At 46.0% G+C, this 975175-nt stretch overlaps 3 protein-coding genes across 8 annotated transcripts; all 3 read left to right on the top strand.

Annotated features, from left to right (window-relative positions):
* Positions 1 to 5221: 5221 nt before the first annotated feature.
* LOC146860205 (uncharacterized) lies at positions 5222 to 520654 on the top strand. 4 transcript variants are annotated; one of them, XM_085644046.1, is made up of 12 exons: positions 5222 to 5417; positions 137892 to 138620; positions 163072 to 163131; positions 279067 to 279119; positions 424388 to 424532; positions 435205 to 435632; positions 444308 to 444536; positions 463116 to 463230; positions 484726 to 484840; positions 493244 to 493355; positions 514859 to 514971; positions 515621 to 520654. In XM_085644046.1, exons 2-12 carry the CDS (start codon positions 137898 to 137900, stop codon positions 515691 to 515693), a joined length of 2166 nt encoding a protein of 721 aa, XP_085500172.1. In that variant the 5' UTR covers positions 5222 to 5417; positions 137892 to 137897; the 3' UTR covers positions 515694 to 520654. The 4 variants fall into 4 exon arrangements, with proteins under 4 accessions (XP_085500172.1, XP_085500174.1, XP_085500173.1 ...); XM_085644048.1 differs by having other exon boundaries at positions 5241 to 5353; XM_085644047.1 differs by having other exon boundaries at positions 5354 to 5460.
* A 113489-nt stretch (positions 520655 to 634143) lies between these two features.
* LOC146860204 (cholesterol 25-hydroxylase-like protein 1, member 1) lies at positions 634144 to 649793 on the top strand. 3 transcript variants are annotated; one of them, XM_085644044.1, is made up of 3 exons: positions 634144 to 634393; positions 644638 to 644718; positions 646726 to 649793. In XM_085644044.1, the coding sequence occupies exon 3, from the start codon at positions 646750 to 646752 to the stop codon at positions 647584 to 647586; it is 837 nt and encodes a 278-aa protein (XP_085500170.1). In that variant the 5' UTR covers positions 634144 to 634393; positions 644638 to 644718; positions 646726 to 646749; the 3' UTR covers positions 647587 to 649793. The 3 variants fall into 3 exon arrangements, with proteins under 3 accessions (XP_085500170.1, XP_085500169.1, XP_085500171.1); XM_085644043.1 differs by having other exon boundaries at positions 646722 to 649793; XM_085644045.1 differs by lacking the exon at positions 644638 to 644718 and having other exon boundaries at positions 646722 to 649793.
* A 238161-nt stretch (positions 649794 to 887954) lies between these two features.
* LOC146860203 (cholesterol 25-hydroxylase-like protein 1, member 2) lies at positions 887955 to 889639 on the top strand. Its single transcript, XM_085646325.1, has one exon. The coding sequence runs from the start codon at positions 888039 to 888041 to the stop codon at positions 888978 to 888980; it is 942 nt and encodes a 313-aa protein (XP_085502451.1). The 5' UTR covers positions 887955 to 888038; the 3' UTR covers positions 888981 to 889639.
* Positions 889640 to 975175: the final 85536 nt, after the last annotated feature.

Raw genomic sequence — 975175 nt, 5'->3', positions numbered from 1 at the left:
CACATAATTATTTTCAGATCATCCACTGGGTCACGTGATCTGTATCCTACTCCCGCCCCTTCCGACAGGGGCGGAGCGTGTTGTGGCACACCCCCGGTTGGTCAGGCCCCCCAACCGCCCGAAGGACTAACGGGGCGCCGTCGCGGTCTTCCCAGAACCCCCTTCGGCTCCTGGACCTTGGCTCGGGCACCCTTACTGTGCCGGACAGGGGTACCCTTACTGTGCCGGACAGGGGTACCCTTACTGTACCGCCTGTCGCAGAGGTACCCTTACTGTACCCGTCTGCCTCCAGATCGCCCTGTAACTCCGCCACAGCTCTGGGGAGGCTACCGTCGCTGCCAGAGCCCCCCTCTCCTAATAGGTGTTACGGATGTCCCTTGCTAGCCAGTGCCTCTTGTACGTCAAGCAGGAACATGTCCATCCCTACCCTGGACAGGTGCACCCCATCTGCCTCATAATACCCCTCAACCTTCTCCTGGATCAAAGCATGTCTGATGAAGCCCATGCCCCTGCGCTCCATAAATTTCTGCATGGACCTATTGAGCCTTCTATGGGACCGCTCTACTGCCGCCGGGGACCTGGCCCCTCTCCAACTCCTGCGGGGGACAATTTCAGACCACCAAACCTCGCATGACCCCCCGGCCTGGCTAATGGCCTGCAAGTCAGTTTGCATTGACAAGAGCAGAGCCCTCCTCCCCCTGGCAACCAGGTCATTACCCCCTAGGTGCAAGATGATAACAGAGGGCGGAACCCCTACGACTGCCAGGCGCTGTTCAATTGTGCCGCGGGCTTCACTCCATTTCATGCCCGGGGAACCCAACCACACAAGCTGTGTATTAGCAAAGTTCTGCGACCAGTTCCTGTGTGCTGCCCAGCGTTCCAGCCTCGTGATGTAGGAATGGCCCACCAACCAGACCTGGTGACCTGTCAATAAAACGATGAAACGGCTTTTAGGTAGTCGTATCTTTATTACACACAAAAAATTCGATACGTTCATCATAATGGACAAAACCCCAGAGCGGGAACAAAAGTCGGGGCTGCACATACAGCATTAAGGGCGAACATACCTCTTAAAACAGTCCGACTCCCATCGCCCCACCCCTTTTACCCTTTCCGGGCCCAGGCCGGCTTTGGCTGCTGAAGTAGCGGCACCAATTCTAAAGGAGTGCGAGGAGAACCTGCGCCCACACCCCGCTAGGCCAGCTTTAGCCAGCGAGGCTCCTAGTAGACGGTCGAACTGAAATTTGGTGAGGGGTGATCCGTCCGCATGAACCAGGAAGGGACCCGGGGATGCTGGACGCAAAGCCAGGTATTCCCTGACCATGTGAACCGGGCAGTACCTATTGTCCCCTAGGGTCTGTAACACCACAGTCTTCCCCCTCCCTGCCTGGTCTGTCTTTGATCTGCGAATCCGTAGCTCCAGTGATGCATTGAGGGCCACATCCGCAATCCCCAGCGCAGAATCAGACAGGTCAGCTTTTGATTTTGCCACTAGCTCGCTGACCCTGAAAGCGCCAAAGAATGCCAGGCAGAAGGCCGTTGAAAACAGCCTGGCTTCGAACGGGGAGAAAGTCACCAGCGGTACCGCGTCCAGGAGGAGCTGGAGGTCTCTGAATTCAATGGGTGCCCTGGTGTCAGGTTGTCTAACCTCCTCCCTGGCCCAGCCCTTCAGGGCCGCCCTAATCTTGGATGACCCCGTAGGGTCGCCACTACCATCTAGCCTGGCGTCGTGGCGCACTGCTGCCAGGTGACCACTAATCCAGGAGTGCGATCTGCCATTCTCCTTGGCCCACACAACAAAGGCCTCTACCTGTTCTTCCGCCCCCAAGGCTGAGGCACCCAGCGCCTCCCCTACCGCTCTGAACGTCGCTAGCTGCGAGTCGTACTTCCTCCGCGTCGCTGGCGCCAAGGACCTCTCCCCCATCTTCCTCAGTCTCTCCCCCACTGAAGCAAGCGCCAGAGGTGGTCCGGGAATGGTGTCATCTCCGCCCTTGCCCGCGGCCAGGCCTCCCGGAACCGGAGCCACTGAAAGCGAGAAAGAGCGTCAGCTGCCACATTCCGTACACCCGCGATGTGCCGCGCCCTAAACTCGACGTTGCTGCGCAGACCCTCCCTGACTAACTCCCTCAGCAGGCTCAGGACTAGCGGGCATGAGGCAGTCAGGCCATTAATGGCGTGCACCACCGCCATGTTGTCTGACCAGAAGACAACCTTCATGTTGCTCAGTGTGGCCCGCCAGAGATGCAGTGCTACTACAATTGGGAAGAGTTCCAACACTGCAACGTTCTGTGTCACCTTCTTCTTGCGCCATGCATTGGGCCATCGCATCGCGCACCACTCTTCCCCCAGAATCACACCAAAACCTTCCCTTCCGGACGCATCAGAAAACAAGCAGAGCTCCTGACTGGCTATCCATGGGGCCCTCCAAATCACCGTCCCATTAAAGCCCGTGAGGAATTCCGCCCACATGGCAAGGTCAGCCTTCAAGCCGGCGGTCAGTCTTACAAAATGGTGCTTCTGAGTTACCTTTGCCGTGGCCCCCGCCAGTCTCCTTGAAAACACTCTGCCTGCTGGAATCACTCTTGCTGCAAAATTCAATTTGCCAATCAAGCTCTGGACAGCCCCGAGGGTCGCTTTGTCCTTGCCCAGCAGCGCCTGGATATCCTGCAACAAGCCCAGTACCTTCTCGGCAGGGAGCCTCGACTCGCCCTTTACCGTATCTAGCTCCACGCCAAGAAAGGTCAGTACCTGCGCCGGCCCCTCGGTCTTACCTGGGGCAAGGGGAACCCCCAGAAACTCTGCCAGCTCCTCAAACCGACTCAAGCCTACTGCACACTCGTCCGACCCACTCGCACCGAAAATTAGGAAGTCATCTAGATAGTGGGTCACCTGTGTGATCCCGTGGAGTTCCCCCAAGGCCCACTGAAGGAACGAACTGAAGGCTTCGAAGTAGGCGCAGGAGACAGCACAGCCCATCGGCATGCAGCGATCATAAAAGAACTGCCCTGCCCACTTGAAGCCTAGCAGATGTTGACTAGCTGGATGAACCGGCAGCAGGCGGAACGCGGATTCAATGTCCGCCTTCGCCAGCCACGCCCCCTTCCCTACCCTCCTGACCATGTCAATGGCCATGTCCAGGGAGCAGTATGCCACAGAACAAATACCCTCGTCCAGCCAGTGGTTCACGGAATTTCCTTCAGGGTATGACAGGTGGTGGATTAGGCGGTAGGTGCCCTGTTGTTTTTTCGGCACAACTCCCAGTGGTGACACCAAAAAATGGTCCAAGGGCGGGCTGCTAAAAGGCCCAGCGACCCTTCCTGCTGACAACTCTTTTCTCACCTTTAGGTCCACCACCCCGGGCATATCCCTAGCGGATTTCAGGTTCTTCGCATCTCTGGACTCCAGCGGCCCGTTGTAGGGAATCCTAAAGCCATCGATGAACCCCCCCGCCAGGAGCGGTCTGTCCCGGAGCAGTGGATACCGCCTAATGAGTGGGAGGATATTTCCAAGGATGATGGGTGAAGGACCTTTGACAGGGGCCGTGGCGCTCTGTGGTGCACCCAGAAATGCGGGGGCGGGGCTGGTGTGGGGGGGGGGGGACTGACAAGGGAGGGGGCCCATGTGTGGTCTCAGAGTCGGGCATCAGACCTGGTAGGTGCTGTGGGCTGTGGTGCGCTCTGGCTGGAGGAGCAAGAAGTGGCAGGGTGCTGCGCGCCGCACTTGCTGCAACTATGTGCAAACTTACATGACCTCCCCCAGGTGCAGTTTCCCCCATTGTAAAGGCGGCAAGTCCCAGAATTGAATCGCTTGCCCTGCCGCTGCCCCCGCCCCCTGCCACCCCGAAAAGGCTGCTTGAATGGGCGCTTGGGAAACTGGTCCTTCTTTTTATCAAATGCCTCCCCTTGCCCTTTATATGCCTGGTCCTTCTTCTCCCTGGTGGGGCGGCACATGTGTTCCACCCAAAGCTGAATCTCCTTCTGGTCCCACCCCAGGTCCGGGCATATAGCCATTCTTTTCCTGAAATCCTGGTCGTAATAGAACCAACCTAACCCCCCAGAGAGCCTAGCCTCTTCTTGTATCGTGCTGGCATACTGCATTAGAGCCTCACTCTGTTCCGGAAATTTCTGCACTATGACAGCTGCCAATATATTAAATGCAGATGTCCAATTTTCGATCGTCTTGTCCGGCCATCGCTGATACCTGACCCTTTCCTCTTCCTTGCGCCCCATCTTTCTCGTGTCCACCCCAGCCGACCCATGCATAAGAGCGGCGCGCAGGGAACAGAGGAGGAACTGGGCGAGAGGGCCTCCTAAGTAGGGGGGCAAGCCTCGCCCCCACCCCCAACGGCCCGCCTCCACCTACACACTATTGGGAGGTCATAACCTTCGTGGGCGTAGCCTCGCACGCGAGGCAAACAAGGGGGAAGGCTCCGACGGGCGGCCACTAGAGGGCTGCCCTGCTGATGTCCCACTGCTTGGGACGCGGGCAGCGGCATTTCTTTCAGGCGAGCGGGCAACCTGGCAAGAAGGCTTGTTTAGCTGTCTTCCCCCCTCGGTTTCACAGCACAGAAACCTCCAAGCCTTACGTTTTAGTTAGGGCATTTCAGCTCACGGAATTATCCGTCCAGGGACGGTTGTGTTTTCACTAACAGTGGGGGGAACTGTTTGTATTAAATTAAAAAAAGTATGGGCACGTCGTGCTCCTCAGATCCCGCCCACTTCTCCACATGGAAAAAACTGAAAAGGCACAGAGAGCCCCACCCACAAAATACAGATCAGGGACACATTGTATGAAACACAGAATGCTGTAAGCTACGCCCTTAATCACTCAGCCCACACGCTTAATCACTTAGGCCACACCTCTTCTAAGGGATTCTTAACGTCACCTAATTAGCGAAGGCTCTTTTAGAGACCCCCTACTTTTTTAATCTCACTTAAGGCACTGATTAATGGTAATTGTGTGTGACAACTGCCTATCCTTCACTAGCAAGCGCATGCTTTTAAAAAAAAAAAAAGTTTTGCTCAGGCGCTTAATGATCATCAGCACCGCCTCTGGAGTAAAGTAACGCTGGTTTACTGTATGCCCGTCTTTGCGAACCCAATACGGCACGGTGTCTCGAAACTGGCCCGTTGATCTTGCTCGTTTACCCTCTCACCGATGGTGGGTGTGCAAAACTATGACTGAACTTCCGTATCACGTGACTATTCGTCGCTGCTAATGTGCATTCCTCTAATAGGCTTCTCGCATTACATGGACGCGCAGAAGCTAGGCCGTATGTCATGCGAGGTTGCATGGTTGCCAAGGATCACTTCTCTAAAGTACGCTTGTCACTACCGTTCACCTGCTGAAGTTGGTTAGAGTCGAAAAGCAAAGCGAAGGATATAGGGCTTTTAAGGCCATCTGTCGACAGGTCGGAGGTAAGGGCCAGGTTCACCAATCTATTCTCTTTCACGAGGATCGGTATGTACGTAGGTAGCAGCGTCTCCTTTAAGAACAGCCCCAAACTCAGTGGTCCTCTACCGTATGTTATATTTAACTGCCTAGTAGTAAGTAGATTGTGTAGGCGACACTTCTAGTAGCCACTAGTTCACAGTTACCAATATTTCATGTTTCTTATGTGTGACAGTTCTAAGATTTCAGTGTGGTACGAGCGACATTGTACTGTCAAATGTGTGACGTTTTTTTCATAAGTAAATGTTTTCTGTTACTAGGATGTATGGAAGGGGTAGTGGTCTTCGGTATTTCTCAAAACGATCAGGGCTGTTCTCCCCTTTGCATCGCTCACCTCTGCAGTCTCTCACACTGCAGTCCCTTTTCTCCCCACATCTTTTTGAAATCCTCCTTCTGCATATCCTGCATGTCATCTCCTATCTGTTCATCACTTTCGTTTCACTCTGTGCTTCTTCACCACACAACCACTCGTTCTCTCTTCCCTCGTCTGTAGACACGTTTCTTTATATTTGTTGCCGTCAGTGTTTTGACAGCTGTGTGTGTACACCTTCTTTACACACTCATGTAAAATGGTAATTACAAATGGCAAATGTGTGAACATTGCTCTGTGTGGTATGCGAAGAGACCAAGTACCGGATGAGCTTGTAGCGCGAACAACTGTATCACTCAATAATGGGCACTATGTGAAACTCTTAAGACCTATCAATTGATGCCAGTCTTTAACACCCACCCATAACCTGAACTTACCCAGACACTTGGATGCAAATTGATTTAGAGTATGCACTATAGAAGAGGCATGTGTTGAATGGAAAAGAACTACAAAAAGCATAATGTCAGAACCCCTTTCAGAGAAACATTGGGCACGCAGAGGCTACTGGGCCCAACATTGGTAGTGGCTGCCTTTTACTCCTGATGTCCCAGAGCCCAACCTACTATGTATTCCGCTTAGCTAAGCCAAGTACCTCTTCTGCACGAGTCTCTCAGTGGTAGCTGTAGCCGAGTAGTAAAGGCTCCTTTGGGGGGTGAAGAAGCAGGGATGTAGATACAAGTCAGTGGACATGACTCCTAACTCAGAGTGCAAACAGCACAACCAATAAATCAATGTCCAGCCAAATAGTTGCCTTTATAAGAAAAGGTAGTATCTTATTTCTAATCCTACACATGCAAAGACATGCGATAGTCAGATGCAATACCACAAGCCACCGTGAGGTCGGGCTCTAGTAGTTGTCAGCTGATTCCCTGTCACACCCTCCTCCGTGTAACATGTTCAGGGTTATTCCCCTTTCAGTGGTGGCCACTTCATCAGGAAATGCAAACTATTTGGCTGTACTCAAGAGTTCTCTTTTGACTCTTCAGGATTTTAGTCTGAAGTGTCTATGGTGCCACAGGACCTTCAGCAATGAATCCCATGGGACCACAAAGGCCTGTTCAAGTCTTATCCACTCCTGCAGCACGGAGGCATTTGGCGTTACAGACAGTGGGTGCTCTCAGCACAAGCTGCTCGTGGTACAGCTCAAAGAACTTGGGATGCTCACGGTACATGTGGCAGCGTCGATTGATGCAGGCTCATTCTTCACAGTGGAGCGGCCTCTCCCAGCGATCGGAGCAGCTTCCAGCTCACAGTGGTGCAGTAAGTCAAGTTCTCCCTGGTGGGGGGAATTCAGTCCTTCAGCTCCCTGCTGGAGTCCTGTGCTGGCACAATGGCCCTCCTCAGCATCTTCTTGGTCCACAGAGATCAGTCAGTGCTGATCCTTCAGAGTGGCTAGACCCGCTGGTCACAGCTTCACTCCCATCCTGGGGCGACGGTCCGAAGTCTTCTGATTTTGTCCCCTTAGTCCCTCCGGGCACAAAGCTTTGCTCTGGTACATTCCGGACGAAACATAGACTCTTTAGGTGCAACCGCCCATTCCACGGTGGCCCCTCATAGCATACAAGGTCACCACTCAGGCCTTCACAAGTCCTGGCACGCTGGTCACACTTCTTCACCTGTGGCCCCTTCTGGCATATAGTGTCACCGCATAGAGAACGTGTGGGCTTGATGCCCTTCACACAATACTTAACACAGTCTACGGGGGCCCTCTTCTGGCATACAGAGGTCACCGAAAACAGTCTTGACACAGGCTGCGGCCCGATGGGTGCACAGCTAAATCCTCTCACAGGGAGTCCTCAGGGTAGGGCTTCCCACTGGACCCCACTCCTTCCAACGCACTCCTCTTCCTCACAGGGCACACTACTCTTGGCAAGCAGGCAGGCGCTGGTGCTCCAGGCTCCTGGGAAGGTGGTCCTGTTTTCCTGGGTGATATCCCTTCACCCAGCAGGGAAACTAGCAGGCCCTGGCCCCCAGTCCTAGTCACAGGCAGTAGAGCTTTCCCTTCTCACTCAGCCCGTCTAGCTGCTAGGCAGATGACCAGTTTTTGGGGACTCAACCTCCTCCTCTTATAGTCCTTTTACCAGACACCAAATGTGATTTAGGGCCTGGGTCTTCAAAGTTTTATGTTGGTGTTCCACTTCTTTTGAAGCGGGCACTTCTGCTTTTTCTGTTCCGTTGTGAAAGAGGTCTGCCATAGCAGGCATGACTTCTAAGCTAATTGTCCCCCACACAATTCATGTGAGTGATTACAGTTCACACCTGGATGTCATACATACACCTAGTGCTTGTACTATCCACATATGCACTGCACAGTACTGCTCTGTCCCTGTACTGTACACTTCCAGAGCACATATACATTCAACACAGTCACTATTCATGTGCAGCGCAGCACTCCACATCGTACCTGATGTAGGCCAAGGGTGAGTTAGCTGCAGAACATTTAATAAGGTAAGTGAGTCTGTGAGCCTTACTCCAGTGACACAGGGTAAAAAGGTTCTGTTCACTACTACTCATCACTAGATGGTATGCTGCCACTACCACGCTTGTACTGTTTTAACTCCTGGTGAAGGCGGTAGCCTTTTATCACTATGAGGGTAGCGCTTTGGGTACCCCTCCCGGTCCAAAAAGACTACCATCCATGAGACAGCCCTATGTCATGCCGAAGCGCATGATCCGTGTTCGCCTATGACAAAAACAATCAGTTGGGCACTCAGGGCAGGGGTACACGTCTTTACCATGCAGAGGACTTTTCCGTTCCAATGCAAAAAAATAAAATGAAAAGGCATATATTAGGGAATTCAAGATGAAGTAAAATGTGAATTGCAAACATTCACTGCATCGCTGACATGGTTTACCTTAAGGCTTTACCATCGCTCTGTGCACTTTGCAGAGAAGTAAAAAACTGTATGAGTATGTATTCTAACCACCTGTATGACCACTTACATGCATTGTAAGAAACATTCACTGCCTTTAGCCTCTGCTCTAGAGTTTTCAATAATTCATACATCATAAACACCCATCCATAGCCTGAACTTAACCCTACATGGAGGCAACTCCGTTCAAAGTACGCACTGTACAAGAGTCACGTTTCTTGAAAAATACAACAGAAACAACATCTTCTGGAAAATGTAAATACGCTTTGGGAATGCAAGCTAAACTAACGTGTTTCCAAAGGCTTGATTTTCTTGATATCTTGCTCTGGGGTGCCACTTATGCAATTATAGTTCAGCAAAATTAGATGCGTGCAACATATGTTTGCTTCTCTGTTGCACCTTCCATAATGCATGTGAAAGTGGCTGCAATGATTGTGAAAGTAGCATGGCTGATTTGATCAAGGATAGTGACTCCATTACTTAGGCACAAGTCACGTGTCTGCCTTTTGTCTTTGCCCACAATGAATACAGGTCCAGCCCCCTGACGCATACCTTTCCACAACTCCTTCTGTGGGTGTGGGTAGGTAATCTGAATGAGTGCCCGTGAAAAAGCCCATGCCCAGGACGCTTCTTCAGTATACTCCGAGCGCAAGACGCCAGAGGTTTCAAGGAAGCAAGTTTGCTCCTGGTGCCTGAGGATTTGTGAATACAGAGGCCGCTGGCCCCGTTTATTAATTAAGTCCAGAGCCTACCGAGTTTGTGGGATCATGTTCAGGCACTTTACTCTGAACACCAGACACCGAAGGTTAAAGGGAGCACACTATGCCTCTTACATAGGATATACCAAGAACAGTCAGAAGGGTCGGTTTCCAGTACCTGCTAATCGTTTTTTTGAGATAAAGGAGGAGGAGGAGGAGATTATTAATTTCTCTACTTCCAACTCTATACAATTGCCAAGATTATTTCAATCCCTACCAGGACGCCATAATATGGCTGCCTACTACGAATAAACACCTGTACCTGGACATACAGGTCACCATGTACTGACGACGAGGCTAACCATTTTGGCCATTCCTTGAGACACTCTTGGGAAGGCGATACACAATTATTGCTCTTTAGTCCTGATGAAGACCCCACAGTGATGCTTTTCAAACTCATACTTTTTTTAAGGGGTCGAAATGTCGGCATTCATATGACAAGCATTACCCAACCAGACCATCACAGCTAAGAGAATAGATCATAGGTCTTGTTAGGGATTTTCCATTGATGACATGACGCTAACTATCTATGTTGTACATGTATTATTGGTTATGTATATTTTATATTGTGATATATGCAAGAAACCATTGTATTCGCTTCTCTTGTGTTTCACGATTGGGTAAAAACTACATTTAGTAGTTATGTTCATTGTGTATTTGTCCTGGTTTGGATCACAAATTCTTCAACAAATATTATTTTTCAATATAACATTTGACCACACAATTTAGTTGAGTTGTTTGTTATTCAATGAATCAGTGTAGTGACTTACTGTATCATTGATTGGAGTCCTACCTTTTGCGAGGACAAAGTAAGAAATATTTTAAGTTCTTTTCGTGGCAGAACCACTGCTTGTATTACGCAGCTGCGCATAGGCAGCAATATGTCAGCACAGGGGATGCAAGAGATCCTTTAAAAAACTACAGAAAACATCATCAACTGGAAAACACTAATACCCTAAAATAAAACGTGAAATGTAAACAAGGAATGTATTGGTGAAATAGATTACCCAGAGGCTGCTGCTGCAACTATGCAGCAGGCCTGGCAGCTGGGTGTAAACACACGACAGTCACAGTCTATCACCTACCCTCTGATCTTGAATCCATGAGGTGCCAAGTGACACCCGACCCCACTCTGTGAAGACAATTGTTCTTAATCCTGCAAGCCACGCTCGGTTCCTAGGTGCACTCTGCAGCAATCACCCGGGGCCCCACCTCGCAGCACACTAGAACAGATAATCAGGATGTCCTATAACACTAATCCTCTTTCTTTCCTTTTACTTCACTTCCTCTAATTTGATATCCCTGGCATTTTCTTTGATACAGCGGATGTACATTAATTTCTGTGATGCAACTTAAAACAGTTATATGGAATTTCTAGATGCAAAAAACCCCATTAAACATCAGCTTGCTTTATCTTTCCCAGCTCAATTGAAATTTCATATAGCTCTGTTACAGGAGACCGATCTTAATGATTCAGAGGCTGCTAAGCTTAAAAAACAATGGTTTGGCAACATCTTTTTTCTTCCTCTACCACAAACAAAAACGGTGTAATTATTCTCTGCCATAAATCTTTCAACTCGCCATACTTTCACAACATCAAGATATGGAGGGTTGCTGGGTACTTGTTAGACTTACAATTGATAACACTACTTTTACTATCTTAAATATTTACTCACCAGGATCCAAATTTTTGGTGAAGTCTCTCACACTGTCTCTGAGCATGCTTAATACTAGGAGGTGATTGCAATCAAATCCTTGACCCTTTCTTGGACAGAGGTTCAACTTCACAATTTGTTCCCCATGCCTCCCACAAAGCTTTAAAAAACTTCAGGCCTCATTATGATGATGTTTGTTCAACTGCCACTCTGTCGGAAATGGGACTGCCAGACTAGCTGTCCGTGCTCATGTCATCGCCATTAGAATGCGACCACCTTCAAGGTGGTTGCAATGTGTATCTTTTGTATTGTGGCGTGTGCTGCGGTCGCAGTACCAAATAAACACATTTTGCATATCCCTGCACCATGCGGTGCCTGCCACCTGGTGCAGGGATATGGTGCCCCCCCAGGGCCCATAGTGGATGCCCAAGATTTAAAGAGGGCCAGCTATAGCCCCCCCGTCACTTTCCGCCTGCCTTTTCATGTCTGGTTAACCCCCATGAAACGGTCAGCGGAAACTGACATTGTAATCCCTACAGCGGTGCATGAGCAGGCACCGCCACCAATGTAGTGATTACAGTCCACCCATCTGATTTAGTGTCGGACGGTCTCTCCGACCACACACCATCCACCCACCATTGTAATGCGGCAGGTGGACCTCCACGGTCCGACTGCGGTGGGACTGCCACCGATGGCCCAACAAAGGCGGTCTTATTTGCCGTCGTCATCAGGCCCTTAATTTCTCAGCACACTTTCTCAGATTCATGCAGATGATACAATCCTGACCTCTTGGTGTACTCCTTTTACTCCCCCACTCACCATTATTAGTCTAGACTTGATTAGATCTTTCTAAGTAAAGGTTTACTGCAGCATATGGTTAACTCAGAGATTGCTTCTATCCTGATATCAGACCATGTGCCAGTGATCACTGACTTAGACATTCTTGCTAGCAGATCTAAAACGTTCTCCTGGAGGTTTAATCATTCTTTACTTTCAGATGCCTCTTTTATTGCCTCTTATACTGTGGTCATTGAGGAATTCTTCCACCTTAACAACACTAACCAAAGACCATTTCACTCTATATGGGACACGTTTAATGCAGCATCAATAGGTTTTTATCATAGGTTATGTTAATCCGAAAATGAAGTCCATGCAACAAAAGTCTGCTTCTGTTCTCACACATATAAAATCCCTTGAACATGATTGTTATACTCCTATAACTAGTAAGACCCACCTTGAAGCCTTGGTCACAGCTAAATTAGAATTCAACAAATATACAACCGAGCAAGCATGTGATACACTACTAAAAGTAAACACGAGATATGCCCGGTTCCTTCCTCTTGGTGTTATAATTGTGTGTTATAGTTTCCTTTCCCCATGAGTCCTTTCCCTCCCTGATGCCGCCTGTAGTCCTAAGGGCCGCTAAAAAGGTCGTCGATCTGCTTGCATGCGCTGATTTGATGCCAGTTGTGTGTTATTGTTTATAATATATAAACTGAAAATAAAGTTTACAAAAAAAAAAAGTAAACACGAGATAGAGTGGGATCTCTTTTAGCTCGGTACTTGAAACACAGAAGTGTAAAAACAGCTATTAAATCCATTACAGACAACAATGCTGTAAAATACTTCAGTGACACAGGTATTACAACATGTTTTGCTTCTTTATAAAGACCTACATACTCCAAAACACATACCATCAGTAGACTCTCTTAACAATTACTTTTCTAACCTTAAACCCAGATAATTGCCACCGGTTGATCTCCCATCTCTAGATCACCCGCTCGAATTTGCAGAACTCTTTACAGCCTTACAGGCTGCCCCAAGGGTAAGGCACCAGGCCCAGATAGCTTTACAGTCTAATTTTATCTTCAGTTTGCTAATTTCCTTTTACCCAACCTCTTAATACTTAATCATGTCATAACATCAAGTTCTGGTTCTTTTGCAGAAGACATGATATGTCTAATTCCTAAAAAAGATCAGGATCTAACTCAATACAAAAGCACCAGACCCATTTCCTTAACCAGTAAAATTTATGCCAAAGTATTTGGGCCTGAAAACGTGTCTGGCAGTCCATAGATCGCCAGACTCGTGGTGGTCTGACCGCCGGAATACGACTCTGAGTCGTTCTGGCGGAGCGCTCGCTGCGCCAGGAAACCGCCGTTCTCTGGCGGTGGTGCAGCTGAGGGGCAATGCAATTTGCTGAGCGGGACTAGCACAGTCCCGCCGAGCATATTTCGAGTTCCTCCACCGCCAGCATTTTCATGGCGGTGAGCCTGCTACGAAAAGGCTGGCGGTGAGGAAAAAGGGGGCCCTATAGTACCCCCATGCCTCCCCCATGGGAATGCTTTCAGGGGGCACAACATGCGAAACCCTGTCTGCCTGCACCCCCAGTTCCAGCACGGCATGGACTTCACAATCCATGCCCTGCTGGAAAATTTGCCAATCCATTACAGTGCCCTTTTTCAGGGCACCGTCATGGGAAAAGCTAAAAGATCGTCCGCTGCACAAGTTGCACTTGTAATCAGGCGGGCGGTCTTTACACGGCTTTGGCAGTGCTGTGCCGGCGGAGAGCCAGCTCAGCATTGTCAAAGTCGAAATCAGCCCATTTGCTCTTTGTTTGCTACGTCACATGTCTAATCTTGTAGACTTGCACCAATCTGGATTTATTTCCAATAAAAATGTAGCAGATAACTGTTGTACTTTTCTAAACATCCTTAACAAAGCTTCTAAGATCAAGGTTCCTCTGCCAGCTTTATCACTGGATGGGGAAAAGGCGTCAATAGGGTTATTAGGTGTTTCTTATCAAAGGCCTTGGAATGGCACGATTTTGGCCCTAATTTTCATCATATTATATCCATACTTTACTCCTTACCACGTTCTTCGGTCACAGCAAACTGTGTTCAGTCTCCTTTCTTTCCTCTTTAAAAGGGTACTCGCCAGGGTTACCTATTATCTCCCCTATTATTCGTCTTAGCTCTCAAACCTTTCCTTCATTAACTAAGGATTTCAGAGGAATTTACAGGCTTTAAAATGATCACGCACATTAAATTCACAGTTTATGCTGATGAAATTCTTTTATTTAGGTCTCGTCCAGACTGCTCTATTCCTGTTTTTTCTCATACTTCATTTATATTTGTATCAGGCTATACACTTAATGTAGATAAAATTGAAGTTCTACCATTTAATATGCACTGTACTGGCTTATCCTGTAATTCTTCCAAAATTAAATGTGAGGGTGTATGGTACTGCAATACTCTCAAGAACACACTTAAGACTGATTCAGATGTTTTATCGGAAAAGCTTTTAAACCTCTCTCAGAGAAGGTCTCTGTTTGGTGGTGTCACCTAGACACTATCAAGATGATACCTTTTCCTATTATTAACTTATTTCTCATGACCCTTCTCGCTAGGATACCCAAGTCTTTTTTTGTTTTCTTTTGTTTTTTGGTTCAATAGATAAAATCTTGCCCAAGTGTCTATGCCAGGGTAAAGCATCTCAAATCTCGCTCTCAAAGTTAAAACTTCCCAAATCCATGGTGGTGTGAATTTCCATGACTTTTTAAACTACCCCAGGGCTTTTGGCATTAAGCAATTACAAACCAGCATGTCTATGCTGACTGTTGTTCCTCACAAGTTGTGGTTTTCCCTGGAAAAACATTTATTTCTCCCTTTTGTCATAAACACATTGTTTTTCTATGCAGTCCCTCAACATTTTGGTTACCTAGCACTCATGCTTGTACTATACTGAAACCATATTTCACCTCACACCTCACCCCCATTAAGCACTTCCTCAACAGTCCTATGTGGCATAACAATTTACTTAAAAAACAAGGTAGGACTTGGTGCTGGAAGGCTTGGAAGAACCAAGGTATACTTCTTATTGCACAATTATATCATTCAGACTCCCTTATCCCGTTTTCTAATCTATCGTTAATATACAATTCCCCCCCCCCCCCCACCTTGCATGCTATTCCTGTATCATGTACTTTTCACTTTGGCTCAAGATGCTTTTGAACAGTTTAGCTCCCCTGTTACCCCACATCCTTTCTCCTCTCACCACCCAATTGCAACTTCCACTCACCCTAAAGCAGCATGTATGTGTAAACCTCTAAGAAGGTCTGGTCCAACTAATGTCAAAACATCTAATGAGACACTGTGGGAATCGTATCTTGGTGTTGTATGGCCAACCTCTTTATGGGATAGACTTTGGAATGGGACTCGTTCCACTGCACGTATAGCCAGTCTGACTTATACTTTATATTTCTTTTATACCACAATTATTTACACTCCTGTTCGTCTTTTTAAACTTAAACTCATACAACATGGCATTTGCTAGCGATGCCATACGCAAAAGGGCACTGATTTTCATATGTTTTTCTCTTGCCCAACTCTATCCGCTTTCGATATGGTCTTGCATTGGAGCGATCACCCATATTTCTCTGCTTCTGTCATGTGATTTACTGTTTTTGGGTGACTTGCACAAAATCTGGAGTTCCCACAAACTGCTAGGGAAGCTGAAAGATCTCTTTCTTTCTATAGTGATTACTGGTATTACCTCCAATTTGAAATCTTCAGATAACATTACTCTTCTAAGGTGGTGAAATTCAGTCTGTTACCGTCACAGACTTGACAGTTACAAACCAGATTTGATGAAAATCTTCAAGAGTCAACAGCTAGAGATTCCACTCGGGAATTATCTGTCACGCACTGCAAGGGAACTTGATAAACCTCCCCCGGCCTAACTATACATGGTATTACTCGCTTAGACTTATTATGGAATATTTTTATTTTATGAATTCTGTAATTCTTGCTTTTCACTCTACCTGTTTCTAAGGCTATCAATTCTTTTAATCCTTGTAGCTTCTCCCTCTTTCTTCTTCTAGTCTCCTTTTGTTTCCTCCATCTTCTCTTTTTTTTTCCCCTATTCAAAGCTTATGGATTGACCTTGCATTGCCATCCCTGTTAAATTTATTTATTTTTCTAATGTGAACATACAAATACAATATTACTTAACCGTTCGAGGTCACAGTTTCACATATTCGCACATGCAGTGTATTTTGTTCTTTGCTCAATAAAATGTCTTGCAGGATGCCACATAACTTGCGTAGACAAGGGCAGACGATAGTTTACTCTTTGCTACTGTGTAAATAACTAATTGCGTAACAACAACAGACACTAAACTAAAAAAGATAGGCTCAAGCTGAGAGCGCTCAAGATCCCGGATCACCACACTCGCCTCTTCTCAACTTGGGCCCGTCTCACACTCTAACTCCTTGGGGTAGGACAGCAAGCACAATGCTAGCCACCTCTCTGAGAGCTACAGTGCCTCAGTTGTTGCACAATTCAGAGAAGCTCATTAGGCACGACATTGCATTTTAGTGCGGTAATGAGGACATTAGTACTGAAATGCATTATACTAGCCCGTAATTCGTGACACTTGGTAGGGCTGCCAGTTGTATTGAGGACGGCCTATAATCAGCAGTCCAAGTAAATACAAAGTATAGGAACTGTTTGTGATCCTGAGAAAAATGGGGTTGGTGTTAGTAAATGTGGGGGCATGGTCAAACATGTAGCATAAAGAAAAACGTTTTCTTAACCATTTTGTTGGTTTCATCTACAGATTGTTGCATGCAAAATATAATACAAGCACTGTAGGAGAGTAGGATCTACTCCTTATGTTGCCCCCCCTTTTTTTCTGATGTTGACACTGCTTTCTGGCTATAGTCTGGCTGGGACCTTGCTAGTCAGGGCCCCAGCCTCTCTGTTCTCTCTAAACAACTTGGAGTGCATATTAGATGCATTAGTGATTGGATACTGTGGTACCTTATGAGCCCCTAGTATATGGTACCTTAGGTACCAAGGGCATAGGTACTTCACAGGCCTACCAGGGTCTGAAGCATGTGTTATGCCACCCCTGGGAAGCAGACTAAATCTGACACCACAGGCCTGCTACTGCAGCCTGGGTGAGGTGGTGCTAGCACTCCTCACTGAGATATAGGTTCACTATATCTCTCCCTGCACATGCATTTAAACCTATCAGTCACCCCTAAGGCAGGCCCTATCAATCCTGAGGGCAGGGTGCTTGGTTTCCATGTGAGGGGGTGCCTCTGCCTGAGCAGGGCCCCTCTGCAGCTCTCAGTCTATTCTCTGGGGCTGTTTGTGAATGCGGTCAAACCATATACTCTTAAGTGCATTATAACCTCGCGGTTAATGCTAACTTTAGAATGGCTGCATCAAAACATGTTGTGTTTGGTATCAAACGCTTTGGAATCATACCCCCACACCAGTAACTGATGTGGGAGTATGATCCCACCCTTCTAGAGGCATAGACATGTACCTACTGTGGACACGTAGTAGAATCCTGAAGAGCCCTGGCATCACAAAATGGATGCCACCAGTCACAGACACTGGGCTGCCCTCCTGCTGATGACCGAAACTTGCAGTGGAGGAGGCCCAACAATAGGTATCCTGTCACAGGGAGGAGTGACCACCTCCCAGACAGGGTTTAGTGTATTGGGGCTAGGTGGGTGCTCTCCTAAAGTGCTTTGAAGTCCTTCACTGGGGGAGCAGTAGGCTCCTCTGTGTATATGCCAGTTCAAACCAGCTTAGGGGCTACCTGCCCCTGCTCTGGCGTGAAACTGGACAAAGGGAAGTGGGTGTAACCACCCACTCTCCTGACCCTCCCATAGGAGGGGTTATAGAGCTAGTCCCTCCCTTTCTTCTAGTATAAGTTAGGGAACCCTTGCCATTGCAAACTAGATATCCCTGGACGACGCTCTGAAGAAGAATCCTGGACCTTCTACGTTCCATTATCTCTGGAAGACGGAAGAATCTCCCTTGGAGTCAAGGTGTGATTCCTCTGCTTGGCAGGCACCAAAACTTTGCATCAACGGTCGCAATCTTTCCCGCTCCTTCCAGAGTCAAGTCAAGTCAAGTCAAATTCCACTTTATTCGATTAATTAAAATCATAAAAGCATTCTACAGCAAATATCAAAAATTCATCTAAAACAGTATTAAACAGTTAATAAATTTAAAAAGCAGAATAAAAAGGCAATAATTGCATAAAATACATTAAAAAATGCACTCGAATGAGCAGTATAGATGGATCCAAGTTTCTATTGTTCTTCCAATCTTAGCCTTACTCTCTTGCATCTCACAGATGCGGCTAAAAAACTAGCAGTGCAGTACATAATTAGTGGAGAGAGCAACATCTGTAAATATAACAATGCAGGCTTATACTGGATAAAACCCAGGTCCTTCAAAATAGATTTTAAATATCTAGTGCGAGGGTCATGATAGAAGGAACAAAAAAACAAAAAGTGGGCATTATCCTGAATAGAGAAACCATCACATTTGCAAGGGGACGATTCCTCCAGCTTGCACCAGTCTTTCTCATCCCACAGCACCGTATAAATTTGGCTAAACCGAAATTTGGATAAAAGCCATCTATGAAAAGGGTTGGTTACCGTTATTAAATAAGGAGCCAGCACACAAGAAGGAGATATCAGAACATGAGCCCTCACAGAGGGTTTACATAAATCGTGGGCTTCGCGCTCGGCCATGCGAATTCTCAGAAAATTTGTTTTCACCCACGGCAGGTCAGCTCTACACAGGGCTTCAGGTCTACTAAATATTTCAGGGCGTCCCAAAAGTGCTGTCGTAGTTTCAATGTAAGACAGCCACTGAATATCCCTCCTGTGATCAAGTTGGAGACAATCTTTAATGATCCGATGATTAAGGCTAAGGTTTGGGTTAAGCCAAAGCTTTATCCACATCAAGAGTGGAGCTAGATTTATTATGTCTAGGATGTAACCCATTCCCAACTCTAGGTGGACTGAGTAGGTAGCCGTTGACTGGGGTAAACCCAGCAGTGAGCGAAAAAATTTATTTTCCTCAGTCTGGATATCTTTAGAATTAACGTAACCCCAGACAGCTGCACCATATCTAGCAATTGCAATAGTCTTGGCTTTATAAACGGCCATAATAGCCTCCATAGGTTTCCCCCCCAATCTCTTAGCAAAACCCAGAATTGCAGCATATGAACTTCTTACCGCATTCATTTTAGATGTTAGCTGCGGTGTCCAGGTTCCCCTCTGGTCAAAAATCACACCCAAGTAGGTAAAGACCTTGACACTAGTAATCACCTCTCCGTCACAGAAAAAAGATTTTTCTTTATGCATACCACATCCTACTGACATGGTATGTGATTTACTTTTGTTGATCACCAGGTCGAGACTAGTCATAAAATTGCAAAAGGCGTCAAGTAGCTTTTGTAAGGCAACTGGGGTCCTAGCTATAAGTACCGCGTCATCGGCATAGAGGAGCACCGGAATTGGTGCACCCCCCATGCTCGGGAAATCTTTTGTGGCAGACGTTAGGTAACCCTCCAACGAGTTCACGTAAAGCGTGAACAAAATTGGCGCCAGGATGCATCCCTGGCGGACCCCTCTAGTGGATCTAAAACTCTCGGTACACTTTCCGTCGGTGGTCATTCTAATACGGGCCCTCAGATCTTTGTGGAGCTCCGCCAGAAAGTGTACCAAGGAACTGTCGAGGCCCATCTCCAGCAACATTGCCCACAGCTTAGATCTATTAACAAGATCAAAAGCTGTGGACAGGTCCATAAAACCAAGGAATAAGCTGCCCCCTTTTGCTCTGGTATATTTGGAGAGTATGAGGTGGAGGTTGAGGCATTGGTCCTCAGTACTCCTCCCTGACCTAAAGCCAAATTGTGCCTCGGACAGGATGTTATTCCCCTTAGCCCACTCAGAAATCCTCGCCAGGACAACCTTGCCTAAAATTTTTACCGAGGAGTCCAGAAGCGATATTGGTCTATAGCATTTTGGGTCTCCTCTCTGCCCTTTTTTGAATATTGGGACGATTGTAGCTAGAGACCAGGACTGAGGGAAACCCACTATTGCGGCGGCGTTAAAAACTCTAGTTAAAATGTTTGCCCAAAACAGTGGATTTGCCCTGTACATGTCCGCTGGCACTCCATCGGGGCCAGGGGCCTTGCGCCCTGCTGTCTCCTCTATGGCTCTAAGTACCTCAGTGGTTTCAAAACTCACCGGCTCCATGGGGCTCTCATTTACGGGGATTATAAAAGGGTCCGGCTCCCTGTGCCTGTCATAAATTTTTTCGAAATGGGATAGCCAATCGTCCTCTGAGATATTTAGTTCCTGTGCTGAGTTTTGAGCGCCTGTAAGTAATGGGGAATTTATTATTGTCCAAAACTCAGCGCTATTTTTTAGAGTGGCTTTATCCCTTAAGTCCTCCCAAGCTTTGCTTTTTAATTCATTTTTACGCAGAGTAGTGGCCGTGTTATAATCCTTTCTTAATCGCGCCACAAGCTCCTTATCCCTTGGGCGAGTGTTGAGGGCTTTTTTAAGGCGGTTATGAGCTTTACTGCAATTTTATCAAACCAGCCTTTCGCCGGCTTTTGTTTAGCCCCCTGCCCTTTGGCTAAAAGACTGCTAGACACAAACCGGCAAATATCTTCAAAGGAAGATATGATATCATTGTGCCCAGCTGATGGAGTGGCACACACGATTAACTCTTCCGCGACTGAGTTGGATAAAGTTATGAAAATTTTTTCCGGTACAACCGTCTCCCATTTAAGTCTTCTCCCCTGATCCTTTTCCTTTACAGGCAGTATAGTCCGATGGGGAACAACAGATTTTGACAAGAAGGCACTATTTGTTAACACCAAGCCAACAGGATTATGATCACTCATGGGCATAGCAATTGCATTATATGAAATCACATAATTAAGAAAATATCTCGAAACAAAAATAAAATCAATTATCGAGTCGCTAGCCCTTCCCGTGTAGGTGGCAACCCGTGTAGTATTATCATAAAATTCAGGTTCAAATAGCTCATTTTCCTGCAGTACATGTTCAAGTGCTCGACCCTTCTGTGTGTGTTCTAAATGAGGGGGTGACACGCTGTCTGGCCCCTCCGATTCCACCATGACACATTTTGAACACAAATGAACATTAAAATCACCCATTAAAATGAATCGATACAGAGTGGAATGCTTGTCTCCGTAGAGAATTAAAAAATCAGATAACCAATTAAAATGCAAGGATTCTGGATTGCTGTTAGGAGCATTATAACAGTTAACCAACAATAGTTTGCCACCATCCTCTAAAGTTAACTCCAGAATAATAAAGTTATTGGAAGCGCAGTCTATCATAATCAATTTGCCTTTTAAATTCACCGAAACCAGCATCATGAGACCTCCTTTGTTCCGTCCAGCAGGGGAAGGCAAAGCAGGGACAAAGAAGGATGTGAAGCCATCTATCCAGTAGTCACACTCCAAGTCCCAAGTCTCTTGCAATGCGATAACATCATAACGCTTTACAAAGTTTTCCCAATTGGGGTCTCCCTTCTTAGCCCGCAACCCAGCAATGTTCCAAGATAACAGCCTAACCGTGTCCCCATTGTCACTAATAAACTCTGGTGAACTGTTCTTAACCGCCTCAGAAGAAGGTACATGGACCACTGGTGTTGGGGCCGCTACGGCGGCGTCCTCTGTACCCTCTCCCTCACCCCGTCAATCACAGAGGTCGAGGCCTGAGAGCACATTAAACCTGTTATAAGTTGTAATGGGGGGGACCAAATGTACTAGAGATTTCACGGCCCAGCAACGAACTTTGATGAGCCCGACTGGGCCCCACCGGGGTAAATGGATTTGATCTTGGTCTGGGCAAGGAGGGCAAATTGGCCTGATTGTAGAAATACCCAAGTGGACGAACTCGGATACTATTACTGTCCTCCAACAGGGATGCTGCCCGTAGGAGGACTGTGGCCACATGTTGTGGGTATTTAAAGTTCACAACCACGCAATCCCCTCTACATGATTTCCTTGATGGGCCAATCCAATTCACTCTCCTCGTCGTAATAATATCTCCAGCATGTTTGGAAGGGAAACCACATTTAGCACCTAACCAGGCCACCACTTTGTTTTTGAGAGAATCATGCGCTTCCTCTTGCGGCTCAGTATTACCTGAGCAAAACAACGGAACATTTGCAAGTACGATGACCTAAGGGGCGCAATCCGGGGGCAAATTAATAGTATTGACGCGTCTACTTTGTGCAACATTATTGTTATATAAGGGGCCAGGTCTCTGCAATCCCCTAGCCTGATCAGCATCCAAATCTGCTGGTGGGGGGTAGATGGCTGGGGGAACAGTAGGGTTGTTAACCGGGCAACTAACCGGAGGGATCAAAGAAGGAGGGTTGGGGGCTTTTGTAGCACTATCTTCCATCACTTCAGGAATTGTTAAACTAATTTGAGGGGGTAAGGGATTCACCTGAGAAAGTTTAACCAGCCGTTGGTCCAATAGACCTCCTAGCCTTTTAAGCTCCGCATTTGCGGTGTCCAATTTGACTGTAAGACAGTCAATGGGAGCCTTAAGTTTTAGGTCAACAGCCGCCTCCATACGTTTAATTAGAGAATCAAACTGCTCTGAGCTCAGTGTAATACTGGGTTCCTTTATAATCTCTGCATTTGGGTTGGATTTGGGGGAAATGTAACTATCCGGCCGGTGAGTTTCCCCTCTTCTCCTGTGGACAGTCTTACCCCCCCTCTTGCTTTGCTGCCTTCTGCATGATCTAAAGGGTCTCTTTCCCCTAATTTCTTCCAATATTTCTGCCTCTTCCTCAGAGTCAGGGCATAACGTATCTTTCATTGTAGAGACCATTAATCCAGTATCAGGCTCCTGGTGAATGGAGGCTACTGTATTACTTATTGGTTCAGTAGCGTTTTGTTCATCTAGCATACAGTCCAAGATTCTTTCGCCATCTTGGAAATCCTCCAGTGTAGCAGCTCTAGCTGGGGAGGGGACGTAATCCAGAGCGTCTGCTTTACCTAAAGAAGCCCTTCTATCCTCGTTGATTTTGGTCACCCTCTTAACAAGAAAATTATTCATGGAACCAGCCCCCGTGACCACCTTGTTTTTCTTAGGGCCAGACATCATAGAATATGGGCCGAAATTGAATGTCGGCTATAACTAAATACAGATTACAGCCAATGTACACTAACGCTGAACACCTCCACAGCAACACTCATGGAGCAAGAATGTGAATGTGAAAGACAACAGCAGTACCTGATGTGGGGCAGATGTCCTGGAAACCGATGTCAGAGGGATGTCCCAGCCCTGCCTCCTCCTGCCCCGGACTGCCACAGACGGCCCGCCCTTTGCCCGGGCTTAGCCCGGCGCCGCCCGCGCGCGTCCCGCGTCGCGCGTCTCTACAGGCTGTAAATACGCCCCGCCGTCAGGGGGAGTGACCGCTGGTCACGAGGTCACCCCGCTCACCCCTGGTCCACGTAGTTGCTTCCCTGGGTCCGGTGTCAGCGGCAAAGAGGCACCAAGCACGCCCCACGAAGCGTCTCCCGCGAAGCGGGAGGCGCGAGTTGCAGATAAAGCAGCCGATGCAGGGGGGGAGTGACCGCTGGTCACGAGGTCACCCCGCTCACCCCTGGTCCACGTAGTTGCTTCCCTGGGTCCGGTGTCAGCGGCAAAGAGGCACCAAGCACGCCCCACGAAGCGTCTCCCAGAGTCCAAAGTCCCTGCAGCCCAGGCAGAGGATTTCCTGACTTCTCCAAGGCCATCGTGAGTCCCCAGCGACTCTGAGGCAAATGGACCCCACGAGTGACGGGGATCCGCAACCCCTGGGTACCGTGCACTATTTTCGAGTGCAACCCCTTCACAACATTCTACAAACTTGTGCATTGGACCACGTGTGGTCCAAGCCTCCATCAGGATTTCCACCGAAGAACAGAGTCCTACCCTGTCCCGAGTGACCGTGGGCCCCTGTTGAGTGAATCCTCCCGAGGCATCTTAGCGATCCCTTTCCGGTTGGCTTGTGGGTCCCCAGAAGACTTTTCTACAGTTCCAAAAGGCTCCCCTGGTTGCTCCAGGCCTGCCCTGACTTACCCTCGCTGGGTGAGTCCCTCAGACCTTGCTGGTCTGCACCACTGACTTTTTACACTTTCCACGAGACTTGCTGTTACCAAGACTTGTTGGTTCCAATCTGGTCACCGACACCGCAGTAAGCTGCAGACTTCGTGCGACACGCCGAATCCAGCTTCTGGTCGATGTTGACGCCTCCTGGACCTCATGGCTGAAGAGTCAAGACACCCGTGATCACCTGAAATCATCCGACGCCTGTGGGCATCCAGCTTCCTTGCCCCGGGTGACTGCCAAGTGACTTTGAACACTGTCCCCTCTGCTTTCAGGTCTTCCTTCTTCTGAATCCAGCCTTGGATTCCACTGGACACTTCTTCTGTCTTCACAAGCAACAAGTCTTCTTTGGCTCCCATTGAAAACGACGCCGCAACCCGACACCAAAAGACACCTATGCACCCGGCTTCCCTGGGTGAGGAAACTCTAGCATTACGGTGCTCCTGTGTGTGTTGGCTCTAGAACTACTTACCCTGTGAGTGACTTGCTTGTAGACTCTCCCGAAGTATCCTAAAACTCTAAAAGTCCAACTGCGACTTGCTCCATTGAAGTCAATTGGGATCCGCAGCTGTGTTCTCACACTGCATGCGTCTCGGGTGGGCCCTTTACTTACCTGCCTTGGGTGGATTAGTGAGTCCCTAGCGCTTCTGCAGGCCCTGGGCCTTGTCCCCTCGCAAGTCGATATTCTTATACCACTTTTTTTGTATATGGTCTGGTACGCCCCTAGGGCCCCAGCCATATTTGTGCTTAATTTATTGTGAAACGTTGATTTGTGCATATGTTCCTGACTTCTAATCTCATAAAGAGATTAGTAGAGTGTGTCTAGTAATAAATACATATATATTTGATATATATACCTGTGTGGTGTCCTTTCATTTAGTAATTCCGGAGATTATAAGGTAAAACAAGCTGCTTTACATTCCTCTAAAGACTTAGCCTGAAGGCTGCTCTCCACAGCTACCACTAGGATAGCTTTCTTTAAAAGGTTGTCTTAAACCTACTACCATAAGAGTCGAATTGTACTGGTGCAAGGTGTCCACTTTAACTAGTGAACAGCATATACCAGGCCAACTTCTCACATTGGTGGGCAGCGTGTGGGATTCCAGCTTGCCATTGTTTTACCAGAAAATCTCTATTTGAATTACTAACTGAAAACCACTATAGGTACTCAAGGTACATATAAAGTCAAACTTAGTATCAATAAGTTCTACTGAACTTAGAGCTGTGTGTCAAGGGATAGCACACCCTTTCTACAGCTCAAGCTAGGATCAGTAGACCACAAACTAGTGTAGGTAGTGCAACACTGCACAACACTGCACAACACTAGAATGTCCTCAAAAGGTGGAGCCAGTGGGTCCACCCAGCCTCAGTATAAGGACATGACTTTCTTTGACTTGAAAGCCAGGTGTGCTGCAAGGTACCTGAAGCTAGACAGAGTCCCTCCACACTACACCTGATAGATCTGCTGACAGCAGATGATCTTAGATTAGCTCTAGGAGCTAATGGGTCTGAATCAGTGGGTGGGTCAATTACAGTGTCTGGGTTCAGATGAGGAAAATCAAGATGACCAGGACTCTGTGTTTGAAGGGCCAGATCCACAAGGATCTGAAAAGGACAGAGGAATTCTCCCTAAGAGAACTGACAGAGTGGAGGAAAGGCCTAGGTCCCTTTCCAGAGGGTCTGACCACTCCTATCACTCTGGCACAGAATCTGTCCAGCAGGGGAGCTCCTACTTTCATAGAAGGGAGACCTCCTCTGACAGAATGTACAAACTGCTGCAGTATGAGAAAGCAAGATTTCCCTCAAAACCAAGCAGTTGGCATTAGACAGAGAAGCCTTTGAGCTCCAGAGAGCTTCTAAAAGAGAGGGGTTAGAACCCCCTGGTGGCAGCAACAGTGTCCCTAGAGTCAGATAATATATTCCAGACCATAGGAACCTGTCCAAGGTTGTTCCTCCCTACCAGAGTGGGGATGATATCCACAAGTGGATAACTGCTATGGAAAGGGCCTGTAGACTACAACAGGTCCCCCAAAAGCAGTGGGCAGCAATCTTGTGGCTCTCCTTTTCAGATAAAGGTAGAGACAAGCTCCTCACTGTTAGAGAAGAGGATGCTGATGACTATGAATTCCTCAAGGGTGCATTGATAGCTGGGTTTGGCTTAACCACTGAGCAGTAGAGGTTGAAGTTCAGAGACACCCAGAAGGCACAGACTCAGGACTGGACTGACTTTGTAGATTGTGCAACCAAGGCTCTGGAGGGTTGGCTGGTTGGCAGTAGGGTTACTGATTTTAAGGGATTCTATAATCTTATCATGAGAGAACCGATCCTTAATAATTGCCAGAACCAGTTGTTGCATCAGTACCTGGTGGACTCTGATCTGACCTCTCCCCAAGAATTGGGAAAGAAGGCAGACAAATGGGTCAGAACCAGGGTGAGGCAGAAAAGCCAGAACCAAGGGGGTGATACCAGAAAGCAGTATTCTAAGGGCTCTGGGAAAGGTGGAGATAAGTCAAAAGACCAGAAGTCTTCCCAAGGGCCCCTAAAATCTACAGCTGGTGGGGAGTCACAATCCAACAAGGCAAAAAGGCCAACAGAAGCCCTGGTGCAAATTCTGTGAACAGAAAGGGCACTGGACTTCTGATTGTAACAAGTCCAAAGAGCAAACCACCACCACTCAAGCCCATGAGGCAACTGTTCCCCCTAGTTGAGCTACTGGTGGAGGTGGTACTCAGAATAAGGGAGTAGTAGGGTTGACCCTGGGTTCTGAAGTGGACTCTGGCCTAGTCAGAATACCCATTCAGGCATTGCCGATTTGTGATGGAGACATTGATATGTCCTTCCTAGTGATCCCCAGTAATCTGGGCAAATATAAACAGCATTTCAAAAAACGAGAGAAGAACCCCTATTAGGAAGATAACCTCTCAAAACCACAGAAGAGAAACAGTCTGCTATAACATTCTTTTGTTTTTTATTATAAAAATATAAAGTTGTAGATCAATTTTTTCTTTTTTTTGAATAAATCATTTCATTTTTTTGTTCAGAAGTATTACAAATAGCCAGCTATTCATCAGGCTAGAATAGACGAAGCAGTACAAATATTAAATAATACTTAAACAATAACAAGATCACATTTAGACAATAACAATCCGTGCTGTGTATACAAAAGTGAACAGTTCAATAAGAACATATACAATAATCAAATACATATATGTAAACAATACAAAACAAAAACCTAGAGAACACACAAATGCGCCGACGCGCGTTTCGGAGTCTTCCTTCCTCAGGGCATTGATGGCATTTCACAAACGGTGAAACTCAATACAATTTGATAAGGTGAACCAAAAATAAATCAAAAATGAATAACATAAGTTTACTTTTATGCCTCGTCAGTCTTATCTGTGGGAAAAGAGATAACTAGGTTATCTTTTTATTAAATGCATAATGGCTAATACACAATAAGGACATTAGGAAGACTTCAAAAGTGCTTAGATAAAAGGAGAGCTACCGGACAAACAACAATAGAAAAGTAAGAATAGAAAGTGGAGGCAGAAAAATGGAAAAATGAGACCTCATAAACCATTGGTGAAAAGAATAAAGAAAAATTAAAACACCTTCAAGTGTGCCCACAGAAGAATGGAGATAAGTGTAGATTATATTTACATAATACACACTTGTAAGGCCTCAAAAACTTCAGGTCAGATATAATCCTGGATCGTCAAAAATTGAGTCTCTAGATCGAGTTGAACGAGGGATGGGGAGCAGGAGACGAATTTCCAAAAATTGTGTACACTCTGGTACAGAATAAAGAGGCTTGATGTCCCAAATCTAATTCCTGTTCCGCAGTAGGTCTCAAGAGACTGTAAGGAAGAAGAAACATCAATATGCTTGTGAAGCCCTAGTCAATAATTAAAGTTAGAAGTATTGCCCGGTATTGGTCCAATAATAAAAAACGTCTGGTCAAATTTAAACAGATACATAGGACTTACTTAGTACAATAGTATTATCATAGTAAAGGTGAGGACTCATGCTCCCAGTAACAGAATCCTTACGGAGCAAGCAATAACAATCTTGCTGTCATGGCCAGAAATCAATCTGTATTCAACAGAATCTGTAGAGAAAACGAGAGAGGGCTCCTTATAGTGACGAAAAGGGCTATATCCTAACTTCAAATGGGGGAGAATAGCTGACGAGCATGATTTAGATTAGACCTAGTGGCATCAACGTACCCACAAATTATAAAAATGGGCAACTCACACATAATGCGAAGCATATCAGGGAAAAGGAAACAGATTCTATAAGAAGACGAACAATGAATTTTGTTTATGCAAGATGTATGTAGCTATGACAAAGTATGAGGGTAGAAATAACAGCTATGGCCCACCTTGTTTTTCAAATCAGGACTCATAGCCCGAAACCCCTTATACGCTATATAGAATCTGAGTCACAGTTCAGCACTCAAAAAGTATGCTGTAAATAACCCACGAGGTACTTATCCTAATTTATACTTACAAACACTAGTATGCAGGGGAATATAGAGTTAGAGGTAGTCCCGAATAAAACCGTTAACTAACTTTAAGGTCATAGAATTAAAAAAAATAGAAACAGCAAAAGGGCTCTGTTGGACTTGGCCCTTCTGGCAGGTTCACCCCCGAGACTTTTTGCTCTTTTTTTGGTAACTTGGTGTAGTGATTTTGGGTTTCTGCGCACTTTACCGCTGTGTCCCAGGGTAAAGTGCATGCGTTTTGTGAGGTTGGCCTGCCCTCCCATAGGAATGCATGGGGGAATGTATGTGTCCTGGTAGTTCCTGATGCGTGGGGTGTGCAGGCCCGAGTTTGGTATGTGCGGACTCGTGTGATTGAATGCTGCGCGATGATGTGTGCGGCGTGCATGTACCTAGTGTGGAAGTGCCACTTCTAGAAGTGGGCACTTCAGTGTGCAGTATGAAATGTGTGGCTTGTCTGGCGATTGGCTGGTGGAGGTCATGTGACGGACTAGGGAAATCCCCAGGGACAGGAGGAGTCACCCAGTGGTGAATGGGAGTTTAGCATACTGATGGCTGGGGAGGAGTATACCTGGGTCCTGAATAGGAAAGGGCTTTCCCCACACACTGCTGGCTCCGGCCCCTGTGGTGCGTCTGATGACCCTGGCCTGCCAGTGAATAGGGAGAGGGGCTGAGCAAAACAAAGTGCTCAGGAACCTGTTGGAACTGGTTCGCCCCTTCCCTGCACCTTCAGACAAAGACTTTTTACTGTATAAAAAGGGGCTGTGTCCTCTTGCAGGATCATCTGGAGGGGGCCTGCTGCTGCTGGGCGCCAGGAGAGACCACCACTGGGGACTGCCTCCCTGCTGGAGGGCCCTGTGTGCTGGCTCTGGGCCCAGCCTTTGCCCCCCTGCTCTTGAAGGACTTTCTGCTGGACCTTGTTGATTTACAGCGCCTGGGAGCGCTCCTTGGACTTTGTAGCGCTGTGTGCGCTGCTTGACTTTGTAGCGCTGTGTGCGCTGCTTGACTTCCTAGCGCTGTGTGCGCTTTGATTCTGGAGGCCGGTGCCCACCCGGCATTGTTATCACCCGAGCGGGTGCCCACCCCGCTGATCTGTGTGCTCGCGGGTGCCCACCCCGCTAATTTGTTTATTTTACGGCGGGTGCCCACCCCGCCGTGTATCCACCATCAAGAGGGAGCCTACCCCTCGTGGCCGCCGTAGTGGAAGTCACCGCCGCGGGCCCGGGGGAGCCAGGAAGTCAGGCTGTCCTCGTTGGGACGTGGGCGGGGCCTCGTTCTGAAATCAGGAGGCGGACGCTCCTGCACAGCGAAGATCCAGGCGGGAGCTGGACGGAGGGAAGGAGTGCAGATAGAGCTGGTGCGGAGGGGGCGCGAGGCACATTGTCGGTGCCTGCCCCTCCGCGTTACTGGAAGCCTCGACGTTCCCACAGCCGGAGAGCGGAGACGACGCGGGAGTACCCCGAGCAGCCCGGTGAGTGTCTAGAAGGGCTGGGGGACTCCGCGCATGTGCTGGGGGTGCGGGGAGCCGTGCTCACGAGCCCCGTGAGGCTCCAACGACGGGGGTAAATTGAGTTTCGAGGGTCCCAGAGAGGGGGCCCCACCTATCCCTGCCGGTACTTGAGCGGCCCCGCTTGCCAGAGGGCCGCTCCAACGTTGGGGGCGCATTGGTTGTGCAGAGCCGGTTGAGGCTCTAGGGGACATTCTTTTAGCTAGAGCCCAGAGAGGCTCCCCACGAGAGCGACCGACTTGTGTTCGCAGGGCACAGTGGTGCCCACGCTCATTCCTACAGCTGCCCAGCACTTAGTGGGCAGCTGCAACGTTTAGGTGGGGATCCTCACGCTTTTGGTCTGCGCAGCTGGTGCAGCCTGACTTGAACACAGGGCGTCTTAGCCCTGACAAGGCCAGTTGGCCTAGGGACTGCCACAGGTGGTGGCTCATGAGAGTTTCTCGCTAATGTTCTTTCCTAGCACCTCTGAATGTTTTATGCATCATGTGTTTACCTGCCCGGCACCTCTGAATGAGTCTATGCGTCATGTGCCATGTTCTGCACCTCTGAATGTTTTTTTGCATCATGTGTAATGTGTGTTTTCCCCTACAGGTATTGTGATACTTAGGGGGTTGTGTTCCCCTGGTACGGGTGGTACTAGGGAGGTTCTGAGTCCCTGCGTGATAGTCTCCTAAGGTGGTTAGGGTTGCGTAGGTGGTACTTTCTTGTTACCAGTAAGTACTGGTTGTGTGCTATATATATGTTATTTTTGTGCTACAGTAATTTTATATTTGGTGCTAAGTGCTAAATATCTAAAAGTGCTAATTCTTGACAGTGGCCCTGTCCATATAATCCCTTGTAAATTCTGCCCGTGCCTGTTGGCACATTGTAAAGTGTGTGTTTTTATCTAATGTGTTTTATTATAATACAAAGGCTATTTTTATAGAATACCTTGTGTGGAGTTTCCTTTGTGGTGGGCCTTGGGTGTTTTTGCTGGGTGTGCGCGCAAACGCTTTACACCTTGCCTCAGAGATAAGCCTGACTGCTCGTGCCAAGCTACCAAGGGGGTGAGCAGGGGTTATCTTTGGCGTGTAACTTCCTTGCCCTGACTAGAGTGGTGGTTTCTGCCTGGCTTTGGCGCAAGCCCTAGCCAACCAGAAATCGCCAGTTCTAACAGGCTCTGAAACACTTACTTCATCGGAAGAAATCGACTCGCGTATACTCGGTTCTCCTGGAATAGCCTCACGGCCTCACCACCGCTCAGTTATCGAGTCACTGGGTCAGACACCGCTTAAATACCGGTGAGTAAGATCGAGGGGGAGGAGAAAACTCGCAAGCCTCACCTGAAAACAATTACGGAGATCCGAGGGCATTAGATTTCCTACCTCGTAGGGCGTAAAAAGGCGGCCGCCATCTTAGAGTGGGAGATGAAAAGTAACCGTAAAACTAAAAAAAGGCAAATTAGAATCGGCCAGACTCCTCTAGAAGGTGGTGAACATCGTGATAGTCAAAAATAGAGCATGCCCGCCACATTATAGAGGGTAAAGTATCAATGATCGATACCGACAAAAGGTAAATGAACATAAATATTAGTCCCGGTATCAAGGCAATTAGTAGCCTAGGCGGAGGCATGTTCAAACATGCAAAAATAACGATGAAGTTGCAATACATCCACACAAAAATACTGTATGAAGAAACCAAAACAGTATTCGGATATAGTATTATATTAAAAACCCGAGGACAAAACCGGTGAATTGCACATAACCACGGACCTGGCGCTTCCTAAAATTGAGGGTAACCTCCAAAAACGGAAGTACATGTCTAGAGAAGGTATCAAAGTATGATCAAAAAATTACTGTAATGGGGTTCTTAGATGGAAAAACGAGGCAGTCATATACTAGTAAATATTCAGTCTAAATATTAGAGAATCGCATTTTCCCAGGGAAGGGATTAGTTGAGTCCGTTATCGAAAGTCTGAAGAGTGAATATCCAGAACACTTCTCTTTTCTTTTTCAAAGCTTCAGTATTACGATCTTTGGGTATATGTACACGTTCCAAAATCAGCCATTCAAGGTCTTTAATAGAATGCTGTTTCTCAAGCCAGTGTTTGACTAGAGGAGCTCCAGCACGTTTGTTATTGATGGAAGATTTATGTTCGCAGAAACGAACACGCATCTCTCTGCTAGTCTCCCCTACATAGCCTTTGCCACAAGGGCACAAGATTAGATAAATCACATTTGTAGTCCTGCAGTTCGACATTTCTGTAAAAGAAAAACTCTTTTTCCCCCATTTTAAAGTGGGAGTAGTTTTAACAAAAGCACACGCATGACATCCGCCACATTTATGTGTGCCAAAAATAGGTAGGGCGCCCGTGATGGAACGCTGGACCAAAAGGTTTTCACTTGGCATTATTGATTTAACCAATACATTTCTCAGATTTCTATTTCTGCGGAAAGCAAAAATAGGTTTAGGCAGGTCTTTCTGTTGGTTACCCGAATTCAAGATATGCCATGAAGAATTGATCGCTTGGCGAAGTTTGTTATTGAAATTGGAGTGCTTGGTAACACAAACCAATTGCTCCTGGATGTTTCTGCTCTTAGGGGTCAACAGGGTCTCTCGATTGTAATATTTGGCCCTTTTGTACGACTCCTGAATTATTCTGTTAGGGTACCCTCTATTCCGCAACTTACTTTTAAGGGTCTCTGCATGATCTTCAAAGGATTGTAAACAAGTACAGTTCCTGCGGAGACGCAGGAACTGACTGAAATGGATGCTGTCTTTTTGACTACGCGGGTGGAAGCTATGGTATTGAAGAAGGGTATTGCGGGCCGTAGGTTTAGTATATAATGATACTTCAATATGCTCTTCAATGGCCTCTATCCAAATATCCAGGAACTCAATTTTTTCTATGCTAGTTTTAGAGGTGAATTTCAAATGCGGATCACAAGACTGACGAGGCATAAAAGTACACTTATGTTATTCATTTTTTATTTATTTTTGGTTCACCTTATCAAATTGTATTGAGTTTCACCGTTTGTGAAATGCCATCAACGCCATGAGGAAGGAAGACTCCGAAACGCGCGTCGGCGCATTTGTGTGTTCTTTTTGTTTTTGTTTTGTATTGTTTACATATATGTATTTGATTATTGTATATGTTCTTATTGAACTGTTCCCTTTTGTATATACAGCACTGATTGTTATTGTCTAAATGTGATCTTGTTATTGTTTATGTATTATTTAATATTTGTACTGCTTCGTCTATTCTAGCCTGATGAATAGCTGGCTATTTGTAATACTTCTGAACAAAAAATGAAATGATTTATTAAAAAAAAAGAAAAAATTGATCTACAACTTTATATTTTTATAATAAAAAACAAAAGAATGTTATAGCAGACTGTTTCTCTTCTGTGGTTTTGAGAGGTTATCTTCCTAATAGGCGTTCTTCTCTCGTTTTTTGAATTGTGTATTCCCTGCTACTTTACCCCGCTATTCTTGAGTACAGGGACCCTCTGATGTTTTCATTGTTTAGTTCCCGGCACGTTGCTGTGAGGGTTAATTTGCTTTAGCTTCAGGGTGCTTGTCTATTCTTGGAGAGTTTCTATCTTCATTTATTATTGTTCTTATATTTTACTTATATTTCCTATTCCCCTTTTCTCTTTGTTTATCCTATCTTCCTTTTTATTCTATCACACAGATTTGCATGATTTAAATTTATTTATCTTTTAGTAACCGTAGCTGTCAATATGGATAAAATCAAAACCTTTGGGTTTTCTGATGAGGATTTTGCCAGATTAGTAGGTGAGAGTTCTTTACCAGGCCGTTCGGCCTTTACTAATAAAGGCGAAAATGAAGAGTGGTTTAAACTACTTAATCTTAAAAAGAAAGCTAGACGGACGGAGTCCCACGCGGAATTCATGATAGAATATTTGAAAGCGGGAGTGATCCCTAACGGTCTTAGAATTAGGAACATACCAGTGTGAGATGTATTAAGCCACGCCCTATTTACAACACTAAGTTAGCATAACCGAGATCATGGTTAACAAGCAAGCTTGTTGTTTCTGCTGCGCTGCACACGACACTGTTGTTATGTGTTATTCATTTTAGAAATGCTGACTCGACTTTGCCTTACAGGATAACGAACTGTTGTTGCACATTCTTAACCGTGAAATGTGCCCTTGGTCTGTACATCACGCAAAGAACACGTCTGGGTCACTAGAAGTTACAGAGTGTTGTATTTAGATTGATCGTACCACTTGTTAGACATATCATGCATACAGCTGCCAATATTTGAAGGACAAGCGTCTTTAATATTGCAGAACAGTTTGGTTTTACATTCATTCGAACAAGAAGAGCTGATGCATGCTGAGAGAGCTGATCCTTTGATGTGATTCTACTAAGCTGATCTATACGGTATGGGGTCCCCCCTGTTAGCCTAAGAGACCTTCTAATAGTCTAATAATAATAATGTATTAGATTATAGTGAAAGGAGTGTGGCCGTATACCACTGTCATTAATAGTATGATTGCTCCTTTCATTCTATATGGTATTGTAATAATGCTCATGATTCTGATCTGTACTGTTAGTCTGCTAGTGTTAGCCAAAGTACTGCATCTTAGGACGCGAGGTTTATAAAATAAACTCTTTAAACTTTACCGTGTCTGTATTATTATGTTGTGGACTAATAAATAAGTACGAACAGGTATTTCGGATTCCCACCACTTCTGAGAAATATCTAAGTCGCTTGTTCTGGTTTGTCTATACATTGGGACCACCTAGCTAGATCTAGGTTAACGAATGAGATACTAAGCTAGTCGGATAAGGGGTTCTGGGTTCTGAGGGGAGTTTTCTGGTACACCACAATTCTCTGAGGTCCTGGTCTCCTGCGCATAGTTCTGTGCAAAAGCAGAATCCCTGCAACATGGCGCACCTAACGTTTGGTCTTAACGTCTGAGACGCTTTAGTAGTGCTAGTTTTAGTCCACAACAACCCTCACTCTCGTTTCCGGAAAACTTGAGTGACGGTTTAACCTACCTAGGTTTAGACTAAAGGTTCTATCAAGCTTGAAAATTAAAAAGGTTATAATTTTTGAGCCCAAGTGCTACTGTGAATATCGTTGTTACTCTTTAAGGAGTCCTTATGGCGGTTAATATTCCCGCTCATAGTAGGGTTCCTCTGCGCGCTCATTTGAGGGCGTATGGGGTACCTGATGACGGGATGTCCGTAGTTTTTGTGGTCAGTGCTGATACCACCTACCCGTATGAGTTGTTTTACTCATGGGTGACCTTTGCGGAGGTGGATACGGACGATAATTTGTTCCACGAATATACAGCCTCGGCTGTTCCTGCGGCTTATGCCCCGTATAGGACTCTGGAAATTCCTATTTCTGCCTGGCAGCATACAATTTGGTTTAATGGCGCCCTCCCCCATGAGGTCGTATCGGCGAGAATGGGCCCGTTGTCAATTGCAGGGGCTACATGGCCGGTACTGGCCGGATATACTCCACACCCACGCTACATGACGATACGCGTGGGTGATTTAGGAACACTACACACAGCCCTGATTACCGTCCATAGGGCTTTAGTGCAGTATGTGTCACGCACAGTTCAGGTGGGAGCACCTGCGGTTGCTGGACACGGGGCGGATCACCATCACGCGGTGGTGATTAGCCCTGTTATGGTTAACGCGGTTGTCGGCAAGTGCCCCCTCAGTAAGGATGAATTTTCTTACTGGCTTGCGGAAAAATTTGATCAATTAGAAGCCGTGTTTCCAAACACTACACCTGTGGATAAACACAGGATACTCACCATTACTTTGCCGAAAGACCTAGTCCCTGAACTTGTTGATTGTGACAATTGGGGCAAGGTCTTTGCTGCGACATATTCGAAGTGCTACGGCACTCCGTCTATGGCTGTACTACCTTCCGTCATCAAGAACGTTCAAGAAAGTCATGGTGCGGAGGCAGCTATTGAGTTGGGAATGAGGCTTGTCGACAGTTTCGATGTGGTTTGTTCCATGGTAATGGGCAACCTCAAAGGAGATGCCATGCAGTTCCAAGTCGGTAATATGCTGGAGCTTTTGGCTGATGCCGACAAGTCTAGGCAGTTCGCAAAAATTATTGCGAAAGCCTATAGGATGGTTGGACGTAGTGCCTTAGGTGTAAAACCCACCATCAAAATTCCTGATGTAGTGCAACAAACTAAGGTGAGTTTGTCTACAAAAGACGAAAAGCCCAACTTCCCTAATCAAAGTTGGCGAGCGAAAAAACAAGAGAAGCAGCAACAGAAACAGATTTCTCATCCTGCCTCACCAGTTCAGTCGTACAGTGAACGCACTTATGATTTGCGCGATCGTACTCGTATTAAGTCACCTGATAGGTTTCAGGTTTCTGAACAACGCTCTCCTCGTTCTTCACAGGAAACATCGACTTCGCACTCTGGTGGTGGTGGAGAGCGTGGAAGAGGACGGGGCACTCAAGGTCGAGAACAGCCCCGCCAGACTGACGGTAAAGGCAAGCAAGAAGACGCTGCCAGACCACGTCCACCGTTTCAGAAAAAGAAAGTTGCTGCTATTTCAGCGAGATATGCCTCAGATGGTCAGGACACAGCTTCGGAACCTGACATGGGCACTAACGCTGCTAGACAGCGCGGCGGAAGTTACAGTAGTGCGGGAAGCATTGCGTCCATTTCTGGAGGCGACAGCAACTGACATATATTTGACAGTTGAAACTGCTGATACTCGCGTAGCCCCCCCAGAAAGATTATTTGAAATAGTCCTTCATATTGAGGGTGACATACAACGCAAAATTAAAGTGGTTTTTTGGGATAATCTTACCACCACATATGATATTCTTTTGGCGGAGAAAGATTGGCCTCCGGCTTTAATTTTGGACGCCCCTAGGGGAGAGGAAGTTATACTTCCTTCCTTTGGACACGCAGTGCCCACGGAGGAGTCTACTAGGTTGGCCGGGGAGTGGGCGCAGGTGCTTGCGCCTGCGTTATATCGTAATCAGGTTGGCTGGGATAAATGTTCTCCCAATCACGAGATTCCATTGCGATCCGATCCCCAGCCTCAACCCCAATATCCCATGCGTCGCGAGGCTAGACCTCACGTCGCGTCAATCCTTCAACAATTAGAATATCAAGGAGTGATTGAGACATGTGTGTCACCCATGAATAATCCTTTATTCACTGTAACGAAGCCTGACGGGTCGTACCGCCTAGTTTTGGATTACCGGCATTTAAACTCCCATTGCTGGACGTGTGCGGTACAAAATACTCCTAGTTCGGCTCTCGTAGATAGTCTTGTGAGAAAACGTTTCAAAACTACGCTTGACTTATCCAATGGCTTTTACTGCCATAATCTGGCCCCTCTTAGTTATGAGTGGACAGCATTCACCTCGGGTGGCAAACAAAAATTGTTCAAGAGGCTCCCGATGGGCTATAAGAACAGCCCTGGAGTTTTTGCCACTCGTGTGGTCTCTCTCTTAGAGATGGTAGACCCGGAAGCATACTCGTATGTCGATGACATCTATCTGACAGACGACGAGTTGCTTCCACACCTTGCTGGTGTGGATAACATAGTGACTATGTTTGCAGACTTCGGTTACAAGTTTAACTTTAAGAAGTCGCACATAGCTGAATTTACAGTGTTGTTCTTGGGGTACGAACTCAATAATGAAGGTCGAGGCTTTGCACCGCAGTTCCTTGAGAAATGCGCAAACCTTCGTATCCCTACGACACTGAAAAAACTACAATCCTTGCTGGGTTTTCTGAATTTCGGTCGATCCTACATTCCTGATTATGCCCAGCGTATCAAGACACTTTATGCCTTGATACAACCAACTTATACCAGATCTTGCTGGCTGCCAGAGCACTCGTTGGCATTATATACTTTGCAAACTGATCTTCTTACAGCTAAATATCTAAAAACTCATGACAACCACACCAACCTGGTCATTAGAATTGTTCCAGGCGCGGAAGGTTTCACGTACTTAACGTTCAATGAGGGTGACACAGTCCCCATTGCTTACAAATCTCATCTATACACTTCGGCTGAGCTGCGATTTTCCACTGTTGAAAAAGTCTTGACAGCAGTTCAGATGGCGATCCTGAAAGAACGAGCGCTATCACAAGGAAAACGCATGCTGGTGGTAACACCGTTTCCTGCTCTTGAAGCAGTCAATAAGGCTAGTGTACCAAATTCTAAGGCTTTGCACCCAAGATGGATACAATGGGCGACCTCCTTAGCTTCGCCCGACGTCGAATACATCTTTGACGCGGCGTTGCAGACTCAGGAGAGTTTGGAGTATGAATTTGTTCATCCTGCTCCGCAGTCATTGCGCCCCATCGAGGAATACCATTGTGTCATATACACTGACGGGTCGGCGCAACCCACAACTGCAACTTATTCAGCGGCTTGCGCAATTGTAGTCGGTACTTTCGTGAATGGAGAGTTCAAATCTGATGCAGTGCATACGCAGTCATTGGGTGATTGTACCGCGCAACTGGCGGAGCTTCGTGCTCTGGTGCTTGCACTTGAGTTTGCTGATCACAGAGTCACTACTCTTATAGTGAGTGACTCTTACTATTGTGTTCAATCTAACAACGACAATATACTTTTTTGGATTATGAATGGTTTTCGTGATTCCAAAGGTTGCTCAGTAAAGCATAAAACAATTTGGGCTCGAGTGTCGGAACTCAAAGGGAGTCTGCCACTTGTGGATGTAATTCACACTCTTGGTCACCAACGAGATGGTGTCCATGCTGTCGGTAACAGTTTGGCTGACGAGGCAGCTAAAACAGCAGTGGCGACATATTTAGTAGCAGCAGTTACAAGATCAAAATCTAAGATAGATGCAGACATCTTAGCAGCTATAGCTGCTTCTGAGACAGGGACAAACTTCCCTAGAGGTTTCCCTTCTCGATACCATGATCACTTAAGTCCTGATAACGTCCCATTAGTAAGGATTAACGACGTTGGTGATAGATTGATTCCCAACGCGGACTGCCGACCAAATCTGATAACAGCTGCCCACGAAGGTGTTGCGTCTGCGCATGCTGGAGTGTCAGCAACTGTCTCTCTTTTGCAGCAACGTTACTGGTGGTACGGTTTGCTGCATTTGATGCTGAAGATCTGTATTTAAATACTGCAAACTATGATGAGCAGTTTTGTTTTCAACATTATGGCACACATTTCCTACACAGAGCAAATACATTTAGAAATTTTGTTAATTTCACACAATGGGAACATTGTCCTGTCCCTATGCCCGGCAGCTCTGCCACTTTATTGAAAAAATTCACATACTTTTCGGATTTTAGTGTGTCAACCCCTGAGTCTTTTTATTGTAAGGTAGCGGTAGAACCCACTTCTAAGGTCAGACTGACACACACAAAATTATTATATTCCAAATCCTTTATGGAGGAATTGGCTATTGGAGGTTATGACGTATGAAAAGCTACTGTCGATCTTAAATCGGTTTGGGGAACTAAACCATGGCCGGTACAGGGAACAGAAGCTTTGCATCATGCCTGTCTTATCCCAAACCATATTTTATTTTTAAATTCATCTATTTTTCAGACCACCTGTTTTGGATTGGCTATATCTAAAAAATTAATTACCCCCTCGATCCCTGATCTGGGTGCTTATCCTGGTTGGGAAAATCACTCAGATCTGTCCCTTACTATGTTGCAGTCGCTTGTTTGCAATGCAACCTTCAATATTTCAACATTGAATCCTGAGGGTTGGTTGATATGGCAAACAAGCTCAGATTCCTGTCAACGTCGGTTTCTGGATTTGGCTCCAGGATATACACAACTTAGGGTTGACCCTCGTTTTACATCTTCACACACAGTGACTACCTACTCTGTAGGTAAATTATGTCAGTCATGGCTGCAACATTCCACGTTAACTTCAGTTAAGCTTCATTTATCACGCTTAAATGACAAAATAGATTTAAATGATTTTATTAAGGGTCCTGCAAATGGCAGGTCTAAACGATGGGCTTATGCTATTTACAATGAAATCTGGAAATTGTCGCAAATTGAAGCTGCTTCTAGATTACGTGCTATTGACCAGGCCAATATGGAAAAAGTATTGGCTGTGATAGATAATAGTATTAATACGTTGTCTTCTAGAATTTATACATTAGATAATATTGTTTCTTCTGTCGTAGACATTGTGCAAGATGATGTATCTGTGTTGTATCATGGTCAAAATCAGTTGCGTTCAATTATGCAGTTTGCATGGACATTGCAAACGTTAAAGGCAGGGAAAGTCCCTTGGGATTACATGAATATTTCATCATTGTTCCTTCCGTTTAATTTGACTGAAAAACAGCAGTTCATGTCCATGAAAGATGCAATTTATGCATTGCTGCACATTGAAAAATTAGAACCTTTACCTTGTTTGCAGACATATAAAATTACATTGCGCTTGCAATATACACGCTCCTAATTTAGCTTGTGTCCTAAAGGGGATTCCAATGCCAGTTATAACGTCTTCTTTTAAGCTGCTTGCCAACTGTAGTTATTTGCTTTTAGATAGTGAAGCTTGCTGTGGGATGCTAGTGGGTATTCCTTACATAGTGACTGTTTCACAAAAAGTAGTTTGCTGTAATAACGTCCTTTTCCCGCCCCCGCAAGGCCGACTCGATATATCCATCTGGCCAGCGATTCCAACCTTGAACGCAGAGTTCAATAGGATGAGCAGAATAAGGGCTCTTTTGTCTAAAAAAGAGGTTGCGTTGACTTCATCCCGTGAAACATTTCTTCTTAATGTTGCGAACACACGCACTGAGGTACAAGCACTTTTAAATACCGACCTCCCCCTCCATTTTGGAACCTTGATTCAAACTATCTTTAATGCTTCGTCTACGACTGGCCTTGTTCAGTTTTTTTAAAATTGTGGGCTCCGGCCTCGTGACATCTTTCCAGACTGTTTTTGGTGTGATCCCCGCATTTTTACATTCTATTTTTTCGAGTGTCTTCGGAGGTTTCCCCTTGCTCCTCGCTTTGGCGGCTGGGATCCTCTTGTTGATTTGCGCACTTCTATATGGCTGCACACCGGGAGTTACAAGATAGAATGCTGCGCTTGCTCCATCTTCGTAGCCGGATGCTTGATTTCTACGGCACCTTACCACTAGCTGTGTTAAGCGTCAAGTATGGATTGTCTTTCCGGTTTCCCTTTTTTACATGTGTGCAACCTGTCTTTCATTGCCTAGATTGTCCCTTCCAATGGGCTCTGGACTTGTGCCTGTCAAACTTGGCGTCACCTGACCCGGATTCTGATGAACTAATGTGTCCCTTAGTGGCTCATGAATTCGACTGTTCTGGTGTCGGGTTTATGGCTTTGGGTGCTGCACACGGAGTCCTTGGAAACTCGGATATCGGAGAGGCAGCTATTGATTTCCTTGAAAGGAGTTATATCGAGGATGCTGACAGCTGTCCTATCATGGTGCTGGATGCTCCGATAATTGATGAACATGTGTGTTCCTTTCCCTTGCTCAACTGGATGGCAGATACTTTTGCGGAACGCTCCAATGATTTCCTCTTGGAAGCAGTCGCAACTTTACGGTGCATATACCTTCATGGATTGACTGATTGACATTGTCAATACAGCTTGCATCCAGAATTGTTAATTTTCTATGAAAATTTTGCTTATTTTTTAGCACATCATTTTTCATTTTCTAAACGAACATTTTTTTTATTCTCGGACTTTACACTTACCTTATATGCCCTTGGTTCCGCTCTAAATCACTTGAACTCTGCGTTCTTGTTAAGTGTATCCCTATTGGTTAGTGCTCCGATCATGGGGGGGTGTGAGATGGATTAAGCCACGCCCTATTTACAACACTAATTAGGATAACCGAGATCATGGTTAACAAGCAAGCTTGTCGTTTCTGCTGCGCTGCACACAAACACTGTTGTTATGTGTTATTCATTTTAGAAATGCTGACTCGACTTTGCCTTACAGGATAACGAACTGTTGTTGCACATTCTTAACTGTGAAATGTGCCCTTGGTCTGTACATCATGCAAAGAACGCGTCTGGGTCACTAGAAGGTACAGAGTGTTGTATTTAGATTGATCGTACCACTTGTTAGACATATCATGCATACAGCTGCCAATATTTGAAGGACAAGCGTCTTTAATATTGCAGAACAGTTTGGTTTTACATTCATTCGAACAAGAAGAGCTGATGCATGCTGAGAGAGCTGATCCTTTGATGTGATTCTACTAAGCTGATCTATACGGTATGGGGTCCCCCCTGTTAGCCTAAGAGACCTTCTAATAGTCTAATAATAATAATGTATTAGATTATAGTGAAAGGAGTGTGGCCGTATACCACTGTCATTAATAGTATGATTGCTCCTTTCATTCTATATGGTATTGTAATAATGCTCATGATTCTGATCTGTACTGTTAGTCTGCTAGTGTTAGCCAAAGTACTGCATCTTAGGACGCGAGGTTTATAAAATAAACTCTTTAAACTTTACCGTGTCTGTATTATTATGTTGTGGACTAATAAATAAGTACGAACAGGTATTTCGGATTCCCACCACTCCTGAGAAATATCTAAGTCGCTTGTTCTGGTTTGTCTATACATTGGGACCACCTAGCTAGATCTAGGTTAACGAATGAGATACTAAGCTAGTCGGATAAGGGGTTCTGGGTTCTGAGGGGAGTTTTCTGGTACACTACAATTCTCTGAGGTCCTGGTCTCCTGCGCATAGTTCTGTGCAAAAGCAGAATCCCTGCAACACCAGGTCTCTTTATAGAAATAAGAAAGTTTCTTGAGCGTTGGTCACTTATAGCCAACAAATGCTCAAGAGATCTTATGATCCTGATAATTGAGACAGCCAGAGAGGTGGTTGAAGTGCTTATGAAGGAAATTGCTGAGTTAGAGGATACGATGAAGAAAAATAACCCAGTGGAAGATGCTAAACGGAGGCTCGATGATATTAATACCGAATTGAGCTCTTTTAGTGATTATCTTATTAAGAAAAAGACAGAAAAACTTCGTAAGGACATAAGATATTTTTCTGAGGAGAGAGTCTATCCCTATTTAGGAGCACAATATTACAACGGCTCTAGAGACTATACCAACCAGCCTGATCATCAATATTGGTCCAGCAAGAGAATTCTAACTTTTTCGGACACGTCAGGATCGGAAGGGGAAGAAGGCTATAGTTTGTTTGATATCTACAGCAATAGAAGAGGTGCCTTTGAGGGACAAAGAAGAAACTCCCGTTTTTTAGGCAACCGACGGGGCAATATGAGAGGGAGATACAGAACACAGGAGAGGGGACGGTACCAACAAACAGAAAACAACCCCCCACAATTCCTCCAAACCAGACGGAACCAGTATTGGAGAGAATAGACCCCTCATCCCAGGTTGAACCTATCCCTATTTTCAACCTTTCTAAGATCAGGTTGGACATACATACTGAGGATCTCCTTGTGAGAGGTCTTTCATTTATACCTAGCACTGGTCTTAATCAGTTTGAATTAAATCAAGACCTACAATCCTTTTTCCGGAAAGTTCGCCTCAATAGATTTTTTGAAAATCGGGATTTACGAGAGACAGAGAATAAATCTGGACTGAAACCTAAATCCATTTTTTCTCCAAGTCTAGATGAGGTTGGCCCCGAGGTAGGGATTTTTGAAAAAGTTGTTAATACTAAAATTAAGAAAATGATGCAATTTGTACCTAAACCTCCCTATGATCTGACCTATGACGAATATAAAGCCATGAAATCGCTTGCTAATAATAAGGAAATAACGATTAAACCTAGTGATAAGGGCGGTGGTATCGTTATAATGGACTGTGACCAATATAAAGCTGAAATCTATAACATGCTTAATGTCCCGGAAAACTATACTAGGGTCATGTATTATCCTGATCAGAGAATTAACATCTTGACATCACCAGAAGAGCATTGGATACTGGGAGTATCTGTACTCAAGAATTTGAATATCTGAATAAAGAACATTATCAGATCCCTACTCTTTACGGTCTCCCCCAAAATACACAAAAACTTGGATAGGCCTCCTTTTAGACCTATAGTCTCCACCATTGGTTCACTCACCGAACCTCTTTCTAAATTTGTTGATGTGTTTCTGGCCCCATTAGTCAGCAACTTGCCAGCATTTGTGAGGGACACGGGAGACCTTATTACTAAAATCGAGGGCATTGAATTCAACCCTGTTACGGACATCCTGGTCTCAATGGACATTGAGGCGCTATATTCTAATACACCCCTGATTGGGGCTTTGGAAGCCGTCAGAAGTGTTCTAACTGAAAGTATGAACAATTTGGACAATCTTTTCATTCTTGAGTGCCTGGCCATTTTTCTAAATGAAAATTATTTTGAATTCGATCGAGTTGTATACAAACAGACACTGGGAATCAGTATGGGAGCCGCTTGTGCTCCAAATGTGGCTAACCTGTATATGGGGGTTTTTGAGAAGAGGTTTATCTATAATGAGGTAGCACCCTTTTCTGAGAACATCACCCACTACTATAGGTTTATTGATGACATCTTTTTTTATTTGGAGAGGGATGGAGGAACAACTCTCCGAATTTATTCTTTGGGTCAATCTTTGTGATCCACATTTGAAATTCACCTCTAAAACTAGCAAAGAAAAAATTGAGTTCCTGGATATTTGGATAGAGGCCATTGAAGAGCATATTGAAGTATCATTATATACTAAACCTACGGCCCGCAATACCCTTCTTCAATACCATAGCTTCCACCCGCGTAGTCAAAAAGACAGCATCCCTTTCAGTCAGTTCCAGCGTCTCCGCAGGAACTGTACTTGTTTACAATCCTTTGAAGATCATGCAGAGACCCTTAAAAGTAAGTTGCGGAATAGAGGGTACCCTAACAGAATAATTCAGGAGTCGTACAAAAGGGCCAAATATTACAATCGAGAGACCCTGTTGACCCCTAAGAGCAGAAACATCCAGGAGAAATTGGTTTGTGTTACCAAGCACTCCAATTTCAATAACAAACTTCGCCAAGCGATCAATTCTTCATGGCATATCTTAAATTCGGGTAACCAACAGAAAGACCTGCCTAAACCTATTTTTGCCTTCCGCAGAAATAGAAATCTGAGAAATGTATTGGTTAAATCAATAATGCCAAGTGAAAACCTTTTGGTCCAGCGTTCCATCACAGGCGCCCTACCTATTTTTGGCACACATAAATGTGGCGGATGTCATGCGTGTGCTTTTGTTAAAACTACTCCCACTTTAAAATGGGGGAAAAAGAGTTTTTCTTTTACAGAAATGTCGAACTGCAGGACTACAAATGTGATTTATCTAATCTTGTGCCCTTGTGGCAAAGGCTATGTAGGGGAGACTAGCAGAGAGATGCGTGTTCGTTTCTGCGAACATAAATCTTCCATCAATAACAAACGTGCAGGAGCTCCTCTAGTCAAACACTGGCTTGAGAAACCACATTCTATTAAAGACCTTGAATGGCTGATTTTGGAACGTGTACATATACCCAAAGATCGTAATACTGAAGCTTTGAGAAAGAAAAGAGAAGTGTTCTGGATATTCACTCTTCAGACTTTCGATAACGGACTCAACGAATCCCTTCCCTGTGAAAATGCGATTCTCTAATATTTAGACTGAATATTTACTAGTATATGACTGCCTCGTTTTTCCATCTAAGAACCCTATTACAGTAATTTTTTGATCATACTTTGATACCTTCTCTAGACATGTACTTCCGTTTTTGGTGGTTACCCTCAATTTTAGGAAGCGCCAGGTCCGTGGTTATGTGCAATTCACCGGTTTTGTCCTCGGGTTTTTAATATAATACTATATCCGAATACTGTTTTGGTTTCTTCATACAGTATTTTCGTGTGGATGTATTGCAACTTCTTCGTTATTTTTGCATGTTTGAACATACCTCCGCCTAGGCTACTAATTGCCTTGATACCAGGACTAATATTTATGTTCATTTACCTTTTGTCGGTATCGAGCATTGATACTTTACCCTCTATAATATGGCGGGCATGCTCTATTTTTGACTATCACGATCTTCACCACCTTCTAGAGGAGTCTGGCCGATTCTCATTTGTCCTTTTTTAGTTTTGCGGTTACTTTTCATCTCCCACTCTAAGATGGCGGCCGCCTTTTTACGCCCTACGAGGTAGGCAATCTAATGCCCTCGGAGCTCCATAATTGTTTTCAGGTGATGCTTGTGAGTTTTCTCCTCCCCCTCGATCTTACTCACCGGTATTTAAGCGGTGTCTGACCCAGTGACTCGATAACTCAGCGGTGGTGAGGCTATTCCAGGAGAACCAAGTATACGCGAGTCGATTTCTTCCGATGAAGTAAGTGTTTCAGAGCCCTTTTGCTGTTTCTATTTTTTTTAATTCTATTACCTTAAAGTTAGTTAAGGTTTTATTCTTGACTACCTCTAACTCTATATTCCCCTGCATACTAGTGTTTGTAAGTATAAATTAGGATAAGTACCTCGTGGGTTATTTACAGCATACGTTTTGAGTGCTGAACTGTGACTCAGATTCTATATAGCGTATAAGGGGTTTCTGGCTATGAGTCCTGATTTGAAAAACAAGGTGGGCCATAGCTGTTATTTCTACCCTCATACTTTGTCGTAGCTACATACATCTTGCATAAACAAAATTCATTGTTCGTCTTCTTATCGAATCTGTTTCCTTTTCCCTGATATGCTTCGCATTATGTGTGAGTTGCCCATTTTTATAATTTGTGGGTACGTTGCTGCCACTAGGTCTAATCTAAATCATGCTCTTGTCAGCTATTCTCCCCCTTTTGAAGTTAGGATATAGCCCTTTTCGTCACTATAAGGAGCCCTCTCTCGTTTTCTGTACAGATTCTGTTGAATACAGATTGATTTCTGGCCATGACAGCAAGATTGTTATTGCTTGCTCCGTAAGGATTCTGTTACTGGGAGCATGAGTCCTCACCTTCACTATGATAATACCATTGTACTAAGTAAGTCCTATGTATCTGTTTAAATGTGACCAGACGTTTTTTATTAATCGACCAGTCTGATCGGGCAATACTTCTAACTTTAATTATTGACTAGGGCTTCACAAGCATATTGATGTTTCTTCTTCCTTACAGTCTCTTGAGACATACTGTGGAACAGGAATTAGATTTGGGACATCAAGCCTCTTTATTCTGTACCAGAGTGTACACAATTTTTGGAAATTCGTCTCCTGCTCCCCATCCCTCGTTCAACTCGATCTAGAGACTCAATTTTTGACGATCCAGGATTATATCTGACCTGAAGTTTTTGAGGCCTTACAAGTGTGTATTATGTAAATATATTTTACACTTATCTCCATTCTTCTGTGGGCACACTTGAAGGTGTTTTAATTTTTCTTTATTCTTTTCACCAATGGTTTATGAGGTCTCATTTTTACATTTTTCTGCCTCCACTTTCTATTCTTACTTTTCTATTGTTGTTTGTCCGGTAGCTCTCCTTTTATCTAAGCACTTTTGAAGTCTTCCTAATGTCCTTATTGTGTATTAGCAATTATGCATTTAATAAAAAGATAACCTAGTTATCTCTTTTCCCACAGATAAGACTGACGAGGCATAAAAGTAAACTTATGTTATTCATTTTTGATTTATTTTTGGTTCATCTTATCAAATTGTATTGAGTTTCACCGTTTGTGAAATGCCATCAACGCCCTGAGGAAGGAAGACTCCGAAACGCGCGTCGGCGCATTTGTGTGTTCTTTATGTTTTTGTTTTGTATTGTTTACATATATGTATTTGATTATTGTATATGTTCTTATTGAACTGTTCACTTTTGTATACACAGCACTGATTGTTATTGTCTAAATGTGATTTTGTTATTGTTTATGTATTATTTAATATTTGTACTGCTTCGTCTATTCTAGCCTGATGAATAGCTGGCTATTTGTAATACTTCTGAACAAAAAATGAAATGATTTATTCAAAAAAAAAGAAAAAATTGATCTGCAACTTTATATTTTTATAATAAAAAACAAAAGAATGTTATAGCACACTGTTTCTCTTCTGTGGTTTTGAGAGGTTATCTTCCTAATAGGGGTTCTTCTCTCGTTTTTTGAATTGTGTATTCCCTGCTACTTTACCCTGCTATTCTTGAGTACAGGGACCCTCTGATGTTTTCATTGTCAAATATAAACAGCAGCCTATAATAAATGGGAAACAGGCTTTGGCATTCAGGAACACAGGTGCTAGTGTCACCATGGTGGCAGAGGATCTTGTGGACCCTGAGCAGATCATCCTGGGTGAAATGTACCAGGTGACCAATGCAAGCAATGTCAGGACCAACCATAGTCTGGCAGTTGTGAATTTCTCCTGGGGAGGGGTAACTGGCCTCAAGAAAGTAGTCAATGCAGACCTCCCTGTAGAATGTCTATTGGGCAATGATCTAGAGACTTCAGCCTGGTCTGAAGTAGAGTTATGGACTCATGCTGGGATGTTGGGCATCCCTGCAGAGGTATTTGCTGTGACCAGGTCACAGGCCAAAATGCATCAAACTGAACCAGCTCTGGATCCTGAAACTATGGACCAGATGCTTCCCAAGAAGAGGAGCAGTAGGGTTAAGGCAGTGCCTTCCCCTCTGTCTCAGATCACAGATTCACCTCTTGAGGGAGGAGAAGTGGATCCTGAAGAAGGAACTGCCCTAGAGGGACTTGAGCCTGATCAGGTTGAGTTCTTGGGGGCAGGGGGACCTTCTAGAGAAGATCTGAGTAAGGAGCAACAGTGCTGCTCCTCTCTTGAACCCCTTAGACGGTATGCTGCTGCTGAGGCTGCTGGGAGTGCTAGTGGGTCCCATACATTTTATTGGGATGAGGGGCTCCTATATTCTGAGGGTAGAGATCCAACCCCTGGAGCCACCAGCAGGTTGGTAATACCGCAGAGGTTTAGTGAGTTCCTCTTGACCCTAGCACATGACATCCCTTTAGCAGGTCACTTGGGCCAAAACAAGACCTGGGACAGGCTTGTTCCACATTTTCATTGGCCAGATATGTCCGAGGACACCAAGGAGTTTTGCCGCTCCTGTGTCACTTGCAAAGCTAGTGGCAAGTCAGGTCAGGTGGCACAACAAAGGCCCCCCTGATACCACTACCTGTGGTGGGGGTACCCTTTGAAAGGGTAGGGATTGACATTGTTGGTCCCTTTGACCCTCCAACTGCATCTGGGCACAGATTTATCCTGGTGGTAGTGGTATAATGCACCCAGTTACCCAGAGGCCATTCCCCTGAGGACCACCACAGCCCCTGTGGTGGCAAGAGCCCTCATTGGAGTTTTCCCCAGAGTGGGTTTCCCAAAGGGGGTCATATCTGGCAGACGTACCAACTTCATGTCAGGGTATCTAAAAGCAATGTGGAAGGAGTGTGGTGTAACTTACAAATTCACCACCCCCTATCACCCACAATGCAATGGGTTGGTTGAACGTTTCAACAAAACCCTTAAGGAGATGATTAAAGGACTCCCAGAAAAGCTTTGGCGAAAATGGGACCTTCTTCTTCCCTGCCTTCTGTTTGCATACCGAGAGGTTCCACAGAAGGGGATGGATACAGCTCATTTGAACTTCTGTTTGGGTATCCTGTAAGAGGTCCATTATGTTTGGTGAAGGAGGGCTGGGGGTTACCTCTCAAACCCCCCAAACAGGATGTGATGGACTATGTACTTGGTCTCCGCTCCAGGATGGCCGAATACATGAAGAAGGCAACCAAAAACCTGGAGACCAGCCAAGAACTACAAAAAACTTGGCATGACCAAAAGGCTGAGCTGACTGTGTACCAGCCAGTACAGAAAGTGTGGGTGTTGGAGCCTGTGGCCCCAGCAGCCCTCCAAGACAAATGGAGTGGCCCCCATACAATTGTTGAGCAAAAGGGAGAAGTCACCTATCTGGTGAATCTTGGAACTCCCAGGAGCCCCCTAAGGGTGCTCCATGTCAACAGATTGAAACCATATGTTGACAGGGCTGACATGGGCTTGCTCATGGCAACTGATGAGGAACAGGAGGAGGAGAGTGACCCTCTCCCTGACCTGCTCTCACAGAACCCTGATGATGGGTCAGTGGATGGTGTTGCTTTGGCCAGCCGCTTCACTGACCATCAGCAAACTGAGTGCAGACAAGTTCTGTAGCAGTACAGACATATGTTTAGCCTGACCCCTAGTCAGACTTCCTGGTACACCCATGAGGTGGACACTGGAGACACTCTGCCTGTCAAGAGTAAAATCTACAGGCAACCTGACCATGTCAGGGACTGTATCAGGACTGAAGTCCAGAAAATGTTGGAGTTAGGTGTGATTGAGCCTTCAGATAGCCCTTGGGCTAGCCCAGTAGTCCTAGTACCCAAACCTCATACCCAGGGTGGTCAGAAAGAAATTAGCTTTTGTGTAGACTACAGAGGCCTCAATGCAGTCACCAGGACTGATGCCTACCCAATTCCAAGGGCAGATGAGCTGATTGATACTTTGGCCTCAGCCAAGTATCTGAGTACATTTGACCTAACAGCTGGCTACTGGCAGATCAGGTTAGCTGATGATGCAAAAGCTAAAACAACATTTTCAACCCCTGGTGGGCACTACCACTTTGTGGTGATGCCCTTTGGATTAAAAATGCACCTGCCACTTTTCAGAGGTTGGTGAAAAAAGGTCTGGAATCTTATTTCTCAGCTTATCTAGATGATATTGCTGTCTTTAGTTCCTCCTGGCAGGATCACCTGGTCCACCTCAGAAATGTTTTGGAGGCCCTGCAGAAAGCAGGCCTCACTATCAAGGCCACGAAGTGCCAGATAGGGCAGAGTCAGGTTGTGTACCTGTGCCACCTTGTAGGTGGAGGCCAGGTTCAGCCTTTACAGAGCAAAATCCAAACCATAATTGAATGGGTTGCTCTAACCTCCCAGCCACAGGTGAGAGCCTTCTTAGGCCTGACTGGGGACTGTAGGAGGTTTGTAAAGTGATATGGATCTATAGTGACCCCCTTGAATGATCTTACCTCAAAGAAAATGCCAAAAAAGGTTCAGTGGACAGCTAGCTGTCAGAAGGCATTTGAAGACCTTAAGCAGGCCATGTGCACTGCCCCCATCTGACAGAGTCCAGACTACACCAAAAAGTTCATTGTCCAAACAGATGCTTCTGTGCTGGGTGTGGGAGCTGTACTGTCTCAACTGAATGATGAAGGTCAAGACCAGTCAGTAGCTTTAATAAGCAGAAGGCTGACCCCTAGAGAGAAACGTTGGTCAGCTATAGAGAGGGAGGCCTTTGCTGTGGTGTGGGCCCTGAAGAAGCTGAGGCCATACTTGTTTGGCACTCACTTCATAGTTCAGATTGACCACAAGCCCCTCCTATGACTCAAACAGATGAAAGGTGAAAACCCAAACTTTTAAGGTGGTCCATTTCCGTACAGGGGATGAACTATACAGTGGAACATAGACCTGGGACCCAACATGCCAATGCAGATGGACTCTCAAGGTATTTCCACTTAGAACACGAAGACTCAACTGGTCAAGGTTAGTTTAGTGTCCCTGCGTTTGGGGGGGGGGGGGTTGTGTAGGAGAGTAGGATCTGCACCTTATGTTGCCCCCACTTTTTTTCTGATGTTGACACTGGTTTCTGGCTTTAGTCTGGCTGGGACCTTGCTAATCAGGGCCCCAGCCTCTCTGTTCTCTCTAAACAACTTGGAGTGCATATTAGATGCATTAGTGATTGGATACTGTGGTACCTTATGAGCCCCTAGTATATGGTACCTTAGGTACCAAGGGCATAGGTACTTCACAGACCTACCAGGGGCTGAAGCATGTATTATGCCACCCCTGGGAAGCAGACTAAATCTGACACCACAGGCCTGCTACTGCAGCCTGGGTGAGGTGGTGCTAGCTCTCCTCACTGAGATATAGGTTCACTATATCTCTCCCTGCACACGCATTTAAACCTATCAATCACCCCTAAGGCAGGCCCTGTCAATCCTGAGGACAGGGTGCTTGGAGGGGGTGCCTCTGCCTGAGCAGGGCCCCTCTGCAGCTCTCAGAGTCTATTCTCTGGGGCTGTTTGTGAATGCGGTCAAACCATATACTCTTAATTGCATTATAACCTCGCGGTTAATGCTAACTTTGGAATGGCTGCATCAAAACATGTTGTGTTTGGTATCAAACGCTTTGGAATCATACCCCCACACCAGTAACTGGTGTGGGAGTATGATTCCACCCTTCTAGAGGGATAGACATGTACCTACTGTGGAAACGCGGTAGAATCCTTACGAGCCCTGGCATCACAAAATGGATGCCACCAGTCACAGACACTGGGCTGCCCTCCTGCTGATGACCGAAACTTGTAGTGGAGGAGGCCCAACAATAGGTATCCTGTCACAGGAAGGTGTGACCACCTCCCAGACAGGGTTTAGTGTATTGGGGCTGGATGGGTGCACTCCTAGAGTGCTTTGAAGTCCTGCACTGGGGGAGCAGTCGGCTCCTCTGTGCATATGCTAGTTAAAACCGGCTCCGGGGCTACCTGCCCCTGCTCTGGAACGAAACTGGACAAAGGGAAGTGGGTGTAGCCACCCACTCCCCTGACCCTCCCATAGGAGGGGTCGTAGATCTAGTCCCTCCCTTTCTTCTAGTATAAGTTAGGAAGCACTTGCCATTGTAAACTAGATATCCCTGGACGACGCTCTGAAGAAGAATCTTGGACCGTCGACGTTCCATTACCTCTGGAAGACTGAAGAATCTCCCTTGGAGTCAAGGAGTGATTCCCCTGCTTGGCAGGCACCAAAACTTTGCATCAATGGTCGCTAACTTTCCCGCTCCCGCCAGAGTCCGAAGTCCCTGCAGCCCAGGAATAGGATTTCCTGACTTCTCCAAGGCCATCGTGAGTCCCCAGCGACGCTGAGGCAAGTGGACCCCACGAGTGATGAGGAACCGCAACCCCTGGGTACCGTGCACTATTTTCGAGTGCAACCCATTCACGACGTTCTACGAACTTGTGCATTGGACCACGTGTGGTCCAACCTCCAGCAGGATTTCCACCGAAGATCAGAGGCCTACCCCATCAGAGTGACCGTGGGCCCCTGTTGAGTGAATCCTCCCGAGGCGTCTTCGTGATCCCTTGCCGGTTGGCTTGTGGGTCCCTAGAAGACTTTTCTACAGTTCCAAAGGGCTCCCCTGGTTGCTCCAGGCCTGCCCTGACTTACCCTCGCTGGGTGAGTCCCTCAGACCTTGCTGGTCTGCACCGCTGACTTTTTACACTTTCCACGAGACTTGCTGTTACCAAGGCTTGTTGGTTCCATTCTGGTCACTGACACTGCAGTAAGCTGCAGACTTCGTGGGACATGCCGAATCCAGCTCCTGATCGTCATCGACGACGCCTCCTGGACCTCGTGGCTGAAGAGTCAAGACACCCGTGATCACCTGAAATCATCCATCGACTGTGAGCATCCAGCTTCCTTGCCCCAGGTGACTGCCAAGTGACTTTGAACACTGTCCCCTCTGCTTTCAGTTCTTCCTTCTTCTGAATCCAGCCTTGGATTCCACCGGACACCTCTTCTGTCTTCACAAGCAGCAAGTCTTCTTTGGCTCCCGTTGAAAACGACGCCGCGAGCCGACACCAAAAGACAGCTATGCACCCGGCTTCCCTGGGTGAGGTAACTCCAGCACTACGGTGCTCCTGTGTGTGTTGGCTCTAGAACTACTCACCCTGTAAGTGACTTGCTTGTAGACTCTCCCGAAGTATCCTAAAACTCTAAAATTCCAACCGTGACTTGCTCAATTGAAGTCAATTGGGATCCGCGGCTGTGTTCTCACACTGCATGCGTCTCCCGTGGGTCCTTTGCTTACCTGCCTTGGGTGGATTAGTGAGGTCCCAGTACTTCTGAAGGCCCTAGGCCTTGTCCCTTCTCAAGTCGTTCTTAAGTCTCTTTTTTAGTATATTGTCTGGTACGCCCCTAGGGCCCCAGCCATATTTGTGCTTAATTTATTGTGAAACGTTGATTTGTGCATATGTTCCTGACTTCTAATCTCATAAAGAGATTAGTAGAGTGTGTCTAGTAATAAATACATATATATTTGATATATATACCTGTGTGGTGTCCTTTCATTTAGTAATTCAGGAGATTATAAGGTAAAACAAGCTGCTTTACATTCCTATAAAGACTTAGCCTGATGGCTGCACTCCACAGCTACCACTAGGATAGCTTTCTTTGAAAGGTTGTCTTAAACCTACTACCATAAGAGTCGAATTGTACTGGTGCAAGGTGTCCACTTTAACTAGTGAACAGCATATACCAGGCCAACTTCTCACAAGCACCTTAAATAAAAAATAAAAAAAGTAAGATAAACTAATCTGTGAGTAATGCATTTCTTTGGTAGGAAAATAAGTGTGAACCACGCATATCGGCTACATGGTGAAGTAGGGTCCTACAGCAGCTACCTCATTAAAAGAGTGGGACATTGTTGTAGAACTGACCTTTAAGAGATGAATACCTGGAAAAGCCCTTGGTCAGTTAGCACCAGCACTGAAGTTTGTCATATGCATATTTAAAGGCCGGTCAGCAAAACACCGAAACCATCAGGTAGCATGTATCTGGGGAGACACACAAAACTAGTTGAAGTGTGGAACTCCAGTTATGAGAATCCTGAGCAAATACCAACAGTGAAGGGACTCTTAACCTGTAGCATTCTTTCAAAGCCCAAAGTCGATTCTCCTGGACAGCAGAGCCGACAGAGGGACGGGTCAGCCAAAGCTGCATGTAACATACTTTCAGCCCCTGGAGACATATTTAAGACGCAGCGTGAGTCGCACCAATTTTTACAGCAACCGCTCAACTGACTGGCCCTCTACTTTTCAGGAAAACCCATTATTTTGGCATGACATCCCCTCTGTGTTCACCACGTGGTGTTTCATTGTGTTAGAGACAACTGTGAGCTGGAAGACTTGCTGTTTTAGAAGAGGTACCTCAGTCTTCAGCAACTTCGTCAGCAACCTTGCGGAGTTTACCTCAGTGGAAACTCCTGTAATAGTCCTTCAAGCGCTGCTCTATGGCTGTGGATGGCCTGCAGGAGGGCCGCTGGAGAAGGCTCTCGGAGTGTTCCTCCAGAGTAAACCTATGTGTTGACTGAAGTACGGTACAGTACTGAGTGATGTTATTGCCCTGCAGGTGTCTCTGAGGTCTGTCCTACCCCATGATGTGGCCAAGAAGGAGACCGGCACAGGAAATCCTCCCAGCGGTAATCATACAGCAGAGCCTGGCCCTCACGGGAGGGCGTCACAACATTGAAGCTCCAGTCCAGGGTTTGCAGGAGGAGGAGGTAGGATAAGTGTGACCAAGGGGACCATATCTGGTCCAGCAAATGCCAAGGGACCATCTGCAAGTCAGAGCGGCTGTGGGTCAGCAGCCACCGAGGTAAGCAGCTAAGGGGCAACAGCCAGAGCCCCCGAGTAGCATCTACGGATCAGGCGCAAAACCTCAGGTCCACCTCCAGGATGTTGATCTCTCCCAGTCACTCCAGGCAGCTCCGAGGGCCACATACAAAGGGGGAGGCTAGTACAACTACACTGCTAATCCCTCTCCATCCCCCTTTACCCCCCCCCCCCCCGGGCACCACAACTGATTGGTCGCAGCCCTCACTGGCCCACCGACATCCAGGTATGTAGCCTCCTCTGCAGTTCCAGACAGCCTTAGGTTACGCCCAAGGTCATTTCCACACCCCCCCCCCCCCCCGGTACCCCGGCTCCCGTAATCCTGAGGGAAGACCAGCTGGGTGAGGGCTCAGACAGGGCTCTGCTTTGCTCCTATGGGTGCAATCAAGGCAATCCTTTCTCTGACCCTTGGGTACCAGGCAGCAGCCACGCCTCTGGCCGAGGCGTGATCTCTTGTGGGCCAGGCCGGAGCCCCAGGTACTAGCAGGAAGTCCAGCACCACGGCTGTTATCAAGCGCTCCCAGCAAAGCAAGGTAGGAGTGTGATCCATGGCTTCACGGCATCCAGCCTGGCTCCCAATGCCAGCTTCAGGCCTACAGGGATGGGCAGCCCGATCAGGGGTCCCAGCACGGCTGTTGCAGGCCGGCAAAAAAAGCTGATATCTGGACGCAAAGGGATTCCAGCCCAGGACTGCAGCCGCTTCCTACCCTAGGCTCTTCCGCACTTCTCATCAGGGGCAGGGGATATCGGGCCGATGCCGTTGTTGGAGGTGCTTCCAAGATTACCGTCACTGCAACTGCGGGCGCCTGCGCTTTAACACCAAAGACCCCCTGCAACAACCAGGGTGTGCGTTGCAACTCAGCCACTGGGTACAAGGTCTCCGCTCATGCCATCACCTGCCCCATTCAAGTGTCTCTGCACTGCCCCTGGCCCTTCAAAGATGGGCATTGGAGCACCTCTAGGCCCGCACTGAGTAGTCTGCTAAGCCCCCAGGAGCTCCCAACCTTTAGAGTTTTGTGCTATATTACCCACAAGGAGCCTTGGACACCCCCCACCCTCCCCCCCCCCCCCCCCCGCGAGACTCCCAAGGGTTAGAAGCACAGCGTAGAGTGCGGATGACACCAACAACATTATGCAGAGGCAGGATCGTTAAGGATAAGGCTACAGGGATGAGCAGCTCCCTAAGGGCTTGTCCTGTCGGCTATCTTCCTTGACCACGCACCTAACTCGGGAACCTTATTAACCAAGATGGGAAAAGGTCTGCATAAAAGTCGCCGAAAAGGGTCAATCCGGTATGGTTTTAATTGAGGAGTGAAAAACGGGATGAATCTTCCAGAGAAGGGGTAATTGCGCGCTAAAGGCCATTTGATACATGATTTGTAGACTCTTAAAAGGGCCATACAATCAGGGATTGTACTACTTCTGGGAGATGTGAGCAGTGAGGATTATAGAGGAAAACCATACCCTGTCCCCGACTTTATAAGTGCGATGGAAATCAGCAAAAGATTTCATTCTGGTTTTCGATTTGACCAGGGCAGACGAGATTTTACGGTTGAAAGACTGTAGTTGCTGTAAAAATCCAGCAGTCTCAGTAACCCATACCGGACTAGGAAGAGCTGAAGGAAAAACCCAAGGGTGAAGACCTTAATGACAGAAAAATGGAGTGGATTTAGTAACACTATGAACACCAGTGTTGCAAGAAAACTCAGCTAAGGGTAGGAAGAAAGGCCAATTACTCTGTGAGGAATTTCAATAACAACGCTGATACTGTTTCAAACCTTAATGTGCATGCTTCGTCTGGCCATTGATCTGAGAGTGGATACTATAGGGGAGTGCCACCTCGATTTGCAAAAAGATTTAAAAAAATGGGAAACAAATTAGGGATCGCGGTCTGATATGATATCATGAGGTGGCACATGCAATTGGAAATTCTTTTGTAAAAATATCGGTCCCATTTCTTTAGCAGAAGGTACTTTCCTTACCGCAGTGAAATGAGCCATTCTAGAAAAGGAGTCAGCTGTGACCAGTATGACGATATTACCGTCAGACTGGGGTAAAGCCGTAATATTGTCTGTGGATAAGGTATGCCATGGTTCTGGAGGGACAGGTAAAGGTTGTAGCAGCCCTGAAGGTTTAGAATGGGAAGTCTTATTTTGGGCACAGACTGGACAGGAACCTACATTTGACTCTGTGTCTTCCCTGAAAGACTGCCCAAGAAAGGAACGAAACATGAGCTCCAGAGTTGATTTGGCACCCATGTGACCTGCAGCTGGTGAGTAATGACACATTTTGAATGCCTCGAGACGGAGTTTCTTTGTGGGAATAAATAATGTTGTTCCTCTAAAGACTAAATAATTTTCTAGCAGTTAGTCCTTGTAGGTAGTCCCACTCCTCTTGAGAGACTTTGAGATTCACAGCTTAGATTTTCTCCAGAAAGGATTGTACGGCTATTATTATTCGTTGGAGAGGGAAACGGTTTTGATCAAAGAGTAATGGAAATTCAGGATATCTACATTGATAGTGCATCTGCTAGAATGTTTTTGCTGCCGATTTATATAGGTTATGTCGAAGTCATAATGGCTAAAGAAGTATGCCTAGCGGGCCTGACGGCTGTTTCTGCACTGAATGTTTCAAAGGCATTAGAGATTTCGATGATCAGTTTGTATTTCAAAAGGTTCTTGAACTCACATTAAGAAATGTCTTCACTCTGTGCAGGCTCTTTTCATGACTAGGTGCTCTCTCTCGGTGACGGAATAATTATTTTCTGTATCAGACAGGATATGGGGCAGATGGAAGATTGGATGCTCAAGACAGTCCTCTTTATGCCACTGCAGAAGCATTACTCTGTAGCTTGGTCTGAGGCACCAGTTTCCAAAATAAACGTTTTAGTGGTGTCTGGATGACGCAAGATTGATGCTTGCGTAAAGTCTCTTTTTAAGCTTAGAAAAGCATTGTTGGCTATATCATCGAGGTGAAAACGGTGTTGAAGCATGCCTTTCGTGAGGATTCTGGTAATTCTGCTGGTTAGTTGGGCAACATTCTCAATAAATTGTCTGTATAAGTTAGCAAACTCTAGGAAACACTGGGTTTATTTTATATTAGATGGAGCTGGCCAATCCAGAAAGGTGGGAATCTTGCACTGATCCATAGAGACTCTCGTACTGTTGATCCAGTATCCTCGGTATTTTATTTCGATTTGGTCAAATTCACATTTCTCCCATTCACAAAACAGTTGGTTCTGACGGAGCCCGAGGAGTACCTGGCTGACATACTGATGATGTAAGAGTGGATCTTTAGAGAATACTAGGATATCATGAATGAATACTACCACATATTGGTTAAGCATGTCTGAAAAAGTATAGTCATGAATCGTTGAAAAACTGCTGGAGCATTGCTCAATCCGAAGAGCATAACTCGATATTCAAGATGACCCATGGGAGTTCTTAAAGTAGTTTTCCACTCATCTCCCTCCTTGATGCATAATAGATTGTAGGCTCTGTGCAGGTATAATTTGGTAAATCTCTTCAAACCTCTGATAGCTTCCAAGTTATCTTTGATCAAAGGTAATGGGTAACAAGCCTTTACGGTAATCTTATTTATTCCCCTATAGTCAATGCAAGGTCTTAATTTGTTTGACCTTTTAGGGACGAAGAACAACATAGCATAATCTGGGGATGAGGACCAGGTTATAATGCTATTCCGCAAATTCTCCAAGTATAGCCTTGGAGTTTCCTTTTCAAGATTCAGAGAGAGAATAAATCCTTCCAAAGGAAACGGTGACTCCATGCTCAGTGCTAATGGCGCAATCAAATTCCTGATGGGATTCCAGAATCCGTTCCCTTGACTTTTTGAATAGATCAGCAAAATCCAGATATTGTTTGGTCACTCCCTGTACAGAGTTGATTATACTGATTCACATTGTAGGGGAGTTGACTAGTTCCTTAGGGGTCCAGCAATCATCCATGAAGTAACAAAATTTAAGACCGAATTGGGAGGATAAAGAAATAGTCCAGGTTTCCAGCTTATATACGGGGTGTGTCGTGTCAAGGAATTCCAAGGAATACTATGTGACGAGATCAAAGGAGATAGTTTCATGATGATTACCAAAGGTAAGAACCAGAAGGAAACTAGAGGTGTTCCATCAACAGTGTGACCTGTTCAGTAGACTCCTTGATGATGCGAGGAATGTACAGACCAATGGCAAAATTGTCATGGAGGACTAATATCTTTTCCTCACCCGCACTCCGGGGCTCTGTGTATCCAAGAAAAAGGGAGGCTTTGTATTTTCCAGACATTTCCACAAAAGGGGTTTGAGGTTGTCCCGTCCGTTCTCCCTTCACTAAGGATGGGACCTGGCATGTTCCAGCAACTTCTGAGGACGCACCGGACAGACTCTGACTAGGTGCACTGGAGAACTGCAGTACATACAAAGCCAGTGTTTGCGTGGGTGATCTTGTTGACCTCTGTAAGAGGTCCACGGGCCATGCCGAACTGCATGTGCTCTTCAGTAGGTGACACGGTGGACTCCTCAAGAGAAACCTATACTTTTCTACTGGTCTATTACTGCCGTAGGTGGGCAAAGAGTAGGTGGGCAAAGGACGAGCTCTACGTCTTTCAGATTGATGTTTACACAATTGATGCTCCATATGTAGGGCCTGAGCCATCAATGTTGAGAGCCTGTCCTCTCGGGCAGAAAGGACAGACTCTTCCTTGATCTCTTCCTTAAGGCCCCTGCAAAAAGAGTAACTAAAGTTTGCGGCACCCATGTAGTTTCTGCTGCTAGCTGGTGAAAATGGGTAATATAGGACAAAATGCTTTGCCCTCCCTGTTGAGTATTGCAGAGGGCCTCTTCAGCCAAGAATTCTAGGTCAGGTCTCTTGAAAATTTGGTTGAACGTCGACAGGAAAGTGGAGTAATTTGACAGTCATGGATCTTCTGTGGCTACTATGAGGGTCGCTCAACCCAGGGCCACACCAGACAAGGCACTAATCAGGTAACCAACATTGGTTCTTCCGTGTGAAACTTCAGCTGGATGGAAGCTGAAGAATTCCATAATGGCGTTCAAAAAATCCTTCAATTTATTAAGTTCTCCAGAGAAGCATGGAATTGCCTGAGATGGTTGGAACATCAGAGGCCAGTGACTGCCACAGAGCCAGGTTCTCGTCTTGCAGTTGTTGCAGCTCCTGCATCTGTTGCTGGATGGTCTGGACTGAGTCCTGGGCTTGGTCATTCTGAACGTCCTGGGGTAGAACTTGAGTCTGATCCATATCTGCAGAGTCCGACACAAAAAGTTGGTTTTGCAAACTGTCACGATACGGATTCCGGAAAATGCTTACAATGGGAACACTGAAAATCCCCACCCTTGGCTGCTCTTGTCTGCCCCCTTCGTGTATCCACAATGCCTCAGACACTAGGAAATGCCCAAGAAATAGTGCCTCCAGGAAGGAGCACCAGAAAGAGAAAAAAACACAAGGGCAAAAAACCTCCAGGTGACATCAAGAATACAGTGGTGAAAAAACTGTGCAATAGAACGGAGCAGGAAACAAGAAACTGGAGAAAAAGCTGGAAGCACTGGAACCAAACTCTCCAGGAAGAAACGGAAACCTCTAAACATGACTCAGGAGCGAGGGAACACATCTACTAGTACCAAGCGTTTTGACGCAAACAAGATGGGCAGGCTACCTTAGATACCCTGGAAAACAGTAAATTGCATTAAAAAAATGTGAGTTGCCATGTTAGATTGGGAAAAAACTAGTGGGTAAAGTAAGCAGGGCAGGCATCTTGGATTGCGCTGAATCTGTCTTGTATAGGGAATTCTGGGACCTAGAATTCGCCAGCAAATTAGGATCTGCTAATTGCTGCCCCTTACCCCCCCCAAGCACGGCACCCCCAGAAAGAATAATGGGAGCGTGGGATGTTTTAGCAGCGGGTCGCCCGCCTACAGGTACGTTTAGGCAGAAAACGAAGCAGCCCACCGGCCTCTCCCCACTCTGAATCAAACTGGCGCAGCTATGTGTGCAGCCTGCCCGAGATGGTCTTGGGAAGCCGCATCTGGTAGGACGCCAGTGGCATGATGTCTGGGGGTTAGAGTGGGGAGGAGTGAAAGGGACTGTGTTGAGCTTACAAGATCGAAGAAAGAAATAATGTGAAATTATATTTAAAGGGGTCAATGGGAGGAATGGGGTGAGAGAAGGTGTTGAAAACAAGAGAAGGGGTCAGTGATTCACATTTTTTGCAAGTTTGTTTAACAAATAAAGGCACAACATTTGAGTATGGTCTTGTTTCTTTTGGTCTTTGAGCAAACACTTGACTGAAGTGTTGTTCTTCAGTTGGCTCATTAAAGCTCTGAGTATCCTGATACCCAAGAATACACCTACCTCGTCCACGCACGAAAAAGGACCTGTTGAAATAACAAAAACGTAAAAAAGAACTAGATGCTACATAATTACACTGGAGAAATACAACATTGACACTTATAAAATACGCCTCCACTGTTCTAAGTTGCCATTTCCAACAGCCCTCCCAATATATCTGTACTCACTGAGAAAGAGAGTGTTTCCTTAGACCTTTTTATATAGCTCAGAGAGATCTTAAATTTCCTCGGGGATATGTTTTAGAACTTTATTTTATAGTTGCTCTTACTTTCTTACCGAAAGGTGTGACCAGTTCATACGATCAAAACACCTTAATAAAAATGTATCATGTTTTTGTTTACCTTATCCACCTTTACATGTAACCAACCAGCACTCCCAGATATATATTCCTGGCTATTATATTTTATGTTATATATGTTTGTTTTGCTCAGGTTCTGCCATTAATATGGCCTCATAGTGGTCTCTTCATAAGATTTTTTGTGTGTGTCTGGTGTACTCTGTTGGATGTTTCTGCGTGATATATCTTGTGGACAGTGCTGATGGGAGCAATGTGTAATCCGACTATGTTGCTTAGCTTGTTTCTATATGTGATGCTCTGGCTAATGTGAACCTTTGGGTGTGTATGTTTCAGTTTTGTTACATCGTTCTTACCTAACCAGAAGGACTACTTAAGTCTGTGTTAGTTTACACAATATAAATTGCCCAGTATGCCATTGCCAGTAATCTAGATGGTTTCGTTAGAAGAACATATACTTTAATTGTTTACTTCATGTACTGTTGCCTCAGTCCACTAGTTTATATAACACTCCTTAGCACACGTATATCAGTCTTTGAAGTAACCCAGGTACGTAATGTGTTCAGTCAGTACAAACATAAATAATAGACAAGAAATAGTTCTTCTTTGTCGCTCAATTTAATACTTGCAAGTCTTCACAAATTGTTCTCTACAGCCAACACGTGTTTCGTCGCAACCGGGAGGTCATCCCGCGACTTTCTCAAGGCTCTGTGATTGTAAAAACACAAAAAAACAATGTATGTATTGGATATACTATCCCTTTTCAGAATTCAATTGATTCCACTACAAGAGATGGTCAAATGTGCCTCATGCATATGGTGGGAAAGAAGTGACATTCTTCCAAAAGAAATAACCAAATAACACAGAATGTACCACTGCGTGAAAACAGTAAGTCTAGGACTCAAAACCAGATGGAGAGACCAAGTCGATGTGCGTGATGGTTCCAAACTACATTTCCCGGGGTATGTAGTCTTTGATAGTATCGTTGTGGGTATGATTGTGATACGGACAAAAAATAAAAAATTAAGGGTATAGGTGATAAAGTGTTGAGCGTGCACGGAAGAAAATAAGTGGTAAAGGCGATTTAAGGGTGTATATGGTTAGATACTAGCTGCAAGTCGTCTTAGTTAAACCTCATAAATACCTATTTGATGTGAAGAATATGTTCTGTAAAAAAAAGGGAGACCGATGAAAGCATATAAGTCACCCTGCGTATTAGAAACTAGAATGAAAATAATATATATGCACCGGTTGTTATATTATGTTAAATACCTACTATTTATGTGGTGATAATTCCGACCCTCATAGGGTTTCTGGGGTGGTGGCGTCACTGTTCTGTATAATATGTTGGTATCTAATTCTAATTCCACAATCACACCCACAACGATACTATCCAAGACTACGTACCCCGGGAAATGTAGTTTGGAACCATCACGCACATCTACTTGGTCTCTCCATCTGGTTTTGAGTCATAGACTTACTGTTTTCACGCAGTGGTACATTCTGTGTTATTTGGTTATTTCTTTTGGAAAAATGTCACTTCTTTCCCACCATATGCATGAGGTACATTTGACCGTCTCTTTTAGTGGAATCAATTGAATTTTGAAAAGGGATAGTATTACCAATACATACATTGTTTTTTTTGTGTTTTTACAATCACAGAGCCTTGAGAAAGTCGCGGGACGACCTCCCGGTTGTGACGAAACACGTGTTGGCTGTAGAGAACAATTTGTGAAGACTTGCACGTATTAAATTGAGCGACAAAGAAGAAAGAAGAACTATTTCCTGTCTATTATTTATGTTTGCACTGACTGAACACATTACGTACCTGTGTTACTTCAAAGATTGATATACGTGTGCTATGGAGTGTTATATGTTCTTGAAGGCTTAGGCTTGTCCTGGGGAGTTAGGTGGTTCTCTCCACCTTTTAGCACCGTTAAATAACTGGTAGCATCAAGATATTGTGTGCGAATATTCCACGTGGCGCCATTATACCTAAACTCAATACCAGTGTCCGGAAATTTTTCAGTCCACTAGTTGTACAAAAACCGTAGGAAAAATTGATTTTTGTTTTTATGGGCTGCTTGGGTTTTCATTGTTTTTGTTCCCAGTCTTGTTGAATGATAAGATTGGCAAATATAGGCCAGAGTGTGTACAAAGGAGATAAATGAGCTTGGACACATGTCCAGATCTTCTTACAAAGGTTCAGTGACACGAGGCAGGCAATGGCGCTGAACCTTTATAAGAAGCACCGGACATGGAGCCTAGGGTCAATGGCAGCGATTCTTCCTCCTAGTTATGAAGCCCAGCACTTACATGTTCCCAAAACATCTTACTTATGGATCATTAACAATGCATTAGTTGGCTGTGATGAGCGAAGGCGCCAGGGCGGTGGGGGGCATTGAGACAGAAGGTCACATACGTTCCTATTTTATGGTTATTATTGTTATTATACCTTGGATTGTATAAAATGAATCAGTTATCTCTATAATCAACGGTTTGACTGACTATTGTTCAAATACAGGAGTTGATATACTGATTTCCTCAGACACACAGAGATATAAATGCCTTTTGGACACACATAATATGACTAGTCGCCAAGGTCCACCTTCCTTTACAGGCTTACAGGGCTTGCCTATTCTTGTAACCTAGCCATGTTAATGATGTGCTTTGTGTGTTAGAATATCCTTTACTGATTGTCTGATGGCCTATCCTTAACTGTATGCTCTACTATCCATCATTTGCATTATCCTTGTATCACAAAAATTAAAAACTCAAACAGATTCAACCAAAATCATTCATGGTTTTTTACCAAAGAAACTAAGGAAATCAGTTGAAAATTTTTTAGAAATGAATGGCAACTTTTTAATCTGTAATTGTTTTGTCCCTGAGGTCGATTTTCAAAACTTGCATATTGTTGGCTCAATCAAACCTTTCTGATTGTAGGGCATACAGTATTTATTGATTGTCGAAATACATGCGATACAAGAGCCAGCAATTAACTAAGCTACAACTTCTAATGATTTTTTATTGTGTACCGACCATGCATCCGTTCCTATGGTCAAATCTAATTAATTAAATATAGCTTTGTAGGAAGCCTATCTGTTTTTAAAATCTGGGCTACAGCATGAGGTTACTAATAGGGGTTGTTGGGAATGGGGTTTCTGGTTGGCCAGGGTATGCTCCGGAGCCAGGTAGAACCCACCACTCTAGTGAAGGTAAGGGAGTTACACACCGAAGATAACCCCTGCTCATCCCCTTGGTAGCTTGGTAAGAGCAGTCAGGCTTATCCCAGAAGCAATGTGTTAAGCGTTTGCTCAACACACTCGCACCAGTGACACAATAAATACACCATCAAAGATACTCCACACAATAGTATATAAAAATATATCATACATAAATCATAGACCAAAACGACATAAATCAGTGATTATTTTGCCACTAGGCAATCAACAAAAACATCACAATTCATACAATCAAAGAACAACTGTTATGTTGCAAAACATCATGAAAGAAAACATTTTGGTGTATTTTATGCAGCTCCTGAAATAGCATTGGTTATCCCATCAGTATAAGGCATCAACATGACATACATCATCACATCAGGGCCCCAAATGCAGTAATTAAATGTGAAACATATAGTGTCACCAAGACATCACCAAGACATCACCATATACACATATACACATGAACACTGATAATCTCCTCAAGCTATAGGGCACAGTGCTTCTGTGCTCCTATTAGGTATTATGCAGTAATCTCAGGTTCCCAACGTAGTGCACTCTCCTACACTGTATACAATAAAGTCTGGAGCTCCCTGAATGTAAACACAGCCCCTCGTCATTTCTGGGGTCCTTTCCAGAGGATCCACTCCCATGAATGCAGGACAAATGCCCATCAAGGTAGATACAAACACGGGGGCAATCCCCATGGAAGGACTTCACGAGAGACCTAACTGTGTCCTCCGCAACAACCTGTACCAGGCAGTTACTAATGCTGTGGTATCTTTCACTTGGGGAGTTACGGTACTTGGAACAAGCCCTCTGGCTCCGGGGCTTCACAAGGAGCAAGGCTCTGCACTCCGAGTCACCCGGTCCCCCACGTCTCCATGGGCAGTGACTCCTGCAGCTGGGTGGTGGTTTTGGTGTTGCCAGGCGACCCAGAACTCCCCGGGTTGGGGATTACCTCAGAGGCCACCCACAGCCTGGAGCATGGAAACATGCGCATCCTCCCAGGAAGCGCTTACCAGGCGCTGCTAGTGCAGCTGTCCGGAACACAACCAGGGTTCATTCAGCATGCACTGGTCTTGTGGTAAAAGACCAATGAAAATGAAGTGCTCTCCACACGTATTCTCGCCACAGAAGCACTCCCCACGCTCTGTATGTACGGAAAGTATAAAGCGCTCTCGATTCGCTGGCAGTAGGACAAAAGAGCCCCCTCCACTACCCCCCTCCCCATCTCTCCACATGCTGGAAGTAGAACCTGTAGCAAAACAGGGAGGGGGCACACACCACTCGGCCCCTGTAGAACAACTGGGGAGCACGAAAGCACGGAGCAAGCTGCAGGCCAGCACATAAAGGGTACATGAAGCAAAGCAGCAGTCCTTGTAGCCCTGCAGACCACAGGTCAGCACAACATGCAAGTCCGTCGAATGGCAGTTCTTCCTGGCAGCGTAACATTTCCTTCTGGCAACGTGCAGTCTGTAGAGCCAGCAGTGTCTGGTTACAAGCCAACGGAGTGTCTAAAAACCTGAGGTCAAAGCCCCTGTACTTATGCTCAAAATGTCTTTAAACTAAGGGCAACTTCAAAGGAACCTTAGGCATGCACAACACCCCCTTTCTACCCAGCTCTGGTTCCAAACGAACAGAAAGGGGTAATCCGCCATTTGTGTGAGGGCAGGCCACATCCTATACAAATGTAAGTGTGCCCTGCCTCCCCCTCTCCCAGCTCAGGCATACCATTCAGTATGCAGATGTAATCCTGTTACACCCAAACCCTCCCTGTGTTAAGTACAGCTGTCTGGAAAGTATGCACAAAGCATAGCTGTCACTCAGCCCTAGACGTGGGTTGGAGTCAGGCTGCAAAGCACAAAGAGTCATCAGCACAGAGAAATGACCACTTTTTAAAAGTGGCATTCATACAATAGTAATGAAAAATCCACCTACACCAATAAGCAGGCTTTATCACCACTATTCCAAACATACCAAACAGGGTAACGTTACTCCTTTCAAATCAGAAATTTCCAATGCTAATCTATGAGCGGAGCAGCACTCACAGTAGTGAAGAACGAAATAGGGTGTTTGTCAATACCAGGACATGCCACACAATAAAGACCGATGTTCTACCTTTTACTTAAACAGCACCCTTCCCATAGTATTACCTAGGGCCTACCATAGGGGTGACCTGTATGTAGTAAAAGGGAAGTTTCAAGCTTGGCAAGTAACTTTAAATGCTAAATCAATGTGGCAGTAAAGTGCGCACGCAGGCCCTGCTGTGGCAGGTCTGAGACAGGTTTGAATGGCTACTTCTGTTGGTGGCGCAAGCAGCGCTGCTGGCCCACTAGTAGCATTTTTGCTTTACATGCCCTGGGTATATGGGATACCACTGTACAAAGGACTTACAAGTAAATTAAATATGCCAAACAGGTGTAAACCAATCACACCATGTTTAAAGGAGAGCACATGCACTTTAGCTGTATAGCATTGGTAAAGTGCCCAGAGTCCTAGAGCCAACAATAAGATGGTAAGAAAAATACAGGAGGAGGAAGACAGAAAATGTGGGTATAACCCTGCAAAAAGGTCCAACAGTGGTTATTTGTTCAACTCTGAATTTGCAGTTAATCATAATACCATACGAGTCAGAGGGAGTGTGCAAAATGTGCTTACATTTTGAAGCCAACAATGAGGAGAAATTAAATTTCTAATACCAAATGTTAAGCTATTTAATTCCTCCTGATAAAAGAGGGTACACCATTTGTGTGGCTGGGTGAGACACCTGTAACATAAAAGGCACCAAAATGTAATAAGGAAACTTCAAGCGTCTGCCTTTCAAATAATTGACCTACTCTGGTGATGTGTTTAGCTGCTGTGTTTGGGCCTGGGCACAGCAAGCAGTGAGGGAAACCCTACCAAACGTAGACATTTCTGAAAAGAAAACATCCAGGGAGTCCAGGGTGGTATGAGTTGGGTTGATAGCGCTGTTTCTTACCAAGCCTGAATTTTGCAGCTATTTATGATGACAAGTGAGGTGAAATTGTGATTACTATGGGCATAGTTTTGATATATGGTCCAGCAGAGTCTGTCTGTCGTGCAGCATAAATACTGTCTGGAGCTAAGGGGTGGGGACTGATGCCAAGGTGGATCAGCACCCCATCCCTTTCCTCTTTTCACTTTCTGTCACTGGTAATGTGATGGACGTTGAGCCTCCCTCATATGCCCATCCTGGTACTGCACTGTATCTCCATCCCCATCCCCAGGCAACAGATAGTCTTTGTGCCCGCCAGGGGAGTCAGAATGGGGGGATAACACCTTCTCTGCCGACCAGTTTGTCAAAACTATGTCCAAGCAATCAAAAATCCTACTCACTTGCTATGGGGATGAAGATGCTCTATCCCCCGGCAAAAAGACTGTAGGGGCTTTATGGGTGGGGGTGCAGCATGATGCCAGGAGTGGTTGGCTTCCCACACCATCTAAAAAAAATTAAAAAATCTAATGCATAGCATCCATTGAATTTCTGACCCTGCCTGTGGGGAGCAGATTGTGGTTAGGTCCTCCATTCTCCCCCATAGGGTGGGTGGATATAGACTTTTGGTGCTCTAAGATTGGGGTATATAGCCTGGTGCCTTTTCTTTTTATGTCTTTATGAATCCCCAGAATCTAGTGAACCTTGTACCAGTTTGCTAGTGATTAACCTCTGACTGCGTGAAGGTCGAGAAGCCCAGGTCTTTACTGTCTTGGTTGCCAGAGGTAAGGGTGACCCCTTCAAGTAGCCTGATGCCACCAACACATAAGTACGCCGATGCAGATGGTGCCTTTCAGATAGAGGAAAAATCCCAAAGGCAAAAAAGAACTTGACAGCAAAGCTTCAGATAACAGTAGAAGCCTAAGTACAGGAGGCGGGACTCCAGGGAGTAGGAAATTTCAGGATATACATGAAATGCTAGGAGCTGGAACTAAACGTCTGAACGACTAGGAAATCCCAAAACTGATCGGGAGCGAGGCAACAAACTAACAGGGAGTAAGAAGTGTTGCAATGCAAGTAGAAACAAATCTTCTCACCCAAAAGACAAAGTACCTCACAAAAAGAGAGCTTAGTGATATTGGATGGGGAATCGCCTCATAGCAACTAATGGTAAGGTGGCTATTTTGAAAAGAGCAGGATGAATTCCATAAATTCTTACAAGAGGATTCTGGGAAAGAAAAGGTAAAGCAGTATGGAGACACCAAAAGTGTCTTCCACCAAGCCCTCCCATTCCCCCTCCCAGGGAAAAGAGTGAGAGTGCCGGAAATCATAATGGCGGGTCAGCTGCCATGTGTTAAGTCGAACAACCATGTGCGTGGTGGCCTGCCAGCAGCAGCCTGGCACAAAACGCTCTCAATCAATCAATCAAGAAATTTGTATAGCGCGCTACTCACCCGGGGGGTCTCAAGGCGCTTGAGGGGGGGGGGAGGGGTCCGCTACTGCTCGAACAGCCAGGTCTTGAGTTGCTTCCTGAAGGCGAGGTGGTCCTGGGTGATCCGGACCTGGATGAGGAGGGAATTCCAGGTCTTGGCTGCCAGGTGGAGAAGGATCTTCCTCCCATGGTGGCTCTTCGGATGCGTGGGACGGCGGCGAGGGCGTGGCTGGTCGATCGTAGTTGGTGGGTGGGAGTGTAGGAGGTCAGGCGGTTGTTGAGGTACCTGGGGCCCAGGTCGTGGAGGGCTTTGTGTGCGTGGGTGAGGAGGCGGAACGTGATTCTTTTGTTGACGGGGAGCCAGTGCAGGTCTTTCAAGTGTCCGGAGATATGGCGGTGGCGGGGGATGTCCAGGATGAGTCGTGCGGAGGCGTTCTGGATGCGTTGGAGTCTTTTCTGCAGTTTGGCTGTGGTTCCGGTGTAGAGGGTGTTTCCGTAGTCCAGTCGGCTGGTGACAAGTGCCTGGGTGACCGTCTTCCTGGTTTCGGTGGGGATCCATCGGAAGATCTTTCGGAGCATGCGAAGGATGTTGAAACATGAAGACGAGACGGCGTTGACTTGTCTGGTCATTGACAGGGAGGAGTCCAGGATGAAGCCCAGGTTGCGTGCGTGGTCCGTTGGTTTGGGTGCGCTGCCTAGGGCCGGAGGCCACCAGTAGTCGTCCCAGGCAGATGGTGATGATCCGAGGATGAGGACTTCCGTCTTGTCTGAGTTCAGTTTCAGGCGGCTGTTCTTCATCCACTCGGCTACTTCTCTCATCCCTTCGTGTAGGTTGGTTCTGGCGGTGGCGGGGTCGTTGGTGAGGGAGAGGATCAGCTGGGTGTCGTCGGCGTAGGAGATGATGTTGAGGCTGTGTTGGCGTGCGATGGCTGCGAGGGGGCTCATGTACACGTTGAAGAGGGTGGGGCTGAGTGATGATCCTTGTGGTACGCCGTAGATGACTTCGGTGGCCACAGATCTGAACGGGGGAGGCGGACTCTCTGGGTTCTTCCACCGAGGAACGAGATGATCCACTCCAGTGCCTTCTCTTGGATTCCGACGTTGCTGAGGCGTTGGACTAGGGTGCGGTGGCAGACAGTATCGAACGCTGCGGAGAGGTCCAGGAGGATGAGGGCCGCTGTTTCCCCGTTGTCGAGCAGGGTTCGGATGTCGTCGGTGGCTGCGATGAGGGCGGTCTCGGTGCTGTGATTGGCGTGGAAGCCGGACTGTGAGTGGTCGAGGGATCCGTTCGTCTCGAGGAAGGCGGCCAGCTGTCTGTTGACGGTCTTCTCGATGACTTTGGCAGGAAACGGGAGGAGCGAGATGGGGCGGTAGTTCTTGAGGTCGGTGGGGTCTGCTGATGGTTTCTTCAGGAGGGCGCTGAGTTCGGCGTGTTTCCAGCTCTCCGGGAAGGTGGCGGTGTTAAAGGAGCAGTTGATGATGTCCCGGAGATGGGGCGCGATGAAGACGTGGTGAGGGCATGGGTCGGTTGGCGATCCGGAGTGGATGGTGTTCATCGTGCGGATGGTGTCTTCGGTGTTGACTGGGGTCCAGTTGCGGAGGGTGGTGGTGGGGGGCGTTGGTTCAGTGGTGGGGTGCGTGATCTGTTCGCTGAAGCTGTTGTGTATGTCTGCGATCTTGCTGTGGAAGAACGTGGCGAGTGAGTCGCAGAGGTCTTGTGAGGGAGTGATGTCGTTGTTTCCGGCGCTGGGGTTGGAGAGCTCTTTGACGATACTGAAGAGCTCCTTGCTGTTGTGTGTGTTGTTGTCTAGACGTTCCTTGAATGCTGTCTTCTTGGTGGTGTGGATCAGCTGGTGGTGTTTGCGGGTGGCGTGCTTGAGGGCGATAATGTTGTCTGTGGTCGGGTTCTTTCGCCAGGCTTTCTCGAGGGTGCGGCAGTTCTTCTTGGAGTTCTTGAGGTCGCCGTTGAACCACGGTGCTTTCTTGCTTCCGGGCCTGCTGGGATGGGTTTTCAGGGGTGCGAGGTCGTCGGCGCAGTTGGTGATCCACTGTGCGAGGTTGTGGGCTGCTTGGTTGGGGTCCGTTGATCTGGCGGGAGGGTTGTGGTTCAGTGATGCGGTGAGCTGGTCGGTGGTGATCTTGTTCCAGTTCCTGCGGGGGACCAGTTGCGGGAGGTGGTGAGTGGTGGTCTTTCTGAAGCTGAAGTGGACGCAGCTGTGGTCTGTCCAGTGGAGTCCGGTGGAGTGGCTGAAGGAGATGTACTTGCTGGAGGAGAAGATTGGGTCGAGCTCATGAAACTGCATTTCCTACTCATCCAAATTCAGTTCAGGAGCAGCCATCGGGCAGGACGCCAGTTTAACACTTTCAGCTCTCCCCGAGGGGGAAGAAAAACCTTTAGTGATGATGGCGTGGTCCAATGCCAGTGCCAATCTAGCGGTCTTTCTGCTTTCCGGCGAACAGATTTGGTGAAAATCCTACCGTCTGCCCCTGGGGATTTGGCGTGCGTGTGCCGAAACGCTGCAAGTGCTGTTAGGGTTGTAACCATGGCCATCCCATTCCATTATTTAGAAAACAATAATAAAATCACTAGCTTTTTGCTCCACCCCAGGGAGAGCAGATTGGGGGCAAATCCCCTTATATGCTGTGGCTGCTGCCACTGAGTAGTACGGGTGGGGTGGAGGGATGGAAAAATACATTTAAAATTACTCCTCTTCCTGCTGGCCGTGCCTCCATCCTCTTCTGCTCCTGCCAGACGCAAGAAGCACACACAGACTCCCCTAAGCCCATCACGATACTGCTGTCACCATGACAGCAGCGTTGTGAGTGGTCTGAATGCCGTGGTTCAGCGCTCTGACTGGGAACCTGAGCCTGTGCATGTTCTCCATCCAGGCTTTAGTACAGCCTGGTGGAGAACATGCAAAGTAGGCATGACTGTTTGGCTGTCGCTAGACGGCTGGCTAAACTGCCATGTGCACTTAAGTGGCCCAACCACGCCTCCTCTGCTGGCTGTGACAACAGCACAGTCCGCCCCATAAACCTGTCTGACAAAGGAAAAATAAAATGATAATAACAGTGTTATCATTTTATTTTTCCTTTTTCCACTGCTCAAAGAGCAGTGAGGGAGCACTCCTCCGCCTTAGCGTAGGAGCCGCCACTGCCAATATGTCTTCTGAATTAAGGGCAGAAAGACTGTTGTGTCTTTTTAGGGTGGAAGTGCCACCAGATGTCTGGGTGGGTGGTCTCATTCTCTATTTATTTTTTAATTCATATTACAAGTGCTGATATCTAGTGGGTTTTCTACCCTCAGGGAAGCCGAAAGACTGTTGGTGCTTTCTGAGGGTATGGGGCGATGCCAGAGTGGGTTGCCCCACCCCATTTGTTTTTCTTTTCATTTTTTTAAAACAGACATTCCTGGGTCTAGAGTGCTTAATGGTTAAAAAAAACAATCGCCTTTAGGGGGCTTATTTACATTTTTTGCAATGTTTTTATTTTTTATTCTGTGGGTTGGGAGCACTTGAACATGTCTGGGATGAGACATTCCTGACCTCTAGTCTGTACCAATGAGGTAGAACTGGAGAGGTGTGGTGCAGCAGCCAGGGCAGCTGACTTCGGAACACTGGGTTCACGGTTCGATCTCCGGCTCTGGCGGCAGCTCAGCTCAGCACCATGTGACTCTGGGCAATAGCTCACTTAGTTTCCACGACGGCCCCCAGCGCCTTGAGACCCTTAAGGGTGAGTAGTTCGCGCTTTACAAATACGGATTTACTGGTACGTCTTGTCCACTGCATTATTGCGTTTAACAGATTGTATACATTTTATGTATTGGGTTTAATGTGTAGGCCCCCTCTCACCGAAATCACTGGTTTTGCATATAATAGTCTTTTTTTTCCTGGCCTCCACTCTTTTCAGACCTGACTTCTGTTCCATATCACAACCTTTTGATATTTATCGACTTTTGAAGTAATAAAAAACGTGAGTAAATGAGATTTCATAAGCATCTTGAGCTCGCACAGGAGTGCAAGCTTATTTTTTATTGTAACCGACCTCTATCATGTTACTGAGCTGACGAGCCAGAAAACACAATGTACCATGTGGCTAATGACAGCTTAATTTTGTTCAGCTGCATTAAGCCCATGACGGCTAAATAAATTCTGATTCCTTTCATGATATTGATTGTTTTTAAAGTGTAAATGGCATTTTGTAATAACTTCGACTCATTAATGGACATACAAATAGTGCTGGACAGTAGTGACATGCCACATAGTTATGTTATGTGTATTTGTAAAGCGTACGATTACCCTTGAGGGTATCCTAGCGCTGCTGAGGTGCGTTCTCTCGCGGTCTTCAGTGGTATTTGAAGTGGGATTGCAAGTGTTGCCTGTTCACAGATGTGCCAAAAATCTGCCACAACTACGTGCATGCATATTGTGTATTTTAATATCGGGACTAGCTGAAGTTGAAACTCATGCCATGTTGTGGTTTGATGAACATTTTTGCAGCCATTAAAAATAAATCTTCATAAATGGTGTACGAAAGAGCCTGATAATACGTCTGCCCCGTTCCCCAGAACGGGCTGCTGCCATGACAGCTGCCATTACAGGGCGAACACCTAAAAGAAGCACTAAATACTGGATGGAAGGGGTGGGTAGTGGAAGTGAGAGAGAAAAGAAACCGCCAGTTCCTCACAGTCTCGTCAAGCATAATTCTCTTTGTATTCAGGTCTTTCTTAGTATGATGTTTGCAGGGTGGTTTTCTCTGGCAGGTAAGGGCCGGGGCACACTAAATGCAAAACAGAGATATATATTTACAGATATATTTAACACCAGTACGTCTACAATAAAACAAACGGATTTGCTTCCCACCTTTAAATGGCGACCCGCTGGGAACCCAAGTTAACTCAAATGGAAGCTAGTGCACAAGTTGACGCACGCAAGTGGCTTGCAAATAATCCTTGAAATCAAGATGTAATAGGAAGCAAATACAAAGCCAAAGCCGTATCCTTACCCAAATTCAGGCTTTAAGCCATGTAATCGTGGGAACCTAAACAGGAAGAAAATAACAAAGGTAAGGGACAAAGCAACAGTGAACAAACTGAAATGGCAAGAGGTAATGGCATTGCAACGCTGAAAGTTACCAGGCACCTTCCTATGAAAGTTCACCTCTTACATAGCATCGTTGCCTGCAGTGCCCCGGAAGTCCCATCCCTTGACCTTTTCAAGCTAGTAGTCTTTGCTCCTCAACCTCCACAGGCCACGTATCAAATTGTGTTTGCCACCACTTAGAACTAAATAGATTGGTGCTCGCTAAACATAGGTTTCTAAAATTATAACGAAATGTACGTTTATTTTTTATGGAAAATGTAATGTAATGCTAACTACGTTGTCTGGACCACAAACAAATGCTAATTATGTGCACGTTTTCGTAGAGTTTTGTTTTTATCTATTTGAGATTAAAAAATCACTTTTGTCAAATCTTCAAGTTATGTGGCAAATGCATAATTATGCGGTAATTGCCGCACCAACAGATTCATACAAATCTGCTGGCCCTCATCAGTGACCAATTTGATCATGAAAAGTAAACAAAACCCAAACATTCTAATACGAATCAGAGTTCTTTGTTAGTTGCATTTTGGGCAAAACTCCAGTTTAAAGTTTACTACCCCAAAAGTTAAATACCAACCACGTAGTACGTACCACGTAGTTTCTGCAGTATGATATGATATTGTCATCTCGTGGTTCTAGTGACACTTACACATTACTTGGCCTTCGACCTTGTGGTTTATGATATAACCTGAACAACTGTTACCCGTTATGTATAATAAAGATAGATATAATAGTGCATGTGGTGATTCAATCTGTGAGTTCATGGCTGGGTTGGGGATTAATTAGGGTGAACTGGAGAATGTCTATGCTTTTTTTGTCATAGATACTGTGCAACAATACATTGATGTTGGAATGTGCATCAGATTTCTTTGGCATGGAGAATGTAGTGTTCTATTTTCCGCTCTCAGCAGTTGCTGTTTGCTGGTTGTGCTGAACAGACTTGTCTGGTTTTACCTGTTAAAGGAGTATATGTTTTCCTATACTTGTAAATTCAAATTCTTTCTTGGGACCTTTCTCTTCCTGCGTTGGTCTCCTCATAAGCTGTATCTTCTGCTGTTCAGTTATGAGACACTGCTTCTTTGTTTTTCCTTGACCCGGCTGCATACTTTACATCTCACTGCATTTTTAGATGACCGATCTCCATCCGTATATCTCACCCAATTCACTGCTTCTAAAGTCAAATTGACATGTGGTGTGCCGCAGGGATCTTCCCTGTCCCCGCACCTTTTCAATCTGTACTTATTTCCGTTAATTCAATCCTTAGGTGAAAGGAAGGTATGCACTTTCAATTACGTTGATGATCTTCAATTGATCTTTACCATCAATAAGTCTGCCACCTCCATCACTAATTTTCAAACAACCATGCAGCATATAAGTAGCTGGATGAACAGTAATCACCTACAACGAAATCCAGACAAAACGGAACTGGCATCACAATTGATTGTGATCTGTGGATGAAATCCCAGATTGGTACGGTGGTCCCTAATTGTTATATATATATAATTACTTACTGGTGGTCGCCAGTAGGTAGTTATAGTTAGGACCTAGTTTCCTATTTTTTTTTACTTGACTATAACTTTGGCGTTGTTTGGCCAATCTTCATGATATTTTCCCAAAAAGTGTCAAGCTATGTTCTGGTTGGGGGTGATCCGTGCAGTGGGAAACAAGAATTTGGAGTGCGAAATAAGGCTGCGCTTGTAATGTTAATTTCCATGGGAACCTTTAGCCACAGTTATAGCCCGAACCAGTGAAAGGACTTACACCACATTCGTCAGGGAGGTAGATGTTAGTTCAAGGAAGTGCCTTTTGCTTATTTGGTATAAATCTGTTCAGTAGTTAAGAAATGTAAGTTGAAAATTATAGTGATATCTCTGGTTGTGGATATTTCATGGCAGCTTCGCAATTAATCATGAATGTATGTGCCAATGGGAAAGTTCTAATTGCTGTACGGAACCTGAACAGAAAGATACGGCTCAGGAACGGTTCCAGGGTCTGAAAATTTCTGAAAAATCTGACATAAGCAGTCAGAGTAGAGGTACTCTGATCCCATGTTTGAGAAATGGTGGTGTTAGTGACACAAGTTAAGTGTCCAAAATGGATTTTTTTTGCGATATTCGCAATGATAATGCGAACGCCAGGGCATCCTCCGCGTACCATTGCTGGATACTTTGCAACGATCGACGCCATCCCGTATATTGGTGGAAATATAAAAAAAATCAGTGAATTAATATCATGCATTGTTATAGAGATATTAAGATTTTGATGTTTTGATAGATATTTATATAGTGAGTTATGTACTGTGATGGTTAGAATTAATCAAATAGTTATACTTTTTTATGTGTTGGTGGCTATTGAATTCCTACTTTTGCTTTCCGCTTTTGCGAAGTAACCGCGGGGATCGCGATTACCAATGCCATTGCGATCTCCATTCTCACTGCAATAACGCAAAATAGAAAAAAATGAGTTTGAAGTGTACAGTAATAAATCACTAGTGTGTAAAATACTGTTCATATATGTGTTTTCACTTTATGGAAAAAGCGTGATCATTGCGGTTAACGACTTCATCATGATGTCCCGAATAACTGGGAAAACAGAAAAAAGGTCTGAAAGATGATTTTTGAAGAAACTTAGCAGAAAAATAGGAGTTTAAACATGCTTTGAAAGAAGTATGTATGTAGTAATATGTGTAGGGCAATGCCAAGAATATTATTTTATTTTTGGATGTGGTTATAGTTAGCCGAGCTAAGTATAACTCGCACCCCTGCAATGCACTGCTTATGACCTCACATATTACATCACTCATGACATGGTCAGTGACATCACTCATGACATCTCAAATGATATCACCGATAGCATCATCCACAGACTATCTGAACTAACCACTCACACCCTATATAACCTTTCATACACCCACTCCATCTGCCACAATACTATTCTCAAAACCATTGACACGCCCATAGCAGTATTAACACACCCACTCTCTGATTCATAGGTCTACACACACCCACTCAGTCACTCATACACCAACTCACTCACTGTCAGTCACTCATAGAGCTACTCACACCTACTCACTCACCTAGAGAGTCGCTCACACAGCCATTTACTCACATTTACAGTTATACACACTCACTCACTCTCCTATACACTCAGACACACTCACCCCTACAGCCACTATGACAATCCCTCACTCACACAGTCACTCATATACTCCAACACTCACCTATAATGCCTTCACATATCCAGTTACTCACCCATATATAACGGACACATTAATTTACTCACCAACATACCCATACACACATACTCCATCACCTATACAGCCCCTCAGTTACACACTCACTAACCCATACAGCCACTGACTCACACACTCACTCATTCATGCAGGTAGTCGCACACCTTCTCACCTAGCCACAGAAAAATCATTCATACACCCATACAGGTACTCAGACACCCAATCAATCACCCATACAGCCACTCATGTACCCACTCACCAACCCATACGGCCACTTAAACACCATCTGACGGACTGATACAGACATTCTGAAAACCTAGTCACTCACCCATACATTCACTGAGATATCTAATCACTCACATTTACAGTAAGTCATGCTCCCAGTGAATCATTCATACAGGCACTCATACACCCACAGATTCACCAATACACCTTGGTATATATATTTAACACTCGTAATCTTTAAAAAAACACTCAGTCACTGGATGATTTCATCAGTTATGTCATCAGTGATGTCACTGACCATGTTATGAGTGATATAATCTGTGCGGTCATAAGCAGAGCATTGCGGGCCGTGAGTTATCGTTAGCTCAGCTAACTATAACCAATGAATTTGTCTGGTTTTGTACGAGTGAAATGTCAGCCTACCTATAACGTCCCTGTAACCTTTGTTTTTTTTCACTGAATATCTTATATATAATTTTATGATTCTTTGTGGACCTCTTCTGTGTTCCGTAATCATAAACAAAATAACCTTGACAGGATGGTAGCTCATCTGCTTTTTTTAAGCTCACTGTTGTCCTTGGGCAATTCAGAGGGCAGGTGCTCATTTGGGCTCCTTTCCCTTGAGCAGGATTAAGTGACACAAGGGATTTTACCATCCCCCCCACTCTGCCCTTGGTGAAGACAATGGGGGAGGCAAGGAAATATCCTCTTTGCGCTTGGGTAAAGCTAGGGACTTCCCTGCAACGCCCCTCCTTGGCCTTGTGCCAGTGTGGAAGAGGGCCCTTCCCCACATTGCCCTAGAACAAAGTGAGAGCAGGATTGCCTACAGCCACCACCCAGCTTGTGCAGTGTGGGGGTTTAAATAAAAAATTGTGGGATATAACGCCAACTCCCCTTTGGGCAATGTGACTGACAGGGTGTTTTTCCCACCCCCTCACCCTTGAGCAGGGCGAGGCGAGTTTAGTATACAGTGCCTCCAACCCACAGTTTGTCAAAGTGGAGGGGGTAGATGACGTTTCTCCTCACTCCTTGGCCCAGTGCAGCCTGGGGATTTAGATGAAAATATCCAGGAAAAAGATTCTTCAGTAACCTGGATTACCTGCATACTTGTGAATACTTCGACTTCGGCCCTACTGCGGTGTTGTTTTTTTCATTTCTTTCTCATGTTTTCTGACCAGTGTTTCAAAACCCTAGAAGGAAAACACCTCTGAATTTGTGTCGTGTGTTGTGCATGGGCACTGGGATTCTGTTGTCCTCACATGGTTGAGGTTTTGCAAATGTTTTTAGAAATACACATGCTTTGACGTTCAGTGGATGCTTACATTTTCCCATATTTCTCCGTTAGACTGGATTTAAAATGTTTATACATTTGATTGTTTGAACCATGGTTCTAGCTGTTTAAAATATGACGTTATGCATGATAAGGTATTACAAAGTAACCCAGTTCTTTTCTATGGAAGAGCCAGCCTTACCACAGTGAAAAACAGCTTTGGAGATTTTTTACTGCCAAGACGTAAAACCTGTAATAACAAGAAAGGGTTTGGCCCTTAATCAGTAAGGCTGGACCAATATACTAAGAAAAACAACAACAAATGCCAATACTGATACTCATTCAAGACTCACATTCATACCAGGGGCAAGAAGACCTAACCAGCCTGGTCTGCATTTTTTTATTTTCTTTCAGGTAGTTTTTATGTTTTCATAATCTTATGCAATAACACACAAATGTGACAAATATGTGATTTTGATTTCATATTTGTCACGTTTGTGTGTTATTGCAGTCTTAATGTTGTTGTGGCTTCAGTGTATGTTAATCATTGTAATTGTATATATTGAAATGTTGTGATAAAGATTTTAATCTGAATAAGATAATGAAAAGATAAAAACTACCTGAAAGAAAATAGCAAAAAAAAAGATATCAGAACAGACTGTTTAGGTCTTCTGGCCCCTGGTATGAATGCGAGTCTTGAATAAGTATCAGCATTTTTTGTGGTTTTTCCAAGACGTAAAACCTAGCACGTCTTACCTTTGTTTTAATAATCAAATGTTATTGATTTTCTAACAAACGTGGTAACAATACTAAAAAACAAAAGTATAAGTACATCACATATTTGTAACAAGTTAGCCAGGGTGAGAATGTGATAGAAAAACAATTTTAAAGAGACGGCTGGGGTCATGTGCCCACCCCCTAAGGTACCAGAATATTGTAGTAAAACCCTCCCCTCCCCCCACCCCCAAAGCTCCTCATGATTGTGTGGGCCTCTCTGCGCTGGGCACACCAGTTCCTCCAGTTTGGCATACCAATCCATTGCTGCCCATCATGCATTCTGCGCGTGTCTTATCTTTTAAATATTATGCACCCTGCGCTATGGCATTTAGGCCCTAATTTGGGTCTGATGATAGGTTAATTTTGGCAAGTTCGAATTTGCAGTCTCAAAACTGCACACTTAGGCTGAAGGGGCAGGCTTGAAGACCTGCTTTTACTTAGTCACTGTAGTGGTGGCACAATTTGAGCTGCATTCCACTAGTGACATTTTGCTTACTGGCCCTGATTACACCGAGTACCATATACTAGAGACTGATGGGTAACTTATATATGCCAATTGTACACACATTTTAGTGGTCATAGCACATGCACTGGGACATGGTTATCTGGGCCCCAGTGCAGCAGAATCACATACCAACATCCTTAGTCGAAAAACATTGAGGGGTTTGATCATGCAAAAAGCTTTCTTCCCTTACATATCATACAAAAAGCGTTCTTTGCTTACATATCAAGCAAAAAGCGGTCTTCCATTACATATAGAATTAAGCTAGTAATATTTTATTATTCATGAGGGGGTGTACGCTTTCAAGGGTGAAATTTCATTTTAGTCTCAACATAATCAGTTGGAAACTTCTCACAATTGACCTACATACCTGTTGAAGAGCTCTTCAAATGTATTTGTAACTATTACAGACACAGGTAGTGGGTAATCTTTGAAGTTCATCAGCGTGTTTGGATAGCATGACATTACAAGGGACTACAAAGTGATTGGGTTAGGGTATAAGGCTAGGATTGGAGCCCCTTCACAGTCCTGTAGACATAACATCTAATTCCAGTGTGTTGCCCTTGCTGTGAGTCGGTGATTTCACAAGTTGATTAAGCCCAAAGGAATTAAGAGTGTTTTAAGACTTTCTTGCAAAACAGTCTTAAGTATTATCTGTATGTACACTTCAGTCACTCAGCAGAAACGGTTTTGATTCTTGACGGAAAGTCTTTACTATGGTTTCTAATATTTAATCCTATGAGGCAGTGCCTCCTGCCCCCCAAAATCCACTCCCGAAAGTCATTACACCAGAAAGCAGCATATCAATACGTGATGATCGAGGTGGCAGGGTAAATAATTCAACATTTTTTGGTGAATTATAAGCTATGCTCCAGGATACATCTATTATTATCTTTACCGTATCTAATTATTATCCTTCTCTATAATGGTGACTCCTCCTCCCGAAGTGTGCATTCTATTTTTGTTAAGTTTTACAACCATCTAGTAGAGGCAAAGCATTATCAGTATCTGATTAGTAATTTAACCAAGTCAAGTTACCGTCAAGTTTGTGTGTATTGAGTATATTAATCTGTATAATAATGCACCATAGATTGATGTTTTTTTTTGCCAGTTTAAATGTTCTGCATACTTTGGGATAGATGCCAGACATAAAAGATATAGCTTGCGACTGCATTGGACTGTTGAGAATGTCTTGCTTTCCCTTGTGGGAATGTGGTGGCCCTAAAGGAACACATAGCCCTCCCGTTCTAATTGCTTGCATAAAGATGTTGAGAATCGTGCAGACTTAGCACTGATAGGCTTGCTTTTAGCATACCTGCTGTGATTTTGCTCGTTAGTCTTGTTTTCATCCTTCCCCACAATCACCATATATGCCGATTGAAACACTAGACCACCAACCACCTACTCCGAAAGAGTCGGCCATGAACTAAACAAAATTAAAAGTTCACTCAACAGAGGTTTAGTAATTAATCTGCAAGAATCATTAAAAAAAAAAAAACCTTTCCCAAGCTTTTTCCAAAAACTTTTTCTTAAAGTTTAATAGGTTTTAAAAACACAAGACTGTGGGACACTATTAATAGAAAAATTAAATCCAGGCATTTTTAATGCGATGCAGTAATATATGAAAGAAATACAATGCAAGGAGAGATACCTTCTAATCGAAGTCCATGTAGGAGCCTCATTTTTATCTCTCCCACCACCTGGCACATTTTTCTATGTACAATGCTACAACGCCAAGTAGCTGCCTCCAAATTAGCAGTCTGGAACTAAACAAAATTTGAAAAATCAATTGACGCTATTTAAGCAACAAATAAGCAAGATAAAAAAAAAATCTTTACAAAGACGGGCTTTTTCAAATTTAAAGGTTTTTAAAAACTCAAGGCTACGGAACACTACTAAAAGAAATTGAAAGTGAAGGTATTTGATGCAATTCCACCAGAAATAAACATATTGCAAGGAGAAGGGGCCACCATTCTATTAGCGATTTCAAGATTTGGATTGGTTACCAGACCATGAGGCACACTAACCAATAGTACAGTACAAAATGTCCAAAGACATTTCCAAAAGTTCAGATAAACAGCTCGATTCATTTTCTTAAGACAAAAAACTACTAAAGATTATTGCACAAAATAGCAGAAAAGATATCTTCTGATGCAAGGTCAGTCTTCATACCAAGTCTGGAGTAAACCTGTCCAGTAGAGTAGTTGTTAGTTACTGTAGTAAAAGCAGCAAGCATTGGCATAGCTAATAGGTCTCGCCTTTGGGACCTTATAAGTGTTTAGCCATGCAACAGTTGATGTTGTTGTACCAAGGATATTGTGCTGGATAACTAAACACTTGTAAGGTCCCAAAGGCGAGACCTATTGGCTATGCCAATGCTTATTTTTTCTTGAAGCAGTGAATCAAGCGCACCACAGCATTCTGTTTTTTCTTGTTTTTCACAATTTATTAATGAGTTTGGCAAGGTGCCAAGTGTTGGAGCCCTCTCGTCGTTGGAAATGAACAGCAAAGTATGACTACGCAGTGTGAGCAGAAAGAAACAGTATTGGTCTGAGGCGAGAGGGACAGTCGGGATGAAAAAACGTTCTCCAATATTCCCAACAGTTTCTGAGGCGGTGAAGAGAGCTTAAATAAACCTACTAATGGCAGGCATGATGGCAGTGTAGACAGCAAGCGTCTAAATAGTAGAAAAGGAGCTCTAGTTTAAGATTGGCTTAGTTGGAACCAACATCCAACATGAATCCTAATCTGACAGTTATTGACTTTTTTGTATCGACCAGAGCGATGAAGATACAGTTGTGTTTCACTGTTTGAGTTTAAAGGGCACTCACACACTACAAATGCGATCCAGAAGGGAACAAACATCTAAGTTAAAGAGAATGAGGGAGAACGTGAAACACCCCATGGGGGCTGAAAAGGGCGGGAAAAATTAACCCCTGTGCATGTGTGCCGCAACTTCTGTTCTGCCAATCTTTATTTCCATTCCTTCATACCTTACAATCAGTCAATCATCATATATGGAAACGCGCTACACACTTAAGAGGCTACAAAGCGCTACTCGACATTGCAGTGTAGGAATGTTGAAGTTAGACTAAGAACCCTGAATCCTGAAAGCGTGCAATAATATTGTGTCGGTAGATCATAGGACGAGTGAGACAAGCAGAATGTATTAAGACAGAAGAAAAGATTTCCAGATGGGTGGGAGGGGGGAATAGGCATCAAAGTTAAAAGAAACCCGTGGCCGCAAAAGTGAATGTGACTGCCATCTGTTTCCAATTAACGCGACCGCAAGACAGGCAAATGTAAACATTCGTGGGCGCGATAATTGAAAACAGATGGCGCCGCTGCTCACTCCCGCAGGTGGATGCCATACATGCACGAGTGCTTATTGGAAACAGTGCAGTACATGAACGAGTTTTCGAAAAAGTACAACCCGATTCCAAGAGGCCATCTCCTAATTCGCGCTGCGCTAGGCTCAACCTAAAAATGAACATAAAGATTTTAATACATCCACCCCCAAAACCAGATATCTGTTAATACGTTATTTTTAACCAATATCTTTTGTTATTGGTGTTATGTACATCAAAACAAACACGTTAAACAATGCACACACAGTCCACCCCCAATAACCCCTCCAGTCCCTCCCAAGTATCTCCACTAGGCCCACACACCCGCCTTAAAACAGTCGAGTCGGGGAATGTTGATCTCAGTGTGCCAAGTCCGCAAGCAAATCATCGGGCAACCTACTTGGCGTGTTAATAAGTTTTGAACAGATTTAGTACTCTACTCTGAGCCAGAACAATCAAAAGTACATGGTACAGTTGAGTGCTGTATTTGAGACAGATTTATTCAACTAGCTGAAAAAAGAAATATATATATATTTTTTTTAAATCATAATTTTCTGTTGATATCGTCTCAGCCATACATACAGTAGTAGAATTGAGCTACTACTACTTTGTTATACATCCAGTTGGCTTGGGCACAGGTGATCTGGGTGTAGTGCATAATCAGAGGCAGATGGTTGTCCCAGCAGGTACCGGGAGTTTGGGTTCTGAGAACAAAATGTGGTGTGCAATAAAGCAGAAAATATTGGTGTAAGACCAGACCCATTCACTACTCGGATTGAAGGCATGTCCTCAGGATGTTACCTTTGGCCAAGCCCTGAGATCGTTATTCACTGTGTGTAGCCAAATGTAATTTCCAGTATGCTCTTATTCAGGGTACAGAGCAAGGCCATAAGCCACGTCATGCACCCAGTCCATACTGAGAACAGACAGGCCATCCCCTTTTTAGGTCAAGCCTAGCGCAGCGCTGCTCTAGGAAAACAACCTCTTGAAATCACTCTGGACTTTTCACCCGCTCGTGCCTGTGTTTTTTTTCTATTGGCCTATGCGTGCGTCTTTCTAAAAATACAGCACGCAATTGGGCAAAGGCGGGTGCATTTCCCACCATTCCCAGGAAATGTATACGCCCACGGCCTACGCCTTGCGGTTACGAGCAGGGTCGCCATCTGTTCAGGGTCATGTCACCATCTGTTTTTAATTAGCGCTTTCATGTTTGCCGTGCTCACTCGCCCCGGCTTCTCTCTCGCGCTATTCTTTTTAACCAACCCTCCCTTCACATGCACACGCACAACCCTGCCAATTATCTGTTTGCAATGAGAAACTTGTGCATTCACTGTCATGCTAGGCCCATTGATGTTGAATTGTAGAAGGAGGAAGGCAGCAGAATCTTGTTTTGACAGTGGCAGCCGAGGCAGAGGTAGCAAGGCCTCTGCTTACACACAAGGCTCCTGATTTTCTCTACTGTGCTCGCTTTCTGATTTGGTACTGGCATTGTATTATGCAATCTTAACTTTAAGGCAAGCACCCTATTAATCTTATATTTGACCTCACAACCGCAGGTTCGCACCCCAGCGCGCGCGTATGCTTAGCCTTTCATCCTACTAAAGGCCGACTGACTAATTAACATTCATTTGGTTGGCAATAAACATCTGTTCCTCTGCCCCAAGATGCAGCATACTCCAGCCCCGCCTTCACTTGCACACTGAGATAACTCACTTTCGGCTCCTTTCAATTCGGCTCCTGATTTTCTTTACTGTGTTCGCTTTCTGATTTGGTACTGGCATTATATAATGCAATCTTAACTTTAAGGTAAGCACCCTATTAATCTTATGTTTGACCTCACAACCGCAGGTTCGCACCCCAGCGCATCTGCTCAGCCTTTCATCCTACTAGAGGCCGACGGACTAATTAACATTCATGTGGTTGGCAATAAACATCTGTTACTTGGCATCAAGATGCAGCATACTCTAGCCCCACCTTCACTTCCACACTGAGATAACTCACTTTCGCCTCCTTTCAATTCGGCTCCTGATTTTCTATACTTTGCTCGCTTTATGATTTGGTACTGGCATTATATATAGAAGCCAACCGCGGTGGCGTGCAGGCTGCCATCTATTTTGATTCAGATTTCATTTCCAGACCTTGCCGCTTTCATTAGAAGGCGCATCCCCTCCATCCCACCGCCCCAAGAGTGCGCTTTCATTTTCTCTAAAACACAAAGGAACAGAAACTATATCAATTACGGTGACATCTTACTTTTCAGCGGCATTGTCAGCACCGTCTAATGAGCAGGCCTTAGCCAACAAGCCTACCCTGGAAGGCAACAAGCTGCTGCTACAATAGTTAAAGCTCCTTAAAGACCACTAATGTCTTGGGGAGGAAGGGAACGATCCTTATGGGGTTTCAGTAAATGGCTACATTGTGATGCTCAACCATTTGATGACCGGACGATCATGCTTCTGGTTAAACAAAACAGAAGAACGTTAGCAATCAGCATTTTACCCGAACTTTTGTGGAGAAAAAACAAACATCTACATCAGGTAGGCACAGCGTAACTCTACAGAGTGCATCTTTTCGTTCACCCACCTCAGAAATCTGCAAGCACTTCTGCTTTCATTCCTTTTTATTTTTTGCATTATGTAGCGCGAATGAAGGTATCAAAGCACTTTATATAAATACTAGTACCATTACAGAAATCTGCCCTGTGGGTGATAATGTGCTGCATGCCTAAACACTTATAAGGTCCCAAAAGCGAGACCTATTGGCTATGCCAATGCTTGTTTCTCTCCTGAAATTAGCTTCTAATTACTTCCTCAATTTTCTAAAATTGTCTTTTGTATCAAAAGTTACATTTTTGTGTATGTTCTGTATCTTCTTTATTGCATGCTTTATCGTTAACACGCTGACCTCTATGGAGAAGAATTGTGACAGTTTCATGAGGCATGAGGTTTTAGGCTGCCAAATCAGTGTATCCCATAACCAAAAGATTTATAAAACGTCCTTGTTGTTCAGCTCGTTTCCCCTCGGAGTTTTTCATAGGTCTTCCAGCACCTTACCTCAGTATCTCAACAAGTTTTGTGATTTCCGAGCAATCCCCATCCCTTTAAACTTCCCAAGACAGCCTCTGTCGTAATGGTATTTGTGCTGTTATTTTCACTTTCTATTACCTCAATTCCATTGAGATCTTAATCACTGTTCTTGTTGGTGGTGGGAACAGTCTCCTGCGTACACCCAAAAAGTAGATGAATACACATTTTATCCTACGTAGTTTCATGCATTAGATTTGCAGGTGGTTGCTTCCTTGGTAGATAGACCCAGCGATTTATCGTTGCAATTTGTAATACCCACTAAAAGGTTATGATATCAGGAAGGCCTGTACCACAGTTTGAAATGCCAAATTAAAATGTATAATGTAAGATGGGATATTATGAACAATAATAAACTTGTCATAAATTACACTGAATAGTCACACAATCCTAGCTGCCAAGGTTTCAGCTGCCAAAGTTTCAGATTGCTGTGTGTGACATTTTCATAATTACTGTGTAATTATGAGTGACATTTGAAAGACTGTGAGTGACATTTTCCCGCAAGCAAAATCAAGCAATGAAGACAAGATAAAACATATAAATATCAGAAATCACACCCATCTGAGAAACGATAAACTCTAAGACATTAACTGCTGCAAAGTACCAGAAATGGAAAGACACTAGCCTAGTGCCCTTGCAACCTGAAGTGGCATTTGAGCTCCGTGGAACTGACTGGTGATTGCGTGTCTATGATGCAATTAGAGGAGGACTCCCAGCGGCAGAAAGCTGTCATGTAGAGATGGAAGGTAATGGGACATCCACCCATAACTGATGGCTACAAAATGTCTTACCTCTCAGCACCCCACAGTACCGCTACTCCTGATTCAGAGGTTGTGTACATCAGTGTTCTATGCTGAATTGTACAGTAGCTCCATCGTCATAGAAGCCTTGCAGGAGTGGTGTGGGGCGTCAGCTGCTACAATTTGGTATGGCATTACATAAGAGGGCTAACCAAATCTGCTGTGGGTTTTTTCTGCAGAACATGGGGGTGTTGGTCATGGAAAAATGATCAGCGGCTGCTGACTTTGGCACTGGGAACCAGGTTCGAGTTTCAGAGAACTGGCCCAAAATCTTGTGGTTCTGGGAAAATCAGTTAATTTCCACGTGCCAAACAACAAATGAATGTGTCATTGTAATGTAACTGTGGCACAAGTAATGCCCTTCAATACCATCAGGTTGTGTTCGCGCCATATAAAACTGCAAAAGAAAACAGTGTTTGGAAAACTAGCTGAATAGTGTCGAACAAAATAAGTCCCCGCCTGAAACCTCCTTCGCTATGGTGGTCTCGTGAAAAAGCCAACTGAATCTCCACCGCGACCGCGTGCCACAGGAGATTAGGGAACACTGAAAATGTCAATAAAAGTACACCCATCGTTTGAGAGGAGAAGTTCAAGTTGGTCACGAGTCTGCAGGGTTAGCGGTGACAGGTACTCGACAATCCAGTAGCTTGGCAACTCAGTAGCTTAAGTCTGAATGAGGCCATAATTAGTTTATTATTTAGAAATAGTGACGGCGGCTGCAATAATTTCGTCGGGGCCCAGGGGTAAATTAACAGCTGAGCTACAGGTACAGCGATAGCCCTGGTCTGTGCGGGGTGCCTGCAGCTGCGTTGTGAACGTTGGTGCCATCATTCAATTTGCGGCACCACCAGCAAAACGGCCAGCACGGAGGCGCACCTTCCTCAAAACTCCTCACCCGCTCCAGCAGCAGGATGTGACGTCCCCCGCGGCGCTGCAAAGTAGCACAACCTGACAGGGCCTGGCATTCTAGTCCTTGGATCATGACGTCAGGCAATCTGTCAGAGCCGCATGGGAATGATCACAATAGTGCTTTTGAGTGAGTTGTGAGGCTGCCAGTAGTTCCTGACCTCACAGCTCACGCAGTGCACGACACTGGGGGCATGACGCGCTGTAGCTGCCACACTTTGTGCTTTCAGAGTCACAGTAGATATGCGTGACAATGCATTTTAGTGCGGTAATGCGGATTACTACATTGAAATGCTTTTGTGTCACGCCTGATGCGTGATACGTGGCAGGACTGCCCACTAACTGTTTCTTTGAGAGTTTTTCTATTTCACTTCCAGTCATCAATTTCACATCTCGCATGCAGTTCACCATTTTCAGATTTTGGAGTCCTTTTGTATTTCTTATACATTATTTTCTACAATAATAACGTTTGAATATTGACTGTGAGTTGGCCCAATATGTTCTTCTAAATAAGTGTTTATTTGGGAATATGTTTGTGAATCCCCTTAAAAGAATAAATAGTTGTATTGAATGACTCCTCAGGAACCAATGTGTTCCTTGTTAGTTTGTTGTCCCGCTGCTTCTCCCAATTTCTGTGACCGTCTTTTTCAATATCAGTATGAAATCCCATTCATCTGTGTCCAGTGAAAGGCTAGTGAGCGACCCTGCATAATGATCTGGGCAGAGCAGACTAGTGTTCTTGTCTGCTGTTCTTCCTGTTAACTCTTCCTGGATTAAAGCCTCATTGATATGGTTGCACGAGCCTTGTCATCAATACACAAACTGTTGGTGAGGCAGCCAAGGAAAGGACAGAACAATCTTGACTGATACAGGCGAAGGTCAGTATGAAAAATACTTTGGCATGCTACTCTAGACTTGATTCAGCAAATATGTGTCAGCGAGTAATAGCCACCATGTAAACAGTTTCCACAATTGCACTTTTAACTCATAAGACCAAGACTCCGCTGCAGAACTTAAAGTTCATGCAGCCAGGAAAGGCAGGGAAACACTAGGCTGGAATTGTTTGGGCGTTCCTAAACTTATGTTAAACCACACCCTTGTGATTCATGTTTTCCAACAGCTCAGTCAATTTACCGACCTGCTAGGAATAGGCATATGTTTTAGTCAAAATACAACGGGTTTCTCTTTTTTATTCTGTTTGGCAGGAATCAGCCTTTGTTAACGAAAAACGCTCACTCAGACTGCAGTTACCGATATATTCATATGGTCATGTAGGTGTTATATTTCCCTCTCCTTTCTGTTGTTCAGCAGAATTTTCTAAGTGTTTGACCTCTGGCATATCACCTTTGTTTACTGTATTTGTCTTGGCAAGGAGGCCATTTTATAGGCTCCTTTGAAATCCATAATTTATTTCCTATTTTGTTGTAAAATAGATTAAATCTGTCCCCTTTTAAATTTTCCTCTTAGTTCTATGACTGATGATTTTTAAAGGAATACCTTTGTTCTAAAACAGGAGTTTCCAACCTTTTCTGTAGTGAGAGCTACTTCTGATCAGAGAAAATCATCGTGAGCTACTGAAGGCTAAACAACTCACGCATTGTTACCAAACACTCCAGTGCCCAGATTAATTGATTTTAAGGCTAATGTCCATAGAGCCAGATACTATGGTTTGGAAAAAAAAATACTTTGACTAGGGGCACTGTGACAGGGCTGCCAAGTGTATCAATGAGCGCATGTGTTTTTTTTTTGATAATGAAGTTTATTTGCATTTGAAAAACCAAACATACAAAGGACAGCATGTGATTGCGCAGTATATCAAAGTCCATCTTCGGCAGACAACAAAAATCCCAGGCATACTTTAATGCCATCAAGCAAACCACCCCACTGGAGAAACAATATAACGAGGTAGGAGAGAATTCAGGCACATAACTCAAGACAGTAGGTTTAACCATATGCCCCATACTTTATGAAATTTCTCAGGACATCCCTGGGCCTCAAAGAGGGGTTCCTCCTGGGCCGCGCACCAATCCATCCCCGTCGCCACTTTCGTATGGTAGGAGGTTTGGCCTGAACCCAGGCCGCTGCGGTGTCGCGCTTAGCCACCGCCACCGGTGTGCCCAGAATGCGTTTGTCAGCTCTAGAGCCATCCAATCCTTCAGATACTCCCTGAAGAAGGCGTAGAGGATCATGAGGAACCTGCCATCCCAGAGTTTGTGTAGGTTCAGACTCCACACCGACCAAAATGGAGCAAGACCATGGCATAACCAGACCATGTGGTAGAAATCGGCCGGAGCTTGGCCACATTGTGTACAGTCTAGGGGGGGGGGGGAGGCTCAGTCCTGCCCTGTGTAGGCACGCAGGGGTGAGATAAGCCATGTGGAGGTAGTAGAGTTCGGTGAGACGTAATTTAGAGGAGGTCGTCAAGGTTTTGGGAGCCATAAGGGCACCGTGCCAGTCTGCCTCTTCTAGGGGGCCCAACCATCCGTCCCAGCGGGTTCGCAGCAAGTCTAAGGTGGTAGGGCCATTGTTCATGAGGGAGCGATATATCCGTGACACCCCTCCTCTGCCTAGATTTCCCATCAAGACCTGGGCTTCTAGCGGGCTGAACTCAGTAAGCAATTTGCCTGGTGAAGTATGTGTATTAAGGGCATGACGGAGTTGTAGATACTTGTAAAATTGGGTAGTGTGAAGGGAGTGACGCTGTTGCAGATCGGGGAAGGCCCTGACATGGTCTCCCACCCAGACGTCTCCAAGGTGCGAGATCCGGACCCGATCCCACTGACGGAAACCCTCAAGGGTCGATGTTTCCTGCAGCCATGTGCCGTGCCACAGAGGTGTATGTTGGGTAAGTCTCTTGTCCTATCTCGTATAGCGCAGGGCAGAGCGCCAGGCTACTAGAACCACTCTGGTGATTGGAGGGATTGTTTTTGAAATGGGGACCCCTTATAAGAAGGCTTGGATTTGCGGGAAGTCCATAGTGCGTAGCTCAATCCGGTAGGCCGGGTCAGACTAGCCTCCAGTTAACCAGTCGTGGACGACTATAAGTTTGGTGGCCAAATAGTAGAGATGAAGATTCGTCATGCCCATGCCCCCATCAAAGGGAGGGATCCGGCAGCGAGCCAAGGCTATACGTGGTCTCCCACTCCCTCCCACAGGAACCTAGTAATTACCCCATCAAAGTCTCGGAACCAACTACCGGGAAGGTGAAAGGTTGTGTTTTGAAGAATGTATAGGAAGCGGGAAAGGATCATCATTTTAAAGAGTGCCCCTCTTCCAAGGGGGTTGAGGGGAAGGTATTGCCAACGCTTCAGGTTGTTTTTGGCTTTCGTTACCAGGGGTGTAATATTAAGGGCCCATTCCAGCTCCGGGAGCAGAGTCACCCTGATCCCTAGGTACGATTGTCTCCGTAAAGGGAATGGCAATCAATGCAAGCCCTCAAGGGATGGTGGGGGATTGTAGTGGACTGCGTCGGGTTGAGTAGCAGACCCGAAACGTTCTCGAAGGCCTGGAACACCTCCAGACAGCGCAGGCCTGTGGTCTCCGGGTCATCTAAGAAAAGAAGGACATTGTCCGCGTATAAGGACCACCTTCTAATTTGGGGGTCATTATGTATGAGGCAGGTCAGGGGCTCCATCGCGAGCGCGAATAAGATGGGCGAGAGAGGGCACCCCTGGCGTGTGCCTCTTTGGATTGGAAACGCCTCCGAGAAGGCACCGTTAGTCAGAACTCTTGCTTTGGGGTTGGAGTACAGGACACGGATGATGCATCTAAAATGGGGGCCGAAACCCATTGTGGTGAGAATGTCCTTCAAGTAGCTCCAGTCAACCGTGTCAAAGGCCTTCTCAAAATCAATGAGTAGCAGGGCCAGGTACGGTGTGAGGAGATGGCGGTTGGCCAGGGCAAGGTGGAGACGTTGTATGCAGTGCCGCGCGCCGGCATGAAGCAACATTGGTCCGGGTGGATCAATGTGTGTAACAGGGGGCGGAGACGTTGGGCCAGTGCTGTGGCAAAGATTTTCATATCTGTATTTTTTTTACTGAAAACAACCAAGATCTGCATGTACAATTTACATTCTTAATGCCACTTCTTTACAAATAATCAACACGTTTGCATAAACATTGGTTCATATATGCCTTCATCACCACTACACGTCATCGTCTGAGTCGCTCTCTTCTTCTGGGGTCGTGCAGACGTTTCCCCTATATACATTCCATTTACCCCACACTCTTTCCCTTTTTTTGGGGCAATTCCTATTAATAAATGTGGCCTTCTCCGCTACCATGACCAGATCCATATCGTTACACCATTGCATTACAGATGGTACATTCTCTATCGCCCACTTTTGCGCTATGTTTTGTTTGGCTATTATCATGCCTGTTGTTGCCCATTGTCGTTTGGCGTAAGTAAGATCTGTAGGTCCCCATACATTAAGAAGACAGCATTTAGGTTCTAGCTGGACATGTTTCCCTGTAACCTATGTAATGGTTCGCACCTCTGTCTCCCAGTATGGCACAAGTTTCATGCAGCCCCTTAAGGTGTGATAAAAGGTACCCACGTCGCCACACTGCCATAGGCAACCTGGGTCAGGGCTTCTCCCCATCTTGTGTAAAACAGCCCTGGTGTAGTAGGTCCTATGTAATATTTTGTACTGCACCAATCGTAATCTAGAGGAGCTAGCCACCTCCTTTGGCGACGCTATGGCGTCTCGCCAGTCAGGGTCATCCATGTCTCCAACCTCTAACTGCCAGGACTCCCTGAGCCGGACAAGTGGATCTGCCCGGTTATTGATGATTTTCTGATATGTTAGTGAGGTTGCTCGTTTATATAGATAGTCCGTGAGCAATCAATCCTCTAGGGGTGATGACCCCAAAAGTGTCTCTGCAGGAGGGAGGGCTGCCTCTATGGGATGCTTAATTTGCATATATCTGAACTGTTCTCTCTGGGCCATTGCGTACGGCTCTTGCAGATAGGCGAAGCTGGCTACCTCTCCCTTACGCTAGATGTCCCCCAGGCGGGAGATGCCAATCAGGTCCCTGTTTCGAAACCCCTTACTGTTACCTAATGTTCCTAGTCGGCTTGTGTCCCATAAGGGTGTGTGTCGTGTAAGTCTGCCTGCCCATCCCAGGTGTCGGTTAACCGTATGCCATATGCGGATAGTGTGCATCGCTGGGCCCATAAAGTCACTGGCTCTATGATTATTGTAACGTGCTCTGTTAACCCCTCCATTTCCCAGGGTCATCCTGTCTAGGTGGTAGGTAGGGTCTGTGTCTGGTACATGCGTCCATGAGTTGTGAGGCCCAGTAATATGCTTTTATATCCGGCAGAGCTATCCCGCCGTCATACCAACTTCGCATCAGTTTATGCACGGCCACTCTGGCCTGTTCACTATCCCACAGAAGGGCCGCGACCTCTGGGTTCACTGCTTTAAAATATGCATCGGGGACTGGATATGGTATATTGTGCAAGGCATACAGGAATCTGGGCAGGGCATTCATTTTAAAAAGGGCCGCTCTACCTAGCAGAGTGAGTGGTAGTGCCTTCCAATGTTTAATGTCAGGTTTCAGTTTTTGGAAAGGGGGCTGTAGGTTGAGAACAAAAAAGGAGTTTTGATCCGATGTAACATGTATGCCCAGGTACTTAAAGCTGTTTGTGACTATCTTAACCTTACAGTCCCTTGGTAACCGTGGGGGTGCTCCATGTAGGATGTATAGCATCAACTTCTCCCAGTTGATGGCATATCCCGATACTGAGCCAAACACTGCGCAGATATTAAGTATTGCATGAAGGGATCGTGTGGGTGAGGCGATATATAGTAATACATCGTCGGCATAGAGGAAGATGCGATCTTCCCATTCCTCCCTCCACTTTAGACCTCAGATCATGGGGTCCCACCTTATCCATGTCTCTAATGGTTCTAGGAACAATGCGAATAGCAAGGGCGATAATGAGCAGCTCTGTCTCGTCCCTCTACCCAGGGTGATTTCCCTCGATATGTGACCATTAGCAACTACGTGCGCTATGGGGTTGGTATAGAGTAAATGTAAAAACCAAAGGAAATGATGGACGGAGTGTTGAACATTGCAAGCACTCACCCCCAGTCAACTGATCTGGGTTTAATCCATCACCGTTCTTTGGCCCACTCTGCCACCCCAGTTCAGACATGGCCATATGCAAATCAGTCTGACCCTGTGCCTCATGGGAACAGTCCAGCCCGAACTGCCAAGCCATTCCTTTGGTTTTTGCTTATAGAGTAAATGTATCCATGAGCAGAATTAGGTCCGAATCCTAAATGTTGAAGGACCACGAACAGGAAGGCTAATTGCACCTAATTAAAGGCCATCTTCGCGTCCATAGAGAGGACCGCGGCATCTTCCAGTATAGTGTGTTTTCTGCCCAACACGCCGTGTAAGCATCTAAGATTCAGAGCAGGGTTTCTGCCTGGCATAAAGCTGGACTAGTCCGGGTGGATCAGTTTGGTGAGATAGGGAGCAAGTTGAAGCGCCAGCGTTTTGGCTAGTATTTTCCCTCCCACGTTAATTAATGAGATCGGGCGATACGCTGTGCATTCCTCCACTGGTTTACCCGGCTTATGTATGGCTGCAATAGTGGCCAGCCGTTGGTCTCTAGGGAGTGTCCCTATGTCGCGACTTGTTTCATACATACGTATCAAATATGGGGCTATCTTGTCTGCTGTGTATTTATATAGTTCTATTGGAATACCATTCGGACCGGTGGCCTTGCCAGATTGTATTTTAGTTATGGCTACCTTGAGTTCGTCCACTGTGATGTTTACTTCTACACTGTCAGTTTCTTGGAGTGTGAGCCGCAACATACGAATATCTTTAAGGAAAGCAAGTGCATCCTGTACAGTGGTGGCATTCTTGGAGGTGTAAACTTGCTCATAGTGTTGTGCCAGTGTATTAACTATGAGTTGTGGGTCTCATGTAATTCCTCCCTCGTCTGTTTTCATCTGCGCTATCCACCTATGTGCTCGTTCCCACTTGTCCAACCATGCGAGGAGCTTGCCCGCTTTATCTCCAGATTCATAGATCCGGTGTTGGTTAGCTTCCATACGGGACTTGGCGTCATTCCGGAGGTACTCTCGAAAGTCCTGTCTTTTTATGCGCAGTGTGTGAATGTTCCCATCTGTGGTTCATATCTGTATTAATTAAAGAAATCGGACGGTAGTCCGCACAGGATTTAGAAGGTGACTGGGTCTTCGGGACGACCACTATGGTGGCCACATCAGTCTCGGAGGGAAAGGAGCCCTTCTCGGCTACCTGCTGGAAGAGGCCGACCAAGTGGGGCAACAATAAGCCTCGATATGTCGCATAGTACTCTTGCGGGAAGCCATCTGGTCCCGGTGTCTTCCCGGAATGTAATAGGGAACTAGCCCCGTGTACCTCCTCTGGGGTAAAGGGAAGGTCGAGGTCTGTCGATTCAGCCTGAGCAAGGCAGACCTCCGCTTGGTCTAGCAGGTCGACCAGAGAAGCCCCAGGAGGCCGGGCTGAATAGAGCTGGGCATAGTAGCCCGCGAAAGCCTGGGCAGTGGCCCGCGATGTGCGGCGATGGGTTCCAGCGGCGGCTCAGATTTCAGGGATCATTCTGTTAGCCTTGGGGTAGGAGACCCAAGTTGTGAAGCAATTTCTCATTCTTGTTGCCCCACCCGTACACACGGGCCATAGAGGAGCACCACAGCATCTTGGCATTGTCCAGGGAGATCTGGCGGATCTCATCCCGGAGCGCCGCAAGCTGTCTGGCAGGGTGAGCGTCATCTGTGTCTGTGACGGTCAATTCCAGCCGCATGACCTGTGCCTCCAGCTGGGTCAGGCGATCAGCCTGCGCCGCCCACTTCGTGTGCACCAGGCCTCTGGCCACGCCGCGTAAGGTAGCCTTACCGGCCTCCCAAAGTGTGCCCGGAGATGGGACCGAACCTTGGTTGGTGAGGAAATAGTGCCGCAATTCTACACCAAGCGCGTCCTTAATCTCTGTGTCTTGTAAAACCACGCGTTCAGTCGCCAGACCGTCCGCGTCCCACCAGTGGTGCCTCCCAGACAGAGGGAAATGGCGGAGTGGTCCGAGATTTCACAGGGGAGAATAGAGACGCTAGAGACCTGTTGGCAGTCAGTGATGGGCAGGAGGATCAAATCGATTCGGGAGTGGGTGTGGTGGGCCGCTGAAGTGTGAGTGTACTGTTTCCCCCGGGGTTCCAAATCCTGCAGGCGTCACACAGACCAAGGGCAGCTGACCAATCTGATAGCTGCTTAGAGCAGGTTAGTCACGATGAGGATGGGTCACCCATTGTGTCAAGTGACTGTTGCATAACTGCATTAAAATCCCCACCAATTATTGTCTGACCCTGTGGCAGGGAGGAGATGTACGTTGATAATAGGTTCAGGACCTGGCCTTCGAGCCTACCGGACATGGCCACGTTACGACCCTGCGCGTCGGTCGTCACGTGTACAGGGGTGAAGGGAAGACCTCTTCGGGTTAGTAAGGCCACCCCTCGAGAGCCCCGCGCGTACCCGATGTGCCACACACTGTCAAATCCATATCTTGCGAGAAAGGGGCAGTAGGTTCCCAGGAGTTGAGTTTCCTGACGGAGGAGCACGTCAGGCACGTGGCGTTGGGTGTACTTGAGGACCGCTGTGCGTTTGATGCGGTCCAGCAGACCATTCACATTCCACGACAGAACATGGAGGGGTCTACCGTGAGTATGCATCTGGGTAGTAACTGATGTGGGGACATGGAGGACCAAAGGAGCCCGTATCCCAGGGGAAGTGGTGCATCGTGGCTAGGGTACAAAGATGTGGCATGTGCAAGGTGGTATGCCGTCTGCCGGTGGTGATGAAGTGTGCAAGTGGTAGGATGTCATTAAAAACATTAAACAGTGGCTCAAATGAAGCCAAAACAAAAAGAGTTCGGAGAGCAACGGCCCCCCCTACCCCTCCCTGTACCCCCCACCCTATAATTCCGAACCTGAAGCATCTGTTGCCTAGAAAACAATAACAAAAAAGCTAAGCTAAAACGTTTAACAGGGCAGTTCGTGGCAATGATGGACCCCTCCATATAGACGGATATCCTAGTGTCATCAGCTGTTTAATGACCCAAGAGTTCTGCCCCAGTTCCAATCTTGTGGGCCCCCACAGTCAGAATCCTACATCGTCACCAGACCCCCAGAGCGCGGGACTTCTAGATAGATCAGAATCCGATAGGGCGGGACGCATTGTCGCAGATGGGTCATGGCCATGGCTTAGATCAATCAGTGATCTGGCTTGGCTGTGGTCATTAAGAGCCGGAGGAACCTCAGAGGAGATCAGCAACTGGGACCCAGCGCCCGGCGATCGTGACGGCCCTCCCTGCCGGTCTCCTCTCCTACGGGACCGATTGTGCCTCCGCTGTGGCTTGAGAGGAGACGAGTGTGTCCGTGGAGGTCCTGACAAGGCGGGGGGGGGGGGAATTAGTAGCCTGTGTCGGCAGAGGTCGCTCCTCCGTGAGCCAAGTCCAGGCCGCCTGCGGGGTGTTGAAGAAGATCGCCTTGCCCTGGAAACGACTCTGAGACAGGCCGCCAAGAGGAGCTCATATCGCAGTCCCAAATTGCAGAGCTTTTGTTTGACGTCCATATACATACGACGTTGGGCCTGTACTTCTCTCGTGTAGTCTGGGAAAAGCATTATGGTATTGTTTTGGTATTTCAGGGGACCGTGAGCCCGAGCCTCTCTAAGGCTAGCGTTCCTGTCTCGGAAGTTGAGGATCCTAATAATGATGGGACGAGATGGAGTCCCGGGGGGAGGTTTAGGTGCGAGAGAGTGGTGGGCGTGTTCAATTGCGAACCACATAGAGAGAGCATCTATGGGTATCCATGACTTCTCCCAAGTCTCCACAAAGGTATCTGTGTGTCCCTGCTCAACTCCCTCGGGGAAACCTATGAGGCGTAGGTTATTCCGCCGCGAGTGGTTCTCTGCATCTTCAGCCTGACGGTGTAGTTCCGAGGTTTGAGTCTGTAGACGGGCCACTTGGGTTTTCAACTGACCCTGTTTGTCCTCAGCCGTGGAGAGGTGTGACTCTGCTTCTGAAATTCTCGTTGTGGCGTTGCGGAGGTTCTGGCAGATAAGGGCCATGTCCACCCGCACCTCGGCGATCTTACCTTCCACCGAGTACTGAGAGCTGCCGATAGCCTGCAGGATGGTCGAAAGGTCTCCTCCGGCGAGGGAGGGGCCACCAGACGCTCCCTCTGTTGGATTCCGACCAGTGGTGGTGTATTGATCCATTTTACTTTGAGTTTGCGGAGCGGGTGTTTTCGGAGCACGATCTCTAACCATCTCTGCTGTGGGCACAGGACCTGGACGTCCAACTGGGTGGGGGGGGGTAGGCTCTTGGGCGGATGACCCCGGCTGTGGGGGGGGGCCAGCACCCAAGCCGTCAATGCTCAGGCCCGGGCACCAAATCCACCCCGGCACAAGCCCCCAAACCCCGAGGTACCAGCCAAACCAAGTCTGGAGACCCCATTTTCCGCCGCCCGAGATGACGGCCGATCCAGAAGGAAGACTGCCTCGTCCAACCCTGGAGTGGGTGCCGCCAAGCCAAAGGGAATGGGGGGGAGGCGAAGGGGCCTGTTCTTCAGGCCTCCTGCCGCTTGGTGAATGCGGCTGATTCCCCCTCACGCCGTGGGATCTTTGCAAGATGTAGGTGACCTCTAGGACCGCACCCCTGGGTCAAAAGCGGGCACTAGGTGACCGATCAACAGGGCCGGGAGGGGCTCTCCGGATGAAATGCCGGGCAGCAAGTTTGTGGAGGGGGCCGGTGTTGAGGACCCCACGCCGCTCGATGGGTGCGACCGATGTCTGGTGGTGACTATCAGCCCCATGGGCTATATAGGGCCAGGGCACAGGACAGGGAGCTGTGGAGGGGGCCCATACCCAGGCCCGCCACGCCACTTGATGTATGTGGCCGGTTCCACCTCACAGTAAGTGGGCTACAGCACCCAATGTGTCACCCCAGTCCAGTCCGCAAGGCCAAGTCCCGTGAGGCCCCAGGCAGCAGAGGGGCAAGCGTTCTGACCGCTGATTCAATGAGCAGCTCGAGTATGCGAAGGGCCAGGAGGGAGCAAGTACTTGGTGTGTCAATTCAGCAGGCCGGGATGGGCCAGGGCAGGCCAGGCCTCAATGGGAGGTTGTCAAAACAGCCGGGGCGAGGCAATGTGCAGCAACTCTGGCTCAACTCAGGGGGGAGGGGTGGCCCAGGCCAGGAACCCCCCCCCCCCCCCCCACACACCCCCATCACAGATGTAGCGCATTCACCAACCGCCACTCAGCAGGGATCCACCACTGGGCCTGAAGCAGGAGACTGGCGGATTGGTGCGCAGGCCGTCCTCGTAGCGCCGCCAAAGGACGAGAGATCCTGGTACTGTGGCAGTGAGGGTGGGTGTCAGGAACACAGATCCGCTGATCTCACCAGCTGCCAGGAAGGGCCCCACACCCCCAGGCCTCGGGAACGTCGGGGACAGCTCGGGCAGGTCTCGCTCTCCGGGTCGCAAGTGTGGTCGATCTCAATCCTGCGTCTGGAGAATGCCGGGCCGCTCCCTCTCATCAAGGCGGCAGGCAGGGGGCCAGACCAGAGTCAAGCCCAGGCCCAGAGCGGAAGGATAGGCGGCGGATCTCGGGTCCCCGCCGCTGGATATAGCGCCCGACCATCCGGCCGTATGAAGCGTAGTCCTGCGCAGTCGCCCACAACCCTGCAGGCCGTGCCACGGAAGGCGGAGATGCGGCCAGGTAGGGAGAGGGAGGGCGCTTCCATGATCAGAGCACCAAACGCCTCAGTCTTATGTGTGATGAGGGCCAGTGCTTTAAATGGGAAAAAATAAGTGTAGGTACTCATTAAATTGAGCTGGAGGCGTGGCTAGTAGGCGGGGTTAGAGGCGGGCGTGACATGATGATACTAAGAAATTTCTATTGAGTGTTCATTTTGCCCGTGCATTTCCTCTGATTGTAGTTTCAAGCTTCCCATATATGCGGATTAACAGCTGCATATGATAATAAAGAGTGGTGTGAATACCTGCTGGGAGCAGCCCCTAAATCACAATAGAAGGAGCTTCAAATGGATGCAGTCGAGCCACCAACAGCACTATCCGGCTCATGATCAGCGCGCCTCGGATCGAGAGAGAGTTTGGAATGGCAGCATTGATCATGAGTACTCCGCCAGTTGCAGGACATACCAAAACATTTGAGAAAAGTATCAATATAAACAAAACGTGTTAACTCATTTCACAAAATAAATTCCTAATAGGATATGTTAAGATTTCCTTGGTTTGTAATATTTGCAGGCAGACCGAACAGACAGGGTAATAATCGGGCAAACAGGCAACCTGTCCAGGGATTCATCAGAGAAGCGCGGAATAGGTCTGCTGTTTGTAACCATGACTGGAATATTCATAGGAGACAGTCCACTCTCTTTTTATAGATTCTATCACACCTGTTATCCAGCTGTTTTCCAATGACTACCACACCTGTGAAGCAGCTGTCTCTTATGAGCTAGCCAGTTCTCTTCCAAAGACTATCACCCATACGAGACGGCCAGCTCTCTTCCAAACACTATTACAGATATGAAACAGCCGGCTTTCTCCCAAGGACTTGCTGCACCCTTGTGAGACATTCAGCACACTACCAATAACCATCACACCTGTGAGACAGACGACTGTCATGCTGTACTTCCAGCATGCTTTTGAAACAACCAGCTCTCCCTATGACAATCTCACATATGAGATCTACTTGGTAGTTTTTGGCACAAAACTTCTAATACACACAGAAACAAGCAGACAATGCACACACAAAAGCATTTCACGCATTTCTTTAAAACTACCTCCTGAGGGTGTCCAGATTCTCTTCCTCTCTGAGCTTGCTTTCTCTCTCACACTCAAACATACACAGAAGCAGGCAAATGCGCGCCCTCTCCCTCCCCCTCCCTCTCCCAAAAAGGTTCACTTCGAATTGTTAAAGCAAGCACCGTGTGACCATTCGCTTGTTAACGAGGCTTTGTTGGTTTTTCACCCCTTCTAGAGCCCCCGCATCGCCACTCTGACTATTGCTGGAAGAATTAGCACGTAACACAATACCAAGCCCTGTCAGCTGAAACCCTGAGGAATCGGGTTTCTAGATGCTTGAATCGGGAGGCAGGAGACTAGCCTTGAAATCGGTAGTCTCCTGCCTGAATCGGAAGGGTTGGCATGTCTGATTGGCTTACCTTCAATGAGTACTGGTACTCTCCTTAGCAGCGGAGAAGTGCCGGTACTCTGATCGGTAAAAATAAGAAGTGCCGGTACTCAGTACCGGTGAGTACCGGCCCATTTAAAGCACTGATGAGGGCAGTCCGACAGCGCACCGCACTGGAGGGCCTCTGACAACAGGTTAGGGGAGTCGGATCAGGAGAGTGAGACTAGAGCTGCGAGGCTCGAGAACCGGGTGCCGCCATCGTGGGAGCCTGCAGGCTGGAGTCCAGGGTGGATTATCCCCACAGCAGGTAGCCCCGCAAGTTATTTCTCCACGCAGGGCACTCTCCTCTGCAGTAGGCACAGCAGGGAACTAGTGTGGGTTTTTAGAAGCACTGTTCGTGTTGGATTTCGACGCGGATGAAGGCGGGGTCAGGAGCACTCTTAAAGTGCGACTGCCATCTTGACGCGTCGGCCACGCCCCCCCCCGAGAGTGTGGTCTTAAGGGATATATGAACATTGAACGTGCACAAATGGGATGTATGTGTATAAGTGAACGAGAGCCTGTGTCATATGTACTTGTGGCACTAGACATATCTTTCTCCATGGGTGGCACCGTTACATGTACAGAAACCTAGAAAAAAAAATTAAAATAAGAGAAATTTAAAATGCAGAAATCTTCTGCAAAAATGTTCAAAATAGGGAGTATTTTTCTGCACTTTAAAATTCTCCCGTTTAAAAAAGCAACTGTATTTTTCAGTGCTACATTAGGCTCAGTGGCTACTGCGCATTAGAAGCAATAGGACTGCTGTTTGTAAATGCAACACTTTGAAATTAGAGAAAATTAAAATAAAGTTTTAATTGTTAAAGTAACTTTTACTTTTATCCTATTTAAAAGCATTTAGAAACCTCATTTTGTTCTCAAACTCCAATATTGAGTTGATAAGGGCTTTAATTAAGAGTTAAATACCTCAGAGCTTCAGTTTTTCGCCTCTTTTACCCAGCCCCAGCTTGGGTTATAAATCTGACTGAGCACTACTCATTATCAAACCCTACTATCTGAAGCATGATGGTAATACAAGTACATCGCTTGGACGGCCTTATCCGTTGTACATGTCGCATATGTCAATCTAGATAATGAGCGTCGCAATGCTCAACATGTGGGTTTCAATAACAAAGTAACATAAACTAGAAATTAACTCCAAAATCTCTCCCCCTAACCCCCAGTACTCAAAGAAACAAAGTACAGCATGCCGGCTGTATATGGAAGTATTGATCCCCCTCTACTCTTGCTTATAATTGAATCTAAGTCTGTTCGGTAAGGTGAAGAGCGTGCAAATTTTTAGGGCATGTGAGCTCTCTAAATTCGGTGGAGAAGAGGTCGAGAAAATGACGCCATATCTCTTGGAAGGAGGTCTCAGAGGTAGTGAGGGTGGGAGATATCCTTTCCAACCCTAGAACTTTCCAGAGTCTACTTAGCCAACCTAAGTGTGTGGGGGTGTTGGGAGTCTCCCAGTGAGTGAGGATACTCTGGAGAGCTGCACCCTGTGCCAATCCCATCTGTTGTCCTTTACGTGATTTGAGTGGATAAGTTAGTGGATTGGGCAAGCCCAGGACCGTGTATGCGGGAAACCAGGGTTTTGGAGTATCGAAATGTGCGTCTATCACGTCTAGGATTCGGGTCCAGTACGCGGTTAGAATCGGACAGTCCCAGAGGAAGTGCAGGAGCGTGACTGCTAAGCCACAACCACACCAGATGGGGATGGGAGCACACTGCCTCACCTCCCAGCACAGTTCGCCCCTTAGCTTTGATAATATCCAGAAACACGTGTCTAGAGATTCACAGCACTAACCTGCACCAACTTTGGTGAACCACTACAGCTAAAATTCAAGTAAGAAATCACTGTGAACTGCATTTACCACAATGCTAAGGGGCGAACTGTGCTGGGAGGTGAGGCAGTGTGCTCCCATCCCCCATTTGTTCACAACCACACCAGCAATCTGGATTTCGCTCTGGGTATTGTGGCGCACTGGGGTAAAGTACCAGTAGGTGACCATTTTGGTGGCAGTCTCTATGCTAGATGTGTTCCGGGCTGTGGGTCGTGTTCTATAGTAAATCTCGCTCCACTCTTTTGTAGATAACTCTCTCTCAATTTCCTTTGTCCATCTTCTTTGACTGGGTGTGAGCTGTGAAGGGGCAGGCTGCTTCAATAGTGTATAAAGTTCAGCGATCAGTTGTTTATCTGTGGTTTTTGTAACTAGCCACTTTTCATATCGAGTGAGACACCTACCATGTGAGAGTTAGGTGGATAAAGCAGCCAATGTCGTACTTGGAGATAGCGTCGCCTCTTGGTCTCAGGTCGATTATATTGTTGGCGTAATTGTGGAAAAGGGATAATACCGTCTTCGCCAAACATGTGACCCGCAGCATGGCACTGAGTTCGATGCCATGCCTCAAATGCTTCCCATTGTAGGCCCGGGGTGAAATCTCCGATCTCAAACACTGGTGCCATTGGGGAAGGGAATGTAATGAGCCCTCGCCTGGAAGCTATGTGGTCCCAAACCTCCATGATCGTCCTTGTGATGGGGGATCCCCGAAGGCTCCGAGGCATATCAGTCCGTTTGAGGTACGGTACCTTCCAAAGCGGAAGTTTAGCAATTGCCCGGTCCTGAAAAAGCCAGTGCTTTTCAGATTCATCCTGTTCCACTCTACTAGGTATCGCTTGGAAGTACTGCTGCAGATTTGGAATTTCTAGTCCCCCCTCCCAAGGACTCAGGTAGCTCAGTTCTCTGTTCGTACACGGTCGAGCCCCCTGCCAAAGCGGTGAAATTCTATCTGTAGTGTAGTCAGCATCCCTCTGGAGGGAGTTACCGGCAATGTCTGAAAAAGGTATAGGCTCTTCAATAGGAGAGCTATTTTGAGGGCCGCGATGCAGCTTAATAATGAGAGTTTTTGTCATTTTCAGCTATTTAGGTAGTCTTTAATTTGGCGAAGTAGATTGTTGTAGTTTAATGATACGGTTAATGGAATTGAGGGAGCGAGCTGGATCTCCAAATAGAGTAGCGCCTCTGTAGCCCACTGGACTGAGAAACGTTTTTTGAAAACCAATAGGCGATCCTGAGTGGTGGACAATGCGAGGGCCTGGGATTTGCTGACATTAATGCAAAACACAGAGGCTCCCCCCCCCACCCACCTAACACAAACCCATCCGCCGTCAGCCCAGCCCAGTTTAAATGTTCTATGTCCATTCTGGGAGCTCACACTTTGTCTGCATCTTGCCGCTCACCAGACACCGACTCCAGGATGGCCTGGAATTCCATTACTATTGTAGTGGGGGTCTGGTTTCACACCTCTCTCGTTCGACCTTCTTCTTCTCTGACGTTGACACCTACTCCGCGGGGCCCCGGATTCTCCCCTCTCGGTGTCCTCCACTAAGGAACCGTCAATGCCCAAGATGCAGCAGGCTTCTGAGAGTGATCTCAACTGATGCAATTTGCCCTCTCATCGAAAGATAAGGTGAAAGGGGTGGCCCCCATGAATATGCGATGCCCAGGTTCCGTAAGTGAGTCATGGCCGGTCGAAATTCCCTCCTTTTCGCAAGGTGATCATGGCTAAGTCTTGAAATGGGGACAGTGAGTGCCCCGATAATGACACAGGCTGACGCTCTCGAGCCTTGCATAGGATCAGTTCCTTTTGTTGGAAATCTGTGAGATGGGCCAGAATGTCTGACGGGGGAGCCGAAGGTCGTCTGCGTATGCCCATCCTGTGTGCGTCATCTATTTTTATCTCAGTTTCTGCGGGGGCCTCCAAGATGTATCTTAAAAAGGTCTCCCAAATTAAGATTCACCTTTAATGCGATTGTTGTTGCGTTGAGAGCGGTTTTCGAGGCCTTCAGCATGGGCCTTGAGGTCTATCTGTTGTTTTCGCAGGCAGATCACCTCCTGTTGTAGCTGCTCCACTTCCTCGGCTCTGGTGTGTTCCTGGTTTTTGAGAGCTGCCACACGTTCTCCTATTGAGTCAACATCGTGGCGGATTTCCCTGATGTCATTGGATAGCTCTTCCCTAAGTGTTTGTAGCTCTTCATGCAGTGTGTGGAAAACAGTGCCTCCAAAAATGAACGTGTGACCGGCTCCTCGGCTTCCTCTGTGTCTTGAGCTTGGTTTGTGTCAGATGCCGTCTGTTTATCGCCACCAGGCCCAGAGGGAAGCTTAATCAGCATGTCCTTCAAATGCTGGTCTTTTTTCCCCCTCGCTGATGCTATAATTCAGGGGGCAATTATATCGTTCCTGCGGGCCGGTCACAGTGGCGCTAGGGAGACATAACCTCCCGGCGTGTCTTTGTTCTTCTAACTTAAATCGCGGAAGGGCCCAGGACATTCCAGCACAGCAAGGCCCGCTGGGTTGGACTGTAATGGGTTGCTCCTCTATGCATTGTTCTGGAAGGAATCAGTCCACAGCTGCAGCTCCTTGTGGCCTCTTGTCAGGCTCCGGGGCTATATTCTGGTGTAGCAACCAGGGCACAGTCTGCTCCTGCCACCTAGCACCAGACCCTTTCTGGCTGCATCAGCTTGAAGACCTATCCCAAGGGGGTCGCCCTGATGTCAAGTAGGCAGACTCGGGTACACTTTGTTTCGGCAACAGGCTCTTGGCATGCCTCCAAACGTGTTTTCCACTGTGGATTTCTAACACAGAGGGCGGCCCTCAGCTCTTGTCCCCTCTGAGACCCACCTCCACATGGGGCCCTCCTCATGTGCCACAACCGGTCCTACCCCCCCCCCCCTCCTTTGCTGCAAGGCCTGATCCTGGGGTTCCACTGCTAGTGCAGGCCGCTCGTGGGTCTTAAGCGGGGGTGTCCTGTTCCTCTCCGCAGCTGGTTTACTCTGATGCTCTTGAAGAGTTTACACAAGGCCTGCTCACCCCCTGTCTTTGGGTCAGGGACCTGTGCACCACTTCGTCCCTTCGGCACAGTAGCTATTGGGTGTTAAGGCTGTCTAGCTTGCGATGTCTCTCTCTGTGGGGAAGCCAGATCGGGCAGCCCTGTGTCTCGTGGTGGCCAGCGAAGGCGTCGCCTAGGGGATGGTTCCCACTTTAGGATACTCCGCTAGTGGTGTAGCTAGACCCCCTTGGTGCTGTGGGCCCACAACTTCAACAAGCTGCAGGTCACCAGGCTTCCTTAGCTTCTCTGGAGGGGAGTCCCAATCATTACCGGGCCCAGCAGCTCGCCAGGCGGCATCCCAGTAGCACACACTGGAGGGTGTCTAGAAATGTCTCTCTGCTTCCGATTAGAGCCACCTCCCCTGTTCTTCGCTCACTAAGTATTCGCTGGGTCTGGGACAAGAGAGCTCAGCTGTGCCCTCATAGTGCCTTTGGAGGGGTGACTGCTTCTTCGCTGGACAGCGATTCCCTTTTTGCAGCCTCCGGCGATGTGCTCTCCGTCTCCCCTGCATGTCTGCGGGAGATCCTAGTCCCCGGCCGCCATTACGCAGGACAAGGCCCGACTCTTTCTCGCCTCTCACATAGTGTGTCTGGCGGCTGGCAGACTCTGCTTACGGGCTCCAGCCTTCAGGCCTCGCATCGGTGAACAGGGGCAGTCTTAGAATGGGCTGTGGCCACAGCGGGCGGCGGGGCGCAGGGAGATGAAGGAAGCACGTCCTACCCGCTCTCCATCTTGGCCACGCCTCCCTTGCCTAAACTTCAAAAGGAAAATGCGACTGTTCTTATTTAAAAGTGAACTCGAGACTGCGAGCTACTCTGAAGCTGTCTGAGAGCTACTGGTAGCTCGCGATCGACTGGTTGGAGACACCTGTTCTGTTCTAAAATCCTTTAATACAGCATTGCCTTCTCAAAATCAAGGTTGGGAAAATATCACTGTGTTTGTCTGTGAATTTTTACGCAGCGCCTTGCACCCTGAGTTACTTGGAAGATGTGCACCTGACCTGATAAAAGGTATTGCAACATATCTGGAAGGATGCTTCTTGGTGTGGTCTTGTTGTAATAACAAGACCTAAGATGTAAGATCCATTTTATCCATTTGTTCTTTTGCTTTGAATTGTTTGTTCTCATTTTGTATCGTCATGATTTGTATACTGAAGCATGCAAAAAAGTGATGGGTAGAATGCGAGAATTCAGCTCAGCCACGGGTAAAAAAAGGGATGCATCCCAGTCCATCGTTATTTTGCACCCAATGTCACCTAATTTTCGACCAGCCACATGCAAATTAGACTAAACCTTCCTCCAATGGGAACGTTCCAGCCAGGTCAGGTCTTTTCTGCCAGGTCTGTCCTCCCTGAACCAGAAAAACAAGCAACCCAGGACCGGTTTTACTCTTATTAGCACTCATGCGCCTGGTATAGCTTGATTCCAGTGGCACAGTGTGCATGAGACCCGCATCTGAGTGTACCTGTCACACTTAGGGTGACACACTGAAGGATACAAACAAATGATAAATGGAATGCTTGAAATAATCTTAGCCACTGGTAATTACTTTGGCCATGCCATATGCAAATCATACCTGCCTCTACTCCAATGGGAACAGTCCAGCCCGAACTGCCAGGCCAGGACTTCTCTGAAACAGAACAAAACCAACCCAGCCAGTAGCTGAGTTATTTCAAACATCCTATCCATCACCTTGTTTTTGTTGCATCAAGATTTGTACAGTATACTGATGCTTCTTTTAGTGTTCTTGTCTTAAATGTAAACTGTTAGTCACGTTATGGCCTTGGCATGGGGACAATAGTCACTCATATTAAAGCGCTGTCTACTTTTAATAAAACACAACTCCAGCATTTCTGTGTTTCTGCAGGGATGCTATTTGTACAGAAACATGTATTCATCTCTCCAGACACTCATGACACCAGTCTTTTTCTCAAGAAAACATACCAAGTTATTCAGAAATGTTGAAATGTATACCAGGGAGGCACAGGGCTACTTTGTAAGGGACTTTCAAACCTGCATCACACTATCCCCAAATCAGATCTGGCTGTGACTACTCCTGTCCAGTAGATTTTCTGAAACCAATGGGGTAAACATTTAAGAATATCCATTAGCGGGGAGGTGTCACGGAGCAGCCAAGATGGCCACCACAAGTTAGACGAGCTTGGGCCGTGCTTTTGTAAATCCTGCAGCAAATGCAAGATCAGTTCTCTGTAAGACTTGTGGAATGGCCGTGAGCAGCTGGAGACCGTGAGCCAGCCGACGGCCCTCAAGGCGCTGTAGCAAGGAGAGTTGCATGGTGCGGCCCTGCCATGGGAAGGGCTACTCTCTCTGCGTCCGCTAGCAGTGTCATAAAGGTGGCCCTAGGGACCAGACTCCTAGGGTGAAGATTATAAGCTGTACGACAGGAAAGATTAGACTCTAGTCGTAAGTGGGGACAGTATTAGAGGTCTACCTCCCGGAGATGGAATTTCAGTCCCAAGGTGTGTAATTTTGTCGATTTCTCCCCCATCCGCCCCCCCACCTCTCCCCCAGAATAGGGGCCCAAAGAAATATGATGAAAATGCATGATTTGTGCTGAAGTGTGAAGTTTGATAAGCATTCTGGGTAAAAAGAAATCCTATTGGGGGCCACACAATCCACACCACCCTGGACTTCACTGTGTATCTAGTTTTCAGATATGTCTGAGCTTGGTAGGTTTCCATGGTTAGTGATGGAGACCAGTCTTAAATACGGCAGCTACCCACATCACTAGAATGGGTCAATTTTAATGGTGAAAACTTGATGTCTCCTCGTTGTGTTTTGGGGTCGAAGCAGTTGCAGGTGGTAGGCTCATCCACCGAAGTGAGATACGGTTTTTATGGGGAGAAATGTGTGAATGCTAGGTATTAGGAAATTAGTGGATTACTGTAGATTTCAAAACTTCCCTAACATAAATGTGAAGAAAATGTGTGATTTAGCCAAAGAAGAGGTTTGTAGGGCATTCTTAGTAAGAGAACCTAGTGGGACCCACACAAGCTACAGCATCCTGGGATTTCCAGTGTCTCTGTGCATATAAGAAAAGCATAGTGTTCCTAGGGTTCCTTTTTTGCCGGCTGACCCAGAGCTGTTTTAGGGGTGAGGGTTTGACCTGATGGATGGGCCGGCTGCCACCACCCTAATTTATTTTCTTTAAAAATTATCCCAAGTGGCTTATGGGCTTTCTGCCCCCCTGTACCATCTACACCTGTGGGTGTGGCAGCCAGAAAGACTGTGGAGCCCTTTAGGTGTGGGCATCAGGCCCAATGCCTGTGCTGACCACCCTTTTCTTTTTGTATTACATTTTACCAGGAGTCTAGTGGGCTGCGGATAACCTCCCCCACCCCCTAATCCACCCAGTCAGTCATAAATCATTGTTCGGACTTAAAGATAAATGCACAAAAGGAAATCAATAGAAAGCCAACCATTACTCACTTTACAAAACGTAAATTTTTGAGTGAAACCATTAGCAGCACATTAGATTAGTTAAAATTTATAAAATACAGCTTTGAATAAGAACAATTAAAAAGTAAAAGCCCAAACCATTTTTGTACAAGAGTACGTAGTGCAAACAAGCGAAATATATCATTCAGTCAAAGCCGATAGTCCTCTTATACAAATTAGTGCCGCTACTCCGCTGTTTAAGTAAATTATTGAATTCTAATAGTAGAAGGAGAATGACGCAAACGTAACCAGTAAAAACCTAGACATCTTAGGCAAATCAATAAAGTGCAAAAGAGTCCGTCCATGTAAAGGCTCTTGATCTTAAGGGCCATGCCGATTTCAAACAGTACTAAAGTGCAGAGTCTTCCTAGTGCTCATACAAGCCCCTAAAAACATAGCAACTGAACAACATGTAAAAGGATATGGGAGAGATTTTAAAAAGTAAAGTGATACTCGAGATTGTTTAAAATTGTAACTTTTTAAGATTGGGATAATGTACCTTGCTCAAGCAGATTTGTAAAAAGCGCAAAATAAGACAATGTGGAGATCAGACTGCTTTGATACCATATCGCGAGGGCAGGCTGATAGGTCAGAATGGGTATACTTGTTAGTGGGAAAACCCAGCATCAAGGGGATTAAATTCATACGAAATCTGATTAAAATGTGTCTGTACTGGGAATTGTTAGTGATTCCTAGATAAGAATACCCTCCCTCTAAATTGGGGGTATTTGGTACAGGATGACCAGTTTGTCTAGATGGTTAGATTCATAACGGTCAAGAGAGACCTTTTTCAAATGGATAGTCTTGAGTTAAAACTTGCAGATTTTCTGCCAAGCACTAGGGTCCTCAAACAATTTCCTATGCCCTATGTCAGTTAGTGTCTTTTCCACATAATGTAGCCACGCTATTTTATGCCAATTATCTAATCTGAGGCAGTTTTTTATGATCGAGTTAGGCTCACAGTGTCCCTACGCCATACTGAATGCCATAACATAATTGGTTCTAGCTTAATACTGTCAGTCAAGTAGGGCACGCCAAACTCTAGATGACAAACATAGTTTGGAGAGGACTTAGGGAGAGATGGTGTACCCTTAAAGAAACTATCTTCAACATTTTGGAGAAGGCTTACAGATGCAATACCCCAAATGCCTGCCCCATAAGAGGCGGCGGAGACTGTTTTAGCTTGGTGGATTGTTTTGATAGTTTCAATAGGTTTTAGTCCCAGCTTTCTAGTGAAGACTGAGATTGCCCCTACACTCCTCTTCATCACTAGAGCCCTATTATCAACCATTTTTGCGCAAGACTGTAACTAATCAAAAATTGCCAAGAGATAAGAAAATGAATCTACCACCTCCACATTTCGGGTGTCGTTGTGAAAGGAAGGTGTTTTCTTCCCCACCCGCAACCTTAGTGAGTGCAAGAATAAAGGCTTTTGACTAATTTACCTGCAAATCTAATGAGGCCATAAAGGCTACATAGTCCCTCATTAAGCGCTGGAGGGCCAAACCTGTTCTGGCAATGAGAACGGCATCATCCTAATATATCAGTATCGGAACGCTGCGGCCATTAAAAATCCAACCCCATTGGTTTAAATAGAGAATAGGATGGGGGCAAGAATGCACCCTTGTTCAACTTCCATACTGATCATAAAGGGGGGAGTGCATTCCCCGTTTTTGCCGTAGCGAACTGATGCTTTAGCACTGGCATATAGTTGGTGTATGAAGATTATTATGGTGGCATAGATCCCCATGGAATCCATTAGGTTCCATAGTTTAGTATGGGACATGGAATCGAATGTGGCACTAAGGTCCATAAATGCCAAAAAGATTTGAACTTCCTTTAGCTCTGGTGTACTTATCAATTGTCAGGCTCAGGTTGAGGCATTGATCAATTGTGCCTTTCCCTTCTTGAAACCCATATTGTGCTTCTAGCAATATATTTTTCTCACTGGCCCACTCTTCCAGCCTATGTAGCAATAGGCGCCCCATTAACTTTGCTGTTGGGTCCAATAGGGAGATTGGTCGATAGTTCTGAGCGTTCTTCTTATCTCCCTTTTTAAAAATCAGGATTATTATGCTAGTCGACCATGTTGGTAGGAACCTGTTTTAGCTATTGCGTTGAGCACATTTGTGAGAAGGGGGGCCCCCAGGTCCTGATGTGTTAGAAATAAATCAATTGGGACTCTATCTGGGCCTGGAGCCTTTCCACCTATACATTTACCCAAGATGCATTGTATCTCTTCCAGAGAGAATGTCAAATGCTTTAACAGGGTAGAGGATAAAGGTGGGTCTTTTGCTGGTCCAATTTCCCCTGAGCCAAAAACCCGCTCAAAGTGGGCCACCCAATCTTCTTCTCCCACATGAACATCTAATGTGGGATCTTCTTGGTTTTTGAAAAATGAAGCGTTAAGTGTTTTCCAGAAAGCACGCCCAGGTTTAGACAATGCTGCCTTTTTTTAGGTTTTCACACGCCTCTTCCCTCAAAGTTCTCTCCCTTAACTTCCTGGCTTCCAGGTAACGTTTCCTAAGAGATGCTATCAAAATACTGTTTCTGATGGATACATCTGCCAGTGGATTCCTCACCTTGTGAATATCCCCTGCGCCAGCAACATTCGGAAACTTTTGTAGCAGTCCACGCCGATGGGGTCGAAGGCGACGTCACAGAGACACGGCTCCGCTCGCGACTCCGCTGACGTCACCGGCTCCATAAGAAGACCTCGTCGGCGTGATGACGTCAGTTCCCTTTTTTCCGCGCCGACGACGCCAACGGATTTCGGGAATCGTTACTAGTAGCTTTACTTGTTACTTTGTGTATTTTCTGGAATTTATCTGTCTTTCTTCGAGAAGATGTCGACAAGGAAGTCGGGTTTTAAGCCTTGTCGAAAATCTGGCAAGCACATGTCTATTACCGACCCACACGAAGATTGTGTTTGGTGTCTTTCATCCGACCATGATGTGGATGGTTGTTCCAGCTGCCGCAAGATGAGCTCGAAGGCTCTTAAAGAAAGGGAGGCGAAGCTCTTCATCGCTCGGTTGAAGAAGAAGGAAAAAAGAGGAAGAAGGAAGTCTGGATCCAGGCCGAGGTCGAGGTCGGCGTCCAAATCGACTTCGGGGCATGCTTCGAAAAGTAAGAAGCATAAGAAGAAGAGGAGGCATTCTTCACATCATCACTCCGATAAAGGTTCGGCGTCGAAGTCGCCTACTCGACATCGGATAGAGTCAGTGTCTCCTTCTCCAGTCCCGACTTCACCTCCAGCTCCTTCTTCTCCGGTGACTTCGCCGGTTCCAGCTGGGTCTCCGGTGCCGGTGTCATCCCCGACGCCGGTTCCATCTCCGGCTCCAGTTTATTCTTCGGCTCTGTCTCCGGCCCCGGTTGAGGATCTTCAAGCACCGGGTGAGACTGTGACGCCGCTTGTACCACCGTCGGCGCCGGCAGGCCCGAGTCCGGTGATGCCTGACCAGTATCCTGCATTCCCTGGTCCAGGTCAGGACCCCACGCATTATCTAAATGCCATGTACGGGGTGTTTTCAAGGGCCATATATACCTCTGGTGCACCTGTGGGTCCGATGGCTTTCAATTTGGGAGTGCCGCAGGTCTACCCTCAAGCTCCATTCATGCCTTTCTTTCCAGCGACGCCATCTTGGCAGCTACCGGCGCCGAGAACATCGACGCCGCTTCCCTCTTCACCGGCGCCGACTCAACTTCGTTCAACGCCGGCTGCTCCTGTGGATCCGCGTTCGACGCCGCTGCCGGCGCCGTCGGATTCGAACACGGTGCCGCCGACGCTGCTGGAACGGATTCGTTCCAGAAGGGAAGCACAGAGAGTGATGGATGAGAGACGCTTTCATTTGGAAGAGGCTGAAGAGGGAGAGTTAGTTGAATCTGATGAGGTGTTTGAAGAGCTAAAAGAGGCGAGTGGACTGGATTTGTCTCCAGAGTGGGAAATCACTCCACCATCAGATGAGCCCTCTAAAGATGCAGCGCCGTATCATGCGGTCATCAGAAAAGCTGCGGAGTTGTTGGACCTTCAGTTACCAACCACGGAGTTCAGGTCTAACATTCTTACTGAGGTGCTGCATTCGCCTACTGCAGTCTCGGAGCCTTTGTTACCCTTTAATGAGGCTATTATGGAACCTGTGCTAGAGGTATGGCGCAAGCCTTTTTCAGCTCCTGCGGTCTCCAGGGCAGTCGCAAGGAGATATAGAGTGGCTCCAGGGGATCCTGAATTTTTAACTTCGCACCCTTCACCTGAGAGCTTGGTAGTTCAGGCAGCTTGTTCGGGGAGGTCAAAGGGGGCCTTCCCTCAGGTTCCAGGAGACAGAGAGGCCAAAAAGGTGGACGAATCGGCCAAAAAGGTCTTTTCATCGGCCAGTATGGCTCTTAAGTCGACAAACGCGACGTGTTTGTTGGGGCGCTATATCCACGCGCTCATGGACTCAGCGAAGAAGTTGGCACCAAAGCTGTCGGAGGAGGATAGAGCCGGCTTCAATGAAGTTCTCACTGATGCCCAAGCGGCGGCTCGCCAAGTCATTCAAAGTGGACTGGACACAGCAGACTCAGTTGCCAGGGTCATGGGGTCTTCTGTCGCCACCAGGAGGGGTGCATGGCAAAAGTCCTCTGAATTCTCCTTCAATGTGCAGTCGACTTTATTGGATTTGCCTTTTGATGGGTCTGGTTTGTTCGGGGAGAAGGCGGATGCTGCTCTCGAACGCTTCAAGGAGAGTAAGGCTACGGCTAGGTCGTTGGGCCTTCAATCCCAGCCGAGAGGATCTTTCAAAAGATACAGGGGCTTTGGAAGGGCGACTTTTCGTTCTTATAGACCGACCCAGCAGCAGCAGCAACAACAGCAAGGCTCTTTGTCCAAGGGATACAGAGGAAGAATTAGGGGTCGCTTACGTGGACGTCAACTCTCCTCCTCCTCTTCCTCTTCTTCAGCCCCTCCTACCACCGCAAAGCAGCCCTAGATTCGACATTCCGTATCATGCTGGTCCTGTGGGGGGCCGGCTTACCCATTTTCTACAAGAATGGGAGTCTGTAACTACGGATCTCTGGGTTCTGGATCTTTTAGAAAATAAGTACGCCCTTCCCTTTCGGGAATTCCCTCCAAATTACCCTCCTTGCCAAGGAGCTTGCTCGGAGGACCACCGTCTTCTCCTGCAGGAGGAAGTCCTGAAGTTGTTTCAGAAAGGTGCGATAGAGGTGGTTCCAGAGCAGGAGAGGGGTCAGGGTTGCTACTCCCGGTATTTCCTCATTCTGAAAAAGGACGGCAGGTTACGTTCGATACTGGACCTCAGAATTCTGATCTTTTACCTGAAACAGGAGAAGTTCAAGATGCTCACCCTTGCGCAGGTTCTTCAGGCGCTGAATCAGGAGGACTGGATGGTGTCGCTCGACTTGCAGGATGCGTATTTTCACATCCCCATCCTGAAGTCGCACAGGAAGTATCTACGGTTTACGGTAGGGTCGCAACATTATCAGTTTGCGGTCCTCCCGTTTGGTCTTACTTCGGCACCTCGGGTCTTCACGAAGGTGATGGCGGTGGTGGCAGCCCATCTCAGAAGGTCGGGGGTCTCGGTTTTCCCTTATTTAGACGACTGGCTGATCAAGGCGGAGTCGTCGGAGAAGGTGCTGCGTCAGATGCAGGATACAACTCTGCTGTTGTACAAAGTGGGTTTTTCGATCAACGTGCCCAAATCTCACCTGGTGCCCTCTCAGCGCAACCTGTTCATAGGTGCGGTACTGGACACTACTGTGTGTCGAGCATTCCCTCCTCCTCAAAGGATTCTCGAAATACAGGAAATGATTCCTTTATTTTACAACGGAGCGGTCGTTCCAGTTCTGAAGGTCCTTCGCCTGCTTGGTCTGTTCGCCTCCTGCATTCTGTTGGTCAACCATGCACGCTGGCACATGAGGGCGCTCCAGTGGTGCCTCCGCAAGCAGTGGTATCAGCACAAAGGGGATCTCAGGGAGTCTGTGAGGATCTCCAGAGAAGCTGCAGCGGATCTATCTTGGTGGAGCGTGGAGGGCAATCTGTCCCAAGGAAAGCCCTTCCATCTGCCTCCATCGGTGGCCACAGTGATAACGGATGCATCCACTTTAGGGTGGGGTGCTCATCTGGGGTATCTGGAGATCAAGGGTCTTTGGTCTCCAGAGGAAAGGTTGCTTCACATCCACCTTCTGGAGTTACGGGCGATACGTTTGGCCCTCAAGGCCTTCCTCCCTTCCCTTCGCGGTCAGTCTGTTCAAGTCCTGATGGACAACACGACCGCGATGTGGTATATAAACAAACAGGGAGGAGTGGGGTCTCGTTGTCTCTGCAGAGAGGCCCTGCGTCTATGGTCCTGGGCTCAGGACCATCGGATTTGTCTGATGGCAAATCATCTGGCCGGGGTTCTGAACGTACGTGCAGACAGTCTCAGTCGGCAGTTCTCCGCCGACCACGAGTGGAGGCTTCATCCGGAGGTGGTTCGTCACGTCTTCCGGATGTGGGGAACTCCTCGGGTGGACCTGTTCGCCACTCACGAGAATGCTCACTGCCCATCATTCTGCAGTCTCCAGTATCCTATGCAGGGATCGTTGGGGGGCGCGTTTCAGTTGAGTTGGGGATCACGACTCCTTTACGCGTTTCCTCCCATACCCTTGATTCCTCGGGTTCTGAGGAAGATTCGCCAAGACCGGGCCCAAGTCATATTGATCGCCCCGGATTGGCCAAGAAGGGTGTGGTATACAGATCTTCTCCACCTCTCCTCGTGCCCTCCGCTCCGTCTCCCTCTGAGGGGAAGACCTCCTCTCGTAGTCGGAGGGGCAGGTTCTACACCCCCACCTCCAGAGCTTACACCTTCATGCCTGGAGATTGAACGGGGCAACCTGAATTCTTTCTCTCTCTCGCCAGATGTGGTGGATGTTATTTTATCGGCCAGGCGGCACTCCACCAAATCTATATACTCATATAGGTGGTCTAAATTTGTGCTTTGGTGCGGAGAGCGGTCCATTGATCCCTTGAAGGCTCGTCTATCTAACATTCTACAGTTTGCCCTTTCACTTGCTCAGCAAGGCTTTGTTGTGGCTACTGTGAAAGGATACTTATCGGCTTTGTTGGCTTTCCTTTGTTTGCCGGATCAGCCGTCATTATTCAAGTCACCTATTGTTCTTCGTTTTATAAAGGGCCTTACAAACAAGTTTCCTCCAACTCCCTTTATTATGCCTCAATGGGACTTAAACCTTGTATTAACTTATCCTATGGGTTCTCTCTTCGAGCCCTTACACAAATGTCCCTTGAGGCTGTTGTCCTTTAAGACGGTATTCCTTATTGCAATCACCTCGGCAAGGAGGGTAAATGAGCTTCAAGCTCTAAGTTCAAAACCCCCATTTTTGACTGTGCATGCTGAACGAATGGTACTTAGGACCAGGGCTGCGTTTTTGCCTAAGGTGGTAACTCCTTTCCATCTGGGGCAATCCATTACCCTCCCTACTTTTTATCCTCCCCCCTCACCCTTCCAAGGAGGAGGAGAGACTTCACCGTTTGGACCCTAAGAGGGCGGTGAGCTTTTACCTGGACAGGACAAAGGACATCAGAGTTGATGACTAGCTCTTTGTGGGCTTTGCTGGCTGCAGGAAAGGTCGAGCGGTGCACAAGCGCACCCTTTCCAGGTGGATTGTCTTGTGCATCAAGATTTGCTACTCCCTGGCTGGTAAGGAACCTCCGGAGGGTCTGAGGGCTCATTCTACAAGAGCAAAGTCTTCCACCTCTGCTTTGTCTAGGGGTGTTCCTGTGGAGGACATTTGTAGGGCGGCAACTTGGGCCTCCCTCCACACCTTCGCAAAACATTATTGCTTAGACGCTGAGGTGAGGAGGGACGGACACTTGGCTCGTTCCGTCCTTCAGGATTTTCTGGTATAGAAGGGTGGACACCCTCCTCCGGGAGTGGGGACTGCTGTGGAATCTATTCACAAAGTGAGGAATCCACTGGCAGATGTATCCATCAGAAGAACAAGTTACTTACCTTCGGTAACGCTTTTTCTGGTGGATACAGTATCTGCCTGTGGATTCCTCACTGACCCACCCGCCTCCCCGTTGTCCATCCTTCTATACCTGTAATTCTATGCCTGTAATTCTATTGATGGGTTTCAAATGTGTTTATCACTGTCAAAGGCATTATGTTATTTCTTGTGCTTTATTTATTTTTCACACTGGGTGTGTTGATATGCATATTGTGTACTGTGTATACTGTGTATATATATTGCTGTCAGTCTGTCCGTGTGCCTCGAAGGCACGGAAAAAAGGGGCGGAACTGACGTCATCAAGCCGACGAGGTCTTCTTATGGAGCCGGTGACGTCAGCGGAGTCGGGAGCGGAGCCGTGTCTCTGTGACGTCGCCTTCGACCCCATCGGCGTGGACTGCTACAAAAATTTACGAATGTTGCTGGCGCAGGGGATATTCACAAGGTGAGGAATCCACAGGCAGATACTGTATCCACCAGAAAAAGCGTTACCGCGGGTGTACGTTCTGGGCTTTGTTCAAAGATTTTAGTGAATGTGTGCAGGAGTGGTCAAACCATCAAGTGGGCGGGGCAGCATTAGGTTGTTTTACACATGTCAATACCTTTTTTCCTTCACCAAGAAAATTCCCCAAACCAGAGGTAATTTGTTCTGGGATGTTATCGGGGTCCAAGCAACTCATTACAGACTCTAAACAGTTATTTAGAATTAGCGGCACTATTTTCCCTTTGTCTATTTGATTCCACTTTAACTGGAAACCATTTTTGCTGCCGAAGGTGGGTTTCCCAATGTTATAGGTGGACAATGCATTTCTCAAGCCTATCTCTATCAAGGCGAAGAGAATTGCATGATCACTGAATGAGGATGACTTGATTTCATCTTGTTTAATACAAGCCTGTAGTGTGCCTTAAACTATTACGAAATCAAGTGTTGATTCATAGTCATTTCTTGAGAAGTTCTTAACTAGGTTATCTGTATTGGGGTTTACCTTATTGATGATTAACAGGTTTCTAGAAATTAACAATTTTATTTAAGCTGTTTCCATAATCATGGTGGATAAAATGACGAATGGGATCTCCTGAAGTGTACTCAAGACCGCATGCCCTATTTTCATTGAACTTGCATGGCTGGGTATTGAAATCTCCAAGTCACAGGATGTTCATGTATTTCCCGTAAGATGCGCTAGTACTATTTTGAATTTCGATATCTAAGTGCTCCACAACGTCCTTCATATTACCCCCAAAATTATTATTATAAACATTCACTAATAACCAATCCCAATCCTTGTTACCTTCAATAAGAAGAATATGGAAATAGGGACTCGGGTGTCGAAAATTTTTAATTTTCAGGGGGAAAGTGTGTGCAGTCAAAGTCAGTAACCCCCCTCCCCCAATCCCCTGCTCTTCCTGAGGTGGATGGGGCCGCATCTGTTTGGAATGAGTGAAACCCTTCTAAAAATATAGGTTTAGTTGCCCACGTTTCTTGAATACATTACAGATCTAAATCTTGCCACTGGTCTAACCAATCTGAATTACTTAACTTTGAGCCTACGCCTGATATATTTCATGTAGCTATTCTTAAGGTGAGTGCAGAATCCCTTGCTACAACCCCCATATCTTGACAATCTTGAATAAACTTTGAGTCCTGAGTAGATATTGTATTTACTGGCTCCCGTAGCTGGGTCGCAGCTACCCCTCACAATCAGTCACGGGACTCCCATTCTACAAGCTGGGTTGGGGGAAGCAGCATTTACATCACATGCGGTACAATGCATGCAATTACAATGCGGTTGTTACAAGGACCGCGTTGTGACAACGGTAACCATTACAACGCAAGTCATTTCTATGACTTGCTGTAGGGGGCGCTCTAAACTAAGGGATAGTATAATTTACTATTCCAACACCTTCCCTACTGTTGCGCAGGCTGGAGTTGGAATAGTAAATTATACTATTCCCAAGTCCAGCGTGCCCCCTACAGCAAGTCGTAGAAACGACTTGCGATGTAATGGTATGTGTTGTAACAACGTGGTCGTTGTAACAACCGCGTTGTAATCACATGCGGTGTACCGCATGCAATGTAACATCACATATTTGGGTTAGGGGCTCAAATCTATTTGATAACACCATCACATTCTTAACTAAATGCCCTGGCTTGGTAAAGCCCTCTGGGCCCACGATCGGTACTCCATTGGCCTTTTTGGGTGGACCTGAGTAGAAACTAAAGAAATGCTCTAGCTGGAGTACAGAAATCTGGGAGCTGATGGAGAGGTTGACCTGGTAGTGGTGCAGTAGGGACCGTGTAAAATGTTTGTTATTAAAGTTTACCACTACGCAATCCCCCTGGATTGCGTTTGATGAAGGACCCACCCAACTCACCCTCCTTGCCATAATCTTTGTGGCCAGGCCCCTAGGACCATCATAGATAGGGGCCCGGGTGCTCAGCCAATGAAGAGATATGTCCATGAGTTGAGCATGGCCTTTCCTCAGCGTCGGGATGTGTACCTATACCAGGACCAACGGAGAGGCGGGTAGAGGAAGGTCCAGTACTAAATTGGGCTCCCAGGACTGTACTGTTTGGCCTACATTACGGGTGCTACCCACATTGTTTCCTTGCCCCCCTAAATTATTTGGGACCCTGTTGAAATCCATGCTGTTTGTAGGTATGCGACTTCCTGCCCTAGGATTTATCAAAGGTTTTACAGAAGGTAGGGGGTGTATCACAGGTTGCAGAGGCTGGAGAGGGGGAAAGATAGCCCAACAACCTGCTCCCTTTGGTCACAGGGCGGGCTTTCGATGATGGGGAGGGAAAGCCGTGCCCGTTTTGATATTAGTAACAATAGTTTTCAGTTTCTCCTCTATTTTCAAAAGCCTGTCAAGCAGTGGGCCGAGTATGACCAGGTTTACCAATGTGTTCCAGTTAAAGTCAAAATTTTGGCTGATGGAAGCTCTTAGCGCTGGGGATGGAGGGGTTCTTGCACTCTGATCCCGTGGATGGCCCTTTTTTAGCAATTTGGAGCTTCTTGACACAGGTTGGTTTTGCACTTTGCCCCCCCATTCCCTCTTGGCGGCAGGTTGTGTAGACTAGTCCAACTGGACCGGTGAAACCGATACGGCTGCAGGAAGTTGCAAGGGGGGGAGATTCGCGGGCTGGCTGGCCATAAGGTCAAGGGAAGGATTAAGTTTAGGCTGAGATGAAGTCTGCGGTAGCTCGGGAGCACGCCTACCCTCCTCCAGGCATAGCCGACATTTAGTCAACTCAATCTCGTATGAGAGTACGTTTGCAGCCCTAGATAAAAAGGCATCTGGGGTAGTTGATATGGCCCCCCTACCTTGATCATTAATGGTCTTCCTTTTACCCATCTCTGGATGAAGCAACTGGTGCCCAAGCATGTCATGAAGATCTCCTGGATACTTTTCCCAAAACTCGCTCGTCAGAGGTGGGCCATCCGGGGGGCCCACCCCAACCTCCTCCGGGCGTAGACGGGCCTGCCCTTAGGCTGGGCTTTGCCCGAGCGCGTCCTCGTGCACGTCCTGCGCCACGGGACCGCTGGCACTCTTTGAGCACGTGAAGACAGCGCGGGTGGTCACGGGACACAGAGTCCCCCCGCGTAGTTCAGCTCAGGTCACTCCCTCCTCCTCCTCCATTCAGCTCTAGTGCGAGGGATCGGCTAATTACACCATGCCACGGGACCTCTGGCGCTCTTTGAGTGTGTGAAGAGAGCACGGGAGCTCACAGGACGCCGAGTCCCCCTGCGTAAATCGGCTCCGGTCGCTCCCTCCTCCTCCGTTTAGCTCTGGTGAGCGGGATCGGCGGGTTACACTGCGCCACAGGACCGCTGGCGCTCTTTGAGCGCGTGAAGAGAGCGCGGGTGGTCACGGGACACAGAGTTCCCCTGTGTAGTTCAACTTAGGTCGCTCCCTCCTCCTCCGTTCAGCTCTGGTGCGAGGGATCAGCGGGTTACCAACCTGACACCCGGGTGGGTGGGGAGGCAGAAAGAATACTGGGCCTATTTTGGGGTTAGAGCGTGTCCCAATGCCCCCCCCCCCCCCGCACCCTCCTACTTTTTAATCACTTTATCCCTGGTATCCAGTGAGATATCTGCCTTCATAACTTTCTCTTTCGTTTTGTAACTTGGATAATAAGATACTAGCCAAAACAATTGCAGGCAGACAAGCTGGACTAATAAACAGACTGGCACTATCACCAGACCAATGTGTATTTATACCGGGCAAGTCCAGAACCCACATCCTTCTTATTCATTTCACTGATGATCCAGATACATTGGGGTGCCAAAGCCATAGCCTTGTTCCCAGATGCCAAGAAGGCTTTCACTTTCATAAAGGCCCTTCCTGCTGACTATACTATAGAGAACAGTCCTTGGAAGATACTTTATGTATTTATTTATTTATTTATAGGTTTTATATAGTGCGAACAAGATCCCGAAGGATATCAGAGCGCTTTACATTCGGATGGAAGGAAGGACATAAATGCAATATCGACATCGAGTAGGAGTAAGAAACCGGAATGATCGCAATTTCAGAACAAATGACATCAGGGGAGTAATACTAAACTAAAATGATGATAATACAATAATCAAGTATATAGCGAGCTACACAGGAGATCGCAATATGCTGTAAAGAAGAGCAGTATCAAATCATGGCACAATGGTTGTAGGATCAGTGACTTCGAGTAGGTGAACCTAGCCCAATTAAGGTAGGAATTTATTCATGAAGATTCTTTTAGCTTCCACTTTGAAAGCCGTCGTTGAGGAGATTATGCGTACATCGGGTGGAAGAGAGTTCCATATCTTTGGAGCAGCACCAGAGAAGGCTTGGTGACAAGTTCACTTTTTGTTAAGGATGAGTGGTTTCAAGAGGAAGGTGTTAGCTCTTCTTGAGGCTCTACCTCCACAAGATAGTTCAAGCTTTTGTGCTAGTTACCTAGGGGTTTGGAGATGAAGGGCTTTGTGAGCCAGAACAGCAGTCTTTAATTGGATTCGTGCTTCGTAACCATTTAAGAGATTTTAGGACTGGGGATATGTGCTTATTACGTTTGGTGCCTGTAACCAGTCTAGCCGCAGTGTTCATTGATGCCTTAAGTGGAGCCAGGGTGTATTTGGGAAGGCCACAGAGCGTAGCGCTGCCGTAGCCTAACCTCGGCAAGACAAGCGCTTGGACCACCTGCTTGAAATCAGTTTGTGGTAGGGAAGGTTTGATGTTTCTAAGTGTCCTCAAAAAGTGGTTAGCTTTCTTACACACATTGCTGATATGGTTTTTCATATTCAGGTGCTTGCCCATAGTGATTCCAAGAGATTTGGCTGAGTCTATGATGAGAGGGGTGTAGTTGAAAGCCATGAGGTGATTCAGCCAAAGGACAATGTTGGGGATGTGGTTCGGAGGAGAGATGAGTAGAAATTCTGTTTTGGAGGTGTTGAGCAGGAGATGGTTCTCGGTTAACCAGTGTTGAGTTGACGTTAGGGTAGTGTTAAGTGAGCTGATGTTTTCCGGGGATGCGATTCTCAGATAAAGTTGCGTATCGTCAGCGTACATATGGAAGAGAATGTTTGTAGAATTTAGTGAGTTAGCTAATGGCTCCAAGAAAAGGTTGAAGAGGATAGGAGATAGGGCGGACCCTTGGGGGACACCCACGATTACTGGAGAGGGCTGGGAGAGAGAGTGGTTAGCCTAGACTCTTTGTGATTTGTGGTGGAGGAAAGACTAGAAACATTGTAGCACCAGACCGGAGAAAACCATACTGTTCTTCAGAATGGATAGGAGGTTGTCGCGATTGACCGTGTCGAATGCGGAGGAAAGGTCAAGGAAGATCAGGAGGCAGGATTCATTCGGTCAAGCATTTTTAAAATGTCATCCCTAACGTAAGTGAGAGCAGATTCGGTGCTTTGCCCCTTCCGAACAACGGATTGATGATGGTCTAAGAGATGGAAATTCTCAATGTGAGCACAAAGTTGGGATTGTACGCATTTTTCTAGGAGTTTGGCTAGGGTGGGGATGTTGGAGATAGGGCGAAAGTTATTGAGGTCAGCTTTGTCTGCGTTGGTTTTTTTTAGTGTAGGTGAAACCTGAGCTGCTTTTAGGCAGTCAGGGATCTTGCCTAGTGATAGAGAAGCGTTTACAATCTTTGTCCAGGTGGGGATGAGAATATTCTTGATTTCTTTGAAGATGGCCGGGGGGCAAAGGGTCACTGAAATGGCTAGATGGGTTAATATTCTGAAGAATCTTGTTGATGTCATTCTCACTAAAAGGGGTAAAAGTGCCCCATGAGGCATTATTCTTGGTGTTCAGACCAATAGGGTTGCGTTTTTCAAGGAAGTCAAGGGGGGGGGGGTGCCGCCCTGGAGGAAGGCAATAGGGCCATCTTAGCGGGGAGGTCAATGGTGATGTCTTGATTTCGCAGTGAAGAAAACAGCAAGTCCGTCCCCATTGTTAGGCTCATGTACATCATCCCAGTTGTCTGGATATATGTGTTCTTAATTGTTTTTCACAGTTCATTCCAGTTTGCTGAGAGACTAGACAGGGATGTATGAGTTCTTCGCCCCTGCTCTTTGCACCTGCAATGGAGTTATTGGCAAACCTGTTGAAGCAGAGACACTTTAACAGCTGTATAGCATTACCAACCAGAAGAATACTAATGTCTCTCTAAGCTACTCTTTATTGAAACCCTAACGGGAACCTACATTTTCAGCTCTTTCAGTAAGTGAAATTATTAACTTTTCTGCTATTCGGCTGTTAACATTAATTTGCCAAACATATAATGTAGCTACCCCCGGGTGTGGAAATGTTTTTAAAATGCACTTGTCTAAGGGACAAACTGCAAATGAAATCTTTTTGTCCTGTAAAGAAATCCACTTGGCATCTATTCCCTAACTCAGTTACAGGCCCTGGCATATATTGGGTGCAGGTTCATTATGTTTCATTGATGGTGCCAAACAAAATGAATGCTTTACAACAATTATGCTGGGGTAACCTATTCCTTTTACTGCAAAGATATGTCTTTAACAAGGAAAGCCTAATGTTGGTCTGTGTGTGTAAGTATTTTTGGGGGTTATTACTTGCCATACCCAGTGCCCCTGCTGGTTTAGAGGTTATCCTAGTGATGCTCTACTTAGAGGGACCTTTTTCATTGGAATTTGGTACCTGTGAATTACAGATTACACACAGACCATTGCAGTAGGTGCATAAATCAATTCATCCATAACTGCAATTGCAACCTCTAACCAATAAAGTACACACATCTCTGCTGTTGGTGCCATTACCCACTGCACGTTCTTACTGGAATTAGCCTGGTGGCCTGTAGGGATACACATTTTCTTTTAATGTATTTGCAGCCTTCTACAGCCCGAATCAGACACCAAGGTATATCAGAGCATTGATCTCTGCAGTGGGTGCAGGAACCAACAGTTTTCTGACGGGGATTAAAACTTGAGAACTGAATGCTAAATGGTTATCTTTGGAGTGATCCTTAACCTACCAAAATATGTCTAAAATTGGAACCGGTAAACTTCAAATTCAGATGTAATTCTGCAAAATGCACATTCCATGTGGCATCTCAGTCACACAATTGCCTACAACTTAAAGATCTTATTTACAATTAATTCTTTGACTTCTAAATATGTCAGTTACTTTGCTTTAGTCTCCTTGTTGCGAAAGGCCAGTAAGATTCTCACACAGCACACTACCTCGTACCAGGTTTCTTGATGCTGGACTAAAGGGACCCTAGTCTCTTAATTTTCGTAGTTGTAAACCTAGAACAACCATTTTTGAAACAGGTTGTAGAAAGTCCCTGACTCGTTTCCTAGACCAGCAGTCTCCTTTAATTATTTATCTCCTGTTCTTTTTATTTTAGCAAATATAATTCTTAACATTTGCTGCTTCATATTTTTAGGCTCGTGAGAGCTCATGTACTAGCTTTCTTTGCCTCATGTTTCTGTCCTCTTTCTATTTTCTTAATTGCCTTCCTCTTAATCCGGTTGTCTTGCTGCCTCCCACATGCTGTGATGGGTTTATTTATTTATTTTATTTTATTTAATGCATTTTTATATAGCGCAGACTTTACCCAAAGGTGTCAGAGCACTTCATAATAGAGCCAAGTACGTTACATGAGGAGAAAATTACAAATTAACACGTTGCAGAAACAAACGAGAAACAAGTACAGGTAAAATAAAATAATAGATGGCAGTCACTCAAAAACACACAAAACACAATAGGGTGAGGATTGTACAGGCATAGATTACAAATTTACAATAATGAAAGAACTTCCTTGAGGGAGATGAGAGGGGGTGTATTAATTTTGGAAGTGTCTTTGAAAGAGAATCGATTTGAGGTCCGTTTTGAAGGTCCGGGTAGAGGTGGTGGTACGGAGTAGTGGAGGAAGCGAGTTCCAGATTCTCACCGCATTGCCTGAGAAGGATTGAACCATTGATCTTTCCCTTTTGAAGGTGGGTGGCTCAAGCTGTAAATTTTCCACATTATGAGACGGTCTAGAGCCTCCAGAGATTTTCAGTTTATTCGCCTCCAGAGATTTTCAGTTTATTCGTCTGGTATCGAGGGAAGTGTGCAAGGCTTTGTGGGTGATACAGGCAGTCTTGTAGATTGATCTTGCCACGATGGGTAGCCATCGAAGAGAAGACAAAATGGGTGTGATGTGGTAATTTATTTTGGCCCCAAAAATAAAATGAGCCGCTGAATAGAGAACGGATTTAAGAGGGGAAAGGTAGGATTTGGGGAGGCCAGTAAGGAGAGAATTGCAAAAGTCCAACCTAGAGAGAACCAGAGATTGGACCACGATTTTTAGGTCTTGCTCCGGAAAGAAACAACGAATCCCCCCTAAGAAGGCGCAGTTGGTACCGTGCATTCTTGCCATGGAATTGATGTAGGAGCGTAGATTGAGCCTTTTGTCAAGTATGACACGAGGCATTTTGCGCTGTCTACAACGATGGGTGCTGGAAAGGGCCATGTGGAGTAGAATCTTCTTAACAGAACACCTGATTTTGAACTGGAGATAGTAGACCTGTCGCTATCGGAGCAGAGGGCCCCATCCAAGCTCCACCTACACCGTCACATGCCCATTTATGAAGACACACAACCTCCTGAAAAGCATAATACACAGTGCACACATCCTCCAAAGAATTGAACATACCATGCAGACACGCTAACCCGCTCTGCATAGACATACACGTTCCAACATAGAAACTCACTCCGAACAGACACTTGCAAGCATATCCCCTCCCTGCAGACACGAATACGCAAAGACACACACCCAGGGAACAAGTTCTAAAAAAAAGAAGAGGGGGGACTAACCTAATTAATCCGTATGCAAGTGGCATCACGGCACGTGACATCACAGCGCGTGACATCACGGGAAGTGGCATCACAAGAATTGACATCAGATCGTAAGCCCTCAGATATATGTTTAGCAGGTCTATCATGAGTACATAGGAGCACATTTCGAGTATACAGGAAACCCTCCTGATTTAGGCAGAAGATTCAAACTTTTGTAAGCTTCACATAAACCAATGTTGCCTTTTGTCAGCGTAAAGCTTCCTCTATCCATAGTGCTTCAAAAGAAAATATAGTGATATTTAAATAATTACACCGCCTCCTCATGGACAGTAATCACTATATTAATGCTATTTATTTTGTGTAAATACTGTAATGGGAGGGACCAAAACATCTGACATTCTTACAGTGCATACATATCTCCTAAACAGGGACTGTACAGTGCAAAGCTGCCTCTCAAGTTTGTGTGAAGTGCTAACAAGGTGTGAACCTTCGTTTCCCCTCTGCTGCATTTGTATCTAGGTGTGAGGCTTTTGACTGCTCCCAGCCAGGAGACTTAAACAAAAGGAGGCCTAATGTCCCCTCAAATTCGGCCTTTGTCATGGGCCCAGCAGGAGTCTGAAATAAAGAGTGCCCCATCTCGTCCCTCCTGCACGTTGTTGAAGATGGAAAGCAGATAACAACGTGCAGGGGGGGGGCATCCTAGTTAGACAGCAGCGAGGCCCAGCTGCCCACATTGCCCATGCCTAGCGCTATCCCTGACTGGGCCTGCACCGGTGATCCGGGGGGGGGGGTGGAGGGGGGGCGAGCACCCCCCTTAAACTCCCCCCCCTGCGGACGCCCATGAATGTAACCATTTTTGCTGCTGTGGGGAGCAGGCAAAAAGAAATAAATCTAGGTGTTCGCTTCCGACTCAGAAAACAGATTAACTCCTATGATTGACAACATTAAATATTTGAAGAGAGAAACAACACCATGATCGTCAGCCACAACCAAAGTAGAGCTACAGTTACAATAACCCGGTAGGTCCTTATGAACCAACAGCCCACGCAAGTGGTGGTAGTGGCCGACTGGCCACTAACAAATGTTTGGGGACGGGGACTTTTTTTCTTTTTTACAAATTAATCTCTGAACTGGATATAATGTTCCACTTTCATACACCTCTACACGGGGAGATTCGGTTCCAATTAGAACATTTCCTCACTTGGCAGTCACAGAAAGGAAACTAAAACAGAGGTTATCATGTTTAAATAATTACAGCAGTTTGCCAGAAACGGGTGCCTGATATTTAACAGTCTGTGTCGAAAACATACTAAATGATGACAAACGAAAAACATATGAAGGGGCTCTTTTGTTAATTTTCCTACTAAAATCTTTCAAGTTTTATGGGATTGGTTCATCAAGTCCCGCATCCACAGTTCCAGCACCACTGACTGTTCCCACGTTTGTTTCTCAATATGCAAGAACCTACTCTCCTCTAGGACCGGTGCTTAATTTGTAAGCAGAAGCCCCGGGGCTCACAGTTTTGCTCAGAAGGAGCTGCTGTATGTCAGCACGCTGAAAGCCATGGCTGCATAGTCATGATTCCGCCACCTGTTTTCTTGTTCCACAACCTCCTGTCCCGTTCTCTCACTCTTGCATGTTCTTGCTTTGAACCTTCGTCACTTTTTTCGGCCCTTTTCTTCCTCCTTTGCTCCTTGTGTGTTTTCCACTCTCTTGCTTTGGATCAAAGTCTGACAAAGAAATATAAGTATTGGTCCCCAAAAATGAGTGCCCGTGCGCACCCCCTCACCCACTGGCTCAAATGAAGCAAGGTCTAGCCCATGTATAAATTAATTCCATTCTTCGACCTTGGTTCTGAGGTTTCTACAAGGTCTCCCTCTTCATCTCACATCTATTCTTTCACTCTTGCTCTTATGACGTATTTTAACTCTGCTTTTCGGTCAAATCTTTGGATAATTTATCTGATAACTTCGTAACACAAGGGTTCCATTACTGCCAGCAGGCCTCCTGATAATAGTGCGATCTATAAAGGTTTTAATAACATAATGTAATATAACAAAACATTTTGGCAAGGGAAGCAGGCTCTGACAACTTCCCCACTGCAGAACGAAATGAGTAAAGGATGGAAGCCACCAATTAACCTCAACCTTGTTTACCAGGGGAAAGCCAGTAGTGATCCATAGCAGCAGGCCGGTGAAGACGGAGGCCAGAAGGGTACGCAGTGACACAGCGATACATAGAAAAGTCCTTCAGACTAACAGGCCATGGTGACCCATGAAGACTCATGAAGAAGGAATGAAGCCTCCCAGACTATCTCAACTTATGGGTGGAAAGTTACTTTTAATTTCCCTCCATCAATTTCCCAGGTCCCCTCAGATACATTTCCTGGCAGTGAACAAGTTCTTTTCAAATGACATACAGGCCACTCAATGGATCTGGGTATATAAAAATCTTGACTAGGAGAGCATATCAGTTCTGTGTCTAAATGCCTAGTGCAAGATGTTACAAACTGCTGTATGTTGTGCAAAGTGTCCCCTCTGGAAACCCTGTAGACCCAGTTAAAGTAAGTCACTAGAATATCCATTGCAGAAAGGTGCAGGTCAAGGAAGAGCTATCAACCAATCTCAAGCCTGTATACCTCTCAGGAGGCGCCCAAAATAGGGATCTTTCATCCCGTGCACCAAAATCGCATTCCGGACCATACCCTGACTGTGTGAACTGGTCGATCGTGTGGGTATGACAAGCTGTCTACTTCCAAAAACAACAAGCATTGGCATAGTCAATAGGTCTTGCCATTGGGACCTTATAAGTGTTTAGCCATGCAACTGTTGGTATGTTGTTGCAATAAGGATATTGTGCTGCATAACTAAATACTTATAAGGTCCAAAAAGCGAGAGCTGTTGGCTATGCCAATGCTTGTTAATAAGTGACCTCAAAACACGATATCTTCCCTAGAATGGGCAAGGCCCCTGAATAACGTAAAATAGGGCTAAGCTCGTCCTCTATTTTCTTGCCCCCCTACTCCTAGCTGAATGTAACTCTCAAGTCTCTCAGAACTCCATCTCACCAAACCCATGAACTCCATTCTGTCCATCCTCATTGTTTGCCTTTTGGTCTCTGCCTTTTGTTCTAAAGAGGTGTGCATTGGAGGACATGTAGCCCTCCCACTTCCATGTTCAATGACTTGCAGAGTACACCTAAAACCTACCCGTGTATCAGTCCCCTGCTTTCCTTGTTTCAGTTGTCCTGCACCTGACCTTTACTTATGCACTGAGATTTCCCTCTCTTGCTTTTCCACTGACTCTAATGAGGAGGTAGGCATTCTTCTGTCCATGTTGAAACCTGGCTTTCCCAATGAGTTGTGCTGTGTGAGAATATTACAAGGAACATCTACTGCCAGTGTCTAGGAAATTGCCAATATTATCAATGCATTGTTCACAGCTGGACTTGTCCCCAAAGTTTGGAAAGCCACTGTTGTTAGCCCTCTGCCTTCAAAAGATGGTTTGGATGTTCCAAATGTTTATAACTCTGATCTCATGGTGCTGTTACCCTCTTTGGAAAAAAAGACAAAGCAAATAATCTCTGAACAACTTCCCGACCCTCTTGAAGAATTCAATGCTGTGTACACTCCTCTGTGAGTTTCTGTCCAAGTACATAGATGGACACAGTCATGGCTTTGGTACTTAATGAGGTGCTTCATTAATATTGTTTGATACGATGTGGCTTAGCGAGGCTGATCCTGCTAGCTCTTGAATTTGACACAATTGTCCACTGTACCATTATTGAAAGGTTTGCTGATGTGGATCTCTCTAGAACCACATCAACCTGATTTAGAATTTTTTTAGTTTTTTCCGGCCATTTTAAGTTTTTCCCTCTGTTTCATTGTAGTTGCCAGGTCGTCTGTTGTGGCGCCTCACAAGATTTTTCTATTCCTCCTATGGGTTTCTTTATTTATTTAAGCTCTTTGTCTTATTAGATTTTTGAAAAATGTATTTAATACTTGTGCTCAATCATGTCGGAGGATGGTGATGAAGTCAAAAATCCCTCCCTCCCCCCCCCCCCCCCCCTTCCCCCGGAAAAATTTCTGCAGACGCCCATGGTTATAGACGTGCTCTCCTCATTTTGATAAGCGCTTCCTACCCCGTCCCAGCAGTGTCTCTAAGAAGCTGCTGCCCCAGGTGAGGGCAGCGGGGATTGGCTGCAGACAGGTTGCAGCATCACACTTCCATCCTGATGGGGAGCCCTGCAACGCATACCGGGAACATTTCTGTTTCACGTTACTGTGGATCCCGTATTGGTGTGTTATCCAACTAATTTAAAGGATTGAAGACTATAATTCCCAGAATACACAAGGTTACCTAACAAAAATCCAAGACTGGAAATGGTATCCGCAAGGGACAGTTGGCAGGGCTAAACAGAACAAACTTGTATTTTAAACTGAGAAGAAACGCTTATTTACACCAGACGCCATTGCCAGCTAGTAACTCCCAGGATGTACAAGAGCCTGCACATGCTAGCAGCTAATAAGGACGTGTAATTTACAGGCTGCAACAAGAAGCATCTTACAAGCATATAAAAGCATTTAAAGATCAGTCCAAAAATCACAGCAGATTATGCAAGATCCAACCCTGCCTGACGGGAAACGCCTTGCATTAAAAGCAAACAGACGGTTGTAAAAGAGGGTTTGTTCTCTTCTCAGGACGAACGTAAAATGGCTGTTATGTAACTGTGATCGCATTGAAAGGGCAGTGTAATGTGTGAACGTAACAAGCAACATGCCACTGCATTTCTTTTCTAAAGCTCCGGGTGTTGCTACCAATTATTTCAGTTTAATCCATACTTTAAAAAATAAAATGGAACTGCGGAATTTGCAGCCTGCTGCATCGAGTGAGAGGAATGGTGTTGTGGTGTCCTGTAGTAACAGTTCGTCACTTAGTAAATATCTTCATTGGTGGTGTGAAAATCTTGCCTGTGTCTAAAATAAACTTTGATGTTGATAATTATGTGCCACTTGTCTTCATTTGCTATAAACCAGAATGACGCAGGATCTCTAAGTATGCGCTGTGCTAGCAGGAGTGTAGAGGCGGGGTGTAATGGGCCTCAAGGAGCTGTGTTCTGGCGCTTTGCAATAATCCACACTGGAAAGTCATTCATTTATGGCAGTGAAAGTGCAGCGGAGGATCATAGATACAATTTTACCAACCCAGGAGCTCTCGGTGGAGCGTGACTGGCACCTCCTTTGTGTACTCTCATGCTTGAGCTATTTGTGACCTGCATCCGACACTGGGGGACATGAAGAGGGGAGAGATGTTTTCAAACTGACCATGTTTGCAGATCACAATGTGGTATCACTCTCAGGCCCACTATAATCGATACTGTACCTCCTGAAAGAGCTGAACAGCTTTCATTTCAGGCAATAACTGGCTTCAGGATCAAAACTGCAAGATCTGGAGCGTTGCTTCTAAAGTTCACTGCATCCACTTTTCTCCATCTGGTGGGTGGTGAGGAATTTGGGCATCAAGATTGCTCATTCTATGTCCCAAATCACTGTACGTAACTTGTTTCCACTCCTGAGTGACTGGAGAGCCCTCCACCCACCCCCGCTCTGCACATGAATCACATCGCATTACTTGGTAGTGTAGTCATTGTAAGGTTGACAGTCCTCCCGATACTGTATCGGTTCCAGGCTATCTCGCTATCCTAGTCGCCAACCTTAATCAACCAGTTCCAGACGACCATCAATAACTGAATGTAGAGCTGGAAGCTCTCAAATGTTATGAACAGTTTTATCTTTCTCCCAGCAACAGCTGGAAGACCAGCCTTACCAACTCTATTCAATATCATTTTATTGATATAGATCTCTTACGAGATCAACAATTGTACATATTTCAATTTATAAACATAAAATCCTTTGTATAAAATATTTTAAAATTTAATATGAAAAACGCACACATTTAACCCGTTTACCGTGACGGTAATTCCGCCGCGGTGTGGGGCGTTTCATTGAGTGGGTGAGGCCGCGTCGGCCAACGGACGTGCGCAGCACTACAGAGGTAGTGCTCGCGTTGGCCGACGGGCGCAACAAAGGGGTTAACACAAGAAAAAAACACATTTAATAAATTTGGACAATTTATAGCACACAAATTCATTTGGTGGATTTAAAAAAAAAAGCGATTGAATCAATGGAGGAGGAAAGGTTATGTCTAAAAACTATAGGTTTTATAAAACGGTTTTGAACCTCTACTACCTCCGTGTTAGAACATAACAATAAGATATGTGCTAGGTCCTGGTTTCCGTGATTGCATTTATCACATTCACCACTATCGTTATCAAGGTTATTCCAGTGACTTGTAACAACCATTAAAGGAAGTAGTCCTAATTGCAACATGGAGATACATCTAATTTTATGTTCCAAGGTAAAACTTGTGTATTGTTGAGGGGACTTAAACTCAATTGTAGAAGTGATAACATTGTAATGAGATCATTTCAGGCAATATGCCTTGTCCAGGTCGAAACTTGAACGGGGAGTCACATTTTTCAGAAAGTGCTTCAGGTGTGCTGGAGTCCAGGACTGAATAATGGATTCAGTACACTGAAAGAATTGTAGAGCAGTCTTAAGATTTGTTTGCAATGTGTCTTGTTTTTAAGCTTGCATATCTCAGTAGGTCCCTTAAAGAGCCTTCTTCTGCATGCAGAAGTTTGAAAGCCCATCTAATTAAATTTGCTAAGCCTATTGAAAATGCACTTACGATGGCAAATTCCAACCAAAGGATCTGTACTGGGACAGCTTGACTAAATAACATTAATGTGCGTAAAAATTTACCTTCGCTGATATGCAAAACGTTCCATCAAGCTAAAGGAATATACTCTGTGGCGTAGGTTATTTTTTATGCAATTTTGGCCCTGTACATTTCAAAAGGTTCTTGAAAATGCCTCTTGCCTGAATAGTTTTAAAATTTCCTTATGGCGTAAATGTGTGCTTCTGCTTTTTGGTTCATGTGGTGAAGATGAGAATGAACTTCTAAGGTTTGAGGAAAGATTCGCCCGAGATAGGTGTAGGATTTTACTACCTCAATTTTTGTGCCATCTAGTTGCTAATTATAGTGGAGGTTACCAACTCTACTTTTCTACCAAGCCACCCAGCTGTGTTGTTTGTTTGTTGAATGGGACAAGATTGAAACATCAAAACAATGGTGCTTCGTTGACTACTTCGCTACAGGAATTTCTATGTTCACGTTCCCATGCTTATGAGAATAGCATAGGAGCTGGGCTCTGTACTCTTCCCCTTAAAAGAAACAACCATGGAAGTGTAGGACCAGTGAGACACTTGAAAGCGATGCACCTGTTAACCCTCTCCATTCACTACTATACAGACTTCACCCCAGGCCTTGACGAAAGGAATCCAAAAACACTGGACTACAAGCAGTGGAATGGTTTTACTACCTCCAGTTGAGACATGGGTGGTGCAGAGTCAGACTCTGTACAGTGGATTAGCAGGTAAAAAGCCAATGAGATTGAATGCAGCCTCAGACAGTAAAGAGCAACCCAATAACACACTGTGAGCTTGGTAACAGTATATACTGAAGCAAATGACCAACAAAGGGATCATTTACAAAGTATGTTATACACTTATTTACTGTATTACTGACGTCTCTTAAATAAACAGACATAGAATAACTGAAGATAAATCAAGGAAACAAAACCTAAAAAGAGCAAAAGTGATCAACACAGTGCAAAGCAACAAAAAGGAAAAAGAGTAGGTGTGCTACAAAGAGAGCATTAACTTAAAGAGTTTTATGCATAAAATATTACATAAACAAAGAACAATCTCAAACCTTAACTAAACATGAAACTGATCACGGACTGTAGTCCCTACTGAGAGTGTGTTATCATTTGTCTAATTTTGTTCTAGACCACTATGAAAAAAAAAACACAGGCACCAACCACCCAGGTGAACTAGTATAGTCCCCCTGTGCCATGCTTCAGTGCGAGGGGTTAAAGAAGAAATGCCCCAATCTTCTTTAAGAGCTCCTGGCTGACTGGCCAGGTTGTCTCTCCAGCCATTTGACTGCTGAGTTTGTTTCGAATTACGAGATACAGTGTTTGTAGTTTGTTTTCCTCCGTTCCTCTGGCATTTGCAATGAGTGCACCACTACCAGCGAATCACAATGTAGTGACTGATACAAATAATCACATAATTACCAAAGCAGAACGCAACTCTTGTAAAAACATGCACCAACTTGGTATTTCCATTCTGTTATGAACCTGCCGATAGAGAGAGATTTTTTAAAATATATAAAATACATTTCCAGTGTTAGCTTCTTTCCTGTCTGTTCATGCGTGGATGCCTCTTACAACAATGCTTTCAAATTATTACCCACGATCATTGGCGCCCGTGTGCCTTTTATGAGAGGGTAAACAGGAAGGGCCTTGGCAATGCGTATCTGCCTTGTGACTAATCAGTAACTCGGCTTCCACCGTTCGTGTGACCTTGTGAACACGAGGATTGACGATTGGTATGACTCGGCAATATGCACGCGCAGTTCAAAGTCTGCCCAAGACTAACGCACGGGTAAATTCAATAATGGTTTAGGGCGGAAGTGTATTTTATCAATCACCGAACCAGAGATGGTCTGCTTTATGATGGAGGGAAGCTCTACACACAAGCCGTCCCAGCATGACCTGTGAGAGCGTCTGGAGTTTGTGATTTCAAACCATGCTTCACTTCCATTGCACTTCACTTCACTTCGGGGCGGCCATTTTGCAAGTCTTTAAGTGGAGGCCCCAAGAGCGATCACAACTAAGGCCCAATTACACATTGAGACGTTATTTATCGCCCTGATAAATAAGAATGCCACGATCTGCATTTTTTTATCGGGTGTGATAAATACCACTTATGAGTTTACGAGGAATAACGTGGATTTCGGCGTATAACGCACTAAAATCCGCACGATCCGGTAAACACCATATGTCTTCCCCTATAACATACTGGCAGGTTTTACCTGCCGAAATTTAACAAATGTGGGATCATTTGAGAATTATTGAATGCGTTAAATAAAAACAAACTTTGAATTCTGTCCTGTACGTATACAGGGGTTTACGCACAGGACAGAATTAACCACCCAACTCGTAATCTGTCCTAAAATCTCCCCATAGCAGTTTCTGTACAATTTGAGCCTATGTGGTTCTTTGTTTAGGAATTAGTAATGTGTGTACCTGACATTGCTGTGTTGTGTGGTATTAATTTTGGCATTGGTTAGTCGTCACTCAGCTACCACTACATCCCCAGACCATGTGCACGCGGCGCCAATTTGTGCAGTTCTATTGGTTTGGAACTGAATTGGATATTCCTAGTTGCCAGAACGTATTTTTCTTTACAGTGTATGTTGGCATTGAAATTAGTTCATATTGAATGATTTCACTATAACTGAGGCAGTAGGGGTCGTTGATAGCATAAAGCCTTAAAATGTTCTTATGCTCAGAAATCTGCTCCATCACTTAACTTAGTGTAATTTCTCTTTTTATTGATGATTCTGTTTCTTCTCTGATGTCCCCACCACACAAGAGTTTTTTGATGGAGGAATTCACCCTTAGACCTACGTCAATATGATTTAAGTATTGTTTTTGCCATATAAATTCTAGTGTTTTGCATTACTGGATGGAATTAGAAGCAAACTTCTTCCAAAAACCTTTACTTGTATTTGGGGAAGTGTCGGTGCTGTACTTTTATGTAAGCTGGCAACTTACCATTACTGTCCTATGTTCAAAGCTTGCTTTTTGAATTTAATAATATAGAATGGTGTAACCTCGCTTTACCCTACTTCTAAAATCTTCACAGGCAACACTTGTGGGAGAGCAAGCCTTACCTGACTATAGCTATATCATTGCATCAATATGTGACTAGCTGTATTTATGATAATCATTATAATGCATTGTTTTACCTTGATTGACATTTCTACAAAAACAGTATTTTTTTTTTAATTTTCAGGTTACAATGGAAGTTATTCAGCCGCTTTCTCCTGAACCTCATGCAGTACATGATAGTACGAGTTCTACAAACCAAGCTCGATGTACAGTAGAGAATGCCCACGCTGGTCAAAGATTATGTCGCTTCTATTCCCAAGGAAGGTACTGCCAGTTTGGCAAAAGATGCCGTTTCCTCCATCAACAAGTGGATCAGACGGCATCATCCAGAAGACCTACACCAGGCCAAGAGTATGGTGGTGATCAGGGGTCCTCATTATCCTCTGGGAGCACCTCAAAACCTAGTGCTGTGGAAAAGTCTAATGAGTTCAAGTCTGCTGATGCCTCTCCAGCATTGCAACCATCAACAAATGCTCAAGTAAAAGCTCCATCAAAAAGGCAGCGGGCTCCAAAGTTATGCCGGTACTTTGCAAATGGTTACTGTGCCATGGATAACAAATGCCGATTCTGGCACCCGGATCAGCCACTACCCAGCCAGCCACACTCTGTAAAGAGACATGAGCCTCCAAAAGCCAAGCCTACAGCACCAGAGAGTCATGTTAGTCGCCCTTCTGTACTCAAGGAAGAGATTAGGTTGAGTGAAGTGACTCCTGAAGTTGCCAAGCAACTGAGGGAGACCGAGATTGCCCAACTCATAAAAAGGTTTCCAAAGGATAAACTGATCATCCAGGAGAGGGAGGATGGCAAAGTCACCTACTACAGAGTTACTGTGCAGCCGACAGATCCAGACTGGGTATGTTTTATGCAGCCTTGTTTTAGGTACTAAACTGCTTACATTAGAGGTTAAACACACATAAGATGTTAAGTATACTTTCAGTTCATATCGTTTCTGCTTGATATGTGGAAAGGTGGTGCAATTGATGTTTTGAAATTGCCCGTTTGCTCAGTTGAGTTTCACATTATTTGTAAATCATTCACCTTAACAATGGCCATGTTTGAATTGTGTTGAATTATTTTTCAGTGGTAGGACAGTGGCATGGTAAATATATATATAGATAGGGGGGAGGAGCCTAGCGCGCAACCAAGATGGCCGCGTAGGTGCGAGGCTCCCGAGGACCTCCGCAACCTCCTACGTTTATCCTGTCTTCATCCTGCCTCGGTTGAGGGGACTGTGTCGGTGAGCCTGAGCTGAGGTGGTACCCGTTCCCCGTTCTCGAATCGGACTTCGGGTACCGGAGTGAGCACCGATTGAAGTTTGCGGCCTACTTCTCGCCGGACCCCGGATTTGCGCTGGGGGGTGACCCAGTGGCAAAGTGAACAACAACGGCGGGATGGGCCTGGCGAGTCGCGTACCCCGCACTTTCGCTTTCACTTTCGCACCCCCTTGCCGTCTCTGCAAGTGAGATCGCTGAGTTCTTTGTGTTGGTGTGGCCTCGCTGGGAGACCCTGCCTGCCTGCCGGCTGTGACCCACCCCGCCGACCTGGGGTGGCCCCCCGGAGCTCGTGGCCTTGATTGCCTGCCCTCTACGGCGTAGCTGGTGCGGGTGTGTGACCCGTGGCGATGGCCACGAAACAAGACGGAGATCGGTCGAAGACCAAGTCGACCCGGCGTGGCGCCGTACATCAGGCCAACATCATGGACCGCTATACCCTCCAGAAGGGATCTCCCGGCGGACCGCACAAGTCCTCTGAGGGCCCCCCTGATGCCCCGGATTTGCCCACGGATCTGACTCTGCAAGACGTCATGGGCGCCATTGCTGAGATGAAGGCCTCGGTGGGCCAGCGGTTCGACACCTTGGCGCATAAGATCGACTCGGTCCTCGTGGATGTCGGCCTGGTGAGGGCTGATCTCTCCAAGACCAACGACCGGGTTGACTCTTTGGCCCGAACCGCGTCGGGCCTCACGACTGAGGTGGCGGCCCTCCAAACGGAGGTGCACCGACTTCGTCAGGCGAGTGCGCTTATGGATCGGCGCCTGGAGGATTCCGAGAGTCGGGCCCGGAGGAATAATATCCGCATCATCGGAGTACCCGAGGGACGGGAGGAGGCGGCGGCGGATCTTTTTGTAGAGGACCTGATCGCTACCCATCTCCGGCCTCGGGGACTGAGTAAATTCTTTGCCGTGGAGAGGGCCCACAGAGTTCCCGGGGGAAGGCCGAAGGTCGGAGCCCCTCCGCGGCCTCTCATTGCCCGGATTTTTAACTTTCGGGACAGGGACGCGATCTTGCAGGCCTCCAGACTGCAGGGGCCGATTAAGCTGGAAAATATGGAGGTGAACTTTTATCCCGATTTTACCCAAGCGGTCCAGAAGCAGAGACTGAGTTTCCTGGGTGTCAAGCGCCGTCTCCGGGACATGAACTTAAAATACGCCATGCTCTTCCCGGCCAAGCTGCGGGTAGAGGTGGATGGTCGCACGCACTTTTTTGATCGTCCCGAAGCGGCCGGGGACTGGCTGGACACTCTCTCTGGGGGTAGTGATCGAGATGGTGGGGGGGGGGGGGGCGGCGGGAGGAGACGGCCCACAGGATCGGGACTGAGGGGTTGATATTGGTCCTCACTCTGGACGACTATGATGCCACTTTCGACCACGCTTCTGTCTTTGTTCTTTCCCCTCCCTTGGAGGTTGTGTGGGGTCTAGAAGGGGTACTCTTTCCTCCTCTAGGGGGTCTAGCTAGTTTCATTATATAGGGGCGACAGGCACACTGCAAGTTTGGGGGGCTGTCTGGGCTCATGCAGGGGTGCAGGGAGGGGGGAGTTTTGTTGGGGTGGGTGGGTTGGGGTGGGGTGTTGTTCGTTTATACCACAAGGCAAAAGTATCGTTGTGTTATTTCTAAAGTGCTCTCTGGGGGACGAGTGATGGCTTCTGTTTATGATGGGGGGTAGGGGACTGAGTCTGTTGTCCTGGAATGTTAATGGATTGGGGGACAGGATAAAACGAGGTGTGGTCCTGCAGTTCTTGAAGCGAATTTCGCCCGATATAGTTTTTCTGCAGGAGACACACCTCATTGGCAACTCCTTTTGTGCTATGAATCGACGGGGCTACCGCCTTGTGGCCCATTCGGGCTTCACGTCTGGTTCAAGGGGTGTGGGCATTATGGTTAAGAACTCGCTCCCGTTGGAGGTTGATGAAGTGCTCCATGACGACAGGGGACGTTACACGGTTTTGGTGGGTAGAATGGAGGGCAGAGTGGTCGTTTTTGTGTCTGTTTATGTCCCGCCGGGGCTGCAGACGACCACCTTTGCGGATCTGGGGCGCCTCCTCCTTGGCCTTCCGGAGGGGATTCTAGTGGTGGGGGGGGGATTTTAATGCTGTGGTTTCCGGAACTGTGGATCGTCACCCCCCTAGGGATCTCCCCCGTGCCCAGGCGTGGTTGTCTGGCCTCTTGGATACCTTGGGGCTGGTGGATTGTTGGCGTTTGAAACATCCCACGCAGCTACAGTACACCTTCCATTCAGGGGCTCATGGTAGTCTCTCACGGCTAGATTATGTCCTGGTTCCGGCGGCGCATGTGGGGAGGATAGGGGAGGTGCGCCATTTGGCACGGGGTATTTCGGACCACTCCCCGCTCTTGTTGCACTTTGATATTCTTCCGAGGGGAGAGGGTAGGGTGGTCCCGATTAATCCCTGGTACCTGCGTGACCCCACCATTCGCGCAGAGCTGGTTAAATCCATTAAGCGCTACTTTGACGAGAATGTGGGGTCTGTGTCATCGGTGGTCTCACTGTGGGAGGCGTTCAAGACGGTACTCCGGGGAGAGGCCTTGTCCCTTATTTCCCATTCCCGGAGGCGCGAGCGGGAGGAGGTGACCCGTGTTGAAGCTGAGATAACCGAGTTGGAGGGTGCTCTAGAATGTGGGGTGACGGATGACAAATTACATGTTCTCCGACTCAAGCAAGCGGCCTATAAGGCCCTCGTCACGGAGGCGGCCAGGGGCCTCAGTAGAGAGCAACAGGGGAGACTGTATGATGTGGGTGATAAGGCTGGTAAATTGATTGCGTGACTGGACAAAAAGGAGAGAGTGAGTCGAGTTGTCCCGTTGATTGAGAAACAGAATGGTGTGTGTGTCACTGAACCAGAAGAAATTGTCTCCTGCTTTGCAGACTATTTCCGTGGGGTGTATTCCCCGGTGTCCTCCCGCTCTGAAGAGGATTCCCATGCCCTGCTCAGGGATATCGCGCTGCCTTCCCTTTCGGAGGAGGACAGAGTGTCGTTGGACGCCGCTCCAACTTCCGAAGAAATAGCCCTCGCCATACGTTCGGTCGCTTCCGGCAAGGCCATGGGTCCTAATGGTCTTCCCATCGAGTTGTATAAACTGCGACCGGATACGCTGGCGCCGCATCTCCGTGCTATGTTCCTCGCGGCGCACTCGGCGGATTCCCTCCCGCTAGACCAGCGTCTAGCTACTATCGTGGTTATCCATAAGGAGGGGAGGCCACGGGACCGGGTCACATCCTATCGGCCTATTTCGCTATTGAATGCGGAGCCCAAAATCCTCGCCAAGGTGTTGGCCAATCGGCTGGTCGGCGTAGTGTGTGACTTGATTCACCAGGATCAGTCCGGCTTTATCCCTCATCGCAACACTGCGCTTAACCTGCGGCGTTTGCATGGGGTGCTCGCACGTGTCCCGTTCATACGAGAGCCGGCCATTTTGGCGTCCTTGGACGCCACTATGGCGTTTGACACACTTGAATGGCCTTATATTTGGGCGACGCTCGCGAAGTTTGGGTTTGGCCCAGGATTCATCAGTTGGGTAAAATTGTTGTACTCTGGCCCGCTGGCGCAGGTGGTTGTGAACGGTAGAGTGTTGGCTCCGTTCGAGCTGGGCAGGGGCACGCGGCAGGGCTGCCCGTTATCGCCGCTCCTTTTCGCGCTCGCCTTGGAGCCCCTGGCGGAGTGGCTGCGGTGGGAACCTTCTATTCGTGGTCTCCGCTGGACCCCCGAGTATGAGGACCGCGTATCTCTATACGCTGACGATATTCTCCTGTACCTGGCTTCCCCACGTAAGTCACTGATAGTACTGGTTGATGTATTGCATTCATTTGGTCTTAACTCCGGCCTTGTCATCAACTGGGCTTAATCGTGCGTCTATGTTCTCTCTGGGGAGGATCCTATCCTTCCGCGGGGTTGTCCTATCCAGATCGCCCCGCGGGGATTTCGGTACCTGGGGGTCTTCATTACCCTGGACGCGGAGGCCCGATATAGTCAGAACTTGCTTCCCCCCCTTCAGCGCCTGAAGGAGGATGTCGCGCGTTGGAGGCGCTTGCCGCTCTCGCCGCTCGGCCGGGCGGCATTGTTTAAGATGATGTCGCTGCCGCATTTCCTGTACGCTCTGCAGAACACAATGGACGTCGTCCCGGCGCGCTACTTTCGCGAGGTGGAGAGTTTGCAGCACCGACTGTTCTGGGAAGGTAGACCGCGTATCGCCCTGGCGAAGCTGACGCTCCCGTGGTACGACGGGGGGGTTGCCCTCCCAGATATCAAGCGATATTACTGGGCCTCCCAGCTGGCTGCGATTAATCACTGCCTGTACGGGCCCGCTCTAAACCCGGCCTTTGAAATGGATAAGATGTTACTGCCGGGTGGTGATTATAACGGAGCGCTTTACTCCAGCTCGCTTGACGCACGTCTGACGGGCCCCACGCGTGTCATGGTACGAGTGTGGCACACGGCTAATGTGGCGATGGGGTGGAAAGATCGTTTGACCCGGGCGTCGCCACTATACGCATCTGAGCAGTTGGGCTCCCTGTGGACCTCGAAGGGCTTTGAGAAGTGGGACATGATAGGCATCAGCAGGGTGGGTGATCTCTGGACGAGGGGGGGATTCAAAACGTTCGAGATGCTACAGACAGAATTCCAGTTGCAGGACAGGGAGTACTTTCGGTATATGCAGATCCGTCATGCGCTATGCTCCGTATTCCCGGACGTTGCCTCCATCCCGGAGTATTCCCCTCTGGAGGATAGAGTGCTAGATGGACATGTACCGGACAGCACGATTTCATTAATCTATAAAAAACTTATCAATGACCGCTCGGGACTGCTGACTAACCTTCGTGAGGCATGGGTGGCCGATGGATTGGAGCTGGATGACGAGGACTGGGTATCTGCGGTGGCCTCCCCGAAAGAGGTGGCCATACCGGCCCGCCTTCGCTTCGTCCAGCTCAAGATACTCCATAGGGTCTATGTTACGGGGCCGAGGCTGATGCGTATGGGCTATGCTGTGGACGGGTTGTGTAAGCGTGGGTGTGGTTCGTTGGGGACCTTTCTCCATATTTTGTGGGAATGCCCGGAGGTGGAGCGATTCTGGCGTGGTGTGCATGAGGTCCTGCGGGTGGTTACGCGTGTGTCGCTGCTGCCCGAAGCGAGGAGATGCCTTCTGAATGTGTGGGAGCCAACCGACTACTCGGTGCCGCAGACGCGGTGGGTGACTCTGGGATATATGGTGGCCAAACGCGACATTGCTCAACTGTGGGGTTCCCAGAGGTCGCCGACTCTCTCGGCATGGAAGGATAACGTGGATTGGTGCATGTTTCGGGAAAAGGTGGTGTATGTTGCGAGAGGTAAGCCTGGGACATGGGTGAACGTATGGGGCCCCTGGAACGCCTACCGCGGGGGAATCTGTACCCCGCCGTTATTGCCCGATCCGTCACCGGCCCCGTCCCCTTAGCCAGTTTATCTCCCCGGTTCCGGGCACTGAGTCCACCTAATCCCCGTCTTGACCTTTTCCCCCCCTTGATACTCCTATGGATTGGTAGGGTCCCCCCTCTAGGGGAGCACATGCTGCTGTTTCCGATTGTGGGTTGCCTTGTGGATTTGTTTTTTGTTGTTATTTATATTAAAATGAAACCGTTATGTGGGGTCCGGATGGTGTGGCTACCACCGCTTCTAACTCCTGTGCATTTCCCTTTGCCGCGGCATGCGCGCTATTGTTTGTATCACATGCTCCTTTTGCTTGCTAGCGGCCGGCCTGAAGGTTGTAGGTCCATCTTTGTAGATTTCTTGAATTTTGTAATAAACGGTTTCAAAAAAAATAAAAATAAATAAATAAATATATATAGATATATGTGTCTACCCTTGTAAGTAAGAGGTAACTCGGCATGTTTCCTTTGTGCATGATTTTTCTTCACATGTCCATACTTCAGAAAGTGCCTCAAGTATTATCCTGAGTAAGAATACCTATGATACTGGAAGCAAGTATTGATGTACTCCAACAGTAAATAGCTAAACATTTACTCTGGTATTTCCCCCTTCCTAATCTAATAAACATAAACATTGACTTGTCGTCATTGCATCATTCCATAATACTATTGTGCTAGCCATCTACATATTGAAATATAATATTAATAATCAAAGTACTGTTTGAATCCCAAAGCCTACAACAAAACTGCACACGAGCCACATTCATGCACAGGTGATATGAATGTTCCTATCAACCTTGGACTCAGACAGCTCATTACTACACCCACACACTCCGCCGGCCACACGCTTGACCCCATCTTCTCCGCAAGCTCCCACGTCTCCTTCAACCACACCACCGAGTTCCACTGGACCGATCACCGATGCATACACTTCACCTTCCGGAAACCCACCACGCATCACCGCACCCAACAGATGCCCCGCCGCTGTTAAATGGTAGCGGCAGTTTCAGTCGATAATCTTTCAAGGATTTGCCCGGCGGTAATCGCCTCTCATACCACTCGATGATTTACCAATAAAAGAGGCAGGCGCCGGAGACTGGAAGGCAGGAAACAAAGTTTTATTCCGTCGGAGCAGAACACATCAGATCAGACAGCAAGGTATCGTCACGAGGTGCTCTAACTGCATCTCTGAGACCTGGTCTCTTATACACTGGTTTATTGCTTTATTACATATAGTACATTCTTGAGATTCCCTTGATGCCTGAAAGAACATCCCCTGAAGCCCCGGCTCAGATCCGATCCCACACATAGATACAGTAGAAGTTCCCACCCTACCCGCAGTGGGAGATGGCTATCGCGCAGCAGGGAATTCCGCTAATTCCCGGGGGTGTGTGCAACTGGCCGGGTCTCAGGGGGTAGGGGTTTTGATCTACTGTAATCCCTTTGATGTGGGGTGTTTCCCTTACAGTAGGGGCAGTAAACTGCATCCGCAGGGCTAGGTGATGGCCTGGGACCAGTTCAGACAATGGGGCGCAGAGGAAGGGGGTTATCAAAGGAGAGGCATGACCATGTATGGGTTGTCGGTTGGAAGTGGTTCCGTAGCAGGGTCGCGCAGAAGGAGAGGGTTTATGGCCTGTATGAGAGAGCGGGGGTGGCCGGCGCGCGGGGGATGCTTGCAGCGCCAAGGGAAAACGCTGGCGGTCGAGAGTGAGCGGGGAGAGAGCGGGGTGCCTAAAATGGCGGCCGTGCATTCGTTGTGCGTGGCGCTGGGGAGAGGCAAGATGGCGCAGATAATGTTCAGTTTGCACGCTAAATTTCCACAGTCCTCCCTTTTAACATGTCTCGCCAGCTTGCCTAGTTTGGATCTATCCCCATAATGCCCCGTACCTCCACCTCGTTCAGAGCTTTCATCCGCTCAGTTTCAAAGTCCAAAGTCTTAGGGCAGATGCAGTTCATAAAAAGTGAACATAAAGGTGGCAGACACTGAATTCCCAAGCAACATCCACATAGTAACACAATCGGTATCAGGATAAATGAAAACAGTCTCCATCCCCAACCTTTAATAGTGTCCCAAAACCAACTCCCCAGTGACCATTCTTCTTGTTCTTGATGAACCTCTGCGGACAGTCTGTGGAGATGTTCAATTGCTTTGTAGACTGAGGGTGAGTTATCCGGTACGTAGGTACAACAGCTGGACCCAATGATGCGGCATGCTCCTCCACGATCTGCCAGAACCACGTCTAGAACAAGGCGGTTCTGGAGAGCCACCAGGCGGACGGCCTGAAGCTCAGCGGTGTTGTTGGCGAGGGCGCCAGCTGTAATGTTCATTGCCGTTTCGACTGCCTGGGTTAAGTGGCGGATGGCACGGCTGTTTGCCATCGGACCCCAGAGTGGAACAAGGCCTTTGACTGCGTCCATGAACTGTGCTCCGGTGGAGTCGGCCTGCACAATGTCTTTGGCCCGTTTCTGTCGGTGATGGTTTGCTGGAGCCACATACGTCGGAGGAAGGACAAAGGCGATGTAGCAGGTGCCTCCCCAACCTTTCGGAAGCCAGGTGTAGGCCTTAGTACCACAGATGAAGTACATATTCGGGGAGGCAACAAAGGAGGGTGGGTCAACTGAGTCCAATGTTCGGGTGATGAGGCAGGAGCTGTGGCCCACCAGCTGTGCCCCCAGGCCTTCGAGGCATACAGACCCAGTGATGTTGATGACGGACAGGGCCACTGTTAGGGTGGCGGCCGTCCGTTTCCGGAGGTAAGAGAAGGTGGGTCTGGCTGGATTGTTGAACACTTGCATTTCAACTCGTTCTTTGGCAGGGATGTCCATGTGAAAGGAAGTGTTCGATCTCAGAGGGCAGAAGAGGGCAGAAGTTCTTCCAGTTTTGTTCAGCCAGAACCCATGGTAAAAGTGTGACATGGTTCTGCCGGAAGTGGCATTGTCCTTGTAGCTTTCTTGCAGGAGGATTAGCCAGGCGAGGCAGGAACCATGGACAGAAAAAGGTGAAGGGATGAAAGGGATAGAGTGTCCAGTGGCGTGTGGTAGCAGTCCACAGATCCAGCAATTAGTGGCGTTGGTAGCAAGATTGTGTTGGTGGAGCAACTGCACAAAAGAGTTATTCCAGAACTCCTTACGCCTTTCTCGGAGTTGGGGTGAAAGCGAGATCAGATGATGTTCTTTCGTGGTGGTAGGTTGAACGGTGGTCAGTAATGTCTTATGAGCGGGTGTGCTCTCTTCCATGATCCAGAAGGTGACCATGAGGAGAAGGCAAAAGAGAAGGGTAATGAAAAGTGCAATAGTCTTTAAGCTGTGCATTCGGTCAGTCTTTGGGTTTCTGTAGTGGATCTTCGGACGTCCGGTTGCTTCCATCATCTTCATGTCGGGCGCTTCCATCACCTTCATGTCGGGCGCTTCCATCACCTTCAAGAGACTCGGTAGCGGGCAGAACCACAGACTTTGTTTTAGTTTCTCTCCTGGTGGCCTTTTAGGTGACTAGGCTACCGTTCTGAGATTTCCACTTAGCCTGTGGTCTGCTTAGCCGAAGTTCTCTCCTTTCGTCGCAAGTTATACCCTTCTTTGGATGGCACAGTGGGATCGGGATATTCAATCAACTCAAGTGTCTCTGTATCCGGGCCGCGGTTCAGGGATGGTCGGTCTTTGTCCAGTAGTTCCTCTTGGGTGGTGATGTTGTCCGTGGTTGTCAGGGTCGGTGATACCTTCTTGCAGTGGTGTGCATGCAGCCAATTGCGTTTCCCCTCCACTCGAAGAGCTGTTCGGGTGGTGATCAGGACTTGCAGGGGGCCCGTCCACCGGGGCTCCAGACTCTTGGTGCGTTGGAAGTTACGCACTAAGACGAAGTCACCGGGTTGGATGTCGTGTCCCGGGCCCCTGGAAACATCGGGAATGGCGTGCAGCACCTGCTGGTGGATAACAGACAATGTCTTAGTTAGGTTATACAAATAGTCAGACATGAGGACGTCCGGGACGTCGTGGATGGATGATGGTTTTGGTGCAGTCCAAAGGTTCATGGGCCGCCCAAAGACGACCTCGTAGGGGGTTAAGTGGTGTTTGGTGGGGGTGGAACGCATTGATAGCAATGCTAGTGGGAGAGCGTCTGGCCATCTTAGTCCTGTGGTGGCGACTATTTTTGCTATCTTAAGCTTCAATGTGGCATTGTGTCGCTCAACCAGGCCTGCAGATTGGGGATGGAAGACCGCATGGAACTTCTGTTTTACACCCAACCCTTTTAAGATGAGTTGGATAACTTCGGCTACGAAGTGGGGGCCATTGTCGCTCCACAAAATTCGACAAAGGCCGTATCGGGGGAAGAATTCCTTCAGTAGTACTTTTGCGGTAGTCATAGCGGTGTTATCATGGGTCGGGTAGGCTTCCACCCACTTGCTGAAGGCACATACAACGACAAGCACATACTTTAAACCTTGGCACCTTTCTAGCTGGACGTAGTCCATTTGTAGGACTTCAAAGGGGTGATTGGGGACCCCAAACCCTCCCCGGGGTACAGCAGTTCCTTTCCCAGGGTTGTGTTGGAGGCATACTAGGCATTGTTGGACCAGACGTTTGGCTGAGTCCGGTATTCTGTCGTTGTGCCAGACTTTGGAGATGAGTTCGATCATGGGGGCAGACCCTATGTGTGCGGGGGAGTGTGCCATGGTCAGCATGGGGATCAAGTATGAGTCGGGTAGCAGCCATTTGTTCGAGTCTTTAGTTCGCCAACAACCGTCATCGTCCTTCAATCCTACCCGGGCCCATTCAGTTAATTCGTGTGGTGTGCTGGCTAGTTGGATATCCCTAATCGTTTCCCTAGCATCCTTCCATTTCTCAGTTTGTGACCTGGTCACGTACATACGGGTCGTGGACCTATTCTCGGCTGTGGTTCGGGCAGTAATGTCAGCTAGTGCATTTCCCTGACCTATAATGTCTGTCACCTTCTTGTGTGCCTGGCATTTGATCACAGCTAACCGTGTGGGGAGGAGGACTGCTTCGGTCAGGGCAGAGACTAGGTCTCCATGCAGGATGGGTGTGCCATGAGAAGTCAAGAATCCCCTCTCTTTCCATAAGAGCCCGAAGTGGTGAACTACCCCAAAGGCATACTGACTGTCTGTGTAAATGTTTGCGGTTGTCCCTGCTGCCAGGATGCAGGCTCGTGTGAGGGCAATTAGTTCAGCCGCCTGTGCGGATCGCTGTGTGATGCGGGCCGTCTCAACAACTGTTCGAGCTGTGGTGACTGCATAGGCAGCTGAGGTGGTGCCATCAGGGAGCTTGATGCATGAGCCATCCACCCACAGTTCTCCGTCAGGGTTCGGGAAGGCAGTATCCCGGAGGTCAACCCTACTCTTGGTCTGTTCGTCGGTGAGGGTCACGCAGTCATGTATAGGGGACGCATTGGGGTCAGTGTCAGGGAGAGGTAGTAGAGTGGCTGGATTCAGAGTGGTGCATCGTTTCAATGTGATGTGGGGTGCAAGCAGAGTCAGTTCGTACCCAGTCAGTCGTGCGCTAGTCAGGTGTTGAGTTTTGGTTTGGTTCAGGAGGGTATCAACAGCATGGGGCACCAATACAGTGAGGGGGTTCGAGAGCACGATCCCCTCACTTTGTCGGATAGAGACAGCAGCGGCGGCTACTGCTCGAAGGCAGGCGGGCAAGGCTCTGGCTACGGGGTCGAGAGTGGCAGAGAAGTAGGCACAAGGGCGTTGTTTAGGGCCTATGGACTGGGTTAGGACAGACAATGCGCATCCCTCCCTTTCGTGGGTGTAGAGGGAGAAAGGTTTAGTGTAGTTTGGGGTTCCTAGGACTGGGGCTGAGCAGAGGGCATCCCGTAATTCTTTGAAGGAGGATTGGCATTCGGGTGTCCAGGGGAGGGGGAAGGGGGTATCTTTAGCCAGCAGGGAAAGCAGAGGTTTTACGATAAGACTGAAATTTGGCAACCACTGACGACAGAAGGAGGTGAGGGCCACTAGGGACCGCACTTGCTTCTGAGTTTTGGGAACAGGGGTTTCTAGGATGGTTTGAATTCGGTCAGGGGTAAGTTTCCTCCCGTCTTTGGATAGTAGGTGGCCTAGATACGTTACTTGGGGCTGGCAGAATTGCAATTTCTTTCTGGAGACCTTGTGACCGTTCTCCGCAAGGAAGCGGAGGAGGTGAATGGTGGCTGTGACGGCAAGTGGAGTGGTGTCGGCCGCCAAAAGAATGTCATCGACGTACTGTATCAACGCCACTCCATCGGGTAGTTGGACTGCATCTAGTTGCCTCTTGAGGGCCTGGCTGTAAATACTGGGACTCTCAGTGTAACCTTGGGGTGCCCTACAGAATCTGTACGAACGGGCTTTTAAAGTGAAGCCGAACAGGTAGCGGCTGTCTGGGTGGATGGGGATGGAAAAGAATGCGTTCTTGAGGTCAATGACAGTAAAGATGGTGGCGGTGGATGGAATCAGGGTGAGGATGGTGGTGATGTCTGAGACTACGGGGTACTGGGGTATGACTACTTTGTTAACCTCTCGCAAGTCAACAATGAAACGGTAGGCTTTCTCATCCCCCTCGCCTTGCTTCTTTACAATGGGTAGGATAGGGCTGTTGCAAACATTACTCGCTACTTCTTCTACCACTCCTGCCTCGACCAGGGACTCGATGATTTCCACCAATGCCTTCTCGCCTTCGGGGGATATCCGATACTGAGGAAGCTTTGGGAGCACTGCGTCCGGTCGGACGGTTATGTGTACCGGGTCGATCACCATGCGCCCTACATCTGAGTCGGTTTTAGCCCATAGATGTGAAGGTAATGTGTCGAGTAGGGACATATCGGCATCGGTTATAGAGAGCATACGCCGAGTGTGACAGGGTCTGGACAGATCTGGGTTATCGTGTAGGATGACTCGAACTCCGTCTGGGGAGCATCTGATAGTGGCTCGAAAATGTTTTAGCAAATCAAGTCCCATAATAGCATCGGGGGTGTTGGAGGAGAGCAGAAAGGTCGTGTCAGTGGTGTTATCTTCTAAATCAAAGGGGATTGGTGCTGATAAGGGGTTAGTGGAGGGCGTTCCGTCAAAGCCTATTGAGGTTACGTGTGAGCCAGACAAGGGTGCCCTAGGAATCAGTCGTTTAGATAACGCACTACGTGTCGCCCCAGTATCTACCAGGAATGGAGATTTTGTGCCCAAGACCTTAGCGGTGACGTAAGGACCTTGCTGGTCAACACGGAGTTCGACTGGATCCCTCCCTTGCCCCTGGCGGTCCTATGCGAAGTCATGAGTGCTTTCATAGTCGGACTGCTGACACTGGTTTTGTCGGGGGCGATCAAAGGTGTTTGATCTGCCTGGCCTGTCGTTGATGGCGTCGTTCGTGTGCCCTCGTTCCCGTCCTCTATTTCTGTGGTCATATGCTGTGTCTCTGGGGTTCCTATTTTTATTCATTTCCAGAAGGACCGGGCACTGGGATTTCCAGTGTCCGAACCCTCTACAGAACGCACATTGGTTCCCATCTAAGTCTCTCCGTCCGTTGTAGGGCGTAGGTGTATGGTCTCTAGGGGGTAGCTTTCTAGGGGCGGTTGGTTGGTAATTCTCTTTTGGGGGTTCCCTTCCTATGGTCACCCCCTGCAACTGTGCTATCATCACCCTCTCCTTTAATTCCTTTTTCTTCTTCTCTGACGCCCTATCGTTCTCGTTCTTCTGGTTTTCGTAGTATTGGGCCATCTGGAGAATTGCTGCGGGTTTGGAGGCTGCCCAACTACTCTCGCTGGTCTGTAACTTCTGGGAAACTTCTGGCGACAGACCCTTTACATAATTCTGGACAAAGAGGTGGTGTCCGGTTGCGGTGGTCATGTCTTGGCCACTGTAATCGGAAAACACAGTCTCGAATCGGGAGAAGTATTCAGACACATCTTCCTGGGGTTTCTGGCGGCAAGCTGTCACTATCGACCAGTCTACCTTTCTTTCTGGGATTAGAGTCTTCAGTTTTTGTACAATCTTGTCTGGGAGCTCTAAGATGGCTTTCGGGGGTTTCTGTCCTGGCTCTCGCTGTTTATCTATGGTATCGAGTTGTACCCAGGTATATCCGAACGGCTCAGCGTGGTCAACCTTCCGGATTTGTTTCCACACATCAGCCGGCAAACATAGCCCAAAGAACAAGTCGATATCTGCTAACGTCATTATCGTTGAGCCTAAGGCTGTGCCTAATTCAGTGTAGAAGGCAGTCGGGTTCTTTCTCAAGTCGGGTAGGGTCTTTCTAAAGGTCAAAATATCTTGCCGGTCCCACGGCTGGTAGACCCAGTTATATACAACCCTTCCCTTCGCATCTTGGTGGTTGATGTCGTCGTGTGTTCCCTGACCCCGTGGGGGGACCCAGTAGGGGGCAGCTTCTTTAATGGGCATCATGGCATCGGCCCTTCCTCCCTGGGGCTTAGTTGCCATGGGGGTTTCCGTTGTGGTTGTCTGTCCATGTTCTTTAAGGTGTCGGTAGACCTCGAGTGTACGAGTGAAGAGGTTCGTTACATCGCCCTCTCTTTCTTCCCCAATGTCTACCTTCCTATATAGGGCCGCTAGGCCTTCGGGACCTTTATCGTGGTACCTATTCTCATATGTATTCAGGGTGCGATAACAGAGCCGTACGACGAAGTGTCGTCTGCGGCTGTCGGCATACGATTTATACACGTCCGTTATATACTCCTCACTTTCTTTTCGCTCCACCAGCGTCCCTACTATCTTGTCAATTCCTGCTCGTTCATCTTTAGTTAACCGATTCATTCTGGTGGACTCTTTCTTTCCTATCTCATGGTCGTCTAGCGTTGTAGTCGACGTTAGGTTCAGTACAAGAGGCTCAGCCGGCGCGGAGGCCGTGAGGGCCGAGGCCCCTGTACTGCTTTCGTTCGTGTTCGGGGGTTGTGGGTGTTGCACTACCGATTGGGAGGGTGCATACGGAGGGGGCATGTAAATGGTCGGGGGACCTAACAGTAATTCGTCATTCGTTTGCTGCTTGGAGGACAATACAGGGTAGAGCAGAGAAGGGGTCCTAACAGCGTACTGGCCTGAGGTTTCGGGCTCCTGTCTTAGTTTAGTTTCCCTTCTCTCTTTTATGTCTTCTTCTAACTTTTTAGCGGCAAGGTGAGCTGCCTTTCGTAATTCCTTTTCTGCTTTTACTTCTTCCCTCTTTTTCCGTTGCGTTGCTTCTTTGCGCCACATGCCGATACTGTCAAGCATAGTAGGCGTCGTCTTATTGCTACGCAGAGCTATTTCTAGTGCTTCTATCTTATGGTCGTCGAAGGATCCCATCAGTGGCCACTGACTTTCGGGGTCCTTCTTGGTATATTTATGCCACAGCTTGCTATAAGCTACGGCGACTAGTCCATATTTAGTGAACATGTCCTTATTAGGGGTGCCCTCCAGTGGAGCCGGATGGTTCACCTCTAATAAGCGGTCCGGGCAGAACCAACTACCAATCAGTGGGGAGAAGATAGGCATGACGGGTTTCAACGGGGACAAAAGTCAGCACTACCTATCTTTTCACTGCTTGCAAAGACTAGACAGAATATCTCTATTCTTCGTTATTTGTAAGCAGAGAATACCTCCAAAGAACCAATATCGAACAACTAGTGTTCGGACAATCAATCAATCAATCAATGGGGAGATAAAGATAGGCACGACGGGTTTCAACGGGGACAAAAGTCTGCGTTACCTACCCTTCACTATTTGCAAAGACTAGACAGAATATTCCTATTCTACGTTATTTGCAAACAGAGAATATCTCAAAAGCACTATTCTTCAAAACAATCAATGTTCGGACAATCAATCAATGGGGAGATAAAGATAGGCACGACGGGTTTCAACGGGGACAAAAGTCTGCGTTACCTACCCTTCACTATCTGCAAAGGGAGAGAGAGAGAGTATTCCTACTCCTCCCCGTTTGTAGACAGCGAATATCTCAAAAAGAACAATCAATGAGCAATACTAGTATTCAAACAATCAATCAATTATTTCGCACTTTTGTCGTATTTCACGACCTTACCCGGACCGCATGGACAGTTTCTCGTCTTCCGCCTCCAGCGCCCGATCGTCCTCTATTCTCCGTATTTGCCGCGGCACTCCTGATGGTTCCCAGTCAGGACCGTAGATCACTCGAGAGAGGTCTGCTCGGAACCAGTGAAGTTCGGATGATCGGCTGCCAGACGAGGGTCTATTGGGCAGGAGCTCTCCCGATCGTTGCAGTCGTTCACTCTGTCGTCGGGACCTCTCCCACTGGATCCACGTGTCGCTGATGGGCCCCACGTTTGGGACGCCAATTGTTAAATGGTAGCGGCAGATTCAGTCGATAATCTTTCAAGGATTTGCCCGGCGGTAATCGCCTCTCATACCACTCGATGATTTACCAATAAAAGAGGCAGGCGCCGGAGACTGGAAGGCAGGAAACAAAGTTTTATTCCGTCGGAGCAGAACACATCAGATCAGACAGCAAGGTATCGTCACGAGGTGCTCTAACTGCATCTCTGAGACCTGGTCTCTTATACACTGGTTTATTGCTTTATTACATATAGTACATTCTTGAGATTCCCTTGATGCCTGAAAGAACATCCCCTGAAGCCCCGGCTCAGATCCGATCCCACACATAGATACAGTAGAAGTTCCCACCCTACCCGCAGTGGGAGATGGCTATCGCGCAGCAGGGAATTCCGCTAATTCCCGGGGGTGTGTGCAACTGGCCGGGTCTCAGGGGGTAGGGGTTTTGATCTACTGTAATCCCTTTGATGTGGGGTGTTTCCCTTACAGTAGGGGCAGTAAACTGCATCCGCAGGGCTAGGTGATGGCCTGGGACCAGTTCAGACAATGGGGCGCAGAGGAAGGGGGTTATCAAAGGAGAGGCATGACCATGTATGGGTTGTCGGTTGGAAGTGGTTCCGTAGCAGGGTCGCGCAGAAGGAGAGGGTTTATGGCCTGTATGAGAGAGCGGGGGTGGCCGGCGCGCGGGGGATGCTTGCAGCGCCAAGGGAAAACGCTGGCGGTCGAGAGTGAGCGGGGAGAGAGCGGGGTGCCTAAAATGGCGGCCGTGCATTCGTTGTGCGTGGCGCTGGGGAGAGGCAAGATGGCGCAGATAATGTTCAGTTTGCACGCTAAATTTCCACACCGCTACTGGAGCAAAGTCACCGAAGACCAGCTTTCCACCTCCCTCGCCCGGAACCCACCCACAGATCCGACCGACCTCGACACCGCTGCTCGCAACCTCAAACAGTGGATCAACGACTGCACTAACACCCTTGCTCCCCTCAAGAAGCCCTCCAACACCCACACTAGCAAGAAAGCCAGCAGGTTCACCGAAGGCCTCCAAGCGAACCTGCCGAAAACTCAGAAAAAACCTGGATCCGTGAACGAACACTGGAAAGCTACACCGCCCACAAGAACGCCACCTGCAGACACCACCACCTCATCAGCTCCGCCAAAAGGACCTCCTTCAAAGAACGCCTAGACAACAACGCACACAACAGCAAAGAGCTCTTCAACATCGTGAAGGAACTCTCCAACCCCAGCTCCAACACCAACGACATCCCACCTTCACAAGACCTTTGCGACTCACTGGCCACCTTCTTCCATCGCAAGATTGCAGACATCCACGACAGCTTCAACACCGTCACCACCCCGGCAACCACTGAGACCCTCGCACCCACGACCACCACCCGCACCAACCGCCTGATCTCCTGGACCAACATCAACGACGACGACACCGTCAAGATCATGAATACCGTCCTCTCCGGATCCCCGGAAGACCCCTGCCCACACCACATCTTCAACAAAGCCAGCAGCACCATCGCACCCCAGCTCCGGAAAACCATCAGCATCTCCTTCGAGACAGCGACCTTCCCAGAGAGCTGGAAGCATGCAGAGATCAACGCCTTACTCAAGAAACCCAAGGCGGACCCCAAGGGCCTCAAGAACTTCCGACCCATCTCCCTGCTCATCGAAAAGGCTGTCAACAAAGACTGACCAGCTTCCTCAAGGAGAACAGCGTCCTGAACATGTCCCAGTCTGGGTTCTTCAGCAACCACAGCACCGAAACTGCCCTCATAGCCGCCACCGATGACATCAGGTCCCTGCTAGACAATGGAGAAACCGCGCCTCTCATCCTCCTGGACCTGTCAGCTGCCTTCATCACAGTCTGCCACCACACACTACAAACACGCCTCTACGACGCCGGAATCCAAGAGAAAGCCCTGGACTGGACCTTATCCTTCCTCTCTGGCAGAACAAAGAGCGTCTGCCTCCCCCCCCCCCCCCCACCCCCCCTTCTGCTCCGAAGCCACCAAGATCATCTGCGGCATACCCCAAGGCTCATCCCTCAGCCCAACGTTGTTCAACGTCTACATGGCACCACTCGACCTCAAAATCATCTCCTACGCTGACGACACCCAGCTAATCCTCTCCCTCACCAAGGACCCCCCACACCACCAAAACCAACCTCCATGAAGGAATGAAGGCCGTCGCCGACTGGATGAGGAATAGCCGACTGAAGCTGAACTCGGACAAGACGGAGGTCCTCATCCTCGGATCCACCCCCTCGGCCTGGGACGACTCCTCGTGGCCGACTGCACTAGGAACACCCCCAACATCCACGCAAGCAACCTAGGGGTCACCCTCGACTCTACCCTCTCCATGACGAAGCAGGTTAATGCCGTCTCCTCCTCCTGCTTCAACACTCTCCGCATGCTTCGCAGGATCTTCAAGTGGCTCCCCACCGAAACAAGAAGGACGGTCACCCAGGCCCTCGTCAGCAGTAGACTGGACTACGGAAACGCACTCTACGCAGGAGCCCCGGCCAAACTCCTGAAACTGCTTCAACGCATCCAGAACGCATCCGCACGCCTGATCCTCGACATCCCTTGCCGCAGCCACATCACACCCCACCTGAGAGACCTGCACTGGCTCCCTGTCAACAAGAGAATAACCTTCAAACTCCTCACTCACACACACAAGGCACTCCACAACACCGGACCAACGTACCTCAACAGCCGACTCAGCCTCTACACCCCCACCCACCAGCTCCGCTCCACAGACCGCACCCTTACCACCGTCCCCCGCACCCGAAGAGTGACCACCGGCGGCAGATCATTCTCCCACCTCGCCGCCAAGACATGGAACACCCTCCCCATCTGCCTGTGGCAGACCGAAGACTTTCTGACCTTCAGAACAGTAGCAGCTTTCCTCCTCCCTCCCCCCTGTAGCGCCTTGAGACCATCGCGGGTATGTAGTGCGCTTTACAAATGCCATGATTGATTGATTGATTGATCAAGCTTAACATGTTGGAATGGTTAGTTAGTATAACAGATAGAGGTTATCTGATCTGCATTATAATGTTGTGGATGGAGTAGCAGGATCTAAAATTGAAAGGTTCTCTGATAATGACACTTTTCCATCAGCTTCTCTTGTACTCGAAGTGATAGCTACAAGGGGACATGCAGCTTCACTTCCACATCTGAGGGTCCCTGGTTTTCTTAAACCCATCGTACCATGGGCATGGAGTAGAAATGCTTACATCTTTTCTACTCTGTAATGGATGCCTCACCAAACCTGAAGCTCTGGTCCTTGAAGGTAGTCATTCATCCAGTAAATCAATGGTTGATGCAGTGCTTATGCATATGCACTAAATTGCATCAAGATCCTTTCAGGCCTTTGCTGAAAATCATTGATTGCATATTTGACTAAAGAAAGGCTTAACGTCAAACATTGAGGAGGCAATCTCAGACCTATTGACTGAACTTCCCCTTTTCCGGGCACTGTAAATAACTGGTATATATCATTACTGTGTTTAGTGAAAGTTAATCTGTCGAAATGGGTAGGATACAGGCAGGGTTGGAATGATAACCTAAGACCTACAGTCCAATGCAGATCCCAGCAAGAAGCGTGAAATTCAGTGATCCGCCTTACAAGCTTATTAAGATGGCAATGTTGTACAAAAGTACACTGTTTTTTTGGTCTAAGTGTAGTAATGAATAATGTTAGCAATTGGGAATGTCATACCGTCCTTCTTCAGTCACCTCTGCATTAGCTCATCTTGCGAGTTCTTTTCATCGTGCTATATCCCTTTTGCAATGTATCCTCCTTATCTAGGTCTCTTCCATTGAAATCTTATATGGCACCTTTCTAAATCTCATCTCGTATCATCTAGTGCCCTTTTTTCAGAGCCTTAGATGACTAACTCCATGTGTGGGTGCGTTGAATGTCCGTGCTCGCTCCTTAAATCACTTTTCATTGCTCCTCTCGTTTTTTACACCTTTTTTCTGGATATTATCCGTATGTCAGATCTTTGTGTCATCTGTAAATAAGCTGACCTTCCCTGCAGGGTCACTATTCATTGCATCCAAAAACTTGAGGATTCTCTGAAGCACAGATAACACAGATATCGAAAGTCTCTGCAGCATTAGAACGGCAGCCTGTAGGGTCTTTGTTTTCATTAAAGGGACATTCAGATATCAACCGCAAGCAACGGTGTTTAGCTTCCAGGCTTGTAGATATCCATCGTGGCATCTTTATTAATATCCAGAAATGTAGAAATATTAAAAATCACGGCACATGTGCAGCGTCCTGAAACCTGTTCTTGCAGAGAAATATCTCTTTAAAAATAGTACAGTTAAACAGATAACTGTCTAGCGGCAGCACATAATGTGTATTTTTAAGAACTTCAGTTATGATTACAAGCTTGCATAGGGAATCTGCTTGGTTTTAAAGCCCGTGCTTTAATTTCTCATTTTAATAGGAAAGAAATACACTAAATGTAACCAAATAACGCTTTTTAAGGCAGAACGCGCCTAAGTCACATAGAAAGCTGTGACAGCTACCTTTTCCAGTCTAAAGCAAGGATACATATTCTTGTATTGCTGTAGTTCTCAATAGAAATTCGACACTGGATTTTTTTAAAATTTCCAAACAGTGCCTTCGGATATTTTTCAAATTTGTTACTATTTACAAATCCCTATTTAGGTCTGGCGTTAGCCAAGACCTCTTGATTTTACTAAAATATGTATAATTCCCTTACTCTTGGGGGATTTCAGCCATCTCTCTTCATCCTTTGGTCTGTTGTATCATTCACATTTTGCTGTCGCCCACTAAGGCGTACAGCATGGCACAATGGATCAGCCTACTTCAGCCACTGGTTGGTTAACTTCAGCGTCGGATTGATAACACGGGCACTCGGGCAATGCCCGAAGGGCCGTTAACCGAATTCCTGCTGTGGGCTTCTTTTTTGAGCAGCCTGGGGGCCGATCTGGGCAGTTTCTGCGTTGTTCTATGCCACCAGCAGCCCAGTGGGTGCCTGAGTGGCCTTACTGGAGGTAGATGGGCGTCCATTACCTCCCTTTTATCAACGCCAGCGGTGTCACTCCCTTTCTCTCACTGGGCCGGCCAATTAATATGTGCATACGGAGCGGGGGCAGGGGCCCTTAGCAGAAGTGGCTTCACTTGTTTTCAGGCGTGTTTCACCAGTGTAAACTAATCCGTGTGTTTTTTTTAAAACTCTCCCCCTCGTTTTATGAAATTTCGCATAAGCAGTGGTTTGAGGAGAGGCAATATGCAAATGTGGGCCACTTTTTTTTTTAGCGTGCTCGGGCCGATTTTTAATCCCAATTCGACCCTGTTTATCTTCACTTTGAATGAATGCACTTTGCTCTTTCACAAGGTGCACATCCGCATACAAGCGATTCCCTAAAGAACCAGTATTTTTGTTTCTGCTTAATAAATTCTTTAGTGTTGTCTTTTTGTTTAGAGCCAAATGTGATAGCAGGAAGCTTCTGATGCACATTCTATTTTTATCCGATCCCATCTCCTGCCTATTTAGTTGTAATATTTTTTGGAATGTTTTGCTTTTCTGATGCTTCTGCTTTTCTGAATGCTGCTATTTCACAGCATACCAGATTGTGTCATTTTGAAACTGTTCTGTATTAAATTATCCTCCTTTTGCTCTGTATTAAATTATCCTTTTTAACTTTTTTCTTTTACTCCTTTCTTTCTTCCTCTCCTAATTTGTTTACTTCCTTCTTTCTCTTTTCTGCTCTTTTTCTTTCTTTCCTCCTTTCAGTCTTGCCTTCTTTCATTCTTGCCTTTTATTCTTTTTTTTCCTGCTCCTTCCTTCTCTCTTCCTTGCTCTCGGTCTCTTTCTTGTCTCTTTTTTCTTTCCTGCTTCCTTTCTCTTTCCTCATTTATTCTTCCTTTTCTTATTTTCTTCTCTTTTCCTTCTCTTTTTTTCTCCTGCCTTTCATTCTTTCCTTCTCTGTCCTCTTTCTTCAGTCTTTCTTTTCTCCTTCTCCCTTGTTTTTCTTTCTTTCCTTCTCTCTTCTTTCTTTTTCTTTCTTACCTTCTTTCCTTTTATTTTGTTTTTTTCCTTTCTTTGTTTCTTTCTCTTTTTCTCTTTGTTTCTCAAAGGCAAGAGGCTTGCAGCCACTGTTAGATGGATTTACTTTTTTGTTACTGGGTTAGCCAAGACCTTTTGATTTAATACAATTATGGGTATAACTTAGTCCTTTTATACGGGTTTCAGCCAGACTTCATCCATGAGTCTGTGGATGGTGTCATTCACATATTTTTTTCCACCCACTCCTGCATGAATTAAGGAGCAATATATCAATTAGCCCACTTCAGCCATTGACTGACTTAAATACGAGATACGGCATGCCACCCTTTAACAAGGAACACACCCTCACACAAAGTAGTTCCCTTCAGTGCAAAAGAGTACTATGGTAATGTGTGTTTTTCTGAGAGCAACATTTTGTTTTAGCCTGTGATTAAGTCCCGGCATATTCCCAAAAGATAACATTTACAAAACCCATGACAACGCAAGAATTACCATAAGGCTAGCTACCAACGCCAGACCTATTGACTTTGGCAATGATTGTTTGAAGGTGAAGTGTATATTTTAGAATTATTTTTCCCTTCTGACCTCTTTGACAGTTCGTAGGCTAAGTATCCAGTCAATATATAAACAGGCTGTTGGTCTCTGAAGGAATTGCATTATGGAGGAATGTGATATTTCTCAGGTTTTTGTATTACAGAAGAGAGGAAACCAGCCAGGAGGCAAAGCTGGCTGTTAAGAAAGCGGTGGCGCACTCCCCCTTATAAAAGAATGCTTCACCACTAACTCAAGTTTCCAACACTGAGGAAGCGAGGGTCTGAGGAGGTGGGATCTACCTTCATGTGAGAAGTCATTGAGAGTAATTCTAATACCTCTAAATGTCCCTGAGCTAAAGTGCTAGCATTAACCTCGATGCCAAGAGCTTCAATTTTGAGGGCGTCACTGCCCAGTGCCTCTTCTGTGACTTGCATGATATCTTCTTGTCCTTTGAAATCCATTTCAAGATCTACTGTCTTGTCCCCAAATCCAACAAATCCATTCATGGGAACGGGCCACGTTATCTTGCCAAAAACTTAATTGGTACCAACCCACCAGAACCCTTAGGTCCTCAACTAAACATCTCCTCACCCCCTTAAAGATTTGCACCGCCAGGAATTGCGGAAGATCATTTTCTTACCTTGCCCCCACTCTGTGGAACTCGCTTCTGCCGCACCTATGTATGGAATATGGAAACTGACCACAGACTGTTTAGGAGAAATCTAAAAACCTGGCGGTTCTGATCTCTCCTTTTCAGGCCAGCACAGTCCCTCCTTTTGTCTTCAGGGTTTATTGGCCTGTGCTCTGAGACCCACGAGTGATGAGTGCGCTTAATAAAATCCTATGACTATGAAATTGCATCTGTCCTGATATTAAGGATTTTAGCCTTAAGTGATTTGTCAGTATTGGCTGGGACCCTCTGGACCAACCTTGACATTGAAAACCTCTCCGTATAGGACCCTGGTGTGCTTCTGTTTGTGATTGAGATGAAAGCGGCATAAAACCCTGAGAACTCCCTCCAGGTTGAGGGATAGATCATCCAGAAAATGTTACAGCTACTCTGAGCCAGCTTGTAGAATAATACCTCCTCTTATACCAGCCCAGTGATGGGAAGGCACATACATTCAGCTTCTCTAAACTCCCCAGGGAGTAACAAGCTGAAACGAGTGTTAGCTCTTGGATTTGCACATTAGTTTTTCTAAATTTGACCCTTTTGCTTGAACACATTCCTGCAGGTTTGACTCAAAGGATTTGTCTTTGCACACTATTGTGGGAGTACTGCAGAAACTCAAGATTGTGACCAACATCGTGTTAAGAGGCCACTCTTAAATAGGTCGTTTGTGTTTCTCTATCTGTCTTCTCCCTGCTTTCAGGACTTAATTTTCCACACAGTCACAGTGCATGAACTTCAGGCAATACTTTAATTTTTGAGTTTACATTTTTGATTTAATCAAAACTGGAAGTGAAGACGTTTAAGAAGAGGCTCAGTCGAATAAGAATTGTGTTGCCGCCCACCTTATCCATCCTATTGCACCACAATAATAACAGCCTAAGTGTCACTTGTCTTCAGTCTGGACACGTCCATTTCTCCCAATACCTGGGACTGTCTGTTTAAGCCTGTATAAATCATAGATGTCAAATTGCTATCCTTTCACGACAGAAGACAGACCAAAGGGACGCCTGAATGACGCTGTGCCCTAAGCTCCTCTTTATTTATGAATGTCATTCTCTTTTCTTCATAGCCTTTCGACCTGAAGGAAATGGATATCATGGTGTGCTTCCCAGAAGACTACCCTTCAGAAGTAAGTGCTCTTAAATCTACATTGTACTGCTGTATGTTGTAAGTAAAGTACTTTAAAAAAACAACTAGTGTACAAACTGTTATACACAATATTATTGCTAGTAATTTCCATTAATTCAGATGGTTTCAGTCTTATTTCCGGTATTAAGTAATGTAGATTTGTTTTGCTCTATTTCCCGTGCTTCTCCGTTCTCACCAAAGTATTTTAGAAGCGCGAAGAAAGAAGCGTTCTAGGTGCAAACCATTAAAAAAACTAAAAGAAAGGAGCCAGTGTCATGGTGAAAGGCTTTCTGGGTACTTCAGAGTGTTTAGACGTACACAGCCCAGCTCTTCATCACCTGTAACAAGAGTGGCTGATTCAGTGGAAACATGCAGTGACATATATATTCCCACGCTTAATTTTGAACACCACACTGACAGTGTTTCCAAATGCCTGCTGTAAAAAAAATTCTGGAATCCTTGAATTCACGTTATATGTTTTGAAGCTGAATCTAAAATGTCCAAGTTATGCTGAAGAAAGGTTATTAATGGCATGGAGGCGAGGATTATGTTTGCTCTTACTTTATTGATCGTTCAGCCATCCAGTTTCAAAAAATAACTTTAGACCGTCTGAGAAATATGCTGCATAAAACATTATCTGCCATACTAATCGAGTATCTCCATTGTATGGAAAGTCACAATAATACACACACTCCTCCTTTTTCTTGGTATTAATCAGCCTATGCATCCTTTTTTACTTCACCACACTAATCTTGCACACTTAATTTGTTTTTGTTCAATGAAGAAAACAAACCATAAGAATATATAGCACCCTCTGTTAACTCCATATTAACATCGCCCTATCATTAATTCTAAATCATTAAGGCTGGAAAGAAACAATACAGATTGATTCAGTCCGACACTACTCATGCTTCATGGAAGCAATAATCCCTATCCCTGTGCCCTTAGTTGAATCATTACTTTGCTTCAAGTAAACTGGGTAGTTTTACAGCCTATGTTGGGACCAGAGGCAAGGACCATGCTCTTATAAATCTCACTCAACACCATTGAGGCAATATCAATCAGCGGTTTTTCATAGAAGTTTTAAAAAAGTTAGTTCTGCAGCACAGTCGGCCACCATCTAATTATTTTTAACTTCTAGAAATAATTCCAACAGCTTTTTGACACCCCAAACTATGAATACTTTTATCAGTGGGTTTCAGCACGTTTTGGGAACCTTCTGCCCTTGAGGAGCTTGCACACCAAAGGATACTTTCCTGTCGCTACATAAGCCACAGACACATTTCACCAATAAAGCTGATCTTGAGGAAGTCATCATCCTGTCTACCTTTTCTTCTTTCACGTATAGCAACAGAACATTGAAGGTGTGGATAACTGTTGCTCCATGGGTCTATGATTGCTTATCATAAAACAACTGCTCCATCTCTTCCATATAGACTGGTCCCTTTTGTTAGCTACTATGCATCAGCCTTGTTTCATGAATAAGAGCGTTCCCTGAACCATGCCATGCCATTTGGCGTAACAGTCTGTCACCAGGGCGTAATATTCGCCATAGGACCACTCGGGATGCTCGAAAGTTAGAGAAGAAGGATTGGAGAAACCCAAGAAATTTCCAGATGACCTAAAAAAAAAAAAGCTTGCGAGGGCCATATCGTCACCACTAGCAACACTTCTATCCTTGTCGCCTGACCTGCAAGGACCATCCTGTAGAAAATATAAAGCACACCTGATCTCCCAATGCTCCAAACTTGAAGGAACATGCCCACCTGTATTGCATCCAGATTCTTACCTGAACTAAAAAACAATGGTAACTGAGTGTCAAACAAGTCCCTTAAAAATGGCCCCCCACTTGTCTTCAAGAACCTTGAACATGACTAGATCCAACATCCAGTCCTTGGAGTTCCACAGGAACCAAAATTTTAAATCAGCATTTTTGTTTGTTGGCCCTGTAATTACGCTACCACCAAAACGTTCCGTTCCTCGCAGAAGTAGCTAAAACTTTGGACTAATACATCTAAAACTTGAATTCTGTGCCACAGACACTTTCAAATGAGGATACAGAACCAGACTCTGTCTTCTGGCTTGCGTTTTCCTAACAACAAGACAGCCAAAATGTCTGGACAGTTGGAATGTAGTATCTATAGATGTGCAGATCAGTTTCCTTCCAGATTTAGGTGACCATGCCCATTCAGCTCAGCTTCAACACTGTTTATATTCCTGGACTTTTGAGTGATAGCTTAATGCACTGTTGTAGTCCATTGATCCAAATTAACATACATGAAAAAAAATGATTTGTAGGAAGGTTGGCCACCTCCTTCCAGTTCAATATTGTCACTGTTTCAGTCCTTACATTTTACATGATAACCTATTGCATTATGGGTATTGTAGTCTGGTTTTGCGTCATTTGAATGAATTAAACAATCACACCTGAAATTAATGATTTGCAGATGAAAAGTTTAGAAATGGAGACCGTGCCCATAGAGAACTTGAGTGAGGTAAATGAGATGATAAATATTCAGGACTGGAGTGAGATGGTCACCGTATCCCAAAGAGATATTTTCGTGGAGGACACCCCAGCCTAGTCTTTTGGCATTTAGGTCCATCATTATATCTGCTTCTATACTCAATATTGTTCACCAGTTTTAGTTCTCACTATTATCTAGTGACCACTAAATCTCAGTACTGAAATTTGTGACAAGTCGACCTGCTCCAAGTATGTCAGCCCTGTATACATTGTCAGATGTAGGATCCCTTAGTGTATCGGCTCACAAAAAAAACCTTGAATGGAAAAGACTAAAACCCTGTTGTCCGAGAGAGACCTGTTCCTATATGTTCTTTCTTGATCACCTGAACTGTGGAATTTTAAGTTGAAGTGTTACAGCCTGTTAGTCCACTGAGAAGCTTATAAACTCCAGGTTCCGTATTGGAACCTCTCCTGAATTTGCCCAGTTGATGACGATCCCCAGGCTGTTGAGAAGAGATGTTACTGTCCTGACCTGTAAATGAAGAAAGGGGCCTTTTCCTCGGACATGAATATCGTGTATTCCAGGTAAACAATTGCCCGTACCTCTTGAGCCTTTAATGATATCATCAGTGACTTTAGGATGTTCGCAATTCACCATGGAGTAGATGACAGGCCAAGAAGTGAATTTTCTTTTCTGTCCCTGCCAGATGAACTGGATAATTGGAAATTCTACTCTGTGCTTAAGTCAAAAGCAATTTTGTCTTCATCCAAGATAGTGCTGTGCTTCGGTAAAAACCTCTTAGCTTTATATCAGCTGTTTCCCTTGCCTTGCATGTAGAAGGTCAATCTGCGATCTCCCATGCCTGCCTATGGCAGTGTGCACCTGGCAACACCACAAAATTAAACAATGTATTGGTGCTTTTCATTTGAATCAAAAGGAAAAACTCTAATAATGCTACGAGTAGCTGGCAAATTGATACCATTGTCTGTTATGACATTTTTTATTCATTTGTCCATCCTGCTTTTGAGGCTTGTTTACAATCTAGCGAAGTAAAAGTGGTTGGGTGGGGTGAAGGACTCTTTATATTACAGCATCCTGCCATAAGTGTAGGATGTTCCAAGTAAAGCAATTCTGTATTTGCCTATACTTTGGCTGTCTCGTAAGCAAGTGCTCAAGAAAACAATTGTTTATATAGGATAACTGAAAATTTCTCAAGATTACGATGATTACACCTGGAAGTATGTGATTGTCCCAGAATGTAGTGGTGCAGGTTTTCTACCAGGGATAAATCATGCAGAGATGTGTATTTGCATATTATACTTTTTCCTCTCCTCCACCAGATAACATGGTGGTCCATTCATTTGCAACCATAAAAAGACACTTACCTCTTATATGTCTTTAGACGTTCACTGCATTTTGAAGGACCAACATGTGTAACTATTTCTCAAAGCGAACCACAAATCTACAAGACTACATAATCCACTTTAGTGGCAGATTTTTCAACTCTATAAGTGTGTTGTTTTAACTTCCACTAACCCAGAAACTATGAATCGAGCATCAGGAAAGTGAAATTGAAAATGTATTTTCTTAATTGCCTAAGTTACACTTATGTACAAAAGCGTTTGTGAATGTGGCCCATCCACTTTAGAGGTCTCTGCTATGTTGTTGACAAATGTTTGCCATAGGTACTTCTGCTGACACCACAGCCGCACATTTGTTGAAAATGTAATGCAGGTAAAACCGCTGCATCACGGTGACCTAGATGGCTTCTGTTTGATTTTCAAAAACCTATGCCCTATGCAGGGGTTGGTTTATGAAAGATATAAAAGCAATCTCTTGGACATGGTGGCTGTAATATCCTATTTATGAAGGGAGAGAGTACATTTTTGTTTTTTTGCTGGCCTGGACTGCCATGTCTCCGTGGAGGTCGAAGTCTGTAGAAAGCTATATCAGAAGGCCCCTTTAAATACAGTGGACCTTCCATTGCTCTAGAGCTGGAGGTTCTCTCGTGGCTGACCTGTTGGCAGGACGTTTCCTGTGGAAGAGTTAGCTGAGACTTTACTGTTGGAAAACTAAGCAGTTCCCTTACTTATAAATGAGGTGCTGGAGTTAAGAATGGAATTGTTGGTAACCCAGTGATTTCTTTTTTTTGTGGAGTCTCCCACTAAGACCCCACTCACTCTAAATCTGGCTTTAGGTGTAGGGAGTTACATCCCAAAACAGCATTAAACTGCAAATCTATTTCTGTTTTAATAATTGCTTTCTTATGGAGTCTATTATTATTTATCAGCTGGCTGTGCTTCACTATACAGGCATTGTCAGCATATATGGAGACGTGTATGCGCGTAGGCCACAATTTTAGAATTTCAATCATCGTAGTTTGGTTGGTGAAGGGAGAAAACTGGGTATAATGAAATAAGTTCAAGTTAATTTATTTTTCTGGTTACAGTATGGAAGTGCAGGCTAGACTGAGAGTGAGCTTGCAGGGAGGGGGTTATGTAAAGCCAATCAACTCTCCCTTTTCTCCTACTTGCGAGTGTATTGGCACCCATTCCTACTCTACTGGCATTGTATAGTCGTTACTTCTGTCAGAGTCCAGAAGGTATGATAACACTACATTTCCTCCAACCAGAAAGCATCCATGTGAGTTAAGAAATCAGTTCAGAACCAAATAAAACTTCAGGAAACTCTTTGTTGTGACAGGAGCTTTTTCTAGTTGTTCTTGAAACTGAACTAAACGTGTGTATTCTTTGGAGACTTTACGCTGGAAAAAAAACCTTCCTTCTTCCATTCCTTTTCATGGTTCTCCTCCATTCCAAAGTTGCCACTGTCCTCTGGTGAACGCGTAGGTGTTACTCAGACCAATGGGAGAAGAAACACTAACTATTCCATACAAACTTCTACAATCATCGAACCATTGGCACACTTACCGTATAATAGTGGGAATCAACCCTGGAGTCAGCCTTGTATAAAGGCTGCCTTTTTACCAGTAGTGCATCTTTCGAAGAAGCTGCCATTTTTCCCAAAGAGGAAAATTTTTAAAATGTATTTTTTGGGAGACCGTTCCTCCAGTTATCTGAAACTGGAGGAGTTCAAGCTAGCAGCATGCGCATTCATGCTTCCCACACATTTCTAATGAAGACTTGCCTTTGACATTGTGAGCTTCTAGAGTCCCAAAGTATTTGGCAGAGTACTTGAGGCAAAGGTTTCTAAGCGAAGTGAACTATTTGTACATCTTCATGAGTGTGCAAGTTAATGCACATTTTGCTAGGAATTGCAGAGAAAAATAAAGATGATATTAAAGACTATAGGCAGATATTTTATAAAAACTCCTCTTTTAATTGCGCTCAAAATAGCTTAATAAAGAGGACGGTTGTATCAGTAGAACAAATGGCCTGTTATACAGGATATGCCCTCTTTTGATTGTAGCTCGGATAATAGTTCATGCTGCCAACAGAGCAAAAACAAAAACGATTCCAGCATTTAATTCCAGCAAGGAAAGGAAACCGCGTATGAAAGAAACTGGACATCAGGAAATTCCAAAGGGCCAAGTAGGGCAATGGCAGAATAATAGGAACAGATGAGCAATAGGATCGCCTATCAGGATAACCTGAAGAAGGATGATGCTGGCTAAAGGCAACACTAAAAGAGGCTGGGTCACCAAGGAATAGTCAGGCGAACTGCTCTGTTTATCCTCAAAATAGCTGTAATTTCTGATTTGTCCACTAGACTGCCCCATAGGTTGCTAGACAATTGGGGAAATCAAAAGTAATGGATTTGTTTATCAATGCCTTTGACTCAGCAAATGATGAACTTACTTCTCCACTCGCTTATAGATTTTTCCTGGATTTCTCAGTAGAGTTTGACAATTTGCTTAATCGATTTCTCTGTGTGAAGCTTTATTTAGATCCCTTCTAACTTTACAGTGCCCTTGGAATAGCTTTGGGTAGAGATCTTCACCTGCTAGCCAGTGACACCTCTGATGTCATTCATCATATGATGTGCAGAATGCTCATTTTCATGGCAGACCAAGCGTTCTACAATCATACAATGCCATTTGCAGCCTCTGTTAGAAATATCTGAAAGTCTCTTTGATGGTCTTTGTGGCTCAGAACTGCATGAAACGGCCTTTGACGTGAAATAGGACATCAAAGCCATATGGGTACATTTGGTTGTTTGAAGGAGCGAGTTGAGGATAACATGGTATCTTAATGAATAGTTGTTCTGTCATTTAATTGACCATTGCTTCCATGTCAATGTGAGATGTTCTATGATGCCATTATCTTGTGTCTTATTGTTCTTGACTTAAAAAAAAACTAATGTTGGATACTTGTGAGGAATCATTGGAGGTGGTTGACAGAAAGAGCCCTCTTTGGTTTCTGATACACTGGTCAAAGTCTGGCATTGCTTTTTGTTTTGGATGCAGAAACGTTTTGCAAGACGACTGCAGTTGACACTATTTATTTGAAGCCTTGTTCTTGCATGAGCGCCATACAGTTCAGTAGTAATACTGCCTTTTACCAAGGTGATATTGGTACCCAAAGGCTGGGCATAGGTCCTTTTCCAGAAATTAAAATCTGCAGTGCTGATATTCCTTGCTGAATATATGTTTTCCTTTTGGTTAATCTTTTACTCTGCAGATGGTCAAATATTGATGCTGCTTATTCTTATACTTGTCTGTTCCGTCTCTCTGCATAGTAGCAGTTTGTGTTGTACATACCATGACCAGTGTTTCCTCCATCTTTCTGCTTTCTGCAACAGCTTGTATACAAATGAGTAGGGTTTACAGCCTGCTATGATTTCAGAATTTAAAGGGTCTTTGAATATTTACTGAGTTTGAAGTTATTAATACAACTTTTTAGGCATGAAACTATGCAGTTTGGAATTGCTTCATGATTACTCTGCTTATGTGAAGTGGACAGAGCAGCCAGATGTCTTGTAGTATATCCTGTCTCTATGATAATAACACAGCATTGTTCTCATTACAGTCAGCTTGTGAATAAGCAGTTCTTAAATATTCTGAAAAGGTGGTTTTTGCTGAGTGGGAACTCCGTGATCTGGCAGCCGGTTGTCAGAATCCAATGAGAAATCAGAAATTAGAGCAGATGGAGTCATGAGATTCACATTCAGGTTTGGGGGTGGCTCACTCCATTATGTTCTGGGAGTCATTCAACCAAAGATGGAACGAATTGCGCTTCTTAGAACAGAGGGATGGTTGGTCCGATGGGCCACCGCAAATTAGGAACACCATAACAGAAGCTCTGAAAAATTCTCTTCCATCTTCCTCTGGCCTTTCCCTCAACCTATATGGAGCCAGATTGTGGCATAAGGGAGCTGGAACTGGGATCGTGCAAGAAGGCTCTACAGTCTCAGAGCACCTGGTAAATGCCAGCACATTACATGGACCACCATAGAAACTTTGTTTCAAAATAGTAGAGAAACTGAGGCTTCCGGAAAAATACTTCTAGTCAAAATCAAAAGGCTTAGGGAAACACTTCATACAAAAGATTTGGAATTGAGCCTAATAGTAGAACTCAACAAAACCATGGCATTAAAACACCAATAACCTTTGTAGTTCTCCATAGCATAATCTTTGAAACAATATGAGGAGCTTAAATCGTACATATGCATTCTTCAACATGTTGAGATTACACAACTGTTTGCCTGGCCAAAGCAGGCTGGCTTGGATTGGACAATCATATAAAAATAGAAGGGAAACCGCAACAACAAGCAAATATCATAGTCCCATAGGAAAACAGAAGATGATCTACTACCTTTTCCCTTGTTCTATATATACACATTGAAGAATATTCACAGTTAAAAGAAAATTCTTTTGCAAGTTGTGTCTGAAAATAACAGACTGAGAAGAAGCTGCCTATCTGTTGGTAGATCAAGATACAGGAGTTACAAGGAAAGAAGCATATTTTTCTGCTGACAGTGATCAGAGCAAGAGTCAGATGGTTGCCACAAAAAATATGTTGGAGTTCGCCCATCCTCCATCAAACGAATTCTTAAGGAGGATAAGTTGAATTTCTTCGTTCTCTGTTCTGGCTGCTCCAAACTGACTGGAGAGAATTGGAAAACCTCCAATTTCACACAGCCCATAATGTAGAGAAAATAAGGCCTACTAAGACTGAATAGACACAATAAATTGAAAGAGGCTTGTTGTACAAGTTATGAATTTTACAACAGTTCATTCTCATATTTTCTTGCCCCCCTTTTAGGTCTCGGCTAGCGAAGGCTGCGCTTGCGCAGTCTCGCTTGGCAAGATTTAATGTTTTCTAGTATGGGGCTTGAACCCGCCCCTCTTCTCCATTGGCTGGCTTCCTAAACGGACGCCAGCCATTGGAGGAAAGAGGCATCTGTCCATTTAAGCCCCGTCTTTTTCGGATTCGGGGGCTTATTTTTTACTTTCTTTCTATCCTGTGGAATGTAAACATTCCAGCCAATGGGAAGAGGAGAGAAAGAAAAACACGCCCCGAATCCGAACATGACGCTGCGTTTCTCCGAGGCATTTCTGCTTGACCTCGGAGAAAGAGGGGTGCACTACGGAGCCGCTGCCCTTCTGAAATTCTGCCAACGGCCCGTTTTAACTTTTACCATATCCCCGTTACATAATTACACAGCTTACAATTTGAGGTACAAAGCGGTCGTGATTTCCCCAGAACTGAACTTCTCTCTTGGTTAAAAAAAAATAAATTCAAACTTGGTCGAGCAGAAGCCACGCATGCGCTGGCATCTTAGGCCTTATACATTTCAACAGTCTCTCTCGTGGCTACTCTTAATGCCGCTGGCTTCCAAGAAATGCAGCGTTCAACAATCAACTGTTTTTATTAACAGATGGCGTTTTGGTCCCCAAGCTGCCTAGAGTTCAATGCATACATGGGATGCTAATCCTACAGTACATCTACATCAGACAGTAGGAGCCGGTGATAACACATCTGCACACTCCTCTCATGACAACAATGAAAACGAGCATGGCACGAGAGTGGAAAAACCAAGCCCTGCAGCCATGTCTCAAGTTTACAACAGCCACGTTATTCTAAAGTGTCCTTCTTTATTATTGCAAAACCGCAACACCACGGAGCGATAATGTACACGTGTTTACAGCAGCATCCCTAACCTGTGCAACAAACGCACACAGTCTCTGCCCCCTCTCCCCCCACAAGTATCTCCCAGTGGCCCCATCTTCTTTATGCAAGCCTCAATAGTAACACAGCTGCGCGCAGCCCCCTATCTCTCCCGCACAACGTGACACTTTAAAGCTGATTCGACAGAACGCAGGCATGTACCAAACTACGCACTTTCAAACAGAATCCTACCATTTCGCACTTACTGAATCAACCACGCCAGTGTCCACTGCTCCGCCTCGCAGAATGCGACACAGATCTGCGTGGAGTGACTGCTCGTAACATGCATATGTGGAGTGACGGGCCGATGTATCCATCAGCCACTATTGTCCGGTGTGTTTCCGCAGGAGCCACTGAACACACAGTAACACGCCTCTTCTACTGCTCGGGTGTGCACGCAGCGTGTGAACGAGTGCATTCGGAAACCTGAGCACATAGATCACCCAGCACTCGCTAACATGCATTCTCATTGTGGCTGGATCTTCGTCATTGCATTGCTCTATTATCACTCACTGCGGCACAAACCAATGCACATTGGAGCTTATCACAAAACAGGAGATGTGGACCTGTGAGCGCCGCACATACTTTACAAGAACAGAATCATCAAAGGCCAATTTATTTCATCCACATCATCAGTAACAGTGGGATCTGCTCTCTCTTTGCTCAAATGGGATTTGTAACGTACTTGATCATAATACAAAACAATGATGTACAATCGTAAAAATACTGCACACGCGTCAGTAAAAATTTCAGAAGTAGAAAGCAGACTGCCGCAGCAGGACCATGCCACGCTCCTTACAATGCGCCAATACAAACTGAGTTTACCATATAATCGCTCATGTGAAGTAAAGTTACTGCACACGTGTCTCGCGCCGAATAGCCGCTCTTACCGCTCATATATGAGCTGCACTATGTAAGAGTTACCCTGACATCTTGAGGGAGAATCTGCGGCCTGCCACTTGGGTGATTTGTCCCCTCGCCCTCTCTCGCTTCAGCACTGCTGCATACTCTCGGCCTCTCCCTTCTCCTGGGCTCTCCCCCCCCCACCCTACGCTCCTGTCCGGGTTAAGTGACACCCTCGGGGTCCCGACGTCAATTTATTTTGTAGGATGCCCAGGTGAGTCAACAACTAAATTCCTGATCTTTAGCAGCAACAATTTAGTTTGTGTTGAGAGCTCCGTAACGGAGCCAATAATAATAATAATTTAAATAATGCTGTATTAGAAATCGTAGCCGTCTTTCATTGAAGTGTGTGTGTGTGTGTGTGTGTGTGGCTCTGTGTGTGTGTGTGTGGCTCTGTGTGTGTGTGTGTGGCTCTGTGTGTGGCTCTGTGTGTGTGGGTGGCTCTGTGTGTGTGTGGGTGGCTCTGTGTGTGTGTGGGTGGCTGTGTGTGTGTGTGGGTGGCTCTGTGTGTGTTGGAGGCTTTGTGTGTGTGTGGGAGGCTCTGTGTGTGTGTGGGAGGCTCTGTGTGTGTGTGGGAGGCTCTGTGTGTGTGGGAGGCTCTGTGTGTGTGTGGGAGGCTCTGTGTGTGGGGGAGGCTCTATGTGTGTGTGTGGGTGCAGGGATGTGGAATTCCTATAGCCCGACGCCCAGGAAATATTGTTTGTGGTCAAGGGCAACAAGTTTCCATGTGTAGTTTGTCCCTGGGACAAGTAGGCCCAACCCCCTACAGTATAAACCCTCTGGCAGCCAGTTTACAGTACCACATTATGGATCAGGTAAGGGCATTCATTGCCTGCGGTTAAGGTAATATTTGTGTCAATGTGTTAATGCTGTTCAAACTTGTATTTATGGTTCATTAATGCAAAGGCTTTATTATTAGAGTGAGTGCTTGAAGTAAATGTAAACTCAGACTGCACTACTGACAGCAGTTAGTGTACAAAAATGTGTACAAACGTTTTCAATATTTAGCAATATGAGGCTATGTATACTGCTACCAGAATGCTCTCTGATTAGATTCAAATATTTGCAGAAACTTGAAAGCACGATTGACGATTCTTTTGCTTTCAAAATAAAATGTTCACTTTTTTTTTGTGTGAAAACATTTAGCTAAACTACTGAAACAACTAGGCACCATTTCTTTGCAGCATCATTTAGTAAAAGGTGTTGATGTACGCTAGTATTTCCCCAAAATATTCATAATGGAAAATCGGGGAAACTAGTTTTAATAAGATTATGGGAAACAAAATAAACAAGCATTGGTAAAGCCAGTAGGTCTGAAATTGTTGGTCAGCCTTTTGGGTTTTTCAAGGCGTGACTTGTTTTGCCATTGTTTTTGTATAACCTTATTGGTGTGGGAGCTGCCAGGCCCTCACCATTATAACAAACATTGGCAAAAGCAAAAATTGTTTTGGTCTCAAAAAGCAAACATTGCACAGTAGTTCCCGACACTGAACAAAACAACTGTGTCGATATGCTCCTTGTGAAAGAACAGAATTCTGTCACTCACAGTGAAGCTAGCTGATAGACAGAGAAAATGTTAATAAACACAAAAGGTCGTGGTTAACGCCAGGCCTATTTAGGAGCCCAATTATTAAATAAAGTGCACCCATGTGCTTGGATTAAGTGCAGATATAGGACTTGTGAATTCACAAGATTTTACAGAAGTAGGCCAAGAAATAGTACTCCTAGAAAATATTTGTGAACTGCATTTTAGCATGAGCAAATGTGCAGGTGTAGATTTGCTCATGCAAAAATCTGAGTGTTTGCAAGTTTACTTTCCCTCTAACCACTTTTTTCCCAGCCCTGGAAGAAGTTTTATGTCTGCGATTGTCAGGAGTAAATATCCAACCTCTCTCAGTATGGTAAAAGATTAGAGAAGAGTCAGTGAAAACCATTAAAACATGCAAATCAGTAGGTTTGCACAGTTTCAAAAGGGCATTCCAACCCTGGAACTCTTGCTTACCATCACCTCAGCCCTAGTATGTAGATCTGCGGAAACATAAGTGAATTGCTAGTATTCAAACCCTACTATGGAAAGAGCGCTGGCATAATCAGAGAGGCTACATCAGAGCTCATATAGAATGAGATTGCTGCCATAATTTGTTGCTGCATCACATGGCACAAAAGGGACAAGTGGATTTTATTACAGGACAAGTAGATTTATGAAGCAACCTGCCCCATGGACAAGTAGATATGTTCATAAATTCCACATCCCTGGGGTGGCTCTGTATGGGTGGCTTTTTTTGTAGTTGGCTCTATGCGTGGTGGCTCTGTCTGTGTGTGGGTAACTGTGTGTGTGTAGGTGGCTCTGTGGGTGGCTCTATTTGTGTGTGGGTTGCTCTGTGTGGGTGGCTCTGTGTGTGGGTGGCTTTGTGTGTGTGTGGCTCTATGTATGGGTGCAAATGCAATAGGTCTCACATTTGAGTGATTAAGCTATTGACATTGTAAATAACAATGCCGTTTCTTAAAATGTTTTAAAAATAAAAACATAAACAAAAATAATGTCATGAGCAATGCCAATAGCTCTAACTTTAACAATGCCCAGACCATTGCATTGCAAATGCTTGTTCTGTTATACCTCTATTCTCATTTCTTTCCTTACCTTTTTGTTATACTTTTGTAATGCAAATTACAAACTGAAGCTGTTTTTGAATGATACAAACCCTACCTGACCGTAGTTTCTTCCTTTTTTAATTTATACAGGACCATTTTTAATACATTATTTATAACTGTACTAAAATAGACACCTTGATAGCCAGATGTATGTATGTGGTATGTATGTTTTGCATGGTCTCCTCCGTACCAGATGCTAAAAATACTCATTTTGGATCTTTGAAAGCAAGATTAACCCCCAGTTATTGTGTATAAAGATCTGTATTTGTTTAAATTGCAAGGTATGCTTTAAGACTGGCGATTCGGAATGCATTGTACACCTCCTGCTCCTAATAACACCTGTAGCTATTTGCTGACTTTCAGCAAGCGTGTGCGTTTTTCTCTTTAAGGTCTTTTATGATGGTTGCCCTCACACGAGTTGTGTACAGGAGGGGAGGGGGTGTTGGTAGCCCCTGCTTACCACCTGCTTGACATATCATAGCAGAGGCAGTTGGTGATAGCTGGTAACATCTGGTTAAGAAGCTGTTTTTAGGTCAGTACGACTTCTGTTGAGATTGGTGAGTTAGAGGTCACAGCAGGATTGGAACTTTCTGCGGGTGCAACTTGTGATGTGATCATAAGGCCTTTAGTGTCTTTTTTGGTCTGACGTAAGACAACGTGTATGCGCTGTTGCTTGTAACGGAGTTTGTTTGCAAAAAGAGCTTGAGCCCACCCATTGCTTATCATTTGTTAGCTTTATCATCACTCTAATTTTCTGCCTTGTAACTGTCCAGTGTATGCCAATTTTATTTCCTCTTAATTTCCTCTTTATTGCGTGTGGAGCACGGACCAAGTACTGATTGCTTAATTTTGATTAGTCTCCTTCCGCTGCTCACACTGTGATTGAGGAATTAGTTTTCTTTCTTCTTCCCCTATCGCTCATCATATGTGGTTTCTTCCTTACCTTATCCGTGTTGCTTCTTACCTTTCACCCTCCCTAATGTGTTGCTTCTTACCTCTCCCCTTGCCCATGTTGCTTCATCCCTCCCTCCCCCTTTGCCTGTGTTGTTTCTTCCCTCCTTTGCCTGTGTTGCCTCTTACCTTCCTCTCCTCTTGCTGTGTTGTTACGAAAAGTCATACACAGTATAGCAATGCTAATATCTCATATTTTACATGTTTAAAATCATCACCATGCGAGTCACGTCCATATTGTTTGCGGGACAGATCAATACTGTACTTGCCCAATTCACAGTACTAGTCTTTTGGCACTTAAGGACTTCCACAAGTCAAATCGCTTCTCCCAGTCCAGCAACGGGGAAACATATCTTGCGATCAGCTCTCAGGTGCTACGATTCAAGGCCCTCAACGCAATTGGACCCATTTGCCTTGGCAGCTAGATAGGTTTGGTATAGTCCCCAAAAGTTCTTAGGCCGATTACGGGAGGGTAGTAGGTCACCATAATATTCTGTTTGTGTGCTGCAATACATCATGTCGTTTGACCAGCCCATTATAGTGGGGGTCGGTGCCCGGCACCAACAGATTGCAGCCCTACGCATAACCATTAGGAGTCCCATGTCTACCAGTCGTCTAATCACCTTAGGTAAATGTTTGGAATAGCCCAAAAGAGCAAGCATAGTCAGGCTCAAGTATGGTTTCCGTGATCTCCCCCAAAGTCTTAAATATCAATGCCCAAAAGGTCGCAATTCCAGGGCATAACCAGGCGAGATGGAAAAAATCACCACAACGCTTGCTCGCTGCAGAGTCACGCAAACCATACCTGCAGAGCCTCTCTGGGGTATAATAGACCATATTTAAAAATTTGAAATGCATCAACCTGTGTCGCCCATTTAATAAAATACGCTTGGTGCTCTCACAGCAATACTTCCAAGTTGTGTCATCAATATCCCGGTCCAGGTCTGCCTACCACACTAACCTAGCCTTTGTGTAATGGTTAACTCTGTATCCATGTGCTGTGTTATAAATCCTGGAGATGGTTCATACTGGCGAGTCAGCCTTAATAACATATGTGAGCGGAGCAACATCTGGTGGCTCATCTAACCCACAGCCCAGGAGTTCCTTCAATGAGTGCCTTATCCTGTGGAAGTGGAATTGGGTCAATGGTGTAGCAGTCTGTCACTACTGTTCGGTCTCTCCCTATCTTATCGCTTTACCCTCAGCAAACATATCTCCTATTGTGTGAATATTTATAGAGTTTAAGGCCCTAATCCCCCCCTTTTTCCTTGCATGGAGGCAACCAGAGGCACCACTCTAACGGGGCCCTAGGGGAGTATAGAATGACACTTACTTGTAATTTCAGAAGGTGATGCCAGGCGTGTATTGTCGCATTAATGGAGTCTAGGATACCAGTCCTGCGATCAGGAGGTTTAAACAGAAGCTCTGGCAATGGGGATGGAGCCGCCACCACGTTCTCAATCCGAAAATGCGGAGTGTCGGTAGGGCCTTGCATCCAGTAATGTGCATGAGTGCCCTGCGCAGCCCTGTAGTACAAATCTAGATCCGGAGCTCCTAGTCCACCCAAGCTGTAAGGCACCCTTAGGGTGTCCCACTTAACTCAGGCATGTTTGCCAGCCCAGGCTAACCGTACCATCAGGGCTGTCAGCAACCGAAAGAAAGACCTCGGAAGGACCATGGGAATATTTGTAAATAAAAAGAGGAAACGTGGATGTACCACCATTTTCATAATCGACACCCTACCAGCCAATGAAAGGGATAAGAATATCCATCTATCCACGTCGTCTTCCAGTTTGGATACCGCTTTCCCGTAATTTTCTTTAAATACCACTTCCAAGTCAGTGAGTACTCTAATGCCCAAATATCGGACTGGCTCATTAGACCAGCTCAATGGATATTCCGGCGTAAAATGAGCTGTATCTGAAGTCAGCGGGAAAATGAGTGATTTATTCCAATTAACCTTGAGGCCTGACCTAACTCCAAAGAGAATCACTTTGCGCAGTACTGGCAACAGATTTTGGTCAGGGTCTTTTACATATAATAATGTATCATCTGCATATGTGGATATAATCAAATTATAGTTCAGAAAACGTATAACCCTATGGCTGTGATACTCACGCAACGCACAGGCAAGAGGTTCCGCAACTAGGGCATGTAGCAATGGGGAGAGCTGGCACCCCTGTTGTGTGCCTCTGGTAATGTGAATAGAATCAGTAACTAAGTCACCAATCTTAATTCTGGCTGTTGGGTAGTTGTACAGCACTCCCACCATTTGCAAAAAGACACCCCCTAGCCCCGTTCTCGTCAACACCTGGGTCATGAACCACCACTCCACGGAATCAAATGCCTTCTCCATGTCAAGGAAGACGGCCACCACCTGGGTGTCTTGCTGAGTATGTTGTATAGCCCCAAACACAGGCCTCATGTTATAAGTAAGATTCCAACCAGGGACAAAGACAGCTTGCTCTGGTGATATCAGCAGCAGCACTAGAGGAGACAATCTGGTCGCTAAGACCTTGGCATACATTTTTGTGTCCACATTGAGGAGTGACAAGGGGCGATAAGATGCGCATTCGGCAGTGGTTTATCAGGTTTAAGTATTGCAACAATTAGCGCTTCCTGCATTGAGGGTGGCATATTGCCCGTTTCAATAATTTCCTCAAACAGTGTCTGCAGGTGGGGAATTAATAAGTCCCTGAACTCCTTAAAAAAGGAAACATTGAGACCATCCATGCCGGGGGCGCTGCTGGATTTCATCCTGGCCAGAGCTGAAGCTATTTCCTCTGCTTCTAGTGGACGCATAAGGTATTCTCTATGTTCGTTCCTCAGCCAGGGGAATTTAATGTGTGTGAGGTCATCTAAGGTAGCTTTGTCATCCCTCCCACCCTCAGAGCTATATAGTGATGCGTAATATTGCTTAAACCTGTTGGCAATTTCCCGTGGTTCAAGTAGATGCTCCCCATCCGCATCATTAATGACTGCCACACTAGCCTTCTCCCCCCGTGTTTTAAGCAGCGAGGCCAGGACCGATCCCGGAAGTTCTCCTTCTCCGTATATGCGAGCTGTCGTATATTTGCCTAAGTGCTTTAGTTCTGCATCAGCCGTAGAGTGGTACTCTCGCAGCGTCCAATGCAATTATTGTGTGACACTGTCGTCCGCCTCTGTTTGTAACTTTTGCTCTAGCGTTTTTAAGGTGGCCTCTAAGTCCGATAGATGCTTTCGAAGAGTGCGAAGGACGCCGGAATGCTTAGCCATGGCTGTTCCTCGGATGTAAACTTTAAAGGTGTCCCACACCGTGAAAAATAAGTCCACTGACCCAGTGTTAGTCTCGAAAAAGGTTTCAATGGCTTCAGCCAGTTCAGCATTAAAAACGGGGTCTGGTAAAGAATACGGAGGGAACCGCCAAGTGAAAGGGGGTATATATTTCTGTGGGGTGTCCATGACAATCTGTACCGGGGCGTGATCAGAGAAAGTACGAGGTAGTACCGCACAGTCACAGATCTGCATAAACATATCTCTGGAAATAAACAGATAATCGATCCTGATGTGTAGGTCATGAGACGCTGAATAGTGTGTGAAACCACCCTGACCTTGTGAGCGTGTACGCCATACGTCAAATAGATCCAGTTGGGTGGCAGCTGCCACAATAGACCTAGCCATGGCTGTAGGGCATTGTCGGGCCTCCTGACCTGTCTAAGAATGGATCTAGCACACAGTTAAAGTCACCCCCCCCCGAGTTGGGGGACTCGTGCCATAACAACTCATTCTATCTAATAAGTTTTAAGAAAAAGTTGGGTTATCATAAATTGGGCCATAGATGTTAGCTTGGACTAGCCCAAACCCTCTCCCACTACAGCACGATATCGCGACCGACCCTTCGGGTTCGGTCTCCAGTGTCTCTAACTTAAATTCCGATCTGGGATTCACCCAGGTTATTACCCCCCGGGCATGAGATATAAACCCCGCAGCATGTATGTTACCCTGAAATCCCTGGTGTTGCAACAATGCACTGTGTAGGGGCAAGTGTGAACTTTTAGCAATTTCCTATGTTCATTAAGACCATGGACGTTCGAAATTAAAATGTTTATCTTGCAATCACTGACTTGTATCTAGAACGTTGGTAGTGATGGCAGTGCATTGTGCGCAACGGCAGCTGTGTTGCTATGCGATTCTTTGTGACTACATGCTAAGTTATGCGGTGTTAAACCATCCTTCTCAACATATATGAAAACAAGTGAATTTTGTCTCTGTACCGTTCCTCACCCCACCCACAGCATGCATACCCGAACTTCATATGCATGAAACAATTCCCCCCAAACCCACTGCATCATTAGAAAAGTAACATTACTAGGTTCCAAAAGATCATCAAAAAGAGGCAGATCGCCTGTGTGTGGTTCACACTCGTGGGCGGTTCACACTCGTGGGCGGATGTAACCTGCTCCTCACTCCATCCTGCTCCCATAATGCCATATAGCACTTACGCCTGTCGTCAAGCATTATAGAAATCATCTGACTACCAATACCGTGTCCTCACTAGGGTACAATAATGACAACTCCCCAAAATAACATGCTAATTGCTTCACCCCACTTAGCATCCTTAGCGACTACTTTGACTGTTAACAAGGCGCATTAGGTATCTTCTATGTCTCTATCATTCAGATTTCGTGGGACATACAGTATAAATGTGTCGTTACAGGTATATACAGTTCCTGTCATGGAAACTAAAAGTCTTCTCTGCGAGTAAGATTGCTCCGATTTCAGTCTTGCTTCACTAGGCAGCCCCTGGTTGCTCCCTCTCGATCTGGTGACTTTGCAGTGCGAGCTTTGTCCATGGAGCAGTCCTTTAGTGCTTTCTGTAGTTGTTTTGGGTCCGTAAATATCTGGGAGGAAGCTCTGTCTGTTTACCCGCAGATGTGCCGGGTACAGCATGGCATAGTCCAAGTTCTGTTCACGCAGCTTCTTCTTCAGAGGTGCGAACAGTATGTGAGCTTCTTGTACCCGGATCGGGAAATCGGGATACAATGAAATAGTTGAGCCCTCATAGTGTAGAGTTTGCTTCTCCCTCGCCACTTTTAACGCTGCGACTGTCTCTGTAATTAAGTAGTTTGGCGATGCTCGGCCTTGGGGGCGCTCCTGGCGGGGGTCTCAGTCCCAACGAGCGGTGCGCTCGCTCGACCACGAACATTGAGGAGAACTTTTCCCTACCGAGTAATGACACTAGCAACTCTTCGACAAACAGCTCCATGTTCCCCAAATTGGTGGATTCTGGAAGTTCTGTGATGCGTATATTGCTGCGCCGGGACCTCGCTTCTAGGTCTTCAGCCTTATCCTGTAGAGACTGCAAGAGTTTCCCCATCTGCTTTTGATCAGTATCCATTTCTGTCTGTGCCTCCTCGACCTCCGTGACTCTGCGCTCCGCCATGTCTAATCTCTCCACATTCTTGTCCAAGCGCTCTGTCATTTGGTCCCTACGGATTGCTAAGAAATCGATTTTGCTGTCCATTGTGGACAAGCTTTTCTGCAGACTCTTCTGCATTGCAGCCAGCATAGTCATGATATCTCCCTCCTCCGGGTCCGGCCCATCCGATTGAGAATCTATGCTCTGAGTTGGAGTCGGTTCCCTTAATCGGGACTTGTTTTGTTCAAAGTTCAGTTTTGGCTGCATTTTGTCTACTTTGCCCATAGTGCAACCCTGGGTATACCAGCGCAAGAGTGTCGCAGCAAGGGACTAGGCTAGCTGCAAAGACTGACAAACTCAACCAAACTGCAGACAATCCCCCAGAGTCACAAAGGCACTGAATGCATCTAGGCATCTCGCAATGCGATTCCCAGGGGTGCAGCGCGAGTATGAGGTGAGATCCGCATCCGCAAGCCCTGTAAGCCAGTCGTCGTTGCCTGCGGGGGCTCTGGCCCGTAGAATTCCACGGTGGGATCGCCTTAAAGGTAAGAGGTTTTCTGAGGGGACCAAGACATGTGGCAGGAAAGGCGTCAGTCCACTGGCCGTCCCGGGGACCAGGAATCAGTAGTGCTGACTCTGTCTGGTGTCAGGCAGACGTGTATAAAGTAGATACACATAGGCCCAGCAGTCCCCAAAATCCCAGCTGCTTCTATATGGCCGAGGGGGTGCACTATTCCTGCCTCCCTCAATGCGTGTATTGTGTGTGCCTGGCTTCCTCTATCAAAGCGCTGAAAACCACAAGTGTGGCCCAGGGACAGTATCCGCCTCCGCGCTCCTGCGCAGCTCCCGCTCTGCCCGCTAGACCTGCTGTGCCCCAGGGAGAGATGAGGCCCCTGGGGTGGTACTGAACTCACCGCGTGCGAGCCGAATAGCGCGTAGCAGGCTCCAATCTTCCGAACTCCAGCACATCAGCGTTGGAAGGCCCAAGGCCACCCTGCAATGCTACCAACTCCCTCAGCTCGACTCACTGCCGGGGGACTGGGAATTCCTTAGATTAACGGCCTGGATCTCTAGTAGCGCCACATGCAAAGCTGCTCCCAGTGCTGGCAGGAATCTTCGTTTGCTCACTGTCCGCACGTCTCCCACGTAGCGACACCGGTCTCAGCCAGACCAAGCCAGGCCTCCGCACCAGTCTGCAGTAGTGACTCTCGCAGCCGTCTCCAATGCTGCAAAATCAGCAGATTTTGTTGACGCAGCCTTCGCTAGCCTCAATCTGTCGGTTAGGAGCACTTTTTGTAGTGCAGATTCAGGATAAGTTACGGATATTGAGACGACTCTGCGGAGCTCTCAATCCAAGCTGCCATCTCGGAGTCAGGCAAGCTCCACCCCCGTTTTGCTTCTTCCCTCTCTTCCCATGCCCATGTTGCTTTTTCCCTCCCTCCCGCCCCTTTGCTGGTGTTGCTTCTTCCCTCCCTCCCCCCTCTTGCCCATGTTGCCTCTTCCCTCCCTCTCCCCCTTGCTCGTGTTGCTTCTTCCTTCCCTCCCCCTCCCCCTTGCCTATGTTGCCTCTTCCCTCCCTCTCCCCCTTGCTCGTGTTGCTTCTTCCCTCCCTCCCCCCCTTGCTCGTGTTGCTTCTTCCCTCCCTCCCCCTTGCCCATGTTGCTTCTTCCCTCCCTCCCCTTTCCCGTGTTGCTTCTCCCTCCTCCCACTTACCTGTGTTGCTTTTTCCCTCCACCCCCCTTGTCCATCATGCTTAAACCATCCCACACCTCTTGCCCGTGTTGCTTCATCCCTCCTCTCCCCCTTGCCGTGTTGCTTCTTCCCTCCTCTTTGCCCATGTTGCTTTTTCCCTCCCCTTTGCCCATGTTGCTTTTTCCCTCCCCTTTGCCCGTGTTGCTTTTTCCCTCCCTCCCGCTTGTCTGTGTTGCTTCTTCCCTCCCTCCCCCTTGCCCATGTTGCTTCTTCCCTTCCCTCCCATTGTCCATGTTACTACTTCCCTCATTCCCTTTGCCCGTGTTGCTTCTTACCTCCGTTGCCCGTGTTGCTTCTTCCCTTTTTTATTATTATTATTATTGTAGCTTGTAGAGCACACGGCTACCTCCAATGGAGGTGTCCCGGCGCTAGCAGCGTGTGACAGGGATAAGGGCTGGTCATCTAGTGCTAAGGGAGGCCAAAAAGCCAGGTCTTCAGATTCTTCATGAAATCAGTTTCTGACTTGGCTTTCCGAATGTGCTCAGGCATGGAGTTCCAGAGAGAAGTAGTTCTGACCGAGAACAAGCGGCCGCCAAGCCTAGCTTTTGCAAAGCGTGGGGTGACTAAAAATTCTTGATGATTTGACCTTAAGACCCTTGTCTGATAGTATTTTCGGAGTCTCTTCCTGAGGTATTGAGGGCCAGTTTCCCTAGCTGCTCTATAGGCGAGAGTCAGTGCCTTAAATTCTATCCTCCGTTTGACAGGCAGCCAGTGCAGGCTGCGAAGGTGGGGGGAAATGTGGTGGCGGGCACATTTCTGATGAGCCTGGCTGCTGCATTCTGGGTAGTTTGTAATTTTCTTATCAGGTAGGCTGGGAGACCCAAATACAGGCTGTTAGCATAGTCCAGCTGGGATGTGATCAATGCATGAACCACCGTCTTCCTGCAGTCCATAGGTAGGAAAGTAAGGAATCTTTGCAGGGACTTCATTTTCCAAAAAGAAGATGAGGAGACTTGACCTATCTGGGCTTGCATGAGAGGGTAGAGTCAAATTTGAATCCCAGATTCCTAGCCGAAACTGGGAGGGGGAGGATTGAGTTCTGTTGGCCACCAGAGGTCGGCTTGTTGGGGGGGGGGGCGGCTGATTAAAAAAACAGGCCCTCCGTTTTATCTTTACTTTAGATAACTTTATTTCGGTCGAAGACCATAAAAGTGCAGATAAAATAGATACATACATAGCACATCCAATAAGAAAATAAAAATTTAACATTTCGTTAAAAGTGAGATTAAACAGATGAGTTATCAAAAGTAGTTACAGTAATTTAGTATGATTTAAAACTAGACCTACAGCGCCACATGCCATAAAGAAATCGGGAGACAGCAAATATAATATGCGGAGATGTGTCATACTTAAGGACTCTGCATGCCTGCACACAGTGTCGAAAGCCCAAATTTTTACATAGTGGAATAAGCCAGGTTTTACAAAGGTTATTGTATGCAGGACAAAAAAATAAAACATGGATAAGATCTTCTCTCTTATAATTGCATGTTGGGCAATTTTCGTTTTCAGACTTAGCCCATTTCGAAGTAAATGATCTAATAGGTAAAGAACCATGCCTGAGTTGGACGTATAATTTCCTCGCAAGGGGGGGTTGGACCTCATCCAAAAATTTCTCCCACCCTCTTTCTAATTTAATTGTGAGGAAATCAACGGAGAGCCTACCTAAAGAAGTAGAACTATATAGAGCACTTAGATTGGACTGTCTCGCCAGGTTTAAAAGCTGAGCCCTGGGTATCCCAAGGCAGCTCACCTCAGGAGACCCCCATAATTGAGGCAGGCCTATTTTTAGAGAAAGGACCTTAATGTGAGAGAGCCAGGGAATGTTTTTATTTTTTAACTGTGCCCAAACCTCCCGAAATTCAGCTCTAAAAGGAGCCTCCTCTAATAGAGTAGGGGGCGCACATCTGCCAGGTCCTCAATAGATTCCATCCCCATATCCATTCGCAAAGGGATAAGGGGTGTACTTATCGGTAATCCCACCAAGTTTCTCAAAAATGCCTGTTCAACCCTCGAGAGGCTGGACACATTTTTGTGGCCCCAAAGTTCAGCCCCGTACAGAGATGCAGTCCGGGCCTGTAGTCTGTAAATCTCAAGGGCGGGCGCAACCAATGCCCCCAGCTATTTGCGAGAGTTTCAGGGCAGAATTGGCGGTCTGGTGACCCCAGCCAAAATCCTCCGTCAGCGTTATCCCAAGATATACAAAGGTTTTGACTCGTTCCAATGGAACTCCGTTCAAAAGAGGGTTCGGGCGCGTGTGCCTCGGGGGACTGAAGATCATAAACTTGGTTTTAGCCAAGTTGATCTCCAGTCCCCGCGCAGCGCAGAAACCCACAAAACCATCCAAGACACGCTGAATGCCCGAAGATGTTCGCGACAGCAGCAAAGTGTCGTCAGCAAACATTAACGCAGGTACACGCCCAGAGGCCAACCAAGGAGCATCATTGTCCTTAACTTCATTTAGGGTTTCGATAAGACCATTTATAAAGAGACTAAAAAGGGTGGGGGCCAAGACGCACCCCTGCCGGACGCCTCTGGCAACAGAGAAGCGATCCGAAAGGGCCCCATGTCTTCCACATCTGACCTGGGCATAATTTCCAACATGCAGATGGATCAAAATATTAAGCAGGTAGGGCGGTAGGCCCAAATCTGCCAGAATCACCCACAGTTTTGCCCTAGGGACCAGATCAAAAGCGGCCTGCAGGTCCACAAAAACAAGAAAGAGGCTGCCACCCTCAACCCTTGTAGTAAGTGTTTAGCCTCAGGCAATTGTCAGTCATCCATGATGAAATGTCAACCAAACATTGTTTAAAGTTGGTAAATGCTGTCTCGGAGTGATCCCTAAAAAAGAACACAAGCCGAGTGTCATCTGCATATGAGACAGCACTTACCCCGCACTGCTCAACTAGTGAGGCAAGGGGAGCGAGGTGAACAATAAAAAGAGCCTGGCTCAGAGCTGAGCCCTGTGGAACTCCGCAAACGAGAGGGTGGAGGGAGGAGGTATGGGGGCGGAGAAGTATTTTCTGGGACCGGCCTTCAAGAAAGGAATCAAACCAGGCTAATGTGGTTCCCGTCACTCCCAGATGCATGAGCCTCTCTAAAAGGATCTGATGTGATACCGTATCAAATGCTGCGAATAAATCCAGCAGCACTAGCATTGCACAGCTGCCCTTATCCAGAGTGTCCCTTATCGTTTCCGATACTTCAAGCAGAGCTGTCTGAGTGCTGTAGGCTGATCTAAAGCCAGACTGGGAGTCATGTAGCAGTTTGTTTGACTCTAAGAACTCTGTTAGTTGTTTCTGCACTTCCTTTTCAAGAATTTTGGCCGGTGCTGGCAGGAGGAACATTGGCCTAAAGTTCTTCAGTTCTGCAGGGTCGGCGTCCTCTTTCTTGAGGATTGGCTGGACCAGTGCTATTTTCCAGATGGAAGGGTAGGTGCCTAATACCAGATACGAGTTCCACAGCAAGTAGTAGGGCCAGCAGTTTAAAAAACATAGTGGGGCAGGGGTCAATTGGTTTTGGTTTTGGATTTGGTTTTATTCAATTTAATGAGGGATGATTCAGGGCTGAACGGTCAGAATTCAGACCATACACCTGGATGGCGGAGGGTAGAGGGGGGTGAGGCGGACAGCCCAGTCGAGGGAAATGAAGAGTAGATAGTCTGAATTTTCTCCTGAAAAAAACAGAGTTCTTCACATAAGGTGAAGACCGTGGTGCTTCTTCCCGTACTCCCCCTTGCCCGTGTTACTCCTTCCCTCCCTTCTCCTTGGCCCGTCTTCTTTTTCCCTCCCATACATGTGTTGCTTCTTCCCTCCCTTCTTTCCTTTGCCTTGCCTGTGTTGCTTCTTCCTTCCCACCCCCTTGCCCGTGTTCCTTCTTCCCTCCCCTTGCTTGTGTTACTTCTGCCCTCCTACCCACCTTTTTCCATGGTGCTTCTTCTCTCCCTCCCCCTTGTCCATGTTCCTTCTTCCCTCTTGCCCGTAACGCTTGATCCCTCCCTCCCCCTTACCTGTGTTGCTTCTTCCCTCCTTTCCCCTCTTGCTTCCATGTTGCTTCTTCCCTGCCCCCTTTGCCTGTGTTGCTTCTTCCCTCAAACCTTGCCCGTGGTGCTTCATCCCTCCGTCAACCTTTCCCCTGCTGCTTCTGCCCTCCCACCCCCTTGTCTGTGTTTCTTCTCCCCTCACTCCCTCCCTCCCTCGCCGCTTCTTCCCTCCGTCCTCCCTTGCCCATGTTGCTTCTTCCCTCCCTCCCCTTGCCCTTGGTGCTTCTTCCCTCTCTCCCTCCCCTTGCCGCTTCTTCCCTCCCTCCCTCCCTCCCTCCCTCCCCTTGCCGCTTCTTCCCTCCCTTCTCTCTTGCCTATGTTGCTTCTTCCCTCCCTTGTCCGTGGTGCTTCTTCCCTCCCTCGCCCTTGCCTGTGTTGCTTATTCACTCCCTACCCGCCTGCCAGTCTCTGCTTCCCACAAACCCCTAAGCCATTGATGCATCTTCCCTCCATCACCCCTTGCCCATGTCTATTTTTCCCTCCCACCCAAATGCCCGTGGTGCTTCTTCCCTCCCTTCCCCCTTGCCCTTGTTGCTTCTTCCCTCTTCGCCCATGTTGCTTCTTCCCTTCCTCCCCCCTTGCCCGTGTTGCTTCATCACTCCCTCCCCCTTGTCTGTGTTGATTCCGTGTCATAGCACTTCACCTGAAATCCATTGTTTTTCAATCAATAGTAACTTTATTTCGGTCAAAAGACCATAAAAGCACCAAATAAAAAAAAACCACTACAGTGTACAATTTCATTACAGGCAAGGAGAGACTGCCGCCAGTTGCCTATGAAGTAGTGTAGTTTTGATTATCCAAAAACGTAATCATTAATTAGTTATAAAAGTCATTACCATATAATATATACAAATATGGATACTGTCGAGATTTCTTTGTAGTATGCATAATTGATCAAACACCAAAGAATACACAAATCTAAAAATACTGCAAGATGGGCTATACACGAAATCCATCATCCATAACACATAACCTTACTATATCTACAGTATAAAAACACATTTAGCTAATTCATCTCAGGCCAAAGAGACATATTATATTCAGCATATAAATCTTACAAATAGTAAATGGCTCAAAATTAGAAATGTCATAAAATAGGATAAAAACACTTAGAAAAAGTTGTAAAAAGTGCTACGCAGTATACACAAAGGTTCACATATCACTTTACGAGTCCCCTGCGTAAATGCCACATATCGAATTTAAGAATCGAGAGACTGCAAATACTATTGGAGGATGGGTATCATGTTTTAATATCCTGAAGGCCTCTATGTGTAACCTAAACCCATGGTTGCGACATATTTGTGTTATCCATCGTTTACGTGGGAGAGTATATGCCGGGCAAAAGAATAGTACATGTATTTCGGACTCTTCCCTGTGGGTACATGCAGGACAGTTCTTCTTGTTCTCTGGTGCCCATTTGCTAGTAAGGGCATTTAGAGGGAGGTTCCCCACTCTAAATTGCATATAGAGTTTACTGGCCTGCAGGGGATAGATCAGGTCCAGGAACTCTTCTTTCCTATATTCAGCCTTAACTAGCAAAAACTCAGCAGTCATTGAACACCCTGTGGCACTTCCCTGGATAGCCAGCAAGTTATCCTGTCTATAAAGGTGCACTAAGTCTTGCCTAGATGTTGATAAGCATGATAACTCTGGTGTTAGCCAGAGATCCAGCCTACCTAGCCTAGCCAAGAGATCCTTGATGAACAATAACCACGGGATCTTTTTAGTGGTTTTAATAGAAAGGATCTCCCTCAGCTTGTCTCTGTAGGCGGAAAGTTCTTGGGTCACCCACACCCTGCGCCAAAATATAATGGGCCTCGGGGCAATTTCTTCATTTATGGGCAGCAGGCCCAAGTCCATACGGAGGGGGACTAGGGGGGTACTGGGTGGGAGACCTACTACTTGTCTCATTAAGTTATTCTCTATTTTACGAGGTTGGTGGCAGATATGTGTCCCCACAGTTCAGCCCCATATAAGGCAGCCCCTCTTGCCTGGGCTTTATATATTTCTACTGCGGGGGCTTTTGTAACTGAAGAAAAGTAGCGCTGTCATAAGTAGACCAGGAACCAGGGATGTATTTAAGTAGATTTATTGTTCAAGTAAGATGGTACAGGGTGCCCCACCGGGAGCAGCATCCTGCTGCTCAGCCCCTTCAATCTAACGGATCACTCTTTCAAAGCATGCACACACTCCCAACATTCCATGACATCACACTCATACAGGCTGAGCAGCCAGGACTAGGAAGTATAGGATATAACATATCTCCTTCCTTTAGAAACAATTAAAACAACAAGAAGCAAAATGAAGGAACAAATCACATTTCGTCAATTGGAAATAAAATCAATTAGATCACGAAAATCACTTTAGATAAGTAAATGCATACCTATATTTCAACATCAATCAATTAACATTCTAGGATAATAAGATCGACAAAATCAAATAAAATGATAAGAGATAAATGATTTATCTCTAGTTCACATAAAAACATATAGCATATTAATAGTGTTCTTCATATAGAATGGTATTGAAACATGTAAGATCACATTAAAGATTGCACATGTTTCATGCAGGGTGCAAACAAAACATATTGCAAAAGTTTCAGGGAAAATGCACTCAAAACACTTACCCAGTACACCCTGAAGAACATCACAACACACCTATCTCCCTCTGCTTAAAAAAACATGTAAGAAAAACGTGCACATGTTCCAGTAAGGATGTAATAACGCACAATAACTGATGTGCGAGGGAGAACAAGAATGTAATGTACGCCCAACATTACATATTTAATAACTAGTGCACTACCTATGCAACCTTGACGTGTGAGGTAAAAGATAAAATATATGCACTCGATAATTACAAAACGAATTATTGAGTACTCTGCCAATGCAACCCTGACGTACGAAGCAAAGCACCTTCCCAACGCAACCATGACGTGCAAGGGACACTGCCAACGCAACCTTGACGTGCGCGGCAAAAACAAAAACATAAATACGCTCCCAACGCAACCATGACGTGCGAGGGACACTGCCAACGCAACCCTGACGTGCGAAGCGAAACAAATTCACCACACAACCATGACGTGTGAAGGACGCTCCCAACACAACCCTGACGTGTGAGGGATATTCCCAACGCAACCTTGACGTGCGAGGGACACTGCCAACGCAACCCTGACGTGCGAGGCAAATCACATTCCAACACAACCCTGACGTGTGAAGGACACTCCCAACGCAACCATGACGTGCGAGGGACACTGCCAACGCAACCCTGACGTGCGAGGCAAATCACATTCCAACACAACCCTGACGTGTGAGGGATACTCACAACGCAACCCTGACGTGTGAGGGAAAACAAAAAATAACATATTGCACGGGGTACACCTAGAAATAGACAAAATGCTCTACACACACAGAAATCACTGTGCACCTAAAAATGTAATTCATACTAATACTTTAAAGAATATGCACTTATCCAAAAGTGCAATCACACCCACACTGAATATTCACTTACACACTGAATACAATTAAATACCAAAATATTCGCCTAACGACATAAAACACACACATGCCAAATTATGCACTCTCCTCTGCTACATGTGCTACAATACACATGCATAAATTGTGCAGGAAAAATATGTAAATTGCTTCTTGCTTGTTTAGCAGATTTTTCAAAACAATAAACTAAAAACAACAAAAGTAGTCACCGTTGTCGTCAATTCAAGTGTAGATTGAACACCACTATGTCATGCTCCGATGAGAAACTCAGCATGCGGAAATAGAACCTGTTCATAACAGCCCCCAAAACAAGACTTCGTAAGTTATTCATCAGATGCAGCAAAATCGTGGGCAAATCGTGTACAAGTTGAAGAGCACCAGAGGTTGGACTGTCAGAACGGTGCTTTCAAAACTTTAATGACTTTGACAACCAAAAAAAAACGTGGTTGGCAAAATTACGTAGGGCATAAAGGAAATCAATGTCTGCAAGCCTCCACAAGATGGCGCCACGTTACCACGCAGAGGCGGATGGCTCACGGCACCAACGTGCATTCTCTGTCCCTGCACCACGATGCAGACGTCACCAGGAGACAATAATGCAGGAATCACACTGGAGCAAAATGAAGGTCAATGGCGCGTGCCTCGAATCCCACTCGGATAAAAAAAAAAATGGTATCGTTTAACTGTGGCAAAGTAAAAATGTTAAGACATAGGCAACTTCGTTTAAGGAAAATAAACCTACTCGTAATTAACAAAATTGAGAACACCAACACTCCTCAAAGTGCTTAGCAGTAGACCAACATCGTAGCCAACTCCACTATGTGCCTTTCTTAACTGCACATCGCTCGGTTAAAATGCTCGACAGTCTCTTGCGCTCTCAATGCTGTGTAGGAAACGCCTTCAAATGCTGCCTCTTCTCACATTTATTACCCCACATCTCATAGCTACTCTCCATTTACACGGACGTGGGCAGCATTACGAGAACAACATTGGGCCATACTGCGTTCCGTTCGTCTATAGTTTCCACTATTTCCGATTGCTCTTACTTAACACAAGTGCACTCTGAGCATCGGCAAAATACTTTAACTTTATGTGACGGCATTCGGCTGTAAATCCTCATCAACTGCCAAAAAGTCAAAGACACAGATCACCCTACACCAAAGCGTATTTATCTCAGGAGTCACATTACAGCAGCTTCTTATGAGAAAAACGATCCATTTCATATTAGCTAGTTTCAGGCATCCGGTCATTTTAAAATTAGATGGGTAACTCCAATGTGTAAGCAGACCATAAAGTTGCCAAACAGGGTCAGTTGTCCAAAATATTTAAAGATAGCAGTTTGTGAGTAGGCAGGTTAAACACGCAAAACCCAATAGACTGTGGTTTCATACATCAGGTGATTCAAATATCTTCTGATCTTTTGTGTTTTGTAGGATTGTCAGTTCAAAATCTCACAGCAAAACGTTCATTAATAGAGTCTTTAGGCAGGTTTCAAGCCACTCAAGCCAGCATATGTCTAACGGCCAACACATACCTCTGTGGACTGTCTGATGGAAAAAGACACTGGTGGCGCATCCAAGGCGTTGCGCAGGCATAATTTTCAGGCTTTTTTTCAAACACTGGCCATCTTCTTTTAGTTCCTTCTTTCAGTTCCTTGTTTCTTGGTTCTTCACGCATGGTTCTTTTAAAAATCGTCGCCATTTTTGTAACTGAAGAAAGATGCTGTCATCATAGGTAGACCAGGAGCCAGGGATGTAGTTTGGTAGTTTTATTGTTCAAGTAAGTTGGTACATGGTGCCCAACCGGGAGCAGCATCCTGCTGCTTAGCCCCACTCAATCTAACTGATCACTCTTTCAAAGCATGCACACACTCCCAACATTCCATAACATCACACTCATACAGGCTGAGCAGCCAGGACTAGGAAGTATAGGATATAACAGGGGCCACTGACCTATATATGGTTGACCTGTGGAATTTAATTATCCCACCCACCGTCTGTGATAGTTTTAGTCTGGCCTTGTCCATTTGGGGTTCCCATGCAAAATCTTCTGATAAAGTAATGCCTAGATAATCAAATATCCTCACCCTTTCCAGGGGTGTACCATCAAGAGAGGGATTTGACCGAGTAATTTTGGGGGGTTTGAAGATCATATATTTTGTCTTAATTAAATTGATCTCCAGACTCCGCTTAGTACAAGACTCGGCGAATCCGTCCAAAATGCGTTGACTGCCTGATAAAGTTTTGGACAACAACAAAGTGTCGTCCGCAAACATCAGCGCAGGTATCTTCCCCAAACCCAATTTCGGGGCATCATTATCCTTAATGTTGTTAAGATGGTCAATGAGCCCATTGATATAAAGACAGAATAGGGTTGGGGCAAGGACACATCCCTGGCGTACTCCCTTTTTAACATGGAAACGCGCGGATAATTTCCCATGTTTCCCACTTCTAACTTGCGCATAGGTCCCTATATGCAGCCTCACCAGGACTTTAAGGAGATAGGGTGGAATCCCTAGGTCGTTTAAAACTTCCCAAAGTTTCCCCCTAGGAACCAGATCAAAAACCGACTTCAGATCAACAAAAATAAGATAGAGGCTGCCACCCTCCATCTTAGCTGTTTTCCAGAACAATAATTGTAACCTAAATATGTGGTCCACAGTTGAGATGTTTGATCTGAAGCCGGCTTGGTTGGGGCTTAAAATACCTTCCTCCTCTATCCAGCTTTGGATGCGATCAAGAAGGACCCTGCCCATCAGTTTTTGTGAAATATCAATAAGGCTGATGGGTCTGTAGTTAGACTGTAAAAGTGGGCAACCTTTTTTGTAGATGGGAACAATCTCGGCCCCACACCAGGTATCTGGCGGGGCCATGCTCCTCAGGATGGCATTGAATAACGCACATAAATAAGGAGTCCAGATTTTTGGTTCCATACGAAAAAGCTCCCCGGGAAGTTTATCTAAACCGGGGGCTTTGTTAGGGGATAGTCTATTAATAGCGTTCCGAACTTCGGTCAAGGTGATATCAAACAATCCTTCTGGATGGAGCTCATGCAGGGAATCCAATAAGGCTGTTTTGGCACCCACCAAATCTTCCCCAGCATAAAGGGCCCCGAAGTGCCTCTCCCAGGTTTCTGGCGATATGTTGGGCTCCCGGGCCGATTGGCCTTCCTTATTTCCCACACTTACTAGGGCCCAAAATGATTTCAAGTCTCTATACTTCAAGGCAATCCTAAGTGCCTCCCAATTCTCCGTTTCCCAATTTCTCTTTTCCCTTTTTAGGGTCCCTTTGTATATTTCCCGGAGACATTTGATTCAGGTTTTATCCTTTGCCTTGACTGCAGCTATTAGATCCTTCTTTGCTTTACGGCAGGTGGCATTAAACCAGGAGTTGGTGTTGCACTTGGCTCCTCTAGATGTTGCAGTTGGATAGACTATCTCGATCAGCTTAGCGACTAGCTGCTCGTGAATTTCAGCTGCCCTCTTCTGGGTCCCATAACAGACCTCCAGCTGGCCTAGTTCCCCCATTTCCTCTATCAGTGGTGTCGCCAGCTCATATACTTTGGCCAACTTTGTTGGCGATTGTTGTATGTAGCACCACCTAACCCTTCGTCTGTTGTTTGAGAGCAACAGTTGGTTGGCCCCCACACTAGGCGGAGATAGAAGGTTAGAGATGCCCATATTCTCTGGGTTCAAGGACAGTACCAAAGCATTGTGGTCGCTGTCCTGTCTCTCAAGTACCTGAAAATCAAAGACCTTGTCCCAGGATTTAGTTTCCACTAAAATGTAGTCAATCAGAGATAATTGACCTTCCCGATTAAATGTATGCTGGGCCGGTTGGTCAGATTTTGTTTTCCCATTGCAGGCCCTAAGGGAGTGTGCCAGAGTCAATGAGTAGAGTTGGATGGCCAGCGGTGTCCAAGTTTTTATAGGGGTAATTTGTGGTTCGGGTATAGACCAGTGGCGATCTTCTTCTGAAGGCTCACCTAGGTTTGGATCAGTAAATGTCTCATACTGGCAATTGAAGTCGCCCCCTACAATCAGCAACGTATCTGGGTCTAGAGTTGGTAAGAAACATCCCAGTTTATCCAAGACCACTGATTCCTGGCTATAGCTTACAGGTCTGGAATATATATTAATAAGAGCTAATTTGAGTTTAGTGGGAAATGTCAATAGAACGCATAAGATATCATTTGTTGCCAAAGTTATCAACTCCGCTTGCGCCCCAATATGCTTGCCCGCCCGACGGTCTACCCCTTCCACCGGAGGTGGCCAGTATATTAAACGATGCAAATCCCGTCCTATGGTAATCCTCCGTGGCCCAGGTCTCCTGAAAGAGGCAGATGTCATGGTTATCTATAAAGCATCCCCAGTCTGAGCAGGATAATTTATTTTTAAGTCCTGCCAGATTCCAAGATAAGATCTTCAGACTATCCCCTGGTTTTCTGGACATTTCCTGCAAGTTAGTTGTGGGGGCGCATGGGACTCCAAGGGGGTTGTTGCCCATCTGACCAACATCATGAGTCTTTGTCCAGAGATCTGGGGATGAAACTATCAGATCAGTTGATTGCTGCGTCCCCAGGCACAGTGAGTGGGCCTTTAATATCCTACCCTTCCCCGCACCATGTGCTCCAGTGTTCCTAAATGCATGTGGAGTCCGGCCCCTGCTATCCTCCAATGGAACCTTAGCTGGATTATCTTTAAACAAATCCCCCTGCCTTAATGGTAGGGTAGTATAAAAAATCTCATTTTTCCCTTTGTCAGAACCTATGTTAGTATTTGCGGTGATTTGGTTTCTGCCTATCAGTGGGTGGTAATTCCTAAACCTATAACCACCGCCCTCGTCGACTAATACGTGTGGATCGCCCGCACAATCCCCATTGCCATTTGTGGGAGTTTGTCAATCTACCAGATCAAGGGGGCTATATCTATTACTTACAGGGATATTGAAGCATGATATGTTATGTTATGTTATGTTATTTTCCACTTGTAGCGCGCTCGGCTACTCAAGAGTGTCCCGGCGCGAACCAGAGGGAAACAATGCCAATCAAGCGAAGAGAAATGTTTTAAGCTTCCTTTTGAAGGCTGCGAGCTCCTGAGTGAGGCGTAGATCAAGTGGGAGGGCATTCCAGGCCCTGCTGGCACTTACCACCAGAGAGCAGCCCCCAATCCTCTGGAGTTTGAAGCGCGGAATCAGCGCCAGGCCTAAAGAGGCCGAGCGCAAGGTCCGTGTGGGGACATAATGGGAAAAGCGTTTCTGGAGATATAAAGGACCTTGGCCATGGAGAGCACGATGAGCCAGAACTAGAGATTTAAATTTGATTCTGGCCGCAACCGGGAGCCAGTGCAGTGTGTGAAGATGGGCCGTAACACTCTTCCTGGAAGAAATACCCAGAAGTAGTCTAGCCGCCGTGTTCTGGACTACCTGCAGTTTTTTGATCAGGTTGCCCGGAGAGCCCACCAAAAGAGAGTTGGCGTAGTCTAGACGAGAAAGAATCAAAGCACAAGTAACTGTGACTCTGGCTGCCTGCGGAAGAAAAGGAAAGAATGTCCTAAGGGTTTTGATGAGACCGAAGCAGCAGCCAGCAGTTTTCTTGATATGGGTGGAGAACAAAAGATTTTCCTCGAACCAGACCCCCAAGTTCTTAGCGGGCTGTCCCACAGCGAGAGGTAGAGGAAGCTCTTGAGGCCACAGTTGTTGTCGAAAGTCAGCGGGAAAAGTGCCAAAGAGCAGAACCTCAGATTTCTGCTCATTACATTTAAGCTGAGCAGCAGCAAGCCAGGAGAAGATGGAGCGAAGGCACTGTTGGGCCGCACGAGCCGAACTGGGTGCCTTATCCCAGGTAAAAAGAAGCTGGGTGTCATCAGCAAAGGCCAAAACCTTAGCCCCAAGTGCTTCAGCCAGATGGATCAAAGGCATAACATAAATGTTGAAGAGGAAAGGGCTAAGGGAGGAGCCCTGCGGGACCCCTGTGGAGACCGGGTGGGGGGGGTAGAGTAAAAGGGGGGGAGCCAGATCTGCTCAACCCTGTCGGCCAAAAAGGACCTAAGCCAGCCCCATACGGTCCCAGACACACCGATCTCAGAGAGGCGGGTGAGCAAAAGATCATGCGGGACCATATCAAAGGCGACCGAGAGGTCTAGCAGAATCAGAGCTGCTCTACCCCCGGCATCCAGGCAGGTCCGAATAGCCTCCACGACCTCTACCAAAACCGTCTCAGTACAGTGGCCCGCACGAAACCCCGATTGTGCTGGGTGCAAAACTGCCTCCTCCTCCACAAAGTCAGACAGTTGTTTATGCACCACCTTCTCGCAGACCTTGGCAATGGCTGGTAGGAGGGAGATGGGGCGATAATTGCCTGGATTAAGCGGGTCTAGGGAGGGTTTTTTAAGTAATGGTAGGATCTTGGCCTGCTTCCAGACCTGCGGAACCACCTCAGTCTAAAGAGAGAGATTTATAATCAGGGTGACTTCAAGATAGAGGCTCTCCGCTACATCCGCCAGAAGTCTGGCCGGACACGCGTCTGCAGGGGACCCTGATTTGAGCCCTCTGAGTAATTTGAGAGTTTCTACAGGGTGGACAGGGCTGAAAGCGGACAGCAAGGTAGGTGGAGCCACCTGAGACGTACGAGCCCCAGTCCGAGCGCCAGTATCAGGAGCGAGCTAGGTCTGAATAGCCACAATTTTATCCCTGAAAAACCCGGACAAGGTATTACACCAGTCAAAAGAGGAGGGAGTCACACTTGCTTGGGCTAGCGGGGAGGTGAAGCTCCGCACTATGGAGAAGATTTCTTTCGAATTGTTCCTGGCCGCTTCAATGCGGGCCGCGAAGAAATTACCTTTAGCCGCCGAAATGGCGCCATAATAGGACCTTTGCATCCTTCTAAGATTGACTTTTGCCAAAGGGCAGTAGTTACTCCTCCGCCAAGTCCGCTCCAAAATTTTGCACTCATGTTTGAGCGCTTTTAGGGCGGGAGTGAACCAAGGTCTAGAGGGGGTGACTCTAGTCGGCCTAATTAGCCGGCGAGAGGAGATGGAGTTCACTGCACCGGACACCCAACCCGTGAATTCTGACATGCACTCCTCTAAACCTCCCGACAGCACGGGTCTGGCCCTGTCCAGAGCCTGCGCAAATTCTAGAGGATCCACTTTTCCCAGAACAGGCTTCGCTGAGCTAAGCACCCGAGCATCGGCCCTAGAGACGGTCCAAGAGAAGTAGGATATAAAGTGATCAGACCACGCTATGGTATCACTATCCCAGCCGCCTTGCTGTGGTTCCCCAGGGTGGGCCCTTTTTTCCCTTTCTTTTGTGTATCAGGCCCATCCTCTCTTCAAAGGTGCCCTGTGGATAGAAATGGCAAAGTGGTAGTGTCTGAATTTTATTGCTTGTCATCAGTGTGGACCATCCAAGGATATGCTGGACCGTTCGTCTGTCCCTGAAGTTGATCAAAATGCAGTCCCCCTGGATGTCTTTCTGCCTCTGGCCTACCCAGCTGACCCTACGCACATGGATAATTTCGCTGTGCACCCAGGGTGGAAGGGGTCTGTTGTTATTTAACCAATATGATACTTTGTTTCTTAGTTCTGTGTATGTCTCCACCCGACTAGTCTGTTAGCTAGGAACTCCAGCTAATACCACCACATACGGAGAGGAAGCTGGTGGCAGATCTATACATGGGAGACGGGATTCAATTGAGCAGGGAGAATGACCGTGTATGTTTTTGGCTCCCTCATTTGGGTGCCTATGGGCCTTCTCCCGGTTAGGTATACCCACAGGACATTTTTCAGAGCCCTTTCCTTGGATTGCAACTTCACTGGCTCCCATTCATGGGGTAGATGGTCCTGACCTATCGGGATGAAGGTGAGGAAAGGTAGGTGGATTGATCGAAGGAGCCATTGCTTTAGTTGGCTGCTTGGGAGCTACCCTTGAGGCCGTGTCTTTGACACACTTGACCCCTTGCAAACTAGGTGGTGGTTTAAAGCCCCAGGAATCTACTAATGATGATAATGAGTTAATTTTACTCATCACTTTGTCTATACTAGTTGAGATTGCAAGATCTATGTAAGCTTTAAGGTCATTTACCATCTCTATAGCCCAGTCTGGGGAATTCCTTCCATCTTTATTGCTTGGGTCGAATATACAAGTGTTGATGGGACTCCCAGGTGGTACGACCGGGATTTTGCATGAGCATTTCTTGCCTATATTAGATTTGCTTTTCTTTTGGGTCTTTTTAATCTTGGGTATGTTATTTTCGATACCTCCCCCATAGTCTCCCCCTTGCATTGATATTGGCGCTACTTCGCCCTGAGTTGCCATTTTATGGGGATTATGTGTATCATCTAGTGTTGGAATTCCCTGGTTGTACCTGGTTCCAAAGTTGACGAAATGGGGGGAAGTGTTGGCGTTATCGATAGGCGCCTTTCTGTTTGTGAGATTTCATTAGTATTGGCACCAATGGCCTGCTGCAACATTTTGTCTATAGCAGTATGCTTTACCATTGGAGTACGGGGTTGCGCTTTCTGTCTGGTACTAGTTCTAGGAGGTGGAGGAGTACGTTTTCCCATATTCTAACTTGATAATTTACAAGGGGAGCACCTGCTTTCCACCACTAAATCAGAGATTTATATGATAGCTTAATGCGGCTTAAAGCTCTAGCAATGTTGGACCAGTGGGGATACAGATACAACCTCAAATATGGGGGCCCCCTTGGGAAATGATGATCTAACGGGCACAGTCCCAGGGACGTATCAGTCTGGGGGGCTCAGCCGCAATACCTTACTTATAAGTCCCAAGAGTGGAAAGTTAGGGAGTGGGCCCAGCCTAGCCTCCTCCGGCCTCGGACGGGCCCGCACGCGTCCGGGGAAGTGGGTGCGGCAAGGCGGTGGTGTCTGCACAGGCTTTCTGGGACCTGGAGTCCTCTTCCCAGGTCAGTGATGGATTGAGCGGCAAAGTTCAAACTCCCGCAGCGGCACCCACGAATCGGGTGCGGCAAGGCGCTATATAGACGAGCAGCACATCAGGTGGTGTCTGCACAGGCTTTCTGGGACCTTGAGTCCTCTTCCCAGGTCAGTGATGGAATGAGCGGCAAAGTTCAAACTCCCGCAGCGGCACCCGCGAAGCGGGTGCGGCAAGGCGCTATATAGACGAGCAGCGCGTTAGGTGGTGTCTGCACAGGCTTTTTGGGACCTGGAGTCCTCTTCCCAGGTCAGTGATGGATTGAGCGGCAAAGTTCAAACTCTCGCAGCAGGACTTACATCCTGCCCCCTCGCTTTCCTGACTTTTGATTGATTTCTGTGCTTGTCACTTACTTTTCCTTCAATTCTATTTGCTTTAGCATGTTTTCCTGCATTTACCAATGGTTGTTCATTGTCTGCTTCTCTTATCAGTTTCCCGTAGCCGAAAATCTGTTCACATTCGCGTTGGTGAAACTGTTTTTCATAAAGTTTTGCCTCCTTCTGGTTTTCCGTCTTGCAGCATATTAATGTATCACACCTGGGAGAGATTTAAGTGATTTGCCCAGAATCGCAGGATGTTGCGCCGCTGAGACTCGAACCAGTATCCCCAGTTCTCAAGTCAGTAGCTCTGGCTGCTGCGCCACATCCTGTCACTATTTTGTCCTTTAACAGTTTTACCTGTTCATCTTTAGTCATGTCCTGGAAATTGATTTTAATTCGATCCTCAAATTTGTACACCAACTCCGAACAGCGATAGCTTTCGAAAATTCCTCCAAATAATATAAATGATAGTGCTGAAATAGCTACGATGGGAGGGCCTTAGACTGAAGATCTAAAGGTCCCTGATTCGAACCTGGGTTTCGGCAGCACGAGTGTGTTTTGTACTGGTTTAGTATTTATAATGTATGTCCTCCGAACGTCGCACATTCTTTTCTCCGCTGTTTTAGCGCTTCTCCCTCCCGCCTTTCAAAGCATCCTTCTTCTTTCTCCTTTTTCGGCCCTTTGTCCCTTGTGTTTTCACCTTATCCCTTCCTCATTCCTGTGGACTCTTCCTCTTCATCCAGGCGCTTCAAGAAATGTTTAATGCTCAAAACAGTGCTCCCTTTTTTCTGCAACCTAGCTGCTGCAGCTGCTAAGGAAACACACGCGATCTGAAATCATCTCACATTTCAGACATAAGAGAGAAACCTATTCCCTTCCGTCTAACTTCCAACACCACTTCCAGTTAATGTGCACAAGTGCGCAGGCGAGCTGTGCACAGACGTCAGTCGTATCAGAGTGATCAGTGTGGACATAAAAGCGGACCGGTTGATCGTCTCCACAGAGCTCATCTCACAGCAGCCCTCTCACCTGACTGCAGTGATTCAGTTTAATGTCCTTTTATTCATTTTGAATAGGCCACGAGTCCTGTGTTTTTTAACACCCTATGACCACCTGTCATTACCCTCCCACCCCTCCCTGCTGCCACACATTTCTTTCCACCCAGGGCGCTGTCCTAGCAAAGGCCTACTCTGTGGTCAGTTGTGGTCCTGGTTGGTCAGGCCCCTGGATAGCAGTACCAGCAACTCAAGGTGACACAACTGGAGACCAGTAGCTGCTCCCTGCCACGTGGCCTTGAAGAAAGTTCTAACACTGCTTATAGAAAACTGTAAGCAGTTGTGATGTGATGTTATGTTATAATTAGAAAAACAGCTGGAGAGGTCGGCAGAGTAGAACAAATTCCATCGGAGAGTGGGGGTGCTTCTGGTGCCTGACATTACTTCTTGACTGAAAGGGTAATGTTTGCGGCCAGACGAATCACATTGACAGGGTTGTCCCACAGTAATCTGAGGACTTAGGGTTCTTTTTATGGCTGGCGATCTGTCCTAAAAAAACACACAATTTTCTTGAAGTCACATATATAGTTTGGCCCCCAAGTTCAGCGGAGAGAACGTTAAACGATCTAACTGTCTCTGATTCATTCCCGGGTGTAAGGCGTGGGCCCCTAGTCCTGCCTGGGCTATCTGCATCCCACAGTACACACTACAAGACTCTCCTTCGCATCCCCTGGCAGTTTCTCTGCGAGCAAGGCCGACAGCCAATGGTAACTGCCTGTTTCCGACATGGCTGCGCAGCATCTCTGAAGCCCTCGTACTCACCTAAGCCGGTAAGGCCCTTTCCCGCCCAAAAAGATGAGAGGAGTTTAGAGCCTGACAGTGGCCTCCTGCTCCCACCGACTCAGGCGTGGACATCGGCGGTGGCTGTAATGAGTGGGGCGTGCCTGACCATAAAATGGCGGCGCCACTCCTCTTCTAATCGCTATGCCCGGCCATGAGGCATACAGCCTGTTCTGCCTATTCCAGCCCGAAGTCAATTACCGACCAGTGTAACAGGCTATCTAACTGACTGGTGTCAGCGATCGCTTCCAGAAGAACTGTGGACTCGGACGATTTGGTTTCAATCTACATTCTCCGAGTAATGTGATGGAGACCATCCTGGAATAGCAGTGGCGCTATCATGAGGAGCGGCTGTGCGACGTAATGACGAAGGAAATGATGATCAAGAAGATCACGGCCTCTGGGATTTCTGCTGCTGCCTTGGAGATGTTGAGGCAACCTGGACAACAAGCATGGAGGGTATCTGGCCATCACCAGCTCAGGGATCCCTCTAGGCCCAAGATCACTGCCTGTGAGTGCAACAGCACCCTGAAGGCCTGACTGAACGAGCACAGCAAGAACCCCAGCAATTGCAAGAAGATCATGCTCTGTAAATATGTAATATATATTTGTCCAACCATAATAGCTTCAATTTTTCCAAGGACGTAATCTTGAGGGAATTTGCAACTTGTATATATGTAACTCTAACCGCTAGTATCTGTAGTAGACATATGTACTACGTATCATTCTTATGTGAGTTTAGAGTTTATCTGTTTCGTAGTTTTGATGTAATTCATGTTCTCTGAAGTCCTTATGTAATGTAACTGGTTTAATTGTAAAGCGCTCAGAACCCTTTGGGTAAAGTTCTTGCTATATAAAAACACATAAATAAAAAAATAGAAGCCATACTTCTGTCTAGAAACTTTACTGCACACCCAGAACTCCATCGCTAGTGAATAAACTTGCTCTCTGAGGCTTGCGAGGCCGGCAGACGGCGCTTTATTTTGATTTTGTAATGAAAATATAATAAAGTACATGTTAACTTCAGGGGTAAAGATTAAAGAGTACAGATCAGTTTTTCAAATATAATGCAAAATAGCAAATTATTAGATGAAAATTAAGAACATACATGGGTCCAAGAATAAGATCTATACCTAGGGAGGGCCTGCCGCACAAACACGTTCACTGTTTCTCATTCCTCGCCTCATTCCTCACTGACCGATCACAATCGGTCACCCTGGGTAATTTTACCTCCCCCCCCTTTCACCCTCCCTTGCGGCGTGCCACAGGGATCCTCGCTAAGCCCGACCTTATTCAACATTTATGTGTCCGACTTGGCGAGGGTCATTAAATTCTATAACTTGAGTTTAACATCTTACGCCGATGATACGCAACTGGTGCTATCGGTCCACAACGACGGAGCTAAAGTGGCTGCCAACTTCCAGCAGGGAATGCTGGCCATAAGCTCCTGGATGGCAAATGATTGCCTTAAATTGAACTCCAGCAAGACGGAGGAAGTGATCTTTGGCAATCTTTCACCCGCCTGGTCCCCTCTCTGGTGGCCAGCAGACCTGGGTCCTCCCCCCTTCACCTGTCACTAAAGTGAGAAACCTTGGAGTCATCTTCGACACCAAGCTCTCGTTTATGCACCATGCTAATGCAGTGGTCTCTTCAGCCTTCTACACCATCAAAATTATAAAGAAACTTCTCCCATATGTTCCAATATCGACCGCCAAGACTCTTATCAGCACACTTGTCATGTCCAAAGTAGACTATTGTAATACCCTTCTAATTAATGCCCAAGAAAGAGTTCTCAACAAACTCCAACTGGTGCAAAACGCGGCAGCAAGGCTCTTAACAGGCACTCCCAAGTTTCAACCTATCTCTAATGTGGTACGTCATCTCCATTGGCTCCCGGTTAGAAGCAGAACCAAGTTTAAGGCACTTTGCCTCGCCTACAAGGCTACCCATTCCATTGGACCCCTCTTCCTCATACAATCACTTCGTCCATATATCCCCCCCAGACTACTGCGCTCCTCCACAGCCAATCTTCTCATCGTCCCCCGCACAAAAAAAATCTTCATGGGGCGATAGATCCTTTCTGTCTGCAACCACTAAACTCTGGAATAAACACCCCTCAACATAAAGACCAGCCCATCCCTTCTTACCTTCAGGAAGCAATTAAAGACTTGGCTCTTCAACCAATAAACCATCGCGCCCACCTTCCTGGTCATTGTCCTCAGCGCCGAGACACCCACTGGTATGTGCGCGCTTAATAAATTGCATAAATAAATAAATATATTTCCATACATTCATTACAATTACACACCACCTTTGACTTTAGTCTTCGTCAAACTTGTTTCCTTTCCAACAAAAAAAATTAAACACTCTCTAGTTAGATCAAACATGTGATTTACTTTTGAGCTAACAATATACACATTGGTGTTCTGTTTTCTAACTCTCAGGCTGATTTTAAACATCTAGAAATGGTCTTGCTGGTCGAGCAGCACTTCTCCCTCTTCACAAACAATATAAACATAATTTTGAAATAGACACAGAGCAACAAGCATAGGAGGACTACTGTGGACGAGCAGCCCTGGAAACGCATTTTATTTTCAAGTTTGTAAATGAGAGTATGGTGAATTGTCACTGAAAGTAAAAATAAATGTTCCTGGCAGCGGTGGGATTTGAACCCATGTCTGAAGCCTTAATCCAGTGCCTTAGACCTCTCGGCCATGCCACTGTATCAAGCAGTGCTCTATAGTCTATATAGGTTTGTAGTAAATAGATAACACCAGTCTCTATAGAACTTCAGGAGTGGGGAAGAACAAGATAGGATGGTGGTCACTTGTCCTGGGTGGTTTCTAGTATATAATGCATAAGTTAATGTTGAGCGACAGGTGAGCAAAGGGAACTGGCAGTACAGGAATAAACGAGGCATGTGTAAAGGAGAGCGGCAACATAAAGTTCAGAAAAGAAAGAAACAGGTTTAATGTAGTTAGAATTCAAATTGATAACATTATCAAAGCCTATAGGTCGCCCTAGTTAAAGAACATTAACAAGATATATATATTACACAGTGACGGTTGCCACTGCGTACTTATAGTTAGATCAGAATTCCATAGGAAGAGGGTTTTTTTGTTTTGCTAAAAACCTTGACCAATATGCACAAAACTTTCCCAAAAGAGTTAATTCACCCCATCGGCTTACTAGAATGTTTTGGAGTGATCCTTCAAGCTGGGGCCAAGAAAAGGGTGGTCCAAAAACGTAGATTTCCCATGTTAATTCCCATTGGAGATTTCTGTCACAGCTACAGAAACAAGCATTGGTAATGTATCGGTTTCGCCTATGTGATTATTGGTAAGCTGTTTGTTTTGTAAGTTGTAGCTTAGCAAGCAGTTGTGCATTATAAGTTACTGAAACTCCATCAAAGTGTTATGCCTTTTTTTATGGAGAAAGGCAATATATTGTGCGCTCCTATGAGTCCACAAGATAATACGAATTGTAATTGTGAATCTGTTTAAAGGTGTTGAAAGGAGGAACACAGCTCTCAACATATTGACAGTGCTAAAGAAAAGGAAAATGCAGTGGCCTGGAAATCATTAAGGTTTTATTAACTTACATATTGCACAACTGCTCACTTAGCTTAGCTTACAACAAAAAACAGAGTAATATTAATCACATAGGCGAAACCGATGTATTACCAATGCTTGTTTACCCTCCCGTTGCCCGTACTTCCCCCTCCCGTTGTCCATGTTGCTCATCCCCAACGCAAAAGCAAAAAAAAGTGCTATGACCCAGTCGGGTCGTATCACTTTTTATGTAACTTTTAGCCATGCTGCACAGTAGCCACGCTGCTATACAGCATGACTAAAAGACATTGGCAAAGTCTATATTTTGAGCAAGGTGTGACCTATGGGCTTTTTTCAATGCTGGCTTATTTTCCAGTCATACAGTTTTTAAAGGTTCGCTCTCAATTTGCATATCTTGCATCAAATAACTTACTTAATTTAAATGACACCTTCAGGTTCTGCTTTTCGTTCCTGTTGATTGTTTACCTATTTATACTGAAAATCATTTCCCATCCGAGAGGAGAGATTTGGACGTGCTGGGATAGCTAAAGCAACATTTGTGCAGAAGAAAACTACCTAGGAATGTATTTGTCGTTTTTAGCAACGTGTTTTTTCCGTGTTTTTTTTTCAAGTTCAAATCCACCCTTGCCGAACCAGAGATGTAGATTTGTTGTATTATTTCGATTTAATTTTTTTGAAAATACTTTCTTAAATCTCATGTCCGTTGAACACTGCTGCTCCCAGTGATGTCTCGGGATGTTTCCAGGCTTGCATTGATATCCCATGGCATAGGGGGTCAGCCAGTGTTCACCAAGCCTGAAAGGCATCTGCTATCTCAGAGGTACCCTCTTATTTGCTACCCTCCCATGAGGATTTTATGAATAGTAAGATGCGTGCATGAGTCATCAGCTAACAGTTCTGCTTAAAGAAATAAGGAAGGAAAAGAGGGAAAAGACCATTTCTTTCAGAGTTTTATATAGCGCGAACTTGACCCGGTATCGGGTATCAGAGCGCTTTACATAGCACCAATTGCGTTACATGAGGACACTTTCATTTTTGTTATGCACGGGGAGATTAAGTAATTTGCCAAGAATCATAGGATGTTCAGCGTCATTGCCGAGACTCGAACCTGGATCCCTAGATTCGAGGTTGACCGCCCTAGTCCTCAAGTGTGAGTTTTTCTGTTTTAGTGAGCATTTCTTTATACAAATGGGTGCAATTTATAGATAGACAGTAGAATGAACTTACTATGCTTGATGTGGACACATATCTGAGTCCTGTGGTACGATTACTACAATCATGAAGTGTCCAGCAAGGAATGCTTATGGACATAGTAACAGTACATGTTACATTTTCAGTAATCAGGCAACATATTCCCTCATAAAACTATTGATATTAAGTGCATTTGTATAATGCTATCACATTTTTGTAGGTCTCGTAGTGCTTTTTGAATCTGTGAACCCCTTATGCTTCTGACCTACTTCTTGACCAGAGTGAAAGAGGTCTGTTGACCTTGTATTTGGTGGTCTCTTATTGTTGGAGGTGGGTCATGTTAAGGAGAGGCTAGCTACTTAGAAACATCGTGTGTGTTCTTTAAAGATTGATTATAGTAGATAGCCGTTCTCTAGATCCTGGTAGACAACTTTGCGAAGGATCGCCTGTATGAATGCATGTGCAGAAGAGCGTTACTGTTTATTTCATTCAACTAGTGTGTATAGTTGTACATTGCTTAGCTTCGAGTTGCTGTTCTGAGGCATCTTTTTAGATCATGCAGCTTTGATGCTGTTCTGTTTGTGAACCTGTGGAGTGAGTTTACTCCCTTCTTAAGTTCTCTATATTGGTGGATAGGTAGACTACGAAAATTGGTGAAAGAATATACATGTGTTTCTGTCAAGGGAAGTGTGAGAAAGTGCCCTCTTCCTTGCATGGTATGCCCCCACTTTTTGCTGGATTGCTGATGTGCTTTGACTGAGTGTGCCCTGGGCTCCTGCCAATCAGGTACCCAGGGCCTGTGATCCTTCCCTAAAACTGCATTGAAGCCTAAACCCAATTGGCATCTCTGGCCACATGTCAGCCCCTGGTAGATGGTACCATAGGTACCCAGGGCACTGTGACCAGAGAAGGCCCCTAAGGACTGCAGCACTTATTGTGCCACCCTTAGAGGCCCTGTACCCTTACACACACACACACACCCACACACACACACACACATACTTCCTTTGCAGGCTGAGTGTCTGGGTGCAGAACAAAACTATGAGACGCCATAGGCACACATCCCTGTGTGCCATGCCCACCAACCACTGCCCTGGCATACATCAGTCACCCCTCTAGCTGGGTGCCCTATGCCAGTGGTGAGGGTACAGGTGCATGAGCCCTATACCCCTACAGTTCCCAGGTCCATTCCTGGGCCCATTAAGTCCAATGCTGCCATTAAGAGTATATGGTGCTGGGAGGTTGTCATTACGAACTCCACAGCACCATAATGGCTGCACTGAAGACTAGGAAGCTTAGTATCAAACTTGTCAGCACATTAAACCCACACTGATGCCAGTGTGGGATTTAATGTAAAATGCACCACAGAGGGCATCTTAGAGATGCCCCCTGAAAAACGACCAACTACCAATGACCTGACTGAGTGGCTGCGCAGGCTGCCACCACCAGACATGTTTCTGGACACCTGGGTCGAGAGCTTGCTGCTCTCAGGGGCCTGAAACAATGCACATCCTGGGACGATGGTGCCAAGCCTCCTCCCCCAGGATGGGCAGGGTTCACGAAGGAGCAGCTTCAAAGGCATGCCGCCTTTGTGAGCCTCTCCAGACCACTTGCTGTACTCCGCAACTGGTCCCCACTGGTTCTGCCTCACCATTGGGCGGGAGACCCGGCGGTAAAAACAAAGGGAGGAAGAGAGGTGTGCCCACCTCTGCCAACTCCACCCCTACTGTGGGGGAGGCGAGGTGAAGCACAACCTCAAGTCCCCGCCATCTTGAGGATGGGGGGGCCCCAGCCAACCAGGAACAGGCTCCTGCCTCCCTCCCCCTGGAGAGTGGCAGAATATGAGGTGTACCCACCCCAGGGAAGGGACCCATTAGTCCCTGCCCTTTACCTACCTGTAACACCCCTAAATGTAGTATTTAGGGGCACCCTGAGCCTTCCTTCCTCCGATCCAGCAACCACAAGAAAAGGATGAAAAGCCGTGCAGAGCTAACAAGAGGACGTCGCCCACTTATTTGGCCCCAGCCCTACAGGCCTGTCTACCCTCGAACCTGCTCCTGCAAAACCCCGGCATGTCCAGCGGCCAGCAACCTCAAAAACCCCAGAGGACTTGCCTGCATTCACTTCCCAAGCTGCTTCTCCCGTGAACACTGGACGTATTTGAACTGCAGCTTCTGGTGCCAGCCAGAAACCACGAATCCAGCACACTCTGCACCCGCCGAGCCTGGCCTGTGTTAACAAACACCACAAGGAGGTTCCCCCGGCGATCCTGACCCGCGATCTGGCGACCCCTGACCTACCTCAAGCCTCCAGACGACACCTGCAGCCTCAATCCAGGAGACCCCCTCTACCGCGACCAGAGCGGGTAAGAAACTCCGATGCCCAAAGGCACCCCTGCACCCGACGCCCCACAGCCTTGTGTGCCCAACCCAGTGGTGCCTAACCATCCCTCTACATCCCAACTTACCCCTCGAAGTAGTGGTCACTCCTGGAAGATCCTCTTTCCCGAGCCTGCAGTGTTTCTTTGTCCCGGAGAATCTCCATTGAAATCAACAGGGCACCGACCTCAAAACAGCACCCTTAACCCGGCTGCCCCAGCGCCGCTGAGGGTGCCCCTTTGGTGCTAACTTGGTCCCCAACTTGCCCTGAGCTTAACCCTAGGAGCTTTCCTCCCACAACCCCGTGGCCTGCTTGCCAGCCGCCACCAACCGGAGCCCCCCTATCCTCCATAGGATAACATTGGGCCTCAACACTCTGCACCCGGCCGCCCTAGTGCGACTGGGGGTGCAACAACAGTGTATTACTGACCCTGGGAGACCCCTGAGTCTACCCCCGAACCCTAACTCAATAGACCGATTACTTACCTTGAAACCGATAACTCATTTTTCCTCATAGGATAACATTGACACTTTTTCTCTCAAAAAGTTTTTAAGTGTCGACTTTTGAAAACTCCAAATATTCCTTAAAAATCAGCCGACTAACCAAAACGCATTTTCTCAACTGTTTTCAGGAAATGTCCCAGTGCTGGATCCTGGATTCAGCACTGAGTAAGAAAAAGTAAGGATAACCTAGCTTACCTGCTAAGTGAATTTCCTCCCATAGGATAACATTGGTGACTCTATGTGAAAGTTTTTAAAGTGTCAACTTTTGAAATACAATAATATTCCTTAAAAATCATACCTTTAACCAAAACGCATTTACTCACCTGTTTTCAGGAAATGTCCATGGGCTGAATCTAGGATCCAGTCCTGTGGTTAGCAGAGTAATCTGAAAAGTAATTAACGGCATTTTACTTAAAAAGCCCATTCAATTGAATGTACTATACCTGCAATGTGTTGCAATCTGCTTTCTTAAACCTGTAATCAAAACCAGTACCAGTTATACTGCAATTCTGAACTGTGTTCAAACAAGACAATTACTATTGCAAAATATTTATATGGTTACCTGTGCCAGGCTTGCATGGTTCTAGAATAAAACAGTATATTTTTTTATAACATAACAATTGGCCTAGAGTTCAGTCCTTGAGTGTGTGAGACCATTTGCTGGCTGAGTGTGTACATCAAATGCTTTACACTATCCTCTGATACTGCCTTACTGCTCGACGAAGCTACCACTTTAGAGAGTAAGGTTCTATCTAACTTTAACGTCTGCCAAACCTCTGGAGACTCTTGGACTCTATACACACTGTACCTCACTTTGGTGCAGTATATATAGAGCCAGTTCCTTACAGGAAGCATAGAGCTAAAACTTTGAGCTGTGTTGTTTGCATGATGGTGACAGGACTTGTGTACTGTTGATGTATTGCTACGTTTCAGTATAGCATGATTGGATGTGGAGTTGAGGTTGCAAAAGCATAATTAGACGCCATGTGTCTTGAAGACATGTTATGTGTATGATGGTAAAAGGAGCTATACGGTTGTGATAGCAGACTTATTACCTCCCAAAGAAATCGCTGGATAAGCTGCAGATAACTCAAAACCATGCAACAAGGTTCACTTGGCCCCTAAGTGCACAGAGCACACCACTCCCACTCCTTAATCACTACATTGGCTTCAGTTCAAAGCTAGATCGTACCTTAAAAAAATTAACTGCTGCATTCCATCATCTCTGGTAAAAAGGATGTGGGTAGGCCTTGTGCCCATGGCAGAAAATCACACAAATGCAACATGGATACATTCGATTGTTTCCACTCAAAACTAACCTTTGTTCTTTTTGCGCAGTGGGTATGTAGGAAAGTCATCCCTTTTGCCCTGCTCACCCCCATTTTTTGACTGATGTTGGTGGTTACTGACTCTGAAAGTGCCCCGGACTCTGCTAACCAGGCCCAGTGCTCTGTCCTCTTAAGGTATATTGTGATTGGTATAATTCTGATTGGCCAAGACAACCTACCTGTAAGTACCTAGTATATGGTAGGGCATGTAGGATTAGAGACCACAGTTAGCTTAATGAACCTAAGTGTGCACTGCTTTGGTGTATGCTTTCATTTTAAAGCCAGGCTTGCTTTGCACGCTAGTTTTAAAATAAAACTGTCCAAAACAAGCTTTTATAACTTATAAGTCACTCCTCAGGTCTGCCCTAGATGCCCCAACGTAGAATGCATTAAATAAAGAGCAGGGCGAATACAAAAGATTTTTAATATGCCCTTGTATGCAAAACCATCCAAGGTCCTTTTTAGATATTACCTGCGCAGCGCTTGTGAAATCTCTAGTAATTTAAAAACAATCTTAAAAGGGACCCACTACTTACCATTGGTTGGCTGGAGGTAGTTTCCATTTTCTTGCCTTTTTTATTGGTCAGCAGCATCAGGGTCCAGTCATCAAGTTTTACTTCCTCTTTCTCCTTCAAAAGTTCAGCTGTTCCCAGGAGTTTGGACCAAGTACTGTTTTCTGTTGGCGGCTTATGTCCTTCACCTGGTTGCATAATTCTTAAAGGACTTTTTTTACTTCGCTTCTAGCACTCCATAGAAGTATACCCATGTTTTCTGATTGTCTTTCTTCCTTCAACGCACTTCTTTGCACTCCTTTCATGCTGTACCTTGCACCCAGAGCATCCTCTCCCGCATTTTTGCTTGCACCAGCCCGACACATACTTGTGTGCAAAAGGCACAATTGGGGGAAGCTTTTCAACCAAGGATATTCTTTATTAGATTATATATAGCACAAGAAATTCAGCCACATTGAATTTAGGCCGAAGCTAAAAGATTGACCATTTCCTGCGAGGCTCGTGATGCGCAAAAAGGGCGTCTGTTTTCTTTCCATGTGCATCCAACCTTTCATGAAACATTCTCCTGAAATTAAAAAGTTTGGATGTAAAAGCTTGTGTGAAGATACCGCTTTCCACTGCTGGCAGCTGTTACTGCCACAGTATGTGGGTTAACCCTGGGCGTAGTTTGCGAAGTAGCGCTACGCGTAGCTACGTGAAGTGCACTCGCACTATGCGAGCTACGCGTAGCTTCACAAACTGCATAGTGCACTGTGCAAGATGCTGTTCGCACTGATTGCACAGTGCCGGATGCTTTTCCGCACTGTGCAATCAGTGCAAACTGCATCTTGCACAGTGCAAGCGGTCATTTTCTGCCGCTCGAGTAGATTTCTATTCGAGCGGCAGCTTTCTCAACGCGGACTGGTAGTTTCTCATCGCGAGCGGTCGCGAGCATACGTGACCACTTGCAATGAGAAACCTGACCTCCCCGCGCTGAGAAACTCGCCGGGAGGTTTATTTTCCACGCTCGTGATTGGCAACTTGACGTTGCTGATCGCGAATGAGGAAAAAGTCTCGCCGGGATGTCATTTTGCTTGCTCGCGGACGCCAACTTGATGTTGAGGATCGAGAGCAAGCAAAAAATGACCGCTGCGCTACGCTACGCGTGTTTGCACTGTGCTACGTGCAATTCGCATAGTGCGAAGTAGCGCAAACTTCGCAAACTACGCGAGCGTAGCGTAGTGCTTTGCCCAGGCTTAATGTGGGTCTCCATGAGCTTTTCTAGTAGACTCCAACATCCCTGCTGAATTTAAGCTGGTTTCTTTTTTTGGGGAAAAAGGAAGGGATGGTATTGAAACTTTTCAAAATGTTTATTTGTAGTGAGCTGTCTCTTAAAGGATTACAACTCTATTGTATATAGCAATCTACCAGAGCGCAATTTCTTTGCATCCATATCTTTGTCTTAATGCAGAGGAACCCTTAGCTGGATGGCTGACACAACCAAAAGGTATGGCTCCTATTCACCAATGCTCTAATGCGCCACTCATGCAACACCGAGCACGGACTCACAGGCTCGGACCACTACAGAAAATTAGTGATGGTAATCATGAACAATCGTAGGCTATGGGCTGTTCAATAGCAAAATTAAAACTACAGGGAATCCATATCAATAACAGTATATACATACAGCTGGGCAAATGTGGTATAACGATGTTTTTTGTTAAAATAGTGAAGTACTGGAGCAGGAACGAGGACTTAATCGAGCGGGACTCTCAGGGTCCCAAGGCTGTGTTGCAGGAATTTGCTGTGACCACTAAAGGGCAGCTGCACTTGTCGCCAAGTAGTCACTGTCAGCACCCTTTATCTCCAGCCTCTATCTTTGTTAATCTACTAACAAACCTCCAAACCGGACTTTCTCACTCCGGGCAAGACGGCTGATTAACATTGTGAGATTGGCGAGGGGATTGGTGAAATTAGGCGGTGTCAATTGGTAGAATATTTGGCGGAGTGAAGAGCAGAGTAGAGCAAAGCCGAGCCAAACCACAGAGAGAGGGGGAGGACGGTAAGCTCTGCAGGACTCCGCAGGTCTACCTCGCTTGTCCCCGCCCAGGCACTTCACCCCCCCTCCACCAGTCTCTCAGTCTGTCACCTCTCAATTTGTTTCGCTCCGCTCACCACCGCTCTCTTGCTCAGCTTGCAAAATCCCGCAGAGACCCTCCCCGCTCAACCGGTCCTAGCAGGTCCCACAGCTCTGTGGTTGCCACGCTGTCAGCTGCTCCCACTCTGTCCGCACACTCAATATCGAGAACACGTGCCCGTAGTGGCCCCGTCTCTCTACTGGACTCCATCAATGCAGGTCCTGTAATGCAGCAGCGGCTCTCGCTCCGTGGGGAGGCCGCGGGAGAGCATAACGGCATGGGAGAGCCAACGAGAACCCACAAGTCCGGGCAGGTGGTAGTTAGGTAGTCCGGAGTTGCCCCGTCTCTCCTGAGCTCCACTGGACCCTGGCAATGCAGCTCCTGCAGTGCAGCGGTGGCTCTTGCTCTGTGTGGGGGGTGCGGGAGAGGAGAACAGCGCGGGAGAGCCAGCGAGAACCCACGAGTATCAGCCGATCAAGTCAATGAGTCCGGGCGAGCAGCCGCCAGGCGAGCATTAGTTGAGCAAGAGCCTCGCTACCTCACGCCACCTCACCGCCTCACCGCTGCTACTGCCGATGCCTTCCTCCGCCGGTCACGGCTCTAAGGTCTCCAAGGTCCTCCCTGGCTCGACAGATCGCAACCTCGCAACCTCACAGCGGCAGCACACCCAGTCCCTCTCTCCATCTCTCTATCTCTCTGTCACGCTGGGACCGGAAACACCAACAACTTACAGGAAAATAGTTTTAGAACCTATAAGCTGAAGTTATCTAAAGCAAACACAAGGAGATGATGGACGGGGCGCTGAAACTTTTCAGACGCTCATCCCTGGGCAGGAGCAAAAAAACTATGGATTTAGACCCAGACCTCTGTATTGGGGTGAATGTATGACATTGTTCTGCATTCTGTCCATCAATTGTTTTTTTGAATTTGTCACCCCGATTGGGACAGGTATGTCCAGACGTGGGTCCCGTGCTCTCCATGCCACTGGAGTCAAGCTATCCTGGCGGATGAGGGGTGGAACCCCGAAACCGGTCCTAGGATGCTTGTTTCGTGTCCAGAGAGGACCTAGCCTGGCAGTTCTGGCTGGATTGTTCCTATTGGGCCCAGGGTCAAGACTGATTTGCACATGGCTGGGTACAAACTGGAATGGCATGGTGAGCCAGAAAACTATGGATTTAGGCCCAGATCTCTGTACTGGGGTGAATGTATGACATGGTACTGCATTCTGTCCATCAATTGTTGTTTTTGAAGTTATCTAAAACAGCACTGTAGCAGCCTCTTCTAATTTGTTAGCCTTTTACAGCCTGAGCCAAGCTGCAATCTGAGCAAGTGTGAAGAGGACTGGAGCTGTAAAAATGCAGCCTTTTGGTGGGAGGAGATATGCTTCCTGGAAAAGCCAGGGAGGAAGGGGGCTGGGGAAAAAAGCTGGACTTCAAAGGCAGAAGAACAGATGTCAAAGGACCCAGGCCAGTCCCCACTTCTTTCATCCCCAGCCAGTTGGGAGCCCCCCTAATTAGATTAGTAGAGGGGCTGGAAGGGGAGTGTATTCAGACTGATATTAGCCACACCTGTGTGGGTTGGGTACACAGACACACAGTCTAAGGAGAGAATTTCTCCAGATTGATATTTGGGAGAACAGTACATTCTGGTTCCAATATATGCCACACTTCATAGGAAGTGGTGAAAGCAGAGGAAGGTAGCTTTACCCATATTGCCTGGGGTGTCTGCCCACATGCCAGCCCATCATGAAGGATAAATATAAAAGAGCTGCAGGTGCTCCTCAGATTACTGCCTGGAACAACAGAAGAAGAACTTCTTTGCTGCACTCTTGGACTGCACTGCAGAAGGCTTGCACTCAAAAGGACTGAACCTTCTACACTCTAAAGGCTCCACAAAGAAAGGACTATGACTGACTCAAAGGAAAACAAGTAGACTCCCTGATCAGCAACATGTACAATAGAGCTGGAAGAAGTCACCTGCAAGCCCAAAGAGAGGATCACCCCTAGATGACCAGCTGCAACTGGATTTTTCCTGGAATGTGCATGTGTCTTGTGGGAGATTGAGTCCTATCCCTCAATAGGCAATCCAGAGTCTCTGAACCCTTGGCTGATACTGCTGGACACTTCTCTCCCCAAAACAATTAACAAGGAACAAGATCTGAAAGATTTGAAATTTTTCAGCAAAATTTTGCTGGAAAGGTCCAGGAGGAGACCGACTCCGTGTCGAGAGTCAAGCCCCCCCCTTCCCCCCCCCCCCCTCATACCCCCCTCACCGCCCGTCATCGATTGGCAAATCGGCCTGACCTCACTGGTTTCTCCTGCTAATAGCTCCGGATCTGCTTGCCGTCGAGGACAATGCCTTCCAGAGGATCACTGAAGCATCGCACTGCAGCAGGCCACTGTCGTCAAATTGAATTCCGGATCAGAGGAACCCGAGGACTCGACATTGAGAGAGAAAAGCTCCAAGAAAAAGATTAAGGGCCTGATTTAGGCCTTGGCGGATAGGTTACTTCGTCACAACAGTGATGGATATCCCGTTTGCCAAAATATAAATCCCATTATATCCGCTAGGAATTAATTTCTGGCGGATGGGATATCCATCACTGTTGTAACACAGGAACCCATCTCCAAAGATTTCAATTGGTCCCTAAGTTTGAAGGTAAATTTTTGCCCGGGACCTAGCCCTTCACCTGTCCGACCCGCGCTCCATCGTGGTCAGTCTAAAAGTTTGACTTGTCCCGGTTCAGCTCAAGCAGATAGCCGCGACTGGTGCATTAAGCTATTTTGAGCTAGAATGCACAATTTTTGTTTTAATGGTTTTTGCCATTTTGGTGTCATTTTAAAGATAAAAATATTCTTTAATTCTTTATTTTTTATAAATCTGTGTTGGATTGTTATTGTGTTGTGTCTTTTACTTGTTTACTGTTTTGGTGATTTTAAATGCTTTACACATATCTGTCTCCTAAGTCAAGATTGGCTGCTCATTTGCAATGCTACGAAGGGTTGAGCAAGGTTAATTTATTGAGACTTGACTGGACCTGTTAGTTTTTGTGGTATTTTTACTAGCTGAGGGTGCATACCCCCACCTGCTGAAAATCCACTTTCCTACATTTTGTGGCAGCGATGGGATCCAAAACTTGTGTTTAGTGAAACCATTCAGTTTTTAAATTGCAGAATTAAAATTCCTCTAAATTGGCCCAGTTCAAAAGTTGTTTTTGTTTTTAATTTGGACTACTACTAATTGATCCCTTTTTAATTTCTTCGAAATTACTACAACCTCAATTTTTGCGAACGTTTTTGTGATGCAAAACTAAGGGGTACCATGGAGCTTTATCTAGATAGCCTAACCTCACTCCATATGACTGAGCTTAGGGACCTGTTTAGGCCTAGGGGATCACCAGCACCCTCCAATTCCAGGAAGGCAGTACTGCTAAATGCTTTACAGCCTTTACCCCCCCACCCCCATCCTCTCTGGTGTATTTCACCAGGTTACCTATGCAGACAACAGAGCCAAGCTCCATCCCTTAGCATTGGTGAGCTTGGAATGGGGAGGTGTGGCTGGCCCTAAGAAGGTAGTTGTGGAGTGTCTACTGGGAAATTATGTTGAAGCTTCTGAGTGGTCAGGGGAGGTAAGGCAGGTCCATGCTCAGATGATGGACCACCCTGAGTGAGATTGTGCTGTGACGAGTGGATGTCAGGGGAGTAATGGACACTTGAACCCTGAAACAATGGGCCAAGCCTCCAAGGACAAGAGAAAGGGCTGGGTGTGCCAGCCTCAGTAGCTCAAGAGGTCCAGGAGGAATCCAACCCTGAGGGGGAGGATTTGGTACCAGAAGGGGGGATTCCACTCCTGTAAGATCCGTCCTACCTGGCAGAGTTGCAGGGAGTCGGATGACCCTCCGGGATGGAGCTGTGCCAGGGACAAGGGGGTTGTCCCGCTCTTGAGGGCCTGAGGCAGACTGCCTCCAGGCAATACAACGGTGATGTCTGTGGTTTCTACAGTCTATTGGGAGGATGGAGTCCTCAATACTGAGACTTTGGACCCCAAACCAGGGACAACTAGGAGAATGGTGGTCTCCCAGAAGTATAGAGAGTTTCCTCCTTTCACATGGAACCCCCTTAGCTGGAAGGCTGGGACAGAACAAGACCTGGAACAGGCTGGTCTACTATTTCTATTGGCCCTTTATATATGACCAGGTCAAGTAGTTTTGCAGCTCCTATGTCACCCGTACAGTGGCAAGGCAAGGGCAAGCCAGGGACTCCCTTGATACCACTGCCAGTGTTTGGGACTCCCTTTGTGGCCCCCCGCAGTCCCTGGGAACACCTTCTCCCCAGGGCTTTAATGTTCATTAATTGAGGGTGGCGGGGCACGGACTCCCCCCAGCCCGAGGGACCACCACCTCTCCAGGGCAATTACCACAGAAAAGCCCCTCGCAGCACTAGGACCTCCACTACCCCAGGGCTCAAATAATACAATAAATGGGTCCATTGCAGACCGCTGGTCCCAGGGACCACCAACTTCCCCTTGAGCCAAAGATGGCCCCGGGACATAGCTGTTTGCTATGGCTTGGTGAGAGCTTCACCGTTCCCGCCAAGCCAATGCAATCTGTGCTTGCTTTCAAGATAATATGCTCTCCCTTGCTGAAAGGGGAGCACAATTGCTTTGACACAGAGGGAGCACATTGTTAGTAGCTCCCTCTGTCTCAAAGCAAAGCTGGCTCCAGCAGGTGGCGGTCGACCGTGGGGACCTTGAGGCTCCCCCGCAGTCCAAGTGAAGGCACCCACTTTAAATGGCCATGCCACGGGGGATGGGGTCCCCTGGGCCCAATTCGGCCCAGGAAGGGGGGGGCCACGCAGCTCCCTCCCCATCTATAAATGGCTGGCCCCCGACGATGGGTCCCTGGGGTCGAAATTGGAAATTGGCCTGGGGAAGGGTCCCCTAGTATTAATTAAAAAAAAATATTATAAAGCCGGGCCGCAGGGAATGGAATCCCTGGAATCAAAATGGGCCTAGGGCGTGGGGCTTCCCCCCCCACCCCCTTCCCCTGTTTTAACATTTTAAAAAAAATAAAGAAATGGCCAGGCCCCAGAGGATGGGGTCCTGTGGGCCTAAATCAGCTGGGGAGAGCGACCACTTGGCTCCCCTCCCTTAAATTAAAAAACAAACTAAAGGCTGCGGGGCGTGGAGTCCCCGGGGCCGAAAATGGCCCAGAGAAGGGTGGTGGGGGGGCATGCAGTCCCCCTCCAGTTATAAAGAAAAATAAATACTTAAATATTATTATTATTATTTTTTTTTTTTAAGTTTTCAACAAGTCTTTATTAACTCAAAGCAACAATGCAGGTACAGTCGCCCTCCGGGCATATCACAACACAGGGGGGAAACCCCTCGTGCAAACAGTTAGGATCACTCTTACACAGCCATTTAGCCGACATCCCGGAGGACCGGCGGCGTTGCATCTTCAATACGTTAGTAGCGCCCAAGCAGTGCCCCATCCGCAGACACGACCACGGTGGACCCCCCGCCCTCGGATAGCGTGGCAGTAGATCTTGTGGCCACACACGCACCCACTAGGGCACCGACCGCCGGCCTATCCCCTGCAATCTCCAACCGTACCCCTAACCCCCCCCTCCCACCCCTCCCAGCACACACGCACCGCCTTACCCCCATGTCTCTGTGTTGTTACCCGCATCTGCCATCCCGCCATCCTGGCAAACCCAGGCAAAGTGCCCTCCCGCAGTCAGTCTACGTTCCCTCTAGCAGCACACTCACCCCTAATGTTGTACCAACGGGAGCCCGACCCTAGCCAAATCATGGGTTCGTCCGTCCACACTCTCCGCATGCAGCGCTCTCCACTATTCTGTGCTACTGAGTGCCTCCTGGGCGCTCCTCCCCGGTCCGCCGGCCATGCTCGGCATCCCCGGCCGCCGTCACCCCTCCACTGAGCTCCACATTTAGTATCTCCCCCTGACCATCCGCTGCAGGGTCTCCGGTCTTCAACGACGCTTTATACAGCCCCCAAAAATTCTTGGGGCGGCTTTTGGGTGGCAGTAGTTCGCTATATATCTCCGCCTGCGTACTACAATACAACAGGTCGCTGGCCCATCGCTTCACAGTGGGCAGAGGTCCTCTCATCCAGCAAAGCGCCACCACTCTCCTGGCAATCAACAGAGCAATGTCCGCCAGGCGACGCAACGCCGGTCGGAGGGGCCGAGAGTACCCCAGCAACGCCAAAGCGGGGCTAGGAGGGATCTCAACCTCCAGTATCTTACTGAGCTCCCGGAACACCCCCGCCCAGAACCTGGCAACCCCCGGGCAGCTCCAAGCCATATGCATGAAATCCGCCTCCGGATGGTGGCAGCGCTCATACTCCGCAGTTGGGCGCAGCCCATACCTATGTAACCGCTGCGGGGTATAATATACCCGCTGCAAGAATTTAAAATGCACCAATCTGTGCCGGCCGTTCAAGGACACCGTCTTAGTGCTGGCGCAGCAGTACCTCCACATATCGTCTGTGACCTCCATGTCCAGGTCCGTCTGCCATGCAGCTCTCACCGCTTCGCACCGGCGCGGCATACACTGGTCCCCCAGCTTTTTGAGCGTCGCGACCAGCTTGGCAGGCGCCGCGGTCTTTATTACATAAGTAAGTTCCGGAACCTCCGGAGGTTCCACCATTCCCGGCCCCAACAAGGTAGAGAGCGCAGCTCGCACTCTGTGGAACTGAAAACGCTGCAATGGCGTGGGAGCCGGCGGCGCCGACCCGAGCTGGTCCCACGCCCTGGCCGCCCCGTTAACGAACAGGTCCTCCATCCTTGAGATGCCCAGAGCGTGCAACGCCCGTAACACACCCCTTTCTCGCAGCGGGGGGAGCCACACCGCCCACTCCACCGGTAGCAGCGGGGAGTACAAAATCGCGCAGCCCCGGGCCTTCGCCAACTCCCACCAGGCGTGCGTCGTGGCTTTAAGGGAGTCAAGACTGCCCACTCTGCGATCTACCTGCTGAAGGGCAACAGCCGGTAAGGGCAGCGGGTCCGCGAACAGTTTCTCCAGGGTCACATGGGGGACCCCCGGATCAGCATGAATCCACGTATGCAGATGCGCCGCCTGCGCTGTTCTGTAGTACCTTTCTAGGTCTGGAGACCCCAGTCCCCCTTGCTCGTACGGCAGCGTCAGCACCTCCCATCGGACTCTGGGCTGCTTGCCCCCCCAGGCCAGGGCAGTAAGCGTTTTGTTGAGCTGCTTAAAAAAGGCCTTAGACAACACAACCGGGATATTATTAAACAGGAACAGGAACCGCGGCAGGACCACCATTTTCATGATGGCTATTCTGCCCAGCAACGTCAAGGGCAGTCTATTCCACGCCTCCACATCCTCAACTAACTTGGTGTATGCCACTCCGTAATTTTCCCGAAGGAGCACCTCCGGGTCCCTGTGCAGCTGGATCCCCAAGTACCTTATCGAATCAGTGGTCCACTGCAGGGGGTACTCCATGGGGAACGGCCGGGTCACCGGCGACAAAGGGAACGCAAACGACTTACTCCAGTTAACCCGCAGGCCTGACAGCGCCCCGAACCGGACCACCTCCCTGAGGATGGAAGGGAGATTCACCTCCGGGTCCCGGACATACAGCAGCGTGTCGTCAGCATAGGTTGAGATGCCGATCTTGTAAGTGGGAAAGCTGATGCCCTCGTGTCTATGGTATTCCCTGATAGCGCAAGCCAAAGGCTCCGCCACCAGGGCGTATAGGAGCGGAGTGAGGGGGCAGCCCTGCCTAGTTCCCCTGCCGATGTCGAATGCATCCGTGACACGATCCCCAATCCGCAGCCTAGCAGTGGGGCGATAGTACAAGTTCCCCAGCATCTGCAGGAAGGGCTCGCCCAGCCCCAACTTACGGAGTACACGTACCATGAACGGCCATTCTACGGAGTCAAATGCTTTTTCCATGTCCAGGAAAAGCGCCAGCGCCTTGCAATCCGGACGCACATGTTGCATGGCTCCCAGTACCGTGCGGATGTTGTATGTGAGGTTCCTCGATGGGATGAAGCCCGCCTGCTCCGGGGCAACCAGCTCCGGGACCAAGAGCGCCAGGCGCGCGGCCAAGACCTTAGCATACAGCTTGGCGTCTACGTTGAGCAGTGAAAGGGGCCGGTATGACCCACATAAATTAGGAGGTCTCCCGGGCTTCAGGACCGCAACCAGAAGTGCCTCTCTCATGGTATCCGGCATACACCCCTCCTGGCATATCTCATCGAAGAGCGCGATCAGGTGGGGCAGGAGCACCTCCTGGAATGCTTTGTAGAAGGCCACCGTCAACCCGTCCGCACCCGGCGCACTACTCGTCCGCATGCCCCCCAGTGCCTCCCGTATCTCGTCGGGTTGTATAGGCAGCATCAAAAACTCCCTCTGCGAGTTCGACAAGAAGGGCATTTTAATGTAGCTGAGATAATCATCTATTTCCTCCTCCATCCGTGACGACTTAGAGAAGTAGAGGTCTGCATAAAACGCTCTGAATTCAGCCACAATCTCCTCCTGGTCCGTGAGTACTACGCCTGCTGGGGAGACCAGCTTCTCAACTACCAGGGGCCGTCTACGATTACGCAGTAACTGTGCCAGCAAGGAACCCGGGCGCTCACCCTCCCCATATGTACGGGCGGTTGCGTATTTGCCCATGTGTTGCACCTCTCTGTCTGCCTCGCTGTTGTATTCTGAGACCAACTCGCGGATTTTTTCTTCGACCCCGGTTGCTGGGGACCGCAGTAACTGCCCTTCGAGCTGTGCCAACTGCGTTTCAATGGTCCGCATGCGCTGCCGGATACACTTAAGGACACTAGAATGCTTGGACATAGCTATGCCGCGTATGTACGCTTTGAAGGAATCCCAAAGCGTGTGGAAACTCTGTACCGAGCCCAGGTTCTGGTCAAAGAAGGATGCGATGTCCTCCGCTAGCTCCCCCCTGAAGACCTCGTCCAGCAGCGAATATGGCGGCAGGCGCCAGGTGAACGGCGGAATCCGCCCAACCGGAGAGGCCAAGGTCAGGAGGAGGGGGGAGTGATCCGAGAGCGTACGGGGGAGCACTATGCACCCCTTAAACGCCGCCAGTAGGGAGCGCGACACCAACCAGTAATCGATTCGGGTGTGCACGTCGTGATGTGCGGAGTAGTGCGTGAAGCCTCCCTTCCCCGAATGGCCGTGTCTCCAGGCATCAACCAGGTCAAGCCTAGTCATCTCCGCCTGCATGCGCACGGCCGCAGTCGCCGGACGCCTCACGAACCCCGATGATCGGTCCAGCGACGGGTTGAATATAAAATTGAAGTCGCCCCCCCACACCAGTCTTGCATGCTCGTACTGCCTACAAAGTGCGGCCAGCGTACCGTAGAACTCAGGGTCGTCAAAGTTTGGGCCGTACACGTTAACCACCAGTAGGTCGTGGCCCTGCCCTGTGCATCTAGCGAGTAAGTAACGCCCGTGTGGATCCGCCTCCAGCACCGTGAGCTTCAATTTAGAGGTCGGGTTCACCCACGTGAGTACCCCCCGGGAGTGTGTTGTGAAGCCGGACGCCACGCTGTTGCCCGCCAAGCCGCGTGCCGAGAGCATTTTACTCCCTGCGGGAAGGTGTGTCTCCTGTATTAAGGCTAGGTCAATGTGGTGTCTGCGGAAATAGTTCAGCACTTTCCGGAGCTTACAGAAGTCATTCAGTCCTCATACATTCCACGTCAGTGCTCTTAAAGTGCCAGGAATACCGTCACCAGTCACTACATCGGGGGCAGCCATCGCAACATCCACTCAACATTCGTGTCGGCAGAAGGAGTTTCACACATGAGATCGCCGACTGAGCCGCTGTCATACGTCCCCCGTCAGCATGCCAGGAACCAACCGAAACTTAGGTCTCGCAGCGCGCAGTGTGCCCAACCTCCCCACTTTTCAAAACCCCCCTCCCTTAAATACCTCCCCCCCCCCCCCGCCTCCCACAGCCGACCTCCCCCCAACCTGGCCAGACAGGACGCCAATTCCACCCCCCACCCCTCGAAACCACATCACCCAAGAACATTTCCCAGGGCAGCCCCAACTGGGGGCCACCGATAGCCGCAGCGTGGGGGCAGAGAAAGCTAGGCGCCAGGAACTCCCAATTAGATAGCGCCTCTGTGCAGTCGCGGACTTTCCCCGCCTCGCCCTCGTATACCACCCAACGTGCGCCGCCCCACCCGGACTACCCCCGGGGGACCGGGGATTGACTCAGGGCGCCCCCCAGAGGAACCAGGCCAGATGCTACGCAGCACAAGTCCGCCGGGGCCACCCCCGCCCGCCAGCCCCCCACCCGGGTAAACTCACTTCAGGGTCAGGGAAGCAAATAACATACCTCGTCCCGGGAGGGGGGGGGGGGAGGGCTCCCAGGGTCCCCAGGAGTCAGATCACCTCCGCCAGGCTCTGAGCGGGCTCAACGTATTGCCGCCCCTTAAAAGTGCACCGCAGGGCCTCCAGACACCCATCCACCCAATATGTCAGAAAGGTCTCACCAAGAGGCTGCTGCAGTGTCTCCATGCATGTCTACGCCAAACTCAGCTAGGCGGGTAACTCCAAAGTCTCCTCCGCCGCCAGGCCATCGATCACTCCCCCACTCGCTAAGCAAAAGCAATCCGCCCCGTCGTGCCCAAAGTCCGACAGTTCCTCTCGGGCTAGTCCTGCTCCTCCAGGCGGGAGGACCCCTCCGGGGCGTCAGGTTGGCGTCGCTGACCGCCCCGCTGCTCCTTCGACCAGTCCTTCAGGGACCGATGCAGCTCCTTGGGGTCGGTGAAAAAGTGGGAGCGGCCCTGTCTGTTGATCCGCAGACGCGCAGGGTAGAGCATCGCGTAGTCCAGGCCCAGATCCCTAAGCTGTTTTTTATATGGAGCAAATTGTCTGCGCTCTTCCTGCACCCTAGCCGTGAAGTCGGGGAATATGGATATGTCCATGCCTTCATATTGGAGCGCGCCCTTCTCTCTGGCCACCCGCAGGGCTACATCTCGGTCTCTGTAGTTCAACAGTTTTACAATTATGGGCCTCGCCGGGGCCCCAGGTTTCGGACGCGGCCCCAGCGAGCGGTGCGCTCTTTCGACAACAAACAGGGGAGAGAACACGTCCTCCCCCAGGAGGCCAAGCAGTAGCTTCTCCACGAAGAGTTCCATCTTCCCGGTCTGCGTCGTCTCCGCGACCCCCGTGATACGGATATTAGATCTCCTCGAGCGGGCCTCCAAATCCTCCGCCTTGTCCTGGATGACCTGCAACAGCCTGCTCATTTGCTTCCTCTCCGCGTCACCCTCCGTCTGCGCGGCCTCCACTTGGGACACCCTTTTTTCCGTCGTGTCGATGCGCTCCGAATTCTTATCTACACGCTCCGACATGCGGTCCATTCGGTAAGTAAGTGCGTCAAGCTTGGCGTCGATTGTGGTGAGACTGCCCTGGATGCCCCTCTCCATCGCCACCAGCATCTCTCGGATGTCCGCTTCCGCGGGGCCCCCCGTGGCAGAGCCGCCCGCCGCCGCCTCGGCCTTCTCCGCGGCCGGCCCCTTTGCCCTACGGGGGTCGAAGGAAAGTTTGGGCTGTGTTTTTTTCTGTTTTCACCATGGCTGCCGTCCAGGTTAAGCACTACCCCAGGTCCGGGCTTCTCCAACTGACACTAGGGACCATAGGACTCCGGCGCCCCTCTTCGGCCACCTCTCGAGCGAGCTCCACCTCCCGGCCCAGGCCAGCGCTGTCAGGAGAGGCGATCCCCGCAGGTAGATCCTATCGACGTCAGGGTGCACCACAGCGGTAGACGCACCCTACCCCGGGACGCCGTACAATCTTCAGGCACCTCCAGAAAGGCAGGCGGAGGTGCACCCTAGGGGGCTACTCCAGGCCCTTCACGTCTCCCGGGGCGCCCAGCAGGCTCGCCAGTAATGATCCTCCAGCCCCGGGTGGGGGGGGGGGGGAAGAGGGGCCAACGTGCCCACCGCACCTCCAAAAACCGGCGCCAGGCGCTGTCCCCGCGCCCACTGTCGGTCACCCTGCTCAGCAGGCCCCCAGCTCAGCCTGACCGCCACACTGTCCCCGGGGCGCTCCTGGGAATTTGCCGTCCGGGCGTCCGCAGCCGTCTTCGGATCCACCCAAGCCTCAGGGCACCGCCTCGCGACCGAGTCCAGGTCGTCCTTCCCTGCCCGTACCTGGTCCAGAGGATGTCACAGCAAGGGTCTCAGGGCCGGGCACCGTCCGTCAGAGCCGTCCGCTCCGCTGGTTCGACCTCCGGCGGGGGGGTCCAGAGGAAGGCCCGTGGGATCGGGTCCACTGCCGGTCTCGCTGCCGCACGTCGCAGCACGCACGTCGGGGATGTCTCCAGGAGAGGCCGGGGATTCCGGGCCCGCCCACCAGTCGCAGCCTCGGCCCTCAGATCTGCGCACTCGGCCCCCTACCCTGTCGGGGGGGCCTCACCGACAACACCGCTCCGAGGAGGGAGAATTCCCCTTCGTTCCCTGCTAGGCAGCACCGTTGGGCAGGATCATTGAGCGGATCGTGTGAGGGTTACAGCGAGGAGCTCCGCACTCACGCGTCCGCCATCGCTGCCGGCTAGCTCCGCCCCCCATAAATACTTAAATATTTCTGCACCACTCTGCAATCGCGCCTCCTGGTGTATAACTGGTTGGGGCATGAAGTCCCCTTGGATGCTGAGGGTTAGTGGGGACCAAGTACCCCTCCTGTTACCTCTAGTAAGTCCCACACAGTGGGATTGCTGTGAGGACGATGGTGGCAATGCCCCCTTTCTCTACCACTCTGCAAACTCACCTCCTGGTGCACTGCTGGGAGGTAGATGAAGTCCCCTTGGCTCCAAAGGGTCCTTGGGGGGGGGGCAACTAGCCCTCTAGTTGCCTGCAGTAAGTCCCACAGAGTGTGATTGTTGAGAGGGTCTTCGGAGGCCACTCCCATTTACTCCACCACTCTGTAAACACGCCTCCTGGTGCACTGTTGGTTAGGGGATGAAGTCCTCTTGGATGCTGAGAGTTCTTGGGGGCCCAGAAGCCCTTCTGCTTTCACTGTGAATGTAATAAGTTCTATGCATTCATCTCTGGTAGGCAGTGGATATATGAAATTCAACACCTCAGTGAGCAGAGATCACCTCACACGTACCGACCCATACTGCAGTTTCCACTGGTTTGGGCATTCCACGTGAAATCAAAGCCACAATTTTGATTACACTGCCGTCTTTCAATGGTAAAGTTGGGCTAATTCCCAGTTTAGAAAGATAATGCTCCCTTGTTCCTCTCATTTTGCTTTTCCATTAAATGAAGAGTTTCATCGCTTCTTTTCCTAATGGGATCTGCAGTGCTAACCCTTCTATAGTTAACGTAAACACTCACAGCCATCATTGTCTCTCCATGAAGGAGTAGGGTTTCTCTTTTCTGTGGGGGGGGGTGTTCGGTGGGTGAGGGGTTGACATCTGCTTCCAGAGCACACCAACGCCCCCTGGTCCTCGACATCTCACTGAAATGGATGTGGTTGGCTGGATCTCCCTGAAACTCACAGATGTCACCTCAAATGTAGCTCAAATAGATAGAAAAAAAACCTCTGAAAGGCTAGAGAGAGGTAAAGTATGGTCCATGCCTGTTTCGGTGCGCTGTAGAAGGGAACGTTCCCTAACCTCATTTTCTTGCCTCGATGAGTTATGAGTACACCTCCCGACCCCCTTCCCGCTGCAAATCCCCCACCCCAATTCAGTGAATTGAATGAGGGAACAACGTTTGAAATCTTCACTTGTAGATTGAACCGCACCTTGAAGCTGGCCCTTTAAGAGGGGCAGGGAGGGTCCCTTGCTCTCTTAGCCCAATTCAGAGGGACTTGCTTGGCTGTGATTAATTGCCAGAGCTGGGGGAACCTCTGGCCTGTTGATCATCAGCTGCGCGGGTAAGACGGGGCAATACGCCTTGAGGCGTCAGCCCAGATGAGGTAGGGGTGCAGGGGTTTGCGGGGTTGTTTCCCAGCAGAAGAAAGTAACGGGGTGCTGCTAGCCGTGGGTATCGATCCTGCTGCTCTGTTTGTCAACAGAAGTGAGTGAAGGGCCGGTACCAGCAGGTCCAGCCAGCGGAAGTATAAAAACAGGCAATAGTAGTGAGGTATTACTGTGGGACGTGGGACATAGCTGATGACCATCAGCGATGGTGCTGCAGAGCTGTCACACATCAGTCTAAAACAAAAGAATGACGTGAAGCTAACATTCATCAACGTGGCGATAAGCAGCGGCGAGGTGCAGCCGGATGGGCATTGGGGCGTGCCCGAAAGCCGTTTAGTTGATAGCCGTCAGCGTGGCTGTAGGAGAGGCAGGGTTGGCTGCTTTGGCCAATATGCCACACCTTTTCCTTTGTCTGTCGACTTTAAAAAAGAAAAAAAAACTTGTACGGTTATTAAAAGATGTTGAGAGTGTGTGCGCATTCCAGTGGGGAATAATGTACTGCATTGATAAACACTATAAGGTCCCAAAGACGAGACCTATTGGCTATGCCAATGTTTCTTTTTGTAATGAGGGTAGCTATGAATTAGATCAGCTGTCACCGAGGCAAACCTTCACATTTTTAAAACCAGACAACCAGGGGAGTCCAAGGGTGTGTGACTTGTGTGGCTCTCACTAGGTGATTAAAAAACTTTGGCAGGAGCTACCGTCACAGTGGTTCCTGTCAATTCCTTTTTACTCTTGACATACTGCTTCATCAACACATGATGGAGCCATTGATCAAGTTTTACATTTATTTTCAAATACAAAATCCCAAAGCTGAATTTTCTTTTTGGAAAAAAAAATGCCCCTCTCACCATGAGAGTTATCTCCCATGGCAAGCAGGACATTAGCCAGTTTTCACAGCGCCTTGCCATCATGGTTTTTCAGGTGGTGACGGACAGTGAAAACTAACCTGTATGGATATCTAAAATGGGTGGGCAGTCATAAAGTTCAGCTCCACATGACCCTTACTCAGCCAGGAAATGGAAGGGGTGCAACCAAGCCAAGTAAGGAGACGCAGTGCTGCACTTTTTCAGCTATATTACTTTTTTTGTGATTGAAAAACATAATACTGCCTGGGCACAGATTTTACATCAATAGCACCAGTATAGCAACCAAATACATAAATAAGCAACAGTAAACCTGTGTGCAGGGCTTTACACTGCATGCGGACATGTTGCCACGTATGTACTCACTTTTGACCCATTTGAGCTACAAACTTTTTTTTTTATATAAATATGCTTCGGAGCCGATGAGGACGGTCGCGTGAGCTAAGAGCTTTGTGCCGACCCCACCGTTTATCCTGGAAAGAGAGCCAGCATAGAGTAATTGAAAGCCTGGGAAGGTGCCCGTAGGTGTTGAGGTCTGCTGAGAGCAAGATCGGGCGCCCTCTGATCCCCGGTGCTACCTGGCGACCCCAAAGAGTGAGGAGTCCGGCCTGCGCACATACAAAATGGCAGCAGCGGCAACCGATCATCCCTCCAGATGAGCATGGAGTACCGAGTCGGACTGCGGCCCTGATGTGTGGGAGGTCCCCCCTGCCACGAGACGGACACCGCACACCCTCTGCATAGGCTGAATCCTCTGCCGAGTACAGAGCGGGGGACGGTGGATTCGCAGGCACCACGGACCCCGCGTGGCCCCAGGAGCACCCGGCCGCGAGGAGACAGGGGGCAGATGGTGAGGGAGAATTGCGGCATGCGCAGATCCCTCTGGCGGTGAAGCGAGGTGGGCTGGAGGGCGCTCCTGCTCCCAAGGCCCCTGCATAGTGGACTTCTCAGACGATCTGTCCTGGGACCTGAGACCTCCCATAGTCAAGTTGTGAGGGCCTGGAGTGGCGCTGCCGCCCGAAGTGTGGAGCGGAGACAGGCCAGCTACAGACTGGGGACTGCCGAGACTGCGGGGCCACGTTTGACCCTGCAGGCGGACTGAGGCCCTTGGAATGCGTGGAGAGCTGGCGGAGACCAAGCGCTGGAGGTGAGAGCAGACTGGCGCCTGGCAGTGGCCTGGTTGGCGGTGGCTTGGGCGGATCAGATTCGTGCCTCCGCCGCCTGGGTCTGGTGGCACGCTTTGGCTGGAGGACCTCGCTTGGGGACCAGGCCACCGCTCTAGGCCCTAAGGGCTGGAGGCCATTGAGCTGGTGAGGGTCAAAGGGTCATCCCCTGGGAGAGCCCATGTTGCAGGAACACTGTTGAGGATGTTTCATGGACCCTTACCACGGCAGGCGGTGACCTTCGGGGGATTGTGCCAGGGGCGCCTACTGGGCTCCACCAGTTGCGGGGCAGCCGGGGAGGCACCTGTGGAGGATACCTGCTTGGGCAGATCGAGGGGAGGGCTGCCTTCACTCGGACGTTGGATGACCTCCCAAGTCGCGGACTGGGTCGTTGGAGAAAAGGGTGCACAGAAGAGGCAAGGAGCCCCCTGGTGAGCAGTGGAAAGCACGTCTGGTGGCCCGGTGCGGATACCGGTGAGTGGAACACCCCCACCCCCCTGACAAGGGCCACTTGGGGGCTGCAACCACAGCAGACGGGGTGAGGGAAGTGCTGTGAGATCGCACTGCGGCTGGGGTCCTGGTGGGCTGAGATTCATGGGGAAACCACGAGGCTGGCAAGGGGGGCCCACCCTGAGCCGGATGACGAGTCTGCTGAACAGCGGAAGCAGGATGCGGCTGAATCGCACCCGGAGGGGGTGATGCAGCAACAGGTAGACCAAATACTTAAGGCCATCACGGATACTAGGGACGCACTTCAGCAGGACATTGCCCAGGTGTCACTGGGGTTGGGCCTCCTACGGGCGGATCACGCTAAGTTGGCCGACCAGGTGAAGCAGACTGACACCGCGTTGGAGGTCCTAGAGCCCTCCCGGAAAGCGCTGGAAATCCAGATGGGAGAAGTCAATCGCAGATTGCAGGTACTGGAGCGGAGGGCCGAAGATGCTGAAGGGCGCAATAGACGGAACAACATAAGAATGGTGGGCCGACCGGAAGGAGTGGAAGGGGGCAATATGGTGGACTACCTGGAACAGTGGCTGCGGACTGAGGTTGCTCCAGAGGGCCTGACACCTTTCTACACGTTGGAAAGAGCACACAGGGTGCCGGCCAGACCGTTGGCGTCTGGAAGACCGCCCAGGCCGTTGGTAGCACGTATACTCCATTATAAGGACAGTGACCTACTTCTGAACAAGGCTCACACTGCTGGCCCCTATAGAGTGGACAATAACAATGTGTCACTGTTTGCAGATTACACGTTTGACGCGCAACTCCATCGAGCCTCGTTTCTGGCGGTTAAGAAGGGACTCCGAGATGAAGGCATCCAATATTCGTTGATGTTTCCAGCACGCTTTAGAGTGACAATGGACGGTAAAACATATTTTCACAATGACCCTGAGGAGGCGTGGAGTTGGTTGGAATCCTACCGGGCAGAATTGGGCGAGGCAGGAAGCGGTCTGGGGCAACAGGCAGAGGCGCCTCGTCCGTGCCGCACAAGGCACATCAGACGACATCGCCATGGAGCGCAGAAACCCACTACGACTCAGACGGAGAAGGAGAGATCGGCAGGCGTGCAGGCTGTGATGGAGATATCCCAAGCGAGAGGAGCTCCGTCGATGGGGGCGACGGATTCTGAAAAAGGGTGAGCTGGGACTGATTCCGAAGGGACAGACACGGGAAGCGTTCCACTGCCGCATATCACACCAGGGACAGCAGATGAGATTGTCGATGCCTGAACTTGTGCAGTAACACCCTGGGACCTGTATGGGGGGTTGAATGGTGTTGGCCCCTTTTATCCCAGAGGGGCAATTGGGAGGAGACAAAGTTGAGATGGCAGGGGCAGGGGGGCATTAGAATCGTGCAGCTGCCTCCACCTGGGGCCCTTCCGGAGGGGTTGAAGATTCTCTGATAGTGGAGTATGTCGTCGGGACTCAATGGGGTTGTGGACCAGATCTTCTCGGCACTAGGGCTCCCCCCTTAGTTTCGCTCCTTGAGTGGATCCCTGGTAGATACCAGAGGGACAGTTGGTTGATAGTTTGGATGGGCACTAGCTTTTTAGAGACTGTTCTCGGGAGGGGATGTTGGGAGAGTTTAAGGGTTTTCTTTGGGGTAGTTAGAACCACCGGTGTGCCAATGGAGGGAGTGCAGTTACGGATGAGGGACGGACAACACAATGGGGACATCACCTGAGTTAAAATGCATTATGTGGAATGTACGGGGGATATGTACGATGTTGAGACGCCACAGGGTCCATACTTATTTGGTGCATAGGGGAGTGCAGATTGCTTTCCTCCAGGAAACCCATGTTGACCGCACTGAAGGTCTGGCATTAAAACGCAGGTGGAGAGGGCAGCTTTTTTATACGACGTACTCTGCTTTTGCTAAGGGTACACTGATATGGGTTAGGGCTGGGGTTCCCTTCCAACCGATATAGCAGTTAGTGGACCCAGAGGGGAGATTTGTGGCTGTAAGACATTTTGACTTTGATGGGAATGTCTTCAGATTTGGGCTCTTGTATTTCTCTTAGGATGGAGTAGTTTTCCTGTCTCCCGTCCTTTTTTCACCATATCTCTAGCACTTCAAGATGGCAACATTTAATTTTAGTATTTAACAAAAAATTATAAATAGATCAAATTTTGTGTACTCTTGGTATGTGTTGAAGTGAGAATAGACCTTGATATGTATTTGCCACTACTCATCCAGCTATATGTCTTGGTTCCATGCTGTTTGCATATTTGTGTCTGGAGTTGTGCCTAATGCGAACTTTTGATGTGATGTATGTATTCTGCCCACTAGGATCTGCTAAATCCAGGTTTGACCTGGAGGAGAGAAACCTAATCAGTCTTTGTAGACATAAATGCATTGCTACCAGAGCAGTAATCTGCTTAGGTTCAAGATATCAAAAACGATTGACTATGTTGTAATATTTATAATATTTAAAAAGCACTGCTAATGCTCAAGTGCTTCTAGGAGCTAAGGACATATGTGCAAAGGAGATGGCTTACAAAACCTTAGGGCACCTTTGGTTAAAGAGCAATGCTTAAAGTCCTTTTAAAAAAAATGGTGAGCGATGTGATGTACCTGGGGCAGCCTGTTCTATAGTGTGGCTCCTTGAATTTCTGCCAAACATCCTCCAATCCTTGTCGTACAAAATTTGGAATGGGTGTTCTAAGATCTCCGATGTCTACTGCGCACCTAGTGCTCATACTGATTCTGCAAGCTATATGTTATCGCTGACTAATGAACTGCAATGGGTCCCGCTCTATGACGATATCCCCCATGAAGCAGGGGATCCACCTTTCCATTTTCCCTACCTCTGTGGGATAACTACTGCTTCAGTCTTAATTGTACTGGGTTTAGGCAAGGCTGACTATGGGTATTTTAGGGTTGTCTGGTTTGTTTTGCGAGTTCCATAGGATGCAGTGGTGTCAGGTGGTGGGGCACTGTTCAGGGTACTTGGGCTGCAGTTCTCCTTCCCATTCTCCACCTATACCCATTATTCACGAGTGTAATATTGGAGGGCTCTGTAGAGTCTAGGTTAGTCATGAGCTTCCCGGGCTGTCTGACCTCCCTCAATCGTGTGGGCACTCGATTGTTGGCTCCTTTGTGGGTATTCACTATGTGATATTTGTATTAATTTCTTCAGGTGCCTATCCAGGTGTATATTGGGCGGTTGCTGTGGCTCTCATGGCGAAGCATGCTCTAGAAATCTAGCATAACCTTCAGCTGCCTGCCTACTTCAGTTTTCACATTTGTTACTTATTAGGAGCCTTTTCATTGATAACTAGTTTGTTTTTTATCCATCCAGACATTTGAGTTTTGATGCTGTTTACAAAATCTTGGATTCAGTTTAGCCACTTGCCTTCACTTGTCCTGATGTTGAGGGTCATTTACTTACTATTTAGTTGATGGCTGACTCTCCTACAAGCCCATTGTCTGAGAAGTGCCAGGGCATGAGTCTGCACCATCATTGGAGCAGTATTCCTGCCACCAGCTCAGATAGGCTACGTTGAGGTCCATTTGATGATCTTGTTGCAGTAGGTTCAGACTGTGATCATGAGTGGCTCTGACTACAAGTGATCCTGTTGTCTGGCCAATCTGGATTGGGCCATTGGACCCTATTCTCCAATGTCATGGCCATCAGTGTTCTGCTTGTCTGTCTTGTTTTTTAACCTGGGCCTTATCTATGCTTTGATCCACATTCCTCAACTGTGGCTTCTGGGATTCCCAAGACCCTGTACCTTCTGTTCCAGTGACTAGGCTGGTTTAGCTCAACTCAGGTGATTGTTATGTCCAATAAGTTTGTTTCTTGGGTGTCCGTCACTTGGAATTCTTCGACAGTTGGACAGTCTATGCTTTGAGCATGTGCGTGTGTCTCTTTTGCTCCATTATGGGTCGCATCCCAGTGCTCTGGTGTCTTATTGACCTGAATAATGTATGCTCACTTGTTATACTGTTGTGCTGCTGGTTCTCTGTTTACAGCTGTTTTGGCATTCTCTCTTCCCTGATTTCCTGGCTACAGATGGGTATTTCTTGGGGGTTGTACTACACTAGGCCACACTTTAGGCCCATGCCCTCTCTAGCAAGCACCCCTATAATCAGCTATTACCCATCGTTGGTGGTTCTGGGTCTGACCCTGGGTTAGGACGTTGGTACTAGCAGGCTGTGTAATTGGTGAGCTACTTTTTATGGCCAACAGGGAGTGGGATCTATGTATGGGGCAGAGGTAACATTCAGTATTTTTCTTTGCTCAAAATGCTTTTGGATGCAGTACCTGTCTTCAAGAAGCAGATTCGCATTGCACTGAATAAGTACTTGGGCAATAAAGGGATAATCAGGAAATAAGCCTGTGGCTTGGTTGCGGCTATAAAAACCCACTCTACAGACGTGAAGGAGGATGAGGCTTAGTCATGGGGGAGAAACATCTCAGCAGTAACCACTTTTTCAGACTGCAAAAGAACACAGATTGTTGCGCAGTTAGCAAAACATTTATGTTTCTAATCAAAATACAAACAAACATTGACAAAGCCAATATGACCTGCCTTAAAATTCGACAGCTAAGCTTCTGGCTCTGCACTTGTTAGTAAAGCATAGTGCAATTTATATATATATATATATATATATATATATATATATATATATATATTCACTGAAAAAACCATAGGTTTCACACATGTTATAGTTAGGAATTATCATTTACAAAACCTTGCAAATTCACTTAAAAAACCATAGGATTCACACATGTTATAGTTAGCTGTACATTTCACTCGTAAAAAAGCAATGAAATTTCACGTTATAGTTAGATCAGGTAACTATAACTTGCGCGCCCACAATAAACTGCTGATGACGTCACATAGTACATCACTCATGACCTGGTCAGTGACATCACTCATGACATCAATGATGACATCTGAAATTACACATTGTGGATTGCGGTCGCGCAAGTTATAGTTACCTGATCTAACTATAACGTGGAATTTCATTAGTTTTTTACGAGTGAAATGTACAGCTAACTATAACATGTGTGAAACCTATGGTTTTTTAAGTGAATTTGCAAGGTTTTGTAAATGATAATTCCTAACTATAACGTGTGTGAAACCTATGGTTTTTTCAGTGAATTTGTACGGTTTTTTAAATGCTAAGTTATGTATTTATTTTTTATTTTTTTTTCTTTGTTTTTCACTATGCGCACACCCTGCGTGCACGGTGCGCTTCGCGCGCCCTGCGCGCGCTGTGGGCGCTCGGTGCGCTTCGCGCACCGAGCACCCACGTTGCACAGTCCATGCCGTGCGCGCCTCGCCTTTTTTTACGCAGTAACATTTGTTTTTTTCTCCCTTGTGGGTCCTTTAATTTATTTAATAAATGTGATTGTTACTTCTTTATTTTTTTTTTATTTTTTTATTTTTTTTGCCGTGCGCGTACGGTAAGCTTAACGTACGCGTACCCCGCGATTTTTTTTTTAAATTATTAAATTTATTTTTCGTACTTTTGGGTCCTTCTTGGACCCCCTGACAAACACTAGGGGGTCTGCAACTCTCTTTGTTGCCCCCGTTTCACGTTCCCCACCTTTGTTTCTCAGTGCGAGAGACAGAAAATGGCGGCCGACACTTCCTGATTTCGACCGATTCGAATGTTTACAGTCATGTAACCACCAATCAGAATTGAGCTCGCGCACGGCACCGTACGCGTACGGTAAGCTTACGGTAAGCGCACGGAGCGCGCTTACAGATATATATATTGATTTAAATGCTATTTTCTCAGGACCTACTGAACAGATTTACACCAGACCTACAAAAGGCACATCCTTGACCTGAGGACTACCTCTCTGCCAAATTTCAAGTAATTCTGTTCAGCCGTTCGGGCTGTAGCTGTGTCTAAAGGTCCTATGGAAAAATGCATGGGGAAAACGCGTTTTGGGACCCCCCTTTTTTCTCAGCCCCCGCTTGACGAATCCCCCCCGAGACTTTCAGGGTAGGAGCGGAGCGTAGCGCCCCATTAGTTTTGAAAATTTCGCGAGGATTCGTCGACCGGCGCCAAAGTTATTCCAAATAGAATGTTGCGGATTTCCTATGGAAACACGGTCCTAACTATAACTATCTACTGGCGACCGCCAGTAGATAATATATATATATATATATATATATATATACATTTTTTTTTTGTAATGTCTTTATTGCATTTTCGTTATTGTGTGATCGTACCTGTTACAATGTACATCTAACCAACTCCCCTCAGGGTAGTTATAAAACTCCCTACAATAGTAGTTACAAACGTGTGGGTCACACAAATGACTTTAAAAAAAAAAAAAGATTTAAGCTCCCTACAACCTATCCCCGCCCATCCCGCCCTTACATCCGATAGTGTTGTAAAACTTAACATATTATGCTTACCAACCTGACCCACATACCACAGGAGTGTATTACCCTAAACCAAGGTTCTACTCCCATTTTTGATAAAGGCAAGTCCGACTGTAAGTCCTAGCATATTGTTTACACTCTGTACTTCCCACCGTGGATCCTCTCCTTCTCCCCGTATAACAGTCCCCGTCCATTATATTTCTTCCTGTTCCGTGACTGCATCAGTCCTCTGGGAGAGGAGGTACGTACTTAGGAGGCCCCAGATATCTTTTGGTCGAGACTTTAGTGGGAGCAATTGAGCGTAACACAGTGATTACTCCTGCCATGTGATCAAGTCCTGAATCCATTCTTTACATTTGGGAGCTCACCCCCTTCCCTACTTGCATGCAACTCTGCGCTTTGCTATGAGGAACCCCAGTTTTAAGAACTTTTTATGTTTCGTAGCAATATCCTGGGTGCAACTCAGCAGTGCTATCAATGGGGCCGGCTGTATCTGTATGTCCAACATGCATGAAATTCCCTCGAACACTTTAGTCCAGTAGTCGTGTATCCGATGACACTGCCATGCTAAGTGAAAGAAATCTGCCCCCTCACTTCCACATCTCTCACATCTGTCATCCTTTCGTAGCTTAATTTTGTGGAGTTTAGCGGGTGTGTGATGTAGTCTGTGCACAAACTTATAATGAATGAGTCTCAGCCGACTACTAGCAGTGAGTGCCTCCGTTTACATACAGCTGAATTCCCACTGCTCGTCTGTCAGGGGTGCCTCTAGGTCCTTATCCCATTTCTCTCGGGCTTTGGGGATGTATGACAGTGTTGCTTTTTGTGTGTGCTTATACAGCAGCGAGATAATGCGCCTAGGAGGGGCCTTCTGCAAAAGTGCATGCAGCTGCAGTAAGATAGGTGGTTCTAGGGGGTATGTGGAGGTGGCAGCTTTCACGCTCTGCCTGAGTCTTGTATACATGAATAGATCCATAGTAGTGGGGTCATGTGTGCTGAAAAACTGCTCCCTAGTCCGAAAAGTACCATCCAAATAGAGGTCTCCCCACACTGTTTATTTTAGTCGCTCTAGCATCCGGCGGCATAATCCCTCATAAGTAACTCTCAATGCTAGATGGTGTATCAGGGGCATTTTAGGCGAATACAGCATTGGGGCTTCTAGTTTAGCTGCAATTTTTCTCCAGGCCATAATGGTGCAATCAACTGTGGACGGATCACATATCCTATCCCCACCTGATGTGAACAGGTATCCTGAGGGCGGAACAGGGGCCATATAGCCCTCTTCTACCGCCAAATGCGGCATATAGGGGGGGATGAAACCAGTATGTGGCAAAGTGTGCCTGCGCGCAGTAATAGCAGTATTCAAAATTAGGGACGTCAAATCCCCCTTGGGCATAGCGCAGCATCAGCATGGTTAGGCTAAGTCTCGCCTGCCGTCCCCCCCAAATTGGTCTGGTTACTTTCGTTGTTAACGTCTTAAAAAAGAACCTCCCTGGGTTGTATGGAATATTAGTAAATGGGTAGAAGAATTTGGGTAATAGGACCATCTTAACTAATGATATGCGACCAGCCATCGAGAGGGGCAAAGTGAGCCACTGAGTGATGGTGTCCGTCACTTTGTCTATTGTGGCTCCGTAGTTGTTACGCATCAGTTCTGCCTTATCTCTAGTAATGTGGATACCCAGATATTTAACTCCATCACATTTCCAGACTAAGGGGTAGTCTAGCTGGTACGACCCAGTCAATTCCGTTAATGGGAATACTGCTGATTTGGCCCAGTTAATCTGGATACCGGAGATGGCGCCAAACCTGGTTATTTCCTGTAATACAGGGTTTAGATTATCTTGGGGGTTCTTTACGTATAACATTAGATCATCTGCATAAAGTGATATTATAGGTTGCCTAGAGGGATACACCAGTGCCCTTTCTTTATGATGTTGCCTTATTTTTGCGGTCAGGGGTTCTATGGCTAAGGCGAACAGAATGGGGGAAAGGGGACAGCCCTGCCTCGTGTCTCTGGAGATGGTAAAGCTTTTGGATCTAGCCCCGTTTAGTAGCACAGTGGCGATCGGCTGTGTGTACAGCAGCTCCACCCAACCTAGGAATGCAGGGGGCATTCCCATATATCTTAACGTGCCAATTAGATAGTCCTACTCCACCGAATCAAATGCCTTGGTGGCATCAAGAAACACCGCAACCGCCAAGCTATTGGGGTCTATATCTTGGAGGACTGCTAATAACGTTCTGAGGTTATGAGATGTAGCACGATTAGGGATGAACCCTGATTGATCTGGCAGGACCAACCTTTCCATCAGGAGGTTTAGTCGGATGGAGAGCACTTTCGCTAGTATCTGTGTGTCACAATTAATCGGCGAGAGGGGACGATAAGACTTGCAGTGTAATGAGGGCTTATCCGGTTTGAGTAGGGAGATTATCTGAGCTTCTCTCATGATTCTCGGGAGTAAACCCTCTTCTCTGGCTTCGTAAAAGACCTCTTTCAATATGGGTGCTAATTGCTCCACATAAGTTTATAAAATTCTATGGATAGGCCATCCGACCTTGGCGCTCACCCTGATTTCATCTGCATGATAGTCTCATTAATTTCGTCTAACCCAATTTCGGCACTCAGGAATTCCGGTTGGGTATTTCCGAGCCACGCCAAGGCTGTGTCCTCAAAGTACTGTGGAAGGTCAAGTGGTTGCCCCCTTTGTGAAGTGTATAACATTTTGTAGAGCTCCACAAATGTGTGCAGTTGATCTGGGAGATTTATGTGTATTCTTCCCTCAGAGTCTTGAATCTCGGCGATGTAATTGGAGAACTTGGGTGGGCGGACTAAATTTGCTAACACCCTCCCCGGCTGGTCTCCTTCCCCATACACCCTCGGTATATGGTACTTCCCCCTAAATTTACATTCACGTTCCGCTGCTGCTGTGTACTCTGTCAATTTGTCACGTAATTTGGCCCGGGTCTCCTCTCCCTCTCCCGCTGTAGCTAGATCCCTCTCAAGTGTTTTGATCTCACTTTCCAGTCAGCCGATCTCCCGTCGAATATCTTTAAGGATCCCCCCCTTAGAAATACACCAACCCCTGACCGTGACCTTAAATGCTTCCCATACTATGGTGAGACTAGGGACTGACTCAACATTGCGCACAAACAAATCTTGGATTTCCTGTTCAAGCTCAGTCCTAAAGACGGTGTCTAGGAGGTGCATTGGGTTAAGCCGCCATCGGGCGTAGGGGGCCTGATCCACAGGAGGTGTTAATACCAGTTGGACAGGAGAGTGGTCCGAGTATGTACGTGCGAGGTGGGTGACTGTTTCTACCCAATGTGCCATGCCCACTGAGACAAATATGTAATCCAGTCTGGACCATGTGGAATGGACTGCGGAGTGGTGTGTGCCTTTCTGTTGCCTAGGGTGCTTGTAGCGCCACGTGTCCAGTAGGTAGTTAGTGGTCACTAGGTCGACCAGTAGCCTATGCAAAGCTGTATAATGTAGTGTAGTAGTTTGGGATCTGTCCATCTGAGAGCACATGGTCGTATTAAAGTCTCCCCCCCCCATATCAGATAAGTGGAAGCGAGGGTCTGAATCTTACTCCATAACATAGATAGGGTCTGCGGTTCATCCACACTAGGGCCATAATAATTTGCTATCCTGACATCTAGCGAGGCTAACCGCCCCCAGGTGAAACAATACCGCCCTTGAGAATCTGTCTCAGTACCTCCCAGAACAAAGGGTACACCCCGTCTAATGAGGATGACCACCCCCCTGGAATACGTAGAGTAGACCGAGAAGCATCTGTGGGTGGCCCTTCTAGCTGTACACAAGGGCTTGGCTGTGGCGTCAAGGTGAGTTTCCTGTAAGAGAGCTATACTGATGTGGTGTCTCTCTAAATATCCTATTACTTGCCTCTTCTTCCGTGGGTTATTCAAACCATGGACGTTCCATGATAGGACTAGTATCTGGTTATTGGTATTTGGGTTATCTGTCATGTCACCGTCATCAGGATTATTGATCGAACTTCTGTGACATGAAGGCCGGACCACATTACTACTTTAACCCCTTCGCCGCGGCGCGAATTCTGCCGCGGCGCTGGGGGGGTGCGGGGTGAGAGCGGCGCCGCCATGCTCGTGACGGAACCTCTCCGTCATGAGTCACGGGCGAGCTGTGCTCATGACGGAGTGGTTCCGTCACGACTCCGCCCACTCGTTAATTCACCCGCACAGGCGGGGAATCAGCAACGCGTGGGCGGAGCGGCCGCAGCATGTCGGACCCACTCCGTCATGAGCACTCGCCGCCCGTGGCTCATGACGGAGTGGTTCCGTCATGGGCACGCAAGGGGTTAAACTTTGCAAGGCGAGAAACCCCACCCCCCTCCCACACTGACTTCCCCAACTGGTCTGGCATTAGTACCCTCCCCAATCTAACTCAAAGTAGAAACAAGTGTAACAATAAGGCCTAGAAATAATACTATGGGGGAACACCCCCTCCGAACTAAGAAATAAGGCTATGGGGGGGAACACCCACACGGGGAAAACACTAGGGGCCCACGACTAGCACTCTCCCCTCCTTGTTCACACCCACTTGCCACCCAGACCAGGAGCATTTGTGGGTGGAGGGTGGGCGTCCGGGCGGATATTTGATCAGGGTCACATCCTAAATAATAAATCTCTGATTAGTATCTAGTCACTACTGGTATCTGGGGCCGTAATAGAACTAATTATCTATGCAGTTAGGCAGTAGGCGACGTATCAGTCTGGAGCCGATGGTGGAGAATGGGATCTGGAACGTGAAATATCATCCTTCGCTGCAGGGGATATCCGGTGGTATCGTTTAAAGTAGTCCTCCACCTGCTGTGGGTTTTGGAAAAAATGCTATTTTCCTCGATGGGTGATGCGTAGCTTTGCTGGATACAGCATCGCATACGGGATTTCTTGAGTCTGTAGTTTCTTCTTTACCGCAGCATATTTACGCCTCGCCTCCTGTACATTCTGTGCAAAGTCCGGATAGAAGGCAAGGGTGGTGTTCTCGTACTGAACTTGTTTCTTCTCTCGGGCTAGGCGTAGGACTACATCTCGATCTCGATTGCCAGGTCCACTCCACCTCCCGTAGTGCTGTAATTTTCGTCCGCTTGCTTCCGCCCTCTCGCAATGGGTCCAAGCGCCGCAGCAGCAGTCAGGCTCTGTTCACCTCTCTCCTCGCACAAGCCGACGCCGGGGCATCCGGCGCGACTACAGGGGCCCGGGCACCAGGAATGCAAGCGTCCCACTCAGATCGGCCAGCACAATAGGCCAGTTTATATCCATTCCACTCTCTCCCGGCCGCACCTCACCTCTGCGATATGGCTCCCTGCAGTCAACAAATTCACCCGGGCACCAGCGTCTTCGCCTCACGCCTCAGATGTCTCTGTGCGCTGGCTTACCCCCCTCCCCCCTCGCGCCAGGCCGTGGTCTGTCCTAGATTCTGCCGCCGTGCCTCAGCTCGAGTCCGTCAGCGTGGCCTTAGGCGCGGGAAGAGACAGCCCCTTACCGCACAGGTCTCGGCGCTGCTACAGTCGTCTCTCCGGCAGCACGGCCCCCAGCAGTTCTGGCAAAGATTCTACCTTTACAAAAGCTTGCGATGCATCGCAGGATGGGTCCGTAGGATAATTATCCGCCCGGCCGACGAGAGCTTTATCGGTGTGCAGCCATCTTAATCGCGCGCAACCTAGCGCCCCCCGCAAATTGTGTGTGTATATATATATATATATATATGTGTATGTGTATGTATGTATGTATGTATATATATATATATATATATTCAATGAAAAAACCAAAGGTTTCACACATGTTATAGTTAGCTGGACATTTCACTCGTAAAAAAACAATGAAATTCCCCCGTTATAGTTAGTTCAGCTAACTATAACTCGCGCGCCCGCAATGCACTGCTGATGACGTCACATATTACATCACTCATGACATGGTCAGTGACATCACTCATGACATCACTCATGACATCTTAAATGACATCACTGATGACATCACTGATGACATCATCCAGTGAATGTGTGTTTTTCTGAAAATTAAATATGTTTTATATATGTATATCTAAAGGTCGATGGAAGAATAAATGGGTATATAAGTATCTAAATGGATGATTTGTTTTTGAAAAATTGATTGTGTAACTGACTGATTAAGTGTATCATAGTGAATACATGGCTTAGTAAGTAATGTTAAATATGTAAATATCTGTATCAGTCTCTCACTTTGTGTATAAGTGGCTGCATGGGTTGGTGAGTAGCTACATGGGTGTCCATAAAGGTTATTAGTTGGTTTTTTGAGTATCAGTCTGAGTGTCTGCATGGTTCGGTGGGGGGTATTACGTAGTGCATAGTTGCATGAATGAGTGACTCACTGTTTGTATGTGTTGAAGACAGCATGTGTGCAGGACTGTATGGGTGGATGAGTGTGTGTATGGGTGTGTTAGTGAGTGAATGACTGTCTCAATAGTGTCTTTATGAGTAACTACATATGTTTTAAACTAGTATATGTGACTATTGGTGTATATAAGTGAGTATATGTGAGAGTGAAAGATTGAAAGAGTTCCTATATGAATAAATATTTCTTTCTATAAGTGATTGTTTAAAAGACTAAGTATGTGTACGTTTCCGTAGAAGTAAGTGTGGTGGTGTGTGTATAACTGTATATGCAAGTAAATGTATGTTTGATTCTTTATTAGCATGAGTGACTATGTGTGTGAGTAACTCTATGGATGAGTGGCATTGTGTAACAGGATGTATAGGTGTATGAGTACATATGATGAGTGAGTACATGTATGAGTGACTGTATAGGACTGTTGGTGAATGAGTGGATGTGTATGTGGATCTTAGAATTACTGAAGAGGTTGTTGTAACTGGTATTGGTATGTCCATTGTTTTGAAAATTGTAGTCTCTATTTTTGAATGTGTGTATCAAAGGTTATATTAGGGTGAGAGGAGGTCTGCCACTCTATCACAAGGATGATGTCATCAGTGATGTCATTAGTGATGTCATCAGTGATGTCATGAGTGATGTCACTGACCATGTGATGAGTGATGTAATATGTGACGTCATCAGCAGTGCATTGCGGGCGCGCGAGTTATAGTTAGCTGAACTAACTATATCGGGGGAATTTCATTGGTTTTTTACGAGTGAAATGTCCAGCTAACTATAACATGTGTGAAACCTTTGGTTTTTTCATTGAATTTCTAAGGTTTTTTAAATGCTAATTCCTAACTATAACGTGTGTGAAACCCATGGTTTTTTCAGTGAATTTGCAAGGTTTTTTAAATGCTAATTCTTATATTTACCTTTTTTTTTTTTTTTTTGCAATGTTTTTTACATATTTTTATTTAAATTTTATATCCTTTTTTAAAGACTATGGTTAAATTTTAAAAATTCTACAATATATTTTTTATTTTTACCTTTTTTTTAAACTAAACAGGTAAGATTTAGTAGTATAACATAGTGAATCTTTTTTTCCCTTTTCTTTTTTTTTTTTTTAGTAGTTTTTTAACGTGCGCGTACGGTAAGCGCACGTCTTGCTTTTAGTACGTTAGATTTCTACGCTGTTTGCGTTCAGTTACGCAATTTGCGTAGACGTGCGTCACGCGCATGCGGTGCGTCACGCGCATGCGGCGCGTAACGCGTACGCTGCACGCGCATGTTACGCGGAAGTGAAGGGGCGTGCCTGTTTTGCGCATGTGCGCGTGCGCGTGTCTTTTTTACGCGCATGCGTACTTTTACCGTAAGCGCTCCGTAAGCGTAACGTACGTGCACGTTGGGTCATGTGATCAAGAAACAACACTTTTGATTGGTTTTTACTACTTTCAGTTCTAGAACTCTCCTACACCACACCCATTCCCCTCATTTCTGCTTGTGATCCCTTAGGAGAAGGAGCTGAGTTGTCTTTGTGATACGATGGCAGAACAGCAGACCTCTTCTGAGAGTGAGGCTAGCAGCACTACCATGAGGCAGAGAAGGAGGAAACAAAAGAGCTCTTTCATGTGGGAGTATTTTTCTTTTCCAGAGGGCAAGAAAAAGGTAAATGCACCTTTAGTGACTTGTAAGCTTTGTGACCGTGTACTTTCAAGAGGGAATCCTAACAAGAAGTATTCCTTCGGGAATCACACTATGTTGAGACACCTTCATGATGTACACGGTAGGACATATGCTCGACATACTGGAGGAAACCCTTCAGTAAGTCAACCAAGCACATCCACAGCAGCTCAGCCTGGTCCATCATCTGCAGGGCCGAGTCCATCTTCGGCAGGTCAGCTGAGCCCTTCATCTGTGGGGGGAGCATCTCCTTTTTCTGGTCCTCTGGAAACTAACCATCGGTTTGCGAGGGTTACAATGCGGTGCGCCACTTGTTATGGTCTAATTTGTCATAGGGAGACCAGTGTTGCCCTAGTTAACAATAAAATAGACCAGCACATTTGTCCTACCGACTAATATTCCCATTCTTTCTTTCCTCTGTCCCTGTACGAACACAACGGCTCTTTTAAGAGCCAACCTTACCTTTCAACTTTTTTTTATATATTTTTTTAAACTTTTTTTTTATTTTATTTTTTACCGTACGCGTACGGTACGCGTAATTTTTTTAAAATTTTTTTTTTTAAAAACACTAAAAATCAATTATCACATTACAAGGTCCTTGAGAGACTACAATGAAAAACTGAAAATGTGATTGTAGAGAAGTGGAAAAAAGGGACCATGAAATTTCTGACTTACCATACCCACTCAAAAAATTATTTATTAATTAAAATATAATTTTAATTGCTATAAAAATGGTTCAAGTTTTCGAAAATTTTCTTTCTCAATCTGAAAAAAAAGAAAAAAGTATTAATATTTAATAAAACATTTTATAATACAGTACACATATTTACATATTTTCCAAAAACAATTTTTTGCCTTTTTTTTGCTGTTTTCAGAATATATTGCATTTCACTATAAATCGTGAAAGCAATTGCATTCATCACTTAACAGCGGGCAAAAAAAAAATAACAATCTCAAAGATTGTTTAAAAAAAGCCCAGAATCTCTTCTCAGTTAAACATAACATTATCGAAATGCAAAATATTATTCATTAAAAATATCATCTAATAACAAAAACTATTTCTAAAAAATACCGTCTGACAATTTTCTTACAGAAGCATAATCTCAAAAATAATATATCTCAAATAAATCCACAATACATCTAGTTTCCTTTCTTTTAGGCCAAATGTTAATTTTTGAAATTATTTTTTGATTAAATTTCCAACGATAATCCAATAAAATTCCAAAATTTAAATTGTACAGATGTTACCGATTCTCTCTAAAATTTTGGTTTCCGAAAGATTAATTAGGATTTAATTAAGTCCACAATACAATTGGATACCTTTCCTTTAGGCCAAATGGTAATTTTAAAAATCTTTTTTGATTAAATTTCCAACGGTAATCCAATAAAATACAAAAATTTAAATTGTACAGATGTTACCGATTCTCTCTAAAATGTTGTTTTCCGAAACATTAATTAAGAATTATATAAGTCCACAATACAATTGGTTACCTTTCCTTTAGGCCAAATGATAATTTTAAAAATCTTTAAATTTGAAAATTCCAATGGTAATCCAATAAAATGGTAAAATTGTTTTGTACAGATGTTGCCAATTCTCTCTAAAATTTAGGTTTCAGGAAGATTAGATAGGAATTTGCTAAATCAAACGGCAAACGTTGCTTAAAAACCAATTGACAATCATTACACATTGTCCAGCCTTTTTTACATTTTAGATAAACTGTGTAATGACCAGAAGTTACAGTAGGTCCATCATGGAAAATTATTGCAACTGTTACAAAAGTTTTTCCTGAAATTGATAATTGCTGTCCTGTAAACTTCTTTATTAAAGTATCCAATTTTGAACCATCAGCTCTACATCGTTGCATCATTAAAATTACATACTGTCCGTATTCCTTTAAAATTAACGTTGAAAACATGTCAGATTTACACTCACCGCATTCCATGCTATGATTAGCATCTTTAACTAATTTAGCAAAAGTGACTGTTTTACTCTCTGGCAATGTTAAATAAATAAACCTTTCAGAATCAACATTAGAGCCACATGTATTGAAACAGTTTTCACAACTATGTTCCCATTTATAAGAGAGACCAAACGAATTTTCAATGTGTACACCTTCTTCTTCCAGTACCTGAAGAAAATACAACAAGAATTCCTGTGCGTCTTGCTGTACATTTTGAGAAAACTGTGTACATCCTGAACATGCATCTAAAAGTTTTCTAATTTCAGTAGCACTTTCTATTTGAGTTTTATCATTACTCAGCTTTTGAAAAAGGAGACTCAACTCAGAACAGAATCTTTTTCTCTGATTTACTATTATCTGCTCTTGCAAACTTTCCAGATAAAATGCAACATTCAGCACTACATTAGCGTAGCAGTTGACACCAGAGCTATTTTCAAAATGACATCCTACAACCTCTTCTTCATTTTCCTTTTTCTTTTTGCTTGCAATTACATCACTCCTCTTTTTTTTCCTCCTCTCTACATCCTCATTACAGATATTCTCATTTCTCCTTTTACGAGAAACTACACGTTTCTCTAACACAGGATACTGACCTAAATGATGAGCATAGGTTCTTCTTAATCTATTGTACTCCTTTACACAATTTGCATCAGCATTAACTTTTGAATCATCAAAGTCTATCATGAATAAACCAGATAATGTTTTCACTCGTGACAAAGCTACATAAGCCATACCTTCTTTGAACACAGTTGAACCAATGTTTACAAATGCACAATCTACAGCCAATCCTTGAGACTTGTGAATAGTTACAGCATATGCTAGAGAAAACGGAAACTGTTTCCTTTGTACATATAAGTCTTTTACAAGCATGAAACGAACTGAACAACGACAAATGTCTATAACTTCTTCTATCTGATCACATTTTATTTTTAAACATTCAATTCCATCTTTTTTCTGATAATTAATAAAACCCACAACTCTTCCCATAGCTCCATTAACTAAACCTTTTTCAACATCCAAATTTCTCCTTAAAAATACTCTACAGTTCATGCAAACATATAGATTTTTTTCTAATCCAGCAGTTTTGGAAATGTTCTTCTCTAGTGAATCCAATTTATTTTTCAGTTTGCCTGTTAATGTGATAGTAATTCTTCCATCCTGAATTTTGTCCACTGCTTCCAATTTCCTGATATCTTCCTTTTCCAATTTCAAAAGCTCCTCATTGAATATTGAGCATTCACGTAGAGTTGGCATTAAGCAGATGACACTTTTCTTTTCTGCAATGTTCTTGTATATCTTCTCTGCAACTATTTCTTCCTTTGGAAATAAATGATGTAGCAACCGACTCTGTAATGCTTTTGTGCCAGCTTCAGTGAGTAGTCCAATTCTGATATCTTTCAGAATACTTCCATATTCTTCATCGTTTGCTTGTCTCATATTAGTAGTAAGTTCCTTGTACTCAAAGAAGGACCAAATATTTGCATTACCGATGCTTCTCAATGACTTCTTTGTGTCTTCATGTGTCACAGTATTAAACACTGGTTGTCCTTTAACTGGAGTAAGCTGTAGAAGATCCCCAAAAACTATGACATGTTTTCCACCAAATAACACGTCATAGTCTGTCCTTAGAGTTTGCTGCATTCTTAAATGCACAAAGGCAAGCATTAAGTTTGATACCATGCTCACCTCATCAATAATGAGAACTTGCATCTTCTTCAATACTCTTGAAACTTCCAAGCATGCTTCTCCAGTTAGCTTGTGGTATTGTATTTTGTTCTCATGCTCCACTGGTAACATTAGCAAACGATGTAAGGTGATTCCTTTTATGTTATATGCTGCTAACCCAGTTGGAGCAGTAACCACACAAGACAAAGTAGAATCCGTTTTTTGCTGTAGGTAGCTTCTGATGACTTTTATTAGGAAACTTTTTCCAGTTCCAGCTTGTCCGCTTACATACATCCTGATTGGATGAAATGATGTGCATGAGCACTCTTTTTTTTCATGTAGTAATCCGTGATCAATTTTGTTTCTGATTTCTTCATAAATTTGTTGCTGCTCTTCATTCAGTTGTCTTTCCAAATTTGGTAAGTCTATAAATTCTTCTTGAGCTTGATTCATAGCCGTTTCCACTTCATTCATGGCTATTGCAGCTTCATTTTCAACGATTGGTTGTCCTAGGGGATCTTGACTGAGTGTTCCTGAACTTTGGCTGTCTTGAGAACTGTCTCTAGCTACTTCAGCTGCAATTGTAGTTTCCTGTTCAATTTCTTCATTTAACATTTCCACATAAGTTGTGAATGTACTGCATTGTATGCTGTCTTTGCAAGCATTAAATGAATCTTCATAGCTTTGAAATTCTCCCAGTAGTTCGTCCTCTGTACGCCATGGTTTAAACAGCTGTAAAAGAGCCAAGTAGTAAAATTCCTTTTTGTCAGTAGTGTCGCAACTCGCTTCCTGTGATTTATCAAACTTCCTTTTGTTTGCTTCACCAAACACCCTTCCTCACCAATGACTTTATATTTTCCATTGTTGATGTCTTCTGCGGCTTTCCGTGAATAAATGTAGTTCTGCAGCACTTCATAGAGACACATGTTCTCCAGATGATGACTTCTCTTGGGATAATATGTGTCCAACATGTTTGATTTCAAAATATCTGTACTTTCTGGGTCATTCTCGGCCAAATATTCAATTTCTCCAACAGATTTCAGTACCCGATTTCTCATTGCTGCAAGGCCTAAACTTGCCCAAATTATTCTTCTTGATTTCGAGTAGAGACTTGCAGAAGATAACCTATCTGAACATTCGTAGGATCCAATTTCTCGATGCGATAACATCTTCAAACTGAAACTGTACAGCTTCTTACTGACAGTCTTCTCGTGAGAAATCTCTTCCCACATTTCCTTCAATTCACTTTTTTCTGATTTAGTAATGTAAGACGTTACATATCGAGCAACTGCAATGGAATTGTCAGCTACATACTGTATATCCATGTTAGCATTCCACATGGATAAAATGACTGGGTTGTAGTCATTTATATTTTTTGATTCTTCTTTTCTTTTAAGGTTGTAGGTATTCTTAGGAGATTTTCTTGTAATAGTATGTCTCACAGATGACATAAAACTGTTTACTCTTCCATTTGAAAGAACAGGTCTAGGAAATCCAAATCGACATTTAGGGCCTCATGTAGGTAGCGAAATACCGGTCGGTAACGGCCGATTTTCGGTAAATATGCCGTTACCGACCGGTATCCAGACAAGGGAGATGTAGGAGTCCAAAAACCACTTTTCGGTAAATATGAGGCGGTAAATACCGATTCATAGTTACCGAATTCTAAAATACCGATTCATATTTACCGAATACATAATTAACGAATCGGTAAATATGAAGTGGTAAATATGAAGTGGTAAAAATTTAAAATGACATGTAGGAGCAGTCGGTAATTAAGAAATCCAGGAAAATCGGTAAATAAGAGTCGGTAATTAACACGGATGAAAAGCAGGTGGTAACCATCAACAATGCACATAAGCAATCCCAAAATGCAACAGCGTGGACAACATGGCCGCCATGTACGTCATTGCAAGGCGCCTACGTCTACAGGCAGCAGGACTGAGGGTGTGGCGACGGGAGGAACAAATCTACAGACAGCGCATCACACTATTCCAGCTGACTGATGCAGAGATACATGAGAGGTACAGGCTACACCCCGAAACCATCATGGACCTGATAAGGGACCTGCACCCACTCCTGGACCAGCCAACAAGAAGGGCGCACGCCATACCACCACATGTGCAGGTGCTCTGCAGCCTACATCTACTGGCATCCGGCAGTTATCAGGTGGTGATAGCTGCGGTGGGTGGTGTATCCCAGAGTTGCCTGTCCCGTTTCTTCAGGAAGTTCCTGGATGCCATGATGCAGAGAATGCACCACTACATAAGCTTCCCAAACACACAGGCTGCACTGCAGAAAACAAAAACAGACTTTTATCACATGGCACAGTTCCCCCATGTCATCGGCTGTATTGATGGTACACACATCCCAATCTGTCCACCAGCTGATACAGAGCACATCTACAGGAACAGGAAGTCCACCCACTCCATCAATGTGCAGGTGACCTGTGATGCAGGGAACATCATCACAGATATTGCTGCAAAGTTTCCTGGGAGCACCCACGACTCTTACATCTTCCAGAATAGTGGGATCTACACACGACTGAGTGCCGGAGAATTCGGAGAGGGATACCTGCTGGGTAAGTAACAGTGACGCCCCTTGAAACCTGCAAATCAGAGTGTATAGAGGCATGTAACTGATGGTTCCCTTTTACTCATCCAGGCGACAGTGCATATGCATGCCGTTCATTCATCCTCACTCCCTACCTACACCCAGCAACCCAGAGTGAGAGACGATACAACGTGGCCCACAAAACAACACGCAATGTGGTGGAGCGCACGTTTGGACTACTGAAGAGCAGGTTCCGCTGCCTCCACAAGAGCGGAGGCGCACGCCAGTACAAACCCATCACCTGCTGCAAGATTATTGCCACTTGTGCAATGCTGCACAACCTTGCCACGAAAAAAGGTACAGATGTGGAACTAACATATTTTGAGGACAACGAGGATGAGTCAGGCCAGCCAGAGGGCAGCGCAGCTAGAGTGCCAACTGCAATCGATGGGAGAGAGAGACGGGCAGAGATCACATGCAACTATTTCTGAGTAAGTGAGGGGACACAGCGAGTTGTGAGAAGTCAAGACGTAGTTTAATGTGGCACCACGCCATGAACACATGAACAGGCCAATCTGGCAATATACCATCTATACAAGGAGTATGTCCAGGGTTACGTCACCCAATGGGAAGTGGCTAAGCAGGGCCACATCAATGTTTGCGCATACGCGCTGCAGTGGTGGATTGCACGGCCTGTGCATCCTCACTAGAGCCAACCCCAAGCCGCCTGCTGCTCCTGCGTGCTTCGGGGACGGGGGGTGTGATGCTGCTGCTGGTGTCGATGCTCTCCGCAGCATCCCCTGCAGCAGTTGTCGACGCCTGACTAGTCAATAGCACCCCTAGTGCACTTGTCACCTGCACCATCCCCCGAGACAGGTCGCTGCAGCACTGTGTTAGGCCCTCCTGCATCGTCACAGAGCGCCGGCAAAGTAGGGAAGTCGCAGTTGCCAGACGGTTGAGTGCCCTGCTGGTAGTGTCCCTTCTCTGGCGTTCCCGGCGCCGTGCTTCGATGTCAGCATCTAATTTGCTGCACAACTGCTGGATTGACTGGGACATGTCCCGAATGCCCGCAGCCATGCCGCCAATGTTTGTGTCCATGTTGACTAAGCTTGTCTTCATCACCCGCATGTGCCTCTGGACTGACATAACTGCCTTTGATTGCAGGCGCTGTTGCTTCAACATTTGGCCCTCGAGCCCCAAGAAGACACCATGGCCGTCAGTGGGTGCTGGTGGACTCTGGACACGCGACCTGCGGCGCCCTCTTGCTCCCGTCTGTGCTGCCTGTGAGGTGTGGGGCACAGTGGGATGGCTCCCTTCCTGGGGCCCGGTGCGGTCTTCTGGGCCCATGCTGTCGTCTGACGAGGTGTCGAAGGCTCGTAGCCTGGCTGCTGGACGCCTCCTCATTCTCACACCTGCAAGCGGAGATGTGGCCGGTGATTCGAACATGAGTGGCGATGCTGGCTGTGGTTGTGGTGATGCTGGCTCTCGGTGAGGTGATGCTGGCTCTGTGTGCGGCGAGGCTGGCTGTGTTGGTGGTGCGGCTGCAAGTGGGCCTGCTCCCTGGTCTGAACTCGTGCTGGCTAGAGGTGATTTTTGTGGCCGGTGTGCCGTCTCCCCTGCAGCATGCCCTGTACTGCATGATGTCACATCTGTGGACAGAAAAACAACATTGGCTCAGTGTCCCCGAAGGGCTGCATTGCAAGCGTCACAATAAATCATTTCACATTCCAATCTGTCCTCTGTCTCCTTGTGCCTCGAGTGCGTGACATGCCTTGTTGCCCTGTAACATTTACGTCATGGTTAGTGTTGCCCTGACTACATCTCCCGGAATGCATTGCCTGTCTGCACTGACATGTGTGGACTGCAGTGTGATTCTCGTTTCACAATGGGGAATGTGGGATAGGGGTAGGGGAGGCTACATTGCTGTGCTTTCGTCTTACCTTGGTGTGTTGCGGCTCTGGCAGAGCTGTCGGCGTCCCCAAGACCCACGACGCTCTCTTGCTCGATTGTGGCCGCCACCAGCTCCTCCAGTTCGGTGAGGGCAGGTGCCCTGTTGGTTCCACCTCCGGTCTGGCTGGCCTCCTTCTAGATGTCGCCCATCTTCCTCTTGGTCACAATCCTCAGGTCATACCAGCGCTTTTTGAGGACCTCAATGTCCCTGTGGGTCACTCCCACAGCATTGACCTGCGCCTGGATGGCCAGCCATATGTTGCGCTTTTCGGCCTCAGGCACTTGCAGGGATTGCCTCCCAAACAGCTTCTGGTGCTGCTTCACCACCTCCTCCACCAGCACCTGGAGTTCCTTGGGGCTGAATTTGAGCTTCCTCCTCCTTTCCCCTCCGTCTTTCTGTGTTCTCTGGCTGGACATGCTGTTCGTTTCCCGCTCGCACATGCAACTGCTCCCTGCCTCTCCTCTGCACTCCATGCCTCTCCAGGGTCGGCTAATTATGTACACCTGCCTGGGTGTGGCCACTTCGGCTAATTGTGTACACCTGCCTGGGTGTGGGCAGTTCCTGGTTGGGTGGGCTGTCGTTGCACAGGATTAGCTGTTTCGTCAAGTCATGTGATGTTATTTACCGAATCCGTACATACCGATTCGGTATTTTCCGATTCGGTAGATACCACCTCGGTATTTTCGGATTCGGTAGATACCACCTCGGTATTTTCCGAATCGGTAATTATCACCTCGGTAATTACCGAATCGGTGAATTCCGATTCGTATTTACCGAATGTTACCGAATCGGTAACTGTTACCGAATTTTTACCTACATATAACTTACCGATTCTAATTTACCGATTCGGTACGGCTCGGTATTTAAGAACCGGTAAAATTTATTTACCTACATGAGGCCCCTAGTGTAGTATTTATCTTTGCTCTTGTATTTCCGTCGACAGTATTTTCCACACCGATGACTTTGGAAACGTAAAACTTGCTCCTTTAACTTTTTCTCTTCTGTGCTTTTTGGTATAGCACATGTTGCATATTCTTCAATGAAAGATAACACTGCTTCATCAGTATCTGTTCCAAACTTTGGGGCATCCTTGATCCACAACAGCATATGAATATGAGGAGCACCTCTTGCCTGGTACTCATTTCTCCAAAAGAAATCCTCTACTTCTCCAAGAGGTGGATTTTTTTTATTGCAGATGAAGGACATCATAGCCTCAAATCTATGATTGAAATATCTGCAAACATTAACCGGATCCAATGAGCACAGTTCTCCAGCTGTCTTGTATTCGATGTTTTTAATGTTTGAATTTGCCTCTTGTAGAAAATCCAGTAAATCATCCCAAGCGTACTCAGCACAGCTTAGAGTAAGGAACCATGTTGGTGTTCCTAAATTTCGTAACATGCATTTTAATTCACCATGGCGTCGGTACCAATATTCATTTGTCCCACGCTGACAAGCCATCAGATTGATCAGTTGTGTTTCCAAATGATCATCTCGGTGCTGCACTTTCTCCATAAAATCCTTAGCAGACACATTTTGTAAATGTACTCCACTTTTTAAAATGTGATTTACTGCATATGATAATGCAGACAAGTCGCTTTCAAATAAAAGATGGAATAAATAAGGAATACTTTGTCGAAATCTTGGATCTTTTGCATATAGACTTGTAGTCCGATACTCAGAAGCTGGAATCTGTTCTGGACGTTCATCGTATCGTCCTCCTTTTCCTGTAGGAAACAGCTGGGGAAAACATCGAGCTTCCAAGCTCTCCTCCCATACACTCACAGGAGTTCCTTTTGCTTTCTTCATCTGAAACAGATCAATATTGTCTCCCATAACTTCTTTTGAATGAAGAGGATGTATGCTAAAATGTTGATAAACTTCTTCTTCCTTTGACTTGTCCACTTTTTCAATTTGTCCAGTTGGTGTTTCTGTGTCTTCTTGTAAATCTTCTTCTTCTTCTTCTTCTATATAAATTGATTCATACCATTTGTTATTCCTTTTCAAATACAAATTTGCTCTTTGTACTTTCCGTACGTCTACCAGCTCCTGCCAAATCTTCTTATTCTTTGTAGGTACACCATTAACCAGAATAACTAATGGTTCAGTTTCCAAAGTATCTGCATTAATAGTTTCCATATTTTTTTTCAAATCCAAGGGCAAATACACCACTCTTCCTTTTAAACCTCTTACTAAATCTGAAGGAGTTAATTTACCAGTTTTTGGCTCCATACGCACTATGGTCTGGAACGGATGAACACATTGAATAAGTATAGACTCATATGTATTTAATTCAGAAAGTTCGGCAGGAATAGCATCCAATTTTAAATTATTATGTACAGCTCTGGTCGGCATTCTATTTTCTTCTAATTTGTTGTAACAGTATTTACAAATACGCTGATCTTCACCCAATTCAAAACAATTTTCAAGAAATATATATGTGGCAAAATCCTTCCACTTATAATTATCTTCATTTTCACTTTTTCTGTAGAGATCAACATACCTGGTTTGTTTTCTATAATGAGTTCTGCGGCAACAAATACAAGTAATATTTGGTCTTTCATTAGAGATTATTGCAAATTTTGTTATGTGATCATTAAATGTCTTACTTACAGAGGGTTCTACATTCTCTTCCACTTCTTCCTCATTTACTGTGTCCTTTTCTGCACTGTCTTGTTCAGGACCAAAGTAACAAAACTGAATTTCATCAATAACCTTCTCTACATCTGATACCGATCCACGGAACAGAGCCCTATTCAATTCATCTAACTTTATTGCTGGACTTTTAGCAAAATACAACCGTCTCACAAACTTTCTCATTTCAGTATGATGAACAGCCAGCATCCTAAAATGATGAAACACATTTTTACACACTTTTCTAGATAGACAAGCCAGAGAATGACCCAGCAAACCAGTATTCTCTCTCACTCTGCATGGATCTAGACTTTGAAGCACCTTAATCTTCTGTTTTACACTTTTTTTACTATATTCTCTTAGAAACTCACGAAATTTATCAATAGATTCCTGACGCACAGTGCAAATACTACTACAATTCCAAGTGTACACTGGGGCTTTAGGACGTCTCCACATAGCCTCATCCGCCATCACTTGTACCTCATCTCTTGGAACCATTTTCTCCTTCTCCATTATACAACCATTTTTCACTTCGTAAGCACGACCTCTGGTGTCAACTGCATGCAGCAAACTATTACTTTGAAAATAACTCTCTTCATTAAAAAAAGGTTCACTACTTGAACTATGCATCCATTCTCCTAAAAACACTTTACAAAAGTTTGTTCTTTTCACTTCTCTTTTCCTTTTGGTTTGTGATTTCAGTACATTAACCATTTTATCTAATGTACGCATCCTATTCAAAATTAAAATGAATAGTTTCCTTTTTAATTCTAATGCCTTAGCTGCAATGGCTTCAATTTCTTTTTTTCTCTTATAAAATTTAGCCTTTTGCTTATATTTCTTCACATCCTTTATCAAATTGGACATAACTCTTCTCTGAAACATTTTTCTACGTATCTCTTTAAACGCTGTTTTTCTGTTTAAATTAATCTTTATTGTTTCTGAAGGTATATTTGCATTAACTAATTAACTTTCCTGTTCTTTTCTATTTAAAACATTCTTTCCAGTACAGACATTTTGTACATTTTTCCTTTTTTTTGAAGATGTTCTTTAAAAAATCTTTTGTCTGCTTACCAGAAGACTTTCTCTTTTTCCCAACATGAGCATCTCCAGCTAACTTAGGTCCTCCAGTTGTCTTCAAATATAGTTTTTTTTGTGGTTTTTCCTTAGTCTGGATTTTGTAGGCATCTTAAATTTTGTTCACTGCTCTTCAGCAATACCTGAAAAAAACTAAAAAAAAATGTCTTTATTTTATTTAAATATATTACTACATTTTTTATGATCTTTTCAAATCTTAAAATACTAAGTACCCCTTTCCTACAAGTGAAAATCACAATAACACCTTCACAAATTAAATATCTATAAACAATTCGTGTGTGCACACAGAGTCATGTTTTCATATTAGTCAGAAAACGAAATTTCTTTGCCAATTTGAAAGCACACTTACTACTCTTTTTTTTGGCAAGTGATAAGTACTTTTACAGTCTGACACATTTTGAATCCACTTTTCATATTCTTAAAAAAGCACATGTCCAAACAGCTTTTTCAGACCAGAAAAATCTGTAACCTGGGTGACTGACTACACTCCAGCAAGGGCAACCAGCCTTAGTGATGCTGAATGTATTTGCATTACTGACTGCAATCTCAAACCCCACTCGGTTGTGAATACTGTGCATGATTCCACAGGATAAGCAGCTGGCTGTGTGCTAAGAGTCTGCTTCTGCACAAAAAAAATAGTTCCCCCCTTTCCTACTAATGCAACTGTAAAATTACCAGAGCAATACGCAATAAATCTCTGCCTGTAATTCCTCTTTGCACACATTCATGTTTTCATATTAGTCAGAAAACGAAATTTCTTTGCCAATTTGAAAGCACACTTACTACTCTTTTTTTTGGCAAGTGATAAGTACTTTTACAGTCTGACACATTTCTAATCCACTTTTCATATTCTTAAAAAAGCACATCAAACAGCTTTTTCAGACCAGAAAAATCTGTAACCTGGGTGACTGACTACACTCCAGCAAGGGCAACCAGCCTTAGTGATGCTGAATGTATTTGCATTACTGACTGCAACCTCAAACCCCACTCGGTTGTGAATACTGTGCATGATTCCACAGGATAAGCAGCTGGCTGTGTGCTAAGAGTCTGCTTCTGCACAAAAAAAATAGTTCCCCCTTTCCTACTAATGCAACTGTAAAATTACCAGAGCAATACGCAATAAATCTCTGCCTGTAATTCCTCTTTGCACACAGAGTCATGTTTTCATATTAGTCAGAAAACAAAATTTCTTTGCCAATTTGAAAGCACACTTACTACTCTTTTTTTTGGCAAGTGATAAGTACTTTTACAGTCTGACACATTTCTAATCCACTTTTCAGATTCTCAAAAAAGCACATGTCCAAACAGCTTTTTGAGACCAGCAACATGTGTAACCTGGGTGACTGACTACACTCCAGCAAGGGCAACCAGCCTTAGTGATGCTGAATGTATTTGCATTACTGACTGCAACCTCAAACCCCACTCGGTTGTGAATACTGTGCATGATTCCACAGGATAAGCAGCTGGCTGTGTGCTAAGAGTCTGCTTCTGCATAAAAAAAATAGTTCCCCCTTTCCTACTTATGCAACTGTAAAATTACCAGAGCAATACGCAATAAATCTCTGCCTGTAATTCCTCTTTGCACACAGAGTCATGTTTTCATATTATTCAGAAAACAAAATTTCTTTGCCAATTTGAAAGCACACTTACTACTCTTTTTTTTTGCCAATTGATAAGTACTTTTAAAGTCTGACACATTTTGAATCTACTTTTCAGATTCTTAAAAAAGCACATGTCCAAACAGCTTTTTGAGACCAGCAACATGTGTAACCTGGGTGACTGACTACACTTCAGCAAGGGCAACCAGCCTTAGTGATGCTGAATGTATTTGCATTACTGACTGCAACCTCAAACCCCACTCGGTTGTGAATACTGTGCATGATTCCACAGGATAAGCAGCTGGCTGTGTGCTAAGAGTCTGCTTCTGCATAAAAAAAATAGCTCCCCCTTTCCATCTAATGCAACTGTAAAATTACCAGAGCAATACGCAATAAATCTCTGCCTGTAATTCCTCTTTGCACACAGTCATGTTTTCATATTAGTCAGAAAACGAAATTTCTTTGCCAATTTGAAAGCACACTTACTACTCTTTTTTTTGGCAAGTGATAAGTACTTTTACAGTCTGACACTTTTTCAATCCACTTTTCATATTCTTAAAAAAGCACATGTCCAAACAGCTTTTTGAGACCAGCAGCATGTGTAACCTGGGTGACTGACTACACTCCAGCAAGGGCAACCAGCCTTAGTGATGCTGAATGTATTTGCATTACTGACTGCAACCTCAAACCCCACTCGGCTGTGAATACTGTGCATGATTCCACAGGATAAGCAGCTGGCTGTGTGCTAAGAGTCTGCTTCTGCATAAAAAAATAGCTCCCCCTTTCCATCTAATGCAAATGTAAAATCACCAGAGCAATACCAAACAGCTTTCTGAGACCAGCAACATGTGTAACCTGGGTGACTGACTACACTCCAGCAAGGGCAACCAGCCTTAGTGATGCTGAATGTATTTGCATTACCATCATCATCATAGTCTTCATTCGAATTAAAAATAATTCATACAAGACACAAACATATACATAAGACAACAATATAAAATCCATTTTAGTAAAGCTATACAAAGTTTTGACAATAAATAGTTAAAAACAATTTTAAATTGAGAATTAAACATATCAATTGACTACAGATGAGCGAGATATTAAAAAGAAATGATAAAAAACAGCTGAACAATAAAGTGTCCCGGGATTAAACCCTATGAAGGTGGTGCCTCAATTCCCCGTATAGCGTTACATCTTAGGGACCATGCCCATCCAAGATATTTAGCTAAGGCAATTGAATGGACTGGAAAAGTGCTTGTGCTTAGAATCCTAAGAGCGACGGCAGAGCTCCTTGTGCCCAATAATTTGCACAACGGAATAAGCCACCGTCGTCTAGGATTGACATAAACAGGGCAAACAAACAGAAAATGGGCAATAGATTCTTTTGAATTGCCACAACCGGGACAAGTATCTTTATCTGTGCCGAACCACCCACTAGTTAGAGACCTGAGTGGTAAGGAACCTGCTCTAAATTGGAAATAAAGCTTCCTGTCCCTAGATAAAGTGATCAGATCCCAATAGGGTTCAAAAAATGGAGTGGACTTTGCCTCCAAAAAACAACTAGTCATTGAAGAGGAGGCAGAGTCACTCCACACCCTATGGTCTACCTTCTCCCAATAAAGCCTTTTCAAAAGCTTCCTAGCGGGAAAGGTAGCACTAGCGGGGTTGCTCCATAGATCTGTCAGACCCAAGTCTGCCAAGATTTCCCGAAGGTTCCTGAGCCACCCTATCTTATGGAACTTGTCGGTCTGGATTACATCCATGATGCCCATTGCATATGGCCGAAGCTCAGGCGTAGTCCACAGTCTCCTCCAGTATAAGACTGGACGGAGTTTGGCCAGATCCTTGAGGGCCTTTCTTCCTAAGTCATAGCGCAGTGGGACCAAAGGTGTGCTTTGTGGGAGACCTGTTATACAGCGAAAGAATTTGTTTTCAACAACTGTAAGAACCGATAATGCATCAAAACCCCACAGCTCTGCCCCATACAACACTGCACTAAGGGCCTTTGCCTCATAAACCTGGAGCACGGGCTTGACCGGCTTGGTAGATGATTTTTTATGCTCTTTGGTCAATGTTCCCGTGATCTGAGAAAGCTTCAACGCAGAAATCTCCAGGTGTCTATTCCACTTAATGTTATCTGACACGTGGATACCTAGATAGGCAAAGTTGTTTACCTCCTCGAGGACTTGGCTATTTATTGTGAGTTTGCCTGTTCTGTAACTTGGGTGCGGGTTAAATGTCATAAGCTTGGTCTTGGTCACATTGACCTCCAGTCCATGTTTATTACAAAAATCTTCAAAGACTTTCAGAGCCCTTTGCATTCCACTTGGAGTTTTTGATACTATTAGGGTGTCGTCAGCAAACATTAGTATTGGGATAGGGACTCCAGCCAACTTTGGAGCGTCGGTACTGGTTTGAAGCATAAAGTCAACTATGCCATTAATGTATAAAGAGAAAAGTGTGGGCGCCATGGCACACCCTTGGCGCACACCACGCTCTACTGGAAACTCAGGGGTTGTGTCCCCCAGGCCTCCCCACTGTATTTTGGCAAAATTGGGTTCATGGAGCCTCCTAATTAGAGTCAGGAGTTCCATAGGAAGGCCACGTTTTGCTAATACCCTCCACAGTAATTCACGGGGGACAAGGTCAAAGGCTGCTCTTAGATCTATGAAAGTAACATAGAGACTGCCTTTGCCTATCGTGACTGTCTTCCAAAGCAGTTGTTCAAAGCGGAACACCTGGTCCACGGTGCTGGTAAATTTTCTGAACCCAGCTTGGAGATTGGATAAGATCTGATTATCTTCTATCCAGACTAGTAGCTCATTTAGTACCATCCTCCCAATAACTTTTTGGATAGTATCAATAAGGCTAATAGGCCTATAGTTACCTGGGAGGGTTTTATCACCCTTTTTATGAATAGGAATTATGATAGCACCCCCCCACGATTTAGGTACCGGGGCGCCTTCAGCCACAGCATTGGCCAGGAGAGCAATGTACTTACTCCAGCGTGTCTTGTTGTTAAGAAAGAGGTCAGATGGGACTCCATCTGCCCCTGGTGCCCGCCCGGCGGCTACATGAGCCAAAGCAGCTAAAACATCCTTCGGACTAAAAGGGCCAGGTGAATAGAAAACGTATGGAGTTGTCCTCAAACAACTGAAGAGGGGGTCACATGCGTATTGAGGTTTAAAATACCCCAACCAATCTTCTTGGGTGACATGATTTGAAGGTTTTTCGGGGGAACCACCTCTGTTCCACTTGATCACATTCCAGAACAGTCTGGTATCCCTGGCATAGCAAGCCTCCTTCAGATCTAGCCAAAAAGATTCATCCCATCTTTTCTTTGCTTTATCTATACACTGTCCTGTGAAACATCGCTTGAGCTGCTATCCAGGCTACAATCTGGTTCGCCGTTGGATGTTTGTCCGGCGAAATGCTTGGGCAAGGTGGCTCCGGCGGTGAACGGTCTGCTGAACCCCCTGCTTAATCTTTCATTGAGCTCAGGGGTGGTTCCACGCCAATGGAAACACGCACTTATTCTGCCGCTGATCAAGAAGCCTCTGCTCGACCCCCTGCAATGTGCTAACTACAGACCAATCTCCCTCCTCCCTGCTCTGGCGAAGGTGTTGGAGAAACATGTCCAGCATACTCTGACCACCTTTATTGAGAACAACAAACTGCTGCATGACTCCCAGTCCGGCTTTCGTGCGAATTACAGCACGGAGACGGCTCTGGTTGAGGTCACCGACGCCATCAGGGAGACGCTCGATCATGGGGGAAAGGCTATGTTGGTTATGTTGGACCTATCGGCGGCATTCGACACCGTCCCACACGCAGGCCTTCTCTCAAGACTTAGGGAGATTGGTCTGCGAGGGACGGTGTTGGACTGGTTTCAATCCTTTCTTGCCGACCGTCGACAGGTGATCTGGGCCCCACCGTTCTCGGCCGAAATGCTTCCGCTGGAGGTGGGGGTGCCTCAGGGCTCTATCCTGAGCCCCACCATCTTTAACATATACATGGCCCCTCTTGCGGAGGTAGCGGAGGCGTTTGGGGCCCGGGTCATCTCATATGCTGATGACACCCAGCTCTTGTTCACTTGCAGGAAGGGAGAGGCCTTTAGCGGCGGCAGAATTAAGGACTGCCTGAGTGCAGTCTTTGCGTGGTTCCAGCGGCACAGCCTGAAATGCAACTCAGACAAATCTGAGCTGCTCTTTTTCGGCTGTGCCCCTGATCCGGGCTGGAAGTCATGGTGGCCCCAGGACATGTCCCCCCCAGAGAAGCCATCTTCCCAGGTAAAAAATCTCGGAGTGGTGTTTGACGATGTTCTATCTTTTCGTCCACACATCCTGGGATTAGCAGGGAAATGTTTCAGCATCCTTAAGATGCTTAAGAAATTTCTTCCCCTACTTTCACTGCAGTATCGTAGGAAGGTTGTCCAGGCGCTTGTGGGCTCCCGCCTGGATTATGCAAATGCTCTTTTTGCAGGCCTACCTAAGTATTTGTTATCCAAACTGCAGATTGTCCAGAACTCGGCGGCCAGAGTTATTTATGGGTTGCCCAGGAGAGCTAGTGCCTCTGCGCTTTTGGCTAGGCTGCACTGGCTCCCAATTTTGGGGAGAATCAGATTCAAGCTCCTCTCTCTGGCATTCAAGGCCCTTCATGCGATTGGCCCTCACTACCTGAGGAAGCGTATCGTCTTCTATGTGCCGCGGAGGCTGCTGAGGTCAGCGGACCTGGCTAAAACGGAGGTGCCGGTGGTTAAACGCGTCCGGATGGGAGGCCGCTCCTTCCAGTATGTGACAGCCTGCCTGTGGAACGAGCTCCCACTTTCCCTTCGGAAAGCGAATAATCTTCTGGCTTTCAGGAAGGAGTTGAAAACTCTGCTTTTTACTAAGTAACCTAGTGTGACGGTAGTAGGTCTTTCCCTTTGGTTTCGTGTTTCTCTGGGTCACTTTGCCAAAGCGCCGGGACACCCTTCTGGGGTAGCCGTGCGCTCAAAAAGTGCGGAGTAACATAACATAACATAACATAACTTCTTATACGAGGACCTGGCTAGCTGGATGTGTGCCCTATTTCCACTAGAAACAGCTAGTGAAAGAGTATTTCTAGCGCGTTTACATTCATTATCATACCACCTCAATTGCTTGCGCAGTGGCTTATTGCCCTTATTGAGTGGTTTGAGAAAAAAACCGCGCAGGCCTTCAAAGAAGGATTCGTGTATTCTGGTAACTAGGTCACTGCTACCATTGTCGTTCAAAGCGTCCTCCAACCTCGAGATGGTTGCGGTAAGCTCATTGTCAATACTAGCAATGGTTGTGGGATTGGTCATTACCTGGGACCATTTTAGCCTCCGCATGTCGTTGGACACAACACATCCACTAGAAACCATAGATGTCTCCTCGCATCTCGAATAATCTCTTCCCCACCAACTATGGGAGACACAAATAGGATTGTGGTCGCTCTCTAGTCTTGTCTCGACCACCATGTCAATGAGTTTACACCACATACTCAGTCCACAAAGCACATAATCTATCCTACTCTTTGAGCGGCCATTGTCAAAGGTTGGAGCTCCCATCCTATCCCCTGGGGTCCTACCATTCAGGGCCCTTAGGCCCCTCTCAAGGCAGAGTGTGTTTACCTGCACTGCTACCGAGGACCATCTTTTAATGGGAGAGAGTGAAAGTGCTGGAATGGCCCATAGACTATCCTCCTCGGGATCAAGGCCACTTTCTAGGTCGGGATCTAATAGGGGTTCGAATGTGACATTAAAGTCTCCTGCGACAATCAAGTCTCTGTTACATGATTCAATTTCTATAAGGCTAACCAAGGTATTCATCACCCTTGACGTTTTCCCTCTTGTGCCACGGAGGTATAGATTATAAATATCCAAACTACCACCGTGGTCAAGAGTTAGTCGTACTAATTGGATATCTGGAGAGCCGGTGTCAATCATAACGCCGCTCGGAAATAAATCCTGACGAGCCCAGATAATTAGGCCGCCCATTGGACGCCCAAACAGACCTTGGGTGGCTGGGATGTGAAAATTTAGATAGCCCAACAAACACTGGGCCTCACACGCCCATGTTTCCTGAAGGAGACAAACATCATATTTCTTCACAAAACTAACCCATTCTGGTGAATCTAGTTTGGTCTTGATACCAGCTAGATTCCAAGACAACAAGGACCCTTGTTTAATAGTAGGTGATGTCATGTGAGATGAAATTACCTGGCCTTGTACCCTCCCTCTGGTGCCCATTCTACAATTAGGCGGCGAAGGGGCCCTGGAAATTTCAAGTGGTCCTATCAAATCTGGGGGGACAGCATCATATTCGGTCATAAGTATACTTTCATTGGCCCTCAGCTTCTTGGAGTATAAAACATGTGTCACAGAGTGGGTTTGTCAATAATTAGAGCCCTTGTTGTAAAAAAAAATTTAAATTGTGGGCCTCTATCCCCGTTCTTGGTCCGTATGATGGGTACTCCGTAATAAACCTTGGTAGGCGTGCATCCTCGAAATTAACGAGGATGCAGTCTCCCTGGGTAGTTTTAGGTTGGGGGCCTACCCATTGTACTCTTCTGACAAATAGAATCCGCCCATTAAAATGAGTGGGAATTGGTCTGTGTATATTCAGCCAATGACTCGTTTTGTTTTTAAGTTGGTGGAAGGATTCAAATTTGCCAGTAGGGAGTTCAGGGACACCAGTTAAAATCACGACATAAGGTAGTGATTCAGGGGGAAGATGTATTTGCGGTGGGGGTGCTCTGGGCGGGGTACCTGGAATAGGTGACTCAGTAGCTGTTCTTGTACCCAGAGATTTCATAGGGTTTGTAGCCGAGGCTACTTTGTTTGCACAACCCTCCCGCCCAGGTAGCTGATGGATAACTGACATCCCCTCCCCCCCTTGAGGCCCAGATGGCTGGCTCATGTTTGTAAATTGTGAGGGCAGGGCTTTGTCTAAGGCTACACCTGCATCCGTTGTAGCCGAGCGTTTATCTGTTGGAGGCGGCATGGAGTTTGTAGAGCTTATACCATAGTGGTAATTACTTTTACTAGTATCCCTTGTGGCCAACTTAACAACATTCTTAAGAGAACAAAAATTGTCCAAAACAGTTTGTTCGAGTTTGTCCACCTTTTCTGCAACTGTTTTTATCCTTTCTAGTAGAGGTAAAATTAAGGAGCGAATGGTATGTTCCTGCTGAGAAAGCGTATCGTTGCCGTTGGGCAGGAGGGGAGAGGATACAATTACATCTGCTGGGGTAGGACAGGCTGGAGAATTAAAAGAGTCAGAAATCAAAGTGTTACTAGTGGGTTTAGAAATTTTCGCCTGCCTTTCACCGTCCATTACCCCTACCCTTTTTCTTTTGTGATGGACTGGTCTAGAAGCTTTCACACCTGCCCTGGTCTGTGATCGAGTGGTTTTAGGTTTAGGTGTTACCACAGATTCCGCTGCTGACGCCAAATCCGTCATCACTGGAGATTGTGATAACCTCCCAGGAGGTGATGGCGAATTTTCTGAAGATACAGTCTCAATGTGGGAAGAGACAGCCCCCCGTGCATGATCTGTATGTTTGCTTGGTGACTTGGCAAGTGCCAACAGGCCCAGGGAAGAACGTCTAGTGCACTTAGGATCAATAGAGAGTCGCCTTTCAGTAATAGCAATTTCTTTCTCAAGTACCGAGACAGCTCGGGTAATAAATTGATCCATGGTGCCAGACACGGTTGAAGAAACCGCAACACGTTTCCCCAAACCAGGCATCTTTCACGCAGCAAATGGGGTCCCACAAAAACTAACAAGGTAACGCAATGTCAAATATGATACTGTGAGTATTCCAAACGTTCAATGAGTGTACTCACTGTACAGGGGGGTGGCCCAGCCCGGCCTCCTCCGGCCCCGGACGGCCACAGATGGCCCAGCCCTTTGCCCGGGCTTCGCCCGGCGCCGACCCGCGCGCGGACCCGCGATGCGGTGGCAGTAATCTAATTTAAGCGCCTCCAGGCGCGCGAGAAGGTCCGGCGGCTTCCGGGTCCGCCGCTAATACTGCTGGGGGTTGTAGTCCGTCTCGGCAATGGTAGAGCAAGCCGCCGGGGACCACGCCACACACCAGGGAATAGCGAACACCACAGGCAGCGGGAAGCCAACAACACAGGTTCTGCACAAGTCGCCCGCTCTGACAGCGGCAGTAATCTAATTTAAGCGCCTCCAGGCGCGCGAGAAGGTCCGGCGGCTTCCGGGTCTGCCGCTAATACTGCTGGGGGTTGTAGTACGTCTCGGCAATGGTAGAGCAAGCCGCCGGGGACCACGCCACACACCAGGGAATAGCGAACACCACAGGCAGCGGGAAGCCAACAACACAGGTTCTGCACAAGTCGCCCCTGACTGGAACCTCAAACCCTAAAAGTATTCCTTATTTATACCAGTACACCTTAATTTATGGTGAAAACATAGTCCATATTATTTTACATGTTCCTCACATTTAAATTTCTCCCAAAACACAAAATGATAAACACAACTTCAACAAAAGGAATTCCAATGCTATTATTCATTTCTTAATTTACCATATACATCCCCTCTCAAACTCTTAACTCACCTTTAAAATTAGTTAGTTGTGAAAGAAATGTGGCACTCAAACAGCAGATTATCAGAGCCAGGATCTCTGTTCTGTACACCTCTCTCCTCTCAGCAGAACCAGATAATGGCAAAGTTTCCCTCTCTTTTTCCACACATATACATGTTAGGTTCAACTCTCAGTGCTTCCCCCTTTTTTTCAAATGTAATCACACATTTCTATTGGTTGAAAACCAACCCTTTTCAAAAAGTACCCTTCCCCCAACTTGACTTCAGCCTAGTACCCTTCCGCCAACTTGACTTCTGCCTGCTACCATAGCAACAGCTCATGGAACACTGCTGTCTACAGTCAGGTCAGAAGTTCACCACACAATGTTTCATTTTCAATGAGCAAGAGTGCTTGACTTTTCTAACCTAACAGCAAATCCATACTAATGTTCTTTGGTAACACATTTTTCTGTACCAATACAAATCATGCTTCTATAAATTGACACACACAGCCTAGTTTTTAGTGTAGAATGGTATGAAACAGCCAATGAGTTCATTTTATTTTAAAAAAATATGTATGCCTCCATTTCCAAACTGTCTTTCATTTCATTTTCCCATTCTACTGAAATACACCTCCTGAGTGCATCCAGATCTCCTTGGAAGATGTTCACAGTGTGGATTGTAGGGCACAGCTATGTTTTCTGGAGTGAAAAGTTTGCAGAGAAAACAGGTATGGTGAGAGACCTTGCTTTGCCAAATGTAGACATTAAATGGATTGGTCAGAGAGGGTTAAAGTGGCACCAATTAATGCCATTGGTGAAATCCTTCATGCAAATCCAACACCCTGACCTCATAATAGTGCACTGTAGTGGCAATGACCTAGGCACTTTGACTGGGGTAGGTCTGGAAATGCTTATGAAGGAGACCTTTGCACAACTGTTTTCACTTTTCCCTAAAACTGCCTTTGTGTTTTCTAACATATGCCAAAGGCAAAAATGGAACTGGTCCAATCATTTTTGTCCACAGATTGACAAAGCAAGAAAGCACGTCAACAAATCTGTTTCTGCTTTCCTCCGTGACTATGGTATGGGTTCCATTTACCACAACAACTTGCGTTACGACATGCAAGACATTTATAGAGGAGATGGTGTGCACTTCACTGATGAAGGGAACAGAGTCTTCCTCTTGAACCTTAGACTCTGCATCGGTACTTACTTGTAGGTACCACTAAAAAATCACTTAATAAACACAACGGCTCTTTTTAGAGCCCCCTAATATCTAAACACTTAAATCTGCATTTCATTTCATTTTGTATTTTTTTTTTTTACCGTACGCGTACGGTGAGCTTACCGTACGCGTACCCCGCGATTTTTTTTAAAATTAATAAATGTGTTTTTTGTACTTTTCTGTCCTTCTTTGACCCCCTTTCAAATGTTAGGGGGTCTGTAACTCTCTTCCTTGCCCCCTTTTCAAGTTATCACCCTTTTTTTTCTGAGTGAAACACACAAAATGGCGGCTGCCGCTTCCTGGTTTCGACCGATTCAAATGTTTACTAAGATCTAACAGCCAATCAGAATCGCGCTCGCGCACGTCACCGTACGCGTACGGTAAGCGCACCGTAAGCGCACCGTAAGCTGGCTCAGATATATATATTGATTTAAAGGCTATTTTCTCAGAATCTACTGAACAGATTTACACCAAACCTACAAAAGGCACTTCCTTGACCTGTAGACTACCTCTCTGCCAAATTTCAAGGAACTCTGTTCAGGCGTTCGGGCTGTAGCTGTGTCTAAAGGTCCTATGGAAAAATGCATGGAAAAAACGCGTTTTGGGACCCCCCTTTTATCTCAGCCCCCGCTTGACGAATCCCCCCGAGACTTTCAGGGTAGGAGCGGAGCGTAGCGCCCCATTAGTTTTGAAAATTGCGCGAGGATTCGTCGACCGGCGCCAAAGTTATTCCAAATAGAATGTTGCGGTTTTCCTATGGAAACAGGGTCCTAACTATAACTACCTACTGGCGACCGCCAGTAGGTAATATATATGTGTATGTATATATATATATATATGTGTGTGTGTATATATATATATATATATATATATATATATATATATATATATATATATATATATATATATATATATATATATATATATATATATATATATATATATATATATATATATATATATATATATATATATATATATTCTTTCAAAGTGGCTGGTGATGTGCCCCAGGTGGATGTATTGGCGACCATTTTGGAATGTTTTGTCTGTATGAGAAAGTCCCGTTCCAAGCTGCCCTTAGGTGCGCCCTGATGTGTGTGCACTTCAATCGAAGTCCTTGTGTTGTGATTATGACTCAAAGCCTACACATTGTAATGCACCCTAGGTATTTTTCAGAAGATTTTTTGTAAGTTTAATTACCTGAAATTTTGAATTGTACATGAGATTGCAAAAAGTAAGCAAGTTAGTACAAAAAATAGAGCAAGCAGCCCAGTAACAGTGTGCGGATGCCAGGCCCTAGCAAAAATAACAAATTAGAAGAGAAATAAAAAGCGGAAGGGGCATAGAAAGCTGACGACTGGGGGAAGAAAAGCCACGGAGTAGCGGACGAAAAGCTACATAAGAGCGAGGGTTGTATAACAATAGAGGAAATGAAGGGAGGGGCATAAAGCAACAGAATGGGGATTTGTGGGTAAGCTATCGAGCAAGTGGGGGAAGTGGAGCTCCATGCATATTAGAAAGTATGAAGCCGAAAATGTCAAACAAAACGAGCATACCCAGGCGAAAGAGGAAACACAGGCAAACCAATGGAGTGCTAAAGAAAACATATTTCCCTGAATGTAGATTGTATTACACCCGAGGCAATTTTATTTATTTAAAACCACAGATATCCCTTGAATTTTCAAGGTTGAGTCTGCCCAGATATCGCTGTATGGGCGAGAACTTGATAATGAAGCATGCTATTTAAAGAAACATGGTGGGTGAGAGTCCTTTAAAAAATCATTAGGGATTTTGAAGTGGGTCAGTCTGTATTCCCCAGTGGGGTATGTTCACTTTCTTTGATGTTTTGATTGAGAAAAGTAGACTTCCAAAGAATACAAAAACCTAAACAAATCACAGACCGCAATCTTAGATTTCAGTGCCAATTAACTTCCCTCTGGCCTCGTCTGAACCAACCAGTCTTGTTAAATTTTCGAGAAAATGACAGCTTCTTTTTCTCAGGTTAACAGACATAGAGTAGTAAGGGCCCGATTCACAGAACAAACTTAAGACGAAATCCTAAACTTAGTACCATTTTGGTATTCCCAGAATGCACTTACTACTTCTGGTATTCACAGAATGAACTTACTACTTTTGCGATTCACAGAATAAACTTACTACTTTTGCTATTCACAGAATGGATTTACGACTACTAACTTTACGTCCGCACTCGGGCTGGAAATTCCGGCCCGGAGGTGGAGCTTCTGGCCCGGAGGCGGAGCTTCTGGCCCGGAGGCGGAGCTTCTGGCCCGGAGGCGGAGCTTCTGGCCCGGAGGCGGAGCTTCTGGCCCGGAGGCGGAGCTTCTGGCCCGGAGGCGGAGCTTCTGGCCCGGAGGCGGAGCTTCCGGCCCTGAGGCGGAGATTTTGGCCATGGCTAAATCTCCGTCACTGGCCGGAATCCCCACCTCCGGGCCAGAAGCTCCGCCTCCGGGCCGGAAGCTCCGCCTCCGGGCCGGAAGCTCCGCCTCCGGGCCGAAATTCCCGGCCCGAGTGCGGACGTAAAGTTAGTAGTCGTAAATCCATTCTGTGAATAGCAAAAGCAGTAAGTTTATTCTGTGAATCGCAAAAGTAGTAAGTTCATTCTGTGAATACCAGAAGTAGTAAGTGCATTCTGGGAATACCAAAATGGTACTAAGTTTAGGATTTTGTCTGAAGTTTGTTCTGTGAATCGGGCCCTAAGTGTTTAGTGAGTCAGAAAGATCCACTATCCATTAAAGAAGACAATAGTTCTAATTTTCGGTGTCTTGCTTTATCTTCTCTTCTTCCATCTCCCACCACCTTCCCCTCAGTGCATTTTTCCTTTGTCTACTCTCAGCTCTTTTGCTGTTACCTATTCTTTTTCCACACTTTTATTCTCCCTCTCCTTCATCATGTCCCATCTCTCTTCTTTTATTTATCTTTACTCTAATCCTTTCACCATTCTCTCTCTCTTCTACTTCTGTACCCTTGTTTGCGCCTCGTTACTCTCCTTGCCACTCGTTCCCGCCGCCGCGTCCCGGTTGCCCCGCCCCCTCGCATCCCATTGGCCGCCCCGCTCCCACCTCCCAGCTGCTCCTCCCTCCCTCTCCCTCTCATATGGAGGCCGACAGCGGTAGAGAGAGTGACCTCTGACCCTGTTTCCCAGGCAGGTCGCTCCCCTCACCGCCACGCTGCCCCCAGTGTGACCTGCATTCTTGCTACCGCTCGCACCAGCCCTCTGCTTGGTAATTGTACTGCCGTTTCTGTGCCTCTCCCCGCCCCTCTCTCCTCCGTGCCCTGACTGCCTGTGCCTGTTTTTCCTTTTGTATCCTGAGTGCCTGTGTCCTTTTTTTGCTTTTGTATCCCGAGTGCCTGTGTCCTCCATTGCATTTTGTGCCCTGATTTGTGCCCCTCTTTTACTTCTGTACCCTTGTTTGCGCCTCGTTACTCTCCTCGCCACTCGTTCCCGCCGCCGCGTCCCAGTTGCCCTGCCCCCTTGCATCCCATTGGCCGCCCCGCTCCCACCTCCCAGCTGCTCCTCCCTCCCTCTCCCCCTCATATGGAGGCCGCCCAGCGGCCGCGCGCAGCGGGCGCGCCGCTGGCGCGCCAAAGGCAAGTCCGTCTGCGACCGTCCGCGCCTGGACCGCGCCCATCGCCAGACCCCCTGACCCCCGCAGACGCCAGCCCACCTGCAGGACCTACGACACCGCCACCCTCATCGCACTCAACACCGGCCGGATCCCCGGCTGCTACCGAGCCACCCCAAGACGCACCCACGGACCATTCACCTGCCATTCCTGCAAGTTCTCCTGCATCCGGACCTGTACCTCACCCGCCAAGCCGAGCACCAGCAGCAACCACCTGAAGTGCATCCTGCTCAACACCCGCTCCGTCCACAGACACGCCGTGGAACTCTGGAACCTGCTCGACACCACATCTCCAGACGTCGCCTTCCTCACGGAAACATGGATGAACGCCTCCTCAGCACCCGACATCGCCATCGCCATCCCGGACGGATACAAGATCACCCGGAGGGACCGCGTCAACCAGACAGGAGGAGGCATCGCCATCGTCCACAAGAACACCATCCGCATCACGACCAACTCCGACACCCTCACAGCTGCCGAACATCTTCACTTCCAGATGCACACCGACCCCAAGACCACACTCAGAGGCACCCTCATCTACAGACCCCCAGGACCCCGCACTCAATTCAGTGAAGACATCGCAGACTTCATCAGCCCACACGCCCTCCCCTCCGCTGACTACATCCTCCTAGGGGACCTCAACTTCCACCTGGAGAACAACAACGACAACAACACCACCACCCTGCTGGACAACCTCGCCAACCTTGGACTCAAGCAACTGGTGAACTCCCCCACCCACTACGCCGGACACACGCTTGATCCAGTCTTCTCCTCCAGCAAGTACATCTCCTTCAGCCACGCCACCGGACTCCACTGGACAGACCACAGCTGCGTCCACTTCAGCTTCAGAAGAACCACGACTCACCACCACCCGCAACAGGCTCCCCTCAGGAGCTGGAACAAGATCACCACCGACCAGCTCACCACATCACTGAGCCAGAACCCTCCCGCCAGCTCAACGGACCCCAACCAAGCAGCCAACAACCTCACACAGTGGATCACCAACTGCGCTGACGACCTCGCACCTCTGAAAAACCATCCCAGCAGGCCCGGCAGCAAGAAAGCCTCCTGGTTCAACGACGACCTCAAGAACTCCAAGAAGAACTGCCGTACCTTCGAGAAAGCCTGGCGAAAAAACCCGACTACAGACAACATGACCGCCCTCAAGCACGCCTCCCACAAACACCACCAGCTGATCCACACCACCAAGAGGACAGCGTTCAAGGAACGACTAGACAACAACGCACACAACAGCAAGGAACTCTTCAGCATCGTCAAAGAGCTCTCCAACCCCAGCGCCGTAAACAACAACATCACTCCCTCACAAGACCTCTGCGACTCACTCGCCTCGTTCTTTCACCGCAAGATCGCGGAGATACACAACAGCTTCGGCGCACAGGCCACGCACCCAACCACCGAACCGACGACCCCCACCACCACCCTCTGCGCCTGGACCCCGGTCAGCACCGAAGACACCATCCACACGATGAACACCATCCACTCCGGATCACCAACCGACCCATGCCCCCACCAAGTTTTCAACAAGGCCGACTCCGTCATCGCACCCCAACTCCGGGACATCATCAACTGCTCCTTCAACACCTTCCCGGAGAGCTGGAAGCACGCCGAACTCAGCGCCCTCCTGAAGAAGCCATCAGCAGACCCCTCCGACCTCAAGAACTACCGCCCCATCTCGCTCCTCCCTTTTCCTGCCAAGGTCATCGAGAAAACCGTCAACAGACAGCTTGCCGCCTTCCTCGAGACAAACGGATCCCTCGACCACTCGCAGTCCGGCTTCCGAGCCAACCACAGCACCGAGACCACCCTCATCGCAGCCACTGACGACATCCGAGCCCTGCTCGACAACGGGGAAACAGCGGCCCTCATCCTCCTGGACCTCTCCGCAGCATTCGATACTGTCTGCCACCGCACCCTAGTACAGCGCCTCAGCAACATCGGAATCCAAGAGAAGGCACTAGATTGGATCATCTCGTTCCTCGCCGGAAGAACCCAGAGAGTCCGCCTCCCCCCGTTCAGATCCGAGGCCACCGAAGTCATCTGCGGCGTTCCGCAAGGATCATCACTCAGCCCCACCCTCTTCAACGTCTACATGAGCCCCCTCGCAGCCATCGCACGCCAACACAACCTCAACAACCTCAACATCATCTCCTACGCCGACGACACTCAGCTGATCCTCTCCCTCACCAACGACCCAGCCACCGCCAGAACCAACCTACACGAAGGGATGAAAGACGTAGCCGAGTGGATGATGAACAGCCGCCTGAAACTGAACTCAGACAAGACGGAAGTCCTCATCCTGGGATCATCACCCTCCACCTGGGACGACTCCTGGTGGCCCCCCGCCCTGGGCAGCGCACCCAAACCTACGGACCACGCACGCAACCTGGGCTTCATCCTGGACTCCTCCCTCTCGATGACCAGACAAGTCAACGCTGTCTCATCATCATGTTTCAACACCCTATGCATGCTCCGAAAGATCTTCCGATGGATCCCCACCGAAACCAGAAAGACGGTCACCCAGGCTCTCGTCACCAGCCGACTGGACTACGGAAACACCCTCTACACCAGAACCACAGCCAAACTACAGAAAAGACTCCAACGCATCCAGAACGCCTCCGCACGACTCATCCTTGACATCCCCCGACACAGCCACATCTCCGGACACCTGAGAGACCTGCACTGGCTCCCCGTCAGCAAGAGAATCACGTTCCGACTCCTCACCCACGCACACAAGGCCCTCCACGACCTGGGCCCCAGATACCTCAACAACCGCCTGACCTTCTACACTCCCACACGCCAGCTACGATCGACCAGCCACGCCCTCGCATCCGAAGAGCCACCATGGGAGGAAGATCCTTCTCCTACCTGGCAGCCAAGACTTGGAACTCCCTCCCCATCCACCTCCGCCTGACCCAAGACCACCTCTCCTTCAGGAAGCAACTCAAGACCTGGCTGTTCGAGCAGTAGCGGACCCCCCTCCCCCTAGCGCCTTGAGACCCTCCGGGTGAGTAGCGCGCTTTACAAATGTCTTGATTGATTGATTGATTCTCATTTCTCCTCTGCTTTGTTTTCTGTACTTGTTTCTCCTCTCTTATTTCCACTTCTTCATTTCTCCTTTTTGTATCTTCCACGTAACTTTCTTCCCCCTTCACTTCCATTTTATCACACCTCAGATATTTTTTACTCACCCTCATTTTGACATGTTTTTCCCTTTTCTTCATATCTTCTTTCTTACACCTTCCGTCTGTATCTTACCTCTAGCCACACTCATCTTACCAGTTGTCTTGTACCTCTCTAACCTCCTTTGTCCCCTCTTTCTCTACCATCAATCTTTTTTTTTTAATGTCCTCATACCACTATGCAAAGGATACGTAAAACAGTGGGGAGGTGCCATATTCCTTATGCATTGGGTTTGCCAAGTCTAGATGTGAGGAGTGTTACAACCCGAACCTCCAAGAGCTCCAAGAAGAACTGCCGAGCCCTCGAGAAAGCCTGGAAAAAGGACCCGACACCGGACAACAGGACCTCCTACAAACTGGCCACCCGGAAACACCACCAGCTGATCCGCGCCGCCAAGAGAACAGCATTCAAGGACCGGTTGGACAACAACGCACACAACAGCAAGGAACTCTTCAACATCGTGAAAGAGCTTTCCAACCCCAGCGCAGGAAACAACGACATCACCCCATCGCAAGACCTCTGCAACTCCCTCGCCTCATACTTCCACAACAAGATCACGGACATACACAGCAGTTTCAACAACCAACCAACGCACACCACGACCGACCTGCCACCCCCCCCCACCACCACCCTCCACGCCTGGACCCCGATCAGCACAGAAGACACCATCCGCACGATGAACTCCATCCACTCCGGATCACCAACCGACCCCTGCCCTCACCACGTCTTCAACAAGGCCGACGCTGTCATCGCACCCCACCTGCGAGACATCATCAACACATCCTTCGACACCGCCATCTTCCCCGAAAGCTGGAAACACGCCGAACTCAGCGCCCTACTCAAGAAACCAACAGCGGACCCCACCGACCTCAAGAATTACCGCCCCATCTCGCTTCTACCGTTTCCAGCCAAAGTCATCGAGAAGACCGTCAACAAGCAGATGGCCGCCTTCCTCGAGACGAACGGATCCCTCGACCCCTCACAGTCCGGCTTCCGAGCCAAACACAGCACCGAGACCGCCCTCATCGCCGCCACCGATGACATCCGAGCCCTGATGGACAAGGGAGAAACAGCGGCCCTCATCCTCCTAGACCTCTCCGCGGCATTCGACACGGTCTGCCACCGCACCCTAACACGGCGCCTCAGCGACATCGGTATCCAGGACAAGGCGCTGGAATGGATCATCTCCTTCCTCGACGGAAGAACACAGCGAGTCCGCCTACCACCGTACAAGTCAGAGGCCTCCGAAGTCATCTGCGGCGTCCCCCAAGGATCATCACTGAGCCCCACCCTCTTCAACGTCTACATGAGCCCCCTCGCGGCCATCGTACGCAAACACCACCTCAGCATCATCTCCTACGCCGACGACACCCAGCTGATCCTCTCCCTGACCAACAACCCCGCCGCCGCCAGAGCCAACCTGCACGAAGGGATGAAAGAGGTAGCCGAGTGGATGACGACCAGCCGCCTGAAACTGAACTCGGACAAGACGGAGGTCCTCATCCTGGGCTCTTCACCCTCCGCCTGGGACGACTCCTGGTGGCCTCCCGCCCTGGGCACCGCGCCCAAACCGACAGACCATGCACGAAACCTGGGCTTCATCCTGGACTCCTCCCTCTCCATGACCAGGCAAGTCAACAGCGTCTCCTCGGCGTGCTTCAACATCCTACGCATGCTACGAAAGATCTTTTGGTGGATCCCCTCAGAGACCAGGAAGACCGTCACCCAGGCCCTCGTCACCAGCCGACTGGACTACGGCAACGCCCTCTACGCCGGGACCACCGCCAAGCTCCAGGAGAGACTCCAGCGGATCCAAAACGCCTCAGCCAGACTCATCCTCGACATCCCACGATCCAGCCACATCTCCGGTCATCTGAGAGACCTTCACTGGCTCCCCATCAACAAGAGAATCACCTTCCGCCTCCTCACCCACGCACACAAAGCCCTACACGACCAAGGCCCGAGCTACCTCAACAGCCGAGTCAACTTCTACGCTCCCAAACGCCACCTCCGATCAGCCAACCACGCCCTCGCCGCCGTCCCCCGCATCCGAAGAGCGACTACAGGAGGAAGGTCCTTCTCCTACCTGGCCGCCAAGACCTGGAACTCCCTCCCGTCCGACCTGCGCCTGACCCAAGACCACCTCTCCTTCAGGAAGAAGCTGAAGACCTGGCTGTTCGAGCAGTAGCGGCACCCCCCCTCCCCAGCGCCTTGAGACCCTACGGGTATGTAGCGCGCTTTATAAGTGTCACTGATTGATTGATTGATTGAACCACTTTGTCCACTGTGCTGTAATCACTGAAGTGGATTTTGCTTTTATAGATTCAACATACTATGCCATATAACACCCGTTCTCCTTCCAGAAGAGCACTCAACATCCTATTTACAGGTGCATTCTATGGCTTTCAATCACAACAGAGGGGAGGGCGGGATAGAGTTTAGGCAGCTTTTGCCAGTCTCCCTTCTGGCAAGTAGCCTCAGGTAGAATAACAAAGTCCGCTGAAAGGGTTCTAGGATGTTTTGTGTTGGAATATCCTAATATCCCACCCTTATAGGATAAGGGTGGGGCTTACCTCTATTATAACAGACGTAATAGTACTCACGGTATCCCAAAAGATAGAGAAAGAGGGAAAGGATAGAAATATATGCACATCATTAGCCTCGAGGCAGCCACACCTTCCGCAACGAGGGACCTGATTTTTTGCAAACTTCGCGATCTTCTGAGGAGTCTAATAAATCCTCTGAATGGTGTAGAAATGTTTCCTTTTTAGATTTACCCGTGCTATATAGAAGTTTAAAGGATACTTGTCATAAGTACTGTAACTCCCTCTCCTGCATTGATCCCTCCCAAATCTGGTGTGCGGCCTTCAGCGCACCATAAATTTCTTTTCAGTCACCAGTCCATCCCATCTTGCCCCATTTCTTCCTCCACTTGACCCTGGTCATTTCACAATTTAAATATGTCATTTTGGTCCCTTCACCACCTATTTTTTCTCCTGCACTCTCTCCCTTCTCAACTTTCCTATTTTTCTCCTCTCCAGATACCCCTCCTTCTATTTCCACTCTCCCCCTTTCTGTCTTTCAAAAGAAATGTAAGACAGGCCTCCAGTAAATTGCTTTGATTGACACCTGTATGGACCGCAAGAGGTTGGTACATTTTAAGGAATCACTTTCCTGACTGTTTACTGGGCAAGTACCCCTTGTAAGTTGGAACTATGCAACTTGTTTTAAATCTGTCAGAAGTCTTTATTAAATTCATTTGTCCGAATAGTTGTCTTGTGCATGAAATGGGTTGATCCCTTGATGACGTGAACATGTATAATGTTTATTTATGTTGTGTTGAAACTTTTTCCACATTGCTCATCATGTTCTGTTGTATACGATGTACACGTCTACTATGGATCTCAAGTTGTAGTTACAGATAACATGATATAGTATTTGTATTTTCAGGTGTTCTTGTTGACCATACCAGAGGATCAAGAATTGCGATCTGTTATGGGCAGGTAGCGTAAAATTATTTTTATAAATGTATATAAAGTTCTTTTTGTCAAAACCTTTTTCCTATCCGATTCTAGATGGCCTCTAATGATTTCTTGCGTTAAGTTGGTGCATGGGTGCTTAGTGGTTAAATGGTTGCCTTCACTTTAAATTAGTGAGCACCTACAGATGGTGACTGTACATCTGCAGTTTGCCATTTACACGATGGAGAGATTTCAGGTGTGTGTGTCAAAATGCTGCTAAGATAGTCTACAGCACAGCCAGGATGGCCCAGGGGCATAGATGTATGCAACTGGAAGTGTAGGTTACCGTGGAGATAAGCGAGTAAGTAGGAGAAATACTGGGCAAAAGACATCCATGTAGAATATGGTCCGATGCAAGTGTGAAAACGAGTCAAAAGTGTTTGAAAGAGTCCCTTTCTCTTTTTTCCTGTTGAGAACAAGGAATAGCAAAGCCTATTTTTTTAGCATTAGTCCAAAAACATGTACAGTGATCAGTCTCCTTTTCATCAGGGATTGGCGTTACACCTACGTTTTCAACCTGTGCAAACATATTGTTTAGCATAGCACCCCAAAAAGTGTCATATTCTTGGTTGGTGAATTGATTTATAGATTCGTTCAATTCTCTACTTCTCTTGCACGAAATTTTAATTTGTGAGTTTTTTGGGGGGCGTTAAAGTCTAAAGCCAACCACCTCCCTTTATGTGGACTCCCTTCTAAATCTTATGGTGAGAGTAAAATGTTTTAATCCAGAAGTTTGCTGTTCCTTTATGAAGAAGATCCCCAACACCCGATTGCCACAGTTTTTTTTAACACGTTTATTTAACATTTTATAATTGAAGAACATGATACACTTCGACATGTTCTATAACAAGCATAAAGGCAAGGTGTTGCGGCAGGGCAGTAGAAATGTCGTTGTCACTTTATTGTAGCATTGGTAAACAGATAGTCTTCAGATATGAAAACAGCTTAACTTAATTTGGGGAAAGGGGCTTATACCTCGCAGCACCAAACCCCAGTCTATGAATGACTAGTCTCACAACTCTTCGTCAGTGAGTGAGTCACTCATCGATTCTGGGCCAGATATTGTCCATATTTCTGATGCTTTCAATGTCTTTGACATGATAAGGTGAAGACCCCCCTGTCCTCTGCTTTATGTAAGTGGTGATTGGACGCCATGTCGTTTCAAATTTAGCAACTCTGACCATAGTGTGGTGGTGAGTTTTTCCATGGCATATATAGACCATACTGTCCCCCACCACATGTTCATGGAGGGTGCCTGTGGTTGCTTCCACATCTGAACAATACTGTATCTTGCTGCTAGGAGGAAATGGGAAAAGGTGGCCTCGCGGAGTTCTAGTGGGGAAAAGTCTGTCCGCACGCGGGTTGCCCAGGAGATCCAGTAGCCATTCATATGGCAATGTGACGTTGGTGATGGAGTGCATCATACTAAAGACTGCGTCCCAAAATTAGTGTTTTGCACCAAGTGTGTAAAAGTGTGCCCTACCCCCTGCAACACTTCCAACATTGCCCCGATCTCCTAAACATTTTGTGAAGCCGTACTGGGTTGAGGTACCAACGGGTTAGAATTTTGTATGAGTTTTCTTTGTAAAGGATGCAAATAGAGGACCTGGAGGACCTCTGCCAGATTGTTCCCCAGGTATCATCTGTGATTTTTGTACCCTGGTCTCTTTTCCACTGCGTCACATATGCGTATTTTTTCAATGGCGTAAGGTCATGGATATAACGATACAGCCATGTTATCCCTGATTGGCATACATTATGAAGAAATAGAGTTTCTATGCGTGTTTTCTCCCGTTGCCTGGCCCTGCCTGCTAGGGGTGGTCCAGCCCAATGTAATGCCTGACTTATTCTATATGCTTCTTGCCGTAGTAATGTATATTTTTCTGCAATGTCTTAATTTAACCGCAAGTCCTCGTCAACATAGAAATCTTGAAGTTTAGGGGAGTGACCTTGGTCCTACCTGAAGAAACTAGGGTAATCCGTGCCCGGGAAGAAGTCAGGGTTGTTTGCAAGTGGTGTAAGAGGAAAAGGATAGGAAGGTAACTTGCGCCAGTAAACTAGGAGCGTAGATGTCAATGATAGCAGTGGGGGACCAGGTTGATTTGGTTAACTATAGGAGACCTCTGAGAGGTGTTGTGGAGAAAGCCTGTTCGACTTGGTCCGGAGGGTTGTATCTGTGCTGCTAGACTATATGTGGAGCTATCTGGGAAACCTAGGTTGCCTTGAGCTGTTGAACGTGACAGTGATGCCTGAGCCACCCTTGGTGATTTGCCTCCCCAGAGGAAGCGTAACATTTTCCTCTTATTTGTACCAGCATCGTTTTGGGGATAGCAAGGGGCAGAGTCTGAAGAACATATAGTAGTCGGGGTAGGAAGTTCATTTTAAGGCAGTTGAGCCTGCCTAACCAGGAGAGCTTTAATCTGCGCAATCTATATAGATCTTTGTAGAGAGCCTTTAGCAGAGGGGGGGATTTTACTTTCATAGAGGGCATTTGAGCGCGTTGGGGGTGTACCCCCTGGTATGCAATTGTAGCAGTCGCCCATTGGAAGCCATGATGTTGGATTGGGCCACAAAGGTGCTACGTGGGTCTGCTATCTCCATACCACATGATTTGAAGAAGTAAATTTTGAAACCTGAAGCCTGGGCGAAGGATTCCAGCTCCTTCTTCATTGTTGGTAGGGTCTTGTCAGGGTTGTTTATAAAGCATAAATATTGTTTAAAAATAAGGCCAAATTGTATTCCCTGTCACCGACTTGCATTTGCAAATTGCCGGGTTATGCTGAACTTCAGCCGCCTAGGGCTTCATTGTGTGGGCAAATACAAGGGGTGCAGGGGGCATCCCTGACTGGTGCCCCGATGCAGCATAATGGCAGAGGAGAAGGAGCTATTGAGCTTCAGTTTAGCAGATGGACATTTAAAATTCGCCTGTATAAAGGCTTTCATTCTGGGTCAGAGACAAGTATTGTCTAGAACTTTTGACAGGTAGTTCCAGTCAAACCTATCAAATACCTTCTCCCCGTCAAGAGAAACGAGAGCCACTGGCTGTTGCACCCGCTAGGCTACTTCCATAAACGCTATCACCAGTCAAGTGTTATCATTGGCAAACCTGATTGCTGGAGACAGATAATTTTGGGCCAGATATGATGGAGACAGGCCATCAATATGGACAAGCACATTTTTACATCACCATTCAATAATGCTATTGGCAGATATGAGGAACAACACCTTTGCCGGGCTTTAGGAGTAGGGTTTGATGTGATTCCAACATTAAGTCTGTGCCCACCCCTGTTGTTATAAACAAATTAAAGGTCTTCGCCAAAGGTTTTATTAATAAGGAAGAGTAGGTTTTATAGAATGTAGCTGTGAACCTGTCTGGGCCTGGGGCCTTGTGGGAAGGCACATTAGTGATTGCTACTCTGACTTCTTCTGGGGTGATGTCCTCCTTTAAATTCCCAGGCCCTCTCTTCGATCAGATGAAACATAACTACAGAGATAATCATCCTGGTATACCTCGTACAGGCTTTGAGCATGGTATAGGGCCTTATAGAATTTGTGAAAAACGTTAATAATGTTGGCCGTTTCTTGGTGCAGTCCTCCCTCATGATCTTGAATCTTGTCAACATGGTTATGGGATGAACGTAGTCTCATTTTGTGTGGCAGCAGCCTATCGGCTTTGTCCCCTCGCTCGTAGTATATTTGACCTACTTATAGAAATTTTTTTGCTGCCTCCTTCATCAGGACGAGATCGAGTTCACCCCGACGGCGACGCAGATCCCCTAGGATTTTACTAGATCCTCCCAGTTTATATCTAGCTTCTGCATCTCGTATTTGTGTTTTTAATTCCTGTTTGTGGAGTTTGGCTCCACGTTTAAGAGTCGCGGAGTGGGAGACAAGTTCTCCCCTGAACACTGGTTTCGCCACGTCCCATGTCGCCTGAGTCACCTCTTCATTGTGATTTTCTACAAAATAATGGGTCATTACATCTTTGATGCAGTCTCGGAGGGTTGGGTCATGAAACGCCACTTCATTCATCACGACGTTGGAGGTCCGCGGGTCCTACCAGCACCCATACAGGTGCTTGGTCAGAGAGGACTTTAACATCTATTTTGGTATCGGCAAGTCGTGGTATTAGAGGTCTAGATACTAAGAATAGTCTATATGTGAGTATGTTCAATCAAAAATCTGGAAAAAAATGTGTAATCTCGTTCATGTAGATGGTGGTGACACCATGCTTCTGCTAAGGATAGATCTGCCAGACCTTGGAGTAAAGCAGGCGGAGGTGGGCGCCCGACCTGCCTGGAATGCGAGCGATCCTTCTCAGGATCAAGGTAGACATTAAAGTCCCCACCTATGATGAAGTCTCCCTTGGTGAAAATGGAGGGGTGTGGAACAAAGTCAGAGTAGAACTCCCCTCTCCCAATTGGGCCCATATACGGAAACTGTTGTCGACAAGGTAGAGCCAAGTTTGCCTCGTATGCCTACCTGACGGCCCTCCCCATCCATGTATACGCTATCTACAGTGAAGGCTAGGTCAAGACGAAGCAGTATTGCTACTCCCCGTATCTTGCGTGTATAGATAGTGAAATTGGGTGGGATGCCAGATAGAATGCAGGTGCTTTGAATCTACATGGAGTAGGGGCGTCTCTTGAAGTAGACCCACATCTACTTCTTTCTGGCAAAGCCAGTTGCTCAATTTTCTGCATTTGAGAGGGGTGTGAAGGGCCTGAACATTAAGTGTGACAATATGTAGGGCCGTCATAGCCAGGTCAATACAGGGTTTCGGCCTGTGTGTAAGATTGAGGGAATAAGCTGGACCCTATCCATGCCGCCCTTGGATCCAAGATCTAAGAGAAAAAACAGCATATGAGTAGATACAAAAACCGGTAAATAGTCCCTCTCTTACAAAAGGAACATCTGGCCAGGGGGGTGGACTATAGTGGGGTAGCAATATTTAAGTCCTATAGAGCATCATTGGTAGTTCCACTGGTAGAGGGCAGACTCCCATGAACTAAACCCACATGAGGCCTCTCCTCCTTTGCATTCTTCAGTGAACTCTGGATTGATAGGTGAATCGATTGCCAGCTGAAATGCAGTCCTCGGCCTGTCCGGTGTGCCAGGGCAATGGGAGATGTGCAGCTGTCAGCTCATTTGGGGAACTCAAAGCGGGGCATCGTCGTCCGAGAAAGCCAAGTGGTGTTCTTTGTAGGTGTTGCGTCGCCTTACGAGCTTTCTTTCTAGAGGAGCGTGTAGACTTGAAGCGCCACCTCCTCCACCAGTGCCAGGCCTTTGTGGAGCCTCAGTATCCGAAAGAGGGGTTATCCCCAGGGCCTCACCAGCTTCTATTGGGGTGCGAGCCACAAACCTGTTGTCGTGGTAACTGAAATTAAAGCAGAGGTTGGCCTGTAGATAATGGGTAAGGTCTCTAAATTCTCTTCGGCGAGCTAGGGTGTGGACAGGGATGTCCTGATAAATAGTGATGTTATCTCCTCGGAACACAACCGCCTCTTGCTGTTTCGCAGCTTGCATTATTTGTTCTCTCTGGTGAAAATAGTGTACTCTGGTAAGAGTGTCCAGAGGAAGGTGTTTGCAATCAAGAAGCACTGGCTAGTCATCTTGTAGTTGCAGCAAGTGAGCAGAAGGAGGCTGGACATTGGCTCCGCGCTCAGCATGGGTAATCTGTGCTGTGATGCCTTGGATGCGGACATTATTCCTCCTAGAGCGGTTTTCGAGGTCGTCAGTGTTGTCTTGCAGTTGCTATTGGTGTCTTTCAAGCTTTTCTATGTAAGCGGTGCGGTCAAAAATGTCCAATGTATGTTCTGCAACTGTGGTTTCGACTGCTGTCAGGCGAGTGTCTGCTTGCCTCACAGACTGGTCAAGGTCCGAAATGGCCCTGCTGAAATCCTGTCGAAGTGAAGCGATATCTTTCCAGAACTCTGCCAGTAGGATTTGTATATCTGCTCTAGTCGCAGGGGCCTGAGGTTCCTGACCCTCCTCCGGACTCTGTGGTGCCGCTTGAGGGTCGTCCCTCTGTGGACGAAGGGGGTCTGTCATTTGAAGCATGTCCTTGATAGAGGTGGACCTTGGGTCTATTTGCTGCCATTCCCAGAAAGGCAAAGATCTGTTTTTTCCAACTCCCTGAGTTCTCTGGCATGGTGCTCCTTGATGAGGGTATCTCCTGCTCCCCCTTGGAACAAGGCTAGTGAACTTTGCTTTGCCCCCCACAAGGCCTATAACTCTGCGTCAGGGGTTGCCACCTTCTCTGGGGTGCCCCGGATGGCCTCCGTTCTCTTCTGGTCCTTCTCCCCTTATGCTGGCTCTAAAGGAGGGCACCGCAGCTGCGTTAGAAGGCCCACCTCTCTCTCCTTCACTCTTGGTTTGGGCCGCTTCCAAGGGGTAGCCCACCGTAGCTGTGGCAAAGCAGTGGTGGAGGGCGGTAAGCCTGCACAATAATAGGGCCCTGGAAATCGCTGTGTCCTCTGTAGCATCGGTCTCGAATAATCCACACGAGACAATACTTTCCATAAGTATCTTCTTTAATAACAACCCCTTGGCAGGCGAGAAGCAACTCCAACGACACAAACAGTACACAAATACTGTCACATTCTGTAACATCAACTTCTCCGGATCTTTCTGCCTTTTGCATCTGATTGTAAACTTTGAGCCCTTCGGAGCCAAGGCAATACACTAAAATTATTTTCCTTCTGTCAGGAGAAAGAATGCTGCCATTATCCTCCAGTGTAGCTATATAATTCAAGAAATATTCTTTCAATTCCGTCCATTTGACAACCAGCTTGTCTGGATTAGTGAGAAAATCTTTGGGGGTATTCATCAAGTTCATACCAAAAATTGTATTATTTGTATGGCTAACTGTATTGCTGACTGTGGAAGAGCTTCTCTGTTTCCTTTTTTGTTTTGAATAAAGTAAAACTAAAAAGTTCTAGTAAACTCCTTGGAAATTTGCAAAACGAAGTTAGCACAATTTAACTGAAACACATATTAAAATAAGCGCTGTAGAACTTGCAATGGATTTCGTTTTCCTTGTGAAATGTCCCGAACCAGTGGAGTCCGTAGAAAATCCTCTCTGATACTAAAGCACAAAATGGATGGATGCAAAGGTCACGCAACATGACCGACGTCTCAAATTGCCCCAGAATGCAATGCATTGGAGTGCCCTGTGATTCAAGCGGCAGAAAACACCAGAACGTAACCACAGCAAGAAGGCTCTTGGTGAGTGACGCGGATGAGAGAGCGCGCAGAGCTTCAAATGCTGCAAGTTCAAAAATAAACCGCAACGGTTTCTTCAGCACTTTTCCTGCCGATTTCGATGGCGTGTTCTTGAGGCGGAGGAATATGAGAACATCTCCACCAAACAAAGAAGCACTTACAGGGCTCGACAAATTCACTCGACCGCTCGCATTTGCGAGTTTAGATTAATTCAGGACGAGCTATTTTTAGGTCCTACTCGCCCTTACTGGCGAGTAGGAATACAAACTGACGCTTGACCTCTGCCTCTGAAAACAGGGGAAATGTGACAAGATAGCAAGATTTCAAGGCATCTTTATTGCTCACAAAGTAAATGAGCAATAAAAATGCTTTTAAATCCTGTTAACATGTCACATTTGCTCAGCTTTCAGATTAGAGGTCAAGTGCATTTCAGTTTGGTCGAGGAGATTTTGTAGGTTACTAGACCTGCAGGTCTAGTGCCTTTTTAATGATTTTTCGAGCCCTGACTTACTTGTTTGAAGGAGAATCAACTCTTTATCGGTAGTTTTATTATCTTCTCTATACGAGGATTCATTTTGTCACTGATGAAGACTCTCAAGGAACAACCACATTGCCAAAATTACACATACATAAGGTCACTTGAGACATTTCCTCATGCCCCTTTACGCAGTTGTAGTGTAGAGTATGAACTAGACATTTTCCCAACGAGGTAGCTCTCACTTTTTAACCAATAGAAAATACTCCAGTTGGGTAGCCTTTTTATTTAAATTTCGGCCCGGGGGATGGTGTTCCGGAGCCTAATTGAGCTCAGGGACGGCGACTGCGCACCTCCTTACTTTATTAATGAATCATCCCCGGGGCCTAATAAGACAGGGGGGGATGAGGAGGCTCATGCCCCTGCCCCTTTTTTAAATTAAATTTAGCCCCCCTGGACCAAAAAAGGCTTGGGAAGGGAGGGCTGCACGCCCCCTCCCCTTTTGTTTAAATTTTTTTTAATAAATTGAACACCGAGATCTTTAGAATAACTTTCATAATATAGATTCTACAAATAAATAGCAAAAATACTTAAATAACTTTTTTTGAGGTATGAGCCTCAAACGCGTTAATGTTATGCTATGGGAGGAGAAACAAACACAGCATGCATATACTTCCAGTCTAAGTTCGGGGTGGCCTTTTGAACTTAATGTGCTAAGGGGCCAAGGGAAATGGTGTGGTGCCGCGGCCAGGGCGGCTGACTTCGGAATCTGGGGATCACGGTTCGATCGCCGGCGGCAGATTAGCCCAGCACCATGTGACTCTGGGCAATAGCTTGCTTAATCTTCCCGACGGCCCCCAGTGCCTAGAGACCCTTACGGGTGAGTGTTTGCGCTTTACAAATGTGGATATTATATTATTATTATATTATAAGGTCCGAAGAACCACCACCAGCAGTTTCTGGTTGCACCCTGGGGTGTCCGGGTGCAGAGGTGCTTGTCTGGATAGTAGCATCAAGTGCAGTCAATGGGCACCTGAAACAAAGGCTGCAAGAAGGGACTTGCAGGCAAGTCTGGAAGAACCCAAAGGGAGGCTTAGGTCGTGAGGGCCCCTAGGCCATGAGAATGTAGTCAGGAGATCCAGCCCGGCTGTGGAACTGGCATGCATAGGGTCTTGACTGGCTGGCCACTGGAGGTCAGGGCTCTCACGTTTGTCAGTTGGTTCTGCAGAGGAGGGGAAAAACAAGACAACAGGGCTACTCTTGTCGTGGATCTCGTAAGTCCCTCGTCTTGCAGGAAGGTTTTCCACTGTAAATCCCATCTGGGTTCAAGAATGATGATTTTTCTTTAGCTCTCCTTTGCTGAACCCAACCTGTCAATAAGCTCATCTGCTCTTGGAATAGGGTGACCTTCAGTCTTTGTGACTAAACTGAGACAGCTGTAGTCCATACAAGACCTCAGCTCTGGTTTACCTCCCTTAGAATGAGGTTTGGGGACTAAGACCACTGGGCTGGCCAGAGACTCTGAGGGTTCAATCACCCTTAGCCTCAGCATCTTGCTGACTTCAGCTCTGACGCTCTTCCTAAGTTGGTCAGACTACCTGCAGATTTTGTTTTTGATAGGATGTCTGTCCCCAGTGTCCACATCATATGTGCACCAGGTTGTCTGACATGGCGTTAGGGAAAAAAACTTGGCATACTATCCTAGACTTGCCTGCAGTCAGTTTGCTGTTGGGCAGTGAGGGTGTCTGAGAAGACAACTTCCTCAACAGACCCATCTTCAGGGTTATTATAGAGGACACCATTGTCCTGTCCCTCATCAGTGACCATGAGCATAGTCACATCAGCCCTGTCTAAAAATGGTTTCTGATGGATACATCTGCCTGTGGATTCCTCACCTTATGAATATCCCCTGCGCCTGCATCCCACGGAAGTTTTTCCTAGCTCCCTGCGCCGACGAGGTCGTCTCAGCGTCATGGCTCCACACACGGCTCCATGACGTCTCCGGAGCCATAAGAAGACCACGTCGGCGTGATGACGTCAGTTCCCTTTTTTCCGCGCTATCAACGCTAATGTTTTTTTTTGATTCTTTGTATTTTGGATTGTGTCGTTTTCTTCTTTGGTCATGTCTGCACCGAGGAAGTCAGGCTTTAAGCCATGCAGAGAATGCAGTAAACATATGTCAATTACTGACCCAGCATGAGGATTACCTACTTTTTTTTTTTTTAGCGGAGTTTTATATAGCACAAACTTGACCCGAATCCAATCAGGTATCAGAGCGCTTTACATAGCACCAGTTACTTTACATGAGGACACACATTCATTTTTTTGTTAGGCATGGGGAGATTAAGTGATTTGCCCAGAATCACAGGAGGTTTCTGCGTCGTTACCGAGACTTGAATCCAGTTCTCCCAGGTCCGAGGTCGAGCGCCCTAACCGTTAGGCCAACTCCTCTCCCCTGGTGTTTGTCTTCAGACCATGACGTCGAGGAATGCTCTTCAGGCAGGAAGATGAATCCAAAGGTGTTGAAAGAGCGAGAAGCCAAACTTTACATGGCCAAGGCAAGTCCAGGTCTTCTACGTCGCGCGACTCCAAGAGGAAGCATAAGAAGAAGAGGAGACCTGCTTCTCGGCGTCTGTCATCGAAGCCGCTAGAGTCGAGGTCCCCTTCTCCTGCTCCTCAGCATCCAGAGAAGGACTTTGTTTCCCCTTCACCTTCAGAGCCTGAGAGTCTCGTCCGGTCACTCAGGCTCAATCTCCTTCCTATAAGGGGACCCCAGAGCAGGCTACGATGCCGAGATTCTCACCGACGAATTTGGCTGATGAGGTTCCTTCGGCTCCAGCTGTTCCTCCTGTGACTCCAGCGGCGCCGACTCCAGAGGTACCTCGATCGGATCCAGAACTGGGTTCATACCCTCAGTCTCTGATGCCAGGTTCTGATCTGTCGCATTTCCTTAATGCCATGTATGGTGTGTTCACAAGAGCATCGTACCCTGGGGCACCTTCGGGTCCCATGGGTCCCTTGGCATATACTCTGGATGTGCCCCATCAGTATCCACAGTCCCCCTTTATGCCGTTCATGCCAGCGACGTCGCCCTGGTCTTTTCCGGCTCCGAGGATGTCGACGCCGTATGGTCAGTCCCCGGCTCCATCCCGTGAAGCCTCTCAGATTCGAACGGCGCCGGCTATGGATCCACCTTCGACGCCGCTCCCAGAGCCGTCGACGCCGCGTGTGGCGCCGCTGACGCCACATCCGAAGATGCGTTCAAGGAAAGAGGCGCAGAGGTTAGTGGAAGAGGAGCAGTGCCAGGCTGAAGAGAGGGAGGAAGGAGAGGTGTATGATACAGAGGATGTGTTTGAGGACTTGTGTGAGGCAAGTGGCCTTGACACTGAGTGGGACTTTGTTTCTCAAAAGGCATTCCCCTTTAAGGATGTTGCTCCATACCATACAGTTATTAGGAAGGCTGCGGAACTTTTGGACTGGACTTACAGCTTCCTGTAGCGTAGTATAAGCCTAATCTTCTCACTGAAGTTCTTCACTCTCCATCTGCGGTTGTTGAGCCGCTTTTACCATTTAATGATGCTCTGACTGAGCCAATTCTTGAGGTGTGGCACAATCCTCTTTCAGCTACTGCAGTTTCGAGAACAGTCTCAAGAAGGTATAGACCTGCTCCTGGGAATGTGCTTTTTCTTTCCTCTCGCCTTTCCCCTGAAAGTCTGGTGGTGCAGGCTTCTTGCTCGAAGCAGTCATGAGGGGCGTTTTCTGCAGATAGAGATTCTATGAAGTTGAAGCAATCTGCGAAGAAAGTCTTTTCTTCGGCCCGTATGGCACTAAAATCTACCAACGCCACTTGTCTTTTGGGCAGGTACAATCATGCTTTAATGGACTCTGCGAAACAGATTCTCCCTAAGTTGTCTGAGGAGGACAAGGGTAATCTAAATGAGGTGTTGGTGGATGCTCAAGCGGCTGCTCGCCAAGTTAACCAGTCTGGTCTGGATACAGCGGACTCTGTTGCTAGAATTATGGGCTCGTCCATTGCGACAAGGAGGCATGCATGGTTAAAATCTTCTGGATTCTCTCCTGATGTGCAGGCTGCTCTTATTGATTTACCATTTGATGGTTCCAAGCTTTTTGGTGAAAAGGCGGACTCTGCCCTGAAGAGATTTAAGGACAGTAAGGCAACGGCGAGGTCTTTGGGTCTGCAGACTCATTCAAGAGGCTATGGATATAAAAGATACTGCGACTTTGGGAGATCTTCCTTTCGTGGATCTAGACAGCCTCATCATCAGCAGCAGCAGCAACAGCAGCAGAACCCCTTGTATAAGAGCTACAGGGGTAAAGGCAGAGGTCGCCTTCATGAAGCCGGACGTCATCCCTTTTCCTCCTTCTCCTCTACCTCTCCAGCCCCTCCTGGTAATGCAGGAAAGCAGCCCTAGCTCCGCCATCCTGGATCATGTGGGTCCTTTGGGAGGTCGACATACCCATTTTCTACAGGATTGGAGGTTAATTACTTCAGACCTTTGGGTTTTAGATCTTGTAGAATATGGGTACGCCCTTCCCTTAAGGGAATTCCCTCCTCCTTACCCTCCTTGCCAGGGGTTTTGCACGAAGGACCATTTGCTTCTCCTTCAGAAGGAGGTTCTTACCCTGTTATAAAAAGGTGCGATAGAGGTGGTTCACCAACAGGAAAGGGGTCAGGGGTGCTGCTCCCGGTATTTCCTGCTCCCCAAGAAGGATGGCAGGGCATATCCTATCCCGGACCTCAGAATCTTGAATCTGTTTCTCAAACAGGAGAGATTCAAGATGCTCACCCTAGCGCAGGTTCTTCAGGCGCTGCGACAGGAGGACTGGATGGTGTCCATCAATTTGCAGGATGCGTATTTCCATATCCCAATCCTGAAGTCGCACAGGAAGTATCTCCGTTTTACGGTTGTGTCGCAACACTACCAGTTTGCGGTCCTTCCGTTTGGTCTTACTACCGCATCTCGAGTCTTCACCAAGGTGATGGCAGTGGTGGCTGCCCATCTCAGGAGGTAGGGGATTCCTGTTTTTCCCCTACCTGGACGACTGGCTTCTGAAGGCGGAGTCGCCAGAGATGGTGCTTCATCATCTGCAAGTTACAACCCAGCTGTTGCACAAATTGGGTTTTTCGATAAATGTACCCAAGTCTCACCTGGTGCCCTCTCAGCACAACCTGTTCATAGGGGCAGCATTCCCTCCTCCGCAAAGGATTCTCGACATTCAGGAAATTATTCCCTTGTTTTTCAATGGAGCGGTTGTTCCTGTTCTGAAGGTCCTTCGCCTGCTAGGTCTGTTCGCTTCCTGCATTCTGTTGGTCAACCATGCACGCTGGCACATGAGGGCATCCAGTGGTGTCTCCGCAGGCAGTGGTATCAACACAACGGAGATCTCAGGGAGTCAGTCAGGATCTCCAGAGAAGCTGCAACGGATCTGTCTTGGTGGAGCGTGGTGGGCAATCTGACTCAAGGAAAGCCCTTTCATCTTCCTCCGTCTGTGACCACAGTGATAACGGATGCCTCTACACTAGGGTGGGGTGCTCATCTGGGGGATCTGGAGATCAAGGGTCTTTGGTCTCTAGAGGAAAGATTGCCTCCTATCAATCTTCTGGAATTGCGGGCTATACGTTTGGCGCTCAAGGCCTTTTTCCCTTCCATTCGCGGTCAGTCGTTTCAAGTCCTGACAGACAACACTGCCATGATGTGGTATGTCAACAAGCAGGGAGGAGTAGGGTCGTACCGTCTCTGCAGAGAGGCCTTGCGGCTCTGGTCCTGGGCTCAGGACCATCGGATTTGCTTGATGGCAAATAATTTGGCCGGGGTGTTGAACGTGTGTGCGGACAGTCTGTCGGCAGTTCTCCGCCAACCACGAGTGGAGGCTTCATCCAGAGGTAGTCCAACACATCTTCCGGTCGTGTGGGACTCCTCGGGTGGACCTGTTTGCCACTTTCGAGAACGTGCACTGCCCGTCATTCTGCAGTCTCTAGTTTCCGACACAGGGAGCGTTGGGGGACGTGTTTCAGTTGAGTTGGGGCTCACAACTCCTTTATGCGTTTCCTCCCATACCCTTGATTCCTCGGGTTCTGAGGAAGATTCGCCAAGACCGGGTCCAAGTTATATTGATCGACCCGTATTGGCCAAGAAGGGTGTGGTATACAGATCTTCTTCACCTCTCGTCGCACCCTCCGCTCTGTCTCCCTCTCAGGACAGACCTCCTCTCGCAGATGGAGGGGCAGGTTCTATACCCCCACCTCCAGAGCCTGCACCTTCATACCTGGGGATTGAACGGGGCAACCTGAATTCTTTTTCTCTCCCGTCTGACGTGGTGGTTGTTATTTTATCAGCCAGGTGACACTCCACCAAATCTATCTACTCCTACTGGTGGTCGAAATTTGTGAGATGGTGTGGAGAGAAATCTGTAGATCCCCTGAAAGCGCATCTTTCTGATGTTCTTTGTTTTTCTCTTCATTTGGCTCAGCAGGGTTGTGCTGTAGCCACTGTTAAAGGATATTTGTCGGCTTTGTCGACATTTCTTTGTTTGCCCGATCAGCCTTCTCTTTTTAAGTCTCCAATAGTCTTAAGGTTCATTAAGGGGTTTACTAACATGTTTCCGCCCACTCCTTTTATTATGCCACAGTGGGATTTAAATCTAGTGTTGACTTTTTTAATGGGTTCTACGTTTGAACCTATGCATAGTTGTCCATTGAGACTTCTGACATTTAAAACGGTCTTTCTAGTTGCTATCACTTCGGCTAGGAGGGTGAGTGAGCTCCAGGCCTTGAGTTCAAAGCCTCCTTTTCTGACCATACATGCTGAAAGGATGGTACTGAGGACCAGGGATTCTTTTCTGGCTAAGGTGGTAACTCACTCCCTTCTAGGACAGTCCATTACCCTCCCTACTTTCTATCCTCCCCCTCACCCTTCTAAGGAGGAGGAGAGACTTCATTGTTTGGATCCAAAGAGGACGATTAGCTTCTATTTGGATAGAACAAAAGACTTCCGGCAGGATGATCAGTTCTTTGTTGGATATGCTGGTCGTATGAAGGGCAAGGCAGTGCACAAGCGCACTTTATCCAGGTGGATCATCTTGTGCATCAAAATTTGCTAATCCCTGGCCGGTAAGGAGCCTCCTGTAGGCGTTAGAGCTCATTCCACCAGGGCTAAGTCGTCTACTTCTGTCTTGTCCAGGGATGTTCCTGTATTGGACATCTGTAAAGCCGCAACTCTGGCCTCCCTCCACACTTTCGCGAAGCATTACTGCTTAGATTCTGAAGTGAGGAGGGGCGGCCATTTTGCGCACTCTGTTTTGCAGGACTTTTTGGTATAAAAGGGTGGGCACCCTCATCCGGGAGTGGGACTGCTGTGGGATTCTATTCATAAGGTGAGGAATCATCTGGCAGATGTATCCACCAGAAGAACAAGTTACTTACCTTCGGTAACGCTTTTCTGGTGGATACAGTATCTGCCTGTGGATTCCTCACTGACCCACCCACCTCCCCGTTGTCCACCCTTTTATGCCTTATTAGATGAGGTATTGGTTATTTGATGTTTTTGTGTACTCAAGATTTTATTACCTCTATTTGTCCATGGTTGATTTAATTGAAATGTGAACTTATAGGAAATGTTTGCTTTCCTTTTTCACCTTCCACTGTGTGCTGACGTGGTCTTCTTATGGCTCCGGTGACGTCATGCGGTGCCGCGTGTGGAGCCATGATGCTGAAACAACCTTGTCGGCGCGGAGAGCTAGGAAAAGTTTCCGTGGAATGCTGGCGCAGGGGATATTCATAAGGTGAGGAGTCCACAGGCAGATACTGTATCCACCAGAAAAAGCGTTACCGAAGGTAAGTAACTTGTTCTCACATGGATGGCCCTATGGGTGCTTATGGAAGTGCCCAAGTCCACCAAGTAGGTGACCTCCCCTTTTCTTTCAAGGATAGGGTAGGGTCCACTCCATTTGTCCTGGAGGACCCTACTTACCACATGCTTCCAAAACCCATACCCTTTGCCCTGCGTGAAATACAACCAGTGCAGCCTTTGGGTCAAATAATTGTCTGTGGAGCTCCTGGCTTGCCTCAAGGTTGTGGTGTGCTTTCCTTATTTACTCAGCCATCATGGAACGAAGGCCACGCACATAGCCCACTATCTCTAGTTTAGGCTCTTTGGGAGGCTCTTCCCAACCTTTCCTTTCAAGACTCAGAGGACTCCTAAAAGGATGGCTTAACAGAAAATCAAAAGAACTAAAGCCCACTCCTTTCTGTGGCATCACTCTGTAGATGAAAAGCAAGCATGGTAACAGGCCATCCCATCTCCTTCTGAGCTTGTAAGAGAGCCCCATTATCATACCATTCATGGTCTTTCTCGACCTTTCAACAAGGTCATTTGTGGGTGATATGTGGTGGTAAGCTTATAAGGCACCTCACACTCTGTTCACTTTGCTTTCAGGTAGACATAAAGTTACTATCTCTGTTAGAAGCCACCTCCTTAGGGAAAGCCACTCTAGTAAACATACTTAAGAGGTCCCTGGTAACTGCAGGAGCAGTGACAGTCCTAAGGGTAATAGCATCAGGATGCCTGTGGCGTGATCCACTACCACCAGAATAAACCTGTTGCCTGCAGCTGTGTGAGGGTTAAGGGGGCCAACAATGTCAACCCCTATCCTTTCAAAGGGAACACCAAGCACCGGTAGTGGAATTTGGGTGGGCTTTGGTTTGCTTCCTGTTTTGCCTCTGGCTTGACAGGTAACCCCTGAGTTACAGAACTCCTTTACTTTCTGGGACATGTTTGGCGCCAGGAGAAGTGGGTAACAAATCTACACCAAGTTTTGGTCAGCCAGGATGCCCAGTTAGGGGCATGACATGGGCTAAAGTGAGTAGGATGTCCCTGTATACATGAGGCACCATAACTCTCCTAGTGGCCCCAGGTTTTGAGTCTCTGGCCTCAGTGTATAGGAATCCTTCCTCCCAATAGGTCCTGTGGGATCCACTGACCTCCACCACCTTCCTGTGCAGCAGTTTGCCGTCTCTGGCGTTCAAGAGTGGGACAGGTTTTTTGTCTCTGGCATAGATCTTCCCTAGAGGGTCCCCTTGGACCCAGGAGCTGTACCGTGTAAGGCCCAAGATCCTGAGGTTCAGTTCCCTCTAGGCCTGATAGGCCTTCTCCCTGGGGAGAGGGGACCCGAGATTGCATCTGTTCAGAATTTGGTTTCCCATTCTTCTTGTCTTTTCTCTTGGAGGTTTCGTGGGTCTTTATTCCAGACTCCAGGACCTTTTATTACCCTGGGCTTAGGTCTGTACTCTTGTTTTTAGACAAATCCATTCAGGTTGCATGCGTTCTCACCTCTGCCTGAGCCCATGCTGAGGTCTCTGGATCATTCCCTAGCAGACATTCAACAGGTATGGCAGAGGACACGACCACCTTGTTTTAGCCAGTAACACCTCCCCATTCCAAGGTCACCTTAGCCCTGGGATGAAGCTTGGTAATGATACCTAGATATGTCTGTCCCATTAAGTACTGTTCTGAGGGTATTCGTTTGTCAGTCACCGTGGTGACACTTGCATCTGTATCTCTCAGTTCTTCTACCTCAGCCCCATTAATGACTGGCTTTTGTCTGTATTTCTCCAGATTACTGGGCCAGACAGCCAGGGCAGCCATAACCACCCCACCCTCTGAGACTAAAATAGTTTGTGTGGTCTTTAAGTGGTAAGGGCACACCTGGGATCCCATCTGGAGACTAGCAACCCCTGGAGGTGCTGCACTAAGGGGAACCCTTTTGGATCAGGTAGAGTCCCCAGTTCGTTGTCTATTCTGTTTACAGAGATGGCACCAATCCTTTTGGGATGCCAGTTTATACCCTGGTACCCACACTTTGATTTGGAAGAGTCTCCGGTCCACCCTCCGGAACACGTTTTTGGGAACCTTTGGAAAACTATTTTGCTTTTTTGGTTTGGTGTCCCATCTCTTTCCCCTGGGAATGAACAGTAACTTTTTTTGCTTTTGGTCACCCTAACCCTGGGTCTTTCTGACCACCTTTATTTTGATCCAATGGTCTTCTGTGCACCGTTAGTACCCTGGCTAAAGAGGGTAAGGCAGAGCTGAAAGTAAATCATTTAGACTCAAAGCTGTACTGAACAGTGGCCCCCAAAATAATTTTGGCCCAGGGCACCCAAAATCCTTAACATGTCCCTGCCACCACAAAGTTTGTCAGACAACATTGCTCTGAAGTAAAATAGACATCATTCATTTATTATTAGTTCTATTTTTTTTTAAACATAAGCCCGACGTGTCCTTAACCCCAACTGCTTCAGGCAAGCAACTTATCGTACTACTTAGGAATTCTCAATTAGGTGTTCGTTCAACGCCCTCTCTGTGGACTTTCAACTTTGTCTTCGGGTCTATAACAGGTTGGTGGGCAATTATCCCATTATAATGCTGCCTAAAACGTTTGTTAATGATTTCTAGAGAAGACTTGTTTCTCATGTACCAGCTCTGAGCTAGGGAGTGCTCGAAAAATCTGACAACACTGTCTCCCTTACAGTCCCTGTCTTGGCTGAAAATGTCTGCAGAATGTTCAGCTTTGAGAGAAAATGCCATCAAAACTCTCTTGCATTTCAGCTCGTCCTATTTATGTTAGATTGGGTTCTCATCACTTGCGGTATTAAAGACTAGGGGGCAGATTTACAAGTGCCCTGCGCCACCAGTACGTCACTTTTCGTGACGTACTGGTGGCGCAGGGGGCTCCTTCATATTTACAAGGACGGGAAAAGCCACCCTGCGTTACTTTTCCTCTCCTTGTAAATACGGTCCCTTCACACGCAGCACTTTGTGTTGAAGGGTTGTTCCATGGGTATTGCTGTGGGTGTTCCCACGCAGCATCCATGGAACAAGACACATCTCCAGATTTACGAGGAATCGTAAATCTGGAAATGCGTCTGAATGCTACGCCACCCTAGAGGTGGCTTAGCGAGGCGCAACACTTTCAATGCGTGCTGCATTCTACAGCATGCATTGAAAGAGGGAAATGCCTGTAGTGATTGTTTTGTGCAGGAAGGGGCACCTTCCTGCACAAAACAATCTCCCCACGAGGCAGGCATCCTTGCACAATGGTGCAAGGATGCATACGCTAGCGCATGGCTGCAGTTTGTGCGCCAGCACAAGGGGAAGCACAGAGATGCGTCATATTCTTGTAAATATGTCACATCCCTGTGATTTGGAAGTACCTTGCAGATCTGCCCCTGGATGTGGAGCACAACCAGAGGATGGCAGTAACAAAAATCCATCCACAGATTGACCGTCTGTGGCGAATAACAGGCACACCCGTCACATCTATGTTGGTGGTGTTATCAATCAATGTCATGTGTAAAACAAATCATCCAAGTAAAAACAATTTGCGCATATTTTATCTAGGAAATGGTGGTTTGAGCTGTGCAATAATCTGTCATTTCAGCACACCCACTCACAAACCTGCACTTTACTAAACACTCTTATTGTGTTGAACATTATTTGCTGGATATGGCCCAGGAAATGCACGCGGCCGTCGATTATGTAATGTACCAGATTCCAGAAATTTCTGTCAGGTGTTGGAGGGGGGGCCCCAACAGCCAAAAGAATTGAGCTAGGGTGGCTCAACCTACAAAAGTTTGAAGACCTCTGCCTTCAGGAATGTTTTCAGGACAGAACCACCTCTTGGATTAGCTATAGCAAATTCCAAATATATTGGTCTGTGAGACCTTCTGATTCACAAGGCAGAGCAAGAATTCTCAGGGAGGCCACATAACCGACTATATATGGTCTCTTGTATGTATCATAGGCTAATGAAAACCCTGTGGTGCTCTACAACGAAAATATAAGTTCCTCGTGAAAGTCTTTTTCCAGATGCACCTTCCAAAATTAGAAAGATTAAGTTCCAGGTGGGGAAGGTGATCGAAAGATGTTATCTCCTTAAGCCCCAAATAACATGGAATAAGAGAGCTTCCATCTCACGGTGCTAAAACGTCTGTCTTCAATAGCAATACAATGATCTTTGAATTATCAGGAAGCCATGAATTGGATCCGGAAGCAATACTTGTTGTTCATGTTCCATTGGACATGGGGTGCAGTGCTCAAAACCCGCTCACACTGAGGTAACTGGTGACAGTAAGCAGTGTGTTGGCACTGCATAGCGGAAGACTTCATGCTCGTAGTGGCCTCATTGTACAATGGCATCTAGCCCATGTGCTACAAGTTTCACGATTCCTCAGCTGTCACAATATTTGCAGATGGAGGCGACCATTTTAGTTTAATGGCAAGAACTTTCCTTGTGTTTCACGGCATCCTTTATAGTCAATCGAGTTGCTATGTTGTTTGAGCCAGAACCTTGGCTTCATGGATTTTGGGAACTTATCTTTGCTAAAGAAAATCTAATTATAGATAAGTATTTTAGAAGTCAACGTGTTTGAGGAAATAAACGTTGAACTAAGCTTGTTTAGAAGCTTGAACTGTCTAACGGTGGTTTAAAAAGTAATGGCAAAGATTTTGGGAACAATTACAGACACCAGGAAATTCTTTAATCAATACAGTTATTAATTTGGGAGGGTGGCAGTTATCAATTTGGGAAGGTTGGGACCTACCTGAGACCCACCCAACTAAATAAACCCACACGCTTAAAGGTCAAAACATAGTTCTGAGAGAATATCTTCTCAACTTCTTTGAGCACAAGCAGCAGGCAAACCCCGGAGAGGTGTATGCTAAGTTCAAGCAGTACCAACAAATGCAAAGTAAGGAACACAACACAATCAAATCACCAAATAATATAAGAAAAATAGAGAAATAGAGAAAATGTTAATGACAAAACAGTACATGCAAAGAGGAACTGTAGATACAAATTGTCGAAGTTTTATGGCAAAAAAGCCAAGAAAAAGTAAAATAGAAATAAAAAAAGGTCATTGTTCGTAGTTGACAGGGATCTGTGCAGAATTGAGTGGCGGTCAGATACAACGAGCGAATCGTCCGTGTCAAAATCTTCACCTTCCCCGTTATTCGTTTTTAGAGATGTTGAAATGTTTCACAGAGGCACAATCCTAGGCTGTAGCTGGTGAGGGTGCCTCGAAGTTGAATGTGGCATTGTCAAGCTCCCGCTGAAATCATTGGTTTCAGAGCCAAAAGATCAGAGCAGGACAAACCTGGATTTTGTAGCCACCTAGGTCACTTCACAGGTCAAATAGATTTGCTGTCTTGCACTGGCACAAAGTTATACTTTGGACGAAATCCTTCAGTGGGGCAAGGTCAAAAGCTGTGGCCAGGCAGGGCTACATGAAATTGGAGACCTTCACCCCAAGGCCCTGCACCACCAGGTTTCACAAAGTGGCATAAAAGGCATTGGTGGGATGAACATGAATTATTTGCCACCTTGGGTGCAACGTCCGTGAGTATACTTAAGCCCTTTTTCCCTGTCCTCTGTAGGTAAAGAATTGACTAAGTCCCAACCTTTTAGAAGTTCTGTGAAAGTTCCATCTGTTTAGCTCTGCGGTCCTCAGCTCCTTAGGGCAGGTTTCTAGGCACCAGATCTCATCCAGCCAGGTCTCCTGCGGGGTTCAGTCCTCAGTGGTCAGATCGGCCTTCGTGTGATCAGGAGCCCTGCTACTTTTCATGTAGTAGAAACAGGAAAACTGGAGGCCAGCCACTGGAAGGAGACGTGAATCCTTAATTCCTTCTTTGAGGCCCTCTTCTTTCAGCAGGAGTGAATAATACTTCAGGAAAAGTCAACAAGACCTAGACACTGAAATAGCTTTTTGTAGTACGTGAATGCTTTATTCTCCAATGATCAAGAAAATTAACCATTTCAGAAGATGTTAGCTGAGTACCATTGTCTGTGATGAACACAACTGGTACTCCTTCCTCAGCAAAAATGTCCCTCAATTCCTTCATAGTTGCTGTAGTATAGACTTCTCTCATAAATCTTACAATCAACCACTTGGAATTAATCAATCATCACCAAAGCAAAACTCATCTCTTGTGGAAACTCTTACATGGGACCTATATAATTCAAGCATTCTGTGTGGCACCGCCTACCAGATCCTCAATATGTCCCTCAGAGAATTTACTTCCTACCCTATCTTTTTTTGCTTTCTTTCTCCACCACACATTTTTCTGCCCACACATTGACCTGTTTGTCTAACCCAAGCAATCAAAATTCTCTTTTAATTCTTTTCTTTGTGAAGGTTTGTCCTAAATCACCCTCGTGAGACAACATGATGTGTTTTGATCTCAAACCCTGAGGAAGTAAAAACTGATCACCACTCATGATGACATTTTGACCATACACAGTGAGTTCCTCAAGAATTTTGAAATATGATCTTGCCGAAATGGGAATCACGCTCTCTCCACCATTGCTTATAGTCTTCTTAACATCCATCAATACCATATCATTTTTCATCTACTCCTCCCACTCCTGCATGGTAAATGCTCCTGACCTATAGTGCACACCACATCCTGTAATAATGCAACTGCCATCATTCAACTATTGAAGTGGTTTTTATCCTTTCTGAGTGACCGGCAGCAAGCAATTTGGTCCCCTCCCTTTACGGCCCCCATTCCTCCCATGAAGGTGGGGATCCCGCAGGGGTCTATCTTGAGCCCGTCACTCTTTAATATCTATATGGCCCCCCTTGCGCTTTTAGCCAAGGCATACAGCGCTAAAATAGTATCATATGCAGATGATACTCAACTGCTGTTCACTTGTGATAAAGGTGCCGAAATTAACATCTGCCTGATGGAGGTCTTCTCCTGGCTAAGGCTCACTTTGCCACTGGATTCAAGCAAGCCTGGCTGAAGACGGCTGAAATGCCAGAAACCGGTCCTAGGAAGCTTGTTTCCGGACCAGGGAAGACATGGCTTGGCAGTTCGGACTGGACTGTTCCCATGAGGCACAGGGTCAGACTGATTTGCATATGGCCATGTCTGAACTGGGGTGGCAGAGTGGGCTAAAGAACGGTGATGGATTAAACCCAGATCAGTTGACTGGGGGTGAGTGCTTGCAATATTCAACACTCCGTCCATCATTTCCTTTGGTTTTTACGCCTGCGATCTTGATTGAGGGGATCGATTATGATGTTCTACTGCAACAGAGACTCGTCGACGATACACCAGATGCCGATGGTCCCTCTCTCCACGCTCGCTTGAGCGAAAGGCTGAGCCGATCACTGATCCTTGTGAGCGACGTCCCCTACCAGCCGACCCTGGCACCATGGGCATGGCCCGCTTGCCCGACTGCCTTACATCTTCGTCTAAACCCCGCCACCTTCTGGGCCTTCGACTTGGGTTGGGTGACTGAAGCTCTCGTTGGGACCTTGTTCTGCGACGGCCCCGGCTTGGTGATTGGAACAGCTGAATGAGATGCCCCATGCTGGCCTGCTCCCGCCCGGCTTTAGCAGAGATGAATCACCCGTCCGCCCCTTTCCGAAGGCCGGAGACTGAGGCCCGCCACCATCTTTGCCCGCGACACGGTCAGTCGGGCTGAAGCGCCGGGAGCTGGGCAGCTCTAGGCCAGGCACTTTAAGTTTGGTCGCCATCCGGGATGGTCTCCTTGACCCTATTGGCGTACTGGCCCAGGCTCCTGCTGGTGTCCCCGGCTTGACTGCGACGCTGATACCGGGTGTCCCCTTGCTGTTCTGAACTGACCGGAGACAGCCACTGCGGGCCTCTGCCTTTTCCCTGTGCACGGCCTGAGGCACTGGCTGATCAGGATCGCTCCGCTACTGGACTGATGCGGCCCAGACCTCCGCTTCTCATCGGAGCCCGCGTTTGGTATCTACTTTCGAACGTCACCCTCCCCACCTCATTGAGCCAAGGTAGACGGTTCTCGCATCGCCGAATCGTGGACGTCACCCGGACATCCCCACGACATGCTACCCCCTGCGTTCCCTTGGCCCAGGTGTGAGATCGGGGCTCTGAGCCCCCAGCCCCTTTCCTTGTTAACCATTGGATGCAAAGACTGCACTGTCCCCACCGATGTCCCCGCCTCCTGCTGCCAACACGCCAGTAGAGACACGCTTCTCGGAGCCCTGAGCCCCTTGTGTGCCCCCGGCCGTTTCAGAGACGTGCCGTTGGGCCCTGGGCTGCGGCGCTGTGATTCTGGTGCCCACGATCAACCGCACCCGTCCTCTGCTGCTGAGGGGATCAAGGATCCCCGCCGCCGAGAGTTGTCTGCTCTCACTCCGAGGATCGTTGATGAATAGCATCCTGCTCCAATTGCCACACGCTGATTTTGGTGTAAGCGCCCCATGATTGACCTCAGGTCCCTGCAATACTGAAATCCTGCATTATTGAAAGCCCTAAAATGGCCTCCCTCGCCTCTCGGGAACTGCCCTCGATTTCCTGTCTCCTGCAATACTGAAAGATGGGCAATACTGAAAGCTCTAAAATGATTGCCCCCCGCCTCTCTAGAACAGCCCTCGATTTTCCATCCACACACTGTATTTGGGGTTAAGACCCCATGAATGACTTCTGGCCCCTGTCTCCTGGCTATACTAAATGCATCTGGGTCGAATGCATGACCCCATCCACTATTAAGACCCTTCCCTGCTCCCCTCCTGAATAACGGGGCAGATTGTTTTACTCAACTACCACTATGCTAGTACCCTATTTCTAAAATGGCCGCTCCCAGTTAAACAGTGCTTTACCTGAGCTGTCTCATGACCCCAGCACATCACTCTCCTAAACACTATACACCTAGCACATGACCACCTGCCAGCATTTCCTGGATTCTCCTTATTAGGAGATTCCCGGGTATCATAGGTTGTAAATAGCCGCCCCTGCTCCACCTCACTATAATTACTGGCCCGACTGCATGACCCCTCCCCCAATTATTCTGATCTCTCTCTTAACTAACCGAGCCCTATCTACTTACTTATTTATGTATCAAATGATCCCCTAATCAGGACAAATTTAGCAGACAACTGCTTTAATCCCCTCGCACAGTCCAAAGGTGCTACCCCAGGCCCTACTAGCAGACCGCCACCCGCAGATTTCCCACTGTGCTCCTCCTCGGTGACACCTTCAAGTCATGTCCTTGCAAAACCTCAGTACGTGACCTAGCTAATCTGACCGTGCCTAATTTAAGGTGCACTCTCAAGACACATTTTCTGGGAGGAGCACTCTGTGGACACCTCTCACTCCCACCCAACTGCCAATCCATGTATACGAAGCTCTGTCCTACACGTTCACCCTCACCCTCACACAGTGCAGCATGGACCCCAGACTTGAAAACCTTGGCACTAACAGCTACACAATTATCTATCTGACCTCAACATCTCCAAAAATGCGACTAAATCCCTGAAACACAGACTCCTCAAAGCCAACCCAGAAACCCTTATCTCCGACCCCAAACTCTGTCCAAAAAAAGGCACTATTCTGAGTGACCTGATCTCCTACACGAAAAGAAGATCTCAGTGGAGATCGACGTTCCACTCCCTGCTCAGAATCACCTCAACCAAAAAATTCCCTCACGGTCTGCGACTTGTGGCTACGAAATCTCCCACATTCAGAGCAAAAGCCACTATATCCCTCTACAACAATGGGACTATACTATTTCAGGCCACTGATAGCAATCTGGTCATCTTTGATGATAGATTTGCCCTCTTCAAAAGATATTTGGTCACTAGCGATTCCCCATCTCAATCTAGGTATGGTCTTCCTCCTACCCCGTCTCAGGAAGCCCCTGATCCCTCGCTAACTGCCCACATCCTGCTGACTGCCTTACCTACCTTGATCAACACACACAGTACTTTAGATCCTTCAACCCCAGCCTCCCCTAATTCACCCATCCTCCCATGACCTGTCCAAACTATTGCCAGTAATCACGGATAATTTCTTATCCCTCACTCAGACCACCTCTCCCACACTTCACCCACCCCCTTTCCCACTAGCACTTGCCTACATAACTCCCAAGCTTGGCAGCGGGCCTGCCCACTCTCCAACAGGAACACATCCAACCTCCCTTCCCCTACCCTCCCCTCCACCGCACACCTTCCTTGCGCGCCTGTACATTGAAGAGGCAACTCTCCATTAGCGAATTTACCCCATCCCCCCCTTCACCTGCCCTGATCTCCCCTCCGCCCTCCCTACTAACCAACCCTCCGCCTCCCCTCTACGTGACCCATAAGCCACACTCTGATATGGCTTCCAAGCTACCCATGAACTTCTAACTATCAAAAATGTCATCCAAAATACTCATTAAGTCCGCTGAAGAGCTAGCCGTTGACCTCTCTTCCATCATGTCCACACAGGAGTTTCCTCATCCTTCCACCAACTGAACCTCACAGGAGAGCCCTCCTCTGATCCAACCCTCTGACCAAAATTAGAATACCACCCCCCTACCCCAACGCCCCCTCTAGACCTGCCAGGTCCAAAAACCCATTCTCAGAACCTGATATTCTCTCCCTCCTCCTTTAGTACACCGCTCCTCATTGGGCCATCTCAGCCCCTACTGGATCCTCACAAACAGCCCCACCAATGGCCCCTAGCTAGACATTCCCTTAACATGGTAATGCGATACCCATCCAAAGCATCACACTCAACCCTCATAGAGCTCCAAGACTCAACGCCAATTCCATAAACACTAATAACCTCATGCAGATCCCCACTACGCAGCCCGCTCTCACAGACACCCAGCATTAATCATTTCTGAAATGCATGTTACTTAACTGTAGATCAACGGTGAAACATGCCACAGACCTTGCTGATCTCATCCTTGCTGAGGATCTAGACCTCCTTATCCTCACTGAAACATGGCTCAACGACTCCTCTGGCTCCATCCTTGACTTATTAGTCCCTCCTACTCACATCATCATCAGACTCGACCAAAGTTAAGAAAACGGGAGGGGGCTTAGCCCTTATCTTCCGCAACTCTCTCACAGCAATACAGTTCCCCTCAGCCAATCTCTCATCCTGTGAATACCTATACATCGATCTCACTAGCACACACAGACTCTTATGCAGCCTTCACATCTTCTACCACCCCCAAGTGATAACCTACCTCTAATTGAACAGACTATGGAAAACATCTCCTCCAACCTGGGCCAACACTGCCCCCAGATCTTCCTTGGGGACTTCAATCTCCACTGGAATGACCCTCAGGATCAGGTGGTTACAACCCTCAAAAACTTCTAACCGACCTCTCCCTGACCTAATTCTGTGACAGTCCCGCACATAACTTAGGCTCGACACTGGATCTAATCATCTCCAACCCCAACTCCATTCACCTCGAATACATTCTCCCTTGTGACTGGTCTGACCACCATTATATCAACTTCCTGATTCTTGAAAGTTGAAACCACAAAAGCGCACAAACACTAAAAGTCAAGCACTGGAAAAGAGCTCTCCATAATACAAGCGTTAATGAGCTCATGGATCGCTGCAATTCTTCCCTTCCACCGCCTGCAAACATGTTTGACGTTCACAAACTCACTGAACACTATAACAACGCCATGCTTTCTGCCTTGAATGCCACAACCCCCCTTCAGCTAAAAATAATTCCCATAAAAGACTCCAAACCCTCGTTCAATGACAGACTAAATGCAGACAGACACAGCCTAAGACTAGCGGAACGCACCTGGAGATCCACTCACTCCTCGGATCTTCTAAAAACACTAAGATTCAAAAGAAGTAGATATAACAAACTCATTAGATCAGAGAAAGCCAATTTCTTCAAATACCAACTGGACAAAGCCAAAAATTGCCCGAAACTTCTTTTTGAGCTGTTTTAATCTCAATCCAGCAACACCTCTAACCAATCTCAGCACCTCTCTCGCCCGCAACCAAACTTCTTCTTTGATAAGACAATCAAAATCGAAGCAGATCTTAGGTCTGCTGCACTCAATCTTTTGCCCTCTCTTGACTCCTCTGTCTCCACACCCCAGACCTCACCTCATTGCCTCTCCCTCAAAAACAATGCTTCATGGAGTCAATTCACTTCCCTCAATGACATTGCCATTCTCAATATTCTCTCGGCCCTTAAACCCTCAAATCACTTCAATTACCCACTCCCCCCCCCCCCCAACTTCTTTAAAGTTATGATCGGATCACTAACACCGCTCTAGTCCAAGATCATCAATGCCTCACTTCTTCAAGGTGAGATCCCGGACTGCCTGAAGGCTGGCCTAGTGCTCCCTATTCTCAAAAATCCCTTGGCTGACCCCGTTGACCTGAACAACTACCGGTCAATCATAAACATACCCACCCTCGCAAAACTGCTGGAGAAATGTGTTCATGAACAACTACGCAAACATATTCTGCAATTTCAGCTTCTCGACCTAGTCCAATCGGGCTTCCCCACAGACCACAGCACTGAAACGGCCATCACTCACATAGTGGACAACGCCGTCACCTTACTTGACCAAAATGAAGCATTCCTTTTAATTCTGCTCAATCTCTCATCTGCGTTCGACACTGTCAAACATGACTATCTACTCCACCTCTTGTAACGCAGGGTGGGGCTCTCGAGCACGGTCCTTAAATGGTTTTCCTCTTTCCTCAACAACAGAACACAAAGAGTCAAATCCAACCAGTCTCTTTCCAACCCTAGCCCTTGCACATGGGGTGTCCCCCAAGGATCCTCACTCTCCCCCACACTCTTTAACCTCTTCCTTGAACCATTGACTGTAATTCTGAAAGCTTCCAACATCCAATATCGCACGTATGCGGACGACACCCAACTCTACATGAAAATCTCCTCCCCTGATGAAATCAAATCTCTCAACAAAACCCTTCTCAAAACCCTAAACTGGCTAACCTCCAATCAACTCAAATTAAACGCCCTCGAGACCGAATTCCTCCTCATTGCACTCGCTAGGCAATCCACCACTGTTGTGAAATTTCTCTGTAACCTCACTGCCCTCAACTGCACTCCCCACATCATTGATACCACTAAATCATTGGGAGTTGTGCTAGACAAGAACCTAAACATGCAAGACCACATCAGATCATCGACCAAAGGAGAAAACTCAAACCCTACCTTCCCCAAGACGACTTTAAATCGGCGATGCAAGCAGTTGTCATCTCTAGACTAGAATACGGCAGTGCAACTCTATGTAGACTGCCGAAACTCCGTTTAGCCCCCATCAGAGCATCTCTAAATGCTGCTACTAGACTCATCATGGGTTCTAAGAAGACCAACCACATTTCACCGGACCTGAATGCGCTCAATTGGCTTCCCTTTGAGGCAAGCCACCAACTAAATATCACTTCCATGACCCATAGAGCACTACACTTCAACACCCCACTCTACCTGACAAACAAGCTGGAACTATCCAGGGTATCCAGGTCCATAAGAAGCACCGACCCACTGCTGCTCAAGCCAAAGAAATGTAATAAGCTTAAAACCTACAAGCGCTCATTCTCAGGCGTTGCCCCGAGAATCTGGAACTCCCTTCCAGTGGAAACAAAACTGATTCCCTCTACACTTGCCTTCAAAAGGGAAGTTAAAGCTCTACTAATGAACAATGCCTTGAACTAGATGCTTTGCTCCTCCTGCCTCTAGCTTACTGTACGCATATCACTTGTTGTGACCCTATATCGCCAGACATATCTGGTTTGCTCTTGTTGTATATTGCCCTATTTTTCGTTGTCACCCAACCTGCTTCCCATGTCCGCGTTAATTTTATCCTGCTCCTTTTGTGTTATGTACCACCGTTTCCTTGATCTCTCTCCACTAGCTGTTTTACTATGGATGCCTCAACTGTATGTAAAGCGCTCCGATACCCAACTGGGTCATGTTCGCGCTATACAAAACTCTAGATAAATAAAATGAATAAATAAATAAACAAACTCTGACACCGTAGCCGTTACACTAGATGCTGAGAAAGCATTCAATAGGGTCCCCTGTACGTTCCTCACGGAGACCTTACTGAAATTTAGCTTGGGGGAGACTTTCACTAAGATGGCTGTGGCCCTATGCAGTGGCCCCTCTGCCAAGGTAAGATCAGGCGGACTCTTATCCCCAGCCTATAAGCTGGAGAGAAGCTCTAGGCAAGGCTGCCCTTTGACTCTATCCCTTTTTATCCTGACACTAGAGCCCCTTCTTAAGTTCCAAACTAAGCCCTCCATAGCTGCCATTTCCTTTAACAAAGCTATGGTAAAGGTGGCTGCATACGCTGACGACATCCTGATTATGTCTGAAGACGCTTCTCATTCAATCCCCTCCTTGTTGGAGACATTAGAAGACTACGCCCAGGTGTCTGGCTATAAACTCAGTAAAGACAAATCTGAAATCATGGGTCTGAACAACCTCTGCCTAGCAACATTTTTAAATCCAGAGGACTGGCTTGGCAGCTGTGGAAATGTGGATTTTCCTGATCAGTTATGTCCCCTATCTTGGACCCCAACGGTTTTATATGCATGTTACAAGTACATGTATGTTCTCTCCAGTTCCAGTTTCTAAGACGCAAACATATGTGTGTCTACCGTCAACATGTTCTCTGTCAGATCCGCCATCAATGGGCTGGATATTCGATTCCTTAGTATGAAAGGCCACCGACTTTATATGGCTAAGTTACTCCATTTTTACAGTTCAGGCAAGTAGGCCCGATTCTGTCCTCAAAGCCTTTCCCTGCTCTCTGTCTCTGACAGCTTCAGCTTGAGCTCGCATCTGTATCCATGAACTTTGTCCTACTCCCTGTGCAGCTAACGGTGCCTGCCTCGGCCAGTTTTCGCCTGTCTGCCAAGAAGTTGTATTTCACCTTCGAATTATCTATTTTGCTCTCCAGCCGATGCATTCCTGTCCAGTGATTTAGGTAAACATTTCCTTTAGCTCACAAGCAAAGGACTCAGCCTTTCCGTCCTCCTGCAAGTGATTCATAGCCCTGTTGCCATGGAAAGTTTTCTATCCCTCGCATCTCATATAGACACTTAGACGCTTGTGCACGCACACAGTCAGTATAGAATAGATTCTGTCCGAGAGTCTCTTCCCTTGTGGATAACACAGTTCTTTAAACATAGGATGTTAGATATGATTTGGGATTAGGATGACTTGACCCCAGACTTCTCGTCTCCACATGTAGAGCTAAATGTCAAGTCCCCTTCACCCCCTAGTTGCACGTCAATTACACGTCATGCTGCCGCGCGCGCATCTATGCCAAGTATTATCTTATAGATCCACCTATGTCTGATAATTCTAACCAATCATGTTTCTTTTATTCCTTATTACGCCTAGTTTCGATTATGTCACTGTTACGTCATTTTTCTTATCAAATGTTACGCCTTCTACATTCGTTTCATTGTAATGAACTTATTATAAAAATACATGTCTGTTAATGAATTATTGTACTTCACTTCCTGAACCTTCGTGGTGACGGAACCTGAGGGCCGCGACTCGAGTCGGCCATTTTGAATGGAATAAAGCCCATTAGAAAACCTCTTATACCACGGATTCTGCCTCTCGTTATTTTGAGCTATTTTACTTTAATTTAAGATTCCGCATGAAATTCAGTCCGGTAATATTTATTTTATTTACCACATAATGGCGCCCGAACAGGGACACTTTCTCATCTCACGCGCCGGCGGTGCGTTGCAGGCCCGGTCTCCTGCCACAGCTGGACGGACCATAAACGCGTACCAGCAGGATTTCCTGTAAGCTCCCTCCGGTCAAGCGGGGGCGACTGAGGCTGCGATCAACCCAGACGAGGCGGTGAGAAGTGCGAAGTATCCCGACCAGAGCCTAGCTGAGAGAGCAAGATCCGAGGTATACAGAGGCCCACCAGGTTTTCCGAAATTCCGACGTCCAGAGGGTCCGATGTCCGCAGTTATCGAGTCCTGTCCATTCTCTGAGGCTTTCCGTTTCAAGGAGCTACTCGGTGAGTACCATCGCCGGGGAGGCGTGTTGACGCGCACATAGGTTGTGCCGGTCAAGACGGATTTGGGTACACAAATCCGGTCTGCACTGTTTAGCAGTGTATATGTACTGTTTAGCAGTATATCAAGTATTCCGAAGTATTCAGTTATCGTCAAGAATTCAGCGTGGTGATTAGTTAAGCAGACTGTCATCATTGTCGATCATTGTTATAATGTTTAATGTTTAATGTTTAAAGTATTCAGAAAATGTCTTGCATATTGTGGTATGAATGACTGTTTATTGTTCACTGTTCATTATTGTGTTTCTCGTATTAAGTAAGTTCAAGAGTAAGTATCAGATCGGTTGTCAATATGCCGCTCTTCTCGAAGTTAAGACAGATTACTACCAGAAAAGGGGTGCTTGAAGAAGCAGTTCCTATTCCTCCTAGAGACACTCCAGGACATTTCATGTACCATAAACATGGCTTAGATGCCATATTGTTTCTTGATCTATGGGTAGATTATACCAAAGGATTACCGGAAAGTCAAAGGTGGCCCATAGCGGGAACCTGGGATGCAGAGTGCATCATGAAAGTGGAGGAAGAGTTATGGAAAAGAAAGGTCAGACAGTCACAGAAAGACGCTGTTGAGTTATGGCGTAAAGAATCTCATAGACGAACAGAAAAAGCACGTAGACAAGAAGAGAGGAGTAAAGAAAGTTCAAATAAAGTTCAAGAAAATCTATTAATTGAGGAAGGTATCCGAGTGAAATCAGAACAAGTGAATAGACAAAGAAATGCTCTTATGAATGGTATGTATCCCCTTCTAGCCGAAGGACTACCTAAGGCTGTTACGGAGGTGCCAAAAGACTTGCCACCCCCATTATTTCCAATTAAGGTACATCCAAAGGGGCATCCCAGAACCGCAGAAGATGTTTTTCTTTCCTCATATCTAGATGACTCAGCTCCCGAGTATGCTAACGCCACACCACATAGACCGTCTGGCGGAGGGATTCAACGTCAGGATCAGGTATCTGTCCCCGTGCAACAGCAAGTTCCGACACAAGCATCGGCAAGCACATCTGTTTCCACATCTGTCTCCGCAGTCGACTCTACAGGGGTATCGACACCCATAGTTGCTGTGTCACGTTCAACGAATCCATTCACACCCGACGCCCCAGATGGGGCCACGGGAGGTGCTAGCAGTACTTTTACACCACCTAGAATAAATAAACTTGTTTTTCAAGAGTCAGCACATTCACGTACACCTAAGTTCGTAAATGAACGTACGCTTAAGGAACTCCTTGTAAATTGTAGATATGACCCAGTGGTTGGTAAAGAGGACGAAATGGTCCTGGCATCATCACGTATCAGACGAGCCGCAGAGTATTTAGCAAGGTTACCAGGAATGACTACGCATCTGGATAACATATATCATTTTGTTCAAACAGGACGAGATCCAGGATGTATTAACAGAGCTATGGAATTCCAGAAAGTAGAAATACAGGGGGAACTGTTACGTTTCCTCATAAACTGTGTGATCAGAAATCAAGACCGTCCGGGGGTAGACCCGAATGCAATGCTTACTCTTACAAAATGGAGTCAGAATATATCAGAAGGGAGACACGATAAGCAAAATTGTATAATAGCCATGTGCCGAAAAATACGTAAAGAAATAGAGCGTATTCATGAAGAGAGATTGGGAACAGACGAGTTTGAGCAAGATGAAGTGTCCGAATCAGGGAACTCTGCAAGACAGTCAGAGACAATAGCCTATGTAGGCAGAGGAAGATCTTGTGAAAATTCTAGATGTTTTTCTGATCCCATACACCCTGTATGTCCAAATAATAGCAGAACGTATCCGACGCCTGTAATAAATCTGAAATCTCCTGAACATTCGTTCCAAGCCGCAGATAAAATACTACGAGAACGAAGAGGTTACCACCTCCTCGATTCCATGGATGAGCAAGAATTAGCCAGATCAGCCGTTCACTGGATTGTTAGTCCTGAAAAATACGGTGATGAGACCGTAGCACACACGTTTCTCAACCTCAGTACAGATGAACAACGTTTAGCTGGAATATATATGATTCAGCAACTCCTCATATTATATAAGAGCCAACATGCTGACCCTGGTCCTTTACCTGATATATTAACGGAACTACTCACGTACAGATGGAGAGGTTCTAGTAACAAGCTAATTAAAGAAATATTAGTGTCACGTAAGCAGTACGTCCTTTTTGTAAATCCAGATTCTCTCTCCCTGCCCCCCAGAGAAAGAGCACCGTACTACATGGATAGACAAAATCCTTTACGGGAAGTGCACCCAATAAAAGGCGAAGACAATGAGTTTCACCGTGTATTTGTTTACACACCCATATCAAAAATGGAATTATTAGAAATGAAGAAAGTAGTACCTAGTCATGACAAAGACCCAGCGGGTTTCCACCGAGAAATTAAAGACATGTTACTGATGGGAGAGTACACCTTTCCTGATATTATGACGATATTAAAGGTGCTTTTGCCTGCTGGCATATATGAAAAACTGAAAGAAAAAGAGTGGGAAGTGGGAGACCAAAAGATAGACTGGACAGCATTAGCAGAGGAAGAAAGAAGCCGAGCTGCAGGTTCGGGGCTCGGGGATAAAGTTAAACTATTACCAGGTTTACTAGTACAGGTACTGCCACGTTTATTAACTACAAAAAAGGAAGATTGGGGTGCAATCACAGCCTGTAAACAAAAGCAAGATGAAGACACAAGTGATTATTATGCTCGATTTGAAAAATGTTTTGGTATAAATAGTGGTATAAAAGCAAGTAGTGACTCATATCCACATCTATTTGTGACAAAATTAGTGGAAAATGCATTGCCTCCAGTGAAGAATAGAATATTGAAATTCGAGAGTACCTGGCAAAGTAACACTCCGTCGCAAATGCTACAAATGTTACAGTATCATCACAATAGAATTAGGGATGAACAAGAACACGAGCATAAACGCATGAAGGATACAAAAATGAAAATGCTAGTTTCTCAGACAGTACCAGCAGATGGTCACAAAAAGGGTGTGACACATTCTGGTGATTCTGCAGTTCCTGTAAAAGGAACCTGCAATTACTGTAAACAACTAGGCCATTATGTACATGATTGTCAAGTCCTGAAACGAAATATAGCAACAGGTATTGCAAAGGAGAGACCACGATTAGTTAGACAAGATCAGAATGAACAAGGAGCTATGCAGCATGGACAGTCCGTGCCAGTTCAGCAACAGTCCATGCCAGCCTCACAGCAACCCATACAGTTTGTGCCAGCTGCACCACCGTTGCCTGCTACTGCCACACAAACCACAACACAACAAATGTATCAGACTGCACAGTATGAATACCCTGAGTATCAGCGTTACGCATGAACCAGCCTAGAGAGGGAAGTTGACTTACCGCTTATCGAGATTCCAGTAGATCAAGAAGGACCTTATGTACATAGTGAATTATTAGGTCAAGATAGAAAATTCTTACTCGATACAGGGGCAAGTCGAACAACCATAAAACGTAGTGAAGTTCCAGGGGCACCCCTCTCAGGCTCTCAAAATGTTTCCCTTGGGTTTTCAGGAAAACCTATTGTTAATGAAGTATCACAGCCTCTACCACTTACGATAGGACCTTTGACACGAACTACAGATTTATTGCTTACTAAATCATGCCCAGAAAATTTGTTAGGAATTAAAACTCTGAAAGCACTAGGAGCCATAATATGTTGTTCTCCGGAAGGAGTAAGGTTGTTTTTGCGTGATTTTAAAGGTCACTATGTGTCTAGAGACATGGATCCCCGACTACAGATTTTACCAGTACATCTATGGGCACAAGGCCCTACGGATGTTGGCTGCATGAACATTACACCCTATCGAGTTACATTGAAAGCAGGAGTGGTACTACCACGAATGCGACAATACAAGTTACCGCATGATGCTGTAGTGGCTTTGTTGAAAATCATTGATGAGCTAATTGCCCAGGGAGTAGTTGTAGAAACAGACTCCAATGTATGTAATTCACCGATAATTCCGATTCTTAAACGAACTGATCCTACTGCTCCACCAGTGTACCGATTGGTTATTGATTTGCGTGAACTAAACAAGTGTATTGTACCACAATTCCCTGTGGTCCCTGATATATCATCATTGTTGACAGCAATTGATTCCGAAGCAACATTCTTTACTGTAATTGATCTCAAGAATGCCTTTTTCAGCGTCCCAATAGATCCGGAAAGCCAATACTTGTTCGGATTCAGTTTAAATGGGCGCAGCTTTAAATTCTCACGCGCTCCCCAAGGATTTACAGAAAGCCCCAGCATCTACAGCCAAGCATTGAAACGAGAACTTGACAGTATCCACATGCCAGTCAATACTGCACTGCTTCAATATGTCGATGATCTGCTGATCACCGCGAGAAGCGAGCCAGAATGTGAAAAAGCTTCTCTGACAGTTTTACATTTCCTAGCCGACAAGGGGCACAAGGTGTCCCCTTCTAAGCTGCAATTCTGTGTTCAGCGAGTTATTTATCTTGGTCACTCGCTGTCCAAGGAGGGAAGGCAGCTTACACCAGATCGCATCCAGTTAATTGCTAACATGTCAATACCCCAGACACAAAAGGAGGTGCGGGCTTTCATAGGCCTCACTTCATATTGTAGGCAGTGGATCCCTCAGTACGCATTTCTAGCAAAACCACTCATTCAGTTAACCACACAGGAGGCAGCCACATCGACTGTTCTCCCTTGGACTCAGGAACATACACAAGCTTTTGAAAGCCTAAAGGAAGCTTTATGTCAAGCACCTGTTTTAGCAACACCATGTTATAGCAAACCTTTTACACTCTTTGTTACAGAACGCGAAGGTACTGCCTTGTCAGTACTCACTCAGGATCAAGCAGGATCACGCAAGCCATGTGCTTATTTTTCCAGTACATTAGATCCCGTAGCTCAGGCTTTGCCTGCATGCCTGAAATCAGTGGCAGCGACAGCTTTAGCAATCAGACAAAGCGATGCCATAGTATTAGGACACCCATTGACAGTTCAAGTACCACATGCAGTAGAGGTTCTTGTGAACCGAACACAAACACAACACTTGACCATAGCAAGACTTACCGGTTATGAACTGACATTGTTTCAACCACACATAGAGATCCGACGGTGTAATACATTGAATCCTGCTACACTATTACCTGTAATTGGAACAGACCCACTAGCTCATGATTGTGTTGAAATCATTGAAATAAAGACGAAACCTAGACAAGACTTGACAGACGTTCCATTGTTAGATCCAGACCTGACGTTGTATGTGGACGGATCATGCATGAGAACAAGTACAGGAGATTTAGTGGCCGCGTATGCAGTCACAACAGACACTGAAGTTATTGAGACACATTGTATAGATACTCTGTCAGCCCAAGCAGCAGAACTTATTGCTCTAACGCAAGCCTGTATTCAAGCCACAAATAAGAAAGTTAATGTATACACTGACTCACGTTATGCATTCGGAGTTGTACACGACTTCGGCGTGCTGTGGCGAGAGAGAGGTTATCTAACGTCCCATGGTGCCCACATTCAGCACGGACCCCTCATTCATGCCTTGTTAGACGCAATACATTTACCCACTGCTATATCGATTATGAAATGTAAAGCACACACGAAGGTTATTGATACCATTTCTCAAGGCAATGATTTAGCTGACAGAACAGCTAAACAGACTGCTCAGAATCGCACATTAGACATGACAAAGCCAATAGTTCAGACCCCAACACAGTGTATGGCAATTAAGGATCCCGCACTTGACGTAATTGACATACAGACACATGCCACAGCAGAAGAAATAAAGAAGTGGACTGAACTAGGAGGGATCCAGACAGATCAAGGATGGATGACGAAAGAGAAATCTGTATGGTTTCTCCCTGATTCCATGGTTCAAGCCATTATAGCTACAGTTCACAGTCCAGCACATTTAGGAGAGAAGGCTATGCTAGACAGCATTCAGCACATTTGGTTCAACAAACATTTACGAGCAGCAGCTAAACAAAAAGTTCGTACCTGTATGATATGTTGTCAGTTTAATCCAGGAAAGAGTGTTCCCGTAGAGCAGGGTGGATTTCAGCCTCCTGACCATCCTTTTGAAGTCCTCCAGATGGATTATATTCAGATGGAACGTTGTCGAGGATTCAAATATGTCCTCGTAGTTGTCTGCGCTCTCTCCCGTTGGACAGAGGCGTATCCCGTATCAGATTACACTGCCCCGACTACTGCCAAGCAGCTAGTTCGAGAATTCTTCCCACGGTACGGTTTACCACGTGTTGTATATTCAGATAACGGTCAGCCTTTCTCATCCGAATTAATGAAACATGTCTCACTCTTGCTGGGATATCAGTGGAAATTCCACTGTGTCCGACATCCCGAGGCAGCAGGTCTCGTAGAAAGACATAACCAGACACTGAAAATCAGACTGTCCAAAATATGTAGAGAGAAAGGTGTCGACTGGATAGTAGCATTACCAGTTGCACTCTTTTACATGAGAATGGTAGCACACTCTAGAACAGGGCTATCCCCGTATGAGGTGATCTTCGGTAGACCACCGAATATGTGGGGGACGCCTATACCACGTAAAATAACTGATGTTGACTGTAATATGCTGACAGATTACCTGGCTTCCTTGATGTCTGCACTACAATCTTCTCGTTCACAGGTAGCTGCAGCCTTTCCCGACAACACTGAGGCGAAACCCCATGACGTTGTTCCGGGTAATCTTGTCTTTGTGAGAAACTTCGACAGGAAAAGTCAATTGGAGCCCAGGTGGAAAGCACCCAAGTTGGTCCTGTTGACCACAAGAACAGCCGTGAAGATCGAGGGACGAAAAGGGTGGATTCATTCGAGTCACGTAAAAAAATTTCATGGACTTCCTCCTGACACAGACAGTACTGCCCGTGTGTCTTCCCCCATTGACTCAAAGCTACCTTTGGCTGAGGCCAGTAGCACCGAACTCTATAAACAGAAACTCAGGTCCAGATCTAAACTGTCGGACGATTTGATTGTTTAAGTCCTCTCCAAGGTGAAGCGGTTGAATCTGTCCCGACATGTACCCCTTAGGTCTGAATCATGTAGAGTCCAGAATCATAATGAAACGACATGCGTATTGTAAATTACTGTGTAACCACTGTATTGTGACTTTATTGATTTTGTCTTCCTTGAGTTTTTTAATAGTTACTGCAAGTATATTGTTGCATATGTATTATCCTGTTTCTAAACGTGTTTTCAATATAACTGATGAACATTCTTTTAGTGACCTACCGCCACATGAATTATCTTATAGACTTGCGCTGCGCAATAACACATTCATTAGTATGTTACATCATTCCCATCAGACTAGTAATGCGACCAATTGTTGGGTGTGTGGCCGACTTCCTCCCTATCAGAATAACAAAGGAGTTCTGCCTTTCTTTCCACATCCGTTCACACACAATGGCTCCTGTGGAGCATGGTTTAGTTTATTAAATTCCATAGACCCAGACACAGCAGTTTATCAACAACATTGGATATGGGGAAATCTGAATCTAGTTTTATTCAAAGTCTGTCACCCTAATAAGGAGGGTCACCCCAGTAGAACAGGAACTGATTTAGAAAATGAAGTGTATAAATTAGGTAATTTTACGCCTAATCTTATGATTTTGAATGTCAAATCCGAAGTTGAACTAATTCTGCCCACTATGTCAGTATTTCCAGTTAAGGGTGAATTATGTGTAAGAAAAGTTGGTTCCATACATATGGGCCATAGCCAATGCGTTACTACAGTAGAATATAGTGATCAAGGTAAATCTTCATTTAGAGCTTCTCGCCATTCCTACTTCATATGTGGTCAGACTGCATATATGCGTCTACCTCTAGATTGGGATGGTACCTGTTACATAGCATTCCTTCTGCCACCTGTTTTCCTAGCTCCTCCTGATTATTATCGAAATTTTCATTTAGTACACAATAGAGAGCGGAGAGATCTCCCAGTTGTCGATTATACTGAGACAGCATGGGACAAGTATGTAGATTTCAATAAAGGTATCTTTCCCTATATAGGTACTATATCAAATAGTAAGCTGATACGCAGACTCACCAAGACTCTTGAAGCTGTAGTAAACGAGACTATAGCCGCCCTAGGCAATCTGACAGAGGAACAATCAGTGATGAGAATTGTTGTTCTCCAGAATCGTCTTGTCCTTGACGTCATCCTGGCCGATAGGGGCGGAGCTTGTAGGGTCATCGGATCCAGCTGCTGTATATTCATACCAGAAAATTCGCCATCTGTATATAAAGCTATAACACGCCTTCATAAGATTGTAAGCCAGATACACGAGAATCCAGGCACTTGGACGTGGTCCGGGTGGTTTTGGAGTGTGATATCAGCCTGGGGATGGAGAGTTCTATCCTTCCTAGGTATTGGCCTTCTTATGCTCTTCAGTTGTTGTCTATGCCTGCAATGTGGACCAGCGATTTGTGGTATGTGTGCCACATCGTGTATTCCACATCAAGGTTTTCGTTCAAGATCCCGGAAGAAGAAAGAAGAAGAAATGATGCTCCATGAGCAAATCAATGGAATGATGAAGATTGATGTCTCGTGAAGGGCAAGAAGGGGACAAGGAGGGAATGTGGAAATGTGGATTTTCCTGATCAGTTATGTCCCCTATCTTGGACCCCAACGGTTTTATATGCATGTTACAAGTACATGTATGTTCTCTCCAGTTCCAGTTTCTAAGACGCAAACATATGTGTGTCTACCGTCAACATGTTCTCTGTCAGATCCGCCATCAATGGGCTGGATATTCGATTCCTTAGTATGAAAGGCCACCGACTTTATATGGCTAAGTTACTCCATTTTTACAGTTCAGGCAAGTAGGCCCGATTCTGTCCTCAAAGCCTTTCCCTGCTCTCTGTCTCTGACAGCTTCAGCTTGAGCTCGCATCTGTATCCATGAACTTTGTCCTACTCCCTGTGCAGCTAACGGTGCCTGCCTCGGCCAGTTTTCGCCTGTCTGCCAAGAAGTTGTATTTCACCTTCGAATTATCTATTTTGCTCTCCAGCCGATGCATTCCTGTCCAGTGATTTAGGTAAACATTTCCTTTAGCTCACAAGCAAAGGACTCAGCCTTTCTGTCCTCCTGCAAGTGATTCATAGCCCTGTTGCCATGGAAAGTTTTCTATCCCTCGCATCTCATATAGACACTTAGACGCTTGTGCACGCACACAGTCAGTATAGAATAGATTCTGTCCGAGAGTCTCTTCCCTTGTGGATAACACAGTTCTTTAAACATAGGATGTTAGATATGATTTGGGATTAGGATGACTTGACCCCAGACTTCTCGTCTCCACATGTAGAGCTAAATGTCAAGTCCCCTTCACCCCCTAGTTGCACGTCAATTACACGTCATGCTGCCGCGCGCGCATCTATGCCAAGTATTATCTTATAGATCCACCTATGTCTGATAATTCTAACCAATCATGTTTCTTTTATTCCTTATTACGCCTAGTTTCGATTATGTCACTGTTACGTCATTTTTCTTATCAAATGTTACGCCTTCTACATTCGTTTCATTGTAATGAACTTATTATAAAAATACATGTCTGTTAATGAATTATTGTACTTCACTTCCTGAACCTTCGTGGTGACGGAACCTGAGGGCCGCGACTCGAGTCGGCCATTTTGAATGGAATAAAGCCCATTAGAAAACCTCTTATACCACGGATTCTGCCTCTCGTTATTTTGAGCTATTTTACTTTAATTTAAGATTCCGCATGAAATTCAGTCCGGTAATATTTATTTTATTTACCACACAGCCCCACTTCATTAAATACTTGGGCCTACAATTTAATTCGGACCTACTAGTCGCTCCACCATAACAAAAACCTAACACTAAAAATAATTGAAACCCTATTGGAGGGTTGGAACCACAAGTTCCTCATCGGCTGGGGCTATATCGAGACCGTCAAGACGATGGTCACACCAATATTTAATTATCTTATTAGTATGTTATCCCGAATACTATCAGAAGAATGTCATCACAAAATAGACAAACTACCGACAACGTTTTTGGGCAAAATAAAGGCTCTAGAATCTCACTAAAAAAACTATGTTTTGTATCTTACATTTTTATTCCTTTAGTTTCTTCCCTCACCCCCACTGTTGGTTGGTCCTTAGAACGTTGGTAGTGTTCTAACCTGCACTCCCGTGGCAACGTTCGTTATTGCCGTTGCCGCTGTGGTAATGAGTGTCAACTGATCTTCGGAATAAACTTCTGTTACCTCTACGTTATTGTGAGTTATTTCACTTTGGGGAATAGAATATCATTTGACAAAGCCTCCCATTCCCGTTTATTCAACCCGTCCGAAACCTTAGCCACTACTACTTCATCGCTAGAACAGTTCCCTGGTTCCTGATTTTCTAGGGGTAACCTCGATAAACAATCAGCTGCCTGATTAGCTTGTCCAGGTATGTATACTATCTTAAAATGAAACAACTCATATTGAAAGGATGGCCGGGTAAATCATCTGATTTAAAAAAATGGTGAGGATGTGTTCTGGGAAGTCAGAAATGAGTTTCACGTACAAGAACAGAATATATACAGAGGTAGTCAGTTAGTACCACCAGAGAGTGTAAGAGAAAAGATTTTAAGTTTAGCCCATGAATGAGATCTTGGTTGCAGCATAACCAAAAGCAAGATTTGCTTACATTATTGGTGGCCAAACATGGACACCATGGTTGAGAGAAAAGTGAGGGAGTGTATACTTTGTGCAGCGAGTGACAAGAGTAAAATTGTGAGTAAGGGGAAAATTTCACCTGTAGAAGTTCCACATGCTCCGTGGATTAAAGTAGCTATGGATATCATTGGACCTTTAAATGTAAAAGGGCTAAGTGGAAGGTTCATACTCACGTTAGTAGATTATCATTCAAAATGTATTATCATCAAAGTAGTAGAAAATATCACTACCAACAGTGTAATTTGTTTCCTTAAAGAAGTTTTCCGTACAGAAGGGGTACCACAAATTTTGGTTACGGACAATGGTGTCCAATTCTGATGGATACATCTGCCAGTGGATTCCTCACCTTGTGAATATCCCCTGCGCCAGCATTCCACGGAACTTTTCTTCCCCAGCATTCCACGTCGACGTGGGCGACGTCACAACACATCGGCTCCGCACGCGACTCCGTACGACGTCATCGGAGCCATAAGAAGCCCACGTCGGCGTGATGACGTCAGTTCCCTTTTTTCCGCGCCGTCGACGCGCAACGGTTTTTTCCCAGTGCTCTCTAGATACTTTGTAATCTAGTGGTGTATTTTTGTTAAAATCGGTATGTCTTCGACGAGGAAGTCGGGCTTTAAGCCCTGTAGGGAGTGCGGAGGCCTGATGTCCATGACGGATCCGCATCAGAATTGTTTATGGTGTCTCTCCTCTGATCATGACGTGGATGAGTGCGGGTGCTGTAGGAGCATGAATCCTAAAGCGCTGAAGGAGAGGAAGACCAAACTCTTCATGAAGAAGATCGGTGAGGAGAAGAGAGGGAGGAAAAAGGAGAAGTCCAGGCGAGAGTCTTCGACTTCGAGGTCGTCGAAGTCGAAGAAGCACCATAAGAAGAGGAAGCATTCTTCTCGGCGTCGGTCCTCGAAGTCTAAGAGGTCGAGGTCGGCTTCGCCTCGGCGACGTCAGAGCAAGGTCTTGTCTCCTTCGCCTTCTCCTGATAAGTCTTCGAAGTCTCCCTCTCCGAAGCGGACTCCAGCTCGTTCCCCGACGCCGTCGCCGGCGCCGTCCAAGGCTTCGACTCCGGGTCGGGTGGAATCTGATGTGGAGCAGGAGCAGGAAGAGTCTGTTCCGGTGCCTGATGACTCCGCGGCTCCGGTGGAGGATTCTGAGGAGCCGACGCCGGTGGCTCCACAGGAGGATACAGGGGCAGTTCCTTATCCCCAATTCCCGGCTCCAGGTACGGATCCTTCGGGATTTCTGAATGCCATGTATGGCATTTTTCAGAGAGCATCCTTCCCATCCGGAGCACCAGCAGGTCCCGTGGGTCCGATGGCGTTTTCTCTGGGAGTGCCGCAGCAATACGCTCAGGCTCCTTTTCTGCCTTTTATGCCGATGGCGCCTTCTTGGCAGTTTCCGGCGCCGGTTGGGAATCCGGCTCGACCTCGGATGGATGGTCAATCTTCGGAGCCTTCTTTGACGCCGAGGCCGACTCCATCGACGCCGCATCCGGCGCCGCCGACTCCGCCTGTAGCGCCTCCGACGCCGGTGCCTTTGGCTCCACCGACGCCGCGTACGACGTCGACGACGCCGGCTCCCCGGAATCGATCGAGGCGGGAGGCCCAAAGGGTTTTGGAGGAGGAAAGGTATCGGGCTGAGGTGGAAGAAGGTGAAGTCGACTCTTCTTCGGATGAGTTTGGAGGTATAGAGGTAGCAAGTGGTTTGGATACCACCCCGGAGTGGGAGCATGCTTCTACAAGGTCTTCTCCACCGCAGGAATTGGCGCCCTACCATGTTGTGATCAAGAAGGCCGCGGAGTTGTTAGATCTGCAGCTGCCCTCTGTGGAATACAAGTCCAATCTGCTTACAGAGGTGTTGCACTCCCCGACGTCGGCTTCGGAGCCTTTGTTACCTTTCAATGAGGCTCTCTTGGAACCAGTGTTGGAGGTGTGGAAGAAGCCTCTGTCAGCTCCAGCAGTTTGCAGGCAGGTGGCAAGGAGATACAGGGTTGCGCCAGGAGACCCGGATTTTTTATCCACGCATCCTTCTCCGGAGAGCCTAGTGGTGCAGGCTTCATGTTCTAAACATGCTTCGGGTGCTTTCCCCCAATCTCCTGCTGATAGGGAGTCAAAGAAAGTTGATCAGGCGGCCAAAAAGACTTTCTCCTCAGGAAGTATGGCGTTGAAGTCATCAAATGCCACATGCTTGCTGGGGCGTTATGTTCATGCCCTGATGGACTCTATAAAAACTTTGGCCCCTAAGTTACCTGAGGGGGATAAGTCGTCCTTCATGGAGGTTGTGGCGGACACTCAGGCAGCTGCCAGGCAGGTGATCCAGTCTGGGCTGGATACGGCGGACTCTGTGGCGAGGATTATGGGGTCGTCCATTGCCGCAAGGAGACAAGCTTGGCTCCGTTCCTCAGGGTTTTCTGCAGATGTCCAGGCCACGCTGGTGGATCTGCCCTTTGATGGACAAAAGTTGTTTGGGGAGAAGGCAGATTCTGCCCTTCAACGTTTTAAGGACAGTAGGTTGACGGCGAAGTCCTTGGGTCTGCAGGTTCCTGCTAGAGGTTCAACTTTCCGTAAGGCTAGGGGATTCGGAAGGTCATCCTTTCGTTCCTTCCGACAGCCACAGCAACAGCAGCAACAACAGCAGCAGAATCCCCTCTATCGCTCCTATAGAGGGAAGCAAAGGGGTCGGAGAGGTTCTGGTCGCAACCCCTCTTCTTCCTCCTCCTCCTCCTCTGCTCCAAATGAGGCTTCAGGGAAGCAGCCCAAGATCCCCCATCCCGGATCATGTAAGACCTGTGGGGGGTCGGGTGCCCTACTTTCTACGGGGTTGGAAATCTGTTACAACCGACCTTTGGGTTTTGAACCTCGTAGAGACTGGGTACGCCCTTCCCTTTCGGGAGTTTCCTCCCCCTTACCCTCCTTGCCAAGGTTATTGCTCGGAGGACCACCTGCTTCTCCTGCAGAAAGAAGTTCAAGCTTTGTTTCAGAAGGGCGCAATAGAGGTGGTTCCGGAGCAGGAAAGGGGTCAGGGATGCTACTCCCGGTATTTCCTGATCCCCAAGAAGGACGGCAGATTGCGTCCGATTCTGGACCTCAGAATCTTGAATTTTTACCTGAAACAGGAGAAGTTCAAGATGCTGACCCTTGCGCAGGTTCTTCAAGCGTTGCAGCAAGGAGACTGGATGGTGTCGCTCGACTTGCAGGACGCGTACTTCCATGTCCCAATCCTGAAGTCGCACAGGAAGTATCTCCGTTTTACGGTTGGGTCGCAACATTATCAGTTTGCGGTCCTCCCGTTTGGTCTTACTACTGCACCTCGAGTCTTCACAAAGGTGATGGCAGTGGTGGCTGCTCATCTCAGGAGGTCGGGGATTCCGGTTTTCCCCTACCTGGACGACTGGCTTCTGAAGGCAGAGTCCCCAGAGATGGTGCAGCGTCATCTGCAGGTGACAACTCAGCTGTTATTCGACTTGGGTTTTTCGATCAATGTGCCCAAATCTCACCTGGTGCCCTATCAACGCAACCTGTTTATAGGGGCAGTACTGGACACTACTGTGTGTCGAGCATTCCCTCCTCCTCAAAGGATTCTCGACATTCAGGAGATGGTCCCTTTATTCCACAGTGGAGCGGTTGTTCCAGTTCTGAAGGTCCTTCGCCTGCTCGGTCTGTTCGCTTCCTGCATTCTGTTGGTCAACCATGCACGCTGGCACATGAGGGCGCTCCAGTGGTGCCTCCGCAAGCAGTGGTATCAGCACAACGGGGATCTCGGGGAGTCGATCAAGATCTCCGGAGAAGCTGCAGCGGATCTGTCTTGGTGGAGCGTGGAGGGCAATCTGTCCCAAGGAAAGCCTTTCCATCTACCTCCATCGGTGGCCACAGTGATAACGGATGCCTCCACCCTAGGGTGGGGAGCTCATCTGGGGGATCTGGAGATCAAGGGTCTTTGGTCTCCAGAGGAGAGGTTGTTTCATATCAACCTTCTGGAGTTGCGGGCGATTCGTTTGGCACTCAAGGCCTTTCTCCCTTCCCTTCGCGGTCAGTCAGTTCAAGTCCTGACGGACAACACGACCGCGATGTGGTATATAAACAAACAGGGAGGAGTGGGGTCTCTTTGTCTCTGCAGAGAGGCCCTGCGTCTGTGGTCCTGGGCTCAGGACCATCAGATTTGTCTGATGGCAAATCATCTGGCCGGGGTGCTGAACGTGCGTGCGGACAGTCTCAGTCGGCAGTTCTCCGCCGACCACGAGTGGAGGCTCCATCCGGAGGTGGTTCGTCGCGTCTTTCGGACGTGGGGGACTCCTCGGGTGGACCTGTTTGCCACCCGAGAGAACGCGCACTGCCCGTCATTCTGCAGTCTCCAGTATCCGATGCAGGGGGCGTTGGGGGACGCGTTTCAGTTGAGTTGGGGCTCACGACTCCTTTACGCGTTTCCTCCCGTACCCTTGATTCCTCGGGTTCTGAGGAAGATTCGCCAAGACCGGGCCCAAGTTATTTTGGTCGCCCCGGACTGGCCAAGAAGGGTGTGGTACACAGATCTTCTCCACCTCTCCTCGTGCCCTCCGCTCCGTCTCCCTCTGAGGGCAGACCTCCTCTCGCAGTCGGAGGGGCAGGTTCTACACCCCCACCTCCAGAGCTTACACCTTCATGCCTGGAGATTGAACGGGGCAACCTGAGTTCCTTCTCTCTCCCACCTGATGTGGTGGACGTTATTTTATCGGCCAGGCGACACTCCACCAAGTCCATATACTCCTACAGGTGGTCTAAGTTTGTAAAGTGGTGTGGAGAGAGGTCTATTGACCCTTTAAAGGCTCATCTTTCTGATGTGCTTCAGTTTGCTCTTTCCTTGGCTCAGCAGGGCTGTGCTGTGGCCACGGTCAAGGGCTACCTTTCGGCCTTATCGGCATTTCTGTGCCTTCCAGATCAACCTTCGTTGTTTAAATCTCCGGTTGTTCTGAGGTTCATCAAGGGCCTTACAAACATGTTTCCTCCTACTCCATTTGTAATGCCTCAGTGGGACCTTAATCTTGTCTTAACCTTTTTAATGGGGTCCCCTTTTGAGCCTCTTCATAATTGTCCTTTGAGGCTGTTGTCCTTTAAGGTGGTTTTTCTTGTAGCCATAACCTCGGCAAGGAGGGTGAGTGAGCTTCAAGCTCTTAGTTCCAAACCTCCTTTTCTTACCTTACATGCTGAAAGGATGGTTCTCAGGACCAGGGCTGCTTTCCTGCCAAAAGTTGTTACTCCTTTCCATTTGGGGCAGTCTATTACCCTCCCTGTTTTTTATCCACCCCCTCATCCTTCCAAAGAAGAAGAAAGACTCCATCGCATTGACCCGAAGAGGGCTATGAGTTTTTATTTGGACAGGACCAAGGACTTTCGTATTGATGACCAGCTTTTTATTGGCTACGTTGGTCGTTCTAAAGGTAAAGCGGTGCACAAGCGCACGCTGTCAAGATGGATTATACTGACCATCAAGATCTGCTACGCCTTGGCTGGTAAGACTCCTCCTGAGGGTATTCGTGCTCACTCTACTAGAGCTAAGTCTTCATCATCTGCTCTGGCCCGGGGTGTTCCTGTGGCAGATATTTGTAAGGCCGCGACTTGGGCCTCCCTCCATACTTTCGCAAAGCATTATTGCTTGGACTCTGAGATGAGGAGGGAGGGCCACTTCGCGCGCTCTGTCTTGCAAGACTTTCTGGTATAGAAAGGTGGACACCCTCCTCCGGGAGTGGGGACTGCTGTGGGAATCTATTCACAAGGTGAGGAATCCACTGGCAGATGTATCCATCAGAAGAACAAGTTACTTACCTTCGGTAACGCTTTTTCTGGTGGATACAGTATCTGCCTGTGGATTCCTCACCAACCCACCCGCCTCCCCGTTGTCCACCTTTTGTATACCATGAAATAGGTCTTGTTTGAAATGCTTGTATTTTCTCTTGTACATTTGTAGGAAATGCTTGTTTGATTAGCTTTCCTTTGTTTTGTATGCTATGTATATGTATTGGTTTTCTATATACTGTGTATACTTGGGATTGTCGTTGGTTCACCTGTTCACCTCGAAGGCACGGAAAAAATGGGTGGAACTGACGTCATCACGCCGACGTGGGCTTCTTATGGCTCCGATGACGTCGTACGGAGTCGCGTGCGGAGCCGATGTGTTGTGACGTCGCCCACGTCGACGTGGAATGCTGGGGAAGAAAAGTTCCGTGGAATGCTGGCGCAGGGGATATTCACAAGGTGAGGAATCCACAGGCAGATACTGTATCCACCAGAAAAAGCGTTACCGAAGGTAAGTAACTTGTTCTTTACCTCCACACTTATGAGAGAGTTTCTACACAAACTTTCTGTTGACCATCAACCTACAGCCTTATATTGTCCTAGGGCTAATGGCCTAGTGGAACGCATCAGTCACATGATCAAAGACTGCATTCAACTTAATGTACGCAGTGGAAGCAATGTCGATAAAGCACTTGATGAAATGATCTGGTCCTATCTCGTCACTCCTTACTCAGTCACCGGAGTGTCACCATTTAAGTCTCTCAAAGGGAGAGAACCTGGCACCAAGTTAAGCCCCCTGTGGCTTGTCGGTGATAAGAGGGAGGAAGTCAACAGGGATATGGTCATGGACAAAATACACTCACATCAAAAGAAATATGTGGAAAGGTACAATTGTAGAGTGCAGAAATCTCCTAGAACATTGGAGGTAGGAGATGCAGTGAGAATAAAATTACCTAGATCTGTAGCTTCAGGTGTTCAAAATTCTCTGACAGAAAAGTGGCAAGCAAAGTATTCAAGAATGTTGTACAGTTGAATGATGGACAATATTGGAGCGTGGATAGGGTAGTCCAAGATAACAGCGATGATATTTATGACAATGACTGTAATGTTGAATATGAGACTCACAATGAATGTACCACTCATAATTCTAAGGTGTACCTGAGAAATATCCATTCTAAACCTGGTTGGCAAAGAGACTATATTTTGTATTAACTTCTTATCTTGTTTCTATCCCTTTAGGAAGGGAGATGTGTTGTATCTTACATTTTTATTCCTTTGGTTTCTTCCCTCACCCCCACTGTTGGTTGGTCCTTAGAACGTTGGTAGTGTTCTAACCTGCACTCCCGTGGCAACGTTCGTTATTGCCGTTGCTGCTGTGGAAATGACTGTCAACTGATCTTCGGAATAAACTTCTGTTACCTCTACGTTATTGTGAGTAATTTCACTATGCTTGCGTGTTCAACTATGAGGAGTCAACTTGGCAGATTTCAAAAACTACCAAACGGCCTTCCTTACTAGACAAGGCTCCCTTTGTCTCTCCTATTCCCCAAACTATACCCCTACGTGGCTCCTAATTGAAAAAGAAATTGTGGATGACCTCCACCCTAACTCATTACTAACTAGTAAAATAAAATCCACATCTTTGGGCAAATACATCTTTAATAATACGAAAAGAGCCCTACTAAAAATTGATAGACTTCTAGAGACTCCACCTGACCACTCTAAGATGATGTTGAAAGGTATCCATTTCCTAAAACAGCTGGGCCCCCGGCAAGCACCTTTCTCCTTCAGGGAACTTCAACAACAATTTAGCCTACTGGACATAGACTTTCATGACTTTCTCGAGCTCAAGGTCAGTTTGTCCAAAATAAATTAACCCGAAAGAGATCCCTCTCTCATTAAGACCACACTTTCTTTCAGCAAATCTGGACATCAATCCTCCAAGCTCTACCATCTTTTAAAACCAAAATGCACATCCCTCATCGTGACAACCCAGAGGAAATGTGATAGTTAAGGGTCTGTTTCTCAAGACACCTGGCAGCGAATCTGGAAATCATTTGTACCACAGAAAGTCTTCCCTTCTCTCTCCCAAACAAAATACTGGCTCCTACATAGGACGTTCTGGACCCCGGCTCGACTTCATAAACTGTCTTTTAGAGAAAGTCTAAGATGGTGGAACTGCAGTGAAGCTGATGGTGACCGCTACCATTTACTCTTTTACTGCAGCGCGTCTCGTCCTTTTTGGGACAGCATTTTTGATGTTATCCACACTCTATGTGGGATCCGATTAGGAAAGGTCTTTCTCTCCCTAGTCGGGGATTCCTAGACCCTCGAATCAACTCTCATTATGACAGACTTCTGGTAGACATACTACTATCTTCGGCCTTTAAGTCTGTTCGCGCCAATTGGAATAATACAGCTGTTACCTCTTTCTGATCCTGGCTGAATTGGATCATTACCAAAAGGGGGCGGACAATATCACACTTCAGAACTCCTCCTAGAATAACCACAGTACGCCAATGTCTGGAAGACACACAACTAATTTGCCACTACCAAACCCCCATAAGTACACTAATAGGCCGTAAATCGCCCCCATTTGTATGAATTATCTCTTAGTTTCCGTATCGTCCACAGGCTATCGTCTATTCCTGCACATGAAATATGTTGTACTTCTGTACCTTTTTCTATGTAGTCATATCATTGTTTTTTTGTTCAGTTTAAAAAACCCAATAATACTCTTTGAAATCAAAAAAGAAAAAAAAAATGATTCACATCAAGTGCATGAATTAAGATCTACCTAAAGTCTTTCCTACTAGTAGGAGATAGTAACGGTGTACAATGCATTAGTAAAACTCACAGCTCCACTGGAGCTCAGCAAAGCAAAATGGAGGAGTTTGTGCCACAAAAAACACAAATTCTCCCTTCTCTGTTAATACACAACTCCTAAAGCTCACAAATAATAACACCGTCACAACCAATAACAATATTTTATCACCCCAGGCCATTACCAAGTAATGGGTTTGCATTTAGTTTATTTAAACATCACTTTGTTTATCTCTGTCCATAAGTTTAGTCCCTTTTATTGTGAAGACACCTAACATTCTCATGTTGGGGATGTGAAACTCTATCTAGAGCACATAACTATTACTCCCTTGCACTGATGGAAGCTCTCAACTCCCTTGGCCTCTCTCTAATTTCACAGGACTCTACCCACAATTCCAGTCAGATGCTTGATGCCATTTATACTACTATTGCTTATTCTGTCACTTTTGCAATCTTCCTCTTATATGCTTTGATATTTCTATCTATCATCATGAAATGTTCATCTTACTGGAATCAATCTGCTTCCCCACTTTTTCAAATCTTGGTCCAGGCTATCAGCTAACTTTTTTTTTGGCCTTTGTAGTAGCCTTCGCCTGACTTCCACCCCCTTAGCTTGATCAATTTTAAATCTTTTAATTATTATTGGATTACGGACCCCCATGATGTAGTAGGCCCTCTCAAATGTATCATTCCTCATCTCTGCATCCTTCCTTTCCCTGGAACCCTGATGAGCTTAGAGCCACCAAAGGCTATTGCAAACTCTTACAGCCATGATGAAGCGCATCCTGCAGTCCGATGGATAATATAAATCCATAATAAAAAAAATGTCAACTACTCATCCGGACCGCTCTACCTACCTGCTGCTCAAACTAAATTGAGTCTGTACCGGTCTGTTTGCTGTAGCTGTTTTCTGGATGTAGGGGAGCCCGAGCGCTCACTAGCCCGCCAACTTCGCCATCACTGCTGCTGGGCTCGTGGGGAGGTCATAATTGCAACCCCCAGCCTGCTTTGGGGCGAGGACGCCGCCGCCGCACCTTGTCAGCGCCAGGAGGTGCTTAAAGGCCGGCCATGGTTCCTGCAGAGTGGGAGCCCGTAGCTGTCTGTTTGCTGCTGCTGTATTCCGGCCACGGGATAGCCCAAGCATTCACTAGCCCCTCACCTTTGCCATCACTGCTGCTGAGTCTGTACTTGTCTGTTTGCTGTAGCTGTTTTCCGGATGTGGGGGAGCCCGAGCGAGCACTAGCCCGCCAGCTTCGCCATCACTGCTGCTAGGCTTGTGGGGAGGTCAGAACTGCAACCCCCAGCCTGCTTTGCGGCGAGGACTCCGCTGCCGCACCTTGTTAGCGCCAGGAGGCACCTAAAAGCTGGCCATGGCTCCCGCAGCACGGGAGTCCTAACCTGTCTGTTTGCTGCTGCTGTTTTCTGGCCGCAGGAGAGCCTGCACGCTCACTAGCCTGCCACCTTCGCAATCACTGGTGCTATTTTATCACTCCAGGCCATTACCAAGTAATGGGTTTGCATTTAGTTTATTTAAACATCGCTTTGTTTAGCTCTGTCCATAAGTTTAGTCCCTTTTATTGTGAAGACATCTAACATTCTCATGTTAGGGATGTGAAAACTCTATCTAGAGCACATAACTATTACTCCCTTGCACTGATGGAAGCTCTCAACTCCCTTGGCCTCTCTCTAATTTCACAGGACTCTACCCACAATTCCAGTCAGATGCTTGATGCCATTTATACTACTTTTGCTTATTCTGTCACTTTTGCAATCTTCCTCTTATATGCTTGATATTTCTATCTGACTTCATGAAATGTTCATCTTACTGGAATCAATCTGCTTCCCCACTTTTTCAAATCTTGGTCCAGGCTATCAGCTAACTTTTTCTTTGGCCTTTGTAGTAGCCTTCGCCTGACTTCCCCCCCTTAGCTTGATCTCTTTTAAATCTTTTAATTATTGGATTACGGACCCCCATGATGTAGTAGGCCCTCTCAAATGCATCATTCCTCATCTCTGCATCCTTCCTTTCCCTGGAACCCTGATTAGCTTAGAGCCACCAAAGGCTATTGCAAACTCTTACAGCCATGATGAAGCGCATCCTGCAGTCCGATGGACAATATAAATCCATAATAAAAAAAATGTCAACTACTCATCCGGACCGCTCTACCTACCTGCTGCTCAAACTAAATTGAGTCTGTACCGGTCTGTTTTCTGTAGCTGTTTTCTGGATGTGGTGGAGCCCGAGCGCTCACTAGCCCGCCAGCTTCGCCATCACTGCTGCTGGGCTCGTGGGGAGGTCAGAACTGCAACCCCCAGCCTGCTTTGCGGCGAGGCCACCGCACCTTGTCAGCGCCAGCAGTCAATTAAAAACCGGCCAGGGCTCCTGCAGCACGAGAGCCCGTAGCTGTCGGTTTGCTGCTGCTGTTTTCTGGCCGCGGGAGAACCAGAGCGCTTACTAGCCTGTCAGCTTCGCCATCACTGCTGCTGGGCTCGTGGGGAGGTCATAATTTCAACCCCCAGCCAGCTTCGAGGCAAGGACACCGCCGCCGCACCTTGTCAGCACCAGGAGGTGCTTAAAAGCCGGCCATGGCTCCCGCAGCACGGGAGTCCTAACCTGTCTGTTTGCTGCTGCTGTTTTCCGGCCGCAGGAGAGCCCGCGCGCTCACTAGCCCGCCACCTTCGCCATCACGGCTGCTTGGCTCGTGGGGAGGTCATAATTGCAACCCCCAGCCTGCTTCGCGGCGAGGACGCTGCCGCCGCAACTTGTCAGCGCCAGGAGGTGCTTAAAAGCCGGCCATGGTTCCTGCAGAGCGGGAGCCCGTAGCTGTCCTGTTTGCTGCTGCTGTATTCCGGCCACGGGAGAGCCCAAGCATTCACTAGCCCCTCACCGCTGCTGAGTCTGTACTTGTCTGTTTGCTGTAGCTGTTTTCCGGATGTGGGGGAGCCCGAGCGATCACTTGCCCGCCAGCTTCGCCATCACTGCTGCTAGGCTTGTGGGGAGGTCAGAACTGCAACCCCCAGCCTGCTTTGCGGCGAGGACTCCGCTGCCGCACCTTGTTAGCGCCAGGAGGCACATAAAAGCCGGCCATGGCTCCCGCAGCACGGGAGTCCTAACCTGTCTGTTTGCTGCTGCTGTTTTCCGGCCGCAGGAGAGCCTGCACGCTCACTAGCCTGCCACCTTCGCAATCACTGGTGCTCGGCTCGTGGGGAGGTCAGAATTGTAACCCCCAGCCTGCTTTGCGGTGAGAACACCGCCGCCGCACCTTGTCAGTGCCAGGAGGTGCTTAAAAAACAGCCAGGGCTCCCCCCAGTGCCCGTCCGAGACCGAAGGAGGCCGTGCTGGGCCACATAACTAACAGTTTGATTTTGGGACGATTTTAGCCTCGTAGCGCAAGGTATTGTGATAAAATTTGACACTGATATTATCTCTAGCGATCCTCAAGATAAGTGAGCGCAAGATAGGTACTGGGCAGGGAGTTGTGGGGACACTTGATGCTTTTCTTTTAAGGGCACAGTCAGCACTTATTCATGAGATCGAGCTCACAGAGCAGAGACTATCTCTAGAGCCCCAGTCTTCCCAGAATAGGTCCTGTAGGGCCCCTTCTGCATAATAATTCTGAAGACTCCTCTCTCCGAATAGATCAGACACAAACCACGGAGATTGATCCTGACTCTATTATATCCTCCGAATCAGAAAGTAGATCTAGTAGGCCTAATGTAACCACCAGAGGTCAGAAGGCCAAAATAAGTCAAGGCAATAGCCATGAACCACCACCTAAGAAGAGGAAGGGCCCGGGTCCCCAGAAACAAAATCAAATTGGTCCAAAGGTAATGGGGCGTAAAACAAAAACTATTAACAGAGATCGTAACCAAAGGCCTAGTATAATGCCACAGTCCACTGTAACAAACAGACCACCTCCCTGGGTACATGAGGAGGAATTCTGGAGAAGGCTAGAGACAATGGTATCAGTGCTGCTGGATCCATTATTACAAAAACTGTCCCAAGTGGTAGCTAGACTAACCACGCTGGAGGGGCTTGTTACTAGCATTCCCCCGGCTCACCCGGATATATGCCCATGTAGAGGTCCCGATATGTTGTCCAATAGGGGGATGGGAATAGCGGCCAGCCAGCCTGGAGGTAACTCTGCAAGTGGACCCGTGCACCACCCTAACACCTTTACCAACCCCAATGTTAGTACAGCCAAGGACCCTGCTCGGTTTGGCCATCCACCTTCAAGAGTAATACCCTCCCCATCAGACCCTCAAGGGCACCCACAATGCATAGATAACACAAACCCTACTTTTGAACAGGCCGTAAAATCACCAAATGGAATCCCTAGCACCATGGGGAGCACTCCACTAGGTGAAGGGGGGAGATCTAGAAACACACAGGACCATCAGAGGTCTAATCAGGGTGACCTTTCCAACTTGAGTCTGAATCTGCATCTACCTCCAGAAGCAACCCCTTATACGGTTGTACTGGCAAATGTTCCATCTTTATCACCCAATTCCTCCGAACTCTGGTCAACATTAAGAAACAAGTCGCTACACTTATTGAGCGCAAGGACTGGTATAGCTAACACGCTCTTTTTAGAATTCAAAATGGTTCGAAGAATCGGTTGGGTGGACAAAGCAGCAAAATCTCTTGCGGGTGACTGTAGTTTTAACCTTTAGATCCCCCAGATCTGGTGCAGTCAATTCTTGACATGGCTGGTAATCGCACTGTAATGACAATGGGCATAAACATACTACTATTGGTATATTTTTACCAACCCCGAGAGCTACATGGTACACTTCTGTGGAGGGGAGATTCCCAGGGAACAGACAGCCTAGGTACGCGGTCCCAGTAGGTAATCGCTATGCTATTTTGAATCCGTTAGAAGATATAGACTGACTGATTCCTTCAAGCCTTCCCTCCTCAAATTATAAGTTTAGCCCGCATGGGTATCAGAGTGATAATATCCACAAGTAGAAAATCAACTCTGGCCTGGGCCACTTAGTTAGAGATAACCATCTGCCCCCTCCAGTTCCCATTGAGCAGGGGGAAGAGGGCTTGGGAACAATAAAGCTGACTTTGGATGCCTTACCTGAATCCCTCAAACATACAAACCCAGCCCAGGCACTTTCCAATAGTGATGGTTCATTAATTAGTAAGGCAGCAATAATTAGTTTCTCAAGTAATAGAGATGCAGCCCTTTGTAACCTTGTTTCCTGGAACATCTCTGGACTACGATCTGAGCTAAACAACCCCTTGTGGTGCGATTTTGTAGCAAACTTTGATGTATTATGCTTCCAGGAAACGTGGGCTAAGGAATCAACCCATATTAATGGATCTAGAACATATCATACGCCAGCCATTGAGGGGTCAAGGGGAAGGGCAAAGGGCAGGCTCTGTATCTATATATCAAGTAGTCTAAAAACAAATAAGGTAGAGATGTTCAGAGAGCAAACATTTTACCATGTGTTTATAATCCATGTCAACACAAAGCATTGTATTGCTGTGGTAAATTTTTATAAAAATATCTCCCCAGATAAAGTTGGGGCTATTGTAAAAAAAATTGGGTAGGGATTTGAAATCTGTGTGCAGTGATAATGGTAAGGATACAATGCTAATCTTGGAGGGGTGGGGAGATTTTAACTGTGCTTTGTGCCCTAATATTGATGGCAAATCATGTGGATTTAATAAATGAGAAGCGATAAGTAATTCCCACTTTCAACTCTCTACACTGGGAGAGTTATTCAATAAAATAGTTTTTTGTGTTGATTTGGGTTTTGCAAATGAATTATGTTCAATACCTGCCCCCATGCTCCATACCTTTAATGGCAGGGGTCTATGTTCTACCATAGATTATATATTAATGTCGAACAGGCACGCATGTTGCCTTCACTCTTTTTCTATAGCCGACAACTCATTGACTGATCATTTTCCGCTGTGTCTTTCTGTCCTACTACCGACAAGTAAACTTGTTAGACATGATAAAGGGTGTTAGCAAATATAATAATTGATCGGACAAATGGCTACACCTTGCGCTAGTCGACGGTAGATCCATCAGTGATAACTAAGCAGGTGGTAGAAAAATGTATATCTGCCTTTGAGACATGCTTGAGTGAAACAGCTGCCCCAGACAGTATTCTATTTTCCTTTCATTCGATTTCAAGTGCTATAAGATAAGGGTAGCATTGTTTGTTCACAATCGAAATAAAGGAAAATCTCAGGGATGGTTTGACTCTAAGTCTACCCGAGCTTACACCAATTTAAAATATGAATTGCATAAGACACCTAGAAATCCAAATGGCACGAGGCAGGCAAGAAAGGAATACAGGCTAGCACTCACACAAAAAGAAAAACTGTTCTGAGAAATGAGGCTTGGGATGCCCTGCTTAAAGCCTCTCTATTGAAAGATAGTTTGGCATTCTGGAAAGCAGTAAAAACACCCTTTCTGGCTTCTGGAGGTGGTCCAACAATTGAAATCACTATAACTGAGGACCAATCGATTAACCATTTCTCTAGGGTATATAACGGTAAGGAAAACCTTGATGTGTCGGTTAGTAATAACCAAGGGGAAGCTAATTTGGATCCCTTGGCCTATTACTCGGATCTGCAGGTTACTCTAGAGGAAGTGAATCGGGCAATTTCTGCAAGTCAGGGTGGCAAGGCCCCTGGGCTGGATGAGGTACCTGTAGACTTGTTCAAGGCAAACATGACCTTATGGGGGCCAATTATCACCCAGGTAATTACTGCTAGTTGTCTTGCCCCCTTTTTACCGACCTGGGTGGAATCCGTTATCGTCCCAATCTTTAAAAAGGGAGACCGTCAGGACCCTGGATGCTACAAGCCCATTTCACTATTGGACTCTGACTAAAGTAGTGGGCCGAATAATCTTAGAAAGCCTACATGATTGGGCGGTGGATAATAAGGTCCTATCTGACTCACAATATGGTATTCGTGAGGGTTTAGGGGCGATCGAACAGAGTCTGAATGTATCTATTTTAGTGGGGAAGTACACGCGGGCGAAGTGGGGGGGGAGTTTTTTTTTAGCTTTTGTGGATCTCACTGCAGCTTTCGATTCTGTGAGGCACAGCAAGCTCTGGAAGATCCTAGAAGCTGTGGGGTGGACACACAAATTATCCACTTCTTGGACGCCTTTATAGTGATGCCAAGGCGCGAGTGCGTTGTGGCTTGAGCGGTGAGCGCTCGGCCTCATTTTTAATAAGGAGGGGGGGGCAGGCAAGGATGTGTCCTAGCCCCCTTTCTTTTTAATCTTTATATTAATGGTTTGGGAGAGGTGCTGCTTAAAGATAGTCAAGATTTCCCCCAGAGAGCAGGACGCCCAATACCAGCCCTTCTATATGCGGATGACGCAGTATTGATGTCTTGCACGCAAATAGGCCTCCAGAGGGTTTTAGATAGTATTTCCAATTTTATGAATAACCTTGGTCTTAGAGTGAACACCTCCAAGACGTTCATAATGCGGTGTGGCCGTGGTAGTCAGAGGTGCAGGGATATGTTTGTGGAAGGACAGAAGATTGGGGTCACAAAGAGATTATCATATCTTGGAATACTCTTTGACCTAAACGATTCCTGGGTCCAAGGTGTTTCAGCAAAAAAATTGCGTTTTTAGGACAACTGTCCTTGCCAACTTCGCAAAAAAACGAGGTAGGAGACCACCAGTAGAGCTTATTCAAATTTACAAAGCAAAGTGTGTCTCCACCGCGATGTACGGGGCAGGGGTGTGGGGTTTTGCAGATATGCACAATTTACAAAGGGTGGAAAACTCTTTCCTAAGATACATTCTGTCTGTACCAAATAGCACTTCCTCGTATGTTTGTCATGCCGAGTTGGCCCTACCCATCATCTCTGATTTAATAAAAATGGAGCCTATTCTTTTATGACATAGGATCTGGACAAAAGAAGCAACAAAGCTAAACAGAGAGATTTTAATGGATAGTTTGAAATTGGAAGGGGCCCAAAAAATCCCTTTGTGTAAGGTATGTTCGAGACTTCATGCGTAATCTAGGCCACAGAGAATATTTTACTGATCCAAGAACTACTCAGATGATTACGAGAAAGGAGTTAAAAAAAGAGGGTCTCCTGTAATTGGACACTATACGAATGTCGGCAGAGATCACAAAACCCACTGTCCAGCATAATCAGTTGATTTTAACAACTTTTAGTATAGAACCCTATTTAATATTTGTACCTGGTACCTATGATAGGTTTTTATTGACCAGATTTAGGTTGGTGGTCTTTCACAGACTTGTTAGTTTCCCGAAAATGAACGACTGGGCCCAAGAAATGCAATTGCGTCCTTGTGATAATCTTGTCAGTACAGTCCACTATACATGTTGTCCTTTTTTGAAGATTTTCAATGAACTAAGGAGAGTATGGATCCTTTCAATTTTAAAATCGCTGGGGCTTCGACAATGTCGCCCGGCGTTCATTGTACTACAGTTCCTGGACCATGAACACAGAGTATGTAGGATAGTAACGTTCTTGAAGAGAGTACTTAGTCTAAGGAAATGTATGGTAAATTAATGCACTGACATTAGAAAGACTCATGGGTATATCATAATTAACTTTCAATTTTTAAAATGAACTGTATATAATACTTTTTCTTTTTTGTGTTTTATTCTGTGCAATGAATTATGCGCGTTTTATGTGCTTTTCTGATTGTCTGATACAGCAATTGAATAACGTTGTCTTCGACTTCGAGTCTGTATCCAGTTCATACCATGGGATGTTTTGCATCTTGCAAAATCAGATTTATCCTCGGTTATTTTGCACCTCTGTACCTCTCTTCCTTGAACTCTGAAAGGATCTCTCCACTTTATTTTCTAGTAAACACTCCTCTGTTCAGCTAGCTTCCTCCTCAACCTTTCTGCAGGTGTGTGCTGGCCCCTTACCTCTTACTACAACTTACTTGTAGCTAGTCTTCTGCTCTCCGCTCAGAAAAGGTGCATACAGACAATATGTTTCTGCAAGAGGCAAAAGCTATTAAAGGAATACTGCAGTGCCACTCTTTACCCCTGACATCCACCAAATTTTAGTTCAAGGGAGACCAATCAGTAGCCTTTTGCAAGAGAACAATCCTAATCAAATTTCTAAGTTTAAATCTGTCTCCTGTTACTCCACTTCAGTGTCTGGGCTTCCTCCTTCCAGCCAGTCTCTGGAATGTCAGCAATACTCTTCCACTGTCTGGGTAAGCAACCTCAACGCAGTCTGTTAGAAAACAAAATTTATTAACATCATGGCAATACAGATCTCAGCAGGTAGTGCTATGAATCAGTACACAAGGCTCATACAAGGGGGATAGTGTTGCAACATCTTAACACAGATAGGTACAACATTAGGTAATCTGTCATAGTATGTAGGAACTCAAACACATACACTGGAGCTGAAGCAAGCAACCCATTTGGAAACTTCCTGAAGTTTTGGTCCTCTGTGGGATTTCCAAAACAAAGTTATCTGAAGTTGTACAAGGATCTGGCCTGTATGGCCCAAGGGTTCCTGTCAAACCTTTCCCCACGTTTAATGTATGCTTACTGCGACTGCTCCATACAATATGAAATGGTGGACTGTTTCTTTTTTTTCTTTCCAGAGTTTTATATAGTGCGAACTTGATCCGAATCGGGTATCAGAGCGCTTTACAAAGCATCAGTTACGTTACATGAGGAACCACAATCATTTTTTGTTAGGCACGGGGAGATTAAGTGATTTGCCCAGAATCACAGGATGTTCAGCGTCATTACCGAGACTCGAACCCAGGTCCCCAGGTCCAAGGTCGAGCGCTCTCCCCAAGAGGAGTTGGACATAGTCATCGACAAGATCCATTAAGCATCAGTTTCCCATCCGCATACCAATTTCCAAGCATTGTCACACGTCTGCTCTCCCAGTCCCGTACCTAAGACCAATTTCTCTCATGCTGGAGATGTAATAATTCTGTCAGTGGGAGGTCTTTCGCATTGGGAGTCCTTGTCAGTATTCTGGCCCATACATACTGTAGAGTATCCAATAAAAGTCTGGGGTGGTTGTTACTCAGTCGAGCTTTTAAGTTATTCAATTTGGTCAACAGAGAGGTGCGGTTCGCAATATAGCGATTCCCAGTCCGCATCCCCCCCTCCCCCAACTGCGTTCCTCCAATAAACTGCCCATTGTAGTTGTGCCGCAAGGTTACAGAGTTCTAGGTCTGGGGCTGCTAGAGTGAAACCATCAGGGTGGAGCTGGAGTTTGGCCAGCGCCAGTCTTCGATGGATTTTAGGAGCCAAATTGGTAGCGCTGCAAAATAATATAAGATGCAGGTAAGGAAAACCATCTTCGCTCAGCGCAACTGTGCTCACCACGGATAAAGGAAGGTCAGCCAGAAATTAATGATGGATCGAGCGGATGCCAATGCTAATCGTAGACCTTTAAGAACATTGGCCACTGTGGTGTGGTAGATACGAACACCCAGGTACCTAAATATGCATGGTTTCCTGCAGAGATCATGTCTTACCGCTGGTGGTGAAGCAGTAGATTCCGGGGCATGTGTTTGACTTTTCCCAGTTTATGTGGAGTTTCTGATAAACAGCCATAATCCTTTAGGGTGTGGCTGGCACCCTCTACATCTGAGCATTCCCCTCAAAGGTTTAAGAGGTCGTCTGCATATAGGCATATGTATAGGAGGTGGCCATCGATCACTACCCCTTGGAAATATTGGCTGGTGCAGAGAGTCCGGGCCAATGGTTCTATTGCTATAGCCAAAAGTACCAGCGATAACGGACTTTCCTTTGCGTGCTGCATTCAATCCTGCGGGATGTCGAAATGCTGCTCGCAGTCCTGACCCTAGCTGTTGGCGACGAGTATATGAGCCACGTCCAGGTGGGAAAAGGATGCCCCAACCTCATTTTTACCATTGTAGCATTGAGAAAGTCCCAGTGCGAGGAATCAAATTCTTTCTCCATGTCTATAGAGACGTCCGGTGCTTTAGGGTAGTGCACTAATGGGGTATGGATAATGTGCAGTAGTTGGTGGATATTAGGGATCGTACTATGTTTAGGAATAATTCCCAATTGATTGTTATGTATGTGGTCACCAAGTTGAGGAAGTAATATGTCAGCCAGGATTTTGCTGAGGATTTTATAATCTATAAGACATCACCTGATCCCAATCTTTGCCAATCTTGAGCAGAGGCACCAGTATGGCTTCCCCCATTCTGCACGGGAGTCTCCTAGCTGTCCTGGTTGTGTTATACAGTGTAGTCCAGATTAGGGCCGGAGTGTCAACATAAGTCGCATAAAATTCTAGGGGAGTGCCATCTGTTCCCAATATCTTGCCCCTGGTCAGTGCTTTAATTGCCCCTCTCACCACTTGAACAGTGATTTAGTCTTCCAGAGAGGCAGCTACTGCAGAAGGTATCCTCTTTGTGCCTGCTGCTAGGACATAATTAAAGGAGTGAGTGAAGGTTATGTAAGAAGAGCTATAGAGGGGAGAGTTGAGGGTCAAAAAGGCTGTATTGATCTCAGCCTGACTATAGGCAGGTCACCCCCAGCGATACGCATCTGGTGCATTTGAGAGCCCTGACAATCTTGGTTCGCCAACCAATCCAACAGTCTGCCAGATTTATCACATTCCAAGTGAGCCTTGGTAATTTAAGCTCTATGAATCACGTTCCGAGTGAGCCTTAGTAATGTAAGCTCGATAATTGGATGCTTTGAGTCGTGTTATCAATAAAAAGAGTTTTACTCTTTCATCTTGTAGTCGGGCACTCTCAGTAGGTAGTTCCAGGATCATTAAAAGGCATCCCTGGGTCTTGATCTCAATATGGAATTGGGCCCGGGTCCCCACAGTGGTCGAGATGCAGTGACCACCTACAACTGATTTAAAAACTTCCCACTCTACCAGCGGAGAGGACACCTGATAGAAATTGGGTTAGTAGTTGGGGTGTGAGCCCTGATCAAACACAACTAAAGTCCTAATCACGGTAAGGCACAAATAAACCCCAAATTAACCTGTACTCACTGCTTGGTAGTTCGGCACAGAGGGAAAACTGCCTGAACTCTGAGGTTTTTACTTCTGATTGCATTTAACAAACATTTTTTACTTTGAATAAACTGTTACCACGCAAGACTTAACAACGCAAGTCTTTACCACTCAATTGATCAGTAGGTGGCAGTGTTTCACCTTGTGTGTCAGGTTTTTAAGGGTTAGAGTTGGTGTGGGCTAAGGTTCCTGTATTTTAGGGCTTAGAGCATGTGTTGGTTTTGTCCATATAGGAATTGGCTTTGTATGGGTGTGCTTTGGTGCATTTTTAGGTGAATTTGGCTTGTAATGTCCTACAAAACCTAATATTTTAATATCCATTCTTGTTTTGCCCCTCTGAAAATAATGTGAAATATGGTCTCTTTTTACGGTCTCCGGATCTCTAGTGCACACCATATTTAGAAAGATGAAATATACAGCAATGAAAAACAAAATAAGTGCCTGCAGGAAAAATCTTAATTACCCCTTGCGGTTTAGATGAATTCCAGGTGCAGATATTTCTTGACTCTTGTTCTGTCAATTCAATAGTCATTTTTCACTTTTAATATTCGAAGACGTAGGGGCTTGAATGTCTCTTATTACAAAGAATAGAGCACTTTGAAGCAAGACGGAAGATCAGAACCGAGGATACTGCATATAGGTAAGTACATTTACTTTACATTGTATAACAAGATCAATACATTTACAGCACAGAAAGAGAAAGGGTATGCGTGGTGAAAGTGTGCGTGCTTGTTGTTTGCGTGGTAAGTGTACTTTTAGTGTTAATGGATGTACAAGCATGGTAATGAAACGCATGGTTAAATATGCAGTATGAAGACGTGCGTGGGAGAACCACGCGTGGTAATGTCATAAAACTGGCACAGAGCAGTCAGGCTTAACTTAGAGGCAATGTATAAAGTATTTATGCAGCACTTCAATCAGCAAAACACTTCATATACAGATCCCACACCAGGTTAGAAAAATAGATCTGAATGTAAGAAATTAAACAAGACCAAAATGACAAAAAACTTATCAGTAGAACCAAAGTTATACATTTTTAAAGCATAAAGAGTAAAATAGTTCCTCAAAGTATAAAGCGCCAACTGGGAATATCTAGTCACGCTGGACCAGGTCAAAGTCAATAGTTCAGGCTGACCGCGATGGAGCACGGGTCAGATTTAGTCCCAGATTAGTCCCTCTGAAGCTTTACCTTCCCAAGTTTTGTGCCAAGAATCCAGTTTGCATTAGAGAGGGTCGCCAGGAACAAAGAGAGCTTTACGGGTGGTGGTCAGCATGGTGCGGAGATCAGGCTGGGTGTCGCGGTCGGGCTGGTTGGAGCTGAGTGTTGGCGGTCCCCTGTGGGCTGTCGATGCTGCTCTGCGAAAGGATGGGCTGCTGTGCCTCGTGCTTATTTTTGGAATGAGCAGCACGGTTCTGGTGCGAATAGGCCCATATCTGTTTGCGAAGAGTACAAAAGCTTGATTTCAAGAGCCCGAGAGCCACACCAAAGGCCCAGGACCTGAGAGGCACCACATGGGGATCAGGAACTCGCTGTTCCGTGAGCTGTTGGGGGAGTCTTTTGTGACCCCGAGGCTCAGAGCAGAAGGCCAATACATTAGTCACTCTAGGGTCCTGGACTCAAGATGACTTTGCAGGTCCAGTTCATCTTGCCCCAGGTAAGAGGGCGGCAGGCAGCAGGTCAGCACAGCAGTTTCTTTAGAGCAGCAGTCCAGCAAAGTGGCAGTCTTTCTTCCTGGCAGTGTATCAACAGGTCCAGAAGTGTACTGAAGTGGTGGTGTCTGATGTCCTTAGTTCATACCCAGTTGTGCCTTTGAAGTGAAGAATAACTTCTAGAGTCATGCCTTTGAAGTGCACAGATGCCCTGCCTTCTTGGCCCTGGCTCCAGAATAACTACAGAGGGTATGCAGCCATTTGTGTTGAGACAGGACACAGCCTATTTAAGTGTATGTGAGGCTGGGCCAAGCTCCTCCCTCCCATCCTGCCAGTGATGGCTCATTCAGTCACAACTAAGCTCCCATTGTGTGTGGCTTGCTAGGAGGAATACGCAAAGCCCAACTGCCAACTATACCCAGTCATGTGACCGGAGACAGGCACCAAATGGCTAAGGCAGGAAAATGCCAACTTTCGAAAAATTGATTTTCAGAATTGCAATTTAAAAATTGACTTCACCGTAAATTAAAATTTTAAATTAGGATTCAATAGACACCAAACACAAACCTCTCATCTCTTCCCATTTGAAATTGTTTAAAGGGCTACATAAGTGGGTGCACAATCAATGCTGCAGGCCTACTGGTAGCATTTAATGTATAGGCCCCAGGCACATGCAGTGCACTTTATTAACAACTATGAGTAAATTGAATATGCTAATTGGGTATAAGCAAATGTAGCCATGTTTTGAGCAGAGAGCACAACCACTTTAGCACTGGTTGACTGAGTCCTAAGTCCAGCAAAAACAAGGTCCGCAAAAACTGGAGAACTAAAGACAAAGATCTAACAATGCCATACCTGTATTTCCCCTGAAGTAATTACAGATTGTGTCTCCTAGCATTGCTTTGAAGCCTGGGCAGTCGAGGGTCACAATATTGAGCTTCCAGTTCAGGATTCAGGGTCTGGCTATCAACAAGTTAAGAGAAATTAAGAATGGGTTGTGGTCAGAGGATGTTTTCGCTAGGTACTCAGTCCCTCTGGTCCTCCCATGGATGCTAATGCAACATAAGAAAGTATTTAAGTGAACCAACAACTCGTGCATGCCCGTGTAATAGGAATTAATACAGCCATCTGGGTTGTAGGCCATCAAAGTGCGTTTAAGCCCCCATTCATCAATCCATTTGCAAAATAGTTGGTCTCTTTACAATTTTGGGATGCAGGCAGTGGGGTATATTATTATTAGTTTTTATTATATTTAAATTTATATGGAGCAACAGCTACCCAGAGGTTTCCCGTCGCCTACGGACCCATGCAGGAAAGAAAAGAACAGCAAATCTGAGCTCAGACGTCGACTATCCACGTTTTGATGCTTTTCCGAAATTTGGCATAATTATGTTCAAAACGGAGTAAGAGTGGAAGTGAATTCCATAGAGACGGGGCCAAGTGGAAAAAAGATCGACCACCCATACTAGCGAGTTTGAATCTAGAGGTTGCAAACTTAGCCTGCTTGGAAGATCTGAGAAGGCGAGTAGGAATGCACGGGTGAACTAAGGTGCTACGATAGCGAGGAGCAGTACCAGCACTGATTCTGTGCAAATAGCAAAGGGCTTTGAATTTGGACCAATCTTTAGCCAGTGTAAGTCCCGGAGGGTCCCTGTGATGGAGGCCATTCGAGGTAACTGACAAAGGAGTCTGGCTGCTGAGTTTTGGACCACTTACAGCCTACGGATGACCTCCTTGTTGGCACCTAGATATAAAATATTGCCGTAATCCAATCTGGACACAATCAGAGCTTGAACCACAGTCTTTTGAGCCATTGGTGGCAGCATCCATATGATCTTTTTTAACCATTTCAAAATTACAAAGCACATTGAGGCAACCTTGACCGCTTGTTGACGCATAGACAATTGATCATCTATAATAATGCCCAGGTTGCGAACAGATTGCGAAGTTTGGGGGAGGGCACCCATTTGGAGAGGCCAGTGTTGTGTACCCCAAAGAGCCTTAGTTCCACCGAGAATTAAGAGTTCCGTTTTACCTCCATTCAGCTTCAATTTGTTAGTGTGCATCCATCCAACAATGTCTTGTAAGCCTGATTGAAGAGAGGATACCTTAGAGGTGTCTTTCGTAGATGAGGAAAAGATAAGCTGGGTGTCGTCAGCATGAGAATATATAGTTAGCCCAGCATCTTCTGCTAAGGATACCTGAGAGCTGATGTAAATGTTGAAGAGCAGAGGGTTTAAAATAGAGCCCTGGGACACTCCATAAGGGGAGACATGTGATCTGGAGTTAGCAGTTGGGGAGAAAACCGGAAACGTACAGTTGGTTAGAAAGCTCGCAAGCCATTTCAGTGCAATGCCGCCAATGCCCTTAGAATGTAGAACTTGAAAAAGGGTCTCATGGGACACGGTGTCAAAAGCAGCACTCAAATCTAATAATATGAGTGCCACTGTGTCACCCTTATCAAGTCGCTGGTGGATAGTTTTGGTGTCTCCCAAGAGTGCCGATTCGGTAGAAAAAACTTGTTCTAAAAACGGATTGGGACGGCTGCAGAATGTTTTGGGAGTCCACAAATTGTGTCAATTGGTGGTTAATATGTTTTTCTAGAATTTTGGAGAATGCGGGGAGCAGTGAAATAGGACGGAAGTTAGAGAGAACATCCGGATCAGCATTAGCTTTCTTTAGCAGATGGAGGATCATAGCATGTTTCCAAGTAGCTGGCACTACTGCCTCAACAAGTGAGGCATTTAGAAGTTCCATAATGAGTTTAAGAATATGGAGGTCCAATTTTTTTAGAACGGAGATTGGAAAGGGATCCTTAGGGGAGCCTGATTTGATACTATTTAGGATGTTATTAAAAGACACCGTATCAAGAGGTAGCCAGCTGTCGAGTATACTATCAGGATTGTCTTCCTTGTCCAGTAAATCTGTGGAGGAGGTAAAGTCTGCTAGTAAATTGTTGGGCTTAGGAAGCGGTTCTCCATTAATATCAAATTCAGAATACATTTTATCAATTTTATCAGTAAAAACACCGCTAGATCATCACATTGGATTTCGGTATAGTATCTCTTTAAAGTGAAATCAGCTACAGAGTGGAAGTCCCCTCCAGATAATTTTGGGTAATGATGTATTCGGCGATGATAGGATTCAGAGAGGCTAGAAAGGGCAATAAGCTCACACTAGGGACATAGATGTTCGCCTTATTCTATGTCCTTGCTGCCTAATTTGCCCGGCCATCAGGATCTGTGAGCGCTATCTGTGGTAGAAATGGTTTGAGGGGTAGGATCCATACCAATACTCATCTTGCGAATGCGGACTAACTTATAGCTTAAACCGTTCCACTCTAGCGTTTTTGTCACGCCAGTCCCTCCTTTTTAGGTCTCGCCTGACCCAGCGCATGCGCTGGTCTGGCGAGACTTACTGAGAGGGCTCCAAAAAGTGCTACCAGGCCAGCCTAGAGCTACAGTGCATGTGCGCGGACGCGCGCCACGTTTTACCGCGATTACTTTCACTTTCAGCCGCACGGCCGCTTGGCATAGCCAATAGGTCTCGCTTTTGGGACCTTATAAGTATTTAGTTATGCAACTGTTGCATGTCTAAACACTTATAAGGTCCCAAAGGCGAGACCTATTGGCTATGCCAATGCTTGTTTCTTAAGTGCCACTCCTGGAATAAAAGGCTTTTTGGACTTTCCGTCGTTTAAGATACATTTAAACCTTGTGTCTCTTGGAGGAGGAATTGAGTCACCAAACATTCCAGGTAATCAGACTGACCGTGCAGGTGGTGTTAGCCATGTGTGTCGAAGGAATACCCTGCACCACGTATTACCAATTGTGCATCCCACCAGTAGGAGCTGCAATTGTAAGAGCAGGCAAGTTTACCCAGTGTGAACTAAACACAGAACATAGACGTTTCAAGATCAACAAGAACTTACCTCAACTGCAGGCACCAGGACAGTTGCGCCACAGCGCTCAGCCCAAATAAAAAAGAATTATAGCATAAACGCTTCTCCAGTGAGAACTGAAACAACCCTTACTCAAAATTAGGGAGGGCAGAGAATACCACTGGTTCTCGGTCCAGTTGTCCACCTCTGAGTTCAAAGGAAGTTAGAAAAAAGTAGAACGAGTAATCGCACATCACAGAGGTAACTACTGGATGGCCCCTCTGCACCCCCACATCGCAGCCCATCCCACCTCAGCAAAACAAAAGGAGAAATATCGCTGCTAGACAACATCATCTGCCATTTTGGGTGTGACCTTGGGGAGGATGGTGCTGGAATCGTAGTCAGGGATGCTGTTTGTTCCAGATGTCGCTTGAGGAGCCCATGCTCCCCTGGTTCCCACTGCTGTGTCCCATCAGTGCAGCTGCAGCCAGAGCCTGGTCTCCTCCTGCTGAGGCCTGTTGTTGGGAAGACCTTGTGGTTCTTGGTCTCCTGCAGTGAGGGCGTTTGCGTTGTGGTGGTCCAGTGAGGTGTGACCAACCTAGAGTGTCCTAGGTGTAAACCACTCACACACCACTGTGAGAGTGTCAAAATATAGCGACTTGCTATTCTTCTGGGCACACAGCTTCGCAGGGAAGAGTAAAGAGAAGGGAAAATCAAGTTCTCGTGGCCTCCTTTTGGCTGTAAGAAACAAAGCCCTGACTTTTAAGACGGCTGTTGTAAAATCAGGTAAAATAGAGACCCTAGCATTGTCTACCTGAATGGGTTCTGTAGTGCAGTACAGGCAGGCCTGGTACAATATATAATCTTGGTCTCGAAAATGAAGGATCTGGGCCACTACAGGCCAGAGCGGTGTGCCCAGTGTGGGTGGTAGGGCCAGTACCCTATGAGTTTGCTCCAAAGCATAGACTTTGGATAGTCCCTCATGGGCGACTAATTCCGGCAACAAATCCTCAGGGAAGAAGATCATTGAAGCCCCCTCAATGCTTTTGCGGAGGCCAAAAACTCTCATGTTATTGTGACATGCCCTACCCTCTTGATCTTTCATTCTGGCCTCCAGAGTTCGGATCTAAGCAGACATGTCTTATATCATGGATGTGTGCTCTTTCGTGGCAGGGACCAGGTCATTACAGCAGTCTTAACTGCATGAACTCTGTCCCCCATTTTTCAATAATCATCCCAAAGCAGACCGGGATCTGCCACTAAGAAGTCAGTCTTAGTTTCCAGTGCCTCCCTGGTGGAACTAATTGTGGCTAAGATGGAATCTAATTTGTCCCACCATGTAGGGGCTTGGTCCGCATCCACATCAGACACCGCGTGAAGGTGTGCTAGGATCCCTCATTCAGGGAGGCACTGGTGGGTCCTCTTTGGATTTGTGAGTGTGCCCATAAGTTAAAGTATGTGGCTCGCAGGTGTCGCGCACCCAGGCAGGTCCAGTGCGCAAAGGATGGAGGCCAGTGAGCAAAAAGCCAAGTACAATCAAGCACTACCAGTCCCAGGTTCACCGCCACCAGGTAGATAGGAAAATAAAGGTCAGAAATTAGCAAAAAGAGGCAAAATAACTTGCAAAACGAGCAGAAAGACAAAAATAGAGAGCAGAAAAAGTCTTAAAAACTAGCAGAAAGAAGGCAGAAAACAAGCAGAGGAGGCACAAACCTAAGGCAGCAGAGGGTAGCGGACTGTGGGCAAGCTGGACAGGAGAACTGTTGCATGGAGAGCTGGCACCAGGACCTGCTTAATGGGGTCGTGCTGCGGCCTCCATTAAGTAGGTCCTGGGGAAGAGGACGGGGGGCTTTGTGGTGGGGGGTCGGGTAAATGGCAAGAAGAGGGAGGAAATGAGCAGAAAGAGGAATAATAAAGGCAGTCTTTCCCACTCTCTGTGGTGGGCGGAGTAGCTCTGACGAAGATGGTGGGCTTGCCAAGATTTTTATACTATTTTGCCAACCTCCCACTTATTCGATGTGAAAAGCATTCTCGCCCTTTCACCCATTTGCTAAGGTGTCACCACCACACGCTTCCCTTCTACTTGTGGCATATCTGTGTTTTCGGACAACACTATTTATCACCCGATCGATTACACCTTATGTTCCGGCATTACCACTTCTTGGCATGCCACGGTGACATGACACCACTACTCTCTGAGAAGTGGGGTCATGGCATAAGGTGGGTTTACACACACAAGTAGACCCATGCACTGTGGGATCTCTTCTTCCCCTAGAAGAACTCACAATTGAAGCAATCCTCCCGCCTGGTCAATTTCTACTTTATGCTTCTTTTATTGCCACACTAACTCATTCTTGGGGTGATATGCGACAAGAGCCCTCACAACACCTGGTCATTCAATACCTCCACACAATAGGCATAGGAAGACAGCACATTTGCTGGTTTCCTAGTGCCATGCGTGCACACACTGCACTTCCTCTAGCATGATTGCGGGATCATTGGGACACAGATCTCGGCCGTGCGTGTACGGACAACGAATGGCAGACTGCCTTGGCAAACCCTTCCCTAATAGCTCTTAATGCCTGCTTTAAATTGATCCTATTCTATATTCTGGACAGGGCATATTTAACCCCCAGCCACATCAACCTGGCAGGTGTGCATTCTGGAGCTCTACAACCACACTATAAAATCCAGGGCAGTGATTACATTTGCTGATTTGACTCTCCTCCTTGCAAAACAACTCATTACCCACAAATGGAAAGAGGCAAACCCCCTCAGTTACTTCTGCATGGACACTCTCCATGCTAGTCTGGGCTCGAGCTGAGAGCACACTACTACACAGGGAAGATATAAAAGGCCTCCATTCAGGAGAGAGTGCTTTGCTCCCCCACCCATCTTTTTTTGTTTTTTCAGTTTTTTATTTCTCTCTATATTGTATTCCTCCCCGCGCTCCCCTCCCTTTCACCCTCCACCTGTTCAACATTTATCACCTAGTCATTGTTTATGGTTCAAACAGTAGGTTGTTCTTTTCCTCTCTATCCAATGGCATCCTCGATATACAGTGATATTTACATCTGGACAGATTATCGTGTTTTTTCCTACTCGTGAACAAGACTCAATGTTTTATTCTGCCAACATATTGGATGTATGTTTGTATGTCAATAAAAACTACTTAAAAAAGAAGGCAAAGTACAGGTCAGGAATGAGCAGAAAGAGGAAAAATAATGGTCTGGAACGAGAACAAAGAGGTAAAATAACAGGGCAGAACAAGCAGAGAGAGGCAAAAACAGAGGGCAGAAGTGGGCAGAAAAAGGAGCAGAAAGCAAGCAGAAAAGGCAGCAGGAAACGAGTGCAAAGAAGGCATACACCTAAGGCAGCCAAGGGTAGCGGACTGTGGGCAAGCTGAACAGTAGCTGGCATGAAGACTTGCTCCTCTGTTACTTAGCTTTTGGCACGCCAAACAGGAGGAATGTTCTATTTTTCCCTCTGAGACACCCTTGCTGTTGGCACTTTAACAATCACTAATGCTGGTTATCAGAGAACAACGTCTAGGTTCATACTAGGTGATCCCAGACACTAGAACATATTCCGTTCCTAAGGTAAGAAACAGATGGGAGAAGGACATATGAACAGGGATGTTGGACAAAATATGGGATTATTGTTGTTCTCAAACAGAGAAAATATCCTTAAACTGCAGGCAGTGACGTATACTTTTCACATTTCTCCTCATGCTCCACTACAACCACAGCTGCCTGTAATTCGATAGGTGTATATGTGGAACATGGAAGCTCATCCTGGTCCCATGACAGAGCTGACTATAAACACATCTCGTGGCTTTGCCCCTCTGTGGCGAACAACTGCTGCTATTTTTTTAAAATACTTACCACAATGGTAGGGATTGAGTTTGCCCCGTTAAACCTAGTTACCCTGCTTGGATATGCCCGGCGAATGCCCTGTGGGATAAAAAGACACCCAGCAATGGCCTGCTTACTGGCTAAATGGAGGGTAGGGTGTTGTGTGTCGATTTAGATACCGTATATAGGTTTTCCGATTTATGTCCTTATATAGGCACAATTTGCATTGCCCATATTAAGGCATAGAAATCCTACCATTATTTTGGCATTATCCATGCTAACCAAATACAGGCATGGCCACCTACAGCCGTTCATCTACGTCACAACAAGTTCTTGGAAAACCAGACTCTCAAGCCTTTAGGACTTCCCCTTGCTTGGATATTGATTTCTCCAAGAACTCATTTATTATGCATGAACATCTATTCCTTAGGGGTTCATTCTTGACGTTCTTCTGCCCGACTTTTACGTCAATACTGGCATTCCTAAACACCTTCAAGGTGTAAATATACTTTCACTTGCGTTGGCAAGCCATAGTTTCGGCTGCCTACTTGCAAGACGCGGCTCGCCACGGCAAGTTCTGAAGGAAGTCAAGTCCCCGCCTGATGCACTGACCAGCCGCTGTCATCCTCCTCGCAGAGAATCCAGCCCACAGGGGCATGGTTTAATCCACAAAGTAAGGAATAATTGCACTTAGTCTTGAAATTCTACATATTTGTTTAAACGTCTCTTTAATCTCGTCTGTTTTTGACTTAGTAAATAGAACATCAGAAGAATGACTCTGATTGTCTATTGTCTGCTTGATATGATCATAATTTTGAGCCCACTGGGGCAGAATTGATTTATAAAGTATTGTGCAGACTTTAATGCCCACTGGGGCTTTCTAAGCATCATGTATTATGCAGATAAATATGCGAGATTGCCATTAGACGTTGATTTCATTATTGTATCTCGCGCTGTTTTTGTCATGAAGGCGCTTTAAACTCACATGTATATATTTTATATTGAATTGTTGCCCTTATATAATATTTGGGAACTTTCTATGCCGCAAATGTCAGATTGAAACTGCTTTAACTTTATTGACTGCAGTATTAGTTATACACAAGTATTTATTTTATGTTCATGTTAAAGTCGGCACACGCTGTTTCTTTAAATTGATTGAACACACGCACAAGCCTAACTCGTGAGCAAGGAGTGACTTGAACTCCGAAACGCGTTGTTTTTTATTTTTTTTATTTTTTAGCTTGTATGAGAAATAAATGCATACGCTTTGCTAAACTGAGTGTACATTTGTTTCCTGGATAACGAAAACTGGGACGTGGAACGGCTGTTTCGTGGATATTTAGAGGTTCGCTACCTCACTGACCACTCCTCGCTAAAAGAGGCTTGAGCTTTCGCGACTGATTGGCTGGATGGAGATATATACATATTATCTACTGGCAGTCGCCAGTAGCCAGTAAATAGTTATAGTTAGGACCTCTTTTCCATAGGAAATCCGCAACATTCTATTCCCAATAAGTCTGGCGCCGATTGACGAATTTTCGTGAAATTTTCCAAACTTTTGGCCAGCTCCGCTCCGCTCCTACCCTGAAAGTTTTGTGGTGATTCGTCAAGCGGCGGCCGAGAAAAAAGGGGGTCCCAAAACGCGTTTTCCCCATGCAATTTCCCATAGGATCTGTTGTCGCAGCAACAGCCCGAACCGCTGAACGGAATGACACCAAATTTGGCAAAGAGGTAGTCCTCAGTTCAGACTCGTGCCTTTTGCATAAATGGTGTGAATCTGTTCAGTAGTTCCTGAGAAAATTAGGGTAAAAAAGTTAGTGATATCTATGGCCGGGGAGGATCCGCGGACCATACTCGCACCGTATGTGCTCCCTCCCCGAACCGAGCGCGCACCCTCCCGATCTCGCACTGAATGCTAATTGGCTGTCGAGTGTCTCTCTGCATTCGAAACCAGGAACGGTTGGTGGCCATTTTCTGCCTCGGTAGAAGCGAGGCTGAAGAAGCAAGGGGAATAAGTGTGTAAAACATATAAAGGGGGCAGAGTGGAAATACTCTGACCCTCTAGAGGTGCTTAGGGAGTCCCAGAAGGACCCCTGGGGCCCCTCTTTTTTAAAAAAAAAAAAACTGCGAAATGCACGCATAGTGCGCGCATCCTGTCGCGTTGGATGCATGGATCCTCTCGTGGTGGGTTCGCGGATCCAAAAACATGGAAAAAAGATATATAAAATAAAGTTTTGTACATAAAGTTAAAAAAATATTTTGAAAAAATATAAAAAAAGTTTGAAAAACCCATTAAGTTCAAATAATATTTTTTAATTTTTAAAAGAATTAATTGAAAAAATACGTTTACAAATGGTGATTAAAAAAGTATTTTAAAAAAAATGTAATTAATGAAATGACACACTGAATTTGAAAAATATAGAAATCCAATCAAAATCATTAAACATGATATCTTCAGAGATAAGTTATAGATAGGAATTAGCATTTAAAAAATCTTTGAAATTCACTGAAAAAACCATAGGTTTCATGCACGTTATTGTTAGGAATTGGCATTTAAAAAACCTTTGAAATTCACTGAAAAAACCATAGGTTTCAGGGGCGTTCTAGTTAGCTTGACATTTCCCTCGTACAAAACCCTAGAAATTTCCCTGTTATAGTTAGTTAAGCTAACTATAACTCGCGCCCCCGCAATGCACTGCTGATGACGTCACATATTACATCACTCATGACATGGTCAGTGACATCACTGATGACATCACTGATGACATCACTGATGACATCATCCATGTGATAAATTAGTGCATCTTCTCACACCCTAATATAACCTTTGATACACCGACTCAAAATTTCAGACGGCCATTTTGACAACCATAGATACTCCAATATCAATAACTACTCACCCACTCATTGACTTCTAGGTCTACATACATGTCCACTCACTCACCTCTACAGTCACTCTGTGCATTTATACACGTATATAGACACTCACACACCGCCAATCATCCATTGAGGTACTGACACATCTAGTCAGTCATGCAAATAATTAATCACAGTCCAATTTACTCACCTATACAGTTAAACACACTCAAGTTTGCTTACTCATAAAAATACTAACAAATTCTGTATCTTCCTGCAGAAAAAACAAACCGCACATGACACAGATATCCTTGCACTATGGCGCATACAGCCACTCCCAAAATCACACACTCTTACATATAGATAGTTATATACTCTTACACACATATACACTGCGTTTCACATATGTAGTTACTGACACATGTACAACTGAGATATACATTCAATCACTAACACACCCATACATACACTCACCCAACCATACAGTCCATCACAGATGCACACTTAAAACCATGCACCCAGTGAATCACCCACTCACGCATCTATGCATAGAGTCACACACACCCTACCCACACAAACACTCAGGCACCCATACAGATACTCAGACAACCAATCAATAACCCATATAGACACTCATATAGCTATTCACAAAACCATGCAGCCACTTATACACCAACACACAGACACATACAGACATTCACACAGTTTAGTCACTAGTCTTCAGTAAGATACATTTAATGACTCACTTATAGAGTCAGTTACGCACCTAGAAAATCATCCATTCACACACTTGTACACCCACTTATTCTTCAACAGGCCTTTCCCTATATATATTAAACATAATAAAACTGTTCAGAAACACATACTCAATGGATGATGTCATCAGTGATGTCACTGACCATGTCATGAGTGATGTAATATGTGACGTCATCAGCAGTGCATTGCGGGGGCGCGAGTTATAGTTAGCTGAACTAACTATAACAGGGGAATTTCTAGGGTTTTGTACGAGGGAAATGTGCAGCTAACTATAACGCCCCTGAAACCTATGGCTTTTTTCAGTGAATATATATATATATATATATATATATATAATAAAAATACACACACATACACAATCCAAGCAGTGGCTCATCAATACAACACTATCATATGCACTCATATACCTATACAGACGCTCACACACCGCCACTCATCCATGGAGTTACTCACACACCTAGTCAGTCATGCAAAGAATCAATCACACTCCAATTTCCTCACCTATACAGTTATTCACACACCACCTCACTTATTCAAACATATTCTAACACATACTTACTCTCTTATACAATCACTGAAACACGTACACACTCATCCATACAGCCACTCTCACAATCACTGACTCATGAATACTCATGTACATACTCCAACTCTCACATACACTGCCTTTTACATATGTAGTTACTTGGACATGTACCAATGAGACATCCAATCTCTCACCAACACACCTATACACACACTCACCCGCCCATACAGCTGTTTCCACATGCACTCTTGAACCCATACACCCAGTGAATCAACCACTCACACATCTATGCACAGAGACACACACCTCCCACCCACCCACACACACACTCAGTCTCCCATACAAATACTCAGGCAACCAATCAATAACCCATATAGACACCCATGTAGCTATTGACCAACACATGTAGCAGCTTACTCAACAACAAACATACTGATACCCATATTCAGACAGTTTAGTCACTAACCCATGTATTCAGTAAGACACATTTAATCACTCACTTATACAGTCAGTCACACACCTACTAAATCCTTCATCCACACACTTATACACCCACTCATTCTTCAATACACCTTGGCATATATATAAAACATATTTGAACTTTACAGAAACACACATTGACTGGATGATGTAATCAGTGATGTCATTTGAGATGTCATTTGAGATGTCATCAGTGTTGTCACCGACCATGTCATGAATGATGTAATATGTGATGTCATCAGCAGTGCATTGCAGGGGCATGAGTTATAGTTAGCTGAACTAACTATAACGGGGTATTTCTATGATTTTGTACAAGTGTAATGACCCACTAACTATAACGTCCCTGAAACCTATGGTTTTTTCAGTGAATTTCTAAGGTTTTTTAAATGCTAATTTCTAACTATAACGTTTCTGAAACCTATGTTTTTTTCAATGAATATATATTGACCTTTACGAATCCAATAGAGCAGGGAAATTACTGGCATCATTCCTGGAACAAAAACGCAACCAAGTAGCGATCTCATCAATTACTGACTCAAACAACAAAATACACACAAGACACAAAGAAATCCTCAGGACATTCCAAGACTTCTACTCAGAACTATACAAAACAGACCAGATATTCAACAGAGAAGAGTGCACAAGATACCTAGACAGACTGAGACTTCCAAAGCTAAACCCTGCCGACACAGCAGGACTAGGTCAGGAAATCAACTGCACGGAAATTGAAATGGTAGTCTAGTCATTAAAAAAAAATATCCAGATGGATACACCGCCGACTTCTATAAATCCTTCCTAGCCCAACTAACCCCAACTATGAAAAGGGTCTTTAACCAGGCGGCAACCTCAGGGAAGGTTCCCCAATCCATGACAGAAGCAACTATAATAGTTATCCCAAAGGAGGGCAAAGATCAACAACTACCGAAAAACTATAGACTCATATCCCTCATCAATGTGGACTGTAAAATCTCTTGAACCCCTCATTCAGGACATAAAACTTAATGACAACATAAAAGGGGTCGATATCAAAGGGTCCGTAGTAAAACTTGCCGCCTACGCGGATGACATTCTGATAGTGACAGAACAATCAAAGCCCTCGGTAAAGGCTCTAATGTGCACAATAGCGGAATTCTCCAAACTTTCGGTCAGGTCTGTCCTGGCAGAGAGGTCACATCAAATACTTAGGAATATTCTTTGGCAACGACCTGATTAACACCCTACGCCAGAATGAAAAACTCCTACTAGGAAAAGTTAAGAAACAATTAGAAGCCTGGTCACCAAAATTCATAACATGGTGGGGACGAATCGAAACCTTAAAAATGATGATCACGCCATTGATAAACTACCTGTCGAGCATGCTCACAATTCTTCTCACAGACGACTTCCACCGGAAGACCGATAAAATGTTCACCAAATTCCTGTGGCGCGATAAGAAGGCTAGGATTAGAATTAAGAAATTGAGACTGCCGAAAACACAAGGGGGGGTGAACCTAGCAGACTTTACGTTTTTCCAACTGGCCTTCCTAGCTAAACAAGGAACGCAATGGGTTGCCCAGATGCCAGAATACACACCGGTTTGGGTGCAGGTAGAGAAAGCCATTCTGAACAACCTGAGCCCACTAGCCCTACTAGCGACAAACACATACCCACACACACATCTAAACCAATCTTTAGAAACACTAAAATAGCACTCCTAAAGCTCGAGAAGAAAATGGAGACCAGCATTAAAGGGTCCAAATCAGAATCGCTATGGGCTAATAGCAAAATCAAATATAAGGGGAAAAGTCTCAAATACGAGACGTGGATAGAAAACGGCATATCTCACCCACACCAACTGGAGAAAGGGTCATCTCCTATTACATTCTCCGACCTGAAAACAACCCACCAATTGGAAGACTTAGACTTCTATAGATTCCTAAAGATAAAAGCAGCCCTATAAAAGACCAAGCTAACCAGCACCCAACCCCCGATCTTCCAATATGTAGCAAACATCAACAAAATAGGCCACCAAGTCTCGCAAATAGACAAACTACTACGCCCGAAAACTACCAAGCTTAACACCAAAACAACTGAATACTGGGATAAACATATTCACCCCCCGCTAAAAGATCACGAGTGGGAAACCCTGTGGGCCTCGGCCACCCGAAACAAGATCACCCCAGTCTTAGCACAAACAGAACTCTGGCTACTTCACAAAATATTCTGAACCCCAGACCGCTTACACAAACTAGGCCTCAGGGAAAACCCCCTCTGCTAGAACTGTAACAATATATTCTTATTCAACAAAAAAATCTATGCCCAATGCTGCGGTACCGCAATGGGAGTTTCTTTCTCTCCAAGCTATGCGAATCTCATGATGGGGTGGTGGGAGAGGAACATAGCTTGGAGAGAGGAAAACGACCATCACATGTCGAATGTAGCCCTTTGGCTACGATTCATAGACGACCTATTCTTACTATGGAGAGGAACTGAAAAACAATTTCTAGACTTCTTTGCGGAGCTCAATGAGAATGATGTTGGTCTCAAATTTACTTATAACATAAGCCCGAAAGAAATCGAGTTCCTAGATACTAAAGTATACGTCAAAGACAATCAGCTGCATACAACAGTACATCGGAAAAAAACAGCAACAAACAGTCTGCTCCATGGACTAAGCTTTCATCCCAGGCATTGAAAAAAAGCATACCTTATGGTGAACTACTGCGGATGAAAAGAAACTGCTCTGAGGAGCAGGAAATGGAAAAGAAATTTGAAGAAACAAAAGAACGCTTCAAACAACGTGGATACAAACATGCAGACATAAAACGAGGCAAAATGAAAGCAAGACAAAAAACAAGAGCGGATACACTATTGACCAAAAAAGAGAAAAGCAGCAGTCAAGAGAAAAGTACAGACACAGATGACAACTCAGAAAGACAAAAGGGAACTATAAAATCCAATGACAATCAACCACGACTAATACTCACCTATAGCAAAGAAAGCTATGAAATCCAAAAAAGAGTAACAAAATACTGGAATGTACTTAAAAAAGATCCAGACATAGGAAATTCAATTGGAGATCGGCCTTTGGTCTCATTCAGGAGAGCGCCCAACCTCACTGATCATTTGATCAGAAGTCACTTTGAAAACAAAAAACCGGAAACTTGGCTACAGATGAGATCTAAGGGTTTTGCAAAATGTACATCTTCCAAGGCTTGCAAAATTGGTAAAAATCTGAAAAACTTGACAGATCCCACGGGTAAAGTTTTTGAAATAAAGGAAACCATCACATGTGAATCTACACATGTAGTATACATTCTCCAATGCTACTGTGGAAAACAATATATAGGGAGCACGATCTGTCCCCTCAAGAAACGTATATTGGAACATATACGAGCGATACAAAATATGGACAAAGCATATGCAATCGCGAAACACATGTCTATGCACCAAAGACAAAACAAATACTCAGGATTAATAACAGTTCCAACAAATGAACGTGGAGGAAATCGAGTACAAAAATTACGCCGATTGGAGTCCCGCATGATCATGAGGTTCAGAACAAAACATCCTCTGGGACTTAATGGGGACGAGGAGATGTATGTCCACCTTTGAAAATCAAAAACGTGTGAACAACTGACACAAACTCAAGGAGAAACTTAAACCACAAAGAAAAAAGAAAAAAAACCCTCATCTGTACCCAGATGCCTGAAACTAAAAGAACTTTATTGACGAACTCACAGGCCACGTTTGCAGTAAAATATCTTGCATATATTCACACTGAAATCGTGAAGTGGAAATAGCTTAAACAAACTTTGCAAACAGCCCAAGAATGAACAATAATGATGCTCGCACATTCTCTGGCTGAATGGTGACATGAGTAGTCGAAAGCAGAGGGATGGGGCACTCAGCTCACGAATATATCTGAACACTCAGTTACTCAATTTCACTCCATGTGTGGTTATCTATGAAACATTGGACTAATTACCGATAACCGGCCCTTCCACTATTACCAATATATGTGGATACAGCCTATAACATGGAGGTTGATCTATAAAAGTAGGAATAAGTCTACTCTGCTTTCTGATGCTCAAACTCGCCATTAAAGCTAGAGAATAAAAAGCGCGATACACAATAAAGTTTTGTGAATCACATGTAAAACTACCAAACCCAGAATGCACTAGTAAAAGCTTAAGTGTATAGAAGAGGAAACTGAAAAAGGACTAAGCAACACTCTACCGTGATCAGGAACTACGGTTCGAAACGTGTAGGAGGCAGTCACGAACTGAATAAACAACTTTAAATCATCAAGAGGTGTGCCGCGTACTTTATCTTTGAGGAAGATTTTCTCGAGACCCTGTCCTGGTCTCGACGCGGGCACCAGCTGGTTAAGGTGCTCCCACTGTCACTTGGACGTTTTTGCTAAAGGATATATATATATTTGCTTGCCACTCTGTGGATAGCCACTCGCAGGTATGAACACGCTCACATAGTAAAGCAGCTCACAAAGACACCTTTTCCCCATTCAGATTGACCTGTCCGACGCGTTTCGGGCAACACCCTTCCTCATGGACAGCAATGGCGAAATCACAGCAAGCAAGGCAAGACCACCAGAACATCCCCTCTTTTATTTCCTTCAAGCATATAAGCAAAGCATTCTGGGACTGGTAGTACATGTTGACAAAACCCATGTGGGTCGCTGCTGTGACACCGCTTCAATACAATTATTTTGGGGAAGGAAAACAATGTCTCATGTGGCTGCTCTCCTTTAACCAAACCACCGCCTGCTCCGGACCAAGTAGCCCACTAGGTACCTCCAGTAACCGCCACAGAGCTGCGTTGCAGAGAGGTGTAAAAAGGGGCGTGGCCTCTGAACACCTCTCTGCAACGCAGCTCCAAGGTCTCTTTCTGAGCCAAGGGCTACCTTTTTGCCAAATTTGGTGTAATTACGTTCAGTGGTTCTGGCTGTAGCCTGTTCCAAAATTTCCTATGGGAAATAACACGGAGAAAACTCGTTTTGGGACCACACTTTTTTTTTCGGCCCCCGCTTGACAAATCGCCCCGAACTTTCAGGATAGGAGCTGACCGGAGCGCCCCACCAGTTTTGAAAATTTCGCAAAGATTCGTCATCCGGCGCCAAAGTTATTGGGAAAAGAATGTTACGAATTTCAGGATAATAGGTCCTAACTATAACTACCTACTGACGACCGCCAGTAGGTAATATATACTTCACACAAAAAAAAACTAAGGTTACAGAGACATTATAGTTAGGCTGACGTTTCACTTGTACAAAACCTGAGAAATTCAGCCATTATAGTTACCTAAGTTAACTATAACTTGCGTCCCCACAATGCACTGCTTATGACCTACTCAAGGGCTTATTGGAGGTAACAGATGGGCTCCAACAGTATTTAAGTCCTGGTTTTGTGATTAAATAAAGCTGAAACTGATATATTTCCATATTTATTTAACAAATAAATATGCATTCATGCTTGAATGCCTGCCAGGTTTGAGTGATATGAACACCCGCAGAAGATAAATCAATGCACTTATATGAAAATATGCACATTTCAGTATTAGCCTTGTGCATATCTACTGCTGTTGAAGTCTCTTTACTAAAATTCCTTTCTTTTTTAACCCCCTTACCTATCAATCCACACAGTTATTGGTCTTGCAGTCATGGCAAAGTGTATTTAGAATAATTTTAAAAGCACCCAATTTCCGTTTTTATCCACATTTAAAAGTAAATACAGACAAAAAATAAATGCTTTTATGTCTGTATTTATCTGTAAAAATTGGTAAAAACGGAAAACAAGGAGCCTTAATTATAATAAAACATATCCCTGGGGAGGTGCGGTCCCCGGGGCTTGCTGGGGGCCACATAGCCCACCACACTTCAAACAATTAACCCCAGGGAGGTGGCAGTCCCCAGGGCCTCACGATGGCCCCCACATCTTTATTTTTAATTGCCCCTGGGACCTGGCCCACCTGGGGGCTTAAATTAAACGAGGCCCTTCGACTGAAAAATGCTTTATTTTGGCCCTGGGGATCCCTGTGGGACCCTCTGAACAGGCCTAGGGTACAGGGTGTTTCTACCCTGCCCCTTTTTTTTTCTATTTTTAAAGGCTTTTCTTGTGACTCAGTTCAACTGAGTCACAAGATGGCTGCCAACACTTCCTGAATTGAAGTGTTGGCAGCCAATCAGATCTCAGCCACGAGATCGGGAGGCTTCACGGATCCACCGCGGCCACAGTTGTATATCTGAGAAATATTTACATTTCTCAGGAACTATTAAACGGATTTACGCAATTCAGCACAGAGAGTGCTTTCTGGACTAAGAGCTGATTTCTTTGCCAAATTTGGTGTAATTCCATTCAGCAGTTCGGGCTGTAGCTGTGTCTAAAGTTTCCTATAGAAATTAACAACAAGAAAAAAAGCGTTTTGGGTCCCCCCTTTTTCTTGGCCCCTACTTGATGAATCGGCCAGAAATTTTCAACACAGCAGCTGAAGTGAGTGGCGTATTAGTTTTGAAAATTGTGCGAAGATTCATCAAATGGCGCCAAAGTTCTTGGCAAATCAAAAAACACTTTTTCTATGGAAACTAGGTCCTAACTAGAACTACCTACTGGCAACAGCCAGTAGGTAAAATATTGTATTCCTGGACAGTATCCCCTCACGTTGGCCAGCAATAACTGTCTTTAGCTGTGTGCCCCATACGGTTTTGTGGGGGATCCATGTTTTCTCAGCACACCATCCATTGAAAAATCTATCCTCCTTTCCTGTCGCCTAGAGATCGATTTTAGGAAATAAAGAAAGGAGCTAAAGATCTTTCTCTTCAGATAAGTGATAGGACCAGGCTGCCTCAAATCCAAATGTTTATTTGTTTTAATTGCTTCTGTTTCTCACTTTACAGCGCTCAACAATAGTTTTGGGAAAGTACTGTTGCTGTACAAAAAAAAACTCACTTGAAAGCATGCTAACGCAATAAATGAATACCCAAACATGTACATTACACACTCTTTTGCTGACAGGATAAATACGGTGCATTTGTCTACACAGCGGTTGCGTTGAAAGTTGCACGGCCAGAAAGAAATCTGTGCAGCATTTTATTTAATGGGATCGGGGTGGGGGGTGGGTAATGGGTAATGGGGTCAGCCAGTACAAACCTCAAAAGACTGTGCAAAGAAACACTATATATACAAAAGAGCCTTTTAGTGGCTGCTTAAATCTTAGACAGCAATCGCCCCTTCAGCAATGATCCCTGAAAAATGCAACCAGTAAAAACATTTAATCTGGTCTTTATCACCTTTCTACTCCAGCGGTAGGTATTGGGACCTGTGATGCTGTGATGTCCAAGTTCCTGTGATGAACATCAGTCAATCAATCAAATGGTATTTGTAAAGCGCTGCCTATTACCCGTGAGGGTTACCGCAAATAACTAAAATGAGGCTAATACATCTGTATTATGTTAAACTTGGAACACAAGCGCCTCATCTATGTCATCTATACACAATAAATGAAAATATAAACCTTGTACGTAGCCAGTTGACATCCAGAAATTCTGGGATGAATGTAGACCTCATAGACTTATGTGGGACACCCATCATCTACATCAGGGGTCTTCAAACTGTGGGGCGCGACCCCCAGGGGGGCCGTGGAGTGATGCAAAGGGGGTCGCGCCTTCCCAGTCACACTTCTGCCCAGGCCCAAGGGCTTCAGCCCCCCCCCCCACACTCCCCCCCCCCCCCCCCCCCCCCCCCCCCCTCCTGTGTCTCAGCCCGGGCTGCTGCAGTGAAACTTGAGCTGCTGGGGGCTCAGCTGGGCAGTGTCTGGATTCCTATCTCCACCACCCCGTGTTTTTTCACAGGTCTTTAAAGACCATTTGCATTTTAACATGGCTTTGTAAACTGGTTACAGAGGCTTAGGTTTTTTTGCTGGTTCCAGTACCCCCTGGGCCCCCACTGTGCCTATTCCTTACATTTGGATTTTACATTCACTGCCATAGTGTGAGAATGCATTTCATGGAAAGGAATACAAAGTTGGCTTCCTGGGGGCGCCGTGAGTGAAAGTTTATTGTGCTTTTGGAGCACCTGCTGCAGCGTTTCTTTCCCCGGCAATTCCCAGGCCTCACATAAATGTCAAGATAACGTGTGATTAATTATCTTCCTGGAGAGAGATCAGAATGTTGTATAGTTGAGGTTTTGACTTGGGTTATGTTAGTGCAGAGGGTTAATATGCCTGCTGCAAAGAACGTGTACCAAGTAGATTGCAGAGTGCGTATGATATAAACAGATCAGCAGGTTACTGCTTTCAAAAGAGACATCCTTTTGTTACTTGCAATTTATAACTTAAAGTCCTAATAGAGAATAGTGAGCTATTAACTTTCATCCTAGAACAGCATGCACACTACAAAGAATACATTATTAGACCATTGATTAATGTTGCAAAAAGGGTTAATTTGGCTAGAAATCAATTCTTATTATTAAAGGAAACTCCCAACTATGCTGTTTCTTTTTCGACTCCGAGTTTGTGCTTCTCCACACCAAGCACTCTTGAACTATACTGCCTACCAGTATGGATGACATGTGACTCCTATACTTTTAGTCCTTTGGCTTATGTAACATTTCCTATACACTGATTTACACACTTATGATTGATTGTCTCTGTGTAATGTGTGTGTGTGATGCAAAGTGCTCGGACACCCTACACTGGTATGAGTGGCACTATATAACTAATTCAATGCATCTGAGAGTGTGGGGTTATGGAGACTTGGTCACTGTTAAAGGGTGCTAGTGAGAGAATCCGTGGTGGGGGTGGTCATTGAGGGGGGCACCAACAAACCTTGTCGCACAGGGCACCACCAGCACTAAAGCCGGCCCTGGGAAGTATGCACAGATAAGCGCTGAAAATACCGCTTTAGGTGACTGCTTTTTTTTGTACCGACTGGGCCATCAAAATAATCTGCTGGTAACCCTAACCGTAGGACTGGAAGTTTGTTGCAGGATCAGCACATTATTTATTTCCTTCACCCTCGATCCCAGATTAATGCCGCAATAGTTTAACTTAGATCTTAAAGTCTACGCCCCCGTCAATAACATGCTGAGTTACTTCATGGGTCTGGGAATGCACCCTGCATTCAGACAACTCATTCCTCATTCTCGCCCTTTATTGTCACGCTCACCTTGCACTCACAGTGATCACAATGCACTCACACTGATCACCATGCACTTGCACCATTCACCCGCTCACCCTGCACTCACAGTGATCACAATGCACTCACACTGATCACCATGCACTTGCACCATTCACCCGCTCACCCTGCACTCACAGTGATCACAATGCACTCACACTGATCACCATGCACTTGCACCATTCACCCGCTCACCTTGCACTCACAGTGATCACTCTGCACTCAAAATGCACTTGTCCTGCTCACACTATACCTCAACCTGCAGTCACACGAGTACACTACTCATCCTGCACTCATGTGACACTTCACTCACCTGTCCCCCTCACTACTCAATATGCAACTCACTCAAACAAGCCCATCAGTAATCATACATTCATTCATCCCATTCTGAACTTGCATCCGCACCCAAAATGAGAGAGGACAGTAAGGGAGTGAGAGAATTTGATTGAAGAGGTCAGGGATGAGGAGAAATGTGAATTGCCGAAGAGAAGTGTGGACACGCAAGAAGTGAGTGTGATCCAAAGGTGAGGGCTTCTGTTAGAACAAAGGGGAGATGTGAAAGAGGAATGGGGGGACTGGAGAGGTGTAAGATACAAATAGACAAAAATTTGAATGAAGAGACGAGGTGAATGAGAAGTGCTGAGGGGCACGGGAGGTGACAGGGCCAGAGAGGCCATGAGATAAATGTGAGAGACTGTTAGAGATGAGGGCAGTGAAAGGACAGAATGGCAAGAGGTGATTAAAGGTGAAGTGAGAGGTTGAATGGGGAGAGTTCAGAAGTTGTAAAAAGGGGTGAAAGAAAATGACCTGCAAAGTGAGAGAGGGATCCGGGGTTAGGAGAGGAGAGAGGGATGGAAGGGAGGGGGTGAGAGGAAAGCTGCATGGGTAAACGGCTTAACTCTACACAAAACCGCCAGGGTTTTAAGGGACCCCTGCTTCTTCCGGTCAGGGCCAGGTGAGCTTCTAATGTGGCAGCACGTATTGCTGCAGAGTGGAAGGCCCTTCACAAAGGTTGACTTGAAATCTTTCTGATGATAATTGCTGTATTTTGGTTATAAATGGGTACTGATTGGGTGAAATCTTTCCTCAGCGTTACTGTGTGTAACAAATTTCAAAATAATGAAGCAATGCTATCCCAAAATACGCGGCATCACATAACCTCATTTACATTTTCATCCCACGCAATTTAGTCAACAGGTTTAGACATTTTTGTCAGGAGGGGGTCCTTACGCCTCAAAATGTTGACAGGGGGGTCTCGGCATCCAAAAGTTTGAAGACCTCTGATCTACATGGACGAGCAAACAAGCATTTTGTGAAAGGCTAACAACCAAACACGTGATTTCTCTGCGTGAAACTTGCCTTTAAAAATGTAGGTTATATTAAAAGCATTCAGTGCCCTCGCACCTTATTTAGAAAATAAGGATGTCAGGATGTTCGACTATTTCAGTGCCCTTTACCATACAGCATTAGGTAGAACTCCTCCAAAAATGGAATAGCAGTTTTCGCTTTACAAAACTTGTAGTGAGTGACCGTGCGTTCTCCAAGTTCAAGGAGCTGGGTGATCCCAAATAGACAACAGAAGCAAATTATTAAACAACTACCAGGGTGTTGGCCGCGCGCTGTTTTCACTGGCAGATTTGTAATCGCCACCTGTGACGCAGTAAGTGTGCAGTGGGCTCCAATTAAAGCAACCACAATGGGCTTTCATGTTTCGCGATTGGGCAGTTAAATACAGCCCTAGTTGTGTTTTCCCCATAACTCCTCGGGGCCCGTTACCACTGCACCTGCTGCGATGATGGCTACGCCAAGGGCTCAAGTCCTAAAGAAAATAAGGGGGGGGGGGGGGGGGGGAGCAGAGTGGTTGACAGCACAGTAAGTAACATCACATGTGGCATCACAACGCTTGACCTCACAGGAGGTGATATCCGATCCTAAGACCTCACATATTTGTGCGTATTGCAATAACTAATAAATTGGGGGTCGTTTGTACGAACAGCCAATTAGCGAGTCGCAAATTGCGTTGCATTTGCGACTCACTAATATGGATGCCCAACAGTGTCTGAGACACTGTTTGCGATTCCCAATGTGGTCGCAAATTGCATACCTCATTCATATTAATGACACTGTCGCAATTTGCGACTCTATTGGGAATGGCTGGCACTCCCAGGTATGGAGGCCTGCTGGGGTCAGCAAACCTCCATGTCTGGGACTGCTTTTAAATAAAGCAGTTTTTTTTTTCTTCAAATGCAGCCGTTTTCTTTAAAGGAAAAGGTATGCATTTAAAAAATAATAATGAAACTTTTAAGTTTCATTTTTTAAGGGCAGGCACTGGTCCAATATTTGCGCATGCATTCACAAATTGTTTGCAAGTGCTTTTATCACCCTTCTGAGAAGGGTGGTAAACTGCGAGTGTTTTGCGACCGCAATTGAGGTCGCAAAACATTCTTGTATAGCTTAAGGAGTCGCTATTAGGAAGGGACGCCATTGGAACGCCCCTTCCTAATAGCAAGTCGCTAATCTTTTTTCACGAGTCGCAAATTGATTTGCGACTCGCAAATTGATTTGCGAATCGCAAAATGAGATTAGTAGACGGGCCGCAGGTTTTTTGTGGGCGCAAACGGGTCTAAAACCCATTTGCGCACGCAAAACCCCTTTGTACTTCTGGCCCCAAATTTTGTACTGGCGTGTGCCAAAATATTGATGCATTCCCAATGCAAAATCTGGGCCTCAACATATACATTTATTTTTTTAAGCCCCACCACAAAGTAATAGGCAACAAGGAGAAACATGCCTGTAAATCTCTTCTGCTTAATTGGTTGCAATATCTGTATTTTAAAATATATTATAGCCTTATAGCCCGCCGTAGTGGGTTATACCGGCTGTTAAAGGCCCGCTGCAGCGTTAAAAGCCCGAGCCGAAGGCGAGGGACTTTAACAACAGCAGCGGGACTTTAAAAGCCGGTATAGCCCTGCTACGAAGGGCTATAAGGCTATTAGAACATTCTGCCACTAGAGGGCAGAATGTTCTAACAAAACGAAGCCTTCAGGGAGCGCGAGGGGATTCAAATCCCCTCCGGCTCCCTGAAGTCTTTGTTCACAGCCAGAGCTGTGAACAAAGACACACTGGAATGTTGGCGCTCCGGGCTTATACCAGCCATTATAAGCCCGGAGCACTCCATTGTTTTCAACGGAGCTCCCAACATTCCAATGTTCTAATATGGGGTTAAGGCACCTGCTGGAAAGATCTTTGTGTACCACCTAAATCTCAGGGAATAATAATAATGGTAAAATTACTCTGGGGGATTACTTATTTGCTGGAGCATCTATGTTTTGCCTACTCCTAGTTTTGAATCAAAGTATCATAGAGGGTTAATAATAATACGTCTCCTGCAAAGCTCATCATGTAACACAAAGATGACAGATTTTTAATTGATGTAAATAGATGAGTTGGTTACTGCTTTTAAGACAGGAATCCTTTTGTTATTTGCCGTTCATAAATTGTAATCCTTCTAATGTAGCACAGTGAGGTATGAAGGACGTGGCTTCTACACCTTGTAGCCCTCACAGTTTTATGTAATCTGGTTTTTGTTATGGGCGGAGCTGGAATCTAATAATCCCCTTCTCTGCCTGCACTCGTCTCGGAACAAAAGCAAACATCATGCAGGCGCTGCTGAAAGTGTCATAAAATCACACCGGAACATGTTCAGCATATGTATGGGAATTCCGCGAAAAGTGACACTCTGCTGAAAGTGGACAGCATTGCAGCAGGGTAGAAAATAGTGGGTAGACTGTGTCTACCCACCCACGTCTCGACTCGAGCTCTGATTACGCCCCTTATAGACTCTGAGTCAAGAACCTAACACAGCAATAGGGTTTGGGCCTGACCGCTGCACTCAAAGCCGTGTTTGTCTCTGGAAGTCTGTGTAGTGGCTGGTAAGGTGGGTATGAATTAGGGGTGATATTATTTTATGCCCAGGAGGAACCTTGCGCTGATGGCAGCTTCTGCATTCTAGGAATTGTAGTCTAGCATTGCTTCTGCCTAATCAAACGGATTGACAGATTCCAGCAGATTCCAGAGCAAAAAGGATAGAAGTCACCATAGAATGTATATAATGTGTAACCCCCCCCCCCCCCCCTTGCAAATGTGTTTTTATGACTTTCGTAAGTATGTAAGTTGACATTGTGTGGTGAATTGTTTGACAACACTGTCATTACTTGAATAAAGTATACACTTACATGTACCGGTTGCTCTTACTTTTTCCTCTGATTCCTCTGAATCACACCACCCAGTGCCTTTGACAAAAGTCAATTACGTTCGTTCAAGTCAACTATTTACATTTTCTACCTTAGCTCAAATCGAAATGCATCGATCCCATATAACCAACAGTCTGAATTTCGAAGAGCTCTATATTTCAGAAACACTATTTCCTTGAGCAGGAAATCCGTTCTCTACCCAATCAGAGATGATGTTTCAAAGTTGTAGGTGTAGACACAGCTGAAATATGATGGATATCATACATATTATTTAGAATTGTATAGCTTATCTCTCAGGAACCTAATGCAGGTCGCCCTTATCTCCTGATTACATTGACGTCGCAGCGATTACCCTGAGATTGCAAATGGGGCAGAAAAAGCGCTTGACTTTCTATCCAGGGCTGCCCACCTGCTGCTGCGGTGCTGTGTGAGGTGCTTTCTGATTCTAGATTGGTCCAAAGAGGGTATTTCGATCCCCGTGCTTAATATTCGGTTCTTGTTTAAATGACGAGGATGAACAGCTAAATCCTCCGGTGCAGAAGATCATTGCTCTTTATAATACAAAGACCGTAAATAAACCACAGGTGCCACAAAAGCGTTGATATATGTTTTATTTAAGTGTTCTTTTCGTCATCTGCTACTGACATCAGCGATTCGCACATCGACACTATTAACTGTTTCTACACCAGTCACCAGTCATCTTATAGTACCCAGCTGGATATCTTCGGATTCTTGCATTCAGATGAGAATTGCCAGTGTGATGCATGTATGTCTGTGTGTGTGGCTCTAAATCCCCGAGCTACGTAGCAGCAAAGCTGCTTATCCCTCTATTTCCAGTAGTTTTAGGAACAAGATCAGCTCATCCTTTTTGGACCAAGGTTCCCATTACAAAACCAATATCTCTTTTTATCAGAACGCGGATGCTGTATAGCATCAACTCCCAAGTTTATTGAGAAAAATAGTTGGTTTTCAATTTTTACAGAAACAATGGAAGGTTAGGTTTTGAACCTCGGTTTGTGATGTGTAGCAGTTCGTTTTCATAAGTTATTTGACAGTGTTAGCATACGATGTAGGTCTTAATATATGTTGACAGAGAGCGTTTGTTCATCTAATATGCTTACTCAGCACTGGGCCTCAGGATCACTTTATTTTTTAACTTTTTCACTGTTTGAGCATTGAAATAAACAAAAGTAGGCAGTATTACTGAGCTTACATAGGGCCGCACATAGTGTAGTAAAGATGCGCTCATAACACAATTAGTATTCGTCTGTATGGACATATTCTGGAGTATCCTGTTCAGATGAACTAAGCGGGGTGACAACATTACATGGAGATCAGCCTTGTGGACCATGTGCGGGACGCATACAGGAGTTGTTACCAGAGTTCGATCTTGTTTCATATAGGCTTTGAAATGAAGCCAGATTGCATTGAACTGGTCTATTCTGCACCAGTGCCATCAGTTTCTCGAGTGCATAAATAGTCCAGAGTTTGCCCCACGAGACATGTATGGGTGGGGTGATAAACTGTTTCCATAACTGGGCCAGGGCCAGGCATGCAGAGGTAAAAAATTGTGTAATGCGTTTGTCAGTTGGTGTGGTTGGAGGGTATATGCTGCCTACACTGGTCTCTCCCAGAAGAATGAGCAGCGGGTCCTGGGCTCATGATGCCTACTTCGGTTCTAATGGGAGAGAGGATTTCTTGCCAGTAATCCTGGACGAAGCAACAGCACCACTACATGTGAAAATATATCCATCTTGCCTGCATCCCTTCCAGCAGGTGTCAGAACTATTGAATATTGTGTGTAACTGTGTGGGGACACGTTGCAACGTGTGAGCAACTTATATTTGTTTTCCGTATGTAAAGTGCAGATAGATGATTTAGCTGCTCTACTCTAAATCTTTTCCCATTGGTCAGTTGGAATTTCATGCCCTCGGTCCCCTTCCCATGCCACTATGTAGCTATGTTGGAATTAGTGCCTAAGTCTGCGATAGCACGTTGTAGAAGGGTTAAACCTTTTCGTGTTAATTCGTTTGCAATTATCACTTCCAGACTTGTTTTATCCCTCTGTGGAGCAGGTTCACCTGACTTTCCCTTAAAAACCGGGATGTTTTTTGATTTTAGGAGAAAGTAGATAGTCCTTCCAACACCGGGACTGTCTGGGCAGATCCGGGATATCTGGTCATTCTAGCACTTGGGCCAGTTGTTCAGGACCCGTAGTAGGCCGGGTACTGGGACATCATAAATAAAAAGCCTTAACCACAAAGGTTCTTGTTAATTAGTTTGCAAATATCGCTTTCAGTGTGGTTTTATCCCAGCTGCAGATAGTTTTATCTTTCATTCCTCTTGTACCCGCCCAATGGAGCAGCTATGTGAGGCAGAAGTCATCTTCGTTACTCAGGTGCTACTCTGCCTGCAATTCTTCCAGAGGAGAGTGCACACTATCCAAATACAGGTCGCCCAGGGTAGGAGGGTGCTACACATTTCAGCGAGCAAAGCCCGGGTCTGTAACCCCAGGCGGAAAGTCAGCATTACTGACCATTGGAGACAGGAATGATGTGGAGTCTGATTTATGCGTAAAGTGTTGCAAGTACCCTAACAGAGTAAGTGTAGTTTTGAGTATAAGCCGCATCGCGGGCCGTGCACTCTGAGGCAGCCACAGTATTTCCTGGATTGGAGTGGGGGGAGGGGAATAGTGTTGTTCAATATACACAATGGCTTTTTTCACCCTCACATATCCCTAATCAATTCGTCTAGAACTCCCTACCTGCCTTAAAAAGTATATTATGCTGTCTACAGCGGAGTTACGTATTACTACCTGCACAGCTTTTGTGGACCAGAGCAATCTTAAGTTAAATCTCTTTGGGCCGAAGGGAAAAAGGCCGTACCATCTGGCCTACCACCAGCAGAAGGGGAGCACAGCCCGGAGGTTACCAGATAAGGGCCTAAGAGGCCATAGAGACAGGATGCATGGAAATAGGGGAAAACAGGGCAGTGAAGAATAAGGAATTGCATCACCAGAACTGCAACTCTCAGAATCACACAATGCCTAGCCACAGTTGGAAAGTTCTTTGAAGGGAATCTTCTGGGTTGTTAGTGGCAGACAGTATTTATGTCATTACAGGTAGAGGGACAAGTTATCTGGTAACATCGGTTGTTGGAACTCTTTTGACACCCGCTATTATTCGCTCCTGTCTATTCTGCTTCCACACATTTATTTTCTCCCTCCTCAGTTCCCTCCTCCCCTTGTGTTTCCCTGATTGTGACTTGCCAGTTTCCTGCATCTTGATCTTCATATATCTGTCGTCTTGACCTCCAACAGTCTCCTTCTTCATTTTCTTGTTGCAGCAGACACGTTCCGTCCTTGTTCAGTTTCTGAGTGGAATTCCTGGTATATTCAGGGGCAAATTACACCTAATCTCATGCGTGTAGTGGGTAGGTCCATTTGCACATCCTCTTAGTAAATGTTATTCTTTTCTCTTTGGTGTGAATCCTTCACTGATGTGTGTCCTCTTATATTGAGATGGAAACCCAGTCCGCTCTCATTTGTGATCTGAGGGCACATTTTTCATCTTCTGCACCTGAGTCAGTACCACTGGGCTCAAGCTCAAAAGTGCTCACAGGTAGAGGTTGAGCACTGCTTCTGAGGGAGTTGGACTAAGAGCCCTGACCCTAGCCTAAAAGCACCAATTCTCTGCTCCTGCTAATACAGCCAACACCTTTCGACCCTGAGAGGTCCCGCAGGTCTGAACAAGCTGCATGCACCAGCACCTCCTATCCATGCCACGTTAACCCTAAAGGCTCAAAAACATGCGTCAGAGTTAGAACGGAAGTCGGTACCCTGACCCGCCTTTAGATCGGCTCCAAAACAGTCCTCTACTTCAAAGTTGGGCTCTGCTGAGCCCCCTACCGGTATGCAGCATCCCTAGTTGCCTGATGTCAGGCAAAAAAATATCTTTATCCATCCATCTCCTAGATTTCCTAATCCACAACCACCACCCTGGCCCTGCAACCACACATCCTCCTCAGTCACCACATTCGTACTAGAATCAGGTTACATAGACTCTGATCAGGGTAGACCATATGACACTGGAAAGCCATGTTCTAAGCCTGTCGCTCCTGGCTTCCTGTGAAGACTGTCGAGTCAACCATCAAATTAACCCTGACCTAGACCCCCTATTCAATTAAGTTATCCCCTCCCAACAACACCACTGCATACCACATAGTTAATCAAAAGGCGCCTCAGTACTATAACATCAAGCTTCACATAGAATGAAGATGACTTTTTAGTGGAGACTGTCCCTGACTGAAAAATTGGTTCAGTACCTCCATATGCTCTGCAGCATGATTAAGACGTCCAACTACAAGGACCCAGCCAGTGCTAGAGTTGCAACCCCTCCTGGGGTGAAAAAAAGGTATACAGGGACTCCAGACAACCAGGTGTACACAATAGGCCAGGTCGTACCAAAACCCTATAGGCCCATACAACTAGAAAAAGAGCCTCAGCCAAAGCCACAGACGATGTCCCTCCCTCAGACTAGCAATCCATGTGGCTGGGGAGTGTGAGGCTATTGGATGGCTCCACACAGTGGAAAATTGTCAATTCGGGGGGACTATTTTCCAGGTCCGGCACCAGCAAAGGTAAGAGCCTGAGGAGCTAGCCAAATACTCTCCGAGGCCCATCACAAGAGGGGTCATAGTGGCAGAAGGTAAGATCATTTCAAACACCAATATCAGGTGTGTATTGGTCTCTGATGAGATTGCCTCTCGTGTGAAATGAACACCAGTATCCTCCTATATTACAGTCTAGCTGGTGTCCCTGGCTTCAGACCAGAGTTGCAGTATATATCCTCAATGGGCTCTTCCAGGGTGAGCATCTGTTTGGCCCCCAGGTCGATTCAATGCTAGACAATATAAAGAAGATCATGGAGACTGTCAAGCAGACTTGCAGACCTCCACACCTAGGTGTTATGTTCCACAGTCAGCGGGCCGGTGGAGAAGCGAAGACATCTGCACCTCTTCAAAGGCAAAGGTATCTCTAGCAATTGCGTTTTCAGGACCCACAAGCACCTAAGACCTACAGCAGGGGATGGTACCATGGTAACGGTAGAGGTTGCTGCAACACGGGCACCTCTGCCTTTGAATAGTGACTTCCCTGCCATCCCCCCTTCAAATCACTCCACACCTGCCGAGGGAAGACTGAGGCTCTTCGGTTCTTAATAGGAGGAAATTATTAGGCCTGGGCAGTAAATTCAGTTTTGCTTGCGGAATTTGGGTAATTTCGCGTTAAGCGGAGAAGGCGGCATTGCCAAAAATTCCGCGATCCGGGACTAATCCTTGTAAGAATAGTTCCCTTGAATACTGCAGATATTGCTTCAACAAAGGATGGTTTAAGTATTAAGAATGTGGAAAGAACCTCGCTGTTCCGTAACATTTTTATTGAAAACCAGCACTAGGACTTTCATATATTGATTTATGTACTGATATGTGCAGTCGTTTTGTACCTCACAAGTTATTTTGTTCCCTGAGTTGGGACCTCTTATGTATTTATTTTTTTGACTTTATTTTATTTGGAACTGTTTCATCCCTCACCAGCAGTACAACAACCTGCTGTCTGACCAAGTGACACAGATCCAAAAAGATACAAGTGTTAAAAAATTGGAATGCTCATATCTTTGTCTGCAACATCGACACACCTTTAACATACATCGGGAGGGTAACCTATGTGATCCATAGGAGGATATTTGCCTACTCGGGCTGCCTCTGATGCAGCTAAAGTGTTGCATGTACCCAAGACTTTTGGAAGATAGGAACAATCTAAAGGTTATTGGGAGGAAAAGTAGGTTAGGATTTTGCAGGTAATGTGCAACCTGAGGGAGGATTGTGATTAAAAAAGAGCCTAGGAAATAGCCCTGGAGTGGTGTTCATGGCCAGTGTCTGAGGAGAAAGTGACACTCCTATAAATTAACATGTCAAGCCATGCAAGGCGAGACACCAGAGAAGTCTACGAAGGGAAGCTTGTTTGTCAAGACTCCCCCTTCAAGAACTGTTTCTCCCCTTTGCATAACCTCATATTATCTGTATCTCTCTCCATGGCATCCTTTGTGACTCTTTGAATACTGAGATTGTTTCTCCCCTGATAATTGATATGCTCCAGCAAATGTTCATTATCCAATGTACCAGCATATCCTGATGGTGGACAGCAGAATACAAACATGGCGACGAGTGGGTTTATGAAGAAAAAGGGAGTCAGGAGACCAGCAGCAAACAGCAACAGATAGAAGATTGTTAGCTGAACAGACAAATCTTTTTTTTTTTTTTATGGTTTTTATTGCTTTTTCATATACTTCTACAAACAACCACCATGGTATTACTTGCAATCAGTGTCCTTCAGTTCAATTGTTCCTTTAGTCAGAGGTCTCATGGTCTTTAACGTCATAATACAGTGCGGTAAGCACTCATGCTCTTCAGGCTGTTTCTCTATATTTCTACTTCATTGCATATCACATCTGAAGGACAAAGATTTGTCAATTATCAACTCCCCGAATGGGACGTTCCCCATTGGTCAAACAGAATAACCATTAATAAACCCTCCCCCCCCTCCCTCCTCACCCTCCACCACCGGTGTGTCTTGACCATCTGAAACCTATACTTTATAAGGCCACCTCCTTCTTAACAATCCATGCATAGTAACACTAGGACAATTTGTGTAATTTGTGAGCACATTTACAATACCATGCCTATATGACATGCCTATACTGGGGGTTTCCCATCATCTTCACCCAGCAGATGCGACCCCAGTCACACACTCAGGATTGCGTTGAAGCTGTCTCCTCCTCCTGCACGCGCAAGGCATGAACCAAGGCCTCCCATGTTGAACAGGAGAATCTCTTGCCTTCACTGAGGCATTGTTAGCACTGCAGAGGAGGGAGGAAAGTAGAAAGAATAGATATATTAAGAACCAATCAATCAGTCTGGTGAAGGTGGCACAAGGACTAAGGCATAAACACAGAGAAATTGGTGTTTTATAGAGGCACTGTACCCAAGGGTGCATGAGGACAAACCACACAGAATCTTTTAGCAGAGGCGCAAGATGTGAGGCGAGGCGGTGTGAAAGCAGATTACGCACATCTGTGTTCAGGAAGTAAGCCTCACTAGTGCTAAAGCATGAGCGACTACTGTGCTTCATGAGCAAGTGCTGAAGCATGAGACAGGACTGCGCTGTACACACGAGCTGAAGCATGAGCAAAAATGGCAACATTCCAGAAATAAGTACAAAAGATTTAGACTGCACCCCAAGTGACATCATTGCTACATTATGTGAGATGTAGTTGGGGGTAGATTCTGTGTAACTTTGGAGGATGATCTGGTAAAGGTGATTTGCACACCATTCACAAAATAAATGAAATTGCACTCAGCAAAGTTTAAAGTGGCAGCCATCTTAGGTTGGGAAACAAAGTTAACCCATTTACGGTGATTCGCACACGAAAGCCAATTAAACATTGGTGATACGGATCCCTGGGTTAACAATTTAAAGAACATCCACTATATATTGAGCGTATTAGAGAACAGTTATAGGCACACCTTGTTTAAAGTTGAAAAACACAGCACGCACATGTAGCATATCAACAAACAGTGATACGCACACCCAGTTGACAATATCCATATGCATATGTGTTGCTTGAAAAGTTTTAAAATAATTTTTCACAGATTGTATACAACTTAGAGATTTGCGTGCATTAACATGAGACAATATATTATCCATACGCTGTCAGTTTGGAGTTTGTTAAACATGGTAACATATCATATAGTTTTCAACTGTTTTTAAGCCAATTTGGGCTTGATTGTATTTTGTTGATAAAATCTTTTTGGCTCCCAAGAATACATATCCTAACAATTTTACTATAAACATTTATAAAACTGTAGGGTTGCCATTTATGCCCTGCCCACTTGGGCTGAATGCATACTACACATACTATTGTAATTCAAACATGATTTTTATACATTGAACTTGTGGTTGTTATATTGTTGTAATGACACATTTTTGGAGAACTGCTATATGAATATTTGATTGCTCTGTTTGAATTTATATGAGAAGGAGTGTATTTGTTTCTAATTGCCCCTTAGATAAATCAAATGGACATACAATGGAACTTCTCTGTATTTATAATATAATTTGGAGCAATGCATGCCGAACTAGCAGCAATAATATGCTAAATCTTTAAATCTTTACATTTATGCTCCATTAATGTGTCACTCGTTTTCTTGTACGCACACCATAATGAAATTCGGTGGGGCAGAGAGCACGGTGTATTAGCAGCAAACATTATGTCAAATTTGTACTTTTGTGCTCCAGGTGACATATACAACAATTTCAAAATGGCACTCAATTTAATGTATTTTTGAGCTCCCTGTGTTTGCAATGTTCTTTGTTTGTGTTGAACACTCAAAACACAAAATATGGGTTTCTGTAATGGTGATGTTCTTTGACCCGTGACCAAGGCGATTTCATCGCCGATACATGTTAAGTGTTTTGCTGGCAATAAAATATGCTATAGTTCACCAGATACTGGAGTTTACATTACTTTTCCTTAGATAATGGGTGGAGGAATGTGCTTGGAGATCATGTTGGGTCTCCCATCCAAATACATACCGGCGTAGCAAGCGGCCGGAGAAACCTTTGGAGAAGTGCCATGAAGATTATAATTATATACTGTAATTCATCATCTCTATAAACGGATACATGGATAACATCAATACTCCAATTACATTTTTATCATGCTCAGGTGAACCAGTTTGAAATGGACACAATGGTAAAAGAGATTCCTAGCATGTATTGAAGCAAATGTAGTGGATATTTATACAGATAAATGCAAACTAGCTCACTTGAAACATTGTGCAGGGAAAGAAGGGTGTAGTATTCTACTAAAACATGACTTCCTCATGCAGATAAAGAAGATAAATTACATTTATTTGACACAGAACTAAAACAATTGCTTTTACTCCGTGAAAAAAAGTTATTTAGGTAGGTGTATGGCGCATGCTCTTGGGTAGGGTTCAGCTGCCAAATAAAACTGTTGATTCATATGTAAACGAATCAAGAGTTCTTGCTGCTAAATCTAACTACCAATTGTGTCATAACCACATGATACAAGTTCAATTGGTGCCTAGAGTTAAAACTCTTAAGTTACGATAAAAGATGCTTTTAGGTGATGATTTAACACTAGACAAAGCCTATGCCACAGCTCATCAATTCGAAGAAATGACCATTGTGACGAGAGATATTACTCAGCAAGATAAAAAAGATTTGAATATACAAGTGAGAGAATGTAGCTGCCGACTTTAGAACTGGGGAACCAGGTTCGAGCCTCCACATCCTGTGATCCTGGGAAAATCACTTAATCTCCCTGCGCCTAACAAAAAATGAATGTGTCCTTATGTAGCAAAACTGGTGCTCATGTAAAGCGCTCCAATACATTTGGGTCAAGTTCGCACTATATAAATCTGCAAAAAAAAGTGGATAAACAAAGCACTTGAAATAAGGGAAAGCAAAATGTAGAAAACTAAATACATAGATAATGTGTGCTCTAAATTTGGCAGTACGGGGCATTATGTTATTGATAGATCTTGTCCATCTATTGGGCAAATGTGTAGAGTGTTTAAGGTTACTGGTCACTATTATGTGTGAAAACAGGAGAAAACGGCTAAGAGGAACCTTGTACCGCTTAGCCATTTTCTTCTGTCTTTACACATCATAGTAACCTTTAACCGTACATACTCTACACATGCGAGGTTCAATAATATTTTGTTTTAATCAATTAAGTTAAATATCATAAGAGAATTAGAGTAACAAATTTGTTTAAGAAGTATGTGAAGAAAAAACTTTCATAATGTCACAATATATTCACGAGATATAAGGTTATTAGACGGTAATGGCAACATGGTAGGATATTTACAGCCCACCATTGATTATAAGGGAATAGAATAGAAACTAAGATATACGCAACAAGGTAGGAGTCATGTTTATTGAGATGGCCACAGCAGAAAGAACTAATGATGACATTATACCCCAACCACCTTGTCCAAGTTCTGTGGTGTAGTGATCTAACTTTGAAAGTTTAATACAAGAGTATGGGTCTCTGCTCAATGGCCAAAAACATTTCCAAAAAAATTTTAAGACGGATTCAGATTATTGAAAGGATTCACTCATAAAATTATATTAAAGAGGGGAACAACAGCTAAACTACATTAAAGCCAGAAATATTCTGATATCAGTAAGGAAGAAGCATAACAAAAATTGTGTGTAGCAATGAATTTAGTATTGAATTCTGCAGCGTAAAAGAGACCATAGCGAAGGCTTCTGTGTTTGGCTCCTTTGATACCAAGTATGAATCAATTACAGTGAATGATGCTAGCAACACTGGATTGGGTGCAAATTTGTTACAAAAGCTGAAGGGAAGGGTGGTAACCATAGTTTATGCTTCTAGAAATTAAGATGTGTAGAAAGAAGTTATTCAATATTAGAAAAGGAAGCTCTAGCTTGATGATGGGGTGCTAACTATTTTAGGAAGTATGGTTATGTATTTCAATTTACTCTGTCTGATCATCGGACATTAATTGATCTGTTTACTACAGGGGTCTGTAGGAGAGCTAATCAAAGGGTGGCTAGATGGCAATATAAATTGCATGATTTGATATATGTATATATATATCAAGACTGCCATTGAAAGAGAACAAGCTATGTGGAAATGAAGAACAAGATTTGAATAGAGTGGTGTTGGTGTGTGACGTTTTAGTGAGTTATCTCTTAGGAAGAATGGAAGAAGGCAATAGGGAAAGATGTATCTATGTTGAAGGTATGGAATACATTGGTACAAACTGACCAAGAAAGAATTTTTAAACGGAGGACATTTAACCTAATGTCAATGTTGTTGGTGATCTTTCTTTGATAGAAAGATTCGTTTAGAGGGGCAATCAACTTGTGGTACTTCTAGGTTTAAGGAAGACAATATTGGATATGGCACATGAAGGTCATCAATGCTTGTGTAGTATGAAGAAAAAAGTGAAATGTGACTTTCGGTCGTCAGGAATTCTGTCAAAGAAAAAGTGAGATCCTGCATAGATTGTCCAGTAAGTGACAAATCACAAAATAATAATACACAATATCGCAAAGTATTGTCTAGACCAAGTTGAGTTTGGGAGAGGGTGATGTTTAATAAAGCAGGTTCCGTATGCTTTATCTAACAGAATATGTTATTTTTTAGTATCAATAGATCCGTTTTCACAAAGGCCTGAGATAAAACTGGTGTATGATGTGATGTCAAAGTGTGTTATGAAGGTTTTTACTAGAAGTATTTGAAAGGGAACGTTTTCCCAAAAGCATAGTTACAAACAATGGAGTGCAACTTATGTGTAGGAAAACAACAATATTCTTGAGTAATCATTTCATTTAACATATTCATAAATCAGTTTTCTATCCTCAAAGCAATGGCTTAGCCAGGAGATGGATAACTATTAAAATAAGGTATACAATTGCCCATAGTTAATGGAATGAATTGTTGCAGTGCTTTCATTGAAATGGTACGGATCTATTGCACAATTAATTTAAAAAAAGTGAGGTGGGTCTGTGCTGGGGAAATTAAAACAAGTTCATATGTTGCAAAATTCTAGAAATCATTCTGGGGTTAAAGAGGGTTCAAGAGAACGGCAAGTTTCAATCAACAAACGTTTCCACCATAAATTAAGAAACCCTGAGGAATCAAAAGACAAAGAATTGAAAGGTAAGGTTTTGTGATGGTGATCGGGTGAGAGTCAGAAAATGTAGGGGGGGTTAAACAGGAAAAATCTACATATAACGATTCTGAAAATGGTATTATAGTGGAAGGTCAAGTGGTGGAATTGTCTGATGGCAATGCGTGGAACATAAGTAAGCTAGTGGGAATGTCAGATATGCATTAACACCATTGTAGTGTGATGTGAGCAAGGACTTGGACTTAAGCAAAAATGGAGATCCACATTGCAGATCAGGTTGGACCCAAAAACATTGGTGGAAAGAGTATGTGGTCACTTGGTAATTAGTTGTAAAACATACTGTTCTTGATTGTAAGAACTTGAGAAAGGTGCATATATAAAATATCATTTTGTAAAAAACATTTCGGGCCTCATTATGATGTCGGTCGGAAAGGGTCTGACCGGCATTCGTATTTTCCAAACCAGTGTCGGAACCCATGTTTCCGACCGACTCTGAAACATTGCCGACCGACCAATTCCGATAGAAGGTAACCGCTCAGTCTTTCCGACTCTGTTCCGACTTGCATTTGGAGACTCGGAGTCAGTCAGAGCCGACTCGTACAGCTCTACAGACCGCGTTTCAGACTGAGCAATTACAAAGTCGGATTCCATAGCCTTTCTGACTCGGTTTGTCCGACACAGAACGGCTGTCGGCAACTGACTTTAAGGGCCCGTAGCAGGCCCCTGTTCACCCAGAAGCCTCCGGTTGGGGCCCGTGGGGGTACCCATGAGACGCCTTTTTACAACCATGCACAGTGTGGCAGGCACCATGGGGTGCCCGCCACAGGGTGCACGGCTTTCCGCAACCACCCCTTTCTTCAATGGGAGCCTCTGTTGTCAGTCGGAACGCAGGTACATCAAAATGAGGCCCTAAATTCACATTTGAGTAATCCTATGTAGTATTTTAATTAACTGCATTGTTCTTTTAGTTTATATAGTAATGAAGGGGGATGTGTGGTATCTGAAATGGAAGGTTGATGTAGGATGTTTCTAAGCAAACATCAAGGTTTTTTTCTGGTCCTGTATCCCAGGTTCTCCTTAGAAGATGATGTTGAATTGTTATTTTCAAATAAGCATTCATTATACAACTTCCCTGTGTGTCCTCATAGTGGAGAGTAGAACACAATAACTATTTTTGTTCTTTTTGCTTGAGCACTCGATGAGAGGGCCTGTGTTTTCCAGTTGTCTCCTTTCTGTGTTTCCCCCACAGTGCTTTGTGTTAGATTTTCTCACCCATGTTCTTCTCTCCCCCACGTTCATGTTGCTCTCTATAGCTTATGCTGTTTCCCTATCCCCTGTGTTCTTCTCATGCTCCTTTTCCCTCCATCACCCAGTCCCCACCTGGTACTCTGCTATTCCCCACCCTGCCCTAGTTTTAATTAAATGTTTACATATTTTGTTTAATAAAATGCTATCGCAATACTTCCTTTTTGTTTAAAAATATTTTTTTGTAAAAGCGGTATGCATCTGGCATTGCGCCTTTTACCTTTTGTTCATGCTGATGGTGTACAGCATAAACAAAAGTCATTGGTAAGCCAATAGCTCTCGGTGATGAGACCTTTGCTAGAGCTTGGGATTATATGCCGATGTACAAGTCGGTGGTTGCCTGTCTTACTAGCTTTTGCTGTCTGCTGAGTCCTGCATTGATGCCCAAGGAAGCGACGGAGCATCAGGCACGACCAGAATGAGTTCTGGAAAAATGAGCTATTTGTGACTGGAGAGATGTCATATGTTCATAGGCCAGTGACCAAATGTAGGAAGAATGCTGACATTCCTTTTGTCGCCAAACCAATGTATTTCAGTAGTCATTGTGTTCAGTACAATGACCTTTCTGCACTTTGTAGCCTCTCTACCCCATTGTTAGCAAACGTTTTCTTTAGACCTTATGGGGTGAACTGTCCCTTACGTGTAGTGTGATCTTTGACTTTTGTCACAGGAACAAGGAGGACTATTTTTGAAGTCTTATGTCACTTAGATTTATGAGCAAATTAATTGCAATTACGTTTTTCGTATTCATACTTATTTTTCTGCCTTCTTCGAGTGTTGTACCTTACCAAGGTAAAATTTGTACTTCTTGTGACCGATTATTTTCCTTTCAGGTTAACTTATTTTTTCTTAACTTTGAGCTCTTAAAATTTGTCTTCTTGTGACCGACTATTTTCTTTTCATGTTAACTTATTTTTTCTTAACTTTGAGCTCTGGGTGAATATTTTTCCACTATCTTCATCATGTTTCTGCCAAATTTACGAAAACTGCTTTGTTCATAATATGTATTGTATGCTCACTGAAAATCTCAGTTCTAAGGTATTGAAATTACAGGCTTCTGAAGCTTTAGAGCTGCCCAGAAATCGAAACAATATGTACAGATACAAAGGCAAAGAGAGCTAGGAAACCCCTCTTCTCTCTATTGCAGAAGTGTCCTTTTGATACTCCTTCTCATAATAAGAGTGTCCTCTTTCTCCCCCATACACAATTAGGTGGTATTTATTGATTTGTTTCAGCAAATCTATCAAGCTGCATCCCACTGAACTCTCTTCAAAGAAGAAGCTTTCATCATAGACGCTTTCATGTCCTTCCGCCCAAAGGCCTAGGAGCCAGCTCTTCTGATCTGTAAGCAAAACAACACTTGGGGTGTTCCCATAATTAATAACATTGGCGGTGTGCGGCCCAAAAAGTACTCCTAAAGTGACGTAGACACCAAAACTTGTAGCACCATAACCTTACTCATGCTTCACAAAAGGGCAGCTGAGACCTTATTTCTTCCCGTCTAATATTGTGTGATTTACTGATCCAGCACTAAGAAGGGTTACTGCTGCAGCTATTAGTTCTCTCTAATCTGCAAGCCATTAAGATTCACTATTTTGTTTGGTTATATTATGTACAACCATTTTAAACGTATAGCATCTAGTGATTTCGCATTTAGAGGCTTGGAATATAGATTGATTTGTGCATTACATAATTCATTGTGAGAGTGTATCGGCAGATATGGAAATGACTTTTATTATAAATTCACTTCAGATATTTAGGTTTCGTCTGGTAGGCTTCATTTCTCATCAGGTTGGCGGGGGTTAGTATGACATTTGTGAATTGTATTTCAGGTATTCTCCTTCCTAGAATTGAGACTTAGGTTTCCAAACATGTAAAATGACCTTGTCCAGGAACTTTGCATCTTAAAGAAAACAGAAGGTAGCAAAATCAAGAACTGTGCTCTTCGTTAAGCTCCTCTCTTCAACTGACTATTTTCTTTGGTTATGTTTTTCCATATTCTTGACTCCGCTTTAAATGGATATATGCCACGGATGAGTGTTTTGTTCCTTGTCTTCCTCTGCCACCTTACACCTCCTTTTATCCTTGGCTACCAGTCACCCACAACATTTTCCCTCCATCCCCACAGTGTGCTAATGTATTTTCCCCTTGTTATAGTTTTTTTTCTCTATTTTCTAATCACTGCCATATTTGTGTTCTGGCTGAATTGTGAAACTTTACACTATCTTGATGTATCAGGCTCTTTAGTGATTTATCTTGAGAATGCCCACCTGTTTTATTTTGAATATATACATCTATGGATATAATTTAGGTATTATCCTGATCTCCAGTGGGCTTTCAGGAATTGCTAAATCATTTTGTGGGCTTAAGTAAGGCCAGGGGGCTGGAGATAAATACGGGAAAGTCTAAATTCATGGCTATAAATCCCCATCGCTCTTTTAGATACAAAATGTTTGTGGATAGGGTAGCCATGGACGTGGTGAGGAATTTTGACTATCTAGTAGTCACGCTATTGCACAAGATTTCCTGGGATCTCCAAGTAGCCAAGAGTCAATGTATTCTTCTACACAAATCCTCGGCCATTGTGAGGAAACTGACGGAAACAACTACTATAGCTGTCTCACAAGCCATTGTAGTATACTGAGCTGGTCCTTGGAGGAGCATTGTACAGGGCAGAATTATGGAGGTGCGGTGACACTACACAATTGAACACTCTGGAAAATACGTTTTAATGATCTCTCTTGTAAGTTCCAATTAGCACACCCCTTATACTTCTTAGGTGAGACCTAAATCTAAAAAGGATTGACCACATAACCGCCTTAAAATTCTGCTCTACTGTGTCAGAATCTGGACATCACGTGAGCTGGCTCTGTATGAGATGCACTGGAAGAACTAATTAGCTTAGATAAGTGCTGTATTACCCCTTAACTGAGAGACTTGAAAGCTGTGTGCATCCAGTTGAATATAGAGGGAGTGTGGGAAGAACCCACTAAGTTGGGGAAAAATGTGGTGAATTGAATTAAGGCAATATATTGGGACTGTGTTATTCAGAAGGTATGTTGTGAGCTGAAATCTGATAGCTTGACTTATGAGTGCCTAAGCCATAAACTTAGCCTGTAGTTTGAACCTTATGTTGTTAGAATTACCCCACCGGAGTCAAAATAAGTGTTTATCCGTTTTCGGGTAGGGGTGCTGCCACTTATGGCCTTTACAACTCGATGGGAGAACACAGTTTAAATGCTTGGAGATTGTCCGTTTTGCAGTAACATCTTCTCAACTGAGGTTCTTTTTCTATTCTGCCTAAAAATATAAAAACCTGAGATCAAGAGGGATTCTCCCACTTTGACGCAATCTTGGCATAAGCCGGCATATGGTGGCAATACAATAACTAATATCTGATGTATCTGAACCAAATGTATTTTCACTATCGCGATTCCCTCAGTGGACATGGGCTATTGGATCTGGCTCCATGTAAGTCTTGAGCAGAGATGTTCCTTCTGTTCTGCTTATGGACTACCTCTGGAGAGGCTGATCACCAGATGCTGTAGCTAACATTTGGCGATTGAACTAGGACTTGAGTCTAATTTTTATCTGGTGGTATAGGCCTGTTGCACTAGCCACTTTAGAGCTCTGACATTTTAACTGGACAAGTGTGCAAATTAAATTGAATTTCCCTTGGTATGTATGTTTACACTATTGCATTAACCACTTTAAAGTTATAGGATATCTTAATTGGGCAAATGTGTAAATGAAAATGAACCTCTCCTGCACGTATGTTTGCATTATTACATTTGCTGTCATGCTGCACTGGTCACTTTTGATCCCTATGATCCTTTAATTGGGCAAGCGTGTAATTTAAAAAGTTGTTCGACTGTTTATACCTAGTCAGATTTTTGTGATCAATGGATTTGATCTGACCACTCTGTGATTTGGAGATATGAACTTGATGCTGTAACTAGGATATTTTTTAATTCTAGGACTTTTGTACAAAAACTATACTTGGCAATTGACAACATTGCAGCTTCTATCTATGTTGCCTTTTACTTTTTCACATTAAGACGCGAGCTATTGTTTGTTGGCTGTTGCATTGTGGACCTATCCCCAAGGTGATCGATGAGTATCTGATCCTCCTTTTTAAAATGTTGCTTTTTTGATGATTTTGGATTTTTATCATATTAGTATTATATTTTACTTTTAAGGTTGTCTAAGACCGAAATGAAGTAAGTTGATACTCAGAGTATTACATGCAGAGGATAATCCATAATTGGAATTTAGTGCATCACAGGATTAGTGTGGTGGAGAAAATTCCAACAGTGGATTCTCTTCCAGAAATCAGAGTATTTTTTAAATTACTGCCCAAATCGTTCAGTGTTAGATAGATATTTTGTTGTCTCCAAATCATGGGTGTGTTGTCCCCTATACACTATAAATCCATTCTCTATAGTCTGTGCAGAATCTATGGCTTCCCAGGGGCTTGTACCTTTAACCAGAACTTCTGCGACAATCACTGACCATTTTCAAATAAGCCCCACCTCTACCTCTCTGAAGACGACAGTTCATCCATCACTTGTATCAGTGTCATGTAGATATATTGTTCAATCACCACTGTATATCTCTGCCTGAAATGTTGTTAACCAGCTATAAAAAACGACAGAACTCCACCACAAGGATTACAGTTAGAGATAAATGTAAGCAATATCCTTGTTTAAAATAAACAAGTTAATATTATTTTTTTAAGTAATTCTGAAATTAATTTAGACAAGATGTAAAATTAATTCTGTAAATATAATTAAAAGTAGTGTAATTTATTATTAAAACTAAAATAATGAAAATATTTTTTTTGTAAACTCAAAAGATCATTAGCAGTTATTATTAATCATAGAAACGTTTAAAATACATATGAATGTATGTGTAAATAAGCAAAATTTTAACTTCAGAATGAATTTTAAAACGTATATATTAATTGAAAACCCTTCAATAGTTTGCTCTTCTTCCAAGGTAAAAACAATCCTGGAAGAGTGAGAATGGGTGATTTGGAGGGCTATGGCACTCAGGGATGGGTATACTCAAAATATTTATCCAAATGCATATGTTTGTGAAATAGTCTTTAAATGCGGTGCTTAGAGAAGGGGGAAGTGATCCGCCCTACTCCCCCAAACCCGGTCACAAAAAAACAAACAATAGATATACAAATCTCTAGCACACACTGGTTGAGATTTGTCAATAAAATTAAAGTCAGTAATCGCAAAATTACACAATTGACCATATATTTTGGCCCATGCTGAGGAGTTTTTTCTTTTTCTTTATTCTTTTAGTCTCCTGGGCTCTTTAATGGGGTTACTGTAGCCAACACATGTTTCGTCTTCTAGGAAATCACCCAAGACTTTTTCAGAGCTACAAAACAATAACAGAACACCCTCAACATAAGGTCATGAACCCATTTGTTTAACACAACATTTTTATGCAGTACATGAGAGCCCATATATTGTTACATTCAAGTTTTGGGCATGTACCGGCACTATTCACTCATAGTGAAAACCCCTAATGAAACCAGTCTGTTAAATATAAAATTGAGGTATGGACAAAGATTGTCCATCCATTTTGACAAGTAGGTGGTGTGGTGTCCCTTAACGTCCAATCGAAATATCACCCGATAGTGTGCGATGCGACCATAAGTGTAGCTAAACCATTGTCCTATGTGTGATAAACCAAAAAATGTATTTTAAGGTACCTGTTTTACATTATCTGTGTCACAAGTATAATCCCAAGTGTATTTTAGTTGCACTTGGTATATCGCACCAATATGCTAGCATATGGATATCTTATAAGGTTAATTCCATGATAAGTATACAGCAGACATATGCTTAATCACCATTAAATCAAGTCAGACATAGTAGGGTGGTTGATAGTGGGATAACACACTGCTTAGTGATAACTCGCCACAAAGAGTAGGCAATAATCCCCCTTGTCCTTGTACAAATGAGAAAAGTGTGATGTTCGCTAGATTCCTAAAACGTCTACTCCCTTTCATCCAAAAATCCGCGTGACCTGTTAGTCATAATGATAATGGCATCCCATCAAATAAAATGGTATCACCAGCACTGATAGCCTAGTATGGCCTATCAAGCATACCGTGCTCACCTGCCAAGCATGTAGTATGTACACGAAAGAACCACATTTTCAACACCGTATCCGATCTACGAGGCCAAATTCCTATAATCGTAATGCAAGATAAGTATAGTTCAAATAGGTATTCTTGACGATCTACAAGATAAAGTACAACATAGAATATTTGCTGTACCCACTCACATACACATCCTTCCGTGAGAAGACAGAGCATCTGGCACCGATTTACTTACCAAGAGGAAGGGTCCAATCCCGTGTGCCAGTAGCCACGAATACACGGAACTGGTATATGAGATAACCATTCCTACAGTGTCAGTTGTGTCCAGTTGTCACCCACATATATTATCACAAACCGAAATCCTACAAATTGTACGCCCCTCAGATGGGTCTATCACCATTGGTGGGAACCACACCACATGTCGTACCCAGTGGGCTCAAATTAGAAAAGGTTTCAATTGAGCAGCAACTGTAACATGTTTGACTTGAAGGGCATCCGGTACATTGGTAGAGAGTTGTAAATTAATACATAAGCCACTGTGTACCCGTTTCCTATTTTGTCCAATTTTGATATACGGGTACATAGTTGTGTACACATGTTAAATACATACGATACAGAAAACAGATCATCCACTCTATAGACCAGCCTAAGGAACTATTAAGTTCAATTACATTTTAGTTGTAAATGCATATTGACAGTCACTAACAATTCCCTTCCTCGGGAGTCTTAAGGTGACAACAGAGTCATGCATTAGACCGCTCAGTATCATGCCTGTAGCATGTGGGATCCAGTTATAAAAAATTGTGTTTACCCAACATCAATTCATCTCTGTAGGACCGAATTATCCCAGCAAAGTCATGGAGGTGGCATGATCAATCACACATGGTTATTATTATTTATGAGTTCAGACAATGTGCCTTTAGTAGAGTGGAGAATTACTTGGAGATGCAGTAATTATCACATTAGTCTCTGTAAAAATATTGTAATTCTTGATCGATGTTCAAACCCTTCCAACAGCCTGTAAGCTCATTAAACACATTGCTTCTTTTATTCTTGGTGAAAGTTCACTGCTGCCCCCTCTAGGATCCCTCTTTACATGTTCAATTCCCAGGTACATGAATCTCTTACATATGCCCTGTGCGTCACACTTTTTCATATGTACCATTATAGGGTATCTCTCATAGTTATTTTTTATGGCCCTCATGTGTTCACTCACTCTTTTAACATTCGGATGGTGCTACCCACATAGATCTGATCACATTTGCAGTGTTGCCTGTCTCTCGATCTTATATATTTTAATCTTGGCCTCATGGATGGTTTTGGGGTCATAACCCCTGTTTGTGAAACGGTTACCTATGTCCTGTATGCATGCTTGAAAGTATCGGTCAAGACTGCAATTGCGCCGCACACTCATCATTTCACCATAGGGTATGGCTTGAACCGGACTCTTCGGATGTTCACTGGATGCATGGAGGAGAGAGTTGCAAGAGGTGGCTTTGTGATGTAGTCTACTGTGTAGGGTATTGTTTGAGATAAAGAGTTCTGTGTCCAGGAATGTATTTTTTTCTGTGCTTCTCTGATGTGTGAACTTAATTCCTGCCTCATTGGTGTTTAAAAAAATCACAAAATTCTCTCAATTTCACTGTGGTGCACGTCCATATCATTATGCAGTCATCTATGTACCGCCCCAGTATAGAATATACTCTGTCCACTGACAACCCTTTTCGCCCCAAATGAGATCCTCTTCCAACTAGCCCATAACCAAGTTTGCATATGATGGTGATAATTTGGAGCCCATAGCTACTCCCTGGATCTGCCTGAACCAATCATTCTTGAACAGAAATATATTGTTGTTGTTGAGAACTAATTCAACCATAGTAATCAGCATCTTAGTGTGTTCCCATAAGCTAGCATATCTGGTGTGCAGAAAATGTCTCAGTGCTTTGATGCCAATGTCCTGCTTGATGCTGGTGTAAAGGGCTGCTACATGAAGGGTGACCAGGGTCATGCCATCGTCCCAGGCCACGTCAGCTATGATGCTGAGTATATATTTGGTGTCTTTGATATGGGAGGGCAAGTCGGTCGCAGAGGGTTGTTAGAACATATCTTCGTATTGTGAGAGTCTCTCTGTCGGTCCACCTATGCCAGAGATTATGGGCCTACCAGGTGGAAGGGTAGGTCTATGTGTATTTTAGAAAAAGTATATATGCAAGGGGTATCTCTGCCGGTCAATCTTTAAATAGCCGTACTTATCATCGTCCTATAGGCAGTTCTGATTCCACATCTTCAGATGTTTGTCAATGGTGGTCGTGAGTGCCCAAATGGGATTATGTGTTAGTCTCTTTATAACATAGTTGATTATATAGTTGTCCGATCATTTCTTGTTCATAGTCTCCTCTATTCATTACTACACTATTGCCCCCTTATCTGCCTCTTTGATTATGATCTCTGTATGTTTCATCATAGTGTCCAGGGCATTTTGTTCACCATCACTGAGGTTACAACTAACTCCAGCCCTCCGGGATTTGCCCCATTGTGCCAGTTTGTCCATGTCACCATTAACCGGTTTGTAAACAATGTCTATGGTATTACCAGCAGCAAGTACAGGTCTCCATTTTGACTTCTCTTTTAGGCCACTTGTGATGCTGGTATCAGCCATTATCTTTAATTCTTCCAGAACCTTAGGGACAGTAATGAGATCCCCCCCACCAGTTCTGTAATGGACAGTAACATTTGGGTATCTTGTATTTATGGAATAGATAGCACACTGAGCACACAATTAGATTGCATCATAGTAGAATCTTTATTCATCACTGGATTCATTTTGATTTTTGTTTTTATTTTCTACCGCCTGATAAACTTGAACATGTCAATTTTATGTCTACATAAGTAACTCCCACTAGTAGGGCAAAAGCCCAAGCCTTTCTTCAAAAGTGATATCATGTCTAGTGTGAATTGGGAGAAGTTGATGATTGATATGGACTCTGTCAAGTTAATGGTCAGGTCCTTCTGTTCCATGATCTCGTCCTCATGCCCTTTCTTTCCTCTTGATCTGCACCCTCTCTTTCCCCTCTGGGTTTTCTTGTGTTCTCCGATCTCCTTGGCTGTACTCGATTGCTCTTCCTGATTCTCTGGATTTCTTGTAAAAAAAAAAGAAGAGTTGCCACCCATATTTCTCCTCGATGTACCATCTCCAGCCTCAGCCTCAGCCTCACTCTCACTAGTTGGTATAGTACTCAGAGAAGTGGACCTGGAACTCATTGATGTCCCGTCCTGCGGACGTGTTATATGTATCGGAGTTACCAAATGGTCATACTTTTTAGAGAAGGTAAAGACCCTTCCATTATTGTAATCCAGCTCATCTCTTTTTAGCTTTCTGACCTTCCTCTGTTTAATGTCATCGTGATGTTTTACAATGATATTGTTTAAGATCAAATAGTTGTTTTCTGTGGATTCTGGGAAGTTATGGATGCTAATATCAAGCTCCAAGGTTGCAATATCTGCCTGCAGTTTAGCCACCCTAAGTATCCCCATCAGGTTACATGAATTTGATGTCTATTCTTTTTCCCATGCTGCAACTAGATCGTCGTCCAGGTCATCATTCGTTGGTATGATCTGCGATCTTCGGTCCCAGGGTGCCCTATTTAACGTAATATACTGTTTTAAGGTGGCGCCATCCCAACATTTGGATGTTTCTTTTTTCATTTCAGTTTCTCTAGTCTTATGAACTTTTCCTTAAGTCCTTTCTTGAGTATGGGGTTTCCACCTCTAACTGCCTTTTCCACTGTGGTACCATTACTCAAGTGTCTGAACAGTTCCTCTGCCATCTTGTCCCGATCCATATTCTGATATAGCTATTGGCTTAGTAAGGTGTATCCCCAGCCGCTAACCCGTTAACCTGGAAGAGTGAGAATAGGTGATTTGGAGAGCTATGGCACTCAAAATATTTATCCAAATGTTTATGCTTGTGAAATAGTCTTTATATGTGGTGCTTGTAGAAGGGGAAGTGATCCACCCTACTCTCCCAAACCCGGTCACAAAAAAACGAACAATAGATATACAAATCTCTTGCACACATTGGTTGAGATTTGTCAATAAAATTAAACAGTCAGTACTCGCAAAATTAAACAATTTACCATATATTTTGGCCCATGCTCAGGAGTCTTTTCTTTTTCTTTATTCTTTTAGTCTCCTGGGCACTTTGCAGTGAGTTATCACTACGTGGTGTATTATACCACTATCAACCACCCTGCTATGTGTGACTTGATTTGATGGTGATTAAGCATATGTCTGCTGTAGGCTTATCATGGAATTAACTTTTCAGGATATTCATATGCCAGCATACAGGTGCAATATACCAAGTGCAACTACAATACACTTGGAATTATACTTGTGACACAGATTATAGAAAACCGGTACCTTAAGATCAATGTTTTGGTTTATCACACATAGGACAACGGTTTAGCTGCACTTATGGTCCCATCTCACACTATCTGGTGATATTTCGATTGGACGTTAAGGGACACCACACTGCCTCTGTGGTGAAATGGATGGACAATCTTTGTCCATACCTTAATTTTATATTTAACAGGCTGGTTTCATTAGGGGTTTTCACTATGGGTGAATAATGCTGATGAATGGCCAAAACTTGTGTGTAAAAATATATGGGCTTGCATGTACTGCATAAACATATTGTGTTAAATAAATGGGTTAATGACTTTATGTTGAGGGTGTACTATTATTATTTTGTAGCTCTTATGAAGTCTTGGGTAATTTCCTATAACATAAAATACATGTTGGCTACAGTAACCCCTATAAAGAGCCCAGGAGACTAAAAAAATAAAGAAAAAGAAAAAATTCCTGAGCATATGCCAAAATATATGGTCAATGTGTTATTTTGCGATTACTGACTGTTTAATTTTATTGACACATCTTAACTAGCGTGTGCTAGAGATTTGTAAAAACAGTCCTGATGTAATGACTGCATTTTGAGTCCCGATTTGTCTGCAAAGTAACAGCTGACATTGACTTTGAAACGCTTCCCTCTCTGTTAACTTCATCGACTATAAGAAGGCATTTGACAGCGTGGACAGAGAGACACTTTGGAAACTCCTCCGCCACTCTTTTGTGCCAGATAAACTTGTAAGAGTCATCAGGAACTCTTACAAGGGAATGAAATGCAAGCTAGTTCATGGAGGACAACTCACTGAAACTTTCCAAGTTAGGACCGGAGTCATAGGGGTTGTTTGCTCTCGCCTTTTCGCTTCCTGTTGGCCTAAGACTGGATCCTGAGGACATCCACAGCAAAGAGAAGAAATAGGATCCAATGTACATCTTGGACACAGCTTGACAATCTGGACTTTGCAGACAACCTGCCCCTACTTTCCCATACCCATCTGCAGATGTAAGAGAAGACCAACAATGCGGCATCCACAGCAGCAAAACTTGGCCTCAATATTCACAGGGGGGAAAAACAAGATTCTGAAGGCTAACACAGCCAGCACAACTGCAGTCACTCTTCCACGCGATGCACTGGAAGAGGTTGAGGCCTTCACCTACCTGGACAGTGTCATAGACAAACAGGGCGGCTCAGACGTCGGTTTCAAGGCAAGAATTTGCAAATCAAGGGCTGCCTTCATTCATCTAAAGAAGTTCTAGAGCACTAAGGAGCTTAAGCTGGCAATCAAAATCAGGCTTTTTTACACCAAGGTAAAATCAATCCTTTGGTATAGAGCAGAGACTTGGAGAACAACAGTGACCACCACCAATTAGGCCCAGACCTTCATCAACACCTGTCTGAGGAAAATCTTTCAAATCCGCTGACCAAACACAATTGGCAATAAAAAAATATGGCAGCAGACTTTCCAACTCCCTGCTCATGAAGAAATCCTGAAAAGACACTGGGACTGGATAGGTCACACCCTCTGCAAGCCTGCATAAAACACCATCAGGAAAGCCCAGAACTGGAACTCTCAAGGTAAAAGTAAAAGAGGAAGGCCAAGAAAAACCTGGCAAAGAGGCCTAAAGACTAATGCAGGGAGATGAGTTACACCTGATTGATACAAACGCCCAGGATAGAGATGTCTAGAGAGTCCTGGTAGATGGCCTATACCCCAGAAGGGGTAGTAGGTATAAATAATTAGTTACTAAAAGCTGACATTCTCTATTGGAGCTGAAGTGAGATAATTGGTGGCTCGTACAGGGATGTGTGGGCAAACCAAGTCTCAGCTAGTCAATAAGGAAACAAATATTTCTAATAATATTTATCCCACAGACTGAATTTTGGTGAACCTTCATATTTGCAGGTTCATCCTGTTGTTAGTCCTCTTGTGTATAATATCATCAGTTTAGCAGTAAAGTAAATTTGAGGACACCATTCGAGTCAACAAATCCAAGCATCCAAGAGGCAAAATCTTAGCTGTAGCAGAAGAAAGAGTTTGAATAACAAGTTTTAGATAAGACTTTGGGTTAAGAGCTTCAGTTTTCTAATACATTACATTTGAGATTAGGCACCTTTCACCAGAGTTTTGATTTGTTCATTAAGATAAAATGTACTGTCCTGTATTAACCCCATTGAAAAACAAAACAAGAGGAATTAGGTCTAGCTGGAGATCAGACTCCATTTGTGTTGTGACATTTAGTCATCGATTTAGGCAAGGAAATTTATGAGAAATGATTTTTCTCACATGAATTTACTCTGAGATATAGCTCAGTGACACCAGTGTATTGATAGTATTTTATACCAAGTTTGTTAAGCTTGTCAGCTAAATAACTTCACATAAATATTGGAGTATGGAAACTTGTGCAATGCTGTATGGTGTCTGAAAGAGAGTGGATCTTGGAATTCTCATTAAGCTTTCAATTTTGTTGGTTAAGAGATAAGTTTTGACAAATTTTAGAACAAGACTTTCTGAACCCAGCCTTTCTTTATTTTTTTTAGAGTGCTAGGCGTTATTTGGGTCTGTGGTGTCAAGTGCTGCGGATAGGTCAAGAAATACTTTGAGACTTGAGTCACCATGTTCTATGTCAGGAATTAAGGCATCCATACATGACTTTAAGGGTAGCAGATTATTTTCTTGTTTTCTTTATTGGTGGGGGGGGGCAGAGGCTAGAGTTGAGGATTGAGTTTATGATAGACCGTTCTACAGTTACAATGTCAAGAATCGTTTCTATTATGTTTAACTGGGCAGGTTTAATGATTTGTCTCGGATTTGAGTTTCTCTGGGTTAGTTTGTTTGACTTCTCTCATACAAAATGCATCTTTTTCTCAGTTGACCAGTGTTTTTATGAGACGTATGGGTTATGCGTAAGTGGATTGGTTTAGTCAGGATAGTCAATTTGAAAGGTTTCTTGCGAAAAAAATAGCTTCTTTTTGGAATAAAAAGACCAGCTGTTACTCCTTATGGATTGCCTGGGATGTTGGGAGAGTTGTACTAAATTGTTAACAGTTGGCAAATTATTTAGAATGAACACTGCTAGTTCCGGTTGCCTTACCCAGTGTATATTAAAATCCCCGAGGAAGATATTGTTATTAGAGGTGCAGAGTAGAGGGGCATGAAGTCCTTGAATTATGCTGATAACATAGAATTTTGTCCAGGGGCTCGTGTATGAGGTTTTATGCAGAATGTTGTAGAGAGAGAAAGGTTGATATGTGTCCGGCACTATAGAGTGCTCTATTCTTGGCTAGAGACTGTGGAACGCTATGTGTTCCATTTATAAATTAGATAACCGTCGCCACGTATGTTTTTTGCCTAGTCTCTGAAGAAGTTTCAGGCTGAAGCCCTCTGGGAGCGTTCGTACAATCAGGTACTGTGAGGTTTTATCAAACCTTGTTTCAGTTGGAAATAGGAGGTCACAGTAGAGACTCGAGGTAGAGCTTCAGGATGAAGCCATAAATGTAGTTCTTGTTGCCTCAGGTGGAGGGTTGTTAACTGGAGCTACTTGTAGATGTACGTTTGTATTGGCAGGGGTGTGATTTAGCATAGAAAGACAGTGAAAGTGACTAAGGTAACCGTTTTCAATTTTGTTCTTTGTTAGTGCCGGTCTTTGTTGGATGGCAGGAATATTGTGAAAGTTTTTTTTATGTCCAGACCTTGGCTATTTTGCCAACGTATTGTTTCTAAATTGACGTGATAAGGTAGGTGTGTGAAAGGTGTTTTTATTCGCTTGTTTTGAGTTATTATTTTCTTAACGTGCAGTGTTCTACAAGCATATTTTCGAATTGTTTATTGTATGGAGGATTTTGCTTATGAATGGGATTGTACGGGACTCTCTGACATTGAACTGGGATTCGTCCTTGGCTTCTGGCTCAGGTTCTCCAGTGAGAATTATATTGTGAGTTGAGAATGTTTCCAATGTCTGTGGAGGTTGGGTGGGATTTGACTCAGCAGGTGGCATGGTGAAGGGTAGTTGGAGGTGCTACTGTCGATGTGTTCGGTGCGTGTTATCCATTATGTACCTATTTTCTGAAGGCGTTTGTAGGTTATAATTAGATGTTTCTGTTTTGTGGCTGAAGTTGGTAAATCGACTAGTGAAATTAGGCGGGGGAATGTTGCGCTTTTCATTGGAGAATGTGTAGCAATTACAAAACAAAGACATCTGAAATATGTTCGCCTGTGATACCTAAGCAAACATTTGATAGTTTAGAATATTTGCCATGAAGTAAGTTCAGGGAACTTCTTAAAAGACCTACGATATAAACGTGCACACGTCTGCCCTTCAAAAAGAAGACCAGACTCTAACTACACACGAGTCATTTTCCTAGCATTCTGGAAATTAATTATCTGGTGGAGGTCTGTAAGAGCCACAAATTACGTGAACTGTACTTTGTACTAAGGAAAAATAACAATACAGTACTTTTGTGTTTAAATTACAGAGTGCAAGTAGTCTGCACATTAAATGAATGCCTCTGCACTACTCGCACAAGATCGTAATCTACCCGTCTAACACTTCGTTGTTCGAAATTCATAGAGAAAGAAATGTCCACAAGCCTCATCTCGGTGTTTGCCGTAATGAGCAGAGTTGACACTTACTCCTGACCAGCACTGTCCATATCCTCCCCATGCCATAAAGACCTGCTGTGTACACGTAGTAGCAGATAGGGCCAGTACTAGGATCCATGCGTCTTTAGATGACATTACATTTTTGTCCCCCTCGCCTTACTTGCCAATGAAGCCATATGTGCTGTGTGTGCAATGTGGTCCCCACCTCGTGGATGGATGCATTTCTCATTCATGATGACACCATTATGGTACGACCTTTATATTACCGGGTAATACACAGAGCAGCTCTTCCACGTTGCTATTATTATACTGTACGGTACAGGCAGGATGTGAGGGCGTAGTCTCACTCTCACAAATGACATGTATATAATGTATGCCATGCAACTGTGGGTGGGTTATTTTAATGTGCACCCTTGTCCTCTGCTATCAACCTCCATTTGTGGTCTAACAGATGAGGATGGAGGTAGGATTGTTCATTTTTCTCACAACCAATATGGCAATGCTCTAAACAAACTTATTGTTGTAAAAGATTTGAAGATTTTGAACCCTCGGTCAGAACTTACTAGCCTTCTGTGTGATACCTTTTGCTCTACCCAGCATAGCACAGTAATAGATTTTATAATAGCCTCAGCCACATTGATAGGAGCTTTTAGCAACATAACTGTTGAATCCTCAGGCTTCAGTGATCATGTACCTTTAACTTGGATTATGAAAAGGCAAGGTATTCACAGTACTAACCTCTTACATATAAAGCCAGTCATATCAAAAAAGAATGGGATAACACTTAAGTGGGAGGGTATTGATAATCCTGTCCTTATTCCCCAGTTTGTATCTAGTAGAACGAAGGAAATAGTTATCTGTTTAGTCTCAAATCAGGATCCTCAGCCCATGATAGAGGCCTTCGAAACTATTCTGTTGGAAGTGAAGAAGAAACTTTTGAAGAGTAGTGTGTCACATAAATCCATAGGACCTAAATAGTTCGATCATAACTGCACGAAGGCACTTTCCCACTTACATCGATCCCTCAAGTGTGTTCCAAGAAATCCCGCCCTGGTTAAAAAGTCCCGGCAGAGTTATTTTAAGGCTAGGAAGCACAGGTCAAAGATATTGAAAGAAGAGGCCTGGGATAAACTACTGAAAGCTGCAGTTACAAATAATACGAGGGACTTTTGGTTAATGTGCCATTTTAAAAACAAAGCTCCGATCCTAATCTGGACACATGTGGAAGAGGATTCATGGGTAGAGCATTTTAGCAAAATATTTAACAGTTTGCGAATGGATCCAGAGCCGATGGGAGATGAGCTTGACCAACCACACAATATCCCCCTTACTTTTAATAACACGGAGATATGGGGAGACCTAGCACAATGTTCTAGTAATAAGGCTCCGGGCATAGACGACACACCAATAGATTTTTTTTACAGATTGCCCAGACCTCTGGGGCCCTTTTACTAATACATTTAATGCCATAGTCAAAGAGGGACTCCCGGACTCTTGGCATAAAGCAGTTTTAATTCCAATTTATAAAAAGGGACAAACTAGACTCCAGAAAATATAGGTTGATTTCTTTCCTTGACAGCACGGCCAAACTTATGGGAAGAGTGTTACTAAATAGACTGGAGGCATGGGCTTTGGCAAATAACATCCTAATCCCGGCACAATATGGATTTAGTAAAGCTAAAGGGACCCAAGATCAGTGTCTGAATTTGAGCTTGCTTATAGCGAAGTACACCCAAGCTAAGCAAGGCAATCTCTGCCTGGCCTTCATGGACCTTAGCGCAGCATTCATCTGTGTATCACACTCACAATTACGGAAGATATTGAGGGACATGGGGATAGATAATAGAATAATTAACTTCATAAGACAACTGTATGTGAGGAGTGAAGCTTGTGTAAGATATGGTTTCCAGGGTGAATGCAGCAGATGGTTCCTAATCACGAGAGGCTTTCGCCAAGGGTGCGTTCTCGCTCCCTTTCTGTTTTCACTTTATACTAATGGGGTGGAGTCCCGACTGCTTGAATCAATTTTAGATGTACCCAGAATAAATAAGATGCGCATTCCAATTTTGATGTATGCAGATGATGCAGTTTTTTTTTTTTTTAGTTAAGTAATTTTTATTGAAGATAAAAAACACACAGGATTACAAATACATATTTAGCCAGTAGGAGTAAGTAAATTGTAAGCATGTCAGCAAATATAGATGATGACTATACTATACATTAGACTAATTCTACGTAAAGAGGAAACAGAATTTAAACAGTATAAACAGTAATCTTAAAAGTTTGCTAAGAACAGGAAATAAAAAGCAAAGCATAGTATACCACAAAGAAATATAAAACTCCTAAAAAGGTAATACTGCGCATATACTATTCAAATAGAAGAGTGAACATTTTTATCAAAAAGGAGAGAGGGAAAGATAAAGAGGAAGAGGATAGGAGGAGAAAGAAAGGAGAAGTGGAGGAAAGAGAGAGGACAGAAAGAAAAAGAAGAAGAACAAGATGTTAAGAATAGCTATAGACTATGATGTTGATGATAAGAAGGATGTAAAGGGTAGCCATAGTAGGTCGGATTTAATTTGTACGTGAATGGAGGATTGAGGAATAGAGGCAATTCTATGTTCGTCACAAATATAGTTCCACCAATGAAGAAAGGATAATTTAGAATTGTCTTTCCAGCAAGTGAGTATGACTTTAAAGGCCACAGCAAGGAATAAATCTAACAGCGGAGAGGCAGGAGTAACTAGATCAAAATCTGGTGAAACAGTGCCCAAAAATACATTTTGAATATTAAGTTGTACATTATTAGAAAAAATCCGTGTACATTTTGACCATATATACTTCCAAAATGCATAAACTTTAGGACAATAAAATAATAAATGTATTAAGGAGCCTTCAGCATTAGGGCAAGACCAACAAGATGATGTGACAGAGTGATTGAATTTATGTAACAAAAGAGGAGTAATGATGACTCTATTAAAAATAAAAAAGAGGGATTGTGTGAGATTTGCAGCTTTGGAGGTTTTGAAAAGTTTCTGCCAAAACATATCCCATTGTGATATTGACAGAGTCAAGGAAAGGTCATGTTCCCACTCCAGTTCCACCTTAGATTTGACCCGTGTACAGATAGGAGTAGATAGAGATTTATAGATATAGGAGGCACTAGGAATAGTATCGGAAGGGGTATGAAATAGTGAAGAGTCAGGAAGAGAGGAAGAAGGAGTTGGAGGAGAAGAGAATTTCTGTAGACACTCCTGTAGAATTGGGGCTAACGTATCATATTGCAGAATACAGGAATCAGGAAGATGGAAGGAAACTTGTAACTGATGGAAAGAGAGAATTACATTGTTGACAATCAGTTGATGTACAAAAAGAAGGCCCTTTTCTTTCCATTGTTTGTAGTAGAATGACTTGTGGCGAAATGTAATGTACTTGTTAAACCAAATTGATGACGCTAGAAAAGATTGATAATTGTTCCGGTTCTTAAAGAAAAGTGTGTGTAACAACATTTGAGAATGTTTCAAAATAGGGTATTTGGAAATAAAAGTACAGTTAGTCATGTGTACAACATCTCGCATTGAAAATTCATTTAACAAGGAACATTCAACATTAACCCAAGAGGTTTTAGGCAAGTCTTGATAATCCCTGGACAAAGCAAAAAATTGACGAATCAAGAATGCATTATGATACAAATTAAAATCAGGGAATCTTACACCTCCTTCGTTTTTAGGACGAATCAATTTAGTCAGGGCAATGCGTGCATGTTTGTTATTCCATAGAAACTTGGTGCATAGCGAATTAATCTGAGGAAAATAATATTTAGGAATTTTAAAGGGTAACATAGACAATATAAACAAAATCTGAGGAACAATCATCATTTTAATGGTATCAAGTCTGCCCCACCAAGAGAGGAACAACGGAGACCAGAGATTTAACAAATTAGTAATTTTAAGTTTTAAGGCAGAGAAATTCTGAGCTAGTGTATCACGAATGGTGGGGGTAAACCATGTGCCAAGGTATTTTATTTTTTGGGGACACCATGTGTAATTAGACAATTCAAACATATATCTGTAACATGAAGGATTTAAAGGTAAAATCTCAGTTTTAGAGAAGTTTAATTTGTAACCTGAAACCTTAGCGAATGATGCAATTTCCTTCGAAAAGGGGGGTAGGGAGGATACAGGATTAGACATATAGATAAGAACATCATCAGCATATGCGGACAGTTTAATTTGTTGAGATTTAAGATTAAAACCAGTAATGAGAGGATTACTTCTGATACGTTCCAGAAATGGCTCTAAACATAACAGGAAGAGTAATGGTGAAAGAGGGCAGCTCTGACGTGTACCTCTTTGAAGGGAAAAATAAGGGGAAAGTAGACCATTAACAAAACAAGCATTTGAAATGCAAATTGGTCTCTTATTTGTGAGAGTTAGAGGTATTGGCATTGTAAATGACACTGTCTTCTACCTACCAAAGGAATGAAAGAGGAAAGAATATGGAAACAGAAAGGATGCTAGAGAACGGAGGAAAAAGAAGCGGTGATGGAATGAATATGTGTATAGGGGACAACTGGAGTGAAAATAAAATAAAGGGTAAAATGGAAATGGCACAATAAAGACAGAATGATGAAAATGAGTTAAAGAAAGCAAAAATGCCCAAAGATTAACAAAGTAAACAAAGCAGGAAATAGAGACGAACAAATAGAAACAGGAGAAGAAAAGAACAAACAAAAAGCAGAGCAAAACAGGCCCTTTGCTCCTTTCTTTTTCTCTCCAATATATGAATATAAATTGAACAGTATGTAGATGTGTTGAGCTTGGTTCTCTCCCAAACAGATTTTGTTTTTAGCGTTATTTCTTCGTTCAGTTTTGTACTGCACCCTGTTCCCATCCAAAGTTGGAGTGTGCTAAATGAATGTACATAAACAGAATATGCTTCCAGAGGGCGAAGGAAAAGCACTTGTGACTTCAGAGGCCATCATGCGCTTTGAATCTATGCTGCCACCATCCAGGGAATGGCTATTTAAGCAGAGAGGGCCTGCTTGACTAATTGATCTGAGGAAGAAATTCAAGCAGTCTTTTAGTTCAACAGATTGTCCTCTTGTGGTGAACTGGGTTTCCCTAATATCCAAATCCTCTAATCTGATCCCAGTTGAACTACTGAATTTGCATCCAACTGCAGAACAAAATAAAACTCTTCCTACGACGCAGCTTCTGGCCTGTTTTACACAATGCATTCTGGGAGCAGTAGTCCTGGGCCCATTCTACTGACCCAAACAAATCAACGCTTAGGGGCTGAACAGTGAGTCGTTGGGGACAAGGGGTCATCGGGACTTTGACCGGAGGAGTTACCAGAGAAGAACAGGAGGAGGCAGAGGGACAGTACCTGCCAGCATGGTGAGGAGAAGCCAAATGTTCACATATTTATTTAAATTGAAATTGGGACTGTCTCTAGTCTTCACGAATACACTATTCATGGAAAAGCGGGTTCTCTGTTTCAAACAAATGCAATCGTTTCCCAGTTCCTGAAATAGCTGATCAGGTGTTTCAACAGTAAACTCCTACACAACACGTTGTTTGGCAAGCTAGCGAATTAACTCAACGTTTTCCTAGTACCATTTGCCTACCAGCCACCTCTCTTTATCCACTGGTCGTTAAGTGCGTCATTCAAATTTTTGGTCCACCCACCACAGCAAACGTCACAGGGGCAAAGGGTCGGCCTACTTTAGCCAGTGTCTTACTTCTCTATGAGTAAAAGCATTGTGCTCTTACAGATAAAAAGTAGGCGTCTTCCGCATTTTTACCAAGCCACATGTCTGTAGCCAATGGCCGAGCTATTGGCTTTGCCAACACTGGTCTGTAATTCCAACCTTTATTGTGGTCAAAAACGTAGGTAGTGAAATGTCACCTACCATTCCTGTCTACATCATAAAATGTTTTTCCGTTTGTCAACTTCTTCTCATATGGATGTTGGTGGAGACACAGAACAACTGACAGTTATGTAAAGGAAGGGATTCTTAAGTTAAAATTGACTTGTGAGGAAGGTCAGTTCCATCCACTGCCCAGTTTTGTGCCAAACAACAAAAACGGTGTCAAGTTTGTCAACACCCAGAGACAGAGTTGAACAATCATGATGGATGCCAAATACACGAGTGCCAGACACTGCCAATGCCAACCACTTTTCGTACTTTTAGAGGATTATGCAGCTGGTTCACATTTACAATATGGATAATATACGAATTCACAAACTTGATGGGCAACTATTAGAGAAAGAAGGCTTCTTTTATCAAGGTACAGCAACTAAACACCAAACAGGTACAAGATCTAATCCCACTAATTTTCCTATCATTCTGATATGACACTTCAGTAACAGGCTATGCAATTTAGCCTGAACAAGTCCACCAATCCGGGCGGCATTGTTTAAGATGATGTCGTTGCCGCGCTTCCTGTACGCTCTCCAGAACACTATGGACCTAGTCCCGGCGCGCTACTTCCGTGAGGTGGAGAGTCTACAGCGCCGCCTGTTCTGGGACGGGAGGCCGCGTATAGCTCTGGCGAAGTTGACGCTCCCGTGGTACGACGGGGGGATTGCCCTCCCGGACATTAAGCGGTATTACTGGGCCTCCCAGCTAGCTGCAATTAATCACGGCCTCTATGGGCCCGCCTTGAACCCGGCATTTGAAATGGACAAGATGCTCCTGCCCGGTGGCGACTACAATCGAGCACTCTACTCTGGCGCGCCGGATCCCCGCTTGACGGGGCCCACGCGTGTCATGGTGCGGGTGTGGCACGCGGCCAATGCAGCTATGGGGTGGAAGGACCGTTTGACCCGGGCGTCGCCGTTGTATGCGCCTCAGCGGTTGGGCTCCCTGTGGACCTCGAAGGGCTTCGAGAAGTGGGACACGATTGGCATCAGTAAAGTGGGGGACCTCTGGACGAGAGGGGGATTTAAAACATTCGAGACGCTGCAGACGGAGTTTCAGCTGCAGGGCAGTGAATACTTTCGGTACTTGCAGGTCCGTCATGCGCTGGGCTCCGTCTTCCCAGACGCCGCCTCCATCCCGGAGTCTTCCCCCCTGGAGGATAGAGTGCTGGATGGCCACGTTCCGGATAGCACGATCTCCCTCATTTACAAAAAATTGATTAATGACCGCTCGGGCCTGCTGACCGGCCTCTGTGAGGCTTGGGTTGCCGACGGGCTGGAGTTGGACGACGAAGACTGGATTTCCGCGGTGGCCTCTCCGAAGGAGGTGGCCATACCGGCTCGCCTTCGCTTCGTCCAGCTTAAGATACTCCACCGGGTTTACATGACGGGGCCAAGGCTTCTGCGTATGGGTTATGCTGAGGATGGGTTGTGTAAGCGAGGGTGTGGTGCTTTGGCGACTTTTTTGCATATTTTGTGGGAATGCCCGAAGGTGGAGCGATTCTGGCGTGGTGTGCATGAGGTCCTGCGTCTGGTTACGCATGTCGCATTGTTGCCTGAAGCGAGGAGATGCTTGCTGAATGTGTGGGAACCAACTGATTACTCGGTTCCGCAGACGCGATGGGTGACTCTGGGATATATGATAGCTAAGCGTGACATCGCTCAACTGTGGGGATCCCAGCGGCCCCCGGCGGTGTCGGCCTGGAAAGAACATATGGATTGGTGCATGTTCCGAGAAAAGGTGGTGTATGTGGCGAGGGGCAAGCCTGGGGCGTGGGTGAAAATATGGGGCCCCTGGAACGCCTACCGCGGGGGTATTTGCGAGCCACCACTGCTGCCTGCTGCCTCACCGGCTCCGTCCCCCTAGTTGACCCCCTCCCCCAGCCCCGGGCACAGAGTTCCCCCAGTCCTGGACTTGTTTCCCTTCCCCCTCTTCAGATTCCTGTGGATGGTCGGGGTCCCTTATTCGAGGAGCACGTGTGGTTACCTTCGATTGCGGGTTGCCTTGCGGGTGTGTTTTTCTATGTTGTTGCGTGTGTATAAAATGAAACCGTATTGTGGGCTTAGAGTCATGTGGCTTACGTCGTTGATGTCTCCTGATTTGCTTCTCTGTAACGCCAAGTGCCCTTTTGTAAGTTTGTCAGGTGCTCCTGTCACTCTAGCGGCCGGCCGGAAGGTTGTAGGCCCATACTTGTATATACTTGAGATTGCAATAAACGGTTTCAACAAAAAAAAAAAAAAAAAGTCCACCAATCGAAATTAGGATACAAATAAACAAGGATTGTAACGTAGAAACTGGTCTATAGACAAGACGTTTATGCATTTCTTCAGGCGCGAACAGATTGATGGAATGCTCTGTACTGGGACCAGATTACTTAAGAACAGCAGATTCATTTGTAAACAATCTAAACACCTTATGTTCTCTTGCAACCTTTCAAAGATGAATCCGAAAAGAGAACAGAATGGAAATAACATGAATTTAAGTTTCATACAGCATAGGCCTATGTATAAACAGGCAATACCAGCAAGCAGAATCGGATTGCAAGTGTTGGAAAGGCCTGTATTAAATTAAAAATTTTAACAAAAACTACACATACCATATTCTCTTTGACGTTTATTTATATGTTCTATAAATGTTGCCAGAGGCTAGAATCAAAGAATAAAAAAAAATAGAATACCACCTCACACAGTTTTGCACCAACCCAGGGCAACACTTGAAATGTAATGTTAGCTGATTGTGAGCTCAATTACCCGTAGGTTTGCAGAGTAGCTATGGCATAAATTGCTTTAACTCTTTGGACAAAGATTCTGGCAAATTAATTTTTATAGCAAGAAAAACTTCTCCAGTACATAAGCAGCTACGGATGGCGATCTGACACGTTTCCCTAGACTGAACTATAAAAGGCACATAAGTGGCCCAAACATAATTAGTGAATCTGTACTTTTAGGCTAGCTCATTTTATCCGGAGATGCAGCGTGCAATACACATTCAGTCACCCTAAAAAGCAGCACAGAACTAACACCTCACGTCACTTCTGGCAAAGATGCTCCAGCGTAGGTGAACAATATTCTATTTTTAAACAATAAAATTAAGAGAATGAGGAACGAAATGTAACGTTCTGGGCACTAACTTAATATCCTTTTCACATTTATAACGTATTAAGAGGACTGAAAATGTCCCAATTAAATCCCGACAGTGTTGACATATCATGAAGTTAGGCAATAACCCAAAAGTTACAAAATTCAACACAAGTATATTAATGAACGGTTCCTAATCGCAAAATATACCCCGACATCAAGAATGAAAACTAGGAGCAAACAGATGTTTTTTGCGGATGGAAAGTATTCCAAAAATAAAACCAAACATGGGTAGCAGTAACAAAATACGCAGGGTGTTGCATGACACCCGGTGGTAATTGGGCACCTGTTTAAGCTGAGCCCCCTAATTACACAAGCCACGCATGTTCATCCCATTAAATCCCTGCTTACAGCTAATAAAATTATGGCCCCACATATTCTTTGGTGTGGTGTAGCGAGGGTGCTGACAATTCGGATGTTAGGGCAGAGGTTAAACAATGGGCGAAAGAGTCGTTAAGATAGTGGTAATACGCACTTGATGAAGAGCTGTTTGTAACCTCATCACAGGTTCGAATCCGTCAAGGAGTGGATAAATAATAAGGGCCAGCAGGTTACATAATTATAAGACCTATTGTTCTGACAGTTAAGGACCGATTAGCCTTGATGTGTGCATTACAAATATGAAATATTATTATGCATCATTGAAATACAGTGGCACCTGAGATCAGTGCTAGGAAATCCCCGCGTGGTATACAGCGCTCCACCTTAAAGCATAGTACCTGCGGCTGGCCTCCTCTGGGTGTGATTCAGGAAGAAGGGAAGGGTGCCTTGAGAGGCAGAGGGGTCTGTGGAAACAGCCTGTGCTTGTAAGAAGTGGGGGGCCTTCCTCGGACAGACCCCCTCCCCCGCAGGCACATCTGATATTGCTGCCACACTGATGCCTCATTTTTGCAAAGTATTCCTTTCCTGTTATCAGTGACCCCCACTCCACCCGAGTCCCTCCCTTCCCAAGCACAGCTCTCAAACATTCATTCCCTGCTATTTTAATTAAAACAATTGAACATGAATACATTTAAAACTCGTTTATTGGTAAAAACATGACGGATTTCAGGGACTTGCTTGTTGTGATTAATCCTTGCCATGAACTAGTGCTGTCACTCCATCAACAGTAAAATGAACACTCGCCCGAAAAAAAGCAGGCCATTTTTAAACAAGGGAAGCGGTTACATATAAGAAACTTAAAAGCGCACGCTTTCAATTAAGGAAATACAACCGTGCGACAGGAAATAAAGATTAACATTTGTACAGACTAGAAAATTTAGGCTTTCGCTATTCCCGTGTTTCAGTTTGTTAAGGTGCCGGGGACGAGTTCCTTTTGGGCAAGGATGGCTGCTAATAATTCTCCAGCAGGACTAGCCCGTTATGTCACTCTCACACAAGACTGAGGTCCAGCCAAACGACGTTTAGGGGTAGAAATAGGCTGAGCCGTACTTCCTAAGCCACACTTGCGCACACCCGAGCACGGCTCCTTCAGGCAGACCCATCAGGGGGGAATGCTCTGAGGCTATGGGCTTCGTGTCAATAAAATACAACAGTCCATAATCTGGAGGTTCGCACATGGATCCGGTAAACTGTACGTGATCACGCATCCCATTCCACAGCTACATTAGACTAATGTTAAAGTTCCAATGTACGTCCTTGAAGGGAGCATCACTACACCCTCTTACTTCGCCTAGTGACCCTATTCAGTCCCGTTCTCAGTGGTATCGACTTCCCTCACATCCCTTACCTAATGCCTACCTACGCCCCAGGGACACGCCCAACAACAGCTGAAAAGCCCGGCAGTACGTGTGCTGCGCCTCCCTGAAGAATGCTTTTGGTGTCTCGCAGGCTCTGCTGCAGGCGAGCACGGTACTTCTTGTAATGAATAAAGCTACGACTCAGTTCCCTGGCCGGGCCAGACCTCCTGCCGCTGCTAGGCTCCAACTCCAGTCACTCCTCTGTGCTGCAAACACCGCGAACAAACCCCTAGCACCTTTATCTTGCGGGACCACTACAGCGTCTGCGCACCTCTTTTTGGGCCTGATAGCCTGTGTAGCCAATCTTCATTGACCGCACAAAATAGGCAGCTGGCACGAATGCGCATGAACTTCCTGAGACAGATCTGCGCATGTACAACCCCACACTGTATAACTAATCCTGCCGTGAAATTTAACGAATGCGCACCAATTCTCCCTCTAGTGTCTTAATCTTGTGCCTTTTTTTTCCCTAGAGGTTTCCGTAGTGTTTTCAAAGAAATAGGAGTCTAAATCTGCACCACTGCATTCTTTGCATGTTAAAATTCCTCACTCGGTAAATTTGAATACGGCACCTCTGTGGTCACGAGAGAGACACAGAATAGTGACTTGTGTATTTATAGTGGTGCGAAGTTCCAGATTGAGACAAATAGAACGCACATTGGCAATGCTATTGCATTGCAAGCAGAGTGCGTGCGTGCGTGCTACAACGCACAAAGGGGGGGGGCCGCGAGAAGGCATTGGGCTGCGGGAGGAGGGGGGCACGGGATAAAAGTAGTCTGTCCGGTAAAGGGGGCTGATAGCAATGGAAGGACACAAATGACGACATGGTCGTCATAAGGAGGGTCCCGGGGGACCGCAAAGTGCATTCTGATAGAGAAGCACTCTAGTAGGTCCCTGCTTTTGCCCCAGGGGCACTGTAAAGTGCGCGCAATGGAAACAAAGATAAACCCTTTTAAGGGGGCTTGCCTTGAAGGGAAGAGCAGTGGCGTAACATATAAAGCTGCCGACGTTGGAGCTGGGGAGCAGAGTTCGATCCTAGACTTGGGCTGTATTAATGCTGTATTAATTATAAATAATTAAAAGTAGGTCCGTGGTGTGGGCTGTATTAATCCTAAATAATTAAACAGAGATCTCAGATAAAACAAGCATTGTGGGGAGACAAATAAAACCAGCATTGGCAGAGACAAATAAAGCAAGCATTGGCAGAGACAAAACAAGCAAGCATTGGCAGAGACAAAACAAGCATTGGCAGAGACAAATAAAGCAAGCATTGGTAGAGACAAATAAAACAAGCATTGGCAGAGACAAATAAAACAAGCATTGGCAATGCAATGGGGGTGTGAGAAGGCATTGGAAGAAAGTAGTCTGTGCAGTAAAGGGGCCAATAGCCGTGGAAGCACACAAATGAAGACATGTCCATCATAAGGAGGGACTAACAATCCTACAACCAATCGAAAGGCACCATTTAGGACACCAGCCAATGAAAATGATGGGTGGAGAGTGGGTGGAGCTTATATACACTATAGTGTATACTGCATGTCTCAACGAGACAGCCAAGCGCTGCCTAGGCGAGACCTAAATACAAGCTTTGGGGTTGGTGTATAACAACTTAACATAAGAAATAAACTTCGGACCAAAGCCAAACCATCGTAAAGTGTGAAGTAAAAACTCCCAATTAACACGGTCAAAGGCTTTTTCAGCATCCAGGGATAAAGCCGCTAATGGGGAGGGATATTTTTTACTAAGAGCAAGGATATTGGAAAACATTCTGGCATTATCAGAGGCCAAGCGACCTTTAACAAAACCAACTTGGTCTGGATTAATGAGAAGGGGAATAATTTTCTCTAAACGAGAAGCCAATATTTTTGCAAAAATTTTACAATCGTAATTAATTAATGAAATAGGACGAACATTTTTACAATAGGAGGAATCTTTATCTGGTTTGGGGATTACAATGATAAGAGCTTCCAAAAAAGAACCACAGGCTTGGGAATTGGAGATAAAAGAATTAAAAAGTTCTAATAATTTGGGTGAAAAAATTGAGGAGAAAGCAGAAAGTAATTCAATTGAAAAGCCAGCCGGGCCAGGAGCTTTTGCTTTCTTCATAGATTTAAGTGCATCAGATAATTCTTGTAAGGAAATTTCTTCTTCAAGGGGTTGGAAATTATCTTGGGAAATTTGAGGCTTAGGGATATCACTGAAAAAAGAAGCAAAATCATCTTCAGAGGGATTGGTGGTTTCTGTGTATAAGAGCTTGTAATACGATTGAAATGTGTCAATAATATCCGAATCAGATCAAAGGAGAGAGTCGTCAAATTCTGAATGGATTGGGCCAATAGCTTTTCGTTCTGATCTAATTTTTAGATAGTTTGCTAACATTTTCCCGGCTTTATTTTGGCCTCCGTGATATTTCGACTTAACCTTGAGGAGAATGTTACAGGCATCCGTTGTAGCAATCTTATTCAGGGTGGATTTAGCTTTGATTAACTCTTGCAGTGATGAGGATTTGGAAGAATAATACTTATGCTCTAACGCTTTTATGTGGGTTAAAGTTTCTTTATATTTAGTATGCAGCAATTTTTTCTTCTTTGAGGAATAGGCAATAGTAAAAGCTCTGAAAGATGCTTTAAAAGCATCCCAATTGTTGTATAGGGAGGTATCTAAAGAATTATTAAAAGAAAAAAATTCCTTAATAAAAGAGGTCGCTTCTGAAATAAAAGTACGATCTGATAGAAGAAAGTTATTGAAACGCCATCTACCTTGTTTGCAAGTGGTGAGAGATAAGTCAATATGGATGGAGACAGGAGCATGGTCAGAAATAAAAATAGATCCAATCTCAGATGACTGGAGACAAGGTAGCAGTGATTTAGAAATAAGAATATAATCAATACGAGATCTAGTATGATGTACAGGTGAAAAGAAAGTAAATTCTGAGGTATCGGGGTTACATGTTTTCCAGGCATCGAATAGAGGACGAGAAGAAATGGCTGATTGAAAGGATTTGTGGGATTTGTCAGGTTTGAACTTGCATTTGGATTGCCTATCAGTGAACGGATCCAACCAATTATTAAAATCACCGCCAATCACAATATTAGAATTGGGAATTGACAATAATTTAAATTTTATAGAATTCCAAAAATCAATGTCTGGTTTAACAGGCCCGTAAATATTGAAAAAAGTCAGTTGTCGTTTATTAATGATAACCTCAGCCAATACCCAACGACCATTCGGATCACACTCAGATGATATGATTTGAGCATTAATGGATTTATGAAATAAAATAGCGACACCACCGTGTCGGTCAATAGCAGGAGAGAAAACAATCTGATTGACCCATTGACGGTTAAGTTTAAGTTTAAGTGATTCTTTATCATTGCAATGAGTTTCCTGTAAAAAAGCAACCTGGGTGTTAAGTTTAGCTAGATGAGACAATACCTTTTGACGCTTGACGGGGTGACCCAGACCACGAACATTCCACGACACGACATTAACCATATTTCCGGGAACAGGGGAACGTACGGACATAGGACCATAAAACTGCAGGATTGACAAGAAAAAAAAAGGAAAGCCATGTTACAATAAGTAAAACAGAAAAACAAGTCTTAGGAGAGAAGCCAGAACAAGGAAACAAGATTAAAAATGAGGAAGAACGAAGAAAAGAAAAATAGAAAGAAGGAAGAGGAAAGAGGTGTGAAAGAGGGAAGAAGAGAGAAGTAAACAGACCAAGGAAGAACATCCAGATCTGTAAAAAGAAAGAAGATCTAAGAGCAGGGAAACGTAGTGACACCGAAGGACGCGGACCACAATGAAAGCAGGGGCAGAAAAAATAAGAAATGGGCTATAAGCCTCACAAGAGTAAAGAAGGACAGAAAATCAACATAAGAAAACAGGCAAGTCAATAAAACAATTAAAGCAGGAACAATCCAATAATGTAAATGAAATCAAGAGCCAGTATCCATGCCATGTGAGGAAAAGTTATGAAGAAAAAGTTTGAGTTTATCTGGATCCTCAAAGGAGCGTGTGCGACCCTCATGAGTGATTTTACAAAGGCAGGGATGAAGAATTCCATATTGAATGTTGAGTTGTCGCAATTGAGGCCGAAGAGCAAGGAATTCTTTGCGTCTGGCGTTCGTAGCATTAGATTTATCTTGAGATATGAAAATGCTATGACCAGACCAAATAAGACGACGTTTAAATCTGACAGCCTTCAAAACTTGCATGAGTTCGGTGAATTCCAAGAACAACATTATAATACCACGAGGTTTATTAGCAGATGGCTGAAGCCGACCCAACCGGTGCGCTCTTTGTATGTTGAGAGGATTAGACAATGACTGAAGGTCCAAAAGTTCTGGAAGAAATTTCTTTAGAAATGATACTAGGTCAGACCCTTCAACATTTTCCGGCAGGCCAAAAAGGCGTAGGTTGTTTCTACGGTTGCGATTTTCAAGATCCTCAGTGTGTAGTTTTAGTTTCAAAATTTCTTGTTCAAGGAGAGGAATCTTTGTAGAGATATCTTGTATGTCACTGACCCGTTGCTCAAGATCAAGAACTTTACTTTCCATAACAATCCATCTTTCCTCAATTTGCTTAAGCTTGTCATTGGTGGCGGACATGAAGGGCTGAAGGCCTCAAACCTCATCCAAGATGGTATCCAGGATTGGATTTTGCGATGATAAAATTGGTGAAGGTGGATCATTTTTGTGCCTCTTCGGTTTTGTACCAGAAACCGATGGTCTGGACTTGTGGGGATCGCTAGCCATCATCAAAAACAACAGAAAGTCAAACCAGAAAGTCAGACGAGAAAGTAAATCCAAAGCAGCAAAATTTTTGACGGTACTGCAATGTAGGGAGGTAAGTACGCCACTCACGCAGGTGCACAGTATCAAATCAGGAATTGGCGATTGGAAATGGACGTGAGCTTGGGCTTGAACAAGACAGAGGTACCCCAAGGACAATGCACCGATGTAAGTAATGAAAAACAGTGGACCCAAGCCTTGAATGAAAGTAGTCCATCAATAATAGACAGTGAGCACCTGGCAAAAGCAGCAGAAAATGAAGAAAGCACTAACCGCAAGGGCACCTCATGTAGTACAGAACATGTGAGGAGAAGGAATGCATATTGAAGTAGGAGGCGGGCCAGTGCACTGCAGAACCAGGAAGAGGTGAAAAACGGCTAAAAACAACAATAATAGGTCCAGAGGTAGGCTTCAGGCATCTCAAAAAAACTGGTTGGAGGCAACACAGCCTCTATTCAAAAGTCGACAAAGTCTGGAGAGGGAGAAGCGAGCGCCGCGAAAAACGGAACAAAATGGCGGCCGCTCGCATCTTTGAGGAAGGAAATCGCCGATGCGGAGAAAGGCCGCCAAATGTGAGGAAATACGGAGCGGAGGCGGTCAAAAGACTCACCGCGATGTTCCCATTGTTTTACAGTCCCTCACAACCGCACCACTGCAGAAAAGATGGTATTTGGCAGGTCCCGAGTCCCGCGACGCGGCGGAGCTCAAGCAGGGTCCGCCATGTCGCTTCGGCGTTCAAGCCACGCCCCCGATGATGCAGTTTTAATGCAACACACGGGAAGATCGCTCCAGAAATTGTTGAATAATTATGTAGAATTCATGAAAAGCCTGGATCTTCATACAAATGAATCGAAGTCATTCATATTAATCGCAGGGTAGAAGCAGAAACCCCAACCCCCCCCCCCCACCTGCTTTTTTATCTCGAACTGTAAAGTGGCACAGACAGATCGATTTTCCTATTTAGGAGTTACCTTTGATTACCGAGCAGCTTGGGGGAACATGGTGGCGAATCGAGGGATGTTGCTGGAAAAGAGTACTAATGCAATACGCTCTTTTTCAAAAAAATTGGGAACTAGAAACCCAGCTATTGCAAGGAAAGTCTATGGGGCCAAATCTAGTGCAGTAGAAGCATATGGTGCTGGAGTATGGGGCCATGTTAAAGTAAAGGACCTACAAGTAATAGAGGACAGTTTCTGGAAATCTATGTTGGGTCTCCCCACTAGCTGTCCCAATTTTAAACTACATTAAGAGCTAAATATCCCCTATATAATTGAGTAGATCAAGGTAGCCCCTAGCCTTCTATGGCACTCAGTATGGTCCAGAGATATTGTGCCCCTCTCCCAACAAATAACTGACAGCCTAGCCATAGAACATACTGAGAATATCCCAGGGTTAAAATACCCTATATACGCTAGACTCTGGGAGTTTGTTTGAATCACCGGGAAATTGTGTATCTGTTTAAAAAAAGTTTTATAAAACTCGTTTTTTTAGCCTTTCCAATGATGCGAGAATGAATGCACGTTATAATAAACCTACTATAAGGGAATATTTGGAGGGCCCACTCCAGGTCGAAGGTATACCCTCCTACCTGGAGTTTGTTACAATCCCTCGGCATAAATTTGTTCTGTTACGATTCTGCCTAAATTATGTCCGTGTATGCTGGGCTACCCGGGTGGTATTTACTCCAGTAATGATCTTCCATGCTGCACTTGCGATGATCTCTCGCTACAAACTGATTTGCACATCTTTTTTTGTAAATTTTATTGCAATCGCCGTAAAGGTTTTTAATTCCTCTTTTACGTAAATTAGATTTTAGACGATGTCGTCCTGCATTACACTTTTTACGAATGTTGTCTGATCCTTTAATCTGTTTTAGCGTTGCTTCATTTTTATGTGCGTCTTTGAGAATAAGGAAACTGACCAATTGCTGATATGAATTGTCTGTTTTTTTAGAAATGTTATCAGTGATGTATTTCTGTAACTTTTATGATTAATATTCTATTAATCGAATAAAGTAATTTTGATTGGATTTGATATGTATATAATGTATGCCATGCAACTGAAAATAGATGTGGCTCCATAAAGCATGTCATTTGGAGTAACTGTTGTAACACCCACAGATGCAGACACTTATTAAACTAGTGCAAAGGTCAAATCACATATTAATATCATAGTAGAGACAAGATGGGTCCTGCTCAATCAACCATGGCATGTATCTGTAAAGTGTAAGTTCGTGCTGAAGTGTGTTTATTGTCACCCATCTCAGAGGTCCTCATTTTATTGACATTGTGACCACGAGGTCAGACACAGATCCCTGCAGTGGATAGGTCAGTTGAGCAGCCAGACTAGGTTCATGCTTTGCTCTTGCCTACTTCACACTATGGCCCTGTGTAATAAGGTTCAATCAATCAATCAAGTATTTGCAAAGCGTGCCACTCACCCGTGAGGGTCTCAAGGCGCTGAGGGGTGGGGGGGCAGCTACTGGTCGAAAATCCAGGTCTTGAGGCGTCTCCTGAAGGTCAGTAGGTCCCGGGTGTGGCGCAGGTGGGAGGGGAGGGTGATCCATGTCTTTGCGGTGAGGTAGGAGAATAATCTGCCGCCGGTGGTGGTTCGGGGGATGCGCGGGATGGAGGCAAGTGCGAGGTCGGCGTAGCGAAACTGGCGGTTCGGGGCGTAGAAGGACAGTCGTTCATTGAGGTATGCTGGTCCGGCGTTGTGGAGTGCTATGTGAGCATGGGTGAGGAGTTTGAAGGGGAGCCAGCGCAGGTCTCTTAGGTGGGTGGTGATGTGGCTGTGGCGGGGGAGTCCGAGGATGAGGCGTGCGGAGGTGTTCTGTATGCGTTGAAGTCTCTTCTGGAGTGTAGTCGTGGTTCCTGCATAGAGGCCTGCTGCTGACGAGTGCTTGGGTGACCGTTCTCCTGGTTTCGGTGGGGATCCATCTGTAGATCTTGCGGAGCATTTGGAGGGTGTTGAGGCAGGAGGAGGAAACAGTGTTGACCTGCTGGGTCATAGAGAGCGTTGAGTCCAGAATGAACCCCAGATTGCGTGCGTGGTTTATGGGTGTCGGGGCAGTTCCCAGGGAGGACGGCCACCAGGAGTCGTACCATGCAGAGGGGGTGGAGCCTAGGATGAGGACCTCCGTTTTGTCCGAGTTCAGTTTCAGTCGGCTGGTCTTCATCCAATCTGCGACGGCCTTCATTCCCTCGTGGAGGTTGGTTTTGGCAATGGCCGGGTCTTTGGTGAGGGAGAGGATCAGCTGTGTGTCTCTACTCTGCTTTGTTTTTGCTCAAACGCGTGATAACTAAGGCACATGAAATAACAGCATTGCATAAAGCATGGATGCAGACGTGCAGGCAGCAATATGCTGTTTACTATATAGGCAACGCAGCACACCACAATAGTACAATAATACCACAAATTATCCACTTAGTTGAATCGTATCCATGAATTATATAGTTCACATAGGAATGTAAATCATTATCCAATCTTCATAGGGATGTTGTATTAAGTGTTTATTTTACAAGTACGTATCCAATTTCAAACAGCAGCCGACGTGCGTTTCGCCCGCAGGGCTTTTTCAAGGCTGCATACATTATAAAGAAGAAAAGAATACAGTCTGCTTAACTCAATAAATAAAAAAATACCTAGGAGCATAACAATCTCACCAAGCTATATGTAAATAAAGAAGAGAAATGAGATTGTGCTGGAACACCCGTGGTAAAGACAAAAGTAACAGACTTCAATCCAGATATTGACGCCACCTAAAACAATCCTGTGCCAGATAGAGTAAAAGAACAAAAAGATGAGTAAAGGGTGACTTGATTGTACTGCTTTTTGAGTGATTTCAATGCAAATAAACATATTTACCAAAAACAAGATGAGTAAAGGGTGACAGAACAAAACCCAAGGTTGTGGCGTGAGGCAGAATTAAAAGATCATCCAAACGAGTAGTCTTAGGATGATATTAGATAGTGATTGATATGACCTATAACTACAACCTAACACTGTAAGAGATAGTCTGAATACTGGAGGGGCCGATGTCTCACCTTGAATGATTGTAATTGTGCACTGCACTGTAGGTGCCTCCTGGTAATATCAGAACTTGTTTAATCAATTCTGCAAATAAATCAATATATATGTATATATATATGTTTTGAGTACCCACGTTATAAAGTTTATATTAATAGCACCTCAACTAGCAAGATAGTTTGTAAGTGACTAGGTTTATTGTCATCATATTTGTGTATTGTCAATTAAATATCTTACCTAATATAAATATTTCCATCAAATGTTTATATACCACTTCGCCAATGACACATGTTAATTAGGTCCCAATTCATTTTTGTCCATAGAGATGATTCGTATTTGGACCAATATCCTTCCTCTCTGTTCAAATAAAATACAAAAACGTCCTATTAAAGGTTCCCAGTATATTAAACAAAGCGTGTATGTATATTAAGTATATATACACATATTCTTCATCACTATTCTTCAAACGTTTTAAATTTCATTATAATTAGTATTCGGTCTAAACATGGTATTTAAAGGACCAATCGTGATCCCAGTAGGATAATAAAATGTCGAGGTATATATGACTCCCTAAAACGAAAGAGTATATGAGCGACCCCCAAAAAAAAAGAATTAACCGGTAGAATTGACTGATAAATTATCACAAGTAATATTGGAAGGTCATTTAGTATTGGCCAATGAGTCTGAGTAACACCCACAACGAGCCGAATCTGTATATAATACACAAACGAAAACATGTATGTGACTGTTTTCGAATAGTAAATTAAAAACTATCTCGCTACATTATACACCAAGAGTTTACATGTAGTTTCATGCCTCCATTAGCGGCCGGAGCTGTATACACGAACACCTCGTCCTGTCGTTTGGCGTCTTGACGCTTGTTTGTTCCCGCCATTCTATACGAAGCGGTGCATATGAAAAGTAGTGAAAATAGGAAATCAAATCTTTGGACTATTTATAGTCGCAAGGACATGTTCAATACTTTAAGTGGATGAGTATTTGGCTTCGTTTCTAGCACCCAACATCATTGTTAGAATTTATACTGTTTGGAAAACTTTATTGATGTACAAATAATGATGTGCAGATCACCTCAGCATATCCACTGATTTTTCTACTATGTAATCAATATGCTGTTTATTCCCATTGTTAAGGGAGGACAGGGGCAGCAGGACTCATTTTAGGGTTTGCCCCGCGTTGGTCATGGTCCCTCTCTGCACAGGTAATAAACCGCATATTACACTTAGCACGCCTGTATACATATTACATATGTGTGTGGATTACTTTGAGAAATTCACTTGTGCTTTAATGAAGATTTGTTTTATATCGATAAGGCTTCCACTTTGCCAATTAAAGTATGACATTGGTATTTATATTTTTATCGATGCGAGATTGGCAAATGCATAATTTTCTGAACGTAATGTGAAATGCCAATGATGAACATCTGTCCACATCATGTGCATTGGCATTGAATCATTCTTTTGTTGATTTCAACTTTTAACAAGCATCTGCATACTTAGGGACAAGACTCTACTAGACCCAGTTTATAGACATTTCATCTTTATCCTTCCTCGTGAAAACATCATCGTGTAATCCCTGTGAAGCCTTATGCTTCAACTAATGCTCGGATTGGGTCAATAGCATGAGACACTTAATCCTAACATCATACCCGGCGGTACATAGACACAATAGCATTCTCGCGTTAATACATACGACTGTAGTGATTCTATTGGGCTTGGTATACTTCTAAAATTGAATTCTTTCAGAGAAGTGGATTCCTCTCGCAGGCAGCTTACCCTGCAACCTTTCTTCTGTGACTGGGTTTGTAACTGTAAACAGGCTTTCTGCGTCCTGTGCATTGTCAGCCGGCATTCCGCATCCTTTCTCTTTCGGCACTCTTTCTTCACTTTCTGACAGGCCCACCTAACATTCTTCTGACACATTCAAGGTAAACAAGGTAAACTGTTACCTCAGGGCTGCTAAAATATTTATAGAGTTTTATATGAACTGCCCACTTTGTACTTGGTTGCCACTTTTATTCATCAACAGTTTAAAACTGAGTAAAGGTTATTGTTTTTCTGAAATACCCAAGATTTACTGGTCTCAGGATTCGCAAATTTAGATTTCTCACCTTATGAATATTCTCCGGGTGCCAGACTTCATGCAGAACCTTTTGTGGCCTCGGCTGCGATTCTACCCCCCCCAAATATTGGAGCATATAAATCTCCAACCAAAATGCTGGTGTCACTTCGAGTTTTTCCACACCTCATTGACGCAGGTCTTCTTGATGTGGCAAAGATGAACTTTGTCACCTTTTCAACAGAGACTGGGTATATCCCCTCGTAAGATTTCTGGGTTTAAACAGTAGTGCAGGTGCCATTAGATGATGCCCTTGCTGGACCCACTCGACATCTGTCTGTGATATCTAGAATCAGAACATGACTCCTTAGTCTGCGACTCCACTTCCTTAATGTCCCTAGGACCAAGCGGGAGAGAGAGGCCAAGTTATATTTAGCAGACCCACTTGAGTATGTCAAAGTGTTTCTCTTCTTTTTTGCAAGTCCCGCACAGGGAAAGACTTTCCCAGAAAAGCCACAAAAAGTGCTCTAGGAAGGAGAAATACACCTTTTCCTTGCAGAAAAGGTTCATAATACTTGGCAGTTCCTGTCATTTGAATCTAATGTAACTTTTACATAAATGCAACTTTAGAAAGTTGCCACCATGTTGCTCAAGTTTTCCAGAGGCCCTTCTCAGATGCTGGCCACAATACTGCATTCTTTCCCCCTGGGAAGAAGTGTGAACGATTTCCAGAAGCAGGAACAATAGAGGCCTGCTGGTGGAAGAGGTGTTACCTCTCACTGGCAGGAAGATACATAGGTTGTGAGTCCAAAAGATGAACATCAAAGGGGAGGCTGCCTGTGAAGGGCAAATGGTAGACACACACAAGAGGGGCTTCTGTTTGGTTCAGGTAGACTGGTTGGTGTTGGGGAGACCAATTGCCAAACCAATTTTCTGTGGGTGTTTATCCCTCAGGTTGCCACACTTAAGTAGGCTTCCAAGCTCCACCCACCAAGAGAAGGGTTCAGCCATCTTGGGAGTGGGTAGAATAGTGCACTCTGGGATTTCTAGATGCCACACATTGCAGGAAGTCATCAACAGGTGGAAAAGAGCCTGGTAGCGCATTGGCTAGCAACTGCTGCATCCACCGAGGCCCCTTCTGGGCATAAATATGGTACCTCTGGCACCCAGACCTCAGATCACATCTGGACTGGAGAGAGGACTAAAGGACTACCCTGCTGTTTCATGGACCTGGCAAGAGAGGCTGCACTAACTGCTGGACTGCGCCTGTGGTTCCTTGCTTGAGGAAAGGTCGCTTCTGAGCCCCAGACAGAGGAGGTGACCTCCAAGAGTTAGTTGGCCGACTTCCTGTTATATCATCAGGGCCATAAACGCTGAGGAAGCCCGTCTTGGCTAATCATTAGCCACAACCACTTGATTACCACTGACTGCCAACGTGCAGCCAGGGAGACTACGTTCCAATGCTCAAAAGTTGTACCTGAGTCCGTTGAATCTCAGAGTCATCGAAGTGCAGTTTGGCCACCCAAGATGGACAATAGCCTTCACCAAAGGGAACCGCAGGTTTCGATGTGACTTGAGACCAGTAATCCAGTGTGTCCTTGCTGGACCCAAGAGGAATTCAAGGGACATCAACCCCAGAGGCTAAAGTCGCCTCACCAATACCGTGGACCAAGGAGTAGCCCCAGGTACTCCCTTTTTGACCACACAGCATGCAGAGCACCTTACAACATCGTCAGTATTCTGTAACCCTTGGATCAGGACTGCTCCATTTAAGTCTATGGCGATTACTTTACCAGTTTTAACCTGCACTTAACACCCCACGTTACGTCATTAGCTACCTCACTTGCATTCATCAAACGGCAAGCCTCGTAAAAGATCTCCGCTAAAGCGACCCTTCGGGGGACCCATTGGGCATTGCAGCGCCAGCCCAACGAGGAGCACCACCCAACGATGAGGCATGACACCCTCTAGGGGGTGTGCGAGGGCAACATAAACAGTCCAGTTGACTGTCCCATTCCAATACTCTGGCCCAGGCACTCTTCACGCTCTGAAAGATTGTGCCTCTCCCCCTCTTGAATTTTCCACCGGAACACTAGCCCTATTGTTGAATTTCATGATTCGCCTGTAGACCTTGGAACGGGATTTGAGACTGCTTTGGTGGCAACATAACTGTTCTACAAATCCTTTTTGGCCCTCTTGACCTCCTCCCTGCCAGGGTTGGCTACCCAAATTGGGCCAGAGTAGCCAAACACAACTTTGTAAACGTTTTATAAAGTTTCCTGTAACAACGGTAGTTGACAATGCATGTTCAGTTTTTGAGTGAAAAGCAATGATTTACATTTTACTTCAAAATCTATATCCCCGGAACCCTCTTGTGAATTTTGTTCGTTTTGGTGTCTAAAAATTCATAAAAATAAGATGCATTTTTATAAGTTGATGTTGGATTTCTTTTGTGTTGTATGACGTTCTTATTTCATTGTTTTGGTGCTTCTAAATTCTTTACACTTGTTCCTTTGGTTAAACTTGACTGCTGAAAGCCACAGGTACCCAGGAATGAGCTAAAAGTTTTACAAATGAGCCTGAATTGACTGAAGTCGATATTGTGACTGTATTACATAGTGAGGCCTCACAACCATACCATATAATACACCATTTTCCTCACACTTTGTATTATGCTATCTTACACCATGGCCAAGAAACACCTCCCTGCTACAATTTGTGGTCACTCTAGTAGAGTCATGTCAGCTTCCACAGATCTCAAATGAGGTGTCCCAGTTTGTTGACAACTACTGGGAAGTCACTTGGTCATCTTTGCCTGCTTTTGGTTAATATTACTGCCTCACAGCCCAAGCTCACAGTGATTGGTACTTTGCCAGGCCAGTGATGTTTAACTTCCTTTACTAACAGGCACTACTCAGTCCTGCTTCCCTGAGGGTATGTATCACTTTGAGACGCATTCATAAGGTTAGGAATCTGGAGGAAGATGTAGGCATCAGAAGAAAATGAATTGCCTAGGTAAGGATTTTTCTGGTGAATACATTATCTTCCCGCAGATTTATCACCACCCTCTCTCCCCAGTGCATTTGTGCTATATTTGGTGCTGTAGTTGATGGTGTCTTTGTCCCTCTCCTCATGCCTCGACGAGGTGTTGCAAAAGTATCACAAACCTGATTCCATCTGGCCGGTTGTCTCATTATATATGCCCCAATGCCGTCATATCAGGGTGGGTAGAGCTACAGCTGAGGCCTCCTGGCCTCTTCAGGCGGCACTAGAGAGCCTTTGGAGGTGAACTGGTCCTAGACTGGCACATGCACATATTAATCTGAAACAGGATAATGTATCCATCCACCTGAAATGTTAATACTTTAAGTTTCTCTTTTCGTCACCATCCATTGTTCTGATGACTAAAGCTATTTGCCGTGTAATTACATTAAAATCCTGTAAAACAGCAGCTAGCTTGTGAATATAATTTGTGTATCTTTAACCATGCTTACCTTTTTTTAATCAGTGTATTTTCATTTTAGAACAAAAATTAGTGCAAAAAGACAATCCACTGTGTTGAGGTGTGTTAAAATGAAAGATTGTCTAGTAGACAGGTCACGTAGAAACAAGTTGCAGGTTTATTCATTAAGTAACAGTTTCAGATAAAGGTAACTGGAAGGTGGTAAAGTCCATGTAAGTAACGCCCCACCAAGAGCAGCCTCCTTGCTGCTCAGCCCATCTCTTCCAACTGACATCTTCTCAAGTCCCCACACACTCAACATTCCAAATGACCTCACTAATGGCTGAGCAGCAAGGGACAGAACAGGAATAAGGAAGATGCACCAACCAACAACAATTAGGTTATAGCAAGGTGTCCACATTTACGCCGAGGCATATACATCTATATTATATTGGTACAGTAGAGATCATGTCCGATCAGATCTCCAATCCATCCACATCTGAGTCTTTCGGATCAGTGCTTACTTACCACACTGAGACCTGCTCTGTGCATCAGTTCGGTGATATCTCCAGGGTCAGAGCCCCCCCTCCTGTCTCTATCCGTGAACGTCTGGAAGGGCAGCCAAACCCGCTCATAATTATCCATCATCTACGGAAATGTACTCACCAGTCAATAACTTGTGTCGAACTATCTTCTTCCTATATGACTACATGTGCTAGTGTTTAAAGATATAGCTCATGTGTGCCAATCATTGAATGGGTTGAAAATTGAAGTTTATAAGAAACATAAAAATATTTCTATTACGACAATTTGGCAGTTTTAAATTAAAATACGTCACTCTTACCACGTGCTCCCGAAATCATTTTGCCTCCGATTTGCTTTGATATGCTTCTTTAAGCAGCCTTTGGCACATTATAAATCCCTTGGTGACATAGCATCCTGGCCTACGGGCGCTCGCCATTTCTGCATCTAGCCAGGTTTATTTCCGCTCTTCATATTAAATACCTGCATAGGTTTAGCAGTGAACGTCTTAAAGTATTTTTGTTTATGCTCATACACACCTCCTGTCCTCCTGAAGGTAACCAGGCAGAGCTGGCTTGCTGAAGTCTTACATGTGTCCTTGAATAGCTTTTCCTGTTTGCTTAAAACCCGCAATTAAGAATGTCTTAGTTATTGGAGGATTGACTGGTGGTTGCATCGCCTTGTCACTTCAGCCGCAGTGCCTCGTGCCAGGTCGCATAAGGTCTTGCTGCATTTGTGTCCTTGACATTAAATGATGCTGTGACAAGAATGAATGAGCGATCGTAGCTTGATGGAAGCGATCGTAAAGCCTTGCATTGCGCCACAGATATGTTGGTATTCTTTTAAACTGTTCCACTCTGCCGCCGTGGTGCTTTGAAACAAGTACCTGCTGAAGTACAGCTTAATTACTGTTCTGGTGACTATTTTCGGCTGCACAAAATGCTCCTGCCTGAATCTGCCTTTACGGCTGACCTCGTTGCTCGGTGTCCTGCCGTAAGTTCACATCACTGCTTGTTGCACAGTATTTTCTGGCCGATCCTTACTACTTCCATGTTGAGTTATACAATTGTTTTTTTCTATTCCCATTCAGGCATATCTACCAGGCATCTGAGGAGTGGTTACAGGCAAAGTTTGCGACCAATCAACTGATGGGGAAGGTGGAACTGCTTTTCCGACCTTACCTGCGCTGGCTGGATCGCAATTTGGAGCGGCTTTTCACAGAGGGTGCCCGGCTGGTGAGACACCTGAAACCATCATATTATCAAAGTATTCATGTTGTGCCCGGTTTACTAGGCCGTTTGTTCCATGAGTAGGTGTTAACTTCTAGAAATCTAGGAGTAAGACACTCTGCAGACAGACATTTTCTAACCGGGCCGTTTACTAGATTAGAAATATAATTATTTGCGAATGAACAGGTGTAGTTGGAGTTGAGCTCGTTTGTGGCAGAACGTGTTCTACGTGTAAACAAACTAATCACAGTGACATCGAGACGTAAACTCTGATACTTACATCACGTCATGTTTTTCTCCCAGTATATTTGTGAAGTCTGCCTTCTGTGGGAGAGAAACAGTTGCCCATTCCACGCGCCAGAAGCCAAAGCAAAGGTGGTCATGCCTTCCCCTTGTAGGCCCCTACTTTGGAATAACGTTTTTTTCTGCCTCACATTTTGAGGCTTCGCCTTTCCTTCCAGTCTTTGTTTGGAGGTTGGTCTTGTTTTCCTTGTGTTGGAGTGTCTAGAAACCTGTTTTGGGTGTACAAGTGAGCTAGCTCTTTGCAAAAGATAAACCCAACATTGTCTTTACGATTTGTAATTCGTGCTAATTATAGAACTCGTAAAAATGTTTTAAGATATTCTTCTATACGATTCCCCATATTACATAAGTAACATCATCACACAGGCTACGTGAGACTGCAAGTGCAGCTAAGGTTTGATGCAAACTACTTTCCTTAGCTACCTCAGTACATGTTTTGACATATGTTGTAAAGAAAATCTTCCTCTGGGCTTTTTTTTTCTCAATAGGGAATACCCAAAGTTTCTGGTGTTGTCTGCTTGAGAAGGTAGTTTGAGACCTGAGCTGGCCAAGTAGGTGATTTAATCCCTCTGGGCATGCCTTCCTCCTGGGCCGTTTCCTAGTATGTCACCTGCAATAAACAAATGTTCTCTGTGGATGCATTTTAAATGTATACCGTGTATATATTTTAGTTGAATACTGAAGTAAAACATAAGATATGCATAAAGATACAAAAGAAACATCTGATTATGAGAGGACTTATATCAAAGCAGCCTTTTTTAGGTCGAGCGTAGGCAGCACATTCACTGTTTGCAAGACTGTTGTAGCTCTCCTATGTGGGTTTTGGCACATCCATCATTGCCTTTCACTATTTGTTGGCCATTCATAAATGCACCTTTTAATTGGTGCATTCGCTATAATTGTTCGTCCTTTGGGTGCTTGGTACCCTCCTAGGCGATTTCACTAAGTGAATCTTTTTAGGTCGAGCCTATACAGCGCTTGCTCTGTCTGGAAGATCTGCTGTATGTAATTTGTGGGATCTGGAGATCAGCCCTAGGACTTGTCTGCTTTTGCCTTTGCTTAGAGACTTAGTTTTCTGTTCAACTGCCTCTGTTTAACTGTCTTGATAGAAACGACCAGTAGAGGGCAGTAAAATACCAGGATTGCTTTCTGCTTGTTCAACTGCCTCTAATTAACTGTCTTGATAGAAAACGACCAGTAGAGGTCAGTAAAATACCAGAATTGCTTTCTACTTGTTCAACTGCCTCTAATTAACTGTATGGATAGAAAACGACCAGTGGAGGTCAGTAAAATACTAGGATTGCTTTCTGCTTGTTCATCTGCCTCTAATTAACTGTCTTGATAGAAAATGACCAGCAGAGGTCAGTAAAATACCAGAATCATTTTAGCCTTCCCTAGATGCCCGGCCATAGAAACTTGTATTCAAAGAGCACCCGTAGACAATAATATTTTTCTCAAATCTTGTATTTTCAGTGATATGACCACAGAAGGGGCTGATTTTATATTAAAAACAGAGATTTGGACAATACCATTTCAAGCTGATAGCCAGTATTTCTCTCCATGTGTTCCTGTACCTGGCGTGTTCCGCAGTTTGGTGCTTATTTTGCCTCCATGTTAAAGAACAGTAGATGTTTCAGCACCCAGGCTAATGTGCTGCATTATATAAGGTCCCAAAGGCGAGACCGATTGCATTGCAAATGCTTGTTGTTTATCTCATCGCGTTTACCCTTCTTCCTGTTACAGCACTAGTTGGCCCCCGTATGGGCATCGCAGCCTCAGTTAAAACACACTGTTCAGAGAGGCGCCGAAGGTTTAGTTAGTTCTTGTTCCTCTGCTCGAGTATACTTAATTGGTGTTTTGTAAGCCACCTTTCACTCCACGGATCGTGTTTCACCACTGCTGTTATTCGTTACTGTTTTCCAAAAAATAAACAACACGCCACTGCTCTTATTATTAGTTACAGGTTTTTTTTACATTTGGTACAATTGCAGTTACTTCACCGACTCTTTATTTTATAAACCTCCCACCTGCGCTGGACTTTTCTGTCCTGCAGATGTCTGTACATAGTTCACATTACTTAGCCAAGTATCAGTCAAAGACTCGGGAGCCACGGGCAGCTCACATATTCCAGCTGTCCGGCGAGGCGAGGGAGTCCTCCTCTTCTCCACTTCCCATCCAGCCCCCTTCTTCCGCTCACCACCCTCAATTACTCTGCTCTCGGTCCAGTCCAGTTGTGTTTCCATTATTCGTCTCACCTCCGCAGCGCGCAAGCGCTGCTTTGGACTGACCTTTTGGAATCACTCTGTACTTTTTGGTAAACTTGTGCATGTATTGCACAGTTTCCGATCAGTACTCGTGCATGTATACTGTTTTCCTTGCGGGAGTGAGCAGCGGCGCCATCTATTTGCAATTATGGCGCCCGCGCTGCTCGCTCCCGTAAGGTAAACTCTGCAGATGGGCACACTTATTTTCTTTTGCCGTCTTCACTGGTGAGCAGCTGCAGCTCCCACTTGTAGGGGAGCTTCGCGCCTGTATCCAGGGAGCAGTCGTGTAACCGAGGTGCCCTCTCAGCAAGCACTCAAGCTGGAGACTCAGACTCCCACCCACCCTAGTCAGTCTCCCTTTACCTTACCTCTGACACGGCCCTCATCTTCTTTTTGTCAGTTCCTTCCTCTTCTCTTTATTCCTTCCCTCTTTCAACCTCTCTGCCCTCTTTTCCTGTCATCTCCTTCCTCTGTCACTCCACCAAAGCTTCCCCTTGTGCCACCCACCTCTCCTTCGTTACACTCTCTTCTTTGCCGTGTCACTGCACACAGAGTCACTTCTCACCTCCACTGCCAGACTATCTCCACAGTACTCCTTGTCTCACTCTCTCCTCCCCACCTGTCACAAGCATCCTCATTTGTTTCCAATACCCCCTGTCTCTTTCTCCTCTGCCACTGCCTCTCTCTCCCGCCTTTGTCAGATTCCCAGAGCGTCTGCCCTCCCCTCTTTTTCTCTCTCCTTTCCTTCTCAGTTTCTTATCTTTCTCTATTCTCTATCACTCTCTTTCTTCTTTACTGTGGCGCCTTCTCTCCAATTGTCCTTGTCACACTCTCCTTACCGCCTGTAACCTCTTTCCCTTTCCACATTGGCCCCTGTCACAGGCTCCTCGGTAACAGTGGCACTGCCCCTTTCCTTTGGTAACCTGCCTGTCCCCTTCCCTCACCGACGCTCCCTCTGCCAGATTCACTCCACCCTCTCTCTGTCCGCCTGTCCCCGCCTCCCCTGGCCCCCTCTCTCCAGTGACAGCGGCCTGACTGCCCCAACGCTTCCAGAACAGTTTCCGCAGCAGGTGCACCCTTCGCTTCTGTGCGACCACGGGCAGCAGAGCAGCGCTCGCGTGTGTAGAGAGGGAAAACAACACCAGCAGAGGCACTTTTTCGACCTTCTAACTTTGATTTGACTTTGAGCCGCTATCACGTGCTCCAGCTTAGCATTCAGCAATTAATAACCCCTTCATCTCTCAACCAAGGGGAGCTGCCCATGCCCTGTCCCCACCCCCACGCCGCCATTCCAGTTCATTCCTTGACCGCATTAGTTTCCGTACTTTGCATGCAGTCAAGAAAGGGAGTTCCTTATCGAGTTATAACTCGGAAATCTGAAGATTTACTCAACATGCCTAGTTGTAACTTTGATAAACAATTCGCCATTTACCCCGGAATTCTCCCATACCATCCTCTCACAAACAAGGTGTTGGAAAGTAGGTTATTGGTAGGGGTAAATGTAGGTCTGCCACTGGCAATAACGCCACTAACACATGATAGGATTCAGCATAGGTCTTGGAAAATTATTCCTATGCTCAACCCTTGGTAACGTGGCTGCAAGCAGACAGGCTTAACTTCAAAGACAGGTATGTAAAGCATTTAAAAACACAATTTTAGTAAATAATGAAGACACAACACATAATAAAAATCCAACACCAATTTATAAAAACGACACCGAAACGACAAAAATCCAATGTAGGGAACCGAAGATATGAATTTTCAAAGATTTAATAAAATATAGCACTTAGAAGATTATAGCACCATATTGTGATACCTGCTCGCGATAGACCGGACCAAAGTCAAAGTTTCGGGCCGGGCGCGATGGAGCCCTGAGCGGCTACAGCTCCCGGCAGGTCCCGGTCTCAGTTTCTACCTTCACACTATTAAACCTTTCTGGATCTTTTCTTCCTGAGGGTCCTCAAAGCTCCCAGCCAGTCCGGATCCGGTGAGGGATCACCGGCTTGACTTTTGACAAGGTCCCAGTCAACTTCCCTGGTGTGGACTTAGAAAATATTTCAAGTTTGCTTCAGCGGGACAACCCAGAAATCCAGGCCGACACACGACGGAAGGCAGGCGGCTTGGCTCTCACGGTTGCTCCCGGTCACCTTTTCTATGAGCGGACTTAGAAACTTTTCTGGAGCTTTTTCTTGCGGGTTCTCTCGATGCTCCTCATGTAGCCGGATCCGGTGAGGGTTCGCCGGCTTCAGTTTTCTTCTAGTCCTGTCAAACTCTGGAAGTTGAACCCATGGAGCTTTTAGGGGGACGAACCTGGACGGCTTGGCCGGCTCGCGATTAAAGGCAGGCGGGCTGGCTGACCAGATTGAGTCAGTTCCTCTATGGAGCTTTTTCTCAAAGTTCTCCAAACTTCTTGAACTTCTACCTGAAGTTCCTCAAGGGTTCCCAAAGTGTCTCAAACTTACTCCAAAGGTCTGGAAGCTCCAAGATGGTCCATGAAAGTTGAGGGCATCAGTTCCCACAATCCACTGGTACAAAGCCCTTAAAAATCCACTAATGATTCCCCAACTTGTAGATTTAGTTGGTGATGTTCCAGTTGAGCTCTTTTAACCTGTAGTTTTCAGGGAGTCCACTCTTTAGTTCCTTTCTCAGCAAAATAATCCACAGGGCTGTAGTGTCAGTTGATGCAGTTTATAGAGGTCAGGCCTTAGAAATCTTTGCACAACAAAACTTAGAAATCTTTGCACAGCAAAACTTCTCAGCAGGGCACTTCTTGCTTCAGTAAGTTTCAAGCAGCAGATCTGGAGGGATCTGTCCCTCTCAGATACTCATTCCAAGTTCTCTGAGTCATGCAGGAGGTCACTTCTGACCAATGGGAGCAGGGTAACTCCTCAAAGTTATGACCACATCCTGTAGAGTGTGGCATTATTTTGTCCTAGAGTGCATCACATCTTCCAAATCCATAATGGCTGATTTCCCAGCAAGGAGATAACAGCTGGCTAAACACACCCCTAGGATGGCTAATTTACTTTGACCCTCCTGAATCTGCTCATACCTTCCTTAATCCTACCATGTGCCTAAGGTGAGAAGTTCAGAGCTGTAAATGACAATGGGCTCTACTCTCCACTTTGAAGAGCATGGCTTACGACTCCTCCCCCTGGCCTGGCATTCCTATGGAACAGCACACTGCCCTGCCAGCAGAGCTGGTTAACCCCAGGGGCTCTTTATCACCTCTTCAAGGCAGCCTGGCTAATCCACTTAACTCTGACCAATCAGGGCAGACCACTGGAAGGATGAATTTGGACTTACAAACAAGAAAGTCTTATAACTTCTTGTATGTACACTTTAGGAGAAATTCAACAATGGGATATTGTTCAGATTTCTTAATACCATTCTGGGAAATCTTTGAATGGCATTTCTATCCCTCTCCTATCCATAGTTATTAATCAATAACTTCCTACCATGTTCACCTATGTAACAGGGGATTTGCAATGGGAAAAATGACTTGGGCCATTTTTCCAGCACCAGGACTTACAAAAACATATTTTATAAGTACTTGTCTTCTATCTTCAGGAACCCCACCACATGTGCAACTAGGGGAGACTTTAGGGGTTCTGATCTGTAGAAATATTGCAGATTCTCCCTCTACAGTGCTCCTAGCATCAAAGTCGAATTTGAGCAGCACTTTACCTCAATGTGGGTAGTGAAATGTGAAATTTCACTTTACCCAGGCATATAAAAACTCATTTTTATAAGGGTGTACCTTACAAATATCTGACCCCACCCCAGGGATACCTAGGAGAGACCCTGGGGGTCCCTAATATGCCAAAACATTGTAGGTTATCCATTTTTAAGTGCCCCAAACACCAAAGTCGAGTTTTGGCACAATTTACTTTTTTAAAGCAGTCCTGGCACCCAGTGCTGCTTTTAAACGTACCTCAGGTTTCAGCAGTGCACACATGCAAGTGCAAAAAGAGCTGCTGGCCTTTAAACTGTCATGCGCCGGAGTACTAGGGACTTCTAGGTAGTTTCAATCCCCCCTGCCCTATTATATACTAGGGGCTTATAGGGTAGGTCATGCCAATCACAGGGATACCCAACCATACCATTGTGCACCCTAGTGTATGTAGGTGTTTTAACTGTATTCTAATGTGTTTCTTTCAGCATAGCACTGGCCCTGGACCTGGTTAGGCAGAGCCCAGAGTCAGTCAGTCAGTTACCACCAGCATCAGCCAGCAAAAAGTTGGGGGGTGCCCAGGGCACATGATGACTATGCAACAGAGGGCCATTCTCTGAGCTCGGAAGATTCCCATTCTTTAAGCCCTCGAAACTGTCCTTAGCGTAACCGAACAAACAGCGCTGTTATCGCGCAGTTAATTATTCGTGGAGCGACCTGCCTCCGGGCCGAAGCTGCCATGGCATGGTTGGCATTCCTGCCCTGCTGCAGGCCCGCACTTCAACCGTGACCGCTTACCTTTGCTGTCGACCAGCGCATATGCTAACCCAGGCAAGGCAGGCCCAGCTGCTGCAAAAGTCTTCTTCTCTTTCCATCATAAAAGGTGCAGTTTTCATGGCACAAATATTCCTTGTGCCACATTGTGAGAAGGGGTGTTAAATGGATGTGAACCATTGCAAACACCCAGTGATAGAAGTGGGCGGGATCGGAAGTGCACGGCGTGCCCCTACTTATTAAATTTAACACAGACCGTTCCCCTACTTCTTTACTTTAGACATGCGTCCCAGGACGGAAGGAATAAGCCGAATTAAAAAAATATTGCGTGATCATCCAGCCCTGTGTTTTTCACATTAAGGAAGATATCTGGAGTTGCCACAACCTCCTCCCCCGTCCCCTCTGTGTCTGGGGGCAGGGGCCTGCAAAGCAACACTGTAGGACTAATCAATCTGCACGCGAAAACGGCTTCCTTTCGTGGCCCTGCTGCTAGATTGTGATTTACACCTCATTAAGTGAGGAGGCCCCCTGCCTGCCCCCACTGTGACCAATACAATGGTCACATCAGGATGCATTTTAGACACCACCCTTGACCTCACCTGCCCTTTATTTTCGGGCTCACACAGACTGACAACGCCACAAGGAAATGGAAAGTACTCCATTGTAGAATTCCTGGCAGACTGTGCCCAAACCTTGGCCCTTTAAAACACAAGCATTTACAATGCAACAGGTCTCGCATTTTCAAAACTTTGACCTATTGGTATTGTAAATGACAATATCTTTTATTATTGCAGGTTTTTTAAACAAAAATAAAAAGCATGGTCATTTATAATGGCAATAGCTCAAAATCTTGCAAATGCGAGACCTATTGCATTGCAAATGCTTGTTTTTGCATTTGGTATTTTATTGTTTCGCAGTGCATAACCTTTATTTCTTAGTTAGTTTACTTTTGATATGTGATCCTGTAGAGTGCCAAACCCTCATTACGCAGATGTTTTGCATGTGATGTTTTATCATGTTGCTGTTCACACTTCTCTTTTTTTTAGTTATTTTGCATTGAATGTTTATTGTGTTACAATTAGTGCTTGTAATAAAAGGTCATGAGCACAGCTTGGATTTTGGAAAAAAGTCTTTGTGATTCGGATTCTGACTTCGGCTCATTTTGCCGCTATAATTAATTTTTTGAATTTCTTTTTAGCAGTAACTTGGAGAATGCTATAGTGCCTTATTCTATTTAATGTTGTTGAGGCGTTGCAAATTTTCAATTCCTCTTAGTTTTCTATTACAATGGGTTTCAATATGGTAGTTTGCGGTTTCTTGTTAAATATGTAATAATAAACATGTGACACTAGAAACTGTAAGCAAAAACGCCAGTAAAAATTTGCTGGAGAAATATATGAAAATACTGCCCTTACAACAGTATTATGTGTTCCTATGCATTAATATTATAAGCAATTACACTAACATTTGATGAGCGCCGGTTCTTTGCAGCCCATCATTGCCTTGTCTGCATTCTTGCCTTCTAGTGGTGTATTTATGGGGCCCACGTCAAAATATTTATGTGGCTTTTACAAAGGGAAATCTAAGTACTGGTGGTATGTGTTTGCCCCTTGTGTGCCTCCCCGCACCTGCTGTTGTATTAAGGAGTTTGTGTGTGTGTGTGAGATTTGTTTTTTTTTTAACAGTTTTTTATTCAAACTGTTTGCATGTTGGAATAAAATTGCGCTTCTTAAATATAGCATGGGAGCTAGTTTGATTTATTTTTTACTCCACTCACCTGGGTACCATATGGCATGCCTGGATGTTTAGTTTAACACACAATACCACACATACAATACGTATCAATTCACCAACAAGCAAATCAACACCACCCAGTATATATTTATATTCCACATAATACCACTCAGTGCAACATAATTCACCTCCACATAATAACACTCTACTCACTGCCACATAATTACACACCAAATAAAAGAACACTATACCACATTGCAAAGATCCCCATAAAATCACTCTACACCATGCCTGTGACGGTTGGTCAGGGACAGACGGGACACGGGTGCTTTGTAAGCGTGGTTTTATTGCAATATATCGCTTTCTTAATCGACTAGTCAGTCTTTCCCTCGGCCATATGGCCGGATCCGTGGTTCCTCTTGGGTGGGGTCTTCCTTCCGGAAGGGTTCTCTGTCGTCGCGTTCCTTGGACCACGGGAGGTATGCAATATGTTTCTCCCCGGGAAGAGCAGGGCCCCAGAAGAAAGGAAACAAACAAAGGATAGTGTCAGGGTACCTTTCCTTAAGGGTTCAACCTAAGACCGGGACCGGGCGTGAGGAGACACCCTAATTTGTGCAACAGTGATTACCCGTAAGAACTCTTTGTACTTCGTGAAATGTGCAATAGGGGGGGGAAACAAGGGAATAGAAACAACAATACAGGCACTAGTTTTCAAGTAGGCGGCTTCTCCCCTCTCGCTATCCAGCCCACTACGCGGTCCCGTACATGTCCTAGCCACGCTCCTCCCCTGGGAACATGGCGGGGCGCTTCGCGGGATCCCGGGCCTCCTGGCCGTCCGGTGTCAGTCTCTCCGCTTCCTCCGCACTTCTCCTCGCACTCGCTCCTCGACGCGCCTCCTCCTCCTGCGCCGTGACGTCACTCAGGGGTGTTTCCGATGACGCGTAGCGTTTCCAGTTAAAGGGCTCCACTCCTTCCTGTATCCGCACTGTACTCTCTGGTGAGGGAAGCCATTCTTCCTGCTGTGGGGGGACAAGAGGGGGTGAGAACGGTACGTGTGTCCACCAGTCCTTAATGTCTGTTTGCTCCGCTTGTCCCGCTCTGTCACAATGCCACATAATTGCACTACGCCACATAATTGCACCGCACCACACTATTCAACTCAACACATTTCCATTTGCCACCACATAATTTGACAACATACCATATAATTCTAATCTACAAAACAATTACATAGCACACCGCATACATCCACTGCATACTACATAATCACACATCATACCACAAAATTCTACAAAACACCACATATTTAAACTCCACTACATAACACCCCACAACACTAAGTAACATTCCACATAATTGCACCCAATAACACACAATCCCACTAAGCATACTTCCAATACACTTGAACACAACATAATTACTATCCACATAATTCCACTGCACACCATGCCACATAATTCCACTACACAAATCCACTCCACACTATTCCACGCCACACAATTACACAACTAACGAATCCAATCCAACACACATAATCCCACTGCACAAACCCACTCCACACCACACAAATCCATGCTGCACTATTACACAATTAACTAATCCAATCCAATGCACATAACTCCACTACATACCACATCATACATACATTCCATAACACATAGGTAAAAGACATTGCCATTTACAATGCCAATAGCTCTAACTCAAACAAATGCGAGACCGATTGCATTTCCAATGCTTGTTATTTCAGGGTTCTTAGCTCTTGCATTGGAGAAATGCACAATCACTTTAGAAAAGTTTCAGGACAGGCACATTAAGTGTTGGTACACATGTAACACAAAGGTGCTGAGAAACTTCACTCCTAATGCCAATGTGGACTGTCATCTTTGCTACACCTTCAAAGACAACAATTCTTTTTTTTGTGTGCATCTAGTTGAAGAGGGACATTGATGCAGAAAAGGCTGGATTTGAGTTTGTTCCCTACCAGCAGCTCCAGGCATCAGCCTCTGCAGAATCCACTCCAGCTACAATCCCTGGCATGGAGTCCAAGACTGGCCATGAACGGGGGAGCACAGATGCTTGCGCCACTGATGAAGCGGAGGAGAAAGAAGGTTTGGAAACCATCAGTGGAGCAGAGGATGAGGATGATGACAGTGATGACTCTGACAGCTGGGTGAGCTGTGATGAAGATGAACCCCAATCTACAAGCAATATTGCAGGCCCCAGTGTTCGTCGTGTGGAGGAAGATAGAGGCCCTGGTCCGAGGAAAGGGACTGAGATCCGCCTGCTTGACTTGCACTTGGGAGAAGGAGTTGGAACACTGGTGGCTCAGCAGATCACAGTTTCACTGCAGTGCAACAGGTAATGTCTTTACCAAGAGCAGTAATGTCTTTACCAAGAGCAGTAGGACACAGGTTAATGTTCAAGATGTTTTAAAAAAATAAAAATATTGTATTAATAATTTTTTAACAAGACAGAGGCAGCATCTTCGACAGTTGTTTTATACCTAGTTGTTTTATATTTGTGTACATCACTACCAAAAATATGAATCGGGTTGTTGCCTATAGCATCCAAATCAGTCCTTTTCTCCCAGAATCATTCAAGGAAAGAGTCTCTCTATCTCTATCTCTATCTCTATCTCTATCTCTATATCTCTCTATCTCTCTATCTCTCTATCTCTCTATCTCTCTATCTCTCTATCTCTCTATCTCTCTATCTCTCTATCTCTCTATCTCTCTATCTCTCTATCTCTCTATGTCTCTATGTCTCTATCTCTCTATCTCTCTATCTCTCTATCTCTCTATCTCTCTGTCTCTTCCTCCAAAAGTCGATCCCGACTTGTGTGTTATTTCATGCTCTCAAGAAAGGCGTGAGTGAGGAGTAGAAGCATACGCACAATTAGCAGTTATGACAGATCTTCAATTAAATTAGACACCAGATCCCAAACTTTTTATTTTTATTGACAGGATACATTGGCAATGTCAGGTATATTATTTTCTTGACCAGATTAACATTCGTATATTTTCCTGCCACATCCAGGTTTTATTTCATTTTTAGTCTCTGCCCATTTGGCAGTGCTTAATTTGAGTCGGAGGTTGCATATGCAGCCTACCAGCGCTCCTTGTTGGGGACCGGGACTTATTTTTTCTTAACTCTGAGCAAGTGAGGAAAACACAAACAAGGGGGAAAGGAGAAGGAAGCGAAAGTCTGGAAAACCTTGACCGGAGGGAGGCTCTAGGAACCTGCAACAGTGAGATAAAGGGGCAGGGAGTGTCTGGTGGTGGATTAAAGAGGCATGAGGTGGAATCAAGACTACACAGCCTTGGTGCTCGGCGCACGGATTTGAAATAGTGCCAGGCAGGGCTTCTGAGCGGAGCTTTGGGCACTGGCAGTTATTCTTTTACAAATGAAATACTGCCATTGGATGTCCAACACAGCACATTCTGAATGCAGAGAGTGGGCACAGAGTATATGAATGAGCCGTCTAATGCAGTCCTTAATTAGTCATCTGTGTGCAGTTCCTCTTATGCGAGACTCCGTGTCTAGGGGGCAAGCTGCTCCGTGCCTCTTCCGTCACTTTCTCTGCAGTGCCTGATTCAAGTCATTGCTATTATTGTCGTCATTGCCTCCAGTTTTAAAAAAATATCTTTTTATTGAAAATTTGCACTAGTCAAGTGAGAGAGTTCACATCACAAATGCCCAAGATATACTGTGCAACATATAGTACAATCATCCTGGCTATTATTACAATTCAGTTTCCTCATTGTCATTTTTTCTAGTGCTCCCCTCATGTCCTGCAGATTCACGTGTTCGAGATACAAATGTCCCCTCTATGCGTGTTCCATTTTCCCCATTTCTTACCCCATTTTTTCGGGCAGCCTCTGGACATATACACATCTTTTTCAGGCAACATACATTTATCCATATCTTTTGACCATCCGTGCATGGTGGGTGTCTCACTCGATCCCTATCTTAGTGCTATGTTTCGCTTGGGCAGGGTTAACCCACGTCTGGTCAGTAGCTGTAAGGTCAGTGGCTTCCCAAATGTTCAATATGCCTAGTTCGGTGAATCTCTTACTCACATACATTTTGCATCTGGGTCGTGATTGTTACACAGAATGGCTGAATAGCTGGGCAGTCCCAGAGAGAGTGATAAAATGTGCCCTCTTCTGTGCATCGTCTAATGCACTTGGAGTCCTTCCTTTGGCGGATTTTAGAAAACGTCCCACCCGAGAGGTGAGTTCTATGTAGTATTTTAAGATGAATCAATCAGTATCTTAGTGAAATTGCCGCCTCCCGGGCGGAAGTCAGTGCTTCTTGCCATTCTTCATCATCTAACTCACCTACATCCTTCTGCTAACGTTCTCTGAATGAGAGCAGCGGTTCTGGCAGATTATTACTTATCTTTTGATACATCATTGATATAGCTTGCTGGGTCATTGGGTCTAAAAGTAATATATATTCTAATGGAGATGCTTCTGGTAGTGTCTCATTTCGTGGGATTATTGTTATTAACAAGTCTTATTTGCAGGTATCTAAACAATTCCTGGTTGGTCATTTGGTAGTCAGCTTGCAGTTTAGCAAATGGGATTATTTTTTCATTCTTCCAGAGACCCTCTACAGAGGAGATGCCCCCCCACTTGTCCCATTTATCGAATCCTGGTTGTCTCCCTAGTTGCTCTGCTGGGGGCATAGCTTGCGTTACTTTCTTGTGCTAGCCAAGTTTTTTATGTGCTTGGTGCCAAATAGCAATCGTCAGAGCCATTGGGCCCGTTAGCGATTGATGTTGGTGGTCTGTGTATAGGGCTCCTCTATATCCTTCAGGACCCATCAACAGTCTGTACATCTGGTATGCCGGGTCATTATGTGGATGGTATGCCCAATGGTTGATGACCATCAGTTGGGCTGCCCAATAGTAGAATTTGATGTTAGGCAGTGCGATCTCCCCATCATACCAGCTTTTCGTCAGTTTGTTTGGTGCTATGCGTGGGGGTTTGCCGTCCCATAAGGGTGTCCTCACTTCACTTTCGATACTTATGAAGTACGTTTCAGGAACTTTGTGGGGGTTATTTTGTAATATGTATAAAAACCGCGGCAGAGCGAGCATTTTAAACACCGCTGCACTCCCCAGTAGGCACAAAGGTAGTGTCTCCCTGTGCTGCACATCTTTTTGTAGTCTGAACAGGGGACTCAGGAGATTTTTTGTGAAGGACAGGGTGGGATTTGGTGTGATATATATCCCCAGATACCGAAAACCCTCCACCTCAATCCTAGCCCTACATCCGGTTGGCAGTTTTGGTGGTGGACCATGAAACATGTATACTATGGATTTGGACCAATTGATTCTAAAACAAGAGTATTTGGCAATGTTAGAGAGTATTTGGAGGATTCTGTTAACTGACTTATCCAGGGTCGCTAAATACAGGACTATCGGGGGGGCATCCTTGTTGCACTCTCACTAAGTGTTTCTATCCTGCCCAGTACCCCATGGAGACGACGTATGTTGAGTGCTGTGCTTCGCCCGGGCATGAAGCCTGACTGATCTGGATGTACTATTTTGTTAATGATAGGGATCAGTCACGCAGCCAGTATTTTTGCCAGGATCTTGGCTTCTGCATTAAGCAACGAGATGGGTCAATAGGCGCTAAAACTTTCTGTCAGCTTACCTTGTTTGTATTTAACCACTATAGAAGCCACTCTTTGATCATACAGCAGCTCTCCCTTATGGTAGCTCTCCAGATACATGTCCCTCAAGTATGGTGTTATCTGTGATGCCGTTAATTTAAAGAATTCGATTGGGAGGCTGTTGGGGCCCATCGCCTTCCCCGATTGCATACTACGGATCGCAGAACGTAGTTCCTCCTCTGTTAACTCGTCGTCTAGTGAGTCCCGGTCTTGAGGGGATAGGGTTAATAGTGGGAGTCCTCTCTTGTGTACTTAGTTGCCGATGCATAAAGATGCTCGAAATGGTCCGCGAAGGCCTCCGTCATTTCTTGGGGATCCCTGAGGGTTTTTATCTCCATTTACTTTCAGTGCATGTACCCAGCGCTGGGTCTGTTCTCTTTTTTCTAACCAGGCCAAGAGTTTACCTGCTCTATCCCCCATTTCATATATTTTATGTTGTTATGCTTTGAGTTTGGGTCTGGTTGCCTCAGCAAGTAGCGATTTATACTTGAGCCGCTTATTGTCTAGGGCCATTCTATATGAGTTATCTGGGTTGTCAATAATCTGTCTCTCCCCATCCATAATTTCTTGTTTAAGGGTTTCAATTCTGGCTCTTTGTTCTCTTCTATGCACAACTGTGAGTGAGAGTACCTGGCCTTTTAATGCTGTTTAAAAGCCTCCCATAATGTTTGCGCCGATTCAATGGACTCTCTGTTATTTTTGAAATAGGTGTTTTGTATTATTGTATAATTTCCTTCCTAAAATTGGGGAGTTTAAGGTACCATGGGTTTAATGTGAAATTTGTTTGTGTAAAGTGAGAGTCCGAAACAAATCTGGCCCATACTGGAAAATGATCAGAGATGCCTCTTGCCAGACAGTGAGCTTCCCTGAAATTGTGTATATAGTTTGATAGTGTCAATATATTGTCTATGCGGGCCCCTGAGTGAAATGTGTATTGTGATGCTTGAGGGTTAAAATATAGCCAGACATCCATCAGACTCAATGCAGCGAGAAAGTCCTCCAGGATTGTGTTCTCACGTGTTTGTCCTCGTTTTGGGTGCCGGTGTATTTGGTTTTGTAGTGTCAAGGTCAAATCTTCCCCGAGCACCATGGTTCCAGTCGGTAAGTCTAGGATGATTTTACTTAGGTCAGTTATAGCTACTTTTTGAAGAGCCGGAGGCATATATACAGACACTAGGTTGAAATAATTTCCCTCCCATAGCGCTTCTACTACTGTAAATCTGCCCTGCGCGTCAGCCCAGGTCTTCTGTATTATGAGTGGGAGACCCCTGGGAACCATTATGCCCGTCCCCCTGGAGCCCGACGTAAATCCAGCATGTGCAATCAATTTATATCCCCCTATGTTCATAGCTTTGCAGGTGTTGCCAACCAAATGTGTTTCCTGTAGGAACACTATGTTGGTGGCTTGCCGCCATGTAAACAGGATCACTATCCCTCGCTTAAGTTTATCCTCCAGTCCTTTTACATTCCAGGTGAGAAATTTGAGTGCAGTCTCACCTACAGTTTCTGACGTGTGTTGTGGGGTCTAATTATGTGTGGACAGCCGGACAGCAGCCTATCCCACTCGGGTTCACGGAATTTGGCATCCCGGGCATGAATAGTCTCATTACGTCGTGGGTGTTGCCTTGCTGCAAGTCCCATTTAGTTATCTGCATTTTTTGGAACAGAAAACGTTGTTGCACAGCTATTATTCCTCCTCTCACTTCTTTGCTGACTGTAGCATGAATAAACTGAAAACTAGCCCCTCTCTCTTGAGATAACAAGTTTCTCCTCCCAGCATGACGGTTTACAAACTACCTGCCTCCTCAACATTGCAGAGTGCCTGTTGCCCTCCCTCAAGGTTGTGGTCACACCGGTCCATCTCTCTCCACCCCTCCCCCCCTATCCTACGGACTTCAGGCATCTTAAATGCATAGCACAGTACCAACCCTTCCAATGAATATCTGAACATTAGCAGTTTTGCACCCTGCTATCTGCCATAGTTGCAGCTGCCCCATTGTCACGTAACTCGCCGCAACCCACGGCCCAATCCAGCCAGCAGTCTCGCAATTAGAGTCACCTCGGCCTCTTCTTTGACCTGCGCCTCTCCGTTCCTCCCCGGGGGGCCAAGGGTCACTAATTCACAATTGCTTTCCCAAGAACGCCTCTGGTCTCGCATGAGCAGCTGGATGAGTCGCCGTCCCAACAGAGGTAACCAGGCAAAGGGTGGTGTGCTCTGCTAATAGATTCCAGAGCCGTTAGTCATTTAGCCGGATGATGTGGCGGATATTATGGGATTTCGGGAGTGGGACTACAGAGCTGTGTTAGTGTGTGGCCTTATCCTCCGGTTGCCGGCCACCCCTCCTTGCTTCCAGTTTTTAAATGAAAATTAGCAGTGATTAAGCACCAATGTGAGGACAAAAACTCATTGGAAAATCGCGGGATAAACTTTAGTGGCAGATGTATCAAGCACAGTTTGAAACCATCATGAAAATGGCATTGAATGCAGTCCAGTCAAATGCTTGTAGAGGCAAAAATAGCAAACTCTGGTGGGTCAGTAATGGCAACTGTTGGTGTAGGCAGGCATGGAAAATACTGATGGAGAGAGGTTTCGGAGAAGCTTTTGGAAGCAGTCCTTGCAATTGCTGATGGAGTCAGCCATTTTAAACACTAATAGGCTGTTGGAAGAAGAGGAGCCTTGTGTCATGTTCTTCGGTTGTGGCACATTGCGAAAGAGCTGTGTCCTGTGATATATGGAGATAACACTCCTAAATTCAATCTGAAGACCTGGCTACTCAAATAAGTCCATGGGGACTACATGCCTACACACCTTAGCCAGAACCTTGATAGTCTCATGGTGATGAGTGCTCTTCACGACTCGACATAACATAATTTGTAGTTCCCCATTGGTCACTTGTGACTGAGTCAAGCTCTTTACTTCTCCCCAAACTTTGAATGTGTGTCCTGGTATTCAAGTAAGACTTCTTAGAAACCAGTGTCAAGTCATGCTGACAGATCACCAAAATTAGTGCTATAAGTCTCTCATCCTCACTGAAGGACAAACAGGACAAACAACATTTCTTGTGCCTGAACCCAAATTAGCAGGATGCTCATACTTGGCTGTTGGCCAGACCGATTTTATGCTAGTTAGAAGATGGATTATGATAATCCTTTAGCCGTCCAATTATCCTCTGATATATTTACTCAAAAAATGCAAATATAAATTGGTCACATATTTGGGCAGTCACATTATGTTGTTTGAGAAGGGCCCCCATATAGTAAAGTAAGTTGAACAAAATGCAGGGGCAGGGCGTTGGGAACCCTTTTAAAATCTGTCCTTCATTATGAGCATGGTCCTCTTCCAAAAAGATCAGACTTGGGAATAACTAGGGAACTTATTAGAGAATGGTATATTGGAGAGAATGACAACAAAGTGTCCAGGAGGTAAATTAAGGGTATTGTCAATGTCCTTTGTAATAGTAGACTTAATTGCCCTTAGTGAGTCTTTTGCCTGGTCTTCCCAGATCCAAAAGTGCAAACTTAAGCTGGAGCATTATACCAGTGGCATTCTGAGGGCTGTTCAGGGCTCTAGCTTTAACCCAGTAACACCAGCATTACAAATCAACAACCTGCAGGCACTGGGGAGATTATACTATGGAGAACTCTGGGGGCATGATAATGTAAATGACATAGAAAAGGTGGAGAATCGTTTTCGACAACTCCTCACCAATTTGTCAGTTAGCATGCCCTCGTTCCCCTGGGGCTAGACCTGAATACTAGATCTCTTGCCCATAGGGTAAGTCTTAGACCTCTGATGTATTGGAGGAGGATTTGGTTCTCCGTCGAGCTGGCGCCATTAAGGATAGGCCTAGAAGAAGACATTTTCAAGCAGCATGTAGTCAATAAGATTCCTTGATTGAAGTACATCCAACGTAGCTTAATTGAGATTGGATGTGAGAACCTTTGGGTACATTCAGAATCTGCTTGTATGGTGTCTAAGCCCATGCTAAAAGGGATGTATTGGAGACACCTAGACAAAGGGCTTCATAGGCTTGGTAGTGTGGGCTTCTTGACCTCAGGTGTTTTAGAGTTGAAGGATGCTCACTCACTGGAAGAGTACTAAGGGTCGGCAGAGCTTGCGTAGTCGCGCTACGCAAAGCTCAGTGAAACGGTAAATAATCTCCACTAGCACGCAGAAATTCCGCAAACACGAGGAATTGCTTGATCGCGATGCTTTTTTCCTGTTCACGAACACTGTTTGCGTTCTCAGGGGGAAATATCTCGCGTACACACATTTTGAGGACGCGAATAAGCAAAAAATTCCGCGAAGCCACGGAACGCAGAAATTTGGGCAATTCCGCATTCTCCGCGGAACGCAAAATTACCCAGATTCCGCAAATTCCACGAGCAGAACGGAATTTACCACCCAGGCCTAAAGAGTTAATGGATGTTATCGAGCCCCCAGCTTCTAGAACATTATATAGAGAATTTCGATTGGGGACCCTACCATTTCTGCCATTTACTGTGAAATAGCAAGCATTCCCTTACCAACTTGGAGTTGAGCTGCACATTTTGCCCTGGGACTAGGGAAATCTTAGAGCATATATTGTTCTCCTTCCCTCAGTATCACGCCCCCAGGTGGGCTTGGTTTTTGCCGTTATGTCGTCACATGTGGAGGCACAGACTGAAATGTGTTGCTTCCCCACCAGCACATTAGGTTGGGGGACTTGAATTTTTCTCCTTTGTCTAATATGTGAGTGGCTGATATTGTATGAATGACAATTTGATTTTATAAGGGATTTTGGTATAGACTATTGCATGTTCTTATCTATTTTTTTATTGCTATATCATGTTCGATTGAGACCCACCCGCTGTTACTGTAGGAATGATATGTTTTCGTAGTAGGGACTGCATTGTTTTTACTAATATGGATGTTTTTCATCTTCTCATTTATTTTATTCTCCTGCATTAGATTGACTGATTAATGCCCATCTGCTGCTATTTCCTTTACAGGGCTTTTAAAGTATGTCTTGAGATGCTTTTAATGTTTTAATTGTGAATTATGACTTGTGCTTTTATAGCTAATTCCCGAAATCAAGAAATAGATTGATTGGTAGAGTGATGCCATTACAAAATTTTCCAGGGCTTCGCATAGTGCTTAGTTAGAGTATAAATTATTTTGTTAGGAAATCAAAGGTGTCATAAAAATATTTAGGCCTTGTGTCTGAACTGAGGTTTTATTTGCTAAAGAAATAAGTTTTACTTTGCTATATGACTGCAAGCTTGTTTCTCATCATGAGAGCTATTGGGCCAAAGGCCTGTGCTTTATTTTGTGAAATAATTTGCCTGCATGTTCTTTTAATCCCTCCAAGGTGCAAAACAACAGCTGACCTAACCATGCAGCAAAAGCACCCTTATATTGCACAGTGTGACAAGTGCAGTGCCCGCATCGGTGCCACCTTTCATCCCAGCATGCTGCACCATTATTCCACTGTTGTTGGCCACCTTGACCTGCGAGGAGTGGCACCCATCGATCTGGTTCTCCAGGACTGCATCTTTGTTGTGAGCTGCTTGAGTTGCTCACAGGAAGGTCCAGTGCAGGTAATAATTACTGTTTTAAACAGCAGATAGTTTTGTTTGATTATTTTTGGTTCATAGCCTTAAGCTCTGAGTGCAGCAGCATGCTGCTTTGGCTCGATTATCTTACTCTAATGCTCGATTTGTGCTATAATGAAATGTAAACAATACAACACAACACAAATGTTTTCAGGCTGATGGAGCATACACATATCTTCTATTCTTGTTTTCAGCTGAGTTATTATATATTAATTTTCAATGTTTGTGCTACAAATGTTTGAATATAGTTTGTTCCTAGACATATAGTCTCCTGGGAGGATTATTGAGGTCCTATTGGGCTTCAAATGCCCTCCACTGAGAAAAGGTTTGGCCCAATTCTATCCCATTCCCTATGACCACTAGTCTGTTGGCAATATTTAATGTATCCAGGCAAGAACTACTTTCAAAAGTTTGTAGAAATAACCATTTAAACATCAACTGCAAATGAACATATTACAGGGATATTTTCTACAACACAGGTATGGGCTGCTTAAAAAATATGAGATATATATAGATCTCTATATTCACTGATAAAACACAGTTTACAGAGAAGTTATAATTAGGCTGTCATTTCACTTGTACAAAACCAGAGAAATTCAGCAGTTATAGTTAGCTAAGCTAACTATAACTCGCGATTCCACAATGCACTGCTTATGACCTCACACATTACGTCACTCATGACATGGTCAGTGACATCACTGATGACATCAGTGATGACGTCTCAAAGGACATCACTGATGGAATCTCTGACAGCATCATCCAGTAACTATGACTGTTTTTAAATAGTTTGGGAATGTCAAATATATATACCATGGTGTATGAGTGCCTGTATGAATGATTTAGTGGTTGTGTGACTGACTGTATAAGTGAGTGATTAGGTCTCTCAGCGAATATATGGGTGAGTGACTGGTTGTGTGGATGTCTGTGTCAGTATGTTAGTCGATGTGTAAGTTGCTGAATTGGTGTGTGAGTGGGTACGTGAGTTGCTGTATGGCTGAGTGATTGGTTGTCTGAGTACCTGTATAAGTGTCTGAGTAGGTGAGACAGAGGCTGTAAGGGTTGGTGAGTGCATCTGTCAGGGGATGCAAAGGTGAGTGTGTGTATGGTTGTGTTGGTGACTGAGTACATGGTACATGTGTCAGTGGTATATGGGTTAGTAACTACATAAGTGATAGCGGGGGGGAGGGCTCCTCCATTAGGGCGGAGGAGCATCGCCCACTGCTTTCTCGCAGTGCGAGAAGCAGAAACATAAAATGTTATATCTGAAAAAAACACGTTAGTTATAGATTCCTTACCTTAGAATTACCCCCAGGCGTCAGGCTGGATCCGGAAAGTTTTTTTCGTCAGCAGTACCTCTGCGCGTCGGAAGGTGGCGTGGGTCGGCTCTGAGTCCTTCGCCGGCGTGGTGGTCACCAGGATGACGTCGCTGCAGCTACTTAGACTCCGCCCTCACGCGCTGACGTCAGTTCTTTCTTTCTCCGCACCAGCCAGCGCAGATCCGGGAAGAGCAGAACCTCAGTCATTTTTTAACTAACTTTTCCTCAACTTTTTTTTTTCATTTTTTTTTTTTTTTATTGAGCAGAGCAAGGACATAACAGCATTATAATAAAATTGGACGTCAGGATGAAAAGAAAAAAATATCTGGACTTAACATATCCAAGTTAATCAGTAAACTTTTTTTTTTTAAAATAACACATAAGTACGGCAAGGCTATCAAACATTACCTAATAATCTAGCCATTAAACACTATAATACGTTTTCACTAAGTTATTTGAATGTTCTAAATACAGACTGCCTCTTAATAAACATAATAACGGACAATATTTACATTAAAGTGCACTAATTTGAGGAATTCTACCCTAGTATTGCTGTTTTTCCAATAAACACTAAGATCCTCCATCCAATCATCACTTGCAGCGGAAAACAGCATCAAGGGACAATTGCACCTTCTCATTGCTATTAGACCCTAAAGCGACATGTGCATAGTTACCTCAAATTTACAACGGAGATAGAGATACCTCATATCATAAACATCACATAATATTAATTAAACAGCGGGAACAAAAATCCATCAATAATGTTTTAAAACCTTATAACTGTGCAAAAAATGACAACATTACAGTACAATCAAACGTCCCCTTGAATATCAGGGCCTAAAGTGCAATGTGCTAAGGGACTAGGTTTCTGTCAATATATCCCAATTGTCAAAAATACTTCCCAGCTTCCAAATGTGAAGAACTAAAGTGCCATGTGGTAAAGTGCTAAATTTTGGTCAATATATCCCAATTATCCAAGGACTTCCAAACCGCTGTGAACTTTTTTATTGCCCCGACCCGTTTAGCATATGCTTCTTCAAATCTCCTTATCCTTTGCATTTTATTTATTCTTTAGGATAAGATGGTACTTCTTCAGATCTCCAATTTTGAAGAATTAAGGAACGAGCTACTGTAGCGCAGATTGAAATGCACACCTCTTTGGCTTTGGTCAAATCTGACCTTACTTTAGAAAAACCGAAAAAGGCCACCACTGTTTCGGGATCAAGCTTTTTTTTAATAGCCTGGCTTATTGCTAAGAAGATCTTGCTCCAAAACACTTCAAGCTTAGGACATGTAAAAAATATATGAAGCCAGTCTCCCTCACCGCGAGACTGGCATCGAAAACACTTATTTTCCATGTCCGTGTGGCGTTTACTTAGCGTTTTTGGAGTTTAATAGGCCAGCCACTGTGACAAGAAGGCCATTCTTTTGAAGTTGGCTGCTCTCAGGGCCTTACTCCCTACCTGGGCTATCGACTGCCATTCATGAAGCGAGAAGGTACAATTAGTTTTCCGCGTTATTTTTCACAGGAATTCCTCAACCTGGGGGAGTGCCTTGGGTTTTCTCAGGACAGAGTACCAATTTCCTACCCCCTTTAATTTCATTTTATAAAGGGCGTTAACTTGATTAATTGGAACATCACTTGGGAGTCGATTATATTTTATAATAAAATTTACGATCTGTAAATACTCCAGAAAGCCTGGTTTATTTCGATTACCAAATCTACTTAAAACTTCCTGCCAGGAAATCATTGTCTTAGAAATGAAAAAATGGCCCAGGTCCTCGAAGCCACTATCCTTCCATTTCCTAAGCTGACTGGAGTGAATTTGAAGCCCAAAAATTCGCATTCCTCTAACTTCAGAAAAATAAAATCTGAAGAGTCCTCTTGTTTAAAAAAAGATTGCAATCTATCAGAATAATCACAAATTGTCTTGTAGCGGGACTTTTTAGGTAGTTTAGATGTTTTTAAGAAGATTGATATTTGTGTTCCGGACTCATGAATCATTCTTTTGAAAAAAAAGATGTCTATCCGACCATTAGGTTCCAGTAGACGCGCTGTAAGGTCTAGTATAGCAGCTTCATAGTAAGTTCGAATATTTGGCAAAGCTAAGCCTCCTTGGGTTATTTCCAGCTGTAGTATGGGCAATGTAACCCTAGAGGCCTTTTTGTTCCAGATGAACTCCCTAAATATTGAGTCAATTTCTTTAAAATATTTGAGATTGATTTTCAGGGGTACATTTATAAAAAGAAATATTAACAGGAGAAGAATGGACATTTTTAAAAGTGCTACACGGCCAATCCGAGTCAAAGGTAAAAGGGTCCACTTATCCAGAAATGACTTAATTTTATTTCTCATGGCTAAGTGATTCAAACTAAATAGTTGTTCTACTTGGTTGGAGACTAAGATATCTAATCAGTTCTTCTTTCAATGCCTGAATTTTTTTAAATTAGGAGGTGAGAAGTTACAGTCAGCATTAAGTATTAAAATCTCTGTTTTATTTTGATTTATTTTGTAGCCTCCTATTTATACAAATTTACTAAATTCTAGACGAACCTCTTCCACATTCTGTTTATCCGGACATAAGTACATAATAATACCGTCCGTGAAAAGTTTCAGCTTAGCCATTCCCTCAGTTGGAGCTCTAATCCGGTGATTACCGCCAATTCTTATAGCCAAGGGTTCAATAAAAAAAGTAAAAAGTTTAGGCGACAGCAGACAACCTTGTCTGGTTCCACGGTTTAGTTCCACTACCCCTATTGGGTCACCATTTACTATAACCCGGGCTTGGGCACCTTGATATATGTTTCTCAGCATATTTGAAATTTGGTCCGGAATGCCAAATTTTCCTAGACCAAATAAAAGTGTGTCCCAGTTGACCAAGTCGAACACTTTTTCGGCGTCGACCATTGTAATAAAAGTGGGTATTTTATTATTGGTCGCATAATCAAATTAAAAACCCGGTATTAGTGGACATTGATCTTCCTGCAGTTAACCCAGTCTGATCATAGTGGATTAAAGCCTGAGCAATAGTGGTAAAACGTTGTGCCCAGACTTTCATTAATATTTTAAAGTCGGCATTAAGTAGACTTATTGGCCTGTATGAATTAGCATCCTTTCCGCTTTTCCCCTTTTTAACAAAGCTAACCAGTATGGACTCCTCAAAATTTGGGGGGGGACATACCCTCCCTGTTTGATATTATTGAACAGTTTCGCCAAGAAGGGGGTCAATTCCTTGAAAAGGGTTTTATAAAATTCTATTGGGAGTCCGTCGGCTCCGCAAGCTTTAGCCCCAGCAATAGACTTTGCCACATTTATAATTTCTTCTTCAGAAATATCCAGCTGGAGCTGTGCCGCCAATGGCCCTGCAAGAATAGGGAGATCAACCTCCTCAAAGTAGTTGTTAATCTGGTCCGCTCCTGCCTCATATCTGGAAGTATATAACTGCGAGTAATGCTCTAAAGAAACTTGAGCTTTATCTTCTTTATCAGTTAAAGAGATTTTTGTCTTTGGGTCAATGATTTCGGAGATCATGGCTGCTTCCTGCTTAGTTTTGGTAGTTCCAGCACGCATTTTGCCAACCATTTGACTCTCCTCATACAATTGCTGTTGATATGTTCTGGAGCTGACAATCTCTTCTATTATAAAAAACTCCTTCAATTCATATTTCGCCCTATCTAACTGAGCTCTGGCACCCCCGTCCCCACCGGCTGTGTATTTCTTACTTTCATTGCCTTCGCTACAGCCTGCCTAAGTTCAAGGATTTTCTCCCTCCTATGTTTAGCTTTAGTAGCTGAATGTGCAATCATTTGCCCGCAAAGGGCTGCCTTAAACCAACCCCATAGTGAAAAGATTTCTGCCGTGTTCTCGTTTATCTTAAAAAATTCGGCAATCCATTCCTTTGTGCCAGTCACCCATTGAGGATCCTGCAGGAGGAGATGACCCATCTGCCACCTGGGTCTTGACCGCCTGCATTCCTCAATTCCAACTTCAAGTTTGATAAGGGAGTGGTAAGAGAATGGATTTATCTCTATTTCAGTGCTTACATAGCCCAAGGATTGAGATATTAAAAAAAATCGATTCTGGATGCCGTGTGGAACTGATTAGAATAGCAGGAAAATTCCAGCTTTGTTGGATTGGCATTACGCCAAGGATCTATCAAGATATGTTCCTGTCTTAATACTTCTAAGACTTTCTTAGTTTTGGGTTTTAGCTCTTTTTTATTTTTATTCAAATTGTCTTTCTTTAAATTTTGAATAAAATTTAAATCGCCGCCCAAAATTATCTTCCCCGGTACTCCCCTGAGTATCTCACTAATTTTAAGTAGGGCTGTGGTGTCGTCCGGGATAGGACCATAACAATGAATAAAATGTAATATCATGCCATTTAGTTTGGCCTCAACCCAGATCCATCTACGCAGGGGATCTCTCCAAATTTGGCCAAATTCCCAGGGAAGACCCCTGCAGAAATATATCGCTACCCCTCTTTTGGCCAGGCCTGCTGAAGCAAAAAAGGCATGTGAATACCATCTAGGAAGAAATAGATTTGGGGAATTAGTTTTTAAGTGGGTTTCCTGCAAAAATAAGACCTGGGGTGAAGAGGAAGCTAACCATCTAATTAATGCTCCATATTTGTGTTTATTTAGTATCCCGTTAACATTCACGGAAATAATACTACACTTGCTTATAATTTTTTTGCAATGTATCTATAGACTATACCAGATTCCTCAAAAACTCCCACAATCCTGACAGTCTTTCCAATAATGTCCCTGCTGCTGCTCATTTTACTACTGCTTTTACTCTTCCCCCTCCCCTCCCCACCCCATAAATGTGGTTCCCTCTAGCCCCGCAACCCACATTTTATCCCTTCTTCTATTATTAGGGTGCCCTGACCCTGCACCCTCAGTGACCAACCCCACCCACACAGCCGAAGAAATATTCCACAGTGGGCACAACTTTAAAGCTGATTCATCCTGTAGCAGTATTCTCTTTCAGGAGCTCCTGGGCTTCCTCTACCTGCGAGAACAAGTGGGACTTCCCTTTGACAAGCACCCTTAACTTTGACTGCTGTGCGATGGATGCCTGTGCCCCTTGTGCTTTAAATAAAAATAATAACTTCACAAATTCTTTGCGTCTTCGCGCCACCCCTGCTGACATGTCTGAGAAAATCCGACAGTTTGTGCCCTCATCTATAGCGAATTGCCTCTGCTGGATAGCTTTCGTCAAAACATTCTCTTTAATTCTATAATCAGAGAAGTTAACTAGAATTGTGCGAGGGTGCTTTGAATCTGGAAAGGGGTGGGCCGGAACCCGATGGGCCCTTGTTAATGTTAGATCCCCAGCGTGGTCAGGGAGCACTTTTTGTTTCATAAATGTTTCAACCCAACGGAGGGTATTGAAACCCTCGCTTCCCTCGGGCACTCCTACTATTCGAAGATTAGAACAGTGCGAGTGATTTTCAAAATCTTCCCGCTTTGATTCCAAAGCGGTCTTATCTGCCGTCACTTCGTTGATTTTCCGGATTGTGGAGCTCATCTTGTCCTCTAAGTGAGCAATCCTAAACTCAGCCGCCTCGAGCCTTGAAGGAAAACCAGCAATTGATGCCTCAATTTTTTCCAGTCTTAAATGGAGAGAGGCAGTCTCTTGTGCCTGGGATTTTTTCATCTCCCTGATTTCCTCCAGTATTCGATTCAGCAGCATTTTCACTTCCATTTGTTGCTAGCTGACCCCGGAGGAAGGGAGCTCTGATTTCTTGTGCGGATTCTCTATCCTCTGGCTAGGTGGTTCTCGCTTTCTCTGCTACACCGCCAGGCATATCTTGAGACTTCTGCCCGCTCTCTAGCTGCTGCTGTCTAAAGATGTTTTCAACAATTTAGGCTATTTCAGAGAGCGGCTGCTGCACTGCTGCAGTGCGTGGACTTAAGAGGCAGAGCGAAGGATTTCCCTCCACTAGATCAATTATGGTGGAGGACGTCGCAGAGGATGTTGCAGAGGATGTCGCTGTGGGTGTTACAGCTACATGCGTGGCCTCGTGGGGGGGGGGTGGAGAGATATGCAACCCTTCAAAGAGATTAGATGTTATATCATCTTCCGGGGTTGCTGGCGAGGTTGGTCTTGTTTGCGATGGGCCTTGCGTTGCATGAGGCTGCGTACTCTTTTTAATGAACAGTGGAAAATCCTTACAATTCTTTGGTTCGACCATATTACATACTGGCGTGGCACCACCTATCAGTCCCTTAGCGGCCTCAACAAGAGTACTGGTTCTGGTAATGGGGGTGGGGGATACCCCCACTGCGGTAGCAGTAGGGCTGGCATGGGCTGTGGCTCGGATTGTACCTCCGAGGGATCCTCAGTAGAGCTCTCGGAACTAGAACTGACTTCGGACTGGTTCGTACTGGACTGGTTCGTAGTGGCAGAGGTTTTTACTACGGATGACGCCCCCTTCGCTTGTATTAGAGGCTTTTTGGATTTCATTCCGTTCATCACTTCTACCCTGGCTACCGCGTTGGCTTGCTTTTGGTGTCTTCCCATTGTGCTATGTATTTATAAATTTCTCCTCCCTTGAAAAAGTCCCAGGCTTGCAAACTGCCTGCAGATACCTCACTCTCCACCTCCGCTAAATCACTATAGGCAACACCAAATCACCATGTCCTATTTGCCACTCTTCCCCCTCGACTCCCCTGCCACAGCTTCTTCACGAAATCTGTCTTTATCAGGGAAAACCATCTTTTAGTACTCCTGCAGCTCTTGTTCAGGTTCGGGTCTCCGCTGCTGCGCTACTCCGATTGTGTCTTAATTGCCAGATTTCACGAGGCATAGAAATGGAACCTGGAGCAGCTTGCCTCATAGAATGCTCTTACCGGTAATGGTTGATTGCTAGCGATTGTTCCCCATCCTCTGCCGCGCGCTGCCTCAGCCTCTCTCGCCGCCTCGCTTTGTCAGTTTTTTCAGCCTTTTGTTGCTTCACCGCAAGGTCGCCGCAGCGTCGCGCAGCCTTTCATCCCCATTACGGTACTGACCGCCAAATGGGCACGCTCGCGGTCCCTGCTGCTGCTGTCTGTCTCCTGATTGCTCCCTTTGAACTCCTCAGCGCTGTACCGTCACCGCATTAAAGGGGGCTCAAAGGGACTTCGAATTCAAAACGGCATTCTGCGTTCAGCCGCGATCGCCATTCCTCTCACCACTGTGGACTTCTTCAGGTGGGTGGGGCCTCGTTCACCTCGACTACGGAGAGGCGGAGATCTCCATAGCCCTATATCTTTTCCTCAACCTTTGTCGACTTCTTTTTCAAGCCTTCAACTCCGAAGGTGCATGAGGGATGCCTGCTTTCAAGACCTGCGGTTCCTGTCATCGCATGATTTCGGTGACGGATCCGCTCCACGTGTGTCTTTTTTGCCTGGAGTGCAACCACGACCCCAAGTCGTGCTCCATCTGCCATGACCATTACGGTTCCAAATCTTCGAAGTCTTCACACTCTGGGTCGGGTAAGTCGAAGCATAAGAAGAAGTCGAAGAAGTATCGTAGCTCTTCAACTTCTCCTCGTCGGTCGGCCGATCAGGCGAGACACGCGGGTGGAGCCCCTCCCATGGCTCCACGCGCGAAGCCTCTACTCGAGTTTCCCTCCCTTTCCAGGATCCGGAGCGACTCCCGCCCAGCTTCGTACGTTCTACAAGGTGATACATGCTATCTTTGGGCGGACCGACCCTGCCGGCACGCCTTTGGCACGATGACTTGTTTGGGGGGGCCTAGGTCTTCGCTGCCGGTGGCTCGGTCCCTGCACCGCTGAGCCCCCTTGGACCCGGCGCCGAATGGGGTGTTTGTGCCCCTGTTCACTACTGGAGCCTCTTTCCAACCTGAATGGCAACCAGACGATGAGGAGGAGGACTGGGAGGGGTCAGGGGACCCTTTAACTGATCAGCTAGGTTCTGACCAGGACTGGAGAGAGGAACTGGGGGATGCCAGTGGTCTTGACACTTCACCTGACCTTGGCATTTTGTTTCCCGTGGCTACGGAGAAGGGAGCGTCGTACGCAGTGGTGTTGTGTAGGACGCTGAGACTCTTAACCTCAAGATTCCTACGGTGGCGGTCAGGACTAACCTCCTGACAGAGGTGCTTCACCGGCTACAAGTTCTTCGGAGCCCTGGTTGCCGTTTAATGAGGCCCTCACCAACCTCCTTTAGGGCACGTGGTCCAGGCCCAATATGGGGGCTCCCGTGGACAGGATGATTGCCCAATGCCACCGCCCTGCTCCGGGCGACCCCACTTTACTCTCCCAACACCACACCCCGGAGAGCTTGGTTGTACAAGCCTCCACTTCCAAAAGCGCCTTCCCTACTTCTCCACCGGAAAGGGAATCCAAGAAGCTGGACCACCTTGGTAAGAAAACTTTCTCTTCCGCCAGCTTAGGACTGCAGTCCGTAAACACTGCATGTCTCTTGGGCTGTTATTCCCACTCGTTGTGGAATACGGTGCCGCATGTGCTGCCTCAGTGTCCGGAGGAGGCCCGGGCCGCAAAGTTTACAATACATTGTGGGATGGACACCGCCGACTCTCTGGGCAGAACTATTTCCACGTCAGTAGCGCTTCATCGCTATGCCTGGATGAGGTCCACTGGCTTTTCAGGGGATGGCCAGAAAACCTTGATGGACATGACCTTTGATGGCCGTCGCCTTTTTGGCAACAAAGCAGGCAACGCTCTAGAGCGTTTCAAGGACTCACGGGCTTCAGCCAAGTCCTTGGGCCTCTCCACCTGCCCTGCACAATCTGCTTTTCGCCCCTTTCGTGGCTACGGAAGGGGTGCCCCGCTACGTCCCGCCCAGAGCCACAAGCCACAGTTACCCAACCTTCGCACAGCTGCGGATATGGGAACATCCGTCGTGGTTCCGGGAGCCAGCGTGAGGGCCAGTCCACCAACCCCCCCCCCCTGCAGCAGCCTCTAAACCCTCCTAGTATGACCTTTCAGGCCCTTCAAATGCCAGTGGGCGGCAGGATTTGCCATTACCTCCCCCACTGGTGCACCATCACGTCGGACAGGTGGCTTTTGCCAATAGCTCGAATGGGCTGCTCCCTCCCCTTCGAGACTACCCCTCCAGCCATGTCACCAAGATACCACCGCATGTCTGAGGATCATTTGGCCCTGCTCCAGCAGCAAGTTACGGCTCTCTTGGCCAAGGGAGCCATCGAGCCCGTTCCTGTCCCAGAAGTAGGTCGTGGTTGTTACTGGTCATTTCTGGTCCCCAAGAAGGACAAGGGCCTGGGTCCTATCTTGGACCTCAGGGACGTCAATCTCTTCGTCCGGAAGGAGAAGTTCAAGATGTTGACGCTTGTTCAGGTCTTATCTGCCCTCGACCCGGAAGACTGGAGGGTAGCGTTGGACTTGCAGGATGCTTATTTTCACATTCCGGTCCTGCTGGCCCACTGGCGTTACCTACGTTTCACGGTAGGCCACGAGCATTTTCAATTTACTGTGCTCCACTTTGGCCTTACCAGTGCCCCTCAGGTGTTCACGAAAGTGAGGGCGGTGGTTGCAGCTCATCTGCGCAGATCAGGGGTTTCAGTCTTCCCCTATCTTGACAACTGGCTGTTGAAGGCAAGCTCGCCCCAGGCAGTCATCTCCACCTCCAGACTACGGCCGACCTCTTGCATTCACTGGGGTTCTCCATCAATGTGCCGACGTCACTCCTGATTCCCTCTCAGTAGCTCCTCTTCATCGGAGCGGTTCTGGACACGACACGATTTCGGGTCTATCCTCCCGAACAGATATTCAGGTTATGATTCCAATCTTTCAACCTCTATCCCGGGTTTCGTCAGAATGACCCTGAGACTGCTGGGCCTCATGGCCTCCTGCATCCTGCTGGTCGATCATGGCAGGTGGCATATGCGGGCTCCACAGTGGGACCTGAAGTTCCAGTGGGCGCAGCATCAGGGGAATCTGTCCGATTGTTTCCAGATCTCGGCGGGCACTGCACGACAACTGCAGTGGTGGCTCACAAACCAGGATTGGGTCAATGTCAGATCCTTCTCCCTTCCCCAACCAGACCACACTGTGGTGACGGACGCATCCCTTCTGGGATGGGGTGGCCACATGGGAGTGGCGGAGATCAGAGGCCTCTGATCTCTGGAGGAGTCAGGGCTCCACATCAACCTTCTGGGGCTCCGGGCGATTCGTCTTGCACTGAAGGCATTCTGTCCGGGGAAGAGTAGTGCAGGTGTTCATGGGCAACATCACCTCCATGCGGTACTGCAACAAACAGGGCGGGGTGGGGTCATGGACCCTATGTCAAGAGGCCGCCTCGGGACATGGCTGGAACATCAGGGCATATCCCTGGTGATTCAACACATGGCAGGTTCTCTGAATGCCAGGGTGGAAGAACTCAGCCGCAGGTGCATGATGGATCACAAATGGGTCTTCACTCGGAGGTAGTGCAAGGTCTCTTTCAACAGTGGGGAGAGCCTTGGTTAGGCAATGCTTTTCATCGCAAGTGGAGTTGTGGTCTGTTGTATAACTTCCCGCCGACACCACTTCTGCCCAGAGTGCTGTCGAAGATCAGACGTGACCAGGCCCAAGTCATTCTGGTGGCCCCGGATTGGGCACGAAGAGTCTGGTATCCGGAGCTGCTCAGCATGGCCAACGATCCTCCGATCAGACTGCCTCTACGGGAGGATCTTCTGTCGCAGCAGCAGGGGATGGTCCTCCACCTGAACCTGTCCAGTCTCCACCTCCTTGCATGGAGATTGAGTGGTGGCAGTTGATGTCTTTCGACCTGCCTCTCGAAGTCTGTGACATACTCTTGGCAGCTAGGCGTCCCTCCTCTAAGACGGTATATGCCTGCCGGTGGAACAAGTTTGGGGCATGGTGCACAGCAAAGGCTGTGGATCCTCTTTCTGCCCCTCTTTCTGAAGTTCTCTTGTTCCTTCTCTCTTTAGCCCAACAGGGCTCCCCCCTGGGCACTATCAAGGGCTATCTTTCAGCCATCTCTGCCTTCCTTCGGCTGCCAGATCAACCTTCTCTTTTCAAGTCCCCGGTAGTTAACCGTTTCTTAAAAGGCTTAACGCATCTTTTTCCTCCAATCCCCTTTGTTATGCCTCAGTGGGACTTGAATCTTGTTCTTACCTATTTAATGTGCGCTCCCTTTAAGCCGCTTCATAACTGTCCTTTAAGACTCTTGACTCTTAAGACTGCTTTCCTGGTAGCCATCACTTCTGCTAGAAGGGTGAGTGAGCTCCAGGCCCTTTCTTCCAAACCTCCTTTCCTGTCTGTCCATCTGGACAAGGTGGTTCTAAGGACCCCTCCATCCTTCCTTCCTAAGGTGGTCACTGCCATCCACATCTGGCAGACCATTACTTTGCCCACCTTCTTTCTGCCTCTGCATCCTTCAAAGGAGGAAGAGAGGCTCCACCGTCTGGACCCAAAACGTGCTCTCTCTATCTGGATCGCACAAAACCGTTCCGGGTGGATGATCAACTCTTTGTTGGCCTCGTGGGCGCCAAGAAAAGTCAGGCCGTACACAAATGCACCATTTCTCGATTGGTTGTTTTGTGTATTAAGGCATGTTATTCTCTGGCTAAAAAAGAGCCTCCGGTCGGGCTACTCGTCCATTCCACTACGGCGACAGCAGTCACTACTGCCTTGGGAAGAGGAGTTCCTCTGAATGACATCTGTCAGGCGGCCACGTGGGCATCGCTGCATACGTTTACAAAACACTTCTGCCTGTACAGCCAAATCCGGAGAGACGGCTTCTTTGGCTGTTCTGTTCTCCAGGACTTTCTGGCGTGATCTTGGTTCGGAGACCCACCGCCTGGGTTGGTATTGCTGGGGTATCTATTCTAAGATAAGGAATCTAGAACTAATGTGTTTTTTTCAGATGAACAAGTTACTTACCTTCGGTAACGATATATCTGTAAGAAACATTAGTTAGTTATAGATTCCTTACCGCCTCACACATCCTCCCCGTTTTGCGAACTGATTTCTAGGGTTAAGGACATCCTTTCTGGGCCCTAGTTTTGTGCACCAATGGTCAGTGTCTTGCATGGCTCTGCATTTCTGGCGTGGAAAGTCGTGTACAGAACTGACGTCAGCGCGCGAGGGCGGCGTCTAAGTAGCTGCCGCGACGTCATCCCGGCGACCACGATGCCGACGACTGACGCGGTGACGACCAACGCCACCTTTCGATGCGCAGAGGTACTGCTGACAAAAAAACTTTCCGTATCCAGTCTGACACCTGTGGATAATTCTAAGGTAAGGAATCTATAACTAACTAATGTTTCTTACAGATATATCGTTACCGAAGACAAGTAACTTCTTCTTTAAATACATTTTTATGTTTCTCCTTCTCATGCTGCGAGAAAGCAGAATGGTATGCCTTGTTGGGGGTGGGCGGGTCGGGTAGGAGTGGCATGCCCAATGTTATGGGCCCTGACTGTTTGGTCGGCCTTCTGGGGCCGACCCAACCAGTCATGCGCACTCTGGAATTTCTCTCCGTAGGCTGCATGCAGCCTACATAGAGAAAATGGCCTCCTTACAAGCGCTCAGCTGGGCACCTTCCGCACCATTCACAACGCTGCCATTGCAGCCTTGTGATTGGCTTAGAGGAGGGGAGGGAGGATACCCTCCACCCGCATGAACCCTCCCACCCAAGCGACTACCTCACCTGCGAGTCATGTGATCCGCGACTGTGTGAAAGGCAGTATAGGTGATTGCTGGAGTATATGTGAGTAAGTGAATGTGAGAATGGCAGTATGGGTGAGTGTGCTTATGTCAGTGACTGTATAGGTGAGTGAGTATGTGTTAGTATCTGTATGAATACGTGAGTGTATGTGTGTAGAACTGGTGAGTAAGTGGCTGTGTGAGACTAGCTCTGTGGGTGACTGACAATGTGTAAGTGGCTGTATGGGTATATGAGTGGATATATCAGTGGCTGTATTAGTGAGTGAGTGGATGTGTGTGTAGACTGATGAATCAGTGAGTGGGTGTGTAAGTACTGGTATGGGTGTGCCAATGATGTTGCGAATGGTAGTATTGAAATTGGAGTGGGTGTATAGTATATTGGGGTGTGAGTGACTGCGTCAAAGATTCTGTGGATGATGTCATCAGTGATGTCATTTGAGATGTCATCAGTGATGTCACTGACATTTCATGGGTGTTGTAATATGTGAGGTCATAAGCAGTGCATTGTGGGGGCGTGATTTATAGTTAGCTCAGCTATCACTGCTGAATTTCTCTAGTTTTGTATGAGCGAATTGTCAGCCTAACTATAACGTCTATGTAACCTTTATTTTTTTCAGTGAATTTCTACGTTTATTTAAAAATTCCATTTCCTAACTATAACGTCCCTGTAACCTTTGTTTTTTTCACTGAATTTATATATTTTTTTACTAGTAGTTGCGTTTGCAAAGTGTTGGCGAAAAGGGGCTGAGCCTCCGACGAGCTGTCAGGAATCCCGCTCTCTAGGACTTACAGGAGGTACCAGGCGGGCTTCTTGGCCCCCAAGGTCCCTCAGGAATAAGGTGGACTTCATCTCCCAACCAGTAGTGCACCACGAGCAGCGTTTGCTGAATATGCCTTCTTATCCCGCAGTCTTTTTGTCCGCAAGGAATCACAACGCGGTCGTTACAATGACCGCGTTGTGATTCCGCATACCATTACTCCGCAAGTCGGAACAACGACTTGCGGAGGGGGGGGGGGGGCGCTGGATGTTGGAATAGTATGATTTTCTATTCCAACTCCAGTCTGTGCGGACAGTAGGGAAGGTGTTGGATTTTAAATCCAACACCATTCCCCCCTCCGCAAGTCATTGTTCCGACTTGCGGAGTAATGGTATGCGGAATCACAACGCGGTCGTTGTAAGGACCGCGTTGTGATTCCCTGGGTACAAAAAGTTTTGTTATAAACGTTGTTTACCGCGTTTGCTAAGTGGTGGAGAAGGAGGCATGGCCTCCGAAGACCTCTTATCATCCCTGCTGTGTGGGACTCATTGGAGATAACAGGAGGGGTAATTAGCCCCCAAAGACGTCCTTGGGGGCCAACTACCCCGCCTGTTACCTGCAGTAAGTTCCACACAGCAGGATTGCTGAGAGCTGGTAGGAGGCCACGACCCTTTTCTCCTCCATTCTACAAATGCACCTCCTGGCTCTCTACAAGTAGAGGTATGAAGTCCCCTTGGCTATTGAGGGTTTTTCGGGGCCAACTACCCCTCCTGTTACCTCCAGCATAACCCACACAGTGGGTTTGCTTTGAGGTTTCCGGTGGCCATGCCCCCTTTCTCCAGCACTCTGCAAATGCACCTCCTGTCGTACTACTATTTGGTGGTTGAAATTCCCTTGGCTCTTGAGTGTCGTTGGGGGGCCAACTAGCCCTCCTGTTACCTTCAGCAAGACCCACACAGCTGGATTGCTGAGATGTGGTCAGAGTCCATGCCCCCTAACTTCACCACTCTGCAAGTGCACCTCCTGGGGCACTGCTGCTTGGGGGGAAGAAGTCCACTTTAGTCTTGAGGCCCTCAGGACGATAGGGGACCGCATCCATCGACCAGCAGGGCGCCAATAGGTACGTTTGCAGAGTGGTGGAGAAAGAGGGCATGGTCTCCATCCACCTCTCAGAAATCCCACTGTGTGGAGCTTACTGGAGGGAACATGAGTCCTTGTTGGCACCTAAGCACCATCAGTAGCCAAGGGGACTTCATCTCCCACCCAGCAGCATGCTAGGAGGTGCATTTGCAGAGTGTTTTTTTCTATTTTTTTAGGAAGTAGGGCCTCGTAACCCGCCCTTCCCTGGACCATTTTGGGCCTAGGGGATCCCATTCCCCGGGGCCTGGCGTTTTTTTTTGTTTTTGTCTTTAAAGGGAGGGGTGTCGTGCGGTGCCCCTCACGGGCTGATTTCGGCTTTGGTGACCCAAATTCCCTGGGCCCGGCCTTTCTTTTTTAATATTGTTATTTTATTTAAAGGGGGTGGCAGAGCAGCCCTCCTACCGGAACATTTTATGCCCCAGGAACCCCATCCCCCGGAACATGTTCCCTTTAAAAAAAGAAATCACAGAAAAGGGATGGGGGAGGCCATTTTGGCCCCTTTCCGGGCCATTTGGGCCCCACGTACCCCATCCCCCAGGGCCTGGCCTGTAGTGTGGGTGCCTTGGTCCCTCCCAGGGGTACCCACATTTAAAACGTTGGGGACCGTGGGTAGAGCCGCAAGGCCCCGCGGTCCCGGCCACCTCCCTGCTTCCTGTGTGTGCCCCGGCACAGGGGGGATCCGGGAAGCCCCTTCACTTAATTTTAATTTGTCCCAGGGAGGTGGCAGTCCCTGGGAAAGGTGGTTCGGTGAGGACCCTCCACATAACTTCAATTAGCCCCAGGTGAGGTGACGGTGTCCTGGGCTGCGGGCGGGCCCATTCATAATTAAAAGTGCCCTGGGGAGGCGGCGGTCTCGGGGCTTTGCTAAGCCCAAGGAGAAGGCCCCTGTTTGCCCTCCTCCTATATTTATCATATGCCCCCGGGACCTGGCCCACCCAGGGGTTATTGTAAAGCAAGTGCAGGAGCCCGCGCTGGCTTCTTAAAAATGATGTTGCCACAAACTCGCAATTATGCGATTTTGCTGCAATAAAAAAAAAAAGGCTTTTATGCCATAGCGGAGTTCCAGGGGATCCCAACACCATGGCTTGGGGGTCAGGATATTCATAACCTGCCCCCTTTTCTTTATTTTCACTTTTTTGGGGGGGGGACTCAGTGAAGCCGAGTCTTAAGTTGGCTGCCAACACTTCTAGTTGAAGTGTTAGCAGCCAATCAGAGCTGTGCATTTCCCTGCATGAGGTCGTCTTTTTTTGCAGAGGCTTTGCGACCAGTGATATATCTATCTTTTTCTTCCTAAATTTCCTCAAAAACTACTGAATGGATTTGTGCCAAATAACAAAAATCACAATCTGCGGGACAGTATCTACCTTTCTGTTACATTTGGTGTAATTCCATCCAGCAGTTAGGGCTGTAGGTTCGACAACATGTCCCTATGGGAATTAACATTACAAACGCACCCTTATTTCGCACCCCTATTTCTCGGTCCCCACTGCACGGATCACCCCCAAACTTTCCATGATACACAGAACCTACTTTGCCAGTTTTTTGGAGAAAATTTAATGAAGATTGGTCAAACGACACCAAAGTTATAGTAAAGTCAAAAAATGTTTTTCCTATGGAATCTTAACTATAACTACCTTTTGGCGACCGTCAGTAGGTAATGTATATCTATCTCAAGAAAATAACTACTTAACTGCCGAACACCATTGAATGGGTGCCTTCTCCATCGTGTTAGTGGTCAAATCATGAATTGATATTACAACCAAATCCCAAACGAACGGAGCAGTCACGGGTAAGTGAAAGGTTGATTTAATACATTTCGTCGAGGACTGCCTTTCTCTATAGCAATAATGAGTGCAGGAAATCACATGACATTAACTTTCAAAAAAGAGCTCACACACTCCCATTGGCTGTTTATCCATGGGTGGCAAAGACAAACCACTATTCCACCATGAGATTTTATGGCCAGCAAAGCTTCATCGCAGTATGTAATGAACAGTGCTGATATCGGTATACGTGAGAGCACCTTTCAATTAAATAGCTTTCCCAACCTTAGAGGATAATGGCCACACGGACAGTTTAAATATAGCATGCCGGCTCACAGTCACATTCATTTCTCCGCAAACATGATCTTTGTTAATTAGGCTGCACACAACATCCCTCGTTATCGCTAATGCCCTATTATTGTAAAATCCTAAAGACACTTACTTAGTACCATGTGTCTTTCTATTTGGTAATACCCCTTCTCGGCAGGAATTGCACTGTTCCTGGGCTGCAGTGATTCTGGCAGTTTGAAAACATTGCAAGCAAATGACCACTTAACTGCTGAACACTATTGAACGGGTGCCTCCGTCGTGATAGTGGTCAAATCACACATTAATATTACAACCTAATCCTTAAGGAATGGAGCACTCGCGGTGAGTAGAAGCTTCAGTTGTTTCATTAGCTAGGATCTTAAGGATTTTACACTAAAAGGTCATAAGCAGTAACTACAGATGCAGTGTGAAACTTGCTGCCTATTTTATGTCTAAGTATTTCTTGTCCCCAGAGACTAAGAGGAAGTGGGTTGTAACAAACCATTATGAGTTGTGCACACCTTGAATTGTATATATATATGTGCATGCAGTCTATCTTTTTATATTTGTTCTCACTCACTGGTTCTGATGCCTTGTGTCTTTCTGTTTTCCAGAATCTCTCATATGGGCAGAGCAGAGACATTCACTGTTTGCACTGTCATAGCAAACTGAGTATCCTTGCAGAAGCCACCCGTTTCCAGAAAATAAGTTTTCCTCGAAACACCATAGGTACAGTGTGGATCTGTTTTGCAGGATGAAAAGGAGGGGCTGCCAGTAGATGCACTGTTCTGTCACATTCAAGGTTCCCTCACCTCGAGTAGAGGTTGGGTAACCTCCGGGTCTTCAACATTTGACCCAACAGCTTGTCTGCCACATTCATCATGTCTCAGTGGCGGTCATCCCACTCTATAAACTAAAGCAGCATCACGTATTTTCCCCACCTGGGACCACAAATTCTGTGCAAAGTTGGCCACAGTGGATGGACACACCACTGACCACCATTTGTAAATGGGATTTATAAAAATATAACAAATTCTACTTGAAGATGCAAACCACGCACATCCTGGAATGGTTCAAACACAATTTTAAGATGGCCGTCCAGATAGTATGGCAGGCAACGCACAAAGTGCCAAGGGGACTGGGCTGGAAAAGCAGATGCAAGGTGAGGGGTGGATGAGTGAGGTGTCAAGCAAAGGGGCTTGGGGAAGGATGGAAGCAGAGAGAGATTGAGGAAGACAAATTAGTCCCTCATATTTTGCTGATTGGACAGACACAATAATAGAGAGGAAAGTCATCCTGTTAGCAAAAAACATTAACATATACGTTTGCAGTTTCATACTGCTGTTTGCCAGTCAGAATTGCATATTACCTGACAGTTGGGTGCGCGTCGCTATCTGCTGGAAGCCGGAGCAAAGGTGCCCAATGTCTGCAGTCAGGGTGATGGTGTCATTAGTTGGGGGAGGTGCGGAGGGGTTGTTATATAGCGATCTCATGCTATGAGAAATCCAGAGGGAGAATTTCCTGGTGATAGATAACACAGCAGTGATGATCTTCACAGATTGTACACCCAATGTTCAACAACAAAGATGCACGTTCCTGGCTGTCAAACAGAAATTGTGAGAATTAAACCTCAAATACACACTTCTGTTTCCAGCTGCCTCCGGTGGATGGGCAGAGTCATTTTTCCACCTACTTCTAAGACTCATGAGAGTGGATGGAGCATCGGGGGCCCTGAATCCCTCCTCCACACAAAGATGGTCCACCCATGCGCAGCCCTATGGAAAATGTAGATGTCAACGTGGGAAATCTCCTCAGTTGTCCTGCTCCGCTGACTTGAAACAGTTAATACAGGAGCTAGAAGTGTGCTGCAGGCTGCTGCGACCTTCTGTGATCCCACCCCTTCTTCAGACACTGATGAGGGAGATGCCAAATCCACCAGTGAAGAAGGCTCCACATCTTCCATCCTCTTGCTTTGGAGCCTGGCACACCACCACAAACTGCAGATGATGATTATTTCACTGATATATATATCTATATATATATTTATATATCTAGATATGGATATAGACATCTATATTTACATATATATATCTATATCTAGATAGATAGATTGATAGATTGATATAGATAGATGGCTAGATAGATAGATATATCACCAACAGAACAAATGTCGAACCCAAATCCATGAAGCACCAGCTTTATTGAAATTCAAAGTGGCAGCATTTCCTTCTCTCTTTCCCAGACATGTTTTGGCTGCATTCAGCCTTGTTCACCGGTGAGCCAGATCTTAGTGCATGATTTTGAATGCCTTTTATCCAATTGCCCACGTGACTTTAAGTAACAGCATACATTGTCCATAATGCACTTGCAATGTAAATACGTTGCATGCACTGGCAATGTCATTAAATAGCAATCTTAATAGCGTAAACAACCATTGCAATGCAGTTAATGTTATCCAAGTGCCTCACATCATGTACATGGATTATCTAGGCAGGACATACTCTGAGCATAACCCACAACAATTGTGCATATGTTGGAACCATAAGCCCCCACCCATACTCGTGTAGAGACTCTAGGCAGACACTCTGGATGACCCACCCCAACGAGCCTTCCTGGATAATTGCATCACTGAATATTTTGATGTTAACACTAGGGAATACCATAAACATGAGGTGCACCTGGATAAAGATATCGCAGGAACAGAGCAGAGGCTGATAATGATTAGAGGAACGTGCCCGGGAATCCCCATCTGGCAGGGAGTCGTTGCAGCAGGCCTACACCACTAAGATTCTGACAAGGCAGAGAAGCTGCTGGCATGGCTAACCTTGCTGGAGCAACCCAAGCACCCAATACTGTCTGTACACCACGCCTCGGGTGTTTGTGTGCACATACACAAAGCATTCACACAATATTCTAATCCCAATATGAATCTACACTTGCGGCTACACCGGAAGACATCCATGCCTTCCTGGAACCTGTGATGGTTCCCTGATCAGCGGGAGGAACAGCACAGGGATCCAACCTTCACGAGGTCATCGGGACACTATCCATTGGAAAAACTCCTGGCCCAGATGGACTGCCGCTAGAATTCTACATAACATACTCCACGCAATTGGCTTCAAAATTGTAAACCTCATACAACGAGTCCATAGCTGCCTCCTATCTTCTGCCCTCACTGTGCAAGGCTCTCCATTCATCATTGTCAAAACCGAGCAGGTATACCAAGGAGCTAGCCTCTTAGAGGCCACTAGCACTGTTTAACACAGATTACAAGACATTAGCTAACATATTAGCTAAAAGGCTGGCCCCTCTGGTTCCGCAGCTGGTTTGTAATGGCCTGTAACCCCTCCCTGAATGTATGAAGATTTTTTCAGGACCTTGAATTTGCCCCCACTGTTTGTCCGAATTACGGCTGTCTAGTGCCTGACCTGGAGAAGGCCTTTGATTTCCTGGAGTTAGCTTACCTGGGGGCACATTTTATTCGCCTGGTCCAATTGTACACAAACCCGACAGCCAGGATTAAGATAGGCCAACTAATCGGAACTCATTCAGATTTATCGGGGCACCAGCCAGGGTTGCCCTTTTCTCTCTACTGTTATTTTCGTTGGCGGTGGAACAACTGGCACATAGAGACAGAGGACTGCAGTGAGGTATTCCCTTTGAGAGATGGGCAGCATACAGTGTAACTTAATGAAGACGACATGCTCTTTAATCTCAGGGTTATCTGGGACATCCCTGCCCTTATAGCACATGCACTTGCCAAATTTGCAGCGGTATCTAGCTTTAGGATCAACTGGTGCAAGTCTTGTCTTTTCCCCTTTGTGGCCTCCATGCCTGACCACATGCTCCAAATAAACAGTTTCCCCTTACTGTGGCAGCCCGACACATTCCGCAACTTGGCGATACGTATATATCATAATCCATCAGATCTGGATGGTAATTTGGGCTGGGCAGTCACCAATCTACATTCACAAATGGCTTTCTGGCAGACCCTGTTGCTATCCGTACCAAGATACATAGCCCTTGTCAAAATGATCATGTTACAGCGACTCCTATATTTCTTTGCCAACCTGCCACTCTTAATCACAAAACTGTTTTTCACTCGCTGGAACGATCCATGAGAGACTTTATTTGGCACTTGTCCTGCCAAAGGGTGGCTCTAATGAAACTCTGTCTCCTGTCTGATCAGGGTGGCCTGAGCATACCAAGCTTTGAACGTTACTACCTGGCCTCCCAGCTACAGTGAGTGTCCACGTGGTTGGCAGGTTGCCAACTGAAGGACGCAGCATCGGCTTCTTCCTATGGGATGTGTCCCGAGTACTGCACTTGTTCCACTCGGCACACTAGACTGCCGATGCCGTCCCTGATGCGCATGGCATATCGCTGCTTCAGACAGAGCCTCTTCCTTACATGAGGCCCTATGTGCAATCCCTTCTGCTCTAGGGCATGCCGCGTGGCACTGCGACCACCTTTTGACAGGAACTAGGTCACTGGCGAGATGCAGGGATGCACACTTTAGGCAACTTTTACAGTGACAGGGTGCTCGTGCCCGTGAGGGGGCTCATAGTGGACACCGGTCTATCCCCAGGACTGTTTCTTCTGTACACCTCTATTATTTGGTCATCGACCTGGGTCGACCACACACCGATCGGAAGTGGCAGCGTGTTGTAGAGTAACCTACCCTGGTGCCTCGTAATGCCCTCTTTCACCTACAGTACTTTGTACTACAGATGGCATACCTCACCTGTCAAAAAATCAATAGCTACTTCCAGCGCTCTGATGCAGCCTGTCCACGCTGCCACACAATAGACAAGGACTTACTTCACATGCTCTGAGCATGCTCCTCGCTCTCCCAAAACAGGCACAAGATTACAGCCCGTCTTGCCAGATGCACAGGATAAACAGCACTTCATAACTAGGGAACTTGCTTATTGGACTAGCTGTACTACACCAAGAGAAACGAGACCCTTGCTTGGTTCATAGACCTGGCAAAACTGCTTGTTAGACGGCAGATTACACTAAAACGGAAATCTTCTATTCCCCCACTCTGTCTGACTGGGCACTCTCCATGAGTGAGTGGGTGTAAGGCGAAAGCAGGGCCCTACACCAAGAAGACACTAAGAGACTGCTCATATATCCCATAGCGGCTGTGTGGGATACCCTTCTGACAGAACTTCAGGCTAGCATATGCAACGAAGTTCACCCTCTTGCACCTGAACCTTTGGCACCCACTAGTGGTCTCACATAGCAATCCAGAACCCATGGCATGGCAGGCATCACATGCTCAATACACAATGAAGGGTTCTGCAAACCTTTCCCTGAACTATGTAGATAGGTGCAGGATAATTCTAACAAATGTCATTAAGGAAAACGTTTTCATCTTCTAACTTGTGTCCGAAGATCCATTTTCTTGTGTTCACACTAGATATCCATTAATATTGGAGCTTTAATCTACTGATCCTGCGATATAACGAGCTAAATTGATATTTATCCTTATTTAGAGCGATATGTTTGACGATATCAAAATATTCTGCCTCTGATTTATGCCTAACATTGTGCAATGTATTCTATACATGAAAATGCGTAATAGTGTGAAAAAAAAAATCTGTTCTGGTCCCAAAAAGTTGCCGTTCTCTTCCAAAGAGAGCGGCAACTCTAGTTCTTTACATTTGGCGCAGGAGAGCGCCCTTAAAATTAAGTCATTTGTGATGGGGTTGAGCATTTTCAATTCCATAGGAGGGTGTTCTCAATATATAGCTCTCAATAGTAGTCTTCAAATACTGCTGCCTTTGCTAAGTCTGTAACCCTCTGCCACTCAGAGTTTTGTATTGAGGAAACAATTTTGGCCTCAATATTCCTATGTGCTAGACAATATGTAAGATTTCCTGCTTTATTCACTGGCTCATACATTTTGTATTGGGATATTGTCCATGCCAGCTTGGCTGTATCTATAAGCTTTTGCTTTCGCACCCGGTGGAGCTGCTAAAGTTGCGTATGCTCCACCTCTTTGTGCTCGCTTCGCGGACACCATTCGAGCTCCAGGACTTGCTCCTCGAGTTCAGCTATAGATCACCCTGTCTCTTTATTTTCCCTGGATGTAGGAGAATGGGCACCTCTGGGTCACTGTATTGAAGGCCTCCCAGGGTTACCGAAGATTACACTTAGGCGGCATTTAGTCTAAATTCGTCCTCTATGGCATTGTGCAGAAAGCCAGTAAAACATAATCTTTTAACCATCATGCATTACGGTTTCAAGGCCTCTGGGGCCACAATGGGGCTTCAGAATAGTACCCCCACTGTGGCATAATCTGACAACCCTCTGGCCAATATGCAGGCAACAAGGGTCCCATTAGGGTAAGTTTGTGAACTGTTTCTTCCTGGGTAACACTTACGCAGTGAGTCTCCTAACCCCAGGGAGGCCGCTAATTTAAAATCAGTGGAATTCTGGCAACCATGGAGGGGGTGTCTATATTGTGGGCCTTGTTCCTTATTCATAATAGCATTGAAATCCTCTCCCACCACTGTCATCCCTACCAGAGTGTGGAGTATGACATTGGAGACTGTATTATTAACAAGTGTCTGAGGAACATAAACCCTGCAGATTGACCACGGCATTCCCTTTAGTGTCCTTGTTATAACTATAAATCTAAATCATCAATCTGTACCTTGGAGGCTACAAAAGGAAATGTCTTAAGTAGTGGGATCACCACATCTTAGCAGAATCTTGTAAACCCTGTGTGGTAGATTCTATTATACCTGTGCCGCCCCAAAATTTCATGAGAGCCCAGACGTGGGTCATGGGCTCACTGTGCCACTGCAATCAAGCTATCCTGGCCGATGAGGGGTGAAACCCCGAAACCGGTCATAGGATGCTTGTTTCCGGTCCAGTGAGGACCTGGCTTGGCAGTTTGGGCTGGACCGTTCCCATGAGGCACAGGGTCAAGACTGATTTGCATATGGCCAGGTCTAAACTGGGGTGGCATGGTGAGCAAAAGAATGATGGATTTAACCCATATCTCTTGACTCGGGGTGATTGTTTTGATATGTTCTGTATTCCGTCCATCAATTGTGTGTCTTTTGCCCCAAAATTTCATAGCAGGTGCCCAGCAGGTGAGTCTCTTGTAATAGCATGCACCATGACCGCCCCCCTTTTGATTTTGTTCAGGAGCCCATTAACATTCCACATTACAATCTCTCGGTGTTGCTTGTCTGCTTGAGTTCTTTATGTCTACATTATTGTCTGATCTCGAGTAACCTCTTCTGCCTCCTTACTCTCAACCAAACTGTTCCCCAACACCCCCACCCCATTCTTCCTAGGTAGAAGCATCCGCCAGCCTAGCTTTTGATAACTCCTCACTTGTGAACAAGCGAGGCACTTATTTCCATCTGCTGTTCACCTTGCCATATAATCTTAACCCCTTCAGTGCCCGCCCCTTTCCCCGCCCTGTGCCGGCCGTTTCATTAGCGGGCGGGGTTTATGACGAGCTGGTCTCGTCATGGGCACAGCGCAACCGCGGCCCATGACGAGACCAGCTCGTCACGGGCATTGAAGAGGTTAAGAACCAGTTAAACAAGTATACTTACCTGCACATTGGACGGTTACATGCCACCTCTTCAAATGTTCATTGTCAGGGCTGGTTGTCAGATGGCCCCTCCCATCTTCCATGTTTCAGTGCTTGGCTGGCCATTGTTACACTCAGTCTTTGAATCTGTCATCAGTGCCATCAGTCTACTTTTTGTTTTTTGGCAGTGCTGGCATTTGCTGTCTTTCGATCCTTGTGTCTCTCTTTCCTGCTTCTCAGCAGTCCTCACCCAGCAGATAGCTGGGTGCTCTCCACCCACTGACAGACCTGATTTGCAAGGTCAAACACCTGTTTTTTCCCTTGGGAGGACATTCAGTTTTGCAAGATACTGTACCATATATTTTAACTCCATTGCTTCTGCTTTACTAGTTAGTGAGGTTTCCTCTGCCTCTGCCCTAGCTCATTTTAGTCTGTCAAGATTAATGCCTTGTGTGATCTCTGCATGACATCCCCCAAATTTCTCACTGCCTGTAGGATTAAATCCCTGTCCCTGTAGTGAAGGAAGCAGTTGACTATGGACCTTGGCGGGCCCATAGCAGAGTCTTTTGCGCAAGGATGTGATGGGCCCACTGGATGAGATCTTGTCTGTCCGACAGAAAACTTTCATCCAGGCTGTGAGGAATTGCTCCAGGTATGCACCTTCAAGGCTCTCGCGAAGTCCCACAAAGTGAAGGTTGTTGCTTCTCGCGTGACAGCCCACTGACAGCTGCGTTTAGAAGCCAGTGCATGGTGCTGTGTGGCCCTGGCAGTAATTACGCCAACAACCCATAAAAACACTTAGGCTTCGAGGTACATGAAAGTGTCAGAACCCCGGCTTAAGAAGTCCATGGGGCAGCAACACTACTAAGCGGTAGAGTGGTGGCGAAGAAACAATGGCCATCTGCTGCTGCGCGGGCTACAAAATGACAAGACTGATCCTTAGTCTTGGGAACCTGGTGACCTGAGCCCCTGAGCTCGCACTGACACACATCAGGCAAAGAGATGTACAGATGCAACTTACCACCAGTGGCTCAACATGGGAGCGACGGAGACGTTATTGCCTTGAGAGGCTTGTATCGCCCCTGGACACTCTTTTATAGTGGTGCCTTTATTCCACCTGCCCTTCTTTTTAAAGGATGTTCTGATTACCATTCACAAAATGTTTGCAGTGTGAAGCTGTGCTGTCCGACCCTGGGCTAGGAAACGTCTTGTCTGGCTTTGCAAGGGGGTTACACAGAATGCCCCAATGGTTCACTGGGGACTACTTGTCCCTCTCGGTGCCACTGACTCCTCACTTATTTCACTACCTGGGTGGTCCATATTCTTTGTTTCCATCAAAAGCTTTGTTTGACTGATATCGGTACCCTAGCAAGATCATATAGCAGGTCAAGTTTCATGTGACAGACCCATTCAATGAGCAAACAGCACTCTCTCAATACGTTAGCGGATGCTCATATAATGATACGAAAGTAGCATACACAGTTTATTTACCAAGGCAGTCAGGGATACAGGGAAAGCCAGAGAGTTTCACACTCAAAGAAGAGGGGGTGCCTGGAGGAGATTTAAGGACCAGCGTGGGTGCACTCCCCACTCATAAATTGAAACACACAAAAGAACTCACGGGTCCAACTATTGTCATTTGAATACAGATGTGTACAGAGAGAACACTATAACTCAAAAGAAAAGAAGGAATATCCCTTTTAAAGGACAACTCCCCTCACACACCAATGGTGTCATGCTTCATCATGGGGTGCCTCCTCGTGTCAGAACCTAGTTCCGGCGCAGGCTACAACCTCCTCTCTACGAGGAGGGAGCTCGGATGTTTTTTAATGTGGGCTCATGGGTTATCCTAAAAACCCTATTTGAGCGTGGAAAAACAAAGTGCAGTTCTGAGTGAAAGTGTATAAGTTAAAACAGCCTACAGAGGTAGCAACAAACTTTATTCAGCTCCCCTGTGGCAGGATTAAAAACAATAAGTTGAGGGCGTGGCCTGCAGCCAACGTAGATGGCCGCAGCCTAGAACTACTCCAAGCCAGAAGCTCTATGTCTGGGCAATCCTGTTATGAATCCGGCGTGAAACCGCAAAGAGGGAATGTACGCCAGCTCCGTAACACTGGAGGCATAATCGCTGCAACTTTGAGCCCTGGGCGAGGGACAGGAAGGAAACGCGACCGTGTGGCAGAGTGACGGCCTAGCGATAAAAGCGGAGCAGGGGCCTCGCGTGAATGGGATATCGGCAGCAGAGGGGACAAGCATGCATTGACCCCCGCGGGAGACCCCCGCGTCAGCTGCCGATTAACAACAGACGTGCCGCCTTTATGAAGACGTGAGCCGGCAACCGGCGACGGAATTGCGGTGCCTCTGTGAGGGTAAGAGACTGCCCGCGAACATCGCACCGGGGGCCGTGCGTCGTGAGCAAGATACAGCCGCGTAGCAGAGCGTCATATATACAGTGAGGAAGATGCTCCCGCTGATCGGTGCCCGGCCCAGCAGACATCGCCGCGCGGGCGGACCCCTGCACCTGGAGGAGGATCGAGCCTGCACCGGTTTGGCAGTTGATAACGTGGGTGTGGAGGAACGACTGCATAAACCCAGGCAGCTGACCTAGACAGCTGACAGATCCCCTGATAGCAGACACCAGAAGAAGCAGGGTGGCCTAGTCACACTATAATAAACAGGATGGGTGAAACAGGCAAGATCATTAGAGTAATCCTGCACAGGCAAGAAAAATCAGGTGAATGTTAGAGGCTCAGATGGTGACGGAACCTTAGTGCTCCCTATCTTGCACACCCATACCAGAATTATAAATAGGTCCCACAACGCGCATCGTGGGCGCCAGACAGCTAGCCGACCCATCAGGGGGCAAATTCAACCGACCACTCACTTCCGCAGGGCCTCGCCCACACTCTGAGGGGGGTAGACCCGCGGAGGGTGACTCACCAGCTGGACCGGGAAAACCGAATGGCCGCGCGTGGACAGCACTCCCGCGGCAGGCAGCGGTGATTACCGGATCCACCCTCCATCCCCCCAGAGAGCTAGAAGGTAAAGACTCCTGCGTCAACCGCCATGGGAGGAAGGGGGCAGCGTGTTGTGCCCAACGATAAACTTGATAAATATGCCTACCGCAAAGAGCAGGCTGACACACCGCCTACACTCACACCAAGTGACAGTGACACGCCATCTGAAAAACTGAAGGAGGTCACCCTTCAAGATGTGATGGCTGCATTACATCAGATGCAAACGTTCATAGGGTCAATTTCGACGGACATCACACTGCTGCGTGCAGATGTCTCCAAAATGAGCACCAGAATAAAGGAGGTTGAAACCACCACAGCGGCTCTCTCACAGGATACGGTAACATTGAAAAAGAAAGTCCAGACATTGGAAATGGCGCAGAAACAACTAGTGGACAAGATCGACGATCAAGAAGGTAGATCAAGAAGGAATAATGTACGCCTAGTCGGGGTGCCGGAGAGCGTGAGGGGGCCGGCCCTTGATCTTTGTCGAAGATCTTATTAAAAATCAGTTGCAGCCACGTGGACTATCCAGCTTCTTATCGGTAGAGAGAGCACACCGGGTGCCTGGGGGAAGACCTAGGCCGGGGCCCCCCCTCCCAAGACCGATACTGGCACGTATCTTCAACTTTCGGGATCGAGACACCATATTGCAGGCGGCTCGCGTGGTCCCCCCGATTCAAGTGGATAACTGCACTGTGACTTTATATCCGGACTATACTGCCATAGTGACTAAACAGCTTCGTAGCTTCCTGGAAGTTAAAAAAGAACTCTGCAACCATGAACTCGAGTACGTAATGTTATACCCAGCAAAATTGAGAGTAGAGGTGGAAGGAAAAACCTGGTTCTTCGGAACCCCTGAGGAAGCCACCGAATGGCTGGAAGGGTGGCGGCCAGCGGGGGGCTCACGGCGTCAGGGATTCAGACAGCAGCAACAATCCATGGGGCTAGCGTCACAAGACAGAACCGGACCGGAACCATCGGAAGGGCCCCAACAAAAGACTGCCACGAGCCCGGATGGATCCAACTCTTAAAGACCCTATGAATTCAGGACCTCCCACTACAGACCCTACCTGATGACTCTCTACGACACCTGAGGACTGGGCCTGAGCACTTGAGTGTGCAGATTGATCACAAACGGAGAATGAGCAGAAAGCGAGGAGTAACTCTCCCTCCCCTACGCAAGGACAAGGTTATGGGGATAAAGCACTCTGCTGAGTTTGGGTGGCGGGTAGTTTTAAATCCGCTAGGCAGGGAGGAGGGTGGGGGGATGGGTACAGTTTAAGAGTTTTTCCTTTTTGTTTCATTTTAGTATTAATTTAGTTGCAAGGTGCATTATTGGGAAACATACATAGCGACCACATGGTGGGTCTGATGCGGGCAACATAACCCTTCCTCGGAACAAGACTACAATGCTACAAGTAAACATGGTGGCTGACGACTCGGACACCAAGACACAGGCCATCTGACCATCAAGCCCTCCATTTAAGGTGTTATCCTGGAATTTAAATGGCTTGGGAGATAAAATTAAACGGGGATTAGTCCTCCAATACCTCAAACGTAAGGGTCCTGCAGTTACGCTTCTCCAGGAATCCTATTTGACAGGAAATGCTTGTAAAGCATTGGATAGATGGGGGTTTAAAATGATAGTACACTCTGACTTTACTTCCGGCACGAGAGGGGTGGGGATACTAGTTAATAAGCGTTTCCCGTTGATAGTAACTGGGTCCAGGAAGAATGACCAAGGACGATTTGCAGCGATAACATGTCAATGGGATGGTAGGATCTATAACCTGGTGACGGTGTACAGTCCGCCGACACTACACCAGATCATATTCCCGGCACTGGGGAAATTCCTGCTGACACTCCCACACGGTGAACTAATAATGAGAGGGGATTTCAACACGACCATGGACGCATCCATAGATAGGAAACCCCCTAGAGATCCCAGTAGCGCAAATCTCAAACTGGTAGAGTTTGTTGAGGCTCTGGGCCTAATGGACGTATGGCGGACTAGGTTCCCGACAATGCAACAATACACATTCCATTCAGGAGTACACAATAGACTTTCCAGATTAGATTACATTTTCACTTTGGCGATGGGGCTGGCAGGAATAATAAAAATCGTGCACCTACCCAGGGGTATATCGGACCATTCTCGAGTACTCGTTACCTATGCAGCCTCCACCCCGAAACAGCGCAGGCTGTTTCCGCTTCACGCCGGATACCTTCAGAACCGCAAGATTAGTAAAGATCTCCTTAAAACAACAAAAACTACTTTGCAGAGAACCAACACTCAGTCTCGTCCCCAACGACACGCTGAGAGGCATATAAAACGGTACTCAGGGGGCAGGCTACCTCTCTAGTTACGGGGCATAAACAGGCTCAGCAGCAACAAATTGAAAGTTTGGAGCGAGAAATGTCCAGGGCTGAAGCTGACCATATTATGGACACTGATGAAGACACAGCTCACAGGGTACACCTGGCACAACAAGAATACAAGGCATATGCATGGGAAGAAGCTAAAACCGAGCTCACTAAAACACAGCACACTGTTTATGAGCTAGGGGACAAAGCGGGTAAGCTGTTAGCATGGCTAGATAAAAAGGAGAGGGCCAGCAAATGGGTAGCAAAGACCCAGTTAGCAGATGGGACAATAACAGCAGAACCCCAGTAAATAACTGAGACATTAGCGATGCATTATACACCCCAACAGCCATTGCTGCAGTGGAAGAAAATCTAGATTTTCCCAAGGGTATAAGAATGCCCACACTGTCCCCTACTCCGGCGAAGACTCTAGAGAAAGACCTAGATTCGGAAGAACTCGCGCAGGCAATAGGCGCACTGCATACGGGGAAAGCTCTGGGGCCCAACGGCATTCTGGTTGAATTCTATAAGAAAGCTGCATCCCAAATTATACCACACTTACTCAATATGTACACAGATAGTTTAGAGACAGGAATCCTGCCCCGAGATCAGCGATTAGCTACCATAGTAGCAATCCATAAGCCGGGCAAACCCCTGCATGAATGCACGTCGTATAGACCTATCTCCTTAATTTATGCGGAAGCGAAAATACTAGCAAAGGCACTAGCAATGAGGTTGCAGCAGCACCTCGCCACAATAATCCACCCGGACCAGTCCAGATTTATGCCGAATAGAAACACGGCCCTTAATTTGAGGCGAGTACATAGTGTCATTGCACGTAGAGATACTGTAGCGGAGGACGCAGTTATTCTATCACTTGATGCTCGAATGGCATTAGACTTAGTTGAATGGCCATTCCTCTTTCCTGTCCTCCGACACTTGGGCTTTGGTCCTAGGTTTTGCGCATGGGTCCAATTACTCTATACGCAGCCATTGGCGCAGGTTGTAGTAAATGGCCATATATCGACAGAATTCCCGTTGGGTAGGGGGACACGGCAGGGGTGCCTTTTCTCACCGCTCCTTTTTGCACTGGTGCTGGAGCCATTGGCCGCCTAGATACGTCAAGACCAGACAATCCATGACTTAAAATGGACCATGGGCTGGGAGGATTGCATTTCGCTATATGCGGACGATGTGCTGCTGTACCTGGCATCTCCGACATGCTCGATTAACTGCCTCCTGGACATATGTGCTTCCTATAGGTGGGTCTCCGGATATACCATAAACTGGGCAAAAACGCTTCTTTATGTGCTTCACGGTTCCCCACCACGACTCCCACAGGGATGCGACATTCAGATAACAGACAGGATATTTAAATATCTAGGGATCTATATAACGCACGATAAATCACAATTCGTGGCTGCAAATCTCACACAGCCCCTGATGCGACTTCGACGCGACGTCAAGCATTGGCGTTCGCTACCGCTCACGCTACTGGGAAAAGCAGCCCTATTCAAAATGATGGCACTCCCCAGATTCCTATATGCACTGCAGAATACACCGTTCCCAGTCACCCCAGAATACTTCACAGCGATAAATACGGAAGTGACTAGTCTGCTTTGGGATGGTAAGACGCCCCGTATTGCCATGCATAAACTTATAAAAATTTGGTACGACGGTGGCATTGCCCTCCCCAACATCAAAATGTATTATTGGGCTTCACAGCTGGTGGTCATAAATCAATGGCTTGATGCGCCCCACGACGACTCAACATATAGCATGGATAGACACCTCCTGGATAGCGTGGGGATTATGGGAGCGTTATACAATAAGGTCAGAAGGAACAACCTCACAGGCCCAACAGCACACACTGTACAGGTCTGGTATGAGGCACAGCGAGCGCTGGGATGGGAGGGTGTGGTGACACAGGCCATGCCGCTATGGGATACAAAAAGATTAGGTGCACTACGCAACACCAAAGGTTTTCAGCAGTGGGACAGGATACGAATATCAAAGGTTGGAGATTTGTGGAAAAAAGAGCAAATAATCCCATTTGCTCAGTTGCAGGTCACATATAGTCTGGCACAAACACAAGCATTCCGTTACCTACAGATAAAACACGCACTGATGGCAATAATCCCAACAGGAACGCAGCTTGCAGAATCCTCGCCATTAGAGGATAGACTCCTGATGGATCATCTCAACGAAAGAGCCATTTCCCAAACATACTGGAAAATAATAAATAACCAGTCAGATCCCACTGCAGCCCTTAAAACCACATGGAAATCAGAAGTTGGTGAGTTAGATGACACAGATTCGCGGGAGGCATTGACATCCCCTAGGGAGGTGGCAATATCGTCCAAATTCAAGTTGGTACAATTAAAAAAAAAATCCTGCATCGCACTTATTATACCTGGACTCTCCTCTACAAACTTAACTGGGCAGACACGCCACTCTGTCTTAGACAATGTGGGGGAGTAGGCATACTGTTCCACACCCTTTGGATCTGTCCGGAGATAAAAAACTACTGGAAGGCAGTAATGCGCACACTCTCACAAGTTACAAAGATTGCGGTTCTCCCAGAGCCCAAACGATGCCTCCTTAACAAATGGGAGCCCACGGACCTCAATCATAGGGCTCAGGACTGGGCATGATGCTGGCGAAGTGTAATTTTGCACAACGCTGGGGATCCCGACACACTCCTACCCTTCATCAGTGGTGTAAAGAAACTGCAATGATAGTGGAGAAATCAGTTTACATACACAGGGGGTGTCCCAAAAAATGTAGATAGGTGTGGGGGGAATGGAATGCTTACCCCGGAAATATATGTGAACTCCCAGGGGAAGACTATTTGTCAGACATCAGTGAATGATTAGAGCACAATAAAAAGAGGATGACCGTTGTAGAAAGTCCGGCTTACTTACAAGATACTACCAGTACGAACTACTGGCAGCTGTACGATTATATTGCTCGCTGAACTGCTATGTATGCACCATCAAATCCTATAATACTGTATGCAATGTTTGCATTATTGTAAACGTTAATTAAAATGTTTCTAAAACAAAAACAATAAGCTGTATACTGAGCCTATCCAAATTCGAGACGGCTACATTAGAGAGCTCAACATGTTTCAGCCTTGGTGACCTATAGAAGTATCGAGGCTTTCATCAGGATCATAAACCGCAGCTACTGCTAAAGTGAAAAAGTGCAAGTGGTGCAAATCAAAATTGAGAATGACATTGGAAGTAACAATGTCGTACTTTAGAATTTGGGACCGCGTAGGAGGCAGGGCCCTACCCCTGTCTATCCCGGTATTAGCGAACCGCGAATGGTTAATGCGGTATGTACAAGTGCTTTGTGTAACGTTTTAGCTATGAATGCACTGTGTATACGCTATTATACATCACTACGTGGGTTCCATTTTAGAGTGGTGGCCATCTTATGGTTGCCCTCACATAGGCTACATAGCATGAAGCAAATACGGGCCTTTTAGAGCACATGTGCCTTTCTTTGACTTTTCTTTGACCTGGGCAGCTTGGCTCCGCTGCCCCAGGTCAGTCCGGTCTCACGAGCTCCCCGTCCTCTGGCCACCTGTGATTAGCATCAGGGCTTGACACACCATAAAGCCTTTACATTAAACACGAGCCTCCAGCTAATCTCTTTCGCACCTGACTGTTCCTGCTTTATGGCTTGTTTTTCAAACAGGAGATGCTCATGTTTATTGGGGCCTATCGATATCTGATGTGGGATCTGAGCCTTGCTGGGTAAATAATTGTGGGCTGGTTTGACTGGAATGTGGGATGGTCATCATGACTCTTCCTTTTCGTTTGAAATGTATACATCCAAATGACCATGCCATAAAACTAGGAATGTATGCCTGAAGCAGGATATTTTGTATTTAAGGAGAAGCCCGTTTCTGTGATTTTTAGCAGTCTCCTGAGAACATACACGCTGTTGTACTTCTAGGATACCTGTAATTGGTCTGCAGCCAATAAACTGATCTTTGACTTCACCCAGAAGACTCTGTGTTTCTGTAGGTCTGAAACAGGAAGAACCCGAAGTCATAGGGTGTGTTCCCCTGCACCGCTGGGCTTAAAATTCCCAGTACTTCAACAATGGTATCTTAATACTGAACCAGATACTTTCGTGTTCAGTCAGATCCACCGATTCCACCTGTAATGGAAGCAGACAAAAATAGTGTATATCTATAACTGTGACACATCAAAACTGACCAAACATATGCCAAACCATATTGGGCAAGGCTTATTCATTGCTAACTACAGTCAGTGACCAGTTGTGTGGCACTTACCTATTTAGGTTAGTAAAGTAACCACATCTGTCCGGTACTACTAGTAAAAGGTACAAACGGAAACCTAAGGAAAGGAAAAGAGGTTGTGGCGTAAGCAAGAAATGTAAGAAATAGAGAGATCTTAGGGTATCAGGCAGTCAGAAACAAGCAATATGGTATTGATAAGAAACCAGTGTAGCTGTATATTCTGGTAACCATGAAAAATCATATATGTGACCTTTACAGTTATGCCTTCGAGCAGCGCTGGTGTAAGACAATAGGCAAAGGACCGTGTGAGAGCCGGACAATCTCCCAAAGAGTAGCCTGTCACATAAAAAAAACCTTGATTACAAAGTACCCGATCTGCAGAGTACGATTCGCTTTAGAAACAAAAGTAAGCATGGCGTCGAGAAACTAATCAAGGCGAATATTAAATTTTGAATTATTGGGTTCTTAAATTAGTACTCCTTTACAGACAACCGCTGACTATGCGGGAAAAGGACGCATAAGCGATGTATGTATGGGATTGGGCGAGGAATGCACTAACCCCCAGACGGAGTGTCCCGCGTGAATGGCAGTGCTCAAACCGGACAGACACATCACACAAACTGTAATTGTGAACGAGTTATTTACCTCATAACCTGCCCTTGTGGCCTTGGGTATGTGGGAATGACCATACACAAAATACATATACGAATACAAGAAAACAAAAGCACCATTAGGTGCGCAAAACAGAACACACTATTTACAAAACACTTTCTAGAACTACAACATCGGGCAGATTCCCTGTCCTGGGTGGTAATTGACAAACCCAATTTCTGTGCTACTACACCTGACCTCACACTTAAACTCCTGCGCATTGAGTAGCGGTGGGTGTTTAGGCATGGCACGTCCAGGGAGGGACTGAACGATGATATCCCTTGGCTGTCACTGACATGATCAACAGCCCCTAGTCTACACACCCCCACCCATTGAGTGCGCAGGATGTTAGTTCTCCCACCATGGCGTTTAGAGTGGACATACCTAGTTTCCGATGCTGGCATATGAATATAATTGCCAGCCCACCGGATGCCACCCCCACTTGCACTTAGCCAGTTGTTGGTCATATATACTGCCATTTACCTGGCTTGAATGCACCAGCAATCATACCCCCGAGTGCTCTGGCCAGGGCTTTACCATTGTTGCCATGATATGACACTTTTTAGGCGGGTATACCCAGACAGTTTTCCAATAAGGCTCCACTTGTAGCCATTGGTTATTCGCCTTCGGTGTTGTCACACACACGGGTGCTTATTAGACGTTCTTCATGGCCCGAAGCTAGATGCATTAACACCTTTGTCAACACTATTAGTCACCCGTTTCCTTTCTTTGGAACTGTCCCGTTCATTGTGATCAGAATCACTATGTATTGCCCAGGCTTCGTGCATTAGCTAGACTACATTTCCATGTTCCTCACTTCTTTACCATCACTCCCATGAATCCTTGCGGTCGGAAGTACAGTCATATGAAGTCCTGGCGCTTGATCACTAGTTTGACCCTGCTGTTAGGATAGACGCCGCGGACCACGCCTCTTATTATTTGCAGTGAGGTTTCCTACGTGCCTTTACGGTCTGCCACTGCACGCTTTTACAATGCCCGCACCCTGCTAGCACTTATATGTAGCGCGTATTGCCAGTTTGAGCACCGCCGTTCACGTGGGACACTCCGTCTGCGGGTTAGTGCATTCCTCGCCCAATCCCATACATACATCGCTTACGCGTCCTTTTCCGGCATAGTCAGCGGTTGTCTGTGAAGACGTACTAATTTAAGAACCCAATAATTCAAAACCTTATATTCGCCTTAATTGGCTTCTCAACGCCGCGCTTACTTTTGTTTGTGAGGGGAATCGTACCCTGCAGATTGGGTACTTTGTAATCAAGGTTTTTGTACGTGACCGGCTACTCTTTAGGAGATTGTCCGGCTCTCACACCGGTACTTTGCCTATTGTCTTACACCAGCGCTGCTTGAAGGCATAACTTTAAAGGTCACATATATGGTTTTTCATGGTTACCAGAATATAGAGCTACACTGGTTTCTAATCAATACCATATTGCTTGTTTCTGACTGCCCGATACCCTAAGATTTCTCTATTTCTTAAATTTCTTGCTTATGCCACCGCCTCTTTTCCTTTCCTTAGATTGGCGTTTGCACCTTTTACTAGTAGTACCGGACAGATGTGGTTACTTTACTAACCTAAATAGGTAAGTGCCACACAACTGGTCACTGACTGTAGATTAGCAGTGAATAAGCCTTACCCAATATGGTTTGACATATGTTATGTCAGTTTTGATGTGTCACAGTTATAGATAAGCACTATTTTTGTCTGCTTCCATTACAGGTGGAATCAGTGGATCTGACTGAACACAAAAGTATCTGGTTCAGGATTAAGATACCATTGTTACTTCCAATGTCATTCTCAATTCTGATTTGCACCACTTGCACTTTTTCACTCTAGCAGTAGCTGCTGTTTATGATCCTGATGAAAGCCTCAATACTTCTACAGGTCACCAAGGCTGAAACATGTTGATCTCTCTAATGTAGCTGTCTCGAATTTGGATAGGTTTATTATACAGCTTATTGTTTTTAATCCTGCCACAGGGGAGCTGAATAAAGTTCTTGCTACCTCTGTAGGCTGTTTTAACTTATACACTTTCACTCAGCACAGCACTTTGTTTTTTCACACACCAAGCTCACATAGGATTTTTTGGATAACCCATGTGCCCACATTAAAAAACAACCCTGAGCTCCCTCCTCGTAGAGAGGAGGTTGTAGCCTGTGCTGGAACTAGGTTCTGACGCGAGAAGGCACCCTATAATGAAGCATGACACCATTGGTGTGTGAGGGGAGTTGTCCTTTAAAAGGGACATTCCCTCTTTTCTTTTGAGTTATAGTGTTCTCTCTGTACACATCTGCATTCAACTGACATTTGTTGGACCTGTGCGTTCTTTTGTGTGTTTCAAAGCCAGAGAGTTCCCAGAACACACATTCACTAAATGTTGGTGTTGCTGCTGCAGAGTAATAATTCTTGGTAAAGCTAGGGAAGTGTCTTCAGTAGTCTGCTTAGTCTCTGAGTAAATTCCGGTTGTCTAATGCGTTGAATGTGTGTTTGCTTTCTACATGTAGTGCAGGCAACTGCATTTTTGTCTAGACAGAAATGTAACCCTTGTATACACCAGTCCAGCAGGACCATCTTAGCTCTCATACACTACTGTCTAACTGACAGTGATTCTGTGCTGTAACCTGCTCCGCATCCCTTGCTATGGACGGATTGGGAGATTACTGGTGAGGGGAGCCACACAGGAGCAGCAGTCACCAACAACACAACATAGTGCAACTGCACAGATTCTTATAGTATAGTAATGCCATGCCGCACAGCCACCATGAACCACAAAAGAGTGGACTGGGCATGAAGGGGTTTTCAGAACCTGTTCAATCCTAAACATCAACACCCTCTTATTCCAGCAATCTAAAGTCACACATTTTCTACTGTAGAAAATTACAGTGGGTAAGCCCACATTGTCACATATTGGAGGAATGACTTGAGCAAACTAGGTGGGTTGGGGAGAGTATGGAAGTGGCTCGTACCCAGTGAGAGAAGATTTTTTACCCTGCGCCTTTCTGCGGCTAAAAATAGGAAACAATTCTTCTTGACAGTTCGCCACACTCCTTTAACTCCGAGCAAGAAGAATAAGATACACAGACAGGACCTTTTTTCCAAGGGTCAAATCAGTAGAGGATGGTCATTTGCACATGTTCTTTACATGCTTTGACATTCATAAGCTATGCCACAATAATGCTTAAACCTTGATCTAGATTATACTGTACAATCGTTTGGCCAGAATATAACAATTCCGAAAGACTCACTAATCACACACATTTTGATAATGGTAGTAACAGTGGTGATGAAGCTAACACTAGTGAGAAATTGGAGGTCAGGTCTCAGGATCCACCAAACCTCAACAGTTTTGTAAAATAAATAAGACAAGTGACATGGTGGAAATATTTAGTAGCTGCATTCCATAAAAATGCATGAAAAATCAAAGTTTGGCAGGAGGTTAGTGGTATAATATATGATTCCCATCCGGTTCACAATCACACACTAAAAGCTGAAGTACGGGTACTTGGACAGCCATGGACACAGGGGAAAAAGGAAGCGTAATGATGCCCAAGATATATTGTGCTCCAGAAATCACGTAGACCCTGAAGGCGCCAAGTTAGATGAGTACATATTTTTCCCATTTTAAAGGGCAATGATTACAAGATAAGGCCAAGGCTCTCAAATAGAATTAACTCAGCGTATTTAACTTGAAGTTTCTCCCCCTATGTCTCTTTATGAGGACCCCCTAATAAAAAAAAATTAAAGTTGATATTTGGGGACAAAATTAGTTTTTATAGAAAATGATCAATATGAGAGTTCTGGATACAATTAGGCAATTTCCTGAAATTAAAAAACTGGTACTCAGTGAAAATTATATGCAAATGATCAGTTAATATTTAATTTCGAAAGTAGCTGAAGCTGGTAATTTATGCTCATTTAGCGATACACTGCTGATGTTATGACGACATTAACTTGATGTAAAAGATCATTTTGATAGCGATCTTTTTTCATAACAGAAACATTTAAATATTTTAACAATTCTTCTTCAGACCTGCCTTAAAAACCTATGGTTTTAGCCAATTCCTTTGTAATAATGTTTTATTGTTGTATTTTAACAAATGTTCCTTCTGAGAAGAATGCCATTTTCCACCCCATAACACTGACAATCATAGGCACTCATTTTACTTGCTGATGTGATATTGGGCAGGTTTTACAACATGTTCCAGAGTTACTTTTGGTTTTTAGCTTTGTGATGTTACAAATCCTGTTTAAAAGCTCCATGATTATGTGTTCACCAAGGAAATGGCTGATTTGTGAAGTTTTGCTCACGCCTGTTTATCTATACTTTCCTTCTTAGGAGATCCTTTGCAAAGACCGAGGAAATCGTTGCGAGATCCTGCTATTCAAGCTGGAAAAGCTCTGCCTGAACGTGGTACATGTCAGCATTTCAGGAAGAGTTGTCGGTGGCTAAGGTAAATTGAATGGAGTACAACTGTTGCTTATAGATTTAATTGTCATGCCTTGGCATCATTTTGTGTGATACTGAATACAGATTCATTAAAGCAATGATGGAGCCATCAAAAATAATGTTTATAGTTATCAGACACATTGCCAGAAAAGCTACAGGGAGTGGCCCTGTTTTGCATTAACCCACTGTACAGAGTCTAAATGTAGAATGAAAAATGTCCTAGCTATTGTAACTGAATTCTATTAAGGACACACAGACGAGGATTATGCTGCACTTTTGACATTGTATTAAACAGCAGCCATATAAAACCACAACAAAAGACTCCGTTTTCCAGAAGCCCATGGGAAAAAACTCAATAGTTTAGCATTGATTTACCATCCAATCAACGATATCAGGGACTCCTCTATAGTCCTTCAAATCTGTTGCCGACTTCTCTTTCTTCCTGCAACCAAGATCAAGTAATGTAGCCTTTGTTCCTGCTTGGATCCATTAAAACTTTATGAAATATGGAACAAACATTAACACACATGATATAAAGCGTTGGAAGAGGAACAACAGCATACATACCCTCTAGATAATCTGAAGTTCCAAATAAAAAGGACTACAGCATAGTAGCCACCTGTACTGAGAGATCCCCTATTTGGGAGGGATTATGTACCATAACATAGGGTGGGCTAATCCTCGCCTTCATGTCCTTAATAGAATTGAAACTTTCTGTTACAACAGCAGGAAATTGTTAATTTTGTGTCAGGACCTTAGACAAGTATCAGGCAGGCTTTAAGCTTTTTCGTCACCAGCGTTGCGACGCTAGCAGCTGGTTTAAAGTAGAACCTCTTGAAGGTAGAATCGGAAAATCAGTTTGCTGCATTAAAGATACCCTCCAGGCGAGCCCAGAGGAAAAAAGCTTTTGAAGCCATGGCTCCTCTAGTAGAGTGAGCAACAAAAACTGAGGTATCGATGCCAGCTTCATGCATAACTCATCAGACCCATCTAGCATTAGTAGGTGAGGATGCTGCCTTAAATGGCCCCCTAACTACTGGGCTAGTGAATTAAATAAATATTGCAAATTTATTTCAAAAGTTGGCGAAAATGTAGTGAACTTTGCAACATGTTTCCTTTATAAAAGAGAACTAGAAGAAAAATTACATACAAAGAAACAATTAGGCCCCTACTGAAACTACAGTTCACCCACCACAATACACTTAAAAGAAACATTGAAAAGTACAAACAATGTAGATGCAAAGCCCCAATCCAACAAATAACACCAATTTTCCTACTTACTTGTGAAATCTTAAATCCAAAAATCCTCAAATCCAATGATATATGATGCATCGGACACAAAGAGTGATCTTTCCAGCTCTAAATCCAAATGAAAAGTGAACAGGAGATGGACAAATCACTGGGAGGAGCCTACTGGACAGGAACAGGAAGTTGAAGACTCTGGGGCACCTCCTTCCTCTTCAAAAAAAGAAAAAGGACTCCTTGCACTAAAAAGTACAGTCAAATGTCAATCTGTGGAGTTTTTTAAACAAAATCATCCTTTCGAGTAGGTGTGGATGCTGCTCTAGTGAGATTCTTCTCCAGATTGCAAATTCTGGGTGTTCGGGATCGCGATCTTCACAAAGGTTCCGCCGGAAGTCTGATGGCCCGCCCGAATGATGTGTTCGCGATCGCACACTCACGCGGGACCATTCGGCTGGCTACCAAATATCGTGGCCCTCGCGAACGGTTGGGAAATCTCGTCGGCAAACAAAGGCATCCCGGTAAATCGTTCCTGCGCGCGGAAAAACGCATTTCGAGCACGCGAACACAAAACAAACTGTGCTCCGTTACAGAGTGCGGAGTTTTCGGTAACTCCGCGATCTACGTGGCACGTGGAGTTGCCAAATATCCACAAACTCCACGATAGGAGCGGATTTTACGCCCAGGGTTTATTTCTTTATGTTCTATCTCAGCACGAGACATGCTAAGGCGATCCCATTTGAGATATGATGGAGGTCACGTGCCCTAGATTCAAGAGTGATTAGCACTAACCAGTGTGAACGGCCGGCTGAACTGCCAGGAAAGATCTAGTGTCCCCTCACTCTAGAATCGCTATAAATCATCTCACTGAAGTCATGGCTCTGAATAAAAGAAAAGAAAAAAGGTGGAACTTAAATGGATAAACAAGTTCAAATGAAAATAAGAATATACGTAAGTTCATTTAAATACTACTGATGTTTGCATTAATAGAACTGCAGCTAGTTTATCAACAAGTTCAGCTTAGGAATTACAAACCTGTTTTACATACAAGCATTCAACTTAAGTCCTAAAAAGTTAACAAATGAATTAACATTTTTCCTAGAACAAGCATGAAAAAGCAAATAAACAGCTGGTTGCAGGACTCAGAAACTGGCCATTTCTAGAATAAAATTTGCAACTGGACTTAGTTTGGAATAGTAAAGACTCATCTTTCCAACATGACTGCACACTCGAGAACTAAAGGCGAGGAAAAACCTAGGCAATGAAAGGGTTTAGCAATACTTAACAACACACATTAATAATATATAAACAGACTCGGTGTACGAGGGGTTCTTAAACTAAAATATACATTTTATTTGTTATTATTTTTTATGTAAATTCATAATAAAAAGATAAAGAAATTTCAAATAATGAAACTTAATACATGTGACACCAATATCACAAATATATATTGCATACAAAACATGAAATATGATGCATAAATATCAAACATATAACAAAAAGACATATGACAAGAAATTCATTGTTGCTGGTTGGAATTCAAAGTGGCTGAATCTTAAGACAAGTTCGTAATAATGGGTCTACACGCGTTTCGGCGCAAAAAACGCCTTCTTCAGGACGGCCACAGCAACCTGAACAAACATAGGAGAACAGAATATATAACATCCATACAATAAAGTCAAATGAACTTTGCATACCGGTTGCAAACAGTATATATGCAACTCAAATTAATGACAACACGTGTTTCTGTGTAGGGATGGCATGCAACAGAACATTCTTGAGAAAAAATGAAAATTAATTGTAATAAAGCAAGAATAAGACCAGATCGGGAGAGAAAAGAGTAAAAAGATAGAACCCAGAAGAACACCGATGAAATGAATAAATGATTTACAAACTCTATAGATATAGAGTTCCAGTGATGAGAAAAAAAAGAGAAGAAAAATACGTGAAAGAAAAATGATAAAAGAAGTGCAGAATGAAGAAAAGAACCAGAAATAATTATTGAATGGAGTAATTTAAAACCATATAAGCTGGAAATTTGAGTAGAATGCGGCAGCTGAAAATAGTACCAGCTTACCTAAGATATGTCTGTATTGGGAACAAAAAGTAATTAATGGCCCGGAGGTAACTCAATTACCTAAAATAGAGGGCAATAGAATGATGAAGATTTAATGTCTGACCCTCAGCATCACCGGTACTTAAATAAAATACGCCAAGGTGCTGTGTGGCCTCAATAGACTTACTGCTGAAGGTTATATCAACCAACTTGAACAGGAATGAAGATGACAGGTTTTCAATAAAGAAAAATTATCAAACACAGGGACTCCACAATAGTTGCAATATCCAGTGGTAAAAAATGAATGCTGTGAAAATAGAAATAGGAATTACTATTTAAACTACTGGTATAATTGCAAGATATAAAGCAGGAAAAAACATTGCTAAAATGTCAAGCTAGAATGTTACCTTTAGAGTTTCAGAAAGATCAAAAACCCCAGAAGTGGCTAATCACGATAAAGCCATAATTTTATAGACGGTGAACTTTCTAAAACAGAGAAAAAAGGGAATCTGTTTAGAGGTAGAAAGACATCTTGTTGGTTGTGCATAACATCACTATAATGTAGTATTACCTTTAGAATTTCCAGAAAGCCAAAACTCTGCAAGAAACGGCTAATCAAGATAAAGATGAAGCCGTAAATAAAGATAAACTATCTAAAAACAAGAAAAAAGAAGAAAAAAACTTGATTTGAAAGTTGAAGGACATCTTGTTAATTATGCACGATAGATAGCGTAACAAGAATATAAAGACTAAATTGAACAGACAATAATCTACTTTGTAAAAACTACTGCAAAGATTTAATAATAAGCTGCATATTATAAAGAAAATGAATACAAAGGCTAGGTAGAAAGGGTAATAAAACATGAGACTGATCATCTAGCTGTCTAGCATAGTCTGAGCCCCAAGGGTTGAAGGTGAAACCATCGATGTATGTTAAGTGAGGCACTACCACAAACATAAGGGCGAAACAGCAGCATAAACTAAGATGGTACCGTATTGTCTGATGCATTGGCCTCCCAAATAGAATTTTGAACTTGTGAAGGATGCACCAATGATGAAAATTAGATATCTCGCTCATCGTTACTACATGAAATACGGGTGCGAGGACAAAAAAGGTTAACCGCTCAATCTTACGAAGCGGTAACCGAAAGGAAAGATCCACTAACCTGGTAAAAGTCAAAGTGACGGCCCGTGAATCGGTTGGCGTCTCCTGTGTGGAAGAGTCGGCAGAGAAACACGATGGCTTATATGCGTGTAAAGCCGACTGAAGACTTCCTTAAACTGCCAATGCGTGATACGCGGGGGGCGGGTCAACGTAATGGAAACTGAAGATAGACGAATCCTCCATGTGTAGGAACAGAGGAGGATAATTTATAATATAGTTCGTAAGGTAAGGATCCTTATGAATATAATAAGGAAAATAGTAAAACACGGGTGGAACAAATGACTGAGTCAAAAACAGTTGCACTGGAAATACTTAAATATACTTTTTAACAAAATTGTATCTCCAAATGTGCAGCGTTGCATGGAAGTTTGAAACTAATAATAGAAATCCTAGCAATAACAATGATACAGACTTTGAACAATATATGTATGGCCTCTCAACCGAGCAGTAACACCAAGTTTTGAAACTCAAATTAACATAAATGTTAAAACATGAGTATAGAGACACATTCGTTACAGTCAAGATATGGCTGTGTGATCAGACAAATTACAAAGAAAATAAGAAAGACCAGAACTCTGGTGTCAGATCATTTTAATCATATCGAATCGCATTCTCCCAGGGAATTTTGTTGTTTAAACCCCGTTTCCAGGTGTCTAGGACAAAAATCCAGAACACTTCACGCTTCTTGCGTATAGAGTCACTCCTAACACCTGGTGCAACCTCGATTTTTTTTTTTCCAGAATGAACCAGCGAATATCATTCGCTGTATGTTTGTACTGTGAAAAATGATTAACTAAAGGCGCATTGGTTTTTCCTGTGTTAATGGCTGAGCGATGTTCCGTGTGACGTACATGGAAGGCACGTGACGTCTCACCAACGTAGCCTAATCCACAAGGTCACAACACTCGAGAACTAAAGGCATGAACAGTCAGTAGTACTGCGCTATTCAGCTAAATGGCTCATCAACACTAGTAAATGCTATATAATTGCATTTTACAATATGACATATTTGCCACATCAAAAAAGGTGTTAATGAAAGCTAGTATTGCAATGGCTACAGGTTACAATTTTGAGACAAAAAAGTTTAAACAGCACTGAAACACATTTGAAAGTGCTTTTTTATTTTAAAGACCTAGATCTATACAAATCATAACTTTTTATAAATAATGCATGATGTCATGTTATTTGTTGTGAGTATACAACTATATGTTTATTCAAATGCACCTTAAGTGGTATACTACTGTCTTTCTGCACTACCAGGAATAGGGATCAAACAGTCCTGTAATGCAGCAAGGAAGTTGCAAAATACCCCTCTTGAGGAATCCACAACCACAAAAATGTTGCCTGTGGCTCCAAAAATGTTTGCACTATGCCTTAATATGAATATAAACTTTGTATTAAGTGAATGACATCGATCAATGAGTACAGTTGTGTAGAACAATTGGATGCAGATGTTCAGTCTCAAAATGTGTTCTTTGGGTAAAATGAATCTACCTTAGTTTGCCCGATTGTATGTTCATTAGAATAAATGTACATATGTTTAGATTCAGTTCTTATGTGCCGGATAGATGCCGAAGTAGCCTTCCTACTAGTTTCTTTATGCAACACCATATTGTGGTGACTGGATAATAACCATAGCTAAAGAATTTGCTGTAGCTTTTATATACAACTATTCTACCTCTAATGATTTCTCAAAATACTTTTTTGGGGTGTTAGAGTAAGGTTATGATGCATGGCTGGTAGAGTGTGTGTTTAGTATTGTGGTCTCCGTTGGAAGTTATTTGGAGGCTTGCTCCAAACATTCATTAGTAAATGTGTGGCTATGCTTAACCATGGCATGAAGCAGAATGATGTGGGAAACAGAACCATATTTGCCTACATTTCCCCTACTATGATTACCATTATTATTTGTTATGGTGACTAAGGGGTGATCTGTCCCCGTTGTGCTTTTTGAGCAGGTGCTGACTGGTAACCTGGCTAAGAAAGGGAATGACCCAATGCAAACCAACAGGCACCTTTCTTACATGGTGCACTCAGGCAGATTTGATCTGAAAACAAATGATCAAGCTATCCCATTTATATATGGGTTTATGAGATCCACCCAGGTTTGGAAAAAATGTGTCACAAGAATATTTTATATGAGACCCAGTGGCACAAGGCAGCGAAGGTGAAGGTGAAGCAACCCTAAGAAATGAGAAGATGCTGTCACAGGACGCCACTTGTACATGAGACTCTGGGGCCCACTCTGGAACAGAAGATGCTACATCCCAATCTTTTGGTGTGATAATTATTGATAAATATTCTTGACAGAAAGTCAATGTTGGAACAATAAGTCCCTTGCATGACTCTGAATAGTATGCTTACCTACCTTTGTTGTTTTTCCTGTTGTAGTCTATTCCTTCAGTGAGTCCAACAATCCATCAAGAATACTGATGCACCTTCATGTTGCATAGATTTAGACCCCAGAGGATTGCTCTAAAGTTGAGAAACACTCACTGTCCAGGATTTGGTGGATTTATGGTAGTGACAGCATGATTCCTACTAAAGGTGCAGTCCTTTTTGCCTGTATTCTTCAGTTGGGGGGGGGGTCAGCCACATAGCAACTTTTTTGCATTTGTCCCTTAAAAATGTATTCATACGTGGTTAGGATATGTGTAAAAGAATATGTACACTCAAGAGGTGCTGTGATTAGGGTTAGTCTTCCTGACTGCCGCCCTTCTGCCAGACTGTGGACTGAGTATGGAATAAGAATCCTGTTGGAAGACTTTCAAGCACACTTTTTGTTGTTAAAGGGGGTTAATGAACAATAACTTGCAAAGAAGAGTCTGTTTGGAAAGGGCTGAACAGTCTAGCTGCATGAGGACCTGTGGAAGATGTTGTAGTTGTGAAGTCTGTGCCACTGCAGGTCACAATGTCACTAAGGTACTATACAGGGAAAACATCAACATCTGTCTGCATCACTCGGGGTACTGCAGGGAAACCCAAGTCTGTGCATATTTGCCTCCTTCTGAAGATATCTTTCCCACGCTTCACTTTTTTAAGTAATAGACCCGCCCTTCCAGAAGTTTGGTTCTAGTTACACCCCTGCTGTAGCCCCACACCCCCAAAAACAAAAAACACAAGGCATCCCTGCTGTCTTGTGGGCTCTGTGCTCATGGATCATGGTGCATTCCCAAATCCACAATCCGGGATGTGAGAGGCCTCATTGGAAAGGGAGGATTCTCCCATTTCCAGTGATGCCTCAAATTTGTGTGTGCCTGCTCAGAGAGCAGTGTCACTGAAGAAAAGCAGAGATACTCTTACCTGCTCCTCATGCTGCTGCCCCGTGGGAGTTCTGAACAGTGCTTTTGTTACTGATGGTCAGGGGGTGTGGTGGGGGCTGAAATGGAGCGATTCTCTGTCACTCCCTTAGGTGGTCACATGAGGGGAAGCCACTGGTGAGAGTACCGGAAGTTCACCCATGCTTCCTCCCCCCAACCCCCCCTCTCCCCCCCCCCCCCAATATGATCCGTTGACATCCATCGCACTGCTAAGGTAACTTATAGGTGGGGTTAAATATCTCTTGTTTGTATTCATTATGACTGCCAGGCAAGGCAAATCTGGCAGCCCACTGGTGGAAAGGTCTCTTGTTTAATGGTTTCCACTGGCAGAGTCAGCTGAAACTGTGCTGGCAGAGAACCTGCAGTTGTATCAACTCTAAAAGGGGCTGGAGGAGCATGAAGTTGGCAAACAGAAATTTGGTGGACGTCCAGAATACACCTACCAGTAAGTGCACACATCAGTACTTTGTATGAGGGTCGTACAGGCTGCAGCAAGGGTAACTGCTGTCTTGCACAAATCTAAGGTAAAGGAATCTGGATGTGCAACAAAGGGGCAGTGTGAAATTATTATCCTTTTTCTGATTTAAATGCATTTTCTCAGTCCATCTTATACATTTGTTGTAGATTTCCTTGCTGCGGTAAGGCCTACCCTTGCGATATTTGTCACAATGCAGCTCAGAATCATGAGATGGAGCTGGCCACCAGAATGATTTGTGGCTACTGTGCAAAGGAACAGGTAACCTCTGGGGTGTTGTCCTTTCATTTCATGTACCCTCTTTATCCCCTTACTGCTGTTTGTCTTGTACACACAGATGCAATCTCTTCATTTTAATTTATTGTATGTCGGTTACTCATTCAGTTATCATCAAGAAAGTAAAATATGCTATGATAAGTTTGAATTTCTAAATAATATGCCATACGCTGTCTCTGTAGTATAGTATACCCTTTGAAATGAAACTTCTTCTGTCATATTTCTAGCAAATTTATTAAACCAACACCTTTCTTGTGCTACAATTATGCAGTGATCCGGTGGGACCATTGCCTCTTCTCGCTTCGTCTTTCTGCATTGGTGTTCTTTTGGGGAAGGACATACATTTATTAAACCTAGTGGAATAAACCTTGGCGAATCTAACAAGACTCTTAGGCAAGGTAAGCCAAGTACAGTCTAGTTAAGGGATGTGGAAAGCGGCAGAAATTAGTAGTTGTACTGTTACTGGAAGCAGCTTGCTGTTTCAGAACTAAATGTGCAACACTGCAACGTTCTGTTGCACTAAAGGTTTGTTTCCTCAGCAGACATATTGCTGCTCAGTCTCAGTTCAGGTCTGTTTTCAAGGTAGTCAGTTCCATTTTTCCTGAAATAATTTCCTGGCAGGGTTTGCTTAATTTCCAGAGAAAAATTGGGCATTCCCCATTAAAGGGAGTGCATACCTGTTCCTTCTTAAGCAGCTGCCAGATGATGCACAAATATATTTATTTCCATTTACCTCTCTTTCTTTCTCTAGTTTTAGGCTGGAATCAATAATTACAAAGTATTTTTATTTATAGCTTTTATGTGTGTAGAAGGCCTTGACCTGCAGATGCCGAGAAATGCGCACGCCCTGGCCATAATAAATATGCTCTTAACTGAATCTGTTAAGTGAAAGTGTCTAAAGGGTAACAAATCTGGCTCATTCCTCCTGACTGTCCAGGCAGCTGATCAGCCTCCAACTGGCAAGTGGACAGTGGATTTAGAGGAAGGGTGTATTAACATTTGAAGTAGCAATGTTCTCGCCTTGTGTTTTGCCTTATGACTTCATCTCAGTATCACTACCCCAACTTAAACAACCAAACAAGATTTTGGGTATTTTTCCCTGTTTGGCATGTGTGGCAGTAGATACACATGCTTAACATAAGTCCGCAATCTAGTGTTGGGCTCAGAAGTGTGCAAGTTGTTTTTCTTGGAAGAAGTTATTTGAACCACGTGTTATAGTGACTCCTCTTCTTGCTTGCGCTACACATGGTCATTGATTCAATTTTTAGATTGTTTTTTTCCGCCGCCGGGTTTGGTTGTGTGTTCCGCTGCTCCGGTCAACACCGTCAATAGGATCCTTTTCTATTACCTTTGATATTGTTATTGATCGAGATTCATTATATTATACATCTAAAATCGTCTAAGAGAGATTCGATTCCATTCCGGCCTTACCGGCCTTTGCCCCCTCGGGCGGAAATTCTCTTAGGCGTTTTTTCATATACAAAAACTAATAAAAGGTATGTAATGGACACCTTTTAAATTCTGTCCTTCCTGTCATTCAAATTTCCCTCCTACCGATTTACACAAAGTGTGTAATTCCAGCCTCTCACTGGATCATCAGGAACAGAACTGCAAGTCCTGTAAATTCTTCAGGTCAAAGAAGACTCTTCCGTAAAGCAAGTCGAATGCAAATGTCTCGACACAGCATCGAAGATACAATAGACATATTCGGTTCAGAGGAACCGGAAACAGAAATGGAGGTAAATCCGTTGGCTGTGGATCAGGGTACTTTCTTTCTAGAACAAAGCTTCGACTCTGATGCAGAAACCCTTAAACCTGGGCAACAAACCGTGAGTAAAATGCCCCAAAAAGTTACAGCCAAGGTACAAAAGTCTGCTGTTCTTCACCGCCTTGGAGCCATGGTCGGCACTGAACCACTGATCACAGAAAGTCTGGCCTTGGCTTAGCTCCAAAAAGACAGCCAAAGACTATCGATCCGAAACAGTCCACCTCCGAATCAAAAAAATCTTCGGAGCAAAAAACATCCAAAGCAGACGTGTCCACGTCTTCGGTTCAGTAATCCTTCGGATCTGAAAAAAACATTCGGACTTTAGCTCTAAATCTAAAGACTCAGATCTGAAACACCAGTCACCCAGGCATACAGGGGACAAAATCTAGTCTAAAAGACGTATAGTCTTTGAAAAATTGCAACAGCCATTGAACAATAAACAAAAACCTCTTCTAATTAATCCAGATACAGGAAGAATACTTACTAGAACTCCTCAAGAACATGTGATTCCTGCAAGGAAAAGAAAACAGGAGGATAAAGCCACCAGTCCACTCCTCCTCCAATACCACAAACACCTTCACATCAGCAGTCTCCAGACCATGAGGATATACACTCAGAAGTGTCAATACACTCTTTAACAGGGGATGGGGGTGATGATCAACACACACTAACCCCAGAAGATGACTGGGATATATTTGACACAGATCCTCCTGATGACACAGATCCAGACCTTTATCCCTCTAAACTCTCTCCACCAGATGATACTCCTACATATTATGACCTAATAACTAGAGCAGTAAATATTCATAAGGTAAGTTTGCATACCGAGGAAATAGAGGATGACTTTTTATTTGAAACTCTTTCCTCCTCACAAAAATCAACCCAATATCTACCAATGTTAAAGGGTATGCTTGGACATACTACTGATATTTTTAAAGAGCCCTTAAAATCTAGAATTATTACTCAAAAGAATGGATAAAAAATATAAACCTCCCCCAACAGATCCTACCCACATTAGGACTCTGCTTACACCCAATTCCTTAGAAGTTGCAACAGCACGTAAAAGAGTAAACTCTCAAGCTACTGGTGATGTTCCACCACCAGATAAAGATAGCAAATGTATAGACGCAGCAGAAAAAATGGTTGCAGCACAATCTTCTAGTCACTGAGGAATTGCTAACTCTATAGGTCTGTTATCAAAGTATGACGGTCACACTGGGACAAGATGGAAGACATTTTACAACATCTCCCAGATCAATTCAAAAATGGGCATACCAAATTACATAAGGGGCGCCCTTGATGCAACTGATACAGGAGCTAGGGGAATAAGTACCAGCCTTATGCTAAGAAGACATGCATGGCTAAGAGTATCTGGGTTTAAACCACAAGTGGAACAAAATATTATATGTCTTCATATTGATGGCGAACAACTTTTTGGTCCCCAAGTGGACACTTTAGTAAAGAAAATCAAAAAAGACAATGAGACTGCAAAGTCAATGAGGGCACTACAAACGCAGTCTTAAAGGGGCACTTTTCATCGCTCTGCATATGGCAGGTGGTCTAAAACAACCTCCACATACACATTCACCCCTTTTAACAAAACTCAAACAAGTCTCCAAAGAGGATATTCTAGAGGATCCTACAGAGGAAATAATAATAGGGCTTGAGGAAGAGGAGGTTTTACCACAAACATTTACTCTCCTATAACCAAACAGTGACTCAACTACCATTCCCCCTGATCACACGGGGGAAGACGGTTCTTTCCATAATGGGTAAACATCACATCAGATCAACGGGTGTTGGATGGTTATTGTCTGGAGCTAACCTCAACGCCACCAAACATACCACCTTGTTTTCACAAAATGTCTAAACAACATCAAAATCTGATAAAAGAAGGAATTAAAGCTCTATTAAAAAAGGAGCAATAGAATCAGTGACAATACAACAACAGTGAAAGGAGGTTTACTCCCTTTACTTTCTAATTCCCAAAAAGGACGGAACTCCAAGACCCATATTAGATCTCAGACTTCTAAAATAGTATATCCAATCAGAACATTTTCATATGATCATGTTACAGGATATAATCCTATTGTTCCAAAAAGGAGATTTCATGACAGCATTGGATCTAAACGATGCATATTTACACATTCCAATTCATCCAGCGCACAGGCAATATCTCAGGTTTGACTTCAATGGATAGCCCTTTCAGTTCAAAGTGCTACTGTTCAGGATCACCACAGCCCCCAGAGTATTTACCAAATATCTGGCAGTCGTAGCAGCCCATTTAAGGAGACACAATATACACGTATTTCCATATTGTTAGAACTGGGGGTCTCTAGTTGGCTGAGGTAGGTACCTTAGCCCAAATAGGGACCCTTGTTTCTAGTCAGAGCAAGGGAGTTACATGCTGAAGATAACCCCTGCTCACCCCCTTGGTAGCTTGGCACGAGCAGTCAGTCTTATCCCAGAGGCAATGTGTAAAGCGCTTGCGCAACACACACGCACAGTAACAACACACTAGGCACACCACAAAAGAAACTCCACACAAGGTTATATATGAAAATAGCCTTTCTATTATCCGAAACACATTAGAATAGTAATCACACAATATACTCTGTGCCAACTGGCACTAGGCAATATTAACAGGGGATTATATACAAGACCGGGCCAATCGGGCCACTGTCAGAACCATTAGAACTCATGTAGTAGTAAAATGAAACAACCAGTAACTACTGGCACAGACACTTTGCATAAATCACATTAGGCATAAGCTGTAGGCATAAACACATTATGCATGAACACATTATGCAGTAACTTAGCAGTGCACCCTAGTAACACTACCACAAGGTGCATACATCACCTTAGATCCTTGCGCCCTTCCACCATCCAAAGTAGCCCCAGGCCAACTGGCCTTGCACTAGGGCTCGAGCGCCCTTTTGTCCAGAATGCAAGGGCCACCACGGGGATACTAAACTTAAAGTTGCCCCATGTTGCAGCTGCCCGCCACTGCGGTGCAGCTGTGTAGCAAGGGAGTACTGGCACTGCAATTTGCCTCGGGAGAGCACCACTCAGGGACTCAACTTAAAATGGCCCCAACGTTGCAGGGAAGGCACCAACAAAGCCTTGAGAAGGGCCCTACTCACCGGGCTCTTTACTTGCCTCCTCCGTATCGCAGTCAGGCCCCCCTCACAAGACCTCTTGGCTCCGCCCGGTCCCCCTTCTGGGACACAGAACTTCTCTGGGGAGCTTGCGAGGCTCCGGGCGGTTTCTCCACATCAACACCGGAGCCCCGCCTCCACTCCAGCATCCTTCTCCTGTGTCCCGCTCAGCCACGCTAATACTGCTCGCTTCTCTGCATGTCACCCGGGCCACCTCCTGGGACCCGGGACTTTGACGCAGAGCCCGTGAGGCTCCGGACAGTCGTGAGACAGCAGGCCCAGCCCACCTCCAGGCAGCTTTTCCTGACTTCCGGGTCACATTGTCAGCGGCCTGGTGACTCTCCCTCGGCGCAGAATGCAGGGTGGGCTTCCACAACGAACTTCAAGTGTGGGGTGGGCACCCGCTTGTCAATAATGCACAAATGCGGTGTGGGCACAAGTAAAAGTAAAGGCAGATGCGGGGTAGGCTCCCGCTGGGTCAGCCGCGCAGGGTGGGATCCCTACGCTCGGGATTCCCTCGGCAGGCACCTCTGCAGCGCCCTACCAGACGCCAGCTCCTCCCAGCAGCAAAAAGCCAGCGCTCTTCAGAATAGAAGTAAAGCGCTCACCAGGCGCTATAGTCCAAAGTCCAGGGGCACAGCTGGGTCCAGGCAGGCCAGCACACAGGGCCCACCAACAGGGAAGCAGGCCCTCGTGGCGGTCTCCTCTTGGGGCCCAGCAGCAGCAATTCTGCCCAGCCAGACGAACAGCAACCCAAACATATGGGGCTCTAATACCTATACCCCTCAAAGCCTTTGAAGTCTTTGTGCTCAAATCAGTTCTGGGAGTCTCCCTGCCAGTGACACTTTCTTCCTTTGATAGTGGGGGACTGGATCCTCAGTCACTCAGCAGAAGATGGAGCCATTGTTTTATGGCAGCAGCCCAGGCCTCTTCACCTCCGGAGGCAGCGACTCCTCCCCCCTACACTCCAGATGCAGGTCAGCCTGCTGCTGTCTCACCTCCTCCTCTGGGTCAAGACATTCCCCAGATCCTATCGCTTTCAAATCCAGACAGTCAATCGACAACCAGGCAGAGACACACAGAAATGTTAGAACACAAAACCAGCCACTTCTAAAAGAGTGGTTTCTAAACACACAACGCAATAGCTACCTTCACAAAAAGATGTGTAATTGAATTGTGAGTTTAGGCACACTAAACTTCACCTCTCCACCTCTCAATCTTAAGCCTTTGGGAAGATAAGCTGGAAACATATTACACAGTCTTCCCCATTCAGTCCTATGGGCAAGATGGCCTTTCAACAGTGATAAACGATATGAGAGTATTTCAATATTAGAACACGGTACACAACTCAGTATGTGTCCTACCTTTCACATACACTGCAACCTGCCCAGGGGGGTACCTTGGACCTACCATAGGGGTGTCTGATGTGCATAGAAAGGGAAGGGTAAGGCCTGGCAAGTGGGTGCACTTGTTAGGACAACATGGCAGTTTAACAAACTGCGAGCAGGCTTTGCAGTGGCAGGCCTGAGTTCTCTCTTTAAGGCTACTTGTGTGGGTGGCATAATTAGTGCTGCAGGTCCACTGGTAGCATGTGTATTACTAGCCCTGGCACACATAGTTCACTTTACTAGGGACTTTGCTAGTAAGGCAACCATACCAATCATGGGCATCTAATTACCATTACACTTTACACAGGGAGCACTTGCACTTATACACTGATCAGCAGTGGCAAAGTGCCCAAAGCATCTAAGTTTAGGAAACTTTAGCCAAAAAGGGCCACGTCCAACACATATCTAGATGATTGTCTTATCAAAAACAAATAACACATGTTTGCAAAGCACTCAGACAACAATCAGCTTACCACACGAACTAGATTTCACAGTAAATGCACTAAAATCACACCTACAACCACTGCAAGTACAGCCTTATTTGGGAGCAATTCTAAATTGTCAGACATTAGTCGCTTACCCAAATGCAGCCAGATTCAGACTTTCACAAATCTGGTGACACTATTTCAGCCTCATAAACAAATATCTTTGAGAACAGATATGCGTCTCCTAGGAATTATGGCCTAATGCATAGCCAAGGTACCTCATGCCAATCTAAGTATGTGTCCTCTACAACAATGCCTGGCACAACAATGGTCTCAAGCGGAGGGTCATTTGGATGATCTGGTGTTGAGCCTAGGGCGCACAGCTGCTGCAGATTCTGTGGACTCACACTGCCTGCTGATCCCGGGCTGTTCGGCGTGTATTCTTCACTGCCACTGCGGGGGAGTTACAAATCCCCCCCCCCTGGAAGCCCGGTCGAGGGTCCTGGTGTCCCAGCTGCTGCTGCCTGCCGCCGGCCATTGCCACAGCTGTGGGAAGGGCCGCAAATAGACTAGGAAGCCCCAACAAGCCTCAAAGCAAGCAGTAAGTAGGCCAGCAAGGCTTTGTGGCTTAGAGGGGGTGACAAGCGCAGCAGTCATCAGCAGACGGCTGCTGAGTGCGGGCCCGTACCTGATGACGTACCGTACCAGTACCACGGAAGCGGCCCAACCAGGTTAGGTGTAGCTTGTTGTCTACGCCCAGAGTGCCCTGCTCGTCCGGCTTTCCTCTCAACAACCGGAGCATACAAGAGCAAGTTAGGAGCAACTGGAGCAGCTTGGGGGTGACCGCAGCAACAGCAACAGTAACAGGGAACAGTGAAATGACAAAAATGAAATGAAAAAACATTTATAAAGCGCATGGCTACCTGGGAGCATCCCAGCGCTAGGACTGACAAGGGGGAGACAGAAAGAACTAAGGTACGAGAAAGGTCTTCAGTTGTTTATGAAAGGCAAGATGATTGGGAACCATGCGAAGGTGTAGTTGCAGGGAGTTCCAAAGTATGGCAGCGTTATAAGAGAAGAGCCATCCACCACTTCTGGCCTTCTTCATCCTAGGGATCTCAGCCAGATGCAAATCATCTGACCGAAGTTTCCTATTAGCCTTGTATGGACGGATCATGGCCGAGTTGATAGGAGGCCCGTTCCCCTGCATGGATTTCTGCACTAGGCAGAGGTTTTTGAATCTAGTACATTCCTGCATTGGGAGCCAATGAAGGGAGCAGAGTACCGGTTTCGCAGATTGTCTATTGGAAGCTCCAGTCAAAAGTCTGGCTGCGCTGTTTTGAACAGACTGTAGTTTGGAAACTACTGTAGTGGGGGCACCCAGGTATAGGGCATTACAATAGTCCAGTCTGGAAAGTATAAGTGATTGGACCAGTACTTTTTTAGCTTGGAAGTGGAGGAGGGGGAGGACTTTGTGGGCCATTCTAAGCAGGCCATAGCAAATGGCTGCCATCTTCCTGGTCTGCACCCTAAAGTTCAGAACCTGATGCCCAGGCTCTTGATTTCTGACTTAGGGAACGGTGAGGACCCATACAGGCTGGCCACATGGAACTGGATTTTAAGCTAAGGGGGTTGCCCAATATCATGAGCTCAATTTTCCCACCATTAAGCTTGAAATGAGACGCATCGATCCAGTTTGAGGTGTCCTCAAGACAAGAATAGAGGCCATTCGTTTTTTGATCTGCATAACGCTACCACCAATTGCGAATCTCCGGCATAGGTCACCATGCGGATCCCAGAGGGGGCTACGATAGCTGCCAGAGGGGCCATATACACATTAAAAAGAGTCGGGCTAAGCGATGAGCCCTGAGGGACTCCGTTCGGAAAAGAGGTAGGTTGAGACGCGATGTTCTCTTCGAATACCTGAAAAGATCTTCCTTCCAGAAAGGAGCACAGCCATTGTAGCACCGTGCCTGTTATTCCTATATTCCTGAGACGGTGAGCCAGGATCCCATGGTTCACCGTGTCGAACGCTGCGCTCAGGTCAAGGAGTATAATGGCAGACGATTCTCCTAAATCTAAGATTTTTCTACTGTCCTCCACCACTGCTAACAGGGCTGTTTCAGTTCTCTGTAGCAGTCGGAATCCTGTTTGAGAGGAGTGAGGCAGGTTGTACGTTACAAGGAAGCAGGAGAGGGTTTGATTGACATATTTCTCTGCGATCTTACCTATTCCTGGCAGAAGGGAGCTAGGGCGGTAGTTGCCCATGTCTGCCGGATCCAGGTTAGGTTTCTTAAGTAGGGCTTTCACCATGGCCCCTTTCCAGTTGGTAGGGACTATTCCTGTGGACAAGGAGGCATTATTCAGGTCTGTGATGGTAGGGGCTATTATCGTACTGCCTGTTTCAGGATGTTAAGCGGTGCGGTGTCATTGGGTGATCCGCTCTTCGCAAGGTGAGGAGTGATTCCTGGGATAGGGGGGGTACCTCTAGTGTGTGTTCGGAAGGATGTGGGTGGGGATCCAACTGCTTGTAGGAGGTATCCCCATTCTCATCCTTTTGCGGCCGGGATTCAAGAATATTCTGAACCTTAGTGGTGAAATATTCTGCCTGTTTATTGCAACGTAGACCAGAAGTGTCAGGTGCTACTCGTGGGGTGGGGGCTTCAAGTATTTTTTTTTAATAATAATGAAGGTTTCTCTTGGGGAGTTGGCGGCTGACAAAATCTTACCCTCGTAATAAGAGGCCTGGGCTTTTTTTATTGCTGCTTTATAGACACTAATAGCTGCCCTATATTCCAGCTTTTTGGTGGGTAAGAAGTCTTTCCATAACCTTACAACACTGTTTTAAGGTGCGCAGTTCAGGGGAGAACCAAGGGGAGTTATTAGGCAGTGGTACAGTGTAGTGCAGTGTGCACTGTATGGCATTAGGAGGAGCAGAGGAGCGGGGAAGTGGGGTTGTGCAGGGGTAATGGGGTTGGTTTGTGCTGCGCTGCACTGTGGTATGCTGTGCTGGGATTAGAAGGGGGAGCTCCATGCTCCATATATTTTCAATCTTCTCAGTCACAGGTCCTGATCTCAGCTCTGATCACAGCTCCAGCCACACCTACACTTGTACCTACCTCTCCTGCCACCCGCCTCCTGCATCCCACTGCCTGCCTATTGCCTCCTGCCCCATTATAATAGAGTTTTATACTGCTGGTAACCCCTGCAGCCGCACAAGGTGGTCTACATCATTTTAAGTGACCCTAAAGGCTCAAATATCCTCAAATTCACTCTGATACAGCAACAAGGGAAATGACTTACCAATAAGGGACCCCCTAGATTGTTGAGCAGTTTGCTGAGTGCCACCCATTCAACCGTCCACCTTTCGTCGGCGATCAGTGCATGTACCAGACCCAGTGTCAGGTTTTTTCTAAAGGTCAGTTACCCAGGTCACTGGTTATGCCACCAGCCACCTAGAAGCTGGATACGGCAAAGATCACGTACTCAAGCGTACTGATGAACAACTGGCGGCTGCTTAAACCTGCTGAAGAGTGTGTCCTCTAGTACCTACAAAGGTTTCAGTTGCAAAAAAAACATCAAGCCCTCCTATAACAGACTGTCAAGGCACACTATGAGATCAGGCCGTGTACGAGGGGGGCTTAAAAAAGGACCCTACGGACGAATTGCAGTTGAACAATATTGTGGAACCACAGTTAAACAGCTCCCTAATAGTATTGGGCAACGATACAGCCGATACAAGAGGCGTTGAATTGGGAAGGGGAGAGACAAATGCTTTGATGCATTGTCCGTTCCTCTTTCAGCCAAAAATTTGCACTAAATTCAGGTTTTGTTTTATATGCAGGAGACACTCTCCTTTCAAGTACCACTGCAGTTCAGGGTCTCCAATCACCCCTTCAACCATTTCAAACACATCGATCACATGATAGTGGTAAAGACAGTGGTAATGATAGCTGCAATAAGGAGTAAAATCCAGGTATTGGGGCAGAGCAAATTAGGATAGAAAAATCCCAGACAGGCACCACAGGATTGAGCCCACAGACCAAACCACACTTCTGAATCCCCAGATACCGTCCGGAAAGGTTGGAATGGTCGTGGCGGAAGTAATGGGAATTGGAAAGTAGGGTCTAAAGCAATAAAGGAGGCCCACCCCCAAGCGGCCCGGAGGCAATGAAACAGAGCTGCTCACTTCTGGTAACACGACGCACAGGAGAAATAATGAGGGAAATTATACCACAACTGAAGTGCTATCTATATCAAAGCTGGACAGTCCAGGCATGCATGAATTAACGCATAAACTGAACTGGGCCTCCTCTAAAGTACCAAAGTCTAAACCTGTACCACCGACAAACAGCTCCTAAATAGAACACTGAACGCCACCTCTACTAGCCGAACTAGCGAGGACACGAAGACATGAGCTCAATGAACAAGACCAGCTTTCTGTTGGCACAGAAGAATGGGAGGACCTGTTGGCAACTTATACACAGGATTCTCCATCTAAAGACAAGCACGCCTCCCCAAAAAAGCAGAATGCATGAGGGCAACTGGAAGAAGAGAAAATATCCACTAACATAAGACCAGGCAGTCCCACTAAGGAGGAGGGACAAACAGATTCCGGAAGTGCCTGGACAAGTCTGATAAAAAACAGTACAACTCTTGGTGGAGGCACTTCAATATCAATCAGATAAAATGGACACCTAACTAACCTTGCTAAATACCCTAGCAGTTTTCATGGTAGCTATCAACAGGAAGCTGGGAGCTTTAAATACCTCTCTCCAAAAGGCACAGGAACATACGCAAGCCAATGATCCAAGCTATGGATATGGCACCGATGTCGATTAACTAGCCTCTCTCCCAACCATGTTGAGCAATCTGTGCATACAACGTAAAATAAATACCTCAACGCCGATACGGGCTGGCTTAAGATGACAAATCAATCACAGTAACTCAGGATAATACAGTGATACAAGATATCAGGGCAACATATCAGGTTAGCAATCAGGCTACATCGCAGGAAGAAGAATCTGATCTCAACGTAATCTCACCAGAACAAAATTCAATAAAGGAGAGCCGGGAAAAATAATCAACAATTAACCAATCTGCAAGTCATTTTATGATCCAGCAACCGGATAACAAAACAAATGCAAAGCAAAGACGAGCCCAAATACGGAAAGGTCTAAATTAAAAATCAGTTAGGGTTTTTGTACCTTTTTAAGCCAATAATAGCTCACAGTCAGACAATCTCGGAAATTATAACTAGAACAGAAGGGAGTCAGGATTACATTTTAGACGTTGGAAAGGGTTTCGACCAAAACCATATTAGAGAAATGCACTGTGCAGACATGTTGAGGCCTCTTGAAAAAGATGTGAAGGAAAATATAAAATCCTTCAATTCTAGCTGTGACGTCCGTCTGAATAGAGGAAGGCGCAGTAGGAAACAAGAGTAAAAGTCCTTTGGCTGAAATAAACTCAAAGCACCAGCAATCTAATAAGTTATCAACAACAATCGCTAACTATCGACAAGAAAAGGCATGCCAGGCAACTACGACAAGGAAGAATAACATAAACTTTTTTCACTCTGACTTCAGTGAGTCAAACTGCATCAGTGTGAGCGAAATTTACTTCACAAGTGTAAATAAAACTCCAATAGCCTTGTTCACACAACCAAGCATGCAAGGGAGGCCAAAAGTACTGCCCCTAAGAAACAATATCAGAACAGCTTGGAACCATGGTGTTCGGGAATTACGGGCAAAACGCTCAGAATCAAGTCTAATCAAATTGATCAAAATGGAGATGGAAGAATGGTAGTCAAAGCGCCCCTAGATTTATTGGTTGCACCTGGATACGAGATCCTTTCAGAGTGCTCAGAAAAATGCAGTTATATTCCAAATGAGAATCATGGTAGGGAAGTATACATCCTCATGGCCACACCTGAATACACATCTAAAAGTGCTCACAATATTTTGAATCAAGGGAATATACTAAGTCTGCTGTCACACATAGCATCGTTGAGGGATGTAACGACTTCCGATTTTGTCTCCATAGAATTTATCAGATGTAAAGATGGACGGTGAGGACACTAAGGCAACATGGAGCACGGCATCCTTTTGTCAAAATATACTTTCAGAAAATTGTATCTTCAGGAATATGGGGATAAGCATCACTATATATACCAAGCTTGGCTACCCTGCCCTATTATTCCCAGAACACATTAATGATGTACAAGTAGATCCTAAAAGAATTGTTACATCGGTGTTCAGAGGAACAACAGGGTCTTCTTCTTTCATTGATAAAGAACATCCTCAAGACAATAGCAGAAGCAGGGTGGAACCCGCAATGCCATTATGGTAAGCCAACCTGACCAGGATTTCAAGGACAATGAATAATCCAAAAAATTGACATTACTGCGAAAAATCACCGACAATCAATACCACTAGCTCACTACGGTTATGTTTGATTTGATTTGTTAAGCACTTGAATGCCATGGCGTCTTTCCGCTGATTGAGGTACATGGGACTAGGGAACTATGAATCTAGGGACCAGATTATGTTCATGGAACATAAATGGATTGGCCAGCAAAATGTCGGATCCAGATTTTATCATCTATCAAAAGCAATTTGACATCATAGTACTACAGGAAACTTGGTTGACAGACCCTCCACATCTTCAAGGCTATTTGCGCTTTTTCAACTCAGCACTGAAGGTGGCAAAGTTTGGACATCTCCAGGGAGGCCTCGCCACTTCTGTCTCAAATATAAGTGCAACAATAGCCCGCGCAGTCGGGCCAACATCTCCAGCAACCATGGCAGTAAATTTACTAACCCCATCGGAAACATCAGGGTAAAAGAGTACTAATATCATATTAATAAATGCTTATCTCCACTCTAAAGGAAAATTAAGGCGGCAAAGATACTGCGCGAGTTCTTGGAGGCATGTATAAGCGAAGAGGCAGCAACAGACATCATTCTCATTGGGGATTTAAATCTCAATTTAATGGGCACCTTTACAGGGGATGAAGTACTTATTCAAAACTCAATTTGGAATATTCCCTCTCAAGGTAAAATCCCACTGGGATACCAAACTAAAACTGGCAAGCTCTTACTGGAGGAGCTCGACCATTTCAATCTTAGAGCAATCAATTGTAGATCCGCCGGCGACAACCCTACTGCAGTCTCTCATTACTCATCAACAGTAAACTCTATATTAGACTACACTTTTGTCTCCTTATCTCTATTTCACCAAATTACTTCATTTCGACTGGACGATAAGGTTGACAGCGATCATTGCCCTGAAGAACTTACAATTCAAACAAACAAGCCCATATTTGATATGACTCAGACCCCTCAAGGTTCAAATTTTACAAATTTGCACAAGCAGAAGAGGGGTGCATGTTGGAAAACGCAACATTTCACTTTGAGTCACGGGTCGGACCGAACGTAACTGAGAAATGGGAGAACTTCAGTACAACAATGGCAACCTATGCTGTCACAAATAAATCAAGGGCACCACAGAGTTATAGTAGCATGCTGCATATATCAAAATCACATAAAAAAGGAATCAAACTTATTAAAAACTCAATCTATCGTGCAATGAGACTTCTTTGACATAATCCCAGTGACAAATTGAATTAGGCACTGCTACGAGAGCAAACGATAGAGTTAAGGAGACAGAAATGGGAAGCTCATAGATTCACAGAGGATGAAATCTGGGCGAAATTGCACGTAAAAAAAAACGATAGTGCAAGAGTCTGGGGAACAATCAACCGCTTCATCCGTCCCTCACATGAGGGAATTTCATTCAAATATCTTGGAGGAAGATTGGGCAAGTTACCTTAGGGCCCACTTCCATCAGGAAATTAAATCCCAGGCTGTAGAAGAAGACACCACACTTCCCCCCCGAAGGAGAGCCTCAGGAGACTTATCGGGCGGAAGGCAAAACATCAGTACCAGTAATATTGTGGGGGAACCTGCCAGTAGATCTACCCTCAAGAAATAAAATCAGGTCACTCAAGCGGCATATAGAAAAGGGAAGGAGAGAGGGGGCCCCAATGGAATACCACCAGTTCTATATAAACAGGTTGTAGACCTCTGGGCCAAGGCCCTCGTTCCACTCTTTAGCGAAATAAGGCTTTCGGGCATACTTCCACGTTCCTGGAGAGTCTCGATAATCTCCCCAATCTTTAAGTCAGGAGGTGAATCCTTGGCAAAAAACTATCGATTAGTGGCTCTTCAGGATAACAAGGGAATTTTTTTGCGGGAACCCTATTAGAAGAGCTTCAGGCTTGGGCCGACGAGAAATCACATATTCCCCTAAACCAGACAGGGTTCTCAAAATCTGTTGGAACAACCACAAATATTTTAACAATGGCGATGTTAATCGACAAGGCTTAGTCAATAAAAATGTCTTTACACCTATGTTTCATTGACTACAGAGCCGCTTTCGAAAATGTAAATCGTAACAATCTTTGGGTTAAGTTGGCAAGCTCGGGTATACCACAGACGTTGTTAAACCTGAAAATAAATCTGCATTCAGATACATGGGTCCAGATAAAACTGGGAGATGGATCCTTCCTGTCAAGGTGTACACCGACTGAGAAGGGGCTCAAACAAGGATGTGTGTTAGCTCCGACCCCGTTTAATCTGTTTTTAGCAGATCTTGTTCCGGCACTAAATGCATGCAACTCACATGCACCAAGGTTAGGTGGCCAAGTATTACCAGGCCTCCTCTATACGGACGACATAGTCTTGATCTGTCATACACAGGTAGGTCTACAACATCTTACCACCACGCAGAAATATTCCGAAGCAAATGGCCTAATTATCAATCTGGAAAAAACAAGAACTATGACGATCAAGAAAAACCTAAAGAAACCCCCAACCTGGTTCTGGGGCAACACATATTGAATCAACATCGGAATATAAATATCTAGGCGTGGTTGTCGACAAAGGGGGCCAGTTTACTGCTCAGAAAAATTGCATCCAACTTAAAGGCCTTGCCTTGGCAGTAGTGTTAAAGGACGTTAATTCCAAACTGAGCGGCCTGTTGATAAAGCCATTGGTTAAGGCAGAGGTCTTCAAACTTTTGGATGCCGAGACCCCCCTGTCAACATTTTGAGGCGTAAGGACCCCCTCTTGACAAAAATGTCTAAACCTGTTGACTAAATTGCGTGGGATGAAAATGTAAATAAGGTTGTGATGCCGCGTATTTTGGGATAGCATTGCTTCATTATTTTGATATTTGTTACACACAGTAACGCTGAGGAAAGATTTTACCCAATCAGTACCCATTTATAACTAAAATACAGCAATTATCATCAGAAAGATTTCAAGTCAACCTTTGTGAAGGGCCTTCCACTCTGCAGCAATACGTGCTGCCACATTAGAAGCTCACCTGGCAGGAAATGTTACATAAGCCAAAGGACTAAAAGTATAAGAGTCACATGTCATCCATACTGGTAGGCAGTATAGTTCAAGAGTGCTTGGTGTGGAGAAGCACAAACTCAGAGTCGAAAAAGAAACAGCATAGTTGGGAGTTTCCTTTAATAATAAGAATTGATTTCTAGCCAAATTAACCCTTTTTGCAACATTAATCAATGGTCTAATAATGTATTCTTTGTAGTGTGCATGCTGTCCTAGGATGAAAGTTAATAGCTCACTATTCTCTATTAGGACTTTAAGTTATAAATTGCAAGTAACAAAAGGATGTCTCTTTTGAAAGCAGTAACCTGCTGATCTCTTCACATCATACGCACTCTGTAATCTACTTGGTACACGTTCTTTGCAGCAGGCATATTAACCCTCTGCACTAACATCACCTAAGTCAAAACCTCAACTATACAACATTCTGATCTCTCTCCAGGAAGATAATTAATCACACGTTATCTTGACATTTATGTGAGGCCTGGTAATTGCCGGGGAAAGAAACGCTGCAGCAGGTGCTTCAAAAGCACAATAAACTTTCACTCACGGCGCCCCCAGGAAGCCAACTTTGTATTCCTTTCCATGAAATGCATTCTCACACTACGGCAGTGAATGTAAAATCCAAATGTAAGGAATAGGCACAGTGGGGACCCAGGGGGTACTGGAACCAGCAAAAAAACCTAAGCCTCTGTAAGCAGTTTACAAAGGCATGTTAAAATGCAAATGGTCTTTAAAGACCTGTGAAAAAACACGGGGGTGCCGGAGATAGGAATCTAGACACTGACCAGCTAAGCCCCACGCAGCTCAAGTTTCACTGCAGCAGCCCGGGCTGAGACACAGTACGGGGGAAGTGTGGGGGGGGGCTGAAGCCCTTGGGCCTGGGCAGAAGTGTGACTGGGAAGGCGCGACCCCCTTTGTATCACTCCACGGCCCCCCTGGGGGTCGCGCCCCACAGTTTGAAGACCCTTGGGTTAAGGTGATACGTGCCAAACTCATCCCAACAATTGCGTACGGCTGTGAAGCACAGAGGGGTATGGATTTGAAAGTACTAGACAACACGATTACAACAATTGATAGGATTATTTTCGGCCTGCCCAAATACACCTCACCTGCACAGATCAGGCTAGAATTCGGTATACAGAAACAGACCCTGGCAAGACAGGGCGCATATATCATTACCTTGGATCTAATCAGGAAAGCCGCATCAGGAACTCTTAATCAATATCTGTGGAAAGAGTTACAACTACACGCAGCATTACCAGCTTCAAAGTATCTCCACAACAACCTAATCAACACGAGGCTAAAGCAGCTTTGGGACACATCGTCCAATAACACCACTTTTAAAAAACTGTTATGGAAAACTGTCAAGCATCTGTCATGGATCGAGGACAATGCTTCTCTCTCCAAAAGGGCTCATGGTTGGATTACTCTAAGTACTTACATAGGTTATTTCACTCGGAAGTAGCGGGAGCGGATACAACCGACTCTCTTCGCTACAGCCTTGAGAAAGTCCTTTTGGATGAAACACGTGTCGGCTGCCTGTTTCGGATGTTATGAAAATTTTGTTTGATAATAGAGACCGCCTTATGGACTTCCTTCTCGCATTCTTGGGGGGCTAAAGCCAGTTGCACAGATTTGGACTTCTTTTTTTGTGCCTCGGTATTTATGCAGTTTACTTACATAGCCCCGGCTGCTCAGAATTATTTTCATCTGGAAGTTTTTGAAGTATTGATTAGGACTTTTACCCTCCCTCACTGGCTCAGGGAGAAAGCAGGCTCCAACTACCGCTTATGTGGCACAGCTCAAGAAGATCTGCTGCATCTCCTATGCTCATGTAAAGAACTCTTGGAAGACAGGAAAAAACTATTAAAACCTCATTTTAACCAGTGAGGGATACGCACTAGGAGACGAGCAGTATTGGCCCTGTTTGCACCCAGAGATCCACAGTTGAACTATTGTCTGGTGAAGTTTCTGAGGCAAGTGGGAAAAAAAATGCCTGAGTAAGGAAGCGGCGGAATAGACTATGTAGCAGCCTCTAAGTGAAGTATCAATGGAACGTTTCACGAGACTCGGAATTCGAAAAGGACCCTTTTTTTTTAGCAGATATGAACGTGCAATGTAATTTTATTACTATTTGTATTAATGATTTTAATAAATGATTTGTTTGTATAGCCATGGTTTTTGGTAACTATGCAAATAAATTAAACCTAACCTAGTGTTGATTAGCCGTAAAGTTTGCCAATCTTCAAGCAATGAGGACAACTGGACATTGATCTATTTTCAAGACCACAACATGCTAAATGCCAAAACTTCGCCTCCAGATTCAAAACGCCACATTAAAAGGAAAATGCACTAATGATCAATGGGTCAGGGATATTTGCTTATGCTTTTCCACCTCTCGTCCTGCTTCCATTTGTCATTCGCAAACTAAAACAGACATCCCTCACACTGATGCTAATTGCTCCAACATAGGCCAGACAACCATGGTACACAACACTGCTGGAGATGTCGGTAGAACCACATCAAATGTTACCAAACCTACAAAATCTTCTGACGCAGAACAAGGGAGCAATACTGTATCCAATCCAATCTTGCGATTTGGCTCCTGAAGTCTTAGAATTCTGATACCTAAACTTACCAAAAGAATGTATAGATATCTTAAAAGTCGCAAGAAGACCCACAACAAGAGCATGCTATGCAGCAAACTTTTAAACGTTCTGGTTATTACGGTCACTCAAAGACAATAATCCTATACAAGCATCACCTCAAAACATTATAGGCAACATGCTTCATTTACAAAATGCAGGTTTGACTTTCATCTCTATTAAAATACATCTTACAGCACTAGCTGCATATCTTCAGAATAGAGAATAGACTTCTCATGGTAGAATTCCTGTAATTAAAGCCTTTTTACTAAGACTTAAGGGTTATTCCATCTCGAGCCCCACCTTCACTAGTGTAGAATTTAAATATTGTGCTAACAAGGTTAATGGGCCCACAGTTTGAACCATTGCGTACATGCCAATTGCAGTTTCTGTCATGGAAACTCACTTTTCAAATTGCAGTTACCTCACTGGGAACAGTAGGAAAAATTCAAGCATTGACTTTAGAAGAACCATTCTTTTAAGTACATAGAGACAAAGAGGTTTTAAGAACTAACCCTAAAGTCTTAACTAAAGTAATATCGCATTTTCACATTGCACAATCCATAGAGTTAACTGTATTCTTCCCTCGACCAGAAACAGTAGCTGAAAGAGAATTACATATATTGGATGGCAAAAGAGCATTAATGTTCTATATGGATAGAATACAGCCTGTCCGTAAAACACAACTGTTTGTGTCATTTTCAAAACAATAAGGGTAAAGCAATTTCTAAATCAGATATTGCACGTTGGATAGTTAAATGTATCCAAACATGTTATGCTAAAGCCAAGAGAACACTACCTATTCCACCAAGAGCCCATTCCACACTCAAAAAAGGGGCTTCTATGGCATTTTTAGGGAATATTCCTATAGCCGACATATGTAAATCAGGTACCTGGACTATCCACATATATTTACAAAACATTATTGTGTAGATGTTATGGACAACAAGCAAATGTTGGTCAAGCAGTATAACGTACTTTATTTCAAACAAATGCACCAAGCACAAGTTAATCACCGCTTACAGAGAGAATTGCTTTTTAGTCTATGCTAAGCATGTGTAGCTGCAGTCACACATGCCATCAAATAGTGAATGTTACCCAGTAAGCATCTGTATGTGGCATGTAGTGCTGTAGATTCACATGCGCCCTCCCTCTTCCCCGGTGACTTGTGCTCTATGTATTTATATATAAATAACATACAATCACCACATGGTCATCTCTATAGCATATTCTATCCTTTCATTCCATCCTCACCCGCCAAACGGAAAACAATCTAACAATAGAGTCGATGACCATGCGCAATGGAAGCAGGAGGAGGAATCACTGTAACTCGTGACTCGAAGAACTTCTACCAAGAAAAACAACTTCCACACTTCCAAGCCCATTACTATGTGCAGACTTATGCTAAGCATGTGAATCTAAAGCACTATATGCCACAAACAGATGCTTTTTGGATAAGTAACATTCACCTTATACTTGATCAACGTAAACTCAAGTAGCACAACCAACTTAGGTTGCAGTCTAGTAGAGGTAACCCTTGCGCAAATATAGGCTAAAATGTACAAAGATACTATCTGAATACCGAAATTGTATGAAAACTGTCATGCCTAGGGGCTAAAATAATACCATTGCCCAATAACTTAATGAATATGATTCACTTTTAGAATCAACAAATCAATATGAACTTCTGAATAGGATAAAGAATCCCCCAAGAGACGGGAAGCCCAAGGTTTTTAAGGGATAGAAGCTACAAGAAACTCTCTAGTTTAAGAGTTTGTGAAATAACAAAAGAAAGCAAAAATCTACCTCAAAATATAGATAAGGTAGTTTGGAACAATCTCTCATCAAATTATTAGCACAGAACCAAGTGCCTGATTTAAAGTTCGTCAGACCGGTTACTCATTCTCAAATGTGACGGATATCCTGTCCACCTGATTGCAAGTGCATTAGGATATAATGCATTTGTAATAAGGCAGACAGGATATCCGTCATGTTTGTGGTAGAGTACTGGACCACTAAACTCGAAACCAGGCCCTCAAGTGCATCATGGGGATGATCAGGTCGAGTAAATTCTCTTCTAAGTTTTATATAAATCAATAATGTTCATACTGGTGCCATAGTTTGAGAAACAGTGTTCCACTTCCAGAAACGATAGAGCTTTCAAAATGCTTGGAGCTAAGCTGAAGGAAATGAATGATAGAGGGACAAAGCTTAAAAACGCTGGATTGGGAGTGAAAAATAAAAGGTAATTCAACCCTCCCATACCTGAACAGATGCATGAATGGGACATGTTGGAAATAAGCTTGAAGAGTTCAAACACAAAAGTAGGAAAACACTTTAGGTTTCTTAGGTCTGCCAAAGAAAACGTAGATTGTCCAGGTCTCAGTTCAGCAGTTGAGAAAGGTCACAAGGCTTTCGTCCAGATCAGCTGATCCCGCAACTGCTTCCTAGACCTGCTGTTAGGGGTTATAATATGGAATGGATGGACCACTAGAGCACATTGTCACTTTTATTAAACGGATGAAAATATTCTATGGATTCTGAAAAAGTAGCATGGTATGTGTTTTTTGTTTGAAAAAGAAGCGTGGCATTTTGTAAAATATGCCTCTTGTGCCTCTTTGACCTAGAGATGCCTACATGTGCCATTCCTAGGACTAACCAGCATATTCTTGCTCTTTTCTCTAGCCATACACCAATGGGAAGCCATGCATTTCTTGTGCGAGTATGATGACCAGAGGAAACCAAGCGCGTCACTGGGAAGGAGGGCAAGGATGTCGAAACAAGATCAAAATGTCCAGGTCTGTGCCAATAAAAAGAATGCACCATTTTATTTCAGCAGCAGGTCTGCAAGTTTTTGTTTTACCTGCTGTCTCAATGCTTTACTTTTATGTCTTCACTTCCCTTGGATTGGCTTCCCATTTCTATCCCTTTGTGGTATATTCACACAGGCCTTTCCTGGGGTGTAATGAGCCCTTTGTTAGATGAATCAATTCTCCAATTATGATAAACTCTGCTCCACACAGTGCTGACTGCAGGAAATTCCAGAATCTGCTACAAATGATGGTTGTGATGACGCAACCCTCACAAGCTAAGGTGCAGCTTCTACACCGCTCTGCTTCTCACACGGCTGCATCGAAGCAATTGTGATTCGTCGCCCTGGGAAACAAGCAGAGACCAAAGCTTTTCTGAGTTGCCAAATGTGTAGTCCGTTGTAGCGGGGCAAAGAAAAGATACTTTGTGACTGTCCTCTCGCCACTTGAAGCAGTTTTACTAAAACTGGGTTCATAGGTTTGCGGGTAAAAAGTTATAATTGTACATTTGCTTTCAAAGCTCAGTGCAGATCCTAATCTGCCCTTCTTATCCGACTTTCCAGAAGCTGCGCTTTGAAGTGAGAAGTGGATTATTACACAGTTAAATTATATTTTATTTTGTTTTTGTCATTCGCAGGAAGGACAAACAGAAATACGCAAATACTTCCAAGACAATATCCCGCAGAAGTGTCAACCTGCAGAAGAAATGATGAATTCAACCACGAAATGTGTTTTAAGAAAAAGAAAAGAAAAAAAAAGAACAGCTGGGGTGAACCGTCCCTAAACGGCAGCAATTGCCTGCCTCTAGGAGCTTAAAGCACAACTATAATATGAGGGTTCTAATCTAGCAAGGGTTGTTTAATAGAGATGGCAATAAGGGTCCCTGAATAGTGATGGATATCTCCATTCTGACAATGTGTTTGTTTAAAAGTGGTGCTAATAATGATTTGCTACAGGTTACGAGGCTGTCAGTCATACTAGGGTTTGCTCTCCCATGCAGGGGCTATTTTTCAAGCTGACGCTTTGTCATCCTCCTCACACATCACAGAGCAGCGAGGCGGAATAGATGCAGTCTGAGCGAATTGAAGCAGCATTAACTCTAACGGAGATTCCCTCTGTCTTGAAGGCACTAATAAGGAATTGACAACACAACCCAGCAGTAGTCGCTGCGGTGGTTAAAGACTATTTTGTTGAATGTTATAATGGGAAAACATCCCCCATTAAAATCTTCACATTTTATCATATTCCATGGCAGACTATGCATGGCTTCATTAATCCAATCCATGCAGTCTTTCAGGCATATAGGACCCAGAATATCAGCGGTGCACTTTGTTTCTAGTGGCACATTTACAAACCACACCACAGGGTCCTACACTCTGTCATGGTGGTGAGTGAAAAACTGACAACTCAGCCATCGAGGTTGTTGCTCCTTCTCACCATGTGCAGTAACAGCCACCCTCGTATGTGATGTCCATAGAACACACGTGTGCATGGAATTCACTGACTGTACAGGAGGAAGCTGTGGACACCTGAATTTTGATGACCAAGTCAGCTGAGCATTTGTGAAGGCGGACACATAAGGTCACCCTGGGTACTTCAAACGTTTCCATAATGCACATCTATTCGTTCCTGCTTTCCTTTGGTTCCCAAGCTCGAAAAAGCCATTTCAGTAAGAGACTAAAGATGCACCCACCATTCCTTGAGTGTGACTCTTGAGTTCGTTACATAGAAGTTCCCCGATACAGAATGGGCTATTTCCATCCAAATACCTAGGAATGGGAATAAACTGATCATTCAACAGAGCGATATCACCTTCATTTCAGCGCTAGTGACCAATTGTCTCTCCTAAGTGAGATTCACAATTAAGATTCACACTAGTTTGCGGGGCACTTACTCTCTTCCTGTGATTTCCAGAGGGCCCTGGTGAGCACATGAACAAATTAATGGAACTCAATTTGGTCATGTAGGCCAGTGAGGAAAGTAGACCCCCTACAACCTCATGGGCCCAACATGCTGCCGCTTTCTCACTCTCAGAGGAGTTATGATATGTTTCTCCTCTGCTGTTCTTGCTCGCACCCCCTAGACAATGCAGTTGCTAGCGCAACAGGCGTGATGTGACCTGTCACCCACCTACTACCTTTCTAGGAGACTGAAAAATCTGAGTTCTGAGAGTTCCGCGCTCTGTTAGTTTTATTTTAGATGTAAAGAGAGCAAGGGGCCAAGAAAGTGCCCAGTCCTGCCTGCCAGAGGCTTGACCCATTCTAGAGTTACCTAATACAGACCTTCCATCAAATACTGTCCATTCCTCCTCCTAGAGGAACCATTGCCATACCAGGGCACTCCTGAATTAGTAGCACAACTTTCTGTTGGCTTCATCCTCTCCTTAGGAGGGCACAGTTATGCTCCACACCAAATATATTTTGAATGAACTGCCCAGAAATAAGCTCACATCAAGCACAGAGCCAACTCCCTTGTAAGGCAGTACCAGTGTGGTGCCCTCAGCCATTGCCCCATGTATAATCTGGATATTCCCATCATCACTGCTTCACCCCACCGCCTATTCGCTCATAGGAGCACCACACTCCGCAAACAGACGTATTCATCGGAACGGAAAGCATCCTCTAACCTTAGTGATTTAATAGCTTTGCAAGCTGCTAATATTTTGCAGTATGTGTCACGCATGTAGCCCTCTTAGCATACTAGTGACGATTACATTGTTTCAGTGTGACTGTACATGCTCAGATTGGATCAAAACAAACGCAATAGCACTTTTTCTTTCAAACCATGTAGTCCATCTATCCATAAAATGGGAGTACAACCTAATATAATCAATAATATGTATCGCTTTGCAAAATCAAATGTATTTAAAATGTAGCATAAGACTGGAAAATGTTTAACAAGGCTAAGGCAGCAGGGGATGGCATCTTTGTGATAAAGTTATATACATACCGCATAGATGTAGAAGCAACACTTTCTACCCCCAGCATATATATACTTTGCTTTCAAATATTTTCCATGTGTTGTGTTTCATTGTTGGCTTTACAACTGAATGGGGACTATTCTTTTGATAGCATGGCATAAAACAGGGTTCAGTCAGACATTTTATGACTTGATCCAATTTCCTTAGATCTGTAATGGCTGTAACTCCTCCAAAGGAATACTTTATAAAATATATGCTCAAACTCGCACTATTAATCAAAAGTATTACATTGCTACACTGCTATGAATCATGATTAGCAGCACATCACACTGGACCTTTCAGTGAACCTGATGTTGGTTTTCTGTTTAACATACAAGCACTGTAAGAAATCCTGACACACACCATCACTAGCTGTATGTCTTAAATGTACGTCTTAATGAGCTTGTGTGCTACAAGGCCACTTTGCTATATGCTGGTGTTTTAGGGCACAGTTGGTTGTGTTCAGGCCACTTGCAATGATCTAAGTGCTTTCTTTCTCATTTTATGTAATAGTTAAAGAATTAATAATTTACGTCTATCAAGCACCTTGTGGTATGATAAAATATTTACTTTGAGGTTTATGGTTTCAAAAAAACTCTTAGTTTTCTTTACTTTTTTCTGCTTTGGACCTCTAGACCTGCTAATGTCGCTAAGTGGAATATGAGGAGCCAAAGGAGGCCCACAAACTACAAGAACGGTTGTGTTGAGATACATTTACTATCAATAGTGGTTGTTGCATTGATTTTTTTCTCAACTTATCACCACCACCACCAGCTCTATTTTCTTACTGTCTAAAACAGGGATTAAGGGGCATTTTCAGGCTTTGCAAAAGGTAGTAAGCAGTCCCTTTAATTCTCCTACAGCAGGTCCACATATATCAAAATGTAGAACATTGAGGCAATTTCCTTACCTAGGTTAAGCTATGCTAAGAAGACAAAGAAACATTCTAGTTTTTCAGTTCTGCGTAGTACTCTACTTTTCTTTATCAATAGGTGCCGGTTCATTAAACGACAATGCTCTGATCATCAGCATTGACATGAAAAGAACATTTTGTGGTGCTTTCATAGCTTTGCTTGATGCTGTCATGACTGAATCTGTTTTTTCCTACTTTCATGGAAATGGAAGCTTGTGCCTCCTAAGGACCAGATTCTGTTCCTTTTAGGAGATGCAATTGAACTTAGATTGACAATTGACCAACCTTCTTGACCACGGACACTGAACTCTAGAGTTCCATGATTGGAATGCTTTGCTGAGTGGACATTCTCCCTCAACTGCCCATCTTACGCAAGCCTGTTTAGCAGTCTCAACTTGTTCATATTGCCTGGGCCCTTAGTTTAAGGACTCATTATAGGTCCTATCATCCTTCGAACTTTGAAGTATGTCCCTTCTTTACCTCCTCAAGGACCTGCTTGGATGCTTGCTATATTTAGTGTAGTTCTCTAGCAGACCCCCTTCTTCTCCAGCTAAGATCATATGGTGTAGAACATAGTGAGGACATGCCTTCTCCTGATAATTACATTGGTGGAGTATGTTCCATAAGACACTCTCGTTGTTGTTAGGCCTTGAGATAAACTTGGGATATATGGTTTCACCTCTGTTCCCCCCTTAATTTGTTTCAGCCACTTGGTGCATCACCTCCTGATGATTTGAACGAGTGTGTGATGATCCGGGTGTCTTCTTTGGAACAGTTGCTTACCTTTTGATGAAGCATTGTTGTAACCTAATCTTAATCTGTGAAGGAGTTTTTTTATTAGAACCTACCAGGGCGATTTCTGAAGGAAGTGCAAGACCAAAAGGATGGCTCTATGTTCCCCCTTTACTCATCCAGAATGCAAAGACACTGTAGTGATGCTAGAGATTTGTATCTGAGAAGTTCAATGAGAATGAACTTGTGTGAAAGGGGATGATGTATGCTTTCTTAATCGCATTATTCAGATAGCTGCCTTCTCACTGAGCCATTATTTTGTGTAGTGAGCTCAGAGGAATAAAGTCAGGAGCATGATTAATTCATTTCTTAGTGCACAGCCAGACGTTAGTAGAAGACTTTAGCAACAACCGTCCAGTATATTCCATTGTGGCTCAACACAGAGACAGAAATAGCAGAAGAATAAAGTAGATCTCCCAAAGAAAGACATCCAAAGCTCTGCTGTCGTGCACCTCTGGGAGTCAGCACATCCAGGGTCAGTGGCAATGGGGAATAGGCAGCATGAATGTGCTCCTTTACATTATTGAAATGGCACTTTATCTCAGTAAGTATCAGCAGTTAATATTTAAGGTGCTTCCTTCGTCTAGACAGTCATGAAAAAGAGCATTAGTGTAGCACCAAAATGTTACCTTGTATCTCATGCTGTCTTGACCTTTCTGCCTTTACTGTTATATCCCTGTGAGGAAAATGTCCTGGGATGTTTTAGACTGGTTATAATGATAAATATGCTTCTTGGGTGTCATCTTTACTATGACCCTCATAGGTACCAATATTCCACATATTAATATTTAATTAAAGTGCATTGTGTAATTATTTTAAATAAGAGATTAAATGATTTAAGCAAACTAAGGGTATATTCAAATAAATGCTGTTGCTTGTATTAAAAGAAAATCTTTACGATGATAGCCTTTAGAAACCAAAAAAATATGTGATGCAAAACTGCCTTATAAAGTACTGAATAAATTCTATTTGGCTATAAAGAATTCAATAAATATGAGTTACCGCAATTTCATGGTCTCTGTCTTCTTGAGTGAACGGGAGAGTGATGGAGAGAAAATTAAAGATCACAACTGCAAAAAGGCACCACACACACACTAAAGAGGAAAACCTGGATTCTTTATTTAGTCTGGAATGTGACATGGCATTGTCTGTGTATATGCTGAGAGGGCCACATTTATATTAAGTGCATCCAGGTGCAGATAGCTAAGAAGTGGATAGTGGGAAGAAGGACGAGGGGACAGCTAATGTACAGCTTTAGGAGAGGTTTGCACCAGCTAAATCACATATCAGCTAAGAAAATGTGCTTAATGTATTAAATAAAATTATGATATACTTTACAAAGTTGCAACAGTGTCTCTCCATTAGATTATTTGACAGGTTTCTGTAAGAAATTGGGTTATTATTTGGGGTGGGTGACTACCCACCTCAAGGAATAATCACAGCCCTTATCAGGGTGACCCCTCAAAGTCTTTAAATTAACTGAGTTCATCCCCCTGGTAGCTGTGACAGATAGCAGATATACTTAACTCAGGGCAATATATAAAGTATTCGGTACCAAAACCATGATAAAGTCAAAATACAAAACAATAACAATCCCAAACCGAATTAGAAAAATAGAGTACAAAATGATATAAACACCAAAACAGCAAAACTCCAGTAAGGGGAACCCAAGATATGAATTTTCAAAGTTTTGATTGATAATAGCGCCAAAAAGCGCAAAGCACCATTGGTAGTCTAAGGTTGCATTAGACATGGACCTAGGCGGAATTTGAGGCTGACTGCGATGGAGAGCTGGTCGAATACACAAACAAGCTTCATCCTGGTCAAAGATTTTACCTACTGACTTACTCATTTAAGACCCACTCTACCACAGGAGTACACTTATATAGCACCCCACGACTTCAAGTGAGGCACAAAGAGACGCACAGGGTGTCAGGCAGAAGCCGATAGAAGGGTCCAGTCTAAGTCAAGTTGCTACTGGTCAGGTGGGTACTTTAAGGAAAAGCCTCCTATAGCAGGAAATAGCCTTTACCATACAATGCCTTTCCCATGCAGCCGTTACCACTTAATGCCATGCACCTTTTACCATGCAGCCTTTACCACATGTGTCTTTACTACTCATATGCCTTTACCATGCATGGTATGTATTTAAGGTAAGTATATCTAGTTATTTTTGGGTTTAGGAGTGAGTAGTGAGAAAGGGTGCTAAGTGTTTTTTTTGGGGTGGTAATGGTAATTTTAGGGTTTAGGCGTGGGTACTGGAAAAGGGTGGTAAGGGTAATTTTAAGGTTAATATTAGGGGTGGGTGGAACTCTTGGAGTTTCACTCCATGGAACTCCACAAGCAGGCGAAATTCTGCACGTTGCACTGCTCACACTAATTTTTAGCACCAGGAGCTTGTTACTCGCTGTAAAATCAGTGCAAATTGCACCTTGCAGTGCACCAGAGGGTGCTGCTTCTCCTCTGGCATTCAATTAGATTTTCTACTAAGGGAGGCGGCAGCTTTCTCAAGACGAACGGTTACAGCCAGCCGTGACCGCCCACAATGGGAAATCTCACCGGAAGACAGACTAGGGCCCTAAAATAGCTTTAGAGGAGATTCTCGCTGGTGTTCGCCAACTTAATGTTGGCGAGCTGCATGCGAGAAAAAACTCTTCCAAGTGTAGCGCGGAGTGGGCAAAACTCCAACCACGGAGTAGAATTATTTGCCCACTCCTAGTTTATATAAGTTTTACTTACCTTAATTATACTTACCATATGCGGTAAAGGCATGCTTGTTAAAGACCTATGCATGATATAGGCTTACGATGTAAAGTCATACAACACCTGTAGCTTGTTGTATCCATGTAATTTGAACAGGAGGTAGTATGACCCTCAGAGTCCACTTCTTTTTCCTGGGTACAAGAGGGAGAAGGCCTAGTCCTCCAGAGCTCCTCTCAAGTCACTGACAACTGGTCCCGTCCTCTTCTGATCTTCCGAAGGTCCTGAAAGTGTTCTGAAAGGTGTGCCTGGAAATGCCACATTTATGGCTGGCATTAGTTAGTGGGTGCAATTTGGCTCCTGAGCACACCCTAACCAATAGGGTAAAGGTTCCCGGGGCAACCCTACCAACTTTGGGCATTTTCAAGATAGCAAAAGTCTTTGTCCACCCTAAGCCTAGGCACTAAGGGCCGGAGGGTTTGTGTGGGGAGTGTACTTTAGGAATACTAGTGTCCTCCCACATCTAACACTAGAATCTAACACTAGAATCCAGTTTGAGGCAACCACTTTACCCCCAGACAAATGTGTGTTAGGACACAAACAGAGACTTTCAGCAACCTGACAGTGGATTCTCAAGAATTGTCTTGGCATACTGCTCTTTCCCTTTTCAAGTGTTCCCCAAGGGTTATATGTGAGCCCAGCAGACCTGTCATTCAGGAATTGACTCTAGTGTCAAACCAAATGCATACAGCCCCCAATCTGCATATTCAGAGGAGTCATCTCTGCCAATTCCAATCAACCTACTGTTCACTCCAGGGAGGGGTTTCACATCTATTTAGGGCTAATTACTGTCTGAGAGAAACTAGATAGCCAATGCAATTTAGCCTCCAGGAACTTCAGGCAAGGAAAATGTAACTTTCCAAAAATTACTTTTCCTTAATATTTATTAAAACAAAATTCAATATTTACAACACTAAAGTTAAACAAGTGCAAGTTTAATAAATTACCAAGCAGTTAAGCCTGTTTTGTAACTATAGTGCTGGCTTTCCCTGCATGAAGTGTAGCCATGTTTTGCAACAACCATCACCATCCCCTATCAGAAATAGTTTTCATATTCCTAAGTGTAACCTCAAACATTTGATTGCCACCACAAGAACAGAGAGACATCAATGTCAATGCATAGCTGCAAATGTCAATCCTTATCTCCAAATCCTCCACGTGCGTCAGCAGACTTCTATACATGCCAAAACACAACCTCGGATGTCTAAACACTGCTCAGATGCCCAGGCACTTTTTCAAATTTCCTTGCACAGCTATAAATGCCAGACAACAGGATTAATGACAAATTAAAACCTCAAAATTCCCAGACACAGCCCCAAGTACCCAGATGCAGCCCCTACCAATGCCTCACATTCCCTGGCATCACCTCAAGTGCCTAGGTAAGCTCAAATCAAAAACCTGGCTGACACAAAATTAGCTAAAAGCCATATGCCAAACTTGCCTAGGTATTTGCTTAGCAGGCTAAATGCTATCTCTCAAAGATAAGCTGAACAACAACAAATTACAGCTACGTGTAACTTTCAGACAGGAATATCCTTCACATTGCTGCATGTATTCAAAACATATGATTAGAACTCGTACATGGCCCAAAATATTATGATCGGCTGTTTCCCAGTAGGAAGGACCCATGCCATGCACACTACGACTACTGCATAAATCGTTATGCTACTCTGGGTCATAAATTCTTGACTGTGGTGTAGAGAGTGATGCATTTTGTGAAAATTTTAAATTACTAAATTTTAAAAAAATAAGCCTTTGCCAAAAAATGAAGCTCATACTCTCCTGTTTCTTTATTAAATATGAACACAAAAATGTATATTAACCTGCAGAGTGAAAAATGGACCTTGTTATTTTGGATAGACACCCCAGTGGAAACATGATTTTATGCTGGGGAAATACACTACTAAACATAGTCTCACCAATATACCATGAAAATACCTTATAGTGGCACCCAACTCCCCTTTCTCCCAGAATCCAAAATATATGTAATTTTGAAAGCACGGTAGCTAAAACTGTGGATAGTGTGTGCCTAAATGTGGTACTTTGTTAAGCCCTGATCCTGCTGGACCACTCCCCCTCTCTGTTTCTTTTCCCCGAGATAGTTACCTGATCTCATCACCAAAAATCAGTAAACCGTCCACTCTTAACCTTCCCCCTCACCTCATTAGCTAGCCCTTATTTAGTTCCCTTCATTATCAGCTCCATCACATTCTCTGCCGAGTATATTAGCATTTGACCAGGGGTCTTGGTACCGTTTCGGCTTGGACGGGGGCTTGCCTTAGGAACGCCCGCTGGGCGTGTATGCTCTAACCTGAATAAGTAGCCCTTCCTCACCAGCCCACCAACCAGTGCTGCTAAGCAGCAACTGACCCCCGACGAACTGCACCGCTCATCTGCAATCAAAACAAAGGCTGTCGGGAGCATAAAGGCATCCAAAGTAAGCCAACAAGGGTGCAAAGGTAGATAAAAACAGCTACGTTTAAAACAAATTTAACCCAGATCTCAAATCAGTGCAAAATAGGCAACACAAACCCTACGAAGGCTGCACATCTGCTCCAGCCTGAATAAGTAGCCACTCCGCCCTGCTGAACAGCAGCTGACCCCCAAAGAACTGCACCGCTCACCAGCAATGGATTTTTTTAAAATTTGATATAGACCCCGCCTGAGGTCAACAAAAACATGATTAATAGGTAGTAAAACAGTTATACTATTCGGATGTTAAAACACTTTAAAAAAACTTTTTTTTAAATGTGTACAGGTTAAAACAAGCAAATTCATCAATCGGTGAATTAGAAAACTCAAACTTTTTGCAGAGCAAAGATTATGTCTATAATATATAGGCTTTATATGCCAGCGCCGTGTCTCTACCGGAGTTGAATTTGAACAAACTAAAGTCATGTAAGAAATCTTGCTGTCCTCAGTTACATAAGTCACAAATTTCTGTGGAACTTTCCGATTTATCCCATTAAAAAGTCTTGGACTCTAAGGGAAAAATCCCCAGCCTCATTAAAATTATGGTGCGCCAGACCCTATGCTCTAATGAAAAATGTATGTATTGTTGCAGGGTTTTATATTGTAGACTATCTAAGAGGTGTACAAAGTGTTTTAGCTGTGAACAATGGTCTACATCTGACTTGTAGCTTATTCTTGGGGTCAGGCTCTTTAAATAAAGCTTCAAGTGTGAAGTCATAGATTTCAAAAGTGCAACCAGACTGAGTTAGTGCAATACTTAAATTCTAATTAAAAGTATGATGACATGACTCGTCTCTAAAAGTCTCCAGTTTTAAAATGTGCCTTATAGACCCTAGGTCTGCGTGTAGGATATTATAGGCCCAACAAAGTATATTTGTGATGTCTTATGCGTACGCACGGACTATGGATAACTCCAGGCAAATTGCTTGGACAGGGACTGACTGATTGACTCTTAGCAGTTTATGTAATAGAATCCCTTCTTTTACATTTAGTCGGTACCATGCCTTGATCGGTATGTATTCTAAGGAGTATATTAGAATTGGTGGTATTTTTAAACGGTAGACCTAGAGCATGGGTGCAAAATATCTATTCCCTGAGGAGGAGCAAAATCTCAATAATCCTCCGACATGAGCATCAGCCTTTAGGCTCAAGTGCCCAAGATGGGAACAATTTTGTAAGGTCTGTGTAAAAATTCTTCCCAAAGAAGCATATTCCTTAACAATTGCTAGAGGTATGCCGTCCAGTTGTAGTGAAGGCAGTACTTTTTCCCTTTAAAGAGAAGAACTTTAGTTTAGAGAAGTTTGGTATAAGAACATTTTCTTTAGCATACTGATTTAGGGCATTGAGGTTTATATGTAAGCCTATCGGAGTAAGATACATAATTGCTACATCGTTGGCGTACATTAAAATATGTATGTCGCTTGAAGCTATTTTTGTGGAAAATTTTACATTTTTTGTAAACACTCTGGGAGGTCACTTAAAGGGAAAATAAAATGGGGGCTAGGACACAGCCATGCTTAAGACCATTCCTCGTGACAATAGGCCCTGTCAAACCCTTTTTGCCCCCCAGCTGAACTTTACACCACGTTACAGAGTGTAATGCCATATTTATGGTGAGCAGCTTATTAGGTATTCCAAGTTTCACTAACTTAGACCAAAGGGTTGGCCTGTCTATACTATCAAAGGCAGTGGTAAAATCAAAAAAGACACAGTAAACAACCTGCTGCTTCGTTACTACATATTTATCTATGACTGTTTGCAGGACTGCAATGTTATCTGTTACAGAATACTTTGGTTAAAAGCCAGCCTGAGTCGTTGGCATCACTCCTGTGGAGAATGGCCAGTCTTTCAGGTGTTCCAATACGCATGTTGCAAAAATCTTTCCAGTAGCGTCCAGTAGGGTTATCGGTCGGTAGTTGTTGGGCGAGTGTCGGGGTCCTTTTTTTAGGATGGGAACCACAACGCTCCCCTGCTATGTTTTTTGGATTCTCCCGGTGGAGAGAATAAAGGGGCTAAAAACGTGCTCCAGTCTTCAGGATTACTTTGGAGTACTTTAATGGGGATTTTATCTGGGCCTGTTGCTGCAGTTGATCTTGCTGCCTTTGTGTTGTGCTATTTCTTTCGCTGATGGGGCTAACGCTTGGTGAAGTTTTTCCTCCTTTCTGGGCCAAGTTTGTATTGGTTTTGCCAAGCTGTAAGAATTTGGTTTATCAAGCTCAATGAGATACTTATCCCACTCTGAAGGGGGAACTGTAGCAGAGTGGAGAGTTTTCCTTGTGCCTATCCTCCAGAACTCCTTACTATTTTTTCAGTTTACTGCAGTTTGAATATCCACCCAGTTTTTATCATTTTGTGCACGTCTGATTGTTTTCCTTCTGTCGTTGGCATGCTTTTTTCAGCTTTGCGATCTCTTTCTCTCTGATTCCAGAGTATTTTAGAAATTGCAGTCTGATCGAGTTGTTCATATTAGAAGTTGTGCAGTCTGAATGCTTTAGGACTGAGTGAACCCTATGCTCACCACTCCTGGCTGTGCGGCTGGTCAGAGAGTCCACTAACTCGTTAACTGTATCCTCGTAAACTGTTATCGGGTCGGCAACTGTGCTTCCATTGGTCAGTAATGAAGTAATGATAGCAGAATTTTCAGGGGTGTCCTCTCTCCCACCTACTGTTCGTCTTAGCATTAGAGCCGCTAGTGATAGTTCTGAGACAATCAGCCGAGCATCGGGGGATACCGATAGCTGGCACCGCACTCTTAACCTCAATATACGCCAATGACATCCTCCTTTACCTACGCGACCTGACAGCTGGGGCGGAACCCCTCCCCAACATACTCTCCGCCTTTGAGCGTATCTCGGGCCTGGCCATTTACAAAGAGAAATCTAACACCTTCTACTTCCGGGACGGCCCCCGCCCAGATGTGCTCCAATTTGGTACCTACAATCTGCCTGTAGCACATAACTCATTCAAATACTTGGGAATCCAAGTATACAGGGCACAGACTGATCAACTCGATGGAAACTTGTTGAGGGCAATCACTGCTATACGCTCGAGTGTATCCTTTTGGACATCCCTACCATTATCAGCAATGGGGCGGATTGACATCTCCAAGATGGTGATGCTCCCCCGTCTTCTATATTTCTTTGTAAATCTACCCCTGATACTTCCGCAATCCACCTTTCGTGCCCTGGACACAATCCTCTTGGAGCACATATGGGGGAAGAGCTGACGTATGGTTAGCCTCAACAAATTACAATTGCTGCCCCACAAGGTTGGACTGGGGGTCCCTGACTTCCGGGCATATTATTGCGCAAGCCAACTCCAGTGGTTGTATTACTGGACAGCAGGCCGGAATCTGCAGGAAATAGGCTACTGAACCCGTGACCTAGAGCGCGAAACCCTACACAACTTACTGCTCCCAAAAACAAAAATTCCCCCGGATGGGCCCTCACTGCTGAAAACTGCACTTCATTGCTGGAAGAAGGCCTGCCTTCTTCCAGCAATGAAGTGCAGCCCCAGATGCGTTCCCCTATGCAAGTAATATCCCATTATTGGGAATACCAGTCCCCGGGGGCAGGGTCACAAGGACCCGACTACATGACTGGGCGGCAGCTGGCGTGGAGGAGGCCGGTTCGCTATTTGGTGATGGCACCCTACTAGACCATGACACTTTTGTACAAACTACTGGCGCACCAGATCGCCTTTATTTGATACACGCAACAATTGCTCATTACATTAGGGTGACATGGCCGCCCCAACGCACTGAACCTCCGCAACATGAACTAGTACATTTGCTGTATTACATGGGGGGGCGGCCATCTAGTTAAATGGTTATACACTGGCATCCGGGCACAAGCCTCTACCACACTCACTGACCTTCATACAAAATGGGCAGAGGCCACCGACACAGAAATAACCGGTAAAGCATGGGCAAGCATCCTAGAATATCCCAAGCGGGTATCTCGCAACGTGAAACTTAAATTTATCCATACTATGGTGCTACACAGATCCTACTTAATCCCAATAAGAATATACCGCATGTTCCCTGAAGCCCAACACTGCTGTCCACGATGCAAAGTAAATGAGGTGGGCTTTCTCCACATGCTATTGGCTTGTCCTCACCTATGTGATTACTGGGGAAAGATCCGGAATGCACTTGAGGAGGTCACACACCTCACAATCCATGACAACACTCTAGAATGCCTGCTTGGGCTCCGAAAGCGCTCTAGGGCCCTAAAGGTCCAATTGCGTTTCCTGGACCTCGCACATATACTGGCCATAAGAGCGATCACCGTGAGATGGAAGTCCCCTAGATGCCCTCCATTATCCACAGGCAGGAGGACGTGATTCGATGGTGCAGTGCCGAAAGCACGGCACGTAGACGGGAGGAAGCATGAGGGTTACAGAAACACCCCATCTCTGTGGAATGGGACATTATATTGGAAAGTTATAAACATAGATCTCCTACCTACACACATCACCCCGACCCCATAACTTACCCAGCTATATAAGAAGTACACGAGCCGCAGGTTCCATATAGGCCACTATACACTCCAACCGCACACCAGCGGCAACTGGCTGACACGGATATCTTACCGAATGCACTGGGCTGAGAATCACACAAGAAACGGCAGACCAGTAGGGAGGGTGGAGGGAGGAGGGGGGGTTGTTATTGGAATTGTTTTCAAAACTACACAATGCAATCATTTCAAATGATACTATTGCATCCAATATGCCTTCACCAATTGCATCATACTCGTACTGACTGTATTATGGTCTATTGACATATGCAATCTGTTCTTTAGTCTGTACAAATCGATCTGAGTTGCCAAAAACAAAATTGCGTGATCACTTTCTTTTGTGTTTTTAACATTCAGGGTTTGCATTTTCCCTAAGAGGTCAAAACTGCAGATTACGTAGTAAAGAATGTAGGAACTAAATGGCCCCTTTCTGGTGTAAGCGGCGGGAATATTCCCTTCTAGTCTTCCATTTAGTATGAGTCCATTAAGTGCCGTCACTGCGGCGACGAGCATTTTCCCCCTTTTATCAGCTTTGGCCTTTGTTGAGAATTGCAGTGATGGGATTGACAGCATTTCCTCATGTGAGTGAGTGCCCCATTCAGTCAGTAAAGTATTAGAAATTTTTCCATTAAAGTCCCCCGTTATCATTATTGATGGAAATCCTTTGGATTCTATGACAAAATCGATTTTGTCAAATGCTTTGATCATTAAGTGTTCGTTCGTAGGCCCTGGGGGGATGAAAACGTTAAAAATAAGGAGATCATGAATGGAGTCCGGATTCTCTTTCCTATACTTGATCTTTATACGTTGGATATTCAGCAAACACATATTGACTACTTCGTGATCCCAGAATATATCTTCCTTCAATAGGATTGCAAGGTCTCCTTTTGCGTGACCCTTTCTCATAGCCTCTGCCTGGAGATCATATATTATATCATCTTTTTGATTGAAGGATGCTAATGCCCATGTTTCTTGCAAGGTCACTATCAACGGTGAGTTTTTCATAATGAGAGCTAGTTTTCTAGGGTCCTTCCCAGCTATGTTCCATGATGCAATGCTTAAAGATCTGCTAAAAGGGTAGCTTGTTTGCGTTACCCTGCTTGTGACTGTTCAGGTTTTTAGATGTTCAAGACCAAGAGAGATTGTGGGACTGAGACCTATGATTTTTTTGGGTGTGGGCCTGAATTCGGCGCTCTCTGTTTTTTATGGAGATGATTAATGTTCCTCCAGGAGCATTCGTTTTGGCTCCTTCGCTGTGGGAAATGAGGTTATAGCAAGTATCTACCTTTACCTTTAAATTTTCTTTTGCCATTTTGAGTTTTCCTTAATTTGGACCACATCAAATCCATTTTTTTGGATGGTATCCTTCTCTTTTAGGAAAATTGAGGGCATCGCATTCGACCAGAATTTTTTCCGAATGCCGGGCACTTGTAGTTTGGAAGCGGTTTGGAAGCTGTCGGGTGCCGGGGCAAAGAAAAGGCAGTGACCGACAAACTGCTGGCTACTGCGAAATGCTGCTCCTCCCCCTCCTCCGGCAGCATTTTGGCAATTCTGATGGCTCTGGCCTCACCGCCCGTCTCTAGTCACTCGTCTCACAAGCAGCAGCAGTACAGTGCAGTCGAATCTGCAGCGGTTCAAGTGGCATTCCGGTCTGCTCCTCTATGGCTCCTGTACCCCCCCTGCCACCTCAGTCGCACTTGGTCTGGGCCTGAACCTGTAGCAGGGCAGTGGGGTAACGGGGATAGGCGCGCGATAGGAGCTTGGGTGCAAATGGCGACCGCTCGCTGCTCGTCACTTCGTCACTTCCTCTTCCTCTCACTCCTCCGGTCCAGGCCTGCACTCTCCCCAGCAGCTCTGCTTTCAGTGCTGCATCGGCTCAACACAAGAGCCCTCCCGTCTTCAGTGTTGGTGCCAGCAGCCCGATGCAACCCAGAGGTGATCGAGTTCCAACCCGCCTGGTGCCCCCCTCACCTCCTGCTCACTTTCTTTCGCCTGAGTATTTAATTAATTTCTCTTTTCACTTGGTTACTCCTGATTGCTATTAATTCTATTTTGGGTAATCTTTTATTTTAATCTCAGCCTTTCCCGCCACTGCTGCCCCTGCAGCCCCGCCCCCCGACACAGCCCCTGCTCCCGCCTAACTACCTCCAGTCCTGTCCCCCTCCCCTACTTAATGGCGGCCGCTGCGGGGAAGCGCGTGTGAAACCAAGACCTCCGTTCCAGGACAGCACAATGCCCAGCAGCTCCGATTTCAGCGCTGCATCGGCTCAACACAAGAGCCCTCCCGTCTTCAGTGTTCGTGCCAGCAGCCCGACGCAACCCAGAGGTGATCAAGTTCTATCCTGCCTGGTTCCCCGTCACCCCCTGCTCACTTACTTTCGCCTGAGTATTTAATTAATTTCTCTTTTAACTTGGTTCCTCCTGATTGGGATTAATTCTATTTTGGATAATCTTTTATTTTAATCTCAGCCTTTCCTGCCGCTGCTGCCTCATGCGGCCCCGCCCCCCGACACAGCCCCCGCTCCTGCCTCCTTACCTCCAGTCCTAACCCCCCTCCTTCTTAATAGTAGATTCTGCACGGTCGACGAGAGAGCGCGTGCAGCGGGCGCGCCTAAGGCAAGCCCTTCTGTGCCTGTCCGTGACCTGACCACCACCAGCACCAGGAACCCTGGATCCACGACCTTAGACCACTACGATGAGGAAGCCCTCCTCGCACTCAACCCCAGTAGGCACAGAGACTGCCAACAGGCCTGGCCAACCACGACCCACGGCCAGTTCACCTGCCTCCACTGCAATCGGACCTTCATCACCACGACCTCTGGCACCGACTACACCCTAAGATGCATCCTCCTCAACGTGCGCTCCATACACAAACACGCCATAGTAATCTGGGACCTACTCGACTTTCTCTCTCCCGAGATCACCTTCCTCACGGAGACATGGACTAACACCGCCTCCGCCCCTAACATCAACACTGCCATTCCCGGATGGATACAAGATCCAGAGGAAGGACCGCCCCAACCGCCCAGGAGGGGGCCTCGCCATCGCACTCAAAAGCCCCCTCCGCCTCACCACTTCCAGCAAAATGTTCCCCCCCACCGAACACCTTCACTTCCAGATCCAGACCAGCCCTAACACCACACTCCGAGGAACCCTCGTCTACAGGCCCCCCGGCCCCCGGACACCCTTCGCCACTGCTATCACAAACTTCATCGCACCCCACGCCATCGCATCAATGAACTACATACTCATCGGCGACCTTAACTTCCACCACGACAACCTCAGCAATCCCAACACCACTATCCCCGGGACAACCTCGCCAGCATCGGACTCCACCAACTTGTCACCGCACCCACACACACAGCAGGACAGACCCTCGACCCCATCTTCGCGGCAGCCAGCAGCATTCATTTCAGCCAGACAACGCAACCACCCTGGACCGACCACCACTGCGTCCATTTCACCGTCAACAAACCCAAGGCACCAAGACCGCCCCCCGCCCACCACAAAGTAACTGGAGCAAGGTTACCCACGAGCAACTGAACTCTGCCCTCGCATTAGACACACCCACCTGGACACCCGATGCAAACATAGCAGCCATGGGATTCCACACCTGGATCTCCAGCTGCGCGGACAAGCTTGCCCCACTACGCAACCCCCGCAAACAGCGTCCCAGGAAAGCGACTGGTTCACCACCGATCTCCAAGAAATCAGGTGCACCTGCAGATATTTGGGGAAGAACTGGAGGAACAACAAGACCACCGACAACTACTTCACCTACAACCACGCCATCATGGACTACCACAACCAAATCAGAGCAACCAAAAGGAACTTTCTCCACAACAAAATTCTCGCCAACTCCAAGGAACTCTTTAGTGTCATTTGGGATTTCACCTACCCACGCACCAAACCACAGACATCACCCCGTGTCAAGACCTCTGCGACAAGCTTAGAACCTTCTTCCACCTTAAGATAAAGACACTCTACGACAACTTTGTCGACCACCCACAAGACACCACAGCCGCCCTCCCGCAACCCCAGAGATGCCAGCCAGACCACCATCTCCAGCTGGACACCAATCACGACCGAGGACCTGGCCACAACTATGAAAAGCATCCACTCGGGGACCCCCACCGACCCCTGGCCCCCACACATCTACCACAGGATGCCATCGCACCAGAACTACAACAGACCATGAACACCACGTTCACAACAGGCACCTTCCCTGACAGCTGGAAGTACGCAGAAGTCAGACCCCTGCTCAAGAAGCCCACGGCCGACCCCTCCGACCTCAAGAACTACCGGCCCATCTCCCTCCTCCCCTTCGCAGCCAAGGTGTAAGAGAAAGCAGGGAACTGCCAAGTTTCATCGAAGAGAACACCATCCTCGACCCGTCCCAATCCAGATTTCAAAGCAACCATAGCACCAAGACCGCCCTACTCGCTGCCACAGACGACATCCGCGCCCTCCTGGATCAAGGCCACTCCGCAGCCCTCATCCTCCTCGACCTATCCGCAGCCTTCGACACCGTCTCTCACCGCACACTAACCAACAGACTACACGACACCGGCATACAAGGAACTGCCCTGAACTGGATCCGATCGTTCCTTACCAGAAGCCAAAGAATCTGATTACCACCCTTCCTCTCTGCCCCTAATGGAATCACCTGCAGAGTCCCACAGGGGTCATCACTGAGCCCAACGCTCTTCAACATCTACTTGGCCCCCCTCGCAGACATAGTTAGATGTCACAGCCTCAACATCGTTTCCTACGCCGACGACACCCAGCTCATCCTCTCCCTCACCAGGGACCCAGTCACCGCAAAACTCAACTTCCAGAGAGCAATCTAAGACGTCGCAGTCTGGATGAACAACAGCTGCCTAAAACTCAACGCCGAAAAGACTGAAGTCCTCGTCCTCCGAATCACCCCATCAGCATGGGACAACACCTGATGGCCCACCACCCTCTGAACCCCGCCTACCCCCTCAGACCACACCAAAAACCTCGGCATCGTACTCAATTCATCACTCACCATGACCCGACAGGTCAATGCCGTTACCTCCAGCTGCTTCAACACCCTCCTCATCCTTCGAAAGACCTTCAAATGGATCCCACCTGAGTCAAGGAAGACAGTCACCCATGCACTCATCACCAGCAAACTCGACTATGGTAAGGCTCTCTAAGCCAGCATCAACAAATCCCTACTCCGCAAACTCCAGACGATACAGAACACCGCGGCCAGACTCCTCATCGGCATCCCACGGCACAAACACATCAGCCAACACTTGCGGAGACTCCACTGGCTCCCCGTGGAGAAGAGAGTCACCTTCAACATCCTCACCCATGCCTACAAATGCCTTCACAACAGCAGATCCAAATACCTCAACGACAGAATAAACTTCCACGTACCCAAAGGAACCTCCGATCTGCCAACCTTGCACTAGCTGAAACCCGCGTATCCACAGAGCCAGAGCAGGCGGAAGATCATTCTCCCACATTGCAGCTAAAACCTGGAACGAGCTACCAACAGACATCAGACGCGCCCCCTCCCTGAACACCTTCAAGAAGACCCTTAAGACCTGGCTCTTTAGCTGAAACGGAGCTACATACCCCCCTCAGCGCCTTGAGACCCTCACGGTGAGTAGCGCGCTTACGAATCCCTGACTGATTGATCTCACTAAAGCCCTTTCTCGCGCTCAAGCCACTAATGGAGCTATTGGCAGAGGTACCAGCAAGAAAAGCAAAGGCTGCCCGAAGCGGAAGGGCAACCAAAGTAAGCCCACAAGTGTGCAAAGGCAGATAAAACAAGCACGTTTAAACAAACTTAAAACAGATCTCAATTCAATGCAAAATAGCCAACACGAACCCTGCTGTCTCCCATAACACCCTGATCAGAAGACTCTACGAGATTGGCATACAAGGATCGGCTCTCAAATGGATGTGTTCCTTCCTCACAGGAAGAACCCACATGGCCAGGCCGTCAACCCTCACATCAGATATCAAGAGATTGATATGCAGAGTCCCGCTGGAATCATCCCTCAGCCGTACACTTTTCAACATGACACCGCTCGCCGACATCATCCAATCACAAGACATCACTGTCATCTCCTACGCCGATAACACCCAACTCATCCTCTCTCTGATGGACAAGACAACCACCACCAGGGCCAACTTTGCCAACTGCATGACAATGGCAGCAGACTGAATGCGAACCAACTGCCTCCAGCTCAACTCTGACAAGACAGAAGTACTGGTTTCTGGCAACAAGACCTCCCCATGGGACTATCTGGAGGCCATCGGAGCTGGGACCTAAATCCACACCAATAGACCACACGAGAAATCTAGGGATCATCCTAGACGAAAAGCTCAGCATTACGGCGCAAGTCAACACAATGTGCACGTCCTGCTTCATCATCCTACGCATTCTACTAAAGATCTTCAAATGGTTTCCTCAGAACACCATAAAGACAGTCATGCAAGCAATCATCACCAGCAGGCTGGATTACGGTAACACTACACTCGAATTTCCAAACAACTTCTACAAAGACTCCAAACCATTCAGAACACTGCTGCAAGACTCCTACCAGACCTCCCATGCCGCACCCACATCACACTGCACCTCAAATGGCTTAACTGGCTCCCCATTCAAAAGCACAGCCAATTCAAACTTCTCACGCACACAAACAAAGCTCCACATATACAGCTGCATATACTTTCGCTAACGGACCAGACAGCTGCACTCTGCCTTACTCACAATCGCACACATTCCCTGCATTCACAAAAGCAAAACTGGAGGTTGCTCATTCTCCTACATCACCTCCAGGACATAGACTGTACTTCCTCAACACATCAGAGCCTCCTGCTCACTTCCTGAGTTCCCCAAGAAGCTGAAGACCTGGCTCTTCATATGAGCACCTTGGGGACCTCACACTTACACACCTTCTCAAGTGCCTGGATACCCTCTTGGGTGATTAGTGCACTATACAAATCAGTATAACATAACAAAAGAGACAATGACCTAACTGATCATCGATCTGCCCAAAGTGCATCTCCTGTTGCCTTGACTTCACTGCAGCTCCCAATAAGTTCTTCTCCGCAGCAGTAAATCCTGTTCAGTGCTACCTGTAGAAGGGGTTTCTGGTCTTACGGAGCCCTCGTCGGCTAGAGCCTGAAGCTTCGTCTTGCTGGAGATCTTCGACTTCAAAAAAGAGACTATGCCCGAACGAAGGTTTCTTAACCACGACTTCGGCCAGTGGCTCCCCTTCGATGATGCATGCTCCTCGAACACCACCAGCTGTCTTGCCCCTTTGAACTTTACCATGCCAGACATTTTTCTTCTATGTCCGAAGCTAAGCGGAGACTAGGCTAAATCCATTACAGGTATCTGACCTGCGCTCCATCGCGGTCGGCCATAACGTGCAACTTTGCCCAGGTCTCGCGGTTTGAACTTTTAGGCACTATGTTATGCTTTAAACTTTAAAAATTCAGAACTTTAGTTCAACTGTTTGGATTTTTGTTGTTTCATTATTATCAAATAATTTATTTAAATGTACTCCATTTTTAGGTTGAGTCTAGAGTCAGTGAGCATGTGGTGTTCTGCGAGGCATGCAGTTTTAGAGTATGGACTTGAAGCTCCGGCCACTCTCTGCCCATATTTTTTATTGGCTTGTGTCTTTGTCCTCCGTAAATACAGGCATCTGATTCAGAAATCGGCTTGTTAGTCCCTCCTTAGTACCGGCTTGTCTTCATTTGTAACCTCCCATGGCTACTGGCCCTTTTACTTCTGTTGTTACAGGTATGTCTTATTTAGTCTGTAAGCACTACTTTCTTTAATTAGTTTTTCCTACTGCAGGATCGACATGCTTTCCTAAAACATGTGCGCTTACTCTTTCCAAGCAGTCCGTCACTTACATAATTGTGGACATACTCTATCAGCGCGGCGCCCGTTTCACAAGCGCAGCGCAGATTTTGTTTTGCTTTTATTGTCGTGTCTTTTCACCTCTCCTCCACTCCACTGTCTGCTCTTCCTCCCCCTCCAATCAGTTAGCAGGCTCCAGCCTTCCCCACAGCACAGCCAGATGCACAGAGAGGGAGGGTTGTGCGGCAGCCTGCCTCAGAGCAGGGGACACTGCCTGCCCTTCTCCTCGCACCATCCCCGGCCGTGGACTGACTCTCAGAGCTGCAGACAAAACATGAGTGCGGGAAGACACAGTGCTGCCAGTAGCGTCGTCCTAGACTTTCATGAGTCTAGGGTGTGTACAATGTTAGCATATGCTCGCTTTCGGCTGTGTTTCTAAAACGCTGCTGCTCAGTGGTAAAGTCCAAATGTAGCCTTTTCGTTCTAAACACAACCTTGCTATGACGGGAACATTCAAGGTGTGTGTTGTATTCAATTTGTAAGCGGTGTCAATTTCTAAACGATTTCAAGCCTGTCAGTTTATAACAATAAAAAATAGAAATGGTCTCGTAGTTGACAGTTGCGGTTTCACACCTTACAAGTCTGGAAAAAATGAGTCAATTCAATATAAACGTATTTCTATTATTTTTCGTCCATTTTATACATCCCAGTTACATTTGGTTCAATTCACCTAAACAGCAGCCAAGGCAATCATTCACATGCAGGTGGTCAGTTACATCAGTGTATGTGATGCCTTACGTTGTATAGTGTACTCAAGGAAGTCTCCACCTTTAATACCGAATTTGACAGCGATGAAAGAATAAGGGGAAATTAGGCGATGCGCAGCAAAACAGAATAACGATGCATCGGCTGGAAGAGATTTCCAAATATTAGCCTTGTTAAAATTAGCGTTCTATTCTCGATATGTTTAGTTAAGCAACTTTCTTGTTCCATTCCGACTAATTGTTATATATTTCACACCGCTCTGGATCAATTCCGATCAGTATATTTCACATCACTCTTGATCAGTTCTGAGTTCTGCACCCAAAAGAATGTTTTTTTCCCTTTTAAAATGTTGCAGACATACTTTTTTTCTGACGCGCGAGTGTAAAACAGTATTATTTGCTTCGGTCATTTGCAGTTTTCCTTAAGAACAGATAAAAAATATGGCCTTTATGGCAATATACAGCTATGTCGGCTGCATGTTTTAACAAGTATCAGTGAGAGACAAGAGAATTATGTGGTAACGCACTTTTATAATTCAAATATCAACCGTTTGCTTGATTCGGAAGAACGAACTACGGCGGTTCCTTCAATAGGAGAATAGTGGCTTTCGTTGTAGGTTCAATGCTAGTTACAAGTACACAAAATATATCCTAAACATGCGGTGTTCAAATATGGGTTAATCCCCACTTGAATCGGCTACTAGATTATAGGACCCTTGTGAGGATTTCCAAAATGGCTCATTATTAAACAGAACTTAATATGCTTTCTTTCCTCCAAATTGTACTACACCTCAACAGAATTCCCATAAAAGGCAAGTGTTGCCGCATGCTCTTGGTTGGCTGTCGGGTAGATACACCAGGTGATTGCCCTCCGAAGTATTGTATCTGGCTAGACTAAGCATAGAACTGTAATACATATATACACCCATGCAGACTTTTTAGTGGCATTCTTTAAAACTTGCAAAACATGAAATGCTTCGCTGTGAGTCCTACCTGGCGCAGAGTTGCTGGTTTCTTTCATCGTCGCCCTAGGAGGGGCTGCTTGCCATTGTTGCTGTGTGTGGAGGCGCTGCTGAGGGGTAAAGGCACTACTCGGGACTCCGTATCCCAGGAGCCCGTGGTAGTTGCACCTGTGCTTTTCCCCGCCCACCCGCCACGGATCATTGAAAACACCTCGCGGAACCCGCTGGCGCGGGTCCCGCTTCGCTGTGAGTCCTACCTGGCGCAGAGTTGCTGTTTCTTTCATCGTCGCCCTAGGAGGGGCTGCTTGCCATTGTTGCTGTGTGTGGAGGTGCTGCTGAGGGGTAAAGGCACTACTCGGGACTTCGTATCCCAGGAGCCCGTGGATAGTTGCACCTGTGCTTTTTCCCCGCCCACCCGCCTCGGATCATTGAAAACACCTCGCGGAACCCGCTGGCGTGGGTCCCGCTTCGCTGTGAGTCCTACCTGGCGCAGAGTTGCTGGTTTCTTTCATCGTCGCCCTAGGAGGGGCTGCTTGCCATTGTTGCTGTGTGTGGAGGCGCTGCTGAGGGGTAAAGGCACTACTTGGAACTCCGTATCCCAGGAGCCCGTGGATAGTTGCACCTGTGCTTTTTCCCCGCCCACCCGCCTCGGATCATTGAAAACACCTCGCGGAACCCGCTGGCGCGGGTCCCGCTTCGCTGTGAGTCCTACCTGGCGCAGAGTTGCTGGTTTCTTTCATCGTCGCCCTAGGAGGGGCTGCTTGCCATTGCTGCTGTGTGTGGAGGCGCTGCTGAGGGGTAAAGGCACTACTCGGGACTCCGTATCCCAGGAGCCCGTGGATAGTTGCACCTGTGCTTTTTCCCCGCCCACCCGCCTTAGACTTGCAACGCCCTATATAAGTAGTGACGATAACCGCTACGCGGTACGCGAGCGGGACGCGCCGGATGAAGCCCGGACAAAGGGCGGGCCGTCTGTGGCCGTCCGGGGCTGGCCAAGGCTGGGCTGGGCCATTCCTCTTTCAGCGAGTGTTCGAAGTAAGTCGACGGTGGAACCGCTAACCGAACAGTGTCGCTTGTGTGGTTTACCTAATAATAACACACGCTAAGAACCTATTAGAACCGTAACACATGGCTGGGAAGGGGAAGCGGGCCACAGCTCTTACAACAGTGTCTGGCACCATGGACCAATTCATTACCAGAGCAGTCTCGGTAATAGAGCATGAAATTGCTATCACCGAGAGGCGTCTTTCTACTGATCCCATGCTTGCAAGACGCTCCTCATTAGGACTATTGGCCCAGTCTAAATCGCCAACCAAATCAAGGGAGCAGATTCGGAGGGATGCACCTCTGCCGGCTGAGTCTGAAACGCTTTCCAATGTGTCAACATCTTCAGATAGGTCGCCTGTAGCTATCGCTTTGACTGATGGTGCATCTGCAGCGCCAGTAATGGCCTCCCCCAACGCCAATCCTACTCCCCCTCAGACAAGAGCTGCGACCAAATTTTCTAGACCTGTTAATTCTAAAAGGAAAAGGGGTGGAACCATGGAACGCACCAGGCAGGCGAAATTGCCAAAAACATCCACAAATTTTGCAATGCCCGACATTTCACGTACCCAGGAACGTTTAAATGTGGAGGACGCTAGTACAAGTACCCCTTTTTTGCTAGATAGTAGAGACATGATCTCCCAGCTAGAACAGGCTGCCCGATCCTTCATTTTGCCAATTCTAGAAAGGGTCAAATCAGTTATTGAAAAAGTTGATAGGCTGGAACAAACTATTTTGGACAACTTTTGTTCATTAAAGAATGTTGTCAGAATGTCTACTAGAGACATTGTCAAAACTAGTTGCCCCCATATTGTAAACTCTTCGACTTGTGTACCGCCCCCATTTGAAAAACATACCTCATCAACCAATACAGGTTTAGGCACTAGCTCTCTCAATTCTGTGACCAATACCCATCAGTTGCTAGGGCGGGAGGGAGGGAGGGACAAGTAAGGAACCTACGAGTAATAACTCAAAGCATATTATGGAAGGGAGAGAAGTCGTCAACCTTGTTACCCCCGTAAAACCTTCAAGTCCACCCTTAGCCCAAATTCATTTACCACCTGAGTCCCTCCCGTATGTAGTAGTTTTAACTGGTGTCCCAGAATTATGCGTTGGTAAAACCGAATCTTTTCAGGAGTTAAAAAATAAAGTGAGTCACTGGCTAAATATAAACAGGCCAATTCCTAATAACCTGAACGGGAGAATTTTATTTGTAAGAAGAGTAAATTGGGTAGGCTCAAGTATTAAAAATGTACCGGGTGATTGCATTATTGTTAACTTCGAAGATACTCGAATCCCTAGGTTCATCACTGACCACACATCACATGGGCTCAGATCAGGGATAGAGGCACATACCCTACACCATTTTTATGACGTAGGTCCTCGATATTGACACTCACACCGCAAGCCAAACTTTACATCTCCCAAAGTTCAAAGGGCAAATGAATGTGACTTTATTTGTGGCCATGACGTTGTCACCCCTGTCCCAACAGGGGTGCCTACTTCATCCAAGGTTTGTTCAACAAGCCTCCGCAGTACGAGTGGGAAGTTGAGTGAGCCAAGTCAGGTTGTCGCACACCAGGGTACATTGTTGGGGAAAAGACCAGGCACTTTGTTATCTTGGAATGTAGCTGGTATCAAGACCAAACTAGATTCTCCTAATTGGGTGGGATTTGTCAACAATTATGACGTCTGCATTCTGCAGGAAACATGGACCTGCGAGCCCCAGTTTTTGCTGGGCTACCTGAATTTTTATGTTCCAGCGACTAAGGGCCCAAAAGGCCGACCTATGGGCGGATTAACCATCTGGGCCCGACAGGATTTATTCTCTAGGGCAGTTATGATCGATTCGGGCTCCCCGGATATCCAATTAGTGAGATTAACCTCCGGTTCAATGCACACAATAGACATTTATAATTTATACCTTCGCGGGACAAAATGGAAAAGGTCACGGGTATTGGATACTCTGACCAGTCTTATTGAAACCAACTCGAGCAATAGGGATATGATTGTTGCGGGTGACTTTAATGTTACATTTGAACCCCTTCTAGATCCGGACTCCGAATGGGGCCTTGACCCCGAAGAAGATCGGCTGTGGGGAATACCTGTCCTGCCGCTTTGTCCAATTAAAAGGTGGTCTACGGTAGCAGTGCAGGTAAATGCACTATGCTACGAGAAAGGCCTAAGGGCCTTGAACGGAAGGACCCTAGGGGACAAGAATGGTGCATTCACCTTTGACAATGGTCGTTCAGCTAGTAGGATCGATTATGTTCTTTGTTGCATGAGGTTGTGGCAGCACATTGTCGATATGGTGGTTGTATTAAGAGCCGAGAGTGACCACAACCCTATTTGCGCTACCCATAGTTGGTGGGGGGATCGTAGCATGGCGAGAGAGGAACATCAATTGGGTCACCCTGACCGTGTTCCTACAAATGATATGAGATGACTCAAGTGGCCCCAGGTCAAGATTAATGCCAGGGTCATTGCTAGCATTGATGATGAGCTTGCCCAGACTATTGTAAAACTGGAAGATGTTCTGGTGACTAAACAAGCCAGCGATCAAGTTACCAGACTACACGAGTCCTTCTTTGAGGGACTACGTAGTTTTTTCTACAAGCCAATAAGTAAGGGTAATAAGCCACTCTTCAAACGCTTAAGATGGTATGATGAGGAGTGCAGACGAGCCAGAGGCAATTTGGCGCAAGCTCTTTCTAGCGGGAGCAAGACAGCTATTCAAATAGCTGGACACCATTATAAGAAGTGTCTTGCTCAAGCCAAAAAAAGATGGGATGAATCGTATTGGTCTGATCTGAAGGAGGCTTGCTATGCCAGGGACTCCAGATTGTTCTGGAATGTGATTAAATGGAACAGAGGTGGCACGCCTGATAGTCCATCTAACCATGTTACTCAAGAGGACTGGATAGGGTATTTTAAACCACAATACGCATGTAATCCCCTATACAAATGTCTAGGGCTGACATCGTATGTATTTTATTCGCATGGTCCCTTTAGCCCAAACAACGTTTTAGTAGCCCTGGCCTGTGTAGCTGCTGGGAGGGCACCGGGTTTGGACGGGGTCCCATCTGATCTCTTCCTTAACAACAAGCCCGGATGGAGTAAATACATCTCACTAGTGGCCAACGCTGTGGCTGAAGGGGCTCTCGTGCCCAAATCTTGGGGGGGCGCAATTATAATTCCCATTTTTAAAAAGGGAGATAAATCCCTCCCAGGGAACTATAGACCTATTAGTCTAATAGACACAATCCAAAAGGTCATCGGGAGGATGGCCCTGAACGTGCTATTGGATTGGATTAAAGACATCAGGATACTCTCCTGCTTTCAAGCGGGTTTCCGTAAATTCACCAGTACGGTGGACCAGGTGTTCCGCTTCGTACAACTGCACTGGAAAGTAGTAACATTAGGCAAAGGCAGTCTCTACGTCGCTTTTGTGGACTTAAGAGCTGCCTTTGACCTTGTCCCTCGAGAGCAGTTGTGGAGGGTTCTCGAAAAGTTAGGACTTTCCTTGGAACTTTTGACCTTAATTAGGCGGCTACATGAGTCGAATTTTGCAAGAATCCAGTGGGGAGGCCCGGGGGACATCACCCCGGAGTTCCCGGTTGAGCGTGGTGTGCGCCAAGGATGTGCCATGGCACCCACGCTCTTCTCCGTGTACATCAATGGAATAGTCGACTACATGACACGAGTCAACACTGATGCTCCCAAGTTGGCTGGAGTGAGCACTCCGATATTGATGTTTGCTGACGATACTCTTATTGTATCCAAAACTCCGAGTGGCATGCAAAGGGCATTGTTAGTTTTTGAAGATTTTTGCAGAAATTATGGCCTAGAGGTGAATGTGACCAAGACTAAACTTATGGCTTTTAATCCTCACCCAAGTTATAGAGCAGGAAAGTTTTTCATGAGCGGGCAGAAACTTGAGGAAGTAAAAATCTTTGTCTATTTGGGCATGCACGTGACACATGATAACAAGTGGAATAGACACCTGGAAATGTCCACACTGAAATTCAGGCAGATAACCGGAACCCTGATAAGTGAACACAAAAAATCTTACACCAGGCCTATTAAACCATTGCTCCAAGTATATGAGGCCAAGGCTTTAAGCTCAGTGTTGTATGGGGCCGAGTTATGGGGTTTCGACGCATTGTCATCTTTAGCAGTCGTTGAAAATAAATTTTACCGTAACCTAGTCGGCCTCCCGCAGAGCACGCCCCTGGTCCCATTACGGTTCGATTTAGGTAGGAAGGCAATTAAGGACATAGCCAAACTCCACCCGGTCCTTTACTGGAGGAGACTCTGGACCACTCCAGAGCTTCACTCATATGCTATGGGCCTTATGGATGTAATACAGGCCGATACGTTCCATAAGATTGGGTGGCTGAGGAACCTCCGGGAAACTATAATAGACCTGGGCATGGAGGGGCTATGGAGTGATCCGGTGGCTACCGAGTTCCCTTCAAAGAGATGCCTGAAAATGCTATACTGGGAACGGGTAAATCACCGGGTCTGGAGTGATTCTGCCTCACCTACAATGACTAGCCGTTTTTTGGAGGCGAAGGTTTCCCCAGTTCTTGAACCTGACTGGGATTTGATCACCCAACCCAGAGATAGGAAACTTTACTTCCAATTAAGAGCAGGCTCGCTTCCACTCAGGGTTCTAACTAATGGGTGGTCTGGAGTAAGTGTAGGGACCTGTCCCGTTTGTGGCCTCTATGAGGAAACAATCGCCCATTTTCTGTTTGTCTGCCCTGTATACGCCAACCCTAGAAGGACATGGCTGTCTCCTTTGTGTAAAACCTTGGCCACAAGGAGTTCTGTTGTTGCTCTAAGACTTCTGTGCACAAGTACTCTTCCAGTACTCTCAATCGCCTTAGCAAAATACCTGGGATGGGCTTGGTCTTTAAGGCATAGGGCTCTCAGGGAATCCGCGGGAGCACCCCCGTAGGGTCTTATGGGTTGTTGGCAGTAAATCCCCTTCTACGAATAGAAGTATTACTCTGAATTGTATTTTTAAAATGTTTTCATCTTTCGTCTTTTGCTATGTTTAATTCTTGTCTTAAACTGTAATTTTTAGTTGGTCGATATGTTTGATTCTTTGTCTTAAATGGAATTTTTAGATATTTAATGGATGATTTTATCTATTTTACAAGGATTAGATTATTGATAATTGTGTGTTTTGTATATGTTTGTGTCTTCTATGAATTTTTTAAAAATTCGAATAAAGACTATGATGATGAAATGCAAAGAGCCCAAGACATGGAAGAAGCAGGAAACACGACGTGCTCCCTATTTCCGCTGTGCCCTACCTCTGTTGCTCTAAAATGTGTGCATATTTACAGCACGTGAAACAGTCTCTTCAAAATCTTTCCTCACCGTCACGTTACCAGCATGGCGTACATGCTGAACCAATGCAGGAACCAAGTAAGCTTGCTACCCGCCCGCTACGAGCTTCGGAAAATAACTTTAAAAATAATGTTGTCATTTTGCTGCTGGTATAGTCAATAAACCTATTTCTATTTGTTTTTTAAGTGTCTTTGCAGAAAAAAAGAGGACCAACAGTTTAAGCTTCCTAGGAAAACACACGGTAATTGCAATGGACCGGTTTTAGAAGGGAAAATAAATATTCAGTTCCCTTCTACTTCACCCAACATTAGCATTAAAAAAGCACAACCCAACAAAAATACATTTAACAACTTCATACTACTCTTTATTAATAACCACACTACTAAACTCAACAATATGGTGAGACCGATTGGCATTGCCAATGCTTGTTAAAAATTGGTGTAGGATTTTTTTTCTGTTGTGTTTTCACTTGAAAACTGTTCCTGTGCTGCTTACATACTTTACACATTGCTTCTAAGCAGTGTCCTGGATGGTTTGAAGTCTTTGTAGGAGCTGCTTCTAGGTTCCTGCATAGAGTCCATTAAGGTAGTCGAGTTTGCTTGTGATAAGTTCTTGTGTGACAGCGTGTATGGTGTTCTGTGGCAGCAAAGCTTGTTGTACAGGATGATCCCCAGATTTATTTTCTGTCGTGGTCCTAGCTCTGTCGGCCTCTTAATGCTGTTCCATGGGGAGGTCCTGTTTCCAAAGACCAGTACTTCCGTGTTGTCAGAGTTGAGCTACAAACAGTTGAATATCATCCATTCTGAAACCTTGGCCATGAATTGGTGGCTCCGGTGGTGGCTGTCTTGTCTGTCAGGGAGAGGATGAGTTTGGTGTCGTCAGCGTAGGAAATGAGGGTGATGCCTTGGAATCGGATGATGTTGGCGAGCAGCGTCATGTAGATATTGAACAGGGTAGGGCTCAGAGACGTTCCCTGGGGTACTCCACAGATCATCCTCTTGATCTCCAATGTGTAGTATGGCAGTCTGACTTTGTGTTCTTCCCATAAGGAAGGAGCAGATCTAGTTGAGTGCATGTCCTTGGGTAGCTCGTGACGTTTTCTGATTTGTCTGATGCCATGTAGAGGTCGAGCAGAATGAGTGCCTCTGTTTCTCCTTGGTCCAGGATGTTCCGGATAACGGTGGCTGCAATAAGTGCCGTTTCGGTGCTGTGGTTTAAAAAAAAATCCTGATTGAGAGTTGTCCAGTAAATGGTGGTGTTCGATGTTGGTTGTAAGTTGCTTATTGATGTCCTTCTCTATTGGCTGGATAGGGAAGCAGTGAGATAGGACAGAAGTTGCTTAGTTGACTGAGGTCGCTGACTGCTTCTTGACTAGGATGTTGCATGCTTCAAGTCTTCCAGGAATATGGCAGATGTGATAAAGGTGTTAATGTGAGTGGTGCCGCTGCTAATGGGTGATGCTCCAAGGTTGTAGACATGGTGGTGGAATGGGTCTGTTTGGGCTCCAGAGTGGATGGTCTGCATGATCGTCGCTATATCTTCTCTGGTGAGAGTTTTCCATTCGGTTAGGTGGCTATCTTGGTTAGCCATGGGCAGGTTTGCGATGAGATCGCTGAAGTCTAGTTGATGTGTGAAAATACTGTAGATGCTTGCAATTTTGTTGTAGAAGAAGTTTGATAGGTCGTCGCAGAGTTCTTGGGAGGCGGAGATGCCATTGATGGAGGCCGAGGTAGTGGTGAAGTCCTTGACAATCAAGAAGATCTCCTTGCTGCTGTTGGAGCTCCCTTCGGTGTGTTCACCACGCACTCTCTTCTTGGTGTCTCTTTGTTGCTGGTGGTAGCATCAGAGTGCAGCCATGTAGTTGGTTATGTCGGTGGTTTTGTGGCTGGCTCTCCCATTTATTTCTAGTTGTTTACAGTGTTGTTTGGAGTATCGAAGGTCCTCTGAGCACCAGCGGGCCTGCTTGTTGGTTTTTCTTTGCTTGTTGCGTTTCATGGGTGCAAGGACATCTGCACAGTTCTTGAACAAGTTGTCAAAGTCGGTGATGTCCTCATTGAGGTTGTCTGTGGGGTTGGATTGATCCATGCTGAAGGCGTTGAGCCAGTCTTCAGAAATTGTGATGCCCAAAAATAAAGGATCTCCGAGGAAGGCCTAAGAGTAGGCATGCAGCAATATTTTGTATGAAATGAAATCTTTTAGTAATATAAACAGGCACTCCAAGATAAAGTGTATTGCAGTAGTCCAAACATGAGCCAGTGAAGATATGTAGCATTAGAAAGTAACAGGAAACCAGAAGGATAGGCAGAGTTTTTTTAGGCATTTCCAAATAGACACAAGAGATGCTCAACATCTTATCTAGATAGGAAGTCACAGATAGAACTCATGTAAGCTAAAGCACAGCTTCATCTCTGGCCAGAGGAACAGGAGAAGCACTTACGTGATGGAACAACATTCATACTAGAAAACACTGCCTCCCGCTAAAATGCTGTTGTGTTGTCCTGGAGTTTAGTTTCATGGCATTACTTTTCCTCCTCTCAGCAGAGTCACTTATGAATATTGGTGCGGGCTGACTAAGATTAGCTTTAAGTTTCAGGATAATCTGTTTATCATCCACCTAAGTCATGAATTATGGAAAGAACAAACGAGAAAGGTCGGGGGGGACATAAAGATTAAACTATGTGAAGCATTGCGATTAACCTTGTAAATAAGGGGGAGAGAAGAATACTGAAAAGGAGGGAAGGTAGCAGATATAAATACATAATTTTTCAATATTGGATCTTTCATTGATTCACATGCTTAAATCCTCCTGGTCATTGAGCTGGGAGTCCCATGGTATTATTACAGTAGCAGTCTAATTTTAAATATAGCCCAGAGAGCATTCATTTGAGTAGCAGACTCACACCATTTATAAAGAAATTCAGTCAATCACGTTGAAGCAGACTGAAGACCACAGCTATCTTCAATAGTCGTTCTGTAAGGAAGACTAAAGGTACACTGTTATGTGTGATGAGTGACCCTAAACAGACTCAAACCTATCTGTTTGAATAGCCCCATAACCAACCTAATATTTCACATTAAATGGAAAGTTGCATCACAAGGATGATAGAATATATTTTTAGATACGAATGTGAAAATAATTGTATTTCTCTAACAACAATAGTCTTGTATGTATCGCATACAATTTTGTATGATGATTTGCATTGTACAAAATCAGAAAAGCTTAATTTCTTTCCGTTTGCAAAGATTAACAGAAGACAGTCAATACATGTTTCACAGTGAGGTGTCCACCGCTTATCCTGGGCTGTGTGACCAGTGGTGCTAAGTATGTGTTTTAACATTGCGAGTGAATATAACGTCCCTGCCTACCCTTGTGTAAGGAATACCTTTAAAATATTACGTCTTGTTATTTTTATACAGGTCCAAAGAGACTTCAGGTTACCAAGTTCAGTGTGGCCATACTTATGTATGTCATTTATGTTTATATGTGAGTTGCCCAAACTACAAAAACCTCTGTCATTCACAAGGGCCAGATTTAGATTAGGACATATCCTCAAATAGGTCCTGATGAATGCCCTGATCCAATTGGCCAACATGGACACAAAATAAAAACAAACAGAACAAAAAATGTATTCAGAAATTCAATATTCCAATCAAGTATGTTTCATTGCATAGAATAGATGAAAAACAATGTTGTTATTAATGATCCATTTTGCCACATCTGTGTCAATATCTCATTAGGAAAAATGTTTACAAATATGTTTGTTTTACTTTTTATTTGCAATAGATAATAGGAACATTTCCTCGTATTACAGTCACAAAGAAAGGGACCATATTTCTATTTCTCATGTTCCCTAAAGAGAGTAACTGTAGAATCATGTCAAATAGATTAACAAATGTGAAAATTATGATATTCGCCATCAGGCCTACACTGCTACAGGTAGATAATCACTCTTACATCATTTTCTCCAGCAGTATGTTTGCTTCCATTCTAAAGTATGTTTAAAGTAAATTATTCTAAAAATATTAGTAACTAACTGTTAAAATGAGATGCAACTTTAAATGAGCCGCTTGTGTACTAACCGATTCTATCATACTCATCATGACTAGCTGAAGTGTACTCATTTTTAGTCTAATAAAGTTCTGAAAATCACCTATAATATCCATCAGTATCCTAGTGTACATTAGACTACTTAAACTAAATCTACACTAGAATAAAATTTATTATAGTGAAAGTGTAAATGTCAAAGATAAGCACTACTCAGATTAACCAGAACTTTCCTAATTATAATCCCCAAAAAAGCTTATTCGAATCTTCAGAACTTCTTCCTAATTGCTTTCACCATTTTCCCATACCAGAATTGCATCGTCTTCATATACTACAAATTCTAGACGCAGCAACACAATAAGAACCAAATAAAACAATTACCTTTACAATCTCTAAAATGATATGCACTTGAAATACAATTTTAAACTCACCCTTCAACCTCTATTTCTAACCATTTCCAGTTTCTTGTTAATGTAACTACTAGTCTGCATGACAGATTTAAATCTTTTTCAAACATCCATTCATTATAGCTCCATCTTAAGGGGATATCGGTTTAATTTTTTAAGAGAACTAAATGATAAAAACAATAAAACACAGAGCAATTAATAAATGACCCAAATAAAACAATTAATATAATAATGTCTAAAATAGGTTTGAGTCTAAATGTGATTTTAAGCTCACCCTTCAAACTCTATTTTCAAGCATCTCCAAACTCTTGTTAATGTAACTGCTAGTCAGGGTAGCTGATATAAGGCCTTTTCAAAATATCAATCAATATATGCCTATGATAAGGTGAAAACAGTAAATAAAAATAAAACACAAACAGAAGAAAAAGAAGAGAAAAACAAATTCCTAATATTTAGGAAGCTATTGTTAAATAATCTATCTAAAAAATAGATAGTTAAAATCCATTATGTCCCTAAGTGAGACATGACCAAAGTACACCATCTAAACCCACCTTTGCATACACGCCATTCAATTTCCTACACACAAAGAGTTTGGGAGAGGCGAAAAGACACTGTGGGTCTAAACAACTTCCTTTTATACCTGAAAATGATAACGGCGTCTGACATCATATCATGCAATTAATCATAGTTTCAAAAATGTTAAAAAGACAGCGCTCTCTTTCACTTCTATTATAGCTCAAAGAAAGTAGCCACACAACCACACAGATTCTTAATGTGACTCAAGACAATTTTCTTCTACACAGCGGGAGATCGTCACTCTTATCCAAAGACACCAGGGCCTTGCTCCCAAAGGTTTCTCGAAAAAATCCAGGGCTAGTGTAAGCTGGTCCTCTATTCCCATATGCTTACTTTCCTATCTTAAAATTCTGAGTTTGCCTATACGTGTTAAATACTTCCCTGATGGAAACTCACCAGTGTGATGATGGTTGTGTATGCTGTGCTCGCATGTAGTGATAAGTATTTGTTTTCACATTGTGAGTGAAAATAATGTCCCTGCCTACACTTGTATAAGGGATGTCTTAAAAGGATTACATGTCAAATTATTTTACATAGGTCCGAAGAAACTTAAGGTTACCAGGTTCAGTGTGACCATACCTATAAATTTAATTTATGTTGATATATTTTTTGCCTTACCTACAAAAACGTCTATATTATTCAAGAGGGCCAGATTTAGATTAGCACATTATTCTCAAATAGGTCCTGTTGAAGGCCTGCGATCCGATTGGGCAACATGGAAGAAACATTTTGACCACTTTCTTACTAAGGACTTCAGGGATTATTGTTTCCCACAAGTACTCCTCTTTGTTTTTTACTTTACTGTGGCTAGTATTAACAAAATCCCTTTCCCCTAACCACAAGCAATTTTAACTACTGTTCAGGCCCTGTCTAAAAAGATCTAAAAACACTGAATTAGTAGAGGTCCGACGATCTCAAAAAAAGGGCTCCAAATAGAGCTCAATAATGGAGCCGATTAGGTATTACACACCCCACATACAAATAAAGTGAGCACAACCCAATGATGAAGCATGCCACCTATTTGGGTGAGGGTCTCTCTATCCTAAAAAGAAGATCTTCAGGATCTCTAATTAAATTACCCATAAGTAGATTCTACAAAACATCACCCTGCTGGTCTGGTTTATTTTGTGTATTTTGGCAATACAATGTTTAACATTAGACTGTTAGACTGCTGAAATGTTTCTGAAATGTAGGATTCCCTAACTCTAAATTCATCAAATATTTGCATATGTAAGATTATTTGCATGTCTGTAACCCAGATTCACTCCATGGTAGTTGTTCATTCATTAAATTGATCATGAGACTATTGTGTCAGTGTTCAACTTACTCCCCATTCTTCATGCTTGCCCCACAAATGATCTTTGAAAAGGACTGAGAAATGGTCTTGTGGGTTGCTGATTTCCATTTTACTAGAATTAATGTCTGTGGCTATATGTATTTAAGGATAACTAATTCACAGATATGTCACATTGAGGCCACTATGGCGTGCTAAATAGAATATAAGTGAGAAAGTGCATAGAAGGATAAAGATTGAGCCCAGTAAAATGTGAGGTGTGACACCAGTATGTAGTTTTACTCTATTTCTGCGCTTGTCATCACAAGTTTAGTAGTTTTCTGAAATGGAGATGGCCTGGTTCTGCTCTTACATTGGTGTTCAAAGTGGTCTGGAGTCCAGGATCCTAATCGCTTAGTGACCTTCCTTTGTTTTTTGTTAGAATATCGGTTAGTCAATAGAATGCAGGTTGCCCAATTTCAGCTTTCTAGCTGGGGTTTAGTAAGAAGAAAGGGACCCAGTGGAAGCATTTCAAGGATAGTGAACTATAGATATGTTGTGGGAATTGTCCATATTGTTCTTACTGTGTTGGATGTGGAAAGGGAGGGCCCCAGATTTTTAGGCTTGTGTGGTTAACAGGGCCCGTGCACAAATGCTCTCATTTTTACATGTTCATGTTTTAAGTTGACATCTTTATAGACAATGATTTTTAGCACATTTTTCTTGCGCAATAGTATATTCGGAAAGTGTTATGCTTCCAAATACATTTCTTCGTAGGCATATTATCATACCCTCGTACATTTTGTCAAATGACCAAGTATGCTGTGCAAAGTGCCCTTTGTGGTGTATTCAGAGACAACTCTGAATTGGTAGAATCAGCATTGACAGACGGTGCTAAACTACGGCCCAGTGCAAATGGGTCAACTTTTTATTTACATCGATTGTCGTGGTCACCCTGTGCCTGAATACTAGCCCAGCTGAATCTCATCACTATCCTGCGAGGGACAGCGGCCTGTTCCACACCAGGCTGGCTTCCGGATGAAACATGCACACAGGTAAATGGGGAGTTAGACCACTCCAAGGTATCTGGCAGAACCGCATACACCCTATGCTCTCTAGGATAGGTAGTGCTAGGTAGGAGTACAGCTATATGTATTCATTTAATCAATGCAATAATTATAATAGTTGCATTATTTATCTTTTTTACCATTCTGATAATGCTGGTTACAATCCTCTGTTTCTTCCTACTAATCATTGCACCACACAGATTTTACAAAAGAATCCAATTGCTTCAATAAATGTTTGGAATACAGTTTTTTTTATTTCATATGTCTCCCTGGATCTGTCTCCACGATTTCCTTGGAGGAATTAGGGTTGTCATGTTCTGAAGTTGCAAACAACATCTGGTACCCTGTGAGGTTTAGAGGTCCAGATGGTGCACTGTGAGCTAGCCAGGAACCAGGTCAGCATATTCTGATGGTATGAGTGGACGTAATGCCCATAGTTTTGATACTTACGCTGCCCAAACGCACAGTCTTACAGAATTAGGAGGAAGCGTATCACATTCTGTTTTAACTCTATGCCGACTGAAGCTACCTGTGGTTCATGTATTCCATGATTTTGTTAGACTTCAGAATTATTCCCTTGGAAATGCATGTGCGTGTTGTCAGAAATCTGAAGATTTACCTGTTTATTCTCTAGTTTGTGTGGCACTGGTAGCATATAAGTGTTCAGCAATAGGTGTGAGAATGAAGACGAACCCTGAGGAACAGGAAGCCCTAAGAAGCTTATCACTCTTTAAACTTATAATTCCTCTGATCCAGTCTGCATTTGCTTGCTTTGATTATGTGAAAAGAAGCAAATATATTGTAATGCTTTTTGTATTGTTGATCACTAGAATATTGTTTTAGGCCACTAGGTTCCCTTCATCTGAAGAATGTTGGGATTCTTTTACTCAGAATTGCCTGATACCTTCCTAATGCATTTGGAGATATAGGTATTTTGGTACGTTGTATTTTCATTTATATTGTAGCCTCTTCTGTGTGATGTAAACTTTTCAGGTTGCCACCTACTGATTTCTGATTGGCCAATAAACTGGATGTTGTAGGATTTTAACTCAGTTTTCCATTTTTTCAACGTGAGGGGCCTCTTCTGTAGAAGATATTACTTATGTAGTGGTACAAACTTTCCAGCAGTTCCTATGATTCTGATGGGTATTGCTGTTCAATTTATTTTGACAGTATTATGAATGGCTTTAAGTTGTTCTGCACTAATTACATCATAGTATCTACTCAGATTGGGTGTAGAACCTCCAAGGGTGTCTGTTGACTTTTGCATGTGATCACTAAATCCATGGTGTAGCCTGCTGAATGCGTAGATCAGCTGAATATTTGCTTGAATCTTTGATCGTCTAGGTTTTTGATGAGATTCAATGCTGGTTTGGAGTCCACTCAATCAATCCAGAGAGTAACTTATTAACAGGATTTTCTAAGCTATGATCTACAGCTTTAAGACCTAGGAGTTTGGATTGGACCATGAGGTATGTAATATAATCGCTGTTTGGACGAGACTGCTTGGATTTATTATGCAACGTGCTGACAGGTATATTAATTATTAGTATGATGAGTTGGAAATTACTCTGCTTTTGAATAGATTAGCACTCCTCCCACATTCATGCTTTGGCTTTTCTGTGTAGGAGCTTTAGGCCTGTAGGGATCAGTTTTCCGAACCATCCCTCACGGAATATGTGCCATCCATTGTCAGCTCTCATTTATCAAGGGTAAGTTAATGACCCTATTGTGTATTCATAATGCCTAGTTTCATTGAGGGGTGATCTCATGTGGTAGGCTTAATTTATGATGTAAGGTGGGCTGTAGATGCAACAAGTTTTCTGTCTTGAGGCCAGTGTTGATCAGCTGGAAGGGGGTCGCTATTGGGAGTCTCCACCTAAACCCCAGGTACAAGGATGCATTTATCAAGTGAGCTAATGCCCTGTTTTTTTGGGTGGGTACCTTGGTGGGCATAGAGTTTGATTAGGTTGCACTGTCACTGGCTAATACCTGCCTGGGTTGAGTAGGCTTTATAGCCTTGGTGTGACGCATGGTTTTTAATTCTGGTTGGCTGTGTGTAGTGTGTGGGAACCAAGCTAGTGTGCTAGATGAGCTTACTAGCTTGACTTTGGCAACATGGAGGTTGTCTAATTTCCCCTTAAAGTCTCTTATGTTTCTCTCAGAGTTAGTTGTATGCTGTCTGTGGCTATTCAAGTTGCCACTTGCATCAAGGTTTGTCTTAGAATTTATGTTCTTTTATGGTGTTGGAGGTTTCCAAGAATGCTTCTTGCTATTCCTTTGGAATTTTCATTAGAACTATGTTTGATTGTTTATGTTTTTATATACGTGTGTGAAACCTTCCAAAAAACGGATCTCTGTGGGATTTCTGTAGAATAGACATCTTGGTTTTATTTATTGATTCGGGATCAATAAGAACTCTGGACAACCTTTGGGAAGTAGGTTATAAGAGTCTACCATTATAGACATCAGAGTAGTCATTGTGTGGGCAATATACTGAGAGGAGGCATTAAGTGGCAGCCCTGAAGTCGCTCTGATATGTCTTGGTGCCTGGCTATTTGTAGGATGGCTATGTTGCAAGAAGTGTGACATAGCAAATGGGCAAGGTGAGCATAAAAGGTTGAAACATATTGAGGGGAGTTGTGAATATCTGAGAGCCAACCTCGCCCCACAAGGGTTGATCGTGCGCAATGAGCCATTCATATTTCAGCAGGACAAAACCTTTAAGAAGGACTGGTCATTCATTTCCTGGCATTGTACCAGGGATTGGCTTGTGCTGATTATAAAAACAGCAGCATGTTTGTCAGAAGAAATTAAGGGAGAGCTACATACGCTGGAAATCTGTCTGAAAACCTTTCAGAGCGTCAGCGACTTGAAAAAACGACTGGATGAACTCAACAAATCAATGACTGACTTTGCGATAAGTCTCAAAGACACGAAGTATATAAAACTAAAAAAAGATCAAAAAACATTCTCACATGAAAAAGTCTACCCGTACACCAGGGAAGACTATGTCCCATTGGGAAGGAACCCAGGATACAACACCGACAGTGACGGATCGGACACTGGCTCAGACCACTCAGACTCCGGTTATAGCCGCAATAACACAAATAGGAACAGGCGACCTCGCGGCAGACGCTTTAGAAACCGAGGAGGACAGAGTTTTGGCTGGCCCCATTACCAATGACCACCACCTTATGGTGCACAACCACCTTTTTTCTATGGCCCACCATCCTTTCACCAACAATCATACTAACAGCAGCCATACCCCTATTGGGATCAAGCGCAACCACAGGAACAACAAAACCAGTCTTTTTTTAGGACGGGGCAAGGGACCTCAAAGAGGAAAAACCAGAAGAGGCCAACAAGTCCAATAGGCACAACCCCTGGAACCTCAAGAAGCCAAACACGGAGCATGGGCCTGCCGAACAACCCATCAACCAGCAACCAACCAGTCTAGTGGTGAACCTATCAGACACCACACTAACACAAACTCAACAATCCGTCCTGGAAAAGGGACTAGGTTTTGTACCAACACCAAACATGGACAAATACAAACTGTGATGTAAACTGAATGAGTTCATTCTGAAAATAAAACTCCAGGTGTTCTTCAAAGACCAACCGCCCATGACAACCCGTGAAAGTGACACAGGTCTACATAAGAAATCAAAATTCACACCACCAGCAGCAAGCGTCCCCGTAGAACGTCTAGCGTTTGAAAAAGCGGTACTGAAGCAAGGGGCGGAGATCAATCCAAGAACCATAAAAGTCTTTCACAACACAAGGAACAAGAAGCAATACAACTTTTGGCCAATGAAAAAAGAGTTACTATAAAACCAGCTGACAAAGGCGGTGCCATCGTACTGCAGAACACGACAGCATATCGGAACAAATGCCTAAGACTACTGGCTGACGAAAGGAACTACACCAAAATAAGGGAAGACCTCACAGAGCGCCTACGCATTGAAATCGCCAGTCTGGTGGAAGAATCAACAGCCAACGACTGGATAACTAAAAAAGAAGCTGACTTTTTGGAAAACACAAACCCGACGATTTCCTATTTTTATACTATCCCTAAAATCCACAAATCCCTGGATAACCCACTGGGCAGACCGATTGTATCCGGTATTGGTTCAATTTTTGAACCACTCTCGAAGTTTGCTGATGCATTCCTACGTCCCCTCATACAAGTCACCAGCACTTATTTACAGGATACCAAAGCCGTCCTATGCCTCCTCAAAAACCTTCATTTTAATCCTGTGACCAGCATCTTGATAGGCTTAGATTTGGAAAGCCTTTATACAAGTCTACCACACAAGGAAACATTGGAAATTCTGGAAGAAGTACTCTTCGAAGACCAGTGGCAATATCACACACCCAGACATGTGGTCCTGGAATGCTGCAGGCTGGCCCTTACAGAAAATTTCTTTAAGTTCGAAGAGACCCTGTTTCGCCAACAGTACGGCACCAGCATGGGGAGCACTTTTGCGCCGAGTGTAGCAGGGCTCTATGTCCATCATCTAGAAAAACAGAAAATACTTACCGACACCAACCCGCACATCAAGCATGTCCAATTGTGGAAAAGGTACATTGATGAGTCAGAAGCCACAGACTTCATAGACCGGTTGAACTTACAAGATCCTTTCCTTAAGTTCACTTTCACAATGAGTAGGTCCCAATTGGTTTTCCTGTATCTGAATATCATCGCGAGGAATGGAACCCTAGCAACAACCACCCACTTCAAACCAACAGCAAGGAACTGTCTCCTAATCTATGACAGTTTTCATCCCAGACAACTGAAAGACTATCTCTCATTCAGACAATTCCTACAACTTAGACGGAATTGCACAGAGAGGGATGACTACAACATATACAAGCAAAAGATCTGTCAACAAAACTGATATCAAGACAATATCCAAAGCATCTAGTATCAAAAGCTAGAAAAAGAGCTTCAAACAACCACAGAGAAGCACTCCTGGAACCGGAACAAAAAGAAGTGACTGCACAAGACAAGAGACCAATCTGCATAACCACATTTAATATCGCATCTGACAGGGTTTCAAAGATAGTCCAAAAACATTGGTGGACCCTAAACCGTGGTAACCTGGACATACCAAGACCTATGTTCAGCCACAGGAAAAGCAAGAACCTAAGCAACTATCTGGTACACACACGCCCCAAATGCAGTACGGAGATTGAAGGGCCACAACGCACATTACAGACACTACCAGGGGGCCACTACCCGTGCAGTAACTGTAGCGTATGTCACCTCACTACAGCTACAAAAAAAGTGGAGTTTAACAACAAAATGACTTGGGAACTATGAAAATTTACCAATTGCAACACTGCAGGTGTCGTATACCTGATTACCTGCATCTGCAACCTCCACTATGTGGGGATGACCACCAGAAAAGTCAGTACTAGAATAGTTGAACACCGAAGTAACAGATGTAAGAGAGCAACCACAAAAATGAACATCACACTTCTTAGAGAAACAACACACTCCCAATAACCTGAGGTGGGTGGTCCTGGACCACATTAAGAAACGTCACAATCTGGAATAAAGGCTCCTCGAAAAAGAACAACGTTGGGTCTTCAAATTACGCCAGGGCTTGACAATAACATCCTGTGGGGTCAATTTACCTGAAGTAATTCATAATGAACCAGATACAAAACAGTACCTACGTAAATGAACACAATTTAGTAAAGTTTGGCACCTGCGCAGTACACCCTTCTTCCCCTCAACCAGTAGTTTGCATGGTTACCTTCCAAGGTGTTCCACGTACTACCTCCACGTTTTGGACGCCTCTGGTGTAGATCTATAGGTGATCAAAAACAGCATTCATAGACTGCATCACCATATGCCCCTCTGTGAGATATATATAGATTATGAAATACACCAATTTGACAACATTAATCTAATCAATTAATTTATTCTGTAATACTACCTTTGGGATCCCAATAATGTTAACCGCAACATTTGTTAACTGAGTATAGCGCACATGGTATATAAATAACTCGGATGTGTTTTTCCTGGTGTCTGCGTAGAGCACCAGCCCACTTTGATAACACTCCATACCCCCAAGAGGGCGGACTCCATAGCCATTGGCAGTGGCTATTTTGGTAGGGTTCCCGCACCGGTCTTTTTAACAATGACCGGGCGGAAACACAAGCTTAAAAACAGGCACCCGATGCAAGACGCGCTAATATGCGGTCTCGAGGGGAACGAATAGGTAGTGTGCCTTGAGGAGAGCTCCCATCAAGTAAGTCCTTTCCTTTTCATACGGCGAAAAATACCGGGCAAACTGCGGATTTGACTACGGCAGTTACAGTTTTTTCCCAGCATTTCCAATAGAAGAAGGGCATTAACCACACTCTGTCCTTCCGTTTCAGAATTAGAAAACGAGCCTCCTCATCCCCTCAAGATCATAGGGCACAATTTTGCCTCTATATGAGTATGTGACTAATTTTTGTATATACTATATGTTTTGTGTGTCATGTTGTTTAGTCACGCGGTGTATGTTTTTATTAATGCCACTCGAGTGAGCAGCAAAAGTCTTTTACTTTTTACAGGCACGACGAAACACGTTATTACTGCTAGATTCACACACCATAATGGAGCATGAAGTGTGAGAAACCAACATCTACATGGTATATACCCACCGATCTTGATTGGGGAGCGGTTTTTCAGCTAACAATGTTCTTTTTTTTATCCTACAGATACTAAATGACAATTGGTTTATCCTATGTATTATTTAACGCATGCTTATTAGTTGCAACGTTTATTTTTTAATATCAACACTATTTACCTCAATCGAGGTCACTTTAGGAGTGGTATACTCAGAGCGGGATCCTGTGTAGTCCCGACGAACAGCTTTTGGGAGGCTCGAAACATGTTGACAGTATACTAGGAACCCCTAACCCATCATAGCTAGGTTTCTCCCAGTATCTCACCCCGTTTTTAGACATACCGACTAGGAGCCAGAATAAAGTTATTTCTCCCACTAGTTAGGTATTTTTAATTCACCTCCCACTCCACAATACCACCGCACCACACATAGTTCTCACAACAGTGCTCCTACGTAACACCACAAGTCGTAGCACGCCTCAGTTCGCAGCGTACTGAGATGGCCCCTATGATGAAGCATGTCACCATGGGGAAACCCTGGTGAGTGAGGGGACTCAAGAAAATATATTTTTTTCTTTTTCTGCTGATTATCTGCCTCAGATCGAGCACAAATCTTTTCCTTTTTCTGCTAGGTTCTTTATCCAACATCTTAGGTTTTGTAGGTCTACGATTGCATCAGGATGGTGGACCTAGCATATTCCTCTACCTCCCCCCCCCTTTTTTCTGATCTTACCAAAGAGTACCTACACCTCCCCACAGGGATTCAGTCTGGGTACTTAAATGGGGCAATAAACCAATAACCCTAGTTAAGTGGCAAATGGGTATATTCCAACAAGGGAAACCCTAGTAGCACTGGTTGTACTTGGAGTGGTTAGGGGGTCTATGTTCTTGCTGGGTAATGTATTCTGTTCACTGTCAATGCTAATTGCATACACTCTGTTAGACTAGGCATCTTTTGGCGTGTTTCCCCTGAGTGCTTGCTTTCTGACCTCCCAGTTTTGATTCTGTGCACTTTTCTCACAGCTGATCAGTGGTAAAGTGCAAGTGCTCCTGTGGTAAAATGTGTTATGGATTGGTGTTTCCATGATTGGCCTATTTGATTTATGTGTCAGTCCCTAGTAAAGTGCACTGCGGGTGCCAGGGCCCATAAATCAAATACTTTTGGTGGGCTGCAGCACTGGATTGTGCCACCCACGCAAACAGCCAGTAAAGTGTAATTCTGGCCTGCCATTGCAGAGCCTGTGTGCAGCCTGGGGCTGCCATGTCGACTTGGCAAGTGCACACACTTACCAGTCCCTGAATCTTTCCTTTTCTACATGTTAGTCACCCCTAAGGTAAGCTCAAGGTACCCCCATGAGCAAGGTGAATTGTATGTGAAAGGTAGAACATGCTCTGGTGTGTGTGGCATGACCTGATAGTGAATTACAGCCTATTTCGTTTTTCACTATTGCAAGGCTACCTGTCCCCCTCGGCCAGAATGGGCAGTTTGATTATAACATCTTATAATCCTAACTGACCCAGGGAACATGGTAGAAATTCGAGTTTAGTATGCCTGAACTCAGAATGATAAAATACACCTTTTAGTGAAGTTGGTTTTAACATTCTGTGTTTGAAAATACCACTTTTAGAAAGTAGATATTTTCTTATCTAACCATCCAGCCTGCCTCTGCTAGCTTGTGTATTGTCTGTCTGGTTTGCAAGTGACAGGGTCTGGGGAGAATCCAGGAGACAGGGTGAGTCAGCACAGGGCTGAATAGACCTATCTGCATGTAGTGGTGGGAGGAGTAGCACCTGGGCCTGAATAGGGCTGTGCCTGCCTTCCACAATGCTGGCTCCACCTGCTGTGGTGCGTCTGATGACACTGGCCCACACTGACAAAGGAAGAAGGCGCACACTGGCAGGATGCACCCAGAACTGGTTTGAACTAGGTACAGGACCCTCTGCCTTCGGAGGACAAATGATTTGCTTGTATAAATATTAGGGCACAGACCCCAAGATTTGAGAACTCTTTTGGCTCAAGAAGACTGCCAAGAAGAAGAGCTGGAGAAGCTGTGAGGAGGAACTACTACTTTGCTGTGTGCTTTGCTGTGTTGGCCTGCAGTGCTGCTTCTGTCTTGGGCAGTGAAAGGACTGGACTGAACTTTCTGCAATCTACTTTTGTGAGTTTCTCCAAGGGCTTGAGGTAGAGCTTGCCCCCTGTTCAAGAAGTCTCAGGAGCAGCAAAGACTTCAAGCTCGATGCTGTCTACGACGCCGCTGCCGACTCCATGTCCTGAAGGTATCGCAGAGGGCACCGTCGCAATGCCGCACCACGAGCCTGGTCTCACTGACGACGCCTGCTGATGCCGCCACGAGCCGCTGCTTGCACCGCGACCTGTGGGCACAGCACTCCGCACCGCCTCGCTTCACGACAACGCCTTGGTATCCCCGATGACGTCGCTCCACGCCGGACTCGACGCCACTGCTTGCACCGTGGTTCAAGGGCATCTCTCGTAAAGTTAAATGATGCACTGCCCTTATCCCGCACCGCAGCCTTGGCCTACCGACGCCGGTGCCATCGACTCCAGATCGTCAGCCGACGACATCGCTTCAGCAACGTCGATGACGCTGCTTGCATTGTAACCTAACAGCACCGTGACGAGCACCGCCTTCATCCCGCACCACGACCCTGGTCTCACCGACAATGCCATCTGTTGCAGCCACCGAGCCGCTGCTCGCACCGTGACCAGAGGGCACCGCACGCCGCACCGCTACACTTCGCATCACAGAACATGATGCCTGCTGACACCAGCGCTCCTGACTCCATCAGAGAGGAGATCGACCTGCAACGCGTGTGACTTCAAGGGCCCTGACGACTCCTGCACCGACCTCTGGAACCGACGCTTGTGAACGCCGTGTTTTTGGAAGCTCAAGGAGAGGTCATCGACGTCCTGCATATCTGAAAGGTACAGTTTGCGGATCTTCCCGACACCGTAGCTGGCCCGCGACGCAGCGGTCAGCCAGAACTGTTTGGATTTGTTTGCTCACGACGCCGTGATAGCCCCGGACGGAGCTATCGACATCAAGGAACTGTTTTACATGGTTATTTTGATAACACAAGATTTTTAAGTACTGTATTGTGGATTTTTATCGTTTTGGTCTTGTTTCAAGTATATAAAAATATTGGATATTTTTTCTAAACTGGTGTGGTGTCCTTTTGTAGTTCTTACACTGTATTACTGTTGGTTATATGCAAATGCTTTACACACTGCCTCTAAAATAAGCCTGACTGCTCGTGCCAAGCTACCAAGGGGGTGAGCAGGGGTTATTTTAGGAGTGCAACTCCCTTTTCCTGACTAGGAAGAAGGGTCCCTATTCGGACAAAGGTGCAAGCCCTTGCCAACTAGAGACTCTCATTTCTAACATTGGTTGTCAGCAGTGAGGATAGGACTTGCGTTTGCACGTGAATTACAGTGATTGGCGTGCACTACTACTACATCGCAGACCATTACGTGCCACATACTGGTTCTTTTCTTTTTGGCCTATTTTTGATCTTGCCAGTTTGAACTTGTTACTTCATCGTGCCGGAATCAAGAGCATCATCTGTTGCATTCCTAGAAATTGCCTTTGAGGAGGATAGGTTGGAAGCCTACAATGTGAGAGAATTGAAATCAATTTGCAAAAACCTAAAAGTCCAAGTCAGAGGCCTCACTAGGAAGGACAAGCTACAAAAGGCGCTGAGGGCCTGGGTAGCATTCAGATATGCCAGCGAGCAGTATGGTGATCTCAGTGGAGAGGCGGAGGAGCCTATTTCTAGGGTGGATGTGCTCTTGAGAGGGGGGAACCCTCCAGGCCAGGCAGCAGTGGCCTGTCCCCAGAGGAGCTGGAGGACAGGTGGGAAGCAAGGAAGTGCGAGTTGGAAAAACTCAGGATAGAAAGTGAGAGGGAAGACAAAAGAATAGCCATGGAGGAAAGGAAGATGCTCTTAGACCATGAGCGAGGTCTTAAGGAGCTGTAGCTAAGAAGTAGGCCCAGCTAGGGGGATGACATGCAAAGGTGATTTTAAGGGTACGAGGCAGCAATCCACATGAATGTGGTCCCTGAGGAGAAAGGGGGAGCAGGATTGTGGCCTCTATTCCCAGATGATGCAAGGGATACTTTAATAGCTTTGGGTAAGGGGTATCACCTCACCTATCCAGACATGAAGGATGCCCTTCTCAGTAAGTATGGTCTCACCCCTGAGAGGTACAGGGATCAGTTCAGGTCCAGTAAGACGTCTGATGCCAACACTTGGTTGGAATGTGTGGATGTGTTTTGCCGGTCACTGGATGGCTGGGTGAAGGGCAGTCATGTGAGAGATTTTCAGGGGCTCTACAGTTTGATTGCATGGGAGCACTTGTCCAGTCTATGTTTTGCAGATCTGTGCCAGCACCTAGTTTTTTTTGTTTAAATTTGATTTTATTAATTTTGTTTTTACATCTTCATGAAAGACAAATTACATTGTGGAAAGCCGACCATATACCGAACCATCCATCAATATCAAATAGATATTTCAGTTGAGCAGATATTAAACATAACATGCATGTCGATGACATTGTTGGCTCAGAAACAAGTTGAACCTCAACAGTTAGTCCATTCCATCAAGGGTAAAAGTCACCATAAAATAGTTGTGTGGTTCCATTTGTATGTTGTACAGAGTCCTTTCAGATCCTTCAGTGTGGGCAATTGAACAGATGTTATAGGTAAGAACAAACAGAACTCAAAACCAGTAACAGCAGCATAGACCGACGTTTGTGTGATCATGCGTCAACTTGTCCTTGTTCCCCCTCCCCCCCATCCCCATCGTCCCAACCCGTGGCACCATCAAGACAGCCGTCTCCACTCACTGACTGCATCAATGTCTACCCTAGGTGTCAGATGGTGTATGTGCGTGTACATGGCATTACAAATATCTACTGGCAGGCTACCCGTCATTCACTGCATGCACGCTTCCCTCATTCTCGGGTTGTCCCTCAGGGCTGTCCCCCCTCTATTTGTTTTAAGGCCCGAAGTAGTCCCTTCCATTGCGTCGCTATAGGTTCCTTCTGCAGCCCCAACTTTTCCTCCCGCAGGATGGCAATTCCCTCTGCTTTGGCCCATGCTAGGAGCGAGTACCTCCATGCCCGTCTATGCGGCGTGTCCTGCGCCTTCCACCTCTTAGAAGCCGCTTAGTTACCACCAATCCCAGGTCAAGGAACCGAGATGAAACTTTTGTGGCCGGGGTTCTGCGGAAGTGGTGTACCAAGTAAACAGGCCATTCAAAGGGTATGTCGCGACCTGTACATGTGTGTAGTAGCCCACTAACTGCCCGCCAATATGTGTGTAATTTGTGACAGCCCCACATCATGTGTACCAGTCCAGCCCCCGATTTGGTGCAACAAGGACACACCGCATCCGTGCGGTGGAAGTACCTATTAATCGTCTCGGGTGAAAGGTATGCTCTGTGGACTATAAACAGTTATATTTGTCCGAACCTCATGTTTCTGGGTATTCGTTTTGGGCTCTTCAGTATCTGTTCCCATTCCCTGTCCTCCAGTTGTCGCTCTAGATCTGCTTCCCATTTGAGGCGGACGGGATCCAGACTTATCGCTGCATGTGTACGGAGGGACGCCGCAAACCAGCGAATCAAATGCCTGCCATGCCCCATAACGTGGAGGTACTGTATGGTGAGGTGTTGGCTCGGTTACGCGTTCATGTCCCCCCATCTAGAGGTTAGTGTTACGATCAGACAGCGGTGCCTCAGGAATTGCCCTGCTGGCAGTCCCACCTCCTCAACCAGGGATTTATATGGTATGAGTGTGACATTCCAGTACAAGTCTCCCAGGGTCTGTATATCGGCTTCGCGCCATTCCGCAAGTTCAAGAGGTGTAAGCAACCCAGGCCCGCTAAGGGAACCCTCCAGTGGTATGGCCATTGTGTAGGGGACTAGTGTTCTGGTGAGGTACAGACTGCGACGGTAGCACTTATACGCCACCGCCAGGAGGTACGGTGTTGGCATTGCGGCTTTAGTGGCTGGGTGAAAAAGTTTGGTTATATGGTCCAGAGAGCGGGGAGGTAGTGTGGTCGCAATGTCTTCATGACCTCTGTCTGCGAGCCAGCAGGCTATCCACTGCAGTTGTGCAGCCAAATAGTAGTGCTCAAAACATGGTGCAGCAAGGCCCCCTGATCAGTAGGCAGGTACAACTTTGCTAACGCTATCCTGTGTTGTGCGTTTCCCCAAAGGAAGTCCCTAAGTAGTTTAGTGAGTGTGGTAAAAAAGGACGCCGGAACATATAGTGGCAGGTTAGCAAAGTAGTGCAGGAGACTGGGAAGGATCACCATCTTGGATAGTGCTACCCTGCCAGTGACCGTTAGCGGAAGCGTTTTACAGAAGTGCACCTGTGACTTGATGGCTGTCAAGATCCTTCCCAGGTTACCGTCAAAGAGGTCTGTCGGCTGACGATATATCTGGATTCCTAGGTAGCGGAAGGTATCAGCCTTCCACTGCACCCTTGTACCATTTAGAATGTAACCCGGGTCTTGGGTTTCCCCCCGAATGCATAAAGACAGGACTTGTCAGCGTTTACTCGGAGTCCCGAGAGGGCGGCAAAGTCACGCAATGTGTGTGTCAGCTGAGCTGGTATAGTTTCTACATCTCTCACAAAGACCAGGAGGTCGTCTGCGTACAACGACACCTGGTGTACCGCATCTCCTAGGGGTATTCCATCTCCCAGCGTCGCCTGCAATGCTGCTGCCAGGGGTTCGATTGCGAGCGAGTACAGGAGGGGTGATAGCGGGCACCCCTGCCTGGTGCCCCTGCGTATTGGTATGGCGTCGGAGATGTACGGCCCCAGTCGCACCCGGACTGTGGGATTTTTGTATTATAGATCAATCATCTGGAGAAATCCCAGGCCCAGCTCATATCGCAACAGCACTGCCTCCAGGTAGCTCATCTCTAAACAATCAAAGGCCTTCTCAAGGTCCAACACAGGGCATCCCGCTCTGGGCCACGTCCACACACTATCCGATGCCACCCTAAAAAACCTCCGCAAATTCAGTGATGTGCTGCGCTTGGGCACAAATCCATTTTGGTCGCCGTGAACCAATTCGGGGACCACCAGCGCCAATCGCTCTGCCAACACTTTAGCGAATATCTTATAGTACACGTTGAGGAGCGCCAGGGATCTGTACGATCCCAGGCTTGCGGGGTCCCTATCTGGTTTGAGCAGGGACACCAGGTAGGCCTCGCGCATCGATGGGGGCAGTGTGTGCTCTTCTAGGGCTGTGGTGTAAAGGGTGTGCAGACGCTGCACCAGAGACTCCCTGTCCATAAGAAAGCGTTTGGGGGAGACTCAGCCAAAGGTGGTCAGGGTCCCCAGTAGAAAAGTGGGGGGGACAAGGGTAAAACACAGGAGTTCTCTAAAGGGCCCGAACTAACACCCAGGGTAAAGGTTCCCATCCCCCCAGAGATAGGAAACAAGGGGTCTCGTCAGGAAAGCCTGCTGAGACCGGCCCCCGCAAATGTTTTGCATGTGACCAGGTGGGGCACATGAAGGGGGACCCCAGGTGCTCAAAGGGGGCTCAGCCACCCACCAGTGGGCAGTCCAAAGTGTTGGCTAGTATGGCGCTTGGGGAGGAGGAGGAGTTCCCACAGGAGGGTGGGACCCCGCAGAAATGACCCTCATCTCACTAGGGGACAGTGAGATGGTCCTAGGAAACCAGGTGCCCCCTAACACAAAGAAATAAAGCACCTGGGTGACAATCAATGGGAAAAGGGTAGAGGTTCTCAGAGATACTGGAGCCAGTGTGACTTCATTCCGGTGTCACCTGGTCTCTGAGAAGCAGGTAGTCCCCGGAGCGTTCCACCAAGTAATTGCGGTAGACAACTCAGAGCGCCAGTGTATGGTGGCTCAGGTTCCCTTTGAGTGGGGGTCTCAGGTCCCTTGAGGGTGGTTGTGAGCCCCACCATGCCTGTAGATTGTCTGCTAGGTAACGACCTGGAGCAGTCCCTATGGAAGGATGTTGAGCTCAGGTCTCACTTGGAGATGCTTGGGTTGCCAGAGTGGGCATGCGTGTCTACTCTGTCAATGGCAACCAGAAAGGGTGCTCAAGAGGACTTGGAGCCTGAAACAGTGGCCCAAATCCCTGCCAAGAGAAAGGGCAGGGGGCGTGGGAAACCGGCTCCTGAAGTTCCCGCGGACCGGGAGGAGGCTGACCTTGAAGGGGACGCCCCGGTGCCTACAGGGGAACAAGTAGCTTAGCTGGGGGACATCTCTGAGCTGAACCATTGGCAGCAAAAAGGGGGTCCCACCAGGGAGGAATTCTGCAAGGAGCAGAAAGGGTGCCCTTCTCTGGAAGGTCTGCAGCAGCAGTCTGTAGACCAGGCATCTGGTGATCAGTCCGGATCACATCTGATCTACTGGGAGAATGGTCTCCTGTATAGTGAGCCTAAGGTTGCTGAGCCTGGGTCAGCCCGTGTGCTGGTGGTACCCCAACGCTTCAGTACCATCCCACTGGGTCTGGTTCATGACGTGCCTGTGACAGGACATTTGGGGCAGGACAAGACCTTTGACAGGCTTGTCACACACTTCTTTTGGCCCCAAATGCGAAGGCAGTCAGATGGACACTGCAGGTCTTGCCAAACTTGCCAGGCAAGTGGCAAGAGTGGAAAGAAGGTCAAAGCTCCTCTTCAAACTTTCCCTGTTGTTGGAACACCCTTTGAAAGGGTAGGGATGGATATTGTGGGGCCACTGGATCCCAAAACAGCCATGGGCAACAGGTACATCCTGGTCTTGGTGTACCATGCCACCCAGTACCCGGAGGCAATCCCTCTCAGGACAACGACGGCGCCAGTGGTGGGCCGGGCGTTAATGGGGATCTTTTCCCACGTGGGGTTCCCCAGAGAGGTGGTTTCGACAGGGGGACCAATTTCATATCCAAGTATATGACATCCCTGTGGAAGGAGTGCGGTGTAACCTACAAGTTCACCACTTCTTACTACCCACAAGGACCTTGAAGGGCATGATTAAGGGCATGATTAAGGGTCTAACAGAACCCATGAGGCATAAGTGGGACGTCCTCTTGCCATGCCTTCTCTTTGCATACAGGGAGGTGCCTCAGAAGTCTCTTGTGTTCAGTCCCTTTGACCTCCTGTATGGCCACCCTGTCAAAGGACCTCTGAGTTTGGTGTAGGAAGGCTGGGAGGCAGCTCCCAGGAAAACTTCCCAGGATGTGTTTAGTTTCATGCTGGCCTTCAGAAACCAAACTGCCCGCTTCAGGAAACTCGCTCATGCGAACCTAGAAGCAAGCAGTGGGACCTCCTCCAAATAGGACGATTCGCGGGGCAGGACCCTTGACGGCTGTTTGACCACAGGGCTACCCCTATGTACGGTGAGGTCCCACGTGTAGTTTAACCTCTCCCAGCACAGGATGGAGTGATTATATGAGACACACTAATCCATGATAATTAAGGAGCAGCTATCTGCCCTTACATTTGGTAGTATAGGGAAAGTCCAGCACCCTTTATGGGGCAACAGTGGACTGAAACATGTTGGCAATAGGGTCCTAGGACCATAATATCCCTATCGACCCATTTTCTCTGTTTTTATTATCCTTGACAGATCCAAGAATAAAGGGAAACTGGGATCTGTCTGCGGACTTTTAATCTTTATCCCCCTTTCCAAAAACATCTCACTAAGCGCTCCCTGAAAGATGGTCTAGCCCACCCTGACTTCTAGGCGTCAGGGTGTCCCAATGATGAAGCATGGCACCACTAGGGTGTGTGAGGGAATATAAAACAAAAGGACGTGCCTCCTTTCCCACTCAATAGTGGTGTTCAATAAGTTACTTCACATAGGGTTTTCCACCTATTGTTAGTTCAGGGTTTGTCCCGGTAAGCTTGACCACTCAACGGCGGTTAAGCAATCAGGGGGAGTACTTATTGGTGAATTGGAACCTAGAAGCAAGCCAGGAAGAAATCAAAGAGTAGTATGACCAGAATGCCACTCTGGTCGAATTTTAACCTGGTCAAAAAGAGTGGGTCATGGCCCCAGTGGAACCTTGTGCCTTGCAGGACAAGTGGACTGGAGCACTTGAGGTGGTGAAGCGCAAAAGTGACGTCACCCATCTGGTGGATTTGCGGACACCAAGGAACCCTTTGCGGGTCCTCCACGTGAACCACCTCAAGTCTCACTTTGAGAGGTCCAAAATGAGCATGCTCTTGGCGACAGATGATGGGGTGGAAGAGGAGAGGGAGCCTCTCCCTGACCTTCTGTCTACCAGGGAGCATGATGGGTTAGTGGAAGGTGTGGTCCTCTCCCCTACACTGACCCCAGAGCAGCAGGGGGACTGTTGCCAGTTTTTGGGACAGTTCACCCCAGTGTTCTCTCTGACCCCAGTTGTTAATCACTGGTGCACCCATGACGTGGACACTGGTGACAGCCCTCCTGTGAAGCACAAGATTTACAGGTTGACTGACCGGTTCAGGGCCAGCATCAAGGAGGAGGTCTCTAAGATGTTGGCGTTAGGGGTGATCAAGCCCTCCAACAGTCCTTGGGCCAGCCCAGTGGTCTTGGTCCCAAAGGCTGCTGCACCCAGTGCCACTCCGGAACTGCGGTTTTGTGTGGGCTACCGTGGGCTCAATGCCGTCACCAGGACTGACTCGCACCCCATCCCCAGAGCTGATGAGCTCATTGATCGGTTGGGAGCTGCCCGGTTCCTCAGCACGTTTGATTTAACATCTGGGTACTGGCAGATTGCCTTAACCGATGGGGCCAAGGAGAGGTCAGCATTGTCAACCCCAGAAGGTCATTACCAGTTCTGGGTGATGCCCTTTGGATTGAAGAATGCCCCTGCCACCTTTTAGAGGTTGGTCAACCAGGTGTTGGCTGGACTGGAGGATTTCAGTGCCGCCTACCTGGATGACATTGCTGTGTTCAGTTCCAGCTGGGAAGAACTCTTGCAGCACCTCAGTAAAGTGTTGAGGGCCGTGCAAGAGGCAGGCCTCGTGATCAAGGCCAGTAAGTGCCAGATCGGGCATGGTTCTGTGGTGTACTTGGGACACCAGATAGGAAGCGGCCAGGTGGCGCCCCTACAACCCAAGATTGACACCATTCTGGCTTGGGAGCCCCCCCCAAGACTCAGACAGAGGTGAGAGCCTTCTTAGGTCTCACCGGGTACTACAGAAGGTTTGTTAAGGGCTACGGCACCATTGTTGCCCCCTTAACAGAGCTGACTTCTAGGAAGCAGCCCAAGAAGGTGATCTGGACTGAGTCCTGCCAGAAAGCTTTTGATGCCCTGAAGGCAGCCATGTGCACGGTTCCCATGCTCAAGGCACCCGACTTCTCCGAGGAATTTGTCGCACAGACTGACGCTTAAGAGCATGGTGTGGGAGCGGTGCTCTCACAACTGAACGAAGAGGGCCTAGACCAGCCTGTAGTCTTCCTTAGCAGGAGAATACTCCCCAGGGAACAGAGGTGGAGTGCCATAGAAAGGGAAGCTTTTGCTGTGGTCTGGGCACTGAAGAAGCTGAGACCATACCTGTTTGGGACTCACTTCCGGGTTTAGACAGACCACGGACCCCTCAGATGGTTGATGCAAATGAGGGGTGAAAATTCAAAACGGCTGAGGAAGTCCATCTCCCTACAGGGAATGGACTTTACTGTGGAACACCGTCCTGGAACAGAACACGCCAACGCAGATGGTCTGTGCATATTCTCCCGCCTTAGTGACGAGAACTCCCAGGAGGTTGGGCAGTTCTCCCTACTTTCAGCTGGAGTGGACATGTGTTAGACTTGGCATCTTTTGGCTTGTTTGCCCAGAGTTTTTGCTTTCTGACCTCCTGGTTTGCTGGTGTAATGATTCTGCGCACTTTTCTCACTGCTGATCAGTGGTAAAGTGCAAGTGCTCCTGTGGTAAAATGTGTTATGGATTGGTGTTTCGATGATTGGCCTATTTGATTTATGTGTCTGTCCATAGTAAAGTGCACTGCGGGTGCCAGGGCCCATAAATCAAATACTGTTGGTGGGCTGCAGCACTGGATTGTGCCACCCACACAAACAGCCGCTAAAGCGTAACTCTGGCCTGCCATTGCAGAGCTTGTGTGCAGCCTGGGGCTGATATGTCGACTTGGCAAGTGCACACACTTGCCAGTCCCTGAACCTTCCCTTTTCTACATGTTAGTCACCCCTAAGGTAGGCCTAAGGTACCCCCATGGGCAGGGTGCATTGTATGTGAAAGGTAGGACATGCCCTGGTGTGTGTGGCATGGTCTGATAGTGAATTACAGCCTATTTCGTTTTTCACTATTGCAAGGCTACCTGTCCCCATAGGCCAGAATGGACAGTTTGATTATAACATCTTATAATCCTAACTGACCCAGGGAACATGGTAGAAATTCGAGTTTAGTATGCCTGAACTCAGAATGATAAAATACATCTTTTAGTGAAGTTGGTTTTAACATTCTGTGTTTGAAAATACCACTTTTAGAAAGTAGATGTTTTCTTACCTAACCATCCAGCCTGCCTCTGCTAGCTTGTCTGTCTGGTTTGCAAGTGACAGGGGCTGGGGGGACTCCAGGAGACAGGGCGAGCCAGCACGGGCTGAATAGACCTATCTGCATGTAGAGTGGTGGGAGTAGTAGCACCTGGTCCTGAATAGGGCTGTGCCTGCCTTCCACAATGCTGGCTCCACCTCCTGTGGTGCGTCTGATGACACTAGCCCACACTGACAAAGGAAGAAGGTGTACACTGGCAGGATGCACCCAGAACTGGTTTGAACTAGGTACAGGACCCTCTGCCTTCGGAGGACAAAGGATTTGCTAGTATAAATATTGGGGCCCAGACCCCAAGATTTGAGAACTCTTTTGGCTCAAGAAGACTGCCAAGAAGAAGAGCTGGAGAAGCTGTGAGGAGGAACTACCACTTTGCTGTGTGCTTTGCTGTGTTGGCCTGCAGTGTCTGCTTCTGTCTTGGGCAGTGAAAGGACTGGACTGAACTTTCTGCAATCTACTTTTGTGAGTTTCTCCAAGGGCTTGAGGTGGAGCTTGCCACCTGTTCAAGAAGTCTCAGTAACAGCAAAGACTTCAAGATTGACGCCGTCTACGACGCCGCTGCCGACTCCGTGTCCTTCAGGCACAGCAGAGGGCACTGCCGCAATGCGACCCTGGTCCCACCGATGACGCCTGCTGACGCTGCAACTGAGCCGCTGCTCGCACCGCGACCTATGGGCACTGCACTCTGCACTCCCTCGCTTCACGACGAGGCCTTGGTATCCCTGAGGACGTTGCTCCACGCCGGACTCTACGCCGCTGCTTGCACCATGGTTCGAGGGCACCGCTCGTAAAGTTACACAATGTACCGTCCTCATCCCGCACCACAGCCTTGGCCTACCGACGCCGGTGCCATCGACTCCAGTTCGTCAGCTGACGACACCGCTTCAGCAACGACAACGCCACTGCTTGCACCGTGACCTGCCAGCACCGTGACAAGCACCGCCTTCATCCCACACCGCGACCCTGGTCTCACCGACGACACCTTCTGACGCCACCACAGAGCCGCTGCTCGCACTGCGACCTGAGGGCCCCGCAAGCCGCACCGCTGCACTTCACACCGCAGCACACGATGCCTGCTGACGCCAGCACTTCTGACTCCATCAGAGAGGAGACCTGCAATGCCTGTGACTTCAAGGGCCCCGATGACTCCTGCACCAACCTCCGGGACCGACGCCTACAGACGCCTTGTTTTCGGAAGCTCAACGAGAGGTCATCGACGTCCTGCGAATCTGAAAGGTACTGTTTGTGGGTCTTCCCGACACCGTAGCTGGCCCATGACGCCGCGGTCAGCCAGAACTGTTTGGATTTGTTTGCTCATGCGCCGTGATAGCCCCAGATGGAGCTATCAACATCAAGGAACTGTTTTACAGGGTTATTTTGCTTAACAAAGATTAAGTACTGGATTTTTATCGTTTTGGCCTTGTTTCAAGTAAATGAAAATATTGGATATTTTTTTCTAAACTGGTGTGGTGTCCTTTTGTAGTGCTTACACTGTATTACTGTTGGTTATATGCAAATGCTTGACACAGTACCTCTAAGATAAGCCTGACTGCTCGTGCCAAGCTACCAAGGGGGTGAGCAGGGGTTATTTTAGGTGTGTAACTCCCTTATCCTGACTAGGAAGAAGGGTCCCTAATCGGACAAACATGCAAGCACTTGCCAACTAGAGACCCCCATTTCTAACACACTGTATTTAGACGAGCGGCACACAACTTAGCAAGCAACAGCTCGGTAACATGACAGGCAGAAGAAGACATTCAGGGAAAAAAGGCAAAAGAGAGAGTATGAATACATAAGAAATTCAGGAATGGTTATGTGGCTGTTTTGAAGGGCGTTGCGCCATGACCAGTTTGCTTCTGTTTAGTATGTCTTTACCACAGATTGGATCCTCTGTTGGACGGCCCATCTGATGGCAGGTTAGCCAATATTATTCTCCATTATGGTTTCAGTGACGTTAATGAAGTAGAAGAAGCATTGTAGTGTGAAAGGGTTTTGCGCTCTATGTGGCACCTTAAAGTCTGTGGGGGGCCTTTGTTTGCTGATAGGATAAGAATACGTACAACGCGGTTGCCATCTTCAGAAGGGGGTAGGTTGACAGTTGGGTATGAAGGAGAGGGCAATAGACTTTTTTTTCGATGATACTGCAACTGAACAGGGACCTTGCCAAATCTCTCACATGGGAGGTTTGTGTGCCTGTTATTCTACATTGCTTCGCAGATACTGTCCCTATAAGCAGCGACTATTTCGCTGTCCGCTGACCTTAACACCCATGTCTGCACAGTGACATCACTCCTCTCTCACACATGCTCCTAGGTCTCGGAAGTGGATCGGAAGTTCACTAATGTTGTATGGACCCTGTTGCTATGGCGTGATACAGTGGCGCCATAGATTGATTAGCGTTGTTAGTAAAGCACTATACATTGATCAGACCAATACCGGTCTGACGCAGCTTAGTTATCTACGGAATCCAGCAGCCTTAGGAGACACAATTTCCATCTGATTTATTTAGTAACACAATGCAGCGTTCCGTAGCCACATCTACACAACCTTTGAGCACCTAGACTCCATGCTTGGTACCACACTTTATCTTTCTTTCATTGTGTTTGCAAATAAGTGTCTAGAGTCTCATAGACAGTGTACATGATGCAGCTGCCCCCAGTCTACAGCAGTTAGTTTGTTTCACTGTATAATTCCGGACAGTGGGAGCAGCGACCCCTGGTGTGGTACCTTCCTCTCTGCCAAACTCCTGTTTAGATCAGTAAAACCTTCCCGACATCTGTCATGGTCTCTGTAGGTCAGTCAGCTTTCCATATCACCTAACATGTAATGGCCTTCTGGGCAGTTTCTCTTCACCTCTGGACACTGGTCACTGTACCAGGACAGACCGTTAGATGCACATCCTCATCTACTGCCCACTTCTCAACCTCTGACCTCTTCCTGAGAATCCAGGAAAGGAGGGTGGGACAATGCCTGCCTTCATGTAACTTCCTGATTGACTATTTAATGAAATCCACCTGATCAACAATGCTTTCAAATTCTAGTTGCAATAAAATGAATGTAAATTTAAAAAACATTTTTTTACTACACTAGTGCCACACTGAAGCTCTGGAAAGGGTGGTCTAATAAGCTGGGTGCCACTAAAAGTTTGATTCGTTCTTCATGCCCTCCTACTGTCTGCAGGTTGGCCAACTCTCAAAGCCCTGAGGGAGAATGGCATGACAGCCATGGGGTGTTAGATGAAGTCTCAGGGACAGCAAAGACTTCACTTACCTCTGGCAACGGCCTCTGGAACCGCGGGTTTCAGTTGCCACAGAGGGGGAAACCAGCCGACACTGTTACCGACACCGCTGCTGGCTCACTGTCTGGAAGGCACTGCAGGGGGCACAGCTGCACTACACACCACAACTCTGGTTTCACCGATGACGATGACCTCCGGCGCTACCGAGCTGCTGCTTGCACCACATCCTGGGGCACTGCACGCCACGCTGACCTCAACACCCGTGTCTGCACCGTAGATTGGGGGCACTGCCAGTAAGCCACACAACGCACTGCCCTATTCCACACCGCAAACCTCAAAGTCCAAATTTGTGGCCAGGGGGAATCCTCCAAGCCAGGCAGCAGGGGCTTGTTCCCAGAGGAGCTGGAGGACAGGCGGGAGGAAGGAAGTTTGAACTAGAATAACTCCGGCTGGAGAATGAGAGGGAATACAAAAGAATAACCATGGAAGAAATTAAAAGGATCTTGGATCATTAGCGTGGTATTAAGGAGCTGGAGCTAAGAAGTAGGCCCAGCACAGATGGTGGCAGTAATTCCTCAGTGCACTCATATAGAATTGTACATATCCCCAAGAATGTAGGCAAGGAATTCAAGAAGGGGGATGAATACAAAGGTGGTTTAAGGGTTATGAGGCATCTATCCATATGAGTGAGGTCCCTGAAAAGAATGGGGGAGCAGGATTGTTGCCTCTTTTCCCAGAAGAGGGGAGGGACACTTCAGTGGCTTTGGTTAAGGGGCAGAGCCTCTGCTACGCTGACAGGAAGGAGGCTTTTCTCACCAGCTATGGTCTCACTCCTGACAAGTACAGGGATCAGTTTAGGTCCAGTAGGAAAACTGATGCAAACACTTGGTTGGAATGTGTATATTCTTTTTGCAGGTCACTGGATGGTTAGGTGAAGGGCAGTAATGTGACAGATTTTAAGGAGCTCTACAATTTGATTGCATGAGAGCACATGTCTAGTCAATGTTTTGCCAAGCTGCGCCAGTACTTGACTGATAGTAAGCTAACTGATCTCAGGAAGCTTGCTATGGAGGCGGATCGCTGGGTGAGTACCAGGGTTGACAAGAAGGTGTATGGGGGAGACCCTGCCAAAGGTGGGCAGGGGTCCCAGCAGAAGAGTGGGGGGGGACATGGATAAAGCTCAGGAGTTCTCTAAAGGGCCCCAAACTAATTCCCAGGCTAAAGGTTCCCATCCACCAGGAGATTAGAAACAAGGGGTCTCGTCATGGAAACCTGCAGCGAACGGCCCCCACAAGTAATATGAGCAGGTGGGTCACTTGAAGGGAGACCCCAAGAGGGCACAGCCACCCACCGGTGGGCAGTCCAAGGTGTTGGCTAGTGTAGCACTTGGGGAGGAGGGGTACCCACAGGAGGGTGCGGATCCCACAGAAATGACACTTGTCTCACTAGGGGACAGTGAGATGATCCCAAGAAACCAGATGCCTGCTAACACTAAGAAATACAGCACCTGGGTGACCATCAATGGAAGAAGTATAGAGGCTCTCAGAGATACTAGAGCCAGTGTGACCTCAGTCCGGTGTCACCTGGTCCTGAGGAGCAAGTAGTCCCTGGGGCATTCCACCAAGTAGTTGCTGTGGACAACTTAGAGCGCAAGTGTATGATGGTGCAGGTTCCCTTTGAATGGGGGGCAGGTCCCTTGAGGTTGGTTGTGAGCCCTACCATCTCTGTAGATTGTCTGCCAGGTAATGACCTGGAACAGTCCTTGTGGAAGGATGTTGAGTTCAGGTCTCACTTGGAGATGCTTTGTCGTGCAGTTCCTACAAATCTATATAGGATCCCCTTCAGGGATTGTGGAACCAGTTCAGTACTTTTTGCTCAGTCACTCGTGCTCACGTTGTCTCAGAAAGTGATACACAGAATAAACAATGGGGACATTTTCAATTAGCACTTAGTGAACCAGCATCGTTTTAGTGTAAAATATGTGTGCTGTAACAACCATAAGACAGAAACAGATGTACACTGGTATAAGCACCAACAGAGTAAATAGATGGTAGAGTTTTACCATAGTGCTAAAACAATGAATATATGCAAGCATATAAATACATGACAGTAATAATGCGTACTCCTATGATGCTAACCTTAACTAGATGTACCTAAATGTACCTAGCATTTACCTAGGTGTACAGCCACGAATCCCCTTAGGATAGAGCCAACCCCATTACCTGATGTGGAGAGTGAAGGACCCCATCTTGATCTCGAGATGAACATCCTGCAAAGGATGTCAGACCACTACGTGCTGTAGTGTCTGTGTGCAGGAACCTCAGTGTGTCTTTCTCCTCTGCCTGCCCCAGCAAAGTTATGGAGCTTATATACCCAAAAGGTACCCTCAGGGGTTCTACCTTGCTGTGTCATGTCGGCTGAATATGACGATAGTGATGAGCCTTATACACAGTTATTATGCAGAAGATGGTAATCCTGCTGTGATTCTGAGAATCCTAATGCATTATAAATGTGGCTAGTTTTTTGGGAATGCCACACGACATTCATGTAGCACCTAACTAGGTAAAAGGTCAGCATAAAAACTGTTATGTAGTGGAATGGCAGGGAATATGTAGATGAAAGGTTAGGAGACTACCCTGGCCTATATTAGGGTACACTGTGAATCATAACACTTGGGTTGCCCGAGTCGGCATGTGTGACCACTCAGTCAATGGCAGTCAGTAAGGGTGATCAGAACTACCAAGAGCCTGAAACAGTGGCCCAGGTTCCTGCCAAGTGAAAGAGCAGGGGGTGCGGGAAACCCGCCCCTGAGGTTGCCACGGTCCGAAAGGAGGCTGACCTTGAAGGGGACGTCCCAGCACCTACAGGGGAGCAAGCGGCTGAACTGGGTGACTTATCTGAGCTGACTCATTGGCAGCAAGAATGTAGGCCCAACAGACAAGTCTTCTGCAAGGAGCAGAAGCTATGCCCTTCACTAGAGGTTCTGCAGCAACAGCCTGCAAACCAGGCAGCTGGTAATCAGTCTGGATCTACTGGGAGAATGGTCTCCTGTACAACAAGCCTAAGGTCGCTGAGCCTGGGTCAGCCCGTGTGCTGGTGGTACACCAGAGCTTTAGGACCTTCCTGCTGGGTCTGGCTCATGACGTGCCATTGGCAGGACAATTGGGGTAGGACAAAACCTTTAACAGGCTTTTCACCCACGTCTTTTGGCCCCAAATGTGAAGGCAGTCAGATAGACATTGCAGGTCTTGCCAAACTTGCCAGGCAAGTGGTAAGAGTGTGAAGAAATGTAAGGCTCCTCTCCAACATTTCCAGTTGTTTGCCCCCCTTTTAAAAGGTTCGGGATGGACATTGTGGGGCCACTGGATCCCTAGACAGCCATGGGCAACAGGTACATACTGGTCTTGGTGGACCATACCACCTGGCGAATATCCCTCTCAGGACAACCACCATGCCGGGGGTGGGCCGGGCGTTAATGGGAATCTTTTCTTGTGTGGGTTTCCCCAAAGTGGTGGTGTCTGACTGTGGAACCAATTTAATATCAAAGTATATGACATTCCTGTGGGAGGAGTGCGGTGTGACCTACAATCTCACCACACAAGGTAATGGTGAAGAGATTCAACCAAACCTTAAAGGGCATGATCAAGGGTCTAAAAGAACCCATGAGGTGTAAGTGGGATGTCCTCTTACCATGTATCCTCTTTGTATACAGGGAGGAACCACAGAAGTATTAGGGTTCAGTCCCTTTGAGCTTCTGTATGGGCACCCTGTGAAAGGTCCTCTCAGTTTGGTCAAGGAAGGCTGGGACACAGCTCCCAGGAAAACTCCCTAGGATGTATTTAGCTACATGTTGGCATTTAGGAACCAAACTTCGCGCTTCAGGAAACTCGCTCAGGCGAACCTAGAAGCAAGCAAAGTGGAGATGGACTCTGGTAGAGCTTCAGCCTGGCCAAAAAGTGTGGGTCATTGCCTTAGTCGCACCCTGTGACTTGCAGAACAAGTGGACTAGGCCTTTTGAGGTGGTGGAGCACAAAAGTAATGTCACCTACCTGGTGAGTTTGCAGACTTCCAGGAACCATTTGAGGGTCCTTCATGTGAACCGCCTCAAGCCTCACTTTGAGAGGTCTGAAGTGAGCATGCTCTTGGCAGCCGACGATGGGGGGGGGGAAGGGGATAGTGAACCTCTCCCTGACCTCTTGTCGATCGAGGAGCATGATGGGTCAGTGGAAGGTGTGATCCCCTCACCTACACTGGCCCCAAAGCAGCAGAGTGACTGTCCTCAATTGTTGGGGTAGTTTGCCATGCTGTTCTCCCTGACCCCATGTGTTACTCACTGGTGTACCCATTACATGGACACTGGTGACAGTTCTCCTGTGAAACACAAGATTTACAGGTTGACAGAGCCAGCATCAAAGAGGAGGTCTCTAAAATGTTGATGTTAGGGAGCCCTCCAACAGTCTTTGGGCCAGCCTATTGGTCTTGGTCCCAAAGGCTGCTGCACCTGGTGCCACTCCTGAAATCAGGCAGCGATCTGTGGTGTACTTAGGGCACCAGGGAGGAAGCGGCCAAGTGGCACCCCTGTAGCCTAAGATTGACACCAGTCTGGCTTAGGAGCCCCCCAAGACCCAGACAGAGGTGAGGTCCTTTTTAGGTCTCACCGGCTACTATAGAAGGCTTTTCAAGGGCTATGGCACCATTGTTGCCTCCTTGATAGAGCAGACTTCCAGGAAGCAGCCCAGGAAAGTAATCTGAACTGATGCCTGCCAGAAAGCTGTTGATGCCCTGAAGGCAGCCATGAGCACGGTGCCCGTGCTCAAGGCACCCGAGCTTCAGAGCATGGTGTGTGAGTGTTGCTCTCACAACTGAATGATGAGAGTCTAGACCAGCCTGTAGTCTTCCTTAGCAGGAGACTACTACCCAGGGAACAGAGGTGCAGTGGCAGAGAGCGAGAAGCTTTGGGACTGAAGAAGCTAAGACCCTACCTGTTTAGGACTCACTTCTGAGTGCAGACAGACCACAGGCCTCCCAGATGGTTAATGCAAATTAGGGGTGAGAACCCAAAGCTGTTGAGGTGGTCCATCTCCCTACACAGAACACACCAATGCTGATGGTCTGTTCAGGTTCTTCCACCTTAGTGAAGAGAACTCCAAGGAGGTTGGGTAGTTCTCCCTACTTTCAGCTGGAGGGGACATGTGTTATACCTGGCATCTTTTGGCTTATTTTCCCTGTCTTTTTGCTTTCTGACCTTCTTGTTTTGTCTCTGTCTTTGCTGGTTTAGTGTCTCTGCGTACTTTCTCATTGCTGTTCAGTGTTAAAGTGCAAGTGTCGACTTGTCAAATGCACCCTCTTATATTACATGTGAGTCACCCCTAAGGTAGGGCCAAGGTACCTCTGTGGGCAGGGTGCCATGTATGTGAAAGGTAGGACATGTGCTGGCGTGTGTGACATGTCCTGATAGTGAATTGCAGTGTATTTAGTTTTTTACTATTGATAGACTATCTGTCCCATAGGATAGAATGGGAGTTTACTCATAACATCTTATGAGTATATCTTCCCATTGGGAAAAGATAGATAAATGGAGTTTAGTATGCCTGAACTCAGAATGTAGAAATGCATCTTTTAGTAAAGACGATTTTTATGTTCTGTGTTTGAAACAACCACTTTTAGAAAGTAAGTGTTTTCTTGCTTAGCCATCCTGTGTGCCTCTGCTGGGATGTGGACTAACTGTCTGGCTTTGGAGTGACAGGGACTGGGGATGTGCATTCTCTTGCTACTGGAGAGGGTCAAGGTGTGTCCGGCCTTTCCTGGGCGAGTCAGGGCTGAGTAGAATAGACCTGGGCTGCATTTAGAGTCGTGGGAGGAGATTTCCTTGCACCAGAATGGGCCTGGTCTGCCTTGAACAATGCTGTCTCCACCTCCTGCCAGGAAGCTGGACCAGCGAGGACAAAACTGGTTTGGGCTGAGCACAGACGAAAAGAAGAAAGAGCCCAAAAGAAGAAAGAGAAACTGAGTATAAATATTGAGGTTCCAAATGAGAAACCCTGTTCAAAAGGAAAGGGATTCGGGGGGCAGAGAGCTGGTTCAAGAGGTCCAGAAGCTCATGCTCCTAGTAATATATACAAAAGATAATCAAAGGGCTTGTGTTCCTTGGTGAAATTATAGAGTAAGAGAGGCACAGATTCCCACAAATGTAGAGTGTACCTTTGCTGGGGTAATGAGAGTGGGCAGTCAACAAGACTGTTTATGTTTTCCACACACATCCCCTAGAGGATGTCATCCTTCATCATCGTACGTTGCTCCTAGTTGGGCCGGTGCTGCAATGGCCAACGAGTCCCCCAAGGGTAGCTCTGACGGAGATCTTTTCCGTGGTTGCCGTATAGATGAGTGCATGTGAGGAAGGTTATTTCTAATGTGGGGTGTAGTGTCTGTGTGAATTTAAGACTGGTAAGGGTATTACTTAGCACAACACTTTATTCATGGGAATACCCTTCCACGGAAAAAAGCCTATTAAAGGTTGGGGCTACCTCTGGGTACTCTCTAATTTCAACAAGGAACACAAGCCCTTTCATTATCTTTTATAAATATTGGGGCCCAGACCCCACAACTTTAGAACTTGCTTGGATCAAGGAACCTGCCAAGAAGAAGAGCTGGAAGAACTGCCAGGAGGAGTAATGTCCCTTTGCTGTTTTGCTGTTTTGCTGTTTTGCTGGGTTGGCCTGCAGTTGCTGATTCTGCCTTGGGTAGTGAAAGGACTGGACTGAACTTTCTTCACTTCTTGCTATGTGTCTCCACGGGCTTAAGATAGAGCTTGCCTTCTGTTCAGGGACAGCAAAGACTTCACTTACCTCTGGGTATCACCTCTGGGACTGTGGGTTTCAGTTGCCACAGAGGGGGTAAGCAGCCAACACCGTCACCAACACCGCTGCTGGCTCCAAGTCCGGAAGGCACCGCTTAGGGTACGGGCGCACTTCGCACTGCAACCCTGGTCTTACCGATGACAACCGCCACCGCCAACAAGCTGCTCCTTGCACCGCGACTTGTAGGCTGAACACTCCGCACCGCCTCGCTTCACTCCCCCACCCTGATCTCACCACCAAGGTCGCTGCCCACTGACCTCGACACCAGTGTCTGCACCGTGGATTGGGGGTGCCACTCGTAAGTCACACAACGCACCACCGCAGTTGGGCCGACCGATGCCAGCTCCGATCAATCGGCGCTGCCACTTGCACTGTGACATGTCAGCACTGCAACGAGCACCGCCTCACTTCGCACCGCAGCCCTGGTCTCACTGACACTGCTGGACGACCGTCAATGAGCCGCTGCCTGCACCATGACCTGAGGGCACGAGTGCTGCACCGCTACGCTTCACATCGCAACTGCGATGTTACAGCGACCAGGCCACACCAACGCGATCTGCTGCAACCTAAGGTACTGTTTACAAGTCTGCTTACACCGACACCGGTTCGCACCGATGCGGTCAGCCAGAACTGTTGGATTCTGTTGTTTTCAGCACAGCGGTAGCCCCGGACGGAGCTACCAACTTTAAGGAACTGCATTTTTAAGTAATTCTTGCAAAGTGCTTATTGTTGATTACTGTATGGTGGATTTTTATCGTTTTGGTCTTGTTTGCACAGATAATTATTGGTTATTTTTCTAAAACTGGTGTGGTGTCCTTTTGTGGTGTTTTGACTGTATTACTGCTGGTTATGTGCAAATGCTTTCCACACTGCCTAGAAGTGTATCCCCCTTATCCTGACTAGAAGGAAGGGACCCTATTTATGGAATAACTCTTTTTATTGGTTTGTATCAAGGCACAGTATCACAAGAAGAGAAGATCAAATAACAGATATTGTCAGTAGCCAACAGTGTAGACACCATTCTCATGGAAATAACACAGCTGTAAGCCAACAACCTGAAGGCAGGCAGTGCAGTATGGGCTAAGGGCTACAATAGTCTACTCATCTGGGGTATGTTCTATAATCTTCGATCGCTCGAGCTGTGCGTTAGTAAAGCTTGTCACTTGCCCAGGTATAAGAACAAGCGGTGTGCCGTTGAGAGAAGAGAGGAAAGAAGAAGGAAACACAAAAGAGAAACAGCACCCCACACCCACACAGTCTCCTCCACACCCCATTCCCCATTTGGAGATTATGTAAGAGCCCTTGTCGGTTATTCAGCGCAGCTTATGAAGCTGGTCTATGTCAATAAAGCATAACACCTGTAGGTGCTTAGGGCAGGTTACTTCTCTGAACTCTTTACTGACGAAGTTTATAAGGGGAGCGCATAGTTTCTGATACGTCTGCTTTGTTGTCCGCCACCATGATAACCGTTCCATGCCCAACACCATCCATAGTCGTCTAAGCCAGGCAGAGTGATCTGGGACTTTCTCGGACCCCCAGTGGGCTAACAATTCTAGGCGCGCGGCGTTCAAGGCTAAGGCTATCTGGCTCCCTCTCAAGGAGCGTACTGGGAAAGTCAAGCAGTTGGGGAGGCCTAGCAGCGTGTATGTGGGGAACTTGTTGGTACATACAGCAGTCTGGTGCTGGGATTGTATAATTCGCCTGGAGCTGAGCGAAAGGGATAAATCCCCTCTGATCACAAAGGGAGCCCACCCTATTACATCCCATCTCATACCAGCGCTGAAAGGATTTGGAGTCCATGTCGGATCGCCGTGACAGGCGAGGAGTACAGGCCCCAAGCTCTGTGCTTCCAAAAAAGCCAGCGTTCACGCCAGATGTTTCTGCCCGCTATCGTTTGATCCATAAACGTCCAATGTTTCTCTGTCAAAGGGCGGTTCCACACTAAAACGAAACGCAGCTGAGAAGCTTGGAAGTATCCTGAAACCATTGGGACTCCAATCCCCCCGTTGGACTTGCTATTTGCGATGTGTGCAAAGCTGACCACCCCAGATGAAGCGGTTGATAGCTCGTTGGAGGCTTCGCAAAGTGGCTGGAGGGGGCGTCAAGGGAATAGTTTGAAAGATATATAGTATACGTGGCAGGATCGTCATCTTGACCTTGGCAATACGTCTTGCTCAGGAGAGGCCTGAGCGTGTCCATCTTGCCTGTGTCTTGGTAGTCTCGGCTAGTAGTGGGGTATAGTTAGCTGACAGAATTCTGGCAGGGGTGCACGCCAGGAGAATTCCTAAGTATGGAATGTGCTGGCTAGCCCAGGAGAATGGAAATTGTTTAGCTAAGACCTCCTCAGTGGTCGGGCACATAGACAGATTTAGAGTGTGGGACTTATGTAGGTTCACCTTGAATCCTGAGTCAGCACTGAAGCAAGAAAACTCGTTGACTAGTGCCGCTAGGGAAGTCGCCGGGTTCGTCAGTGACAAAATCACATCATCGGCATATAAGCTGATAGTTTGTGTGTCTGCCCCAAGGCAAATTCCGGAGATCCTTAAGTTGTCCAAGATCCTCTGAGCCATCGGCTCCATATTCAGGGCAAGCAGCCGAGTCCCCCTTCTTTTTGGAAAGAGCCCCGAAGAGAAACCGCTGACCCTAACTGATGCTCTTGGTGTTTGGTATTTACAACTGAGCCAACCAAGAAATCTGTCCCCAAAATCGAATTGGCGGAGCATCTCCATTAAAATGGCCAATGAACCCTTTCAAAGGCATTGTCAGCGTTGACCGATAGCAGGAGGGCCTCCCTTCTGGAGCAGCACTGAGATCCGTAAGGTGGATGAGGTGTTTCGTGTTGTCCCCGCATTGTCTAGTCTGGATGAACCCGGCCTGGTCCGGGTCGATGAGACCCGGCATATGCAGGTTGATGCGCGCAGCCAAGAAACCTGTGAAAATGTTAGCATTGACGTTAAGCAATGAGATCGGTCGATAGGATGCACATTCTAGGGGTTCTTTTGTGGGTTTCAGTATTACCGAAATTGAAGCCTCCGTGAAAGAGTCTGGAAGTGCTCCAGTATCAAGAAAGGAATTATAAAGCCTCGTTAGGATGGGGGCAAGGACTTGGCAGAATTTCTTATAAAACAGAGGAGTGAATCATTCCGGCCCTGGAGACTTTGCTTTTTTGAGGCAGCCTATTGCAGTGATTACCTCATCTACTTGGATAGGACGATCAATGTGGGCGGCCGTGTCCACCGGCAACCTGGACAGTTGTACTCCCTGAAAGTAAGAACTGTATCCCCGCTGGGGGGGTCGTCCCCAGAGTAGAGTGTAGAATAAAATGCCCCGAAGGCCTCCGCGATCTCTGAGTCTGTATGAACCATAGCCGTAATCGACCCTGAAATCTCCCTTTGCCTCAGTTTGTGGGCAAGCATGCGGCCTGAACAGTTGCTACTAAGGAAAAATGTATGTAGGAGGTGTAGCAGAGCGTACTCCGCTCTGTCTAGGTCTAGTCTGCGGAGAAGAAGTCGCTTGCGCTCCATTTCTCGCCACCCCCGAGGGGCACCTGTTTGCTTGAGTATAGATTCTAACTCCATCACTGCCGTCTCTATCTATTTTCGATGTTCCTTCCTTTGCTTGTTATCGCCTGACAACATAGCTATTAGCTCCCCCCGGATGACCAGTTTGAGTGCCTCCCAAAGAGAGGCTGGGTGCACGTCTAAACCATCATTATCTGTGAGGTAACCCTTAAGCGTTGCCAGTAGCGCCTTTGTTGTGTGCTCAGAAATAGAGCGAGGCTCTATCGTTGTCTCCGCTATGGCTCCCCGTAGTGCGTCTGTGACTAGAAAGTGATTAATACAGGCATAAGTCTTATGAGCTGCCGAGAAGTATGTGTAGATGTGTAGTCCCTGGTATAAGGGTGAATCTGCCTCCATATGTCTTAAGTGTATTGTTGATAAGCCAGTGCCGCCTGCTTGTGAAAGTGCCCCTTCTTGCTTTGTGCACTGTCCGGAGCAGTCCATGTCTGAGTCCATAATTAGGTTCAGGTCTCCCCCAATCACTACTTCCTTGTCGGGTGTAGCCAACACCTTTGGAAGATACTTGAGAAGAAAGCGTTCCTGGCGCTCGTTTGGGGCATAAACAGTCGCCACCGTGAACTGTGTGCCACCCCATTGGATTCTCAGCCCTAAAGCTCTACCTCTCTGTTCAGCAATAGTCTCAATCACCCTTCCCTGGAATCTCTGGGCAAGTTGTATGGCTACCCCATTTCTCTTGGACTGATCTGCGGACCAGTATTGCCTGTGGAACTTCGGAGAACGCATGCGGTGAGTGTCCCTTATGAGTAGATGAGTTTCTTGCAATAGGCAAATGTCCCCCCGTATGCTCTAGGTAGGATAAGATCGCCTTACGCTTGACTGGATTGTTAAGGCCTCGTACATTGAGGCTGACTATATGCGTATGTTATGCATGCAATAGTTATAGCGCATGGCCTACCCCCCTAGCGTAGTCTATTGAGAGGATCTGGTTAATTTGCAGCTTGACTGTGTTTCTGAGTCGGTTAACTCCGACGAGTTGGTATGAGGCGTATTTGGCCAAGATGGAACCTGTGGTGGATGAGTCATTGAATCAAACCAAGGATCCACCACTCTTCCGCCGCCTCACTTGAGTCCTCACCTGGCTCGCCCCATTCCCCAGGGGCATGTCTTTTGCTAGGTCACGTAGTAGGCGGGGCAGGAGCCTCGGAGGAAAGGGCCTGTAGTACCGCCTGCCTCTCCTTGCTGATGGTATCAAAGTCCAGTCTAGGTCCTCAGCACCCGCCTGTCACCGTTTTCCAGGGTGATCGATGCTGCTCAGAGATATCTGGGACATCAAGGTGTAAGAGGGCGCAGGCCTCCACGAGGGATTGTAGATGATGCAGCATCCCTTCATACCTGAAGATAATGCGAAAGGGATGGCCCCAGGCATAGGGAATCTTAGCCTTTTGTAGATGTTCTGTGATGGGGCGAAAGTCTGTTCGTTTCTGCAGGGTGATTCGCGAGAGATCATGAAAGAATGTCGGGGCGTGGCCTTTGAAATGGATAGGATGTGAGTCTCTAGCCTACTTGAGGATGTCCTCTTTGACATGGAAATCATGGACGCAAGCCAGGATGTCAGCAGGGGGTCCTTTGCCCGCTGTTTCGGGGCCCGCCCTATGTACCAGGTCCAGCCGTAGGGGGGACGTTTCTGAAAGGCCAGAGACATGACTTAGGAGGTCTGTTACGTACTTGTGTAGGTTGGAGCCCTCTGCCTTGGATGGCACTCCCCGAATCCGTATGTTGTTCCTTCGGGACCTGTTATCGAGGTCTTTGTTCTGCGCTTGAAGGTCCAGGTGCTGTTCTTTCAGCTTTAGTACTTCTTGCTGGAGCCAGGCCAACTCCTCCACCCGACTCGACGCCCTATCTTCAAGCTCGGCCATTCTCTCTCCCACTTCTTCTACATTGCATCGCACTTCTCAAAGGTCGGAGGCAATTTCTGTTCGCATCGCCTAGAGGTCCGCTCGGAGGGAGGAAAACAGTGATTCCATATAGGTTTTTGTGATCGGGCCCTCTCCTTCCTCCACCTCCATCCGGGAGTCCATTGACTGTGAGAGTAGGGCGTCCTCCAATCCTGGATTGGATGCTTTCGCAAATAGATCCTTAAGCGATCGATCCTTCTTTGCTCGTGTGCCTGCCATGCTGCTCAGGTCACTCCTCTGGGGTTTTCTTGGTGTAATATATCAGGACGCTCGCCATGTCCAGACGACGTCCCGTCTTTATCTTGACTCGTGCCGCAATGCTGGTCCTTCCGAGGTCTCCAATGCAGGCTGGGGGCTAATGGAAGGGGGTTTGACTTGAAGTTTTACGAGTTCAGTGCTGATGTAGAAATAGCTGAAGGGTCCCAGATGGGGTTTATTCCGACCAAGGCACAGAGGGTCTCCGTCTCCCAGGTCTCCCGCTCCTCCCGTGGTCTGGCTTCTGCAGTCAAGCGGGAGCCGTGCACCCTTTGCTGCATTTATCTTGTTGTAGTCCTGATAGGCCTAGCTTGAAGGGGATGGTGCGGAAGGCTCACCGCCACCTCGCCGCCCACCACTTCTGGCTTCTGTGTTGGTTGTCTCTTCCCAGCTGACCATCCAGTGCTATTTTCCTGTGAGTGAGTAGGAGCAGGGGGCCACTAATATCTGCTCGTGGTAAGCGCTCGTTACAGAGGGAGAACGCCCTTCCTGGGGTCTCCCTGAATTGGCCGCAGTGTCGCTGTGGGCCTCACTTAGGGACGGGAGTCTGCAGACCGGCCATGTGGAGTAGGAAGCACCGATGGCGCCGCTTGCGTCCAAGGCTCACCGCAGATCTCAGGGCCGCAAATCACGGTGCTTCAGGGCCGCCACTGGCCCCAGTCTCGCTGCCGCTGGAGAATGTGCTTAGTGAGTCAGGTATAGGGTGAGCCGCCCTGGTCCCCTGGCTCTCCTACTCCTGGCGGGCCCCGCTGTATGCAGTAGTCTATCTGGGGCTAAGGCAAGGGAGCGACGTAGGGACGACGAGCACTCACCGCTATCTAGTGCAGGCCAGCCGAGGCACACCCTTGCCCCCTCCCCTGACAAATCGATCCTGTGCGGCCCGGCAGGGGTAGGCCACCCACAGCCGTGCTCCCCCGCCTCTGGGCGCCGCGTCCAAGCAGACCTCCTCACCGCCGTGCCCGGGACAGTCTTCACTTTGTCCGCACCTTGTCTCCACTCGTTTTAGGGCCTGGTTGCGGCCCGCAATGTCTACTGCTCGATCGGGGCTGTGCACTCCAGGAGTCCACGTCTGGGTCCCCCAGCTCCGTCTCATGAGCCCGGGTAGGATCGTCTGCTCCAGGTGTCACCACTTTGAGTCCGGGCGAACCGCCAGCAGCGAGCACCCATTGCGCGGCACCACAGGCCCGGATGAGGCCCATCTGCCGGTCCGGCACGGTTGCAAGCTCTCTAGATCACCTTCATCTTCCGGCCATGCCCCCACCAGGTCGTGCCCCACACTGCCCGGTAATCTGTTTGCCCCAGGGGGCTCGAGGAGCGAGCCGGTGGGCGCAATTGTATGTGTTATGGGGCGGCGGGACGCAGCGTTGGAAAGTGCGTCCTACCCCGCTGCCATCTTGGCCACACCCCTCCAAGGGTCCCTATTTAGACAAAGGTGCAAGCCATTGCCAACTAATGACCCCCATTTCTAACAAAGGATACAAGGAATAAAGGAAGGGTGAGAGAAGGTAAAAGGTGACAAGTGAAAATAAAGAAGGAAGCGAAGATGACATGATTGATGGAAGGGCTGGTGAGATGGATCAGAGAAATGATGGATTGAAGGGTCAATGGAAGCAAAAAAAGTGTAGCTACATGGGTAGATGGATGGCTCAATGAATGAGAAGCTGAAATGATGGGTTGATATATGGATGAATGGATGAAAAGTAGAAAGTATGGGTGGATGGAAACAGTAAAGTGTAAGTTGGACTTGTACCAAAGGAATGTTCTTGAAATTAGGAGCCTGCATACAGGCAATAAGATCAAGTTGTTCAGTCATCTCAAGGACTGGTTTGCAAAACTGGGTCTGAGGTCCTTTTATATCTCTCTTGAATGTATCACCTCCAACTCCAAGACCATCCTAAATACATCTTACTGGAATTTCATAGTGGACAAGTGGCAGCATTAACTAATCTTGACTCCTTGTCATTGCTATTTATGACCTGTAAACCGGTACCTGATTTTGAGGGTTACCTTGATGAGATTATCCCCCCCACCACCTCCCAAATGGTAAAAAGCCTATATCTCCGGTTCCATTTTGGTATCCTGCCTTTGGGAGCTTTTACCAGCCACTGGTCACAGGATTGCTTCTTGACTCCAGCCTGTAAATTATGTGGCTTCAAGTGTGAGAATTTTTATCATTTTATGGTTTTTGTCCATTTTATCTGGGTCCTTGTCACAAATGGAACCGCTGCTTAGAAAAACTGTTATTTTAGCATTGTATACTGTGTTTTTAAGAAACTCCTGCACTATTGCACCAACCCCTGGCACCTACCTCAATCCTCACGGAGCAGCAGATTGAATCGCCGTTTCCGGCCAAAACGCTCGCTTCTGCTGCCATTACCTGTTCGAGGGAGCCACGAGCCACGCCCACCTCTGTTGGCCACCCCCCCCCCCCTCCGACGCCCAGAACACCCACTATATAGCATGAATCCCTGCCGGAAGCGCAGCGGACGAGCGCAGCGGGCGCGACGATGGCGCGCCGAAGGCGTGCTTAAGGCAAGCTCGTCTGCGCTCGTCCACGACGAGGACGCGACTAGCGCAGACAACTCTGCTCAATCGTGCTCGCAAACCTCACGGTACACCCGTGATACTCTGCTTAACTTGCGAGACTTCGCACACGAAGGTCAGCTCACCTTTGCTGATTCCGCTTCTCCACTGCATGACTTCGCACATAAGGGTCTGCTCCTGGGAGGCCTTCTGAATGTCAGATCATTGCCAAAGCATGCTAACGAAATTCATCTCCTTATTGAATCTCATCACCTGGATGTCCTCTTCTTAACCGAAACGTGGACTCGCGCTGATTGTGACATTGAATTAGCATGGGCATGCCCTCAGGACTTTAAAATTTTGCACCTTCCCAGACCCAAAGGCCGTGGTGGTGGAGTAGGTATTATCTACAGAGCCTCCTGGCATATTAACACCATAGACATGGACTCAGTCCCTGGGACCGAGACTCTCGGCCTCTCCATAAACTGCCACTCCGGAGGTATTTTCACGGCTATTATTTGCTATCGCCCTCCAGGGACTTTCACCTCCCAACAACAGCAAGCGCTACTCACCACTTTTACAAACATGGCAACCTCTCACAAAAAACTATTCATCCTAGGGGACTTCAACCTCTCGCCAAACGGTAGTCTAGACACTGGTCTAGAAAACCTCCTGCTCTCTTGCGAAAGCGTGGGACTCTACCAACTGGTTAAGCAACCTACCCACTCAGCAGGTCATTGACTTGACCTCATATTTTCCAGTTCTGAACTAATACACCTGAATGATATTCTGCCCATGAGCTGGACAGATCATGCCCTTATTAAATTCTACATTACCAGCACAAAAACTAAAACGCCGAATTATAGCGCCCTACCAGAATTTATGTACAGAGACTGGAAAGCTCTGGAAAAACTGAGTTCTACTACAGCCGTTTTTAACGTGGAAGCCAGCTTCTCCCCTATCAACTCGGTTGAAGACAACTACAGAGCCCTCTGCATGAGGATAGTATCCACCACGGACTCCATAGCTCCATTAAAAAGATGCAAACCTAAAGGCAGAGCTTCTGCCCCATGGTACAATGACTCCCTGAAAACCCTCAAATTAGCCTGTAAGCAGGCTGAGAGGAAGTGGAGACTAGGCTACTGCGACACAAATAAAATCATCTGGAAAAACAAACTCCTGGAATATAAATCTGCCATCGCTGAGAGCAAATCCTCCTACTATTGCTCCACCATAGTCAATGCCGCAAATAGCTCCAAAAGCATCTTTCAGATCCTTGACAACCTTATCCACCCTGACTGTGCCAGAAAAACCATCCCCCCCACACAGATCCTCTGTGATAATCTCGCCCAGTTCTTTAAAGACAAAATTGAGACCATCATCCACAATTTTGCCATTCCCCCTTCACAAGATAATCTCAACCCATCCGGAGCAGCCATGATCCACCTCGACCCGCTGAGCCCTGGACTCCTACCCAGGGAATGTCTGCAGACTTTTCCCCCTATCTCGGAAGCAGACTTTGATAGAATGGCACACGGAATCTCCTCTGGGTCCCCCCTCGACCCGTTGCCACCGAAAACATGGAAAGCGTGTGGACCCGATCTCTTCCGCACCCTCTGCAGGATCTGCAACCAATCTCTATCTTGTGGATTTGTCCCTACCCCCTGGAAACAAGCACTCATCACCCCGCTGCTAAAGAAACCCTCACTGAACCCTGAGTGTTTATCTAACTTTCGGCCTATATCGCTCCTACCCTTTCCGGCGAAAGTTGTGGAACGCTGGGTTAGCTCCTGTCTATCCACTCATTTAGAGCAGAACCACATTCTGGACGACTTCCAATTCGGATTTCGCCCAGCTCATGGTACCGAAACGGCTGTGCTTACAGCCATGGAAGAACTTCGTATGCGTGCAGACAGGGGCCACGCAGTGGCCTTGATCTTATTGGACCTGTCTGCCGCATTCGATACGGTCCACCATGTAATTCTGCTAAAAAGGCTTAGAGAGGCAGGGGTCGACGGCACCGCCCTGCTCTGGTTCCACTCATACTTGCGAGCTAGGAAACAGGCGGTGTCTCTCCCCCCTTTTCAATCCGCCTCTTTCCCAGTACCTCACGGGGTGCCCCAGGGCTCAGCCATCAGCCCGATTCTTTTTAACGTTTATTTGACACCACTAATCACTTTGATTAAATCCTACAGACTGAAAACTATAAATTACGCGGATGACACCCAGCTCATCCTCTCCTGGGAGGGGGAAGACTCAACTCCCATGGAATCTTTCCATGACTGCTTAAAAGACACAGCCAGTTGGCTGCACAATAACTCCCTTCAATTCAACTCCTCCAAGACCGAGGTACTGTTCTGCACTGGGAGCCGGATTCCTGGCCCATTCCCCACGGAATTCTGGCCCACGGAAACTCCAGAAAAACCACAGCCGGTCACTAGTGTTCGTAATCTGGGTGTTATGCTTAACAATAAACTCAAAAGAACGATGGATTTAACCCAGATCTCTTGACTGGGGGAGAATGTCTGCATTGTCAGCATTCCGTCCATCATTTGTTTGTTGTAACGCTTTTCGCCCTAAGTGGGATGGGTATTCCCAGACGTGGGACCCGTGCTCACTACGCCACTGGAGTCAAGCTATCCTGGCTGATGACGGCTGATAGCCAGAAACCGGTCCTAGGATGCTTGATTCCGGTCCAGGGAAGACATGGCTTGGCAGTTCGGGCTGGACTGTTCCCATGAGGCACAGGGTCAAGACTGATTTGCATATGGCCATGTCTAAACTGGGGTGGTGTAGTGGGCAAAAGAACGATGGATTTAACCCAGATCTCTTGACTGGGAGAGAATGTCTGCATTGTCAGCATTCCGTCCATCATTTGTTTGTTGTAACGCTTTTCGCCCTAAGTGGGATGGGTATTCCCAGACGTGGGACCCGTGCTCACTACGCCACTGGAGTCAAGCTATCCTGGCTGATGACGGCTGATAGCCAGAAACCGGTCCTAGGATGCTTGATTCCGGTCCAGGGAAGACATGGCTTGGCAGTTCGGGCTGGACTGTTCCCATGAGGCACAGGGTCAAGACTGATTTGCATATGGCCATGTCTAAACTGGGGTGGTGTAGTGGGCAAAAGAACGATGGATTTAACCCAGATCTCTTGACTGGGGGAGAATGTCTGCATTGTCAGCATTCCGTCCATCATTTGTTTGTTGTAACGCTTTTCGCCCTAAGTGGGATGGGTATTCCCAGACGTGGGACCCGTGCTCACTACGCCACTGGAGTCAAGCTATCCTGGCTGATGACGGCTGATAGCCAGAAACCGGTCCTAGGATGCTTGATTCCGGTCCAGGGAAGACATGGCTTGGCAGTTCAGGCTGGACTGTTCCAATGAGGCACAGGGTCAAGACTGATTTGCATATGGCCATGTCTAAACTGGGGTGGTGTAGTGGGCAAAAGAACGATGGATTTAACCCAGATCTCTTGACTGGGGGAGAATGTCTGCATTGTCAGCATTCCGTCCATCATTTGTGTGTTGTAACACTTTTCGCCCTAAGTGGGATGGGTATTCCCAGACGTGGGACCCGTGCTCACTACGCCACTGGAGTCAAGCTATCCTGGCTGATGACGGCTGATAGCCAGAAACCGGTCCTAGGATGCTTGATTCCGGTCCAGGGAAGACATGGCTTGGCAGTTTGGGCTGGGCTGTTCCCATGAGGCACAGGGTCAAGACTGATTTGCATATGGCCATGTCTAAACTGGGGTGGTGTAGTGGGCAAAAGAACGATGGATTTAACCCAGATCTCTTGACTGGGGGAGAATGTCTGCATTGTCAGCATTCCGTCCATCATTTGTTTGTTGTAACAATAAACTCAGCATGGAAACGCAGGTAACCAAAACTGTCTCCACCTGCTCGGCCCTACTGCGTTCTTTACGCAAAATTATGCCACTACTCCCCGCACAGGCTCGAGCACTAATAGTCAGGTGCACTATCCTTAGTCGCCTTGACTATTGTAATGCACTTCTGCTCGAGTCCCCAGCTGTGCTACTGGACAGACTCCAAAGAGTCCAGTCGGCCGCAGCCAAACTAGCACTCGGATGGACCAGAAGTTCCTCGGCCACAGCAGCTTTAGCCGAACTACACTGGCTCCCTTTAAAACAGCGAATAGCCTTTAAAGCACTCTGCCTTGTCTTCAAAGCACTACATGGAACTGGCCCCGAGATCCCTACAATTTTTTTTGCCTGGTACACCCCCACCAGAACTCTCCGATCCGCCTCAGCCTGCCTTGTGAGAGTACCCAGATTCAACAAGGTAAGAATTGGGGGAAGATCCTTCAGAGTGGCCGCTGCTAAACTCTGGAATAGTCTGCCGGTCGACATCCGCCAAATTTCACAGCTCCTTCCTTTCAGAAAGCAGATTAAAACTTGGCTCTTCCCCTAAACCACTCTCTACCCCTTCCCAGTCTCCCGTCTGTTCTCATCCCTTCTCATCTCAGGAGTAATCTCTCAGCACCAGGATACCTGCCAGGTGATAGTTGCGCTCTATAAATGTTTTAAATAAATAAATAAATAAATTATGCCTCACCCTGGGCATTGATAGATTTCAGTTGCCTGTAGGAGCCTCACAACTGACTCCTCAAGGCTCATTGTATTTGCCATCAGCAGATTTCTCCTTGTGGCCTGGTCTGAAGATCTAGGCACCTCCTAACTGACCCTAAGTGTGCATTTTAATCCCTGAGGTTACTCTTGAACTGCACATTTTTAATGGAAAACAAACTATGCCAGGGAACCCGAACACTATGCCCTTGAACGTCCTTGATTTTCAATGATCAGGATTCTGCAGATAGGCTGGATCTTTCTGACTTACTTCTGCCACATTCCCTTCACATCCTTATGTGTCCTGCTGAGACCTCAATTGTTCTGCTTACCGTGGCCTCAGTGAGTGCCGGGCACTTTCTTAAGTGTTGCCAATTCCTTGTAGGTAATAACATAATTGTAGGGGCACATGGCGGACCCGGTTTTGAGGTTTCTGTCCTCCTTCCTTGCCTTTGCACTTGTGCCACTGAATACTGGTCCCTGGGCGCGCACCCCCTAACAATGATTCCTTTAGCTGTACCATGCTTTTATTTATTCTATATAACTTGGGGCGCTTTTTCCATAATTGTTTTTCATTTTTTTGTATTTCTCTTAGACTATGTTTTATCAACTGAGTAACTATTGTTCTTTGTTGATATGTTACCATGCACTTTACCTGAACGTTTGCCCCCTCTTCCCTCTTCTTGCCTACTATTGCAACCTGTTCCTGCAATCTGTGCCTTTTTATCACTGGGATATTTATTGATCTATGACTGCTACCAAACTTGTGTCTCTGTATTTACTTTGCACTTTTATGGCCTCATGTCCGAAATAAAGTTTTTACTACTAAATTGTAAGTTAAAGGGTGAAAGGATGGCTGGGAGAATGGATGGATGGATGATGGACAGATATTCACATCAGTGGTGTGAGAAATGAGGTGTGAACTGATGGATGGACGGACGGACTATGGATGCTGAGTGAATGGATCGAAAGGTAAAAGGGTAAATTAATTTTTACATCAGTTAAAGTGTGGATGTGTAGACTGAGGTGTGGACTGATGGATGGATGGATGGACTGACGGATGAATGGATTTACGGATGGACGGACTGATGGATGGACGGACTTACGGATGGACGGACAGGGTATGGATGCTGAGTGAATGAATGGAAAGGTAAAAGGGTAAATTAATTTTTACATCAGTTAACATGTGGATGTGTGGACTGAGGGATGGACTGATGGATGGACGGATGGATGGATGGACGGATGGATGGATGGATGGACGGACGGACGGACGGACGGATGGATGGATGGATGGATGGATGGATGGAGTATGGATGCTGAGTGAATGAATGGAAATGTAAAAGGGTAAATTAATTTTCACATCAGTTAACGTTTCGATGTGTGAACTGAGGTGTGAACCAATGGATGGATGGACGGACAATAGATGCTGAGTCAATGGATGGAGAGATGGAAGGAGGGATGTGTTAACATTTGGATTGAAGGGTGGGACAGAAAGGTAAAATAATAGCTTGTTAAGTGGAAGGAGAATGGATGGGCAGGGGGTGGGTGGAAGGAAAACTGGAAGAGTGAAGGGAACTCTTCTCGGTAGGGTTTGGTGCACTCTGTGCTATTGGCGCTATGGTTCAATGCATGCGTGTGTGTGCATGTATGTAAATTTCTGGCTACTCCCTTGTTTGCCACACAACAGACACCTCCCTGAGGGGTTGGAAATATTGCTTGGTCACTACAGGTGATTCATGTGACTGTGAGAAATTATACTCAGATGGGTGAGAGGTGCATGTTATATGAATAAACACAGAGTGTACTAGCAGATGCCCCGAGAAGTTTTGTAACCTTTTGTTGAGCGTGGGAAGAGACATTACTGAGGGGATGTGACTCAATCATTTGAATAAAGACCATGGCGGATCTGCATGTATGGTTTATGCCATACATGGCCATTTCATCCGAGCACATAGCAGTGGTTATTTTCCTCTGTAAATTCACAGTACCAGACAATCTGTGATGAAGTGAGCAGAGATTCCGCGAGTTAGTTTGGTTGCACTTTTACAGCAACGTTAACTTTGACCTTTGCACGGTTATTTCAATGGCATGGCATAAACATATGCAATATATTTATGCCATACCTTTCATGTTCCCCACCAAATAAATACTTCGAACACCTGCTGCCTTGTACCACGTCTTTATTCTCTCGTGTACAGGCGTGAACTGCTGCTTTCCCCCCAAGCTCCTCCTCTTCCTGCCATGCCTGACCCTGCGATCTAGTCAGGACAGGCATGGCGATATGACATCTCCCCCTTTTTTGTATTTTGAACGTTCAATATCTCTCTCAGAGTTCTTCAATGAGTCGGGTGGGTTTTCGAACAGTTCTCCGTGGCCGGCTAGAGAGGCGCCCCTCTCTATTGTCACATGCCTCTGACACACGTCTGGGTTCTTCATGAATGCTCTCCCATTGACTTGACATGTCCTTGTCCCAGTCAGGTTCTCGGGCCTGGGCGTATGCTGTCGGGTCACACTTTTTGAAATGTGACACATTTCTGGTTGTTCTCTTGATTCCGGACTCAGCTGTAATCATGGTCCCTTTCCTTCTTGTTACCTGTAACAGATGAGCATAGTAACGGCTGTCCGCTTTGGTTTTCCTTTCCTGCCTCACCAGCACCCAGTCTCCTTCTCGGATGTCAGACGTCCTGGCATGTCTGCGGTGATCAGCATATTCTTTCATTTTTCCTTTCTTGGTCTGATCGAGTTCTACCAGGGTCTCATGGTCTGAAGTCGTGATTCTGGACTGTATGACAGCATCTGTCGGTATCCGGGTGCGTGGAATTCGCCCGAGCATGAGAGTGGCAGGGCATTGATTTGCAGTGCTGTGCGGCGTGGCCCTGTACGCCCGTAGCACTTGATTTAACGCTGGCTGAATGTCACGATGAGCTAGTTTGGCTTGTTGCATTGTCTTTTTTATGGTGGCCATAAATCGTTCGACCATCCCATTGGCCTGGGGCCACAAGGGAGTGATCTTTTGGTGCTTGAAATTCAGGTGTCTCGCAAATTCTGCAAATTCCTGTCCATTAAAAGGTGGTCCATTATCAGTCTTTCCCACTGTAGGGATTCCCCACGCAGCAAATGCTTCGTCAATGACAGGTATGATGGTGGTCGCTTTGGTAGAGGGAATTTGGTGAGCAATGGGGAATCGGGAGTACTCGTCCATGATGACAATGATGTACTTTACCGACTTCTGCGGGCCGAAGACATCGACAGCTACTTGTTGCCATACGCTGTCTGGGAGGTCCGACATCTGCAGGGGGGTGTGTGATTCTTCTCGCCCTACCAATTGACATTGTGGGCAGTCTTGGAGTGTGGTCTCTACCATCTGGTCAAGGGAAGGGAACAAGACACGCTCTCGCAGCGCTTTCTTTGTGGCTACCACCCCTCTGTGTCCTTTGTGTGCCAGATTGACGGTTCCTGGTCTCAATTGGTGAGGGATGACGATTCTCCTGTCTCTTAGTAACAAACAGTTGCCGCTGATGGAGAGATCGTCCTTGACGTGTTTGAATGCCATGAGTTCTTGAGTGTTGATGGCGTCACTTGTCTTTGGCTCGTCCAGGTGTCTCCACGAATCAGTGTGGACATGATGCATGATATTTTGGAGCGTGGCATCTTTAGCAGAAGCTTCTATCATGGCCTCTAGTGGAACGGCAGGTGGGCATGCCTGGTTGATGACAAAGTGGAGATATTCTTCGGCTACAGAGTGTCGCACTCGCGTCAGAGCTTGTGGGTGCCGTGATATGTAGTTTGCCGGGTTCTCCGCCTTCCCCTGTTTGTGAATGATGGTATACGTGTAGTCTTGCAAACGGATTCCCCACCGTTCGATCCTCGGAGGCATTTTCGCCCGGGGGTTCCCAAAGATGGTTGGAAAAGCTTGGTGATCAGTGATTAGTGTGAAGTGCTTGCCATATACGAAGAGGTGAAGGTGCTCACACATCCACATGACTGCCAGGTTTTCTTTTTCCGGTTGGGAATATGCTTTTCCGTGTCAGTGAGGTTGCGACTGGCGTATGCACCGATGTGGTCATTGGTTGTCTTCGTCATCATACTGCACCAGAATCGCACCTAGCCCAACAGGACTGGCATCTACTGTAATTTCTGTCTTCCGTTTGGGGTTGAAATATGCCAGGTTGATGGCTGAGCTTACAGCAGTCTTGATTTTATTAAAGGCTTGTTCACATTTAGCTGACCATTGGAAGCTTTGCCCTTGTCGTGTCAGTTCTCGTAGCGAGTAGCTGATGGTTGCGTAGTCTTTGATGTAACATGCGCAGTAACTGGCCATACCCAGGAACGAGCGGATGTCGCTGACATCATGTGGTTGTGGAGTGTTAGATAGTGCTGATACTTTCTCGGGGTCAGGTCTCATGCCCTCTTTTGAAAAGGTGTGGCTGTAGAATTTGACAGTCGACTTATGAAACTCACATTTATCTTGGTTAAGTGTGAGATTGTCGTTGAGAAGGGTGTGACACACCCGGTCCAGTGCTTTGTCGTGATCTTTCTGGATCTCTCCAAACACTAAAATGCCATCACTGTATAGTTGAATGAGTTTGGGATGTTTTGGATTACTCGCCGGACAGGCTCCTGGAATATCTCGGCCGCTGACGAGATCCCGAAGTTGAGGCGCTTGTATCTGAAAAGTCCTTGGTGTGTGGTATATGTGATAATGTATCTCGATTTTTCGTGGAGCTCAAGTTGGTGGTACCCCTTTTTGAGATCCAGTTTCGAGAAGACTGTTGCTCCGTTCAGACGTGTGATCATGTCGCTGAGGTGGGGTCCTGGATGCCGCTCCCTTTCGATGGCTGTGTTCTGGGCTCGCATGACCACACACAGGTGTACCTTGTTATCCTGTCCTCTCTTGGGCACAACTTCTACTGGCGACACCCATGGGGTGGGTCCAGTCGATCGTTCTATGATGTCCGCCCTTAGTAGGTCTTCGAGTCCGTCATCCACCGCTTTCTGCAGGTGGAATGTCACTTTCCTGTGATATTGTGCCACTGTTGTCACTTGCTCGTTGATGTGCAGCTTGACCTTGAAGTGGGCTCGTTTCCCTAGGCCACTGAACAGCTTTGGGAACTTGTTGACAATGTCTAGCGAGTCATCCACTCTGTACAGCATCTCTACCAGCTTCCGGCGTTCCGCTGTTGCTAAGCTGAGAAGACAGTCTGCTGCTTCGGGACCTTCAATCACATGGATTTGCGCGTGAATTTTTCTGCCTTTGTATGTCAGCATTGTGCGAAACTGTCCTAGATACGGCAATGCTTCTCTGGACATCCACGTGTAGACTCGTACTGCGGCTGGCTCCAGTTTCGGTTTTGGATTCATACTCTGGTACTCAGTGGCACAAATGCAGTTGAGTGACGCACCCGTGTCTAGAACGAACTTGGCGGAGTGGCTTCCCATTTGGATGTGTAGCCGCAGGTACTTCTTCAGTCGTTCCGGATCCGCCACCATGTACGCATACTCGTCACTGTCTTGTGATATGGGGGTGAGGGCAGATGACTCTCTGGACGTTGACCGCTGGGATCGGTATGGGCTGTGTGACTGGGTACTGGACCATGACGAGCTCATTGAGCGGTCTCTTCGTCCTTGTACAGCACTCACGTGGTGACGTGACCCTGTGTTTAGCTCGGCCGGTCCCGTTTCCGTGCGACGGGTTTGGCAAGCGGCTTCAAAATGGTTGTCTTTCCCGCATCGGTGGCATTGTTGGCCGATGGTTGGACACTGACCCGTGTGAGGGTAGTCTTGACCACAACGATAGCACTGTGGTGGTTGTCTCCAGGAATGACTGCTCTTGGTCCCGCTACGAGGTGACCTTGTGTGAGGTGACCTTGTGGATCTTCTAGATTTATGGTGGTCCGTACGACGTCTCGGTTCTGTGTGAGATTGTACGCGGAGAGCTTGTTCTCTTTTCTCTGTTTTTCTGGCTTCCATCTTTTTTGCATGCTCCTCCGCTTGGTCATTTATTCGGGTGAGTTCTTCTATGTCGTCGAGAGAGTAGTGCTTTTTTAGTAGTCGACGGCGTAGTAACTCAGATTGACACCCCTCGATAATGCGTAGGCGAAGTGTGTCTTCTGTGTTGAAGTTGTCAAACTCGCAATAGCGAGCTAGACGCTTGAGGCAGCAGATAAAGTCGCCCATGGGCTCATCTCGCTCATGGGATGCGAGGGTGAATTTATGGCGCTTGTAATCTAGTTTCCGCTTGTGAAGGAACTTTCTATTTAGGGCTTCTCTAACATCCTCATAAGACGCAGCATTGACTGGGGGTAGTTCCTTAATAATCTGTCCAACGTCTTTGCCCACTAAATTTCGTAGAGCTATGAGTTGTTGGTCAGGGTCACGGATTTGTGATCCCTTCATGAAGTCTTCAAAATCCTCGAGCCAGCTCTTCCGCTTGGGGCCCTTTATTTTGGCTTGCCCCTGGCTCCATGTGATGTCCACTCGTTTGGGGCTTCAGTTCAATCCCCGGATTCTTTGAATTCTCGAGAGTGTTTCCGGTCGCGGGCCGCATCAGTGTGTTGGGCCGTCACTCACGCTCTCACCGGGAGTACGGACGCTCCGCTCTTCACTCGCGGTAATGTGTGCTTCGTTTTTTCCTTCGCAGCATGGGAGATAGAGGGGAGTGGCTCCGCATCCCACCCTTGTCGCCAGTTTTCATGTTCCCCACCAAATAAATACTCCGGATACCTGCTGTCTTGTACCACGTCTTTATTCTCTCGTGTACAGGCGCGAACTGCTACTTTCCCCCAAGCTCCTCCTCTTACTCTTCCTGCCATGCCTGACCCTGGGATCTAGCCAGGACAGGCATGGCGATACAACAATACCCATTGGTAGCTTGCAAGGCTTGTGTGAGGTGTTGGATGCTCCTCAAACAGAAAGGACTGCGGCAAAGATCAGTTAATAAAGATTATGAGTAAGCAGTAAATAGCTACATAGAATAACTTATTATAATGAACAAGGGCACTGGTGCTGATGCAGAGGAGTTTACCAGCTCTATTCATACACACATATACACAACTCTCGTTTGGGTCCACATACATTCATACATTCAATGAACTAGTAAATATCCACTGGTCATCAATTTTGATTTACCTTAGAGACCTGTTTCACCAGTATCATTACCATTCCCTGTCTCCTTATGTAAATGTACCTTGTCGATAGATCTAGTTGTAGATTAGAATAGGAAAGAAATAATAACACATTTAACCTTTAATTCAAAGAACCACAGACTCAGTAGGAGTTTTAAGGATTTATCTGAATTAATAATTTTGTGAGTCAAATCAGAGTACACGTAGATACACCAAAACTCTCCATCAGGAAAAATTGCACAATTAGCTTATGATCAATTCACATTAGTTAAATTCTTGTAATGACAGTACCTGAGGAGAGAAAAAACAGAGAGCAAATACGGAGCATAACCCCACAGAACTATATTTACCTAAAATGGTGTGAGGACCTAGACATCAGAGTATTAAAGATTCAGGACAGGTTCAGGACCGGAAAGGTGGCCTCTTCTAGTGTAACGCCAGCGTTACACCCCTCTCTGGTGCTACTCTCTCCGGCTTGGGCTCATCCGGACCCCTTCCTAGATGTGCCTCCTCGGTTGTTCCGCAATTCTTCCCTAGTGTTGGATTCTTCAGTCAGATTTCAGCAAAATCGGGCAGCATCTCAGCATAGCATCAGCATCTCGGCATCAAGTGTGTCTAACTAACTAAAACTTACCTCTGTTATACCAATTTGAGTGTATGATCCACCCCCAAATGTTTCAATTCCATGTACACCCCTCAATTCGATTGGGCCAAGCAGTGGGGTGAGGGCATCACACCATACTAAGTGCAATAACTTTCTTTTGTTCTATTGTCTAATTCTCCGCCCCTTAATTTTAGTACCCACAAGCTTTATTCCCACAAGCATTTCATATGTTGATCGATAAATCTGTAGTACAATGTTTCAGCTTCTTCCTTTCGTAGGTTCAAGAGTTGAGCTTCTCATGTCCTTGCTGGGCACATGTTTTGGCAGCCATTCAAGGACCTCATTGGTCTCAAAACAAGGATGTAGCACGCATGTGTGGTTGTCGCAAAGGGATAGGGATATCGGTCACCCTCCAAGGCCCAAATACGAGCTATTAATAAAGTCAGAGAGAAACATGTTAGAATACAAAATTAAATGAATTCACTGTATACCACTTACCCCTACTCTAACCCCATTTACTTAATATGTCTTTGATATTAATAGATTAGTAAAACTTAGACAGGTTAGTTTCAGCACGGCATGTGCGTTAATACGAGGGTTTCGAGCAGCCATGTTAGAGGCTACTGCGCAGCTGCAACGATTTCCCACCAAGCGACAGGAAACGGCATACTACGTAGATGCAGTAGACGCATGCGCAGAAAGTTCCTGCGTTTTTGGCGGCCATTTTAAGGACACTCGGGTTACTGGTTAGTAAAATACATAGAAGAGCTTTCCCTAGATACAATATGTAAAATGTGGTGCAACGTTAGTACTCACAAACATGTTGGTTATAGTATTACAGGTTATTTGAGAGGATTGCATACGAGCAAGTTTCTTTTTATACAAAACCTTGCTCCATCAATCCCCTCTCGGATGGCATTTTATGCCAACACTAGCTTTATTAAATCAGATGCCAACTTTAGCATTCTACCATTTCGATTTCTTCAAATCTTTTATTCCCTCCTTTATCCTTTTGAAATTGTGATCCTTTCATTCTTTTGTAGATATTTCCCTTCAATTCTTCAAGTCGTATTTCATCTAATTTTCTTTTTCTACACTTCTCATTCACTTCGTTCCTTTTCCTGTTTCCACTGCATTTGTGGCAACACATTATCATTAGAACTAACAAAGTTATGCCCATGATCGGCAATAGTATTTGACCTAAGATACTTTTACCTATGTTAGAAAACCAACCACTGATAGTGGAAAAACTATTGGTTATTTTCTTCCATACACTGTCAACCTCCAATGGCTTCAGTTCCTCTTCCAAATGTGTAATATTTTTAATATACCTTCCAATCTCTACACTTTTGTCAGGAATATACGTGCAACAATGTTGCGCTTTCAACATTTTACAGACTCCACCCTATTTTGCTAATAAGATATCAAGAGCAAGGCGATTTTGCAAAACCATAGATCTGACAGCAACTAATTCTGTATTGATCAAGAAAAATCCTCCAGCAGTGTCAGTAGATAACCAATCAACTACTGTCGACAATTGACAGATTTGTCGAGAATTCAGCAGAACCCCCACTGCAGGTATCGATGTACCAAATATATCACCTACTATTTCAGAAAAACTAGCTCTTTTATATCGGGTTAGTCCATTACTGTCATTATTGCTTCCAGTGGTTCTTTTAAGATGATAAACTTCAGGGAATACTATTCCGAAATAGCAACTCCTGTACCAGGTAGCCTAAAATAGGATTTGTTTCCACAAATATAATAAATTCCAGGAAATACTGGATCAGTTCCTCCTTTTAGTCCCCATCCTCCAATTACTAAGAAGTCATGTTCACACTCACTGGAACCAACAAATGCATTGTTATATTCTGTTTTTAGTCTATGGAGACAGATGTTCCCTTTCTTTTCAAAATCCAGAGCTATAGCAGCATGAGTCTTGCCAGTTACCAAAAGGTCTTCCTTCTCAGCCCATGCAGATATCTGAGGTTTTGGTTCTGAGGCCCTTCTTTGGAAATCCTGTCTCCTCTGTTCTACTAAATTTAAAAATATCTTTTCTTCTTCATGTAATTTACATGTTAGGTTGCATTTGTGTGCATCAGCTATATCTATTGCCTTCATTGTTAGGAAATATTCACCCATGAATTGCAAGTCTCTAGTACTAAGGACGGGGTTCATGCTCTTCCGCATAGGGACCTCTGAAAATATTACATCTACATTTGAATAATAATATTGCAGTTTTCCAGTTCTATAAAATAAACTAGCCAGTACACTACATGAAATACCATATGTCAAGGGAAGGTGATGATAAGTTACCCCTTCAGCTACTGAGGTTGGTAATTTCATACAAACATAACAATCAATAACTTCCATTGTTTCTACATAATGTACAAATAGGTTTGCAAATACATTTAAATCAGTTTCGTTATTCACAGTATTGTGTAAATCTAATTCATCTGGTGTTTCTAAATCTACTCTATCTCCTTTAATGTTTGCTACTTTTGTAGGGGTATTAGTACTATTCTGTTTATTCGTAACCATCAAATAAGGTATAGCTATTGCTAATATTACCCACATTATGAGGACTAATATTAAGCTACATCCACAGATCCTACAGCACTTCTTTATACAACTTTGTTTTGGTTTTCCAGCAACATCAGACATTTTGGACAAGAAGATTTATCTCTTCTTTAAATTCAGAAACTTGGTATGAGACAACACAGTAAGCGTCTTCTCTCTTTCAAGTCGGTCTCACTTCTTCATCAATTCTTTCAACATTCAGTTCTTGGTCACTTTCTTCATTTAAGTTGTGATTTTCAAAATCTTCGAGAATGAGATATGTCCATTCAGGAGCCTTGAACTTGTTATTCAATGTCTTCAATCTTTGGCTCCTTCGTTTTGGTGTTGCAGTGGAAGGTCCTGATTGACTGGATATTTCATTTCCTTAATCAGGTTCTTCATTAATTGTCTTAAGGTGGTATTTCAGTCTCTTGATAATTCTTGGCCAATTATCACCCTTTCAACTTTTCTTAGTTCTCACTGCATTATTAGTTTCTTCAAGGCTTCTTTTATTTTCTTTTATTTGAGGCACAATTTGGTCATCTTCATCTTCAGATTTCCTCTCTATCTGACCTTGTCCGGGGCTTATTGTTCTGGCCTGTTCTGCCTGGATATGTTCATCTACCTTAATCTGACCCTGTTCAGGATTGGTGATGTTTGGTTTTTCTTCTGTATCCTGAACCTGTGTTTCTATGCCTATCTGGTCCTGTTCAGGTCTTCTTACCCCTTGACCTTCTTCTGCCTGAACGTTTTCTCTAAAACCTACCTGTCCCTCCTCAGACTCAGGAAAGGGGCTTTGTTTTTCTTCTGTCTGAGTATATTGTTCTCTCCTTAAATGTTCCTGCTCAGGTTCCCTAATAGTTGTATCCCTATTCTCCTGAGCAAGTTCTTCTCCACCTTACTGATTCTCACTCTTTTCCTGTCTATCTAACTGTGTTTGGCTTCTAGTTCTTACAAATATTTCAGGTATGTCCACCACTGGGATCCAGTCATCCTGATAAGTGCTTGTTTGTTCTTGGGCAGCTACCTCAGGATCTTCTATAGGAAGTTCTTCAGCTGCGCATCCTTCAGCAACTTCAATTTCTCATCTCAATTGAAACTCTTCTTCTTCAGGAGCTGGTACCCTTTTGGTATGACTTGCATGAATCCAATTAGGTAATCCTGCACACTTTACAACTGTTGAAGTAGTTAGTATAACCTGATGCGATTTGTCCCACCTTGGTGCTAGGCACGATTCTCGAGTGTGATTCTTCACAACTACCCAGTCACCGGGATTCAGATCATGCACTTGGCTCAGCTGTCTGTTGACTGCGTCATCCTCAACCTGGTGAGAGATAGAACGCACTCTGTCAGCCAACTCATTGCAATACTCCAAAACCATGTCATCAGTTATATTCAACAGCTTTTGTCCTGGTACACATGCTTGTCTCATTGCTCTTCCCATGAGTATTTCATGGGGGTTCAATCCAGTATTTTTGTCTGGAATACTTCTGAGTCCCATCAGAACAAGAGGTAAAGCATCAAGCCATTACAGTGGGGTGGATGCACACACCTTTCCGACTTGATTGTGCCATTCAATTGTTCTACCACCCCGAATCCTCTGGACGGTAAGCGCAGTGCAATTTTTGTCCGACTTTGAATGCTTCACATATTAGTCGAATTATTTCATTATTAAAATGAGATCCTCTATCTGATTCAATCGTTACTGGAAAACCAAATCTAGGGATGAGTTCTCTTAATAGGAGCTTGGCCACTGTCAAGCTGTCATTTCTTCGGGACGTGTATGCTTCCACCCACTTTGAAAATAAACAAACTATGGCAAGTACATATTTCAATCCTCGACAAGCAGGCAGTTGAATAAAATCTAGTTGAAGTCTTACAAAGGGGCCTTCTGCCTGTCCAATCTTTCCCATACTAACCACCGTTTTCCTGCCAGGATTCAATTGTTGACACGTTAACATCTTTGGCAAAGACTCTCTGCTACATTCCTGAACAATGCGTTAAACCAATCTTGTCTGAAAAGTCGAATCATTGCATCTCTGCCTACATGTGTGTCTCCATGATACATCCTAGCCATAGGTGCAAGCATACCGTCTGGCATTACTGGTCTGCCATCATAAAAAACCCACACACCATCTTCTGTCCTTCTTTGACATCCTATTTTCACCCACTCTTCCTTTTCTCTCATTTCTACTGCATCCTGCAGATCTCACACCTCCTCCCAGGTTCCCACTCCTGCAAGTAGCATAAGTTGGCAGCTGATTCCACAAGTTTCAATTTTCTTGTTTAGTGCAATTTTATGTCTTGCACAGTGCTGGGCAACCTGGTCAGCATATTGGTTACCGGCTGTCACATAGTCATCTCCTGATTGGTGAGCAGCACACTTAACCACGGCTACCCCTTTTGGTAATTGAATTGCCTCAATTAATTCTCTCACAAAATTTCCATTTTTAATGGGAGTTCCTGAGGAAGTCAGGAAATCCCTCTGCATCCATAGTTGGCCAAAATCATGCACAACCCCATAACCATATTGTCTGTCAGTAAATATGGATATTCTCCAATTTTTGCCAATTTTGCATGCTTTAATTAAAGCAATTAATTTGGCTACTTGTGCAGATCTGACTTCTGGTAAATAGGATGCTTCCACTATTCCAGTAAATGTACCCACAGCGTAACCAGCACTCAATCCTCCCTCCTCGTGTCGCATGCATGAGCCATCTACAAATAGCTCATGATCTGCATTTTCAGGGGTTCTTCTTGTATGTCAGGACATGGTTTGGTGCTAAGTTCAGTCACATCAAGGCACTCATGTTCGGCCTCATCTTTCACCTCTTCTTGGTATGGATCAGGCAGTAAGATGGCCGGATTAAGAACAGTACACCTCACTATAGTCACGTTTTCAGCCCCCAGTATTATTCTCTCATATTTTGTTAACCTACTGGAAGTAAGGTACTGCGTTCGGGTTTTGGTCAGCAAAATCACATCTGAATGGGGAACATACACATTTACAGGGTGTCCCATCACAATTGACTCACTTTGTTCTATGCTCACACAAGTTGCAGCTACAGCTTTCAGGCAACCTGGTAATGAACATGCCACAGGATCTAGGGTAGCAGAAAAATATGCCACTGGTCGTCACATTAATCCATGTCTCTGTGTCAAAACTGAGAGTGCACAATTACCTCTCTCATAGCAGAACAATGCAAATTATTTTGAATAGTCTGGCATTCCCAAAGCAGGTGCTTCACACAAACAATTTCGCAACTTTATAAATGATTCCATGCTTTCATCATACCATTCGATGGGGTCCTTTGCTTTCTTTCTGGTCATCTGTATCAGGGGTCTAGCCAGTAAAGCAATCCTATAATCCACTGCCTACAATATCCTACAACCCCAAGTAACATTCTTATTTCTTTTTGGGTTCGTGGTAACTGCATTTGTCTTATTATTCTGATTCTTTCTGAGGTCACCTTTCTAATTTCTCTCTCTATTTGATGTCCCAGATATTTGACCGAGTTTTTACAAAACTGAAGTTTCTCGGGGTACACTTTGTGTCCACCTTTTGCCAAGTGATTTAGTAATAATAATAATAAAAGAGCTTGTAAAGCGCCTGGTTACACTAGCTAGTGTGTTCCCGCGCTGCGGCCGGAAAGGTGCTACATGAGAGGCGATAAGAGGCAGGGAAAGACAGGAAGAGAGCACTATGTCTGGAAGAGCCAGGTCTTCAGTTTTTTTCGGAACATGCTTTCAGATTGTTCCATCCGCAGCTCCAGGGGAAGTGCGTTCCACTGTTTGGTGGCCAGGTAGCGGAAGGAACGGCCCCCCATTCTTATTTTTTTTATAACTGGGACTTGAACCAGCCCCGAGCCCCAGGAACATAAGGCACTGGTAGGAGTATAGGGGGACAGTAGGTTATGAAGGTAATTCGGACCCTTCCTCATCAGGATCCGATGACTAATGCATAGGGCCTTAAATAGGATTCTTTCTTTAACTGGGAGCCAATGTAGAGTAGTTCGAGCATTTTTGGACGAGGCTCTCCTAGGAAGCATCAGGACTAGGCGGGCAGCCGCATTTTGGATGAATTGTAATCTCTGAACGCTCTTGCTACTGGCACCCAAGTAGAGAGCATTCCCATAGTCCATTCGAGAGGTGACAAGTGCGTGGACTAGGGTTTTCCTGGCAGATACCGGAAGCACATTTAGGACCTTCCGGAGGCCCTTCATTATGCCGAAGCACTTACCAGCAACAGTCCTAGTGTGGTGGTCGAAAGAGAGCTGAAAGTCCAACCACATCCCCAGGTTCTTTACCTGCTCCTTAGGGGTGGGGGTGGTGCCCAAAGTCTGTGGCCACCATCTGGGGGACCATAACGTGGTAGCCTTACCCACAATTAGTACCTCGGTCTTGTCACCATTTAACTTTAAGCGGTTGTTTGCCATCCAGACTGTAAGTTCTTGTAGGCACGCGGAGAATTTAGCAGCAGCTTCCTCCTGAGATTGGGACAGAGATACCACAAGCTGCGTGTCATTTGCATATGACACGACACTAACGCCGTATTTTCGATGCTTTTGGATAGAGGGGCCATATACAGAGGCCATATACAGATTGAAAAGCGTAGGGCTTAGTATAGAGCCCTGGGGGACCCCCTGACCCAGCCTGATGTTCTTGGAATAGTACGGCCCTTGGGATACTTGAAAGCTCCTGTCCTGGAGGAAGGACCATTTCAGTGCCAAGTTGGCTAGTCCGCTTTCCTTAAGACGCTGCAGGAGAATGGGATGGGCCACGTTGTCGAACGCGGCGCTAAGGTCTAACAGGATCAGCGCCACAGTTTGTCCTGCGTCGACCTGTCTGCGGATGATTTCAATGGAAAAGAGCAGCGCCGACTCTGTGGAGTATGTAGCCCGAAAGCCCGATTGCGTGGAGTGTAGTAGGTTGGCCTGGTTCATGTGCCTTATTAATTGATCATTGGCCGTTTTTTCCGCAATTTTGGCAAAAAAAGGTAGGAGTGAGATCGGTCGTAGATTCTCCAACTGGCTGCCACTGATCCCGTGTTTTTTTTTTATGGGTACAACCACTGCCTCTTTCCACCTTTTGGGGACTACGTAAAAGAGAGTCTGATGAGGTGCCTAAAGTAGGGAGCCAGAATGTCCATACTCTCCCTCATATTTCTCGGTTTCATAGGATCTTTCGGTGAGCCTGACTTGATGCTCAAAGCTTGGAGGTCATCCAAGGACGAAAGTTTAAAACTGGGTAGGCAGGAAGCCTCCTCCATGTTACATGCTCCCAAAATATCGGACCTCCCACTACGAGCCTCCTCCGGGAAGGTTGAGTAGATTCTCTATACCTTATCGGAGAAATAATCAGCTATCAGGTTGCATGACTCGACTGAACCATTACTGGGGGGGGGGGAGATTCTGTCAAGAGATGATAATTCTTTAACGATCATAAACAACTCTCTAGAAGAGTTCTCGGCTAGTTCGATCTTCGTATTGTAGTATGGAGCTCGCGACTTCCTTATTAAAGAGTGATAGTGCTTGAGACTAATCCTAAAGTGGCCTTTCTATTTTTAGAAAAATCTGCTCTCCGCCTACGTTCCAGACGTTTACAGGAGGATTTTGCGATCTTCAGCTCCTCGTTGAACCAGGGTGCGGATCTATACTGTCTCTTAGGAGCGCTGGAGGCCCAAGGCGCCACCTTGTCAAGCGCCTCATTCATCCGTTGATCTAAGGCACTACAAGCAGTTTCTACATCACTCCCCCCTGGTGGTCCCCCCTGCATTAAAGCAAGATTGAACTTTGTTGCCGAAAAGCTGGCCCACTTTCTTCGGGGTCTGCCTGTGTCTGATTTTAACACCGTTTGGGTTTTGGGAATCAAAATGCTAATGGGAACCATATAATGATCTGTCCATGGGACTGGAATCGGAGTGTCGACCTTGAGTTCCCCCCAGTTGGCAAAAATGGGGTCTAGTAGGTGTCCAAGCTGATGCATCTGGAGAGTGGATTGAAGCACTAAACGAAGTGCGGCCAGCTCCTTACAGAGCTCTTGTGCTGGGACATTATCCCTATCGTCAAAGTGTAGGTTTAGGTCGCCCAGCACCAGCACTTTGGCATATCGCAGTGCTAATTGTATGGCATGTTCTCTAAGACTGGTAGCCAACTGTGAAATTGGGCCAGGTGGTCGATATATCAAAAGACCTTTAATGACATGGGAACTGCCTGCTGTAATTGTGAAGAGACCCGCCTCACTGGCTTCTACTGCCACCCTTTCCAGGGCGCATTCTATCGATAGTTTATGGATCACCGCAATCCCACCCCCCCTGTTTATAGGGCGGTCTAATCTTAAGATCCCATAGTTCAGGGGGAGTGCCTCGAGGATATCAGGAGCGGAGTCCTCGTTCAGCCATGTCTCAGTTAATAGCAAGATATCCGGTTGGTTATCCATGAGAAGATCGTATAACTCAAGTTTATGCTTACTTAGGGACATACAATTGACTAGTGTCATTTGGAAGTCCTATTCCTTTAAGAGGTTCCCCTGGCTTTTTCCCAATGAGTAAGGGCAGTAATCAGATTTCTGCACCTTGGGACCTATCTGTATGCTATGTGCACATAAGTTGGTTATGAGGGGGCGCATCATGCGAAGTTCATCTGAGGTGTAACTAAAAGTGGTTAGAAGGTGGGCAGGGGTTCTGGCCCCGGGTCCTGGCCGGCCGCGGATGGGCACAGACGGGCTTGCCTTTGGCACGCCTTCGGCACACCGGCGGCGCACCCGCTGCGCGTGTCTGCTGCGCGTCCTTCCTAGCATGCGCCCTAAGTAGTCCCCTCCCGCCTCCACACTAGACCACTAACTTGGTCCAGAACCGGGAGACCGGAAGCACTACTCCTTCCTTCCCTGCCCTCCGTTCAATCGGCACTGTAAAGCCGCGATGGACCGGGGCGTGGAGGAGTTGTACAGATTTCAAGTGAGTAAGTGAATTAAAAATGCTAAAAGTGTAATTTACAAGACATTCAGCGCTTTTGTAGCCCAGTTAGCTTTACCGCGATTCAAAGCAGCTCCCAACAGACTCTGCCACCGTCTGTTTTTGCCGCAGTGCGCACTTCCTGGCATGCGCCCTAAGTAGTCCCCTCCCGCCTCCACACTAGACCGCTAACTTGGTCCAGAACCGGGAGACCGGAAGCACTACTCCTTCCTTCCCTGCCCTCCGTTCAATCGGCACTGTAAAGCCGCGACGGACCAGGCGTGGAGGAGTTGTACAGATTTCAAGAGAGTAAGTGAATTAAAAATGCTAAAAGTGCAATTTACAAGACATTCAGCGCTTTTGTAGCCCAGTTAGCTTTACGCGATTCAAAGCAGCTCCCATCAGACTCTGCCACCGTCTGTTTTTGCCGCAGCGCGCACTTCCTGGCATGCGCCCTAAGTAGTCCCCTCTCGCCTCCACACTAGACCGCTAACTTGGTCCAGAACCGGGAGACCGGAAGCACTACTCCTTCCTTCCCTGCCCTCCGTTCAATTGGCACTGTAAAGCCGCGACGGACCAGGCGTGGAGGAGTTGTACAGATTTCAAGAGAGTAAGTGAATTAAAAATGCTAAAAGTGCAATTTACAAGACATTCAGCGCTTTTGTAGCCCAGTTAGCTTTACGCAATTCAAAGCAGCTCTCATCAGACTCTGCCACCGTCTGTTTTTGCAGCAGCGCGCACTTCCTGGCATGCGCCCTAAGTAGTCCCCTCCCGCCTCCACACTAGACCGCTAACTTGGTCCGGAACCGGGAGACAATTGAATCAGTGACACAGTCATCTCGAGTGTTCGACGCAACCAATAGGTCGTCAATATACTGCACCAGGACTGACTCTCTGGGCAACACAAGAGATTCAAGACTTCTTTTGAGAATTTGATTAAAGATTGAAGGACTTTCAGTGTACCCTTGAGGCACACGATTCCACACGTAAACATGATCTTCGAATTCAAATGAAAATAAAAACGGACTCTCTGGATGCAATGGAATAGAAAAGAATGCATGACATAAATCAATTACTGTGAACCAACCTGTTTTCCATGGTATCTGATAAAGAATCACAGCTGGACAGCACGGTACAACAATCTTATTAATTTTCCAAAGATCTTGAACCACCCTAAACTTCCCGTTAGGTTTCTTAATGCCAATTATAGGTTAGTTACAAGGGCTACTGATTATTTCTTTCAAGATGCCTTGTTCGACTAATCGCTCAATCTCTGCTGCAACACCTGCCTTTATTTCAGGACTCATTTTGTATTGTCGAGTATTCGGATAAACAGAACCTTCTTTCACTGTCACTTTTACGGATTCTACATTTGCCATTAATCCTATTTCATTTCCAGTAAAATCCCATGTCTCTGCGTTTACAGTCAGTTTGACTTCGGCAGGTAATTCATCTTTGGTTATCATTGAATACATTTCATTTACTTCTGTCCCTTGTTTTGATAACATGAACTTATAAACTCAATCTTCATCTGGGGTTTGTATTGTGACACCATCCGGTGTGCAATATATGGTGCAATTCATTTTGTACTACAAGTCCCTTCCAAGCAGGTTTGCAGGAGTTGAGTCACAGACCACGAATGTATGTATTTCTTTAAAATTTCCTATTCGCACCTCCATTGGTTCTGTGATCGGGGTTCTAATCTGTTTGTTAGAGACACCTACTACTTGGATGGCTTCACCCGAGAGAGGCAGGTAAGGAATGTCTGCTGTTCTCACAGTAGACCTGGTAGCACCAGTGTCCGATAAGAAAGTGATATTATTTCCTTCCACTTTACCTTCTACGTATGGACCTGACTGATCTACCGGTAGGGATGCGCCAAGTACGCACTCCCCTTCCTCCCCCCTCAGGCACTGTCATTCCTGCTCATAATCGAGTAGTGGGTCCTGCAAAAGAAACTGCAATGTTACAAAAATGTTCTTACCACTTCCTTCTGAGAATCCGGTGTCCACATTGTACTTGGCTTGACTCACAAAATTTGGATTAGGGGCAGATGACAATTGACTCTGAAGATCTATACCCTGTTGCGGTTGACTCATTAATACCTCATTCTGCGTCTGTGGATTTAAATTTTGATTTGTGCCATTATTAACTTGCACGCATTTACACTCGTTCTTCCAATGCCCCAACTTCCCGCACCCACGACAGGGAAACCTTTTCTTTGCCTCTTCCCTGTTCAATCTTCCCCGTGACTTATCCCAATTATTTTCGCTATGACCTTGTACCTTTCCTTGATTTTCTGACTGTTTATTCAATTGGAGCTCTTGCTGTCCAGTTAATTTTACTTGAGCTCACATTACTTTTTCTTCTAAGGCTTTCTGTTTGTTATCAATTTCATCCCCACAATATTTGGCATACTTTAAAATTTCGTCTATGGGTTTTGCTTGCCAACATAACATCTTGCTTAATCATTTGTGATATATACAATCTTAACCCTTTCACAAATCGATACACAAAATGAGTCATATCCTTGTTCTCTATACTTTCAAACCCACTATACTGTTTGAACACCTGTAAAAGACTTTTGTAGTATGCATGTGGTGCAGATTGGGGTGTACAAATTCTCCCTACTTCCACGGATAGAGTAAATTCACAGATACACGCACATACACTCATCATACGCTTGGGCCCATTTCACTAACATACATTCAGATTACTCTATCAACACTGAACCTGTGGAAAGAAAACCCTTCTAAACACCCTGCATCTACACTATGGTCGATAAGACCTAATTGACACTGTCTTGAGTCATGATTTAACCAATAATAATCAACAATAATCAAAATAGAGTACTCAATAATTGACAAGAAATAACCACCAACACAGTATCTCAAATAATGGTAATTTATATAAAATTAGTTCAAAGAAAATCAATTCAAAAGCAAAATCATTATTCTCATAATTACCTATTCTAGCTAGATGTCATAAATGGGTCAGGACAGGTCTCTCGATAGAAGTCTCTTAGGTCACCGTCCTCATAGCATCGATCCTCACCAACGCAAGTTCGGAAAGAAGTGGCCTCAGAATCCAAAATGCAACCAACGAACCCTCTCTAAGCTAACAATATTTATAATGAATTTAACAATAGAAGGCAACATAAAATGTTTTCAATATCCGCTGAACCGCTGAGCAAAGCGAGCAGGAAAGGATGTAGCATCGCTACATTTGGAAAATCTCCGCTCAGAAAAATCACAAAAATAAAAAGACGGAAGACGGAACTAAATCTTGAAATGTTTCTTTTTCATGTTCATATTTCCTCGGAACCAGCATGGTGATCACAATGTTCATTGAGGCTCCTTTGTCTTCCAAGGACATTTGGATGTCCGCCCAGAGCTGCTGTCCTCACGGAAAACTTTTAACCAGGCGAAGACTGTGGTCAGATGACTCTCGACCATGTTCAGCAAGGCCTTCTCATCAAAATCTCAGCACTCAAATGTAGGCTTTAAACGGTAGCCATTTTTCACTAGGCCAAAACGTATCATCTTAATTAAAAGAGACAAAAACAACGTTACCACAGCATAGTGATTAAACAGTGTTAACCCCACTAATACCCTTATGTGTATGTAATTATCTAGCCTTTGCAACACAAGAAAAGCATTAGTACACGACATTTAAAAAAACGTTTTTGTGCTTTAAAATAAACAGCACTCATCAACATTTATTAATAAAACATGCACATTATTAGTAAACAACACAAATGCTTTCCCACGTATAGTTTTCTCTTGTTATTCCGTATTGGTTAGTTAGAACATTTACACAAAACAAATAATTAGTAATTATGAATTAATAATTTTAATTTCTTTCGACAATAGACAAACCAGAGCTTTAAAAACCCAATAGATTTTCAACAGAAAACTCTGCTCCAGCAATCCCCCCTTTGGTGATATTATCACCAAATAAACAACCCAAAAAAAAAATTTGTAAAATTTAATCCCAATTTTTAGGAGAAACTGGAAATGTCTTTTTCTTTTTCACAACACTAGACACCAGACTCCCTTTCATCATCCCTCTTTGTCTCCAAATAAACACTCTCCCTCAATTCTTCTAATTCTATTTCTTGTGGATCTCTTTTTCTTTTATTTCTCCTTTCAATATTTCTTTTAATTAATTTCTTTTTCCCTCCCCTGTTTTTACAACACAAACACACCAATCTTAGTATCAATAAAGCAACAATTATACAAGTCAAAGGAAACAATATCTTACCTATAATAGTACTACCTATTTTTGCAATAAAACTCTTAACAGCAACTATTTTATTAGCTATTTTAGTCCAAATACTCTCAGCTTCCAGTGGTACCAATTCTTCATGCAAATCAGTAATATTTTTGATATAGACCTTCAGGTCTTTGCTTTCGTCTGGAATGTAAGTGCAACAATGTTGAACTTTCAATATTCCACAGACCCCACCCTCCTTAGCTAATAAAATATTAAGGGCAAGTCGATTTTGCATAGACATGGCACGTACGGCAATCAATTCCGTATTCACCAAAACAAACCCTCCAGTGGTATTTGTCGATAAGCGATCCACCACTGTTGACAGTTTCCGAATTCCATATGCATTCAAAGAAATTCCCACTGCTGGAATTAAAGCTCCAAAAATGTCACCCACTATTTCTGACCAAGTTTCTCTCTTAAAACGTGTTAATAAATTAATATGTTCTACATCTTCTATTCTATCTATATGAAAAAACTTTGGAAAGACCAGGCCCACATAACACGTGCCATACCAATGGTCAGGCAACTTGTAATAAGCCTTGTTCCCACAAACATAATACACTCCTGGGAAAACTGGATCCTCTCCTCCTCTAAAACCCCATCCTGTCGCAATGAAGTATGTATCATGACACTCACTAGTCCCAACAAAGTATGTATCATATTGGGATTTCCTTCTTGTAATGCACAGCTTACCCTTCTGTGGTGCATCTAAAGCTAAAGTTGGACTAGCTCCATTTCTCAATTCTTTTCCCATCTCATTGTCCCAAATTGTCTCACTCACTTTGTATTTCCCTGCCTTTTCATGCATGCTCAATCTCCTTTCCTCCACCATGTTTAGGAAAGCTTTCTCCTCTTCTTTCAAACTGCAAGTTAAATTATTCTTAAAAATGTAATCTAATGTTAATTCTTCTTTTTCAATAAAAATCTCACCAAAAATGTTAGCTTCTTTAGCTGGATTCAGCTTTTCATTCATAGGCAATTGCCCAAAAATACTATCTTTGTTAGACATCTCATAATCTATTTTCCCTAGCAAATAAAAAACACTACTCAACACAATACAAGAAATTCCATACGTAGCTGGTAAATGGTGATAAGTAACACCCTCTGAAACGGATGCAGGTAATTGCATACAAACATAACAATCCCTCACTTCCATTGTCTTCACATATTCGTACAACAATTTTGAAAAAACATTGCTAGAAAAATCATTAATTGACCTATCTTTATGCATGTAAGTATTACTAATTCTAGTTGGAACTACTTTTTGTGAACTTTTCTCTACATTAGTCTCATTCTCAGTATGTATTTCAAATGTACCTATTGTAACTCTAAATGTAACTAATAAAGCTAAAACACCCCATAGTAGCATCAATAATCCAGTACAGCAACAGCACATTCTACACCATCTTTTCAAGAAGGCACATCTACTTTGATTATTCTCTATGTTAGCCATTTTACTACTTTGACCGTGTCTTTTGACTTAGCCTCTACTATTCCACTACTGTATCACTCTTTATTTCTGGATTACTTCAGACAGCTGAATTTCAGACTTTCTCTTTTTCACTTTTCTCCAAGTGATTTCTTCAGTTCACTCAATTTGGATATTCATCACTTTTCACTCCTTCTTCTTCAGCAACATCAAATTGTATCAGATCATCAACAACATCCTGTGCATCCGACTCTTCTCCAATGTCAGTCAGGATAACTTTTAAGATTCCAACAGATTTTTCCTTTTCCTCAACCACTTTTCTCAAGATCCCCTCCGGATTGTCTCGATTCACTGTTTCTTCTTCTTCTCCTCCTTCAGACAGTGCCACATAAGACCATTCCGGTGATCTGTACTTTTGGTTGGGTCTTCTAATTCTCCTTATCTCCTCGGGTTCTCTTGACTCCTTTTGCTCCTTTCTTTTTACTTCGTTTTGACTCGACACCTCATTCACTTGTTCAGCTTTCGATGTATTTGCTCTTATCAGTCTGTATCTCAGCCTCTTTACTCTTTTGTTAGGCCAAAAATCTCCTCTTACAACCTTTTTCGGTCTTGTTTCTGTATTATTTCTTTCTCCAATCCAAGTTCCCTTTCTCAGAATTCGACCTTCTGAATTTTCATTCTCACTTTCATCCGATTCTGTTTCAAATGCCTCTTGTTCTTCAGCAGTTTTCTTTCGCTCCACAGTCTTTTTCACCACTGTTTGAGACTTCCCTACTTCTTTCCCTCCTCGAGTCTCCGACACGCAATCTTCTTGCTGTCTACTTGTCCCTTCACCTAGCTTATCAGGAATGTTCCCTACACCTCCTCGGGCGTCTTCCGCAATCTGTCCCTCTCTATCTTCTTCTGATCCTACTTCTTCAGGTATAATCTCAAGTGGTTCTTCAATCTCCTCTTCTGATTCAGAAGTCTCTGTGGAATTACTCTTTTCTCTTCTTTTTCCTCCACTGCTTTTTGGAACTTCAGGCTCTCTTACAGAATCTGATCTCCCTTCTGGGACTCTCAATGGTTCTCTTGAAGTCTTTTCTGCTTCTTTTCCTGAACTTTGATTTTTTCTCACTGGGTCTGGGTCTTCATCATCACTGGAATCTGATTCTTCAAAATACTCCTTACCAGTCCCATCCTTTGGGTTTGGAACTCTCAGAGTATGACTCGCATGTACCCACTTTTTCACACCAGCACACTTCACTGCAGTTGTCGTAGTCAAAATAACTTGTCTTGGCCTTCCCCACCTTGGAACCAAGCAATTTCTTCTTCTGTGTACTTTAATCCTCACCCAGTCCCCTGGACTCAGATCATGAGCTTGCTTCTTCTCAAGTGTGGTAGCTTCTTCTCCAACCTGGTGAAACACAGAATGAACTGCGTCAGCCAGGCCTTTACAGTAATCCAAAATCATGTCATCAGTTATTGTCATCAACTTATTGACAGGTACAAATGCATGACGCATTGCACGTCCCATCAAAATTTCGTGCGGACTCAACCCAGTAGTTCTATCTGGAGTAGATCTAATAGTCATTAGCACTAGAGGCAAGACATCAGGCCATTTCATTCCAGTGGCTAAACACATCTTACCAATCCTGTTCTTGATTGTGCCATTTATCTGCTCAACAACACCAGAAGCCTCTGGCCTGTATGCACAATGTAGCTTCTACTGTATGCCCAATGCTTCACAAATCAAACTCATGAGCTCATTATAGAAGTGTCCACCTCTATCAGACTCAATCGTTACTGGAAACCCGTACCTAGGAATCAACTCTCTTAACAGTAACTTTGCCACTGTTATTCCATCATTTCTTCTAGTCGGATAGGCCTCCACCCATCTTGAGAGCAAACAGACTACCACTAGAACATACCTCAGTCTGTTCACTTGGGGCATTTCAATGAAATCTACCTGCATTCTCGTGAAAGGACCACCCTCTCTACCTATCGTTCCCAGACTCACCACTGTTTTTTTCCCAGTGTTAAATTGCTGGCAAATCAAACATCTCTGACAGATGCTCTCTGCAATTGTCCTGAACTTTGCATTGTACCAAGTCTGTTTAAAAGACCTGATCATCGCATCCCTTCCCAAATGTCCCTGGCCATGATGCATCCTTGCCATTGTCGACAGCATTGAGTTTGGCATGACTGGTCTGCCATCTCTATAGACCCAAACATGGTCCGTTTCTCTTGGGGCACAACCTGCCTTGATCCAGTCTTTCTTTTCTTCCTTTCCTGCCTCATCCTGCAACTGTTTCACTTCATCCCACGTTTCTAGGACATTAGTAAACATCACAGAACAAAAAGACATTTCCCCTTCTCGTTCCCTATTAATCGAGTGATTGTTCTTAGCACAATATTGTGCAATGTCGTTGGCAAATCTATTTCCAACTGTCACAAAATCATCTCCTTGTCCATGAGCAGCACATTTTACAACTGCTAATTCTTTAGGCAGCTGTATCGCCTCAAGCAATTTCCCAATCACTTCAGCATTCTTTATTGGAGTCCCACTCGACGTCAAGAAACCTCTCTGTAGCCAAAGTTGGCCAAAATCATGCACAACTCCAAATCCATACTGACTATCAGTCATCACAGTCACTCTCAGATCTTTCCCAATCTCACAAGCTTTCGTCAATGCCACCAATTCTGCAACTTGTGCGGATTTCACTCCTTTCAATGATGACGCTTCCATCACTTCTGAAACCTTGCACACTGCATATGCTGCACTCAGTACACCCTCATCATTCCTCAGGCATGATCCATCTACAAACAGCACATGATCACTCTCAAGTAAGGGAAGATCCCTTATGTCTGGTCTCGGTTTTGTACAGTAATCCAGCACATCCAAACAATTGTGATCATCTTCTGTCTTCACACCTACATTTTCAATATCCGGCAACAATGTCGCTGGATTCACATTCACACATCTCTCCAGAGTCACATTTGATGCTCCCAGAATGACTTTCTCATATTTAGTCAGCCGACTATGTGACATGTACTGAGTTCTGCTTCTTGTCAAAAGAATTGCCACATTATGAGGTACGAATACCCTTACAGGATATCCCATTATGATTCCCTCACTCTGTTCCAGACTTCTGCATGTTGCAGCCACAGATTTCAGACAACCTGGTAAACCCACAGCTACAGGGTCAAGTGTCGATGAGAAGTACGCAATAGGCCTTCTCAGTAATCCATGCTTCTGAATTAACACTGAAAGTGCACATCCATTTCTCTCACTGCAGTTCAATTCAAACTCTTTCTCATAGTCTGGCATACCCAAAGCAGGGGCTTCACACATTCTGCTCTTCAGCTCCTCAAATGCTGCCATTTGTTCTCCATCTAGTTCCAATGGATCTGTCATCTCACTTTTTGTCAGCTTAATCAGTGGCTTTGCTATCAGCGAGAAATTAATTATCCACTGACGACAATAACCCACCATTCCCAGGAACATTCTCACTTCCCTCTGGGTCTTTGGGGCTTTCATTTCTCTGATAATTCTAATCCTGTCATCAGTCACTTTTCTCAGACCTTTTTCAATATTGTGTCCAAGATAATGCACCTCTTTCTTGCAAAATTGCAATTTAGCTGGAGATACCTTTAACCCTCCATCTGCCAGATGATTCAGTAAAGCTATGGTATCTACTTCACAAGCTTCACGTGTCTTTGATGCCACTAGCAAATCATCAATATACTGCACTAGTACTGAATTTTCAGGCATAATCAAGCTCTCCAATGATTTTTTCAATAACTGATTGAATATCGAAGGACTCTCCGTATACCCCTGTGGGATACGACACCATGCTAAAATACGCTGGCCAAACCTAAATGCAAAAATCGGCTGGCTGTCATGATGCAATGGAATTGAAAAGAAAGCATGACACAAATCAATCACTGTGTACCACTCAGCATCATGTGGAATCTGATACAAAATCACTGACGGATTTGGCACAATAGGACAACATGCCACCACAATTTGATTAACTTTTCTCAAATCCTGTACAATCCTGAACTTCTCATTAGGTTTCTTTAGCCCCATTATCGGTGAATTACACGGGCTACTCAATAGTTCTCTCAAAACTCCTTGCTGAATCATTTTCTCAATAATAGGAGCTATTCCCTCAATTATTTCTGGTGTCATTTTGTACTGAGGAATGTTAGGATAAGTAATTCCCTCTTTCACTGCAATTTTCACAGGATCTACATTATTCATCAATCCCACATCCTCTCCAGTAAAATCCCAAACTGTCCTTTTCACTGTGTCTCTCCGCTCTTGAGGCAAATCCTCCGGATCAAACACAGCATATGCACCAATTAACTCACTCTCTCTATTTTCTAGAGTCATTCGGTACAAAACATCCTCATCTGGTGTTTCAAAAGCTATTCCATCCGGTGTACAAAAAATTGTACAGTTCATCTTACAAAGCAGATCCCTGCCTAACAAGTTCACTGGACTAGTGTCACAGACAATAAATCTGTGCATGTCTGAAAATTTCCCTATTTGTACTCTTACTGGTTCAGTAAGACGTGTCTTAATTTGTGTATTGGCTACACCAACTACTTGGATTGCTTCATCCGAGAGAGGAAGATTTCTAATATCTGTTGACCTGACAGTTGATCTTGTCGCACCTGTGTCTACTAAAAAAGTAACACCTTCTTCATTTATTTTTCCATCCACAAATGGTCCTGCCTGGTCTATTTCTAGAGTTGCACCAAGTATGCACTCTTCCTCCTCTCTTCGGCACCGTCAATAATCACCTTCAGACTCACTCCCTTCATTCTTTAACAAGTACTGCTGTACCTGGTTAGAACGCCTTGGTTTGTTTACCTGCTCATCATTGTAGAATCCCGAATCCTGATTATACTTTTGTGATCCTCTATTCTGCGGCAAGGGCGGTTTTGGCTCTTGACTCTGCTGTTTCACAACAGAAGGTTGTTGCTGCTGTCGATTATTCCCTTTGTTCTGCACCTGTTGATTGAAGGGTTTACTCTCATTATTCGCTAATGGTGGATTGGTACATTCAGATCTCCAATGTCCCAGTTGGCCACAGTTGTGACACGGGAACTTTTTTTTGGCTTCCTCAAGATTCCCCTTTCCTTTCCCTGCATATCTAGGCCTATTCCCTGGATTATTTCCTGCATTATTCGCCTGTTTCACCAACTGTGCTTCCTGTCTTTCCGCAACTTTCACTTGTGCCCACATTGCTTTCTCTTTCAGCTTTCTCTGTTTTGCTTCAATTTCATCACTGAAGTATTTTGCATGTCTCAAAATCTCATCTATTTTCTTACTCTGCCAGTCCACTGTATGCTCACGAATTCTCTCACTAATCTCAGGTCTCAGGCCATATACAAATCTGTATACAAAATGACTCAAATCCTTGTCACCCAGGTGTTCATCCCCACTGAATTGTTTAAAAGCCAGTATCAGCCTCTCATAAAAAGCATGAACCGATTATTTTGCTTCCTGATGTGTTCGATCTATTTTAACCCAGTCTGTCTCTTTTGGAGGTACTTTATTTTTCAGGTATACGATCACCTGCTCGTACTTTCTCATTACCTCTGGATCTGGTGCTCCTGTTCTCTGATCTCTTGGATATTCCTCAGTAGGCCAACTTACAACTATTTTACACTCAGCCCACAAGTCTGCTGGAACAATTATATCAAACAGACTATTCAGGTCAATCCACAGCACTTTTGACAATTTCACAAACCTGTCTACCTGCCTATACCACTCGACGGGCTTTTCTCTCAGTCGAGGGAAATCATTCGTAAATGATAAAATATCCTGTCTGGTCCATGGAACATGTACATATCCTCCTCCAGGTATTTCTCTCATAGGATAAGCATCCACTGTTTTCTCTTTTTCTCTCACAGGAAATGCTGAATAAATCCTATCTCCCGATTCTTCTCTTTTCTTGTACCACCTATCCTTCCACTTCTCAACATCACCCCATTTTCGCAATAAAGCGATCATCTCTTTAATCTGTCCTGTTCTACCAGCACCATTCAGATTCTCAATATCTTTGTCTGTGAAATCCATCCTGTAAGACTTCTGCAAAGCTTTCACTTTATCAATGTCAACTCCGTGCTCATTCGCTATTGCTCTTAATCTGTCATGTGTATTTTTAGCTCTCCAGGTGATATTTTTACACATAAATAACAATTCACCATCATGATGATTTTTCAGAATTTCTGTAGGAACTGTCCCTGCAACAAGCTCTTCTAATTCTACACGTAACCTAGCCACATCAATTGCCTGTGAATCCTTATCCCTCTTTTGAAGAACTTTCATCCATTCATTCAAATCTTCAGCTGTTATTTCAGTAGATTTTCTCACTGGAACCACTTTCTTCTGCGGTTCTAAAATCGGCATCCCTGAACAACTAGCTTCACTAGCATCCAATCTCGAATTTGACTGTATCTCTAATCCTTCACTACATGTCTCATGTCTGGATTGTCTCAAATCATCATTTTCTGTCCTTTTTCCTGAATCTCCTGAAGGACCAGCCAAACTTGTCAATCTATTCCCAACATATGGAATCACCAAATTATTTTCACCCGTCCTCTGCTTATCAAAAACAGGAATAACCGGACCTATGGTTACAGGCACCGTAACAGCTTCTAGATTCTTTGTCAGATCTCTAATTTTTTCAGTCAACTCTGATGCAGTTCTGGCTAATTCTCTCGTATTTTCGCCACTGCTTCTATTCTCTCTTTCCCTGAAAGGATTACCACTTCTTAACTCAGGTGTCACATTTTCTGTCTCAATGATACGCAATGTATCTCTTATCGGAGAAACAACTGGTGTGCTCTCTTCTGGTTCTGGTCTATATGGAGGTGGTCTTTTGTAAATCATGTCATTCAAGACTTCATCCTCATACTCATTAACTCCATATCTTCTCACTTCTGCCTCAGGAACCCTTTCTGTACCCTTCTCTTCAATTGTTCTCATAGGGTATAATCCCTCTGACATACCACCATCTCGCCATCTCTTCATTCGATCATGATGAGTTTCACGATCATGTATCCTCCCAAACATGTACCTATAATTTCCCCCAGACCTTTGTTTTTCTCGCTCATGTACTTCCTCTTCCCATTCCACTAAAGCCTCAAACTGTGTCGGCCTTGGTCTTGGGTCAAGACACAACATCTTTTCCCGCAAATTTTTCAACACGGCCAGATTAAATGAACCATGTTCTGGAAATGCTAGAACACCATCTTCTTTAGTATACCTAACCCAATTCTCCAACCATATACAGGTATGATACCCATATCTCGCAGCCATGAAGGATGCAGGCGTTTTCGATGGAGGTAACAATTCACCTTCTCTCGTTTTAACATCTTTATCCTTATTGAACCAATTTTTAATCTTTCTAAACAAAGATTTTTTCTTTTTCTCTTCTTGGTAATACATTTTAGCTTTTACCAAACTTTCTAATCCCTTCCGTAATACAACTGAATAGTACGATGTTTTATCCAATAACAGCGCGACTCACACTAACGCACCAATCCTGGAGCGTCTACGTCACCCTGTATTTTTTCCCAATCCGTGCGCGGCTCACACCAACGCACCAATCTCAGCGCGAGCACTGTTCTGATCTAATATCCAATCAGAGCGCGGTCTGTTTGACGTCAGCAGTCACTGCAGTCTCTCCTGCTCCTGTCTCCTGTCAGTCGTCTACCCCTCCTTTACAAAACTTCTCAGTAGACTTCGTGTCAGATTCTACAAAATCTATTAGTTACAACATATAAACATCTCCATTGTCTGCTTCGCTAACCAAAGAATAGTAAAGAAAATCTATTTCACAAGAATCCCGTTGACACAGTAGCACATCCCTCTACTCTGCCCTTCTAACATGCATTCATTAACTGTTTCCTCTAGGACTGCTCCAAAGAGTCTTACAATCAACTAAATGTATGAGCATTCACGCACATTCATACAAGAAAATGTAGTACATACACACAGAATCCTGCTTTTCCCGAGAACAGCGAACAATCTGCCCCACTACAGAATTATAACATACGTTAACCAAGCAGTGTTTTCTTCTGCCCAGTCCTTCAAACAAGCTCAGAGAATACCTATTACTCCTCCCGCGATAAGCTTTAACGGTGAACCTTACGGATCCCTGGGACTTAAGACCAGAGTTTCACAGATAACCTTCGCTACCATACACACTCCTTTTTTATACCAGAAATATTTCTAATAGTAACACACAACAATGTCACTAATTCCGAACACAGACAGTGTGACGCGCAACTTCAATTGTCACACGTTTTTCCTGCATACGTACAGGACCAACAATCCCGTCTTTCCCGAGAGTAGCATATACTTCCCTCTGCCCTACTACGGAACTGCTACCAGCTCCCAAATTCCAGAAGCACTACATAAAACTCAACATGACGACTTCAACATATAGTATTAGTACATATACCAACATCAATAAATAATCAATAAATCAAAAGCCAATGTACAAGCAATCTAATCAGATCAAGACAATCATCAATAACCATCAAATTCTGCTACCAGGACATTGGTGCAGATTGGGGTGTACAAATTCTCCCTACTTCCACGGATAGAGTAAATTCACAGATACACGCACATACACTCATCATACGCTTGGGCCCATTTCACTAACATACATTCAGATTACTCTATCAACACTGAACCTGTGGAAAGAAAACCCTTCTAAACACCCTGCATCTACACTATGGTCGATAAGACCTAATTGACACTGTCTTGAGTCATGATTTAACCAATAATAATCAACAATAATCAAAATAGAGTACTCAATAATTGACAAGAAATAACCACCAACACAGTATCTCAAATAATGGTAATTTATATAAAATTAGTTCAAAGAAAATCAATTCAAAAGCAAAATCATTATTCTCATAATTACCTATTCTAGCTAGATGTCATAAATGGGTCAGGACAGGTCTCTCGATAGAAGTCTCTTAGGTCACCGTCCTCATAGCATCGATCCTCACCAACGCAAGTTCGGAAAGAAGTGGCCTCAGAATCCAAAATGCAACCAACGAACCCTCTCTAAGCTAACAATATTTATAATGAATTTAACAATAGAAGGCAACATAAAATGTTTTCAATATCCGCTGAACCGCTGAGCAAAGCGAGCAGGAAAGGATGTAGCATCGCTACATTTGGAAAATCTCCGCTCAGAAAAATCACAAAAATTAAAAGACGGAAGACGGAACTAAATCTTGAAATGTTTCTTTTTCATGTTCATATTACCTCGGAACCAGCATGGTGATCACAATGTTCATTGAGGCTCCTTTGTCTTCCAAGGACATTTGGATGTCCGCCCAGAGCTGCTGTCCTCACGGAAAACTTTTAACCAGGCGAAGACTGTGGTCAGATGACTCTCGACCATGTTCAGCAAGGCCTTCTCATCAAAATCTCAGCACTCAAATGTAGGCTTTAAACGGTAGCCATTTTTCACTAGGCCAAAACGTATCATCTTAATTAAAAGAGACAAAAACAACGTTACCACAGCATAGTGATTAAACAGTGTTAACCCCACTAATACCCTTATGTGTATGTAATTATCTAGCCTTTGCAACACAAGAAAAGCATTAGTACATGACATTTAAAAAAACGTTTTTGTGCTTTAAAATAAACAGCACTCAGCAACATTTATTAATAAAACATGCACATTATTAGTAAACAACACAAATGCTTTCCCACGAATAGTTTTCTCTTGTTATTCCGTATTGGTTAATTAGAACATTTACACAAAACAAATAATTAGTAATTATGAATTAATAATTTTAATTTCTTTCGACAATAGACAAACCAGAGCTTTAAAAACCCAATAGATTTTCAACAGAAAACTCTGCTCCAGCACATGTACAGACTCATTTTTCTCTTGGGTTGTTCTGTCTATTTTTACCCAATCAGTTTCTTTCGGGGGAATTTTACTCTTCAGAAAAGTGATCACCTGTTGATATTTTTTCATTACATCTTCCGACTGGCCTCCTGTCTTTGAATCTCTTGGATACTCCTCACTAGGCCAATCTATAGTAATTTTACACTCCGTCCACAAATCCGCAGATACTACTATGTCAAACAAACCATCCAGATATTTTAACAAAATCTTTGAAACTTTCACAAACCTCTCAACTTGCCTGTACCACTCCACTGGTTTCCCTCTCAATTTAGGGAAATCATTCATAAACGACAAAATATCCTGTCTAGTCCATGGTACATGTATGTACCCTCATCCGGGTACTTCCCTCATCGGATACATTCTCTCAGCCTTTTCTGTTTCTCTCATTGTATATTCAGATGTCGTTCGATTTACCTGTGCTTCTTCCTTTTTCTTTGCCCACCTAACTTTCCATTTTTCAAGATCTCCCCATTTTTCTAACAGAAATGATAACTCCCTGATCTTTAATTTTCTTCCAGACACATTCATGTTTTCCAAGTCTTTGTCGGAAAATTCTGCTCTATATGGTTTCTGCAACACTTTTGAATTCCCTATGTCAATTCCCATTTCAGATGCCAGATTTGTCAGTTTTTCATGGAATGTTTTTGTGTTTCGTGTAATGCTTCTGCAAATAAACAGTAACTCTTCCTCACTGTATGTGTTCAATGTGTCTAGACCCACATTTCCGGCTACCATTTCTTCCAATTCTACTCGCAATTTGAAAATGTCTAATATTTTTGACTGTGGCTTTGGCGTTTCTATTTCTTGAGACCATCTCTCTATCTTCTGGGGTTACTATTGTGGCACTTCTAGTTCCTGTTGAGGTTTCCAATCTAACTTCCTTTGAACAACTGGGCAAATTTCTCCTCGGGGTTTCCATTATTGGTTCTCTTATGGGTAAATCCATTAATGATATTACTGATTCACATTCACTTGCTTGATCATCTATTATTACCTTTTCTTTTCTAGGTTCTATGCTTGGGGTAGGCATTACAGGAACTTTGGAAGAGTTTCACTTTTCGCCATACTATGGGACTACTGGACCTATGGTTACTGGTATGGTCAACGCATCAGGATGTGTATTCATCTAAGTTATTTTGTGGATCAGTTCATTTCTATTCATATTTATTGCTTCCTTTTCCTTTTCTTGAAGTACCCTGTTTGCTGTTTCATGTACTATTTGTGGAACCAAAGGTGTTCTTATCATTGGGGCACTAGGGGTCATTCTATCAAATCTTTCATCACAAGGTGGAGGACTTTTCATCAATATGTCTTCTAAATATCGTTCTTCTGCTTCTCCGCTATCTATCATGGTTAAGTGCTTGGTTTTCTCTGTACATTTACCTCCAGTTTGCTCTTCTGATGTTAGCACAGGATATAAACCTTCTGCTACCATGGCTTGTCTCCATTGCTTCATTTGACTATCTCTAGTCTCTTGGGGACATTTCGGATCATATTTACTTACGGTCCTGTTACTTCGTGGTCTATTACGTTTACAGGCTTCCATTTCCCATTCTTCTAAAGCCTCATACTGAGTCAATCTAGGTCTGGGTTCTAATTCATTCATCCGTGTTCTTAAATTGTACAATATTCTCCCATTAAGGCTTCCGTACTCCGGAAATGCTAATATTCCATCATCTTTTGTGTATTCTACCCAATTTTCTAACCAGACACAGGTATGATAGCCTCTTTCCGCCATCATGTATGATGCAGGAGTATTTGGGGAAGGAATGAGAATCCCTTCTCTACTCTTAATGGGTTTGTCCTTTTTAAAATAATTCTTAACCCTTTGCATAACTGACATTTTTCTCTTTTCTCCGTACATTGCTTGCTTGTGTTTGTTAAGGTACTGTTCGTAAGCAAACCCTATAAATCTTCTGTTTGGATGAGTCCCTGTTAATGTTGGATCGTACATGCAAACTCCACTATCTATTATTATTCTTGGGAATTCTATTTTGATAACCAATCAGACGCTTGCTTTAATTCTAATAATTCTCCAATTATTCTCACTAATATACAAAAAAATTTTCCCTAATCCCTAATCCCTAGTCCTGCATAACTTTCAACACTTTCTCGATCTAGACCAATAACCTCACTGTAGTGTGACTTCCATTCACCACCCGCTATTCAATATTCCCGGGAATTCCCAGACAACATTAAACAATACATAACAGTACAATTCTCGCCTAACTAACTAAACTAACCATGCCTCTGCTACCAAGAAAAACTGATGCAGCGGAGTTTACCAGCTCTATTCACACACACATACACACAACTCTCGTTTGGGCCCATGTACATTCATACATTCAATGAACTAGTAAATATCCGCTGGTCATCAATTTGGATTTACCTTAGAAACCTGCTTCACCAGTATCATTAGCATTCCCTGTCTCCTTATGTAAATGTACTTTGACGATAGATCTAGTTGTAAATTAGAATAGGAAGGAAATAATGAAACATTAAACCTTTAATTCAAAGAACCACAGATTCAGTGGGAGTTTTAAGGATTTATCTGAATTAATAATTTTGTGAGTCAAATCAGAATACACGTAGCTTTGGTTAGACCCATTAGGAAAAACACCTCCATTCCATGGACTGATCTAACCAACCTTAGGCCTATATCCCTATTACCATTCTTAGGGAAACTGGCTGAGAAACATGTCAATCACCACTTGTCCAATTACATCGAACTTGTGGGGGCTCTGGACTACTCTCAGTCGGGGTTTAGGCCTAAACACAGTACGGAGTCCACTCTCCTGTCTGTCACAGATGACCTACAGATGTATCAGGACAGGGGCTTTTCAGTAATCCTGGTGCTTTTAGATCTATCAGCAGCGTTCGATACCGTTTCACATGCCATTCTTATTGAACGGTTATCGAACGCTGGCATCAAGGATAGGGCCATCGAATGGCTGAAAAGCTTTCTCCTCAATCGTTCCCAGAGAGTTATCATGGACTCCTACCGCTCAGCGGAGATTGAGATCTCTAAGGGGGTGCCCCAGGGCTCTTGTTTGAGCCCAACCCTTTTTAATATATACGTGGCGCCACTGGCTAGAGTGATGCGAAGATATGGTTTTATTCCAGTATCGTATGCTGATGACACCCAGCTCCTCTTTCCTTTTAAAACTCTCTCCGCTGAAGTGAAAAGTTATTTTTCTGCTGGCATGAAGGCAGTGGCTCGCTGGATGTCTTCCAACTTTCTCCATTGTAATGTCAGTAAAACGGAAGTAATGTTGTTTGGTGAGGCAAAAATGTTGTGGACCCCTGACTGGTGGCCGCCTGATCTAGGAATAGTTCCCGAACCTAAACAGGTTGTGAAGAACCTTGGGATTCGTTTGGATCAAGACTTGCTTTTTAAACAAATGTCAATTACACTTCAGGAATCTGTTTTCATACCATCAGTTTGTTACGGAAAATCTTTCCCCTCCTACCAGATTCCTGTAGGAGAACCTTGGTTCAGACCTTGGTTTTAAGTAGGATTGACTACTGTAATGGCCTGCTTTTTTCTGCCAACGAAAGTGCCTTGAATAAACTGCAGGTCATTCAAAACACGGCAGCTCGCCTTGTCCTTAATGCTCCCCCTAGAACTGCTTCTAAACCCCTCCTGGATCAGCTACACTGGCTGTCGATCCGTCAGAGGATAAAATTTAAGATATGCTGCCTTATCCACAAATGCATAAATGGCCAAGGGCCCGTTTATCTTCAAAATAAATTTGTTCCCTACATTCCGCTTCGATCATTAAGATCTAGCAATAATCTTCTCTTGGTGATCCCACGTGCAAAAAAAGCCAGACATGGGAATAAAGCTTTATCAATTACAGGCCCCAGATTGTGGAATAAACTTCCTTTATCACTAAGACAGTGCAAGGAACATCTTACCTACAGGAAACTCCTTAAAACTGTGCTGTTTAGGAATGAGATCTAGCCCCTCTTTCATTATATCCCTGCTTTACCGATTACTGAAAAGCGCAGAGATACTCCTTTGGAGTCGATTCTAGCGCTATATAAACCAATAAATAAATAAATAAATAAATACACCAAAACTCTCCATCGGGAATAGTTGTACAATTAGCTTATGATCAATTCACGTTAGTTAAAATCTTGCAATGACAGTACCTGAGGAGAGAAAAAACAGAGAGCAAATATGGAGCATAACCTAGAATGGTGTGAGGACCTAGACATCAGAGTTTTAAAGATTCAGGAAAGGTTTAAGACCGGCAAGATGACCTCTTCTAGTGTAACGCCAGCGTTACACCCCTCTCTGGTGCTACTCTCTCCGGCTCGGGCTCGTTGACCCCTTCTAGATGTGCCTCCTCGGTTGTTTTGCGATTCTTTCCTAGTGTTGGATTTTTCAGTCAGATTTCAGCAAAATCGGGCAGCATCTCAGCATAGCATCAGCATCTCGGCATCAAGTGTGTCTAACTAACTAAAACTTACCTCTGTTATACCAATTTGAGTGTATGATCCACCCCCAAATGTTTCAATTCCATGTACACCCCTCAATTTGATTGGGCCAAGCAGTGGGGTGAGGGCATCACACCATTTATTTCCACAAGCATTTCATATGTGGATCGATAAATCTGTAGTACAATGTTTCAGCTTCTTCCTTTCGTAGGTTCAAGAGTTGAGCTTCTCATGTCCTTGCTGGGCACATGTTTTGGCAGCCATTCAATGACCTCATTGGTCTCAGAACAAGGATGTAGCACGCATGCGTGGCTGTCGCAAAGAGATAGGGACATCGGTCTCCCTCCAAGGCCCAAATACGAGCTATCAATAAAGTCATAGAGAAACATATTAGAATACAAAAGTAAAAGAATTCACTGTATACCACTTACTTCTACTCTAACCCCATTTACTTAATATGTATTTTGCATTAATTGCTTAGTAAAACTTACACAGGTTAGTTTCAGCACAGCATGTGCGTTAATGGATGGGTTTCGAGCAGCCATGTTAGAGGCTATTGCGCGGCTGCAAAGATTTCCCACCAAGCGATAGGAAACGTCATACTAAGTAGATGCAGTAGGCGCATGCGCAGAAAGTTCCCGCGTTTTTGGCAGCCATTTTAAGGACACTCGGGTTACTAGTTAGTAAAATACATAGAAGAGCTTCCCCTAGATACAATATGTAAAATGTGGCGCAACGTTAGTACTCACAAACATGCTGGTTATAGTATTACAGGTTATTTGAGAGGATTGCATACAAGCAAGTTTCTTTTTATACGAAACCTTGCTACATCAGTGCCCTCTTCTGAGTCTCTAGGCCTTAGGGAAGCGTAGGAGGCTCAGAGAGCCAAACCCTTTCTGCACTTTAAGTCACCAGGCACCATGGAATGATGCGAAAAGTAGACATTGTTGACTGAAAGGGAGATGCCGTTGGGCACATTCACCAAATACTCATGCAACGCTGTGCTGCAGAGGAATGCACCATATTTATTATTGTTCAGCACATTACTCCTCTCTGCCTGCTCTTGTGCAGAAACTATTGCCTAGCACCAACGCAGGCACATTTTCACCATGGTGCAAGGGTGCCTTCGTTATAAGCAAGGTTGTTTTTTTGCAGGAATGGACACCTTCCAGCACAAAAACAGTCCTCAGAAGCATTTTCCAGCACATGTGGAGAGAGGAAAAGAACGAGGAGAAACAAGCATACTTCTCCTTGTTACGCCTCCCTGGGGAGGCGCAGCATTTTGACACATTTCCGGGTCTACCATGAATGATAAATTTGAGAATGCTCCAAAATCCATTGGTGAGTGCATGGGTACACGCATGCTCCACCCATGGAACGCCTCACTGGGGCAGAGTAATGCAAGGCTTGAGTTACTCCACATTTACTTACTTGGTAAATGTTATTCTAGGTTTTGAGTTGCCCTTGAGGAGCGACGCAAAACCATGATAAATATGCCCATAGTCTGAATCTGCGGGAGTACTTAGCAGCCATGGAATGCGCATTCCTTAACGCAGGATCCACTCCCGCTTATTTGTAGGTGGACCAGTTCCAGGCTCAGGCAGGGTTCGTGTCCTCAGCACTGTGTTGTGGTGTTTGCATAACAAAGAGCCCCTTCATGCAATAAACAAATTCCGTGTGTGAGAGAACAGCTCCTTAGCAAAAATGTGATTATTGAGCATAAAGAACAGTGTTAGCGTGACAAGGTTCATTTCGTGGGAGTGGCCAGTGTACTCAGCGAGCAACAGATATAACTGGAAAAGCTTGTCCGAGGCTTTCGGATGCCCTCAGCGACACCCGAGAGACTGAAGGGAAGAAAATTATAGTAAAACGTGCGCACTTGTCGTGACTTGCTAGAGACAGAGTTAACCAACCAGTGAAAAGGGAACTGAGATAAGACACATGATAGACGAGAAGAGAGGCTGTCCTAGGACAGGTATGTGCCCCAGGAAGACCTGCTCTAGAGAGAGACAGAGGCTGCTATTCAGAATGACTCCAAATATAATCTGATTGGTACCCTCGGGAGTGGTGCACGATCATAAATTGCTACTTTGCAGAATGGATGTATTCAGTCGACGCCTGGACAGGAAATTGGCAATGCACAACAACACAAACTCGGGACCCTGCGAGGCGCTTTGTAATTCTCCCAACAGGATATGCTTTTCGGTATGTACGTGTTATACAGCACTTACACCCTTGGGTACCCAAACATTATCGGTGTTCCCTAGGTAAATGTGATTTTCAACTTGTAGAAAGTGAATTTGTTTCTGCCTGAATATTTTCGTTTGGTGCCTCCCACCACAATTATTTTGTGCCTAAGCACAGTAAATACTGGGTATTACTATAGCCAATGAAATAGCACTCAATTTAGCGACCTTGGAAGAGTGCAAGGCTGAGGCGGGGTTCGAACCCCACCATGGCATTTCTCAGTGATCGGCACCCAATGAACTGAGTCATTTTACTTCTTGATCAAGACTTTCTTTTCAAAACATTGCTCTGTATAATTCCCAAAGCTCAATGCAGTTGGGATTAACTCTGATCGTAATTGTTTCAATATACTAAACTCTATGGACATTCACTGGCAAAAAAATACATTTTCTCCAGCAGCTTCAGGACCTCGGAGGGATGAAATTGTTTGGGAACTTACAAACGTGTTGCAGGTTGCACAAGAAATCTGTCAAAGTTACTGTTTTTCACGTGTTACCCTGGACAAGCTTTGAGAAGTGCCTTTTCTCAAGTAAAAGTATGCATACATTTTTGTATGTGAAAAATATAACGTGCATATTTTTTCATGCCGTGAAACCTCTTCTGATGCACCCCTCCAAATTTGGGTGGTTCCCCTTTCCGTTCATCCTCCAGAAAGATAATGACTCCTGTGATTGCCGGAGTGTATCTCCAACTGTTTCTAAGGTGGTAATGTATCAGGAAGGAGTCTGTGAATACCCTCATTTGTGGGTGTTCACAAACATCGTCGGCATTTCTGATTTAGAATTCCCAGGTCCTTCTCACAAGAGGATATTTACACCCAAGGACACTGTGAATCCTATTTATGAGTGAAAAAATGATTTGAATAGGAAACCTATTTTTACAATTGTACAAAAAGCTATTTCCATTAAATGTATGCAAAAAGGGTTGGAGATCAAACCCTGTATCTGTCTACAGAGCATGTTTTCCATATATTGCTTCTCTGTCACATTGTGGAGATTCCCCTTTGTGTTGGACTGCTAACGTGCTGTTTTGTCATATGTTGCAGAATGTATTCTTACCTTTTAGGAAATTTTTTGTAATGGGGATGCAAGTATGGGCTCTTCTGAATCTTGATAACATGTTTTTGATTTGATTAATCTTTAAGTCAGAGGATCTTCGTAAGAACTGGAGTGGTGTAAGTAAGCTCCTAGTGGTATTCAGAATGATTTGGATAATTGTTTGGGAAAGCGATGTATAGAATGTTTTCACAATTTATCTTTTGCCAGATGATTACCCACAAAAGTTTGGTTTCCGCACTCCTTACTAGAAAGCTTGCAGTTTCCAGTGGAGATGTTTGTGGTTGTGTTGGGTAATTTGCTGTGTTATGCTTACTCTTGTTTGGCTTGTTTTTAGTAAGGACTTTGAGAGTTCCAGTGGGGTTATCAGGACCACAATTAGTGCTGCTGTGTAATGTTATGTGGGACTACACTTTCGTGAGTTTTGTAAGGGTGGTCTGGTAACAATATTAGTCACCACTGAGGCTATACCAATCAGCAACCATTAAATGTTTGCTGATCAAAAGATCCCCATTGAGAGTGTCTTTTGATGGGTCTCTTACCATTTAGAGAGACAGAGCTGTGCATTGTCAGTACATGTGTGGAGCCCAAATTTGTTATTTAATAGTAGATTCAATTGAGGCTCTGTGTACATTCTAAATTATATTTTTGGGGGTGCTGATCCCTTGGGTGATTTAGGTTGTTATTGTCTTGGTTGTGCTGAACTCACCCATAAGCATGTATTCATTTCAGACATCTGTGAAGGGGAGGACTAAAGGAAAACTGGCATATTTTGCAGACCGGCACAAACTCAACTTCTCTTATTCTGAAAAAGGTCAAGCCAGATACATTTAGGCAACCTGTTGATTCCAATGAATGAAGTAACCTCTTTCCAGACATTCGTACTTAACACAAATAGACTGACCACGGCGGAAAGCAAACACCATCTAAGATGTGAGGACTGACATGACTTATTGCTGTTCAGAGTCACAATATCCAGTGCTCCCAGTCCTCACAATTTTTTTTGACCATTTGTGGTTGGAGACAATGCAGAAACCTTTCGACATATTTATGTGGGGTATAAATAACCCCCACCCAGTGGCGGAACAATAGCCCCTGCAGTGTGGGGGGCCTGAGCTCCAGGGGCACCCTCCAGCACTGTGCATGAGGCCCCTGGCTTTAGAGCTCCTGACTGGGTTTGTCCCGTCGGGGTGGGGGGGGCGTCTATGTAATCTGCAGCAGGGACCCCTCAATTTTAGTTATGCCACTGCCCCCACATTTTAAGTTTATGCTCAAACGGGGGCAATAAAGCGAAGCATTGGCCTCCTCAGACACAGTTTTATTATGGGGTGTGCATATGACATAAGTATTCACTTCCATATATGTAGCAAATTTCTGCATGGTCACACCAGAGTTTTTACCTTTTCTGGACCCGATTTTGCTGGCAGTAGGTGTCTGGCACCGTGACACTGCTATAGAGTGCTATAGAGCATGTGCTCTGCCCCTAAAATGGTTTTGGTGAAATTGGTTCCACCCAATTAGTATATTTGCCTTTCCTGTAAGGCCATGATAAATAGTGCTGAAAATGCTCCAATGGCATAGCATTTTACTGCCATACGTGGGTTGAAATATATATGGCAAACATGTATGGCTGTCAAGAGTACCACTGTCATCTATTTAAGCTGCAGTTTAAAGGCACTGCAGTAATACATGGCAAAGAAAAGCGCCTTCCCCAAGGAGGAAGACTATTTTTTATATATTAATAAGTCTCCCCGAAAATGTACTTTGTAAGCCCACAAGGCAAGGTATCGGAAGGTGGTTTATTAGTAGGTGCCGGTAGGTAATAACACCACAATCACAAATAAGGCCCAGTCATGTCTCAATATATTAATCTTGCTCAACCCTTGATAGCTTGGCTCATGAGAAGTCTGGATTAGTTTAGGAGACAGGTGTGTAAAGCATTTAAAAACACCAATATAGTAAATAAGGAAGACACATCACACAATAAAAATCCAACACCAATCTATAAAACAAGAGCATATTTTTATGAAAAAAATAACAAAAATCCAATGGGAGAAACCAGAGATTTGAGTCTTTAAAGATTAAAAGTAAAACTAGCTCTTATAAACAAATAGAGCTCAATGGGTTAAAAAAGGTTGCACTGGTCCGGGACAAAGTAAAACTTTCAGCCCACCCATGATGTAACACTTTTACACTTACTTCCAGAAGTATTTCTTGATGGAGGAAAGTGGTCCACAGCACCAGCCAAGGGTTTAAATCAAATCAAATAATATTTTGTTTAGTTAATTAAAACCATAACAATTTTACAATAAAACTATTATTAAAAGATGAGAAAGAAAGCATTATTGTCCATGTGCAAAGATGGAATTATAGAATATGAAGAAGAAGCCATAGTTGCAGTCTATATATGTTTTTAAAATTCAACTACCTAACCGATCTGATTGAGACAGAGAATAAAATGATTAAAGTGCAAATGTTGGTGCCCCAAGTGGTGATGGGGGAGTTAAAATACGACGGGCTGGGCCTATGCGGGATGCATATTGGGGATTAGAGTGGTGGTGGGTCGGCAAAGGGGACCACTTTCCTCTCAGTATGTTATTCTTAGCCAGGGAAACCATTGCTCTGCCATTACCTAATTCTGGGTCTCTCTGTGAAGTAGTAAGTTATCAGGTTGTGAGAGAAGGTAACGATGTGAGGAGCGGCAGGACGAGTCGGAGTAGCTCCTCAAGCTTCATGACATATTTACCACTCCTCGATAGGGTTCTTGTATCAGTGTTGGAGAAGCACAATGATGAGGCTTTCCAGGCAACAGCATATTTCCTGCTTTAGATCATTCTTATTATTGCAGAGTCTGCGGTCCCTCTCCTTGCCTGTCAGGGCCCATGAGTTAAAGGCGGCCACTGATAGGCCTAACAAGTGCATAAACAAAATGTCTCTACAGACCAGTCTGTTTATGCTTTCTGAGAGGTATGGCTGTGACTTCCCAGATAGGTAGGAATCGTTCAAGGGGATAAAATGTTTGAGGATTTTAAGGAGAGGGTGTCCAGCAAGTGTAAGGTTGATTTCAGTTGCCGGTTGGTAACCCTTTTCCAGGCTGTGTAAGGGATAACGTCTGAGTTTAGACCTGGACCATCAATTTGTAAAGAGGCTATTGCCTTTTGTACTTGTCAGTGGCAGGGATTCCCAGGGCTCTCAAATGTCTCTTTTAGATGATCTTAAAGTGTGTTTGCAGGTGCTTTTAGGACCCTTATATAAAATTCCAAGATGTCTGTCTCTCAGATGAGCGATTGTCTTGGAAGACCCAGTTTTAAGCATAATCTGGTCGTTCATATGTATCTGGGCAGTTGAAATACTCTTTTATAGGCCGTGCACTGAGCATGTTCTAGACTGAGAGCACAGTCCTCTGGAAAGGCCTGTTGCCCGTAATGTAGTGCCGGGAGAAGAGAGGCTTTCACGACCTTCAAAATGGGTACAGTCGAGGCAATGTTTAAATTCTTATTGAGACAGGTCAGGATGTACATGATGGCTCCGGTTTTCTTTTTAATGGCGGCTAGGTGGCCGTTGGTCTTGAGGTCTTGTAAAACCATACCTCCAGATAGTTGTATTTCATGGCTGTTTTAATAGTCACAGCCCTCATGTGCTATGTTAGAAGTGTCTTTTTTCTGCAGTGACCAAAAATCAGGATTTTGGCCTTGTCCTGGTTGATCGTGAGAAGGTTGGCTTTATTGTATTCTTTTAGCTTGCTCAGGGCTTGTTGGATTCCAGCTTTGGTATGGTCCATTATGACAATGTCAGCATATTGTAATGTAGTTTTGAATGGCAAAGTTGTGGTAATAGCTGACAGCTTCTCTCCAAAAATGTACCTAGGTTGGCTGGGTATAGGTTGAAAAGAAGAAGAGAGAGGATGCAACCCGTGCTTCAGGCTGTCATTAGTTGTGTTTAGAGGTAACAGTGTTGGGGCCTGCTCTCACGCGTACTCAGGTATTTGAGTACAGAGAGATAATGGCCCCAAGGAGTTGCTGGGGTAACCTCCACATGTTTAGTTTCCTCCAAATCATGTTATCGTCTACTTGTCCAGTGCTGCACTGTAGTCAATGAAACAGCTGAAGAAAGGAGGCTGACATTTTTGAGTTGCTCAATGACTCAAGATGGCAAGTGCAGGGATCTTGTCAATTGTTGAGGTGGCGGCATGAAACCCAGTTTGGAAATAAGGCAAGATGTGTTTTTCTGTGACCCATTCCTCTAGCTGTTTGAGAAGAGAGCTGGGGGAAGCTTTGGCCTGTAGGTCCAGGAGGGCTATGAGTGGATGGGATTGCCAGGTCTCCTTTTTTGAAGATCGGGCATAGGCTGGAGCCCCTCCATGAGTCTGGGGTCTGCGCAGCAATGTAAGCTTGGTTGAAAAAGGGGGTTAACACCTCTGGCCGGTCCTTCAGAGTGCATTTAAATATGCTGGCTGGGAGGCCATTGGGGCCTGGAGCACTGTAAGTTTTAATGGCTTTTACGTATATATGCAGACCTGGGCTTGTGTGGCTAGAACTTGAATTTCACCAGGTGTTTGGTCTGCAGTTCCCCAGCCAAGGGCCTTGCATGGTCCTGGTTGCAGACTATTGTATAGTGCTTTTAAATGTCGCAGCCAGGATTTTTCTGGAACTGTGTTGTACCTGGTACAGTTGGGAGATCTGAGCCAAGGCTTTAGAAATTCTGATTTGCCTCTTGGGGTCTAGGATTACAACTCCCACAATGTACCTGGTCAATCCAAGTAAATTCCAGATGAAGCCTCTCAGCTAGAGTTGTCCTTGTTGTTGATTTTACATTTAGCTCTTCCAGCACATTTCTACCCGTTGCTGATCAAGGAGTCTACTCCTTATCCTTTAAAACAGGCACTCCTTTGTTGTGAAGCCTTGTGAGTGCAGCAGGTGCAGTCTTTATATATGCAGGCCTCACTTGTGCAGTCCAAGGGTCCAGCAGGGAAGTCCTTCTTCAGATTTTTTTTTGGGTCTTTGAGCGTCCACAACACAAGCCAAGGGCCCAGAAGCTCTCTTGGAGGTTTGGGACCACAATTCTCACAATGCACCTGGTCAATTCTTTTAAAGTCCAAGTGAAGCTGGGCTTGTCTTGATGGAGCTGATGCAGGTGACTTCTTGAAGCTATTTTGTACCTGTTGCATTCAGAGAGTCCACTCCTTAATACTTTTGAAGCCAGGCAAAGTCCTCTTTTGTGAAGCCCAAAGTGTGCCGCAGGTGCAGGCCTTATGAGTGGAGTCCTCTTGGGATGCAGAGCAGGTATTCAGCATGGCAGTGCTTCTTCTCTTGAAATTTCCAGGCAGGGATCCGAGTTGCTGGGCAGATCTCCCATATATTTCCAGGTTTCTGGACTGGCAAGAAGGAGGGGTACCCCTAACCAATGGGGTGCAGGGTGCCACCCTCTGTGATGACCACTACCCCTGAAGTGTGGCATTTCCTTGTCCCAGAAAGCACTGATCCACAAAAATCAAAATGGAGCTTCAGGTCTGGCTAAACCCACCTACAGGTGTGGCTAACTTCCCCTACACTTCCCTTCCAGCCCCTCTCCTAGTTCAATTACATGGGATCCCATGTTGTTGGGGATGCAGGAAGTGGGGTTGAGCCTAGTTCCTGTCCTCACTAGCTTTCTCCCTTTGAAGACCAGTTTGGCTTCCCAGCCCCCTTTCTGTCCTGACATCTGCAGGCAATAGATCTCCTCCCACCAAATGTCTCCTTTATCTCAGCACAGGTCACTTCACGCCTCAAAGGCTGGCCAACCAAGAGAGGCTGCGCTAGAGCTGGATTCAGGCACATAAGAAAAGCAAATTCTAAAACTTCTTTTCTGTCATAGTTATAATAAATCCAACCTTGGCAAGTTGTTGAATTTATTCTATTATTGTAATACTTTGAATTATTATTTTAGCTCACTTCTGTCAATAGTTAGACTGTATTAATGTGATATAAAGGCTTCCCATGTAAGCCTACGGAGCTAATGTACTATAGTGGGGGAAAACGAAATTGGCAGTTTTCCCTCACCAAGGCATAAAACCTCTTTTATAATGTCCCCGCTTATTTTCACATGGCACTCTAACCATGGGGCACCTAGGGCAGACCTTAGGGGTGACGTATATGTACAAATAAGGTAGTTTAAGACTTTGGAAGTGCCTTTAATTCCAAACTCAAATTTCAACAAAGTTTATTTTACAATCAGCCTGAAAGGCAGGGCTGACTCTTTCAATGACCGCAAGCACCACGGCAGGGCACACTTAAGTGCATTAACTCTACTGGGATTCTAAACCTACATGCCCTACCATACACTAGGAACTTGTAGGTAGGTTTTCAGTATCAATAGCAATTACACCTTGTTAAACCTGGCATCCTTGGTGTAGGATTTTCCCTGGTTTTTTGCTCTTGCCTCCTGTGTTTTTACTGTGTGTTGGACTTGGTTTTTGCTGGCCTAGATGCTTTGGTCGCTTTGCCACTGCTGTTCAGTGCCAAAGTGCAAGTGCTCCCTCTGTAAATTGTTGTCATGGATTAATGTTTCCATAATTGGCTTATTTGATTTGCTACTGAGTCCGTAGTACAGTGCATCATGTGTGCCAAGGGCTTGTAAATCAAATGCTTCTAGCGGGCTTGCAGCACGGATTGTGCCATCCACGCAAACAGCAGTGCAAAAGGTTCTCAGACCCGCCATTGAAGTGTCTGTGTGCAGTTCCGTACTGCCATGTTGACCTGGCAAGTGCACCGACTTGCCAGGCCCTAACCTTCCCTTTTCTTACATGTGAGTCACCCCTAAGGTAGGCCCTATGTACCCCTGTGGGCAGGGTGCAGTGTATGTGAAAGGTAGGACATGTCCTGTTGTGTGTGGCATGTCCTGATAGTGAAATGTGGCCCTTTTCGTTTTCACTATTGAAAGGCTATCTGTCCCATAGGATAGAATGGAGAGTTTACTTATAACATCTTATAAGTATAACTGCCCATGGAAGCAAGATGGGGAAGTGGAGTTTGGTATGCCTGAACTCAGGATTTAAAGAGACATCTTGTACGAAGTATGATTTTTATATTCTGGGTTTGAAAATACCACTTTTAGAAAGGGGGTATTGTCTTGCTTAGCCATTCAGTGTGCCTCTTCTAGGTTTGTGTATTGACTGTCTGGCTTGGGAGTAACAGACCTGGGGATGTGCATTCTGTTCAGACAGCCACCTGGGGGTTGAGTTGTGTCCTGCCTATCCAGGGTGTAAGGGCTGGGCTGAATAGACCTGGGCTGAATTTAGAGTAGGTGGAGGAGATTTGCTTTACACCTGAATGGGCCTGGTCTACCTTGGACAATGCTGTCTCTACCTCCTGCCAGGAAGATGGGCCAGGGAGGACATACCTGGTTTTTGCTAAGCAAATACACTCTCTGTCACAAGAGAACAAAGGAATTTTGACTATAAAAGTGGGGCCCAGATTAGATTACTCCGGACTCTAGAGGACCCTATGCCAAGGAGAAGAGCTGGGAAAGCTGAAGGAGAAGTACTGCCCCTTTATTTGTTGTGTGCTGTCTGGGGTTGGCCAGCAGTAGCTGTTTCTGCCAAAGAGAGGAACTGTGTGTGTATCCTGCTTGAAGAGTGTCTCCAAGGGCTTGGAAGTAGAGCTTGCTCCCTGCTCAAGAAGTCTCAGGAACAGCAAAGACTTCACCATCCCTCTGGGCACCGAACTGCAGGTTTCAAATTGCCACAGAGGAGAAGAGCAGCCGGCTCCATCACTGAGTCTGTCACTGCAGGCACCGCAACCCTGGTATTTCCGACTCCGTAGGACGACCATCTCCGAGCCGCTGTTTGCATCGCGTCCTGTGGGCACCGCACTCCACAACGCCTTGCTTCACTCCGACCACCAGATTTCACCGACACCATCGCTGCCCGCTGGAACATAGACCGGCTGCGTCGTCTGCACTGTGACCTGCCAGCACTGCATCGAGCACCGTCTCACTCCACATCGCAGCCCTGGTTTCACCAACACCGTTAGACAACTGTCACCGAGCCGCTGCCTGCAACACACCTTGAGGGCACCGCACTCTGCACCGCTTCACTTCACATCGCAACCGTGACTGCTACCCCGATCGACTCCTACCAATGGAAACGGCCGCAACGAAAAAGTTACTGTCTATTAGTCTGTTGATGTAAAAGCCGACCTGTACTGACGCGGTTGGCAGGAACTGTCAGACTCTGTTGTTTTTAGCATTACTGTAGCCCCGGACAGGCCTACCGTCTCGGAAGAACAGTGTTTTATAGATATTTCTGCAATTTAAAGGTTATCTTGCAAAGTACCTATTTTTCAGTATTGTACATTGGAGTTTTGTCACTTTTGGTCTTGTTTGGTTTAGATAAAGATTACTTATTTTTCTAAACTTGTGTGGTGTCCGTTTGTAGTGTTTTCACTGTGTTACTGTATGTGTGAACAAATGCTTTACACATTGCCTCTGAGATTAGCCTGTCTGCTCGTGCCAATCTACCAAGGGTGTGAGCAGTGGTCATAAGTGTATCCCCTTTACCCTGACTAGGAAGAAGGGTCCCTACTTGGACAAAGGTGCAATCCATTGCCAACTAGAGACCCCCATTTCTAACATTGGTGTTCAGTAGTGAAGATCCGGATTGCTTGGTGTGCCGAACCTCTGCTCAATTGCAGTGAATCTGAAATTACATCTAGGTCCCGGTCAATCATGGAGAGACACTTTTTTTCTTAAATTTTGAAATATTCATATCCTCAGTTACTCTTACCATATTTTAATGATCTTGGAGTCTTTTTGCTCATTAAATATTTCATTATTTTTCTAAATTGGTTTGGAAAAGTTATTATGTTGCGTTCTTCACTTTGAAATTGTTGCCTTTGCTTGACCTCATCACATACGTCTCTGGGGATTTCCTGCTGCTTTTGCCATAGCTAACAGGGGTTGAGCAGAGATTCTCACAGAACTTTGGTTTGACCGAACCAGTTTGAGTTTATTATGTTAGTATAGGTCACCCCCTTCCAAAGTAATACCCAATTTATGACAGGAATGTGTAATCAGAACCTTGCCAGATTTGAGGGTTATTTGGACTTTAAGTGCTGTTAAGATTTTACTGAGACAATTGTATCACTATTCTGGAGTATTTATACTTTTCAGACCCATTCGAAGTGAAGAGTTGCCTGCTGCCGAAATAAATCACGTAAGGCAGTATCAGTGCTTATACCTGCATGCTCCTCTGTAAGTATTCTCATTTTATTGGAAAACTTAAGATAACCATTCCTGAGTTACCTATGTGATTCCTGTTATTTTCTTGATTTTGAATCATCCGATCTGTGTATTCAATTGTGTCATGAAAGGCTGATAAATCTAAAAGCACTGACATAGTAGCTCCACCTTGGTCGGCAAAACATATTAGCTTTTTGTTTATGTCAAGGTAGTTTGATTCTTTCTGTGCCATTACCTGTTGTGGAATGGGATTTCTGGTCATCGGTTTGTGGCATTGCCCCTGTGTTTTGTAGCTATTCATTGGTTTCTGGGGGTGGCGGGCATCAATGGTTGTGAAGTTTCGTTATCATTGGAAGGCCAATGTTTAATTGGAATTAGTGGTGTTGTTTCAATCGATTTTTTACAATAGCAATGCTCCTTATGCCTCTATTCGGTTTGTCAACCCAGTGCAACTTGTACTTGTGTACTTTTAAGCTGGCTGCAGAATTTATTATTTTACTTATGGTGAACATTTTGAGATGATTTATGAAGACATTGATAAATAGGTTTTATATGTCAAACAGAATAACAATTAATTCCAAAACTGTTTTAAATCACTTTCCTGGGCTAGGTACTCTGTATAGTTTAAAGAAGTGAATATGTCATTTTGTTGGAGAGGTAGACCTTCTAGGGCTAGGTTCTAAAGGAGGAAGCTCTTTTACAATTGTTCTGTTGATAATGATACATTTTCTGCTTCTGCTATTGGGTATGTTGAATAATATATTGTGTGGGGTATTGTGTGAATGACAGTGACTGTAGGACCACAGGAGTATTCCAGTTATGTTTGCATTTAGGACACAATATTGAGGTTTTTGATCTGCTCATGTATGTTTACTGCATTGGCTACTGCACATCTAATGTCCTGTAGGCTACTCCTGGTGGCACTGTCATGGCAGTGCGTAAAGGTATTACAGTAAATGAGAATATGGGCTATTGTTGTTAACTTGATGACATACCTATGGCAATTGATTTACTCACTGGCATTCATAGTCACTCTGCTTCTGTCTCTTACCATTTGGAGGCCACTGTTTTTTTAGTAGCTGTGTGTGTGCGCACGTCTTTCCATTTTCTTGAAGTCCTGAGGCATAGCATGTCCTAAAAGAGGAAGGCAGTGTTTTTTATTTGGAATGTTTTTGCAGATTATTTCATCTTTTTCTATTGAGGCAGATCATTACTGCCCCTTTGTTAAATACTTCTCAGTATGATGTAGCTGAAGGTATTTGGTTGGGACATCTGTTATCTGCAGGGGCTCGCTGAGATAAGTGGTAATGTGAGGAATGCCGGGATTAGTTACTAGGTGTCTGCTGTGTGAAAAAGAAAGATCAATGTTGTTCTGACATTGATGGGATTCAAACAGATGCCTGCTATTATGGATTCTGGGCTGTTTTTTCAATATTTTCTTGGTTGTTGTAGACTTGGTAGTATTCTAGAACTAGATGTTATGCCATTTCACTCCTGTTTAGAAGAGCCCGCTTTCGTGGTCTCTAGCCCATTGATCCTGGAGGACATTATGTGGCTTGGGTGAATGGATGTCAATTAGCTCATCAGCAACACCCTATTGGTTGAAGCCTCTACACCTAGTGTGGTCAGTTATACATCTGGCATACTGCCTTTGCTTCTTCAGATCTCAAGAGTCAAGAAGTTAGTTCAGTTGGAGGAACAGGAAGCACAAAGGGAATTAAGAGCCTTCTTTGCTTTTTGTATTTTTAACTTTTGACCTTACCCAAACCTGTCAATAAAAAGAGGGTTTAAAGGTTTATGTGTGGGACCAAAGGTAAACCCTGTGTTGTCATCATGTGTGTAAGGGTGTGTGATGTCACTACAAACCTTGACATTTAGTAAATCGACACCCACGGGCATGAGTGCTTATAGTAAGAGTATTTTGTAGAGAAGACACTCCTTGTTTTGGGTCTAGGCATGTACTATCAGCTGTGATCCATCTCACTATATTCTCTCTTCTGATTTCTGATCTCTAGCTAGATTGCTACCTACCCAAAGAACAAGATGGATGTGACCCAGTCCCAGTGCTCCTCTCGTGATGTGTTGGGAGACTACCATCAAGGTCCTGTTTTTCTTCAGCCGCTATGGGATTATATGATATGTCAACTGCAACCCACAGTCACATCTCCTTTTTTTAGTGTATTACTGGCATTCTCTGGCTTTTTTTTCTTCAGTTTACCTTTCGCTGTCATTGATGTTCTTGGGGAGAGTTGCCCATTTTTGTTCAAGTACAAAATTCAAAAAGACAAACAACCAACGCTGAAGATGATGGGACTTTGCATGTGGCAAGCGCTCTACAACCATGTTGTTTATGTATGTCCTGCTGTGGTCATCAACCATCTGTGGATGCCTTTCGGCCCTCTTCCAGATGAGGCTCCAACACTCAAACAGCTTCTTCTAGAGGTGCTGGGGTGCTTACTTCTTTTTGATTTCCAGTACTTTGTCTGGCATATGCTGCATCACAGATTCATCTGGCTCTATAAAAATATCCATGCAGTTCACCATGAGAATACAGCACCCTTCTCATGGTCAAGCCAGCAACTTAGTGGTGTGGAGCTCTTGTCTATGGGCTTCTGGAGCTCCACCAACCCTATCATTTTGAAATGCCATCCTCTGGCAGCTTGGACAAGCACCGTGGTGAGTATCTGGATGTCTGTGGAAGATCACGTGGGCTATGATTTTCCCTGGTTCCTACATAATGTCATACCATTTGGTTTGTATGGTGGAGCCAGAGCCCACGACATTCATCACCAGAAACCAAACACAAACTATGCTCCATTCTTTGGACACTGGGACATGATTTTTGGAACATCCCATGTGAAAGACATAAAACAATCCTAACTCTGCGTTTTAGTTTTTTCCAAGATATTATTAAAGTATGTATATGCCAGTATGTAAAGGCTACTGTACTATACTGTAGCAGTTGTATAGCGCTTACTAACCCCTATGTGGGTTACTGAAACTCTTACCTGCCTGGATAGCAAGCTGCAACCAGGCAGGTAAGAGATGCAAATGTGCTGCTTTGGTTGCAAATATGTTCATGTTTTTAGCCTATGTGGGAAGTGTTTTCATGTTGTGCAAGATGACCACTGAAGTGTGGTTATCATGTTATGCGACACAGTGCCCAACTGTTGTATGGGTGAGGGTATGTGAGAGATAGGCACACAAATTATAATTTTGTAATTGTAATAAGAACTAACTAGCTTAGCCACAGGGGAGGCAGAATGGTTTGTGCCTGTATACCAAAATGGGTGGTAATCAGAGAAAGTCCATAATCCATATGGTGACATGCGCCAAGCAGAGATGCTGCCGAATTAGCAAAATGATGCCGGGGAAGGATGGAAACTGGTGACATCATCGCATAGTTATCATTTAGGGGTTGCCACTAAATCCTTGCGACCCCCAGCCTCAGGCTCCAAAAGCATCACCATTTCCTGTCCCTGTTAGAAAATAAACAATCCTGCTTTCAGGTGCTTCCTTTTGTAAAACAATAGCTGCTCGGGAAAGCAAACAATTGAAACATTACATTGTTTCAATGACACTCATCAAGTCAGGTGTTGCTTATCAAAAGTCCCTTTATTGCCTCCTATGGTCTAGGCTCCCCCAAGCACATCTTTGCTTGTCTTGCAGGCTGTGGGGTTTGGTGTGTTTCATTGACTGGACTCAATCTAGAGTGTCAACATTTCTCACAGAATAATGCTGCCTATTTGTTCATGTGTTGATTATTTGGATAAGCCAAGAGCTGGCACTTCAACAAGAAGTTGTGTAGCATTCTTTATATATTTTAAAGCAGGGCAATTCTACTTCTGTTTACATTAACAATCAAATAGGGTTAGTTCAAAATACTTTGTTGTGAATTCGTTTTATATTTGCTGTTTTAAGATTCAAACTTTCTTGACTTCTATTGGCAATATAATACCAGGCTTGTGGGTAAAATACTTGCAATGTGGCGGCCCTAACTTCATCAAAGAAAGAAGAGTCACCTTCTGTGGCTAAATCAGGGCCAAACATCACATGATGCCAATTTCTGTGATGTCATCAAGGCTAAACACCTTGTGATGTCTCATCCTGTGAAGTCAGTGTCAAAGGGCCTATGATGTCACTACCACTACCCCTGTCATTTTGGTGAATCGACGTCCATGCATAAGCAGTAGCAATGCATAATTTATTTTTGTATGCATTCCTTTACCTATCTGCCTACTGCAGAATAAAAACACCCCATGAAGAGGAAGGAAGTGGAAGAGCAATCAAGGCTGGCAAACGGAGCAGAAAATGCACAAACTTTAAAAGGCCCACATTCCACCTACACTTGCTAGGTTGAAGGAGCAAAGCTTCATGTCCCAAAACCCTCTCGAGCTTCTAGAGTCTCTCAAAGGGCAGACTAGCCCCAGTCGGGCGATCCCTGGTTGAGTCGTGGCACAGACCCCAGTCAAACTGTTGCCTTGCATATGCCAGCATGAGAGAACAAGTGCTTGGCAGACTGCTGCACTGACAGCGGCGCAATAGTATATTGACCTGTCGTGTGTCACACTGCTGTTCTCATTCCTCAATGCAAGCCCAATACTTTTCCTAGATCCCACAACAACGTCCCCTTTCATTATTAGTAGTGATTGACATTTAAGGGTAAAAATGAGACAATGTAGTGAAGGGGGACTTACTCTGTTATGGTTAGGACAGCAGCATGGTATGCCACCAATTTGGTAGTTCTCAATTGGCTCAATCTTAACCCAGCTCCCTGATGGCATTGAGTGGTTCTGGTTACATGGTAAAAGTCATAGTGCTCAGAACCCCAAGATATCATCTTTTAAGGACATACCACAGTGTTACCCCCAAATTATTTTCAAATGCCATGATGAATTAAGGCATCTTTCATCTTCCTTCACAGCACTGAAATTCATGTTTCCATCCCGCATGTTATTTCACTGTACACAAGAATATACATAAAAACCTAAATATTTAGATGTTAAATTTTTTATTCATCAATAAAGAAAAGAACAAATGTAAGCATATGTATTATTGTACAGAGTAAACAAATAAATATTTGCGAAGTTGATTTCTTCATGAGTGTTTTTCAAATGTCTCCAAGGGATGTCGATACTTTGGGACTTGTTCAGGGGATTTAACTACAGTTCATGGGTCCAGGTATACATCCATAGCTCAGTGAAAGCTGGGGTGTCCAAAATGTGGGGTGGTATTGAGACCACAGCAGGAAATCTATAGATTTCCCCCAGTGGGTTTTGCTTAGAGCTGTGTTGTAACATGTGATTTAGGAAGAGTTTGAGAGGGGCATGCAGTATTTCTGCATACCCATGCCCTGTTATGTGCAAAAGATTTAACTTGTCTGTTGTTTTCTGATACATACCTTTTCCCTATTTGATCTTAATTAATGTACTGGTTATGTCTGCATGTACATATTTTAATTTATTATCGCACTTCAATTCTATCACTGATCTATTGTTATTATTATTCTCGATAATAATATTGATAAGCGCAGAGTCCACTGTAGCATCTTGGAACTAGGAACAAAAAAACAGAAAAGAGACGGCATCAATGAAAATACAGCAACAAAATTATATCTGAACATCTCTCCGATTGGTTGACCTCAATCTTTCCACAGCTCACTTATATGGTTCAAATCAGTTTTAATTATTAAATACAGTCAGCCAACAGAAAGTAAGCATTGTAGTGCTTATAAAAAAGGGCAAATAAATGAACAAGAACAAAGTACAACACCCGCTGTTACACTCCCCCTATCCCCTTCCCCGGGGTACTCACAAGCTCCTGACTAATGACATGGTTTTAACTGCAAGCCCCAAGCACATTGTGACCTCTTCAAGTATGGACATGTGAGTGTCCACCCCACTGTCCAGCTCCTCCCTAGGAAGGTGCCCAGAGCTGACTATGTGTGTGAGTAACTCTATGGATGAGTGGCATTGTGTAACAGGATGTATAGGTGTATGAGTACATATGATGAGTGAGTACATGTATGAGTGACTGTATAGGACTGTTGGTGAATGAGTGGATGTGTATGTGGATCTTAGAATTACTGAAGAGGTTGTTGTAACTGGTATTGGTATGTCCATTGTTTTGAAAATTGTAGTCTCTATTTTTGAATGTGTGTATCAAAGGTTATATTAGGGTGAGAGGAGGTCTGCCACTCTATCACAAGGATGATGTCATCAGTGATGTCATCGGTGATGTCATTTGAGATGTCATCAGTGATGTCATGAGTGATGTCACTGACCATGTCATGAGTGATGTAATATGTGACGTCATCAGCAGTGCATTGCGGGCGCGCGAGTTATAGTTAGCTGAACTAACTATAACAGGGGAATTTCAATGGTTTTGTACAAGTGAAAAGTCCAGCTAACTATAACACCCCTGAAACCTATGGTTTTTTCAGTGAATTTCTGAGGTTTTTTAAATGCTAATTCCTAACTATAACGTGCCTGAAACCTATGTTTTTTTCTGTGAATTTCAAAGGTTTTTTAAATGCTAATTTCTAACTATGCCTACAGAGATAGGACATGTGAAGAAAGAAGAAAAAATGCACAGAAAGAAAAAAAAGAAGTGCAGAAAGAAGCAACAGAAGTCCTCAAAGACGAAGAAAAGTGCAGGAAGAAGGATAACGTGCAGAAAGAACAAAAAGAAGAGCAGAAAGAATCCTTGTTGCAAAATCATCCTGTACCCTCAACTTTTTCAGACGGATACTGGTGGTAACTGAGTCTGACTAACCAGTCCTAGAGCCAGTGCTATGTTAAAAGACACTTAGAATACAGTGAAAACACCTACATACACTAGGGAACATTATGCGTTGGGGTCCCCCTGTGATTAGCATGACCTCCTCTGTAAGCCCCTAGTATATAATAGGGCAGGGGGATTAAAACTACCTCTTAAAACAGGCCACAGGGCGTTTTTGCACACGTTAACTCAGGCCCCATCCCCTCCCTTCACCACTGTGTAAACACGCCCTGTGTCCGTTTTTAGTTGGGAGATTAAGTTCATTTGAATCCTGAGGGTCCCTAGGGTCCAACTAGCCCACTAGGTACCTCCAGTAAGTGCCACAGAGCTGCGTTGCAGAGAGGTGTAAAAAGTGGAACAGCCTGGACCACCTCTCTGCAATGCAGCTCAGTGGCGCTTACTGGAAGCACTTGGTGGGCTAGTTAGCCCCCAGGGGCCCTCAGTATTGAAGGGAAATTATATCCCCAATTTAAAACGTGCCATAGTGCGTGTTTGCACACGTCACCTCAGGCCCCGTCCCCTCCCTTCACCACTGTGTAAACGCGCCCTGTGGCTGTTCTAAGTTGAGAGATTAAGTCCCATTGAATCCTAAGGGTCCCTAGGGTCAAACTAGACCACTAGGTACCTCCAGTAAGCGCCACAGAGCTGCGTTGCAGAGAGGTGTAAAAAGGGGCTTGGCCTCAGAACACCTGTCTGCAGCGCAGCTCCCTGGCGCATACTGGAGATGCCTGTTGGGCTAGTTGGCCCTCAGGGACCCTCAGTATTGAAGAGGAATTAATTCCCCAACTTACAACTCGCCAGGGGGCGCGTTTGCAGAGTGCTGCAAGGAGGGGGCGTGGCCTCCGGCACGATGCCAGTCTTTTATTTATTTTAATTTTTTAAGAAGGGGGGCTGTGTGGTTCCCCTTCTTATTCTAATTTATTTGCCCTTATGACCCCATCCCCCAGAGCCTGTCTCCTAATTATATTTTTTTGACCCCAATCCCCAGTGCCGGCCACTGTTTTTTATTATTTAAAAAAAAAATATATTTATAGACACACCTAGGACATGCTGGACAAACCGTACGTACCTATCACCATGACGATTTGAGTGATATTCATTAAAAGGCGACTATGCATACAATGAATCCACATGGAATGTATTTACACCACTAGTGAAGCTCTGACATGTCTGATGCCCTACCGTGCCTAATCCCGGTAGACATCCTTGTCGTTTATTTATACAAACATGGGTAGCTATTGACGGGCACATTTAATACACATGCACACCAAGCCATTCAAAAGGGGATTCGACAAAAATTCGACCAAAACTATGTAAGAAACCCCCCTCACGGTTAATAAAACACACATCCATTGCCGGATGTGTAATACTTTTTATTTTACTCTCTGGAAAGGGGACGAACATCACTTGAGAGTCACAGCGCGCTCCTGGCAGAGCCCAATGCTGTGTTACACCCACCATTGCCTGCCGAGTGCCACACACCTCTGTGTTGTATTCCACCAGCTAGTGCATATGCTATGACACTCTCTAGCCCATGTGCACTGTAACACCACCCCGTGAATATGTCATGCCACAGTTGTCTTCGCACGGGTTATATTGCCCCATCTAACGTGCCTTCCTCGATGCCTATGTTATAACGCACAGTGCTATGCCATACATATTACAATCTGGGATCCATATCTTTGTCACAGTGCATATGCAATGTTACACTCCCCAGCACATATTTTATATTACAACTTTAGAGACTAGTTAGGTTACACAACACTGCCCTGTGCATATTACACTCCAAGGCGCACATCGCATAGCACGCGCTAGTGCCTGTGCTATCTCGCGCTCTCCAATGAATCTGTCATTGCGCACAATGTATTGCATATTATATTTCACGCCCGGTTCATCTTATATCACACTTTTTGGTGCATAGTTTATACCATACACTATATCTAGTTTTCATTTTCAATCGTGCTCTCAGGACTATGTTCTATATAACACTGTGTTCACCTACCCTTTTCACGGGCATTACATTTTGCGATAGGGGGTGGAGGGTCAGGGGGTGTTTCTGCCAAGTGAGCCCGGAGTCACAGTCACAAACGTCCTCTTCTTCCTGAATAAAAGTGAGATTATGCTGCATACTTGTTCATATTTTAAGTAGTTCTCACAGACACACGTTTTAAAAACAATAAAGTTCCTAATACCCGCCTTCTCTGAACAGTTAGCTTGCTGCCCCATCCCCCTCCTCCCTATCCTCTGTTGTGTGAATCCATGGACTAGCCTCCTCCCTCCTGCCATGCATGGTCTGATGTGCTGCCACTGCCCTCAATTTAGTATGATGTACCAGTCCCCTCCTCCTGCCCTCCATTGCCCAATTCTATGCCCCATCATTGACCTCCTGCTTAAACTCTGTGCTTAGCTTGCTGCCCCTATTCTCCTTCCCCCTGCCCTCCGATGTCTTTGTGCATGCCCCTGCTCCATCCTTTTTGCCCACCATGTTCCATGGACCTGCCACTCCTATCTACTCTGAGTGTTCTGTTGAGCTGCCACTCCCCTCCCACCTGCCAAGCATTGTCAGATGACTGTAACCTGTCCCTGCCACCTCCACCCTGCCTGTCCACATGCCATGCCCCTATCCTCTTCCTCCTGTCCTACATGGTCCATTGTACTGCCACATCCTTCTGCCCTCCTTGGTCTGTTGTGCTGCAACTGCTCCTCCTGCCTGCCCAGTGCGGTCTGTTGTGAGGCCCCTTCCCCTGAACTTTCTTGTCTGTGCACAGGTCCTGACCCTCCCTTCTATCCTCCATCGTCCTTTGTGCATGCCCCTGCACCCTCCTTCTTGCCCATCATAGCCATTGTGCTGCCACTAACCCTCCCACTTGCCATGCATGGTCTTCTGTGCTGCCATGGCCCCTCCCACCTTCCCTGTGTGGTCAGTTAGCTGCCCCTGACCCCCTCCCACCTTCCCTCCATGGTCTGTGTGTATGCCATCACAGTCTCACTGTTGCTCTTCATGGTGTGTCTTGCTTCTAGTGCTCATCCTGCCTGACCTCCATGGCTATCTTGCTGCTCCTTCCCTGTCCCCTTGCCCCAGCCCTCTGTTTACATGTGCAGACCCCTACTCCCTCCCTCCTGGCTTGTCTGTTCCATTGTAATGCCCCTGATCCGTCCCTCCGGCCCTTTATGGTCTGTTATGCTGCAGCTTTCTCTCCTGTCTGTCCATTATGGTCAGCTAGCTACCATTGCCTCTTGCCCCTCTGTTCTCTGTTGTCCATGTGCATGGTCCTGTCCCCTCCCTCTTGCTTTCTATGGATTGGTGTGCTGCACTCCCGTCCCGCATGCCCTTTGTGGTGTATTGTGCTGCTGCAAACCCTGATGCCTGCCCTGCAGGGTCAGTTTGGTGCACCTCTCCATGTCCCTCCTGTCCTCTGTTATCCAAGTCCATGTCCCTACCCCATTTCCTTCCATGATCCAATGTACCATACTTGCGAACATTTTGAACTTGGTAAGAGGGAGATTTTGAAAAAAAACTGGGGTATTGATTTTCCCCTTTGAGTTACATTGAAAAAGAGGAGATTGTAGACAGGAGACAGATCAAATAAAGCCCATTTGAGCTTAAAAACATTGGACGTTTCCTGGCTGAATCGGGTCTGTTGCCATGTATGGTTGTACTACCATTGCCTCTTCCTTCTGCCCACAATGGTCTATTACATTGCCACAGCCTCTCTTGCAAGTCCTGTATTGTTGGTTTGTTGCCCCTGCCCCCCTTTCCACTGCCCTCCATAGTCTGTTGTGCTGCCACGGCCCTTCCTGCCTGCTCAGTGTGATTAAATTGTTGCTTTTGCACACTCCTACCTGCCTTCCATTTTCAGAGTCCATGCCCCTGGCCTCTGCCTCTCAACAGTATCCTAATGAACAACTAGAGTGCTAACATTCTATATTTATTACAAAAGTGTGGAACGTCTGACGTCATCTTGATGTAATCAAAACTGTAATACCTAGAGTATTTCCTTTAGAAATTACATATATGAGAGGGTCTTATTGGCATCAAAAGTATGGTTAGTGCTCTAAAAGACTAAAATAAGGACATATTTTCTGAGTTTTCAAATAGCGACAAAGCACTTTTAAATTATTTGTTACCTTTATGTTTTTTTATCCAGTTGACCACTTGATTAAATGTTACACTTAGGGGAGAGGATGTGGTGTTACTTCCAGAACTGCAGACTTTGCAACTGGGGAACCAGGTTGGAGTTTCTGCTTCAGCTCGACATTCTGTGATTCTGGTCAAATCACTTAGTCTCCCCATGTCTACAACCAAAATGAATTTGTTCTTGTGTGATGTAACCAATGCTCATGTAAAGCACTCCAATACCTGACAAGTCTGCACTATATAACACTGCAAAAACACAAAATAATAACTGTTTTGCACACTTCTGTCATTGGGCTATATTTGGGCTACATCTGGGTGATTTTGGGCTACATTTGGGCTCTTTTGTCTGCGGTGGCCATCTTGGGAGATTTATTTGTTATGAAGTTTCCTAATTTCCTCATGTACTGCAGTCTCCTCAGTAGGAAATGCTTTCAGTTTTTTACTTTGATTCCATCATGAAGGTATTCAGATATGTCACACATTTGCCATAAATTCTGAAGGTTAGCACTCTAGTTGCTCATTAGATCACTGTAGTAAAACTACTGTTCACCATGGAAGTCTGCTCCTGGTATTAAAAGTGCATGTTTCAGTCTGCATGTCAGAATTTTTTAATGAAATAGAAGAGGATTTGAGAAGTCACTCAAAATGTGCCCTCATTTTCTTTCTTCAGCATTAATCATAATTTCTATGGCAAAATGAACCCCCTCATTGTGTTCCTTTTTAAATTAAATGTTTTAAGTGTTACCAGTTTATTCCAATCAAGATGGCTTCAGGTGTGCCATACTTTTGTCATAATGAAGACAGTAAGCGCTCTAGTTGTTTTTAAGAACACTCTGGGACATTCTGTTATTGGGCTATACTTGGGCTACATCTCGGTGATATTTGGGCTACATTTGGGCTCTTTTGTCTCTGGTGGCCATCTTGGGAGACTTATTTGTTATGAAGTTTCCTAATTTCCTCATTTACTGCAGTCTCCTCAGTAGGAAATACTTTCAGTTTTTTACTTTGATTCCATCAAGAAGGCATTCAGATGTGTCACACATTTGCCATAAATTCAGAATGTTAGCACTCTTTTTGCTCATTAGATCACTGTAGTAAAGCTACTGCTCACCAGGGAAAACTGCTGCTGGTATTGAAAGTGCATGTTTCAGTCTGCATGTCAGAATTTTTTAATGAAATTAAAGAGGATTTCAGAAGTCAAAATGTGCCCTAGTTTTTCTTTCTGCAGCACTAATCATACTTGTTATGGAAAAATGAACCCCCTCATTTTGTTCCTTTTTAAATTAAATGTTTTAAGAGTTACCACTTTAATCCAAGCAAGATGGCTTCAGGTGTGCCATACGTTTATCATAAGTAGGACTGTTAGCGCTCTAGTTGTTCTTTGGAACACTCTGGGAAGCTGCAGTAGAACACAAAGGAATCAACTGACAGTCTCTGCCCTTGTTGGATGTACATGTTTCACTGAGAATGTCAGACTTCATTCTCACATGACTGAGAAAGATAATGTGAATTTACAGAAAATAAGCTCTCAGTTTAGCTTATAGATCACCTTTCCAACCTCTGTGGGAAAAGCATGAGAAAATATTTTTCTCTCAATCATGATATCCCAGCAGAAGGCTTTTTCACATGGTGAAATCACCTTAGAACATACCACAATTCCTAAAATGAGTATGGTACCATCAACAAATGATTTATAATGTAACTAAAGTCTTAAAACCTTCTATTAACTGCAATGCTTTAATGAGGTGATATCATGTATATTGGTCCCAAGATGGCTGCCAACACTTCTTGGATGAAGTGCTGACAGCCAATCAGATCTCAGGATGAGATGTGTGGTTAGGCTCCGCCCACATATCTATATGATTTTACTTTTGATTTTCTCAGGAACTACTGAACAGATTGACACCAAAAGGCACATGATCAGGAGTAACTTTAACATCGCCATAACTGACCCTGGGAGCAGTGAGAAGGCAGCAGAGACGGGCACTGAAGAGGCCAATCCATGGCTGAAACGCGTCTGCCCTAAGGTCTCAGGGACATCTATTGCTAACGCGAAGAAATCAATAAATCTGCTACTTATTCCCCCGGAGCTGTGTCACATTCTTTCTTGAGCGGGAGAGAATCAGGCTTCATGTTTACCAGCTTGCAGGTGCTGGCCCCGTGACACGCCCTCTCGGTTTGGAGAGACGCGGCTTACCTGCAATCTTTGGATGATATATATATATGATCAAGGGCTTACGGGCCCGAAACGCGTCATGGCGGCATCTACTGCGGGTAATAAAAGTAATTAAGCACAAGTTGGTGTCCGTTTCCTGCTTTCGGAAGGTCCAGCAGCACGATTCTTCCGAATTAGTTGGATTTCGAGGATATATATATATATATATATATATACTCTACATTTGTTAGGAGCCCTGGTCCCTGCAGGGCGGCTTTGATTTAGACAGGCATGGAGCCTCCTGCCTTTCCAATCACCAAGAGAGAACATGTCAAAGCCCAGATCTGTGAAACACCAACTTTCTTGAGATTCAAAGTGGCAGCATTTCCTTCTCTCTTTCCCTGACATGTTTTGGCTACCTTAAGCCTTGTTCACAAGTGAGCCAGATTATAGTGCATAATTTTGAAGGCCTTTTATCCAATTGCCCACGTGACTTTGAGGTAACAGCATACATAGTCCATAATGCACTTGTGGTGTAAATACGTTGTGTGCACTGACAATGTAAATACTTATCAAGCTTAATAGCGTAAACAATCATTGCAATGCAGTTTAATATTATCCAAGTGCACTAGTTTTTCGTTTTCATCAACAGTCACGTATTGCATTGGAGGAATCTTATCATAATTGCAATCTTGCTCAGTCTGCTGCCAACAACTATAATTAAAAGCTCAGGTATCACAGAAATGACACAAGGAGAAGCTTCGCCTCCTGTTGCCCTTTCTCCCCTTAACGCTGTTTATTCCAGGAAAATTCCAATTTGTTGCATCAAAGGTAAGCGGAAATGCTCCCCAAATTTAAATCCAGCAAAACTCTCCACATTTGTTAGGAGCCCCCGTCCCTGCAGGGCGGCTTCGTTTTAGACAGGCATATCTATATATATATATTTTTTTTTATATATATCTATATATATATATGTATCACGTTGTAGCCGTTGAAGATTCCTTGTTTGCTTTCTCCAGAGTAACGGACACGGATCCCAACTTGGTGCTTAAAAAATCTTTATTTCACCGTCGCCATTACGCGTTTCAGCTCCGTAGAGCGTATATAATTCACTGAAAAAACCATAGGTTTCACACATGTTATAGTTAGCTGGACATTTCACTCGTAAAAAACCATTGAAATTCCCCCCGTTATAGTTAGTGCAGGCAACTATAACTCACGCGACTGCAATCCTCTGCTGATGCTAATACTGTATTTAGACACTTATTTGCCCATGTCTTCTTCCATTAAATTTTAGCTATACATATATTACAAATATTTGTTTTTCATAAAGACACATATGTCATCAGCAGAGGATTGCGGTCGCGTGAGTTATAGTTGCCTGCACTAACTATAACGGGGGAATTTCAATGGTTTTTTACGAGTGAAATGTACGAGTTCGCGCACCGTGCGCGCAACGCACGGTGGGCACGCGGTGCGCTACGCGCACCGCGTGCCCACGTTACGCTAGATGGGCCATGTACGCACGATGCGCTTCGCGCACCGTCCGCACACGGAGGACATATTATGCGCTTCGTTCCTGGTTTCGACTGATTCGAATGTTTACTAAGATCTGACAGACAATCAGAATCGCGCTCGCGCACGGCACCGTACGCGTACGGTAAGCTTACCGTAAGCGCACGGTAAGCTGCCACAGATATATATATTGATTTAAATGCTATTTTCTCAGGACCTACTGAACAGATTTACACCAGACCTACAAAAGGCACTTCCTTGACCTGTAGACTACCTCTCTGCCAAATTTCAAGAAACTCTGTTCAGCCGTTCAGGCTGTAGCTGTGTCTAAAGGTCCTATGGAAAAATGCATGGGGAAAACACGTTTTGGGACCCCCCTTTTTTCTCAGCCCCCGCTTGACGAATCCCCCCGAGACTTTCAGGGTAGGAGCGGAGCGTAGCGCCCCATTAGTTTTGAAAATTTCGCGAGCATCCGTCGACCGGCGCCAAAGTTATTCCAAATAGAATGTTGCGGATTTCCTATGGAAACAGGGTCCTAACTATAACTATCTACTGGCGACCGCCAGTAGATAATATACTAACTAATTCCTAACTATAACGTGTGTGAAACCCATGGTTTTTTCAGTGAATTTGTATGGTTTTTTAAATGCTAATTCTTATATTTAAAGTGTGTGAAACATTTCTTTTTTTTTTATCTTTGCAAGGTTTTTTATATCTTTTTTTTTTACTTTATTTTCCCTTTAAACACTATGGTAAAATTTAATGCATTCTGCAATATATAAATTTTCACCTTTTTTTAAAAAAACAGGTAAGATATAGTAGTATAACATAGTGAATCTTTTTTACAATTTAAAAAAAAAAAAGAAAATGTTTACCGTGCGCGTACGGTAAGCTTACCGTAAGCGCACGTTTTGCTTTATGTACGTAATATTTCTACTCTGTTTGCGTATGGTTACGCAATTTGCGTAGACGTCCGTACTGCGTACGCGACGCGTAAGCGCATACTTTACACGCGTACGCGCGCGCGCACGTTACGCGGAAGTGTTGGAGCGTGCCTGTTATGCGCATGCACACGTGCGCACGTGCGCGTGTCTTTTCTACGCGCATGCGTACTTTTACCGTAAGCGCTCCGTAAGCGCTCCGTAAGCGTAACGTACGCGCACGGTTGGTCATGTGATCAAGAAACAACACTTTTGATTGGTTTAAACTACTTTCAGTTCTAGAACCTTCCTACACCACACCCATTCCCCTCATTACTGCTTGTGACCCCTTAGGAGAAGGAGCTGAGTTGTCTTTGTGATACGATAGCAGAACAGCAGTCCTCTTCTGAGAGTGAGCCTGGTAGCAGCATCATCAGAGAGAGATGGAGGAAACAAAAGACTTCTTTTGTATGGGAATATTTTACCTATCTAGAGGGGCAGAAAAAGGTAAATGCTCCTTTAGTCACCTGCTCACTTTGTGAGCGTGTCTTATCTAGAGGGAATCCAAGGAAGAAGTATTCCTTTGGAAATCACTCTATGGTTAGACACATTAAGGATAAACATCCCAGGACTTATGCTCGACATACTGGAGAAACATCTCCAGTAAGTCGCCCGAGCACACCTGCAGAAGCTCAGCCGAGTACATCTTCGGCAGCCCAGCTGAGCCCTTCCTCTGCGGTGGTAGCATCACCCTTTTCTGCTCCTCTGGATATAAACCCTCGTTTTGGGAGGGTTACAATGAGGTGCACAAGATGTCATGGCCTTATTGTTCATGCGGAGACCAGTGTTTCCCTCATAAACAATAGGATAGACCAGCACATCTGTGGTCCTTGTTACTATTCCCATTCTTTCTTTCCTCTTTCCCTTTATGAACACAACGGTTCTTTTAAGAGCCAACCTTACCTCTTAACTTTTTTTAAAAAAATTTAAATGACTTTTTTTTTTTTTTTTAGCGTACGCGCATTGTTTAAAAATTTTTTTTTTAAAACAAAACATTTTTAAACACCCTACAAGGTCCTTGAGGGACTACTACAGAAATGAGAAAAGCATAGAGAAGAGTAGTGAAAAAAAGTGAGCATTAAAGTAAATGTGTGATAATTCCATTTTTTTTTTTTTTTTTTTAAATTTTTTATTAGCATCATGAGTAACATCAGCTACATATATAAACAATGTCAGTTATCTCATATAAGATAAAGCATCAATCAAAAACAGTACTGAAAAGCAATATTTCCGTTAAATTGTTAAGACATAATTACTCCCCAAATTTCCTGTATCTTTCGTTTTTGCCTCAGTCCCTTAGTCATCGCTAAAGTGTTTTCCATATCGTAAATGTCTTTAACCAGAAGCCACCATTCCATGACCGTGGGGGGATGGCTTTGTATCCAGGCCCTGGCAATAGTTAATCTAGCACATGTGAAAAGTATATTCATCAAATCACGAGATCTATTTTTTACCCCAACAACTCCGATCAAAATATCCAATGGCGTAAGTATAATGGGCCTAGCCAATTTAGTCGAGATAACACCAACTACATCCTTCCAGAAAATGGATAGCTCGGGGCATGAAAAAAACATGTGAACAATGTTTGCCCCCTTAAGTGCACATTTAGGACATTTTGTACGGTCATTCGGATCGTTCAGATCATTATTAAAAGCCCATTTTAGTATCCTGTCTGGTGAGTAATACAATTGAAACACAGTTTTAAACAGCTGTAACTTCAGACTAGATGATTGAACTGCATTATTTAGGCTGTTTAATGAGGAAGTTATTAAGTCTGATGTTACATTCACACCCAACTTTGTGCTCCACTTTTCTGCCACCTTACTAATATCATCCTTATTTAAGATAGAGAAAGTCTTATAACCACACCTGATCAGTGCCTTGTCAGAATCCCTATACATACAGCTCCAGATTTCGGATTCAGATATACTATCAAGGCCTATTCTATGGGTAATATAATCCTTGATCTGATTATATTTAAACCACGCCCTTTCTGGTACTTTATTCATCATCTTTAACTTTTCAAAATCAAAAAATCCAGTATGGTCATACAAATCTCCCAAATTATTTATGCCATTATCCGAGAGCATAGAAGTAGCTAGATCGTGAAAAACACCTGGCAACCCTGGGTTATACCAGAGTGGTGTTTTGGTGTGAAATAGGGAGATGTTATTCCTAACAAGAATAGATCGCCAGATGCTCACTGTGTCCCGAATCGTCTTGAACCGTACTCGTTTAAAGTAGTTGGGGTCATTAAGTCTGTACAGAAACATAGTAGCGTCATCCCCTAATGTAAATTTGTGAAAATAAAGACATTTGTCAGAAATAAGTAGGCTACGAAAACGAGTTAAAAAAGCAGCCCAATAATATAATTTAAAGTCTGGTAGCCCGAGTCCACCTTGGTCATAGGGGAGTTTGAGCAAAGATATCGCCCGCCGTGCTTTCTTATACCCCCATATGAAGCTGCTGATGATGCCCTCCAGTCTGCTAAAGTAAGTGTTACATACTCTTAAGGGTATGGACCGAAAAAGATAAAGAAATCTGGGTAAGATCTTCATTTTAATTAAGTTAATTCGCCCCAAAATCCCCATTGGAAGTTTGTGCCATTTCTTAAGAAGAAGAGAAGTTTCTTTTAATAAAGGTTCGTAGTTGAGTGCAATTATTGAATCAATACTAGAAGATATTTTTACCCCGAGATATGTTGCCACATTACATATTCCATCTATTGGTGTTAGTGAAGTAAAATTTGTAATTATTTGTGTTTTGCTGCTATTTAACCTATACCCTGATGCCATACCATATTTATCTGCTTCAATACCTATACCTGATATAGCTTCAGGGACATTTGTAGAGAAAACCGCTACATCATCTGCGTAAGCAGTTATTTTTAATGCATTAAGGCCATTTTTGAACGGTACAATCATCTCTTGTTTGTGCAATGCAATCAAAAAGGGTTCTATTGCTAAAGCAAATAGCAGAGGAGACAGAGGGCACCCTTGTCGAGTGCCGCGTTCAATTGGAAAGATAGGTGAGCACAGTCCTGAATAGCATACTTTACCCCTTGGTTGATCATATAGGGATTTAACCCATTTTAAGTACTGACCTTTTATGCCGAATGCAACCAAGGCTGCCCAGAGGAAGTCCCACCCCACGCGATCGAAAGCTTTCTCCGCATCTAAAAGGATCATTCCGAGTGGGGTGGGATACGTCCTAGCAACATCAAATGCCGATATAGCAGTATTAATGTGTGCGGTAGTATCCCGTTTGGGGATAAACCCGTGTTGAAATGGTGAAACCATCTGTGGCATTAGTGACGCCAGCCTTGTTGCTAGTATCTTTGCAAAAATCTTTGCATCGGCATTGATTAATGATATAGGTCTATAAGACCCTCTCTCTTGTGGGGGTTTCCCCTTCTTAAGAAAAAATATAATTTGAGTGCGATTCCAGGACTTTGGAGCTTGTTCACCTTTACCAATAGCTTTGATAACCATAATCATAAGAGGAATTAATTCTTCCATGCATTTTTTATAAAGTTCTATGGGGATTGAATCTTCGCCTGCAGCTTTTCCCAGTGCTAGGGAATTGATAGCTGCCTGTATTTCATCAGCTGTTATATCTGCCTCCAAGTGATCGGCTTGCTCATCCTTTATATTCTGTACAGCATTTTCTGTCAGATATACTTTTATATTATCTCCTATTGGAATTGTTTCAGGCGTATATAACTCTTGATAGTATGTGGCAAACTGATATAAAATTGATTTAGAATCTTGATATAATTGTCCATCGTCACCTTTTATTTCCTTGATCAACGCTTGGGCTCGATCCTCCGCCACTTTATATGCCAAAATTTTTCCTATCCTCTCCCCACTTTCATATTGATTTAGCCTATATTTAGCTAATTTAGAAATGCTTTTCTCCCTAAAAATATTTTTCAAAACTAATCTTGATTCCATCAATTTTGCATTTAAATCTTCGATTTCTTTAGCCCTTGTAGTGGCGGAATTAACTAGCATCTTAGATAGCCTCTCTTCGATATTAGATATATCATCTAGTAATTTTTTATTATGAACCCTATTGATTTTATTTTGCTGCCAAACGAACTGTTGTGTAAACCCACGGATACTGGCCTTACAAGCATCCCATACCATCAGAGGAGATGTAGTGGACCCATTGATATCGATAAAATCTTTTATATGTCCTTTCAGCAAACTCACAAACTTAGCATCAGAAAAAAGATACCGGGGAAAAGAGAAGGGTCTAGGTGGATGTCTGTCCGTTTCAATTTCTATTATGAATGAAATCGGGTTATGATCCGATGTCACCCTAGGGCATATTGACATTTTACTAGTTGACAGTATAGAGTTAGAGGCAAAAACCATATCGATACGCGAGCAGAGCTTATGGGCGGATGAATAGTAAGTATACCCTGCTAAGTGTGGGTGAAGATATCTCCAGGCATCCTTGATTGCATGTATATTAGCCAAATCTAAGATGGCAGCCCTCGTTTTACGCATCCTTTGCAACGCACCCTTTCTGGTTGTGTCCATATTATAATCCATAACACAATTAAAATCACCCAACACTATACGTTCCCCTTCCCAAGTAAGTAATTCCATATTGACCTGATCAATTATTCTCGGTTCATCCTGATTTGAAGCATAAACCCCACAAATTATATATTGGAGGCCTTCCAAAGTCACTTGTACCATGGCCCACCTGCCCGCTTTATCCGTCATTTTTTTGTTGACTTCTATTTTAAGCTGTTTATGCTTCAGTATGGCCACCCCTCGAATTGAAGCATTGAAGTCTGTACAGACCAAAAGATCATAGCCTAACTGATTCAATAACTGTCTATCCTTATATGCAATATGAGTCTCAGTTATAACTACCATCTGTGGGTTATGCATCCTAAGTTCCTCATATACTAGTCTCCTCTTATTCCGATTGTTAAGCCCAGCCACATTCCAAACTAGAAGTTTTAGTTGATACATTTAATTGATATTGTTATTATAAATTCTGACAGAGCTTCTACCCAAAAAAAAACCATAGCATTCTTGCAAACCATATAAGCTTCTCTTAGCCAAAAGAACATAGATATATTTGTACTCATGATGCATTTTTTTATTTTTTCCCCTCCCCCGTTTCCCACCCAGTAGCTCCCCTCTGGTCCCCCCATTTCGGTTGACTGCCGTTCCCTTGGCAGTCGGTGAGCGGATAAAACACTGTTAGGGTCCAGGCTTTCAACACTAATCATATGAAAACAACAGCAACACAAAAAGAAAGAGGAAGAAACCTGTGCTACCCAATGTGCTACCCAATGTTCATAGGAGCAATCGCTCAGTTACCATATAAACTTTTAAAACTAACCAAGATATAACTGAAAAATCAACTAAAAGCGTATGCACTGAGCATTAGCATTAGCCTTAGACACTATCATAGTTGTTAGCTTAATCATTTCCCCTGTCGCCAGGAGGCAATAGCATTTTCAACCTCATTTACTTCCCCAAAGAAATAAGGTCGGCCGTTTTTAATCACTTTCAACTTAGCAGGTTCCTGCAAATAAGCTTGATATCCAAGTTCTTTAATTGGATCAATGAATTGCTTCAGTTTCCATCGTCTTTCTAACGTGAGTTTGCTTAAATCAGATCTCACAAAAAAGATAGTAGAGTCAATGGTGACTGGAGTGTTAGGCCGTGCTTTTAGAGAAATAGCTTGTCGAAGCAGATAGTTGCCTATATAAATCAAAACCGGCCGTGGAAATTTACCACTCTTATCTTTTTGAAATAGGGGTAAGCGATGAGCCCGTTGTATCTGAGAGTCCCAGTCCCAATCTGAAAGGTCGGGAAATGCCTTTTGAAATAGTTGGGTAACATATGCTCTTGGGTCCGCCCCCTCCGCTCCTTCAGCAATACCAAAAACACGGAGATTCTGTCTTCTCTGTCTATTTTCTAAATCTTCCAGTTTATTTTGCATCTGAATTAATTGAGAGGCATGTTTATTCACTTCTATTTCAGAGCGCTGTGATTTCTCCTCTGTCACTACCACTCTTTGCTGTAGTTCCTCTATATCTTGAGATACTGACCCCAATTTGCTCGCCATCTCTTGCAAAGAGGTTTGAGTTCTGTTATTATCCTCCCTCATTTGCTGATAATGTTCTTTAGCTTCTTGTTTTTGTTCATGTAGGAGTTGTAAGATTGTCTGAAAAGAAGCAGACACCTCCCCTTGTGGATCCCATTCTGTTGGCCCGTTAGATAAGGAAGAAGCGACATTTTCCGTGTGTAATTCTTGTATGTTCTCTTCTGTCGGAATAATTAATGCCTCATCTGTAGGCCCACTTAGAGTGTCAGGCAAGTCATGAGTTAGGTCTTGGGTTATACTGCCACTGCTACCACTACTGTTATTCTTGTTAATGCTACTGTTGCAGCTCTCTGACAAAGAAGCAGAGTTGTCTTCCGTAAGTATCGTGTTAGGCACCGAGGGTACTGAAGGTACAGAAGGGTGTGGCTGATCCAATAGACTTTCCCCCAAAGACCCCAAAGACCCCAAAGACTCTGCCGATTCCTTATTCAGGCCAGATTTATCAAAACTATCGGTCTTTGCTTTTGTCGCCTTTGCTACATTAGGAATATTGGTCTGGGTAGGGCTGAGTGGTACAGTGATCTGGTTTAGGTCTTTGGAGATAATGTTTTGATCGTTGGGGCTGTTACCAGATAATCTCATTGCCATAGATTTAACACCGCCCTTAGCCTGTACCCATTGTCTAATTGGGCTGTTCTCCGCAATCATTTTCATAACATTTGGTTTGGATTTGCTTGTAATTTTAGTAGCTTTATTCTTATTTTTGCCCTTTAATTTCTTTGTGGTAAGTGTTTTATTTTTGTCTTTGGTCGCTTTTAACATCGTGCTACTACCTACATCGTTGAGATCCACATATTCTTCATCTGTCTCTGCGATGTCGGTATTGTCAGTATTTTCAGCGCCCTCACTTTCTCCCACGCCCTCAGTGCTCCCTTTATCTGCAGGCATGCTGGTTGTATTAGTTATTTCAAAGTGAGGGGTGCTCATACTAGTATCAGCATCAATATCAAAACTAGTCAATTTATTCACCAGTTCTACCGGTTCATTATCTTCTTTGGTTAGAGTTTTAGACAGACTAGTTAACTCTTCCTCTGCGCCAACCAACTCAGTAGTGTCTGTTGTAAATAGCATAGTTGCATTGTTTAAGGTATCATCGATCTGTGCTGCGGCACTAGAATTCTCAAACTCCTCTGTTCTCACCTGAGTGCCCTCAATTACTAATAGGTTATCAACTGTGTTATCAGCAGCAGCACAATCAGCTGCATAATTTTTCTTTTGAGTCGGGTATTTCTCCCCAAGTTTACCTAAATGCAATTGTTCTGCATCTAAGGCTACATCCGTTGCGTTCTTAACATATGAAATTTTCTTACTTGTTGTAAGTTCGTTTGTGGCTGCGATTGAGAGTAGCAGGGGGGTCGTCGCTCTCCCGCTAGCAGCTGTTGTGCGGGTCGTGCGCGTAGGAGGTTTTTGGAGCCATCGTGCTGCTGCTCCCGCTGCCGCTCGTCTCCTCTGGCTGTGCTGTTGCCGGTGCTGCGGGGGAACGCAGGCCAAACCAATTGAGTACCGTCAGTCTCGTCCACCTCGTCAGACTCAGCCAACTCGGCCAGCCGCGCGAAGGTTCCTGACTTGTTGAGGCTGCTGTATTCTTCGCGGTATTCTTAGCGCTAGCAGCCCGTAGCTGACTCAGGATGCGGTCACCGATCAGCCGTAGCTGCAACATTCAACGCGCCCCTCTGTTCCTGCAGTTCACGTAAGTCTTTTGGCATATGAAAAAAAGCAGAAAAGCAGAAAAACAGAAAGCAGTCACTCCAGTATTGCGTTGCCGTTTTCCAATCGCGTTGCCGTTTTCAAGATCACGGTTTTCAGATCATTTTGTTTGGTATCCGCCTGGACCCGTTTCAGTGCTCACCACTCCGGCGGTGTCAATCCGCCATCTTGGACCCACACAACTCATTAATGCCAAATGTGTGATAATTCCAGAAATTTCACACTTACCTGACAATGAAAATAACTTAATTAAAAATAAGTGATTTATTTAACTTTATATAAAGAAGTTTATTTTTCATATTTTTCCTTTCTCAATCTGTAAAAAAAGAAAAAGGTATTAATATTTAACAATACATTTTAGAATACAGTGCACATATTTTCATATTTCAACAAACATTATTTTGCCCTTTTTTTGCTGTTTTCAGAATATATTGCATTTCACTGTAAATCGTAAAAGCAATTGCATTCATCACTTAACAGCGGGCAAAAAAAAACAACCAATCTGAAAGATTGTTTAAAAAAAGCCCAGAATCTCTTCTCACTAAAACATACCGTAATAGAAATGTAACATTTGCAATAAAAATCTCACCTAAGAACAATAACTAATTCCAGTAAATATTGTCTGAAAATTGTGTTGCATAAGCATAATCACCAAAATAATTTGTGTCAAAGAAGTCCATAATGCAAATTATTACCTTTCCTTTAGGCCAAATGGTAATTTTTAAAATATTTTTTGATGACATTTCCAATGGTAATCCAATTAAATTGTAATAATGTTTTGTACAGATGTTGCAATTTCTGTCTAAAAGTTTGGTTTCAGAAAAATTAAATAGGAATTTGCTAAATCAAAAGTCAAACGTTGCTTGAAAACCAATTGAGAATCATTACACAGTGTCCAGCCTTTTTCACATTTAAGAAAAACTGTGTAATGACCAGAAGTTACAATAGGTCCATCATGGAAAATTATTGCAACTGTGATAAAAGTTTTTCCAGAAATTGATAATTGCTGTTCTGTAAATCTCTTTATTAAAGTGTCCAATTTTGTTCCATCTGCTCTACAACGTTGCATCATTAAAATTACATACTGTCCATATTTCTTTAAAAATAACGTTGAAAACATGTCTGATTTACATTTAGAACATTCCATGTTGTGATTGGCATCTTTAACTAATTTACTAAAAGTCACTGATTTAGTCTCTGGCAATGTTAAATAGATAAACCTTTCTGAATCAACATTAGAGCTGCATGTGTAGAAACAGTTTTCACAACTATGTTCCCATTTATAACAGAGACCAAACAAATTTTCAATTTCTATCCCTTCATCTTCAAGTACCAAAAGGATATACATCAAGAATTCCTGTGCATCTTGCTGGACATTTTGAGAAAACTGTGTTCGTCCTGAACAAACATCTAATAGATTTCTAATTTCAGTCGCACTTTCTATTTTAGCTTTATCAACACTCAGCTTCTCATAAAGAAGTCTTAGCACAGAACAGAATCTTTTTTCATGATTTTCTATTATCTGCTCTTGCAAACTTTCAAGATAAAATACAACATTCAGCACTACATTTGCGTAGCAGTTGACACCAGAGCTATTTTCAAAATGGCAACCAACAACCTCTTCAACATTGTCCTTTTTCTTTTTGCTTTCAATCACATGACTCTCTTTTTGTTTTCTCTTCTGTACATCCTCATTACAGATATTCTCAATTCTCCTTTTCCGACAAACAACACGTTTCTCCAACACAGGATACTGACCTAAATGAGGAGCATAGGTTCTTCTTAATCTATTATACTCCTTAACACAATTTGCATCAGCACGAACTTTTGAGTAATCAAAGTCTATCATGAATAAACCAGATAATGTTTTCACTCGTGACAAAGCAACATATGCCATACCTTCTTTGAACACAGTAGATCCAATGTTTACAAATGCACTATCAACAGTTAATCCTTGACACTTGTGAATAGTTACAGCATATGCTAGAGAAAATGGAAACTGCTTCCTACGTACATATAAATCTTTCACAAGCAAAAAACGGACTGAACAACGACTAATGTCTTTTACCTCTTCAATCTGATCAAATTTTATTTTTAAAAACTCAATTCCTTCTTTTTTCTGGTAGTTAACAAAACCCACAACTTTACCCATAGCTCCATTTACTAAACCTTTTTCAACATCCAAATTTCTCCTTAAAAATACTCGACAGTTCATGCAAAGATCTAGATTTTTTTCTAATCCAGCTGTTTTCGAAATGTTCTTCTCTGGAGAATCCAATTTATTTTTCAGTTCGCCTGTTAATGTAATAGTAATTCTTTCATGTTGGATTTTGTCCACTGCTTCCATTTTCTTAATCTCTTCCTTTTCCAATTTCAAAAGTTCCTCATTAAATATTGAGCATTCACGTAGTGTTGGCATTAAGCATATTACAGTATTTGTTTCTGCAATGTTCTTATATATTTTCTCTGCAACTATTTCTTCACTTGGAAATAAATTATGTAGCAACCGACTCTGTAATGCTTTTCTGCCAACTTCTGTGAGTAGTCCAATTCTGATATCTTTCAGAATACTTCCATATTCTTCATCATTTGCTTGCCTCATATTGGTAGTGAGTTCTTTGTACTCAAAGAATGACCAAATATTCGCATTACCAATGCTTCCTAATGACTTCTTCGTGTCCTCATGTGTCACAGTATTAAACACTGGTTGTCCTTTAACTGGAGTGAGCTGCAGTAGATCCCCAAAAACTATAACATGTTTTCCACCAAATAACACGTCATAGTCTCTTTTTAGAATTTGCTGCATTCTTATATGCACAAAGGCAAGCATTAAGTTTGATACCATGCTTACCTCATCAATAATGAGAACTTGCATCTTCTTCAACACTCTTGAAACTTCGAAACATGCTTCGCCAGTTAGCTTGTGATATTCTATTTTGTTCTCATGCTCCACTGGTAACATTAGCAAGCGATGGAGAGTAATTCCTTTAATATTATATGCTGCTAACCCAGTTGGAGCAGTAACAACACAAGATAAAGTTGAATCAGTTTTTTGCTGTAGGTAGCTTCTGATGACTTTAATTAAGAAACTTTTCCCAGTTCCAGCTTGTCCACTCACATACAACCTAATTGGTTCAAATGATGTGCATGTGCACTCTTTATTTTCATGTAGTAATCCGTGATCAATTTTTTTTCTGACTTCTTCATAAATTTCTCGTTGTTCTTCATTCAGTTGTTGTTCCAAATCTGGTAAGTCTATTAAATCTTCCTCAGCTTGATTCATAGCCGTTTCCACTTCAGTCATGGCTATTGCAGCTTCATTTTCTAAGATTGGCTGTCTTAGTGGATCTTGACTGAGCGTTCCAGAACTTTGGCTGTCTTGAGAACTGTCTCTAGCTACTTCAGCTGCAATTGTAGCTTCCTGTTCAATTTCTTCGTTTAACATTTGGACATAATTCCTGAAAATACTGCATTCAATGGTATCTTTACATGCATTAAATGAATCCTCATAGCTTTGAAATTCTCCAAGTAGTTCGTCCTCTGTTTAAACAGCTGTAAAAGTGCCAAGTAGTAAAATTCCTTTTTGTCAGTAGTGTCACAACTCAGCTTCCTGTGATTAATCAAACTTCCTTTTGTTTGCTTCACTAAACATCCTTCCTCACCAATGACTTTATATTTTCCATTGTTGATGTCTTCTGTGGCTTTCCGTGAAAAAATGTAGTTCTGCAGCACTTCATAGAGACACATGTTCTCAAGATGATGACTTTTTTTTGGGTAATATGTGTCCAACATGTTTGTTTTCAAAATATCTGTACTTTCTGGCTTGTTCTCGGCCAAATATTCAATTTCTCCAACAGATTTCGGTACCCGATTTCGCATTCCTGCAAGGCCTAAACTAACCCAAATTATTCTTCTTGATTTCGAGTACAGACTTGCAGATGATAACCTATCTGAACATTCGTAGGATCCAATTTCTCGATGTGATAACATCTTTAAACTGAAACTGTACAGCTTCTTACTGACAGTCTTCTCGTGAGAAATCTCTTCCCACATTTCCTTCAATTCTGTTTTCTCAGATTTAGTGATGTAAGATGTGACATACCGAGCAACAGCAATAGAATTGTCTGCCACATACTGAACATCCATGTTAGCATTCCACATGGATAAAATGACTGGGTTGTAGTCATTTATATATTTTGACTCTTCTTTTCTTCTTAGGTTGTACGTATTTTTGGGAGATTTTCTTGTAATGGTATGTCGCACAGCTGACATAAAACTGTTGACTCTTCCTTTTGAAAGAACAGGTCTAGGAAATCCAAATTGACATTTTGTGTAGAATGTATCTTTGGTCTTGTACTTCCGTCGACAGTATTTTCCACACCGATGACTTTGGAAACGTAAAACTTGCTCTTTTAACTTTTTCTCTTCTGTGCTTTTAGGTATAGCACATGTTGCATATTCTTCAATGAAAGATAACACTGCTTCATCAGCATCTGTTCCAAATTTTGGAGCATCCTTGATCCACAACAGCATATGAATGTGAGGAGCACCTCTTGCTTGGTACTCTTTTCTCCAAAAGAAATCCACAACTTCTCCAAGTGGTGGATTTTTTTTATTGCAGATGAAGGACATCATAGCCTCAAATCTATGATTGAAATATCTGCAAACATTAACCGGATCCAATGAGCACAGTTTTCCTGCTGTCTTGTATTCGATGTTTTTAATGTTTGAATTTGCCTCTCGTAGAAAATCCAGTAAATCATCCCAAGCGTACTCGGCACAGCTTAGGGTTAGGAACCATGTTGGAGTTCCTAAATTCCGTAACATACATTTCAATTCTCCATGGCGTCGGTACCAATATTCATTCGTCCCACGCTGACAAGCCATTAGATTGATCAATTGTGATTCCAAATGATCATCTCGCTGCTGCACTTTGTTCATAAAATCCTTAGCAGACACATTATGTAGATGTGTTCCACTTTTTAAAATGTGGGGAAAACACTTTTTGAATTTGCCGGTACCTTGGCTGATTAACCTGTTGGGGGACCTGACTCCTGCCTTGGGCTGCTGCACTCCCGCTGACGTTCCTGGGTCTGCTGCACCGCGCGTATTTCCTGCTGCCGCTGTTCCACCTCGCGGCCGAGAGCAGGGGAGACTACATTTCCCAGGATCCCCAGCGCACCCTCGCGTCATCCTCGCGCCCGGAGGCGCACAAAAGGACGCGGCCCCCTCTGTGGAGCGGGAAAACACTTTTTGAATTTGCCGGTACCTTGGCTGACTAACCTGTTGGGGGACCTGACTCCTGCCTTGGGCTGCTGGACTCCCGCTGACGTTCCTGGGTCTGCTGCACCGCGCGTCTCCCCTGCTGCCGCTGTTCCACCTCGCACCGAGACCAGGGGAGACTACATTTCCCAGGATCCCCAGTGCACCCTCGCGTCATCCTCGCGCCCGGAGGCGCACAAAAGGACGCGGCTCCCTCTGCGTCGCGGGACGCGCCGGGCGAAGCTCGGGAAAAGGGCGGGCCGTCAGAGGCCAAAGGAGGCTGGGCTGGGCCATACGCTGTTCCCTGCGTAGTGCCGAGCAGAGGGCTGGTGAGTAGACCACGAACTACGTTGAGTTGCCAAAGTCATTAGACCAACTGAAGCCTAACATGTCGAAATGGAGATCTGGAGACAAGGTAGTGGGCACCTTGAACGCATTTCTGGTACACGCCGAATCTCTGCTGGTGCATGAAATTGAGGCTACCGAGAGAAGACTTTCTTTGGACCCTAGGCTGCTAGGGGGGGGGGGCTACATCTGATGCTCCCCTTTATGTCCCCAGCCCATCAAGTAGATTGATTGAGCCAATTGAACAGTTCCAGACTTCTGTTGAAAGCCCTGTCTCTAATTCATCTGCTCTACCTACTACCACCACTACTCAGAGCAATCAGATTAGTCCGGTCAGGGTTAAGACAAGGGGCATGAAAGCGGTGGGGAAAGCCGCTAAAGAACAATATAAAAAATCAAAGAAGGGTTGTAATACTCCCAAAATTATCAGAACGAAAGCTAAAGCCACTGTTACCAAGGCTTTGCCTGACACCCTTGCTCATGGTGGCTCAAATAACACATCGCATGGTTTGCTCCCCAGCGTCCCCGATTTTATAAACTGCCCATTGACCAAAAGGGATCTTATCACCATACTAGAGAAAAACTTAGTTACCCTCCTCGAGCCGCTGTACAAACGCTTGGACATGGTAGTCCAAAGGCTAGACAAGATAGAGGAGGCTTGCGTTTGTGCAGCTACAGCGGCCTCGTCACAGTCTAGCACCCAGGCAGTAGCAGGGGTGCCCTCCCCTCTGGTGATGGTTGATGATACCAGCGACAATCGGACCAGGGATACCTTATGTCAAAATAGAGTGGGGGATGTGGTAGGGCAAGAGGGGGTAGTAAGGTCGAACGCACCATCAGTAATATCTAATGTAGTAGTACCACTGAATAAGGAAGTTTTGACCCACACGAAGCCTCGAGGGCAGGTCACCAACTACAATGTAGGGGATCAACTTAAGTGCCCCTTTCTCCATCTGCCCCCACAAGCGACCCCCTACACAATTGTTTTGGCAAATGTGCCCCCAACTAGCACAAGACACTCAAGAGCACTGGTCGTCCCTTAAAAACAAAGCCCTGCACTACCTGAACAAAATGACCGGCATTGGTAATAGGTTGTATAGGGATTTTAAAATGGTCAGACGGATAGATTGGGTAGGCCACTCCGGAAAAACTGTTGCTGGAGATTTGCGTGGTTCTAAGTTTTAGGTCACCTGAACTGGTCCGCCATATACTCGAGATTGCCGATTATACACCTAATGACTGGTCATCTATTAGTATCTTACCGTTAGGGTATTTTTACAAACAGGCTTCAGTAAGACAACAAAGGGGCAGTCGAACCTATAGGGGGGCTGATCTAAGCCAGGAACAATGTTTTGAATCCATCAATCGTTTTGAGGTACTGTCCTCCCTAGAAGATATTGATTGACAGAGGGTAGGTGGTTCAGGATATCATGTGGAAGGTGGTAACAGTATTATTGTAGAGCCAGTTAAAGATAACCAACCTATAGGCTCCGAGTCTGTTGTTCAATCTAGGGCAATTCCTTCGACGCAAATAAGTCTAGATAGCCACCCCGTTGAGCCATTAAATTTTGTTGGAAACCCGATTAATACAGACTCAAGGGAATCCATGGATATTGCCTCCTGGAATATAGCTGGCTTGCAATACAAGGTAGGCATAGCCGATTGGTTATCTCTAATTAATGAAGTGGACATATGGGCTTTTCAAGAAACGTGGGCTGTGGAGAATATTTTCATTGTTGGATATCTGAACTTTTCAAAACCCGCTACCAGGGGACATAGGGGTAGACCAGTTGGGGGCTTGACGTTTTGGGTCAGGCAAACCAAAGGGGTCTCCATTGAAGTGATTCCTATTGACAATCTGGATATTTTGGCAATTAAAGTCAAAGGCCAGAACGGCTCAATCTTAACCCTGGTCAATGTATATGCTAGGGGACAAGCGGGTGGTAAGAGTTCCCAGGTTATTACAGCACTAGACTCCTTTTTAGCAGAAGATTTCAATACATGTTTTGAACCCCTGGATAGTGATGATGGCAGGTTGAGTGAGGAGGAGGATGCCCTCTGGGGCGTGCCCCAGCTAAAATTACAACCCATAAAGAAATGGACAGAGGCAGCGCTACAGGTCAAAGGTATGTGTCTGGAACGGGGCCTTAGGGCAGTGAATGGCAGGACGAAATCTGATGCCCAGGGTGCTTCGACCTTTGACAACGGTCGCACCAAAAGCAGAATCGACCATATTTTAGTTAACCTCAAAATCTGGCACATTGTGCTTGATATGGTCGTACAAACCCGTATCGAAAGTGATCACAACCCTTTGATCCTGACTATGGATATCCAGGGTTGTGACCTCTCGACCAGAGGGAATACAACAAGCTGTGGTGCCCCGCTAATCGTAGGCAACGACCTTGGGCGGGTCAAATGGGTTAAGGTGGCACTGGATGAGTCCAAGGTGTTAGAAATTAGGGCCCTGATAACAAGAGCGCTGGGAGAAACTAACACATGCAGTTCACAAGAGACCCTTAATGACAAATTGCCACTGATCCATTTGGATCTTACAAATAGGCTAAAGTCTTACTTTATCAATTCCAAGCCTAAGAGGACCAACAGGAAACATGAGCCCATTTCCTGGTACAACGACCTCTGTAGGGCCACTCACAAAGTCCTTTTGTCTGCCATTAAATCTAGATCTTATGCATCGATTAAACAGGCACGGATGCAGTACAAATCCACCCTAAAGCAGGCTAAAAGAGAGTGGGACAAGGGACGCTGGAAGGACCTGCTGGAAGCCTGTAAAGGCAGGAACATGTCCCACTTTTGGGACCTAATAAGGCGGGGGGATGGACACAGGCCCCTAGCCCCAAACAATAATGTGGAACCACATCGCTGGGTTGCTCATTTTGAGGCCCAATACCAGCAGGGCCCAGTAAGGGTTCTTGGCCCTGTTGTTCCACATATAACCATAGAGGTCCCCCTAAGGTTTAGTACCAAGGAGATTGAGGTGGTCCTGAAGAATATACCGAGTGGCAAAGCTCCTGGTCCTGACTGCATTCCAGCAGACCTGTTTAGGCAGGATAATGATCTTTGGGTCCCATACATTACTAATTTAATGAATTCACTGGCAGGGGGAACCCCATTCCCCGACTCCTGGTCCGGTGCTGAAATAATCCCGATTTATAAAAAGGGAGATCGCGCTGCACCAGGCAATTATAGGCCAATCAGCCTTATTGACGCGCTGCAAAAAATCATAGCCCGTGTTATCCTTGGCAGAATCCACTGCTGGATGGATGACAAAAAGATATTATCTATTCTCCAAGTTGGGTTCCGAGCACATATGGGGACATTGGACCAGGTTTTTAAATTTGTTTTAATTTACTGGAAGGAGGTCCTTTTGGGCAAGGGGCTCATCTTTGCAGCATTTGTGGACCTAAAATCCGCTTTTGATCTTGTCCCCAGATCAAAACTATGGGAAGTTTTATTAAGGCTAGGGATGCCCAAGGAACTAGTTGACTTTGTGGTCAAGCTCCATAGCTCCAACTTTGCCCAGGTCCGGTGGGGGAAACCGGGTGAAGTTACTGAAAGATTTAAAGTTGACAAAGGAGTCCGTCAGGGGTGTGTCCTGGCCCCTACATTGTTTTCGTTGTTTATTAATGGGGTCGTACAGTATTTCGAGGACTACCCCACTGATGCTCCAAAGCTGGTTGGTCAAAAAGTACCTCTGCTCATGTTCGCTGATGACACCTTGATATTATCCAAAACTCGGCAGGGTCTACAACGGGCTTTATCTCGTTTTGAGGCCTTTTGCAGCGAACATGAGCTAGAGATCAATGTGGACAAAACAAAATTCATGGTTCTCCATGGGGCAGGTGATGTATCGGCCAAAGTTTTTATGGGGGGGAAGCCACTAGAGCAGGCCAAGGTTTTTACTTATTTAGGCATCACCATTGGCGAAAAAATGAGTTGGTCCCCACAGGTGAAGCTTTTGGCTTTGAAACATTCACAGCTAGCGGGAGCCCTATTAAGAGAACACATGTTATCCCTTAGCAAACCACTGGCCCCAGTAATTAGGCTGTATTCTACGAAAATAGTTCCCGCTGTTCTTTATGGTGCAGAAATCTGGGGCAGTTGTAATTTGTCCGACCTAGTATTGGCCCAAAATAAATTTCTAAGATCAATTGTCGGCCTTCCACAATCGACTCCACGAATTCCCCTACTGCTTGACCTCGGTTGTAATCCTATCGAGGATGTTGTTAAGTTAAAAATGTTGTATTTCTGGAGAAGGTTGTGGTCCACCCAGGAACTAGTTCATTTTTCCAAGGCTCTACTTGAAGTAAGGGGGTTGGACTACCATAATAAGATCTTATGGCTAAAAACCATTAAAAGCCTCCTCATTGACTTAGGTATGAGGGATCTCTGGATGTCCCCTGAAACTACTGCTATTCCAACAAAAACAGCTCTAAGAGTAGCATATTGGAGTTTGGTTAAATCTAGAAGGTTCTCCACATTGGTAGACTCCCCACTGACTAGAGCCTTTTTAGACTTTAAAGATGAACCGTTACTTGAAACTTACTGGGATTTGATCACCAAACCTAGAGATCGTAGGCTGTTCCATCAGTTCAGGGTGGAAACGCTCCCTTTAAGGAAATTTACCAGTAAATGGAAAACAGGTTTGGGAGATAGGTGTCCCTTCTGCCCTGACCATATTGAGAATATAAGCCACCTTCTCTATGTTTGCCCAGCTTATCAAATACCCAGGAGCATATGGCTTAAACCGTTGTGCAGATCACTCGGCACATCATCCGCTCTGACTGCTAAAAGGCTGCTAAAAATTGGTGACAAAGATTTAATCACTGTTGGGGTAGCCAAATTCCTTAGTTGGTCTTGGGCTATCCGGGAAAGGAGTGGAGGTCTGTAGTTCATTGTTGTTCCTTGTTATTTTATCTTGTAGATGATTTTATGACTATTTTATTCTCTTAATGAATTGCTGCTTAACATGCCACAAATATCTTTCTTATCAATTCATGACTGTGGTATTTTATATTGTTTTACTGTATAGTATGTCTTTCAAGATGAATAATCATAATAAAGACTTTTTTGAATGAATGAAAAAAAATGTGGTTTACTGCATAAGATAGTGCAGACAAGTCACTTTCAAATAACAGATGGAACAAATAAGGAATACTTTGACGAAATCTGGGATCTTCTGCATATAATCTTGTAGTCCGATACTCAGAAGCAGGAATCTGGACTGGACGTTCATCGTATCGTCCACCTTCTCCTGTAGGAAACAGCTGGGGAAAACAACGAGCTTCCAAGCTCTCCTCCCATACACTCACAGGAGTTCCTTGTGCTTTTTTCATTTGAAACAGATCAATGGTGTTTGCCATTACTTCTTTTGAATGAAGAGGATGTATGCTGAAATGTTCATAAATTTCTTCTTCTTTTGACTTGTCAACTTTTTCAATTTGCCCAGTTGGTGTTTCTGTGTCTCCTAGTACATCTTCTTCATCTTCATCTATATAAATTGATTCATACCATTTATTATTTTTTTTCAAATACAAATTTGCTCTTTGTACTTTTCGTACATCTACCAGCTCCTGCCAAATTTTCTTACTCTTTGTAGGTACACCATTAACCAGAATAACTAATGGTTCAGTTTCCAAAGTATCTGTATCAATAGTTTCCATATTTTTTTTCAAATCCAACGGCAAATAGACAACTCTTCCTTTTAAACCTCTCTGTAAATCTGAAGGAGGTAATTTGCCTGTTTTTGGCTCCACACGTACTATGGTCTGGAACGGATGAACACATTGAATGAGTATAGACTCATACGTATTTAAATCAGAAAGTTCTGCAGGAACTTCAACCAATTCTAAATTATTATATACAGCTCTAGCTGGCATTTTATTTTCTTCTAACTTGTTGTAACAGTATTTACAAATACGATGATCTTCACCCAAATCAAAACAATTTTCAAGAAATATATATGTTGCAAAATCCTTCCACTTATAATTATCTTCTTCTTCACTTTTTTTGTAGAGATCAACATTCCTTGTTTGGATTTTATAATGGCTTCTCCGGCAACAAATACAAGTAATATTTGGTCTTTCATTAGAGATGATAGCAAATTTTGTTATTTGATCTTCAAATTTCTTATTTACGGAGGGTTCTACATTCTCTTCCACATTTTCCTCAATAACTGTGTCATTCCCTGCACTTTCTTGTTCTGGACCAAAGTAACAAAACTGAATCTCATCAGTAACCTTCTCAACATCTGATACAGATCCACGAAACAGAGCCTTATTCAACTCATTTAACTTTAGTGCTGGACTTTTAGCAAAATACAATCTTCTCACAAATTTTCTAATTTCAGTATGATGAACTGCCAGCATCCTAAAATGGTGAAAAACACTTTGACAAACTTTCCTAGATAGACAAGCCAGAGAGTGTCCTTGCAAACCAGTATTCTCTCCCACTCTGCATGGATCTAGTCCTTGAAGCACCTTAATCTTCTGTTTAACACTCTTTTTACTATATTCTCTTAAAAACTCACGTAATTTATCAATAGATTCCTGTCGCAAAGTACAAATACTACTACAATTCCAAGTATACACTGGGGCTTTAGGACGTCTCCCCATAACCTCATCCGCAATCACTTCTTCCTCATTTCTTGGAACCATTTTCTCCTTTTCCATTACACAACCATCCTTAACTTCATAAGCTCGTCCACTGGTGTCAACTGCATGCAGCAAACTATTACTTTGAAGATAACTCTCTTCATTAAAAAATGGTTCAGTACTTGAACTATGCATCCATTCTCCTAAAAACACTTTACAAAAGTTATTTCTTTTTACTACTCTTTTCGTTTTGCTTTGTGACTTCATTACATTAACTATTTTTTCTAATGTACGCATCCTGTTCAAAATTAAAATGAATAGTTTTCTTTTTAAATCTAAAGCCTTAGCTACAATGGCTTCAATATCTTTTTTTCTCTTGTAAAATTTAGCTCTTCTCTTATATTTTTTCACATCCTTTAGCAAATTGGACATCACTCTTCTCTGAAACATTTTCCTACAGATCTCTTTAAATGCTGATTTTCTTTTCAAGTTAATTTTTATAGCTTCTGCTTGTACATTAGCATTTAGTAAATTCTCACTATTCTCCTGTTGTTTTCTACTTTAAACAGTTTTTCCAATGGGGGCATTTTTAAAATGTTTCCTTTTTTTGAATTTATTTTTAAAGAATTCCTTTGTCTGTTTAACACTAAGACTTTTTCTTTTTCCCAACATGAGCATCTTCAACTAACTTGGGTCCTCCAGTTGTCTTCAAATATACATTTTTTTTCTGTTTTTTTCTCTGTCTTGATTTATAGGCATCTTATATTTCCTTCACTGCTCTGCAGCAATACCTGAAAGTAAGTAAAAAAAAAATACCTTTTTGTAATTTTAATATATTACTATATTTGTTATGATCTTTTCTTTTCTTATAACACTATCCACCCCTTTCCTACAAGTGAAAAACACAAGAAAACCAACACAAATGTAATCTCTAAGAACAATTCCTGTGTGCACACAGACTCTTGGTGTGATTCTAGGCAGTACACGATATTTCATTTGCAAATCAAAAGCACACTTATTTTTTTTTTTTGCAACTGTTAATTACTCTAACAGTCTGACACATTTTCTTTATAGTTTAGAGAGGCCGAAAAGAGCACATGTCCAATCAGCTTTTTTAGAGCATGTACATGTGTAACCTGGCTGACTGACTACACTCCAGCAAAGATAATGATCCTTAGTGATGTTCAATGCATTAGCGTTCCTCACTCCTACCTAAAACACCACACAGTGCTGATTAGTAAGCATGAGTGTACAGGAAAAACAGCTACCTCTCTGCTAAGAGTGTGGTTCTGAAGACTGTCTACTGTCAGGTGCAAGAGAGACTTGAATGGACCCTTACATAACTGCATAAACACTGTAAACATGTATGTAAGACTACATGTGTGGTAAGGGTTAATATGAGTTTTTAGCATGTAGCAACTACATGACCCATTGCAAGAGTGGAAGAAAAATCTACCATGTTGATTTCAAATATGTTAGCATTTGCCTCTTATTTGAGAAACTGTTTTGGGCTGAATGCTAACCACCACATTTCCAGAAAACAAGCTTCCCCTTTCACACGAAATACATCTCTGACAGCAATTCCTCTGTGCTCACAGACTCATGCTGTGATTTTACGCAGAAAATGAAATGTGCTTGCCAATTTCAAAGCACACTTACTACTGTTTTCTGTGATTTTAGGCAGAAAATGAAATTTGCTTGCCAATTTCAAAGCACACTTACTACTGTTTTTTCCTCCAAGTGTTAAGTACTCTAACAGTCGCATACATTTTCATTACAGTTTTCAGAAACAGAAAAGAGCACATGTGCAAACAGCTTTTTGAGACCATGAACATGTGTGACCTTGGTGACTGACTACCCTCCAGCAAAAGAAATCAGCCTTAGTGATGTTGAATGTATTAGCGTTACTCACTGCTACCTGAAACACCACTCACTTGTGAATACTAAGCATGATTCTACAGGATAAACTGCTGGGTGTGTGCTAACAGTCTGCTTATGCAGACTGTGTATTTTCAGTTGCAAGAGACATATGCATGGATACTTCCAAAAAGAACCAGAGAGACACGAAATACATCTCTGACAGCAATTCCTCTGTGCTCACAGACTCATGCTGAGATTTTAGGCAGAAAATGAAATTTGCTTGCCAATTTCAAAGCACACTTACTACTGTTTTTTTCTGCAAGTGTTAAGTACTCTAACAGTCTCATACATTTTCATTACAGTTTTCAGATACAGATAACAGCACATGTGCAAACAGCTTTTTGAGACCATGAACATGTGTGACCTTGGTGACTGACTACACTCCAGCAAAAGAAATCAGCCTTAGTGATGTTGAATGTATTAGCGTTACTCACTGCTACCTGAAACACCACTCACTTGTGAATACTAAGCATGATTCTACAGGAAAAACTGCTGGGTGTGTGCTAACAGTCTGCTTATGCAGACTGTGTATTTTCAGTTGCAAGAGACATATGCATGGTTACTTCCAAAAAGAACCAGAGAGACACGAAATACATCTCTGACAGCAATTCCTCTGTGCTCACAGACTCATGCTGTGATTTTACGCAGAAAATGAAATTTGCTTGCCAATTTCAAAGCACACTTACTACTGTTTTCTGTGATTTTAGGCAGAAAATGAAATTTGCTTGCCAATTTCAAAGCACACTTACTACTGTTTTTTCCTCCAAGTGTTAATTACTGTAACAGTCGCATACATTTTCATTACAGTTTTCAGATACAGAAAAGAGCACATGTGCAAACAGCTTTTTGAGACCATGAACATGTGTGACCTTGGTGACTGACTACACTCCAGCAAAAGAAATCAGCCTTAGTGATGTTAAATGTATTAGCGTTACTCAGTGCTACCTGAAACACCCCTCACTTGTGAATACTAAGCATGATTCTACAGGATAAACTGCTGGGTGTGTGCTAACAGTCTGCTTATGCAGACTGTGTATTTTCAGTTGCAAGAGACATATGCATGGTTACTTCCAAAAAGACAACTGATTATCGTAGTTGTTAAGAGATAAGATCTATAATGTTTGTCGCAATGCGATTGTTATTTACATGTATGTTTGTGTCCCTGTATATTTTTCTCTTTCAGGCATTTTACCTAACCTGCACTAGTCACCACTTATTAGGGTGCTGTATGTGTGGTAAGTGCCACAGTAGCCACTACCACTACCAATAAGTGTGTGAATCACCTGGTCCTGAAGAATTGCGGTTACTTTACTTAAGCAAGAAACATGTTGACCATCTAGGACCACAGCGTAATACAGTCAATCTAACTGTAATATTACGCACTCTATTGTTTTTATTATAAGAGTGGGACCCCAGTTATTTAATAAACACTATTCAGGTTCCCCACTACTTATTTTTAATACACTCCCTTCACCACACACTTTCTTACTTGAAGGCCCTCACCTGCATTCACCCACCGGCAACTATGGAATAAAGATCTCCACTAAAAGGCGCCATTGGGGTCGCCGATCGGGGATTGCAGCGCCGCCCCGATTCGGAGCAGACCCGATGATGACACTTAACATCTGGGCCACATGCTGACGACATATGACAGCTAGTATGCCGGGTGTGTGAGGGTCTTTTTCCTAAAGGAGGATTCTCCTCCTGACCTCGGGGACACATCTATCTCTTTACTCACCAATAATTCTCTCTAGGAACAGCATACTTTCTTATTTATTCGAGTGTATCTGGGCTATGTATGCTGGACCTGTCATAAACAGCCCCTGTTCCTCCTCTTTTTAAGTACCATGTTTTGCACGGGGTCATCCCGTAGGAACTACATAGGATACCAGGGACACTCATTATTTTGAAGCCTTGGTCCATTTACACTACATAAGGCACTAGATTATCTACCGGCCTTATATTTTTGTTGTGTTATACATACCCTTCCCCTGATCTTGGGTATATTGGCTGCCCCTCCGTCTTAGACTAACCTTATACTCAACCATGGATGATTGCCAAGGTTTGAGTTTTGGCGATGACATAGCTGCAGAAATTCTACGAACTCCGTCTCTTTTGGGGCCTGATAACAGTTCCACTTCTGGAGCCCAATCAGACGACCTTATGACCCTTACCACACTGAAACGGGAATGGCTTAAAATCACATTGCATGGAGCGATGATGACAGAATACCTGAGGGCCAACATCGCCCCGAATGGGTTAATTGTAAAAAATTTTCCCCGCCTCTTTCTTGACGATATGATCTTCAAAAAGGAATGGTCCCTGGTGTCATGGAAATGCACCAGGGATTGGTTGATTCTAATAATTAATACATCCAAAAGACTAGCTGATGCTCTACTGATCAGAATTCAGAATGCGGAGGGGGCTGTTAAAGTCACCTTAACCACGGCAATTTTTAAAACTAAATTGTCTGAAATTAACAATGAAATAGCGGAGAACAAAGAGTTTCTAATGAAACAGAAAATTACCAAACTACAAAATGATATTAAAAAGTTTGATAAGGAAAAGGTTTACCCCTACCTTAAGGCGGATTATACATCAACGCTTAACAGCTACTCTTCTGAAGAGGAGTCTAGTGGTTCCAGACGCAACTCCAATACGAGTAGCGATTCTAGTGGGGGCAGCTTCTCTAACAATCGGAATAGACAGAGACAACAGAACTATTCCCACTACCCGATGATCCCGTTCCAGGGACAATATCAGCCGACCCCACCATTCTGGCACTTTCCCAACTTCCAATCTGGTCCCCCTCCGCCTCCTCCCTTCTACCAACAAGGCCCCCCTTTTTTAGGCAGAGGTTGGGGCAGAGGAAGAGGGCGGAGAAGAGGAGACGACAAGAAAGTGCACTGGCAGGATCAACCCTCAACATCTATGGAGACCAGGAGCCAAGCCCAGAACAAGAGACGCTAGTTGTTAACCTCTCTTCCCGCACTCTAGATGACACAGAGAGGCGGGTACTTGAGAAGGGTCTGGGCTTCGTACCTACACCTAAGGTCGATTACTTTAAAGAAATGTGTGAAATCCAGGCCTTTTTTCGCAAAGTACGTCTTAGAGCTTACTTTCAGGATGGACCAGAGGGTCAATGTGAAGACTCTGGCCTCCATAAACCCTCTACCTTTACACCACATAGCGGGATGGTCCCGAACGAGGTGCTAACTTATGAACAGGCCGTTCTTAAAGATTGGAAGCAAGTCAAACCTGCTGCGACTTTCCACAATATCACTAACGAGGAAGAAGCAGCACTACGCTCACTTAATGACGACCCCCTGATCACCATCAAACAAGCAGATAAGGGTGGCGCGACGGTAATCATGTCAACCTGTGATTACCGCACTGAGTGTGAACGCCAGCTACGGGATAGGAAATACTATACTCCCATCCGAGAGGATCCAACCAACAGGCTCATGACCTTGATCACGAGCATGGTCTTCCATGCCGAAACTCAGGGCTGGATCACGAAAAAAGAGGCTAACTTTTTAGTCACTGGCGAACCTAGAACTCCTTACTTCTACTGTCTCCCCAAAATACATAAGGGCACTAATCCGACCCCAGGGAGACCTATTGTTTCTGGGATTGGTTCCCTGTTGGAACCCCTTTCCCAGTTTGCAGACTACTTTCTCAAACCTCTAGTCCAAAGCACCCCTTCATTCCTAAGAGACACCACCGATGTACTCAGGCTTCTAGAGGACACCCAACATCAGGGAGAGGTTGACTTTCTCATCACCCTTGATGTTGAGGCCCTCTATACAAATATCCCCCAGAGGGCTACCCTTGATGTTATAGAGGATGCACTGAGTAGTCTAGAATGGGTATCACCTACTCCTCGCCCTTTCATTATTGAATGTGCCACTCTAGCTCTAACAGAAAACTTTTTTGAGTTTGAAGGCCAATTATTCCATCAGACACAGGGCACGTCGATGGGGAGTACCTTTGCCCCTAGTGTGGCCTGCCTCTACATGGCAGCATTTGAGGAACGAGCCATCCATAATGAATCGAACCCCTATAGAGCTAACATCCTATTGTGGAAGAGGTTCATTGACGATATTTTGATCCTTTGGAAGGGTGATCAGGCACACTGCAATGAATTTTGCCAATGGATAAATACCTTAAATCCATATTTAAAATTCACGAGTACCATCTCTGACCACCAGCTTCCCTTTCTGGACCTCCTGATCATACTAGACGATCATCAAATGAGCACCACACTACATCGCAAACCTACTGACAGAAATAGTCTACTACATTTCAACAGCTACCACCCTGGGGCACTCAAACAAAATTTACCCTTTGGTCAATTCCTCCGTATTAGGAGGAACTGTAGCGCTGTTACTGACTTTAAAAAGGAGTCCAAAACCCTTATGACCAATCTTCTCCAGAGGGGGTACCAGAACCGGGACATCCAGAGATCCTACAAACGTGCCCGTAACAATAACAGGGAAGGGTTACTTGAACCAAGAGAGAAAAAAACTGACGACTGCCTCACCTGTGTGATTACCTACACTCCTAACTCTTCACAACTCAAGAAAATCATTAACAAACATTGGGGTATCCTCCACACCGGGGAACTTACAATACCGAACCCCCGTTTTGCCTTCAAACGCACCACCAATTTGAAGGAGAGATTGATACATACCAGACCCAAACCCAAACCACCAGTGAATACCACTCAATCGACTTTATGGAACCTTCCTCCTGTCAGGGGCCACTACCCTTGCTGTTCCTGTGTGGTGTGTCCTCAAACTAAAATAACCAAGGACATCGTCTTTCCTAACGGGACCACGTGGGAATGCAGAACGCATACTAACTGTAACACTGCCTACTGCGTGTATCTGATAACCTGCCCGTGTAATCTACCCTACATAGGGATGACGACTAGACCAGTGAAGACGAGAATCATTGAGCATCGGAGTAATTTCCGATGCAAAAAAACGAACACTAGGATGACTAAGCACTTCTGTGAAAATAACCACTCCCCTGACTCTTTCAAGTGGGTAGTTCTCCAGTCCCCTAAAAATGTCACTAAAACAAAACTATTCACCCTGGAGCAGAGGTGGGTGATGAGACTGTCTTCTAATACCGATGGATTGAACGAGGACATTCCGTGGAGCAGCCTTACAAACATTTGACGTGACAGAACTAGCTGTCTCCAATAGACGTTTCATACCTGTTTGGGTCCACCCTCGTTTGAGCTTGTGACGCTTAGACACCATAGCATATTAACACATGTACCTATAGGCATCCTCTGATACATTTATGTCAGTTTCCCAAACATGCGAGTTGACAACGCAATGATTACTTTACTTCAGATACCTATAGATATCCTATGATACATGCATGTCAGTTTCCCTAACATTCGAGCTGGCAACGCAACACATGCGAGTTGGCAACACAATGATTACATTACATCAGGTGCCAACAATACGCATTTGTCATATATATAGATATGTTTTCTCGGCTCGAATCGTGGAATTACGTCCATACCAAGCATTCCGGACTGACACGACATCATAAGGTTACCACAGCAACCCCAGCTCTAGCAACCAATAAGGGCTCCTCACGTAACACTGCTGTTGTTATATGTGACTCCGCGTCATCACTTCCTGTTGTTTACGCGGCACGTCCTGCTACACGCCCACATCCATCTCTCTTCCTCTACCGGAAGTAAATCTCGCACACTAGTCTTTCCGCCAGCACCTCTCTGACGTACCAATTGGCACGTGGATCAGATTGGCTGGTCTACACTAGATAATCCTTCCGGGAGTTCTGGGATTCATCCCCCGAGTCGGCGTGGATCAAGGGTAGGTGGATAGGCGTCCTGTACTACGGACTTCTGTAAGTATTCTCTCGTGGGTCCCAGTGCCTGGGTCCTCATCTTGTGCGGATTTCCATGCTCTATGATTAAGCTACTAAGTGAACAGCTCTCAATTCTATCTTCTTGCGGCTGCACTTTCTGCCCTCCCCTCCGGCCGCCGCTTTTTGTACCATTAGGACACTGTACTATCCGGTGTCTGCCTCCAGCGCCAGCTCGTTGGATCTCGCAGCCCTGCAGTTAAGGGTGAGTGGTTGAACCAAATTAACTGATATCTCTGCCCTGATGCCACTAAATACCTCCCGCATCCGGCGTTCTTAAATTTCTGCCCTAGCACCAGTCACAGTGGGAATTGGTCAATTTTTAAATACTCTCGTTTTAGTCCACTTCTAAAGGGTGTTCACAACTAGTACCACCTTATAGCTGAACACTTGGCAATAGTGAAATTGCATGACAACTGATTATCGTAGTTGTTAAGAGATAAGATCTATAATGTTTGTCGCAATGCGATTGTTATTTACATGTATGTTTGTGTCCCTGTATATTTTTCTCTTTCAGGCATTTTACCTAACCTGCACTAGTCACCACTTATTAGGGTGCTGTATGTGTGGTAAGTGCCACAGTAGCCACTACCACTACCAATAAGTGTGTGAATCACCTGGTCCTGAAGAATTGCGGTTACTTTACGTAAGCAAGAAACATGTTGACCATCTATGACCACAGCGTAATACAGTCAATCTAACTGTAATATTACGCACTCTATTGTTTTTATTATAAGAGTGGGACCCCAGTTATTTAATAAACACTATTCAGGTTCCCCACTACTTATTTTTAATACACTCCCTTCACCACACACTTTCTTACTTGAAGGCCCTCACCTGCATTCACCCACCGGCAACTATGGAATAAAGATCTCCACTAAAAGGCGCCATTGGGGTCGCCGATCGGGGATTGCAGCGCCGCCCCGATTCGGAGCAGACCCGATGATGACACTTAACATCTGGGCCACATGCTGACGACATATGACAGCTAGTATGCCGGGTGTGTGAGGGTCTTTTTCCTAAAGGAGGATTCTCCTCCTGACCTCGGGGACACATCTATCTCTTTACTCACCAATAATTCTCTCTAGGAACAGCATACTTTCTTATTTATTCGAGTGTATCTGGGCTATGTATGCTGGACCTGTCATAAACAGCCCCTGTTCCTCCTCTTTTTAAGTACCATGTTTTGCACGGGGTCATCCCGTAGGAACTACATAGGATACCAGGGACACTCATTATTTTGAAGCCTTGGTCCATTTACACTACATAAGGCACTAGATTATCTACCGGCCTTATATTTTTGTTGTGTTATACATACCCTTCCCCTGATCTTGGGTATATTGGCTGCCCCTCCGTCTTAGACTAACCTTATACTCAACCATGGATGATTGCCAAGGTTTGAGTTTTGGCGATGACATAGCTGCAGAAATTCTACGAACTCCGTCTCTTTTGGGGCCTGATAACAGTTCCACTTCTGGAGCCCAATCAGACGACCTTATGACCCTTACCACACTGAAACGGGAATGGCTTAAAATCACATTGCATGGAGCGATGATGACAGAATACCTGAGGGCCAACATCGCCCCGAATGGGTTAATTGTAAAAAAATTTCCCCGCCTCTTTCTTGACGATATGATCTTCAAAAAGGAATGGTCCCTGGTGTCATGGAAATGCACCAGGGATTGGTTGATTCTAATAATTAATACATCCAAAAGACTAGCTGATGCTCTACTGATCAGAATTCAGAATGCGGAGGGGGCTGTTAAAGTCACCTTAACCACGGCAATTTTTAAAACTAAATTGTCTGAAATTAACAATGAAATAGCGGAGAACAAAGAGTTTCTAATGAAACAGAAAATTACCAAACTACAAAAAGATATTAAAAAGTTTGATAAGGAAAAGGTTTACCCCTACCTTAAGGCGGATTATACATCAACGCTTAACAGCTACTCTTCTGAAGAGGAGTCTAGTGGTTCCAGACGCAACTCCAATACGAGTAGCGATTCTAGTGGGGGCAGCTTCTCTAACAATCGGAATAGACAGAGACAACAGAACTATTCCCACTACCCGATGATCCCGTTCCAGGGACAATATCAGCCGACCCCACCATTCTGGCACTTTCCCAACTTCCAATCTGGTCCCCCTCCGCCTCCTCCCTTCTACCAACAAGGCCCCCCTTTTTTAGGCAGAGGTTGGGGCAGAGGAAGAGGGCGGAGAAGAGGAGACGACAAGAAAGTGCACTGGCAGGATCAACCCTCAACATCTATGGAGACCAGGAGCCAAGCCCAGAACAAGAGACGCTAGTTGTTAACCTCTCTTCCCGCACTCTCTAGATGACACAGAGAGGCGGGTACTTGAGAAGGGTCTGGGCTTCGTACCTACACCTAAGGTCGATTACTTTAAAGAAATGTGTGAAATCCAGGCCTTTTTTCGCAAAGTACGTCTTAGAGCTTACTTTCAGGATGGACCAGAGGGTCAATGTGAAGACTCTGGCCTCCATAAACCCTCTACCTTTACACCACATAGCGGGATGGTCCCGAACGAGGTGCTAACTTATGAACAGGCCGTTCTTAAAGATTGGAAGCAAGTCAAACCTGCTGCGACTTTCCACAATATCACTAACGAGGAAGAAGCAGCACTACGCTCACTTAATGACGACCCCCTGATCACCATCAAACAAGCAGATAAGGGTGGCGCGACGGTAATCATGTCAACCTGTGATTACCGCACTGAGTGTGAACGCCAGCTACGGGATAGGAAATACTATACTCCCATCCGAGAGGATCCAACCAACAGGCTCATGACCTTGATCACGAGCATGGTCTTCCATGCCGAAACTCAGGGCTGGATCACGAAAAAAGAGGCTAACTTTTTAGTCACTGGCGAACCTAGAACTCCTTACTTCTACTGTCTCCCCAAAATACATAAGGGCACTAATCCGACCCCAGGGAGACCTATTGTTTCTGGGATTGGTTCCCTGTTGGAACCCCTTTCCCAGTTTGCAGACTACTTTCTCAAACCTCTAGTCCAAAGCACCCCTTCATTCCTAAGAGACACCACCGATGTACTCAGGCTTCTAGAGGACACCCAACATCAGGGAGAGGTTGACTTTCTCATCACCCTTGATGTTGAGGCCCTCTATACAAATATCCCCCAGAGGGCTACCCTTGATGTTATAGAGGATGCACTGAGTAGTCTAGAATGGGTATCACCTACTCCTCGCCCTTTCATTATTGAATGTGCCACTCTAGCTCTAACAGAAAACTTTTTTGAGTTTGAAGGCCAATTATTCCATCAGACACAGGGCACGTCGATGGGGAGTACCTTTGCCCCTAGTGTGGCCTGCCTCTACATGGCAGCATTTGAGGAACGAGCCATCCATAATGAATCGAACCCCTATAGAGCTAACATCCTATTGTGGAAGAGGTTCATTGACGATATTTTGATCCTTTGGAAGGGTGATCAGGCACACTGCAATGAATTTTGCCAATGGATAAATACCTTAAATCCATATTTAAAATTCACGAGTACCATCTCTGACCACCAGCTTCCCTTTCTGGACCTCCTGATCATACTAGACGATCATCAAATGAGCACCACACTACATCGCAAACCTACTGACAGAAATAGTCTACTACATTTCAACAGCTACCACCCTGGGGCACTCAAACAAAATTTACCCTTTGGTCAATTCCTCCGTATTAGGAGGAACTGTAGCGCTGTTACTGACTTTAAAAAGGAGTCCAAAACCCTTATGACCAATCTTCTCCAGAGGGGGTACCAGAACCGGGACATCCAGAGATCCTACAAACGTGCCCGTAACAATAACAGGGAAGGGTTACTTGAACCAAGAGAGAAAAAAACTGACGACTGCCTCACCTGTGTGATTACCTACACTCCTAACTCTTCACAACTCAAGAAAATCATTAACAAACATTGGGGTATCCTCCACACCGGGGAACTTACAATACCGAACCCCCGTTTTGCCTTCAAACGCACCACCAATTTGAAGGAGAGATTGATACATACCAGACCCAAACCCAAACCACCAGTGAATACCACTCAATCGACTTTATGGAACCTTCCTCCTGTCAGGGGCCACTACCCTTGCTGTTCCTGTGTGGTGTGTCCTCAAACTAAAATAACCAAGGACATCGTCTTTCCTAACGGGACCACGTGGGAATGCAGAACGCATACTAACTGTAACACTGCCTACTGCGTGTATCTGATAACCTGCCCGTGTAATCTACCCTACATAGGGATGACGACTAGACCAGTGAAGACGAGAATCATTGAGCATCGGAGTAATTTCCGATGCAAAAAAACGAACACTAGGATGACTAAGCACTTCTGTGAAAATAACCACTCCCCTGACTCTTTCAAGTGGGTAGTTCTCCAGTCCCCTAAAAATGTCACTAAAACAAAACTATTCACCCTGGAGCAGAGGTGGGTGATGAGACTGTCTTCTAATACCGATGGATTGAACGAGGACATTCCGTGGAGCAGCCTTACAAACATTTGACGTGACAGAACTAGCTGTCTCCAATAGACGTTTCATACCTGTTTGGGTCCACCCTCGTTTGAGCTTGTGACGCTTAGACACCATAGCATATTAACACATGTACCTATAGGCATCCTCTGATACATTTATGTCAGTTTCCCAAACATGCGAGTTGACAACGCAATGATTACTTTACTTCAGATACCTATAGATATCCTATGATACATGCATGTCAGTTTCCCTAACATTCGAGCTGGCAATGCAACACATGTGAGTTGGCAACACAATGATTACATTACATCAGGTGCCAACAATACGCATTTGTCATATATATAGATATGTTTTCTCGGCTCGAATCGTGGAATTACGTCCATACCAAGCATTCCGGACTGACACGACATCATAAGGTTACCACAGCAACCCCAGCTCTAGCAACCAATAAGGGCTCCTCACGTAACACTGCTGTTGTTATATGTGACTCCGCGTCATCACTTCCTGTTGTTTACGCGGCACGTCCTGCTACACGCCCACATCCATCTCTCTTCCTCTACCGGAAGTAAATCTCGCACACTAGTCTTTCCGCCAGCACCTCTCTGACGTACCAATTGGCACGTGGATCAGATTGGCTGGTCTACACTAGATAATCCTTCCGGGAGTTCTGGGATTCATCCCCCGAGTCGGCGTGGATCAAGGGTAGGTGGATAGGCGTCCTGTACTACGGACTTCTGTAAGTATTCTCTCGTGGGTCCCAGTGCCTGGGTCCTCATCTTGTGCGGATTTCCATGCTCTATGATTAAGCTACTAAGTGAACAGCTCTCAATTCTATCTTCTTGCGGCTGCACTTTCTGCCCTCCCCTCCGGCCGCCGCTTTTTGTACCATTAGGACACTGTACTATCCGGTGTCTGCCTCCAGCGCCAGCTCGTTGGATCTCGCATCCCTGCAGTTAAGGGTGAGTGGTTGAACCAAATTAACTGATATCTCTGCCCTGATGCCACTAAATACCTCCCGCATCCGGCGTTCTTAAATTTCTGCCCTAGCACCAGTCACAGTGGGAATTGGTCAATTTTTAAATACTCTCGTTTTAGTCCACTTCTAAAGGGTGTTCACAACTAGTACCACCTTATAGCTGAACACTTGGCAATAGTGAAATTGCATGACAACTGATTATCGTAGTTGTTAAGAGATAAGATCTATAATGTTTGTCGCAATGCGATTGTTATTTACATGTATGTTTGTGTCCCTGTATATTTTTCTCTTTCAGGCATTTTACCTAACCTGCACTAGTCACCACTTATTAGGGTGCTGTATGTGTGGTAAGTGCCACAGTAGCCACTACCACTACCAATAAGTGTGTGAATCACCTGGTCCTGAAGAATTGCGGTTACTTTACTTAAGCAAGAAACATGTTGACCATCTATGACCACAGCGTAATACAGTCAATCTAACTGTAATATTACGCACTCTATTGTTTTTATTATAAGAGTGGGACCCCAGTTATTTAATAAACACTATTCAGGTTCCCCACTACTTATTTTTAATACACTCCCTTCACCACACACTTTCTTACTTGAAGGCCCTCACCTGCATTCACCCACCGGCAACTATGGAATAAAGATCTCCACTAAAAGGCGCCATTGGGGTCGCCGATCGGGGATTGCAGCGCCGCCCCGATTCGGAGCAGACCCGATGATGACACTTAACATCTGGGCCACATGCTGACGACATATGACAGCTAGTATGCCGGGTGTGTGAGGGTCTTTTTCCTAAAGGAGGATTCTCCTCCTGACCTCGGGGACACATCTATCTCTTTACTCACCAATAATTCTCTCTAGGAACAGCATACTTTCTTATTTATTTACTTCCAAAAAGAACCAGAGAGACACGAAATACATCTCTGACAGCAATTCCTCTGTGCTCACAGACTCATGCTGTGATTTTACGCAGAAAATGAAATTTGCTTGCCAATTTCAAAGCACACTTACTACTGTTTTCTGTGATTTTAGGCAGAAAATGAAATTTGCTTGCCAATTTCAAAGCACACTTACTACTGTTTTTTCCTCCAAGTGTTAAGTACTCTAACAGTCGCATACATTTTTATTACAGTTTTCAGATACAGAAAAGAGCACATGTGCAAACAGCTTTTTGAGACCAAGAATATGTGTGACCTTGGTGACTGACTACACTCCAGCAAAAGAAATCAGCCTTAGTGATGTTGAATGTATTAGCGTTACTCACTGCTACCTGAAACACCACTCACTTGTGAATACTCAGCATGATTGTACAGGATAAACTGCTGGGTGTGTGCTAACAGTCTGCTTATGCACACTGTGTATTTTCAATTGCAAGAGACATATGCATGGTTACTTCCAATAAGAACCAGAGAGACACGAAATACATCTCTGACAGCAATTCCTCTGTGCTCACAGACTCATGCTGTGATTTTACGCAGAAAATGAAATTTGCTTGCCAATTTCAAAGCACACTTACTACTGTTTTTTCCTGCAAGTGTTACGTACTCTAACAGTCGCATACATTTTCATTACAGTTTTCAGAAACAGAAAAGAGCACATGTGCAAACAGCTTTTTGAGACCATGAACATGTGTGACCTTGGTGACTGACTACACTCCAGCAAAAGAAATCAGCCTTAGTGATGTTGAATGTATTAGCGTTACTCGCTGCTACCTGAAACACCACTCACTTGTGAATACTCAGCATGATTGTACAGGATAAACTGTCACGACCGCCGTCGTTCCTGGGGCTTCGAGTGAGGCACAAGGGTTCCACCCCCCGACGTTTCCGGCTCTGGTTATTGTAACACAGAGTGCCAGAACAATCAGGCGAGGGACAAGGAAGATGAAGCCCTGAGAGAATAGTAAGAGAGAAAGTAAGAGAGAGAAAAACAAAGGAAGATTAATCACAACAACAGCCTACTCTCATTAGGTCTCGCTAGTGTACTGTGGCACCTCAAACTTACTGTTCCAAAACACAGCCAAAAACACACTCTGAGATGACACACCACCTCCAATTCCACACTCTCTATTGACTTCCTTCTGCTCCCGTTGCCCTTTCCGAAGCACAAAACCCACCTCCCTCAGTGAACCTGGAAGATCCCTTTTCCTTAGGTATGATACTATAATACAAATGTCTTGCACCGTTGTCCAGGAATATCCGACCTGAACAAGAAGGAGATCAATGAATTGTTCCCCTACAAGTGTTCTCCTCCCTTCCGCTTTCTGGGAGCTTACTTAAACCAAGTCTCGTATTACATGTCATACAGCTCGTGGTATCATCACCCTCACCGGTACGGATACGGAGTCTTGGCCCTCTCCATCGGACAACGCGCTACTTGCCGGAAGTCGAGTAGTCGCTCTCTCTCCCTGTGGAGTCCACTGGTATCCTCCGCGTAGTCCTCACAGCTCGGGGCACTTGGCAGTCCTCTCCGAATCCTGTGTGAGTCCGGTGGTCTGAGAACGCGGCGACGCTTACCGCAGCGTCCCGCGGGGAAGTTCCGAGAGTTGGAACCGAACACTCCTGTGCTGGAGTCTTTTGGCGGTCTTAGCAGCACGAACAAAATCCCGCTCTTCCTCCGAAGCCGCAGACGCGAGCTCTTGCGTCTTCTTGGCTCGGTAACGGTCAGCAATAATCAGCGTGCTCCTCGATTCAGTATTACGCGCCTCGATTGGCTCCTGAGTCGCGTATTTCACTGGTTCCCGCCCTGCCTATGTACCGCCGAGGATTCTGGGTCTCGTAGTTCTTTCATGGCGGAACGTGCGGTAGGCGCTCTGGATCAGCGCCTGACATAAACTGCTGGGTGTGTGCTAACAGTCTGCTTATGCACACTGTGTATTTTCAGTTGCAAGAGACATATGCATGGTTACTTCCAAAAAGAACCAGAGAGACACAAAATACATCTCTGACAGCAATTCCTCTGTGCTCCCAGACTCATACTGTGATTTTACGAAGAAAATGAAATTTGCTTGCCAATTTCAAAGCACACTTACTACTGTTTTCTGTGATTTTAGGCAGAAAATGAAATTTGCTTGCCAATTTCAAAGCACACTTACTACTGTTTTTTCCTCCAAGTGTTAAGTACTCTAACAGTCGCATACATTTTCATTACAGTTTTCAGATACAGAAAAGAGCACATGTGCAAACAGCTTTTTGAGACCATGAACATGTGTGACCTTGGTGACTGACTACACTCCAGCAAAAGAAATCAGCCTTAGTGATGTTGAATGTATTAGCGTTACTCACTGCTACCTGAAACACCACTCACTTGTGAATACTAAGCATGATTCTATAGGATAAACTGCTGGGTGTGTGCTAACAGTCTGCTTATGCACACTGTTCATTTTCAGTTGCAAGAGACATATGCATGGTTACTTCCAAAAAGAACCAGAGAGACACGAAATACATCTCTGACAGCAATTCCTCTGTGCTCACAGACTCATGCTGTGATTTTACGCAGAAAATGAAATTTGCTTGCCAGTTTCAAAGCACACTTACTACTGTTTTCTGTGATTTTAGGCAGACAATGTAATGTGCTTGCCAATTTCAAAGCACACTTACTACTGTTTTTTCCTGCAAGTGTTACGTACTCTAACAGTCGCATACATTTTCATTACAGTTTTCAGAAACAGAAAAGAGCACATGTGCAAACAGCTTTTTGAGACCATGAACATGTGTGACCTTGGTGACTGACTACACTCCAGCAAAAGAAATCAGCCTTAGTGATGTTGAATGTATTAGCGTTACTCGCTGCTACCTGAAACACCACTCACTTGTGAATACTCAGCATGATTGTACAGGATAAACTGCTGGGTGTGTGCTAACAGTCTGCTTATGCACACTGTGTATTTTCAGTTGCAAGAGACATATGCATGGTTACTTCCAAAAAGAACCAGAGAGACACAAAATACATCTCTGACAGCAATTCCTCTGCGCTCCCAGACTCATGCTGTGATTTTACGCAGAAAATGAAATTTGCTTGCCAATTTCAAAGCACACTTACTACTGTTTTCTGTGATTTTAGGCAGAAAATGAAATTTGCTTGCCAATTTCAAAGCACACTTACTACTGTTTTTTCCTCCAAGTGTTAAGTACTCTAACAGTCGCATACATTTTCATTACAGTTTTCAGATACAGAAAAGAGCACATGTGCAAACAGCTTTTTGAGACCATGAACATGTGTGACCTTGGTGACTGACTACACTCCAGCAAAAGAAATCAGCCTTAGTGATGTTGAATGTATTAGCGTTACTCACTGCTACCTGAAACACCACTCACTTGTGAATACTAAGCATGATTCTACAGGATAAACTGCTGGGTGTGTGCTAACAGTCTGCTTATGCAGACTGTGTATTCTCAGTTGCAAGAGACATATGCATGGTTACTTCCAAAAAGAACCAGAGAGACACGAAATACATCTCTGACAGCAATTCCTCTGTGCTCACAGACTCATGCAAAAATCACCACATACATCCCCTCTCAAACTCATAACTCACCTTTAAAATTAGTTAGTTGAGAAAGAAATGTGGCACTCAAACAGCAGACTATCAGAGTCAGAATATCAGAGCTGTACACCTCTCTCCTCTGAGCAGAACCAATTAATGGCAATGTTTCCCTCTCTTTTTTCACACATATACATGTTAATTACAAATCTCAGTGCTTCCCACTTTTTTTCAAATGAAATCATACATTTCTATTGGTTGAAAACTCCAAATGTACCCTTCCCCCAACTTGACTTCTACCTGCTACCATAGCAACAGCTCATGGAACACTGCTGTGAGGAGAGAGGTCATAAGTTCACCACACAATGTTTCAAATCGAAAGACCAAGAGTGCTTCACCTGTCCAACCTAACAGCAAATCCAAACTATTCTTCTGTGGGAACACAATTTTCTGAACCAATACAAAACATGCTTCTAAAAATGTACACATACAGCCTACTTTTTACTGTAAAAAGATTTGAATCAGACAATGAGTTCTTTTTATTTTAAAAAAATATGTATGCCTCCATTTTCAAACTGTCTTTCATTTCATATTGCCATTCTAATGAAAGACACCTTCTGAGTGCATCCAGATCTCCTTGAAAGATGTTCACAGTGTGGATTGTAGGTCGCAGCTATGTCTTCTGGAGTGAAAAGTATGCAGAAAACAGAGGTATGGTGAGAGACCTTGCTTTGCCAAATGTAGACATTAAATGGATTGGTCAGAGAGGGTTAAAGTGGCACCAATTAATGCCTTTGGTGAAAACCTTTCTACATCTCCCACAGCCTAACCTTATTATTGTGCACTGTGGTGGAAATGACCTAGGCACTTTAACTGGGGTAGGTCTGGAAATGCTTATTAAGGACACCTTTGTGCAATTGATGTCGCTTTTTCCTCAATCTGCCGTTGTATATTCTAACATATGCCAAAGGCAAAAGTGGAACTGGTCCAACCAATTTTGTCCGCAGATTGACAAAGCAAGAAAGCACGTCAACAAATCTGTTTCTGCTTTCCTCAGAGACTATGGTATGGGTTCTATATACCACAACAACTTGCGTTACAACATGCAAGACATTTATAGAGGAGACGGTGTACATTTCAATGATGAAGGGAACAGAGTCTTCCTCTTGAACTTTAGACTCTGCATCGGTACTTACTTGTAGGTACCAAAAAACAGTCAATGAACACAACGGCTCTTTTTAGAGCCCCCTAATATCTTAACACTTAAATTTGTTTTTTTCTTCTTTTTTTTTTATTTTCTACCATACGCGTACGGTAAGCTTACCGTACGCGCACCCCGCGATTTTTAAAAAAAAATTTTTAATGTATTTTTCATACTTTTATGGCCTTCTTGGACCTCCTGACAAACGCTAGGGGGTCTGCAACTCTCTTCGTTGCCCCCTTTCCACGTTCTCCTCCTTTGTTTATCAGTATGAGACACACAAAATGGAGGCCGACACTTCCTGATTTTGACCGATTCGAATGTTTACAGTCATGTAACCACCAATCAGAATTAACCTCGCGCATGGCATCGTGCGCGTACGGTAAGCTTACGGTACGCGCTCGGAGCGCGCCTATAGATATATATATTGAATTAAATGCTATTTTCTCAGCAAATACTGAACACATTTACACCAGACCTACAAAAGGCACATCCCTGACCTGAGGACTACCTCTCTGCCAAATTTCAAGTAATTCTGTTCAGCCGTTCGGGCTGTAGCTTGGACTAAAGGTCCTATGGAAAAATGCATGGGGAAAACACGTTTTGGGACCCCCCCTTTTTCTCAGCCCCCGCTTGACGAATCCCCCCGAGACTTTCAGGGTAGGAGCGGAGCGGAGCGGAGCGGAGCGGAGTGGAGCGCCCCACCTATTTTGAAAATTTCGCCAGGATTCGTCAATCGGCGCCAAAGTTATTCAAAATAGAATGTTGCGGATTTCCTATGGAAACACAGTCCTAACTATAACTACCTACTGGCGACCGCCAGTAGGTAATATATATATATATATATATATATATATATATATATATGCATATATATTTATATATATTACCTACTGGCGGTCGCCAGTAGGTAGTCATAGTTAGGACCTATTTTCCATAGGAAATCCGCAACATTCTATTCCCAATAAGTCTGGCGCCGGTTGACGAATCTTCGCGAAATTTTCCAAACTTTTGGCCAGCTCCAGTCCGCTCCTATCCTGAAAGTTTCGTGGTGATTTGTCAAGCGGGGGCAGAGAAAAAAGGGGGGTCCCAAAACGCGTTTTCCCCATGCAATTTCCCATAGGACCTGTTGACGCAGCTACAGCCCGAACTGCTGAACGAAATTACACCAAATTTGGCAAAGAGGTAGTCCTCAGTTCAGACTCGTGCCTTTTGCATAAATGGTGTAAATCCGTTCAGTAGTTCCTTAGAAAATTAGAGTAAAAAAGATAGATATATCTATGGCCTCGGAGGATATGCGCATCCTGGGCGCACCCTCTGCGAACCGAGCGCACACCCTCCCAATAAGTCTGGCGCCGGTTGACGAATCTTCGCGAAATTTTCCAAACTTTTGGCCAGCTCCGGTCCGCTCCTATCCTGAAAGTTTCGTGGTGATTTGTCAAGCGGGGGCAGAGAAAAAAGGGGGGTACCAAAACGCTTTTTGCCCATGCAATTTCCCATAGGACCTGTTGACACAGCTACAGCCCGAACTGCTGAACGAAATTACACCAAATTCGGCAAAGAGGTAGTCCTCAGTTCAGACTCGTGCCTTTTGCATAAATGGTGTAAATCCGTTCAGTAGTTCCTTAGAAAATTAGAGTAAAAAAGATAGATATATCTATGGCCTCGGAGGATATGCGCATCCTGGGTGCACCCTCTGCGAACCGAGCGCGCACCCTCCCGATCACGCACTGAATGCTAATTGGCTGTCAAGTGTCTGTCGACATTCGAAACCAGGAACTGTTGGCAGCCATCTTGTGCCTCGGTAGAAGCGAGGCTGATTAAGTAAGGGAAATAAGTGTGTGAAAGATGTAAAGGGGGCAGGGTATAAATACTCTGACCCTCTAGTGTTGCTTAGGGGGTCCCAGAAGGACCCCCTGGGACCCCCTTTTTTTTTTATTTAAACGACAAAATGCACGCAGGGTGCGCGGATCCGGGCGGAAAAAATAAACCCCCGAAGCGCGGGCTTCCGCGCTTTGTTAATAATTAGCCCCCGGGGATGGCCAAATCCCGGGGGCAAAATCTTTCCAAATGAATGTAGGGGGGGCTGCGTGGCCCCCCTCCTGGAGCCATTGAGGGCCCTGTGGACCGCCACCCACCAGGGCCGGCTCCTACAGTGTCCTGGGGTGCCCACCCCCAGGACACTGTTGTTTGCTATGAAAGAGCGGGAGTCTCCCGTCCTCCCATAGCAAACTTTGTTTGGATTTTGAAAGAGAGAGCAGGGAAACTTCCTCTCTCTTTCAAAATCCAAACGATATTGCTTTTCCACACGGGGAGCTGCATGTTAGCAGCTCCCCATGTGGAAAAGCAATGCCGGATCCCGAAGGACGTGGGGAGCCGGCTGGGACCGTGGGGGCGTTGGGGCTCCCCCCACGGTCCCCAATGTTTTTATTAAACCCCGGGGGATGGGCTCCCGAGGATAATAAAAATTTGTGATAGGGGCTATTTTCTTTTTTTACGGTAAAATTAGGAGTCGCGCTGGGTGCACGGTTTCTCACGCGTTGGGTGCGCGGTTCCTAACGTGTTGGGTGCGCGGATCCAAGGAAAAAAAACTGACATTTTTTGGAGATAAACATCAAGCTTAAGTGTTTTGTTCTTGAGTGGCTCTAAAAAGAGCCGTTGTGTTCATTGAGAGTTTTTGGTACTTATAAGTAAGTACCTATACAGAGTCTAAAGTTGTTGAGGAAGACTCTGTTTCCTTCATCTGTAAAGTGTACTCCATCTCTCCTATACATCTCTTGCATATGAAAGTGCAGATTGTTATTGTAAATTCTATAGTCTCGGAGAAAAGTAGAATCAGATTTATTCACATGTTTCCTAGCTTTCTCAATTTGTGGACAAAAATGATTGGACCAGTTCCATTTCTGCCTTTTGCATATGTTAGAATACACAAAGGCAGTTTTGGGAAAAAGTGAAATCAATTCTGCAAAGGTGTCCTTCATAAGCATTTCCAGACCTACCCCAGTCAAAGTGCCTAGGTCATTGCCACCACAGTGCACTATTATGAGGTAAGGGTGTTGGATATGCATAAAGGATTTTACCAATGGCATCAATTGGTGCCACTTTAACCCGCTCTGTCCAATCCATTTAATGTCTACATTTGGCAAACCTAGGTCTTTGTGAATGCCTTTCTTTTCTGCATACCTTTGGCTCCAGAAAATATAGCTGTGTCCCACAATCCACACTCTAAGCATCTTGAAGGGAGGTCTGGATGCACTCAGATGGTTTCCGTAAATGAAATGGTAGTTTGAAAAGTAAGATTTTTCTAAAATGGTGGCTAAGATCCAGTTTTGAAAAAAGACAAGAAATCATTGGTTGTTTGACAACCTTCTACACTGAAAGGTAGGGTGCATGTTTCAGTTTTTTAAACGCATGATTCTTATTGGTTAACAAAAACTGATTGAAAGGAACATTATATATGATAAGCTGATATGTTAAAAGTCAAGCACACTTGCTGTTTTGATTAGCAACATTGTGTGCTGAACTTGTGACCTGTGTACTCAGTTCAGTGTTCCATGACCTGTTTCTATGGTAACAGGCAGAAGGCAGATTGAGGGAAGGGTTCAAATTATTTGGTAAGGGTTGAAATGTTTAACCAATAGAAATGTGTGTTAGCTTTTGAATTTATGTGGGAAGGAATGTGATTTGATGTTTACATGTATATGTGTGGAAAATGAGAGGGAAACTTTGCCATTCTTTGGTTTTTCTGACAGGTGCACAGTGCAGAGATTCTGGATAAGAAAATCTGGTGTGTGACTGATATACTTCTTAATCTACAAAACAACTTGAAAGGTGAGTTATTTAATTGTGAGGGGAAGTATGTGGTCTATTTTGATTTTAATCAAACTAATGTGTTTCTGCTGCTAAAGTGCAGGGAGTACTTTTTTTTCTACAATCTTATTGACAGTGTGTGTGCATGTAGAAACCATTCTGTGATAAGCATTTGTGTTTTTCATGTGTTTGCAGACAGATAACTGTGCTGTTTTTATATTTTGATACAATTAGAAACCAGTCATTGTTTATGAATTTGCAAAATGAGTCATGTTTCTACACTAAAATGTAGTATTCGTAGATTAAGAAATGTGTTTTGGTATAGTGCAAGGGATAGTGTTGTTTGTCTAGAATCACACAGTGAGTCTGTGTGCATTTAGGAATCATTTTGAGAGAAACATTTTGGTACTAATCTGTAGTAGAAGATTTTCTGCAATGTGTGCAGTCACCTTAGATCTTGTAGACTAGCACATGTATTTTCTACAAGTGATAGTTGGCTGTCTACAATCACACTGTGAGTCTATGTGTATTTGGGTAAGCATTGTGAGAGAAGTATTTGGTAACATCGTGTATTTGCTGACAGATAACTGTTTTAAAACCGGTCATGTTGTCAAGTTTTAGTAGCATTAGAAGCCAGTCTTTGCTTATGCATTGATAAAATGAGTCTGGCTTTGACACTAAAGTGCAGTACTGAAATATGTAGATTGTGTGCAGTATCCTTACCCTTTCCAGAGTAGTGAATGAGTTTTGGTAAACTCCTAGGGATAGTGTTGCTTGTCTAGAATCACACTGTGAGTCTGTGTGCATTTGGGTAAGGATTGTGAGAGAAGCATTTGGTAACATCGTGTATTTGCTGACAGATAACTGTTTTAAAACCTGTCATGTTGTCAAGTTTTAGTAGCATTAAAAGCCAGTCTTTGCTTATGCATTGATAAAATTAATCAGGCTTTGACACTAAAGTGCAGTACTGAAATATGTAGATTGTGTGCAGTACCCTTACCCCTTTCAGACTAGTGAATGAGTTTTGGTAAACTCCTAGGATAGTGTTGCTTGTCTAAAATCACACTGTGAGTCTGTGTGCACTTGGGTAAGGATTGTGAGAGAAGTATTTGGTAACATCGTGTATTTGCTGACAGATAACTGTTTTAAAACCTGTCATGTTGTCAAGTTTTAGTAGCATTACAAGCCAGTCTTTGCTTATGCATTGATAAAGTGAGTCAGGCTTTGACACTAAAGTGCAGTACTGAAATATGTAGATTGTGTGCAGTCCCCTTACCCCTTCCACAGTAGTGAATGAGTTCTCTAATGATTCAGTCAGTGCCCAGGTACTTATGTAGTGAAACCGGTTTTAGCACATGGACTACTTCAAATGACTATCCACTATGCATGCAGGCCTCTAACCACCTAGACAATTGTCTTTCACACCTTCATTTGCCCAGTCAGTATCTATATACTCCAATAAACACCCTGTCATTCCCCTTGCACACCTCCAGTGACTTCAGCAGCATGTACTAATATATTCACTGCGCCAAAACCCAAAAACTTAAAAGATTTATCCAGGCACTCTCCTTGCAGTACTCTAATGATTCAGTCAGTACCCAGGTACTCATGCAGTGACCCACGCCTTAGCCCATGGAGTGCTTCAAACGTCTGTCCAGTATGCATGCAGGCCTCTAGTCACCTACACACTTGTCTTTCACTTGTTCAATTAACTACTCAGTATCTATAAACTCCAGTAAACACTCTTTCAGTCCACTTGCACACCTCTACTGACCCATCTGGCACTATGTAGTAATCTATTCACTGCACCAAAACACAAAAACTTAAAAAGATTAACCCAGGCACTCTCCTTGCAGTAGTGTAATAATTCAGTCAGTACCGAAGTAATCATGCAGTGTCTGAGGTTTTAGCTCATGGACTGTTTAAACGTCTATCCAGTATGCATACAGGCCTCTAGTCACCTACACACTTGTCTTTCACGTCTTTAATTAACTAGTCAGTATCTATATACTTCAATAAACACCCTGTCACTCATCTTGCTCTCATCCAGTGACTGATCCAGTACCATGTACTAATCTCTTCACTGCGCCAAAACTGAAAAACTTAAACATTTTACCCAGGCACTCTACTAGCAGTAGTCTAATGAGTCAGTCAGTTTCCAGGTACTCATGTAGTGAACCATGCATTACCACATGGACTGCTTCAAATGTCTATGCAGTATGCATGCAGTCTTCTAACATACTATACACTTGTCTTTAACAGCTTCAATTCCCCAGTCAGTATCCATATACTTCCAACAAACACCCTGTCACTCCCCTTGCACTATTCCAGTGACTTATTCAGTATCATGTAGTAATGCATTCACTGCGCCACAACTGAAACACTTATAAATTCACCCAGGTACGCTTCTTGCAATAGTCTAATCATTCAGTCCGTACCTAAGTACTAATAGAGTGAGGCACGCCTTAGCACATGCACATGGATTGATTCAAACGTGTTTCTACTATGCATGGAGGTCTCTAAGTACCAACTTTCACACCTTGTCTTTCACACCTTCAATTTCTCTGTCAGTATTATAAACTCCAATACACACTCTGTCACTTCAATTGCACACCTCCACTGACTCATTTGGCACTAAGTACTAATCTATTCACTGCACTAGAACCCAAAAACGTAAAAAGATTCACCCAGTCACTCAGTTTGTAGTACTCTAATGATTCAGTCAGTAATCAGGTAGTTTTGCAGTGATCCAAGTGCTACTCTATGGACTGTTTCAAACGTCTATCCACTATGCATGTAGGTCTGTAGACAGCTACACACTTGTTTTTCACACCTTCAATATCCCAGACAGAATTCATACATTCTTTGCAAACACCCTGTCACTCCCCTTATACTTCTCCAGTGACTTATTCAGCATCATGTAGTAATGTATTTACTGCACCAAAATACAAATACTTATAAATTCATCCTGGCACTCTCCTTGCAATACTGAAAACATTCAGTCAGTATCCAAGTACTATTGGACTGAGACAGGCCTTAACATATGGATGGATTCAAACACGTATTCACTATGAATGTAGGTCTCCAATCACCTACACACTTGTCTTTCACACCATCAATATCCATGTCAGTATTCATACACTTCTAGCAAACACCCAGTGTGTTTCCTTATGGTACTGTAATCATTCAGTCAGTTAGCATGTAGTCTTTTAGTGAGGTAGGCTTTAGGGCATGCTTCAAAGTAGTATGCACTATGCATGTAGTGTTTTAACCATCGTCACACTTGTGCTTCAGGGCTATAGTTTCTTAGTCAGTATGTATATAAAATGTGTTTCTACAGTAATAGAATAGTATAAATTTGAAAGTTATTAATAAACATTTATTTGTGATTATTTTTTACAGATACTGGTTTTCAACGTTAAAATAGAGAAATCATGCCAGAAAAAAAAGAAAAAGAAAAGAACAGAGACAGGAGAATTACTTTAAGAAACATCAACCACAAGTATTGAATGAACAAGATAATGTGGCTAAAAAGAAAAAATCTTCTGGTAAGATCACAAAGCAATTTATAAAAAATGTTTGTAGGACCAAACAGAATGTACAGATTGCTGAAACCTCTGAGAATGCTTCAACTAGAAAAAAAAATCAAAATAAGAGGAAAAGCAAAAAAGCAAATGGACAGTCAAAGGAGACATAGCATGGTATAAGGAATTACGCAAAAAAATATTTTACAAGAGAGTAGTACTTAATTTGCTGAAAGATGTGAAGAAATGTAAAAAGAAGAAGCATATTGAAACCATTGTTGAAAAGGCTTTTGAAGTAAAAAGGAAACTATTCATTTGAGTATTAAACAGAATTCGATCACTAGATAAACCAATCTATTTAATGAAGGCCAAAAGTAGGAGGAAAAGTGTAATTAATAGAAAAACAAATTGTGATTTTTTTTGGGAGAATGGAAACACAGTTCCAGTTCAGAGCCTTTCTTTAATGAAGAGAGTTATTTACAGAGCAAAAAATTATTGTATGCAGTTGACACCAGTGGTAGAGGTTATGAGGTTAGAGATGGTTGTCCAATTGAGAAAGAGAAAATGGTTGAAAGAAATGCAGAAGAAGTGATAGCTGATGAAGTTCTAGGGAGACGTCCTAAACACCCTGTGTACACTTGGGATTGCAGTAGTATTTGTAGTGTACGACAAGAATCTATTGATAAATTATGTCATTTTTTACGAGCGTATAGTAAAAAAAGTGTTAAACAAAAGATTAAGGTGTTGCAAGGACTAGACTCTTGCAGAGTGAGAAAAAATACTGGTTTGCAAGGTCATTCTCTGGCTTGTCTTTATAGGAAAGTTTGTCAAAGTGTTTTTCACCATTTCAGGATGCTGGCAGTACATCATACTCAAATGCGGAAGTTAGTGAGAAGATTGTATTATGCAAAAAGGCCAGCACTAAAGTTAAATGAGTTGAACAGTGCTCTTTTGCGTGGGTCAGTATCAGATGTGAAGACGGTTTGTGATGATATTGAGTTTTGTTACTTTGGTCCTCAGCAAGAGAGTGCAGAAACTGACACATTAGTAGAACAAAATGTTGAAGACAATGTAGAACCCGTAATTACAAACAATTTTGGGGATGAAATCACAAAGTTTAAGGTAATTTCAGGTGAAAGACCAAATGTTTCTTGTATTTGTTGTCGGCGAAGTCACTATAAAAATCAGACTAGGGGTGTCAATCTGTATTTAAAAAGTGAAATAGAAGATAATGATAAGTGGATGGAATTTGCAACTTATTTGTTGGTAGAGGATTGTTTTGATTTGGGATCTGAGCAGCGTATTTGCAAATATTGTTATATCAAATAAGATGAGAATAAAATGCCTGCTAGAGCTGTTCATAATAATCTAGAGTTGGTTGCTATTCCTCCAGAGCTGATAGATTTAAATACGTATGAGTCTATTCTCATTCAATGTGTGCACCCGTTTCAGGCTATTGTTCGTATGGAGCCTAAAACAGGTAAATTACCTCCATCAGAGTTACAAAGAGGATTGAAAGGGAGAGTTGTGTATTTACCGTTAGATTTAAAGAAAAATATTGAAACTATTGGTGTAGACCATGCATAAAATGAACCACTAGTCATTCTAGTTAATGGTGTTCCTACTAAGAATAAGAAAATCTGGCAAGAGTTAGTGGATGTTAGAAAAGTGCAAAAGGCATCATTGTATCTGATAAAAAATAATGAGTACTATAGAAATGTGTTTGTAAGAGAAGAAGATATAGATTTAGCAGAAGATACTGAAACATTAAGTGGACAAATTGAAAAAGTAGACATGTCCAGATGTGAAGAAACCTATGAACATTACAGTGTACATTCACTTCATTCCAAAGAGGTGATGGGGAATACGATTGAGTTGTTCCAAATGAAAAAAGCAAGAGGAAGTCCCATGAGTGTATGGCAAGAGAGTTTGGAAGCTCGTTGTTTCCCGCACTTGTTTCCAACAGGAAAAGGTGGACGATATGATGAACGTCCTGTGCAGATTCCTGAATTTGAATATCGGGCAACAAGATTATATGCAGAAGATACAAGATTTTGACAATGTATCCCTTATATGTTTCATCTTCTGTTCGAAAGTGACTTGTCTGGACTTTCATATGCAGTAAATCACATTTTAAAAACTGGAATGCATCTGCAAAATGTAACTGCAAAGGATTTTATGGATAAAGTGCATCAGAGAGATGATCATTTAGAATCTCAGTTGATTAATCTGATGGCATGTCAGCGTGGGACTAATGAATAGTGGTACCGTCGTCATGGAGAACTGAAATGTATGCTACGGAACTTGGGAACTCTTACATGGTTTGTTACACTAAGCTGTGCTGAGAATGCTTGGGATGATTTACTTGAATTTCTTCGAGAGGCAAATTCTTTTTTTTTTTTTTATTGGCATTTGTTATAATTTACAATCAAACAACAACCAAACATTGCGGTCACAGCACAACAGCACCCTACATCCATGTTACCTTTTCATGTCCTAGTCAGAGGTCTGTTATACACATCGTCCTTCCCCTTGCGTACTACTCGTTCGCGGACTCTGTTGAAACAGTTTGCAGATATTGGGTTAGGTATACCCAGTAGTCTCTGGGCGTCGATCCCGCAGGGAGTTCCTCTTCGCAAGTTTTCAGGGTATCTCTACAGTACGTTAAGTCCACAAGCCAGTCCCTCGGTTTCGGGCTTCTCCTCCCATTCCAGCATAGCGAGACCCTTCGCTTGGCCATTAGTAACGCAACCATACAGAATCTGCGCTTTAGGGCCCGGAAGTCGGGCAGCAGTCCCAGCAAACAGGTTTTGACCTCGCAGCGCACCTCACCACCCACCATGGCCCCCAGTATTTTCGTCACCTGCACCCAGTATTCTCCCACTGCTGCGCAAGACCACGCCAGATGCAGGAAATCAGCCCCTTCAGACCCACAGCGATCACATCTAGAGTCCCCACGCAGCCCATACCGTTGTAGTCTAGCCGGCGTGTAGTACGTCTGGTGTAGGTATTTGAAATGTAATATGCGGAGGTTGCCGTTGGGCGTCAGCATCCCCGTCAGTGTGCAGGCCGTTGTCCACTCCTCCTCCGTTAACTGCGTGTCTAGGCAGCTGTTCCATTTTCCCATGGAAACGTGTGTGTTTCCCGCCATGTCCTCTTGCATTTTTATATATAGTGTTGATACCAGGCGCTTTTTTGCAGGTGTGGTTATCAGCCATTGCAGCGCTGTTAATGCCGGCGGTTCTAGGGGGTACGTTGGATACAGCTGCTTTACAGCTTTTTGTATCCTATGATAGTTAAAACGAAAAAGTGTAGACATATTACTAATGTACGTTAATTGTGCAAGTGTTTTAAATGTCCCCTCCTCGTACAAGTCTCCTATAGTGTCGATGCCTACTTGGCGCAATAGGTCCAATCCCATCTTTTCTTGCGTTACCGAGATGGACGGATGCCAATGAAGCCTGAGCGCCGGGGCATACAGCGGTAGTTTATTGGCCAATCTGCCCATGGCATGCCATGCTTTGTTTGTGGCGTCAACAGTATTTATGTCTCGCGTGTGCAAAGGGGGCCTACGGTGAGTAATGATCGCTTCAAGTGGGATTGGCAATGCATCTCCCTCCTCAATCGCAGTGTGGGTGAGAAATGGAATCCTGTGGTACCAGTAATGTGCGTATTGCGCCTGCGCACAAAGGTAGTAGAGATAGAGGTCTGGGACCCCGAACCCTCCCCGACTATACGGTAATGTGAGCGTCCGCATCTCCACCCTAGCTGTTTTTCCCGCCCAGACAAGCCTGTGGACCAACGAAACAATCCTGCGGAATACCTCCCGTGGGGGGTGTATGGGGATGTTAGCGAATAAGTAGAGTAACTTCGGCAGTACCACCATCTTTACTATAGCAATACGATCTGCCAGTGATAAAGGCAGTTGAATCCATCGCCCCACTTTCTCCTCCAGCGTGTCAATCACCGTCCCGTAGTTAGCCCTGATCACAACTTCCGGGTCCCTATGAAACCACACACCCAAATATTTTACCGGGTCCGTTTTCCACTCCAACGGGTAATCTATGTGGTGCGGGTGCGTGGTGTCGGTCAAGGGAATAATCAGTGATTTGGCCCAGTTTATAGTGACTCCAGACTGCCGCGCGAATTTTATGTATTCCCTCAGTAGCGGGTTCAGATTGGTCTGCGGATCCCTCACATAGAGCAGCATATCGTCTGCATATAATGATATGTGCAATGGCCTTTGCGGAAACTGCAGGGCCGAATAGTGATGTCCCTGCCTTATCCTGCAGGCAAGAGGTTCCAGTGCCAATGCGAACAAGAGTGGGGATAGCGGGCATCCCTGCCTCGTTCCCCTCCGGATATCTATGGTGTCTGAGATATAATTATTTACCTTGATCCTCGCCACAGGTGCATCATACAATAGATGGATCCACTGGAGAAACATGAGCGGGAAGCCCATCCTTCTCAGTACCTTAGTCATATATGTCCATTCTAACGAGTCAAAGGCTTTGGCCGCGTCTAAAAAGACCGCCGCTGCCTTCGTCTCTGGTGTCAAATAATGGGAAAGTGCAAACAGCGTTCGTGTATTGTGCGCCGTGGAGCGCTCGGGTATGAATCCAGACTGGTCAGGTAGGACCAGTCTGGGCATCAGCGGGTTCAGCCGGGCAGCTAGTAGCTTGGCCAATATTTTGTTGTCTACGTTTATGAGGGACAGCGGTCTATATGAGTCGCAGAGCTCCGGGTCCTTCTGTGGCTTGGGGAGTGCTAACAGTAATGCTTCGCGTAGGGTTGGCGGCAGGCGCTGTTGTTCATGGGCATTACCATACATTTCCACCAACCGAGGGGCCAGCTGGTCAACAAACGCCTTATAAAATTCGCACGTGAAGCCATCAGGGCCCGGAGCCTTACCATTCGGCAGCGACTTAATTATTTCTGTGACCTCCTCCACTGTGACGGGTTGGGATAGGTATTCACGATGTGCGTCCGAAAGCCACGCTATCGCCACATCGTCGAGGTACTCCCCGACTTCAGCCTCGGAGGCTGTAGGCCTGGAGGTGTACAACTCACCGTATGCAGTCATGAATTCACCTAATATTTCTCGCTCACCATATTTCCTCTCTCCTAGTTGTCCGCGTATAACCTGTATGTTCTGCGGCGCACGTCCCTCGCATATGTTAGTCGCCAACCGCCTACCAGGCCTGCCGCCCTCCCCGTATGCCCTCGCCATCTGTCGTTTCATGGTATACTTAATTTCATCGTCCGCAAGCTTTTGAAACTCGGACAGCGCTGTCCGAATGTCCCCCAATGTCCGAGCATTTTGAGTACTTTCGTATTCCCGCTCCAGTGCTCGGAGCTCATCCTCCCTGGCTCCGATTTGCTTTTGAATATCTTTAAGGATGCCCGCGTTAGTGCTGATGCAGACGCCACGTATAGTGGCCTTGCAGGCCTCCCATAGCACTCCCGAGTCGGTCGCAGTGGATGTATTATTTTCAAAGTAGTCCTGTATCGCCTGCCCTATGGTATCAGCATATAGGGGGTCTATGAGTGCCTTAGCATTAAATCTCCAGCTGAATGGGGGTGGTGTGTAGTTTGGGAGCTCCAAGGCGAGGAGCACCGGGTTGTGATCGGAAAGTGTTCTAGGCAGGTGACAAATCTCCCTCGTCCATAGTGCAACCTCCCCTGAGACCAGCCAGTAGTCAATACGGGACCAACTACCTCGCGATGTAGTCACATGAGTGGCGGCCAGCTCAGCCGGGTGTCTACTCCTCCAAATATCAGTGAGTGCTCTATCTGCCATTATGTCCTGGAGGACATGGAGTGCGCGCCTATGTGGTTCTGTAGTCGCCCCTGATCGGTCAGTGTCGTCGCAGAGCGCGAGATTAAAGTCTCCCCCCCACGCCACGTGCGAAGTCTGCAGGTCGCGCAATTTGTTCCACAATATTTGGTAGAATTGCGGATCGTCTACATTGGGCCCATACACATTTACCACAGCCAGCCGTTGCCCCCGCAGGAGACCAGTCAGAATGACATACCGCCCCACGTCATCCCTCTCTACTTTCTCAATTGTGTATTTAAGTCCTTTTCTGACGAGCACCATCACCCCCCGCGCATATGAGGAGTAAGAGGAATAGTGCACTGATTCAGCCCATCGACGGCCCACAGGTATTCGTCGTGACGGTGCGCAGTGGGTTTCCTGCAGTAGTGCAATATCTACGCGCTGCCTGTCCAAATATGCCAACGTGTGCCTTATTTTTTTGGGGTTACCAAGTCCCCGGACATTCCATGTTAATAATCGAATATATCCCGCCCTCAGACCTGTATCAGTCATTCCCCCGTGTCAGCATGTATGTCCCATGTACCCCCATCTCCAGTGCGCGTCCCTATCACTGGCGTAGCGGGTAATGACCTTCTTTTTTTTTTTTTTTTGTTTTCTCAGCAAACGTACTTGGATTTCAACAGTGCGCCTCATGTACCGTGACCAACATTTCAACTTCCCAACCATACCCCCCTTCCCCCCACCCACTTCAGCACCCCAACCATGCCAAAGACACACCCCATAACTAAGTTTAAACATTAGAGTAACTGAATTCGGGGATCTCCCTTCGTTTGGGGGGACCGCCGAGAACACACCACTCCATCCAACTCAATGGATGTGGACAGGGACAACTACTTGATCAGACCCCAGTGGGTCCCATCTCCGTGTAAGCATCCGAGTGACTTTCCTCAGGGCCCATCGCGGCTGCAGCAGTGTTCATAACATCCCAGTTACAGTTTTACTGTCCTGCTGGCCAACGAGTTCTCGCCAGTCTTTAGGATGTCCCTCCTCCCGCAGCTTACCTATGTATTTATGACCTAGTCCTGGGAGGCAGGTATTGTCGCTGTTGCTGCTCCTCTGGTGGGCCGTCCGCAGTCCCAGTAAAATCCCCCATGCTCTCCCCGCAGGGATCGGTTGTTCCCCACGCCACGCAGGTCCCGCCCGGCAATGGCGTCCCACCACCGGTGGTCCGCAGGCAATAGGTAGGTCTGTATCACCAAGACGGACATAGCGGCCCCGCCATCGTCCATCCGTTCCTCCCAGTCCCCAGCGTGTATGTGCGCAGCATGTGCAGTCGCCGTCTGTGCCTTGCCAGAAGTCGTCCTACCGGCCATTTTGCCCTTCGCAGCCCAGTCCGTCAGGGCCATAGGCGCAGCCCACGGTATGGAGTCGCTTAGTCGGTCTTCTGGCATTTCTTTGCGCAGGCGGTCAGTCAGCGTCCTCGTGTGGCTCAATTCTCCTCTTCTCCTTTCGCTTAGCACCAATTTTTTTGATCAGGTCATGCGCCTCCCGTGGCGAATGGCACAGCGCCGCATGTCCCTCATGTGTTATTCGAAGCCGGGCGGGATACAGCATGGCATAATCGACCCCCATCTCACGAAGTTTCTTTTTTACCGGATTAAACTCTTTCCGTGCTTGTTGAACTGCAATTGTAAAGTCCGGATAGAACGCCAGAGTGTTCCCTTGGTGCGTGATCTGTTGCTTTTCACGCGCTATGCGGAGGACAACATCGCGATCCCTGTAGTTGAGGACTCTAGCGATTATAGGCCGCGGTGGCGCCCCGGGCTTCGGCCGCGGGGCCAGTGACCTGTGGGCCCGCTCAATGAGGAACATCGGGGAAAGGTGCTCCGCGCCCACAATTTCCTTAATTAGCTCTTCGACATACGTCTCCATCCGTCCAGTGTTGGTAGACTCCGGAACCCCCGTGATTCTCACGTTGTTGCGTCGCGAGCGCGCCTCCAAATCTTCTGCCTTGTTTTTTAGCACCTCCATCAGTCTCTCAGCCTCCGTGAACTTTTTAGTCGTGGTTTGCGAAACGTCCTCCAGCGCCCCAATTCGGGTCTCTGCTTCTGTCAGGCGTTCCCCGTGCGCGTCCAGTTTCGCCGCCATGTTGTCAACGCGCAGCGTGATGGTGTCTAGTTTGCCATGGACATCTTGTAGGCTTCTCTGGATGGCCCTCAGCGTCTCCGCCATGCCCTGTGGTGTCGAGTCCTCAGCACCCGGTACTTCATCTGGTGGCATTACAGCGCCTTTAGTCTGGCGCTTAGTTTCAAATGGAAGCTTTGACTGGGTCTTCTCTGGTTTCCCCATTGTGCTCACTGGCGCTCTTGGACCTCGGGGGTCGGGCCGACACAGTCACCTAGTAGCACCTTCTCTCCGTCGGGCGGGGTTAGGGGGTGTCGTGGTATTATGGCCGCTGTTCAGGCTCTCACCTCTTTATGCCACTCTGGGATCCAGCGCCGTCCGTCAGCACCCCCACAACCGCCACGTGGCCCAGCTCTCACCGGCACACCGGCAGGCCTGCGTAGTCGGCACCCCCCAGGGCGCGCTCCGTGTGATGGTCGCGGCAGCAGCGTCGCCCCAGCCTCACCAGTGTCCGGGCTTCACGATATTATGCAGGCAGTTTGTAGCACTCGTCCACTCCGGCTCTCCGCAGCATCCCTCCGTTCCTACGATCGCCACCGCAGCCCCGCGTCACTCATCTGTTCCAGCCACGCAGCTTCACCATGGCCCATTCCTCACCTCCGGCCATCGGGCAGCATGTCACTCCGTCCAGGGCAGCGTCCGTCCGCAGCGTCACCGCGTCTAAGTGCGGCCTCCGCAGCGCTCTCCGGTCACCGTCCGAACTTTCAGGGCCACCGCGACTCGGCAGCAAATGTGATCCGAGGGTAATTCCGTGGCCGCATCGCCCACAAGGAGCGCTCGTCAGTGGCTGGGCCGCTACCTGCTCGATCGCGTCTTCGTTTCAGCGGGCGCCGCCATCTTGGGAGCCGTTAGTCTCTCGCGTCCCGGATCACTTTAGCCCGTGTTTTTAGGGGTTGCAGGGCAGCTGGGCTGTTCTCATGCTCCCCTTCTGTTGCGGGCAGCTTCCGATCAGTGCAGCGGCATTTCCTGGCTTCAAAACAGCCCCGGTCATGCTTTTCTCGCCATTTTCGTTCCCCGTCCGGCGGAGCTGTCTCAAGAGGCAGCCATTCCGCTGTGCGCCCTCTAGCGCCCCCCTTCGAGAGGCAAATTCCAATATAAAAATATTGAATACAAGACACCTGGAGAATTGTGCTCTTTGGATCCTGTTAATGTATGCAGATAGTTCAATGAGAAATTTGAAGCTATGATGTCTTTCATCTGCAATAAAAAGAATCCTCCTCTTGGAGAAGTTGTGGATTTCTTTTGGAGAAAGGAGTATCAAGCAAGAGGTGCTCCTCATATACATATGTTGTTATGGATCAAGGACGCCCCCAAATTTGGAACAGATTCAGATGAAACTGTTTTTTGTTTCATTGAAGATTATGCCACATGTGCTGTACCCAATAGCAGAGAAGATAAAAACTTAAAAAAACAAGTCTTACGATTCCAAAGCCATAGGTGTGGAAAATTCTGTCGATGAAAGTAAAAGTCAAAGGATAAGTTCTATACCAAATGTCGTTTTGGATTTCCACGTCCTTTATTATCCAAAGGAAGAGTGAACAGTTTTATGTCAGCTATGCGACATACCATCACAAGAAAGTCTCCGAAAAATACCTACAACTTAAGAAGAAGCAAAGTATCAAAATGCATAAATGACTACAATCCAGTTATTTTATCCATGTGCAACGCTAACATGGATATTCAGTATGTTGCGGACAATTCCATTGCTGTTGCTCGATATGTAACGTCCTACATTACTAAATCAGAAAAGACGGAATTGAAAGAAATGTGGGAAGAGATTTCTCACGAGACGACTATAAGTAAGAAATTATACAGTTTCAGTTTGAAGATGTTATTGCATCGTGAAATTGGAGCATATGAATGTTCAGATGGGTAATCATCTGCAAGTCTATATTCCAAATGTAGAAGAATCCTTTGGGTGAGTCTAGGTCTTGCAGGAATGCGAAATCGGGTACTGAAATCTGTTCAAGAAATTGAATATTTAGCAGAAAAAAGAACCAGAAAGTACAGATATTTTGAAAACGAATATGTTGGACACATATTACCCAAACAGAAGTCATCATCTTGAGAACATGTGTCTCTATGAAGTGCTACAAAGCTACAGTTTTAAACGGAATACTACTGAGAACATCAATGATGTAAAATATGCAGTGATTGGTTCCGAAGGATGTCTGGTGAAACTAAGGATAGGAAAATTAATTAATCACAGATGACTAAGTTGCGACACTGCTGACAAAAGGAAATTTTACTATTTAGCCCTTTTGCAAACGTTCAAACCGTGGCATTCAGAACTGGAATTACTTGGAGATTTTCAGAGCTATGAAGATTCATTTAATGCTTGTAAAGATAGCATACAATGCAGTGCTTTTGCAAATTATGTGAAAATGTTGAATGATGAAATTGATCAAGATTGCTAGAGACAGTTCTCAAGACAGTCGAAGTTCTGCTGCACTGAGTCAAGATCCACTAGGACAACCAATTGTTGAAAATGAAGCAGCGACTGCCATGAATGAGGTAGGAACAGTAATGTGTCAAGCTCAAGAAGAAGTAATACAGTTAGGAAACTTGGAAGAACAACTAAATGTTGAACAGAAACAAATATATCAACAATTGAAAGAGCAGATTCACCATGGATTACTTCATGAAAAGAAAGGGTGCTCATGTACATAATTTCAACCTATCCGAATGTATGTGAGTGGTCAAGCTGGAACAGGAAAAAGTTTCTTAATTAAAGTAATTGCAAGTTATCTGCAGAAAACAACTGAGTCGCATTTGTCTTGTGTTGTCACTGCTCCAACTGGGTTGGCAGCACATAACAGTAAAGGAATTACTTTACATCGTTTACTAATGCTACCAGTAGAGCATGAGAACAAATTGGAATACCACAAGCTATCTGGAGAAGCTTGTTGTGAAGTTTCAAGAGTCCTGAAGGAAATAAAACTTCTCATTATTGATGAGGTAAGCATGGTCTCAAACTTGATGCTTGCCTTTTTGCATTTAAGAATGCAGCAAATTCTTAAAACAGAGTATGACATGTTATTTGGAGAAAAACACGTCATAGTTTTTGGAGATCTACTGCAACTGACTCCGGTAAAAGGACAACCGGCATTTAAAACACTTGCACATGAAGATACCAGAAAGTCTCTTGGTAGTGTTGGTAATGTGAACATTTGGACTTATTTTAAATACAAAGAGCTGACAACAAATATGCGACAGGCAAATGATGCTGAATATGGAAGTATTCTTCAAGATATAAGAATTGGAATTCTTACAGAACATGGCAAACAAGCTTTGGAGAGTCGATTACTTTGCAATGTGTTTCCAAATGAAAATGTAGTTCCTGCAAAAGTGTACATGAAAATTGCAAAAAATAAATCAGTGATCTGCTTAATGGCAACACTGCACGAGTGTTCCATGTTCAACGAAGAACTATTGAAACTGGAAAATGAAGAAATTATAAAAATGGAAGCCATCGATAAACTAGAGCATGAAGGAATCACTATTATTTTGTCGGGAAGGTTGAAAACAAAACTGGATCCTTTAGAAAAAAAATATCTAAAACAGCTGGTTTAGAAAAGACACTATATGCATGTGTAAACTGTCGGGTAATTTTAAGGTGTAATTTGGATGTAGAAAAAGGTTTAGTTAATGGAGCAATGGGTAAAGTGGTGGATTTTGTTAATTATCAGAAAAAAGAAGGAATTGAATTTTTAAAAATTAAATTTGGTCAGACTGAAGAAGTTAAAGAAATTGGTCATTGTTCAGTTCGTTTTTTTTTCTTGTTAAAGATTTATATGTCCGTAGGAAACAATTTCCATTTTCTCTGGAATATGCAGTGACTATTCATAAATCTCAAGGATTAAGTGTAGACAGTGCATTGGTGAACGTTGGATCTACCGTATTTAAAGAGGCTATGACATATGTTGCTTTGTCGTGAGTCAGAACATTATCTGGTTTGTTTTTGATTGATTTTGATGAGACAAAGGTTACTGCAGATGCAAACTGTGTAAAAGAGTATAATAGGTTAAGAAGGGTGTATGCTCCAAATTTAGGTCAATATCCTGTATTTGAAAAGCGTGTGGTTGGTTGAAAAAGAAGGTTTGAGAATATCTGGTCTGAAGGTGTCGAGAAGGGAAACGAACAAGATAATGTTGTGATTGCAAGTAAAAAGAAATCGGACACTGTTGAAGAGATTGTTGGTTATCAGTTTGAAAATAGTTCCGGTGTCAACTGCTATGCTAATGTAGTGGTCAATGTTGTTTTTTATCTTGAAGGTTTGCAAGAACAAATTATGCAGAATCGGCAAAAAAGATTTTGTTCTCTGTTGCATTCTGTTAATGAAAAATTAACAACTGATACAAGTAAAATACAATCTGTTTCAGATGTTCGTAATCTTTTGGATGTGTGTTCTGGTTCTACACAATTTACACAAAATATCCAACAAGATGCTCAGGAATTTTTAATGTATATGCTTTCCATTTTTGAAAATGAAGGTGTAGAAATAGAAAACATGTTTGGCCTTTCTTACAAATGGGAACATCATTGTGAAAATTGCATGTATACATGTACCACTAATGTAGACACTGAAAGATTTCTATATTTAACATTACCAGACTGTAAATCAGTGCCTTTCAATAAATTAGTTAAAGGTGCAAATCAAAACATGGCGTGTAGCCAATGTAAATCTGAAATGTTATCCACATTATTTTTAATAAACTATGGACAATACATAATTTTAATGATGCAACGTTGTACAGCTGATGGAAGAAAATTGGATACTTTAATAAAGCAATTTGTAGCAACACAACTATCAATATCAGGAAAGACTTTTGAAGCAATTGCAATAATTTTCCATGATGGTCCTTCCACAACATCTGGACATTACACTGCCTATCTAAAATGTGACAAAGGCTGGACACTTTTGTAATGATTCCTAGTTGGTTTTCAAACAACGTTTGCCTAGGGAATTACCAAATTCCTACCTAATATTTTTAAAGTCAAAGTTTTAGGAAGATAATTCACTCTCTGAGGAATTTATTATTATAATTTAATAGGATTACCATTGGACAATTTACATAAAAAGGAGTACAAAAATACCATTTGGCCTCAAGGAAAGGTATATGTTTGAATTATGGACTTTTTCGTGCTCATTGACTCTGTGAATATTTTAAAGCGACAACATTGACAGTTTTTATAAGTTAAAGTTATAAAATTTTGTTAGCCATAAGCATTTCATATATGTGTGATTTGTATTTTCTGGTGATGAGTACGATTGAAATCACTATTTCTAGTGAAATTCAATATATTCTGAGAACAGCAAAAAAGGCAAAAAAATGACTTTGTCGAAATTATGCTGTGTTGTAAAAAATTTATTATTACATGTTATAACTATTTTTTCTTTTCTTTCACAGATCCTAATTCTAAAGTAAGCAATTTACATCAATTTACATTACAAAAAAAATCTGAAAAAAATGTATACCATTTTTAATTTCTATTACTGTGAAGGTAAGTTTAACTAAGTATTAATATGCAGAATGGGCAGATCTGCAAGAAGCTACAAAGTTTGAACATGTTTTTAAAAACACTCTGTTTATACCTATGTAGTTTTGAAATCTCTCTGTTATCGGATATCATGTGACCTCCAAAAAAACAGATTTGAGTGGTTCATAATATTTCCCATTGTACCTATTGAAGGACCGCAATCATTTCAATCATTCTTCTTTGAGCATCTTTGCAGACAAAACTCTGTGCTTACCTTCTATCATTCGCAAGCAATTTTAAAAAACAGAGATATGTCACTTTTTGTAACATAGTTATTGCGCAAGACACTCTTTCATATTTACAAAGAGAGGAAAAGGTACTTTTTCTACTCCATGTAAATACAACCTCATCATACACACCACTTTGCGTTGAAAGGGTGTTCTATAAGTGTTGTTGTGCATGATTGCACTGAATACTCATAGAACAAGAAACATCTCCAGATTTATCAGAAATCATAAATCTCGATATGTGTGTGAATGCTGCACCATTCTCCAATTGGTGTAGGAAAACATTTCTCCTCATTTTTAAATCTTCAATGCATGCTAAAATGTTCAGCATACATTGAAGGAGAAAAATGCGTTTTCTGATTGTTTTTGTGCAGGAAGGTGTGACTTCAACAAACAGCACATGACACAGATATCCTTGCACTATGGTGCAAGGGTGCCTGTGTCACCTCATGGCTGTAATTTAAGCAGCCGTGCAGAGAGAAGCATAGATTTCCAACATATTTATGTACATATGTTGCATCCCTGTGCTTCGGAAGTATTACAGCACAATGCAGTTAAAGAGGTTACTGTGTGATGCTGCAGCACTTCCTCATAGTTCTGCACTTATACATTCACCATACGCTACTAATGCATTCATTCAGTCAATTACATAGTACACATACATTCATCTAAACTTTCACACACTAACAAACAAATATAGCTCTTTTTTTAAACCAGGAAAGTTAGTTCTTAGAGGAACTTTTTTTTTTCTTTTATATTTTTTTGGTTGGTTTTTTGAACAATTAAAAAAAAATTGTTTTTTCTTGAAAAAAAAAAAGGGAAGAACAGAACTGGAGGAACAAAACAATGAACTTCAAGAAGAAAAAAAACTAGCAATGGTGACGCTTGCTTTCGGCTGATGAGATCAATTGACAGCTCTCCATAGCATAAAACAGCATTGCATTTTATGCAGAGCACTTTCAGGGATTGAAACTGTGGACGGATGTCCAAATTTTGTACAGAAGGATCCAACCTTCAAGTGCTTGGCTGCGATGGATCTGAAGGAGCAGGAACAACTCTCATTCTGTGGCATTCCTCCCGAGCAAGGTTCACCGGATGAAGGGTCCTCAGATGCTTCATCATACTTGCAGTTCCGCAGGAATATTTTTTGTTCGGATCCCCACGGGACAGCACTCTCTGGCATACCTTGCAGGTCACTAAGGTGGCATTTCGTTTGCCCCTCAGGATAGGTGAAAATTGTCCACACCACAGAGGAATAACGTGGTGGGCGTGGTGGCTCTTCCAAAAAATCATCCTCAGATGAATGAGGAGATCCTGGAGATGCCTGCTGCCCTGAAGCCATTGTTTGTAAAAAAAAAAAAGTTTGAGCTAAATGTAAACTTAGTCCAAAAAAGCTTCTTCTCTGCAAAGAGATGCTCCTCCAAAGAAGGTCAAAGAAGAATGATTGAAATGGGTGGGGCCTTTCAATAGTTAGAACAGGAAGTGTAATGAACCAATCAAATCTCTTTTTTTCAGGTCACAAGGGATCCGCGCACCGTGCGCATAGGCAGCACGCACCCAGCGCGCATCCGCGAAATTGAATTTTAAAGGAATATAGGATTAGAAGTAAAAATATATTACTTTTATGTGTAGTTTAGAGTTTGTCTTCAATTAATATTCACATGAAATACATATATATATGTTTTTTTAAATGTAAAATATTTAGCGGGATTTGCGCACCCAAAGCGTCATACACGCGCATGACGTATAGCGGAAGCGCGCAAGCGTCACATAACGTGCATCGTACGTGTCGCGTATAGGCGTGGAGTCGCGTACCGGTCGCATTGCAATCGCACACCAAACACGTACCCAACGCATACCGTAGGGGATGCTTTCGCGCAGGAATCGTGAATGGTGCGCATAGGGTGCGCGAATCCCAAAACAAATGGAAAAAAATAAATAAAGTATTGAAAATATAGTTTAAAGAATATTTTAAAAAATATTTTACTTTTTTTTTAAAAATTACATTTTTTTAAAGAAAAACATTAAAAATAAATAATATTTTTTATTTTTTTAAAGAATTAATTGTTAAAATAAGTTAAAAAATGGTGATAAAAGAGTATTTAAAAAAAAACATAATTAGGAATTGACACACTGAATTAGAAAAATTTAGAAATCCAATGAAAATCATTAAACATCATAGCTTTAGAGATAAGTTATAGATAGGAATTAGCATTTAAAAATCCATAGGTTTCATGCACGTTATAGTTAGGAATTGGCATTTAAAAAACCTTAGAAATTCACTGAAAAACCCTAGAAATTCCCCCGTTATAGCTAACTATAACTCGCGCCCCTGCAATGCACTGCTGATGACGTCACATATTACATCACTCATGACATGGTCAGTGACATCACTGATGACATCACTGATGACATCTCAAATGACATCACTGATGACATCACTGATGACATTATCCAGTGACTCTGTGTATCTGTAAAGTTTAAATATGTTTAATATATATATGGAAAGGCGTATTGAAGAATGAGTGGGTGTATAAGTGTATAAGTGTCTGAATGGATAATTTAGTAGGTGCGTGACTGAGTCTATAAGTGAGTGATTAAACGTATCTTACTGAATGCATGGGTTAGTGACTAAACTGTGTGAATGTCTGTTTCTGTTTGTCTGTTGGTGTGTAAGCAGCTGCATGGGTTTGTGAATAGCTACATGAGTGTCTATATGAGTTATTGATTGGTTGTCTGAGTACCTGTATGGGTGCCTGAGTGTTAGTGTGGGTGGGGTGTGTGTGACTCTGTGCATAGATGTGTGAGTGGGTGATTCACTGGGTGCATGGTTTCAATAGTGCATCTGTGATGGACTGTATGGGTGGGTGAGTGTGTGTATGGGTGTGTTAGTGAGCGAATGTATATCTCAGTGGTACATGTGTGAGTAACTACATATGTGAAAGGCAGTGGATATGTGTGTTATTGTATATAAATGGCTATATGTGAGAGTGTGTGATTGTGAGAGTGGCTGTATGGATGAGTGTGTACTTGTATCAGTGATTGTATAAGTGTGTAAGAATGTGCTAGTATTTGTATGCGTAATTGGGCTGGTGTGTGTATAACTGTATAGGTGAGTAAATGGCAGTGTGAATAATTATTTGCATGACTGACTAGGTGTGTGAGTACCTCTATGGATGAATGGCAGTGTGTGAGTGTCTATATAGATGTATGAGTGCCTATGATAGTCCTGTACTGAGTGACCATAAGTATGAGTGCCTGTACGGGTGAGTGAGTAGATGTGTGTGTAAACCTAAGAATCAGTGAGTGGGTATGTAGTTATTGGTGTTGGAGTGTCTATGGTTTTGAGAATGGCAGTCTGTAATTTAGAGTGGGTGTATCAAAGGTAATATGATGCTGTGAGAAGATGCATCAAATTATCACATGGATGATGTCATCAGTGATGTCATTTGAGATGTCATCAGTGATGTCATCAGTGATGTCACTGACCATGTCATGAGTGATGTAGTATGTGACGTCATCAGCAGTGCATTGCGGGGGCGCGAGTTATAGTTAGCTGAACTAACTATAACGGGGGAATTTCTCTGGTTTTGCACGAGTGAAATGTCCAACTAACTATAACTTTCCCTAAAACCTATAGTTTTTTCAGTTAATTTTTAAGGTTTTTTAAATGCTAATTTCTAACTATAATGTGCCTGAAAACTATGTTTTTTTTCAGTGAATTTCAAAGGTTTTTAAATGGTAATTTCTAACTATAACATGCCTGAAACCTATGGTTTTTTAAGTGAATTTCAAAGGTTTTTTAAATGCTAGTTTCTAACTATGCCTACAGAGGTAGGACAAGTGAAGGAAGAAGAAAAGACTAACAGAAAGAAGCAAAAGAAATGCAGAAAGAAGCAACAGAAGTCCACAAAGACGTGTTTCTAAATCATCCTGTGCCCACAACTTTTTCAGACGGGTACTGGTGGTAAGTGACTCTGACTAACCAGGCTTAGATCCAGTGCTATGCTAAAAGACACTTAGAATACAGTGAAAACACCTACATACACTAGGGAACACTATGCGTTGGGGTACCCCTGTGATTAGCATGACCTCCTCTGTAAGGACCTAGTACATAATAGGGCAAGGGGATTAAAACTACCTCTAAGTCAGATGTGCAGAAATATGCTACTTTAACTAGTAGTCGCATTTGCAGAGTGGTGGAGAAAGGGTGCTGGGCGTCCAACCAACGCTCAGAAATTCCGCTGCGTAGGACTTACAGGAGGTACCAGGAGGGATTCTTGGCCCCAAACTCCCTCAGGACTAAATTGGACTTCATCCCCCATCCCGTAGTCAGCCACGAGGCATGTTTGCAGACTGGGAGAGAAAGGGGGTCATGGCCTCCAAAGACGTCTTAGCAATCCCACTGTGTGGGACTTACTAGAGGTAACAAGAGGGTTAGTTGGCCCCCAAGGATATCCTTGGGGGCCAACTTCCCAAACTATTACCTCCAGTCAGTCCCACACAGCAGCACTGGTAAGTACTCTTAGCAGGCCACGCCCACTTTGCCCACCACTCTACAAACGCGCTCCCTGGTGTGCTCTTGGATGGGGATTGAAGTCCCCTTCACTGCTGGGGATCCGTAAGGGGCCAACTAGCCTACCTTTTACCTCCAGTAAGCCCCACGCAGTGGGATTGGTGAGAGGTAGACAAAGGCCATGCCCCCTTCCTCCACCACTCTGCAAAGGCGCCCCCTGGCATGCTGTAAGTTGGGGGATTAAGTCCTGTTGAATCCTGAGAGTCCCTGGGGTCCAACTATCCCACCAGGTACCTCTAGTAAGCGCCACAGAGCTGCATTGCAGAGAGGTGTAAAACGGGCCGTGACCTGGACCACATCTCTGCAATGCAGCGCAGTGGCGCTTACTGGAAGCACCTGGTGAGCTAGTTGGCCCTCAGGATTGAAAGGGAATTAATTCCCCAACTTAAAAGGCGCCACAGGGCATGTTTGCACACATGTCACTTTGGGCCCCGCCCCCTCCCTTCAACACTGTGCAAACACACCCCATGGCACGTTTTAAGTTGCGGGATAAAGTCCCCTTGAATCCTGAGGATCCCTGGGGTCCAACTAGCCCACCAGGTACCTCTAGTAAGCGCCACGGAGCTGCGCTGCAGAGAGGTGTAAAAAGGAGTGGGGCCTGGACCACCTCTCTGCAACGCAGCCCTGTGGCACTTACTGGAGGTACCTGGTGGGCTAGTTGGCCCCCAGGGACCCTCAGGATTGAAGGGGAATGAATTTCCCAACTTAAAACGCACCACAGGGCGTGTTTGCACACATGTCACCTCAGGTCCCGGCCCCTCCCTTCACCACTGTGCAAACGCGCCCCGTGGCACGTTTTAAGTTGGGGGATAAAGTAGTCTTGAATCCTGAGAGTCCCTGGGGTCCAACTAGCCCACGAGGTATCTCCAGTAAGCGCCAAAGGGCTGCGTTGCAGAGAGGTGTAAAAAGGGGCATGGCCTGGACCATCTCTCTGCAACGCAGGCCTGTGGCGCTTACTGGAGGTACCTGGTGGGCTAGTTGGCCCCCAGGGGCCCTCAGGATTGAAGGGGAATTAATTCCCCAACTTACAATGCGCCACAGGGCGTGTTTGCACACATATCACCTCAGGCCCCGCCCCCTCTCTTCAGCACTGTGCAAACGTGCCCCGTGGCATGTTTTAAGTTGGGGGATAAAGTCCCCTTGAATCCTGAGGGACCCTGGGGTCCAACTAGCCCACCAGGTACCTCCAGTAAGCGCCACAGAGCTACGTTGCAGAGAGGTGTAAAAAGGGGCGTGGCCTGGACCACCTCTCTGCAACGCAGCCCTGTGGCGCTTACTGGAGGTACCTGGTGGGCCAGTTGGCCCCCAGAGACCCCCAGTATTGAATGGAAATTAATCCCTCAACTTAAAACGCGCCACATGGCACATTTGCAGAGTCTTGCTGGGAGGGGACGGGGCCCCGGCACGATCGCATGTTTTTAAAAATTATTATTTTTGGAGGGGGGGGCTGTGTGACCCCCCTTCTTTTACTTTTTGGGGCCCTGGGGACCCCATCCCCCAGGGCCTGACCCCCATTAAAAAAAATATATATATATATGTTAACAGGAAGGGGGCCGCATGGGCCCCCCTCCCATGGCCAATTCCGGCCCGGAGACCCCATCCCCCGGGACATGGCCAATTGTTTTTTTTTTTATGGAGGGGGCTGCGTGGCCCCCCTCCTGGGGCCTCTATTGGCCCCGGGGACCCCATCCCCCGAGGCCAGCCTTTATTTTTTTTTCCTTTTTATTTTTTTTATTTTTGGTGAGGGGGGCTGCTTGGCCCCCCTCCCGGGCCACTTCTAGCCCCGGGGACCCCATCCCACGAGGCAGGCCCTATCCGTTGGGAACCGTGGGGGGAGCCCCAATGCCCCCACGGCCCCTGCCGGCTCCCCGCCTCCTGCGGGAGCCGGCATTGCTTTTCCACATGGGGAGCTGCTAACATGCAGCTCCCCGTGTGGAAAAGCAATCCGCTTTGCTTCATTGAAGCAAGAGCAGGTTCCCCTACTCTCGCTTCAATGAAGCAAAGCAGTTTGCAATGACAGGGAGGAAGCCGCACGGCTCCCTCCCTGTCATTGCAAACAGCAGGAGCCGGCCCCAGGGGGTGGCAGTCCCCAGGACCATGAAGGGCTCTGGAAGGGGGGCCACACTGCCCCCCTCCCACCTATTGCACAGCCCCGGGTAGTCCCCGGGGCTCGGGGGTCTGTTACGGACCAATGAATTTGAAAATTAGTGCCCGTGGAGGTGGCGGTCCCCGGGGCGTGTGGCTCAAGCCCCCCCACACAGATATATGTTTTTAAAAATAATATGGCGGTCTCCAGGGCTGCGGGGGGGGCCGTGTGCCCCTGCAATTATAAGTAATAAAAGCCCTGGGGGTGGAGGTCCCCAGGGCTTGGGGGGTCTTGGAGGCCCCCCACACACTAAAGATAAGAAGCCCCGGGGTGGGCGGTCCACGGCGCTGCGGGAAGGCCGTGTGCCCCCCGCAAATATTTATGGAAAGCCCCGGGGGTGGCGGTCCCCATGGCCGTGTGGGCCTCCCTGGGCCCCCGCAATTACATTATTGAATGACCCCGGCACTTTAAAACAATTTCAGCCAAAATTCGCGCTGGGTGCGCAAACCTCGCTGATGTTTTTTAAAAAAATGCTTTTTTTGGCCCTGGGGGTCCTTGTGGGGCCCCCTGAGCAGGCCTATGGGGTCAGGGTGTTTCTACCCTGCCCCCTTTTTTTTCACCTTTCTTTCCATGTTTTCTTGTGCCTCGGTTACCGAGGCACAAGATGGCTGCCATCACTTCCTGGTTTGGAGTGTTGACAGCCAACTAGAATAAAGCTCGTGGTCGGGAGGGTACACGGATCCACCGTGCCTCTATATATCGAAACTTATTATTTTTTTTTTCTCAGTAACTACTGAACGGATTTGCACCATTTAAAAAAAGGTCTCTTTCTGAACCAAGGGCTACGTTTTTGCAAAATTTGGTGTAATTCCGTTCAGCAGTTTAAGCTGTAACCGTGTCTAAATTTTCCTACGGGAAATTGATTTTCCGACCTCTATTTTTTGAATTTCTAAGGAACTTCTGAATGGATTTACATCATTTAACAAAAAGGTCTCTTTCTGAGCCGAGGGCTACATTTTTGCCAAATTTGGTGTAATTCCGTTCAGCAGTTTCCTATGGGTATTAACATGGAGAAAACACGTTTTGGGACCCCCCTTTTTTCTCGACCCCTGCTTGCCAAATCACCCCAAAACTTTCAAGATAGAAGCTGGCCGGAGCGCCCCACGAGTTTCGAAAATTTCACGAAGATTCGTCAGCCGGCGCCAAAGTTATTGGGAAAACAAAAAACGCTTTTCTTATGGAAACTAGGTGCTAACTATAACTACCTACTGGCGACCGCCAGTAGGTAATGTATATATATATATATATTCACTGAAAAAAACAGGTTTTACAGACGTTATAGTTAGGAATTAGCATTTAAAAAACCTTAGAAATTCACTGAAAAATCCATAGGTTTCAGGGATGTTATAGTTAGTTGGACATTTCACTCATAGAAAACCAAAGAAATTCCCCTGTTAAAGTTAGTTGAGCTAACTATAACTCGCGCCCCCCACAATGCACTGCTGATGACGTCACATATTACATCATTCACAAGATGGTCAGTGACATCACTGATGACATCTCAAATGACATCACTGATGACATCATCCAGTGAATATGTGTTTCTATAAAATGTAAATATGTTTTATATATATATGCCAAGGTGTATTGAAGAATGAATGGGTGTATAAGAGTCAGGTTGGATGATTAAGTAGGTGTGTAACTGACTGTATAAGTGAGTGATTAATTGTGTCTTACTTAATGCATGTGTTAGCGACTGATACAGACATTCACACAGTTTAGGTTGTCAGTTGGTGTGTAAGCGATTGCATGCGTTGGTTAGCAGTTAAATGAGGATCTATATGGGTATTGATTGGTTGTCTGAGTATCTGTATGGGTGCCTGAGTGTCTGTGTGGATGGGTGGGGGGTGTGACTCTGTGCATAGATGTGTGAGTGGATAATTCCCTGGGTATATGTGTTCAAGTCTACATCTGTGAAGGGCTGTATGGCTCGGTGAGTGTGTGTATGAGTGTATAGGTGACTGAATGGATGCCTCAGTGGTACATGTGCGAGTAACTGCATATGTGAAAGGCAGTATATATTAGTGTAGGAGTGCATAAATAACTATATGTGAGACTGAGTGATTGTGAGAGTGCTTGTATGGATCAGTGTGTGCTTGTATTAGTTATTGTATTAGAGTGGAAGTGTGTGTTAGTATATGTTTAAATAAGTGAGGTGGTATATGCGTAACTGTACAGGTGAGTAAATCAAACTGTGATTGATTATTTCCATCGCTGACTACATGTGTGAATAACTCTATCATTGACAGGCGGTGTGTGAGTGTCTGTATAGATATGTGACTGGATATGATAATGCTGTATAGATGGCTGACTGTATGTATGAGTGACTGTATGGGTGAATGAATGGATGTGAGTGTAGACCTAGGAATTAGTGAGTGGATATATACTAACTGGTATTGGTGTGTTCATGGTTTTGAAAATTATAGTCTCTATTTTAGAATGGGTGTAACAACTTTTATATTAGGGTCTGATGAGGTGCATCAGATTTTCACGTGGATGATGTCATCAGTGATGTCATTTGAGATATCATCAGTGATGTCACTGACCATGTCATGAATGATGTAATATGTGACGTCATCAGCAGTGCATTGCGGGGGCGCGAGTTATAGTTAGCTCAACTAACTATAACAGGGGAATTTCTATGGTTTTCTATGAGTGAAATGTCCAACTAACTATAACGTCTGTAAAACCTATGGTTTTTTCAGTGAATTTCGAAGGTTTTTTAAATATTAATTTCGTATTTTAATATTTATAAAACCTATATTTTTTCTAATTTTTGTATAATATTTTGTAACTCTATAAACCTTTTTTTAACTTTAAAAATTATGTAATGTTTTATATCTTCAAAAAAATAATCTATATCATTTTTTTTTTCTGAGAAAACTAGAGCCCACCTGTGATAGGCACACACCTAAAACTTACATAACCGAAGTTTTCCCCACTGCCAGAGGTAACATGCTTGCATACGCTATCCACAGCACAATGTAATGTGGTACGGCCCAGGGGCACTATCATCCATAGATAATGAACGCACGTACACAGATAGATAGTGGAACTGGGTACGGGCATGTGCGCTCGACTCCTTTTTATTACCAGGGTCACATATACAGTGACGTCTGTGTTGGATGCGTGTGGGGTGAATGTAAATCAGCCCTCAGAGAATAATAAAAGGGTCAATAGTTTGTGCTACATTTTCCCTTTCAGTGGGTTTCTACATGATTGCAGTGAAATTAAAAGTTAATATTTACAGCCCTCCAGTGGGCCTCCAGAAAACACTTGCATGGTTTAATTTACAAACTGCTCTGACCACTCGTGGGCTTGCACCAGTTCAAACCTCTGTGGCCCCTTTCCTTACTTCAATGGTGGTGAAGTCCTCCACGGTTTGGACTGCCGTGATTTATGTCATCCAAAGTTGTCCAAAGAACGAAGACGCACTCCAGAGCAGTATTTCACTTGAAATCTTTAATGTGGGAAACCAGCATTTGCATTCCATATTTATTTTCCTTGCCTGACCGGTTTCAGAGCCCCCAGCTCCTTTTTCAAAGGCACACTGAAAATCACGCAGAAACTGCCTGCATGCTAATTAATATATTGCCCTCCGGTGGGCCTCACAAGTGAGTGTTTAATTATGGGCCCAGAAGCTCGGTATCTATTTGTGAGGATTATAGAACTGAGCTACTACAAGAAAACTAGGTTTAAAATCTTGTGGGCCGCGTTTCTTGTATGGAAAAAGACACGTCTGCTGTTTAAGATAACGGATTTTAATTGCTATACTCCGATCGGTTTACTAGGGACCTTCTCTGTAGTTTTTCAGGACTCTGTTGCGCGCAAGTGGCGCGCTGCCGACATTCGGACTATTGGGGATCTTTGTGAATATAGTCAAATTAGGACGTATGCTTCTTTGAGGGAGAAATTCGATCTTGATAAGGGTGACTTTTTTAAATATTTACAGCTGCGGAGCTTTTTAGACAAAGCTATTATAAAGGGCACCTGTTCATTTGAGGATACACCCATTTTTGAAGTAATAATTCGCAGGGGTAAGTTGGCACTAATGTATCAAGAAGTTAGTCGGGGGCAGCAAGACGATCTTCTAGTACAGGAACAAAAATGGGAAAACAGGCTTGGGGTTTCGAATATAGATTTACAGGAAGCTCTGGAAATGGCTAATTCTATACTGCTGGCTGGGAGTTTTAGGAGTCAGTATTATATGGCGATTTTTGATTTATATTATACTCCCGCTAAGATAGCTAAATGGAAGACTGGAAGGGGGGATAGGTGCCCCCGGTGCGGTGTGATTGCAGCTGATGCCGCACATATGTTTTTTTTATGTTCGTCTTTGGCCCCCTTCCTGCGTGATTTACAACATTTTTTGAATTTTTCTTTGGCAATACCGGTGGTCCTCAATGCGGGATTGATACTGTTTGGTATTGAATTTGATATATCAGTCAACAAACGGCTAGCACCACAAAAGGGCTTCTTATTTTTATGTATAGCTTCGCAGTGGTTGAGACAGGCTCCACCCTTATTTTCTGAATGGAGGGTGAGGATTCTTGCTTTATATCATATGGAAATGGCTCTATACAAATTGAAAGGTTATAGAAGAAAGCTATTTGGTGAGCAATTATGGGCACCATTAACAGGATGGCTCTGATTGAAGGTTATATTAAAAAAATTGTGATGAATTTGTATGAATTTGTTTCAGCTCTGTATATGTATTGTAAAAGGTTTTGTTTTCATGTAATAATAATGAAATCTGCTTTTGCCGAATAAAAATTATAAATAAAAAAATAAATAAAAAGCAAGCAGTCTCTGCGTGATTTTCAGTGTGCCTTTGAAAAAGGAGCTGGGGCTCTGAAACCGGTCAGGCAAAGAAAAATAAATCTTGAATGCAAATGCTGATTTCCCTCATTAAAGATTTCAAGTGAAATACTGCTCTGGAGTGCGTCTTCGTTCTTTGGACAACTTTGGATGACATAAATCACGGCAGTCCAAGCCGTGGAGGACTGCACCACCATTGAAGTGAGTAAAGGGGCCACAGAGGTTTGAACTGGTGCAGGCCCACGAGTGGTCAGAGCAGTTTGTAAATTAAACCATGCAAGTGTTTTCCGGAGGCCCACTGGAGGGCTGTAAATATGAACTTTTAATTTCACTGCAATCATGTAGAAACCCACTGAAGGGGAAAATGTAACTGCAAAGAAAGTACGAAATCTAGCATGCTTTGTGTAAACACTCACCTGTGAGGCCCACCGGAGGGCAATATATTAATTAGCATGCAGGCAGTCTCTGCGTGATTTTCAGTGTGCCTTTGAAAAAGGAGCTGGGGGCTCTGAAACCGGTCAAGCAAAGAAAATAAATCTGGAATGCAAATGCTGGTTTCCCTCATTAAAGTTTTCAAGTGAAATACTGCTCTGGAGTGCGTCTTCGTTCTTTGGACAACTTTGGATGATATATATAAATATATATATATTTATATATCACTATATATATATCTCACTCTATATATTTATATCTCTCTGTATCTCTCTCTCTACATCTCTCTCTATGTATCTCTCTCTCCCTATATATATATATATATCTCCCTCTCTCACAAATTTCTTCAGTTCCTGTGATGGACGAGGGGCACATGCTGGGCTGCTAGGTGTGTGTGAGGTAGATGGCAAAGTAACCAGGCTCTTACTGTGAAGCCTGCCCTCTGCTGGCTCCTGGTTTGCTTGCGTCTTTACTCTCGCAGTGATGGTGACTTGTCACTAGGGGGCATTAAAGGAGTGTGCAGGTCGGGAGTAAAGGGTCCCTTCTTTGGGGTGGGTAGACCCCCTATTATGCCATCCTCCAGTGGGAGGGTGGCATGAGCCTCTCCCTAATTGGCTGGGTTCCTCCATTTTCAAAATGGAGGGGATTGAGATGTGTGTTTTACCTTGCCGCCCCACCTGAGGGGTGGGGTTGACAAAAGTGGGCACGCCTCTCCTCCTAACTTTGTTTTCCCTCCAATTCTCCTACCCACAGTGGGGGTGAGATGGGAGCCAGTTGCTGGGGGGAGTAAAAGGCAGGGACAGCTTACGAAGGTGGCAGAGCTTTGAGCTTATCCTTCATGGACCGAGCCCATCCTGGGGGAGGAGGCATGGCACCTCTTTCCAGGATGGGATTTGTTTTTGGACCCAGAGAGCGGAGGCCCTCTACCCAGGGGGCCATAAACTTGTCTGGTGGTGGCAAATGACAGGCAACCATTCAGGAACCACTCCGGGCCTGGTCGTTTTTCAGGGGGCATCTGTAAGATGCCCTCTCAGTGCATTTTACATTAAATCCCACCCTGATATCAGTGTGGGTTTAATGTGCTGAGATGTTTGCAACAAACTTCCTAGGTTTCAGTACAGCCATTATGGAGCTGTAGAGTTCGTAATGACCAACTCTCAGACGATATACTCTTTATGGCTTTACTGCACTTACAATGTTTAAGAATGGCTTTAGACTCTTTAGGGGTAAAGGGCTCATGCCACTGTACCCTCACCTGTGCTAGAGGGGTGACTTACCCTGGTCCCAGGCAATGGCACAGGGATGTGTGCCTTATTGGTCTTCACTTTTTCTGCACCAAAATACACAGCCTGCAGTGGCAGTATGTCAGTTTTTAAGGTTCAGGGCCTCTAAGGGTGGCACCATTGGTGCTGCAGCCCTTACAGTGCTTCCCTGATCACAGTGCCCTTGGTACCCATTGTACTTTTTACATAGGGCTTACCTCTGGACAGAACTGTGCCACTACTGTTTGGGGAAAGAACACAGGCCCTGGGAACCTGATTGGCAGGGACCCAGGGCACATTAAGTCAAGTTGCATCAGATGTCGGGCAAAAAGTGGGGGGTAACCATGCAAAAAGGGGCACTTTCCTACACCAGAGATCCGTGTTCCCTCTGTGGTGGCACGGCGGTCTGTCCCAGCAATATACTGGAGGTGCTGTTTCTGCACCACCAAGAATATTCTGAGTTTCCTCACTGCCACAGTTTTCATGGCGGACTGCCCGCCATGAAAACTGTGGTGGTGAGAAAACTAAGGGGGCACTACAGGGACCCCTGGTGGCTCATGGTTATTGAGATGCATGCAGGGGAGTACATATTGTGCCCCCCCTGTCTGCATGCATGCCCAATTCCTGCACGGCAAGGACTTATTAGTCCACGCCAATAGGAAATTGTGCTTTTTCTGCACTGCAGTTCAAATGCACACATATGAGTCTTAGAACTGCACCATTGCAAAACCGCTGCACCGCCCGCCCGGCCAAGAAATGACTCGTAATCTGGTGGGCGGCAGTTGACTTTAGCAGTGTGGGAATGGGGCACCGGGATAGCGGCCTGCTCCCACACCGCCAAAGCCGTAATCAGGCCCTAAGTGCAAGAAAGAGGCACCCCCTCTCACATCGCAGGCATGACGCCGTTCTTCCTGAGTATATGCTGCTCATTTTTATAGGGGTCAGGTATGTTCTATGCATCTAGTTACAGTGAATCTATTTAAATCTAGTGTTGCACGATACTCCTTTTATCAGTGCACAAGTCATCATCTACTCCCTGTCTTTAAATTGTTCACCTAGTTCATCGGCCCAGACCTATCTAGCTTTCAAGCCATCCTGGCTTTTTCCATTTTCAACATCTTATATAATAATAAGAAAAGTGTCCTCCAGAGCCCACAGTCAACGGCGCCTGCAGTGTCTCAGTCTGAGGAAGGGCTTCTTGGAGTCCAGACCAGATTGTCATAAGATATCTACGCAACTTTGCTCCTCTTCTCAGCCCACTAGTGAGATCAGAATGGTTTTGAGCTTTTTGAAGGTATATTGCGGCAGTGCGCATAGAGAGTTCTGGATTTATAGAAGGACATCAAGGTAGGAATACCATTTTTGTGATTGCAGTTCTCCCCACGACAGATCATGGCAACTTATTCCCAAACCCTATAGATCATCTTGCCCCTCTCAAACATCTTTCCCACATTTCTTTTTCTTGTGGGTTTATATAGCACGAACACCACCCAAAGTTATTGGAGAGCTTTACATGAGCACCAGTTAGGTTACACAAGGACACATTCATTTTTGGTAGGCACTGGGAGATTAAGTGATTTGACCAGAAACGCAGGATGTTGAGCCGATACCAAGGCTTGAAATTGGTTCCCCAGCTCCAAAGTTGGCAGCTCTGACCGTAAAGGCCACATCCTCTCCCACATTATGTTTATATTGTCACTCCATTACCGAGACAGCTATTCCCAGACATCTAAATTTGTTTAGCTCTCATTTGAGGCCTAACTCAGGCAGGCAGGCAGGCCACAGGACAACCCTCCTCATCGCACCTTATGGGAACAGCAGAATTTTACTCCTCTTAGTTTTCATCCCAGCTATGTTCTCCAAATTCGTAAAGGCAAGCCAGCAGCCTCAGAACAAACCCACCCTGTCGCTTCAATTAAAACAAAGCATCATCAGCATATAAAGAGGCGGGGTGGGGGAGGGAGTTGCCAATTAATCTAGCGTCAAAGCAAAGGGCAGGCCTGTGAGTTTGAGTTCGAAATTGGTACACCTCATTTTATTGTTTCTCATTGTTTAATTCAGGTTGAATTCAGGTCCTGATGCTGTTTGAAACAGGAAGCCTATTGATCGTGTTTTTTTATTAATGTTTTACCTATGAATTTATTCTGTGATACCTTGCAAAGTGTAGTTTGAAATGGGGAAAGGTCCTGGGGCGCGACCTTTACAACAGGGGCTGAGCCACGTGTGCAATTTCCCTGCAAGCAAAACCATGCTTGCCTGAACCACGCATCTGCCTGGTTAAGGCACATATCGGCCTAGTGTCCAGATGGTTGAGGAGAGGAAAATGGAAGCGCGGGGGTCGGGGTAGTCTTTGGTAGGGGGCATGGTTTTAGGGCTCAGGGCAGGAGGAGGGTAAGGGGTAGCTTGAAGGGCAGGGTGGGTAGGTTTTTGGCCTCAGGGCAGGGAGTAAGGTAGAGGGATAAAATGTAAGGGCTTAGGGCAGCGAGGGTGGGTCAGAGTAGTTGTGACCTTTACCACGCATATCCCTTTCCCAAGCATTCCTTGGCATGCGTGGTTAAGACGCATTAGTGGTTGGGACCGCTTTGTAGAGGTTTGTATGGTTCAATCATGCATGCCTCTGTCATACAACCTCCTGGGGGTGATGAGTATTTTAAATCTGCACTTGCACTTACACATGGCTTGAGCACCATAGAGATGACACTGTGCTCACATTGTAGGGAGCAGTGGCTAGCCTTCTCGAAGTCCTCTAGCACATTTTCAGTCAACTGAAGTCAAAATTGTTATTAAACTCCACCTGGAAGCCGTCGCCTCATGGAATTTTACCTCCAAACATCAACCCCAGAGCCACTCTCATTTACACAATCCTTTTCTCTGGTTCCTCTAGGAGCCAAAGGGACCTTCAGCAGCTCTACCATTGCCACGAAGGCTGCCATGGACTAAAGACGCAGCTCGTCCCACTCTCCTATATATTCCGAGGGAGTGGTTATGAACTTTAAGGTTCATCTCTACCTCTGTCATCCCTTTTGCATCTTTGTGACACCTCAGATACAGAATAGGCGGTATCTCAGTCTCTCGATTTGGTATCCAGCCCAATAATCTACTGGGCTTGCCACTCTCACTTTGTAATGGCTAGTGATAATCTCTTAGTGCAAGTTTATCCCCTCCCATAGCTCACCCAGAACCATCTTAGCAGCCACCAGTTCCACATGCTCCCTTTGGGAGATGGCCTCTTGCCACTATAGGGTCGCTACCTTCTCCTCTCGTATCTTTGTAATTGCAGTTTAACACCATAGACTTTGCCCATGCATTCTACCCTGGACATCGCTTTCAGTGTCTCCCATTTGTTTCCTTGTAGGGTTGTGGATCGTAGTTGTTGGCCAAATAAGCAGTCAATGTGTCATATAAGGAGATCAAACAGGGCCCCCGGTGGCTTTCTCCAGGAAGAGGTCCCGCCATTCATTCCCTCTCCTTTAAACTCCACCAACAGGGGTGAATAATCTGATAAATGTCTACCTAAGTATCTGGCTGTCTGGACCTGGGGTAGGACCACCTCAGTTCCCAATACCCAATTTAATCAAATATAATTATTGTGTGTGAATGAGTGGCATGAGTATTTTCTTCAGGTTGAGTGCAGTTCTCTCCAGATGTTCGTGATCCCTATATCCTGCATTACCTGGCGCAGAGCCACAACAGTGCCTGGTTTAGTATGTAACTTCACAGGGATCCTTTCCAAGCTCCTGTCTATCACACAGTTAAAATCCCCAGCCCACAGAATTGGAATGTCCACGAATTAAGTCAACAGGTCCTCCATCTTGTAATAGAATTCTTTATCATAGTAATTAGGTGCATAAATATTATGGAAATCCAGTCCAGTGTTCCTTGCAAAAAGATGTATTGGCCCTCTACATCAGCCTCTGGGTAAGCAAGCCGAAAGGGTATGACAGGGGACACCCGCATAGACACCCCTTTAGCACATGCTGAACGTCAACAAGTACAATTGCCCCTGTACTTCTTCTTCAATGTTATCTCTTCAGTTTCTGTCAGGTGTGTCTCCTGCAGACAAGCTACAGCTAATCCATGCCACCTAAGAAACAACACTCTGTCATTTGACATGGACGTGAATGTCCGGGACAGTCCACGTGAGTGCCTTATATTGGCTAGCCATTTATGTCGTTTTAACTTCCCACTTGGATGCTCCCCCAACCCCTCTCTTACAAGGTGCTCCATCCCCATCTGGCCAACAAGTTTCTTCCCTGACAAGTACCTGTGAGCTCCCTGTGACAAAGATATCCTCCACCTCAGCAACAAACATAATTATTGTGTGTAACATCTGCACCGTAACTCCCAATTAACCCCCCCCCCTCCCCCCGGGCAAACATTATTTAACAATACAAAAATTAGCTTGCCCTTTGGTCGTGGCCAAAATCAGCCTTTAGCCCAAACCCTCCACAATGAAACCATCACTCAATATGTAGAAAACGTCACGTCGACAATTTCCGGCTGGCCCTCTATTGTTTTAGTGCCTGTTTGTATAGTATTCTGCAGAGCCTGCCCCTGCGATGTTGTATATTTGGTAAAAGTAGTGCCCTGCTGGGTTCCAATGCCTTTATGTTTACACATTGCAAATTCTGCACTTCCATCAGGGGGCCAAGAAATGGCTTCCAGCCACTGCAGCCACCTAGACTGGGGCCGAATCACTGACAAAATATCGACTACCACAATATCGAGGTACAAAAATATCGTAGTTAAGAATAGCGACATCCTATCTACATCATGGTAAGTACAAAAATATTGAGAAATATCGTTGTCAAAAATATCGTTGTTAAAAATATCGTTTTTTTAATGTTAAAAAAATAATGTAAAATAAAGTAAATAATACATATAATTGAAAGAAACATAGTTAAAAATATTTTAATGTTTAAAAATGATAACTAATACATATAGGTGCCGATTACGATCCTGTAAAACCCGGGTACGAATGGTTGTACGGAGCGTTTTCTCCGTACGACTCGTACCCGGGAAATCCTCCTTACAAACCAGCAAGTACGAATCGTACAGAAATACCATTTCCGTACGATTCGTACAAAAGAACGTGCGGTGAAAAAATACCCACAATTCCGATCCGGGACATCGCGTACGTGACGTCCGGATGGAGTCAGACAGCGTTTTACGGACTAGCAAGTACGATTCGTGCCGACGTCACTCCGCACGGACCATTTTTTACGGCAGCCAAAAACTGCCGGGAAATTGAGGACGAAGCGAAGAAGGAGCACCGGTACGCGACGGACAGCCACGGACTCCGCAGACGCCGCAGAAGGTCAGAACAACATCCAGGGGCAAAGGGGGGGGGGCAGGGGCAGGAAACCTAACCCCCACCCAAGTTAAATTGTAAATATGTCCTGTACATACATGACCTCCTGGCTCTGGTCACTTCGGGGACGGCGTGTCCACCACTCCCTACGTACCGTCACAACGGAAGTAGACGTGGACGCCTACCCGTCACCACGACAATGGTGGTACGGACCGTACCCATGCTGTGGGGGCGTGGGTACGACCCGTACCACCATTGGAGTGGTGATGGCGGTGTACGTGCCGTACCCACGCTGTGGGGGCGTGGGTACGGCCCGTAGCACCATTGTTGTGGTGATGGAGGGGTATTCGCCGTACCCACGACCTCAGAGCGTGGGTACGGCACGTACACCTCCATCACCACCCAAATGGTGGTACGGGCCGTACCCACGCCCCCCACAGCGTGGGTACGGCGCGTACACCTCCATCACCACAACATTGGTGGTACGGGCCATACCCACTCCCCCACAGCGTGGGTATGGCTCGTACCACCATTGGAGTGGTGTTTGAGGGGTACGCACCGTACCCACGCCCTCAGAGCGTGGGTACGGCGCGTACCACCATTGTTGTGGTGATAGAGGTGTACGCGTCGTACCCACGCTGTGGGCGCGTGGGTACGGCCCGTACCACCATTGGCGTGGTGATGGAGGGGTACGTGCCGTACCCACGCCCTCAGAGCGTGGGTATGGCCCGTACCACCATTGGAGTGGTGATGGAGGGGTACGCGCTGTACCCACGCCCTCAGAGCATGGGTACGGCCGGTACACCCTATGAATGCAGGGTTAGGGTCCGTCCCACCCGTACCCCTACGGCACCAGTACATAATGTATACAAGGCGTACACACGCCACGAATGTTGGCATAGGGCCTGGTTCAGCATATAAGCAGTATATTGGTGTGTGTGTATGCACAGGACAGCAGTGTACTGCACCAAGGGGGCGGGTGGGTGGGTGGGTGGCTGCAGAGGCCTCCCAGCAGTGCCCAGACATATGAGGGGTGGGTGCATATCACTCCCAGCAGTGCCCAGACATATGAGGGGTGGGTGTATATCACTCCCAGCAGTGCCCAGATATATGAGGGGTGGGTGCAGAGGCCTCCCAGCAGTGCCCAGACATATGAGGGTAGGTGCAGAGGCCTCCCAGCAGTGGACAGGCATATGAGGGGTGGTTGCAGAGGCCTCCCAGCAGTGCCCAGACATATGAGGGGTGGGTGCAGAGGCCTCCCAGCAGTGCCCAGACATATGAGGGGTGGGTGCATATCAATCCCAGCAGTGCCCAGACATATGAGGGGTGGGTGCAGAGGCCTCCCAGCAGTGGACAGACATATGAGGGGTGGGTGCATATCACTCCCAGCAGTGCCCAGACATATGAGGGGTGGGTGCAGAGGCCTCCCAGCAGTGCCCAGACATATGAGGGGTGGGTGCATATCACTCCCAGCAGTGCCCAGACATATGAGGGGTGGGTGCATATCACTCCCAGCAGTGCCCAGACATATGAGGGGTGGGTGCAGAGGCCTCCCAGCAGTGCCCAGACACATGAGGGGTGGGGGCACATCACTCCCAGCAGTGCCCAGACATATGAGGGGTGGGTGCAGAGGCCTCCCAGCAGTGCCCAGACACATGAGGGGTGGGTGCATATCACTCCCAGCAGTGCCCAGACATATGAGGGGTGGGTGCATATCACTCCCAGCAGTGCCCAGACATATGAGGGGTGGGTGCAGAGGCCTCCCAGCAGTGCCCAGACATATGAGGGGTGGGTTCAGAGGACTCCCAGCTGTGCCCAAACATATGAGGGGTGGGTGCATATCACTCCCAGCAGTGCCCAGACATATGAGGGGTGGGTGCAGAGGCCTCCCAGCAGTGCCCAGACATATGAGGGGTGGGTGCATATCAATCCCAGCAGTGCCCAGACATATGAGGGGTGGGTGCAGAGGCCTCCCAGCAGTGGACAGACATATGAGGGGTGGGTGCATATCACTCCCAGCAGTGCCCAGACATATGAGGGGTGGGTGCAGAGGCCTCCCAGCAGTGCCCAGACATATGAGGGGTGGGTGCATATCACTCCCAGCAGTGCCCAGACATATGAGGGGTGGGTGCAGAGGCCTCCCAGCAGTGCCCAGACATATGAGGGGTGGGTTCAGAGGACTCCCAGCTGTGCCCAAACCTATGAGGGGTGGGTGCATATCACTCCCAGCAGTGCCCAGACATATGAGGGGTCGGGGCAAAGGCCTCCCAGCAGTGCCCAGACATATGAGGGGTGGGTGCATATCAATCCCAGCAGTGCCCAGACATATGAGGGGTGGGTGCAGAGGCCTCCCAGCAGTGGACAGACATATGAGGGGTGGGTGCATCTCACTCCCAGCAGTGCCCAGACATATGAGGGGTGGGTGCAGAGGCCTCCCAGCAGTGCCCAGACATATGAGGGGTGGGTGCATATCACTCCCAGCAGTGCCCAGACATATGAGGGGTGGGTGCAGAGGCCTCCCAGCAGTGGAGAGACATATGAGCAGTGGGTGCATATCACTCCCAGCAGTGCCCAGACATATGAGGGGTGGGTGCAGAGGCCTTCCAGCAGTGGACAGACATATGAGGGGTGGTTGCAGAGGCCTCCCAGCAGTGCCTAGACATATGAGGGGTGGGTGCATATCACTCCCAGCAGTGCCCAGACATATGAGGGGTGGGTGCAGAGGCCTCCCAGCAGTGGACAGACATATGAGGGGTGGGTGCAGAGGCCGGCCAGCAGTGCCCAGACATATGAGGGGTGGGTGCATAACACTCCCAGCAGTGCCCAGACATATGAGGGGTGGGTGCATATCACTCCCAGCAGTGCCCAGACATATGAGGGGAGGGTGCATATCACTCCCAGCAGTGCCCAGACATATGAGGGGTGGGTGCATATCACTCCCAGCAGTGCCCAGACATATGAGGGGTGGGTGCAGAGGCCTCCCAGCAGTGGACAGACATATGAGGGGTGGGTGCGGAGGCCTCCCAGCAGTGCCCAGACATATGAGGGGTGGGTGCATATCACTCCCAGCAGTGCCAAGACATATGAGGGGTGGGTGCAGAGGCCTCCCAGCAGTGGACAGACATATGAGGGGTGGGTGCAGAGGCCTCCCAGCAGTGCCCAGACATATGAGGGGTGGATGCATATCACTCCCAGCAGTTCCCAGACATGAGGGGTGGGTGCAGAGGCCTGACATAATAGGTGTGGGTGCAGAGGCCTCCCAGCAGTGCCCAGACATATGAGGGGTGGGTGCATATCACTCCCAGCAGTGCCCAGACATATGAGGGGTGGGTGCATATCACTCCCAGCAGTGGACAGCCATATGAGGGGTGGGTGCAGAGGCCTCCCAGCAGTGCCCAGACATATGAGGGGTGGGTGCAGAGGACTCCCAGCAGTGCCCAGACATATGAGGGGTGGGTGCAGAGGCCTCCCAGCAGTGCCCAGACATACGAGGGGTGGGTGCATATCACTCCCAGCAGTGCCCAGACATATGAGGGGTGGGTGCATATCACTCCCAGCAGTGCCCAGACATATGAGGGGTGGGTGCAGAGGCCTCCCAGCAGTGGACAGACATATGAGGGGTGGGTGCATATCACTCCCAGCAGTGCCCAGACATATGAGGGGTGGGTGCAGAGGCCTCCCAGAAGTGCCCAGACATATGAGGGGTGGGTGCATATCACTCCCAGCAGTGCCCAGACATATGAGGGGTGGGTGCAGAGGCCTTCCAGCAGGGGCCTGACATATGAGGGGTGGGTGCATCATCCTCAGATGACCACAACTCCATGGGTCCATGAACGCATCTCCAATGTGCGACTATGTTGAGAGTGCCATATCAACACATCACTGACAGCAGTGTCCCACTCCCATGAGGATGGATGTCATTCCCCCACTGCATGACACACCACATGTGGGTGCGATGACAAATGACGCATGCATACCCACCCCTGGCGGATGCAGCACAATACACACACTGAGATCATGTCACAAGACTGTATAGTAATGTGAAACCCACTATACTAAGAGAGCCAAAGGGAACACACACTGTCACGCACATTCCAGGACTGATAGGAATGTACAGGTGCTGGCACAGCCACCAAGTTGTTGTCTCCCATGGAAGGAATAGAGTGGACTTCCCACAGATAGAATGCCCACTATTGTCAGTCAGGTGACCAAATACCCTGCAGAACAAGTACCATATGTGTGCTAGGCTGGGAGTACACACATGCATAGTGCGGAAAAGGGACCATTTCCCCATGGAGGCATGGCAACATACTCTATACACAAGTACAGTGACTACCAAGGATGGCACAGACGATGCAGCCGAACACATTGCTGAGCAGGCATGGACATAGTTGAAGGGATCCATCAGCCACCAAGGGAATGTAGACACAGGTCAGCACAACAATGGTGCAACTCCCTGCAGGGAAGATGTCAGGTGCCACAGAGGAAGGAACACTCCTTGGGACAATGTCTCAAAACACAAAGAGCATACACGACCAAAGAATCATTGCAGAGACCTTGTGATGGCATGCAGATACCAGGGTCCACCCCATGAGCAGCAGACTACTACATTTCCCAGATACCCAACACATGATCACCACCCCAACTCATGGAGCATCAGCACCAACATCAATACCTGAAAAGCAATTGTGTGCAAAGTAAAAACAAAATTCTTTATTCAGCATGAAAACAAAAAGTAGAAAAGGACACTATTTACAAAGGCCATAGGCCAGTCCAGACACGAAGTCCTGGGGGGGGACACATGGCCACGCGTCTCCCCTAGCTTGCCTGCACATTAGATACCTCTGGTTGATCGAATGGGGTGGGGGCATCATGTGGGGAAGGACCAGGCACCGCAGGGACAGGAGGGGGTAGGGCAGGTGTTGGGGGTGCAGGGACGGATGACTCAATCACAGGGGGTGGGGCAGTGCCAAAGGTGGAGGTCAGTATTGCGCTGCACACATCCATAAGCCCTTGCGGGGGACTCAACTCCCCTACCCGTGGAGTGCCTTGCCCGTTTGCGCGCAGGTGAAACAGTGGGGCTGAGGCCCAGCACAGCCAAGTAGGCCTCCTTCTCAGACTGTGGGGCAGGGTAGCCGAGGGGAGTGACATTGGAGGGACTGGGGAGTGAGGCATGCAGACTCACACTGTGGCTGCGTGTCTGCCTGTGTGCCCTAGACCCAGTGGGTGTGCCTTCTTCCCCCTGAGTGTGCGTGACAGGAGGTGTGCGTTTGCCCTTCCCTGTTGGTGTGCTGCCTGTGTCTGGTGTGGTGCCGGCCTGGGAAGGTGTGTGTGTGCGCTTGGGACAGGAATGGGAGTGGGAAGTGTGGATGGCGCAGGGGTAGGTGGGGGGAGCAAGCGCTGCAGAACACTCACTGCTGCCGTCAGTGACGAGTCCATGGACCTCAGCAACATCCGTTGGTCAGACATCGCTGATGACATACCCTCCATGTACGACACCATCTGTGTCAGCAGTCTGGTGTGGCCATGGAGGACAGTCAGGATCGATGTCTGCCCAACCTGCAACTGCCGCTGAATGTCCACAGACTCGGCAGTGAGGGAAGCAGGAGAGACAGGGGCAGGGGGTGCGGTGCCTGGCACGAAGGAGACACGTTGTTGCCCTACACGGACAGAAGGGACCGGAGCAACTGGGAGGGCGGTGATGGGAATGGAGGGGGCGGTGACAGTTGTAGTGCTGCTGCCAGCTGTTGGAGCAGCCTCCGCCCCCTCAGGGAGTTCAGCCTCGGACCCGTCTGCGTCGTAGTCGGTGGTGGTACTACCCAGGTCCTCCGCCGCACTCCCCTCGCCCTCTGTGCCACTTGATGCTGCCGACTCGCCAGGAGTGGTGGCACTGGTGCTGGATCCCTCCTCCACGTCCGTGCAGGTGTCTCCCTCGGTGTCCCCCGATGATGCTGTGGGCAAGGTGAAGAGACAGGAAATAATCAGTAACCTGTGTACATCTGACACATGAGTCCAAACTAAATAGGTCACAGTGCAAATCATGAAAAGCATCATGAGGAACATCTAGAATACCCAGCACATATGTAAGCCCTGCACTCCCCAGTTGGTTCACCCAACATGCCCCCTGAAATAATGAAAATCAGGACACCACCGCAAATAACTGGATATCCAATTATACAGAGAAGCTAGTGTCTGTGAACAGTGGAGCACAGGCAGACCATGACGGCATGCCACCTCCTGGTCACTGTGAACGAAATAGTATTGGTGCACCCAATGCCAAATAACAGACGCCAATGCTGAAGGGGTCCCCACACTCATAGACCTGTGAATACTGTAGAAAAGCAAAAGTAATACTATCTGATCCATTGGGAAGCACAAAACTTTACACAATTGACATATTTGGAATGTGCGAATGTCCCACCTGTGGAACAGAACACACATGTGCATGAATGTGTGGAGAAGTGTGGCTCACTGGTTAGAGTAGGCAGACCTGGAAGCAGAGGTCAGCCTGGGATCAGGGTTCAATTTCTGGCTCGACTGGGTCTTGAGTCCATAAATTGTCCATGGACTCGATAATTCTCGCTCCAGTGCATACTCGATTCATGGGTTCACACTCTGCGACTCTGGGCAATAGCTTGCTTAATCTCCACAATGGCCCCTCGCGGCGGGATGCCTGGCTTTCACCTTGTGGATGCCCTGCTGGGTTATCTCACAGGGGAATACCAGGACGGGTTCCCTAAGCAAGCGCTTAGAGACCGGTTGGTGATTTGCGCTATATAAATATCTGCACATTTACATTTACACAATATCAGAAGTCACACAAGGAGGTGCACACCAAACTACATTTACACAGTCATTGTATGAGCTGCCCCTCTAATGCCAAGAAGCCAATGTTAAGAAGAAATGTGGTATCAGGAAGTACATATACATGGCACCACGGTGGTCGGGATGACTTGACACCGGTAAGTTGGCATCAGCGACAACCAAGGACTAACCCAAATGCTAACACACTGTGGGAACATGGATATGTATAATTCCTAAACAAATTTTGGACAGAAATGTGCCCATGTTCTAATTGTGCCAGCAAATTCCACAAAAGTGTAAAAGTGATACTTGTGCACTCCCATGGGAGACATCTGTCATGCAGGCACATCATTGTCCTTCACAAAAATCAAAGTGAAGCATATAAACTATTGGGACATGTTGACAAGTGTAGTGAGTGCCAGGGCACATGACTTCTTGAATAACAACTTAAAACATGCCACCTGTCACATGGCCATCCGTACCATGATGACGCAGTTGGCAACACATCTGGCACACTACCTGTCATGTGGAGTGGCACACATGTCCAGACACGGGACAATGCATTAGCAAATGGCCCTGAAATTGTGTTGGAATAAGGAGCACCTGCACTGAGGAGACACCCTGATGTGAACGAAGAATGTCCACACAGATGTCAGCACACACAGACCAAACCACATAGCATCTGGAGCACACACCCGTGCCAATAATGGATGATCAGGAAACATGTTTTTAACTTGTGACACATGCTGCAAAGCACAAACATGACACCCTGCACAACATGCCTGGGTCACTGCACGTTGAGTGCCTGTCCAGACAATCATCACACACTGGTCAGACCTGGCAAGGAGACATAAGGTTTGGACATGTAGTCCTTGCCCGCAAAAACCCCCCATACCTGAGACAATGTGATTGAGACAGTTCAAGATGTGACACCTCTCAATCTGGGTTTACTAAAAAGTGCATCAGGAAATCCTAAATGTACTCCACATCACCTCGTGAGGCTGCCAACACATATTTATGACAAAAGACCTCAACAGATTGTTGTACATAGACACACAGGCACTGGCCAGTGTGAGGATACAGAAGCAAAATGGGGTCAGCCTGTTCAATGGGCACATATAGCACACTTTAGATAAATACAAATGAGGCCAGGGAACAATGCCACAGAGGCAAAACTATGCTGAACACATTGAGAATGGGCACAGTGTTGGATGACACACATGATACCGAGGCAAGGGTGTTAGGGTACTGTAGTGGGCACACTGCTCCATGGTCCTGGAATTATCTGACTGTAACATGAGCTACCGTCCCAGCACTATGCATATCTCCAACTCATGCACATCATTTCTGAGGCCACAACATCGGTCATACATGCTGCTCATTTGAACACTCACACTCCTATGTTGAGACTCAGCATCAGTGCCAACTGATATGGACCCCCAAATGACTGAACAGGACAGGGCACAGGCAAGGTAACAACACATGTCTCCGACCCCACCCCCACATGATGCAGACAGCAATGTGCACTTGGATTAACTGCCAGCCTAGATGACCATGTGCAATAGTAATTACACACAGACCAGGGAACACATGTCAAGGAGGGGAAAGGAGAGGGAGGAGCCTAGCGCGCATCCAAGATGGTCGCGTGAGCACAGGGCTCCCCGGACCCTCTCTGCTCCTCGGAATTTATCCTGAGAATATCCTGACGTGGCTTATGGAATCTGGGAGATAAAGACCAGCTGAGCGTATATCTCTTTTCAAAACTCAAATCGGACCTGGGAATCCTGAGTTGTCGTCGTCGGAACTTTTGGGACCCACCCGACGGAGGTGACCGGGGTGAAGGTGACCCGAGGGACCGGGCTGCAATTGAACAACAGCGGCTTCAGCGCGGTGCCAGCTGCCGATCCACCACTTTCGGTTTCGGTTTTGCACTTCAGGAGACCGGCAGGGAGGTGCGCTCGGGGTGGAGAGGTGCTTCCTGGGCCTCTGCATGAGGTTTTCTTTCATCTGCCACTAGAGCGCCTATCGCCTCGGACCCCCTATACCGACATTTTGTGGTCTTCTTGCTGGTGCCTTACACCTCTTGATTAGAGGTCCCCTCGGGTGACCGTGTTCACATGGGGGGCAAAGGGGGTCCCGAGGGCCGCAAGACCAAGGCTTCCCTCCGCGGGGGGGCAGTCCAGAGCAATAACATGGACCGCTACACCCAGGGCAGGGGGCCCTCTGGCGCTGCTGGCCTCCCCTCGGATACTGCGGAAGGAGGCGCGACCGCCACTACGGAACTATCCTTGCAGGACATTATGGGCGCCATTGATGGCATCAGGGAAACCATCGCGACGCAATATGAGGCCCTGGCCCGTAAGATTGACACTGTCGCGATCGATGTCACCCTGATCCGGGCCGACCTCTCCAAAACTAACGAGAAGGTCCAGGCTCTCGACGCACGGACCTCCACCCTCGGTGCGGATGTGTCGGATCTGCGGGCCGCGCTTGGAGACATCAGGGTGGTTAACGACCATATGGCCCGGCGGCTTGAGGACTTCGAGGGACGGGCCCGACGCAACAACATCCGCGTCATAGGTGTACCGGAGTCCTCTGACGGCCGCCCGGTTGACCTCGTGGTCGAGGAACTTATCCTGAAACAGTTGTCCTCGGCTGGCCTAAGTAAGTTCTTTGCCGTGGAGCGGGCCCATCGAGTTCCGGGCGGTCGGCCACGGCCGGGGGCCCCCCCGAGGCCTATCGTGGCCAAACTGTTCTATTACAGGGACCGCGACGCTATTCTGCAGGCCTCACGGACCCACGGCCCGGTTCGTCATGAGAACTCGACCATCAATTTTTACCCGGACTTCACGCAACTGGTCCAGAAACAACGGATGGGATTCCAAGGGGTGAAGCGTCGTCTCCGTGAGCTGGGCCTAAAGTATTCGATGCTCTACCCTGCAAAACTCCGAGTGGAACATGGGGATCGGACAGCCTTTTTTGACTCTCCTGTGGCTGCAAGTGACTGGCTGGACTCTCTGCCGGACGGAGGTGGCCGTCCCGGACCCTCTGCGGGCACCGCAGGTGATGGGTCCCCTTTAGAATGACTTTTGGTCCTTGATTTTGCCTTTTTGCACTGTACAGTCGGGTCTTATTTCATCTGCATATTGTGTTTTACCAGGACCAGTGAGGGGGGCGGGCGGGGACGGGTCCCTTACCTCCTCTGGGTTCTTTTCGTAGAATGGGGTTAGTGGGGCGACAGGCACACTGCAAGTTGGGGGGGTTTTTTGGCCCGCAGGGGTGCAGGGTGGGGGGAGTTGGTCCTGGGGTGGGGTTGGGGGGGAGGAGGGTTTGTTTTGCTGTGTGTTTTTTGTTTACAGGGCGAGGTGCTGATTTTTGTCCACATTTGGGAACTGTGCTGCAGGCGGGGGGACCCTTGATCTATTGGGGGGGATGGGGGGGGACGGGTTGAGGCTTATGTCATGGAACGTCAATGGGTTGGGGGACCGTATCAAGCGGGGTGTAGTACTGCAATATTTGCGTCGTTTGACTCCTGATGTGGTGTTTCTCCAGGAGACGCATCTGGTTGGCAATGTTTGTCATGCAATGAACAGGGGGGGATACCGCCTCGTGGCCCATTCTGGTTTCACAACTGGTTCCAGGGGGGTGGGCATTCTGCTGCGAACCTCACTTCCGGTGGAGATCACTAAGATAGTCTCGGATGACAGAGGGCGCTATGTGTGTTTGATTGGGAGGTGGGAGGGGCAGCCCCTTGCCCTGGTTTCAGTTTACGTCCCCCCGGGCCTCCAGAACTCCACCTTCACTGACTTGGGTCGAATGCTGCTTGACCTTCCGGACGGCCTCCTGCTCATGGGCGGGGACTTTAATTCTGTGGTTTCGGGTGAACTGGATCGTCACCCACCAAGGACCCTCCCCGCTGCCCAGGCATGGCTGGGTGGGATGCTGGAGACCTTCGGCCTGGTGGATAGTTGGAGATTAATGCATCCGACCCAATGTCAATTCACCTTTCACTCGGGGGCGCATGGGAGTCTCTCTAGGTTAGACTACTTCCTTATGCCCGCGGCGCAGACTGGTCGGATTCGAGAGGTCAGGCACCTGGCGCGGGGTATCTCCGACCATTCTCCGCTGTGGCTTGTTTTTGACACCGGGCCGCGGTCTGCAGGGCGGATCGCTCCCATTAACCCATGGTACCTGCGAGACCCTACGACTCGTGACAGCCTGGTTAAGGCTATGGACCAATACTTCCTGGATAACGAGGGGTCGGTGTCTTCTGCAATGTCCCTGTGGGAAGCCTTTAAAACCGTGATCCGCGGACACGCCCTTTCCCAGATAGTGGTGGCTAAGAGGGTCAAGAGTGAGGCAGTGGTGAGGCTGGAGACTGACATCTTGGGGCTGGAGTCGGCCTTGGAGGCGAATGTTACTCCGGACGGGCTCCATGCCCTCAGCCTGAAACAGTTTGAATATAGGTTCCTGGTCACTGACGCGGCCAAAACTATGTATAGGGAGCAGCAGGGTCGACTGTACGATGCCGGGGACAAGGCGGGAAAGTTGATCGCGTGGCTGGACAGGAAGGAGAGAGTGAATCGTGTGGTCCCGGAGTTGCGTGCTGCGGATGGTGTGTGTGTGACGGAGCCTGACGAGATTGTGGAATGTTTTGCCGACCACCTCCGGGCTGTGTACTCCCCAGTGACTGACAGGGATGAGGACGACTCTCGCCTTCTACTGAGGGATATCGCCTTGCCCTGCCTGTCCGTTGAGGACCGTGAGCGGCTGGACGCCCCCTTGTCGGTGGATGAAATAGCGACCGCGATCCGCTCCCTTCGCTCGGGCAAGGCTATGGGTCCCAACGGTCTGCCCATTGAGCTATATAAATTGCGCCCTGACAAGCTTGCGCCCTTCCTCAGTCGCATGTTCCGTGAGTCTCTGGCGGCGGGTTCCCTCCCGGCCGATCAGCGTTTGGCCACGATAGTCGTTATCCCCAAGGAGGACAAGCCGCGAGATCGCTGTACTTCTTACCGGCCTATTTCACTGCTAAATGCGGAGCCTAAGATCCTGGCGAAAGTCCTTGCCAATCGTCTGTTGAGCGTCGTGTGCGATCTGATTCATCCGGACCAATGCGGATTCATCCCGCATCGTAACACCGCTCTTAACTTGCGGCGTCTTCATGGCGCCCTTGCCAGGGCGGAGCTCCTCTCCGAACCGGCCGTGCTGGTTTCTTTGGATGCCACGATGGCTTTTGACACCATCGAGTGGCCATTCCTCTGGGCTGTCTTGGCTAAATTTGGCTTTGGGGAAGGATTTATTGGCTGGGTGAAGCTTCTGTACACGGGACCCATGGCTCAGGTGGTGGTGAACGGGCGGGTCTCTCGGCCCTTTGCCCTCGGCAGGGGCACGAGGCAGGGATGCCCGTTGTCCCCTTTGCTCTTCGCTCTCGCCCTGGAGCCACTCGCGGCTTGGCTCCGCTGGGAGCCCTCGCTTCGAGGGATCCGGTGGGCCCCGGGCTTTGAAGATCGGGTTTCGCTGTATGCGGACGATATTCTCCTATATCTCACCTCACCGCGGCAGTCGCTCAACGTCCTCTTTGACGTTCTGACTTCCTTTGGGAGTAATTCGGGTCTCACGATCAATTGGTCTAAATCCTGCGTCTATCCGATCTCCGGTGGTCCTCCACTCCTACCGCCTCGGCTTCCGATCCAGGTATCACTGAGCGGCTTTAAGTACCTGGGGATATACGTTTCGCTGGACCCGGTGGCTCGCTATGAGCTGAATCTCCTGCGTCCGCTTCGGCGATTGCGAGAGGATACGGCCCGGTGGTGCAGGCTGCCCCTGTCCCCGCTGGGTCGGGCCGCGCTGTTCAAAATGATGTCCCTTCCCAGGTTCCTCTATGCACTCCAGAATTCCTTCGACGTCATCCCAGTGGCCTACTTTCGGGAGGTAGAGAGCCTGCAGAGGAGACTGGTGTGGGACGGGCGGGCGCGTATTGCTCTTGCTAAGCTTACTCTCCCCTGGTATGACGGGGGCATCGCGCTTCCCGACATTCGCAGGTATTATTGGGCCGCGCAGCTTTCGGCCATCAACCATGCCACGTATGCGCCTGGCCTGAACCCGGCGTATGAGATGGACAAGTTCCTGCTTCCCGGCGGGGACTATAACAGGGCGCTGTACTCCCGCTCGGCTGGCCGGACCCTTACGGGTCCGACTAAGATCGCTGTGCGGACCTGGAGGGCCGCCACTGCGGCCACGGGCTGGGGTGAGCGACTGACATGTGCTACTCCTTTGTTTGCCTCCGATCGCCTGGGGAGCCTCTGGACTACGAAGGGGTTTGACCAGTGGGACACGATTGGTATCAGCAAAGTGGGAGACCTGTGGCATAAGGGCGCGGTTAAGACTTTCGCGGCTCTTCAGGCCGAATATGAGCTTACGGACAGGGAGTTCTTCCGCTATGCCCAGGTTCGACACGCCCTGCTCTCGGTCTTTGGAGAGGGGACCACGATCCCGGTTTCCTCGCCCCTCGAGGACCGCATACTTGACGGACATGTCCCGGACAGCACTATTTCTTTAATTTATAAGAAACTGATTAATCATCGGGCTGACCTCTTGGTGCGCCTTCGGGAGGCTTGGACGGGGGATGGGGTGGAATTGGACGACGAGGACTGGCAGTCTGCACTGTCGTCCCCCAAAGAGGTCGCCATTCCAGCCCGTCTCCGGTTGGTACAGCTTAAGATTCTTCACCGGGTGTATGTGACGGGTCCTCGCTTGGTCTCGATGGGATATTCCGACGATGGGCTCTGTAAGCGGGGTTGTGGGCTCAGTGCCACCTTTCTCCATATCCTGTGGGAGTGCCGCGAGGTGGCGGACTACTGGCGCCGGGTACATACGGTTTTGGGACAGGTCACTGGGGTTGTGCTGCTGCCGGAGGTGCGTCGCTGTGTCCTGAATGTGTGGGAGCCCAATGATTATAGCGCGGCTCAGACTCGGTGGGCGGCCCTGGGGAACATGATTGCCAAGAGAGATATAGCGCAGCTTTGGGGTGCCCAGCGGCCGCCCACCGTGTCAGTATGGAAGGAGAATATGGACTGGTGTATGTTCAGGGAGAAGACTGTGTATGTTGCCCGTGGTAAGCCGGGGGCATGGGGCAGAATCTGGGGGCAATGGAATGCTTATCGCGGGGGTATCTGTACGCCCCCCCTGGTGGACACCGATATCGCCATGTCCCCCTGACCCTTGACGGTTCCGGGCACCTTTTGGAATGACTACATATGGACGTTCAGTTCCCTTGGCCCCCCCCCCTCCGTCCCCAGCCTCCCGGTACTCCTTCCTTTCGTGTGCTGCTTAATGGTCTGACCTGGAGTTCCCCGGAGGAAGCCTGACCTGCGCCGTTTGTCTTTATGCCTCGCCTTTTGTTTTTCTTTTAGTTTTCTGTGTTTGTTTGATCTAGTCTCCTGTGCCTCTAGAACTATCCGGACTCACTACGGGGCCGACCCCCGGGAACCGACTGCAGCTTTGATAAATGTATATTTCATTCTGTACTTAGCGGCCGGCCCTGGTGGTTGTAGGCCCGTGCTTGTAATCGAATTATTGTTCAATAAAAACTTTTAAAAACAAAAAAAAAAAAAAAAAAAAAGGAGGGGAAAGGAGGAAGAACAGCAGCGGATGACTTTGGGGAACAGAAAATGCAATGCACATATTAACCCTGGCAGTGTATCCATGCGACTGAGCACTTCCCAAAGCTGGTGACACACAACAAACACACATGTACCTACCCCCTTGCTGCTGCTGCTGCTTCGCCTGTAACCGCCTATCCATGTCAGGGAAGACCACCGCCAGGACACGCTTCATTTGGTTGGTCAGGCGCCGGCGCCCGTGGTTCTTGCCTTCTGGTGAGTCTCCCAGCAGGACCCGGGCGATCCTCCTGGTCCAGCACCGGATGTCCTGCCAGCGTTTCCTCACCTGTGCCAGGCGCCGACTGCGACCCTCCATGGAGATCACGGCCCTGACGGCTCGCTTCCATATCTTCCCCTTCTCGTAGGCTGTTACCTGTGAGGATGCCAAAGTGAGAATAGATCACTACACCTGCTCCATGTCACAGAGACACACATTAGAACATCTTTGATTTGTTGAGCAGGGCATAGTATGCTGCAAAATAATAGCACCTTTGTCATAGGGACATTGGCCTCTGTGTAAGGCCCAATGTACTACATGGCATTGGAAGTACACAGGTGGCATGAGGGGTGCGACACACTCCCTGATCATGGCACACACTGTACATCACAAGCAACACAAAGCTGATGGCCATCACCTCCAAGCAGTCACATGCCCCAGGCCACTGACCCAACATCAGCAGACTACACAGACACACACAGGCACAGATCATTCACCTGCCAGTGGCAACAGCCGATTCAAACCTCACTCTGCACATGTGCCACTTGCCTGGGGGGTGTCACAGGCGTGGGGCTAGCCCAGCAAGTCAGACACACAGCACGGATCACTTCTCACATCAGATGGGTAGAGCTGTTGCCTCCTCCATGCAGCTGTGGTGCAACACTCCACATAGACACTCACCCACATGACAAGGAACACACATCAATGTCCAGATCATTTGGACACTCTCACCACAGCTCCACTCAACTCACACACATCTGTGGGAACAGTCACCTGTCACACGGGGGGAACACTGAATCACCTCAGGACTATAGAACAAGAAGGGCCAAGAGGATTAGCTATGCTGAATGTGCCATGCAGCATGCAGTGAATGACACAGTAAGCACAATGCAAGTGAGGAGTGCACACATGAACCACATCATGCTCTGCATGACAGACATGAGCCATTCCCCCCCCCCTGGGACCCACTCTAAACAACATTTCATGTCTGTCACACCTGGACACAATGCCAGAAGTGCCAGTCACAAAAAGAAGGGGCACAGTCAAAGGTAGCGGAGTCAGCACTCACCTGCTCCCCTGGTCTCCCATACAGGCTCGTGTACTGTGGGAGGATGACATCCAGCAATGCCTCATTCTCCTCCTGGGTGAATGGCTGGGCCCTCTCCACAGTCCGCGACATGGTGCCAGAGGAATCACAAGCAGCAGCAGTGGTGTCGAATCAAAGGTTGTGCAGGCAAGTGCCCTCTCATGGGTTCTGGCTGACTTATATCTGCCTTGCTGGGCTATTTCAGTAACAGGAGCACAGAGTGATTGGTCAGACTCATTTGCATCCTACGTTTCCTCCAATCCCTTTAAACATACACCAGTGACAGCATTAGCATTTTTTCAAATTTGCAGCATCATGTCAAGTCAACAACCACTTTGCAACAATGTATAATGTGGCCAACTGCTTTTTCCAGGCCACATGATGGAAAAATTTGATCTTTAAACTGGGTATCCATGACAACCAGCATGCATGTAGGCCCTAATACTTGTCCCTTATGTATCCCCATTGTAATTTTCAAATCCCCACACAGGTACGGTGCGTTTCACACGTACCCCTAGGACACCACTACTCTAGTGATACGGCCCGTACCTGCGTGTGTACGGCCCGTAGCACTATGGTAGTGTTGGCGTAGGCGTACGCCATAGTGCTACGGGCCATACCCGCGTGTGTACGGCCCGTAGCACTAAGGCGTACGCCTACGCCAACACTACCATAGTGCTACGGGCCGTACAAATGTGGGTACGGCCCGTAGCACTATGGTGTATGCCTACGCCAACACTACCATAGTGCTACGGGCCCTACACACGCGGGTACGGCCTGTAGCACTATGGTAGTTTTGGCGTAGACGTATGCCATAGTGCTACGGGCCGTACTCATGCGGGTACGGCCTGTAGCACTATGGTGTACGCCTACGCCAACACTACCATAGTGCTACGGGCCGTACACACGCGGGTACGGCCCGTAGCACTATGGCGTACGCCTACGCCAACACTACCATAGTGCTACGGGCCCTACACACGCGGGTACGGCCCGTAGCACTATGGTAGTGTTGGCGTAGGCTGACACTTTACTAACCATTACTCTTGATTCTTATAATCCATGCCCACCCCAGGAATTTAGCAACAGCCACAACAATTACCGGGTCAGTGCAGGTACGAAGGAGTCTTCCTGCTTCAACACTCCGTCTAGTACCCAATAATTGGCAAACAGGTCTCAACCGTACGCACCTCGGAGCCGAGTAGGCAGGGCATACAAAAAACATATGTGCTAATGATTCCACCTGGGTTTTGCACAAAAAACATGAGTTACTACTCTTATTATCCCACCGAGCAACAAATGAGTTTTAGGGCAGCGCTCCCACCCGCATCTGGAAAAATAGTTTCCTATCAAGGACTTTAGTAACAAGATCCCAGAAATGTTCTAACCTTGGGGCAGTTTTGATACACAAAAATTCATCGGATAGTGAAAGGGGTTTAGTGTCAAAGAATACCTTGGCATTTACCAACTCCCAGTATTTCTCTTTCAGGAGTGCTTTAGATGGAAAAATAGCACCCGAAGATCGCTCATCCCCAGAGCCTCAAGGGATTTTCTAATTTCTTTAAACCAAACAATCTTCCGAGAGCCCACCAAAGACATTATATCACGAAAACCCTCCGCATACTGGGCTAAGGCCGGAGTGGTCCATAGGCGACGCCAATAGAGAATGGGTCGAAGCCTGGCTACATCGGCTATGGAGTCTTTCCCAAGGTCAAATCTTAAGGGAACAACAGGTGTGCTCTGCGGGAGCGAAATAATACTACGCAGAAACCTGTTTTCCGAGATGGTTAAGGAAGACAGGTTCTCGTATCCCCACAGTTCAGCACCGTAAAGAGCCGAACTCACAGCTTTGGCACTATAGACCTGGAGCACAGGTCTAATAGGCTTCGAAGGAGACTTTTTGAATTCGCAAGATAGAACTCCAGCAAGCTGCCTATGTTTTAAAGTGGACAAATCTCTCTGGAGTTTCCACACAAAATTATTTTGGATGTTAACTCCTAGATAATTAAAAGCCTGTTCTAATGGATTTTTAAACAAAACAAGTTTGTTTTTAAAAGATTTGTGTGGCCTGAATACCATGAGCTTAGTTTTTTTAATATTTACTTCAAGCCCACGCTCCACACAAAAGGTCTCAAAAATATCTAATGAACGCTGGAGTCCGCAAGGTGTTTTAGCAATTAAAAGCGTATCGTCCGCGAACATTAGAATAGGGACCTTAGTATCGCCAAGGATGGGGGCATCAACATGAGCTTTCAATAAACGATCCGCTATATCGTTAATGTATAGGGAAAATAGAGTTGGGCCATTGCACAACCTTGCCTGACACCCCTTTGGACCGGAAAATCCTCGGTCGTCATACCCTGCCCTCCCCATCTTATTCTGGCAGAGTTATCCGCGTGAAGCCTCTGGATTAAGGACAACCAAAGTTTAAAACGAGGGACTAGATCAAAAGCGGCCCTTAGGTCCACGAACACCGCGTACAAATTCCCCTTACCTAGGACCACTGTCTTCCAATAAAGGAGGATGAAACGGAATACTTGATCAACAGTGCTGATGTGCTGGCAAAAGCCTGCCTGAAATGGAGACAAAATATTGTTTGACGCTATCCATAAGTGTACACGATTTAAGATCAATCTACCAGTGATCTTCTGGATAGCGTCAATCAAGCTAATGGGCCGATAATTCTCAGGAAGCGAGCGGTCTCCATTTTTATACACCGGAATTATTTCCGCCGTTTTCCATGAGCTAGGAATTGGGGCACCATGAGCCATCGCATTAGCAATCAACTGTATATATCTCCCCCATTTGAGCTTATCATACAAGAAGACATCCGCGGGTACTCCATCCGGGCCGGGAGCCTTGCCAGACGCCACTCCTAAAAGTGCTAGTTCCACCTCTGAACTAGTAGAATTAGCTGACACACTCAATTGATAACACACAGTTGGCAACACATCTGACACACTACCTGTCATGTGGAGTGGCACACATGTCCAGACACGGGACAATGCATTAGCAAATGGCCCTGAAATTGTGTTGGAATAAGGAGCACACCCTGATGTGAACGAAGAATGTCCACACAGATGTCAGCACACACAGACCAAACCACATAGCATCTGGAGCACACACCCGTGCCAATAATGGATGATCAGGAAACATGTTTTTAACTTGTGACACATGCTGCAAAGCACAAACATGACACCCTGCACAACATGCCTGGGTCACTGCACGTTGAGTGCCTGTCCAGACAATCATCACACACTGGTCAGACCTGGCAAGGAGACATAAGGTTTGGACATGTAGTCCTTGCCAGCAAAAACACCCCATACCTGAGACAATGTGATTGAGACAGTTCAAGATGTGACACCTCTCAATCTGGGTTTACTAAAAAGTGCATCAGGAAATCCTAAATGTACTCCACATCACCTCGTGAGGCTGCCAACACATATTTGTGACAAAAGACCTCAACAGATTGTTGTACATAGACACACAGGCACTGGCCAGTGTGAGGATGCAGAAGCAAAATGGGGTCAGCCTGTTCAATGGGCACATGTAGCACACTTTAGATAAATACAAATGAGGCCAGGGAACAATGCCACAGAGGCAAAGCTATGCTGAACACATTGAGAATGGGCACAGTGTTGGATGACACACATGATACCGAGGCAAGGGTGTCTTAGGGTACTGTAGTGGGCACACTGCTCCATGGTCCTGGAATTATCTGACTGTAACATGAGCTACCGTCCCAGCACTATGCATATCTCCCACTCATGCACATCATGTCTGAGGCCACAACATCGGTCATGCATGCTGCTCATTTGAACACTCACACTCCTATGTTGAGACTCAGCATCAGTGCCAACTGATATGGACCCCCAAATGACTGAACAGGACAGGGCACAGGCAAGGTAACAACACATGTCTCCGACCCCACCCCCACATGATGCAGACAGCAATGTGCACTTGGATTAACTGCCAGCCTAGATGACCATGTGCAATAGTAATTACACACAGACCAGGGAACACATGTCAAGGAGGGGAAAGGAGGAAGAACAGCAGCGGATGACTTTGGGGAACAGAAAATGCAATGCACATATTAACCCTGGCAGTGTATCCATGCGACTGAGCACTTCCCAAAGCTGGTGACACACAACAAACACACATGTACCTACCCCCTTGCTGCTGCTGCTTCGCCTGTAACCGCCTATCCATGTCAGTGAAGACCACCGCCAGGACACGCTTCATTTGGTCGGTCAGGCACCGGCGCCCGTGGTTCTTGCCTTCTGGTGAGTCTCCCAGCAGGACCCGTGCGATCCTCCTGGTCCAGCACCGGATGTCCTGCCAGCGTTTCCTCACCTGTGCCAGGCGCCGACTGCGACCCTCCATGGAGATCACGGCCCTGACGGCTCGCTTCCATATCTTCCCCTTCTCGTAGGCTGTTACCTGTGAGGATGCCAAAGTGAGAATAGATCACTACACCTGCTCCATGTCACAGAGACACACATTAGAACATCTTTGATTTGTTGAGCAGGGCATAGTATGCTGCAAAATAATAGCACCTTTGTCATAGGGACATTGGCCTCTGTGTAAGGCCCAATGTACTACATGGCATTGGAAGTACACAGGTGGCATGAGGGGTGCGACACACTCCCTGATCATGGCACACACTGTACATCACAAGCAACACAAAGCTGATGGCCATCACCTCCAAGCAGTCACATGCCCCAGGCCACTGACCCAACATCAGCAGACTACACAGACACACACAGGCACAGATCATTCACCTGCCAGTGGCAACAGCCGATTCAAACCTCACTCTGCACATGTGCCACTTGCCTGGGGGGTGTCACAGGCGTGGGGCTAGCCCAGCAAGTCAGACACACAGCACGGATCACTTCTCACATCAGATGGGTAGAGCTGTTGCCTCCTCCATGCAGCTGTGGTGCAACACTCCACATAGACACTCATCCACATGACAAGGAACACACATCAATGTCCAGATCATTTGGACACTCTCATCACAGCTCCACTCAACTCACACACATCTGTGGGTACAGTCACCTGTCACACGGGGGGAACACTGAATCACCTCAGGACTATAGAACAAGAAGGGCCAAGAGGATTAGCTATGCTGAATGTGCCATGCAGCATGCAGTGAATGTCACAGTAAGCACAATGCAAGTGAGGAGTGCACACATGAACCACATCATGCTCTGCATGACAGACATGAGCCATTCCCCCCCCCCTGGGACCCAATCTAAACAACATTTCATGTCTGTCACACCTGGACACAATGCCAGAAGTGCCAGTCACAAAAAGAAGGGGCACAGTCAAAGGTAGCGTAGTCAGCACTCACCTGCTCCCCTGGTCTCCCATACAGGCTGGTGTACTGTGGGAGGATGACATCCAGCAATGCCTCATTCTCCTCCTGGGTGAATGGCTGGGCCCTCTCCACAGTCCGCGACATGGTGCCAGAGGAATCACAAGCAGCAGCAGTGGTGTCGAATCAAAGGTTGTGCAGGCAAGTGCCCTCTCATGGGTTCTGGCTGACTTATATCTGCCTTGCTGGGCTATTTCAGTAACAGGAGCACAGAGTGATTGGTCAGACTCATTTGCATCCTACGTTTCCTCCAATCCCTTTAAACATACACCAGTGACAGCATTAGCATTTTTTCAAATTTGCAGCATCATGTCAAGTCAACAACCACTTTGCAACAATGTATAATGTGGCCAACTGCTTTTTCCAGGCCACATGATGGAAAAATTTGATCTTTAAACTGGGTATCCATGACAACCAGCATGCATGTAGGCCCTAATACTTGTCCCTTATGTATCCCCATTGTAATTTTCAAATCCCCACACAGGTACGGTGCGTTTCACACGTACCCCTAGGACACCACTACTCTAGTGATACGGCCCGTACCTGCGTGTGTACGGCCCGTAGCACTATGGTAGTGTTGGCGTAGGCGTACGCCATAGTGCTACGGGCCATACCCGCGTGTGTACGGCCCGTAGCACTAAGGCGTACGCCTACGCCAACACTATCATAGTGCTACGGGCCGTACAAATGCGGGTACGGCCCGTAGCACTATGGCGTATGCCTACGCCAACACTACCATAGTGCTATGGGCCGTACGCACGCGGGTACGGCCCGTAGCACTATGGCGTACGCCTACGCCAACACTACCATAGTGCTACGGGCCCTACACATGCGTGTACGGCCCGTAGCACTATGGTAGTGTTGGCGTAGACGTATGCCATAGTGCTACGGGCCGTACTCATGCGAGTACGGCCCGTAGCACTATGGTGTACGCCTACGCCAACACTACCATAGTGCTACGGGCCGTACACACGCGGGTACAGCCCGTAGCACTATGGCGTATGCCTACGCCAACACTACCATAGTGCTATGGGCTGTACACACTCGGGTACGGCCCGTAGCACTATGGCGTACGCCTACGCCAACACTACCATAGTGCTACGGGCCCTACACACGCGGGTACGGCCCGTAGCACTATGGTAGTGTTGGCGTAGGCTGACACTTTACTAACCATTACTCTTGATTCTTATAATCCATGCCCACCCCAGGAATTTAGCAACAGCCACAACAATTACCGGGTCAGTGCAGGTACGAAGGAGTCTTCCTGCTTCAACACTCCGTCTAGTACCCAATAATTGGCAAACAGGTCTCAACCGTACGCACCTCGGAGCCGAGTAGGCAGGGCATACAAAAAACATATGTGCTAATGATTCCACCTGGGTTTTGCACAAAAAACATGAGTTACTACTCTTATTATCCCACCGAGCAACAAATGAGTTTAAGGGCAGCGCTCCCACCCGCATCTGGAAAAATAGTTTCCTATCAAGGACTTTAGTAACAAGATCCCAGAAATGTTCTAACCTTGGGGCAGTTTTGATACACAAAAATTCATCGGATAGTGAAAGGGGTTTAGTGTCAAAGAATACCTTGGCATTTACCAACTCCCAGTATTTCTCTTTCAGGAGTGCTTTAGATGGAAAAATAGCACCCGAAGATCGCTCATCCCCAGAGCCTCAAGGGATTTTCTAATTTCTTTAAACCAAACAATCTTCCGAGAGCCCACCAAAGACATTATATCACGAAAACCCTCCGCATACTGGGCTAAGGCCGGAGTGGTCCATAGGCGACGCCAATAGAGAATGGGTCGAAGCCTGGCTACATCGGCTATGGAGTCTTTCCCAAGGTCAAATCTTAAGGGAACAACAGGTGTGCTCTGCGGGAGCGAAATAATACTACGCAGAAACCTGTTTTCCGAGATGGTTAAGGAAGACAGGTTCTCGTATCCCCACAGTTCAGCACCGTAAAGAGCCGAACTCACAGCTTTGGCACTATAGACCTGGAGCACAGGTCTAATAGGCTTCGAAGGAGACTTTTTAAATTCGCCAGATAGAACTCCAGCAAGCTGCCTATGTTTTAAAGTGGACAAATCTCTCTGGAGTTTCCACACAAAATTATTTTGGATGTTAACTCCTAGATAATTAAAAGCCTGTACTAATGGATTTTTAAACAAAACAAGTTTGTTTTTAAAAGATTTGTGTGGCCTGAATACCATGAGCTTAGTTTTTTTAATATTTACTTCAAGCCCACGCTCCACACAAAAGGTCTCAAAAATATCTAATGAACGCTGGAGTCCGCAAGGTGTTTTAGCAATTAAAAGCGTATCGTCCGCGAACATTAGAATAGGGACCTTAGTATCGCCAAGGATGGGGGCATCAACATGAGCTTTCAATAAACGATCCGCTATATCGTTAATGTATAGGGAAAATAGAGTTGGGCCATTGCACAACCTTGCCTGACACCCCTTTGGACCGGAAAATCCTCGGTCGTCATACCCTGCCCTCCCCATCTTATTCTGGCAGAGTTATCCGCGTGAAGCCTCTGGATTAAGGACAACCAAAGTTTAAAACGAGGGACTAGATCAAAAGCGGCCCTTAGGTCCACGAACACCGCGTACAAATTCCCCTTACCTAGGACCACTGTCTTCCAATAAAGGAGGATGAAACGGAATACTTGATCAACAGTGCTGATGTGCTGGCAAAAGCCTGCCTGAAATGGAGACAAAATATTGTTTGACGCTATCCATAAGTGAACACGATTTAAGATCAATCTACCAGTGATCTTCTGGATAGCGTCAATCAAGCTAATGGGCCGATAATTCTCAGGAAGCGAGCGGTCTCCATTTTTATACACCGGAATTATTTCCGCCGCTTTCCATGAGCTAGGAATTGGGGCACCATGAGCCATCGCATTAGCAATCAACTGTATATATCTCCCCCATTTGAGCTTATCATACAAGAAGACATCCGCGGGTACTCCATCCGGGCCGGGAGCCTTGCCAGACGCCACTCCTAAAAGTGCTAGTTCCACCTCTGAACTAGTAGAATTAGCTGACACGCTCAATTGATAACTAGCATGGTGTCAACCTTATTCATGTAGAGTACATGACCATGCATGTGGATGACTATGTTTTTCCTGACTTCTTGTGTGTCTCTCATCCCCAGGTATTTGCGCATGCTGTCTGCTCGTGGCATCGTTGTGCTCCTGCTATTCCTCATGAGTAATGCAACGTGTGCTGAATCAGCGTTACATGCACGGACATGGTGAAAAGTCTCCTTTGGGTAAGGGTTGCAGCAAGGCTTTTCGAGTGTGGTAGTTGTTTGTAATGTGTGGGCACTGCTCCTGTGCAGGTTTTGTTACTATGTGTTGGACCCGGCCTCGTAGAATGGCCCTACGTGCCCCCGCACCACCGAAACCTGGTACCTGCAGCCCAAGCACACGGCCCAGCCGACCCTCCCCACCAGGACACACGCACCGACCCGGACGTCCCCGTCCATGGCCTCTCTCCTTTCGGCCACCCCGGGCCCGCGTGCCCACTTCATGCACCAAGATGGCCGCCCGGCCCCAGCGTGACCCGGGCCTAGAGGCGCCACTCCGGCTGGAGGACATCACGCTTCCAGGGGATGAGAGAGGGAGGAGCAGTTTCTATCGCACCTCTGAACTCCCCTGGGACGATGGGTTTCGATCGGCCCTCCGGCCTCCCTGAGGGCTGGCTCCGTGCCTGCTGGGTGTCTGGGACTCCTCCCGACCTGGCCCCGAAAGGATCAAAAGACAATAGCAGGAAATCCCGACAAGCGATCCCCAGGTGACAAGACCCCTGCCTACACAGACTCCGGACATCAAAGAGGGGTCGACCTATAACAGGGGGTGCTCTGGGTCTGTCCGGGAGATTCGACGCTGGAACAACGAGAGCCTGCCGACGTGGTCGCGGCTCCTGGAACTTGGACCCTCCTGAGCCCTGCTGAGTGACTCGCGGCTCCCTGAAGATCGTAAGACCTCCGAACTTGTACCTGAGCCTGCTGAGTGACTCGCGGCTCCCTGAAACTCGTAAGACCTCCGAACTTGTGCCTGAGCCTGCTGAGTGACTCGCGGCTCCTTGAACCTCGTAACACCTCCGAACCTGCACCTGAGCCCGCTGAGTGACTCGCGGCTCCAACGGACTCTCACGGTCCCGCCGGACCCCGACTACAACCACGTATCCCCCAGCTCGAGGATTGTGAGCTGTGCGCCGGATACGTCCCTGCCTTGAACCTTTACCAGAGACTGTCCCGCTACCCCCTACCCCTTCCGAGACTCATTGAGCCCGTGCTCACCTTGTACATATTTGCAGTGATAACCTACTTGATAAAGATTGATTTCTAAGAATACCCGGTGTGGTCACTCTGTGTCGTGTGGTGCCAGAAGTACGATCCTAGATACAAGATTCCTCCCCCTGGGGAGTCTCCCGCCAGTGCCCGGCTACGATACTTCGAGGGTAGGTCTCAGGGTAGTCAGGACCCCCTTCCAGGCTCCTCTGAGGTCGCCGTCTAACATTGGTGGCAAGCGACGGGATTCGGGCCCATCACCTAGAGATCGTACCGTGAACAACGGAAGCACTACCGACAAAGATGGCAGAAGGAAGCACCGTGAGCCCCGCAGAAACCAACGCCAACAGGGTGTTCCAGGTGGAGCATCTAGAAGAATATACACACAAAGAGCTAAAGCAATTTTGCAAAGAACTTAAAATCGCTACCACTGGTCTCAACACTAAAGAAGATTTGCAGAAAGCACTGAAAACTTGGGTGGAGACCGGGGCCTCCCGCCCGGAAGGCACGGGGGAGCGCCCCGACGAAGCCGAACCCCCCCAGAGTGAAAGCAGCAGCAATCAGGTGCGAGGCATCGTACCAGACGGGGGCCTATCCCCGGAAGAGCTCGCGGACAGAGAGAGAAGTCGCAATCATGAACTCGAGTTAGCCAAACTCAAAATCGAGGGCGAATTAAAGTTAGCGGAGAAAAAGCTAGCAGTAGAACAAATGCGTGTACAAGGCGAACTAGAAGAAAAGAAGCTCCAACGGGAGCACAAAGGAAGGAAGCTCCAACTGGAGCACGAACGCAGCTTGAAGGAACTCGAGCTCAAGGCCAGAAATGAGGAAGGGAGGCCCCCGGGAAACCGAGAGACGGCCTCCCCAGCGGAACAGAAGGTCCACATCCCCAAGGATGTGGTCAAGGAATATTATAAAAACGATGACATTCAGCAATGGTTCAGGGCCTACGAGGTCGCCATGACCCCCCATCGGATCCCGCAGAAGGACTGGGGGGCGGGGTTGTGGGGGCGGTTTCTGAGCGAAGGAAGGGACACCCTGCTCGACCTACCCCTCTCCCTGCAGACCTCCTACAGCCACATGAAAGAGGCTCTACTCACAAGATACGGCCTCACCCCAGAAATGTACCGTAAGCGATTCCGGGACTGCAGGAAGATCCCGGGCACCACCTGGGTGGAGTATGTAAACTTTTTCAGTCGGGCCTTCGATGGGTGGATCAAGGGCAGCAAAGTCACCACCCTTGCCGAACTCACTGACCTCATGTTGTGGGAACACCTGGCTGCGAACTGCTTCATAGAACTACGTCAGCATCTGCTTGACAGCAAGCTCACAGACCCCCGGAAGCTGGCTGTGGAGGCCGACCGCTGGACCAACACCCGGGTCTCCCGGGGCATTGTAGGAGAGTACCCCCGAGCCAATCAGGGACCACCCCGCCAGAGAGGGGGAGGGAACCAGGGAGGGCCGAGAGAATCCCAGCCTAGCCCCCCGAAGACACAACCTCCACCTTTCCTGGCGCCCCCCCCCCACCAGTGACAGGGCCCCCTGGGAGACGGGGACACCGGGTGACCGTCACATGTTTCCGTTGCCAGAAACCCGGGCACTACGCCAATGACCCAGAGTGCCCCATGGCCACCCAAGTCTCCCCTACCACCCCTGCGAGACAGATAGCCAACGTAGCCCTGGGGGAGGAGGTTGAGGAAGCCGAGGAGTGGGAACCCGCAGCGATGGCCCTAATATCCCTGGGAGATAGGGAGATGATCCCTGGTAGCCTCCTACCCTCCAACACACAGAAATACGGGCAGCTCGTCAAGATCAAAGGCCACCAAGTCGAGGCCCTGCGGGACACCGGGGCCAGTATCACCGGTGTCCTCAGGCACCTAGTCCCCGAGGAGCATATCCTCCCCAACGTCTTTTGCCCCGTAATATCCGCAGACAATAGAGAAAGTATGTGTCAGGTAGCCCTGGTACCGTTTGAGTGGGGAGGGGTGATAGGTAAACTCAAGGTGGCCGTAAGAACCTCCCAGCCGGTCGACTGCCTCTTAGGGAACGACCTGGAGAGTTCTCCCTGGAAGCACGTCGAGCGCAAGGCCCACCTAGGAATGATGGGACTCCCCGAGTGGGTGTGCGCCACCACCCGATCTATGTCAGCCCGACTCACTCCCCGGAGAGAAGTCGAAAGCACCCCGATCGAAGAGACCAGAACAGTCCCCGCCGAGGGTCCTCTCGTCCCCCCATCAGAAGGGTCCGTCGCCCGCGACGAACCCGCACCATCCGACCCCGCCCCGGTCCCCGAGTTGGGAGATCTACCCGAGTTGGCCCAGTGGCGCCACGAGGGGGGGCCCACCCGGGAAGAATTTTGCCGGGAGCAAGCCACTTGTCCTTCCCTGGTCGGGCTGCGGCGCCAGGCCGAGGGCCAAGCCGCAGGGGACCAGACCGGGACGCACCGAATCTATTGGGAAAATAGCATCTTGTACAGTGAGCAGAAGTCGGTGGAGCTGGGATCCGGACGGGTATTGGTGGTACCCCTCCGCTTCCGAGACTTCCTCCTGGGCTTAGCCCACGACGTCCCCCTCGCCGGCCACCTGGGTCAGGACAAGACCTACAGCCGTCTCGTGACCCATTTTTACTGGCCTAGAATGAGAGCAGCGGTAGAAGCCCACTGCAAGTCCTGCCCCACGTGCCAGGCTAGTGGGAAGAGCGGGGGGAAGCGCAAGACTCCCCTCCAACCCTTCCCGGTCGTCAGTACCCCTTTTGAACGAGTCGGAATCGACGTCGTGGGACCACTGGACCCCCCCACCTCCCAAGGTCACCGTTTCATCTTGGTCCTAGTGGACCACGCCACCCGCTATCCTGAGGCTATTCCCCTACGCACCATTACGGCCCCCGTGGTGGGCCGGGCCCTGATGGGGATCTTTTCCAGGGTGGGTTTTCCCCGCGAGGTCGTGAGCGATCGCGGCACTAATTTTATCTCCAAATATATGACTTCCCTGTGGCAACAATGTGGGGTGTCCTATAAGTTCACCACCCCGTACCATCCCCAGGGGAACGGCCTAGTAGAAAGGTTTAATAGGACTTTGAAAGGGATGATCGCTGGCCTAGAAGAGCCCCTCCGGCGTAAGTGGGACGTCCTGCTCCCCTGCCTCTTGTTCGCTTACCGGGAGGTCCCCCAGAAGTCCTTAGGGTTCAGCCCGTTTGAATTACTCTATGGACACCCCGTCCGAGGTCCCCTCAGTTTGGTTAAGGAAGGGTGGGAGGCAGCACCCCAGACCACCCCCCGAGATGTGTTCCAATACGTCCTGGCCCTCCGGAACCAGACCAGGAAGTTCCGAGAACTGGCCGAGGCCAACCTGGAGGCGAGTCAAGAAGAAATGAAGCGCTGGTACGACCAGAATGCCACTCTGGTCGAGTTCCAGCCGGGCCAGCAGGTGTGGGTCATGGCCCCCGTGAAGCCTGGCGCCCTCCAGGACCGATGGACTGGGCCCTACAAAGTGGTTGAGAGGAAGAGTCAAGTCACATACTTGGTGGACGTCCAATCGCCTCGGGATCCCCTCCGGGTCCTGCACGTGAACCGGCTCAAGCCTCACTTCGTGCGGACAGAACTGAGCCTCCTGCTGGCCACCGATGACGGGGCCGAAGATGAGTCGGATCCCCTCCCGGACCTCCTGTGTGTCAAGGAGCAGGATGGCTCCGTGGAGGGAGTGAACCTCTCCCCAGCCCTCACTGCCCAGCAACAAGCGGACTGCCGCCAGCTCCTAAGACAATTTCCCGACCTCTTCTCCCTGACCCCCCGGGTCACCAACTGGTGTGTTCACGATGTGGACACCGGGGACAGCCCGCCGGTGAGACACCGAGCCTACCGGGTTCCTGACCGGGTCCGGTCCTGCATTCAAGCTGAAGTCTCGAAGATGTTGACCCTGGGGGTGATCGAGCCCTCTGACAGTCCCTGGGCCAGCCCCGTGGTCCTGGTCCCGAAGGCAGCGGCCCCCGGTGTCGCCCCCGAACTCCGATTCTGCGTGGACTACCGGGGGCTCAATGACGTTACCCGAGCCGATGCCCACCCCATTCCACGAGCCGACGAACTCATTGATCGACTAGGGGCAGCCCGGTTCCTCAGCACCGTCGACCTCACCTGCGGATACTGGCAGATTGCGCTCACCGAAGGGGCCAAGGAGCGGTCCGCTTTCTCCACCCCCGATGGGCACTACCGCTTCCGCGTAATGCCCTTCGGGATGAAAAATGCCCCGGCCACTTTCCAGCGACTGGTGAATAGGGTCCTGGCCGGGCTAGAGCAGTTCAGCGCGGCATATCTAGACGACATCGCTGTTTTCAGTTCAGAATGGAGTGAGCACCTCCAGCACCTCCGGAGGGTGCTAACCGCCCTGCGCCAGGCAGGCCTCACAGTAAAAGCCAGCAAGTGCCAGATCGGGCAAGGATCCGTAGTCTACCTGGGGCACCAGGTCGGGAGCGGCCAGGTCGCCCCTCTACAGCCAAAGATCGACGCCATCCTGGCCTGGGAACCACCCATCACCCAAACGGAGGTCCGAGCCTTTCTGGGACTCACTGGCTACTACTGAAGATTCATTCGGGGGTATGGCAGCCTTGTCGGCCTCTCACAGAACTCACGTCTAAACGACAGCCAAAGAAAGTGCAGTGGACGGCAGCCTGCCAAGAAGCTTTCGATGCCCTAAAAAAGGCCATGTGTACTGCCCCCGTCCTCCAGGCTCCCGACTACACCAAGGAGTTCATAGTCCAGACCGATGCCTCCGAGCATGGCATTGGGGCCGTCCTGTCCCAAGTGAATGACCAAGGCCTAGACCAGCCCGTCGCCTTCCTCAGTCGGCGACTGTTGCCCCGAGAACAGAGATGGAGCACCATAGAGCGCGAAGCCTTTGCCGTGGTCTGGGCACTCAAAAAGCTACGACCCTACCTGTTCGGCACCCATTTCAGAGTCCAAACTGACCATCGGCCCTTGCGATGGCTCATGCAGATGCGAGGAGAAAACCCCAAGCTACTGCGGTGGTCAATCTCCCTCCAGGGGATGGATTTCACCGTAGAACACCGCCCTGGCACGGACCACGCCAACGCTGACGGCCTCTCCCGGTTCTTCCGCCTCAGCGAAGAGAACCCCCCAAGATGATGGGTGTTAGACGGACCGGGAGGGTCGGCCGAGGACAAGGGGAGAGGTCTCCGAGGAGAGCCGTCTCCAGCGATCGTACAGATAAATAACTTCCCCCCCACAGACAGATACCACACAAGGAGATGAGTTAGCGTTCTTTATAAGCACTTCTTACGGTGGGAAAAGGGGGTAGCGGGATAGTCTGGTTACCAGTCTGGTAGTTGGGGTGGTATGGTGGGTAGCTCACAATCCTCGAGCTTGGTGGTCTAGCTGGTACGGGCCGCGGCAGCGCCAGCAGGTCCCAGTGAAGATGGTCGATACACGGTCCGCGGCAGCGCCAGCAGGTCCCAGTGAAGATGGTTGATGTACGGTCCGCGGCAGCGCCAGCAGGTCCCGGTGAAGATGGTCGTTACAACGGGCCGCGGCAGCGCCAGCAGGTCCCGACGAGGATGGATGTTGCAGAAGGCCGCGGCAGCGCCAGCAGGCAGGACGATAGTTCACAAGATAGGGCTACGGCAGCGCCAGTAGTCCGTCAAGGCTGAGTTCTCTCGGTGTCTCTCGACTCCAGGATACAACTACTTCCTGCTCCGGAGCTGCTCCAGTTATAGGGCAGGTGCCCTTTGATGTCCGGACCCTCGCACTTGGAGGTCGGAGGGTCCGGGATGAAGGTGTCCAGACACCCAGCGGGGGGGTGGAGCCGGTGCCTGGGGGAGCTGGAGGCGATCGTCACCTGGCGGGGGAGAGTCCTTGGCGCTTCGTTCTCCCATTGACCTGCCAAGTGGTCCGCTCACCTCCTGGGTGGATGGTGGTGCCGGGATGTCGGGACCGGCCAGGCCCAGGGTTAGGGTCGGGGGGAGGCCACGCGGCCTCGTGGCGCAGGGCCCAAGATGGCGGCTTGACCCGGCCGAGGGAGCCGGTGGTGGCTTGGGCCCGTGATACATGGAGGTCCGAGGGTAGGAGTCCCGTCGGGAGACGGGGTGCGGGTGATTCTCGTGGGTCACGCCTGGTGGGCCGGGGCTTGGGCCCTGTCAGGCGGGGAGGGAGCAAGCCCTTCGTGTGGCCTGTCCAACAATGGGCAGTTCTCTCCGGCTTTCAGCTGGGGGGGACGCGTGTTGGACCCGGCCTCGTAGAATGGCCCTACGTGCCCCCGCACCACCGAAACCTGGTACCTGCAGCCCAAGCACACGACCCAGCCGGCCCTCCCCACCAGGACACACGCACCAACCCGGACGTCCCTGTCCATGGCCTCTCTCCTTTCGGCCACCCCGGGCCCGCGTGCCCACTTCATGCACCAAGATGGCCGCCCGGCCCCAGCGTGACCCGGGCCTAGAGGCGCCACTCCGGCTGGAGGACATCACGCTTCCAGGGGATGAGAGAGGGAGGAGCAGTTTCTATCGCACCTCTGAACTCCCCTGGGACGATGGGTTTCGATCGGCCCTCCGGCCTCCCTGAGGGCTGGCTCCGTGCCTGCTGGGTGTCTGGGACTCCTCCCGACCTGGCCCCGAAAGGATCAAAAGACAATAGCAGGAAATCCCGACAAGCGATCCCCAGGTGACAAGACCCCTGCCTACACAGACTCCGGACATCAAAGAGGGGTCGACCTATAACAGGGGGTGCTCTGGGTCTGTCCGGGAGATTCGACGCTGGAACAACGAGAGCCTGCCGACGTGGTCGCGGCTCCTGGAACTTGGACCCTCCTGAGCCCTGCTGAGTGACTCGCGGCTCCCTGAAGATCGTAAGACCTCCGAACTTGTACCTGAGCCTGCTGAGTGACTCGCGGCTCCCTGAAACTCGTAAGACCTCCGAACTTGTGCCTGAGCCTGCTGAGTGACTCACGGCTCCTTGAACCTCGTAAGACCTCCGAACCTGCACCTGAGCCCGCTGAGTGACTCGCGGCTCCAACGGACTCTCACGGTCCCGCCGGACCCCGACTACAACCACGTATCCCCCAGCTCGAGGATTGTGAGCTGTGCGCCGGATACGTCCCTGCCTTGAACCTTTACCAGAGACTGTCCCGCTACCCCCTACCCCTTCCGAGACTCATTGAGCCCGTGCTCACCTTGTACATATTTGCAGTGATAACCTACTTGATAAAGATTGATTTCTAAGAATACCCGGTGTGGTCACTCTGTGTCGTGTGGTGCCAGAAGTACGATCCTAGATACGAGATTCCTCCCCCTGGGGAGTCTCCCGCCAGTGCCCGGCTACGATACTTCGAGGGTAGGTCTCAGGGTAGTCAGGACCCCCTTCCAGGCTCCTCTGAGGTCGCCGTCTAACACTATGCATACATGTCGACTCACCATGGGGCACATGACATGTAGCATGACTCACATGAATTGATAGTCACACTTTGTGACAGTCATCTGTTATGGGATTGTGGATTTTGATGAAGGCATCAATGTGTGTACAACTTCCCTCAGAAACATACGGGAGGCTACGGGTGGACATATTGCGGGACATCCCCATAAGAGGCTCAATGGGGAATTGCAGCCTCTCCGTGTGCAGCAGGGGATGTTTGGCTCACCCTCTTCACTTGTGTGCCACTCCCATGGATTTACAGCATCTGTGGTGCAAGGGGGTGTCCAGTGTAGGTCCCACATGTTAATCCAAAAGACCGGTGAGTCTGTGTCAGGAATCCCCTCCCGCACATGGATTCCCTCCCACGATGCCACTTCCGTGAACCTGGTGCGCTTGGAGGAGAGCGGACTACAACTCCCAGAATGCCCTCCGGCAACAATTGCCTTATGCAACTCAAGAGTTCTGGTTACATAACACCAAGGGTAACACCTAGTTTTCATGTTATGCAACTCAAGAGTTCTGGTTGCATAACACCAAGGGGAACGCCTAGTTTTCATGTTATGCAACTCAAGAGTCATGGTTATACAACGCCGAGAGTACTACTTAAGGAGAAGATCACTGGGACTCGGCGTCGGATATTCTGATCTTTGCCGGAGTACCTGGTTGAGGTACACAGACCCGTTGGTGAGTTGAGCGGCGGAAGGAACATTCTAAGGAGCGGAGGAGAGGTGCTGGCGTGTGCTTCCTGCCCGTGTCCTGTCCCGTTCTGAGAGCTGTATTCAACGTCATTGGGCACAAGTCCCGTTGGTAGAGCCGAAGCTCCCAACGGCCTGACAATTTGGAGAAAACGAGGTTGGTGCGAGCCGAAGCTCCCAACCCTCGTTCCTTGGGTAAACACACGCTTAGAGCTAAGACGCTATCCCGGAGGTGTTTCCGCGTCTTAGCCATCGACACTCGTAGGAGAACTGGGATAGGTAGAGCGGCGGCTCCCGTCCATTCTCTGCGCCACCTTGGGTATCATCACTTAAACCCGGATACAAGAGACGCACACTAGGAGGTGTTCCCAGCGTCTTCGTGTTGTGGCAGTACTCTGGGGGAAACTGGTAGAGCGGCTGTTCCCAGGTGGTAGAGAGCCCGGCCGGGTGACTCCCACGTGCCCCCCGTAGATTCCACAACCTTGGAACTACCCTTCACAGCGGTCGAGTGGCATTGTCGGCCACTGCTTAGCACTGTGCCCTCCGTTGGAGCATACCGGGTCCAGTGTGCATGCGGAGGATGGTTAGACGAGCTGTGAATGGGTATCGTACTTTAACTGGTGATTCCAGTACCGGTATTCTTTGTTGTCTGTAGTTGTTTATCTGTTTATTAAATCATCCTTAAACCTCCATTTCTCTGGTCCGTCGTCTGTTTGTCCCAACCCCGAGAAAGCCAGGACGTTACAGTCTGTTAATATTGATGCATTTCCATAGGTGTGAGCCTGAGTAATAAAGGTGTTCCTCAGCCTCCAAGGTGCCTCATCTCTGTCAATGCAGGTCTCTTGCCACTGTGCATGCGCCATCTCTGGCATGGTTGTCAAGGATTGTGCATATGAGTCTATGTGTAGATTAGCAACCTGCATGCTGTTCTACATGTATTTGATTCTCTATTGTGCATGAAGTCCATGGCTGTGTATGTGTTTTGGTATGTTGGTCCCCACAACGGGCCGTCAACACCTTCTGGTGTGTGTTTCCTGTGCGCAGCTTGGCCTTCAGTTTCATGATCCGGTGTCAGTCATCTTTGGGGATTGTGCATCCTTTGTCTCTGGGTGTGCCATTGAAAACCGGTCACTCCTTCCTTGACATACACTTGTTGCAGTAGTCCTTTCTGACATCCTAGTCTTTGTGTGGAAATTGTGGCATAGTTCCCAGGACATGCCGCCTGCTGTTGCAGCCACTGCAGCAAGGGCACACAAAGTTTCCTGATTTGGCAACACACACACATCAAAGATGCTCCTCCCTTCCTCCATCAACCCATTCATTTGGCTGTCATCAGCTTGTCTGTGCCACAATTGCGGCCACGCGGTGGCAAAGGCTGGACCGTCTGCACATGCAACGTGCACATTGCACGAGCCTCATGTCCTTGCATGATCCACATCACACTACAGTCTGATGTTGCAGCCACCCTCCAAGCAATGTCCATCCACACATCTGCCGCCAGCTCTCAGGCATATACTAAGCGCACACACAACACCTTTGCATGATGAGTGTGCAACTCCGACTGCCTACACAGCGCTGCCACGCCTTCCAGGCCCTGTCACACCCACCAGGTCATGTCCCTCCTACTCCCCACCGGCTCTGTACCCCGGAAAGGCCATGGGACTGGGACTCAAGGCTTCTGCATGTAGTATGCTGTCGTTGTGAGGCACATGGCACAGGTATCCTCTCTCAGCGTGTCAATCTACAATGTGTCCAGGACTCCCCTCTCCACCATCACATGTGCACACAACCTCATCATCAACTCGTATGCCATTGACAGCCAGGTGCTCCTCACCCTCACCAAGGACGCAGACATTGCCAGTTCCAATATTCTAGATTGCATGAGATCCATTGATGAATGGCAGAACAGCAGCCACCTGAGGCTGGACTTGTACAGGACTGAGGTCAACATCTGAGGATTGTCCCCTTACAGCTGGGTCAACTGCTTGTGTCCCACCCGCAGAAGCCCCGCACAAGCACCCAGTGTTCATGCACACAAGATGGTGTGCATCATGGATTGCTTGCTCACTTTTGCCATGGTAATCACCAGCATCTGTGCCTCAGACTGCAACACCCTCTGCATTATGCACATGATCTCTAGATAGATCCACTCCAAGGAAAGACGGACCATCCCCCAGGTCCACGACAATATCCGTGTCAAATACTGCCCTGCCCTCTACGGGGCAGCCACATCCAAACTCCCAGGACACTTGTCCAAATCCAGGCTGCATCTGCACACCTCAGCTGCAACATCCCGCGCCCCAGCCACATCAGCGTCCAGCAGAGATAGCTGCAATGGATCACTGTGGGCTGCAGGATGACCTTCAGACTCCCCACCCACACTCAGGAGGCAGGCCACAACCCCGACCCAACACCAACCTTGTACCACTGTCATCCGAGAACCCGTAGTGCCATCTCCATGCATTCAACCTTGACCTGAACACCATTCTTGAGATCCATCGTACTCCAGCATGCAGAACATAGTTCTCCCACCTGGGAACACATACCTGGGTCTCCCTCCCCGGGAACCTCCAAATGAGGCATGACCTCTACGCCTTAATGATACTCTTCCAAATAGATCTGTCCGCACAGTATTGCAAGCAACCCCTGAGCAGTTTGAGGCCATCACAGGTGAGTATTGTGCTCCATATCTGCATTGACTGATAAATTGTGACCCATGTGTGTCCTGTACCAGACTCAGATACCAGGGTATGGATGGCTGGAGTTAGTTCAACACTCAGGCATAGTTTGACATTTACACACACATATGTTGTGGACTAATGCCAAATGACAGCAACATCTCATGAAAAATTTTATTTTTTATTTTTGGTGGGGTAAGTCTTTTGGTAGATGTACTAAGGTGCTCTACCGGGTGCATAGAATCCAAAGTTCACAGGGGGAGATGGCATCCTTGTCAGTTGGAGTCATCAGAGTCCAGACCACAGTGCTGGTCATCATTGGTCATTCTGTGACCAGCAAGTCCATGTGGCAGAGAATGTCATTGGGTGAGGTGCTGCTGTTGCGCCAGTGGGCCAGGTGCCAGGCCAGGTGACCTGGGAGATGTGGATGGTCCGCTGACTCTCACGGTCTTTTCCGTGGACGACCCACCTTCCTTGCGGGACCCTCAGATGCAGGCCTTGACGATGCTTGGGACGCTCCGTCGGATGAATCCTCCTCCTCCCTCCCTGTGGCTGGTGCTGGTCTTCGCCTGGTGGCACAGGGAGGGTTGCCCATGTTGTCGGCGATCCGACGGAGTGAACGGCTCATGTCCGTTTGCACCGCCAGGAGCTCAGCCAGTCTTGCCTCCATCCGTCCTTGGTGTTGTTGTTGACTGGCATTTTGCTTGGCCTGCAGGTTCTTCATCTCGTCGAGGGTCCCCTTCATCTCTGTGAGGCTCGACACTACCTGGCTGATGCCCCTGGTGTCACGCCGGTTGTTGTCCAGGATGTGGCGTGTGTGTGACATACCGGTTCCCTCAGCTGGCCGGTCAGGTTCTCGCCTCTGCCTGCCTCCACTCCCACCACCCCTGCCCACACGAGCCTGGCCTGCCGTTGTAGGCACATCGGGTCTACGGGACCCCTGAGGGATGGCATTATCTGGGTTGTCTGCCTCCTCCTGGGTGCCCGGAGAACCTTGTCCCTCCTGGTCAGACTGGCTGTGTTGTTCAGTGCGAGCAGGGCTCCTAGGTGTCTCCTGGGATGTGGCAGGATTGGGGGTGGTGGTTGGCACAGATGTACCTGACGCAGGTGCTGCAGGGGCTTGGGCACCAGAGGGGCCAGGTTGGTCGGGGTCATCCACGGAGTGGTGAGAGTCGTCGCTGCTGGTGGGATCATCTTCACGCTGACCCTGGGACTGTGATTGTTCCCCCCCATTGTTGGGGGGAGGTCGATGACGTTGCCCTGTGTGTGAGAGAGAGACAATGTTAATGCTGTTTCATGCCACATCCATGTTTCATACATATTCAAGTTGTCACAGTTCCCCCAGGTAGTTGGATGTGCCTAGCATTCGTCTCAATGTACACTTGGGGATGGGTATGTTGCGGGGGACAGATTGATATGTTCTCCTGAGTGTTTGACCAGTAGATTTTGGGCTAGGATGCTTATTTGGCTATGGACTTGGTCTTGTAGTGTCACATGTCCATTGTGGGAATGGGTAGATCTGTTGCCTGCCCCGGGGGTGTGTGCTTGTGTGAGGGGGGGGTGTGTGACCGGGCCTGCTGTTGTGTGTAGTGTGATTTGTCATTGGGTCTCCCATGTGATGTGTCTGTCCCCTCATGGTGCATGCTGGCATGACAGTGAGTGTGAGTTCCTGTGCTAGATATCTGAGCTTGTGGAGTTGGTGTTTGAGTGTACAGTGGTCACAGGAGGGCCTTGTGCTGCATACAGCAGGGCCAAGTGTCAGCTACTTTGTCAGTACTTTGCCAGTCCCTGTGCATTAGGCATGGTGCATGGGTATGTACCTAGGCCATATGGGCTGAGGGCATTGGTGTCTGCTTCTGAGTTGCACAATGTGTTGTGTGAGCCCCACCCTCCCAGCATCCTGGACATCCAGTCTTGGGTTTGTGGTTGGTGTGGCCTGGGACATGGCATTGCCTTTATTTGTGAATGGGGCATGGAGACGTTAGTGGCATGAGCGTGGTTTTTGAGTGTGGTTGTGTGCGGTGAGGGCTTGGGGAAAGTTGCGTGCATTTGGTGTGTTTGTGGTGTGGATGGCATTCCCCCCATGTTACATGAGTTGTTTGTGTACTCACCAGGCTCTGCGACTCCTTCGACTCCGTGTACTCCCACCGGCGGAAGCAGGGCCATCACCTTCTCCTCCCAGGGATGGTAATGTACGGGTCTGCGTGGCAGCCCACCTCCAGTGATGTTACTCTGGGCGTATTCCTCGTTCATTTTCCTCTTGACTGCCCTGCGCAGATCGTACCACCTGGCTTGGCATTCATGTCTGGTCCTTCGGTTGGGCGCAACAGCATTCACCTTATCGACACTCCTCTGCTACAGGCTTATTTTTTGGGCTATGCTGGTCTGTCTGACCAATGTTCCAAACAGCTGTGGCTCGACTCTGATGACTTCGTTGACGAGGAGGTCCAGCTCCGCCCTTGTGAACTTTGGATTCTTGTCTGTGGGCATGGTGTGGGGTGTGGGTGTGGATGGTTGTGGGTGTGTGGGTGTGAATGTGACGGTGCGTGTGTGAATGTGAAGAGGGGGTGTTTGTGAATGAGGTTGTGTGAAGGTGTGTAAGTTAAGGTATAGTTAAGGTGTAAGTAAGGTGCAGTTGTTTGTCTGTGGGGTCTGTCAGCAGTGGGTCTGTTGCAAAGGCTCATGGGTTGTGTGTGTGGGCCCTTTTTATTGGTCCATTTGTGGGTGTGGCTGGGTTTGAATTTGTGGTGGGTGTGTTATAAGAGGTGGTTGTGATTTAGGGCCTCTGTTTGCCTGTTTGGATGTGCCAGGTCAGTCATAGAGATGTATTTTGTCATGTTGACGTGTTTTGTGGTGTTGTGCGAGTCGAATTGACACTCCTTGTGCTGTTTTACAGTGTCCTGGTTCTGTACGAGTCTTTTTCGGGTAGGTAAGGTCCGTACATACGCGATGCTGGGTGAGGGTGCTGGGGTACGGTGTTGGGGTACGGTGTGTACAGGTACGGGGCTGGGGTACGAGCCTGGGGTATGTCACGTACAGGTGGGGGGCTGTGCTATGGTGTTGGGGTATGGTGCGTACAGGTGCGGGGCTGTGCTACGATGTTGGGGTACGGTGCATACAGGTGCGGGGCTGTGCTACGGTGTTGGGGTACGGTGCGTACTGGTGCGGGGATGTGCTACGGTGTTGGGGTACAGTGCGTACAGGTGCGGGGATGTGCTAGGGTGTTGGGGTACGGTGCGTACAGTTGCGGGGCTGTGCTACAGTGTTGGGGTATGGTGCATACTGGTGCGGGGATGTGCTAGGGTGTTGGGGTACGGTGCGTACATGTGGGGGCTGTGCTACGGTGTTGGGGTACGGTGCGTACAGATGCGGGGCTGTGCTAGGGTGTTGGGGTACGGTGCGTACAGGTGCGGAGATGTGCTAGGGTGTTGGGGTACGGTGCGTACAGGTGTGGGGCTATGCTACGGTGTTGGGGTACGGTGCGTACAGTTACGGGGATGTGCTAGGGTGTTGGGGTAGGGTGCGTACAGGTGCGGGGCTGTGCTACGGTGTTGGGGTACGGTGCGTAGAGGTACGGGGCTGGGCTACGGTGTTGGGGTACAGTGCGTACAGGTACGGGGCTGGGAGACGGGCCTGGGGTGCAGCCGTACAGGTGGGGGGCTGAGGTACGGTCCTGGGGTACGGGGCGTACAGGTGCGGGGCTGGGAGACGGGCCTGGGGTGTGGCGCGTACAGGTGGGGGGCTGGGTTACGGTCCTGGGGTACGGAGCGTACAGGTGCGGGGCTGGGAGACGGGCCTGGGGTGCGGCGCGTACAGGTGGGGGGCTGGGGTATGGTCCTGGGGTACGGGGCATACAGGTGCGGGGCTGGGAGACGGGCCTGGGGTGCGGCACGTACAGGTGCGGGGCTGTGCTACGTTGTTGGGGTACGGTGCAGAGGGGGGGTACGGTACAGACATACGGGGGTACGGTGCTGACATGTGCGGGGTGAGGGGGGCTGTACGACTCGTATACGGGCACAAGTTTACCCGTGTACATGTGTGCTACAGCGTTCGCTCCGTACGGGGCCTTTTAAATGCGGTTGTGTATTCGGACGGGCGGTACGGATCGTACTTGCGCGCTCGGACTTCTGTTTTACGATTTGCACGTAAAAATGTCCGGCTCCCTATCGGACACTTTTCCCGACGCTATTCGGACGTAAAAATTTACGGATCCCTCTCGGACCATTTTCCCAACGCAATTCGTATGTATTTTTCACGTACGAATCGTACTTCGCAGTTTGTACGGTACTTGTACGATTCGTACGTGAAAATATACGGATACGAGTCGTACGCGAAATGTTTTACCCGGATCGGAATCGGCACCATAATGTAAAAATAAATTATATATATATAATTAATACCTAATAATATTCATAAATAAATATTTTAATAACTTATAAATTGTTAAACAGTTTATAAATTATAAAATATATATACACATACAATAATATAAATACAAATATAAAACATATATATAATAAATGTACAAATTACAATATTTTTAATCTTTTTAAAATAAATGATACACTACATTAACTAAAACAGTAGAGAAAATATTGGATAGCGGAGGGAATAAAATTACTATTCCAACTCCAGAGCGTGCAACAGTAGGGAAAGTGTTGGATAGTGAAGAGGTAAAAATTACTATTCCCACTCCAGAGAGAGCAACAGTAAGGAAAGTGTGGGATAGCGTAGGGCTAAAAATTACTTTTCCCACTACAGGGAGTGCAACAGTAGAGAAAGTGTTGGATAGCATCCGGGTTAAAATTACTATTCCAACACCAGAGAGTGCAACAGTAGCGAAAGTGTTGGATAGCGAAGTGGTAAAAATGACTATTCTCACTCCAGAGAGTGCAAAAGTAGGGAAAGTGTTGGATAGCGTAGGGGTAAAAATAACTATTCCCACTCCAGAGAATGCAACAGTAGGGAAAGTGTTGTATATCGTAAGGGTGAAAATTACGATTCCCACTCAAGAAAGTATAACTGTAGGGAAAGTGTTGGATAGCAGAGGGTTACAATTAACATGCTTATCAATTAAATCATTTTTGTATTTAAATAATGAATTAATATTTAATTAACAATAAATTAATTATGAATACCAATAAATTAAAATTAATAATCACTTTAATCACATTAAATTACCTCCCACCCTATTCCCCTATAAACCCACAACCCGCTCCTAAAATAAATGAACACAATTAATATAGTAAACAATTAATCAATTAATAAACATTAATTACCTATTAATAATTAATTCAATTATTTATCGATACCAATAAATAAAAATTAATAATCACTTAATTATAATAAATTACTTCACACCCTATTCCCCTATAAACACACAACTCGCTCCTAAACTAAATTAACACAATTAATATATTAATCAATCAATTAATAACAATTAATTATCAATAAATTAATTATCAATACCAATAAATAAAAATTAATAATGAATTAATTATAATAAATTACTTCCCACCCCATTCCCCTATAAAGCCACAACCCGCTCCTAAACTAAATAAACACAATTATTATAATTGTCAATTAATCAATTAATAAAAATTAATTACCAATTAACAGTTAATTAACAATAAATTAATTCTCAAAACCAAAAAATTAAAATTAATAATTACTTTATTATAATTAAATTACTTCCCACCCTATTCCCCTATAAACCCAGAACCCGCTATGGAACTAAAACGCAAAATGTAATTAAAAATAATTAATAATGTCTAAAAATTATGATTTTATTTACTATAATTAAATTACTTCCCACCCTATTCCCCTATAAACCCACTACCCTCTACGGTACTAAAACGCAAAATTTACTTTTAAAAAATTACTAACTTCTAAAAATTTAATACATATATTTAAAAAAAATACAAAACATAACAAAAAATGTGGAGCGAATAAAATACATACTAAAATACATAAAACGAATATAAATAAAGATATTATTAACAACGATATTAACAAAAAATTATATTTCTTACCTTCAAGTCGATATTCTGGTCACCAATATTCTTGATGTCGATATTCTGTCCCTCCGATATTTACAACTCGATATTTCTGTAGGTCGGAAAAAAACTTGATATTATGTCTGTGCACCACCTGGGCCAGTGTCCACCATTGCACCAATGTTTCAGTGATACTCCCCCTTGCCCCTAACAACTCTCTCAGTGCGGAAGTAGAGAGAATTACCTTGCCACTGGTTGCACCTCAAAAAATGCAGTACATCCTTCTGGTCAATACGAGGGTCCTACTCAGTTATTCTAGGGCCCCTACACTTGTCCAAAACCCCTCCCATGCTCAGTCCATCACAGACACAGTCTCCCTCCCACGGCGTCTCACTCTTGTGATAACCTTTGCCTCAGAAGCCTTATTCAATTGTTTGATTGATCAACAACCATACAAAAGGCCTCATCACAAGGTCCTTGAGATTATAAATTCAATGCATTTGTTTTGCACCATAAATTATTGAGAACCAGGGTTGGCTTTAGTGTTGTTGGTACCCTATGTGACAATCATTGGCAATGCCCCCCCACCCCCCATGACCTCCTCCTCGGATTCCCCCATGACCACCGAGCAAAAATGTCCCTCATCTCTCCATAGCCCCACTCTCACATGCATTTAATTTGTTTAAAGCACTGGTAAAGCCAGGAATACAAGCTTGTCTGATGCCACGGCTACATTTGTGTCAGATATTGTGTCATGCGAAAGGTTGTCTTGTATAGCTTACTACTGCTTAGAAAGCGTTGTAGGCAGTTGTACCAGCTGTCATACACATAAACATACATTCAGTCTTATTAGATGTGCATTGCACAGCTTTCATAACATATTTAATTCTATGGCCAAGCTATTTTGAAAAATAATGTCGGTCCTCAAGAGGTTTTTAAGTCGAGCCTAGGCAGCCCATGTGCTGCTCTGCGAGGCATGCTGTATTCGAGTATGGACTGGAAGCCCTGTCCCCTCTCTGCCCATATTTTTCAGTGGCTTGTGTCATTGTCATTTGCAAATGCTGCCTTCTGATTCTTTAATAGGCTTGTTAGTACCTCCTTGTCTTCATTTGTAACCTCCCATGAGATCTTGCCCTTTTACTTCTGTTGTTATTCGGTCTGTTTAATTTAGTCGGTAAGCACTATTTTCTTCAACAAGTTTCTCCTTCTGCATGCACATCATGCTTTCTTGCAATTTTCAATGTGCCATGCGCGCCTTCACGTTCCAAGAAGCTTAGGACAGTGGCAGTCGCTTCTTTGAAATGAAATAGGTCTCGCATTTACAAGAGTTTATGCAATTGGGATTGTAAATGACCATGCCTTTTTTTGTTCTAATTATCAAAACAGATACATAAAAGGTATTGTCAGGGCTTTAAGTGGGATGAAAAAACTTGGGGGTCCCTAAAAGGGGCGTGGCCAACGTAATTAAGAGCGTGGCTTAAAAACACAAGCTAAAAATCTGTGCTTAGCATAGTGTGCCGACCAACTTGTATTTTGCTGTTTCTGTCATTGCATCCAGATATATGATACAAGTTACACCATACCCACAACAAGTCAGGACTATTGGCTTTGTCAGTGGTTGTTAGTTGATGCTTATTTATCTTATGCAACTATGGCTTGTATGTAATATTGAAATAGCTTCCGCTTAAAGCCCTGGCGACACCACAACAATGTTGCTGCTCCTGAGGTTTAAAAAGAGAAGGTTAATCCAGAGAGGAAATGACTCTCTTTAAAGGATTTCCCTTCCCCTATAACGCTCACCTGGCATGACGTCATGCCGTAACTTCTCTATAGTGAGAAGTGAGCAGTGTGAGCAGCACACATGATGTGCCTGCTGTCACTGCAGTCTGGAAAAAAACGGACCACCTGTGCCAGGGCACAAAACAGAGCCCGATGGAGACCAGTTTCGAGGCCTCCTTTAAAAACCTACCGGTGCTCAGGCCTGTAAAGCCCTGGGTATTGTCATTTACAATGTCAATAGCTTAAAACCTCGCAAATGCCAGGCCTATTGCATTGCACATGCTTGTTTTCCTTTCATTGGGAACGATAACCGTAAAAGGAGAGATGCAGAACTCCAATGAGGCACGTTTCTCCATCTGAATCACCACATCTGCTGTTTGAGGCCTGCATTTCTATGCTTGAACTTGCCTCAGGGGTAGACTAGGTACCCGCCTGCATACTGGGAGATTGTTCTACTATCTAAAACAAATGACTGTATAATCTGTGGAGATTTAGGAGATAGTTCTTATGTGTAAAGCTAATGCCCGTAGACTCTGTTCTAAATCAGATACAGCGCAAAACATTCTCAGGCGACCTTTCTTTGAAAGAACATATTTTGCATCTTTCAGGTAAAGCGAGGGCAGACGTCAACGCGCTTTTATCACTTCATAGGGCTTTAGGCCGCAGACACCTCAACTTTGTTCTACGCCATTACAGTTATGGATCTGACATGCTGGAAGTTTTGCATAAAATAGAGGAGAAAATATTTTGTAAAATTTGTAATTTAAATACCCTTGCTCTGGTGGAAGCATGACGCCAAGAAATGAGGCTCGCGAGTATTTGTGTTCAGAAGCTGGCCGCAGTCTTTTGATGGGGCCACTGGCCTTTACTCTCTAAAAAGCATTCCTTTAGAAGGCTGCCCTGGTTAGAAGTATCAGGACAATGCATGAATGCTAACACCTTGTACAAGAACTATAATCAAGCACTCCAGCACTTTATTGTGAGCAGGGTTAAGCCAATGTCCTGCTTTGCACCTAAGAACTGTTTTAACATAACATTAGGATTACTTCAAGGGAACAAGATATGATTTCATGCAGGGAAAAAAAGAAGATGGAAGCAATATTTTCCACATGTTCTGGGGTTTACCCTCGATCATATTTAAAGTGGAATTTAGAACATGGTATTCGTCATTTCTTTCTACTGTTTTGAATAGATATTTTGCCATTAAATATAATTACAGGACCATGGTTGGGCGTAGCCTTGGAGTATAGTTTGCGTAGTCTCTGCTGGGTCGCCACGTAAACTTTAGAGCATCTTCATTTTGTGCGCCCCACACTGAATATTAATCGTTGTTGCCTGTTTTTTACACACTGAGTTCACTCGACAAAAGAAGCTTTGCAACTTTTATTTAATCCAGTAAATGAAATAATGTGCTCTAAAATGTTTACCTTTTTTTAAATGTTTTTAGATATTTATTGATTGTGTAATTTGCATTCTATTTAAATCGAATCTCATTGTTGAGTTGTATCTTATAAATAAATTGAAAATTGAGATAGGGCTGCAGTGAGGGCTGTAAAGTTTGAGAAATGCCTGGTTACTTACCTGAAAATCTCATTATCTTTAGTCCCCAGTGTCTTTGTCACAGTCCTTACTTTTGAGGAGAACTCCACCTCATGCCACGATAGAAAAACAGGAAGTGGCGGGGTAACCCCACCCTCCCAAGTGTGATATTTACAGCCCCCTGGCCCACATCACTTCCTGACCACGCCAAGCCACATGAAGGCTAGCTGTCAGGGAGGGCAGTGTGGGCCACAAGGACTGTGAAAAAGGACATTAGGGACTACGGCTATTTGAGATTTACTAGTGAGCAACTGGGCATTATCCATATGTCCTATGTTCTCGTCCCAGTCCTTATGTTTGAGGTGTACTCAAGCAAAAAGTTGACCTTCATGACAGACCAGACTCCATAAAGAGAACTGACAACATTGTACACCGATCACATTCCGCATAGTTTTAATCAGTGTGATAACAGATGCAAAGAAATCATGCAGAAAAATCAGCTAACAAAATGTTTTCCCCAAATGATTTGGCTTCCAAAATATTTTCAATGCATTCATGTTTTACAACAGTATGAGCAGAGGCCCAGGTGGCAGCTCTACAGATTTTTAATGGAGCATGAAAAAGGCAGTTGTCCAAATAAGAAAGACACTCCAACTCTGAAGATTTAGGAACACCATTAACTAAGCCATCATTTTAGTAAACACCCTTGGGGCAGGTTTGATGTGAAAAGGCAGTACCTGGAACAGACAATGCTCCCCAGAACAAGAAAACAGAGATATTGTGGATGAGGTGCTGCAACTAGAATATGGAAATGCATATCCAATAGATCCATGGTAGTCATGAAGGCATTGTCTGAAATTAAAGGTGAATCCTCTATACAGTCTCCATTTTGAACGGAATTCTTTAAAACCACATGTTGACATCTCTTAATTATATAATCAATCTGTATTGACTTGAAGGTTTGGGAACCAGAAAGGTCCTCGACTAAACTCCTTTGCCTCCTTCTGATCTGGGGACCGGTACCACAGCACCCTTCTTTACCAGACGGAGAATTTGCTCCTTCAAAGCTGATAGCCGTAACTTGTCAGGAGGTCTAGTGTAGGAATGATCGCCGAGCATACAGGAGGTTCCATGAACTCTATCAAGTACCCCTCCTTACCACTTCGCACTCAAGCATCTGAGGCAGATTCCTCCCAGGCCAGAAGGAAAGATCTTATTCTGCCTCTCATAGGAAGGGGGAAACTGCTTTTGGCATAGTCAGGAAGTCTGTCTAAATAGAGAAGCAGCTTTCTTTTTATGATTTCCTTGATTTCTAGAACCTTCCCTTTGTTTTTTTGTAGAAAGAGAACTGCTGTTGCTGACCCACTCTTCTCAAAGACTGGCAAAAAGAAGATTTGGAATTGAAGGATCGAGAGCCAGACATACCTCCACTCTGGCAAAAAGATTGAAAATGTTTCTTTTCTTTAGAAATCCTATGTAACTTCTCCTACAGATCAGTGCCAATCACTCTATATCATTCAAAATGCAAGAATGTGCTCCTTCTTTAAAAGGATTACTTCTACCTGAGATGAATGCTCCACCAGCCAGTGCCAAGGCTCTCACAATGTCAAAGGAGATGTCTGTCAGAAACTCTGCTAGTGTCTCCATGGCATCATGAAGTTCCGAACACTCTGAGTTGACGAACTGCTGTGAAAAGACTTAAATCCAGGAGAAGAGACTGAGCAACATAGGTACTATAAATCCCAGCTGTCAAAGAAAGCTTTGTATCTGGGCATTAGATAGGTATGTGGTGCTCTATTGACAGTCACCTGCAAGGGTTTTTAGGTGTAGGGATTATGTCCCACTGAGCTCTCAAAACAGGGGAAGAAATGCACACTACCCCCAAAAACGAGTCCAATCCTAGGATTAGACACACCAATATTTTCACAGTCCAAGGCGCTCATGAATATCTCAGCATTTAGTATATGAAACAGTGTATACAACAAAGGACAAAATGTTCCTTGATATTGATTTATTGTCCGGTGCTTCGACCTCTTCTTTTTAGACAATCTTGTGAGCTTTAGCCAACACTTATTTTGTCGTATAAGGGGAGTCTACCCACGACTTTCTAAAGGCTGAAACAGAAACATATAACTACTGTTGCACATTTGTTGAAAAAATGTATGCCAAAAAGTAAACCTAGACTATTTCCGAAAATCCCCCTCGTGTGAGCATGCAACTTCAAATACCACAATATTTAGGACATGTATCGTGGAAACTCATGCTTAAAAAAGATTTGTCTATACATTCAGATTCTAAATCGTCGCATAATGGAGCGATCAGCCGCACAGTATGGGGCACCTCTTTGCACTTAGTGATCTAGGATTCAGGAGAACAATGCTCATGGTTAAGTTCATGCACGGTAAGCTCTTAACTGGTATGTTCAGGGGAACGGAGAAGGATGAGTGTGTTACTATATGGACCTTATACCCAATTTAACTGTATTATTCAACCAATATTATAGTGCTCATGTGTCCTCCATTGTTAGAACATTAGTTCTGGTGTGTCATATCCATAAACAATATATATCTACCTCTTGGATTGCCGACATCTTATATAAGGTCCTATGGTGTGGGTAAGAAGTAATGTTTAGGCCAACAGATATTGAACACTGAGTAATTGGCTTAGAGAGTCATGAGCCAGAAGGCACATGCCTTACATTCAGCTGTGCGTGCAGCTCCTATAAACAAAATATATAATATATTCAGCCTCCCTGTGTCCCAAATGCCGTGTGCTTTACACTATTTCCTCGATGGTCATTCCTCTATGAAGATATAACCGCAATGATAGTATCTGGTCTATAGGAAATATATGTTAATAAAATCACTCCTATTAATGGTAATCTGAGAGAGGGCTCTCCAGAGCATGTAGGTCAGTAATTGTATTACGTAACGCTGACCCGTTAACTGTACTATTGTGATCCCAAATCACAGTGTGTATGGGTGATACCCTATAAAAAACAGAAAACGTTGTATTATTAGATCATACACAAGCCTACCAATACATACTCTATGAAATTTAAAGCTATCCATAATGGCTTACCACAATTGATGAATCCATCTCTACTCTATGCTTGTCTGCCAGGATGAGCCCGATATACTTTGCAGAGCGGGAGAGTCCTTCCTAAAAGAGTGTAAAAGAAAAAATGAGACTTCAGGTACTCCACCGCAGACCGGGGTTAGAGTTGCTAGGTAGAAGCATGTCCCGGGTGTTAGAACTGGGGGTCTCTAGTTGGCTGAGGTAGGTACCTTAGTCCAAATAGGGACCCTTGCTTCTAGTCAGGGTAAGGAGGTACACACCCTTAGATAACCCCTGCTCACCCCCTGGTAGCTTGGCACGAGCAGCCAGGCTTACCTCCAAGGCAATGTGTAAAGTATTTGCAACCACACTCTCAGTAACTCAGTGATCACACCACAAATGGACACCACACTGGTTTAATAAAAATGGCGGTCTCTTTATGAAAAGGAATATGATGAGACCAAATGATAGAAAACCAACATATGCGTGTTCGCAATAATTCCCTTGGCCAGTTATTAGGCCAGCAATCACTTGTAGGTTCTTGTGGTATTAATGAGCAATTCACGATCTCTAATGCAGTCCTAATGCAATGCTATGCAGTTCGTAATGCAATTCGTAATGTAGTAATAAGACAGTCCTTAACGCAAGAATCAGGCAGTTCGTGATGCAAGAATAATGCGATTCGTAATACAAGAATCAGGCAGTTCATAATGCAATAATAATGCGGTTCGTAATACAAAAATCAGGCAGTTCGTAATGCAATAATAATGCGGTTCATAATGCAAGAATCAGGCAGTTCGTAATGCAATAATAATGCGGTTCATAATGCAAAAATCAGGCAGTTCGTAATGCAGTAATAATGAGGTAAACAAATCTGCGTGGGGGCTCAGCGTGTCTAAAGCGGTGCAGCGGGAGAGAGCTCGGAGCACACCTGTACTACTCCTGCATGCCTCCCCAGGCCACACACGATTGCGGCTCCCAACCGGAGTCCAAGCCTTACCTGGTGGGGTGTGCTGCCTCGCTCTCTCTCTCTCTCTCTCCCCGCTCGTCGGACGTCCTGCTGGGCGATCCCAATCATATTGAGGCTCTGTTGCTAGGCGACGCTGTAGCCGGACGGGTTACGGTGCTGTCTTTTCCTTCGTTGATGATCTTGGGCAGATTCCTTTCGACGAACAACGATCACGATCCTTTTCACCTTGTAGCTTCCGTAGCTTCAAGAAATCCTTTAGCACATTGTGGCTCGGGCCGGCGGTGGTGATATTCACTCACAGCCTCAGTTACGATGATGGCTCGGGCCACAAACAGCAATGCAGCAGCGTGGACGATGTTTCACGCTGCAGGGGCAATGCGATCACGGGGCACCTCGTAAATTGTACCACGGACCACACAGCAGTCTCAGGCGTGCAAAAGCACCACGCACACAGTGTCGCTGAGACACGGTTGGAAACGTTTATGTTGAGTTTCCACAACAAGGGACTAGCTCTCCTCAGGCCCTTGGAGACACGCTATTTCAGGGCACAGCAAAGTTCTCACAAGTAGGGGGACACAGCACACAGCAAAGTCCCTTGTCCTCTCCTTAGTCAAACCAGCCCCAGAACACACAGCAAGGGCAGTCCTACTTTTCAGTCTCTTCAGGTGTTCTTCTTTGGCAGAGGTTCCTCCTGATCACAAAGTAGGTTCAATCCTTTTTCAGTATGGATTTCAGTCTTGAGTTCAGGGTTTCAGCTTACATTTATACCCCTAAATGCCTTTGAAGTCTTTGTGTTCAGAGGACTCTGACCTCAGTCCAAACCAGACCTGGGTGTCTTCCTGCCAGTGCACACCTTCCTCCGTTGATAGTCAGGGTCTGGGGCCCAGACGCTCAGCAGGAGTTGGAGCCATCCTTTTGTGGCAGCAACACAGCCCTCTTCACATCCAGGGGACTACTCCCCCCTCCCCCAACTTCAAATGCAGGCCAGCCTGTTGCTGTCTCACCTTCTCCTCCATGGGGTCAATACACTTTCCAGACCCTGTCACATCTAAACCCAGGCAGGCAATATACAACCAGGCAGAGGCACACAGGATAGTTTAAGACAAGAAACCAGCCACTTCTAAAAGCGTGGTTTCCAAACACACAATTCAAAAACCATCTTCACAAAAGATGTGTTATTAAATTCTGAGTTCAGGCACACTAAACTCTATCTGTCCATCTTATGCCTAATGGAAGACATGCTGGCAACATGGGTCACAGCATTCCCCATTCTGTCCGATGGGCAAGATGGCCTTGCAACAGTGAAAAACGAATTTGGCAGTATTTCACTGTTAGGACATGGTACGCACCTCAGTACATATCCTACCTTTCACATACACTGCACCCTGCCCTGGGGGGTACCTTGGGCCTACTATAGGGGTGTATGATGTGCATAAAAAGGGAAGGTAAGGCCTGGAAAATGGGTGCACTTGCCAGGACAACATGGCAGTTAACAAACTGCGCGCAAGCACTGCAGTGGCAGGCCTGAGATCTCTTTTTAGGGCTACTTGTTTGGGTGGCACAATTATTGCTGCAGGCCCACTAGTAGCATTTGCCTTACCAGCGCTGGCACACATAGTGCACTTTACTAGGGATTTCACTACTAAGACAAACATACCAATTATGGACAACCAATTACCATAACACTTTATACAGGGAGCACTGGCACTTTGACACTGATCAGCAATGGCAAAGTGCCCAAAGCATCTAAGCCAGCAAAACAAAATCCATCACGGCATCAAAAATAGAGGAGTTAGAGGCAAAACGTCAGGGGTAACCACACCAAGAAATGCCAAGTCCAAAATGTGTTCCCTTCAGCTGAAAAGTGGGGAGAACTACCCACCCTCATGGGAGTTCTCATCACTCAGGCGGCAAAATCTGGACAGACCGTCAGCATTGGCGTGTTCTGTTCCAGGGCGGTGTTCCACCGTAAAGTCCATTCCCTGTAGGGAGATGGACCACCTCAATAGTTTTGGGTTTTCACCCCTCATCTGCATCAACCATCTGAGGGGCCTGTGGTCTGTCTTAACCAGGAATTGAATCCCAAACAAGTAGGGCCTCAGCTTCTTCAGTGCCCAGACCACAGCAAAAGCTTCCCTTTCAATTGCACTCCACCTCTGTTCCCTGGGAAGTAGCCTTCTGCCAATGAAAGCTACTGGTTGGTCCAAGCCCTCGTCGCTCAATTGTAAGAGTACTGCTCCCACCCCATGCTCTGAAGCATCTGTCTGCACCACAAATTCTTTTGAGAAATCAGGCGCCTTGGGCACGGGCGCGGTGCACATGGCAGTTTTTCAGGGCATAAAAAGCGGTCTGACAAGCATCAGTCCATATCACCTTCTTGGGCTGTTTCTTTGAAGTCAGTTCTGTCAAGGGGGCGACAATGGTGCCATACCCCTTCACAAACCGTCTGTAATACCCTGTGAGTCCTAAAAAGGCTCTCCCCTCTGTCTGGGTCTTGGAGGGTTCCCAAGCTAGAATGGAATAAAGTTTTGCCTGTAGGGGCGCCACCTGACCGCTCCCCACCTGGTGTCCATAGTAAACCACAGAACCCTGCCATATCTGGCACTTACTTGCTTTGATAGTGAGGCCTACCATCTGCAGGGCCTTCAACACTTCTCAGAGGTGTTGCAAATGTTCCTCCCAACTGGAGCTGAACACAGCAATGTCATCCAGGTAGGCGTCGCTGAATTCCTCCAGCCCACATAGCACCTGGTTAACTAATCTCTGGAAGGTGGCAGGGGCGTTCTTCAATCCAAAAATCATAACCCTCAATTGGTAGTACTCCTCTGGCGTTGAGAACACTGACCTCTCTTTGGCCCCCTCGGTCAAGGCAATCTGCCAGTACCCAGACGTCAAATCAAAATTTACTGAGGTACCGGGCAGCTCCCAGTCGATCCACGAGCTCATCAGCTCTGGGGATGGGGTGAGCGTCAGTCTTGGGGACCGCATTGAACCCACGGTAACCCACACAGAACCGGAGTTCTGGGGTGGCACCAGGCACAGCAGCTTTTGGCACAAGTACCACTGGGATAGTCCAGGGGCTGCTCAATGGCTCGATTACCCCTAGCGCCACTATTTTGGAAACCTCCTCCTTGATACTGACCCTGACCTTATCAGCTACTCTGTAAAAATGTTGTTTTACAGGTAGGCTGTCTCCAGTGTCCACATCATGGACAGTCCCTCTGCTATTCTGGGGTCAGGGTAGGCGAGAGGTTCACCCCATCCACTGACCCATCCTTCTCTCTGGCTGACAGGAGGTCAGGCAGAGGGTCACTCTCCTCTCCTCTTCCGCCCCATCATCTGTAGCCAAAAGCATGGTGTAAGAATTGGTCCACACCTTCAAGTTGTAGAAACTTGTTTATTCACATGGAAAAGATCCCATCCACAAGCAGCAGTTACATTAAGCTGTTACAGGACTCACAGCCAGGCTCTGAATGCCCAGCAGAAAGTATTCACCTCATGGCATTCCAAAGCACTAGGCAACAGGCGTAGAGCCTTAAGATGCCACACATCTCCCTTCTTAATAAACAACAAACAGATAGATTTCTTTTAAAATGATAAAAGTGAACAAAGAGGATAACAAGCTAACTTCAAACAAAATAAAAAATATCCAAGAACAAGATAATCATGACTATCTGACAAAATCTCTTAAATGACTTGGAGAATGAGACACTCTGGTGGACTTTCTGATGATTTTGGGATCATTTTGGGTTGAAGGAGACACACTAGAGGCGCTATTTGATTTAGAAACAAAGTCTTTCCTGACCACCACCACCCTGTTGAAGTTCCAGATCTGGTGATCAGCGGTCTTAACAGCATTATTGAAAATTTTGACCACTTAAATCGGTTTCAAAAAGGCAGTAGAGGACTTTTTGTTGGAAGGATTTTTTATGAGAATCCAATCTTCAACCTTGACCACGTTTTTTTTTTTACAGATTTTGTTAAATCATGAAGCCTTTTCCTATATTCAATCTTCTTTAACTCAGCTAACTTCCAATTACTCTTTTCATTCTCAACAAAACGGTCAGGTTGCATGTCATTAACCCAAGGAGGGGCAACTATAGTGTTGGCACACCTACCCCTAAAGAGCTCAAAAGGGGTTCTCTTTGTGACAGCATGAGGGGACAATCTATATACCTCAACCTTCCTCCAAACTTCGGCACGCCAATCTAAACCTGGTGTCTTAGCCATTTCAATGCTTTCTTTAGTCACACGATTAAATCTCTCGACCATTCCATTTGTCTCTGGGTGGTACAATGAGGATTTCTTGTGTTTAATGCCATGCTTAGACAAAAACTGTTCCATTTCCCTAGAAACCAATTGGACACCGTTGTCCGTAAGGATAGTGCAGGGTATTCCTTCTCTCACGAAGAGCTTTTCTAGGAACGAAATGACATGCTTTGTTTCAATTCCACGAGTGATGGAAATTTCCGGCCACATGGAATAAAAATCAACAAAGAACCAATATATACCAGTCTATACCAGAGGAGCAAATGGGACCAGCAATGTCCAAGCCTACTTCTTTCTAAGGACCATCAGGGCGATCCCTTATAATCATGGGTTGTACCCTAGGCTTGGCAACTCTTCCGCTCAACGCACATTCTATACAGTCCCTAGTTTTCCGCTCTATCTGTAAATCCATCCCTGGCCACCAATAAGATAATCTCAGCCTTTCTTTTGTTTTTGAAATCCCTAGATGTCCTATGTGAGCCAAAGACATGAGCTCTTCTCTGATAGAACTTGGAGGGACGAGTCTCATACCTCTGACAAGCAGACTATTCAATTCAGAAAGTTGATCCTTGACATGCCAAAACTTCTCTAGAACTTCATTATCCTTGGGCTTAACTCTCCAGCCTACATTAATACACTCCAAAACTTTCATAAGATCCATGTCAGCGTGTAAGGCCTTTTCCCATCTCACTTTGTCAATGATATTTTCCTCAACGGCACAAACTAAATCCTCGTCTTGCTAAAACTCGTTTTCAACTTCTATATCATCTTCAAGAACCAACCGAGATAATGCTTCACCCACCTTGTTTTCTACACCAGGAAGATACTTGATGTCAAAATTGTAATCTTGTAGGCCCACCACCCATTTGGTGATTCTACTTGAGACGGCATCAATACCCATTTTTTAAAAAATCTCACACAATGGCTTGTGATCAGTCCTTACCTCAAAAATACTTCCCCACAACAGATTTGTAAGTTTCTTCACTGACCAGTAAATCGCTAGGGCTTCTCTTTCCACTACGGAGTACCTCACTTCAGCACCCCTTAGACTTCTAGACAAGAATAGTATCACCTCATCTTTTCCATAGCCTCTTTGAAGGAGAACAGCACCGAGGCCTTTAAGACTGACATCTGTTATGAGAATGGATTTCTTCTCAGGATCAAAACTGCTTAACTTAGGAGCGGATTTCAATTTTCTCTTAAGGTGACAGAACTCTTTTTGACAAGACTCATCCCATACAAACTCACATCCTTTGCGCAATAATGCTCTCATATTAACACACAAAGAAGCAAAATCTTGAACAAATTTACTATAGTATTCTGCCATTCCCAAGAAACTCATCAACTCTTCCTTATTTGAGGGGGAAGCCATTCTTTGTATAGTGGTAATCAGACTTTCTTTCGGCGATACACCACCCTCTGAGATAGTGTGACCCAGATAATCAATGGAACTTCTTCTAAATTTGCATTTGTCAATTTTGACCGTCAATCCAAAGTCATTAAGTTTATTCAGAACATTGAAAAGTCTCACATCATGCTCCTTGTTGTCAACACCAAAGATCAATATGGCATCTTGATAAATTCTAACCCCACCAAGTCCTTTCAAAACATTTTCCAATGCCCTTTGAAAAACTGAAGCGGCTGATACTAAGCCAAAAGGCAGCCTTAGAAACCGGTACGTGCCATAAGGAGTAACGAAAGCTGTTAAATCTTTAGACTCCTCCTCTAACCTGATCTGGTGATATGCCAACTTCAGATCTATGGTGCTGAAAACCTTTGCACCTTTAAGCAACATAAGCATGTCAGCAATTTTTGGTAGAGGAAAACGATCAATGACCACATTCTTATTCAATTCTCTAAGGTCCACACATAGACAGAGAGAGCCATCAGATTTTTGGGCGGCTACAAGCGGAGCAAGCCATTGAGTTACCTCAACTTCTTCAATGACACCATCTTCTATGAGTCGCTCCAATTCAGCTTTAACTTTCTCTCTGACTGCAACAGGTTCATTGCGTACCTTACAACATACAGGTTTGGCACCATCACTTAAGCGAATGTGATGGATGTAGCCCTTCAGGCAACCTAAATTACCACAAAAGAAGTTTGGAAACTTTTCCCTCAGCATGAGTGAAAAATCACTTTCTGCAACCTGGTGAATGGTAGAGATAGGCTTAGAATTGAAATTTTCTTTTCTTTCAAAATAATGGACGGTGAGGAATTTGGATCCAACATTACACCAAGATCCTTTCGGTGGAACCAACCTAATATGTTATCACCTTTCAGTGAAATATAAACTTTTGCGCTTGTTAACCTGTTCTTGTAATCTATTAGACCCCAGAAATAACCAAATAAATGTATAGGTTCACCACCATAAGCGAATGGTCTAATATCAGGACGGAAAGTACTAACTTTCCCTTTCAATTCTTTAAGGTAAAAATCCTTCGATATTATTGTGATATTGGCACCGGAGTTGAATAGAACTTTGGTAGGTTTACCATTAACAAGGATTTCATCTGTTGGACAACTTTTTCCTTCCCCATTTTGTATTGCTTGAACCTGAATTTGCCCACAGTCTACCTCTTCAGAATCCAGATAATCATCATCAACATTACAAAAAACTTCATTAACTTTACCTTTGTAATTTTTCCCTTTACATGCCATAGAAAAATGCCCTTTCTTCTTGCATTTGCTGCAAGTTGCCATCCAACCAGGACATTGCTTATCATTGGCAAAATGACCCATATTCCCACAGCGAAAACATTTAACTAAAGACAAATTGAACTTTCTTTGCGTTTCACCAATCACTCCTTTCTTCTTGACTTCATTATGGTCAGTATTCCCCTTTGTGTTACTTTTAACTGTTTGAGCAGAGCTTTTGTCTTTAACTTCACCATTTTTTTTTAATTACATCAACACACTTTATAGAATATTCAATCCTTTTATCTATAACGATTACATCGTCTAGGGTCGGTTTGTCTTTCTGCCACAACTCTTCTCGCACACGTTCGATACATCAGACCTCTCAAAGTGGGGTTTGAGGCGGTTCACATGGAGAACCTTCAGAGGGTTCCTAGGAGACTGTAAGTTAACCAGGTAGGTCACTTTGCTCCTGCGCTCCACCACCTCATAAGGCCCAGTCCACTTATCCTGGAGCGCCAGGGCTCCATTGGTGCCATCACCCACACTTTTTGCCCAGGTTGAAACACGACCAGAGTGACATTCTGGTCATTCTACCATTTCATTTCTTCCTGGCTGGCTTCCAGATTCGCCTGAGCGAGTTGCCTGAAACGCCTCCTCCCAGCCCTCCACCAAACTCAAGGGTCCTCTTACAGGGTGCCCATACAGGAGCTCAAAGGGGCTGAACCCTAGGGACTTCTGTGGCACCTATCTTTAAGCAAACAGCAGGCATGGCCTCATGGGTTCCTCAAGACCCATAATCATGCCCTTCAGGGTCCAGTTAAATCTCTCAACCAGACCGTTACCCTGGGGGTGGTAAGGCGTGGTGTACTTATAAGTTACACCACACTCCTTCCACAGAGATTTCATATACCTAGATATGAAATTAGTAACCCGGTTGGACACCACCTCTCTGGGTAACCCCACGCAGGAGAAAATCCCCATCAGTGCACAGCCCACCACGGGGGCTGTCACCGTCTGGAGTGGGATGGCTTCCGGGTACCGGGTGGCATGGTCCACCAAGATCAGGATGAACCTGATGCCCATGGCTGTCTTGGGATCCAGAGGCCCCACGATGTCAATGCCCACGCTCTCAAAGTGGGTGCTGACTACAGGGAAAGGTTGGAGAGGAGCCTTGCTCTTCCTCCCACTCTTACCACTTGCCTGGAAAGAACTCTTGCGCATTTGAGGCCAGTAGAAGTGGGTGACAAGCCTCTCAAAGGTCTTGTCCTGCCCCAAATGTCCTGCTAAAGGTACATCATGAGCCAACCCCAGTAGGAAGGCCCTGATGTACTGGGGTACCAGCACATGGGCTGAACCAGGCTCAGCAACCTTAGGCTCGCTATATAGGAGATCATTCTCCCAGTAAATCAAATGTGACCCAGACTGATCACCTGCTGCCTGGTTTGATGCCTGTTGCCACAAACCTACATGAGAAGGGCACTTTTTCTGCTCCTCACAGACTTCCTCCCTGGAGGGCCCTCCCTCCTGCTGCCATTCGGTCAGCTCAGGTCGGTCCCCCAGTTCAGCTACTTGCTCCCCCGTAGGCTCCAGGGCATCCCCCTCAAGGGGTGCCTCCTCCTGGACCGTGGGAACTGTGGGGGCCAGTTTCCCGCACCCCCAGCCTCTTCTCTTTAAGGCAGGCACCTGGGCCACTATTTCAAGCTCCAGGCCCTCTTGAAAACCCTTGCTGGCTGCCATAGACTGAGTGGTCACACAAGCCCACTCAGGCAGACCCAGCATCTCCAAATGCGCCTAGCGCTCCACCTCCTTCCAGAGGGGACTCTCCAGGTCATTCCCCAGCAGACAGTCTACAGGCATGGGCGAACTTACAACAACCGTCCAGGAACCTGAGACCCTCCCCCCACTCAAAGGGAACTAGCGCCACCTTGTAGAGGCAATTGGAGTTGTCTGCTGCAACTACAGGTTGAAGTGCATTGGGAATGACCTGCTCCTCAGACACCCACTGACATCTGACAGATGTCAAACTGGCTCCGGTGTCTCTCAGAGCCTCCACCCTCCTTCCATTGATGGTCACCCACTGCCTGTACTTCTTAGTATTCTCAGGCATAGAGGCTTCCTGAACCATCTCTCGATCTCCTAATGAGATTAGGGTCATAACTGCTTGCTCCTCCCTATTCCAAGGACTCAATTCCTCCCCCAACGCTACAATCACTAAACCCGGTGTTGGAACACCAGTGGGTGCAGAAGGTTTCTTGGGGGATTTAGGGGCAATGTGACCCACTTCTTTACAGAAATAACAAGTAGGAGGACCTCTGTGGTTCTGCTTGCCCTTAGGGGGCCAGGACCTCTTAGCCTTGGGTGACTGGTACCCTTTTACCTGGGAACTACTTTGGGCTCTTTAGAGAACTCCTTGTGGTTACCCTTGTCCTCCCCTACTTTCTTCTGGGGACCCTGGACACCTTTGGCAGTGGTACCCCCAAACCCCTTGTGTACCCTGGTGCTGGTCCAGCGGTCCGCCTCCTCAGCAAGCTTACCGGGATCAGTCAGCTTACTGTCTAAAAGATGCTGCCGCAGCTTTGGAACACACAGACTACTCAAGTGCTCCCAACTAATTAAATTGCATAAGCCCTTAAAATCAGTTACCTTGCTGCCCGTCATCCAACCATCCAGTGCACGTGTGTACGCATTCACACATTCCACCCAAGTACTGGATTCCAGTTTCTTGAAGTTCCTGAATTTCTGCCTGTACTGTTCAGGAGTGAGCCCATACCTGAGGCATAAAGCCTCCATCATATTGGCGTAGGTCAGGATTCCCGCCCTCTCAAAGGGTGGTAAAACATCCCTCCCAGAAGCCTCAAAGTGTTTCCATAGGACCGCCCCCCAATGCTTCTCAGGCACTTCATTCATCCTCAGTGCAATCTCATATGCCGTGAACCACGCATAAATATCATCACCCCTTCGCACTAAATCTTTGGGAATGTACACCGTACCCGCTGGCACGGGCTGTGCGCTGCCACCATTCGAACTGGACTCCACCTGTTTAGCCTTAATGTCCATTTCCCTCATGCTTAGCTCATGAGCTAAAAGAATCTTTTTTTCTTCAAAGGCGAGAGCGTTCTTGCTCTCCTCTGCTCGCTTTTGACTTTCAATGAGCAGTTTTTTCTCCTCTGCTTGAGCCTTAAGTTTTAAAACCTCCAACTCATGCTCTCTGACACTTTGGTTTTCTTCCAGCTCCTCTGGGGAAAAGCACCTCCCTGAATGGTTACTACCAGTCCCTGAGGCTGGTCCTTCCACCAGCAAATCCTGTGGACCAAATCCATTCCCTGGGTCATCCTCATCCACCTCAGCATCACCTGTCTCCTGAGCATCTTTGGCTTCCCACCAGGCCGTTTACAGCTCCTCCTTCATGGCGCTACTTTTCATGGGATACATCCCAAAGCTCTGCAGAATTGCCTCAATTGATCCACTTTGTAGGTAAGCAATGCCTCAATGTCGAATTCCAATTCTGCAGCCTCACTGGCTACTTGACTCCTTTGAGTCATGATGTGTGGCTTAAAGGTCGCTCAAAAATAGAACAAAAACAAAAAACAAGAACACAATATGTGGTTGCGTCGTGGTCTGCGCTAAAACTAGTGATGTACACCAATCACTGTGAGTCAGCTGCAAATACACGTTCAAATCCCCAACCGCTGACCAACAATGAGACTTCAGGTACTCCACCGCAGACCACGGTTAGAGTTGCTAGGTAGGAGCATGTGCCGGGTGTTAGAACTGGGGTCTCTAGTTGGATGAGGTAGGTACCTTAGTCCAAATAGGGATCCTTGCTTCTAGTCAGGGTAAGGAGGGACACCCTCTTAGACAACCCCTACTCATCCCCTGGTAGCTTAGCACGAGCAGCCAGGGTTATCTCCAAGGCAATGTGTAAATTATTTGCAACCACACTTCCAGTAACACAGTGATATCACCACAAATGGACACCACACTAGTTTCATAAAAATAGCGGTCTCTTTATAAAAAGGAATAGGATGAGACCAAACGATAGAAAACCAACATATGCGTATTTGAAATAATTCACTTGGCCAGTTATTAGGCCAGCAATCACTTGTAGGTTCTTGCGGTATTAATGAGCAATTCACGATCTCTAATGCAGTCCTAATGCAATGCTATGCAGTTTGTAATGCAGTTCGTAATGTAGTAATAAGACAGTTCTTAATACAAAAATCAGGCAGTACGTGATGCAAGAATAATGTGATTCGTAATGCAAGGATCGGGCAGTTTGTAATGCAATAATAATGCGGTTAGTAATGCGAAAATCAGGTAGTTCGTAATACCATAATAATAAGATTCGTAATGCAAGAATCAGGCAGTTTGTAAATGCAATAATAATGCGGTTTGTAATGCAAAAATCGGGCAGTTCGTAATGCAGTTATAATGAGGTAAGCCAATCTGCGCGGTCAACTCGGGCACCACTAGGCCCCAACAGCAAAGACAATGGTCATAGGCTTAAAGGGCTGCCCCGGTACTGCTGGGCAGGTACGGGCCGCTCGGGGACTCAGCGCATCTAATGCAGTACAGCGGGAGAGAGCTCGGAGCACTCCTGTACTCCTCCTTCACACCTCCCCAGGCCCCACACGCTTGGGGCTCCCGACCGGAATCCAAGCCTTACCTAGGGGGCTGCACTGGCTCGCTCTCTATCCCCACTCGTCGTACGTACTGCTGGGCGATCCCAATCACGTTGCGGCTCTGTTGGTAGGTGACGTTGTAGCCGGACGGATTACGGCGCTGCCTTCTCCTTTGATGATGATATTGGGCAGATTCCTTTCGACGAACAACGATCCCGATCCTTTTCACCTTGTAGCTTCTGTAGCTTTAAGAAATCTTTTAGCACGTTACGGATCGGGCCGGCGGCGGCGATCTTCACTCACAGCCTCAGTTACGATGACGTCTTGGGCCACAAACAGCAATGCAGCAGCGTGGACAATGTTTCACACTGCAGGGGCAATGTGATCACTAGGCACCTTGTAAACAGTACCACGGACCACACGGCAGTCTCAGGCGTGCAGAAGCACCACGCACACAGCGTCGCTGAGACTCAGTCCTTACTTTCAAGGAAGCCTTTAGCACGTTGCAGCTTGGGCCGGTGGCGGTGATCTTCACTCACAGCCTCAGTTACGATGACGGCTCAGGCCACAAACAGCAAGGCAGCAGCGTGGATGATGTTTCACGCTGCAGGGGCAATGCGATCACGGGGCACCTCATAAATAGTACCACGGACCACACGGCAGTCTCAGGTGTGCAAAAGCACCACACACACAGCGTCTCTGAAACACGGTTGGAAACTTTTATGTTCCTGAGTTTCCACAACAGGGGACCAGCTCTCCTCGGGCCCTTGGAGACACGCTACTTCAGCACACAGCAAAGTCCTCACAAGCAGGGGGACACAGCACACAGAGAAGTCCCTTGTCTTCTCCTTAGTCAAAACAGCAAACTGCAGGCCGGCCCCATAACACACATCAAGGGCAGTCCTTCTCTTCAGTCTCTTCAGCTGTTCTTCTTTGGCAGAGGTTCCTCTTGATCACAAAGTAGGTTCAATCCTTGTTCAGTATGGAGTTCAGTCTTGAGTACAGCCTTTGAAGTCTTTGTGTTCAGGGATCTTTGACCTCAGTCCAAACAAGATCTGGGTGTCTTCCTGCCAGTGCACACCCTCCTCCTTTGATAGTCAGGGTCTGGGGCCCAGACGCTCAGCAGGAAGTGGAGCCATTCTTTTGTGGCAGCAACACAGCCCTCTTCACATCCAGGGGGCTACTCCTCCCCCCCACATCAAATGCAGGCCAGCCGGTTGTGTCTCACCTTCTCATCCCTTCCAGTAACACAGTGATAACACCACAAATGGACACCACACTAGTTTCATAAAAATAGCGGTCTCTTTATAAAAAGGAATAGGATGAGACCAAACGATAGAAAACCAACATATGCGTATTTGAAATAATTCACTTGGCCAGTTATTAGGCCAGCAATCACTTGTAGGTTCTTGCGGTATTAATGAGCAATTCACGATCTCTAATGCAGTCCTAATGCAATGCTATGCAGTTTGTAATGCAGTTCGTAATGTAGTAATAAGACAGTCCTTAATACAAGAATCAGGCAGTACGTGATGCAAGAATAATGTGATTCGTAATGCAAGAATCGGGCAGTTTGTAATGCAATAATAATGCGGTTGGTAATGCGAAAATCAGGTAGTTCGTAATACCATAATAATAAGATTCGTAATGCAAGAATCAGGCAGTTTGTAAATGCAATAATAATGCGGTTTGTAATGCAAAAATCGGGCAGTTCGTAATGCAGTTATAATGAGGTAAGCCAATCTGCGCGGTCAACTCGGGCACCACTAGGCCCCAACAGCAAAGACAATGGTCATAGGCTTAAAGGGCTGCCCCGGTACTGCTGGGCAGGTACGGGCCGCTCGGGGACTCAGCGCATCTAATGCAGTGCAGCGGGAGAGAGCTCGGAGCACTCCTGTACTCCTCCTGCACGCCTCCCCAGGCCCCACACGCTTGGGGCTCCCGACCGGAATCCAAGCCTTACCTAGGGGGCTGCACTGGCTCGCTCTCTCTCCCCACTCGTCGTACGTACTGCTGGGCGATCCCAATCACGTTGCGGCTCTGTTGGTAGGTGACGTTGTAGCTGGACGGATTACGGCGCTGCCTTCTCCTTTGATGATGATATTGGGCAGATTCCTTTCGACGAATAACGATCCCGATCCTTTTCACCTTGTAGCTTCTGTAGCTTTAAGAAATCTTTTAGCACGTTACGGATCGGGCCGGCGGCGGCGATCTTCACTCACAGCCTCAGTTACGATGACGTCTTGGGCCACAAACAGCAATGCAGCTGCGTGGACAATGTTTCACGCTGCAGGGGCAATGTGATCACTAGGCACCTTGTAAACAGTACCACGGACCACACGGCAGTCTCAGGCGTGCAAAAGCACCACGCACACAGCGTCGCTGAGACTCAGTCCTTACTTTCAAGGAAGCCTTTAGCACGTTGCAGCTTGGGCCGGTGGCGGTGATCTTCACTCACAGCCTCAGTTACGATGACGGCTCAGGCCTCAAACAGCAAGGCAGCGGCGTGGATGATGTTTCACGCTGCAGGGGCAATGCGATCACGGGGCACCTCATAAATAGTACCACGGACCACACGGCAGTCTCAGGTGTGCAAAAGCACCACACACACAGCGTCTCTGAGACACGGTTGGAAACTTTTATGTTCCTGAGTTTCCACAACAGGGGACCAGCTCTCCTCGGGCCCTTGGAGACATGCTACTTCAGCACACAGCAAAGTCCTCACAAGCAGGGGGACACAGCACACAGAGAAGTCCCTTGTCTTCTCCTTAGTCAAAACAGCAAACTGCAGGCCGGCCCCATAACACACAGCAAGGGCAGTCCTTCTCTTCAGTCTCTTCAGCTGTTCTTCTTTGGCAGAGGTTCCTCTTGATCACAAAGTAGGTTCAATCCTTGTTCAGTATGGAGTTCAGTCTTGAGTACAGCCTTTGAAGTCTTTGTGTTCAGGGATCTTTGACCTCAGTCCAAACAAGATCTGGGTGTCTTCTTGCCAGTGCACACCCTCCTCCTTTGATAGTCAGGGTCTGGGGCCCAGACGCTCAGCAGGAAGTGGAGCCATTCTTTTGTGGCAGCAACACAGCCCTCTTCACATCCAGGGGGCTACTCCTCCCCCCCCACATCAAATGCAGGCCAGCCGGTTGTGTCTCACCTTCTCATCCCTGGGGTCAGGACACTTCCCGGACCCTTTCACATCTAAACTCAGGCAGGCAATATACAACCAGGCAGAGGCACACAAGATGGTTTAAGACAAGAAACCAGCCACTTCTAACAGCATGGTTTTTAAACACACAATTCAAAAACCATCTTCACAAAAAGATGTGTTATTAAATTCTGAGTTCAGGCACACTAAACTCCATCTTTCCATCTTATGCCTATGGGAAGATATGCTGACAACATGGGTCACAGCATTCCCGATTCTGTCCTATGGGAAAGATGGCCGTGCAACAGTGAAAAACGAATTTGACAGTATCTCACTGTCAGGACATGGTACACACCTCAGTACATGTCCTACCTTTCACATACACCGAACCCTGCCCAGGGGGGTGTAAGCTGGTTTTGACAAATATTAAGGATCTGCTCCCTCATAATCAAATTGTACAATCCTAAAAAGTCATGCACCTTGCTGCCATGTATCCAACCTTCCAGAGCCTTAGTAGCACAATCTACAAAGTCAACCCTGTCTTGAGTCTGAGCCTTTTGGGTATCTTTGAACTTCAACCTTTACTGTTCAGTGGTTAGGCCAAACCCATCAATCAGAGCACTCTTCAAGACTTTGTAATTGTCAGCATCCTCTTCTCTAACAGTGAGGAGCTTGTCTCTACCTTTGTCTGCAAAGGAGAGCACAAGATTGCTGCCCACTGCTTCTGAGCGACCCTCTGTACTTTACAGGCCCTTTCCAGTGCAGTTATCCATTTGTGGATGTCATCCCCACTCTGATAGGGAGGGGCAATCTTGTTTAGGTTCCTATGGTCATGAGTATGATCTCTACCTCTAGACACACTGTTGCTGCCAACATGGGGCTCTAGTACCCATCTGTGTGAAGCTCTCTGGAGCTCCAGGAATTCCTTATCTAGTGCCAACTGCTCTCTCTTGATCCTAAGCTTAGCTTTCTCAAACTCAAGCAGTCTGCACTTTCTCTCATAAGAGGACTCTCTCAGATGAGGGAATATGGTCCTATGAGAGACAGAAGTCCCTACAGATGTACCAGAATGATTAGACTCCTGAAAAGGAGATCTTGATCTTCTTGGCACGCCACCAATCCCTCCAGGTGGGGTAAGGAGAGGGCCACTGAGGCCTTCTCCCTCACCTTCAGGATGGATTGGATTTTCCAGGTTAGAATCCTCTTGATCCTCCTGGTCAGCTTCAGAGTCCTGGTTATAGGTGTTGTCACCTCTTGGCCTTTCCTTTTCTGCTGTCCCACCCAACCTGCCTGCCTCATCAGACCCTGGGATCTTTCTGAGATCATCTAACAGCAGAGCCTCCATGAGGCGTTGAGTGTTTGCACTCCTCCCTGTCTTCAACTTCCTAGCTGTACACATGTTTCTCAATTCCAAGAATGTGAGATCGTCATACTTGGATGACAAGGAGCCACAGGCTTCAGGTCTTGAAGACATTCTAGTGTAGTGAGGTGTTGCACCTACCTAACCTAGTGGGAGCTACTAGACTCTCTTGAGTTGGGGAAAAGGGGTGTGCTGGTCCCTTTGCTAACCCAACTCCAAGTTCAGTAGAACTTACTTTATTCTAGACTTGATTTATATGTACCTATGTACCTATAGTGGTTTTCAGTTAGTCACTCAAATTGATTATCATCTAAAGCAATAGCAAGCTTGAATCCCACCGCTGTCACCAATGTGAGAAGTTGGCCTGGTATATGCTGTCCACTAGTTATAGTGGGCACCGTGTACCAGTCCAAACAACCCTTATTGATGATAGGTTTAAAGACAACCTTTATTGAAAGCTATGGAGAGCAGCCTTCAGGCTAAGTCTTGAATGAGTGTAAAGCAGCTTGGTTTACCAGATTATAACCTCTTGAATTACTAAATGAAAGGAGAACCACACAAGGTATATATAAAATATATGTATTTATTTCTAAACACTCACTACTAATCTCTTTATGAGATTAGAGTCCAAGATACACAATAATACAGTTCCGAAACGACAGTAAATAGCACAATATACAATGAGCCACGACTTGACTAGATACAGTGCCGAGAGCATGTAGAATCGCTGCGACCCCAAGGAACCACCCAAGGTAGTGGCACAGGAGACCCACGGGGGACGTGTGCAGTGTGAGAACACAGGCACGAGCCACGTACTATTCTATTGGAAAGTCGCGGTTGGAATTTTAGAAGTTAAGGACACTTGGGAGAGGTCTTTGAGCAAACCCCTTTAGACTTAGGGGGTTCTAGGGCCAGCACCCACGGGAGCACCGGAGTGCTCGAATTACCTCACCCAGGGAAGCCGGGTGCATAGGTGTCAAATGGTGTCGGGAATCGTCGTTGATTTCAATGGCGATCTGCTGCAAAATGCTGCTGCCGGGAAGAAGAATATGTCCGGTGTGATCCAAACCTGGATCGAAGAACAGAAGAACCTGAAAGCAGAGGGGACAGAGTCTGGGTCACTTGCCAGTGACCAGGGACACGATTGACGAATGCCCACCGATGTCGGGTGTTTCAGGTGCGAAGAGGTGAAGCTTGATTCTGCAGCCACGAGGACCAGGAGGTGTTGACGTCAACCAGGAGCTGGATTCGAGCTGTCCCATGAAGGATGTTGAGTGCTGCGGTATCAGTGCTCTGATTGAACACAACAAGCCTTGGCAACAGCAACCCACGCAGGAAGAGAAAAGATGCTTCGGTGCGGACCAGCAAGGTCCTGTGGACTCCCCAAGCAATGGAGAGTCAGGGCACATCTGGAGCAACCAAGTAAGCCCAATTAAAGTTAAAATTGCCTTCACAGGGACCCACCAGTTGACGGACCAGGGATTGCGAAGGGACCTCAAGAGAAAACACAAAGGCCCAGCTCACGGACCACTTTTGGAGTACAGGCAGGCAATCTTCAGTGGAATTGCTGCTCGGGGTCAGGGATACAAGTAACCCAAAGCTCAGCTGCAGGAGTTGCTGTAAAGCGGATGCTTCTGCAAAGTGACGCGGTATCCAGGGGTTTGGGTTGCACGGTCGCCACGAGGGCTACGGGCCTCAGACTTGATGTGGGCACTGATCGACCTCTAAGACCACGGAAACCCACCTCCTGTGTTTCAAAGTTCTTCAGAGTCCTCAGGAGCTTCAGAGATGCAAACTGGTCAGATGCATCTTTGGTGCCTGCCTTGCAGGGGAGTAACTCCTTTACTCCAAGGGAGATTATTCAGTCATCTAGTTCAATGTAGATCATCGAAGTTTCAGGATTCTGTATCAGAGTTTCGTCCAGGTGTAATCTAAAGTCCTGTAGCCTGGGGTTCCTATCTTATACTGAAGGAAGGGGTTGGATAAACTCTAAGGACCCACCTATGGGAGGGTCAGGAAAGAGGGGTGGCTACACCCATTTACTTTGTCTAGTTTCACGCCAGAGCAGGGGCTGGTAGACCTTGCAACCGGTTTGAGCTGGACTATGCACAGGGACACCAAATGTGCCCCCAGTGCTGACTTCAAAGCACTCTTGGAGTGCACCCACCCAGCCCCAATACAGTAAAGCCTGTCTGGGAGGTGGTGACACCTCCCTGTGACAGGAAACCTATTGTCCAGGCCTCCCCTGCTGGAGTTTCATCCAGCAGCTGGAGGGGCAGACTCGTGTCTGTGGCTGGCAGCATCCATTTTGTGATGCCAGGGTCTGTTAAGCTGGTACCAGGTATACCGGTGCTGTCATGTCTCTCCCTCTAGAAGGGTGGGATCATACTCCCACACCAGTTACTGGTGTGGGGGAATGATTCCAAGGTGTTTGACACCAAACACAACATGTTTCCATGCAGCCATTCCAAAGTTAGCATTTACCGTTTAGTTATAATGCACTTAACAGTATATGGTTTGGCTGCATCACAAACAACCCCGAATAAAGGTTCCGAAAGCTGCAGAGGGCCTCTGCTCATACATGGGCACCCTCTCACATGAAACCCAGCACCCTGCCTTCAGGATTGTTAAGGCCTGCCATAGGGGTGACTGATAGGTTTTCATGTGCAGTGATATGGGGAGATATAGTGAACCTATATCTCAGTAAGGGGTGCATGCACTGCCTTACCCAGGCTGCAGTAGCAGTCCTGTGGTGTCATTTTGGAAGGCTTCGCAGGGGTGGCATAATACATGCTGCAGCCCCTGGTAGGCCTCTGGGTTACCTATGCCCTGGGTATACCATATACTAGGGACTTATAAGGGTACCCTCAGAATCCAATCTGGGGTGTACCTAAAGTACTTGTAATCAATTTAAAGGGGAAAGCAGATAGGCTGGGGTCCTTAATAGCACGATCCCAGCCAAATTAAGTTGAAAACCTGCAAAACACCAGGAAAAAAGTGGGGGCAACCATGCAGTCAGATTCCACCTTCCAACAGGGGGTACCTTGGGCCTACTACAGGGGTGTCTGATGTGCATTGGCAGGCCTGAGATCTCTTTTTAGGGCTAATGGTGTGGGTGGCACAATTAGTGCTGCAGGCCCACTAGTAGCATTTGCCTGGCACACATAGTGCACTTTACTAGGGACTTCACTAGTAAGACAAACATACAAATTATGGACAACCAATTACCATAACACTTTATACAGTGAGCACTTGCACTTTGATACTGATCAACAGTGGCAAGGGGCCCAAAGCATCTAAGCCAGCAAAACGAAACCCATCACAGCATCAAAAATAGAGGAGGTAGTGGCAAAAAGTCAGGGGTAACCATGCCAAGAAATGCCAGGTCTAACACCGGGTGTGACTCGTATCGCTTACCTGTGTAACTCTGTGCCACTCACGTTCAAGTGAGACAGCTTCCGTTCGGCATTTAAGTAAGCTGGCAATAGAAGATGGGCTCTATTTTGTCTGTGTCTTGTGACCTGACAAGCTGAAGCAGCAGCCATCTTTAAATATATATGGGAGTGCCATTTCGTCTACCAAGTACCTGTAAATATCTAATCAAAATCCTAAGTGACAGAGTGGAAAGTGTGGATAAATGTACTTGATAACAGCCCTATCATGAGTAAGTTGGTTGTGTAGTGAGTACTAATGATACAAAATATATTCCAAGCACTCGGATCCATGGACAAGGGTAACTGTGTGTTTCCTAATCTATCATTCTGGCTCACACATCCATCCACACTATCTACAATCTACATATCGTAGGTTGATAATCAGGATAAGTGCTACATGTCAGTGCTCCATATTGAAGGGTATGAAAGGGATAAGGAGGCATATTCTCAAGGAGTTATCGCCACTTTATCTCAGCCAAATTTGCGATATATTTATCGCCCCATTCATAAGCTGGTGCCAACAGCCGATATCACCAGTTTACCTGTGATAGCAGCCGCAAAAAACATCGCCACAGTTGAGCCCGGCACCTATCGCTAATGAGATGCAGAGTAGGCGTTCCCGTGGAAAAAGCCGCGACAACACCACTCTGCAACATTCTCAACGACCAGCCAGATCGGTGATAAGATCTCAAATCATGCGATAAGGCGCGTTAGCAGCAGGAATCTAACACCTGCTCTGACCTGGTGCAAAGTCGGACGACAACCTACACCAGAAAAGGGAGCCCAGCCCAGAGCCACACCTGAAGAACAACAGATGCCATCGAGCCACTGACCATGCATCCCGAGGCCCCAAGAGGGCAACAACACCCACCACCCCCCCCTCCCCCCCCAGGACCCCACCACCCCCGTCGGAATAAACTCAAAAAAACTATTTTGAAGAGTCATGGCAGGTCCTCTCAGGACAATCTGTAAGTCACAGCCTGCAAAACAAAATTCTAGATAAGAAGGTGTGTCATGCGCTCATCGAAGGACAGAGAGAGAGAGTGAGAGAAAGAGAGGGAGGGGGAGAGAGAGAGAGAAAGGGAGGGAGGGGGGGAGAGAGAGAGAAAGAGGGAGGGAGAGAGATAGAGAGAAAGAGAGGGAGAGAGAGAAACAGAGAGGGAGAGAGAGAGAAACAGAGCGAGAGAAATAGAGAGAGATTGTACAAGGAGTGCAAGGCCAATCGGGCTCTTGGCTCATACATGCCAACTGTTGTGTGTGTGTATCGCTATTGGTGCACACCAAGTCTAAGGCATGGCATCAATTGCAACGTGAAGGTCACATCACATTTTAAAAATGCAAGCAGTAGTCAGACTAACATTACGTATGAAATCTTCTTTGTCTCAATGCACAAGGTGGAAGAACATCTGAACGTCTGCCCTTGGTCTTGAATGCAGCTGGCAGCCCCTGCGAGAGATACCATACCAGATCTTGACGACTCCCACACCATGAACTGCGCTAATGAAAGACCAACATGTCCACACCCCACACACAGTGGTCCCTGCTTGAGGTACACCTGCATGGGATGTCCTTGACATATAAGTAAAAAACAACCCATATGTCCAAGCGTTGCACACAAATACGACTCATTGCTCCGAGCTGTGGCATATCATTCACATAACTGCAGCCGGTCAGAAGAGTGCCGGTGCTACGAGGCCAACATACGCAATGGCAGGCAATCCCGGGCACATGCACAACCCCTGTCACATGGAACCGTACCATGCACGAATGCTGTTGGGATCACTGCCACTGGGAGTGTTGCACATCAGTTACCATCTGAGTTTCCATCTTGCGTACGTCACCTGCTTCCAGCCCTGGTTCCACTGTCAATCATGCACATTCGAGTGGCCCATGGAGGTCTGCCTATCCAATACAACGGTAGCTGAACTGGATTATACCTTATGTGTGCGCCCCCTGTTGGCCCACGAACAGGAGTGTAACTGTGATACCCGTGCATGGGTTGCCTTGTTATTTGGCGTATGTGTTGGCAGTTGTGCATGGGATATCGCGCAACTCCTCGTGTGCAGTGACCAAATCAAGGCGCTCCCCTATTGGGCTGTGTTGCGGGTTGGTGAAACGGCATGGACCCACGCGTGTTTACACACACCTGTGCAAGGTGATGCAGTCCCATGGGCGGAGCAGCTCAGCATTGTTTGGCAACGTTCCGAAATCGGACATACTGCTGGGGGAGGGTACACACATGGCAATCAATTAAGTCATTTTTCAATCAAGTCATTTATAAAGTGCACTACTCACCCGGAGGGTCTCAAGGCGCTTGGGGGGGGGGGGGGGTGCCGCTACTGCTCGAACAGCCAGGTCTTGAGCTTCTTCCTGAAGGAGAGGTGGTCTTGGGTCAGGCGCAGGTCGGTCGGGAGGGAGTTCCAGGACTTGGCGGCCAGGTAGGAGAAGGACCTTCCTCCTGTTGTCGCTCTTCGGATGCGGGGGACGGCGGCGAGGGCGTGGCTGGTTGATCGGAGATGGCGTTTGGGAGCGTAGAAGTTGAGGCGGTTGTTGAGGTAGCTCGGGCCTTGGTCGTGTAGGGCTTTGTGTGCGTGGGTGAGGAGACGGAAGGTGATTCTCTTGTTGACGGGGAGCCAGTGCAGGTCTCTCAGATGTCCGGAGATGTGGCTGCTTCGGGGGATGTCGAGGATGAGTCTGGCTGAGGCGTTCTGTATCCGCTGGAGTCTCTTCTGGAGCTTGGCGGTGGTTCCGGCGTAGAGGGCGTTGCCGTAGTCCAGTCTGCTGGTGACAAGGGCCTGGGTGACCGTCTTCCTGGTCTCGGTGGGGATCCACCGGAAGATCTTCCGTAGCATGCGCAGGATGTTGAAACAGGACGAGGAGACAGCGTTGACTTGTCTGGTCATGGAGAGGGAGGAGTCCAGGATGAAGCCCAGGTTTCGTGCGTGGTCTGTCGGTTTGGGTGCGGTGCCCAGGGCGGGGGGCCACCAGGAGTCGTCCCAGGCGGAGGGCGAGGAGCCCAGGATGAGGACTTCCGTCTTGTCTGAGTTCAGTTTCAGGCGGCTGGTCATCTTCCACTCGGCTACGTCTTTCATCCCTTCGTGGAGGTTGGCTCTGGCGGCGGCGGGGTCGTTGGTCAGGGAGAGGATCAGCTGGGTGTCATCTGCGTAGGAGAAGATGTTGAGGTTGTGTTGGCATGCGATGGCCGCAAGGGGGCTCATGTAGACGTTGAAGAGGGTGGGGCTGAGTGAGGATCCTTGGGGGACGCCGCAGATGACTTCGGTGGCCTCTGACTTGTACGGTGGTAGGCGGACTCTCTGTGTCCTTCCGTCGAGGAAGGAGATGATCCATTCCAGTGCCTTCTCCTGGATTCCGACGTTGCTGAGGCGCTGCACTAGGGTGCGGTGGCAGACAGTGTCGAATGCCGCGGAGAGGTCTAGGAGGATGAGGGCCGCTGTTTCTCCGTTGTCCAGCAGGGCTCGGATGTCATCGGTGGCAGCGATGAGGGCGGTCTCGGTGCTGTGGTTGGCTCGGAAGCCAGACTGTGAGGGGTCGAGGGATCCATTAGTCTCGAGGAAGGCGGCCAGCTGCTTGTTGACGGTCTTCTCGATGACTTTGGCTGGAAACGGGAGGAGCGAGATGGGGCGGTAATTCTTGAGTTCGGTGGGGTCCGCTGTTAGTTTCTTTAGTAGAGCGCTGAGTTCGGCGTGCTTCCAGCTCTCAGGGAAGGTGGCGGTGTCGAAGGAGGTGTTGATGATGTTCCGCAGGTGGGGTGCGATGACAGTGTCGGCCTTGTTGAATACGTGGTGAGGGCAGGGGTCGGTCGGAGATCCGGAGTGGATAGAGTTCATCGTGCGGATGGTGTCTTCTGTGTTGATCGGGGTCCAGGCGCTGAGGGTGGTGGAGGGGGGCGTTGGTGCGGTCGTGGGGGGTGTTGTTTGTGGGATGAAGCTGTTGTGTATGTCAGCGATCTTGTTGTGGAAGTACGAGGCGAGGGAGTTGCAGAGGTCTTGCGATGGGGTGATGTCGTTGTTTCCGGCGTTGGGGTTGGAGAGCTCTTTCACGATGTTGAAGAGTTCCTTGCAGTTGTGTGCGTTGTTGTCCAGCCGGTCCTTGAATGCAGTTTTCTTGGTGGCGTGGATTAGTTGATGGTGCTTCCGGGTGGCGAGCTTGAGGGTGGTCATGTTGTCCGGTGTTGGCTCTCTTCTCCAGGCTTTCTCGAGGGCTCGGCAGTTCTTCTTGCAGCTCTTGAGTTCGTCGGTGAACCATGGGGCCTTCTTGCTGCCGGGTCTGCTGGGCGGGGTCCTCAGTGGGGCGAGTTCGTCCGCGCAGGTGCTGATCCACTTCGTGAGGTTGTCGGCGGCCTGGCTAGGGTTCGCTGAGCTGGCTGGAGGGTGCTGGCTCAGGGAAGCGGTGAGCTGGTCGGCTGTGATCTTGTTCCAGCTTCTTCGAGCATCCTGTTGCTGGTGGTGGTGGATCGTGGTTCTTCTGAAGGTGAAGTGGACGCAGCTGTGGTCCGTCCAGTGGAGTCCAGTGGCGTGGCTGAAGGCGATGTCTTTGCTGGATGAGAAGACGGCGTCGAGTGCGTGTCCGGCGAGGTGGGTGGGGGTGGACACCAGCTGCTTGAGTCCGAGGTTGGCGAGGTTGTCAAGCAGGGTGGTGGTGTTGCGGTCGTTGTTGTTCTCCAGGTGGAAGTTGATGTCCCCCAGGAGGATGTAGTCAGCGGAGGGGAGGGCGTGTGGGCTGATGAAGTCGGCGATGTCTTCGCTGAATGGTGTGCGTGGTCCCGGGGGTCGGTAGATCAGGGTGCCTCTGAGGGTGGTCTTGGGGTCGGTGTGGATCTGGAAGTGTAGGTGTTCGGCGGTAGTCAGGGTGTCGTCGGTGTTGGTCGTGATGCGGATGGTGTTCTTGTGGACGATGGTGATGCCTCCTCCAGTCTGGTTGTCGCGATCTCTCCGGGTGATCTTGTATCCCTCTGGGATGGCGATGGCGATGTCGTAGTACGACTTGTGACTTTGTAGGACCCTTTCACCTGCTCAATGTCAGCAGAGCACACAGTCGGCGCAGTCCGGTGGGCAGCACTATGCAGATCCCATGGGTTGTTATTCGTGTCCCCTGACACAGGGCAATGAGCATACGCCAAACATCACATAACTCGTCCAGCAAGGCAAGGTGGGCTGAGCGTGTTGCCATCCGTAATGATTTGTGTTCATTTTTGCCTCCCCATGTCTTGAACCTCGACATGTTTCTATGCTGCCTGTAAGTGTCTTAAGCATTGGTCTGCATGTTGTGGCCCTTGCCTTGCCCGTACTGACACGCACATGCTAATAAAGTCTACACAACTTCACTAGTGTACAACTGTGATGAGTGTTGATTAGATTGACAAATCGTGTGCCTCAATGAGCATTGTCCATAGACAGGGAGGGACTGACTGACGCTTGTACATTGGGGGTGAGTCCCTATTGACAGCTCCACCTCTGTGAGCCAGACATTGTGTTGGGATAGTTGCTGGCAGACCTTACGTGTCTTCTGCAATGTGAGTATGGTATCCAACTTCTTGCCATGTAGATCAAGGTTATCCATCAAAACAGACTGTGTCCACACAGATGTGTGTGCGTATGTATGTGAAGAGACATTCTGTTGTCACATGTGATGGGGGACACCACTTCAGGCCTGCTACCGAATTTGACATTTCTACACACAGCCCTATTTAATACATGGACGTGGGGCTACGTTGGGGGGTAGCGGGATTGTTGTTCATGTGCAATGAGGCCACAGCTAGTTCACACCTTCACAGTCATCTAATTGGCCATGTGGGTCAGGTTCAAACATGCACATTGATGTAACTTAGCAGGGTGTACCTTTTAGTGCAATCAATGTCCCTACATTCATCCATACATTTACACGTGAGTGAACACAGACATGACACATCTGTGTGATTTGGAATGTTTTATTCACATTCTGGGAAATGTTGGTGCTGGAGCAGTACATGGCCATGCCAAGCCCACATTACATGGCTGGCCAGTGGTGGGCCAACCAGAGTCCTTGGGGTAATGAAAAGTTAATCTGAAGAGGAAGAGTTCAGTCCGCAGCCGAATTGCTGTGTCATTGGTAACCAGAGCAGTTATGGCAGTCCATTTCGGGGTCCAGGTGAATGTCACAGAGTGTTTCGGGGGACAGTGGGACGTGCTGTTCCAGAGCATGATGCATAGGGCTGAACCAGGCAGGGACAGGCCATATGGCGGGAATGGATGCTACTACCTCCTTCCTCACACTGTCATTACCCTCCACATCTTACTCCTCTGAGATGTCTTCTCTGTCCGGTGTGTCAGGTGTTTGTGGTGGTGTTATGGCTGCATCACTGTGTGCCACTGACACATCAGAGTGCGAAGGTGATAGGGCCGCATCACTGTGTGCCAATGACACATCAGGGGCGTAGATGTGTGTGTCGAAGTTCCTGCAGCAGTTATCTGGTACAGGCTCAGTGGCAGCAACGGCAAGATGAGGATCTGCAAGGCATGGAAGATCCCATCTACATCTCGCTGTTGTTCAGCCGTGGCAGCCATACTTCCAGCCTGCATCGGCTCCATGGTCTCCATTGTCCTCTGCATCTGTGCCAACTCCGTGCAGTCATCGCTGGAGCCTGTCTGACTAGACAGTTCTTATATCCGAGTAATGGCCCCAGCGATGTCAGCCAAGGATTGTTGGAGAGCATGGTGCGGACAGTGGGTGTCCATTAGGGACTGTTAGTGGTCCCTGATGGGACTCAGACACCCACGTATGCCATCGAGTTTGGCTGACACGAGGTCGAAACCCACCCGCAGCTGATCAGCCATCTCCTCCTGGCACCCTAACACACGGCATAGGAATTCCATGTGTTGGTCGTGGGGGTCCTGGGAGGCTGCCTTGGTGGTGTGTGCTTCCTGCTGTATGGTCTGTGCAGGTGGTGGGGTCACTGCGATGCAGCTGGCCTGCCCTGCTCCTGGGGGTGGGGTGCAGAGGCTCTCCATTAGCCGTTGGAGGGTGTCTGAGCAAATGTGCATGGTGTCCTCTTTATCATCACTGAAGAGATGTGTGGTCTGCTCTGCAGGAGGTGTTGATTGTCCCTCTGCAACGTAAAGGGGAGATGCAGGTTAACAGTGTGTCCCATGTATGTTGACGCATTATAGATGTTAACATACAGACTGCATGACAATGTACATTGTGACTGTGTTGGTGAAGCTGGCTATTTGATGGGAGACAGTGGACATCGACTACATGACGGATATGTGGTTGTACTCGTACATTATCATCTCACAGTGTCATGCAATGCCAGATGTGATTGGCCAGTTTCTATGCACAAGCGGCCCCAGTTGTCCTCTGTCCTGTGGTGTAAGTGTTGCACTTTGTACCACATTATCGTCAATGTTGATGTGCTGTGATTGCTATGTGTGTGTGCTGCATTGTTGGAGAGTCACCCCTGCAGCTCGGATTTAGCAGCCACTTATCCCTTTGAGGCGGTGTGCCTTTGACTTGTGTGCTTTTCGTGTGCAGGGATGTTTGCGACTTGGGTCATTTGTGCTCTTGGACAGATTTTGTACTCTTGTGCATTGTTTGTCTGCAGATGTGTTTTTGACGTCATGGGTTGTAGGTGCACGTGGATGTGTCAGAGTGTGACCTGCTACTTTACAGATGTGGTCCACACTCAGCCACGTCATGTATTTTGACTGCAGCCATGCTATTGGTCATGCAGTGTCACTTGCATTGTCAGTGTGGCTCACAGAGCCGCTGCTTTTCTGGATTCAGCACATGTGCATGGGTAGGTTATGGTATTGGTGATATGGAGGAGGGCTCATTTGTGCACATTGTGGCAAGGGGCCTACTTGGTGTTTATATGTGTGCTACAGTGTGCCACGGGTATCAGGGACATGTTCCACAATCATTGTGCGTGTGCAGTGTGCTACACATGATTGTGCATGTGTGCCATTGTACCCATCTCCCCCATCCCTCCAGTCCCTGGTAATTACTCACCCTGTTGCTGTTGGGTGCTGTTGGGTCGGTGGCAGGAGTTGGGGGCCCGGACACTGTTCAACATAACCGAACACAATAGCAACATCTACTGCAGGACGGAGGGAGATAGGCACAATGGCACACATGCACCAGTAAGCATAGCACATCTGCGGACAAACCATGCCCCAGACCCCCAAATCCCACCAAGAGGCCAATGAACCAATTATGCAACATCTCAGCACTGTATAAGCACAGAAGTCAGAGGCACACCGCATGTAAGGGATAAGGGGCAGCCAAATCAGAGCTGCAGGGGCGAATCCCCCAAAATGCGGCACACATACATCACATGCAGAGCACAAAAACATTGACAACGATGTGGCACAATCCGCAACACGTCCACAACAAAACAGAGGACACAACTGGTGCCGCTTGTGGGCAGAAACTGGCCAATCACATATGGCATCGCAGGGAAATGTGAGTTGACAATGTACAAGTCAAACACACATCTGTGATGTGGTCGAAATGTCCACTGTCCCGTATCAAATAGGCAGCTCCCAACAAACAGTCACAATGTACGCTGTCATGCTGTCTGAATGTAAACATGTACAATTCATCAACATACATGTGAACACAATGTTAAACTGCATCTCCCCTTCGCATTGCAGAGGGAAAATCAACACCTCTTGGAGAGAAGTCCCAACCTCTCTTCTCTGATGACGAAGAGGACCACCACACCTTCGACTACGATGCCCTCCAACAGCTCCTGGAGAGCCTCCGCAGCCCACTTACAGGAGCAGGTCAGCCCAGCTGCTACGAGAAGAACCCACCTCCTGCACAGAACACACAGCAAGCAGCACCCACCACCATGGCTGCCTCACAGGACCCCCACGACGCACACATGACCTTCCAACTCTGTGTGTTGGGGTGCCAGGAGAAGCTGGCTGAACAGGTGCAGGTGGGGTTTGACTGCATGGCAGACAAAGTAGACGCAATACGTGGGTGTCTAAGTCCCATCAGGGACCACTCACAGTCCTTAACCGCTCCATGCACTCCAGTGAACCATGGCTGACATTGCCAGAGTCCTGACTCTGAGACAAGAATGACTGTCTAGTCAGAGTGGCTCCAGCGAGCCTGCCCAGGAGTTGGAACTCATGCGGAGGCTAATGGACAACATGGAGCGGACGCGGGCAGAAAGAGCAGCTGCCATGTCTGCACACGAGCGAGAGGTAGCTGGGTCCCTCAATGCCATAAATACCCTCCTCATGGCATTGCTGCCACAAGGCCTGGTGCTGATGCATGCTGCTGCTACCACTCCATCCACATCTCCTGCCCCTGATGTGTCAGTGCCACACAGTGCTGGAGACAGAACACCACCACCCACATGTGAGGCACCTGAAACAGCAGAGGACGAAGATGTGGATAAATCTGCTCTCGTGGTCAGAAGAAAGTGGTAGCATTCATCTCCGCCATATGGTCTGTTTCTGCTTGGTTCTGCCCTCCGCATCATCACCTTCCACTGTCCCCCGATGCACTCTGCGACACTCACCTTGGACCTCGACATGGACTGCCATATTCTGTTTGGTCACCAATGACACAGCTATCAGACTGCGGACTGAACTCTTCCTCATCTGATGTACTTGTCATTCCCTGAAGGACTCTGGCTGGCCCTCCACGGGCTAACAATGTAAAGTGGGGTTTGCACGGCCCTGTACTGCTCCAGCTACGACACTCCATTAATGTGCATTAAACATTCATTGTCACACCGATGTGTCATGTCTATGATCTTGCAAGTGTGGGGGTATGGATGAATGTAGGGTCAATGACTCCCCCATACGTTCATGTTGCTAATGTTGTAGGACTTGGGTCACAGGGTGACACATTGCCGATTGCGTTCCGTGTGGCGCCCACACTAGAACAGAGACATACGCATTAGTCACTTCCTTGTCCAGCCCAGAACAGTAGCATGACCAGAGCCCTGGGGTCATTGTTCACACCCTTACGCTGGACTGGCATACGCCAGGCCAGCCCACTCAGGTTACGCTCACGGGGGGGTGGGGGGGGACAATGCTACATGTCCCAGGTCTTCCCTGTAAGGATCTGCTGCTCACAGGTCTAGTTGTCAGCATGCCACAGCCACTTCCTCACGGCTGGTTCACACCCACACCACACCCATTCAGCACCGGGGTCTCAGGACATGTGACCCTGCCAATAAAAAGGGCCTGGCGCACGTGCTGGACGCCATTTCCACTCTCCAACTGGGTGTCTCCGTGTGGGTCTCATTTATGCATGAGGGCCTAGGGCCCTGCCACCTCCCATTGTCCAGTGCTGGGGGTGACATAATGGTGTCCGCACCACAGGACTCAATCATAAAGGGTCCATGGCTTGCGGTGCACAGACTTGATGGCACCGTTACACTGCGGCAGGCTCAGGCACACCATCACGGGACGGTGTCTTTCAGTGCACTGAAGTAGAGGTACCTTAAGTGCTGAGCGGGTGTGCAGCCTGCAATGATGCGCCATCCAGGCGGTCCGTAATGGTGGCATTAGTGTGAGCCCTGCTGGACGGCAGTGTAGGCCTGAGCCAGCGGGCAGTGCGGGCCTACCAACACGTGTCGTCGCCTCGCAGTTCATAGAGTTAGTGGCACCTCTAGGGCTGAGCGGGTGTGCAGCCTGCGATGAGGCCGGGTGCACTGATGTGTTCCCTGCCATAGCGAAATCAAGACCCAAAATCAAGTGTGTGACCTGGTGGCCCATGGTGCGGGCGGTAGGATGTGGAGGGTGCCATGGTCACGGGCCACGGGCTTGGGGCTCCCAGCGGCAAGTGGTGGGACCGCTTGGAGACACGCTGGTGGTGGAAGGTGAGCAGTGAGGCCTGGTTGCGCTGGGGCGGGCATTCTCCGCTGTGTGGCGGGAGGGGCTGGGGTGCAGCTGCCTGTGTGCGCAGGGGTGGGCTAGCGATGATGGCGTGTGCTACTGTATGGACTCTGCCATTCATGCCTCTGGCAACTGTTTCAGATGAGGGACCTGTGGGACTGCAGTGTGTACCGGCACGTGGTTGGAGACCCACCGGTGGCTGCAGGTGAACAGTGAGGTCTGGGTCTGCATTGTCTGTACTTCCTCTCTCTCTCTCTCCCTCCCGTTCTTGCTCTCTCCCTCTCTCTCTCTCTCTCTTTCTCTCTCCCTCTCTTTCTCTCTCTCCCCCCTCTCTCTCTCTCTCTTTTGCTCTCTCTATACTTTGATGGGCGCATGACACACCATCTTATCTGTATTTCTGTCTTGCAGGCTGTGACTTACAGAATGCCCAGAGAAGATCCGCCGTGCCTCTTCAAGATTGTAGTTTTTCTTAAATCTGTAATAAAGGTTTTATTTGGATTATGTGATATGAATGTATGATGTCCATTTTTCTGGGCACACCCGTATGTTAGGTGTTGTGATTGTGCGAGTTCAGGCGATTTGTTTGGTTCATGGTTTCATGGGGTTGATGTGCATTCTCTTTGTCCGAAGGGAGTTGGGGGGGGGGGTGGGTGGTGGGTTCCGAGTGGGGTGGTGGTGGGTGTTGTTGCCCTTTTGGGGCTCCGGGCTGCATGTTCAGTTGCTCCGGGGCATCTGTGGTTCTTCATGTTTGCCTATGGCTGTGCTCCTTTGTCTTCTGCTGGTTGTCGTCCGACATTACACGGTAAGAGCCGGTGTTAGTTTCCTGCTGCTAACGCGCCTTATCGCCTGTTTTGTGAGCTTATCGCCGATGTGGCTGGTCGTTGAGAATGTTGTGGAGTGGTGTTGTCGCAGCTTTTTGCTCAGGAACGCCTACTCTGCATCTCATTAGTGATAGTTGCCGGGGTCATCCGTGGCGATGTTTTTTGAGGATGCTATTGCCGGAAATCTTGTGATATTGGCTGTTTGCACCAGCTTGTGAATGGGGGCAGTAATTTTATCGAGACTTTGGCTGCGATAAAGTGCTGATAACTGGACGATAGCTCCTTGAGAATATGCCTCTCTATCTGATAACGGATGAGTGTTACGTAATACTCTGGGTCAAACTATTGACCTACTCGCTCTGGTAAGCCCTCTGTCAGATTACCATTAATAAGAGTGATTATATGAACATATAGTGCTGATAGACCAGATACTACCATTAGGGTTATATCATTATACAGGAGTGACCATCGAGGAAATAGCATAAAGCATATTGCATCTGGGACACAGGAAGTCCGAATATATATTTTGTAGGAGCTGCAAGCACAGCTAAATGTAATGCCAGGGTCATTCTGGATCATGACTCTCTAAACCTATTGCTCAGTGTTCAATATCTGTTGGCCTAAAGAATACGTATTGCCTACACCATAGGACCTTCTATAAGATGCCGGCAATACAATAGATAGATTTTTATTGTTTATGGATATAACACACCGTAAATAATATGCTAACAATGGAGGATACATGAGCACTATAATGCTGGTCGAGTAACAGTTAAATTGGGGTATAAGGTCCATGTAGTAACACACACCTCCTCTTCCTTTCCGCTTAACATACCAGTTAAGAGCTTACTATGCATGAACTTCACCATGAGCATTGTTCTTATGAATCCTAGATCATTATGTGCAAAGAGGTGCCCAATACTGCGCAGATGGTCGTAAGATTATGCAACTATATAGAATCTGAATATATAGACAAATGTTTTTGAAGCATGGGTTTCCGCAATACAAGACTTAAAAGTAGTGGTATTTGAAGTTGAATGTTCACACTAAGGTGATTTTCTGAAATAGTCTATGTTTACTTTTTGGCATAAATATTGTCAACAAATGTTCAACTGTAGTTATCTATTACTGTGTTAGCCTTGAGAAAGTCGTGGGGAGACTCCCCTTATACGACGAAACACATGTTTGCTAAAGCTTGCCTACAAAGGAGAGGTTGAAGCCCCGGACAATAAATCAATATCAAGAAACGTTCTGTTCTTTGTTGTATACACTGTTTTGTACACTAAACGATGAGATATTCATGAGTGCCTCAGACTGTGAAAATAAAGATTTGTACCTGCATACGATTTCTTTAAAGTGGAATCAATCTTTTTCTCCATCTGATCCTCCACCACAGAGGTTATCCCAACAAGACTTGCAACCAAAGAGTCCAATGCCACAGACTCAGGCATAGATTTATCCACATCCTGCAAAGGATACCATCTAGACATAACCTGTGGAACAGATATCTTATCCGGATCCTTCCACTCCCTCTTAACAACATCAGACACATGTTGATGTACAGGAAGCACCAAAGGTTTAGATTGATGAAACTGTCATAAAACTGGCTCAAAAGAGGAACTAGGGAGGTCTTCAAGAGGGAAAATCATATTAGGTCTGACCCTGCTCAAATTTTCAGGTAACAACTCTTCACCAAAGTGTTTGCCATTAAATTCAGAGGGCACCACCTCCAAACCCTCTTACACTTCAGAGCTGGAGCTATATTGGTCTTCAACAAATTTGGCAGGAAGAGTATGGATAGCAGACAAAGTTTCCAAAGCAATTCTCCTAGAGATAACCTCCATAACCTTGTCCTCGTGTCTACGCTTCTTAGTCACTGTTGCAGGAGAGGAACATGCAGAAAAAACACAATGGTTCCTCTTTGCAGAGTGTTTAGGCAGTCCGAACAACTTCAAACAAGGTATATGAGATACAGACTTGCTGTCTGCAAGCTACCGCCTATAAGAATTCTGCAACCTTAGTGTTACCTCTGCTGTCTTCGGGAATGGATTGCTCCGCTGCATGGGGCCTGGTCCTATTAAGAACTGTATAACCTTAAGTATAGCTGAACAGTGCAAGACCTTACCCCAGAGCCGGTATGTTCTTTGTCCCCCTGAGGGTTAGCGCTACTGCGAAATGTCTGAGCCTGTATGTTCTCTGATTGGTTAGCTCTCCTGTCCAAATACAGACATTATGGCTCCATGTAGCCTGGTCACAGAGCTTCTGTCTGAGCAATGATCCTATATGTGTTGTATAATCAGATTCCATCAATTACTGGAACATGTTCTGGGTGGCTGTGGTGGGGTTGGAAAGACTATCAACAATACAATCCCATTTATATCAAAACACCTTAAAAACTCGACGTGCTCTGATATATGTAACTGTGGGCCAGATGTACGACAGTTTTTTGCAGTCGCAAAATAGGGTTTGCGACTCGCTATTAGGAAGGGGCGTACCTAGGGTGTCCCTTCCTACTAGCGAGTCACACTTCTATGTACGATTGTTTTGCGACCACAATTGTGGTCGCAAAACACCCGCAATTTACCACCTGACAGCGAAAACATTTTTTAAGAGCAGGCTACTCTAAAAAAATGAAACAGAAAGGTTTAATTTTTCTTTTTTTAAATGAATCTTATTTTTCTTTAAGGGAAACATGCTGAATCAAATAAAATGCTTTATTTAAAAAGCAGTTACAGACATGGTGGCCCGCTGACCCAAGAAAATCACCATCCCTGTGAATGCTGGCCATTCCCAAGGGGGTCGCAAATTTCTACCTGCCTCATGAATATTAATGAGGCAGGTCGTTTGCGACCCTATTGGAAAGCGCAAACAGTGTCTGACACACAGTTATACATTCCATTTTACGAGTCACATAACAATGCAATGTGCAACTCGCAAAATGGAAGGGTCGTACATCTGGCCCTGTAACCTTTGCAAATTAAAAGTGGAATATAAAGATGAGCGTTATTTTGCACTTCAGGTTCATACTGCTCTATAAGCTTGCTTGATATAGAATATTCAAGCAAGGTATTTTTTAACACTCGATATTGTACAGTCTGAACACGGTATTAGATGCAGTGGCTCTTTCTATGGTTGCAACTGACCTTGGTTTGAACTTGCGTTTTATTAACTGCTTGCGCATCAGTACACTAAGGTGCAGTATGTTCAATTTCCACGAGATGGCAATGCATAACTGCATAACCTCCATTGTCGATGCTGGTTAATTTAACAGCGTACAATTTGGAAAAAGTGAGACTAACAGCAGTCTTTCAGTTGTCCGGGACTCGAGACACACACGTCCAACCAGAACTCCTCTGCACTAATACCTTACAAATTATTCAGTGTGAAAAGCCGTAATATTTCTGAGAAAACGTATTTATTTATCGATAAGCATATAATTTCCTTTGTAGGTACGGCCTTGGCAGGCTGGTGCAGTGGCTTTTTTTTTTTTTTTAAATAACATTTAAATGCAAGCGAATTCCATAAAAAGGAAATGTGCCGCAACCCAAAACTCACCACCATTTGCTTGCAATAAAATTGGTAAATTAAAAAGTACTAATATTTTTTGTAAATAACTGATCCGGGCATTTTTTCAGTATTATTGTTTGCGAGGCAAACAAAAATAAATCACAAACTAAACAAGCACTGAAACCTGAGGCAGCTGCAATGTTACAATGTCACTTAAACACTTTATAACAGCAACTTAAAAAACAGATATGTTTAACTCAACTGTCAAATGTGTAGGCAAATTAAATAGCTGGTATTTAATGTCTAATGCTAACTCCAGACCAAAATGCTCAATGATGCCCCTTGGATTGATGTGCCAGGAAGTGATGTCACTATCCTATGATATAAGTCTCTTTCAAGTGAATGGGCTATTGTTGCCACCCATGTGACGGGCATCGTTCAACTCTTGCCCGAACGCTAGGCTGCACAAGAAACACAGCCATCTTTGGAATGTGCCTCTGTGTGAGTGATAGGAAGAGTGTCAAAGTGATAGTGCATAAGAGAAAAAGATGGGATGTGAAAGAGAGAATGCAGGGTGTGATGGAGGTTAAGCCATTGAGAGGGGAGGATGAAAGAAGGTGTATGGAACGGGTTTCAATAGAAAGAAACATTTGAGAAAGCAGGGTGAGGGTGTGTGTGTGTGCGTGCGTGCGTGTGTGTGTGTGTGTTTGTTTTTAGTAGGTGTTACAGTGCGTGTGGATCCGCTAAATTTGAAGGGGAGAGTGTGGGAGAGAGCAGATACTTATAATAAGTAATATGTGAGAAGAATGCAAAAATAGAAAATGTGGGAAATGAAGTTTAAAGAAAGGTGTAAGGATCATGATGAAAGTGAGGAAGATAGTGGGAGGAAAATACGCAGGAGGGAGAAAAAGTGGGGTGTCAAAAGATGCACGGGACAGCGAAAACAGAAATAAATGGGATGAGGAAGGCACGAAATGCGAAGATATGGGAGCCTGGATGTAAAAAGAGGAAGGAAAGTGAGAATGAGTTCAACAGAGAGGAGAAATGAGAAAGAAAGGAAGATGTGAAGAAATAGGAAAAAGAATTAGCAATTTTGGGGGGAAAAGAATAATGGGTGCATGGCCGGGGTTCCTCCAGAAGGGGGTGTCCCACTACCAACGCAAGCAGCAAATTTGGAACTATTACTAGAGGGGGTGCAACAGAAACCGTTACGTGCATCCAGAGGAGCAAAAATGCTTGCATGTGTCCTAAGCGGTGGAGAGGAGATAAGGAAGGAGAATTTAAGAAAGAAGGTAGTTGAGAAATAGAAGAACACAAGAAAGAATAGAGAAATAGGAAAGCGTGTATGGTGAGCTACAGGAGGATGAAAGAAAGCGATTCAAGACAGAAAGGTATGTGGAGGGGAGGAAGAGTGGAGAAGGTGAAAAGAGATGAAGGCGAAACAAGTGGCAGAAAGGAGTAATTGAGAGGATAAAAATCGAAAAATGAGAGCTGAGAATGAGAGAGAAAGGGGGACGAGAGGTATATAGAGAGAGTGAAACCTACACCAGAGGGGTCTGCTCCATGACCCAATTTAGATATTATACATTGATTTGGCTGATGTGTATATGGTGCCCAATTCTACTGACTAATTATGTCATCCTAGGGCCGGGTGAGGATCCTTAACAACGCTGGGATATTTGTTTCGTAAATCCTGGGCCAGGGGGCATGTACCTTATTTAGGACCTTCAAGAAGAACTGTTATGTCATTGATGACACAATCACAGGCTTGACCTGCATAAGAAGCAGATACCCTAGTACAGACATATATACACCTCTCATGTCACACATATATAATCACCCAACACAAGAGCCTAATGTGAGCTGGTGGCAACAGGTGGAGCTCACCGGCACTGTTTTTTGGGGGCCACCACTTATTTTTCATGATCAGACCTTGTATTGAACAAGAAAGAGAAGCACAGAAAAGAGGGGCAATAAGGAGGAAGAGAAAGACAGAAAAACAGTGACAACAGGAGAAAGCAAATTTGAAAAGAAAATTAAAAGGGTGCAAAAATAGGCATTGTGTGTATGGTGTTGAATAAACTAGCTATGAGGTAAAATCAAGACTAGAAAGCCTTGGTATTCAGCATATCTGACATGGCAGTGCCAGCATTGGGCTTCTGTGATAAACTTTAGGCTCCAGTACTTATTCTTTTGCACCACTGTTCAAAGACAGCGCCTTCTTTCTTCTCTCTTTCTTGTCTCGTTACTATGTCTATCACTTTAGAACCATCTCCATGTCGCTGTTCCGTGTATCTGGCTTGGTCGTCTGCCTGCAATGCACACCTTGTTTTCACCTGTCCCCGTCCTTCTGCACCAGTATCTTTATTCAAGTCAATACTTCCCCATCACTAGCAGGAGCCCACTTAAAATGACAACATGACAGGAGTGTCATGTGCACTGTTTTATAATGCAGTTATTGTACCCCTCCTTAAGGAAGCGGGGGTCGACCCTTCTGACATGAAGAACCATCGTCCTGTGTTCCTTCTTGCGTACTTAGCTAAAAGCCTGGAGGCCAATGTTGCCGATCATCTCTGTGCCTTTATAGAGAAGTTGGAGTTTTTGGACCCTTGTCAGGCAGGGTTCCGACCCGCACACTCCACTGAAGCAGTGGTCACGTCAGTGATGGACGAAATGCGTATGGAAGCGGACAAGGGGAACACACAAGCTCTGGTGCTACTAGACTTGTCGGCGACCTTTGACACGGTTGGCCACTCCCTGTTGGCTGACCAGGTCAGGGCCGCTGGGCTTGGGGGTGCAGCATTGAACTGGATGATCTCTTTTTTGAAGAATAGATCCCAATCGGTTAGGCTATTCCCTTACACTTCCACGGAGGTTAAGGTGAGTTGTGGAGTGCCCCAGGGGACCTCTCTTTCCCCCCATCTGTTCAATATTTATATTCAACCTTTGGTCAACTCACTTAAGAAGATGAAAGTGAACATCTTCAAATACGCTGACGATATTCAACTGTTGTGTACAATCAATGATAGTGTTCTAGTCAGGCAGCATTTTCAAAACACCATGCTGTTCATCCGGGGTTGAGTGAACGAGAACCATCTGAAATTAAACTCAGTTAAAACTGAGATAGTCCTCACCAAGAATAGAAACTGCCTGCTGGAACCCTAAGTGGTGGCTAAGTGAGATGGGCTCCCGCCCCCCACTCGAAAAAAGGCAGTAAAAAGCTTGGGGGTGATTATCGATGAGGATCTTTCAAGTAAATAGCAGGTCATTGCAGTGACTTCGGCCTGTTTTCTGCAACTGTGTTGGATAAAAAACATCAGAAAGTTCCTTACCAGGGAGGCCCTGGTCCAAGTTATCGTGGCCTTGGTTATGTCCAGAATTAATTACGCGAATTCTCTCTATCTGGACCTCCGAAATCCCTCTTAAGTAAGCTTCAGTTAACCCAGAACCAGGCCGCCAGGCTGATAGTTCACCTGCCCACAGGGGTTCCATCTCGCAGGTGACTAAGGACCTTCACTGGCTGCCTATTGCGCAAAGATCCAGGTTCAAGGTATGCTGCATGGCGTTCAAGGCATTACATATGAGCTGCCCGGGTTTTGTGAAAGCTTGGATTGTAAAATACCGTCCGACAAGAAAACTGAGATCCAGCTCCCTCCACTTCCTGGTCACCCCCACCTATAAGAAACACAGGATTGGAGGTCGCAGGTTTTCTGTAACGGTCCCTCGAGCATGGAACACACTCCCCTTGGAAATTAGGCAGTCCTCCCACTACACTAAATTTAGGCAACTCCTGAAGACTTTGCTGTTTATACAGGTGTGAGAAGTTGGCCTGGTATATGCTCTCCACTAATTATAGTGGGCACCCTGTACCAGTCCAAACAACCCCTTATTAGTTATAGGTTAAAGACAACCTTTATTGAAAGCTATCCTAGTGGTAGCTATGGAGAGCAGCCTTCAGGCTAAGTCTTGAAGGAATGTAAAGCAGCTTGTTTTACTAGTCTATAATCTCTTGAATGGCTAAATGAAAGACAACCACACCAGGTATATGTATAAAATATATGTATTTATTTCTAAACACACCCTCCTAGTCTCTTTTTGAGACTAGAGGTCAAAATACATAAATTACACTTCAAATATCATAGTAATAAGCACAAATACACGTCAGGCCCTAGGGGCGAGCCAAACCATATAGTAAAATAGTGGTATAAGAACCACGACTTAACTAGACACAAGGCCTAGAGCCTGTAGAATCGCTGGGACCCCAAGGAACCACCCAAGGTAGTGACACAGGGGACCCACGGGGGCCGCGTGCAGTGTGAGAAGACAGCCGCGAGCTCCCGTTAGATTCTATGGGGAAAGTCGCAGCTAGATTTTTAAAGATTAGGGACACTTAGAAATGAGTCAGGACCAAACCCTTTGGGACTTAGAAGGTTCTAGGGCCAACACCCACGGGAGCACCGGAGTACTCGTGTTACCTCACCCAGGGAAGCCAGGTGCAGAGGTGTCAAATGGTGTCGGGTCGCGTCATCGATTTCAATGGGAGCTGGCGAAGAAGTGCTGCTGCCGGGAAGATGAGAAGTGTCCGAAGAGATCTAAGCCTGGATCGAAGTTGAGAAGAACCTGGAAGCAGAGGGGATAGAGTCTGGGTCACTTGCCAGTGACCAGGGAAGCGATAGGTGGATGCCCACCGATGTCGGGTGATTTTAGGTGAAGGATGTAAAGCTTGACTCTTCAGCCACGAGGACCAGGAGGGGTCGAGGATAACCAGGAGCTGGATTCGAGCTGTCCCACAAAGAATGTCGAGTGCTGCAGCGTCGGTGCCCGGATTGGACACAACAAGCCTTGGCAACAGCAACCCACGCAGAAAGGAGAAAGGTGCTTTGGTGCAGACCAGCAAGGTCTGAGGGACTCACCACTTAGTAGGGTGTCAGGGCACGTCTGGAGCAACCAAGGAAGCCCAAGGAAATTCAAAGTTACCCTCTCAGGGACTCACCAGTCGACGGACCAGGGATCGCAAAGGGACCTTGAGACGAAACGCAAAATGGCGGCCCACGGGTCACTCAGGGTGACTAGGATGACAATCTTTAGTGGATTCTGTGCTCGAGGTGGGGGCTACAAGTTAGCCTAAGCATGACTTCAGGAGACGTCGAGAAGTCAATGCACTTGCAAAAGTGCATGGTGACCAGGATTTCCGGTTCCACGCTATTCACGAGGGCTGGGGGTCTCAGCTTTGCTGGAGACTCGGGTTGGCCTCTGAGATGTCTGGAAATCCTCTTCCTGGGCAGCAAATACTTTGGAGTCCGGCGGGAGCTTCGGAGATGCAGACCAACAAAATGCTTCATTGGTGTCTGCCAAGCAGGGGAGTCACTCCTTGACCCCAAGGGAGATTTCTTCAGTCCTGTAGTTTTGAGTAGAGCGTCGAAGTTCCAGGATTCAGCTTCAGAGTTTCGTCCAGGGATATCTAAAGTTCTGGTTACAGAGGTTCCTTACTTATACCTAAGGAAGGGGTTGGACTAGGTCTGGGGACCCACCTATGGGAGGGGTTGGAAAGAGTTTCACACCAGAGCAGGGGCTGGAAGCCCCTGAGCCAGTTTGAGCTGGACTATGCACAGGGACACCAAATGTGCCCCCAGTGCAGGACTTCAAAGCACTCAGAGAGTGCTCCCACCCAGCCCCAATACACATACGCCTGTCTGGGAGATGGTTACTCCTCCCAGGGACAGGAAACCTATTTTCCAGGCCTCCCCTGCCGGAGTTTTGGTTAGCAGCAGAAGGCCAGACCCGTGTCTGTGGCTGCAGCATCCATTTTGGGATGCCAGGGCTCTATTAGATTTCTACCCGGTATACCAGTACTGTCTTGTCTCTCCCTCTAGAAGGGTGGGATCATACTCCCACACCAGTTACTGGTTTGGGGGTATGATTCCAAGGTGTTTGACACCAAACACAACATGTTTCCGTGCAGCCAGTCCAAGGTTAGCATTTACCGTTGGGTTATAATGCACTTAAGAGTATATGGTCAGGCTGCACCACTGACAACCCCGGAGAAGAGATTCAGAAGGCTGCAGAGGGGCTCAGCTAATGCCTGGGCACCCTCTCACATTTAACCAAGCACTCTGCCTTCAGGATTGTTAAGGCCTGCCATAGGAGTGACTGATAGGTTTGTATGTGCAGTGATAGGTGAGGTATAGTGAACCTATACCTCAGTAAGGGGTGCATGCACCACCTTACACAGGCTGCAGTAGCAGACCTGTGGTGTCATTTTGGGTGGCTTTCCAGGGGGGGGGGGCATAATACATGCTTCAGCCTCTGGTAGGCCTCTGGGGTACATATGCCCTGGGTACATAGTGTCCCATATACCAGGGACTCACAAGGGAGCCTCAGGATCCAATCTGTGGTGTACCTAAAGTACATGCAATCAATTTATAAGAGAAAGTAGATAGGCTGGGGACCTGAATAGCAGGTTCCCAGTCAAACTATCAAAACACCAGGAAAAAAGTGGGGGCAACCATGCAGTCAGATTCCACCTTCCTACAAACCCCCCCAAACGAAAGGAGATAAGGCTAACCTAGGCCTGTTGAGCCTTTATTGACTAAGTGGCCATTCAAGGAAGCACCTGCACTAGCATGGTTACCCCCTGTCTTATGATCCACTAAGGTATCCCTCACCGTAAGGGTGTGAGAGAGTCTCCACCATGGGGAATCACTACCTGTGGTGTGTTTTGGTAAAGACAAAGGCTACTGAGGTGTCTGAGTAGGGAAGTGAGGCCCTAATAAAGTTGGCCTCAGCGTCCTCAGATCATTGGTCACCATGTATGCCTCTCTTTCCATGACTGAGTTCCACTTTGCTCTAAGGGTCAACCTTTGGCTGCCTACAGCTGGGGGTTGGATCCCTTTGGGTGGAACATTGGAGGGACATGGCAGGTTTGGAACCTTTTGGTCCCAGGATTGCCCTTGCCCAACAGAGTCCTTCTGGGTGAGGTCCCTACACAAAGGTATGGGGGATCCCCCAGTGTGTTGAGGAATTTTCACCTGGCTAGGGCTACTAGACTGGATGCCCCTAATCTGCTGATAAGGGGGTTCCTCTGGACAGGGGGCCCTGTGGGGTCCACTGACCTCCCTGACCTCTGCAGCCCTGGGCTGACTGAATCAGGGTAGAGAGGGGCAGGTTACCTGCTCCAGACTTGGTACCACCTTGGAAGGGTCCCCTGCCATCAGGGGGTTGCCAGGACAGGCCTGACTACCTCTGGGGCAGTTCCTTCACTAGGGGTAGGACCAGTTCCCTGAGGACCCTCACCTAAAGTCTGGTGGGATGCAGACTTTTCTTCAACCATTGTTCTCTCTTGTGGAAGAGAGTGAGCCATTCTTTCAGGCTCCATCACTCCAAAAGTTTCCTGGGGTGGGGCTGTGGCCATCACAGCCCCCCTAACTTTTTCAGGGATGCCCAGCATTCTGAGATGGGCTTGGTGTTCAACTTCAGCCCAGCCTGAAATTTCCAGGTCATTGCCCATCAGGCAATCTACAGGTAAGTTTGGGGACACTGCCACTCTCTTGGGGCCTGTGACCCCTCCCCAGCTGAGATTGACTATGGCCATGGGGTGATCTGTTCTGACACCATCAATGTTGGTCACCTGGTATTTAAACTCAGGTAAAAGCTGCTGAGGGGGACTAGTTTCCCTGTCACCATGGTGACACTAGCCCCTGTGTCTCTGAATGCCACAGCTTTCTTACTATTAATCAGTGGCTCCAATCTGTACCTGCCCAATGCATTGGGACCTATGGTAAAAGTGGCAAATCCCATACCACCATCAGAGTCAGAGGAGTCAGGTGAGGAGGCCCTTCTTAAATTAGGGCCCACCTCTGTTCCACTTGCAAAAGCACCTAACTTTTTAGGGTGCACTGCTCCCAACTGGGGGATTACTGCTGGTAGTACCAGGAGGGGTGGTAATGTTAGTTGGTGGAACATTTTCTTTATTGGCAGCCCTGCGGCAACTGGGATCTGTTTTCCAGTGTCCAGGCTTTTTACAGATATGGCAATAGGGTTTCTTTTCAGGGGAGGAAGGAGGTTGGGACCCACCCCCAGAAGAGGACTTTTGAGGCCCTGTAGTGGACATATCCCACCTTTCTCTTTGGACTTGGTAGAATCTTTCTTCTGGTCACCACCCTGATTCTTAGGCCTTACCCTGGTTCTGACCCATGTGTCTGCCTTCTTTCCAAATTCTTGGGGAGAGGTCAGATCAGAGTCCACCAGGTACTGGTGAAAAAGCTGGTTTTGACAATTATTAAGGATCTGCTCCCTCATAATCAAATTGTACAATCCTTGAAAGTCATGCACTTTGCTGACATGTATCCAACCTTCCAGAGCCTCAGTAGCACAAGCCACAAAGTCAACCCAGTCTTGAGTCTGAGCCTTTTGGTTGTCTCTGAACTTCATCCTATACTATCCAGTGGTTAGGCCAAACCCATCAATCAGAGCACTCTTCAAGACCTTGTAATTGTCAGCATCCTCTCCTCTAACAATGAGGAGCTTATCTCTACCCTTGTCTGCAAAATAGAGGCATACAATTGCTGCCCACTGCTCCTGGGGGACCCTCTGAACATTACTGGCCCTTTCCAGTGCAGTAATCCATTTGTGGATGTCATCCCCACTCTGGTAGGGAGGGACAATCTTATTCAGGTTTCTATGGTCATAAGACCTCTCCCTATCTCTAGGGATGTTGCTGCCACCATGGGACTCTAGTCCTAACTTTTTTCTAGCTCTGTAGAGCTCTAGGGCCTCCTTATCTAGGGCGACTTGCCTCTTTATGATTTCCAGCTGAACTTACTCATACTTAAGCAGTCTCTTTCTCCTCTCCCGATAGGTTTCCCTCCTATGAGAGGAAATAGAGATCCCTATGGATGAGCCAGAATGGTTAGACTCCACTGAGGGAGATCTTGACCTTCTAGGCCCACTACCAACTCTTCCAGGAGGGACAAAGTGGGGGCCATTGTGGTCCTCTCCATCACCTTCTAGGGGAATTGGATTTGCCAGATCCAGATCATTGTCATCTGCCTGGCCAGCATCAGAGGTCAGGTCATGGGGAGTTTCACCCATAGGCCCTTCCTCATGTGCTGTCCCACCCACTCTGCCTACCCCTTCAGATCCTATAGATCTGCTGAGATCATCCAGCCTGAGTACCTCTATGAGATGCTGGGTGGTTGGAGTTTTCCCTTTCCTCAGTTTCCTAGCTGTGCATAATGCTCTCAGTTCCATGAATGGGAGGTTATCATACTTGGAAACTAGAAGCCCATTGGCTTCTGGCAGCGACCCACTGGTTCCTGGCCTTGAAGACATTACTAGTGAGGTGTGGTGTATTGCACTACCTACTCTAGTGTGGCCTACTAAACTCTCTTGGGTTGTAGAAAGGGTGTGCTAAACCCTTAACACACAACTCTAAGTTCAGTAGAACTTACTGTATTCTAAAGCTTGTATTATATGTACCTAGGGTACCTTTTCAGTTAGTCACTCAATTGAGATTATCTGGTAAAACAATAGCAAGCTGGAATCCCACACGCTGCACACCAATGTGAGAAGTTGGCCTGGTATATGCTGTCCACTAGTTATAGTGGGCACCCTGTACCAGTCCATACAACCCCTTATTGGTTATAGGTTAAAGGCAACCTTTATAGAAAGTCTATCCTAGTGGTAGCTATGGGGAGCAGCCTTCAGGCTGAGTCTTGAAGGAATGTAAAGAAGCTTGTTTAACCAGTCTATAATCTCTTGAGTGCCTAAATGAAAGACAAACACACCAGGTATATATATAAAATATATGTATTTATTTCTAAACACACCCTCCTAGACTCTTTATGAGGCTAGAGGTCAAAACACATAAGTTACACTTCAAATAGGACAGTAAAAAGCACAAATACACATCAGGCCCTAGGGGCTTGCCAAACCATATACTAAAATAGTGGTATAAGAACCACAACTTAACTAGACACAAGGCCTAGAGCCTGTAGAATCGCTGGGACCCCAAGGAACCACCCAAGGTAATGACACAGGGAACCCACAGGGGCCGTGTGCAGTGTGAGAACACAGGCGCAAGCTCCCGTTAGCTTCTATGGGGAAAGTCGCGGTTAGCTTTTTAAAGATTAGGGACACTTAGAATTGAGTCAGGACCAAACCCTTTGGTACTTAGGAAGTTCTAGGGTCAACACCCACGGGAGCACCGGAGTACTCCTGTTACCTCACCCAGGGAAGCCGGGTGCATAGGTGTCAAATGGTGTCGGGTCGTGTCGTCGATTTCAATGGGAGCTGGCGATGGGACCTCGAGACAAAACACAAAATGGCGGCCCACGGGTCACTCGGGGTGACTAGGCCAACAATCTTCAGTGGATTCTGTGCTTGAGGTGGGGGCTACAAGTTAGCCCAAGCATGACTTCAGGAGACGTTGAGAAGTCAATGCACTTGCAAAAGTGCACGGTGACCAGGAGTTCCGGTTGCACGCTACTCACGAGGTCTGCGGGTCTCAGCTTTGCTGGGGACTTGGGTCGGCCTCTAAGATGTCTGGAAATCCTCTTCCTGGGCTGCAAATACTTCGGAGTCCAGTGGGAGCTTCAGAGATGTAGACCGGCAAAATGCTTTGTTGGTGCCTGCCAAGCAGGGGGGTCACTCCTTGACCCCAAGGGAGATTTCTTCAGTCCTCTAGTCTTGAGTAGAGCGTCAAAGTTCCAGGATTCCGCTTCAGAGTTTCATCCAGGGATATCTAAAGTTCTGGTTACAGAGGTTCCTTACTTATACCTAAGGAAGGGGTTGGACTAGGTCTGGGGACCCACCTATGGGAGGGTTTGGAAAGAGGGGTGGGTACACCCATTTCGTTTGTCCAGTTTTGCATCAGAACAGGGGCTGGAAGCCCCTGAACCGGTTTGAGCTGGACTATGCACACGGACACCAAATGTGCCCTCAGTGCAGGACTTCAAAGCACTCAGAGAGTGCTCCCACCCAGCCTCAATCCACATAAGCCTGTCTGGGAGGTGGTTACACATCCCTGTGACAGGAAATCTATTGTCCAGGCCTCCCCTGCCGGAGTTTCGGTCAGCAACAGGATGCCAGACCCATGTCTGTGGCTGCAGCATCCATTTTGTGAAGCCAGGATTCTATTAGATTTCTACCGGGTATACCAGTACTGTCATGTCTCTCCCTCTAGAAGGGTGGGATCATACTCCCACACCAGTTACTGGTGTGGTGGTATGATTCCAAGGTTTTGACACCAAACACGACATGTTTCCGTGCAGCCAGTCCAAAGTTAGCATTTACCGTTGGGTTATAATGCACTTAAGAGTATATGGTCAGGCTGCACCACTGACAACCCCGGAGAACAGATTCCAAAGGCTGCAGAGGGGCTCAGCTCATGCCTGGGCACTCTCTCACATATAACCAAGCACTCTGCCTTCAGGATTGTTAAGGCCTACCATAGGAGTGACTGATAGGTTTGTATGTGCAGTGATAGGTGAAGTATAGTGAACCTATACCTCAGTGAGGGGTGCATGCACCACCTTATCCACGCTGCAGTAGCAGACCTGTGGTGCCATTTTGGGTGGCTTTCCAGGGGTGGCATAATACATGCTTCAGCCCCTGGTAGGCCTCTGGAGTACCTATGCCCTGGGTGCATAGTGTACCATATACTAGGGACTCACAAGGGTACCTCAGGATCCAATCTGTGGTGTACCTAAAGTACATGCAATCAATTTATAAGAGAAAGCAGATAGGCTGGGGACCTGAATAGCAGGTTCCCAGCCAAACTAAGTCAAAAACTATCAAAACACGAGGAAAAAAGTGGGGCAACCATGCAGTCAGATTCCACCTTCCTACAGATATCTTTTGTGATGTCTTCCTCTGCTCAAGCTTGGCTCAGCAGCAGGAAAGCAGAATCATGTCTGTGGCTGGCTGCGTCCATTTTGTGCTGCCCATGTCGAGAAAGCCGGTTCCGGGTATACCGGTGACCCACATATGCCCCTTTGGAAGGGTGGAATCATACCTTCACACCAGTTACTGGTGTGGAGGTATGATTCCAAGGTGTTTGACACCAAATACGACATGTTTCGAAACAGCCGTTTTTAAGTTAGCATTTACCGCGAGGTTATAATGCACTTAAACATATATGTCTGGCTGCATCACAGACAACCTCGGAGCATGGTGTACAAAGGCTGCAGAGGGGCTCTGCTCATGCAGGGGCATCCTCTCATGTAAGAACCAGCACCCTGCCTTCAGGATTGATAAGGCCAGCCATAGGGGTGACTGATAGGTAGTTAAGTGGAGTGATTTAGATAGATATAGTGAACCTATATATTAAGTAAGTGGTGCAAGCACTAGCTTACACAGTCTGCTGTAGCAGGCTTGTTGTGGCCTCTCAGGGGTGGCGTAATACATGTTTCAGCCCATGGGAGGCCTCTGGGGTACCTATGCCCTGGGTACATGGTGTACCATATACTAGGGACTGACAAGGGTACCCCAGTATCCATTCTGGAGTGTACCTAAAGTACATGCATAGCAATTTAAGGGAGAAAGCAGATAGACTAGGGGTCCTGAATAGCAGGATCCCAGTCAGACTAGTCCAAAAACAGTGTGACATCAGCAAAAAGTGGGGGTAACCATAACAAGCAGATACTACTTTCCTACACAACCCCCCCCCAAACGCAAGGACATTAAACTAACCTTGACCAGTTGAGTCTTCATGTTCTTATTTTTTTTGTTAAAACATTTTTATTGAAGATAAATAACACAGGAATACAAAGATACAGGAGATCGATTGTGCTGTGGACTACAGTTCCCAGGGGGCTTGCTGACATCACCCGCACCTGGACCCACTCAAACAGCCTTCCGGCGCACTCATAGCGCCTCGCCGCTCCCGCTGCTGCGGGAGCCGCTTCGCTTACCAGGAGATCGATTGTGTTGTGGACTACAGTTCCCAGGGGGCTTGCTGACATCACCCGCACCTGGACCCACTCAAACAGCCTTCCGGCGCACTTATAGCGCCTCGCCGCTCCCGCTGCTGCGGGAGCCGCTTCGCTTACCAGGAGATCAATTGTGTTGCGGACTACAGTTCCCAGGGGGCTTGCTGACATCACCTGCACCTGGACCCACTCAAACAGCCTTCCGGCGCACTTATAGCGCCTCGCCGCTCCCGCTGCTGCGGGAGCCGCTTCGCTTACCAGGAGATCGATTGTGCTGTGGACTACAGTTCCCAGGGGGCTTGCTGACATCACCCGCACCTGGACCCACTAAAACAGCCTTCCGGCGCACTTATGGCGCCTCGCCGCTCCCGCTGCTGCGGGAGCCGCTTCGCTTACCAGGAGATCAATTGTGCTGTGGACTACAGTTCCCAGGGGGCTTGCTGACATCACCCGCACCTGGACCCACTCAAACAGCCTTCCGGCGCACTTATAGCGCCTCGCCGCTCCCGCTGCTGCGGGAGCCGCTTCGCTTACCAGGAGATCGATTGTGTTGTGGACTACAGTTCCCAGGGGGCTTGCTGACATCACCCGCACCTGGACCCACTCAAACAGCCTTCCGGCGCACTTATAGCGCCTCGCCGCTCCCGCTGCTGCGGGAGCCGCTTCGCTTACCAGGAGATCGATTGTGTTGTGGACTACAGTTCCCAGGGGGCTTACTGACATCACCCGCACCTGGACCCACTGAAACAGCCCTCCGGCGCACTTATAGCGCCTCGCCGCTCCCGCTGCTGCGGGAGCCACTTCGCTTACCAGGAGATCGATTGTGTTGTGGACTACAGTTCCCAGGGGGCTTGCTGACATCACACGCACCTGGACCCACTCAAACAGCCTTCCGGCGCACTTATAGCGCCTCGCCGCTCCCGCTGCTGCGGGAGCCGCTTCGCTTACCAGGAGATCGATTGTGTTGCGGACTACAGTTCCCAGGGGGCTTGCTGACATCACCTGCACCTGGACCCACTCAAACAGCCTTCCGGCGCACTTATAGCGCCTCGCCGCTCCCGCGCAGCAGACGCGCGCGGACGTGTGCCGGACGAAGCCCGGACAAAGGGCGGGCCGTCTGTGGCCGTCAGGGGCTGACTGAGGCTGGGTTGGGCTATCCCCCTGGCCACTCGCGACCTACAAGTAAGACTATTGGACTGTTGTGACTTAAGTTGCACATTTAATTTTGCCACTGATTAGTTGGTAGCTCCTGTGATTGTGGTAACATGGCTGGAAAAGGGAGGCGGGGAATGGGTACTGCCTCCGTGACGGGTACTCTCGACCAGTTCATAACTAGAGCTGTTTCCGTCCTGGAGCACGAAATTTCTATTACTGAACGCCGCCTCTCCGTTGAGCCTATGTATACCAGGCGCTCATCTATTGGCGCATTGGCTCGGGCTAAGTCACCAGCCAGGCCAGTGGATCATAGAACCTCTGACCCTAGTCTCACTACATCTTTGCAAAATGTAAGCGCCCTTGAAGTTATTAATCCCCCTCCCCCAATCGAGGGTCTGCTAAGCCCTGTGGGTATTCCCCCGTTAACCAGGGCTAATAACAAAACAACCAAAGCACCTAGATCAGCTGTTCCTAAGCGGAAGAGAGGTACGGACGCCCAAGGTTTAAGACAGAGTAAAATTCCTAAAACCTCAAAAAATGTGTCTATCCTTCTCTCCCCCTCACATGAAGAGCGCCCGGCCTCTGGCGAGATTCCTAATAGCCCATCGGGACAACCGCAAGCCAATGATATGCTTTCCCTGATTGAGCAGTTGATTCACTCCCTAATGCTGCCCCTTCTGGAAAGAATTAAATTGGTTAGTGATAAAGTTGATAACCTAGAGCAGACAATTCTTGACAATTTTTGTTCTTTAAAGAATGTAGTTAAACTCACTGCAAAAGCTGGCGATATCCGTAGCCCTGCACTTTCAGTTGCCTCTCCACTTATTGCCCCTGCTCCCTCTGGTATACCTCCAGTGCCAACACCTGTTAGTCCTGGCTCTGGTCCCTCAAAATCTAGGAACAAAAAGGCTTCTCAGACAACTGTTGATCCAGCGGTTGATCACACTGAGGTTGACACACAAATTGGTCCCATTGAAAATACTCCTCGCTCTTCCTTGGCCCATATCCATCTTCCTCCTCAGTCTCTTCCTTATGTGGCGGTATTAACTGGTGTCCCCGAATTAAAAAGTATAAAACCTGAAACCTTTGAAGAACTTAAGAACAAAGTGATCCACTGGCTAAATAAGAACACGCCTATTTCCAATAATATGGATGGGAAAATTCTGTTTGTTGGAAGGGTTAGCTGGGTAGGATCACGACCCAAAGATGCTTCGGGCGATACTATTATCATTAACTTTAAAGACAGCTGTGTTGTTAGCTTTATATGTGACCATGCTCCTTTTTGGTCTCATTCGGGGATCCAGGTGCATGATTTACACTATTTCTATATGCAATTTACTACCCTTGAGGATAGGAGGGGCCACGCCTGGATGGGGAGAGGACTTAATTATGGATCCTCTGTTTTGACTCCCAATGGTAATAATGGTGTGTGTAACTTGAATGATATAGATTGACCGGAGGTAGTTCATCCTAGTGTAACCGTCCTCGGGGGGGTTTTCTTTACTGCTGATGTGCCACAGGCTTACCCTGATGTCTTTTTTCAGGCTCAGTTTAGCACTCCCTCCCCTTCTAGGGAAAAGGTTCTAAATCTGCCTATCCAGTCTTCGAGTTCTCAGGTAGCCACTCCTTGTTTTAACACCCAGATTAGGGCATTCGGATCCAGGTTTGGATCCCTGATTTCCTGGAATGTTGCTGGCCTCAAGGCGAAGATGGATTCTCCCGCATGGATAGAATTCATAAGTAACTTTGACGTCTGTTTATTCCTGGAGACTTGGTCGGTTGAGCCTCTGTTTTTGCCAGGCTATTTAAATTTCCATATTCCAGCATCCAAGGGCCCTTTAGGCCGCCCTATGGGTGGCCTAACTACCTGGGCTCGTCAGGCTCTATTCTCTAAGGCTAGTGAGTTGCAGACCGGGTCCCCAGACATCCAATTAATTAGGTTGCCTTTGGTCTCTATGCAGGATTTTGGTATTTACAACCTTTATCTCAGAGGGACAAAGGGGAAAAGGTCGCAAGTGTTGTTTACTCTGGATTCTCTTATGGATACCTATGGTAGCAAGGAGGGTACGATTATCGCGGGAGACTTTAACGTTACGTTCGAACCCCTTTTAGCTTCGGATTCAGAATGGGGTCTTGATCCTGAGGAGGATCGTCTGTGGGACATTCCAGCCCTGGCTCTCCCCCCAATTAAACGTTGGTCCGAGGTCATAGTTCAGATAAATTCTCTTTGTTATGAGCATGGTCTTAGGGCTTTGAATGGCAGAACCCAGGGTGATAAGTCAGGTGCTAATACTTTTGATAATGGTCGCTCCAAAAGTAGGATTGACTATGTCCTCTGCTGTAATAATTTATGGCATTCCATCAATGACATGGTGGTGGAACCTAGAGTTGAGAGCGACCATAATCCCATCTGTGTCACCCATCAGTGGTGGAGTGGTACCTCTTCTGTAGCTGGTATAATTGAGCTCCACCCGCCAGAAGTCGTCTCCTCTAATAATATGCGCAGGCTTAGGTGGCGGGAGGTGGCAACTAATGACATGTCCATAGCAAAAATAGAAGCTGACTTGGTGGGAGTTATTTTACATCTAGAGGACGTATTGGCCTCCGATGAAGGTTTGACCCAAGTAACTGGCATACATGAGTTATTCTTTGAAGGATTAAAGGGACATTTTCTGAAGTCAGTCACTAAAACTAATAAGCGCCCTCCTCCGCTGGTATGACAGGGAATGTAGAAATGCAAGATCGAATCTAGCCGCTGCTCTCTCAAGTGGCAATAGGATTTACATCCAGTTGGCAAGGCAGGCCTACAAAAAATGTCTTGTACAAGCCAAAAAGAATTGGGATGAGCTTTTTTGGCAAGATCTGAAGGGAGCCAGTTATGGGAATGATTCTAGAAGGTTTTGGAATATTATTAAGTGGAATAGGGGTGGCCTATCTGATATTCCTTTAAATTATGTGGCTCAGGACGAGTGGCTTAAGTACTTTAAGCCTCAGTATGCCTGTAGCCTTTCACATATTCCTTCTGTAACAATCTCATACGTCTTCTACAACAAAGGCCCTTTCAGCCCCAAAGATGTCTTAATAGTATTGGCCTCGGTAGCTACCGGACGTGCACCTGGATCTGATGGGGTTCCGTCTGATGTCTTTCTCCAGAATAGAACTTGCTGGAGCAAGTACATTGCACTAGGGGCCAACGCGGTGGCTGAAGGTGCCCCTGTACCAAAATCGTGGGGGGGCGCTATCATTATTCCAGTTTTTAAAAAAGGCGACAAGGCCCTCCCGTGTAACTACAGACCCATTAGTCTGATAGACACAATTCAGAAGATCATTGGGAGGATGGTCCTGAATTTAATACTAGATTGGGAAGAGGACAATGGGGTTTTATCCTCATTTCAAGCTGGCTTTCGTAGATCCATTAGCACAGTGGACCAGGTTTTTCGCTTTATCCAATTATATTGGAAGGTTGTGACCCTGGGGAAAGGCAGCCTCTTTGTTGCTTTTGTTGACTTAAGGGCTGCCTTTGACTTAGTCCCACGCTCAAGGCTGTGGCTTGTTTTAGCAAAGTTGGGGCTTTCTCCAGAAGTTTTGACTCTGGTTATGAGACTACACGAGTCCAATTTTGCTAAAGTTCAATGGGGAGGTTTTAATGATGTTACTCCTGAGTTCCCAGTTGAGCGTGGTGTACGCCAAGGCTGTACTATGGCCCCGGCGCTCTTCTCCTTGTATATAAACGGGATCGTAGATCTTATGCTTAGTGTTCCTACAGATGCTCCCAAGCTGGCAGGGATAGTTACCCCAATATTGATGTTTGCGGACGACACTCTTATTGTGTCAAAAACGCCAAGTGGTCTGCAAAGAGCCCTGTCTGTCTTTGATGATTTCTGTTTAGCCCAGGGTCTGGAAGTAAATGTATCCAAGACCAAACTCATGGTTTTTAATCCATCTTCTAGTTATAGAGAGAGGAAGTTCTTCATGAATGCCCAGCCACTAGAGGAGGTCAAAAGTTTTATATATCTTGGTATGCACATATCTAACGATAACAAGTGGAGTAAACATATCATGAAAACCTCCCTGAAACTTCGGCAGATCACTGGGGTCTTACTCAAGGAGTTCAAAACCTCCCTTACTAAGCCGATTAAACCTGTTCTTCAGGTTTATGAGGCAAAGGCTTTAAGCTCTGTCTTGTATGGGGCTGAGCTATGGGGTTTTGACTCGTTGAGTCCACTAATGGTAGTTGAAAATAAATTTTTACGTAGTATTACAGGCCTTCCCCAGAGTACTCCCTTGGTCCCTTTAAGATACGATCTAGGTAGGAGAGCTATTCTGGAACTAGCCAATCTCCGTCCGGTTTTATACTGGCGGAGGTTGTGGTCTACTCCGGAGCTCTCCTTCTATGCCAGGGGGCTCTTGGATGTCATCAAGTCTGATACTTCTCATAAGATTGGTTGGCTGAGGAAGATACGTGTGGCCCTCGTAGATCTGGGTTTGGAGGGGCTGTGGAATGATCCAATGACAACGACATTCCCCTCTAAGAGCTCCTTGAAAATGTTATACTGGGAACATATTGATTATAAAACCTGGAGCCAAGTTAATTGTTCTGGGATGACTAATTGGTTCCTAGAGGTAAAGGTTACTCCAGCCCTAGAAACTTACTGGGACTTAATTACTAAACCAAGTGACAGGAAGTTATATTTTCAGCTACGAGTAGGTTCCTTGCCACTCAGGTCCCTTACAAGCAGGTGGTCGAGTGCTGGTAATGATACATGCCCCGCATGTGGCATGCAGTCTGAATCAATTGGCCATTTCCTGTTTGTCTGCCCTGCCTATATTGACCCCAGACGTATCTGGTTGTCTCCATTGTGTAGGGTTTTGGGCACAAGAAGTAGTCTTGTGGCCCTAAGGATCCTACGCACTAATACCCTTCCGATTATTTCTATTGGTCTTGCCAAATATCTGGGTTGGGCATGGAATCTAAGGAATAAATCGGTACGCTCACTCTGTTAGTTCTTAATTGAGCTCTGTTGGTAGGGCCATGGAATACTCTTGATGTTTTAACTTTTTGCATTTTTATATGTTATTCCACCATCTAGTCATCCGAATTACTGTTTAATCTCTTTTTATATTCATATTTTTAATATTTATCATATGATATATTTTATGGTTCTTTGCATCCATTAGGGTGCTTTTATTGTACTTGTATTTATGTGATACTTGTGTCTTTTATGAATTTGAACTTTCGAATAAAGACTATGATGATGATGACAAAGATACATAGCAAAATTTGATATAGACATAAGTATACAAGAATAAAGAAATAGTAACTATAAAAGAGGTGATTTATAGAAAAAAAAGGCTACAAAATATAATAACCCATAATACTAATGTATACTAAGAACCTGTGTAGATACTAGAATGAATACGGTATTGTACAAAGAAAGGATTAATTTTTAATAGAAAAAGAAAAGAAGAAAGGAAAAAGAAAGAAGAAGGAGAAAAAGAAAAGGGAGAAGAGAAGAAAGAAAAAAATAAAATATAGAGAAAAGAGTGAAAAAGATTAAACATACGATGACAGAAAAGAAGTAAAAGGTAGCCATAATAGATCAGATTTGATTTGTAATTGGATTGAAGTCTGTGGTACAGAAGCGATCCTATGTTCATCACATATTAAATTCCACCAAAGTAAGAAGGATAATTTTGAATTGTCTTTCCAACAAGTTAGTATAACTTTAAAGGCCACAGCAAGGAATACGTCAAATAAAATTGATTTAGAAGAAATGAGATCAAAATCAGGTGACAAAGTACCCAAAAATACATTTTGAATATTAAATGGGATCTTATAAGGAAAAATCAATAAACATTTTGACCATACAGTTTTCCAAAAAGTATGTACCTTAGGACAATAGAACAGTAAATGTATTAAAGAACCTTCAGCAGTATGACACGACCAACAAGATGATGTGACAGAATGGTTGAACTTATGTAAAAGAAGGGGAGTAATAACAACTCTATTATAAATAAAGTATAAGGCCTGTGTGATATTAGCAGCTTTAGATGTCTTGAAAAGTTTCTGCCAAAACTTATCCCATTTATGTACAGACAGAGTTTGAGATAGATCCTGTTCCCATTCTAGTTCAATATTAGATTTATTCCGTGTGCTAACATGAGTAGATAAAGTTTTATAGATAAAAGAGGCACTAGGAATAGTGTCAGAGGAGATATGATATATAGGAGTATCAGGAGTAAAGGAAGTAGGAATTGGATGAGAAAGGAAGTTCTGTACACATCCCTGTAGTATTGGGGCTAAAGTGTTATACTGCTGAATACAGGAATCAGGTATATGAAAGGTCTCTTGCAACTGGTGAAAAGATAAAACCATATTATTAACAATCATTTGATTGACATAAAAAATGCCCTTTTCTTTCCATTGTTTGTAGTAGATTTGTGTCGAAATTTGATATATTTATTAAACCATAGTGAGGAAGCAAGAAAAAATTGATATTTGTCAAAATTCTTAAAGAAAAGTGTATGCAATAGAAATTGAAATGTTTCAAAATTGGGTAATTAGAAATAAAAGTACAATTAGTCATGTAAACAATATCCCGTACAGAAAAATCATTTAACAATAAGCATTCAACATTGACCCAGGAAGGCTTAGGTAAATCCTGATAATCTTTGTACAAAGCATAAAATTGACGAATCAAAAAAGCATTGTGGTATAATTTAAAATCAGGAAATCTTACACCCCCCTCGTTCTTGGGTCGAAGTAATTTGGACATAGCAATACGTGCATGCTTGTTATTCCAGAGAAATTTAGTACATAACGAAGTAATCTGAGTAAAATAGTATTTAGGGATTGAAAATGGTAACATAGACAAAATAAACAGTACCTGGGGAACAATCATCATTTTAATTGTATCAAGTCTGCCCCACCATGATAAAAATAAAGGTGACCAAAGGTTTAACAAATTGGTGATTTTAAGTTTTAAGGCAGTAAAATTATGGGATAATGTATCCCGTATGTTAGAGGAGAACCATGTGCCTAGATACTTAATTTTTTGAGGACACCATGTAAAGTTGTTTGAGTCAAACATATGTCTATAGCATGAAGGATTTAAGGGTAAAATTTCGGTCTTAGAGAAATTTAATTTGCTGCCTGAGACATTAGAGAATGACGAGATTTCCTGTAAAAAAGGAGGTAAGGAAGACACAGGATTGGACATATAAATAAGAACATCATCTGCATATGCAGACAATTTAATTTGATGGGATTTTAGATTAAAACCAGTAATAAAAGGATTACTTCTAATGCTTTCCAGAAAGTGTTCTAAGCATAACAAAAAAAGCAATGGGGAAAGGGGGCAGCCCTGACATGTACCTCTTTGGAGAGAAAAATATGGTGAAAAAATACCATTAACAAAAATGCATGCTTTTGGATTTGCGTATAACAATTTGATATAAGAAATAAACTTTGGACCAAATCCAAACCATTTTAGTGTGTGAATCATAAAATCCCAGTTAATTCGGTCGAAGGCCTTTTCTGTATCCAAAGATAGTGCAGCTAATGGAGAAGGATATTTTTTGCTAAGTGCAAGAATATTGGAAAACATTCTGGCATTATCAGACGCAAGACGTCCTTTAACGAAACGAACTTGATCCGGATTAATTAGATAGGAAATAACTTTCTCTAAACGGGAAGCCAGGATTTTAGCAAAAATGTTACAATCCCAATTGATTAGTGATATAGGACGAAAAATTTGGCAAAAAGAGGGGTCTTTATCTGGTTTAGGGATTACAATAATAAGGGCTTCCAAAAAAGAGCCACAGGCTTTAGAATTGGATATAAAAGAATTAAAAAGTTCTAATAATTTACGAGCAAAAATTGAGGAAAAGGCTAAAAATAATTCAACTGAGAAGCCATCAGGACCAGGAGCCTTCGCTTTTTTCAAGGATTTAAGAGCATCAGTTAATTCTTGGAGAGAAATATCTTCTTCAAGCGGTTTGAAAATATCCGGGGTAGTTGTAGGTTTGGGAATATCAAGGAAAAAAGAAATAAAGTCTTCTTTAGAAGGCTTTGTAGTTTCTGTGTATAGGAGATTGTAGTATGGTTGAAATGTGGAAATAATATTCAAATCAGAAGAGAGGAGTGCATTATTTGATTCTGAATGAATAGGACCGATAGCTTTACGTTCTGATTTTATTTTTAAATAGTTCGCTAACATTTTTCCTGCTTTATTTTGGCCTCCGTGGTATTTCGATTTAATCTTAAGGAGGCTGTTACACGCATCCATAGTAAATATTTTATTCAGGGTGGATTTAGCTTTAATTAATTCTTGTAGTGATGATGAGGATTTAGAAGAGTAGTAATTATGTTCTAATGTTTTGAGAAGTGTTAGGGTCTCTTTATATTCAGCATGCAGTTGTTTTTTTTTCTTTGAAGAATAGGCAATAGTGAAGGCGCTAAAGGATGCTTTAAATGCATCCCAATTATTGTGTAAGGAGGTATCTAAGGAATTATTAAATACAAAAAATTCCTTAATAAAAGAGGTCGCTTCAGAAACGAAGGTACGATCTGATAAAAGGTGATTTTTAAAACGCTATCGGTCTTGTTTGCAAGTGGTGATAGATAGGTCAATAAAGGTGGAAACAGGAGCATGGTCAGAGATAAAAATAGAACCAATGTCAGACGACTGGAGACAAGGTAGCAATGATTTGGAAATTAAAATATAATCAATAGGGGATCTAGTATGATGAACAGGGGGAAAAAAAGTAAATTCTGAGATATCTGGATTACACGTTTTCCATGAGTCAAATAGGGGACGGGAGGAAATGGCTGATTGAAATGATTTATGGGTTTTATCTGGTTTAAATTTGCATTTGGATTGTCTGTCTGAAAATGGGTCTAGCCAATTATTAAAATCTCCACCAACCACAATATTAGAATTGGAAATCGACATTAATTTGAACTTTATAGATTGCCAGAATTCCGGATCTGGTTTAACCGGCCCATATATATTAAAGAAGGTAATTTGTCTTTTATTAATGATGACATCAACCATTACCCAGCGACCAAATGGGTCACAATTTGATGACACAATCTGTGCGTTTGTAGATTTATGAAACAAAATAGCAACACCACCATGACGATCAATAGCAGGAGAAAAAACAAGTTGATTTACCCATTGGCGTTTGACTTTAAGAGATTCTTTGTCATTACAATGGGTTTCCTGTAAAAAATCAACCTGGGTGTTAAGTTTAGCTAAATGAGACAATACCTTTTGACGTTTGACAGGATGACCAAGACCACGAACATTCCACGAAACCACATTAACCATGACGTTGGATGAAGGGGTACATAAGGAAATAGGAACACGAAACTGCATAATCAACATGAGAGAAAATGGAAAGACAATGGTCAATATGTGATAAAGAAGACATACTATTAACAATAAAACATTTATTAGAAAACAAGATTAAGAGTGAGAAAAAATATACAGAAGAGAATAACGGAAAAGAAAAAGAAAAATAAATAGACAGAAAAGACAGAGATAAGCAAACAGATCAACGACAAACATCCAGACCTGTAAAAAGAGAAGGAAGTCGAAAGAGGAGGAGCATAGTGACGCCAGAGGACACAGACCACAATATTCGGTTTAAAAGAGGAGATAAAAAGAGAACCTAATAAGAATAAGTAAACTAAGCAATCAGAAAAACATTAAGGAAACAAGTATGTTGGAGACAAGATTAACAAGCCTAAACTGTAAAGAAGTCAAGGATTAGTATACATTCCATGTGATGGAAGACTATGAAGGTAGAGTTTAAGCTTTTCCGGGTCATCAAATGAACGTGATCGACCATCATGTGTAATTTTGCAGAGACATGGATGAAGGATTCCATATTGGATGTTGAGATGTCTCATCTTAGAACGTAAAGCAAGAAATTCTTTGTGGCGGGCATTAGTTGCATTAGAAATATCCTGCGAGATGAAGAGTGTATGGTTCGACCAAATAAGACGCCTTTTAAGTCTGACAGCCTTCAAGACTTGCATCAACTCAGTAAATTCGAGGAAGAGCATAATTATTTCCCGCGGTTTGTTAGCGGAAGGGTTTAAACGTCCCAAACGATGTGCTCTTTGTATGTTGAGGGGACTTGTTGAAGCTGGAAGATCAAGGAGCTCTGGAAGGAGTTTTTGAAGAAAGGAGACCATGTCAGGACCTTCAATATTTTCTGGAAGACCATAAAGGCGTAGATTATTTCTACGGTTACGATTTTCAAGATCCTCAGCATGAAGTTTTAACTTGTGAATTTCCTGTTCTAGTAAAGAAATTTCGGTAGAGACATCCTGCAGATCGCTAACACGTTGTTCCAAATCTAAAACTTTACTTTCCATGACAATCCATCTTTCCTCAATCTGTTTCAGTTTTTCATTGGTAGTGGACATGAAGGGCTGGAGACCACGTACTTTATCTAGAATAGAGTCCAGAACAGGATTCTGAGACGAGTGGGTAGGAGAAGGCAGATCATTTTTATACCGCTTTGGTTTTGTTCCAGATATGGAGGATCTGGGGGTATCAGTAGACATTGTGGTTTGCAATAGCGATCACCAAAAAGTAAGAGTAAAAATGAAGTAAAACCAACAAATATCAAGAATAATCCAAAGAAAGCAAGGCTGTGGTGATATCTCGCACGGTAGGAAATCAGGATGTGGAAAGCACTAGTAAGCCAAAAATGCCAAATATACGATATGTGGAGCTCCTAAAAAAATACAGGGAATCATTTTTGGTAAGAATGCTGCTCCACCATCATAGTGCACCCGACAGGATCATGAACATAACGTTGGCGGCAGAAGGTTCCAAATATAACATAAAATTGACCCAAAAACGAAGACCATATCTTCTGTGTGACAAAACTGACATTTGCCGCTGTATAGATTCTGGATACCGGGTTCAAAAAAGGAAGTCAGAATCCCAAGACACAGTGGAGCTCACATTGGGACCTTCATTTCTGTCAGCATACAAGCCACGACCCAGAATTTCAAAATTAAAATAATACTGTGAGGCACAGTAATCACTCATCCTTCCGTGAAAAACGAGGTGTGAGGGTCAGAGGAATAATTGCTGAAGTAACCATTAAAATAGTACTGCAGAGCATAAACAATGATGCAACATTAAATTCAGCTTCATAACCAACTTTGAATGGCTCTTTAGTAATTTTGTCCAGACAGTACAAGTCTCCTCATAACTGTGGTTGAAGAGCAGAGACAATGGTGGCATTTGATAGAGCCCTGTTTAATTGAGCATTGATTGTAACACTCAGTGATTAAAAATGCCAGAGTGTATCAACAGAACCCAGCAATGAGGAAACACGTGAGCGCAGCGACCTAAAATGGCGGCCGCTCGCAAGATAATCCACCACCGTCGAAAAGAGGCTCAAAACACCAGGAAACAGTCCAGAACGCGGTGTCCAGACTCACCGCATCTTCAGGAACATGGAACCGTCACTCGTCGCATAAATAAATAACAAATGAGGCTCGAAAACTGAGGTTAGAGTCCCGCGAAGTAGTGGAGCTCACATCGGGTCCGCCATTTCCTTCGGCGCACAAGCCACGCCCCTGAGTCTTCATGTTCTAAGTGGAAATTTCTAGAGAGTCCATCGGCATTGGCATGGTTACTCCCAGGTCTATGTTCCACTGTATAGTCCATCCCCTGTAGGAAAATGGACCCCCTCAAGAGTTTGGGGTTTTCACCCTTCATCTGTTTTTAGCCATAAGAGGGGTTTATGGTCTGTCTGAACAATGAAGTGATGGCCAAACAGATATGGCCTCAACTTCTTCAGAGCCCAAACCACAGCAAAGGCTTCCCTCTCAATAGCTGACCAACTTTTCTCTCTCTGGGTCAGCCTTCTACTAGTGAAAACTACCTTCTGAACCTGACCCTCTTCATTCTATTGTGATAACACAGCCCCTACCCTCAATTCAGATGCATCTGTTTGAACAATGAATTGTTTGGAATAATCTGGACTCTGCAGAATGGGAGCAGTGTACATGGCCCGCTTCAGGTCATCAAATTCCTTTTGACAGCTAACTGTCCACTGAACTTTCTTAGGCATTTTCTTGGAAGTTAAGTCATTCAAAAGGGTCACTATGGAGTCATATCCTTTGACAAACCTCCTGTAGTATCCAGTCAGGCCCAAGAAAGCTCTTTTCTGAGTCTGGGTAGTTGGAGCAACCTAATCCATGATGGTTGGATTTTGCTCCGCAATGGTTGAACCTGTCCTCCACCCACAAGGTGGCCTAGGTATAAAACCTTACTCTGCCCTATCTGACAGTTTGTGGCCTTGATAGTGAGGCCTGCCTTTTGCAGGGCCTCCAGAACATTTCTCGGTGGACCAGGTGATCCTCCTAGGTGGAGCTAAAGACAGCAATATCTTCTAGATAAGTTGCACTATAGGCTTCCAGACCCGTGAGAACTTTATTCTCCAGCCTTTGAAATGTGGAAGGTGCATTTTTCAAGCCAAAAGGCATCACCACAAACTGGTAGTGCCCACTAGGGGTTGAAAATGCTGTTTTTGGTTTAGCCTCTTCAGCTAATCTGATTTGCCAGGAACCAGCTGTTAGGTCAAATGTACTTAAGAACTTGGCTGAGGACAAAGTATCAATTAGTTAATCTGCCCTTGGATTTGGATGAGCATCAGTCCTAGTGACTGCACTGAGTCCCCTGCAGCCAACAGAAAACCTCATCGCTCTCTTACCACCCTGGGTATGAGGTTTTGGTACCAAGACTACTGGACTAGCCCAAGGGCTATTTGAGGACTAAATCTCTCCCAGTTCTAACATCTTCTGGATGTCAGTCCTGACATGGTCAGGTTTCCTGTAAATCTTATTTTTAACAGGCATACTGTCACCTGTGTCCACCTCATGTGTACACCAGATAGTCTGACTTGGAGTCAGTGAAAACATGTGTCTGTACTAATCGAGGACTTTCCTACAATCAGTCTATTGCTGTTCAGTGAGGCTGCCTGCCAAGGCTACACCCTCAACTGAACCATCATGAGGGTTCTGTGAGAGGAGATCAGGGAGTGGATCACTCTCTTCCTCCTGTCCCTCATCAGTAGTCATGAGCAAGCCCATGTATGCTCTGCCCACATATGGCTTGAGCCTGTACACGTGGAGCACCCTATGGGGCTCCTGGGAGTTCCAAGGTCCACCAGGTAGGTAACCACACCCTTTTGCTCAAGAATGGTATGGGGCCCACTCCACTTGTCTTGGAGAGCTGCTTGGGCCACAGGCTCCAACACCCATACCTTCTGTCCTGCCTGATATACAGTCAAAACAGCTTTTTGGTCATGCCAGGCATTTTGCAATTTCTGGCTAGCCTCATAGTTTTTGGATGTCTTCTTCATGTACTCAGCCATCGTGGAGCGGAGACCGAGTACATAGACCACTATGTCCTGTTTAGGTGGTTTGAGATGTAACTCCCATCCCTCCTTAACCAAACATAAGGGACCCCTAACTGGATGTCCAAACAGAAGTTGAAAAGGGCTGTAACCAACCTCCTTCTGAGGAACCTCTCTGCAGGCAAAGAGAAGGCAGGGCAAAACGATGTCCCATCTGCGTCTAAGCTTTTCAGGGAGACCTTTTATCATGCCCTTGAGGGTTTTGTTGAATCTCTCAACTAACCCATTGCATTGTGTGTGATAGGGTGTGGTGAATTTGTAATTCACTCTACATTCCTTCCACATAGCAGTCAGGTAACCGGACATGAAGTTTGCAACTCTGTCTGATACTACCTCCCTAGGGAAACCCACTCAGGAAAAGATTCCCAGGAGAGCTCTATCCACAGCAGGAGCTGCGGTAGTCCTATTGGGAATTGCCTCTGGATATCCAGTGGCATGGTCCACCACCGCTAGTATGAATCTGTGCCCAGATGCAGTTGGAGAATCCATGGGACTAACAATGTCAAACCCAACCCTCTCAAAGGGAACCCCTCCATAGGTAGAGGTATCAGGGGGGCCTTTGTAGTACCACCTGCCTTACCACTGGCTTGGCAAGTGATACAGGAGCGACAAAACTCCTTTGTGTCTTCTGACATGTGAGGCCAGTGAAAGTGAGGGACAAGCCAGTCCCAGGTCTTACTTTGGACTAAGTGTTCTGCGAATGAGATGTCATGTGCCAGTCTTAATAGTAAGCCTCTATAATTAAGAGGTATACCCAACCTCCTGGTAGCACCAGGCTTGGGGTCTCTACCCTCTAAATACAGAAGTCCATCATCCCAGTAGATCCTGTGGGACCCACTGGCACTCCCTGCAGCCTCAGCAGCAGCTTGCTGTCTGAGGGGTTCAAGAGAGGGGCAGCTCACCTGCATCTGGCTCAGATCTGCCCTGGAAGGGCCTTCTGTCCCCAAGAACTCAACCTGGTCAGGTTTAAGTTACTCTGAAACAGTTCCTTCACAGGGACTGAGATCATCTCCCTCAAGAGACTGATCCTCACTCTAAGGCAGGGGGAAGACACTGCCTTACTCCTTCTGCTCCTTCTCTTGAGAGGCACCCGGTCCATCTTTTCAGGATCCAGGGCCGGTTCAGTGGAACACATTCTTACCTGTGACCTTGTCATGGCAAACACATCTGCAGGGATGCCCAAGATTTCCGCATGTATCCTGAGTTCCACTTCAGCCCAAGCTGAAGTTTCCAAATAATTTCCCAACAAGTATTCTACAGGGATGTCTGAGCTGACCACAACTTTCTTAGGGCCAGTTACCCCTCCCCAGGTGAAATTCACAACTGCCAAGAATTGGTCTGTCCATACATTGCTTGCATTGGTCACTTGGTACATCTCACCAAGTATAATCTGTTCAGAGCCCACAATATCTTTTGTCACCATTGTGACACTTGCACCTATGTCCCTGTATGCCATGGCCTCCTTACTATTAATCAAAGGCTGTTGTCTGTACTTGCCCAGGTTACTGGGACTGACAAATAAGGAGGCAATATCCATGCCTCCATCACAGACCAAAACAGCCTGAGTTGGAATTCTGACTAGGCCAGAATCCATTTCAGATCCCAAGGTTAACCCTACTATACCCTTGTTCTGTATACCTCCATTTGGAACTGAGCTAGGGGGAACAGTTGCCTTTGGGGCAGTGGTGTCTAGAGTAGAGTCCTTGGCCCTTTGACAACTGGCATCTTTTGTCCATTGTTTCTTCACTCTACAAATATGAAACCAAGGTTTCGTTTTGCCTTTTCCTTTGTTAGACTGTGACTCCCCCCAGATGCAGGTTTTTGGGGCCCTTTTGAAGACTTCTGGTCTTTACCCTTCTCCCCACCCTTATCTGAGGTTTTAGCATCTTGCTTCTTTTGGTCACCACCTTGATTCTGGGTTTTCTGCTTCACCCTGGTTCTGACCCATTTGTCTGCCTTCTTTCCCAATTCTTGGTGCGAGGTCAGAGCAGAATCAACCAAGTATTGTTGCAACAACTGATTTTGGCAATTATTATGCTCCCTCATAATTAAATTGTACAATCCTTTACAATCACACACCATACTGCCAAGTAACCAGCCTTCCAGAGCCTTAGTAGCACAATCTATAAAGTGAACCCAGTCCTGAGTCTGTGCCTTATGGGTGTCTCTGAACTTAATCCTGTACTGTTCAGTGGTTAAGCCAAACACATCAATGAGAGCACTTTTCAGGACTGAATAATTGTCAGCATCCTCTTCTCTAACAGTGAGGAGCATTTCTCTACCTTTGTCAGCAAAGGAGAGCCACAAGATAGCTGCCCACTGCTCTTGGGGGACCCTCTGTACCTTACAGACCCTTTCTAGTACAGTTATCCATTTGTGGATGTCATCCCCACTCTGATAGAGAGGGACTATCTTGTTCAGGTTCCTATGATCATGAGTATACTCTCTAACCCTAGGGACAATGTTGCTGCCACCATGGGACTCTAGTCCCAATCTTTTTGTTGCTCTCTGGAGCTCTAGGGATTCCCTGTCTAGGGCCAACTGCTCCTTCTTGAGCCTGAGCTTGACTCTCTCAAGGTCCAGAAATTGGCACTGTCCATCATAAGAAGAGACCCTCTTATTTGATATGGAAATCCCTACAGAAGTTCCTGAATGATTAGACTCCACAGATGGCCACTGGGGCCTTCTCCCCCACCTGAAGAAAGATCTGTGTTGTCCAGGTTAGAATCATCTTGATTCTCCTGGTCATGGTTTGAGATCAGATCAAAGAAGGTTTCACTTCCTGGCCTTCCCTCATCTCCTGCCCCACCCACTCTATCTACCTTATCAGACCCTGGGGTCTTCCTAAGGTCATCTAAGAGCAAAATCGCAATAAGACGTTGGGTGTTTGCTGTTCTCCCTGTCCTCAGCTTCCTAAATGCACACATGGCTCGCAATTCTGGAAATGAGAGGCCATTGTATCTAGTTGGCAGAGAGCCACTGACTTCTCCTCTAGAAGACATACTAGTGTTGTGCGGTATAGGCACCTACCTACCCTAGTGTAGACTAAACTCTCTTGAGTTGGAGAAAGGGTATTCTAGACCCTTGGCTTACCCAACTCCAAGTTCAGTAGAACTTACTTTATTCAAAACTTGATGTATTATATTTACCTAATACTTAGTGGTTTTCAGTTAATCATTTAATGAGATTTATCTGGTAAAACAATAACAAGCTTGAATCCCAACCGCTGCACACCAATGTAAGAAGGTAGCCTGGTACATGCTGTCTACTAATTAAAGTGGGCACCCTGTACCAGTCCACACGACCCTTATGATGTAATTAGGTCAAAGATAACCTTTAGAAAGCTATCCCAGTGGTAGCTGTGGAGAGCAGCCTTTAGGCTTAATCTTGAAGGGATATAAAGCAGCTTGTTTTACCAGAATATCACTTCCTAAATAATTAAATGAAAGGAGAACCACACAGTAGTTATATGAAAATATGTATTTATTAATATAACACTCTCTAGTAGTCTCTACACAAGACTAGAGCACAAAGTACACAATACTAAATCAATAGAACATTCATAAATAGCACAAAACACAGCGGGCTCCAGGGGGAGACTAAACCATATACTAAAAAAAGGTATAACAACAACGACTTGACTAGACACAGTGCCTAGAGCACGTAGAATTGCTGGGACCCCAAGGAACCACCCAGAGGAGTGACACAGGTAGTCCGCAGGGGACGGGTGCAGTGAGGAAACAAGGACGCATGCTCCGTACAACTCTATTGGAAAGTCGGCTGTTGCACAAGTTAAGGACACTTATAAGAGGACTTCAAGCAAACCCTTTGGAATATAGGAGGTTCCAAGGCCAATCCACCAGTGAGCACCGAAGTACCCATGTTACCTTTCCCAGAGGAGCCGGGTGCATTGGGGTCAAGTGGTGTCGAAAACCTTCGTCGTTTTCAATGGAGACTTGCAAAGAAGTACTCCTGCCTGGAGGGTGAAGAGTGTCCGGTGGAATCCAGGCCTGGATGCGAGGTGAGAAGAACCTGAAAGCAGAGGGGACAGAGTCCGGGTCACTTCAGGTGACCAGGGGCTCAGTATTGGAATGCCCACCGATGTTGAGTGCTTCAGGTGCGAAGAAGGGTTGCTTGACTCTGCAGCCACAGGGACCAGGAGATGTCGAGGATGACCAGGGTCTGGAGGTGGCCGGTCCCACGAAGGATGTCGAGTGCTGAGGGGTCGATGTCTGGCTGGAGCACCAACAAGCCTTGGCAAATGCAACCCATGTGGTCTGAGGAAACAGGTTACGGTGTGGACCAGCAAGGTCCAGGGTACTCTTCAAGCACTGGAGAGTCAGGGCACATCTGGAGAAACCAGGTAAGCCCAAGAACAAACAAGGTGACCCTCGCCAGGACGCACAGGCCAACAGACCAGGGATCACGAGGAGACCTCAAGCAAGTTTGCAAAGTACCAGCCCACAGGACACTCGAGGAGTGGAGGCCGGAAATCTTCAGTGCAAATACTGCTCGGGGTCAGGAATACATGGAGTCCAATGCACAAGCTCGGGAATTGTCAACAAGCATATGCAACTGCAAATGTACATGGTGCACAGGGGGTTTGGGTTGCACAGTCCCCACGAGGGATACTGGTCTCAGAATCGCTGAGAGGGCAGATCAACCACAGGGACCTTCGGGAACCCACTTCCTGTGTTGCTGAAATCTTGGGAGTCCTCAGGAGCTTGGGAGAAGCAAACCAGTCAGATGCATTTAGGTGCCTGCTTTTGCAGGGGAGTAAGTCCTTAACTCCAAGGGAGATTCTTCAGTCATCCAGCATTGTGCAGGCAGTCAAAGTACTTGGTTTCCACTTAGGAGAATCTTGTCCAGAAAAAATATAAAGTCCTGTAGTCAGGTAACATAATTTATACCTATGGTAAAGGGTTGGAAAGATTCTGTGGACCCTCCAAGGGGAGGGGCAGGACCGAGGGGTGGCTACACCCATGTCCTTTGTCCAGTTTGGCGCCGGAGCAGGAGCCAATGGCTCCCTGAACTGGTTTAAGCTGGACTATGCACAGAGACACCAAATTTTCCCCCAGTGCAGACTTTTTACCACTCTCGGAGTGCACCCAGTCAGCCCCAATACACTAAACCCTGTCTGGGTGGTGGTCACACCTACCTGTGACAGGATGCCTATTGTCGTGCCTTCCTCTGCTCGAGCTTTGCTCAGCAGCAGGAGAACAGAATTGTGTCTTTGGCTGGCAGCGTGCATTTTGTGCTGCCCAGGTCGAGAAAGCTGGTACAGGGTAGACCAGTAACCCACATATGTCACTCTGGAAGGGTGAAATCATACCTTCCACACCAGTTACTGGTGTGGCGGTATGATTCTAAGGTGTTTGACACCAAACACGACATGTTTCAGCTGTTTTAAAGTTAGCATTTACCGCGAGATTATAATGCACTTAAGCATAGATGTCTGGCTGCATCACAGACAATCTCGGAGAATGGTCTCCGAAGGCTGCAGAGCGGCTCTTCTCATGCAGGCGCATCCTCTCACGTAAAACCCAGCACCCTCTCTTCAGGATTGATAAGGCCTGCCATAGAGGTGACTGATAGGTATTTAAGTGTAGTGATTTAGATAGATATAGTGAACCTATATCTTAAGTAAGTGGTGCAAACACCAGCTTACACAGTCTGCTGTAGCAGGCTTGTTGTGTCAATTCGAATGGCCTTTCAGGGGTGGCGTAATACATGCTTCAGCCCATGGGAGGCTTCTGGGGTACCTATGCCCTGGGTACATGGTGTACCATATACTAGGGACTGATAAGGGTACCCCAGTATCCATTCTGAAGTGTACCTAGAGTAAATACATAGCAATTTAAGGGAGAAAGCAGAGAGACTGGGGTCCTGAATAGCAGGATCCCAGTCAGACTAGTCCAAAAACATTGTGACATCAGCAAAAATTGGGGGTACCCATAAGAAGCAGATACTACTTTCCTAGGTTCTGTGCAACTTTTTTAAATTTAGAATCACCCCCGATTCGGGCCGCTTAGTCTTTCCTCACTTGCTACCCCCATGACTAGCACGCATCCAGCCTGTGACTACGTGCACGCGCGCAGCGTCCCGTTTTGCATGTAATCGGCCCTGACACCCAGCCGGCCCTCCGCATCTGCACGGTTACGGCCTTTTGATCCTCGGGACGCTTGCAGCCGATCGACTAGCATTCTCCGCCCTCAGGTATTTCAGCATGCCAACCGAGCGTTGGTTGATTTCGCTAATGCTTCTTTTCGTAGATCATTAGGGTGTTTGTATCCTCAAACGCTGGGTCTTGTTTTATGTATCCCTAGAATCTATGCAGCTGGGCTGACCGGCCATGGCAGCCTTTAAGTGATTACTTCCTTCGCAGGGACGGTTGATTCACTCCATCCCCAGTAAGTGTATGTGATACAGCCACTTTTGTTTCATTGCCCTTGAAGTTTTGTTTCTCTGAGGTTTCTGAGCCTGTTTTCCCTTTTCCCTTGTCTGTTTTAGGGAAATCCTTTTGCCGCATCCGTTCTCTCTAATGGAGCCCTCGAGCCCACTTGACCATGAGTAACTCGCCGTGATAACCCCTTCACGGTAAACCTTTGTTTTATGCGCAGGCATTTTTAAGTCAACTCCTTGTGTCCTCAGTAATTAATTCCTCGTCTTTGTCCATACCTTAGGTACCCGCCCCCCCTCATCCCCTTTGTCCTGAGGAAGACCCCCATTAATGTTTTCAATGATACCTAGAACGCTTTGGGGTCGAAACGTCGACAACCTTCTAAATCTGCCAGCTCACGCCTCAGTCAGAATACGTTCATGAAGGCTCTTGAAGCATGGAGATGTGAAAATTTTGAGATTTGTTGTTTTGATTGTGGCTCTATGTGGAAGCCAGCTATTTGTACTTTCTTTTGATAAGGGTCACTTGACCTGCACTGTACTCCCTTCCCAAATACCCTTAAATCCTTGCACGCAAATTCACCAACCCTCTCCCCCATCCCTTCCCCCTCACTTGTTGGGGCACTTGCGTCTTCTCATGATGTAATGTTTATGCAAGACACAATTTACAGGTTCATTGTGATTAAATAACAGTGTACCTAATTGATCGTTTGACTTTGTTTATGCTTTCTCAATGTTCTTACCTATTGTTTCCTTGCTTTTAATGAACGGGTACTGGGACCCCTTTCTCAATGTACCGCTATACACCCAGGTCCCAGGGACATTAATTGGGTGTATAACGTAGCAGGCTTGTCGTGTCAATTTGAATGGCCTCTCAGGGGTGGCATAATACATGCTTCAGCCCATGGGAGGCCTCTGGGGTACCTATGCCCTGGGCACATGGTGTACCATATACTAGGGACTGATAAGGGTACCCCAGTATCCAATCTGGAGTGTACCTAACGTACATGCATAAATATTTAAGGGAGAAAGCAGATTGACTGGGGTCCTGAATAGCATGATCCTAGTCAGACTAGTCCAAGAACAGTGTGACATCAGCAAAAAGTGGGGGTAACTATGAGAAGCAGATACTACTTTCCTACAGTGTATACCTATCTATTGCATGTGACAATGTAGCAGAATTAGATTGAGGCAAATGGGGCTAAGCAGAGAGAGACACAGGGATACATGTGGGCATGGAAAACCATAAGTCTGCCCACAATCATAGAGCATCCACATCTGCATGCTCATCCAGCTCAGGTGGTAATAAGTCCCTCCGAACGTGTGCATTTTCTCGATTGTTAAGGATTTCATCTCACCCATAGCTACTGTTAACAACATTGCTGCCTCCCACCAATTCTGTGACAACCTATCCAGCTTCTTCCACAGCAAAATCGTAAACATCTATAGCAACATTGCACACCAACCCAACCCCAGAGATTTCATCGCTAACCTGCCCACCACCAACCAAGATAACCACCCAACTGAATGGACAACCCTCACCAGAAATAACACAGCGGCAATCATAAGGACCATCCACTCAGGGGCCCCAATGGACCCATGCCCCTACTACATCCACAACCTGGCAACATCACAAATCAGCATCAGCCTGAGTAACATCATCGACACCTCCGTCACGTCTGCCACTTTTTTCAGATGAATGGAAGCTTGAAGAAATCAATGCCATACTCAAGAAGTCCACAGCCAACCCAAATCAACTGAGCACCTTACTACCAATCTCCCTGCTCCTCTATCCAGTCAAAGTGATTGAGAAAGCCATCAACAAGCAACTCACAACCCACCTTTAACTTCACCATCTTATAAACAACACTCAATGACGATTCAGAAAGATCCACAGCACCAAAACAGCACTCATCGAGGCCACTGACAACATTTAAATCCTCCTGGACAGAGGAGAAACAGCAACCCTCATCTTGCTCAACTTCTCCGCAGCCTTTATCAAGGTCTCCAATAACACCCTCACCAGAAAACTCCACAAGATTAGCATACAAGGATCTGCTTTCAAATGGATCTGTTCATTCCTTATGGGAAGAACCCAAAGGGTCAGGCTGTCACCCTTCACATTAGAGACCAAGAGATTCAGATGCAGAGTCACTCAGGGATCCTGCCTCAGTCCCACCATTTTCAACATATGTATGACACGGCTCACCAACATCATCCAATCACAAGATATCAACGTCATCGCCTATGCCGATGACACCCAGCTCATCTGTTCTCTGATGGACAAGACAACCACCACCAGTACCAACTTCCCCATCTGCATGAACATGGTAGCAGACTGGATGCGAACCTACTGCCTGCAACTCAACTCGGACAAGACAAAGTACTGGTCTTTGGCAACAAGATGTCGCCATGGGGCACCACCTTGTGGTCGTCAGAGCTAGGACCAACACTCTCACCAACAGACCACGCAAGAACTCTAGGGATCACACTAGATGACAAGCTCAACATGGCGGCTCGAGTCAACGCAGTGTGCACCTCCTGCTTCCACATTCTACTCATGCTATGAAAGATATTCAAATGGTTGCCTCAGAACACCAGAAGCACCGTCTCGCAGGCATTCATCACCAGCCAGCTGGACTACGGCAACACTCTATTCCGGAGTCTCCAAACAACTCCTGCACAGACTCCATACCACCCAGAAGACTGCTGCAAGAATCATAGCTCTTCCTCCCATGCCACGTCACTCACAGATCACACCGCACCCCAAGAAGCTTCACAGGCTCCCCATTCACAAGTGCAGTCAATTCAAAGTTATCTCAAATACACATAAAAAGTCCCATACAACACAGGACCAGAATACCTGAACAGCCTCAGTCTCTTTGTCCAACCCACCAGACACCATGCCCTGCCTCACTCGTACACGTTACTGGCATCTGCAGTACCAAAACTGGAGGTCGCACATTCTCCTACATCGCACCCAAGACATGGAACAACCTCCCTCAACACATCCTACCCTCCGCCTCACTTCTTGAGTTCCGCAAGAAGCTGAAGACCTGGATCTTTCCTATAAGCACCTTTGCCACTTCACACCTACACACCAAGCGCCTGGATACCCTCTCAGGAGATTAGTGTGTTATACAAATCAATGTAATATTATATTGCTTTTTCCCTTGGCTGATCAGACAATAAATTGTTCTTGTGCACGAAAATGGAAGGAACAACCTACAGCCTAGGTGAGAATACACAGCTTATCCAGTTCTAATGAATGTGACCCATGCATTCAGAGGCTAGTGCTGGACAGCCTTACTTATGCATCCTTGAAGCTGTGCTGTTCTCTTGGGCTCTATGCAACATACTGCCATTTACACAGCTTGGTGTTTACCCCCTTTTAACCAAGCTAGAGGGAGTGACACAACCAGATGAGCCAAAAATGATTGCATTGTGTGTGAAAGGAAAAGGCAGCAGCAGGACATACCAAAGTAGCATAACGTGACAGTTTCTGGACGAGTAGGATGAGATGACTGCAGGAGTTGCATGCTGTGACAGCAACAGGACCAACCGGATATGACAACAGTAGTAGCTAGAGACACTGACAACAAGCCAGTAGCATTAACAAAACTACAGGATGAGACAACAGCAGGAGTTACAACTACAGTCAGGCTCAGAATGGCCCAGCAGGGCTTGCAGTAGTTCAAGTGCAACCAGAAGTGCAAAATAGTGACATCAGGTTTACTCACCATGCATGATACATGAGCGAAGGTGGTAGGAGCACTCACCCATTCACGAGTTCATCCACAGATTTACTCATTTCATGGGAATATGCACCTGCCCCAGACATCTGTGTGTAACCTACATGGCACGAAAGCTTAACACCACTGTGCAAGATCTTTTTACTGCAGAAGGAACCTTCCACTTCTGTGAGACTAGGTAAACATGCTTCGCTGCTGTCACGCTGTACCCATTCTGTAAGGAAGGGTGGCTTGCACTGCTGTTGTTGCTCTATTGCTGTTTTATGAAGTAGGGAAGATTTCACTGCTACTACCCAGCAAAGTATGTTCTAAAAGGAGGGAAGTGTACGCTGCTACTGCTAGGAGGTGCTGGCTCTGTAAGGGAGGACATTTGGGGCTGCTGCTGCTTCGCTTGATCTGCTTTATTGTCAAGAGGACCTTGCAGGGCTCTAAGTGTGAGGGTGCGAGGCTTGTACCAATGATGCTTGGGTGACACCTGCTCTGTGAGGGATGGGCGCTTGCACTGCTTGCTGCCTGTCGTAATGACTATTTAGAAAGACCTAGATAAGGACTGGCACTGTGGACTCTTGCTTTAATGCAACACTGACGACAACGAGACTGAAAGAGTGGCCTATTGAAACGGCGTGAGCAGGTTTTAGGGTTCTAGGTATGAAAACAAACCGTCACAGTTTTTGAAATAGAGTAAAGTATTTTGTAAAACGGCATCCTTGCCGAGAGACTCCACGCCATGTTTGAAACCTTTAGCAAGTCCTGCCTTATTAGCTAGAATCACTCTGCAGGTTGATATTTTTGAAACCATAATGGCAGAGTTATGACAGGGAGCTTTTTGGCTCATTGGCATAGAGTCACTTGATGATGGAATAAACAGCAAAATAAAATGCAGCTGGGAGGGTGAAACTGCAACTAGTACATTAAAAAAGATTTTTCTCTTCGTTTTGGTATGAAAGGTGAACCTTGTTCCTGATAGCCACCCCAAGCCGGTGCTGCAACTAGTCCAGCTCTTCACTGCAACCTGACCCCTGCTGTAATAAAACTCCGAGGAGCAGTGTTACAGGTAAGAGGGGCAGAGGGCAGAGGTGGCATTTCAAGTGCACACGGTCGCCTCTCCAATGGCCTCGTATTTGCACTCGCGAAGTTGCTGAAGGAAACTTTTTACCCGCAGAGAGAGCCCACAGGGTCCAGCCGCAGCAACAGTTTCTGAAGAAACACTAGAAAAAACCCACAATATAATCGCACCACAAATCGGTCAGTGTTCAGCTACAGCTTTATAATAACAAGCATTGGCAATGTCAATTGGTCTCGCATTTGCTAGAGTTAGAGTTATTGGCGCTGTAAATGACAATGTCTTTTACTCACGGATTTTGGTTTGGAGTGGGGTGGAGTGGATGTATGTGGTGTTGAGTTTATGTACGTGGTGTGGAGTAGAATTATGTGGGGTTGGGGTGAAGGGAGAGGGCGAAGAAACAATGGGAGAGGGGCAAGTCAGGACACAACTGTAGTTAGAGCAGGCGGGCAACTAGAGCCAAATTTCGGGGGGGGGCTGAAAAAGATTTCGGGGGGGGCCCAAGTCTTCCAGCCATAGGCAGAGTGTCTGTAAGAAGGGGCGAAAACGCAACAAAAGCCTCATTAACGTGTAAATGGTCTTTTAAAGACCCGTGAAGTACTCAGGTGCGGCTGCAATTAGACGGACGCCAGCCCGCGAGGCTGTCTCAGCCCGGCTGACACACATGACGGGGGGGGCTGAAGCCCGGTGAGCCCAATGGGTGTTGCGCGCCTGAGTTAGAGGGTATGAGGCAAGCACAATGAACGGTCAAGAAAGGAGGTGTGAGGAAGAGGAACAATGGGCAAGCAAGGACGCAGGAGGGGACACAGGGAAAGCACAAACTATAGGCGAGCAAGCACCAACGGATCAGGCTACAGCAACGGCGGCATAAGAAGAAAACATGGATGCAGGTGCCTCTTTTTCCCTTTTTATGTTCTGATCTTAGTTGAAAAATGTCACCACATTACAGTCTACAGCTCTAGATCAGGTCCACTGGAATCATGAGATTCTGCGACCGCAGCGATACTTGCATAATTGTGGATTCGCCTTGTAATCCATCATCTGCTGCGTAATCTGCAGATTTAAAGAAAATGTAGCTCAAACAGAGCAAAAGTTACAAAAAATATGGCGATTTAGGTGCCTGCACACCAGAGCGCTTTCCACAAGTTTGACTGGTCAACTTTAAGTTGCTTATTGATGAATTTGGGTGTTAAATTATGGAGGGGAGAGGGGGCCCTGCTGGGACGCAGTTAACAGAAGCAAATCACACAGGAAGGGTGTGTGTGTTTAACTCTCTCCTTAGCCGAAAAGGGCCTTAAGTGCAAGGATACAATTTATAGTGCAAAATCAAAGACCGAGTTGGGTCCCACGTGTGCAGTGTTGTTGCATAAGGCAGAGATAAGAGCAGAGAGACTAGGCTGGCATCCCTCTACATATGTGAACATGTAAGGCCTCAAACTCCAGCTTATTCGAGACTGCCGCACCAACGCGGCAGGCTTCAAGGTGCTTCTCTGCGTGGAGCACTTTTTGACAGACATTCAACTTCTTGAACAGAACAGAAGGAGTACACCAGGATGCATCTTTTAGTAAAAGAGATCTCCCTACAAAAAGAAGTCAGAGACTGGGGGGACAGTGTGTGGTGATAGGAAATATTTATTCACCCAAAAGAGACTGAGTGCGTAGGCAACTCTCCCAGCTGACATGGTGGAGGCACACTCTTTAAATTATTTTACACAAAAGCACAAGGGCAGCAGGGGTGAAGCTGGTGATCTTGTGCTTTGGAGTGCCGACAGAGATGGGCAGAGGGAGCCAGGGGCCCCTGTCTGCTTCCAAAGCCCTGGTTTCTCTTGTCCAATGCACCCTCTTATGAAAGAGTGAAAAGACAAGCAAGGCATATACTTTGCTGCTCATTTCAAATGTCAAGAATGATGTCACTTCAAGTGTAGATGATCTGTAGCTTCTGTGTCACATAGAGACACAGAAACACACATTCATACTGACACACAAAGATACAGGGGTGTGCACAAACACACAAAATATGCACACATGTAGGAACAAACCCACACCCGAAACACAAGGATATACAAACACACACACCTACATCTACACAAACACGTGCAAATATATACACACGATGGATGCACAAACACACAGAAACATGCACACACACCAGAAGCTCAAAGATATACAGACATACATATACACAGACACAGCAACACACATACACATAGGTACATGCGCAAACACACAAACACGCACAGAAACATGCCTACAAAAACACCAGAAGCTCAGACACACACAAACATATACACAGACACATACACATACATACACAGATACAAGCGTGTGCACAAACAAGCACACACACAGAAACATGCACACACAAACATATACACAAACACACAGGCGTAGGGTTAAACCACCTCTATTGTGAAACTACTGCAATGCGAGGAACACATTCTGCAAAGTGCATGTTCAAAATCTCTGCATGTCAAAACTGTTCACCTATGTGTGGAGGGAGAATGTGCTGGTAAAAGTGTGCGTGTTTTGTATATGCAAGTACAGCTCCGTGTCTCGTTGTGTGGGCATCCGTTTGTGAGAGGGACAGCGTGTGAATCAGTGTATTGCATCAGTTTATGTGTGTGTGCATTCACCAGTGTGTCGGGGACAGGGTGCTTGTGAATGTGTATATTTTGTATGTGTGAGAACAGTTATTGTGACTCCTTGTGTGTGCATCTGTCTGTCAGAGGGAAAGTGTGTGTGCATAGCATTAGTTTGTGCGTTCACCTGAGCGCCGGGGGACAGGATGCTGGTGAAAGCGCATGTGTTTGTGAAAGAAGCACCAGTTATCTGTCACTAGTGCCAAAATACCCATGGGGAGTGGCAAGTGGGGGGTGGTGGGGAGGCGTGCGACCTTTATTTAAGTTCAAATGATTTTATTGAGAAAGAATTGTTGGTGACCAATACAATATACAGTACAAGTTATACAACATCATAATCCAAGCTCCATACATAGAAAATAGAAGAGTTGGATCATTTATACAAAGAGGAAACAGCGAATGCATACCAAAAAAGACAGAGATATATGTTAAATATTAGAATGAATCTAATGGAACCATTAGGGGATTCAAGGAGGTTTAGAAACCTCCTGTTGTGAGGGACGAGATTGGGAATAATGCTGAGCACTGGTATCGAAAAATATGTGACAGGCGACCACAAATCAGCACGTTTAGAAGCCATTTGAGGTGGGAAAACAAAAGCAGTATCTAGTCTGTGATTATGACATATAGAGTACCACCAGGCCCTGTATGAGATTTCCAGTTGGCAGTAAGTTGTTGAAATGCGATTGCTAATAACAAATCAATAATCTTGACATTAAGTGAGACATCATTCCAGATGGAGGAGAGGCTTCCCAAGAAAATGTGCACAAAAGAAAAGGGAAAGTTCGTGTTATATATTAAATTAATCTGAGACCATATTTGTTTCCAAAAGGTATGTACATGTGAGCATGTGAATAACATGTGAAACAAATGAGCGTTAGGGGAAGAGCAAGTCCAACATGTATCCGTGCTAGATGGGAAATGTTTATGTAAAGTAGCAGGTGTAAATAAAAGTCTATTGTAAACAAAAAATAGTGTTTGTGTTATGTTTGCTGCTCTGGAAGCTGTATGCAGTTTGGTCCATATACCCTCCCACAGAGTTAAAGGCCAACAAGTGTCGAAATCGCGCTCCCATGCCTCTTCAATTTTTGTCTTCCGTCTAACGATGCCTGTGTCTTGCAAATATTTGTAAATAGTAGAGGCCTTGGGTGTGGATGATAACAGGGCATGGATTTTAGAAGAGGGATCAGAGATATTGGGGGTTGTGGGCAAGGTAGAGAAATGTGAAAAGGCTTCCAATACAGTATGTTTGAGTAAGGCATATTTATGGTTAAAAGAAGTTAGCAGATTAAATAGCTGTCTGAGTGTTGGAAAAGATATGAATTGTAATTCTGAAAATAATTGGTGTATCCAAATCAAACCTCGTTTCTCCAGGCCTTCCAATAAAAAGGTTTACCAGGTACCAGCAATTTTTTATTATGCCAGATTGTTGAATTGAGAAAAGAATCCCTGGGGTCGAGAATAGATTGAGGAAGTGAAGCAAGTAATTTTGAAGTGTGTTTTATTACTGGGGTTGAAGTGGATTGTGGTTTACGTGAGAAAGAGAGATATTCATGAAATGTGTAAGGAGATAAAAAAGAGAGCTCCATTGAGGTCCATAGAGGAGATACATCCATAGAATCAATCAGCCAAAGAGACGCCTGGCGTAAAAGGAAGGCTTTCTGATAGGCCTGAAAATCTGGGAAGTTAACTCCTCCCTCTTATTTAGGGCGAGTTAATTTTAGCAAAGACATACGGGTTTTTTTTTTACACCACAGAAAGGAGGATAGAGTGGAATTAATTTGTTTAAATAATTTGGTTGTGATTGGGACAGGGATATTCAAAATAGTATATAAAACTATGGGTGATAGCATCATTTTGATTGTATCCAAACGGCCCCACCATGACAGATACAAGGGGTGCCATTTAGAAGTCAAGTCCCAAATCTTTTGGAGACATTTATTCATACATAAAGTTACTGTCTCTGAGATTGAGGATATAAAATGCAGGCCTAGATATTTAATGCTTTTTGGACTCCATTTAAATCGGGATAGGAGGAAATCTGAACTGAATGTATACGTTGTTAGGGGCAGTATCTCACACTTATCGTTATTTAATTTATAGCCAGAAATGAAAGAATAGGATTTCACCTCCTCTAAAAAAGCGGGAATAGATTCTTCAGGTTTAGATATAAAGAGTAAAATATCATCAGCATATGCTGCAAGTTTGAAGTGAGCATTTGATGCATGAAAGCCATAAATACTAGGATTTTGACGTAATTTGGACAAGAATGGTTCTAATGCTAAATTAAAAAGAAAAGGAGAAAGAGGGCAGCCTTGGCGGACACCTCTGCCTAAATTAAAAAAAGGGGAGATTAAACCATTTGCACAAACTGCTGCTCGAGGGTTAGAATAAAGAAGAGACACCAAATTTATGAAATTGGGGCCAAAACCAAACCGTGTAAGAGCATAAAATAAATATTTCCATTCAACCCTGTCAAAAGATTTTTCAGCGTCTAACGCTATTGCCGCTAAGGAATGATTGAGATGTGATGATTTGGATAAAACATCGAAAAAGAGCAGTGTATTATCCATGATAACCCGTCTTTTAACAAAACCAGATTGTTCTTTCCCCAGTAGGTCTGGTAAATAGGAATCCAAGCGTATGGCTAAGGCTTTAGAAAAAAATTTATAGTAGATATTAACCAATGAAATAGGTCTATAATTTTTACAGTGCTTGGGATCTTTACCATCCTTTGGAATAAGACATATATGCGCGTCTGAAAAGGAACCAGAGGAACTATTTGATGAGGAGAAAAAGCTTATAAGTGAGTGCAGTTTGGGTATTAAAAACTTAGAAAAATGTGTATAAAATTCAACAGTAAAACCATCCGGGCCTGGTGCTTTGTCTTTTTTTAGGTTTTGAAGAGCACGGAGAAGTTCTTGCTGGGAGAGAGCAGATTCTAATTGAGATAAATCTGGAGGTGCCTGTGGAAGCCTCTGGATGTTAGAGAAAAATTGCTTCAATGAGTGATCCGTGGGCTGGGTTTCTGAAGAGTATAAGGATTTGTAAAAAAGGGAAAATTCATTCAAAATTTCAACATCTTTAAACTTTAAGGTGGAGTGCACAACGAGAACAGAGTCTATATTTAACTTATTCTGGCGGACCTTTAGGTAATTGGCTAAAATTTTCCCTGCTTTATTTTTTCCTCCATAGAATTTCACACTCGATTTTAATAAGTAAAGTGAGGCGTCTTCTGTTGATTTTTTGTTAAATTCTAGTTTCACATTAATAAGGGCTTTCAAACAATCCTCCGATTGTGATTCATAGTAAGAGTATTCTAGGGCTTTAATATCTTGAAGTAGAGCAGCGGTAGTCTCACGGGCGGATTTTCGTATCTTTGCGACAAAGTTTATAATAAAATCTCTTGCTGAGGCCTTAAATGCCTCCCAAATAATTGCGGGCGATAGAGATTCCGTGTGATTTCTTTCAAAGAAATCGGTAAAGAAAGGGATAAAAGATGCAGAAAATTTGGGGTCGAGAAGAAGAGTATTATTGAAACGCCATCTTCTGGGAGAGTTGGTTTTAGGAAGGATATCGAAGCCAATAGAAACAGGTGCGTGATCTGAAAGGAGAACAGGACCAATATCTGCAAACGTGAGGGATTGCGAGATGTTATGAGAGGCAAAAATATAATCAATTCTGGATTGGGTGTGATGTGATGAGGAATAAAATGAGTATTCCCTGGTGGTGGGGTTACAAAGGCGCCAGGTGTCAAGCAGTTTATATTGAGATATAGCGTGGGTAAAAGTTTTATGCGTTTTATTGGGTATGAAAGCTACTTTAGAGTCCCTATCTAGAAAAGAGTCTAATACTTGATTGCAATCTCCAGCTAAAATAAAATTATCTACGATATAAATCGAAATCTTCTTTGTTAAGGCAGACCAGAAAGAAGCATCTCCGCCTGTAGGTGCATAAATATTAAGAAAGGAAACTGATACATTCTTTAGTGATAATTGAACAATAAGCCATCGCCCATCGGTGTCGGCTTCCTGCGAACTTAAAATAATTGGAAGAGATTTACGACATAAGATTGCAACTCCGTTACGTTTACCATCTCCGGGAGAAAAGTAAATCTCCCCTACCCAACCTCTTTTCAGTTTCAAGGACTCACTTTCCGTAAGGTGTGTTTCCTGTAGGAAAACAATATCAGCATTTAACTTAGCCAAATGCGATAGAACCCTCTGTCTCTTGATAGGAGAGTTTAAACCCCTAATATTCCATGAAACTAATTTAAGTGGCATGACATACTAAATTAATATACAAGAAACATATTCTAGCAACATTCCAGAGAAATAAAATGAAAACATCATCAATAAAAGAATCCAAACTTGCAATGTTAAAATTCAATTCCTCGAGAAGAGAAAAGTATAAAACTATAATGATAGAAGTGGAAAATAAGTGGAGAAAATGCAAAACACAAAACAGAGGACAGCACAAATAAAGCACAGACAAACGACATACTTACAAAAGGGAATTTCGGGAAGATATGTGAGGGGGGATGGAACCACATGGAGGGAATGACATATCCGGGAAGAGATGAACGGAGAGCCCAGGAGAGACCACGATGTCGAGGTAAGGAATCTGTGAGGACAATGGAGAATAGGAATTAGGAAAAATAATTATACATACAGAAGGGCAGATACTGAACCAACAAATAGCAGGAACGAGAGCGGTAACTGATAAACTAAATCAAATGAGCCAACAATGTGTAGTCAAAAGAAAACAACGTAAGCGAAGGAATCACGAGAACATAGCAAACCGTTGGATAACAGGCATCGCAATCAAGATAAAAAGGCATTGTAACGACTAAACCAAATGAATTAAGCCTTATATTTTCCTGACACAGTCATAAAGTCATCTGTTGTTCGAAGAGGAAGGCCTTTGAGTATCCATGGCATTGGAATTGCAAGAGTTAATAAAAGATTGCAACCTTGCTGGATCATCATATGTAATTGTTCTATTGCTGTATATTACCTTAAACAAGCATGGATGGAAAAGAGCATAGCCGGCTCCCAAGGAGCGGAGAGCTGGTCTTAAATCGAGGAAAGCTTTACGTCTGTTTGCAGTGGCCCTGGCATAGTCCTGTGCGAAAAACAAATTTGAGCCAGACCAAGTGATTCGCTGAGTAGACTTGACCGCCGACAGCACCATTAGTAAGTCAGTATACTCCAGGAAATAAATAATGACTCCTCTTGGCCGTTGTGAAGATGACATGCTAGAAGAAGGACGCCCCAGTCTATGTGCTCTTTGAATGTTGAGAGTTACACCCTCAGCCAAGTGTAGCACTTTAGGAAGAAAAGACTTGAAGAAATTGATAGGGTCTGCTCCCTCGCTTCCCTCCGCCAGGCCCTAAATGTGTAGATTATTTCTCCTGCTGCGATTTTCAAGATCCTTGACCTGCTTCTGGAGCGCGGAGACCTGTGATTGCAACTGAGAGACATTCGAAGTAGTGTTCTTGAAGGAGGAAACGGATTGCTCCACTGCGGTGACCCTTGTGTTGAGTTGAGACCAGTTATCTGTTAAGGTTGGTAATTTAGAATTAGTCTCTTCCATAAAGGGTCGGAGGGCCCTTATTTCATCCAACAGCAGCTCCATAGAAACCGGTGAGGTTGATTTAGGAGGCGAAGGAGGATTTTGCTTGAGGCGTTTAGTGAGTGTCTTTGTTGGTGGTGCCGCTGAATGGTCCATGGTTGTCCCCGGGACACTTGTCGTAGGTTGCATAGAATCTTCAAGTTGGGAATATGCCGTGAAAATCTTAGAATTTTTAATAAAAATATGTTTGTGCTGCGTTTTTGTGGAGAAAGCACCTCTCGTTCTGCCCATAAAGACACAGCACACTCGCCAACTAAAGACTAGGCGAAGACTAGGACTGAGATGTGGAGGCAAAATAGAGGAAAAAACTATGCCCAGCTCATAGCAGAAATATAAATATGATCGGAGCGGTTAGTGATAGCAAGGCAGAATATGTGTAGCTCCACTTCTAATCATGTAGAAAAAAGAAAAAAAAAAGGAAACATGTATATATATATATATATATATATGTATATGTAGGCATGAAAGCAATATAGTCTAAAAAGCATCAATTCACTGCTCTGAGAAAGGACATCCAAATGGTGTGTGACAGGAAAACACTTTGAGTGCAGCAAGGGGGTTTTAGGAGAGACATAAAATGGCCGCCAGGGAATTTTTCCCAGTCAGAAAGAAAAAAGGCAGGTACACAGTTCCTTACTCTTCAACAGCAGCAGGAAGGCTCAATTCAGCTGTAATAAACATGGAGAAGGCCAACAGGAGGGCAGAAGAGGAGTATGAGCGCTCTATGTTAAATAATATTGCCAAACGCTCGTAAATGCAAAATCCAAAATGGCGGCCGCGGTATAGCGGCGCCGTCGAGGAGACTCACTTGAAAGGTAAAAGCATTTGGAAGTTGCCCCCGTGAGCGCCGAAGTGTGAAAGGTGTTCAGCGCACGTTCCGATGTTTCATTTTTGCAGAACTCCGCCGGGCTTCAGCGTAAAGCGCAGAAACTCCCCGATCCTCCGGAGCGCCTCAGCCGCGGACAGCCATTTCCCACGCCCCCGGCGTGCGACCTCTAAATACACCTGTTTTGATTTTCTGCAAGTAATCGTGTGCGTGTTTATTTCCTCTCGCTCACGAGTGTGTGCTTATCGATAGGGGTTTTCAAGGAAGGCTTGGTGCACAGATGCTTGTAAGAATGGACTTCTTGATACTGTGGGTGTCATGGGATAGGTCACAACAGGTCGTGATGCTCGTGGGCGTGGGGCATGAATGCCTTAATGGCACTAACACGAGTCTTTTCCATTTTGGCAGCCATGTAGTCAGAAAGGGACTGCGACATCGATGCACAGTGCCATTTTCACTCTGTGAGATAATGTTGAATTTATGTCACCTTGTGAAACACACGTGTCTAAATGATGAGAAACGTGTGAAAGTGCACCTCCGACTAGTGCATTCCACACCAAGCTGCTTTGTATGTTGATTGCAGTTTTGTATGTGTCTTTCGAGCTGTTTAAGTGAGCCGTCCAGTCAGAAGGAATACTGCAAAAAGAAAGGTTTTGTGTTGCATGTTTTATTTATTTCATCTGCTCCGTACCCAAGATAAACACCATACTGGACAAGGAGCATACGTGTTAAGAAAAGGTGTATTAGCCACAGAAGTGTGTGGATCTTCCAGACCTGCTTTTCCCATGGCACTAGCTCTGCTGCTAAGCAAACACGAGATGATGGACGGAGCGCTGAAACTTTTCAGACACTCACCCCCAGTCACAGATCTTGGGTTGAATCCATAATCATTCTTTAGCTCACTTTGTTCAGACCCAGCTATATGCAAATATGTCTTGACCCTGTGCCTCATGGGAACAGTCCAACCCGAACTGCCAAGACAGGTCTTCCCTGAACCGGAAACAAGCATCCTTGGACCGGTTTCTGGGTAACACCCTTCATGAGCCAGGCTAGCTTGAATCCAGTGGCAAAGTGAGCAAGGGACCCACGTCTGGGCATACCCTGCCAACTTAGGGCAAACAAAGCAAAAAAGGAGATGATGGACGGAGCGCTGAAACTTTGCAGACGCTCACCCCCAGTCACAGATCTGGGTTGAATCCATCTTCATTCTTTAGCTCACTTCGCCACCTCAGTTCAGACCCAGCTATATGCAAATCAGTCTTGACCCTGTGCCTCATGAGAACATTCCAGCCAGAACTGCCAAGCCAGGTCAGTTACAGGAGGTGGACACCCTTGTTTATATGCAGTGGGGGTGGGGTCCCAGCAGGGGATGTGCATGCTCTAAAGAGTGGGATGATCTGGACTGGAACCTCTGTCTGCGCTGTGATCTTTGGCCTTCCTCGAGATATGCAGTGAGTGTGATGAAACATTCATTAACATGGAATAGTGCAGCGAAAGACAAGACACATACAAAAGGATGGCTATAACCTGGCGGGAGTGCTTCAGTGGTGGGCCACGAGAGGATGTGACCTAATGGCCAAAGCTGCCGAGTTTAGAGCTGGGGAACCAGGTTTGAGTCTCGGCGTCGGGTCATTCTGGGCAGATCACTTAATCTCCCTGTGTCTATCAAATATGAATGCGCAATGTAACTGGTGCTCGTGTAAAGCGCTACAATACGTTTGGGTCAAGTTCACGCTGTATAAAACTGAAAAAAAGGCTAAGATTCGGAGGGGACTGTGATAAGCGGCCATACCAAACTTTTGGGATTGTTAACAAAAAAAATTACTTGTTAGGGGATCAGAGATCAAGGGGCGTCAAGAGCTGCCCTTCTGTAAGTGTGGAGGATGGGCGGTCCCCCGCAGCTGCTCACTCCCAAATGCCCCCATCAGTAGTAGTAAGCACCATATACAATTACAAACAGGTGGAATGCACCTTGCTGATCCTCTCAATACATTACAGTACAACGTAATACAGCTTCATTGGCCTGATTCGATGTACAAGTACTCGATTTGTTGTACTCCGTTGCATCCCCTCTTTTTAACATCACCTGGTCGCCCCCGTTTTCTCACCACTATTTGAGTATCACTCTCTTTGCAGTGCTCTCTGAACCCCACTTTTGGTCTAGGGTACCCTGATGGTCCATTTTCACAATCCTCCCATTGCTTTTCTCAGGTTGCTCGTCCCTTTCCAAATCCGTTCCTTGCTCATTTGGACTCACTACTGGATCAACAAGATACTCTTTTTACGCTGTCACTCAGGTACCACCCCGAGTAAAGCAGGGACACTTCACCAGTCTAGGATCTCCAAGCTCGTCTGGCGGACACTGATGCTAGGCTGACAGATCGCTGTTGCTGCTACCACCAGCACAGCTGGTGGCGCGGCAGGTCTGATGGGGCTTCCTGGCTGAGGTTACTGATGCTGCAGACACTGTACTGGGCTCATAGGGCAGCAGTTTGCCCTTGGCTTCCGCAGCTGTTATGTGGCGGAGTTAGCGCACAGGAAGCGCAAGCTTGGGAATTCGAGCCGCTGTCACTTCACTGCTCCAGCAGGACCTGCACCAGCGCCGACATGGAAGAAGGACAACCATAACACCGTACAGGAAATAACAACGTCACCAAAGCGGCTTTTTGGTACGTGCAGCTCTAAACGTATTGGTGATAGAAATAATCAAATCGTCTGAAACATTACAGTAAAATACAGTTTATTATATTTTACAAAGTTGCTTGAAAACACATTTCATCAAAATATAAAAACAAGTAGAAGTGTTAAGGTCCCTGCAAAGTTAAAGTTATTTAATATCTTACACACGGTAGTGGCATTATGGTGTATATAAGCTAGAGAAGTGTGGCATTACATGCCCATCTACGTTGGTTTTATTGTTTTTGAAGGGAGATACCGATCTCGAAAATGGTTGGTGGAGGGGAGGAGCCTAGCGCGCAACCAAGATGGCCGCGTAGGTGCGAGGCTCCCGAGGACCTCCGCAACCTCCTACGATTATCCTGAAATTATCCTGCCCTGGATGAGGGGACTATGTTGGTGAACCTGAGCTGAGGTGGCACCCGTTTCCCGCTTCCGAATCGGACCTCGGACACCGGAGTGAGCACCGATTGAGGTTTGCGGCCTTCCCCTCGCCGGACCCCGGATTTGCGCTGTGGGGTGATCCAGTGACAAAGTGAACAACAGCGGCAGGCAGGGCCTGGCGACTCGCGTACCCCGCACTTTCGCTTTCGCACCCCCTTGCCGTCTCTGCGAGGTTGGGTTGCGGAGCCCTTGGTGTTGGTGTGGCCTTGCTGGGAGGCCCTGCCTGCCTGCAGGCTGTGATCCACCCCGCTGCTCTGAGGTGGCCCCCCCCGGAGCTCGTGGCCCTGCTTTCCTGCCTTACACGACGTGGCTGGTGCGACTGAGAGATTGGAGGCCATGGCCACGAAACAAGATGGAGACCGGGCAAAGACCAAATCGACCCGGCGTGGTGCCGTCCATCAGGCTAATAGTATGGACCGCTATACCCTCCAGAAGGGATCTCCCGATGGACCGCGCAAGTCCCCTGAGAGCCCTCCTGATGCCCCAGACCTGCCCGCAGATCTGACTCTGCGAGATATCATGGGCGCCATTGCCGAGATGAAGTCCTCGGTGGGCCAGCGGTTTGATACACTGGCGCAGAAGATCGACTCGGTCCTCGTGGATGTTGGCCTGGTGAGGGCCGATCTTTCCAAAACCAACGACCGAGTGGATTCCTTGGCCCACACCGCATCGGGCCTAACGACAGATGTGGCGGCCTTACAAACAGAGGTGCGCCGGCTTAGTCAGGCGAGTGCGCTTATGGATCGCCGCCTGGAGGACTCTGAGAGTCGGGCACGGAGGAACAACATCCGCATCATCGGGGTGCCTGAGGGACGCGAGGAGGCAGCGGCGGATCTCTTTGTGGAGGACCTGATTGCTACCCATCTCCAGCCACGGGGGCTGAGTAAATTCTTCGCTGTGGAGAGGGCCCACAGGGTTCCCGGGGGAAGGCCGAGGGTCGGAGCCCCTCCGAGACCTCTCATTGCCCGGATTTTCAATTTTCGGGACAGAGACGCTATCCTGCAAACATCCAGACTGCATGGACCGGTCAAGTTTGACAATATGGAGGTAAATTTTTACCCTGATTTCACCCCAGCGGTCCAGAAGCAGAGACTGAGCTTCCTAGGCGTCAAACGCCGTCTTCGGGACCTAAACCTCAAATACGCTATGCTCTTCCCAGCTAAGCTGCGAGTGGAGGTGGATGGTCGCACGCACTTCTTTGATCGTCCCGAAGCGGCCGGGGACTGGCTCGATACTCTGTCCGGGGATCGTGATCGGGGGGGCGGGGGAGGGGGGGCGGCGGGGGGAGACAGCACGCTGGATCAGGACTGAGGGTTTAACATTGGGCCTCACTCTGGACGAAAATGATGCCACTTTCGATTCTGCGTCAGTCTTTGTAAGTTCCCCTCCTATGGAGGTTGTGTTGGGTCTGTTGGGGGTTCTCCCTCCTCCTCTAGGGGGTTTAGTTAGTTTAACTATATATGGGGCGACAGGCACACTGCACGTTGGGGGGGCTGTTCGGGCTCATGCAGGGGTGCAGGGAGGGGGGAGTTCTGTTGGGGTGGGTGGGTAGGGATGGGGTGTTGTTCGTTTTTATCACAAGGCAAACGTACTTTTGTGTTAGTTCTAAAGTGCTCTCCGGGGGACGAATGATGGCTTCTGTGTATGATGGGGGGTAGGGAATTAACTTTGTTGTCTTGGAATGTGAATGGACTGGGGGACAGGATCAAACGAGGTGTGGTCCTGCAATTTTTGAAGCGAATCTCGCCCGATGTAGTCTTTCTGCAGGAGACACACCTCATTGGCAACTCCTTCTGCGCCATGAATCGGCGTGGCTATCGCCTAGTGGCTCACTCGGGCTTCACGTCTGGCTCAAGGGGTGTGGGCATCATGGTGAGGAACTCGCTCCCGTTGGAGATTGATGAGGTGCTCCACGATGACAGGGGACGTTACACGGTCTTGGTGGGTAGACTGGAGGGCAAAGTGGTTGTCTTTGTGTCAGTATACATCCCACCGGGGCTGCAGTCGACCACCTTTGCAGACCTGGGGCGCCTTCTCCTTGGCCTTCCGGGGGGGCTTTTAGTTGTGGGGGGGATTTCAATGCGGTGGTATCTGGGACTGTGGATCGTCACCCCCCTAGGGACCTCCCCCGGGCACAGGCGTGGCTACCCGGCCTCTTGGATACATTTGGGTTAGTGGACTGCTGGCGTTTAAAACACCCCACGCAGCTGCAGTACACTTTCCACTCGGGAGCCCATGGTAGTCTCTCACGACTAGACTATGTCCTTGTCCCGGCGGCCTATGTTGGGAGGGTGGGAGAGGTGCGTCATTTGCCACGGGGTATTTCGGACCACTCCCCGCTCCTACTGCACTTTGACGTCTTTCCGAGGGGTGAGGGTAGGGTTGTCCCAATCAATCCTTGGTACCTGCGCGACCCCACCATTTGCGCTGAATTGATTAAATCCCTTCAGCGATATTTTGATGAGAATGTGGGGTCCGTGCCTTCGGCTGTACCGCTGTGGGAGGCCTTCAAGGCAGTACTCCGAGGGGAAGCCCTATCCCTTATTTCCCACGCCCGGAGGCGCGAGCGGGAGGAGGTGACCCGGATGGAGGCTGAAATAGCCGAGTTGGAGGGTAATTTAGAATGTGGGGTGACGGATGCCGCATTACATGTCCTCCAACTCAAGCAAGCGGCCTATAGGGCCCTCGTCACGGAGGCGGCCAGGGGCCTCAGTAGAGAGCAACAGGGGCGACTGTATGATGTGGGTGATAAGGCTGGTAAACTGATAGCGTGGTTGGACAAAAAAGAGAGAGCGAATCGTGTGGTCCCGCTGATTGAGAAAACGGATGGTGTGTGTGTAACGGAGCCAGAAGAAATCGTCTCCTGTTTCGCGGATTATTTCCGTGAGGTGTATTCCCCGGTGTCTCCCTGCTCGGAAGAGGATTCCCGTGCCCTCCTCAGGGATATCGCGCTGCCGTCCCTTTCCGGGGATGACAGGGTGTTGCTGGACGCCGCTCCCACCTCCGACGAAATCGCCCTCGCCATACGCTCGGTCGCTTCCGGCAAGGCCATGGGTCCGAATGGTCTCCCTATCGAGTTGTACAAGTTGCGACCGGATACGCTGGCACCCCACCTCCGGGCTATGTTCCTGGCGGCACACTCGGTGGGCTCCCTCCCGCTGGACCAGCGTCTGGCTACAATCGTGGTCATCCACAAGGAGGGGAGACCTCGGGACCGGGTTACATCCTATCGGCCCATTTCACTACTGAATGCGGAGCCCAAGATTCTCGCCAAGGTACTGGCCAATCGGCTGGTCGGCGTGGTGGGCGATTTGGTTCATCAGGACCAGTCCGGCTTTATTCCTCATCGCAACACAGCCCTTAATCTGCGGCGCTTGCACGGTGTGCTCGCACGTGTCCCGTTTATACGTGAGCCGGCCATTTTGGCGTCCTTAGACGCCACCATGGCGTTTGACACGCTTGAGTGGCCATACATCTGGGCGATGCTTGCGAAATTTGGATTTGGCCCAGGGTTCATCAGTCGGGTCAAATTGCTGTATTCGGGCCCATTGGCGCAGGTGGTGGTGAACGGAAGAGTATCGGCTCCGTTCGAGCTGGGCCGGGGCACGCGGCAGGGCTGCCCCTTATCGCCGCTCCTCTTTGCACTTGCCATGGAGCCCCTGGCGGAGTGGCTGCGGTGGGAGCCTTCCATCCGTGGTCTCCGCTGGACCCCCGAGTATGAGGACCGCGTATCCCTATACGCTGATGACATCCTTTTGTACCTAGCTTCCCCACGTAAATCACTCATAGTACTGGTTGATGTTTTGCATTCATTCGGTCGTAACTCCGGTCTTGTCATCAACTGGGCTAAATCGTGTGTGTATGTTCTCTCCGGGGAGGCTCCTCTCCTCCCGCGGGGCTGTCCGATCCAGGTCGCCCCGCAGGGATTTAGGTACCTGGGTGTCTTCATTACTCTGGACCCGGAGGCTCGGTATGATCGGAACTTGCTTCCCCCCCTCCAGCGTCTGAAAGAGGATGTCGTGCGCTGGCGGCGTTTGCCGCTTTCGCCGCTCGGCCGGGCGGCATTGTTTAAAATGATGTCGCTGCCGCGTTTCCTGTACGCGTTGCAGAACACTATGGACCTCGTCCCAGCGCGCTACTTCCGCGAAGTGGAGAGTTTGCAGCGCCGCCTGTTCTGGGACGGGAGGCCACGTATTGCCCTGGCGAAGCTGACGCTCCCATGGTATGACGGGGGGATTGCCCTTCCGGATATCAAACGGTACTATTGGGCCTCCCAGCTAGCTGCGATTAATCAGGGCCTATATGGGCCCGCCTTAAACCCGGCATTTGAAATGGATAAGATGCTCCTTCCAGGTGGTGATCATAATCGAGCGCTCTATTCTAGCGCGCCCGACGCTCGCCTAACGGGCCCCACGCGTGTCATGGTGCGAGTGTGGCATGCGGCCAATGCAGCTATGGGGTGGAAGGACCGTTTGACCCCGGCGTCACCACTATACGCGTCTGAGCGGTTGGGCTCCTTGTGGACCTCGAAGGGCTTTGAGAAGTGGGACATAATAGGCATTAGCAAAGTGGGGGATCTCTGGACGAGGGGAGGATTTAAAACGTTCGAGATGCTGCAGACGGAATTTCAGTTGCAGGGCAGCGAGTACTTTCGGTACTTGCAGGTCCGTCATGCGCTGGGCTCCGTCTTTCCGGACGTTGCCTCCATCCCGGAGTGTTCCCCCCTGGAGGATAGAGTGCTGGATGGACACATCCCGGACAGCACGATCTCACTGATCTACAAAAAACTGATCAACGACCGCTCAGACTTGTTGACTGCCCTTCGTGGGGCTTGGGTAGCCGACGGGCTGGAGCTGGACGACGAGGACTGGGCCTCCGCGGTGGCCTCCCCGAAAGAGGTGGCCATACCGGCTCGCCTTCGTTTCGTCCAGCTCAAGATACTCCACAGGGTCTACATGACGGGGCCAAAGCTCCTGCGTATGGGCTATGCTGAGGACGGTTTGTGTAAGCGTGGGTGTGGTGCGTTGGGGACTTTTCTGCATATCCTGTGGGAGTGCCCGGAGGTGGAGGGGTTCTGGCGTGGTGTGCATGAGGTGCTGCGATTGGTTACGCATGTGGCGCTGTTGCCCGAAGCGAGGAGATGCCTGTTGAATGTGTGGGAGCCTACCGACTATTCGGTGCCACAGACGTGGTGGGTGACTCTGGGGTATATGGTTGCCAAGCGTGATATTGCCCAATTGTGGGGATCCCAGAGGCCCCCGACTGTCTCAGCCTGGAAGGAACATATGGATTGGTGCATGTTTCGGGAAAAGGTGGTGTATGTGGCGAGAGGTAAGCCTGGGACATGGGTGAAAGTGTGGGGCCCCTGGAACTTCTACCGCGGGGGAATCTGTGCTCCGCCGTTATTGCCTGATCCGTCGCCGGCCCCGTCCCCTTAGCCAACTCATCCCCCCGGCACCTGGGTGTTGGGTTTCCCCAGCCCTAGTTCTGATCTCTCCCCCCTCTTGAGACTTCTATGGATGGCTAGGATTTCCCCTTTAGGGGAGCACGTGTTTGCTATTTCCGATTGAGGATTGCCTTGTGGGTCTGTTTGTACTTGTTGTTCTTTAAGTTTAAAATGGAACCGTATAGTGGGGTCTGGATGGTGTGGCTCGTAACGATGTTAACTCCTATGCATGCTCTGCCGCAGCACCATGTGTTTTATAAATGTATATCGTATGCTCCTTTCATTGCTAGCGGCCGGCCGGAAGGTTGTAGGCCCATATTTGTATATCTTTGAGTCTTGTAATAAACGGTTTAAAAAAAAAAACAAAAAAAAAGAAAATGGTTGGTGGACAAAGCTGAGTATAGTACGAAGCTTCTGAGCACTTGATAAATGTGTCCTTTTTCTATGCCTATGTCCGTTTTACATTATTGGACACTCTCGCTAGAATAATTGACTGTAGTCGGGTTCACCGGGACAGAGCAGTCCATGATGATTAATGCGGGATTGCATGTGTGAATGCATGCGGGCGACAAGGCACAGAACAGGAGGGCTGGAGAAGGCATCGGACTGCGGGAGGGGGGGGTGCCACGGGAAGAAAGTAGTCTGCAGCAACGGGGTCAGTAGCCATGGAAGGACAAGAATGACGTCATGGCCGTCATAAGGAGAGACTAGCAAACCTACAACCCAATCAGAAGGCAGTATTTATGACACAGGCCAATCAAAAAGATGGGTGGAGAGTGGGCAGAGCTTCCACAAAGCTTCCACACTATAGTGTATACTGCATGCCTCGCAAAGCGATGGCTGCGCATTCGCGCTTCAATGCTAGGCGAGACCTAAAAAGCACACTTCCAAGCCTTCCTTGGCATTGGGCAAAGGGGACGGAGTCTCCTCTCCAAAATGAGTGTGGGGACTCCGCCCACATTCGTTTATCCCCCCTCTTGTGTCCTGACTTCGGCCAGAACTGTTTCACAATATCACAAGAAGCACAGCCGGTGCGTGGTAAACAGAAACCTCGGCATACTGCAAGTGGTGTGAGGCAGAGGCGCAACTAGAGCCAAATTTCGGGGGGGGCTGATACTCCCAGAAATAGGCATAGTGAAGATGCAGGGGCTGTAAGAAGGGGTGAAAAATAACACAGCCTCATTAACAAGTAAATGGTTTTTCAAAGACCTGTAAATTACTCGGATGCGGCTGTGTGTGTGCCCCTGAAGCTGTCTCAGCCGGGCTGCCACACACGACAGGGGGGGCTGAAGCCCTTTGAGCCCAATGGGCGTTGCAAGCCTGGTGTGAGGCAAACATGCTACTTGTGGACATAAGCAGCGCATGAAAGATATAGGCAAGAATGAAAAGTGCATGCATGATTTACAGAGCCTGGTCAGCCCGCATGGATTGTATGACAATGGGCCGGCCTGAGTGGACACAGATTAATGTGGGTAAGTGCGGCCCAGCTGAGCTGCATCACAAGTAGGTGTTCGATGGTGTTGAGTAGCTCTCTCTGCTCCACTTCCGGTTTTTAAGCTCACATGAAACTTTATACTTTGTGGCGCCTTCCTGAAAGCAGCCATTCTGGCCAGAAAAACTATGGATGGATAACCTTCTTGCGCCGAACCTCTCTCTGTTAGACAGTGTTAGGTTGAGGTGTCTTCTAGTGGCCATTGCTGCATTTAAAGGATCTGTACAGAGTAATTATGCAGTTGAAATATGCACACTCGACACAGGAGAGTGGGCATTTTTGTTAACTGCAAAAGGTAGCTTCCCAATTGATACACAAGTAAAATGCCCATGCCAAAATTGCACGTCCCTTACTGTAATGCAAACTTCTCTTTCAATGTGCAGGGAGGCCAAGAGGATTGTAAGACGGACTTCGGATTGCATCACCATATCAAACTTACAAAAGGCAACACTCTGTTTACAGCATTCATGCTGTGATGTGTTAACTGTTATTATTACATACCTAATGAAAATGTCCCTCTCTCCCATGAGATAATCAGCTGGTCAATGGAGACGTGCGGGCTGGGGTTGCAGCCTGGCTCTAAACCACAAAGGCACACTGAAGCTCACATGGGGTGGGCATTTGGTAGCATGGATATGTCTGTTATCCTGCTGCTGGAGGGAACAGTGGTGACAGGAGCAAGGCACACCATGCTGAGTTAAAAAAATAAAATGTTCTGCACCCATTACTTCTCTCACGTGTGCCAAATGCGCTGTGGGACAATCCTCTAGCCATCCCTTTTGGGAGCAAGCGCATTCCAGGCCAGCATGGGGTGGGGGAGGGATTCGCAAGTTTACACCTAATCACCCCTAACTCTCTTGTCTCTGGTGCTGCATGCACCCCGCCACAAGACTTAACGCCTATTAGGAATCAAATAGACTAGCATTCCCATTGCAAAATGCAATGCCCACCATCCTGAAGACACATCACTGACTTGCGCCTTCCACTTTCACAGTGCTTAAAACAAGAATGCTAATTGCGGTAGCAGTCGCCATTCAGAGTGTTAAAAGACAGTCCTAAGAAGAGGACACAGCAAAGTGTCAAAGGAACAAATGGGAAAATAAACATTTCAAGGGAGAAATATAAAAAAACAGCTTCCACAAAGCAAAAGCCAACCAAGAAGAGCACCAAAGGGAAATCAAAGTAAACCAAGGTGGGAGGTAAAGTGACAGAGCGAGAATAGCTGGCAATGTGGGTGTTAAGGTGCAGCTCAATAAGTTAAAGAGTCTACATTCTGAAGATGATGACCGAGGTTTAACATACCTGGTCTCTCCTTCTCCAGCCACAAACGATTCAGCCTCCCTAGCTGTTCCTCTTCATACCGGGCCATATTACTTATTGGTAGTGGCGGTGACTCATGCTGAGAGTAGGTGATATACTTTTAAGCGCAGGGCAGCAGCTGTGATATGAAAAGCAGTTAAACATATCTTGCTCGTTAATTTATTTTGTCTATGGAAACACGAATGTGGCTGCCCCAATACAAGTGACTCAAAACCAGCCACGCTCTAGTGTTAAAAGAAATTGGACGGAAGTAAAAGTCTGGAAGCGTGAACAAACAAACAAGGTGGCCATTTTAAACAAGAGTATTTTACGGTAGTCACCAGCCAACATCTGCAATGTGACGCTTTTTAGGTCTCGCTGAGTCAGCGCATGGGCTGCTCTGCGAGACATTTAGTGTGTGGGTTTCCAAAGTGCCACCACAGGCTTTTGGTGGCCTCAAGCTTGCGTGCATGAGAGCGTGCACGCGTGCAGCCACCATCTGTCTTTCCTCCGTCGCCGTGCTTGATCGCGATCACTTTCACTTTCGCTGCCGCATGGACGCGTGGCCAATGCTTGTTCTTGTTTACTTTTAGCCTATTTAATATTATATTTAACATCACTGACAATTAGATGGAATAATCAGAAGCAGAATAAAGATTCGCGCAGATACCTTGTTGCAGTCATTTTGCCTGTGTTTTTTCTGCAGATATGATGTATGTGTCAGTTCAGTCATAGTGTCAGTGCGGCTGCAGGGATTCTGCCTGTGTCTTTACATTGATTTGCTCAACATCTCTGCGTATTTGTTACTCTGCAGTCGTTGTGGTGTAGTATCATTGTGAATACACCCCCAGCTCTACAGTAATTGTGTTTGTATGGTCGTTGTGATTGTGCATCGCTGCAGTGATCGTGGTGGGGCATTCCTGCCATGGCTGAGTCTCTGCAGTCCCTGCTGTCTCTTTCCCTAGACCTCTGGTGATTGGCTGAATGAAGCCCGCTCTACGGCGTAGGAAACATGCAATGACATCACGGCCTGACAGGCAGCGCCCCTCGCTCTCACAATGCCTGACTGTGATATCACTGCTGTATCGCCGGCATCAGGTGATCACTCTGAGAGGAATGCCCAGGTGAGTCGCATACTTCCTGAATCTCAATTTTAGAACGTGTTTATAAGCCCACTGCCAGGCCTCCTTCCTCTTCCACCTTTCACGCTGTCTTTTCTTTCTCCTTTTCTCTGGCTTCACTCACCTGTCTAATTTCTCTCAGACATAGTCTTACCTGCACGTCTCACTCTCCCATCTCTCTGATCTCTTCATCACCACTCCTCACTCCCACCGTTCTCACCTCCTCTTTCCCACCTCACTTCGGTCATTTTCTTCCTAACTTTGAGTTTTCTCTCTCGACCACATTTAAAACTAAATTGGATCTCTTTCCCTCACTTCTATCTGTTTTATACCTGACACTTTGTTCTGCCATTTCTCAACCTGCTTCCCATATCATTACCACTCTCTCACCTCTTTCATTCACTCCTAACTTTTTACAGTTTACCCCATATCTTTGTCACTTACCCACATATCTCCCACCCCTCTCCGGTGAAGAGTGGTGAACTTTGAAAGTGGTGGTGTTGTAAGAGTAACATTCACCATTACAGGTGTGTAAACAGCGGTCACAACCTGCACCAAACAAGTGAAGTAAGCAAGCCTGACTTTCCCCGGGTGAGGGGTACTACCATATAACAAAGATTTCAATAAAAAGTCGTAAGAGGTTGTCACACTAAAATGCCTCTTAAGTCAGTACACTACAAATCGAACTAGTGCTTGGAAACTTGTAATTTGAAAATAATTGAATAAGACCACCAACCACACTGCAGTATAACTCACATGACGACATAAACATCACCAACTAACAATCTATCTCAAGGCCACACACCGAAGCGTCACGAAGAAGGCATTTGCTGCTTGCAGCGCTCTTTGCTTTCTATACTCAAAGCATATATGAGACAAGCATTGGCATAGCCAATAGGTCTCACCTTTGGGACCTTATAAGTGTTTAGTTATCCAGCACAATATCCTTGGTGCAACAACATCAAGTGTTGCATGGCTAAACACTTATAAGGTCCCAAAGGCGAGACCTATTGGCTATGCCAATGCTTGTTTTCTTAGCTGACACTTTCAAATTCAAAAGGTTTACTTATTTAAAAAATAAATAACAATGTGTATTCTAAACCTTTCATAACTGGGAGCATGTATTGTTCCGGCTGTAAATTTTTTCACATGCATCTGAGCGCACTATTATTTCTAACTTAATTCTTTCTCGTGTAGTTTCAGTTCAAGTGCAGGCTGTTCGTTGTCTGCGCGTTTGTTAAACATTTCTTACTACCAGTGCCAGCTGGCGTCCTGAGGGAGTTTGTGGAGATTTGTCTGGAGTTTCGCAATCGCAAGAGTTGGGTTTAAAAGATAGCTTTCTCAACAGTTTGACACGGATGGAGTGGTTGGAACGAGTTTCAGGTTACATACTGCCTGAAGGCTGAAACTAAGCACCGGAGCTTTTCATGAAAGCAGAAACTGACTCTGTGGGTTTTTCTCTTGTTTAATTTTAGTGGGGCAGCCCCTTATTAGCAGCCGCCCGTGGAGACCCGGCCCTGAGAATGAAGTGCCGGTGCTAAGCTCCGGAAAGCATCGGCGCAAATTAAGCACTGCTTCTCCTTTATTTTCAGTATAAATTACGAGCACACGGCAGACCCTACTTGAGGTCTTTGTTCTCCTTTCTTAATTGAAAACTGTGTTTGTGTTTCTTTAATCTGGTTATATGATGAATTCAGAGACTTAAAGAGCACTGATGTAATCACACTTATAATTGTTTTAAATAAATGTAAATTTGTATTTATATTATTGTTACACTATGAATTTGTATCAGATATCATGTTCTTTTATGGTCTATTTTTATTTGACCGAATAAAGAATTTGACTGACACAAGTAAACCCGAGGGGAGCTCTACTGTTCAGGCTCCCTTTTCTTCAGTGGTCGGTGTCCCAGACGTCTCTTCATATAGGTCTACCAGTCTAGTCTTCAAGTCTTGTAACCCATTAGCAGGCTCTGTGGGAAGAAGCCGGTTTGTTCTGTGAATCTATCGATTTGCCTTGGTTGAGGTGACAGGCCTCTCCTGAAATCGTTCTCTCTCTGTCAGAGATAGCCAGTGATTTAGAGAAAAGTGTCCTGCATTTTGGTACTCTTGTCTTTCACTTTTGTCCAAGCAAGAAAGTTTTGTGTCAAAATAGATATGTAATTTTATACCTGAACTCTCGCCCGAACTGCCAAGCTAGGTATTCCCTGGACCGGAAACAAGCATCGGCACTGGTTTCAGGGTATCAACCCTCATCAGCCAGGCTAGCCTGAATCCAGTAGCCAAAGTTTCTGCACTCTGTCCATCATCTCCTTATGTTTTCTCTGTTCACCCAAATTGGCAGGGTATGCCCAGACGTGGGTCACTTGCTCGCTTTGCCACTGAATTCATGCTAACCTGGCTGATAAGGGGTGTTACCCTGAAAGCTGTCCCAGGATGCTTGTTTACGGTCCATGGAAGACCTGGCTTGGCAGTTCGGGCTGGACTGTTCCCATGAGGTACAGGGTCAAGACTGATTTGCATATATACCTGGGTCTGAACTGAGGTGGCAAAGTGAGCTAAAGAACGATGATGGATTCAACCCAGGTGTGTGACTGGGGGTGAATGTCTCAAAAGTTTCAGCGCTCCGTCCATCATCTCCTTGTGTTTGCTTTGTTCGCCCTAAGTTGGCAGGGTATGCTCAGACGTGGATCCATTGCTCACTTTGCCACTGGGTTCAAGCTAGCCTGGCTGATGAGGGGTGTTACCCCAATCCCGGTCCCAGGATGCTTGTTGCCAGACCAGGGAAGACGTGGCTTGGTAGTTCGGGCTGAACTTTTCCCATGAGGCACGGGATCAAGACTGATTTGCATAACTGGGTATGAACTAGGATGTCAATGTGAGCTAAAGAACGATGATGGATTCAACCCAGATCTGTGACTGGGGGTGAACGTCTGAAAAGTTTCAGCGCTCCGTCCATCATCTCCTTGTTTTTGCTTTGTTTGCCCTAAGTTGACAGGGTGTGCCCATACGTTGGTCCCGTGTTCACTTTGCCACTGGATTCAAGCTAGCCTGGCTGATGAGTGCTGTTACCCCAAAACCGGTCCCAGGATTCTTGTTTCCGGTCCAGGGAAGACCTGGCTTGGCAGTTCGAGCAGGACTGTTCACATGAGGCACAGGGTCAAGCCTGATTTACATATAGCTGTGTCTGACATGGGGTGGTGAAGTGAGCTAAAGAACGATGATGGATTCAACCCAGATCTGTAACTGGGGGTGAGCGCCTGAAAAGTTTCAGCGCTTTGTCCAGCGTCTCCTTGTGTTTGCATTAAGAGAAAAGTGTCTTGCATTTTGATACTCTTATATTTCACTTTTGTCCAGGCAAGAACGTTTTGTGTCAAAATAGATATATAATTTTATACCTGTACTCAGTGAACACAGTGCCCTAATTAAACTTCTCAAATGTTTATGCATACCGTAGTGTGATTTGGTGTTAAGTATGAGAGAGAATGAGATAGCTCCGCAATTGCCTGCTCTGCACAATGTATAACCAGGACACATGCATTTAAATCTCAGCTTCTGCAAACTGTGTGATCCAAGGCAATCATTTTACTTCACTCTGTTTTATTTTCCTTCACCATCAAACTTAAGAGCACATTGAAGAAATTCAGTTCAATGAGAGAGGGTTTAGAAGACAATAATGTTGCTTTATACATACTAAGGGGCATATTTAGGAAAAAGTCATGCAGGGCAGCACAGCAAATCACCTTGCTGCGCTGCATTGCGTGACAGTGAAAGGGCAAGAATGTACAGTACTTAATGCAATACGGTTCATTCCCGCCTTTTTCTCTACGCAGGCGCCCTTTTGGCTGCCTAGCCCCCAAGTAACCGTGCACCGCTGAGGACTAGTTCAGGTTGTGGTGCACATATGTTAACATCCGACTTCAATAATGTTTCAGGGGGCTATATGCTGAAAGAACAATACAGCATGCCTAGAGAACTGCAGAAATAGTAACCTTCATTTTCATGTATTGTATTTGAAGTCAATGTCTTGTGAACTAGTTGAGAATTGTAACCATCACTTTCATGGTTTTGTTTGAGATGTGCGTCTTGCCAACTAATTGTGGATCACCAAGAGCATCTATATATAAACATTTTAGCAAGGTTTTATCAATGAAATGTTGATGTAAATTTGTAGGTAAAAATATAGTGTTTGTTCCATTTTGTGTAAAACAATAGTTCTCGTAATAACCAGGTCACGTGCTGCAGTTTTCCCACTCTGGTGCTGATGCAAGAGATGCGAGGTGAGCAGTGAAGATCTGCATCGCACACTTCTCTTGTGGCTCGTGCAGAAGGATCAGGCGGCCCCTTTAACGCAGCTCCTGTGTGTCACTTGAGCCTGACAGTGCCAGCTTGGGTTGTCAGGGAGCCCAGGAGTTGGGAGGAGCGACTGATTGTCTGGGGTTTCAGTGCTGCCACTTGCATGAAAGGACAAACTCCTCTTCGGGATTAAAACGCACTCAAGGCATTCTGAAGATGCTGCTCTGAACATCAAACGTTTTTTGCCGAGGGCGTCTTCAAGATGGATTTAGTGATTGAGTCATCTCAACTTTTTGAGACTTTTCTTTCCAGGAGACCTTTACTCCAGCCTCTGTGGGACTACATGAGGTTCAACTACTCGGATGCCTTGCGATCGCCCCTTTTCCCAGTGATCCTGACGGTGTCTTCATACCTCCTCTTCTGCATTCCTTACCTAATCTTCAATATCATGGGGAGGAAATGGTCTTTCATCCACAAGTACAAAATTCAGCAGAACCGGAACCCAACAGCTGCCATGATACTAAACTGTGTAGGTGTGACCCTACACAATCACCTGTTCTACATCTTTCCGGCTTCCGTAGCGCAGTGGTACTGGAGACCCCCAACCCCCCTCCCAGAAGAGTGTCCAAGCATCCCTGAGATGGCTGCTGGGGTGGTAGGAAGTTTACTTCTCTTTGATTTCCAGTACTTCATATGGCACCTGATCCATCACAAGAATCGGTGGCTGTACAAGACGTTCCATGCTCTTCACCATGACTACATCGCTCCTTTTTCTTTGGCCACCCAATGCCTGGGCGGATGGGAACTGATCACTGTCGGCTTCTGGACCACCGCCAATCCCATCCTCCTGAGGTGCCATCTGCTCACCACCTGGATTTTCATGCTATTTCACGTCTACGTGTCAGTGGAAGACCATAGTGGTTATGACTTGCCTTGGTCAACCTCACGCCTGGTCCCATTTGGCATCTATGGGGGACCCATAAAACACGACATGCACCATCAAAAACCCATGAGCAACTATGCCCCTCACTTCGCCCACTGGGACAAACTCTTTGGGACGCATGCAGAATTTGGCTTTGCCAAAGGCTACCTGGAACCCTTCGTTCCCAACGGAACCTGCTGCATCAGCAGTCGCATGGATGCTTTATACGATGAAGGGGTCGATCCAACAGAGCGAACCGCAGAGGAGAAGAAGGACAGATGAAAAATTGCTTCCTCTTAACTGGCCTTTCTAATGTACTAAACTGTAGTACATGGCTCCAGGTAATGCAGATCTAACATGAGAGCACAGACTAGGGAACTACTGACGAACGTCTTGATAATCATTCAATAAAACCGATTTGATTCAGACTAGAGCGACCTATGTAGACTTGAACTGAGCACCGTCCACTGTCCCTGTGCAGTAAAAATACTTCAAGGCACGGAACTGAATTGCTAGGTTTTTTTTAAAGTGACCCATTGCCTTCTTTTACACTTCTTGTGTGCGCTCCTGTAATGTTTGTGGACTTAGACTTTGGACAGATATTCCTTTTTGGAAAGGAGTTTCGGGTTACAAATTATAAAGTACGAATCTGTATCCATAGTCCGAAAGGGCAATGAAGTATGAGTTATTGCTGGACAAACAGAGAAAGGCTAAGCAAATAAGACAAACATATATTTGCGTGTCCTTGAGCAATTGGGTTTATTAATTTAGCGTTTATGCATGTTGGGAGGGGATCAAGAGTGGCTGGGAGGATTCATGTTAGCATGTGGTATCTTTGTGTCTTGCTGAACATTTTTGTAGGTGGGGGTTTCTTTGAGTAGATGTATGGTTGAAAGATGCTTGCATCTATCTATCTATCTATCTATCTATCTATCTATCTATCTATCTATCTATCTATCTATCTATCTATCTATCTATCTATCTATCTATCTATCTATCTATCTATCTATCTATCTATCTATCTATCTATCTATCTATCTATCTGTCTGTCTGTCTGTCTGTCTGTCTGTCTGTCTGTCTGTCTGTCTGTCTGTCTGTCTGTCTGTCTGTCTGTCTATCTATCTATCTATCTATCTATCTATCTATCTATCTATCTATCTATCTATCTATCGTCCTTTTTTTAAGGTAAGTTTAGCAATTTGATATGGATGGTGTGTGCTCTCAGCAGATGGTTACATGACTTCCGAATGTGTCTATTGCGCTCAAAAGGTAAAATGTTTCACCTTAGGCATTTTTCTGGAGCGGTACACATCCTTTCACTGTGTACACAAAGTGCACTGAACACCACCCATCTGCTGTCAAGTTCACTTATTAGCATCATTTTGACTGTGTGAGCTTCACGCATGTAAAGTGCATGATAGTGCACTGCATAGGAAGGGCTGCCCTCGCACCCATTCCCGAAGCCTAAAACAGCATGTGCTTCCGGTCCAGGAGGACCAAGGATTGCTTTCGGACGGCGTAGAATTTAAGAAGGTGACACCACTTCTCGTGACACGGGGACAATGGATGCCCAGCCCTCTCTGCCTTTTCCTGTACATGGGTAAAAAGTGATGTCCGGGATCTCCACCTGCATGCATCGCCATCACCACCTTACACACAATGTGCATTTGTGGGCATTTCTTTGCACATAGTGATATAGTGCACGAAATCATGGCAGCTTAAAAAATACGACGCTCTTCCATTGCACTTTTCTTGGAAGCTTTACCTTTTGTTTTTTGAAGTGATGTGGTTGGAACAGAGTGAAAGGCTTTTAAATGTGTGGCTTTTATTAGGACGGCATGCCAGCCCCCGACAAAGCCCTTCCGATCAGAGATGGGTAAGAGCCAACGGAGTGACCGCGAGTAACCCCAGCAGCCCTTTAGTTGGGCATTCAGCTGCGTTTTCTTGGCTTTCGAAAGCATCTGAGTTTAGAAATGCTGGTGGGAACGCGTCCCTGCTCCTGTAATTACTGTCAGTCATTTATGCTGGGCTGTGCGTGGGTGAAACCCACTTGCAGCACTTCGGGCAGATTCACAAGATTTTGCCCTGGAGCAAATAGCAAGGTTTCTGGAGGCTCCTGAATGACACGTCATCATACATATGATGTTCACAGACAGACATTTGCACTTGAGTAAATTACAAGTGGACCTGGGCATTGCTCGAGATGCCCAGGGAATCCTTAGAATGCACTAACATGCATCTTTATTATGGATGCTGTTTGCCCTTGAGTGTATCGGTATTACTTCAGGCCTCTCCACATTTGCCCAAGTGCAAACATGTGAAAATGGTGCAAAATGACTCATGCCAACATGACAATCTGGGCTTCAAGTAATTAATTAGCTCTAAAAAATGTCTAAATGTACCTGTAACTGAGAAGCACATTCACCGAAGCATGCCACAATCACATTGTGAAAAGAGAACCTGCGACTTGAAGTATAAAGTCATGGAGGGAGTTAGTTATTGCCTTTCTACCCATCTCTTTCATTGAAGCTTTACAACTACTAAGAGTTGTTCCCATGTGCCACTCATTTCCAAAACTCATGCATCCCAACCAGCTTACTTCTCTTCATTTCGTACTGTTCCCAATTAAGTTTCTCTATCAATGTTTTGCTGTTCATTATGGAGTTTGCAATTTACCAGTTTTTACTCCATTTATTTTATGCAATTCCTTGCTTTTCTTTTAGGTAATGAGAAGATTAGGTTCCATTCACAAATGTGTTTGCAACTCAATCATAAATAGAGATTAGTAAAGCACCTCTTCACAGGAGCGTACCCTTTGTAAAGGTCATCAGAGACCATGTGAGCTCTTCAGTCACATTTGCAAAACGGTTGTGTGGCTCCACTAACTGACACTCTTAAATTTGCTATTCTTCTCAGATTAACTCAAAGTAAAGCCAAAAACATCAGCAATCGTACAAAAAATAAATGTAAGGTAAACTGTGAGGCTAGAAGGGCTGTTGTATTGCATTGCATTGATGCAGCGCTTACTACCTCAGATAAGGAATTGACCTCAAGGGTAGTGGTATGTTATGTGTATTTGTATAGCGCGCTATCACCAATGAGGGTATCTTGGCACAGAGCAGGTAAAGAGCTTCACCTTGAAGGGCGGAAGGGGATTCCTCAACAAACTAGGGCAGAAGAGAGGGGGAAGCTCGGATGTTTTGTGGGAGGTCATTCCATGCTTCAGGAGCGACATAGGAGAAGGCTCCACATCCGCCTTTGTTTCTGTGCATGCGTGGGATGTACACGAGTAGCAGTCCACCTGAGCGGAGGTGTCTTGGGGATTAACAGAAGGAGATGCGACTGTTCAGGGACACTGGGCCTCTGTTCTGTAGTGCTGTGAATGCGTGGGTGAGGAGTTTGAACTGGGCGCACTGGTGTATTGGGAGCCAGTGGAGCTCCCTGAGGTGTGGTGTGATAGGAGTCCAATGTGGAAGTTTGAGGAGGAGTCTAGCTGCCGCGTTCCTGATGGTTTGTACTTCTGGTGAGTTGTTTGGTGATTCAGGCATAGGGAGAGTACCTGTAGTCCAGCCTGCTGGTGACAAGTGTGGGTGATGGTGTTGCTATATATAGATATTTATATTTGAAGATCTTCCTCAGGGTGTTGAAACAGGATGCTACGACAGCATGCACTTGCATGGCCAGCTTATTGTAAATGATTGTCTCAAGGTTCCTGGTGTGGGAGCTGGGGGGGTGGAGGGTCCGAGGTTGGTCAGCCACTAGTTAGAGTCTCAAGGCGAGGTTTTTTCCCCCCAAATATCATTGCTACTGTCTTGTCGGTGTTGAGCTTAAAAAAGTTGGATTTCATCTAGGTGGTGACCTCCATCATGCAGATGATGAACTTGTTCCTTGTGCTGGGGGTTTTGTCGGAGAAGAACCATATGAGGTACGTGTCATCGACGTAGGAACGGATGTTAATGTTGGATGACATTGGCTATTGGAGTCAAACATGGGTTGAAGAGAGTAGGGCTGAGGGAGATACATTGAGGTAATCTGCAGGTTAGTTTTGGAGCTTCAGAGGTGTACAGTGCTAGGCTGATCGTTTGAGTTCTATCTGTCCGTCAAAAAAGAGCAGATCCTGCTCTCCACCGGTGGTTGAATGCCCGATGAGTTGTGATACCATTTCAAAGGTTGTTGAGATGTCTAGTACGGTGAGGGCTTTCGTCTCTCCTGTCTAGGGTGATGCAGATGTTGTCTATTGCGGCAACGGGTGCTGTTTCTGTGCTGTGGTTGGGTCCTAATCTGGACTTTGCGGTGTTGAACAGCTGGTGGTGGATGAGATGGTTTGTGAGATTTCTGTTGATGACCTTCTCTAATACCTTGGCTGGTACAGTAAATTGAAGATCAGTCTGTAGTTTGTGAGCTTGGCTGGTTCCGCAGAGGGCTTCTTGAGTAGGAGAGTAACAGCGACGTGTTTCCAAGCTTCGTGGAAGGTGACTGAGTCAGTGGAGGTTTTTGACCATCAGAGTGAGGGCTTCACTGCCTACGGTGAGTTACTTGTTGAAAGTGTGGTGGGGGCATGGGTCTGATGGGCAGCCAGAGTGACTGGACTTCATGGTAGCAGCAGTCTTGTCTATGGTGATAGCGGGCCACGTGGTAAGGGTCAGTTCTTCGTCCAAGACGGAAAGACTTGCCACAAGGTTAAAGGGTTACCAGAAACAACGGTTCCAGTGGAATGATACGGCTGTATATTAATAATGGGATGCACAATCGCAATGGGAAAGGTTAAAGTAATGTCAGAGGGAGAAGAACCACATACACCTTGATTTCAGTATAACACAATCGTGTGTTATAATTCACAGAAAAATATATAAATACAATGAGAAAAAAAGGACAGTGTGCGTGGTGTCCCCAGTGAAAACAGGAACATAAGGTATTGGTGACATTTTTGTGACAGTTTTACAAGGTTTCCAAAGTATTTATAAAAGTCGACCATCAACAATTTATGTAAGACATAAAAAGAAAGTGAACCATTAAACCAGTGCTTATCACTGTATATAGTCGCGGTTCATTCTGTGTACAATTGTCAATGGGCGACTTTTATAAATACTTTGGAAACCTTGTAAAATTGTCACAAAAATTTCACCAATACTTTAGGTTTCTGTTTTCACTGGGGACACCACGCACACTGTCCTTTTTTTTCTCATTGTATATATATATTTTTCTGTGAATTATAAAACACAACTGTGTTATACTGAAATCAAGATGTATGTGGTTCTTCTCCCACTGACATTACTTTAACCTTTCCCATTGCGATTGTGCATCCCATTATAAATGTAAAGCCTTATCATTCCACTGGAACCGTTGTTTCTGGAAATAATGTAACCACCCTGGTTCCTCGTGAGTAGGGTTCCCTTGTCCTTTTTCTCGACAAGGTGAAAGGGATCCAGTTGCAGGTCAAAGTTGCCATATATGGATGTGAGCTTGTTGCAGAAAAATTCCAAGATGTTGTTGCAGAGATCTTGAGAGAGTGTGATATTGTTGGAGGTGGCTGCTGACATGGTGAAATGTTTGATGACGGGGAAGGATTCCCTGCTGCAGTTGCAGCTGGTGTCAATGCAGTATACAAGGGCTGTACGCTTGTTTTTTTCAGATTTGTTGGTAGTAGCATAACAGGGTGGATTTGAGGATGTCTTTGTCTGCATAGTCTTAGCTTGTTCTCCACTTGCGTTCCAGTTGCTTACAGTGCCATTTCATCACCCTGAGTTCTTCTATGTACAAGCTAGCTTGTGTTGATATTCTTTCTCTTTTGCCATGCTTGAGTGAGCCCAGGATAATGGCACGGTGAGCCAGGTGTTGAAGTTCTTGATGTCTTCCATCAGGCTGCTGGTGGGTTCGGGTCTGTGCACAGAGAGGGTGAAAACCCAATCCATCTCTGGGATGTTTCCAGCAGGGGTGGGCAGGTTCAGTCATAATGGGTATTCTGGGGTTTGGGACAGGGATGCTGACTCTGATGAGGGCATGATCTGTCCAGGTGATAGGTGATAGTTTGTTGACTGTGATGTTGTTGATGAACAGGAAACTTGGGTCTAAGAGATGTCCGTCAGCATGGGTGTGTTCGGTGACATGCTAAGTGAGGCAGAGGTCAATGACATTTTCAAGATGCACAATCGAGTTGGGGTTGGTGTGGTCTTCCAGGTGAAAGTTCATGTCTCCTAGGAGCATGAAGGTGCTGGAGTCAATGATAAGTGATGCAAATAAGTCTGTGATATTGGTGGTGAACCTGGCATGGGGTCCTTGTGGTCTGTATATATGGATCCACTGTCTGTGATTAGTAGCTTAAGGGTGAGGTGCTCCATGGTTTTATTGCAGTTGAAGGTGTCCTTGAATATAATGGAACCTCCACCTCCGGTCTTGTGCTAACTGTCTTGTCTGGCAATCTTGTAGCCAGTGGGAATGGCAGTTACAATGTCTGGTGACGATGTTGGGTTCAGCCAGGTCTCCATCAGGAATAGCAGGTCCAGCACCTGGCTCTACAGCAGGTCTCAGATTTCTGTGCCGTGGTTAGTGAGTGAATGAGTGTTGAGAAGTTTGCCCGAGAGTGCAGTATGCGGTGTGGTTGGTCTGTGTGGGTGCCAGGGAATGGAGTGCTGGGTGCAGTCAGAGCAGGTATGGGAGGATGCATGAGAACTTGCAGGAGGTGTAAGTGAAAGCTCCCTCCATATTGTATGGAGAGGTGCAGCAGCAGTGCTGCGAGGGCAGCTGGGTTTGAGAGCATGGATGTCATTTAAGTGTTGCAGTTGCTACCTCTAGCTTGCCCCTTGCGACCCCTTACAGTGCATTTGCAACTCCTGGACTCGGAGATGGAAAAATTAGCTCCACAAACACAGGGGCATCTCCTCTTTATGAACATCAGTTGGGGCTCCAATCTCCTTGCTTTTTGCCATTTTTTTTAATTACAGTAATAGTAACAATATATTATTCAGTATTAGTGAAATAAAAAATGGAGTAAAACTAGCTAGAATATATAACTCTCCCTGACCGCTGAGGTAAGTAAAAAATGCTTTTAAACATATGTTGTGAGTATGTGGGTACTTGAGAGTGTGTTTATGAGGGAAAGAGTGTGTGAATGTGTGATTGTGTGTTACTATGTAAGCATCTGCGAGTGAGTGAATGTGTAGGTCAAATGGGGTGTGCTGTGACCTTCGCTTGCCCTAGCCTTTCGTTGAATCAACATTGAAGGTTGAGAGCCTGGAGTAGCACTTCAGGGTAGCAGTAGGTGGTGGGAGGACCAGAGTTCCTGGCGATGAGGCAGTCCAGGTGCAAAAGGGCTTGCCAGTGGCACGACTGGATTAGGGAGGATAGCAGGGGGAGTTGGGTGGGGCTGGGAGAGGCACAGGAAGTGGGAGAAGAGGAGAGCGGAAGAGTGCAAGGAGCAAGTAAGGAGTGAGGCAGGGGGGCAGAAAGAACAGGAAATAGCCCCAGCCGGGGGAGAGCACACCAGGAGCAGAGCAGAAAACAGGAAAGGGGGCAAAAAGAGCCAAAGGTAAAAGGTATAAAGTGACAAACTGACAGAGAGCATAGGTGGAGATCAGAAAGGAGCCAAAAAGGTATAGATGTAAAGCAGAATGGCACAGCGGTAGCCAGTGGCGAAGAGGAAGTCAAAGCAGGGTCAAGACAGAGGCAAAAATACAAAAACGGGTGGGAAAGACAATCCAATAGCAAAAATAAACCAATGGCAAAAACAAACAGAAGGGAGACGCACAAAACAGATAGGAATGACAATTAAATGGCAAATATAACCTAGACAACCAGATGGCAAAACAGAGGTTAACAGCGGCACAAAAACAGGTGGAAAAGACAGTGAGATGGTAAAAATAAGCAGAAGGAGGAGGCACACACCGGATGGGAAGAACAATAAAATAGCAATGATCACCAGACTATGAAATGCCAAAACAGACCAACAATGAAGTCGCAAAAACGACCAAACCCGAGTGGAGGTCTCCTAGGGGGCTATGGCTGTGCACCTGCTTTGTTGTTAATCCAGTGGGTATTGGGGTTAATCTTGTGCTCTGAATGAACGAAACCACCCCATTTATTTGCTCCAGTTTCTTTGTCTCAGGTTAATGAATAGGGGTACGGTGTAAGCATTAGTGGGCGTTATGTGAGTTCACGTAAAGGCTTGGACAGATTAACAATGGGCTAGAGGAGACAGGCATTGCTAGATTGCAGCGGTTTCAAAGAAGAGGAGGTTGTGATCTATGAAATTCGGTATGTGCATTTTTGAGGAATACAACAGTAGAGATTAAGGCAACCATGCATGCGACTTAGAGTAGGCTGGCATCTGACAGACGGCATGCAGAGGATGGAGAGGGTCATTCGAAAGATAGCAAGAAGAAGCAATAAACAGATGTTTTAAGTCAAGGTCAAGTTTCATACAGGGTTTAGGAACACAGAAGTGGCTTTTTGAGATACGCTATAATGCCAAGAAAGACTAGCTGACTGTAGGCACCCATTTGAGAATTGCGAGGCAAGATGGTTGTTTATTGTTGCCATCTAGTCTTAGTTGCAGTTGTTTCCACTAAGCATGGTTAAGTGTCTTAGGGCCTCAGTATGCATCTGTGCCCTGCCATTTGAGAACTTCTTAAACGTCGATATACTAATTCCGTTGGTGTAATTATGCAACCAACTGACAGGGCTTGCTAGTAAAGGGCTCAAAAACTGCACCAGCTTGGAAACTATTGTTGAGCACTGTAGCCTGGGGCGCTCTTTTGATCCCTGGTTTGAGAAAGGGGCCTGGGCTGGACATTCCTGTCAGTGTCAGAGAGGGTGGGTGTAGGGACATTCGTAGGATATAGCGGAACAGAAGATAATTGCACCCTTTGCTTATCCTCAGCATGGATATATCTTCTGGGAGGGCTAGTTGGAGTGGAGAGGACAGGGACTTGAGTTGCCAGTCAGAGTTTCCTGTTTTTGTTTGGGTCCACAGTAAGTCAGATGCAGTCTGCTGCATTACTTCCTCACACTGTAGGGAGGAGCACTTGCGTGGTCAAGCTTCTGGGTCATGATCCGAAGACTGTACTGTAATATTGTATTTGTATAGGGCTTACTACCACTCTGTAGGGCACTGAAGTGCTTACCCACTTGGACAGCAGTCTATACTGTAGAGGTGTGTGGTTGGAAAGGTGTTTTTGTTTTGAGCCTTTATGGGAACTGTTGTCATGTTGTGCGTGATGACCGCGGAGGCACGGGTATGCATAGCTGGCATTAGAATGTCTGAGCTTCCACAATAAGTGACGGCTGGAGGGGGGACTGCTAGTGAATGATAATGTGCACAACAGTGAATGATAATGTGCACAACAAAAATAAGTTACATCAGATTGGCCGCACACTGCTACACCTACCAGTCGTGTTCCCCCAATGAAAATGGTCCCTGAAGGTCAGCGTCGGCGGATACACCTATGCTCAAGAGTGCGTGCAAGTATGCGTGGCGTGTGCCATCCCTGGACACGTGTTTCGAGGTAGTTGCCTCTCGTCAGCAGGGAGTAGGAAAATGAGAGTGGGGTTGCTGTGTAAGCTGCTAAAAACATAATCAGGTCTAGTACCTCTCTTAGCGCGCAGGTGCGTAACCATGAGTCCGTCGACTCCACCGGCTCAAGGGAGCCTGAATATAAAGTTACATCAGATTGGTCGCACACTGCTACACCTACCAGTCGTGTTCCCCCAATGAAAATGGTCCCTGAAGGTCAGCGTCGGCGGATACACCTATGCTCAAGAGTGCGTGCAAGTATGCGTGGCGTGTGCCATCCCTGGACACGTGTTTCGAGGTAGTTGCCTCTCGTCAGCAGGGAGTAGGAAAATGAGAGTGGGGTTGCTGTGTAAGCTGCTAAAAACATAATCAGGTCTAGTACCTCTCTTAGCGCGCAGGTGCGTAACCATGAGTCCGTCGACTCCACCGGCTCAAGGGAGCCTGAATATAAAGTTACATCAGATTGGTCGCACACTGCTACACCTACCAGTCGTGTTCCCCCAATGAAAATGGTCCCTGAAGGTCAGCGTCGGCGGATACACCTATGCTCAAGAGTGCGTGCAAGTATGCGTGGCGTGTGCCATCCCTGGACACGTGTTTCGAGGTAGTTGCCTCTCGTCAGCAGGGAGTAGGAAAATGAGAGTGGGGTTGCTGTGTAAGCTGCTAAAAACATAATCAGGTCTAGTACCTCTCTTAGCGCGCAGGTGCGTAACCATGAGTCCGTCGACTCCACCGGCTCAAGGGAGCCTGAATATAAAGTTACATCAGATTGGTCGCACACTGCTACACCTACCAGTCGTGTTCCCCCAATGAAAATGGTCCCTGAAGGTCAGCGTCGGCGGATACACCTATGCTCAAGAGTGCGTGCAAGTATGCGTGGCGTGTGCCATCCCTGGACACGTGTTTCGAGGTAGTTGCCTCTCGTCAGCAGGGAGTAGGAAAATGAGAGTGGGGTTGCTGTGTAAGCTGCTAAAAACATAATCAGGTCTAGTACCTCTCTTAGCGCGCAGGTGCGTAACCATGAGTCCGTCGACTCCACCGGCTCAAGGGAGCCTGAATATAAAGTTACATCAGATTGGTCGCACACTGCTACACCTACCAGTCGTGTTCCCCCAATGAAAACGGTCCCTGAAGGTCAGCGTCGGCGGATACACCTATGCTCAAGAGTGCGTGCAAGTATGCGTGGCGTGTGCCATCCCTGGACACGTGTTTCGAGGTAGTTGCCTCTCGTCAGCAGGGAGTAGGAAAATGAGAGTGGGGTTGCTGTGTAAGCTGCTAAAAACATAATCAGGTCTAGTACCTCTCTTAGCGCGCAGGTGCGTAACCATGAGTCCGTCGACTCCACCGGCTCAAGGGAGCCTGAATATAAAGTTACATCAGATTGGTCGCACACTGCTACACCTACCAGTCGTGTTCCCCCAATGAAAATGGTCCCTGAAGGTTAGCGTCGGCGGATACACCTATGCTCAAGAGTGCGTGCAAGTATGCGTGGCGTGTGCCATCCCTGGACACGTGTTTCGAGGTAGTTGCCTCTCGTCAGCAGGGAGTAGGAAAATGAGAGTGGGGTTGCTGTGCACTGGTAGGTGTAGCAGTGTGCGGCCAATCTGATGTAACTTTATATTCAGGCTCCCTTGAGCCGGTGGAGTCGACGGACTCATGGTTAGGCACCTGCGCGCTAAGAGAGGTACTAGACCTGATTATGTTTTTAGCAGCTTACACAGCAACCCCACTCTCATTTTCCTACTCCCTGCTGACGAGAGGCAACTACCTCGAAACACGTGTCCAGGGATGGCACACGCCACGCATACTTGCACGCACTCTTGAGCATAGGTGTATCCGCCGACGCTGACCTTCAGGGACCATTTTCATTGGGGGAACACGACTGGTAGGTGTAGCAGTGTGCGACCAATCTGATGTAACAACAAAAATAAGTACTTTGCTTAGATTCTTCAACAGTGTGACTTCAAGAAGAAGACGTCAACAGTGTGAGTTTCTCATGCCCCTGGCAGTGCATAATCGGCACTAGAGGGCACCTGCAGTTTGAGCTGCTCCCAGAAGTGCCTTGAACCATCACTACATGACCTTCTAGGAGAATTAAACCTCATAATTGTCACCATCCCCAAACTTTTCAGCATTGAGGGCTCCAGGAAAGGGAGGTTTTCCAGAAGCATCTTCTCAGCGGTTTGGGGTCCCAGAGAGTTTGCAAGAGTATTGCTTTCCCAGTGCTAGAGAAGGCCAGCACAGTGAGCGACCTCGATCAGGGTTTTCTCAGTAGCACAGATCCCAGCAGTCTGATCTTCTTCCAGCAGTGACTTCTTAGTGCTTTAGAACCTCAGCAGTGTTAACGCACCCCAAAGTGTCCTGATAGATCAAGAGGACTACAGATCTCCCAACTTCTTGTAGAAGTGTCTTGTCGGTATTGAGGACCCAGCTGAGTGATCTTCTGAAATGGGGTACTCTCACTGCCATATGACCTCATAGATTAGCCTTCATTTAGCTGTTATGACCTTCCCACGTGCCATACCATAACAATACCAGATAGCTTACTTGCAGACTCTCACTATTTTACACATTTACATGTTTATAAGGTCTGGCAATCAAACCCCATCTGCAATATAGGTTGAGTCTGTACTTGCATAACAAATTTTCCCCCATCGCTGCCCAAACATTGAGGGGCATATGTACAAGCCCCGATCGCCACCACAACGTCACCTATAGTGACGTTGTGATGGTGAAAGGGTCTGCGCCTTATGTACAAGGCAGAAGAACATAAATGGGTCTCGGCTCCAACCAGTAAGGCTGAGCCTCAAATACAATAAAACAACCAAGTTGCCAATACTGATATTATGTCAAATAATCAATTGAATGGTGCACAGAAATCAAATCTATGACACCCTTATATTTATTTGAATTATTTTAGCTTTATTTAAACATTTCTTTTATTTTTTGTAGATCATAGAAAATATATTGAAGAGACTCAACACTTCATAGAGCAATAATAATAATAAAAAACATTCATATTCTATCCAATTCAATCATCCGTAATGCAAACTCACCACACTCTCTAAAACACTCTTAAAGACTACTATCATACCTGATTCACAACATTTACATCCATACTTCATCACAACCATACTCAAACCTTTCGACCTGGCAAACAATAACTGTACAATCAATGAAGAACGCCAGGGATAACACCCAAACAACAAAGGATTTTTGACCAGAAACGTCTTTCAAGTGCACTAATACGATGAATCAAGGTTCATTAAATCAACAACCAATTAATCAGTGCACGAAAGCAATCACTGCTTTAGCCAAGTTTGTTTGGTATAACAAATGCAAGGTCGACGCGTTTCGAACCCTCTATTTTAGAGGGTTCTCCTCAGGACCACAATAGCTGCAACAAAAGAGAAAAACAAATCTTAATCACTATATACAACTAAACTCATCCACCTTAGATTACCGAAAACTTAATTGGTGTTTGCCGGTTCATCACAGCCAGTCGTGCTGTTCCATTACTGTGAGAGCCATCTTGCAATCGGCAAGGTCTAGGTAAGTGTTACACTCTGGTCTCTCCATTTATTCTTCAAAGGCACTGCAACTAAAGGCTCGATGGTGTTGCAGCACCCCTTCACCTAATGGAGTAAAAGAAGGAGGAGGATAAACGATAAAGCTCAAGAGAGTAACCAGAAAATTAAAATACCCTTCGCTTTGAACCAAGCACTGTTGGCACCATGCACACGAGGTGAGCATGACTCTCCCTAGAGGAGCTCCCTTGACTCTTCTATGCAAGTGATCAGCGTGAGACTGGGGAAAAAGGGCAAATTTACAACTATCCTCCCTGCGTCGCAGACCCGACGTCACACTAGCTCATTCACACACGCATTCATTGGTGGGGCCCATAACACCAACACTCGCACGTCTCCACTCACGAGTCTGCACTCAGGAGGGATGAATAACTAAGCGCTGGACATGTGGGGGGGGTACCTTATTACCTATAGTGAAGAAAAGGTATTTTACAGAATATACATTAGCATTTACCATCTATAGATTCCTAATCCTAAACATCAAGGCACTCCACCACTTGGTCGACGGACCAATTAGTTGGATTAGTTGATGGTGATTTAGAACCAGCTAAAACACATTTAAGACTCAGAATCCTTTACTCTCTTCATTGAAAAACCACAAACTCGTAATTTCTGTTAATCAAATATTTGTTTATCTAAATATTCTTTGCAATTAATATTAACATTTGTGCTCAATCAAAAGCTTAGAATTTTTTGTTCAAATAATATTAATCGCATGACATTATATTTACCTATTCTTGCTATCTGGATTTTTCTCTAATTCATTTGGCTCTGCATAACCGAATTTAGCCGTTAATTGTCCAAATAAAAGCAGGCCAAAGCTCAAAGTCCGAAAGTTCTTTGCTCAGCATGTTACAGTCCCAAAGATCTCCAAAGGACCAGAAATCGTGCAAGCATCTGTCATCGCCTGTGGAGTCAATAGGGGTTCGCGGTCATCAAGTAAGAAGGCAGCAACTGCATCAGTCGATCTCCATTCTCTTCTACAATTACTAGACGCCTCTCTATTCTACTGCTCTTTTATAATAAATTTCGGGATAACATGAAACATTCTTAGGCTAAGAAAGAAGGTTATTGGCTGGTTGGGAACGTCCGATTTTACGTTTTACCAGGTTCACATGGATTTTGCTGGTTCATTTCCTCTGTCTATGTTGCCCTTATGCAATATTGTAGTAGATTTGCTTGTATGTCCCAATTGTTCATTTAGACCAGTTTTTACTGACTGAAGTTTGGCAGTCCACCAAGTTCCTATCCTTGACCAGGAACACTGTGCCTTGGGATTACTTGGAGGTCTACGGAGCCATCCGAGTCTGCGCAGTAGGCATCGCGCTCACGAGACGGTGGCCACTTCTGAACTCCATTTCGGATACCATTTTTAGGTAGGCCCAAATGCCAACTTAAGCGAAACAAACACAAAAGAATAATTAATACAAAGAAATGAAGATTCTAATGTTAAACCCTCACTAATCCCTTTATGTATTAGTATTTTCCTAGCTTATAGCAGCATTTAAAGCAATAATACTCACCTTTACGGTCCAAAACAGGAACGCAAACATCACAAAAGCAACATAAATCATGCGATATCCTATTACCACATGTACTACTATTAATATGCGTACATATTTTAGTTCTTAGAGTTATTTTGCCATGCAAATAGCAATAAGTCCCACGTGTAATTGATGTTTCCGAAATTTGCAAAAGGTTGGTAAGTATACCACAGCACACCGTTAGTCAAATTATAATATAAGTAGGTTATATAATTCGTATTTTCATGCAAAATAGAGGAGGTATACAAAATGTTGCTTTACCTGCTCCATCAATCCTCCCTTTGGTGATTTTTAACATCACCACACTACCTTAAATTTTTATAAAATTTGTAAATGGAAATGAATTCAGTTCTCTCAATATTTTGTTAGATCACATGACTGTTTCCCCTGTCTCTTCTTCTCTTGTCTTTTTATACATATTCTCTTTCCACTCTTCTAATTCTACCTCTTCAAATTCTCTGTCTTTTCTTTCTTTCTCTCTTTTCTTTACAGTTTCTCTTTATATGTTATTTGGTATTTTCTTTCTTTTGCTACATAAACATCCTAATCTCAGAATTAATACTAGAATAATCACACATGTTACTGGAAATACAATCTTACCAATAAAGGTACTACCTAATTTTTGTAAAAAGTCTTTAATAGTAGAAAACCTTTTTCCAATCTTCTCCCAAATACCTTCAACCTCCAGTGGAACAATCTCCTCATGCAAATCAGTTATATTCTTTATGTACGTCTTTAAATCTTGACTTTCGTCAGGAATATAAGTACAGCAATGTTGAACCTTCAGTATTCCACAGACTCCACCCTCTTTTGCCACAATTATATCAAGAGCAAGCCGATTTTGCATCACCATGGCTCGCATGGCAACCATTTTGGTATTTACCAATAAAAATCCTCCAGCAGTGCTTGTTGACAAGCGATTCACTACTGTTGATAATTTTCTAATTTTATGTGCATTCAGAGATATTCTAAATGCTGGTATCAATGCTTCAAAAATGTCTCCTACAATTTCTGACCAAGATCCTCTTCTTCTACGTGTTAGTTGTCTACCTATCTCATGTGCACCATCTTTTCCTCTTCCCACATGAAATATCTTTGGGGAAACCAGGCTTAGATAACATGTGCCATACCAATGGTCGGGTAATCGATAATAAGCTTTGTTCCCGCAGATAAAATATAATCCAGGAAATACTGGACCATTTCCTACTTTAAATCCCCATCCACCCATGATTCTATAAGTATCATGACAATCACTTGTACCTACAAAATAGTTATCATATGCAGTTTGTTTTCTTCTAATACACAACTTCCCTTTCTGAGGCCAATCTAGTGCCATTGTTGGACTAGCTTCTCCTTTCAAATGTTTTTCTCTTTCAACATACCAAACTGACTTTTCTTCTTTTCCCTCAGGTACCTTCTTTTGCATTTTTAATCTCCTTTCTTCTACCATATCTAAGAAAGTTTTCTCCTCTCTTTTCAGACTACAAGTTAGATTATTTCTAAATATTGACTCTAATGTTAATTCTTTAGTTTCTAAGAAAAATTCACCTAACACTTTAGCAGGTTTTACTTTATTCAGTTTATTGACTACAGGTACTTGTGAAAATATGTTATCTACATCTGAAAAATAATATTCTAGTTTCCCTATTTTGTAAAACAAACTTGCTAATACGCTACGGGTTATTCCATATGTTACTGGGAGGTGATGGTACATCACTCCCTCAGACACTGATGCAGGCAACTGCATGCAGACATAACAGTCCCTCACATCCATTGTCTTCACATATTCATACAATAATTTTGAGAAAACATTGTTAGAAAAGTCAGTTATGGACCTATCTTTATGTAAATAATTTCTATCTATTTTAGTTGGATAAATCTTTTGAATCTTTTCTACATCAGTCTTATTCTCACTATGACCTTCTATTGTTTCTGGAGCGGCAGTGGAGAGGCGACGGCACGAGACGGCGACGCCCGCGATGGATGCTGACCAAGTAACGACGAAACTGGACAGCGTCCTGGCGGCCATGGAGAGGATGGAGGAATCGCTGCAGCAGACGCGCACCTCCCTGGAGACCCGCATAGACAGTGTGGCAATCGACCTAACGCACCTCAGAGCCGATCATAAAAAGTTGCAAACGCGCACCACCGCGCTGGAAGGCGCCATGGCAGAGGTCGAGCCGGCGACGAAACGGACAGAAGCCGGGGTGCAGGACCTTCTGCATCGGGTGGAACTGTTAGAAGGCAGGGCTGAGGATGCGGAAGGCCGGGCACGAAGGAACAATATCCGCCTGGTGGGCATTCCGGAGAGATGGGAAGGGGCGAATCCTGTCCGCAAGGTTGAGGACTGGCTACGAGGCCTACTACCAGACGACACACTCTCCCCGCACTTCGTGGTGGAAAGGGCCCACCGCGTGCCCGCGAAACCACCTCCTCCGGGCTCTAACCCTAGGCCATTTCTCCTCGGGGTCCTCAATTACAGAGACCGCGATGCCATCCTGCGAGGAGCCAGAACCTTAGGGGAAATCACCATTGACAACGCGACAGTGATGTTCTTCCCGGACTGCACGGCGCGAGTGCAGAGGCAGAGACACTCTTTTCTAACGATCAAACAAAGACTGCGCGAAGCGGCCCTCCAGTATTCGCTGCTCTTCCCGGCCAAGCTGCGGGTGGTGGCGCACGACAAAACCCACTTCTTTACGAGCCCCGAGGAAGCGGAGGCCTGGCTCGATGGCGGGATGCCAGACGCGCCACGACGGACGACGGGAGCAGGCGCGATGGAGAGAACGAGGGGATCAAGACGACGATGCCGCCGCGGGTCGCCCACGCCGCTGCCAACCGGGGGGGCATCGAGCCGCTCCCCGCCAGTGGACCTCGTTCAACAGGAGCAGCGGGACGCCCTGCGCAGGGTGGCGGAGATCAGCAACTCCCCGGCGTCGTCGACTCGACCGGACGCCAGCCCGACGGTACACTCAACAGACGACGAGGCGATCTACGGCATCCCGGACACACAAGACTCTGGGGGGCCCCCGGAGGTTACACCGCAAACGGCGGACCTCTTCGGCTGAGGCGCCCCGGTGATGGGCTGCCGCCTGACGCGAGCCGCCGACCTGCCGGAATCCCTGCTGGGTGGCCCCCTTGCGAGACTGAACTTGCTGAAGGGCCCTGGCGCCACTGCCGTCGACACTATGAGGGGTCCACCCACGGAGCCAGACACTGTGAGTACATTTTCTACTTATGACCACACGGCCTGCACACCCGATTTACAGACATGCAGAGACGCCCTTTGGTGCCGCATGGTCGACTTGTTACTCCTGGCGTGACTTGAGAGGGGACATGCCCGTGCCCCCCCCCCCTCCGCGGGCGCTCCAGCCCCCGCTGACCTGATGGCCGGGCACACAGCTGCTACGGCATTGAACTATGGCCCTTAGACGCCTGCCGGCCGACAGCAGCACATACGCAGCACCCGGGAGGCATACGAGGCGCTTCCAAACCTGCATTGTTTCCATTGTTGCTCAGAAGATACATTACCCACCCCCCGAGACTGTATAGTTCGTAAGCTCGCTTGAGTGTTTGGACGGCGACCTGTTGTACAGCCGACCTTTTGGTATTCTACAAATTCTCTTTTAGTTGCCATGTTCCGGCTTTATATGCACCCTTTTTTCCCTTTCCCTTCACCCTGCTGGAGATCACGACACTGCACACACATCACCCGTTTTAGCTGCGCGGTAGGAGCGGGCCGCTGGCCCTGGGGGACCCTCGAGATGGGAGATGCGCTCTTGGGGGCTGAGGGAGATCCCCGCACACAGAACTACCATGGCTAGCACACAAATATGCACCTGGAATGTCAGGGGGATGCACACACCGGCTAGGCGCTACCATATCTATTCGTACCTAAAGCGGCACAAGATTAACGTAGCGCTGCTCCAGGAGACCCATCTGAATGGGACCGAGGTGAGGGCACTCCATCGTAGATGGCGAGGGCAGCTGTACGCTACGGAATACTCCTCATTTGCTCGCGGAACGCTAATATGGATTCGCCCAGGGACCTCGTGGGAGGCCACGGACACTGCGATAGACAGAGAGGGCAGATACACGGCCGCGCGAGGCAGGCTAGATGGCCAATATATCACACTGATGTCCATCTACTCCCCAAATGTTGAACAGGCTGGCTTCCTGGCGCGGCTATCATTGACCATGGCAACTTGGCACGACACTTCGTGGATCATAGGGGGCGACTATAACTGCACCTTAGACACCACGCTGGATCGCTCCTCCCCGCCCCCAGCTAACGCCCCTACCAGGGGAGCCACGAAGGCGCTGCTGGAGTGGGCCGCGCAATGGGACTTACACGACGTCTGGCGACAGCGCAACCCAGGGACGCGGACGTACTCCTATTACTCTGGCGCTCACGACTTGCATGTCCGCCTCGACCGCTTCATGGCATCCACAGACCTCCTACCTCATGTGACGGACGCGCAATACATGGGCCGCACACACTCAGACCACAATCCACACTTTATGTCCATAGCCTGGGCCCGCCCACACCCCCCTGTCCCCACATGGCGCCTGCAGCCAGCACCGCTGCTAGATGCGACTTTTCGCGCTGCCCTGCTCGAGCGCATCGCGCAATACTTTGAGGACAACTCTGGCACAGCAACTGACTCGAGGGTGGAGTGGGACGCCTTCAAGGCCGTGATACGAGGCCACTGCCTGCGCACTCAGGGGCAGATAAGACATCAGCTAGAGAGAGACCTTACCAGGCTGGAAGCGAACTTGCTTGCGCCAGAGGGGGAGGCTGCGGAGGGAGACGGGGGCCCACTGCATGATGCCCACACGGAACATGCGCGCCTCCTGGAGCGACTTCGCAATGTTAACTATGCCGCGCACTCGGCGAGGACTCACCGCCTTGGGGATAGACCAGGCAAGCTTTTAACGTGGCTGATTTCACGGGACGCCCGCTCTGCACCAGTGACGGCTATACTGGGTGAGGGGGGGGAGCTGGTGTACACGCAAGCTGGTATCCATGACACTTTTACTGTCCACTATACCGCATTGTACCGCTCCCGACTCGCGGTCCCTTACACTGCTATCACAGACTATCTCTCCCCTCTGCCGATGCCGCAATTGACTATTGTTCAACAAGATGAACTCGGCGCTCCGCTGGAGGCGGACGAGCTTAGAGAGGCTATCTTTCAGCTCTCTAACGGGAAAACACCGGGCCCGGACGGGCTACCGGCTGAATTCTACAAGGCTGGCTCGGACATCCTAATCCCGGAGCTCCTGCGAATGTATGCGGCGGCGGCGGAGGGAGCTGCCCTGCCCCCGGCGCTGAATGAAGCCACGCTGGTCTCTATACTTAAGCCAGGCAGGGACGGCACGCGAGTGGGCTCCTACCGCCCATTGGCTCTGCTAAACACAGACTATAAAATCCTTGCTTCTGCGTTGGCCAGGAGGCTGGCCCCTCATGTACCAGCTCTTGTGCATCGGGACCAAAATGGATTCGTCCCCACACGCCATACCTCCTACAACATCCGCAGGCTCTTCCGGGTACAGGAATACGCCACGCAGCAGTGGCCAAGGGCGGGATGCCTGATACTGGACTTGGAGAAAACCTTCGACTCCGTTGAGTGGCCGTACCTGAGAGCAGTAACAGAGAAATACCGGCTGGGGGGGGGCTACAACGCCATGATCGCCCTGCTCTACAGCGAGCCGACCGTCCGGGTCCGCACGGGCCGCATCCTCTCGGACGCCATCCGGGTCCGCAGGGGCACCCGCCAGGGCTGCCCGTTGTCGCCGTTGCTGTTTGCACTGGCAATGGAGCCCCTGGCTGCGACACTTAGGACACACGGACTGGAATGGGGAATCCCATTGACGGATGGCTTGCACACGGTGTCCCTATATGCGGATGACCTGCTACTATACGTCAGAGACATGACCGCCATCCCTGCCTCCCTCGCTGACGTTTTCCGCACCTTCGAGGCAATATCGGGCCTGAGGGTTAACTGGGCCAAGTCGGGAGCCTACCCCTTTGGCCCGGAGACACCTGAGTGCGACGTCCGACTGGGAGGGGACAGGCTGCGGTGGTACCCCACCACTTTCCGCTACCTGGGGATTCGGATCTACAGAGCCCCGGCGGACGTCCTAGACGGGAATCTCCTCAGAGCGATCACATCTGTGCGTACACAGGTGAGCTACTGGAACACCTTGCCCCTCAGCGTGCCTAGTAGGGTGGCACTAACTAAAATGATAGTGCTGCCCCGCCTATTGTACTATTTTGCAAACCTACCCTTGTATGTACCCGCCAAATTATTCCGCGACCTGGAGATATTGCTGCGCAACCTCATCTGGAACAAGGGGAGGCCGCGTGTAGCGCTGGCCAAATTGTACATGCCCACAGACGCTGGGGGCCTAGCGGTCCCCAATATGGAGCTATATTATCTAGCGGCACAGATGCAATGGGTGGCGGGGTGGCTGAGCGGCAAGCAACTAGAGGACACTGCCTCGCATACGGCTGCCTGGACACGGACGCAAGTCCACACACTGTTCCATCCGCTGACTCGTGCGCCCTGCCCCTCCCAGGTTTACCTGGCAGTGGCGCGCAGGTGTTTCCAGAGGTGCCTCCGCCTCACACGCGCGACCACACCGTACGCTCCAGAGTTACCACTATTGGGCATGCCTGGCCCGACGGGACCCCTCACGGAGGCCCACTTGGCAGGATGGGAACAGGCAGGAGAAGATACGCTAGGTGACCTGTATGAGGACGGCGACTTGCTGACGTTCGCCGCTCTGGCCGAAGGTACGACGCTCCCGGCAGGACAGTTCCTCCTGCATGCCTCCCTCATGCAGACGCTCTCGGCTTCTTGGGGTGACATGGCGACGGAGCCACCGGCACATACCTTCATCCAATATCTGCATATCATGGGAAATGGCGCACATGTCATACACTGGCTGGTGCAGGCGCTCCTAGCGCATTCGCGACTGTCCACCTTGATGCTGAGGGAACGCTGGGCGACGGACAGGGGCAGAGACTGGACAGACAAAGAATGGGCGATGATACTGGCTAGCCCGACCAATGTTCCACGCAACCCCCGCTTCAAACTCATACAATATTACATACTACAGCGAGCATATCTCACCCCTGAGAAGATCAATAGATATTTCTCGCGGACGGACGCCGCCTGCCCACGGTGCTCGTCACCAGGAGCGGACCTTTTACATATGCTCTGGCATTGAGCTGGCGTGCAGGCATACTGGGGCGACGTGCTGTCACTGATAGAGCGCGGTGCGGAAGGACGGCTGCCGCGCACGTGGGAGGCATGTATCTTAGGCCTATACAAGCGCACGAAAGCGAATAAGGTGCAGGCGCGCTTCTGGGACATGGGGCTTGTAACGGCCAAACGCTTGCTCACCAAGCATTGGAAGGCGACGACCCCCCCGCACATTAGGCACTGGAGGGCCTCCTTCGTAAACTGGGCGCAAGCGGAAAGTGCAGTGCTCCTACGTGAGGAAACTGCGGGACTCAGGCAGTTCCTCATCGCCCACCTTTGGGATGGCCTCCTTGCCACCTTTCAGACGGCCTGCCGAACCCGAGGGATAACCTGAACACTGGGTGGACATCGACACACTACTAGCTAGATGGCGACATCCTTGAGACCCTGACGGGGATAGCTCCTGGCCCCCTCTGCCTGCTTATTCCCCTGGCGTACCTCGCATACTACGCGGCAGGCTGCTACTGTTAGATATCCCCTGCTCTGTGCTATGGCGCGCGCGCGGGCCTTACTGACGCTGCTGCTCGAGAGGGCGCACACACTACTGGGTCATGGGCACACCCAAGGAGCCAGAATCTTTCTGCCCTGCACAGATGCCCCACACTAGGCGCGGAGGACCACCTCCCTCACGCGAGCGGGCAGTCCTGGACTGCGAACACAAAGCGCTGCGGACCCTAGGCCCTCCCCTCCGATGGCCCCCTGGCCCCCTCCCTCTCCCCCCCCCCCTCTTCTTCCCCCCCCCCTCGTGACTGGCCACTCGACGCGCCTCCCACACGGCCCGGTTTCGCCCCGCTGGGCAGCTCCTATCTCCTTTCACACTGCTGCAGGCAGATCTCCACTTCCCCCCCCCCCCACCCCTCTTATTCTAGCCCCCGCCCGAGTTTTCGACCCTGGCCCTGACCCCTACGTTTATGTTACGCACCCGGGGAGCAGTTCGGCGACTGGCTCAGCTCCCTGGCAGACCCCGTGTTCTAACACAGCGACGGTCGCCACGCGCATCCTTGCGAGCTATGCTGCAACCTCCTTGTCGCGCTCCAGCCCACGCCACGCACGGGCCACCGGGACTCCGATGCCCGCAAATCAGGGCACCTGACGGACAACCCGGCGCCCAGCGCACTTCCTCCTATGAGCCTAGGGGCTGGTTGACGACGCTGCGCTGCGGGCTGGTACACAGCGCCCCCCTCACTTGCAGATAATGCGCTTTAGAGGAGAAGCGACGCGACAAAAAGCAGAAAAGCACCATTGACTCGCTTATACGCAATGTACACACCCAATTCCTCTACATATGTTCCGCTGACCTCCGCCGCCGGACCTCCGGGTTGTCGGCTAAATGGCTGTGTCTCATCATCTGACTGTGTATATTCAAACATTGCCGACCTGATGCTCTGGCGCAGGACTGTACATTGCCAATTGATACACCTGTGGTTAATAAAGGTTTTCAAAAAAAAAATGACCTTCTATTGTTTCTAATGTAACCTTAAATGAGACCATTAAAGCTAACGCACTCCACAGAAGCATTAGTAATCCTGTACAACAACACATTTTGCACCATCTTCTAAGGAACACACATGTAGATTTTCTACTTTCTGTGTTTGCCATTTCGAAAAATGATCAGTGTCTTTTGACTTAGCCTCTTCTACTTCACAACTAGTTTTGTCTAACCCAAGGCTCTAATCACCTACTTGGTTCTTTTTCTGTTATTTCTATTATTTAGTAATTTTCAATTTTCTCCTTTTAGAGCTCTTTTATCTCTTCAGTTTGGCATTTGATCGTCTTTCACTTTTCTTTCACAATCTTGATTCAGAATTTCCTGAACATCCGTCTCTTCCCCGATGTCGGACAAGATAACTCCGAGGATTTCCGATTCTTCGTCTTCCTCAACCACTTCTGGTACAGTCACCTCTAGATCTCCTTGGCTGTCTGTCTCTTCTCGTACTTCAGGAAGTGCCACAAACGACCATTCTGGTGACTTATAGTTCTGGTTGGGCTTTCTAGTCCTTTTGCTCTCCTCTGATGGTGTCTGTTCAATGTCTTTTGATTTCACTTGGCTAGACGCCTCATTAACTTGTTCAGCTCTGGATGAATTTACTCGTGTCAATCTGTATCTCAATCTCTTTATCTTGTTTGGCCAAATTTCATCCTTTGCTGGCCTTTTTAGCTTACTTCCCTTTTCATTTCTCTCAGTTCTCCATGCTCTTTTCCTCAGGACTCGACCTTCTGGTACTTCTTCGTCACTGTCCTCCGATTCAGTTCCAACTTAACTCTTACTTTCAGTAGTCTTTCTTTCCACCACTTCCTTTTTCTTACCTACATCTGTCCCTCCTTGTGGTTCTTCCACACCATCTTCCTGCTGACTAACTGTCCCTTCTTCTACCTGGATGTATGGTTTCCCTACATCTCCTCGGGAGGCTTCCGTGACAATCTTTCCCTCTCTCTCTGTATCTGGTACCTTACCATCTACTTCTGTTATTTCAGGTGGAATTTCTCTTGACTTTTCATACTGAACTTCTTTATCAAGAATTTCTTTGACGAGGGAGGAGCCTAGCATGCAACCAAGATGGCCGCATAGGTGCGAGGCTCCCGAGGACCTTCGCAACCTCCTACGTTTATCCTGTCTTCATCCTGAATCGGTTGAGGGGACTGTGTCGGTGAGCCTGAGCCGAGGTGGTACCCGTTTTCCGTTTTCGAATTGGACCCCGGGTGCCGGAGTGAGCACCGACTGAAGTTTGCGGCCTACTTCTCGCCTGACCCCGGACTCGAGTTTGGGGGCGACCCTGTGGCGAAGTGAACAACAACGGCGGGCTGGGCCTGGCGAGTCGCGTACCCCACACTTTCACTTTCGCTTTTGAGTCCCCTTGCCATTATCGCGGGTGGGTTCACAGCGCTTCTTTGTGTTGGGGTGGCCTCGCTGGGAGACCCTGCCTGCCTGCCTGCGGTGGCCCGCTTTGCCGTCCTGGGGTGGTCCCCGAGGCTCTCGGCCTTGATTGCCTGCTCTCCACTGCGTGGCTGGTGCGGGTGCGGGTGCGAGATACACGACGATGGCCACGAAGCAGGATGGGGATCGGTTGAAGGCCACGTCAACCCGGCGTGGCACCGCACATCAGGCCAACGTCATGGACCGCTACACCCTCCCGAAGGGGTCTCCCGGCGGGTCGCACAAGTCCTCCGAGTGCCCCCCGGATGCCCCGGATTTGCCTACTGATCTGACTTTGCAAGACGTCATGGGCGCCATTGCTGAGATGAAGACCTCGGTGGGCCAGCAATTCGACACTTTGGCGCACAAACTCGACGCGGTCCTCATTGATGTCAACCTTGTGAGAGCTGATCTCTCCAAGACGAATGACCGGGTCGACTCCTTGGCCCACACCGCGTCGGGTCCTTCAAACGGAGGTGAACCGGCTCCGTCAGGCAAGTGCGCTCATGGATCGGCGTCTGGAGGACTCCGAGAGCCGTGCCCGGAGGAATAATATCCGTATCATCGGAGTACCCGAGGGACGGGAGGAGTCGGCGGCGGATCTCTTTGTGGAGGACCTGATCTCTACTCATCTCCAGCCTCGAGGACTGAGTAAGTTCTTTGCTGTGGAGAGGGCCCATAGAGTTCCCGGAGGCAGACCGAAGGTCGTAGCCCCTCCGCGGCCTCTTATTGCCCGTATTTTCAACTTTCGGGACAGGGATGCGATTTTGCAAGCTTCCAGACTGCAAGGGCCGATTAAGTTGGAGAACATGGAAGTGAACTTTTATCCTGATTTCACGCAGGCGGTCCAGAAGCAGAGACTGAGTTTCCTGGGCGTCAAGCGGCGGCTTCGAGGCATGAACTTAAAATACGCCATGCTCTTCCCGGCCAGGCTGCGGGTGGAGGCGGATGGTCGCACTCACTTTTTTGATCGTCCTGAAACGGCCGGGGACTGGCTGGACACTTTGTCTGGGGGTCATGGTCGTAATGGGGGGGGGGGGGACGGGAGGAGAGTGCCCACCGGACCGGGTCTGAGGTACTGACACGGGGGCTCACTCCGGATGATGCCACTTCCGGCCAAGCTTAGGGTCTTTTGTCTGTTGTGTCTTGTCTCCCCTCCATTGGAGGAGGTGCTGGGTCTCGAGGGGGTTCTCCTTCCTCCTCTAGGGGGTCTTAGTAGTTTAAATCACATAGGGGCGACAGGCACACTGCAAGTTGGGGGGGCTGTTTGGGCTCATGCAGGGGTGCAGGGAGGGGGGAGTTTTGTTGGGGCTGTTGGGTTGGGGTTGGGGTTGGGTATTGTTTATTTGTACCACAAGGCAGAAGTATTGTTGTGCTATTTCTAATGTGCTCTCTGGGGGGCGACTGATCGACTTCGGCTATGATGGGGGGTAGGGGACTGAGTCTTTTGTCCTGGAATGTTAATGGACTGGGGGACAGGATAAAACGGGGGGTGGTCCTGCAGTTCCTAAAACGAATTTCACCAGATATAGTCTTTCTGCAGGAAACACACCTCATTGGAAACTCCTTTCGTGCCATGAACAGACAGGGCTATCGCCTTATGGCCCACTCGGGCTTCACGTCTGGTTCGAGGGGTGTGGGCATTATGGCTAAGACCTCGCTCCCGTTGGAAGTTGATGAGGTGCTCCATGATGACAGGGGACAATACACGGTTCTGGTGGGTAGATTGGAGGGTAGAGTGATTGTTTTCGTTTCTGTTTATGTCCCGCCAGGGTTGCAAACGACTACTTTTGCGGATCTGGGGCGCCTCCTCCTTGGCCTTCCGGAGGGGATTCTAGTGGTTGGGGGGGATTTTAACGCTGTGGTTTCCGGGACTGAGGATCGTCACCCTCCTAGGGATCTCCCCCGTGCCCAAGCGTGGTTGTCCGGCCTCTTGGATAACTTGGGGCTGGTGGATTGTTGGCGGTTGAAACATCCTACGCAGATACAGTACACCTTTCATTCCGGGGCTCATGGCAGTCTTTCGAGACTTGATTATGTCCTGATGCCAGCGGTACAGGCGGGGCGGGTTGGGGAGGTACGACATTTGGCGCGGGGTATTTCAGACCACTCCCCGCTCCTGTTGCACTTCGACATTGTCCCGAGGGGGGAGGAGAGGGTGGCCCCGATTAATCCCTGGTACCTGCGTGACCCCACAATTCGCGCAGATTTGGTTAAATCTCTTAAGCGATATTTTGAAGACAATGTGGGGTCTGTGTCGTCCGCGGTTTCTCTGTGGGAGGCGTTTAAGACGGTACTCCGGGGGGAGGCCCTGTCCCTTATTTCCCCTTCCCGGAGGCGCGATCGGGAGGAGGTGACCCGTATTGAAACTGAGATAACCGAGTTGGAGGGTGATTTGGAGTGTGGGGTGACGGACGACAAATTGCATGCTCTCCGACTCAAGCAGGCGGACTACAAGGCCCTCGTCACGGAGGCAGCCAGGGGCCTCAGTAGAGAGCAACAGGGGAGACTGTATGATGTGGGTGATAAGGCTGGTAAATTGATTGCGGGGCTGGATAAAAAGGAGAGAGCGAGTCGAGTTGTCCCGTCGATTGAGAAATTGGATGGTGTGTGTGTCACTGAACCAGGAGAAATTGTTGATTGCTTTGCAGAATATTTCCGTGGGGTGTATTCCCCGGTATCTTCCCGCTCGGAAGAGGACTCCCATGCCCTGCTTAAAGACATTGCGCTGCCTTCCCATTCGGAGGAGGATAAAGTGTTGTTGGACGCGACCCCAACATCTGAGGAGATTGCCCTCGCCATACGCTCGGTCGCCTCCGGCAAGGCCATGGGTCCTAACGGCCTTCCCATCGAATTGTACAAACTACGACCGGATACGCTGGCGCCGCATCTCCGTGCTATGTTCCTCGCGGCCCGCTCGGCGGGTTCCCTCCCGCTGGACCAGCGTCTGGTCACTATCGTGGTTATTCATAAGGAGGGGAGGCCGCGGGATCGGGTCATGTCTTACAGGCCCATTTCGCTGTTGAATGCGGAACCTAAAATTCTCGCCAAGGTGCTGGCTAATCGGCTGGTTGGCGTGGTGTGCGATCTGATTCACCAGGACCAGTCCGGCTTTATCCCTCATCGCAACACCGCGCTCAACCTGCGGCGTTTGCATGGGGTGCTCGCGCGGGTCCCGTTCATACGAGAGCCGGCCATTTTGGCGTCCCTGGACGCCACTATGGCGTTCAACACGCTTGAGTGGCCATATATTTGGGCGACGCTGGCTAAGTTTGGTTTCGGCCCGGGATTTATTGGTTGGGTGAAACTGTTATACTCCGGACCGCTGGCGCAGGTGGCGGTAAACGGTAGAGTGTCGGCTCCGTTTGAGCTGGGCAGGGGCACGCGGCAGGGCTGCCCGCTATCGCCGCTCCTCTTCGCGCTTGCCTTGGAGCCTCTGGCGGAGTGGCTGCGGTGGCACCCTTCTATCCGTGGTCTCCGATGGACCCCCGAGTATAAGGATCGCGTATCCCTTTACGCTGATGATATTCTCTTATACCTTGCTTCCCCTCGTAAATCGCTGATTGTACTTGTGGATGTTTTGCATTCATTTGGCCGCAACTCCGGCTTAGTCATCAACTGGGCTAAATCCTGTGTGTATGTCCTTTCCGGGGAGGCTCCTATCCTTCCGCGGGGTTGTCCTATCCAGATCGCTCCGCAGGGATTTAAGTACCTGGGTATCTTCATTACCCTGGACGCTGAGGCCCGATATAAACAGAACTTGCTCCCCCCCCTCCAGCGCCTAAAGGAGGACGTGGCGCGTTGGAGGCGCTTGCCGCTCTCACCGCTCGGCCGTGCGGCATTGTTTAAGATGATGTCGCTGCCACGTTTCCTATACGCTTTACAGAACACGATGGACGTTGTCCCGACGCGCTACTTTCGCGAGGTGGAGAGTCTGCAGCGACGCTTGCTCTGGGAGGGTAGGCCGCGTGTCGCCCTTGCGAAGCTGACGCTCCCGTGGTACGACGGGGTGGTCGCCCTCCCAGACATCAAACGATATTACTGGGCCTCCCAGCTGGCTGCTATAAACCACGGCCTTTATGGGCCCGCTCTTAACTCGGCCTTTGAAATGGATAAACTATTACTGCCGGGTGGCGACTATAATCGGGCGCTTTATTCTAGATCGCTCGACGCACGCCTGACGGGCCCTACGCGGGTCGCGGTACGGGTGTGGCACGCGGCAAACTCGGCGATGGGGTGGAAGGATCGGTTGACCCGGGCGACGCCGCTGTATGCATCTGAGCGACTGGGCTCTCTGTGGACCTCGAAGGGCTTTGAGAAGTGGGACATGATAGGCATCAGCAAGGTGGGCGATCTCTGGACGAGGGGGGGATTCAAAACGTTCGATGCGCTGCAGACTGAATTCCAGTTGCAGGACAGGGAGTACTTTCGATATATTCAGGTCCGTCACGCGCTGTGCTCCGTATTCCCGGATGTTGCCTCCATCCCGGAGTATTCCCCTCTGGAAGATAGAGTGCTAGATGGGCATGTACCGGACGGCACGATTTCATTGATTTACAAAAAGCTCATCAACGATCGCTCGGGACTGCTGACTAGCCTTCGTGAGGTGTGGGTGGCCGATGGATTGGAGCTGGATGACGAGGATTGGGTGTCTGCGGTGGCCTCCCCGAAAGAGGTGGCCATACCGGCTCGCCTTCGCTTCGTCCAGCTCAAGATACTCCATAGGGTCTATGTTACGGGGCCGGGTCTGATGCGTATGGGATATGCCGTGGATGGGTTGTGTAAGCGTGGGTGTGGTTCTTTAGGGACCTTCCTCCATATTTTGTGGGAATGCCCGGAGGTGGCGCGATTCTGGCGTGATGTGCACGCGGTGTTGCAGGCGGTCACGCATGTGACGCTGCTTCCCGAGGCGAGGAGATGTCTGCTAAATGTGTGGGAGCCGACTGACTACTCAGTGCCGCAGACGTGGTGGGTGACTCTGGGATATATGGTGGCCAAGCGTGACATTGCGCAATTGTGGGGTTCCCAGAGGTTGCCAACGGTCTCGGCGTGGAAGGACAACATGGATTGGTGTATGTTTCGGGAAAAGGTAGTGTATGTTGCGAGAGGTAAGCCTGGGAAATGGGTGAAAGTGTGGGGCCCCTGGAACACCTACCGTGGCGGAATTTGTACCCCGCCGCTGACGCCTGACCTGGCACTGGCCCCGTCTCCTTTGTCTGCTTGTCGCCTTGGTTCTGGGCTTTGAGTCCACTTTGTCTCCTATCCCCCCCCCCGCTATTCCTGTGGATCGGTAGGGTCCTCCCCAGGGGAGCTCATACTGTTGCTTTGACTTTTGGCTGCCTTGTGGATTTGTTTGTCGTTTCTTATATAAAAATGGAACCGCCATGTGGAGGGTCCGGACGGTGTGGCCGCCAACGCTTCTTTCAACTCCTGTGACCTCTCTCACGCTGCAGCGACTGTTTACTGACTGTATTCTATGCTTATACTGTTTGCTAGCGGCCGGCCCGAAGGTTGTAGGCCCATATTTGTATATCTTTTGAATTCTGTAATAAAGGTTTCAAAAAAAAAAAAAAAAAAAAGAATTTCTTTGACAGTCTCTTCACTGTTTTTATTTTCACTCTTATGTGCTTGTACTGGTTCATTGTCTGATTCTGAGCTGGTGTCAGAAATTAGCAACTTTCTCCTTAATGGTAGATTCTCTGGTGCTATAGCTGAACTTGTTTCTGACTCCCCCTTTCAGGAGTTTGTCTTGCTCTTATTTCTTCTGTATCTGATTCAGAACTTGTATCAGATTCTTCAAAGTATTCTCCTTCTTTGTTATCCACTGGATTTGGAATTCGCAAGGTGTGACTAGCATGAATCCAGTTCTTCACTCCTGCACATTTTACAGCTGTCGTCGTGGTCAGGATCACCTGACGTGGTTTACCCCACTGTGGGACCAAACAATTTCTTCTTCTATGCACTTTGGGCTCAGATCATGAGCTGGCTTCTTTTCAAGAGTGGTTGCATCCGACCCAACCTGATGAAACACAGAATGAACGGAATTAGCCAACCCCTTGCAATAATCCAACACCAAGTCATCAGATATAGGTAATAGCTTGTTGACAGGTATGAAAACATGTCGCATTGCTCTCCCAATCACTAGCTCATGAGGACTCAAGCCTGTATTCCTATACGGAATAGATCTAATAGTCATGAGTACCAGAGGCAAGACATCAGGCCATTTCAAACCTGTGGCTAAACACATTTTTCCCAGTCTGTTTTTAATGGTGCCATTTACCTGTTCCACAACACCAGAAGCCTCTGGGCGATAGGCACAATGTAGTTTCTGTTGTACATTCAATGCTTCACAAATTCATTTCATGATTTCATTATGGAAATGTTTTCCTCTATCTGACTCGATCGTGACTGGAAAACCAAATCTAGGAATGAACTCTCTCAATAGTAGCTTAGCTACTGTGATTCCATCACTTCTTCTAGTTGGGTATGCTTCCACCCATCGAGAGAATAGACAAACCATCACCAGAACATACCTCAACCTGTTGCAGGGGGGCATTTCAATGAAGTCAATCTGCATTCTAGTGAAAGGCCCTCCTTCTCGTCCTATCGTTCCCAGACTTACCACTGTTTTTCTTCCAGGATTGAATTGCTGACATATAAGGCATCTTTGACAAAGACTTTCAGCTACAAGTCTAAATTTTGCATTATGCCATGTCTGTTTGAAAAGTCTGATCATAACATCTCTTCCTACATGTGCTTGTCAATGATACATCCGTGCCATCCAACAAAAAACCCAAACATGATCTGTTTCCCGGGGTGCACATCCTGCTTTTACCCACTGTCTCATTTCCTCATCTCCTGCTTCTTCCTGCAACTGCCTCACTACTTCCCATGTATTCACAGTGGTAGTAAACAACAAGGGACATTAATTAATTTCTTTTTCTCTCCCACGATTAACAGAGTTCTGATTACGTGCACAATACTGAGCCATGTCGTTGGCAAATTGGTTGCCAGCTGAAATATAATCAGCGGACTTGGAATGCACAGCACATTTCACCACTGCTAACTGCTTAGGCAGCTGTATCGCCTCAAGCAATTTTCCAACCACTTCAGCATTCCTCATAGGAGTTCCACTCGATGTCAAAAACCCTCTTTGGGACCAAATCTGCCCAAAGTCATGCACTACACCGAAGCCGTACTGACTATCGGTTATCACAGTCACTCTCACATTCTTTCCCAACTTGCATGCTCTTGTTAATGCAAAAAGTCCAGCAACCTGGGCTGATTTTACTCCTTTCAGACAAGATGCTTCCAGTACAGCTGCTACCGTACATACTGCATTTGCTACACTCAGAATTCCCTCATCTGTTCTCAAGCATGATCCATCCACAAACATCCCATAGTCACTTTCTGTCAAAGGTACATCTTTTATATCAGGACGTGGTTCGGTACAGAAATCAAGCACTTCCAAATAGTCATGATCCACATCATCTCTGACTTCCACATTCTCAGCATCAGGTAACAATGTTGAAGGATTCACATTCAGACATCTCACATTCGTTGCACCTAAGATGACTTTCTCATATTTGGTCAGACGACTATGCGTCATAAACTGAGTGCGGCTCCTTGTTAAAAGGATTGCCACATCATGTGGTACAAACACTCTCACAGGATATCCCATCACAATTCCTTCACTCTGCTCCAGACTCTTACAAGTAGCTGCTACAGCTTTCAAACAACCAGGCAATGCTACAGCTACAGGGTCTAACATAGCTGAAAAATAGGCAATTGGTCTCCTCAATTTTCCATGTTTCTGTATTAACACAGAAAGTGCACATCCATTTCTTCCGCTGCAATAGAGCTCAAATTCTTTCTCATAGTCAGGCATGCCAAGAGCTGGTGCTTCACACAAACCATGTTTCAATTGTTTAAAAGCCTTCAACTCTTCTTTATTTAATTCAATGGGATCTTTTACATCACTCCTTGTCAAACGTACCAGAGGTTTCGCAATCAAAGAGAAATTACTAATCCACTGACGACAATATCCGACCATTCCAAGAAACATTCTCACTTCTCTTTGATTCATTGGGGCTCTCATTCCTTTTATTATCCTGATTCTATCTGCAGTTACTTTTCTTAGTCCTTTTTCAATTTTGTGGCCTAAATATTGTACTTCTTTCTGACAGAATTGCAATTTCGATGGGGATACTTTTAGTCCTCCATCTGCCAAATGATTCAACAATGCAATGGTATCCACTACACAAGCTTCTTGAGTTCTCGATGCCACAAGTAGGTCATCGATATATTGGACCAATACCGAACTTTCAGGCATTTTAAAATCTTCTAAGGACTTTTTCAATATCTGATTGAATATCAAGGGACTCTCTGTATACCCCTGTGGGATTCGGCACCATGCCAAAGTACGTTCGCCAAACAGGAACGCAAAAATCTGTTGGCTGTCAGGGTGCAACGGAATGGAAAAGAAAGCCTGACACAATCTATCACTGTGTACCATTCTGCATCATAAGGAATCTGATATAATATCACAGATGGATTTGGTACAATGGGACAACATTATACAACAATTTTATTTATTTTTCTCAGGTCTTGCACTATTCTAAAAGTTCCGTTAGGCTTTTTCAGACCAATAATTGGTGAATTACATGGACTGCTCATTATTTCCCTCAAAATACCTTGTTCAATCATTTTGTCTATTATAGGAGTGACTCCTGCAATTATTTCGGGTGTCAATTTGTACTGTGAAATATTTGGGTAACTTACTCCTTCCTTTACAGAAATTTTTACGGGATCTACATTTTTCATTAATCCCACATCTTCTCCTGTGAAATCCCACACCTCTGTTTTTACTGTTTTCTTCAATTCTTGAGGCAATTCTTTGGGGTCAAATACAGCAAATGCCTCGGTAATTTCAGGTTCCATATTAGCTATAGTCATTTTGTACAGTACATCCTCATCAAGAGTCTCAAAAGCTATGCCATCAGGAGTACAGAATATTGTGCAGTCCATTTTGTACAGCAAATATCTCCCTAACAAATTTACAGGGCTTGAATCGCACACGACAAAATGGTGCATTTCAGAACATTTCCCTATTTTAACTTTAACTGGTTCAGTGAGATATGTTTTTATCTGTCTGTTGGATACTCCAACTACTTGGATTGTTTCATCCAAGAGAGGAAGATTTTTGACATCAGCTGACCTAACAGTTGAACGAGTAGCACCAGTATCTACTAGGAAAGTAATGTTTTCGTCATTTACCTTTCCATCCACAAAAGGGCCTGTCTGGTCTACTTCTAGAGTTGCGCCAAGTACGCACTCTTCTTCCTCCCCTCGGCACCGTCAATAGCTCTCCTCTGACTCACTCTCATCGCGTTGTAGCCAATACTGCGAAACAGCACTAGCGCGCGGCCCCTTAGTTACCTGTTCTTCGTTGTAGAATCCTGTCTCATTACTGTATTTCTGAGGATTTACGCTCTGTGGAAAAGGCGGTTTTGGCGCCTGACACTGTTGGGCAACAACCTGCTGCTGTCGCTGCAGTTGACAACTCACCTCATTCTGCACCTGTGGATTCAATGATGCATTATCACCATTAGCACTTGGGGGAAATTTACACTCGGTTCTCCAATGTCCTATTCTTCCACAATTATGACATGGCCACTTCTTTTTGGCTTCTTCTATACTAATCTGTCCTTTTCCTTTCCCAAGGCTGGGTTTTTGTTTCATACTCGTACCATTTGTTTGTTCAATCAATTGGGCTTCCCGTCTTTCTGCCGCTTTTACTTGGGCCCACATAGCCTTTTCTTTTAATTTACGCTGTTTTGCTTCAATTTCATCACTAAAATATTTTGCATGTCTCAGTACTTCATCTATCTTTTTATCTTGCCAATCCACTGTATGCTGTTTAATCATTTCACTTACTTCAGGACGCAACCCATACACAAATCGATATACAAAATGACTCAAATCACATTTTCATCACCACTATATTGCTTAAAAACTAGTAACAATCTCTCATAATAAGCATGTACAGACTCTTTTACTTCTTGAAGTGTGTTATATCCTGAGTATTACATTTAATTGTAATCAGCCTAGGTGCTCCTAGCTGCTCAGCCAGAGTGAGAGATGGTAGCGGAATGTTGGTGTGACTGTGATGCGTGGAATGCCTGGGTGCCTGTGTGAATGAGTGGTGACAGTTGAAGGTGGGCTGAGCAGCTAGGAAGGCTGATCCTGGTGGGGTTGGTGTAGGAGATGTAGGAGCTGGTACATGGCTGAACTAAGACTGTTATTGTTTGGAACTGGAACCAATAAAGAAGACTTAGAAATTTGCAACATGGCTACCAGTGTCTTCATGTACAGAGCACAACAAAGTGTTCTATCAATTTTTACCCAATCAGTTTCTTTAGGAGGCACTTTATTTTTCAGAAAGGTAACTACTTGTTCATATTTTCTCATTACTTCTGGATCAGGAGCACCTGTTTTTGGATCTCTAGGGTATTCTTGAGTATGCCAACCTATTGTAATTTTACATTCTGCCCATAGGTCTGCTGGTACAATTATGTCAAATAAACTATTCAAATCAATCCATAGTACTTTTGATAATTTTACAAACCTGTCTACCTGCCTGTACCATTCAACCGGCATTGGTGAATGATAAAATGTCTTGTCTGGTCCAGGGGACATGCACATAGCCTCCGCCTGGAATCTCCCTCATGGGACATTCAGTTACCACCTTTTCTTTTTCTCTTACTGGGTAGGCTGCAAACGTTTTGTCTGTTGCATCGTCTCGTTTTCGAAACCATCTACTTTTCCATTTATCTACATCACCCCATTTTCTCTGTAAAATAATTAAGTCTTTAATCTGAGTTGTTCGTCCTGCAGTATTCAAATTTTCAATGTCTTTTTCAGAAAAGTCTACTCTGTATGGTTTTTGTAATGACTTTACCTTTTCAAAGTCAATACCCATTTTACTTGCTACTTCTTCTAATCTTTCATGTAAATTTCATGCTCTCCACGTTATACTTTTGCATAGAAACATTAATTCTTCATCCTGATAGGCTTTTAACTTTTCTGTGGGAATAGTCCCTACTATTAATTCTTCTAAAACTATTTTTAATTTGGACACATCTAAAGGTCGAGGTTCAGCATATTTTTGCTGTAAACTCCTTAACCATTCACTTAATTCATCAGAAGTAGGACCTACAGGAATCATTTCATTTTGTGTTTGTTCTAAACCTTTTGGTGACCCTGGTACTGATTCTGTCGTCATTATTGCTCTATTCTCTAGACTCTGATTTACTGTCAAATTTTTGGGCGTATTTTGTTCAGAAATTCCTACTACTTGTCCCCATGGATTTTCTCTTGAACCTCTTCTTTGCGTTCTGGTTTGTTCATTACTGTTATAAGGAATCGTCAGACAATGCTCACTATCCTTTTGTTTATCAAAAATAGGCATTACAGGTCCTATTGTTACAGGAACAGTTACAGCTTCCATGTTTTTAGTCAATTCTCTAATCTTTTCAGTTAACTCTAAAGTAGTTCTTGCTAATTCAGCTGAATTTTCATTTGCCATTCTACCAGGTTGTGTATTTTCTGTTTCTCTAAAGGGATCATTTCTTCCTACCTCATGTGGTATTGATTCAAACTTTATATTTTGTGGTGATTCTTTTACTGGGGCACTTGGTGTCAACAACGTGGAATTTGGTTGATACGGGGGTGGATTTTATAAAATATGTCCTCAAGAACATCATCCTCCTACTAATGCACACCATACCTATAACCTTCTGATCCTGTATTATTTCTCTTCTCTGTATATTTTCTACTACTAGTCTCTTCTGCACTTCTCATAGGGAACATACCATCAGCGATATTTGCACTTCGCCATCTCCTCATTCTATCATCATGATTCTCTTGTCCATACTATCTACCAAACATATACTTGTACCTTCCGCCACTCCGCTGTCGTTCTCTGTCATACATCTCATCTTCCCATTCTGTAAATGCTTCAAACTGAGTAGGTTTAGGTCTTGGTTCTAATTTCATCATCTTTCTCTTAAATTCCTCAATACCGCTAAATTGAATGAACCATGTTCCGGAAATGCTAAAACTCCATCATCTTTTGTATACTTTGCCCAATTATCTAACCAAATACATGTATGATAGTCATATTTCACAACCATAAAGGATGCAGGTGATTTCGGTGGAGGAAGCAACTGTCCCTCTTTAGTCAAAATCGGTTTGTCCTTTTTAAATAAACTCTTGATCTTTCCGAACCAGGATTTTTTTTTTTTTTTTCTGGTGGATCGTAATACATCATTTTCTCTTTTCAGTATCGCTAGATTTCTCCTACGACTATTCTGTTGTTTTATCCAATCGTAGCGCGACTTACACTAACACACCAATCTGGGGCGTCTATGTCACTTCGGTAATTCTCCAATCCCAGCGCGACTCGCACCAACGCACCAATCCGGAGCGTCTAAGTCACCCTGTAATTCTCCACTCCTAGCGCGGCGTACACTAATGCACCAATCAGGAGCGTCTACGTTCCTTACTGACTGGCCAATCCCAACGTGGTCTTTTCTGACGTCAGCTTTTTCTCGATACTCCTGCTTCTGCTGACCCCTCCTTTACAAAATTTATCGGCAAACTTTCTTACATTCACTTTTTACTCAAATTCTGTTAGTAACGACATAAAAACGCCACCATTATCTGTTTCGCTAACAAAAGAGATAGTCTTGACCTTTTTCACAAGAATTCCGTCTTTCCCGAGAGCAGCGCTTACCTCTGCCCTACTACGGAATCATTACATTTGCCGATAAAGTAGCACTTCCCTCTACCTTACCCTTCTAGCAAGCATTGACTAACCGTTTCTCTGGAAATAAGACACCTGTTGGAGACGCTCTGCTCCTGAGAAATAAAACCAGAGTTTCACAATTGAGTCGAATGCTATTTCATTTACACACTTTCATACGGAAAATGTAGCTCATTTACACAGAATCCGTCTTTCCCGAGAGCAGCGCTTTCCTCTGCCCTACTACAGAATTATTACATTTGTTAATAAAGTAGCACTTCCCTCTACTTTATCCTTCTTACAAGCTTAGGAAACACCTATTACCTTTCCAGTGATAAGCGTAATCAGAGTTCACGTGGACTCCTGTTACTTAAGACCAAAATTTCACAGGTGGCCTTCGCTACCCATACACCTTTTTCACACAGAAATGTCCCTAACGATAACACACGGCGATGTTACCAAATCGAACCCAGACAATGCGTCGTGCAACTTCAATCATCACACGTTTTCCCCGTGTACCTACAGGGCAACAAACAATTCACCATGTGACTTCACTTGCCACAGGCCATCCGACTTCCTACATCCCAGAAGTCTTCCAAAACAACATAGAACGCACCGCGACTCAACGTAGAATGTTAGTACATAAATCAATACTCATCCAAACATCCACAAGCAATAATCAATATTCAAAAATCGGAAATCAATAAGCAATAATCAAATCCATAAGCAATAATCACCAAACTAATGCAATAAAACCATCATTCTGCTACCAGAAAAACTGATCCAGCGCGAGACCGGGGAAAAAGGGCAAATTTACAACTATCCTCCCTGCGTCGCAGACCCGACGTCACACTAGCTCATTCACACATGCATTCATTGGTGGGGCCCATAACACCAACACTCGCACGTCTCCACTCACGAGTCTGCACACAGGAGGGATGAATAACTAAACGCTGGACATGTGGGGGGGTACCTTATTACCTATAGGGAAGAAAAGTTATTTTGCAGAATATACATAAGCATTTACCACCTATAGATTCCTAATCCTAAACATCAAGGCACTCCACCACTTGGTCGACGGACCAATTAGTTGGATTGGTTGATGGTGATTTAGAACCAGCTAAAACACATTTAAGACTCAGAATCCTTTACTCTCTTCATTGAAAAACCACAAACTCGTAATTTCTGTTAATCAAATATTTGTTTATCTAAATATTGTTTGCAATTAATATTAGCATTTGTGCTCAATCAAAAGTTTAGAATCTTTTGTTCAATTAATATAAATCGCATGACATTATATTTACCTATACTTGCTATCTGGATTTTTCTCTAATTCATTTGGCTCTGCATAACCGAATTTATCCGTTAATTGTCCAAATAAAAGCAGGCTAAAGCTCAAAGTCCGAAAGTTCTTTGCTCAGCACGTTACAGTCCCAAAGATCTCCAAAGGACCAGAAATTGTGCAAGCATCTGTCATCGCCTGTGGGGTCAATAGGGGTTTGCGGTCATCAAGTAAGAAGGCAGCAACTGCATCAATCAATCTCCATTCTCTTCTCCAATTACTAGACTCCTCCCTATTCTACTGCTCTTTTATAATAAATTTTAGGATAACATGAAATATTCTTAGGCTAAGAAAGAAGGTGATTGGCTGGTTGGGAACGTCCGATTTTACATTTTACCAGGTTCACATGGATTTTGCTGGTTCATTTCCTCTGTCTATGTTGCCCTTATGCAACATTGTAGTAGATTTGCTTGTATGTCCCAATTGTTCATTTAGACCAGTTTTTACTGACTGAAGTTTGGCAGTCCACCAAGTTCCTATCCTTGACCAGGAACACTGTGCTTTGGGGTTACTTGGAGGTCTACGGAGCCATCCGAGTCTGCGCAGTAGGCATCACACTCACGAGACGGTGGCCACTTCTGAACTCCATTTCGGACGCCATTTTTAGGTAGGCCAAATGCCAACTTAAGCTAAACAAACACAAAAGAATAATGAATACAAAGAAATTAAGATTCTAATGTTAAACCCTCACTAATCCCTTTATGTATTAATATTTTCCTAGCTTATAGCGACATTTAAGGCAATAATACTCACCTTTACGGTCCAAAACGGGAACGCAAATATCACAAAAGCAACATAAATCATGCGATATCCTATTACAACATGTACTACTATTAATATGCGTACATATTTTAGTTATTAGAGTTATTTTGCCATGCAAATAGCAATAAGTCCCACGTGTAATTGGTGTTTATGAGCTTTGCAAAAGGTTGGTAAGTATACCACAGCACACCGTTAGTCAAATTATAATATAAGTAGGTTATATAATTAGTATTTTCATGCAAAATAGAGGAGGTATACAAAATTTTGCTTTACCTGCTCCATCACAAGCATCTATCCATTCATCTTTTTAAACTTTCATTGACCTGCGGATATCCACAATTCACCTATTTTGTCATCCCTTCATTTTTTCATCCATCAATTAATCATTCACCATCAATCCATGGGCCATATCATCCAATTGTACTTTTGCATATCCATCATCTATGCAAGCATCCATCCAAACATCCATCCATTCATTAAATTAGCCATCCATCAAGAAATCCATCTAAACGTCAATTGGTCATTTTACCCATCCATCTTTTCACCCTCTGACCTTTCCATTTAGTCTGCTATGTATTAATTTTTTCAACTGTCCATCCACCTTCATCTGTCTTTGCTCACACTTCACACCTTTCGTTCACCTTTCTTTCTAGCCTATCTTCCTTCACTTCACTATCTACCCATCTTTCTTCCTTGCTTCTGCGTGCTCTCAAATTTGATCATCTCTGTTCTTTTTCTCCATTTTCTTAAATGCATCCTTCTCTTCAATGACGTTGGCATTGCCTTAAAGCGATAATTATGAGCTTTTGTCTGCCGCGTTGTAGACAGAAGAGGTCCATAAACAATGCACCCAGTAGTGGCTGGTACCAGGACTGAGTGGCGAGGGGGTCGGGGGCAAACTACGAGAATAAAATAACAAAAGACTAATAAAATATGTAACTTACCTGCCGCATTGCTGCTCTTCTGCTCCTCACCAGCACAGGCTTCCAGAATCCCCTGCGGCCAATCCTGATGTAGCTCTCATGCTGCTGGCAGCATGACAGCAGCATCAGGGTTGGCCTACGTGTCCTCGATTTGCGCTGCCAGAGAGATTGGGAGCCTGTGCCTGCTGTCACCAACCCACGAAACGCAGCTCGGGTTGGAGACGGCTTCAGTGCGCATTTTGGTTTGGCCGTCCTGAGAAGGCCTGCCAAACCCACATGCGAACTGACAACATGGAATGCCCCCACGATGGCCCGGCGCCCACAAGACTCCCCAGGGAGAGAAATATATCATGATAATAAACCGGGGAGACGCATCGCTTGTGTGGCCAAACGAGGGGGCAGAAGTGAAGACTCCAAGCCCCAGAGAGCAGCGGGGCCTGAAGCTGACCGGCAGCCCCTCCTCCTTACCACCGGGGGCTACTTCAACCTCTCGCGCCTCCCGCTTCGCGGGAGACGCATCGCGCACCAACTTGTGTGGCCAAACGAGGGGGCAGAAGCGAGGACTCCAAGCCCCAGAGAGCAGCGGGGCCTGAAGCTGACCGGCAGCCCCTCCTCCTTACCACCGGGGGCTACTTCAACCTCTCGCGCCTCCCGCTTCGCGGGAGACGCATCGCGCACCAGCTTGTGTGGCCAAACGAGGGGGCAGAAGCGAGGACTCCAAGCCCCAGACAGCAGCGGGGCCTGAAGCTGACCGGCAGCCCCTCCTCCTTACCACCGGGGGCTACTTCAACCTCTCGCGCCTCCTGTTTCACGGGAGACGCATCGCGCACCAGCTTGTGTGGCCAAACGAGGGGGCAGAAGCGAGGACTCCAAGCCCCAGAGAGCAGCGGGGCCTGAAGCTGACCGGCAGCCTCTCCTCCTCATTTCTGAGGGTACTTAATTGCCGGCATCCTCCCGCGACGCGGGACGTGCGCAGGCGGACGCCGGGCTAAGCCCGGGCAAAGGGCGGGCCGTCCGTGGCCATCAGAGGCCGAAGGAGGCCGGGCTGGGCCATCCCTCTAAGCACCTCATTCAGGTGAGTGATATTGAGCACTATGGGGAGACGCACAGTTACATCTGGTTCAAAGTCCTCAACTACTACCACCATTGAAAGTATGCTCGAAAAAGCTGTTAGTATGGTCTCATCGGAGATCGAACTGACTGAGAGGAGACTTTCTATGGGTCACCCGGCACCTCTATTGCACTCGTCTGGAGGATTAGAGCGGGGTAACTCAATTGCCCCTCTCCCATTATCACCCAATGTGTTAATCATAACACCCAGTATTCGAGAAATGCTGCCTGTGGGCTTTGAGACTGATAAGGGCGATGTGGAAATCCCTGATTGCCAATTACGGCCTTAAGTTAATGCTAGTATTGGAAATTTGGCCCCGGTCACCAAAGCAGTGGGGGAAAAAAGGAAGAGAGGTACGTCAAAACTTACTAGCAGCAAGAGGAAACAGCCTCCCCGCTCAAAAACTCAACCTACACCCTTGAGTTTATGGAGACGAGGATCTACTGCCGTGACTGTGAGCCCCATTGAGCAAACAAATGTTAGCACCATAGACTTGACCACATCAGAAGCAGCAGTCAATTCCATCCATACTCAAACTGGGCATACAATTGCCCATGGCACTCGCGAAAGGTCAGGAGATACCCTAATCGACACCATAATGGATTCTGTTTATGATCGTTCAAAAAATTTGGTAGATAAACAATTTAATGCTCTTTTTAAACGTCTGGACAGATTGGAAAACCTGGTTAAGAAACCGGATATTCATTAACCCCTTCTGTGCCCATGACGAGATGGTCTCGTCATGGAGCACAGTCGCGCTGTGCCCATGACGAGACCATCTCGTCATGGGACCCACCCTTGGGGGAAGCGCTGGCGCTCCCCCCGTGATTCCGCGATCTTTTTTTTTTTGGCTGGGGAGGCAGGGGAAGACCTTCCCCTGCCTCCCCCCGCCCCCCCCCGCCCGCGTCATCAATGACGTCAGCGCGCGAGCCGCGCTGACGTCACCGGAGGCTTCCCCTTTGCTCTCCGAGGCGCAGGAAGCAATTTGCTTCCTGCGTGTCGGAGAGTAAAGGTCAGTTTTGGGGCTGGGGAGGGGGTGTTAGTGCATCTGTGGGGTAGGTAGGGTGGGGGCACAATGTTGGGGGGTTGGAAATGTTTGTTGGAACACTCTGCTTTGTTCCTGCGCTTGGATCGTCCAAGCGCAGGTGATTTTATGTGCAATTTCATTAAAAAAAAACGCTCGTTTTAGTTTCTTTGTCGTTTTCGAGCTTAGGGGTGCTGCTAGCGTGGGATGGGAGTGGGGGGCTAAATAAAGTAAGCATTAGGGGTTGCAAAGTGGCCAGATTGATTTTATGTGCATTCAAATACGCCAGATTTATTTAGTTTTCCAGTGTAGTGCTACTTTCGTTTTCTGGTCTTCTTTTGAACAGCATTGTTGTTCCCCGGGGGCAAAATAAAGTTAGACAGAGGGATTGCAAAGTGGCCAGATTTATTTATTTTACATCTTGTGATCGGTGGGTGCTGGCAGGGGGTGGGTGGTGAAACAAAATAAGTCAGAGGGGTTGCAAAGTGCCCTGTTTTTTTTTTTAGTATGCAAATACACCAGCATCACAGAGTTTGCCAGTGAAGTGCTACTTTAGTTTACTCGTGTAACGTTGAAGAGCATTGTTGTTCCCAGGGGGGTGAAATAAAGTGAGACAGAGGGGTTGCAAAGTGGCCAGATTGATTTTATTTGCTTCCAAGTACACCAGCATCAGAGTTTGCCAGTGAAGTGCTACTTTCGTTTACTCGTCTAACTTTGAACAGCATTGTTGTTCCCAGGGGGGGCGAAATAAAGTAAGACAGAGGGGTTGCAAAGTGGCCAGATTGATTTTATTTGCTTCCAAGTACACCAGCATCAGAGTTTGCCAGTGAAGTGCTACTTTCGTTTACTCGTCTAACTGTGAACAGCATTGTTGTTCCCAGGGGGTGCGAAATAAAGTAAGACAGAGGGGTTGCAAAGTGGCCAGATTGATTTTATTTGCATCCAAGTACACCAGCATCAGAGTTTGCCAGTGCAGTGCGACTTTCGTTTTCTCGTCTTCCTTTGAATAGCATTGTTGTTCCCGGGGGGGGCAAAATAAAGTAAGACAGAGGGGTTGTAAAGTGGCCAGATTGATTTTATTTGCATCCAAGTACACCAGCATCGGAGTTTGCCAGTGAAGTGCTTCTTTCGTTTTCTTGTCTTCCTTTGAACAGTATTGTTGTTCCCAGGGGGGGCGAAATAAAGTAAGACAGAGGGGTTGCAAAGTGGCCAGATTGATTTAATTTGCATCCAAGTACACCAGCATCAGAGTTTGCCAGTGAAGTTCTACTTTCGTTTTCTCGTCTTCCTTTGAACAGCATTGCTGTTTCCAGGGTGGGAGAGTGTACTATTTCTGGAGGTACTGCAATACCTGGTCTGGTTGATGGGTGAATTGGAAAACACAATGTGCACCATGGTTCTGTGTTTATGGATGTGGTCTACCATACTGCTTATGTTTTGTAAGGATGTAAGCACTGGACAGTGAAACGGTTCCCTTCAGGGCCCTCTAGTCATGTCCATAACTTTTCCGGTGAAACCACTCGCTGATTTCTGAATAGTTAGTGAGAGATCGTTTAGGTAACCATGTTGTTTCTGCTTACATTTCACATGCTTTGCATTCCCTAGTAGTGTTTTTTTTTTTAGGCAGCGTATTACTTTTATCAAGTGCATAATTTGAATTGAGCCACATCCAAGTGTTTATAGCGGGCACAATTAGGTTATAGCTGAAGGCAGTGCGAGTTTCTCTCAGTGGGCAAGTATGGCGTTCAGTGGGGATGTGGCACTCTGGCCGGAGCTGTTGAATTTGGAAATGGGGAACCGGGTTCAGCATTCATGACCAGTCCACCACACCACTGTACTGAGGGAGCACATTCCCATGCTACACCGTAGAAGGCCCCACTGGACCTTAGAAGGCTTGATGTCTTAGCACAAGCAGGTGTACTGTAGTGGTGTCAACTTACAAAAGAGTACAAGTAGAGGTATAAAAGTGCAATAAATGGCAGACACGCAAAACACAGGAACACACTGGGTAGGCACTTCTACGGGCATGGAGAACAGAATTTCCTATAATGTAAAGACTTCCTTCACACAATAGAGAGGGTGTGAATTAAGTTTGGAAGTGTCTTTGCAGGAGGAGAACTTTGAGGTTAGTTTTGAAGGACTGGGAAGAGGGAGGGGGTGGTCCGGAGCTGAGGCTCAGTTCCAGATTCTCGCCGCGTTGCTTGTAAAGGATTGGGCCATCGATCTTTCCTTTTTGAAAGTGGGAGGATCAAGCAATACATTTTGCGCAGTACGTGATGGTCTAGAGCATTATATGCATATGTTACAATAACGTTTTTTTTCTTCTTTTTATTCTAGTCTAAAGCTTTTCGACGGTGGCTGTTGTGCAATTTTGTGTAGTTGCATTGTGTTGGTAAGAAATGTTTTGTATTTACACCAAATGAGTAATAATATAATGTCTGAATGAATTTTTTTGTAAGTGATGTCATAATGGCGGCATATTTAGTTAGTAGTTTGAGCATGAAATTCTTTGTGATGTGTTTTGCATAGTCTTATGTGTAATTGCTTTTCTCTTTCTTTTTTAGTGGGATATTGTTGATCCATACTGTGTCTGTACAGAGTTGGTGGTGGTGAGTAGTTTAGCTGCCTCTGGCAAGTGAGTGGTATTGTTTTGGAGTATATTTGAGTTTTTGGTAAAGGTGCTTTTTGTTTATTACTTATTTTACAAAGAGTTTGTTGTTGTTGACTTGTTTGACAAGTTACCTTTATTAGTAAGCAATATGGCTAGCCGTAGAATGACTGCTCAACAGGTGGTCGGTATGCTTCTTGAATCTTCCTCTGAGCATGATTATGAGACTGACAGTGCGTCTGAGGGAGAGGAGGGAGGGGAAGATTCTGGCAGTGAGTTTTCTCTCAACATGGAATCATCGGATGATGAAGGTACTCTCAGTGCAGATGAAGGTACTCTTGGTGTGGATGAAGCAACTCTCAGTGCGGATGAAGTGCCTGTCTTAGAGGAGGAAACTGCTGTGCCGATGGTGCAAGAGGCATCTGGATTGCAGTCTGAGGCTGCTAGGCTTCCTACTGGAAGTGCTGGACTTTGGGTTGATCCAAACATGGTGCAGCCGGTGTTGCCTGCCTTTAGTGGTGATGCTGGGTGTACAGTGAATTGTGAACATTTTTTGCCTATACAGTTTTTTCAGTTGTTTATGGATGATGTATTTTTGGGTGAGATTGTTGAGCAGACAAATTTGTATGCTGAACAGTTTTTGAGGAACAACAGCGACAAACTTAGGCCCCAGTCTAGAGCTACCCGGTGGACTCCCACATATCTGGAAGAGATGAAGAAGTTTCTGGGTTTGACTTTATTGATGGGTGTGGTAAGGAAGCCAACCTTGGCTTCATATTGGTCTACTAGCCCCTTGTTGGCAACTGCCATATTTCCTGCAGTTATGACTCGTAATCGGTATTTACTTTTGCTACGTATGCTGCATTTTGTTGATAATTCTATGGCGTTGCCACGAGATCACCCTGACTGTGACCGTCTTTTTAAGATTCGGCCCGTTCTTGATCACTTAGTGGATCGATTTTCTGAGATCTATACTCCAGGGAAAGAAATATCTATTGATGAGTCTTTGGTCTTGTTCAAGGGCCGTTTGGTTTTTAGGCAGTACATACCTAGCAAGAGGGCACGCTATGGAATTAAGCTGTATATGTTGTCTGAGAGTAGGACAGGATATGTTTTTAATTTTCGTGTGTACACTGGTAGAGATTCTGCTATTGACCCCCCAGGTTGTCCGTCCACTTTTGGAGTTGCAGAGAAAATTGTGTGGGATCTTGCTAGGAGACTGTTTAACAGAGGCCACCATTTGTATCTTGATAACTTCTATACTGCTGTGCAATTATTTAAGGAATTGTATAAAGTGGACACTTTTGCATGTGGCACAATCCGCTCTAACCGTAAAGCTTATCCGAAAGAGCTTGTTTGCAAAAAACTTCAGAGGGGGCAGTGCAGTTCCTTGCGTAGTGATGAACTACTAGCTGTAAAATTTGTGGACAGGAGGGATGTGTACATGCTGACTACCATCCATGATGAGAGAACTTCACCTGTGACTGTTTGGGGTCAGGTTGCTGAAGTGCGCAAACCTGTGTGCATTCTAGACTACAATAAGCACATGGGTGATGTTGACAGAGTAGATCAGAGGTTGGAACCTTACTCTGCTATTCGGAAGGCTTATATTTGGTATAAGAAGTTGGCCATCCATTTCTTCGAATTAGCAATGTTCAATGCTTTTATTGTGTTCAAGGAGTGTTCTCCTGCGTCAAAGTTGACATTTCTTCAGTTTCAGCACTCTGTGATAGCTAGCCTTGTTGTTGTGGAACAGGCAAGTGTTCCTAGATTTGGAGTGGTGGAGGATGTGGTCCGATTGAAAGATCGCCACTTTCCTGATTTCATCCCTCCCACACCGGCAAAAGATTTTCCCACTAGGAGATGCAGAGTCTGTTGGCGAAGAGGTACGCGGAAGGAGATTCGTACGTATTGCCCAGACTGTCCATCTAAACCTGGGCTGTGTGTCCCTGCTTGTTTTAGAGCGTACCATACTCAAAAGAATTTTTGGGAGCATTCATGAGTGGTAAAGTTAACTGATTGGTTTGTAGTCTTTGAAAAATTTGATTCTATTTCAAGGTTGCCGTTAGTGCAATGTGTTTAGTTTCTGATTTTGTGTTTGTAGATTTGTATCTATTTGTGATTTGTTTGTGCTTCTATTTTTGTCTAAAAAAATCCTAAATGTGTTGGCAGTGTGTGTGGACTGGCACTTCTTTGGCGGTGTACGTGGAGTGGTGCTTGGCTGGCGATGTGCATGGACTGGTGCTTGGCTGGTGGTGTGCGTGGACTGGTGCTTGGCTGGTGGTGTGCGTGGACTGGTGCTTGGCTGGTGGTGTGCGTGGACTGGTGCTTTGCTGGCGGTGTGCGTGGACTGGTGCTTGGCTGGCGGTGTGTGTGGACTGGTGCTTGGCTGGCGGTGTGCGTGGACTGGTGCTTGGCTGGCGGTGTGCGTGGACTGGTGCTTGGCTGGCGGTGTGCGTGGACTGGTGCTTGGCTGGCGGTGTGCGTGGACTGGTGCTTGGCTGGCGGTGTGTGTGGACTGGTGCTTGGCTGGCGGTGTTGGTTGAACTGGTGCTTGGCTGGCGGTGTGCGTGGACTGGTGCTTGGCTGGCGGTGTGCGTGGACTGATGCTTGGCTGGTGGTGTGCCTGGACTGGCGCTTGGCTAGCGGTGTGCGTGGACTGGCGCTTGGCTAGCGGTGTGCGTGGACTGGTGTTTAGCTAGCGGTGTGCGTGGACTGGCGCTCGGCTGGCTGTGTGTGAGTAGTGACTAGCTGCTGGTCACTACACACACTGCTAGCTGAGTGCCACTCCACGCAATCCATCTGCTTGTGTAGTTGCTGCGTCAGGAATGTGGGCGTGTGAAAGTGATGGGCCCTTGAATGGCGCTGTGTGCTGGTGTGAGTTTTGTTATGTGATGGGCCCGCGGCTGGCGGTGTGAATGGTTTTGTATGTCTCACGCGTATGAAAGGTGTATGAATGGCCTGTAAAGTGGTTGGTGCCTTGTCGTGGCTTTACAGCTCACGAGCTGTGAGTCAATGGTTCAGTTTCTCACCCTTTCAATTATTAACAGTGCATTTCATTTTTGTGAAATCACTTGCTAATACAATTGTATATTCTGAACCATCACTCACCCTCGTGCCAAATCCAACCAGTATGTGTGTGTGCTTGAGGATTAGATGGCTGTGCAGTAATATTTGCCTTTCTGAAGCAGGGTGTACCTTGTCCCTTTTGTGAATTTTGTAATGTGTTGTTTTTGTGCCTGATGGTGCGAATGGTCTTGTGTGTATCACGTATGAAAGATGTGTGAATGGCCTGTAAAGCAGTTGGTGCCTTGCCGTGGCTTTACAGCTCACGAGCTGCGAGTCATTGGTTCAGTTTTTTCTCCATTGAATTATTGACAGTGCATTTCATTTTTGTGAAATCTCTTGTTAATAAAATTTAATATACTGAACCATCACTCGCCCTCGTGCCAAATCCAACCAGTATGTGTGTGCGTTTGAGGAATAGGTGGCTGTGCAGGATTCTTGGTCTTTTTAGTTTCTCTGCCAAGGTGTATGTTCCATGTAAAAATAACCCACCAACTGTAGATATTGTCGTAAACCCATGGGAGTTCATGGTGATGTTTCTCTTGTGCATTACAAAAAAGTTTTTTTATCCTCAATGTCCTGCAAACCTCAAAATATCTGTCACATTGTCCATGCAATATTGTGCCGAAATTCTCACATTGTAGAAACAATGTCAAAACGTTCTGGTTTTGCTAGGGGGTCAACTGTCTTTTTGGCCTGTGCTCGGCGGCCATCTAGGCAAACCTACCAAACCCATACATTTCTGAAAACTAGACACCCGGGGGCTTCCAGGGAGGTATGGCTTGCGCGGATCCCCCAACGTTTCCTTACCCAGAATCCCCTGAAAACCTCAATTTTAGCTGAAAAAATCACTTTTTCCACACTTTTTTGTGTGGGAAAGTTGTGGCATCACCGGGCTCACTCAAATTTCCCACCTCCCAGCGTTCCCCTGGGTCTCCCGGTAAATATGGTGCCTCACTTGTGTGGGAGGCCCAAGTACCCGCGACAGGCAAGGGCCCCAAACGTAGTGATGCGACATCAACATTGCCTATCTCAAAACCACCTAGTTTTGCAAGGGGGGTCTCTTGGCTTTTTGGCCCGGGGCACGGCGGCCATCTAGGGAAACCTACCAAACCCATACATTTCTGAAAACTAGACACCCGGGGGCTTCCAGGGAGGTATGGCTTGCACGGATCCCCCAACGTTTCCTTACCCAGAATCCCCTGCAAACCTCAATTTTAGCTGAAAAAATCACTTTTATCACACTTTTTTGTGTGGGAAAGTTGTGGCATCACCGGGCTCACTCAAATTTCACACCTCCCAGCGTTCCCCTGGGTCTCCCGGTAAAAATGGTGCCTCACTTGTGTGGGAGGCCCAAGTACCCGCGACAGGCAAGGGCCCCAAACGTAGTGAGGCGACATCAACATTGCCTATCTCAAAACCACCTGGTTTTGCAAGGGGGGTCTCTTGGCTTTTTGGCCCGGGGCACGGCGGCCATCTAGGGAAACCTACCAAACCCATACATTTCTGAAAACTAGACACCCGGGGGCTTCCAGGGAGGTATGGCTTGCGCGGATCCCCCAACGTTTCCTTACCCAGAATCCCCTGCAAACCTCAATTTTAGCTGAAAAAATCACTTTTTTCACACTTTTTTGTGTGGGAAAGTTGTGGCATCACCGGGCTCACTCAAATTTCACACCTCCCAGCGTTCCCCTGGGTCTCCCGGTAAAAATGGTGCCTCACTTGTGTGGGAGGCCCAAGTATCCGCGACAGGCAAGGGCCCCAAACGTAGTCAGGCGACATCAACATTGCCTATCTCAAAACCACCTGGTTTTGCAAGGGGGGTCTCTTGGCTTTTTGGCCCGGGGCACGGCGGCCATCTAGGGAAACCTACCAAACCCATACATTTCTGAAAACTAGACACCCGGGGGCTTCCAGGGAGGTATGGCTTGCGTGGATCCCCCAACGTTTCCTTACCCAGAATCCCCTGCAAACCTCAATTTTAGCTGAAAAAATCACTTTTATCACACTTTTTTGTGTGGGAAAGTTGTGGCATCACCGGGCTCACTCAAATTTCACACCTCCCAGCGTTCCCCTGGGTCTCCCGGTAAAAATGGTGCCTCACTTGTGTGGGAGGCCCAAGTACCCGCGACAGGCAAGGGCCCCAAACGTAGTGAGGCGACATCAACATTGCCTATCTCAAAACCACCTGGTTTTGCAAGGGGGGTCTCTTGGCTTTTTGGCCCGGGGCACGGCGGCCATCTAGGGAAACCTACCAAACCCATACATTTCTGAAAACTAGACACCCGGGGGCTTCCAGGGAGGTATGGCTTGCGCGGATCCCCCAACGTTTCCTTACCCAGAATCCCCTGCAAACCTCAATTTTAGCTGAAAAATCACTTTTTTCACACTTTTTTGTGTGGGAAAGTTGTGGCATCACCGGGCTCACTCAAATTTCACACCTCCCAGCGTTCCCCTGGGTCTCCCGGTAAAAATGGTGCCTCACTTGTGTGGGAGGCCCAAGTACCCGCGACAGGCAAGGGCCCCAAATGTAGTGAGGCGACATCAACATTGCTTATCTCAAAACCACCTGGTTTTGCAAGGGGGGTCTCTTGGCTTTTTGGCCCGGGGCACGGCGGCCATCTAGGGAAACCTACCAAACCCATACATTTCTGAAAACTAGACACCCGGGGGCTTCCAGGGAGGTATGGCTTGCGCGGATCCCCCAACGTTTCCTTACCCAGAATCCCCTGCAAACCTCAATTGTAGCTGAAAAAATCACTTTTTTCACACTTTTTTGTGTGGGAAAGTTGTGGCATCACCGGGCTCACTCAAATTTCACACCTCCCAGCGTTCCCCTGGGTCTCCCGGTAAAAATGGTGCCTCACTTGTGTGGGAGGCCCAAGTACCCGTGACAGGCAAGGGCCCCAAACGTAGTGAGGCGACATCAACATTGCCTATCTCAAAACCACCTGGTTTTGCAAGGGGGGTCTCTTGGCTTTTTGGCCCGGGGCACGGCGGCCATCTAGGCAAACCTACCAAACCCATACATTTCTGAAAACTAGACACCCGGGGGCTTCCAGGGAGGTATGGCTTGCGCGGATCCCCCAAAGTTTCCTTACCCAGAATCCCCTGCAAACCTCAATTTTAGCTGAAAAAATCACTTTTTTCACACTTTTTTGTGTGGGAAAGTTGTGGCATCACCGGGCTCACTCAAATTTCACACCTCCCAGCGTTCCCCTGGGTCTCCCGGTAAAAATGGTGCCTCACTTGTGTGGGAGGCCCAAGTACCCGCGACAGGCAAGGGCCCCAAACGTAGTGAGGCGACATCAACATTGCCTATCTCAAAACCACCTGGTTTTGCAAGGGGGGTCTCTTGGCTTTTTGGCCCGGGGCACGGCGGCCATCTAGGGAAACCTACCAAACCCATACATTTCTGAAAACTAGACACCCGGGGGCTTCCAGGGAGGTATGGCTTGCGCGGATCCCCTAACGTTTCCTTACCCAGAATCCCCTGCAAACCTCAATTTTAGCTGAAAAAATCACTTTTATCACACTTTTTTGTGTGGGAAAGTTGTGGCATCACCGGGCTCACTCAAATTTCACACCTCCCAGCGTTCCCCTGGGTCTCCCGGTAAAAATGGTGCCTCACTTGTGTGGGAGGCCCAAGTACCCGCGACAGGCAAGGGCCCCAAACGTAGTGAGGCGACATCAACATTGCCTATCTCAAAACCACCTGGTTTTGCAAGGGGGGTCTCTTGGCTTTTTGGCCCGGGGCACGGCGGCCATCTAGGGAAACCTACCAAACCCATACATTTCTGAAAACTAGACACCCGGGGGCTTCCAGGGAGGTATGGCTTGCGCGGATCCCCCAACGTTTCCTTACCCAGAATCCCCTGCAAACCTCAATTTTAGCTGAAAAAAATCACTTTTTTCACACTTTTTTGTGTGGGAAAGTTGTGGCATCACCGGGCTCACTCAAATTTCACACCTCCCAGCGTTCCCCTGGGTCTCCCGGTAAAAATGGTGCCTCACTTCTGTGGGAGGCCCAAGTACCCGCGACAGGCAAGGGCCCCAAACGTAGTGAGGCGACATCAACATTGCCTATCTCAAAACCACCTGGTTTTGCAAGGGGGGTCTCTTGGCTTTTTGGCCCGGGGCACGGCGGCCATCTAGGGAAACCTACCAAACCCATACATTTCTGAAAACTAGACACCCGGGGGCTTCCAGGGAGGTATGGCTTGCGCGGATCCCCCAACGTTTCCTTACCCAGAATCCCCTGCAAACCTCAATTTTAGCTGAAAAATCACTTTTTTCACACTTTTTTGTGTGGGAAAGTTGTGGCATCACCGGGCTCACTCAAATTTCACACCTCCCAGCGTTCCCCTGGGTCTCCCGGTAAAAATGGTGCCTCACTTGTGTGGGAGGCCCAAGTACCCGCGACAGGCAAGGGCCCCAAATGTAGTGAGGCGACATCAACATTGCCTATCTCAAAACCACCTGGTTTTGCAAGGGGGGTCTCTTGGCTTTTTGGCCCGGGGCACGGCGGCCATCTAGGGAAACCTACCAAACCCATACATTTCTGAAAACTAGACACCTGGGGGCTTCCAGGGAGGTATGGCTTGCGCGGATCCCCCAAAGTTTCCTTACCCAGAATCCCCTGCAAACCTCAATTTTAGCTGAAAAAATCACTTTTTTCACACTTTTTTGTGTGGGAAAGTTGTGGCATCACCGGGCTCACTCAAATTTCACACCTCCCAGCGTTCCCCTGGGTCTCCTGGTAAAAATGGTGCCTCACTTGTGTGGGAGGCCCAAGTACCCGCGACAGGCAAGGGCCCCAAACGTAGTGAGGCAACATCAACATTGCCTATCTCAAAACCACCTGGTTTTGCAAGGGGGGTCTCTTGGCTTTTTGGCCCGGGGCACGGCGGCCATCTAGGGAGACCTACCAAACCCATACATTTCTGAAAACTAGACACCCGGGGGCTTCCAGGGAGGTATGGCTTGCGCGGATCCCCCAATGTTTCCTTACCCAGAATCCCCTGCAAACCTCAATTTTAGCTAAAAAAATCACTTTTTTCACACTTTTTTGTGTGGGAAAGTTGTGGCATCACCGGGCTCACTCAAATTTCACACCTCCAAGTGTTCCCCTGGGTCTCCCGGTAAAAATGGTGCCTCACTTGTGTGGGAGGCCCAAGTACCCGCGACAGGCAAGGGCCCCAAACGTAGTGATGCGACATTTGAGCAATGTTGATGTCGCCTCACTACGTTTTGCGCGGGCACTAGGCCGACCCACACAAGCGAGGTACCGTTTTTCTCGGAAGACTTTGGGGAATGCGGGGTGGGTGGAAAATTGTGGATCCATGCAGATTCCGGAACTTTCCACGACAGAAATGTGGGGAAAATGTGTTTTTTTGCAAATTTTTTAGGTTTGCAAGGGATTTTGGGTAACAGACCCTGGTGAGAGGCAGTCAAGTCACCCCATCCTGGATTCCCCTGGGTGTCTAGTTTTCAAAAATTTATAGGTTTGCTAGGTTTCCCAAGGTGCCCGCAGAGCTAGGGTTCAAAAACTACAGCTAATCATTTTTCCAAAAAAGGGTCATTTTTCACTGCGAAATTGAGGTGTGACCAGGTTGCGTTTTGCGCCGTTTCCTATCGCGGGCACTAGGCCGACCCACACAAGTGAGGTACCGTTTTGCTCGAAAGACTTTGGTGAACGCGGGGTGGGTGGAAATTTGTGGATCCACACAGATTCCGGAACTTTCCACTACAGAAATGTGGGGAAAATGTGGTTTTTTTGCCAATTTTTTAGGTTTGCAAGGGATTCTGGGTAACAGACCCTGGTGGGAGGCAGTCAAGTCACCCCATCCTGGATTCCCCTGGGTGTCTAGTTTTCAAAAATGTATAGGTTTGCTAGGTTTTCCAAGGTGCCCGCAGAGCTAGGGTTCAAAAACTACAGCTAGTCATTTTTCCAAAAAAGGGTCATTTTTCACTGCGAAATTGAGGTGTGACCAGGTTGCGTTTTGCGCCGTTTCCTGTCGCGGGCACTAGGCCGATCCACACAAGTGAGGTACCGTTTTTCTCGTAAGACTTTGGGGAACGCGGGGTGGGTGGAAATTTGTGGATCCACGCAGCTTCCGGAACTTTCCACGACAGAAATGTGGGGAAAATGTGTTTTTTTTGCCAATTTTTTAGGTTTGCAAGGGATTCTGGGTAACAGACCCTGGTGGGAGGCAGTCAAGTCACCCCATCCTGGATTCCCCTGGGTGTCTAGTTTTCAAAAATGTATAGGTTTGCTAGGTTTCCCAAGGTGCCCGCAGAGCTAGGGTTCAAAAACTACAGCTAGTAATTTTTCCAAAAAAGGGTCATTTTTCACTGCGAAATTGAGGTGAGACCAGGTTGCGTTTTGCGCCGTTTCCTGTCACGGGCACTAGGCCGATCCACACAAGTGAGGTACCATTTTTCTCGAAAGACTTTGGGGAACGCGGGGTGGGTGGAAATTTGTGGATCCACGCAGATTCCGGAACTTTCCACGACAGAAATGTGTGGAAAATGTGTTTCTTTGCCAATTTTTTAGGTTTGCAAGGGATTCTGGGTAACAGACCCTGGTGGGAGGCAGTCAAGTCACCCCATCCTGGATTCCCCTGGGTGTCTAGTTTTCAAAAATGTATAGGTTTGCTAGGTTTCCCAAGGTGCCCGCAGAGCTAGGGTTCAAAAACTACAGCTAGTCATTTTTCCAAAAAGGGTCATTTTTCACTGCGAAATTGAGGTGTGACCAGGTTGCGTTTTGCGCCATTTCCTGTCGCGGGCACTAGGCCGACCCACACAAGTGAGGTACCGTTTTTCTCGAAAGACTTTGGGGAACGCTGGGTGGGTGGAAATTTGTGGATCCACGCAGATTCCGGAACTTTCCACTACAGAAATGTGGGGAAAATGTGGTTTTTTTGCCAATTTTTTAGGTTTGCAAGGGATTCTGGGTAACAGACCCTGGTGGGAGGCAGTCAAGTCACCCCATCCTGGATTCCCCTGGGTGTCTAGGTTTCAAAAATGTATAGGTTTGCTAGGTTTCCCAAGGTGCCCGCAGAGCTAGGGTTCAAAAACTACAGCTAGTCATTTTTCCAAAAAAGGGTAATTTTTCACTGCGAAATTGAGGTGTGACCAGGTTGCGTTTTGCGCCGTTTCCTGTCGCGGGCACTAGGCCGATCCACACAAGTTAAGTACCGGTTTTCTCGTAAGACTTTGGGGAACGCGGGGTGGGTGGAAATTTGTGGATCCACGCAGATTCCAGAACTTTCCACGACAGAAATGTGGGGAAAATATGTTTCTTTTGCCAATTTTTTAGGTTTGCAAGGGATTCTGGGTAACAGACCCTGGTGGGAGGCAGTCAAGTCACCCCATCCTGGATTCCCCTGGGTGTCTAGTTTTCAAAAATGTATAGGTTTGCTAGGTTTCCTAAGGTGCCCGCAGAGCTAGGGTTCAAAAACTACAGCTAGTCATTTTTCCAAAAAATGGTCATTTTTCACTGCGAAATTGAGGTGTGACCACGTTGCGTTTTGCGCCGCTTCCTGTCACGGACACTAGGCCGACCCACACAAGTGAGGTACCGTTTTTCTCAAAAGACTTTGGGGAACGCGGGGTGGGTGGAAATTTTGAATCCACGCAGATTCCAGAACTTTCCACGACAGAAATGTGGGGAAAATGTGTTTTTTTTGCCAATTTTTTAGGTTTGCAAGGGATTCTGGGTAACAGACCCTGGTGGGAGGCAGTCAAGTCACCCCATCCTGGATTCCCCTGGGTGTCTAGTTTTCAAAAATGTATAGGTTTGCTAGGTTTCCCAAGGTGCCCGCAGAGCTAGGGTTCAAAAACTACAGCTAGTCATTTTTCCAAAAAAGGGTCATTTTTCACTGCGAAATTGAGGTGTGACCAGGTTGCGTTTTGCGTCGTTTCCTGTCTCGGGCACTAGGCCGACCCACACAAGTGAGGTACCGTTTTTCTTGTAAGACTTTGGGGAACGCGGGGTGGGTGGAAAATTGTCGATCCGCGCAGATTCCGGAACTTTCCACGACAGAAATGTGTGGAAAATGTGTTTTTTTGCCAATTTGTTAGGTTTGCAAGGGATTCTGGGTAACAGACCCTGGTGGGAGGCAGTCAAGTCACCCCATCCTGGATTCCCCTGGGTGTCTAGTTTTCAAAAATGTATAGGTTTGCTAGGTTTCCCAAGGTGCCCGCAGAGCTAGGGTTCAAAAACTACAGCTAGTCATTTTTCCAAAAAAGGGTCATTTTTCACTGCGAAATTGAGGTGTGACCAGGTTGCGTTTTGCGCCGTTTCCTGTCGCGGGCACTAGGCCGATCCACACAAGTGAGGTACCATTTTTCTCGTAAGACTTTGGGGAACGCGGGGTGGGTGAAAATTTGTGGATCCACGCAGATTCCGGAACTTTCCACGACAGAAATGTGTGGAAAATGTGTTTTTTTTGACAATTTTTTAGGTTTGCAAGGGATTCTGGGTAACAGACCCTGGTAGGAGGCAGTCAAGTCACCATATCCTGGATTCCCCTGGGTGTCTAGTTTTCAAAAATGTATAGGTTTGCTAGGTTTCCCAAGGTGCCCGCTGAGCTAGGGTTCAAAAACTACAGCTAGTCATTTTTCCAAAAAAGGGTCATTTTTCACTGCAAAATTGAGGTGTGACCAGGTTGCGTTTTGCGCCGTTTCCTGTCGCGGGCACTAGGCCGACCCACACAAGTGAGGTACCCTTTTTCTCGTAAGACTTTGGGAAACACGGGGTGGGTGGAAATTTGTGGATCCACGCAGATTCCGGATTTTTCCACGACAGAAATGTGTGGAAAATGTGTTTTTTTTGCCAATTTTTTAGGTTTGCAAGGGATTCTGGGTAACAGACCCTGGTGGGAGGCAGTCAAGTCACCCCATCCTGGATTCCCCTGGGTGTCTAGTTTTCAAAAATGTATAGGTTTGCTAGGTTTCCCAAGGTGCCCGCAGAGCTAGGGTTCAAAAACTACAGCTAGTCATTTTTCCAAAAAAGGGTCATTTTTCACTGCGAAATTGAGGTGTGACCAGGTTGCGTTTTGCGTCGTTTCCTGTCTCGGGCACTAGGCCGACCCACACAAGTGAGGTACCGTTTTTCTCGTAAGACTTTGGGGAACGCGGGGTGGGTGGAAAATTGTCGATCCGCGCAGATTCCGGAACTTTCCACGACAGAAATGTGTGGAAAATGTGTTTTTTTGCCAATTTGTTAGGTTTGCAAGGGATTCTGGGTAACAGACCCTGGTGGGAGGCAGTCAAGTCACCCCATCCTGGATTCCCCTGGGTGTCTAGTTTTCAAAAATGTATAGGTTTGCTAGGTTTCCCAAGGTGCCCGCAGAGCTAGGGTTCAAAAACTACAGCTAGTCATTTTTCCAAAAAAGGGTCATTTTTCACTGCGAAATTGAGGTGTGACCAGGTTGCGTTTTGCGCCGTTTCCTGTTGCGGGCACTAGGCCGATCCACACAAGTGAGGTACCATTTTTCTCGTAAGACTTTGGGGAACGCGGGGTGGGTGAAAATTTGTGGATCCACGCAGATTCCGGAACTTTCCACGACAGAAATGTGTGGAAAATGTGTTTTTTTGGACAATTTTTTAGGTTTGCAAGGGATTCTGGGTAACAGACCCTGGTAGGAGGCAGTCAAGTCACCATATCCTGGATTCCCCTGGGTGTCTAGTTTTCAAAAATGTATAGGTTTGCTAGGTTTCCCAAGGTGCCCGCTGAGCTAGGGTTCAAAAACTACAGCTAGTCATTTTTCCAAAAAAGGGTCATTTTTCACTGCGAAATTGAGGTGTGACCAGGTTGCGTTTTGCGCCGTTTCCTGTCGCGGGCACTAGGCCGACCCACACAAGTGAGGTACCCTTTTTCTCGTAAGACTTTGGGAAACACGGGGTGGGTGGAAATTTGTGGATCCACGCAGATTCCGGATTTTTCCACGACAGAAATGTGTGGAAAATGTGTTTTTTTTGCCAATTTTTTAGGTTTGCAAGGGATTCTGGGTAACAGACCCTGGTGGGAGGCAGTCAAGTCACCCCATCCTGGATTCCCCTGGGGGTCTAGTTTTCAAAAATGTATAGGTTTGCTAGGTTTCCCAAGGTGGCCGCAGAGCTAGGGTTCAAAAACTACAGCTAGTCATTTTTCCAAAAAAGGGTCATTTTTCACTGCGAAATTGAGGTGTGACCAGGTTGCGTTTTGCGCCGTTTTCTGTCGCGGGCACTAGGCCGACCTACACAAGTGAGGTACCATTTTTCTCGAAAGACTTTGGGGAACGCGGGGTGGGTGGAAATTTGTGGATCCACGCAGATTCCGGAACTTTCCACGACAGAAATGTGGGGAAAATGTGTTTTTTTGGACAATTTTTTAGGTTTGCAAGGGATTCTGGGTAACAGACCCTGGTGGGAGGCAGTCAAGTCACCCCATCCTGGATTCCCCTCGGTGTCTAGTTTTCAGAAATGTATAGGTTTGCTAGGTTTCCCAAGGTGCCCGCAGAGCTAGGGTTCAAAAACTACAGCTAGTCATTTTTCCAAAAAAGGGTCATTTTTCACTGCGAAATTGAGGTGTGACCAGGTTGCGTTTTCCGCCGTTTCCTGTCGCGGGCACTAGGCCGATCCACACAAGTGAGGTACAGTTTTTCTCGTAAGACTTTGGGGAACGCGGGGTGGGTGGAAATTTGTGGATCCACGCAGATTCCGGAACTTTCCACGACAGAAATGTGGGGAAAATGTGGTTTTTTTGCCAATTTTTTAGGTTTGCAAGGGATTCTGGGTAACAGACCCTGGTGGGAGGCAGTCAAGTCACCCCATCCTGGATTCCCCTGGGTGTCTAGTTTTCAAAAATGTATAGGTTTGCTAGGTTTCCCAAGGTGCCCGCAGAGCTAGGGTTCAAAAACTACAGCTAGTCATTTTTCCAAAAAAGGGTCATTTTTCACTTCGAAATTGAGGTGTGACCAGGTTGCGTTTTGCGCTGTTTCCTGTCGCGGGCACTAGGCCGATCCACACAAGTGAGGTACCGTTTTTCTCGTAAGACTTTGGGGAACGCGGGGTGGGTGGAAATTTGTGGTTCCACGCAGATTCCGGAACTTTCCACGACAGAAATGTGTGGAAAATATAGTTTTTTTGACAATTTTTTAGGTTTGCAAGGGATTCTGGGTAACAGACCCTGGTGGGAGGCAGTCAAGTCACCCCATCCTGGATTCCCCTGGTTGTCTAGTTTTCAAAAATGAATAGGTTTGCTAGGTTTCCCAAGGTGCCCGCAGAGCTAGGGTTCAAAAACTAGAGCTAGGCACTTTGCAAAAAAAGGGTAATTTTGCATTGTGAAAATGTGGTGTGACCACGTTGCGTTTTGCGCAGTTTCCTGTCGTGGGCACTATGCCTACCCACACAAGTGAGGTACCATTGTTATCGGGAGACTTAGGGTAATTCAGATTTGTAAATAACTGTTATTATCTATTGACTTTCCATGCATTTCTGCTTTCCAAATGAAAGATATTGTGTAAAAAAATAAGTCATTCTAAAAAATGACTGATAATTCTCATGCTAGTATGAGTATTCCCAATTTCAGAAATGTGCAAATATCTACTGTTTCTAAACTCTATATTTTGTTCCCATTTCAGAAATACATAGGTGTCTTTCATACCGATTTTTCCATGTACACTTTTTTACAGAATAATTACTATATACCCGGTACATAATAAAAAACCATTGCAAGTTACTACTCAGTTTTTGGCTCTGGGTTCGTCGGGTTCTTGGTGAACCTACAGGTCCTATATATCCCAACAACCAGTAATGTCCAGCGGATGAAACGGTATATTGCTTTCAAAGAGCTGTCATAATTAGAAGAAGTTACAGGTGAAAACGTTGACACAAAAGGCTGTTTTTTTCAACTAAATTTCAATTTATCCTACATTTAACTGTTTGTTTCTATAAAAAAAACCTTGATGGATCTACACAAATGACCCCTTGCTGAATTCAGAATGTTGTCGTCTTTTCGAAAATGTATAGCTTTCCAGGATCCACTATTGCTTTTGTACCCATTTCAGCCACTAACTGGAAGGAGGTCAAAAGCACAAAAAATTGCAAAAATAGGCTATGTCCCAGAAAAATGCCAAAACTGTGTAAAAAATGTTGGGTTTCTGACAAAAGTCAAGTATCCCCAAAAAGCTGGGAAAATGGTGATTTCAACCCCACAAACCCTTTTTTGATAACATTTGCAGGGAAAAACCCAGATGCTTTCATTTGCAGCCCGTTTTTCCAATTTTTCCAAAAAAAAACAAAATGTTGCTGTATTTTGGCTCTTTTCTGTGACCCCTCCAGGGGATTCCACACACCCTGAGTACCTTTAGAATCCCCATGATGTTGGAAGAAAAGGACGCAAATTTGGCGTGGCTACCTAATGCGGTCAAAAAGTTACAGGGGCCTAAGCGCGCACTACCCCAAATAGCCAAAAAAAGGCCTGGCACAGGAGGGGGAAAAGGCCTGGCAGCGAAGGGGTTAAAAAGCTGTCACTATTGTTGATAAAATCAGGGGGGAACAGCACCCAAAATCAATGGAGACAATTGATCAGGGTATATCAAAGGAGAGTGGTGATTGTACGTTTCCTACTGTTAATACTGCATGTGATAAACGTGGCAACTCTAAGAGCAGTTCTCTCCCCAAACTTACCCCTAGTTTGATGCCCTTGTCAAATGCAGCACCTGGCAATAGGACCAGTAGCAATAGTTTGTCCCGAAATTTAGCATCAGACACTTCCGTGCCGTCGGCCCCGGTACCCACAAGTATGGCAACTGCTCGAACGTTACTTCTGTTCTTGGAAATCGGGCTGAGAACCCATCTGAAGATGTCCTTCACTTACCACCTGAAGCCTGCCCTTATGTCGTAATTTTAGCTGGCGCTCCTCCCTTGAAGAAAGACCAATCAGAGTCTTGGGAACAACTCAAGAATAAAATTATTGATTGGTTATCGAAGTACAAGGGCACTAGGGATGGTGAACGCCAACGAAATTTTAATGGTGCGACGTGTAGGATGGGTAGGACCCTCAGATAAGAACATTACAGGTGACTGCATAGTCGTGAATTTTAGACGTCCCTCCCTGGTGAAATGGCTATTAAGAGCACAAATTCACCACAATTTTTCCCCAACCCTTATACATTCACTACCCCTGGGTTTTTTCTACAAACCTCCTCTGGGCACACGCAATTTTACTATTCCGACACACACCACACAGAATCGGTTTACCGTCCTGTCTAGTCTGGATAGCCAGGATTGGCTACCGAGTCAACCATCGACTACTGTACTAGACTTAGTGGTACCCTTAACAGTCCGTCCGGTTGCTACTGAACCCAGACCCCTTGATCCTAACCTAAATGTGCTAAGCTGGAACATCGCAGGACTAAGATCTAAACTGAACTCCATGGAGTGGGTTGATCTAGTCAGTAAATATGATATTTTGATGTTCCAGGAGACATGGTGCACAAATGATTTGTTCCTTGAAGGATTTGTATGTTATAATAGCACTGTACCCAGCCCCAAAACAGGTCGCCCAGGTGGGGGGTTATCAACATGGATAAAGATCTCAGCTGGGGGTAGTATAAAACCTCTGGTGACAAATAATGAGAACTTTCAAGCCACGGTTTATTCACAGGTGGCCACGATATGTTTAATTAATTTTTATAATAACGATTTTACATCACTACCAAATAGGAATTTTATCAGCTTGTTTGAATTTATTGATAAATTAGAAGACGAGCAGAGGTATGGCAAATTGGACGGAATCTGCCTAGGCGGTGACTTCAATGTACGATTGCATAGTGGTATTGATAATACAGCTATTGCCCCGGTCAGGGTCAACCAATGTAAAAGAGGGGAGGAACTTTGCAATTATATATCTTCCCATAATCTAATTAATGTAATGGAAAAGGCAGGCGTCGACTCAACTAAGGGCCCACTGCCTACCTATAGAGGACGTGGCTGTTCATCTATTATAGACTATGTTTTTATATCATCTTCACTGGTAAACTTTTTAGCAAAGGCTGAGGTTTTATGTACTAGCCAAGGTGACCATAATCCAATTTTAACAACAATCAGACTTTTTTCAAAATTTACTACCCAAAGGGAAATAGGGGCTAAACATTTGGAGGCATCAACTGACAAACTTAGAGTGATTTGGAAGGGCATAGACAACAAAGCACTATTCTCACGCTTGATAAAATCATATCCCTTATTGGTAGAGACGTGCCTATCAAGCAGCACCTCGGTGCAGAGATTATTGAGGCCTTTAGTGGTTTATGTGCTGGTATTAAACATATAATCTCAAGACCTGTCACCAACTTAAGCCAGAATGCCAGATGGTTTGATGGCATATGCTCGCGGGCTAACAGAGACCTGCGTGAAGCATTAGCGGCTACACCTAGGGACATAATCCGCGTTAGATCATTGAGAGCTTGGTATAAGAAAGCAACTAAATTACGCTCAGATGAGATATTGAGAGAACGCTGGGATAACCTTGCTAGCGCTGCCTCACTTAAGGATGTAACTGGATTCTGGAAAGAAGTTAAAGCCATGAGGTCTATGGGCTCAAATATTACTCCCATAAGCTGCAATATATCTAGCGAATTATGGGAGGAGCACTTTGCAAGAATCTACACAGCTCCCATAAAGATCTCTAATAGCCATACCTGCCCCTTAGTTTTAAAGGTTGTTATAACTGTAATTGAAGTCGAGGATGCCATAAAACAAAGCATAGGGAATAAAGCTCCAGGCCCGGATGGGCTACCAATCGACCTTATAAAACATGAACCAGATTTTTGGGCCCCCCTTTTATACAATGTTTTTAATAACCTGACCAATACGGCTATCCCGAGTACCTGGTCGACTAGTATCATCGTGCCCATTTTTTAAAAAGGTGACCGATCCAATCCCAGCTGTTACCACCCAATTTCCCTAATAAACAATACTTTGAAGATCTTGGGCAGGGTTGTCTTCAACAAGATCAGGAATTGGGCTGAAGACAACCAAATTTTAAAACGTTGCCAGCTGGGCTTTAGAAGCAATGTTGGAACTGTCGAACAGTGTTTGAACTTAAATCTCATTCTGGGCAAATATACGATTGCTCAAAAAGTTCCACTCTACTTGGGTTTTATGGACTTAACCTCAGCCTTTGATTTTGTTAGTAGATCACGTCTATGGGAGATTCTTTTAAATTATGGGTTGGATGAGGCTTTGGTCCATTTCTTGGCGCATTTGCACAGGGATTTGAAGGCACGGGTGAGGATAAGTAATGATGCGGGGTTTCTGGGGATATTGCCATTGGCAGAGGGGTTAGACAAGGCTGTGTTCTAGCCCCTCTACTTTTCATTCTTTACATAAATCAACTACATAATTCCCTGTCTAAATTGACCAAAGATGTACCGAAAATTAATGGCAAATTACTCTCCGTGCTTTTATATGCAGATGACGCGGTACTCATGGGCCGCACCCCCAATGCACTTCGCACTTTAGTTACGGGGTTTGTGTCTTTTATGGCCGAACTGGACCTTTGCAATAATTTTAAAAAATCTTACATAATAATGTGTGGGCCGAAAAAACACCGCATTAATTTTATAACATCGGGCAGCGAATCACTAACATGCGCAAGCACTTTTCCTTACCTGGGCTTAGTTTTTTCAGAATCAGGCTCTTGGCAGGCCCATGTAGCCCACAGTAGAAACAATCTTTCTAAAGCGGTTAATTCTATAACTAGCCTTCGGCAGCCAAAAGAAGCAGAGGTGGTGCTACCTTTAATCCAGATATACAAATCGCAATGTGTATCAACGGCCACATATGGTGCTGAAGTTTGGGGGTACGTAAATTGTAGCGGGATCCAAATTGAAGAGAATAGATTTTGCAGAAAAATTCTTGGGGCTCAAATTTCATCTCCAACTTACATATGCCACAAAGAATTGAACCTACATTATGTGGAGGATTTTATTAAGTCTCGCCCAGCTATTTTCTGGTAAAAAATATGGCAGAACCCTGCTGCGATCTTAACAAGAGAGATAATTAAAGATTGCCTTAAATGTGACAAGGGTGGCAGTATACCCTGGCTTGTTGCAGTCAAAAACAGTTTAGCCAGTGTGAAGTTGGAGCACATTTTTTATGTCCACTAGCACTGGAAGGCACAAGTGTAAAATTACTCAGGGGGGCGCTGTATGATCTGTATCATAAAGAAAGACAGAACATCGAGTATTATAAGTCATCGATTGTTAGGTACATGCCCCTTCTGGAGGTACCGAGCACCCAACATCACATGCCACAGAAATATCTTAGGAAGAACATAGGGAGATGGAAAAGAAGCTTACTCTTCCGCCTTAGGGATGGCAGTATAAAATATTCACTCTGCTTCCCGATAGGATTCAATAGTAACCTTGAGCAATTGTGTTGCCCATGCGGTATTGGCAGTAAACAAGCATTGTTACATTTTTTACTTTTTTGTAAATTTTACGCCAGACACACAAAACAGTATCTAATTCCCTACTTTAAAGCATGGACCATTTTTTATTTTAAATTAGCATATTTTGAAATTTTATGGCTAGGAAATGACGATTTGATTTTCTGAGTAAGCACGTTCTTACAAGTTGCGGTTCGCTCACGTGCTTCCATGAACTAACTCTAATGCGCTACAAATTTTGTAATACTTCCTAGTGAAATTCACTTTTTATCTTTGCTTTTATAATGATCATCAATAATGCCCGTAACCAATTATTTTGATACTGCTGCTAGTATTGGTAGAATTGAAAATGGGGCCTTAGTCAAATTATATTTGCACCCTGATGCTTATCATTGCCTGATTTATTGCACGTTATCGCACTTTACTTGTAATATATTGTCGACTTTGCACACTGGTCTAAATTTCATACTTTGTTAGTAATGCCGCTAGATTCTACAGCCTGTCCAACCTTTTTATCGTGTTTTTACTACTGTAATTTTGTATTTGTATTGGATTATATTGTATATTTATATGTTTTAAAACTTGTACTGTATTTGCCATTGGTAGTGATGAACTGTGCTTTTATGGATATTTTTTTATCCGAATAAAGATTATCTATCTATCTATCTATCTAAACCGATTTTTAAATCATTTTATTTTTACATTTTTTGCAGCTGTTGGTTGGGAGGGCAACACTCCTCCGCCATATCGGAGGAGTCACTGATGAACGCACCCCTACTGTAGCTGAAAAAGGGGGGTTCACGACACCCCTGCTTCTTTGGATTGTAGCTTTCTTGTTCAAACACTTGCATCCAAAGTCATTTGTTTGGTGAAAATAAACTGGAACTATGTTTTCTCCAAAACACTGCTTTTTCCAAATTTGTTGAGCAAACCTATATTTAGTTTGGTCAGAAAGCAAAATGGGATTGTTTTGTATCACATTCCACACAAGGAGGGGAAGAGTGAAAGGAAAAAAATATTTCAGAAAGTGATAAAACCCCATGACTTACTTTCTAAGATGTATGAATATTTTAAAAGCACAAACCTCACTGGAATTTCAGATGAGGCACTTTACACATTAATAATAAAGTGTTATGAGAAACATATTTAGTAATATTTGTAACGAAACAAGACACAGAGATATAGTTTGTGGATTGCACATCAGATTAAAACCACTCAACATTTGGGGGGAAATTTTCTAACACTTTGTGCTAGGCCTGGGCGGTAAATTCCATGCCGCTCACAGAATTTGCGGAATTTTGGCAATTCCGCGTTCTGCGGAGAACGCAGAATTCCCAAAAATTCCGCGATCTGCAGTGTAGCGGAATTTGTTACTTTATTGCGCTTTTAAAATGAGTGTTTGCGCGCGTGGGAGCGACTTACCAGGATCCCTGCGTTTGCTGACGAGTTTTCCTATCCGTTTACGTGCGCCAAAAGATTTTGGTAGCCGGCCGCGCGATTTTGCGAGAGTGTGCGGTCGCGAACACGTCATTCGGACGCGCCATTGGATATCCGCGTTCGCGAACAGGACACGAACGGGCGGAACAAGCAATTCCGCATGCTCGCGGAATTCTGCGTGGCTCACAGAGATTTTTTACCAATTCGCTGAACTTTGCGTAACGCGACTACGCAAATTCCACCCACCCATACGCCAGGATTAAGTCATAAACATTTTGGAAACCTGGTTGTGTTAGGATTTATTTTTCGACACATATAATGATCTGAGTTGGAAAGTCATCAGAAGTATCACAAAGTAGAATCACACTCAATTATGCTGCTTTGCACAAAGGGGGAAGGGGGTTTGATGCAGCGCAAGGGGCACATTTGACATATTCTCCCTATGTCACAGACTCGTAATCACAACAACTCATCCATACACTCAATCATTGGTGGGGCCCATAACACCAACATGCACTCGTCTCATTCGAATCCGTACATAGGAGAAAAGGCACTGGACATGAGGGTACCTTATTACCTATCAGGATTAATTTTCTTTACATTATATACATTTTATACATATGCACCTACAGAATCCTGACCTTAACATCAAGGCACTCCACCACTTGGGCGATGGACCAATTAGTTGTACTGGATGATGGTGAATTAGAACTAGCTAAATCACAAATAAAGCCTAGGAAACATTTGATTATTTTCTGTAATCAATTAAAGAACCACAAACTCATTTCTTATTAATTCAATTTTTGTTAATAATAATTTTCCTCTACATTAGCATTTATGCACCACAGTTCATAATATAAATTCAGTTTTATTTTCAAAGAGAAAACAGACATTTAGTAAAGAGCATGAATTTAGAAAGAGCAGATAATTAATTACCAATTAGCAAACGTTGGCGACTTTCTGAGCAAACAGAGAGTTATCCGCATTCTCTGGTACAAACTCCGGGATAAGCTGTCCGAACCACAGCAAAGATCAAACCGTCAGACGAAATAACTTCCCGAAAACAAAAGAAACCCAAGGCAACCATGGAAATCGTCACCAGCTCAATGCAGACCCAACGCCATGAAAGATCAACCCGATGAACACCCCCCTTTGGCGGATGAGGGCTTTTATACCCTTTTTACCTATTACTTCATACTAACATGCCATAATTTAGGGGTAGAGAAATGTTCTGATTGGACAGTTCGGGGTTATCTGAAAGTTTTCTAAAATTTCCCAGGGTAAACTGGTTCTCCATGAGACTTGGCATAGGAAGGCGCAAATTGTATAATATTCCCTTTGCTCTCAGGCGAAAGTTGCGAATGTAACATTTAGAGGTAGAGAAGACATTTCTCCACAGTTTCTGCATTGTCCCTTCCGCTGTTCTCACACCGTCGTCATTTGGCAGGCAAACACGTTCATATCCTTGACAAGGGACTCGGTGTCACAGATCTGGGGTCATTTGAAGATCTCCATAGCCATCCGATTATGCGCAGAAACCATTGCGCTTACATGGTGGTGTTTTCGGTAGAGACTCCATCTTGGGTACTGCGGCTTAGTAGGTCCGAATGCCAACTTGAGCAAAAACAGACATAACAGTAATTAAAATATAGAAATGGAGATTCTAATGTTTAAACCCACACTAATCCCAATATATATTAGTATTTCCCTAGCTGTAGCAACATTTAAAGCGATAATACTCACCATTTTGTAGTCTTGGAAACACAAACAATCACAAAGCAACATAAATCATGCAATTTTCTATTTCACCACAATCTAAGGTTAGTTTGCGTACCATAATTAATTAATTAATTATTCTGCCATGCAATTAGCATTTTAGTCCCAGGTGTATTTCGTGTTTATCAAGGTGTAAAAGTTTATTAGTATAATTTCACTGCAAACCAGTTAGTGCAAGTTAGATTTAGAATGAGTACGTAATTATTTTCATGCAATTTAGAGGAGGTATACAAAATGTTGTTTTAGCTGCTCCATCAGGTTCTATTGGTGGGACATGGGAGTTCTCATGCAGCCACTGATGGATATTTATGCAAAGTCCTATCTGCTAAAAAAAAAAAAAAGGTATACATGACTTTGCTCCAGTAAGTTATGCATTACAGTACATGTTTACAGACGTAAAGTTTGAGAAAAAGTTGTCTTTTCCCAAAACTGTCCAAACGTTGCATGTGTGAGGTAGTGTGCAGTGCACATACAACGTGGGGAAAGTATTAAACAATGTCAAAGCATAGTTCTTGTGCTGGAGGGTAAAACCTATGGTTGGCATAATGGACATAACCTTGCACTATGGTGCCAGGGTGTGTGCATAGTGCCAGGCAACCAAAAGTGCACCAGCACAATGGGGGACCAAAACAGCGACATATCTAAGTAGTAATGGCACTATTCTGCCATCTCCCTTTCATGCCATTCAGTACAGCAACTTTGTCACTGCGCTATGTTGTGTGACATCTTTGTAAATCTATACGTCTGTATTGTTCATTCACAGGCTTTTGATAGTGGAAATTGACACCAAACAGATTTACAAATCAGTGTATGTTATGGCAATGCATTTTGTGCAATCATAGCAGATTCAGTGTGTTAATGGTATAAAGTTAGGTCCTCAATTGCAGTTGCTTGGAAATATTAGAAGAGGACACCACCCTAGTTAAAAGCGTTACCGCATTTTGTACTTTTTCCCTGGTACATTATTTCTTTCCTCATTCTGAGGTGTATCAATGTGTTCAACCTTTTTCGTGTCGCAAGCTGCAAAACTCAAAGTCGGGATCTTTGTTTGCTGTGCAAACTGTGGCAGGTACTGTCTGGAAAAAGGTGCATGGGGAAAAATCAGGGGGTTGTATTTAACCAGGATAAGCAATTTCAAAACAAGAGCATATAACCATTTGTACCTAATTAAAAAATTTCCTTCAGACTCATAATGAGGGCCTATGTGTTATTCTTTTTTTTATTAAAATATTCGATAAGGCCATATTCACAAAATTGCTTGGCATTTGCAAAGCCAGCACTGATAACTTTGTAAATGCAAAGCACTGGGTTGCAATTCCATCAAGTCCTTGCTGGCCCTTACCTGCGGTCACAAAGCACAAAATAATTTCAGAATGTCTGTCATTAGCAAGCAGTAACCATATGAAGAATGTAAGTGGTTATTTCTGACAACCTACACTCTGTATTTCCACACGGTGTGCATCACTAAGATCATACATTATGTTCATGAACCACAGAATGCTTCGGCCGCCACTCACGTGGTCTGTTTCACAAGTAGTCACTTAATGTGACAATGCAACCCTTTTCTTTAAGACACATGGTCGTAATGCAGAAAAACTGCGAACTTGAATGCTGAGACCGATCTCTGCCTTCTTATGCAGCCCTTCGTCCCAGCATTCACTCCTGTCCACAAGTAGGCTTAAAATTCATGCCTTATTTATTTGAAGGAGATTGGTGTTGTGCACCTCACAACGCACAGCTCATTTGTACCACAAAGGATTAGCAAATCCTTAATAGCGCAAAAGTGTGGCTGCTTGAAGCCTAATTCCAAGTATTGCATCACCAGTAGCTTCATTGTGAATCTGGCTCTTAATGATATTTCATCAGACATGTAACATTATTATTCGTGTTTTCCATCTGTTTGGAGAGAAACATGGGAACCTTATAAGTCGAGAGGGACCACGGGTAAGCAATGTATTATAAGAGACAGCAGTTCCTCCAAAAATCATAGAACCGATATTGCACAGAGCCGTGTTGAGATCTGTGTCAAGAATTCTCCAAATGGAGAGACAATGTATTTATTAAACGCACAAATATGAAACACAAATCAGAGTCTATATACAAAAGTACAGTAGAGATGGGATGGAAATCAGCAGATTTCCAAGCCCCAGGCATTTATAGACATAGTGACATAGTCAATAATTGTATATTAGGAACAGTCACAATACAGAGAAACATCTTATGCTCCACATAAATTCGAAGGAAACTGTTTGGAGTCAAGATATACAAGTCGATGACGTTTCGATCCCAACTAAGATTTATCAAAGTGTCACCCAATGCAGCAGCCAAAAATGCTGTGCTGCCTTGTGTGACAGGGAAAGAGCAGGAGAGCATCAAATCTACAGAGATATGGCACTCTCCTCCCCTCTCCCTAGCATCGGTGCAGAATTTTGCTGCTGAGCACCATGAACACACCTTTGCACAATAGTGCAAGGGTGTGTACGTGAGCCGAGCATAGGTTTTGTATTGGAAGGGTAGAGAAGGGTGCCCATCCAGCACAAAATACTATGCCTAGACAGTTTTCAAAAGTTTTCTATTGCGTATGTGTGCTGTACAGTGCAGCACACAAGCAAAGTCAGAAAAGAAAGGAGAAATGAGAACGTTTCTCCTTTTAACGCCTGCTTTCAAATGGTACCAATGGTTGATGCAAAACCCTGTCTCAGACTTTTGATAGATAGGGTTTTTCATCAAAAAGCATGGGTTGTTGGGAACACTACCTTGTTGCTAAGTAACACAAAGCAGGGCTTTGCGCTACTTTGCGTTACTTTAAGGCAATTTCTAGCGCAAAACTTGTTTTGTGCTGGAAAGTAAATAACACAAAAAAAACATTTTGTGCTGGCTTGCGTAACTTTTGTGACACAAATAGTGCAAAATGTTGGTAAATGTGGCCCTAAAAATGTATGCTCACTGGAAAGGAGTCTGGATAGTATCTAAAACAGAATTTGCAGCTCAAGTCATTATCATGGGAAGAGGACTGGGTAAATCTGAGCATTATCACAGGTAGATGCTATGTTATGCAGAGTTGTAGAGCGCACTATAACTAGGGAGGGTATCCTGGCGCTGAGCAGGTGTAAGTCTAGCACCACCTAGGTCCTAGCCAGGTCTTCAGCTTCTTGCGGAATTCAAGAAGTGAGGAGGAGGAGGAGGCAGCTCTTATGTGTAACAGCAGGTTTCATGCTTTAGGAGCAATGTAGCAGAAGGCTTGACCACTGGATCTGGTTTTCTGTAGGCACGGTCAGCAGAATGGAGGTGTCTGGAAGGTTTGTGAAAGCATATCCGACTGTTGAGGTAAGCTGGGCTAGTGTTATGTAGTGCTTTGAAAGTGGGGGTGAGAAAACTGAATTTTGTTCGCTTGTGAATACGGAGTGAGGGAAGTTCCTTCACTAGTGCTATGTGTGCAGCTTTGTATGTTGAAATTTAATCTGCCCATCGAGTTCTGAATGGTCAGTAGCCTCCTGGTAAATTTTTGTTGATCCCGGCATAGGAGGTGTTACCATAGACCAGCCTTATCGGTGTTCAACTTTAGACAGTTGGTCTTCATCTAGTGGGCAATTTCAGTCATGCAGGCATGGAAATTGATCTAGGTACTGGCTGTCCTGTCCATGGTTAAGAGAATGAGCTGTGTGTTGTCAGTGTAGGAGAGTATGTTGATGCCATGAGAGCAGATGATGCTGGCTTTAGGGATCATGTGTCGAAGAGGGTCGGGCTCATGGCGGATGTTTGTGGAACTCCGCAGATGAGATTGTTGGCATCCAAGGTGTATGGTGCAGGCTGCCTGACTGGGTCATTCCACTCAGAAGGAGCAGATCCATGACAGTATGTGCCCTTGGATGGATTTTCATGTTGTGTAGGTGTTGGATGAGGATGGGGTGGGAGACTGAGTCAAATGCTGCAAAGAGGTCCAGGAGTATGAGGGCAACTGTATCTCCTCTGTATAGAGTCATGCAGATGTCATCTGTGGCAGTGATGAGGGCAGTTTATATGCTGTGATTGGGTCTGAAACCCGACTGAGTAGTGTCGAGGAGTTGGTGATCATTAAGGTGAGATGATTTTCTCTAAGACCTTGGCTGGTAGTAGGAAAATCGGTCTGTAGTTAGCGAGCGTTGAACGGTCCACAGAGGGTTTCTTCATCAATAAGAATGGGAGTGAGCATGGCACTGATGGGTTGCATTCCTCCGGAGTAGGCGTGTTGGGGGCAGGGGTACCTGAGTGGATGACTTCATGGAGACAGAATTTTTTTAATGGAGTGCTGACGGACTATGTGGTTAGCATTGGTTCTTTGTATAAGATTGAGAGGTGTTTGGCGAGATCAGTCGGGCCAAGTTCCAGGCTGAAGTTGCTGTAATTGGTGGTAATTTAATTGCTGAAGAATTGAGAGGTATTGTTGCAGATGTCCTTGGAGGGGGTGGTCAAGTTGAAGGCAACTGAGGGGTAGGTCAAATCTTTTTTTCCCAATGATGAAGATTTCTTTGTTTCCGTTAGTGCTGGCATCGATGTGGCCCACCAGAGCGGGGCTTTTGGTGGTCTGGATCATTTGGTAGCAGTGTCTTACTGCGTATTTGAATGTGCTCCTGTCTGCATTGTCCTGACTTATTCTCCATTTGTGCTCTAGTTGTTTGCAGCGGCGTTTCATCAGTCTGAGTTCCTCCATATACCAAATGGCCTGGGGTCTGGATCTTGTTCTATTGCTGTGTTTGGGGGGGCCAAGGAAGTCGGCACAAGAGGTGATCCAATTGTTGAAATTCTTGATGGCTTTGGGGAGGCTGTTGCTGTGTTTAGGTTAGGGGAGTGTTTGTTGAGAGTGGTGTTCCAGCCCTTCTAAATGATGCTGTTCCAGTTTAAGTGGGATAGTATCGTGGTGGTGTGTGTGTGCATTGGACAGGGACAGGGATGCTAAACTTGATGAGGCCATGGTTTCTCCATTGGACCAGTGTGTGCTTGTCGACTCAGATGTTGTTGAAGTTGGAGAAAATATGGTCCAGAAGGTGTCCGTCGATGTTGCCCCATCCCTTTACTCGTTTTTAATGAGTGCTCTTGAGTTGGGATCAATGTGGTCTTCCAGGTGGAAGTTCAGGTCTCTGAGTAGGATGTGATTACTAGCATCGAGGGCGATTGGTGCAACAAAGTCTATGATGGTGTTGGTGTGCGGTCCCAGGGGTCTGTAGATGAGAGTGCTGCTTAAGGTGAAGTTGGCTAAGACGTGGAGCTTGAAAAACAAGTGTTGGAGGATGACGTGTCCATAGATGTGGCGCAGCTGATGGTGTTCTTGTGAATTATGGCGATTTCTCCTCCGAAGTCTGAAGTCATGAAGCCTGTCTAATCCAGGGTCAAACTGGCCTATAGGATAATCAGGCAGTGCTAGATGGGCGGTCTTACAGATCAGGCTGTGTGTCGTTTTTTTACAAATTTGTAGAACTGTTTTAGGGTCTGGTTGGCTGATTTTTACTGTTATTTTCTCTGATATTAAAACAAACATTGCCTGCAGCAAACACAAATGCATGCAGTCTTATGTTGCTTTCAAAATACTCATACAGAGTCTATACAAGTTCAAACTGGCCTGATTTACAAATTTGGATCACTTTTTTTTAGCTATCTGGTTCACTAACATGGGCCACTTTTATTTTGGTGCCCAGGCTTATTTTTTGTCCCAGTCCAACCCTGATATCATCTCAGATCTCATGATTACTGTGGATATTATCAAGAATAGAGCTCTCTACAAGGGAATCTGTGTTAACATGGTTAGACTTATGAGCTGTATGAAGATTGGATATTATACACAGCAGCGCAGAGTAAGACTGCCTGCTATTTAGTGTAGATCTGGGTTTACCTTAGGTGTTTGCAGAATATCTCTCAGTGACTCTATGTATCTTCAAAATTAGTACTTTCAGTAACTGGGTTTCTCTGTGTGAACCAGACATTAGCAAGAACAGGTTGGTGAGATTAGCTGAGTATTCTCAGAATAACGTTTTGGGTAACTTTATTATTGAAGGTCACATCTCTGAATAAGAAGGAGAACATATTTCAATGGTTGAATTCATTGTAACAAATAAACAAGCATTGGCAAAAGCCAATAGGTCATGCCTAGGCAAGAGCTATTGATTGGCTTTGGTAATGTGTTTTACCCATGTTGTAAACCAGTGTGGTTGCTGTTCAGCATGGCCAAACGTTAGCGGTGTGGAGTGAGGTCGACTGCAGTCAGGTAGATTGGGATAAAGTGGAATGGGTTAGATTGGGATAGAGTGGAGTGGTGTAGATTGGTATAGAGTGGAGTGGAGGGTAGAGTGGGGCAGAATGAAGTACGGTGGATTGGGGTAGATTGGAGTGGGATAAAATGGAGTGGGGGATTTGTGTAGATTAGCTTGGTAGATTGGAGTAGGGTAGATTGGAGTGGGGTAGATAGGAGTGGAATATATTGTGGTAGAGTGGCGTGGGGTAGATTGGAGAAGAGTAGACTGGGATAGATTGGAGTTGGGGGGTTATATTTGGGTGGGGTAAGGTAGATTAGGTGGATTATAGGGGGTAGAATTGAATGGAGTGGGGTTAATTGGGGTAGGTTGGAATGAGCTAGATTGGGGTAGGCTAGAGTGGAGGGGAGTGGGGTAGATTGGGATTTGGTGTTGTAGACTGGAGTGGGTTTGGGTAGAATGGGGAGATTGGAGTAGATTGGATAGATTGGAGTAGGGTAGGTTGGTGTGGGGGCGTGCAGTAGATTGGGGTAGAGTGGAATGGAGTAGATTTGAGTGGAGAGGGGTCGATTGGAGTGGGGTAGATTAGGGAATAGGGTAGATTGAAGTGGGGTAGAGTGGAGAGAAGTAGATTGGAGTGGAGGGGGCAGAGTAGGGTGGAGCGAGGTAGACTGGAGGAGGATAGATTGTGTAGATTATGGTAGTGTAGATTGGAGTGAAGTAGGGTAGATTGGAGTGAAATAGAAAGGAGTGGGGTAGTTTGGAGTGTGGTAGATTGAGGTAGATTAGAGTGGAGTAGGTTGGAGTGGAGCTGGATAGAGTAGCGTGGGGTAGATCGGAATGGGTTGGGGTAGAATGGAGTGGAGTGGAATAGATTGGAGTGTGATAGATTGGAAAGGGTGGACTGGATTGGGTAGATTGGAGTAGGGTAGTTTGGGGTGGAGTGGGACAGGGTAGATTAGAGTGGGGTGGCTTGGGATGGATTGGAGTGGGCTAGTTTGGACTGGAGTGGGGTAGATTTGAGTGGCATGTGGTAGTATGGAATGAAGTGGAGAAGAGATTCTGTAGAGTAGAATAGAGTGTGGTAGAGTGGGGTAGAATGGGTGGATTGGAGTGGGTAGATTGGGGTAGATTGGAGAGGAGCTTGGTGGAGTGAGGTTGGATAGATTGGAGTCGAGATAGGAGTGGAGTGAGGTTGAGTGGGGAAGAGTGGAGTGGGGTAGATAAGGGTGGAGTGGAGTGTGGTAGATTGGGTGGATTAGAGTTGGGTAGAGTGGGGCAGGTTAGAGTGGGGCAGATTGAAGAGGGATGCATGGAGTGGGGTAGATTGGAGTGGGATAGAGTGGAGTGGGGTACAATGGAGTGGATTAGGATAGACTGGAGTGGGGTATGGAAGAATGCAGTGGGCTGAGGTGAAGCAGGGTAGATTGCAGTGAAGTAGATTGCAGTGGGGTAGACTGGAGTGGGGTACACTGGAGTGGGGTAGACTGGAGTGGGGTAGACTGAGGAGGGATAGACTGAGGAGGGGTAGACTTGTAGGGTAGATTGGAGTGGATTGGATTGGAGTGGATTGGATTGGAGTGGAGTGTGTTAGATTGGAGTGGAGTGTGGTAGACTGGAGTGGAGTGTGGTAGATTGGAATGAGGTATATTGGAGTGAAGTTGTGGGGTAGATTTGGGTAGAGGAGCAAAGTGTGGCAGAGTGAAGTGGGTTAGATTGAGTCGAGTGAGGCAGATTGGAGGATTAGCGTGGGGTAGATTGGAAAAGTGGAATGGGGTAGACTGTGGTAGATTGGAGTGGGGTAGATTGTGGTGGAGTGGGGTAGATTGGAGTGGAGTGAGGTATATTGGAGTGGAGAGGAGTTGGACAGATTGCACTGGAGTTTGGAGTAGAGTGGGGTAAACTGGAATGGAGTGGGTTAAATTGGACCTGGGTAGAGTGGAGTGGGGTAGATTGGAGTCTGGTAAAGATTGGAGTGGAGTGGGTTGGATGGAGTTACATTGGAGTGGGGTAGATTGGGGTAGATTGGAGTGGATTGGTGTGGATTGAGGTTGATTGGGGTGGATTGGGGTAGATTGGAGTTGATTGAAGTGGAGTGGGGTATACTGGAGTAGATTAGAGCAGAGTGGGTAGATTTGAGTGGAGTGCGGTAGATTGGGTTGGAGTGGGGTAGGCTGGGGTAGGGTGGGGTTGAATGGGTTAGATTGAGTGGAGTGAGGGAAATTGAAGTTGAGTATAGTAGATTGGGGTAGAGAAGATTGGGATGGAGTGGAGTTTGGTAGGCTGGGCTAGAGTGGGGTAGATTGGGTTACAATGGAGTAAATTAAAGTGGGGTAGATTGGAGTAGTGTGGGATGAGGTGGAGTGGGGTAGATTGGTGTGGAGTGGGGTAGATTGGAGTAAAGTAGATTTTGGTACGTTGTAGTGAAGTGGGTTGGGATAGACTGGGATACATTGGATTGGAGTGGGGTAGACTGGAGTGGAGTGATGTAGATTGGAGTGAGGTGATGTAGATTGGAGTGAGGTGATGTAGATTCGAGAGTGAAGTGGGGGTAGGTGGTGTGGGGTGGAGGGGAATAAAATGAAGTGGTGTGTTGTGTCACGGGGTGAGTGATGTAGATTGGAAGTAGAGTGACGTGTCATGTCGCAGACAGTCTTAGGGTGGAGGAGAGGGAAGTGGCATGCAGAAGAATGAAGTGGAGTGGCATAGAGTGGAAGGACATAAAGTGGAGTGGTGTAGTGTGGAGTATTCATGGTGTCGTATGCATGGTGTTGTAGCACACTGCCATTACAGACAACACATTTTCAATTGAAATGACCATTACATTTGCACCAAAACATAGTTTTAATGCACACAAATGATAATGTGTGCAAATGTCGTCACCTAGTGTAATAATGTGTTTTGATCATATTCAAATATTTGTTTCCACCACATTTCGGAATTACAAAAAAAGTTCTTCATTTGTATTAATTCTGAGATATTCTGAAACCGCTTTGTTAATTTTTTTGTTGTGTGCTGGAAATAAAAAACATACTACACACTCTTCTCATACATGGGTAGTCAGCAGGACTGGCAGATAAATTCTCTAACTTTGAAGACGGAGAGAGAAAAATAAACACCAAGCTCCCTGGTAGAGAGAGAATGACATTTGACTTCTTTCTTTGAATGCACAGCAAATGAGACAAGATAAGAACAAGATTTAAAGGCCTGTGTACAGAAAGCGAGTTTGTGGAAGAATACAGTAAACAATGTTTGGGTAACGGGATGAACGAACTCAAGCCAGCAAATAGAAAGCTAGAAAATATGAGTTACAAACCACAAAGCCAATAGTAAACAATGGGTGGAATGCATTCCTAGGTCAACTTTCTGAAAGTCCCTAAGATGTCTTTAGGAAACCAGACAGCATTCTGGTAGTCTTCGACTTGAAACATAGAACATTGCAGAGTCGGCTCATGTTTACCAACCCTACACCAAAACAACCAGAAAACATTTTAAAATACTCTTTATTCAATATTACTATTGAATGCTACTAGAATTCTTCTTTACATTCTTTTAGGTCAATAGTGTGATCTGATGTAACTCAGGATGCAAGTTTTCTGGTACAACAGTCTTCTGTTAGGAAACAACGATGTTGAGTATTACACTGAAATGTGTATAATGAGGTCAAAACCTAAGGCACCGAAAGACTGAACCTTATATTTGGAAGGTAATTGTTCAATGGACAAATATTTTGAGTGACATCAAACCAGTGCACGTCACTATTCGGAGGCATCGTTTTTTTTACAGTGCACACTGTGTTCTACGTAGCTATTACTTTTCCTTTTCAAAGTATTCTTGATTTACATTATATGTTTAAAATGTCCCTTACTCAATGCTTCTGTATCTGCTTGTTACCAGTAGGATAGCATTTTTTTTAATTTTGGTTACTATCAGGAGTGAGCTTTGAGTGGGCTTGTGTACTATCAAAAGCCTAACATTGAAACAGTCTGATATTTGCTAGCTCCAGCTTGTATGTGCTCTTGAACTGTCCGTGCCTCGGGAGCACTGGGAGTCATGTTTCAGCAGTGGTGCTGGAACAATTTTCAGAGTGGGGGTACTTGCATCAATATTACAGCACTGATGTCATGGGGATTGTGAAAAATCCTAGTGTCGCACAAAGAACAAGGGTAGCAATGAGTCCCATCCATTCAGCAGGAGAGTGCAATGGGTGTGGTATGTAGCCAGTAGTTTCAAAGTTGCAAATATATTGCTAAGGAATGGTGTGAAAGCACACAGTCATTTACAGACAGCACATTTTCCATTGAAATGGCCACAATATTCGCACTGACATACAGTTTTAATAATAAAACTATAAAGCACACAAACGATAATGTGTGGAAATAGTATTTCAGCAAATATCCACCAATTGTACATCACCAAGTAATATATCTGGATTTGTTTTGATCCTATTATAAGTTTTGTTTCTAAAACGAAACGTGCTTCATTTGAGCTTTATTAACTTTTGATATATTTTAAAATATCTGTACAGTTATTTTATGGAACCAATCTTTTTATTATTAAAGGAGAGTCAGAATCATGGAACACAGCTGTTCGCCTACAACCACTGCCCGGCAGCGTTCTCTTAACTCGTATATACACAGCTGTGCGCCTACAACCTGGAGGCCGGCAGCGTGGTGTGCATTAAATCTTGCGGAGTCTACTTTGACATCTCTGACTGATAATAGAAAAAGCAAAACAACAAGAAACAACCCTCCCCCCACCCCCACATTCCGCATCCGCACCAGTCATCACCCAAAAAGCCAGGTGGTAAAAACAAGGAACTGCTCATCCGCCATCCCATGGTCACGATTTATGTAGTTAGATAGTGTCTTGTGGTAAGAGGCAAAGGATTTGTAAGAATTTGGGACAGGTGATCTCCCTCAGTTCCTTAGAGAGCAAGTGTAGGAAAGGGGCCCATAGCTCTGCATATGTCTCTCCCTTATGGTCGGCGACCAGGGACTGTCGTTCCATGGCCAGGACCAGCCACAATTTCTGTTGCCACGTAATGAATTCAGCAACAGTCGGTGTCCCCCACTGCGCCAGAATCACTTGTCGTGCCACCAGGAGGGCTAATGCAATCTGTCTGTCTCTCAATGAACTGAGAGGACAGGTCAAAGGGTTCGGAAGTCCTAGAAGAGTGTAGGCTGGAAATCGAGGAAGAGATGTTTTAAAGGCCTCATCAATGTTATCTAGCACCTCAGTCCAATATTGCTGCAATTTGGGGAAATTCCATAACAAATGCACTAGAGTCCCAGGCATCCCACATCCCCTCCAACATAACCATGGTTTGTTCCTATCCCAACTGTGAATCCGTGCTGGCATATAGTACCAAAACGAAAGCAGCTTGTATGCGGATTCCATGCCTGCCGTATTATGTGCAGTGTATGTCGTCCCATTCCTTGTCAGAGAGAACTCTCTCCACTTCCGCCTCCCACCTTAACTGCTCTTTCGTACGTCTCCCCACTGTGCAAGGAGCGAGCATTGAGTATAATTCAGAAATGAGTCGGAGGTCCTCTGTTTTGCATACCAGTCATTTCTCAAATGGCAAAAGCGGACGTGATGCTCCATCAAGACAGTAGGGTTGAGTCACCTAATGTTTCAATTGTTGGTAGAGATCATACTCCCGGCGTAGTTGGGCAAAGGAGATAAGGCGTTTGGTGTCAAATAGGGAGCCAATCCGTTTGCATCCTGCCTCCCTCCATCTTTGGCAGGTTGCCGAGTCACGCCCTGGAGGGAACTCTGGATTATCCACAATCGGGGTCATTGGCGAGGGAAAGGTGGTCCATCCCCTCTTAACTGCGACTGTATCCCAAGTCTTCATGGTTGAGCATGTCACTGGGGAGGAATATAGACCCCACGCCCTGTGCTTATGAGGGAGCCAAATTTCCTGCCAAATGTTTACCCCCGCCACCGATAGATCCATGAAGTTCCAATGCTTTTCGGAAAGAGGTCGATTCCATTCGACAATGTATCTGGGGCATGAAGCCTAAAAATAGCGGTGGATCATAGGAAGCCCTGCTCCTCCCTTACTTTTAGACAGCATCAGTTGGGCCATCGCTAAGCGAGGTCCCCCCATACAAATTTGTTAATTAGCGTCTGCAGTTGACTCAGTGCTTTAGGAGGTGGCGCCATGGGAAGTGTTTGAAAAACAGAGAATGCGAGGGAGGACTGTAATTTTGACAGCTGCAATTCTGCCAAACCATGCCAACCAGAGTTGGGTCCAGCTGTGTAGGGCTTTTGTGGTTTGGTCAAAAAGGGTCATGTAGTTTAGGGTCACCGTTTTAGCTTTATTGGGGGCCAGTCAAATTCCCAGGTACAAGATCTCCTGTTGCGTCCATTGAAATGGAAACTGATGTTGGATAATGTTAGAAATGGGATTTCTGGTTGGCTAGGGCTTGCGCCAAAGCCAGGCAGAAACCACCACTCTAGTCAGGGCTGGGGAGTTACACGCCAAAGATAACCCCTGCTCACCCCCTTGGTAGCTTGGCACGAGCAGTCAGGCTTATCCCGGAGGCAATGTGTAAAGCGTTTGCGCGCGCACCCAGCAACAACACCCAAGGCCCACCACAAAGGAAACTCCACACAAGGTATTATATAAAAATAGCCTTTGTATTATACCAAAACATATTAGATAAAAACACACACTTTACAATGTGCCAACAGGCACTGGCAGAATTTACAGGGGATATGTACAAGACAGGGCGACCTGGACCACTGTCAGGAATAAGCACTTTTAGCACTAGCACTTTGTAGGAATACACTTTAGACCCTAACCACCTTAGGAGAATATTGCGCAGGGAACCAGGACCTCACTAGCACCACCTGTACTAGGAGAAAAACAACCACCTAAGTATCACAATACCTGTAGGGGTATAAGCACATTACACATGATGCATCACAACACATTCAGAGGTGTAGGGAAGGAAAACACATGATGCATAACATACATTCAGCGGTGTAAGAACAAGGCACATGACACATAAAAACACATTCAGAGGTGCAGGAAAACACAATTGCGCCCAACTCACATAAGTCACCACCTGTGACTGTCCCTAGGCCAACTGGCCTTGTTGGGGCTCGAACACCCTGTGTCCAGCAGAGTCAGGGGCCTAAACGGAGCAGCTGCCCACGAAGTGCTGGGCAGCTGTAGAACAATGATGGGGCCAACGCTGGAGCCTTGCAGGCTCTGGCCAACTGGCTGTCCCCTGAGCCCCTCTGGGCTCTAAACCAAGGACTGGCCCCTTGGAGCCTCGCTGGGCTCAACAACAAGAAATTCCCCCTAGAGCCTCCGTGGCTCTGAACAACACTGTGGGGCAAGGTGGGAGTGGCCCGCTGCCCTCTGGGGCCGCTCTACCACTGAGCAACTGGTGCCCCCTTCGTTGGAGTCCCTCTGGTCTCTTAAACAATTATTCCCTCTTCGTGGGAGTGACCTCTGCGCTCCTACACAAACAATGTGGGCCTCGTGGGAGTCCTTCTGGACTCTTACGTAGCAATGCCCCGTTGGAGCGCACTCGCGCTCTGAGAAACCAATGTCCCCCTACGTTGGAGCCTCGGGGCTCTTAAACAACAATGCGCCGCGTCGAGGAATAGGCTGGTCTGGGACCGGCACCCACAGCACACGCACGGAGTCCCCCAGCCCTTCTCACTTACTGGGCTGCTCTCGGGGGACTCCCGCGCCGTCTCCGCTCACTGCTGGGGCCGGTAGCCCTCCGGCGGGACAGCAGCGGCGCTGCTGCTCGCAGGCTCCTCTCGCTCTTCTTCGTCCGGGGAAGCGCGGCGTAGGCTCCCGTCTGCTTCCCTCAATCAGAGCGCGGCTTCCTCGTTTCGCCCAGGAGCGCGGGGTAGGCTCCCGGCTGCTTCCTGATTGGGCCACGCCCCTGTCCCGTCCGCAGCTGCCTGACTTCCTGGATCGCCCAGACCGGGCTGCAGCGGTGATTTTTCCGGCAGTAAGAGGGGTGGGCTCCCTCGTAATACGAAACACAATATTCAGCGGGGTAGGCACCCGCCAACGGGCACACCAATGCGGGGTGGGCACCCGCTAGCTATTTAATTAAAAGGCAATAACCAGCGGGGTGGGCTCCCGCTTGGAAAGCAGCAAGAAGCAGGGGAATCCCTACGTCGGGATTCCCTTGCAAAGGATCGCCGTCCAGCGCTGTTCAGCTCACGAAGGCGCTCCTCAGTGCGGCGAACACCAAGTCAAGAAGGTGACCAGGTGGAGAGCTTCCTCACCAACCAGGCAAGGCACATGGAAATTCTTTCAGCAGGCAGGGGGGCAAGGACTGGGCCCAGGGGCCAGCCCACAGGGCCCTCCAGCAGGGAGGCAGTCCCCAGTGGCGGTCTCTCCTGGCGCCCAGCAGCAGCAGCCCCCCCTAGTTAGGATCAGCAAAAGAGAACATTTTACTTGGGGTCACAGCCCCATTTTATACACAGGTTCACCTTTGTCTCAAGGTGCAGGGAAGGGGCGAACCAGTTACAACTGGTTCCTGAGCACTTTTTTTTGCTCAGCCCCTCTCCCTATTCAGAGAGCAGGCCAGGGTCATCAGTCGCACCACAGGGGGCGGAGCCAGCATTGTGTGGGGAAAGCCCAGCCCTATTCAGGTCCTAGGTGTACTCCTCCCACCCATCTGGCTGCTGATCTCCCCATTCACCACTGGGTGACTCCTCCTGACTCTGGGGATTCCCTAGCCCATCACATGACCTCAGCCAGCCAATCACGCGACAGGCAGTCACTGCACATTTATGCCAGCGTCTAGAAGTGGCACTTCCATACTAGCTACATGGACACCGCACACATCATCGCGCAGCATTTTATCACACGAGTCCGTACATACCAAACTCGCACCTGCACTCCCCACGAATCAGGAACTACCAGGGACACATACATTCCCCCATGCATTCCTATGGGAAGGCAGGCCAACCTCACTACACGCACGCACTTTACCCTGGGACACAGCGGTAAAGTGCGCAGAAACCAAAAATTACTAACACCAGGTCACAATAAAAAGCAAAAAGTTTCAGGGGTGAACCTGCCAGAAAGGCCAAGTCCAACACAACCCCCTTCCAGCCAAAACGCAGGGTAGACCAATCACCTCCGTGATGGTCTTCCTTGCTTGGGGCGATAAAACACAGACGCAGGCCCGCAACGGCAGGGACACTCTCCGGTTTTACCCCTCTCTGAATTCACGTGGTTCCCTCTGAAAAAACTCAGCGGACTAACTGGGCTACCCCACTGGTACTCCTCAGCTGTCCGCGGCCAGGACCAGGCCCTAGGCCACCCAGATACCACTGGTCCTTGCCTAACCACAGAGTGGGGGGTAGTAACCCCTGGCACATAGCAACCATTCTCCACTCTACCCCTCATCAGGGCGGTTCTAAACTGCCACTGATCCTCCAGCCTAGGGTCTGTACCCTCAAGCTGACCAAAAGTCACAGGAGAGGCTCTCCTCCCCCTACCTCTTCTTCTAGGGTTCCGTCCTCTCTTCCTCTGAGAGGCGACCCCGTAACACAATTTTTCCACCAGTCCAGGACCTCTTCCTGAGAACTGGTCTCCGAGCCTAGGGTTTAACACCTCAGGTTGCACCGGGGTCAGAGGTGGGCTCTCCCACCCTCTGCACCCCCTTCCAGAGTCCTGCTCCCTACCAACTGGGGCCGGTACCTCTGGAAGAAGAACCGGTCAGGACACTGGTTACAGTCGTTGTGAGAAGTTGGCCTGGTATATGATGTTCACTAGTTAAAGTGAACACCTTGTACCATGCCAAGCAACCCTTATGGTGTGGTTGTAAGTCAACCTTTTCGGACTAGCTGCCCTAGTGGTAGCGTAGGCTAAGCAGTCTTTGAGGCTAAACTCGTGAAGCGTGTTAAGCCAGCTGTTTTACCAAATGCAACCCCCTTTTATACCAATGAAAGGACACCACACAGATATATATTCAAAATATATATGTATTTATTTCTCAAAGTAACCCCTAGTCTCTTTATGAGCACAGGAGCACAAATCGTCAAACAAGATTACAATAGAATACACAGAAGTTGCACTTTATATGGATAGGCCCTGGTGGCCGCTCAAACCATATACTAAAATAGTGGTATAAGTACCACGAACAGAAAAGGGAAAAGGCCTAGGGCCTCTAGAATCGCTGGGCCTACAAGGAGCTAACTTCAGTTAGTGACCAGGAGGTCCACGGGTTGCGTGTGCAGAGCAAATAGTCACACGCGAGCTCCCATAGGTTTTCAATGGGTGCGTAAAAAGTACAAAGTTACTGCAAAGAGGATCTTCCGGGTGGACTAGGAACTTAAGATTGGAAACACAGACACTAGAGATGATTCTCTACACTTGGGCACCGGAGTGCCAGCTTTACCTCACCCACAGGAAGCGGGTGCATAGGCGTCGAAGTGCGTCGGGTTTCTTCTATCTGTTCAATGGAGCCTGTGGACAAAGATGCTGCAGGCGGCCGGTCCGGAAGAGATGCAGTGGATCCAAGGGTGGATCGGAGATGTTGAAGACCTGTAAGCAGAGGGGACAGTGTTCACAGTCACTAGCCAGTGACCAGCGTGGCACCAGGTGGGTACCAGGCGATGTCGGGTGCAAACAGGAAGAAAGGTGTAGCTTGTCTCTGCAGCCACGTGGTCCCTGAAGGTCGACGACGTCCAGTAGTCGAGTCACGAGCTGTCCCACGCAGGCTCTCGCTGTCGGCGGTGTCGGCGACTTGATCGAAGCAAACAAGCCTTGGCAAAAGCAATTGTTGTGGAAAACGAAATAAGCTGATGGTTCTGACCAGCAAGGTCAGAGGGATTGCTCCTTTGGAGGGGAGCAAGGGCCAGTCTGGAGCAACCAGACCAGCAGTGTATTTTGTGAAGTTCATTGCCAAGATGGCCCCTAGCCAGCGGGCCAGCAACCGGTTAGGCGCGTCGACTGGCAAAATGCAGAAGGGCCCCACGCAGATCGTGGAGATGCTGGAGGGCTCACCTTTGGTGCAGATGCTGCTCGGGTGTTGGGCTTCTCAGATCCCAAAGCACAACTTGGAGGGAGCCTCGGTTGTTGCGCTTGCAGCTTGTCGTGGTCTTTTCAAGATGGCTGGCTCCACGTGTCTCGGTGCCTCCACGGGTCTCCTCTTCTCAGGGACTGTGGATCGGGTGGTGAGAGGTCTGGAGGTCCAGGTCTTGTCAGTCTCTGGGCTCGGGCTCCGGCGGGAGGCGGCGGCAAAGCAGACGTTGATTCGCTGGATGGTGCTTGCGTTAGCAAGGTGGTCACTCCCTGACCACAGGGGAGATTGGCTTCAGTCCTCTGTGCGGCAGAGCGTCGAAGTTCCCGTCTTCTTCTTAGTTTCAAGTTGATTCCAGGATGTCTGAAGTCTTAGGACACAGCTCCTACCTTTAAGCGGATTCTAGGGGCCGGACTACCTGCTAGGTCCCTCCCTAAGGGTGGGACCAGGAAGGGGGGTGGTTACACCCCCAATCCTTTGTCCAGCTCGCCCCAGGCCCGGGACTGGTGTGCCCCAGGACCGGATTGAACTGGCATATGCACCAAGGCTCCTTGTGAGCCTCAGGCATGTCTGGTTCCTTTCAAGCCCTACCTGACCAATACACAAAATCCTGTCTGGGGTGGTGCACGCACCTCCCCTGGCAGGAAACCCTTTGTCCACACCTCCCAAGCTGGAAGGACTCCCAGCAGCAGGAGGGCAGACTTGTGTCTGTGGTGGCAGCATCCATTTTGTGGAGCTGAGGCTATGTCTGATTTTACCCGGGTTTCAGGTACTGTACATGTCGTGTCCCTCTAGAAGGGTGGAATGCTAACCCCGTCGCCAGAATTGGCGAGGGGTTAGTATTCCAATTTGTATGACACCTTACTCGACATGTTTTGAGAAAGCCAAACCAAAGTTAGCATTTAACCGCGAGGTTCATAATGCACTTAAGAGTATATGGTATGACGATATCTGGAAACAGTAGAAGGAAGTTGTTCCGACCACTGCAGACAGGCTCAGCTCATGCTAGAGCACCATCTCACATGGAACCAAGCACTCTGCCTTCAGGATTGTTAAGGCCTGCCATAGGAGTGACTTATAGGTTACCAGGTGTCCCATTTAAGGTTAGGTATAGGT

The sequence above is a fragment of the Triturus cristatus genome, chromosome 3_1 (genome assembly GCF_964204655.1).
Source record: "Triturus cristatus chromosome 3_1, aTriCri1.1, whole genome shotgun sequence".
NCBI classification, from domain to species: Eukaryota; Metazoa; Chordata; class Amphibia; order Caudata; family Salamandridae; genus Triturus; species Triturus cristatus.
The sequence above is the reverse complement of the archived record's forward strand: the minus strand, read 5'-3'. Positions and strand labels throughout refer to the sequence as shown.

Bases quoted from the DNA above. Each gene is read 5' to 3' on its own strand.
- LOC146860203 (XM_085646325.1), top strand. From the start codon at position 888,039: ATGGATTTAGTGATTGAGTCATCTCAACTTTTTGAGACTTTTCTTTCC.
- LOC146860204 (XM_085644045.1), top strand. From the start codon at position 646,750: ATGGATGTGACCCAGTCCCAGTGCTCCTCTCGTGATGTGTTGGGAGAC.
- LOC146860205 (XM_085644046.1), top strand. From the start codon at position 137,898: ATGGAAGTTATTCAGCCGCTTTCTCCTGAACCTCATGCAGTACATGAT. The intron at 138,621-163,071 runs GTATGTTTTATG...TTTTCTTCATAG, and splicing joins AGCCGACAGATCCAGACTGG to CCTTTCGACCTGAAGGAAAT. The intron at 163,132-279,066 runs GTAAGTGCTCTT...TTGTATTTTCAG, and splicing joins CAGAAGACTACCCTTCAGAA to GTGTTCTTGTTGACCATACC.